This window comes from Lepidochelys kempii, chromosome 6 (assembly GCF_965140285.1).
Source record: "Lepidochelys kempii isolate rLepKem1 chromosome 6, rLepKem1.hap1, whole genome shotgun sequence".
NCBI classification, from domain to species: domain Eukaryota; kingdom Metazoa; phylum Chordata; order Testudines; family Cheloniidae; genus Lepidochelys; species Lepidochelys kempii.
Window position 1 is genome coordinate 50,768,434 of NC_136385.1, and position 1,153,433 is coordinate 51,921,866.

Genomic DNA, 1,153,433 nt, shown 5'->3' on the forward strand with positions numbered 1-1,153,433 from the left:
TTAACCAATTACCAATCCATGAGAGAACCTTCCCTCTTATCCCATAACTGCTTACTTTGCTTAAGAGCCTTTGCTGAGGGACCTTGTAAAGGCTTTCTGAAAATCTAAATACACTATATCCACTGGATACCCCTTGCTGACCCCCATCTGAACTGGCTTGGCAGTGAGGTTCACAAGGTAGCAACACAGGTGCCCTGTGACACTTGTATACAAAAAAAGCATTTGTACATACAAATTGATAGCTGATTTTGTATACAGATCAAACTGACTTATCTGCAGAAATTCAGTACAGACATCTAAAGTTGGATCAAAAAAGAGTGCGTGCAAACACTTGGTCAAAAAAATAATTGTCTCTACGTGTAGCCTCTTTAAGTGGTTTAGAAACTTTTCCTGTGTTTGTTGTACATGGTTCTACTCCAAAGCTATAATCATTTGTCTTGTAGAATAATCACTCTCTGCTATTATTCAGGATCTAATAAATTCTGTTTGTTAAAGTAGGCATGTCTCCACTTTTAAAAAACAACTTCTCTTACCCCATCTATTAAACTAGACACAGCACTAACTATATCTAAACAATAAAATCAACCCCCCAATCACCCTTTTTATCTTCTTTTCTGAACAGTAGACTCATGGGCAAATGCTTTCTGTGGCATTATAGTATATATTGCTCAATTATAGCAATTTATAGAAACACTGGGCATTACGAGTGCTCAGCACCTTTTAGGAGTGGACCATACACACTAGATGCTAGATCCTGGTCCCTTTACCCCGCTCCAGTGGCACAAAGTGAGCAGAACCAGTGTGGGGGAATTGTTAGCAGTCATACTCTGTTAGCTTAATTACCATTGCATGGCCGCCACCTCTGAAGGCGTACCTTGGGGGGGCTGGAGTGTACTGATTTCTGCCCATTCCAACTAGCAGAGCATTTGGTGAGAGCTGTTACAAGTTGGCAGAGTTTATAGCTGCCTTCAGGCTACTCTACACTGGCCAAAAAACAAAAAAAACAAAAAAAATTCTAGGATCAGGTAACTACAGCTGGGTCCTGACAGCCCTTCCTCATTGCTGTATCCAGCGGAGACTGGGCACAGCAGAGGAGTTGGGGCCTAGGAAATAAGAAAATTATTTCCAAGTCTTCTAAAAATGTTCCTAAAATATTTGAGGGTGCACCAGTTTTTGCAGTCACATTCACTCATGAAAACTGGGAATTGTGTGTGAAGCTGCATGTTTGTGCATGCAATTACTAATTTATATGCACACAGACTAAAACTAATTAGAGCAAAAACTATGTAGTGTACAGTCTACCTACATTTGCAATGTTGTTATACATCACTTAGCCAATATTTATTTTGTATAATTCAGCAATGTTTTCAAGTAAAAACATCACTTTTAACAATAGAAAGCAAAATAGATTATATTTCCACTCAATATATACATCTTTTTAGAGAAAAATGTAAAAATACCTCTAATCCCATTTTCCTGATAAACCAAAAATAGACAAGCAGTTACATTTACTGAGAAGCTTTGAAAACTTCCTGTGCCCTGGGATTTATTTCAGTGCTCATAATAGGCTTAAATCTAAAACACAGTTTTAGTGTAAAGTAGGGCTGTCAAGCGATTAAAAAAATTAATTGCGATTAGTCGTACTGTTAAACAACAATAGTATACCATTTTTTATTTAAATTTTTTTGGACATTTTCTACATTTTCAAATATATTGATTTCAATTACAACACCAAATACAAAGCGTACAGTGCTCACTCTATTTATTTTTTATTACAAATATTTGCACTGTAAAAAGCAAAAGAAATACTATTTTTCAATTCACCTAATACAAGTACTGTAGTGCAATCTCTTTATCATGAAAGTTAAACTTATAAATGAAGAATTATGTACCAAAAAACCTGTTTTATTTTTGAATGCAATGTAAAATTTTAGAGCCTGCAAGTCCACTCAGTCCTACTTCTTGTTCAGCCAATCACTCAGACAAATAAGTTTGTTTACACTTGCAGGAGATAATGCTACCTGCTTCTTGTTTACAATGTCACCTGAAAGTGAGAACAGGTGTTCTCGTGGTACTGTTATAGCCAGCGTCCAAGATATTTATGTGCCAGATTCGCTAAAGATTCATATGTCCCTTCATTGTTCAACCACCTTTCCAGGGGACACATGTCCATGCTGATGATGGGTTCTGCTCAGTAACAATCAAAAGCAGCTTTCTTTTTTGGTGGTTTGGGTTCTGTAGTTTCTGCATCAGAGTTTTGTTCTTTTAAGACTTCTGAGAGCATACTCCACACCTCATGCCTCTCAGATTTTGGAAGGCAGTTCAGATTCTTAAACCTTGGGTCCAGTGCTGTAGCTATCTTTAGAAATCTCACATTGGTACCTTCTTTGCATTTTGTCAAATCTGCTGTGAAAGTGTTCTTAAAATGAACAATATATGCTGGGTCATCATCTGAGATGACTATAACATGAAATATATGGCAGAATACAGGTATAACTGAGCAGGGGACACACAATTCTCCCCCAAGGAGTTCAATCACAAATTTAATTAACACATTTTTTTTAACGAGCATCAGCAGCATGAAGCATTTCCTCTGGAATGATGGCTGAAGCATAAAGGGGTATGTGCATGTTTATCATATCTGGCACGTAAATACCTTGCAATCCCAGCTACAAAAGTGTCATGCAAATGTCTGTTTTCACTTTCAGGGGACATTGTAAATAAGAAGAGGGCAGTATTATTTCCTGTAAATGTAAACAAATGTGTTTGTCTTAGCGAATCACTGAGCAAGAAGTAGGACTGAGTGGCCTTGTAGGCTCTGAAGTTTTACATTGTTTTGTTTTTGAGTGCAGTTATTTAACAAAAAAACTCTACATTTGTAAATTGCACTTTCACGACAAAGAGATTGCAGTACAGTACTTGTATGAGGTGACTGAAAAATACTATTTCTTTTATCATTTTTACAGTGCAAATATTTAGAATAAAAAATAATATACACTTTGATCTCAATTACAACACAGAATACAATATATATGAAAATGTAGAAAAACATCCAAAATATTGAATAAATTTTAATTGGTATTCTATTGTTTAACAGGACTGAGATTAATCGCGATTAATTTTTTTAATCATGATTCATTTTTTTCAGTTAATCACGTAAGTTAACTGCGATTAGTCGACTGCCCTAGTGTAAAGCCTAGGAAATTGTTCTAGCTATATTTGGAGACTTATCAGGTATATATTGCAACTATTTAAGGAGAAAATAGGTCAATGACTGAAGCTGATGAATGTTGCCTTCATTTACTGTTCTATGTTTTGATTGGACAGAAAGTGGCCCTGTCCAGTTTCATGCAAGAGAATGATTTCATAGCCACCAATTGGATTTAAACACTCAGTTCTGAACGAAGAGCTCTTTTTAAAAAAAAAAAATAACTGGCAAGATAATCTATTTATTTGCTTCTTTGGGGAAAAAGATTTCCTTTATTTTCTGGGACCAGTTAAACATTACAGTTCCCAACACTGCAAACATTTACTTGCGTGAGTAACCTGTTCTCATTCAACTAAAGACTACTTGAGTAAGAATTTGACACATCCCTATATTTTGTTTCAAATGAACACATTACTAAACAAGAATGTAAGTCCTTAACTATGTAACCTAGACAGCTGCCAAGAGAGGTATTTTAATGTTTGCTGTATGACCAGTCCTCCACATATTGGCCGTGATTTTCCATTTCTGTATTCTGTGTAGTTATTGTGTGGGGGATGGACAGAGGCGTCTTTAATCCACATTTGTGCTCCCCATATTTTTGGGGAAGCAAGTGGCCTCAACAAACAGAGAGCTGCCCATGATCCCTGTGGATAGCTAGACCACAGCATCCTCTGGCCATTACTCCCTCCCTCTCTCTAGAATCTCTGCAGAATGCCTCCTTTCTTCCCTGGCATCACTTAAGAGAGGAGCTGGGAAGGGGGTTAAGTACAGAATCCTCAGGCCAGATGGGAAAATCCTCTGCTCTGGAGATATTCCCTAGGGACCATTTTAACCAGATTTTCAGTGAGTAGAGTAGAAGGGGCAGATTGCAATGAAGAATTAAGCACAAGGTATAGATTCTCTTTATATACTTTTCATTATTCATGGGAATTAGTGATCACAAAAGGTCTCCAGAGCTGCCAATCCACAACAACTCTCCCATAAGAGATTTAGATGGAATATTTATATAAGGTATGTATGTAAAAAAATGTAATTTAGTATTAAATGTTCAGTGGTCATCCTTAAAAGACTTGGATTTGCTTTGCAAGTAAATAATGTTACCACAGTATTCAGTTTCCCTAAACTTAGTATTCTTACTGTAGCATATGCTTATTATTGGCAATGCTGTAGTCAAGCAAAACTGGAAAGTTTAACTGAGACCACTGTACCTGACAATGACTGACAAAGATGATGCTGCCAAGCCTCCATCCACAAGGAGACTTACCAAAACCGCTCGTGATCCAATACTGCATCATAAGGAGTGTAAGCTGCTTTGTGTGGACTGAGCTCTGAGGCTAATAACTTGAGCTCCTGGGGAATCAAGACATCTTTCTTTCTAATGCAGCCTTGCCTGGGGCACATCACAGGTTAGCCTCTTTGTCCTGTTTAAAAGGAAAGAGGACACTCCTTAATTTCCTTCCACAAACATGTACCCCCATTTTGGATCCCCATGTCCCTTGTAAGAGCTGAACAACCTTACATCCATCATACCACAGGAGCTTAGGTCACCTCGAACACTGGCGTTGCAGTGAGGACTATAACTTTGCAGAGGGCTGTGAATTTGCTTGGATAAGACCTAATGTGTCAGATGATCAAGCCCTAGTTAAATCTAATGTATTCAAATTAGGCAGATAGCTGAGTTTGCTCACCAATCTAAAGTAGCAAACAGGGCTGCTACTAGAGTTGCCTCAATACCTGTGTGCAGGACAGAGAACATCCTGTTTTGGAAACGTTGTTATGCTAAGCACTACAGCAGCAGCAATGTCCTGTTTTTTCTAGTGAGAATGGATTGGGGAATATTTCTAGTTTGTTTCAACAACATTTTTTGGTATCACAAAAGTGACATCACTGAAGGCTGACAAAACAAAACACAGATCATGCAACTGAAATGAACCACAGGAGCTGAAAAAGCTTTCATTCATGCTCTCTATAGAACTTTCTTCAAGTATTAACAAGTGGCCCGGAATACAGGCTTTTTTCCGGGATTCTGACCGTAAACTGATATAGGTAAGATGTACTGTGTGTCTCCTGGCAGTTCAGCTTCTGGGGTCAAGGACTTCTCTGCTGTAGGCTGCCAGCAACAATGCTGTAATTATTACATGTCCTTGTCTTTCCATAATATGTGGTAAAGCATCCAAACTTTAATGTGGTGGTTTTATACAGCACAGAAAAGCTGCTTCATCCCACTTGGCACCGTGAAGGAAAGCAATTTAAAAGAATAGAGGACAAATACAGACCAATCCAGCAAAATGCCAAAAATTACTGTGAGGTGCTACGGGAACTAAATTCCTGCTGATTTTGGCAGGAAGAACTCTGCATATCTCAGACTCAGATCCACAGTTTCTAGATATTAAAATAAAACAAAATTAGTGAAGGGCCTGAATCAAACCCCCAGACTCATGTACCTCTGATCACCAGAGTAGTGCGGAATCTGAACTTGGACTTGATGCAAATTTCACTGCTAACACCTCTCTATATATTGTATTGAACCACCCCTGGAACTAAGCACTTCATAACTTTGGGAACTCCAAAATCCAAATCCAGATTTGAATTTTGCAGTTCACACCTATCTCCAGAAACTACTAAATTGACACCCTAAATTCTGGTAGGCCTGAAAATTGACACTTTCATTTCGAGAATAACATTGATAATCCAAAATTCCCTCTTGTTTGAAACAGGGTTAGGTCCCCCACATCTACTAGTTACATTGAAAATTCCTTTGATTAGCCCAAGGGTTAACTAGCTGAACTAGCTGAACTTATTCAAGGTTCCCCTTGGCATGTGGTTAGTCAAACTTGTATCCAACAGCTGATTACTACTGCAAAAAGCAATGTTTGTACTTTGCTTGGAAGATGATATATATTGGAATCACACTTATGTTACTTTTTTCAGAGGAACAGCCGTGTTAGTCTGTATTCGCAAAAAGAAAAGGAGTACTTGTGGCACCTTAGAGACTAACCAATTTATTTGAGCATGAGCTTTCGTGAGCTACAGCTCACTTCATCAGATGTTTACCGTGGAAACTGCAGCAGACTTTATATACACACAGAAATCATGAAACAATACCTCCTCCCACCCCACTGTCCTGCTGGTAATAGCTTATCTAAAGTGATCAACAGGTGGGCCATTTCCAGCACCCTAACCCTAACCTGTTGATCACTTTAGATAAGCTATTACCGGCAGGACAGTGGGGTGGGAGGAGGTATTGTTTCATGATTTCTGTGTGTATATAAAGTCTGCTGCAGTTTCCACGGTAAACATCTGATGAAGTGAGCTGTAGCTCACGAAAGCTCATGCTCAAATAAATTGGTTAGTCTCTAAGGTGCCACAAGTACTCCTTTTCTTTTTACTTATGTTACTTATGCTAAAACAGCACAGTTTACTATGAGATTACAATGAAGAGTTTGAGACTAAAGTCAAATGCTTCCTCTTGCCCTGATATATTCCAACATTTCTAAATAAAATTATTGTAAAATGATCTGGAAAAGCAAAACTATCCTGTAAGGACTATTTATTATGCCAAGTCAAGTCTAAGGACTATAGTTTGCCAGTATCTCCATATGGATCTATTTCCTTGTGGCAACCACCAGGGGGAGCCCTACCTTTTGTTAACACTCTGCATTCTATTTTTAGATAAACCCTAAGCACATAAGGTATAGCTCTGGGAGAGATTCTGTACTGCCAAGAGGCTCAGTAGAGAACGTGCAGCCCCAGGGAAAGGGAGTAAAGATGGCTTTATAACTTCTTTACACTCTCCCAATTCTAGAGCATTATAGGGACCAGCTGGTGTACCATGTGGTGTAAATTAGAGCAACCACAGGCTTCTCTCATTTACAGCAGCCCCCCAAAAGCTTCCTAGGAGCTGTTCCTTAATACGGAGCTGCAAAGACTCTATCAAGTACTGATATGACCTCTTCTGCCTCCTAGCCCCATGCCCCCTGCAGGATGGCAGCATAAGATCATTTATGATTACTGTACATACTTGAGAAATTTTCATCACTGGCTGCAGGGCTTTTATGACCATTGTATGGGAATGGAGCAGCATGCATGGGCCACAGTGGAACGGAGGTCATTCTATGTCCATTTTTAGCTCATGTGAATTCAATGCTGCATGAAAGATGTTGGACTGAAAGCTTTGGAAAATGAAGCCCTTTAGTTATTCATAAATAAGTCAGCTCAAACAGCAGCAGTACGAATTTCCCCATGCTCTCCTGAATAACACTTTCTAGGTGGTAAAGGACAGATCATTCTCTCTGCCCTTTTGGTCCTTGACTTCACTGATGAGAGAGCCAACCAGAGTGCTATTTGGTACCAATTTCAGTGGTGGTTTTTGTGAGGATGGCATCTAGGTGCTGGTAACTGGTCTGAGACCACCAAATTAATCTCACAGCAATTAAATATTCCAAATCTGAAATATACAAAACAGTGTTCTTTTTACATGAAGAAATATGAACCATTAAAAGAAAGTGTTAACTGCTGTGCACATAATAGAACCTCTTTTTGTCCCTTGAATAATATGCATATTGATTTGGGATGGGCTTTGAACTATATTGTGAATTAAAACAAGCTATATGCATTGCCTAAAGTAGGCAGAGGGGTGAGCATATTGCATTTCTATGTATGAGAATGTAATGGGTTTTTTTCTCTGTTTTGACAGCTTTACTTATGGCCCAACCTAGGAGTCTGTTCATAAGAAAATATTTATGCTGGCTCTTTTATGAGAGAGTAATGATGTCAATAGTATGGCACAAGTCAAAATGTTTCATGTGAGCAGAGTTTAGAGGAACATGAATTTTAGGCCAGAAACAAACTGAGGGCAATGTTTCCCCTTATTTATTATAGACTGAGTCCCTTAATGATTCGTGACTGTTCCATCCTGGACTTCTATTCCCTTCATTACACACACACACACAAGACTATTACTGTCCATTTGCTAGGTCTTTACTGCTATCATCACATTATCATCCAGTAAGATATTAGCTAATGATTAACTAGTTAATGTTTGTACAGTGCTAATTAAGTGTTAAGTATAATTATTATATACCAACAAGCAGTGCGGAGCCAGGTCTCAGATCTTGTCCCACTCCCTCAAGACAGCAAATATTTTGTCAGAAGGTGGGAGAGGGGACAGTGTTTCCCATCTTTCTCGTCTCCAGAGATAGCTAGTATATTAATCTTACAGTCAGCAGATGGATTTTATGTGGCTTTTATATAAGGAAATAAATGTCACCAGCTTTTACTACACCTCCATAAAAGCTGTGAGATACCATCATAAAGAAATGTGACATCTATTTGAAGAGCAAAAGGCATGTCCAACAAGCATGAGACATCCACAATAGCAACAATTTTTTAACTCTGAGTATGACATCCTACAGTCATAGAATCATAGAATATCAGGGTTGGAAGGGACCTCAGGAGGTCATCTAATCCAACCCCCTGCTCAAAGCAGGACCGATCCCCAATTAAATCATTCCAGCCAGGGCTTTGTCAAGCCTGACCTTAAAAACTTCTAAGGAAGGAGATTCCACCACCTCCCTAGGTAACGCATTCCAGTGTTTCACCACCTTCCTAGTGAAAAAGTTTTTCCTAATATCCAACCTAAATCTCCTCTACTGCAACTTGAGACCATTACTCCTCGTTCTGTCATCTGCTACCACTGAGAACAGTCTAGAGCCATCCTCTTTGGAACCCCCTTTCAGGTAGTTGAAAGCAGCTATCAAATCCCCCCTCATTCTTCTCTTCTGTAGACTAAACATCCCCAGTTCCCTCAGCCTCTCCTCATAACTCATGTGTTCCAGTCCCCTAATCATTTTTGTTGCCCTCTGCTGGATTCTTTCCAATTTTTCCACATCCTTCTTGTAGTGTGGGGCCCAAAACTGGACACAGTACTCTACAGTCCTTAGATGCCAAATCTGCCAGTGATGTCAACAAGAGCCATGCCTGCTTAAGGATGGCAGAATTGGGTCTAAAGTCCAACATAACAAAGTATAAAAATGCAGTTTTATGATACTGTAGCGGGTTCTTTGGGGCATGTTTAATTTTTGATGGAGGGTTAGGGCAGGTCCATACAGCAGCCAGCAGAAAAGGAATTTTAAAGAAAAGCTATGATCAGTGGAAAATAAATGGAAAACATACAAGCGAACATTCAAAATCCCTACAACTTTAACAAACAGCACAGGTATCTTCTGCAAAGGAGAGAAGACATGCTTGCTGTGTTTCCTTCACTTTTTTTTTTTTTTTTCAAATTTATTTTGCATTGACTAGAGAACCATCCCAAAGGCCTCATTTTATTTCTCTGATAACAGTAGATCTGCCCTTTTTAAAATTTCATTGTCCTCCCTGAAGATTCTATTTCTGTTTCCAATTCTTTTCAGCCTGTATGTTGCTACTTGCAGCTACTATTAGATGTTATAACCTCAGTATTCACTGTTATATGGATGATTCTCAAACATACTTATATGACCTGTCAGATCCTGGAATAGCAGCCACCTTCATGTCCAAATGCTCAAGGAAAAATTCAGATTTAAATAGTTTGGCTATACCTTAATATAGCCAAGATAGCATTCCTATTGTTTGTTACAAGGCAATAGTGTTAGAGGTGAGCTTCCTTTGACAGCAGTTTAGTGGGACACAGCTATTGGCAGATACTGTAATTTCATTAGGAACCTTGGGATCATCTTGGAAGGTGAGGTCGTTTTTGGCCAAGTATATTGCTGTCACCCCAAGTTGAATTTTTTTCCATGCTTTTTAAAATTTTTATCCATTACAGTGCTTGTTATGATTTCCTGGAGTAGCTGTGCTCTCTTTGATGGCTTTGAACTACAGTAGCCATTTAATTTCAACAAATCAGAAATGTCCAGCCAAAACTTCTAGGCAAAAATTTGAAATTATAGAGGGGAAAAAAAAATTTGTGTCCACTGCATATGTACATGAATTAATGGATTTCCTAGAAACAATTTTTGTAAAACAGTATTTTCATGTGAACCGAAAACTTGCACCAAAAGGTTCTTTTGTCTGGGCTATATTATAGTGGAATTAGTAAAAGAATCTACAGGTGGATGTTTCAATCCAATTCAGTTCTATATGATTTTAGTAACTGCTGGATATAATTTCACACAAATGATGCTCCTATAATAAAGGGATATTATCATCTTCAAAGCTAGTCCTTTTAACTCTTTTTTTTTTTTTTTTTAAGTTTCAACTACAAAACCTGCCACTATAACAACACTGTCCGGTGTTTGGGGTTGTGTTTTTGTTTTGTTTTAAGAAAAATTTTTCTCTTCCCTGCTGTGGTGTGAAGAACCCACAACACAGAATGCTGTCTATACATAAAATGCTATCCAATGCACTTAAATTGACTTTGGATCAGGCCCTAAGTCAATGAGGGGGCCTTCCACTGTAAAAATAGTGATTTCCCCTCATCCTCTTTAATTTATAGAAAGCTGAGGTCAGTGGTTCTCCACTCTGGCCCACCACTCGTTCAGGGAAAGCCCCTGGTCGGCCGGGCCAGTTTGTTTACCTGCCGCATCCGCAGGTTTGGCCGATCGTGGCTCCCACTGGCTGCGGTTCGCCGCTCCAGGCCTATGGGGGCTGCAGAAAGCAGTGTGGGCCGAGGGATGTGCTGGGGCGTGCCGGGGCTTTCCCTGAACAAGCAGTGGACCAGAGTTGAGAACCACTGGTTTAGGTGTTACAACTAGTAAATTTACAATCAGTCACAGAAATATAATGTTTAGGTTGCTGGTGTCCTTTGAAGCAAAACCAGAGGTGAAAGTAAGCCGGTACAGCGTACCGGCAAGAGTCAGTGCACCGTACCGGGGTGGATCGGCTTCCCCAGGCGCAATTTAAGGGGCCTGCGGCTCCCAGCAGCGGCTGGAGTCCCCAGCCCTTTAAATTGCTGCCAGAGCCCCACTGCCAGAGCCCTGGGGTGGCAGCGATTTAAAGGGCCCTGGGTGGTAGCGGCCGCCACGCCCTGGGCCCTTTAAATCGTCCCCGGAGCCCCGCCGCCACTTCCCCAGGGCTCCGGCAGGCTCCAGGGACAATTTAAAGGGCCCGGGTGGTAATGGCGGCCGGAGCCCTGGGGCAGCGGCGGCGGGACTCTGGGGATGATTTAAAGGGCCCAGGGCTCTGTCCGCCACTACCACCCAGGGCCCTTTAAACTGCTGCCAGAGCCCCTGACTGCTGCTGTTACCCCAGGGAGGGGGAAGGAGGCGCTTGCCAGTACAGGGTGGGCCGGGGCTGGCTCTGACCTCCCCCAGCCCCACCCCTTCTGGGGGCCAGAGCCGGCCCCAGCCCAGCCCTGTACCAGTAAGTCCCTAGACTGACTTTCACCCCAGAGCAAAAACAACATATGTAGCCTGTCTGAAAATTGTTTAACTACTATGGTTACAACTAATGCCTAAACTCACTATAAAGGAGAATGATTAGGGAAAAGAAAATTTTGTGTAGTGTTGCTTGGCCCTGTTCAACAGCTACTGAGGTGGATACATTTTGGTAGTGTGTGAAGATTGTATGTCAGTTTGTGGACTTGATCCTGCAAAATCCTCCAAAGGGATCCATAGGGGTGGAGCCTTATTTCCTCAGTCCTGCTGAAGTCAACAGAACTCTACACAGGCTTAACATTTCACTCATGCAAATCCTTCTCACTTCATCGTGACTAACATACATGTAGACTAACTTCATGTATAAGTATTAAAATAATAACTTGCATTTCTACAACTCCTTTCATCCCAAAGGATTTCACAACACTTTACAAATTTGGCCCAAATCTTGCAGGGAGTTCCATACAGGCTGACCCCTGCACCCTCTTGGGGCCTCATTGGTTTGAAGATTGAGAGGGCACAAGGCTTCACTTCCACAGAGCTCACTTTAAGGTCAGTGCTCAAATCTGTAAAGTGCTTTGGTATCCTTTTGAGATGAACGGAGCAATAGGAATACCAGGTTTTTTTTTATTTTTTTTTAAATTAATGGATTTTATTAGTGCAAGGGCCTCATCTACACTATTGACATCAATACGAGTTTTGATTGACTTCAGTGCAAGCTGGATCAGGCTCTAAGAGAACATCATTGCATTTCTCTTCATTCTACTATTTTGGGCCCAAATCCTGCAAATACTTACACAGGTGGTTAACTTTAGTCCAATTAAAATTAATAAATCAAAAATGAGCAATAATGACTGAATCCAAAGCAATAAGCAGTTATAGCTTGATAACACAACTGTTTATTTCTGTCTTCTTTCATGTTCATTTTGGTTTACTTCTGCTACTAACACACTTTGCAATGTCTCCCAAACATCTGAGCATTTTGTTAGTTATTCAAGAACCATGGCACATTGGAGCTGTTTCTGAAATCCTACCTCTAGCCACTTCTCGTTTTATTATTATTCTCAGTTATCATTACTGTCACATGCTTGTGCATGCATCTGGCCCTTCCAAAATGTAAATTTTAATTAAATGAAGAATATGCATGTGACAAAGTAAATAAGAAATGGATCATTCTTCACATCCACTGTACAATCTTACCTCCCTAATTTATAATTGTTTGAATTTTTAAATTGTTTTTTTCAAACTTCATGTTTTCAAAAGCTATTTGATTAACATTTATTAAAATTACCTTGCTGATAGTCTAGTACATATTACTGAATTTTGGTGGATGCTTACTTTGAGTTAAATCAAAACTATTTATTTTAAAAATCTTCCCAGTTTGGAGATACTTTTGTGATTTATAATTGAGAGGGGTAAGTAATAAGACCTCAGTCCTGAACTGAGAATCACACAAGCAAACCCCTAGGCAGAGGGCCCTTAATGTTCAGCAGGGCTGCACTTGGGACTGCCTATACAGTTCTCATTGCAGGAATGGGGACTACCGTTTTGAAAATTTAGCAGGATTTTTAGCCATGCATGATTTCCTATCAAATAAAGGCTATAAGCTCATCCAATGCCTTTGAAACTTTAGCCACAAATTTCTTTGTTCAATTTTGGGGGAAAAATTGGAAAAGAACATCTTTCATGCATATTAAGAGATCACCAGAAACCTGGGCTTTTTTTTTTGCTCTAGCTAAATCAAATAAAATATGATATTGTTGTTTTCCCTTGGCTTATACGACATGCATCCAGCTCAAAAATGCAATTCTTTAGTGGACCTGATTTTGACTTTATTTATACTAGTGTATATATCAGGAGCAACTCCAGAAAAATCAATGGAGTTACATCAGTGCAGAGCTGACATAAATGAAAGGTGAATAAGACCCTAGTTTCTGGAAATCTTGAATTCTATAGCCAAAGGGCTGACCTACATTTGAATGCACTTATCTTTATAAATGGACACTACCATTAATTATTTCTGTCCTCTTGTCTGTAGGTTACCCTCAGGCTTCTTCTCCTCTTATTCCTTCTCCCTAAAGTGTGATCTTTCTTCTACCTACTTCAAGATACATCTTGTATAGCAAGGGCAGAGTCTAAGTCACATCTATCTATTAACAAAAGAATAATCAGTGCTGTTGGCAAACCTATTCTCTCTACCCATTCAATTCAGCAGGCTATGACTTTGAAATGTGAACAAAACACATTTTCCTGATAAGTCAAAGTCATCTATACAAGACAAGGGGTAAATCAGGTACTTTAAGCTCAATTCAGAGGGGAAAAAGCTATGCATGCAATCTTTGATTTCCCAATGGATCTTTTATGTAAGAGGGTGGCTTTGAGGCACAAAAAGAAAAATCTCAATACAACTGAACCACAGTGAACTATGTGGGCAGCAATTGAATTTAAGGCATAGATACCATTATATACTGCCATGAAAAAACAGCCCTTTTTGTCTGTTCAGATTCTGATTGCATGCTCTATATTATAGCTGACGGGTTGGGTTAAAACCTTACCTCTGGACTCTTATACTGAAACAGGTGTCTGTTCTCATTGGACAGCTGAACCCAATGACCTTATTGTGTAAAACTAGGTAGGACTATAAGAGGAAGAGGGTGGTAGGAGTTGCTCTTTTGCTGAGCTTGATAAACACTGAGACCTAATTTACCATGTGACCAAGAAAAGAAGGCTTTTTCCTCTTCCTATTTCCCAACTTCTCTTGTTTCAACTTGATTATATGATTGTCTTGTGGTGAAACAGCTGAACAAGACATTTAACATGTGGGATTCATTGTGCTGATTACTTTATTTTCACTGACATAGAGAATGGCTCTATGTGGACATGGCTAAAAGTATAACAACATCTTATTATTCATTGAGATACACCCAACTACCAAGCCAGCTTGCTGATCTTGTGCAAAGAGAGGTGTAAAACTCCTTTGATTATAGGGAACTAAGGTGCCAAGGCTTTCTTCTCCTCATGCAATGCTTATTCTATACGCTCTGGTTAAGTTTTTGGTATTTTTCTTGATATATCAGAGAGTGAATAGGAACACTAAGTAATCTGTAAAATATACTCTTTGTAAAAACATGAAAATAACTAGGACTTGCGTTGTTTTTATATCCAATATACATTATAGGTATTGTGTACAGACTATAATATTACTTCATACAAAGGTTTCTAATTTTGGTCTTGATCCTGAAATCTGCTGCCCAGGAGCAGACACTTATGCCTATGTGGAATCCAACTTAGCTCAATGTAGTACAGCATGAGGGGCAGGGCTTCATGTGCATAGGTCTGATTGCAGGATCAGGGCCTAGGGTATTTCTACAGTGCACCTCTAACTGTTGTATTTAAGAGCTGCTGATACAAAAAGCATAGAATATATGCTTCCCTCTACTCAATGTGTGAAAGAGAAGCAAATGGGATACCAATGGCAGATACAACTCAAAAAATATCAGGAGAAAGGAGTCAATTCTACATACTCCTCCTTTCCTAGAAGCCTCTGCACCCGTAAGTATCTGTGGAGCCAGGGATCTGTGGGACAGGGAGAATGATGGAACTGGGGTCATCTGGAATTGAGGGGAAGCTGATAAACAAAGTAGACAAAATGCTCCCTTCCAACATCAATAGACTGCTAGAGAGAGTTAATGTTGCAAGAAGCAGAATTAATTCTCTTCTGCAGCTCTAGCCTTTTCCAACAGGGAAGGTAGTATGAAGCCACAGAGGAGGAATCAGAGCAGTGTGGCTGACAAGGTGGAGCAGGGAAACCTTCTTGCAACATTTATTAATAAAATAAAAAATTGGAAATAGAAAAATCAGAAGCTAGAAATTGATAAGGAAAGCAAAGGGACGTAAGGAGAAATCTATGGCCTACAGCATTAAGGACAATAAGGAGTTTAAGTATATTAGGAGCAAAAAGAATCCCAACAATGGTATTGGGACACTATTAGAAGGGAATGGTAGAATTAAGAATATTAAAGCAGAAAAGGCAGAAGTGTTCAGTAAATATTTCTGTTCTATATCTGGGGAAAAAACAGATGATGAAGTTCTCTCCATTCAACTAACATCTCAAGAGAATGTGTGCAGCAACTAAAGTTAGACATGTTTAAATGAGACGGTTTGGATAACTTGCACCCAAGAGTTTTAAAAAGCTGCTGAGGAGATCGCTGGACCATTAATGCTGATGTATAATAAGTCTTTGAACACTGTGGAAGTTCCAGTAGACTGGAAGAAAGACAATGCTGTGCCAATATTTAAAAAGGATGACCTGGATAATTATAGATCTGTCAGTCCAAGGTTGATCCCGGGCAAGAAAATGGAGTGGCTGATATAGGACTCAATTAAAAAAGAATTAAAGGAGGGTAATACAATTAATGCCTATCAAGATGGGCTTATGGAAAATAAATGCTGGGAAACTAACTTAGTATTTTTTGATGCAATTACAAAGTTGGTTGATAAAGGAAATAGTGTTGATTATACTTGGATTTCTGTAAGATGTTGGAGTTGGAACTGAAAAACATTTTGACTAAAAATTAGAATAATTAAGCTGCGACATGTCATAAATATAAAGGGAAGGGTAAACCCCTTTGAACTCCCTCCTGGCCAGGGGAAAGCTCCTCTCACCTGTAAAGGGTTAAGAAGCTAAAGGTAACCTCGCTGGCACCTGACCAAAATGACCAATGAGGAGACAAGATACTTTCAAAAGCTGGGAGGAGGGAGAGAAACAAAGGGTCTGTGTGTCTGTCTATATGCTGGTTTCTACTGGGGATAGACCAGGAATGGAGTCTCAGAACTTTTAGTAAGTAATCTAGCTAGGTATGTGTTAGATTATGATTTCTTTAAATGGCTGAGAAAAGGATTGTGCTGAATAGAATAACTATTTTTGTCTGTGTATCTTTTTTGTAACTTAAGGTTTTGCCTAGAGGGGTTCTCTATATTTTTGAATCTAATTACCCTGTAAGATATCTACCATCCTGATTTTACAGGGGGAATTTCTTCATTTCTATTTACTTCTATTTTTATTAAAAGTCTTCTTGTAAGAAACTGAATGCTTTTTCATTGTTCTCAGATCCAAGGGTTTGGGTCTGTGGTCACCTATGCAAATTGGTGAGGCTTTTTATCCAACATTTCCCAGGAAAGGGGGGGGTGCAAGTGTTGGGAGGATTGTTCATTGTTCTTAAGATCCAAGGGTCTGGGTCTGTAGTCACGTAGGGAAATTGGTGAGGCTTTTTACCAAACCTTGTCCAGGAGGTGGGGTGCAAGGTTTTGGGAAGTATTTTGGGGGGAAGGACGCGTCCAAACAGCTCTTCCCCAGTAACCAGTATCAGTTTGGTGGTGGTAGCGGCCAGTCCAAGGACAACGGGTGGAATATTTTGTACCTTGGAGAAGTTTTGACCTAAGCTGGTAAAGATAAGCTTAGGAGGTTTTTCATGCAGGTCCCCACATCTGTACCCTAGAGTTCAGAGTGGGGGAGGAACCTTGACAGACATATTAAAAGTTGGATAACTAATAGGTCTCAAAGTGTAACTGTAAATGGGAAATCATCATCGAGCAGGTGTCCTTCAGGGATCAGTTCTTGGCCCTATGGTGTTAAACATTTTTATCAATGATGTGGAAGAAAACATCAGATTATCACTGATATTGTTTGCTGATGCCCCAAAAATTGAAGGAATGGTAAATAATGAAGAGGACACATCACTGATACTGGATCACTTGGTAAGCTGGGTGCAAGCAACCAATGTGTTTTAGTATGGCTAAATGTAAATATATACACCTCGGAACAAAGACTTTAGGCCAGACTTACATGATGGGGGACTCTATCCTGGGAAGCAGTTACTCTGAAAAAGATTTTGGGGTTGTGATAGCTGATCAGCTGAACATGAGCTCCCAGTGTAATGCTGTAGCAGAGGCTAATGCAATCCTTGGATGTGTAAACAGGGGACTCTCAAGTAGGACTAATGAGTATTTTACCTCTGTATCTGGCACTAGGGTAACCACTGATGGAATGCTGTGTCTGGTTCGAGTCTCCACAATTCAAGAGGGATGTTGATAAATTGGAGAGGGTTCAGAGAACAGCCAGGACAATGATTAAAGGATTAGAAAACATTCCTCACTGTGATAGACTCAAGAAGCAAAAGAAGGTGACAGTCTATTGGGAACAAGTATTTAATAATGTGCTCTTCAGTTTAGCAGAGAAAGGTGTAACAGGATCAGATGGCTGGAAGTGGAAGCTAGACAAATTTAGACAGGAAATAAGGTAGGGGTGTGTGTGTGTATATATATATATATATATATATTTGTTTTTTTTTAAAAGAGAGAGGTTGGAACAGGGGTTTTGATAGATTCTCCATCACTGGCAATTTTAAAATCAAGATTAGATGTGTTTCTAAAAGATTTTAGAATTATTTGGGGGAACTTCTATGGCCTATGTGATACAGGAGGTCAGACTAGATGATCACATTGATTCCCTACTGGCCTTGTAATCTATGGACCACTTCTTGTAGATGCTTGGACTCCAAGGAGGGTAGGAGGAATGAAATAGTTAACAATGTTGACATTTAAATGATCAGCATCTTCAGGTTTGTCTACCCAGCAACTAGACACCTTTGGCTGGCCTGTGCCAGCCAATGTGGGCTCATGGGGGTTGGGCTGTTTCATGGTGGTGTAGACTTCTGGGCTCAGCCAGGAGCCTGAACTCTGGGACCCGCCCACCTTGTACGGTCCTACGCTGATCCTGAACCAGGAAGTCTACACAGCAATGTAACAGCCCCACAGCCTGAGGCCTGCAAGCCTAAGTCAGCTGGCCTGGTCCACCACTGCAGGTGTCTAGTTGCTCTGGAGATATACCCTTTGAACCTCAGTCACATGAATTGGGCACGTCATGCCCAATTGAACTATCGTTCGAGGCAGTCTGCAGTCACCTAGAGAACTCTGTTCAGGTTTCTGAGGTTTTCTTCACAACTGTAACAGCTAGAGCCTTTGGGGCTTGTCTACACTAGAGAGTTGTCCCACTATAACTGTTTTGGTATAGTCAAAGCAGTACACCTCCCACCCCCATGTACATGCACTAATGTAAGTATAAAGGTGCTTTATACCAGTATAGCTATTCCCATATAGGAAAGGGAATAAGTGTGATAAGTCACCTTTATATAACAAGGCAATACTTCATCCACACTAGGGATTTTATTGATTGATTAAAGATTACCCCCTTAACTGATATAGTGATATTGGTACAATTTTAAGTGTAGGATGATCCTTATTATTTTAAATAAAAGCTAACAGTCTGGAGAACAAGGAGTAGCTGGGGGATTGGATTGCTGACATGGGTTTGGCAGCCAGGCCTATGTCCAGCAGTGAACAGTACAGCGGACAGCAAGCGGGCAGCCTCAGGGCAGTGGCTCTAATGCCTAGCAGAGGGGCTCTCAAACTGGGGGTTGCGAGGTGTTAGCCTCCACCTTAAACCCCGTGTTGCCTCCAGCATTTGTAATCTAAAATCTATTAAGTGTTTTTAATTTATAAAGGGGGGGTTGCACTCAGAGGCTTGCTATGTGAAAGGGGTCACCAGTACAAGTTTGAGAACCGGCCACGCACCGTGGGTGGAGGGAAGAAATCAGCGTTTGTCCCTGTATTGCATGAACAGGCGACCTTTCCACACGCACAACACACACCTCAGTGTTGTTCACCCTCACTGCCCAGCCCGTCCCGTGGTGACTATGCCGCCTCCACCCTGAGCCCTCCCTACCACTGACTCTCTGGCTGAACAACCCTGGTCCCGCCCCAGCCGCGCAGGGCAGCAGCGCGGTTTGTGCACACAACAGAGGCACGTCACTACTGAGCGCTGTAGGCCGGGCCGGGCTCCGCTAGGTGGGGGAGGACGAGGAGAGTCTCGAACCGGCAGCCTCCCAGCGTGGCGCAGACCCGCAAAGGGGACAGCCGCTCCGTGAGCCCCTGGCGCCGCGCGGTGCATTGTGGGACCCGCACTGATTTGGGCCCGAGCCGCGGAGGGCGCCGGGAAGAGTGGCGGCGGCGGCGGCGGCGGCGGGGGCTGAGGGAACGCGAGGCAGCGGCGGCGCTGGTACTAGTTGCGGCGGGTGCGGGGCCCGGCCGGCCGCTGTGAGGGTAGCCTGCCCACCCCAGCGCCGCCGGGACACGGAGCGGCACCTACCCGGCCTCGGCCAGTCCCGCAGCGGCCACCGTGGAGGTGGCGGCGGACGGAGCCGGACCGGACCGGACCAGGAGAGATCCCAGCGCCGGGACAACCTCTGCCCCAGGGAGCCGGGAGAGAGAACAGCCCCCGGCGGCCGGGCCCCCTCTGCAACTTCAGCTCCCACCTCCGGGACCCGGGAAGCCCCAGCCCGCCTCCTCGCTAAGGCTCTTGGGAGCCGAGACTACTCCAGCCGCTCAGGGGAGCGAGGCCTCCGGGAAAGGGGCCTTTCCCCAGGCCGGCGCTCCCCTGGGGCCTCCGGCAGGGGAAAAGCCGCCTATCTGCTCCCTAAGCCACCCTCGCAGCTCCTGAGGGGTTGGGGCCTCTGGGGAGAGGAGAACAACCCCTACACCGCAGGGACCTCGGCGCCAAACCATCGATCTCTTCCCCCAGTTAGTCTCTGGGCCCTGGGACGCGCCTTCCCCACCTGTGCCCCCCGCCTCTGGGATACCCTTTTGTTTAGTTTTTAGAGCGGACTGATTACTGGGCTGGATCAGGACATCTCAGCGCCGGAGCCTCTTCTGAAGAGTCATTGGTGTGAGGGTAAGTGGAGGGAACAATAACCGAAAGTACAAATACCCCAACAGCCCCACCCCACTTTCAAAACAGCATCCAGCAGCACCCACCACTGGGATTATAAATGTGTGAGAGAAGACCCAGGAAACCGAGGGAAGGAAAGGATCCTACCGTTACTAACAGAGGGGGGAAAAGAGAGAGCTTTTCCAAATTCCCCACAAGAAAAGCCATTCCCTCTTTTCTTTCTATTTTTACTCTTTTGAATAATGCCATTGTGACCTTAGAGGGAATTCTGAACCATGCACTGTTGAAGCTTGTTGCACCAGCAGGATAGAAGTGGCTTTGCCTTTGCACATGCTTCCCCCACCCGGGCTGTTGCAGGAACTGTGGGCCATCAGTAGAGAGAAGGGAAGCTGAGACTGGTTTCTTTGCACCCATTCTTTTTTGCCTTCGGGACTTCACTGGCCGGTTGAAACCATTGCTGCTCCTACTGGACCTATACTTTGCTCAGCAAGTTTATTTATCCTTTTGTGTGTGGGGTTGTTTAGTAAATGGACATTGTACCCAAGGTGGATGGCTGCTCTACAGTCTGAAAGGTGTCTTGGGATCACACAAAGCTGCTAAAAGAACAGGAAAGATCTGGTGTTGCTAGAATTTTGGGGGCTGTTTTCAAGCCATTTTGTTTCTTCGAACAAGGTAAATAAATTAGTGGTGTTTAAAATAAAGACCTCTGATGGTTTGACATGATATATATATTTTTTTAAATAGTGAGACAGTATCTCTGAAATGCATTGTAAAATCTTTCTTCCCAAGAATGAGATCTTCAAATTAATTCTGAAATGTAAAGTTTATTCGTCAGATTTAGAGACAAATAAACTTTTACTGATGTAGATGTTCAGATGAAGTATGAAGTCTGTTTTCATTATATAGTAGTTGAAAGCATGGGGGGAGTGTGCGATGTTTCAACCCCTATAAGAAAATTGATTGCTTCACTGCTTGTATGTGTTTGCAAATGGATTTTTATTCTTGTAAGCTTGTGAAGAAGGTTAAGGCACACTCTGTCCCAAGAATTCCTGAGGTCTTAGTGGCTCAGTGCTAATGCTGAATAACAATGCCTTCTCGTTTCCATTGCATTTAAATTTGAGGAACAGAAATTTCTCCAAGTTCTGTTTCGAAATCATGATGGCTGAGCATTCAAAACGGGCTGTAGGGTTCTACTTAAATTGATGATTTTCCAAGTTTAAGCTCCTCTTGTAAGGCGTTGTTACTTTTATTAAGCATGATAGCACAAAAATACTCTCATATTTTTATTAAATTTCTGTGTCTGTCTGTTTTTCTTTACAGGCAACTTTTACTATTGGTATCTACAGTGATAACCTATAATGTACTGCAGGCACGTGTTGAAGCCTTGTTGGTTTTGTTTTAGTACTATTACCTGAGAGGTTTAATGTCCTTTCACATCCTTAATTTGGTTTTAATTTCCCCTGCGCTAATCTGTCTGATTTTTCCAATTGCTGTATCCCGATACAGAAATGTGCTACTGCTAATTTTCTTGCAGCAAACTGCTACAGTAGAGATTGTATGGCCAGTATAACAAGATCGAAGTACTGGCTCTCTGTCATGAATTAATCCAGTTGTCTTGATGTCAGAATAGAGTTTCACGAGTTTGGGGGAACCATGTTTTGCTCTTTCCAAATAGCTGAGCAGTACAGTAGATAATTGATTGGTTTAACTGTATCATTTTTTGTTGGCTGTGTGTGACTTCAGTACTTTTTGAAGGTACTAGCTACAGTTTAAAAAGAAAAAAACATAAATCTCTTAGAAAATGAAGTCACAAGTAGTACTATAGAAATATAGTTTTGCAGGAAAATCACTAATATTTGTCAAAACTGAGTCTTCAATGAATTGGCTCATTGTACACTGCATCTCTGTAATATTACATGACATAGCGGTAAACACCTAAGTTATGTCAGCCTCTAGTGTTGGTATCACTGGGGAAGCTAAATTGGTGATGTATTGTGGATGCTAACTCTTCTTGGATAGGCAGGGTCATTGTGCATTTTGGTTTACCAACATTTTGTTTGGACTTGTACTCTGCACTTTTCGGTTACTATTAATAACTTTACATTGAATCTTTTATTTCAAGATGATGTGTGAGGTGATGCCAACCATCAGCGAGGCAGAGATTCCCTCAGGGGGAAATGGAGGCCATAGTTCAGGCTCTCCTTTACAGTCGGATGCTGATTCCCATTTTGAGCAGTTAATGGTATCCATGTTGGAGGAAAGGGATCGACTTCTGGACACACTAAGAGAGACTCAAGAAACACTAGTATTGACCCAGGGCAAGCTACATGAAGTCAGTCATGAAAGAGATTCCTTGCAGAGACAGCTCAATACTGCACTTCCACAGGTATGGATGCTTTGAATGGCGGATATCTTTTAACAATCTTAGTGTTCGTTTTATTTTTTTATTTCATTCACGCATATTGTAAAGTATAAAATATTCCAGAGAGCACATATGGGTTGGTTGGTGAACGGAAAGTAGGCCTTTCTGGTGGCTTTTATTTAAGACCTAGGAAATTCTGTATGTATCTTTTAAACTACGTCTAACAAAAACTTTGAAAGGTTAGGTCTGATACTGTGTTAATGCGCACTGTGGTGCCATGGCAGAGCAGAAGTCTCAGAACACTGCAGAATTGACTTAACTCAATAATTACATTATGGGGTTGGGTTTGTTTTTTTGCCTTCCACTGAAGTATTAGCTGTTTGCCTCTGTAGGGGAGGCAAATTACCAAAGAATATGTATCATGTGTTGTGACGTATAGGCATTGTAGTGTGTGGTCAGGAATGACGAGCAGTGTTTATGCACCTTACTACTGCTTTTTTTTTTTTTTTTTTTTGGGAACCCTGCTGCTCGGCTTTAGCTGCAACCCTGCAATAACCAGTGCCAGCAGCAGTTCTGGCTCCTGGGGGGGCACGGGGCTCTGCGTGCTGATCACCGGCTCTGCACTTCCATTGGCCGGGAACCGGGCAATGGGAGCTGGGAGATGTGGTGCCTGCGGGCAAGAGCCACACAGAGCTGCTTGCGTGCCTCCGCCTAGGAGCTGGACCTGCTTCTGGCTGCTTCTGGGGTGCAGCACGGTCCGCGGTGCCAGGACAGCCGCTGACCGGGAGCCACCCGAGGTAAGCCCGTGCCTCAGTCCTCTGCCCCAGCCCTGATCCCCATCTCCCTCCCCCCCCCCGCAAACCCAGAGCCCCTTCCTGAAACCCAAACCCCTCATCCCCAGCCCCACCCCAGAGCCCGCACCCGGAGCCCCTCCCGGACCCTGAAACTGAAACCCTCATTCCCAGCCCCACCCCACAACCCTCATCTCTGCACCCCAACCCTCTGCCCCAGCTCTGAGCCCCTCCCACACTCCAAACCCCCCCTCCCCATTTTCTGCATCAACCATTTTCTTCAACTGGCTTACCAGAAAAAAAGTTTGAAAACCAGTGCCCTAGTGAACCTATTATTATTTATTTTTATTTTTTCAGTAGTCCATATGCATACTTCCCCTTTCCATATGTTCAGGTAATATTTAGGGTTGTTATACAGTAGAATGAACTGGTGTTTGTTTATGAACACTCCAGAGCTGTGTTTGTGTGAAAAAGAGATGCAAGATTGCTGGGGTAACTGTATTTGTAGCAGTAATGTATTTTGTTGATGTACTCTGGTTTACTAATCAAGGAACTGAATCTGTGATTGGGTCTGCATAGGTTCAGGGAGTCCACTTGTGCAGGTTCAATTGTAGGATCACAGTTCAGTCACTATTTGTCTACTTATATATGGTACTGTTGCAAAATTCATAAAATTGTCTTGTAGTTTGTGCTCTGAACACAGTATTGTTTAAAAAAACACAAACAAATCCTACTTCTCAGACACTTACCGGAGATAGCTAATATTCTTCTAGTACAGTAGTCCCATCAGTTACCAAAAGGCCTGTGTTAGCTAATGGAATGCTGTGACAAATATATAGGCTACTAAAATAAAGGAAGAAATATAAAAATGGTGGTTCAGTGCTTTTTTTAACTAAGTTTGGATGTGTTACCTATAGAACTCACTCTAACTGAAGTAGATTGACTGATACGTAGTCTTGGTCTACTTCACTCTCTGTTGCCCAGAGCAATGCTTCCTTCATAGGAGAACTAAGCTGCCTTTCCTCTTAACTTAACTGTAGACTATAACCATCAAATGTATTCTGAACTATTGGGTGCACTTAATGTATGAACAGTGTACGGAAGCTTTTGTAACTTTGCCAACACTACTGGTGGCTCAGGTTGGTGCTATATTAGACTTATTTGTGTTCATGTAACTTAAAGTCTAATATAGCACTAATATTTGCCACAAATAAAAGGGAAAAAATAGAACTGGCATGCATAGCAACTTGTGCACAGGTGACAATCGCAGCATACGTTTTTTACACAAATTCTAGATGTTGCTAAAACAAACTTCATGCTAAACAATATAGAAACAGATATTTCTGGATATCAACTCTATTATTAAAAGGTGTGCTAACACATCCTATTTTTTGACTCACCGTCTTGCATGGTGTAAAAACAATAGTGTTATGGCTTGGAATCATTTATCTTCTGTATTCATGGTAGTCTTGTTCAAAATTTCTTTATTTCGAAAAATCAAGTTTATGTAAGTCAGGAATAAGAACTGCATTGTGCGTATACATCTTTGAGCTTCTAGTGGAATGCAGAGCCTGAATGAGGAGAAAAGCTGCTTATGGTTTTGTTTTGGTACTAAGTTTTATTATGGTAACAGTATGTAGTATTTTATTTTAATTAAGACCTTGATCCACAATCTTTGCTGTACCATTTTGATTTCCACATTTTAGCACTTTTGGGGGTGTAAATATTGATTGTGAGTGTTTGCAAATTATATTCAAGTGAGAGTTCAGGTGCAGTTGTGGTCGAAAAATATTCAGGTAACTATATAAACATCTCTCTCAAACCATATAGTGGACATAAATAATCCATTTTTGGTTTAATCACATTCACTGGGAGAACATGAACAGATATGTCAAATGAGATTCTTACAAAACAATGCTGAACATTTAATCTGAAGACAAACTTTTTAAAACCATAATTTACAGTGATTACTTATGGTGCAATGGCCAGGAATCAGTTGTCTCATCTTTATAATTATTGACATTTTTAGCAACAGTTGATTTTCTTTGTGTTGTCAAGGAGCATCCTGGATTTAAATAATGTAGAGTTTTATAGATTAGAAACAACATCTTTAATTGCAGTCAGATATGATGAACACAAATATAATGTACTCTCTGTGGGAAGTACTATTAGTTAAGTGACATGTTTTGCAGCAGCTGAAGTTTCCTAAGGATCTTTGGATATAGCCCTATGTAGAGTTTGTGAAAACAGTCCAGTTTTGAGGTGGCCCAGGCTGTACCTACTGCTGTAGTAAGGTCTGCATTTGATAGCATACCTTATGGCTATCAAATTTAAAAACAAAAGCTTTTGGTCACAGCTGCAAGTTAGTTATCCAGAAGCAGCAGGGATCTCATAAGACTTTCCGATTTGTGCAAATGTTTTCATAGAACCTTGAGCTTGTTTGGAGGTTCTAGCAGGGGAGCGCAGCTACCGTAAACCCTTGACCGAAGAACTGTACTCCTCTATCTGGGAGGTCATCCTCTTCGACCGAGCGTGTGCCAAAACAGGCAAACTCCCTAAATCAAGGTGGTAAAAATAAACTGCTGATTGTTCCAATTTCTTCCCTCCGTCAGCTAAATCTCATTGAAGCCGCAGTCTCTTAGGCACTGGGTAGATTTGTTTACAGCTTCATTGATTGGGTTGAAGGAGATGTGGGAATCAGAATACTGTCTGCATATTGAGAATCACTACTGTTCATAGTGCCTCACTAATTTTCCTAATGGTTCCCAGCTTTCCAAGTAGAGCAGAAGGGGTGATGCAATGTAGCCTTGCAGGACCGTGTGTCAGTGTTCTTGGGGGCCGATGAGCAGTTTCAGAACTACCTTCTGGTAGTCTCTGAGTAGACTTTGAGCTACTCCAGGCTCTGCTTGAGAATGTTCAGGACATCTGTATGTTACTTTAGTCTGTAGCATTTGGTTTGACTGCTCAGTTACCCTAATTTAAATACATTTGTGAAAATCCTAAAGGGTTTATTTTAGTGGTTGCTTTCCTATTAAAAAACGAAATCCATCTGTAACCAATGGATGAGCAGATGTTAATTGATCGTATATGACTAATGGTATTGTGCCCTTATTAATTTTCAAATTGATTTATTCTTATTTAAACAGACCTGTTAGTTAAATTTGATTTTAAAATGTTGAGCATTTTATGTTTGTGAATTAACTTCAATGTTATCCTGATGTGTTAAATCCTCAAATACAGATACATTTTTAAAAATAACCTGAAATTGTCCTCAGGCTTTGTTTTTCAAGTAATGTGTTAGGCAGTTTGTAAGTGGGAAATTTTGGAGATAAACTAAATATTTGGATTGCTATCTAGTGAGAAGCTTTTAGAAGAGGCTTAGTTTAGATGCAGCTTTGAAAGGTGAGTAAGCCTTCCTTTTTATTTATTATTTCTTCTGAGGTGTTATGTAGAGGTTCCAGTTGGGATAAGGGCCCCAGTATCCTAGATCCTGTACAAATGCATAGGAAGATGAGAGGTAGCATGCTAAGTGTGTTGTAGGGGAGAGGGCTATGATTAAAGTATGCAGAGTCTTTTGATACATATTTTTGTGCATATTTATAAATAAATGTACTTCACATGCACCCAGTTTCTCCTCAGTTTAATTAGTTGTAATTACTTGTAAATATCATGGAATAACTGAGTTCTGCAGAGGGATTTGAATGAAGAGAGGCTAGTGGCTTAATGGATAAGTCATACAGAGTGTTCAGTACCTGCACTGAATTAATATTTACATATTGGCACTGTGCTCAGGACTATATAGACAATTCCTGACTGAATAGGAAGGATTTAATTATTTTACTCCATTCTGAATTAGTTCACTTCACTTTTAATATAATGTTGTGCTGGGAATGGTTGTCTGTTTAAGTTTAAATGATCCATCGTTAAACACGGAAGTTTAATTTTCACCTGATTTTGAATGAAAACTTTTTCATTAAAAAATATTTATTTGGGGTGGAGCATTGACCCATCTTTTCCACTACAATAAAATTTTAAGAGAGTTAAATGTATCCCACTGAAGAATGCTGAATGGAATTAATTCTTTCCCCTTTCTTTCTTTGAAAAATGTTTTTCCACAGAAAGGCAAGTATTAGAGCCATAGTATAAGTCATTGTCATGTGTTTGCAGGTTCAAGGTAAAAAAAAAAAAAAAATACTAATTAATCATGTTAAGATGAATCAGTTTTCCAAGTTTATTTTATTTTTATTTTGTAAGCAGAGATTGATACCATTGCTGAAGCTTCAAAACAGTGACATGCATGCATTGGTATTTTTTTGCTTATGGTTTTTCTGGAATAAGGGATATTTACTAAAAATTTAAATATTGGAATACGAGGAAACAAAATGTCTTAAATACAACTTTGAGGTAGTAAAAATACTTTCTAGAACAGCTTTCTTTCTGACCACTTGGCTACATAAGTAAACTTGCATGTAGAAACATGAACAACTTTGATTTATTGACTTGATTTTCAATATAAAAGTAAATAAAAAATGTTCAAACAAAAATGTGAATTTTTGTAGTTTTAGCAGTCTTAAGATCCACAGGACTCTGACTTGGCTTCCACAGCTCTGATAGTTTTTAAAGGAGAGAGAAATGTTTCACTCGTATCATGGGATTCAGTCTTTAAAAATTTTAAGTTATGTTTGTGCGTGTGCTTTTTTGTATTTTTTTTAATTGTGTTTGTAAGGTAGCTGGCAGTCTTTTAGAAAACTATTTTCAACAAAGGTATTTTTGTGTAAAAGTTTGCAACTGTTTGAAAGGTTTTAAGTGAACAGACTTATTTTCTGTACTTTGTCCTGTCAGGCTTTTTTTACAGGTTGGATAAAAATCAATTATATTTTAAAAAATCTGATTTTTTTTAACTTAACATATTTTAAATTTAAATTAGTTTTATTTTTTAATTAAAAATAATATAAGGCATAAACCTATAATCTGTTAAACATTTACGTTAAATACAACAATAATATTAAGTAGTACATATTTTCTGCCAAGTTTTAAAGAAAAACTGCTGAACTTGTGGAACCCATGGGCCAAGAGTTGTGGAAGTGCTAAACCAGCTTTTGACAGCAGTAGCCTTCTCTGCAGGTACAGAGAGAATATTTTCTTCATTTCAGTTTATTCAACTGGTTCAGTTCAAAGGTAGTTCATTCAAAGTTGAGAAACCAACTGAGAGTTAAAACAAGCTTTTCTGCTCTCTCTGTCTTCCAAGGTATGGACAAAAACTAAGTGTGAGGGAATGAGAGCCCACTAGTTTTAAAACCTCGAAAGATATGGAGATCAGAAACAGTCTATTCACTATCTACTAAATACTTCTTTTGTTTAATAAATGTTAGTTTTAAATGCAAAACATGTTGTGATTTTTGACAAACACATTTTAAGGTAGTTTTAAAATTTAAATGCTGTATTTGTGCACGTTTAAGTGGACTTGCATTGTATCTGTATTGAGCATGATACAAATTACAATTAAAATTATCTAGTAAAAAAGAAATACATTATTCACCGTTGTCTAATATTACAAAAAAGTAAAAAATAAGAATATGAATAATATATATAATTGCTTAATAGATACAGTGTAATCTCTTGGTTAGCAAAAAGCAGAAAACTTAGTGTAAAAGCTATATTTAGGTGCAAATCAACACATTTTAATTGTTACCAACCAGTGAGAATTAGCCTTTCTTTAGGAAAGTAACTAAAAGTTACAAATGCAAAATACAATTAAAATCAATTATTTAAATCAGTGTTTCATTCTCTCTTATTTAAATCATGATTAAAATTGGTGATTTAAGTCAATCCACCCTGCATTTTTTACCTGGTAAAAGCCAGTAAACTGAAAATGTTGATTTTTAACTAGGGCCATGCATATACGTACAGTGCTGCAGCTGTACTGATACAGCTGCAGCGCATCTGGTGAAGACGCTGTATGCCAAAGGGAGAGAGCTCTCCCGTCGGCATAAAAAAGCCCCCTCTGCGAGCGAGATTATCCCGCTGACATAGCGCTATGCACATGAGCACTTATGTTGGTGTAACTTACTTTGCTTGCGGGGGTGATTTATTCACACCCCTGAGCGACATAAGTTATGCTCACATGGGCTATAATGTAGACCAGTAGTTTTCAACCTTTTTGTGGGGGCCCAGTTGAAGAAAATTGTTGATATCGGCAACCCAACAGAATGGGGGATGAGGGGTTTGGGGTCTGGGAGGGACTCAGGGCTGGGGCAGAGGGTTGGGGTGCAGGGGTGAGGGCTGCAGGGTGGGGCTGGGAATGAGGGGTTCAGGGTGTGGGAGGGGGCTCTGGTCTGGGGAAGGGGGTTGGGGTACGGGAGGGGGTCAGGGCTCTGGGGTGGGGCCGGGGACGAGGGGTTGGGGGTGCAGGAAGGGGTTTAAGGGGGGACTCAGGGTTGGGGCGTGGACTTACCTTGGGCAGCTCCTGGTCAGCGGCACAGTTGGGGTGCAGAGGCAGGCTTCCTGCCTGTCCTGGCACCACGGACCGTGCTGCGCCCTAGCAGCAGGTCCGGCTCCTAGGCGGCGGCGTGCAAGTGGGTCGCACAACTCGCACCTGCAGGCACTGCACCCCCCTATTCCCATTGGCTGATTCCCGGGGCGGGGGCAGTGTGCGGAGCCCCAGGCCCCCCCCCTGCCTAGAAGCAGGACCTGCTGCTGGCCGCTTCCGGGTGCAGTGTCATGTCGCAGCAGGTAGGCACTAACCTGCCTTAGCTGGGCAGCACCGCTGACAGGACTTTTAATGTCCTGGTCAGTGGTGCTGACCAGAGCGACCCAGTGCCTGACATGCTGCAACCCAGTCCTGACCCGAAGTTTGAAAAATGCTGGTGTGGACAAAGCGTAAGTTTACAGAGAGTACTCCTGTATAGCATTGCAGTCTTAATCAGAAAATATTATGTTTTTGGGGTGTGTGGAGATCACTGGTGTTAGTTTTTTTTAAAAATGAAAAATTCATAAATGCAACATAAAGGTTTTGCAGTTATAAGTTGTCAGGAAGTGCAAATATTAATGTTCTTTCAGCAATGTTAATTTTGCTATGTTATGCATCCTGAATGTGTTCAGGTGGACTGATTTAAATTACCTTGATTTAAATCACCAAGTGGAAAGCCTCAATTTAAATCTATTTTAATCTACTTTTCCATTTGTACTCCAGTTATTTTCTAAAGAAGGTGCATTCTCATTAAAACATGTTGATTTGAACAGAGCCGTTACCCTAGATTTGTGCATTCCTTTGCTACCTTGGAGCGTACACTACATATACACATTTATTCAAGCAATTATGTAGCTTAATATTTTCAGATTTTTATTAATTTTACCTTTTTTGTCAAAGTGGTGAATGATATCTCACTTATTACATCATTTACTTTTTGCTCATGATTTGTGTGAACTTGTATTAGGATGGTAATTAGAATTTAATTAAACACACAGAACAGCATATAAAATTTATTTTTATTAAACCAAACAATCTTAAATGTATAAACTTCTCTTCTCAAAGCACGTTTCATATTTCCAGTCAATGATTTAGTAAAGGAACGGGGGATTACCTGGGGTGAGTGAAGTAAACTGGTTGTGATAGTTCCAGCTATTTTGTCATGATGTTCTTCACAAATTATCATCCAAATAGGTCATTTCAAATAGCTCAAAACAGTCAACCACTGAATTCCATCATTTAGCTTGGGGAAGAATTAGTTGGGATCCTCCTGCTCCCTTCAGTGACTCTCAGAATCATTGAAATGCAAGACTAGAAGGGACCTCGATAGGTCATCTAGTTCAGTCCCCTGCATTGAGGCAGGACTAAGGATTTATCTACACTTGAAATGTCACAACAGGGGTAGTCAAATTTATTTTTTGTCAAGGTCCAAATTTCTTGGTCAAAGTATATTCAAGGTCCAGCCCCCCCCCCCCCCCCCCCCGCCAGCTTCCCAATCACCTGCCAGCTCCCCGCCTGCCCTGTCCAGAGAGTAAGGTGATCTTATTTCCCTAAATTGAAAATGTGATGCATGAGGCTGACCTGAGCCACCTGGCGTGGGTGCTTCCCATCCTGTCCCCAAACTTTCCTTCGTGCCCCCAGATAAGCCAAATAGCAAATATGGGGCAGCGGGAGGGAGAGGAATGGGTGTGTGCTGGGATCTGGGCAGCAGAGTAGGGTGTGACTGTTGGAGTACTTCTGAGCTCAGAGACTGGAGGTGAAGCCATTGGACTATGATCCAGCTACCCTTTGGGCTCTGGGATAGCAGAGGGGCAGGAAGGAGGCTCTGGGTAGTGGGAGGGACCAAGGAGACTCCAGAAAGCAGCCCTGGGGAGATGAGGGGAGGCCTGGATGTGGCAGAAGCTGGTGACTGGAGGTGGACTGGGAAGGGAAAGAGGCTGGTTGGGAGGTGGGAGAGGAGCCTGGAGAGGGCTCTGGGGACTGGCCCTGAAGGGGAGGGGGCTCTGGGGACCGCCCAGGGGTAGTGGGCTCCGGGGGCTGCTCGGGAGTGGGGGCCACAAGACCGGAGGGGGGTGTGCTCAGGAGACAGGTTTGGACGGGAGGCTCTGGGGACTGCATGGAGCGCAAGCATGGTTCAACATGGATTCAGCCCGTGTGCGGAAGTGGCCTGTAGTTGTAGCTAGTCGGGGTGGAGGCACAAATAAAAGATTCTGGGGGGGTCACATTCCTCCTCCCCCAATTTTTTTGGATGTCCAGAAGCGAGGAAGCAGCACTCCCGCTGGCAGTGGCCCTCTCCATGAGTTTGCTGAGAGGGAGGAAGCAGCAGGGTGACTGACTGAGCTCCTCCTCCCCCAGTTACATGGGGCTGCTTTGCCTTCTCTGTTGCTGGAGTCCCACGCATTGCCTCTCACCTGTAGATGGTCTGCAGAGCAGTCAGCACCCTACTCCGGCAGCAGGGAAGGGGAAAGGGTCCCATGTAGGAGGCGGGGAGGAGTTCAACTAACTGCCATGCTGCTTCCTCAGTCCCTGTGCTATACAGGCACACTGAGAGCACTGCTGCCAGGAGGAGTGCTGCCTCTTTGCTTCTGGGCATGCCATCCAGAGCAATTTTTGGGTTGGGGGGGAAACATCACCCGGCATGGCCTGCACCTGTGGTCCATTGAAAAGCGTCTGGCAGTCTGTATTTGTACAGCAGTGCATCTATGCATCATAGCTGCAGCACTTCAGTGTGGACACTACCTATGCTGACATTAGGGTTCTCCGGACACCATAGGTAATGCATCTCCCTGAGAGGAAGAAGCTGTTCAAGGTAAAATATAAAACAGATTTATTAACTACAGAAAGATAGATTTTAGGTAATTCTAAGTAGCAGGCGTAGAGATCAAAGTTGCTTACATAAGACCTAAAAATAAAATTGTAGTGTAAATTCTATAGACTAAGCAAGATTTGAATCAAGCAGTTTTTCACCCTAAAAGATATTACTGGCAGCTCACAGTTCTTAATACACAGGCTGTATTCCCATTCAGGCTGGGACCAATCTTCCCCACTTCAAAGTTTTTGTATTCCAGATGTTGAGATCGGGGAGGAGAGAAGCCAAGTGATGATGTCACTGTGTCCCTCTTTTATACTTTCTTCCAGGGGCTAGAAAGATTCTGGGTTCCCCTTAATGGGCCATGGTTGGTCCTGATGTAAGTGTGTCTTAGTAGATGCTCCTTTGCCCCTGAAAGGCTGGCTGTGGACGCACACACACCCACTCCCAAAACATCATAACTTCAGATACAATGGTAACACACACAATTCAACAGGTATTAATGTTCAAAAAATCAAGACTTCTTAAATGATATCTCACAAGGCATATTTTGCACAAAACACATAGTCATATCACAGTGGTGAACATGGGGCTTCCTGGGTGCTATTCTGAGGTACCAAAGTATCACAGAACTTTTTCGTTTCCATGTTCTAATTTTTGTAGACTGTTTTTCACTGTAACTGTTTTAGTGCTTGATGTAGTTATTTTTGTATATCTGAGTTCTAAAAGCTGCTTTGGGCTGTTATGGATTCTTATTTTTAGGAAAAGTATTTTATGTGGTGATAACTGAGTCTTAGGCTTGTAAGTCTGGAGTTATATTTTTGCAGGTTTGCAATCAAAGGTGATTTTAAAAAAATCCACAGAAAATGCTGTGAAGACTACAAAGTTTTCATTTACATTCAGTTTTTCTCTTGGTGTTGTCTCACATGTTTATAGTTGCATACATTTGGCAGGCAAGTGTAACTAGAGCTTTTTTTGTTCCCTTAGAGCAGTTTGTGCTAGCCTTCAAAATGTATTTTATGGGTGGGGTTCAACAATACCATCTTCTGAAACTTGAGCCTTTTTGTTCTATACTCCTCATACAATTAGTTTTTGCTTCCAAAGTAGGATGTGAAAATTCTAAGACTTAAATCACCATTTAGTTGTGCAATATCAATATGTCTCCATGGTCTAAGTAGGCTGTAGAAATCGGGAAAATACTTAGTACTGCTTGGTATAATTTGAGGAGGTCAAATGTTTAGACAGCTGCACCCATTTTTCTTGTCTCATAGTTTAAAAGCTCATAAGGTAATAATTTGTAATTAACAATAATAAAGAACATTGTAATTACTATTGGAATTTCTGATCATGGTGGTAAAGGTGATTGATTCACTTGCAGAAGACTGGTGGTCACACTTTCAGAATGAGCTCTTTGGAGAAGGCTTCTAAACTCAAAGCCCTGATTGTCATTTACACTAACGCCTTGTCTGTATATAGAGATTTTTTATTCAGTATAATCCAGGCGTTCTCAACTGGGGGTCTGGACCCCTTAAGGGGTTGACAGGTTATTACATGGGGAGTTGTGAGCTGTCAGCCTCCACCCCAAACCCCGCTTTGCCTCCAACATTTATAATTGTGTTAAATATATAAAAAAAATGTTTTTAATTTATAAGGGAGGGTCGCACTCAGAGGCTTGCTATATGAAAGGGGTCACTAGTACAAAAGTTTGAGAACCACTGGTATAATCTAAGATATGAATTTACATCAGTATAGTTATAACTATGGTTGACTTCAAAACTAAACATTTTTTTAGCTTGTATAATAGATATTAAATTCTTAACTATGTTTTAAAGTAAGTATTAGTAATTTTGGGAGGAGAGGAATGCACTGGGGAAATTTTTGACATCTTTTTCTTAAATTACTTTATTAGATAACTGTACCAAAATGTCATGTGCATATCTGTTATGAAGATGTTATCTTCATGTTTAGAACTGTGGCATATAACAAATGAGAAATCAAATTACAGGCTTAAGATTGCTAAGATTCTTTTATATTAACCAGGTTGGTTTAAAGCGTATTTTTCAAAATTACTTCTAACAGATTCTTGAACTTCCCAATGTATGTTTCAGTTCCCATAGCTATTAACCCTAGGGTACACTTACATTGTAGATCAACAAAATGAGAGATTTTACTTTACTTTGCACAGAGTGAATGCCAAGTTCTTAACTGGCAAATAAACTTGGATAACTAATATTACTTCCTGTATATAATATAGCATAAACATAAAATAAAAAATTTAAGCACCCATAACTTTAGTTCTCTCTCAAATGTTGGTAGACTTGTTACAGGTATCTGTCCTTATTGAGCACTACCTGCTTGAGCAAGTTTGGAATTATAAAACCACGCTGTTCGTCACTTGGCAAAAAAATTATATATGAGAGCACTGAGGGCGGGGGGAAATTCTTGTTGACGCTTGCCTAACGTGTGGCTTGGTTAACCTCCAACAGATGTTCCCAAAACACTCCCCTTTAACACAGTTTGAAAAATTTACTTTATAACTGATAGCCCTAGCCCTAATTCTGCCAGCCAGAGGCAAAGATGAATGACTGTGTGGGTCAGGGCAGTGCCTCAGCTGCTTCTCACAGCTTTCACAAACAGGAACATCATTCCATTGAAACTATTGTGCAGAATGTGTTGTGACCAGCATCTGTTCTTGCAAGAATATTTAGATATCTAGATTTGGTGTCAGTAAAATCTAGGTATTAAATACCCATGTAGTGACTAATTGTCTTATAAACGTTGAATTGCAGATGCATCTTAACTGTATAGAAAGCCTAAAAATGTATTTAATACTAAAATGCCAGTTGGCAAGAATTCTACCATTATTTATTGATTTTGAATACAAAGTGTGCTTGTTAATTTACAAACAGAAACATACTTGTAAGTTCCGTTGGGCAAATTGCAATTCAGTAATGTTTGATTTCAGAGTATTTGATCTTTCAGTACGCTTTGCTTTTGGTCAGTCCTGTAATGTGAGGTCCCAGCAGAAAAGCTGAATCCTCATTAAATTTTCACAAATGTAAATATACTGTAACCAGAGCCAGGCTTAGAATTTTGGGGACAGGAACCATACATACCATCCACCCTTGCCCCTCCACACAGACAGGCTCTCTCTTTTTCTCTATTATATCCCAGCATGTGTGGGATCCTAGTGGATCTCAGCCTGTTTTTTGTGGGGGAGAGGGAAAGAGTGGGGGAACGTTCTTAAGAAAAGTCTCAAAGATGTAATTGAAATTTAGATGGGTTTGCCTCATACCTTTTCAAACTGGTGGCACAGGATTTTTCTTTTTTAATTAAACTAAAAGTGTATCCTTTGCCATAATGGTGGTGAGGGATGGGGAAAAAGTAGGTGTGGGAGTTTCTTCACTGACATGAGCTCCATAGATAGTTGTAGCTTTAGGCATCTTTGAGAAGTCATGCAGTATCAGCTGCCAATCAAAACATGACTGGGGGATGGCGAAGAAGATTCTGAATGTTCTTATTGTGAAATCCTGGAAAGATTCTTCAGTCCCGAAGAGTGTTAGACTTCAATAATTTAAGGTGGTAATAAGAAATGCGCCTGTGTTCATGAGAGGTTTAGACCAAATGCCACTGAAGAGTGAAATGCAGAGCATTATAAGACTTTATTCCTATATTAACTACAAATATTCTTAGTTTGTATTTAATCTGCTGTAGTTTTGAGGAAAATTCTGTATTGGCTAGAACACCCACTAATGCTGTTTACCAGGTCACAATAGTCGTGTGTAATTCAATTAGAAGTCATACACTGCAAAATCATGATTTATACTTTTTTCAGCAATTAAATTTAGTATTTGCCTTTAAAAACATTTTTCTTTTTGTTCAGATTCAACAGGATATGTGGTTCATAATAAGTCTTTGTGTGTACTGCAGGTACACTTTTAGTGGAAATATGCTGTCCAACCAAGAGCAGCTAAAGTAAAATACGTTTCGTAATACAAGAAGTAACAGCAGCAGCCATATGATGGAGGGATGATCGCTATCACCTGTTCATGAATAAATATTCAGGTGTCACATGAAGTTGAGAAGAGTGCTCTTGTTTGTGATGATATTCTTGTTTGCTAGCTTTTGGCTGTAAGTTGCTTCCAGCATTTGAAAGTATTACTTTAAGAAGGCTGTTCAGTGAGGGAGAACAATCTGAATAAGCCATTTTCAATCGAGCTTAAAATTTTCATTTGTTCACGAAGGATTAATACTGTTAGGAAATATTTATGTTGTATTCAAATATTGGACATAGTTTAATCTTTGATATCTTTTTGGATAAATGAAGCTTCTGCTGTACTGTATTGTCCATTCAGATGAATATGAGGTCGTTGACCCTTGAGTCTGTCATTCTAGAAGATTTGAATTCGATTTGTTTTATAGGTGTAAAATAATGTAAGTTGTAGTGACTTTAGAGTATGTGTAGCATAGTAACTTAAAAATATTTGCAAAAAGAAAAGGAGTACTTGTGGCACCTTAGAGACTAACCAATTTATTTGAGCATAAGCTTTCGTGAGCTACAGCTCACTTCATCGGATGCATTATGCTCAAATAAATTGGTTAGTCTCTAAGGTGCCACAAGTACTCCTTTTCTTTTTGCAAATACAGACTAACATGGCTACTACTCTGAAACTTAAAAATATTTGTGATTTAGTCGTGTTTGACATTAGAGGAAGTGTATAGAAACTATTTTCAGTCCTTTACAATGTTTGCTTAAAGACGGAGGCTTGCCTTCTAATAAAAGAGCAGGATGAAAATAAGCTTATATCCATCATATGAATGGATGTATCAGTAAAAGAAATTTTAAGTGTATTGGCAAGACAGCATATTCTGTGGGCTTTCCTAGTCACATGAGGAAGGGTCTAGTTCTTCTCCATCGATTTTTACTGCACATTAGAAGCAAGAGAGTTGAGTAATGTCTAGACTACCCCCCCACCTCCCTCCTAATTCCCCTTTAAAGTGTGGGGAGAGAGGAGGATTACAGTGAAGTGATTGTATTTATTCTATAGCTTCTTTAGACCTATACTCAAAATATTGTACTTAAATTGAGCATTACATAAAGATATACAAGAAGGAAAAACATGAATTTCTAGAAAAACAAACTGCATCTTATGTGTCTTTATTAAATGCCTAAAAACTTCATTAATGCAGAGTTAAGTTTGCCCAGTGATGACTCTCATGTCTTTCTTGAATGTAGAGAGTGGCTAAACAAAAATCTCTGAAAACCAGGAAATGAAGCATTAAGGTAATGTACACTTAAATCTTTGAAAACCAGGAAATAAAAAGTTAAGGCAAATGATGCCCCCACGGTGCAACTGCAGCACTGCCCCGTTGAAACTTGCAACAGCTACTGCAAATTGTTTAGTAGGGCTAGTATGAAGCTAGCAAAGAAAGTGGTGGATTCTCCATCTCCTCAAGTCATGACTGGATGCCTTTCAGAGACTTTACTCAAACACAAGGTACTAGGCTCAGTACAGTAGTAAATGGATGAATTTATCAGGCCTGTTATGTAGGAGGTCAGATTAGCTGATCTAACGATCCGTTATAATCTCTCAAATCCATGAATCTGCAATAAGTAGACATGAGGAAGGACTAGGCAGGGGCAGGCAAACTTTTTGGTCTGAGGGCCACATCAGGTTTCCAAAATTGTATGGAGGGCCGGTTAGGGGAAGCTGTGCCTCCCGAAACAGCCAGGCATAGCCCGGCCCACGCCCCCTGACGACTCCCCCAGGACTCCTGGCCCATTCAGCCCCTTCCGTCTCCTGGTGTCCCATCCCCCCCCCGGGACCCCTGCCCCATCCATTCCTCCCGGACCCCTTGCCCCCTGACTGCCTCCTGCTGTCCCATCCAACCCCTCCTCTCTTTCCTGACTGCACACCCCGGGACCCCTGCTCCATCTAACCGCCCCTGGAACCTCTGCCCCTGACTGCTCCCCGCCACCCCATCCAACCCCCCTGTTCCCTGTCCTCTGATCGCTCTGACCCCTGCCCTCTATCCAACCCCCCTGCTCCCTTACCGCGCTGCCTGGAGCACCGGTGGCTGGTGGCGCTGCAGCCACGCCGCCCAGAGCACCAGGACAGGCAGCCATGCTGCCCAGCTGGAGCCAGCCACGCCACTGCACAGCACAGAGCACTGGGCCCAGCAAGAGCTCGCAGCCCACCGCGCACAGCATTGCGCCAGTGGTGCAGTGAGCTGAGGTTGCGGGGGAGGGGGAACAGCAGGGGAGGGCCCTGGGGCTGGCCTCCTGGGCCAGCAGCTCAGGGACCGGGCAGGAGGGTCCCGCAGGCATGCCAGCTGTCTTCTTTGTTCGGTATAGCTGAGAAGTGATGCAGGGATTAGCTGGAGCAGTCTGGGAGAGCTGTGACTGATATGAAGAAATGATAAATTTTGAAGGTTGTGTCAGTAGAGGAGCACAAGGGTATCTTCTTGCCATAAGGAATGTCAGCAGCCTGGTGGAAAACATGGCAGTGATCTCCAGGGTTTTGTGAATGGTAAGTGAAGGCAGTATCTCAGAAGGAATCTTCAGGGCACAAGTGAAGGGGCTGTGGGTGCGGTTGTATGGTGTAGGCATAGTGTTTAAGTGTAAGTAGATCCTGTTTGCCCCACCTGGCCTAAAGTTTTGCCTTAACAAAGAGAAGATATTAAACTTCTTTCTGCAGATCTCAAGTGCTGTCTTCCCAAAGCATTCTGTAGCATCTTTAAGGATAAAGCGCTAAGGCTATGTCTCCCCTAGAGAGCTTACAGTGGCACAGTTGTATTGATGCAGCTGCACTATTGTAAGATCTCTAGTGTAGCCGCTCTATGCTAGTGGGGGAGAGCTCTCCTGTCGATATAATTAATCCATCCAATCCATGCGGTAATAGCTATGTTGGTGGGAGATGATCTCTCACCGTCATAATGCTGTCCACACCACCGCTTATGTCTGTGTAACTTATGTTGTTCTGGGGTGTTATTTCACATCCGAGTGACATAAGTTATATTGACATAAGCGGTAGTGTAGACATAGCCTAATATTCATAGCTCAAAGAGAGAAGTGTTAAAGTTACATTGCAGGGGTGTCATTTACCCTTTTTCTTCATATCTTGGTTTTCAGAGGCTTCAGTTTAGCCACACACTACATTCTCGAAGGTCTCAAGGCAACACTGGGCAACCTTAACTTTGTGTTAAAGTTTTGGGTAATTTAATTTCCTTGTTTAAAAAAAAAAAAAAAAAAAAAAAAATTGTCAGCACCCAGTGTACCACAACCCAGCTCTCCCTCTCTGTTGCTTCTGGCTTTTTGGCAGTGATTACCCAGCCACAGGCTGCACTGGACACATATAAGTCCATTTGCTGTGCCTGCATGATCTGCTTGTGTCCCATTTCTCTGCCTATCCAGCACAGTCTGGTTCTTGCTCTTGATTCAGCCTTCCCCACCATGGAGAGGTAGGCATCAGCACAGCATCTGCAGGTTTAGAAGCTGAGGAGATTGTGTAGGGCAGGGGTGGCCAACCTGTGGCTCCGGAGCCACATGCGGCTCTTCAGAAGTTAATATGCAGCTCCTTGTATAGGCACCGACTCCGGGGCTGGAGATACAGGTGCCAACTTTCCAATGTGCCGGGGGAGGGTACTTACTGCTCAACCTCTGGCTCTGCCACAGGCCTGAAACCCACTCCACCCCTTCCCTCCCCTGAGCTTGCCATGCCCTTGCTCTGATTGGCTGCCAGTGGGCAGGAGGCGCTGGGAGCTGATGGGGGAGCTGCTGACGTATTACTGTGGCTCTTTGGCAATGAACGTTGGTAAATTCTGGCTCCTTTTTAGGCTCAGGTTGGCCACCCCTGGTGTAGGGACTAATATAGAGTTAGTGGAAATCTTCTGAAGTGGAGACAGACATGAGGGGGACATTTTTGTTGAGTGATTGAAGAGACAGGTGAAGCTATTCCAATATCCTCTGCTGCATAGCTCTGGCTCAGAATAATTAAAACAGCAATATATTAAAAGGGTTGCATTTTTAAAATGTTCGTAACTTTCTTCTCAACATTATTAGATCTGTCCTCAGAGGATTAAATATATAATTATTTTGAATGTCAGATGGAAAATTAAAACTGGTTTGCTTTTTAAAAGGTTGATAGTTTTAAAAAACATAAAAAGAAAAGGAGTACTTGTGGCACCTTAGAGACTAACCAATTTATTTGAGCATGAGCTTTCGTGAGCTACAGCTCACTTCATCAGATGTTTACCGTGGAAACTGCAGCAGACTTTATATACACACAGAAATCATGAAACAATACCTCCTCCCACCCCACTGTCCTGCTGGTAATAGCTTATCTAAAGTGATCAACAGGTGGGCCATTTCCAGCACAAATCCAGGTTTTCTCACCCTCCACCCCCCCACACAAATTCACTCTCCTGCTGGTGCTAGCCCATCCAAAGTGACAACTCTTTACATAATCAAGTCGGGCTATTTCCTGCATAGATCAAGGTTTTCTCACATCCCCCCCACCCCCATACACACACAAACTCACTCTCCTGCTGGTAATAGCTCATCTAAACTGACCATTCTCCAGCTGGAGAATGGTCAGTTTAGATGAGCTATTACCAGCAGGAGAGTGAGTTTGTGTGTGTATGGGGGTGGGGGGGATGTGAGAAAACCTTGATCTATGCAGGAAATAGCCCGACTTGATTATGTAAAGAGTTGTCACTTTGGATGGGCTAGCACCAGCAGGAGAGTGAATTTGTGTGGGGGGGTGGAGGGTGAGAAAACCTGGATTTGTGCTGGAAATGGCCCACCTGTTGATCACTTTAGATAAGCTATTACCAGCAGGACAGTGGGGTGGGAGGAGGTATTGTTTCATGATTTCTGTGTGTATATAAAGTCTGCTGCAGTTTCCACGGTAAACATCTGATGAAGTGAGCTGTAGCTCACGAAAGCTCATGCTCAAATAAATTGGTTAGTCTCTAAGGTGCCACAAGTACTCCTTTTCTTTTTGCGAATACAGACTAACACGGCTGTTCCTCTGAAACCTGTCTTTAAAAAACATGTAAGCTGTTATCTAAATAGTTGCGTAAGACAACAATTTGCTTGATTTTTATTCAGGTGTTTCAAGTTGTATTCAACTTCGGGCTGAGAGGTAAAACTGCAAAAGTTTTTGTGAAAGATAAGTGATGAAGATAGGTATTGGAATGAAAAATAACTTTTGTGATTGTGTTATAGTCCTGTTGGTCCCAAAGGTTAGATAATTTTTCACAATATCTATTTAAATCCATTTTGTTAAGAATTCTGTTTGAAGCTTTAAGTGGGATGTGTCAAACTCTTGGCTCATGTTAGTGGGTTTGACTGGTTTGTGACACAAGTAATTTACTACAACCTACTTGCTGCATTCCTATGTGCTTAATTATTGACTAATTTATCTTCAGTATTGAGAGATCTCAAAATAGGTTTTTATTTTAAATGTTTAAGGGAAAAAAAGCTAGTTTGATATCCACATTCCATTCTGAACTCTTCTATTCAGCTATTTTTTAAAAAAATCCTTTTTATTGTGCACATTTTAAAAAAACCTTGAGATTAAGAAAAAAATTGAATGTAGACATGTTTCACTGTTTTCAGCTGTAGATAGAACTGCTCACAGTGTAAAATTTTAATTTCAAAAAGAAAAAAGAGCCTACTCAGCTAATGGTTGAAGTCATATATTTCCTTCCTCAAAAATTATCTATTTTGAAATGTATTCTGCCCCCTAGGGTAACAGTGTGTAAGTTTCTGTAAGCTCTTTTCTGAGAAACATACTTTGTTCTAATCACAATAGAAACTCACAAGATGAAATTGAAAAATAATGGCAAAAGTAGAGAGATTTACTGAAGTTCTCCCATCAGCAATAGTGGAGATACTAAATTTTTCTCTTATAAAACCAGCAACAACATCATATGGAGGGAGTGTTGTTTTATCCTGGCTTTGTAAAATTCTATTGGATAGTGCTAAATAAAGATGTGTCTTTTTACACGAAAATGATAGCCTGAACAGCTATTTATGCAAATCTGGCATAAACTGCATTTTATCGTTTACCACTTTGTCATGTGTTTTTGAGTTTAGTAGTACAGATAGGTATGTTTGTTGCATTACGCATGTTTCAGACTATAATCCTAGTATTCTCTTTAATGTGCAAGGTGCAAAAACCAATTAACCTATATACTCTATTTGCATGTAGCTATACAGGCAGAACCAGACTTGTCAGTCACTGATAAGAGAAGGTGTGGCTAGCTACCCTGAATAGCCTGCCAGTTTTTCATTCTGCCTCTGACTATAAGAAGGTTTGGCAGATCTGTGGCTGCATAACAAAACAACCAACCAACTTTGGCCACACAAAACAAACAAACAACTTTGGCCATACATTTGCCTTCTGTAGCTGTATTTCTGGTTCTTTCTCAACAATGGGATTTAATGGCCTATCTGCTGCTTAGACACTATTGGTGCATCCCCTCCTCTCCCACTGTTGTGGAGTACAGTATGGGGGGGAGGGGATAAAAGACAAGAAAGTGGGGAAACCACTGTCTGCTCTACTCCACTTGTGGAATACCTAGATAGGGATCTTTGCATGTTCTGTGATTGGGATACCTGCATTTCTCAGCAGTGCTAGACATGGCAGGACATATTCATGAAGTTCCTCCCCCAAGCTAGAAGCAGCAAATCTGGACCCTGAGCAGTAGGAACCTGGAGCAGGTTTCAGACCCCTCTCCCTGCATGACAGGGGAAAAAGGGATACAAGAGGACTCCTCTATGGAACAGGACAAATCTTCCTAGATGGCAGTTTGCATTAGTGTTACCATCTTTCAGGCTCACAAAAAGAGGACACTGCTGGAGAGCATGGAGGGAGCTGAAAAGGGGGTTACAGTTTGTGGGAGTGCTAGACGGGGTATATTCACCTCACTCTTGAGGTGGGAGACAGTGTGGTGTGGCTCCCTGTCACAGTGGCAGGGCAGCTGGCCCAGGCCCGGGATGCAACACCAGCTGTCTGTCAGCACCTCTGTGTCTCTTCCCCTCCCCAGAAGTCCTGGGAGCCCAGGCTCCATGAGCTTCCTGGCTCTGCGAAAGCTTGATACAAAATGCGTTTGACTTTCTAAACAAAACTTTTGGAATTCCGATTCTTCAGGAAACTTAAACATTTCATTTCTTTCTGTTCCAGACATTTTTTTTTGGAAACTTGGAATTTCCTGTGGATTGAGAATTCCAGTTTCCAGCCAACTCTAATAGTTATAACTCAGCTATTTGAGAACTTCCTTTTTCTTCCCATGTTGTCATTTTAGTAATGGAATGAGGGAATGGTTGTGTGCTTTCTGTTTGGCGTTATTAATGAAGAACTTGTAAGGACACGTTTTGCTTTAGTAAGGTCTGCATCTTGGCAGCATTAGAAGGTTTTAATTTATGTAGGCAACTTAGAATGAACAACATCTGAAATACATCTTTGTGTTTTTGATTGTGTATTCCGTATCAGGTTTTCATTAAATGTATTAAACTGTCCTAATGAAGTTTTATCATCCTCCTGCTTGAAAATGGCAAAAAGAATTTAATTGTCATGCAACAAGAGTAAAGATGTTTTGCTTTTCCTATTTTGTTAAAGGAGGACTCCCTTTTTCGTCAAACGGAGCAATCTTTTATGATTGACTTAAAAAAGCCATTTGAACTTCACTCTCAGTAGTAATCTGAATTGTTTTTCCACTGAATAGACTTTTTTTTTTTTTTTTTTAAGAGGGAGGGTTCATGATAGTCATGGATTGTATGTAACTGATGACAGTGATACCACTATTGGTTTTTGTAGTGACTTTTAGCAGTCTAATGTGTCAGGAGTCCCAGGAGCATATGCCACAGAAGTTATTTTTTGTGTTTTTTTTTCCAATCCCATGTATCTTTTGGATACAGTTTACAGAATGAAGCTTTGTCTACACTGCCAATTGAACGACAAAACGTTTGTCATTCACAGGTGCTTAAAAAAGGCCCTCCCCCACCCTGAAAGACACAAGTTTTGCTGCGGCAAGTGGCAGTGTAAACGTTGGCAGTGTAAAAGTGGCAGAAGCGGTCTCCTGTCGACAACGCGAACCCCGCTCACAAACAGCGTTTACACTGCCCGACGTGTCACTAAAAGGTGTGTTGTGTAGACAAAGCCTTGGGCTCTGAAACTTTTGTACATCAGCTTTGAGTCTGCCTGTTTTAGTTGCACATGTTAACATTGTAGTAGTGATGTTTTAGGTAGAGCTGAGGCGTCCTTTCAAAGGAATTTGTTTTCAGGCATGTCTAGCTTAATTCAAAACAGCTTTGTATTAAAACTTTACACTTAGGGCTTGGCTACACTTGCAGATGTATAGCTCCAGGAGTTAAACCAGCCCTTGGAGACAGCAACGGGGAGAGTGCTGCCATGTGTTCACACTGTCAGTTGCAAGCGCAGTGGCATGGCCATATTTGCGGCACTTGCAGTGGCATTTGGAGCAGTGCATTGTGGACAGCTATCCCACAGAGCACCTCTTCCCATTCTGTACTGGCGCTGTGGCTTGTGGGAAGGGGGAGGAGGGTGCATGACATCCTGGGTCCTGTCCCAGTGCCCCATGATGGATCGCTTCCATCTAAATTTGGTGCCATCTTTAAGTGTTTTTTGTACTGCACACTCTGTCTTCCCTTTCGGTCTGCGGGAGTGGATCCCAAACTGCTGAGAAATATGCTGATGGGTCTCGCCAGCACGTCATGAATTGCATTCAAGTTACTACTTATGCTACAAAGTGACAGTGAGGAGTCCGACGATGATGTCGACACGCATAACGCATACGACACGAGATTACTTGTGGCATTCACGGACATGCTTACCGCCATGGAGCACCGCTTTTGGGCTCAGGAAATAAGCACTGAGTGGTGGGATCACATTGTCATGCAAGTCTGGGATGACGAGCAGTGGCTGCAGAACTTTCAGATGAGGAAAGCCACTTTTATGTGACTCTGTGCTGAGCTCACCCCCACCCTGTGGCACAAGGAAATGAGATTGAGAGCTGCCCTGATGGTGGAGAAGCGCGTGGCGATTGCAATCTGGAAGCTGGCTACTCCAGACTGCTACCGATCAGTTGCTAACCAGTTCGGAGTGGACAAGTCTACTGTTGGAATTGTGTTGATGCAAGAGTGCAGGGCCATTAATCGCATCCTGCTCCGAAGAACTGTGACTCTGGGCAACGTGCGTGACATTGTGGATGGCTTTGCACAAATGGGTTTCCCTAACTGCGGAGGGGCTATAGATGGCACGCATATTCCAATTCTGGCACCAGACCCCCTAGCTTCTGAGTACATAAATCAGAAGGGGTATTTCTCGATGGTTCTCCAGGCTCTTGTGGATCACCGTGGGCGTTTCATGGACATTAACATAGGTTGGTCTGGAGAGGTGCATGATGCACTCATCCTTTGGAACACAGGCCTGTTCTGGAAGCTGGGACTTTCTTCCCGGACCAGAAGATCACCGTAGGGGAAGTTGAAATGCCCATTGTGATCATTTGAGACCTTTAATGCCCTGGCTTATGAAAACGTACACAGAGAGCCTTGACAGCAGCAAGGATCTGTTCAACAGGCAGAGTCAGTGCAGAATGACTGTGGAGCATGCTTTTGGTCATTTTTGGTTGCCGGGGGCCCCTATACTCAACACTGTCCCCACATTTTCCACAGGATGGGTTTGTCCTGGAAGATATCTTGCTGCTGAGGGTGACCTGGGAAGAAAGGGAGGGTCTTCCGCAACAATGCGGCTTCTGCCCTGGCCCTTATGTGGCTTGCCTGTATGCAGCAATGGTCCCCCCGTCTCTAATGGCACAGTGGCACGGACATGTTAGCCTTACTGGGACAAGGAGCACAGTAGCTCTGCCAAGGAACCTGCGCAAGTGGATTGCCCAGCTTCTGCAGGAGACCTTCAGTGAGATCACTGAGGCCGATTACCACGATGTGAGAGAGCACATCAACGCCCTATTCCACATCTAGGCATGCATGCAGCCCTAACCCTTCTTTCTGTAACCCTCCTCGTCCCAACAGCCCGTACCCAACAACTCCCTTCTCAAAATAAAAGCCGCTTACCTCATCTGCTGTTTGTTCTTCCCCAAGCACCGTCCACTGCGACTGGTTACCTTCCTCCTGGCTTGAAAACATGTCCTGGCTGCATGCATCTAGGGATACTAGGCCCCCCTCTGTCTCTGGGCCCCCCTCCTCCTCAGCACCCTCGCTTCCATTTTCTGCCTTCTGCCTTTTTGCACTCTGGGCTGTCATGGCCTCGGAATTGTCCATGGTGCTCTTCGGAGTGGAGGTGGGGTCGGCCCCAAATATCTCATCCAGCTCTTTGTAGAAATGGCAGGTCATGGGAGCAGCTCTGGAGCGGCAGTTTGCCTCCTGCGCTTTGTGGTGGGCATTCCGCAGCTCCTTCACTTTAACCCTGCACTGCATCCTGATCAAGGGCCATGACAGAAAGGGGCCATGACATCTGCCTGTAGGTATCTTAATTACTACAGCTGGAGCGCAGCTGGGACTGGACAGCTTCCTCCCCCCAAACACTGATGAGGTCCAGCACCTCGCCATTGCTCCATACTGGGGATTGCCTGGCGCGTGAAGGCATGGTCACCTGGAAAGCGCGGCAAGCACTCCACGCCTTGCTGAGCAAACAGGAAGGGGACTTTCAAAATTCCCAGAAAATTTAAAGGGCGGGTCTGACAGTTGGTCACCTTAGGGCAAGGCAGTAGAGTTCAAAGTTATGACCAGAGTGGCTAGAACAGGCATTGTAGGACACTTCCTGGAGGCTGATCAGAGCGCATTAATAGACCAGGTGTCCACACTGGCATCATGGTGCTCCAGCTGGGGCGCAGCAAGCTCTATGCTTCTCGTGGAGGTGGATTACCAGGGGTGCTCCAGCCGCAGGGTCCGCGCGCTCTAACTGCCTTGCCAGTGTGGACGCCTCTGGAGTTAGGGCGCTTGGGGCTGATTTAATGCGCTCCAACTTGCAAGTGTAGACAAGGCCTTAGTGTATGTGTAGTCCTCAATAAACAGTATATTTTGCTAGGCTTGAAAAGTTTTTAAGAAAAAAGGAAATAAAAGCACAGATAATTAAAGTGACTTGACGCATACCACACGAGATTATTCACATACTGAGGAGAATCCATGTCTCTTGACTTCCAGTCATGAGCCCTGTTTCCTGGAAAACATCACCCCTCTTCTAGCATCACCATCCCCTTCCTGGATAAACTTTTTCCTTAGATGTGTTGAATAAAAATAATTGATTACAACTTTACTGAACTACTTATTGTGGTAATAATTAATATAATTGGGTTGCACACCGTTTATGATACTGATGTATTGTTGTTTGCTTTCTTCCAGGAGTTTGCAGCACTTACTAAAGAGCTTAATGTATGCAGGGAACAGCTCCTTGAAAGGGAAGAAGAAATTGCTGAACTGAAAGCAGAAAGAAATAATACAAGGGTTAGTTACTTGTCTGATCTCTATTGATTATTGCCATCTGTGGCTGGCTTACCACCCAGAGCCGGTCTGTCCCTCTTTTTTGGCAGGCCCTTTAAATTTTTCTGTCTAGCTCCACCTGGAGTGTCTGCAATATTGTTTGTTTTAAAATGAAATTACCTCAAATACAAAACAAGTGTCTCTGCTGGGGTGCTGTATTCTAGGCCTCACCAACTCAGTACTTGCTCTCCTGGGTTGGGAGGAGAGGTCAGCAAGCAAACAGTCCTTCCTGGATGATAACATCTGCTCTCACAGTGAGAACAGGGAGCTTTCTCTGCTATCCCCTACCTACCTGGGTTTTGTCTTGTTTGGTTGGATGATTGATTGAGTGATTAGGAGACAGGGAGCTACAAATATCTATACTACAAAAGTCTTGGCTTCAGGCCTTTAAATAGTCTCTCCAAGACTCTTTCCCTGAGACCATTTCCTCTCTCCCCATGTCTGCCCCACTTCTCCCCAGGATATTTGGTCTGTTGAGACTCTTGGAATGGGGAGACACTTGACTCCATCCCCCTCGAATTCCTCTTTTACTTAAAGGACCAGTAAACCCCATTAAACCATCATTAAGGAAAATATAATTAATTGGAGAATTGAACTTAATATTGAGATTCCCTTCAGACTGTGTATCATGCTCTTATACACCAACTTAAAACTCAAAGATAAAAATTTGTAAATTCTTCTTTGAGTATTGTCCATATGGGTTCTCGCTGCTGGTACAATTGTGCCTCATATAAGGAAGTGACAGTATAGCAGTGTCTTTTAAGGCTGTGAATGCATCTTGTGTATATTCCAGCTAACGGCAGATAAAGGACTGCAGCTCTGACTGCCAGAGGGTTCCTTCATGATAAGGGATTCTGAATTAGCGTAAGACTCTGAAGTAGTGGAGCAGAAGTGCAGGTCATGGAGATCCACACAGTTCGTGCAACCATGGTTCGAGTAGTTGCTCCCCAACAACTTCTTCATATATTTCCTGTGTATAACCCAGTCCACGTGATTAGAAAGCAGTTCCCAGACTTGAAACAGACAAGGAACTGAGAAGTCTTATCGAAGCAAAGATTAATATGAAGCTCTGTCAACCTGGCATCTTACCTAGAGGCTACGTCTGGGGAAGAATGCTGGGTAAAAGGGTGAACAGTGGTCCATGTTGCACCTCATCCATTTTATTAACTTTATACAAAGATATCACTGAAATGTTAAAGGCAAACAAATTAATATATTTAATCTTGAATTTTGATTCCTGGGTTGAAAGTTCTTAAATCAAACCTAATATTTTAGAAAGTAAAGTCATTCTAGTCTGATGTTCAAAACAGGTATAAACATCTTGTTCCTTATTTACTTTTTTTGTTTTTATTTCAGCTGCTTTTAGAACATTTGGAATGTCTAGTCTCCAGACATGAGCGGTCCCTTAGAATGACTGTTGTAAAGAGACAGGCTCAGTCTCCAGCAGGAGTTTCTAGTGAAGTTGAAGTTCTCAAAGCACTAAAATCATTATTTGAACATCACAAAGCCCTTGATGAAAAGGTAACGAAGTGTGCCAACTAATTGCCCCCCGTCCCGTCCCCCCCCCGTTCCCCTGGCCAAAGTGTGGAACTAATAACTTTTGCTCGTGCAGTTTTCAGAAGTTAGGTTCTTTGACTATGCCGTATCTGCTTTAAGAAAATGTACACTAGTGTAACTATACTGATGCAGTTACTTCAGTACAACCTCCTAATATAGATGTGCTGTACTAAAGCAAACCCAGTGTAACTAACTTAATATAGTAACATACCAATGTAAGCTGCATTAGTGTAAAAAGCCCTACTTTGTGCTCATGCAACATATCTACATTAGGGGTTTTCACACTTATTTTCTTGTATTACAGTAACACATAAAAGGCATCATTGATTAGGTACTGTACACACAAAGTAGAAGACAATGGACAACAGGTGGTCACAACAAATAGACAGTGGGAGCACAGAGTAACAATGCTGAAGCTTATGCTCAAATAAATTTGTTAGTCTCTAAGGTGCCACAAGTCCTCCTTTTCTTAATGCTGACAGTTGTGGTTAGAGAAATAAACAGCAGTTTATAAACCATTGTCAAGTGTTTTGTAGTCATCATGGTATAGGTGAGTTTTAAGGAGAATAGTGTGGTGTGGCTATGTGGCTTGGCTATGTGGCTTTTTGCAGGGTGCTGTTCCCATGAAAAAGAAATGGCATGGGAGAAAACAAACATGCATGCTGGAAAATTTGACACAGGCAATCAAGGCTGGCATCGCTGATGGAGAGAAAATAGAGATCAGTCTGATCTGAGGCCACAGTGGGCATTAAAAATGAAAACAAGTAGTTTGTACTTGATGTTGTGGGAAAGGGAAGCCAGTGAAATGATACAAACAAAATGGTGGTGTGGTTGAAACAACAAACCAGGAAGACTTTTTTTTTTCCCCAGCAAGAGTTTTAATGAATTTAAGAGGACAGAGACAGGTAAGCTGGCATTTATCAGTGTTGGAGGAGGAAATTAGGGACGAGAGAGACAGGAGAAAGGGAAATGTGATGGTTGTGGATAGCAGAGACATTTTTTATAAACAGGGTTTGGGTATTCCATTTGGACTGGAGAAAAAAGGTGAAAGGGAAGTTGCTGGGGGAGGAACTCAGAGAGGTGGTGATGATGATAGGGAAGGTTCAGGGAGGAGTTGGAGTCAGACAGAGTTGGGGTGGGTGTTACCAGATTCAAACAGAAAAAGGCAAGAGAGAAGGGGAGGTATGATTTGTGAGAGTAGGAGTGAGGAGGTGGTGGAATGGGACAGGAAGAACAGAAGAGTGAAAAGCTGATGAGAGTAACATAGGGAGAGGGTAGAATGCAAGGGGAGATGAAGTAGGGGAAGGGAGAGAAAAAGGGAGATAAATGCAATGCAGAGAAATGGTAAAGTTAGAGATGAGAGCAAAAAGTGTAGAGTGGTACCAATAATCAACAGTGCAGTGTGGTTACAAGGAATCTACTGATTCCTACTGTCTCTGTTCCTAATCACGAATACAAAATTATATAAATAATCAAATGCTCAAGGGACAGTTACTTGTGTATGTAAGTAGTTAAATGAGAGAAATTAGTAGCAGTGTAGTAAGTGGCTCCGTACTTAAGGTGAACAATTACACCAGGCCCAGACAAGGCAGATCAAAGAAGCAGTTAAGTGAACTAGTGAGTGAGTCGGTCAGGAGGTGATGATAATTACCAGTTCAGTCAGTGCAGTCAACAGGGAAAGCAAAAACATGTTTTCATAGAATAGACTAGGTCATCTAGTCCAACCCCCTGCTCAAAGCAGGACCAATCCCCAATTTTTGCCCTGATCCCTAAATGGCCCCCTCAAGGGTTGAACTCACAACCCTGGGTTTAGCAGGTCAGTGCTCAAACCACTGAGCTGTCTCTCCCCCCCAGTGTTGTGAAGTCGTTACGCCTTTCTGTACGCTCTACTTGGTTGGAGTTTGAGTGTGCTGCTGCTTCTTGCTGCAAGAGCAGCGAAGATAGGATGGTGGCTGCTCTGGGGCTGGGGGAGTCATGCTGCATCTGGGGAAGATTTAAAGAATAAAATCTCTTCAAGGAGCTTATTTGCACTGGTGTTACACTTCTGTGTAAATTTTCTTAATGTAGAAAATTCATTCATTCTACCCCTTCATCTGCACATGCTCTTCATTCTTCATAGCCTCACTTTCATCCCACTCTTCCTTTCCCTGGTCCACACATCCTTTCCCTTACATTGACAGCATATGTGTGTAATAGAAGAAAATGAAAAAAGAAGGAAAGATAGTGAAGTAGGGCTAGAAAGGGAGGGACGGGGAAAAGCTCCTCTCTGCCCCCGCCAACCCTGGATTTGTTACACAGGAGGAAGCTGGTTAAAGGGGGAATCCTGGAGCTCCTCAGTTTACCTGTGCATTGGGCCTTCTACCATAGAGCTCAGCTGTGCAAATGGGCGCAGCTTAAGATAAACCCCACTCCCAACTAGCAGTTTGATTCCTAAATTTTGTGTCTAGTAAAATGCTTATTTCTTATAACTTGCAAATTCTATAAATTGAAATCATTAACTTCTCCTTAGATAATACAAACATTACAGGTCTTTGAGTGTTCCTTACAAGGGGGAGGTATATTTTAAATACACAGAATTTAGTCTAGGTTTAAAAGGTGGCAGCAAGTGGAGTTCACCTGCCCAATGGAGAAGTTCTGACTCCTTGTTAGGTAAAGTGTCAGTCAAAAGTTTATCTTAAAATCTTAGTCAGTTTTCCAGAAGATCCTTTCTGTGATGCTTGTTAAAACTTCAGAATTTGATGGTGTAAGTCATTGACACTGGTGGAGCAATTAAGCATGTTGAAATGGGAAGCCATAGTGCTAGGCATATAACATTTTTGTCTTGTGTTCACAGTTGCTCAGTGCTAAGATAGCTATAAGATTGTTACTGATGACTTTATTTTTCAGGTAAGGGAAAGATTACGAGTAGCACTTGAAAGATGTAGTTTATTGGAAGAAGAACTAGGTACTACGCATAAAGAGGTAGGTCCCTATAGTAAAATAAAATTTTGGGGGATGTTTGGGTGGAAGAATTTATTCCATAGCATCAAATCAACATTTTTCCAAATATTAGTATATGCAGATGATTCTTAAAGTTATTTACTAGTAGTTTTTTGTTTAGTTAGATCCCAATTGGATGAGTTTGATTTCACTTTAGTTTTTGTTGATAGAAGTCTGTATAGGAACTATACATATGAGCTGATAATTCTGTCTCACAGAGAGAATTTTTTCTGGTTTAAGACCAATGGCCGTAGCATAGCAGGCATGGAATAGGTTTTTAGCTGCCTGTATTACATCTTTGCCCATGCATCAGTCTCTTCTTTAAAGCATTAATAATCTTCTAAAGATTAAATCAGTAAAATTCATTACTCCAAGCTTACTCATTTGCTTCAAAGTGAGGTTATTGTACTATGTTAGCTATTGCTTATGTGATAAGTGAAATACAAAGTGAAATGTGCTACAGTTTTTTTTACTTTTGTTTTTAGTTAATGATTCTGAAAGAGCAAAACAATCAGAAAAGAACGCTAACTGATGGGGTGCTGGATATAAATCATGATCAGGAAAATACACCAAGCACAAATGGGAAGGTAAGGTTGTTTAACACTGACGGATTTTTTTTGTCGTGTATAGGTTGCAATATTTGTCCACTCTTAAGTATATAATTAAAGCACAAGGTAATTATTACAACTTTATTATTGGATAGGCTGCACAAACGAACTTTAATTAGCTTTGTTATATTGAAACAATATAGTATATTTCAAAGCTCCATGTAGTGTGGAAACTTAAGGTGGTGGTTTTTTTTTAATGTAATAGAGATCTTCTGATGGTTCTTCAAGCCACGATGAAGACCTTGCTAAAGTTATAGAACTTCAAGAAATCATAGACAAGCAGATCAACGAGCAAGGCCAAATGAAGGAACGTCTCACTGCTCTTTCTAGCAGAGTGACAGAGCTGGAAGAAGATCTTGACACAGCTAGAAAAGATTTAATAAAATCAGAAGAAATGAATACAAAGTTGCAAAGAGATGTACGAGAGGTGAGGAATGAACTGTGAAAGTCTCAGTAGTCCCAGCTAAGCCAGACGCTACGTGGGTGTACTAAGCCCTTTCCCTCTTATGGCGATAGGTGCTTAAGTCTGGGGTTCATGGAGATGCTACCTCATTTTAGCAGTCCATGGAGGGAATCTACCACCTGGATTTAGGCACCTAAATCCTGGATTTAGGCACCTAAGTGCCTCTTTGGATCTGGGCCTAATTGCTTAGCTCATTCCTGAGTGCTAATTTTCTTGATGTTGTATCGTTCAATTGTGTATTCTCAATTTTGTGTTTCTATTGTTTGCTAAAGTGATGGTTACTAATTAATTAGTAGAAACATTAACAATCTTGTAGGTGTCCTACATTCTGCCCTCTGGGCTGGAAGAAATGTATTTTGCTAATTGTCAGCTAGGGTCTAGACTTAGATCAAGGAAAATTTGGTGTTGCATATATGTAGCTACCCCAGGGGGAAAAAAGATGTGGAATTTATCCATGCTTGCTTTAGAATAGATGTTCTACCAAAAATTCATGAATACACAAATACGATAAACATTGCTATCTCTGTAATCCTCTAAGGGCAAGGCTACTCTAGGAATAAGAATAAAATTTAGATACCCTAACTTTTGTCAATTCTTTTTTTCCTTAAGTTAACTATAACAAATTGTTTGAAAAATGCCTAATATCTACAATATAAAACACTTCGTATTTTCAAAGATTTCAGAGTACAGAACATAATCCTCACAGTTTCTTTGATTTGTGGAACTTTGTGTAATAAGACCGACTGTTCTAAAGGTGATTTAAAGTGTACTTAAAAGAAGCTGGGAGATAACATTCAATGATATTTTTAAAATAAATTTTAGTCTGGAAATGTAAGCAGTGCTGTACACTATGCAAAAATAGACAATCTGGAAAAGATGTCAAAGCCTAACCCCAAATATTCAAACTTTAGTGCCTAAAATTAGGCTCTTAAATCCATATCTAGCTACCTAAATAAAGATCCTGGTTTTAAAGATACTGAGCTCCTGAAGCACATCTGAACTTTAGTGGGATTTAGGAGTACACAAAACCTTTAAAGATAGGACACTTTTTTTAAAATTTAATGGCTGAATATGAGTTTAAGAGCTGAATTTAAGGCTCCAAGTTAAAAAAATTTAAGTGCGTTAAGTTCAGTCTAACACACTATAAGGAAAACTACTCTAATATTGTAATAATTCTGAGGTGAATAACAATTAAGCATTCTGTAACTCACTACTTGACTCTGTGCTAGTCCTTTTTTTTATTTTAAAGTGAGTGTGTAATTTAATAACACAATTCTTCTAAGTAAATATTTCAACACCTTATACTTTCTCATTCTTACAGCACAATCAGTAAGTATGTTTGATAATCTGGGCTAAAACAGTATCATAGAATCATAGAATTCTATGATACTGTTTTAGCCCAGATTATTAAATAAATAATTCATAGCTTTTAGTGAGTAAATGTAGTTTCTCATAATATAGGCCATGGCCCAAAAGGAAGACATGGAAGAGAGAATTACAACTCTTGAAAAACGCTACCTCGCTGCACAGCGTGAAGCTACATCTGTGCATGACCTCAATGATAAACTTGAAAATGAAATTGCTAATAAAGACTCCATGCACCGACAGGTAATAATTTTAATTAAAATATTAAGAAAATTCTGTTCAATATATTCCTGATGAAGATGGTAATATTTAAACTATAGTAGTACCCAATGTGTGCTAAGGAACTTACTTTTTACAAGCAGTCATACTTTAAAAATAAGTCTAATGTGCTATGGTTGCCTGTGAAAGTCTGAGGTCAAAGTTAAGGTTGTATTTTAGATTGTTTTCTCTTTGAAGAATTAGAATTCCAATTTTATGTTGGAAATGAAAAGAATTTGTTGTGGAGGTGAGGAGTCTGTGTATCTGGGTATGATTATTAGTGAAAAGTGTTAATGTTCACTTGGAGGATGTTGTAATTCTAACTGGAGACTCTCTAAATGGTTGTGTTGAAAAGAAATGTAGTTAAATATTCTTAACTAATAGTGTTTTGTGTGGAAATTCCATGATTTTGTTGTTGAGCAACAAATAATTAAACATTTTGACGTATAAAGCTTATGGCAGAGAAGGTTGTGCTCTTGACAGATCTTGGGGAGGCACACTGGTGCTGTCCTTTTGCATATTTTTGCATGTGTGTGAATTATAGCTGCTTTGGAATTAGTGGAGTGTATTATGTTAAAACTTTGCCTATGATTTCCCACTTTTATCAACCCCCCTCTAAGCTCCTATACTTGTTCACCTACATCTCTGCTTCTGCTGGTTCTCTGGGCTGCCCCATGCTTGATCCCTTTCTAGATCTCTTCTTCATGTACTGCAGCTTGCTTCATGCCCCTGGACTCCTTGGCTTGCTGGAGTAACTTTGAGCTCCATTTTTATAAAATGTTTGAAAGTTTAACAGGACAGGAGAGTGTGGGGTAGAGGTAGAAGGGAAGAGCTCCACTGCCCATCCCTTCTCAGCACCACTGTTCAACCCCACTGATTAATCCTAATGCTTGGCTGTTTCCTCCTTTTCCTGTCTCCCCACAATGACTAGTCTGCATCTCTTATTTCTGGTGTAGAGCCTTTATGAACCTTTTATCCTTATTGCCTCTGTGCATGCATGTCTCTAGCCCAGTGGTCCCCAAACTTTTCACATCGTGCCCCTATTTAGCCCTGCCTTCTTCCTCCTCTCTCCCTCCCTACCCCCGCCCCCGGGGAGCTGGGGCTGGAGCCATGGCCAGGTGCCAGGGACTGAGCTGGAGGCGGGGTTGGGAGCAGAGCTGAGGCTGGAGGTGTCGCTGCAGCCAGGCCAGCAGCCAGAGGCCAAGGCTGGGGCCAGAGCTGAGGGCATAACTCGGCTGGGTGGTGCTTCCTTCCTGCCCTCCGTTGGGGCTGGCCTGGGCCCTGTCATGCCCCCCTGAATGTTTCTCAGTGTCCCCCTAGGGGGGCTTGCCCCACAGTTTGGGGACCACTGCTCTAACCTAGACTGAGCAAACCTGTGGGAGGCAATGGATATCATACCAGGACTCCCTTTGAATCTTAGCAGAGAGATAGCACAATAAGATGAGCAGCTGGCTGATGGCTCTAGCTAAGGGTCTAGGAAGGGAAGCAGTTAGGTGAGTGGGGCTACCTGGAAGAGAGGACAGAATGAAGGAAAGTGGATTGCTTGGGGATTGAGAAAGTAGGTAGGGAGCAGGGTGTCCAAACTACGTTTCCCAGTAAACCCAGTTTGGTGGTGGCAGTGGAAATTCCAAGGGCAAAGGGTAAAATTAATTTGTACCTTGGGGAAGTTTTAACCTAAGCTGGTAAAAGAAAGCTTAGGAGGTTTTCATGCAGGTCCCCACATCTGTACCCTAGAGTTCAGAGTCAGGGAGGAACCTTGACAGGAACCATTTCTGATTTTGAATAATTTTGATCCATCTCTTTCCTTTGACTTAGACAGAAACAGTTGCACCAAATAATGCTCATCACTTTCTTTCTTTATTTTATTGAAAAAAGAAAACTGGTTTATGCCTGAGATATTTGTGTACAACTAAATTAATTTAAACTTTGAGGGGTTATAAGCCAGTCACTTAGCTAGAGGGAACAGAAGGAAACATTAAGTCATTTTTAACCTTAACTTCTAAAATACTGAACACATTTACTTTTAACTTTGCCAGAAAACTAAGTGTTTAGTGCTCATTTAGTGCTCATATAACTAATTTTACTTAAATAGCAAAGGAATTTGATCTCCTCTATAACTACAAACCTCTGTATAACCTTAAAATTGGATCCATAAGCAGTGCCTTCATGATAGTGTGCATGCTGTGGTTGTGTTTATGAAGGAATTCAATTTTTAGTGCAGTGAAATAGCACTTTTATTTGACAAACTTAATTTTAAAAGTTAGTTTGGGAAGCTGCTTTTCTCCTTTTTGTATTTGGAAAGTACAATCAATGCTGAAAAACTGTTTTCCATTAGTCTAATAAAGGAAGCTGTCTGTCTCTCTACTCCAGTATTTGATAAAGGAACAAGTAGCTACCATGTTAGTTGTAAATGGTGACTCTTGCATTCTCGATCTTTAGAGTGAAGATAAGAACAGACAGTTGCAAGAACGACTCGAACTGGCTGAGCAAAAGTTGCAGCAGACTTTGAGAAAAGCTGAGACTTTGCCTGAGGTGGAGGCTGAACTGGCACAAAGAGTTGCAGCACTTTCAAAGGTGGGACAGTAATTCACTGCATTGTGAGAGTGTCTCTTCTGTGGTCATTCCAACTATAGCAATTCTGTTCTCAGTCTTATTTTCACTGATTTTCCAAACAGAATCAGTAAAATGTTTTCTGTATTCTGTGCTTTCTGTTTATTCATTCTTCTAATTATCTAGCATATGTTCAAAATATTTAAATTCTAATGACTTCCTCTTTCTGTATTTCTATTATTGGGAGTTTGCTGTAGCAGCTTTTGTATCAGCTTTGTGTGTTGCATTGTGAAAATTGTTTCCTTTCCCTTTGCTGTTTGAATTACTGTTTTTGTTACTGTATAGAACTGCTTTACTCCAGAAAGAATGTGCTGGGAGTCATTTAATACGATCAGCAACTTATGACTTGGCAGGGAAGAAGACAGTTTCTTCCTTTTTTTAAAATTAAGGCCATGTCTGCATTACAGCACTGCTGCTATGCCACAGTAGTGCCATCGTATAAACAATTCCTACAGCAACAGAAGGGGTTTTTCCATCGCTGTAGGTAATCTACCTCTCTTACCAGCGGCAGACAGATTGATGGAAGAACTCTTCTGTTGACCTAGCTGCATCGACACTGAAGGTTAGATGGGCATAGCTGTGGTGCTTAAGGGTATGAACTTGTCACACCCTGGAGTAGTGTATCTGTTGACCTAACTTTTAGGTATAGGCCAGGCCTAACCAAGGATTGAGCTGAAGATTTTAAGTAATGGGCAGTCAAATTTCAGCTTGCATTATATGTCCTTAAATTGCTGCAGGGAGAATAGCGGCTTATAGTATGAAGCAATAGTATGTCTAGTAGCTATAAATGGACTTCTTGAGTGTCTTTAAAGTCTGTTTTCATATTTTTTTTTCAATCTTTCCTATCCCTTTATTGGCTTTGTAGTCTGACCCTTTGTCTTCTCGGAACTCTGCTGCTAAAGAGGCTAAACTGTTGGAACTTGCCTCCAAGTTTAGGAAGGTAGAATTTGTACACGGGTCCTTGTTTCTGCTTGCCGCTTTCTGCTTTTTATGATTACTAACATAGGCAATGGGGATGAGGGTAGAGAGGAAATCCTGTGACAGGATTTGTACATTATTGCATTGTTGGAAATATGAATGTAAATTTTCCTGGTGAGAAGTCCATTGTCAGCAATGGTTGAACCATGAAATTCCGGTGTGGGAGGACTAATTGATCATCATTTAACCTAATGAGGGTTCTTAGGTTCTGGTAGTAAGCTGTTTTGCACTTCATATAGACAAAAATGGCAGTTTGCACGCAAAAGCATGTTATGCTTCCTGCTAGCACATCAGTCTTCAGTACATTCTTAAAGAGTTAAATACTAGTTCTAGTTTGTTTTCAAATTGACAGGCTGAGGAGAGACATGGCAACATTGAAGAACGGTTACGACAGATGGAAGCACAATTGGAGGAAAAGAATCAGGAATTGCAAAGGGTATTACAAAAATATTTTTTTGGTATAGAAATCAACCTGAAAAGTAAAACTCTGATCCCTTGCATGGTAGCCTGTGGTTGAGCTGGGCCTTCCCTTCTTCTATGTCCCACCTCTAATGTGGTGCTAAAAGTTGCAGCGAGGTTGGGGGATTTATGATGATTGTTAGTTGTTGCTCTTAATTAAAGTTAGTGAACTTGATTGTGAGCTTTGAGTTTCCAACTGAAATTTGAAATAAAATGTTGAAAAGTACCGGTCTACCACAATTTATTCTAATTAGATCTCCCTTCTCACAAAAAAAAAATCTTCTGTAGACATACTGAGTCAGCTGGCCTTGGAGTTGGCTCTGCAGGCTTTGAAATCGACTTAGTCACTATACTGTAAACTCACACTTGGAAGCCAGCGAATCTAGTACTTCTGATTATCTGAAGGTTTTGGGTATCTCTGAAGGCCTTTGGATGATCAAGGTATCTGGATTAATTCTGAACCTTTGAGGAAAGTGTCTTTCATTGGAGAAAATAAGGAGTTTGGGTTTGATGAGCCTTACAGTTTTAACAATCTGGAGATCTTTCTAAATGACACTTTTTTTTTAAAATGTTTTGTAGGACAGATAACTTCAACAGCTTTGAATTAATCATACTTTTAATGCTTCCTAAATAACTTAGGCTAGACACAGAGAGAAGATGAATGAAGAACATAATAAACGTTTATCAGATACTGTTGATAAACTTCTGTCTGAATCCAATGAAAGACTTCAGCTTCATCTCAAGGAAAGGATGGCTGCTCTGGAAGATAAGGTAGAAAATAATTTAATGTGATGATGAAAGTAGCTTAGAAGTTAATGAAATGTTTAGCAATATGCTTGTTACACATTTTACAATACATATATAATTTAGTCTTGTAACTTTATTTGTTAAATAATGTATCTTTTATCATAAACAACTTCCATTTAGAGACACTATCAGCATGACTTTTTGAAAATAGCTGATTCTTAGAAAACTAAGCCAATTTATCAAGAGTGCTTTCTATGTTCTAAACTTAATTCTTAGGGGATGGGGAGGGGGATTCCTTTAATTTTTTTTTAAAGGATTTTTATGCTTTCTATTGATGATTGGCGTTGTCCGTATAAACATGTTTGGTTTTGGGTCATACAAGAAGTCTGTTGCAGAGTCAGGAACAGAACACAGATCTTGAGTCCCATTCTTCTCCTATATCATTTGCCCTACTCCTCCTTTCCTGTCTAGTCCAACGTTTCCTGGATCATGGTGGTGATCCTGTCAGCTAGAGAAATATCATCTTTCCCTCACAGGAGAATGTCTACTTGACTATAAAAATGGTCACTGGACCAAGTGATCAGTTATTGTGTGCTTCAGACCTCTGTCCAAGGTTCTGTTCTTTGCCCTCCTAATTCAGCTCCTCTTCCAGCTTGTGACATCTTGCAGCCTGCATGGACTTTCACTTATTGGCTTACTTTCATCTGTAGTACTTCAGAGATTCCTCCCAGTAGGATGAAAGAATCCTTAAAGGAAAACAAGGAATTTCCTTCTGTGGTAGCATTTTCTCCTTTTGTTCAGTGATCATTTCAGTCTCCCGTATTGAAGATGTAGATTTGAGTCTTCTGTAATACAGTGCTCACCTGGGAAAACTCTTCAGTAAAAGTTAAATGGCCCTTTCTTTAAAGACTTCAACATGTTGGCATATTTTATGATCCATCTGAACTTTCAGAGGCACTTGTTTTCACTGTGACAAGCAAGTGGTCTGTCTCCAGCACCCCAGCTGAGTTTCTGACAATACTATTCCGAGGCTCTAGAGGCAGATGACTTCTTTGCTACAATGCCAAGAGAGCTGGGGTTTTGCTTTCCTCTCTGCTTTTGTTCTCAAAGGGAACTGAGGAAAATCAGGCATGACTGACTAAAGCTCTGCTGTGGCCCTCTTGGCTAATTTTGGGAGCTAATGAATTAAGTGCTTAAAGGTAGGCTCCCTAAATCTGAAATATTTGGCCTCTGGCTTTGTAACATAGCGGGGAAGCAAGATTCAAAGCACTGACCTGTTCCCACCACCAGCGAATGTATTTTATGTGCTGTGTTGCAGTGCCTGTATGTTTGACCTGACCATGATACAAAACCTCTTTCTGGAATAAGACTGACCTCTCTAAGTTTGAGATAATATTCATGAAGTAAAAAGAAATGTTTAGATATACTTCACTGTTAGTATTAATGCTCAGAAAAGTACTGTTACTTTTCTGTATAAATGAATGATTAATAGGAAACCAACAAAAATGCATAGTTGCATAGAATCACATTTGTCTCTATCCGGGTCATTAAGCCTTTCTCCCCAGAATGTCCTATATTGTAGCTTACAGTGTTTCAAAACTGAATTAAGATGCAAACAATTAAAAACAAGAATTTTCAAGATAAGTGTGTAACAGGTTTGGGCGGGGGAGGAGAAAATAAGTCAAAAGGTTTTAAACTTCCTAAAACAACTTCCCTTTTGCAGTGACACTGCCATTTTCATTGTTATTGTTTACTACAGTTGCATACATTATTGGAGGTCTTGTCCTTCAGCTGAAGGAAGCCAGATGCTTTGGTGGTGGTGGTGATCTTTGTAGCTGACAGACAACTTTCGTAGTCTGAGTTGGGGAGTCAGTTTGAGCATGATCGTAGTGGCTAGTTATTGTATAAAATGTGTATATTTATAGTACAGATATTAATAAACAGCCATATGATGACTATGCAAATCCCTGCACTCTTCTTAATGAGAACTATAAGAGTGCCGGCATTTACAATGCTGTATAGCTGACAAATTACTGTATGGCGGTAACTGTACCACAATCCTGATTTGATTGTCTAAGAGTCATCTTTTTCATTAAAATTATATTTCTGCTACTTAGAATAACTTTGTCAAAAGGAAACTAGCAAACAGATAAAACCACTGTTTGTTAGTAGAGCCCAGCACAGATACAAAATTTGTATCATCCAGTCCTCAATCCACAAAAATGGTCTGCAAATTTGCAGGGCTCTAATTATTAGTTGTAATTGTTTAGTGTTCTGGTAACTTTTATCACTAGTAATTTAATCATATAGAGGAGCACAGACCCAGGAGTCTGAATCTATTTTAATTATATTAAAAAAATAACAGTGGTATGCCCAACAAATAGTTTTCTTTAGTTAATAAATTAAGTAGCTATGAGTTAAAAGAGGTACTGCAGTTATGCCTTATGTAATGGACCTTTGTAATAGCTTTTCTTAATCACCCTTCAAAAATTGAAAGATCTACGATGATTAACAGTAACATAACTTGTGCAATAAATTTTATTTTAGAACTCTCTTCTTCGAGAAGTTGAAAATGCAAAGAAGCAAGTAGAGGATCTTCAACATGAAAAGGTATTATACAGATACATTTTGATTTGAGAAACTAACTGTTTCATTGGGACATAGCTGGAATATGATATAAACTATACTAAAAAACTTTCTAGTTATAGCAGGTTGTGTAAAAATATTTAAACTTCCTTGGTTTCTTGACTTGGTCTTGGTAATTTCTTGTGGCACAATTAGTACTATTTATTGTAAAAGATTGGTTGCCTCCTTTGGTTCAGAGGATTATTGTTGCAGCTTTTACAGGTGACTTAAGTTTTTCAGCAGAATTGTCTATTTAATTTAATTCAGGTAGGTACAAACTAGGTGAAAACAAGAGGGCTGTATTGATGATTTACCAGGATTCTGAAGGCCCTGTCTAACTCATATTTTTGCATAGCTTATGCATTGAGCAGTAAAAACACAAATAAAACTTTTCAGTGTCAAGTGCATCTTAATGTATATTTTTATAACACAGGCATCCAGTGTACATTTTGAGAAGCTTGCTACTGAACAATATTGTGAAATTTGTACACTACTGTTTTAAAAACTACTCCAAAAATTATGGAGTGGGACAGGAGAAGCACCTATCATACTTGGCTGCTGTGTTGAGCTCTTGTCGGTCGGGGGAGGATTAAGCAGCTCAGAATCATCAGGAGCAGAGCTCTTGTCACGAAAGGTGTTGAAGATGTTTTGGAGGAGAGGATTGGATTATACTTTCTGGGCATGGGGTCTCAGAAATCACAAAATTCCTTTAATTGTCTGGCCATCCCACTTCTTTCTAAATAATGTTGGGCACAACCTTTCATTGACTGTTTCCCAAAGTTATGGTGATTCACATTGTGAGCAGCTATGGGAATGTCTGCTCTGACATCACAATACTTGTATGGCTTATTCAGCAATGGTATGTACTATGTGTCCTAAAATACTTTGCTGTGAAGTGAGTTTCAGGGTTGGCCAAGTTGCACAGGTTTTACATCAGTTATGCAGATTTAAAGAAACTAAGAGCTGCAGGTTATATTAGTGTGTTCTGCAGGATGGGCTTTGAATATCTGTGGCATGGGACAAGAGTTCTCAACCTGGGAACTGCCACTCGCCATTGGCTATCTAGGTTCCTAATTTCACTCATATCAGTCTTCTGTTGAAGTGACTTATTCAATCATTCAGTTACTATTTACATATAAAATTCTGGGAAGCATGAGGAGATCCTAGTTGCAAGTGGCTGGATTTAAGGTCCTGTTTTGTACAGAGCTTCAGCCATCCTCAGGCTGTCTTTACTAATTCAGTTTTCTCATTTACTCTAATCAGTGTTAGCCAGTCATTCACATGTGGATACATCCCTTATTCAGTTGTTTCAATTAAAAGAAAAAATCAGCATTAACCTTGCATAATTGAATGAGGCATCTCAATTACCACAGTACTTCCAATGCTGCTCTCTGGTGTTTGGTAGATCAGTAATGGTGATTTAATGGTAACCACTGTTAATATGGCAGAAGTCTTTTGAAGGCCTGCTTCACTGAGGAGTAGTTTTGAAGGCAATCCGTTGCATGGAACACATAATAGTGGAAATGAGCTCTATGGGCCTGGAAGATGTACACTTTTTTTTTTTTAAATGAATGTAATGGCAGAGCTCTTGTATGTTTGTTTCCTGATTTGTTTTTCTTGTTCTATTCTTTGCAGGATCAACTGGTACTAAATATAGAAGCAATGAGGGCTGAAAATGACCAAATGAGGATCAGAGCCACTTGTCTTCATCATAGGTACAAGCATTTAATGAGAATACTGTTTTGCTAGAGATTAAAATCAGTTTTGTTATATTTTGTTTTTCTCTTATAATTTTAAACATGTTTACTGAGTGTAGTAATGAACATTTCTATGCCAATGTTACAATAGTACTTTCAGTTTAAAAATTAAAACTGGAGGAGCAAGAACAGTCTTTTCCGAACATCTAAAGATTTAATCTATGTTCACGTTTTAGCCGACCACATTTGGGTAGTGTACCAGATTTCAGATATCCAATGACACCATTATCTGTGGCTGACAGTCATACGGATCCCTATAGCACCTCATCAGTGTTAAGACGGCCCCAGAAAGGGCGTTTGGCAGCTCTACGTGATGAACCTTCAAAGGTAATGGAACATTATTACTTTGATAGCAAAATATGCTGGGATTCTTTTGATCTAATAGGCAACTGCAAGTTTGTAGGATAGAAGTACATAGTATGTGACTGCTGCATAGTGTAGTCTTGTTAAATAATGACACTAGAGTTTTTCGCACTTATAATATTTATAGTTTATCATAGTATCTTCCCAAAGTGGGCTACTTAGACGTTTAAAAACTCTTCTTTTTCTTTAGTATACAAAATAAAAACGTCAGTCCCTTAAAGTGTAGGTTTTTGCTAGATTGTGCTTTTTTTGTATACACTACATTTCCTGTTTCACTAAAATACATAATTACCCGTACTTTTAATGTATGTTTTAATTGTTATTTAATAACTGAAAAAGTAGGGATTTTGATACTGTGTTCATTGTTAAAAAGTGTGATAGAAAATATAACTTTGAAACTGAAATATATCATCTGAAACAACCCAAATCCAGATTTTAATTTGTGTGCACATTCAAAGATGATGTAGTTTCAATTTAATAGTCTAGCACGCTATCCATCATTTGGCAAGCAATCTCTCTGTACCTTTAAATACTTGAGTTTTGACAGGGCTCAGTTCCTAAATATACTGAGTTGTCCCTCAAACATATGATGGAATTTGGATTAATATTGTTGGCAAACCTTTGCAATATTGCATTAGAGTTGCGTGGGATACGTGTGAGATTTCTATGATTTGAACCATTACTATAAGTCTGCAGTTTTCTAAAGAACTGGTTTTGTTTTTACTGTTTTGTAAATATTGCTTTCTTGATGGATACCTACAGCATGTAAGTGAGAACTTGTTGACTTTGTTTTTGTATCTTTTTAGCTTCTTGAAAGTAATTAAATAGTAAAGGTTTTATATTGTTTTTTTCAATTAGATTGGGATTTCTATTTTTTTTTTTTAAACAGGTTCAAACCCTTAATGAACAGGATTGGGAACGTGCACAACAAGCAAGTGTGTTGGCAAATGTAGCACAAGCATTCGAGAGTGATGTTGATGTCTCGGATGGTGAAGATGACAGAGAGACTATATTCAGTTCAGTCGATCTTTTGTCACCTAGTGGTCAGGCTGATGCTCAGACTTTAGCCATGATGCTTCAAGAGCAATTGGATGCAATTAACAAAGAGATTAGGTATAGTTTATCTGTTAATTACAATTATGATAAAATAAGCTTCTTTTATAGCAGAAATTAAATATCTTCCATTGATTTGTGTGTGGTTATGAGTAAGCCACACAACCTCTGTTTTATTTGAAAAAGAAAAAAATTAAAAAGTGGTTATGCTTGGCCAACTTTGTAAAATGCTTTTAATGCTGTATATATGGATGGACATTACCATATAAATGGTGGTGGTGGTAGTAGCTGTTGCTGCTAATAGCAATTGAGTGCAAAACTTCATCATTTAAACTGCCATGCGATAAGTTGCTGGCTATTCTCCCATAAATTTTTCTGTAGTAACTACTACTATCGTAGTATTCTTCCAAGGGTGTTAGAGTGGATGATCTTCTGTACTGTGCAAGAGGTAAAATACCTAGGCACAGTGGAGTAATAATAGTAGAAAGGCTGGTTTCAGAGTAGCAGCCGCGTTAGTCTGTATCTGCAAAAAGAAAAGGAGTACTTGTGGCACCTTAGAGACTAACCAATTTATTTGAGCATAAGCTTTCGTGAGCGACAGCTTACTTCATCGGATGCGTTCAGTGGAAAATACGAAAGCTTATGCTCAAATAAATTGGTTAGTCTCTAAGGTGCCACAAGTACTCCGTTTTTTTTAGTAGAAAGGCTGTAACTTCTTTGGATTTCCTTGTTTCTGTTGTTTTTAAATAGTACCTTCAGTTTTCATTTTAATTATATTGTACTTACTAAATGATAGTTACCACATACTTTGAATATATAACACTTTCATATGAGATTCTTGAAGCATTTTACAAATAAGCTTCACAAAATCCTTGTGAAATAAGGAAGTGTTGACCTCTTTTTATAGATAGGGAAACTGAGGTATAGAGTGGTGTGATAACTTGCCCTTGCTTACAGAGGAAGTCTGGTGCTTTTGCCACAAGGCTAGCCTTCCTCTTAGACTACCTTTCAGTTTCTCAGTCCAAATGATATTTTTACAATATTACAGTATATTAACTCGTCCTTCTATACAACTCCCTGTGTTTGGATCCCTCTCCTTAATTGTGCCTAAACACTCTTTTCAAGCTCTTCCTTTAAAATAAATTCTTCTGAAAGGAAAGGCCTACATATTATTCTGCATTGTGAAGTTTTACTAATTTGACAGAACATAAAACACCTGAACTGCAATACTAACAAAACATCAATCACAGTACCTTTTGTCACCTCGTAATTCCTATTCTTTTTATATGTTGTCTGTTTGAATTGCAGCTGTCTTGTCTTTCCTGTCTGTAGAGGTCTAGTTTTCTAGAGTCCTACAAATAATCACACAGAACTTAAAACTATTATTCAGCCAGCCCCATCACTTATCTCAGTGTAATTGAGTCTCACATTGCTTTTGCAAATATACTTATTTTACAGTGAATTGATCAACTTTAAAAAAAAAAAAAAGAAAAGAAAATCACCTAGTCTTTAAACTTTTTTTTTAGATTGATACAAGAAGAAAAGGAAAATACGGAGCAGCGAGCAGAGGAAATTGAAAGTCGAGTTGGTAGCGGGAGTCTAGATAACAATGGACGATTTCGGTCAATGAACTCCATTCCCCTTCCTTTTATTGGTGGGTCCCTCGCTGGTTCCTCTCCTCCTGGCAGTGGCCGTTCCACACCAAGGCGCATTCCACATAGTCCAGCTCGGGAAGTGGACAGACTAGGTATCATGACACTAGTAAGTATCAGATTTTTTTTCTCTACAATAGAAAATATCTTCATTCTAAATAACCCCAGTAACCTTTGTCCTTTGAATCATTTTCCCTTATTGAATTTTTTTTACTTGTGTCCTTTCACCTCCAACATCAGGTTCAAATTGCTGATCTTAACTTTCAAAAAGTCTCCAAGAGTTTGATCTCTCTTTTCTCTGCTCACATCTCTTACCTACGTTTTGTCTCCTCATCCTAGTCTTGCTCTGTGCTGCCGCCTGTGCCTGGGAGAACTTGGCCTTTTTCTTCCAAATCCTGGTGCAACAGCCATTTAGCCCCTTCTTTCTTAAGTCTATTCAAATCATACATGTTTTATTGCTGCCTGTTGGTCGTAATCCACATTTCTATTGAATGCTCAACAAATAAATAATTTTATATAAATATGTGAAACCAATAAACTTGAAGGTTAATGATTAAGTGTTGTTTACATTTGAAATGTACAGCTATGAAGTGAACTGAAATAAATCTATTTGAGCTAGCAATTTATAGAGGAAATGTTTTAAGCAAGTTCTAATCTAAATATTTTCTTTGCAGAAATTGACTCAAAAATGAGTTTCGCAGCTGTTTCCATGAAAAAATAGGTCAGAATATTTATTCCCAAGGCTTCCTCTCCCAATGCAGCATGACTTTTTTAAATCTAGTTTTAGTGAGCAAAAATAAGCTGCAAGTCCTGTAGCAGCTAGAAATTGTCATGAATTTTTTTGTTCAGTAGTAACTGAAACTGTAATTGATTTAACTGAAAATTCACAACTCCAAGATTTAAAGGAACTGACCAAATCACATGTGGTAATATTTAGCCGAGCTATTATAACTGAATAATTTTTTGAAGTATGGTAATATAAAGATCCTAAACTTCCTCCAGAACTACAGGAGTGGAGATACTGGATTTTTATTAATGTGTATTGTGAATAATGGATTATTTTTTTACATTATTTTGTAGTTTCCTGATAAAAATCCACTTTATTTATGAACATTAGCTAACATTAATCCTGTTAGCTTGCATTAAGCCCATGTCATTGTATCAAATGCTATCACAGAGATAGTACTGCTGCCTTGGTTCCCCCCATCCCCGTCCCAGATTTGTGAATGCAAGCTAGTTTAATCATGGTTTTAAAAATTCAGTGCTGTTACTTTTTTAGTTTAACTTAAAACAAGTGAATTAAAAGCTTGTAGCTGTCTTTAACAAGTGCTGGCTGACACTATTTTTTTTTTTTCATTAGTGTTGATTTCTTGCAGTGGTGTCTTTTACTTTAGCCATCCCAAAATTAACTGGATATTGAGGACTGGATTAATCTATGATTTTATTCATCTTTCTATTCTGTTCACCTGTTCCTATAATGATTAAGATTTTCTTTACGAGGAATGGATGATGTCCTTGGGTGGTATTTAAATAGCACATTTAGACCCTGAATCCATGTATGTTTAATATTTGATGCACCTTTCAGGGTTATCTAATTTATTTTCTATTGATGGAAGTCTCAAGGGTAAACTAAGTCTATACTGTGATTTGATTAGCTTGTTCTTTGTTATCTGGCATGTTGGGGGGATGGGGGATGCCAGTAAGTCAAAAATTCTGGTTAACTAAGAAGGAGGGAGTTTGGGTGCGGGAGAGGGCTCGGGCCTGGGGGTTGGGGCATGAGAGGGGGTGCAGGCTCTGGGAGGGAGGGAGTTTGGGTGTGGAGTGTGGGAGGAGTTTTGGGGCGCTAGATCTGGGCGGCACTCACCTTGGTCTGTTCTGAAGCAGAAGCGCAGCCAGGCAGCTCTGTATGCTGCCTCCACCTGCAGCTCAATTGGCTACAGTCCAGGTCAATGGGAGCTGCGGAGCCAGCACTCGGAGTGGGACGGGGGCAGCGCACAGAGCCCCTGTGGCCATTTGTCCATCTAGGAGCATCAGGAACATGTCGCCACTTGCGGGGAGCCATCTGAGATGAGCGCCGTCTGGATCCGGCACTCCACAACCCCTCCTGTGCCCCAAGCCCCTTCCGGCACCCAAAGTCCCTCCCAGAGCCCATGTCCCGTTAGCCCTTCCTGAAATGTCAGTTTCTAGAGCTTTCCTGTTGGTAAAGTGCCGGATAACACAGCTTTTACTGTAGTAACATTGATAATCAAAACAGAAATATTTGAAGATTGAGCAAATCTTTACACATTTTCCTTGCTTGCTTACCTTTTGCATATTTTTAATCCAAGTAGACTTGGCAAGCCAGTCAATTGACCAGTCAAGTAATGTCAATCAGTGACCTTACAATTGACCACGGCCGGTATTCTCAAATATTCCAACAAGAATACCCTGATGTATGTGGCAGCCTACTATTTTAATTGCATCATAGTGCCATTCTGCATTTTTAGTATTTAATTTAATTGTGTTTTGCATTTTTCTGAATGAAAATAACTGATGTAATTTGTTTTTTGTAATTGGGCATAAGTATCTCCCCTATACCTATTGGAGACAATAAAGTTGTATTTTTTTTTCCTTCCTTTTACTGTTCTAATATATTAGTACTCGAAAATATTTGTCAATTTTTGAATTAATTGTTAATATTTGACTGGTCAATTGACCAGTTATTTTTGGACCGAATGCCCAAACCTACCCTATCTTTTTAAACATTCTTTGTTTGTATTACAAAGTGCATTGAATTTTTGATACTCAAATTTTTTTTGCCTAGAAGTCCTTTTTTAAAATACGTAGCCAAGTACAGTGTAAATCTGTTTCCTAAACTATATAAATGTAATTTTTTACCAGTATCAGTCTGATATGATTATGCTCTATGTACAACTTCAGTTAATGAACAATCTTTGATCTTTTGCTCTGCACACTGTTAAAGGTTGGGAATGTCTAAGAGGTGAGATTCAACAGATTTTGGTGAGGGTGGGGGAGAAGAAGTAGTGGTAATAGACTGGGCATATTCATTCCAACAACCTAAATGTAAGTTACCTCACAATACTGCTGCCAGAGTTCTGGATTTCATGATTAATACTGTAATGCATCTGCTTATATAAAGTGCAGAAAAGGGAACAAGATTCCAAACTGGTCAGAATGAAGAGTGTTTGAAATTCATAGGATCTAACTCAGACAACATAGAAATCTCAGTCCCTGCCTTGAGTACCTTTTGGTTTTGTGATCAAGGGATCTCCATGCATCTGAAGAAGTGGGTTTTTTATCCATGAAGGCTTATGCCCAAATAAATCTGTTAGTCTTTAAGGATTCCTCGTTGTTTTTGTGGATACAGACTAACACAGCTACCCCTCTGATACGTGTGATCAAGGGAGAGTCTTTGCCCAAGTATTCTCCTTATTTAAAAAAAAAAAAAATGAAATCAAAATTTAATTTACTGGTTTTCTTGCTGAGAATGTTTTCTTTTTTAATTTTGCCTTGTAGATATGGGTGAAATATTGTTATCCTCTAAAACTACTATTTACATATCTACGGTATTTCCATTATAAAGCTAGATTTTTCAACTATATGGTGGTCTAAATATTTTCTAGTTTTCTTCCATATATGTTCTGCTATATTATCTTCTCCCTAATGTGTTTTTGTCTCTGCTAATGCTTTGAGTTTGTGCTACAGAGTTTGCAATAAATCTGGTTTCTCTTAATTTCTTTTCTTTGCATGCATGGTCAGCCTAGTGATTTAAGGAAACACCGTAGAAAGGTAAACTCTTTAGCCACTTAGTTATGTTCTTTTGCTGTGTCATTTACAATAAAGTATGAGTGCAAATGAGATCCGCTGGAAGAGTTACATATTTGTGAATAATTGCAAATTATTTCATGTTCAGATTTAATCTCTACTATTAAAATAATATTAAATTAAATTAATAAAAAATTATGGGAATAAAGAAATGAAAAGGAAGATGATCTGCTTTAGAGGAAGAAATAGTAATTTAGTTTGAAACACTTTTACCCCAAGTAAAGGGTGTAGTATGTTATCCATTTGCAGTAGCCATTCCTGTGTCTCTGTAAAGGCATACTTGCATTGAATTTTGAAGATTACCAGCACACAATTAAATTACTTAGTTTGAATTTCTGATCCTCATCACACTTGAAGGAACTTCATAAGTGTTGACAAAGGGATTCCTGATTTCAAGAAGTTGTGATTAAATCTAGTAATCATCTAAGCCCATGACATCTAGAACACCTTGTTTAAAACTCTTCTGGTTCCTCATAATTGGAGTAATGTTTTATGTGGCTTTACTGAAAACTAATAAGGGTCAGGTGTGTATATATTGTAATATTAGCATACTTAGTTTTAGGGAGTTGTTAAAGGGAATGTATACTTGCTCTGAGCCCTACTTGCTGGATAGGGAGGCAATGAATTCTATATAAGATTGCCACGGTCTGATTTCCAGCAGAAATATTAATTCAGCAACACTGGTTGTCTACAAAAGTAAGAGGAAGTTCAGAGAGAATGAGTAGAAATGATGGCCCCAGAATAAAAGAGCTGGGAGAACCTTATCACTGTCAAGTGAAAAAATAATCAATACATTTTCTTTTAATTCTTTGTACAGTATTAATGTAGAATTCATGCTAAAAACTAAACCCTAAAGTTTTCATTCTTTTTTTCCTGTAGTCTCCAGTTTCTGGAGAAGAAGTACGAGATGACAAGACCACAATAAAATGTGAGACATCACCACCATCTTCGCCTCGATCTCTGCATTTGGATAGAGTCCATAAAGGAGCTTTGCATACATTGAGCCACGAAGACATCAGGGACATAAGAAAGTAAGTAAGCAAGATGGCAAAAAAATATGAGGGTAATATTCAGATAACGTAGCTAAGGTTCAGATTTTTAAAAAGCTGATTGACTACAAAGTTGTTGTTCAAATCATGCAAGTTTTAAGAAATTGATTTTTAAAACTTCTGAAAAGTTAAAGTAAATGGAAAAGTCAGAATAATTTGTCAGTTGATTTGCTAAAGTTAATATGTATAAGCAGTCCCCTTAGCACATTCATTAATGGCAGCTGGTTTTCTATGGGGAAGTTTTCAGGTACTAGCAGTTTGCCTTTCTTTTTATCACTTTATGTAAAATGCATATTATAGAGAAGAAAGTTAGATGAAAGGAAGCTGGATTTTTAATTTATTATGCAACTCATTTCCAGATCTGTGGCTTAAATTCAACCTATGATCATCTGAACTTGGTAGGGAATCTGACATCTAGTGGATTGTAATATACAAATAACCTGCAGTTGCTTGACATAAGTCAGTCACCCTAATAAGATATCTTAATAAGAAAAGGGATAAAGTGTTGAGATATTGGATGTTGTCCGGTGTTTTTATTTATGCTCCATTTAATCTTTTGATACATCTTCTTGTGATGCTTTTCACATCTTTTGTAACGAGAAATGTTTAAAAACTGGAAATTAATTTGCTGAGGTAACTTGACAGTCTTAACCAGCTTCCACCAAAACCTCAAATTGCCATAAAAATGTATTGTGCTGAAAGTAGGGATTATTTTGTGTGTATTCTTTTACAAACTAAAAAGTTTTTTCTTTAAAGTTCTACAGGTTCTCAAGATGGGCAAGTAAGCAACCCCAGTAGCAGTAATAGTAGCCAGGATTCCCTTCACAAAGCCCCTAAAAAGAAGGGGATCAAATCTTCCATAGGTCGCTTGTTTGGTAAGAGAGAAAAGGGTCGACCTGGACAAACCAGCAAAGAATCATTGGGACAAGGTTGGTTTGTTATCTTCTAACTTGTGTATTATCAACAGTATAAAAGAAAGGAAAGACTTAGGCTATATCTACACTTACTGGGGATTGATGCTGCTGCGGTGGATGCAACGGGGGTTGATTGAGCGCGTCTAGTGAAGACCTGCTAAATTGACCACAGAGCATTCTCCGGTTGACTCTAGTACTCCACTAGAGGAGTAAGATAAGTGGACGAGAGAGCATCTCCCGTTGACGCAGCGCGGCGTCATTCACTTAGTTGAAGTATCGTAACTTAGGTCGACTTGCTGCGATAGTGTAAACAAGGCCTTAGTCTCATGGTATACATTTTTAATGTGTTTTTCTAAGTAATGTTTGTTTTAGATTCTAGGTGCATGACACGTGGAGTGCGGAGAGAATAAAGATATTCTGAAATGCTTGTTCATGTCTCATATTCAAGTACTATATGCTTTAGTGTATCTCTGGGGGGGAAAAAGGGCTATCTTTTTTTTTAATTTCTTCTCATCTCATTAATAAAATGAGTTACCAACAGAAACATAATTGGACAATTACTGCTGATTAGTACATTAGAAAGTACTAATTACTTTGTTCAGGAATATGATAGTTATGCTGGTTTATACCAATAAATTCAAGGTAAAATACAAAAAATATGTCACTAAGTACCTTTCTTTATTCCTTGTAGTTGGCTTGGCAGAAACAGACAATTCTTCTCAAGATGCCTTAGGACTCAGCAAACTTGGGGGACAGGCAGAAAAAAATAGAAAACTACAGAAAAAGTAAGTTATCAAATATGTAATTTAGGGGAAATGAATAATTTGCGTTTAAAGGAAAAACTTCAAAGATTATGCCTGATGCAGTATCAAGCCTCATTAAGTTTTGCAGATTTATTTTTTACATACATCTCTAATATAGTGTGTTTAAAAATGAGTTGTGGTCTTGACAAACCTGATGTGATGGCATTCAGCACTGAAATCATTACGGTAATGATAAATGAATTTTGGAAAAGTAAAAATGGACTTAGTAAAAAGGTGTCTTGAAACAGAGATGGTCATTTTATATTCCTGTTCTTGAGGTTTGTTCCTTGTGTAAATTGCTGGCAAGAGTCCAACAAGTGTCTTATCTGCCAGCTGAGAGCCACATAGTGCAAGCCTCCCTTCTTGGAACATTAGGGATCCCTAGTGTGTCCAGCAGCTAGTTCTTTTTAACAGTTGACTATGAAGCAGTTTCCTTTTTTCATTTTGTCTGCTCACTAAATTTATTACTCAAGATTTTTCTGTTTCCTCTTGTCTTTTCATGGCTTTTGCCCCGCCCCCCCCCTTTTTTTTTTTTTTTTTTTTTTTGGTACATTAGTTTGCTGAACACTTACTTGCCAGTCTTTGGATATATCTACACTTTGAGCTCGATGTGTAATTTCCAGGGTAAGGAGACATACCTGTGCTAGCTCTGTTTGCATAGCATGCTAAAAATAGAAGTGGGAAGCGTGGCTGCCTTGAGTAGGATCTCCTCTGAGATCCTAGGTATGTATTGGGGAAGCTAGCCCATCCCACTCCTCTCGCCACCCTGGCTAAACTTCTGTCTCTAGATAATTTAGAGCTAACATAGTTATGTATTCTTGAGCTGGAGATTGCACATCCAGTTCGAAGTATAGATGTGCTCTTTTAAGTGACATGTTTTAAAGAGCAGTAATTTTTTGCCTGTTTCTGGAATCTTTCCAATAAGAATTAAGGTGCAAAAAAATTTCTGCTTTGTTTACCATTTAAAGATGTACTGCATTTTGTGGTGTTGCCAAATGAACCAGGCAGCAGAGAGGTAGCAAAGTCCATGAGTGCAGAAGGCAGATGAGAACTTTCATGGTGGTAATCTGTGACTTAATATTTAACTGGCAGAATAGAATACTATTGAAAACTTGAAGGTAGGCAGAATTAGGATTTCATTGGGTCCTTCCCACTCACCCTCTTAATAAGATACTAGTTGGCTGTCATTATGTTGTGCGTTATAAAAACAAGAACATATATTTTTTTATACATCTATAGTATTACTGTTTTTAATCCACCCAACTATTGTTTTCCTCTGTGTCAGAAACTAAGCTGAATTGATTTAAGGTCAATTATGGATGTCTTGCTTCATCTTCGGGAAGATTAGGTAGTGAATGTGCAAGAAGCAAGCACATCAGAGTTTCCCTTTTAAATGAAAATGACTCCTAAAGTGCAGAAAATATGCTCTTAAATTCAGTAGCAAATAAAATAAATGTATGGTTAATTGCCAAGAAAATTGGCAACATTTTTATTTGAAAACTTCAATATTGGTAATCTATTTTGACTGTAATGACACAGTGAACTGTTGCTTCTAAAATTGCTGATACATGGAATCCCACCTTGTGATTAAATTCTGTTCTAAAGATTTTGATAGTTTATGGAGTTTTCAGATATTACCTCTACTTTCTTGAAAGAGTTCAGAGTAACAGCCGTGTTAGTCTGTATTCGCAAAAAGAAAAGGAGGACTTGTGGCACCTTAGAGACTAACCAATTTATTAGAGCATAAGCTTTCGTGAGCTCTGTGTATATATAAAGCCTGCTGCAGTTTCCACGATATGCATCTGAGGAAGTGAGCTGTAGCTCACGAAAGCTTATGCTCTAATAAATTGGTTAGTCTCTAAGGTGCCACAAGTCCTCCTTTTCTTTTTTCTTGAAAGAGAAATGTTAGCCTAGCTATATCACAGCAGCACCTATTACCATAGCTTTTTGTCTTTGCACTCCCCCTCCCCCCCCTTGGAAAATGTTCTTGAGTCTCAATGCCAGCTAAAAAATTCACATTTTGCAAAAATAAGACCCAGCAAAAACATTCACATGCAATTCTGGCTGGCTTCCACCAACTCAAAAGCTACTTCTTGCAGGTGAATAATAATCATTTTGCTTTGAAAATTAATATGCACTTGCTTCCTGGACTGCCTTTCAAAATTTTGTTACCATTGCTGGAAACTATATTCAGATCATTGGCCGTTCTCCATTTACTGAGTTATTTTGAAAATATTTACCCACATATGCAAGTATGTTACAAGCATAAACTAACTAATCCTTTAAACAACCCATGATATTTATCAGGTGTTACATATCAAGTTATAATTTACAAATGACAAATCATAATTGGAAATTGTGGCTTTCCCAAGATCAAAATATAGGATTTCATAAACTCTGATTCCCAGTCCTGTACACCCAGTCCTGTACACATATGTGCTTACTGATCAATATGATGGGGTTTACATAGTAAATTTCAAAATGCAAAGAGTATTACCGAAAAGGCATAGGTTGTCATAAAAGCCTTGTTATGCTGGTGGAAATATGTAGCAAAAATGTACATTTTCTTTAATTTTACTGTCCCACAGGACAGAGTGTAGGACTCTTCAACCTGTATGAGTTGGGGTCTAACATAGGGTTGCCAGTTGTCCAGTTTTCGATTGGAATGCCTGGTTGAAAAGGGATCCTGGCAGCTCTGGTCAGCAGTGCTGACTGGGCTGTTAAAAATCTGGTTAGCGAGGCTAAGGCAGATCCCTGGCTCTGCACAGCTCCCAGAAGTGGCCGGCATTTCCCTCCAGCTCGTAGGCGAATCTGTGGCCACGGGGGCTCCATGCGCTGGCTCCGCAGCTCCCATTTGCCATGGTTGCGGAGCTGCCTGGCTGCACCTCCACCTAAAAGCCGGAGGAAAATGCCAGTTAATTCTGGGAGCCGCCTGAGATAAGCGCCACTCAAAGCCCGCACCCCAGCCCTGAGCTCCTTTCCGTACCCAGACTCCCTCCCAGAGCCCGCACCTCCTCCCACACTCAGAATCCCTCTGCCCCAGGCCCCCCTTTGTACACCTCAAACCCCTCATCCTTGGCCCTGCATCAGAGCTCACACCCTCAGTTGGAGCTCCACCAACATCCCAACCCTCAGCCTGGAGCCCCCCCTTCACCCTGAACCCCTCATTTCTGGCTCCACCCTGAAGCACACACACCCAGCCCCACTCTCCTACACCCCAACCTCCTGCCCCAGCCCGGAGCCCCCCCCATACCCTGCACCCCTCATTTCTGGTCCCAACCCAGAGCCCACACCCCTAGCCAGAGCTCTGACCACCTCCTGCACTCCAACCCTCTGCCCAACCTAGTGAAATTGAGTGAGTGAGGGTGGGGGAGAGCGAGAGAGGGAGGGAGGGGTGGGATGGAGAGAGCGGCGGGGCAGGGTCTCAGGGAAGGAGCAGGGGCAGGGCAAGGGTGTTCAGTTTTCTGCAGTCAGAAAGTTGGTAACCCTAATCTAGCATTCTTCACATCACAGTACTATACTTTTATCAGTGCATTCCAAAAACTTGCCAAAGTGCACTGAACACGGGAAGCACAAATACGTTAGAAATAACTAGAGAAGATCCATCGCCACCTCAGTGGGAGTAATCATAAACATGAAAAGGATAGTGTCAGAGCAAATTCTCAAGGCTAACTGCTCATTTTCAAAAACATGTACACAGTGAAGAGTATCTGAGTGACTCAGTAAGATTCCATACGCTATATTGCAAAACAATATTCTGGTAGCTTTTGTGAAAAGGATTAAGAATTTCACATTTCTCTGAAACCTAATGTAAAAAGTAACTGTAGCAGCAGTGACTAAAAAGCTACTTTGTGCTTATTTTATGTATCACTTCATAACTTTTTGTTTTGTTTCTGTATACACAATCTCAAACGTGTTTGCAACAGGCATTGTTACCATTTTATTTGAAGTCTCTATTAACAATCTTATGTTTAAAGAACTGAATTACAGTATTACATTATTTCATTCTGTTTGTTTCTAAATTTGTGTTACGAGTTCAGTTTAATTATAGTTTTACATTTTTCCTTCATTGTTTTATTTCCTTATTATTTACCATTTGATGTGGTAGTGCAAAATCAGGGTAAGTTTATATTTAATTTATTAGGATTGTTGTGGATGTGTGAGAAATTTATCTGGAAACTTTCTTTGATTTTAATGATGTATTAGAAGCCCTAATTGTTCAGCAAATTAAATGCATGTTTTTACAAGAGGTGATGTTTCTATATTAGACAGTGAAATGTTCTGTTGAAGCATTTATAGTGAAAGCCTATTAACGGTATTTGTTAAGGCATTGACAAAAACAAAGCCGTTTATCTTACACTGCGTGCTCTGAATGTACATAATGTGAATTTCGGTACTTCATTTAAATGATAAAACTATACCACCTAACAATTTTAACTCTGTTTTGGAAAGCTGTTTAATAGTACTAAATTTTTCAGTGTTGCTGTAGCATTGCTGAGGTTGTCCATTTGCAAGGTTGACTATTGTGCTTTATTCCATGAGATAACTTCATGCTTTTTCTTGCTTAACCTACGTTGCTTTTAATTGTGTTGCATATGTCACCTCTCCATTCTGTGAATGACACCAGTCTTGTTACCCTTTTTAGCATCTTCACCACTACAGTGTTAATGCTTTTTCATACTGTACAAGTAATGAAATGATACAAGATTATTGGAAATTGATTCCTTGCATAGGAAATGGAATTTTGTCATTTCCTGGAATTTTTATTTTGACCTCACCCCCTAAAATTTGCAAACCCATATGTAAAATTGAGTGTACACAGGTGATGGGACGTGGGTCATGGATTATGTGGGAGTAGGGAACAGGATGTATCCCTTAACTGTTCAATTCCAGTTTTAAAAAAAAAAAAAAGATATAGAATTTCTTAACAATGTAAATCGTTTTGGACTATTAGCTGGACTTCATTAAAACATAATTTTAGCCTTAACTTTTTTGTTTGTTGGTTTTGTTTGCAAATAATTATTTTAAATAATCCATTTTTAAAACCAAGATTTTATCACAAAATAAGAAAATAACCTGTCAGTTTTAGGTGTTCATTTTCTGGATAAGTACTTGTTTTTTGCTTGCAAGGTTATTCTCAACCTTATTACTATCGTCTAGTTGGGACTTCAGTTGAACATTAAATCATTCACCTACAAAAAACTATAGGAGAAACAATAAAATCAATGATCTGTCTGTTGATCGCCTACGACTGGCTAATTTCTCATAGTCTTGACACTTCAATATATATGAATAAAATGTAAGGCTTTTCTGTACCCTGACTGTAATTATTACGTTGCAGAGCCGTAGTTGTACTAAAGTACTTTTGTGGCTGTAGCATTCTAAGGCTTCTGAATTTTGACAATTCCTTAAGACAAGAATCATTCAATATTATAGGTCTAGAGATGTGGACATTGTTCACTTTTGATGAACACCTATTGACTTAAATGGAAAGAGATCATGCGTATGTAGCCAAGGATACAGTATCTTGTTACTGCATATATATTTTTAATAGAATACTGTACCAGAGATGGAGCTGGATTATTAAAGAAAGTTTTTGGTGACTGTTGTATTTAAAAAATTAGTGGAAATTAATTCGTGAGAATAACTGGTCCAAATTTATAAGCTGGATAAACAATGGGGAAGAAGAAAAAGCAAAATTGAAATATGTTACAAAATTCATCAAATTAGCTAGCTCTAACTTTGGCTGTTTAAAAATATACTGCCAATGCACAAAATCATGCTGTCAGTCTAAATTTATTTTTTGTTGAATTTTTCACTCTTACCTTTAATTAAATATAACATGCAAATACTGTTCCCATGGTATAAATGCCACATAATGCAAGTTCTCATTTGCCTGTTTACTTGGGTCTAATTGTGACAAAAGCAGGTTTTGACCACCATCTTTGGGACCTCTTCAACGGCCTTTGTAGTGTGTACAATAACTACATGTATGCTGTAATGCAAATAGTTGGGATTGTACTGTCCATACTCTAGCCTTAGTCTTTTTTCATTACAAGCAGGCAAATCCTGCTTAATGGTAGCTTAATGGACAAAACTGAACTTCAAAAGTCCTTACATAAATTCCATCTGGTGCAGAATGCCGTTCCTTAGGATGTCTGAATTTATTTCCTTGTTGTAGGTTTCAACAGTGTCGATTATGATTTCTTTAATTTAGAAGCCATTAGAGAGTCCCTGTCCAGTAATATTTTTAATGCTGTGTATGTGTATTAGAATCCAAAAAGCCAAACATAATTTTAGTCCAAGTTCTTTTTTTCAGATCTATGAGTGAGACTGTATAAGCTTTATCCTCCTTTGGGAGGATGAGGAGGTATAAATAAGTGGGGAAGAGAGAGGTTGGGGAGTATGTCAGATATTTTATAGAAAACAGAGTGAAACTTTTTCAATTAGTGTTTACAGAGGGTTCCTGTGACAAAGAAATATGTTGTAATAGTTGTAAAGTATATTTATTCACTGAATAATAGCAAATTTGCTACATAATCAGTAAGTGATGTCCGTTTTAACCAGTCTCTCACCAGCGTAGATTGATGGTTTTCAACCTTTTCTACCAGATCTCCTTGAAATCCTCCTCCAAATTATATGGGACTCCCCTCTCACTTAGCAATATGGTAAGGGCAGGATGAACACAACCATTTGGCGCATGTTTGCAAACACCTGGCACAGAGCATTTTCTAGTTCCAAAAAAGCAAGACTTAGTATTTCTGCAGTACTGAAATTTTACCCTGATCATGCCATGCCGCATTTGCTATGGCCCTGTCCTCTTTTCAGGTATCTTTGTGTCTGTAAGATTGTTAAAGGAGAAAAGCTGGATGAAGGAAACAAAATACCAGTGTTAAATAAATGAAACGTAGAGTTAAATTACTATTTCAATATTACTTTCTCTTCATTTAATGACTGTTTCTATAATTTTAGACATGAATTGCTTGAGGAAGCTAGAAGGCAAGGTCTGCCTTTTGCACAATGGGATGGCCCTACTGTGGTGGTGTGGCTAGAAGTAAGTGATCCCATTTTAAAACATAGGGTACCTATACTTGTAGCATTTTTAGTAACTTGAAGATTTGAAGAAACATATATTTACATATATTACTGACATATTATTTTCTATTTGCCAGTTGTGGGTAGGGATGCCAGCATGGTATGTGGCTGCTTGCCGAGCAAATGTGAAAAGCGGGGCCATCATGTCTGCCTTGTCTGATACGGAAATACAGCGTGAAATTGGAATCAGTAATCCTCTGCACAGGTTGAAACTGAGGCTTGCCATTCAAGAGATCATGTCACTAACAAGTCCATCTGCCCCTCCTACATCAAGAACGGTAAGAAAAAAATTGGAAGTAACTTAAGCTAGTGGGAGGGAAATTACTTCTGAAACAGCATCAAACATTTTTTTCTCTGCTCTGTTAAATACAGAAATTTCTTCAGCAGATTCCAGAATTCTAATGTAAGAATATTCTGAGTGGGGAAATTTGAGTTTTTAAGAGAAATTTTCAGAAATGTACCTTAACTTGCTAAGGACCAAAGTTTAAAAAGAGGAGACTTTTAGTTTCCAAAAAACTAACGTGGAATAACTATCATATTAGCTTATAATAGCTCTTACTTTACTGCCAAAAAACATTAATATTATAAAGTGGACACTGTATGCTATTGAAGTTGAATGAAGATGTCTACTGATTTTTTTGTTTAGGGAAAGATTAGCTAGTTTTCATTTCAACATGACGGTCTATTTTAAATGAGGGAAATATTAAGAATAGGTATAATTTGCCAGGTGTATATTGAATCATTTTTTGATTAAGGAATATAACATACATATATGTAACTGTTGTAAATTAAAGGAAGAGTTCATTTTAGAATTTGTAAAAGATTGAGTAAGTTGCTATCAGAGAGAAATTAATTCAGCCGAACGGGTGATAGGAATTCTGAGCAATGGCAGCATCTCAGTATTATTGATCGTTAAGTCTGCGAGTCTGTCATGGAGGTCATGAAATCCGTGACCCCCGTGACTTCTGCAGTGGCTGGTGCTGGCTTAGGGGCTGCCCGATGTGGGCAGCAACTGAGCCAGAAGCAGCAGTTTGGGTGTATGGGAGGGGGCTGGGGCAGGGAGGTGTGTGTGGGGAAGTGCACCCACCTCGGGGTGGGGGGCTCTCCGGCTCCCACTGACATTGCCCTACAGCTCCTAGGCAACAGAGGGACCGGGGGCCTCCGTGCTGCCCAAGCCTGCAGCTCCCATTAGCTGCAGTTCCCAGCCAATGGGAGCTGCAGCAGCCGGCGCTTGTGGTGGGAGCAGCATGCGGAGCTGGGTAGGGAGCCCCTGTCAATCCCCCCCTTGGCCCTCCCCCACAGCAGCAGCAGGGGTCCCACTCCTGGGCCGCGCACTGCCCCCCATTTTAGTCCCAAGTATTTTTAGTGAAAGTTATGAACAGATCACAGGCCGTGAATTTTTGTTTACTGCGCGTGACCTGTCAATGACTTTACTAAAAATACCCGTGACTAAAACGTAGCCTTATTGATCATGAAGTGTGACTATTGCCATGAGAAACTGTCTGTGATTTTATTGGCTCCATGTGGGCATAGTGGTCCACCTGCACGTAGCCAGTGGCAGTATTGGGGCTTGTGATTGGCACATTCCATATATGCTCTGAATTTTGCTGGAGAACTGCCATGGTTTAAAAATATTTGAGTTACTTTTGCATAATTTAAAGTATTTCTATAATTGCATGAGACATTTCAGTAAAAGGAGAGGGTTGAATTGATATAATTGTATTCTGTCATGTACTGTTACTAAGAGGCGCACTGACTCCTCTTGGAAAATATTGGAAAAAATCCTGGGTAAAGGATATTCTGGTGATTTATTCTCATTCCCCTTTTTATGTTGCTAGAGATATTGTACAAAAACAAACTTCTTGTTGTTGATGATTATTTATTTGTTTTTAATCTGAAGTCAAAGAATTTTGACAGATCATTATGCCGTAATAGGCTAAATTCAGAAAGGAATAAGCGGCAGACAAAATATATTAATGTAAATGGTAGTAACTTTGGAGGAAAAAAAAGGAAAAATTCTCCAGAAAATAAATCCGTATAGTTAGTTTTAAATACTATGGCTTTTTAAGTACTATATTTTTTTCATACCTTTTCCATAAGTTAGCAATGTTTTGTAACGTAGAATGTCTTTCCTATTAGGGAATGGGTTCTTTTAGTTCTTCCTTACTTAGTGGGTTTATGCAGATGTGGAAAAATTTGTTCCAATAATAATAAAAAGTCATCTTTGTTTATATAACCAAAATCAGATTCTCAAATTATAATTATGCTAAATCTTACATAGGTCTCATCCTGCATTCATATTGCACCCAATGGTCTATTTACTTAAATGGTAGTTATGTGGATCTTTGGCTGCATGATCATTCTGACTACCATGTAGGAAAATATTTCTGGAAATATTTGAGGCTTGAACAGAGAGCAAGTGGCTATTGCAGAAACTGCTAATAAGTACTGGTAATAATTTTAGCAAAATGCATATGACGTTTAGTAGATTAGTATCACTTCTCATGAAAATAGTGACTTAAAAAAAATCAAGAATACTTTCAAGTGTGCAGAATTACAAAAATGTTTAATAAAATTAAAATTGCTGTTGTGTTAGAATGCTGTCCAGAAGTACATGTAACACACCAAAGGAAAATTTGTAGTTAAGAACAAATAATTTATAAAAGGGACATTATTAAAATGAGTATTTTAGAATTTTGTTCAACATTACAGTTCTTGTCATAGTTGATTTGTTAATCACATCAGTGTAAACTGTTTCACACACTTTGTAATTGTTAAATAATCTTTGAAAGGAGATGCCCCATGTCAGTGCACCTTTATGCTACATTATCATTTTAAATAAATTTGTACTTCAGACTTTAGAAACCATTGCTTTTGCCCATGCCTGCTCCTTATATGTACCTATTGCTTTTATATTCTGCAACCTTTCCTCTTTGTTACTGCTTTCTTTTCATTGGATGTGATTGGTTCACTGTGGGGTCATATTAGACCACGGGAAATGTCTGGGTAACACATGAAGAAATGGAAAATCTTACAGCCACGCCACAAACGGTTAGTTACAGCACTACACTTCTGTTCCTTTATAGTGCTTTTCCCACTTTTTGATTGCTTGAATCATGTGCCTTTTAGTCTTTCAAAGAATGAAAGTATTAAAAAAGCTCAAGTATTTGGATTATGGCTTCCTTTAGTTACTAACCCTATATGAAACTATAATTCACACTTTACTCTTTTTTTCCCCTTGGGGACAAAAAAAATCAACAGTGATTTTTATTGAAGGCAGACTAACTGTATTGTGTGTACAGCCAAATTAATTTATTTGCACATAAATTTCTTCTTTACAGAAAACCCAATCAGTACAAGCATTTTCCTATTTCCATTAAATTTTATATTATTTTTAAATGCATGGTGCTTGCATTCTTTAGATTTTTAGCATGCCATAAAGATACTGCATCTGCTTTACATCTTTAACTTTGCTCTTAATACTAAACTTATAAATACTAACATTTGTGTGTTCTTTTGCTTTTCTAACCACATAACATCAGGAAGATGAGGAGGGAAGCTGGGCTCAGGTTGGAGATTTTATGTAATTTATTATACAGTATATGTAAAGCAACACAATGCAATTAGAGCATGAATGATAATCTGTTTTCCTCTGAGAATGTTTTGATAATCTAAATTTGTAGATATTATTACTAACCTTATAAACTGGCAATGTGTTTCTCAGACTGTATTTTGTAGTTCACTCATTTTAAAATTTGTTAGCACATCATGAACAAATATGAAAAAACACATTTTGTTTAGAAGAAGTTACATCTGTCATAATACAGTGGGCACTGCACAAGTGTCTAAATAAAAATTTGTTTTTCTTTCCTCTTAATTTCCAAGGCTGTTTAACATAACAGGAATATTCAAAAGCCCTGCTTATTGTTTGTTACTTAAACGATTTGTCCTCTATGACATTATAACAAGTTAATGTGAAAGCTGTTCTTCCTTAAACTGTGGTCTGTGACTTTTTTGGGCTGAGCAGCAGAACAGATAAATGGTTAGAGAATTGGTTTAATACCAAATAACTCCTTATTGCATCTAAAGCCTGGAGTGCTGTGGAGATGCTGGCTCTGTGTCAGGCCAATGGTTCAAAGAAAATATCTGCCTTTATGGAAGACTCTACTACAATCTCACTATTACCATGATCACTGGCCAACTTCTATTATCATAGAGATGCTATGTCCAGGCACAGTGTGTTTTTTGTGTCACCAGTAGAGTCCTGCTTGCACAGTTGTTCAGCCTTAGAACTGTAGTAAATCCCATTTGTAGCCTTAACTAATGTGATGGAGTCTGTCCAGGTGTGTGTGTGTGTGAGAATATAATATTATATTATATAGAAAAAAGGATAAAAAGTAAAATAACAGAGAGCTTCTTTAACCCAATATCTTTGAACTGTACAACTTCGTTTCCTCTCTGGCCTCCAGCACAGTCCTGTTACGGAAAGTATAATTTCTTCTTCGAGTACTTGCTCATGTCAGTCCCATCCTAGGTGTGCACGCACACCATGTGCATAGTTGCTGGAGATTTTTTGCTTAGTGGTGTCCTTAGGGCTGGCCTTAGTGCCCCCTGGATGCACATGCACCGGTATAAGGGGCACCGCTGGATCTGCACCCTCTCAGTTCCTTCTTACCGCCAGTGACGGTTGCTTGGAACAGTCTTCTTGCTCTTGCAAGGCTTCCCTAACAGAGGTCTGTATCAAGCAGAACATTTTTCTGCCTGTCTTCTTTCTGAAGCCTCACAGCACTGCTCTGGAACAGAGGCTTCACACATTAGATGTCGGTGGCCTTCTATATCGAAGGGACTAAACTCTTACGCAAGACTACACAGCTTTTTGTAGCTGTGGTGGACAAGATGAAAAGACTAACAGTGTCTTCCCAAAGAATCTCATCCTGGATAAGCGCCTGCATCTGAGCAGGCGAAGATTCTGCCTCTAGCTATCATGACAGTTCATTCCACAAGAGCCCAGGCTTCAGCAGCATCATTCCTCATGCAGTTACCAATCTAGGACATCTGCAGGGCTGTGACATGGTCATCGGTTCATACCTTCCCGTCCCACTATGCCATCACCCAACAGGCCTGTTGCGATGCCAGTTTCGGGAGAGCGGTGTTGCAGTCGGCATGTCTGTAAACTCCAAGCCCACCTCCAAGGATACTGTTTGTGAGTCACCTAGCATGGAATTGACATAAGCAAGCACTCGAAGAAAAAACTATTACTAACCTTCTGTAACTGTTGTTCTTTGAGATCTGTTGTTCATGTCCATTCCATGAGACATGGTGTGTTCAATATCTCATCAAAGTTATGTTATATTGTTATGTGTCAAACTGATATATTGAAGGGGTCTGAATTTGAGCAACATCTAAAAAGTCATCAAAATTTGATAGAAAAATTAATGGAAATCTTACTTATTCTGAACGTTTTTATATTCCCTTTTTTTTAAAAAAGCATCCTTTTCCAATGAAAAGATTAAATGTAAAGTGGCAAACTTCAGCTCAACGCTTTCATTAGTGTATTTTTCCCCAAGTAAAAAGGACCAGTTAAAAAATGGAAGGCAAGGCAACTTTTAAAAATATTTTTTACTAATGTGAAGTTTAGGGAAATAAATTTAGTGTTTCTTTGCCTTTTGATATGAGAAAATCACACTGAATAATTCTTACTTTTTAAAAACAGACTCTAGCATACGGTGATATGAACCATGAGTGGATTGGCAATGAGTGGCTCCCCAGTTTGGGGCTCCCTCAATACCGCAGCTACTTCATGGAATGTCTAGTTGATGCTAGAATGCTAGATCACTTGACTAAGAAAGATCTCCGTGGACAACTTAAAATGGTTGACAGTTTTCACAGGTAAATAAATTTAAAGAAGTCTTCATCATACTCTTGATTAAGTATTCTAGCTTATCCCTAAATATGTTTTTATTTTCCCAACAGAAACAGTTTCCAGTGTGGTATTATGTGTTTGCGAAAATTAAATTATGACCGAAAAGAACTGGAAAGAAGAAGAGAAGAAAGCCAGAATGAAATAAAAGGTTAACTATTTCTGTCTTGGCTTCACCTTAGATTTTAAAATCTTCCCAGTAAGATGCCTCAAAATTGCATTACTTTAAAATTAAGTCAATTTCTTTAAATTGGAAAAGGATTATTTTATGGTGTCGTAAAAGTGCCATATGGAAGCGACCTATTAGTAGGGCCCTATGTAGTCTACAATTCTGTAGCTACAGAATATGCCACAGAACCCATTGTAGAACAATCGTGCTCTGAAATGAGCTTTCATTTAATTTTTTTTCTAACCCTTATTGTTCTGAAGAAAATTTTCCAAGTGTGAACCGAAGAAACTGTTTTATTTAAGAAGCATCTCTGAGATGACAGTTGTCCCCATTTTTTCAGTAACTCTGAAGCCTACTGTTGTGTGACAGTTTGTGAATATTAACCATTTGTTACTGTGTGGTGTTTGTTTGTTTTTTTTAAATTAAAAACATCCAGTTAATCTCTGGATACTGAAGAGGGGATGGAGGTAGTGTTGAAGCAGGAGTAGGAATTCAAGCCCGCACCTTACCTCCTGCATTCCCAGGAAAGATCAAGTGCAGTAGTAAACTATAGGGAAAATCATTGTTTTTAAAGAACTGTTTTTAAAGAACTGCTCTACAAGGATAGGAATGTCTAACCATTAAAGGGGTTTGTGGGATGGAAAGAGCTTCTGCACCCACATAAGTGCCAGGCTAAAGGTGCAGTCCATGCAGTCTAAGGAGCACAAGAACTGCTCCATCCATACTTTCTCACAGGCAGGGAGGAGGGTGGGTTATATGCCCCACTTCTTCACACCCACCCGTAAAGCAGGACAGCGTAAAATGCAGTAAATGATGTGGCAATGAGCACTGTCTCCCTTTGCTCTGTGGAGCACAGGAAGGAATTCTGTATTGTCAATAAAAACATCTGCTGCATATTGAAAATTTAGAGACCGCATAAAATGAATTGAATATCAAATTAAATAACCCAAATATTTTATACATATGGAAGTGACCTTATTTATATTGATACTTATTTAAAGCAGATTTCTTCCTCTAAACTCTCTGAGACTAGTTGGCTCCATAATACCCCTTGCTGTGTGGCCTGTGCCTAAATGACACAACTGAGCCCTATGCCAATGCGATATAGAAGAAACAAGACTTGTAGTTATTTGTATAGACATTTTGTTATGCAGTTTTATGTAGCATATTTGTTTTTCCTCTTTAGATGTTCTTGTATGGAGCAATGACAGAATGATCCGCTGGGTACTGTCAATCGGTCTTAAAGAATATGCAAATAACCTTATAGAAAGTGGAGTTCATGGTGCACTTGTGGCCTTAGAGGAAACTTTTGATTTCAATGCATTCGCTCTATTATTACAAATACCTACTCAGAACACACAGGTAATAACTTCATGTCTGCTGATTTTTTTCCCTAGCCATTTTAATAAACCATATGGTCATACAATCTAATTTTATGTAAGCAAGTAATTGTTTTAGTCAACTGTAGAAATTTTAAAAATTGAATGTTATCTATAGTGTCTTCTACCATAGACCTGGAAACATATCACAATAAAACTTAAAATTTTCCATAATCTCTACCATGTGTTCTAATTTAATGTATTTGTGTTTAAACAGGTTTGTTTTCTCACAGCACATCTTCTCCTATAAATTGGCTTATCCTTTATTATCACTTATTTGTCTCTGTTAATACCCACAGTGTGCTAGGTGCTCTGTAAATACAAAGAAAAGGCGCTGTTTTCACTGTGAAGTCATTAATTTTGCATCTGATATCACGAATTTTCATGACACAGATATAAGATTGACTGCACTGAAATCCCCCTTTAAATGTGTGATTGCAACTTTGCAAGTACTAAATTAGTGCTGTATTACTGTGATAATAGCGTTGCCATATATTCATTTTATAATGTGTACATTGGAATATTTTTTTAAATGTACTATAGATGCTTGTGGCTTGTTAGCCTTTCAAGACTCACTTTAATGTTTTCATTTTTAATTTAGGGTCGTGCTGTTTTGGAGAGGGAATTTAATAACCTTCTTGTTATGGGCACTGACAGGAGATTTGATGAAGTGAGTTTTGATTTATTGGTCTGTTTTAATTTGCATTAAGAAGAAGCCTGATCTCTGATCAACCTATTAAAATGAAGGAATTTGAATTGGATAGTCTTTTAAACTATTACTATACAGAGAATGTTTTTTAAAAAGTGGAAGCCTTAACTTGAATTTTCTTACCTTTGTGAGTTACTGTACGTATTTTGTGTGTATAAGATCATATTTAGACAGAATTATTCTGAACGTCAAAGTGTGAGGTGTTCAGCAAATTCGTGTTGCCTATAACTTTAACCATAGTTAGTGCCAGAGATTGCCTTTTTGTCTAAATCTCTCTCTCTCCCTAAAATATAAGAAAGTAACAGACTACTGACACTCACTTAATAAGGCATAGTATATATAGGTGTTGTGTAAGCATGTAGCTCTGCCAACGTACCTAGCCTTAATCTACAGCAATACTTCTGTTCTAATTCTGGTCCACTCTTGAGCACACTACTAGTAGGCTGTTGGCTTTATAACTTGTAAAATGTAAACTAAAATAAAATTACCAAATTCTCGTATACTTTATATTCTTATCCAGCTTATGACCTGAATGCATTTTTAAAGCAAGAACATCTTAGTTCTGAAGCAATGTAGGTGCAAATAGGTGTTTATCATTGCTGCTTACTACTCAAATCTAAATCTTTACTGTATCATGATGCTGTAGTTATTTGTATTCGGAAGTGATGTTTATTTTCAGGTGCTTATAAAACATGGACATAGAGTAGAAGGTCCCAGTTGTTAAATGAAAAGTTAGAAGTGATACTGTAATATTATGGAAGCTGGAAAATAAAAACAGTAGCAATAAGGTGAAAGATAAGTTTTTTTATTCTTCAAGTGGCACCAGTGGGGGATTAAATATTTAAGAGCATGTGTTGATTTGAACTTCTGTGCTGCTGATGTAGCCAGATGTGCAGTGCAAAGTGCATCGTAGGCAGACTACAGATTTGTTGCCTGCTGAGGTGAAGAAAGAACAAGTGTACTTTTATGATGGAACTTACTGTCCAGTGACAGAACTTATAAAGTGGTCTTATGAGCATTTGAAACATCTCAGAGGAAGTGGATTTCCCCAGCACATATGTAGCAATGTTTATTTAGCACTCTTATCAAGAGAAATAGGATGTTGTTCCGATGACTTTCAGTGCAGAGATGCATGAAAATCACCAGAATGCCCTTCAGAGGCCATGCATGACCTTAGAGGTAGGAGGAAAAAGTTACTTGCTCAGTGAGAGAGAGCTAGTCCCAGGAAAGCTACATCTATTATTGCTCACTTTGGTTTTTGGTATTCTTTTCTAGTGCTGTTTTTAGCGGGTGGGACCCATCTGATTTTCATCTAAATAGTTCAGCATCATTCTGTGTTACATGAGCTGCTTTTTTCCAGTGCACAGTACTTTAGGTAGCTTATGACTTGCCATTTTTTTACTGGAGTGGATAGTGAGAGTGGGTGAAACTGGAACTGTCTGCCTTCTTTACAAAGAACAATTTAAAGCAGAACTTCCTTCTTCTGAAGGCTGCACCCCATGCCACTCCTTTTTCACAAGTCCACCCAATCAGCTGTTTGTTTTTTCCCCTCTTTTTAATGCCCAGTTATCCAATCTATATAGATCTTTTTTCCAAGAAATGTTTTTAAGCTGTTGCCTTTTCAGTTAGCAAGTGCATGTAAGCATGGCTTGGAGCCCATGCTATAAGGCAGTGCTTTTGTGAGATCAATTAAGTAGGATAGTATCTGTTCCATACTTTGGATATGAGACTAATGGAAAGCCTCCCAAGTGTTGCAGTAGTGGTAATGACAGTTCAATAAGTGGCACTTACTCTGTTTCAGTACTTAACTGTTGCCTCCACATAGTGCATGGGGGATTGGTGCTGGAGGTGCCCATTTTCCAGAAGAGAGTTAAGACCTAGAGTTTTTCCATTTGCAGTTATTAAAGATATATGGTACCTTTTGAAAGTAGTGACATTAAACCCTAGTTTCCCAGACAGATTCCAACTTGCATAGTAATATATTTTATAGTATTCATGCAGAATTTCCTACCAGAGACAGCTACATGTCACTAATAGCCTAGTGATCCTTTTTTAATCTTTCAGGCAGGCTGGGATCATTCATAATGAAAGCTTCATGTAAATATTTTTCTTCCTCCTACTACTTAAAAGACATATTTAAAGTCTATTCCAGAAGACATATTAGGAAATTGAAGAATTCATTTTTTGAGATTTTTGTGGTGCAATTCTAAGGCTTTGTCTACACTGTATACGTCTGGCGGCGTCAATCAGTATACATGTAGCTGCATAGTGCAGCCAAAACCAGGCTGCGTCCATGCTGTGATGTGTAGCTACTAGTCCATGAAAGGCTCTGGCAGAGGGGAGAGAGCAGGGCTTTCCCCCTTGCCTCTACCCTGCTAAAGCCTTTCCCTTTCTCTGTTGTGGGAAAAGGTTCTAGAAATGGGGAGCTGCTGGAATCTTTTCTGTGGCAAAGAAAGACTTGGTCATTGGAGGCAACAGGAAAAGGATGAACCTTTCCCAGCTGCCGCCTCCTGCCAGAGCCTTCTCCTGGCTGGGGGAGTCTCTTCCTGCAGAGGGCAAAGGCTCCCGCAGCAGGACACTATAATAATAAAAATAGCAGTGTAGATGGGGAGGGGTGGCTTGGGTGAGTAGAAAGCACATAGGGTATGTACTCACATACATACCCACACCCTTCAGGCACGTCTTTACTCTGGTTGCCTAAGCTATGCCACACCAGCTACACTGCCGTTTATACCTGTGCTGGGGGGCTATGCAGATATGTACTCTACATACCATCGAAAGAAGTCTATAATGCAGATGTACTTAGGAGGTGGAAGAAGTACATACGGCGGCCATAAGACACCCTTGTGCTCTCTGATCTAGTGCTGATCCAGGGTCCCTACCATAATTTAGACAACACCATGGGCGGACTGGCAAGGGGGTGTTTAATTTGCCTCCCCAAGCTGCACTATAGGCTGCAGCACTGCCTAGTTGGAATCTCTGCCTTACTTTGTGTTGTGGCCCCACCCTGACATGCCCCTTCTACCCTCAGCTTACCCTCTAAACTACAGCTTGCAAGGAGGGTTATTGGAAAGTACCTTTACCGCTATCTTCCATGGTGACTGTACCAGAAAATCTTCCCACAATATAAAAAGGAGCTTTTCGGGCACTTTTATGCTGCTCCAGCCTTTTTATGCAGCACAAGGACCAGAGCAAATCGTGAGGGGTCTTGCTTTAGGAAATGATATTTATATCCATTTAATTCTAAATCCTAAAGAAATTGAGCTAAATATTTTTAGATAAAAATAAATGTTCAAAACGTTTAACCAGATCACTTGTAGTGGATTGTGATACTAAATATAAACAATCCATGAATATATATGCACATAAACATACAAGGCTTTTTTCTATGGGATATTGTATTTCTCGGGCAGGGCTCCAGCTGTCTTGGTTAGTAGGTCCAGTGTCACTCTTGTGAATTAAAAAACATCATTTTTTAAGCTGTAGATGCACTACTAGAGAGTAGGGGGGAGGGGAGGAAATAGTTCAGTTTGAGGATGCACTCTGTTCCACATAGCCCTATTACAAGGTTCCAAATCACTTAAAAATGAAACAATACATAGGTTAGGGAGGTACTGTAGTACAGTACTATTGTGGTTTTGTACTGTTTTCGTTCACTGTTTGCGTTCACTTTCCTCTAATCTTTTGTGCCGTAGTGCTATATTTCAATATAGATATTCCAGCAAAAGTGGAATTTAAAAGGGCAAGGGGATTATTTAAAGTAATTTATACCTGGTTGTTCATGTTCTCTTGTCTTTTTATAACCCTTCCATTTACTTCTCACTACTAAATTATATGGCATTTGTGAATAATCTTAAATCCTAAATCACAAATATACCCTAATGTGCAGTTAAGTTAAAGATAGGCAGCCAGATCTTTTTTTTCCAAGAAATACTAAGTATCTTGACTCATATAGATGCTTGGAGTTGTGGGGAAAGGTATTGACCCTGCTCTAATTTTAATTTATGGTAAATAATCCCGTTTTTAGAATTACTAATGATACTAATCAATCTGACAGGATGATGATAAAAGCTTTAGACGAGCACCTTCATGGAGAAAGAAGTTTAGACCAAAGGACATAAAAGGCTTAGCTGCTGGATCTGCAGAGACCCTTCCTGCAAACTTCAGAGTTACCGCCTCAATGTCTTCACCTTCTATGCAGCCAAAGAAGATGCAAATTGATGGTACAAAAACTACTTTGCTATTTTTAAGCATGAACTTTTTTGCGTGAGGTTGTAAGTTAGTTAAGTAGCCAGAATATTTTAATTTTAATCTGCATAAAAGCATCTGCCTTGTGCATGTTTATATGTGTAAAACTTTTTATTTCAAATACAAGTTTATTTTTGTAGTAACTTGTGTGAGCTTTCTACCAGATATATGGTTCCTTTTCAGGTTTTTTTTTCTCTAGGAAAAGACTAGAAGGTCTTTTTATTTAGGAAATACTTTTTCTATATCTCGGACTATGGAAATAAGATGAATATCAGTGCTTGCCACATGGAAAATGTTATTGGTGATGGAATGTACCACGCAATTACAGTTTGAGAACATTCTTTGGGCAAATTTGGACCAAAGGTCCTTGGTAGTGTACCTAGTTTGTTTGAACACTTTAACTAAATACATGAAGTTTAAGAAGAACCCCAATATATTACACAAATATTAAGAATGTTAGTGGAATGCTTAAAATTGTAAATATTACTCTCACTAGTGTAAAATATCTAGTCCAGGAGTTCTCTGCACCATATAATGTTTAATTTGATTTAAATGTAAAATATTAAACATTCACATTCTAAAAATTCAGGTTTTCTTCTCCATGTGCAATCAAAAGCTGAGAGAAATCTTAGAAAGAAGAATATTAATAGTTGTACTTCTAGACATGATTCACTTCTGCCATTTACAGTGCCCTAGCTTGCATGAGTATTGTTGGGAATTTTTTGTAAAGCTAAGCACTGAAACTAGAACTAGTAAATAGATGAACTTAACGTTATTTTAAATTCTGCTTTTCTAATTTATTGTAACCTTAGTTGAGTGTGTACAGTAGCTGTAATCACATTGCTGTGTGATTTTTTTTTTTGAAGACTAACTGCATGCTGTGTTCTGCATGTCTTCCTTCTATGATTGTTGAAACAGGCAATGTATCAGGAACACAAAGGCTGGATTCCACTACAGTAAGGACTTACTCCTGTTAAAGGCTTCTGTTGGTGAGTAAAAAAGATAGGTATAGCAGGAAAATAGGCCACTTTGTAAAATATACATTTTAAAGTTTAAACCAAATCCAAAAACTGTTAATATCTAAATGTAAAAAAAAAAAAAGGAAAACCAACCAGTTTAAAATATAAATACTACATTGAGAATTTTAAGGTAGTTCCTTCTAGCTAAGGCTGTCAACCTTTACATAATATAATCCTAATTTTAAAGTTAATTTGCAAAGGAAAATAATTGATCTTTTTTTTCTTTTTTGCTCCTTTGATATATTTTTTTAAAAGGCATGAAAGGGTTTTTCTGCAAAAAGTGTTGGATTTTTGGTCATCTTTACATTAGGAATTCAGGCATTATCTACTTCGATTTTCCTCAAGGACTTCACAGGGTCATCTGGTAGTCCTAGCTGGATTATGACATCTCAGACACCAAGAAAGTGAAACCTAAATTGAGAGGGAGAAGTGAGTAGTTTTCATTCACACTGGGCAGAGTACTGTTGCTCTAGTTTCAGGGCGAAAAGAGGTAAAAGAGGAGGAGCGTGAGAGGCTGGAGAGGGAATAGCCAACTAAAGAGGGTCAAGGGAGTTTAGTATGGGGTGTCATGGCTCAAGGCTATCTGCACCTCTTACCCCTTCCTTGGTCTCTCAGTGCACTCCCTCAGGTGTGAAGCCTGTTGCTTTCATCTGTTCTTGGGTGGAATCCCACAATTCGCCCACTCTTAGACCTGGCCCAGGACTCTTGTATGTACCAGGATTGCTCAGCAGGTCTGACTAGGTTTGGCTACCTGTGGTGGTTCTTCGAGGAGTATCCCTGTTGGAGCTCCACTTTAGGCGATTGTGAGCCCCAGTGCTTGTAATTGGAGATTTGTAGGAGCAGTGCCTGGTTGGGTTGCATATGCACTTTCCCTGTCTTGCTTCAGGCAGTTACATAGAACTGTGCGACCAACCCCTCCTCAGTTCCTCCTCTACCGCCCTCGGCTTGAGATGGAGCACTTAGCAGTGCCTCTCTGCTTAGAATAGTTACTGTATTTATTTAGTTAATAGTTTGTTGTTAGCTAGCTTTATAGTTACTTCTCCTTCACTGTTTTTCTTCTTTTCTAAAAACAAAAACAAAACTTTTTTCTCTTATAGGAAATTAAGTTTCAGTTATTAGATCCCTTTTTAGAATAGCTTAGTTACTCCACATTTTCAAGTGCTGGAAACACCTGCTACTTCCCATCCATTCAGAGACTGTCTGACCCTATTCCACCTAGCCTGACAGATCATCACGTCAGACAAATGGGTATTAGAGATCGTTGACACTGGCTATTCCATCCCATTTACCTTCATTCCCCATACCCACCCTCCCTCCCAACCGTCTTCAGAGACCTCTCTCACAAACATCTATTGTGACAGGAGGTAAACCATCTCAGATGCCTAGGCACAGTAGAGCCACTACCAACACAACACAGTGGGAGGGGATTCTACTCACATTATTTTCTAACCCAGAAAAAATCTGGAGGTTGGAGGTCTATTCTCAATTTAAGAAGATTCAACAAATTCATGAAGACCCAACACTTCGGGATGGTCACGTTAGCAACCATAATTCCAGCACTGGAAAGAGGGGACTGGTTCTCAGCCCTTCACCTCCAGAACACACACTTTGTATAACAATATATCCCTCACACAGGAGGTTCCTCAGATTTTTCTAGGAATAAACCATTTTCAGTAGAAAGTACTGCCCTTTGGACTGTCCACTTCCCCAACTGTATTTTCAAAAGTTCTCATGGTGGTGGCGGCTCACCTCCACAGAAAAGGGGTCATAATATTCCCCTATTTGGATGATTGCTTACTCAAAGCAGTGACTCAACAAGGGGCAGTAAAAGCTACTCAAAACACAGTAGCTCTTTTCACATGTCTAGGCCTACAAATAAACACACACAAATCAATGTTCACATCTGTGCAGAGACTGGAGTTCATCAGGGCCTACCTCGACTATCCAGAGGCTACAGCTTTGCTACTCTGACACCGATTTATGACTTTACTAAATCTAAGCTCCACAACACCAAACAGTCCCCAGACATCAGCCAGGATCTGCCTCCAACTGTTGGGCCACATGTGCAACAATGTTCGTGAAATGTGCCAGTCTCCACATTTGAGGCCTGCAGGCCTGACTCCAGACAGTGTATGTTCCACACAGACACAACCTAAACAAACATCTCATGATGCCAGCCAAAGTAAAAAAAACAAAAACAAAAAAAAAACCTCTTAAGTTTGTGGACCCAACCAAATGATGGCTGCACAGAACCCTCCAATAATAATAATAAATACAGATGCTTCCCTACTAGGTTGGGGAGCACACTTGCGCAATTGTACGGTTCAAGGCTGCTGGTCCCATTGGAATCCATTCTACATATAAACTTACTGGAGCTGTGGGCAGTTCACAATGCATGTTCCCATTTCCTACCTATGATCAAGGACAGAACTATAAAGATCCTCACAGACAACGTTGCTTGCCTGTTTTATATAAACTGACAAGAAGGGGGAAGTATGGTCACAATCCCTGTGCACAGAAGCCATGCTGTTATGGAATTGGTGCATCAGTCACAACATCGACATCTCCGCTTCCTGCCTCCCAGGATGCCAAAACATCACAGCAGGTGCATTAAGCAGAAAATTTTCCCAGGACCATGAGTGGGAAATGAACCTGGAATACTACAGAATATATTCAAATGGGGGGTTCCCAACTATAGACCTTATTGTGACGATCCAAAATGCCAAGTGCCCGCACTTCTGCTCCAGAGCAGGATTGGAATCCTGTTCCCTGGGCGATGCTTTTCTCATCAAATGGGATGAACCCCTAGTATATACCTTTCCTCCAACCCCTCTTCTATCCCGGGTGATACACAAGATCAGGACACCAGAGTCCTCTTGAAAGCCCCCTGTAGCTGACAAATTTGGCTTCCTTACCTCCTAAAGATGGCTGTGTGCCCACCCCATACACTTCCTCTTCTGCCTCATCTCCTCTCTCTCAGAATGCGGGCCAGGCCCTCCACCCAAACCTGGCAAGATTCCACCTCAAGGAAGTAAGGGACATTCTCTTAACAATTTCCATCCCACCATCAACCTCAGCCTGGACCAGGCCACACAAGAGATCCACTTCCTGGACAGTATGGTGCTAATAAGCGATGGTCACATAAACGCCACCCTATACCGGAAACCTACTGACCGCTTTTTTTACCTACATGCCTCCAGCTTTCATCCAGACCACACCACACGATCCATTGTCTACAGCCAAGCTCTACGATACAACCGCATTTGCTCCAACCCCTCAGACAGAGACAAACACCTACAAGATCTCTCTCAAGCATTCTTACAACTACACTACCCACCTGCTGAAGTGAAGAAACAGATTGACAGAGTCAGAAGAGTACCCAGAAGTTACCTACTACAGAACAGGCCCAAAAAAGAAAATAACAGAACCTTCCACCTTCAGCCCCCAACTAAAACCTCTCCAACGCATCATCAAGGATCTACAACCTATCCTGAAAGATGACCCATCACTCTCACGGATCTTGGGAGACAGGCCTGTCCTTGCTTACAGACAGCCCCCCAACCTGAAGCAAATACTCACCAGCAACCACACAACAAAACACTAACCCAGGAACCTATCCTTGCAACAAAGCCTGTTGCCAACTGTGTCCACATATCTATTCAGGGGACACCATCGTAAGGCCTAATCACATCAACCACACTATCAGAGGCTCGTTCACCTGCACATCTACCAATGTGATATATGCCATCATGTGCCAGCAATGCCCCTCTGCCATGTACATTGGCCAAACTGGACAGTCTGTACGTAAAAGAATAAAATGGACACAAATCAGGCGTCAAGAATTATAACATTCAAAAACCAGTCGGAGAACACTTCAATCTCTTTGGTTACTTGATTACAGACCTAAAAGTGGCAATTCTTCAACAAAAAAACCTTCAAAAACAGACTCCAGCGAGAGACTGCTGGATTGGAATTAATTTGCAAACTGGATACAATTACTTAGGCTTGAATAAAGACTGGGAGTGGATGTGTCATTACCCAAGGTAAAACTATTTCCCCTTGTTTATTTCCCCTCCTACTGTTCTTGTAAAGTGCTGAAAATGGCCCACCTTGATTATCACTACAAAAGGCTTCCACCCCCCCGCTCTCCTGCTGGTAATAGCTCACCTTAAGTGATGACTCTTGTTACAGTCTGTATGGTAACACCCATTGTTTCATGTTCTCTGTGTATATAAAATCTCCCCACTATATTCCACCGTATGCATCCGATGAAGTGAGCTGTAGCTCACGAAAGCTTATGCTCTAATAAATTTGTTAGTCTCTAAGGTGCCACAAGTACTCCTTTTCTTTTTACAGATACAGACTAACATGGCTGCTACTCTGAAACTTCTCTTAAACCGTTGTTGTAGACCAACTATACAACATACATACCTGCACAAATGGAGATGATTCAATACATGGTGCCAAAATGGATAAATCATGGTGGTTTCCTCTCTTCTACTACTGGTACTGGACTATATATTGGAACTTTAAACAAATTGGTCGATCAGAGTACACTTCACAGCCATCACTGCATTCCACTATAAGGTGGATGAGTTCTCGACCTTTGCTCACCCAATCGCCAAGTGTTTTCTCAAGGGCCTTCATAACATTTACTCAGAAATACAAGCCCCTACTCCATCATGGGACCTCAGTCTGGTGTTACAGGGCCTTACTGGACCCCCATTTGAACCACTCGTGATCTGTTCACTACTTCACCTTTCAGTGAAAGTGGCTTTCCTCGTGACCATCACATCTGCCAGGTGAGTAGGGAAATTGGGAGCCCTTATGGCATTTCCTCCCCCATACACAACATTCTTCTTTGAGTGCTTGCTCATCTCAATTCCATTCTAGGTGTGTGCGTGCGTGCCCTTGTGCACACTCAGCAGAGACTTTTGCCTTAGCAGTATCCGTAGGGTTGGCTGTGGCACTTCCTTGAGTGCCATGCTCATGCATTGGTATATCAGGTGCTGGCGATCCTATGCCCTCTCAGTTTCTTCTTACCGCCTGTGACGGTTGGTCAGAGTGTCTTGACTTGCATTCCAAGAGTGTTAGCCGTTCTTTCAGTTCATTGTTCTGTCTCCTTTGTAGTTAGGATTTTTATGTACTTCATTTGACCGGTAAGTTAAGTGTTCAATAGTTTTAGTAGTTAGAGTCCCGGCTGGGACTTCGCTACAGAGTGGGGCATGTCCCATTCCCCAGGCTTTAAGCCATGGTCATCATGTACCGGGCCAGTGCCCATTAGTGACCCGCACAATAGCTGTTTGAAATGTCAAGGGGAATCACATAGAAAACACCAGTGCAAGATCAGCAAGAACTTTCACCCTGAAACTCAAAGGGAGTAGGATATCCACTTGAGGGCCCTCCTTGCGCTTCATCTTGCTTTGGAGCCCTTCCGGTCAGACTCCATGCCTAGCACTTCAGTGTCAGCGCATAGCGCACTGCCGGCACCGGAACCCGCCTGTCACCATGCCCCTTCCCCAGTGCCCAAGAAGCGGCTGAAGCCGAAGGGCCTGTTGGCACCGCAGGATAAGGGGGCTTCGGGGAAAGGACATGTGTTAGGCCACATACTCACCCCGGAGCTACACAGGGGAACTTCTGTGGCCAGACCCCCATCCCAGCCAGGGATCCTGACCCCTCGTAGGGCTACCTGTGCCCGAGGCAGCCCTAGTGGCCAACAACCAAGTACAGTAACTCCTCACTTAAAGTCGTCCCGGTTAATGTTGCTGTTTCATTGTTATGTTGCTGATCAGTTAGAGAACATGCTTGTTTAAACTTGCGCAATGTTCCCTTATAAGGTTGTTTGGCAGCTGCTTGCTTTGTTCACTGCTTGCAGAAAGAGCAGCCCTTTGGGGGCTTGGAACCAGGGTGGACCGGCAGCCTCCCTGTCAGCTCCCCGCACCCCTAAGTTCCATGGGCGGCAGCCGCCAGCAGGCTATCAATTGCCAGGCAGTTCAGCTGTCCCTCTCCCCACTGCCATGTGCTGCTCCTGCCCTCTGCCTTGGTGCTGCTCCCCAGAGCCGCCTCCTTGCTGTGCAGAGGTGGGAGGAAGAGGGATGCTAATGTCAGGGTGTTGTCCCCCCCCCCCCAACTTTACCGCATTTCCACAGAGCCGGGGGGGGGGTGGGGGCGCCACAAGATAGGGCTCAGGATGGAGGGAGCTTGCTGGCAGCAGCTGCTCTCTCAACTTGCTAATCTACTGGCTGTAGCCCATGAAAGCTTATGCTCAAATAAATGTTAGTCTCTGAGGTGCCACAAGTACTCCTGTTCTTTTTTGCGGATACAGATTAACATGGCTGCTACTCTGAAACCTGTCATTAAAAAGGCAATGTACTTAGAGTGGCGTCAGCATACTTAAAGGGGCAATGTTCGTCTGTCTCTCTCTGCCATGCTGTCTCCCCTCCCTCCATTCATGCTGCCTTGTAGAGTGTGAGGCTATATTAACAGTGTGTTAACCCTTGAGGGCTCAGCCGAGTGCTAGTTCATTATTTAGCAGTAAGGCATTCCCTGGGAAATATTCCACCCTCTGATTTGACCACCTCAGCTAAGCTTCACAACCATCATTCCTGTGTACAGTATTAAATTGTTTGTTTAAAATTTATTGTGTGTGTGTGTGTGTGTGTGTAGTGTCTTTTGTCTGGCGAAAAAATTTTCCCTGGAAGCTAACCCCTCTTCCCCATTTATATTCTTATGGGGAAATTGGATTTGCTTAACATGGTTTCGCTTAAAGTTGCATTTTTCAGGAACATAACTACAGCGTTAAGCGAGGAGTTACTGTAGGCCAGCTGGCACTGCAGACGCCAAACCAGGTGATGGACCCGGTTAAGGCCCAGACCTCTAAGGCCTAGCCAGTTATGGATCTCCTTCCAAAGCAGCGTAGTGTCCCCAGTCCCTGGACTGCAGGCGTTGATCCCCATCACTGCAGCCTAGGACTCTGGCGCTGCAGCCTCGATCTCTGGGTGGAAGACCCAGGTCTCTAACACCAAGGTCACCACCTATGAGGTGCGGGATGCCCAAGTCACAACGCCAATCCCCGTACCCACAGTACCACCTAACCTCCCACGAGAGATCACCGCAGCACAGATTCCCATTGCCTAGCGGTCCCCCCAGCATCGATCCCCCTTGGTGCGGATCGTTTTTGGTCATGGTACCATGCTTCAGGGCAGGCACCGTTCCTTGCCTTGTCCTTACCAGTCGCCGACAGACTTCTACGGCTTCTTCTAGACAGGCATCTACGGTTCTGCCCTGGTCAACAGAAGGGCAATGGTTGGAGCCAGAGGGAGAGTTCAGCTTCTCACCTAGGAGAGGCAAATCGCCAACGGCCCGCAAGACGGGCATGGCCCTGGAGGCAGTAGCGTGGTAGCAAGGGCAGTGGCCAGCCCTGTGGCAGTACTGGAGCCCACGTGGTGTATCCGTCATGCTGGTTCCGTATTCCCACCATTCCTCTCAGGCTTCATTGGACAAACTGGTGGTGGCTGTGCAAGAGGCAGCATGGTGCTGAGTCTGATGCAAGAGCGGTGCAGCAGGTCTCAATGGCCAACGAGCCATCCCTGGACAGGCAAGTGGAAGCCGCCCCTCCCCCTGTGGTTCAGTCATCCTCTTCGTCTCCGGACTAGGTGGTGGCGGGCCTCTCGCAAGCAAGCAGCCCCCCTGATAATTTTAAGAAGGACCAGGCACTGCTCAAAAGGGTGGCTGCTAACCTGAACCTGGAGGTTGAGGAGCTAGTGGAGGAGTCCAATGACCTCTTCAATGTCATACCCTCCTCCACCCCGGCCTGGGTCGCATTGCCTGTCCACCCAGGGGTCCTGAAAATTGCCAGGTTGGTGTTGGCAGACCCCCTCTTCCATTCTGCCTATCTCCAAGAAAGCAGAAAAGAAATATTATGTCCCTGCAAAGGGATTTGAATACCTGTATACCACCACTTCTGCAGGGTCCCTGGTAGCATCAGCACCCCCAAAAATAAAGACACCAAAAGACTAGCCCTATTTAGCAGAAAAGTTTATTCAACAGCCAGCCTGAAATTTTGGGCATCTATCAGGCCTTGCTAGGCGGGTACAATTTCAACTTGTGGGACTCCATCAGCAAATTCAAGGAGGGCCTTCCACAGGACAAAGCCCAGGAGTTTGCCGCCAGTGGATGAGGGCAAAGCGGTGGCGAGAAGCATCCTCCAGATGGCCTAGGATGCTACAGACTTGGCAGTCATGAGGTGCAGCTCCTGGTTACAGTCCTCTGGGCTGTCCCAGGAGATGCAGACTACTCTCTATGATCTCCCATTTGAGGGAGCAGGGCTCTTCTTGGAGCTGACCAGTGCATGGCTCTGTCATTAAGACTTCCATGCCACCCTCTGGTCCTTGGGCTTGCACACCCCTCAACTGGCTAGAAAGCCATTCCGGCTGCTGCCTCACTCGTAGGGTGTCCCCCAGCCCAGCTTCTACAGAAAGGAGAAAGACAAGGGGTTTAAGCGACATCACCCTTGGTCTTCCTGCTCCTCTGCCCAGCATGGCCCCTCTCGAGATCAGGGCAGCCAGAAGCAGACGATTTGAGGATGCGCCTGAGGATGGCGCCCCAGCCACTGCCTAGGATCCACTCCCCCGCTTTTTCCTCGACTGTCTACGCCCCTTCCAGTCAGCCTGGTCAAAGCTGACCTTGGACCGTTGAGTGCTCAACACAATTTCTTTGGGCTACACCTTGCAATTCATGGCCGACCCTCCCTTCCACCCCGCTTCGGGGACCCTTCTCACGAGCAACTACTAGTGCAAGAGGTAGAGAACCTTCTGCACCTGAGGGTGGTGGAGGAGGTCTGTCCAGACATGAGAGGGAAAGGGTTCTATTCCCAATATTTCCTAGTATCAAAAGCAAAAGGAGGCCTCAGACCCATTCTAGACCTGCGATACCTCAACAAGTCCCTCAAGAAGTTAAAGTTCCTCATGGTCTCCCTAGCCTCCATTATCCTCTCCCTTGATCCGGGAGACTGGTACTCCACTCTTGACTTAAAGGGCACATATTTCCTTTTTCCTGGGGTACAGGTGTTTCCTCCATTTTTGTTGGGCCACTGCCATTTTCAATTCACGGCACTGCCCCTCGGCCTCTCCTCAGCACTGAGAGTGTTCACGAAGTGTATAGTGGCCACTTACCTAAGGCACAAAGGCATGCAGATTTACCTGTACCTCCACGACTGGTTAATAAAAGGCTGATACTGAGATCAGGTACGGCATCATCTCAACCTGGTTTGCTCCATCTGTTGCGACCTGGGGCTATTGATAAACAAGACAGTCAACCTTAGTCCTGATGCAGCGCAGAGAGTTCATTGGAGCGGTCCTTGACTCTACCCAGGCCAGGGCTTTCCTTCCTGAGGCCATGGCAGACCTGATCTCATGTATACAAGCTCACTCTCTCACCAACACATGCCTACAGCTGTTGGGCCCCATGGCAACCTGTACTTGCATGATTCGGCACGCGCGACTCCACTTCAGGCCACTGCAGACATGGCTGGTGTCAGTCTAAATCCCCAACAGACCCAGCATGGACCGTGTAGTCAAGGTCCTGGACCACATTGGTCATCACTAGCATGATGGCAAAACCCTGTATTAGTGGTGGAGTGAGTCCTGTTCACCGCTGCCCCCCACCCCCCCTGTATTCTCCACTGATCTCAGCTTCCAAAGGAAAGAAGCTGTCACTCACCCTGTGCAGTAACTGAGCTTCTTTGAGATGGTTGTCCCTGTGGGTGCTCCTCTACCCTCTCTCTTCTTCTGTACTTCAGAGTTTTTGCATTAGAGTCTCCGCAGTAGAGAAGGAACTGGCGGGTGGGGGTGGGGTTGGTCACACGGCACTATGTAATCACCTGAGGTAGCATGAGATGAAGACAGTGCACGTGCGACCCAAACAGGCATTTCTACTACAAATCTTCAGTTACAAGCGCAGGGGCACAAAGTCGCCTAAAGTGGAGCACCCACAGGGACATCCATCTCTAAGAACCTCAGTTACTGCACAGGGTGAGTGACATCTTCTTTCCTTTGGAAGCTGAGATCAGTGGAGAATACAGTGACCCAATGGAGCATTGTTTAACCTTAATAGTAGGATCACAGGATAAGATAAAAGGATTTTTAACACAATAACCGGTCTGTACATACATCTATCTTACCTAAAGACTTAGGTTGGCCTATCTTATTCCAGAGACCCCCATCCTCTCGGGATTGGGCTTCAGTCTGCTTCCCAACAGTGTCTGCCTACTCCTGTCCTTTTTATCCTTCCAAATAGTTTTGTTCCAACTTTGGGGGTTCCTCCCCTTTATAAGCGTGCTCCCCTTTATAAGCGTGGACACTCCCCACTCTGTGCCATGCCAGACTGAATTCATCACGGTCTTCAAAGTGAAAGATGCCTTTCATTGTCCTTAAGTTACAGTAAATGGGGCTGCCTGAAGCTATTGTTTCCTTTCCTGCATACATGCAGGTAACCTCATATAATCCTGTATCAAACACAGTAAGAAATAGATGGAACGTATAATATTCATAAAGTATTACAGATAGCTGCAAATACTTCACATAGTGTGGGGGAAGATTTGAAGGGGGCAATTGAGAGAACCAGAGGGATGGGGCTGTGACATGGGGGAACTTGAAAATGAGCCAAATCAGAGTATGGCTGGGTATAGATGGGGAAGCAGGTGGGGAGAATTTATGTAATAACTACTTATGTAAATTACTTAGTACATATTCATATAATATGCAAAATAGGACAGGGCATCATTTTTCATATTCTCTAGTTTTCCAAATTCACAGCCTTAATAGGCAGATGGGCAGAAGATGCCCTTTAACTGTACCTCAGAAGATCCTACAACAAGGTGGGAAGGAGCGTCTATGTTAGGTTACATCATATACATCTCAAATCGATCTGTTACTTCTTAAAGAACAGGCAGAAATTCCAAAGTTGTCTGATTTAAGTCTGTCACTTGAAAGCGAAAATCATGTTTCTGTAGTGGTGCTTAAAATATTTTTATCGTCTATATTCATAGTTAAATTACTTTCAACGTTCGCTCCAGGGAACTTGGTGCTGATAAGCTTTCATAGCAATCGATTCAATTTCCTAGTATAATTGGAGCTTCAAAGTCTGTAGCCTTTAATATATAAAAGTACTCTAAAAGAGCTCTGTGGTATAAAATGCTGAGAAAGAAAGCTCCTGCAGGTGAAGGGCAATTTAAATGAGCTGGATCCATCCCTGTATAAATCAAGTTGATACCTTAAAAACATTTCTTTGTGAATGTTAAAGCTCTTAACTCTAATCGCCTTAATATTGTTGGTTTTAGAATATATATATATTACACAGTAAGATCATCCAGAAAAAAAAAGTTAATCTCTTATTGGGAATTGAAGGTATTTGACCTCTGGCCTCAAGCTTCATATTGCAACTGAAACATATATTGGGACCAAATAGAACTCTATACTTCACAAAATGGTAGTAATCCATTAAATACATGCCACAACAATGAGCTGTTTAACTGAGAAACTTGGAATGTAATGTATGTTTGCTTTTTTATATATATATATATATATATATATATATATATATATATATATATATAAAAATAAAAATCCTGAGACACTGTATAACAGATTTCTTTTTTATTTTGCAGTTTACCCACACTATTTCTACCGGTGATATGCAGCATTTTGAACTCAAAGACCATATTTTAGAAATCAGTGGAATCTTTAATTTGTTAATACTTGTTAAATGGACACTTCGAGATATTTTATTACAGAGTTTTTAATTAGCAAACAAATTCATGAGTACCATAGAGAAAATATTTTAGAATTAAATGTCTCTTATATTTAAGTAAACCTATGTGACTTCATTTATATAGTTACTTACCATTTCCATCTGTATTCAGTCTATAAATCAAATCCTTGCTGATTTTATCCGTAATTTTAGTCTTTCCAACTGAATGTACTGTAATGCTTGTAAGTATATGTCCCTATAAGCAATATAGGGCTTTTGTAAATTATGCAGTTATTGTAATTATCATTGGGTTTTTTAATAATGAAATTGAAGGTGAAAAGGATTTTCCTGTCTTTGTAAAAGTATCATGACACCAAGCAGTATATATTTTGTCTTTTGGAAATATTAGCTAGTTCTAAACATGAAATAAACCAGCCTTTTTCAGATAAGCATTCAGATAAACGTTTTAGTAAGCAGGTCTAATAGATTATTTTTATTTCTGTTGATAGTTGTACCTTTTTTACAAAGAAAATTTGTCAGGGTGAATTTGTCTTCATTTAATGATTTAGTACATTTTTAAAATGGGGGAACATTATAACACTATGGAACATGTTTTAGAATTGGTTAACTCCTTCATAACTTCCAGTCTGCTGTATTTGTATAGCATGTCTTTACAATGACTGAACATAAGCCATAAACTGAGAAATGTTTTCTCTCAGCCAAGGAAGAAAGACTTCATAATAGTTCCTGGTAGTAATCCACAGGCCACAAAAAGTGCTTTCCTCCCATATCCTTTTGATTAAAAACATTTGTGGAAAGGCACTGATGCAACTATTCTTAGCGGACCAATCATGAAGCACTGCAGTCTAATATTAAAAAAAGTAAAAGATGAAGGCACAGTATGCTGAAGAATAAAGTAGTGCAACTTCGAATAAAGGCCTTATTTTTCTTAAGTCATCTTTTTGCATTCGTTTGTAAACTTGTTCTAAAAATTGTCCAGATTTTTTAAAATTTTTGATGGTTGTAGCCATTTCAGGCTTTGCGTAGAAAATGTATCATTGAATGGCACATTAAAAAGCCAGTAAGAAATCTGTTCAGATCATGGTGCATTATTTATTATGCAACAGTATATATAGCATGTCTTTTTTTTTCTTGTTTGGTTTCTTCTCTTTAGTTTACTTGTACAACTGAAATTCATTGTTACTGTTCTGTGTTTTTTTCTAATCTTTTTTTGTGTACTTCTGATTATGGAACGAAGTATGTACAGCCTAAGTACTTTGAACTATTTTTACCACAGTATTATTTATTGCTTTCTTTCAGTAAAGTTCTGAAGCATTTTTCCACTGCCAATAAAATGCTATTGAAAAAACTAAGATGTAATCGTATGCAAAAATGAACCTATTTTTTGTGGTGAATGCTGGAGAGTTGTCAATAAAGCATCTTAACAATTGATCGCTGCTATGTAGATCTCGCTTCAAATGAAGACATGACTGATTCTTTCAGCAGATAACTGATGTTCACTATGGCTTCAATTCAATTTTCTGATGGAGGTCAAAGTTCACATTTGATCTGTTATATTATTCAATATGATATATTGATTTTATTTAGGTCTGTTGATTAATCGCAGTTAACTCACGCGATTAACAGCTGTTTTAATTGCACTGTTAATAGAATACCAATTGAAATTAAATATTTTTGGATGTTTTTCTACATTTTCAAATATATTGATTTCAGTTACAACACAATACAAGGTATACAGTGCTCATTTTATATTTTTATTACAAATATTTGCAAAGTAAAAATGATAAAAGAAATCGTATTTTTCAGTTCACCCCATACAAGTACTGTAATGCAATCTCTTTATTGTGAAAGTGTACCTTACAAATGTAGATTTTTTTTCTTGTATAACTGCACTAAAAAACAAAACAATGTAAAACTTTAGAGCCGAGAAGTCGGCCCAGTCCTACTTCTTATTCAGCCAATTGCGAAGACGGACAAGTTTGTTGACACTTACGGGAGATAATGCTGCCTGCTTCTTATTTACAGTGTCCCCTGAAAGTGAGAACAGGCACTTTCAAATAGCACTTTTGTAGCCATCATTGCAAGGTATTTACGTGCCAGATATGCTAAACATTCGTATGCCCCTTCATGCTTTGGCCACCATTCCAGAGGACATGCTTCCATGCTGATGAAACTTGTTTTAAAAAAAAAAAAAAAGCGTTAATTAAATGTTGACTGAACTTCTTGGGGGAGAATAGTATGTCTCTTGCTCTGTTTTACCTGCATTCTGCCATGTATTTCATATTATAGCAGTCTCAGATGATGACCCAGCACATGTTGTTCATTTTAAGAACACTTTCACTGCAGATTTGACAAAACGCAAAGAAGGTACCAATGTGAGGTTTCTAAAGATAGCAACAGCACTCAACCCAAGATTTAAGAATCTGAAGTGCCTTCCAAAATCTGATAGGGATGAGATGTGGAACATGCTTTCAAAAGTCTTAAAAAAGCAACACTCTGATGCCAAAACTACAGAACTCGAACCACCAAAAAAGAAAATCAAACTTCTGCTGGTGACATCTGACTCAGATGATGAAAGTGAACATGCGTCGATCTGCACTGCTTTGGATAGTCATCGAGCAGAACCTGTCATCAACATGGATGAATGTCCTCTGGAATGGTGGTTGAAGATGAAGGGACAAATGAATCTTTAGTGTATGTGGTACACAAATATCTTGTGATGCCGACTACAACAGTGCCATGCAAACGTCTGTTCTCACTTTCAGGTAACATAAGAAGCATGCAGCATTATCTCCCTTAAATGTAAACTAACTTTTGTCTGAGTGACTGGCTGAATAAGAAGTAGGACTGAGTGGACTTTTAGGCTCAAAGTTTTACATTTTTATTTTTGAATGCAATTTTTTATACATGATTCTACATTTGTAAGTTCAACTTTCATGATAAAGAGATTGTACTACAGTACTTGTATGAGATGAAATGAAAAATACTATTTTTACAGCACAAATATTTGTAATAAAAATAAATATAAAGTTAGCATTGTACACTTTGTATTCTGTCGTGTAATTGAAATCAATATGTTTTAAAATGTAGGAAATATCCAAATATATTTAAATAAATGGTATTCTATTTTTAATTGTGCAGTTAATCACAATTTTTTTCAATCGTTTGACAGCCCTAATTTTATTGTTTCAACTGATGTCTGGAAAGTAATTCAATAATGTTTAAGGTATATCCTTCCACTTCACATCTGAGTAAATTAAACACTCAATGTCTTATTTTGCGTAGAGGAAAAAAGGTTAATGTTCTTTTCATTAGTTTGAGGAAGTTCAAAGATTTCTGGCCATTAGAAAGCTATAAGTACAAACTGCCCCTGTTAATATATTATTCTCATAGTCTGAATTTTGAATATCAGAATGTTTAGAGGAAAATACATATTTGAGTAGTACAAGCATAAGCTAAGCCACTGTAAGAGAACCACACTTGGACTTGCACCAGTTTAAACCGGTTTTCAAATCAGTGCAGCTTGTGTGTAGACAAACCTTATGTCTGTCTTTACCTTTCTGTAGTTCATTTTTCAGTGATGAGATGTTTCAACTTGTCCTCCAGGTTAACAGCTTCATGTTCAATGTGATATGAGGAAGGGAGAAATCTTGTGAGTGATGTTTTAAAATACAATCACATAACACTTTGCAGTTTGCCTTTACTTGCATAAATGAGCTTCCCTTCAATCATTTTGTAGGTCAGCCTGGATACATTTCTAATTGCAGAGAATAATTTTCTCACTAGCAAGAGATGAAACTATAAAAAAAAAAAAAAAACTCTCCCTCTCCCTTTGCCTGGCCTCCAGTTGAAAAGTTTGCTGTCCTAAAGCTGTAAAGATTTTTCAGCACTGAAATGAGGGAAGCTGTCCATAGTTAAAAATGTCTATGAGAACATCTTGGAAGTGGGGAAATACTGGGGAATAGTCTCCCATAGAATGTGCTGACAACATTTTTGCAGGGGTAGTCAAAATGACAAATGCTACTTTGTGTAAAATGAGAAACAATTAGGAATTGGTAGGGAAATTGAGTAGAAGGCCAAATAGAAAAGTGGTAATGCTACTGATTTTTTTATTGTATTAACTTTTTAACAAATCTTCAATATAATTTTAATTAAAATTTGACCACCTCTCTCTACCACCAAAGAAAAACATAACAGCAATATGCCATTCTTAACTTTATGTAGGAACACTTCTTGGAGTGTTAAAGTAGATAAATCTCAGCCTGAATTTTAAGTAGATTATATATTTAAAAGTTTTGTGTATGTCATTATGCAAAGTGCCAAATGTATTCCAGATGCTTGCGCCACAGCAGCTGCAGTAAAAGTGAAAAGTTTGTGCATATGACTAAGCAGCGAGCACTTCATTAGGTGATTTAAGAAAAATGATAGTCAACTGGGAAAACTTTAAAGAAGTAATTTTTTTGGAGATTTTAAGAGCAGGAACAGTCTCGCATACAGAAAACACAATTTACCCAGTTCAATCTCCTCTCCCATCTTACCTTCTCCTATAGTTTATATTTATAAATAAAAACCCTTTGAAAGAAGGGTGACAAGCATTTTTTACTACTGCTGGGCCTGTAGGCTGTATAAATTTATTAGTCTGAAAGTTGTATGATCAGAGATCCCTGTTTAAAACACCTAATAAATTTATATGACAAAATAAACTTGGATCTCGATAGACTTATGTGTAGTGCTGAGGAGGAGCTGGTGGTCATGGTACATGGGTACCACTGACATAGGGAAGGATAGGAGAGACGTCCTGGAGGCCAAATTTAGGCTGCTGGGAAAGAGACTGAAATCCAGGACCTTTATCGTGGCATTCTCAGAAATGCTTCCAGTTTCACACGCAGGGCCAGGTAGGCAAGCAGAGCTTCAGAGTCTCAATGCATGGATGAGATGATGGTGTAGAGAGGAGGGGTTTAAATTTATTAGGAACTGGGGAAACTTTTGGGATAGGGAGAGCCCATATAGGAACGATGGGCTCCACCTAAACCAAAGTGGATCCAGACTGCTGGCACTTAACATTAAAAGGTTGCAGAGCAGTTTTTAAACTAAGAGATGGGGGAAAGCCGATTGTTGCAGAGGAGCATGTGGATTGCCAGCAGATCGAGGGATGTGATCATTCCCCTCTATTCAACATTGGTGAGGCCTCATCTGGAGTACTGTGTCTAGTTTGGGGCCCCACGCTACAACAAAGATGTGGAAAAATTGGAAAACGTCCAGCGGAGGGCAACAAAAATGATTAGGGGACTGGAACACATGACTTATGAGGAGAGGCTGAGGGAACTGGAATTGTTTAGTCTGTGGAAGAGAAGAATGAGGGGGGGATTTGATAGCTGCTTTCAACTACCTGAAAGGGGGTTCTAAAGAGGATGGTTCTAGACTGTTCTCAGTGGTAGCAGATGACAGAACAAGGAGTAATGGTCTCAAGTTGCAGTGGGGGAGGTTTAGGTTGGATAGTAGGAAAAACTTTTTCACTAGGAGGGTGGTGACACGCTAGAATGTGTTATCTAGGGAGGTGGTGGAATCTCCTTCCTTAGAAGTTTTTAAGGTCAGGCTTGACAAAGCCCTGGTTGGGATGATTTAGTTGGGGGTTGGTCATGCTTTGAGTTGGACTAGATGACCTCCTGAGGTCCCTTCCAACCCTGATATTCTATGATTGGACAGAGACTTCTCTTAAAGGAGAGTCTATTGATAGAGACTCTCTGTTTTAGTCAGGAGGAGAGGATGGAAGAGGATAAAGTAATGGCCAGATCAGATGAGAAACATTCACATAAAAAAGAATCTGACACATCAGAAAAGGGCAGACAAATAAACAGTGACAAGTTTTTAAAGTGCTTGTACACAAATGCTAGAAGTCTAAATAATGTGGGTGAACTAGTGCCTCATTTTAAAAGAGGATATTGATATAATAGGCATCTCAGAAACCTGGTGGAGTGAGAACAATCAATGGGACACAATCGTTCCGGGGTACAAAATATACCGGAAGGACAGAACAGGTTGTGCAGGGGGTGGGGGGGAGTGGCACTATCTGTGAAAGAAAATGTAGAATCAAATGAAATAAAAATCTTAAATGAATCCACATGTTCCATAGATCTCTATGGATAGTAATTCCATGCTCTAATAAGAATATGACTGTAGGGATCTATTATCAACCACCTGACGAGGATTGTAATGATGAAATGCTAAGGGAGATTAGACAGGCTATCAAAATAAAGAACTCAATAATAGTAGGGGATTTCAATTATCCCCATATTGACTGGTACATGTCACCTCAGGACAAGATGCAGAGACAAAATTTCTCGATACTTTCAATGACTGCTTCTTGGATCAGCTGGTACAGGAACCCACAAGGGGAGAGGCAACTCTCGATTTAGTCCTGAGTGGAGCGTGGGATCTGGTCCAAGAGGTAACTATAACAGGACTGCTTGGAAATAGTGACCATAATATAATAACATTTAACATTCCTGTGGTGGGAAGAACACCTCAACAGCCCAATACTGTGGCATTTAATTTCAAAAAGGGAAACTATGCAAAAATGAGGAGGTTAGTTAAACAGAAATTAAAAGGTACAGTGACTAGAGTGAAATCCCTGCAAGCTGCATGGACACTTTTCAAAGACACCATAATAGAGGCTCAACTTAAACGTATACCCCCAAATTAAAAAATACAGTAAAAGAGCTAAAAAGGAATCACCGTGGCTTAACAACCATGTAAAAGAAGCAGTAAGAGATGAAAAAGGCATCTTTTAAAAAGTGGAAGTCAAATCCTAGTGAGGTAAATAGAAAGGCGCATAAACACTGCCAAATTAAGTGTAAAAATGTAATAAGAAAAGCCAAAAAGGAGTTTGAAGAACAGCTAGCCAAAAACTCAAAAGGTAATAAAATGTTTTTTAAGTACAGCAGAAGCAGGAAGTCTGCTAAACAAGTGGGGCCCCCTTGGACAATCGAGATACAAAAGGAGCACTTAAAAGACGATAAAGTCATCGCAGTGAAGCAAAGAATTCCTTTAGTTTCTGACTTCATGGCTGAGGCTGTTAGGGAGATTCCCAAACCTGAGCCATCTTTTGAAGGTGACAAAGCTGAGGAATTGTCACAGATTGAAGTGTCACTAGAGGAGGTTTTAGAATTAATTGAGAAACTTAACAGTAATAAGTCACTGGGACCAGATGGCATTCACCCAAGAGTTCTGAAAGAACTCAAATGTGAAATTGTGGAACTATTAACTATGGTTTATAACCTGTCCTTTAAATCAGCTTCTGTACCCGATGACTGGAAGATAGCTAATATCATGCCAATATTTTAAAATGGCTCTAGAAGTGATCCCAGCAATTACAGACCAGTAAGTCTAACATCAATACTGGGCAAATTAGTTGCAACAATGATAAAGAATAAAATTGTCAGACACATAGAAGAACATACATTGTTGGGCAAAAGTCAACATGATTTCTGTAAAGGGAAATCATGTCTTAATCTATTAATAATAATTAATAATAATCTATAGAGTTCTTTGAAGGGGTCAACAAACGTAGACAAGGGGGATCCAGTGAACACAGTGTACTTAGATTTCCAGAAAGGCTTTGACAAGGTCCCTCACCAAAGGCTCTTACGTAAATTAAGTTGTCATGGGATAAGAGGGAAGATCCTTTCATGCATTGAGAACTGGTTAAAAGACAGAGAACAAAGGGTAGTAATGGTAAATTTTCAGAATGGAAAGGGGTAAGTAGTGGTGTTCCCCAAGAGTCAGTCCTAGGACCAATCCTATTCAACTTATTCATAAATGATCTGGAGAAAGGGGTAAACAGTGAGGTGGCAAAGTTTGCAGATGATACGAAACTGCTCAAGATAGTCAAGACCAAAGCAGACTGTGAAGAACTTCAAAAAGATCTCACAAAACTAAGTGACTGGGGATGAATAGCAAATGAAATTTAATGTGGATAAATGTAAAGCAATGCACATACAATATGATGGGGGCTAATTTAGCTACAACTAATCAGGAGAAAGATCTTGGAGTCATTGTGGATAGTTCTCTGAAGATGACCACGCAGTGTGCAGTGGTAGTCAAAAAAGCAAATGGGATGTTAGGAATCATTAAAAAAGGGATAGAGAATAAGACAGAGAGTATCTTCTTGCCCTTATATAAATCTATGGTATGCCCACATCTTGAATACTGCGTACAGATATGGTCCCCTTATCTCAAAAAAGATATACTGGCATTAGAAAAGGTTCAGAAAAGGGCAACAAAAATGATTAGGGGTTTGGAACGGGTCCCATAGGAGGAGAGATTAAAGAGGCTAGGACTTTTCAGCTTGAAAAAGTGGAGACTAAGGTGGGGCTATGACAGAGGGATATAAAATCATGAGTGGTGTGGAGAAAGTGAATAAGGAAAAGTTATTTACTTGTTCCCATTATATAAGAACTAGGGGGCCACCAAATGAAATTAATGGGCAGTAGGTTTAAAACAAATAAAAGGAAGTTCTTCACACAGCACACAGTCAACCAGTGGAACTCCTTGCCTGAGGAGGTTGTGAAGGTTAGGAATATAATGGGGTTTAAAAGAGAACTGGATAAATTCATGGAGGCTAAGTCCATTAATGGCTATTAGCCAGGATAGGTAAGGAATGGTGGCCCAAACCTGTGTTAGAGGGTGGAGATGGATGGCAGGAGGAAAATCATTACCTGTTTGGTTCACTCCCTCTGGGGCACCTGGCATTGGCCACTGTCGGTAGACAAGAATCATAGAATATCAGGGTTGGAAGGGACCTCAGGAGGTCATCTAGTCCAACCCCCTGCTCAAAGCAGGACCAGTCCCCAACTAAATCATCCCAGGCAGGACTTTGTCAAACCTTACCTTGACCTCCAGGATACTGGGCTGGATGGAAGTCCATGGAAAGCACTTCAAATAACCTTTTTTCTTTTTTTTTTAACCACCCATGTAATTGAAATTAATTTTCAAATATTGTATTGATAGATTCATGTAGCACTCAGATTTGCAAGTCTAGTTCATTTGGAAAGAGAGACTTTTCTCTTTATTATTTGGCAGGAGGGATGTGTTTTACATTACAAATTCAGTTCGAAAGCTCATGCTCAAATAAATTGGTTAGTCTCTAAGGTGCCACAAGTACTCCTTTTCTTTTTGCGAATACAGACTAACACGGCTGTTACTCTGAAACCTGTCTGCCTCCTGTTTTTTCTGGGACTATGAACTATAGCATGACTACATAACCACATCAAGCAAGTAAAATCACCATATCAATTGAGGTTGAGCAATTTTTACTCAGACTTTAAACCAGTAGCATTTATTTAATTCAAATGGCCAATTGACATGTCCGGGAAGGGAGACGGAAGAGGGGATTTTAATTGTAGTGCTTGCTGAATCTTTATTAAAGAGATGAAAAACCATATACATCAGAGCTCTCCAACAAGTCCTTCCACAAAATCAGGAAGGACAGGATGTGACGTTTGAAAGTACTAAAGTACCTACCGTCCTCCCCAAAAACTAACCCACCTTCTCTCCAGGGAAGAAGCAGCACAAAAAAAAAAAAAGTCTATCAATCCGTTATTTTCCAGTACCGGTCCTCTATAAAGCAAGGTTTAAAATTGGAATAAAGTGTTTTTAATGAGACATTTAGATTATCCATATTTAATGCCCCTTATTCAAATTATAACATCCCTGCCTCAAGGTAACTTTTTTATTTCATTGGGTCCTTTGTTCGGTTAAATTCACGCTAACCAATATTGTTGCAATGAGGTGGGGGCGATACTCTGTAGAGTTATCACGTTTTATCCTTTGGCAAAAAAGTCCCCACTTTTTGCTTATTTTATTGTATTTTATAGCCGTTTAATAGGCGTCTCGCTGTTCGTGTTTTCCGTAGGTCTCATCGCCACAGTATGTATCTTAGCGCTCCCCCGGAATTTGCAATCCTTCGAGACTAGTACTTTCATGTGGCTCATTCAGGTTCTCCCAGTTTGACAAGCCTGACTCGTTGAAATAAGCAATAACAATAATGTTGAAATGAGCTCTGCAGAGCAGCAGCAGGAAGGCGCAGCACCAGAGGATGCATGGATAATGGGCTCTGGAAAGCTGCCGGAGGTGCAGGGAGAGTGGGAAGCGCAATGGAGACGGTGGGTTTCCCGGAGTGCGGTCTAGGGAGCAGCTCCGAGCCCAGAAGCAACGATTCTTGCGTAGACAAAGGGATCCGGGGGGCAAGCCGACAGGGGCACTCGGGCAGCGCGGCTCGGGCCGCGGGCGGAAGCCCAGCAGCCCTGGAGCTTGTGCAGCCATACCCCACCGCCTGACGTGCGAGGGAAGAACAGGAAATGGGAGTCTGGGAGAAACGGAAATTGCCACAGCAGCCGAGCTAGGAAGCAGCCGCTGCAGAAGCTGTGCAGTCGGGAAGTGAGCTGGGAACAAAGTAAGTGGCATGAGCGCAATCCCCGGGGCAAAAAGCTGGGATGAGGAGGAGACATTTGCTTTTCCGTATTCTCCCCTTTCCCCCGGGGGACGCTGCGGCCGCCTTCATCTCTGTGCCAGTTGTTTTGCTCTTCAAAGCGGTGGGTGTCAAAAGGAAGTCAGGCCACCCACCGTCTTTTTGGGGGGCGGGGAACAACCGACCCGGGGTTGGTTCACCACATCTCTCCCTTTTAGCCCCGGTAAAGCGAGCGGGAGCTAGTCTTGGGCCCGCCCTGGCTTGAGTTGCGGGGTGGGGCTGGACGAGTGTGGCTGCTGAAGGTGGTGGGGTTAGAGGAGGCTGCGGCGGAGCTGAACTTTCTCTTACGGGCTAACCCCCCAGCTGAGCAGCACGGTTTGGTGACGGACTCCGGCTCTGTGTTGCGGTCTGAGCGGGGGAGGCTTAGGGCGGGGGCAGGGTACAGCCTGCCCCAGAGAGGTGTTAATGATTTGGTCTGCAGCACTCCCCCCTGATACGCACAGTGCAGCTACATGACTAACTTTCTTTGTTTTCTCTCTCCCCCCCCTTATCCCGTCCTCCTGAACTGTGGCTGTTTAACCATGGCCTTCAGCTAGTCCCCCCCTCTCCCTGGGACATGCGAGTGAGTGTGTGTGTGTGGGGGGGGGGGGGGTTGGTATGTGTGTGAACTAGGCAGTTTGAGCTTTTCCCTGGGTCTCTCTTTCTGAGATGTTGAAGTGGACTTCTCTGGGATACTGGGTGGGTGCAGCAGAGCTCTTCATTCTTTCCCTAGGTTTACCCGTTTGAGATTGGGGGCAAGGTTTCCACTCTGTGCCTGGGAGGCTTGTGGTAGCTGTCCATGTTACTGTCTAAAAGCTAGTCATCCCCTACTGAATCTGTGATTAAATGCAGATGGGTGTGACTGATTCTAGGGCCTACAGCAGCTGTCTCTGTATAAGACTTCAGGAGGGAATGGGGTGTCTTTCTGTAATCAGACAAATGAGGAACAAAGCATCATTAGGTGCAGCTGACTCCTAATTCGTTTTCCTTTGGAAGGAGTCACTGTCATCTTGGAAAAAAGAAAAGGAGGACTTGTGGCACCTTAGAGACTAACAAAATTAATCCCAGATGACAGGTTTCAGAGTAGCAGCTGTAAATTTAAGTCTGGTTTTTAACATGGCCTCTGGTGATGAAAGATTCTTCATGTGTCTCACTCACAGGTTATTTCTGTGTGTGACAATCTCATTCATTCAAACTGTCAAAGCTTGATAGCCCTGCAGGCCTGACAGTCTTTCAGTGTCTATCCGGAGTAGAAAACTGGTTATATCCTGAATGAGACGGTAAATAATTAGTGCAATACACTTCTTTTTCATTGGCTTTCTTGGTGCTTTCCAGTAGGACTTCCACAATTGGGTACTGTGATGGATTTGGAGCTACTCAGTAATATTCATAGGTATTGTATGTTGATCTTGTTATTGGGATGCTTACTGTGTGACTATATTGGGTTAACTCAGTAAAGAGCTGTCTGAAGAAATAGGTAGGTAGAATACTGAATGAAGGTAGGCTCTTCTCAGCAAACAGAAGGAACTGTGCCAAAACTGCTAGCTTTGATTATTTTTGTTTCCTCCAACCTACGAAACTGGTTTTGACCAGATGGATTGGGAACACCAATCAGAACAAAGAAGCTCTGACAGGATTGAAAAGGGACCCTTTCTCAAGAGAGGGCCAGTAGTTAAACTGTTCAGGGGAACCAGACCAAGACACACAACTGCCTCTGGCTGTGTCTGGAGACTTTATAGCTTTCTAGGTTCTAGGAGGGTGGTAAGCTGGATGTGCATCTATTGCCATTTTAAAATCCCATTTTTCTTCTAATGCTTTGGTCTGTTTTGAAGAAAGCGGTGTGATCACTGGTCACAGGCTTCCAAAGGTGCCTGCACTCAGTTGGGCCTGCAGGTTAATAATGGTGGATACCCAGGCCTCAGTTCCCAGAGGTGTGGGAGAATTGCAAAATTCCTCTTGAGATAGGCAAAGGCAGGAGGCCTAACATCTGAATGGGTACACTCTGAGAGATCACAAAGGGAAAAGAGGTGCAGTTAGCCCTTTCACTGTGACAGGTACCCATCCGTTATTTTGACTCCAACAAGCACCTCTAGATATAGCATTGCTGACCAAGTTAATTGACTGGCACCTCCCTCTCGTTCAGGGAACCTGTTCTTAGCCCCTTGTGGGAGAAGGGAGCTTGAATTCCTCTACTTCCAAATATGCTCTGTGGAAAACTCTGTGGCTGCTGATTCGTCAACATAATAAAGGACAGAAATGGCCTGATAAATCAAAAGCATATATTTAGCCTCTGTGTGTTTTGAACTGCAGTTCCCTTTTTCCAGAAATTTGACCACATGAGTCAGTGACTCCTGGATACAGTATGGATCATATTTCTCTGTAGTCTAGTTGGAAAGAGATCTGCCAGATACAGATACAGCAACTACTGAGGAAACCTATTATGGTGGGGCTGCAAATTATGCCTAGTAGAAAATGAGAAAATGTATCTGATTTTAATTATTATTGCTATATCTTTATAGTTACCCTAACAGAACTCTGGTTGGGGGACAGAGGGGGGAGAGGATGGACATTTGTTATAGTATGGTCTTGGACCAGGATTTTTTAAAATACTGTTTATAAAAAGTCCTTCAGCTTCCAGTCTTTCTTGATTACCACTTTTAACAAGGTTGAGGAGGAAACAAATACATTCTGAGTTAGGCTTGAATATTGCTAAACTCAGAATTGATTGAATTATCTTGTAACTTGTAGGCTGCAGTGTAAACACTGAATAGCCATGTAATTCACAAAAGCCAGCTTATTTGTTGGGGAGCTGCCTAAGACAGCCAATGGGAAATGCTGACCAGAAGGGTCAGTGCTAAGCCCCACACTTCTCACAGAGGTAAGTACCTAAGTCCAGGCTGCAGGGAGGGGCCTACCTGTACATGACAATCCACGAATGGATACCACCACCTGGAGTCAGATGGCTTAGGTGTCTAAGGTGTTTCTTGTGGAGAATGAGTTAGGCACCTGCCTCTCTTCCAGCAAAATGGCTTGAGGAGGAAGTGGTGTGGTGCTGATCTTTTAATTCTTAGCCTAGTGATTAGAGCACTCATCTTGGATGTTGGAGATCCAGGTTAATTTCCTGTCCCCCCCTTCCCTCCAGAGAGGGGGGGAGAATTTGAATCAGGGGCTCCCTCTGTTCTGTTGAAGCAGTTCCACTGTGGATAAATAATGAAAGAGTGGTTGGAGCATGGGATTTGGATCCAGAGTCTCCCACGTCCCAGATGAGCACCCTAACCACTAGACTACAGTGTTACTTGTATTCTTTCTCCCTAGCTCAATGAGAACAATCATCATGAGAGACTGAGGGACCCCTACATAGTTCAGTGGCTAGCACATGTTCCTGAGAGGTAGGAGACACCTATTCAAATACTTTCTCCTGCTCTGTTAGCAAAAGGAGAATTGAACCTGGGTCTCCCACATCCCAGGGGAGTGCTCTAACCAGTGGACTAAAAGTTATAAGGTTCTACTCAATTTTGAATGGGACCCAATCTGGCAGGCTCCCTCTGGACACACCTGTTGTAGTGGGCACTTGCACACAGCTTAGGTGGCCTGTCTTCCCGGGTTCATGAATTGGCCTAGGGGTTAGGTGGAAGATAGGTGACCAGATGCCTAGAGGTTGTGTGCTGCTGCCTAAGGCAGAAATATAGGCATCAAGTAAGTTTAGGTGCCTATACAATTCGGTGGGAGTTTTGTGGATTGCATGGACGTAGGTGTTTGAGTCTGGGGTTTAGGCATCAAAATACTTTTTTTGATCACTCCCTAAGTGACTGACAGAAATGGAAGTATAGTGTAATCGCATGTAAAAGCACATACTTGGAACATTTATGTATATATTAAAATAAATATATATATATATATATAGCTGGCACTGCAGAAGCCCTCCTGTCGACATAGCACTGTTTACACTTGGGGTTAGGTCAATGTAACTACATCACTCAGGGGTGTAGGAAAATCCAACATAAGTCTGTAGTATAGACCAAGCCTCAGTTTTTCTAGCAGAACAGAAGCAATTATGTTCCCTGTCCTAAGGCACTTCCAATCAAACAACATCAGACAGTGCAGTCCAACACAAACACCAAGTGGAGGTTCAGTGTTAAAATGGTTGAGACTCAAAAATGTGTGTGGCTAAAAGAGTTGTTTTGAATGAAGACTGGCAGATTTTAGACAGGAGGGAATTTCTGGTATATGGGGTGGCACGGAAAAAGGCACAAAGTTGAATGGGAGAATATACTAAAGATAAGGGCATAAATGCAGAAAACCTAGTATTTAAATTAAAAAAAACTTGAAAATATTGAATTTTAGAGAGTGAGTGGTTTAACTAATGTTTGTCCTTAATTTTTATAGAAACTGGAGATGGGGAGGTATATAAGGTTATCATGCCTTTTTGTCTTCTCTGCTCCTATTCTTTTTAAGGCCTCCCTGGAGATTACTCCATAGTTTTCTACCTCAGGGCTGGTCTATATTTACAGTGCTGCAGTGGTGCAGCTGCACCACTGTACTGCTTAGTGAAGATACTACCAATGCCTAGATACTGCACCTCCCGGAGAGGTGGTTGGTAGCTCTGTCTAGAGCCCTGTATGGATACACAAATGTGTATCCACATCCGATCCACAGATAATTTTTGCGGATATCCGCATCCGTGGATCTACGCTGGGGTCCGGGCTGAGGCTCCAAGGCGTCCTCCCTACAGGAGCCCGGTTGGGGAGAGCCTTGTGGGCAGCTGTGGGGCACCCACACAGAGTCGCAGACACTCCACGTGCCCTCAGCCGGGCGGGGAACCTTGGGGGCGGGGACACGGCTGGGGCTGCTCTCATTGTGGGCAGGTGGAGGGTCTGCCACAGCTCCCTGGCTGGGCTTCATGCTGGTCCGGCAGGGGGGAGTGGGCAGACCTGTGGAGTTGCCCAGGGCAGGTAGCAGCTCCCCACAGCTGCCTGCCCAGCTCTTACCGTGGCCAGGCTGCGGTTCCGAGCCGTTCCCCATCCCTGGCCGGAGCCGAGTTGGGGAGAGCCGCGCGGGCAGCTGTAGGGAGCTGCGGCGGACTTAAGGGGATTTTTTTCCTTCTGCTTTATACTGAAACATTATGCAAACAGAGTAATAATATGTGTACATATTTTTAATCAATGAATATCTTTAAAAATGTAGTATGTGTACTACTATTGCCTGCAAGTGGACAAATGCCTTCTAAATCTAAAACATTTTAAATTCAGATTGTTTTCATAATACTTGATATCTGAATCTCATTAATGTAAAACATGAAAGGAACCTACAGAATATAGCATTTAGCAATTGCTGTGCTCATCATTACTAAAGGCTAGAAAAAATATTACTTTTAAGACATAAGTACACATATAGTATCTGAGTGTTAATAGCTTTTTGTGAAGCAAACTTTAATGAGAAGACCCATTTGAACAGAGCTCATCAATGGTTTATCACATGTTACTAATAAATGAAGTAAGCCCACACATTTTGACTCTTACCAGAAGAAACTTCCTCATTCTCTTTGAAAGAATGCCAGTTATTATTTCTGGCCTTTTTTAAATGCCAAAAGAAAAACCACAGGGAGCTATCAGTCTGGTTTGCAAATGCAACTGGACAACTGATACTATTAGTAACCACATCTGCTGTAACTGCCAATATTACGAATGTTGTTTAATTAAACAATTTACTTCTCTAGTATATTCAGAATATTGGACTAGTCCTTAATCAACCCAGTCATAATGTGAAATGAATTTAAGTGCAACTCTAGTGTGACAGTACTTCATTTGATGGTGTTTCAGATGTGGAAGGCTACTGCAGGTCATGCCATTTCAGTCAACCAGAGTGATGGAGCTGACGACTGGGAGACAGATCCTGATTTTGAGGTACAGTAACTCCTCGCTTAACATTGTAGTTATGTTCCTGAAAAATGTGACTTTAAGCGAAATGATGTAAAGCGAATCCAGTTTCCCCATAAGAATTAATGTAAAGGGAGGAGCTGGGTTTAGGTTCCAGGGAAAAAATTTTCACCAGACAAAAGACTATATTATATATATGTATACACAGTATAAGTTTTAAACAAACAATTTAATACTGTACACAGCAATGATGATTGTGACGCTTGGTTAGGGTGACCAGACGTCCCGATTTTTAGTTCTTTGTCCCACGGCCCGATGTTGCGGCTTTGGACACTCCAGCTGCTTTTTTTATTTTTTTTTGGTTCAGCAACTCGGCTCCGGCCGCTTTTTTTTTAATTTATTTATTTATTTTTTGCTTCCCCCATGTGTCCCGATATTTTGTCTCTTTCATCTGGTCACCCTAAGCTTGGTGGAGGTGGTGAAGTCAGAGGATGGAAGAGGGTGGGATATTTCTTACAGGGAATGCCTTACTGGTAAATGATGAACTAGCACTTGGCTGAGCCCTCAAGGGTTAACACGTTGTTAATGTAGCCTCATACTCTAAAAGGCAGCACAGATGGAGGGAGGGGAGACAGCATGGCAGACAGAGACACACACCCTGTGTGAGAGAGGGAGAGATGCACATTGCCCCTTTTAAGTACTCTGACCCCACTCTAAGTACATTCCCTTTTAAACTAGATCAGGAAGTTGAGACAGCAGCTGCTGCCTACAAGCTCCATGTCCTGAGCACTGTTGTTCCCGCCCTGCTCTGTGGAGATGGGGTAAGCAGGGTGCAGGAACTGGGAGTGTGTTCTATTCATTGGCGATGACAGAAAAGACAGGGAGGTGGTTGTAGTAGAAACAGGTGAATGCGGCAATGAGGTTGTTAGCTAATCTTTCTTGTTTCAGTGGCATGAGAGAGCCTTAAGGCCTTCAAAGTGCTGAAACTCTGAAATCTTGGGTTAAAGTCTAATAGTTTTTAACTTATTTTACATGTCTTTGACAGAATGATGTGAGTGAGAAAGAACAGCGCTGGGGTGCTAAAACTGTGCAAGGATCTGGACATCAAGAACACATCAAGTAAACTAGCTCTTCTTGATTCCTTTGTGACTGTTAATGTAGGCAATTTTTGATAAGTTCAGATCCTTAGTAACTTACATCCTGATGGATAAAATACAAGAGGCTCTCTATAGAGCATTGGTTACACAAATCCTTTCCTTCTTGCCTCCTTTGTGACTGCAGGCACCTAAAAAGTCTTGCTTTCTGGCTATAGGTTGTACAATTGCTCTTTGTAATATTCACAATTACACATGGGTGCTCAGCTGTGCTCAGGTGAAAAGATGTATATCACCATATGACATGGACATTTTTGAGGCAGGTGGTACACACAGCTCCATTTCCTGGGGATAGATTTAGGCCCTATATTCCTAGAATTGGCTTAAAAAATTGTCATCCTAACTTCTAAAAATTCTGGCATGCCAAAATATATTGTAACAATATTTTAGCCTCTATCTGAAAGGAAAATGCATGTGTCACAATGGACCATCAGCTCAAGAGCTTGTTTAAATGGTAAGGTGCCTTTACAACCAAATTCTCAATCTCGTACTTCTTAACAAGGCATGCTTGAAATTTTAGTCTCAAAACTGACTTCTGCTTTTGAAAGCTAAAGAGTGTTCTAGCTCTTCCTTCTATCTTACGTATTCATAGGGCACTAGTCACTGCAGTATGTAGGTGCCCATTGTTTGCTGAAGGAGTAAAAGGTCACAAATGCTGAAAATAGGGAATTATTTTTAATAGTTAAATGGCCTACTTTGAGCAGAAAACATCTGCTCAATGTGCAGCAGTAGTGAAAAAAGCTAACAACGTTTGGAACCATTAGGAAAGGGATAGATCGTAAGACAGAAAATATCATAATGCCACTATATAAATACATGCTATGCCCACACTTTGAATGCTGCGTACAGTTCTGGTTGCCTCTTCTCAAAAAACTGGAATTGGAAAAGGTACAGAGAAGGACAACAAAAGTGGGGTATGGAACAGCTTCCATGTGAGGAGAGAATAGAAAGATTGGGACCATTCAGCTTGGAAAAGAGATGACTAAGGAGGGGACACTATGACAGGGGTCTCTACAATCATGACTGGTGTGGAGAAAGTGAATAAGGAAGTGTTGTTTACCCCTTCACATAACACAAGAATCAGAGGTCACTCAAATTAATAGGCAGCAGGTTTAAGAGAAACAAAAGGAAATACACCTTCATAAAATGCACAGTCAGCTTGGGGAACTCATTGCTGGGATGTTGTGAAGGCCAGAACTATAACTATTAGCTAAGATGATAAGCGATGCAACCTCATGGTCTGGGTGTCCTAAGCCTCTAACTGACTAAAACCGGGAGTGGACAACAGGGGATGGATCACTTGATAATTGCCCTGTTCTGTTCATTCCCTTTGAAGCATCTGGCACTAGCCACTGTTGGAAGACTGGATACAGGGCTAGATGGACTGTTGGTCTGACCCAGTACAGCAATTCTTGTGTACTTTAGGGATCAGTTTTACTCTCTGGAGTACATTGCTGATATTTACAGGCTAAATATACAGCAGTTATGCTTTAGGCAGCTTTAAACTCATGTCAGAAGTGTCAAGCGCAGATCATTGGTTTTCCCTCTACATCCAGCCTCTTTTTCTGTTTCCAGAGAGAGAGCTTGGCGGAAGGGAAAGGAAATCAACCTATTTTCAGCTCCTCCTTGTTTTATATTAATGTCCAAAAGCCTCAACTGGAATTAGGACCCCATTGCAGTAGGTATTGTACAAATGCACTGGAAGAGATGGTCCCTGCCATGAAAAGCTTACAGTCTTTTTTTTCCCCTTCTCTCCCCCCTCAAAAAAACCCCCACACTAGGGGAGAACTAACAAGAAAGGGGTGAGGAGGGGAAGAGAGAATGGTACAGTGATGAGGGTCATATAAATACCTAGATAGGGTAAACAAAAAAAAAATCATATTTGGTAACTAGGTAATCAACTTTTCAGGATTAATATCAAATAGCAAACTTCTCTTCCCTGTTATAGTCCCAATGCAGGATGGTAGATCTTAAAATGAAGGGTTCTGGATTTTTTTGGTTTTTAAAAACAGATTTCACAATGAAATGAATGTCAAAGTTCTTAAAACCAGACTTGAAGTGCTTGGTGTACTGAAGGGCTAAAAAAAAATAATAATTAAATACATATTGTACACTTACCAGCATTTATCTTCTAATCCTAAAGTTAAGATCAGGTTTTTGGGTGCAAAATTAGCACATCAAGTAGAAAGTCTTGTCTCTGAGGAAGTCTTAACGTTAACCATGTCTATAAAATTTATTATATAACTACCAGATTCTCTGTTTTAAAGCATTCACCAACTGAGAGAGAATGTGTTCCAAGAACACCAGAGCCTCAAGGAGAAAGAGCTTGAAACAGGACCAAAAGCTTCCCGTGGCTATGGAGGGAAGTTTGGTGTGGAACAAGACCGTATGGATAAAGTAAGTGTAAAATATCTTCTCAGGAGATGTATTGCGGATGGGTCTGATAATGCAAGCCTTACTCACCTAAGTAAATACCATTGTAGTCAGTGGGATGGGATTATTTTTGTGAATTAGGTGTGTCTATATAAAAGTTTTGCTGATTTAATTATATCAGTACAGTAAAAGTTGCAAACTCTCTAGTATATATGCAGTTATATCTGTATAAAAGTGTTCATACTGCTATAGATTATTCCAGTTTGGGAATCAAAATAACTTATGACAGTATAAACCATCTTTATTCTGGTATAACTGTGTCTGCTCTAGGGCTTTTGCTGATGTAACTGTCAGCAAAATTATCACTCCACTAACGCTAATTATACTTGTAAAACCTTTCTGTAGATCTAGGCTCTGTGTGATCAGGTCCTGTGTCTCATTTTACTCAAGGGAGTTAATGGGTCATCTGTGAGTAACAAAGGGAAGCCTTTTTGAGAACTGATGTATTGGTGCTCCACACCTCTTCCTGGTCTTGTGATTTTTAGACCTGGTCTGCTTGCTCGTGTCATGTGCTCATTAGTAAGGCTAAGATTTAGTCATGGGTAATTTTAGTAAAAATCATGGACTGATCACAGGCAATAAACAAAAATTCATAGCCCTGTGGTCTTTCTCCTCCTGTAAATGTGTAGGTTTCTAAAGATACTCTTCTAAATTAAGAAAGCACCTAGATATGAATAAATCCATTTTCTATTTCATTTGCTGCATCAATTCTTTGTGTACTTGTGACTGCCTAAGGATGAATGAATAAATATATTTATTTATATTTTCTTGAATTAGAAGCTAGCGCTCACTTCAAAAAAGTATGAAAAAATGAGCAGCGAGAAGTAACCCAGATACCCAGAAAATGGCTTTGTATTTTAGGCAGATTGCAACTATCATCTTTGAAATATAAACTATTGAGTCAATGTTTAAAACCACTGTCAACATCAGTGCAAAGTATAAATATTAATGATCCTTAGGTTTTTTTTAAAATAACTGCATGCTCACTGGTGGTATTAACATTAAAAGATGCTGACTAGAAGTTGTTCTAGTTGCTCATCTGCCCCCATTAGTTATCCAACTTGTAATATCATTGCAGCACAATACTGCACTATAAGAAAATTAGAGCTAAAATATTGAGGCCTAAATAAGATTACATTTTAGTTTCTTGCTTAATTAACTTTGTGGGTACCTAGCAAGATGGCTTCCAAGATACTCCGTTACCTGTTAATCATATCCAACAGATTTTGGTTTGTTTGTAGGCAGGGCCCTATTGTTTCACAGAAATTTGCTATATAACCCTCTGTACCCTTAAAACAGGCTAACACAAATCAGTGGAGAACTGGGGTAAGAGAATTATTGGATTAAGTTATTAAGTCTACCTTGTGGACTCCAAGCTCTCTCATGCTGGCTACTTAGGCCTCCCCTCATCCATTTAGGATTCTAACTGAATGCATTAAATAAACAAATGCTAAGACTGCTTCTAAGTGGATGGGGTGGGGGGGGAACGGAGTTAATAACAAATATTGCAGATAGTGCTGTATTTGTAACACTTAACTTTCTGTAAAAGAACAAAATTTTAACTGTCTGGATGTCTGCCCCATCAGTACTCCATGATGGTACAAACGGATCTTTAAAATGATACCACAATACCATACAATTATTTATCCTTTAAAAGATCAGTCCTTTCCTTTCCAAGAGCATCTACCTAGCTCTTCACTGCAGGCGAAATCCTGTTTCCTTTTAACTCAATGGGAGCTTAACCATTGACTTCAGTGGGCCAGGATTTTGCCCTGAAGTCTAAGTGTCATAAGTTTGATGTGGACCTAACTGATCACTTGCATAACTGCATGGGTCAGAGCTCCAGGATTAATTAAAATCTACCAGAGTACTGCTTCACCACGGGTTTCCAGGGGAGCTAGGTTTTTTTAAATCAATCTTTTGAATATTTTAAATATACAGAGATACATCTTTGAGTACTTAATACTTGGTGTTTAGTTATGAAATAGGAAGAGACGCTTTCCATTCTGATGTGGTGCCATGGAAGAAGATAAAACAGTGTACAGATTTAATTAGTTGAATTTGATAAAGCAGGAAGAAAAACATCTGGCTAAACATACAGTTTAAGACTTTCAAAACAGTGCTGTGGGATTTAGCCACCGATCTTCCACAAAGTTATTGAAAGATGTGTGAATAAATTATCTGCACTGCTTTGAACATTTTTTTTTTCCATCCCCTTAAAAAAGTCATTAATGTCACTGAAAACTGGCCACCACACGTTATCAACAAGCTACATGAAAGAGACATACTGGGTTGGTCAGAATTATAAAGAAGTATCTAACCTACATATAAATCAGAGTTGACATGCAGAAATTGGCAACATCTTTATTATATTCAGATTCATAATTTCCACATTTTGTAAGTGGACAATTGCTTCAGAATATTATGTTCAGCAAAGCTTCACCTCTCTGTTTTGAGAATATAATTCTTTGCAACTGGAGGTATTTTCAAAACTCACCTTTTGCTTAGCTAGCCAAGGCTTCTGGTGACCTTGTGCTCATTTAAAAAAGAGTCCAGTTTTATGTTTTATGCCAGTACTGAACTGCTCATTTCACAAGGATTTCAACTTGGGACACTCCTATTAGTGGCTCTCTGAATCAGCAGCAAACTTCCCAAAGCAAGGCTGATTGCAAAATGCAGTCTATTGGATTCTGGTATGGGCTGTGCATATCTCATTTTTGTATTGTATTATCAGTCATCTTGACTCATGGAAGCAGCTTGGGTAAGTGTTAAGAAATGTATATGTGTTTCAGTGATAACATGTTCCCATACAATTTTCAGGCCAGTTGCCCAAATGCTTCTCTGGACAGAGTAGATGGTAGAACTTTGAGCCCAGGTGATTCATTTAATAAGATATTTGAGAATTCCAGTATGGAACTCCACCTAACATCTTCCTATTGTATCAGGGATGGTCAGTTGAATTTAAAAGTCCAGTGTACTCCATATATGTCTGCCAGAGATATTAAAGCAATACTGTATTCTGCAGAGAAAGATGCTGATTTGGGAATCAAGGTTTTTAGTATTTTTTGCGTATCCCAGTAGGCTGAGAATGAAAAATAAGCATTCCTCAATGGCCAAAATGTTCAGTGCAGATTGTTCTCAAAACCATCAAAAACTAAAGCACAAGTATTATATAGCTGCCAGGGTTCTGCTGATATAAGGTTATGTTCACTTGAATCAAAACCAATTCTCTGCCTCCCCCCACTCATCTACAGATCCATGGGTACAGAGGGGCTTGATGCAGCGGAACCATTGCCATTCCACTGCATTGGACAATATGCTGTGAGCCAGAGCTAGGGATCTATGCCACAGAACTCAGCTCCTCAATCTTTGGCAGAGCCATGTGCAGCAGACTTTTCATTCGTGGAGAGGAGTTGTGGAAGGGCTGTGGCAGCAGCTCCAGCCATTAGATTGGACTAATAATTGCAGAGCCCTCTCACTCAGCATAGGCACACTTGTCACATTTTCCAGTGTCTGACCAAATTATTCAGTTTGGACACAGAGTGCAGAGTTTGGGGGTTATACTAGTACTATATTAGTGCAAATTTGAAGCTTTATCAGTAACTAGAGTAAGATGCACTTTCCAGTGTGTAATTTCATACCATCTTGTCTTATTTGAAGATTACTCCCGGCTCCTTTGTAATTCAGTGTGACATAATTGTACTTTAAGATGTTATGCCTGGCTCATGTTCCAGTGACTGATTGGAACAGAAGGGAAGGGGGGGAAAAAACATTAAGCCGTGAAATGGTCATGAAACCAGGCTTTGGAAAAGCTGTTGACTGATAAGAGATGTAATGTGCTTTGTACTGTCACTTGCCATTTTGTACTGTATAACAGTGATAACTTGAAAAGCAAATGGTGGGGAAGTGGTAAGAGTCATCTCTTTATTCTGATATAGACTTCGGGAAAGAAAGAATGTCTAGCAGCTTCCTGTAGCATACTTAACTGAAATATTCATGGAAACGATAGCCCTAGCCAGAAGTTGTTTACAACCATAACTCTAGCTTTCTGTACCATAAAACAGAAATGTGCCAATGATCATGGGAACCAACTTCAATTATATTAGTTTTAATGACAGGTTTCAGAGTAACAGCCATGTTAGTCTGTATTCGCAAAAAGAAAAGGAGTACTTGTGGCACCTTAGAGACTAACCAATTTATTAGAGCATAAGCTTTCGTGAGCTACAGCTCACTTCCTCAGATGCATATCGTGGAAACCGCAGCAGGCTTTATATATACACAGAGAATATGAAACAATACCTCCTCCCACCCCACTGTCCTGCTGGTAATAGCTTATCTAAAGTGATCATCAGGTGGGCCATTTCCAGCACAAATCCAGGTTTTCTCACCCTCCACCCCCCCACACAAATTCACTCTCCTGCTGGTGATAGCCCATCCAAAGTGACAACTCTTTACACAATGTGCATGACAATCAAATTGGGCTATTTCCTGCACAAATCCAGGTTTTCTCACATCCCCCCCCCCCACTCTCCCTCAGGAGAGTGAGTTTGTGTGTGTATGGGGGTGGGGGGGGATGTGAGAAAACCTGGATTTGTGCAGGAAATAGCCCAATTTGATTGTCATGCACATTGTGTAAAGAGTTGTCACTTTGGATGGGCTATCACCAGCAGGAGAGTGAATTTGTGTGGGGGGGTGGAGGGTGAGAAAACCTGGATTTGTGCTGGAAATGGCCCACCTGATGATCACTTTAGATAAGCTATTACCAGCAGGACAGTGGGGTGGGAGGAGGTATTGTTTCATATTCTCTGTGTATATATAAAGCCTGCTGCGGTTTCCACGATATGCATCTGAGGAAGTGAGCTGTAGCTCACGAAAGCTTATGCTCTAATAAATTGGTTAGTCTCTAAGGTGCCACAAGTACTCCTTTTCTTATTAGTTTTAATGTTTACACTAGTAATCAAATACCTTTCAACAATTAGCTGCCTACTTTTCTACTGCAATGGAAATTATTTTGATTTTACTTCAGTGATTACCATTAGTCTTTTAGCAGATATCTGTTTTCTGTTTGAAATTGTCTGCTTGCAAAGACAGGAATTTGTGATAACTGTGTGTTGTTTGTAAATAGAGTCAGATTACTTTTCTCTCTCTCTGGTTTAAAAAATTCCTTGCCAAAGTGTAATGAAGTGATTGTGGAATAAAGTGAAATAAGCATAGTGTTCCTAGAAACATATTTTGTTGTTCAAGTTGCATGGGGCTCAAATAGTAAACTAGTGGTCTGAGGCAGCTAATGACATTTAGCTAGAATTAACATAGTATACGAGAGAGTACATTTTCTATCTGCGTAACTTTTGGATCAGTGGATGGTGTTATCTTCCAGAACTGTCATTCCTGTTTTCCTAAATTAATGATTATTTCTTTTAGGCTATGAGAATTCTTGTTTTTTGGTTTTTGTTTTTTTTAATTTAATACCACATCATAGCCTGTATTTGAATAATTTTCTTGCTATCCAATGATAAATTTAATGTCTGGTGGATGTGAATGCTGCATTCAGTCTAGGCACCCTTTGATGTTAGCCTTTTGCTTTAAACTTGCAGAATTCTACTAAGTTTCTTTTGTCCAAGAAGTATCTTGTGTTTAAGTTTGTAGTGATGATTTTTCTACTGTGTATGGTCGATAGCTGCATACACCATTATCACTCCTTGTATTTTATTAGAAGTGAGGCCTCCCTTGGATCATGGCAATAGGATTTGATTCAGTATCTTTCCTTTTACCATCTCTGTAGTTTATAAATTTAATTTATAAATCCTGAGTAAAAAAACACACACACACCAAGTATATAGTCAGTGTTGCCAGACTCTTTCCTGGGATTTTGATCACTTTCTTTCCTAGGACTATATTGACAACTTGGTGACTCAATCCTACAGATTCTTATTCCTATGAGAAATCTTTACGTGGGTATTTTGCAGAATTGGACCCTTAACATGCATGGCTTTCACTGTGCAACTGCTACTAATGCTGACAAGTTGCATGTCTAAAGAGCCACATAAATTATAAACAGGCCTCTAGGTGGTGCCTACTCTCAAACCTTTTGTTTTCAGACTTAGTAAGTGTAGTGTGTTACCATTTTTGTTAAATGCAGTAATCCACTTTTGGATTTCTAACTTCTTTCAGTCAGCTGTTGGCCATGAATATCAATCTAAGCTTTCTAAACACTGCTCCCAAGTGGACTCAGTAAGAGGTTTTGGAGGCAAGTTTGGAGTACAAATGGATAGAGTTGACCAGGTAAGTAATTTCCTACAGTATTGCAATTACTTACAGCAGTTGCGTTCATCAGTTTATATAAGGTATTGGTTTTATCACGCTAAAAACTGCTACTGCTAGGTGTAAACATCGCTGTCCCTCATTTTTAGCACTGCACTCTGTGCATATCAGTAAATTGGCTTTGGTTATTATGGATATTAATACTTTCTTAAGAAGCAAAAATTCTTCCCCCACAATTAAGTTGGAGGATGGCCCGATTTGAAGGAAAAGATTAAAAACTTGCCAGTGAGCCAAGGCACATAAGTTTATGTGAACTGAAAGATGAACACCAGGTAGTGAAGGAATTTAGCATGGTTTGGGGTGCCTAGCAAACTGAACCACTAGGCTGACTATCAAAGTGGGGAAACTTTCCAAGACTGGTACAATAACCTCCCACTGAAAGTGGTGGAAGCTCTATTGTACTGAATCACTAAACCTGGCAAGACCCTAATGTACTTCAGGGAACAATCTGCTTTGGCAGTGGCTGAGAAAGATAGCTTAATGGATCTGTTCTTCTCTAATGTTTTGAGGATTTTGGCCCAGAAATCTAAACAGACACTTATGCTCCAGAACCAAGAGGGTTAGAGCATCACTAAGCTCTGATTTCTTTTATGCTGAGTATTTTTCTGTTGAAGCAGACTATTGTGCTACTAATGTTGGACTTTTTTTTTTTTAGAAATGCTTATAACTATTATTTCTCCTACAGTCTGCTGTGGGTTTTGAATACCAGGGGAAAACAGAGAAGCATGCCTCTCAAAAAGGTAACGTGTTGAGGTGAATGTGTGTATGTAAATAAATAACTTTTATCAATATTAGCTGCTTGTTGTAAGACTGTACTACAATAGCTTGTATATGAAACTGTTGAGGAAACACTGTTTGTAAGGTGCCTAGCACAATGGGGCCTCAACCTGCATTGTCAGTTATCCAGTTATTCTGTGTCCAAAATGATTTACTACTCTCTTGTAGTAAGTGGACTCAAAAACTACTCGATTGGCCTTAACAAAATGAAATACTCTGTTTGTCTTCGAGGATCTGACTTGTCCTTTGTTCCCCACCCCCAAAATATTTTAGACTGGGCTCCCTGGAGAGGCCACTGCTCCCTAGATTTCAGCCACCTGTCCCTGGTGAAGTTAAACCCCCAGCGGCAGCTTTAACCTATGCCAGTTCCCACAAGGACTATATGCTAGTGGAGAATGGGCCATAGCAGAGCCTTGCTATTCTGTGCCCCTTCCTTCTCCTTGTAGTGATGATCTTCACCCCAAGCCCTCTCCTGCCTACATGACAGGAAGTGGAGGAGTAAGATCATACTAATGTTTAAAAAAATGCTAGAAATCAAAATAAGAGTATAGGCTTGCATTTAATCTCTTGCTGGTGGGGAGGGGATTTTAATATGGTTAATATTAATGGAATAAATGGTTCTTGTGTTTTGGACAACTATCAATGAAAGGGCAGACTAAACCCTAGCAGAACCCATGAATGGTTCCACTAGCTTAATTTAAACACAAAATTACTTTAGGCAGAAGTTTTAACAGCATCCAGATTTACAAATAGGGAACACTGACACATACATGTGACATCATGAGCCGTAATACTATGCTAAATTCTGCTTGTTGTGTTTGTACATTTTATTTTGTGGGCTAGTAGCTATTTTGAAACTGAGATATTATGCTGGATTTCTGCATTGCAACATTGACAATGACACATGGTGAGTTCATATGTTTGATTGTGCTTTGTTCTCTGGACTCAGATTACTCAAGTGGTTTTGGTGGTAAATATGGAGTGCAGGCCGACAGAGTAGACAAGAGTGCAGTGGGCTTCGATTACCAGGGTAAAACAGAGAAGCATGAATCTCAGAAAGGTTAGTCAACATACATGTTTTTGTTCTATTTTTGATGTGATGCGGGTGCATTTACCAGGAACGGTCTTGTAAACTATTTCATTTTGGTAAATATTGATAGATTTTTTTTTTGTATCGTTATGTACACTAGATAAGTCATAAAGGTTACTGAAAACTTTTTCTTCTTGAAGGAGAACTTTAAACCATATACTTTAGTTTGCCTAGCACAAGGCGAGGTCGAGTTTCAATTACATTGTAACCAGAGCTGATCAACAACCTTTTTGCAAAAAAAAAAACTTCTGGCAACTTTGAAATTTTTTGACCAATCTAATATTAAACCCTTAAATGCTCAAACACAGCCGTGAGGTATTTCTAACAAAATCACCTGATAGTTAAAATGTAAATTTTACTAATATGAAGGTAACACTTAGAGATTTCTAAAGTTCATGTAGTGTTGTTATAGCTGGTGTAAAAAAAAAAAAAGTTTGTTTGTTTAAAAAAAAAAAAGAGTTTTGAAATTTTTTAGCAAACAAAGGGACACCTATTTTTCTCAAAATCTTCCCATTTTCTGACCAGTGCTAAATAATGTATTTGCATCACATTATCACATGAAGTAATAAAAAAGGCAACCATACTGCTCTTGATGTATCCTTAGAATTCCATTGTAATTTCACTGTTTCAATGCCTAGTTATCACTGAACTCTTTGAAAGATTAAAGTTACTCACATCGTTCAGTGCTTTGGCTAGCTTTTACACTGCTGTTTTGTTTTCCCCTGCTTAAGGGGAAAATGTTAGGTGATACGTTCTGAAGAATTTAAGACTTAATATCCTGGATCTAGATTAGCCAGGGATGTCAGTATTCTTCTAATACATAATTTAAAACAAGTGGCTATGGTTAAAGCAGTCTTGTCTTAATAGTGTCTTGTTACTGTACATTTGTAAATAAAACTGTGTTTACTCTGTCTCCAGATTATTCCAGAGGCTTTGGTGGTAAATATGGAGTTGACAAGGACAAAGTGGACAAAAGTGCAGTTGGCTTTGAATATCAAGGCAAAACAGAGAAACATGAATCACAGAAAGGTTTTTATTAAACTTTATTACATAAAAGTTTGCATGGGTTGAGTCTAACACTCTTAAGTAAGGGTGAGAATTTCAAAGCTGGGAGGTCTACTGGTAAAATATCAGCATTCTTGCCAGTGAGACTTTTTTTAAACTAGAAAGTATGTAACTGCAAAATCCATCCCCAATCTTGCAATCTGATCCATATGGGAGGACTTTGATATGCATGTGGAGTTCCACAGACATCAATAGGACACGATGGTCTTCAGATGCAGATCAGATTGCATGACTGGGACCTTTGTAACTAATAAACAGCAATAATAATGATATCTGGATAAAGAACCATATCATAGTATGTTTTTTGGTAGTGTAGAGATGGTGTGCTGCATGCATCAGAATTGTCCTTTTCTTACTTGCCATGTAGCTATTCTGTGAATGTTGAGACACTTACTACAGGGTAAATCAGAGTATAATGTGGGTGGGCTATTCTGCACTTTCTGACTTACATTAGTTTTTTGGATAGCTGTTTCCCCCATTAAAGAGATGACTTGGCAGGGGGAAATGGACCATGAAAATAATTCAGTACCATTAATGAAATACTAGGGGATAAAGTCCCATCTATAATATCACTATTTTGTTCAAAATGTTATCTGTAACAATCACACTAATGGCTTGTGGAATTTTATGTACATAGATTATGTGAAAGGATTTGGAGGCAAGTTTGGTGTACAGAAAGACAGACAGGACAAATGTGCACTTGGTTGGGATCATCAGGAGAAAGTGCAACTGCACGAATCCCAGAAAGGTATATTTGAGTTAAACTTCTTAACTACACTATTAACACACTTCTGGTTCATGTTACAGTTTATTTTCTCTGCAGCTCTGGTAAAACTGTTTCATAGTAGTAGTTGCTATGGTAGTTGCTTCTCCATGTTTGAAATGTTACTGTGTTGCAGTTGGTGGAATGTCTTTACAACCCTTTAACAAATCATGACTGGTATTGAGTGCCACTGAAAATATTGACTCAGAGTGCTGGGAGATACGTTGAAATAGCCTTATGAATCTGCACTTAGCTTGGATTCTTGATTTTTTTTTCAGTGAAATTCTGGAAGCCAGCCTGTCAGAATTGATTCCTGTATTATGTAAACTGCCAGTTCATATTCATGGACAAATTCTGCTCACTGTACTCAAACTATTTTCCTCTTCCTTGCCCTGTCTCCCCTCCCATACCTGCAGGAGGTAGAAACTCAGCATCAGTGATTCTGACCTCTTCCTTCTCATCCAGATTTTCATGGCCTCCATGAAGATGGGAAGGTCTGCAGCCATAGTCTTTTCCACAGTGGATCAGTCTGTGCTGCTCCCACGCTGAAAGGGGATCTCATCTTTTCCCTTTGCCACTTCCTGTGGTATTTCCTTTGAGAAGGGATGATCTGTGCCCTCATCTTAGCACCTTACATCAAAATGGCTGTGCCAGAACAGCTATCAATGAATGGAGCAGTTCAGAACACAGATTTTTTTTTTTTTCCCTGTAGAGCAGTAGCAAGAACATTCCTTATTTCTGACGGTGCCAAATAGGAATAACTTTAGGATTTTTTCCTCCTGATCTGTATTCCTTTCAAAGCAGGGCTATAAAGTACAAATGGTGATGGTATCCATGAAATAAACTTAATTTGCTCCTAAATATTGTCCTACTCACATATTATATTTTTCTTTTGAGTACCTATGAATACACACACAATCTGATCATGAACATATTTTAATATCCGAGTGCATGTTTACAGTATAAGCAGTTGTGCAGAGAAGTGTTGTCTGCAGTATTGGAAGAGCTGCAAAATACAGCTAAGAACATGGAATTGTCTCTCTTATATTCCTGTTAATATTAAGTGGAGCTGGCCTCTTCCTAATCCCAAGTGGAATTGTTCACATTCTGAATATACACTTAAAAATGAGTGTTCAGATTCTTCTAAAAGTACTCCTGATTCATCAGAATTGCTGCTTACGGTTATGTTTTTTTTATTGTTTCTAACTAAACTTATCTGTTCCTTTTTCCCCTTCCTTATTACATGTGGCTTTTTCAGATTATAAGAGTGGTTTTGGAGGGAAATTCCATGTTCAAACAGAGAGGCAGGACGCATCTGCTGTGGGGTTTGAATACAAGGAGAAACTAGTGAAGCATGAGTCTCAACAAGGCACAGTCTCCAGTTGTAACTTTCCTAGTGCAGTCGCTTCTAACACAGACTTTAAATAGTCATGTAAAAAGACTGATGTTTGCCATAAGTAATCTAAAGAAGACATTCTCTTAAATTTCTATCCCCATGTTATCTAGCAACATCAGGCTATTTCCTTAAAATGAGATGTTAAACATGATCTCATAACAAGCCTATATTAAGGATATGGGTTCATAAAATTCCAAATGCTGCAGCTAATAAAATAGAAGCCAGATTTCCAATATTTAGTTCATGGCTCTACACCAGCATTCAATCACACCAGCTTAAAAGTCCAAATGTAACCCTTTGCCTTAGTTGAAATACACATCTACTCCAATATAACACGAATTTGGATATAACGCGGCAAAGCAGCGCTCTGGGGGGGCGGGGCTGCGTGCTCCGGCAGATCAGCGTGTCAGCATGTCTACCGACACGCTGCTCTGAGCGGTATGTTAAGGGTGCCAGGCCGGGGCCAAGGGGTTGAATAAGGGGCAGAGGGTCTTGGGGGGGCAGTCAGGGGACAGGGAGCAGGGGGGTTGGGTTGGGGATGGGGTCTAGGAGTGATTAGGGACGGGGGCATCTCAGGAGGGGGCAGTCAGGGGACAAGGAGCGGGGGGGCTTAGATAGGGGGTGGGGTGGTTAGGGGCAGGGGGGTCTCTAGAAGGGGCAGTCAGGGGACAAGGAGTGGGGGGGTTGGATGGGTCAGGGGTTCTGAGGGGTCAGTCAGGGGGTGGGAAGTGATTATTAATAACGGAAATGCTCGAGGCCAAAGCAAGTTCGATATAATACGGTTTCACCTATAACACGGTAAGATTTTTTGGCTCCTGAGGACCGCGTTCTATCGGGGTAGAGGTGTAGTAGTAAAGTATAGCATGTTATAAAGCTGCCTTTGTTCATTGTGGGATAATTCAGGTAAGAACTACAAGTTCTATTTTCTGCTGACATCTTAAGAGAGAAGTCTGATAGTGTAGAGTCTTTTGGAAACCCTAAATCAGAATAGTATAATTGCAATTTATAAAGGTGGTTAATAAAGCCATGCATTTATTCTGATTGACAATACACACTAAAGAGGAAGATAGCTTGCCGGCTATTTCTAACAGCAGCCAGTATTTTACGTACTGTCGTGATCTAGTTCCAAACATTTGAAGTCTAGGATAGCTTTAGGAGGAGTTCAAATATACACACACAAAGTCACTGATTAGTGGACCCTATATTTTGGGAATGGGAGCAAAGGAAGAAGTTGTAAGTCAGTTTTCCAAGGCACAGACCTTCGAGCACTCTTCATTTAAATGGTAACTGTTCATTTTTAAAATAAGGCAAAAGGGAACTACATGACACATTCCCATTGCAGATACATGGAACACCTGTCTTAATTTTGCATGAACCTTGGATCAATACTGAAATAGCAGAAAACGTGAATTTGGCAGCCGTGTGTCTTTACTTGATCAATTCAATGAATGCCATGCAAATAAAAAGTATTTAAGTGACACTTGTGCCCTGACAAGTGTTACTGCAAACTTGATAGCACACTACTCTGAACAAAGGAAAATAACTTGGGTAATATGACCTATACTACAGGAAATAACAGTTAGTACTGTGAAAGACTGTGCTCTAGAAGTGGTGTACCGTGAGGGGCCATCCCTTATTTTTTGCTTGGTTCCTGTCAACATAGCAATTATTCGCTTAACTTTCACTAAAAGGATGTGAAAAGCATGCACATAGCTCACGACATCTTTCTTGCCTGCTGGTATATGAAGAGGCTTCTGTAGATAGATATGTTTATATATATTCTGATTTGCATCAAAAACAAGTTGCATTTTCTTTGGAATTCTGCATGTAGCTGCTTTTTGAAATGGCCATTTGCATTTAACAGACCTTAAAAAAGGGAAAAGATTAAACCTGCCTACTGTGACCTCTTTGTCCTGTTTTTTAGATTATTCAAAAGGGTTTGGTGGAAAGTATGGAGTACAAAAGGATCGAATGGATAAGGTAAATTGTTTGAAATGATCATGAATTCAGTAGTCTGGCGATTGGTTTAAAATTCCACCATTATTAGTGAGGCTGGATTTGTAGTGCTCTGATCTCTATACTTGTATCCTGCTTAGGGAATTCTCCTCTCCAATTCTTTATGGTATATAGCGCCTTTCATCTGAGGATCTCAAAGCATTTTACAAAGGTGATTATTGGTGATTATTGTGATTTTACAAAGGCCATTATATTCAGGGGGGAAATTAAAACACAGGACTTAAGTGACAGTGAAATTCCCACTCAGAGAGGAGCAGAATTAAGAAATATAACCCTGAAATCTAGCTGGCCAGTCTTCTCTTCTAACCACCAGACAGTACCTCATCTTACACCTTGTGAATGTCCTCTCAACTAATTAAAAATAGTTGCCTCTGTGTTTACCTCATTTGTCCATTTATAATTTAAAGGGATATTGCTATGTTTCATCATCCTGCTGCAGTAAGTAGCACACCGAACTGTTTGAATAGTCATTTACCCACTCCACAAACTAAAAGTAGCTCTGTCTAATACACCCCGGATAGAATTTCATCAGAACCCACAATTCTAACTTTAGTCTTTTATGTAAACTTTCAAAAATACTGCTTTATTTCACAAGTTTAAAAGATGAAGGTCTGTATACAGACCTGGTTACCACACTAAATAAACCTATCTGTTAACTTACAGAAGTATGAAAGCTTCAAATTCTTCTACTTTATCGGTGTATTGTCTTACCCATGATTCCAAACATCAGGAAATCTTTAACTGAGGGAACTCTTTAATTTATTTAAACACCTATCTCAAAACTACCTCTCTGTTTAGGGTTTGCTTTTAGTTATTTTTTATGTTTTAGGCTGGATGTTTTATCTTGGTAGAAACCTTTCTGTTATACAGACTGAAAGATTATTTTGTATTCAGAACAACAAGCATTCAGCAAATTTCCCTGTCTCCTACTCTTATGACTCATCAATATATAAATGAGATTAATCAGTAATAAAATTAGTGTTAATAGGAATCTAGTGTGACGTGTCTCTGAATGAAGGTTAGCCCTAAATAGTGTGGTGTATTGAAAGAATTAATTCCCTTTTTCATGTTTTAGTCCCAAAAATGTAGTGGGCTTTAAAAATAATAATTAATAAACCTTGGAGGTAGAAGTCCTGATTTAGAATGTTGCAGCAGAAGATCATGCAGGTGGGTGCTGTCTTGTTTACTGAATGAGCATGTGAAGAGAGAACTGGTGCTGCTTTGTGTAGTAGTTGATACTTTCTCATTTCTGGTAGAATGCATCGACTTTTGAAGATATTGAGAAACTGTCATCAACTTATCAGAAGACCAAGCCAGTAGAAGCTGGTAAGATTATATTCTTGATTACAGAATCCCCTTTTTATGTTTCTCTCATGGGCTGTAGAAGGTGGGTCACCTTACTCTGGCACCCCTAAGGTTATTTCACCCCCTTTGGTACCAATGAGTAAGAATCCAAGCTTCCTTTTTGTGACCTTGGCAGGTCAGTAGCACCCACATATGCCTTATTTTACTCATTGACTGTAAAGTCTCCTCTCTGAGTGACAGGTGACACTCATTTCCCCCCTCAGTATTAACATTTGAGTCCAAATTAGAGTTGCATTTAAACAATACATTGTTTCTTTGTGAGGGAGAAAAAACAGTACCAAGAAACTAAAAAGCATCTCCTTGATTCTCACACAGGCTGAGACTGTGCTAAGCTTTTCTAGAATGGGCTAGACAACTTAGGCTTTGTCTACATGAGAAAATTGTACTGATTAAATTAGTTTAGAAATGGACTTAATTAAATTCGGTGCAACTTCTTGTGAAGGTGTTCTGTTTCAGTTTGAAAGTCATTTATATCAACTGTAGGTTATGTTGGCTAAGTTTGGTTTCTAAACTGACTTGAACCAGCACAACTTTCTCATCTAGACAAGGCCTTACAAAGATCAAAGGTAAGTAATGTTGCTGTTGCATGTCATTTCATGTTAGCTAATTGCTTTTCTCCTTCCCCCTCTCCAAATCTTCTGGAAGGCTGTCTAGGAGAGCCTTTCTTTCTCTCTAAAGAAGGCACTTTCTTGCATAGAAATATTGGCCTGAATAAATATTGACTGGCTTTACTTAACAATCTTATTTGCTTTCACAAACACTGGGTTGAGTTAATTTTAGTTCTCAAAGTATCACAAATACTATTACTCCTGAAGGAATTCTGCACCAAAAGTTTAAGAATTCGGCACACAATATTTTAAAATTCTACAAAATTTTGCACATTTTATTTGTCAGAATAACACAGTATTTTCAATTATTTGCTGACAAGTATTTTGAAATAAATTACCAAAATAATTGAAAATGATGTGATTATGTTGTTTTGTTTTGACAAATGTGCAGAATTTTTAATTTTTGGTTCAGAATTACCTCGAGTACCAGGGTTCTATGTGGTGCAATCTGGATGCAGACAGTTTGGCGGGATGTGTGTGTGTGTGTGTGTGTGTGTGTGTGTAATCTGGATGCACAGGAGCTTGGGGGGGGTCTGGGTGCTAGGGCATGGGACTCTGCAGGGGAGTCCAGGTGAAAGTGGTTAGGGTGCAGTGGGGCAAGGTCTGGGTGTGGGGGAATCAGTGGGAGGTCTGGGTGCTGGGAGAGTGGGGATTGGTGGGGTAGGGGTCAAGGTGCAGCTGGTTGGGGCTCAGTGGGGTGGAGATCTGGGAGTGGGGGGCTCCGGATGCAGGGAGTGAGGCTCGGGGGGATTTGGGGTGGGTTCGAGGGGGGGGCCCTGATGCAAGGGGTGAGGCTGAGGAGCAATGGGGCCAGGAAGTTGGGGAGGGGGTCACTTTATGGGAAGCCGCTACCGCAGTGCATCTGGACCCCCCAGCACCCAATCCCCCTCCCGTAGTGCCTCACCCCCTGCCTCGCACCCAACCCCCTCCTCCCACAATGCAGAGTTTCCTGCAGTTGGGGGAGGTTTCTGGGGGTTGATTTGATCCAGCCCCGGCTGCTCAGTGAGGGGGCAGGGAGGAACCCAGTCTCCATTGTCCCGTCTAACCCCCGTGGTGATTTACCTCTTCCTGGGCTGCTTCAGGTGCCCGAATAGACACACGTGCACTGCCAGGGAGGGGTGAATGAGCACTAGTGCAGCCTCTCTTTGCTCCCCCACAGAAACCATTTTTCTGTGGGGAAGCAAAGAGAATCTGTGGGGGGACATGTTACTGAGCACGAGCAGTGGTGCAGAATTCCCCAGGAATAATTAAATACACTCACACCAGAATTGTTTGCACAGCCACCTTGACAGCACTCCAAGTAGGGAACAAACAGAGCATTGTGACAAAAGGGTCCAGTTGCCCTAGGCAAAATTCACCCCTGTGCAGTGGACCAGAACAAAGGCTTTGCACTGCCTGAGTCCTACTAAAGTCCTCAGAAGTCTCTGGGCCTGATCCTGCAAGCCTGTTGTGCGCGTGGAACACACATTAAATGCAAACAGAGGTGGTTTGCGGGACTGGGCCTTATGCTTTGAATGAATCTTGGAACAGGGAATATTTCTTTTCCTTCACATGGTAGGGGAGGGAGAAGAAAGGGCAGAGGAGTGTGGTTAAGATGTATTTTGACTATTGGCAGTGTAGCTGCTGAGATACCATGTCTGGGCTGTGTCTGTCTGCCAAGACTTTGAAATATGACAAAAAGCTAAGTGCTGAACCAAGTTGTTGCAGAAGAAGGGCTTGTAGTAACTGAGCTTAAAGAATCTTAAGAACTGATACTTAGATGTAAACAGCTCTCTTAAAAAGCTTTAGTACTGATGGTACTATACGTCTGTGTCAGACTACTTTAGTGAAATCTTCCTTTTTTTTAGCATTGTTAGCATATGTTTGGGGTGGCAAGAGAACGAATTGCACTTCAGCTCCCCAAAACACATTGAATTTATACCAAGAGGATGTTGCTACAACAGTGTATGTCTATTAATTGGCCAAAAGATACGAAGCTCTACACTCAACTCAGTGGCATTTGTTAGTATGTCTGTAATACAGTAACTTTGAAATGCCACATCCCAGGAATCTTAAGTGCCTCCTGCTACTACTTACATCAGGGGAGGGCAAACTACGGCCTGCGAGCCGGATCCGGCCCTTCAGGGCTTTCAGTCCGGCCCGTCAGATTGCCAGCCCCGTGGCACAGCGGAGCTAAGGCAGGCTCCCTGCCTGTCCTAGCCCCGCACCACTCCCAGAAGCAGCCGGCACCATGTCCCTGCAGCCCCTGGTGTAAGGGGGGGGGTCAGAGGGCTCCATGTGCTGCTCTCGCCTGCAGGCACTGCCCCCATGGCTCCCATTGGCTGAGAATGGGGAACTGCAGTCAGTGGGAGCTTCGGGAGTGGTACCCATAGATGAGGGCAGCATGCGGCAGAGCCGCCTGCCACCCCCAGGAACCGCTGCCGGACATGCTGGTCTCTTCCGGGAGCAGTGCGGGGCCAAGGCAGGCAGGAAGCCTGCCTTAGCCCCGCTGTGTGCCGCTGCCACCTCAGAGCCACGTGAGGTAAGCAGCACCGGGCTGCACCCCACACCCTGAACCTCTTCTGCACCTGCACCCCAACCCCCTGCCCTGAGCCCTCTGCTGCACCCCAATCCCTTTCCCTGAGCCCCTTCCTACTGTGCCTCCTGTAACCCCAACACCCTGCCCTGAGCCTCCTGCTGCACCCCTCTGCACTCCAACCCCCTTGCCCTGAGCCCCTTCCTGCACACCACATCCCCTCCCACACCCCCTCTCAACTCCCTTCCCCAGCCCTACATTCATGGCCCTGGATATAATTTCGCCACCCAGATGTGGCCCTTGGGCCAAAAAGTTTGCCCACCCCGATCTGCATATATCAGAGGCAGCCACTCTACTTGCTGCATGGGGAGAGTGTAGCCTGGACTCTAACAGAAATAAGAAAAGAGCCTAACAGGATTTGGGGACAGGAAGCACAACAGTCCAGAGAAATGGGGCTGTACTGGTGAGGGAAGCAGGGAGTGGTGGGAGCAGGGGAGTGGACCAGATGGCGGGAGGAAGCAGTGACCTGGAAAGGACTTAGGGCCAGTGAGGAAGCAGGCTCCTGGAGGAAGGAAGGGGAGCAGTCTTGGCAATTTGGGGGAGCAGGAACCCGTAATGGGATGGAGAGTAGGGTTGATGAGGAAAGCAGAAATTGGGTGGGTTGGCATGGAAGTGGGGACCCAGAGTCAGAGGAAATGGAGATGGGGAAGGAAAAATGGGGCCCTCAGAGAGGGGAACATGGACCTGGAATGGGTGCGATGGGGAAATGGGGACCTGACAGGGGTATGGTGGGGGAAATGATGACCTGGCAGGGCACTGAGCCCCTGCCATGGTGGGTGAGAGAGGAATGGGATCCAATGGTATGAGGGAGTGGAACATGGGTGACACAGAGCCTCTGCCATGAGGTAAGGGTAGGGGGACTTGCAGGGATTCCCATCAATAGAGAAGGATGGCACACGGGAAGCTCTCATGAAGTGTGTGTTCCCCCACTATGAAATCTGGCTGTAAACTGACTCCAGTATGGCACCTTGCAGAGATTCTGTCCAAGTAGAACACTTTTTTCTGTTTTTCATTTTGATCTTAATTTTTTTTTAAAATATTTGTAATGTTACAGTGAATAATAAAACAAGCAACATCCGAGCTAACTTTGAAAATCTAGCCAAGGAAAAGGAACAGGAAGACAGAAGGAAAGCAGAAGCTGAGAGAGCGCAAAGAATGGCCCAGGAGAAACAAGAACAGGAGGAGGCGAGAAGGAAACTAGAAGTAAGTAAGATTCAGAGCCCTTCTGGGCAAACTCTGGTGGTTTCTGAGTGTGGAGTAGGAGAGGAGAAGGGTATATCCTCTAGAAAACATGCTCCTTTCTTTCTCTTGCTAGACTTGGACATTTAAGTATCCTGGTGCTAGCACTTCACCTGGGAGCCAGGGCCCCTTTCTAGCAAACTGCACCTCCATACACACAGCTGGACTCCCACAAGAGCTATAAAAGTAACCTCTGAGTAGCTAATGGAATCCTAGAACTGGAAATGGAGATAATGTTGCTTAACCTCGACATGCTTCATAGAACACAGTGATGCTGGAAATGTGCATGGTTTTTAATTTTGAATAACTAAGTTCTACTTAGTGTAGTCATGACTGTCCCCTATTAATGAGACTGGATGGTTTGAGTGTTAGCAATAAATGTTCTTTCACATCGAGGTCACTGGCTGAAATCCAGGCAAGGTTGGTAGTTGCCATTCCTAGGAAATGAGTTGATGATCTCAGTCTTGTCTCTTAGGGGACAGGGCACCATGTTACACATATAACCATCCTTGTTAACAATTTCAACAGATGCCAAGGATTGAATGGGTCTAGAGAATGAACTACCATCTCATCTCTATGGGGTATTGTGAGTTAGACTGAGGGAACCTTGCACAGTTTCCCATAGACTGAGGTCATCTGCCTCCAAGATGGTCAGTGTAGCCCTGCATAGATTTAAAACATCTAAAAATTGGTGTGTTATGTTCTGTGTGGAAGAGAGATTTAAAATACCACAAAATAAATTCATTTATTGTTACATAACCCAAGCTATGTCTAAACAAAGAAACATATAACTGGTGTACGTATAGTCAAATACAATAATAGCAGATAGGCTCGTTAATTCACAGTTGAACAACTGATTTTTTGCAGTATAGGTTTCATAGGGCATGAATGCGAATTCTCCCGCTCCTGTGTCTCCAGTCAAAGGGTGGTCTCTCCATCTAGACTGCTTCAGCTAATTACCTCACTGCTTTTGTTGGTTACATGAGATTTGTTTTGTTTTCCCTCTCATGCTCCTTTTACTTCTAGTTAGGATGGTGTTCAGGAAGCTTTTCTTTAAATGCTATGTTGAATCAGCCAATTTCTAACAATTGTTAGTCTCAAATGCTAGAAGTTGCTTTCTAATCCAAGCTTCGTGTAGAGCAATTTATGGTGGCAGAAACCCAGCTCTGGGCTGCTTGGCAAGACCATATTTTAAGCATCTTAAATGTTATATGGAAAAGCAAATACACTGTTGGCATCTAAACTACAGTCTGAGAAGCACATAGCCATTTTAAAGAACATTATAATTCAATCTGTACTTAGACATTTGAGGCTGCTAACTTAGGTTGCAAGTATCTAATGCTATCTTTAAACAGAGAATTTCACTTGTTTTACACTTGTACCAATTTAAAGTAGTATAATGCTTGGCACTTTTCCAGTGCTTTTCATCCAAAGAACATAAAGCATTTTTCAAAGGTGGATGAATATCAGTGTCTCCACTTCATTTTTAGAGGTAAGGAAACCGAGGCACTCAGTTTAAGTAGCTTACCCAAAATCACACAGTCAATGGCAGAGCTAGGACTGGGAATCTGTGAAACCTTTCTTTTGGGCTACCCTGCAAGAAGTCTATCTAATGCTACAAAATATTATGTATAAAATAATAATTACAGAACTTAAAGGTGAACTGTAAACAATTTTTTTTCCCATTATTTTGCTTCTTAGTAGTGCATAAAGAACACCTCTAACTTTTCTCAACTTTTTTTTCTGCTTGCTTCATCTACGCATCATACATTTCAGGTCTTGGATTCCCTATTGCTATAGAACTCCCTGAGAAGACTCTCCAAGATACTAAAACCTGAGCAATTGCAAAGAAAGAGGAGACTTGTTCACACTCAGACAGATTTTCATAAGAGCGCAGCACCAGTGTGTTGAGTTCTTCAATCTGGGCCAATGTTCAAGACTCTTGTCCTTGTGTGTTGGTTATACTTGTTTAACTCAGCCTCTTGACAAATAATGAGGAGCAAAGGTTTCTGTATAAGCCTTTCAGCTGTAGGCTGGGATTTCTACAGAAGGTCTTACAGGGAAGACTGGGCTTGATAGTCCTAATTTTTTCTAAAAAGTTGAAAAACACAGTATTTCCCTGTCTTTACCCTTCCTTTTTTTTAAATTGTGAAAAATGCCCTGTTTTTATCATAAGGGAGCCATAAAAAAAAAAGATATTGGCTGTGTCCCTGCAAAGAGCACATACTTCTATTCTCAGAGTACTGCATGCTCCTGAAAATGTCTGTTACATTAGTGAGAAGAATTAAACACAGGGCAGACATGTTAATTTCTGTTGCTGAATGGCACAGGCAGTTACTCCTGAGTATTGCAGATAAAGAGGCAAATACTAACTAGCTGGCAATGCCTAACTTTTTAAAATCATGGTAATATTAACCTTTCTGTATTTTAATATCCTACCTCGGTCCAAAATTAACCCAAAAGATTCATGCATCCTTTTGCCTGAAGATTGCACCTGAATCAGGGGCAATATAACATGCAGTGGACTGTGTGGAGCTCCAAATTGTTGCATCCTATGTGGCAGAATGCGGTGGTAGTGTTGCTTTTATTTACACCATGTGGAAACCTTATGGAAGTTCAGGCCACAGCATTGTAGCAAATTTAGTTCTGTCCTAGCTATTCAAAGCCTGTTGTGTTGTCAGCTGGTTAACATTCTAGGAAAAGCTTAAAAGTTTGTTTCTCATCAAAAATGACATGTCAGTTTTATAACTAGAACATGTGGTATCAAGTTCCCTACACTTGAATTAAAATGCAATTTGAAGCCTGGTTCATGGATTTTAAAATACTGAATACAAATAACCTACAGATCGTATGCAAATATTCCAAAGAGCAGAATCAGGTGCTCGCTTTACATTCTACACATAACCTACATAAATTACTCTTTTTCTTCTAATCCACCCTATTTATTCACACACCTTATGGCCAGTCTAAACAAAACACACAGGTTTAATTATGCAATTAGTTAAATGCTGTGTTTTCAAGTAAAAAAAACCCCATCCTTTGTCACCAGTCCTTCTAGAGTTAAAGAGCATGCTGGTCATTGCACCCACACTGCTGTTACTTCACTAGCCTGGAGTCACTGTTCAAAGTTATCCTGAATTTAATCACTTTTCTTTTTGATAAAGGAACAAGCGAAAGCCAAAAAACAAACTCCACCTCCATCTCCCACCCCACAGCCAGCTGATGAGAAGCTGCCCTCAAGCCCAGTTTATGAGGTTAGTTAAAATCTCAATTAGTAGCTTGTCCTAAACACATCTCAGTAGTGAATAGGCTTTATATTTGTGCGTAATTTTTATGGCTTTGCTATAAAGTTATGATGTCCAGTAAAGTGGTAAGCTGCCTTCTTGTAGGAAGTTCTATTTAATGGGTCATGGCGTTTGGGTTTTAAAGCTAGATGTGTCAATGTAGGGAGATATATAGGTAGCCTTGTATCCATTCTCTCCTGTTGAAATATTAATAAGGGGTTAATGTGGGAAATGGAGTACTTACAACAATTAATGTTAGGGTTCAGCCTAAAGGGTAAAATTGAAATAAAGTGAGAGATGTTTATTCTTCCTAGTATTAAAATGTGATTGTTTTTGTTGTAAATAAGAAAAATATAAATGCAAGCAAAAAAGTGTCTAATTTTGAGAAATAGACTTGTCTTGTATCATAAGCCACCATTTATTAGCAATATAACCATATTTACACAATGGACCTGTTGACATTACAGACACACGTGTCTGCTTAGTTGTAATGCACTTGTTGTAATGGTATCTAGAGATTTAAAGGTATCGTGTCACTAGTTCCTGGAATCATAACAGTGATGGCAGACTAACTTGATATCTGTAGAATAGCTGAGCTGTTCTGTTGGATTCTAATCATACTTAGGGTGACCTCAAGACAATCCTGCACATGTACATATTGTTGTCATGTAGTATTGAATATTACCATTTTCAAAGGAAAGTTTGAATTCTAGTGCTGAATGCAGTACCTAAGAACTTCTCTTCTGCACTATTGACGTCTTGCTTGAGGGGCTGCTTATGTGACCTTGACAAGTTTCATCTTTGTTTTTCTAGGATGCAGCTTCATATGAGTCAGATGCAACCTACAAGAATTCCAATACAATATATTCAACTGTACATGAGACAGAATCTAGCTACAAAGCTGAAGAGTCAGACTACCAAGAAGCAGTCAGTCAGCGGGAGTCAGAATATGACCCAGAGACAGTTTATGAAGTGGCAGGGGCAGGAGACCTCTATCAAGCAGGTAGAGTGCTCTTATTTCTGAGTTGGTACTTTCAAATGGTAGGTAGTGAGTCAGTGAATAATTGTGCTAATATGTCCCTGTCACTGGTTTGGGCAGCAACATAATCTGAGTTAACAACATTTTAAATTTTAATTTAAATGTGCTGGTATCAAATTAAAGGGGCAATATGGCAAAGAAGAACATTGACCTGCCTTTATAATGAGTGGGCCTTTTTTCCAATGCTGAAAATAAATAAGATTCATGATTTAATGTTGAACTAACTATAAGGCAAACTAGTGACCGCTTTTAGCTGAAGTTTAGAGAGAGCCATCCTCTTGCTTCTACATATGTCATGTAACACAAATTGGCTTTGGAAAAAAATACAAAGGTGAACTTCAAATAAAGGCTTATTTTAGCTAGTGCTGGCCAGCCATCTTGAAAATCCTACTAACAAATAATTGCCTTTAGAATTAAGCAACAGACACATCTTTTAACCTTTGCAGTCTGAGACATTAAGCCTAGAAAGTTAAATCTGCTGGTCGGGAGAGTAGAGATTGGAAGGGTGTGTTCCTATTTCATCATGTAACTTTGGGGGTGGGGGTGATATAAGGTGTGCAGGATGGTACTTTTTTCATCTTGTAAATGTATTGTTGTTTTTCTCAAAATTTCTTCATAAACTAATTCAAAGCTGCCTGTCTCTTACCCTCTCACCAAGGCCATGCGAGAATGAAATTTCTCTTCAAAGTTTGTCCCTGGATCTAGTCACATTTTATAGACCTTTTCCTGAACTAAAGCTGTGGGGCTTCATTTTTACCCTCTCATGCTCCTTTCTATAACAGCCTCCCCATCCATCTCAATTTCTAATTTGTTATAAAAATATCAAAGAAACCAATCAAAACCTATGCAAATATTGCCAAAATTGTGCCTCTTCTGGGTACACACTGACACAGTTGGCTAGTTTTTTTCCTTACTTCAATCTGTGGCCCAAATTACAATGGGGATATGGAAGATGGGTGCCAGATTACACTTTCATAAATGAGGGCTCTATCTATACATAGTGTGGTTTTAGTTCTCTAATGTGTCTGTCTTTTCTAACACTCTTTAGAAGAAAATACTTATGATGAATATGAAAATGAACTTGGAATTACAGCCATTGCCCTTTACGATTATCAGGCTGGTAAGCGCGGGTCTTGTTCTTTTTAATTTTGTAACCTATGAATAACTTTCTGTCTAGTGTAATATTAGCATAATACATATCCTCCACCCAGAATACATTAAGCCCAGCTCTAGCAGTTAGATATTAAGTGACTGCCAGGGCTGAAGAGTAACATGAATATTATGGTTATAGAAAGTTTTCCTTGGTGTGATGGGTAGCAGTCACTATACAAAATTAACGGCATACCCAACTTATAATAGATAAGAATTGAATGTTCTCCTTTTAGGATGAAAGCTGCCACTAAAAACAAGTAAGAGGAGGGAGTCTGTTGCTCAGATAAATCTTTTGATTATCACATTTTTTATCCTGTTTTAAATGTCCTTGTTTGGTGCATTGGAGAGAGGAAGGTAGCTAACATTACTAAGGCTCCTCTGTGAATAACTCCCTTTTAAATCACTTAATGCTACTAAAAATACCAGTATGTAGGAAAAAGCTGACCAAAGTAGAACTTCATGTGAGAGTACTGAACACATTGCCTCTTCCACTCTTTTCTCAGCGGGCGATGATGAGATTTCCTTCGATCCAGATGACATCATCACGAACATAGAAATGATTGATGACGGCTGGTGGAGGGGAGTGTGCAAAGGCAGATATGGGCTTTTCCCAGCCAATTATGTTGAGCTGAGGCAGTAAAGAATATTGTCAACCGATTATGCCTTAATGCCATAGTCATTAAACCTGATTTAATACACTACAAATCATGATGCTTTTTTGAGGATGGGGGGGTATATACATATTGCTTTTATATTTAATACTTTGCTCATGCTTTTTAAAATGTTTATGCCACAGAATTCGCTAATATATTGTAACTCTCATGTTCCCCACCAAGGTCCCTGGTAACGGTTCTTATGTATTTTGAAATATTTTTCCTTATTCTTTGCCAAATTAGTGATTGGCATTAAATACCATTTCAAGGACTATTAGCTGCCTGTCATAAGAATGCACGTTTCACTCATACCTGTAAGTGAACAGTATTACCTAGTGATTAAGTCTAGTTAGTCTTCCACTAAATGTTGTCAGCTAAAGATCATGGCTATGCAGGTAATTTGCATTTCCACTTAAGAAGGAGTACACCTGTATTTCCATATATAGTGTATGGATAAGGGAAGAGAAGGACTTGAAAGTTTACAGTTAATGACAACTACCTAACTTTGAATATTGGCCAATGGTTAGAAATATATTGATGCTATGAAGGAAACAGTCCAGTTATTCGTTATTTCATTTTAAAGTGAGGTCTCTTGGCTCTAACATGGACTTTCTCGTGCTACCACTTTTGTCTTTTCCCCTATGGACATCTTAGCACTAGCTCTTGCTAATCGCTTCGTTCTCTCCCCCCTCCCGAAAAACCCTTTTAAAGTTGTTACAGAAGTGCTTGCAAAATGCCAGTGTTGACTCACCCAGGGACGTGCTTGGTCTTTTCAAGGAACCCCAAACCGGCATCCAAACCAGTACCTCACTACCTACAGTAACAGTCTCACTGCTTTAAAGATTAAAAGGCAGTACAATGTTGGTATATTGCATTGTGTGTACAAATATATTTTTGCTCATACAATGAAACAGGCAGGCTTGCAGTTCAGTAAGACAGTTATAACTGGATTTCAGTCAAGAAATGTTAATACAAATAGCATAAAACCATTCCAGATAGTCTCCACTTCTGATCCACACAAAAACAACTGTCCTCTTTATATTTCAGCAGAAACTGCCAGGAACGTTTGTCCCTAATGATGGAGTTAATCCTGTTTTTTGCCCAAATAGAAATTGAAGTTCTTGTCACTTTTAAAAATTGGTTTATTTCACCACAAAAGTTGGTGTCCCTACCAAAGATAGTAAGTTCCAGCTAATAATGCATATGTTAAATGTGTATATTGTCTGTATCCACCTTCTCATAAAAATGAGAGTGGCAGTGTGGAACTGGCACATTTGGACCAGTGGAGAACAGAAATTTTTTGTATAAAATGGCACAGTGTATCTAGGAAGAAGGTATCATGTGGAAACCAAATCTTGGGTGATTGGGACAATCTTTAATGAATGTCATGTATGTCATATGACTATATTTTTTTCTCTCCCATGGTTTCATTTCTTTGTCATATTGCATTAATAGATTGGGTTGGGTTTTATACGCAATTTATTTTATCCAATTTTGCATAGAACACCACATAGGAGATATGATTTTTTGTAAATTAAATATTCAAATAAACTTTTTGAACCATTTTCATGGGATACTTTTGTATTTTAAAGCTGATGTTTCAAGAATGTTGAGGTTTCAGTTCAGAGATTCTCTTTGTTCACTCATCTGGTCACCTTCACCATATCTGCTTCCATGTCAATCAGACCCTTAACCATGAATAATGAGTATTTCCAGTGGACACTGCTACATGGTGCCCAGTTATTGCAGTGATAGGTACCATTCTGAATGAGTGTCCCAGCAGCACTCTGCTGAACTTTCTGAACACTTCCCTAACACGCAGATCCACTGGCTAGCCTCCTGTTCCTGCCCCCATGTGGAAACATTTAGATTTTAAAAAAGGGGGTTATGGGCCAGAGTTTCAAAAAGAGCTTAGCTCTCATTTAGGCACTTCAGTGAAGTGAGCTGACTCCCCCTGCCCAAAACAAACACATGCAGTATGCCACAGCTCCCTTCAGAGAATGAGAGGTGCGGAGAACAATGGGAGCTACAGGATACTACGGTTTTTTGAACACTTGACTCCTAACTGTGTTTTGTGAGGGAGAAAAAAGCTGTACATAACTGGCTCCTAAGAAAACCAGCTGCTGCTTGGGTCATAAAACTTTACCTTCATAGCCCTGCTATTCAAGGTCCTGAAGCATTAGCTTCTCCACTATTTTTTTGATACAAAGCTAAAGCAAGTTGCATATCTGTGTTGTAGAAACCACCTTGGAAGAAGCTGGATGGGAGTAGGTTGTAGCTGTCCAAGGAGACAGCCAGGCCTTCTGGCATCTGGGTGGAAATTGTAGGTGGCTTGGGATTTTGTGTCCAAAGAGGTAGCTGAGCCTTCTGGTACTGGGGAAGAAGATGCATGTTCTTTTTTCCCCCTTCCCTCATGTGGACAGGGTCATAGGTGACATAAAATTCTGGGGGGCAACTTGAATTCCAAGTTCCCCATCCCACTAACCCTTCACTAGCTAGTAACTAGGTACCCCCACTGCTCTTCCCTTCACTGTGAGACCTGGATCACCTGAAAATGAGTAAGAATGCTAGGTGCATGTTATTGAAAAAATGATCATAACTGGAAAGAGATCCTTGTTAACTGCTATTAGGGTTTGGCACTAACATCCACTTGAGATGAATGAGGCTGATACATATCTCAGAGCTTGTGGCTCTCTGCAGACTGCATTGCTTTACATTTAGTTCATACTTTGAAGGTTTTCTTTGTAACTCAAAGAAAAAATAAGTTCCTAACCCTTTATCTTAAATTCTGTTGCACATTTAGGGGGGGGGGGGCAATGGGACTCTGCAGCTGGGAACTTGCCCAATATAGGGGTCTCTGCGTATACCAGATATATTAATTTAAGCACTCTTGCTTTTAAAATAATTTGGACAGACACATAAGCAGCATTAAAGAATAAATATACATGACAATTACTTCAGACATTCAACAACAGCTGATGCCTGCCTGGTGTGGAAATCTAGACTTGCAGTGTCAAGGGTTAATTTTTATACCAGTGAAAGTATAATAGTGTCACAGGATGACTGGCCCTTTAAGGGGGGTTAGAGCTGAGATGCACCTGTGCCAGAGAAGCTTGCCTCCACAGGTGGAGGAAATGAATTCACTGTGGGGAGGGAATGCTGTGGCTAAGAGCTGGCCTGCTTGGAAAAACAGGAGCAGTCTGTGGCTCTCAGAGAGGGAAGAATCAAACAGAGGGACTACAAGCAAAGAAGCCCTGTGGGTCAGCATTCTAGAACGTGTAGGAGCATAGCTAGGAGTACAGGAAGAGGCCCTGGAAAGGCTACAGGGATCGAAAGTCCGGGCCAGTTGTGTAAGGTTCACAAGGCTGGGAATCCATAGAAGAGAATGGGTGTGGGCTCCCCTTATGGTGCCACCCTGTGAGGGGGTGCAGTGACTCCCAGCCATTAAGGAGAGGACTGAGCTGTTGGTTGTTGCTACCTTTCTACCAAGCAAGATGAGGCAGTGACCCGTGCTAAGAAGGGGAGGATAAAGAGACTGAGTAGAGCCCAGGAGGGGCTAGAGCTTCACACAGAGGCAGGGCAGAGGTAGAAAAGGAGACAGACCCTCAGAAAACATGGCTGTGCCCAGCTTAAGGCTGGGACAAAAGACTGGTTTTGTGTTTGTTTGGACTTTGGTACTCTGGAAGAGTCTGAATTGGCTGGAGGGCTGAGTTACCTCAGCAACTGAACAGTGCGGAAGGTGAGAGGAGATGATAAACTGAGACCGCAGTCGGGCCTGGAGCCAGACCAGGTAGGCTCCAGTTATGTGTAGAACAGAAACAGTGTCTGCAAACTTTAGTCTGTGTTGGTTCTAAAAGCCCCTTCATGCATGATGGCAGTAATTGTGTGCTGCTGTGTGGGTAGGTCCTGCAGCAGAGGACTTTCATGCTAACTGATCGACACTCTCTCAACAGTGGTAGAACTGATAAAGTGGGAAGTAACAATACATAAAGAAGAAAGCCAAGTGCTTGGCTTATGTCCTCAGAAGTGACACATTGTTAGTCAAAAGGGAGGTAAAGAAGGATCCATCTAGCAGGAAATTGGGGAGATTATGTTAACAGGATGCTATCAATTTAAATCATGCCTCAGCTTGATTTTGTTTTTTGTTTTTCAATCTGAATGTTAAGACACCTAAGATCATTGTAACTGAAAATTTAGAGAATATTTTTTTCATGCATTTGACAGCACTTTTGAGTGGTTAGTTCTAGGGCTTTCCCTGTGCAGTCAGTTTTCCCTTTTGTGTAAGTTTTTCACAATCTACTCAGGAATTACTTTTTTTTTAAACTAAAAATATAAATTTAAAATTTAAAAACTGTCAGGGAGACTTCGGAACAAACACAGCATCTGAAACTACCATACTTCGAACTTTGGTAAGGAAACTTTGACTAGACTGCCAGTTGGCTGGTATCTTCTGAGACTTCTAAAAAGGGTAGTAATTTGCCTGAAGTAATTTTTCCCCTTTAAATGGAAGTAAATAAGGGGCCAACTATGGAGGGAAAAGCCATGAAGGCAAAGATTAAATTATCCTCTGTAGAAACTTACATCTTACAGTTTTATATGTGATGTGTCTATAACCTCAGTTTTAGGCATCTGACAATAAAAATAACTACTGCAATGCTAGTCTGTCTCCTGATCTAGAGAATGGAACTCTCTCATGTAACTCCCTCTATAGTGGAGATGAGACTATACCTAATTTGTTAATTTAACAGCTTCCCACTGAGACTAGTATCTTAGAATAGGTGACACTTTCCATACATAAATACAAGAATTTCCAACTGCAAATTCACAAGAAATCTGTGGTCTTGCCAACTAGCCCATATCTTAGGAAGATAAGAGGTGCCTTAGAAGTAGTATATATTTGTTACGGCTGTAATGGTGCAGCAAAGTTTTGCAGTACTATTTTTTTGAATATGTGCTTTTTTTCATTAAATATTTATATTCTGGTAGCACCCATAGATGCTGTGTGCCCATGTTATTGCTGCCTTCAAGGTATTTTCAGGCCTTAGAATAGCAAGATAGTTTATTCTTGTTCATAAGTAGTACTTGCACTCATGAGCATCTGCAACAATACTCTTGTAAGAACTATCCAAGTGTAAAAGTTACCCTCATGGGTAACTTACAGGAGCAGGAAACAGGACTATTCAGTTCTCTCACTAGCTCTGTCGTTGATTCACTGTATGACTTTGGGCAAGTCCTTTAATTCCTCTTTGCTCCCAATTACCCACTCTGTAAAATGAATAGAAATAATACTTAATTCATAGGCATGCTATGAGGTTCAATTGATGTTTAAGATCCTCCAGTAGAAGGTGCTCTGGTAGCATTAAATATTTGTATGCAGTATCCAAACATTTGGTTATTAAATCTTTTAAATGTTAATATTTGTTTGTTTACAATATGATTAAATGTGTAATAAAAATGCTCCATAAAACATTTAGACTTTCCCCTTCCCTATGTCTGTAAAACAGTTAGTAGCAGTGATGCGAAGAACATCATCTGAAGGGCAGTTATGTGGGAGGTGGAGAAGTATTCAAAGAATGTGAAACATCCCTGATAAATGCACTTGCATTTGTACAGCAGGAGCTGTGATCATCTGTTGTGCTGTGTGTTTTCTTTCCCATTCCTTTCTGAATATGTGTTTGAAGCCATAGGCGCCAACTGCATGGGTGCTCTGGGGCTGGCGCACCACGGGGAAAAATTAGTGAGTGCTCTGTACCCACCGGCAGCGAAGCTCTCCCCCACCCCGCTCCACCTTCTCCTCCCCGCCTTGAGCGGGCCGTGTGCCCACTCCTCTGCCTACCTCCCGGTGTTTCCCGCCTGGCCACACCAAACAGATGTTTGCATGCTCTGGGAGGAGCAGGAATGTGGCGAGCTCAGGGGAGGAGGCAGGGCCAGGGTGGGGATTTGGGGAAGGAGTTGGAATAGGGGCAGGGAGGGGGCGGAGTTGGGGTGGGGACTTTGGGGAAGGGGTTGGAATGGGGGCAGGGAAGCGGTGGGAAGGGGTGGGGCCTCATGGAAGAGGTAGAGTGAGGGAGGGGCTGGTGCAGAGCTGGGATCGAGCTCCCATGGAAATGAGGGGAAGTCGGCGCCTATGGTTGAAGCAATGTGATTCTGTTACTCTGTAACTTACTTATGGTTTCCCTGTGTATTGTTATGAAATAGTTAAGCAAGTGCATACAAGATTTCATGTTACATGTTCTCAGCTGGTAGAAATAGTTGTTTTGTGTATGGTAGATCTGAAGAGCTTGTCACACTTTGTGCCTGAGGATTCTCTCCTCTTAACTGCAGGCAATCCTGATGCCTTCAGGGAGACCTCTGACATTCTCATCCATTAGATAAAATGTCCTAAATAGGACTGAGTAGCCCTGTCCCTTCCTGCTAATTTGATAGCAATTAAACTATCCAGATATTTCAGAGAGAGAGAGCTCTTGGCTAATGTGAAGACTCTAGCAAGGGTGTCTTTTTAATTTAAAAGGTATGTAGGTAATGCTTTAATTATATATACAAAGAGGCCGATGAAGATGCAATCCACAATACGTACCTAGGAGGGTTAGTTAGTATATCAGAGTTGTTTTAAGAGCCTAGCAAATCTTTATCAATGTATTTATAGACTGCATTTTCTAAAACCTCTCCATAAGCTGCTGCTTTACTTTTAGTTTGCCCAGATGGCAGGCTTAAGAGGATGGTGAAGGATGCTCTTGCATTCAATTTGTTTTACATAAAGCCTTGAAGCTGTGGAATATTGTGCTAGATTTTTATGTGCAATGGGTCTTTTCCTGCTGTTTTACATTGTGACCGGACTCCCCATAGTGGGGATAAATCCAACTACGCAGTTTGTGACAATTAACTAGAAACAATGAGTGAAGGAAATTACAGTCTTTAATATCATGGCACTTGCTCTGAATGCGAGATTTTGCTTCAGCAGAGTGACATGAATCATCCTTTTATGATTTCAGGTAAAGGGCATAAAGAGAGCCCGCATGTGGGTCTCAGTAAAATATCACATTATGTACAGTACCAGGAAATAGTGCCCATCACTGGTATTATCCAAAGCTTGAAAGACTTGCCTCACTAGTCTCAAGATACTTTAGGTCTCCATCATGTCAAATGGAGCTGTTTTTAGATACCAAAGTAAGACGTGCCTCAGATTAAATAGTCGTATTCGAAGAACACTTTTGCAAACACAGGATTTATGAGCAAGCCCACATATTTCAAGCCACAAATATAAAATCTCCTAGGAGACTTTAACCTATCAGAATAACAGCAAGAAGGTGGGAGTGTGGAAAATATCAAACACTATGACTGTCAGTGAAACTATGAAATAAAGGACTAACGACAAAGCTTTTTTCCTATATAATATACTAGGCATAATTGTAAACCTGACCACAGCAACTGTCATTTTCTGGATCATCTAGGGCATGCAGAGCAAAGGAGAGGGTCATTAACACATGAACAATGAGTCATTTCACTATGATAGAAAGCTCAGGGTACGTTTCATTTCATATAGTTAGCATTTACCCTTTTACTTAGAGACTGCAAGTGTTAATGAGCATCATAGAACTTTCAGACAAAAGTATAAATAATTAGTGCATATTTTACTATACTCAAAGTAAAGGATATTTGAAGGATTATCCTTATCTGCAATCTTATGTTATACTGAGAAGAAAAGTTTATTAAATTTAGGGGAGGATTGTGTGTGTGTGTATACATGTGTATAACCATGCATTCTTAATAGTACTATTGGCCTCTCACATTATTGTCACATTGGGCAAAATGTTTGTAGGATGGTTTACAAATAACAGTCATAACATTGCTTCTTGCCTTAGAGATTGAGGCAGTGATGGGCAAATGTTTTGTTGTTGCCACATAAGGAGGAAAACCCCAAAAGTCAGTCTAAATTTGTAATGCAAAGGAAGGGAGTAGTATCCTGAAAGTCTCCCAAATGCAGAATTCAAATTGATGACAATGTGGTCTATTGAGGGCCTTCTGAAGGAAAAGGGATGGCATTGCCTTGAGTTGTGTTGAGAGTACGTCCAAAGAAAGTTGCAAACAAACAATAGAGCTTTCAGCAATGGCCGATTTTAATGATTAACTTTTAAAGGTCAGCTGGAATCAGGCAAAATTCATGAACAATTATTCTCACTTACATGTAAGCATCCAGTATACTTAATGGTCTGCTAGTTTATCATCCATGGTAGGTTGGGATAATGAAAATAGGAGACTCACTGCCACAGTCAGAAGATACAGTGATCTCTCCTGTGCAAGCGAATTGTGTTTTCTCATAGACTCTCTCTAAACCTTTCCCTTTAGGTCAGGGTTTAAACAAACCAAAGAAATGTAGGGCTGGAAGGGACCTCAAGAAGTCATTCAATCCAGCCCCCTGTGCTGAGGCTGGACCAAGTAAACTTAGACTTAGAGAACTAAACCTAGAAGTGGTGACCTTTCAGATTTAAGATAACTATAGACCTGGTGGCTTCCAAATGAGAGGTGACGGCAAAGAGTCTGCTTCCTCCTGTCTATCATCCCACATTCTTTGCCTGTCCCACACAAGATGAGAAGTAAGATTATCATGTAGGCATGTATTTGGGGGGATTCATTTCCTTCTCTGTGTAGCTGAAGGTGAGGAACTGAAACTGGTTGCAAAAGATGCTTAGATGTGTGCCTGACTAGTATCACCAGTTCAGCTGCCCAACCATCTCCCTACTCTTGGACCACGTGTGAGAGCTGATGGGTAACGCATTCTGTAGAGTCAGGAGAACAAGTTTTAGCCACCGTGTTGCCCCTGACATATCGAATAATCTCAGACTTGTAACAGCCTCTTTCTGCCTGTTTCCCCTTTACAAAATACAATAATATTTACCTTTGGGAGTGGGGGAAAAGGGTGCAGGTGGGATTTCAAGGCTTAATATGCCAGTGTTTGTAAAGCATTTAAGAGTTTTGGATGTTAGGCGTTCCCTAAGTGCAATCTACTGTTAAAATATTAGAGAAGCCCAAAATAGCAAACAAGTTATTATTATTATTGTGCTAATCTATCAACCTCATCAGTTTTTTTATCCCAAAAAAACTCACTCAAACAAATCACTAGCCCTATGTTAATTTTTGGTATGTAATATTGATAGTACAGGGCTAGACCTAGAACAGTGCTAAGATAAGGACTCAATTTAATTGTTTCTTTTAAATATTGCACGATACCTACATGAACCAAAGCCTTAAGGAAAATTGTATCATTGCCTAATCTCTATTTCCTATCCAAAGTGGGTAAATGTAATCATAAAATATTTTATTCACTGATATTCCCACTAGTCTGTGTCCAGCAGTAAAGTTAGCACTGACCAATTATTGGTGCTTTTAAAGTGAATGGTGAAATAGATTCTACTTCAAAAATATCAGTGATTGGAGAGAGAAAGCAGCAAGTGTTCAAATACTGCAGGATGGGGAAGTGTTATGAACTAGAGATTACAGCTCAGGGCTAAGAATCAGGAGGAGGCTGGGTTCCATTTCTGCCTCTGACACTGATTCACCCTGTGACCCTGAGGCATTCACTTCACCCTTTGGTTGAATAGGGATCATGAAATTGTCCTTTCTATCTCTTACTACTTGCCCACATCTTAGCATCCCAGTTCTGAAAATGGCCTTTCACCAGAGGGAGCATATATTCACTAGTAGTCACTGTGTCTCTGTGGGTCACAAATGAGAATAGTAAATTCAGGACAAGCTGCTGGGAAAAATGGGCAGACATCCCCCCTCAAAATAGGTGGTTATTCTTCTATGAGATATAGCAATCCAGCAACAAAAGTAAACTTCTGTCTCACCACACTGGCTAACAAGAAGTCAGAAATGCAGCCTCCTTAGGTATTCCAGTCCTGGATTCAACACCCAGACACTAGACTTAATGATAAGTGGTTATTAAAAACCAATTTCATCAAACAAAAGGGTTCTTCTGATCCTAAAGGACCAGCCACATTCCCAGGTCAATATATAACTCAGTTCTTACCCAATAATCACGCTGTTGCCAATCCTTCAATATCTAATATCTAAAGGTTTATTTATAAAAAGGAAAGAAAGGTAAGAGTTAAAATTGGTTAAAGGTATCAAATACATACAATAATTGCAAAGTTCTTGGATCAGGCTTGTAGCAGTGATGGAATAAGCTGCTGGCTTATCAAGTGTCTGGCTGCTTCCAAATCATTGGAAGATCCTCAGTCCCTGGGTTAGAATGCTCCCATTAGTATAAGTTCATAGTCCAGAAGTCTGAGCAGGAAAGAGGTTAAAAGGAGATGTTTTCAGGGCCTTTTATAGGTTCTGCCAAGTGAAGGGAAACCCACTGTTCTAGTTTGTGGAAAATTACAGGTAACAAGATGGTGTTTGGAGTGACATGGGCAAGTCACATGTCCATGCATGCTTTGCTTAGTTGTAGTAGAGGCCATTATCCATACTCTAGTTAGAATGTTCACATGAAAGTCCATCAGCTGTGGATGGTCATCTTCCATAGTTCATTGTGAGTTGTATTCCTTGATGGGCCATTTAACTTGAACAGTTCCTTCTCGATGTGCTGTCTAAATACCTTGTTGGCGTTACCATAGGAGCAAACATTTGAAAGATAGGTATAGAGTTAATATTAATAACTTCAGGTAAAAAAATGATACATACATGCAAATAGTGTAATCATATTCAGCAAATCATAACTTTTCTATAGACGTCTTACATGACATGCTTTGTACAAGATTTGTTGCAGTTATATATATAACAGTGGAATGATCTACACGGTCATATTTTAATCAGATAATGTCACGCTAGTACTAAAAGGTAATTGATGTACTGTGTCAATAGATGTAGCACCACAATATGGTAAAGGGGAGGTAAAGACAGAGAGTAGTCAGATGCAGATAATGGGACTTTCATCATGTACTAGTCTTTAAATAATGGTTTCATGTGAGGGGAAGTGGAAAGGTTGTCTCAACTGTCCATACTCTTCTAGTATGGTTTCAGATAGAGGTATTGCTGTCATGGGATTTTGCATGTGTTCTGATGTATGAATTAAGACATTTTCCCCAAGAATTTGAATAGCTTTTTCCATACCACCCCCTGACTCAAACTAAGCAATTGCTACTCCGTTGTGGAATGGAAACACTATCTGGACACCAGCATGCCCTCAGCTAGAAGGCTGGTGCAAGATAGACTTTCCTCAATCCTTCTCCTCTAATGCTTCTCTACCACTGTAGGACTGGGAATTCCCAAGCCCATATTTAGTTCAGTATTGTACCAATTTGTGCAACTTTACATAGATAAGTTGTCCCACTGGCATCAATGGGATTATTCACCCACATAAAATTATCCATGTGTAAGTGACTTCATTGCTTTACTCTTGTCCCTGTTCCACGGGTAATGGTTCTTTACTGCTGAGCTCTGTGCAGGTTCAAACACGAGAATTCTTTAGGGCTCACTTGGGTTCAAAGTTCATTTACTTTGCATGTTGAATAAATAACTTTCCTCAGAACATCTACTGTATATTCTTCACAATGTACTCCTAGACTAACCTGACCTTTCTGGGTGTCAGAATGTGCAATGTGGGCCAAATTCAGAGCATGTGGCTCATGATCATTAGTCTAAAAGCCATAATTACAGGAGACTGGGGGCAACAATATGGCTGTTTCTTGCATGTTACCACTTATTAAATAAGAATACATCTTAAATGGGTTGCAAGTATAAGAGATTAATTAAAAATTAAGCTATTTGGGGAATTAATGTTAAAGCCTGAAGCTGAAAGAATGATATTGTCCTGCAAGAATCTACGATAATACTGTAGATCTGTAAAGAGAGTTATCAGAGTTCCCCAGGCTCAGCATAAATTGGTACATGAACAGTTTGTTAATGGAGTCTACATTGCAAATGACTGCTTAGCACTGAGTGAGATTGGGGATGCTGTACTTATTAATGTGTGGGACTGTGCTGTCATCTGATTAAGTTCAAAGCTGCATTACACAAATCGGTGGTTACATTCATTTAACTTATTCATGATGATTATGGTTGGCAGTGACTATTATTGATTGAAAAATAAATTCTATTACTAAAGCCTTACTTTCAGATGGTGATAGCTTTGAGAAACATTAATCTTTTGGACTGATATATTCCTGTAAGATTTATCCCAGGTGTAACATTGCAAGAAGCAGGGCCACAGAGTACATCTAAACTAATATTTTTCTCAGAGAAGCTAAGATGAAACGTAGTGAACTGTCATCTGGTTTCCCTCTTATTCACATTTTAGTTCAGACGTGGTCCCCAAACTGTGGGGCATGCTCCCCTAGGGGGGCTTGGAGAATGTTCAGGGAGGCACGGAGGGGCCCTCGCCAGCCCCCACGGGGGGTAGGAAGGGAGTGCCACCCAGTCCACCCCCCAGCTCCACTCCTGGCTTCGGCCCTGCTCCCAGCCTCAGCCCCCAGTCCGGGCTCTGCTCCTCGCTCTGGCCCCAGACCTGCCCCCAGATGTGGCCCCAGCTGTGGCCCCATTACCCTGTCCACATCCCCTCCACCTCCTGAGTGCGGCCCCACTCCTGGTCCTGGTTCCAAGGGGGAGGAAGCACAGGGACTGGGATAAGAGGGTGGGGGGGGCGCAACCCTGAAAAGTTTGCGGACCACTGTTTTAGTTTATGTAAACCTGCTAGATGAATGCCATTCTATCTAATATGGGAAAACTACTTGCTAGTCATTCAGCTTGTCAGAGACATCCTCTTTTCCCGCTCTGTGGTGAACTCCAGACTACCAGAAAAGAGGGAAGCAAAGACTAGTAAAAGGCACCAGTTATAAGGACAAACTCTTTCACCCTCTTCTAGGTAAGTTTTAAAACCATCAATTCCCAACCCAAACAGGACATGTGAGGATACAGGATGGGAAAAGAGGAAGAACAACAAACCCAAATTGCTAGTGAGTCATTTCCCTTATCATTTATTTATCTCCTGTTGTCTCCCATCCCGTGAACAAATTCCAGACTACAGGCATAGGTAACCGGGTACTCATACCTAAGAAGCAGCTTGGAAAACTTGAGGAGTTAAGTTTCCCTCTGCTGTCTTTGTCCACCTGGAAAATTGAGATGAAACATAGCTCAGAAGGAAGCAACGTTACAAGCAGATTATGAGAATCTTGCACAGACAGAAAGTAGGCAGTATTGCAGGCCAAGGGAGTATGCAGCATTATGAGAAGGGGACAAAAAAGTTGGAAGGAAAACTAGCACTGAAGAGGGGAGACAGACGCTACCTGAGGACAAGGATATGCCAAGTTTTTTTATTGAGCTACATAGGGTCTAGCACTCATTATTTGGTGAGGGCAGTTGAAGTCCCAAGGTCCAGCAATTTCTTTTCTGGAGGGGTGGGAGAGATGCTGTCTCAGTCTATGACAGCAATTCCTGGGAAGCTGAATTCATGTAATATAGGGCTGTCTTTCAGGGAGCTTGCTGGGCTAAACCAGAAGGTCCAACGCTCATGTGAGAATCACAAACCAGGGAGCCGTGTTCACAGTTGCTGGGACATGACAGAAAGCAAATAAACTAAGATCTAGCAGCAAGCGTGCCCTGTTCTAGGTTAGCAGCAGCAGCTTCTGCTAACCAGAACCACTTGCAGTAGAACCTCCCAGCCAGGATCAAGATGAAGGAGCCTAAAAGCCTGCACAGAGGCTAGTGGTGCCTGTCGGCCAGTGTGCTTTCCCCTGGAACTCTGTGTTGGAGAGGGAGACCCTTTCTTTTTTCAGATTCCGCTAGGGAAAACCTGAGGATGGGGTAGGAAAAAAGAAAGGGGGAAAGAGAGCCCCACCAAGGATCTTTTGTATATTTAGCTGAGTGAAGAAGGAAGAGGGAGGGAATGAGACAGCAGCAGAAACTGAAGGAGCAGCAAGAAAAGGCGCAGAGTCAGGCTGCAGAATCTGAGGGAGAGCTGGAGGGGGTGGTGGTAGCAGCGACACGGAATGAATGCATCCGATGAAGTGAGCTGTAGCTCACGAAAGCTTATACTCAAATGTGTTAGTCTCTAAGGTGCCACAAGTCCTCCTTTTCTTTTTACAGGTCCCAAAAACATCATTAGCATTAACACCACCACCAGAGGAGCCTGGTTGGCTGGAATCTATCCCTTCCACCCCCACCAAATAAAGGGTTTGAGAAGAAGAATCCTATGCCTCCAGAAGCAGGGAGGGAAGGATCACGTACAACATGCATGCAGTCCGGTCAAAGTTTCTCTCTGAAAATGTTCCTGCCACTGGGCAGGCACAACTGCTTTAGGAAACCTCACGATTCTTTATGTACTGGGAATCTGTACTGTTTTCAATTGGCAAGCGTGTTCTCTCCGTGTGCTGGCCTGGCTCTGTGCAGATAGCCAACCCAGCAGACCATGATGGTATTACTCAGAAAGACCACAGTTTATTGCCTTCAAGACTAGGGTGACCAGATGAAATGGAGAAAAAACAGTGGCCGGAGTTGCCAAAGCAAAAAACAAACAACAACAAAAAACGCTGGAGCGGCCAAAGCTGCAATATCGGGACAAATGGAATCCCGACTGTGCATCAGTCGGGACGCAGGACAAAGACCTAAAAATCGGGACAGTCCCGATTTTGTCAGTTCGTCTGGTCACCCTATTCAAGACACAGTACTAACTTCACAGATCAGTGTCTACAGGTACACTAACACATGAATGCCCATTGGCAAGGAGTCAGCTCAGTCAGCAGCAGGACTTTCTGCTGCCCCCTAGGCTAGACAAAGGTGCTCTTTTATACATTGATACAAACAAGTCACGTATTATACTCCTGACATTACCAACCCTACACCTTGTACCTACTGGTTCAAATAAAACATCCCCATTTGTTATTCTGTCCTCTTGTCCTTGTCTTACTCGAGGTTGATGTGGTCCTGTACCATCTCCCAGGAATGTGTTATTAATATTAATTGTATAATATTGAATGTGTAATAAATATTCAAAACCTGGTGTTAGAGAGCTTATTCCTTCACTCTCCCACTTCCCTGCTCCTTCTCACATGAACAGAGAGCAACAATACCCGAAGACCGAAGGTGCAAACAATTTGATGTTTATTGGGGTGAACTTCCAGCAAGCTTAAATACAAGTTCCTTTTTCCTTATTTTCGAATCCCAACTTACTTCCTGTTTGCCCCTAATTTATATAGTAATATTCTTAGCTATACTTTAACCAATCATTCTACTGAAATTTAACTAACCAATCCTAACATATTGTAACATGATTAGCTAACCAATTATATCCCACCACCTTAATTAATTATACAGCAAAATTAATTATACAGCAGACAGAAACAATCACAGAACCAGACAGAGATTATATAGACAAACAATAGCAAAGTGGGAACTATAATGACAAAACAATACAGAAGTGAGGATTTCACATCCCAGCTATTGATAAGTGAGTTCTTGCCAGACAGGATGCTATCAAACTAAGTTTCCTTTTACATTTTCTAGGCACTTCTGTTGGGAACACTGGGGCATGGCCACTAGGTAACTCGAGGGGATGGAAGACCACGAGTGTCGATGAAGCCCCCTCGCACTAGGCCCCGGTGTCCTTGGCCCCCCCACTCCTGCCTGGAGGCACTCGCAGCAGCTCTGCGTGCTAGGCCCAAGTGTCCTTGGCCCCCCCCGCGTGGAGGCACACACAGCAGTTATGCTGAGAATCTGCAACAGTATGCTGCAGAGTCAGACTGCCTGAAACTAAGCAAGGCCAAACAGGGGAGATATGGAAGAACAATGCTGAATAAAGCAGCTTTATGTATAGTTTAACAAATGATACAGAGAATCAGGGAACTAGCTGGGAACTGGATTGGCTGGCTATATGGATACTTGGAGCAGCTTGCTATTGGATAAGTATGCTGGGAAAAAGGATGTATAAAAGCCTGTGTAACTTCCTGCTCTGTTGTACAGGATTTGAGATTCAAATCTCCCTGTACCTTTTTGAAGCTTCAAATAAACTTTTCTGCTTCTCCACCCCGTTGTGATTATTGGGTGTAGCACACCGGGTAACGAACCAACTCAAGCTGTTGTTCAGCCTCTCGGCACTGGGTGCCGGCAACACTTCCCTTTCTCTGGAGCTGATAGGAATACAATCCTGTCCTGATAGTGCCTGACAGCCCAATAGCACCTTATTTCAATGTGACTAGTTTGGAATGTGGGGATGTGACTGTTCGCTTCCTAGCTTATGGCTGCCTCTGCTGCTTAGCCAAAGGCCTTAGCCTAAGAACAGGGCCTCAAACTGTCACAGTAAGAGAAGGCCCTTACACCAGCTGTCAAGGTTCCTCCCCCACTCTGAACTCTAGGGTACAGATGTGGGGACCTGCATGAAAAACCTCCTAAGCTTATCTTTACCAGCTTAGGTCAAAACTTCCCCAAGGTACAAAATATTCCACCCGTTGTCCTTGGACTGGCCGCTACCACCACCAAACTGGTTACTGGGGAAGAGCTGTTTGGACGCGTCTTTCCCCCCAAAATACTTCCCAAAACCTTGCACCCCACTTCCTGGACAAGGTTTGGTAAAAAGCCTCACCAAGTTGCCTAGGTGACTACAGACCCAGACCCTTGGATCTTAAGAACAATAAACAATCCTCCCAACACTTGCACCCCCCTTTTCTGGGAAATGTTGGATAAAAAGCCTCACCAATTTGCATAGGTGACCACAGACCCAAACCCTTGGATCTGAGAACAATGAAAAAGCATTCAGTTTTCTTACAAGAAGACTTTTAATAAAAAAATAGAAGTAAATAGAAATAAAGAAATCCCCCCTGTAAAATCAGGATGGTAGATATCTTACAGGGTAATTAGATTCAAAAACATAGAGAACCCCTCTAGGCAAAACCTTAAGTTACAAAAAAGATACACAGACAGAAATAGTTATTCTATTCAGCACAATTCTTTTCTCAGCCATTTAAAGAAATCATAATCTAACACATACCTAGCTAGATTACTTACTAAAAGTTCTAAGACTCCATTCCTGGTCTATCCCCGACAAAGACAGACTATAGACAGACACACAGACCCTTTGTTTCTCTCCCTCCTCCCAGCTTTTGAAAGTATCTTGTCTCCTCATTGGTCATTTTGGTCAGGTGCCAGCGAGGTTACCTTTAGCTTCTTAACCCTTTACAGGTGAGAGGAGCTTTCCCCTGGCCAGGAGGGATTTCAAAGGGGTTTACCCTTCCCTTTATATTTATGACACCAGCAGACAGTGATTTTGATTCTTTGTTTTATACCTCTAGAACTAGCCAAGTGATAAGAATACCCCCAAATTCTTAAAGTATAGGCCTTTGCAGACAGGCCTGAATATCTATATCCTAACACCTAGTACTTAGGAGTAGCTGTGTTTTAGCAATGCTAGTCATGCTTTTGCCAAGTTCATGTACCGGACAGTGAACTTGTAAGCAAGCATTTGCTTTATTACAGGAACTGACTTTTGCTCATAGCATGGCTTTTGCTGACTTTGGTTCAGGCCTTGCTCCAGACTCTCCCTCTCCACTATGTGTACAACCAATTTAGGGTTACCAGACAGTGCTTAGTCATGGCCTTTTCTGGCTGGAATGTCCCTGTTCTTGTTCCTCTTCTTGAATTTCTCTCTCAGTCCTGTCAGAGTTACTAAAAGGAGCTAGATTCAAAGAGCTGAACTCCTTGCTTTCAGATGAGGAAAACTAAAAACTGAGGGATGCAGGTGGTGGAGTCTGTCCATTTAGAGTCTGGTCTGGTGCCTCGCACAAGTTAAAGGAGCCTGAAGGCTGCTCTAATTTGTGCTGACTGCCAATGGCCACTAGGAGCTATTCTGCCAGCTGTGGATTGTCATTATGCAGAGTGCTTGGTGTTCAAGCACAAAGAGAGAGAGAGAGAGAGACAAAAGAGAGTGTAAGATTCAAGCTTTAGTTCTTTTTTCCAGGTACACTGTTCTCTCTCATCTAGCACTTCCTAAATTCCTATCCATAATTGCACTATCACGCCCTCTATTGTTGGGTTTGCACACATCTGAGGGTATGTCTACACTGTAATGTAAGCCCAGGGGTAGTAGAACTCAAGTTAGCATACCCTGGGTTTGTTAACCTAGGGCTTGAGCATCTACACTCATTTGTAACCCCAGGTTAGGAATTGTTTAACCCTGGGTCCCAGTTTGGGGTTCAGCACCTACACCGCATTTTCGGGTCTGAGTCCAGCCCAGACTTCTTAGTGTCCTCTCAAAATGTGGCTGCTTTAGCCCTTTGTTCACAGTGCAGTGTGGACTGTCCAGAGGAAAAAGAAAGCTGGGCCATGGGATTGTGGTATAATTTAGGCAGACTGCCAGAGCATGAGTCCGATGAGGCTATGTCTATTGTCACAAAGCAATAGGGCTTGAACCTTGGATCCTGGCTTGACTCAGGCTTGGACCTTCTACCCCCATGGGGTCCTGGAACCCTGGGTTAGTGCAATTTGTCTGTAGATGGACTAAGGATGCAAACTAGGCTTGAGTTTGAATCTTAGTTTACATTGCAGTGTAGACGTACCCTGAGAGGCTTGGAAGAAATTTTCAATTTACAATATTAATAGTGTCGGAACTGATTTAATACCTTTGTGTGGGCATCTGCTATATTGCTTTTATCTTTGGAAGGTCAGCAAATATCCCATGGATGGTACTGCAGTCAACTGCAATTTCATCTTGTTTTTGTTTAATTTTGGATTTACTTCTCTGGCTCTTTCTATGGTCATGATCTGGCACAGCTTCTGCCAAGCTGTCTCCATGTCTGTGCACCAGAATGTCATCAGCTATGAATGATTTAGTTGGAGATTGGTCCTTCTTTGAGGAGTGGGTTGGACTAGATGACTTCCTGAGGTCCCTTCCAACCCTGATAGTCTATGATGCTGATCCCTGCAAGTTCTGTTAGTCTGTCTTGTTGGTAGCAGTGATAGTCTTCCGCTGTAGGTTTGACCCCAAATGGCATTCTCAACCAGCTGTATTTACCTGCTGGTGTGCCAAATGTGGTGAGACTGCAGCTTCCCTAACCAATAGAATTTGCCAATATACTGAGAATGTTTTTGCTTTTGCCAAGTTAAGTAATATTTTTTCAACTGTAGGCATTTGATAGTCAGATCTCTTTTTAGTCCTTTGTTTAGTGCTGGTTGAGTCAATGCCTGCCATTCTTCATGGCGACTATGCTGGTTATTCAACATATGAGCTTTCCCAATCCTTCAAAAACACCATGTAATCGTCTAGAAGTTTTGCTGCATGTATGCCACCATATATTGTCCGCTTTGGATATGTTCTTTGTCTTGCTCATGTGTCTATTGTATGAATCATTTGTCACAGGTTTGGTGTTAGCAGATTCATGAATTTACTTATTTTAAGTGAAAGTAGTGGTTTCTGTGGTGTTTATTCTACCTGCAATTTCAGCTTATATACTCTCCTTTGTATTCTTCTTGTAATTTACATTGTCCCAGTGATGATATGATTGTGTGCCACTGTATAATTTTAATTTGGCTGTGCTTTGATCCAATTTCACTTTCTCTCCTGCATGATGCTGAGGAAGTAGTCATAACCTAGTCCATTTGCTGATGCCCACTGTCTGTTTGGCATTTGATTTTTGTTTATGTGCTGCTGCCTTGTCCTTGAATCTTGAGTTAGTTTCAGCTTTATGAACCATTAATTTTTGCACTGCAGTAATGCCATATGTGCAAAATTTCATATTCTGAGTCACTGCTTTCTTCCTCGATGTGGTGCATTATTTTCTTTATTTTTCTTGTCTGCAAGTGTAACCCACCCACATTCTGGGTGCGGTATTCTGTTCCATCTAGTGGTACTGAGTCCACTTAGAGAGAGGGAGAGAAAATGAGTCTGTTCTACAGCCTTAGCTAACAGTCAGTTGGCATTTAGCTCATGCAGTAGAGGCTCATGCACTGAGCTCTAGACAGCCTAGGTTTGATCCCGCTTGCCGATGGAGTTACACAAGCATTTGGGATAGTGATTTCTCTTGCCACAATTATTGTATATGATCCCATAGGCAGGGCATTTTCCATCACCAAGTTTTTCTCCACAGATCTTCCTCTTCCTTTGCTTTGTATTTGTGCATGTGCTTTTGCACAAATTTGGGTGTGTTTTCTTGTATTTTCATGCTTTCCCTATGCTAATTGGTGAATTACCTCTGCTGGCTCCCCAAATGCTAGGCATTTGCCTTGAGGGGGCCATTTAGGGATCTGGGGCAAAAATTGGGGATTGTTCCTGCTTTGAGCAGGGGGTTGGACTAGATGACCTCCTGAGATCCCTTCCAACCCTGATATTCTATGATTCTATGATTTGGGTGGAAGCTTGTTCACTAACTATGCTTATGTTTATAGCTCTTGGGAGAGTTAGGCTTTCAGAGCACTCTAATTCAAGATCTTCTATCTTTTGCTTCTGTTACTAATCTATCACTTCGCGAACCAGCTGAGCGGCGGAGAACCAGCTGAGCAGCGGGGACAGCAGAGCAGCACACAGCAGGAGTTTGCCTGGGACTGGTAAGTATCCGAGTCTGTGTTTGTTTGCTTGCTGAGGAAGTATCCGAGCGTGTGTTTGCTGGGGGGGCAGTGTGAGAGCCTGAGTGAGTGTCTGATTGGCTGCTAGCCTGCAGGGGGCGGGCAGTAGGGTGTCTGTTTGTTTGCGACAGGGAAGCCTGGCTGTTTAAAAATAGCCAGAGCTTCGCGAACCAGCTGAGCAGCGGGGACAGCAGAGCAGCACACAGCAGGAGTTTGCCTGGGAGTTCACCTGGAGGGAGCCCAGTGAGGCTTACGTCGTGCAAACTGCTCTGAGGAAGCTCATAGTAGGAAGGTGATATGGAAGGGGGGGGGTTCAGCTGTTGTGACCTGCACTGGATGTGCCATGTTTGTCTTTCTTCCACAGGACAGAAGCGACTTTGTCTGTACAAAGTGCAAGCTGGTCTCCATATTGGAAGAGAAGATTGAAGGTCTGGAGCAACAGATAACAACCCTGCGTTGCATACGGGAAACTGAGGATTTCCTGGACGAAACTCAGGATAGGCTTCTAGGGGCACAAAGCTCTACAGATATAGAGCAGGTTGCGCAGAGGAGCCAAGAGACCAGTGAAGAAGCTTGGCAACATGTGACCTCCAGAAGAGGTAAGCGGAATGTCCGGGTTCCAGTAACACAGACACAGGTAACTAACCGCTTTCATGTTCTCTCCACAGGTATCGTTGCGGAGAGTGGACCAGATGATATGTCTGGGGCGAGAAAGCAGAAGGAGACTCCGCTGGTTGGAAGGCATGAGATGCGCTGTCCTGAGGTTGGGGGTTCCACGACCACCACCCCCAAGAGGAGAAGGCGGGTGGTGGTGGTCGGGGACTCTCTCCTCCGGGGGACTGAGTCATCTATCTGCCGCCCTGACCGGGAAAACCGAGAAGTCTGCTGCTTGCCAGGGGCTAAGATTCGTGATGTGACGGAGAGACTGCCGAGACTCATCAAGCCCTTGGATCGCTACCCCTTCCTGCTTCTCCACGTGGGCACCAATGATACTGCCAAGAATGACCTTGAGCGGATCACTGCGGACTATGTGGCTCTAGGAAGAAGAATAAAGGAGTTGGAGGCGCAAGTGGTGTTCTCGTCCATCCTCCCCGTGGAAGGAAAAGGCCTAGGTAGGGAGCGTCGAATCGTGGAAGTCAACGAATGGCTACGCAGATGGTGTCGGAGAGAAGGCTTTGGTTTCTTTGACCATGGGATGGTGTTCCATGAAGGAGGAGTGCTGGGTAGAGACGGGCTCCATCTTACGAAGAGAGGGAAGAGCATCTTTGCCAGCAGGCTGGCTAACCTAGTGAGGAGGGCTTTAAACTAGGTTCACCGGGGGAAGGAGACCAAAGCCCTGAGGTAAGTGGGAAAGCGGGATACCGGGAGGAAGCACAGGCAGGAATGTCTGTGAGGGGAGGGCTCCTGCCTCATACTGGCAATGAGGGGCGATCAACAGGTTATCTCAAGTGCTTATATACAAATGCACAAAGCCTTGGAAACAAGCAGGGAGAACTGGAGGTCCTGGTGATGTCAAGGAACTATGACGTGATCGGAATAACAGAGACTTGGTGGGATAACTCATATGACTGGAGTACTGTCATGGATGGTTATAAACTGTTCAGGAAGGACAGGCAGGGCAGAAAAGGTGGGGGAGTAGCACTGTATGTAAGGGAGCAGTATGACTGCTCAGAGCTCCGGTACGAAACTGCAGAAAAACCTGAGTGTCTCTGGATTAAGTTTAGAAGTGTGTGCAACAAGAGTGATGTAGTGGTGGGAGTCTGCTATAGACCACCGGACCAGGGGGATGAGGTGGATGAGGCTTTCTTCCGGCAGCTCACGGAAGCTACTAGATCGCATGCCCTGATTCTCATGGGTGACTTTAATTTTCCTGATATCTGCTGGGAGAGCAATACAGCGGTGCATAGACAATCCAGGAAGTTTTTGGAAAGCGTAGGGGACAATTTCCTGGCGCAAGTGCTAGAGGAGCCAACTAGGGGGGGTGCTTTTCTTGACCTGCTGCTCACAAACCGGGTAGAATTAGTGGGGGAAGCAAAAGTGGATGGGAATCTGGGAGGCAGTGACCATGAGTTGGTTGAGTTCAGGATCCTGACGCAGGGAACAAAGGTAAGCAGCAGGATACGGACCCTGGACTTCAGGAAAGCAGACTTCGACTCCCTCAGGGAACGGATGGCCAGGATCCCCTGGGGGACTAACTTGAAGGGGAAAGGAGTCCAGGAGAGCTGGCTGTATTTCAAGGAATCCCTGTTGAGGTTACAGGGACAAACCATCCCGATGAGTCGAAAGAATAGTAAATATGGCAGGCGACCAACTTGGCTTAATGGTGAAATCCTAGCGGATCTTAAACATAAAAAAGAAGCTTACAAGAAGTGGAAGGTTGGACATATGACCAGGGAAGAGTATAAAAATATTGCTCGGGCATGTAGGAATGTTATCAGGAGGGCCAAATCGCACCTGGAGCTGCAGCTAGCCAGAGATGTCAAGAGTAACAAGAAGGGTTTCTTCAGGTATGTTGGCAACAAGAAGAAAGCCAAGGAATGTGTGGGCCCCTTACTGAATGAGGGAGGCAACCTAGCGACAGAGGATGTGGAAAAAGCTAATGTACTCAATGCTTTTTTTGCCTCTGTTTTCACTAACAAGGTCAGCTCCCAGACTGCTGCGCTGGGCATCACAAAATGCGGAAGAGATGGCCAGCCCTCTGTGGAGATAGAGGCGGTTAGGGACTATTTAGAAAAGCTGGACGTGCACAAGTCCCTGGGGCCGGACGAGTTGCATCCGAGAGTGCTGAAGGAATTGGCGGCTGTGATTGCAGAGCCACTGGCCATTATCTTTGAAAACTCGTGGCGAACCGGGGAAGTCCCGGATGACTGGAAAAAGGCTAATGTAGTGCCAATCTTTAAAAAAGGGAAGAAGGAAGATCCTGGGAACTACAGGCCAGTCAGCCTCACCTCAGTCCCTGGAAAAATCATGGAGCAGGTCCTCAAAGAATCAATCCTGAAGCACTTGCATGAGAGGAAAGTGATCAGGAACAGCCAGCATGGATTCACCAAGGGAAGGTCATGCCTGACTAATCTAATCGCCTTTTATGATGAGATTACTGGTTCTGTGGATGAAGGGAAAGCAGTGGATGTATTGTTTCTTGACTTTAGCAAAGCTTTTGACACGGTCTCCCATAGTATTCTTGTCAGCAAGTTAAGGAAGTATGGGCTGGATGAATGCACTATAAGGTGGGTAGAAAGCTGGCTAAATTGTCGGGCTCAACGGGTAGTGATCAATGGCTCCATGTCTAGTTGGCAGCCGGTATCAAGTGGAGTGCCCCAAGGGTCGGTCCTGGGGCCGGTTTTATTCAATATCTTCATAAATGATCTGGAAGATGGTGTGGATTGCACTCTCAGCAAATTTGCGGATGATACTAAACTGGGAGGAGTGGTAGATACGCTGGAGGGGAGGGATAGGATACAGAAGGACCTAGACCAATTGGAAGATTGGGCCAAAAGGAATCTGATGAGGTTCAATAAGGATAAGTGCAGGGTCCTGCACTTAGGACGGAAGAACCCAATGCACAGCTACAGACTAGGGACCGAATGGCTAGGCAGCAGTTCTGCAGAAAAGGACCTAGGGGTGACAGTGGACGAGAAGCTGGATATGAGTCAGCAGTGTGCCCTTGTTGCCAAGAAGGCCAATGGCATTTTGGGATGTATAAGTAGGGGCATAGCGAGCAGATCGAGGGACGTGATCGTTCCCCTCTATTCGACATTGGTGAGGCCTCATCTGGAGTACTGTGTCCAGTTTTGGGCCCCACACTTCAAGAAGGATGTGGATAAATTGGAGAGAGTCCAGCGAAGGGCAACAAAAATGATTAGGGGACTGGAACACATGAGTTATGAGGAGAGGCTGAGGGAGCTGGGATTGTTTAGCCTGCAGAAGAGAAGAATGAGGGGGGATTTGATAGCTGCTTTCAACTACCTGAAAGGGGGTTCCAAAGAGGATGGCTCTAGACTGTTCTCAATGGTAGCAGATGACAGAACGAGGAGTAATGGTCTCAAGTTGCAGTGGGGGAGGTTTAGATTGGATATTAGGAAAAACTTTTTCACTAAGAGGGTGGTGAAACACTGGAATGCGTTACCTAGGGAGGTGGTAGAATCTCCTTCCTTAGAGGTTTTTAAGGTCAGGCTTGACAAAGCCCTGGCTGGGATGATTTAACTGGGAATTGGTCCTGCTTTGAGCAGGGGGTTGGACTAGATGACCTTCTGGGGTCCCTTCCAACCCTGATATTCTATGATTCTATGATTCTATCTTTTAAGATTTGATAATCACATTTCAGCCATTTTTGGCAGTTTGGCAATAAACTGATGTACTGTTTCTCCAGATTTTTTATTACACTTGTTGGAAAAAATACCTTTCATATACGACTTTTTTTGCGCATTGAAAATGCTTTCGTAGTTCTTCTAAGATTTACATGGGTAGTCTCAGTCTATTGCTGACATCTAGACTCTGTTGGAGCATGTGGCAATCTTTGCTCAATATACCTAATAGTGGGCTGCTCTTGTAAAACTGACAGACCCCAGTGACTACTGGATTGAACCTGGGACCACTGGAGCTTAGTGCATGAGCCTCTACTGTATGAGCTAAAAGCCATATCCTTAGTAGCTAAGGCTGTAGAGCTGACTCATTAATCTCTCTCTTTAAGTGGTCTCAGTGCCACTAGATGGGACAGAACACCGCACCCAGAAGATGTATGGGTTACACTCTTATTTTATTTTACTTTTTATTCAGCCCCATTGCAAATTTTATTACTTTCTCATTATAATCTAAAGAGCGTCTAATTGCTAAACACATCCCCTTTCTTATCCATCTCCTAGGAGACAGGAATCTGTTTGTGACATGCGCCTCTGGCATTATCTGGACCGAAGATCTGCTAGGCCACTCCAATCCTTGACTCTGGGAGCCAGTCTTACCCTGCTCTGCTGTGAGAACCCCCACTTCTGGGCTGTTCACACACAGCCTCTGGCGTGTAAGCTGCTCCCAGCTATTTGCAAGCAAATGACACTAGCCAATATCTCCGGTCCAAGAAACAACCCTAGGAACCTCCATCTTGCAGTGTCCAGTTATGCCTCCTGGACGCTGCAAGCTTAATTAGTTTGTCAATTTAACAAAGAAATTGATATGTACCAGGCTTGTTATCCCAAGGGGAGCCTGTGACATGCTTCAAACCAAACGCACTGCTTCAGGTAGAATAAACAAACAGATTTATTAAGTATGAAGATAGATTTTAAGTGATTATAAGTCAAAGCATAAAAGTCAGATTTGATCAAATGAAATAAAAGCAAAATGCACTCTAAGCTGATCTTAACACTTTTCAATGTACTTACAAACATAGATGCTTCTCAACACAGGCTGGCTGGTTGCTCTTCAGTGAGGCTCTCCCCTTTGATCAGTGATTCAGTTGCTTGGTGGTGGTGGTGGTGTATGTAGATGGAAGAGAGAGCATAGCAAAATCTCTCTTCCCTTTTATCATGTCCTTTCTTTCCTCCTGGCTTTGCCCCCACCCCCACCTCAGAGTCAGGTGAGCATAACCTCATCGCAGTTCCAAACTGCTCTAAGGAAGGGGGTGACTCCGTCCAACAGATTCTTTTGTTACTGCCTAAGCCAGTGTCCATTGTTCCTGTGAGGCTTTGTCCCATCCATGCCCTGACGAGGTGTGAACTGCCTCTCTGTTCTTGAAGAGTTTTTGCATGGGCTTGCTTTAAGCCAGTGGTTCTCAAACTTTTGTACTGGTGACCCCTTTCACATAGGAAGCCTCTGAGTACGACCCCCACTTATAAATTAAAAACATGTTTTTATATATTTAACACCATTCTAAATGCTGGAGGCAAAGTGGGGTTTGGGGGTGGAGGCTGACAGCTCGTGACCCCCGCCCATGTAATAATCTCGCGACCCCCTGAGGGGTCCCGGACCCCAGTTTGCGAATCCCTGCTTCAAGCCATGCGGATACATTTTCAGCCTCATAACTATATAAATTAAATTATAACCTTATTTTAACATCCCTATAACACCCATGCTCAGTGCATTATGAGCTTTCCGAAGACAGCCAACATGACAAACTTTGCATTGGATACCACACAATCATTTTATAAAATGTAGGGGTGTAGGGTGTTCCCCCAAGGTACAGAGTGTCACACCATTATGCTGCCATGAATTCCCAGACCCTCAGAGTTTTTGTTTCAGATTTCCTATACCTGCAGGGGCTTTCTCACTTCTGACACTATGTTCAGCATTCAAGCACTGGGGGTATGGAATGAGAGAACAGTGCAACATTCAGGCTTTATTCCTTCTTCCACATATGCTGTGCTCTCTCACCAAGTAGTTCCCGAAAGTAGAGTTCTCTAAGGATAAGTCTGTAACTGGAGCTGGAGGCAAAATTTCCAGCTTGGGTAGATGATCAGAGCTAGCACATGTACAAGCTAGCATGCTAAAAACAGAAGTGTAGCTATAGTGGTGTGAGCAGCTGGATGGGCTAGGGGCCCCGAGTAATTACCTAGGGTTTCAGATGGGTATGTAGTTGGCTAGCCTGTCTCCCCACTCTCACTGCTGTGACTCAGTCAGCACTAACCTGGGTATATCTACCCAAGCTGGAAATTAGACCTGCAACTCCAGGGTAGGCATTCCCAAAGTTCATCTGCATACTATAATCATACTTAATACTCTCTATTGGGAAGCTACTTATAACAACAGAGGGATGCTCCAGCCCTGTCCCCTGTGCTAGCAGCTGGGAGAGGGCTGGCATAGGAGCTGCTGTGGAAGTTCTGTGCCATTCAGGGAATCTTCCTGTGCCCAGATGGCTGGTGTTAGGGCTGAGTTCTGCCAGCAAGCCATTGTAGGCTTGCCAATGTACCAGAGGAACAAAGCTAGGATTCTTTAGATGGCAGAACAATTCCTACTTTGTTTTAAATATATGTTTTATTGGCTTAAGCACTCTAATTTTCCCCTTTCAGGATCAGACCTCTGAGAACTAGCGTTGTGATTTTTATTGGCCGTGCTCTTGGCTGATATCACACTGGACCAATATTTTTGGACCCTTCTACAGTGATATATAGCGTTTTTATATACATGATACAGGAAAACTTGTCAGATATTTTCTGGGATCTTGGGCAGTAGTACTTGCCAACATATTAAAACAAAACAGGAACATGAGAATACTAATAGTTTAGAAATAAAAATTTACTAATATGAAAATTCAAAGACAGGCTCATGGTACAGTATGTTTGGAGAGTGATATACATCACTAAATGTTAAGGGACATTTCCATTGCAAAGCCTATTCTCCGGACTCCTGATTCTGATGTCACTTCAGTTCTACCTTGGTGTAATTAATTTGATAGAAATGGAATTACCCTTGGTTTATACTTGAGTAAGTAAGAAGCAATTCAAGCCCCAGCTGTTTATATGTTCACCTTTTTAGTTTGTTTAATGCAGACACTAGACATGGGTATGATCGAGAATGTTATTGCAATGAAGCCATTAGTATTAATAGTATAAAATACAGCAGTGTTCATTTTGAAAGGATTTTACACACATTAGAATTTGTTCTGCTGTCACTGTCCTTAATTGCACCGATGCAGAGGGGGAACATTAAAATATTAGTGTAGAACTTTAATATGTATGCACAGAAGAGAGAGCATCCCTACAGAAATGCAAAGACAGCTCTGCGCTAGCATGAGTACCCAGCAATCTGTAAGGCTAAGCAAAAAAAGGCACACTTTCAGACTGGAATTCAACGGGGAGGGCCAAGTTGGACCAGCAGTGATACTTGTATTTATATGAAAAATGCCAGTTTTATCTAACGATGGGCCCCCTCCAACAGCACAGTACCTCCTAGGAGCATGCTGGGACATTGGTGTTAACACTGAGACAGAGTCTAGGCTGTAACTGAACTACAGCCATTTATTGCAGCAATTAGCTTTGCCTTAGAAGTCTTTAAATACCCAGTAGCCCTGAGCTTAATAGTTGCAGAGCAAAAAGTCATGCTCCCTCCAACTTGCTTGGCCACTTCAAGGCTTCGTGTATAGGTATGCCATGAGCACAGGATACATACCCCTGAAGTTTGCCCTGTTCCATGCTTTGAACCAGTTTTGTGGCTTTCCGCGCATTAAATTCCATGAACATAGGGGGTGGTAGCATGACTGATTGATTGGCACCTAAAAATCTTTTCTGTGGAATGATGTATGTGTACGAGAGAGATTATGATGTGGAATATGGAATGATTGGGCTCTTATAATGGAAGATAATAGTGAAGCTACTAGGATAGTGTGGAATTTATGGTTTCTGTAAGGCTTGGCTAATATTCTCAACCCTCCACCCCACTGCTTGCTGTGGGGTAGGGAGGTTTGGCTAGACTCACAAAATCTAGATTCCTGGTTAGCACTGGAACAGCAATAATCCCTTCTTGATAGCCTCATCCATGGGCAAGGCTGGGGGCAGACCTCAGGGAGAGGCCCTTAGTTGCCACCCTTCTCACCACCAAAGCTTGACTGGTCCACTCAGGGGCCACAAGGTACTTCACTAGCCCAGGAGCCAGACTGTTATAAGAGCTGATGCAGCTTACATTGCTCCTGCAAGACATGGGTCACCATTGTCACCCGTTAGTCTCTGCCCCACAATATATTTCCTTTGGGGGTTGTTTTTTTTCCCTTTCTCAGAGAGGATGGGAGATTAGGGGCAAGTAGTGTATTGATAGTTGTTAGCACTATGGAAGGTGTCCAGTTAAAGTTAATTTAGGTGGGGCAGGGGGGAGAGATTGTCACCGAAGTACCAGGCATTGGCCGTATACCATCAGACTGGGTCCTTGCTATGTATTGCAGGCATAAATGTTTGGTACAGAAAGACGTACCCTTTCTTTAAACCTCATCTCTTGCATGAGAAAAAGGCACTAGGGCAAGGGTGGTGCTGATCCCTGGGTTAATTTTACAGGACCCTTCTCTTAAGGATTGGTGTTTGGAAACTATAGTGGACTCTTCTTGGGTAGTTTCTTCGGGAAGGAGCTGCATGACTGTCCTCCATTAATTTGGTTAGATAAAGTTGCAGCTGTAGCTTTTTCCATGACTCTATATGGAGCATCTTATGCTCTAGAATATCTGGGCTAAATGCAAGCAAACTTCATATAGCCAAAGGGTAGCCTTGCTGTTGAAGAAAGCCTGTGGACTTTATGTAGTGTTTTTACCATTGGTAATAGTTCTTGAGTTGAATCAACCTCTTATTGCTGAATGCAGGTAGAATGGATGGCCAAATTTTATATATAATAAACATTCAAAGCATTGATTCCAAACTATTGTTGGCTATAGAGCATGCAAACCATGAAATTTAGGTGATTAAATATACATAACCCTTTGTATGGCAGAAATTATATTCAATACTTCTTGCCTATGTGTCTCTAGAATGAGGCTGCTCCAAGCCATGTGCACAAACATTCCCCTTTTGTATTTTACATTAGTGACAAGGTATAGACACTTCTTTGTTACAGCAGATAACTCTGCATGGAGTATATCCTCCCATATATAGTTGTTGTAACATGTGACACAGTAGTTAATGTTATGGGCTGTGATTTTTGTTGGCCAGCACATGTCATAGCAGAGATGTGTCTGCTGCTCTCAGTGAAGCTCAGGGAATAATTTATTGCTGACAGTTTCTAAGAACCCTCTTTATTCCCAGAGGTCTGTAAATGTTTGGTAGAACACACTTTTGTTCACAGCTTAATCACATTGGTGGTAGTTTGTTTTTCTAAGCATGCTCTCATTTATTAAACCCAGGCCACTATGTATGCAATAACAACTCTTGAAATACTAGTTCAAGAGGGACACGGCCTGTTCAAGAAAAAAAAAAAAAAGCACAGTTCACACAATGAATGCAAGTAACCCTTAAACAGTACAGTCATTGTTATAAATGTCCAAGCTATTGGCATTTACTTAAACACTGCATACTCTTTAATACATCTCTCAAACTTTGCGTCAAATACACACATTGATGTTTAGCTATTGTTAAAGTTACTTATGTCAGAACACATGCTGTATACACAATATATTGTGCATTATGTAATGACAGTGCAATTCTTGAAAATCTGAGTACTTCAGGAGGATTTAACTTGAGTACTTAGTTTACAAAGGGATCTGATTTATAGACCTAGTCCTTAGGGCTAAAAGGAAATTTGCTGTGATGGCCTCACACCTCTAACCTTATGATTGCTATTTCTTGGTCTCACAGGTGAAATCTATTGCCTATGGTAGACTTACTGTAGTTAAGGCCCTGCATACTTTGAGGGTTGTACATTTTGTGGTAAAGCCCCTGGATTCTGAAGTATGCTGAAAATTGTCCATTTCCTTTAAATGTTTAAAATTGAGGTATTTAAGTATAAAAGTGAGCAATATAAACAAAACAGGGCCCTTTTATTTTCCTATTACAGTCCATTAATTTTGTTAACTTCAGTTTGCAATGTAGTTTTGGCAACCCATAACTTCAACAGAAGTTGTCAAAATAGAGTTGGAAGCTCTGGGAGATTGTCAAAAGCCCCACCTCTCCTCTACTACCCAGGAAAGCAAAGCACTAGTTTTGGGTTCAGGTGTTAAAATGAGCAGCAGTGCTATAGTTAATACTTGCTATTTACACTGACACATTTTACGTTTGAGTTAATACCCCAATAAGGCAGTCCAAACCCTCCACAGGTGTGGTTTCAGGCACAATATCAGTGCATCGGTTTACACTGATTTGAGGTTTTCAAGATTTTCTTCACAACCACAAGCAAGCAAAAACCTTTTGTAAAATGAAATCTTGGATGCTGAAGCATAGTTCTTCAGCCAAGGGTGGATTCTAGGGCAAACTGTGCAGCTGTGAAATCTCAAACTATGTGGGCCCCAGCTTATAATGCTCTTGACTCATAACTGCTAGGGTCTTACCTCAAACTCTATGGCTTAGATCCATCCTGCGGTTCCTGTTCCACAGAGGTTTATTTTGAGTTCTGGTTTCAGCTTGTGCATGGAAGTGTCCTTTGCTGTGTTCTGTTCTGTGGACTGTGATATGGCCTCCTCAAGCAAGAGAGGAAGTCACCACTAGGGTGCTCAAGGGGCACACTTGGGGCGGGGACGGACGGATGACACTCCAAAGTGCATCTTCTGAATGCAACATTATCTTCATAGGCTAAAGAAGACAAAGTACTAACAAACTCGCTCTCTATCTGGATAAACTACAGCTTCATCTGTTTTAGGCATTGAGCGCTATCTCCATAAAGGGCCCATAGGACTCAGCGTTTTAACACCTAATCTTTAGGCAACCTACTGCCTAATTGAATCGACAGCCCTGAGTTAGGAGCCAAAATCCGTGTACTACACAGGGGGAAGAGGATGGGATCTACAACAGCCAGAAAGCTGAATGGGGAACCTCCTAAAGTAGCCAATAGGAAATGGTGAGGGGCGGGGCCCTAAATCCTACCCCTGAAAGGAGTTTGGTGCCTAACTCTGGGCTGGATAGAGGCACCTCTCCCTCCTCAGGATTCACAGCCACGAACCCACTCCCTGTCAGTTTTCCTTTTTTTTAAAAAAAAGGCAGCAGTGCCCAGTTGGGGCTTTGAACTTGAATTTCCCACATCCTGGGGGAGTGCTCTAACCACTGGCCGAGCAGACAAGAAGGGCAGCAAGGGCCCCACCACCACCCTCCTCGGTTTTGCATAAGGGCCATTCTGATAGATGTGTTTAAGGCAGCCTCAGGGTGTGTCTACCAGAGCAGGTCCTGCAGGCAAGATAGGTAAGGAAAACCATACTGTGAATAATGACAGGTTTCAGAGTAGCAGCTGTGTTGGTCTGTATCCGCAAAAAGAAAAGGAGTACTTGTGGCACCTTAGAGACTAACCAATTTGAGCATAAGCTTTTGTGAGCTACAGCTCACTTCATCAGATGCATTCAGTGGAAAATACAGTGGGGAGATTTATATACACAGAGAACATGAAACAATGAGTGTTACCACACACACTATAACAAGAGAGTGATCACTTAAGGTGAGCTATTACTAGCAAGGGGGGGGGAGGAGGAGGAGGAGGAGGAGGAGGAAATAAACCTTTTGTAGTGACAGTCAAGGTGGGCCATTTCCAGCAGTTGACAAGAACGAATCCCTTCCCTCCCCACACTGTTCCTCAGATGTTCTTGTCAAATGCTGGAAATGGCCCACCTTGATTATCACCACAAAAGGTTTTTTTTTTTTTCTCTCCTGCTGGTACTAGCTCACCTTAAATGATCTCTCTGGTTACAGTGTGTATGGTAACACCCATTGTTTCATGTTCTCTGTGTATATAAATCTCCCCATTGTATTTTCCACTGAATGCATTTGATGAAGTGATGCTCACAAAAGTGATGAAGTAGCTCACAAAAGCTTATGCTCAAATAAATGTTAGTCTCTATGGTGCCACCACTACTCCTTTTCTTCATATGGTGAATGGCACCAGAGCTGAGGCATCACATAGGGTGCTGGGCTGCTCAATGGTGCATGTCCACAGCAGAAATTCAGGCACTTTACCAGTATGAATGTAGGCATCAACAATGTCAGAAGGCAGCAACTGAGCTGGGGTTTCTGTGATGAGTGGTAGCTAAATGGTGTAGTTAGGTGCCTAAAGGTTCAGTTAAGCACCTAAATTCCCCTAATGACTCCAGCCCTTATTTGGTAAGAAATACTAGATATATTCTTCAGCAAACACCACAGAAGACAGAGAGAAATTAAAAAAAAAAATCCTGGATTTAGATTTTCCTCATCTAATTTAGTGACTAAGGGAACAAATAACACTTTCGCTTTTTTGAAGTCATGGGTATACTTGTGCATCTAGGTTATCAGGCTACCGGACAGCACATAAATTGCTATTCTATTTGTAATATTACAACTTACTTATGTTTCAGCAGTTGTCTCTTCACTTTGAAGTTGTAAAAGGTTCATGGCAAAAATATTTTACAGATGGTCTTGATGACACTTTAAAGGTTTCCTAATTCCTCTCCATAATAGTGTAGCAATGTAAGAAACTGTCTAAGTCCAGAGATGATGCACTAGAAAGGTTATTGTCCATGTGTCTAGCTCTGAAAGTGCATTGCTCATCATCATAAAATCATAGGATTGGAAGGGACCTTGAAAGGTCATCTATTCCAGTCCCTGACTCATGGCAGGACTAAGTATTACCTAGATCATCCCTGACTGGTGTTTGCTGAACCTGCTCTTAAGTCTACAACCTCTCTAGGCAATTTATGCTAGTGCTTGCCACCCTGACAGGAAGTTTTTCCCAATGTCCAAGCTAAACTGCCCTTGCTGCAATTTAAGCCCATTGCTTCTTGTCCTAGTTGCAGAGGTTAACAAGAACTGTTTTTCTCACTCCTCCTTGAAACAAACTTTTATGTACTTGAAAATTATTGTGTCCTGTGACAGGATCCCTGGCAAGCAAGCAAGCGGAGAGCAGGGTACTGCTGTGTCCCATTAACTCTCCAGCCTGGGCGGTCTCTTACAATGCTTTGATAGTGACAAGCATCAAACTCTTCCAGGCACAGTTATCACCCAGCCCAATAGCATATGGAGCCCCCGTCACACATCTGGATTGTATGAATACTCCCTGAGCCACTCATGAATCGCACAGAAAGGCACCAGGCAATTCCCCCCCCCGCAGTTCCCGAGCCTTGCATCTCAGAACTGTAATATCTTGCCCTGGTCAGAAGCCTGAGCAGTAGCCACATAAGTTTATTACCTTTCAACCCCTCCCTGTGTTGAGCTTATAAACTGAGCTGAGATTTTCCAAGCACTTCAACCAAAACATTGTTTTAGGTGAAATAAAATCTTTCTGTAGTTAATAAATCTGTTTTAAAGTGATTATAAATGGTAGGCACGAAAGGTCAGAGATAGTTACCAAAAAAATAAAAGGTAAGCATACAGTCTAAATCTTATTACAGTAGGCAGTATTGGGATCAAGCAGTTTTCTCACCTCACCCAATGTTACAGTTCTTAAAAACTTCAACTGAGGAGACTGATCCTAGGCTTATAAGGGTAAGCCTGTTGTATTATCTTCCCTGTGTTCATGTTGCTTCCAGCATAGATGGGAGAGGAGAAAGGCAAAAGCATGATGCCACTGTCTATTTTATATCCTCAATCCACGTGCCTGGAAAACATTAGCCCAGAGATGTTCCTGGTGGGCTTTGCTGAGTCACAGGGTTGAGCAATCCCCCATTATGTAGTGTGTATCTTACAGAATTGTAAATCCCTTGCTAACAACTCCTCAGCCGAATAATGGGTGTGGAGCACCACCCTTGTTGTCACTGGGGAATTAGCAGTTGAGCTTCTCAAACTTGCAACATACTTCAGTAACAGCCATGCAGCAAAATCTCAACTTCATGCCTACTAACGGTATACATATTTGGATGGAACAATGGGTTTCAGTAGATCATGACTTTCATATATCTTACATGGCATGCTTTGTAATAAATATAATCATACAACAGGGATGAATATGGGGATTTGCTTTGAGGTTCAGAGTACCACCTGTCTTCCAGACTAAACAAATTTATTTCAGTCTTCCCTCATACGTCACGTTTTCTAGACCTTTAATCATTTTTGTTGCTTTTCTCTGAACTTTCTCCACATCTTTCCTGAAATGTGGCACCCAGAACTGGACACAACACTCCAGTTGGGGCCTAATCAGCAAGGAATAGAGTGGAAGAATTACTTCTCACGTCTTGCTTACAACACTCCTGGTAATACAGCTCAGGATGAGGTTTCTTTTTTTGCAATAGTGTTGACTCATATTTAGCTTGTGATCCCCCAGATCTCTTTCTGCAGTACTCCTTCCTAGGCAGTCATTTCCCATTTTGTATGCATGCAGCTGATTGTTCCTTCCCAAGTGAAGTACCTTGCATTTGTCCCTATGGAATTTTATCCTATTTACTTTATACCATTAGTCCAGCTCATTTTGAATTTTAATCCTATTCTCTAAAGCATTTGCCCCCCTTCCCCCCTCAGCTTGGTATCATCCGCAAAACACTTCACCTTTCTGTGCTTCAATCTCTGCACCTGCAGCGAACACTTACCAACATTTCTAGAGTGGTTAGAGCTTCTCAGAGGAAAGTATTATTGTGTTGGTAAAGTATTACATTTGAATGAAAGAGAAGAGGCAATAGTTTTGGAATGTTGCTTATACTCAGTGATTCCACCCCTCCCTGCATAGAGGAAAGGTAGTTGATTACATTGTTGTAACAAAATGGATAGTGGATAGGAGATGTGGCCTTACCGGAGTAATGGTAAGAAAGTATTATTTTAGCAAGATGCATTTAAATATATATCTCTAGTTTGTCTATTTAGAAATCTGATTAAAATTATTTTGAGGTGTTCTGATAAACTGGCAACAGCAAAGCAGCACAATTTCTAATTCTATACTAGTCTCCTTTGCATCTGGAAGTCAACTCCCCTCACCCAGCTCATGTGAGAAAAGTTCATCAGTTCTCTAACCTTCTGGTGATGGATCTGAGACTGCTACCTTGACTTGTCATGAATCTATTTACATGATCAATATTAATTTAAAAATAGCCATAATGTGGTCACACCAAGCCTATAATTTTCTTCAGGCTCATCCTTAAAAGAGAACATACATACGCATCTCAGTGGAAAAAAAAAAGTTTTCAGAAGTTTGTTCAAGGGGAAGAGAATTAACTGAAGCCTGAGATCTGGCAGATATCCAACATCTCACCTCAGTTCTTATATAAGGAAGTTTAAAATAGACACAATTTAAGGTTATGGAAAGGCGTGAGTGGAAAAACTAGTTCTTTAAAATACTAATGTTATTAAGTTCAGCTTGAGATTTCTCTACAGTGGCTGTTGTAGAATCTCGGAGGGTAAAAGGAGTATAGTAGGCTGAGCATTTATGCCAGTACATTTTAATAAATATAGTGCTGTTCTCCAACTCGCACATTAACTTCTAAACCTAACCAGGAAACTTCAAGTTAGAAATCCATACTCACGCTTTTTAGAGTTAGGCCTGCATACACTGTGGGTTAAAAAAATCCAACCACAGTTCTGTATCCACATTTTGGGAAATGACCACCAGCCATTACGATCTACTGAACTAGCTCCCCCACTCAAAGCACCCTGAACTTTAGGGCATTTGCCATCTGGATTTGAAAATTCTGGCTTATCTTTAACATTTTAATGAAACTTTTTTAGTGGTTCAAGATTTTCAGTGCGGTAGGCAAAATCTATTTTCATCTTTTGTCACCCTAACAAAAACATGCCTACTAAAGTTGAAGGGGCAGTACAGAGATGCAATCTGAAAAACACATGTTGCAATTCCTTATAACGCTGCTTATTTTCTGAAAAAATCTGACAATAATTCAGCCTTATTCTTTGACTTATGTAGTTGGCCTAACATGCAGTTGTCAGATTCATTTTGATGAATTTCTGTTGAAAGAATGTGTATATTAATTATATTTTAAAGCCAAATAAATAAAGGTTTTAAAACATTCTGTGCCTATATAAAAATATAGCTCTGAGACCATGGCCCTCAAAGACCACTAGATGTCAGCATAAAACATTAACATAATTAAAAGCAAAAGCTTATTTGTTCTAGTTATTGTATCTGTTACCTTGCAATCAAAATACAGTACACTCAACTAAATAATTACATTCTAAGTGTATGTTCTAGTAATACATTTGTTAATGGAAATTAACAAACACAATCTGATTTCAATTTTCTTTATTTTATTTAGTTTAATTTAAATGACTGTGATTAAGTCATATAGTCTCATGATCAAGAGAAGGCCCCAGAATATCATCTAGATCTTAACATTTCAGTTTTTTTAACCATTTTTAGTTGTGCATTGATAGGGACTTCTCAGTTCAGAAAACAAGGCACTCTAACTATTTTATCAGCTACGACAATACATGGATGATAAAAATGTTCCTTTCCTCTAAGTACATCATTTGAATACAACATGGTTTTATGCAGATCAGATTCAAAACATCCAAGGCACACACTTGTTTTCCTTTGTGTGTGTTTTGAAGCATCATTGAGTTAGGATTTCCGATAACCATACTGTTCCAGGTTAGTCGCACTGGACAGTATTTTGTTGTGGTCTTGGACATAAAACTGTGAAGACTGTGAAATGCAGAAACATGTTACAGGAACAAGAGAAAAAAAACCACCAATATAATTTGGATAATAATATAAATTATTAAATATTCTGCTCTCAGAAAACTGGTTGTATAACCACCTTGATTCCCACATAGAATTAGCAGTTCCACAGCATGCTATAGTTGTGTATTACACAACTATTTTTTATGATTAATTTGATCATCTACTGACATGTATACCGACAGATACAAAGATATTCTGTATAAGTGAATTATTAAAATACCTGAAATAAAACAAAGCTGTTGATATTCGAATAATATGTAGGAAAACAGGAAATAAATAAAAAAAAAAGTAGAAGAAATAGATCATCATGCCAGGAAAAAAAAGGAAGTATTAGATATAAAACAGAATGACTGCCGTTAAAATATTTATTTCAATATCTAAAAAAATTCTTGAAGTTACAATTAAAGATAGAAGAAGAATGTGGAGCCCAACTTATCCAAAGTACTAATGAAGTCTGGCGGTAGTGTCTATCGCAAGAGGTCTGGACTCTGGATAAGGACTGCTGCTGCTTTTTCTTCACTCTTTGTAATGCGGCTCTCTCCTACAAAAACCATTAGAATTTCACCAGATTGCTAGGTAGGCCAACAATTCAAATGTCTTGCATAATCAGCTACACTTATTTGATAACACCAAAATAAAGACCGACCTCAAGTCCAGAAAAATGATCAGCTGAAATCACTTCCAAGCCAAAAAAAAAAAAAAAAGTTCCATCACTTAACGCAAAAAGAAAAGGAGTACTAGTGGCACCTTAGAGACTAACCAATTTATTGGTTAGTTAACCAATAAATTGGTTAGTCTCTAAGGTGCCACTAGTACTCCTTTTCTTTTTGCGAATACAGACTAACACGGCTGCTACTCTGAAACCCATCACTTAACAAAATTCTTTACTTTTCAAATCTTATATGTAAATCTGAAATTCAAAACCTATTTGGTTTCAGCATTAAAAATCTTTAACTAAAAGATAAACCAAAGCAAACTTCCCCCCCTAATATTTGATAAACCCATTTTCTCTCTAGCTATATGCAGTTAAAGCATTTTCTGCTGTTTCAATAACGTTACATTAGATTGTAAGTTTGGCAACTTTTTAACAAAAATTCAGACAGCTTTCACTGTTTGCAATCAGAACCACAACCTTAGTGCAATATTATATTTATTTCTTACAGGAATTTTGGTTGCCATACAAGAGTATTAAGGATCGGGGAAAGTGCAAGTTACAGGAGCTTGATTTTTAATCAATTCAAAATAAGAGGAATTAAAGCACAAAAATTACAGCAACATAGATAACGTGAACACAAATTGTTACACAAACTATATTGAGAAACATTAATATCTAGAAAAGAAAAGAAAAAATGTAATGGAAAAATTATCAATATTTGTGGCTTACACACAATCATTGCCAGATCAACTGGGTAATGCTTGTTTAAGAACTCAGAAAATCACTATTTTTATTAACTTAAGTACCACAAATAATTAGCTTTTGTGATATGTAAATTCTGTAAATCAACAGTCACATCTAGTCATTTTATAATATATGAATGAAACTTAAAATGTTCCCAGACACTCAAGGAAAGGAGCCTGCAGTTATACACAATTTACATCTTGTGTGATTTTGGTATTGTATACACAAATATTACAGAAACTAGGCATGTAAATGCAATTTATTTAAATTACAGTATATAAACAAAAGTTGATCCTAAAACCTGGAATATCATAACATGTTTCATAGATCTCTAACATTTTCTTCTCCACTATCATAGTAGTGTGAAATAATAGGGCCATTCCCCCACCCCCACATTTTCAAAACTGATGAAAATACTAGGACTTATATCTGTTACTATTGCTTTCTGTAGCAAAGTCATCAAACAGAGCTAGAGACCAATTCATCTTGGCAGAGGTGTATTTTATTGGTAAAAGTAGATCCTTTCAGGCCCTGTTACCCTTTAGATCATAAGACACAATGTAAAAATAAACTATTTCATTAGCTCTTTAGTGTTTTTAATCTCTGTTCTACTAATTATACTGTACCTATTCTTTAAGTGCCTGAAAAGATACATAAGCAAGAAACAACACTTGTTTAAGAAAGGGATTACCATCAGCTGTAATTTACTTGTGTATGTCAGCACTCATTAAACCTAAATTCAACAATAAGATTGTGATTAAAAAGCAGCTTAAAAGTCATCTTCTACATTTTCTTTTACTACCGTATTATCTAATGTATTTTCTGGCACATATTATAGAGGTAATACCAACTGTAGTCAAAGAAACAAAAAGGAGCATGGTATTAGTGGTTTATTTACTGAATTCTGTAATATCACCAAATGGAAGACAATGATGGCTGAATTACCATTTTTACACTTTTTATAGTATTTGATGGCCTTAAGGTGCCATTATTGAATATCTGAATGAAAATGTCATTCTCTGCAACAATAGCCATGTAACTATGGAAAAACTCAGTACTCTTGAAAGTAAAATGCCTCAATATTTGATTTTTATTACAAGGTTACTTGGAACTTTCAAATACAAATATAGACCTGCAAAGGGTGTAATAACAGATGTTAAGTCAAAAGAGTTGTTCCATAAAGGGGGCAGGAGGTTGAATAGTTGCTTTGCTAATGCATTGTTAATTGTGTAATCACTTTTGAAGAAGTATTCATCCTCCTTTGAAGAAGTTCTAGGAAAAATAGAAAATATAACACAGCTCTGCTGGTTCAGATGCATCCAAATGAGGTTGATTTAAAAAGGTCAAGACTTATTATTCCACAGAAATAGTATTAAACCACAAAAGTGTTTTTTTTTTGTATTTTTTTTTTGTATTTTTTTTTAAGTTTTTAACATTCTAGCACTGAAGTGGCACAAAGGCTGCCCAGTAGACCAGCCACTTATTTTCTTAAAATATTGTGCTTATAAACTATCTGTACAACTATTTAAACTTGCAGTAAAGAAAGGTATTTAAATTGCTAAACTTTATGTACTTGTTCTAGGGCTGTTGCAGACCTAATTAGACACTTGATTGTGAGAAGAAAAAAAAAATTATAATTAGAGATCGGCTGGACCATAGCAAGGGAAAAAAAAAATCAGGAACCTTCCAAAAGATGGGAGAACCTGATGGTATGGTAGGTTGAGAGTCTGGCTGTCCATACATGTTGTGCCTACCTTGAACAGGTTGAATGTTCAGAAAGCAAGACCCACAAAACTCTTACAAAAATTAATAGAGGTGTTAATTATAAAAGGGGTCAGATAGAGAAAATTGTTAACTTTAAAAAAAAAAAATCAAATCTGCCAAAATGGTGTATCCCCAGGACACACAGAGAGTGCAGAACCAGTCAACGATCAACTCCAAAGTCAGGCCAATTGTCTGTAATGCTGATCAGGGCTTGATGGATCACTCTTTGGACCCTGCCACTAATAATTTCTGATTACAGTAAAGAAGTCACTAGAGAGTGATGGGAAGCTTTCTGCTCCTGCTTAGGCATTGACTATGCTTCCTCTGCCAACAGCCCAACCCAGACTAGCCAGGAAATGGAAATGAGGAACCAAGTCAATAAATCTGGACCTCTCTGTTTTCCTGGCCTTTTGGAACACTTGCATTCTAGGACACCACATGTCCCCTCCCTTGTTAACATTTACCCTTTAAATATTTTTTTAAACTGTAGATGATCACCTGCTGAAACATTTTTATTTCTACTGACAGGCCTTATCCTGCTCCCAGTTAAGTCAGTGGCAACATTCCCACAAACTTCCATGGAAGCAATATCCTGTCTTCTATCCCAGTTTTTCAGAGTTGTTGAGCACTTGCAACTCAATGAATTAAGCAGGATCTGTGGGGGCTCAGCATGTTTGAAAAATCTGACTATAAAAGTCTAAAGATGCACATGGACACAGTATAGCTAACACTCATCACAACCACATTTTAATCTGCTCAGATAGTCAATGTTAGGCCTCATTAGCAGTTTATCTGGCTGCCAAATGGGGGTGTCTGGTTCAAACTAGCTTCATTTCTTTGTATCTCAGAGAATGCTCTTCCAGTCTATACATAGTTTCCACATTCTACTTATCACATCAGTACACCATGTTTAAAACCTGTTCTGCTACCTTGGAACTGTGCTAAATATAAACGCAGAAATAAAGAAATACCTAAGTAAAGCAGAACAGTTACCTTTGAACAAGAGTCTCCAACAGCACTATCAGCTTCACTGCCAACAAACCAAAGATCTACACTGGATCAAAATGACATTGTGAAAGAGGGGGTGAAGTAATGCTTCTACTATTTATTGATTAAAAACGGGTAAAAAGAAGTTAAGCATGTGAGGATCTATTTAAAAAAGCCAAAAAGGGGAAAAAAGTTGAGATTCCATGACAAGAGTGTCAAGAACAGATTACCCTGGATGGCAGGGGAGCGGTGTATATAAAATAAGGTGTTTTCTGCTCAAAAATGAAATGCTTGTGGTTTTAAACCAAAAGAAAAAACATACATGTTCTGGGTCCAGCTGAAGGGCATCATAAATGGATAGGTAATATTTCAAAGTTAACAATTATCTTTTGTCTCTATCTCCACCCCACACCTCCCCACCCCGACCTTTGAAATAAAATAGCCCCATTAATTTCATTTACTTGGGTTTAAGCTTGGGCACTAAACATACAGTCTGCATTACTGAGTACCAGCAGCTAAATTAAACCTTTTCTTCTTTTGCTGGCACTCACAGACAGCCAAGACATTTTGCGTATTTCAGTACCAGCCCATCTCTATTTATAACAGAAGTTTGAGAGGCAAGAGTAGCCATTTTTATCTGTCCAGTAGCTGTTTCAAAGCTCTTTCTATATTCATTCTGTGCCCAACTCTAGTCACTCCAAGGTCTATCAAGTCTTCCTTCTGAAGGTTTGGTAAATGGGTGCCATCTATTTCATTGTCCATGAAGGTCTCTTTATGTTCACCTAAGTTTAGACTTTCCAACCAATCTGCCACATCTGGTTTAGTCCACAGGTGGACAGGCTTAGTTGTAAAAGGCTTATTTGAGATTGGCTGTTGCAATATTGAGGGAGAAGGAGACCTGCTGCGACCTGTGTTCAAGCCAAATAAGTCCCCAGAAGGAGGCTGGCTGGGTAGGCTAAATACATCAGAGAGAGTTGGAGAAGGAGATGAAGCTGAAGCAGCAGGTGTCAGAGGAGCAGGCATGATGTCTTTGTTAATCTCTGTTGGTGAAACCACAGGGCTTGGAGCATGTCTCACTCCTGATGTCCTACTGTCATAGTCTGGGGACCTGCTCTGCAATGTGATGGGCTGGCTGGGTCCAGGCCGGACTGTAAAAGTGATGGTTGTACTTCGTGTACCTGAGACAGTGCTCATTACTTCTGTGCTCCTGAAATTAAAAACAGAAAACATCCAGAAAAGTCAGCAACTGAAGGAAGGATTTTCCTTACCAACAAGAGAAAAAAGTGGCTTTGGAGTAACAAAAATGAAGGTTGTTTTTTTTTTTTTTTGGACAGATCTCACACATGAATGTACTTTTTGTAACAAGGTCAGGTTAAGGCACAAGCACCAAGAAGTTTCCACAGTTCTTTCCCACAAAACAAACCCAACTCTCTATGATCAATGGTAAGCCATATCATCATTATAAATTAAAATCTTGCCTATGAGACGTTCAAAAAAGTCCAGAGAACATGATAAATTTACATTTTCTGCCCTCTCGATGGTCTCTATAAAGTAATACAAAATTAAATGAGAAACTTAATGTTACAAACACAAGGACTCTTCGGGTATGAGTTCTAGATATGTAACTAGGGCATGAAGTTTAGCTCTGAATATGAACACCCCTCAAATACTAGGAGTGGTTGGTTTTGGTTTGGTCCCCTCTCTGACTAAGTCAGGATTTAAATCTCACACAGTGAAATAGGGTAGCTAAAAAAATGCAGAGTTTAAACATGAATTTGAAACTTACTTGAAGCATGTTATTTACTTTAGCTTTGAACTTAAAAATATCAAATGACGAGTTAATTTTAGTGCCTATTTTGATTCCTACTCATTTATATAAAAAGTTTCCTGAATCTCTTCAAATGATCCCTGCAGAGACCACCTCTTAGTTTAGTCTTTAAGTGTCCACTAAAGCCTTTGCTGACATTGCCTAGTGAAGGTGCCAATAATTTATATGGATATGGGTACAGGGGATTGGCATTACCAATCTTTTGGTGGAGATTATGACTTTTGTTTATGTTTATGAAAACTACTGACCTGGGCAGCATTTGAACTACCTACCTACCTACCGGTTAAAAGCTCTTTATCCCTTTACAAATACCTTGGGCCATCCAGTCACTGTTTTTTGGAAAATTTGCTTCCAATATTTTTTGACAACAAACAGGCAACCCATTATAAGTGTGACGAGAGTACCAATCAACCAACAGCAAACCAAATTTATGTTTTAATAGTCAGTTCTTCTTTCCTCCCACAATGTTGCCACTTCCGGTTTCCCTAATCAGATTTTTTTTCCCCATGGCAAATGACTATCTGTTCCTCATGATGAAAAACTTTCCAGTTATAATTAGATGATCAAGGTGGACATCTCAGGCCTTAAAAATCTAAGAATCTGTTTTCCTTTTTCTTAAAATGACAAATAAAATAGGTTTTCAGTTTTAATTTATTTGGCACAGCTCCAGTTACTGTGGGTCAAATTTTGTAAGATGCTAGGTGCCTTCAACTCCCTTTGACTAGAAGGAGAATTGAGGGTGCTCAGAGTTTTGACAGCTCAGTCACTTGAACAGCAAGTGTATAATAAAAATATGGCCTGCCTACTTTTTTGTGAACAATGCGGGGATGTCTATTTGTGCCCTGGAAAATGGTTTAAATGACGTGTTAAGTGATGCAGTTCCAAAGTTATACAATCTGGCTACCATGAAAATGGTTAAATTTAATCTGACTATTTCATCAACTGGTATTCTACAGGCATATTAATTTTGAGCCAATAGTTCATATAGAGGTTCAAATACAAAACACCTGTACTAGCAGTATACACTATTTCAATTATATTCACTGTGATGACAGCTAAAGGTCAGATAAATCAGATTTATCTGAAAAGCTCAGAGTAACACAACATATCAATTCTTAGCAGGGCCTGATCCTGCAAAGCCTTATTTTTTGAGTAATTTGTATGCACACAAGCAGTACTAATTTCACACAAACCATTTCACAGGTTCAAAGGGAACAGGCAAAATCTTTTAAGGCTTGCAGGGTCAGTCCTTTAGTTACTCCAAAAGTATATTAGGAGCCATAGTTTCAGAATTTAGCTATTATTGCACAGTATTGTAATTTGACCAAGAAAGGTAAAAATCTGCAAGGTTTTCAGTACCTTCTTGTGAGTTTCTTGTATCCTAATGGCTCTCAGCACCTTGCAGCATTGAGCCCAAACAAACAGCACTAGCAGATTGTAAGACGTATATAGTAGGAAAGAAATCAGTGAACCAAGAGAAGTAAATAACTTTACTAATTTTAACTTAGAATTAAGTGGCCACACTCAAATTCCTCAATAAGGCTAGACACCATTTGAAGACTATGGTAGTTTTGCTATGAAAAAGAAGGATTGCACTCTATGGCCATGATTTATATAAACGGCCTAATCCACTAGCATGTGAAAACCTCTCCATATGCCTCCACCTACTGTGTGTCTTTGATTTAACTTTCCTATACTATTATAAAAAAAACCAACACAGTTTGATTATTAATCCATGTGCATCACAGTGGTGCCAAGGGTCCCCATTGTGCTAGGCACTGATATTTTCCTGTTGCATAGCAGTGATATAACTGACAACATTGGGTTCCACCTCCATCTTCCACTTCAAAACGTACAGTCACTGCACATAAATTACTGCTGTAATGGACTCCAAGTATATATTTGTTCAGAAAATCATTATTGTACCTTTTACATCTAAACTGCATTATGCAGTATGTTCTTATCATAAATATTTATACTATTTCTATGGCACTGTCTGATAGATGGGACAAATCTGTTTTAGTTGATTAATGAAAGACATTAGCAGCTCTATCTCAAACAAACATACTGTAATGATAACATTTACACTTTTATAGCACCTTCATTCCAAGAAACCCAGAACACCCCACTAACATTAATGAATTTAACTTTACAATTGCAAGCCTCCTCTGAGGTAGCTGTTAACATCATTGTACGGATGGGACAATAGACACAGAAGTTCTGTGACTCAACCAAGGTCACATAAGAAGTCTGTGGCACAGCAAAAATAGAACTCTCCTCCTTTCCTCATTCCTAGTCCTGTGCCTTAAATCACACAAGCCTCCTTTGGCTGTCCTTACATGCCATGCCAATCATTGCATTAAAACATGTGCTATACAGAAATCTATATAGCTTCTTCAGCATACTCAGTGTCATAACATGAGACCATCGTACATTTGTGTAAGAAAAAAATTGAGTAACTCCCATTCTGCCGATGGTTTGTTATTCCTTTTCTATGGCAACTATACTATTCTAGACTCTTTGAATTAATTTTCTTTCCTTTCATTTCTGTTTTTTAAAAAGCTATATACGAAAGACTACATATTGGTTCTCTACTGTTGTGTGGCTCATCGTTAAGACAGGAAGGTCAGCAAACGGTAGCCAATGGATTCATATATTCTAGTTGGTGAACATAAAGGTGTGAGTGTTTGATCATATTATAGTAGGGATATGAATGTTCTCCTGCCTAAAACCAAATTTCTTTATAAATTACAGACTGAACTCTTTCCCTCCCTTATTTGCATACTTGAAAAGGTAAAGAACATGATGATTATTTTAAATAAATCTATCCCTGTTAAGAATCAGCAAATGATAATATTTTGGTGTAGGTTTCAGAGTAACAGCCGTGTTAGTCTGTATTCGCAAAAAGAAAAGGAGTACTTGTGGCACCTTAGAGACTAACCAATTTATTTGAGCATAAGATTTCGTGAGCTACAGCTCACTTCATCGGATGCAATCTTATGCTCAAATAAATTGGTTAGTCTCTAAGGTGCCACAAGTACTCCTTTTCTTTTGGTGTAGACATTCACTTGTGTGTGATTGCACTTGTTGCAATGCATATTACACTGTCTCATATGACATCATAATATATAAAGTACTGTGTCACAATGGTGTATTTCTCAAGTGAAAAAACAGTCCATGTGGCTTGCAAACAAGAAATCTTACTAGCTAATTCTGAATCATATTTGCATGATTTAAAATTAAAAATACAAGCGTGTATTTAACAGAGATTCAGTGGCTGACAGCATGCTGCAGTGTATTCCATGGCTCCCTTGCGGGAAAGGGGAGAGGGGGAAAACAACAAAACCCTGCATTATGCTCTCATCAGAGTTATTTTTATATAGTGACTTGCCTAAAGGTCTGCTGTCTATGACAAAGCTCTTCCACCTTCTTTTAGGAAAAAAAAGTCTTAGCGAAAGAAAGAGCCAATAATATATAAATAGCAATACAGTACGAAATAAGGTTATTCAAGCCCTAACTTGTGGAAACAAAAATTTTCTTTAATCACAAATGTTTGTATTTTACTTCAGTTCAGCACAATAGACAAACTGAAAAGCTATTTGCCAGAATCTGTTTGCTAGCGCGATCAGAAGAGGCCCTTGGGTCCCATTATGAGGTGGTTTATGGGAGGAAGGAAGTGAGGCAGGATCACGAATCCTGGTCCTGGGGCTGGTGAAGATAAGGGACAGTGTGCGGGTTGGTGGGGCACAGAGTATTTTGCTGAGTAGTTAGTTCAGTGTTAGCTAGGAAGGATTGGGAAATGGTCTGTGAAGGGAAGTCTCTGTTCAGGGGATATGGTTTCAGTGGGAGCAAAATAAGACGCAACTTCATTTTGTCAAAGTATGAACAAAACTGATCTGTGGCCAAATAACTCATTTATTACTGGAGTTTATTCAGTTGGTTCAATAATGAAGCAGACTCATGTGAAAATGGTAAAGCAAAGCAAGAGGATACTATGAGGCTATGTGGCTGCGTGTGAAAAAGCTAGTTGAATCATCATCTGGGATCAATGTAGTGAGTGGGTTTTGCTGTTGAACTGTCCTGCGCTGTCCCAGGTGAATGATTGCTTTGGAGAAACTCTGTATGATCTGACAAATTTTGTGAATTAAAATATTGCAGAAACATTGGTAGTTAACTCATTTTGCAAACATAAAGAAGTCACCCACTAGTGAAGGGGGGAAAAAAGAGAGCTTTATCCAATAGAATAATAGTATGTAAACAACACATAAAACCCCCACAAACACAACAGCAAAGCTCTGAGCACAGCACATATTTGAAAATCAGGCCACTTATTTAGGCACCTAAATATGGATTTAGGAACCAATTTAAGAATCTTTCCTGAAATCTTTCTCCATGAAAAAGGTGGCTTTAATCTCAGTTTGAAATCAGATCCAGTTCTGTAAATCAATGGTTTTAGAATGGCTACCATTTCTGGATTAGGATAAACTAATCCCAACTGCAGTTAGGAACAAAGTTAACACTAAAAATGTGATACCAAATGAGTGAAAATTAAAGAAAAAGAGAAGGAACAACATAGAATACTCTATGCTTTTTGTTGTCACTTACTTCACAGCACTTCAGCATGACACTCTTCTGTTAACAGCAGTCATGGGAGCAAATAAAAATGACAAAATGGAATGACTAAGACATGCAAAACAACATACAAAAGCAAGAGATCCTGTGAAACTGGCTGACAGACAATTAATGAGATGAACTGAAACTAATGGACACAATAGTAACCGAAAAAAAAATCACTGGTGGTTTGTATGTTTAGAATAGTCACAAGAAGATGATGGTGTTGAGTTAAAGCTGCAGTCACCTTATAACCAAATGCACTGATATTTACTATGCATAACTCGCTACTGAATTTAACTCTGCCTTACCTGGCTGTGATATAATTATGTCACTTCTCTAGGTAAATATTATAAAAAATTGAGACAGGTAAGAAAACATTTATAATAGCAAGTTCATTTACAAAAAATCATACCAACACACTACTGTTTTTTACTCGCTTCAGGGCTCAGTCCTGCAAGCTGCCTAAGTACTTTTGACTCCCATTGTTTTCAATGCAAGTTGAAGGCACTTAGCACCACCACACAGAATAAGGGCCACTGCTAACATAAAAAACATCAAAACATTTAATGAAACAGAACCATATAAGAATTACATCCTGAATAAATAACCATTTCTGTCTAAAGCACTGTGATTTGGTAACAGTGGTGATAGTAAACTACAATAACTATCATTACTATTTATTACTTATTAGCATGTTGAATCAGACTGGAGCAATTAAGGAAACTCATGGTGAATGATGCCCTTTTCACCTTGGGCTGTTCTACTGCTTTTTTCTTCCGTTTCGGAACCACTTGGTTTATTTAGTGTTAATCACACTGACATTATTCACTGGATCCTCCAGGTTGGATTATGTTGCTAAGCAACTACTTGGTTCACAGAGTACACAGTAATCTGTTAAAGTGGTTAAAAACCCCTGATTTATTCTACTATTTTGCTTTATCAGATCCATATAGAAGCCTGTATGTTTTAAAATGAATTTATAGAACTGCTAACATTAGCTCCCAACATTAAGGGAAAAATATAACTCCTTTGCTGCTACAATGAAGATTTATTTTCCAAATAACTGCTAAGTTTTTTTTTAATAGATGAACCTAAATCAAAATCCCTGAGGCTGAATATATCCAGCTATTATTAAAACCTCTTTTTTTATATTGGGCTCAAATAGAATCCCCATGAATAACAAAGCCTAACCTTTTTGGGGAGAGCAGGGTGGAGAGGGGGATGATGAAAAGGGAGGCAGTGAGAATCAGATATCCAGACTTGGGGTGTAAGAACTTAGGTAATGTAGGAAGATATATTAGACAGACTCTATATAACATTTTGCAATTAGGATTGGTCTCCAAAATTGCCTGAACTAGATGGTTGGCAGGATCTAGGGGTGGGGCTACAGGCCAGATTCAAACACAGATCAAATCCCTTCTCTAGTTAGTGATCATTTCTTCTTTTTGCAGTGTAATTTAAGCAAGTTCATCCTTTGGATTTCTTATCTCTTTCTTCCTGCCTTTGTGCACAAATTAGGTAATTCAGTTGAGACACAAGTAGACTTTCTAGCTAAATTATTTTCAATATTAACATACGTTCAGTGTCCCAGGGCCATCACAACAACACACAAGAATTATTAACATAGCAAGGTATGAAGAAAGAAAGGTCTTGGCTCCTTCTACTTGCTTAATAATTGAGGGTGAAATTCTGCTCATTACTGTACAATAAAATCTCTGTAGTCCTCATTTACCAGAAAACACACAGAGGTCATATTTCATTATTCTCTTTGACTAATGCTCACAAATTATCTATAATTTAATGCATCTATGATACCTTAAAATTTTAATCAGCACCATGAAATGATACAATCACCATGACTGAGCTACAGTTATGACAGCTACAAAGCATCATATAATTGGAAGTAAGCCTTACAGGTAAAGCATCTGTTGCTCGCTGTGCAGAGATCATTTTAGTAATGTTTAGGAATGCTACATAGGCTGTAGTTTTGTACATTTCACATGAACAATGTATGTTCTAATTTCACCAGGCATCTGGTGCCAAGTGTTGTGAACAATGCTTGTATGTGTACCACTGCTTCTCTTTGGATAGGCCTACTAAAATGTGTATCAGTTTCCTTTGGCAGAGTTAATTGAGCTGCTCCTTTAATTCAATACGATTTCTGCATTTCTGAGGTAAGTTTCTTAGTTCTCTTTCTAATACTACTTTGCAGAGAGAAAGGCAGCAACCCCTATATTTAGCTTGCCCAATGCTTTTGTATATTAAAAAGAATTCTAATGCCTTGAGGGCTTGAAAATTTGGCAGGAGGATAGTCCAAAGTATGTTGGAACTTAGCAAATAGTTCTGTTTATCATGCACAAATAGAAAAAACAATCTTGAACTTATTCAGTCATAGTTGGGATAGGACTAAAAGCAGTCACTGAAGTCAGCATGTTTGACCGAATACACAGGGTGAAACAGATCTGCTGAGTAAGGCAGTGATGCTTTTACACAGGCAGTTTCTGGAGAAGAACTACAAATTTAAAGTGGACAGTTCTAGACATTAACACACATGCTAGGGCCAATTTCAAGTTAATGCCAGGATGAAGAGCTAGGCACTCTGTCCACTCCCATGAGTTTGCCATTAGCCTCTCATGCCCTCTCCTCTTCCTCCTCTCCACCCCATCCAGGAATTTGTCATCCATTCTTGCCCCTAGACAGAGCACAGAGGAAGTTAAGCAGAAAAAAGACCTAAAGGGTCCAATCCCACTGCAGTCATTGGCAAGGCTCTCAGACCTCACTGGGAGCAGATCAGGCCTGAAATGCAGAGTCCTGTGCATATTAAGCAGCAGAAAGCTTTCCTGATATTTCACTTTCATCTCAATCTTATTACTTCAGTTATATACTCTCCTACCTCCCCCTTGTAAACACACTAAAGAATTCCTTTCACCATTGATTTTTACATCCTTTAAATAGTTGTAGACCATCTCTTGCCCCCATTTCCTCAATCTCTGCTTAGCCAATAAATAATTATTTAGCTCTTTTAAGTCTTTTCTCATACATCAATCATCCAGCTCCTCAACTCCCTTTTTTCTGCCTATCTTTAAATACCTCATGTGTGTCTACACCTTTCTGATACTGAATTAAACAAAAAAACCTTTTCCCTCCCCAAATATTCAAGAGGCATTCTACTAGAATTATAGAAAGAGTGAAATCCCTGTTTGGTGAGGTGATGCATCTTTATATGCAGACCAACACTTTATAGGCCTTTTTTTTTTTTTAAACCGTTATGTCACATTGTCAACACATGTCTGATTTGCTGTCTGCTGTACAACCTAGGTCTTCCAGCATTACTCCTTCCCTGCATTCTCTGTCCCAAATATATGTTTGGGATTATTTTTCCACAGAATAATTAGCTTGCTGTCAATTTCTCCCCCCAGTAAATGCAGCGCTTAATTTTGACTCATTAAAGAATTCAGTGAAATTAAGAGTTCTGATTATTTCAGAATAGGAAGGAATGGCAAAGCATGTGCTAGTTATTTGCCACACACAATATTTGGAAATAAACAGGAACGTTCAGTTCCACTGTAACCTGGAAAAGAACTCCTAAATATGACAGAATTAAATAAGATTAGGCATATAAAGCCAGGTATTCTAGCTGTTTAATGTGACTTTAGACACAGAAAAGCAAGAACTGCACACATTTAAAAATGACCCTGCAGTCATGAAGGTAACAGAAAGACTATACAGTCTGGTCTTGTCATCTATGATTCGGCAACGTTCTGTTTTACGGGATTACCGAAGGCATCCTCAATTCAGTTTCTGCTCCACCTTTGGCAAAAGACCATCTACCTTAAGCAACCAAGATATGTTGGTCAATTTGTACAAATTTCATTGAAATGGTCTTTTTTGTATTAAGGCCTCTCAAGTGCATTAGACAACCCACCTTATGTTCTCTGTTTATGTCAAGCACAACTGAAAGGCATTCCATTCCCCTGGAATTTTTTACTCATATCTTCAGTCTAGGAATGCTGTATGATCCTTCATACCTTCCTTTATGGCCACCAGTTCAACAGCTTATATCCAGTGGGAAAGAACAAACTTTAACTACTATCCTCTAAGGCTTGAGATAATACTGAGAGATCATTTGGTATTAAAAAAGGCCACTCTTTCTATAATGCCAAACATCTCCCTGATGTACCCAAAGAGTGGGAGCCATGTTGTGTTTCTTCTTTTGGGGCTACTGCCTACTCAGCACAGTAATTCTTGGGGGGGGGGAATGATTTGGATAGTAACTTTAATATATAGTGACATTACATTTTTGCACATATACTCCAAACAAAAATAGATTTCCACATGGCAGATTATATCAAGCAATTAACAACACTGCAGACAAAGATGGGATTGCAGGTCAGCAGTCACTCCTAAACTCTGCATAATGCCAAACATCTCCATACCACAAAGAGGATACCATATTTTCTTAAAATATACAGGTCAAACCCTATTATTCAAATCTCTTGTAGGACAGTGGTAACATTCAGAAAACTGGAGTTAAAGATAAACAATTTTTTAACCCAAATCTAGGATTTAGAGGAATATATCCACTTTTCAGATGTGTGGCCTACCTATAGTTACTTTAGCAAAATATAAACACTTTTTCATTTACCTGCAGGCCTCTGCACATGCCTGTCATCAAGGGTTATTGTACCCCTGTTCTTCCAGCTCATTTTTAATGACAATTTTTGTGTTCAGTGTAATACAATATACATTTAAAAGTGCAAGGATATAAGATATCCTGTGGGATCTCTTCCTAGGACTTTTGTAGGTATTCTTTGGAAATCAATTCCATAAAAAATGCATGAGCTAGGCTGCAAAAGGAGTGCTGATCTAGAAACTTTTCTAGCTCCCTGAAATTTTCTTTCACAGATTGTTCAGTAAACAAATACGTGCAATTGAAATATAAAAAAACCTGAAAACAGTAAATATACCAGGTGATTTACAAGGATATTGCATACAGGGGTTATTTAAATCAACAATTTAGTGGTAACAATGTGATTTCAATAAAAAGCTTCACGAAATTGCTTTGTGGATCATGTCTTGTCATACTATAAGGATTAAATTTAATGTTGCTGATTAACTGAGTTATCTAACTAAATCAAATAATGTTATGTTGAGTGTGTGAAAAAAGACTTAAGTGAAAACTGATATTTTATCAACCTCAATCAGTTATGGAATGGAATAAAATTTCAATATAATTATAATTGTTGAGTAAAACTGCAAGAACTCTGTTGTATAAATATTATTGTAAAAGAAAAACCACACCAGTTCTTAAACATAAACCTAAATAATTCACATCAAAATAATGGATACTCTGTCTCTCAAAGGGATAGCAATTGAGAGAACTCATGTAGGAATGCAGATTGGGTAGTCCTGGTGCTTGTTTACACAGTGGGGCAATGCAAACACTACTGGGTGTGATTTTTAAACCGTGTTAATGTGTTGCACATTAATTCAACTATGTAGACCCTTCTGGTGTGGACTAAAAATTCCCTACTGCACCTTAACGTAGTACTGTTTTGAGCAGCACTACATTAAAGGACATTAGGGAACTTTTAATGTGCATCTGCAGAATCTATGAACCAATTAACGTGCAACACATTAGTGCATATTGCTGCTCCACGTACACAAGCCCTTCAAGCTAGTGTCCACAAAAACAGAACTTAAAATGGAAACAACTAATTATAAACTTCCCGCTGGTTTCTGCTTCTTGCTTTTGCTGTTTACTGAACCTTCCTCAAAAGGAACTTCCACAGAAACCTAAAATTTGTGTGTTAAAGGGGTGATATTCTAGCAAAGGGAATTACAATAGAGCTAACTGTAGCTTGTAGCTAGGGGTCGCCTTATTGGCCGATGTGGTGAGTTTTTTTAGAAGCCTCAGAAAGTGGGCTCATTTTTCCAATGAAAATGTACATTACTTTCATAAGTGCTCATTATTTTATACTGGAAATTAGCAGAATAAGAAGGGTGAAAATTGTCAATTATATAGTGTATTTATACCTGAGGGTGATCTTTTAATGTTATCAAAATTCCTATGGTGGAGCCTGCTTATGTAAATTCTCAAAAGCATACCCTTGTTTAAGAAACTGAGTAATTACATCTTGAAAGAAGTATAGCTCTTGTTTTAATTCTTTTAGTTTCATTTACCTTGTACTGAGACTTGCAGTTTTTGTTCCAGAAGGCGACTCCAACCCTTCCCCTGGCTTTGAGGATTTCTCTCTGTTCATTTGTTGTAGTATTGAGTTCAATTCACTAATAACATTAGCCTTTGGGCCTGAGAGAATTGGGCTTTTTACCTCAGTTACATCACCCCATAGCTTGGAGGTCCTTTGCTGTAAAACTTTAGCTGTACTGGGCTGTGCACTGATAGGAGGTGGGGGTGGAGCAGGTGGAGGGATAACAAAGCTATCTACAGTTTCTTCAATTAGAGCATCTTTGTAAAGTGCATTGCTTTTGTTGATTATGGGCTTCATTTTTGGCTTAGGAGGTACTGGGGGTTTGTCCACCAGAAACGTTTGCCCATCTGCATAGACTGTACAGGTATCCAAGTTCTCACCACCTTCAGAGGATAAGGTAGAGATGCTGGACACTGTTGAGATAGTGCTGGTTGTCTCTAAGTGATGGTCACTACTAGATCGACTGTCTACCTCCTCAATCCCAGAGTCAGTGACATGATCAAAACTTTCAGGGGGTGGCAGAAATGAGGCAGGCAAACAGTTTGAAAGACCCACTTGTTTTTTACTGTCTAAAGAATTCGTGGATTGGTTGGGGTTAAATGAAGCAGATGTAGGTGTTCCATTTTTTCTTTGCTTAAGTAAGTCCGTTAGAGCAGAACCTGGAGCTAAACGGTCATCGGGGATATCAAAACTGTTAGCAAATTCTAAGGGAGGAGGTAACGGCTCAGTAAAAATAAATTCTTCATCAATATCAATAGATGCTAAAGGGGGTGGAGGGATGCGAAATGGCAAAATGACAGGGTCATCAACAGAGCTAGCTGCAACAATAGTTTTGCAGGGAGATGCAGGTGGCTCAGGTGTAGCAGATACATTCAACCCACTTTCTGCTTCTTCACTATCTTCTGGCATCTCCGATGGAAAATTGTCTGGATTCATTTCCATTTCAACTCTCTTATCTTCAAGGGTGTCATCAGACTTTGCTGCATCCACAGTATGAACCATTAGTAAACCAGCTGACTTCTGCTGTGAAGTATCCATAATATTTATCAGCATGTTTTTCTTTTCTTCAGGCTTCTTCTCTTTCCCCATATCTGTTTCATATTTGTTTTCAGTCTCCTGCCTTCTCAGTGGGCCACGTGTATTTTGCCTGGTAACAGCAGCAGTCACAGGAAATGTTGTTTCAATATTAGATCTCAGCTTTGTATCAATATAAAGTGGTTTATTAAGGTCTGCTTTACCAGTTTCTCCTTTGCCTGGAGTTTGTTGCGTTTGTTCTTTCATGGCTCTATCTCTTGCAGACAGCGCGAGTGCTAGAGGTGAGTTTGGATCTAATAGCTTTCCTGTGAGTGGATGAACATAATTATCCGAACTGGACACATTAACGGTCTGAGTTGCAACCATATCGTTTTCAGTAACTTTTTTTATGGATGAAGAGTTTAATGTCCTTTCATCACTTTCATTGCTAGGTTCACTGCTATTAAAAAGATTTTCAGATTCTCTAGGTGCAGGAACCGGAGAAGGTGACATAACTTGCCTAAAACTATCTTCATTACTAAACGTGTCCTCATCAGTAAATTTAGATTGCCTCATACGTGGTATTGGGGGCAACAGGCCAACATCCTCATCTCCCAAATCTGTAGAAAGGAAAGCTGGAGAATTACGCCTAGCTTCTAATCTCTTTTCCCTGTCCCTCACTGCTCCAGCAATGGCCGCTGCAAATGGACTACTGACGTTTAAATTATCATCAGGTCTGAGCTGTCCAGGCTGCTCTGAAGACTGAGGGTCAATCTCCATACTGCTTCCTTGGCTACTTTTCCCACTACTGCTGGTAGATGGTTCTTTCACAATAATTGTTGGAATTGGAATAGAACAGGTCTTTTCTGGACTATCCTCAACATTAGACTGTTTCACTAGCATTCCCTTCCGCCTTGCTGGTTTGGCTGGCACGTAAACTGCTTTGCTTGCTATTTTCCCAACTTCAGAATATGGGTTTTCTGGCATCTGACCCCTCTTGTTTCTGAAGTTTGCCTGCAACGCAGCATTCCTACTATACAAGTCCTCAGAATCTAGAGAATAACGGTCCAGTTCTCTTCTGTAATACATCCCTTTGTCCCTCATTATTGTTCCCATATGTTCAGATCTACCTGAAGAAACCTTTGAACCTGAATTCTGATTAAATGCAGGTTTTATTGTTCCATAGCTTCTTGATGTTGGAGATTTGGGAGAGTTATAAAGGGAGGGAGAAGGAGGTGGTGGTGAAGGGGGTAGAGACTGTGGTGGAGGGGGGATATCTTCAGAAGTGTCTGGCATGGACAGACTTCTGGTAAATTTCAACATAGGAGGAGCCAAAAATTGACGTTCTTCCTCTGTTATTCCTAAGAAAATGAATAAAGGGAAAACTTTAAATATCTGCAGTATAATTAAATACAGTGTTATATTTTTCCACTAAAGATATGACCCTAAGGGAATGTCTACACAGCCCGCAGGAGCGAGCCTCCCAGCCCAGGTCAACAGATTTGGGCTAGCAGGGCTCATGCTACTGCACTAAAAATAGCTGTGTAGACAGCATTTTGAAATTGTGGCTTGGGGTGGAGCGCAGGCTCTGAAGCCCACCCTTCCCCCCCTCTGTAAGCTTCAGAGTTAGAGCAACAACTTCAAAGCACTGTTTACACAGCTATTTTTAGAGTACTAGGGTGAACCCTGCTAGCCCAGGTTTGTTGACCTGAGTAGGTAGGCTTGCTTCTGTGGGCTGTATAGACATACCCAAAGATGCTACAGAAATTTTGCATGGCATGGAGCAGATCTGAAATAATAAACCATGGCTGGCTTGTTGATTCCTGCTCATTAAAAGTTCTCTAATTGTTGAATTTCCATAAAGCCATATGGTAGTATTAAAGAGGAGTGAAACAGCAACAAAACCGTTTCAGAGTAGCAGCTGTGTTAGTCTGTATCCGCAAAAAGAAAAGGAGTACTTTTGGCACCTTAGAGTTTCTAAGGTGCCAAAAGTACTCCTTTTCTTAAAGCTGAACTGATTACTGATTGTAGGCAAATGCTTTTGTTTGATGTACCTTTGGAGCCAATATATTACTCTTCAAAAGAAAGTGAAAGTATGAAAAAAAAGACAAAAACTACTCAAAACAACATTAAAGATTCTGTATGAGTGTGAGCTAATTGCATAGAAGGGAATTTTCTCTGAAATGTGTCAAGAAGGCAAGGCATTGTTATACAGAGAAACTGTGTTTCTGACTCTAGCAATCCAGAAACACACAAAGTAATGCTATGCTTACACAGCAAGTACAATATTAAAGCATTTCTGGGAATTTTGCCTGTATTGTTTTAGTAAAAGGAATATAGAGAACCATCAATATTACATAAAAAGTGACATTTTAATTTTGGATAACATTTTTCAAATGCAATTAAGTGATGTAGGAGCCTAAGTCCCCTTTTCAAAAGTGTTTTAGGCACTTAGGAACCTCTTAAGTCCCTTAGATGTTTTAGAGAATGTTAACTGCTGATACAGAGGCTCTCAACCTATTTACTATTGTGGGCCGCATATGCAGCTCTCTCTGTTATATGGGCCACATCCACACAGTATATACACTACCTTAATGGCCCTGACGGTGTCACATGGGCCACAGCTGTGTGCTGATTGGGCTGCAGGCAGCCCAGAGGTTCAGAACCACAGCTCTATGTAATAAAAGTAATTTATGATTTTACTCAAAGAGGAAGGCATTTTGTATAAAAGGTGGCTATGCCATAAGACAATATCTGGAAATATTGTGTGTATTTTGCTGAACAGCTTTACACAAGCACAATGCTTATAATTAGTTCAGAAATACCTTGAGTAAAGTAGATCAATTTTAACAGCAAATGCACCAAAAACTAAGTTTTCCCCCCTCCCCCCAATAAAGAAAAAGGATAATTTTGAATTTAAAAAGTGAGCTTATTTTATACATTTGACCAGTAGGATGCATATCACACCTTGCATAGCACATGATGGTATTTTCATGTCAATAAAAACATCTGGATGACTCTTAGCTATAGTTGATTTATGACAATAGATCTTCCTCGATTCTTTTTCTTTGCACTTTCAAAATTCTGGCCTTCCTTGTTAAAGGCAATTTTCCATAGCTATTACAACCCCACAACACTTGCCTAAAGTGATCAAAGCAAAACATGGAAGTTGTACTAGTTTTCAGGCAAACTGATTTGGTTTTTGAGCTTTGAATCAGAACTAATGAGTCAATTAAGTTGAAGAAAAATGGAGTCAAAATGTTTTAAGCAAGAACAGAAGTTAATAAAAGGTGCCAAATGAATGCATGTGTAGAATTTACATGAGAAAAATTTTACCTATAGATTTTTGTCTTCTCATTGTACCCCGAGGTATACCTAGAAAAAGACCTTGAGGAGTCCCAGGTACAGTAGGTGGCATCACAGCAATACCCTGTCTATCGTACATGGACTATGAAACAAAACAAAAAGGTTATGTACAAAAGGGCAATGTTAGAGAGAGACACCATAAGAAAAATAATTCATCTCCTGTTCCACATACTACTTTGTTGTTCATCTTAAATAGTCAGTGGTCAAATAAAATTATCTATTCTTCTACCACATTTTAAGGGTAAATTTGAAGGTATAACAAGCAATCACATTTCTGTTTATCTCCCTCCTAAAAACATTGCCACAAACTGCACCGTTGTTCAAGTCACCCTGCACCTACATCTGGGTTCCAATATTTTGACATAGAAGAGAGACCTTAAATTTTCTAGGTGTAGTGTGTTAAATACTCAGAGTTCTAAATCTGCTTATACTACGCGGACGAGTAGCCCCACTGATTTCAAATGAAATTATTTGTGAGACTCAGAATTTGGTCCTAAACTTATATTTTGATTTTATGAAGTTGAAGAGTTTTGACGAGGAAATTATAGTTGAATACCATGGTTTAGCACGATCATCAGGAACAGAACAGAACAGGATCTCAGCATTTCAGAAATAGTGTTTTTATGGAAAGATGTGTGTCTTCTTCAAGTGGTCTCACCATTGAATCAGAAATATTCGAGATCAAGTAGACAGAATTAGTGACAGCAGTTTCCTACCTAGGCTTATTCTGGGCCTAGATGCTTGTAGGGTATTCATTATAGCCAGAGCGGGGAGTGCTGCCAACAGTTAAGGCTACCTGTTTATAACTGCCAACTTTAACCAACTTTTCTGGGATGAACTTTCCTATGCTAGCTGTCTGACTCATTCTGAAATTTTATTTTATTTTTTTTTAAAAGGAAGTTTCAGCTACTACGGTTCAGTTATTTTCAAGAACAAGGATAGGGGAAAACACATAGTTTTGCCCATGTTAAAAAAATGTTCAACTATATAATTAGGAAGCTCCAGGTCCTCCATGCTTTGCAGAAGGGACTTGAAATTTGGCAGGGGGACACCCTGGTGTCAGTGATGCACCTTTTGCCGTCTCTCTGAAACTCCACACAAATTTGGCCAAGTTCCCCAAACACTGTAGTTTGCAGATGCTCAGTAGAGACTTGTTAGAGCTTGGCAGTTACTGAACAGTCTTCCATATTTCGTGTGCAGTGCCATTCTCCAGGCCAGGGGCTGAGAAGGACTTTCCCTGCAATTGCTCCTTACTGCTGCCTGGGGCCCATTGTGGCGCCAAATATGGAAAATGGGAGCAGGAAAACTATCCTGCAGTCTTAATGCTCCCCCTGCTTGCAGGCAGGCAAGTGATGAGAAGGAAGAAGCTGCTTGATCGGAATGCAGAGGGGGAGGAATAGAGGAAGTGGTGTTACAGGAGCAAGGAGGGGAGGAGCCATGGGACTCCAGTGGGAGGGGGCAGGAGCAGGATGAGTTGGGTGAGTAGGACAGAGCAGGAAGGGGCAAGAAAGAGAGGTTAAGATTTTTAAAATATAATTATGCAATAAATTGACAATTAAAATGGGGAGGGAGCTGGGACAATTAAAAAATAGAGATACATCAGGTGGCTGTTATCAAACAGTTGAAGGAGAGACAGAAAGCCATCTTATTTTCCAGTCAGCGTGGAATACATGCAGATCAACAGAAGAAATTACTCCTTGTAAAATAGATTGTGGGCACATCTCAGAACATGGAATAATCAGTAGTCTTCCCCTTTCTCATTAGTGTTTAGCCTGCTTCTAGGGCACCCCTGATCCTCAAGGGGTAAAGCCCCTTAATTCTTCCCTCCTCTCTCAATTGGCCTGGGTTCTTTGCACTTGGTGCCTTCACCTGGGCTCCAGCCCAGTGCAAAACTAACAGACATTTGGCATTACAATGTATAGTTACAGGGAATCTAGGACCAGACAGACTATAAGGATATACAACATGTTATTCCTTGAAAAGATAGGGGTAAATTGAGGATGGCCTCAAGCCCCAGCTGTCTCCAAGTGCAGGGAAGGCCTAGTGGACTCAGCTGGCAGTCAGCCCCCCAAGGCGCAGTGGAGTCTTAGGGCTCAGTCTCTTCTTTGTGGAGCTGGGTTCTCCAGATCAACCCCCCTAGTTAAGACACACAAAATGGCATCTCCCTCTGTGCTGCAGAGAACAACTCCAGTACTGCTTCCTCTTTAGCTACTGTAACCTGACTCCGGTAATCATTTGTGGTTCACCAAACCCTTGAGGAGGAAGGATAAGGGGCTCTATTATTTTTGGGATCAGGAGGGGGGCTATGTTAGCATGGCAGCTGAACACCTTCCCAAAAAATGATTGTCTGCAACTCACTAAAAGACACTGCTGCTTATCCTAAATCTGTATCCCCCCGATCTGTCTAACAATGTACAGGTTGTCCTCCAAGTGCCTCATAATGGATTTGTGATTTTTATCCTCACAATACGCTTTTGAGGTAGGGAAGTACTATTAACCCTATTTTACAGATGGGGAACTTAAGTAGAGAGATACTAGGGCTCAGATCCACAAAGATATTTCAGCACCTAATTGTCCTTGAGAATCTAGGCTTAAGTGACTTGCCTAAGGTCACATAAGAAGTCTTCGGCTGAATCAGGAACTGAACCATGGTCTCTTAAGTCCCAGTCCAGTGCCCCATCCTTCCTACTTGTAGACGTCACAAACCTACTTATTTTCTACAATACTGCTGATACAATTCTGAACACTCTGGGATTCCTTCCTCTGCAGCTGACAAGAGCGAAGCGTATGAATAAGGATTGGTACTACTTCAGTGGGAAATAAATGCAGCTAGACAGTAGGGAAAAATTATTTTTTCCTCATAAGACTTTACAACCAGTGGAAGCAAACTCAGATTTGAGGGTGTCTACATTTGGAACTGGGAGCGTAATTCCCAGATGAAGGAGAAACACCCAAGCTAGCTCTGATCAAGCTAGTGCTCTAAAAATTGAGCGTGGCCACAAAGGAACAAGCACCCAGAAGCGCTAGCTGCCCCAAGTGTGTGCCTACCATCTCCGATTGGTATGTACTCGGGGCACCTAGCACTCTATTTTTAAGGCATTAACTCAATCAGCGCTAGTGTGGGTGTCTTTTCTTGAGCTAGTAATTACACGCACTAACTAGCTTTCCAGGATATAGCATTTCAGTCGTTCGTGCTTTTTATAGCATTACTGCTATCTCCTCCCCTTATAAATTACTCAACTTTATCTAGTCAAAACCAAAACAGTCAATGTTGTTGGGAGTAAATAAACCCAGTAATGAAACAAGGATTAGGTTTATTGTTAACGACGAAGCTTAGAATGGTGATAAAGAATAATCATAATGATTAACTACATTTATAAACCCCCCCATTGCTGGTGTATACATAACAGCATGGCAACTAGTGTGCATAAAAAGACTGGACTTACTAAAGCAGTACTAACTAGAACCACAGTTTCATAAGTGAAAGCAAGAATTTAGGAACCACCACGTACATTTATATCTGTAGCTGAAGGAAAGCATCTACTGGAAGGCCGCGGTTTAATCGTTGCCACTCTTGAGTCCACAGTTACATTGTCTGTAATTCTTGATGGCTTGGAAACTGGTACAATTTCATCCACTTTATCTGTAACATAAAAGTATTCACTAAAATAAATATAATTTGTCCAAAGACTGAAAATCTAAATATTGCAAGGTCAAAGGAAGAGTTTTACTTTTCAAAAAATGCAAAGAAAAAGGGTGGCTTTTTTTTTTTTTGGCATTTTAACAAGGCAATGCTTGAGCATCAAAAGTCGTGCAAGCCGAGCACTTATTTATTGCTGCTGCGTAACATGCATGCTTTAGTTTTAAGCCTGCATGCATTTAATGTTTACTTAGTGTGACTCGAAAAACAATCCTCTTCTTCAAACCTTCAAAATGTGAAGGGAGAATATCTATATAGAAACGGAAAGAAGACCTTTAGAGATAATGAACCCATAGAGCACTGTTTCACATAGCGATAAGCAGACAGTACTTAGTCACCAGAATTTCAGTGATATTTTGAACAACAAGTACTTCAAAAGTGCTCTTTGTGTCTATTCTTCTTCTCCAGTAATTTCTAATCTATTCATCATGTCAGTCTATTAGACAATATAACTTAGCATTATTGGAAACTGCTCCATGTCTCTCTGTTTAATTAAACTTTAAATATGCTTTATATTAGTTTTGGTTAAAACTATCATATTTGTGGTCAGAAATGGGCCCAATAGGCAAAGTTCCAATCTGGATCAAAACTTTCCCAACACTGGGGAACAGTGGTTCAGAACTGGGATTTTGATTTAGCATTCTATATAGTGATAGAAACCATCTGTGAACATGTAAGATCCCTCAAAGTTCAGGAGTGTTTGGACCCAGGCCCAGCTCCAGTTGTGACTATAAACCAAATGCAGCAGTAATACTATTGAATATATTTAGCACTAATATAACGCCTTAAGTCCAAGGATCTCAAATCACTATGCAATCAACCATAGTCTTACAACTCCCTTATTACAGGTTGGGAAATTGAGGCACAGAGTAATTAAGTTACTTGCCTAAGGCCACTGAGTCATTCAATCTCTGAACTTGGACTAGAATCCAAAACTTATACTCTAACCAATAACCTTCCGCACTGCCCCTTTCACCTTATCTTTTGTTCCTGTGAACTCTCAGACTGCTGACTGGCACTAAATGTACTACCCCCAGGCTGGTAGTCATGCTAAGCTAGGATGGCATTTTTCTTTTTAATTTCTCTAAAGCAATAGGGCACCAGTCACGCAACCTATGTGTATTCTCAGAAAAAATGTACTAGAACCAACTAGAAGTGATTCCTTAGCCTGGTAGCTCCTCTTGTCTCAGGCTTCCACAACTTAAAATTTTTACAAGCCACACCTTACTTTTCAGGAGTTAAGTATGGTATGTCTTTGTATGGTATAGTAAGGTTTGATAATTTAGTTTAGGAGAAAATAAAACTAGCGCATTAGGTTATTACTGACTTAAAAACAGCTAGAAGTGGCACCACTATGCAAAGTATCAAATTTGAGCTTGATCCCTCACTGGAAAAACAGCTACGCTCAGACTCCAGGAGTGTGGTAAGGGACAGGAAGTAGGCAAGAGGAAGAAAGATGGTCTCTCCCTAACCAGCAGCTTTGGCTGGTGCAGAAATGGAAGAATTATATTCAGCCTTCTCTGGTTGGGAAGACACTTGTTTTGGGAGAGGAGACTTTTGGAGCACTGGGTGACAGGGAGAGAGCAGGAGAGGAACAGCTGCTAGAATTATTAAGTTGAACATTGTAGGTGGTTGGCTTATTCAGAAGTGTTACTGTCTGCTTTCCACGGGAATTAGTATTACATTTTTTGTTTGCTTTATTTATTTTCATATAATAGACCATCCAGAGAGAGGAGAAAAAAAAACACGCTTAAAACCTTCACAAGCAAATAAAATAAACATTAAAAAAATCACATTCCATATGGTCTTAACAGTAATTCAAACTGTGCACTTTTCAGAAGAAAATACCTGTAACCTTCTGATGGGCAAAAGGTATCAGAAAGCCATGGGTTTAGCCTTAAGCATTTGAGCTACACAGAAAAAAATATTGCTAGATTGCAGAATCAAGTTTAGGGGTATCTACCATTGATTGTAACAAGGGCATGGGAATTTCATGTTACATCTCTCCAGCCCTTTATATGATCCTAGAAGGCCAAACACTTGTTCTTGGGATCCAGACATAGGGGTGTTTTGGGGACTGAAGGCCTAGACACCCAAAATCTGTAAATAACAAATATACCATATAAAAACATATTCCCTTTATTTTGAACAGACACATAACCATACACCTATTCAGACAACAAAAAAACTACAGGGAAAGAATGATGAGGCTATGACAGACACTTGAAAAGCATGGAAATATTCATTTAGGGGATGAAACATACATACTCTCCAACTGTACTGATTTTGCAAGACAATACTGGAAGTCAGATCTTAGTATTTGACCTGACCACAATATCAGTTTGTACAGATTTCCTAACAAAATCTGATATTGCTACCACATCAGCTTGTGGGGAACTTTATTCTTTGTGATTTTACAGCTTTAATGTTGCCAGCTCCTCAGTCCTTCTCACCCTATAGCTGCTCCCATTCCAATTGTATTTGGCTCCTTTCCAGTCATAGCTGAGAACAGCTGAAGCAAGTTGGAGTGGGGAGGGAGAAGTTGATATGATTAAGTTGTTTTACAAAGAAAGTCTTTTTAGGGGCTTCTTGCACCTAGCTGTGGTTCCAACTGTTGTACAGGCAGAGTTGCGAATGCTGCCCAACTTGTCCTTTTGCGCTGCTGTCTTTGGTCAGAGCACAAATGTAGAACAGTAAGATGGCATTTTAAAACTAGAACAAAAATTTTGAAGCTTCCAAAGCAGCTAGGGTGTATGTGGGATGAAGTAAAAGTAATCCAAAATGGCAGCAGCTACATGGCGGGTCCTGCGGAATATACCAGAATCTTAATATATGGCCCCCACATTCCACCACACTTTTAAAGTGACAGCACTATGTAAATAAATACATTTTCATTATAATATTAGATATGTGCTACCTACGTCAAGAGTCAACTGGCCTTTTCTTGACTTCTATGCAATTCCACAATAAACTCATCCAAAAGAAATAAAAAGTAGATATTTAGGACAAATTTTTCAAAGGGCTGTGCCCTTCAAATAGGTTGTTCATGTCCGCAGTAGTAGTGCGCAAGCCATGTTTGGGCCAGTAATGCATTTTCAAAAGGCAGCACACTGGAACACTTTTTGTCAACTTTGCTAGTGGACTTCTCCTCCCCCATCTCCTTTTTTGTGTTTTGACATATTTTTGTAATATGTATTCTTGCACCACTAAGAGGGGCTCTCATATGATGTTACTGGAAATGTATTTATTTATGAGGCTACCTATATAAACAAACAAAATTTAGAAGAGGCACAGATGGGGTGCAAATGAAATGCAGGTGCAAGAATTTACACCTGGCATGAGTGGTGTGTTGGCGGCATGGCCAAGAAAGTGGACCAAAATGGAATTCTTAAAGGGTGAGCGCCCACATGCAGTTGGTCATAGGAGAAATATTTTGAATTAGAAAATGTATCTGCAACATGCCTACACCAGGGGTCAGCCCACACCAGTGACATTTCATCATTAACCCAGTCATTTAGCAAAATGCAGCCACAGGCAAAACAAACTGTTATGAGGAGCAGTTTGTGGCTAGTTTGTAGAATAGTAAAATGTTTCCTGCTCACATTTTGACCAACTTCAGTCTCAGAGAAGGGGAAAGGGAAGAGGAGTATCCACTGGCTCAGCAGCCAGAGCACAGCCCAAATGCATCCATAGGACAGGATTTTTAGGACAAAGATTAACGTTCAACATTTGTCAGAGGAGAAATTCAGTATGCTTGACAATCAAACTCTCCTGAATTTTAATGAAAACTTACATGGGGATCTGGAGAGTCAAACACAGGTGCCATGCTACACCTGTGATAGTTACAGACACCACTGCTCAAGGGGCTCTTGATAACTGGAACCTTTCAGAGGACCACAGAGATATCACAAGTATAAGCCAGTCTGATGCCTCTGCATGCATGCAGCAATTTCTGAGTGCCACTGTATTAAATTTCCCCGAGAGAGGCAGCACCAACAGTCATAAAATAATTGTCTTCCAAAGTGCATTTTCTGTATGTCCTGTGTGCTACTGATCGCACCTATATTCTGCTCAGGGCACCCTCCCCTCAGGAAATTAGATGGCCTAATGGGATGAGGAGGAGTTCCATTCTATCTGTGTGCAGGTCATTTGTGATGCAAAAGTTTAATCACAGAGGTAGTAGCACAGTGCCCAACAGCATGTCATGACTCTTACATTCTCAGGAGGTCTGGCTGCTAGGTAAGTAGCATTGTTATGTTTAAATTAATATCTGTGATATTACTAGGGATGGCGTCCCCTCAATAATATATTTATTTGTTGAAGAAAATGGTACTTATCCCATAAAGACATGGTGAATGACTCCTGTTCCAAATTCCCTGACTCTCTCAGAGGAAAATTATTATGCTGCCCACCCATCAAGCCACCAGATGCATCGAAGAAGGAACTCTGAAAATGAGAGTCAGGTGCCCAGTGGCACATTATTGTACAGGCCCCACAATATACCATATAATCCTGGCAAGACTGCATATTACACAACATAGCCAAGAGATGTGGATTAGCTCCACCTGAAGGGCTAGAGATTGACCTTGTCAGACCCACAGAGGATAAGAATGATCATGATCCAAAAAGGCACTTCCAGGCTAACCCCAACACCTCAGGCCAGCATGCCAGAAACACCAGGCAAAGACTGATTGAACACAGTTTCTGAGGCTAGTATTGCCAAGACCTGTATACTTACCACCAAGTCCATAATGTTTGCTCAGAGGGGATGGAGGTAATGGAGAAAAAAAACTCAAAAAACAGCTGCCTCAAGAAATGACTTGTATTTGTAAGAAAAGCAATGAATGCCTGGCACAGTGTAAAAAAATGCTCCCATGAGGCTAAAGTGAAAGAACGGAGGCAAATGTTCTTCAAATACCAGCAGCACACATTGTTAACAATGCAAATATAAACTACAAAATGTTAGACTAATCTAGTCAGCCAGAATACAATGTTAGCCAAAATGTATAAATGGTTGAGTTCTGCCACTCATGGCCTTATGGCTAAGAATTAAAAGGACAGGCACATAAAAAACCCCTAAAAATCCTATCGTTATTGTGATTATTTTTTCTTCCCTCCCCCTTTTGCCTGGCGTGTAGGCATGGGCAACGAGGCCCTCTCAGTTATGGCTCTCTGCAGCCGGCCACTGCGACGAGGCACAGTGGCCTGTGGTGGTTCTCGAGAGACACTTGTTCCTTGATCCCCTGGTAAGTATACAGTGGAGGCTGCCACTGCATCCTCACCAGTCCACGTTGAGGCACTGGTTAACTCAACATGGGGGGTGGCTCTTTGGGAGATACGTGTTTCAAGGACCTGCGTCCTTGGCTGTTTGAGGAAAGCTAAAATCTCAGACAGGTAGTTATGGATGGCTCTTGTGGATGTAGCCACAATGCCTAGCTGCAGCTCCATGCGGCCCATGGACTGTGACATGAGACCCATGGACTGTGCATGCTCCCTCTTGATATTTTCCAGCAGCTGCACAATCCTACTGTTGGTTTCCATCAACAGCCTTTCCCCCTCTGTTAGGTGGGGCTGCCCTCTCCAACCCTGATCCCTAGGGACAGGCTGAACACCATGGTGCTCTTCATTCATTTCATCATTCCCCTCCTCCTCCTCAGGAGAGTCACTTTCAAACTGAGGAGTCCTACTGAGTGACTGATCCCCAGGAGACTGTATGTCCATTGTACACTCTGGAGTCCGCTCTGGTGTTTGAAATCCCTCAAAATCTTCCCCAACGTTGCTGTGTGTTTCAGATGACGACAATGGCCACTGCCAACTCTCTGTAGTTCTGGCTGGTGAATCTTCGTCGGAAGCAGGCTCTGAAGATTCCTGTTCTTGTTCAGGCGTGGAGGGTGAGCTCGCTCTCTGACGTCTGGGTTGCCCCGAGCATCCAGGAACCTCCCCATCTTGTTCCCCAGTGACATCTGGCAATCAAATAGAGGAGCAACAACCACTGTATCTGAGGCCAGGAAGATGGAGGAATCTACATGCATTGGACAACACATAGAAAGAAGCCAATTGGGAAAACCACAGTGTTTGTGTTTGGGCAAACAGAAGGGCAGACTAAAGTTTAGTGGCTGAACTGGGTATGTGGCAGTTGAAGTTACTAACCACTTTATATACGTGCACATTGTCCTGCACCCATAACACACACAACTGTGCTGGATCCCACGGCATAACTACCAATACACCTCATTGTGATTGTGACAGAAAGTGTCAGTGAACCTCTCAAAAAGCTCACCTATGAATTGCAGTGGTGTCACAGTCAGAAATCCCTGTGATCAGCTCAGGGTCAATTGTCCAATTGAGTCTCCTGTGGTGTCAGATGTGCTCCACCACTGGCCTGTGTGGTAGCCCTTTGCTGTTCTGAAGCACTGCTGGCTATCTTCTCTTTTGTCCGACGTTTCATATCACCCCTCCACCCCCAATGTTTTGGGCCCCCCCAATCATAGCTGTAGAGCAACTGTGGTTGCCAACAACATTTATCCTGTGAGCAATGGCCTCCCAAGCCTTATCTTTTCTGTATGCATTATTTTCTCAGTGCTTTCTCCAAACGGTATGTGATCCTATTTGAGGACATTGCTCACCAGGACTTTTTTTTCCCCAGATAAGATAACCTTCATTTTGCTCTCTCCTGGCTGTGTCTTCCCTTGCCTGAGGACATTTGGTGGAAATGTGCAAGTGCTTCCCTGTGCACAATTTAATATGGAAGGAGGAGTGGTTAATTATGCTATTGAAGAGGACATTGCAAATGTGCTTAATCTAAATCTACCCATATATAAAAATATACTCCCACCAACTGAAAATGACTAGACTTTTTGCACGCACATCAATCATCGGCTCTCATTACAGTATGATCTACTCAGCACCATTTCTGAATTGTTCACATTTGTGGCTAGAACCCTCACCCTTTTTATGCTTGAAACAAATAAATAATGAGTATCACATGTTTTGGGGAGACAATTTGACTGTAAGAAATCTATCTGGGGCTGTTCAGTTAATACAATACAATAATTTAGCCCAAAGAGCCTGCATTTTTCACTCAGGCAAGGGATATGTGGAAGCACCACTGTAAGACTATCACATCTAAGTAACAGCAGCTGCTGATCATCACCAACTAACTGGTTGCTCTGTAGTGTTGGTGCTAGGATGTGAGGAATGGTGATTCCATGTCATATCTACGCCCTGGCACTACAATCTAGGAAAGTGTTGCTCTTTAAGGACTACATTCTGCTCTTTGATACACACCATGTGCTGCTCTTAAGACCTTCAGCTGGCGTTGTGCATTTCTGTCTGATGGATGCTTTTGAGGTCAGGTTAATCATTTTTGTTAATGGGCTTATTGTTTGTTCAGGAGTTCCTGGGGTGATTTTTATATATATTTTTGTTCTTGGTTTTTAGGACCCCTTCTCAGAGACCCAAGGATCCATCCCTCTATCAGCACATTTATACACTGATCCCTGTCTGTCTAGATCATCATTAGGGTCCTCATCACTCACTATCTGAATTCCTTGAGTATTCTATTTATTTAAAGGGCTACTTACAGTTAATGATTTAATATAATTATTTAATGTGATTAATTTTTGTGCTGGATATTATTTGTGCATTTAATATATTCACTACTTTAAAGTATTCACATTCAAAGTATTCACATTCGGTCTGTGTCTGATTGGACTGTCCAGTTGCATGTTTTATGGAAAGTGAGGATGAGATCGTATTTGTAAAAAGGTATGAGCTCCTTATGGAAATGAATATTAGGGACAAGTTGTCATGCAATCATTGGCTGTGCCACTGCATGAAAATTTTGAAAGGGACTTTGACATTATCCCTCTGTAATACCTGCTGCCTTTGCAATTCTATTTTCTCTAACACAGCCACAGCTGTTACCTTTGTTGCCAAGTATCTTTCAGCAGCTACAGTGTAGGACCATGAAATTAATTCTCAACACTTCTCTAATAGAGTAGACATGCAAAAACAGGGGACTTCTTTTTACCACACAAAGCAAACACACATTCCAGCTAATTTGTATGGAATCAGAGAGATAAAGGGAATATATATTCCAGTTGTGCCATTGGTCATACAAAATGTGTCATTCTTTTGATATATCATCAGAAATTTCCCCATATTTGAATACTCCATTCTCTTGACCAGCACTTTGAACAGAGCCCTCCTAATGATGGTAAATAGAGTAAAATATTTTTTTTAAAAAAAGAGCAAAAACTAATTTGTGAATATTTTTGTCAACATCATTTAATTTAGTTTGATGGGGGAGGGGGGCGCGTTATTTTTGTTGTTTGCACATATTTGGGCACCTGTCAGATATTTATGAAAGTGTCCGTGACCCTGGAAAGTTTCACAAATATTAGCACAAGTGGTTATTTCTCTAAAAACAGAATTATGAAAGCTTACAATTTGTCATTCTCCTACTTAAATATTTTCTGTCTCCAAGTCAGGGAGCTGAAACGGTATCATCTGGCATAGCATTATCATCATCACACAAATGACAAATATCCTAAGCAAACAGTTTGTGAATAACTAATGGGCTGATAGTTATTAAAACTATTGGCCAATACTTATGAATAATGAACACATTCACAGATACTGGGATAGGTTTGCTAACTAGCCACTAATGAAAAAGGGACTAAATTCATAACAAAGCATTCAACCAACTCAAATAACTATGTTCTTGTAAGCTTTATTAAATATCGGTATGGGCCATGAATGCATCACAGGCATAGCCTTACACATACTTTCATTCACTGCACGGCAATCATGGAAACTTTAGCTCAGGGTCAAGAGCTCATGCCACAGTGTCAAAGGTATCAGTTTCTGCCCAAGAATTCCTTTCCTTGATGACTAAAGGTTGCCCTGATTCAGACTGGAACTCGTTAATATAACCAGCTGCTATATTGGAACTGTGAAAGTGGTGTGTCAGCTACAATAGTGGAAATGGAAAATTTGGTTTCCCTAGAAACTGTACTGCTCAGCTGGAGGAATGGATGGCCAAGTGGCTCACTGCCCTGACAACTGGTGACAGGAGGATTAAAACCAAAGTTAAACTGTTACCTAAACTAACTGCCTCAACCCTACCTCCTGGCAATGGGCTGACTCTTCACAAGCAACAGTAAATATGCCAGGTCATTGGTGCAACAGAGACCATAAATGTCTAACAAAATGTGAATCAACAAACCGATTCTGTTCTTAATTGGCTTAAACAACATTTCTCTCTTTTTGAAAGAAGTTTTAAACATAGTGGGCACAAGCACCATGTTGTGGCTGCCCATGATGCGATGCCAATGGCAAGGGAAATGTGAGGAACTGTCCAGACTCCTTCTGACCTCAATGATAATTTGCATCTAATCAAACAATGCCTGTACCCACATAAGCCAGCTTGGCAGCCTGCTTGTTCACAGTGGTACATAACACTGCACAGTTGAACGCCTGGCTCACACTTCTCACAAAGTCATTTTATTTCCTGGCAGCATAAAAATACCTTAAGGGGTGAAGCAACAAGTTTTGATGGTCTCATGAATTGTGGACTCATTCCACGTCCCTGATCCCACCTTGCCCTGACACAATGAGACTTTAGCCACAGCCCAATTTGTCCAGTAGGGAAGTAAGAAAGGTGTGCGCACATGATGAGTGGGGAAGATAAGGATCTGGGAGTTTAGGGCCCATTGCCCTTTTAAGTTTAATGTTTGGTCACACAGTATGCACCTGTTTTCCAAAATCAAAATGGCCTTTTCAGATCTCTGGGGGATGGTTTCTGCTTCAGCCTACTGATTCTATTGCATTTATCAACAGACGTGACTATTTCTTTAAGCTGGCCTGTGCATAGTGACTAATGAGCCAGTATTAGAGGCCTCCCTCTCCTCTGTGTTGTCAAATGAGTCCTCTGATTCTCTGGCGAAAGACAAGACTGACACTTTCATGTGCCTGTTGCACTTGATCAGTCTTTTCTGATGTGGTAGCTTATGCAGTGTTGTAACTTCTTCTGAGGGCCAGAGTGACACGTTTGTCATGTGTCTGTTCATTATTTTGTGTTTTCTCATTCCCTGCTCTGTATATAGCAAACTACATCTCCTGGATGCTGCAGGCAGGACATCTGCTAAATAGTGCCAGAAGGCAGGACTACATCACGTTTCTGGAGGCATGGATAAGGTCATGGTGTTGGAGTACTGCTTTGTAGCGCTGGCTCCTTGCACCATGAAAGGCGTTGTCACACTTGCATGGTATCAGTCCTTCCAGTTTGCCAGTAAACATATTTAGAATGCTGGAGATTGTTTACATTGTGTTTTCTGGTTTGTAATCCAAAGAGAACTGCAAGGCCTACCCAGCTGTAGGGATAGCAGGCCAAGAACAGAGCACAGGCTACACTGGGCACTGGACAGCAGACAGACTCTAGGGACAGCAGAAGTATTTAATTAATTTTTGTTCATCTGAGATAATTTGAGAGACTTAAGCCTGTGTTGTGCCTTACCTGCCACTTGGACTGGCAGTGGATCCCTCCCCTGAAGTGTGCTGCTCTTTAAGAATCCCTCCTTTTCAAATCCCACAATTTCTTTTTCACCTCTGCTACTGGATCGTTGCCATTTCCATTATCTTTAGTTTTCCCCACAAATGGAGTTGTTGGACTTGAGTTGTGGGGCAGCGTCTTCCTGCTGACAGGTAGGTGGAGATGTTCCTTGGGCACAACAAGTGTAGCCAGGAGCTCAACAACAGCTGTAATGCAGTTGAGGAGCTTCCTGGGACCTGCCACTGCTGCTCTGGACCTGGGCCTCTGCCTGTATCTGCATCATGCCTCCTGTTGCAGGTGCATTTTTCAAACTGCTTAGGTACCAAGGTGATAGGTGCCTTGTAAATACCTAAGATAGATACAGACAGAAACTGTGCCAGGCACAATCAATTATACAAAACTTAATGCAATGCCAATTGCATCTTCATACTGTGGTTTCACCCACCTTTTCTAGCATCCACATTCAAAGATTTTGCATGTACATTTTTCTTTTGAAAACTGATGGCCATCCAGGGCACCCATCCCTCCCGTACTTTCAAGCTTTTGAAACCTTGGTCCTTTATTTATTTAAAGCACACAAATTCTTGATTCCCTGCCTGATCTAAATGTAAGATTGCAAAGTTCATCTCAGTTTCACTACTTTCACAACCACAAACAATATATGCTTCCTTTTTTCTTGTCATGAATCTGCAAAAAGCACTTATTTGTCTTTGTCAAATGGCAACGGGACAAATGTACCTTATTATCTACCTTCTCCCTTGGAACAACTAGATGCATCTAGATAGTACTGGAACCAAAGGTATACTCAGTTATGCACAGGTATTGGAATGCATGTGTATTTTTAAAATCTGTTTGTCAATAGTGTGCATTTATTTTTTGTCAGAAATGTAACAGCTTTTGTGCAGTTATTTTTGGTTTATGGAGAATTTTCATTGTTTTTAGCATAGAGATCAGAATCAGAAGTGAGTACAAATTAGGTAAGCGAAGTACAAGGGGTCTAGGCCAACATTTACAAGCTTGCAAGCTTAAAGTTAAGCATCTAATTAAGTAGATGGCTGGACCATGATGGGCTGAATACTTGCAATCCCATTGTGTGCCCTGTAGATGTTCATCACCTCTGAAAAATCAGGCCATTCACTTATGTAGGTGTCTAAAGATAGAATTACATGACTAACTTTAGGCAGTCATGTTGGAAATTGTTAGCCTTCGTTACCTGTACGAGTATGACTGGGTGGACAAAATTAGCTCAAAAGAAGAAAATTCAGCAAGGAAGACTGAAGTATTGCCAGCTCTTTATGTTATCACCCCGTGCACTAAAGATGGCCTCAGCCAAAACCCTGGTTCTGAAATGCCACCCTGAAGGGTAAAATCCAGATCCAAATTTTCAACTTGGGATTCTCGCTTGTGATAAGAAAACAATATAAACAATCAAAATCTGCCAAATAAATGCTTTTTAAATAGAAGAATAAAATGATGCAAAGGTTTTAAAATACTGAATAGGTTAAGTGACTAGTCTATGTTAGATTCAAATGGCCTCTACAGTGTCTTTTTTAAGAAGATATGTGCCAAAAAAACTATATATAATAAAATATTTGCAGTTTTCCATTCAAAGTTAGGCCAATGTTCATAGATAACATAATCATTTTAAAATTGCTCCATGGTGGAGAATTTGCTACAGTGGACATATATATTAAATCAGGAGCAAATGTGGACCACCGACTTGCAAGAGGCTCCATGTGGCCACTGGGCTCCACACAAACAGCAGTTTGCAGGATCACACCCTAGTTATAATACCAGATTCAAACAAACATTTACCATGGTGAAAATACGATGCAGAAAATTTAACTTCAGCGGCTAGTAAAAGGAGAAAGTAATGCGAGCTTTGACAACATAGTTCCAAATAAGCTACAGTTTCTGAACAGCATGAAAGCAAAGACAAACCATCTAGAGAAAGTTTCCTTTTAAGAAAATTGGATAGAAATACAATGTGTTTGTTTGGAGATACTTCCCATTATACTGGAAGTCCAAGAAAAAGATAAAATATCTAAAAATAAATATTAAAACATAAAAACTGTTTGCTGGTAACAACAGATTAACTAAACATATAAATCATTCACCTTAATATCTATAAACATCAAAACATGATACATAAGAGTGTTTGGCATATATCTATTCACAATTAAGAGGAATCTAAGCTATTTTTCCAAGCAGGCTTTATATGTACTTTTATGACTCAGTATTTTCACCCCAGTGCATATAGATCATGTTTGCATATTATGAACATATCATACCCTTAAAAGATAATTCTGAGAGAGGCAGACACAGACAAGTGCTATTTTTGGTATCTTAAAATTCTTATTATAGGCCCAATTTTCAAGCACCATCTCTTTAACAGTATGTCCAATATCCCAGAAGCTCAAAGGCATTTAAAATGTGCCTAAAGCCTTAAAATTCAACCTACCTTACAAGGAGTTTCCTACCTTGCAAGAGGAATGGTCATTGTGTATCACTGGGTCCCTGTATACAAAATAAAAACAAGAACAGAAAATAAAAACAAAAGACCATTCCCCATCCTGCAAGTCAGGTGGGATTTTAAGGACTGAGAACAGAAAATGGCATTTGAATGTCCTGTTTAAGAGACAGCATTTGAAAACTGGGCTCAGTCGGGTAAAAAAAAAGAAAGAAAAAATAAGACAGATAGAAAGAAAAGAAATTAAGTCATTTTTGCAATCTTTTATCCTGTGAGACATGTACTTTTCACACCAAGGAAAGAAAATCAAACCACCACGAGTTATCCAAAACATTTATTTTAAGCTTTATAAGAAGTTAATGAACATGGAATAATGAACAATTGAAGAAAAAAGGGAAATGGCAAGAAAAAAAAATTTTGGGGTGAGATGCAGGAGATTGTCGTGCATCTCCCTGGTTCCTGAAAGAGAGAGAGAACATATTAAAAAAATTTGAAAACTTTTATATTTATGCAATTGTATCACACTGGAAACATTCCTGTCTTTTTTTTTTTACTGCTCATAAATAACCCATTGCTCTGAACGCAGTACTACATATTTAGCTGATGATGACTCATAAGAGTTCTCTTCTCACAAATGCCAGAGCATTCCCATTCACATGGACCCAAATGCCACAAAAACATGTTTCCTTAAACACTTACAATTTCTTTTCCAGCTTTTCCCACAAACTGTTGTTTTATTTGGATAGTTAGGAAACCTTCTTCAATTGCAGTTCTGTGACAAAGAAAAACAACTAAGTACCTGTTATGAAAAGGCTTCAAGTTTAGGAATAATCAGATTAATGCAGTTTAAAGTAATAAAAATTCATAACAACAACAACAATAATAACAACACTGATTGCAACTGACAGCTGTATGTTTATGTGGAGACCTAAAAAACCTCATTTCTATTCACTACAGTCAGTGTTTACAAGAGGGACAATTTTATGTGCCCAACTTTAGACACAGACCCTGACTTTCAGAAGCGTCCAGCAATCACTGTTTACCTACTGACTTCAGATGAAATTGCCAGAGTTTGTTTCTGAAAAGTCAGACTTAAAGCATTTACAGCTGGGCACCCAAAATTATGGATACTTGAACATGTAAGCTAAGTCTTTTCTTTCCCCAATACTCTAACTCCAAATACTTTTCTTTTTAATATTTTAAGATATCATAGCTATGGCAAATATGTGGGCCAGATTCTATTCTCTGCTGCACTGGTGTGAATCCACAGTAAATTCTCTCAAGTCTAAATAATCACTTTTAGCTTCATCAGTATAAATGAGAGCAGAATATCTATAATCACAAAAATAAGAGAGGCATACAAGTTCTAAAATCTGTCCTCAAAAACCATTACTGCATGTCCTTGTAATGGTAACAATTCAAAGATTCGTTATCATTACTTGTGACTACAATATCAATTAACACTTCCAATAAGTAGCAAAAATATATTACTTACAAGAACATTCTACAGGTACTCTTCATTAAACCTGGAGCTGCAGTGCCATTTTTTTCTTATCTTTCAAATGTAGTGTCTGGTGAAGGTCTGGAAAACCTTTTTCCTATTTACAATCAATGTTGGTAGCGGAAGTTATCAAGGGAGTTGCAGAAGGGGTGTTATTTCCATTTTATTTCTGCAGACAAATCTTGGTCATATATTCCACCACGTTGAAATTAAAAACGGTTTCTGAATCCAGGGACTTCTGTGCATGATTTCTTCAAACAGGGTAACTTTTTTGTTTCAACCTTAATATAGCATTCACATATTTATTTGCTCTGTGATTTCATTGTTTCAGATGTGTGCCACCTTTGAAACAATGGACAACAGTAATGGAATGGAGCATGAATGTTTGTTGGAGGACAGAGCCAATAATATTCATTTTGAATGCTATAACTGATATTTTTCTCGTAAATAAATACTATTACTTGATACCAGATACCCAACAGACTTCTGTGCTGATGATTATTATATACCTGCAAGATTGTAACAGCATGTAATCTGGCCAAAAGTAGGGAGAGTCCTACAATCTACATTTATACCTTAAGTCCAATAAACAAAAATAAATGTTTTCTTTTTGAATTGGATACTAAAAGGATACCTTCTAAAAGTTTCCAGCCATCACTAACCCAGTATTTTGTAATCCAAATTTGTTTTCCTCTCATCTAATCCATACTTTGTTGTATTACTGTCTTTGGTAGGCTCAGCAAAAATGGAATTATATCTGTGTTATCTCCAATTCTTAGTTTCTCTCTTGGCCTTTTAAATTTCTCTACTCCAGCTAAAACAGCTAATCCTTGCTTTTCTCTGCAGAGGCCCTAAAAAATCTGAAGTTGCTTGATAAATCAAATCCATTCTTTGCTAGAAAATCATGAGATCTTTGGACCTTTTTGGATGTAGAGCATACATCATAATCAAAAACTTAACTAAAATTAACTAGTCAAAATATTAATTGAAGATAAATTAAAAGCAGCTTTTCACAAGGCACATGAGTTCCACCTATTTATTTTTTAATGACTAGAGTTCAAGATTCTCTTAATTCTTTTAAATATAAATTTCAAATTTCCAACATTATTTGTACGACTACTGAAATAAAATGACAAATTATGGTGGGGAAAAACATATCACTTAGAGTTCTATGTCATTTGATTAGTGAATTGGAAAGATGACTTTTTAGCTAATATTTTATTAATTTTTGTTGTGAGGGTAATAAATGAAGTGCAATATTATGAAGATTTTCTTCCCCAAATAGCCAATTAAACAATTTTGTTTACAAATATACCATAAGTTAAATAAATTCATTTTTACTTTTTTAATTTGTTTCTCCTCTTTACTTATTTTAATTTACTGCATGACATTTTTATTTGATCTTCCCCAAGACTGATAGGGGCACCTGCACACACCCTAACTGTGGCTTTAAAACATGATGCTGCAACATAAAAAGATTGGTTACCTAACAGACTGCTATGTCTCACTCATTCACTAATTCTTTACCTACAAGCAACAAAAGAAAAAACAGAAAGGATTCTTACTTTAAAAAAAGCGTGTTTTGAAATCTGATGCTGTCCCTCTGTAGTGGGCAATTGTGGTGAGCAGAAAACCTCAGTGCAGCAGACTTAGTATTGTTGAGGTTTCAGTGGTCTGTGATATGATAACTTGAGTAGAAGCTAGAATAATGCCTATTTAATTTTTTTTCTTTGAGGTTATATGACAAAGTTGTTATTACCTAACTGGAACTTTTATGTATGGATGTTAAATGGTATCCCCGATCTGAAGAGAAGTACCAACAGCCTATATACCCTTCCCCTCAACCAAGCCAAAAACAAGCACACTCTCAAAAAAGTCTCCTCCCCGTCACCTATAACTAGGAAACATTAATTTTATCAAGTTATCCTACAAAAATGAATGTAAAAATTCTTGATAGTCATATAATGAAAATATATTTGTTGCTATAAAAATCTTATGTCAGAAAACCAATAACTGTTTATTCCTTCATATTCTGAAGAGACCGTTTCTTGCTTTGAGCAATAAATGTACCAGCAGTTGATCTTGCTAGCAGCAGAAAACAGTTCCAACATAATGAGAGAGCAGGAAAGATTAAAAAAAGCAAAAATGAAGAAAAAGAAAACAACTGATTTACTCTGTATTATCCTAACAAGATATAGGAGAAATAGTTCACTACTGAAGAGGCATGCTACCTACAAATAAGCTTCTCTATCAGCAATCTTAACTTTCCTTCCACTGATTATAACTATACTGAAGTATCATACAGAGGCTCAGTCAGGATTGAGGCCCTCCCTTAGGCAAGGTGCTATGCAGACACGTAAAGACACAGGCCCTGCCCAAAAGAGCTTACAGTCTATGAAAGTAAGTGATATACAAAGGGTGAGGAAAAGAGGATACAGCTAAACACAAACAAACTTGTATATACATATGTATATTTACATTTTGGTAAAATATTAAAGGTCAATCTATCTGCCCCTCCACCTGGCCATCATTAAGTGGATGACTGCTGTATAGAAATCCCAGCAAATGTGGGTCTCAAGGAGAGATTTAAATGAGAAGAGAGTAGTGGCCTTATGGATCAATCAGGGAGGGCATTCCATGCATACGGGACAGTGTGGAAGATGTTATATTAAAAACTGAAATTGTGCAGAGCAGAATTTCTCCAGGTCAGAGTTTATGATGTGTGTGAAGTCCCTATTTCCTGAGACAGACAGTGTGGTTATGTGAGTAACATTTGGCCATTAGGAGGGAAAGTGAAATCATTCATGTAGGACTACACTGATATCATGTTACTTGCCACTGTTTCTCAGTGATTGCCAGTTAGCACAGTAACTCTGAGGGGAGGATATGGAAGGGTTTGGGAAAAAAATCTGAGACAGAAGAAAAATGGGGGTGGACGGAGAAGAGAACACAAAGGAAGAAATGAGGGAAATATTTTCAAATGTGTTCTTCTGACTGAAAGTTAGTTCTTTATGTGTTTGCAAGGTATTAGCTAAACAACTAAAAACATATACAATATTTAATGTACGTTTGACACCATAAAATAAACTGGACCATATGCCAACATTTATAGTTATGTTATCTTTCACTATGGAAAGGTGAGAAACAGATTAAACAAGAGACAAAATGCTTCCCCTTACCCTTCTTCTTCCGTACTGAAGCTTGGAAACAGAAAGGGAATGAATTGTAAATCAATTCTGAAGGTAAGCCCATTTTAAATGCTAAATTCTTGACTGATTTTTGAACACAAACATTTTTCTTCTATTCTTAAGAGGTTAATCTCTCCATGCTAACTGTGGATTGTGCATGTATTTTTCAAACCACTTTAAACAAACATCTTGGCATAGCCCAGTTTATCAGGGTTTATACTTTGACTATATAGAAAATTACTGAGTTATAAAACTTAGATACCTCGGCTATGCAGTGTGAGATTTATTTTTTAAAATTAAAAATAATCAATTTGGGCACTTATGATATATAAATGGGCTATGAAAATAGGGCATTTAATATCATTGCAGTTCGGAAGTGGAATGAATTGTAGATACATTTTATATGCCATTAGTTAATACTTTGGATTAATTTCTTTGTAGGATAACAGCAACTGCCATTGGTTAGCAGTAGATGGGACACCCATGCACTATTATGGAGAACAGAGTAAAATATGTCAATACAAGCAGAAATAGAAGGGGTTTGGAGACAGGCAACAAAAGTGATGGGAGAGACTTCCATATGGAGAGGTTGAAAAGATTAGGACTACCTAGTTTAGAGAGGGGACAGGATAGAGATATACAGTATAATGAATGATATAAAAGGAAGGGAATTCCTTTTTACCCTTTCTTGCTATAGAATAACAAGGGAACATTCAATGAAATTAAAAGGCAACACATTTAAAACTGATAAAAGAAAATACATTTGTACATAGCACATAAGTAGTGGAAACTCTTTGCTACAAGACATCATTGAGACTGAGTTTACTAGATTTAGATGAACGGTGGATGTTGTCATTATTCACATATATAAATCTAGTATAAATACACACACCCTCTCTCATACTTCAGGACATAAACCAACCTCTGTTCAATGGGAGTAATAAGAACTTTTCTGTATGAGCATCTTATTTCATTATTGTCCACTATAAGGTTTCGTGTACCTCCTGTTTATAGCCACAGCTAGTGACAGTACATTAAACTAGGCAGACCACTGATTTTATCTAGAATGGCAGCCCCTATGTTCCTTGGGCTGGTGAATGTTAATATCATGGACATGACGACTGTAATCTTGTAGGCACAGAAGAATTTATGCAGTGCTATGCAGCCTTTTAGGGGATAATGAACCTCTGGACTGAGTTTAAACAGTATTCTTTGGACCAAGAAAGCCTTGAAAATGGAGCGTTTGTTTAGTCCCATGAGGATGGAAGTGTAGGGAAAGACATGCTTTAAAAAAAAGAAAGTGCAGGTAGCTTACTGATTCTCAAAATAGTTTCTGATTGGGATGCCAATAGCCGTAAAGCCTCCACTGTATGGAGCTAATGAATACCACCTGAGATAAGTAGGGCTAGGATTGAAGAATGCTCCACCTTTGGGTAGAGAACACCTCCAGCTACACAACAACATTTTGAGCCAGTTAAAGCACTGTTCTTTCCTGAAGTCGTTCTTTCCAGTCCTCCTTTGCTAGAAGGATGGTATGATTCCCCTGCTCACATACACATACTTGGGATTGCTGTCACTGAGCAAGTGCGAGTATAAACAGCAGTGTATTGTAGTGGCAATGGAGACACGACTTAGCCGTACTGAGTATGTACCTATGGGGTTCAGGAGGGCTTGTACTTTGCACAGTTAAGTCGTGGCTTCACTGCGGCTACCTGTGCTACTGCAGCAAATATTGATATTTATACTTGTGCTAGCTTGAGAAGAGCTAGCACAAGCATATGAGTGAGAACAGGGGACTCACACCCCTCTCTCATAGTGTAGATGTACAGAAGAACTGTAAAGAGGGAGAATTATAGGCGTCTCCTCAGGCTCCATAGTGACATGGAAGACTTTGGTGGTGGGCGGGTAGGAGGGCTGCCTAAAGAATATTTTGCTTATAGCAGATTTGCATGATAAACCAGAATGGTTTAAAATTAAACAAAATTTTAACACTCTATGAAAGAAAAAAGTCTCACATTTTAAACCCTGGAGGAAAAATATTGATAATTAACAGATAATAAAAACTTACATTCAAAAAGGTTATGACAAAAAATAATCAAAGCTATGAAAATCTGAGATTTGTACCATCACCATACTAGCCTAAACTAATAGATGTTTTTGCTTGGTTGTAATGTGACCCAAAATAGTTAGGGCCCTATTCAGTACCCCTTTCTTGGTCAGAACTTCCACTTAAAGACAGTGAGAGTTTTCATCCCTTAAGGGATGGATAGTGTCCTTCCTTCCACAGAATGTTAGCACTTTCTAACCTTTATTTTATTAATGTGGCTAATTATCTACAAGACTTGACTCCTTTCATCTGAATGAATGTTAATTAATGCCTAAAATAAAATGATTATGAAACCTGTATTGTTAAACTCATGCAGGATCAGAGTAAGGAAAGAAGAGACCTAAGAGATGATCAAGTCTATTATTCTGTAAGTGAGTGATATAGTTCCTTTATACAATACACATCAGATATTTATCCTAGCCAGATTGTATCTAAACATACATTTATTTTTGTCTTTTGCAAATACTGTCAGATAACATATTTGATAGTCTAGGCTTCTGAAGTACCACTTTTCTCCTGACCCAACAGGAAAAAAAATATTCCTTTCTTCCAGTCAGAAATCCCAAGCGGTTATACAAATCTACAATATACACCCTACTGCTGGGACACCTACATTTACATCACTTAGAATTAGCGAGTCAAAGACTAAATGCTCATCACTTTGCATTGCTAAAAGTTAACAGAATACTCTATTAAGTTTGTGTTCAAACAGAAGAGTCAAAGTGATATTAATATATACACATTTTCAGATTAGAGAGTCTAAGTTGCAGTTGCAGTTGTACTGCTTTAACAACTGTCAACTTTTCAACAATGGCTTCTGGCAACTTACCTTTATCCACTAATGAGAGGCCACAGAAATTTAAAATAAAACAATATTAGATGAACTGAAAGATTAAAAAGCAAGCTAATAAAATATGATACAGCATTACTGTGCCAATCTTTGATGATGCATAAAAAAAATGTATCAACATTCTCTTGCAGAGCAGTAAAGGCACACATTTAAAAAAAAATCACTCATGCACATCATGCATAGTTTGATCTCTCCAGAGATGCAGCATTCCTGAAACTTTTCTATATCATGTACTATCCAGGGTGCAGTTCCTTTAAAATAATTTTAAGTTTTCTTTACATCTCCATTATCTCAGCATGCTTGTTAAAAACACTTTCTTACCAAGCTCTTCAAGCTCTGAGGTCATTGACTTAGACCGCAAGGTCAACGCAGTGGTTGGAGCTCGCTTTGGAGGTGGTGGGGCTTTGCATTAAATAGAAGGATATACAGTATAAGTAAATATACATTTCCAAAGCATAGTATATTCACATATACACTTTTTAGATTCAACCAAAGATTATCACATGGAATACACATTTTTATTAGATTTTAAAAATCTATCTCCAATATATTCATTATAGGACTATCAAATACACGTACACAGTAATTTCTTTGGGGGCAGGAAACAAAACATTCAGTATGCTTTGTGAAGGGCCAGGAGCTTTTCATGGATTGTATTTCTAACCATTTCTGGCTTTCCTACTGGTTAGTCAAAAAAATCAGCAGGCTTATAATGATATACAGCAGAAATCTTTAAGCTAAGTGTTTATACACCCGTATTTTTTAAATGTACCTAACACATTGTGTATGGGCACATAAAAAAATAACTTTAAAAAGAGTCTACCTCACAGTCCTTTATGTCATCCTTTCAGGCAGTAGCCCAGGGACACAGATATACTTTACACTATGTCCTGAAGGTCAGCTCAGGCTCTGAGGAAAATGAATTCCAGCTTTCAGTAACCTCCTCTGAAGATACATAAATCAGAGCGCACAAGCTAATCTCAGTGGTCATGATAGGAAAAGAGGTGGTTCCTCAGGTAGCTAGGAGCCAAGTCATGTAGGTCTTTAAAGATTAATGCAAACATCTGGTTTGTACCTATAGGCCAGTGCACAGTCTTTGGAACAGTGATGTAAAGTTAACACTGCTAGAGAAGTAGTAGAGCATTAGATTTTTTGCACCACATATAGCTTCCAAGTGCTTTTCAAGGAGTGCTGCACTGTAGAACAAATTAAAATAACCCTCTCTGGAAGTCATAAAAGAGAGTCATATGTCATAGAGAAATGGTCTTCCATCATGACAAATGTAGATAGGAAAACTGGGGACTTCTGGGACACCAGGAGCAATCAAGGATCCTGAAGTATCCCAAAACTATGAAGCACCTTAACAAAGAGTAGCAAACAAATCAGGGAGACAGACAAAATTCATGCCATACTCTCTAGGTACACAAGCATCCCCTCCATCCTATCTGAATTAAGGCTCATTCACTTTGCTGTTATCCAAGCTTCTGTCAGTTAGACACTGGGAAAGTAAAGACATAGCATTGTCCAGACTCCATGATAAATATGCAGCTGTGTCATGAATATACTAATTGCACAACAGGCCAAACTGCCTCACTGTCTCCCCCAGTGGCCTTGCAGATACATTGAACAAGAGGAATGAAAACAATCTGTTGAGAAGTCTGTACAAGAGAGATGTTTAATCATCACCTGACCCTTTGTCCATCACCAGGAGGAGATCTTCAGCCACAGAGACCTGGATAGTCTCTGTACAATTCCCAAACCAAGACCATGGTTGACAGGGATCAAAGAAATCTGTGATCTCCAAGTGATTCGAGTGTTGCCTTGTCATCACTTTCTAAATAATCTTGCCCCCCAAAAGGGGGATTATAACGATGTTAATTTTCAAAAAGTCAACATCAAGAGAAAGTTCATTGAGTAGAGGACTGCTTGGCTTGAGAAAAGCTAGCAACCTGTCCTTCCGTAGGGAAGCGTCAACATTCACAAATTTACAAGTTCCCTTTATTTATGGGCAGAAAACATAACCTATGTCAGTATAAAGAAATGCTGTGTGTGTCTGGAACATGTAGCAGTAAGATAAAACAATTCTATCAATACAATTGTTAAAAATAAATGAAGAAAGAGTAGTTGGGTAAGATTTATTTGGGCTCAGTATATTTTCTTCTTTTTAGGTATTCTAATTTTTAAAAATCTAAATTCCCAGTGGATTATTAAAAAGCAAGGTAAACAGAGTGCAGTTCTTTAAAAGGCATGTCTTTGAACAGAAATGCATGTAGTAGGACTGGTATTCATTTGTTCAATCCCTCCCATTCAAAGACTAGTGCAGGCATGACTAAAGTCTGGCCCACAGAATTCAACAGTGTTGATGAGGTATGGGGGGAGAGCTGATCTTTAATATGTAGGATTACCTCAAGGAGACCTCAGCTGTCAGGTCACGCTGATCAGTATGGAACATCCATGTTAGGAACAGAGAAGTTAGTGTGTGTGTCACTGTTGTATGGACGAGGAGGTCAGCAACAATATTCTCTGATTAATACAAATTATGTGCATTCAGTGGTTCCTAACAAGTTGCTACTACAGTTCCTGGTTGAACAAACTTTGGGTACACTTAATCAAGTGCAATTAAAAAGTTATTTGGGGAGATTCAATACCAAAAAAAGTAAGAATACAAAGAACTGTCACATCTCTTATGGGTATAGTCTAATTTCAGTACATGGGTTGCCGCACATCAGTCCCCATTAAAACTAAAGAGTTAAAATAAATTCATGATTTGTGTTAACTCTTTAGCTTTAATGGGAATAAATGGGGTGCTTTTAGGTGAAAAAGCTCCTATTTGGTACAAAGATACTACATTCTGAAAGTAATTTTGCTATGTTTGAAGTTACACCAAGTCACCCTAAAATATCTGCTCCCTTACTGAAGCAGAAGCTTCTCCCTTCTCCAGAGGTGGTAACGGAGGTGGGCACAACACCCTTTCCTCTGCTATAAGCTGAGGGAGAGATCCCCTTCTTCTTGGCTAGAGTGGTGATAGCTCCCCATCCAGTTTCAATCTATTTTAACCAGTGAGCATCTCAAAATGTATTGCTTTCTTATTAACATGTCAAGCTAAATATTTTAGTGCTTCATTTTCTTATTTTCACAGATGCCGTATTTTCAAATGCACTCAACATTAAAATTCTCATGGGACTTTAATAGGAGCAGAATTAGATTCGGGCCCAAGTCCAAGCAGGTTTTAAAATCCCAGCCTTTTTGCCTAGAGCTTTGAGTAAGGGACAGATATTTTTTTTCATCTCCCTCAAATACTCTAACATATTAAAAAGTCTGAATATAAATTCTTAAAAGCAGAATGATCTAGGAAGATGGACTTCAACAGTGAACATGACAACAATGAACTATATCTTGTTCGGCACAGATATACCTATAAACGAAGTCTGGCTTTTCCTTCAGCAAATGTAAATAGCTTGTAGATTACATAGTAGAATGCTGTTGCACATTTGAGATAAGGAATATATAATATAGCAGTAACTAAAATAATGTAAATAGTCTCCAGCCTACATCTTGTTTTTCTTAAGAGCAGTACCAGAACAAATTCAGGCAGCAAAGAAAAAAAATGTACCTTTCTTTCTAGCTGTATCATCTGGATCAAGATTTCTGGTTACTGTGACAACCTTAAGAACTAGATGATTACCCCCTTGTCGAATCATGTTCACCACCTGCCTGTGGCCAACTTTCACTACATTTTCATTGTTAACCTACAAGGGAAAAAAAAAAGACCTTATTTTAGATAAGAATTAGGAAAAAAAATTCTTTCAATTTTAAAAATGGGGGAGAGCAGCACAGGAAATTACAGAATTTCTATATTTTTAAATAAGGAAAATCCATTACAAAAATGTAAGTCAACTGACATTGCAACAGGAAAAATATAAACTAGATCTTAAAATATATGCATGATTCTTTTATTTCCATGGTTATCCATGAAATCAGAAGGAAGAGATTTGGGTTAGTTCAGAGTTAAATGTCACGTCACTTTTTTTTTCCTCTATAGAGTACAAGGGGCAAAAATATTGATTTTCTTAAGTTGACTATACTTCTACATTACCTGCAAATATTTATGTCTACTGTTTTTCCTTTCATACGCCCAACAGGATATTTAGAGGGTTTTCATTTCTATTCAGATCCAGGAAATAATTCAATGTCACCCTTTTGAAGAATTCTGACACTTAACAGGCTCTTTTATTTTATGCTCTTCTCTGTTTGCTTTTCAGTGCTCTGCCCTTTCCCCAGCTCTGCGGGAGCCCAAAGTAACAGAGGCAATGACAGCAGGGCTAGCACAATCCAAAAGCATTCTCACAGAAAAGGAGAGTAACAGTAAGTTAGCTATTGTGTAACCCTAACCTATTACAACGGCACATAGTCTGCGGACATGAGCTATAGTTCGGGCTCTGCCGCTGTGTATGTGACCTTGGACAAGTCATTTTGCCTACTCTGTGCCTCAGTTTCTCCACTTGTAAAATAGAGGGTATAGAATGCTTATCTTTGGAAAGAACTTTGAGATCTTTGGATGAGAAGTGCAATATTAGTGTAAAATATTATTATATTGGAAAACTATTGGATCTCTGATATTGGAATAAACCTTTGAGATTTATATTTAAGTCACCATGTTCTACGGCTGGCTGACTATACTGAGTGCCACTGATTGAGCCTGGAACTGTCCTTAATGAAATTGTTCAAAAATTATTCAGAATGTCAAATGGCACAATAAATATTTTCACTGAGCTTAATAATTAATGAAGCAAGACATTTTACTTAACATCTTTTACAAAATCACCACCAGAAAATACAATATACTACTAAACTACCACTCATGTGGCATCCAAGATACGTTACACATGGAGTCATGCATCAACATTGAAAATATTTTAACTGCAGGAAGGTGCTTTCCATCTGATATCCTTTAGCTACTTTGACCACTGTGATAGAACGTCTCAAACAATGGCACAGCTTGAGTTCACTTCTACATATGGCCAAATGGCAATATGCTCTAGACACTATTTTCTTTTACTGTTGTCCGTATCCACTGATTTTCCCCCACCCCTTAAACTTGCCTAATACCAAATAGCAATTTTTATACTCCAAGACAAGATGCAATTGGAGTACTATTAAGTCCTACATTATTTAAGTTAGTTCAGCTTGCTCATTAACTTGAAGGTGAGCAGTTGAACTCTTATTATTACTACTTACGTCAAGCAATATAGGAAGAAACTACATGTCACACTGGTGTTGGAAAGTATGTGCACAGAGAGCCCTTTCTGCCTCCTTTACCCTCCTGTTTGAGCAGTATTTAGGTGATGAACTGAATAAGGACCCACAAATCATTCAGGACATCATGAACACAGAAATTGCCTGACTGGATCAGATCTCAAGTCCTTCTAGTCCACTATCATCTCTCCAATAAAGGCAAGCACCAGATGCTTTGAAAAAAAAGGACAAGAACTCCACAGGTGGCAGATTTGGGACAACCTGCCTCCACCATTAGATATCTTTACTAGTTAGAGATCGATTTAAGATATGCGTACACCCTCCAAAATGTTATCATTAAATATTCTATCTACTGTGTTATCCACTTGAATTTTGCCAAGTTCTTGGACTCAGTGACTTCTTGTGGCAATATGTTCACAAGCTAATTATGAATTTATCACCTTTTAATATAACTGAATATCCCATTGTTCTTGTGTTGTGAGACTGGAAAAATAGAAGTTTCTGATCTACCTCCTCTATACCATATATCATTTTATGTACTTTTAACATGTCCCCTCTTACTCGTCTCCTTTCTAAACTAACAATCCCAATCTTTTCAATGTCTTTTTCTTATGAGAGTGTTTTCATGCCCCTAAACTCTCTCACATTTCTCTGAATCTTCTTTAAGTCTGCAATATCCTTTTGGAGATGGGGTGACCAGTTCTGCACACGGTATTCCAGATGAGGCTGCATCCCTAATTTATTTAGCTGGATAGAAAAATAGGGTCATTTTCCCTGGGTTCACCAAACAAGAACAAAATGCTGTTTTTTCTGACCATTTTGATTTATTTCTGTAGTACATAGTCCTGGAGTCTCCGTATTGTCATTCTGTGTGGCTTTGTGCAACGTAAACATCTTAAAAATTAATGGCACCATCTTTAGTTTACATTAGCATTAGAAAAATGATGTTGACTTGAATCTCATGTGATTCTTAATTGTTTCTAAGTTATAACGTTGACATCAAGCACCAAGACTATTTTTCCTGCTAATTGCAATTCTCTTACTGAGAAGATAGCCAGTAAGAGATCCTTAAAACAGAAACAGTTTACAGTATTCATCAGCAGATGGAGACAGGCAGATGTGGTAAATGAGGCAAAATTGCAGACTCCTCTATGCATGTACATTTTGAAATTATCATAAACAGATGGACATTCAAGTCCTAGTAGAATTTATACAGAAACAAATGCCAATTCTTAAAAATACAAATCAGGATGGATGAAAATCGATAGTTTAAAAATATCAGATTTATTAATTGCAGTTAAATACAGGTTTATTAAAAACATTTAAGATTATATTTGAAATTGACAACCTATGTTAAGATATAAGCTCATTATAAAATATTAAAATACAAAATACAAAAATATTAAGCAGTATGTGTTTGCTGCCAAGTCCAAGAACTAGGCACCTTTCAGTTCATGCTAGCAGGGTGTACACAGGGCAGTTATAACCTAACACTTAAGTGTGTACTGCAACTCAGACTCCTGTAATCTGCACTACAGAGCTGTGTAGACAAGCCCAAAACCCACCAAAGTTGAACCACATAATATACAGTTGACATCCTTGTGGAAGTATCATACCAAAATTTAGTCTTGTAGCACTAAACTTTAGGAAGGATGATTTTAACAACGGCAAGATTATAGACTTATAGAAAGAGACCTTCTAAAAATGTTAAAATGAATTACTGGCACGCAAAACCTTAAATTAGATTGAATAAATGAAGACTCGGTACACCACTTCTCACTTTTTATCCAGAATATAGATTCACAGAATTTAAGGCCAGAAGGGATCATCAGATCATCTAATCCAAGAGTCGGCAACCTTTCAGAAGTGGGTAACCTTTTCTCCTACAAGATGTCATGTCTGACAAAAGAACATAAATGGTCAATGATGCCAGCCTGAGATGTGCCAGTGACACCATTTAACACACACAAATATCAAACAAGCTTTTAAAAAAATTATTAAAGGAAAATATCTGACTTCATTTATATGCAGGTGTTAAGAAACATTCATAAAAATCTCTCATTTTTCAAAGCAAACTAAAAGTTACATTAAAAAAGGTCTGACATTAATAAACTCTCTGAAAGACTGAGCATCCATCACTACTAATCACAGGGAAGTTTAGAGCAAAATTTCCCATTCAAAGTTATTGTGATTTGGAGAACAAATAAAAAGGAGGCCCATTCTGCGTTGTCAAAAAACCCAAACCAAAACAGAAATACACTCCTGAATTTTTCAGACATTAAATGAAGTAAGATGCACACACTTTGATGAAAATATATTTTTGGTAAGGGGCTAGTCAGGGAACCATTGTAGTCAAAAGTTCCAAAGCAGTGGTCAACTTGGGTGCCCCTAATACTGTGTGTGCTCATACAGATGTCTTTTCACTTTACATGAGCAAAGGTAGGTGTAAATACACACACTGAAAATCCAGCCCTATAACATGGTGACTGGTGGGGTTCCCTCACTCTGGTGGTGGAGGGTCAAAACTGAATAGCTATAATTGAGATGCTGGCTGCAGTATATAAATATATATATATATTTTTAAAGAGATGACTGAAGGAACATGACAAAAGCAGCTATAAAATTCCTTACAACTTACTAGCATCTGGTATTGGCTGATGTGTCTGAGACTGGGTATTAATTTAGCTACACCACTGGCATCTGGTAGGTTAACTCTTGAGTTCCTAAATATATTTTATGAAACAAAATGAATGTTTTACTTCCTAAGAAGCTCCCATTATTAAACAATTCAACAAGCCAATTCCTCCACTACAGAACACAAGTATTTCTAATTAGAATCTATATGTTGCCTTTACTTTTTTTTTTAAATGTGGAGTTATTTCTTTTAAAAAAGTCAAAGTCAGTACTGATTAGAATAACTCCCTCCCCCAATGTTTTCAGAAAAAAGTCAGAGTTACAATAAATCAACCGAATATTAATCAAACATGTGCACACTTTACTATAAAAAGTGATAAATGGCACCATCTGTTGGCATATCATTATGTGCAATGATGTTATTTAACATTTGGAGCAGGAACACATTTATACAAGGCATATTTTTCAAAAACTGTCCCAGATTCAATCTATAATTGAATGCGTACAATGGGTTTGTTAAAGAGGCACAGATACAGGACATTAAAAAGCTGTTGAAACAAAAAGATTTTTATTACAAGAATAAAGATGTTGAAAGGAGGTATGAGGGTACTTTGCTTCTAGAAAGCAATGGAAGTATATCGTGTGGTTAAACCATAGCAGAACCAACCAACTGGTGTCTCACATCCATTAGCACCATCACCACCCTACTGGGGAGACCTTGTATTCTTTGGATTATAAAGAAAGGGTAATTAATGACAAAAGTCCATTGACTTCTGCAGGTACAAGTAATTTGGCGATGGTGCTTCTTTGCTTCTATATTAAAGCCTTTGCAATGAATAATTTCAGATGACTACTGCATCTCTCCAACTTGTTCTTTAAAATCTGACTGAAGAAGGTAATTGTTATAATCAATGAAGTACTTAAATGTATATTTCACCTGTGCCAATTCCTTTAATGGCATAGAAACTCTAGAAGAGTGGATTTAAATATGGATCTTGGTATTAAATGTAATTATGTTATCTGAAATACAACAAACATTTTTTTTTCTTGAAGTTTCACTTGTTTAAAAAAATCCTATATAAAAATGATTATGTTTTCAAACTCAGTGTATTTGTTGGCTGTGGATTTTGTACAAAAAATTAAGCAACAGTCATGAGGCAAAGTACTTTTGGGTTTATGAAAGACAAACATATTATTTTGAATTTGTATATATTAGCATTGATTTCAAATTCGCACAATCAACATGTGGGTTCTCCAGAGGAGAAGACTACGATTGGATATGAAAGCTTTGGCTTTTAACAATGATTGACGACAATAATTGGAGAAGATGCAGATGATAGTTTGATGGAGTGCTGTTCAACAACAGCTGTAAAACCAGACACATACATTTCAACAAATTAATTTCACTAATAGAAAAATAAAACCATGCATTTCCATAGGAATGTAATATGTATATAGCCATGTATCACCTACCATTAAGGCATCCATCCTACTGTATCATTTTGGGCATACCTCTGCTCTCAAGTACACAGTGAAAACTCAACCTAAACTTAAAATTTGGAAAAGAAAGGGATATGTACAGTGGTGCCCCTTACATTTGTAATTTGCTTTAGATAAGTAAAGTACTGGAGGGGAAGTGGAGGATCAAAACACACGATGGTGCTATGGACTAGCCACTCTATGATGGGTACGCTCATAGGTGAGTGCCTTAACCACTAGGCTATCCGATGTTCCCAGGTTGGTCTCTCTCAGTCTCTCCTGTTGAAGCTGGTCCACTTTGTATAACATTCGTGCGTAGTCACCAGGCCAGAGAGAGAGAGAGAGAGAAAATGACTCTAGAGACTGGTGGTTCAGGCACTCACCTGGGAGGTGGGATAACCCAGGCGATATCCCCCAGCTCCGTGAATAATTCCTTTTATAAAGCGGAACACTTCAACAGGAAAGACAGAGTTCCAACCCATTGCCTGGTGGTTAGTGCACTCACTTGTGGGTGGGGAGATGTAGATTCAAGTCCCCCCTCCAGAGTGAGGATTCAAACATGCATCTCCCACATCCCAGCAGAATGCCTTAACTACTGGGTATAAGTGGGCAACACCACCATCGCCATTTTGTGAATATAGCCCTTCCTTTCCTTTCCTTTTTTAAAAATACCCAAAATGAAGTGTTCCATTCAACAGAAATAAATGTTTTCAGTTTGCCAAAAAAAAAAAAAATTATTTTGGTTCAACTCAAACCAAATTAAAAAAAAAAATTCAGAACTGCCAGCTAACTGAAAAATCAGTAATTTGCACAGCTCTAGTAAGGTCAACATTATGTAGGGCCTTCTAAGGGACAGCAGCCTGAATATGCGGCAATAAAAGGGGGAACCAATGGTCAGATTTTAGCCATGGCAGTGAGGCAGATTCTAATGACAACCACAAAAAGAATGAGCCAGTTATTTAATTATAACCATCAGATGCAACAACTGCACACAACACTGAAAATTATTGCAATGCCTAAAAGCTGAATCTACTTCAGAAAGGAGGTCAAATATGGAATTGTCCCAAAGAATTCTGTACAGCCAATTTTTGTGGATTTAATATTAAACAAACACACACGTTTTCCTTGCCCCAAATGTGGCTTTTTCATGCTATGTACTCTTCATGCTAGATGGGGAGATTTGATTATCACTAAATATACATCATCCCACACAAAGTAGCTCCATTAGAGCACCATTATTTCCCCCTTTCCAAAAAGATTAGGTTATAAACAGACTTGCCAAGATCTGAATAGTGCTACTGGATTTACGTGCGTATGTACAGTTGAGAAGGAGAAAAAGTACAATGATAAAAAGATGTGGGCTTTTCATAAAACCATGTTTTAATGGATCTCCTGTAGGTGCTGATGTGGATTTTCTTGACACGGCCAGTAGGAATTCATTCCAAGGGGGTATTGCTGTGATATAGAGAATTATGAAATGTGCTAGTAAAAAAAATTCTTTATAATTTATGTCAGCAGATGTATTAAATGGAAACATTCACCATAGCAGCCTTCCTGTAGGAATATGAAAAAGGAAAGACACCAGTAGAGAGATATGGTTAAAGATTTCTTCGCTTTTTTTAAAAAAATCTATTTAAGTTAATTCCCTCCATGCATCATAACAAGAACAGCCTTATTTGCCAACAGATACATACACTTGCCTTCACCAGGAACTGATCCTTAACTTTTTCTGCTGAGAGAATGGCCAGAAAAATAGATCAGCCATTTGCAAAAGCACTGATGTTAGCAGACCTCAGTCCTCCCTCTTATGGTGTTATCTGGCTACGAGTGCCTAGAGTCAGACTTAAATGTAAACCTGCTGCAGTTCCCATATTTCCCAGCCCAAAATCATCAACCTATTTGAAACAGCGAAAAACAAAATTGTGGATTCACATAGGTCCACAAATACCTCCCTAAACACTTTAAAATAGTTGAGCACCTATGCACATACTTAGACTAAAACACAAATATTACACAATGTGATCGCCACTTGCTTCTCCACTACCAGTGCAGCTCTCAGTTTGGTGTTCCTGTGTTGGACGGCTGAGGCAAGTTTGGCAGACAAGGAATGTGGCCTGTCGCATCTGAAAGTTCTACAGCCACTGCTCATCATCCCATGATGATGCACTCCCACCAGTCAGTGCTCATTTCTCGGGCCCCTAAGTTGTCCTCCACCACCTTCAGCTGCTCAATGAACGCCACCAAAAACCTTGAATTGGTTCTCACTATGTCCCACTGCAAACTGACCACCAGGAAATCATCATATTCCCCATGGTTCTTCTTGCAGCTCTGCAAAATATCAGAGAATCATGTGTCCTGTGTTTGCAACTCTCATGACAGTAGTGCAGAGCTGTCCAGGCTCCATGCCTCTGTCAGAGATGGCAGACAACAAGTAATCTCACAAGTGGGTTTGTAGGAAATTGAAAAGGTGAAAAAATTATGGGATAGAGAATGCTGCACTATGGGAAGTTGACTTTTTACTCCCAGTCACCCCTGAAAGACTTATTTCAGCCCCACCACGCATTGCCAAAACTTTCCAAAGGATGGTATGCTTGATGGTGATGGGCTGCACACTGGGATACTTACCGATGGTGCACTGCACATTGACACAAGCACTCCTGGTGATTACGCACAGTACTGATGCAAGGAGCTAAGTACACACGTGCACAAGCGCTATGCTAACTATGGTGCCTGTATGCTGACACAACTTGTGTCAGCAAAACTTTGTAGTGTAGACATGACCTTATTTTGTTAGTCATTTTCATGCAGCCCTTAGGAAAGATTGATACAGTGAATAAACTAGTGAATAAGTTAGATATTTTCCACTTGGTGGAACATTTTATTTAAACATGTATGTATGTTGCATACATACACATACATTCATGTGTACACATGCATACATTCGTGTGTGTTGGAGTGAGATATATAATGGCCTCTTTTTTTAAAAAAAAAAAAAAAAAAAAAAGAGCCCTGTTCTTTGCAGTATAGATATTAGAATCTGTTTGGATTCACTTTGTGGTCTTTCATTCAGATCATTCCTGAGACAACTACCCACCCTTTTGGCATATGTAAATTTATAACAGCAGCACCAGATCCCGTTGAAATACTGAAAAAGGTTTAAGACACAAATGTATTTGAGGAGAGCTGAGGGGGATAAAGGGAGTTAGTTTCTATGTGTAACAGGGAAGTTTTTATGGGAGAGTAGAGATCTTCTTTTGAAATTTCCTGGCCGGATTGCATAATTTTCCAAAGATCTCAGGATACATACTGAAAAGTATATCCACCCTAATGGAAGAGTCCTATAGAATGCAATAGAAAATGATAGCTTTTCTGTAATCTTCTTTTCACCATCCTTTAGAATGCAGTAGAGATTTTTCTTGATGCATAATTCTATGGGACAGTTGTACAAAACTTCAGAGGTCTCCAAGTTGTTAGAGAAATCTCATCCCTATTAAATTCTCAATCCTAATTTCCATAAGGAAACCAACAAAAATAGATAAATCAGTGACTTAAGAATTACAGTTCTGTGTGTACACTTGGAGATAGAATAATTTAGAAAATCCAGTATTGGACCTAGTTCCATCTACAGCTTTTTCTGATTATCAGCACAAATCAGTAAGGGAGGAAACATATACAGACTAATACATTTTAAAAATCTCATCTTCTCATTCAACGGTTGCTCTTAACCCTGATGTTAAAAGCAGCTTCTTCTCTGTGTTCAATTTAGGAGAAAATGGGATCAATATTTTAGGACACATGGGCAATCAGAATAATAAAGTACCTCCTTGTCCAACATTTTCTTTAGGACTAAAGTTCTAAGAACATTTTTCTCTAAAGAATTTACATTTTCTGTATATTCAAATGAAAAAAAGGTATTCCTTAGAAATCCATCTTTAGAGAACATGTAATGGAAATACACCCAAGTCAACAGACTCCTCTGCTTCCTGATTCCACAGTGGGTTATTATTTTGTCTCATAAAAAAGAATTTCCACATAACACAAAACACCATTTTAATAGTATTGCTGCTGTGCAGCCAGGGGCAGAACCTGTTGTGTTACATTACAGGCCTGCCAAGTTGGAAGAAGGTACTTGTATAAACTATGACAGACATGGAGGTTGCTGCCTGTCTACTGCCCGTACCAGGGGCAGCTGCAAGACTCTTGGCATTTATTTTAGCCAGAGAGTAATTGGAAGCTGTGGTAAGTAAAGAAAACCATCATGAGATAAACACACTGAAGACCTAAGCACCACTCAGTAACTTGGAGACATCCCCATTAAACAGAATTACTGTCTCCATTAAGTAGTACTCATTGCTATTATGAATCACTGGATTTAAGTCACGCTTCCTAGGATATGTCACAATTAAGCACATCTCAGGGTATGTCTACACTACGAAATTAGGTCGATTTTATAGAAGTTGATTTTTAGAAACCGATTTTTCCAGTTGATTGCATATGTCCACACCAAGTGTATTAAATCGGCGGAGTGTGTCCTCACTACCGTGGCTGGCATCAACTTAAAGAGTGGTGCACTGTGGGTAGCTATCCCACAGTTCCTGCAGTCTCTGCTGCCCATTGGAATACTGGGTTATGCTCCCAATGCCTGATGGGGCAAAAACATTGTCGCAGGTGGTTTTGGGTACGTCGTCAGGCCCCCCTTCTTCCCTCCATGAAAGCAACGGCAAACAATCGTTTCGTGCCTTTTTTCCTGGGTTACTCATGCAGGCGCCATACCACGGCAAGCATGGAGCCTGCTCAGCTCACTGTCACCGTATGTCTCCTGGTTGCTGCTGGCAGACGCGGTACTACATTGCTACACAGCAGCAGCTCCTTGCCTTCGCGGCAGATGGTGCAGTACAACTGATCGCCATCATACGTGCTCCTGGGTACTCCTGGCAGACCTTGGTGAGGTCAATCAGGGGCACCTGGACAGACATGGCTGAGCAAGTGCAGAACGGTGGTAGGATGTGCCTTTGGACATTTAAAAGCTCTCTGGTGCTGTTTACTGACTAGGTCAGACCTCAGCGCAACCAACATTCCCATTCCCCCCGTGTTCTTGGCATCTGGGTAAGGAGGTTATGGAACATGGGGAGGAGGGTAGGTGGTTATACGGTGGATGGAGCGGGGGGTCTGTGCTCGTTGGTTTTCCTGTGTCTCCAACAGACACTTCATCATGTCAGTTTGCTCCCCCATTAGTCTCCGCATCACCTCCTGCCTCCGTAATTCGCGCTCCCTTAATTCTCTCCTGGCCTCTGCCACTGAATGCCTCCATGCATTTTTTTTTTGCCTTCTAATCTGCGATAACCTCAGGGATGGAGAGGATAGGGGGAGCATCGAAACATTCTATGTTCGACGATTCGGGGGGGACTGCATGGTCACCTGTGCTGCTGAGTTTGCCACGCTGGACAAACAGGAAATGAAATTCAAAAGTTCCCGGGGGTTTTCCTGTGTACCTGGCTAGTGCATCGGAGTTCAAAGTGCTGTCCAGAGTGGTCATTTTCACATGGTAACTTGAGAGAAAGATTCCATATTTTTGTAAGATGTGAGAAAAAAAATTCTATTGCTGTATAATCCATTACAGTATTTCACAGAAAACAACAACCCCCCCAAAAAACAAAAACCTCCAAAACACATCAGAACAAAACCCACCACCACACACATCAAATAGCTTTTCATTCCTGTGAACACTTCAAAATGGTACGGTAACTGATTGGTACAGTAAAAGCTGTGTTATGTGGCACTTTACAAACTGGAAAGTTCTAGAAACCAGCATTTTTGATAGGTTTGCCAGGTATCCGGATCTGGGCAGCAGTCACCTTGGTCGGCTCCCCGTAAGCAGCGACATGACCCTGCTGCTCTTAGGCAGAGGTGCAGCCAGGCAGCTCTGCGTGCTGTCCCCACCCCACCCAGAGCACTGGCGCAGCAGCTCCCATTGGCTGGGAACCGCAACTAATGGGAGCTGCGGGGGCAGCACCTGCAGGCAGAGGCAGTGTGCAGAACCGCCTGGCCGTGCCTCCACCTAGGAGCAGCAGGAACATGTTCCTACTTGCGGGGAGCCACCCGAGGTGAGCGCTGCCCAGATCTGGCACCCCAAAACCCCTCCCTAACCCCAACCCCCTACCCCAAGCCCCCTCCCGCACCCAAACTTTCTCCCTCCATTGGTAAGTATAACTCTTAGTTAACCGGAGTATTTGATTAGCCAGCACCTCCTATTCCCCCAACATGCCATATAACACTTTTACTGTATATGCCTGTACAAATCCGGATCAAAATTGTGAATTTACTTGATACTGTAACCACTGTGCTGAAGTAGTTGTCTTACATTCTGAGCATGTAATCGACTGCAGAGAGCTGTCAAGAAGAGACCAAGGCAGTTTATTGTGTACCTTCGTGAATAGACAAACACAAGAGTCATCAATGGCAACTGTCTTCCCAATCGAAGGGAACCCACTGTCACAATGGTCTTGCTAAAAAGAGTGGCCAGGCTGAAGAAAACTGGTTTTCCCTGTTTGGAGTCCAGGAGGGCAGCAATTTTCCAGCTAAATACCTGATTGGGGCTCTAAAGCTGGTCGATCACATGACAAAGTGGGCAGAAACCTAAAGGCAAGATCAGCTGCAAGCTCTCTCGCTGTCACCAGCTGAACACTGTCAGGCAACAGAAGGATTGCATGAGATGGAGGGGCAGACTGACCTGACACATGGACTGGGCATAAGGACTTACAAGAAGAGATGAGCATAGACTTAGGGTAGAAAGTATACAGGTTGTTATTGTTTTAAATCTGCACCTCTTGAATGCTGAGAGAGGAAGGACTTGTCTACACATGAAAGTTATTCTAGAATAAAGCAGGTGTGAATTTAAAGTGGAATAGCTATTCCAGAATAATTCCATGTAAACAAGTCTTAAAAGTTACCTACCCCTTTGATGATTAAACATTATTGTGGTTTTAGTAACTACCCTGCAATGCCTCTGTTCCTTACTTTAACTCTAGCACCAAGTGACAGGTAAAGTATAAACCAGAGTATCCATAGAATCATACAATCTCAGAAATGTAGGGCTGGAAGAAACCTCCAGAGGTCATCTGTACCAGCCCCTTTGCTGTGGCAGGATAGTGTATTCCTAGACCACTCCTAACAGGTGTTTGTCCAACCTCCTTTTAAATGATGGGGATTCTGCAACCTCCTAAGGAAGCCTATTCCAGATCCTAACTACCCTTATTTTTTCCTAATATCTAAGCTAAATCTCCCTTACTGCACATTAAGCCCATTATCTGTTGTCTTGAAAGCACATGGGTTCCAAAGGCTGGGTCGGATTACAACAGACTGGTAACTGTCCACTAGCAGGACAGCCAGGTCAGTAATAGGCACAAGTTAGAAAAAAAATTAGCACTGTACAATATCAATAAAACACACATTAAATACATGGATGTATTGTTTCTTGACTTTAGCAAAGCTTTTGACACGGTCTCCCATAGTATTCTTGTCAGCAAGTTAAGGAAGTATGGGCTGGATGAATGCACTATAAGGTGGGTAGAAAGCTGGCTAGATTGTCGGGCTCAACGGGTAGTGATCAATGGCTCCATGTCTAGTTGGCAGCCGGTATCAAGTGGAGTGCCCCAAGGGTCGGTCCTGGGGCCGGTTTTGTTCAATATCTTCATAAATGATCTGGAGGATGGTGTGGATTGCACTCTCAGCAAATTTGCGGATGATACTAAACTGGGAGGAGTGGTAGATACGCTGGAGGGGAGGGATAGGATACAGAAGGACCTAGACCAATTGGAAGATTGGGCCAAAAGGAATCTGATGAGGTTCAATAAGGATAAGTGCAGGGTCCTGCACTTAGGACGGAAGAACCCAATGCACAGCTACAGACTAGGGACCGAATGGCTAGGCAGCAGTTCTGCGGAAAAGGACCTAGGGGTGACAGTGGACGAGAAGCTGGATATGAGTCAGCAGTGTGCCCTTGTTGCCAAGAAGGCCAATGGCATTTTGGGATGTATAAGTAGGGGCATAGCGAGCAGATCGAGGGACGTGATCGTTCCCCTCTATTCGACATTGGTGAGGCCTCATCTGGAGTACTGTGTCCAGTTTTGGGCCCCACACTTCAAGAAGGATGTGGATAAATTGGAGAGAGTCCAGCGAAGGGCAACAAAAATGATTAGGGGACTGGAACACATGAGTTATGAGGAGAGGCTGAGGGAGCTGGGATTGTTTAGCCTGCAGAAGAGAAGAATGAGGGGGGATTTGATAGCTGCTTTCAACTACCTGAAAGGGGGTTCCAAAGAGGATGGCTCTAGACTGTTCTCAATGGTAGCAGATGACAGAACGAGGAGTAATGGTCTCAAGTTGCAGTGGGGGAGGTTTAGATTGGATATTAGGAAAAACTTTTTCACTAAGAGGGTGGTGAAACACTGGAATGCGTTACCTAGGGAGGTGGTAGAATCTCCTTCCTTAGAGGTTTTTAAGGTCAGGCTTGACAAAGCCCTGGCTGGGATGATTTAACTGGGAATTGGTCCTGCTTTGAGCAGGGGGTTGGACTAGATGAACTTCTGGGGTCCCTTCCAACCCTGATATTCTATGATTCTATGATTCTAAATGGCTTAACTGCCAAATGACAGATCTCAAGAAGTAGTAACCAATGTGGAATCCTCACTGAATGGGGGTATTTCTGTTGGTGTACTGCAGTGATTAGTACTAGGCCCAAAGCTATTTAACATTTTCAGCAATGATCTGGAACTACGTTTAAAATCACTGCTGATGAATGTGGCAGATGACAACAGTTTGATAGAATGGTAAATAGTTATGAGGACCACGCAGTCATACACTCTGATCTGGCTTGTTTGGTAAGATGGAGCCATTCAAATATCTAGGAATGAGGAATGCAAGCCATACCTATAGAATGTAAGACTGCATTCTGGAAAGCAGTGACTCTGAAAAGAATCTAAAGGTCACAGTGGACAAGTACTGAGAATGAACTCCCAGTGTGATGTAGTGGCAAAATGGGCTAATGTGATCCTTGAATATGTAAATAGAGAAGTGGTGAGTACAAGTAGGGATGTGATATTCCTTCCAGAGCATTGGTGAGATGGATATTGTATATGGTGTCCAGTTCTGGTGTCCACATTTTGAAACAGATATTGGAAAAATTGAAGAGGATGCAAGAAAGAGCCACAAAAATAATTCAAGGACTAGAGAAAATGGCTTACAGTGAGATCCTAAAGAGCTCAGTATGTTTACTTTATCAAAAAGACGACAGAGGTGACGTGATTGCAGTGTACAAGTATCTTCAGGAAGAAAACACACTGGGTATTAAAAAGAGCTCTATTCCCACAGAGAAAGGCATAACAAGAATCCATGGCTGGAAGCTGAAGCCAGACAAATTCAAATGGTAAATAAGGCACAATTTAACAGCGATTAATCATGATTAACAAAGTCTTAAGGGGAGGGGTGGATTTTTCATCTCTTGAGATCTTCAAATCAGCATTCCAATCCAAAAAGATATCTCCTTTTGCTAAACACAAGTTATCGATACCTCAATACAAGGGTAACTAGTTGAAATTTAAGGGCCTGTGATAATAGGTGGTCAGACAGTAGAAGATTTTATGGTTCTTTCTGACCTTAACATCTGTGGGGTAAAGAAGGCTATTATGAGAGTTCTCACCCGGCTACTGTTGTCAAGAAACCCATTTTGTTGATATGTTCACTATAACACGATGTTTGCAGATTTATAAATTCTGTTGCTATTTTCAATTGTATCTAGTGACAAATGGCTTAAATCAGGTTAGCTCGAGTGGCTGAACAACATATTTTAGCTTATTTTGTTGTAGTACTTGATTACATTACTTAATATGTGCTTGCCTGATGTATTTGAGCTGAGTTTTTACCTCAGGGCAGATCAGCCTTCTGTTAAGTTTGCTTTTGGTTTATTCAAAAATAATTATACAAAACACAGGAAAAATAATTAAATATTTTGGTATATTCAGATACCCTTTTTTGGTAAATTCTCCAAATGTTTATTAAAATTTGAAGGTGAGCACAGCAGAGAATCTGTATCTTAATGTTTACATTATAAACACAAAGCCTACAATTAATCTGTGCCTAGATTCTATGATGAAACACTATAAATACCTAACCTATACATAAATATAAATAGCTATTTAGAGCTCACCTGTCTACGATAGCTAGAAGAATGCATGTTAATATGTTACTGCTTAATCTCTGCCCGATCTTTTTAGGGTCAGCGCATAGTCTAAGGTGCGTGGAAGAGTTGCTGATGTTGAGGAGATTTGTTGGGAAGTACACCAACATCTGGACCATTTTTGTAGGTAATACGTTGTGTCGAAGACTTTCTGCTATGTAATAATACCTCCTGCACCTCCGTCGAATAGGTTTGACCCAAGAAGGAGCCATGCTTTGAGGCGGAGAATCGCCAGGTCAGGATGTAGGGTACGTCCTCTGTTCTAATAGAGGAGGTATGGAGTGACTGGAAGAGAGATTGGCAGGCACATCACGAGCTGTGGCAGGTAAGGGTATCATGTCTGTCTCTACCAAGTAGGAGCGATCAGAATGACATGTGCTCCATCTCTTTTTATTTTGCAAGGCTTTCGATAGTAGGCGAAAAGGAGGAGAGGCATAAAGAAGGTTCCTGTCCCGGGGAGGAGAAAAACATTGCTTAGGGAGTGTTGTCTTATCCCTGCTCTGGAACAGTAGCATGGACATTTCTTGCTCGTGTAAGTGGCGAACATGTCTGTGGTCAGCATTCCCCACTGCCTGAATAGATCGTGAAGTACTACTGGGTCTAGTTCCCACTCCTGGTCATTGAGAATTTGCGACTGAGACTGTCCACCATTGAGTTGTGTGTGCCTGAAAGGTAGGCTGCTGACAGTGTGATGTTGTGGGAGATACACCAGTTCCATAGTCTCATTGCTTCTGCGGGGGGGGGGGGGAGGGTGACCAAGCTCCCCCTTCTCAATTTATGCAGAACATGCAGGCTACGTTATTTGTTAGGACTCTGTGTGATCGTTGGATCAGCAGGAGGAAGTGGGCGAAGGCATTCCTGGCTGCCCTTAGCTTGAGAAGGTTGTTGTGAAGGCATATCTCCACAGGTGACCATTTGCCTTGCGTCATAAGGCCATTTAGATGTGCACCCCACCCCATGAGTGATGCGTCGGTGGTGAGAAGCAATGACAAAGGGTTTTGTGAGATGGGGATCCCTTTGCAAATGTTGGTTGGGTCTCTCCACCAGTCTAGGGAGATTTTGACCCTGGTGGGTAGTCACAGGGGTTTGTCTAGTCTGTCCCTGTTTGGTCTGTAAACTGAGCTGAACCACATCTGAAGGCACTGCATTTAAAACCTGGCATGTGGTTTTACCGCTGTAGCTGCTGCCATGTACCTCAAAAATTGTAGGCAGTGTATGGCTGATACTTGTGGGCTCTTTTGAATGGTCTCTGTGAGCGTGGCCAGAGACGAATCTGTGGTGAGATAGGAGAGCTCTGGTCTTTAAAAGAGTCAAGGTCAGCGCCTATGTATTCCAGGCACTATACTGGAGTGAGCGTTGATTTCTGGGCACTGATCAGTAGGCCCAATTCTGTAAACAAATGAATTGCAGCTCTGGAGACTCAGTAAGCCTCTTGGAGAGGCTGGGTCTGAGGAGGCAATCGTCCAGATAAGGGTAAATCATGACCTCCTGGGAGCGTAAGAGAGTGGCCACCACTGAGAGAAACTTGGAAAATATTCTCAGGGCCAATGATAGCCCAAAGGGGAGCACCCTGTACCCGTAGTGGTCTTGTCCCAGAGTAAATCTGAGAAATCATCTGAGTCGGTAGGACTGAGATATGAAAATAGGCATCCTGAAGGCCGAGGTGTGACAAAGTGGGACTGCTCTTAATGTTTCCTCTGAATACTGTAGGGGTGCATCAGTTTCTCCTATGCATTTCGTAAGTCTCTAGTTGGTGGAATAAGGGGGTGTAATTGTTGCAGAACAAAGGGCCAGTGTACATAAATGGCCGACACTCTGTCTCCTGGCAACTGATAGCCTGGACCCTTCCCCCCGCAAGGTGATAGCTAAAGGGTTGGAGAACAAAGGAATCAGGTGACCTCTTGGCCCGGGAAAGGGACAAAGCCCAGAGGAGGAGGGGCTGGAGGGCGAGTCAGTTTGGGGCTGGCTGGGGATATGGAGTGAAGCGCAGACGTGGTTGTCTGGCTCACTGCCCCCCAAAATGGACCTGGCTGAGGGGTCCTATTCTCTCTACCTACAAGCTCTGTTTTAGACCATGTTCCTGTCGTCTAATAAACCTCTGTTTTACTGGCTGACTAAGAGTCACGTCTGACTGCGAAGTTGGGGTGCAGGACCCTCTGGCTTCCCTAGGAGCCCCGCCTGGGTGGACTCGCTGTGGGAAGCACACAGAGGGGCAGAGGATGCTGAATGATTCGAGGTCAGACCCAGGAAGGTGGAATCTGTGTGAGCTTCTTGCTCTGAAGACAGTCTGCTCACAGAGAGGAGACTTCACCCGAGTCCTGACTGGCTTCGTAGGGAGCAATTCCAGAGCATTGCCCGGGGACTCTGTGACATGAGGGCTCAAAACTAGTCTCCCTGTTCCAATGCTGGAATGATCATTGCTAAATTGACTATCTTGAATTTTTGAGCCTTGACAAACTTGTTGAGAGCACTGAGGTCTAGTATGGGTCTCCAACCTCCCTTCCTCTTGGGCATTAGGAAATAATGAGAGCAGAACCCTTTGCCTTATAGATGTTGTGGTACTGGTTCTATGGCTCCTAACTAGAGGAGACAAACTACCTGCTGTCATAGTAAACTCTCATGAGAAGGGTCTCTGAAGAGGGATGGGGAAGAGTGTTGTTGAGGGGGCAGGGAGATAAAATGGAGACAGTACCATTGTGAATTATCTCTAAGACCCATTAGCTCTGAGGTTATGTGCTTCCAGGTGCTGTGGAATGCTGCCAAATGGGAACCAAATGGGTGGGTGGTGGTGGTTAGTTGTAACAGTTGTGGGAGTGGTCTATCGGCACCTTAACCAACATGTCAAAATTGGTGTTTGGACGTGGATGGCTGGGGTGAGGAAGATTGCGGGCCAGATGGTTTATGTCTTGAAAATTTAGTTTGTATAAAGCCTGGTTAAGTGCTAAATATTATTAAGAATTGGTATAAATCATGCCATACACAGATAGGTCTTTGCTCGATGTGGATCTTGTTTTTAAAATATTTTCTTGACCCACCGCTATGTTAAAAAGTTCTGTATCCAAGTGAAAATTGTATCCAAGTGATAATCGGTAGAACAACGACAAAATGATATGGGACTGGGACTCAGCAGAACTGCATGTTAATCCCAGCTCTGACCTTTACTCACTGTGTGGCTTTGTGCAGATCATTTCAACTCTGTGTTTCAGTTTATCCATCTTTAAAATAGGGAAAACATTGGTAACTTGCAGTGGTTCAGTTTGGCTCAATCTATGAATGTGAACAACTTTGATATATTTAAACAGAAGCCACTGTATATTATAAAAGATCCAATTGCAGACAAAATTCTGATATCTTTACTTATCTTACTCCACAAGTAAAGCCACTGATTTGCATGGGTGTATTCATGGAACGAATACCTATTCAGTGTGGGTTAGAATATCAAAATCTGGCTGGGACCTCGTTAATCTACACTCCTAAAAACACAGAAAACTGGACTCTTTCCGCAAAGATTAAACAGTGGAAGCTCTAGTGAGGTCCCTCATATATTAACATTTCATTTTTACACAATGCTATATACTAGTAAATATAACGTAATGCAATATACTAGCAAATGCAATAAAATATCAATGGAAACTAAAACAATTGACAAAATAAAGAACAAACCTTTTGGAACACTTTTTTTAGTTGTTTTTGATTGCTCTATTGTTAAGTCGCAAAATCTAATAATTCACAATTGGGTCTTCTAGTCATTATTTCAAACTGACAAAGTTCTATTGTACTTAATATTCATGCAGAATGGCCCTTTATCATCTCAAGTAACAGTACAGATGCTAGAGAATGATTTATTTTGGGTTACTAAACAACAATATTAGAAGTATGAAGGAAACAATCCCCAAAACATGTGTGTCATAATAGGCAAATGTTCACACCAAACTTTCCATTAGGTTGGATTTTATTTGTGAACAATTAAATGTAGAATTTTAGTCTTATGTGATATGATGACTCATAGAACACGAGTGCTGGCCTTTAAAGTAGGCCACAGCTACCCTATGACTGAATGCTTGTCCTGGGGCAATATCCTTGCAAGCAAAAATAAAATACACAGTCAAGCAACGTGTTTGCTTTATGCATTGCTTCAAGTCTGTGTGCTTGCAACACCTCACTTTCAAAAATGGGTCTTAGGAGCGTTTCAAAATTTTACCCAAAATGCTCAGAAGCCTTTGTGCTCCACTGTTTGCCAGTGTCACAACTTGTCTTAATTTCTTATCATGGGAGAAGGGACAGTGGAACGTTGGGTTCTTGACTAAAAGAATATGGAGACTATCGAGGCATTTTTATTTGGAAAAAAAAAAAAGCCAAAGTTCTCTGTGCTCTGCCATACACACATCACACACCCACAGATGGTCCTGCTTTACTAGTCCCCTTACACTTATGAAGGCACCATGACAAATAGTAGACTGACAGCAGTCTTTTTGTTTTGTGTTTGTATAGAGCCTAGCACAATGAGGCCCTGTCTATGACTGGGATCCCTAGGCACTACTTCAATATAAATACATAATCATAATTTGGGATTTTCCAAATATACAGTCCCATTCCTGACTGTAAATAAATCGAGTAATTAGTATTTGTAGAGATCATTCCTTCCAATGCAACTCTACCAATAAGAATGTATGTAAAAACAGATACAATTTTGTCCAGAGAAAGAGAGGCAAATGCAGGCAAAAGGTCCAACTGAAACTAGGTGACCTACCCACTGGGCAAAACTGTAAATATCCAGGAGCAACAATTTTTGAACAATAGGCTTACAAAAATAAAAACCTCGATCAGGTCATATACACCATCTCACATTTTGTCCAAAAGGCCAGATTTAAATATCTCCAAAACTTTGAAGAATTTCTAATCTGTACTAGAAAAACACCTTTTCTAAATCTATAGAGAGATAATCTGGAGGAAAAAAAAAACACATGTAGGCTCAGCCTAACCTATTAGCTTCCAAGCCAGGAAAAGTTGTTGTACACCAAATCAAGCAGCTTAGCACAATCATAGACTAAGTGAGGTGGAAAAGGTTCAGGAGTAGTCTTGGCTTCATCAGTTCCTAAGCCATTTGAAAAAACTCAGTGTTAAAGAGCAAGGATCACTAAAAGATATTACAAAAAGGATGGAAAATGAGATGCCCTGCTTGGGTTAAACGGGGGGGGGGATGGAAGGGGGGTTTGAAGAGATGGTCTTTCAATTAAAGGGTGACTTCTGCTTCCCAGAGGAAGGCAGCTAAATCACCATGATGTCCATAGGAGGGGAGAACATGTGGTTCCAGAATTCAGGGAGATGTGATGAGGGAGTATCTTGAATTCATGTGAAAGCAGAAACTTGCAATTAAAGGGAGTGCCAGAGAGAGAGAGAGAAAAAAAAAACATGGCTAGCAGTCCATCAAATCTTCTACATTAAACGACAGCCATAGCACTTGAATTAAGGAGCACTATGTAAGAGCTTTTGTCCTAACTTCATTCTGACAGCTGTCAGCTGCAAGGATGACAAAGCTGGGCCATATCTGGACTTTTTCTCCAGATATGAGCACTGCTTCCACAGCTGTGTGCACGAGAAGACGCTCTGACCTCACAATCCATGAGTACTTCACCAAAACAAGTAATTGGCTTCTACCATTCTTTTTATGCAAATTAACAGTACTTCAACACATCTGTGGGACATTATAAAGCTATTCTTTCCATACAGAGAGAATAAATGACTAGATGTTCTGAGAGAATTAGCCTGCTGATTTCAGTTCCCTCCCTCCCTCTCCTTACACTAACCACTAGGTTAGCCACTGTCACACACTTTGTTGCTTCTGTAGGCTAAGCTCACTGCACATACAAGAGGCTCCTTGCATTCCTTTATTCCTACCCCTCAAGCTTCCTATGTGCTCATCCCACCTCCTCACCATTTCAAGGACTCCCTGCAACCCCCATCCTGTGTACTGCCCCATCTACTCAGGCCAGTATCCCTCATTCTCCCCCACCATATCAGAGGCTTTGCGGGTCCCCTCATTCCCTCCTCTGCCATGTGCCAGAAGCTCCAGGTGTCCGCCCCCCTAATCGTTCCCTCCGATCCCTCCCGCAACACCAGATGATGTGCGTGATTCCCTCTCCAATCGCTCCTTCCCCCATAACATTGTTATTTCTTTCTTTCTGGGAGATAAATCATTTAGGGTGTCAACATTTTAAAAACTCTGTTGGGGACAATGGGAAAAGCTGAGATGTGTGTGGTGGGGTTTTGGTATGCTGGGAGGTGTTAATAGCTGCCCTCATCCAGTTCTTTGATATATAAAAAATTACAGACCTGACGGAAACTGACGGATCTGCTATCCAGATGTCAGGAGCCCTGAGCGTCTCTGGAGTGGGGCGGCTGCCCCACTCCATGAGGAAAAGGGCTAGAACAGGCCAGAGAGGCTGCACAGACCACCAGCCAATCAGCAAAGGCCTGTGGAGAGCCAATCAGGACCGGGCTGGGTCCTATACAAAGGCTGCCTAGCAGAGGAGAGGGAGTCTCTCCCTGACTAGCAAGGGAGGACAGGCTCATGAGGTAGCACCTTGGACAGAGTAGTGCTGGGCAGGCTGGGGGTGGGGGGGGGAGGGGGAGCAGAGAAGAGCTCCAGCCTGGTTACCTGCTAGGCTGCGGCCCCTGCTAGAAAGGGCAGAGAAGGTGCACAGGGCCAAAGGGGAAGTGGCCCAGGTAAACTAGGTGGACAAGAGGGGAGCGAAGGAGGGCAGAGAGAGGCTGCCGCTAGAGGGTCCCTGGGTTGGGACCCATAGTAGCGGGTGGGCCTGGGTCCCCCCCTTTCCTCCTTGCACTGCACCTGACCACAGAGGAGTGTGGCCGAGACAGACTGCAACTTGCCCCTGAGGTGAGGGGCTAGACTTTGGTGCTGTGGTTGGCCACTGAGGCAGGTGCTAGCTGAAGGACTGTCGTTATTTCCCCTCCCCCATCGAAGGGGGTGAGACCGGAATAGTGGGCACTGCTGGAGGGCAGTGTCCTGAAGAGGACGCCGCCAAGAGGGGAGCAACGTGGATCCTGAACCAGCAGAGCAGAGGACGGGCAAGAGGGCGCTCCACAGCTGACAAGAGCTAATTCCCGGAGCAGCCAGCAGGAGGTGCCAGCAATGGTGAGTCCTGACCCCGTCACAGTCCCCCATTTCACCCTTCTGAGTTTTCTGACTTTCACCAAAAACTGATAGGGTTTGTCCATTAATGCTTGGAAAATTCCCTGTTTGGAATTGATTGGATACAGCATTCAAAAGTTATTATGTTACAGACCATTAACAGAGAAATGCCATCAAGTTGAGTGTAAGGCCTAGCTTCACTCAGCCAATTACCTCACACAATCTAATTTGTAGAGGGATAGGTTAGTCCTGGCTCTTCCAGTTTAGAGAGATACATTTATAGTGTTTCTATTCTGAAGATGCCAAAGCTCCAAAGAGCCTTTGCACTGCCTAACTATGACACTGACAACTCTTCCCTTACTCTTTATGAGGAGTTCAAGTCCGCTACCCTCCCTTGCACTTCCTCTTCCACATATCCATTTCCCCAGCAACAGATCTTTCTCCTGCTCAGCAAAGAAATCAGGAAGCCTGAAAGTTTAAGTTTTCATAGTTGCTGAGGACGTGACGTCTCTCATTCACTATTCTTGAAATTTGTATTTAAAAATCAACTTTAATTATGATTAGGGGGTTTGGGACTGAAACTAATGTTGTCACAGGGAGACATTTCTGGACAGATTTTTATTTAACTGAACATGCATGTGCCACTTGTGTTCTGACATGCAAGCAGCTATCGCATGTAATATATACACAGCTGTATATTTATTATTCTGCTCGCTGCTGGGAAATTAGTAATGAGCTGAAAATGAACTAGAAACCAGTGATTCAGTATTTAGCAATTTTTTTTAGCATAAAGTGATACTTTTCTCCTAAAAACATTCACATAATTCTCCCTTAAATTCTGATTGTCATGTCATCTATTGTTCTATCCATAGAGGGCTTGATTCCGCAATTTTTACTCATTTTAAATAGTACCTTAGCTCCACAAGTACCTTAGCTCACTGTTTGCAGTGGATTCATGCTTGGGTATATGGCAGAATCAGATCGGTGAAGTGTACACTCAGTTTCCCACATAAGAATAAGAAATTCCTTTTTAAAATATCAGTCTTATTTTATGGATTCACCTTTTACTGTAACAAAAATACAGGAATTTCAATTCATACCTTAAAATAACCCAAAGTTTATTTTAAAAATGGCAACTTTATGAAAGAAAAACACAGCCATCCAGAGCTGTGATGGATGAAGTCTCCTTTGTTTGATAGCAATAAGCAGTAAGACTCTTAGCTAAGTGCCTGGGACAATTATGGATGTCTATGCAATCTATAAATTGAAATTGAAACAACAGATAACAGATTAAATAGATTAAATCTGAAATAACAGATTTTGCTGAGTTACGTATTCATAAAATGTACTTATGTATCTAGCAGTGAACAAGAAATAAAAGGCTACTGTGCATGATAGGAGCATCTAACACAAATCTTCTCTCCTGGTTAATTTTGTTTCTATCCTGGTTAACTTTGTTTTCAGAGTGACCAAATCTAACCCAATGCAACAGAGGATAGTACATATTACTATCGAGAAGTTATTTTTATTTATATATAATAGAGAAAAAAAACAGCAAAAAATCCTTTGACACTTGCCCTGCCTGTGGAGTAAACAAGAGTGAAAGCTTCCCAAATGTAAGATTTTGACATGTAGGTATCTATGAAATGTGTTTCAGAGTGGTAGCTGTGTTAGTCTGTTCAGCAAAAAGAACGAGGAGTACTTGTGGTACCTTAAAGACTAACAAATTTATTTGGGCATAACCTTTTGTGGGCTAAACCCACTTAATACTCCTTGGGTTATTTTATGAAATGTGTGTTCAAGGAAGAAAACTATAATATACTGTACTATATAAAATATGCTATTTTACTGGCTATGATCAATGACTTAGGAAATGTTATCCAGTCTCCTCCAATCTGATGTCAAATTTATCTTCTAACTTGTTGGAAACATTTTATATCCAAACATTCCTTAGAATTAAGTAAATCAATTCTAGAAAAGGAGCAGTGCCACCTTGCTAGGTGTTTACTACACATCTATCCCCCACAATAGAGATAACTATATTAAATTCTTTTAAAAATTAAGTATAATTGGCATTTACTGTGCATCAAGCTCAGCCTGACATTGGAGTTGCAGCATTTTGTGATTGCATATGCCACTTAAGACAGGTTTCAGAGTAACAGCCGTGTTAGTCTGTATTCGCAAAAAGAAAAGGAGTACTTGTGGCACCTTAGAGACTAACCAATTTATTTGAGCATGAGCTTTCGTGAGCTACAGCTTACTTCATCGGATGCATACCGTGGAAACTGCAGCAGACATCATATACACACAGAGATCATGAAACAATACCTCCTTCCACCCCACTGTCCTGCTGGTAATAGCTTATCTAAAGTGATCATCAAGTTGGGCCATTTCCAGCACAAATCCAGGTTTTCTCACCCTCCACCCCCCCACACACAAACTCACTCTCCTGCTGGTAATAGCCCATCCAAAGTGACAACTTTGACAACAAAGACAGTGTTTCCAAGAGGGCTGCAGGAAGGGTCTAGTTGGGTCATGCATGCCCTGGCTGTACTTACCACCACCCTCACTTTCACTTCCCCTGGGCAGCAGCATGGGGAGTGGGATCCAGGCAGCAGAGTGAAGGAAGTGCATTCAGGGCGCACACAGTTGGGACCAGTTGCTGATCATATCTGGGCAGCATGGAGGAAGCGGCCAGAGCCAGCAAGGGGATGGGCAGCAGACTGGGGCTGCAGGAGGGGGCAGGGCTTGAAGAATGAGAACAAGGAGACTTGGGGGAGGTGGGGATGGGAGAGCGCACAAGCAGGGGCTTTGCAGACCAGGCTGGGCAAGGGAGGGGGCTGGAGGATTGAGACAGGGAGGAGAGGGAGGAAACAGGGGCCGGGGGACCCACCCACTTTACATAGCACTCTGCAGCCCTGTATGACAGCTTCTAGAAAGCAAGCAACAGTATACACGTAATGGTTGGTCCCCCCACCCCAAAAAACAAAATGCAGTTTATAGGTCACCTTAGCAAAATGCTTGGGAACCAGAACTTAAGATGTTAAAAACCACTGAATGCAGTTAGTGGAAATATTTTGGCTATAATGTTTAAAACATGTGGGAAAACCTCTTGCCTCAAAGAAGCGGAAGGCGAAACTCTCCCACTGACATAGTGCTGTCTATACGAGGCGTTAGGTCCATATAACTACATCGCTCATAGGTGTAGATTTTTTTTTACATTCATGAGCAACATAGTTCTACCAATATAGGTCGGTAGTGTTGATCTGGTCTCAGTGGCTGATATAGGAGCATAACTGACTGGCTCGTAAAAGAATCATGACCCTTCTTAGCTAGAAAGGTAATGTCCTCAAGAACATATTGGGTCAGACCAATGGTCCATCTAGCCCAGTATCTTGTCTTCCGACAGTGGGCAATGCCTGGTGCTTCAGAGAGAATGAACAGAACAGGCGATCATCAATGATCCATTGTGCCGCCCATTCCCAGCTTCTGGCAAACACAGGCTAAGGACATTTCAGAGCATGGTTTTGCATCCCTGCCCATCCTGGCTAATAGCCATTGATGGACCTAACCTCCATGAACTTATCTAGTTCTTTTTTGAACCCTATTAGAGTCTTGGCCTTCACAACAACCTCTGGCAAAGAGATCTATGGGTTGACTGTACATTGTGTGAAGAAATACTTCCTTTTGTTTGTTCTAAACCTGCTGCCTGTTAATTTAATTTGATGACCACTGGGTTATGTGAAGGATTAAATAACATTTCCTTATTCACTTTCTCCACGCCAGTCATGATTTTATAGACCACTACCATATCCTCCCCTAGTCATCTTTTTTCCAAGCTGAAAAGTCCCAGTCTTATTAATCTCTCCTCATATGGAAGCTGTTCCATAAACCTAATCATTTTTGTTGCCCTTTTCTGTACATTTTCCAATTCCAACATATCTTTTTTGACATGGGGCAACCTGATCTGCACACAGTATTCAAGATGTGGGTGTACCATAGATTTATATATAGGCAATATAATATTTTCTGACTTATTATCTATCCCTTTCCTAATGATTCCCAACATTCTGTTGGCTTTTTTGACTGCCGCTGCACACTGAGCAGATGTTTTCAGAGAATTATACACAATGATTAAGATCTCTTTCTTGAGTGGTAACAGCTAATTTAGATGTCATCATTTCACATGTAGAGTTGGGATTATGTTTTCCAATGTGCATTACTTTGCACTTATCAACATTGAATTTCGTCTGCCGTTTTGCTGCCCAGTCACCCAATTTTGTGAGATCCCTTTGTAACTTTTCACAGTCTGCTTTGAACTTAAATATCTTTAGTAGTTGAATGAATGTGAAACATAGAAAATTGGAAGGATCGTTCAGGTTGCAAACAAAGACATGGATTAACTTTCTCCCTCTTGAAACAGGATCTAGGTGCATTAACATTTCACTTCAGTGCAGCATTGGGAAACTATCATGTATTTTACTTTCCTTGCTTGCATGCTTCCAAAACTGAACTACGTATGCCTGATTTTTTTTTTTAACATCTATTATCACAGGATCATAGAAATAGAGGGTTGGAAGAGACTTCAAGAGGTCAAATAGTTCATTCCTGTGCACTGACACAGGACCAAGTATATCTAGACCATCCCTGACAAGTGTTTGGCTAATCTACTCTGAAAAAATCTGCAATGATGCAATGAGAAATCAGCAATTTCCACAACCTCCCTTAGAAACATATTCCAATACTTGACCTACAGCAAATCAACGGAATTGAAATGGGGCATTTGTTGCATAGTAAAACAGTTTGTGTAGACAATTAATCTCATATCTACTGAAATGAAAAAGAACATAGTCAACAAAATCATCAACAATTAGTAAAAAATTACAGTACTTGTCAATTAATCAACTATTCTTGCTGGAAACTCGACTCATCATTTTTTTGAAAGCCAGTATAGATGGAAATATGAGGCCACTTATGTTTCCTCTGGACTTGATTGAGCTGCAAAGTGCAAAAGCAGCAGCCATTAAAATGGAAAATTTAAAATGCTTGCTGCGTCGTGGGTTCATTAAAGAACTATTATTCAAAGTGTTGATCTGCTTTTGTAGTGATGGTGTAAATGTGACATTATGAGTCAAAGCTGGTGTTGGAAAACTACTACATATAGATTTTCCTAACATGATATTATGGCATTGCCTCAACCATAGACTGGACTTGCTGTTGATGAAGCTTTAGAAGTCACCGGAGGTACAAATGACTAAGGCTTTTTTGGATGCATTATATTTGTTGTACGGTCAATCACCAAAAAACTCTCATGAACTGAGTGCTCATGCCAATGAATTACACATGGTCCTAAAAAAAAATAGGCAAAGTGTTCAATTTAAGGTGGATGGTGTCAACGTGGAAAGTAGTCAGTGCAGTCTGGTAAACGTACTCTGCTTTGGCAAAACACTTCGAGGAGGCCTCACAAGACTGGTTGAGAGTCGGAAGTGAACGTCTTAAATTTCAAGGACTACACTCAAAGCTGTGTTCTGTAAATTTTATTAGAAACCTTTCTTTAATGCTGGATGTGCTGACAGAACTGAAGAACTTGTCTGAGATGTTACAAGAAAGAGAAATGACCATTCCAAAAGCAGACAACTTAATGAAAATATACATCAAGAGAATCGAAAGTCTAAAAAACAGACCCAGGAGTTCACTCTGAACAAGCCCAGAAGGCTGAACAATCCATGATGTTCAAAAACAGCAAACTAAATAGCGCTGGAAAAAGCCCCAGAATCAACTCATCTCAATTAATTCAAGCAGTCGTTGACATGAGAAAAAAACTATTCACAACTACCTCAAACAAAGCAGATCAAAGCACATGAAGAAAGGGCTTTTGATTATAAGAACTTAACGATTTGTCAGTTTTGAATCCAGAAAAATGGCAAGAGAATCCAGAGAATCCCCACTTTGGAGAAAAGGAAATAAGAGCATTGGCTGATCAACTGAGAATCAGTCAACAGGAAACACACTTGGGATTTGTGGAATTCAAGGCTTCTGAAGGAAAACACATACCTGGAATGTTTAAAAAACTCGCCCTTGCAGTGGACACCCTTGCTGCAAGCAACGCTGACTGCGAAAGAGGATTCAGTGTGATGAATAGTATCATTACAGTGAAATGGACTGCACTTACCACTTATCATGTAGCGGACTTGATATTCATTTCACGTGTAGGACCTCCTTATACTCCGTGGAATCTGATGCCATGTGTGAAATTGTGGCTTGGAAAGGGCCGACGTGCAGCACATTCATCTCAAGGCATGGCATTAGAACAGGGAAGATCAGCTGTACAGGCCAATGCGGGAGTTTCTATAAGGTTACTTCAGGCTTTTATTCCAATATTGAAGTTTTATTCTAGAGTATTGGTAGCAGCTTTAAGGGTACGTCCACACAGCCAACGTTAAAGCGCTGTCACGGCACAGCTTTAACGTCGGCTGTGTAGACATACCCTTAAAGCTACTACCAACACTCTAAAATAAAACTGGTAGACAGCTATGTATCGAAGTCATGCGAAGGGATCCATTAAGTTAAGTGTGTAGGTGGGAAGGGGGGTTGTGACACGACCATACCGGTAAGAAATTTAAATTACTTTAAGTCCTGCAGTTCTTATGTACAACACTCCTGTTAATACATCTCAGAATAATATTAGCCTTTTTAGCAACTGCTTCACTTTGGACTCATATTCACTTTGTGTCCACTCTAACCCCGAGAGCCTTTTCAGCAGTACTTCAACTTAGCCAGTCACTGCTCCCCATTCAGTAGTTGTACATTTGATTTTTTTCTTCCTAAGTGAAATACTTAGCACTTGTCTTTATTGAATTTCATCTTGTTGATTTCAGACCAATTCTCCAATTTCTCATGGTCGTTCTGAATTCTAATCCTATCCTCCAAAGTGCTTGCAACCCTTCCCAGCTTGGCACCCTCTGCAAATTTTATAAGCATAGATTCCACTTCATTATTCAAGTCACTAATGAAAACATTGAATAGCATCAGGCCCAAGACAGACCCCCCCCAGTGGTCCCACTATATTACCTTCCACATCCTGTTTAACAAATCATTGATAACTACTCTGAGTATGGTTTTTCAACCAGTTGTCCAGCCATTTTAGAGAAACTTTATCTAGAAAACATTTTTCTAGTTTGCTTAGGAGAATGTCATTTGGGACTCTGTCAAAAGCCTTACTAAAATGCAGATATCACTTCTAAAGCTTTCCCCCATCCAGTAGGTCAGTAACCCTGTCAAAGAAGGAAATTAGGTTGGTTTGATGTGATTTGGTCTTGACAAATCCATGTTGGCTATTACTTATAACCCTATTATACTCGAGGTGCTTACACACTGATTGTTTAATAATATGTTCCAGTATCTTTCCAGTTATCGAAGTTAGGCTGACTGGTCTATAATTCCCTACTTCCTCTTTGCTCCTCTTTTTAAAGATAGATACTATGTTTGCCTTTCTCCAGTTGTCTGGGACCTCACTGTCCTCTAGGAGTTCTCAAAGATAATTGCTAATGGCTCTAGGATTATTTTAGCTAGTTCCTTAAGTATCCTAGGGGGAATTTAATCAGGCCCTGCTAACTTGAAGTCATCTAACTGTATAAATATTCTTTAACCTGTTCTATCCCTATTTTGGCTTATGTTCCTTTTTGTTCTTAATATTAATTGTGTTAAGTATCTGGTCACAATTAATCTTTTTAGTGAAGTCTGAAGCAAAATAGGCATTAAACACCTCAGACTTCTTGATGCCATCTGTTATTAGCTCTCTTTCTCCACTAAGTAGAGGACCTACACTTTTCTTAGTTTTTATGTTCTTCAGAGTCTCTGTTTAAATATCATCATGTTTGATTCATGCTCATGATCAAGAGATCACAAACTCCAGGATGAACGGGTCATCTATGAAGCCTTCTGACTTGAACAATGTTACTCAGTGTGGGCTGCGGAAAACACGCCAACTATTTTTTTACTTTTGCTCTTCATACTACCATTATTTTTTAAACCAAGCATCACTTCTTTAAAAAGCCATATTAGTTTACTCTCACTTATAAATGTTAGGCAACCTGCCACTGAAGAAGCTTTGAGCTACCTCACTGCCTAGCAGTCATATTGCTGGCCTCTAGGTTAGCACAGAGCACCTAACCCGAAGCACACAAAATTGGATTTATGTATTTTTGTCTCACCCCAGGGTTATCACTTAATTCAACAAGAAAAGAAGATGAATTTTATTTGACGTAACTACAGCCCATCTGGAGGCTTGCAGGAGATCTAACATGGCCCAGGGCTAGGATTTAAAACTGTATGACGACAACTACTAAAAAAAATAAAAAATCCTCACTGAGCCGTATAGAGTTTTAGAACTATTTCTCTTGTAGATGCCATTTACTGGCTAAACAATCTCCTGGTATTATAATCACCACATCTCTAAATTATAGTTACCCATTTTTACTTTTCCACTGTCATAACAAGAAATATGTCTGAAAGAGAGAAAGAATAATCTAACTGAGACAGGCATTTTGAGGAATTTCTCTTATTTTTATTAGTGGCCAAAGCGAGTAAAACTGCTCTGCCTTTGTCTGGTCTTTTATATTGAATAAGGATGACTCATGCAAGTCTAAAATAAACAAACCATTTTAGAATGTGCCTTGACAATGGTAATTGTGTTATATCTTTATAGTCCTATCACATTTGAAATTACTCTATTTCTAACATAGTAACATGCACCTATACGACATTCATAGTTGACAAACTGTTCTCTTTAGATTTTACCTTTAGTGGGTCATTTCTAATTTAACATTTACAATTTGATTTTTTTTTAAATGAAGATAATCCATACTAGTCATATAAGGGGTCAGCAATTTTTAAGATGCCGAATGGGTCCAATCATAAATCCATTCTGTATGACACCTGTGGGTAATGAAAAAATACTGGAAGAGCTTGGTTTTCTAATATGCCACTAACTGTGAAAAAATTGGTTGAGTGTTCACAAACAGAATGAAATGCAATTGAATGAAGCTGAACCAAGTAACCTCTCATTGTTATTCAGAAGAGCCACTACTATGGGATAAAGGAAGATAAAGAACAGTTTTTAGTAAATGAAAAAAAGATACAGTATGTGCTGTACACTAATAGTTCATATTGAGCTAAATAAGGTCCCTGGTCTGTAAATATACACAACAAAATATTATATCAAATTCCTCACCTCCCACACTGGACTAGTTCATAACCTGATCACAATTTCTGGACTGGTCCCTAACTTTAAATGGACTGAACCAACCATAGGCAAAGATGACGTTTTAAAAAGTGATATATGATCTTGGTATGTGAAACACATTACTTGTATGCGGATTGTTTCGATATAAAAAGGAGACATTTGCATATTCTTATGCATCAAAATATAGGATTATGTTAGTTAAAAGCCAAAATATACATATTTTACACACACACACTTTACATATGAATTTTCTATGGTTTTACTACACTGGGAAAAATCGATACAATACCTGTCCTTGCTCTCTCCTATAATCTGGAACAGTTCACAACCAGATCTGAACATTTTACAGTTCCATCTGTAGTTTTCACATTTTGGGCCCAAAATTCACATTTTAAATACTGCTAAGGCACTAAATATTAAGTTCTCTCACAGCTTGGTAGAAGTTGACAAAGTAAACAAAGTAAAAGTAAAAAAAAAAAATCCGTGAGTTAATGGGCCATGAATGGTGGATAGCAAAATGTTAATTTCCTCTCCATGGAGGTACACTCATCTCCTCAATCTGCAAACGTTGACTTGAAAAGAAAGCTACAATTGAGAAGATGACTAGTCAGTTTGAGAATTCATTTTAGAGATCAGATATTGAGTAACTGGGTCCTACTGGCCTTCTGGAGGTTTTTCGCAAGTCCTCTGTACGGGAAGTGTGTTCACTGATGATATCAATCTGGCCAAAGGCTGCCTAAAAGTGAGTTGACTAAAAAAAAAAAAAAAACACAAACAAAAAAACAGATGTCCCTGATGTTAATATCAGCCACAAGAAGTTTTAAAAGTTTCAACTTAAATTTAAATGTTTCTACTAATAAAACCCCTTCTAGTGGCTGGGAAAGGAAAATTATTAGAAGTAGTCATTTAGAAGTAAAAAATAGCCACATAAAAAGGAAGCATGGCCACAAACCAAAGTTCTGGAGAAAAAAAGGGGGGTGGGTTAGGAGCATGAAGCCCCACTATCCTTTAAAGCATTTTGAAGGTATGAGGGACCTCTGAATACAAAGTAAGCTAGCTGGGTGGGGAGGACTAAATGTCCTCAAACTTTTTTTAAAAAAATGTATTTAAACCATAGAAAAGTTCAGGCAGGTGTTTTCGGACAATGCCAGCAAATCCCAGACTTCAAATTTTCAGTATGGCCAAAAAGACAGGGTTTTTAGAGCTAAATAAGACTTTCCAGTTTTTGCATGTGGCTTTGATTCAAATTTAATTTGTATGTTGAACTAAATTTAAGTAAGTATGATAGTAAGGGCTTTTCTTATTTAGACCTTAATACAGTGCCACACAGCTGTTTGGCTTAAAAACTGCTACATAGCCCACATCAGCATCCAGATTTTTTTTTTTAACCATTTTATTTATTTATTTTTAACAGTGGCAGAAGGGGGCAGAGAAGAGTTAGTGGAAGAGAAGAAAAATTGTCTACCTGCTCAGCACTTGTATAACATTTGCTTACAAACCCTACAGGACAGTTACCATGCCACTTTTTCCCCTCAACACAGATTCACTGTTACTTCCCTGAACAGGTGTTTGGGATTAGATAGGCACAGCTAGTGTGGGGCTCTCAAGGTCTTCCTCTAACACTTGCATGCCTCTTGGGGTATGTCTACACTACCCGCCAGATAGGCGGGCAGTGATAGATCCAGCAGGGGTTGATTTATTGCGTCTAGTCTAAATCAATGCCCGAGCGCTCTCCCGTCGACTCCTGTACTCCAGCGCCGCGAGAGGTGCAGCCAGAGTCGACAGGGGAGCGGCAGCCATCAATTCACCATAGTGAAGACACCATGGTGAGTAGGTTAAGTACGTTGACTTCAGCTAAGTTGTGTAACTTAGATCAATTCTCTCCCGCCGCTCCACCCAGTGTAGACCAGGGCTTGGTTCTTCTTTTGCTCTACAAAAGTCTATTACTTTTTCCTGTTTGTTTCCATGGGAGAAAGAAAGAACACATTCTTCTGTGCCAAACAGTAAGTCATCTTGCCTTTCTTGAGGGACAGTGCTTTACTCATTACTAAGGTGACGCGAGTCACAGCAGTAGCAATAGTTTATTATCATGCCTCTAACTCACTTATTATCATGCCTCTTTAACAGAACCACTAACCCAAGAACCTATTCTTGCAACAAAGCCTGTTGCCAACTGTGTCCACTTATCTATTCACGGGACACCATCATAGGGCCTAATCACATCAGCCACACTCAGAGGCTCGTTCACCTGCACATCTAGCAATGTGATATATGCCATCATGTGCCAGCAATGCCCCTCCGTCATGTACATTGGCCAAACTGGACAGTCTATATGTAAAAGAATAAATGGACACAAATCAGACGTCAAGAATTATCACATTCAAAAACCAGTCGGAGAACACTTCAATCTCTTTGGTCACTCAATTACAGACCTAAAAGTTGCAATTCTTCCACAAAAAAACTTCAAAAACAGACTCCAACAAGAGACTGCTGAATTGGAATTAATTTGCAAACTGGATACAATTAACTTAGGCTTGAATAAAGACTGGGAGTGGATGTGTCATTACCCAAGGTAAAACTATTTCCCCTTGTTTATTTCCCCTCCTACTGTTCTTGTAAAGTGCTGAAAATGGCCCACCTTGATTATCACTACAAAAGGTTTCCGCCCCCGCCCTCCTGCTGTTAATAGCTCACCTTACCTGATCACTCTCGTTACAGTGTTCTCTGTGTATATAGATCTCCCCACTGTATTTTCCACTGAATGAAGTGATGAAGTGAGCTGTAGCTCACGAAAGCTTATGCTCAAATAAATTGGTTAGTCTCTAAGGTGCCACAAGTCCTCCTTTTCTTTTTGCGGATACAGACTAACACGGCTGCTACTGTGAAACGTAAGAAGGTAAGAAACATTTTTGTACTATAGTGCATATTCTGAGCAGGATCTGATATGATTAAAAGGAGAAATTCTTTACTAAATAAATGGACTGTGAGTAGTGGCTAGTATAATCTTACACCAAACTCCTCTATCAGCACACATACATTTATATCAGCACATATACACCCACATCCTGCGGGTTAATTTTAGACAGAGTTAGAATGTTCTTTAGGGCTCCAAATTAGTAGTATAAAATTTAGAAACTGGTTTACAGTCTTTCAATAGGCATTTCAAATCCGGTCCGTTACAAATGTAATTTTTTTCAACAAGATGGCAGCATATGAAGGAGGCTCAGAAATGCCTATTTTGATGAAAAATGAGTTTTAAAATGAAATTTACAGTTTTAAATGATTTATAAAGTCTAAATGATTTATAAAGTCCTGTTTCATGGTGCCCTGAAAGCCTAGCTAAGGAATGTAATGGCAGAAAATGCTAATTCATTATGCTGCCCTCAGAATATAGGCCAGGTATAAATATCATGTAAATTTCCCTTTAAATTAGTGAAATGCTCTATTTACATTATTATACATTGAATAAAAATTTAGTTTTACTTTGTTAAAAAAAGAAAACAAAAAGCTTGTTTATTTTAATTTAATTAAGAATAAAAAGTAGGATGACCATACAGGTGACCTATAGGGTGACCATATGGCCCATTTTGTCTGGGACAGTCCCTGTCCCGGCCATCCCGACTTTTCCGGCAAAAGTGGGCTGTTGTCCTGTTTGCTCTTGCCGAATTGATCAGTTTGCAAGAACAAATGGGACAATTTTTCAGTTTTGACGAAAAAGTGGGGTGAGGAAGAACATGCGTCAGGGGGCAAGTGACGATGCCAGTCCCGTGTGGGAGGGAGGCAGGGCTCAGGTAGGGACAGGCAGGGTTTGGGTGAACAGTGATGCCAGCCTCAGCCTTGCGCAGGGTGCAAGCAGGGCTTGGGCAACACAGACGCCAGCCCTAGCCCCATGCTGGGGGATGGGCCTTGGGTGAGCAACTTGGGCCAGTACCATACGGTACGCCATTTTTCCTTTGGGAAATATGGTAACCCTAACTTCCTACTCCCTCAAGAGAACACCATGTCCCCATATGGACAGGGCCCTGGCTATACTCCCCTACGCCATCTAGGTGGCCAGCTACATCACACAAAGGCGTGCACAGAAAGAAGGAGGCAGAACTTCCTCACGACTACTTTAATACTGAGTAAACACTTCCCAATGTCTTGTCTCAGAGTCCTAGAGGTTTGCTTAACGGGCTGATTAATTCAGTTTTCCCCTACTCCAGAAAATGGAGAGCAATGATTTTTTTGAGTCCTGAATAACTAACACAGGTGCCCCTAAACGAGTGTGCATGTGGGGGGAAGGGGTGAAGAGAGAAGAAGGAAATAAAGGGTAATTTATTTTAGAAGATGCGGAGGAAAGGGGTAATTTAGTTGTGTGAGCAGGATATTAAGGTACAGCATGAATCAGCAAAAGCTGCTATACTGTTTTCCTTTCAAACAAACCATCTTTTTGACAGAGGCTGCACAGCACATTTATGCACAACAGAAATGCTAACTATCTGGAGGCATCAGTTTAGTGGAAATAATATAAAGTCAGGTAATAAGAAAAAGGTCCAGGCTACATAAATATCTAGAGAAATACATATGCATTTTTGCTCAGATTCAATGTGGTGAAATCTGCTTAAAACCCCTCCTTCCAATCAATAGCTTTGTTAAGAGACGCAGATGAAACACGGTGCACAGTACTTGACCTCCACAGCACAGCTAATGAGGTTCTCAGTACATAAGAGATGTTTAACTGGTTCTATATCCTACTGTCAGGAGGACCCCAGTATTGAACCCTAGTCCACAGAGCCCTAGATGGCGCCTCTAGCCTCCACACAATGATGGTACACTGATGCATTACTCCTGACCACCAGTCTTAATGCTTAAGGTCAGCACCCCCTCAGCAGCAAGACCCCAGATCCTCAATTAGCTGGACAGACCACATTCTCATTAGCTACCTGGACAATATAAAGATCCCCAACAGGAGGAGGAAGCTGTCTGAACAATAGATCATTGCCTGCTGGTAGCCTTGCCTTGTTACTTTCGCAGAATCTTACCTTGCCACCTTACTGTCTTGTTTGACCCTGACCTGCTGCCTTGTCTGACCCTACTTCACTTGGCCCTGCCTTACCACCCTGCTGCGTCACCCAACCCTTATCTCCCTAACCCACTGATCGAGCCCCTTGGATTTTATCTCCCAGCTACAGATCCCTGCAACTAGTTCAACCATTGCTCTGGATTGCTTCTGATACAGTTTGACCTCCTGGGTACCAGGCATACTTGGCCACTGCTCTGGACTGCCTCTAGCCTGCTTCAGCCATCAGGAGTTACAACTACATATAAAATATCAACTTTTTATTTCAGCTGAATTAAACATTTTTACACAATTTATAGTGTAGGCAGAATGGCTTCTCTTTAGTGACCACATGAATCTTAGGATATCCTGTGAACATAACAGAATGCGTACATAGGAAAAAGTTACTAAGAATGATAAACAATATGATTGTTTCAATTAGAATGATTTGGATCACCCCAGCTACTAGAGTAGATAGCAACCCATAAACATTTAGGGAAGAAAAACAAATATTTACTCACCCCAATTGGCCACAATTATCTTCATAAAAATGTTCATCATGTTAGTGATGTTCAAGTTGCAGTGGGGGAGGTTTAGGTTGGATATTAGGAAAAACTTTTTCACTAGGAGGGTGGTGAAACACTGGAATGTGTTACCTAGGGAGGTGGTAGAATCTCCTTCCTTAGAAGTTTTTAAGGTCAGGCTTGACAAAGCCCTGGCTGGGATGATTTCATTGGGGATTGGTCCTGCTTTGAGCAGGGGGTTGGACTAGATGACGACCTGAGGTCCCTTCCAACCCTGATATTCTATGATTCTATGATTGATTCTATGACCAACTTAATATATCAATGCCTCTTTTGTCTCTAGCTTTCTGCTTTATTCTTCTTCTGTCACTTTGCTTTTTGAGTCTCCTTTCCATTGCTCCAAGGAAGAGGAGATGTCAGAGAGCACTGAGCATTGCACACTTTTAACATGCCCATGAATACAGTAGTATGATGCCTATTATCACAGGTATCGTGATAATGGGTGTTGTGTGGCTCTTTAAAGCTACTCTCTTCACCTTCATTATTTCATAAATCCAGTGCAATGGATTACTCCCAGGTCACAAGTATACCTGGAAATTGGCATCAATGGCAGCCCAGTCATGCTGCCACTGCTCATCGTACTGAAGTGCTAGGTTTTCCATTTTCAAGTGCAAACAGTTCTCGACGCAAATGATTTATTTTAGATAAAAGAAAACAGTAAACCAAAAAGAAAAAAAGGTTGGAACTCCCTGAGAAAAGATATTCTCATACCTACTGTGCTAACTGGTTGCTGCAATGCTGAGAATAAAATGGCTGACAGTGGCAAAGTTCTTAGGAATTTAGAAGTATAATACACAGAAAAGGGCAGTACATTTCACTGCTACAGATGGGCTACAACTCAATCAACACTCAGTGCAAGGATAATGGGTCACAAAATAGCTCCTTATTGTTTCAATGCATCGTGCACTGGGAAGTGTTTGAAAAGAAGCAAAATGTAACAACTCAATTTTTGAACCAAACTGTAGTTTAGTCTGACTACTAGTTACACACATACAGTTTTGCCTAGTGCAGTCCCAAGAGCCCAACCAGAACCAGTCTGTAGCCTGACCTGCTCCCTTCTTCCTTTGCCCGGGAACTCATATTAAAAGGAGAAAATCCTATATCTCAGGGATCGGCAACCTTTGGCACGCGACCCACCAGGGAAATCTGCTGGTGGGCCGGGATGGTTTGTTTACCTACAGCGTCTGCAGGTTCAGCCAATTGCAGCTCCCACTGGCCGCGGTTCGCCGCTCCAGGCCAGTGGGGGCTGTGGGAAGCGGCGTGGGCCGAGGGATGGGCCACTCCCAGGTTGCCGATCCCTGCTATATCTTAAAACTCCCTATTTTGATACAGTTATGGACTCTGTGTGTGGTATAGTAACACACCCAAGATCTAAGTTACTAATAGGGTACAGAAGTTATTTTCATTCAAATCATTTGTCAAGTGGATGTTGCCTGCTGTGACCAAGCAATAGCTAAATCTTTTCACAGTTTGCCATCACTCACTGGGGCAGAACAACAACAATGTTATGAGATGTCTTACCCAAGTTTTTTTTTTTAAACAGATTATTTTGATAGCACACCGTCATTCTTCCTTGCTCCTAACAAGTACAATTTGCCACTGAATAGTTTATAGTAATTGAGTTTTTCATTCACCCAAGAAAGTGAACTTCCATTTTGATTTTGTGACAGCTGAATCACACCATCTAACAGTCAAATCCTAAAATTTTTCCTCCAAATACCTCACACCTACCGGTAATAATTCACATCTCTTAAAATACGGGGTCTTTGCTAGAGTATTTTCATACCAAATAGGTTCTGACTTATACAGCCCTAGAATCTGCACATGTATGCTAAGTTTACACTGTTCAGTTGGCACAGTCTACGCACAGGGATGTGTTCAGTTGGGAAGCAGGTTGACATGTAAAAGCTCTACCATTCCGATTGCTATGCCAGCTGTGATACTAAATAAAAGTGATGACTCTTCAGGGGAGTAGAAGCAATGTTTAGCCTTTACTCAAATCTACATTATTCAGGATGATAAATTGACAAAATGCACCAAATTTCATCCTCAAGTATTCCAAGCTTTAAATTTCTATAGTGAGTGGGGAGATTTGGGCAAGGTTCTAAGCAAATAGAAATTTCTTTCCTACCAAATTGCAAGCCCTGGCTCTGGCCAGCTCCTTTAACCAAGGAAACTGCTAGTAGTCAATGGTGGGACTCTTTAAAAGGGATTCTGTAAATAAAAAGGGACTCACTTGTTTAAACATGCAAGACAGATGTGATCTGTACTCTTGATAGCATAAGCAAAAGAACAAAAAACTCTTGCTCTGGCCTGGGAAGCACAGCACGGGCATTGGGGTTATTTATGAATCCCACACTAAATTATATTGCCATGGTGTCAAGGTGGATAGAAAATATCTGAAATTGAGGAAGAGAGAGAAACAAGTGGACATATTGCACAAGATATTAATCTCAAGTCTGTTTCTCCACAATGGGTAAAATTCACCCTAGCACTGGGGAACTGCACAAGTCCCTATACTCCACATATGTCCTTAAGGTAAAGTTTAGGTGGTACATATAGCCTCATGAAGTCCCTCTGTGCTAGAATATATTCACTCAAGGTGCACACACAGTTCCCATTACTACTTTCAGCATGGATGGATACTGAAACAGGAAAAGGAGCAGCACAGTTTGGATTTCACACAACTCCAGAAAATAGATAGGTTCAACCCTTCAGCCAGCCACCAATTTCTCACACAGAAACCATCCCAACTGCTGTTGTCTCTGTGTGTCTTTGGGCAAGCACTAACATATGAAGAACATAGGCAAAAAGATGACAGAAAAACTCAGGGGAAGCTGAAGTATGGAAAGATTTCTGTCTCTGTGTTCAAGTGTCTGTTCAGATGGAGTTTGTGCCATTCTGTCCTCTTTCCAGCTGCTCCGGTGCTTCTCTGAGAGATCAGATGCATGAGCAGCAAAGTGAATTATATACAATGGAGCAGTAAAATCCCATGGGCCTCAGAAAAGGTTGTGGTTTCGCCCCACAGAAGGATTTTTTTCACAGAAAGTTCTTTCCCCACCCTATGACTTGTTAAATTGTGGAGGGAGGCCACCACCAACTTTCACACTTTTCCCATTTCACTAATTGGTAGGGTAACCATATTTCCCAAAGGGAAAAAGGGACACCACGTAGGGCTGGCCCGAGCCCTCCCCACCTCCTGCAGGGCTGGCCCTAGCCACTCACTCAAGCCCCACTCCCTGTGTGGGGGGCAGGCAGGGCTTGGGCGAGCAGCAACACACATACTAGATAGGGTGACCATATTTCCCAAAGGCTGGGGCTGGTGTTGCTGCTCACCCGAGCCCTGCCTGCCCCCCTGCACAGGGCTGATTGTTGCTGCTTGCCCAAGCCCTGTTTCCCCTCCCTGTTTGGGGCTGGCATCACTGTTTGCTCCCCACACATGTTCCTCCACACCCCACTTTTGCCAAAAAAATAAGGACAGCCAGGACAGGTCTTAAAAAAGGGACTGTCCCGGCCAATGACCCCTGTCCCCTGCATTCCAACTCCAAACTCCTTTTCAAAATGTTTTCTGTAACTTTACCTCCCTCTATGCCCAGACGGGTAAAATGTATACGAAACTCTGTTTGGTGTTGAACAAATACGAGGTGATGGGCATTCCAATAAGTGCTCATCTAAACCTAAAAGGAAGGGAAGAGGCTGGAGTGAAAAGTTCCGACTGTTTTAAAGCAGCTTTTGATCTTTACAATGTGATCTTTACTGATTGGCCTGTGGTGTCTATTGCTGTAGCATCTAGGTACTTAGTTACAAGATAAAAAAGCTCACTGAAAACTATCCACAATGGGCAACACTAAGGAAAATGTTTGTGGCTACAGAAACCTTAGCAGGAATACAATTTGTGATGAATAAAAAGAAGTTTGTTAAACTCTGGTTCTGAAGGACCACCAATGGAGAAAAACCCCTCAGTTTCAGAAGCTGTCTCTCTCTACCTTTAACAATCTGGCCCTTAACACACATAACCTGTCATGGCATAGAAAACCCAACTGTCAGTCCTGGACAACTCAGCACAGGGAGCGGTCAGCTAGAGCCTCCCAGCTGACGTTTAATAATGTGACAGGGTAGAGGATGACTGGCTGTCTCTCGGATACAAGAATAAGAGATATTCAAACCCACACACTTTGAATACCACCAGCAAAGAAGAGGAAACCAGTGCTGAGACTGGCGCATGCGTTTTGTTGAAAGTGGCTTGTCTCGTTGGGGAAAGGAGCAGCCCTGTTATGTGTAATGGCTGGATAGACTTCATAAGGCAGCCCTAAGCAGTTACATTAGTCTGTTCTGGAGGTGACAAAAGATTGGATGACTGCTGTGAGGTCCCAGCTGAAGAGGAGTAGTTGCAATTTCCTGAGTAAGCACAGATGATGAAAGGCCCAACACGCTATTGCCGCTCTCTGAGACTGCAGAATAGGATATGGATCCAATGGCATGCACTAGCTTTTGCATCTGAAGACCTGGATTGAAATCCTAGGTGAAACAGTATGCTCTCATTACAGCCTTCTCTGATCCAATTTCCTGGTGTGTTCCCCTCCACATCAGTAATCCAAGTTTTGATACTTCCTTTGATACATCTACTGAGTAATGAAGTGATATTGTCACTCATGTTTCCTCTCCCCCCACACCCTCAATACTCCCTCCTGTCTGTTTTTAACCCTTACTTGCAGTGTTAAATCAAATCAAGACTGACCTTTCTTCTGGACATGGCCCATGTTCTTTGGGAAAAGCCTAACATATTTGGGGGCTAGGTAGGGGGGTGGGTAGAAAGAGTCCCTTAGGGCCAGTTAGGTGTCTACAAAGTTTTAAAAGTACCACTAGGTGCCTATCTGCATCTTTAGGTGCCCTGAATACCTTTAAAAATCTGGCCCTGAACACATACTAGTTCACAAGTCATAACAGGTTGTGAGTTGTGCTCGACAGGAAGGGGACTGGAACAGCAAAGGTGCAGCAAGCTGCAGATAAAGGGGATATGGCAGAGCAGTGTAGAGGAAGCATGCAAAGCATGTCTGCGTCATCGTGCCTTCCTCAAAACCCACAGCTGTTAGTCAAATTCAGTTAGAAATTAAAATAATAATGAAACGAAGTATAGTAATTTCTGTGCTTGGCAAAAGCAATTCTGCAGAGAAACAGTTTATCAAGAGACAAAAATATCTGTGCTTGGGTCCTATGGTGCCAAGAAGGGATGTGAAGAAGAAAAAAATGTTTCTTTTTTTTGTTTATGTAAAAGTCTCAGAGAGCAAGTGATACTGTTGCAAAGGATGTGTGTGGGCGTTGCTGCCAGGATCTCTTTGTTTGGGATCAATTGGGTGCTTGCTGCTCTATAATATACAGAACTCAAACACTGCAGAAGCAAGCAAGCAAACTGTACCCAAAATATGGTAAATTTACTTTTATTCCTATTTACTAACTAATGTTACAGTTGGGTATTTATTTCCCACTATATAGCAGAACATGCACGAGGAAGAAAAGGGGATTTAAAATGTTTTTTAAAAAGCTGTTCTTAACTCATGGTAGCTTTGGGGAAAAAAAGCTTCAAACATTCCGTTGTGATGCAGTTCAGGGCCATGAATGCATATTTTTTTCTACTAAACCACTCTTTGCAGGCAATGGAGTAACAATGGATACTTTGGATAAAGGAACCTCATCTATTATGTATGGTCTTGTAGCTGTTACACTACGTGAATGGGGTGCTGGTTTTAACAGCTGTATTATTTTCAGTCTCTTGAAGGCTTTTTGGGATTAATCATGAGGTAATTTTTATGCTAAAAATTACAACACCCAGACTTTTGTTTCCTCCTCTTTCATGTTATAACTTAATCTGCTACATAGGGAATTCTCCATTTAACAAGTACAGGAGCTTCAAGGTCAGCGCTTAAGATCAACATTTTAAATCCGGGGTGCCTAGATGCAAGGAGCCTGAACAAAGGCTCAAGGTTCAAAGGCACTGAACAACCAGGGTCCCACTAAAGTCCAAAGGAGCGGCAAGTGGTTTAAAAAATCAGGACGCTTCTAATTTTACTAATTTGATTTGTTTTAGGCATTAAAGTTTGCAAATGTTGGCCCCAGCTGCCATCATATTTGATTTAGTTTAGTGACAAAAGGTTTGAGATCAGAGTAAATTAGTAATAATCTGTTTACCATGTTCATTATTTTAAGAAAGGAAGCACCTAGTCTAAAGAGAAATATAGGACAGAAGTTAATATTGCCAACAGCTATTGGAAACTCCCACAGTACTGAATATTTACTATTTTATAAAAAGAAAAGGAGTCCTTGTGGGCACCTTAGAGACTAAGTCTCTAAGGTGCCACAAGGACTCCTTTTCTTTTTGCGAATACAGACTAACACGGCTGTTACTCTGAAACCTGTCATTACTATTTTATAGTGGTGTTGTAGCCATGTTGGTGCCAGGATATGGAGACACACAAGGTGGGTGAGGTAATACCTTTTACTGAACCAACTTCTGTTGGTGGAAGAGACAAGCTTTCGAGAACCACAGACTTGTACCTGTGATGACTGGTGTTTGATGGAAGCATTGCCTAGTTGTTAGAGGGTCGATTCCTCCTTAATGCAGAAGGGAGTTGGTAGGGGAGCCCAGGCCCTCCCACTCCACTAGCCCCTGGCCCAGTGAGGGTTACCAAAGGCAAGGCACCCAAGAGTGCCTTATAGCTGCCCTCCCAACCCCCACTCTATAGTCCAAGCTTTGCAGTCTGTAGTAAAAGTACTGAAAAAAAAGGTATTAACTGAACCTTTAGTCTGGGCCTAGCAGGTAGGCTCCTCTTTCCCCAGAGGAGCTGGCCCAGTATCCCTTCTAAGGAGCTACCAGGGCCGGTCCTTCTCCCTGGCTTGTCAGTCCTTTTCTGAGCTGTCTGGCTTCCTTTTAAGTTCCACCTCCATCCGGGGCAAGCTCTGAAGGTATGGCTGGGCAGGGTCATCTGGGACCAGAGTTGCTCTGAATCCCCTCAGTCCTAGTGCAGAGTTTATAAAACCCCATCACAGTGCCCCTCAATAGGTATTGTACTCACCTTCCTGTTCGACATGCTGTCCACCGCTCCTTTTTCAGCATGATCTGACGTACCTGCTAGCATATTTTGAAACTGTATTCTACTCTACCACCTAAACTTCTGCCAGGAACAATGTCACTTCCTTACATAAACACTTGCGTGACCTCACTGATGAGAAAGTTCATTTCACTCAGTGAGGTCTACTCTAGTTCTGGTCAGCTAATCAATACAGAAGCAGAATACATGGCATACTGGAATGAAAAATACACCCTGCTGCTAAATATACCCCCAATTTCTTTTGGCCTTGACATTAACACTGCTGCTAAGTTGGCCCATTCTGCATCAAATGATCCTGGTGAATTCACTATGGATGAAATCCACTGAGCTGTAAAGCAGTTTAAGGAAACAAAGGCATCAGGAATCTGTGGCAGGAAGCTGTTAAAAAGCACTGGCCCACCTATTCTTTTGTGGCTGCAGATGCTGTTCAATATCATCTGGAGAGCAGAGCTGGTCCCACCTGATTGGCAAAAAGGCATTATTTTATGGCTTTGAAAATGTAAAGGCAGCAAGTGAGACTGTTGTTAACTATTGCAGCATTACTCTTCTATTCATTCTGGGGAAAGTTTTTGCTTCTGTCATGCTAGCCTGAGCCATGGATATCTTAAGGATCAAGAGAAGACTGCAACAAGCTGTCTTCACTCCTGGAGCAAATCTTCACCATTCGCCCTTATCAAGAAGATTTCAAGCATCCCATTCACATTGCATTTGTGGATATCAAAGCTGCATTTGACTACATTGATGGGGATTTGCTTTGGCCAATCTTGAAACTTGCAGGTCTTCCTGACAAGCTCTGTAAAATGCTCTGTCTCTTATATGATGACTTCTCAAGTTGCATTCTTGAGAATGGGAAAAGAACCACATTCTTCCGAATTAGGCCGGATGTTCAACAACGACACGTCGCTGCTCGAAAAACGTTCAATGCTGTCATAGATGATATGCTTGATCAGATGCTACATAAATGCATTTTAGGCATACGCCTTGATAAGAACCTTACCAATATAGATTTTGCTGACGACATAAAGCTAATTGTTGAATCAATGGACAAGCTGGTTATGGCACTTAAAGCCCTGGAAAGCTCAGTGGTAAGAGTTGGTCCGAAAATCATTTGGGGTAAAATCAAAATTCTTCCAAGTTGGTGATTTTGAACATGTTACAAACTCTAGCAAAATCTTAGTGGACGACCACTCAGTCAAGACAGTCAGTGATTTCGCTGACCTAAGCTTGAAGCCCGCACAGTAAAAATGTTGTGAGTAATGGGGTGCCTCCCCAAGAATGTCTTTTGCAAACTGAACACCCTGATAATTAGAAAGATGGAGATGAGACTATGTAATAGTTTGGCATGTCAGTATTTTGACCTATGGGACTGAAACATGGCTCCTTTCTGTCAGATTGAAAAGTTTTTGTACACCAGTCAGATGAAACATCTTTGAATGTTTGAAATCATCACATGGTACAAATTCAAACTGAACGAAGAATTCTGCTTCCTAACTAAACAGGTCCCACTCACTCAAACTGTAACTCAATGCTCTTTAAATTGGGATGGTCATCTGCTCCAAATGCCTACCAATTTCCCTGCAAGAATAATCTCTAACTTTGACCCAATGATAATTTGAAGAGACCCTCCAGAAGACCTAAAACATGATGGCGGAATGGTGTGCCAGTACCTCACAGGCATCATACCCCAGTAGCACATCAGATTTGATTCAGGACAGAATATCATGAAGGTGCATAACATGTACATATTCCTCTACACAGTCCAAGTGACAGCATGAGAACAAATGCTCACGTCCCATTCTCCTGTTATCTTTTTATTTTGCTTTGCCCTTTTACCACTTCTCCTTTATTTCTACTTTTGATTTTGTAAATCTTGACATATTACAATTTTTATATAGTAATATATGTGGGCAGCAATACTTATTAATTGTCCTTCTGTTAATCTTGTTCAAAACTTCAATAAAAAAAAACAACAATGAACTGTGCTATTGAAAACATTACACAGCACTAATGAGAACTGGATCACAACAGCAGCTGGCAAAATAATCCTCTACAATCAAAACTTTCCATTTAGCTTTCTGTTTGAAGTTAAAGCAAATGTAGCCATTTTGCTTTATTTTAACTTCAAACTGAAATTACCTTAGTTTGCATGATAGCTAAGAAAAGATTAAGCAGCATACAGTATCTGTGATTTGATTTAGTGGGCTCCTGAGAGTTATGTCAATTTTAGATAATCTGTAACCCATCAAATTAGAAACACAGATTCCTACTATATTCTCTCTCTTTTAATTCAAAAGGAACCATGTTGGTGCCAGTAAATTTTCCAAGAAATATGTATGACACCAGGGGGGAAAAAAGGTATGTCCCAATATAGAAGTCTATTCTCAAAGAGGGATGCAGCCTTTTGACAACATAGTTAATGCATTTTTTTTTACCATAGACTCAGAGCTAAAAGTTACAAATTCAAGTTAAAATACCATACAATTTGTAAAAGTGACACAAACCGGTTTCTGATGCAATGTACCAATTCCTTGTTCTGAAAGATCCATTGAATGGATGGAATGACATTAAAATCATTCAATTATTTAATGAATGAAAGCAGATTGCGTGGTTTTCCAGGGGTATAGGGACCAAAAATGTAGGGACTGATCCTGTACCACTGAAGTCAACTGGATTATGCCATTGTCTTCAACAGGAGCTATTACTCTTTAAAATTACTCTTTGCATATCTTAGTGTTTATGGGATCAAAATATATTTTAAAGAAACAGTACCTGTTCCCCAAGGAGCATACAATCTGGTATAGACAGAACTATTTAGACACAGTACAATGAGATATGAGCATGATGAATCTTAGGTGGTAGTAAAATCATGCAAAATAAATTTTTTAAACATCTTTGTGGAAGAAATGGATTTGAAAGAGCAATGGGAGGTCATCTGGCGCATGAGACTAGGTCAGCATGAATGACGAAACAGATGATATCTGGAAGAGAATATGAGAGAGAGTAGCAGAAGGGAAAACTTGGGGAAAGAGAACGAAGTGAGAGCCTTCAGGTACAGAACCTCCAAGGTATGCCAAGACACTTGAACTCTACAGGGAAGGCAAGGAGAAGTCAACGAAGGGTTCTGAATAGTAGAGTAATATAGTATGAATTGCAGAAGAAAAGTGTGGTTTTGGACACAGCATTTTCATAGAAAGTTATTGGTGGGAAGAGTATAAGGGAAACGAGGTTTTAGAGATGTAAAGCAAGAACCAACAAGAGTAGGAGACAGTCAGGACCGTAAAAGAAAGAGCAGTTGAATAAGATATTGAGGTTGCAAGTGAATGTAATGGGAAGGACACCAACATTTTCAAAGGTGATGAAGAAAGGAAGATATGGAAAGATATAGAGTTCACCCAGGTGAGAGAGGACAGAAAGATTATAGCAGGTAAAAACTTGACCAAAGGAATAGAGTTGTTTAGAGGAAAAGAAGCTAGGCATACAGTCAAGATTCTGCAACTCAAAGCAATCTCTCTCTCTCTCTCTCTATCACAGCAGATGTATCGCATTGCAATAGAAAATTTGTTTTCAAAGGATGTGACCCATAGGACACAGGCTAAACTACATGCTTCTTTGTAATTGCACCATACATATTTTAGATATCATTTAGAAAAATATAAAACCTAGCTGAATCACAACACTGCCATAATAAAAAGTACATTTAATTGGAAAGCGATTCAACCACTAAAAATCTCTCTTTCTTGAAAATGACTCTTCAGCAAATGTTATAAACTAATTCTGACTGCCACCATAAACACTGATCTTTCTTTATACTCTAAACAAAGAAGCCAGAAAGGAACTGTGAAATGAGGCATAGCTGGATTGACAGTTCCTTAAAGTTCACTACTGTGCATGAAAGACATTACAAACTGCACTAGTTTGTTAAATTGATTAAACAATGTTCTTGACTCGATATATTTAAGTTAAAATTCCTCCTGAATAGGTGGTAACTTTTTTTTTTAAATTAGTTTTAAAACTGGAACTCAATATTCCTCAACTAAATTCACTATGCAGAGCAATAAGTCTCTTGCAGGACTACTGGAATTTTCAAGGTCATAACTGTCTGTTCATTCAATTTATTAACGTATGAACATTTTTGTTTTAATATACTACACCGGCTGCAATATATTGTAATGTCAGAAAATGTTACCTTCTCAAGATCTAATATACAAAGCACAAGTATTAACAGCAAGTTAATCCATATATTGAAAAACACTGAGATTTCCTAATCTTGAGAGATGAAAGGGACTACTTTATAACTAGACTGAAACCATGTCCATTTCCCTGGTGTCTGAGTACCTTCCAAACTTAAAGATGATGACTAGCTTTGGCTAGGCAATTCTTTTTTTCTTCCTCAGACAAGTTATAGGTGTTCTTTATTTTTTATTAGCATAAATAAAACTAACATGTTATGGTGTTGTCATGTGGGATAGCAAGGCCTACGCAGTCAATTCTGCAAGTAGATAGTCGTCTCTTTCTTGCAAGCACAGAACTTTAAAAATGTCTGCAACACATAGTGCTGTCATTTCATAAAAGCGGTAGATGCACATGCTCTGGTGCCACTTGCTTCATTAGAGCTGCCTAGTCACGCCACACAATTTGTCGTCATTCACGATTCTTTTAGACCTTAAGAGAAAATCATATGTGGGGTTTGTTTGTTTTTAGTTAAAAGATAGCAATGAAATTGGCATCGGCTGAATGTAAGAATGTCAGCAAATATTTTAAATCTGTTTCAGTCTCAGAACACAATCTCAAAGCGGCTTATAAATCTTCATTTTCCCATAAAAGAGTATTTCAGTATCACTTCAAGTGTATCTTCTAAAAGTACCTGTAGGTGCTGGCTGAAAATGGCAGCTGCAAGCAACTGTGTATGACCATTTTTTAAAATTTAAAAGCATTTTCTCATCTGAAAAAGAAAACATCACTTTTGAACATAGGACATATTTTAAGGTATTTAAATTTTAATTTTATCGGGGGGGGGGGGGGAGGGGGAGGAAAGGCTTCCAAGCTTCAAAGGCTGCCAGTCATAGAGACTCCAGTCAGAGAAGATATTCCAAAATAGAAGATGAAATTTTCAGCTTCTATAGAAATCTGCAAAACCCTTCAGTTTGTCCCATACTGAGGAGTTATTTTCTAGCAACAGTGAACAAGTAGTGGTCCTCTCTGCCACCAAAATGAGAGTTCCAACAGTTTTTGATAAAAACCCATCTCTCCAAAAATTAAAGCTGTGTGTTTAGGGTTGCCAACTTTCTACTCTCACAAAACCAAACACCCTTGCCCTGCCCCTTCTCCAAGGCCCTACCTGCTCCTCACTCCATCCCCCTTCCCTCTGTTGCCTGCTCTCCCCAGCCTCACTCACTTGGCCATTTTCACTGGGCTGGCTCAGGAGGTTGGGGTGCGGGAGGGGGTAAGGGCTCCAGTTGGGGGTGCAGGCTCTGGTGTGAGGCAGGGGATTTGGGGTGCAAGAGGGGACTCCGGGCTGGGGCTGAGGGGTTCAGAGTGTGAGAGGGGCTCTGGGCCAAGGCAGGGGGGTGAGGGTGCAGACTCTAGAGTAGGGCTGGGGATGGGGTGCAGGAGGGAGATCGGGCTGGGGCAAGTGGTTGGGGTGTGGGAGGGGGTGAGAGGTGCAGGCTCCAGGCGGCGCTTACCTCAAGAGCTCCCGGAACGTTCCCCCTTCTGGTTCCTACATGGAGGCATGTCCAGGTGGGTCTGTGCGCAACCACATCCGCAGGTGCCATCCCTGCAGCTCCCATTGGCCGTGGTTCTTGGCCAATGGGAATTGCGGAGCCAGTGCTTGGGGCCAGGGCAGAATGCAGAGCCCTATGCATAGGGGCCAGAGGGGGGACATGCAGCTGCTTCTGGGAGCTGCGCGGCGCCACAGCAGGCAGGGAACCTGCCTTAGCCCCACTGCGCCACCAACCAGACGTTTAATGGCCTGGTCAGTGGTGCTGACCAGAGCCGTCAGGGTCCCTTTTCAACTGGGCGTTCTGGTCAAAAACTGGACACCTGGCAACCCTGTATGTGCTGTTTATTATATACAGACTGCTGAAAAGTCTCAGTAGAGCTTACATTTCCCTCCCAAAAATCCATAAATTTCCACACAATGGGTTATAACAAGCTGAGTGACTTTTCTCAGAAATCAGACATTAGAATGACCACTAGCAGGTTGTGCAAGCCAGACCACACAGATATTCTGTGGCTAGTAGCTGTCTCTCCTCTGCTCCTTTCTGTCTGAAGGTAGGCTTTGGAATTCTTCAAAGCACCGACTCCCCATATACCTTCTGTAGGAGTATAATAGAATATCCTTTTATTATATACTCATTCAAGCTCCTGACATTACAATGGGTACTTAAAATACTTCTCCCAATTTCAAAGTTTGAGATGTTTCCTATACATATAATGGGGGATACAGGTAGAACTAATAAAAATGTTCAAGTAGTTAGAAACTTAGGGCATGTCAGTTTTATTGCTAACATTTCTAAATCTTGATATGAAATATGTATTAGTGTGTCATACTGTGATGTCCAAAGCAACGACAAGTGCTTCACTATCTTATCTGGCCCTGCTGGAAGTTTTCAACAAGTCCACTTTAATTCAGCACGTAAGACTTCGAAGGAAAAACCTTTGAGAAGGGCAGTCAATCATCTACCCACTGCTGTTTTGTGTCAAAGACTAGTGTTTTGGCAGAGGATCAGACAGGCCTAAGAATTAGTAGAATTAGGAGAACCTGCTGAATATTTTGTGCCATCAATCAGAAGGATTTTTTGGAAAAGCAGTTACTGGCTGTAGGTAATTTGCACAGGCTGGATTGTACCTCTTGAGCTAACATAACGCCTGCCAGCAAAAATATATTTAAGGTACATTATATCTTATCTGTTAGGTACTTGCAATCCACCTAATGCTATTATTAGATTTATACAACAATCTTTTAGAGCTATATGTATTCAAAGAACAAGTGTATTTTTATATGAGCTGCCAGGAATGATGTAATGACCTACAGAAATCATCCAACTAATAATATCTAGTTTTAGCCACCATTGAAATAGAGGTTTGATTTTTAAAAAAAAATATACAAAAATATAAATGACGTTCCCATCTTCCCTTTCCTTCCTATGCCACAAAGGGGAAGCCTTCTTTGAGCAATAGCTCTTTGAGGCACAGACTCTCTCTATTTGTATAGCAACTATCACATAGGGCCCAGATTCTGACTGGGACTACTATGAGCCTTCAATCTTGAGAGCAGCAATTTGGAGAAAAATTCTCTGGGGGACAGACTTTGTTGTTGTTGTTGGACCAGGCATCCTGCACCATCAGTTTACACGCCCAAAAATAATCTTGTGTATTCACTCAAACTCTTCTTCAAAAACCCTACACCTGACCAAAATTGCAAAATACACAAACAGAATAATAATTCTGTTACTTTACAAATATGGCAAAAAGAGAAATTGTTGTATACTGAGCTAAGATCAATGGTTGGGACTCTGAAAGTTGCACAAAGAATAACTTTCTCTGTCAAGCCTCTTCTTCCCAGCTTGGTATCTTTAACTGCAAACTTTATAAGTGTATTCTCTATGCCATTATCAATTCACTGTATGTTGGGTTTATTTTTAAATTAAACTAAAAGCCTTAATCCCTTTTGGGTTCTAAATTGCCATCAGATGTAAAATATTTTGCTGAATTTTTGCATTGCCAGCAGGATTTCTCTAAGGCTTAGGGCCCTAGGTTGTGGTCAAATGGCTCAACTACTCACCTTTACAGAAAAAATGAACATTTTGCCACTTGGCTTACTCAGGTATCTAACCCACACCAACAACCTGGAAGATGGGAAAGCAGCTTATGTCTCACATTTAAGAAATAAAGGTATCATCCCTTGGAACAGGAAGCTTCAGAATGGATTTCCAACATAAAACAAGCAACTTTTGTTTGAATTTCTGATAGGCTGATTCTGAAAAGGATTCAGATTAAGTGAAATTTTCATGTCTTATAAATAACACAATTTGTCCATTTACTTCAAGCTTGTGTTGGAAAAAAGTAACATTTAATCTGAAAATTCAGGGTTCTGAAGCATCTTTGGAAACAGAAATTTTTATCTTAAAAAGAAAGGATCAATAAACATTGCCTTAAGTACCCTCCTCTGCCCCCGATTGACACAATTAGCTATGAAAAATCATTAAGGTCATCTGAAGATCCGAAATAGGAGAGAAACTTTGAATTCCTTTGTTGAATGCCACAACAGAAGTCTTCTTCCTGAGTGAGCTAATACATTCCAGGTAGGTGCAAAATAGCAGCTGTGATGTTACCTATATTGCCCTCAGTTAAATGGATGCATCTCTCACTGAAGTCAGTGGATGAATTGCCCTAAAAATGGGACCTAAGTCTGCACTGAATAGAAAACTACAGTGTGGCCTATTTCTTTGAATAAACTAGATTGTCTCATTGAAGGTTATTTACTTTTTAATTTTTAGCAGTGAATAATTGCTAACTTAGCACTGCAAATGAATGACACAGATTTGCTATGATATATGTCAGCTAATTAAATAGACAGTTTATTTTACTGCTCCACACAGCTATGAGGTTCACACAAACATATCTGGGCTCAGGTCCCAGAGAGAATCTTGTGACTTAATACAGGAAGGATAGTTGTGAGATCAGGATAGAGGAGAAATACTAAACAGACATGGATTCTATTACCAGCACCTCTTGGGAGATTTTTGACCAACTCACTAAACGTTAGGTTGTCGTCACCATTCTAGTACCATATACCTCAAATAATCTCACTAGGTTCAGTATAGCTACTTGAAAAATAAGGTACTACTCAACATGAGTAAGAATGGCAGAATAGGGCCCTTATTCTCTCTGTGCCTCAGTTCCTGGTGACAGTACTTCCCTTCCTGGCAATAGTGTTTTTTGAAACTAAATCAATTTAAACTAGTAAGGTACTCAGATATTACTTGATGAGTGCAGTAGGAAAGCCTATATTTAAGTGAATTTATATATGTTATAAATATAAAATATAAATTAATTTACATTTATATAAAATTATTTAGAGACTGGAAAAATGGAAGAGCTATTAAAGAAAAAGAACCACTTATTTTCCGACAGCTGGTGCACCACCAGTCTGCCACCAAATCTGCTTTGAAGGCCATTCACCATACTAAGCCTTATTAAAATTAATGATGTTACTGAATAACTACCAGAATTCTGCATTCTTATAGATGATTCTGCAGATAATCTACTATAAGAAAAGGAGGGCCAACTAGTCATAAGGGACATAGACATCAATTTACCATTTATCCATATGTAAACAAATATCTGCCAATGTGTCACCTATCAGAGAGGAGAGAGAGAATAGCTGAGATAAACACTTTTCAGTGCTCCTTTAATTTCAGTTATCGTCACAGCTCATTAAAGGCAAGAGAACATCAGTTCATTTGCTTTTTATTTTACAGAACTAGGACATATACTACACTTTCCATACCAAGTGCACACAAATATTTTTCCACCATGTATTCTAGTCAGAGAGTTAAAAGAAAATAATTTCTTAACATTTTAATAAAAATGTTACTTTAGGCAAGTAGATTGGTACCGGTCTTTATTACATAAGAAATAAGGAGAGCTAGTGGTGCCTAACGACAAGAAATTCTAAGGATGAAACTGCTTCTACAAAAAGATATTTGAAAGCCTGATAAACTGTGATCATGGGACCAAAAAAAAAATTACCAGTAACCCCCAATTCTTGTCCTGCACGCAACCAGTTCAGTTCCTTTACTGTGATGAATTTCCAATAATAGATTGGGTCAAATGCCTAACGTTAGGTCAACAAAGAGCACTGTGGTATAGTGAATATGTTAATGAACTTTACTTAATATTCTAAATTAGGAGGGAAAAAAGCCAGTATGAAAAGAACAGGAAAAGAATCAAGTCTCATGGAATAGAGAGAGGTAACTAAACATGGGAATTCACTCATTATACCATGGTAATATGTACAAAATAGAATTAGGGTGAAATCCTGGCTCTGCTAAAGTCAGCAGGAGTTTTGATATTGACTTCAATGGAGGCAGGATTCCAATCTTAGCTTTTTCAAAGGCAGCAAACTAAAATACTTTTATAAGCTCAGTAGGGCACAAATGTTATTCAACTACAACACTATTAAAAATATGAGGAACTAAGATCATTTGGCCAAGGAAAGATGCTTTGTTTCATCACATACAACTGTGTATTCAGTGATGGGTTAATAACATTTTAACTACAGAATCCCACAAAAGTTTCCCTTTCAACCGGTGATAAACCCCATGCCACAGGGATGTATTCATTCAGACAGAAGGGAGTGAAGGAGGAACTGGGAAATAATTTTTCTGAAGATTTAACAAAGGACTTCCAGGACCTCTGCCCTTCTGAGCTCCCTTAAGCACATCAATGGGCATGTTACACTTTTTGTTGGGTATTAGATCTATGGTTTATGTAGAAAAGGCTCCTATAAGGAAAGGGAGGGATACAGCTACAGCCATGAATGCAAAATGTGTCTGAGGAAGTGGGAACGGGTTCATGTTCTCATTAACTGCAGTACGACAACCAAAAATAGTAAAATGGAAAAGATAATTGGGACGAAAAGCAGCAGCATTCAGCAAACAGGCTAAACTTCAATTAATTGGGAGCATTTATGGAAATTACTAGGACATTTTACAGATGAGGATAAAGCAACACATGCACTAGTGGGATTTACTACATGCTTATTAAGATGCCTTTAGAGGCCTGCAAATAGTTATTTTTTCAGCAATTTGAAACCTGTTCAATGAAATGCCAGGAATCATGGCAGAAAATATTTCAAAAGGAGGCTAAAGAGGATATTCTGAGAGAGGGTTGTTTGTAGATCTTCATTCAGGAATTGGTTGGGCACCGTATCTAAAAAAATCCCAACCCTTAATAGCTATTAGTAAACCTTTATTCCTTATTTGTCAAGGATAATGCTATGTTAAATTGTTTAAAAGACTCATCACTATTTACCATGGATTACTTGTACATACAATATTCAAGTGCAATAATAACCTGACATGCAATTACTACTGCCTAAGTGTCTGATAACAAAGCCCAATGATGTCAGTGGAAATGTTGAAAGCTAATTTCCAGAGGACAGTGACAAAAATTGTGTCTCTACAATGAAAATGATAAGACTGTTCATGTGGTAGATACTCTTGTGACATTTGGGGGCTGAAGGAAAACAGAAGAACTTTCTACCATCATTGTCTCCTTAAGCTTGGCCAAGGTGTTGTTTTAGTATGGAAATGGTTAGCAAAAAGGGTAAGTTAAGGATCTTTTCCTAAACTACCTGAATATGAACTCATGCCCCTCCTGAGTATTGCTGTAGAAGTGGCAGGATTGTGCTGTGATATTCAGTACAAAATATGCGCCCAAGGGAAGGTTTCAAAAGGTCTAGACATTATTGAATAAAAGGTTCTTAAAAAGATATCCTGCAAGACATTGGGGTGAAATCTTGGCACTATTGAAGTCAGTGGCAAAACTCCCATTGACTTTAAGGGGGCCAGGATTTCCCTCCAGGAGTATCGTCTGTGCCAGATGCATTTAATTACAGAGTGGAAAACAAGTAGCCAGGGTCAAGAATTACTACATACTAAGAGGGAAGAGGAAACAGGTTAAATTTTAAAGCACAACTACACAAGTCACCTGATCCATTGAGGATTGCTACAAAAAAGATCTACATCATTAATAGAAGCATCTAGGCATTTTAATCTTACTCTGTATTCATTCAGGATCTTGTAGAATACTAGTCCCGGTAACACTATTCTTAAAATAGTTAACCACATGTAATTTACATGGAGAAGAGAAAGAAACAGAAGACTAACTCCTACCCGACTCACTTTCCTAACTCCCTACTCATTTTGGATGAACACAAGTTTCAGATCTCACTCACAGCAGAGACCAAAGGGTGGTTAAAGAATAACCAACGCTCTTGTTTTGGGACTGGATTTAGGAATCCTTGGGTATTAAGACAGGATAGGATCATTAATTCCTTAGTTAGTGCAAGTAGCTCCCAGTATTAAAGAAGGGCTACCTTCTCTTCAACCCTGGGAGGCAAAATGAATAGAAGAGTTAGACTTCTCTTGAATATCCAGTTCCACAGCTACAGGATGATTTAACTCCTGAAAAGCAGACACACCATCTGGGGGAGAAGAAACGTTGGTAGACATGACATACCGCAGGCAGTGGCTGGACACACTGGAGCAGAATATTTTTTCAACTCTGAGTCTGTTAGGAAATCCTGTAAGAGAAAAGGAGAATACTCAGTTGAATCCTTGGGGAGTGTCAGTAAATACCCCCCTAGCAGGCTCAAACTGAAGTGGGAAGAAAGGGGATCTTCCTTTCACATGTATGTGCCCGAGAAACAGCTGCCGTGGAGAATATAACTAGCAGAGATAGACAGGCTCTTAAGCTAAGACCAGCCTGGTTGGGATCTGTGCATGGTCGGACTTGACCACAATGTGCCAGACAAAACCCTTGGGGGTAGATGTTACACAGATGATGCTGAATGAGCAGGGGGATCAGGTACCAAATGATTTTATAAACATAACTCTTAAGATGATGAATTCTCACTGGAGCTGGTTGAAACAGTTATTGCAAAACAATTCATTACTTGGATATTACCCTTTTCCCTGTTCATCAATTGTCAGTGATGTGAACAAGTTCTTGCATAATTTTTCCCTATTGCTTGCCCAGCTTTAACTGTCATCCTTTTGGGTGGCTTAGAGCAGAAGGAAGCCATAATTTAGGACTCCATTCTTTTTGTAAGAAGTGGAACCACACCTCATCCTAATTACCATGTCCACCAGTGGAGCTGTTGGAGCAGAGTATCATTTCTGTGAAGATGAAGAAGATCCTTATGGCACAGGGAAGAAAATTTGATAGGATACAGGGTCACTACCTTGTCTTCAATAAATCAATGGGTTAACCTGAGCTCCAGTTTCCCTCTCCTTGCACTGGTGCTCAGGGGAATGGCTATTTGTTAGCTGCTAAGGAGTGAGTGGAGGAGAATGCTAAACAGAAGGTCTGAGTTTTCCATTTCCTTTTCTTTTTATATTAACTTATTTTCCTTTCTTGCCATATCATTCTCCCTTGATGAAAGAGTCTTGTTGATCCCTCCATATCATCTGCTTGGTCATTCTACAATCTTATTGAAATGAAGGAGAAGCATGCACAACAGCATGACTGGAAGGATTTAACGAAGGGAGATTGTCTGTACAAAGCAGCAGATAGGGCTGAAAACTTGAGTTTTCATTGTCTGGTAAACGGGAAAGAAGCATCCTTAAATTCCCATTTAGATAGGATTGGTTCAAGGGACATCCCAGTCTGCAAAACTTTCTCCCGAAAATACAGAAGACAATGGTGCTGAAAATAGCCTGGGCCAATCAAGTCTCAGAGTTGGCGTAACAAGGCAGTATCTTGAGGTAACCAGAAATGAGAAAGCAACTCGAGCCACAAGCCATGGAAAATGCCTTGAAATCAGACCACGAAATATTCCTCAAACACAACTAGGGGAAGGTTTTACAAACATATCACAGAATCCATGAACACTGTATAAGCCTAATACTAGGAGAACAACCCTGATTAACCAAAACGTTTTGTTGTGCGCCCCAGGGTTGTGCTGAGCTTTCCCGCCAAGCCCCTACTTGATAGCTTCATCGTGCTTAGGACATCCAGCAAATCTTTAATGCTCTCCAGGCCAACCAAACCTGGAACATTCACCTATCCAGAAAGCCTAGCATTACAAAAGTTTTCCAACAGCAAACTATCCACTGAGCACCAAGCTCAGAGGACCCAGGCTGCACTAGAGCCAGCTGGATAGGGGTAAGCTAGTTGGCATGATCTAAAATCAGAGGTGTGAGCCCCAGGCTTAAAGTTGATGCTCCACAGTTAACAGACAGCTTCAGTTTCCAATGGCTTAGCTTTTCTGAGCCCTCAGTTATCTGAAAAATTTGGTTACCCCAAGACCTTTGATAATTGAGCTACCTAAATCTGAAAGGGTACCAGTCTGGTAAGAAAACAGTTGTTCCAAAGAGAAGAACCCTCAGCTGACCCCCTCCCCCACCACCTAACCAACAAACAAGAACTGAGGGGACAAGCCCATTGTGCCCCATATTCACAAAGCTTCATTCTCTCACTTACACCATACACAGTCTCTGCACTGTGCTTCTCAGGTCTGGGGTCCATGTAGCCCAGCATGGATCAACAAAAAAAGGGGAAACAATTGTTAATACTTCTATATAATGCTGGAGATGAATCTTTACACAAATATAAAGATATGGTTCCTGCCCTTGGGAGCGTATTATCTAAGTTAATTACTACGTGACAAGATGCACGGAAGATGGAAGACAAAAAGGCAGGGCAAAAGGGAACTATACTCACGACAAGATGAAAATGCCTATTCTTACAAGGGCAGTATCTTGTTAGTGCATTGGGTTGGTTGGTAGAGTAGATTTCTGGGTGTACAGAATTAGACAAGACATGACAGGGCTAAGGGAAATAATAGGAAAAATGCACAGATGTGTTTGTTGAAGAAGAATTCTAACAGGATGACAGGAAGTGGAATTAGAGCACATGGCCCAAACAGTGGAGCAGAGATGTATAGAACTTTGAAGGTGAAGTCAAGGAGATTAAAACTGATGGCTAGGAGGGTAATATGCTTAGGAGAGGAAGAGGCATAATTAAGAGAAATTTTGGATAGGTTGTTGAAATGCTTGGATCACATCTCTCAAATATCCCTCATCCCAAGGGATGTCACTCATTTTTGTTCTGAAGTTATTCAAGTCCCACAACAAATTTGGTGTCTCCTGGTTTTTGTTGAAAGTTATTTATCAGAAATAAAGAATCATGAAACTATGGTGCCATTTATAAATGGTTTATAACTTGTTAATAAGTATTATAGGCTTGGTAAAGACATCATTAGCATAAGTCAGAAAGGGTTATAAGACTAGCAGAAGGTGTTATAGATGGTTATAAGCAACCTGTTGGACTAACAATTGAACAAACCATGTACTAAAACCTCTATTAACCATTTATTAACACTTTATAAATGGATGCTTTCTTCTTCCACTCATTTGGGTGTTTGGCATACGTTGTGTACTACATTTGGATTTTTGCAGGTTGAAAGGTTGGATAACAGACAGAGTTAAATGTCCAGAGAGAAGGTGGATTATTATTTGTTTAGCACTGACAAATGTGCTTAGCAATGTACACTACAAAAATCCCTACCCAAAGGAGCTTACAATGAAGTATGCAGTGGTTTCTACTTCATGAAGGAGAAATCTTAGCAGCAAAGAAGCCAGCCTCTTTCTGAAAAACCTTTATATAAAAATACTTTATTACAAATGAAGTCTTGAAAGCATTTTTTACTTTTTAAAAAAAATATTTATTTTTGTTGCAATAAGCCGTGTAGGAATAACCCACATGCACAGACTTGTTGCACTTTAAGATAATTTTGTCATTGTAGTCCTAATCGGAGGAATAACTATGAAACATTAAAGGTAACTTTCAAAAAAAGATGATTTGGGGCAGGTGTCCCTTCTAATAGAAAGGAAAATAAGAGCCTGATACAGTATTAGCCTTTCAAGAGACAGAGAAAGACATGGAATCTTGTTTTCCAAGATTATAAACAGCTGATCTGTTGGACACAGTGCAATCTGCACTACAACCAAGTTGATTAAGAAGAGGTACCCAGATTATTTTAATTTATTCTAATCATCTCAGAAAAAACTTTGTTTTAAGTGGCTTATAACAACCAAGTCTACCACCACAAAACTGTAGTAGCTTACCTAAGGAGATTAAATAAGGTACTGTCAAGGTTCCTTCCCCAGGGTACAGATGTGGGGACCTGCATGAAAGACCCTCTAAGCTTATTCTTACCAGTTCAGGTTAAAAACTTCCCCAGGATACAAACTTTGCCTTGTCCTTGAACCATATGCTGCCACCACCAAGCATGTTAAACAAAGAACAGGGAAAGAGACCACTTGGAGACATCTTTCCCCAAAATATCCCCCACAAGCCCTACACCCCATTTCTTGAGGAAGGCTTGATAAGAATCCTCACCAATTGGTACAGGTGAACACAGACCCAAACCCTTGGATCTTAAGAACAATGAAAAATCTATCAGGTTCTTAAAAGAAGAATTTTAGTTAAAGAAAAGGTAAAAATCACCTCTGTAAAATCAGGATGGTCAATACCTTACAGGGTAATCAGATTCAAAACATAGAGAATCCCTGTAGGCAAAAACCTTAAGTTACAAAAAGACACAAAAACAGGAATATACATTCCATCCAGCACAGCTTATTTTACCAGCCATTAAACAAAAGGAAATTAACACATTTCTAGCTAGATTACTTACTAACTTAACAGGAGTTGTAAGGCTGCATTCCTGATCTGTTCCAGGCAAAAGCATTACACAGACAGACAGACAACCCTTTGTCCCCCCCCACCCCTGCTCCAGACTTGAAAGCATCTTGTCCCCTCATTGGTCATTTTCGGTCAGGTGCCAGCGAGGTTACCTTAGCTTCTTAACCCTTTACAGGTAAAAGGGTTTTGCCTCTGGCCAGGAGGGATTTTATACAGAAAGGTGGTTACCCTTCTCTTTATATTTATGACAGGTACAAAACAAGTTTTTCAACACTATAATGGCATATTGTTATTGCGCTCTGAACAGATGCAGTTATTTGATGCATCCCCTGGCAAGGATATACAAAATACTGCGATAAACTACTATAAGGTCACCTCATTATTAATACTTAGCATTTTGATTTACTTAGACTTAAAATAAAAAACATAAGTCTATCCAAGGCATTAAGAATCCCAAGAAATCATTAACAATTCAATACAATAAAATTCCAGCAGCATTAAATTAATCATTTCAGCAGCAATTTAGCCAGACACTTTCAGAAACTTCTTTCCCAACCCTTTATTGTTAGAGGAAACACACACTCAGTCCTCTTCAAAAGCCCTGTCAAACAGCTTTAAATCTTCAAAGTGCTGAGCAAACCACACATCCATGTGAAGTAGTGATACAGATGGAAAAAGACAGATGTTACATGATTTGTCCAAGCTATCACTATAGTGAGGCAGTGACAGGGCCAGTATTACAACTCAGGAGCTCCTGAAATCTATGCACTTGCTTAATCCACTACACCAGTCTGCAAGTGGGGCTGACAAGAAACCACCGTTCTAAAATTCGTCCTAGAACATTTGGTTTTAGGTTTAGCAAGTAAGAGAATCCGGCAGCAAGAAGGAAATTAAGAAGTAAAATCAAGAGAAGCAATGCCACTAGTCAGGTCACTTGAATGTCTAGAACAGATAGAAATCAGGTGTCTTTCCAAAGTTACATTAATAATATTTAGCAAATGAAATTTCTGAATTTACAATGCAGTAGCAAGGCTATGAAAGGATACCACTGACTTAAGAATCTTCTTTTAAGAGAACAGATTTTTTTCCCCATTTACTAATGAACTCTTTGGCTATTAAAATGAAAAGATTTTTTAAAATCCAATTTAACTTAAACTCTTTATGCTGCATCCTTACTCTTTTGATTTCCCTCAGCTTGTGCAATGCAAAAAAATCAACAGTCTGGTCCTCCTTTTCTTACAGTTAATTCCACTTTCAGGTGCTGAAATAAAAGGAAGCCACAGCTGCTGCTGAATGTGCGGGTTTTTTTTTTAAAAACAAGACCCACAAAAACATTGTACATTGTGGATTTTTTTTAAAATAGTGGAAAAATGTCCTAGCTTGACACACCAAAAAGGCAGTGCGTGTGTGGGGTGGTGGGGAGATGGCAACCGCAATATGGCAGCTGAGATTTGGGCATGGATCTAAATAAGTGGTGCTGGTACTATTTTCAGTGAAGGGACCTTGACATTGGAATTAATTACCTCCCTCAGTCTAACAAAGCCCAAGTCTGCTGACCTTCAGTGCACTCTGCAATGATGAACTGGTTTTCCTAGACATTTGAGAAAGTGGTGGGTATTAAGAGCTCCTTGTAAAGGACTGCATAAAGTTTTATTGGTCCTTCAGAATCCAGGATCTATGCTAAATGTTTTTGCATGACATCTGCTAGCACCTTATCTATTAACTACACACACACACACACACACACACACACAGAGCACTCCTGTAATAATGGGATTGAATGGGTTTAATAGGAGTAGGAAATTATTAATCCTGAAGAGTTTGTGGGTAGAAGAGTCTACTGTTATTGTCTAGTCTGTAATTTTAAGTATCATCTTTTTATAATACATTGTTTTGTATGTCTGTCTGGAGAGCGTAGTGTTGGACCATTGAAAAAAGTGCTTTTATTTAATTGTTAGCTCTGTGGGGCATGTGAAGATAATGGGAAAAACAGGGTGACTGAGCGATGTAAAACCAGTATGAGGGAGCACACTAGAGAAAAAGCAAAAGGGGAGAAGAGTCTTATCTGCGGGTTCACATCAAAAGGTGCATTTCAAAAGGTATACTGGACTATAAAAGGAAGGACAATGCACCCCTTTTTTATTCTTCACTGAGGAAGCAAAAAGGACAGTGTTTTTTTGTATTCATGAAAGCTGAAATCTGGCCCTATGGGCTAGTGATACTGGGAGATTGCATTAGCTAAGAACTCACTTTAGACCAGGATTTTAGCTGGTTATAATTAAATTTAGACTCTAAGACACATTTACAACTTTTGTTATACATGTAACTTCTTGTTCTTATTACCCTTGCTCATGATCTCTTAAATCTTTGCCTTTGTTAATAAACTTAGATTTGTTTTCACTATAACTCAAAGTGCTGTGTTGTTACACTGGAGATGATACTCAGCTGAATGAAACAAGCTGGTGTGTGTATTCTAGTCCATCAGAAGTAGTGAACCTGGTAATTACTGTGTCTAGAGACAGGGGCTGGACACTACAGGCTGACGCTTCAGAGGAGTTTGGGGACTGAAGTACACCAAAATGTTTATCTGTAAGGCAAAGTAGGAATGGCAGAGCTCAGAAGAGAGTGCTTGAGTGGCTGACAGTGTCAGGGAGCTGACACAGAGCTACCACAAGAAAGTGTGTGTGTGTGTGTGTGGGGGGGTGTCACTGAGGTGTGTGTGTGGGGGTGTAACACAGTGACTTGCAGACCTAGAGAGCCTGAGAAAGTGTCATAATTGTCTTAAAGTGGCACCTTTACTTTCCAAAATACTGCAAGTGTGACTTTTATACAAGTATCACTTCTCGGGCCCATGACCTTGCTGAGTTCAACTCAAAATTTTGTTTTTCATTGAGAAACTATAAACAATGAACCTAAAGATGAATCAATTAGGATGATATATTGGCACCTGCCTTCTGAACACTACATTCTGATTTTCATGTGCAAGTGAGTTAGGATAAAAGGCTTAGGTATGGACAATGTTACACAATATAGTAAGTAACCAAAATTTCAGCATGACATACAATTGTACTAAGGCCAAATTATGTTCTACAAATTTTCTAATGTGAATAATTGATTTTATATATCTGTCTCCCATGATTGTTTCTCTGATAAATATGCACTGCACCTGAAAGAAAGTTGCATTGCCACCTTTAATACAAAGCCAAAAGCCAACCTACACTGCCCTTGCTTCAATTTAAACCCATTGCTTCTTCTCCTATCCTCAGAGGTTAACTAGAACAATTATTTCTCCCTCCTTCTTGAAATAACCTTTTATGTACTTGAAAACTGTTATGGCCCCTTTAAGTCATCTCTTCTCCAGACCAAACAAACCCAAATTTTTTGAAAATCTTCCTTCATAGGTCATGTTTTCTAGACCTTTAATCATTATTGATTTTCATTTTATTTACTTCAGACCACTTCTCCAGATTGTCCAGATTATTTTGAATTTTAATCCTATCCTGAAAAGCACTTGCAACCCCTCCCAGATTTGTATCTGCAAACTTTATACATGAATACACTTTCACTTATAATTATACAGTGTATATGCATTCCTGTGTGTTCAGAGGGATATTTTTTGCAATCCACCAATTTTTAAAATAAAAATACTCATGAAGCACAAATTCAGTTAGATTAGGTCTGGTTTAATAGCATGCAATAAATAGTACACTTGCCAACCCCCCCCCCCCGCCCTATCCCATCTCACCATAAATGGGGTTTGCCAGATCAGCAAAGCTTTTGGGGGGGGGGGCGCGGGCGCACGCTCCATGCACATTTGGGAACCAAAATAATTAAGTATGTTTCTATTTAGGACCTGGTCTTCCAGTCCTCAGACAGACAGAACTCTCACTAAATTTAGTGGGCCTTTTTCCTGAGAAGATGTAACATTCCTTTCCACACCAAGGCTTGTCAGCAGGCTTTGGACCTGGCTCTTTAGAACAAAGAGCACAGTTCTTGCCAATGAGCTAAACTACCTCCATTACTGGGTAGCTGTAGTAAGGTCTTATACTCTGTGGACTAGCCACAAAAGCTAGCTAGCATGTCACATGAAGACTGTAGGACTGTGTCCCTAAGGCAAGTTCCTGCATTTATGAGGTAGTCTTAATAAGTACTGCCAATTCTTGCTGTGATATGACTAGAAACTCAGAACAACTAAAAAAACCCAAAGCAAAAACAAAACAAAAAAACATTGTCAAGAGTTGCCCCCTAATGACTTATTTAAAACAATTAAGATTTTAACCCAGTCTAGTGAATATATAAGAAATGTTAAGATTAACTGCTTTTTCATATATTCAGCATCTTATTTACTTAAGAAGCAAAACAGCATGAATGTAGCATGCAATTTAAAATAATTCTAGCTCTTGCAATGTTTTTTATATTTTGTGTTCAGGCTATCTTAATACTGGGCTGTTTGATATTACAGCAAGTCACAAATTAGAATGAACCGGTATAATTTTGTAATCCTTTTACATGCAGTGCACTTTGTTGTATGTATGAGCTGAGATTAGGCTGAAGCACTAGCCACACTGACGTTTGTTTTAACTTACACTTCATTGTACAATGTAGAACACATGACTGTTTCCACCCCCTCCACAACAGGTAATAATTAATGTTATTTTGTCCCTTTAAATAGTACATTTGAATTTGCATTAATGAAAATACATTTCAGATTTTTTTTTTTTTAACATGTTGGTATTTATTTAGCATCAAGACCAATTCAGGCATATCAGGACCCTGGCAGACTCTCCTGATAGAAGCTACCCTATATAATTACTTCTCCTATGAGCCGCTTATTATTGAAACTGTAGGGACAGGGTGAGGTACTTAGCAGTTGCCTGGGAGAAATCGGAAGTTCCTAGTTTGGAGAGTGGGCGTTGGGCCTTAAAGAAACAAATGAGTACATATTGCCTTTTCTTCCATGCAAACATCTCCTTCTCCCATGGTTGGCCTTACCATTAGCCGAACAGAGGCGGCTGCATCAGGTGCCAGACTGTAGTGGGGTGCCACTAGGACCCAGAATGTAGAAAATTGTGTTTGCTGCTGGTATTGTATTCTCACTGCTCTAGATGCACACAGATGGTGGAGTGATATGCTGGAGGAAGGAGGGCACAAGAGACATAACAGGCAGGCAGGAGAAAAGGTGAGAGAAAATAATAGAAAGCAGCAGGAGCTGCAGGGAGAGAGACGAGGAGGAGCCTCTTATGTACCTCTCTAGCACCCCGAGGAGCCTGGACTGATTAACACCAGCTTCTCAGGGAGCTTCCTGTTTCCTGCTGCTTTCCTGAGCTCACTTGAGGAGAACAGACACTCAACTGAAGTAGTAGGAGCCAGTTAGGCCCTTAAGAGGCCGATATCTTCTCTCCCTCAGGCCCTGCTACCAGTCTGCTTATTTGTCCCCTTCAGTTGAGTGTTGAGAGCCACTATAGATGGCACAAAACAGCAGTCATGAGTGAAAGAAAAAAACTCCCCTCTGGGGCAGCATTCAGAGAAAGAAAGCAAGCAAAGGAAGCTTTTCTATCTAAGCAGGAAGGAGCTCTCCTGAGATACATAGGACACAAATGTTCACGGTGAGCCTTCCAGCCCCAGTGAGGATGTGTCAAGGATGTGGTGAGGAGATGCCTGATCTTCCAGTTAGTCAGAGTGCAGGTGACCTGGCAGCTACTGCAGCAGCCATATCTCCATCTCAAATGGATGTAACCATGCACATTCCTGAAGAAAAGTGTAAATCAGAGAAGAGTGTGGTTGAGGCGCAAGAAACAGCTGCTGCTAAGTTTAGTTCCATAAATCTAGATGATCCAGGACTGTGGACCCACTTGAGCAGTAGCCTGAAGGACTTCCTTGTACTGCATGGGCCACAGCAAGTGAAAAACTTCATGTTCCCCAAAGACGGACAATGAAAATAGAAGTTTCCATCCAACACATTACTGGCGTGAAATCCCCAATGGTGACAAAGTGGAGAGGCCATGGCTTATGTACTCAAAAACCCAGAATGCTGTATACTGTTTTTGTTGCAAATTCTTCCAGTCTAATGTTCCAGCTACGTTGGGTTTTACAGGAACAAAGGACTGGAAAAATCGGGCTAGAAATCTGTCAGCAAATCACCAGAGAGCATTCCATAGGTGGAAGAGCTTGAGATGAGATTAAGGTTGAAGGCCACCATAAATGATCAGCATCAAGAGAACACTGCCTCAGAGTCTCTTTACTGGCACAATGTTCTGAAAAGGCTCATTGCCATTGTGAGAGTGCTTGCTACCAAAACCTAGCACTGCCTGGCACTTCAGATCAGCTGTATATGCCAAACAATGGAAACTTCCTTAAAATTGTGGAGCCGATGACTGAGTCTGATGCTGTACTCCATGAGCATCGAAGAAGAGTCACCACCCAAGAAATGTACACACCCCACTACCTTGAAATCACACAGTTACTGGCAACAAAAGTCAAACAGAAGATGGTGGCAGATCTGAAGTCAGCAAGATATTATTGTGTTATTCTGGACTGCACACCTGACATCAGCCACACAGAACAAATGACTTGAATGGTGCGTTTTGTAACAACAACAACAGAACCTAGTGAAAATGTCGCCACAATGGAGACTGTCAGAGAGCATTTTCTAGAATTTTTTGACATTGATGATACTACAGGAGCTGGTATGACAAATGTGCTTCTTAAGAAACTGGAAGATACGGGAATTGCGGTAGCTGACATGAGGGGTCAGGGCTACGATAATGGTGCCAACATGAGAGGAAAGAACAGAGGAGTGCAGACACGGATCTGAGAGTTAAACCCTAGAGCTTTTTTTGTCTCATGCAGTTCTCATTCACTGAAGTTGGTGGTCAGTGATGCAGCATCAGCTTCTAGTGAAGCTGCTGAATTTTTTAATGTGTTCAAAGCACATATGTATTTTTCTCTGCATCAACTCATCGGTGGCGAGTTTTGAAGCTATATCTGGGAACATCCTCTCTGACACTGAAACCACTGAGTGCCACACGATGGGAAAGTCGAGTGGAGGCGATACAGCCTATCAAACACGAAATTGGGAAGATAGATGATGCCATAGTTGCCATTATGGAGGATAATGCTATGACAGGAACTGTTCGTGGGAGAACAGTGGCAGAGGGAAATGGAATCACCAGAAACATACATAACTTCAGATTTCTGTGTGGCTTAGTGTTGTGGCACAACATACTGTTTTGAAATAAATGTTGTAAGCAAGAGACTCCAAGGCGTTGACCTTGATATATGTGGAGCAATGGAACAACTGGACAAAGCAATGTCATACCTACAGTCTTACCGGTCAGAGGAGGGATTTCAAAATGTTTTAAAGAGCACACAGAAGTTGGCAGAGGAACTTCACACTGAAGCTATATTCCCCACCCATTCAAGAATACAAGACTACATTTTGATTACGAGGCATGGGATAATCCCGTAAGAGACCCCAAACAACAATTCAAAGTTGAATTCTTTAACCAAGTGCTAGATTGTGCAATACAGTCAGTTGAAGAATGTTTCATGCAGCTCAAGGAATACAGCAGTATATTTGGGATGTTGTATGACATTCCAAAACTCCTCACTGTACCTGAAGAAGACCTACACCAGCAATGCAGGGCACTAGAGACTGACACATGATGACATGCGCGATATTGATGCAAGTGATTTAGGAGATGAACTGAAAGCCCTTTCAAGATACATGTCAGCAGGATCAACTCCAAAGGCTGTTCTGGAATATATGTGTACAACTAAGAGGACCGCCCTCTTTCCAAATGCTTTTGTTGCTCTGCGCATACTTCTAACACTTCCTGGAACAGTTGCCAGTGGAGAACGCAGCTTCTCCAAGCTGAAGTTAATAAAAACACATCTACGCTCCAGAATGATACAGGAGAGGCTGGTCTGCCTTGCAACCATCTCAGTAGAGCATGAGCTGGCCCAGACTGTGGACCTTCAGCAGGAAGTGGTTCAAATCTTTGCAAGCAAGAAGGCACAGAAAGCACCACTTTGATTATTCAAACAGATAAAAATGCCAGTGTTTACTATGCAGACAAGAAAAGTTACATTTGCTGTTCAGGCATTTGAAAGTTAAAGTGTTACTTAAAATTTTTGAACAAGGCATATTAAGTTGTTAGTTCTCCTTTATTGGGGTAGGTAGCAGAGGAGTAGAACAGGAAGAAGGCAGAATTGAGATCTTTTGAAGTTTTGGCCCAAGCAAGGGGACATGGGGGCGTCATTTGAGCTCTCTGCCTCAGGTGCCAAAATGTTGTGGGCCGGCCCTAGTGACCTGGCATCTTTAAAGAACTCCTTATTTGTGCATTTGGGTATGGGGATGTACTAAGAATGGTAAGCTGTCATTCCTTGCAAGTTCTGGCCTGTTTGTTTTTCCAAAATTTTAGAATAACTCCATAATGTAATCTAGTACATGCAAAAGGCTTCAACAGCATGTTTGTAAATGAGGTGGAAAAAAGCAGGTAGCATCCTCTTTTGCCTCTCTATAGAAGGTAAATATTTTTGGTCGTTTGTTTGTTTTTTGTTTTGTTTTACTTTTTGGTAGTGTACCTTTATGGAACATTCAGCTTTGCATTCTTAAGTACGGTACAGCCTTGTAACATGTATTTTGTGCAGACTCGGAAACTACAATAAAAGCTGACATTTTCTCTTGGTTTGGAGCTGATGTCTGCAGCTTTAAATAGCTGCTGAGGGTTGCTTTAAAAAAAACAACACCTTTCTGTTTAAAGAAATTGAAAATATAACCAAAGAGTATGGTTGATTAGGAAAGGCTGCAAAAATATTCTCAGATGGTTTAGGTTATGGCATATTGACACACATGTAATCTTGCAATGCCCAGGAATGGAAGAATGGCATTTGCAATCTTCAATTTCCTTACTCCTCGTCATGCGAGAGCAGAAGGGAAAATATAAGTATAGTGTATGGCCGGCATTTTGGAAGTTTTGGTGTTTTGACTTGTTTGTTTGTTCATTTGGTTTTTGGAACAGCTGTATCTTTTTTCAGTTTTCATGTTCTTTCTTAAAGAGGGTGCTTATCAACTACGGAGACTAGCTTTTCTATAATCAAGGTGGAAGTTAATTTTCCATTATAAAGCCCAAATTTATTGAATGAGCTAGAGTTCTCTGTCGAAACTAAACCTGAAATTTCACATGCATGTTCGTGGTCCAGGGTAGAATTTTACTTTGTAACATCTTCCCAAGATTTGGTCCTCATCGTGTATCCTGGGTCTGTGTGCGATGGGGATTCTCTGTATGGAGATCTCTCCTTTGTCAAACAGAAGGGGAAATCAGGTAGCTGTGGACTTCTAGGATGTAGATCTGCATACATGGATCGGGTTCTGTGCCTCTGGCCCCTTTCTGTCTTTCCACTCCCTAGCAGTGAGGCAATCACACTAACCTCAACTCTCCTTAACCTGCCATTTCCTCCTCAGGGAAAGTTCCACATCATGAAGTAGAGAACTGTGGTTCCCCACTGGTTGTGATGGGCGTGTCCATTTGTCCTCTAATTATCACACAGGTGAACAAGCATGCAGGAGATCTAGAAAAAAATTTCATGCAGCTATTGTCAAGATTCTAAAAAGTAAAACAATAAAAATATCAGATCTTCAAACTCCATCCAGACACTTCTCAGGCCTCACACGTTGACACTGCCTAATCTATCCTTGCTTATGCATTGATCAGAATAATGTTTCTTTGATCTTATCCATGCTTGTATTAAACTAAAGCATTAAGGTGAATGGATTATTAGCTTATTAGTTAACCATCCTCAGGAGGAGAGGTTTCTCTTTCTTTGGAAGAACTAAAACTCTCTCTGCTGTTTTCACGCCGTTGTAAAAGATGTGCTGACCATACTTTTTCCATATTTGCAATTTATCAGTATTTCAAAGTGACCTTAAATATGGTTCTGGGATGATGTTCCAGTCTTCCACAGTAGCAATACACAAACATTGTTTAGTGGGGCCTCACAACTATTATTGCCCTAACTTGTAAAATTGAGACTTAGAAGTTCATTATTATGCGCAAGGATACACAAAGTCCATGACAAAATGAGGATCAGAACCCAATACTCCTGAATCAGTTGTGTTCCTAGAGCATTAGGAGGTCTGTCCCCATCCCAAGTGGACATTTAATCTGTCTCTGTTACCCATATCTGTAAAATAGAAAATAAAAATATTTACCCATTTCACAGTAGAGGCTGTTAGGAATAATTATTAGTGTTTATAATAGTGCTTTGAGTATTTTCATAAGTATATACACATCTGTTGTTTTTGTTTATATGCTTCCATACAACCAAACTTGTACAATATTTTGTACTAAAGTCATTTGTAATGCACTTCCTGCTTTAACTTCTTTCCTTAGAATCCTAGAATATCAGGGTTGGAAGGGACCTCAGGAGGTCATCTAGTCTTTACGTTTTTGTCACTTAACTATTCTCTTTCCCTATATCTCATCCCCTTAGCCTTTGATGTCGGTTCATTCCTTTGTCTTTATACATTTTAAATGCAAGGTACCTAAGGCATTATGTAAATCAAAAAATACCCAAAGGCCGCTCTTTACAAATTCTTTTCCCCTTAATTAAGATGCGAAGTGTGCATGTACTTCTCAATATGTACACACCTTGGTATGCTGAAACACAAGCTGTTGCAAATTATACTGTCTCTCAACAGACCAAAGAGTTGCAGATAGCATAATGGCTAAAATATACTCCAGAGAGTAGGTTTTGATTTTCTTTTTTCACCTGCTCATATTAACTTCAATATTAAACATAAGAAAAACTGCAGAACCAACTTTTTTTTAATACTTTTAGTTGCAAGTTTCAAGCTTTTATTCATTCTGTTTTAGGTAAATTCTATGGAGAATTGACTTTAATACGCAGAATACTTTTTTTTTTTTTTAGTCTTATAATCTGGTCTCAGAGGCACTACAGTCCCAAAGGTAGCATTCATTGGGAGGTAGTTTCATGGGTTCAGGATTCTACTTCAGCCAATTTGATCGCATCTTTCATGCAAGCCACTTTATAAACTTAATTACTGGAAAATGTGTTTCTAAATCTAATTCGTTTATAGAGGCAGAAAAGTCAGAGGCATGTAAATTCCTGAAAGAAGCCTCATCTTGTGGTTCCCCAGTGATTGCAAATAATCAGCATTTACTTGATATTCAATTCACAAATCCAGTTTTTTCCTATACCTTCTCTTCAGGGTGTTTTGTTCATGTCTCATGATTTTGCTGGGGAGTCGTAATGCATACTTGTTGCCCTTCTTGTAGTTCATACTTGTTCCTCCAGGCCTTCTCAGACAGATGGTTATATCTGCCTGACGCTCAGACAGCTGAATGACTGCCCATGTGAAAGAACGGAGGAGCTGGGTGTCATCAGCTTTTTGCTGGTACCGGAAGTCCATCTTCTCTTGTGTCCTCATACATGCATTAAATAGCAGAGGACAGGAATGAGACATTTTGGACTCCATCTATATGGGAAGTACCATGAAGGGGGAGCTGCTGAGGAGGAATGAATGAAAACAACTTCATATGCTCCAATCAACCCGCACTGGTCTTTAAGGTGAATTAGCTGAACATCATGATTATGATGATCTGGAGACTCACCAGACCTAGGGGTCTGTAGCATGGTAAGTTAAAGACTGGGAGTAGTTTCTGTGCCTCCTACATTTCTATCTAAGTGTTGGGTCCTGTGTTTGTTCAGCTGTGGGGGTTGGGCCAGAGAACCTGGAAAATCAGTGGTGAATGTGAGACCCTCTGGGCCTGTCATCTTAGGTGCTTCTAAGTGGCAATTATATTCTAGTGTAGGTACTCCTAGTGCTTTACAGTGATAAGAATGAGAGGTGGTTCCTGTCTCAAAGACTTTATAGTCCTAATGTCAGTTATTTACTACAAAATCTTAGTGAGTCCCCACCTGCCAAGTCGCAGTGTTTGAAAAACTGCTTCTGTTTTGAGGGCTAAAATGTTTTTTGAAGACCAAGCTCACTGCTTCCCTTTGTCCATGAAGGATCTCTTCTATAGTGAGAGCATGCATTCCTTACTATGCATAAGTGTCATGACAGGCATTTATTAACTGAAGAATCTCAACAGTGAAAACTATATGGGCACACGTCCAATATGTATTCTGCTAGCTAGCTCTTGGAGATCATTATGCCCCTCACAGGGTGATGTGGAGAGGAGGAAGAATTAAAAAAAAAAAAATCCATATGGCATTTTTCTACTTCTGTTTTCCCCAAGTATTGCAGATGCTATGGGTTCCCAAACTTTGTAATTCAGCACTTGTAGCTTTTAGCCAGCAACTACCATCTTTAAGTGGGAATTCTCCATTCAGAGTTTTTGTTGAAATAGTCAGAAAGGGAGGAAAAAACTTTAAACTGGGGGCCACTCAGATCCCGTTTGCATGGAAACAGAGGTTCAGCAAGTGTAAAGAAGTTAAGGGAAAAGGTTCCTTTATTTTTAAAGTAGCATTTCAAAAGCTTTCTTATTTTTACCATTCCTACGCTGGTTTCTATGGAAACAAGCAGAAACTGGGCCATCAGCAGCCAAGAATCCATTTACTCTTAAATTTACTGCTTGAGCAGCCATGCAGTTGTCTTTCCAAATTAAACCATGATAGAGTAATAAGTGCTACATAAATGGGGGTAAAATGAAAACACCAAACATGTAAAGTACTGTGTCCATTCAAGATGCTACATATACTCTGAAAAGGTGTTGTGCTGTTTATTACTTTGTACGTGAATGAAGGAGAGGCCTTAAACTCCGTCAAGTTACATTTGTTCCTAAAAGATATTTTATTTACCTTTTGGCACTAAAAACACACTTTTGATTTCTATAAATGTAGTTGCATTCTACTTGTAATTTAATTACGAATGTAATTGTCTAACTCTCTCTCCCTTTTTAAGCCATTTTTGCAGCTTGGATGAGGAAAATGGTTCCTAGTAAATTTCACAGTGACATTTTCATGCACTAATGCATTGGTACAATGTTGGGTAACCATCACTGCACTAGAATGTTTCCTTTAAAAAATAAAACAAGATATTATAATTATTTATAGGTTTGGGTAGGTAGCACTATCTATTGTTAAGCTTGCCTACACGTCACATTATAAGACCCTGGTTTTAGACACTTCTAACTTTGCCAGAATCTAACTATTTGGGCAGAACTTTTTTAATACCAGGTGTCTTCTTCAGGCTGATTGCTTTTGAAAGATTTCAGCCAAACTATTCACTGATTTCCAAGAATAAGTCTAGGAAATAATATGATGTTTTGTCCATGTTAAAAAATTCTGGTAATCTTTTCCTAGAAAGGTCTAGCAACCCTAAGCTTGGGAGCAGAGACTAGAAATTTGGCAAGGGGGGTGGCCTTTATGTCACCATGGTGCCTCTTGCCATGCCAATGAAAATCCACCCAAATTTGACTGTTATAAGTCTTTGAAAAATCACAGTTCATACATGTTCAGTGGAGACTTTTTTAATTTCATCAGTTTTTTAATTTCATCTGCCGAGTCAACTCTCTATTCTGACTGAGCATGCTCCATCCCTTCACAGCTCCTATTTGTGAATGGACTTGCATGTGCCATCCCCACGTAGATAGTGACTCACCAAGACCATTGTTAAGCTTGCGAAGTCAAGCATTCAAAAGTTGAGAAATGCCAGAATTACGCTTGCATTTGTAACCTTAATGCAGCCCCGTTGTGTGAATACATTATGATTAAGGTTACGATTATGTCACGGAATCCGCAATTTCCACCAACCTCTGTGACATTGGGGGCCCCCACAGCTGACCAGTAGTGTGAAAAACTATCTGACTGAATGAGCTACTTAAGGTGTACTGATCATGCGTACATGAACTGAACATGCTCAGTAACACCTGCAGAAGCCAGCAGCAGGGGACCTCTGCAGCAGCCCAGCCTCCTTGGGTTGTGGGGGACCTCTGCAATTGACCAGCTGCCGGCACCGCCGAGGACCCCTGAGGGACCCTGGAGCTGCTCAGCGGCTGCGGGAGGCCTCCACAGCTCCCCAGCCAATGCTGCTGACAGGGAGCCCTGCAGCTGCTCAGCCACCACGAGGGGCCACCCCCCCTCCCAGCTCCCAGCTGCCTCTGGCTATGGTAGAGGGACCCCAGAGCTCCTCAGCGGCTGCTGGAAGGGGGCCCCCCACAACTCCCCAACCGGCAGTGGCAGGGGACCCTGCAGTTCCCAGCTGCTGCAGGCGGGTGAGGGGCAGGGTGCTAGACCCTCCTCCCTCCCTGTTTTGTCAGGGATGTTTTTAGTGAAAGTCAGGGACAGGTCATGGCTTCCATGATTTTTTGTTTCTTGCCCGTGACCTGTCCCTGACTTTTTTACTAATAATATTCATGACAAAAACATCACCTTAATTGTGATAGTCTTTAATTACGTGAACACATGCTATTTTTTCCATAGGAACAGTGTCTCATTCAGTGCATGGGAAGGACAGTACTCATTTAATGTGCAGCTATTCAATATTTTGTTTTTCCCCTCATTGTTCAATAAGCAGCACCATACTTTCTTTACTGCACACTTTTCAAACCCTGCTGTGAAGATGAAATTACTAATTTCCTTATCGGCTTTTTATGGCACTCATTTGAATGCTTCACTGACATTAAGATATCTTAAAGACCTCTGTGATGTGGTGGTGGGGTGGTATTATACCTATTTCACAGATGGGGAACTAAGGAACCAGAGATTAAAGTCAAAAGTATACACTGATTTTGGGTGCCCTGTTTGAGATGTGTAAGAGCTGATTTTTCAGAGTACCTAGCATTATATAGTACTTTATACATTCACAACTCCTATTGACTTCAGTTGCAGCTGTGAGTGCTCAGCTGTTCTACAAATCAGACCCCAGAGTCACAGGTCAGGCATCCAGAAAATGAGGAACACACATTAAGTGACACTGATAAGTTTGGTTTAATTGATTTGCTCAGGATCACACAGGAGCCCTGTGGCAGAGGCAGGGTCAGATTTCTAACTCTGTGGGGCAGCATTCAACTGCCTTAACTGTTTGTCTTTTCTCTTCCTGCAGTCTCCTGCCTCAAAGGTTGTTACAAGGAGGAGTAGAAGAATTGTTTTTCTTAACTTCTGAGGATAGGACAAGAAGGAATGAGCTAAGATTGCAGCAAGGGAGGTTTAGGTTGGACATTAGGAAAAACTTCCTAACTCTCACGGTGGTTAAGCACTGGAATAAATTGCCTAGGGAGATTGTGGAATCTCCATTGTTGGAGATATTTATGAGCAGGTTAGACAAATACCTATCAGGGATGGTCTAGATAATACTTAGTGCTGCCATGAGTGCAGCGGACTGGACTAGATGACCTCTCGAGGTCCCTTTTGGGCCTCCGATTCTATGATTTACTACTCGCTTTCCAACTTCAATAACAAACAAACAGGGGTCCTACAGACAACAACCTCCTTTGCTACACAAACTACCTTTACTACCTACTTCATCCTCCGAGCAGGGTAATACTCTGCACTGAATAAGGCAGGGATCCTGTGGAAAAAATAGTATGTGATCGTATAGTTAGACTGTGTCATAATGCAGATGCACAAAGGCAATCTTAATTCTGGCATTTCCTAACTTTTGCATGCTTGACTTTGCATCCTTAATACTATACATTTAACAAAGCTTTTTGTCTGTAAAATATATGTACAGAATATAAAAGTAATAAAAAATCAAGACTTCAGTAGAAACACACTGTAAAATTAAAATAATATATACTACTGTTCTAAAGATGTTTCTAATGTAATTTGTAAATTCTTGATTTTGCAAAACATAATTTAGGGTCCAAATTGGACATGCAAATGTATCTCTAATGTAATTACAAGACCGACCAATATGATTCAGCTTTTTCTTATCTCTTTTTGGAAATTTTTTTGTTTAATATATAAGCACTAAAGGCCTGAGCTAACATACATTGAAGTTGGTGGAAAAAAATTTTATTCAATGAGCATTGGATCAGGGCCTAATTTCGTGTAAAGTAATACTGTCATAAAAAAAATCTTTATTTTAATGTATTATTTTTGCAGCGCTGCTTTTTCATCCATAACATAATTAGATGTCTCGGTATTGGCCAGTGTCCAGTAGTAGCTAGTATGTAATGTCTCAGAGGAAATGCCAGAAACTCCATTGCATTCAGAGGAAATTTTTTCCTAACACATGTCAATGATTGACTTATACAATTAAGCATGAAATGTATATTTCTCGTGTGTGTGTGTAGACGCGCATGTGCAATCAGATCTAGATTTCTATATATAATCTAGATCGGGGTGGGCAAACTACGGCCTGTAGGCCGGATCCAGCCGTTTTAAGCCGGCCCTCGAGCATCCGCTGGGGAGGAGGGTCTGGGGCTCGCCCCACTCCATCCGGAGAGCAGGGTCGGGAGCTGCTCCACATGGCTCCCAGAAGCAGCAGCATGGCCCCACTCCGCTGCTCCAGCTGGGGATCAGGGTCGGGTCCGATCCACACCACTTGCGGAAGCAGCGGTATGGCCCCACTCTGGCTTCTATGTGTAGGGAAAGCCAGGGGGCTGCATGCTGCCCCCGCCCCACGTGCCGCCGCCCCAAGCACTGCCCCTGCAGCTCCCATTGGCCGGGAAGTGCAGCCAATGGGAGCTGAAGGTGTGGTGCCTGCGGATGGGGCAGCGTGCAGAGCTGCCTGGCTGTGACTCCGTGTAGGAGCCTAAGTGGGGACATGGCCACTGTTTCCGGAGCCACTTGAGGTAAGCACAGCCCAGAGTCTCCAAACCCCTGCCCCAGTCCTGATGCCCCTCCTGCCCTCCAAACCCTTCTGTCCCAGCCTGGAGCACCCTCTTACACCCCAAACTCCTCATCACCAGCCCCACTCCAGCTGGAGCCCTCATTTCCCACCCCCCATCATACTCCCCCCAGCCCAAAGCCCCCTCCCATACCCTGAACTCATTTCTGGCCCCACCCTGAAGCATACACCCCCAGCCAGAACCCTCATCTCCTCCTGCATCCCAACCCCAGTTTTGAGAGTATTTATTATGGCCCGCCATACAATTTCTATTCCCAGATGTGGCCCTCGGGCCAAAAAGTTTGCCCACCCCTGATCTAGATCTTCTGAACAGCCATATAAATTTACTACCTTTACATATTATTACTAAGCATAACGTTGTTTTGCCTTCTTATTAAACCTACTCTAATTCCAACATTTTGTTTGGCTTTTTGACTACTGCTGCACTGTAATGAAAGCTTGTCTTGAGTTGGGCATAATGATGAGCAAGTCTCTTTCCCAAAGTGGCTCCCAATGAATTTAGAATTCAGTAATATGTATAAATAGTTCATGCTATAACTTACAAATACAAGGCAAGACCTACAGGGATTTTCAAAAATACCTTCTTGACTTGGGAGCACAAATCAGTTGACTTTCAATGGAACTTGTACTCCTCACTCACTTACGCGCTTCTGAAAATTTCACCTGTTGTCCATATTGAATTTCATCTACTAGAGGACTGCCAATTCACTTTCCTTACTTAGGTCCCATTTGAAATTCCACAGCCTTCACTACTTGACTAACTAAAAATCTTTGTCATCTGTGGATTTTGCTACTTTGCTATTCATTCCCTTTTCCAGGTCACTATAAATATATTAAACATCACCAGTTCCATTATGGATCCTTGGAGCACCACAATGTTAAACTTTTTACTATATTGAAAATGGATAACTTACTCCTTCTTTTTGTTTTCTGTCTTAGATAGTATCTAATCCATGACAGTACTTTACCTCTTGCCCTGTAACTTAATTTCCTTAATAGCCCCTCATGAGGGATTTGTCATAAGGTTTTTGGGAGTCCAAATAAGTTATGTCAAGTGGTTCTCATTTAATACAATTATCTCCAATTATTTGTTTCATTATTTTCCTTTACAGCCATGCTGGTTTACTTGATCATATCATATATATTTATGATATCTTTTATACATGTATTTTTAATTGTTTTAACAAGTTTTCCTGCTACTGAAATTATACTGGACTGTAATGCCTGGGATCACCTCTTGAACTTTTAAAGCTAGGTACCACATCTGCTACCCTCTGGTGCTCTGGCATACTACCAAATTTTAATGTGCGCATATTTTTGGCAATTTAGTCATTCCATTCTTAAGTTTTTTAAAACTCTTAGATCAGTACCATCAGGGAACTGGTGACTTCTTGCTATAGTACTGTTAGTGTTCTCCACTGTACATTACAGGTGAGAAGCAAAGTTTATATAAATTTATACCATGAGTTCAAGTCTACTTTTTATCATCAACTTTGTATCTGTTATAATAGAGCCTACAAATTTACTCTAAATTGTGAATTGAACTGTAAAAAGCATGTATGAACATAAAAATGGTCATACTGGGTCCGACCAATGGTCCATCTAACCCAGTATCCTGTCTGCCGACAGTGGCTAATGCCAGATGCTTCAGAGGAAATGAACAGAACAGGTAATCATCATGTGATCCACCCCATCCCAACAAGTTCTCTTTTACCCAAAAGGATAGCTATTACCATCTTTGATAAGAGACTGTCAAACAGGTATTTTCCTTCTAAAGACTCTCTTCAGTTAAAGGGAACGGGAACAAGAAATGTTAAAATTAAAGCCTTACGTAATACTTTACATTAAATGCTTTAACTGTTTTTCCTCCTCTGCTCTGTTACTAAAGGATTTTTAATATTTGACTATATATAAAATATATTTGACAAATATAAAATTTGTCATAGTACTAAGCTAGCTGAAGTGTTTGCATACCAAACCCCGTACCTTGTTTAACACTATTATATGTTGAACAGTGACTGGGTTATGTTAACATCTTTGGACCCAGATATTCCCTCTAAATTAATACAACACATCCCAACGGAGCAAAGTACATAGTTTTCAGGTTCTGTCGTCTTAACTTTTTTCTTTTTTTTTTTTTCTCTCCTCATGAGCAAAAATACTGTTGGACATAATTATGTGACAGAGATGCACGCTAATCAGATTCCATCTGCAAAACAATTTTAGCAGATTTAATGGCACCCCCACACTTCTAAACACATTGAGACATATGTTTGTAAGCTAATTGAATACAGCTTCCATTCTTGGCAACAGTCCATTACACTGTTAAATCAGCAACAGTATACTTAAAACTTTTTTCAGTTACAGTATGTTAACTCGGCTCACCAAATATAATTTTAAAGAACTTTCCACAAAAAGAAGCTATAGGCCTGTAAAACCCATTACTAGATATCTTGAATGTAATTCTACTTAACACTGAAATTTTTATTGGTTGGAATGCTATATTGTTGAAGGTTATTTGGCTTTTGTTGTGGTGTTTGTCTTTAAAGTTAATGGTACAGTTATTTTCAGCTTTTTTGGACATGATGGCAAAGAGAGAATCCACCTTCATTGCCTATCACACCCACGCACACAGGGGATGTTAGATATCCTCTATTCATACTTAGTAAAGACCCCCCAGTGTCGTTATCAATAAACTAATTCCTTTATATGGCAATATGCAGAGTTTATCATATGAAAGTCAGCGTGCACAAACAGTTACTACACCAGGGTATCACTGTTGATATAATAAATTTGGGTTGTTCTATGGTTTCTCAGATGTTTCTGAGTGGCACTAGTTCATTTCCAGGTGTAATTTAAGATAAACGTGTTGAATCCTGGTTACCCCAGAAAAACTACCTTTCTCCTCTCTGCAGCAGTTGAAATCAGTCAAACTTTTTAAGCTAAAAGTCCCTTTGTGTTTTATTTAGGAAGGACAGCGGGGCAGAATACTCACACTGAAGTCTTTCCACATTTTCTTAATTTAAATTTAAATATACTCAATCTAAGAAGATTTCTTGTTTAATTTATAGGCTCTTTGTAAAAGGACTTATTATAGGCTTAGTCTTGTATTGAAGTAAGATATAGACTTTAGTATCTCTCTTCAAAAGCTTGTTTGCATCTAGAAAAGGGAAGGAGAAGTAGTATTCAATTTGTGGCACGTTGCCCAACTTTGTGACTAAAAAGATGACACAAGTTATCATGAGTGTCTATTTGCTACTTCAGTTGGGTATGCTGAGCAGGATCAGTTCTCTTTTAAGAAATATATTTGTTATAATGGTCACAGTTATGTCTGTCTGTTCTTGATAAGAATTCTATCCATCACAAATATCTTGTCCTGACATTCTTGTCTCAAGATGACCCCCATTTTTGTGTTTCTTTCTTTTAAACCAATCTTGGAAGTCCATCATTAGGCCCAGACTTTAGAATTTCAATTAAAGTCTTTTAAACACTGTAACAAGTATATAATAAGGAAAATAACTTGAGTACATGACCTCATAATGTAAGAAAATGCAAATGTAAAGCATTTTACAAGGCAAAATAGAAGATTTAAAAGAAAGCAGTAAGGTAATTAAATTCCAGGGGGTGTGTGTAAAGCTAAAACAAACCAAATTTTTGTGGCTAGCAGCTAGAATATCTGAACAGTAGTTGGTGCCAACTAGTGTGCAGGAATAAACAAATAAACCATTTTAGGATGTTAAAACTTCAGACTGCCCTTTGTATCAACCAATGAGATGGAATAGGCTCCAAAAGAGAGAGATCCCGTTCTTCTTTTATATTTCTGGTTTTCATGAAATAAAATAAATTAAATTTACTACACAAATTTGGGCTAAAATTTAACTTTCTTTAAAAAGAAACTTTGTATGTTTTATAAAAGGTTTGCATTATATTTTTTTTAAGAAAGCTAGATTTTAAATAAACATTTCCCATGCAGCATTTGAAACCCAGACATTGCAAAACCGGGGAACTGTAAGTGAAATGAATTAGACACAGAAGCAAAATATACTTTTAAGTGTCCAAGCTGAAAGAAATGCACAAATTAACCACAGAGCAAACCTACTGCAAAGCATAATTGAATTTTTTAAACTCTCTCTTTAAGGTTAGTAACACAGGTACAGAAACTAATTATCTATACACAATCTAAAACACATGGGTCTAGATTTCCTTTTTAGGCTGAGATGTTCTTGGTGTAAGACCCAGCCTGGGCCTCATACCTCTTTTGCTCACTTCCTGATCCCTAGCTAATTCAGTGCTGGACCCGTCTCCTCATTCAAATTAGAAAAGTCTAGAGGCACTTGGCATAGTTTGGAGCATTCAGTTGCCCCAAGAGGCTGTTCCTGTTGAGAAGGAACAACAATCGCATTCACAGAAGAGAATCTTCTTATCCTATGTTAACAATGTTCTCCTTGGGGCAGAAAAAATAGTTACTCATCCCACTAACCAATAAACTGTTCAGTAGGTTTATACTGTGCCATCACCATGGCATTTGAGGGAGGATTTTTAGCAACCTTACAGACAGTATCTGATATGCAAAGCCAAATTTTTCAAAACAAAAATACTACCAAGGATCAGTGACGTCATTCTAAGGAAATAAATGTAAATGCTTAAAATGTTCTCCTTCCTTCCTCTCTCCTCTGGTCAGCCCTAGGAAGGCTAGGAAGTGTCAGCAGCAGCAGTGCTGGAGGGAACAGCTTTTCAACGACTACTCTCCTCTGATCATCTGCGCAAGTCCACATGAAGGGCTTAGGGGTCTCTGGTTGGCAGCCAAAGCATGATGGTTTTTTCCACCACAGAAGTTTAATTTTTTGCAATGAGTTTTGAATGTTTGTCTTCTCCTACTTCATAATGAACTGTGAGGGGGGTTTTGCAGAGAGAAAATTATATTTAAGGATAGTCTGTAAGAGGAGAGAGTCATCATGAATCAATTTTCCTGAGAGAACAGATCAGCATTAATCAAAAGATGAAGCAGATAGAGGAATGTGTGTGCTCTGGCTGAAGAGGAATCCATTGACAACATTTTACTTTTATTTTAAGCATGTAACATAATCAAATTGTTTTTTCTAATATGTTTGAGGGCTAGTTTCAACAGGTTGTAGAGGCACTAGGTTGGGAGGGACCTTAAGAGGATGAGACACACTGTTCTGTGCCTGCTCAACTCCTCGCTACCTGGTTTAGACTGTTCTGCTGAGCCTTGTAGAACTGAATGAAGTCCTCTAGGTCTGATAAAGTGTGTGCAGGACTTCAGTGTCATGAATGACACACAGTGAGACATGAGGAGAAGGCAGGGCCGGCCCACAACATTTTGGCACCTGAGGCAAGGAGCTCAAATGACGCCCCCATGTCCCCTTGCTTGGGCCAAAACTTCAAAAGATCTCAATTCTGCCTTCTTCCTGTTCTACTCCTCTGCTACCTACCCCAATAAAGGAGAACTAACAACTTAATATGCCTTGTTCAAAAATTTTAAGTAACACTTTAACTTTCAAATGCCTGAACAGCAAATGTAACTTTTCTTGTCTGCATAGTAAACACTGGCATTTTTATCTGTTTGAATAATCAAAGTGGTGCTTTCTGTGCCTTCTTGCTTGCAAAGATTTGAACCACTTCCTGCTGAAGGTCCACAGTCTGGGCCAGCTCATGCTCTACTGAGATGGTTGCAAGGCAGACCAGCCTCTCCTGTATCATTCTGGAGCGTAGATGTGTTTTTATTAACTTCAGCTTGGAGAAGCTGCGTTCTCCACTGGCAACTGTTCCAGGAAGTGTTAGAAGTATGCGCAGAGCAACAAAAGCATTTGGAAAGAGGGCGGTCCTCTTAGTTGTACACATATATTCCAGAACAGCCTTTGGAGTTGATCCTGCTGACATGTATCTTGAAAGGGCTTTCAGTTCATCTCCTAAATCACTTGCATCAATATCGCGCATGTCATCATGTGTCAGTCTCTAGTGCCCTGCATTGCTGGTGTAGGTCTTCTTCAGGTACAGTGAGGAGTTTTGGAATGTCATACAACATCCCAAATATACTGCTGTATTCCTTGAGCTGCATGAAACATTCTTCAACTGACTGTATTGCACAATCTAGCACTTGGTTAAAGAATTCAACTTTGAATTGTTGTTTGGGGTCTCTTACGGGATTATCCCATGCCTCGTAATCAAAATGTAGTCTTGTATTCTTGAATGGGTGGGGAATATAGCTTCAGTGTGAAGTTCCTCTGCCAACTTCTGTGTGCTCTTTAAAACATTTTGAAATCCCTCCTCTGACCGGTAAGACTGTAGGTATGACATTGCTTTGTCCAGTTGTTCCATTGCTCCACATATATCAAGGTCAACGCCTTGGAGTCTCTTGCTTACAACATTTATTTCAAAACAGTATGTTGTGCCACAACACTAAGCCACACAGAAATCTGAAGTTATGTATGTTTCTGGTGATTCCATTTCCCTCTGCCACTGTTCTCCCACGAACAGTTCCTGTCATAGCATTATCCTCCATAATGGCAACTATGGCATCATCTATCTTCCCAATTTCGTGTTTGATAGGCTGTATCGCCTCCACTCGACTTTCCCATCGTGTGGCACTCAGTGGTTTCAGTGTCAGAGAGGATGTTCCCAGATATAGCTTCAAAACTCGCCACCGATGAGTTGATGCAGAGAAAAATACATATGTGCTTTGAACACATTAAAAAATTCAGCAGCTTCACTAGAAGCTGATGCTGCATCACTGACCACCAACTTCAGTGAATGAGAACTGCATGAGACAAAAAAAGCTCTAGGGTTTAACTCTCAGATCCGTGTCTGCACTCCTCTGTTCTTTCCTCTCATGTTGGCACCATTATCGTAGCCCTGACCCCTCATGTCAGCTACCGCAATTCCCGTATCTTCCAGTTTCTTAAGAAGCACATTTGTCATACCAGCTCCTGTAGTATCATCAATGTCAAAAAATTCTAGAAAATGCTCTCTGACAGTCTCCATTGTGGCGACATTTTCACTAGGTTCTGTTGTTGTTGTTACAAAACGCACCATTCAAGTCATTTGTTCTGTGTGGCTGATGTCAGGTGTGCAGTCCAGAATAACACAATAATATCTTGCTGACTTCAGATCTGCCACCATCTTCTGTTTGACTTTTGTTGCCAGTAACTGTGTGATTTCAAGGTAGTGGGGTGTGTACATTTCTTGGGTGGTGACTCTTCTTCGATGCTCATGGAGTACAGCATCAGACTCAGTCATCGGCTCCACAATTTTAAGGAAGTTTCCATTGTTTGGCATATACAGCTGATCTGAAGTGCCAGGCAGTGCTAGGTTTTGGTAGCAAGCACTCTCACAATGGCAATGAGCCTTTTCAGAACATTGTGCCAGTAAAGAGACTCTGAGGCAGTGTTCTCTTGATGCTGATCATTTATGGTGGCCTTCAACCTTAATCTCATCTCAAGCTCTTCCACCTATGGAATGCTCTCTGGTGATTTGCTGACAGATTTCTAGCCCGATTTTTCCAGTCCTTTGTTCCTGTAAAACCCAACGTAGCTGGAACATTAGACTGGAAGAATTTGCAACAAAAACAGTATACAGCATTCTGGGTTTTTGAGTACATAAGCCATGGCCTCTCCACTTTGTCACCATTGGGGATTTCACGCCAGTAATGTGTTGGATGGAAACTTCTATTTTCATTGTCCGTCTTTGGGGAACATGAAGTTTTTCACTTGCTGTGGCCCATGCAGTACAAGGAAGTCCTTCAGGCTACTGCTCAAGTGGGTCCACAGTCCTGGATCATCTAGATTTATGGAACTAAACTTAGCAGCAGCTGTTTCTTGCGCCTCAACCACACTCTTCTCTGATTTACACTTTTCTTCAGGAATGTGCATGGTTACATCCATTTGAGATGGAGATATGGCTGCTGCAGTAGCTGCCAGGTCACCTGCACTCTGACTAACTGGAAGATCAGGCATCTCCTCACCACATCCTTGACACATCCTCACTGGGGCTGGAAGGCTCACCGTGAACATTTGTGTCCTATGTATCTCAGGAGAGCTCCTTCCTGCTTAGATAGAAAAGCTTCCTTTGCTTGCTTTCTTTCTCTGAATGCTGCCCCAGAGGGGAGTTTTCTTCTTTCACTCATGACTGCTGTTTTGTGCCATCTATAGTGGCTCTCAACACTCAACTGAAGGGGACAAATAAGCAGACTGGTAGCAGGGCCTGAGGGAGAGAAGATATCGGCCTCTTAAGGGCCTAACTGGCTCCTACTACTTCAGTTGAGTGTCTGTTCTCCTCAAGTGAGCTCAGGAAAGCAGCAGGAAACAGGAAGCTCCCTGAGAAGCTGGTGTTAATCAGTCCAGGCTCCTCGGGGTGCTAGAGAGGTACATAAGAGGCTCCTCCTCGTCTCTCTCCCTGCAGCTCCTGCTGCTTTCTGTTATTTTCTCTCACCTTTTCTCCTGCCTGCCTGTTATGTCTCTTGTGCCCTCCTTCCTCCAGCTCAGCACTCCACCATCTGTGTGCATCTAGAGCAGTGAGAATACAATACCAGCAGCAGACACAATTTTCTACACTTTGGGTCCCCGTGGCATGCCCCCACCCCAGCACCTGATGCAGCCGCCTCAGGTCACCTCATGGTAAGGCCAGCCCTGCAGGTCACAAATGAACTAACTGTGGGCTACTCCAGTGTCTAAACATTGTCAATATTTCCCACTTTTAAGTTATATTTTTTAAAATAGGAAAAAAAGCTGTTTTAAAAATGCTTTTTGTTCCAGTGACTTTCAGCCAGGCAAATAATATTTATAAAATATGTATTTGTTATCAATTTGAAACAGGGTTTACCAGCCTTAATATTTAGGAAAGAAAGCCTCCCGGGCCAGTGCTAACCCATTCTAGGTTTTCCTGCAACAATAGCTATAGCAAGTTCACTGAGGAAGAGGAATTGTTTTGCAGAAGCAGTCTGACATTTGTAAACAACTCAAGCTGCTGACTGGTTTTAGGCCACCAACCTGGAGTTCTCTTGGAACAGGCTGGAACATCCCCTTACCCCAAGCAGTGAATACCAAGACTGGCTCTGGGTAGTTCTCAACTAGTTTCTCGGTCTGAGGACTTGTCTAATTGGGAAAATTTATTGGTGTAACTATATTACTATACTTATAGTGCTGTAATTATAATGGTATAACTCCCCATGTTATAGGGGACCCATTTCCAGAATAATGGAGTGTCCACACTGAGAGTATATGCTGATATATTTCCCCATGCAGACAGACCCTGAGTTCCAAGGGAGCAGAGTTGCTAAGAAATATAGTCTTCCTTGTTGGCATGTTGTAAACCAAATCTAACCTAAGGCAAGGCATGTACCCAAAAAGGAAAGCCATATGGTTAGACTTGCTCTTAAGAGTATCTAGGAGATTGGATTTTTATTTTTCACATGTACACATATTCATGAGCACTACTGCAGGACAAGTTGGAAGAAAAAATATTTTGAATCTGTCCTTATGGTCAGATTTCATGGCCTTTATTTTCCATGTGTGGAACCCAACAGATTTATTCTTTCAAAATATCCTCAATTAATTGTACATATTTTACATAGTAGATGATTCTGTATGTAGATATAGTAACTGATGTATGATTTCAGAGTTTATAAGTATGTTCTGTGGACCAGAGTTAAGGTTGTTTTAGGAATATATAAAAAAAATAAATTTTACATGTCATTCATATGATCAGTTAATAACAATGGCGTGATTAATTACCTAGTTGAATTACCTTAACTCAAAATTTTCACACTTTAAGAACTGGAGGATTTTAGATTATAACATTTTATGTTCTTTACAAGTGTTGTTTACTGTAGCAACCTTAACTGTAAATTAGGTACTTATGAGGGGATATTCATTTCTCATTTATGTTAAATCATTTAATAAGGGTCCCCAGTATTTCATTTGGTGCAGTAACAGTGTTTTTCCAGGACATACAGAGTATATTAAAAAAAAAAAAAGTATTAAAAGGAGAAGAAACACTGTTGCCATAGCTATAATTTCTGCAGTCTGCAACCACCTCCACTCCCCATCCTCCTACTCCTTCAAACTGCTAGTATTCCCAACCTCTTGCTCTTTAGAAAGCCATATATTCAAATCCACCTGCACAACTGATTATGCATGTTTATAGGAGTTGAGCTGAAAGGGATTAATCCTAAATACTTAGTATAAAAAGACATGGCATACATTTGTATCTCTTCACATTTGATAAGTCCAAAAACTTGAACTCCACGATTTACTTTGACTAAGAATTCCTTCAAAACCACGAGAGCCTATTAGTTTTTGTTAAATATACAGTGCCATCTGCAAAGAATAATTAATGTATTTAAAATACAACTGAAGATGTGTGGGGGGCAGTTGTTTTTGTTTGTTTTAAAAGACCTATATGTAAAACCCAAGAATAAGTCATCTGGTGATCTTTGTGTATGGAATGCTACAAACTATTGGTAATGTTAGAAACAGAGACCATGGGCACTTTTTTTCTACTGTTAAAAAGAACACACAAGAGCATGTTTTTATAGAAATATGTATTTCATAGCATGCTTCTTCAAAACCAATTACAGTTATCTATAGATGGTAGATGTTCAATAAGGTTGACTGAAAAAGATAAACTTCTGAATAATAAAATTAATTTAACCATCTCAAATAGTGGATTTGTGTGTGTTTATTCCCCCTTGATAACCGGACCTCCAAACTGATTACAGTAAGAGTGGTGTGTAGTCTACATGCTATTAATCAAAAAAGACAACACCCCAAAGTGGAACACACTCAACCTCTTATGCTAAAGGGACTGATGCTGCCACTTCCAGAGAGCCTGTAAAGCTGCTACCTTCCTGTCTGCTCTTCATGTCACTACAGATGACTGAGCAACGGGGTAAGGGGGCACATGTACTCTAGGTCTTCATATGCCACACTGAGAAAAAGCAAACATTGATCCATAAAAGGAGAAAATTTTGATCAAGGTGATAAGTAAATGCTACAGCTTAGTTTATAGTAACATAGTCCTAAAAAGGAAACCCTACCCAACTCCTCTTTTCCCCCTCCAATTAAAAAAAAAAAATAGGCAAACAACATTTTGTACTGCCTAAATGCTATTTTACTCTGAAGAAAAAACAAGTCAATGAAACAGATACAAAGATAAATTTTTCTGCAAATAGCACTTTTGTATTTGATTTAAAAAGAAAAATATGAAGACAAAAGACATGCAAAGACATTTTTAATGTCTCATACTCTGAAGAATTTCTATATCTATATATATCTTACCCCAACATTGTCAAGATAGGGTCTACCAGTAAAATGAAAGGTACTAGTTACAGCTGTTGTTGTTTTCTAAACTTATTTTTTATTTGTGATATGCTACAAGAGGCTCTTTTGTGCCACATCCCCACTTCTATCAATTTCTCAGTAAGTGAAATGTATCCAATAGGTATGGTGAGTAATCCATTTTGCTGCTTACTGATCTTGGGTACTATGTGGGAGAGTCACACTGCATGTGTAAATTACATTAAACAAATACTCATGTCAGAACAAGACACTTGAAAGCAAGCAAGATCCTTAAAGCAAGCACTTCTCCTCTTGGCATAGACATGCAGCTCACAATAATATGAATGCAAGTTACTTACATGTAATAGAAGGAGAACTCCCTTAAACGCCTACTTAACTATGCATGTGAGTATTCCCATTGAAGTCAATGGAACTACTGATGTGCATAAAATTAAGCAGGTGCCTAAGTGTTATCAGGATTGGGGCCCTACCATGTTTAAGCTCAGTCTTTTTCTGTGCAGTAATATGCAATCTGTAACCTTTTTCTTTGTGGTATAATAGTTTTATTTTTAAAATAATTAAAAGTTACAGATTCACAATTACTGGAATTTATACCAGAGACCATGTGTCACTTGGAAAGGAAATATTTAAAATAGCATATCTGCACGTTTTTTTAGTTAATGGCAAGAACACCATAAAAAGGACTGAAAATCTCTTGGATGTGCTCTTTTTAGACATTAATACTTTAGAGACCCTGAGCTATCTCACTACAAAACTCACCAAAAGGCCTAATTCAACAACAAAAGATATATCCAGTTTCCTGTCTACATATGTTAATAGAATAAATAAAAACACTTCTCAAAACCATTTACAAAAGAAAGAAAATATCTCCATTTCATAGATGGGGAAACTAAGGCACAGTAAGATTAAGTGGCTTGCCCAAGGACACACAGCAAGTCAGTACCAGAGTCAGGGAGAACGAACAAAGGTCTCTTGACTCCCAGTCCTTTGCTTTAATGACTAAGTCATAATGGCATATGAAATAATTTAGGAATTGAGTTTAGACATAAAAACTAGAAAAATATTTTGCACAAGCCCACGTTTGTAACTCAAGTAGAACTTGCACTCTTACTTTTTCTTAAGTAATACCAGTAAAACAAATGTTAGTAAGACACACATAGTTCTATGTCTTAAGTACAGCAGCAAACAGGAGCTGTTCTGTTCTGTTTTAATTCACAGACTGATAATCTTCATCTATATTTGAAAACAAAATGAATGGAAATAATGGTCAGTCTTGTACTCATTTCATTTCTAAAAAGCTATCACTACTGAATTTCTTATTTAGTGGGCCAAGTTCAGCTCCTGCTTGCACCTTGTGGTTACCCATTCACATGAGGCATAAGCCAGCACAGAAGTTGGCTCAGCAAGTCTTTTTTCCCCTCTAAACGCTCTAGAATTATCTTTTTCTCCTTTAGGTCATGGGTCAGTCAATAGTGGACCAGTTAGTTGTTCGTAGTCAAAAGTTATTGAAGAGGTAAGACAGGGACAGTGCAAAATTATTGTCAGTCACATGAGTCAGAGGGAGAATATTACACAAGATCTATGAAGACTGCATTTTCTCACTTAATACCTTGTAGCCTCCCATGATGCATACTGACATGAATTTCTACCTCGTTTGGATTCTTGCTACCTCCACTCTCCTAGCATGCCATCAGGGAAGAAGCAGAGATCAGCTGTGGCATGATCAAGCTAACAGTACCTTAAATTTAAATATCAGTGGAGGGCCCTCAGGTCAAGAACTCACTTCCCTCACTGGTCTGCCAGGGCCCAGCCAGTTGGTTATTCATATACAGAATGGGGCTTTCCTCTTTCACACAGGCTTTTGCTGAACAGATTGTCTCCAGGGAGTGGCAAAATGTAATAGTAAAATGGTATTCCGGATTCAGAATCCAGTTGTTGGGTGCTTTTATAAATTACTTACATAAATAAAACAAAAATATACTTGACTCTATTAAGTCATGCAACTCAGTTCAAGCAGGTAATAGAATACATGTGGACATAAGTTTGGACTCATGAGGCAAAAATTCTCTTGAATGTTTATGGTATTAATGGCTGGATAATACTATTTCTCTCAGTATTTGTTGCTGTTTTACAGGTTTCTCTCTTCTTCTAAAGTAAAGCAGAGTCCAACCAGTAAATTGATTTGGAACAGGCAATTGGGTGCTTCCATTATTAACTCAGTAGTGATAAAGTTTCAAATTAATCAGTCTGACCTATATTCAATAGCAACTTTGTAATAGTTTGACTACCTGCATATAATTGGAACTGTTAACGCAGTATTACATGATGAATATAATCCAAGACAGTTATTCTGAATTTCTGCAGTTTTTTTCACCTGGCTTTAGTATGTATGATGTACACAACATATTAATACAGTAGGCAACATGCTAGGATAGGATCTGAAGAGTGACATTAAAAAAAAGCCCTAAAACACGGCATGCCACACAGGTATCCAGTCTTCAGCTATTACAGTTATGTTTAAACCTTTGAAGTCTAAAGCCCTAGTCCTACGTTGTTAAAGCCAACTAGAGTTTTGCCACTGAATTTAATGGTGTAGGATAGCACCCCATGATGTATTTATATTTTTTAAAAGAGCAATGTAACTTTTTAAAATCATCAGCACAAAGCAATATTCTCTTAAAAAGCTTTATCTGAAATTACTCTATGACCTAGATCATATTAAGTACTGAAATAACCAAATATGCGTTATAAAGATTATCTATGCAGTTCACATTTTAATGGACATTGCATATCATAAAAAATGAGCCCTTTCAGAATCATATGCTCTTTAGTTTCCTGTGTCTTCATTTAATGCAACACCAAATTAACAATTTAAGCGAAAGCTGAACTTGGCAATCACGGCTAACACTGTAATTAAAGCCATGGCAGCAACCAGTAAAGGATTTTTGTTTTTTAAATAGAAGGGTAATTTATCTCTAGAATTTTTTTTTAATTTAAAAACTTCTAGTATATGCCTCTAGAGCTCCTAGATAAACCAGCTACCTTAGAGATTTTTTTAGGCACTACTGTACTGTCTTTAAAAAAAAAATGAGAGTTAGCTTTATAGGAGATGGAAAGAACTTTTAGGTACACTGCAGGGGAAAGGGGGAGGGAATTCAAGAAAAGAAAAAAAAAAAAAAGGAAAAACCTTAGGTCCTCCGAGCAGCATATCATCTTACACAAACTGCTTAAGACTAATTAGTAATGTAATAAAACAAGGTAATCTAGATTAAACTACATTACATACAGCTCCAGTAAATAAAATGGACCTATGAGACAATGATTATGTAATGGTGAATTTTTTATTCAAGTGTGTTCTCCATTAAATCATTAATATATTTTGCATGTTGGTATCTTACAATTGGCTTGTCTACACAGGGACATCCAGGAAAATTAAGCCGAATTAACTAAAAAAGTGTGAATTTAAAGTGATTAGGTAAACCACATTAAATCTCTGTGTGGATACTCTTATTCAGAATGAAAGTGGGCTTAATTCGCTTTAGCTTAATTCACTTTGGAAGTAAATTAAACTAAACTGAATTAAGGCCACTTTAATTCCAAATGAGGGTATTCATGACATATGCAAAAACAAAAGGAGTACTTGTGGCACCTTAGAGGCCAACCAATTTATTTGAGCATAAGCTTTCGTGAACTACAGCTCACTTCATCGGATGCATTCAGTGGAAAATACAGTGAGGAGATTTATATCCACACAGAACATGAAAAAATGGGGGGGGGGAGAAAGCCTTTTGTAGTGATAATCAAGGTGGGCCATTTCCAGCAGTTAACAAGAACATCTGAGGAAGAGCGGGGGGGGGGGATAAACAGGGGGAAATAGTTTTACTTTGTGTAATGACTCATCCACTCCCAGTCTCTATTCAAGCCTAAGTTAATTGTATCCAGTTTGCAAATTAATTCCAATTCAGCAGTCTCTCGTTGGAGTCTGGTTTTTGAAGTCTTTTTGTTGTAATATTGCGACTTTTAGGTCAGAAATCAAGTGACCAGAGAGACTGAAGTGTTCTCCGACTGGTTTATGAATGTTATAATTCTTGACATCTGATTTGTGTCCATTTATTCTTTAACGTAGAGACTGTTAGGGGGCTTATTCCTTCACCCACTTACTTCCCTGGTCCTTCTCGCATGAACAGAGAGCAACAATACCCGAAGTCCAAAGGTGCAAACAATTAGATGTTTATTGGGGTGAACTTCCAGCAAGCATGATTCCAGTTTCCTTCCTTAGTGTCCTCCTTCCCAGCTCTGACACCACAGAGCCTTACACCTGTGTCCCTGTTCCCATTCCTGCCCTTAGCAAAACATTGTTCCAATTTCCTTACCCCCATTCCCTGTTCCCATTTCCCCCTTTAGCAAAACATGATTGCAATTGCCTTACCCCCATTCCCTGTTCCCATCTCCCACCCCCACCCCCACACTTCCTCATTGACTACAGATTATATAGTAAAACTTGAGTTCTGCTTAGCTATACCTTAACCAATCATTTTCCTGAAATTTAACTAACCAATCCTAACATATTGTAACATGATTATGTAACCAATTATATCCCACCACCTTAATTAGTTTACACCCAGCAAAATTAATTATACAGCAGACAGGAACAATCACAGTACCAGACAGAGATTATACTGACAAACAATAGCAAAGTGGGAACTAGAATGACAAAACAATACAGAAGTGAGGATTTCACATCCCAGTATTGATAAGTGAGTTCTTGCCAGACAGGATGCTGTTTCCTTTTACATTTTCTAGGCACTTCCCTTTCTCTGGAGGTGATAGGCAATATCAGGACAGGATTGTATTCCTAACAGCCCAATAGCACCTTCTTTCAATGTGACTAGTTTGGAATGTGAGGATGTGACCGATCGCTTCCTAGCTTATGGCTGCCTCTGCTGCTAGACAAAGGCCTTAGCCTAAGAACAGGGCCTCAGACTGTCACAGTAAGAGAAGGCCCTTACACCAGGAGACAGTGATTTTGATTCTCTCTTTTATACCTCTAGAACTAGCCAAGTGATAAGAATACCCCTAAATTCTTAAAGTACAGGCCTTTGCAGACAGGCCTGAATATCTTTATCCTAACAGAGACTGTCCAGTTTGACCAATGTACATGGCAGAGGGGCATTGCTGGCACATGATGGCATATATCACATTGGTAGATGTGCAGGTGAACGAGCCTCTGATAGTGTGTTTGATGTGATTAGGCCCTATAATGGTGTCCCCTGAATAGATATGTGGAAACAGTTGGCAACAGGCTTTGTTGCAAGGATAGGTTCCTGGGTTAGTGGTTCTGTGGTGTGTGGTTGGTGGTGAGTATTTGCTTCAGGTTGGGGGGTTGTCTGTAGGCAAGGACTGGCCTGTCTCCCAAGATCTCTGAGAGTGATGGGTCATCCTTCAGGATAGGTTGTAGATCCTTGATGGTGCGTTGGAGAGGTTTTAGTTGGGGGCTGAAGGTGACAGCTAGTGGTGTTCTGTTATTTTCTTTGTTGGGCCTGTCCTGTAGTAGGTGACTTCTGGGTACTCTTCTGGCTCTGTCAATCTGTTTCTTCACTTCAGCAGGTGGGTATAGTAGTTGTAAGAATGCTTGATAGAGATCTTGTAGGTGTTTGTCTCTGTCTGAGGGGTTGGAGCAAATGCGGTTGTATAGCAGAGCTTGGCTGTAGACAATGGATCGTGTGGTGTGGTCAGGGTGAAAGCTGGAGGCATGTAGGTAGGAATAGCTGTCAGTACGTTTCTGGTATAGGGTGGTGTTTATGTGACCATCGCTTATTAGCACCATAGTGTCCAGGAAGTGGATCTCTTGTGTGGACTGGTCCAGGCTGAGGTTGATGGTGGGATGGAAATTCTTGAAATCATGTTGGAATTCCTCAAGGGCTTCTTTTCCATGGGTCCAGATGATGAAGAGGTCATCAATATAGCACAAGTAAAGTAGGGGCATTAGGAGATGAGAGCTGAGGAACCGTTGTTCTAAGTCAGCCATAAAAACGTTGGTATTTTGTGAAGCCATGCGGGTACCCATAGCAGTGCCGCTGATTTGAAGGTATACATTCTCCCCAAATGTGAAATAGTTATAGGTGAGGACAAAGTCACAAAGTTCAGCTGCCAGGTTTGCTGTAACATTATCGGGGATGCTGTTCCTGATGGCTTGTAGTCCATCTTTGTGTGGAATGTTGGTGCAGAGGGCTTCTACATCCATAGTGGCTAGGATGGTGTTTTCAGGAAGATAACCGATGGATTGTAGTTTCCTCAGGAAGTCAGTGGTGTCTTGAAGATAGCTGAAAGTGCTGGTAGCGTAGGACCTGAGGAGGGAGTCTACATAGCCGGACAATCCTGCTGTCAGGGTGCCAATGCCTGAGATGATGGGGCGTCCAGGATTTCCAGGTTTATGTATCTTGGTAGCAGATAGAATACCCCAGGGTGGGGTTCCAGGGGTGTGTCTGTGCGGATTTGTTCTTGTGCTTTTTCAGGGAGTAGGTAACCCTCAGTGGGATCAAAGGGTAATGGCTTGTAGAAAGTGGTGTTGGAGAGCTGCCGAGGAGCCTCTTCTTCATATTCTGACCTATTCATGACGACGACAGCACCTCCTTTATCAGCCTTTTTGATTATGAGGTCAGTTGTTTCTGAGGCTGTGGATGGCATTGTGAGGCTGAGGTTATGGGGCAAGTGATGCTGCTTTTCCACAATTTCAGCCCGTGTACATCGGCAGAAGCACTCTATGTAGAAGTCCAGTCTGTTGTTTCGACCTTCAGGAGGAGTCCACCTAGAATCCTTCTTTTTGTAGTCTGAGGAACATTACACAAAGTAAAACTATTTCCCCACGTTTATTCCCCTCTCCCCCCCCCCCCCCCCCGTTGTTAATTGCTGGAAATGGCCCACCTTGATCATCACTACAAAAGGTTTTCTTTCCCCGCCCAGCCCGCTCTCCTGCTGGTAATAGCTCATCTTAAGTGATCACTCTCCTTACAGTGTGTATAACACCACCTGTTTTTTCATGTTCTGTGTGTATATAAATCTCCTCACTGTATTTTCCACTGAATACATCTGATGAAGTGAGCTGTAGCTCACGAAAGCTTATGCTCAAATAAATTGGTTAGTCTCTAAGGTGCCACAAGTCCTCCTTTTCTTTTTGCAAATACAGACTAATACGGCTGCTACTCTGAAACCTGTTCATGACATATGGTATCTAGTTAATTCAGATGAATTTTCCAGGATGTCTCCATGTAGCCCAACACATAAGATATATTTAATATTAGTAGGGAAATTATAAGGAGCTGTAGTGTGAGATAATTAAACCTGTGTGAAACATTTTTACGGAAAAAAAAAATCAGCCTAGAATTGCCACAAAGGTTTTAGAACCTAGGCTACATTTCAGGGATTTGCACAGCAGCAAGCTCTCTCTGCCTTTGTCCTCACAGCTGCCGTCCTCTTCTCTTCCCTTCTCCATCCTGTCCAAGTCCTCCCAGAGGAATGCAAGGATGTGCAACCGCCTCCGCTTGTCTTTAGTCAATCTTCTGTCCTTTTTACAGGATCTTCAGGTTGCACACAGTGACTGTTAATGGAGGGGCCAGAGGAGGCATAGGCTGCCTGCAACTTTTACATCCATTTCACTAGGGACCAGCAGGACAAGAAAACTATATTCGGTACCTGAAACCGTACTGGTACTACCTGCACCATGAGCCTGGCAACTAAGGTGCCCCATAAAGCATTCAGTTACACCCTGATGTTTCCCAAGCAATGTTGGGACATCTCGGGCCTCAAATTTCCTCTGCTGTTAGCAACAGGTTGTAGACTCCAGTTCACCCAGACCACTTTCTAGGATTTTAGGGAAATACAGGTGCAGATGGCAACTATATCAGATAATCCTCCATCTCTCTTCATGGAAACAGAAAGCTATTGGTGGTCACTTCTCACCTCTACCGATCCTGAGAAAGATCGGTCACCTCTTCCATGAAGCAGAAAGTGGTGTGTATTGTGACGGGGCAAGGCCAGATGGCTATAGAAAAGTAAGTGGGAGACAGATATATTAGTACTAGGCTAAACAAATCCCAAAGGATAAGTAAATGGCAGTTGCTCCAGGTCAGTTAAGACACCTGGGGCCAATTAAGATCTTTCCAGAAGGCAGGGAAGATAGCTAGGTTGATTGGGACACCTGAAGCCAATTAGGGGCTGGCTGAAACTAGTTAAAAGCCTCCCAGTTAGTCAGTTGGGTTTGTGTCAGGACCTGTAGGAGGAAGCTGTGCTGTTGGAGGAACTGAGAAGTACAAACCATTTCAGGTGCAAGGAAGGAGGCCCTGAGGTAACAGTGAAGTAGATATTGAGGAAGTGGGGGCTGCTGTGGGGAAGTGGGCCAGGGAATTGTATGTGTCCTATTTCCAAAAAGTCAGCTACCATAGCTGCTACTATTAGGGTCCCTGGGCTGGAGCCCAGAGTTGAGGGTGGGCCTGGGCTCCCCCCTCTCCTCCCCAATCAATCACTGAGACTGGGAGACAACAAACTGTGTGAGGGAGGGTTGCTTCTCCTCACCTCCCTTGCTGGCTTATGATGAAAATGGCTCAGTAGGCTGTGACCATTGCCTGTAGAAAAAGAGGGCTACATGGAGGGTCACAGTGAGCCTCTGAGGCTAGCAAAATCCACCAGGAAGCATGGGACCCACGGAGACAAGGACAGAGCTTTGTCACAGTATGCTACAACCTACCAAACAGTCCTCCAGAAAGACTTTAATGTATGGTGAGGGAGCCCCTGGGAAAAGTGTCTCACTTGTATTTTCAAGTTTGTGGGAAACCAAAACCCCAAGCAAAAACATTTTCAAAGGCTGTGAGCTTTCATCCCTTTTTGGGTCTGCAAAGCCCATAGGAATTGCAATTGGCATATTTTGTTTATCTCATGGCAATTGTTCAGCAGAAAGGAGGCTGAACTTGATACTTTCTCAAGAAAGGCGTTAGTTGTAATGGGCTGATAGCTCAACAAGCAATGCTTAGGTCCTAGCTACTAATATAGGCAAAGGGCCAGTATGCTTAGAGATGCAACTCTTTGAGAGCAAAGCAGAACAAGTCAGGGAGACGGTCAGTCCCAAGCAGATTCAACAGATCCTCCCCACCACCTTTCCCCTCAATTGTTTGTTCCTGCTTTATACCCATGTAGTAGCTTTTACACCAGCTACAAGGAAGTGGGGCAAGCAGACGTGCAGCTATGCAGTTCATTCAGCTTGCCAACCGGCTCACTACATGGTTCCCAAACTTCTACTCCTACCTGATCGCTCCTCTGGGGAACAGTGCAGGAGCCATATTTTCTTAAATCCACCCCTGCTAAAAACTGTAAATACAATATCTTAATCAGTTGTCTAAATCTCAAATACAGACATTGTAGAGCTTTTTGTTTTTAAAACATGGCACATTATGTCACCTAGAAGCTGGAACATACAGCTTTTACTTTCTCCTTTATAATTACAGTTAGAGAAGTCATTTAATTTATGACAAATGTTTCAGCAGGTTACTTAGAGCTATTAAGAGCAGTAAAATGGTACTGCTGAAATAAATAACGGAGCGTCCATAAAATGAGCCATTTAGGTATTGCCTAATGGTGTAACTCAAATAGTCTTTTACTGTGAATTCTATATTTTAGCTTGGAACTTTGTTGGCACAAGACAAAATGGGGTGCATCTTGGCTAGAGGGGCTGGGAACATCAGAAACAAGAAAGGCAAATCTGATCCTTTCAGCACCCTCGCTGTCATCACCCAATGACCACCCACCTAACCAAGGTGAAAGAAGGAGGTAAGCAATTTCACTCAGAAGAAAGCAAATCTGTCCTGACTTCTCTCCCTCATCATACAACCCCAAGGCCTTGCCTATACATGGAGTTTTAGCACCAGTGGAACGGTTTTGATAGCACTGATTCAGAAGTACCAGCAGTAAAACCAGTCAAAGCCACAGTGTAGACATGGCTCTGGTGCTTTCCCCATACTAAGCTCCCTCTCATGCACCAGTAGAACAATGTGATAAAATCCTTAGTGTAGATATGGCCCAAGAGGAAACAGTACTAGTAAAAGAACAGTGCTCTCACCCCTGGGAAAAGTCCCCTTATTTTCCTCTCTTTAAAATCACCTCACTTAGCTTCTGATTAGTTGGTGCCTTAGCCTGCTAAGGCTTTGCATATCTTGAGCTGCTTCCAATCCTCCTGCTACATAACAGGCTTTAATTTTCCCAAATTTTAACTGTGAATTTTGGTCAATGCAAAGCTCATTATAAGATCATATGTGAAACAAATACAGGTCTGCCATCTACTTATAAAACTCCACAAATTGACAATCATAGATTCATAGATATTTAGGCCAAAAGGGACCATTATGATCATCTAGTCTGACCTCCTGCACAATGCAGGCCACAGAATTTCACCCACCACTCCTAAAAAAGACCTCACACCTATATCTATGCTATTGAAGTCCTCAAATTGTAGTTTGAAGACCTCAAGGAGCAGAGAATCCTCCAGCAAGTGACCCGTGCCCCATGCTACAGAGGAAGGCGAAAAACCTCCAGGGCCTTCCAATCTGCCCTGGAGGAAAATTCCTTCCCGACCCCAAATATGGCGATCAGCTAAACCCTGAGCATATGGGCAAGATTCATCAGCCAGATACTACAGAAAATTCTTTCCCGGGTAACTTGGATCTTACCCCATCTAAAAACCCATCACAGGCCATTGGGCCTATTTACCATGAATATTTAATTACCAAAACCATGTTATCCCATCATACCATCTCCTCCATAAACTTATCGAGTTTAATCTTAAAGCAAGATAGATCTTTTGCCCCCACTATTTCCCTCGGAAGGCTATTCCAAAACTTCACTCCTCTGATGGTTAGAAACCTTCGTCTAATTTCTAATCTAAATTTCCTAGTGGCCAGTTTATATCCATTTGTTCTTGTGTCCACATTGGTACTGAGTTTAAATAATTCCTCTCCCTCTCTGGTATTTATCCCTCTGATATATTTATAGAGAGCAATCATATCTCCCCTCAACCTTCCTTTAGTTAGGCTAAACAAGCCAAGCTCCCTGAGTCTCCTTTCATAAGACAAGTTTTCCATTCCTCGGATCATCCTAGTAGCCCTTCTCTGTACCTGTTCCAGTTTGAATTCATCCTTCTTAAACATGGGAGACCAGAACTGCACACAGTATTCCAGGTGAGGTCTCACCAGTGCCTTATATAACGGTACTAAAACCTCCTTATCCCTACTGGAAATACCTCTCCTGATGCATCCCAAGACGACATTAGCTTTTTTCACAGCCATATCACATTGGCAGCTCATAGTCATCCTATGATCAACCAATACTCCAAGGTCCTTTTCCTCCTCTGTTACTTCTAGTTGATGCGTCCCTAGCTTATAACTAAAATTCTTGTTATTAATCCCTAAATGCATGACCTTACACTTCTCACTATTAAATTTCATCCTATTCCTATTACTCCAGTTTACAAGGTCATCCAGATCCTCCTGTAGGGTATCCCTGTCCTTCTCTAAATTAGCAATACCTCCCAGCTTTGTATCATCTGCAAACTTTATTAGCACACTCCCACTTTTTGTGCCCAGGTCAGTAATAAAAAGATTAAATAAGATTGGTCCCAAAACTGATCCTTGAGGAACTCCACTGGTAACCTCCCTCCAACTTGACAGTTCACCTTTCAGTAGGACCCGTTGTAGTCTCCCCTTTAACCAATTCCCTATCCACCTTTCAATTTTCCTATTGATGCCCATCTTATCCAATTTAACTAATAATTCCCCATGTGGCACAGTATCAAACGCCTTACTAAAATCTAAGTAAATTAGATCCACTGCGTTTCCTTTATCTAAAAAATCTGTTACTCTCTCAAAGAAGGAGATCAGGTTGGTTTGGCACGATCTACCTTTTGTAAAACCATGTTGTATTTTGTCCCATTTACCATTGACTTCAATGTCCTTAACTACCTTCTCCTTCAAAATTTTTTCCAAGACCTTGCATACTACAGATGTCAAACTAACAGGCCTATAATTACTTGGATCACTTTTTTTCCCTTTCTTAAAAATAGGAACTATGCTAGCAATTCTCCAATCATACGGTACAACCCCTGAGTTTACAGATTCATTAAAAATTCTTGCTAATGGGCTTGCAATTTCTTGTGCCAATTCTTTTAATATTCTTGGATGAAGATTATCTGGGCCTCCCGATTTAGTCCCATTAAGCTGTTTGAGTTTCGCTTCTACCTCAGATATGGTGATGTCTACCTCCATATCCTCATTCCCATTTATCATGCTACCATTATCCCTAAGATCCTCTTTAGTCTTATTAAAGACTGAGGCAAAGTATTTGTTTAGATATTGGGCCATGCCTAGATTATCCTTGACCTCCACTCCATCCTCAGTTTTTAGCGGTCCCACTTCTTTCTTTGTTTTCTTCCTATTTATATGACTACAGAACCTTTTACTATTGGTTTTAATTCCCTTTGCAAGGTCCAACTCTACTTTTAGCCTGTCTCACTTTATCCCTACATATTCTGACCTCAATAAGGTAGCTTTCCTTACTGATCCCTCCCTTCTTCCACTCCCTATATGCTTTCTGCTTTTTCTTAATTACCTCTCTAAGATGCTTGCTCATCCAGCTTGGTCTACAACTCCTGCCTATGAATTTTTTCCCCTTTCTTGGGATGCAGGCTTCCGATAGCTTCTGCAGCTTTAATTTAAAATAATCCCAGGCCTCCTCTACCTTTAAACCCATAAATTCTTCAGTCCAATCCACTTCCCTAACTAATTTCCTTAATTTTTGAAAGTCAGCCCTTTTGAAATCAAAAACCCTAGTTGCAGATTTATTTTTGTTAATCCTTCCATTCAGTTTGAACTGAATTAGCTCATGATCACTTGAGCCAAGATTATCCCCTACAACCATTTCTTCTATGAGGTCCTCATTACTCACCAAGACCAAATCTAAAATGGCATCCCCTCTAGTCGGTTCAGCAACTACTTGCTGAAGGAATCCATCAGCTATCGCATCTAGGAAAATTTGAGCCCTATTATTATTACTAGCACTCGTCCTTCAGTCTATATCTGGGAAGTTAAAGTCTCCCATGATCACACAGTTTCCATTAGTATTTACTTTATTAAAAACATTAAAAAGGGCTCTATCCATATCCAAATTAGATCCCGGCGGTCTATAGCACACCCCAAGCACTATCCCAGGGGAGGCTCTAATAGTTTTCTTCCCCAATTTAATTGTTGCCCAGACAGACTCAGTCATATCCATTTCATCGCTTCTTATTTCTTTACATTCTATCATAACATATGGTTTAAATCAGGGGTTCTCAAACTGGGGGTTGTGACCCTTCAGAGGGTCACAAGGTTATTGTGTGTGTGGGGGGGGGTGTCGCAAGCCATCAGCCTCCACCCCCAAACCCGGCTTCTCCTCCAGCATTTATAATAGCATTTAATATAAAAATGTGTTTTTAGTTTATAAGGGGGGGGTCACATTCAGAGGCTTGCTGTGTTAAAGGGGCCACCAATGCAAAAGTTTGAGAACCACTGGTTTAAATGAAAGTGTTAGTTGAATTTCCCTTTTGTGGAATAAATTAAGTTGTTAGCTTTTATACCTACTTTTATTTCTATAACAACGTGTTTGACAGTTTACAATTCCCTGCCCCAAGGAGTTTACAGTCTAGTGTCCCATTAAAGTCAACTGAAAGATTCCTTTGGCTTCAATAAGAGTTGGACTGGGTTCTAAAAGAAGCGTAACATACTGAGTGATAGCAAAGCACTGGGTCAGGTGTATGGGAAGGACAAGGGCTACAACACTTAGATATGAGAGATACTTTTTTTTCATACATATCTTGTTAGTTCTTTTGTTTAGACTTCGAGGACTGCCTCTTCCTATACAGTTGGAGAGTGCCTACCACCTACTGGAGTACAGAAACTGGAGTACAGAAAGTAAAATGATTTATGAATACAGCTTATATTTACTTTTGTATTTTTAAACACCACATTTATGCTTTGTAAGTACAACAGAAAAGTGCTCAGCTAGGGCCAAATCAACATGGGAAGACAGTTTTTGTTTTAAAGAAAAAACACAAGAAGGGGAGTGAAGCTCCTTGGCAGGCAGGATGAGAGGGGATATTCCAGGCGTAAGAGTGGCATAAAAAACGGCATGGCATTGTTTGTAAGAGAAGACAAGGGGAATGATGAGGCATGCTGACTGACAGATACTGCAGCCACATACACTATCTTTGGTGACCATATTGTCTTAAGTTTATGTATGCCTGTAGGCCAGGGATTGTACACAATAGCAGGAGGGAAGGTTATCTCAGCTCCTCCAAAAACAGTGATGGTGGTGGTGGTGAATCATTTAGGTTGTAAACACCCCCTAGAGAGGTACCATCCCCTGCATACACTGGTTCAAACTGGATTTTCCAGAGACCAATGGACAAAAAGGACTTTTGGCACAAAAAGGTCATGTTTAAACTGACTTGGGGGCCTTCTTTCTGATCCAACAAACAGACAGGATCCTTTGTCCAAGGGCCCCAACCCTTGCAGAAGGGTTGGAAAGACTTTGGACTATTAGGGCTCCAAAAACTGCTGGTGACCTCTGGTAAGCTTTTAGCAGGTGTAAAGGAAGTTTTATTGTTTTTATAGGTTTTATCTGTAATGTTTTAACCTTAAGAATAAATGTGCTTGCTTAGAAGTATGTGTGTGGTAACTTGTAACTGCCGGCAATACACTGTTTCTAGCCCTCAGAGAGAAAGCAAAGCACAGGTGCTGGCCTTTAGGCAGACTGGGTTGTTGGAGATATCAGTGAGTAGGGCACAGGGCCCGTGCAGTTTTAAAAACACCAGTCAGGAGGGAGAGAGGTGTGTGTCTGTGCCCCAGAGAGGAGACGCCTGCTATACAGAAACCTTAAGGGGGTGCCCTCAAAGGACCATAGAGGGGGAACCCAGGTGCTGTTACCTTGAAGCTGACACTGCATTTGCAGTGCAAGTGGGGAGAAGTAGAAGAGACTGGTGTCTGTGGGTCCCTTTTGTACAGTGAATATCTATTTTCATGAATTACATTAAATTTGCACCGGTGAGACCTGTAGTTGAGTTTCCAAGCACAGCAGTTTATTTGGAAATTTCAGCTAGAACTTGCTTGCACTTAAAAGAATTTTCTAAATAGCAATTTTTCCACAAATGAGGTATCTGCGTGGATGCTGATGTAACGAGATAAGTAAGTATGATTCCTGCAATAGATTTGCTCATCTACCAATTGTCCTAATGAAACAATTTGTAACTTTTTCACCAGCAGAAGGAATTAGTCAAAACTGAGTTCGTTGTAATAAGCGGTTTTGAATTCTGTGGGGACCTTGGGCTCTCTGTTTTCAAAACACACAGAGATAATCTGAAAACTCAATGGCTAGCATTAAAAGCTGTAACAGCTGTCTCATTCTTTTTTTTTCCTCTGAAAGTCTTACATCCTTGCTAGTGACACAGTGCAATGATTGTTGCTAGGAGGCTGTTGCTCTGAGTTACAACTCAACTAGCAATGGAAAATAGCATTATGAGCACAGAATATTGGTCATAGCTCTATTAAGGAGACATTTTTACTTGTTGGCCAATCAGTATATAATTTCCCCACACTTGCAGTTTAAATGATTTATTTAGTGACATTTTATTCTTGCTGATATATTTTCATGCATCATATTTAGTATGAAAGTTAGATTTAGATACACATTGTGATACTACACGGATAATTATCTGTACTGAATTTTACTTGGAATATATATTTTTACTATTATTTTTAAAGCACTTTATATTTTATGTACCACACTGCAAACTTCTATGACACACGGTCAGAAAGGTAAATATTCAATTTCCTCTTGCTTAAATAATATCAAAATGATTTATAAGTAGCTATATCTTGTCCATATCAAGACCGCAAAACAAGATAGTTTTGCTTCTTTCATATACTCTGCATGTCCTTTACACCAGGTAAAACATTTAAAGGTTTAAATTGGTAGCACCCATACCCTACTTCAGAAAGGGAAATATTTCCAGATATGTCTCCTTGACATTTTTGAAGCTTTCACACACATAGAGAGAGATTATTAGTTCAAAGTCAGGCCTTGCAGTACAGCCATAGGAACATAAGAATGGTCACACTAGGCCAAATCAATGGTTCATCTAACCCAGTATCCTGTCTGACAGTGGCCAAATGCCAGGTGCTTTGGAGGGAATGAATAGAACAGGCAATCATCAAGTGATCCACTCCGTCATCCACTCCCACCTTCTGGTAATCAGAAGCTGGGGATATGTACAGTATGGGGTTGCATCCTGAACATCTTGGCTAAAAGCCATTGATGAGCGTATCCTTCATGAACTTATCTAATTTTTTTGAACCCCACTATAGTTTTAGCCTTCTCAACATCCCAACAAGTTTTACAGGTTGACTGGGTGTTGTGTGAAGTAGTACTTCCTTTTGTTTTAAATCTGTTGCTTATTAGTTTCTGGTTCTTGTGTTATGTTTAAGAGTAAGTCACACTTCCTGATTCACTTTCTCCACATCATTCACAATTTTAAAGACTGCTATCATATCCCCTCATTAGTTGTCTCTTCTCCAAGCTGAGAAGTCCCAGTCTTTTTAATCTCTCCTCATATAGAAGCTGCTCCATACCCCTAATCATTTTTGTTGCCCTTCTCTGTTCCTTTTCCAATTCTAATAAATCTTTTTTTGAGAGGGGGTGACCAGAACTGCACACAGTATTCAAGGCGTGGGTGTACCATGGATTTATATAGTGTCATATTTGCTGTATTATCTATCCCTTTCCTAATGGTTCCTAACATAGTTAGCTTTTTTCACGGCCATTGCACACTGAGCAGATGTTTTCAGAGACCTAATCACAATGACACCACAATCTGCTCCTTCAGTGGTAAAAGTGAATTTAGACCTAATGATTTCATATATATATAATTTGGATTATGTTTTCAAATGTGCAATACTATGCATTTACCAACATTGAATTTCATCTGCCCAGTTATGCGAGATCCCTTTGTTAATCTTCCCAGTCTGCTTTACACTTAACTATGTTAAGTAATTTTGTATCATCTGCAAATTATGCCACCTCACTGTTTATCCCTTTTTCCAGATCATTATGAATATGTTGAACAGCACTGGTCCAAGTAACAGATTCATTCATACTCTTTGTTTCCTGTCTTTTAACCAGTTACTGATCCATGAGAGGAACTTTCCCTCTTATCCCATCGCTGCTTACTTTGCTTAAGAGCCTTTGGTGAGGGACCTAGTCAAAGGCTTTCTGAAAGTCCAAGTACACAATATGCATAAGATCATCCTTGTCCATATTTGCTGACAACCTCAAAGAATTCTAATAGATTGGTGAGCATGTTTACACTTTGTTGACTCTTCCCCAAGAAAGCATGTTCATCTGTGTCTCTGATCATTCTGTTCTTTACGCCAGTTTCAACCAGTTTACCTGGTTTCAGTACAAAATGTTAAGGGTTAAAAACCTGATGATGCATGATGAAGGGGAGTTGCTAGGGTTGCCAACTTTCTACCCGCACAAAACCAAACACCCTTGCCCACCTCCTGACCCATCCCTCCTCCGAGGCTCACCCCTCGCTCACTCTATTTGCCCTTCCTTCGCTTGCTCTCTCCACCCTCTCTCACTCGCTTGCTCTTTTTCATGGGGCTTGGGGTGCAGGAGGGAGTGAGGGCTTCGTCTGGGGTGCAGGCTCTGGGATAAGATTAGAAATGAGGGTTCAAAGTGTAGGAGAAGGCCCCAGGCTGAGGCAGTGGTTTGAGATGCGAAAGGGGGTGAGGGCTCTGGCTGAGGATGACAGGTTTGGGGTGCAGGAGGGGACACTGGGCTGGGGCAGGGGGGTTGGGATGCATGAGGGTTCTGTCTGGGGGTGCAGACTCTGGGGGCTGGGGAGGAGGGGTTTGGAGGGCAGGAGGGGGCTCTGGGCTGGGGGTGCGAGGGCTCTGGCTGGGGGTGCAGACTCTGGAGTGAAGCTGGGGATGAGGACTTCGGGGTGCAGGAGGGTGCTCTGTGCTGGGTTTGAGGGGTTCAGAGGGCAGGAGGGGGATCAGGGCTGGGGCAGAGGGTGGGGCACAGGGGGTGTCAGGGGTGCAAGCTCTGGCTGGCGCTTACCTCAAGCAGCTCCTGGAAGCAACGGCATATCCCCGCCTCGGGCTGCTATGCAGAGGTGTGGCCAGGTGGCTCGGCGCGCTGCCCTGTCTGCAGGCAACGCCCCCACAGCTCCCACTGGCCATGGTTCCCAGCCAATGGAAGCTGCTGAGCCAGTGCTTGGGGCAGGGGCAGCATGCAGAGCCCCCTGGTGCCCCTACACACTGGAGCCAGATGGTGGACATGCCGCTGCTTCTGGGAGCCACACAGAGCCACAGCGGGCAGAGAGCCTGCCTTAGCCCCGCTGCTCCGCTGATTGGACTTTTAACAGCTCGGTCAGCGGTGCTGACTGGAGCCACCAGGGTCCCTTTTCGATCGGGCGTTCCGGTCGAAAACCAGACACCTGGCAACCCTAGGCATTGCTACAGTTATACATAAACAGAATTTGGTTTTACCTTCTTAATTTAAAAAAGAAACCTAAAAAATTACTTACAAAAATGTGTTATTCAGGTACCAAAGTCAAGCACTTCAGAGAAAAATTGCTAGAGTTATGACTGCCTTAATAAATACAGCATTTTAGAAACTTCATTTTCATAATTATAGTTTCAACAAGGCATCCCACGAAAGCTTATGCTCCAATACGTCTGTTAGTCTATAACATGCCACAGGACTCTTTGCTGCTTTTACAGATCCAGACTAACAAGGCTACCCCCGACAGTTTAAACAGACAATATATTCTCCCATTTCAGGTTCTGAATATCCAACTTACAAAAACATTTGTTCAATATGATTTTTTAGAATTATCAACTCTCCCATGGAGAATAAAGTGTTTAAACTACTATGATTAAATTTTTTTTTTAAATGGGCATCTGAATACTGAATTTTTCCATTAAGCATCAGGAACAATTCTAAACAGCAGCACAAATATGCTACACTCAGCAGCTGAATCTGAAGATCTTAAGACAGATAAGCAAGGAAAAAAAGAATCCATCAGCCCTAATGTAAGTTCTTTTGCAGGATCTCCATTCTCTTTCACTTTTCAATTTTTTTTTTTTTTTAAATATTTTGGAGCATAACCTAGGGTTTTAACTTTGTTGACAGAGCAAAAATGATCTGTGACTCTAGTACACTTCTTTATTCGCTTTTATAGGTCATGCCTCAAACCTATTTTAATTCTGGTAGTAATAACCAATGTTCTTTGCAGTTGCCCCTACTTTGACAGCCGTTAAGTGAGTTGAGCGCCTCTTTAATCCGCTGCTCAAATGGATATTTCTCAAAAAATAGAACAAAATTACTATTAAGATTTTTGCTTTAATAATAAAGCATTACATGGACATTTCTTTGGCCACCCTATTGATATTACAGTAGCATCTAGAAGCCCCAACTGAGACTGAGCCCCCCTGGTTTTAGAAAACATAGGTTTATCTAGACTAGGAAAACCCTATATTAATGTAATCTAGTTGTTCACTAAACCTGACCTAACCTTGATGACTTTTCTCATCTAAACAAATTCGTAAGAGACAGTTCCCAACCTGAAAACCTTAAAGTCTAAACAGAGAAGATATGCAAAGGGTGGGAGAAAGGAAGTCTCATTATCCTCATTTTATGGATGGGGAACTTAAACACAGATAGACTTCTTGTGTGACCTTGGGCAAGTCATTAATCTATGGTAGAGTTGGGAGTTGAACCCAAATCTTCCAAGTCCCAGTCTGTAGCCTTAACATCCTTCCTCTCTCTCAAAGTAGCCCTAGCCAGAGTATAATCATGGGAATAGGGGAACTGTAACAGAGATCAGATTGCAACTTTTCTTTTCCACTCACTCAATTTGCACATAACAGCCTTTGCAGTACCCAATCTGTACCTTCAGAGTATATATTTAAAATAGCAATTTTAAAAGCAAACTCCTTCATTACAAGACAGTTTCTAGCTAACACAGGGAAAAGCAATAACAAAACCAAAACTAAACCTAATTAAAATTGTAATTCAAAAAAGCTATTTCATTCAAAGACACCATTGCAGAACAATAACTGCAGATACCATGTAAACATATTAAATTTTATTGAACACAGTTGCTGTACTTCATTAAGAACCTATATGTATTGGCGGTCAAAACCAAAGCAGAAAGCATTCTTGATCTACATTAAAAAAGGAAACTTGCATATTAGGAGAAAAAAATACACCACAGGGTGGCCGACTATAAGGTCTTGCGAGGATAGGCACTTCAAACAATTGTCAAACACCTTTTGAAATCAAACACTCTCCAACCATGGAGCCAGCTAGTAAGAGAAACAGACTGACAATCAGGGACAGTGAATAAAAAGAACAGGGTACCTAAAGAGCTACTTCTCAGTGCTAACTCAAATTACAGTAGAGTACAGTACTGGACTAAGTTCTAAGTACTATTTGTAGTAACAGTATTTCCACTCCTCAAGTGTTCAAAAATCACGAATCAAGAAAAAAAAAGATTAAAAAAAATATTTTGAGTTAATTTATTTGCCTCCTGGCTTTTGGAGCTTTAGAGTTCACATTTTCAAACTTCTCTCTGCAACCATAAAGGCTATACATTTTTTTAAAAAGAAATAAAAAAAATATGGTGGTAACTGCAGGACTTAGGGCAACAAATACTATGAGACTTGTGACAAATAGCAAGAGCTAGGTATGAACCTGGCAGACCAAGTCATGCTAGAGTGTATTCAGGTAAACTCGCTTGTGTATTAGTATAGATACAAGAAATTGTTAGATGTACAAGTGTGCATTGGTTGTTTAAACTTCATGAAAACTAATGGGACGTTATTTGCATTGTTTTCACTTATTTGTTCCTGTTATAATGTAATAGAAAACATTTACATTGTGTATACCCCTGTAACTAAATCATCCATCAGAGAAATCTTGTGAAATGCTAATGGAAGACTTAAGGACTTTAACAGAAAATGCTAATTTCAAAGCAAGTGGTCATTATGTATGATGGTTGGAGGTCAAAAAACTAAGTGCATTCCTCACTTACTATCATCAAAGGAAAAGCCCAGTGGGTAGAGACACTGTCAGCTGGCTTTCTGTGTTAAACTATAAATATGGATTCAAAGAAAGATCCATTATCTCTGGACTGTTGGGATCTTATGGGGAAGTGTACCAGATGCAAAGCGGAGATCCTCAGACAGTCTGGGTACCCTGAAAGACTTTTGGAAAACTGGCAATTTATTACATGACTGCTAGCTCTTGGAATTAGAAACTCTGACTCACCTGTTAATATATTTTACCTGCTTTAACTTCTCAATAACTCTCATTTCCTTTTCTTATCTAATAAACCTGTAGTTACTTTACTATAGAATTGGCTGCCAGTGTTGTCTTTGGTGTAAGACCTGGAGTACCAATTGATCTGGGGTAAGTAACCAGTCTCTTGGGACTGAGGCAACCTGATGTGGTGTGATTTTTGGTTTAAGTCACCATTATCATTACATTCAGTTTGTCTTGGTGACAAGATAGATTGGAGAGTCTAAGGGGACTGTCTGTGACTCCATGATAAGACTGGTACAGTAATCTAGGAGTTCACATTTGTTACTGGCTTGGCAAAATCTAAATTATAGAACACACCACTAGCTTGGGGTGTCTGCCCTGTTTTCAGATAGTCTGCACTGAGGTGTGCACTCACAGCGGTGAGCCACTCCAGACAGTGGACAGTCATGACAGGATTCATATGCCACAGGTCAATAGGGCTTAAAGATCATAACCTGATGCTATTAAAAGTTTTAATTTGTTATTGAGAGTGTTAAGGGTAAAGATTAGTTACAGTGAATCAGTCAGTTATGTGAGGGTCTTGACACAAACGACCTTGAAAAATTACATAAAGAATGGGGGTTATCCTGTAAGAAGAAAGCCTCAGATCAGGAACTGAGAACTTTGCTCATAAACTTTGACCAAAGAGCGGGGCCTGAGCATTGCTATGTCCCAGATGCTGCTGCAGCAGAACTGGTTCAACTGAGGCTCCTGGAAGCTGAGAAAGAACAACATGAGCATGAAGTAAGGTTGGGGTACTCTGGGTCAAGAAGAAGAAACAAACTGATGAAACTGAGGATAGAGCCACTCGAGACAGTGCGACATGGGGAAGGCTGGGAGTGACCAGTAGAAGATGCATGGCAGCCCATTGTGCTAGTTATTTTAAATCAAGCATTTACCAAAGGTTTGAAAATGTTACAATGTTAAAAGAGAGTGTAAAGAAACTAAATTCCGATTTTCTTCAAAAGGAGCAAATGTAGTAGTTAATTTGGCTGTTTTCTTCCCCTTCACTACACTCTGTAATCAAAGAACTCCCCCCACACACACTTTTTTTTTCTGGCAATAAAAGCAATGAATAAGAGGTGTGATGGCAAAACAAACTAACTTTACGTGCAATATCTATATACTTTTTAAAAATAAATAAATTTGAACATTTGCCATTACCAAGTCTCAGACTGTTTATGAGACAAGAAACAAACAAAACCCAGATTAGATATTCATCTGAACTGACATTATTCTAAGCATACCTGTTTTAGTCGTGATGTGGTTTTTGGATATCAAACCCATTTTTCCGCAATTATGTGAAAGAATACACCCCTTCCCTTGTGTTTATAACTTGTACACTATTCTGCTGGACAGTAAGTAATTAAAATCATGCAGCATCTTAGGAAGTTTAAATATAGAAAGTAAAAACACTATCATGTATGGTTTTCTGACCTATTCTATGGTTATAGATATTCACAAGACAAAAACACCACTGAAGTCACTATATTCAGGAGCAACAGCTGTAAACTATCACTGATATGAACACCTTAACAGGTATGTACAGCTGCAATCGAAGGGACCATTATGATCATCTAGTCTGACCTCCTGCACAATGCAGGCCACAGAATCTCACCCACCCACTCCTGCGATTAAACTCTATAAGTTTATGGAGGAGATGGTATGATGGGATAACACGATTTTAGCAATTAATTGATCTTTAAATATTCATGGTAAATAGGCCCAATGGCCTTTGATGGGATGTTAGATGGGATGGGATCTGAGTTACTACAGAGAATTCTTTCCCGGGTATCTGGCTGGTGAATCTTGCCCATATGCTCAGGGTTCAGCTGATCGCCATATTTGGGGTCAGGAAGGAATTTTCCTCCAGGGCAGATTGGAAGAGGCCCTGGGGGTTTTTCGCCTTCCTCTGTAGCATGGGGCATGGGTCACTTGCTGGAGGATTCTCTGCACCTTGAAGTCTTTAAACCATGATTTGAGGACTTCAGTAGCTCAGACATAGGTGAGAGGTTTATCGCAGGAGTGGGTGGGTGAGATTTCGTGACCTGCATTGTGCAGGAGGTCAGACTAGATGATCATAATGGTCCCTTCTGACCTTAATATCTATGATATTCCAAGCCAGGAATTCTTTCCCCTGCTTCCCCTCCCACCTTACATGGACTGATGAAAAATAATCCCACACCACCCCTCTGTCAACTTATTTAGTGCATTTGTATATGTACAGGAAACAGCACAGATTTGTTTCCTCTGCCCAGCTCTCCTGTTCTATTTTCACCTCAACGCATCTCATTCAGGGAGTTCCTGGTTGGTGACTCATGAGTTTTTTCTGCTGGTGGTTTTGGACTCTTACACCCATTTACTCTTCAACAAAACAATCTGTTTCTACATGTGTAGAAGCAGCATCAGTGGAGGAGAAGCCAGTACTAGGTGAAATAAAGCTCTCCATGAACAACTTTCATGTGGTTGATAGCCATACTTGGGCCTGCAAAAGCTGTTCTCTTATCTACCTTGTTGAACCCCTCTGGTAAGCCTCCATGGTCTCCCTCATACTCCAAGGGGCACATATGTCTACAATGAAATTTTGCCTGCTACATTAAGGGTTAGAGCATGCGGCACAGACAGCTGCAGCGGCACAGGAGCTAGCAAACAGCTGTAAACAGGGGAGTTTGAGTGGGAGCTCTGTTGGAGGAGAAGGTATTTGTATTTGGCTTTGTATTGGTAGTATTTGTATGTGGAGAGGTTTGTAGGGCCTTTGTGCTGGGAGAGAAGCTGAGCCCTCATTAAGGGGCGGGGCTTCTCTGACTAGGGGTCCTAAAAGGCAGCCAGCCAGTCAGGCAGCGGTACAGACAGCTGCAGCGGCACAGGAGCCAGCAAACAGAGGAGTTTGTATTGCAGTGCTTGTTTGGGGTTTGTTTTTGCTGTGGGTGGTGGTGTTTTGGTGTGGTTTGTGTTTCCCAGATTAACAGGATTTAGGTGGGAAGGCAATGACAGATACAGAGGCAGCAGTGGGAGTGACCCATGTCGTGGAAGACACACTCAAGATGACTGGATGTGGAAGCTGTGGTATGTACATGATCCTGGAGCGGGCACCTGGTAAGAGTTTTGTCTGTATGAAATGCCATCTGATAGAGCTGATGGAGGAAAAGATCTGAGGTTTGGAGATGCAGGTGGAAAGTCTGGTTGAGTTTAGGAAGGGGTTTGAGCAGATTATGGAGCCAAGACATGAGGTATCTGAAGGAAAAAGCTCAGACTTGCAGATGGAATCAGGGCTGGGGAATTCTGAGGGGAGACCGGGTGAGGAAAGTGGTCAGTGGAAGCATGTGACTAAAAGAACCAGGCAGAGGAAAAGACAGGCTAGTGAAGGAGAAATAGCGCTCAGGAATAGGTTTGCAGAGTTGGAAAATGAAGAAGGGGCTCAGCAGGTAATCACTGAAGATGGAAGGGCAAGGAAGAAGAGAAGAGTGGCTAGTCCTATAGGAAAAGGGAAAGAGTTAATGGAGACTACACCAAATATGAGCCCCAGGAGGATTCAGGATGGGTTGAAGAGGATTACAAGGGAGAATAGGAATGGAAAGAACTTGCAGCCAGAGGGAACAGGGGATAGACTGGAGAATTGCACCATCACCAGGAAAAGGCAGGTCTATGTGATCGGGGACTCTTTACTGAGAAGAATAGACAGGTCTGTAACCAGAGCTGATCCAGAGAATAGAAGGGTGTGCTGTCTTCCAGGTGCTAAGATACGGGATGTAGACCTGAGGTTGAAAAGGATCCTAAAGGGAGCAGGAAAGAATCCCCTAATTATCCTTCATGTGGGAACAAATGATACAGCTAGATTCTTGCTGGAAAGTATTAAGGGAGACTATGCTAGTCTGGGGAAGACGCTTAAGGAAATCGAGGCTCAGGTGATCTTTAGTGGGATTCTGCCTGCTCCTAGAGAAGGGCAACAAAGGTGTGACAAGATTATGACCATCAACAGATGGCTTAGGCAGTGGTGCTATAAGGAGGGCTTTGGGATGTATGTCCACTGGGAGGCATTCATGGATAGAAGACAGTTCTCTCGGGATGGACTTCATCTGAGTAGGGAAGGAAATAGACTTCTAGGATGGAGGCTGGCACAACTGATTAAGAGAGCTTTAAACTAGGAATTTGGGGGAGATGGTTGGGAGATGTCCAGGTAATCTCCACGCCGGATTTTAACATTGAGAGGGAAGAAAACGCAATAAGAAAGGATACAGCCGTGGGTAGGAGAATGGACATAAGTAGGAAGGGTAGTGTAGACACCAGTCTAATAGGTGATACTGGCGGTAGAATGTCTCTGCCTAATCGGGTAAAGAATGTGAGCGAAGCTAAACAGCAAAAATGAAAATGTTTGTACACCAATGCGAGGAGCCTATGTAACAAAATGGAGGAACTAGAGTTACTTGTGCAGGAAGTGAAACCAGATATTATAGGGATAACAGAAACATGGTGGAATAGTAGTCATGACTGGACTACAGGTATTGAAGGGTATGTGCGGTTTAGGAAAGACCGAAATAAAGGTAAAGGCGGTGGAGTAGTATTGTATATTAATGATGAGGTAGAATGTAAAGAAATAAGAAGTGATGGAATGGATAAGCTAGAGTCCGTCTGGGCAAAAATTACATTGGGAAAGAAAACTAGTAGAGCCTCCCCTGGGATAGTGCTTGGGGTGTGCTATAGACCGCCGGGATCTAATTTGGATATGGATAGAGTCCTTTTTAATATTTTTAATAAAGTAAATACTAATGGAAACTGTGTGATCATGGGAGACTAACTTCCCAGATATAGACTGGGGGACGAGTGCTAGTAATAATAGGGCTCAGATTTTCCTAGATGCAATAGCTGATGGATTCCTTCATCAAGTAGTTGCTGAACCGACTAGAGGGGATGCCATTTTAGATTTCGTTTTCGTGAGTAGTGAGGACCTCATAGAAGAAATGGTTGTAGGGGATAATCTTGGTTCAAGTGATCATGAGCTAATTCAGTTCAAACTGAATGGAAGGATTAACAAAAATAAATCTGCGTCTAGGGTTTTTGATTTCAAAAAGGGCTGACTTTCAAAAATCAAGGAAATTAGTTAGGGAAGTGGATTGGACTGAAGAATTTATGGATCTAAAGGTAGAGGAGGCCTGGGATTATTTTAAATCAAAGCTGCGGAAGCTATAGGAAGCCTGCATCCCAAGAAAGGGGAAAAAATTCATAGGCAGGAGTTGTAGACCAAGCTGGATGAGCAAGCATCTCAGAGAGATGATTAAGAAAAAGCAGAAAGCATACAGGGAGTGGAAGAAGGGAGGGATCAGCAAGGAAAGCTACCTTATTGAGGTTAAAACATGTAGGGATAAAGTGAGACAGGCTAAAAGTCAAGTAGAGTTGGACCTTACCAAGGGAATTAAAACCAATAGTAAAAGGTTCTATAGCCATATAAATAAGAAAACAAAGAAAGAAGAAGTGGGACTGCTAAACACTGAGGATGGAGTGGAGGTCAAGGATAATCTAGGCAGGCCCAATATCTAAACAAATACTTTGCCTCAGTCTTTAATAAGACTAAAGAGGATCTTAGGGATAATGGTAGCATGACAAATGGGAATGAGGATATGGAGGTAGATATTACCATATCTGAGGTAGAAGCGAAACTCAAACAGCTTAATGGGACTAAATCGGGGGGGTCCAGATAATCTTCATCCAAGAATATTAAAGGAATTGGCACATGAAATTGCAAGCCCATTAGCAAGAATTTTTAATGAATTTGTAAACTCAGGGGTTGTACCATATGATTGGAGAATTGCTAACATAGTTCCTATTTTTAAGAAAGGGAAAAAAGTGATCCGGGTAACTATAGGCCTGTTAGTTTGACATCTGTAGCATACAAGGTCTTGGAAAAAATTTTGAAGGAGAAGGTAGTTAAGGACATTGAAGTCAATGGTAAAAGGGACAAAATACAACATGGTTTTTACAAAAGGTAGATCGTGCCAAACCAACCTGATCTCCTTCTTTGAGAAAGTAACAGATTTTTTTAGACAAAGGAAACACAGTGGATCTAATTTACCTAGATTTTAGTAAGGTGTTTGATACCGTGCCACATGGGGAATTATTAGTTAAATTGGGTAAGATGGGGATCAATAGGAAAATTGAAAGGTGGATAAGGAATTGGTTAAAGGGGAGACTACAACGGGTCCTACTGAAAGGTGAACTGTCAGGCTGGAGGGAGGTTACCAGTGGAGTTCCTCAAGGATCAGTTTTGGGACCAATCTTTTTATTACTGACCTCGGCACAAAAAGTGGGAGTGTGCTAATAAAGTTTGTGGATGATACAAAGCTGGGAGGAGGTATTGCCAATTTAGAGAAGGACAGGGATATCCTACAGGAGGATCTGGATGACCTTGTAAACTGGAGTAATAGTAATAGGATGAAATTTAATAGTGAGAAGTGTAAGGTCATGCATTTAGGGATTAATAACAAGAATTTTAGTTATAAGCTGGGGACACATCAATTAGAAGTAACGGAGGAGAAGGACCTTGGAGTATTGGTTGATCATAGGATGACTATGAGCCGCCAATGTGATATGGCTGTGAAAAAAGCTAATGTGGTCTTGGGATGCATCAGGAGAGGTATTTCCAGTAGGGATAAGGAAGTTTTAGTACCATTATACAAGGCACTGGTGAGACCTCACCTGGAATACTGTGTGCAGTTCTGGTCTCCCATTTTTAAGAAGGATGAATTCAAATTGGAACAGGTACAGAGAAGGGCTACTAGGATGATCCGAGGAATGGAAAACTTGTCTTATGAAAGGAGACTCAAGGAACTTGGCTTGTTTAGCCTAACTAAAAGAAGGTTGAGGGGAGATATGATTGCTCTCTATAAATATATCAGAGGGATAAATACCGGAGAGAGAGAGGAATTATTTAAGCTCAGTACCAATGTGGACACAAGAACGAATGGATATATACTGGCCACCAGGAAGTTTAGACTTGAAATTAGACGAAGGTTTCTAACCATCAGAGGAGTGAAGTTTTGGAATAGCTTTCCAAGGGAAGCAGTGGGGGCAAAAGATCTATCTGGCTTTAAGATTAAATTCGATAAGTTTATGGAGGAGATGGTATGATGGGATAACATGGTTTTGGTAATTAAATATTCATGGTAAATAGGCCCAAAGGCCTGTGATGGGATATTAAATGGGGTGGGATCTGAGTAACCCAGGAAAGGATTTTCTGTAGTATCTGGCTGATGAATCTTGCCCATATGCTCAGGGTTTAGCTGATCGCCATATTTGGGGTCGGGAAGGAATTTTCCTCCAGAGCAGATTGGAAGAGGCCCTGGAGGTTTTTCGCCTTCCTCTGTAGCATAGGGCACAGGTCACTTGCTGGAGGATTCTCTGCTCCTTGAAGTCCTTAAACCACGATTTGAGGACTTCAATAGCTCAGACATAGGTGAGAGGTTTTTTGCAGGAGTGGTGGGTGAAATTCTGTGGCCTGCGTTGTGCAGGAGGTCAGACTAGATGATCATAATGGTCCCTTCTGACCTAAATATCTATGAATGGAAGACAGGCGAGCATCAGATGGTACGGCTGAGATTTTTGTCTCCTGAAATGAAAGAATTGCCTTCCAAGGTTGTGCTTTTAACTAATGCCACAGATGTACTTCTCACATTAATACTAAAAAGATCTTCATAATAAACAAGGCATTTGTGATGTTACACCCCATATTCTTCATAGAAATATGGTTATGATATGAATATAGTATAACTAAGATATACGTTATGCAAGATGGGTCTTGCAAGGTATCATTGGAAAGGTTATAATTTACTGAATATGTTTATCCAATTGGTATGCATGTATCATTTTTGTATGTGAAAGCTGAGAATATTGACCATGTCTCTATATTTCAAATGTGCTATGTTGGATGAGGCCAAACAATGTTAGTGACTTATTGAAGAAAGGCAGACAAGCATAAGGATTACCCCAGGAACTGTGTGTAACAGAAACCTCTCAGAGACAGATCTACACAATGGGAACTGTTTGACCCAGATCACAGCAGAAAGGCTTTCCAGCAATTGGAGCAGTGGGGGCGGGGGGAGGAAGAGAGAGATAAGAGGGACAACGACAACATGTGGGGTTCTCACTCTCCCTACAACAACACACCTGAAAACAACTGAGGAACAAAGACTGAACTGTGGGAAGTGACGGCCCCAGGCTGAAAGGATTTTTAGCCTGTGTAAGAAAACCTGGGCAAGTCAAGGCAACTTAAGATACCTTAAGAATCTGCCAGCCTGTTTATCACTCAGGGTGAGAATTTGCTAATTTGTATCCTATCTATCCAGTGTGTTAACCTTTGTTTACCTTAGTAAATAAACAAAAGCTGCAATCTGCTTTGTTCTGTTTGCTATCCCTTTAACCACTTAAAATCTACCTTTTGTAGTTAATAAATTTATTTTGTGGGATTATTAAACCCAATTTATGTAGTTTCTAATGGGAGGGGGCAAGAAGTCTGCACATCTCTTCACACTGAGGAAGATGGCAGATTTTTATGAGCTTGCGCTGTGCAGATTTGTCTATACAGTGCAAGACAGTATTATTTTGTGTTTATCTCCCAAAAGAGGTGTGCACGTGAATGCTGGGGAAGTCCTCTCACACAGAGCTGACTTTAGTCTGTGGCTACAGCTGAGTGTGGCCCTCTCTGCGTGCACTTCAAGAGGCTGGAGAGCCTAATTCAGCAAAACAGGTAGTAGGAACCTAGGCTGGTGGAGCAGGAGAGGCTCAGTGAAATCCCAGTATAGCAGGTGGCATCCCAGAAGGAGGACTCAACCCATCACACCATTACTCCAGTATTTTGGGATCTAAGTTTGAATTAAACATAAGCATATTAAAAAGCAGCAGAGGAACTAGGTGTGAGTCAAATCCGCAACCAGACCAGGGCTGCTCACTAAGCGGCACTGACTCATCCCCCAAGCAGAGCCTGCAGTGACTCATCCCTCAGGCATGCTGCAGCAGCCTATCCCAGGGTAGGCCCCGGTCACATGACTCGAAGGCACCCTCACTGCCAGAGCTGCAAGTAAGTCTGTGCAACAGCACCACTCAGCTAGGAACCCTTTGCTGCCTTGCAGCATTACAGACTTCCTTGATCCTTCCCCAGCCCTGTTCCTGACCTACCCCATAACTGCACCCACTTCCTGATCCCCAGACCCTTGGACTGATTCCAGCCCAGCTCTGACCTTTGGCCTGCATCGAGACTCCAAGTATGATTCTGATTTGGCTTGTGTATGGACTCTAACCCCGGTTTTGACCTGTCCCAAGAATTCAGTTTCAGTGCCGCTCTCAGCCCAGTCCTGACTATGTCCAGCTTCAACCCTAGGTACTGGTTCCCAACCACTGCTTCAACCACCAGGCCTGACCACTTAGAGCCCAGACCCTGACAGTTTGCACGCGCGCACATACACACAGAGCCCAGAACCTCAGGGCCCAGATAGAGCACTGGGATGCTGTGCCACAGGAGATAGCATCCCTACTCCAGAACCAGGTTGCCCAGCTTAGTTAGAGAATGCCTCTCTCCTTGGGCCCTCCCATAGCAGCAGCCCTGGAGTGTGGTCTGAAAATCCCCCTGCCAGAGAGATTCAATGGCAACCACCACAAGTTTCAAGGGATTTATTAACCAGTGCTGCTTGCTGTTCTTGATGCAGCCATCCTTGTACTCAAACAATGAGGTGAAGGTGGAACTGATAACCAGTCTATTGTCTGGAGAAGCTCTAGAAGACTGTGTTTCGCCCCTCTTGGAAGGGCCCCACCCTTTGCCCAGGTCTGGACCAGAGTCCTCCAAGAGAGAACTCTCAGACCACAGAGTAGAGGTACCAAAATGTCCTCTACCTACACTGCAGAAAAGATGGCCACTTCACCTAAAAGTTTCTCCACAAACCCAGGCCCACTATGCTGCCAGGAAACCACCCTATCCAGCCATAGTAGAGGGATCACAGCTGGACATAACCAGGAGAGCAAGTTCCCCAAACAGATTCCCTCTGAAGTCCATATGTACCTCTGCACTGGCGGAGCCCTACCAACCACATCTGCAGATTCTCCTCTGCCTCCAGGCCCCAGCAACACCCAAAGTAACCTGAATCTCACTAGTACTGATCAACTCCAGGGTGTCCAGTACCTTTATAGATTTGGCCTTTGCTCATGCCAGCCATTTGCCAATCTGGAGAAAGCCTGTCCCACAGCAGGTAGAAACTACTGACACAATACACTGTCCTCCGGGACAGCCCCTCTCCTCCTCAAGATCTGGGACAACCAGCAAATTATGCAGTTCAACTTGATCCTTTTGCTGCATTTCCTGATCATATTGGGCATTTCCTGGGTGGCATGGGAGGTATGGTTAAACTCCTGGTTCTGCCAGCTGTGGTGCCTAGTAAGGTCAAGTGGGTGGTGGGGGTGGTGGTGGAGAAGAGACTAAACTGGCCCCTGGGAAAGCATCTCCCTGCTTGGTACTATATCAGCATCAGGAGAGATGGGTTCTTTGTTTCTGACCAAATATATGTCTGGCTAAGTTACCTCAAGGATATGTCTGATAAAAAGAATGCAAGATGTCCTACCCCCACACCTGCCCTATAGGCCTCCAGCAAGAGGCAAAGATCCTTGTTGTGTGTATTTATCCTTCATCAGAACCCAAACTCAAGGCCCTAAAATTATTTGGATTAGAATCTGGCTAAGAACTTCCTCCAGCCCTCCAAGTCCCCAACTGGAGCCCCCATCCTGTTACGTTAAAAAAGGACAGAACACTGCACCTCTGTGCTGATCATCAGGCCTTCAGCAGTATTACTGTCAAGAACAAATACCCTCTCCTGCTGGTTAAAGAGCTTCTAGAATGGGTTAGCATAGCAAAGGTCTTTACCAAGCTCAACTTGCGCAGTGCATACAATTTGGTCTGCATCTGAGAGGGCAATGAGTGGAAGACAGCCTTCCACACCAGGTTTGGCCACCATGAGTAACTGGTTATGCCCTTGGGCCACTCCAGTGCCCTGGCTACATTCCATGAACAATATCTTCAAAGATGTCCTAGACCAGTTCATTGCAAAATACTTGAACATCCTCATCTTTTCAGAGCACCGGAATCTCTATGACCAGCACATCCAAAAACTGCTGGAACACCTCTGGAAAAAATGTCCTGTATGCCAAACCGGAAAAACATGATTTCAATTGCAGCACTGTCAATTCCTGGATTGTGTCATCTCACCTGATGGGATCAGTATGATCCACAGAAAGTTTCCACCATTGTGAACTACACCTTACTAAAGATCACCCATGATATGCAGTGTGTCCAGGGATTCATGAATTTTTATTGGAGGTTCATCATGGTATTTTCCTGAGTAGTTGCCCAATTATCCAACTCCTCCATAAGAATTCCATGTAATGGGCTTTTGAGCAACTAAAGAAGGCCCTCGTTGCTGCACCTATATTGAGGTACCCAGACCTGTCCAAGCCTTTTGTTGTTAAGGCAGATGCTTCCAATTATGCCATTGGAGAGCTACTGCCAGAGGTACAGGTGTCACCAAGCATTTTCCATCCACGTGCATTTTATCCAGAAAGCTAACTCCCATCGAATGCAACTATGAAATCTATGACAAAGAGCAGCTAGTCACTAAGACTGCCTTTGAGGAGTGGCATCACTACTTGGAAGGCATGTTTTCTCCCATCTAGGTATTCATGGACCATAAAAATTGAGAACTCCTACAATCCATGAAGGCCCACAACCACGCCCAGATCCAACGATCCCTGCTCTTCTCTCTTTTAGAGATCTCACTACATTATTGGCCCAGAGGTTGCAATGGGAAGCCTGATGTGTTCTCCCGGAGTACCTTAATGGCAAGGAAGGACGATCAGACCCCACTACCTTTCTGAAGCCCCGCCATTTCACCCATGTGCAAGAGAACACAGACCTGTTAGCCTTCATGAAATCCTCTCTACCAAGTTGCCAATTTGTGACTAAACAGATGTCTCCCAGTGCTAAGTCTGACCCAGGTATCTGTTAGAAATGGGGTACTTCTGTTCAAAGACCACATATGTGCCCGAAGGCCAATCCTGCCTGGCAATTCTTTGACTGTTGCCATGACTCATCTCAGGCCAACCATTTTGGATGATGTTTCTGGTTGCTCAGATTGCACACCTCCATGAGATCTTACATCAACTGACGTGAGGTATGTTGCCATATGAAGGTTCCCCACCCTAAGTCCCCTACCTACTCCTTTCTGACCCTCGGAATACATATCAATGGATTTTATTGTGGAGCTCCCCAACTCCCAGAACACCACCACTATATTCACATATTATGACCTCCTATCCAAGATGTGCCACTTTGTGCCCTGCCACAAGATCCCCACCACAGAATGGACAGCCCTTTTCTTTGAACATGTTTTGAAGCTTCATGGGTTGCCCTCCAACATCATGTCAAATCACGGACCACAGTTTGACTCCCACTTTTCAGAGGAGCACTTTCACCCCTTAGACTTTGAACTACATCTCTCCACAGCCTTTCATCCCCAAACGGATGGACAGTCAGAATAGGTGAATCAAATTTTAGAACAGTAATGAAAAACTAAAATGTTTGTTTGCAAGCTGTCAGCTTCTGACTTAAGTTCTGTCATAAGATTATGTGAAGCCCTGATCTCATCTAAAGTATTAAAAACCTCAACCTGACTTCATAGCGGATGGATTGCCTGTACCCTGGCTGACCATCTTGTCATGTCCAACTTTGACATTTTAATGTAATGCTACTAAGCTTTTTCAACATATCCTAATGACTAGTAGAAACAGAAAATGATATACAATCTTTGAACAATTCTGAAAAATAGAACTGGGAGTACAACCATTGCAGCAGCTTTGCCAACAAGGTTCAGTGAGTAGGCGGTACACTGGACAAAAGATGCATACTAATTTACCTACTGAATTTGATTTTGAACACCTTTATATGCTGCAACTATGCTAGCTTATTGTCATAGCTTTGCCCCTTGCAATCAGCCATATTTAAAAAAAAAAAACAGACTTTTTTCAGCTTCTCTAAAATAATCTCCATAACACATCCCTCCTATTTTGGTACACACATCAATGAAATCTACAAAGCTCTCAACAATCTTTCTCTCTGTACAACATACCTTCCCTCCTGAACAGAACAAATGCCTCAGATGTTGTGTGCAGTGCAGTCAAACATAAGAGATGTATTTAGCTTTTCTAACCCTGTCAAAAATAGCCTGCCATACTTTTCTTGCACTCCTATTGCTAAATTTATTTTGAATTTGGTTTCATAAGTTTATCACCTTTATGGTACCAGCCTTATTAGCTTCCGCATGATCTCAACACATGAATTTATTTGAATTGCCTGCAAGGTATGTTAATTACCATTATGAGGACTGCCTAGTTTCTCATCTGAACCTCTCAAAGCTAAACAACTTTGACTTAAGTACAGCAAAATATCCAAGAGATAACACAAAATATTGTGCCATATGTCCTGCATCTGATAGCAGGTTTGAAAACCTTTGTTAGCTGTGCAAACCATTTCCAACTATTGTGTAAGTTCCATCCAATGAATGATTGCCTCCATATGTTCCTTCTAACGTTCATGTTAGCTACTCACTCACTAAAGTGGAAAAAGTTTGTGAACCCAATTTTACAAAGGAAGATGAGGAATTTGGAAAAGTAAACAAGAGAAAGAACAAGGAGGCAAGAGTTGACCTGTACATCGATCAAGATTTCTGGCATAATTCCCCATTAAGAGTTTTGACAAAGCGCTGCAATTTTAATACCTGCTTCCCTTCGCATTTGCAAGTAGCAGAACCATCCATAGATTGTTCACCAGGAAGATGGTTGAACTTTGCAGGGTTCAAGAAACTCTGTAAACCACTCACGTTTCTTCCTTTCCACAGGCCTGTTGCAGCTTGCGCTTTTGAGCACTATTCTTGTGCTTGTTGGTATTCATGGTGGAAATCACAGTTGACTAAAAACTCACCTACCAAGCTCTTCACTAATGAACTGCTAGGTTTGGAATGACTGCAGTAGCAGATGAAAGATCTAACTAATGTCTCCATGAAAAATTCAGAGAAATCAAGTGAAAAATCATAATCTCTCTGAAAATCAGAGCTATATCAGGGGAAACTAATAAGCCAGAGCTCAGGAATGCAGATGAGGTCAAGTGAAGGCAGCTGTTACAGAAAAGGCAAGGACCACAGGGTGGGAGAAAAGAGCAAGAAGTAAACAGGGCCCTTTATCGGCTTCTGAGTGGACTAAGCCTGGTTCCACTGGAACCATTTGAACCCCCCTTGCACAGCCTTGACCAGGCTGCAAAGCTCTGATTCAGATAAAAAGTAACCATTAGGTTTAAGATAAATATTATTATGCATTTAAAATAAAGGTACTGTCAAAACATAATAAAAACAGAAGCATGCAGGGTTTTCTGAATGCCAATTTAAGAGTAGTTTTTAAGCAGGATTTCAGTAAGCCCATCTCTGCACAAAATGAAAATGATAAATTCTGAGGATGGGTGGGGAGAGAATGGGATCTTATTAATGTAGGATAATATTGTGCAAATGGAATACTACTCTGGCCAACTATTTTCCATCAGTTTCTTCTGGTAATTTCCTCCCCCCTTTTGATATTTGAGGCACTTTTTATAGCAGTGTGATAATTGGTTTAATCTGATTTATGATTAGATGGTCACTTTAATTTTGGTATCATCCTGTATATGGCTATTGCCCCTATTTTTAGGTATTTAATTTGTCGTATATTAATTGAGCTCTCCAAGTTGATGGATTTGCACCATTCTGACAATCTGAAGGTCAGCTCATGTTTAAGAAGGGACAACAAATAAATTTGCCATGTACAGCCATCTGAACATTGACCTCAAGCTATTTTGAACAACCAGCAATTGTGCTGAACTGTACTAAATTCTCTTTACCGACAATTGCCAACAGAGCATTGTGACCATTTTGTTTATACCTGATTTGAATTCAAATCAATTACTGTAGAATTTAAGAGACTTCCATCCTCCACTGTATAACGAGCCTAGTAATAAACTGTTAAGGAATATTTTAAATAGGATTAGTAAAGTCTGTTGACACAGTCATTGAAGTTCAAAACGGAAGCTGGCCTAAACACAGCTTTTATATATAACCCCCTAGAAGGCAAGTTAAGTTATAAATAGTGATTTGTTTAGCTATTAAATTATAAACAGGGTTACCATGCAAATTAACATGCAACTGTGATCATTAATTATTGACTGCAGAGAAAAGAGAAATTTAAAAAGTACTATTCCTGATTACAAAAATCGTGCCAGTTGTCATACATAATTATAAAATGTCATACCTTTCATATTCCCAGTTAAACACACAAAATTCATACATCCTGGAAGATTTAGGAGAATTAATTATGAGACATGAAAACATATAGATAAGTTATTGGTTCAAATCTAGCCAAGATCGGTAGTGACCAGTACCATACAGTAGCCTATATGAAATACACTGGTAACCTCAATCTAGTTCCCAATGAACAAATATCTACCCTTTAAAAATAAAAATAAAAATAAAAGAAAGCACAATTGGCACTCTAGGTAGAAAAATAAAGTACAAAAACTGAAGACTGTGGCCTAGTGCACAGAGCACTGGACTGGGATACAGGAGATCTAGGTTCCAGCTCTGCCACTAGGGTGCAGGTGACCATGGGCAAGTCACTTCACCTCTGTGCCTCAGCTCCATCTGTAAAATGGTAAGTCCTTTGTAAAGCACTATGAGATCTACTGATAAAAAGTGCTATTAGGTATTATTAATGTACATAGACACTGAACTACTTTTTGCCCAGAGGTGGTCCTTTCCAAACATAGTTTAGACACATTGGCAAGGTCAATGTGTGTGATGTTTACATCATTGCGGCTTGTGTCACAACACTTCTGTGAATAGGTAAAGTGCTTTAGGTTGGGATTTTCAGTGCTGTTGAAGTGAGTTTAGACATCTTTCATTAGTTATAAGAAAAAATTAAAATTAATGGAAAATGCATCTGATCCCCCCTAGACAGGTTTGAAAGTTCCAACCAGAGTCTCCAGACCTAACATTTGGGCCAAACAAGAAAAGAAGATTAAATAAATGAAAATAACTTCTGGAGACAAGCTAAAATTCACCATGTCGTAGAAAAAGAGGGTTTAAGGAGACATTTCATGCATAACCCATTTGCGGCCATATTAAAGACGACACCATGTGTATCTACGAACGTGCTGGTTTAAGGATAGCGTTTCAGCTATATTTGAATTTCCTAGTATTTGCCAATTTATAGAAGATCTTTAATTTTAGATTTGACATTTTTGGAGGGTAAATACACATAAGTGATTGCCTGACTCATTATATTAAAAGGTGTTGACTTTAATTGATGTGGACATGGAAACAATAAGACATGCACATGACATTATACGGAAGTATGGAGGCTGCAGGTTTATTTAACAAATACCTAACTGGGGCAAATTACCCTAAACTACTCAGCAGGGCTATTTCAGTGCAGATCTCAAACAGGCACCAATGACCCCTGTTGCATTATTAACCAGATGATGAGGGTGAAGGCAGTTGCCCTAAGGCCTGCCAAAGGAGTCTGTCAAGATACCATAGTCCTGACCTCTCCTCTCCTCACCAGAGGTAGAAGAGTCACAAGCTGTGCCAAACATTGAGGTATGCCACCTTACCATGCCATGCGAGTGCCCAGGACAAATGCTAGAACAACCCACTGGGATATAGAACTCCCAAATGAACCTTACTAAATCGTAAACAACACTGGAACCTAAAGTTGTGACAACCGTGATTTAACTAACAACTTCTCCCCCTCCCCACAACTAGACCTCTTGGATGCAGTGGTCCCACACAACAGCTCGCTAATTTTGTCACTTAGAAAAAGCCTTTCTAGACCTATAACTGGTGATCAGCCATTCCTGTCATCCCAGGATATCCAGGAAACCCGATATAAAGATGGGAAGAGGGGGGCTGAATCAGTGCGTCAGCAACCCATACCCTGGAAAACTTCCCATACTTTCCTTTCACCCTCCTAAAGACAGAAGTCTGTAACACAGACCTGCATCACCTCCACTGCCTATTGGCAGTAGTGGTGGGTGGGAGACGCCCAAGTACCCAGACATGCCACAAATCACTCCCTACCCACACAATGAGGAAGGAGCAGGAAAAAGGGAAAACCAGTAACTCTCAACAGGGGAAGAGGAGGAAGGTGGAAAAAGGAATAATGCTTCCGGGACAATACTACTGCCCACCCCTGAACGAAGAGGTCTACACAACTTCCAGTCTCACCAAAGCCCAAACTCGGATAGCAGAGTAAGCATTTCTTAACATATTAAGCGATTTGAGGGATAGTTCTCAATTAATAGTGGGTTGTACGACTAAAACACCCGCTTTAGAGACAGAGTTTAACTTTGGATTCAAGGACACGTTTCTATCTCTGACTAATATTTCTAGGACATTGCTTAGACCCATTACTCAGATGCTTTTCGTGAGTGATTATATATAGAGAAAATCCAAAAATATTTAGAACACTCATAATAAAGACTTTCAGAAATACTTGCAACAAATATTTTGTACTCATTTAAAGAGAGCTGTTCTTGCATCTAGTAACTGAAATAAAGTCATAATGATCCACCTAAACTAAATGTTTAAATCCACCTTTAACTAAATTTAGTTAAAACTAAATGATCTGTTAAACTAACAGAGTTTTAAAAAAGAAAAGGAGTATTGTGGCACCTTAGAGACTAAGTTGTCATTTTGTCCTGTCACGATCAATACAGAAATAAGGAAGATGAGTGTAAGTTTAAGCCCCAGGACTGAATAACTTACTTTGTTAGAGGAACAGAACATGTTATAGAGTAAGTTAACCGAAGAAAAAGATTACGAGTGAGGCTTCACTTTTGTCAACAGTACAGACTGTAATTTCTGGAGAAATTAGGTATTACATTCCTATGTATTCATTAAAAAGCTTCCTGTGCTCTTACAGAATCTTATACTACACAACTGCTTTCAAAGAACCTTATGACATGGGGATATAATAAGGACAATAGGTAATTAATCTCTAGAATGCTAGTCCAGAACTTCAGATGTTATGCCTTTTATGAATTTATGCTTCCGGGGCAAAACAGAGCTTGAACTTCACTTGTGTCTTGACATATACTCAAGATGTTAGCCTAAATCAATAATACATTAGGGTTAGCTATGTGGTCTCTGATATGAATCAGTACTAGTCTCACTACTTGTAGCTCTAGGGGAAAAATATTACATATTTCTGAGCACTCTGATACCAGCTACTTTCCATGAGCCAAATGATATTGCAAATGCATGCTCCATCTTAAGTTTTCTTCCACAATGAGTTATTCTATCTATAATTGTCATACTACTTTGACTAAGAGTTCCTTGTTTCAGCAACCAGCTGTGATACTGGATTAAGAACTGGCACTTTCTGATATGGGCTGCTCTGAATGATTCTGTGTGTGTAGAAGCACATCCACCTTCCATATCTCCAACCCCTGGTGCCTGGGGGCTACCACATTTGAGTCTACAGATCTAGCCACAAAAATCCAGCAAAGAAAGATGCATTTAGCTACCTGATCTTTTCCCGTTAAGCTTTTGTTTGATGGAATTTTTCAAGAACAAAACCTTAGACCTACGATAGGCCTACGATTGCAATTACTTGCCAGATTCCTCTGCACAGGCTAGTCAGCCCTTACAGACCTTGGGTTCCAAATCACCTCCAGCATCAAGAGAAAAGGAAGTCTGCTACTTGTCATAAAGGCTGTCTAGGAGTTCCAATTATCTCAAGGACACAAGGAGAAAGACAAACAGCTATGAGACTGGATTGGGAACGTTAACAGGCAAAAAGTAGCAACTGACTTATAAGGGAAACATGGCAGCTGACATCATGAATTTGCTGTCAAAAACAAAAAACTGAAAAATGAGAGAAATACTGTTTCTTCTGTAATCTTTTTCATTTACAATAATCTTTGGTGTTACTTTAACACTTGTAGGGAAAAACTGTTCAGGCAGTAGGGTGGGATCTAAGCTCATGACCTTTAGTTTATTTTGCAGTTTTCCTGATACATCTGTGGTTCTGGAAAGTAAAAAAGGCAGAATCCCACATTCAGAAGGAGAAAAGTTTTGGACATTTTCAGAAAAAAAAATGCACAGGTTATTCATTGAGAAAGATGAATAGCATTTGTAATCCCTGTGAAAACAGTTTCTTCTCACCATGTTCACCTCATAAACTTTGTTCTCCCAACAGTTATAACTCTGTCTCAACACCAGGTAAGAATGGTAAGTCATCAAGACTGATGAGCCAGATATTTTCTTTAAAACAATCTTGGATCAGGCCATCCAGTACAGGAATTAGGTCTTTAAATGCTAAGAGGAGAAGCAGCTTCTCACGTGTGATTTGAAAAAAAGAATTAGGTTCTACACTACAGTGGCAGTGTTTAAGCACTTCCATGGTCTAGTGTGGAAGCTAGAGCCTTCTGTTAACATACAACTGCTACATAAGTGCCCTTATTTAGATTGAAATGATGACAGTAGGAGAGAAGAAAGACTGCAACAAGTTTGCTGTTGGTTCTGAATCCCATATGTACAATAGCATGGAAAAGGACCTTCTCCTGTGAATTAATTTATTTATTGAGAACACATTAGAAATTAAATGCAAAAGAATCAGTAATTAAAGCAGTATTTTGTCCGCAATACTGAACTCAAAAGTAAAAAGACTCCGAAAAAAAAAAAAAGATGGTTGCTCCGACAACTTGCCCCCTGCAATTCTCCCTGTATCTGTTGTATTTTCTGCCTGTATTGGTTGTATTTTCTATCCCTCTTTCTCTTAAGAGTAATATTAATTAATGTTTATCAGCACACACAAGAGATTATATAGACTGTACAATGTGCATAGCAGGAAAACCTCAATAGTGCAAATTTCCTGACCTGAGTGACCGCAGTCTTAACATTACATTAATTCTAAGATTTTTATTCATTGAACACACTAGCATATTAACAAGCACTTTTCAGTAACAGGGAACTTACTAACCAAACTAGAAAAGGAGAAATTAAAAATGTCTAGACCATGTTAATATATGTGAGTTAACTGCAAAGGTGCTTCAATATTTGGATGTTGATTTCACAGATATTTAGAAGGTGATCATAATTCCTTGAAAAATAACTATTTTTGGATCAAGACTCTTGTAGTGCATGTTTTTCATATACCAAAGAACATCATTTCTAAATTCTAGACAGTCTTTAAGCTTGTAAAAAGAGATAACTAGGCATTCAGTGCTTCACTACTGGAAGGCTTAGAATCTTTACATAGCCACAAAATCAATTGCCATTTTCAGAATAAGCAACATCACTGAGAAGACAGCTTACTGAACATAAAACATACTACCAGCTGTATCATTCCCCAAGTACGGCGACAAGAGAAAGTCTTAACATAAAATGTTACCACCACCTGGGGGAAGGAGAAGAAACAACAACCCCCAAACCATATATTACAGTTGTGCTTCATCAGGGATAGAATGTTGGCCAATGTGAGTTTTGTTCATTTACTGCACCTTTGATATAGCTTCACCGGCTTCCTCCCCTACAATTCCGCAACTTTGTGGCACTACCTCTTATTTATAGCATTTGTATGTACCTCATATTTTAGAAAAAATATAAATGAGTGCTATTTTTTATTTCTCAACCCATAAAGCTAGGCTTCCATAGTACCATGAGACCAAAGGTACAGGACTCAAGGAAATTTTACAAAATATATTTTATAAACTTCTGAAGTTTACTTAAAATAGCTTTCCTATACATAGTAAGGTCACTATTTTAAGGTCTAGCCTCAGAACTTAACAACTTAAGCATTAAGTCATTTAAAAGAGGGGATTCATAGATTTTTAAAGTAACAAAGACTCTATTCATAGCTGTGATTTACAGTGATATATCCACATTTAAACTTCAAAGACTGACTATCCATCCTACAATTTGATTTTTGAAAGAAAATGTGACTAAAAGGCAAGAGAAATGGTTATTTATACACACACAAACCTACAGCATAAGATAAAGATCTCAAACATACAAAAGCCAATACCATAAATTGGTCAATGGATTTTGAAATTCTTGTCAAAGAAACTTATGCAGTTATACTTTGGGTTCTGTATGTATGCATGCAGGTTGGTTCTCCTAGGGCAAGGCCACTACTCCAGAAGCTGATCAAAATGTGCCTTTGGCTTGGTTGTACTTCCTGCATATCCTTGGGAGACCACAGAAACGTTAGTGACGTTGGTGCATAGTGATTCTGTACTGGAAGCTTTGATGGTGCTTGTGACTAATTATTCTTCTGGCACGGGTACAATATTTATAGGAGGACTACATTATAGTACCCTTATTCATAAAGAATAAATTCATAAAGAGTAACGCCTAGTGGTTTCAACTACTCTTAGAGTAAGGCAGTAATCAACTTGCATAGTATCACATCACAATCTGGCCCTTAAATTGCAAACATTCCAGGACAGGGGCCATCTCTTAAACTATGTTAGCACAGTGCCCAACAGATCCAGGTGCTAACCTTGACTGAAGCCTTTGCATGTTATAATAATTACTGACATTCTTTCAATCCTTTCTCTTCCCCAAGGAAGTACGTTTCCATATTTTATTTTATCATCAAGCAGGTATCTATGATATCTCAGGTATTTCAAGTAAATACGAGTAATGTCTGAGGTACTTTGGGACTATCCAACTCCACAATACAGCAAAGTCATGGCAGGATAAAGACATTTGCCATCGGTGACATATATAGCAATTTCCTGCATATCCTTGGGAGACCTTATTTAACTAAGTTTAAGTATCTTTGGGAGTCTGTTGTAGTAAATGCAAAATGCATGCATTTTTGTGGGCTGAAATTTCATGCAACCTCTCTAGGGGGAGATGTGATGTGAGACCTCATATTCACAAGACTATATTGAAAATGCATCAGACAAGAACAGGCTTTTGGGAGTAAGTCTGAAGTGGATTTTCTGGGGAATACATAGGGAGAGGTTAATGCATATTCCCCCCACTTTCCGCAACAAGCCTTTTGAAGCTATACCCTGAAAAGTGCATCACTACCTGCTGATTACCTGTTCCCAGAGACTAGATCAAAGGCCCCAGCTACATAAAGAAACAGATGAACTGCCCAGCCTGCACTCTGGTTCAGAACTGGAGACAGTTATGAACTTGTAACTATGAAGAAAAGCCAGCTGTGGATTTTGAAGAACTGACACCAACCAGAACTTGAGGTTCAGTTCAGGTGACATTTGGTAAGCTTTTTAGCACGTGTAGGATCTTTCATTGTTTTTAAATGTTTTCTCTGTAATGCTTTCGCCCCAAGAATAAACGTGCTTGCTTAACAAAAGGTGTGCGGTAACTTGTGTCTGTGGGCAATTACACTGTTCATAGCCTCTAGAGAGAAAGCAAAGATACTGGCCTGTTTAGGCCATCTGGCTTGCTGAGAATATCAGAGTCAGCAGGGAACTTTGCAGCCTGGAAAAACCCTGGTCCCAAGGTCACCAAAGAGAGGTGATGGCTGGGAGCCAGAAGCTTAAACTGGGTGCCCTGGTTGGACCATGGAGGAGGAATACTTGCCCTGAACCTGTGATACCAGCTTCTAGCTATCATCTGTTCTGAAGCACACTGGTTGCTTGGATGTCATTCTGGGCAATGGTTTTGTATGCCAGACAACAGCCAAATGATTTTGTCTGCCTTTCAGTTGTATTTTTAAGAGAGTTATTTGCTTAGGTTTGAATAACTGAGGTCTTGTGGGAAGTCAAGTCCTTGTTAATCTACCCATTTGCACCTGTGGTGAGGAAGCTAGTTCTTTTATTAATGTATTTTTAGGATCCAACAAAACTAGTGACTGATCTTTAGGGTTACAGTCAGTGAGCCTGAGTAGCATTCTCATCTATCACGTTACTCTGTGGGTATTCTGCTGAGAATGTGAGATGTTCATACTAGTAAATCTAGACATGCAATGTGGAGTAGTGTCATTGCCTACAGGTAAAGTGCTTTGTTTGCAGTACTCAGAGAAGGGTCTTAATCAGGTGCCGCTTTTCTGCATGGTTTCCTTGCAAATCCAGTGGACTCTGATGAACAACAGTTTCAACGTTGGGTTTCATGCAACTTCTAACACCATATAATGTTTAATAAGCTCTGAGGTGTCAGGTTTGTTAGGGAAGAAGGCAAAAGCCTTCTCATTAACTGCAAAAATGCTCAGCATGGTCCGAGTCTGTTCAGGTTTGTAAAAGCTGAGATAAACAGTGGGTATTCCCAAAGGCTAAACACCAACATAAGCATAATCACTCCTATTTTATTCCTACAGTCACACCAATACCGGCTTGATACCAACACCTACATGATTTAAATGTAAGAGAGGTGTAAACCCAAAATTTTCACAGAAAGTTTCTTATGGACTGTGACCAAAGGGAGGAGGTATAGAAATTTTTATTCCCTCTAGCATCAGGAATGTTGTACTCACAAAGTGTGTTACTGAGGCACCAGAGTCAGAGAGAATTGTGTGACTAATTGGTAATCAGGGATTTCCTAAAACCTCCAACTGCTAGTCAAACCAGAACCCATTTCAGTTTTCTTTGAGCACAGACCTAGGAGACATTAGTGTCTGATCTATATGTTTGGGAAATTAAACTATTGCTACGAGATACTGCATACACAGAGGTACTGGAAGGCTAGCAAGAACCTCTGTGTATGCAGTATCTTTTTCTTACTTTTTCAGTGCAATGTACTATGCATCCAGATAAGTAAGAGGCTAATTAATTAAGATGAGCTATTATCAGCAGGAGAAAAAAACTTTTGTAGTGATAATCAAGATGGCCCATTTAGACAGTTGACAAGCAGGTGTGAGGAAACTTAATTTAGGGAAATAGATTCAATATGTGTAAAAAGAAAAGGAGTACTTGTGGCACCTTAGAGACTAACCAATTTATTTGAGCATGAGCTTTCGTGAGCTACAGCTCACTTCACAAAAGCTTATGCTCAAATAAATTGGTTAGTCTCTAAGGTGCCACTAGTACTCCTTTTCTTTTTGCGAATACAGACTAACACGGCTGCTACTCTGAAACCTGTCAATATGTGTAATGACCCAACCATTACACATTAGAAGTTATTCTTCTAATTTACCAGTTCAGGTAAGGATTACAGTACAGTAGATTGGTTTGTCCTGGTGAGCTACATACAAAGACTACACTGTCCAGCAATAGAACCTAGAATGTTCTACAATATGCACTGCCATTCTCTCAATGTTCAAATGAAGGAGATTGCATCATAAAAAAAGAAAGGCAGCCAAGTTGGCAATGACAGAACTTACTGCAAAGTATTGTTTTAGGGTGGACATTAGCCAGTCAGCTTTGAGTTTTTTAGCGGAACAAAGACAACGAAAACACAGAAATTTAACACAAGCCAGTATTAGCCGTTTGCTTTACAATTTTTTCATTTAAACTTCTTTTCTGGCTTACACACTTCCTATTTTCCAGTGTTAACCAGAGCACAAGTCAAGAAAATACTAAAGAAGATTCTATAGGAATGCATTATACATTCTATAAAATAGCCCTCAATAATTCCACAGAATTCTCTTTTCTCCATTCCTTGCCGAGCCATTTGAATTTGGCTATGTAAACATCTGTGCAAACAGAGATTAACTTTACAAGAAAAAGAACAATGGATGTCCTGATAGAGGAGGGAAAAAGACTTAAGAGCACAAATTTCAGACACTCATCAAATAAGTGTAGGCCTCAGTAAACTCTAGTGGTTAGAATTCTGAAGGCAGGAACTCATAACGTTTAGTAGAAAAAGAAAGACTGAATCAATCAGAATCTCTGATGCAAGGTTTATTTTAAAAATAGCCCTGGGCTACATCCCATAGACCTCCTCTTTGTCTAAATCAAAGTCTCACACAGGACACTGTAACCTGTCTTACTTTTACAGGAGCTCGTTAATTAAGGATGCTACCTTGAGTACTCTACTGTGGCTGCCACTACATGCTTTGATGTGGCTGTTCAGTGAAACACTGATGTTTCTTTGGGGCCCTCTCAAACTGTAATCTTTGCGACAGGGCTAAAGAGAAGCTGCCCCACGTGCACCCTTCATGTGAAAAAAGAGCTACGCTGTAAATATCACAGCTGTGAATGGTGCATAGAATTGGGGTGAAGGCACCTTCATTGACAACTTCATTTTCTCATTTTTCTGAGCCAAGACTCAAGTATACAAATGATATAACTGCTACTGATAACAACCCCATTTTTAGAGAGACTAAAAAACTAATGCAACAGAGAAAGTCAACGATAAAAACGGAAGGATAAACAGACTGAGGCCTATAATGAGCCATTTTATATAAATCCTTCAGCGTTTCTGAATCTACGCATTTCTTTTGGCTTTTTTGTGCAACAGGATAAAAAGTCATCTCCAACCTCATACAGGGCTGAGATTATATACACTAAATTTGGGGTAATTCTATATTAGACTTCAATCTGATAGTTAAAGATCCATTGATCTAAAAAACAACAGTGGTTTCCTATGTTATGATCACTTGTACCCAATTACATTTAAGTAGTCTATAATCCTAGCCAGTAATATTATATACACACACACACAGGGTGCTTTAAAAAGAGTCTATTTCCCAAAGTTGAAAATGATTAACAAAATTGACAAGAAGGAAACATAAAACAGCATGAATGATTATTGGGAGCTGTTTCAAAATGTTCTACTAGATACTCAAACCATTTCCACTATCAAAAAAGGCTTCTTCTATTAAAAAATTATCCTGGTTAAAAATGGAAATGAAAGGAACAATAAACATTTTTTAAATTATTATATATCTCAAATGGGAAAAAGGGGAAGTTGATAGCAATGGCTATAAATTAACCATAATAAATACAAATAATTGATAAAAAATGCAAACAACTCTATGGCTAGCATGATTAAGGACGAAAAGAAGGGATTTATAAAAAAAAATCTAGAAATAGAATAGGTCCGTTACTAGACAGCGATGAACTAAATGTCAATAATAATGCAGAAAAACAGCAGTAGTGTTATACAGTATAAACATTTCTGTTCTGTATTTTGGAAAGAAGCTGGATGATGTATTCACTACTCATTATCATAATAAAATACTTGCTATTCCAACAATACCTAGGCAGGATGTTAAACAGCAACAGCTAAGTTAAACATATTTAGATCTGAAGTACCAGACAACTTGCCCCCAAGAATTTTGTTTGTTTTAAAAGTTGATCAAGATGCTCTGTGAGCCACTGAGGTTGATTATTTAAGTAATCTTGGAATACTGGGGAAGTTCTGGAGGAATGGAAAGAAGCTAATATTCTGCCATTTTTTAAACTGTGTAAATGGAAGTTACAGGTAGTTATCAATTAGTTTGATGTGACCCCAGGCAAAAATGACGGAAGGGCTGATACAGGATTCAATCAAAATATTGAAGGCTGCAGCATAATTAATGCCAGTCAACAAAGTCTTATAGAAAATAGGTCTTGTTAAACAAACTTGACATCGTTTTTTGACGAGAAAGTTTGGTTGATAAAAGCAACTGCATTAATATAGTTTGACTTCTCTAAGCCATTTTTCTTAGTGCCATGTGACATGACTTTCCGAACATAAAATAAGCCTGAACAGTGTAGCGCATATTAAATGGACTAAAAACTGGCTGATAAGATTTAAAAAAACAATTGTAAACATGGAATGATCATCATTGGAATATTTTTAGTGGTTCCTCACAGGGGTCTGCTCTTCGCCCAATGCTAATCAATATTTTTATCAATGATATGCAAGTAAAGCTGGCAGAGGACACAGAAATTGTTGGAGAGATAAATTATAAGGATAGGTTAATTCCATACAATGATCTGGATCACATAAACAACCTGTGGTTTAATACAGCAAAATGCAATGTACTTTCATAGAATGGTGGACTGTATTTTGGAGAGGACTGTTACTGAGAGGGACTGAGGGTTCATGGTGGACAGCTAGCTGAACATGATCTTCCAATGCAGCATGATGGCTAAGAAAGCTAGCATCATCCTTGGTTGTATATGCAGGGGAATACAGAATAAAGGGAGTGGGGAATAAGAGTAGGGAAAAATTATTGCTACAGAATACAATATTAGAGAGACTGTTACTGGAATACTATGTCCAGTTCTCTTGTCCACACCTAAGAGGATATTGACAAAATGAAAAGGGTTTGGGGAAAAAAAAATCTAAGAATTATTTAAAGTCTAATCTCCCTTACAGGGAGATACTAAAGAAATTCTATTTATGCTAGAGAAGTGAAGAAGTGATTTGATCATGATCTGTAAGTACCTACATGGGCAAAGATCTTTGATAGTAGAAAGCTCTTTAATTTTGCAAACAAAGTCATAACAAGATCCAATGGCTGGAAGGAGACGGACAAATTCAGACTAGAAGAGAGACAAAATTTTAGCAAGGAAGGTAATTAACCACTGGCACAACCTACCGAGGGATGTGAAGGATTCTCTGTCACTTAGCTACCTGACTCTTATTGATTTGAATGGAAGCTTGGCACTTATTTCCCTTTGAGGATCTGGGCTCTAGTCTTTAAATTAAGATTAGAATTTTTAAGTAATGCCATAGGTCAGCCAGAAGTTTTGTGGGCTTGAAATAGGTGAAATTCTATGGCCAAATGTTATATCGAATGTCAAGGTAGATGTTTGTAATGGTCCCTGCTGCTTTAAAATCTAAAACTAAATGTTATGAAGTTTTTTGGATATGAACATAGGGCCTGAACCTACAAAAAGTCACTCCTTCAAGTCGCTTCCTCCCACACATGAATGAAATCCCCCTCAGTGCAGAGGGACAGCATAAGGCTTTCCCACCACTTACATTCTCAAAATAAGGATTAAGTGGGATTTAAGACATTGTGTGGGCCCCCTGCACAAGGGTGAATTTCAACCATATCTGTGGAAGAAAGCTAGTCATACTAGTACCTTTTCAGGATTAGGTTTGTAAACAACAGCTCTATTTAAAAAATAAAACTATTCTTAAAGTACTACCTGCATGCACACAAAATATTTAAATTACTATTTTTCCTAATTTACACAAATCTGATATTCCAATGCAGATATTAAAAATGAAGCTTCACTATACTTTTCAGAATTACACTATCTAGGTTACAACAGTAAAAGCTTGCTAGTCAAATCAGTTTAATATTGCATTATTCTTGTATGCAGTTCTTATCCACCAAAGCTTAAAATGTACCATAAAGAAACAAAAGAACGTCTACTGCTAAACCTGTGACTCTAAAATCAGCTCTTTGATTATACAGCTTTTAAAATTTGATCAAAATGATTACTACTTCTCTTTGTATCTACACTCAAAAGAATGGATATTCTGATCTAAGGAAAATATTAAATGAAGCCATATACAATAAAAATAAAATAATTTGCTTCCATTTCATCCATACTTAAATCACAAATTTATACCAAATAAATCTTCAAATAACAACTGAAGAAAAAGGCAAGAATGTGCTACAGACTCTTAAGTACCAACTAGATTAAAAGGAGAAAGGATTCCTATTACGATCTCTCAGTCTAGAAACCACTGTTCCATAAATCTAATATGGATTCCTTTCTATGTATCAATTCAGAATTGTTGGTTTTTTTCATAGTTACCCACTGAAATATTCACTTAATTTTAAATCTTTCAATCAAACCTTGAATTTTGCTTTCTTCTTTTTATAACAATAAAACACTAGATTGTTAGTTACCAACTTGGAATTCCAGTTAGGACTATAAAACAATCAATACTCCAATAATAACATTTCAATCTGCCTGAAAATGCAAGTTTTTAACATCACTTAAAGAGGAACGAATAAAATCATTTTAGTAAAACGTTCCAGACGTAGTTTCATTTTTATAGTAGGTATACTTTAGTTTAATGATGACATTGCCACTACAATGATGATGCATTATTAGATATATGTCACACACACGCACATACACACACTAGTTCAAATATTAATTGTTTTGGGGAAGTTTAGTGGCCTGCACTAAAGTCAAACTAGGAAAAAAAAAGTCAAACAGGAAGTCAAACTAGAGGACCACAATGGTTTATACTGGCCTTAAAAATCTATACGTCTATGCTAAACCTTTGCAAAGTTGGCAATGTAATTATGCCTCGTTAAACTATTTTTTAATTATACCCTAATTAAGAGTTCACAGGTTACATTTAAAAAAAATGTGAGAGGCTATACCCTAGATGTATTGATAAAGAACTATACCTTATACAAATGAAAGGATCTATTTCTATTTGAAAATGAAGTTACTAAAAGAACAATTGCCACACATTTTCCTAAAAAGTTTCCAGTAGCAAAAATAAGCCTATAAATACAGTATCCGAGAATCTTTGGATTAAGTATCAGTCAGTAAAATAAGAAGCTGTTTCAAATGTAAGGGAAAATTCTTGATGTTAATTTTGCTAAAATAGGAGAGACTAACAGCCATAAAACTATTACACAAGCCAGATATGGGAACAAGGAAATAGCTTCCTAATGGCATCAGCATGAGTGAATTACACTAGATACTATATTCTGTGTTTCTATAGCATCTTCCATCTAAGGATCTCAGAGCACTATACATTAAGAAAATTAAACCTTGAAACCCTCCTATGAAGCAGATGTGGTGTGACCTATATTTTACACAGGGGAAACAAAGGCAGAGAGGTCAGGGTGAGGGGTCTTGGTCACCCAGCAAGTCAGTGAGAGGGTGAACAGAGAAGTACCGTGTTCTGACTTTCTTGCAAACATATTGGATTTACAATCCTCCAACATATACATAAAAGCAATTTTTTTCATGTTTATAAATATTTATACAATTTAATCAATGTATAAGTGCTGTAAAAATCCAATTGCTCAATATAATCATACTCATCAAGTCAGCTTGATCACTGAGAAGGTTTACTTGTGGAACTATGACTTAGCTGTAAGTGCCAAGGAAAACTATCCAGATATCATTTGGTGCCTTACTACATTAGTAATTTGCTCTATACTTATTCATTTTTTCCACTTGGGCAGGTACTACAGTGTAATAATGCATACAGATATCAAAAATGTAAGAATAATTGAAAGGACAAGTTACACAGTATTCCTCTAATTATAAAAGCCAAATGGGAAACAAAATTTCCTATCTGATGGATTATCAATGCTAACAAGAGTTATGTGAAATCTAGAATACCCAAGTGCTTATTAATGTGAATATTATAACCTCCAGCTCTTGCCTGTTCTCAATCTGAAAGGTCATTCTTGCATTTTTCCTTCAATTTTATTTGTGCTGTATCAGAAGAGGACCATTTCCAGCAGTTGACAAGAACGTCTGAGGAACAGTGGGGGAGTCTGTTCCTCAGACATTCTTGTCAACTGCTGGAAATGGCCCACCTTGATCATCACTACAAAAGGTTCCCCCCCGCCTCCGCTCTCCTGCTAGTATTAGCTCATCTTAACTGATCACTCTCCTTGCAGTGTGTATGGTAACACCCATTGTTTCATGTTCTCTGTGTATATAAATCTCCCCACAGTATTTTCCACTGAATGCATCCGATGAAGTGAGCTGTAGCTCACAAAAGCTTATGCTCAAATTGGTTAGTCTCTAAGGTGCCACAAGTACTCCTTTTCTTTTTGCAAATACAGACCAACGCGGCTGCTACTCTGAAATCTCCCTCTTCAAGGCAGTATTTAAATGCATGCTTTAAGTGCTTTACTGAACTGGGGTCTAGAAGTGGATTTAACTCATTATGAAGCTTGTTAAGAAACCAAAGTTATAGTTTTAACTATTTTCAGAGTAACAACTGTGTTAGTCTGTATTCGCAAAAAGAAAAGGAGTACTTGTGGCACCTTAGAGACTAACCAATTTATTTGAGCATGAGCTTTCGTGAGCTACAGCTCACTTCATCGGATGCATACTGTGGAAACTGCAGCAGACTTTATATATACACAGAGAATATGAAACAATACCTCCTCCCACCCCACTGTCCTGCTGGTAATAGCTTATCTAAAGTGATCATCAGGTGGGCCATTTCCAGCACAAATCCAGGTTTTCTCACCCTCCACCCTCCACCCCCCCACACAAATTCACTCTCCTGCTGGTGATAGCCCATCCAAAGTGACAACTCTTTACACAATGTGCATGATAATCAAGTCTGGCTATTTCCTGCACAAATCCAGGTTTTCTCACATCCCCCCCACCCCCATACACACACAAACTCACTCTCCTGCTGGTAATAGCTCATCCAAACTGACCACTCTCCAAGTTTAAATCCAAGTTAAACCAGAACATCGGGGGGGGGGGTAGGAAAAAACAAGAGGAAACAGGCTACCTTGCATAATGACTTAGCCACTCCCAGTCTCTATTTAAGCCTAAATTTATAGTATCCAATTTGCAAATGAATTCCAATTCAGCAGTTTCTCGCTGGAGTCTGGATTTGAAGTTTTTTTGTTTTAAGATAGCGACCTTCATGTCTGTGATTGCGTGACCAGAGAGATTGAAGGGTTCTCCGACTGGTTTATGAATGTTATAATTCTTGACATCTGATTTGTGTCCATTTATTCTTTTACGTAGAGACTGTCCAGTTTGACCAATGTACATGGCAGAGGGGCATTGCTGGCACATGATGGCATATATCACATTGGTGGATGTACAGGTGAACGAGCCTCTGATAGTGTGGCTGATGTTATTAGGCCCATAGTTATAACTATAGTTATAGTTTTGTACAGTATTACTTATCCTACAGTTATTACACCTCTTCAAAATCTCCAAAGCAATTCTTTTAAGTCATTTTGTCAACCTGTTATCTCCCTTTTAGGAAGTTAGCCATTGTTCACGATCAAAGCTGACTGTGAATAGCCCCTGTGAAAATTGACCACTTAAAGACAAAAAGAAAAGGAGTACTTGTGGCACCTTAGAGACTAACCAATTTATTTGAGCATAAGCTTTCGTGAGTGAGCTGTAGCTCACGAAAGCTTATGCTCAAATAAATTGGTTAGTCTCTAAGGTGCCACAAGTACTCCTTTTCTTTTTGTGAATACAGACTAACAAGGCTGTTACTCTGAAACCTGTCACTTAGAGAAAATTTAGTGCTGACACTTTTACAGATCTTCAAAAAAAAGCACTATAAAATAGCAGGTTATCCTCCAAATGCCTAGCACTACCAGAATAAAATCTTAAAAACAAACTAGCTAAAGACCCATCACACCAGTAATTCTCATTTTTAAAGTATCTTTGCATGTTTAAGCATATAAATTGATATGTACTTACTACTGTAAATTAGAAGTCAATGATCTGCTAGGTTTCATAGTAGTTACATACCTCAAGTAAATATACAGTATATAAAATGTACTTAAAGCTCAGAGGGGCATGTACATTTGTGTGTATCCTGAAAAATCTATTCAGTCTATTCTTTCATGGATACATAGGGAGTTCTTGTGCATATTTGCATGACCATGGAGTTACAAACTTAAATTGTCTTTACATTCAAGATAGACTAGAACCCTATATCTTTCATTTCATCTATGCAGAATTTGTTTTGTATTCCAACTTAAAAGTCTGACAAATACAAACGCAACTCTGAGAGGGGAAAAAAAGATAAATCAGCACAGAAACAAAACATCAGAAGGAAAATCTGAACACTAATACATATGCATATACTGTGTGAACAGTATTGTTTTTAGTTTGTAGATTCATGTTGCAAAACATATCTGGAAACATAGCATCAACTGTGCTGACAATATAACAAGTGATGTTCTATTTGAAACAAAAGTTGTAATGGAAGCATCCTCCAAACTATCATGGCCTGTGTTACAGCAATAAATCAGTCAAAAAACCAACCAACCAACCACTCAGTACTTCTTGCTACTGGTCTTTAACAATCCTCTGCTAACTGGCCATATCTACCAAATATAAAATCTGGCATGGAGGCTTTCTTGTGGATGCAATTAAAGGACATAATGTAGTTTACCTTTTGTATAAAATTAATTCAGACGTCAATAACATCTCTTTACTGTCTAGAAATTAATTTGCATTTAGAATATGTTGTCACCAATAATTTATACTGTGCTATTGAAGTCCTTTCATTTATTCCCCACTGTTACCCAACACAAGATTGCAAAAAGGGGCTTAATATAAAGGCTATAAAAATTAAGTTTAGCGACCCTTCAAAATATATTTTTTTAAAGTCACAGAATGAGTAGTCTATGCAACTACCCCAAATCAGAAGTAGAATCAACCACCAGGAGTTTCTCGCATGGTATATTTTCAAACTAAAACCAAAAGCTCCACCCGAAACATTTGAATCTCTGTGTTATTACTTTCCTAAAATGATATATGAAACCAAAATACTATTGTTAATATATTAGCAGCATCCTCTGCACTACTGGTCATAAAGCATAATTTACAGTTCTTCAAGGTAAGTTTTTCAAAATAAAACACTTTTTCCCCCATCAGAATTCACAATCAAATTCCATGTTTTCCTACCTCAATCAGGAAGTCTCCAGTTCTCAAGCCAGCTTGCCATGCTACTCCCCCTTCATCCACAGATTCCAGGTACTGCAAAGCAGGAAAGGCTGGAGTTGGGGTGAACTCTTCAATAGGTGTATCAGCTTTGAAAATAAATGTCATATTACAAATAAATAACACAGTATTTGCAAATATAATTTTACTGAAAAAAGACTATCATTATGATTTATGCAAAAACATACTAGGTGCTGAAAGTAAACTAGGCCTCTGCCGCACAAATAATCTATATACAGGCAATCCCTTGGCCTTGGTACTCTACAGTTCTCCATTTTTGAGAAGTATATTTCCTTTTATTGCCACATAAAGCAATCAAAATGTGCAATAATAGTTCAATTTTGATAGTGAATGTCAAGGCCTTTTGGAAATGTAGTATATGTTAAAATGCTCATCTCATTCTCTGAAAGAGCTGACTAACATGGTTTATGATCTATAGCTGTAAGGAAAAGTCTTATCAACATTAAATGAAAACGTAAAAATCAAGTTAAGTTATTCTTTATAATTTATATGCATCTCAAAACATGAACAGAAGAGATATCAGTTTCTATAGTAGAGAAGGCACAGCAGCCCTAGTAGCAGCCCTGTATCAGAAAAGATTTAGGATTAGTAAGGGCATTGGATCTTTTACCTGAGGAACTCAGACTCTCGTGAGAGAGAGCATGAGAGTGACTGAGAAATACTTGGGCTTCCACAGAGGGTGTAACCTCTTTTTGCTGCATAGACAACTCATGCCAGTTCATCAACAAACTGATAAAGACATTGGCTTTCCTGGGGGTCCCCACACACATGCATTTAACTAGGATGACAGAATAAATCCTTTTACTGGTATTAAAACAGAGATTGTATTAATAATTTTAGTGAGGGAAGATAAAAAATGGTGTCCCCAGAATGAGGGTGTGGAATATCCTTCATGACCACATGTGGGCAAGCCTTGGAGCCAGGCAGGGCAAGGGAGAACCCACAGAAAAACTGAGGGGGAGCAAGAGATGGGACATACCATCAATATATTTTTTAAAACATAAAAGGAGTAAAATTTACTGTCATTGAAGTTAAAAAGCAGAGCACTAAATGTAAGGCTTTACTCTTAAGAATCCTCTAAAAGTAGATTTTACTCTAAGAAAAAGGTTAACATTTTAACATAGGAAGAAAAGCAATTTTTAGAACACACTACAGGCCATGCAACATATGTGCAGCTTCTGAATATATAAAAAAGGATCATATTTTCATACTAAAACTGTACCAATGTCACCTTGCACAAGGTCCACACCTATTTTAAGCAAAACCCTAACCTGCCTTTTCTATTTCCTATTCATAGACATAATTTTAATAGACTGACATTTGAAATACAGAAGGTAAGATTTTTTTTTTCCTCTGAAGCAAGACACCTGTAGTTTAGCTTAGATAGATAACAGAATGGCAAACATGGCAAAATGTTGCAACTGCCCTGGAAATAAAAATAAAACTAAAACTTTCTTCCTCAAGGAAGATTATAATGAGACAGCTCTGTACAAAATCCAAACTGCTCAAACAGAAACCACTAAAATCCATCTGAGTAGCACAGCATACAGCAAACACTGTTGTCTAGCAACCAAGTGCACCAAGAATAAATTCCTGTTTATTTAGAGGTGTGTATATATATATATATATTTTTACACATGCACACAGACACACACAGAAAAATACATACCTTTTGCCCCTCTGAGCACAAATCCAAATCCTTCATTGTCTTTTTTCTGCAGGACCACTGCCTTTTCTTCTATAATGCAGTCACTGTAGAGAGAATTCCGAGGATAGCGACCATTATTACATCCCTTCATCACCACTGTAGTAGCTGCTCCTCCAGTGTGCAGGTTCATCATCATCACAGCCAGTTAATCAAATAATATTGCAGTAACCAAGCATGGGGAAAAAAAAACAAAAAAAACCAAACCAACAGCAAACAATGTGGGGGAAAGACAAAAGACAAAGCTTAATGGTAAAAGAGAACATGACAATGCAACTTAAAGGGAATGAAAAAGCAGAGAGAGGAGAGAAAGAGGAAGAAATCATGCATGGTGGTTTGTGTTCTATATGAATGACTGAATGAATGTGTGATCATGTCATTTGTGGGTTAGCTAGGATTCTAAAAGAAAAGAAAGTAAGTGAGCTGAATGACAATATCATTAATAAACTCCTCAATCATGGATGTACCAGATGCATCTTCTAGTGAAGCCAAAATGAAACCAACCAGAAGAAAAATGAGGCAGCATTTTAAAATTTAAATTAGATCTGTTTTCTGTATTAGCCAGCTAAAAAGGCACAAATATAGTCAGAAAGCTATGCCTTGCATCAAAAGCCCTTTTTCAATCCTATTGAATGTTGCATGCTGCAAGAATCCCACATGATCATCTGACAACCTACAATGCTAACAACGTGCAGCTGCCTTGGCGTCATCAAGCACAAATCTCCACAGCATCAAGAATCTGCATAACTGAAATAGTAACAAGGCAAGTGCAATCATGAAAACAATTTTTTTAAAAATATTTCCTATTCCTTGCAAAACAGATAAATGCTATAAAACAGGGAGATAGTGAAAAGGACTCTGTGCAGACAGTATTCACTTAAAGAAAATGTACCTTTAAGATTCTTTATCACATTGTCAAAGAAAAAAAGACACTGGATGAAGAAAATGCAGATTTGCAAAATAAGCAAATAAAAACAGGCTTAGCTTGGATATTTTTTAAAATGTGCAAGCCTAGCTACAAAAAGATTTAAGTGGCCTGAACTTTTTCCCTCACCTTTCTTTCATCAGTACAAGGTAATTAGACTTAGGTTAATATAAAGTGAATACAAGGTAAGAAAACCAAACAATTTTAATCACAGGTATCAAATACAGATACTACTGCCCATTAAAAGCTGCATGGCACTTTTTAAACAAGGACAAGGTTAGAGGTTAAATAACTAACCACAAACAAAATGTACTATGAAACATAATGCTGCAGGGCTTAAAACTACACTACTAGTAAAGATGGAAGTAAATATGAACTAGGAGTGAATTATAATTCTCTCTGTTCCATACATGCAGATCAACTTCAAAAAGGAGATGCTTGAAGGAGACTTGAAACAGCACAATTGGCTGTTACTGCTCACCTATAGAATCCAGTCACTAAGGCTTCTTTTGCAGAGGAGAAGAAAGCATTCATTATTGCAAGAGAGTCAAACTGTTTTGGTACTATTATAAAAAGAACCCAGAGAGGGATGAACTCTGATAAAGAAAAAATGGTGGGAACTGCATATTTAAAGCTCTGAATAGAGATGTATGATTGCATCATGACACTTAAAGGGTAGGTCTACACCAGCCGCCGGATCGGCGGGTAGCGATCGATATATCGGGGGTCGATTTATCGCGTCTAGACTAGAAGCGATAAATCGATCCCCGAGTGCTCTCCCATCGACTCCGGAACTCCAGCGCCACGAGAGGCGCAAGCGGAGTTGATGGGGGAGTGACGGCAGTCAACTCACCGCCGTGAAGACACCACGGTAAGTCGATCTAGGTACGTCAACTTCAGCTAGGCTATTCTCATAGCTGAAGTTGTGTACCTTACATCGACTCCCTCACAGTGCAAACCAGGGCTAAAATACCCAGAACTAACACCAATGGACACCTTCCAAACTCTAGCACATTCATATATTACAGACAGTTTCTTATAGCTCAGCTTCACTTTAGAGAAATCCATTTAACAAGCACTTCAGGTAGAATGATGATGAAGGTAAGTATCAGACGTGCCATTTAGAACCCACCCTCTCTCCATTTTCGATCCCACCATCAATATTCCAGTGTCAAAGCAACTAGCTGAATTTCCCCAGCAGTAATGTTCTTTGCACTGTGGATAAGCTGTGCTGGTCCCAGGATATTAGAGATACAAGGTAGATGAAGTTAATATCTTTTATTTGACCAACTTCTATTGGTGAAAGACAAACTTCTGAGATACACTTCGGCTCTAGGAAAGGTACTCAGAGTGTCAGAGCTAAATACAAGGTGGAACAAGTTGTTTAGCATAAGTAGTTTACACGTATTCTAAAGAGACCATTCAAGGCTAAGTAGCCTGTTAATACCTCTGCAGCCAGACAGCAAAAAAGTGGGGTTAATGGGTTACAGATTGTTGTAATAACCCATATTAAAGACGCTGGATTGTGGCTATTTACAATAATGTAAATCATGCTGTTACATTTTAAGAATACCCAAACAACAAGAAAGCAACAAAAAGATTTGAGAAAATGAATCTGTGGCCATTCCCTCCTTTACCCTGCAGGAAGGAGGGACTTGCCTTGACCTTATGGCTGTCAACTAGTGTCTCAGAACAGAAGTTAAAAGTGGGACAGAGTAGACATAAATTGATGTTTTCACTGCTGCAGAGCCAGGAATCCAATAGCAGGCAGAATGAGCAAGGGAAGCTATCAATAGGCAACAAGCTCATTTTTTCATCCCCTAAAACAACAAAATGTCTAAGCATAAATTGTTTCTAATATAGTTTCCTTAGTTTATTTTGTCCCAACAGGATTCTTTTATCTAATATTATGCTGGGTGTACCATGCTGGAAGCCTGTTTACAGTTTACATGGGTCTACCAGACTAAATGGTGCCCATCCCATAACTAGGTCAAATTATCATGGATCAAGCCTCCTTGGTAGCACTCCCTCAATCCTGAAGGTGGTGTGAATACTTAGCTACAGGGTATTTGTATAAGGCCTTAACTACCAATGACGAGTAAGACACACACAGGGCTGGTCTCCAACAGATAAAAGGAACATTTTCCATGGTCTGTTTGAGTAGAAAATATGGCTCCACATGAGACTTAGTGGCTATGAGGATGACTTTACACCAAACTCCAGAAGGTAAAAAAATGTGAATTTAGGTTTGTCCTGTTTTGAACTGAAATTAAGGAACAGGCATTTAACAGAGGAATTCACAGGATAATGTTTGTTTTTCCACTATTAGATTATGGCTGTCAGGTTAGTAGTACTAAATTGATAGGTTATTGCTGATACAGGGCATTAGTTAACTTACCACTGGACTGGTTAAACCTGACATACATTATATACAAGATGAAATGTAATTAGACCATCTGTTAGAGTGTGCCGGTCATTACTTTATATAACATGAGCGGTTTAACCTATGCCCCTTTACTCCCCCATAACAGTTTGTCGGCCCCTAACTTTGAACTATTATTATCTGGCAGAAAGAAAAAAAGGTTCCTAATTCTAAATCTGTTGGTGTTTGCTGGATTAGCAAAACAGACCACCACACCACTGAAGGAAAAGTTATTATATAAAACATACTCCTTTACATCTATGTAATGCCTTTTAAATCTGAACCATTTTGTGAGGTATGCAAAAATTAGGGATTCTTACAGACTGGGACACTGAGGAAGGGAGGTTAGGTGTTTTGCCCAAAGCAACAGAGAGAAATGCAAGTGGCTTCTTTGTACACATTTAATCTCTCCCAGGGCAGAGAAAAGCTAGCTTTTATCCATTCCAGAGGAGCTCTCAGCGTGGGTTCCCAGTTTCCATTCTTTTTAATGGTCCATGTAGGCAGCTACATTTGAATTCTAATACTGTTTGAGTAATGCAAGGAATCCCAAATTGCAGCTCACTGATATGACTGAGATTTGAGGCAATTCCTACAGTATATTTTATTGCAAGATACAATGAAATTCCAGTGAAGTACAGGTTCTGCCACTGCTGGGATGGGTCAATCTGTCTTACTATTTATAGGTATCTCCTTTACTGTAACAAGCTCTGGAATGAGAGGCGGATTCTAGTAATTAAGAACGTCAAGATTAATGAAGAGATGACATTTGATTGCTTAAATTTCCCTGGCCATTGATCATCCAGCTGTGCAATTCACTGAAGCAAAATGTAGAGATAGAATAATTCGTTGAGCGGCTATTAATTATTTTCAAGTGGCAAGAGTGCATTTGGCAGTATACAGAATAAGTGGGAAGATACACAAATGGTCCCTGTCCCAAAATGCTTACAATCCAAATAGAACCAGCCTGATATTGTGTTACACTTATCAAACTTTTAGTAGTCTCTCTGCAGTACTTCCCATGCAGAGACCTCTGATCGTGCTGATGCTTATTTAAAAGTACATGCTGATACTAAATTCTGGTTATTTATTTTGAAAAATAATTGTACGATAGGCATGAGAACTACAAAAGCTTGGGAAATAGCATCTCAGGTTGCAATTTATTCTTTAACCTCTCTACTGTGTAGTCTTTATATGTATACTGCCCTCATGACCTTAAGTATTGGATATGTATTAGCATTATTATTTTTATTTCTATGAAGATTGTTTTTATCATTTTGCAGAATATATGTATGGCTGTTATGTATTTTTATTTCTTCTAGTACTATTTGCTTTTGCAAGGCAATTGCCATAAACCGAATAAAATCCAGCAGAAGCAAGTTTTATTAAAATATAAAGCATGACTAAGGTTTGTCCCCCCCACCCCCATGTATCAAACACTTCACACATGGTTTCAACAGAATAAAAGTCTACTCTTGCTAAAACCATTTCAGTTTGTCATTTCTGCAAGGAAGAAAGGGGGAGACAAATTCTAACTTATATTGAACTCTTCCTTTCATATAGGATAGCAGAAATCCTTTTGGTTGTTAAGAGCAAAATTTCTTAGGTGGCATTAAGAAAATTTAACTTAAGGATCTTTAACAGTGATCAATTTTCTGTATGGACAGTAGCAAATATTACTTTTCAAGACATGATTCCACTGAAGGAAAATGTAACCTTTTATCAGGATAAAAATATTGGGACACATTCAGGAAACTGGACTGAAAACCCTCCTCAGACACGAGAATAAATATCCCTACCACCATTTACAGGAGGACTAGACAGTAAAAGAAGTTGATGGTACACTAGTTGGACTGTCGGAGAACGAAGGGATGAAGGGAAAAGACTAATTTTTTTTTAAAGCTGTCCTTTGGTCTCTGCAATGACTGTAGTTGTGGAATTAATGGATTTGCAAAATAGAAGCAAAAGGAGAATATCAGCTTTCATCTAAAAAAGTTTCTCCCCTTTTCCTTGCACAGATTAGTGATACTCTTGAAAAAAAAAAAACCCAATTAACTGTGTTCAGATTCTGCAATAGGTGATTGGGTGATGACCTAAACATTCCTCCACATACATGCAGTTTTTATGTAAAATGAGTCAATTTAAGTTTGGGGTGTCTCACAAAGAACCCTCTTGTGAATCCTCTCCAAAAAGTCTCAGGGCTTGCTTTGTGTTTACTGTGGAACCTTGACAGAGAAGAATCTGTTTTATTTGAGGATGGCAAAAATTAGTTTGAAGACCCCTCCCACAAGAGCTAAGGGAGGCTTCATAAACTCATTTTCCAATAGCAACTATTTTCATTGGGTGATGAGTAAGAGTATCATCAAGAATGTAGGAGATAATCTGGCCTTGGAATTCTAAAGCTATCCCAACAAAACCAACTGTAATAACAATATATAGAAAACATGGAAAACACCGACAACCGTCTCAACTTAAGAGTGATAAATAAAGCTAGAAAGAGACTTTAATGTTAAAAGAAAGGATAACTGAGATATGTCTAAGGCCAGCCATTGGGTTTGATCCTGCCAGGTGCTTGCAGAGAACCTGCAACTTCCAGTGACCTTGTAAACTGGAATAATAGAAATTGGATGAAATTTAGTAGTGCAAAGTCATTCATTTGGGGACTAAGAATTTTTGCTATCAGCTGGGATCTTACCAGTTGGAAGTGACAGAGGAGGAGAAAGACGTGGGTGTATTGGGTGATCACTGGATGACTATGAGCCATCAATATGATGTGGGTGTGAAAAAGGCTAATGCAGTCCTAGGCTGCATCAGGTGAGGTATTTCTAGTAGAGACAAGGAAGTGTTAGTACCATTATACAAGGCACTGATGAGACCTCATCTGGAATATCGTGTGCAATTCTGGTCTCCCATGTTTAAAAAAAGATGAATTCAAACTGGAACAGGTACAGAGAAGGGCTACTAGGATGATACGAGGAATGGAAAAACTTACCTTATGAGAAGACACTCAAAGAGCTTGGCTTGTTTAGCCCAACCAAAAGAAGGTTGAGAGGAGATAGGATTGCTCTCTAGAAATACATCAGAAGGATAAAGACTAGGGAGGGAGAGGAGTTATTTAAGTTAAGCACAAGAAAAAATGGCTATAAACTGGCCATCAACAAGTTTAGTCTCGAAATTACATTAAGGTTTCTAACCAGAGGAGTGAAGTTCCAGAACTGCCTTCCAAGGCGAGCAGCAGGGGGAAAAACACTTAACTGGCTTTCAGACTGAGCTTGGGGTCAGGAAGGAATTTCCCCCGGATCAGATTGGCAGAGACCTTAGGGGGGAGTGGGGGAAGGCGGGCAGTTAACCTTCCCCTGCAGCATAGGGCACAGGTCATTTCCAGGTTTAAACTAGTGTAAATGGTGAATTCTCTGTAACTTGAAGCCTTTAAACCATGATTTGAGGACTTCAGTAACTCAGCCAGAGGTTAGGGGTCTATTTCAGGGCTGGGTGACGTTCTGTGGCCTGCAATGTATCACAATGGTCTCTTCTGACCTTAAAGTCTATGAGTGATGCACCCCCTTACCAGTGCCCCTTGTATGATGGCCTGGGTAGCCTTCTTTCAGCAGACACACTTTCAGTAGATTTTTTTCTTATTTTATTGAAAAACAAAAAAACAAAACAAAAACAAAACCACCCAACTATTTCCCCCTTTCTGACCTCTTGGTTTACTGCACTTTCCCCCAACCCCCACACTTTTTTTTTTAAACTGCACCTTCCCTGAGGACTTCCTTTCCCATGCCCCAAAAACTCACCAAAAAGCCTCATGCTGATTAGAATAGAAAGGGTGTCCACAGATATTCTGTGAGAAACCACTTGTGTTTCTGTAACTGAGCTGTTTCCTGAACTAGTCAGCTGCAGAAGTAGTGTGTATGTTAGGGATAAGTAAGGTAGTAGTGAGAAACAGCAGAATGCTTTCAGATTGCTGCTCACTGCTTTACCTATAGCAACATGCCCATCTTCTAGCCCTCTTTCCCTAACTACCCTGTTAATTATATATAACTAATACTGCAACTACCCTGTTAGTATATATTCACTGCTAGTCACCACAGCTTCTAAACACTGTACAGAGATTAAGTACTACAATAAGATGTCCAAGGAATGTCTCCTCTTCTTCCATATAGGAATATGCATCAAACTTTTGGACAAGTAGAGGAACCAAGAGGGATTAGCTGAAGATTTTGGATATTTGTCACATACTAAAAAAAAAAAAAAAAAAAAAGGACTTGCATTTTACTATAAATTACAACTTTAACAGCTTTGAAAAAACATTTGATGAACATTGGTGAGCAGGGGAGGTTGCGCTATTGTTTCCAACCTTATGATTAGTAAATTTGCAAGGAAAATAAGATTAACCGTAGTGGTAAAAAGTGATCCTGTCTTTAAAGACTACATATTTTCACTAATTAATCTTTTAAAATAGAGCAGGACAGCTCTCTCACTATAAAGTTTTCTAAAGAGAAACTTGGACTCTCTCACTCATCTTTACGTCACTCAAAGTCGAACATATAAATTACACTGCTTTCCATAGAGAAAAAGTGTAAATAAAATAAATGTGTCTCTCTTTCATTCTTGTAGTCATCTAGGTCATAAACTAAGATTTATGTAATCCAGTATGGGAGGGAGAACAGAGGAGAAGTTAATCAAATCTTTGTCACAAAAATAAATTACCAGAGTTGTAATACCTTAAAAACAACAACCTGGAGTTGGTACATTCACATCTACTGCAGCCAGCTACCTGCAACAATTTGTTCAACTGTTCTTGCAGCCGAAATGGCTAACAGTTTGTGCCAGCCACTGAGGCAAAAATGATCAATGAAACCTTGTGACAAGGCCACTCTGGTATCCTACATGTTTGTGGCAAATGTAAAATTGGTGCCTGGAACATTCAAACACTGTCTGAAATGGCTAAAGTTGTCCTTGTTAAGCAGCTGAAGAGTCTGAGCTTCAATAGTTGCACCTTATCTGAAGTATGCTAGCAAAGAAGCAGTGAAAAAGTTGAGGACTATTTCTTTTCTCAGATTGCCCCAATGGGTTGCTCCAGTAAAAGCTGGCTATTGTACTTTCACTTATTGTTCAGTGGGCATTGGAGAGTTGGCAGGTGAGTAACGAGCAACTCATCAATGTCCGATTCTGTACTGGCTGTGGGCATCTTACCATCATCACTGTGTATGGTCCCACCAACACCATGGCTAACAATGAAGCTGAAGGTTTTACCAGCAACTGCAGGTAGTCTTTAATGAAAGCTCAAGATAAGGCAAGACATCATGACCCTGGGCAATTTTAAATGTACAGATAAGAGAGGATTCCCAGAGTGGTTAAGTACAGTAGGGAACTTTGGTGCTGAGCAAAAGAACAAGGGGTAGTGACTGCTGGAATTTGAAGCTATCAATGACATGGTGATCATGGGCTCGCTCTTCCTTTACCTGAAAATTCACAAGCAGACTTGGTATAGACAAGTTGGTTTCACTAGGCTTGTGATCATGTTCTTGTCAGTAACAGTTGGCAGACACCAGTCATTGATGTATGAGTTTGCATATTTGCAGAACCTGACACTGACTCATGGCTCCTGCTGACAAAAGTGCACCTTTGACTTCAATGACAGCCAGTTAATGGGCTGAAGCTCTAATTAGAAATGAATTATCAAATAGCTTTCCATTCTGAACTTCTCAAAGTCACTGAAGAATTAGAGACTGCAGTCTCACTTCCTCTGTCATCTGTTGAGGAGTGGCATTATTTCAATACCTCAGTGCTGATAACTTCCAGCTTGGTACTGAATTCTTAGCCCTTCAAATATCAACCATTGATCACACCAGTTTGAGCACATCTGTCAAGAGCAAAAGGAACAGCTGAATGAGTTCAACACTGGAATGTTGTCTAGTCTCTAAGCAAGAAAGATAAAGAATTCTGGTGGTCAACACAGATAGCCATGTTAGTACAGGCAGTTGCCAGGCATAATTTCAGCAGCCTCCATTCAACTTTGCACTGATTGTGGAGGAAGGTGGCACCATTTTGCCCAGTAAAGAATTGGGATGGTGGCATTAACCAGCCTGCAACATCACTAGCATCAATGGGAAGATCATTTTTAGATATTTCTCAATTGTCTGGTGCCTACTTTCCCTCTTCCCACTATAGTATAAGTGTGAGTTCCGATAAAGCAAGAAGGGATCTGGTTTGCCATCCATAAGTTGAAGTCTGGGAAGGCACCAGGAATTTGTAATGATACCCCCAAATGGCTAAAGACAGTGACTACTATTTTTCCATCGTTGCATAGGCTGTGCTAGACCATCTGGCACACTAATATCATACCTGATGACTGGAAGGGCATTATTCTGTCTGTTCAAAATGGGCCACAAGGTCAAATGTAGCAACTATAAATGCATTGCGTTGTTGTCATTCACAGGGGAAAAAAGTCTTTTCAAAAAGTGCATCACCGATTCAAGATATTACCATGGAAGCAAAGGCCAGTCTAGTCAGTGTGGCTTTAGAACTGGGCCATTCCACTATTGACCAGATTTTTACCTTGAGACAGCTTTTCTGAGAAGATGGCTGAATTTAATAAGCTATGCATAGCACTTTTAAAATAGGTTTTCATCAGGCCTTTGGTTCAGTGCATCAAGCAAACTTGTGGGATCATCTGATCAGGTGACTTGGCATCCCTGGGAAGATAGTGTTATTAATAGAAGAGCTCTCTCTACTGGGGAACAGAAAGTGGTGTTTGAATTAATGGTAGATATCCAGCACATTTTCTTATTTCCACAAGAGTTCAGCAAGGCTGTGTCATCACCATTGTTGCTCAGTATCAGCAGACTGACTGACTGATGGATAAGCTTGAAGAGGCAGTTGCTGGTGGCATTGAGTTGACCACCATTTTACTTGGAAACCTCAAAATACATCAGTGACATTGCCTCATTGGTTCAGTTTGATAAATTACTGCAGTTGATGACTGATCTTACCAGGCAAAAGTTAGCATGTATTGATTTAGTTATCAATTCAGAAGAAAAACAAAACAATAAATAAATAAAAAAACCTCCACAACTAGTGTGTCCCCCCCCCAGCCATTACCATTAAGCGCCGCCAACTCTAGATTACAACCAACACAGTACAGTATTAACCTGCCCAGACACAATATCAAGCAGATGGCAATTCTCAGATACTTGGTGCTGACATATTTGAATGGAAGACCAATGAATTACAAAATGCATTTATCAGAGACAGTGCTTGAGTATGTTCAAAAGATATGGACACTTTCATAGCAGCTGCCATCATGTTATGGGTCCTTCAGTGGTGTCTCAGGAGAAGTCATTACATCAAGCTTCTTATGAAGCTGTGAATCTAAAGAACCATGGTTATATCAATAGGTTTCAGAGTAATAGCCGTGCTAGTCTGTATTCACAAAAAGAAAAGGAGTACTTGTGGCACCTTAGAGACTAACCCATTTATTTGAGCATAAGCTTTCGTGAGCTACAGCTCACTTCATCGGATGCATACTGTGGAAACTTGATTATCATACACATTGTAAGGAGAGCGATCACTTTAGATAAGCTATTACCAGCAGGAGAGTGGGGTGGGAGGAGGTATTGTTTCATGGTTTCTGTGTACATAATGTCTTCTGCAGTTTCCACAGTATGCATCCGATGAAGTGAGCTGTAGCTCACGAAAGGTTATATCAATGTTATTGCATCACAGTGAAACGTGGGCACTGCGAAACACTAAACAATGGATGATTGACATTTTTGATTCTCATAGGCTTTGTCAACTGTTCTTGTCCTGCCACTTCACACAGATCAGAAATGAGGATATTCTTAGACAACCCCAGCTACTGCCTCCATCAGCTCTGGTCCAGTTTCAGCAGTTTTACTGATACAGGGAATTACAAAGTGCATTTACCAAAAAAGACAGCTGCCACACAGCTGACAATCAGATGGTTGCCAAAAGCTTTTGTGGCATAAGACCACCACCAATGACAGATACAAACTGAACATCCAGCGAGACCATCCGAAGGATTAAGCTAGTGTTGATACTGGTGGTGCTCAATATGAAAAGAGGCAATATCTTTGTGATTTGCCTTGTTGATGAAGGAAGAGTATCAGCTGAATTGGACATTACTAATTTTGGTTTCTCCCCTCCTCCTCCCAATTACCATTGTTTATAAACCTCACTAACCTATGGTAAAGCAATGCAATGCTTTGTCCACCAAAATAGAAAGGAAAAGTATGACAAAGTATTCTGATCTATCAACTTCCACAAGATTTATTGCACATTAAAATTCCGATTTTATTTTTGTGACAAATATTCAACACAGGGCAAATTGAAGAAAATGTTGAAATTGTAAATCTATAGATATTCCGGATGTGAAAATTTATGCATATACTTAAAAATATATATGGAAAAGGAGAAACCAGGACACAAAGTTCCCTCTTCTCTCCACTGAACAGTTGCTTCATTACATGCAGTATCCTTATTACTCATAAGGCTGTAATATCAATTCCTCTGAGTTTGGAGTTTGAACTGAAATATTTCTATTAAATGCTATCAACATCAGTTCTAGTGCCATACATGAAGCACAGCTATGAATGAAGGATGCAGTATACGGGATGTCTAGTAGTACCTAATGTGATGGTTTTATTATACAGATCCCGATCCAGTGAAGAATAGACAGAATCCATCAATTCATACATATCACGCAAACAGTCAAGACCGTTGCAACTTTTAGCTACTACTCTCTCTCTTGATTAGAACAGGTGGCCTACTGCTAGAAAACTAATTGTTGATTGTCTGAGCTGTCCACTCCTGCACTGTCATCCTGAGCAAAGAAGATGACTCCAAGAGCATAAAACCACCATATGGGGACCACCTGGTTTAAACAGACATGGGCACTTACCTGATCTACTTTTGATATTGGTATTTCTTCCTACCTGAAAACAGCTGCCTTCATAACCACTGTTGCTCTTGCCATTAAACCATGAGGAGAGGGGAATTTCTACTGAATCATCTTAACACACTAAAATAAGGATGATTATTAATATCTAGCTCTCATAGCACCAATAGATCTCAAAGCACTTTTACAAAGGAGGGCATCATCATTATTGCAATTTTACAGATAGTGTAACTGAGGCCCAGGGAAAGAAATTACTTCCTCAAAGTTGCAGAGCAGAGGCAGGAATTGAACACAGATCTCCTGAGTCCCAGTCCAGTGTCCTATCCACTAGGTTAACTGGCATCAAAATTTTATTTTTAAGAAGAGATCACATTTTTATATTTTATGTATAAACACACAGTCCTAAAGAGGTTAATCCATTATGCTTGAGCGGCCAGAAAGAAAACTAATCAAGGGGATTGTAACAGAGGTAACTAAAGAACACCGCATTAGGGGTTGGTTTGGAGTCTTATCAAACCCTTGTATCAGGAAACTTGGAGTGGAAAACTTCTAGGAACACATTCACTCAGGGTATAGATTGTGTATCTGCACTTCTGGTTCAAAGCAGTGTTGAAACTCAGGGCATGGAGGGGAGCTGCAAATATATTTGGGCTGAGGTTGTTTCCAAACATGACCAAAGTGTTGTGGGATCTGGGCAGAGGGTAAGGTGGGTTCCCCTGCCAAAAAAACCCAAACCAAACCCAAAAAATATCACCCCAACATTTTGATCATCTTTGTTTGGCACAAGATCTTATTCAATTGCATCTCTCCAAAAGGCTACAAAAAGGATATGGCAGAACAGCAAGAAAACAATAAAATGCTTGTGAATTGGCAATTATAAGTGTGACTTACAATAAAAAGAAAAATAGGGGAAAACTCTGGTCTGGCATTGATGGAAAGCATGTGGATCTAACACACAGAAGAAATTACTCAAGCACTATTATGAAAATATTGCTCCTGTAAGAATGACAAATGACAAATCAGTGTCACCTTGGGTTGTCTGTTGAGCCTGCTGTATACATTAGATATGCCAGGGATATATTCTAATTTGCACACCCCATCCATTAGACATTCTAGACAAGTTTCCACATTTTCGTTTCCTACATCATTATTTTGGTTTGCTTTCCTTATGGAGATTCCCACTTTTCTGTCCAGAAAAGGGGCTACAATGGATACACAAAGGAAACTGAGACACAGAGACCAATGCCAAAAATGTCAACTAATTTTGGGTGCTTGGATTCATTGTATAGCCTCAAGTCTGATTGTAATTTCATTCTTGAATAGTCTCCAGTATGCCCCCCTGTACGTTTATATTACAGAGGTAGAAAAAAAGATGCTGCCTGCAAATCACAGACCTGTCTTTTTACTTCCTATTTCAGCAGTTTCTCTGGATGCTCTCTACAATCATAAATGTAAAGAGCTCAGCCACAGTAGCATGTATGACAGTGTAAGAGGTAATGTGCTTTATCAGCTGCAGAAGCTGTTTATTGGAAAGCAAAACCATTTTCATTATTAACCAAAAAGTTTTGTTTTCAAGTATTATAGACGCGACATCTAGGGTGACCACCTTTTCAAAATGTGGAAACAGGACATGTGCAGAAGCCCCATCCCGCTCTGTGGCCCCAACTCCTGCTTCTCCTCTTCCCCCAAGCCCCCGCCCCTTGGCCAGGCCAGAGCCACAGCGGAGCCAGGCAGTGGTAAGAGCTGCCCAGGGAGGCCAGGCCACTGTGGGGAGCTCTGGACTGTCCATCTGCCCTGGGTTGGGTGCTGGGATACGCAAAAGTAGCCTCCAACCCATGTCCCTGCCCCCGGGGGCATGCCGCCCACAGCAGGTAGAGGGTCCACAGCTCCCGACAGTGGCTCAGGCTCTCCGGGTGGCTCTTACTACAGTACTACTCTGGCTTCTGGCCTGGTTGAGGCAGGGCATTGGAGGAAGAGGAGAACAGGAGGCAGGGCCTCATGGCGGGGGGGCACTAAGGCCCACCTTACCCCCCCCTCGCCCCTCCACCAGGAAGAGGCTGGTGTTGCCCCTGAGCCTCAGGCAAGTGCAGAGTGGCACCGCAGGGAATCTGGAACAAATGAGGTCTTAGAGTCATTCCCCATCTTTTCTCTGCCAGTCAACCATGGCTGGCATCTGCAGAGTCAATGTGGCACCATGCTCCAAACCGATGCACTTTGCTCATGGCATGGGTGGAGACTGAAATTGATTAAGATCACACCAAGGGCACGTAGTCCCATAAGAACCAAGTTGGGTCGCTGGGCTCAGTGGTCTTTGCTCTCTGTTGCACATCAAAAAGCAGCAGCTGGGATGAACATTCGCAGTCCCCTGACATCATTTATTCAGTTCTGAAACTTTGCCTCCGTATTCCCCCATTTACTGTGTTGCTATTGTTTGTTCATCCAACATTGTCTCACCTCGCCACAACCCATACAGGTGCTACCTTTGAGTTGCCCACCTTCACTCTCCCTGTTCGTTATAATTCTCACCCATCTTTCACTCCTCCACATTTACCGACTCTTCTTACACACAGAATCCTTTCAACTCCCTAAACTTAACTCTGGGTGTCTTCCCACCAAAATAACCCAGAGCTTTTATAATAATAAAGTAAAGAAATAATAATAATAAAACAATTAAAGACAAGGAACTAACAGAATATATGCCTTATAACATCCTCTTCACTACGTTTGTATGCTTTGCCCCCTCCCCCCCCATACACTGATTTGTCACTTTTTTATATTGTAATCTTTCCCAAGTACGGACTTTGTCTTTATAAGCATTGTGCTAGGCCCTGTACAAATGGTGCTCCAATCCCCAAAGGGACCTTTGAGTCCCGATTAAGTTATATTAGAACAGTAGAAGCAAGGGAGTAAAGCACTTCAGTTCAGAGATTTGTCATCTGGAGCAGCAGAGTAGAGATAATGTAAGCCTGAAAAAGGAAAGACCTGAAAAGGGAAGCACGTATGAGAGTGTCAGGTGATGTCTGGGGTGGGTTGGCTCTGTTTCCCAACAAATAGCTGGACATGAGGCAACTGGGAAAGCTAAGGTGGTGTTTATATTTTTTATTTTAACTGCTTAGCCATCTGGAAAACATTCTTAGTTTAAAAAGAGATTTGGAACTATTTTATTTTCTTATTCATCTAGGAATGAGTTTCATCTCTTGCTGAGAAAGTGATTGAGAAACCAAGTTGGCTATTAAAGCACTTGGTCTTTTTCAAAGCAATTGCTATTGAAACCACCATGATACATTATTTCATTTCACCAGAGTGCTGCCTCTCCTACTACTGTACTAGATCCTCCTTGCTCACCTAGAGGGACAGATATGGCAAATGACTGGAGCACACAAGCTTTCATTTCCAGCTCCCTCAACGTTACACAAAGTCTGCAGCAAGCAGGCCAGGTACCTTCTTAGCAAGAAGAATGCCAAAAATAATGTTGTGAAGGACTACATAAAGTTACCTATATAAAACAAGTTGATAGCTATAAACTCTCTTTCCTATGGTTATTATTGCTACAGAATAGAGGAAAACTTCACAAGTGGTCATCACAGATCTTAAATCTAGGCTACAATGGATAACATGACAAAAATTTGGCAAATTATCATCTTCTTACGATAAGCTAGTTACCAAATAGCACTGGATACTGCAAGTTGGGATTGATGCCTGTTAGCAAAGTTGTAACTTACACTTACTACCTATACTAAATCCAATTTTATCAGTGGTAGAAGTCAGTTCTAGGAACTCAAATTTACCTCAAAATATTTAAAATAACCAAGTAATGGAAAGTAATACGACTATATCAAGTTTCTACAGAATCACTAGATCAAAATATTAAATTAAATTGTCATAAGTTAGAGGAAGAATTTTGTTTAGAAGTTCTAGACCTTTCAGAGCCATTTTAAAAATTCAAGCTGTCTGAAGAGTTCCGGTTCTTTTAAATAATTTTATTACACAACTGTGTAAAAGCTACTTTTTGGCACTGAATGAAGATGCTACGCGCACACACACACACGCGCGCTTCAAGACATGAATAGCGACTTTGCAGCTCATGTTGAGGTCCCCAAAAGCATGCTTCTACTCCCATGGAAAGGAATGGCAGAACTCCATTGGGTTCATTGGGAACATCAACAGTCCTGAAAATGTTTAGACTATCTGAATCACCCAAGTCTGCAAGATTTAGATGGAAAGACCTTCCATAGGAATTCAGAGATCCCAAAATAAGTGTTACCCTCTTCGCATAGGGACTCTGAAGCTCAAAGACCCATGGGTCGGTATAAGCAATTTTTGGATATTTATCTGATCCAAACCCAAATGCCAAACTTTTGGATGTACACCCTTCTAACTAAGACAGTTTTCAGACAGCTTTAACATATGCTGTGAGCCCTGGACCAAATCATGATCTAGTCCTAGCCTCAGAATCACGGTATGAGAATACAATGTACACAATATATGAAATAGCATATTTTTAGAACTAAATTTTACAGCTTTGACTTGATCAGATATGACATCTTCATATTACAATTCAAATTAGGGCATCTAATAATCCAAGAAATCACATTGTGACACACAGTTCCAAATAAAAATCACTAATTGTAGCCCACAAAATGCAGACCAAGGCATAATCCATCTTAATTCCACAGAAGCAAGAGAGAATCACTCAAGAACCCGCAAAGAGCTAATTCAGTAACATGACTGAAATGCCACCATTCTCTTACACTGAATGAAGGATGAGTGACAAATCACGTGACGCCTCTACCAACTTTTCAACCATCTGTGGAGTGTATCAGTAATGTTCAGACAGGAGGATATTCTACAATGCAAAAGCATCTACGGCTGCATTACTTGTAATCTAAAAACCTAAAGATAACTTTCCCTTTAAAAAAAGAAGACTAGTGTACTACAAATGAGTGAAACAATTCAGAACAAGCAGCCATGCCTAACTATTTAAACACTGAAGAACTGTCCCCCACCCCAAGGCATTTCACATGCTCTAACATTTTTTCCTCATTATAACTGCTGCTAACTACTTATTGTCCATGCTTTAGATGTATGTGCATGCATAATGGCTAAGTCTACCTTAATCATTAAATTTCAGCACTAGCACACCAAAGGAAATTTTCTTCTGTATGAAAAAATGCACATACACAAAACTATAATTACAAGCAGCCTTGATGATAAAAAGTGCCTAACATCTGCCAAACCAAATTCAACTGAAAGAATACGGAAGGAATCCCCAACTATATCATGATAGTGAGATAACCCATCTCTCCCCACCAAGGAGACAACAGAATGTCTAAAACCCAATGCCTGCAACCAAGAACCGTTTTAAAAATACCTTCCAAAAATATGCAACAAAAAATATAAAATTGTCCCAGAAACAGAACAGATACACCCAAACTCGATTATACTGCTTATATAGGTTACACTTAACATGAAAAAATTCATAAAGAGGAATAGACATCATCTGACTGACAGATTTGACTAAAGGTATTCCCAGAAAAGCATACTGCTGGCTAATTACACTGCCAGCCTCTGCTTCACTATGCTCTAGACCTGGAGAACCCAGATGAGAGTGCAGAGTGCAAAACCTCTAAGATACCGATAGTGCCAATACAATCCTGCAAATCTTATTAATAACCACTGACTATATTGCCAGTGATAGGTGTACATACTAAGGGTATGTCTACACTACTAAATTAGGTTGATCTTATAGAAGTCAATTTTTAGAAATCAATTTTATACAGTTGATTGTGTACGTCCCCACTAAGCACATTAAGTCAGCGGAGTGTCCTCAATACCATGGCTAGCATCAACTCATGGAGGGGTGCACTGTGGGTAGCTATCCCACAGTTGCTGCAGTCTCCGCTGCCCATTGGAGTTCTGGGTTAAGCTCCCAATGCCTGATGGGGCAAAAACATTGTCAAGGGTGGTTTGGGGTTGTCAGTCGCCCCTCCCTCCCCCTGTGAAAGCAACAGCAGACAATTGTTTTGCGCCTTTTTTCCCTGGGTTATCCGTGCAAATGCCATACCACGGGAAGCATGGAGCCCGCTCAGCTCACCGCTGCTGTTGTGAGCACTGTAAAACACCTCACGCATTATCCTGAAGTATCTGCAGAACCAGGCTAAGAGAAGCCAGCATGAGGACGATTGTGATGAGGACATGGACACAGATGTTCCTGAAAGCATGGGCTGTGGTAATTGGGACATCATGGTGGCAGTGGGGCTGGTTGATACAGTGGAATGCCAATTCTGGGCCCGGCAAACAAGCACAGACTGGTGGGACCACGTAGTGTTGTGGATATGGGATGATTCCCAGTGGCTGCGAAACTTTTGGATGCATAAGGCCACTTTCCTTGAACTTTGAGAGTTACTTTCCCCTGCCCTGAAGCGCAGGAATACCAAGATGAGAGCTGCCCTGACAGTTCAGAAGCAAGTGGCGATAGCCCTGTGGAAGCTTGCAATGCCTGACTGCTACTGATCAGTCGGGAATCAATTTGGAGAGGGCAAGTCTACTGTGGGGATTGCTGTGATCCAAGTAGCTAGTGCAATCACTGACATTCTGCTATCAAGGGCAGTGACTCTGGGAAATGTGCAGGTCATACTGGATGACTTTGCTGCAATGGGGTTCCTTAACTGTGGTGGGATGATAGACAGTACGCATATACCTATCTTGGCACCGGACCACCTTGCCAACCAGTAAAGTAATTCACAAGGAATACTTCTCAATGGTGCTGCAAGCACTGGTGGATCACAAGAGATGTTTCACCGACATCAACATGGGATGGCCGGGAAAGGTGCATGATGCTCGCATCTTTAGGACCTCTGGGCTGTTCGAGCAGTTGCAAGAAGAGTCTTACTTCCCAGACCAGAAAATTGCCATTGAGGATGTCGAAATGCCAACAGTTATCCAGCCTACCCCTTGCTCCCATGGCTCAAGAAGCTGTACACAGACGGCCTGGACAGTAGTAAGGAGCAGTTCAACTATAGGCTGAGCAAGTTCAGAATGGCGGTAGAATGTGCCTTTGGACTTTAAAAGCTCGCTGGCACTGTTTGCTGACTAGGTTAGACCTCAGCGCAACCAACATTCCCATTGTTATTGTTGCTTACTCTATACTATCTGTGAATAAGGGGGAGATGTTTATGGTGGGGTGGAAGGTTGAGGCAAATCGCCTGGTGGCCAATTTTGAGCAGCCAGACACCAGGGCAATTAGAAGAGCATAGCTAGGCATGCTGCGCATCAGAGGCTTTGAAAGCCAGTTTCATGACTGGCCAGGCTACAGCGTAACAGCTGTGTGTTTTTCTCCTTGCTGCAAACCCCCTTTGTTGATTTTAATTCCCTGTAAGCCAACCACCCTCTCCTCTTCAATCACAGCTGGCAAAGGAAATAAAGTAACTGTTTTGAAACCATGCATTCTCTCTTTATTAATTAAAAAAAAAGTGAGATAACTGACAAGGTAGCCCGAGTGTGGGGTGCGGGAGGAGGAAAGGACAAGGCCACATTGCTTATTGTAGCCACACTACAAATCAAAACTGTTTGAATGACAGCCTTCTGTTGCTTGGGCTATCCTCTGGAGTGGAGTGGCTGGGTGCCTGGCGTCTCTGTCCGCGCGTTCTTGGGCATCTGGGTGAGGAGGATATGGAACTTTGGGAGGAGGGCAGGTGGTTATACAATGGATGTCTGTGATCCTGTTGGCTTTCCTGCAGCTCCAACAGACGCTTCATCATGTCCGTTTGCTCTCCCATTAGCCTCAGCATCACCTCCTGCCTCTGCTCTTCGCACTCACTAAATGCTTTCCTGGCCTCTGCCACTGAATGCCTCCATGCATTAAGCTGTGCCCTATCAGGGCGGGAGGACTGCATGAGCTCGGAAAACATGTCATCGCGAGTGTGTTTTTTTCGCCTTCTAATCTGCAATAATCTCAGGGACGGAGATGATAGGAGGAGCATAGAAACATTTGCAGCTGCAGTGGGGGAAAAAAGGGAGAGTAAAATTTAAGATGATACTGCTGTGATCCAAGTAGCCAGTGCAATCACTGACATTCTGCTATCAAGGGCACTGAGAACAAAAAAGGGAGACTCTTTCACAGTGAATCAAACAATTCACAGCAGACAGCACATGTGCTTTAGGTACAAGGTCACATTTTGCCTTTTACATTGAGCGCATGCCAGTATGGTGATACATCTCACACGGCTGGGCAACAGAATTCGGTTTCCAGGCAGCCATTGTAAGCCTTTTGGTACACAGGGTTGGCTTCTTATGCCTTCATATCATGTGGGAATGGTTTCAAACTGCAGCGCCATCCTCTCCCATAGCAAGCAATGCCGGTTGGGTTTCACATTTAAAAAGAGGGGCTGCGGTTTTCGGGTGGATGTGCAGCACACACCTACCCCCACCCCACTGCGTGGCTATTCTCTGGGATGATCCCCTCACCCCATCGCGTGGCTATTGTCTGGGATGATCCCTTTTAGCCAAGTGCAAACAACCCAGCATTAACGGGGTCCTTTTACTGTTCCCTTACAAAAATTCCCCTATTTCAACCAGGCTACCATGAATGATTTCACTTTCCTGAGGCTAACACAGAAAGATAAAGACCGAATGTTGCTTGAATGTGACCAAAACCCAGGACCATTCGCTGCCATGCTTTGTGCTGCAATGATTCCTGACTACTTGCTACTGGCTTGGCATGGTAAAGTGTCCTACTGTGGAGGATGAAATAAGGCAGCCCTCCCCAGAAACCTTCCGCAAAGGCTTTCAGAGTACCTCCAGGAGAGCTTTATGGAGATGTCCCTAGAGGATTCCCACTCCATCCCCAGACTCATTAACAGACTTTTCAAGTAGCTGTACTGGCCGCGAATGCAACCTAATTCTTCAGGGCAAATCAAACGTTAAACACTATTGCTTTTAAACCCTGTACTGTAGTTGCAAATGTGCACTCACCAGAGCTGCCTCCTCCGCCTTCAGGGTTGGGGATCCCGCCTTGGGAGGGTATTGGCTCTAGGGTGATGAAAAGGTCCTGGCTGCCAGAGAGAAAGGATTCACCACCTGCCTGCTGTGCATTCTCCTCCTCCTCCACAAAATCCTCCTCCCTGTTGTGTGAGACTCCCCCCTTGCAGGTGTCCATGGACAGTGGTGGGGTAGTGGTAGGGTCCCCCCCTAGAATGCCATACAGCTGATCACAGAAGCAGCATGTCTTGGGCTCTGACCCAGAGCAACCATTTCCTCCTTTGTCTTTTGATAGGCCTGCCTGAGCTCCTTAACTTTCATGCAGCATGGCTGTGTGTCCCTGTTGTAACCTCTCTCCACCATGCCCTGTGTGATTTTGGCATATATATTAGCATTTCTTCTTTTTGATAGGAGTTTGGCCTGCACAGATTCTTCTCCCCATACAGCAATCCGATTCAGTGTCTCCCTTTCAGTCCATGCTGGAGCTCGTTTGCAATTCTGGGGGGACTGCATGGTCACTTGTGCTGCTGAGCTCGCCATGCTGACCAAACAGGAACTGAAATTCAAAATTTCCTGGGGCTTTTACTGTGTACCTGGCTAGTGCATTGGGCAGCACTTTGAACTCCAGAGTGGGCACATTGGAGCACTCTGGGATAGCTCCTGGAGGCCCAATACCGTCGAATTGCATCTGCACTACCCAAAATTCGACCTAGTAAGGTCAATTTTAGCACTACTCCCCTCACCAGGGAGGAGTACAGAAACAGATTTTAAGAGCCCGTCAGGTCAATGGAACGGGGCTGGTTGAGTAGACGCATTCATTTTAAAAATTGACCTAACGCGGCTAAATTCGACCTAACCCTGTAGTGTAGACCAGGGCTAAGTGAACTTCTGACAAGTTCCTCCCTTTAGGGCCATGCATGGAGGGATGCTGGATTCACCACATAAAAATTAAATTAAAATGCATGGTTGCCACACTGTGATCAAGGAGAATGCCCTTTCTGACTCCCTGTCCAGCGTCAGTTATGGCCAGACCTCCCCCAAAGGCATCCATCCAGTTTAAGTATAATACAGATGGACAAGGACATGATAGAGTTGTGAAGCACCTGAGACAAGGCTATAGGGCTATGTCTACCCTGTAATTAAACATCTGCGGCTGGCCCATGTCAGCTGACTCTGACTCTGACTCTTGGGACTCGGGCTAAGGGATTGTTTAATTGCAGAGTAGATCATAGAATCATAGAATATCAGAGTTGGAAGGGACCTCTGGAGGTCATCTAGTCCAACCACCTGCCCAGAGCAGGCCCAATCCCCAACTAAATCATCCCAGCCAGGGCTTTGTCAAGCCTGACCTTAAAAACTTCTAAGGAAAGGGATTCCACCACCTCCCTAGGTAACGCATTCCAGTGTTTCACCACCCTCCTAGTGAAAAAGTTTTTCCTAATATCCAACCTAAATCTCCCCCACTGCAACTTGAGACCATTACTCCTTGTCCTGTCATCTGCTATCACTGAGAATAGTCTAGATCCATCCTCTAGACTGTTTTGGCTCTGGCTGCAGCAGGAGTTCTGGGACCCCGTGAGGGGGAAGGATCCAAGAGGTTGGGCTCCAGCCTGAGCCCAAGTGTCTACACAGCAATTAAACAGCACCTTTCCCCATGCCAGCTGATAGGGACCAGCTGTGGGTGTTTAACTGCAGTATAGACATACAAAATCAGCTTGTCTCTTAGGGTAAATTGTTTTTCTTGTAGCACACACTTAATACAAGTATAAAGGATTACACCATTTGTAGTCACTGAAAAGTTAGAGCTCAAGATCACTGAAAGAGATCCCTCAATCACTGTCGGATGTAATACAACATTAAGTGAGCTGTAGCTCACGAAAGCCCATGCTCAAATAAATTGGTTAGTCTCTAAGGTGCCACAAGTACTCCTTTTCTTTTTGCGAATACAGACTAACACGGCTGTTCCTCTGAAACCCAATACCATGGTAATCCAAGCTTCTGTATCATGTAAGAAACCTAAAATGCCAAGTGCTATGTATCACAGATACAGAATAAGGCACAGATGGTAGCATAACACTTCTGTTAGCCATCACTACAGCAGAGAGTATGGGGGGTACACCTGCTTAACCTCACCTGAAAAAATCACTTGTCACATTTTGCAAATCATTTAGATAGATTTGGATTGGTAAACATGGTGACATTATTCAGCATATATCCCCTTCCTCTTATAAACTATGAATCTGTAAGGGCATAATGGATACCTGTCCTCTTCTTCACAGTTGAAAAGAGGTTTAATGAATCACAAAAACGTTTGCTTTACTAAACTTCACTTGTCTAAAATGAAAAATGCCACATTCAGGATGTTTGGTTCAAATACATCAGCCTATTAATATGAATGTTTAAATCATGTACTAACTTTTGCACAGTGTGTTTTGCTCTGGTTAAAAAAAAAAAGGAGGTGGGACTTTTTCAGCGGAGTATTCAAGAAACTGAAAGGGACACATGTGAGAACCAAGTCACCTTTGAAAAAGAACTGAATCGGGAGTTAAATCAAAGTGCTAAGGATTCAATCCTGTCTTCCACAACAACCTGATTATCTTATAAAAGCAACAACTTTAGTAAAGCAGCAATTACTTTGAAAATAACTAGTCATTGCACTATAGTCTTCCCTTACAGTGCCAGGATTCATGACAGAGAAAGTGATCAAAGCAAGGTACAAATCTGGAAATAGTTCATTGGGAACAAGACTGCTGTCAACAGAACATTACTCCAGAACTGTATTAGTTTGACATCTCTCTTCCTTTCAGTTATTCTTTTCCCTGTGGGGAGCTCCTAACTTGGGGACTAAATCTATTAGGCCTAGGCAAAAAATGTCTATGTTATGGGCCAGTTTTTAATATGGGCTCCTTTTCTGCACCCACAGATGACAGACAAAATTGATGTCACTGTTTAGATCAGAGGTAGACAAACTATGGCCCGTGGGCCAGATCCAGCCTACGAGCCGTTTTAAGCCAGCCCGTGAGCTCCCGCTGAGGAGTGGTGTCCGGGGCTTGCCCCTCTCTGGCTCTCCAGCCAGAGTGCTGCATCAGGAGCCGCACCATGTGGCTCAGCCCTGCTCCAGCACTCCAGCTGGGGCACTGGGTCCAGGGCCGCGCCACTTGGCTCCTGGAAGCAGCTGCATGGCCCTGCTCCAGCTCCAGCTCATAGTAAGAAGGTGATATGGCCCTGCTCCAGCTCCAGCTCATAGTAAGAATATGGATATGGAAGGGGGGGGGGGTTCAGCTGTTGTGACCTGCACTGGATGTGCCATGTTTGTCTTTCTTCCACAGGACAGAAGCGACTTTGTACAGACAAAGTGCAAGCTGGTCTCCATATTGGAAGAGAAGATTGAAGGTCTGGAGCAACAGATAACGACCCTGCGTTGCATACGAGAAACGGAGGATTTTCTGGACAAAAGTCAGGATATGCTTCTACGGGCACAAAGCTCTAAAGATTTAGAGCAGGTTGCACAGCGGAGCCAAGAGGCCAGTGAAGAAGCTTGGCAACATGTGACCTCCAGAAGAAGAAGGGAGAATGTCCAGGTTCCAGCAACGCGGACACAGGTAACTAACCGCTTTCACGTTCTCTCCACAGGTACCGTTGCGGAGAGTGGACCAGATGACATGTCTGGGGGGAGAAAGCAGAAGGAGACTCCGCCAGTTGAAAGGCATGAGATGCACTGTCCTGAGATGGGGGGTTCCACGACCACCACTCCCAAGAGAAGGAGGCGGGTGGTGGTGGTCGGGGACTCTCTACTCCGGGGGACTGAGTCATCTATCTGCCGCCCTGACCGGGAAAACCGAGAAGTCTGCTCCTTGCCAGGGGCTAAGATTCGCGATGTGACAGAGAGACTGCCGAGACTCATCAAGCCCTTGGATTGCTACCCCTTCCTGCTTCTCCACGTGGGAACCAATGATACTGCCAAGAATGACCTTGAGCGGATCACTGCGGACTACGTGGCTCTGGGAAGAAGGATAAAGGAGTTTGAGGTGCAAGTGGTGTTCTCGTCCATCCTCCCCGTGGAAGGAAGAGGCCTGGGTAGGGACCGTCGAATCATGGAAGTCGACGAATGGCTACGCAGGGGGTGTCAGAGAAGGCTTTGGATTCTTTGACCATGGGATGAGTCAAGGAAGGAGGAGTGCTGGGCAGAGATGGGCTCCACCTTACGAAGAGAGGGAAGAGCATCTTTACGAGCAGGCTGGCTAACCTAGTGAGGAGGGCTTTAAACTAGGTTCACCAGGGGAAGGAGACCAAAGCCCTGAGGTAAGTGGGAAAGCGGGATACCGGGAGGAAGCACAGGCAGGAAGGTCTGTGGGGGGAGGGCTCCTGCCTCATACTGAGAATGAGGGGCGATCAGCAGGTTCTCTCAAGTGCTTATATACGAATGCACAAAGCCTTGGAAACAAGCAGGGAGAACTGGAGGTCCTGGTGATGTCAAGGAATTATGACGTGATTGGAATAACAGAGACTTGGTGGGATAACTCACATGACTGGAGTACTGTCATGGATGGTTATAAACTGTTCAGGAAGGACAGGCAGGGCAGAAAAGGTGGGGGAGTAGCACTGTATGTAAGGGAGCAGTATGACTGCTCAGAGCTCCAGTACAAAACTGCAGAAAAACCTGAGTGTCTCTGGATTAAGTTTAGAAGTGTGAGCAACAAGAGTGATGTAGTGGTGGGAGTCTGCTATAGACCACCAGACCAGGGGGGATGAGGTGGACAAGGCTTTCTTCCGGCAGCTTGCGGAAGCTACTAGATCGCACGCCCTGGTTCTCATGGGTGACTTTAATTTTCCTGATATCTGCTGGGAGAGCAATACAGCGGTGCATAGACAATCCAGGAAGTTTTTGGAAAGCGTAGGGGACAATTTCCTGGTGCAAGTGCTAGAGGAGCCAACTAGGGGGGGGAGCTTTTCTTGACCTGCTGCTCACAAACAGGGAAGAATTAGTGGGGAAAGCAAAAGTGGACAGGAATCTGGAAGGCAGTGACCATGAGTTGGTTGAGTTCAGGATCCTGACACAGGGAAGAAAGGTAAGCAGCAGGATACGGACCCTGGACTTCAGGAAGACTTCGACTCCCTCAGGGAACAGATGGGTAGGATCCCCTGGGGGACTAACATGAAGGGGAAAGGAGTCCAGGAGAGCTGGCTGTATTTCAAGGAATCCCTGTTGAGGTTACAGGGACAAACCATCCCGATGTGTCGAAAGAATAGTAAATATGGCAGGCGACCAGCTTGGCTTAACGGTGAAATCCTAGCGGATCTTAAACATAAAAGAAGCTTATAAGAAGTGGAAGGTTGGACATATGACCAGGGAAGAGTATAAAAATATTGCTCGGGCACGTAGGAATGAAATCAGGAGGGCCAAATCGCACCTGGAGCTGCAGCTAGCGAGAGATGTTAAGAGTAACAAGAAGGGTTTCTTCAGGTATGTTGGCAACAAGAAGAAAGCCAAGGAAAGTGTGGGCCCCTTAATGAATGAGGGAGGCAACCTAGTGACAGAGGATGTGGAAAAACCTAATGTACTCAATGCTTTTTTTGCCTCTGTCTTCACTAACAAGGTCAGCTCCCAGACTGCTGCGCTGGGCATCACAACATGGGGAATAGATGGCCAGCCCTCTGTGGAGAAAGAGGTGGTTAGGGACTATTTAGAAAAGCTGGACGTGCACAAGTCCATGGGGCCGGACGAGTTGCATCCGAGAGTGCTAAAGGATCTGGCGGCTGTGATTGCAGAGCCATTGGCCATTATCTTTGAAAACTCGTGGCGAACGGGGGAAGTCCCGGATGACTGGAAAAAGGCTAATGTAGTACCAATCTTTTAAAAAGGGAAGAAGGAGGATCCTGGGAACTACAGGCCAGTCAGTCAGCCTCACTTCAGTCCCCGGAATAATCATGGAGCAGGTCCTCAAAGAATCAATCCTGAAGCACTTAGAGGAGAGGAAAGTGATCAGGAACAGTCAGCATGGATTCACCAAGGGAAGGTCATGCCTGACTAATCTAATCGCCTTCTATGATGAGATTACTGGTTCTGTGGATGAAGGGAAAGCAGTGGATGTATTGTTTCTTGACTTTAGCAAAGCTTTTGACATGGTCTCCCACAGTATTCTTGTCAGCAAGTTAAAGAAGTATGGGCTGGATGAATGGACTAGAAGGTGGATAGAAAGCTGGCTAGATCGTCAGGCTCAACGGGTAGTAATCAATGGCTCAATGTCTAGTTGGCAGCCGGTGTCAAGTGGAGTGCCCCAGGGGTCGGTCCTGGGGCCGGTTTTGTTCAATATCTTCATAAATGATCTGGAGGATGGTGTGGATTGCACTCTCAGCAAATTTGCGGATGATACTAAACTGGGAGGAGTGGTAGATACGCTGGAGGGCAGGGATAGGATACAGAGGGACCTAGACAAATTGGAGGATTGGGCCAAAAGAAATCTGATGAGGTTCAATAATGATAAGTGCAGGGTCCTCAACTTAGGATGGAAGAACCCAATGCACAGCTACAGACTAGGGACCGAATGGCTCGGCAGCAGTTCTGCGGAAAAGGACCTAGGGGTTACAGTGGACAAGAAGCTGGATATGAGTCAGCAGTGTGCCCTTGTTGCCAAGAAGGCCAATGGCATTTTGGAATGTATAAGCAAGGGCATAGCGAGCAGATCGAGGGACGTGATCGTCCCCCTCTATTCAACATTAGTGAGGCCTCATCTGGAGTACTGTGTCCAGTTTTAGGGCACCACACTACAAGAAGGATGTGGATAAATTGGAAAGAGTCCAGTGAAGGGCAACAAAAATGATTAGGGGTCTGGAACACATGACTTATGAGGAGAGGCTGAGGGAACTGGGATTGTTTACTCTGCAGAAGAGAAGAATGAGGAGGGATTTGATAGCTACTTTCAACTACCTGAGAGGTGGTTCCAGAGAGGATGGTTCTAGACTATTCTCAGTGGTAGAAGAGGACAGGACAAGGAGTAATGATCTCAAGTTGCAGTGGGGGAGGTTTAGGTTGGATATTAGGAAAAACTTTTTCACTAGGAGGGTGGTGAAACACTGGAATGCGTTGCCTAGGGAGGTGGTGGAATCTCCTTCCTTAGAAGTTTTTAAGGTCAGGCTTGACAAAGCCCTGGCTGGGATGATTTAATTGGGGATTGGTCCTGCTTTTGAGCAGGTGGTTGGACTGGATGACCTCCTAAGGTCCTTTCTAACCCTGATATTCTATGATTCTATGCGCGCCAATGGGAGCTGCAAGGGCAGTGCCTGTGGATGGGGCAGCGTGCAGAGCTGCCTGGCCGCACCTCCATACTGGAGAAGGGACATGCCACTGCTTCCGAGAACCGCTGGAGAAAAGCACCGCTGGAGAAAAGCGCCGCTTGGAGCCTGCATCCCTGAGCCTCTCCCCATGCCCCAACCCACTGCCACAGCCCTGAACCCACTCTAGCTCGCCAAACCCCTCAATCCCAGCCCCACCACAGAACCTGTACCCCTTCCCCAGCCCTGATCCCCCTCCGAACCCCTCAGTCCCAGCCCAGAGCACCCTCCTGCACCTCAAACTCCTCATCCCCAATCCTACCCCAGAGCCTGCCCCCACAACCAGAGCCCTCACCTTTTCCCACATCCCAACCCCAATTTTGTGAACATTTATGGCCCGCCATACAATTTCTATTCCCCGATGTGGCCCTCAGGCCAAAAAGTTTGCCCACCCCTGGTTTAGATGTACTGAATTTGCAACCAGTCAGCTGCTTAAGCATCTAGTTGTGCTTAGTGTTGCAGATTCAAGGAAATTAGGTCTACTGAGGACCTATTTAAACCAGACCCTATATCTACTCCATTTTGCAGAACAGAAAAAGTAATGGGGTATTCCTCCGCTAAGTGCATGGGCTAAAGAAACAGTTTTGCCTTTCTTGATGGAATTGTTCCATAATATACACAAAAACTAATTTCACCTGTATGCAAGAAACTAACACACATTCTTCAAGCTAATTCATTTTAAATAAACTAATGGCACAGTGTTTCTACATAATGCATTTTTAGTTTTTTTTAGAGAAAGTGTGTTTATTTCATATAGGTTAAGTGGATTCTTCAATGTCTGTTGATAAGGCTTATTATAGTTCCCACAACTTTTTTTTTCCTATTAGCTCAAGCTCCATTTACAACCTGGTAGTCGTTACTACACCTACTGGGTCCAGTTTGGTAACCTAGTAACTGGAGGAGAAAAAAACCTAAGCATCATTATTTTTCTTCCATACTTGAGCTAGCCTGGAAGAGCCCAGGAAAACTTTGTTGTCTCCCTTCTCCTCTTAACATACCTCATTGTGAAGCCAGTGAAGTGATCTACATGAGAAATGCTCTAATATTTAATTCCTAATGGAGGGTAACATGATGCCCTTTCCTTCAATTCTCTCACCATATTTATTAAACCAATTGAGCAATGGAAACTTTTCCTCCACTTCTTCCTCAAATTAAGCTCTGCTCACCCACAGAAGTGTTGTACTACTACTTATTTTCAACAAATAGGACCAGATTTTCTGTTGGCAGAACTCGACTGAAGTCAGCGCAGTTATGCCAACAAAGAATGTGGCTCATTATTTAATGACAAACTTGGTTTGTCAAAAACTTAGTTCTATAGAATATTTCCTTTGACAAAACATAAGCATTTAGGAACTCTGAGAAAACATGCTTGTAGACCAGGGTGGGGTGGCTATAGCTCCTCGTTTTACCAGAACAGCTCCATTCCTTATAGATGAAATAGCCCCATCACTAGAGATTTACAGAGTAATAAAGGACCACACTCTTTAAACAAATCTGTTATTATTGGGCACTTAACTAAATATTTAGTATCTCATACTACATCAAGGGAGTTGTAGTTTTATGTAGTTCACAGCGTACAGACTATGGAAGTCTATAGAATCATAGATTATCAGGGTTGGAAGGGACCTCAGGAGGTTATCTAGTCCAACCCCCTGCTCAAAGCAGGACCAATCCCCAATTAAATCATCCCAGCCAGGGCTTTGTCAAGCCTGACCTTAAAAACTTCTAAGGAAGGAGATTCTACCACCTCCCTAGGTAACGCATTCCAGTGTTTCACCACCCTCCTAGTGAAAAAGTTTTTCCTAATATCCAACCTAACCCTCCCCCACTGCAACAGTCTACCTAGTATACTTTATCCTGTGCATCTTTGCAACCATGAAGGTGCAGTCCTGGTTCCTGTAAAAAGCCCCACTAATGGGCCTGATCACAAAGAAGCTATGTGAAGGTCCAAAATATGTTCCTCTCCAGCTAAATCAGAGTATCAAGGGTGCTGTTCTGTGACCTGCCACACACTGGCTACAGTAGACTGCAGCAGCAACATGCAGGGTGAGGTAAAAGAGGTCAATCCGCATAGTTGCATGTCCACCAATGATGTCACCAAAACATTATTCTGTGTTCTCATGTGCAGTGGAATACCACTAGTCCCACTGCCTTTTCAGCAGCACATGCCTGCTGAGGGGAGAGTAGGATAGGATCTTGGTGGATGGAAGTCTTAAAACAAAAACAAAAAAAAACCTCACCACCAGTCACTTAACTAGCTTTATTAGGAATTGCAAAATTATCCACTAATCTTCAGGACAAGGATGCTAAGAAAGTTGTGTGTCATCTTATGTTGCTAGCAAATATTTTTAAAATACTTGCATGAAATTGTGTCTTCATTAAATTACAGCATTTCAGAATTTATCAATACACTGGTTTAGGCAGTGCATATTTCTTGAAAAAACGAATCCTAATTAGATAGTCAGGAGAGGAGAGTGGAGAGCCTTCACACCAGGGAAAAAATAAACATTTTCAATATGCCACCATTATTATCCCAGTGCTATGGTAAAAGAAAAGATTGAGTTTCTGTGCTGCAAGATCACCCTCCCTGCCAGAAGTGGGTCATGCTCATGGTGTGTGGGGGAGGGGAAACCCTGTTTAAAAAACAAAAACAGATACTTAGCAGAAACAGCAAGAAAAAGAATCCCACAATTTACAGTTAAATTGATTTCTACTCAATGTTGCTTCAGATGGAGAATCACCCCTTAAAACAACTAAATATGAGAACCTATTGCATGGCCCTCTTACCAGGGTTTGTGGTCCTGCAACCAGATAGTGTTCTATTTACACTGCAAAGATCATCATCAAAGGCTCAATTCTGCAAAGCACTGGGTGTCTTGAACTCCTACCGATTTCCATGGCAGTTGGGAACACTTGGCCCCTTACAGAATAGGGCCTTAAATTCTCCCTCTTTAGAGAGGCTGCAGCACTAAAGTAGATTCAGTTGCTCTGGCTGAGTTTTGAAGACCCAATTCCTACCTGAATAATATGTTAATATAATCCTATATTTACAAAAGATGTAAAGAGATTGTTTTATGCTTAAAAAAACTAAAGTTCTGTAATCCGAATATTACTAGCTAAAAGGAAGACATCTTACCTTAAAGCATCAAAGCTGTCATATGATCCAACTGTGTAGTGTCTAAACAATTTCTTTGTTCTATCCGTTCGAGTTTCTGCATAAAGATGGAAGATACAAAACTTTTAATAATACTTCTATACTTCTAGAAGGAAAAATAATCTAGTGCCCTTTTTATTTGTAATTTGAAACCAGATATTATTTTCTCTGTTTTATATTAATACAAACCACTGGAAGTACCTCAAAGTATGGTCTCAAGTGCTTCAGGTGAGAAAAATGTTAATTTTGCAAATGATAAAAATATAGATATTCCACATCACACACACACACACACACCCACCCACCCAGAGTACAAAATTAGCAGTAATTTTTCTTCGAGTGCATCACTAACAACAAATTCTCCTTACTCAGAAAGATCAGATCAGATGTTGCAAGTTACTTGACAAAGCTGTCCACATCACCACCTGGAAGCTCCTGACAACCAACCAATCTGATTTTCCCCCTAGATTGGACTAAAAATATCAAACCCCTTTTTAGTAAGTAAATAAGTAAGTAAATAACATGCATGCAAAATAGTAATTTTGGACTTTGGGACCACAATCAAAACCATTTGAATAATTCATAACTAGCAGTAAGAAAATGGGGGCACAGGAAGAGATGTGTGCGCTCTCATCCATCATTGCCAAGCAAATCACAAAAGAAAACAACGTCGGTGTGGAATTTGTACTCCCTTTACACCTGTACAGGGGTAACACTGTTGGAATACAAAAGGCCTCAAAAGGGATGAAGTATAGCAATATACCTGCCAAAAAGCCATTTGAAAAAGAAGTCAGCCATGTTACAGCTTGGGAGACACTTCTTTGAAAAAATATATAAACCCTACAGATGGGAATGACAGCATCAACCTAATCTCCAAGACCACAAACTCTTTTTTCAAATAAATCCCCCTTCCACTTTTCCAGACCCTATTATCATATTAACATTGGTTTAATGTTGATAAAAGTTTAAGTAAAGGTTTAAATTTAGCATCACATATACAAAATAATGTGTAGTTGTTCTCTGAAGATGTACAGCAAAACCTATCAATAAAAAGGAGCTTTTAAAAAGTATATCAGGAACATCCTAACAATGGTATTGGTCCATTACTAGATGGAAATAGTAGAATCACCAACAATAATGCAGAAAGGATAAGTGTTCAATAAATATTTCTGTTCTCTATTTGGGAAAATAGTGAAAGAGTCATATCTTAGGATACCACTTTCTCCATTCCACTAGTATCTCAGGGGGATACTATACAGCAGCTCCTAAAGTCAGACATTTAAAAAAAAAAATCAGCAGGTCTGGATATCTTGCACTCCAGGGTTCTTAAAGAGCTGGCTTAGAAATTTGCTGGACCATTAACGTTGATGTTCAAAAAGTCTTGGGGCACTGCAGAAGTTCTAAAAGACTAGGGGGGGGGGGAAGCTAATGTTGCGTCAATATTTAAAAAGTGTAAATGGGATGACCAAGGTAATTATAGGCCTGTCATCGATCCTGGGCAAGATAATAGAGTGGCTCATGAAAGAAAGACAGAAAGGAGGGTGGTAATAATTAATGCCAATCAACATGGGTTTATATCAGCCTTTATGAGATTACGAGTTTGATCAAAGTAATAGTGTTGATGCAATATAGTTAAACTTCTGTAAAGCATTTGACTTGGTACCACACAACATTTTGATTTAAAAATTGAATATAAAATTAATATGGCACACATTAAATGGATTAAAAACTGGCTAAATTATAGCTCTTCAAATATAATTGTAAATGGAGAATCAAGTGGGTGTGTTTCTAGTGGGGCCCTGGAGGGATCAATTCTTGACTATTTAACACTATCATCTATGACCTGGAAGAAAACAAAATCATCACTAAAAGTTTGCAGATTACACAAAAATTGAGGGAGTGGTACAAATAAAGAGAATGGGTCACTGACATAGGAGGGATCTGGATCACTTGGTAAGTTGGGCTCAAGCAAATATGCATTTTCATATGGCTAAATGTAAATGTATACACCTAGGAACAAAGAACATAGGCCATACTTACAGGATGTGGGACTCCATCCTGGGAAGCAGTGACTCTCAAAAACTTTTGGGGATTGTCAAGGTTCCGTCCCCACTCTGAACTCTAGGGTACAGATGTGGGGACCTATATGAAAGACCCCCTAAATTTATTTTTACCAGCTTAGGTTAAAAACTTCCCCAAGGTACAAACTTTGCCTTGTCTTTAAACTGCATGCTGCCACCACCAAGCATGTTAAACAAAGAATAGGGAAAGAACCCACTTGGAGACTTCTTCCCCCAAAATATCCCCCCAGGCCCTATACTCCTTTTCCTGGGGAAGGCTTGATAAAAATCCTCACCAATTTTTACAGGTGAACACAGACCCAACCCTTGGATCTTAAGAACAATAAAAAAAATCAATCAGGTTCTTAAAAGAAGAATTTTAATTAAAGAAAAGGTAAAAGTATCACCTCTGTAAAATCAGGATGGTCAATACCTTACAGGGTAATCAGATTCAAAACATAGAGAATCCCTCTAGGCAAAACCTGAAGTTACAAAAAGACACAAAAACAGGAATATACATTCCATCCAGCACAGCTTATTTTACCAGCCATTAAACAAAAGGAAATCTAACGCATTTGTAGCTAGATTACTTACTAACAGGAGTTGTAAGGCTGCATTCCTGATCTGTTCCCGGCAAAAGCGTCATCACAGATAGACTAACCCTTTGTTTTCCCCCCCTTCCCAATTTGAAAGTATCTTGTCCCCTCATTGGTCATTTTGGGTCAGTTGCCAGCGAGGTTACCTTAGCTTCTTAACCCTTTACAGGTGGAAGGGTTTTGCCTCTGGCCAGGAGGGATTTTATAGCACCATATACAGAAAGGTGGTTACCCTTCCCTTTATATTTATGACAGGGATTGTGGTGGATGATCAGCTGAACACGAGCTCCTAGTGTGACACTGGCCAAAAGTGCTAATGCCATCCTTGCATGCGTAAACAGGGGAATCTTGAGTAGGAGCAGAGAGATCATTTTATCTCAGTGTTTGGGACTGGTGTGACTGCTGTTTGAATACTGTGTCCAAAAGAGTGCCACGAGAATGATTAAGGGATTAAAAAACATGCCTTACAGTGATAAGCCAAATAGATTGAGCTCTTTGAGTCTAACAAAGATGGTCAAGGGATGATTTAATTACATCTATAAGTACCTACGTGGGGAACAAATATTTAGTAATAAGTTCTTCAATCTAGCAGAGAAATGTATACCATGATCCAGTGGCTAGAAGTTGAAGCTTGACAAATTCAAACTGGAAATAAAGCATACATTTTTAACAGAGGTTAATTTACCATTGGAATAATTTAGCAAGGGTTGTGACTGATTCTACATCACTGACAATTTTTAATCAAGATAAGATGTTTTTCTGAAAAGATCTGACAGCAATCATTTTCTGCAAGATCTCTGGCCTGTGTTATACAGGACATGAGACTAGAGAATCAAAATGATCCCTTCTGGCCTTGGAATCTATCACCATTTTGGGATCTGAAATCACATGTGATCCAAAAGGAAACCTCATAGCTCAACGTTCTAAGTCAGGGATCCTGCAAAAGTATCAACTAGCCACACCTGCAGAAGAACTGCAGCAATCCCTAGTGCCTCCACCAGTTAGTTTCTTTCGAACTGAATGCAAGTCATAAAATATTCAAAAACTACCAAAATATGTAATTAAGAAGTTAGGAGAGTCATCTTTGTGGAGAGGTATGGGGTAAGTGTTTATCTGTTGCCATATTTATTTTCAGAAAGAACAAAAATATCTGTATGTAGTTAATTTTTTTTCTCCAAAATATTCACAACTCTTGGAAACTACATAACTTCCTAGGAGCTCTCTAAAATAAAACAAAATTTTAATGATCTAGAGAATGGGCAGCCTATTCTCCAGCCTCGTGCAGAACAATGGTAGCTGTTTTCTAAGCAATGAGATTTTTTTTTTAAAATGCGCTCTGCTCCAGAGGGCTAGGTCATTTGCTTCTGGATACAAGGGCCATTGAGATCATCCACAGCCAACCAGCATAACCTACCGAAAATCATGTCATGGAACGATTATCAAGATGACATTTTGAGATATTCAGCATGGTTGTTATCCCCAGAATACATTCGGGTAGTTCCCAATTCCAAATAAGACAAATATCTTGGACATGAAACACTTTTGGGCGATTTCCAGTCACTACAGTTTGGTTTGGGAAAATCCCTCAGGTTTCCCTAAAGTTGTCCCTAAAACTACCACCAGATTACAGTGATTTGATAATCAGTCACACAAATTCAATACAAGAGTTTCTATATAACTTGAGATCACCAAGTCCTCAATGTTCACTAAGGTTGCTTCATACAGCCCAGAGTCCTGCAAGTTGACCACTAGATTATGTTTCCTTTTTAGGAAAGATTGTTCTTGATATTTGTGATCATTTATTGTACTTAGACTTGAGAAAACACTCTTTAGTCAGGTTTTATTTCTGTACCATATTAAAAATAGTCAAGGGCTAAACTTTGACCAAGCACTGTCAGCACTAATGCAGAAACTCCAATTCCTGGGAGCACTTACTAGGTGGATTAAGCTTTGATTTAAAAAAAAGCTTTTCAAATTCAAACTATCCTAAAAGCTAAACAAGTAAACCTATATACAGCTGCCTCTGCATTTTGAAATGCAATACACTTTTAAAAACAGAAAAAGGAATGCAATAGATTCTGTATACCGGTAGACCAGTTCACAAGATATGTATGAAAAGTTGGCCATAAAGAGATATGAAAAGTTTCATATAAACAGATGGCCAGATTGTCCCCTTCCTGTGGAACGGTGACAGAGGAGAAAAACTCCATGGCTCTATAGTTCCCAACAAATTGTTTTGTTGGGGCCTGGCGTTTGTCTCCTCCCATGTCAACATGAGTTGGTGGTTCACCAGACAACTCATAGATCTTACCAAAGCTATATGTAACACCCTCATCCCAACGGTCCTTTTACCTGCCTCTGAAACCGGAACCAACAGTGTGAAGAAGGCCTCACTGAAGAGGCCTATATTCACTTTTCAGTGGGATTCACCACTGGTTCCTGTGAGAGAGAGGAGGATGCAAGTAATACACGTCAGGCTCAACCATGGCCCAAAAAGTTAGCTGCATGGTCTGGGGATGGAGGTAGGGAGGAAAAGCCTTGAGGAAGATGCATTCCCCTTTCACAGAGGAAAAGCTGTGAGCTTAGCCTACAAAATAAACTGCCCAAAGCTATTAGGCTGGATTTGAAGTAGCTACACAATATTCAAGTGTATTGGTAATAAGCTACAGGTGTGTACCATCTGAACAAGACACTATTGTAAGGGATGTGTGATGTATATGTATTATGCATTTGCCCCCAGGTGTACTTGTTAGCTTATGTAGTTGATGACCTGCTGTGACCTTGAAGACTTCCCCAAAGAACAACTTTGAAGTGACCCACCTATAAAATGGCCTAGATACCAATGAGCAGATTCCTTTTGGAAATTGTACTGAACATCACAGAAAACACTAATTATATCAAAAGGTAGCGAGACTTCATGTGAAATCTATCCATAGATCCCATTTACAACATGTTACGAGCCTGTTTCAGAAGCCAATTTGAGAGAATAAAGATCAGAAAACAGGACAAAAAAGAAAATTTCGGTGCTCTCAATACTGTTAGTTGAGTCTATTAAGGAGCCAGATGCTGCTGCTGCAGGAAACTGTTTTCTACAGCATGATATCGCGGTTCTATCAACATATCCAAAGCAGATGGGAGGAAATGCAAAATGCAGTAAAACAGATTACATTGTTTAACTACTCCAGTATGTGCGAACCAGCAGTCTATTGTTTTCATTTTTGTGCCTTCCAATAGTGTATTCACAAGGAATACTGAATTCCTAGGGGAAACATTTAGACTTACTAGTCTCCCATCCCAGAGTCCAAACACGTTATGGACAAGGTGAACTCAATTTCCTGGGTGGATACATCAGCCCTGAAGTTCTGTGGCACCCATCCTCCCCTTACATATATCCCTGTTCACAATCCAGCCTACCCTATTAGCCAGCATCAACAAAATAACAATCCACAAAGAGAGAAGGAAGCAGTCACCACAAATTGGAGGCCCCAAAAAACACAGCTTCCTCTCCCTTCCATATATGAATGAAAGGGATACAAAAAACCTATAAGTAGTTGCACAACAAACAATTGTTCTGGATTCAGGCCAGAATTTGGGGCAGAAATAGATTTAGTGGCACTGATGGATTAACCCATTCAGTCAATGGATGGAAGGCAGACATCCATTCTCATCCTCATGTACCTCTCTGAAGCATTAAACACTACCAATCATGAGATACCGCTGTCCACCTAAGAGGTGTTGCAGGAGTCCAGTCAACATGCTAAAATGATTCAAATCCTTCCTGGAAGGATGAGTCAAAGGGAAGGGAAGAGATGGGATAGGAAACTAGACCCTTCAGTTGTAGAATCCCACAAGGATCAGTTCTCACCAATCCTACTTAACTATATTCCGGTTGAAACCCACACACCTTCTGGGTGTGATGTTCTGTCCCATCGAGACCACTTAGAGTAATGAGTCTGCTCTACAGCCTTAGCTAACAGCCATATGGCTTTTAGCTCATGCACTAAGCTCCAGAAATCCCAAGTTCAATCCTGCCTGCCAATGACCGGGGTCTGTAGGTGTTACACAGGCACTAGGAGAACCACTAAAATGACATGGAGTCAAGAGTGAGCAATATCCAGATGACACACAGTCCTACTTATCCTTCACCACATAAGAATACACTACCATAACCAAGATAGCCCTTTGCTCAGAGGTGATCAGCTCATGGATGAACAGCAGCTGGTTCAAGCGGAATCTCAGCAATACAGAAATTATGTTGGTAGACAGAGGAAAGTTAAAAGGTTGTCTGAAGCTCCAGGATAAGGACAGTGGTCGACAACTCCATTCTTCAGGCACATTAGAAATGTCCACCACAAGAGTAAAAGCTCCTCTGTGCAGGTTGCAGAGCTTTCTTGGGGGTTGGTCCCAGTCTGTGGAGCAAACTTCCACAAGAACAAAGAATCATCTAAATCCTCACCTTCTAGTGCAAGGTGTACTTCATTGATTGTTCTTTCTCTAATACAAGTACTCAGAAGCATATACATATAAACAATAGAAACCTACCAAACCACAACACTGCACACATTCTTCACCTTGGGAAGGACATGAGAGAAAGAAAAAAAAACAAAACAAAAAAAACCACGACAGATGTTATTCATGTCTTCTAATGCACTTCTGGAAGGCTCTCAGATAGTATGGTGATAAGGGAAGTGTAATAGCCTGTATGGAATAAAACAACATGACAAATTTATGCCTAGTCCATTGAAGCCCATAGAGTTGCACCAAGAATGAGATCCTCATAATACAGGATAGATGTGGTACAAACTTAGATTAATTTAGCTCATATTTAGTAAAGGGGAGATTTTACTGCTCAAGACAGATACCCCTGGTATGCTGCAGTATAAAGACAAATGACAGTATGATGTCACTAGCATACAGGCTGAAAGAAATGAAGGTATTCATTGTGACGATATGTGGACTGAGAATTTTTTGGCCCACTTCCCACCCAATGAGAGGCAGTCCTTCAGCTGGGGATACATGGATGTGGTTTCCACATGGACCTCCCACTATACTAGCCTGATCATTGGGCCAGAAGATTTCCTCCATAGCTGCCCCACCTCCATACCAAGAAGATACAGTCCTATTACTCACAGCAATGTTTGCCTAGGGAGCAAAGAATGATCTTATCCCTTAACTGGGATGTCCCTATGACACAGAGCAGCCAATGTCAGCCAAACTGGTCCTATTACAGTATTATATTTTTAATAGATTTCTACATTTTAAATGGTTTTGGAGTATAAAAAAAATAGTGAAAAACACATGCAGCAATTCCCTTTCTTTTCTTCCCCCTTCTCCTGTTAGCAGTGCATTTCAACAGCTGTGTGTTGGTTACCTAGGAAACTGCTGTGGGTTGATCATTGATTGGATATGTTCTCAGACTGCTTGCCAGAGTTGTGGGCAGAGTTTAGAGTGGCAGACATGTGCATGTGATGCATAAAGAAAGTAAATACTAGACTACTTCATTTCTTTCTTGTAATATTAGAGACAACCCAAAGCATTAGATGCTTTATCCCCATTAATTAATGTGAGTTATTTGTAAAGTCAGGTTATATTACTAAACTATTTCATTTATGATTATAAGTGTCACCATGCTAGAGAGATTTTTAGGACTTTGGTTGTATGCTAACAAGCTAATTTATAGTAGGGGGAAATAGCTCTGCATGCTGTATGGAAGTGTTTCCCAGAAAACAAGCTAACATAGCCATTCCAAATTACCACTCATGGAGTTATAATCCTTCTTTGTTGATTAGCTGGCCACAATAAATTCGATAGCTTAGTGCCTCCCCACCAAGCACATTTTCGCCCCTCATATGGGTATCTGGGATATTTTTTTACATGTGATATGTAACCACAGACATTCCATACTTTGGGCCAGGTTCTGGCCAGGTGCTGTGCATAGGTCTGTCAGAAAGCAAGTATCTGGCAGAGATAGGGAGTGAAGGCATCCACCACACACTGTTCCCACTGCCAGAATAAAACTTTTGTGGAAAAGCCATATACTGTCCCAAAAGGAAGGACATTAGAGGGTGGTTCTTCAAAGTCAGAGGATGTGGACTGCATTGTTGTTGTTCCTAGTCCAACAATGGACCCTGAACAACATGCAGGGGGCAGGAACAATCTATGCAGGGAGCACAGGATCTGTTCAGATACCAGCCATAATATGGATACTGATTTTGCACCATGTACACATGTTCATTTTGGGAACCTTGCCTACTTAAACCAGAATTTACCCTAGAGGCATATCACTCTTCATGGCACAACACAGTATTTTTTCAATTTCCCACAAAATATGTATACATGCCTATCATTTCCCCCCCTGCAGTAAGCATAAGAAACCCTTTTAGACTGAAAGGAAAAATGTTACCAATATAGGTATAATTCTGACTGAAGCAGTGTTGCTCCTGCTACAGTGAAATGGGGAGTAAAGACAGCTAGCAGATTTGATAAAGGCCAGAAGTCATGCCTCAGTTCTCTACCCAGTTGTAGCTTTTAAAGCTTTCGGCCAGGCTTACAGTGGAAACTTTTGCCAATGTAGCAATGTTGGTTAGGGGAGTGATTTTTGCAACATTTCTAAACTGGCAAAAATCCCATTGTAGACATCCCATCATAAAAGTGCTTTTGCCTGTATAGTTTATTTTGCTTGGGGAACCAATATAAGTAATACAGGCAAATGCATTTTTAGGTCAGTATAAGCTGTGGTTACACTAAGAGAGTTATGCCCGTAAAGCTATACCAGCAAAAAACTTAGTGTAGGCTAAGCCTTAGAGGTTCACATCCAAGGCCTAAATTGGACCATCAATGCTGAATGGTCTGATCATGCATCTCTTCCACAATATCTTCAAAGCAACTAATCACGTAAGCATTGCAGGACAATGCCCTTCCAATATGCGGTCTTCAGAAGCAGGTCCAGAACTTCCCTTTGTCCTACACAGTATTTTGTGCAGTTTTGAAGCTAAAAATAAAACAAATTAGTTCTGTAGGCAACTTTCATCGCGAGCAGAACCTGTCTAAGGTACAGAGACTAAAATGTACCCCCAAGTTATGCTACTTAGGAACCAAAACCTGCAGTTAGGTACAATGCAAGGTGATGGCTAATATCAGAAGAAACAAGGATTATCTTGAGTACTTTTTTGTGCAAATTTGAAGAAATAGCATTATGACCTCTTTTGGGGGGGTAAGATTCACTATGATTACTGATAGGAGATGGTAAGGATACTAACGAGAGATAGTATGAGCTCAGGAACAAAGTAATTTCTTTTTAAACAAAATTAAAGGTGGTCTTTGTTGACCACTGCAAAATCCTTTTACGAGTAAGAGGGGAGGAAAAAAAGACTTGCTTAATTCTAAACAGATTTTAATTTTATTGAAATTTTAGTGTTCACCTCTCTTGGGCTCTCACAGCCTAAGACCAGTTCTTCTTTAGACAGAAAAACCACAAATTTTTTAAAAGTATTTGAAGTTTCTTCTTTTGAAATAGGCACAAAATGCTTGAAATAAAACTACTTCCTTGCAGTAGTGCTACCCTGGTTCTTCTGGAATTATGGATTTTAAATAAAAGACCGTTGGTAGTACAATTTTGCAGCCTAGATAGTGATTATTAGGACAAAGATTACTAGGATTATGGTGAATTGTCTTAGTCACAGAAGATACTGAAAGGGATGATCAAATTTAGTGAATCATGGAGTTTGCAAAGGAAATCTTACACATACCATCTTATTACAAGGTAACATAAATTAGAGTTATGAAAAGGGCATCATCAGCCTGGAACAATGGTAGAGAACAGTGATTCAAAATCCCTAGCCCATGGACCACCAGTGGTCTGCTGATCTCATAGTGTTAATTGAAAACTATTAGTGCACTTAACTCTCTTGCAAGTAGAGCTGGACATGCACAAATTTCTCCATCACATGAAGATTTCAAAGATTCCTTGTTGGGACAAAACAGAGACCTTTCAAATTTTAGGTGTAAAACCAGAGACCACTCTTCCCCAGAAATAATCTGGAGGTTAAGAGATTCACCTAATTTCTAGAGAGCGCGCCGAGATGGAAACGGACACATGGAATAGTCTGTTGGTTCACGCTCTCGCCTGGGATGTAGGCGACTCAGATTCAAGTCCCTGCTCTGAATTAGTGAGGGCCTAAACCACCAGGCTATTCTGTGGCTCAGTCTTGGTCTTTCCACAAAAATTCCATCCTGGACCTGAGCAACCTTCCCAATGAAAGCTTTGTCAAAACTGATAGGTTTCCATGAAAAGTTTTGGTTTTGACCAACTGATATTATTTACAAAATTGGCTCTAATTGGAAGAAAACCAAAAGTAAATACTTGCCTAATATTTTTCCATATAAGCAATTGTTATAGCATTAGCTTCTCTTCTTCCAGTAATGTTCTGTGTTTCAAAAGAAAGATTACATAGCTGAGACCATCAAATTAATGCTGTATGTAACAAGATTGACACCATTATGTTAACTCTGTTTCCACAGGTTTTGGTTTTTTCTGTGTTTGTTTTTATTGTTTTTTGTTTTTTTTTATTTAACGTCACCTGCATGCATTTACTTATGAAGAAATAAATGCAAGTATGCAAACATCAAAGATGGAACAAGTCTCTGGGATGGATAGTGTTTCCTCACAAGGCCTTTCCTGTTTTAGGCAAACTAGTATTGACTCATTTGCAAACCACAAAAGGGACAGAAGGGTTTGCTTTAGGGTGGCTCAGAACCAGCTTGCTTTGCTGAGTACTCACAGAGGGTGGCATTTGGCAATTGCTCCTCTTTCCTGAGGGCTCCCTCCTGTGGGTTTCTGTATTCTGTCTTGTTAAGAGGGGCGACACATGCATGGAGGTCATTGGTTAGGGAGGAAGCATATGTTGTAGTATCCCCAGCAGGCTGGAGTCTCCACTGAGTCAGCTGGAAGAATCGATTATATTATCCAAGTAAGGAGAGATTCGGGCATGAATGAGTACTAGCTGGCTTTAATTCAGCCTACATAAGACTGAGGTGATGTTGGTTGGTTGGAGAAAGAAACTAGAGACATGGCAAGGGTAAATTTTGCTTCCTTTGACTGAAGATGTATTATATCTTTTAGCCTTCAGGGTATACTGCAGGCTCTCTTGCCCAAGAATGAATGCATTTTGGGTACTGATTTATCTGGGATTCTAGGGATTATGTGGGGAGTTGATTCATTGGTATTATATCTATGTTATTGATGAGTAATTTAACTTGATCTGGGGGAAGTTATCAAGTCTGATTACTAATTTAGTATATTTTTTAAATGATGCTTGAAGGTGCCAAGAGCATTGGATGGGTGCTTTTATTATAGTTTGTAAAAATTAAAAGTAAATTTCAATAGTAAAACATCTCCCTGTTGAGTTCAAATCCTAAAGGAAGAGCCTTGAATCTCAACCTAATCCATAATCATGAGCTATTGTAATTTTATCAGACCCCCCATTATATCAACCAATTCCAAAGGGGGGTGGAAAAACCCCAAAACAAAACAAGTAGAAACAAAATTAATCTCACAGAAACATATCAAGAGCCTAATTCTGAGATGATCAGCACTCTACTCCCATCCTATTTACATGATAAGGCCCAAAGTTAAAACGTAATCCCAAATACATTTTGCTAAATCTTTTTATAAAGTTATGAAAGTTGGATGAGCAATTTGTAACAAATAATTTATTTCAATCAGTTTTCACTCTCTGTTCTTAGCTGTCTGTCAACATATTGCAACATCCTCAAATGTATTCATTTTTTTAAGTTATGCAGTGAAGATACATCTTGAACCTGGGAAGTCCCAAAGTAGGCTGCACGCTAGTACTTTCATTGTGCTCTAGCAATTTCCACATGGGACATTACTGGTGTAATACAGAGAACCTGGTGTAATACTGCATAGCAAACTATGCTGCAAATCTGTAACTTGCTGTGTAGACACGGAGTCGGAATATGCTGTTATTGTTAGAGTACCCACTGGTACAATGATTTGTTAGAATATCTGTAGACTGCAAAACAATAAAGTGCAGACACAGTCAAGCAGAACTGATTTAAGAATAAATCCAAACAGTCACAAGATTTGTCATTACTTACAACTTGAGTTTTATTCCCTACAGTGAAATGCTGACTAAGGCTCTGAGCCTGCAAATGCTTACACATGCCTAACTTCAACCACAAGTAGTTTTCGGACTTCCATGGGATTTGCATGCTTAAATTAAGCACATGCATGTTTTCACAAGTGACCTCTTGAAGCCCCATTCCAGAATGTGAATAACTGGAGTAAAATGGAACTACTGATGAGAGTCAAGTTACTCACTTGACCAAGTCTTTGCAGGATTCAAACTAGAACAACTTCCAGCATGTATTTATATTCTTATTCATTACACCCAACATCAGTCTCATTCAGTTAACTGAATGCTGTTTTTCTAATTGTTACTTCCAGTCTCAAAACTGACTGCAGATTTTTTATTTATTTTTTTTTCTCCAAGAGACCAAAGCACAACAGTGGGGATTCAGGCACCACGCCAGTTTAGGCCCACATGAAATGGAGTTAATATATTCCATCTCTGGAAAAGAGAAAGATGCCAGCTGCATCACTAAAACATTCTCAGCAATTATGTTTAGGGAATGACACAGATGAGCACCACTTGCCCTCTTCCAGCAAAAGATGATGCAAGGAGGAGGAGGAGAAGATTAAAGATAGATAAGACAATGCTAGCAACAAACAATCCTTCAAATACTGACCAGATATAATCATTCCAGCATCTGCTTACACATTTACTCCCTCATGATAACCAGCACTTTAGTGGTACCATTTACAAGAGGATATAATTCAGACACAAAAACCTGGCATGGACTCTCGCTATAGGATTTTTTTTTAAAATCATGACTATTGTACTTACAGTACCAGATACCAATTTTAGTTACACTGTTAATTCAGAGTAACGGCATTTGCTACTTATTTTGGGGATCTACAACATGTATGCTGAATTCTCACGTATCTATAACAGTAGTTTTATTTAAAGTTTTAAAATATTTTTAATATAAAAGGATGACGCCACCTATTGGGTATGAATGAGCACGGGATGTGGGATGATGCAAGGTTCCTCCCGGTCGTTTTTCACCTCACCCATCCTCCACCCGCCTCGAACAATACTTAGCAGAAAAATGGACCCTTACAAAAAGCTTGGCAGCTGTGTCCACAGCAACTGATCAGTTCTAAATTTGAATTGCCCTGCTATTTCCCCACCAGATATGCCCTGGAATACACTGAGCATCAGATTGAGAAACCTTGAGAATATTTTAAATGATATGCTGGGTCAGCCGAGTAGAGAACTCAGTTCCAGTGCTGAAGTGTACTGAAAAGAGAAGCGAAGCCAGAGGTATGGAAAGCCTGTGTGGTACGAGAAGGAAGGAGATTAAGGTCACTTTAGAACCTAAAGCTAAATATCTCCTAAGGACAAGAATGTTTCTAAATTTGGATCACAAGCATCACTTTTATAGCCAGTACATCAAAATGCATTTTAGGATACCCTTAAAAAAAAAACACACCAAGAAAAATGTCTATTTGAAAATGCTTATCAATACATTTAAAAATGGAAAGCTTAAAAAACAAAACAGGATCTATATTTAAATAGCAAATTACAGATACCGTCAATGAAACAAACAATGAAATTCAGTTAACTCAAACTTAACCCTTAACTCAGTCTCATGTCACCCTACATTTTGCGCTCGTGTACTTTAAAAGTCCAAATTTCACTTTTGATGGTACTGTATATATCCATGTGCAGCAATATTATAGGGAGATGAGTTCAGAGAGATTACACACTGCATCAGAATGCTGTGCGACATTTTATTGCCATTTCCCCAGGATAACTTGTAAATTACATGGGGATTTTAATTTCAAGGTAATTAATCTGAGCTGCTATTTCATTTTAACAGAACAATAGCATTGTGCAAACTTGTATGAAATCCAAGACGTCTTATGGAAGAAATTCTGTTCCTTAAAGCAATCTGTTCACTAGTACAGTACAAAACCTACTGTCTACTGCACCTATGATACTCCGCAAGCTACACAAGGTACTGAGATGACCTACTTTATTTTGATGGAGGCAATTTATCCTAAAACATGTATTACATGCTAATGTACAGATAAATGAACACAAAGCCTACTAACTGAAATGTAAACTGATTTATGAGATTGTAGTGATCAGTTTAGAAAACTGGACTGGTATCCTGTCCAATGGAGAGATGGAATGGAGTTTGAAAAGTGACTAATTGAATATATTTCTAAATTAATGAAGGTAGATAATTGCCTTCACATCCCTAAATTAGAACAACATTCATTATAAGGACAAGTTCCTTTTAAAATTCTATGACCGGTTATCCCAAATATAAAAAAAAAAAATTAAAAAATAAAATTAAGCTTTCCATATATTTCCAAATCCTACAGTAACACATCTGGAATTGTACCTATTCTTCTCACTTTATTTTCTAATGTCTCAATTATTCTTTAAAATGTGCTGTAAATTACAATATATTTTAGGTTTAAGAAGAAATAGACTATAGGCTAGGCACTAATAAGAATGTATGAAATTATGAGCACAAATGCAATACACCACATTATAGTTTAAAATTTTAAAATAGAATCCTTATTTTCCAAGCACTGCTCCATATTGTAGTCTCATCTTTACATTTAAAAGCCACGCAACGAGTTATTCATTTAAGTTACACAATACCTCCAAAATGAACTTTCTTCTTGAATCTTGAGTTCTCAGTCATAGTTTCTAACCTAGGTGTAACCATCTCACTAGAATGTGTTGTTCTTTTGCATCCCCATGACGAAACAAACACAATCCAGATAGTAAATTTTGAAATGTAACTATTTCAGCTGTACACAAAAAGTTGCTCCAAAGTGCAAGATTAAGAGAGAGACAGAGAAAGAAAAAGGAAGCTTCTAAATTTTTAAATCCATAATGACGTTCACAGTAATTCTTACTCTTGTAAACAAGAATAATAATAAAAAAATCCAGCATCAACCAAAGAATCTGTTATTTTATACAAGTTGTAGGCTCAGAATCACAGCCCATATCCTCCTAGTTCCACACTGTGCCAACAGATTTTTTTTTTCCTGGTGCAGGTTTCCATGGAAATGCATCAGTCACTAATCTAAATAAGTGCGGGTGAAGGACGCCTGAAAACCTAGAGCAATTACGCATGCCATTAGAGAGGAAAAGAATATGATTCAACCCAGCTATTAGTAACATGGTACAGCTATCACGTCTATATTTTTGTTGTACTGCTCCAAACAAAACTGCTTTACTGTTTCTGAAAACCCACTCTTTTCTACTGTCTCTTCAAAAGTCCACATTAAAAGTATCTCTCAGGTAGTGAGTGTGTGCTAAATTCAGACCATTTCAGATGCAAAACACAACACGAATAGTTAATTAGCATGCATTTGTTTTACCATGGTTATTTATTTAAGCATGAATCCTTCCCTCCATAACTAAAAGCAGAATATCTTTGACCAGCTATTCCTAGAAGAAATGGGAAGGTTGATGCTTTGATCTGCATTAAAGGGGTCTTAGTTCCCAAAGAACCCATTTAAATATAAAAATCTGGGTTGCATAGTGTTTCTCTACAGGATAGTTAATTATCACAATCAACAATGGGCAAGGGTTTGTATCCTTGTACATAAAATCCATGCAATTCAGTACCCAGCATATTTATGTTTGGTACAATGCATAGCAGTATAGGGTTCAGTGTCTCCCATATCTGTGGGAGAGACGCAGAGAACTCTTAGCCCTACAATGACCTTCTACAATCACTTCCTTAAGGCTCACTTCTGCTCTCATGCAGAAGACAAATGACAATGGACGGACAGTTGGCATGCTGAGACTGCTACATAGTATACTGAACCGTAATTTCTCTGTTGTCTTGTCCTCTTCCCTCCATCCCCATTTGTTTCTCTTCCAACTATTGCTTCCTGTCATAGCTTAAGGAAGCTAGCAATTTGGGGAATGGGCTACATTTTTATTACAGCACAATGTAGCTCTGGATAACAATGGGGATCACCAGATGATACTCCACGACAAGTACAGTCAATTGCTTTGTCAGGAGGATGAAACTATTTAAAAAAAATATAGATGGTAGCACCCCCCATTAAGGTTGTCTGACTCTTCCCATTATGAGATCCAGTTTTCAGTTGCAAATAACTTTGTCAAACATTAAACCTTTTGGGCTGAAATTTTCCAAGCTGGAGATCTGCCTCAGACTGAATATTTTTTGAAAGTTTCAGCCCAAGCTGTTCAGCCATTTCTGAGACCAAGGATAGGGGAATATACATTATTTTGCCCATGTTAAAAAATTCTGGTGACCTTTTCTTTGAAAAGTTGCTGTTCAACGTGTCCAGTAGAAATTTGAGACTTTAGCAGCTAAAACCTCTGAAGATTCTATCCTCATTGAGCATGCACACCCTCACCCAGCTCATGGCTCCCAGTGCTGACCAGACTGAACATGCTCCATATCCAAAAAACAATTTAGTATGCTTCACTCTAGCCCACAGCTACAGTTGCAAAACCTGACTTTCCCTGGAATTGCTGCTCCCATCACATGCAACCTAAATTCTGACATTTTAAACTTTTTTTTTCCTGAACTTGAGAACATTGTTAAACGTAGTTGTGCTAGCAGCATGTTATATGCTGTTCAGACAAGAATATAGTGGTTACAGAACAGGACTGGGAGTCAGAATACGTGGGTTTTGTCCTGATTCCATCACTGGCTTGATATGCGATTGTGGGGAAGTCACAACCATTTTGTGTCTGTTCCATTCACCTCACCACAAAAAACAAAAACAAAGAAACAAAAACAACCCCACACACCAAACACACCCAGTAAAATATGTGATAATTCCTTTGTAAAACACTTTGGATAAAGACCACGGTAAATGGGAGAGAAGTAAGATGTAAACTAACTCCTGCTCCCAAAAGCTTACAATCCATACAAATAATTGGGTAGATAGCAAAAAGTAAAAAGACTGAGTAAAGCTTAGCATGTTTTGCCAAAGTCATGCATTTCCAGAGCCATTTTTGATTAACTGTTGGATTTTTGTGCTGGTCCTTTCAGGACTAAGGGGGAGTATATTAAAAGTTTGAAGGCAACAAAGTTTGCTTTCACTCCTTGTGCAAATACCAATTATTTTCAATCTGCCATTCCTTCAAAATTTTGCAATCCCAGGTCTTTCTGTATAGTCATATTTACCATTTTTGTGAACCACAATCACAACTACTAAGGGAAGAAGTATATTGAGAACACAGTAGATGCATGGAATAACTGCCTATAGTCAGATCAAAGGTGACATTCAACATTTTTCTTTTCTCTGGACTATGCATGTGTTGGCATGGACTTCACTGGGTACAAGATCAGACCCCATTCCCTCTGATTCAGGTCTCCACAAAGCTTGACGTTTCTGTAACTCCCTTATATTGGTAATCCAGTTGCCTTCCATAAGGATTCGTTTTTTGTCAATTGTGTTAAACTATTTTGCCTCCATTCCCTAGTTTTCCTAAAGTTTTAAAGTATGTGTCCTCATTGGAAGCCTCTTCCCGCTCCCCCCACCAATAAACCGTGTCTAGTCACTCAAACTATGAGATCGTCTGATTGAATAAACTATGTAGCATCAGGGCAGGGCAGTATTTAGACTGGAGATCACCATGGAAAACCCTAGTGGTACAGTAGGTTGTTTTGTTGATTCACTAAGAAATATGTTTAAATAAATTATTAAATCTTAAGGATGGTCCGGTTTATTGTTACCAGTACACCTGGATTAAATGCAACACAAAAAGGACCTGGCTGCTTTTGATCAATAAAGATACCACTGAACCTTCTGCAAGATTAGAGATGTATCAGTTTTGTATCCTGGCCAGATTACTAAAATTCAGTCCATATTTCAAGAGGATAATTTGCTTTTTTCTATCAAACTGCTGTGCACCATTAAACAACTGTCCCATTTCATCCAAAAAGCATAAGAAGTGGTGACTCAATTGATCCTATAAAAATGGAAAAACCTGGAAAAAGTAGAACAATTCCACTTTATCTAATTTGGTACAGGGACAGTTGATGGATTCACCAGAAAAAATGCATGTCACTGTGCAATGTGGTCTGCGTATCTGTGAGCATCTATTGGTTTTACATGTTGTCTAGTTTATGCCCTGAAAAGTAACATCCGAAAGCCTTTGCAATTAAATTCAGCTAATATATCTACAAATGTACAAAACAGACTGTCTCATTTGCAAAGTATACTGAGGTCATCTGGCTGAAAGACAACAGGAAATGCACCCTCATCAGCTTCAGAATTTTGGAAGACTGCAAGTCAACCAGACTTAACTTTTATCTGAATAGTGAACATAAACCCTTGAAAATTTCTAAGTACTGCTGGTTTTTTTTGCAGACACAGACTAACATGGCTGCTACTCTGAAACCGCTTATAAAGTGGATTTTTTTCCCCCAAGCCTGTTACCTTACACTACATTTTCCAAAGCAGCATTAATACTGGACATTGTCAGAACTCCACACTGTTTCAGAGTCCAATGCTACAAAAGGGATTTTCAAGGGAAGATACTTATGCCTCCTCAGAGCTCTAGCTCTTCCAGGATCACTGTTTTATACAGTTACAGTAAAATCTGCTTGATGGTCTCTCTCAGCAACCTGATCTAATACCTTGCTTCCTCTTCTCACTACTGTTCTTCACTGAGTTGGATGGTTAAACTATTTTTCCCCACAACAGTAAAATCCTCTTTGTAATCAACATACTTGTTCCCAGAATAAAGTTGCTCTTAAAATAGAATTTTCCATTTGCTAGCTCAGTCACCTAACAATCCAATATTTTTACATCTGCTAATTAAGTGCTAGCTATGCAAGAATATTTCATTTAACTCATTAGTAATATAAGATCTAAGAATAATAGTGTTTATTGCAATAACAGTGAACAATTACAAGATTTCTGAGATTATAAAGTAAATTGAATAACAAGTGAAGAGAATGTAATGTTTTCCACATCCACGGAGAGCCATCATTTTACTCCAGTCAGAACAATGTTTATTTTAGATTAAACAAAAACCAAATAAGTACAAAAGTAAAACCTCTAGGAGAAAGGCTAGGGAATCTGTATGTGTGCATATGCCTGCCCTCCACTATTGTGTGTCCATTTAAATGCAGACTATTAGTTTTCTGCGGACCTTTTAGAGATAAATATCACAGGACAAACAATCACAATAGTTACATATATCACAGAGAACATACCAGAATGCTGGAAAACCCAAAATTATATTTGTTATGACTCTTCATTAACTATCATATTAATCTTACAGAGTTTAGGATGAACAATTAAGAGGCATAAACCATAGACTTCCTCCTATTCTCCAGAGGCATTATTGGTGCCAAAGATTCCTGCCTCACCTCCCTGGTAGAGCATGGCATCGCCTCCTCCTTTAAATCTCCAACTAAATATAGCTCTTCTAGCCTTCATTAATTTTTCCCCCCACATTCAATCCTATTCCATCGTCTCTTCCCACTCCATTTCTCTCCCCTGCCCTTATTGTATTACCTCCCTATGCTACCCTATTGTCTGCTCACTATGCCTGCACCCCTTTACCTGTGGGCCATTCCTTCTATCCTCAGGCCAGTGCTAATTTCTCTGTGCTTGGGAACTGGAAGAAAGTGTCAAGAATTGATCCTAGAGTGCAAGTTATTCTTCCTGCCAGAACCCATCAGCTGCCTGAGCCAGGGCCAGGGTGCTGAGAGAAGAGAAGAATGAAGCCCCCAAAAACCCACAGGGCAGATCCTCCGGTGGTGTAAGTTGTGATAGCACCTTACACTGACAATTCATGGCTGCTCTGGGAACTCTTGCTTTTCCACCAAGTTTGAGTTAGGAGGACAGTAGAGATTGTTCCAAAGGAGTTACAGCAAGGCACAGTGTCATTTTGGGTTGGATTGTCACTCTTCTATAGCACTTTTGTCTTGTATTGACATAGATCTCTGTTCTTAGCGCTGTGTAAGTCACACCGATATAACTAATGTGTGCTGAAGCCTTGTACTGCTAATGTAAGTTACACACATAAAACATGGGTTGTACCTGTCATTGTGAACAGGTTACAGTATGAGTATTTTGTTTGGTATGCTGGAGTGTCATTCAGATTGCGAGCTCCACCAGTGAAGGTTCAGTTAGGGCCCTCATTTAGAGTCTATTGACCAAAACTAAGACGAAAGAATTCCTATGGCTAAACAGTTGGCCATGAGTTATTTACAAATAGGAAAATTTTACAGAAAGCTTAGAGAGTTTAAGTGTTTAAGCTGTCTAATCAAATACTCGGGTAAACAAAGCTGACCTTGCTTATTTCCTTTGTGGTACATTAAAAAGGTCGGTCTCCAAGCATCCCAAAGTCATCATCATTCCTCAGAACAATCAAGTTACCATTGTTTCATAGCTTTGCATATAGGAAGTGATTTTGTTGGTTATTGCCAGAGAAATCTTGCTAAAATCCTGAAATAAGTGTTAAAAGTCTTGTTCATCACATCCACTTTCTTGTACAACTGACCACTGGGCAGTGAAATACTGAACTAGCAGACAATCTGAGATATCCATTGCCTACAATATCTAATCCTCACTTGAGAAATTATTGAAAAGCAATTAATTTTCAGTTCATTTATTAAGCTAAGAGCTTTTTTGCACTCTTTTAGAAAGAGCATATTTTCTTTACTATTCTATGTAGCCCTAACACCAACAAAATTCCAATCACCATTAGATATCGCACCCGTGTGTTTCAATGCTATCCCGAGTTAGACTGGGCCAGGATGCTCAGGCTGCTGACAGTATCCTTGCCGGTCTGATAAATGGCTTCTGACGCTGTGTACTTGGACCTGATTTGAGCTACCAGTAGCCATTTCATTGTTACATTAGTCTTTGGAGGTTTTTCTAGCTAAGTCATAGGGCTTTTGTTACATCTGTATGAAAACCCATTTTAGGTAAAACGGTTTGTAACTCGGTATACCATTCTGTTCACCATGCCCAAGGAAAACAGAAAATGGCTCCCTCTGCCATAAGCCTGTGGAGCCAACATACTATCAGATACTGAGAAATAAAAGCTTGTGTGTCACTAAAGTGAGTGATTTTAATTTTGAACAAACATAGAAAGTGTATCAGTGGGGTAAAGAAGGTCACAGAGTAGAATGGCACTAAATCACCTTCAATACCATTTATCTGTCACAGCAGCCACTAATGTGTTAGTTACGTCATCCAAAAACATTAAATGACTTCTCTTTAGCTAATGAAGCCTTCAAAAGCCAGAAGAACCACCAGCATCAAAAACAAAATACATCACAAATGCTGGAGGGAAATTACGTATGGCATTAGGCCATCTCTCGCTAGTGCTAGACTGTCTATAAATTTAAAGTTTCTAATGCTTTGTCAAAAATAGTTTTAAAATGTCTAAAAATAAAAGGAAAAGGCCTTCCTAAAGTAAAGATTGTTTATAAGGACTTTGAAATCTTTATAGTACATGATGCCCCTGGGTGCATCACTGGCAGATTGTATAGCTATACCATTAACTGCTACTCACGTCAATATGCGTCACGCAAACAATGTTTTATGGTACAAAAGGTCCTTTGCATCTTCAAATATGACAACTATAGGAATGCATGTAATAGATATTATTCAAATAGTACCCATGATATCATCTGTACCATTCTATTTGAGACATTCCCTATATTTAGGATGAAGAATTGTCTGAAGTCACAAAAGTCAAGGTTTTACACAGTGATCATCATACATGAAGTCACTACTACCACTAGGAGGAATAAGAGGCAATTCATATTCAAATAAATAAATAAATCTACCTTAGTGTGACCCAGGAACCTCTTAGCACCAACTAGGCAAGGGACACAGAGTGGGTGCACAGGGGCTGCAGGGATCTCTTGGGTCCTACATGTACATTCTAGTTCATCAAAAGAATGTCATGTGAGGTCTCAAAACAAGAGCCAGTGTCACAATAGTCATCAATACTGCAAAATGAACGTATGTATGTATGTTGTGCAAGCAATTTTTTTTTTTAAATTATACACACAGAAAATTATGTTCTTAAATCTGTCTAGGAACCGATTACCACCAAAGCTGAAAAACATGTTCTCTGTCAGACAAAACAATTTATCTGGCTGTTTACATGTAAATTAAGTACTCTATGTGATTCCTGAGGCAGAGAGTCCAGCCTTCCAGGTACGGCTTGGAAGGAGAGGAAGATACTGCACCTGGATTAAATGTGGGCTTCTCCCAAGCAGTAAAGGCAATACTGGGGTTTGTCACTGACCGAGAACGAACACAGGCAGGAGGCACAGATCTTGGACCCCAGCATCTTCAGCATAATCCAATACCCAGGTGCGGGTGCGGAGGTGGAGAACCAGTGAAAACAGAGTCCCCAGAATCTCTTAATTCCTGAAACTGCTACTAACACTAAAAACTACAACAAACAAAAAAACAGACTATGTACAATTCTAAAAAGTGTCCTCTTTTCTCTCGCTGACGCAAACAGCTCCGAATTGGATCATGTGGCAGTGAGAAGGAACTGACGGTGTGGATAGGGCAGACTGACCTTGATCACTTCAGATGAAACCATGAGATGGAGCAAGGGCACGTATATGAACCAACAGACACTACTCCTTTCAAAATTCTCTGGCTCCAGATTCATGGCTTATGCATAGTACCCTCAGTGGAATACTATTGGGACCACCACTCGAAGAAGAATTCAGAATTAACTCTCTGAAATCTGATCCTTTAAAAATAAAAAGCATAATATTTTAGCCTGCATGAAAGCCATTTCATTTGATTGCTCTCTATGCATTGGAATAAGATTAAAGAGAATGAACCATGTAACAGTTCTTAAATTGTGTAAATCTTTAGAATTCTTCTTTTGACCTTCAAAAGTGATCTAACTGGATGAACAACAATTATGTTTAAATATGCATTGTAGGACCTGCAATGTAATGGATTAATCATCACTCAAAATACCCTTTACAGGAATGTACTAGACAAATTTTGACTGAGATATGAAGACCTAAGATATGGGAGAGAAAATGCATGTAACTATTTTTAAGTGTGCCATTCTGATGTATCCTGAATTTAGTTTTATAAGGGACAAGTAGTTAACACAGAGTAAAACAAGACTTTAAAAGCTGCCTTACGGTATGCATGTCATATCTGAGATAGATGGCAGGGATGAGAGGAGTAGAGCTGGACTCACGATTCATACTGAATAGTTTAGACACAAATTCAACCTTGCATGTAGAGCTGGGAGAAAAACGGATTTTGTGGTTCACTGGCAGTTCTGAAAAAAAATTGTCCATCTCCAACTGAATCCAAAAATTGTGAAATAGATCTTCGTGAATTTAAGAAATTTGGGTTGAATGAGGTGTTTTGTTTGACCCAGAACATTCTGTTTCAGGTATTTTTAAAAGGCTACCTTCACAAAACAGCTGGGGGAGAAGGTGGTGGTTGTCTCTTTATAACTTTTAGCCCAGCTCTTAGGGTGCTCATCTGGGATGTATGTTATTCATAGCTGCAATCCATAGTCATTCATAATGACAATGAAGAGTCACTGGGCCAGGAAAAGAGAGTAAGGAAAAGAATGAAAGTGACTGTAGCCTCGTGATGAGACTTACTCAGGATGAGACAACCATTTTATATAAATAGTCATTGGACTTGAACTTGGAACAGCTTCAAAACAAGAGGAAGTTTGAGATCAGAACATCCCATAGCTCAGTGTTCTGGGCACCCTCCTGCAGTGTGCAAGACCCAAGTTCAAATCCTTTCTCCACATCAGACAAAGGGGGGGGGGTAGGAATTAAAACTGGGTCTCTCACATGCCAGGTGAGAGACTCAACTGCTTGAATAGAGGCTCTAAGGAGGGCACCTGAACTTCTTCCATTATGAACATGGCATCTAACTCTTCCACTCCCACACCTCCCCAAAAGTTTGGCCAAAACTATCTGTGTCAAAATTGTAAACGGTTTCAAGTCAACCCAAAGTGCACTTTTCAGTCAATCAGCTATTCAACTGAAAAATTTTGCCCAGCTCTATTTTTTTGTTCAGGAGTTTCTATTTGCAATTGCTCTAGAACTGTGTGACACCTTACTGCAGGTTTCGGCTCTGTGTACTCCACAGAGAGCCGGACCCAAGTTTCATGGCAAAGTCCCTGAATTCTGTGGAACACTGTTAAAAATTCTGCAGCAGATTCAAATCGCTTAAAACAAACAAAAACCAAAAAACAATGAAGTTTATATTGACTTTAAAGATGAAAATAAATATAATCACACAGAACATCCCTACAGTTATTTATATTGATAAACAATATTGTTGCTGGTGCTACAATTTCCGTTTTAATACGCTACATTTTTCTTTTTGACAATGTCTAATCTGTCACATTGGCAGTTAAATCCAAAACTAACTAGTATGAAGAGACAATTCAAACCATTGAAGAGCTACAGTTTCAGTCTGTATGTTCACTCAGGAAGACAGCATCACATTTACACTCTTATGTTTTCAAGGTTCTGTCTGCAACATGAAAGAAAAATGTAGTTTTCGTTAATTTTAGTTTTTTGTTCTAATGAAAAGATTGCCGAACAATTGTGCTTCAGGATCAAATTCCACCACTCTGAAATGCCTAGGGCCTTGCATACATGTTGTAGTTAGAACTATTCCCTGCCCATGTGCATAGTTGACTTATGTCAGATTCACAGTTGACTTATGTCAGATTGTAAGGCCAGGAGGGACCACTGTGATCTTCTAGTCCGACATCCTGTATAACACATGCCACAGAGCTTCTACAAAACAATTCCTCGAGTACATCTGTTAGAAAAAACATCTAATCTTGATTTTTAAATTGCCAGAAGAGACTGCACTACACCCCTTGGTAAAGTGTTCCAATGGTTAATTACCTTAAGTTACACCCTATTTCCAATCTGAATTTGTCTAACTTCAACTTCTAGTCATTAGATCATGTCATCTTTCTCTGGTAGATTGAAGAGCCCATTATTAAATGTGTTTCCCATATACATACTTCTAGACTGTAATCAAGTCGCCCCTTAACCTTCTCTTTGTTAAACTAAAATAAATTGGTTTTCCTTGAGTCTACCACCAATTTATCAACATGACTTTCTGCTTCCTGTTTGGAGGACTCCCCCACCCCCCCCCCACACACACACGTAGCTGAGGAGAAAGCAAATATTAATGACTGCCAGATTCACATGCAACATAGAATCATAAAGGTTAGAAGAAAGCACAAAGGGAAATCAACTCTAGCCCCCTGCCAAGATGCAGGATTTATTGGGTCAAACATCCAAGACCATCCAGCCTCCTTTTGAAAACTTCCAGTGAAGGAGCTTCCATGACCTCCCTACGCAGTCTGTTCCATTGTCCTACTGTTCTTACATTTCGGAAGTTTTATGAACCTTTATATTGGCACGCATAAAGCTCACACTTTCTGGAACTATTCTTGTATCAAAAACCCCCCAACCAACCCACCCACCCACAAGTGTTTCCAGAAAATAAATAAATAAAAAGGAGTGAAAAGTAATACAAACAGAATGAAAGTCATTCTAATGCATGTTGGCAAATACTTTGACAGTATTAGCCAAGCTCTAATGAAGATGCTTGGGATTGATCAGGAAGATGAAGACAATTGTCTTCATATTCATTAGTTTTCTCCTATACTTAAAAAGTGAAATCATTTATACAGTTTGTGTTTTTTTAAAAAGAGACATAAGGCTATACCTTTATTGCAGAGCCAACTCGCATTATCTACATTCAAGTTTATTCCTCATAGGTTAGTCTAGCTCAGGTGTGAGTTGCCACACTACAAAATGAATACTAGAAGTGCACAGAATGATTGGGTTAGCTGCTAACGATCACCCTGTGCTGCTAACTCAAATTTAAGCTTATACCCCCCCCCCCCCCGACAGGCCAGCAAACTTGAGTTAATTCCAGCGTGGTGGTGCTTTTAAGTGTTTCAGTGCAGAGAATAAGGGGTAACACTCAAATTAGCAGCGCAGTGAATTCAAGCCTAAAGAGATTTTAAAATGAGGTCTGATGAAACAACTAATATTTCCTTAAGGTTGCTGGTCTAATCAGTCTTAGACTTCTACTCATATTCATTTTCAATGTTTGGTTTGGTAGGAAAGTCTGGCCCAAAGATGTCCTCAAGGAACATGCAAAATATGTAACTGTTTGACACCAGCTGAATGTTGTACCACATTTATAATATAGACTATTCCGATAGGATTCCACTGTTTTAGTTGCACCTTGCAAGAATGGTAGTAGTCAAAATATGCCATGGTATTCTGCCACATCAGTACAGCTTTCAACAGTGGGTGGTGTTGGAGAACTGTTTAAATTAATTGGGAATGAGTAATCTGTGTCAGCAAAAACACCCATGCTCAAAAAAAGAAAGTGACCTGTAGAAAATGCTTATTAAATGCACTTGTGAGACAGACATTAATTGCTATCATCTTGACATATGAAAGTTCACTCGCTATCCTACTTGCAGTCTTGTTCGCTGTATGGCAGTGAAACCTGAATGGGAACTTCGTTAAACATAAATATGGCATAACATTCTATTTGGTGTTATGTGTAAGAATATTTTGAGACATTTAAGAGACTGTATTTACAAAGTATGGTTTTCACCCTGGACACCATGTGTTGAAAAACATCAATAATTTGAGTAGCAGATAGGTTTCAGAGTAGCAGCCGTGTTAGTCTGTATCCGCAAAAAGAAAAGGAGGACTTGTGGCACCTTAGAGACTAACCAATTTATCTGAGCATAAGCTTTCATGAGCTACAGCTCACTTCTCACGAAAGCTTATGCTCAAATAAATTGGTTAGTCTCTAAGGTGCCACTAGTCCTCCTTTTCTTTTTGAGTAGGAGAGCACCTCTAACACTTTTTCTTTCATTGTGCAGCTGTGTATGTAGTTACCACACTTCTACTTGTGCAATAAGAGATCTGAATTCATAATCCCTAAACAGCACTGACAAATGATGGGACAGTTCAACCTTCTTAATACAGCTCCCCCATAATGACCTTTTGGTCTTTTTAATAGGAATTCTTGATTAAGGAGCATCATTTTATGCTGCTGTTTAGAGAACTCATTAAGCTTCTAGACATTCCCATGAATCTGTAGACAATATCTGCTTTGGGATTCAGATACAGTCTGCTGCCTATCCAGCTACGACAGGCCCATTGCCAAGGTCCAGCGTAAACAAGAAGTCAGAGTAAAATGTTCAGTCCCTCTGTAGTTGATACTTTTCTGCATATTGCAGCTACTTTATCCCTCAAAAATCATTAAAAGGGGATTCTTATTTCTTCCATTCTTTTCTTAAGATACTATAGTATGTTGTGTTTAACTACCATTTTAGGGTTTTCCAGTTTATTGTGGCAGATTTTAGTATTTCAAAAGTGTGCTTTCCTGAAATCCAAAACCCTTAATACTGCTACATGCCACAAATTCATTCCTTTTACTGTGCACTGAATTCACGCAATTCATGGTCACTGGTTCTAAGGATCCTTCTTATCTTGAGTCAGTCCCTCCCTAAATAGAGAATCAAGACATAGGAGCACACACATTGTATTCTGTGCGGTCCATCACTCTGAATAGCCACAAAAACCCTTTTAGACTCAGAGCACCTGACAAATCCAAAAGAAAGGGCAGCCTGAATTTTGCTAGGATGAGAAAGAAATGGAGGTAGTTCAGAGCTCAATGGAGAAAGCAAATTCACCGATTAGAGAAACAGCTATTCAGCAACATGAATTAGCATATATTGTAGGGGTTTCAGAACATGTGCACACAGTATGTAAACTGCTTTGCTTTCCCTAATTTTGTTTTGCTATCCCTTTTTTAAGTGGATTTGGGGAGTCTACGTGCTTCAGCTGAAGGGAGTGAGATGCCAAATCCGCATCTTTGTTGCTGGCTAGCATCTTGAAAATGCGGATTAAAAAGGAGTCCGTCAGTAACAAATTTACATAATCTGTACTATGAGAATTTCTGACATCTTCTCAACCCAATTGCCTAAAACTAAGTGGTGGGGGGGGGGCAGTAGTAGCGCAAATATAGAACCACAACTAAATTCCTCTATTGTCCCCCAAGCAGGGCAAAGAGAATATTTAGAAGACAATGATGAGAATGCTGGAGATGGTCATAAACCAGAAGCTTGTGGATTTATGGATCTGAAGTTTAAAGAGCTGCAGCTGAAACATCAGTGGTAGACAGGCAAAGCACATGTGTAAGATGAGAAACATCAAATTTCAATCTAATACCTTATGGCTGATCCGTATTTAACCCCATCCTGGTTTAGAAAAGCGTATATAATGAGCAATGAAAAATAATTTACTTTACATTGATAAAACTGTGATAAATTTGAAACTAATATCTAGTAATTGAACCAAGACTGGTGATGCGAAGATTCTTGCAATGAGAACTGAAGCATAATCCCTGTTAACCATCAAGCAACTGATCACTTACAAGCACCTTTCATTAAAGTCTATTTTATCCTCAGACTCCTGGCTCAGTAAGTACTTTCCTAGTTACCAAAGCCGCTTTTTCCAGCTAGTTGCAGAGATCAGCTTTGCATAAGTCGCATTTCTTCTAGTTCATCATAATGATGGTTGTTTTTTGTTGGGGGGAGGGGGGCAAAAAATTCCATGTTGCCATTTTGGGTAGCCACCAACTGAAGATATATATACATTTTCCTTTGAATCCTCTCCTTTATTAGGGAAAGACGTGACAGAAGCTTTGAGAATAATGAGTGATTAAGGGGAGATGCCATTTATTATAATGTGATTTGCAGATTAATCTTGTGGATAGAGCTACTAAAACAAAACAATAGAAGGCAAAAATGCTCATGAAGAGGATGATGAATGAGTATAAGGCATATCTGAACACATCTAGGAATAAGATATTTAACCAAGAGAAATGTAAGGACTGAGCTCTTCAAAAAACAAAAAGCACCTATTTAAATGCCATTTTAAAAGAATTATCTGTCAAACACGCTAGTCAATGTAATGCTATCAAACATAACACTGCAAACAAATTGTAAGAGGAGAGAAAGATTAAAATGTTATGAGGAGAAAAGGAAGGGAAAAGCAAAAAAACAAAGTTTGACAGCATAGAGGAAGACAAGGTAAAAGGACAAAAAGAAAGGGAGGCAAGTAGAAAAGATTTAAACTGGAAAAGCCTCCATATTTTATAGCTTAACAGAAAATTGCTTAACATACTTTAAAGAAGCATTCATGTTGCAAGAAGGTTTTCCCTCTCTACAAGGTAATGTAAGATTTTACATCTAAATCAGGAAAACACCTATTTTGTAATGGCTTTAATGTTTATCGTTCCTCCCCTTCCTCTCCCCCACCACCCAGTTGTGGTTAAATCAGTATTAAGATATTTGCTTTAGTTACCATTTCCTTTTCACATCACTAGTGTTAGCTTAACATTCAATGAAATCATACATCTGTATTTTGTAATTTCAAAAGACCTCTGCTTTATTCTGTAGGAGAGAGAAAAAGCCACACAGTTTGCTCCGAGAAAACAGAGCTATAATGAGTATTTCTTAGCCAAAAAAGAACTAGCAGTTTCATGAATGCATAATTAGAGAGCTCATGAAGTGGACTTCCCTACCCAGAAAGGCAGAGGAGTTAAATTAGTGGGAGGAGAGAAAAGGGCTCTTCAGCTTAGTGGAAAGTACAAATTACTGAAAAGAAGGGGAAAAAAAAAAACCCACCTCAACACACCCTTCTTGGAGATTTTATAAATCAAGTCAATTTTTAACTTTATGCTTGCTTTGGATATCAGGAATGTCTGGATACTTTCAAGTGATTCAGGAAGACAGCCATCTTTCTGACCCATCCACTATCACTGCAATCAAATGAAATTCTAAAACAGAAAATTATACAATTTCTGTACTTGCTTGGTTTGTGGAAGTGTGTGTGTGTTACTATCTCTGTTCCTTTCCAAACCAGACGTTAACAAAGCCTCCTTCCACCTCCATGTCAAAATTCTACATGGAATTCTTACACTATGAGAGCAATTCAAAGAGGCAAGGTGCTTGTGGAAATGAAAAACTACTACACTAAAGATTTTCTGCAAGGCTATCATTACCTTGGTCATTGCTGACACCCAGAAATTGGAAGAGCCCATTTGAAAGAAAAAGAAAGTAAACTAACATTTATACAGTATCAAACTATGAAATGCCTTTAATTACTACATGCATAATTAAAGACCCCCTGATTTTGCTGTCCAGATATCTTTATGGATACCATTCCAGTTTCTTGAAAGATGCTGCAAACCCAAGCCATTCATTTTTTATATTCAATATCAGTTTTCAGGGAACACAGATGACCGAGGCAGATAATCAGAATGGCAATGTCTGTATTCAGACTAAGGAGATGTCCATACAGGTGCAGAGGACTGCAACATAGCCACTCCTGATAAGTAAACAGACAGACATTCATGAAATAGAATTTGTACATCATACATTTTCATCTAGGTGCTGCAACAGCTAGGCAAGCAAGCAGCTAGCTTGACATAACATTCTAGTTTTGTTTATATTGTAAATATTAAAATTTGAAAGCTGCTAATTGCTTATAGGAATAATTGACTATGTATATTAGCAAACAGTGTTACCTATGTTCTCTCCTTTGCTTCAGGGTGTGTGTTTATTTTTTTACACCTCCTTTGTTTGCATCTTTTCTTAATTCAGATTGTAAGATTGTAGAGGCAGGAACTTTCTCTTACTGCAGCCCTAATCCTGCAGTCTGATCTATGCTGGTAGACCTCAATGGCTGTGCAATATCCCAATAAAGTCAATGGGACTCTGCCTGGGATCAGGGCCCCACACATGAATCAGCTGCATGTGGGGCCCTCGGGTGATGCAGGGGCCCACTGACTTTATTAGGATACTGCACAGGCATTAACGTTCTACTTACCAGTGCGGATCAGTTTATGGGACTACGGTCCGTGTGTGAACAACACTCAGACCAATGGGGGACTCAATCTGATTGGCAACCCAAGACAGATACTGTAATAATATTATTGTTGGTTATTAATAGATGCAATTGAAATTTTGGATTTTATTCTTGTGAAGAAAAAAGTATTTCTAATCTAGCTGTTCCCTTGATGCTCAAGTACTGTGCAAGCAGAATATGTCATACAATTATCATTCATGTGAAGTGTCTGAAGCACAGTCTTCAGTGACAAGTCTCCATAGGAACAAAACTGTAAGTGACATTGATACTGTTTAGGACATTTAAGCAGTTAGGATTAACATTTTTATCCTGTCTTCTACTGAATGAACATAGCAAAACAGAAAAGGTTTCATTTTAAAAAATTCAATATACACAGTTTTACCTGACTGCTGTATTTCCCATTACAAATACAGTAATAAGAACAATGTTAATACCACTTCTTTTTGCATTTTTTCTTTAAAAAGGTACACACAGAACAGACAAAAGTAAATACAAAGGGAGTTCAACTAGCCTGCATAAAAAAAAAAAAGGAAGCAACCGTGGTACTTTGAATGGACAAAACCTGTTGAGTTAGAAATTTCAAAATGAATTTTAGTTCCACTGTGAAAATTTTATCCTTTAATTTTAAAAGCCTGTTTTCCCCTCAAAGTTGAAATCAATTTTAGAAGTTAAACACCTTTTAAAGGAGGATTCTCCTAAAGTCAATTGGCAAATGATTGGTTTATATATATATATAAAAAGATCTTGATTCTGAGCTAGATTCTTCACAACAGTTCAGTTACACCTGACAGTTCACTACACCCGACAGATTGAATCTCCCTTGAACAAGAAAATTGTTAGGTGGTGCAGTACCACAACAGTGGTTTCCTTTTCCACTCTCCTCACAGCTGCCAGCTTGGGTGGCAAAGACTGGGGGCCAGGGCTTCCCCAATGCCCTAATAATCCCTGGTCACCTTAATGGCTCCTTGGGGCTCTTGCAACCTATGACAGGTTACTGCACTCCCCTAGAGATCACACCAGCGCAGAGCAGCCCCAGCCTCTTGTGAGTGTGAAGAGAAACTTTTACAAGTGCTTCTCAGCCACGGCAAGAAGTCCTGGATCACTGTTTTATTTCAAATTAGAATTCCCCCACGTGTAACACGTAACATTAAAAATGTATCATTGTGGATTTAAATTGGTAAAGTATGTTTAACATTATGCAGAAGGAGTTCTTCCATCCCTACTTGCCCCAACCATATACCTGTGCTCCACTAATTTTGTGTGTATTAACTTGAAGATGTCTCTAATTTAGAAATTTACACTTTGTATACAGTTTGACCAAGGTTGTATAAAGTAGAATCAGTATTTTTTCCTATTGTATGCAGCATTGATAGTTGCTGAGATATTTCACAACCAAAATATGTAAATCATCTCATGAATGAAAGCACATCTAATGATTTATCCTGGTCTTGAAACTGAAGGCATGATACAGATTACATGCTCCCATCCTTACTTGATTGGCAGTAACTTAGATGAATAGTTGGTACAAATCAAATTCCATCATTTTCCTTGGAGGATCCATTATGTTATTTTGTATAAGAAGCACAGGAACGGACTCCATGGGTGCTCGTGGGCTCAAGCACCCACAGAAAAAAAAATACGGGGGTGTTCGGAACCCACCAGCCATAGTTTTGTACTTGAGGTCTGCTCACAGGGCACTCTCTAGCCCCAGACAAAGCTTGATAAGTTCTGTGCGGCTTACAGCTTCTGTCCTTGGGGCAGGGAGTTTGTTTATAAACAGAGGCAGGGTGACTAAAACAACAAAAGGCTGGTCATTAAATTAAGGGATTGTTAGATGATCCTGAAAGCATTGTCAGGCACTCCAGTTAAAATATAGGAAACAAAGGGTAGGAATAAATGGTCCATTTTCAGAATGAAGAGAATGGAAAGGTGGTGTCCCCCACAGGCCTGTACTTGGACCAGTGCTGTTCAACATACTCAAATGATCTGGAAAAAGGGGCAAAACAGTTAAGTGGCAAAATTTACAGATGATACAAAATCACTCAAGATAGTTATGCCCAAAGCTGACTGCAAACTGTTACAAAGGGATCTCACAAAAATGGTGATTTGGCAACAAAATGGCAGATGAAATTCAATGTTAAATGCAAAGTAATGCACGTGGCAAAAGATAATCCCAATTATAGATACAAAATGATGGGGGTCTTAATTAACTAACTGTTAAGAATCAAGAAAGAGATCTTGGAGTCATTTGCAGTACTCTGGAAGCACTAGGCTTCCAGAGTGCTGCAAATTTGTAAGACTCCTCCTCACTGTGCCCGTATCATCCTGAATTGCAGAACACTCATTCTCCAGCTTCATAGAATCATCGGACTGGAAGGGAGCCCGAGAGGTCATCTAGTCCAGTCCCCTGCACTCATGGCAAGACTAAGTATTATCTAGACCATCCCTGACAGGTGTTTATCTAACCTACTCATAAAAATCTCCAATGATGTAGATTCCACAACCTCCCTAGGCAATTTATTTCAGTGCTTAACCACCCTGACCGTTAGGAATTTTTTCCTAACGTCCAACCTAAACCTCCCTTGCTGCAATTTAAGCCCACTGCTTCTTGTCCTATCCTCAGAAGTTAAGAATAATAATTTTTCTCCCTTCTCCTTGTAAAAGCCTTTTATATACTTGAAAACTTATGTCCCCTCTCAAGTCGTCTCTTCTCCAGACTAAACAAATCAATTATTTTTTTCAATCTTCCTTCATAGGTCATGTTTTCTAAACCTTTAACCTTTTTTGGTCACTTCTCTGGACTTTCTCCAAATTTGTCCACATCTTTCCTGAAATGGGGCACCCAGAACTGGACACAATACTCCAGTTGAGGCCTAATCAGCGCAAAATAGAGTGGAAGAATTACTTCTCACGTCTTGCTTACAACACTCTTGCTAATACATCCCAGAATGATGTTCGCTTTTTTGGTGACAGCATTACACTCTTGACTCATTTAGCTTGTGGGCCACAATGACCCCCAGATCCCTTTCCATAATACTCCTTCCTAGGGAGTCATTTCCCATTATGTACGTGTGCAACTGATTGTTCCTTCCTAAGTGGAGTACTTTGCATTTGTCCTTACTGAATTTCATCCTATGTACTTCAGACCATTTCTCCAGTTTATCCAGATCATTTTGAATTTTAATCCTATCCTCTAAAGTACTTGCAATACCCCCCAGGGTGGTATCATCTGCAAACTTTATAAGTGTACTCTCTATGCCATTATCTAAATCATTGATGAAGATATTGAACAGAACCGGACCCAGAACTAATCCCTGCAGGACCCCACTCATTATGCCATTCCAGCATGATTGTTAACCCTGATAACTACTCTCTGGGAATGGTTTTCCAACCAGTTATGCACCCACCTTATAGTAGCTCCGTCTAGGTTGCATTTCCCTAGTTTGTTTATGAGAAGGTCATGTGAGACAGTAGTAAAGCTTTTGATAAAATCAAGATATACCACATCTACCACTTCCCCCCATCCACAAGTCTCATTAGCCTGTCAAAGAAAGTTATCAGGTTGGTTTGACAAGATTTGTTCTTGACAAATCCATGCTAACTATATTTATCACTTTATTATCTTCTAGATGTTTGCAAATTGATTGCTTAATTATTTGGTCCATTATCTTTCCGTGTACAGAAGTTAAGCTGACAAGTCTGTAATTCCCCGGGTTGTCCCTATTTCTCTTTTTATAGATTGGAAAAGGGGCAAATATAGTGCCAATGTTCTAGAACCTCTCCCGCCCTACATGACTTTTCAAAGATAATTGCTAATGGCTCAGATATCTCCTCAGTCAGCTCCTTGAGTATTCTAGGATGTGTTTCATCAGGCTCTGGTGACTTGAAGACATCTAACTTGTCTAAGTAATTTTTAGCTTCTTTTCTTATTTTAGCCTCTGATCCTACCTCATTTTTCACTGGCATTCACTATGTTAGATGTCCAATCGCTAACCAACCTTTTTGGTGAAAGCCGAAACAAATAAGTCATTAACCACCTCTGTTTCCACATTTCCTGTTATTCGCAAAAAGAAAAGGAGTACTTGTGGCACCTTAGAGACTAACCAATTTATTTGAGCATAAGCTTTCGTGAGCTACAGCTCACTTCATCGGATGCATACTGTGGAAACTGCAGAAGTAATTATATACACAGAGACCATGAAACAATACCTCCTCCCACCCCACTCTCCTGCTGGTAATAGCTTATCTAAAGTGATCACTCTCCTTACAATGTGTAGGATAATCAAGTTGGGCCATTTCCAGCACAAATCCAGGTTTTCTCACCCTCCGCCCCCACAAACTCACTCTCCTGCTGGTAATAGCCCATCCAAAGTGACCACTCTCTTTACAATGTGCATGATAATCAAGGTGGGCCATTTCCAGCACAAATCCAGGTTCTCACCCCCCCCCCCCTTTTTTCAAAAACCACACACACAAACTCACTCTCCTGTTGGTAATGTTTCCCTCTACTCCCCTCATTGAGTAGACAAAAATTCTCTCCAGTTGTCAATAGGATAGACTCAACTGAATAATGTAGCTGTCCTTAACATGCATCAAGACCATACCAGGGAACTAGATGTAAAGAAAATTGCTGACAGTTATCCAGAAAGCTACAGTGAGACAAATGTCTTTAAACTGGGACGTTAGTGAAGACAGCTTGTAGGTGATTGCAATTATTTTAATATACTGTAGATCATGATAATGGAATTAATGTAGTTCATAACAATTTAATCATTACTAAAATAGTAAGGATACTAATGAGAGACATTCAATAACTAGAATATGAAAAAAAGTGTATATAAATATGCTAAAATAGCCCCCCCCCCAAAAAAAAAAAACACACACCCCTCTTCAAAAGCACCCACCAACAGAAACAAAAGTGAACAGAAAATATCTATTCATCTTTATTTTCTTTATGTGTTTGAGGGGAGATTACTCAATCAAGGGCCAAAGTTCTCCTTGCAGCTATTGTACAAGGGCTCAGACCTCCTGGTCATCATTAAATTTTCATGGGACTATTTGAAAGGAGAATTTGGCCCAAAGACTTAATCAGCCATCTCACAGAATGCCAGGAGAACTGAAGAAAGTAATCAGAAAAAAACTACAGTAGAATCTCAGTTATGAACACCAGAGTTACGAACTGACTGGTCAACCACACACCTTATTTGGAACCAGAAGTATGCAATCAGGCAGCAGAAGAGAGGGGAAAAAAGCAACTATATTAAGTCAATGTTCAGTTGCAAACGTTTTAATGAACCACCATAATGTTTTTTTCAGAGAGTTACAAACAACCTCCATTCCTGAGGTGTTCGTAACTCTAAGGTTCTACTGTATAAAGGGAGACCCTGAAGAAGACTAGGCTGTTGATTACTGGGAATTTTAATTACTTAAGCTACTCTTCAGAATACAGCAGACATTGCTGAACATACAGAAGCTAACATGTTTCTAGCAGGAATACAAAATTGCATTCTTAAGCAGTTTAGCAGCCTATACAAGCACAGATATTTTCTAGCATTCAATCCAGAACAAAGTCAAGAATTAAATAAAATTGGACACGAGAATACATTTTAAAAAAAATGTTGGCCCAAACCATCCCAACTAGTGGTAAATCCCTGAAAAGCTGTGCTGCTAATGACCAATCATGCTATAGATCGGGGTGGGCAAACTTTTTGACCCAAGGGCCACACCTGGCTGGGGAAATTGCATGCCTTATATAAACCTATCAGGAGCCATGAGATTGCTGCCGGTCAGATTGGTGGAGGAAGGACTTCCCAGGGTCTGTCCCCACACAGGCCATGGATAGTAAAGTATGAGCTAGTGACAGCTGCTGCTAGGTGGCCGTGGGGAGGTGTTCTCTATCTAGTAGTTCTACAGGCTTTGGTCCGATACTTACTGGGCCTTATAGGAAATGGTGGTGGTGATTCAACTGAGTCAATATTGCCCACTTGGTGGTGCCATTTTTCAAATTAGATTGTTAAAGGATGACTGGTCCCTTTCAAGGGAGTTGGGGACAGTCCCACCTATGCCATAATTAATTACTGCTTCCAGCCTCAGGAGGTAGGGCTAAGGGAGTCAGCTGATACTTTAATGGACACTGGACCTTATAAAAGGACAGAGTGAATTCTGTGTGGGTGTGTGGCATCCCAGGGAGTAGATAGGGTTTTCTAGAAGCCTCTGAGCCAGGGTCTACAGAGTCCAGGTACTCCAGGCCATGAATGTAGGGCTGGGGCAGGGGGTTGGGGTGTGGCGTGCAGGAAGGGGATCAGGGCAGGGGGTTGGTGCAAGAGGGGTGCAAGGTGCAGCAGTGGGTTCAAGGCAGGGGATTGGGCTGCAGGGTGTACGAGGAGTTTGGGGTGTGGGCTCTGGCCCAGTGCTGTTTTCCATGGGGAAATATATCTCTAGAAACATCCATTAAGGTAATCTCTTGGTCCCAAGAGAATGAGTCATGTGGAGCAGCTTCTCCACTTACATGCCCCAGATCTCAAGCTAATCCCATTTCAAAACAAGGCCAAAAGAAGCCAATTCCTAAAAGCCCCAACATTCTATGTGACTAGATCCCCCCAGCATGCAGTCTGGGACTGTGGTGGGCCCACTGTGCATCCGACTCTCTCCCCTACACTTACCTCTTGCCCCTGCTTTTCCCCCCCACTTGCCAGGAGCCAATTAAAAGCAGTGACAAGCTACAAGCCAAAAACTAGCCAACAAGCAACTCACAAGCCTTGAGTGGCCAAGGAGACCACGGCATCCCCTCGTGGTAGTGGTCGGTTACTGCCTGAGGCTTTGGAGAAGGTCTGTCATGGTCTGAAATTGGGTCTCTGGCAGGAGTGCCCTTTCCTATACCGAGTCCAGCACCGCACTGATGAATTCTATTCTTTGAGTCGGTAACAAGGTGGACTTGTCCACAATGAACAGGAGACCCAGTCTCTTAAAAGTCGCTCTGACTAGTCAGACTTGAGACTCCACTTGCACCTGTCTCCTGTGGTGGAAGGCTGCTATGGCCGACATACACTTGGTGAACACTCCGGGGGGGGGGAGGGGGAGGGAGGGAGGAGGGGCTGTTGACACAGACCAAAGGGAAGGACCGTGAACTAATAGCATTTTTTGGCTAGCTACAAACTGCAGAAATAATCTGTGCATGGGCTGAATAGCTATGTGAAAGTACGTGTCTTTCATGTCGAGGGCAGCATACCAGCCTTCTGGATCCAAGAAAGGAATAATAGTGCTCAGGGAGACCATGCGGAACTTCAACTTCACCATGAAACTGTTGAGCCTGCGCAGGTCTAGAATGGGTCTGAGCGCAGCGCTGGGACTCCGAGTGGTGCCCCCTTTCTGGTGCCAGGGATCGGTGACCTGGCAATGCAGGCTGGCACATCATTTTTGTGTCGCCGTGGGATGGTAGTGCCCTCGTTGTTGCTGTGCACTGGTCAGAGAGTCTGAGACCTCGGTGCCATCATGGTAATGAGGTCCTGCATGGCCTCAAAGGTGTCTGGAGTGGACGGCGGCCCCACCTCCTCCACCATGTGGACTGGGTAGTCCAACAGTCCCGGGCTCAATGGTACTCCTTGAGCGTCTGAAGTTCCTGGAACCGACTCCAAGAGTCTTGGGGCCGGGTGTTCCTCTCTGGGATGTGACCCCATTTGCTGAGACCACACGGCGGGGTCTTACAGGAGATCCACCTCTTCCCTGCTTGGCGTGCTGCTTTTGTGGTGCCAGAGCGCGTGACCGGTGCTGCGCAGTTCCCACAGCTTTAGGCATGGGGGAAATTGGCAGTGCTGCGAGTCTCTGTGCTCAGAGATTTTCCACAGTGCCGATTCTGCCACCAATGCTGGCATACTCCTGCTGTGCCAAGGCAGGCTGTGATTTAAGAGCCATCTCCATAAGGAAAAGGAGTACTTGTGGCACCTTAGAGACTAACCAATTTATTTGAGCATGAGCTTTCGTGAGCTACACGAAAGCTCATGCTCAAATAAATTGAGTAGTCTCTAAGGTGCCACAAGTACTCCTTTTCTTTTTGCGAATACAGACTAACACGGCTGTTACTCTGAAATCTCCATAAGGAGTGGTTTCAACCTGAAATCCCGCTCCTTTTTGGTCCTTGGTCAAAAACCCTTGCAAATCCTGCACCTATTGGCTTGGTGAGCCTCCCCCAGATACTTTAAACAAGCATCATGGGAGTCACCTGTTGGCATGGGCTTATTCCAGGACTTGAGCCATACGGATCAAGGCATGCCCCAAGGTACCCAAGAGGAAAGGTTGGGATGGAAGGGAAACCCCTCACTCCTAACAGAACTACTAGTAACTAATAAAACTAGAACTATAAACTACTAAGGTAAACTACACTAGAAAGCTAGGGAAGTGAGCAGAACTTGTAAGCAAGCCACTCGCAGTTCTGACAACTGTTGCAGGCGGTAAGAAGGAACGGAGGAGGGGCTGGGGCAGCAGGGACATGTATTAAGTGCATGAAGGCGCCACTCCAGGGGACTCCACAGCTGACCCAACGGGGGCTGTTGGGGGAAAAATTTCAGGCAATTATGCACACAGCACACACACACCCCTACCTGATTGGAATCAATGTGAACAAGCACTTGAAGAAGAATTGCTGCTTCCTGGAGGACAACTGAGATGCTGATGATTGTGGCCGAGGAGGTCGGCATCTCTGGGCCTTTGTCTCATATTGGTGCTGAGGTGGTGCAAATGGGGCAGATCTGTTGCATTAGTGAGGCCAATATCTGGTTTGCCTTCTCCTGTTTGCAGGCTTGTAAATACCCAGTGTATGGAGTGTTGCTTGGGAATTTTTCATGGTATAGAGGACTTAGTCCATCTTTGTGGCAAATGTTTTCTGCCTGTTGAATGGGAGGTCCTCCACAATAGACTGATTCTCCCTGTGGAAGCCTAAAGAAGAGAGCCATGATGCCTGGCGCATGACCACCACAGTGGCTGTAGAGCTGGCTGCTGTGTCAGGTAGTCTAAGGATATGAGGGATTTAAATGGTCCCTTTTGTCATAGTTAATGAAGTCCTGGGATAGCGTTAATAAAGTCCATACATTGAGTAGGTGTTGTGGTCATATTTTGCTAAGAGGGCCATGTAACTGGCAACCAGAAACTGCTGGGCTGCTGAGAAATAGACTTGGTAGCCTAAAAGGTTTAGCTGTTTGCAGTCTGTGTCATTAGGTGTCAACCTGTATTGTTGTGGTCTACCAAGCTCGTTGACTGTGTCAACTACTAGAGAATTTGGAGCCAGGTGGGAAAATAGGAAGTCTACACTTTGAGGATATGTAACTTTTGTCAGCCGTCTTACAGGTGGGTAGCATGGTGGGCAGGGTCTGCCAACCTGTTTCGGCTGGCTCCATTAGCGCATCATTGATTGCGAGTGCTATTTTGGAAGCCGAGGCGGTTTGGAGGATATCCAACTGTTTAAATTGGGCCTCCAAGACTTCCTAAAGAGCGATCCCTAGAGTGTCCACTACCCATTTGAAGAGCTCCTAAAACTGTTTAAAGTCATCATTGGCTATGGGTGGATGAGGCATGATGGCCTTCTCTGGGGAAGAGGAGATGTTGGTAGGGGGTGCAGTGTCTTGTGCTAGATCCTCCTCCTGTTCCTCAAAGGAGTTCTCAGCTGTTTCCAATTGTGCAGGGCACTGATGGTGGTGGTGGTGGGGATCTAATCCCCTCCCTGTACGGGCTATGCTGTGATGCCTTCCATAAGTGGCCCAGGGGTCTCAGTAAGGCAGGTATGTTGGGAATGGCGTAGGTGGGCCCATCCATGGGTGGCCACACCATGAGCGTATGCATTCTCCATAATAATGCCTCAGTCATAGGGGCCCAGGGGTTGGCATTAGCTGGGCAGAGGAAGAGAGTCTTGAAGAGAAAACAGTCTCTTCCTCATCAGTGTCCTCCTCACTGGACAGAAGAGGGGCTGGTGGTGAATCAGACATTTCCGGTACAGCATGCCCCAGAGAGCCCTTGGTGCTGAAGAGCGGCGATTCCAGCATCAAAGAAATTAATAAGTCCTTATGATGAAGGAAGCGTTACGGTGCTGGTGGTTTTGGTGCCAGGGTCAGCACCACCAATAAAGTTGTCAGCGCCACAACGGGTTGGTGGGTAGCGGGGCAGGCTGTGGTGGCAGAGTCTGTGGTCAATGTCTGGGCGCCACTTCTTTAAGTGGTGTTGATGGTGCGGTGGAGGCAGGCTTGCTCTTTTCTCAACTCTGAGCCAGCATGCCTGTGGTCGGCAGAGGCAGCAGTGTGGTTGGCACAGAGGAAAGAGACCGAGTCAGAGCTATTTCTTTTTGGTCGGCTCTGTCTGACGCAAAGTCGCTGCTCTTTTCCTCATTGACTTTTCTGAGGAAGGAGCCTTCCTCTGCAACGAGGGTGAGCTCTTTGGGCACCCCTGTCCAGAGGGAATCTGCTGGCTGGGATTTGAAGCTGGATGCAGGGACTTTTCCTTGAGAACGAGCTTGAGACATAAATCTGTCACTTTCTAGTGCAAGCCTTTAGGTTGCTGCAGTGGGCACATTTCTGCGGGATGTGTGACTCACCCAGACAGCGGATGCAGTGAAAGCAGCTATTTGACACCAGCATGGCATCCTGACATGAAAGGCTGTACCTAAAGCTGGATGAGCCAGGCATAACTATGGTTCACTGTAAGGGTAAGCCCCAACTAATATAAGGGCAGGAAATGTAAGTGATAGAGTAATGGGGAAGAGAGGGTAGGTACCTACTAAGGAACTAAACTACTCAAACTATTTCAACACTAAACAAGCTAACTCTGTGACTCTGCGGAGAACTCTGTCTCAGGCCAAGGATGGTTGAAAAGGAACTGAGGTCGGGTTGTGCGCACACTCGATGACTCGCCAATGGCACCGCAAGATGGGGACTATGCGTGCACGACTTGGATGAACACTGCTGCTGAAATTCTCTGATCAAAGGTGCGGGAATGTACCAACAGCAGATGTGGAGCATCCACAGGAACATCACTCAAAGAACAGTTTAATCCTAAATGGACAGAAATGAAACAAGGTCCACATACTCAAATTACAGCATCCTAATCTACATTCTTCTGCAAACAAAAAATAAAGGAGGACTAAATCAAAGCAGATCTAAATTATGAGGCCTTCAGAAAACAACTTGTCAAAAAAGAAAAACTACAGAATAAATCACATCATGAACTCTCAGGCAAACACAAACATCCCAAATTCTCATTTTAAAATTTTCTTCAATTTTATTTTAAAAATTAATGTTAAAACCCACTTCAAATCAAAATGAAACATTTTAGGTCCAACAAAATGTTCTGCTTAATCAAAAACAATCTTTTTTTCCAGAACTGCCAGAAAACTGGGGAGGGGGGGGGGGGTCAGCTATTTGCACAGTCTCCCTTAAACAGTGGCAGTCAATCATCCTATCGCATTTATCCGAGTTCAATTATAAGTTTCTCAACATCAAGTACCATCTCTCTCTGGATTTTACAAAGTGCCATAAAGACATTTTCAAGGCTACATAAAAAAATACTAAGAACACATTACAGTATTTCAGAAGTATACAAGACCCGCACCCTTAAATACACTATTTAGGATGGCAGACAAAGTGCAACTAAGCAGCCGCTTCCATGGACTTACAATACCACCCTAAGACTGAGTGCACTGTGTAGTTTTTTTACAGCTGGCAAAGCAACTATAATTTCTGCCTTTGGAATCTTTAAATCCCAAGAGAATTCAGAGTACATCCCAGAAGAGAGAAAGCATCAAGATTTAGATCTAACCTAGAACCTTCATAGGCCAGATATTTGTGCACTGCAAAGTGATAGTTCTCTAATGATATTCCTAACGGTTTATTTCATCCTGTTCTGCCAAGTAGCAGAACTCTAAAACTAGCTTCATGTTTTTAAGCTGCCCCAAATATTCTATCATTGAGAAAGCTTTTAATTGGTCAGCTCTGCACTGGCTCACAGGGGAAAAATGTGCAGTGTCTGGGATTTAAGTGTCTCTTGTCTTATCAGAGCAGAAAAAGTAGGGTTTGTTTGTTTTTTTTTTAAAAACAGTAATTATGCACAAGTTGCTCTTCTCACAGCTGGAAACTTAAGCCCCTGCTTTCAAAACATAGCTGTGTGTGCCATGTCAGAGAGAAATCACACGCTCAGGATGATGAAGCAATTTGTTTCCACATTTACTCTTCACACTTCACTTTCAGCCACATTTACTCTTTATTGAGATACCTTTCAATTAGGGCCCATTACCCTAATTAACCCCAGCCATACTTCTGTGTAGAAACCCTACTGTGTAGAAGTTAGGGCAACATACTGTAGTTCTCCTGCTTGGTAAAACTTTTTATGGTGTCTACACCTGGTTACATTAGTCTTTCATCTGAAAAATAAAATAAATTTGAACGGCTACCTGAACTGTTCTCCAGAATGGAACAAGAAATAATCTATGAAGTTATAGGTGGGGCTACCACATATTTGTATTATATATGTAGGTATTAAAATTGCCCAATACATCCCATTCTAAGACCCTGTTTTAAGTTGCTTTGACAATCTAGAACTGTTTGGGTTGAAATTCTCTGTGTTCGGTGTCTATTTCAGGCTGAATTGTTTTCGAAGTTCAGCCAAAATGGTTCAGCCATTTCAGAGAATGAGGCTGAGGGGGAAATGCAGTTTTTCCCCACATTAAACTTTTGGTGATCTTTCCTTTGAAGTGTTCTAATGCCACTATGCCTTGGAGAAGGAATTGAGATTTTATATGGGGTGGTCTGTATCTTACCTGTCCCTGTGAAAATCAACACCAAAAAATTGGCCATTTTACAAGACTATGTAAAGTCACAGTTCATACATGCTCAGAGACTTGCTGGAGCTTTGTAGATAAATTTCCTGAAGATTACATCCATACTTGGCACCTCCAGCCAAGAGCAGAACAGGACTTTTCCTGCAATTGCAGCTCTGGACTTTTCCTGCAATTGAAATCTGTCTTGTACTCTCAATGACATCCTACTGGGCCCCAGCATGGAAGGGCAAGCAGAGGGGACAAGAGTTGAACCAGATGGGATGGGGACAGTAGATTGTGACTAGAGGCTGGAAGAAAGAAACTGGGACTGGGAACCAGTTGGGCAGGAAGAGGGTAGAGATTACTGTGATTGACTAAGCAGAGACACCAGAATAAGGAATCCATGCTGAGGCTGAATTACAGGTGAGGACAACCTTCCTATCACATTTCATTGAAGCTACCAAATCCTCCCTAAGAAGCTAACTATCCAGAGTGATAAACCACTTCATCAATCCCAAGTGCCTATAGCCTGCATCAGTATCAAGCACCAGCAGTGACAATGAACTATCAACCTACTTCAGTGAGAAGATCACTCCCTTTTGGGAAACCTTCTCAAAATGGCATATACACTGCCTATAGTCACTAACCAACAGCTTACCTGTATTCCCAGAGTTCAATGCATTTACTCATCAAGAAGTTCTAAGGGAGTCTCAATTCAAAACTTTTGAATTTGACTTATGCACTTCTTGGCTTGTGAAATCATCATGAGCAACTCGCATCACCCAATGTATCATTCATTGGCAGAGAAAAGGACAATTCCATCTAGCATGCAATAGTCTGACCAACCCTGAAGAAGCCTACCCTGGATACATCAGTTATAGCTGACTACCACCTCATTTCTCAGCAAACGAGAAGCTCACTTAATAGAAGCTAATATTTGGCCCCTAACTCAACACAATCTGCATTCAGGCCAGGACATGGAACTGCAACTACTTTAGTCATGGACAAGAGGTGCTCATTCCTGACTAGAGGACAGACCTCCCTTCTGACCCTCCTGGAACTGTGCAGCATTCAAGACAGTCAACCTTAAGATACTTAAGTTACTGCTGTCTCACCTGAGAGGTGTGGCAGGTGTCCAGTGTAACACACTAAAATAGCGTGTCCCTCCCGGAGAGATGTACCCAATAAGTAGTGACAGGATACTGCACCTACACCACTAGACCCCTCTCTACAATAAGAGAAAAGCTTGTCTGTGTGGCAGACAGAACTGCTTTTTTTTTTCTGCTCTAAGCAAAGGCACATTTCTTTGCCCTTCCCTTCTCCAACATAAATACAGTAGAACCTCAGAGTTACGAACACCTCAGGAATAGAGGTACTTTGTAACTCTGAAATATTTGTAACTGAACAAAAAGTTATGATTTTCAAAAGTTTACAACTGACCATTGACTTAATACAACTTTGAAACTTTACTATGCCGAAGAAGAATGCTGCTTTTCCTTTATTTTTTTAGTAGTTTACATTTAACTCAGTACTGCACTGCATTTGCTTTTTTGTGCGTGTCTGCTGCTGCCTGATTGTACACTTCCAATTCCAAATGAGGTGTGTGATTGACTGGTCAGTGCTCAACTCTGAGGTTCTACTGTACATAGCAACAGGTATATTTAAAAAAAAAAAACCGCATGCCCCTCCACACACACAAAAAAATCACCCTACCAAAACAAGACACTTCAGTGCACTCAATTCAATCACTGAGGAGAGACGAGAGAACACATACATGAAAGATGTCAGTCATATTAAGGGCCAGATTTCCAATTAGACACAGTAGGAGCACTGGCAGTCTCGGGGCACCTAAAAGTTTAATTTTTTATGGAAAAAACCCACAAAGGTCAGCTGTAGGCAAGGGAGGGCACTAAAGATGCTGTGCCTAGGGGCACGTAAGGTATAAATCTGGCCCTGGTCACATTGCTTAATTCAGTACTGGAAGGCTCACAGAATCGAGGGTGATGAGTGCAGTATTAAGAACCTATACAGAATAAAATCAGTGGAGGGAGGACACTGAAATAGGTGAAGGGCAAGGAAAGTGGGACTGGGAGCCAGTGGAGATGGGAAACATGGGCAGACAACTGGAGGGAGAGAGACAAATTAAAATGGAGCCAGGAGGGAGGGGAAGAAAACAGACTAGCTGGGCAAGCAGACAGGGATGTGACACCTGAAGAAGGGTGACTGGCTAGTGAGCAGAATGGTACTGGGACAAGAAGCCTGGGGGTGGGGAAAGTTAGGACTGGGAAACAGGCTGGAGGAGATGGAGCAGAAGGGGTCAGGTTTGGGGGGTTGAGGGGAATGGGCAAGAGTGTCTGGGCTCACCTAAGCACACCCCTACAGAGCCTGGTACAGAACTTAAGATTCCAGAGTCTCATTCTTCCTCTGCTGTCAGGAAATGTCTGTAAAACCCTTGGGCAAAGCATCCATCCCCTCTCTAGTACCGGTCCACATAGTGTATGACAGCCTATTATTTTCCTATGGGAGGAGGGGAAGGGGATAAAATAGTATGATCATACAGGTAAAGACTATCATAACGCAAGCTCACTAGAGGGGCAAATTAAGGTTGCATGGGCAACCTTAAATCTGGCACTAACTTTTGAATGCTTGACTTTGCAAACATCATAGTGTTCTTTTAATATGTGGGGTGGTGGTGGCACAGGGATGTAAAATACAATAGAGAACTTCCAGCTTCAGGACTTACAAATTAGAATGCACTGTAGCATACAGAAACAGACTGGTTCAGGTGAAACAAACTTGTAGCTTTCTTTGTAATACACACACACAGTTTTTTATTCTGCAGAATCTCAAAGTGCTTTAAGCAAACAATTGATAGAATAAACTTTATGAAGTATTTCACCTATCACTGAAGACCAGCAACATTTGGTGCAAACATAGCAAATAACTATTTAGATCTGCATGACAATGCTACGCAACAGTGTAGAACATCTAGAATAGTATGAAATACTATGCAAAATTGAAATTTCATAGGGGTGGGGTGGAAGGAATTTAAGTTACATGATATTGTTACCCTGATTGGAAATGCCATGGGATATTTAAGACAACCAAATAGGACACCAGCTTTACATTTAATCTGAATTATAACGCCTTCAGTAAAAACTATGAGGAGTCCTTGTGGCAGTTTAGAGACTAAAATTTATTTGGGCATAAGCTTTCATGGGCTATACATGGAGTGGAAAATACAGGAGCAGGTATAAATACATGAAAAGATGAGAGTTGCCTTACCAAGTGTGAGGTCAGTCTAATGAGACAATTCAATTAACAGTAGGATATCAAGGGAGGAAAAATAACTTTTGTAGTGGTAAGGAGAGTGGCCCATTTCAAAAACTGTTGACAAGAAGGTCCTATATTGACTGAGAGGGAAACAGTGCCACCTTCTGAATCACCAAAACCATCCAGAAATAGTCATCAGGAAAAGATGAAGGTTACCTATAAACAGGAGTTCCTTGGGAATAGCCTGTGCTTATTCTATTTGTGGGAATACATAGAGGTCCCTCGGAAAAAAACTGGGCCTTGCATTGTCAGATTCTCCCTTTAAGAGTGACAGCTATCTTTTCAGGAAGCATTTATATGGCCCCTACTGAAGGTGGTGTCTTGACATTAAGAGTCTTGCCTGTTACCAATAAGTTTAAAAACTATCAAATTAGAAGGTTGCAATGAAGTAATTCTGGAGGTATCTAAAGTCCTCAGTTTTTCTCCAAGTCAAGCTGGATTCAGATGTGTGGACATTACAGAAAATGCACTAGCTACACCTCCTCCCAGTACCGAATAAAGATCAAGTATGCATACTGCTTCATTTAGATCTGTCAGCTGTCTCCTGATGCCACTAGTCATGAGGTTTAGATACATCTGGAGTTATTAGCAGGGATTTTATGGAGAAACTTAAGTGGCTCCATTTTATCCTGAAAGTCCCATAAGTTAGAGTTGGGCAATTGCTCATTTGGGCAATTGCAATCTCGTACTATGCTGGAAACTACAAGTCTATCTTGCCACCTGCCCTATGTGGCAGTAAGCCACACTCATAAGGGGTACAGTAGCTTAAATAGGCTGACATCACCTAGCCATGAAAGCAAATGAGTAACAGCATCCATCTGATATAGCCTTCATCAAAGCTCCGATCTAGACAAATCAGGTAACTGTGGTAGGCGAGAGGAATGCAACTGTAATATGCAGCAGAGATTACATTAGTCACCAATTGAAAGAACTGGTGTTTGCTACTCAAGTTTCTAGTATAAGGTTGTGGTGGGGGTCTCGTTAGATTATTGCCTGTACTTCAGTGCAGGGAAGAAGCTGGAGCCTCAACTACATTTTCCCATTAATGAAGTCTGATTGCAAACATCATGAAGCACACTGTCTGGGCCCTGGTCACCTTAAATGTATTCTACTATACAGCACTGTGGGTAATACCAGGGTCATCCAAAAATTTAAGTTAAGCATCGATATGCTCCACTGGCCATTAAGTGGAACTTCACACAGAGCACATTATGCCAGTATTATGTACCCTAAGCCAGTTTATTTCAGGATGGATCTTAAGTTCTTGGTTTTGACCTAACAAGCACTATGGTATAGTTTGGGACCTAGCTGCTTCAGCAACTGCCTCTCCCTATTTGATAATGCCACAGCTGTGATCATTTGAGGAGCTTGAGATAACACCAGCTTGATTAACAAAACGGGGACCAGTGGCAAAGCATCTCCAAGGAGGTGTGTTAATATTTTTCCCCCACTCCCTTCCCTAACCACAGAGAGGGGCAAGTGAGAATGTTGATTGACCTCCTGAACACAGCTTTCTTGGAACTTTGCCAAGTGGGTGGGCTGAAGGATATTTCATGTTGGTTGGTTTCAGTTTTGTTGCCTTGGAAGGCCTCTTCATTTTACCTGGAATGTTTATCATTATGCTTTTATATTTGTGCAGATACCTAGAGCGGTGGGGTCAACACTTGTAAAGAAGGATGAAAATAAAGCATTTACACAGGCACATCTCCATTAACCTATAAGTCAACAGAATCATCCCTACACAGAAAAGAGTATTAATGAACTCTAAAATACAGCTGATTATGTCCAAGTCAGACTGCAAGAACATGAATGTGCAATACTTCAAACAGTCTTTACTCCCCATATGTGCAATTAAGATCAGGTAATTAAAACACTGCCTCCCCTACCCCAGAAGGGCAATCCCACAGAGGATAAGTTAATCATGTTGTAATTTCTCTCCAGCCAACATTAAAAATGCAATATGTAAAATTTTACTTTGAAATTTTTTAATTTAAATTTAATTCTTATACTTACACATGAAGACAGTGAACTGAAATGCTGTGGAATTGGTAGACTCCTTTTTAGACATTACTGATTTTTTCCTTAAACTTCCGCTCCCAAACAATGCCATCTAGTGACCATCTACTGAACAGAACTGCATCACTGATTTTAACTGTTATGAAAGATGTTATAATATACAATACTTACTAGATTTTCCAAATCTTTCTTTTATTTTACATAGACAGGATGAAGGTCTTTTGATTAACCTGTAGACTGGGACTAAGACCATCTGGTCTGAGTATTTGTAGCTCTGCCACAGACTTCCTAGGTGAACTTGTGTTAATCACTTTGTCTCTCTCTCAGATCCCCTAGCCACAAAAAGGAGATAATAGTTCCCTATCTCATAGGATATTTGGAGCACAAATCCATAAAGACTTAAGGCCATTACAAGTATCTAGAGATGGAGGTTCTGTTTGCATTCCCAGAGTTGCAGGTATGGACCAGATCCCAAAATGTTCATACGGAGAATTTTGGATACTGACCAATAGAAGGCATTATTTTAATATACGAAGCTATACGTATGATGCATCTAGGCATATGTATAGTATTTCACATAAAACAGTAGAAAACTTCAAGATTCAAAACCAAGAGATTTTTCACACAGACCCAACTTCTTTGACACAGGCAAAAGTTAGAAGAAGAAAAAAAAAAAAAAACCATGCAACCTTGCACCATGTCCTAAAGAACCTAACAAATTTTATTTCTGTTAGTACAGTGGAATAGCTCAATTTATAATTTAAGTGAATATCTTTCAACAAGATGCCCAAGCCCAATTCCATAAAGGACTTCCATAAAGATGCTAATAATACTGCTGGCATAGGAAAACACTGTGGATTTTAGGATTTTAAAGAAGACTGATTATTCTTTAAACAGGGTTTAATTCAGAATCCCTTAAGATTAGTTACCTTCATTTAAAAAAAAAAGTAATTAGCTGTTTAATAGGTCTGTTGAGTATGATATTTTGTGCACTTTAAAATGCAGTTATTTACAGAACAATAAACCTGCAAACTTACTGCAATTCTAAAACAAACAAAAAACCAACCAAACAAAAACCCTCCACATTTTGCACTGCACTGCATCCAGTTCCAAGAAGGATCCATTTTGGACAGGGACTGTTAGACATATCAGCTGCAAAGGGTAGGGAAGACATGATGGGCTTGTCATTAATGCTTCCTACTACGAGACCAGAATCTTTTCCCCAAATCTGTCACAAACTCATTATATGACTTCAGGCAAGTCATTTCATCTCTCCATGCTGTACTCTCTCTCTTGCTATAAAATAGGGACCATATTTGCCTAATCCACAAGGGGGTAGGACCTGTTGAATTCCTTAATGAACTTTAAGAGTGTCATATGCAATGTGCTACACAAATACAGACTGCGCTATAAAAAAATTATTGTAACAGCAAGTTCTTATACTCTGCTATCTTCAAAGATTAAAAACAGTGTAAGAAAGTGATCCAAAGCAAAACTGGCCAGGCAAGATTCCAGCACAAGAGATAATATTTTTCTTTATTAAAAATAAACTTAATGAATTGGTTGACTAGGTCAACAGTAAGTATAGGGTGAGCATGGAATTTCAGAAAGATAATATTTACTATTTTGGGGCACTTTGAACAGGTGCCTAGATACTATGGCGACAAGGGCCACAAAATACCTAAATTGACGTTGTCTTGAAGGTGAGAAAAGGGAAAAAAAAAATCTATGCAACTATTCATACACTGCAGATATGATCTATAAAACTCAATTGTTTAATCACACTTTAGTATGTTCTAGATGACTTAAATGAAAGCATTAATTTTCTAAATATCCACCCTGCTTTACACCTATGCTTCACAATTGACAGGAGAGCTTTTAGGTTTCTGGATTTCCACTAAAACTAACTGAAGCAGGGCATCAGATGAGATGAAATAGTAGTCCAACTCCAGCCTAAGGTATCTCAATTCTAAGAGTTTAAAGGTCTTCTAAAAACTACTCATGTATTGGTACAAGGACACACATTAGTATGGAAACCTATTTCCTTTCCAGCAAAACTTATTTTCTTAGACTAAATGACAAGAGCCCCCATACTGACATGTTACAGAATGATTCTATGGTCTTACTAATTGTCAAGCAATCATTCATTCATTCCATATACATCAACCATCAGCTGTCATTTTCTTTTTTGGTGAAGGAAAGGAATTTGTGGAGCTTGATGGAGTTAATATCCATTTAAAGTCATTAGAGTACATATGAATCAGAAATATATTTTAATTCACATGCTCTTATAACTTTGTAGCAGTGACTTACATTCTTGCTAAAGACTGCCATAAAAATAATAGAACTGAGTCTCATTCTGGAATAATAATTAGTATTCCAGGGTTTGTTTTTTAAAAAAGTTTCGGAAATAGGTTAGGCTATTGCTCCCCTCTCTATGAATTTAAACAACCAAAAAACCCACAACTTCTTAGAAACAATAACCTGCATATGCAACTTCCAATAATACAAGAGTAAGAACAACTTATTTGGTCCTCAAATAAAAGCAACTCAGAGTGGTCTGTATTTGGTGATTACCCCATTATACTTCCAAAGCCACTAGAAAGTGGATTTGGTTTGTTAGCTTGAGCATATAGGCAAACTTGAAAATCTGAAGATCCATGACTCAGTCTCATTCTGAGTTGCATTCTGCAGTTATATATTGTACTTAGATATTATTTTGTTGTATTCTCATTTCTGAGAATTTTAAATTCCCATGTCTCAGTGAAGACAGGAATACAGGCAGGCTGTATTCGTATAACAGGTCCACTCCTGCATTTGAAAACAATTGAAGTTTTCCTGTGGGGAGCAGGATCAGACCCTTATTTATTAAATTTAAATACAAAAGGAACATACATCATCTCCACAACATACTATAGGAAAGAGGCATAAATTCACTAAAATGCAGTATTTATCTTGTTCCCTCTTCCCATCCCAGAGTTATCCATGAGGCGCATAAAATTTTACTTTCAAGAAGCCTACGTCTCTCGACTGTATATATTTGGTAGTGTCGAATGGCTTTCAAATGGCTTTCAGTAAAAAGCCATGTCTAGTGACTGATAGATAAAGCCTTGATACAAGAATACTTATGCCTGATAAAGCCTTGATACAAGAATACTTATGCCTGATGCCACTCATTCCCTCTACTCAAAATGAATATCCTTTCCAAAATAACTTCCTCTATGCAGGAAATAGCCCGACTTGATTATGTAAAGAGTTGTCACTTTGGATGGGCTAGCACCAGCAGGAGAGTGAATTTGTGTGGGGGGGTGGAGGGTGAGAAAACCTGGATTTGTGCTGGAAATGGCCCACCTGTTGATCACTTTAGATAAGCTATTACCAGCAGGACAGTGGGGTGGGAGGAGGTATTGTTTCATGATTTCTGTGTGTATATAAAGTCTGCTGCAGTTTCCATGGTAAACATCTGATGAAGTGAGCTGTAGCTCACGAAAGCTCATGCTCAAATAAATTGGTTAGTCTCTAAGGTGCCACAAGTACTCCTTTTCTTTTTCCATCCACACTGACATCTGAAACAGAGAAAGCTATACTATTACACTTCAGAGCTAAAAAAGGTAAAGAGACATGTTTGAAGTTCATACTATATGCAGTAAGTGCAATGGAATAAAAGTGCAGTGGAATAAAACGTACCTGGCTAAAGCTAATCTCAAGGTTCAAGCACATAATAGGTTGATTCCCCTTCTCTTATAGGGAGGGCTGGTAGCACCACCCATTATTATGGTGGCCCAGCTCATCCTATTATAACACCCTGTTTTAAGTTGCTTATAGAAAAAACTTTAATTGTTTGGGCTTCAATTTTCCACACTAGATGCATCTACCTCAGGCTGAATTATTCTGGAAAATTTCAGTCAAAGTTGATCAGCCATTTCTGAGAATGAGGCTAGGGAAAAAAATACATTCCCCCATGTTAAGTTCTTGAAACCTTTTCTTTGGAAAGCTTTAGAGACCCCGAAGGTTTGGAGCAGGGATCTGAAATTTGGCAGGGGATGGGATCTTTATGCCAAGGGTGTGCTTTTGCCATTCCGATGAAAATCCACCCATATTTGGTCAAGTTATAAGCCTTTGAAAAGAGTCAGTTCATATTTGCTCAGTACAGACTTTAGCTGATAAAACCTCCAAAGATCCCATCCTAACTAAGCATGCTCCATCCCCTTACTGTTTCTGCAGCCAACAGGACAGTGCATGACCAATCCCCACACAACGACTGAGCATGCTCTATTACAGATGCAAAGCCGAAGTCTCCCTGTAATGGCTAATCCAGGCCAGGGTAGAACCCAACTCCTGAAATGAGAGCATGGAGTTGTCTCTGCGATGCTCTGAATGAAATAGTTTGATTCAAATTCAAAGGGGACAAATAGCCAAACCAAAGGGAAGGAGGTTTAGTGAGAATGTGATTGTGAGGGCAGGGGGGAAAAGCTGGATTTAAATTTCTGCAGGACCCCTGCCTTAAAGTATTATGTGATTATGGGTATGCATTATGATAGTTTTTAATGGGGCTGAATTAAGGTTGCATAGGCTACCTTGATTAAGTTTGGGGTGCTTGACTTTGCAGCCATAATTGTGTTCTTTTAATGTTGTTGTATGTGTAATTTTATTTGTATTACGGTAACACATGGATGTCCCAACAGAGGAAGCTCTTCAGAGTTAAACTGGCAAAACAGACAAAGGAAACACCATCATTCATTTAATAAACTTGGAGTCCATTCTCAAATCAACTATTTAAATCAGTAGCTATTACAGAAGATCAGTTTTTTCCCCAAAGCTGAACACTTTACTTACATGTATGAAAGCTAAATGCCTTTCATTTTTATAAAATTAAAAACCAAAAAACAAACTACACCTCAACACCTACCTGTCATATTACCATGAAGAGTAAACTGAAAGGACTACATTTTTCAAGTGTGATTTGTGATTCTGACTGCCTCACATTTTTGAGTGACCAAGCTGAGACACCTTAAAGGGACCCAGTTTTGAGAGGGCAGGTGTCAGTAACAATTTCTTGTAAAAAAAAAAAAATCAAATCTCCCAGCAGACTCCAAAACAGTTTGAATGTTGCCATGTAAATTATATAAGAGAGCATGGTCTCTCTAATGAACTAACCTTAATTAGTATCAATAGAACTCAGGCAGGGAATACACTACATAGCTTTGATGAATGACTGAGTGAAAAATGCAAAGATACATACAGACAAGACTCCCTGAATGTACATCTATCCTTACAGAGTAGAAATCAAGATAGCTAACAGACACTTTTGTATTCAGCACAATGCTGATTTGTATCTCTCATAAATAAGCAGCAGGGTAACTTGAAGACTCTTCATGTTTAATAATGTACTTAACCAGCAGGATCATTCATGAGATATTTATGCTTAAATGATTCATCTTAAAAGGCTTCTATAGTATTTGCATATTATTTTGTACCATGACAAACTAAGTAACCAAAAACAACTTAAAGATATAGAAGACCTTAAATACTACTGACCAATAGATCTTAACTATCAGTTTGGAACTAAAGGGCACTTGGTTTTGCCTTATATGTCAATCAGTCATACAGACCAGTCTGGAGTGACTGATAATCAGCTCTTTACTGGGTCTTTTTGTTGAATTAATTCAAATTTAAGCAGATCACAGCAAAAAAAAAAACCCAAACCACCAAAATAACTGTGCCCCACACACACACTCTGCCCCCCACCCAAAAAAAAAAAAAAAGGCTGAACAAATTGAAGTCAGTCACTGGTAAATGATAGGATGTTCCTGTGTTTGTTTACAGTTCCTTTTGCAAATGCATTCTTTTGCCGTTTTTGTTTTAATTGCATTCCTTTAAAGCACTGTATTCAGGAAAATTAATGTTATAAGAACCCCCCGCACTGTCCAAATCACATGCAGCTGTATTCTTAACAGAATCACAACAGTTGTACAACTAATGGCAGCATCTATTTCAAGATCAATTTAATCCGAAAAATTGAAGAATTTTGTATTCCAAAGCAACTTCCCATAGGTTATATAGTTTTTATGCACAATCCCACAGTTTTTTTTACAAGAAAATACAATTAAAGTAAATACCATATAGTCTAATAACACAATGATGCAGCTTTACTAGTTTAAAACAGTTTCTCTCTCTGCACGGGCGCACCCCTTCACAAATTAATACAGCCTGGGGAGAAACTGTATTCTAGGATTTGTACAGAGCTTCTGTTGAAATATCTCCACACCCCAACAGAGCTTCATGGTTTAAGGGTGGGCTGGATGGCTCAGTCTGCAAGGTTCAATCCCTCCCCCCAAAAACACAAAAATCAGAAAGAAAAAACATAGAAAAGGAGCTTTAAGTTTTACTCCATCAGCTAGATGGAAAAAGGTAACCCAGTTCTAGGTTTGTAACATATTCCTTAGGCCCCAGTCATTCACTTCTAGAAAAAGTCATTCTTTTTATCATAAGGGAAAAATGAATCATTACACCACCAAAAGAACATTTCCCCCACTGCTGTTTAAAATACAAGCTAAGCCCCTTAACTTGCTCTCTGTAAATGAAGCAAAAATGAGATAAGAAACAAAAAAAAGTTTACCTGTTTGGTCCATCTTTCTTCCTAGCAGAAAGCAGTTCTCTTACTCAAATCTTCTTTCATACACCATACCCTACGCAAAGGCTTCTAGCCACTTACTCTCAGGCTCTGCTAGCTTTCTAAATTGTTATAACTGCTTGACCTTTAAAGTGGTGAGTGAGGAATGAGAGTAATATATCTCCTCAGCATCCTTGTTTCACATTTTGTGGAAAACAGTTGTTCAAAATAAAGAGACAAGGATGTTACTTTGCATACTAGCTTCTCTACTAATAGTGGCTAGCTGTTTTATGGCTAACTGAAAACAGGTGAATAATTTAAAGCTTGGGTCTTATTAAGCACTAGGTGCCATTTTAAAACTGAATTAGAAGACAGTTCTCAACCAATTTAGTTTTAGTATTAGTATTGACCAGAGAAGAGTGAGGTTCAGTGGAAGAGCTTAGAAAAAGCTGAAAAACATTACAATAGATTGATTAATGGCAACAGAGTGATTAATGACTAGAACTGGACCATAGTTACTTGACATTTGTTCATTTTGCTTTTTATAGTTAGATTTTTATTTCATAGCTATGGATCAGATCCATAAAGGTATTTAGGCTATTAACTTTCATTATGGGCTTATATGCCATTAATCTATGTTGCTGGGAAATCATTTAACTCTTGACAGTAAATAAGTGTTTCAGAAAAGTCTCAGGACCTTCAGTAACCAGCTAAATCCCTCCAACCAGAAGTTCCTTGTCTCAACAGGCTTTCTTTCTACACATTGCATTCTCCTGCTAGCTTTTCTCCCAACCTGGCCCCGATCCACAAAGGAACCTAGGTGCCTAAACTCCAGATTTAGACATCTATTTCCCAGTTTTAGGCACCACTGAGACCCACAAAACCCCCACTCAGCTGCTGCATGCTAACCCTGTGGGTGGTTAAACTCATATGGTGTCTAAATTTTTGCTGTAAAAGTTCCCTAGGCACCTGAATATCTGCCTCTGAGCATATGTACAATACTTCACTCTACGCCCAAAGCACCAGCATGATCCTCAAACCAAGTGGTGGTACTGCCACCTCACTCATAACTTTTAGCCAAGCAGTTAGGGCATTGAGCCTGTATGTGAGTGAGCACCCTAACCACTGGGGTAAAATGTATAAGGTAGGCACTATCACTTTGGCATTGCTTGCAAGAATGGCTTAGTCATCTAGCCCATCTGACTCCAAGAAAGGGATTCCAACCTGTGGGTCACAACCAGAGATGGGGGAGGGGAATTAGGACCGACTCCTTTCATTGGCATCTCCCATTGGTTAGTTTAAGCAGCTCCTCCAATAGCACACTGGTTCTTGTGGATCTCACCCTTAGGCACCTATCTTGCCCCATGCATTTTACAGGGAGCCTCTGCACCTAACTCAGCATTTTTGGATCCCATTGTTGTGCCAGTGATTTTCTATGCACCTAAAAGTTGGGTGTTAAAATGCCTAAGTCTCTTTGTGGATCTGAGCCCCAATCACATCAACAATTAACTAGAGCTGACCTCTGACAACTGAGAACACATTGTTTATATGCTTCAATCAGTAGGAAATTTTCAAATGCTGGCATCTCTATTCTTATTTTCTCTATCCAAACTTTTCCCCTTATAGCTTCCATTTTTATGCTTATTCACAATTTGCACCTTCTCTTTGGAGCTGCTACTTCACAGCAAGTCCTGTCTTCACAATCACATATGAAATCGTTCCCTAAATCCACCTGGTTCTTATGAAGAATAAATCCTAGCAACACTGTATCTCATGGCCATTTTATTCACTAGAAAATAGTCATTCGTGCTTTAGGCTACAGACTCTTCAGAATATGGATTGTGGTTTTCATTGAATCTTCCCTGTTGTAAAGTGCCATGGCAGGTTATATATATATATAAATGAAAAGTATTGTTTCTTTTATCCAAAGGTCTCCAGGAGTATCACACCTGTGCAGAGGGTCAGCACAATCCCTTAGAGGGCTTAAATAGGATTTATGTATAGGCTTTGTGCTGGCCCTCTGAACAAGCATGCATTTCATGTATAGGGTTTTACACCTAAGAGTCAGAATGTATTTACTGGGTTAATACATGATTGTCAAGTGCTAGATGGCCTGATGGCATTGAGATGCCAGGTGGGGAAAAGTTCTTTCTTGGGCTCTAACTGATTAGCCCAGGAGGGAAAGCTTTTCAGATTGAAATCAGAAGTTGACGTTTCATGTACCTTTCCTTTTTTTGTTTTGTTTTTGTTTTAATACTTTAATACATAAACACCAGGTCATATACAAAGTTATATCACAACAGGAGTATTTAACAGTGAAGTCAAACAAAGTAACAACAGAGAATGGAGGAAAGCATTATAAGGGTTGGCAAGACCCTTACAGTGATATAGTTAAGATTCCAAGCCTTATGTCTGCTTTATTATTTTGATTTTCATTAGCAATTAAGTAGCTGAGGACTTGGCCCTGATCTGGCAAATACTCATGCCCATAAGTTTATGACCATGAGTTGAATGTTTGAAGCATTGGAACCTTACAATCTAATAAATAAAATAAAATATTTTAAACAAGTTATGCTGTTGCCAATAGCTGGCTGAGATTTAAGCTCTCATAAGGAGGATATAGCAATTGGCATCTACACATTTTGTGCCAGCTGCTCACCAGGTTGCATCATGCTTATGTTTCCTGTCTTTGTGGGATGAGTTTTATATTTTAGAGCAACAGGTGGTGGGTTTTTTTAATTATGAACTGTTAATTTAGCTTTTCTTCTTGTATCTTTTCCACTTCAGGCCCCAGTTTAGAACAACACTTAAGCATGTGCTAAGTCCCATTGACTTGACATCATTAGGGTTTAGACATGTGTTTCAGTGCTTTGCTGAATTAGGGCTTCGGAGAGGACGCATAGTATTAAAGCACAGGGCGTTAGAAAGTCTGAGTTTTATTTTTGGCTCTACTACTTCATCCGTGTGTGACTTTGAGCCTGGCTCTGCTACATGCTCAGCTCCATGCCTTGGTTTCTCCAGTTGTAACAATAACTTTTGCAAAGACCTCTGAGAAAACTGAGATGGAAGTTAAATACAAGATAAAAATACAAAATATTATCGTTACTAAAGACCAGGCCTAGCAGATAAACATCACAAAAATATGTCTGATATATAGTTTCTGCCAAACTTAGAGAAAGACTTGGGAGCTGAGATAGGAATCTCCTGAAACAAATATATGCAGATAGAAATATCAGCTGCAACATAGTTCAGGGACTTGCCTTGCTGAAGGCCCAGTTCCTCTTCAGGGGGAAGGAGATGTGTAGGTACTAACTGAACTACTTCTGGGAAAACAGTTCAGGGGTCTGGCTGGGATTTGGGACCCTGCTAAATCAGGATATGGATATGTGGGGGGCCCAAAGAGGGCTTAAAAAAACCAGTCATCCTAGTCACGTATTTGTTAAATGTGTACTGCTCATATAAGTTGCAGCCCCTTACCCCCTTCAACGTTAAATATCTAGCATGATTTCTCTATAACTACATTCCCATCATTCACAGTGGCATGTGAGTCATTGGCATTCATTATGATGACACATTGAGTTGACTGTGACTATAAACAGCAAGACCAGAAATTGAAAAATATATTTTCATGATCAGTAAGACTAAATTCTAAATCAGCTTCTGAATGCATCTATTTATCCACCATTCAAATCCCTTCTTCAGTTCATAGCTATTTCATGGAAGTGCTGTGTTTGAACTCAGGAAACAAGTTCGCTGTGCAAATAGTCTGCAGATTATGTATTTACTCTATCTAGTGTGTAACATTTTAACATTTATTAAAACATTTATTCTTCCTCTTAAATGAATCCTTGGTATTGGGGGGAACTAATGTCATAGAATCATAGAATATCAGGGTTGGAAGGGACCTAAGGAGGTCATCTAGTCCAACCCCCTGCTCAAAGCAGGACCTAATCCCCTACTAAATCATCCCAGCTAGGGCTTTGTCAAGTCTGACCTTAAAAACTTCTAAGGAAGGAGATTCCACCACCTCCCTAGGTAACCCATTCCAGTGCTTCACCATCCTCCTAGTGAAAAAGTTTTTCCTAATATCCAACCTAAATCTCCCCCACTGCAACTTGAGACCATTACTCCTTGTTCTGTCATCTGCTGCCATGAAGAACAGTCTAGAGCCATTCTCTTTGGAACCCCCTTTCAGGTAGTTGAAAGCAGCTATCAAATCCCCCCTCATTCTTCTCTTCCGTAGACTAAACATCCCCAGTTTCCTCAGCCTCTTCTCATAACTCATGTGTTCCAGTCCCCTAATCATTTTTGTTGCCCTCCGCTGGACTCTTTCCAATTTTTCCACATCCTTCTTGTAGTGTGGGGCCCAAAACTGGACACAGTATTCCAGATGAGGCCTCACCAGTGTCCAATAGAGGGGAATGATCACGTCCCTTGATCTGCTGGCAATCCCAATACTTATACATCCCATAATGCCATTGGCCTTCTTGGCAAGAAGGTACAACGTTGACTCATATCCAGATTCTCATCCACTGTAACCCCTAGGTCCTTTTCTGCAGAACTGCTGCCTAGCCATTCGGTCTCTAGTCTGTAGCGGTGCATTGGATTCTTCCGTCCTAAGTGCAGGACTCTGCACTTGTCCTTGCTGAACCTCATCAGATTTCTTTTGGCCAAATCCTCCAATTTGTCTAGGTCCCTCTGTATTCTATCCCTACCCTCCAGCGTATCTACCTCTCCTCCCAGTTTAGTGTCATCTGCAAACTTGCTAAGGGTGCAATCCACACCATCCTCCAGATCATTTATGAAGATATTGAACAAAACCGGCCCCAGGACCGACCCTTGGGGCACTCCGCTTGATACCGGCTGCCAACTAGACATGGAGCCATTGATCACTACCCGTTGAGCCTGACAATCTAGCCAGCTTTCTATCCACCTTATAGTCCATTCATCCAGCCCATACTTCTTTAAGTTGCTGGCAAGAATACTGTGGGAGACAGTGTCAAAAGCTTTGCTAAAGTCAAGGAACAACACGTCCACTGCTTTCCCTTCATCCACAGAACCAGTTATCTCATCATAGAAGGCAATTAGATTAGTCAGGCATGACTTGCCCTTGGTGAATCCATGCTGACTGTTCCTGATCACTTTCCTCTTCTCTAAGTGCTTCAGAATTGATTCCTTGAGGACCTGCTCCATGATTTTTTCAGGGACTGAGGTAAGGCTGACTGGCCTGTAGTTCCCAGGATCCTCCTTCTTCCCTTTTTTAAAGATGGGCACTACATTAGCCTTTTTCCAGTCATCCGGGACTTCCCCCGATCGCCATGAGTTTTCAAAGATAATGGCCAATGTCAAAACCAAGGCTATAAAGTACCATGTTCAAGTTCTTTGTACTACATTATCAGACACACAAATGTGTCCAATATCATAACCGTACATTTATACACTGGTCATGTATTTTACATAACATAAAAACGAGCAGTTATATGACTGTATAATGCAACATTCAACTAGTTGGTACACGAAAGAGAATAAAGTTCTGCCTTTGGGGGTTTTCTGTTAATCTTTACTCCACAAACTGTAGATCTGTTTGTTTTTTAAATTACTACTTCACTCATTTTTACAAGAAATTATGTAAATATAATACAGAGGGAAGAATACACTATATTATGTTTGATAAACTGTTGTTGTGTTGTATAGGGAATTACCACTACTCCTTTTATTACTGCCAGGAGTTATATCAATAATTTCTAACCTAAAACAGTGAAAATCTCTTAAATCTCCTCCTCTTTTTGGATTAGGTATGGTTCTCTTGTTCTGCATAACATTTGATTAACGGGAGGTACAAGCGTGAGCCGAGGTTGAATGGATTCAGTTATCTTTCCTGTAACTGATCAAATTATTTGTTGCAAATGAATGACCAGACAAATGTAACTCTGTTTTCTGTTGGTAAATTGTTCACAAAATCATTGTGATTTCTACAACCATATTTGGTATTTCCTGCATAGTTTATGTGTTGGCAAATTATACCCTTTGCATATTTGCCGTATATGACTCCATTCTCTGACAGAATTCCTCTTCTGGATTATTCTTTCTAAATAGGAGAAAAATGAATGGCAAATAGTCTTGTTCATGTACAAATTCCCTTGTTCACACATACCAATAAGTGTAATCCTACAGTCCCTGATTCAAAGCCCAGGAAAGTCAATGGGAGTTGTTCAAATAACTTCAGTTTAATATGGATCAGACCCATAAACACAGCCAATTCCCCAAACTTCTGTGCAAACAAAATTCTGTTTATGTGAATGGTTATGGCCAAACTCAACAGCTAATTGAAATTCAAACAAATGTTCACGAATACGGTTTCGGAAATTTTCACTAAGCTCTAGTTTTTACTGAAACACAAATAAGAACTTGTCCACGGCTTGAAAAATAAGACTATCAATTTTTATTTGATATTATTTTTGACTATTTAAGAATATACTCAAGCATACCATTTTAATAATTCTTCTAGAAAACTAAATTTCAGAGGTAAAATTAGGCCTCAATCCTATAATGAAGTCCTTGGAGTTCAGAGGGCAGAGCTCTACCTATATGATTTTCAGTTCAGAATGAGAGCCTTAACTGGTGTGTAAACAAATACCAAACATAATCTAAGTTTTTTTCATGACCCAAAATAAATTTGCTCATTTTCATGATATTGTTATTGTAACGCTGACAGACCCCGGTTGTCAGCGAGCAGGTCTGAACAGGGGACCTCTGGAGCTTAGTGCATGAGCCTCTACTGCATGACTTAAAAGCCAACTGGCTGTTAGCTAAGGCTGTAGAGCAAATTCATTTTATCTCTCTCTCTAACTGGTCTCAGTGCCACTAGATGGGACACAACACCACACCCCGGAGGTGTGTGGTTTACACTATGATCAGTCATTGTCAACTAAAATATTCTCAACTAGTTCTCCTGATATTGATAGATCACTTACCCAGAAGGAAAAGCAAATGTATTTTCTGCTGTCTTTGGTTATAGGCAGGTGTTGATGCAAAGGCCAAGGACAGATTCTCAAATCATTTTAAGATCTGAGGCTGCAGTCAAAAACCAGCAGAGTAGGAATGTCCAGTCACTGCTATCCAGGCCCATTTTCTTATAGCACTCTTATAACTCTGCTCCTTCTGTGAGCAGATGCCCTAACACCTTCTTTAAATTCACAAAGATTACATCTCACAGAATTAGTCAGTATTTTGAAAGCGTTTTCTTTTAAATGCAGCCTCTACTGTTATCAAGCCTTTTATTTTGGATGACTCAGATGGCTGAAAGAAGATAAAGAAACAAATATTTTGCCTAGAATTAGAAAAACTCAGAAGAAAATGAGGCACAGATTTATGAACATGTCAAAGTAATCATCACTCTGGGATTTGTCCTGCTATACTCTAATAATGTATTCTACTGACATTGTCCACTGAACTAACTAATTGCCTAAGAAGTGTTAGGCTACATAGTTTCAAGACACAGGATACCTAGTACTTATAATTTAGTCAACACTGGTTTATAAATAGAATGGTTTTAATAGAAGTTCTATTCCCATATAAATACCATTTGAATAGGCATGTACACGAAAGTGAAATATGGTTAAGCAAATCATAAAAGGACAAATTCTGGGGCTTTTTCAGGATAAAAACGGCCACTAAGGCCAAATACTACTATAAGTTTAAATAAACGGTTCATGTAAAGACCAATTAAGTTAAGATCCAATTACAATGTCTTGTGAGAGATCTGTATTCGTGAAAAAAGGAATTATTAGACTAGACAAATTTGAGAGACTGATATCAAAATAAATGTTCATCATCCGTTCCTAAATACTCCAAAATCCGAGAAGAGTGTTTGGCTATCATAGATGATGGAGTATGTCAAATAATTAAAAAAAGAATACAGGCTAAAATTAGCATTTTTAAATACTGAAGTGATATGGAGTAATATCTTTGAGTAACAAGGTTTGAATACAATAAACCTTCCTAATATGGACATAAAAACCTGCTTCTCTATCACCAATCTCTGAGCAAAGATTTAATAAGAATTCATTATTTTTACATAATATGGTACATTTGCTTACTAGTTCAGTATGAAATTTTAAACACAATGAAATTGAACTCAAACATAATGTTAAAAATAAATATGCAAAGTAAATTTAGTGATATATTATCCTTGCTATTTTAGGCCCCGATCCTGCAAAGACATTTGTACTTGATTAATGTTATGCACATTGACTTTAATGGGACTACTCACAGGGGCTAATCCTCAGCTGGTATAAACTGTCATGGCTCCATTACATACCCCAGAGTGTGTAAAGTTACATCTTTACACATGATTTTGCAGGTTTGAGGCCTTATTCTGTTGGAATCACTCGTTTCCTAATGTAAAAATGTTGCCATTCACAATAGGGTGTCACCATCATGAATGAGAAATTAACAAGCTTCTCCTTGCTGATGGCTTAACAAGGAGATTTACAAAGACCTGAAACTCAAAAAAAGAGTCATACGAAAAGTGAAAACTAGGTCAAGTTACAAAGGATGAATTTAAAAAAAAAAGTGGCATTTGTAACTGTGTTGGACCCAGGATATTAGACAGACAAGGTGGATGAGGTAAAAACGTTTCTCGGATCAACTTCTGTTGGTGAGAGAGACAGGATTCTGAGCTTATACAGAGTTCTTCTTCAGGTCTGGAAAATGAACTCAGAATGTCACAGACAACTACAAATTGGAACAGATTATTTAGCATAAGTAGTTAACACATATGTTAAGGGACCATTGGAGGTGTAGTGGCCCATTAACACTCCTCCAGTCACAGGATGAAAAAGAAAGGCCGGGGACAGGTTTAGTGGGTTATAGATTGTTGTAATAAGCCATAAATCCAGCATCTGTACTCAGCCCATGATTTTAGTGTCTAGCAAAGTTAGACATGCCTACCACAACATGCAGCACACCTCATCCAGTGCACTAAATGCCTCAGTAACAACTACATGGGTGATACAAGAAAAGCACTATGCTCTTAAATGAACTTGCATGGAAAAATGATAAAAGACCGAAACACCCTATCACATGTGGGTGAAGGCTTTTTGCAAAGCAATTACTCTACCTCTAACATCTTAGTCCTCATCCTCAATGGAAACTTGAACCACTCCTTCAATCGATGAGCCTGGGAGCTTGAATTCATAACTTTGCTAGACACGAAAAATCATGGTGTGAGTAAAGGCAATGAATTTATGGCTTATTACAACAATCTACAACCCACAAAACATCCCCCCAACCTTTCTCCCAACCCCTATTACTGAAGAGATGTTAACTGCCACTTCACCTTGAAATTTGTTTTATCAATTTATGCTAAACAATCTGTTCCATCTTGTATTTAGCTGTGACACTCTGAGTACATTCCCCAGACTTAAAGAAGAGGTCTGTATAAGCTCAAAAGCTTGTCTCTCTCATCAACAGAAATTGGTCCAATAAAAGATATTATCTCACTTATCTCTATCAAAAAACCCAAACAAACAAACAAACCCCAAACACAAGCACGTAGGGACAAAATTAGAAAGCCAAAGTACAAAATGAGGTTAAACTTGCTAGGGACACAAAGAGTAAAAAGAAAACATTTTACAAAAGAGCAAGAAGACAACCAAGGAAAGAGTATGTCCATTACCCAATGAGGAGGGAAAGACAATAGCAGAAAACACAGCAATGGCTGAAGTGTTAAATGCCTTTTTTGTTTCAGTTTTCACCAGCTTAGCAGTGATTGGATGAGTAAAATAGCACACATCAGTGTAAATGCAGTAGAATCTGAGGCTAAAATAGGCAAAGAAAAAGTTAAGAATTCAGGCTTGTCTACACTTACCAGGGTCCAACAAGTGGCGATCAATGCATTGACATATCGCATATCGCTCTCCCGTCAACTCCTGTACTCCACTGGATCAAGAAGAGTAGGGGGAGTCGATGGGAGAGTGTAGTGTGGACCCCACAGTTTGTGGATCTAAGCTATGTCAATTTGAGTTACACTATTCACATAGGCCAGACATATATCAGTATAACTATGTTGCTCAGGGGTGTGAAAGATCCATACCCCTGAGTGCTGTAGTTATACCAACCTAACCCCCCACATAGAAAGTGATATGTTGATGGGAGAGCTTCTCCTGCCAACATAGCTTCTGCCTCTTGGATTGAGTACCTCCTGACAGGAGAAGCTCTCCCGTCGGTGGAGTAGTGTCTTCACTAAAGGTTTACTAAGACTTCTGATACTGTCTCATGTGACCTTATCATTAGTAAACTACGGAAATGTAGCCTAGGTGAACCCACTATAAAGTGGGTGCACAACTGGTTGGAAAACCATACTCAGTAATTATCAATGGTTCACAGTCAGAGTGGAAGGGCATATCAAGTGAGTCCTGCAGGGATCTGTTCTGGGTCCATTTCTCTTCAATATCTTCATAAATTATTTGGATAATGGGATAGAGAATACATTTACAAAGTCTGCAGACGATACCAAGCTGGGAGGGATTGAAAGCACTTTGGAGGACAGTATTAGAATTCAAAATGTCTTGACAAACTGGAGAAATGGTGTGAAATAAATAGGATGAAATTCAATAAGGACAAATGCAAAGTACTTCACTTAGGAAGGATTAAGCAACTGCACAAATACAAAATGGGGAATGACTGCCTAGGAAGGAGTACTACAGAAAAGGATCCCTTTCAATCCTATAGTTCTATGATTCTACAATCAGAACATGTTCTTCTGTAATTTATTTGTTTTACAAATTAGCACAAGTTAGACCAATGGAGATATTAGCAGCATAATCAATTATTATATGAAAAATCTGTTTGAGAGTGGGATTATTGCTTTATTGATTTAGTTTAAAATGTTTATATGCTTTGAAGACATAATGGTAAAATTTTATTCCTAGATTGTTCACACAGTGCATAACAGTGATGGTGCTCTTAAACTCTGATTTAGCCTGAAGCATCTTGTAGCAGGCCAGAAACTGAAGCCTTAACTCCTCACAGGCCTACCTCACCCTATGATACATCACCCTCTCTGCTTCATATCTTCTTGGCTGTTCTAAGCAACAGTTCAGAAGGCAGTTATATATACACACACACACACTTGTGTGATGTTGTATGATTAAAATATGACAATGTCTATCATTGTTGCTACCACAGTTACATAATTGCAACAAATTTTATATGAAGTATGTATGTAAGGTATCAATGGAAAATTTACAATCAAATATGATTATCCTGTTTGTATGTATGCATCATCTTTGTATATAAAGTTATGAATATTGACTGTGTATCAGTATTTCAAATGTGTTTGCTCCTGAAGTAACATGCAGAAGGTAATTTTCATCCAAAATGGCCAGCACATTGTGAACGGACTATTCAAGTTGATGGCCCATTAAAGGGGACACAGCTTTTAAAACAGACCATAGAAGAAGCCTGTCCTCGCCCAATGGGCCTTCCTGTGGACATTTTAACCAGAATATGAGTAATGGCTGTTCCTATGACTTATCAAAGCATGCAAGGGCATGTGACTTGATCTGGACTCCATCCTGAGTCTGTAATTTTCCACAAACTGAGAGCATCCCTCCACATGGAACAAGATATTAAAAAACCCTGGAAGCATCTCTATTTTGCCTCTTTCCGTCTCTGATCTCTGGAATATGGACTTGCACTAAAAAGAGCATTCCAATCAATGGGCTGAGGACATTCTAATCTTTTGGAAGTTACCGAAGACTTTACAAGCCAGCAGTTTATGCCATCACTGCTTCAAACCTGATATAAGAACTCTGCAGTTGTTGTATGTATTTGGTTCCTTTAATCATTTTAACTCTCCTCTTCTTTTCTCTTATAAATAAACCTTTAGATATAAAGGATTGACAACAGTGTGATTATTGGGTAAGATCTGAGTTATATATTGACCTGGGTATGTGGTTGGTCTCTTAGGATTAGAAGAGCCCTTTGTTTGATTAAACTGGTTTTAAATAACCACTCATCATTAAGTCTAGTGTCTGGGTGGTGAAACAAGGGCTGGGATACCTATGGAGACTGCATTTCTAACTTCTTGTTAACCAGCATGGTGAGACAGAAGTTTATTTTTGTTACTGGATTGGTATATCATATGGAAGAATAACCAGGAGTTTGGGGTACGTCTGGTCTGTTTATCCTGAATCTGGTATTCTCAGCTGTGACCCACTGAGGCATGATGACATTACATCACCCTCATACCTTCTTCGTTGTTCTAAGCAGCAGCTCAGAAGGCAGTTTTACATATTTTATATGTATGCTTGCTATCTGCATTTTTGCTGCCATGACCAGATGATCCCACACTTTAAAGATTACTTTTGCAAATTAGATAAAATGGGAAGATTAATGGAAAATGCCAAAGCCCAGGATTAATAGGAGCATGAAAATAGCACAACTGCATTTGGATTTTCTGAGACACTGAAGAGTTTGTACTCTTCTATACAGAAGCTTGGTGGACATACAGAAAAGGAGCAGAAAGAATCATGGAAGGGAAGACGCATGCTTACATGACTGACTCACCACTGCAAAAATCCCAGTTCTATTCGAAGAGTATAATGTCCAAAGGGTAGCCTATTCTTTGATTTTGTTTTTATATTTCTCCTTAGTTCATATTTATTTTTAGTTTATTTCGGTTCTTTAGGGAATTGTACTGCCCTTTTTCAGCTGATTAGAGACATTCCTAAGTGGCTCTTAGCAACCGTGAAAATCAGAGCGAAAAGGTTGAAGTGCATGTCAGCTGAGAAGTAGGGACAGCCCAAAAATTATACAAATAAAAATGTACAGAGTTAAAAGATATAATTGACATTAAAATTCAGATGTATGCTTAAAAACAAAATTTGCGGGCCTAAATTTTGCTTCTCAGAAGCCACAGGCTTAGGTTCGTTTGAGTTTTTTTCCTTCTAAATAAGACTTAATCCTCACATAATTCTATGATGTTCAGGGGAATTGGATGGATTAGGAGATTATTCAGGGAAAACAGAATCTTCAGACTTCTAGGTTACACCTATGAACTTAACTCAGGTCATTAGTGAAAGAAAACCAGTGTACTTTGAGGCATGTTAAGTAAACTGTGGAAAACAGGTTGGTGGTCTCAGTTCATCTTGCAGTGGACAGGTTTTACCTCACAAATATTACCATCATAACAGACACTTTTGTTAAAGTCTCACTAGAAAGACTAGTGACTGAATAAATGTGGATACTTTTCTCACCTGTACAGACTCGCTCAATCAGAGATGATTACATTGGCAGGGTTGAGTGGGAAGCATACACTGTTCAATGTTTTATCTGGTAGGTAAGTAAACTGAGGCTTTGCATTACCTATACTGTCAACCCAGTTCACAAGCAGTGAATTCACTAGAAACCCTTTCCCAAACTGCTGTTTATTATCATAGAGAAAACAATTGCTTTGTCGAGCTAGGCTAAGATGCAAAAACTTACTGTTGTAGGTTCATTCATTAAACTCTCATTACTTGAGGCAAAGATGGAGTTGATACTACAGTCTCAGCTACAGAGGGTTGTCAGAACTGCTTGAACATTAGTGCACTGAGCTGTTAAATCAGCTGCTTTTTTGTTGACTAGCTTGCCAACGCACCTCCAATCTAGTCCCCTTACCCACATCACTGCTCCTAGTCTATCCAGATATGAAAGAATGAAAGATTTTTTCCATGTTCTAATGTAGGACAGTTCTAAGTTAACACCAATAGTTTGTGTAAATGTGGTTTAAATCATATTCCTAAGCTTTTTTTTTTTCAAGTCACAAGACTGGTGTACAGTATCCTTGCATAAGATTACTGTGTATAGTGCTTGACATCCACATATAGTATTGCAAGTGTACATTTTGCTTCTGGTACTATTTAATATTCTTATGTAGAACAGACCTTTATATACAGACAAAATTGTTTTCAGGACCTTCATAGAAAAAACTCACTATTTAATAAACTACCAAAGTTCATATAATACTAAGTAATTTATATACCAAAGGGTCATATACTTTATTGCTTCTGTTGGCCAGGTTCATTGCTCCACCTGTTCTACACTTCCATCCCCCTCTATTTCAGTGACTCCCTTCAAATCCCACCACCTTCTCTCATGACAGGGGCTCTTGGTGCCCCCCATCTCCTCCTATCCCCATACCAGGACCCCCATTCGACCTCCATGCCAGGAGCTCTCTGTTCCCCCTTCCTCCCATGCCAGGGGCTCTGAGTCTGTCCCCACCCCCCCGAGCTCTCCCAATTCCTCCTTTTCCCCATCCCAAGGTCCCCCAATCCTCCCTGCCAGCGGTTGTGTGTGCCCCCCGTCATTCCAGAAGAACTGTGTGCCCAATAGTTTCCCCTTTTTCCCTCATTCTTTTTTTTTTCCATCTAGGCCTATTTGGTCCTCAAGTATGTGATGGATGCACAAAGGGGATCCATCTAGTAAACTAAAAGGGCCTCTACACCCTCAGCCCCCCTCCACCCCCCATTCAGAGGGGAAGGACCAGGAAAAAAAAAAGAGATCAACTGATTCCAGGGACAACACATGAAAAAATAGGGATGGGAGTGAGGAACATAGATTTACACTCAGGGTACCAAGGGGGACACCAAACAGACCCACTGGGGACAGCACCCACTCCTAGAAAGAGCCCAGAGAGTTAGTGGATGGCACCCAGAGGAACTCCGCCTGGACACATGAATGGACAAGTCCACTGTCCCAGTTGCATGAACCTACCCCCACCCGACCCCCAATCTAACCCCTTCCTCCTTAATTGATACATGGCCAATTTGGCCAGTACCAGGAGAAGGTTGATGAAGGGGTCCCGTGACTTTATGTGGACATGGATATGGAGTATACGAGATAAATCTTCAGCATGTCAACATTTTATATTGTATTGGGATTAAGGGCAGAGCTGACCTGTGGGGTGTTTTTATGATGGAAAATATTAATGGCTCACATCAATCATTTCTTTGATCTTTAGACAATTACAGAGATGGTTGAAGCTCATGCTATGTCTGCTAACCAGAGGCAAGGGGGTCTGTGTCTCCCCATTTCCAGTTTACAACAGAATTAATAGGGTTCTTCCCACTGATGCATAGAACATGAGATGAAGGACAAATCTGAATTTTCATTTTAAAAACATTTTCCAGGTCTCATGATAGTGAAAAACCATTTAAAAACATGACTCAAGTGTAACCAATGCAGTGACATCTGCCTAAGTGTGCAGATAGTCCGAGCCAATAGCTCTATGAGGGATGAACTGCCTCATGCATCTCAATGGGGTATAAATTTCAAGATCCACTGTTCTGGGGACCCTCACAAAAACCATGGGCCATAGCGCAGGGAGGGAATAACTGGGAAGAGCTATGTCATGGTGTGTTAATCAGATTGTGTTAATCTGAGCGAGAGTCATTGAGGACAGTTCTTGCACTGGGGCAGACCTCCAGCTATGGTACATGAGAGAGAGAAAAAAGTCACAGGCAGCATTGGGGGTTTCACAATGCCAAGTCCACTCCTATGGAAGGGTCTCAATAGTAATATGGCTGCCCAAGGTGTGAACATGTTGTCTGTAGGAGGGAGATTTTATATCAGCATGGCAAGAACAATCTGCCCATACCATTTTATTGAGAACGTAATGTTTAATTGCAGTTTGTTTTTCCACAAATCAGCTCTCTTTCGCTCATTTGTGGCATGCCAATGACCAGCTATTATTAAACATTATTATTTAAATTTAATGGAGAAGGCAGGTTGTTGGGATATTTTAAGGTCAAGTATAACAATAAACCGCTGGTGTGCTGGCATGGTATCAGGGAGTAGGCAGCGGCACGCACTATTCCTTCGCTTAATAAATGAAGTGTTACCCCTTTCCCCTCCCTTCTCCTTGTTAAGTGTTGCAGCTGCATAAAAAATGTGGGGATCTAAAGGATAAGGAAGGGTAAAGAAGTGTTATCTCTTCCACCCCTCCTTTCCCAGCTACATAAGCGAGCCCTGGATCACGGCCCCTTCCTCCTGCCCCTGAGAACTGCAAATTAAGGGAGATTTATGGCAACAAATTGTTGCAAAGAAATGTATTTTCAAGGTAAAAATGCTTGTATGACATGTGTAATGCTGCAAACAATGGAAAGGGGTGGACATACTAACAGTATGGGTGTTCCTATTACTTAGTAAGGGTTTTGGGGGTGTTGTAACGTATGTAGGTGTTACATATTAACTTAAATAAAAAGAGTGTGATGTAATTAATCCAGTGCTTACTGGACAATTGGGTCCAGGGGAACAAGTACCGCAATAAAGAATCTCATCTACTCAAATCCGCCTCTGGGTCAGCCTGCTCCTTCTTCTAACACAGGTTACTTGAAGAAATGTTCTGAGATCCCATTTATAGAAAATGCTATGAAAAAAATCAGTTACTGTGCTAGTGGATGAAAAAAAGAGTGCTGAATTCTGCAGTGCAATATGGGACACCGTGAGAATCTTTTTTTTCTAAAGAACTGGCATGAAATCTCTGCTACTTTGCACAGTCTATGGTGTGAGTTCTCACAACTTGTGCAGGTTTGTGACACTTCATAGCTGATGTCCTTTAAACAGTCCCAGAAAATAGAATTAATGTAATCCTTTCACCAAGTGATCCTCTCACCATGCTTATTAACTTTTTTCCTATCTGATTTTTGCATTTTTACTTTCAGGGAGTATTGACTGAGTTCTGCCTGTAAAGCAGTCAGCTTACACTGCATTTGTTTCATGTGCAGAAAGGAAATGAAATAACTGCATATGATAATTAAGTCATCAACTGCTTTCAATACTTACCATACCCTGCCATACTTCAGTAATCATACTGTTCTAACATATCACATTTTTCTGATTCATCACTGGTGGCCCCTCATGTCGTTACTGATTGAATACTATGAATAATTCCAACATATAGTGTTTTACACAATTAAGTATTACACAGTGAAGTATTTGTTCATTCAGACTCCAAGAGGGTGAGTTTGTTTTCAAAATTACCTACAAAACCCACATGTGAGTACACAACTTCACAGGGAATTATAGAAAATTTGTCCATTATGTTTATCAAATTATTTTTCCATTCCCAAAGAGAAAAGTGTATATTTAAAGATTATTTATTGCCGAAAATACTGCAAACAATTCTGGTCATTCATGTTCAAGAAACATGAATTCAAACTGGAACAAGTGCAAAGAAGGTCTACTGGAATGATCGGGGAACAGAGAGCCTAAAAGAACTTGGATTGTTTAGCTTTCCAAAACAAAGGCTGACGGGATATCATTGCACTCTATAAACACATCAGGAAGTAAATATAAGGGAGGGAGAAGAGCTAGTTAAGTTAAAGGACAATGTTGGCACAAGAATAAATGGTATAAACAGGCTATGAACAAATTTAGGTTGGAAATCAGAAGAAGGTTTTTAATCATCAAAGGAGTGAGGTTCTGAAACACCCTCCCAACAGGAATAATGGAGGCAAACCGCCTAACTAATTTTAAGATGGTACTTAATAAATTTATTAACAGGATTAATATAACAGTGATAAGAGGGTATTGGATTCAATGACCCAGGAGGTTCCTTCCAGTCTTATGTCCTATGTCATATCATCAGTGCAGTAGATAAACAAAGACAATGTATCTGCCCTGAAAGAACTTATAATCAAAAAGAGAGAAAAAACAGGATGAACCAGGAAGTGTAAAGATGGGGACGGCATAGGCACCAATACTTCAACTGCATACTCATAGATGGACTCCTGAACCCACATGGGGTGGCTTCAGCAGGTTCTGCAAGGCCATAGAGGTCCACCCACATAGATCCAGTTGCAAGACTAGAACCTTAGGGCTAGCTCCACAAAGGAGACTTAAATAAACAGCATTTCAACGCTGAATCTAGGTGCTCTTCTGCCTAGTAGAATGCACAGCCCCAAGTTAGACTCCTAGGCTCACTATACAATGCATGGGGAGAGTTAGGCACCTAACAATGGGATTCATAAAAGCCGGCAGGCTGAACAGGAAGCCACCTAAACTAGCCAGCAGAAAATGCCAACGAGAGGGGTAACAGGGCCATGAGCAACCAGACCTAGTAGTTGGAGTGAGAGTCTACAGTCATGAGACAGGAGTTAAGATTCTTCTGGGTAAGGATACCAGGAGGCCAGAAGCAGCAGACAAACTAGAGATCAAAATCACAAGTCAGATGCCTGGAAATCAGGGTGGGGGCACAGGCAGGGCAGAGTGGAGCCCAGTTGTTTGAACAGCTTCCTGTTCCTGCTGCTGGCTTAAGTAGGGCCAGTGGGCCAATCGCCCACTCTGGAACTCCACCTGTTGGACCTCAGGGATGGACCCTCACACTGGGTCCTAGGTAAACAATTGCCAGCGGGCTGCCAGATGGAGGATTGGAATGTGGCCTCTCACATAAATCCTGTTGGCCTGGGTTTGAGACCTGTGGATCATTACAAGAGGTTGTCCCTCAAAGGGATTTAGGCACCCTAAATCTGGGCTGGAGAGAGGCACCTATCTTTGCTCAGGATTCACAGCTATGAGCCCTCTCTTGGAGTTAGGTGCCTAAAATCAGGTCAATCCTTTCTCAAGAGAAGTGGTGGTGATGGTACTACCACTGCCCTTATACTCTATAGATAAGGATAAGGCTTTGCCATGGACGTCACAGATTCCATGCCTTTCAGAGACCTCTGTGGCAGCTTCAGCCCTGGTAGTGGCAGGACTGTAGATATCAGCCAGCAGGGGCCCCAAGCCACGGGATACCACCGGCCCTGGGGTCTCCGCAGCTCTTGGGCTATGGCAGCAGCGGGTGCTGAAGCCCTCCCGCCCTCCACAGTGGGGCTTGGGCTCTTATTCTCCCCCCCAGGCCACCCTACCCTACCCGTGGGTCTTGGACTTCAGTTCTCTCCCTATCAGTCCCACACACACACACACACACATTATTTTTAGTAAAAGTCACAGACAGGTTGTGGGCTTCTGTAAATTTTTGTTTATTGCCCACAACCTGTCAGTTATTGCTACTAAAACTAACCAAGACAAAATCTTACCTTACTTATAGCTCCATGGCTAGAGCGATCACCCCAGATGTGAGAGACCCAGGTTCAAATCCCCGCTCTGCCTGATTTGGAGCAGGGATTAGAACCCGGATTACTTATCTCCCCAGTGACTACCCTAGGCAATAGGGTATTCTGGCATCAATCTTTCCTGTTCAATCTTTTGCATTTTGTACAAAATATTTAAATATTAATTGGAGCAGGAACTAGAACCTGCAAGCCACTGTGCTTTAAAGTCATTCCCACTCACACTCACTCTCTGGCTCAATGAATATTTAAGCATTCACACTGAAGCCTTCGGAGGAGGGTGGGCTTCAGAGCCCATTTTAAAGTGCTGTCTACACAACTATTTTTAGAGTGCTAGTACAAGCCTGCATGCCCAACTCTATCAGGGCTGCCCGGCGGGGGGGCGGGGCAAGTGGGGCAATTTGCCCCAGGTCCCGGGCCCCACAACAGCCCCCACGAGAGTTTTCAGGGGCACTTTGGCAGCGGAGGGGTCCTTCAGTGCCGCTGAACACACCCAGAGTGAAGGACCCGCCGCCACTTCTTCCACTCCGGGTCTTCAGCGGCAGTTTGGCGGCAGGGGTCCTTCCGTTCCATGTCTTTGGCGAAGTGCCCTGAAGACCCGGAGCGGAAGGACCCCCGCTGCCGAAGACCCCAGGCCCCCTGAATCCCCTGGGCATCCCAGACCTCTATCATCCCGGGCTGGGAGCTTCACTGCTGCAGGCTGTGTAGACATACCCTAACTCCTATCCCTGATTCCTCATCCCACCACTTCCTTTACATAGTAAAATAATCAAATCCTACAACACCCCCAGTTTTTCAGCATTCATTAATTCTTTAACAGTCTGGCTCAGCGTTTCCTTCTCAAGCCTATTCTGTCTACACAAAGGTCATACTTGAACACAAATTATGCATGGGCAGACTATAATCATCTGTGAAATACTGATACTTTTTGCATGAATGCCCATACAAAAATTATATTGTAATGTCTTTATATCCTCAAGAAGTTCTTAATTCACATATCAATCATCTAACTCACCTTAATAGCTCATTTAGACCATTTCATTGTATCCAGTCCATACTTCTAGATATCATTAATATACTCTGGAAGTTGTTATAGTTCACAGTGAGTTCTCAGTCTGAATATATGAGCATGTCCACATTCCCTTAAAAATAGGGAAAGTAGCTATGGTGCATTAGGTGCATTATTCTTTAAATAAATATTGTAGCCAATTTATTTTTGATTCATGAATGCTGTAATACCTGGAACCATAAACTGTGGTTAAATAAAATTGTCTTTGCTTTATTTACGGCACAGCCACATAGTAATGGAGAACTCAGCTCTCTGTGCCATGGTTAATAGCAGTACAGCAACACTTTTAAGTGGCCTTTGTGCTATGTACGTGGAGTATACCTTAGAGGCATTCAAAAGAGTATCATTTTTCAAAAGCTGCAGTTGAACACAGTAACAAATGTATTACAGTTCTCATTCTGCACTGAGATTACCATGGGCACAGGTATCTGCACCTAAATGTGTTCGTTTCTTGCCAAACATCATTGCATATAATAATAATACTGGTTTTAATTTTCAGAAACATTATCCAGCATTTGAAACCTGCAAACTACTAATTTTTTTTTTAGATTACTGCATTTAAAAAAATATAGCACTCACTCCACCAATCCCTAGATTTTTTTAGTTCTATCACTAACTTTTTGCAAACTAGGGTTTATGAAGAAGATCTTTTAGACCCTTAATTATAACTGCATCCTCAAAAATTTATGAAAGGTTCAAAGTAGTGAACAGATTTTTTTATTATTATAATAAATGGCAGTTTAACACATATTTTGTCACTATCCCAATTTGGGAGGCCAAAGGTCAAATTTCCTTCAAGTGCTTAATCAACCAGTGAGATACTTTTCACACACTATTAGAAAATAAAACTATGACATAGTGCCTTAAAAAATGTCTATAGTCATTTTCTCCCTGAGAGCTATACCAGTACTTTACAGTAGAGTGCTTTCTGAAAAAGATTGTTTGGCTTGGACAAAGACCAGGAAAGTCTGATCAATAAATACATCTTCACTGATCTTTATTTTTTTTCAATCCAGTGCTCAGCCTTATTTAATACTTCAATTTCCAGTGTTGCACAATAAGGCCATGTAATATATTCTAATTTAGGCCACCTCAGTGCTCAACTAGACACATTTCATTTGTTACTGTGCAAATTATTGTTGAATTGTATCCACTTACCTGGTTTGCTTTCGTTTGGTTTACACTGCACTTCCTCAACACAGTCTGCGGGAAACCATCCAACAAGTCCTCGGGTGCTGCCTTCCCAGAATCCACCTTCACCAATGCTTAAAACTAAATACAAAAGAGAAAGACAAATGGAACATTAACTTTTTCACCATTTTTCCTCTGGAATAAACTTAAATTCTAAGATTATTTAGACAATGGCACACCCATGAAAATGAACATAGCACAATAAGCCAATTTCTGCTTCCCAAAACATCCGCACAGAATCACCTGCATAGGTGATTCTCAGGTATTACTACTGGGGATGGAAGCAGGGAGCCTACTGTTGAAACAGAGCTTAAGGTGCACATATGACTCCCAAGGCCCCACCACGATCCTTTAAATATACTACTGTATTTCTGCAATACTGATGTTATAAATCATAAATCTCAGCAACAGGAAAGAATGAGAACTGAAGATGCTAAACCAATAACAGGCTCAGATTCTTGGTAAACTGGGTCTCAGAATTTATTTTTTTAATTACTCATAAATGTTATACTTCCTAAGGAAAAAGGAGATAGTATTTACATTATATAGTAATGAGTTCTTTAAGATGCATAGTCTCTATGGATGCACCACGTCAGGATAGTCTCTTGATTGGAGATTTTTGTCAGCAGTGTCCACAGGTCCACACCTGTGCCCTACACATCCCTGAGCTCCAATGTGAGGGTAAATAGGGAAGGGCAAACTTGCTGCTACTCCAGTTCCTTCTGAACCTTAAATTCCAGAGTCAAAGATCCCAAAGCAAAGGGGAAGGAGAGTGGGTAGTGGAGCACCCTTAAGGACAACACACCTCAAAGAACGCCAGTTACTGTACAAGGGAAGTAAACTCTCCTTCTTTGAGTAATTGTCCCTATGGGTGCTCCACGTTAGGAGATTTCCGAGCAGTACCTCAAATACAGACGAGGGTGTTGAGGATATTAATTCAGTGCAGCCTTGCCAATGTTCAAGATAGGTACACTCTTGGATAAAACTATGGAGGTAAGTTAAGTGGTGAAGTGGCCATTTGTACTAGGTGGGTGACAACCCACCAGAGGTCTCATAACTTGCCAGGATGCATCCTGACATCCCATTTTGATACACTTTTGGAGGACACTGGATGCCTTTTCATTCTTTCCACAAAATAATTAGTCTGGGAGAAGCCCTAAAGGGTTTAGTCCTATCAAGGTAGAATCAGAGTATGGAGACTGGCTTCCTTTCCTAAGGAGTTTGGGGTAAAAAATTGATAGTTGAATGTCCTGACTGATTTGGAAATCTGATAAGATCTTAGGTAGGAAGTGAGAATGGGGATGTGAAGTCACCTTAACCCAATAGAACACTATGTATGGTGAATCAGCCATTAGCATTCCTAGTTCTCCTGCCCATCTGGCCGAAGTGATGGTTATGCGGAATGAGGTCTTGAAGCACAAATGAAGAAAGTAACAGGTCCCCAAAAAGTTCCTCGAGGCACTGAGGACTAAGCTGAGGTCCCCAAGTGGAGTAGGTTCTTTGAGATGTGGAAACAGGTTGAACAGAATGAATCTTGCAGCAGTAGGGTGAGTGACAACTCACCCTCAATCGGACAGTGGAACACTGTAATGGCAGCTAAGTGAACCTTAACTGAGGTCAGTGATAGAGCCATGATTTTTAAATTTAGCATGTAATTGAAAATATGTGTGAGGAGAGACTCAAGAGGAGATTATGGATCATTGGACAAATCAGCCTCAGAAACTATTCCACTTCTCTAGACGAGTTTTCCTTGTGGCAGGTTTTCAGCTTTCCAGCAGCATTATTTGGACCTTTAGACACCAATCTCCTTCTATGTCAGAGTGTTGTCAAGGAGCCAGCCCTTTAGGTGGAGAGACAAGATGTTGGGGTGAGTCTTGGTGCCGGATTCCTGGGTCAGGAGGTCTGCTGTCAGAGGAAGGCAAACAGCCCATCGCAGGAATTTGTTGGCCAAACCTATGTTGGCCATGACAGTGTTCTAAGGATGGACACTCATCTCTCATTTCAGCTTGTTCAGGAACTTAAGGAGCAATGGCACTAGGGACTAAGCACACAGCCAGACACAAGGCCAAGAGGAGCATCTCCCCGTGACTTGGAAGCATGCCCTCCCCTCAAGCAGAAGTGCCGGCACTTTCTATTGAACAGTATCACAAAGAGATCTACCTTTGAGGAGCCCCTGGTGAGACAAATTTCCTGAAATACTGTGTTGTTCAGATGCCAGACGTGGTCTTCAAGGAAAACCCTGCTCAGGGAGTCAGCTGCAGTGTTCTGTAACCTCTGTAGGTGAACCTTTGAGATTTCTATGATGTGAGATATGCACTAATTCCACTGAGGCAAGGTGGTCATAGGGGGTGTGTGTACTGCTGGGAAGGGGGACCCAGAGTGTGGGGCTACTGCTGGGGGAAGAACCGGGGGTAAAGGGCACCGGGGTCCAGGAGGGACATGGGCCTGAGGCAGGCAAGATACCGGCCAGCAGAGGACTCTCTAAGAGCTGGAATTGAGCTAATTCCCGAGGCAACCAGCAGGACGTGCTGTGCTGGTGAGCGTCGAGCTGCTACATGTGCAAATGAAGGTGGACATCAGAGAAAGCCTGTCCGTAGGCAAGTACTTTATGGCAAGTGTGGAGTCCAGAGTGGCTCCAACAGATTCTATTCATTGTACAGGTGTGAAAGGAGATTGCTCTGTGCTGAGTTGGAGGCCCAGAGTGTGGAACAGGGATAGAGCCTTGTTGGTTGTGAACTATACCTTGAGAAAGGAGCAAGATCCAGTTGCTGAGACAGGGGAAAACAATTATTCCCATCTGATGAAGACGGACTGCAATGGCTGATAGGACTTTTGTCAGGATCCTCAGGTCAGTTGAAAGGGCAAAGGTCAGGACATGGATAGTGGTCTTTGCCAATGATTAATCATGGGATTAATCATGTATCTGTAGAAAGGCTGCATAGCTATATGAAAATATGCATCCTGGAGGTCAAGGGCAATGAACCAGTCCCCTAGATCCCAAAATGGAATTATCGCTGCCAAGGTTACCATCCTGAACCACTGACTGTGGACAAAGATGTTTAAAATCCTGAGATCCAGAATCGGTCTCCATCCTCCTTTTCTCTTGGGAACCATAAATTAGAACCCTTTTCCAATGAAGTACAGGAGAGAATGCAACTCCTGATGTAAGAGACCCTTGTGAGAAGGGTCCCAGAAGAGGAGTGTAGAAGGGGTGTAAGAGGGAGGAATGGAACTGAACTGGATGGAATTGAAACTACCTCTAGGTTTCATCTGTCAGAGGTGATGAGCTCCCAGGAAGGAGAAAATGGGAGAGGCAGACTCCATAATGTTGATGAAGGATGGATTGGTGCATCAAAGGATCTGGGTTGGTGTGACCCTCAACCAATGCATCAAAAACGGTCACTTAGAAGAAGCCATTGACTGATGTCACTGTGGAGGTTGGCCCCTTCTTAGGAAATCTGACCTGTTTCTGCGTGGTTCAGTCTATTTCATGGAGGTTTGGTAGTGGACAGAGGGAGACTGTTGAGCTGTTTGTGACTGACTGTATTTTCTCTTTGTTGCAGGTATATAGATGCCAAGAAATTGCAAAATTGCCCTGTCTTTGAGAGAGTGGAGGGATCAATCCGTGACAACACTGAAGAGCTTAACCTTTCAAACGGAAGATCCGCCATGGTATTCTGTACTTCCCTAGGCAGGCCAGAGAATTGTAGCCACTACACAACACAGCACATGACTACAGCAGTTGCTATAGAACTCAAAACTCTGTCCTCTGCATCAAGTGAAGCCTGAAAGAAAGTCTAAGTGATCATCTGGGCTTCTCATCTGGTGATGAGAGCTTGAAATGTCTCCCTCCACTCTTGAGACAAGTGATGAACAAAATGAGAGAATTTCAAGTAATTTGTGAAGTCATATTTCACCATCAAGGCCTGATAGTTAATAACTGGGAATTGTAGAGTGGCTGAAGAATAATTCTTACAACTGAGAAAGTCCAGGCGCCTAAGCTCCTTGTTGGAGAGGGCTGATCTAGACCAATACTGTCCATTTCTTTTGTTGATAGAATTGATGACCGAAGAGTTAAGGTTAGCCTGTTTGGAAGTAGGTGGGATGGTCGCTGGTGTTTGCCACACCATGTTGGCTAGTGACAATAAGGCATCATTGATAGATAATGCAATCGTGACTTGAGGAGTGATCTGGAGGATGTCCAGCAAGGAATGTTGAGGTTCTTGCATTTCCTCCAAGAGAATCTGCAAGGGCTCTGCAATTCTGAATGGCCTTGAAGTCATCTGTGCAGGATGGCAAGGTGCACATAACTGCCTCATCTGGTGAGAAGGTGGATTTATTGGATGGTAGTGACTCCCCTATGCCTAGCTCTTGCTCTTCTAGAGGTTCCTCCTGAGGAAGAGGGTCAAGAACCATCAGTGGCTATTGGTCTTGAAGGGTCCTCTTACACAGTAGTACCGTTTAGAACTGTTTGCCATAGGTGACTCAAGGATTCCAGAAACCCAATTCCAATGGGGCATAACCAAAAGGGATAGGACCCAAGGGTGCTCCTGCCAGGGCTGATGAATCAGATGTATACTGCGGGGGGTCCCATTCTCAGGATGGTATCTCAAGGGAGGAAGGCTGGAAAAGGAAGGTGATGGAATCCTGGACGGATGCAAGGAAACATCCTTTCCTATGTCTAGTGAAGGAGCTACAGATGTCAGTACCAGAAGCTGAGGAGAGAGTGGTAACCACTTTGGTATTGGGGGTTGAGTCTTCATGAGATGGTGTGGTAGCACCAGAGAATAGGCTGGCTCCAAAGCGAATGTTGGTACCTACAGGAAAACTTTCAGCAGAGGGAATTCATATTTTTCCAGGATATGAAGATCTGCATGGGAGAGGAACCAGAATGATGCTGGTGACTCTGGGTACTGTTCCTTGGGATTAAGCATGTTGAGCAATACTGGGGATGGTAGTGATGAGCGATCTGTGCACTCCTTGCTGTGACACTATGAGGACAGTACAGAGATGATTCAAGTCCTTGTTTTTCAAAGAGTCCATGCATTTTGAAGAATCCAATTCCAGTATCAACACTGGTGACACCCAGCGTTGCTTGCTGGTAGACTTCTTGGAACTGGAAGTCTTTCTGGGTGATACCAAGGTATCAATACCACAGGAGGTAGGAGTCTCAGCATTACCCACACTGAGATATGCAACCTCCTTGTTCCCTGGCTTGAAGAGTGACCTTTCCTCTCTTCTGGGCCCCCTTTCTAGGAAATAGGGCTTCTTCATATTAGAGGATTTCAAAAACTCCCAAGGCTCTCCATATGTTCTTTGCTTACAGAGGCAAGGCTGACACAGTCACCAGAGCATTCTGAGCTGTTGACGCCAATGTCTCAGACCCTGCCAGTCTCAGGGAACACTCCATAAGTAGCAATTTTAATCTGTTCTCTCTCAACTTTCTGGATCTGCTTTTGAAGCCAGATCAGATCTTGTACTTAGAGGGGATGTGAGACTCTCCAAAGCAGAGAAGCCAGGTGAATGTCCGTCACTGAAGGGGAAGGACATGTGGCAGGTCTGGCTGGGTGTGAAAGCCAGGATCTTTGGCACAATCCAGTAAAGTCCACAGAAAGAGACCAAAGTAGGCCCCAATTGAAAATAAGGTGGGGGACACCCCCAAAAGGACAAACTGTGTACTAAAACTAAACAAAGCACACTACAATAACAAGAGAAATACAAATGAGGTAAGGGATGAATGTGCTATGTAGTGGACCCTGACACTCCAGCTCAAACTGTAGGTGGCTGAGAAGGAAGTGGAGTGGCTGTAAGTTTGCCTCTCCCTATGTAGCCTGGTAGTAAAACACGAAGTGCAGGGCACAGGTGCATACCCACAGACACGAATGACAAAAATCTCCAATTGAGAGTGCATTGGTATATGCACATACCTTATACAGAGCACCCATGGGGACAATAATTTGAAGAGCACAATACTTTATTTAACGGTTAACTCCAGAGACTTGGAATCTGGGTCAAGTAATATGAATTTCATGGTGTGAGCATATAATGAATACTCGCATATCCCAAAGCTAATATACACAATGGGGGTACCTTTTGAAACACTCTGCTGATTTTCACAGTGGAAGAAAATGACAATGGGGAGTGAATGAACTTCTTCTAAGAGGAGGAAAAGATTTACTTTGCATAGGTAATCATTTTGAAATTGCTCTTATCTCTTAGCAAGGATTGTGACAGAGGACTTCAGAACAACAGTATAAATACAGTACTATTATCAAACATTTAGAGTAAATGAATTACAATAATTAAAATAACTAAAATATATTTTTCCAACTCTGATGTTTAAAGAAGCTCAGATAAATCACTGTACATTTAGTACCTCTCTAAAATAAGAAGCCTGAGATATTCCAAAGAAAAAATTAATACAAGGTTGTGTAGACATTTTAAATAAAAATAGCAAAACCAATGCCAAATACTTAAAATAGACAATTAATTTGATCTCCCTCTCACACACACAAAACTCCTTGTGAAAAATAATGAAACTTTAAAACTATAGTGCTGTTTCTGATTGCACCTGCATTTTGGAAAAGTGCAGCTCTACTGAGTTCAGAGGACTTGAATTTCAACTTGATTTACACTGATGTAAGTGACATGAAGAATCAAGCCCATGCATGGCAGGATATGTAGTACTTTCTTTAATACTAACAGGAATTCCAGTTGTCACACCCGAGAAGGCCAGTATAAAATTATATATGGTATTAATGTTTACCTAGATTTAAGGCAGTAATGCAATAGTAGCTATTTCTGATACTACTTATTAATGTCTATTAAAATAAAAATACTTGATAGGAAAATGTTCCTCATCTGTCAATTCTATTTCTTTTAAAGTTTAGATATATAGACCTTACAGAATGAACATTTCAAATGTCATGCTAAAAAGTAAAAAGTACAAACTTAAGCCCACAATCCAGCAACTGGATCCCCAAGCACAGACCCCTGAATCTATATAGAAGAAGGGTGTGCAAACTTTTTGGCCCAAGGGCCACATTGGGATGCGAAATTGTATGGAGGGTTGGTTAGGGAAGGCTGTGCCCCCCAAACAGTTTGGCCCCAGCCCCCTATCCGCCCCCGACTGCCCCCCTCAGAATCCTCGACCCATCCAACCCACCCTGCTCCTTGTCCCCTGACCACCTCCTTCCAGGACCCCCCGCCCCAAACCGCCTCCTATCCAACTCCCCCTGTTCCCTGATCCCCTGACCGCCCTGAACTTCCACCCCATCCAACCGCTCCCTGTCCCCTGACTGCCCCCCGGAATCCCCCTACCCAATGTGTTTGCCACCGCTGCCCCCTTACCATGCCGCTCAGAGCAGCAGGAGCTTGCAGCCCGGCTGCCTGCGTGGCGGCGTAGCTGCAGGGGAGGAGGGGCAGCAGGGGAGGGGCCAGGGGCAAGCCTCCCTGGCCAGGAGCTCAAGGTCCGGGCAGGATGGTCCCACAGGCTGGATGTGGCCCGTGGGCGATAGTTTGCCCACCTCTGATATAGCGCCCTAAAGGAAACAATTAAGCATCTGTACAACTTTATATACATGAGTAGTCCTACATATACTTAAGTATTTGCAGGATCTGGGTTTAGGGCCCTCATCTGACTGAGCACCCTCAGCTCCCACTGAAGACAATGAATATGTATGAACTTTTGCTCAGGCTACATACAATATACAGTTAGAGACTGACTAAATTTCAATGCATTTTTTTAATCTTCCTAAAAGCCATAGATATTTTGTGTGCATAAACAATCCCAGGTCTGTGTTTAAAAGGGAGGGAAAGTGACAAAACCATACTCGTGTTTTAAAGATATTAACAGAAGAAACTCAGTATCACTGTGAGGACCATTTATAAAGAAAAAAAACGAACAATTTATGCTGATATATCCCACTTGCTCTTGGAAATAATTACAGCATGTGCATATAACACATAAAAGTCTGAGGAATCTCTTCCCAGCTGTATAAAATATATTTACAATTCCTATAATAAAAAATGTTCAATCTTATGTGACTAGCTCAACAGACAAGAGGCAGAGATCTCCTCCTGAGCTACTACCTCTCATCTGATAAAACACTGGGGGAGATTCTGCTCTTAGTTATACTGATGAAAATCCAGAACAGTAGAGAGAACTGAGGAAATCTCCATATATACGTCAGTGTAACAAAGCAGAATCTGATTCATGGTCTTTAATCTTCATATAAGAACAGGGTGTATGTCTTTACATGTGAAGGGACAGATGAAACTTTATTAATAAGAGATACAGATATTATATTTATTTTACGATTGAGTACAAGTTACTATTGTAGATCAATTCAATTTTATTTTTTTCCAAAAAAGGTGGAAGCTAGCCTGGGATCCCAGTCAGATGGAAGAGATAATGAAATGTATGAAAATGCAGGACTCTTGTTGCAAATAATTATTTTTTGTACAGAGAGCTCTGAGCACTTAATCTCAAACTGATTTCATTTTACTAACTCACAGGAAGGAGAACGTAGACTGCCACGCAATGGAGAAAGACTGCCTCCTTCCCCTAGCTAGTATTTTATTAATGTAAGTCAGCACTGTGGCGCTACGCCTCCATATTCTTCATAGAGATATTGTTATGATATGATTATGGCATAACTATGATGTATTTTATGCAAGATTATGCATGTGAGATATCATTGGAACGGTTATGATTTACTGAATATAATTATCCTATTTGTATGCATGTATGATTTCTGTATCTAAAGTTAGAAATACTGTCTATGCATCTACATATACATTACATAGATCCTTCTGTTTCTACATAGAATTTATATTTTGGTTTGTTATAAGTCAGGTGGGTATTTCACACCCACAGGGAAAGTTTGACATATTCATGCTAGTAGCAGCTGAAAATGGCTAGTCCATCCTCATCAAGGTGGAAAAAGGCATGTTTCTTTGAGTCCACAGGTGAATTCAAGGTAAAGAGTGACTATTAAATGCCACAAGTAGATTTCTAAGAATCCCACTTTGGATCATCATTAAATGAACGTTTAAAGTGTTATCAACTACTAAATGAGGGGAGTTTGGCAGAACTATATGTAGGATGCTTGCTTGATAATATGGTGTCTGTGAGGTGGTAGGTAGCATTTTGGGTAGAATGTATTAGTCTTTACAGTTCTGGGTATTTGGTTTTAAATGATACTGCATATTGCTGTTTTAGGGCTTGTACCAGCTTGCACATAAGTCAACAGAAAGATTCAATAAGAGTGGGAATGGGCTTTTGTAAATGTTCTTCTTTTGCAAACAAAAACAGGTTGATTGGCTTCTTGGCCCTCCTACTACAGAAGCATGGTATGATTGGTCCCTGATCAGGAGATAGTTGGGGGTAGTGGGATAGCAAACCCAACAGTGCTTTTCATTAAACTAGAAAAAAATTTAAGTCTTCATTCTTCGCTATGTTGAAACCTTTCCAAACTAGGCAGAAAACCATGTAAGGCCTTATAGACCTAGTCTCCCCAAAAGTACAAAACTCAAACTCTGCTCATCCAGGAAGCCTTGTACTAAAATTTTTTCTTGGATAATCTGCCTTCCTGATTTATTACTTTTAATGGGTAATAATAAAAACAGGGGTTAATTGGTTACATGGATGGAGTCCTGGTTTTTCTTCTTGGAGCTAGATGGAATTCTAATTAATTGCGGGGTGGGTGTAGAAAAACACTCTTTTGACAGAACTTTTCAAAGTTAAGTCTTCATTTAATTTGAGTTCCAGGTGACTAATAAGCCCCACAAGAATACTCATCTGGACATAGGCAGTATGTATAATAGGCCAGGGAAGGTGTAGCCTGCCCCTGGAAGAGCTGCAGCCACCAGATGCCAGTTGCAGGGTTTGCACAGGAAGTTTTCTGCTTATTATTATGCCCCATGCAGGTTTCAGGGCAGCTGAGCAGCTAGTAAGTGCTACTCAACTTCCTGGGTTCATCAGTAATCTCCCTCCAGAGAGAACCCAGGAAGCTGAGTAGCACATACTGCCTCCTCAGCCGCCCTGGAACCTGCATGGAGCATATAAAAAGCTCAGTTTCTTCCAAAAGAGACGAGCTTTTACCTCACAGTGCCCTTGGGGTCTCAGGAGGGAAGGTGCAGCTGGCCCGTGGCTCCTCCAGCTGCGGGTATGTGTGTGTGGAGGTCTTGTGGCTCCTGCCATGGGGGGGGCTTGGGAAGAAGGGATGGGGGGGGGTCTAGCCTTCCCAAAGGGGGGCTCCAGCCGCTGCCCATGCACCTGGATGAGGAAATAGCCTTGCCATCTAAGACCCCAGAGCAGGAGAAACTCCCTTTTGCCCGTCCCTAACTCACACAACCAACTCCTTAGGTTATAATGGTAACTTCCTACTCTCCTAAGCAGACCCAAAAATCAAAGCATGAAGGAACAATGAGAATGTTCAATCTATTTTTGAATACAACTAAGTTAATAGAATGAGGCTATTAACAAGTGTTTTGGAGCATGACATTTCTCTTCATCTGAAGTTGATCCTAAGTCACAGATCTTACCTACTACATAATTAAGGTCAACACAAGTTAGTTTGACTTTGTTCTAGTTTTTCAAGTCCCTTTTTCTAATTTTAGATTGTATTTTGCTCCCATCCAAACCTCTCCCTTTCCTACTTGTTACTGTCAGAAACCCTCCCTCCCTGTTGCTGGTGTTGAAGAGGATGTGCCATGTAAGCAGATCCTTTTGACCATACAAAGCAGCATCAAAAAGATGTTATGGTGTTATTGGAGAGCAGTGGGACAAGTCTGGAGCGCCAGCCGGCAGGTGGTCAGGGAGCAAGTATCTTCAGCCCTGCAGACATTCAGGGGAGTTGGGAAGAAGCAAACCCAGTCTCCTCAAAGATTGCTAGGTCCCTGAGACTCCAAGACAAGGAGTAGAAATGTTTCTTGGTGGAGGTGAGCAAATAATTGATCATTCAGTGGACAAACTGGGGGGTGGGAGAGGGGTTATGTAGAACAGAAATTGATTTTTTTCAGCTTTGCACAGAAAAAAAAACAAAGTTTTGTTCACTGAAATTTTTTTGCCCAGCTCTAATCCTGAGGAAATCTGCAAGTACTTTGTCTGTTAAATTAGCCTGCCTGAGTTCTTCTGGGTTCTTATTACTGAATAGTAGTTTTTCCCTATCTGCCATCAGGAGGGGACCACTCTTAATGGCCCCACTTTATACTAGAGACTGGGGCGGTAGATCCACTTTTGTGAATTATAGAAGAGTTGCATGGTGCCTGGTAAGGCAGATTCCAACAACAGAACCAAGGGCCAGTGTGGAAAAGATAAGGCAGTGAGGGAGTTCAATGGAATCGGGGCGCTCTGGAATTCGAAATTGGCCAGCTTTTTGTGAACTTCTCTCCCCAGGATCACTCTCATGGTGCTATTGTTTGCTTTGAGCCTCTGCAGGAAGTCAGATGAGGGTTACAGTTGCCTATGACTGTGTCTAGAATATATCTACAGTATATTGTAGCACAGTGATTTACATCTTGTAACCAAGTACTACTGCCTTGGCCATTCATCAGCATCAGATCACTAGACTCATACCATATATTCTGATTATAATCTTTCTGCTAAAGTGGGTAGTATGAAACCATCTGTTAAAAAACAAAAAAACACTAGCTCCAATTTTAAGTATATTGCCATAGGTTGTCCCTTGGCTGGGGCACCTTCCTGTGGCATGACAGGTGCACCCCTCCTCAGTTTCCTCATGAAAGGAACAGTCTCAGATACATAGTCTTTGGCCATAATTTATTTGTGTACACTAGTGCAATAGTTGCCGCAAAACCCTTGTAATAAAACTACTCTCAACAAACCCTCAGTAAACATAAAGGCACAACAGGTTTTCCATTCCACTCTGCTGGAACAAATGCCTCCAGGTCAAGAGTCAATAGCACCACTCTGTTCCCACTTCTATTTGCCTCTACTCCAGGGTACCACTCTCCAGGCCATCCATGAGAGACTAGTCTCGTGACTCTCACCATGGCCCCAGCTCAGGTCTCCAGTAAAAGAGACCTCCCCACAGTTCTATGAGTCTCCAGGACCAACCCCTTCTTCTGGGAACACAGATAAAAAAACCCTACTCCTCCACCTTCAGGGCCCTGCCTTCTTTCCGAACTCATTGGATACTATTCACATTTGTTGCCTACACTCCCTCTAAGCCTCCTTCCTAAATACTCCCAACCATCTTACTGACCCTGAACACTGCAAAGATGAAAGAAAGGTGGTTTAAATAGCCAGTTGGTGATTCCCTTGGCATAAGGGAATGCTTGGGTGGTACAGCTTGGCTGGTTTTATACCACTAGCTTAGTTCACAAAGCTCAGTGGGTGCTTCAAAGGTCTCGGTGGGAGGGAGATGTTAATGTTAGTACAAATTAAAGCACTCACCCCCACCCCCCTCCCACCCTGCAATAGCCATGTGTTGTTACAACTACAGCTGGGAAAATATCAATTTTTTTTTGTTTACTGGCAGTTTCACAAAATGTGTGTGTGTTGGGGGTGGGGAGCTGAATAAAAAAAATGACAATTTTCAGCCAAGAGAAAAAAAATCTGTTTTGGGTCAAACGAATGGACCCAGAACAGAGATCTCCCACTGGCAGCCTCCTTTATAATTTTAAGGCAAGCAGCCAAGAACACAGAAGACCTATGCTCACTTCCTCCCTCTCCCTGCTACAGAGAAGGGATCTGAACTTGAATCATCTCCTACCTTGTGACCTAACCACTGGACTATGGGATAGTCTAGGACAGGTCTCCCTCAAAGGCTCCTGCTGAAGGTGTTCCAATTGTTATAAATAATTAAATAACTGAAGCACAACTTGAACATGGGTCTTCTACCCCACCCCAGGTCAGGTCACTAAACACCATGTTACAGAGTCATTCTCATTCTCTGGTCCAATGACTATTTTTATTGTCATTCATAGTAGTAATTCATAATAATTCATAAAGTGTCAAATTCACAAATAGCTTTGGATCAACCAAAACTGAATTTTTCCTATGAATAAACTATTCCTCTGAAAATTTCACCCAGCTCTAGTTTCAATGTTCTGAGATATTAGTTAGCAAGGGTACAACTTTCTCTGTCATTTTCTAGTATAGTTGACTTGTGAATGAGTAAGTTAGCTTGTAACAAGTCACAATTATTCTTAGCAGGGATTTCTGTTAAAGTAAATATACAATTATACACCACACAGTACAGTAGAACCTCAGAGTTACGAACACCTCAGGAATAGAGGTTGTTCATAACTCTGAAATGTTCATAACTCTGAACAAAACATTATGGTTGTTCTTTCAAAAGTTTACAACTGAACATTGAGTTAATACAGCTTTAAAACTTTACTATGGAGAAGAAAAATGTTGCTTTCCTTTTATTTTTTTAGTAGTTTACATTTAATACAGTACTGCACGGTATTTGCCTTGTTTTATGTGTGTGTGTCTGCTGCTGCCTGATTGTATACTTCCGGTTCCAGATGAGGTGTGTGGTTGACTGGTCAGTTCGTAACTTTGGCGTTCGTAACTCTGAAGTTCTACTGTATTCTACTTTTAAGGTTTGCTTATCCAATAGTTTAACACTCTGATTACTGAATTTACTCATGCAGAGTAGGAAAATTACTGTTGAAAAACAAAACAGCTTTTCTGTAGTTCTTCTCTTGTCAATATTTTATTTACTATTCTAATTTGTGCAAAAGCCCAGGACCCCAACTTTCTTTTTGTCTAGAGGTATTGTCTGTCAGTAATTTCTTCAAACCCAGTAGGGGTTCAATAATCTTTTTCTTCTCAAGCTGAGTTATAAGATGGATTTCACTATAGATGAATATGTTTTTTACATGCTTGGGTTGCCCAGTTGGCTGAGGTCACACTGAACCAGAAGTAGTTAAGCACTGATCAGAATTTCTAGTGCTAAAAACTACTGACATTCTAGTTATCATATGGACCTGAATCACCACCACCACAGTACTCAAAGACTCCAAGTGAGATCAAAGACTTATTATGCTAGGCGCTGTATAAACACAGCTGGAGACACTCCCTGTCAGAAGAACTTGCAATCTATATCAGAGGAGACAAACAAAACACAAGACAAGTGCTGGAGCATATTTGAGCTATTTAAGGGCATTCCATGCCTGGAGCCTGACTACAAGGTGCTGAACACTGTGAACCCCAGCTGAAGCCAATGGGAGCTCAGAGTACTCAGCACCTTGCAGGATTAGAAAAGAATGTACAGCCCCCATACACTTTTGCTGATTTTTAAAATGTAGCTGTGTCATAAGCATACAGCTAAGGGTAGCATAAAATCCCTCCTTTACCTGTAAGGGGTTAAGAAGCTCAAATAACCTGGTTGGCACCTGACCAAAAGGACCAGTAAGGGAAGAAGATCCTTTCAAATCTGTGGGGGGAAGTTTTGTTTTTGTGGTCTTTTGTTGTTCTCTCTGGGACAGAGAGAGACCAGGGCAGGAAAAAAAAAAACTATCCTAAATCCCTACCTGAAATAAGCATCTAGATTAAAAAAATTGTAAGTAAAGCGAATAAATGCGTTAGATTATCTTTTGTTTTAGCTTGTGAATTTTCCCTATGCTAAGAGGGAGGTTTATTCCTGTTTTTTGTAACTTTAAAGTTTTGCCTAGAGGGGAATCCGGGATATTTTAAATCTTATTACTCTGTAAAATTACCTTCCATCCTGATTTTACAGAGGTGCTTCTTTTACTTTTGTCTTTATAATAAAGTTCTGTTTTTAAGAATCTGATTGGTTTTTAGTATCCTAAAAACCCAAGGGTCTGGTCTGGTCCTATTTGGTGGTATATGAGTCTCAAGCCTCCCCAGGAAAGGGGTAAAGGGGCTTGGGGGGATATTTTGGGGGAAACAGGAACTCCAAGTGGTCCTTTTCCTGAATCTTTGTCTAGCTCACTTGGTGGTGGCAGAAGTACCATCCAAGGACAAGGAAGGATTTGTGCAGGGTGTATCTTCTTTATTTTTTCCTATGAATTTATTTGGCAGTGCCTCCACCCCCCTCACTCCTTCCTGGCAGGGTCACCAGGGCAGCTTGGGAGAAAAATTCTAACCACAGGGTAGTCCCCACTTACTTGCCAGATAGTTGGAGACTTCCAAAAAATAACACAAACACATATAATTATTGTGTTGAATATATTGTATTAAACAGGAGACAAATATAACATAACAGGGTAAAACACTATTTTTAGGTTCACCGGTGCCCACACTGCTAATACCTGTGACTTTCCCCAGTCACGTGACTTAATGTAGCAAATGTAAGATTAGTGTCCCATTGGAACGCGTACTTTGCTAGGGCCCTTGATGACCTAAGACCACAAAATTCTTCTCTGCAGTGGTTTAGCAGTGTGGCTGACTGGGTTCAGTACAGCCCAAAAGACTCACAAGTGGGAGAAGGTGGTAAATCCCTCCACAGGTTTAATATGCATCAGGTTATAAAATCCCCAAACCCTTACTCTCTGGCTTGAGGACACAGTTCAGGAAGTAGGGGGTCCCCAAAACAAATTTCCTGACTGACTAACTAAAAGATGGTGCACTCAGACTAACTAAAAGATGGTACATGAATGATCCTCAGGTTCAGAGATATCTCTGGACTCCTCAGTCACTACAGAGGGGCTGATCTCTGCTGGCAGAGATCCTCTTGAGGCAGGAATCAGGCTCCTTCAGGCCCAGGATTTCCCCTCACCACAAAGGGGTGCAAGGCTCAAGGTACAGATTACACAACTGTACTAAAATCCAAACTGTAGTCTCCTAGCTCAGTGTCCAGACACACACACACACACACACACAGAGCAGGCAGCAGCCCTGAACTAGCAGGCAGAGCAGAGCTGACCATGTGGTGACTGGTCTCACCTAGGGAGCTGGAGAGCTAACTCAGCCTGGCTGGAGAAGTTTCCCAGCAAAACTCTACAAACTCGGGAAGTTTCCCAGCAAAACTCTACAAAATCGTCAGTGGAGAAGGAAAAGCCCAGCTTAGGGATCTTGCTTTCAGGTCCCTAGAGGCCAGTTCTCAGGGGGAACTTTGCATACAGGGCTGGGACTTACCAGCTCCCCACACAGCCAGTACTGCCCTTGCCCTGGCAGACTCTGAGTTTGACTTGGCTCCCCCTCCCTACCAGGGGCAGTGTGCCTCTCACTGAGCTGCCAGCAGACAGAGCCCCAGGAATCTAGGTAATCTCCTTGGGGCTTACAAGTGGTTAGATAAATCCTATGTGAAGCAGATCCATAAGTGAGCTAAGCAAGGTCACTGGCAAAGGACAATTTACACTCCCCACAGTTTCATAGCTTGTTTAAGATCATGTGCTTTCATAAAGAATTTTTGTTTAGTGTATTTTTCAGTCACCAGAAATGGTCTGTCTCTCCATCATGCAGAGTGCTACCCGTCACTAGTATCTGTTACCATTTAGAAACAAAATATAATAGCATAGACTTCAGTCACTGGTAGCCCTATGCAGGATACCCATATGTTACTGCATTGCCTTATTTTTGTGATACAGAAATACAGGTGAGAAAACCTGGATTTGTGCTGGAAATCACTTTAGATAAGCTATTACCAGCAGGACAGTGGGGTGGGAATAGGTATTGTTTCATATTCTCTGTGTATATATAAAGCCTGCTGCAGTTTCCACGATATGCATCTGAAGAAGTGAGCTGTAGCTCACGAAAGCTTATGCTCTAATAAATTGGTTAGTCTCTAAGGTGCCACAAGTCCTCCTTTTCTTTTTGCGAATACAGACTAACACGGCTGTTACTCAGAAAACTACAAGTTCTTCACCAATAAAAGACAAGGAGCTTTGGGAGACATCAATCTCTCTCTAAGATTCATGGTTCTGTAAATAGATGCTGCTGACTTTTGAAGCATTTTTAATATATAAAAAATACAGTGGTGGTAATAGTAATTAACGTATTTTGCATCAGCTATATTATCTAGGTTAGATATAAACATATGGGTGATTTACAAATATACTGTGATGGATTTTTAAACAAACTGAAGAAAACAATAGAAAATACTGAAGGAAATAATTCTCCATTGCAGAAGGCAATAGATATTTTCCGTATCAAATCTCTATGATATTACCTGGCCAAATAGAAATATCAGGTTTATTTTTATAAGTTAGACATAGCCCTTTTTGTATCATGAGTGGCAGACACACAAATGATGTCAGTGTGTATGACTAATGGGTAAAAAATAAAGCGGATATTTTTATCTAGACTCTGCAACATCCTATTAATACACCACACTGTATTTAGTTTAAGTTTTCACTTGAACCTGGCCCACACACAGCTTTCTCTGAACACTTCCAGTCCCAGACACTTTGATCTATTGTCATTCATGCATTTCTTATGAAAAGAAAATGATACCTCACTGCTAGGTACTTTATTATATATCCAGTTACTTTATCATAAACAGACTTTGCACTTACATAGGGTTCACAATCTGAAGATCACAAAGTTCTTTGCAAAGGTCAGTAAAGAAGCAGTATAGTGCCATTTTATAGAAAGAGAAACTGAGGTACAGAGCAGTAAAGAGATTTCCTCAAGGCCACACAGCAGCAGGGTCAGGAATAGAATCCAGGTCTTCTATTTTCCAGTCACATGCTCCAATAAAAATCCATGCTGCCACCCTATCAAATTATTCAGAAAGGACAAACCAACTTTGGGAACAAACACCTCACTCAAAAATTACCAGTTATCCTTACTGAAGGCCTTTCAGTTCAGAAATGTACCCCCTCCCTCTCCAGCTTTTCCAACTGTTCTCTTCTTATTCCTTTAAATTAATCTATATGAGTCACTCCCAGCCAATCCCACTCCTCTGCATGTTGTTCTCTCTCTGTCCCTGAGTTAATTGTCCTTGCTCCCAGCTTTCATTGTAGTTCTTATCATGGGATGTTAGGGTTTCAAGCAAGTCTGAAAAATGTATCCTGCAGCACAGAGGCACACCGTGCATTCTGAAGACACTTTGATTACTGGAAGTCCCAAGGAATCCTAAAGTAAATATTCTAATTTCAATATTTTACACTGAACACACACCACAAAATCATAAAGTTATAGATTATGTTTTTCTCTGTTTATATGTTGTTATTTATCTTGATTTCAGATACATAAAAAGCACATACCCTAACTTTTATATGCCTCATGTAAAAATAAAAAGTCACACAAACAGATCATACATCCTAAATTTATTAGCAAAAAGTGTCAATGAACTGTTTTTGTCTGTGCTGAGTGACAGCTCTGTACTGCAGAAATTGCATTTAATTTTAGTTTTATTTAAATTTTAATTAAGTTTTATGAGTAAACTGTTATGCCATTGGCTGAAAATATGGCCTACTATTTTGTACAGTGTCTGAAGCAGCTGGTCACTTTTTCAACTCAATAACAATAGTATGAGGGGGGCCTTCAGTTATAGGGAAAAACTATGTATGTTCTTTTGTTGTCCAAGCTTGTGAAGGCTTTACAGCCAGCTTGATATTTGTTTTTATGTATGCATGCATGCAGGTCACGTGTTAACTTTTGAACACCATATTGGATCAATTCCAAAATGTCAGGGAATGTTCTAGGCATCAAAGGACAGAATCATTTTGATTTTCGGAGAATTTGGAAAACTGAAAGGGGAAAAACGGGGGACAAATAGAGCGCCTTCTATCTGACTGGCACAGCCACAGCTTCAAGTAATTCCTCCAAGCACCTCTGCAATAGTCTATAGATCAAATAACTGGTTGATGACACCCACTAACACCTTCCAGCATAGGGGCACCCCTCAGCTCATCCTCCATTTCACCTTGAATGGTCTCTTAGAAAATGTGTTAACTACTTATGCTAAACCATCTTGTGGCTTACAGCTGTGACATTCTGAATACCTTTCCCAGACTCTGAAGAAGAGCTCAAAAACTTGTCTCTTTCACCAATGGAAGTTGGTCCAGTGAAAGATATTACAGAGACAAGGTGGATGAGGTAATCAATTTCCCAATAGTTTATCATGCATAGGCCTGGCTGGACATGAGTAATTGAACATGGTGGAGGCATCATTTCTTGGAAAACAGAATTAGGGAGGTAACTAGGCTGAAAATGAAATGTTGGTGCTAAGATAAATAAATGGGTCCTAAGCCAAAAGAAGATATCTGAGCAAGGTAAGATAAGAGGGGCATCACACAGGTAACCATTTACTTAAGATCAAGATAAGGTAAGTTGGGAAGGTAAAGATGAGGTAAAGAGCAAATCGTACATGGACCAGAGCATGCTGTATAGGAACTGGTTCCTACAAAGTAACCAAGCCAATCAAAAAAACACATGATGCAGTGTATAGTAAAAGCAATGTAATGCGTAAATGTGTATTTGAAAAGAGATTTTCTGAGTAACTTTGTACGTGTAGCATACCCCTACAGCTACCTCCTATGCTAGAATATGATCAACTCAGCATAGCTTTACCATATGCCAAATAATGGAACCTGAGTGATGAGACTGGAATCTGAATTCTTGGGGAACCAAGTGGAAAGGGTTTCAGGGGAACCCCAACAACATGTTGACACCCTGAATGACTTATTACCCAGACAGAAAGAAGTATAATGGAAGACTGGGAAGAAGTAATGGGGGGCATGAACACAGCCCATGGCATGGGGGTGGGAGAATGGAGGACCCTTAATGGGTGAGGGGGGAAGGGGAGACACACAGAACCCCTAGTCAGAGGGAAGGTTGGGGAAAATCCCTGGCACAAAAGGGAATGGAGGTAAGTGGGAATGCGAGTACACACAGAGCTACTGGAATGGGGGACAAACAGAACTTCTAATGGGGAGAGGTTGTAGGGAGCCCCTGAAAAAAGAGGGGGTGAGGTGGGAGGGTGGTACACAGGTAGCTTGTGAGGGGGTGGAAATGGAGGGATGCAAGGAGCCCCTGGTGTGTGCAATAATCTTGGCCTACACAAGTGTGCAAACTCCTAATGTTGTTCTGTCATTTTTCTTGCAACTTCATCACCTTGCAGTGAGGGGTTGAGAGAGAGGGTCCGGAGTCTGTTGATGTACATTTCATAGCAAGGGAAAATAGGTAACGAGAATTTATACTGAGGAAAATCCATTATGCTTGAAAGGCAGAGGCCCTGATACAAACTGGAAACAGGTATCCTGAAAGCACAATATATCATCCATTGCCAAAACAATGGACATGCAAATAAAAGTTCACTCACCTTGGCTGGCGAGTATGGTTAAGGCAAATTGCAAACTGATCTGAGAGCCATAAACTCAACTTAGAGCCATAAAGATGTGGCAAGAAGAAAGTATTATCAGAGTGAGTGGGAAAAATAATCACTGCATGGGAATCCAAGTCTTTCGTTTTCTCCAGACAGTACAGCTGATCAAACACTGTGGAGAGGAACACTAACACCTCAGAGCTGCCCTGGATCATGGGACTTGATAAGGACATGCAGAGGAGACAAGAGGAGGATTGCAGGTGACCAGCACATATCCAGAGAGAGAAAAAATACCTAAGGCTTTGTCTACACTGGCAAGTGAAAGACAAAACTTTTGTCATTCAGAGGTGTTAAAAAAACATCCCACAGAAAGACAAAAGTTCTCTCGATGACAAGTGCTGGTGTGAACAGCATTTCGACAATGCTAACGCCGCTTGTTGGGGTTGGAAGTTTTTTGCCTGCAGGAGAGCTCTCTCCTGCCAACAAACAGTGGCTACACTGCGTGTCTTTTAGTGGCACAACTGTAGCGGCACAGCCATGTCGCTAAAAGCTGGGTAGTATAGTCATAGCCTAAGAGATATAAGATTTCCTCTATTTTATTGTAACTAAAGAAAGCTTGATCTAGTACACTTCTCAGAAGCTAAACTGCCAGATATTCAGTCAAATTGTTTGTGCTCCACCGACATTAATCTCAGTTTTTAACAAGGTCTTGCTTTGACAGGATTATTTGATTGGTAGAATGTAAATTGAGTAATTTTATGCATACAGCCCTAAAGAGACAAGAACCCCTTGACCTTCAAGCAGAGGCAGTGATGGTAAGGAGTTTCTGGAGCCCAAATCGAAGTCTTAGGCAAATTGGCATATACATAAGGCATATCATTTAGAGCTGTGGTCAGGCTCACATAAGGGGAGAAGGCTAAAGATTAAGGAAGAGGGGAAGACTAAAGATTAAGGAGGAGAGCCAAACTGTCAGGCCACAGGTAGCAGAAATGTCTGTCTAAACTCACAGGGTCATGTGTCCCTTAGCCAATAGTAAAGCTCCAACAGTGTTACTGACAGCCATCTTGATGAAAATTTTCTAAAATGTTAAGTTCTAACCACTTCCACTTTAAATTTTTGTTTCTGTTGAAAATATTTAAACTTTTTAATTGTGCTGTTTCCCATGTATTTATACTAAATCCTAATTTATGCTTTCCAGTATTTCCATCATGTTTAATAATCAGAACAAGAAGAAAATGCTACAGTAATGACTTTATTAAGATCAAATATTCATAATCACTTGGGGATGGGGGTGTGGTGCACCCTAAATGTCCTGAGGCTTCTCTATTTTAAACCACAAAGGATCATGAAACCATGGTCCAAAGGGCTGTTTGGCAAATGGGGATAGCTGGAGTGCATTGTCCTCAGGTGCTCCTCACACCCCACACAGACATCTTAAAATGTCCTTTCCTAATATGCCCCTTGTGCTGTTGGCCATTAGGAACTCCCCCACACCGGAGTATCTCTAGTAGAAGATTTGGAGGCCGTATCCACTCCCTTTGCCCTAAAAGGGAAGGGAGTACAGTAGAGCCTCAGAGTTACAGATACCTGGGGAATGGAGGCTGTCTGTAACTCTGAAATGTTCCGTAACTCTGAAGAAGAGATTACGGACTTCAGCCATGGGGGCAGAGTAGGGGATTGGGGAAGAAGCCGCAGGGTGGGGGGGGGGCGGAGAAGGGGAGGGGCAGGGCTCCGAGTCGGGGTGGGGAGGCTGAAGCACCCACAGAAAAAAAAATAGTGGATATGCCTTATCCACCCACTGGCAGACGCACCGATCAGCTCCTCCCTCTGCCCCCAGTGCCTCCCGCCTGCCAGCGGGCCTTGCCGATCAGCTCCTCCCCCGCACTCCCAGTGTCTGCTGCGATCAGCTGTTCAGCGGCAAACAGGAGGTGTTGAGGGAGAGGGGGAGGAGCGGGGACAGGAAGAGGTGGGGGAGGGGCGGAATGTGGGAGGGAAGAGTCAGGGTGGGGGCTTGGGGCAAAGGGGGGGGTCCAGCATCCCCAGGGAAACCCCAAATTCGGCGCCTCCATCTGTAACTCTGATGTTCTTATCTTTGAGGTTCTATTGTAGAATGATACAGAGAATCTGCCCCTATGTCTTAATGATTAATAATCTGAGAGGTGGGGGAATCAAACATAGATCAGCTAAAATGATCATGTAGATAGGTACTTCTGACAGCCTACACAGTGATGCAAGTTTTCATCTGTGGGCCAGATGGGAAAGGTGTGTGTGTGTGTGTGTGTGTGTGTGTTTCCTGCCCTTCTACCCACATTTTAACCTCTACCAACTTCACCAATCTGGCACTATACTACTATTCAGGAGGGCAAGAACAATGGCTTCTTTCAGTCTGCCGTCAGTGCAGCCCTTCGTCTCCACAAACTGAGCATGTCACATCTGGGATGCATCTGCTGTCTTGAAAAGTAACACTAAGACTATGTCTACACTGCCCTGCAGTTCAGACTATAAGCTGCAAACAGCAGTGCACACCAAAGTACTGTGCTGTAGCTTCCCTGTGTGGACACTGCAGGTGCAAACTGAAGGGTTACTATTCTCATTAACATAGTCCTCTTCTAGGAACCTTTTAGTTTGTGCCCACAGTGTCCACACAGGGTACTTACAGCACAGCACTTTGGTGTGCACAGCTGTTCGCAGCCCTGCAGTCTGAACTGCAGGGCAGTGTAGACATAAGTTAGATCCTGACTTGGATTATGTTCTTGGCTTTCAAGCAAACTAGTAGCCATTAATTTCCCTTTTACCTTAAAAGGTATTCCCCCCCCCCCCAGCACTATTTAAAGTACCCCCCCACTCGTGCCATGGTAGAACAGCCAGGAAAAATTTAAGTGTCACATGACCCAGTATATCCTTCTTCCAGAGACCCAGAGAGAGACAAAGGAAAAAGCTTCTGGGAACTGCAGTCCATGCCGGGCAAGGGAATTGCTTTGTTTTCATGTTACAAGTTTTTTGTTTAAACCAATAAATTGTGCCCTGAGGTAAGGTCTGAATCAGACTCGGGCACAGCATTCCTTCCTTCCTGGGTTGATGAGATAGCCCACCATCTTACAACATCCTTAAAACTCAACATTTGCTCCTCTGCAATAACTGCAGTTCTGTACCTCCTACTCTAAATATAGGAAGATACCATTGTTACTGCAGGTACTTTTGAATTTCAATGGCACCCACTGCATAAATTGTTGATAACAAAAATGGTAGTTGAATACATTTTGGTTACAAAATATAACTAAGTCCACAAATTATTAGTAAAATCTGGTGTAAAGAAATACTGGAGTGAAAATAATAGATATATTAACATATGAGCTAAAATAAATTATTCTATTATAGATGAGAAAATGTAGGGCATTAAAAACAAGATCTGTGTATAATCAGAAAAAAATGCTATGGTTACTCAGGAACTAATGGAGAAAAGGCTAACCTTTTATCCTATCCCCTTTGTGCAGATGAATCTCTCCTTCTCCTTGAGGTTGATATGGCTTGACGACAATAAAAAGTCTTCCAGGTACAGCACTGTAAAGTTTGCGTTTTGGACCCTGATAATCCAAGGCAGCGATAGCATCCTTGTTGGCACTGGGATTATAACCGGCACTGGGGATTGCAATGAAACAGCATTAGTTTATAATTTAAAATAGACATTAATATGGTTCTGTTCTCATGACACAACAGAACATATTTAGCGGGGAGAATATGCAATAAGTATGCAGTTTGCAATAAGGTAGCTATTATTGGAAAAACAAAACTAGTTTGTTAGTCTAGCCCAGTTGTTCCCAAACTTGATCCGCCGCTTGTGTGGCGAAAGCCCCTGACGGGCTGGGCCAGTTTGTTTACCGGCCGCGTCCACAGGTTCGGCCAATCACGGCTCCCAGTGGCTGTGGTTTGCTGTGCCCAGCCAATGGGAGCTGCTTGCCCACACTGCTTCCAGCAGCTCCCATTGGCCTGGAGCAGCAAACCGTGGCCACTGGGAGCTGCGATTGGCCAAACCTGTGGACGCAGCAGGTAAACAAACTGGCCCGGCACTCCAAGGACTTTCCCTGCACAAGCGGCGGAACAAGTTTGGGAACCACTGGTCTAGACACAGTATTTTTTTAGATAATCTTTGAAGTGGAAAAGGTCAAATAATGACAGTTTTGTTAAAACAAAATGTGAAAAGACAATAACTAAGACAACCATGCAGTTTTCCAGCCCTTCAGCTAATTTAATTTACACACTTTATAGATTATATATCTATCTATATATATGTACACACACATCATCATGCTGCAAAAGAAATAAGTAGAACACTTTAGACCACTAAAATCTACAATTACTGCTGTGATTGGGTGTGTTCACAATAGTTCTATAGGAATACGCATCATTCACGGGCCTGAACCAAAACCACAACTCTGAATGTGCCCAAAGATGCATCATGTCTTTTGTGTTTGATACAGTATAATTTCAGAGGAAGTTTCTTATCAGTGATCAAAAGATGAACACCTATCTACTTGTTTTGAATAAAGAAGAATTCATTGATAAAGGGTGGAAAATAAAGAAGCTTGGTGCTAGATCACATCACCACAAAGGCATTTCCTTTAGGAAATCAAATATTACAATAGTTGAGAAACGATGTCTGGTGCCAGGGAGGAAATGGTAAAATTCAAGTGTGGGTAGAAGAATCTTAAAAGGCATCATAAAAAAGGTGGACCATGCTACAGTTCCACTGCTAAGGATAAATGCAAGGAACAAGAAGCCTTATGTGGAAATGCTGAAAATAGAATATATGCAAAGGAAACAAGCATACACAGAAATAATCAGTGTTTTCAGAGAAAAGATAAGGGCAGGGGAAAAAACAGAATTAGTTAATACTTGCGTAATTGCTTGGGATGAGAAGGATGGGTTTTTTATTTGGCTTAGTGAGTAAGATATCCTTTTAAACAAAAAAAACACCATTATGGCAAGGAAGAGCAAGCAGGATTTTTGTCTGAGCTAGTATATATAGATAATTCAGAAAACTTCACTGGTGAGCTCAGCCTAAGGGGAACAAAGTGAGCTTTCACAAATATATTTTTGGTGTAAAGAAGACAAAGTGAAAGTAGGCATTCTAATGTATGAGGGAAACAAATATCAATGATGATTAACGGTCTTTAACAAACGGGGAGAGAATAATCCACTAGGAAAGAATGAAGACTGTGTCAACAAAGCTGTTGATAAAAAGTAAACAAGGGAAACTTGGAAGAAGTTTAACATAATGGAACTTCTGAATAAGGAAGGGTTTGCCCCACCCACCCAAATCAATTTCACTGCAGTAAACCACACATTATCAGGAGCCTTTGATCTCAGACTTGATCATTTTCTAGATTTATTTTTCCTTCTTTTCTTTTAGTGCCAAGGACTGATGCCAATAAAGACAGACTCCACTTAATGTTTCAAGTGGCTGTGCAGACTGGAGGTCTGTTGGTGAAAGCTCACTAGGCTGTGGCAGCTGCTTAAAGTGAAAGAGGTAGTGGTAACCCTAGGTCTCACTAGCCATCTCCTTCTATTCATCTCCACTAATCTCTATGCTTATATAACGAGTGTCCTTGGCCTAAACAGCACTTCCTAATTGCCTGGACTAAGCAGGTTTGCCACCCTGTCCTGACCAGATCAGCCATCCTGTGCAAGTTACAGCCCTGCAATATACACAAAGCAGGTATTCTTATACACTCAACCCCCATTGGCATGGGATGGTATAGAGGATTTCTAATCTGGTAGAGTATAAATCCTCCAAACCTTATGAGTTAGGACATAAACCATCATCACTTCTATGATTTAAGAGTCCCCTTTCCTAATGAGAGAGTGGATCTCCCTTAACCCTATTGCTAGGACCAAGTACCACAGATGCTGCTTCCTTTAATCTTAGCTGGCATCTTCCATTCCAATAATTCCCAGTTTAATCATGAAGGCTGGCTAGTATTTCAAGAAAAATACCAGATGGATGAAATAGGTCAGGACAATTGTACATAAGGTCACATCCTAGCCTCTTAGGTCATACCTATCAAAAGATTCAACCTCCCTTCTTCGCGGGGGAGGGGAGGGAGTAAGGCTTTTCTGTTTTTTCTTCGTTTTCATAGACTGATTTTCTTGTGAATACTTCCCATTTCAATCACTATCACAGGCATCCTCCCCTCACTGATGGGATGTATAAACTCCTTGCACACAGAGGGAGAGGAAGGTGTTAATATAGATCCAAGAAGAGGAAGAAAGTGGAACAGCTGGGTTTAATCACAACTGTAAACAGGCATGGCTTTCAGACAACGGGGAGATGAAAGCTGTTCCTGAGAAAGGGAAGAACTTTTCAAAAAGCTCACTCAGGAGCAAGAGGTGCTCACCATGGAGCCAAAGAAAGATTGATTTATGGAAAATGCATGTTTATTGGGGGACTGGCTGGAGCAAGCTACTCACTTTCATTCCTTTTTGCTTTCTTTGGTTTAGGTTGCAGAAAGCCACAAAAAACTTTCGTTGAATTGACTGGGGCTTTTTGGACTAAAGCGAGGGACAGTTTTATGTGAACCACTAGCAAATCGCAAGGGGAGAGAACAAAGATTACCCTTCAAGCTCAAAGTAAAGGCTTGGTGACACTTCAAGGAAGAGAATTGGTGGAGGGAGTCCTGTGCTTGCCCCCATTCATAACTGCACAACATCTCTGTGGTAACTACAGCAATGGCTGTGTAACCACACACCTTCTGGGTGTGGTATTCTGTCCCATTTAGTGGCACCGAGACCACTGTGAGAGAGAGAGAGAGAGAGCGCAATGAATGAGTCTGCTCTACAGCTTTAGCTAAGCGCCAGTTGACTTTTAGCTCATGCACTAAATTCCAGAGATCCCCGGTTCAATCCCGCCCCCGACAACCAGGGTCTGTTGGTGTTACAGTGGCACAGAACATTAGGAAAGTGTTTCAGTGGTCTTCAACAAATTTAGAAGCTGGAAATAAGAGCTAGCACCATGTGACCAACCAGCTTTCTGTGGACCACCAGCAGATGCACTGGAGACACCGGGGATGTATATTCATAGGTTATATCACATGGCACTGTTCCTATTCTATGACAGGTTTCAGAGTAACAGCCGTGTTAGTCTGTGTTCGCAAAAAGAAAAGGAGTACTTGTGGCACCTTAGAGACTAACCAATTTATTTGAGCATAAGCTTTCGTGAGCTACAGCTCACTTCATCGGATGCATCTGATGAAGTGAGCTGTAGCTCACGAAAGCTTATGCTCAAATAAATTGGTTAGTCTCTAAGGTGCCACAGGTACTCCTTTTCTTTTTCCTATTCTATGTTTGGATGGGTGTGCAAATAGTTTCAGTACAAATACTTACACATGGAGGACTTAGCATTTGGTTTCCACAAATTTTCCGGCATGAAATTGGCTTCCATTAACATTTGTGCTGGTGAAACTCACTCAAGCATTCACAGACAGTGAGAATAGAAGAGGGATGAGAGCAGCCAAAGCAATTTCATTTAAAAAAAAATTAATTAATATTCACAGAAAGTTTTTGCATTATTTGGTCAGCTCCATAAATCAACAAATTATATTCCAGGAACCTAGAGATATTATTCTAGTAACATTGTATATTCTAATTAATTCTAATTCAAGTTTTTAAATAGTTTTTAGCTAGATTGTCCTTTGGAGAAAGCAAAACACATTCCCTCTAACTGGAAGGAACAAAGAGGAGGGTCCCTCCTGCAAAGACAATTTAACAGGTGGACCCCTGCATCTATGCAGAATCCTAGTGTAGTCTCCAGATAGATACAAGGATCTGTCCACGTGGTTCTCTATGCAGGAGTGAGGCCTAAGGTAATAACTGAATGACTTTGCACAGTTACTACAATATACAACATTGGAACACTTTGCTATATTGGATCAGACCACTGGCCTATGAAGTTCAGAATCCTATCTCATGAAGTGGTCAATGCCATATGTGATTTAAGCAAAACTGTTGTGAATTTTCTAGATTGCAACATTAGAAATCTCTGGTGGTATTGCTAATACCACCAGCAGAAAACATGTGTTAGCTGGGTGCCCATAACTGAAGAGGGGGAGAAGAAAAAAAGGAGCAAAGTAAGGGAAGAAAGTAATAGGAAAATAACTTCAGCCAAATTCTCTTTTGCTCTAATGACTACAAATTTAGATATAAATCTATTATACATAATATCAAAGTGACACCCAACAGTAGCCAACACTGCTACTTGACAATATTCATTTTCTTTTTTCATATTGAGATCAGGAAATATGACAGAGAAAGCCCATTATTTTGAATGACAATAGAATTAAGTTTATTGGATCAATGTATTTAAATTCTATTTAAGTCTCTCACTCTCCCCCTAACTTAAACTGTAATTATCCCTTTATAAGGCAGCATTTTGGTGTGTACTGACATTCTTTAAAAGATAAAGCATTCACACCTAATCTATCAATTTTGTTCTATTAAAATGTATGCCAGCATCCACCTTTCTCCAATAAAGCAAGACTTCTTATACAGTGGGCACGGCCCATAGGTAGGCACCCACTTGGTCACACTCACTAGTCAAAAGGGAAAAAAATAAAGCAGCAAAATCCTCAAGTGTTAGGGCCCTGCAGAAAGTAGGAATGGGAGAAGATGCTTGCTTCCTACTACCACCGCCTCCAGCTGCTGCCCCTCACCAGCTCTTCCCCCACCAACCCCGCTAACCAGCCACACAGGAATTCCTCAGACCTCCACTTTTTCTTCCTTCTTGCATACTGTTCAGCTCCAGATCAGTGGAAATGGGACTTCAAGAAGCTGTGGAGTTGAGTATGTTGCCTCTAACTGGCCTTGAATGCTGTCTGGGAAGGGGGTTGGAAGAAAGCAATTGACTCAGGTTCCATCAACAACCTGATGGACAACAGTCCCCCTCGCCCAACTGTAGAGTAAGCAGACTACAGCCATAAGAGATAGTTTGGTCCCTACTACCTCAGAGAGTCTCTCTTTTCCCATTATTTATTAGAGCTATTACAACCATACAAGACTCTCAAGCTACTTGCATCTAGAGCTCTGTGAAGAAATGATTTTTCAATTCATTGGCTGAACCAAAATATAGAAAACAAAAAATTATTTTGAGTCAACCGGAAACAAAAATTTTAAATTTCAAACTTTTTGGTAAACTGAAAAAGTAAAACAATGTTTGTTCTGGATGAAATGTTTCATTTTGTTTTTGAGTGTAACCTTTTAAAAACAAAATCAAAATTCAAAACAAAAGATCATTCGGAATTGAAAAAAATCAGAATGTTACATTTTGAAAGTGTCTGAAAAACTGTCTCCAGATCTATTAACACCCTGCTTGAAACAGGAGGGGAGTGCTAGGGGACACCAAAGCATGATTTGGTAACCTTCAGATCATACTGCTAGGTTTATCTATTTACGCTGACTTTGTGAGGAAATGGATGGAGTGGATAAGAGTATCTGCAAGCAATGATTAGAGGTGTTGACAAGTTCAGCTTTTGGACATTGCTCCAATGCATATGATTTTATTCAAATGTTCATATCTACCCTAGCCCCAAGATAGACATTTATAATAAATCTGTATTCATGAATATCATGGTCAGTGTGTCAATAAAATGGTATATTTCATGCTGTAGAAATATTGAAAAAGATCACCTGATGTGCCTATGTTGCTGTCTTTTTGCATCCTCTCCTACCCTGTTTAATGATGGTGACCGACTCCGAGAGGATGGGGTATAACTCCCAACAGCTTTTACAGTTCCATTAGGATTATTCTGCATCTGTTGAAGTAGGTGAGGTGAAAGGCTGCGGTGTGAAGAAGCAGAAGATGAAGCTGAACACTCAGGAATGTTGTTGATGTTCAGATTGTTATCGCTGTTGGAACGAAGTAAGACACGAGGTGCTGCCAAGGTGCTTTGGGGCCTCCGCCTCCTGTTTGAATAGGTAGGAGCCTCTCTAAATGGCACTGTATTAAGAGGGGGAGGGGAAAAACAATTATGGTAATCATATCTGATTTGATCATTTATGCATATTTATCACTCCTTAAAAAGATTCAACAACATATGGCACCTTTTTCGGGTGCTTAGAGTAAAAGAGAAAAACTATCTTCACTGATTATCTAATCAAGCTAAATAACAGAATTATATTTAAAATGTAATTAAAACTGAAAACCACTTTCATATGCAACATACTTTGACTTACTGGTTGTAATACATAGTTAAGCCCCACAATACTGGAAACATCAATGAATAGTAATGGCAAACATCTATTTTTTGCCAAGCTTTCATCGACACTATTTGCCCTCTCTCTCAAGCTTTCTTTGAAGCCTAACACAAGTTCATGGACTTGAACTGATCCACAGAAACTTCTTCTTTCATGCTGTATCTTTTGGGTTCCTTTTTCCTATAGAGACCTAAACTGAGAGAGAGAGAATTTGGTTCCATTGTCAGTTCAGGAGTAGCCTGGAAATCTTTAATGTTAGCGGTCACCTTATCTCCATCTGCTAGGTTAAAAATTCAGGACAGATTCTTCTTCTCTTAGAACTCTTACACTGACATAATCCCTAGGTGTCTGTTTTTCTAATCTAGGCATTTCTATTGCACCTATTATTGTATATAGAGCAGAGAGTGCAGTATCCTGAGGTAATATGCTCACTTCAGCTCCCACAAGCATTCACTGGAGAATATACCAAGACATATCTAAACATAGCAATAAATCATTTAACTAATTTCTTTTAGTAGAAAAATATACAAATCAGGAACCTGATCCTGCAAATGCTACTAGAAAAGCACTGCAATTATGGGACAATTTATATTAGTAAACACTATGCCCCAAGACTCTCCATTTCTCAAAGTAATGGGTTCTTTAGCCTCAAATACAGTTTAAAGAGACTTTTCTAATAAAAGGCATCTTATACACACCCTAGATCTGATGGTTCTTCCTACTAATTTCATAAACTAATAGACGTCTAACCCTGAAAACCCTTATTTATTTTAGTTCTTATTTATGAAAAATAAGCCCGTTAACTTCAGTGGGACTCAGAGGGTTTGTAGGATTGAATCCAGAGTTCACAAATCTAAATCTGCAAAGTAATAATAATGATATCACTAATAAAAGGCAGCCTATAATTATTCAGAAGACTATGCAGACTGTAATTTTCAAAAATTATATAATATTTCAGTTAGGAAAGAAACCCCAGATAATATTTTGCGTGTATACAATGTCATTCATCTTGAAGGATAACTAAGTACACAATCAAAACTTTAAAAGCATAAGCTTATATAAAATAGAACAAATATGTCATACTATACAAACACACATATTAATATAGATATTAGCATACATAGAAATGACTTCATCCTCCTCTAATATACAGCCATCCCTGGGGTGAAGCACAACAAGTGCTTAAGATAACAGAGCAATGTTTCACACAATTTTAGGACAGGAAATGAAGAATATTTTAACCAATTGTAACTGCAGCTTAAAGAATGAAGTTCCTCAAAAAAATTTCACCAGAATTCTTGACTGACAAGTGATTCTGAAGAGGATCATAAAATGACACAGTATAGCAAACAGTCAAAATTCCAGGTAGTTGAAACTCTCATTTAGGTTAAACTTTCTGTTATAAATATTAACAAAAAAGATACATATAGAGAACAGGATTTGAAATTGATATTAAATTCTACTGTATTTTATTTGAAGCAAAAATTAAATAATAGTGATCTTTACCAACAAGGCTGTTAAGAAGGATGAGACTTAAGAGAGTGCTAAGTTTATGATGGAAATGGCAAAAATCTACAGAACCTATGAGAGGGGGATTTTTCAAGTATATCATAATGCCCACTTATAAAAAAAATGCATTTAGAAGAAAGTCAATGGAACTTGTGCTCCTAACTCCACTTAGGTGCTTTTGAATGTATGACACAATGCTTCTAAAAGATTCAGCTCAAGGCCAACCCAAACGTCTTAAAAAAAATTCAGAACACAATCTTCCATAGTGTGTGTGTCTGAATCTTCTGCAAAAAGGTACAATTTCTTTTTCAATTTTTATTCATTGCCACTTTAGAATACTTTCTGGGAAATAGAATACTTTCTGTTATCTTGCCATGCTACATGTAGTGTGTGATATGGATATACAGTTTGTATATAGCTATGCTTGGGACATTTAGCATATTTCTTACTAACAATGCCACTGAAGAGAGGCAGATTGTGAATAAGATCTTATGGGTTAAAATAAGGTAAAATATTTTCTTTTAATAAAGATTACACAAAATAATGTGGATACAATAGGTACAGGCTTGCCTATTTATATCCAATTGAAGTCAATGTGAGTTTTGCATTTGGCTTCGAACAGGACCAAGATGTGGCCCCTAGAATTATTTGTTAGTTCACAAAATGGACAGGATGAAGACTCCACACTAAGATTTTGAATGCTCATAGATTCTAATTTTTCATGAGCTTAACTATCTACTGAGGGTTTATTGTAAAAAAAGTTGAAAGGTTTGGGGGGAGGAGGTTTAATAGTTCTGAATATTGCAGAGATATCAGAGGACTAATTGACAGAATGGGATGAGTATTTCTGAGCACATTTACATTGATAAGTTTGAGAAGAATGAAAAATGTTCATACCACTCCAAATAAAAAACATTTATATATTTCCCAGGTTTCATGTAAAATTATCTTTGCCCACTGAATACTTCAAAAAAAGGATTTTAATAATCATTTTGGAATTAACATTTGGTTTGATATCAATTTTATATTCTTAAAGAAATAGCTGCAAGTAAAATTAGTCTTTACTTTTTGAATTAAAGACTCACGTTTTCTTTGTGAAGGTAATAAAGGGAAAATTATCAAAGCCACAATTAGGATTTTTTTAGGCACATATCTATGCAGAAAGAGTTAAAAAATAACCTCTTTCATGCCCAAAATGATTAATATTCCAACCAACTGTTTTTTCCCCGGCAATCTGCAAACTGTAAGTGGGTGGATATTTTCTTAGCTGCCTCTTACATGGCAATATTTATATTTTTTCACAATAAAAAAATAACTACACCACAAAATAATGAAACAAATGTGCATGCTTTAAACTCTGTTGGACTAATTTTTATTTTTAGTTAATTATTTTACAGATCTTATAGATTCTTATTGCAAAGGTTGTTTGGAGAAACAAATAATATAAAATGACATGAAAACATCTCAACGAATTCCATGCTTTTAATTTCAAATCAAGTAATTATTGTACCTTTATATCAAACCTAAAAATTAAACAATACTTTCCTTCCAGCTGTCAGAATTTTATATCTAACAATCCATACTTATGAGGGGGCTATTAAGGAGCTTACAATGATAATATTGACCGAGGAAATCCTCATTCATCTTCAGATGGATTTCTTAGAAAACAGAACATTTTCTATATCTACCTAAGTTTAAGAAAAAACTAATATGAATAAGTCAGGTATCAACTAGATCTAAAAATTAGTTGCCTAAATGGATACTCTGACACACAAGAATTTTGAAAAAAGAAATGGCAAGAACTGATTAATTATACAATAAGTAAGCAGATCATATTAAAGGTACACAAGAAAAATATCAGTTCTCAAACATCAAATGTTCTGAGTTCATTGCTTACCTTCTTTCTTTGTTAAGGCATTTAACAAAGACTTCATTTTCTCTTACTTTAGCAGCAATCCCCTCATTACATAACCTTTTCTAGGAAGAAAGAGGGAAAAAACTACCCAGTTTCTATGTGTTTCAACTGCCTGCACCCTGACATAAGCAGCAGGTTTCTGGGCACCGTGTAATTGCAAGCATAGCTGGGCATGCAGTACCCAGCGTTCTGGTGACAAAGCCCACCCCACATTCTGTCTGTCAGCTGGGAACCAACTGTGCGTAGACTGGAGCTGCTCATAAAAAAATCTTGCTATCTTTCACTGTATTAGTCATGTGAACACCACCACCATAGTCTTTCAGACGTTACTCTGCTTTTGTAATCATTACATTTATGAACAAGCAAACACAGGACTGAAGGAAGGAGAAGCAGTGCAAGCTAAGAGGGGACAACATTTATATTTGGAAAGGGAGGAGGGGAATCATTCATGGAAAGATACTTCATATCAGCATTTCAACAGCTAGAACTTGTGAAGGGAAAATCCTGAAAGAAATGGGAGCTACTGAATAAGTGTGCTTAGCTTTTAAACTTGCATAGCTGAATCTCAATGTTCAGATACTTTCTATGCTTTTTGATATTTTTTTGCTTGTCTTTTGCAATGCTGTCCAGAGTCAGAGTCAATTTGAGAGTGTATGTGCATCTAACAATAAGCAAGCTTCACACCGTGCCTACATTAAAAATTTAGACAAACTGCCACTAAACGGCATATCTGAACATGACCCATATTCCAGTTTGAAAAGGATGAGAAGCAAGCACCAATTATTTTCCACTCCCCCTCTATTATGATAATTACACTGAAATAAATAGATTTTTTTATACAAGGGGAAAACACATTAAAAGGCAACCCCAGCTACTTTATCGAATTCTATGCAGATGACAATAAAATTCTTTAACCATTGCAACTTTTCAAAGGTTTTATTTATGGAAAATGTCTATGGATACCAATGAAAGCCAGTGCAAACATCTTTACAGAGGAAGAACAAACAACCAGAAAGTTGAAGATTACCTTTTTGAAAACACTACAAATAGGACGTGGGACTTAGGCATTCACAATCAAATGAATGCTTAGCTGTTGCACAATTCCATTTTGGATATATTTATAAATATTTCAGCAATGCAATATACGGCTTCTAAGGAGTAAGATTTACAAAGACTAACCCAGACTTAAACATCATATAGCATAAACCTAAACGGCATACTAATAATTACTCCATTGCAGCATTCTCCGCTGATTGTTAGGATAAGATCCGTAGTTAAACGCTAGATCTTTGTGTTGGTAAGACCACTGCTCCATCAACTAAAAGAGGGAGAGGGATCACATGGATTACTTAGTTGGATTTTACTTCCATATGCCTGATACGCCATCTATAAAATAACTCACAATGTAAAGAAAAGTACTTATTTATGCTTGATAATTAACAGTTTAGAATTCATTTAACATTTCAATGTTCATGTAGCTATAATTGTTAATGAAAAAATACTCTTACAAAGTGGTATGTGAGGATAAAAATTCAGCGCACTAATTTAAAACAAAATACTCAATAGGTGGAAAATATACAAAGGAAACTGGGACAAGAGTATATATAAAGTTAAATGAATGGATTTGACACTGGTTCACAGATTTGCATAGAAAATCTATGGGCACAGGAATGGTCTTTTTGACAATCGAAACCATGCATAGCTTTCTGTAGAATAAGCTTGGACTCTTATTCATAAACTTATAAATATATGCATTTTATTACGCCCTCATGGTGAGAATTAAAACAGCGTCCAGAATAAGAACTCCCACATCAGAACTTGACATAGCCACTAATACGAATGCATCAGCGTCTGCACATTAGAAAGATATTCCTGCTATTTCAACTTAATCTCACTGATTATCTTTTAGAGTTGGGATTTGGAAAGAGACTACTATTATCAATACTACTTTGAATTTCTATAATGTCTTCCAACCAAGGCTAGCCAATAGCTTCCCAAGCATTAATAAATTTAGCAACAATAAATCTGTGTATTATCCCCATTTTACAGATGAGCAAAAGGAGACACAGAAGCTGATCCTGTGCTGCACTTGCTGAGATGGACAGTGAAGAAGGTGTAGTCAAGAGAAGACATTTGTGATATCTGGATTCTGGGCTACTGTATGGACCAAGATGGCCCCTAGCATAAATTAGATCAGCTCCAAAAGCATCTCTAACATGTAGCAGTTTCCTCAGAGCTTCTTATTGGCTGTCCCACAGCCAAGAATCCCTGTAGCATTGAGCAGTAAGGGTATGCCTCTAGACCAGTGGTCTCCAAAGTGGGATGCGCGTACCCCAGAGGGTGCGCAAGACAATCCCTGGGGGTGCGCGGCAGGAAGTGCGCTGCCGGCACGCCTGTGGCAGCTCTTCTACATAACAGCTCTTCCTTTTTTTTTCTTCGGCGGCACACCTGCAGCAATTTTTTCTTTTTTCCTGGGGGTGTGCAATCAAGAAAGTTTGGAGACCACTACTCTAGACCAGGGGCTGTGAGGGAGGGTAGTTTCTCAATCCTACATTGCTTCTGGGCTTGTTGTGGCTACTTTGTGCAGCATATAAAGCCTAGGCCCAGAATGAGCTTCAGATAGCTTAAGAGAACTGCCCAAAGTCACACAGGAAATGAATGGAACCAAGGCCTCCCGCTGTCCAGTTCCGTGCCTTAATCACTACTAGCTAAATAAAAAAAATGTAAAGGCTAAACAGCCTGGATTTACCAATACCATGGGTTCTCAGACTTGCTCATCTGTCCCTAAGAAGGGCAAGGTAATAGACTAAAAAAAACAAGTAGTACCCTTCAGAAACTCTGAATTCCAAATTCCTATTGTGCATGTCTAATATGGGGGTTAGCTACAAAACTTGGGGACCCATTTGCAGGATGAGGACCTTAACTGTCCTCTGTTCAATCCAGCTTTAGTCCATCACTGCTCAAGAGATCCTTTCAGATTTAAAGGCAAATTTTGATAGTTTAAAACTGAACTACCAATGCACTTTAGCCTTGAGATCATCTTTTTGCTACTTGGTGATTATAGTGCCTACCATAATGGGGTCTACATCTCTGACTGGGCCTCCAGTTACTACCACAACACACACAAAAATAAATAAAGTGTGCTACCAAGAATGCAAAGTATGGCATAATTATGTAACTGAAATTAGTTGATAGAGTGAAATGCTACAGGTGTAAACCACACAAAAATGAAAGATACATTCTAATAGTTCTCAGATACAAAAATTAACAATTTTAAAGAAAAAACTTTCTCCAATTCAAATAAAAGTCATTGATCCCTGCCACACAGCATTGCCAGGAATCCAGTTTTCAAACAGAACACCGGGTCAAAAAGGGATCCTGGTGGCTCTAGTCAGCACTGCTGACCGGACTGGTCGGCGGGGCTAAGGCACGCTCCCTGCCTCCGCGCGGCTCCCGGTGGCATGTCCCCCCTCTGGCTCCTAGGCTCAGAAGCAGCCAGGGAGCTCCGTGTGCTGCCCCCGCCCTGAGCTCTGGCTCCCCAGCTCCCATTGGCTGGGAACCACGGCCAATAGGAGCTGCAGCGGTGGCGTCTGTGGACAGGACAGCGCACGGAGCCACCTGGCCATGCTGCCACCTAGGAGCCAGAGGGGAATGATGGCCACTTCCAGGAGCTGCCTGAGGTAAGCACCACCCAGAACCTGCACCTCTCACCCCCGCCCAAGCCCCAACCCTCTGCCCCAGCTCTGAGCCCCCTCCCACGCCCAAACTCCCTCCCAGAGCCCACACCCCACACCCCTTGCTGCAGCCCAAACCCCTACCCCAGCCCTGAGCCCCCTCCCACACTCCAAACCCCTCGGCCCCAGCCCATAGCCCCCTCTGCATCTGAAACCCCTGCCCCAAACCAGAGCTCCCTCCCACACTCAGAACTCCTAATGTCTGGCCCCACCCTGAAGCCCTCACCCCCTCCTACACTCTAACCTCCTGTCCCAGCCCAGTGAAAATAAGTGAGTGAGCAAGGGTGGGGGAGAGCGAGCGACGGAGTGAGGGAGGATGGAGTGAGGGGGCAGGGCCTCTGAGAATGGGCAGGGCAGGGAAGGGGCCTCAGGGAAGGGGTGGTGCAAGGGTGTTCAGTTTTCTGCAATCAGAAATTTGGCCACTCTACTACCACACTAAGAAGATAGCAAAAGCTATGGAATATCCTGTATTTCATCTGGATAATATCTCTAACATAGCCACAATAGTGAAGAAGTTACTCACCTCGTGCAGTAACGATGGTTCTTCAAGATGTGCCCCCCTAGGGGTGCTCCACTGTAGGTGTGCTTGCATCTTGGCACTGCTGATCAGAGAACTTTTGTGGTAGTGTCCATTAGGCCCGCACATGTGCTCTCTCTCCTCCTACCTTGCCACAAGGAGAACCAGTGCACATGGGATAACCTTCCTCAGTTCCTTGTCTACCACAGAGCCATAAACAAGAACTCCAAAGGGGGAGGTTGGGTTGTGGAGCATCCATAGGGACACACATCTCGAACCATTGTTACTGCACAAGGTGAGTAACTTCTTCTTTGCGTAATGTCCCTATGGGTGCTCCACTGTAGGTGACTCCCAAGCAGTAACCACACAGGAGGGCTGGGGCTTCAGAGTCAGGTCAGTTACAGATGACAATACTGTGGAGCCAAAGATGGCATCAGAGGTGGAATCCCCAGTAATCGCATAATGTTCTGCAAAGGTGTGGACTGACACTCAAGTTGTTGCTCTACAGATTTCTGAAATAGGGACATTCTTCAGGAAGGTGACGGATGAGGAGATTGACCTCATGGAGTGCATGCAAATACCATCTGGAGGTGTCATGTTGCAAACCTGAAAATGTTGTTTAATGCAGTTCGAGACCCATCTGGAGTGTCTCTGGGCTGATACTGCTGAGCCCTTAGATCTCTCCGCAGTAGATAGGAAAAACGTAGGAGATCTCCTAAAAGCTGCTACCATCAGCATGGAGTCACTCAAAGTCCGGTACCCAGGGCTCACAAAGATCTGGGGAGGCGGGTACCATTGACATGCCTAAGGACCTGATGGGCACAGGCACCAAGCAAACAATACTGATGGAAAAAGATAGGAACAGAGAACACTCCAGTAAGAAGATGCTGCTGGTATGCACTGTACCTTTGGCACCGTCATCAGTGCCCCATCCAGCACTGGAGAGTTCAGTGCAGGCAAGATCCCTGACTCCCTTTGTACTGCCAATGGCATCAGGTCGGTTGTCACTGCCGGAATTGCAGCACTCAAGAGCACTCAAAGTATCTTGTATAATAGTCTCCCCTATTTGGCACTGGAACTTGGGTACCAAGTCTGCTCCAAGAGCAGGAATCTTCTCTGGTACTCTGCCATGCACCTCCACTTTCTAGTGGAGAATCAGATAGCGAGCCAGAGTAGTTCATTTCCCACTCCTCCTCCCATGCTCCCTATGATGCCTACTATCGAGAGGCTCCTCAGGTATACCCTCAACCTGCCCATCCACCACCATGGTACGGCCAGCTATAGCAGGGCAAGAGAGAAGAATCAGAGCCATTACCGTACCGGCCATGTAGGACCATGAGTTGGTTTAAGGCAACAAGTCAGAGGGGGCAGAACAAAAACAAATACTTGCCTGAAAGAAAGTGAGAAAGCCCTCTTGCAGGCACAGCTCCCTCCCTTTCATCTCTCTGGTCCTAGTGTTCTCCACTGCCATTCTCCAGTGCCACTCCACTTTCCCTTCCTGACTGCAGCACAGTCTCTCTGCTGTGACCTCCAGTACATTTTGTCTTGAATAGCTGTTTAAAATTTAGCTCCCTCTAAGCAGACTAGTTACTAACTCAAGTCAGTACATTCAGCCCTGTTCTACACTGGGGGCGGGGAGATCGATCTAAGTAACACAACTTCTGCTATGTGAATAATGTAGCTGAAATTGATGTACTTAGACCTACTCACCGCGGTGTCTTCACTACGGTGAGTCGACTAATGACGGTCCCCCATCAACTCCGCCTGCGCCTCTCGTGGCAGTGGAGTACAGGAGTTCACGGGAGAGCACTCGCATATCAATTTATCGCATTGAGACTAGATGCGATAAATCGACCCCCGCTGGATCAATCACTGCCCGCCAATCTGGTGGGTAGTGTAGACATACCCTCAGTCACCCAGCCTAGAGATCTAGTATCTCAATTTTGTTTTCCAGTGGATGAGATAGGTTACCCCATCTCCCTGAAGTCTTCTCACTGACTTATGTGGACTGAGGGAGAAAAGCAAGACTCTTAAAGAAAACACACTGGCTTTTTCTTCAAATTGTCTGTGGTTGAGAGCAGGAGCAGTGAAGGGAAAACGAGAGAAAAAAAACCAACAAGCCATGAGTGGATGGCTCATGAATGGAGGATTAATTAGTGGCTCTGGGTATCTGCAGTGAACTGACCATGGGTGGATGAAAGGGGAAACATGAGAACAAGTAATATAGTCTCTGAGGGGAAGGAAAACTAGGGTCAAACTAACAGGGGGAAATATACTGGTGGCATGAAGGATGAATGTGAAAAGACAGAAGGGGGAAATTGATGGGGGATTGTGGAAAAGGGAAGAAAAGACTGAGGGAAACTCAAACACAGAAAAATGAAAAAAGGAGGGAGAACAAGTCAGTCATCTCCTGAGTTCCTCTTATGGCCTCAGGTCATTTTGTAGGGCCCCTGCTTCAGTTTCCCCACTTTTCAGAAATCTCTGATTATCAAAACAATCTCTTCTCAAATTAAGCAATCCCCCTCCTTGAGGATGGATTCATTTACAGAACAAAATATACAGAACAAAAAGTTCTCAAATCCCCTCAAGTCTATGCTCCCAGTCTTCCTGCTGAGAGTCTCCCAGGCCTTCTCTTCCTAAAGCCCTTTCCCCTGAAAACTCAGGATTCCCTGCTACAGCTACTCACCCTCAGCAGACTCCATAAACAAAGTGTTTATCTCCCCCTTCTCATTCCTGCTGCTCTTTACAGGAGAACCAGCTCCTCTTTACCCAGCTGGTTCTACTAATTAAACCCCATACCTCATCCCAGCTGTGGCAGGCAGGGCTAATTGTACAAGGCTAGCCAGCTCCAGGCCTCCAGCCTTTAAAGGGGCAAATCACCCTGTCACAAAACCCTTCAGGAGAAAAGTTTGAAGGGAAAAGGAAAAAACTAAACCGACATGTACAGTCCAAAGAATATAAAAGGAATGAAAGGATATTAAAAGTGCACTAGGGAGAGTTTTTAAAAGTTATCACAACGGACATTTTAAAAGCTAAGTGCTACATTAAATCAGTAATGAAAGTAAATGGGATAGACTGGACAGAGAAGCGGGAGGAAGGGAGCACATGCTGCAGCTCACCTATGGCAGAAAAATGCCTAGGTCTGGGACTGTCACACACACACACACTTCTAACAATGGTCAAACAAGTTAACTGACTTCCATAAAGAGAAGTTTCACTGTGAAATGTGGGAGGAAACAAAACAGGTGCCTTATATATAATATGTATGAATTACCTCATGTTGCATGATGGTATCTACTTCAAAAATAATACTCATGGCTGGGAAAGAACAAATCCCATAACTGATATTTCTCCATGCTCATATCTGGGCTTGAAAGATATTTTTGGACAGAAAAGTGACTATACTACAATGACCCCATGTCACTCAACCTCTGCTTCCCATGCAAGAAACCTGTTCATTACTTATTCGTTTCTAATTACTCTAGTGACCAATAGCTCTACAAAATCAACACAGTGATGGAAAAGGGAGGGAGGGTAGATTCTATTCTGGCTCATACATCAACACAACTGTGAACTAAATTTAAAGAGAAGGATTAAATTCTCAGTTACACCTCTGCAGTCTATCTGAAGACAATGAGTGTGTAACTACTGGAGACAGAATTTAAAGAAAGTAGGGTTACAGAGGTGTAACAGGGAATATCCTTGGCTAACAGAATCCCTTACTGGTAAGGCTGCATCAGGCAGAAAGACTCCAGCAGGACTCTCTGATCCCAGCCTGTGTTAGCAGGTATGGTAGACAGAAAAAACAATTATTTGAATTGCATACTAAACATCTTTGATATGAAGTCACTGACAGGCATAAGCATGTAATCCCACAATGTCATTTTTACACTTCAGTACACGTGCTCCTTAAGAATGATGATTAAGTGAATCAATAATTCTTATCCCTTCTTTCCCAAAGTAACCAGCTAAGGCCTGATTTTCAAACCCTACGTAAGTATACATTTTGCATATGCAACCACATGGACCCACTTTCTAATGTGCTAACATGTAAATCCCTGATAGAGAGAAGCAAAGCATCTATCCCTTTCAAATCTCTTATGGATGTCTGTCTGCCTAGGAGTATATGCAAATGAGCTGTTTGCATGAGAACTTTCAGTGGTGAGCGTGCAGAGTAGGTACAAATGAATGACTACCTAGGGCTGAAAAATCAAGCCTTATAATTAAAGCTGATAAAAAAATGTTGGAATGATTTTCCAACAAAACTGCCCTTTTAGAAAAACCTCCTGTGTGATGGGTGAATGTCCACATGGACATATGTATCCTTCCTGTTGAGAGCTGCGAACTACATACCTCCCTCAAGGGAAGGGATTATAGATGTTGGTGTAACCATCCAGAACTTCAGCTTTCAAATAAAAGATGTTGAGTTGCAGAAGGTCCAGGGTGGGTCTCCACCCTCCATCTTTTTTTGGGATTACAAAAGATGAGGAGCAGAACCCCCTTCCATGATACTGAGTCTGGCATGCTCTATAGCCCATTGGTATAAAAGGAATTCTGCTTCCCATTGAAGAATTATTGCGTGAGAGTTGTCCCCAAAGCGGTGTTTGTGAGGCGGCAAGGAGAGAAACTCTATGGAGTATCCCTGGTGGATAATTTCCAGAACCCAGCTGTCCATAGTGAACTTGTTCCAGTTGTGGGCAAAGAGTGTAAAATGATGATAGAGGACGGAGTGATTGGCCTCAGTGGTGGTTCGTGGGTCCTGACCAATATGTCAAAAGTGGCTCTTGGTTGGTGGCTGAGGGAGAGTAGAGGCTGTGGCAGTAGAGGAGGTTAAGAAACAAGGCCTCTGATCTTTTGGTTTTTGCAAGGAGGCTCAACAGTGAGCTGATAAATAAGATGCATGAAGACAGGGTGCCCTCTGTCTATATGATTGCCTCTGGTGCTTCCTCCTGGGCACCAGAGTACAAATCACAAGTAATGCAGAGTTGATCTCAAGTCCTTTAATGAGTGCAGAGACTCATGCATTTTCTCATTGAAGAGATTCAACTCACCAAAAGGGAGGTCCTGCATGGTGTTCTGGATCTCCCTTAGAAACCCTGATGATTGCAGCCAGGAATCCCTCCTCATGACCAGAACAGTGGCCAAACTTCTGGAAGCCATGTCTGTCACACCTGTTGCAGCCTGGAGGGCTACTTTTGCCCCTAGCTTCCCCTCATCTAGAAGAGACTGAAATTAGGTCCTGTCTTCTCTGGGAAGCTTGTCTGTGAAGTCCACAAGCCTGGAATAGTTATTAAAATCATATTTTGCTAACAATGCTTGATAGTTAGTGACACAAAATTACAGGCCTGCAGAGGAGAATATCTTCCTCTACAGATGGTCCAATCTCTTAGCCCTGGTCTACACTAGGACTTTAGGTCGAATTTAGCAGCATTAAATCGATGTAAACCTGCACCCGTCCACACAATGAAGCCCTTTATTTCGATTTAAAGGGCTCTTAAAATCAATTTCCTTACTCCACCCCTGACAAGTGGATTAGCGTTTAAATCATCCTTGCCGGGTCAAATTTGGGGTACTGTGGACACAATTCGACGGTATTGGCCTCCGGGAGCTATCCCAGAGTGCTCCATTGTGACTGCTCTGGACAGCACTCTCAACTCAGATGCACGATTGTTTGCCATTGCTCTGACGCAGGGAGGGGAGACTGACGACACGGCTTACAGGGTTGGCTTACAGGGAGTTAAAATCAACAAAGGGGGTGGCTTTACATCAAGGAGTATTTCAGGCAGGACTTCACAGAGGGTTCCAATAAGAAATGGTGCACCTAAGTTATTGTTCTTATTGGAACAAGGAGGTTAGTCTGGCCTCTGATTGATACGTGGCTAGATTTACCTCGCTACACCTTCTCTGTGAGTGAGTGAAGTGTGACCTAGAGGAATGAGTCCCCTAGATGGGGGGCAGGTGGGGGGGGTTGCAAATGAGTACAAAACAAATCTGGTCTATTTCTTGTTTTGATCCACTCCATCTATCTTTTACATCTTTGGCTGGCAGCAGACGGTGCAGAAGGACTCCATGTCATCCACATCTCATGGCTGCTCGGCAGAAGATGGTACAATAGGACTGCTAGCCATCCTCATCTCTTGCCTGCCTGGCAGAAGATGATGCAATAGGACTGCTAGCAATCCATATCACCTGCCTGCTCACCATAAGATGGTTCAATAGGACTGACTGCAGGACTAAAGAGAATGACCTGATCAAGTCACTCCAAATTTAGTCCCTGAGCCCATGTCTGCCCAGGCGCTCCTGATGGACCTCACACAGGTGACCAGGAGCACCTCAGACATGACGATGACGGCTACCAATCCTATTGCACCATCTGCTGCCACAAGGCAATGGGTTGCTGCTGCTGTGTAGCAATGCAGTACCGTGTTTGCCAGTACCCAGGAGACATATGGTGACAGTGAGCTGAGCGGGCTCCATGCTTGCTGTGGTATGGCATCTGCACAGGTAACTCAGGAAAAAAGGCACGAAACGATTGTCTGCCCTTGCTTTCACCGGAGGGAGGGAGGGAACGGGGGCCTGATGATATGTACCCAGAACCACCTGCGACAATGTTTTAGCCCCATCAGGCATTGGGATCTCAACCCAGAATTCCAACGGGCAGCGGAGACTGCGGGAACTGTGGGATAGCTACCCACAGTGCAACGCTCCGGAAGTCGACTCTAGCCTCGGTATTGTGGAAGCACTCCGCCGAGTTAATGCACTTAATGCACTTAGAGCATTTTCTGTGGGGACACACACACTCGAATATTTAAAACCGATTTCTAAAAAACCGACTTCTATAAATTCGACCTAATTTCGTAGTGTAGACATACCCTTAGAGCCTTTATCTGCCAGGGTGGCCCTTTGATAGTGTGACCAAGCCCTTTCAACAGCTGCCTAAACCAACAGCGAGTCAGGGGAAGGATGGGAGAACAAGAATTCAGCTCCTTTAGTAGGAATAATATATTGTCTCTTGGCCCTTTTTGGTGTAGGGGCACAGGATGCCAAAGCATGCCATACCATGCCAGCCAGATCTAGTATGGCCTCATTGATTGGCAGGGACACCTTACTCGGTCCCGAGGCCGAAAGATGCCAGAAGCCGGCGATGAGGATCCTGGATCTCCTCTAATGGGATCTGTAGGTCAATGGCAACTTTTTGTAACAGCTCCTGGTACTGCGGGTGGTCATCTGGCAGTGAAGGAGAATGAGTGATCGCCTTATCTGGGGATGAAGCAGAAGTGCCCGTCAGAACCATTGGCACCTGCAGATCTACTTCCACCTCCTCCTCCTCGTACACCAAAGGAACTGGCTGGTGAGAGAGGAGTGAGTACGACTCTTGAAGGTCAAGACGACTGCCATAAGGATTCCACAGATCCCAATAAGGGTAGAAAGAAGGATCAGTTGGTTGCAGAGGACCCCAAGGAAATTGGTAACAGCTGTCCCGGGAGGGGAAGGGGGTCATACCCAGCAGAATGACAAGTGTAACCTCTCAACTGGCTACTGGGGCTCAAATGCCTGCACAGAGATACTGGTGTGGCCATCTCCTCTAATTCATCTGACTCGGAGGTCTGCTCCATTGGTAGTGGTGGTGCCATCAGCACCAGGGCACTCTGCCAGATGGCTGGAAGTGAGACAGCTCTTGGGACAGTGCTATAGACTATTTCTCCAGAGTAAGGACATCTCTCAGGAGGGCCAGGCCAGAAAGAAGCAGAGACTGTGGATAAGGAAGCAATATATCCTCCCATGTTATATAATACTTGGTACACCGCAGGGTTCCCGCAGTTAAGTCTGATGGATCCTGTGCATGTGCAGTGACCAGCTGGTCTTCAGATAGACAAGGCAGTATTGATGATGGGTCCAGACCGGCACTCACAGACGGAACCAGTGAATATCTATGCTTACACTTCAATATAAGGTGACTGATGGAACCAGCCACTCATCCTTTTTCCTCATCTTGCCCTCCATTCTGGGGGTCTTTATTGGAGCTGGTTCCTTAGGTTCCATACACGATGTCTCATCTGATCTGGACAGGTTTGAGGAAGAAGTGCATTTCTTATGGATAGTCCTCAAGGGGGATCTGTCCTTGTGCCCATGAAAGCACCCTACACTCTCATGGGAAGCCCTGGAAGCACAGTCCTTGGGCTTAGATATCGAGGGCTCCACTCCAAGGCACATGCTTGGAGGGGCACTGCTGGTCAGTTGAGGCCGATGTACAGGGTGGTTTTCCTGGACCAGATTGGAGAGGGGCCTCACCCTTCTCCACCAGGTGTTTCCATAGGCAAAACTCCTGGGCTTCTTGAATCCTAGATGGAAAGGAGCAACACTTCACAGAGATATGTGCCCCAACCAGGTAGTACAGGCAGTGTTGATTGTTCATCACTGATGAAGAAGGATCGAGGCAGGAGATGCAATACTTGAATCCAGGAATCTGGGCATATTCCCAGAGCTGGGGAGGGGTTCCCCAAATGGGAAGAAAGAAACACTCTATACTATACTAAAAACTTAACTACTAACTACAAATTTACTAATATAGCTACTTACAAATGTTTTATTCATAAATTATGGAACCATGGTGGGTAGAGTCCCCCCGCCCCATGACTAGAGCCCCGAGCCCCCCTGCCTGGAGGAGCCCCAAGCCCCTCCTGCACTCCTCGTGGGCTGGAGCCCTGAGCCCCTCACACCCAGAGGAGCCTCCCGCACCCCCATGTCCTGGAGGAGCCCCCCCGCTCTCTTCCCCCACTGCAGAGGATCCCCGAGATGGCTGGAGCTGCCCCAGCCACACCACACCTCCTTCCTGAGCCCCCAAGTCGTCCTGCGGGAAAAGCTCTTGTCTCTTCCCAAAGAACCTGAGCTTTTGATATCTGACCTGCAGGTTCCGGGGAGGCTGAGGAGGTGGCATGTGCTGGAGTTCAGGGAGATTACTGATGAACCCAGGAAGCTGAGTAGCATATACCATCTCCTCAGCTGCCCCGGAGCCTGCATAATGCATAATAATAAGCAAAAACTTCCCCATTCAAACCACCAAAACCCGCAACTTGGAGTCCAGTGGCAGGAGCTTAGCCTCCCCATGACTATTATACCTGCCCCCTATGTAAGGGACAAAAGTGAAGGAGAACACAATCTGACTCAGGCCATGTGGCAGTAAGAAGGAACTGGAGAGGCATCAACCAGCACTGCCTCTTATACCCTTGGTTGGGAGCACAAGGAGAGCTACTGTGAATGTATGGGCCAACGGACACTACTTTGAAGAATTTCTGGACTCGGATACATGGTGCACATGCATACCCATACACGGAATACACAAAGGGACCATCACTTGAAGAAGAATCTGCTGTTCCATCCTAGTTTTCATCCAAGAGAAAGAAAACTCAAAGGGCACATCAGCAAACATGGTTTTTTTTTAAAAGCAATAGGTTAGGCTCCAAAGTGCCTCACCATTCTTCCTGCTATTAAGACATTTGGTATTAAAAAGAACCTGAGATTTTGCTGTCTTTGTTATTGCTTAAAATAACAGCATTTTAAATTACATTAATAGGCTACATTTCTCCATCTCAAAAATAACTGTTAATGATTCATACTTTTATAAATAACAGGGGATTAAAAAAGGAATCTTGCAGTGTTAACATGGGGTTATCTTTGTACAAATATGTAGGTGTTTGTAGTATTTGTAATATTCTCAGCAGTCAATTCCATTGAGAGAGAGGAAGGCTTGCTCACTAAGATTTGTACGGTAGATTAATAATTGAAGCAATATTAGCAATACTATGCCTAGCTCTAGTAAAAGGCATTGTAATTTGCATTTCACAATGTTCCACAATGTTCCCCTTGCTATCAGACAGAGTGCTGAGTAGATACAAGAAAGGATTTTTTTAAAGTTACCCTGCCTTTCATTTTGGCCTGCCAAGCCTCTGGTTGGAGATTTGCATTTACAACAGCATATAGGAGATTATTTTATGATAAGAACATGAAAAAACATTCTTCTGTTTCCATCATTTTAGTAAGTAAGAGTAGGTAAAAGATTAATTTGCAACTACTAGAATAAACTAGACCTATGCATAAAACCCATTAACAATAACTGATTTTGTATACACATCATTTTGGAAGTATTACCACTTCCTTTATTCTTACATTGTCCTAGCAGTGATGGAGGCATTTAGCCACATGATTTCCATTAATTCAATAGAAAATGCATGGCTAAATTCAATGCACTACTGTGAAAAGTGTTAGAAGTGTTAGAAATCTTATTTGTCAGTCACACCCCAAAAACATCATGGGTTCTGGAATAAAAAATTGAACTTCTGTGTTTTAATTGCAAAAAATCTGTTCATCAGACTAAGTCTTGTGCATACAGGACTACACTGAAGCTCAGAGATTGGGAAATGCATGTCCAAGTAAAAGAAGCGGAGATCACATAAAGAAGAGAAATTGCATTAATGAGTAAGTTGCACATTCTTCCCTACTAAACCATCTCATTTCTTTTCTTCTAAGAAAAATCTAGATGTACATGTTCTAGATATTTTGGGATAGCATTATATCATGCACTTGGATTGGTAATCACATACTAATGCTAGTAGCCTTTATTCACACAATCCCATTGTAGTAAGAATGATTTACATGACTTATGATTTGGCACTATACATCTAGGACCCATTTACAGGCACAACTCCAAGTGAAGTCAGTGAGTTGTGCCTGTCTATTTAAGGGCAGAACTGGGATCCCCAGAGGTAATAGAGCCATAAGCAATAAACAGCACAGCTTTATGAACACCACAGTTTGTTAGACAAATTATTGCTCTTTTAATGAAGTTACAAAACAAGTCAATATAGATAAAGCAGATGAGGTATCATGAAATCTGTATTTCAGATTATGTATTGCATTTGAAAATTTCAATTGCAAACTGAATTCCAACTGGTTTTACTATTCATTTAGATTTGTATAGAAAAGTAAAGTGAAAGAGAGGAATCAGTCCTCTGCTGTACCCAGTAGCCACTGAGGGCAGTTTAGTGGGAAAATCACAAGATCCATTTGTGGGTCCCCAATCCTGAACTGGTCAGTGGCTGGTTTAGTCTTCAGCACACTTTAGAGTAGCTAGAGAGCTGCTCTAAACACAACTGTCCACAGCCCCCAAGGCAGTTTCTACCTACCAGTGACCGCTGGAGCTCAGTGGTGTATTGGCCACATGTACTCTGCTCAAAACACCTGTGGCATGTCTCCACCAGGTGCCAGGAAGGGGATTGCATAAGAGTTAGTTATGCTGGTGTGGGGCCAAGGGATGGAGCATAGTTTAGAATTTATCTCCCAGTGGACCAAAAACTGGCTGCAGGGTTGTAAAACAGAGAATGTATACACAGCAATGCACTGAGTTGTGGAAGTCTTGTTTAATGAAGTATTAAGGAGATTGGTCTTCTGTCATGACTGATTTAACAGCCTCATTCTTGTCGGAAAAAGGGAGCAAACAGCACAGTAATGAAATTTACAGATGTTCCTAAATCACACAAATATCTGCAGCAGGGATCATACAAGCACCTAGCATATCATGGGAGCTACCCAAAGCAAATAATAAAATAGAGGATATACAAACACCAGTGAGGACTGAGAAATAATACCAAGGGCAACAGAGGGATTAGAGGTATGGGCATAAAATACAGAGAAATTAAGGGTGAACATATGCAAGTTAATAAATCTGGGAACTATCTGAAACACTGATATACTAAGGACACCACTGTCGTAGAATATTGCTAAAAGATATTCAGGCATGACAGTGGCCAGCATATTGGAGATACAAGTTTGCAGTGCAACATGCAGCCAAGAAAGCAATGTAACTTGGTTTGCATACACATCATATTCAGAAATAAAGTGGTAACAGGCAACTTGGTTCCAGGCACTTAATTACCAGGAAGATATTGTCAAATCAGAGTGTTCAAAAAGAAAAGATACATAATTAAGGGGACGAAGAACTAATTTAAGATACTAAGCAAGTTTTAAGAGTAAACACTGTGGGCACTATCCAAATGCCATTGAAGTTCACAGAATTTTGCCAGTGACTTAATTGGATCTTATTGCAGTTTTCCTAAGAGATGGTTAAGGAGAGAAAGACACATGGGTGAAATCCTGGCCTGTTGAAGTCACTGAGAGTTTTGTCACTGAGTTAAGTGGAACCAGAATTTCACCCAGTAAATCTGGAAATATTTGAAGAACACAAACACCAAGGGAAAAAAATGAATTATTTAAAGAGATACAAAGAGGCATGACTACGAATAACTGGATGAATTGCAAGCACAGATTGTGCACAAACAGGGAAAGCACAACTAGCTCCTCCTCCCCCCACCCCCCCAACCCCCCCCAAACCTCTCACACAGTTATAGTACTCATGTCCTCCTGAGTGCATAAACCACTCTCTGACCCTGGCATGCAAGCCACTTCTAAAATGTCATGAAGGAGGAAGGGCTACTCCACACCAGTCACCACAGCATAAACATAGCTATCTAAAGATAGGGTCACCAGTGGAGTCTCTCTGCAACCCCATGAAGTTCAGAAGGCACTGTGCCATCTAGAACTCTGCCTAGGGTGGTGCAGTTTTTCACTACCACCAATGCTGGACTGTGCCTTAACAGTATTTCCTAGCCTTATGAAATAATACTCAGGAAAATTGCTTTGATAGTGAGATCTATTAAGAATGTGGAATAATCTCTCAGTGGAAAGTGGTAGAAGGCTCTGTGCTTGGGACATTTAAAACAAGAACAGACAAAACTCTAAAACATGCTGTATGGAATAATCCTGCACTAGCCAGGGCAAGGACAGGGTGTCAGGGACCACGGGTGTCAAACCCTGGTCCCCAAGGCTCTTAGGTGCCAGTAAATTCTGAACTCTCACCCACTAACAATTACCAGAACTAGAAGCTGAACTCTGACAGAGGAGTCCAGTCTTGGGATCTGATTGCCCTGATTGGCTCCCTGCTTGTCTTTAAACTAAGCACAGGAACAGGAAGTTGTCCCTGCAACTCGGTTTCCCGTGCTTAGGACAGCTTCCCTTGCACTACCTGCTGCTACTGCCTGACTCTGACCTCCAGGTAACCTGCCCCTTTCTGTGACCTGACACCTATCTGTTTGCCCTCTGCCATATCTCAGATTCCAATCTCCTAGTATCTGACCTGATCTGACTCCCAACTCCCCCTCTGACCACTAGGTCAGACCACCTGCAGCCGAGTCATGACTACAGGGTGACCTAATTGTCTTTCCATCTAATTCTACAAGTATTGCATTATTAATATTTTAAATCCACCCTGTGTGGGGGCTCAGAATCTTAGTTAAATGCTGGTACTTGACCAGTGTCCTACTCTCTCACTGTTTAAAGTACCTGGGCTGGATACTCAGTTGGACCAAATATGGTAAACTGAAGGCTGAAGAGTACAGAAGAACAGGACCTTTAGTATTTAAAGTTTTTTTCAAAGCTACTTGTATGAAACTGTGATCATTAATGGTACAAAAATGCATAGCCTTTTCCCAAAGTGTCCTATATATTGTTAATGGTAAATAACATCGAAGACTAAGCACTGATGATCTCTGCATCATCTTGTTATTCAGTTTCAATGCAGATTTTATTTTAGGAACTGATTAATTAAGCCCTAGCATCTGATTTTAACCTTCAACTGTTTTTTTTTACAGGGCTGAGCTGGCAGTACCATTATTGTTCTGCACTTTTCTGGCATCAGTAAAAGAGGTAGCAAGGCCTGAAATATGAACTGAAGTCAAACCTTAAATGTTAGTAACCTCTCTGACCACCCCTCTTGAAGCACTCGTTTCCTCTTGTTTCCTAGACACGTGTTATGGAATCTAGGAGACTTGAGACGACATTATTGCCTCTTACAACCTAATTACTTTTCATTTATCAATATATTTAATTTTCAATCTCTACTTATTTGTGGGGGCCCACCAGTGACACACATAGGGTAGGTCTACACAATGCACAACAGCAAGTCTCGGAGCCCAGGTCAACCCACTCGGGCTCATGCTATGGTGCTAAAAATAGCAGTGTAGCTGGGCTCCAGCCTGAGTGGGAACTTCTACAGTGCAATGTTTAGCTCAATAGCATGACCCCTGTGAGCCGCAGTCAGTTGACCTGGACTCAGACTTATTGCTTCAGGGCAGTAGTTCTCAAACTTTAGCAACCCAAGGACCCGCATTTTGATTTAATTTTTTTCAGGGACCACCCCATTCAGCCCTTGCCCTGCACCCTTCTGCAGGTGGGGGTGTAGGATGCAAGCTCCGGGAGGGGACTTGGGATGTGGGCTCTGGGAGGGAGTTTTGGGTGCAGGATGGGACATGGGGTGTGTGCTCTGGGAGGGAGTTTGAGTGTGGGAGGGGGTCAGGGGTGCGGGCTCTGGGCTAGAGCCGTGGGTTGGGGTGCAACGGGCACATCCCTTTGGCAGAGGCTCCTAGGCGGGGGGACCAGGGGGTCTCCGTATGCTGCCCCTTCCCGCAGGCACTGCCCCCACAGCTCCCACTGGCTGCAGTTCCTGGCCAATGGGAGCTGTGGAGTCAGCACTCGGGCTGGGGGCAGCGTGCGGAGACCCCCTGCCACCCCTCACCAGGGGTCACAGGAACGCGCTTCTGGGAGCAGCATGGAGCCAGGGAAGGTAGGAAGCCTGTCTTAGCCCCACTGCGCTGCTGGACTTTTAGCATGCAGGAGGCGCTGGGAGGGGAAGGAGTTGAGGAAGGAGGGGGAGCAGTTGATCAGCGAGGCCTGGGGACCCCCAGGGATCCATGGACCCCAGTTTGAGAAACATTTTGTTTTTGCAATGCAGATGTACCCTTAGAACCCTGTCCTTTGTTTTTGTCTGTTTTTATTACAGCAGGAAAGGTCATTTCTCTAGCAGTGATGTAATTCAGTACGGAGGCAGTATGTATTGTAGAATCATAGAATCATAGAATATCAGGGTTGGAAGGGACCCCAGAAGGTCATCTAGTCCAACCCCCTGCTCGAAGCAGGACCAATTCCCAGTTAAATCATCCCAGCCAGGGCTTTGTCAAGCCTGACCTTAAAAACCTCTAAGGAAGGAGATTCTACCACCTCCCTAGGAAACGCATTCCAGTGTTTCACCACCCTCTTAGTGAAAAAGTTTTTCCTAATATCCAATCTAAACCTCCCCCACTGCAACTTGAGACCATTACTCCTCGTTCTGTCATCTGCTACCATTGAGAACAGTCTAGAGCCATCCTCTTTGGAACCCCCTTTCAGGTAGTTGAAAGCAGCTATCAAATCCCCCCTCATTCTTCTCTTCTGCAGGCTAAACAATCCCAGCTCCCTCAGCCTCTCCTCATAACTCATGTGTTCCAGACCCCTAATCATTTTTGTTGCCCTTCGCTGGACTCTCTCCAATTTATCCACATCCTTCTTGAAGTGTGGGGCCCAAAACTGGACACAGTACTCCAGATGAGGCCTCACCAATGTCGAATAGAGGGGAACGATCACGTCCCTCGATCTGCTCGCTATGCCCCTACTTATACATCCCAAAATGCCATTGGCCTTCTTGGCAACAAGGGCACACTGCTGACTCATATCCAGCTTCTCGTCCACTGTCACCCCTAGGTCCTTTTCCGCAGAACTGCTGCCTAGCCATTCGGTTCCTAGTCTGTAGCTGTGCATTGGGTTCTTCCGTCCTAAGTTCTTCCCAACCCTGCACTTATCCTTATTGAACCTCATCAGATTTCTTTTGGCCCTGAATCCATTCCAAGAACTACTCTTTGTTTCAGAAAGTGGAGGAAGTAACCAGGGGAACAGCCATTTTAGACTTGGTTCTGACCAACAGGGAGGAGTTGGTTGTGAATCTGAAGATGGAAGGCAATTTGGGTGAAAGTGATCATGAAATGATAGATTTCATTATTCTAAGGAAAGGATCAAGTAGAGTAAGGACAATGGACTTCAAAAAAGCAGACTCTAGAAATTGGAACTGGTAGGTAAGGTCCCATGGGAACAAAATCTAACAGATAAAGGACTTCAAGAGAGATGCCAGTTTCAAACTGGGCCAATATTAAAGGCACAAACTATCCCAGTGCAAAAGAAACAAAGGAAAAATAGAAGAAGAAGAAAAAGATAGGAAGAAAAGAGCAAAATAGCTCCATCCATTCTTTAATGACCTGAAAATCTAAAAGGAATCCTACAAAAAGTGAAAACATGGAAAAATTGCTAAGGAGGAGTACAAATGAGCAGTAAAGCACCTAAGGACAAAATCAGAAAGGCTAAGGCACAAAATGAGTTACAACAAGCAAGAGACATGAAAGGCAAGAAGAAGAGGTTCTTGAAATATGCTAGAAGCAAGATAAAGCTGAAGAAAAGTGTAGGTCCTCTCCTTAATGGAGAGGACATCAAAAATGCTGAAATGTTTTGTGCCTATTTTGTTTCAGTCTTCACAGAAAAGACTAATGCCTTTTCAACACAGTTAACATTACCAGCAAAGGGGAAGGAATGCAAACCAAAATGGGTGGGGTGCGGAAACAGGTTAAAGAATATTTAGATACGGTAGATGTATTCAAGTCAGCAGCCAGCAGGGAATCCATCCTAGGGTACTTACATAACTAACTGAAGCAATCTCAGAACTATTAGCAATTATCTTCAAAAACTCATGGAGGACAGGTGAGGTCCATGAGGACTGGAGAATGGCAAACATATCTATCTTCAAAAAGGGGAACAAAGAGGACCCTGGAAATTAGACACCTGTCAGCCTAACTTCACTACCTGGAAAGAAACTGGAACAAATTATTAAACAATCAATTTGTAAGCACCCAGAGCAGTGATTCTCAACCAGGGGTACATGTACCCCTGTGGGTACTTAGAAGTCTTCCAGGGACTACATCAACTCATCTAGATATTTGCCTAATTTTACAACAGGCTACAAAAAAGCACGAGCGAAGTCATTACAAACTAAAATTTCATACAGAAAATGACTTGTTTATACTATACACTATATACTATACATTGAAATGTAAGTACGATATTTATATTCCAATTGATTTATTTTATAATTATATTGTAAAAATGAGAACATAATTATTAGTGGTAGTAGGCTGTGACACTTTTGTATTTTTATGTCTGATTTTGTAAGCAAGTAGCTTTTAAGTGAGGTGAAACTTGGAGGTATGCAAAAAAAAAATCAGACTCCTGAAAGGGGTACAGTAGTCTGCAAAGGTTGAGAACCATTGACCTAGAGGATAATAGGTCTAAGGAATAGCCAATATGGATTTGTCAAGAACAAATCATGCCAAACCAACCTAACTTTCTTTTGACAGGGTTATTTGCCTAGTGGATAGGGGGAGGCAATAAACATTATATATTTAATAAAGCTTTTGATACAGTCCCATATGACATTCTCATAAGCAAACTAGGGATATGTGTTCTAGATAAAAATTACTATCAGGTGTGTGCCCAACTGGTTGAAAGACGGTACTCAAAGACAGGTTTCAGAGTAGCAGCCGTGTTAGTCTGTATTCGCAAAAAGAAAAGGAATACTTGTGGCACCTTTAGTCTCTAAGGTGCCACAAGTACTCCTTTTCTTGGTACTCAAAGAGTAGCTATCGATGGTTCACGGTCAAAATGGGAGGGCATATCTAATGAGGTTCTGCAGGGGGCAGTACTTGGTCCAGTACTATTCCACATTTTCATTAATAACTTGGATAATGGAATGGAGAGTATGCTTTACAAAATTAGTGGATGACACCAAGTTGTGAGGGGTTGCAAGCACTTTGGAGGACTGGATTAGAATTCAAAATGACCTTGACAAATTAGAGAACTGGTCTGAAATCAACAAGATGAAGTTCAATAAAGACAAGGGAGGAAAAAATCAAATGCACAAATACAAAACAAATAACTAGCTAGGTGGTACTACTGCTGGAAAGGATCTGGTGGTTATAGTGGGTCACAAACTCACTATGAGTCAACAATGTGATACTGTTGCAAAAAAGGCTAATATCACTTTGGGGTATATTAATAGGAGTGTGGTATTTAAGACATGGGAGGTAACTGTCCCATTATATTTGGCCCTGGTAAGGTCTCAGCTGGAATATTGTGTCCAATTCTGGGTTCCATACTTTAGGAGAGATGTGGACAAGTTGGAGGGAGTCCAGAGGAGACCAACAAAAATAATAAAAGGTTTAGAAAACCTGACCTATGAGGAAAGCTTAAAAAAACTGGGCATGTTTAGTCTTGCAAAAAGACTGTGGGGGGATGTCATAACAGTCTTCAAATATGTTAAGGTCTGTTATACAGAGGATAGTCATCAATTGTTCTCCCTGTCCAGTGAGGGTAGGAAAAGTAGTAATGGGCTTTATCTGCAGCAAAGAAGATTTAGAAAGTTCTTCCTAATAGCTAATCTATCTATAAGGGTAGTGAAGCTGTGGAATAGGCTGTGGAATAGGCTTCCAAGGGAATTTGTGGAATTCCCATCTTTGGAGGTTTTTAAGAACAGGTCAGGCAAACACCTGTCAGGGATGGTCTAGATTTGCTTGGTTCTGGCTCAGTGCGGAGGGCTGGACTTTCATGACCTCTCAAGATCCCTTGGAGCCCTGCATTTCCCTGATTCTATCTAGTGTAACAGATTGATTTGACATTACAGAACCAAAATCTGTTAGAATAACCTAATTTTAATATCTAACAATCATATAGTACTTTTCATCCCAGAGGATCTCAAAGCATTTTAAATTTAAACTGATAATTAAAACTTTGGAGGGATCATTTTGTCTGCCACAGAAAATCATAGCATTTGGAGTAATGCTGGAAAGCTGTATAACACAGTACAGCAATCACAACAGATGAGTATGGAAACTGAATTATAATATTTCAGCCAATTGAAACAATGTCTCAAATGTAATAAATCACAACATTTGAGTTTGGGTTTGGATAAGACACTGGGGTTAACATGGCATCTCTGGGTGCCATGGGAATTTTCAAGGCTCAGATTCTGTGGTTAGGATCTTGATTTGACATCTCACCCAAAGACCACAACACAATGGCCTCTGACACCATTCTGGGGTATTGAATGAGTAGTCACTATTGATTTGGAAGGAAAGGTACCATTTAGTGAACTCCCAATAGCACTTCCAACAGTAATTCGACATTTCTTGAACGTCTCCTATCTGAGTATTCTTCTAATCTGTTCCTGTTTAATTTGAGATTTGATGTTGAATTTAACATATGATGATATCACTACAGTCTATCAGAAACTTCAGAAGGACTTTACGAAAGGAATATTCTCAGAAGAAATATGTTTGTTTTCCATCTTATTTAAAGGGGGATTTATCCCTCTGGTTAGTTTGGTGTGTTTGGTTTTGATTGTATTCTTAGTTTGAGGGGGAGATGTTCTTTGTAATCTTGGCATCTTTGTAATCTCACCCTCTTGAGGGAGGGCTCCAGCTAGAGGTGTGAGCTCCAGGATGGGGCCAGAAAAGAGGGGTTCAGGTTGTGGGAGGGGGCTCCAGGCTGAGGCAGGGGGTTGGGGTGCAGGAGGGGGTGAGAGCTCTGGGATGAGGCCAGAAATGAGGGGTTCAGGGTGTGGGAGGGGGCTCCAGGTTGAGGCAGGGGGTTGGGTGAGGGCTCCAGGGGTGGGAGCTCTGGGGAGGGGATGGGGATGAGGTGTTTGAGGCACAGGAGGGGGCTCCAGGCTGGGGCCAAGAGGTTCAGGGTGTGGAGGGGGCTCCAGGTTGGGGCAAGGGGTTGGAGTGAGGGGTGTGAGGGCTCCGGCTGGGGATGAGGAGTTTGGGGTTCAGGAGGGGGCTCTGGGCTGGGGCCAAGGGGTTCTGAGTGTGGGAGCGGGTTCTGAGCTGGGGTAGGGGGTTGGGGCATGGGAGGGGGCTCGGGTGTGGGAGGGGGCTCATGCCTGGGACAGGAGGTTGGGGTGCGGGAGGGGGGTCAGGGTATGGGCTCTGGGCAGTGCTTACTTTGGACGGCTCCCCAGAAACAGCGACATGTCCCTCAGCTCCAAGACAAAGGCGCAGCCAGGTGCCTCTGTGCGGTGCACACTGTCTCTACCCGCAGGCACTGCCCCCATAGCTGCGGAACTGGTGCTCGGGGCGGGGGCAGAGCATGGAGTCCCTTGCCACACCTCCGTCTAGAAGCTGAGGGACATGTTGCTGCTTCTACAGGGCTGCGTGGAGTAAGGTAAGGAGCCTGCCTTAGCCCCGCTGTGCTGCCGACTGGACTTTTAACGGCCCAGTCAGCACCGCAGGGTCCCTTTTCTACCGGGTGTTCCGGTTGAAAACTGGACACCTGGCAACCCTATTAGAAAAATAAAATTGAAGGTAATCCCATGTTCTGAGTAGTGCTGGTTTCAGTACTTGTTGGCTGAAGCCATGCAGAGGAGAAAACAAGTAATATCTAGAGTCTATTTAGTTATATAGCACTTTTGATCCCAAGCTTCGGTGAAAGGTGACAGAAAGGTAATCTACCAGAGAGAAATAAGAATTGCTTGGTATGAAGGGTGGGTTCTAAATATAATAGAGACAGATAAACCACAACAAAAAATTAGCAAACAATGGTTGGTCCCAAGAAAGAACAAATAATTGCACTAACAAGAAGCATTAAAAGAAGAGGAGTACTTGTGGCACCTTAGAGACTAACAAATTTATTTGAGCATACTCCTTTTTTTTTTGCGGATACAGACGAACACAGCTGCTACTCTGAAACCTGTCATTCAAAGAAGAGACATCCTACCACTAGAAGCAGGATCAAGAGGAAGGAAACAGTGATCTGGAGACAGGCTTTACTGTGACAAATAGACTCAAAAGAACAGAAAAGTGAGAAAAGACAGTTCCAAAGGATTGGCTAAGAGAGAAAAAGCACATTTCTTAGAAATACCTATAGAAAAACAAATCATGATAAGAAAATTGTGAGAAGAGGAATGACAGAATCAAACAGGAAGTTAGCGACTAATATGAGAAGAGATAAAGATAGAACTAGTTCAGGCAATATCGTTCAGTGTTTGAGAATTTTTAAGTGAGTGGAGATAAGAGAAGGGAGATGTAAGTAGTGACATAAAACAAATATTAGGTGTCACTGGGCAGTTATGAACTGGATGAAGACAGACCATCATAAATAGCACTGAAGAAGTTGAGGCATGAGCATGTAGTTTGAGTTGTGTCTTTGAACCACTTGGCATGGCATGATCTGCTGACCTACAGAGCCTAATCTCCACACTAGAATATTCAAACAGGGTTTTAAATAGTACGATCAGGGCTTTATCCAGCATGGTTCTGAGTGTCCTCAACTCTCTAATCATTTGGTCAGTACGTTGCAGGACTAAGTCCATAGAAAGATAACCATAACAAGAGGAGGATGACCCAGAGTGCATAAAATAAAAGCTGCAGAGGCAGATGGAAGCTTGGTTACAGAAGAGGACAGAAAAGAAAGAAAATTAACTCAGAAAGAATAACAAAACATGCAATGAAAGTATCAACCTAGCTCTCAGTTCTTTGAGAGACTGAAGATGACAAGATAATGGGCAACAATATTAGAATGAAATGCATGGACTGAGAGAATGGACAAAGAAGGGTTTCGTACCATGAAGAAAGATAAATGGAATATAAAGGAGATTGAAACTAATGAAGAAAAATGCATATATCCTCAATAGCAATATGGTCTGAACACTGAAAATACACAGAATCTGCAATAATGTTGGATCCTCTGTCTTTAACAGTAGTATAAAAAAGTGAAAAATGCAGTGATGCATATAAGCGATGCTGCACTAAGAATATTGAATAATTTCTAGCCACCCTTATAAACAGAACTGAAATAAGGAACTGATGAATTTTAATTGTTCAAGGTTGAGAAATATATATATGTTTTAGAAAAATTAATTAAGACTGGACCTACTTGCTGTAAGGAAAAGCTATTAAGGGAAGAGAACAGACATTACAAAACTATTTGATCTTGTGTTTTATTCAAGAACAAGCACTTTTTTCCTAATTCAAAGAATGATTAAGTATTAGTAAAGGGTTTGTGTATAATTTTATTCACATTAAAATAAGAATTAGTTGATGTTCACAGTAAGAACTAAGAACATTACTTAGCTTTTTTAAAAAAAACACCATAGGAGCAATCAACACAAAATATTGTGGTGGCCACTGCTAAGTAAGTGATGGTGAATTTACTAGTTACAGCATATTTTCTAGCTTCATCCTGTATGGTACCTAAAACGCCTTTGGGCCACATCTATATCAATGAGAGTTACGTGCCTACATGTTTTTGAAAATCCCACTATCTGCATCTTTAGGCACCCAAAATGCCTTTTAAAATCTGTCCCTTGGTTTACAGATTTACTCACATGGCCTTGCAGTGGTGGGGATAGGGCCAGTAAGTAGTCTCACCTATCCTTGTGTAGGCTATATTTTGTGTGGCCAGGATTGAGCTGCTGTGCTCAAAGGAATGGCAAGAGTAGCTACCAAGTTGCTTCCCCCAGGACCAACTCACTGGAAAGGGAGTAGGCAAAGCCATGGCTCACACCCACAATTGATTTTCCAAGCCACACAACCAATTAGCTCCCAGAGGCCACAACTCAACTTTATATTCATATCACCAACTCTGAATAGTTAATGGCAGTAGTGTTAAAAGAAGTTACTATGCACAGTTCTAAAAATTGACACAATAGTTTTCAAATTCAAATATTTTCCCTGGTTTTAAAAGATCATTTAACTGAATTATTCTGAAGTCCCTGGAACAAACTGGATGTACCCCTTTCACATTTTTTAAATCAATGCTAACAATCCACAAAATTGCATCATACTGTGTGCTTCCTTAAAAATTACCAGCCTTCAGTTTATTTCAAAGGGACTGCACTTTTTCTTCATCTGTATTTAAAAGCAGCTGCACATAAGCTTGCCTGGCTAAACAAATATGTCTAAATTGTGTAGTGTTCTAGGACAGTTGGAAAAAAAAGCACAATTAAATTGCAGTAGTGGAAAATATCCATGTCATCATATACTTGCATTTTTATTTTTTAAAAAATATCTTATGAATAGAAATTTATCAACATTTATCCTGCAAATTAACATTTTCTGTCCAAAAGATGCTGCTTTATCCTTGGTTTGAAAATCTTAACTCCATCTATCATGAAGTCAGTTCTGAAAAGTCATCACCATAGAATTTTGTGAACCATAGCAACCACTTGGTTTTCCCAAGGAATCACAATACTTTGATATTGTTAGACAACACCTTTCTCTGTCTGGCTTCTTAATGCATTAAATGAAACCATTTGAAAACCAAAGCTAATATCAAAGTTTAAACTGCATTCCACTGAGGTCTATAGCCACATCTGAGGCAAACAAAGTGCCAGCCTTAGGATTTTCTAAAAAAAAATTTTTTCCTTCATGACAAAGCCTTAATCTGCTAACAAAATAACATTTAAAAGGTTAACTTTAAAATGACAGATTCAAGTTATTATAGATACATTTATACAGTTATATTTATACATCTGGTGATAAATCCAGGACACTTGCATGCCTAATGAGGGAAAAAGCTGGAAAGCTATAATGCTCAAAGAGACCTAATGGAGAAATTAGATATGAATTTACAACGCATTAAGATATAAACAAAAAATCAAATGACTGAGCATGGAAGTTATGTTATCCTATTATACAGTTCTAGAAAGTTCTAGAAAGACAATACCTGGAATACTTCAACTCATTTCTTGACACCTCACTACCAGCTGGATGTTGATAAACTGGTTATGTTTCAAGAAAAGTTATATCAATCCTTTCATCCCTCTAATAATTTTTTTTAAGTTTGTCTAAGCCACTGGTTGTCAAACTGTGGTCCTCAGTGCAGTTGGTGATGGTTTCTGTGTAGCTGAATGTTCACAGGGTGCTGGTTTCTCTACCAATTTCCAACTCCTAAATCACCTTTAAGAAACTCGAACTACATTAAACAATTTACTAAAGTTATTTTTCCATGCAAGCAATTGCTGTAGATTCCACAGGGATGTTATGTGACTGTAAATGGGAGGAAAGAGCAGAGATAGACTTACACTAAGCAGTAAACTGCCACCAAATAAAAAGAAAAGGGACCATGACAAATGATCACAAGATAAACCAAGGATAAAATCCTGGATCCACTGAAGTCAATAAAAGTTTTGCCATTGATGTTAGTGGGACCAGGATTTTGCCCCAAGTATATTGTAAAGACCTAACATGCATGAGGACTTTTAAATATATTTTTAAGTTTGGCATGGCAAGATATACGTGTTGCCAATAAAATATTATTGAATTGAACCATGACAGTGAGAGAGATTATAATGTGGAATAATCTCCCAAGGCAAATGGTGGAAGCCCAACTGCTTGAGACATTGAAAAGTAAACTGGACAAATCACAAAGAAATATACTGTAGGGAACAATGCTAGGCTGACAAAAGGTGATCATAGAAACATTGTACTGCCTCAGCCCTTTTGCCAACTCTAATTTCTATGACTATTTTTGTTTAACAAAAGATGGAGGAAGTTACACTAAGGCAAAGCCTTGAGTCTTTATGAATGATTAGGAAAGCTGATAGCAAGTAAATTTCAGCTACTACAATTTAACTTTCTCAAATTACACTCTTTTTGAGACAACATGTAGGAAAATTTGTTATTCTCTAAGGTGCCACAAGTACTCGTTTTCTTTTTGCGAATACAGACTAACACAGCTGCTACTCTGAAACCTGTCAGATAGGAAAAGGAGTAGGAATCTACTTGTTCTCATGTGCAATTGCAATAAATCTGTTGGTTAGCTTTTACAGAAGGAAAAACCCCACAATTGGAACAGTGTTTATTTCAATGATGATGCAATGTGATGGGTGCATTGTGTAATGTCAGATAACATCACATGATGTGTCCTGATCTAACCCTTCTATACAAAATGAGAGGCCCCTGCAAATACAGATTTCTGTTTCAAAGTTCTTAGCTGGGTTATTTAAAAATTGCCATTTGCCTTCAATAACTAAGATTTTCAATTAGCTAACCTTAGTATGGGCAGCTGTTCAGATCATTTGCAATAAAGCTGTATCCTACAAAAAAAAGTCACCTTCCCTTAGTTCCTGAGAGGATCATCATTTCTTATTTAATTTAAGTACATCTATCCACTTACTGAGCTGTATTCTGGAGGGGTGTGTGCAAAGGTGACTTTAAGCCATGTTTGTGCAAATCAATCCTGTGACTGCCCTAAAGCTACTCTAATTTGTGCAGATTTCCCCCAAGGAGCTGTTCCAGCAGTCAGGGGGATCACCACTGGTACGGGGATACTGGCCCGTAGCCATGCCTCCTGTGGTTGGAAGCATGGGCCTAGGAGTCACTACAGGGAGAGCTCCCTGGGCCAGTAAGCCACTTTTTGAATAGCACAAAGCAATTGGAGGTGAGAAGCCTGAATTACCAGGAGCACCAAGGATCTGGCTCACTATATTTTGCATCACTCTCTGTTTTCACTATTCAAAAGCTTACCCCCAAAAGTGCATTGCGTAATTTTCTCTTTTGTTGAAGGCAGGTTTATAAGAATGAACTCAGTTCTCAGCACCATTTTTACAGAATGGAATGTGATATTCTCTACAGTGTGTTTATGAACACTTTATCAGACAAAGATAAAATAGGATTAGGGACCCATGGGGTTTTAAAATTTCTCATTAAGCAATTGTCATGACAGATTCTGACAAGAGCAGAAAATGTCACAAAACTAATCAGTTCTCAAGACAATCCCCAGATTCTAATAAAAACAGAACATGGTACATCTATACATTTTCACTACAAAGACTGTAATAAGGATAGAAAATGCTGCACAATTGAAATCCTGACAATCTATAATCCCAGCTACTCTACAGGTTGACAAAAACAGCATCTATGAAGCACTACAGCATAACTTTTAAATTGAGACTAACTAATAAAACACCTAAAATATGTTGGCAAAGTTCTTATGTTGTGGGTAAAACCAGCAAAAGCCATGACATTTAAAGTTAAAAACAACAATTTAATGTGGGAGGGAAGACACAAACTGGGGGCATGAATTAAGATAGAAAGACTGGCCCAGATCCTTGGCTGCAGTCAATAAGTGCAAAGTGCAGCCAGGGGAAGGGGATACAAAGGTGGCTTAAAGTCACTTTGGTGCTCCCCTATCCTGGGCTAGCTGTGTGCCTGTCAAGACTCCAGGCATAAATTGAGGGGTTGTCTACATGGAGAAGTTGACTAGAATAGCTATTGAGGAATAAACTACTCTGCAATAGCTATTTCAGAATAGCTCCCTGTCTGGGCACTTTTTCTACTCTGGAATAAAGATAACTTTATTCTGGAATAAATTAGCACACTTCCAAAGAGGAGTAGTTATTCTGGAATAAGATCATTTTTACTGCTATTCCAGAATAGAGTGTTCACCCAGGGATAGCTATTTCCAGTCAATTTTCCCATATAGACAAGCCTTAAAACAGCTTAAAGGATGCTTTCAATTATACCATCTGGTGTATATCTAGGGTTAAGCAGTAACCACAGCTACTTTCTCACAGACCACATGACCTTCATTGGCAGCAATGCTAGAGAGGTTGCATATTAACTGTCATTCCACTGGGGTGTCTCCTTAAACTGCGGTGATCCTCCCAGGGCTGGATATGCTGCCTAAAATACTCTTTGCAATGCCTATATGGTACAAGGAGGTCCTAGTGAAGGGAAGAATGTGGGGCATCATATATAGTTTTACAGCTTCTGATTTTGGCTGATTTAAACCATATTTATTATCTTATTCAATGCACACACACTAAAAATACTGTTAATGAGACATTATGGTTGCACAGTTAAGCACTGAATCATTATATGCCAGATTTAAGGATGAATGCACTCTACCTGCTTGTGAATATCCATTACAACACAGGGCCTGATTTTGATCGCACTTACGCCCAGTGTGAATCAGGACTAATTTCATGGAGGTCATCTCCCCACCTTCCATTACCACAACTTGAGTGTAGCCAGCTGTAAGTGCAAAGCCAGAAACCAAAAAGGACACTCCTATGGTTATGAAACAACTCCTGCGTGAAATCTAATAGGTCGTCAACTGCGTGCACATTGAAGTCATTAAGTACTATCAGCCTAGACAAATCAAATGCTACCACAGTGAGGAAATGAGTCACTCCCAAGTGTTTTTCAGTACCAATGTCCTATACATAAAGTAGGATAAGTGTTTACTCTCAGAGGGAGATATATCAACAGTAATTGATTATTTCAATATTTATTTTAATAGCCTATAGAATCATAGAAATGTAGGCCTAGAAGGGACCTCAACAGGTCATAAAGTCCAGTCTTCTGCACTGAGTCAGGAACATGTACCCCCAGACTATCTCTGACAGGTATTTGTCTAACTTGTTCTTAAAAACCTTCAGTGATGGGGATTCCACAATCTCCCTTAGAAGCCTTCTCCAGTAGTTAACTATCCTTATAATTAGAAAGTTTTTCCCAATATCTGACCTAAATCTCTCTTGCTGCAGATTAAACAGTTACATCTTGTCCTTCAGTGTACACGGAAAACAACTGATGACTGTTCTCTTTATATGAGTCCTTACCATACTTGAAGACTGTTATTAGGTTCCCCCTTCAGTCTTCTTTTTAGAAGACTAAAGATGCCCAATTTTTCTTTTAAGCTTTCTTCATAGGTCAGGTTTTTTAAACCATGTCTCTTTGCTCTCTTCTAGGCTCTCTTCAATATATCCACATCTTTCCTAAAATGTGGCACCCAGAACAGGACATAGTACTCCAGCTGAGGCCTCACCAGTGCCAAGAAGAGTGGGACAATTACCTCCCATCTTTAACATACAATACTCCTGTTAACACACCCCAGAATTACATTAGCTTTTTTCACAACTGCATTACACTGTTAACACATATTCAATTTATGATTCACTACACCCCTCAGATCCTTTTTAGCAGTACTGCTGCCTAACCAGTTATTCCCCATTTTGTAGCTGTACATTTGATTTTTCCTCCGTAAGTGTAGTACTTCTTGCTTGTCTCTACTGAATTTTATCTTGTTGATTTCAGACCAATTCTCGAATTTGTTCAGGTCATTTTGAATTTAATATTATTAGAATATATTATTTTTTGTATTACTATGTCTCTCATATAGATATGTACCTTGGTCCTCCCTTAGCCCAGGAGCAGGACTTCATGAACTCTTGAGGTTCTTTCCAGCCCTACATTTCTATGATTATTCATACCAACATCACAAATAATCCCAACAAGGCCAACTGAAGAACCTACTATATTCCAAGAAATTCAGGATGATGATTACTGATTATGGAAGTTTTCCATAAAAACTGAATGAACTGTGCATTAAGTTAGTATCTCCAGAATAATCTAGCCCATGATTTTGGATTTGTCATCTACCATGCATCCTCAATAGGCTGACAAAATCCATGCATTATATGGTTTACATAGCTCAATTGTTTTACCTGTGTAATTTACGTGCACTAGTTATGCAATTTGTATAAAGAAGAAAGTAAAGCTTTATATTTTTTTCCCATAGCTCACTCGAAGTAAATGAAAACATCTGAATAAAATATTACTGGATTATTCAATGGCATGGAAACTAGTGTTTTAGTTTGCAGACAAGAAGCAGTAACGTTTAGGTGAAGGTTACTTTTTAGTTTTAAAATAGATGCCTCAAATTTCATGCCAGCATTTTATTGATGACAATTGGTTCAAACCAAAAGTCCTATTTACTTCCCTAGGTACTTCCTATGAGATTATAAAATGCCAAATTATAGTGGAAACATTCCTGTGAAATGAAGAAATGCAAAATCATGATATGTGGCAATCAATCTCTGATATGTAAGATACCCCTTGTCACCCTCACAGACCAGTTTTCTGACAAATAAAAAGGAATTTCAGAACAAAAATCTAAATAGCAAATACAATATATCAGTTACAGGGAGAAAAATAGGATGGTGACAAATAACAAAAGCAGTCTGGCATCAACAACACACAATTAAGAGTTAAAGATGGAATAGTAGTTCAGAAAAAACTAAGACATGGTTCATATCGCTGGCCAAATATGAGCTCCTTTAAATAGTTGAAACCACCTCTGCCTCACAATTATCACCACTCCAACTGCTCATTTTCTCCCAACACACCATATCCCCCTTCACTGATGTCTTGTCACTCACTGCAGAATTTTTCCAGGCGTGGAGTCTCTACTGAACTCTCTGAATACTGAAATATAGTAGATACAGAGCACCACTGAAATAGAGCCATTTCAGGATGGACAATAGCAGCCAACTGGCACAGAGCATTCCAATGAGAAAAATGGGAACTTGTAGCAAATCGATTAGGGGTAAATCTTTATGATATGCAAAGCATCAGGGAATTTTTTTTAATGTCCATACAATCTAGATTGGAGCTCTGCTTTTAAGATCTCTTCTGGAAGGAAACTGTTATTTACCCAACAAGGACCACATGGTTGACTTGACCCTACCAGGATTTGAACCTTTGATTTCCTGAGGGTTTCTGTATTTCAAATATGTTTTCACCACTAAGCTAATCCGCCTTGTACCTGCTTTATTTGTATGCATGTCTTGGTATTTATATGCACCAGAAAAATAAATGACTTTGTAAGATTTTAAGACCACAAATAGACATGTTGGATCCACAATGGATTTAAAATATTACTTTCATATAGGGCTATCAATTAATTGCAGTTAACTCACGCGATTAACTAAAAAAAAATGAATCTACTAAAAAAGTTAATCGTGATTAATCGCAGTTTTAATCTCACTCTTAAATCATACCAATACCAATTGAAATTTATTAAATATTTTGAATATTTTTCTATATTTTTAAATATACAGATAGCTAAACATTCATATGCCCCTTCATGGTTCGGCCACCATTCCAGAGGACATGCTTCCATGCTGATGATGCTTGTTAAAAAAAAAATGTGTTAATAAAATTTGTGACTGAACTCCTTGCGGGCGGTGGGGAGTCAGGTGGGCAGAATTGTATGTCTCCTGCTCTGTTTTACCTGCATCCTGCCATATATTTCATGTTATTCCAGTCTCGGATGATGACCCAGCATGATGTTCTCTTTAAGAACACTTTCACTACAGATTTGACAAAACATAAAGAAGGTACCAGTATGAAATTTTGAAAGATAGCTACAGCACTCGACCCAAGGTTTAAAAATCTGAAGTGCCTTCCAAAATCTGAGGGGGATAAGGTGTGGAGCATGCTTTCAGAAGTTTTAAAAGAGCAACACCCCAATGCAGAAACTACAAATCCCGAACCACCAAAAAGAAAATCAACCTTCTGCTGGTGAAATCTGATTCAGATGATGAAAATGAACATGCATCTGTTCGCTCTGCTTTGGATCTTTATTGAACAGAACCTGTCATCAGCATGGATGCATGTCCTCTGGAATGGTGGTTGAAGCATGAAGGGACAAAGGGACATTTAGTGCATCTGGCACGTAAATATCTTGCGACATGGACTACAACAGTGCTATGCCAACACCTGTTCTCATTTTCAGGTGACACTGTAAACAAACCAGCAGCACTGTCTCCTGCAAATGTAAACAAACTTGTTTGTCTGAGTGATTGGCTGAACAAGAAGTAGGACTGAGTGTACTTGTAGGCTCCAAATTTTTACATTGTTTTATTTTTGAATGCAGTTTTTTGTTAATACAAAATTCTACATTTGTAAGATCAACTTTCACAATAAAGAGATTTCACTACAGCACTTGTATTAGGCGAATTGAAAAATACTATTTCTTTTGTTTTTTACAGTACAAATATTTGTAATGAAAAATAAATATAAAGAGAGCACTGTTCACTTTGTATTCTTTGTTGTAATTGAAATCAATATATTCAAAAATATTTAAATAAATGGTATTCCATTATTAACAGTGCGATTAATCACATGATTAATCGTAATTAATTTTTTAATTGCTTGACAGCCCTATTTCATATAATAATTTTAGCATCATTACCATGTTACACATATCTCATCAGCATGTGTTAAGGCGACTAATTATCCATCTAAGTTGAGTACCTGCAGAGCACTGACTAGAGCCGTCAGGAGGGCATTACAGTAATAACAAAGAGGAGGGTGGAAAGAGGAAATAAATGATGCTTCAGTGAGCACAAAATCATGATGCTGAGAACAAAATTAATCAAGACAACAAAGAACACAAAGAGAAAACATTATTCAATTGCCTATACACCAATGCTAGGAGCCTGTATAACAAACAAGAGGAAATGGAATTTCTCATTTATGCTCAATCTTGCTGATATTACTGAAATCTAGTGGGATGATTCTCATGACTGGAATGTTAAAATCAATGGTTATACCCAAATTGGCAATGAGGAGTGACAATCTATGTCAAAAAGAAAAGGAGTACTTGTGGCACCTTAGAGACTAACCAATTTATTTGAGCATGAGCTTTCGTGAGCTACAGCTCACTTCATCGGATGCATACCGTGGAAACTGCAGCAGACTTTATATACACACAGAGAATATGAAACAATACCTCCTCCCACCCCACTGTCCTGCTGGTAATAGCTTATCTAAAGTGATCATCAGGTTGGGCCATTTCCAGCACAAATCCAGGTTTTCTCACCCTCCACCCCCCACACACAAATTCACTCTCCTGCTGGTGATAGCCCATCCAAAGTGACAACTCTTTACACAATGTGCATGATAATCAAGTTGGGCCATTTCCTGCACAAATCCAGGTTCTCTCACCCCCTCACCCCCCTCCTAAAAACTACACACACAAACTCACTCTCCTGCTGGTAATAGCTCATCCAAAGTGACCACTCTCCCTACAATGTGCATGATAATCAAGGTGGGCCATTTCCAGCACAAATCCAGGTTTTCTCACACCCTCCCCACCCCCATACACACACAAACTCACTCTCCTGCTGGTAATAGCTCATCCAAACTGACCACTCTCCAAGTTTAAATCCAAGTTAAACCAGAACATCTGGGGGGGGGGTAGGAAAAAACAAGGGGAAATAGGCTACCTTGCATAATGACTTAGCCACTCCCAATCTCTATTTAAGCCTAAATTTATAGTATCCAATTTGCAAATGAATTCCAATTCAGCAGTTTCTCGCTGGAGTCTGGATTTGAAGTTTTTTTGTTTTAAGATAGCGACCTTCATGTCTGTGATTGCGTGACCAGAGAGATTGAAGTGTTCTCCGACTGGTTTATGAATGTTATAATTCTTGACTAATTCTGATTTGTGTCCATTTATTCTTTTACGTAGAGACTGTCCAGTTTGACCAATGTAAATGGCAGAGGGGCATTGCTGGCACATGATGGCATATATCACATTGGTGGATGTGCAGGTGAACGAGCCTCTGATAGTGTGGCTGAATTGCTGCTGAATCGGAATTCATTTGCAAATTGGATACTATTAATTTAGGCTTAAATAGAGACTGGGAGTGGCTAAGTCATTATGCAAGGTAGCCTGTTTCCTCTTGTTTTTTCCTACCCCCCCCCCCAGATGTTCTGGTTTAACTTGGATTTAAACTTGGAGAGTGGTCAGTTTGGATGAGCTATTACCAGCACGAGAGTGAGTTTGTGTGTGTATGGGGGTGGGGAGGGGGTGAGAAAACCTGGATTTGTGCTGGAAATGGCCCACCTTGATTATCATGCACATTGTGTAAAGAGTTGTCACTTTGGATGGGCTATCACCAGCAGGAGAGTGAATTTGTGTGTGGGGGGTGGAGGGTGAGAAAACCTGGATTTGTGCTGGAAATGGCCCAACCTGATGATCACTTTAGATAAGCTATTACCAGCAGGACAGTGGGGTGGGAGGAGGTATTGTTTCATATTCTCTGTGTGTATATAAAGTCTGCTGCAGTTTCCACGGTATGCATCCGATGAAGTGAGCTGTAGCTCACGAAAGCTCATGCTCAAATAAATTGGTTAGTCTCTAAGGTGCCACAAGTACTCCTTTTCTTTTTGCGAATACAGACTAACACGGCTGTTACTCTGAAATCTATGTCAAAAATACCAAGACAATGATCTGGAATGTTTATGGATAGATAAAGATAAAGCACAAGATGGGATACCGACCACCTACCACACTAGAGAACAGAATGAATAACTCCTTAAGTGGCTATCTATAGAGCCCTGTAAATCTGTGGATATCCACTTTAAATTCACAGACCATGTTTGTGGATCGGATGCAGATAAAAATTTTGTATCCGTGCAGGGCTCTACCTATCTCTAATGTATAGGGGGAAAAGGCTATGTGATCATGGGGGACTTTAATCTGAGTGACACATGCTGGAGGTCACATGCCGCCTAAAACATCCTCAGAATTTCTTAATATTAAAGATGACAATTTCCCATCTCAGAAAACATTGCATCCAACATGGGGAAATTCTATATTAGACTTCTATATTAGACCCAAGGAGCTCACTCTATTCACCTTAAAAGAAGGCAGCTCAGGGGAGACTTGATCACAGTTTATAAGTAATTACATAAGGAAGAAGAATTTGATAATTGGTTCTTCACTCTAGAACAGAAAAGATAGAGCAAGATCCAAAGCTGGAAGTTCAGGCTAGAACAAATTCAGACTGGAAATGAGGCACAATTTTTAAAAACAGTGAGAGTAATTAACTGCTGGATCAACGTACCAAGAATTGTGATAGAACTTTAAATCAAGATTGCATGTTTTTCTAAAAGGTATGCTCTAGTTCAAAGGAATTCTAGTTCAAGAGGAATTAATTCAGGGAAGACTTATGGTCTGTGTTATACAGGAGGTCAGACTACATGATCCAATGGACCCTTCTGACTTTATAATCTATGATTTTATAGTTTTTGCAGCTCATACCAAGATACCTGGTAGTCATGTTTCAGAAAAAGCATTATTAAATAAATTTTTATACATTTCCTCAAATAAATTCAGAATTTGCTATGTCTGTCTCTCATGTATATTCTCAATAAAACTGTAATTATCTTAAACCAAACCTATATATGATGTTCAAAAAGAAAATCTTCAGTACTATTAAACATAGAGATTCTCATTCTGATCTCACTTAAGCTCATTTCAGAGCAGTGTAATTCCATTGAATTCAGTGAAGTTACTTGTGATTTACATCGCAGAGAGAACAGAGTAAGATTGCAGGCTCTTCATCAGAATATGACTCATCCATTCATGTATTCAGCTGTGCACAAGTAAGGCATCTCCTGCTTTGGGACTGGTCTGGTTAAGTTAGTCTGGTTTTTTTACATATCTATTCACTTCCAGCCACATGATAGGCAAGCAACCTGCTGAGTGTTCTTTAATACTGTTTTTGGGTATCTTGCTTGAATAGGACATTGGCTGTAGCTTACAAGGAAATTACATGAATGCAGCACCTATGTTATTAGTTGAAAAAGGCTGATGTGTTTGTATATTGTTCTTTTGAGTAGCCTCATTGACTAAAACAACTTATTAAAACATTGATTTTTTGATGGGTCTACTCAGGTGAATGATAAGTATAAATGTGTTTGATGGCTTGCAGGAGTGGGCCTTATGTCTGCATTGATATTTAAGGGCCAGATCTTTGGCATTGCTCCAGCAGCCCTGTAGCCTGCTCAGTCAGCCCGTAGAGCTCTCTCCCTGCCCAGCAAAATCTTCAGGTGGCAAGAGTCAGCTTGGTGGTTCCTACATCATTCCCCATCTCAGTTGTCAGCATACAGGGTGTGTATCTGGGGAAAAGAGAGTGTGGCTAAGGCAACCTACACAATTTGGGGCTCTGAGTATGCTCTAGCTTATGTGAAGAACTTGGGCCACCTTTCCCGAGCCTTTTGTCTTGTGCCAAGGACAGTTCAACTAGAACAGGGACTCAGGCCCTCTGTGGTTTACATATGTGTTCGGATGGCTCTTACTGTTTTCATCTCTCTCTCTAAGTTTCCCACAGTAAAATATGAAGCTTAATGAATCTAAAGACTATTTTATAGACTATTTTAAAAAAGAAAAAGAAAAAAAACTCATCTAAAAAAGAATAGCACTGAACCATATTCTTAAATTTAACTGAAAATTTAGCTGTATTCATTAACGGTCATTATGAAGCAAGAGTCTATATTTGTAATGTGTCTGTTGTACTGGAGGTGTTTATAAAGTGCCCTGCTGTAATCTATTAGAACTAGTCTCAAGGCTAACGTCACTGTGACTTGTTGTTTCAACAGAACTGGCAGCAGAACTACCTTGGCATCCAAAAACCAGTGCCAACCAGAAAAAGAGATTTTTTTTTAAAATAATTTTAAATTTCAGATTTGGCCTAATACCTTTGGGAGATAGGTTTGTGTTTTAAGTGCATATTATAGGTACAGCTGGTTACTTTAAAACAAACCCCTCATGCAAATTTCTTACTCTTAACTCATTCCAATTCATTTTCACTATCTTACTAGGAAGATTTAATTCATAAAAGAACCTCTGATATTGATTGTCTGAAAACATAATGGTTTGCTTGGTTTGCCCATGCTTTGAATATAAGAAGTATTTCTTAGTCAGATTACATAAAGTACAAACCATCAGTTGGTAGGAATAAATTTACTGAATTTTTGTCCCTTTTCTTTTTCTCAAATGGAAAAACATCCCTCTCTGGGTCAGAAAGCAGTTTCAGTTATATCAACATAATCCACATTAATTTCATGGAGTTTAATAGGTTTAGTCCAGATTTACACTAATGAAACTGAACTCAGTTTGGCCCTGTGTTACTACGTTTAGAAGCCAAAAAAGGTGCTTAATCAACCGAAAAAGGATGAGCCGTGTCTCATAGGTGCAATACATTGCCTCCTCTTGACCCTCACCAGTGATGAAATCCAGCTGCTGAATCCCCAGGTATTTTAAGCCCCTAGAGTCTGAACAGAGTCCAGGCATTTTAGGGCCTGTTTTAGGGCCTCTTGGAACACTCTTGGGGAGCAAGATCTTGCACCTCATCCTGAGAGTTGCAACCAAATGGCCCCCTGCCCAGCACCTAGAACGCCTTAATCTCACCCTATATCTTAAACACTCTCTCCCCCAGAACTCCAGCCTTGAGGTGTTCTGGGTCCACAGTTTACCTCTTCAGGATGCAGGTAGTATGTGTAGGTTATAAAACATGCAGACACTTTGTGCAGAATTCTAAGACGATTTCTTTAATCACATGAGATATACACAGCTCTATATATAAATAATAAACCCGACACACATCTTCCTGCCTCAGGTTCTTCACCACTCCAGAGTACTCTTGGGCTGGGGCAGAGTCATCTGGAGCATCCAGAGACCTTCCACTACAGCATATGGCTTGTGTTCTGTAACATGGAGCTTTCTCTAGCCCAGCTCAGCTTTTCTGACCTTGGCCAGTCCATCCCCCCGATCCTTTCTCCTTCCCCTACACTTCCTGTGTGTCTCTTTATCTCTACTTCATATGTCCCACCAACACCTCTGTCTCTTAGTCCTGGTGACTTTCCACTCTCACCACTTTCCTCCTTCTTCAGACATATAGGAGGAAGTATCTTTTCCTAAGGTACAACGAAACGATTGTCATTCAGGTGCTACCACCTGAAGAAGCTGCCGTTGAATTCTAACAATCCGCCATTGTACCTGTTCTGGCAGGGATACTGAACAGCCCTGCCAACAATGGCAGAATCCACATAGATGCAGATAGAGGCATTCAGAATACAACAATTTCAAAATAACAACTTCACAATTTCAACCACATTTCATAAATTATATTGACAGATTTCCCAAAATCATCATACTGTGGTTGAGAGATTAAATTATACTTAGTTAAGGGTGAGGGGGGGAAATATTCACTATTTTGAAAAAGGGAAAGCATGCAGGGTATATCAATCCCTTGGTACCTATAATACACAAACTGGTCATTTGCATCATACGGATATTATTCTACAGTGTTCAAAACAAAGAGCTATCACCATAACAACCACTGCATCACATAACACACGGATACTGTTCTTAGAAACATCACTCAACACTGTTGATTTAAAAATAAAATTTGTATCATTCTTTTTACTTTGGTTTTTATAATTATTTCGGCCAAGGAAGAGATGTAAACTTCAAAAAACAATATTCAGTGACACTCTTCTAGGTGATGATTCCATGATATTTTCATCAAGAAAAATATGAAAATGAAAACAACACAAGAAAAAACAATCCTATTATGCTTTTGTATGGTCAAAAAGCTGCCATGATGTATCCTTCCATCAGATACAAACACCTGGATATTAATATTACCAACTCTTCGGACAGCACTTCTACAGTATGCACATTCCCTACTGAAACACACCTGCTAAGATCATACAGAAACTATGAGACATAGAATCTTAGAATATCAGGCTTGGAAGGGACCTCAGGAGGTCATCTAGTCCAACCCCCTGCTCAAAGCAGGACCAATCCACAACTAAATCATCCCAGCCAGGGCTTTGTCAAGCCTGATCTTAAAAACCTCAAAGAAAGGAGATTCCACCACCTTCCTAAGTAACGCATTCCAGTGTTTCACCACCCTCAAAGTGAAAAACTTTTTCCTAATATCCAACCTAAACCTCCCCCACTTCAACTTGAGACCATTACTCCTTGTTCTGTCATCTGCTACCACTGAGAACAGTCTAGAGCCATCCTCTTTGGAACCCCCTTTCAGGTAGTTGAAAGCAGTTGAAATCCCACCTCATTCTTCTCTTCCTCAGATTAAACAATCCCAGTTCCCTCAGCCTCTCCTCATAAGTCATGTGTTTCAGTCCCCTAATCATTTTTGTTGCCCTCCACTAGACACTTTCCAATTTTTTCACATCCTTCTTGTAGTGTAGGACCCAAAACTGGACACAGTACTCCAGATGAGGCCTCACCAATGTTGAATAGAGGGGAACGATCATGTCCCTCGATCTGCTGGCAATGCCCCTACTTATACAGCCCAAAATGCCATTGGCCTTCTTGGCAACAAGGGCACACTGTTGACTCATATCCAGCTTCTCGTCCACTGTAACCCCTAGGTCCTTTTCTGCAGGACTGCTGCCTAGCCATTTGGTCCCTAGTCTCTAGCAGTGCATGGGATTCTTCCGTCCTAAGTGCGGGACTCTGCACTTGTCCTTGCTGAACCTCATCAGATTTCTTTTGGCCCAATCCTCTAATTTGTCTAGGTCCCCCTCTATATCCTATCCCTACCCTCCAGCGTATCTACCTCTCCTCCCAGTTTAGTGTCATCTGCAAACTTGCAGTCCACGCCACCCTCCAGATCATTAATGAAGATATTGAACAAAACCGGCCCCAGGACAGACCCTTGGGGCACTCTGCTTGATACCAACTGCCAACTAGACATTGAGCCATTGATTACTACCCGTTGAGTCTGACGATCTAGCCAGCTTTCTATCCACCTTATAGTCCATTCATCCAGCCCATACTTCTTTAACTTGCTGGCAAGAATACTGTGGGAGACCATATCAAAAGCTTTGCTAAAGTCAAGGAATAACACAACCACTGCTTTCCCCTCATCCACAGAGCCAGTTATCTCGTCATAGAAGGCAATTAGATTAGTCAGGCATGACTTGCTCTTGGTGGATCCATGCTGACTGTTCCTGATCACTTCCCTCTCCTCTAAGTGCTTCAGAATTGATTCCTTGAGGACCTGCTCCATAATTTTTCCAGGGACTGAGGTGAGGCTGACTGGCCTGTAGTTCCCCAGATCCTCCTTCTTCCCTTTTTTAAAGATGGGCACTACATTAGCCTTTTTCCAGTCATCTGGGACCTCCCCCAATCACCATGAGTTTTCAAAGATAATGGCCAATGGCTCTGCAATCACATCCGCCAACTCCTTTTAGCACTCTCGGATGCAGCGCATCTGGCCCCATGGACTTGTGCTCATCCAGCTTTTCTATATAGTCTTGAACCACTTCTTTATATAGATGTATATAGTTAAGATTCTGCCCTACCCCTGTGCTCTGGAGGAGGGTAAGTGTTGCTACTCTGCAGCTGCGGTTGACAGCAGGAATTCTGATGCAACCATTAGGGGTGCATTAGGGGAAACTCTGCCACCTGTGGAGATGGAGCAGTTTGCTTTCCACTCTGCATCTAGCTATATCTACTGGTACAGAAGGTGATGGGTGAGCCCTGGCTTTGCCCTTCCCTCCCCTCCCTACCAATGTAACTTGTACATCTGGGGCCTGTTCCATTAACGCTAATGCAAAGACTCATTGGATTTCAGTGGGCTTTGGATTAAGTCCATTCACATAAGCTAGCCAGAATCTGATGCCGTTTTATTAAACACAGCCCCAGTGAAGTCAATGGAGCTGTCTTCAATAGTGAGCTAACCCCATGTCAAGGAAGAGATTCCTTTTCCCCAAATATTTTTCTTGCTTTTCGAGGTTCTCATTCTCAGGTAAAGAAAAATATACAGTTTTCTTAACTGCTGAATATCATGTCTACACGTTTTTGTTGCTATTCGTGAGTAATGGATACTATTAGAATATTGCTATCACTGTGGAAATTTCATACAGGGGACACTACACACCACTTTCAGTGGCATGTGTAGCTACATGCTACAATGAAAAGCAAGCTGCATCTACACTGCAGTGTGCAGCTACATGGGTTAGTGGAAACCTCTGGCAGGAGGGAGGCAGTGGGGAAAGGTTTCTGCAGTCCCCTATTGCCAGAGCCTTTCCCCACTGCTGGAGTCTTTCCCTGAGGCAAGAAAGGTCTCTAGAAGCACGGAACTCGCAGACCCTTTCCCTGCTGCCAGAGTCTTTACCTCCAGTGAGGAAAAACTCTATAGCAGCAGGGAACTGCCAGAGCCTTTCCCCACTGCTTCCCCACTGCCACAGCCTTTCCTCACTGCCGGAGTCTTGTCCTGAGGCAGGGGAAGGCTCCAGCAGCTGGGAGGGAGCAGGACACCACCCAGCAGTATAGATGAAGAGGCAGGTCTTGGGCGAGTTGAGAGCTATGTAGAGCTACTCAAGTATATAATCATATCCTTCAGTCATGTCTGTATTATCCGCGCCTAGGGTGTGCCTCACAATCTACGTTGCTACGTAAACCCATGCTATGGGGCTACCTGAGTACATACTCTATGAGCTGCAGTGTAGCAGGGCGGTCACCCTGCTCTGGCCCTGAAAGGGTTAAAGCCCACCCTGGGAGAGGGCTGGGGCTGCGAGAAAAGGCTAGGCTGATTGGGAAGGCAGCCACAGTTGGGGCCACACCCCAATCAGGCCACAGCTGGCCGAAAAAAGGGCTATGAGCCAAGAGCTCAGAAAGAGACTCTCTCTCTCTCTCGCTTTTGAGAGAGAGGGACTGGCTGCCTGGGAGAAAAGGGTATCTGGGGTGAAGCAGTGCTGGGGGAAGGCAAAGGGAGCCGGGGATTTCCAGCCTGGTAAACCCCCAGGCTGCAGGCCTTGGTAAAGGCCCAGAAAGGTACTGGGGCTGCAGAGGGGCAGCCTGGGACTAGGCAGAGGCAGCTGGTCCTAACCCCTTGCCAATGATGAGTGGCCATTACACTGCAGTCTGTCCCAGTGAGCGGGGGTTAGATGATGACTGGCAGTAGCCACTGAGGCAAGGTGGGTTTAGAGGATTGGGGGTTCCCCTGGGAGGGGACACCCAGAGTGTGGGGGGGTACTGCTGGGGCAGAACCCCAGGGTAAAGGGCATCGGGGTCCAGGAGGGACAGGGGGCCAGCGGCAGGTGAGACACCAGCGGGCAGAAGGCTCTCCGTAAGCTGGAGAAGAGCTAATTCCCAGACGACCAGCAGGAGGTTCCATGCCAGTGAGTCATCATTTCGCTACATGCAGAAAGCAGCATGCAGTGTAGCTGTAGCCACAGTGGTCCATTATTTAAACCAGGGCATGCCTTTTTTGGTTCGAACATCAGTTACATTATATTATGACACAAATGAGGGGACATACAGAGAAAAGCTAATGTTACTGAATATTATGTGCCATCATGAAGGAGTGTACAGTGCTGTTTTATAGAGTTCAAAGCCCTCACCTAGTCTCCTTACATAACAAAGCACATGCTGTACTAGAAACCAGCTAATACCAATTCACTTTCATGTAATCAGAATAAAAAATGTTAGCTTCATTTCTTAGATTTCTGCCCATCTTTTCTGATTAACATCACTACAATGATATTGTAGAACCGTTGCCTCACTATGATTTTTTTAATAAACTTGGGGAACAGAACTGTGGAGGTAAAACAAACAAACAACTTTATCTTAAATGTATACAAAAGAACATGACTAGTACTGCCACAAACCATAGGGGTTTGGCTGAACTCTTGGAACTTATGAACAACAATCATTTTTAGCTATTTTTAATTCCTGGGACCTGAAAGAATAGTCTGAGAATGCTTGAAATTCAGCAGTCAGTGGCTCCAACATAAAACCAATAGCACTCACTGGAATTGCTGGTAATTCATTACTTCTCCTAATGTAACTTTGTTTTGGACTCAGGTTAAACTGTTACCCATTGTTTGCATCCCACTACCATTATTTGTTATAAAACAGTGGTCACATCATCTGCTAACAGTTACAACATAGTACTACATGATATACCATAACACTTATGCTTAAAATAATGCCAATGCATCTCAAATACTGATGTCTGATAACCATTTGCAAATTATGACATTTTAAAGCTACAATTGTATATGCGGTAGCACTATAAACTCTGGTGTATTGCGAGCTGCATTAGAATTGCAAACTGTCTCTTTAAGATTAAATAAAAGGATAGCTCTAGAGAAGTAAAGGTAGCTTTGAACTAATGCAGTCTGGGAAAGAGCCTTCACCCTAGGGGTCAGATCCTCAGCTGGTATAAAATGTCATAACTCCATTGACCCCAGCTGAGCTGTGATTGATTTATGCAAGTTGAGGATCTGGGCCCAGAAGTCTGGGACAAGTCAGAGTCCTATCCGCGTAAGAAAAAGCGTCAAGTTTTCTGCCTGAAATGCAAAGATAACAAGTTGAGAGAGGGCTGAATGGCACCTGACACAACAACATTGAGCTGATAATTGAAAGAAAAGGTAACTGAACAAGCTGAGTGGGCATGACTAGCTGAAAGGTAGGAGAGGAGAAGATGCGCAGAGTCTTCGGAGAAGTGGTCAGAAGACCAGTGGGAAGTGCACTCTGAGCATGCCTGAGGTGTTGTCCATTGGTGGTCTGATCAGAGGTTCAGGGTGACTGGGGAGAGAACAGATTGGGCCTGGGTTTATCAAATACAGTCAGTTAACTCAAAGGCAATTCTTTTTGCTAGAAAGGCAAACAACTGTTTAATTTTCCACCCAAACCAGTGTAGACTGTAAACCAGAGTAGACTGTAAACCAGAGAGCTGACAATCCCCCCATTAAATTAAATTATCCCCCCCCCCATTTTGAATTTATAAGGGGAGGTCACTCTCAAAGGCTTGCTGTGTGAAAGAGCTCACCAATACAAAAAGTTTGAAAAGCACTGCAGTGTAAATTGACTTTCAGAGCCTTGCACACTTAGCAGCAGCAAGCAGAGGATGAGGATGCAGGACACAGTTTGACTTGATCAGAAGAGGAGAATACAGCAGGCAAGGAAATAGAAAGGAGAGTTCTGTGGAAAATTTTGATTATTTGCTGCTGGTGCAAAGCACAGTTTGATTTGATTTTAGGAAGATGGTCTCTCTCTCTGATATTTTGCTACAGAATTTAATGGCTACAGCCAGTAACAAGCAGTTTAATTTGCAAAATAATCCTTCATTTACACACAAGCTAACTATTTTAACACGTTTTTATAGAAGCTATATACATACACACGTACTGGGTTAGTTTTTATTAAAAAATGAAGAATTTCTGCAATACATCAGGCCATCCTCTTTGGATTTTTGGTTACAAAAATGCAGCCAGGATAAGCAGAGACCTACGTACCCTGGGCCAAAGAAGTGTAAAACACATAGCACTGAAGAGACTGCTAAAAAATATGAGAAATGTATCAACAAATTTCAGCATTAATAGAAATCTAAATATCCCCATGTTTCAGTTCATAAAGAAGAACTAGTTTGTGTAATTAATGTTCAGAAAACATGGGAAACTTTCTGATGAGGCCAGTCCTTTTGTTAGTGAATCAATTTAGAAAGTATCTAAATTTAAAAGCAAATGGACATTATCCATAATATTATTTAAGTATTAGGGGTCAGCTCCATAGCTGGTGTAAGCTGATATAGTGCTACTGAAGTCAATGAAGCGACACCAATTTATACCAACCAAGGAGTTGTCTCTAGAACTTTTACTTGATTTTTCAATTAATTATTACATAGCCTCAGTGCAGATTCATTGTCAGTCCTGTGGTTGCAAAGAGATTTTAGGTTGGGTTTTCAACAGTGCTCAGTATTGCCCTTTCTTTTATTGAATCTGACAGAACTTTTAACATTGACTTCAAATAGGAGCAGACCAGCAACTGAGTGTTTGTTAAAAATCCAAACCTTAATTTTATAGCAAAGTGAGGACATAACTAAACCTAGGAGACCAACTGAGAGATGAACACATTGAAAACACAAGAACAAAAAGTGAGAAACCCTAGCAAAATAATCAAAAACAGAACAAGCCAAATCTATAAGAATGCCTTTAGACAATCACAGTAGTAACTGTGTTTCATTTTAATTTACTTGAGAGATTGAGTCCACAAACGAAGTATCAGAACCACCATATTTTCTTATTGATTACCAAATTTGAAGTCTTAGCTGTCTGTGGACAAATTATCCAAATTTATTTTTCCTAGTCTGACTAATGAAGGTCTTCAGATTGCCCGTTTTCTTGCTTTTAAGTGTCAAGTAATACTGAAGCGCTGATCATTTTCCTGTAAATTTTTCAAAGAGGAAAATATTTGCATGAGACCCAGGAAACAACAGATTGGAATGAAGCATGAAGTAAGGGCTAAGGGTGTCTATTTGCTGCCAAGAACACCTTCACAATTTGGGTGGAAAAAAATAAAAGGGAGAAAATCCCTGTCAAGAGACTGATCTATCTGTTTTGCACTATTCAGAGTCATTATAGGGAGACTGATGACATTTCATGCCTGCCAAGTCTGAAGAACCCAAACACATCCCTTTTCAGGCAGTAGAAACCAAAGGAAGTTAGTTCCATTTTTCATGCTTATCTGGCTTGTCAAACAGTCTAGCTACCTTTATGCTGCTGGGACCAACGGAGCAAATATTTTCTATCTAAAAGCTGGGGTTCTTTGTCTTCATCCCTATCAATGAAGAGGCAGGGCAGGGCTCTCTTATTTCCCTAACTGCTTTTTATTTTTTAGGTTAAATAAGTCTTTGGCCGAATGGGCTTATTACCTTCCTCTCACTGTCTGACTGAATTAAAACAACCACTAAGCACAATACATTTGAGGTTTCAGCACCTTTACAAATCTTTTCAAATAAGTCATGGTGAGATTTGGGGATGATTCCACCCCTGCAGTTGGAAATCAAACTTCTTGAGCCTACAAGCTGCTCCACCTCAGCATGCCCAAAGACTGGCCAATAATGTACAGTGGTCATGCTAGACAAGGCAAAAGGCCCTATTCATGGGCAGTAGAGTGGCTGATGAATACATAATGTTGCACTCTATGGTCATCTTAAAACTGAACTGGACAAAGCAATTGAGAACTGTATAGAAAAATCCTGCCCTGATAGGGGAATGGACTAGAGACCTTGCCACTCTCTACAGCTGCAAAGCCCAGAACACTTTGTGAAATTCCATTGGCCACAAGCTCAACGGCCCCTTTTGGATGAATCAGTTCCATAGTGTGTTTGAGCTGGATGGTATTATGATAAACAACTTCCTAATAGGTAGCTTTATAATATGATAATATACTTATGTATAGGAGAATGTCTAGGAACTTGGAAGTACTCTATTTTCAGGAAGTGCTTAATGAGAGAGGACAAAAGAAATGGAAAAAGGAATAAAGCCTAAATGTTGAATTGTCTTGGCTCTCTCTGTTCTTGTGTTTGAACACTAAACATAGTGGAAGAAGTGAATCAGCTCCTGCATGTATGTGAAATCAGAAACGAAGAATATTGCAAAGAAAAAACAAACAAACAAAATAAAGAGAAAATAATAATCATGGCAGCATACTAGATTCCTATCCACTAGCAGCTGGACATGTATTTAGCAATTGGACATTCTTTAAATCACAATAGAAAAGCTTGAAATAACAACAGGATTGCTGGATAAAAAGGGAAACAAAATATGAACAGCCATAGCTGTAAGTAGGGTTGCCAGTGTCCGGTTTTCGACCGGAACACCCAGTTGAAAAGGGACCTTGGCAGCTCTGGTCAGCACCGCTGATGGGGCCATTAAAAGTCCAATTGGCGGCGCAGTGGGGTTAAGGCAGGCTCCCTGCCTGCCATGGCTCTGCGCGGCTCCCGGAAGCAGTGGCATGTCCCCGCTCCGGGTCCTAAGCATAGGGGCAGTCAGGGGGCTCCGAAAGCTGGTCCCACCCCAAGTGCTGACTCTGCAGCTCCCATTGGACGCCTGCCCCAGCCCTGATCCCCCTCCCATCCTCTGAACCACTTGGCCCCAGCCCTGATCCCCCTCCTGCATCCCAAACTCCTCAGCCCCAGCCTTACCCCGGAGCTCGCATTTCCAGCCAGAGCCGTCACTGCCCCATCCCCCCGCATTCCAACCCTGATCCCCCCTCTCACCCTCCAAACTCCTCAGTTCCAGCCCGGAGTATGTTCCTGCACCCAAAGCCCCTCATTCCCAGCCCCACTCCAGAGCTTGCACCCCCAGCCAAAGCCCTCACCTCCCCTTTTCCCCAATCCTCTGCCCCATCCTGGAGCCCTCTCACACACCCTGAACCCCTCATTTCTGGCCCTGCCCCCTCCCATACTCTGAATTCACTGGCTCCACCCCCCAGCCTGGAGCTCCCTCCTGCACTCCAAGCCCCTCATCCCTGGCCCCAACCCAGAGCCCACACCCCTAGCCAGAGCCCTTACTCCCTCCTGCATCCCAACCCACTGCCTCAACCCGGAGCCTCCACCCACACCCTGAACTCCTAATTTCTGGCTCCACCCCAGAGTGTGCACCCCCAGCCAGAGCCCTCACCCCCTCTCACATCCCAACCCCCTGAGCCAGCCCAGTGAAAATGAGTGAGTGAGTGAGTGAGTGAGTGAGTGAGTGAGTGAGTGAGTGAGAAGGGGATGGAGTGAGCAGGGGCACGGCCTCAGAGAAGGGGTGGGGCCTTGGAGGAGGGGCATGGCAAGGTGCGTGGAAAGGATGTTCAGTTTTGTGTGACTAGAAAGTTGACAACCTTAGCTGTAAGGTGAAAAGGCTGGCACATGCCCCAACAGCAGCAGGAGGACCGATGTAAAATCCTAGAAGCACTACAAAAGCATTTTCAATCCATAATAAGCATTATATACAAAAGATATTTTTCAGTATTGCCAAAATTGTTGACCCATGCAATTATCAAATTTTAAAAGATGAACTCATTCATGATAGATTAGTAATAGGGTCAAAAGTTGTAGGAGCTCAAATAATAAAGCTCAGAGAGTGCACACTGCCTCTTCCAAGAGCTATAGACATGTACAAAAGCTACTAGTGAAGAAGCTCGCATCTAAATGCAGAGCACATGTGGAGTAGACACAGATATAATTCACCAAGTAGAGCAGGGAAACAAGGAAAAATACACCAAAATTTGTGCAGAGGCAAATGCACAAATAAAAAGCAAAGGAGATAAGTAAAATGCAAACAAAGACCTGTAGGACTGTGGAGAAAAACATGATAATGGAAGATGCCCTGCATATGGAGCCATATGTAATAACTGTGGCAAGAGAAATCATTATGCCAAATGTCTGCAGACAATAAAAACAAACAACCAAACCAAAATGAACCATACTGAGGAAGTAAACAGTGACTCAGAATGAAAATTTGCACATACTGTATGAGACATTAATGCAGTGTACAACTATAAAAAATAAATGGTTTGTAAAACTCAAACTCATACCATATCCAAAGACAAGGCAGAAGTACACAAACAAAAAGGAAACTGAATGCCAAACTGAAAGTGGGGCATCAGTGAATATGCTAGGCTACAAAGACTTCCTCAGCATTATACAAGAGAAGAATGTGAAATTGCAACCAAGCAAAGCTAAATTAATATTATATGATGGCAAAAATCACAATACTACTAGGACAATTTAAATGTAAAAGAAAACACCAAATAAAAGCATAGAGGCTGAACTTTCAGGTAAAACAGAAGCCACTGCTACCAGTAACAAAGTGAATGCGTGACTCTAATGACACAAAACCTAGGACAAATGATTCATACAACCTACCTCATCAAGCTCATCATCAGAAGCAAACTCTCCACAAATTAGACACACCAACTCAAATCAGCACCAGATCCTGCCAAACAAGAGATGTGGACATATCTCCACTGTTATGATGATCTACAACCCTCACAACACACCTTTCAAGATCCATTCGTCCTACACATACGTATCACAACATGTAGTGTACCCAATCTAGTGCATCAGATGCTCCCAACAATACCTATCTGGGTGAAACGAGACAATCACTATGCTCTTGAATGTACTCACCACACGGAACAATGATAAAAGACAAAAAACCCTTATTGCCCATGGGTGAACACTTTTCACAAAGCTAAGGTGACCACATTTCCCTATGCTGAATACGGGACACCTGGTAAAATTAATCGTATTCAAGCAAGTTCAACGGCAATCAATGAGAACTATGCAGTACAAACATTCAAATTAACATCAGGTTGTCTGAGCCCCTGTTAAAAAGAAATACTGCGTAGTTAGATTCTTTTTTCTACCTTCTTATCTTTAAGGCTTTAGGGTTCACAAGGGAAGAAGTGACACACACACTCCTGTACTCCTCTCTCACATGCGGGAGTGACTGACCAATCCAACCCTCCCTGCCCGAGGTTCTCCATGCTCCGTGCCTGGCTGGGCCCCCGGGATGGACCCGCCTCTCCTGATACCTGGCACCATGTCTTCCCGAGGCAACATGTGGAGAGGGAAGCAGGGTCACATGACCCCCTCCCCAGATTTCTGCCAGGGTTCACATCAGAATGTAACCAGCCACAGTCTTTCGGCACTGTGTGGGAGGGGAGGGGAGAGGAGAGGCGGAAAGGCATGGGAGCTACTTCTAGCCGCGGGGTGCGGGGAGGGAATATCTGGCTCATGTCATTGCAGCACTTATCTCTTCTCTCCCCACTGTGTGGCTGGAAGCAGCTTGTCCCTTCCTGCCCACACAGTGTTCAAAGACAGCTAACACCTCCAGGCTGCTGCTGGCTACCAACATAACCCAGCACGGGCAGGAACGGGTTAAGCCCTAAGGATTCATTGTGCACCAGGGCCCAGGGAAGAGGGTGCCAAGCCTCTGCCCCAGGGCTGCTGTGGAGCCTGCATGGTTGCGGTGGGAACAGGCTGGAAATCGCTTCCTCCCCGCCACTCCAGAACTTAGCTGAGGTGCAGAGAGGCTTCCCCGTGCCAGTGTTGTGTGGGACTTTAGTACATGCATGGCTTGGCTCCTCCTGGCCAGCACCCCAGGCTGGAGGGTGTTGGGCTTTCCTGGGGCACCAACCTAGCCAGAGGCAGTGGAGGAAGGAAGGCACCTGTCAGCCAGGCTGTTGGTGAGCTGAGCACTCCGACCAGGGGCTGGTTCTCCGCAAGGCAGGGGGAGTGGGATGCGCCCTGCCAGGGGCAATATGAAGGAGCAGCGGGGCTAGGAGAGGAGCAAAGGAGCAAAGCAGGGAGAGGACAGTGAGAGGTGGAACACATAAAGGGCTGATGGGTAGGCAGCAGAGGTGACACATAACCGGCCACTGCCTGGTGCCTCCCTTCACTCACCAGACACCTCAGATTGCAGCGCGCAGCCTGCACCAGTCAGAAATGGGACTGGGGAAGGGCCCTGCTAGCCAACAGCCAGCATGCAGAGCGGGCTGCGCTGACGGATCAGCAGGGGGAGCGGATGACCCTGAGCACTGCATCTATGCCCCGCCAATAGCCTTGCACACCCACCCCCATTGTTGGTCCCTTGACCTCCCTCACTCAACACTGGTGGGTAGGCGGCTGGCGAGCAGGGATTGGACCAGCAGCAAAATCCACCACTACTGATGGTGAGGAGAAAGAAAATACGGGACAATTTGCCCTTTTTTAAGAAAAAGTCGGGATACCTGCAGGAGGTCTTAAATACGGGACTATCCCTTTAAAACAGGACGTCTGGTCACCCTACACAAAGCAATAGCTCCATATCTGATCTCTCAGTCCTCATCTGTAAAGGAAATCTGCACAACACATTCTAAAGACAAGCCTGGTATATACATAACTCTGCTGGACACTAAAAACCATGGACTTCACAAACACACTTATTTTATGGCTCATTACAACAATTTGTAACGCACCCTACTGCCTGTTAACCCTTAGTTGCTCACTTCATTTTAAGTGGTCTTCTACAGCGCGTGAACACCTTATGCTTAACAATCTGTTCCGCCTTATATTTATCTTGGACATATTGGTTACCTTCTCCAGACCTGAGAAAGAGTTCTATGAAGTTCAAACACTTGTTCATTCCACCAACAGAAGTCCAATAAAAGATAATACCTCACCTATCTTGTCTCTCTGATTCATACAATAGGCAGACAAGGAAAACAAAAAGCGTAAGAGAAGACAATTCACTGTAGCATCTGCTAAAGATTGCTATGATGTTTTTGAAGGATAGGGTTGTCTTCCAGGCATGTTATATCTGGAAATCAATAAAATTATTCAGCCAGTACCTTGCTTGCAGACTATCCATTGCATTAAGAAAAAAATAAAGGAAGTAATAAAGCAAATGAAAAAAGAAGTAATCATTGTTAAATCATAGAGCTCACAAGCTGGATAAGGAGAATCGTAACCTCTGTGAAGCCTGGTAAGCTGTGCATTTTCATAGACCCAAGCAATTTAAACAAATCATTAAAAAGAGTTCACTACCAAATGACTAGAACTGAATATTTTTACCTTACTTGAGAATACGTTGGTAATATTACTTGACTTGCCAAAAGCAAAAATATTCTCAGTACTTGATGTTTTGAGAGATAAAGGTATTAATTTAAGGCCAGAATCAAAGGGCTCTGAAACTTTAACAAATGACCTTTAGCCCCAGATGAGGGTACTTTACCCTTGTTGCTATTTTTAAAAGAAAAAACAGCTTTATAATTGTATGGGCTTTATTACAAATTAATAAAAATAAAATTAAAAGTAAGTAAACTTCAAACCAAAACTACTTATTACAACTCTTACCAGATTAAGAATTAAGCAGCACAATTACGTAATCATATTTATAATTGGAATTGCATTAATAAATCAATTTGACAATAACATGGAATGGAATCAACACCAAATTATTAGGTGAGCACAACCAATACTTAAATGATGAAGTTAATGTAACATATGAATAATCTTATTTAACCCTGGAAACTTAAGAAGATGAAGTTTGCTTCTCAGCCCTATGAAGCAATAACCAGATTCCATCAAAGTTACCTCTTTGACTCCTACAGTGAACTCTTTTCCCACCTAATCTATATTTCTATAATGCAAACCATAATTTCCCTTTTGAGGATAAAGGGGAAGTTACTCACCTTGCAGTAACTGAAATTCTTCGAGATGTGTCCCCCTGTGGGTGCTCCACTCTAGGTGTCAGTGAGTGATCACCATTGATCGGAGATTTTCGGTAGCAGTGCCTGGTCGGGACACAGGCGCTCCGTTGGTATCTTCCATCTCGTTGGAATCTTCCTGAGCACCTGCGTCCCACATCCCCCCCCCCCCCCGCCCCAGTTCCTTCTCTACTGTGGAGCAATTATACTAGCACTCCAAAGTAGAGAGGAGGAGGGTGGGGAGTGGAGCACCCACAGGGACACACATTTTGAAGAACTTCAGTTACTGCAAGGTGAGTAACTTCCCCTTCTTCTTCTTCCTCTTCTTCTTCTTCTTCGAGTGCTGTCCCTGTGGGTGCTCCACTCTAGGTGAATGTGTAGCAGGACCCACTATGGTCGGTGGGACTTTGGAGATGCGGCAGTGAGTACTGTAGAGAGTACTGTATGGCCTACTATAGTGTCTGCGATGGTATCTTGCATGATAGCATAGTGTTTGGCAAACGTGTGTTCAGATGACCATGTCGCCGCTCTACACATGTCAGAAATGGGTACGTTATGTAGGAAGGCAACGGATGTTGACATAGCTCAAGTGGAATGAGTTCTAATGCCTTCGGGCAGTTGAATATTTTGAATACGATAAGAGGATCTGATGCAGTCAGAGATCCACTTGGACAGACGTTGTTTAGAGACAGCCATACCTTTCGATCTTTCGGTGATGGAGACAAAGATTCGTGGAGATTTACAAAATGGCTTAGTCCTGTCTAAGTAAAAGGCAATTGCTCGCCTGACATCGAGAGTATGTAGGGATGCTTCGTGTGGAGTCTTGTGAGGTTTGGGATAAAATGTAGGCAAGTATATTGGTTGGTTAAGGTGAAAGGTGGATACCACCTTAGGGAAAAATTTAGGATGTGGTCTCAGAGTGACTTTGTCTTTGGAGAAGATTGTGTAGGGAGGATGGGTCATCAGGGCGCTTATTTCACCTACTCTCCTTGCTGATGCTATTGCAACTAAGAAAGCTACCTTCATGGATATATGGAGAAGAGAGGAGGTAGCCAAAGGCTCAAATAGAGGTTTCATGAGAGCATGAAGAACGAGGTTAAGATTCCATGTAGCTGCCATTGGGTAAATTTTAGGGTAGAGATTTTGTAGGCCTGTGAGAAATCATTTTATGGTGGGGTGGGTAAAGAGTGAATAACCTTTGAACAGGTCTTGGAAGGTGGTGAGCACCACCAGGTGTACTTTGATGGAGCTGAGCGAAAGTCCGTCCTGTTTTAGTTTCAGGAGGTAGTCTAGAATGTTAGGGAGGGTCACCGTATTGGGCTTTAAGTGATTACCTGAGCACCAGAGGACGAATTGCTTCCACTTCTGCAGGTAAGTTTTACGAGTGGAGTCTTCTCTACTTTGCAGAAGGACGTATTGGACTTGCTCGAACCAGGCGAGTTCATGGGTTTGGAACCATGAAGGAACCAGGCTGTCAGGTGGAGCTTTTGGAGCTGGGGGTGAAGAACCCGTCCGTTGTCCTGGGAAAGGAGATCTGGCCTGTTGGGGACAGCCTGTGGATGATAGGAGGACATGCAGACTAGGTAAGGATACCACATCTGTCTCAGCCAAGCCGGGGCAATTAGGATGACCCGGGCCTTGTTGCCTACGATCTTCCAAAGAACCCTGTGTAGCAGAGGAATTGGTGGAAAGGCACAGAGGAGAGAGCTGTTCCATGGGATGAGGAACGCATCTCCTAGGGATGCAGTCCTGAGTCCCGCTCTGGAGCAAAACACACATGTGGGATGCAGTTCCCTTTCGTGTTCTGTTGAGAAGTGTCTGCTGAGTGTGTCAGCAGTAGTGTTGTGGCAGCCTGGTAGGTAGGAAGCGATGATTTGCATTTGATGTTGTGTGCACCAATTCCATAGTCGGATGGCTTCCATGCAAAGGGAATGTGATTGGGCTCCCCCTTGTCTGTTGATGTAGTACATACATGCTATGTTGTCTGTTAAGACCCAAATAGATTTGTTCTTTATGAGGGGAAGAAAGTGAAGGCATGCTCGCGTCACAGCTCTGAGCTCTAAGAGATTTATGTGTAGGTGCATCTCTGATGCGGACCACCGGCCTTGTGTCCCCCTAGATGCGCTCCCCAGCCGATTAGGGAAGCGTCCATGGTGAGCATGAGCATTGGGGATTGCTGCTGGAAAGAAACCCCCGTGCAGAGGTCTTGTCCTCCAAAGTAGGGAAGCTAGAACATTGGAAGAAGGAGTTAGCAGCATCCCTAAGATGCGTCTGTTGGGTTGAAATTGGAATTGAGCCAGCCCTGAAGACATCTCATGTATAGCCTGGCATACTGGACCACGAAGGTGGTGGCTGCCATGTGACCAAGGAGCTGTAGACAGATTCTTGCCTGTGTCCTGGGACGAATAGAGAGCGTGCGTATGAGCTGCGTGATGTCGAGGAATCTGTGCTATGGGATCAAGGCCCTGCTCTGGATTGAGTCGAGATGAACTCCGATGAACTCGATCTGTTGTGTAGGTGTCGGGGTGGATTTTTGGATGTTTATTTGGAGGTCTAGCCTGCAAAAGAGGGAGATGGTGAAACGGGTAGCTTGAAGTGTCTCGCCATAGGAGTTGCTTTGATGAGGTAATCGTCCAGGCAGGGGAAAAGCATGATCCCATGTTTGTGGAGGTAAGCCATGACCATGGCTAGAATTTTGGAAAAGACTCTCGGCGCTGTGGAGAGGCCAAAAGGAAGAACTCTTGTATTGAAAACGGTCGTGACCAATTGTGAATCGTAGGAAGCGTCTGTGAGCTGGATGAATTGATATATGAAAATAAGCATCCTATAGGTCGAAGGCTGCGAACCAGTCCCCTTGATCCAGTGCAGGAATTATTGTGCCCAGTGTGACCATCTTGAATTTTTGTATCCTCACGAATTTGTTCAGTCAGCGTAGATCCAGTATAGGCCTCCATCCCCCGTTCTTTTTCTGGGTCAGGAAGTAATGGGAGTAGAATCCTTTCCCTCAATGTTGCATCGGCACAGGTTCCAACTGCACCTCGCTGGAGAAGGTGAGCCACTTCTACACGAAGTAGGTGCTCGTGAGATGGGTCCCTGAAGAGGGATGGGGAAGGGGGAAGGGTAGGAGGATAAGATTTGAATGGGATAGAGTAACCGGACTGAACTATTTCGAGAACCCAGCGATCCTGTGTAATACACTGCCAGGCATGTTGGAAACTCTGGAGGTGGTGGCCAAATGGGCAAGTAGGCTGTAGAATCAAAAGGTGGCCGTGCAGACCCTTGACCAACGTTTCAAAATTGTTGTTTTTTCCCAGATGGGTGGGAGGTGGTTGCTTGAGCTGGATTTGTCTGCGCTTAGGGGGTCTAGAGTGATTCCTATTTATGTCATATGGTTTGGGTTGAAGCCGATAATATTGTTGTGTGCGTGGTCTTTGGGTATTGTTGTCTTCTGGGAAGAGATGGGTGAATACCCAGGGTGCGCAGTACCGCTCTAGAATCTTTCACAGTGTGAAGTAGTTCATCGGTTTTTTTGGAAAACAGTTTGTCTTTATCAAAGGGGAGGTCCTCCACTTTGGTCTGCAGATCTTTAGGGATGCCAGATGCAGAAAGCCATGAAGATCTGCCCATAACCACAGCAGTTGCCGTAGTACAGGCTGCTGTGTCTGCCGTGTCTAAAGGGGCTTCTAGGGCTGTTCTGGAAATCAATTGGCCCTTGCTCAGAATTCATTTAAAGTCCGCTCTCCGATCCTCTGGAATGTAGGAGGCAAATTCAAAAAGTTTATTGTAGTTATCTACGTAGCTGGCGAGGAGTGCAGAGTAGTTTGCAATACTGAATTGTAGAGTGGAGGACGTGTAAACCTTGCATCTGAAGACGTCAAGGCGTTTAAGGTCCTTGTCTTGCGGGGTGGGCCGATATTGTGGCTGTTTCGTCCTTTGTGCGACTGCATCCATGACAAGAGAGTTCGGTTGTGGGTGATCCTTAGCATGAACATAGTATTTACGTTCGGCCTTTCTGCAGGTAGGTAATAAAGAAGCTGGAGTTTGCCAGAGAGTGTCAGCTGGTTCCAGGAGAGCTTCATTTATAGGGAGTGCGATCTTTGAGGGTGCAGAGGGTTGAAGGATTCTGAGGAGTTTGTATCGTGTCTCCTGATCCTCTTCTAGGGGGATGTCTTGACTGAGTGCCACTCTCTTGAAAAGCTCTTGAAATTGTTTACAGTCATCCACGTTCTGTGGAGGCAGGGGGAAGAGGGCTCTGTTTGGAGCAGATGGAGAATTAGGGGTCGGTGAGTAGGGATATGGTTCATAGCTCACATTCTCAGGAGGGGGTTCAGGTACTCTAGAAGTGGACGGAGCTGGAGATCGAGGCACAGAAGCAAGTAGTGGTTTCATGGAAGAGGTCTGAGGATGAGTGGTAGGAGGATGTGGCCAAGGGTACCACTGGGGCCAAGGCATAGGGTAGGAGAACCCACGTGCCGTCCATGGGGGGGCAAAGTAGGAAAACTGAGGCTGGTGGCTGAGGCCCGTAAGAGGGTCTGGTGGAGGAGGAGACGCAGGTGGGGAGAACTCTGCCTGCTGCTGTATGTCGGGTTCGCTGTCAGTGAAGGTAGCCAGTTCAGGTGGTGAGAGCAGCTGTTCGAAGAGTGAGCCCTGTGTATCCAGGAGCGGAGAGTTAAGCTCAGGTGGCACTGATAGATCACTGGCAGTGAGGAACTGCTGCTCCTGCTCCCTGGGCTGCGCTGAGCCTGGACTGTGCTCTAGCGCATTTGCATTGGAAAGTGAAAGTGACAGCGGTGCCACGGGTCTGTTAGAAGTGCCCTGCGGGGGGTCCGCTGCTGGTGCCGGGGCAGGAGGCAGAATTGGTGCCGACATTCTTCCCAGCACCGGGGAAGAGCACACAGCCGGCACCGCGGCTATTTTTAGCGCTGAGGCGCTCAGGGCAGCGGAGACCTTCCTGCCTCTGCGGTCTGTGGGAACCGCGGCTGAGGCTTTAGAAAGGGCTGAGGAGCCTGCCTATGGTGCTGTCAGCACAGAGGGTGAGGATCTCGCGGGACACCCTTGTTGGAGTCTCTCCCTTGAGACTGCTGTGCTTCTTGCCTCTGCTCCAGAGAGGGTGAAGCAGTGCTTCCCACTGGTTCGGATCTGGCCAGGGTGCATGTAGGAGCGGGTTTAACTGTCCCCGTCTCCAAAAGGGGCTGCAGGGATTTTTCCATCAGATGCATTTTCAGTCGCAGGTCCCTGTCACGCCGAGCCCTTGACTTGAGGCTCGTACAGTGGAGGCACTTTGCAGGGATGTGGGTTTCCCCGAGGCAGTTCACACAACGTAAGTGCCCTTCAGACCGTGGCATGGAGTCCTGACAGGAAACACACAGTTTGAATCCTGAAGCCCCTGGCATTGTGAACTAGAAATGGCAGGGGAGAGTGTCTCAGCAGCAGACAAGCCTGAAGCGAAAATTTTTTTTTAAACTAAGTAACTAACTATGTAACTACACTAAAAGAAGGGAAACAACTGGGATGTAACTAATAACTATTTCTATATTCTTTGATACTTTTTTCCAACAGAGACCAGGGAAGAGAAGTAGCACTGCCCCGAGTCCCGTCCTCAGCCGGGGACGGTAGAGAAGGAACTGAGGGGGGTGTGGGACGCAGGCGCTCAGGAAGATTCCAATGAGATGGGAGATGCCAACTGGGCGCCTGCGTCCCGACCAGGCACTGCTACCGAAAATCTCCAATCAACGGCGCTAGGATGCACCGACACCTAGAGTGGCGCACCCACAGGGACGGCACTCGAAGAAGAAGTAGTATTATGCAGACACTCTTCTACAACCCAGGGTGACATGAAGCAATTAAGGTAGGATTTACTTTCAATTAGTATGAGTGCATGCTGTGTGACACGCACACACACATCTCTCATTTACATGTTTAAAGGTGTTAAAGAAAATTCAGTAACACAGATGGTAAGCATCCATGCCAGGTATACCATAAAAAGATAAACAAAAATGAAAAAGGTTACTTAGAGCAGAGGTTCCCAAACTTTTTTTGCTGGACTCACTTTCTACATTGGAGTCGCATTACAAGCCCCACCCTCAACCCCAACTCCTGTCCATCCAGGGCAGAAAGTGAATCACCAAAGGGAACAGACAGCTCATACCCAGGGCATGAGCAGGACCCAGCTGGCTCTATCCCTGGAGGAATACATGGCAGCATGATGCAGAGTAGAACCAAGCTCCCCACCCTTCATCCCCCTTGCTCCAGGGCGTCTTGCTCTGAAAGGCTCCAGAGGGTTTAAAATATGTGGGGCTCCAGCTTGCCAGGTGTGTGGGTCAGGGCAGGGAAGTTGTGGTGAGAGCGCACAAGGAAGAACTCAGGGAGAAGAAGAGAGGGAGAGTAGTAGGCTGCTGCCAGGGTGGGGCTGCGCTACGTGTGATGGGGCCGTGCTCCTCGCTTCCCTCCAACCACTAGGGACTCCCTGCACACTCTCCCCACTGTCTCACTGCCCTGGCCCAGACACCATCTGGCCACAACCCCACACCCTATCTTGCACCCCCCGATAACCTTGTCGCACCCCCCACAATTTGAAAACCAGTGACTTCAAGGAAAAGGTTGGCTTTTTAGCTTGCTGATCTTTGGAGAATCAGAGTCAACTCTGCATTTCAGTAGACAGGTGATGTCATCTCTGGTCTTGGTCCTTGTGATGGGGTATACAAACTTCACACTGGGCAACAAGGGGTTAAGCAGTCCTTCTTGGTGTTGTGGCCCAGGAGGAGGATCTTTAAACCTTGAAGGCAGTGATTCCCATTTGCTACACCCAATGGCACCTCCCTGGAGATCTTCTGAGCAAATTAGGAGATCACAAGTCTTGTACCAAATAACATGGTCCAATCCAGGTTGAGGGTGGGATAACTTATTCTTTGGCCGCTCTAAAAAGCCCCATCCCCTACTGGCAATCTACGTAAAAGAATAGATGACCCTCCAAAAATATGAAAAACATGGATCAGGAGATGATTTTGTGGATGTGGGTTTGCCCCTTCCTCCATGGTGGTGTAGTTGATGAAGTTCCTCTCATCTTCTATACATTCCAAACATATATTCAATAGCCTAATGATCTATTATGGTTCCTTACATCACTCATAATTTCCTTATATCACTCATAATTTCATTCTCCCAACACTTTTAAACATATAAGGGTCTTTTTATTAGTAAAGAATTGGGGAACTAGCAATAGTTTCACTTACTCTGATGGACTGAAAGGCTATCTCAAAGCCAAAGGAGCAGTCTTGGGTTTATTAAATATAAACCTTACCTGAGCTAAGAGCAAACTGAAGTGGATACATTTGGCCCATATCAGGGCCATTTACCTCATAATGCAAAAGATAAATATTGACAAGTGTTACTGAATAAGGAAAGCAGCTACTTCTTCACATGCTGGATGCCAGCAAGCTGATTCAGATCACTGATAATGCCATTTGGGGTCATACCTGCAGTGGAACAATATCGACACTGCCAATAAGACATACTAACAAAACTCTCAAGGATCAGCATGGCTGATGACATTCAGGTATCTGGACATGAGACAATATGGCAGACGTTATGGCAATTCATGACCACAATCCCAGCTAGTTCCTAGAAGACTCAGGGAAGTAAATCTAAAACTGAGTAAAAACAATATGAAATTGCAATTGACTGTAGTACCATACATGAGAAACTTGTACTCCAAGAGTTAGGACCCAACTCCAAAAACATAAAAACAATACAGCAGATGCCCATACCTAAAGACATTAAATTAGTTTAGAGACTGTCAGGATTTGTATCTTACACAATTTTTTTCAAGACTCTCAGATGTACGGAAATTCCTGAAGTGACTACCAGACAAAGATACAGTATGGACAATATGATGCAGCCATCACACATATCAAGGAGCTGGTGACCAACTATCCCATCCTGAAATACCATTTTGTGAACAAAGAGGCAACCATATAATGTGATGCCTGTGAGACAGGGCTTGGGGCATCACTCCTATAAAAGGGACTGCCAGTAGTTAGTCAAGATGAGGGGAGGGCTCCTGCCTCATACTGGGAATGAGGGGCGATCAACAGGTTATCTCAAGTGCTTATATACAAATGCACAAAGCCTTGGAAACAAGCAGGGAGAACTGGAGGTCCTGGTGATGTCAAGGAACTATGACGTGATCGGAATAACAGAGACTTGGTGGGATAACTCGCATGACTGGAGTACTGTCATGGATGGTTATAAACTGTTCAGGAAGGACAGGCAGGGCAGAAAAGGTGGGGGAGTAGCACTGTATGTAAGGGAGCAGTATGACTGCTCAGAGCTCCGGTACGAAACTGCAGAAAAACCTGAGTGTCTCTGGATTAAGTTTAGAAGTGTGTGCAACAAGAGTGATGTAGTGGTGGGAGTCTGCTATAGACCACCGGACCAGGGGGATGAGGTAGATGAGGCTTTCTTCCGGCAGCTCGCGGAAGCTACTAGATCGCATGCCCTGATTCTCATGGGTGACTTTAATTTTCCTGATATCTTCTGGGAGAGCAATACAGCGGTGCATAGACAATCCAGGAAGTTTTTGGAAAGCGTAGGGGACAATTTCCTGGCGCAAGTGCTAGAGGAGCCAACTAGGGGGGGCGCTTTTCTTGACCTGCTGCTCACAAACCGGGTAGAATTAGTGGGGGAAGCAAAAGTGGATGGGAATCTGGGAGGCAGTGACCATGAGTTGGTTGAGTTCAGGATCCTGACGCAGGGAAGAAAGGTAAGCAGCAGGATACGGACCCTGGACTTCAGGAAAGCAGACTTCGACTCCCTCAGGGAATGGATGGCCAGGATCCCCTGGGGGACTAACTTGAAGGGGAAAGGAGTCCAGGAGAGCTGGCTGTATTTCAAGGAATCCCTGTTGAGGTTACAGGGACAAACCATCCCAATGAGTCGAAAGAATAGTAAATATGGCAGGCGACCAGCTTGGCTTAATGGTGAAATCCTAGCGGATCTTAAACATAAAAAAGAAGCTTACAAGAAGTGGAAGGTTGGACATATGACCAGGGAAGAGTATAAAAATATTGCTCGGGCATGTAGGAATGATTTCAGGAGGGCCAAATCGCACCTGGAGCTGCAGCTAGCCAGAGATGTCAAGAGTAACAAGAAGGGTTTCTTCAGGTATGTTGGCAACAAGAAGAAAGCCAAGGAATGTATGGGCCCCTTACTGAATGAGGGAGGCAACCTAGTGACAGAGGATGTGGAAAAAGCTAATGTACTCAATGCTTTTTTTGCCTCTGTCTTCACTAACAAGGTCAGCTCCCAGACTGCTGCGCTGGGCATCACAACATGGGGAATAGATGGCCAGCCCTCTGTGGAGATAGAGGTGGTTAGGGACTATTTAGAAAAGCTGGACATGCACAAATCCATGGGGCCGGACGAGTTGCAACCGAGAGTGCTGAAGGAATTGGCGGCTGTGATTGCAGAGCCATTGGCCATTATCTTTGAAAACTCGTGGCGAACCGGGGAAGTCCCGGATGACTGGAAAAAGGCTAATATAGTGCCAATCTTTAAAAAAGGGAAGACGGAGGATCCTGGGAACTACAGGCCAGTCAGCCTCACCTCAGTCCCTGGAAAAATCATGGAGCAGGTCCTCAAAGAATCAATCCTGAAGCACTTGCATGAGAGGAAAGTGATCAGGAACAGCCAGCATGGATTCACCAAGGGAAGGTCATGCCTGACTAATCTAATCGCCTTTTATGATGAGATTACTGGTTCTGTGGATGAAGGGAAAGCAGTGGATGTATTGTTTCTTGACTTTAGCAAAGCTTTTGACACGGTCTCCCACAGTATTCTTGTCAGCAAGTTAAGGAAGTATGGGCTGGATGAATGCACTATAAGGTGGGTAGAAAGCTGGCTAGATTGTCGGGCTCAACAGGTAGTGATCAATGGCTCCATGTCTAGTTGGCAGCCGGTATCAAGTGGAGTGCCCCAAGGGTCGATCCTGGGGCTGGTTTTGTTCAATATCTTCATAAATGATCTGGAGGATGGTGTGGATTGCACTCTCAGCAAATTTGCGGATGATACTAAACTGGGAGGAGTGGTAGATACGCTGGAGGGGAGGGATAGGATACAGAAGGACCTAGACAAATTGGAGGATTGGGCCAAAAGAAATCTGATGAGGTTCAATAAGGACAAGTGCAGGGTCCTGCACTTAGGACGGAAGAACCCAATGCACAGCTACAGACTAGGGACCGAATGGCTAGGCAGCAGTTCTGCGGAAAAGGACCTAGGGGTGACAGTGGACGAGAAGCTGGATATGAGTCAGCAGTGTGCCCTTGTTGCCAAGAAGGCCAATGGCATTTTGGGATGTATAAGTAGGGGCATAGCGAGCAGATCGAGGGACGTGATCGTTCCCCTCTATTCGACATTGGTGAGGCCTCATCTGGAGTACTGTGTCCAGTTTTGGGCCCCACACTTCAAGAAGGATGTGGATAAATTGGAGAGAGTCCAGCGAAGGGCAACAAAAATGATTAGGGGACTGGAACACATGAGTTATGAGGAGAGGCTGAGGGAGCTGGGATTGTTTAGCCTGCAGAAGAGAAGAATGAGGGGGGATTTGATAGCTGCTTTCAACTACCTGAAAGGGGGTTCCAAAGAGGATGGCTCTAGACTGTTCTCAATGGTAGCAGATGACAGAACGAGGAGTAATGGTCTCAAGTTGCAGTGCGGGAGGTTTAGATTGGATATTAGGAAAAACTTTTTCACTAAGAGGGTGGTGAAACACTGGAATGCGTTACCTAGGGAGGTGGTAGAATCTCCTTCCTTAGAGGTTTTTAAGGTCAGGCTTGACAAAGCCCTGGCTGGGATGATTTAACTGGGAATTGGTCCTGCTTCGAGCAGGGGTTGGACTAGATGACCTTCTGGGGTCCCTTCCAACCCTGATATTCTATGATTCTATGATTCTATAAGATCACTAACTCTCTTTGTTCACACAGTGATATTTTAGTATGAGATAATTTGCCTTCGCTTGATGTATCACATCTAAAATTTAGTCTGTATGCTCTTCAGGGCCAAGACTGTATCTTACTTTGTATTTTAGGCACTATAAATAATGTTAAATAAATATGCCACATAATTATTTGACAGCTGTTCATTTAAAAAGCTCTTATTTCATGGTGTTTCATATACAGTGTGACAATAAATGGTTTGCACCAAAAATTATATTCCTTTAATAGATATTCATTTACAAGCCAATTTTCAATAGCATTGTATTATTTGGTGTAATACTGGAAGTTTCTTCTTTAAAGGAGATTATTCATTAAATATTATTTTTGAGAGGACTCCTCCACTAACAACTATTCTTTTATATGAACTAAATTTGTAAGTAAATTTGTAATCTGTAAGTAACTGGCCCAAATAAATAAGAAAAAAAGGGTTCCTTTGTATTGTAAACGCTAAGCATTTCACCTACTTAACAGCAAAAATAAGGTATAGCAGCAAAATTAGTATGTGTGGGTGTTAAAAAGGAAGGTACAAGCTCCTGATCTAACATAAACATAGTGGAGCAAGGGAGACAGGCAGAGTAGGGGAGTCACTGACTGACTGAGGGCAAGGAGGGTATTGTGACAAAGCTCTGTCCTTGCCTCCGTGGGTCCCGCGTTTCCTGGTGGATTTCACTAGCCTCAGAGGCTCACTGTGACCCTGCATGTAACCCTTCTCTCTCTAGAGACAAGGGTCACAGTCTACTGAGCCATTTTCATCATAAGCCAGCGAGGGAGGTGAGGAGAAATTATTCTACCTTGCACAGTCTCTGTTGTCTCCCAGTCTCAGTGATTAATCAGGGGGCAAAGGTGGTGGTGGGGAGCCTGGGCCCACCCTCTACTCTGGGCTCCAGCCCAGGGACCCTAATAGTAGCAGCTATGGTAGCTGACCTTTTAGAAACATGACATGTACAATTCCCTGGGCTACTTCCCTCCCAGCAGCCCTCACTTCCTCAAGCTCCACTTCACCCTTACCTCAGGGCCTCCTTCCTTGTGCCTGATATGGTGTGTATTACTCAGCCTCTCCAACAGCACAACTTCCTCCCACAGCTCCTGACATGCACACTTACCTGACTGACTGTGAGGCTTTTAACTAGTTTCAGCCAGCCCCTGATTGGCTTCACGTGTCCCAATCAACCTAGTCTTCTCCCTGCCTTCTGGAAAGTTCATAATTGGCCCCAGGTGTCTTAATTGACCTGAGGCAGCTGCCATTTCACTTATCCTGGTACCAGGGATTTGTTTAGCCTGGAGCTAACATATCTATCTCCCACTACTTTTCTATAGCCATCTGGCCTTGCCCCATCACAGTATGCAGAGATAATAATAGCAACCAGGGTACTTAGGTGACTGCTTTAGATGCCATTTGAATCTAATTTATCTATAGGGAAAATATTTGTTTTTCTGCCTGACACAAAATACGTTATTTTATGTGGTAGGACAACCATATCATGAAATGGTATCAATTTTTAAAACCACATCCAGCTAAAGGCCTGCTCTAAATTTAATAAGATGACAAGTGACTTTCCATTGGCCTGAATGGGAGTTGGATTGGACACTAACTAATTCCAGTAACGTGAATATTAAAGGCCAGAGAAAGACTCATTGGTACATCAAAGCCTGTCCCTGATAAATTCATGAGTTAAAAGCCTAGACCCTGACTCTACAAAGATATGCTATAAGTAGACCCCGTGAGTTCAATGGGATTACTCAGAGTGCATAAATGTCAGCATGTGAACAAGTTTTAATATTCTTCACCCCACTAATATTGAATTAATATATTTTTCCTTTTGTCTTGCTCTACATTTACTTCTCTTACTGTCTTTGGTAATTTCTTTCGTTTTCCTTCCAACTTCTTTATCAAGAAATTTGTCCTGATTGTCTTTTATTTCAGCGTCCTTATTCAACTTCTCTCACCTCTTGCTCCCATTGTAAATGGGAGAGTAAAGCCCTGGAACCTGCACACAACTTTCCATCTCTGGAAATTTTTTAATCAAGATTGGATGTTTATCTAAAATATATACTTTAGTTCAGAGGTGGGCAAACTACGGCCCATGGGCCGGATTCGCCCTGCCAGCCATTTTAAGCTGGCCCTCAAGCTCCCTCTGGAGAGTGGGGTCTGGGGCTTGTCCAACTCCGGCGCTCCAGCCGGGGAGCAGGGTCAAGGGCCACTTCACGGGGCTCCCAGAAGCAGCAGCATGGCCCCGCTCCAGCTCCTACATGTTTCAATGGCCCCACTCCAATGGACCCCTCCGGTGCTCCAATGGGAGCTGCAGAGGCAGTGCCTGCAGATGGGGCAGTGTGCAGAGCCACCTGACTGCGCCTCTGCACAGGAGCTGGAGAAGGAACATGCCGCTGCTTCCGGGAGCCGCTTGAGGTAAGCGCCACCTGCAGCCTGCATCCATGAGCCTCTCCCCACACCCCAACCCCCTGCCCCAGCCCTGATCCCCCTCCCACCTTCCTAAATCCCTCATCCCCAGCCCCACCCCAGAGCCCACACCCCCAGCCAGAGCCTGCACCCCTTCCTGCACCCCAAGCCCCTTCCCCAGCTCTGATTCCCCTCCCACCCTCCAAACCACTCAGTCCCAGCCCAGAGCACCATTCTACACCCCAAACTCCTCATCTCCAGCCCCACCGCAGAGCCCACACTGCACTCCTCCACCCCAGCCTGGAGCCCCCTCCCACACCCTGAACTCCGAATTTCTGGCCCCACCCTGGAGCCCGCACCCCCAACCAGAGCCCTCATCCCCTCCCACACCCCAACTCCAATTTTGTGAGCATTCATGGCCCATTATACAATTTCTATCCCCAGGTGAACCTCGGGCTAAAAAGTTTTCCCACCCCTGCTTTAGTTCAAACAGAAATTAATTCAAGGAACTCCTATGCCCTGTGTTATGTAGAAGATCAGATTAGATGATCACACTGGTCCCTCCAGCATTTATAAGCTATGAAGCTGCATTAAAGGCCATTGCATTCCTACTGGTAGTTAGTGAAACCTCTCTCCATCCACTAACTTTCCTCCACAGCATTACCCCCGCCCCCTCCACACACACACTTTTCTTACTTGTTTTGTTGTAGGAAACTTCAAGTTTAAATAATCTTGAACAGATTTCAGCTCCTAAATTAATGTAAAACAAACACAAACCCACCTTCTTTTACACCACCTCAATTTAAGCTACTCAGCCCAATTCAAATTTTCTCTATGAAAATAACTGGGTTTACACTTGTTTCTTGATTTCTTGTGAGATTTTCAATCTCACAGGAAATCACTACAGAGTATGTAACAGTACAAAACAATCCACATCTAGAAAAGTCATATCCTGCCACATGTCTATCATAATCCTGAATTTCCCCGCTCCTAACCTTGTGTTTTTTCTTGTACACAGTGAAGTCAATGTAGCTTCAATGGAGAAGGATCAGGCACCTTATTCTGAGTGCCTGAGTCTGCAAGGTACTGAACTCCTCTAGAGATGTGTTGACTGCCTTCAACTCCCATTGATTTAAATGGGAGTTTAGGGTCCTTGGCACCTCACAGGATTAGGCATTAGGTTCAAATTCACTCAAGTACTTCTTCAGCTGTAAAAATAGAAGTTTACTAATGCAGAGGCTTTGTGATGATCCTTGGAATTTCACCCCTTACTGAGCAGCCTAAAATCTTCACCAAACGTGTTTCAACTTAGCTTAATACTACTTTCAAAATTCTGGTCCTGGTCATCTTCTAATAGTTTAACTCTAATTATCTGTTTAGTTGCAATGGCAGAGTCGTTTTAACCATTTAAATGCCACCTTTAGAGGATAATGTACCCAAACCACCTACCTTCTTTTTTTGTAAAACAAGAACTTAATCTATGTCTTTAATAATATCAGTTTCACATATGACTTACTGTGTTTTCCATTTTTGTCTCTCATTGGTTATTACCAATTTCTTCTCATATATTGGCTTGATATATACTTAAATCATATCTTTTCCTTTATTATACTTAAGCTTAATTTTTTTTATTCATACTGCATGTGTTACTAAATTGCAACATAGATCTTTGTATATTCAAAAACTTTGTATTTAGTAGCTTATATTTGTTGTATGTATTGACCCCAGAATGTCAGCCCACTGTACCTTACGCTGTAGGTCCTGATTCTGTAATCAGGTCCATGCAGGAAAATCATTGCACCAGTTGAAGTCAATGGGAACAGGAGTCTGGCCAAAAAGATGAGATTGCAAGACTAGACCATAATGTTCTGAATTCTATTGCATTTATTCAGAGTTCAATATTTTATCATTTCCTTTATTACTTTCATTTTAGATTTGAGAATAAGCCTAGCAAATCATAAGCAATAATTATGTACTATGTAATTTGGGACACACTGTACTCCAATTTCACATTAGATCAGTTTGAAGGATAAAAAAGTCTTAACTATAATTAATCTATTATCAATATGCAACTTTATATATTTTAATATGCACAAGAGCTAAACTAAATTTAAAACAAAGATCAGCCAGAAATATACAGTTTCTGAAAATAATGTTTATGTTTCAAAATTGATGTAAATTGTGTATTTAATAGATGTCTACGTGCTAGCATACACAGAGAAAAACCTTACTTATGATCAAAGGGATTAGGAAACTACTGTATCTTATTCAAAGTCTGATTCTAGTAGGTAAGACAGGTACACTAACAGATAACAAACAACCAATTTTCCAATTTGATCACTTATATACAGTCTGACAAAACATGTCAAATGAATTGCTCTATTCCTTAGTATCATTTGATAATATCTGATAAGTGATGGCAACAATCAATTTATTTCCTATTTTAATCAACAGCTTATTTTGATGAGAACCAAATTTAGACAATATTAATGTGAAGTTTTCCTATGGCTATTAGCAATGAATATTCATTTATGGCAGGGCTAACAGACTACAACTACAAAAGATGAGGAGTATCTACAGTACAATATATAGCATATATTTTATATGGTGAATGATAAAGATCTCAATGTCGCTGCCTTTATATTTATTTTAATAACATTGTGCTTTTCCATGAGAAAATACCTTATAGCATATGAAACAGGTTAAGATTAATCATACATCTGAAATGCCAAATGAACATGGTTATATCACACACTTGCATCTCTTCTGGTTCTATTAAATAACATGATTTTTATGTTTTTTGATATACTGTCCCTTTTCTTTTTGATTTTATTGGTTTAAATTGTTTTTTTTCATAACTGGCTTAGACAATATGCTGCAGGAATCTGATCTGTAAAAATTAAACTGCTAAATGGCTCTTAAAAAGAAACAAACAGAATATGTATTGGACCTGATAGTACTTAATTTAAATATTTGCAACTGAAGAGCCAACAATACTGACCTCAATTACTCTGATCTAATTAAAGAAAATAGGTTAGAAAAGCAAGTTTATCATGAATAAACATAATATCATTGCTATTTAAAAACAGTTATTCTGTTTATTTAACAACAAAATGCATGTTTCATCTTAAACAGTGTATTTACTGCCACAATGCTAATAAAAACAAATTATTTTTCTTAGGGATAACAAGTGTTGTTGTTTTAATTCTAAAGCAATTGTCCTATACTAAATACGTATATTTTAAAGAATAAGCTTAATATATTAGCAGACTTTTGGCATTCACAAAAATTATTAAATTACAAAAAAAAAATCTGTTTTAAAAAACCCACAAACCATCACACATACACATCTCTGCATAATTATAGAGGAATACAGGAACTCAGACTTGAAGCCTAGCAACAGTATCCAAGTATTAGTTAGTCTGCTAATCAACTACCAAAAACCTCACACACCAGCTCAATGGGCTTCATATTAAAAAAAAAAAAAAATCCACAAAAAACCCTCTTGCTTCTATCATCAGACCTGCTAGAGGACAAGATGTACGGTATAAACAAACCTTGTTCACTTGAAGAAGAACAACCCATGTCATTTAATCCATCTGATAATTCATCTCATCACAAAGAGCCAAGGCAAAAAAAGAGAGAGATTTAAAAATAGGTTATCCGAGTCAAATGATTATCAGTTTGCAACATATTTAATATCTGCATAACTGTATCTAATGAGAGCTTCAGGACTTCTATATATATTATTGTTGGTTTTTTGTATCTCCATCCTATAGAAGCCATAGTAAATGCTGTGTAGCAAATGCTTTCTAAACCTCCTGTGCTCATTTACTTGCAGACAGCTGTAAGCTGGACGAAAACAATCAGGGATTAACTTTTCTATTCATCACATCTTTTAATACATTACTTTCCCTTAGCTGGGAAAATAAATAAATAAAATAAGACAGTACAACTAATTAAAGGACGAATGAAAATGGGTGTAAATCTGTAACGTATAACTACTGTGCAGTTCATGAAGACTGTATAGTACAACAGATGTAATGTCTCTTTCAAAATAGAGAAAAAAGATGGAACTGTATAAGCGCAGAGCTGCAAGATATTTCTGGATTCCAAGGAGTTTCAAAATATGTAATCATTAAAATAAGGTGTTTTAATATGTTTATCATCCCTGGAAAAGCTCATCAGGGAGCATCTTAGATTAGAGTAAATTGAGCGATGTACTGAGTGTTATGAGACTTTTACTTCATAATAACAACTTTTCTTGCCTTACAAAAATACTTTTAACTTATTTCAAATACAGTTACTTCAGAACAATAATTGACATAAGAATTTTTATTTACCCTTTGGACATCTGTAAAATGAAAAAAAAAAGAGTCTGTTGTTTAGAACCTTGTTTAGCAAGAAATACAATGATATGAGAATTTACTTTTAATCCCTCAGTGTTAACCTTTCCCCCCTCCCCTCTGAATTCTCGATATCTTACACAGGATTAGGTTTTCCAAAATGGCACGCACTCTTGTTAGAAGCAAGACTGCTCTGAACATCCCTTTTTAATACCAGTGAGTTTCTTATGGCACAAGAGTTATTTTCAAGAGTCTTTTTTGTGTCTGAAAACAGGTAGGGTCCAAACTAAGAAATATATCGCAGTTTTTTATCTGGTAGGTAATTGTTCTCCTGTTGGTGACTGCCGCAGAAAAGTCATCTAGTTACAGCATATACTAACGGGGATGTAGAGTTACTTAAGCTTAACTGACAATAGGTGGTAGGAAAGGCAGCAAGGTATCTCCATTAAGCAAAAGAAAAATCTAATGATCTGAGCAGCAAAGGCCTGGGTGAACAAGCCCACACAACTGTTCAGACTTTTTAATGCGATAGCATAGTTAAAGGGTTTTATATAGGAAGCTCTAGGGATCCTACAAAGGGGCTCCATGGAACTCCAACTGTCACATGTAGGGACATCATTGTTTTCACACAACATATACACACAACAGGGAAACTGAGGCAGAATTTGGTCTTCTGACTCCTTCTCATCCCTGGATTACCAATAATAGCTGTAAGTAGAGGGTCTGATATTGCAACCTTCATTTAAGCCAAACTGCCCTGGAAATGAAGTGGAATTTTGCTTGAATAAGAGCTGTAGTGCTGGACCCACAGAATGAAAGCTGATGCCATCTTTGTAGGAAAAGAAAAAAAGCAATCCAGCTTCATATTAGTCATTTTCTACTGGATTGGAAAATGCCTATAAACTCCATCAGTAACAGGGCATTTTCTTAGCATTGCTCGTTGGGACTGGTCCACACCCATGAAGAGCCCTTTGCAAAGCCATTAATTGGGCTCTCCCTCTTGACTGAAAGGTCCAAGGTTTGGTGTGTGATTTCCTACCCTACCCCACTCTAAAAGTCTATGAAATGTTAGGTGGTGGGAAGGGAATAGGATAGGGGAACAGGTAATGAACGCAGAAGTAAGGTGTTTGTGTTTGCTTTTGTAATGCTTTAGGAGAATAGTGGACTAAGATTTCCTTTTTAATAGGAGGAGAGATCTGCAATGTGTGCCAACTCATACTACTATAAAAGCAGCAATATCCTGACTTTCTAGTGGACTCAAGTTATAATCACTGCTACGGAACAAAGCAGCTTATTCTTTACAAGGTGTTATACAGGACCATGAATGGTAAACATCACACTACGGGTGCTAGGTCTCCATGATTGCAGGTTTGGCAGCATTACGGGACACAGCCCTGTGACTATTACTGATATAGTACAAGACTACCACTTAATGACTTCTGTGTGGAATGTACATGTGTTCTCCAATTCCTAATGCAATAGCCTGGGACAGCAAAATGGTCTAAGAGGAACATTAATTAGTAAATGTAAAAACAGAAGATGGACCCATTGACTGGGCCCTTCTCCAAAGATTACAGGTCACAAGCGATTAATAATTTTGCACGTTTGAAATGCCTCAGTTTTAGAAATACAAAAACTTGTTTCTGTCAGGATAAAAGAAAACCTGCTCATGAAGTTATTGAAATTAGGTCCAATCTGCCATTTCCTGTCATGAGTAAATAATTAAAATAGACCATCCCTAAAATGGCACAACTGAGAAAGAGAAGGGTGGACTTTTTTATACAAATCTTAATTGCCATTTCCATTAGCTAGATGCCTATTAAGTTTTTATTTAAGGAAGTATCGATAGCCACACAGAGTCTATCAAGACTACCAAGAGTTAGACGATTGCTGGCTTTGTTCTTCAGAAAAATAAAGGCTTGGATTTGTTCCAGTGCTTATTTTGTAGTTAGAGAATCCTGTCATATATTCCATGCAGCCAGTGTTCAATTTCCATCTCTCACTTGCCACCTGCAGAGAAAAGTTCTGAAATACATGAAGTATAAATCCTGTATCCATAAATACTGAACTCCCTTTCTTCCTATAAGCAGACATGATTTGTTGTTTCTCTGTTTTGTTCTGTCATCTTAAGATAATGCACATATATTTTTCACAGGCTTTAAAACTAACGGCTCATTCCACATTAATGGTTCCTTTCCTTTCCTTTCCCTTTTTTTTTTTTTTTTCAGCAAAACAAAAATGTATGAGATTGGTAATAATTTGATTGTGTTGGTAGGTTAAGTACTTTTGTCTGCTTCCTATAACCATTGAACTCCATATCCTCCAACCATTCAAAAATCTTCCATTGGGCAAGAACATAACATAAGAACGGCCATACTGGGTCAGACCAATGGTCCATCTAGCCCAGTGTCCTCTCTTCCAAGGGACCTGAAGCCAGGTGCTTCAGAGGGAATGAACAGAACAGGTAATCAACAAATGATCCACCCCGTCGCCTATTCCCATCTTAGAATCATAGAATATCAGGCTTGGAAGGGACCTCAGGAGGTCATCTAGTCCAACCCCCTGCTCAAAGCAGGACCAATCCACAACAAATCATCCCAGCCAGGGCTTTGTCAAGCCTGATCTTAAAAACCTCAAAGGAACGAGATTCCACCACCTTCCTAGGTAACGCATTCCAGTGCTTCACCACCCTCAAAGTGAAAAAGTTTTTCCTAATATCCAATCTAAACCTCCCCTACTGCAACTTGAGACCATTACTCCTTGTTCTGTCATCAGAACCACTTAGAACAGTCTAGAGCCATCCTCTTTGGAACCCCCTTTCAGGTAGTTGAAAGCAGCTATCAAATCCCTCCTCATTCTTCTCTTCTGGCTAAACAATCCCAGTTCCCTCAGCCTCTCCTCATAAGTCATGTGTTTCAGTCCCCTAATCATCTTTGTTGCTCTCCGCTGGACACTTTCCAATTTTTCCACATCCTTCTTGTAGTGTGGGTCCCAACACTGGATGCAGTATTCCAGATGAGGCCTCACCAATGTTGAATAGAGGGGAATGATCACATCCCTCGATCTCCTGACAATGCCCCTATTTATACAGCCCAAAATGCCATTGGCCTTCTTGGCAACAAGGGCACACTGTTGACTCATATCCAGCTTCTTGTCCACTGTAACCCCTAGGTCCTTTTCTGCAGGACTGCTGCCTAGCCATTTGGTCCCTAGTCTCTAGCGGTGCATGGGATTCTTCCGTCCTAAGTGCAGGACTCTGCACTTGTCCTTGTTGAACCTCATCAGATTTCTTTTGGTCCAACCCTCTAATTTGTCTAGGGCCCTCTGTATCCTATCCCTACCCTCCAGCGTATCTACCACTCCTCCCAGTTTAGTGTCATCTGCAAACTTGCTGAGGGTGCAGTCCACGCCATCCTCCAGATCATTAATGAATACATTGAACAAAACCAGCCACAGGACCGACCCTTGGGGCACTCCGCTTGATACTGGCTGCCAACTAGACATGGAACCTTTGATCACTACCCGTTGAGCCCGACGATCTAGCCAGCTTTCTATCCACCTTATAGTCCATTCATCCAGCCCATCATCCAACCCCTCCCACTTCTTTAACTTGCTGGCAACAATACTGTGGGAGACCATAAGAAAAGCTTTGCTAAAATCAAGGAATAATACGTCCACTGCTTTCCCCTCATCCATAGAGCCAATTATCTCATCATAGAAGGCAATTAGATTAGTCAGGCATGACTTGCTCTTGGTGTATCCATGCTGACTGTTCCTGATCACTTCCCTCTCCTCTAAGTGTTTCAGAATTGATTCCTTGAGGACCTGCTGCATGAGGTGAGGCTGACTGACCCGTTGTTCCCCGGATCCTCCTTCTTCCCTTTTTTAAAGCTTCTGCCAAACAGAGGCTTGGGACACCATCCCTGCCCATCCTGGCTAATAGCCATTGATGGACCTATCCTCAATGAATCCTCCATGTCCAATGGACACTCACTACAAGGTTGCTTAGATTCCTAAATATTCCCAAGTTTGGATGATAGGCATCCACCTTAATGAAGAATTGTTGTTACATAGGTATAAAATGTGTTTTCATAATCTTGCTCAATTTCAGGAACTTCTCTAAAACAGAGGACATTTTTCTAGAGATGTCAGATAATAAACTTCCTTAAAAGACCTCCTAATCTGAATCATCCCTCTTACCTTCATCAGGACATTGGATTGAAACTTATTCCTACAACCACTCCTCAGCTGTCTGATGGTCATTTTTTCCATCATGAAGCCTCCTGATTTTAAAAAGGAGCATTACTCATATGGAAATATGTCTGATCTCAGCCAAAAGATAGATGAAGATAATGGGTAATAACACACTCAGTATAAACAAAGGTCAAGTTGGTGAAGTTTAAACACCAGCATTGCTCTATACATTCAGCATCACAGAAGCTCCATTCTCATTCCTTATTTCAGTTTTTTCACTCAGTATCCTGCTTTCTCCACATTGTGGAACTATTCCATAAATATACATTTTTGTGACTTCATTATTAACAAAATAACATTAAAAATGTTAAAGGAAAAGTACCTCCATTAAATCAAAGTTAATGTGAAGAAATTCAAACAAGTAATGCTTACTCTTTATCACAACCACCACCATCATACCTATCCATCTATAGCCAGCACTATAGTACCAAGATGTCTCACAAGCATTGATGAATTTATCTTCACAACACCCACATGAGGAAATGAAGCATCACTATCTCCATTTTACAGAAGAGGAATAAAGCATTGAGGGAGGTTAAGAGTGACTTTCCCCAGGTCACAAAGAAAGTCTGTGCCACAGCCAGGAATTACGCTCAGATCTCCTGAATCCTGCTCAAGTGCCTAAGCCACAAGGCGATCCTTCCTTCCCTGGACTAAGTCTCATCCAGCTACTTTTCAACTACATTCCATTTTCCCTCATATACTCAGACAACTGGGAAACAACACTGTCCATCCTTGATGAGAAAATAATGTGGAGCTGAGCATTAATCACATATTGAGGACATTGCAGCAATGGAGTCATGGGCTGCGTGTAGGTGGATCCCTTTTCAGTAATGGGGCCTTTGCCCAGTAATTAATAATTATACTCTGCTTTTTCTTGATTTCTTTCTTGCACAGTGTACAATTTTTTTAAAACAAAAGAATAAACTATGTGCAGAAAAATGTAATACTTCTTTGTGTACAGAAGAATTGGACAAAACCAGAATATTAAAAAGCAACACTGCAGGAATAAATTGGAACATTTGAATTAGCCCTATTGACTGCTTTCATTTTAACATCTACAAAGTTGTAGAACCATCAAAAACTAGTTGTAAGCACAGGGTAATAAGGTGACATGCTCATTAGGGATAGGCAACTGGTTCATTTTCAGCAATTGCTTGACCTCATCAGCTTGACATTTTCAAACCAGCACTGGTTGTAAATGCAGAAAGAAGAAACAGAAACTAAATGAAGGGAGCTGTTTTCAGTGTACTACCATGTTAAGTATAAGGCTACTTAGAGGCCTTAAGTTTTATGCAAGTCTCTTCAGTTTTGTCCAATAACCACACATCTTGGAAAAAATAAACAAAGAATATCACATGAGATTAAAACTCAAGATATCTGATCTAATGTTCAACTGCAAGCAATGAGCACAGGGAGCCACTCAGAGAGGGAGTTGTAAAGATGGCTTTAATCCACATTTGTATTCCGCAATCCTCAGCGGGATAGGAGCTGTGCCAGTGCTCCAGCATAAATGAGGCTTTGTCAACACACAGTCTTGCACTAGTTAGTTAAACCAGTGCAAGTGATTGTGTGGACACTCTTATTTCAGAATGAGTGGCTTTTTTGCTTTAGCTTGAACCTGTTTCTGACTAATGAACTAAACTGAAATAAATCTGGTATAAACTGAAATAAGAGTCTCCAAAGAGTCCTTTGAATCAGTTTATCTAAGTCAGAGGTTCTCAAACTGGGGGTTGGGACACCTCAGAGGGTCACGAGGTTATTACATGGGGGGTCACGAGCTGTCAGCCTCCACCCCAAACCCCGCTTTGCCTCCAGCATTTATAATGGCGTTAAATATATTTAAAAGTGGTTTTAATTTATAAGGAGGGGTCGCACTCAGAGGCTTGCTATGTGAAAAGGGTCACTGGTACAAAAGTTTGAGAACCACTGATCTAAGTAAGCTTAAAATCCCATTTTAAATGAAATCCATGCCTACATATAAAGTTGCAATCTCTTCAAGCAGCTTCAAGGCTGTTCTAAAGCAGCGTTTTTCAAAGTTTGGGTCGTGACCCAGTACTGGGTCACAGCATGTAAGGCACAGGATCGCTCCAGTCAGCACCACCGACCGGGATGTTAAAAGTTCTGTTGGCGGTGCTGCCCAGCTAAGGCAGGCTAGTGCCTACCTGTTCTGACACCGCACTGCACCTTGGAAGCAGCCAGCAGGAGGTCCAGCTTCTAGGCTCCCATTGGTCAGTGCCTGAGCCCCAGCCCAGAGCCCAGCCCAAAGCCTTCACCCCCAGCCCAGAGCCCTGACCCCCTCCCACACTCCAACCCCCTGCCCCAGCCCTAAGTCCCGCCCAGACCTGGAGCCCCGCATTCCTGGCCCCACCCCGTATCCCTCACCCCAACCCTCTGCCCTAGCCCTGAGCCGTCCCCACACACCCCAAACCCCTCATCCCCAGCTCCGTTGGGTCACAGGCATCAACAATTTTCTTCAACTGGGTCCCCAGAAATTTTTTTGAAAACCACTGATCTAAAGTATGTATACCCTGAGGGGCTATCACAGGGGATTGACCCACACATCATCCTTTCCTTTCAGCCACCCTCTACTTGCTGCAGTTAGGGGGCATGGCATATGGGAGGAAGTGCCATGCACGTCCTACCCAGTGGAGGATCTCTGTGTTGAGGTGATCCTCCTGTGATCAGCTACACCAGCTTTAGCACTGCTTTGCACTGGTGACAGTGCACAGCAGCCTTGATGAAGGGGAGAATCTGGCCCACTCTGGCTTGTGTGTGTGTGTGTGTGTGTGTTTAATCTCTCCAAAACAAATCACACCTACTCAGAACACACCTATGATCCAGTAGGGGTATTTATATCCAATTTTCTAAAACAAAGTACTCTCTGAAAAACAATTTGGCCTTTTTCCTATTTCTTCACGTTTTAGAAAATGGAAAAAAACTTAGAATATTTCTCTGTATCAACCGCACAGTCAGCCTTCTGATTATATTTCACATAAAACCAGATTTAACTGTTCTTTATAGGATTTAAATCTGGATTTAAAGATTTCCAGTCAACATTCCATAAAGCTTTTCATTGTCACTATTTTGTAAATATTTTAACTTACCAATATCTGTTTCCTTGTGATTTTTGATATATTCAGCCAGCTCAAAATTTCCTGCTATTATGGCCACCTAAAAGATTGTAAAATAGTTCAAATTAATATGTGCTGAGAGTCATACACCATGCAAATATATATGTTACATTATACAGAGATAGATATTGTTACACACAACATAAATTTATTGTTCCATATAACAAAATGGGATAAAGTGCATTTACTTTGCATCTCTGACCCTCTCTCCTCCATGCACAGATTATTATATTTATGTTAATTTGCTGAAAAATACAAAGAAACAGGAATCGTGTATCACAGACACAGACAAAGCAGGGTCTGCTGCAATGGGAGCAGAGGAAAAAATGGAGCCCAGACAGGAAATGGAGCCCAGAGAAAATGGAGCCCATTTCAACCCAGAACTGTGAAAGGGAGACCCATCACTATGGGGGTACTAGGACCCAGGTGATGTCTCTCCTCCCCTTTCACTTGGGCTTGGGAGAAAGCTGCAAAGAGGAGCCAGACAGTCACTACAGCCAACAGGAGCAGAAGCAGACAAAGCAAGGACCTTTCGTCCTTTGAAGAACTTTCTCCAGTTTTGACTGGACGTTCTCTGCCCTGTGCTGATTGGCTGTTTGCTCCAACCCTCTCCATCTCCCTCTACCTCACACTCTCTTCATCTCAGCATCATTCCTCTTCCCCACTTCCCTGAGCCCAGACCACCTTCCCTTCAATGTCCCCTCTCCCTTCCCTTTAGCTGATCCCTTTTATTAAACCACCCAAAAAACAAAAATAAATAAAACATCATGTAACTAACATGACGTTTGCCATCATCACATTGGTGTCTCTGGTTGTGTGTTATAGTCCCTTCCCCCACCATGTATCTGTCTTCTCTATTTAGATTGTAAGATATTCAGGGAAAGGACATCTTTTTTGTTTTCTCTTTGTACAGTGCCTAGCATAATGTGGTCATAGACCATGACTAGCACACCTCGGCACTATTGTACTACAAATAATAAATAATCTTAATAATAACAACAATAAACCATCTCATTAAACCATATTCACTTTACATATTAAAAAAAAAACCTTCTGAGGGGGCTTACGAGATTGATAAATGAATAGGGATCCTTTCATGTCTAGTGCCAGTTCCAGTTATTTCACATGCAGATGAATTTTTCATTGCTGAGATGAGGAGCATCTGTGGAATTCTGAACCCAGAAATTTAAGATTATTGTTCCTATCTCCCTTCCCTGAGAAGAGAAGCAGGGATTGCAACAGGGAAATGAAAGAGGGCCATAGAAGCAGTATGACCAGCACAAACAATCAAATATCATGTATCAGACACCAAACCATTAGATTGCATTAAAATCATTTTAATATTTACATATTTTAGTAAACACAACTCCTTGCTTAACATTGTAGTTATCTTCTTGAATAATGCTACTTTAAGTGAAACGATGTTAAGCGAATCCAATTTCCTCATAAGAAATAGGGGGTTTAGGTTCCAGGAAAATTTTTTCCCCAGACAAAATACTATATTTTTATCTATATATTCACAGTATAAGTTTTAAACAAACCATTTAATACCGTACACAGCAATTAAGATTGTGACACTTGGTGGAGGTGGTGAAGTCAGAGGGTGGAAGAAGGTGGGATATTTCCCAGGGAATGCCTTACTGCTAAATGATGAACTAGCACTCCGCTGAGCCCTCAAGGGTTAACACGTTGTTGTTAATGTAGCCTCACACTCTACAAGGCAGCAGGAATGGAAGGAGGGGAAACATCATGGCAGAGAGAGACAGAGGCACACACAATGTGCGTGAAAGAGAGAGAGAGAGAGACAAGCATTGCCCCTTTAAGTAAGCTGACCCAACTCTGAGTACATTGCCTTTTTAAGTAGATCAGCAAGTTGAGACAGCAGCCGCTCCCAGCAAGCTCCCCCATCCTGAGCCCTGTCCTGTCGTGTGTCCCCCCACCCCCGCTCTGTGGAGATGGGGTAAAGGAGTAGGACGGGTAGGAGGACACCTTGACATTAGCAGCCCTCATTTCCCTCTCCCCCGCCCCCATTTGCACAAAAAGCAGGAGGCTTCCAGGAGCAGCTCCAAGGCAAAGGGCAGGAGCAGCACACCACAGTTGGGAGAGGGATGGCTGAACTGCCTGGCAAGCTGCATAGGGAACTCAGGAAAGCTGATAGGGGGCTGCTGGTTCACCCTGGTTCCAAGCCTCATCAGCTAGCTCCAATGGGCTGCTCTTTCTGCAAGCAGTGGACAAAGCAGGCGGCTGCCAAACAACATTATAAAGGAGCATTGTGCAACTTTAAACGAGCATGTTCTCTAACTGATCAGCAATGAAACAACTTTAACCGGGACAACTTTAAGTGAGGAGTTACTGTATATGAAAATAATAAATAATTTGGTTTTTTACCTGCCAGCCAACTGTTAAGCCTTTTGGGGACACCATCCACTCTAAATTCAACATTAAGGGTATTTCTACTCTGCAATTAAAAACCAGCTGACTCAGGCTCAGAGGGCTTGGGCTAAGGGTCTGTTTAACTGTGTTGCAGAAATTCTGGGGCCCTACCACCTCAAAAAGCACTAGAGCCGGGGCTCCAGCCCAAGCCTAAATGTCTATATTGCAATTAAAACAGACCCTTAGCCCAAGTCCACCGCGTGCACTGACTAAATAATGCGAGTATCTCCCTTGTCTATGTGTAGGGGTACTCACTCACACTTTTGTAAACCTTTTCCCTTTCCCCACTCTTGCCCCAAATATTTTTTCACCTTCCAGGGTTCTCACTGCCTCTTTATATCAGTGAGAACCACCTTTTTTCCAGACAGCAGCCTGGCTTCTCTCCTATTGGGAACAATGGGAGGTAGTGGCCATCTTTCTTAAGAGCAGTAAAAACTGCCACATGTATTGGCTGTAAAGAAAAGATGGGGGAAACCTGTGGCCTCAGGCCTATTATAACAATGAGAACAGGTGGCCATTTTGAAACAGGAGAACACTTTGGAAATTTACTGCTAAGGGAGAAGAGTTTTCACTAGCTTTGCTACCTCATAAAATGCTAGGTGATGAAGTAAATACATGGTTTTTGAAAAAGTATCTGAGATGTTCTCAGAGTATGAGATGTATAAAGTTTGGAGTTTGTGTAGGCAGTGATTGTTTTAGGTATTGTACCAAAAAAAGGTGAGACTCAGCAGAACAAATTTTGTAAAGTGACCACTTTTAAAAATTACACTCAAACTAATTAATAATTTATTTAAAACCTCTCAGAAAAGTTACTCACAGATTATGTCTATAAATTTGAAGAAGATATTCTGTATTGTGTATGGAAAACAGTTTGAATTCCTACTGTAAATTAAAAACTCACTGTAACCTAATCAACACCTCCATATACGTAAATGTAAAATAACTGCATCTATTTTCTATAATTTTAGATCAGCTCAAATTATTTGTACAGTATTCATCATTCTGCTATTAGTGCAGTCTCAAGCATCTGCACCATATGTTTGGGCCTCAAGGTGAACATGCAACCATGTATCCTACTTTAACTTTGGAAAAAGTCTCATTAATACTTATGAACATGGTTGTTTGCAGCAAAGATGGGTGAACTGTTTCAGAAAAAATAAAAAGTGGTTGCCTCCTTTTCCTCAACTCTCCTCAGCTCCCAACATATATAGCCATGGCTGCTTTGCTGAGACATTCCTGAAGGCCTGAAACTGCCTCTCCATTACTATCCTCCCTCCCAACCCGAAACATACAAATCTCTTTGAAGATTCAGTTATGAGAACAGAAGTTTTGATTATCTTTGTGGTGGTCCCAGCATAAAAACATTATGCAATAATTACCTTTTTATCACAGGCACTGACTTCTCTTTTTTGCCGGTGGGTGCTCCAACCCCACTCTACCCCAACGCTTCACTCCTGCTCGGCCTCTTCCCCTGAGGCCCCGCCCCTACTCACCTCTATCCCTGCTCTGCCTCTTCCCGAGACCCCCCCCACCTACCGCTTCCTCCTCTCTGGCCCTTCCCCTGAGCCCCCCACTCCTTTCCCCTGCCCTCTCCATCCCTCTCGCCCACTGCTCACTTCTCTCCACCCCGACCCGCCGTTTGCTCCTCTCCGCTCTCTCCCCCGAGGAACCCCCTGCCCACTGCTCTCCTCTGCCCCTCCGCCAAGACCCCCCACATGCCCACCTGCTGCTCACTCCTCTCTGCCCCCTCCTCCGAGTACCTCCCTCCCGATTCTCTCTCCTTTCTGCTTCCCCCGCCTTAAGGGTGAATGACGGGAAGAGAGGGTGGAGAGGAGTGAGCGGCAGGGGCCTCAGGGGAAGAGGACTAGTGGGGATGAGACCTCAGGGTGGAGTGCAGGTGGGGCTACAGTCTGTGTGTGCTGAGCACCCCCCTTTTTTTTGTTCGTGGGTTCATGAGCCCTGGAGCACTCACAGACTTAGCACCAGTGCTTTTCATCATTTATCATGGTTTAAGAGACTTCAGTCTACGCAGTTTGGGGTCTAACCTCCACTAGCTGGTCATTAATTGACAAATTGAAGTCCTCTAAACAAGCCACTATTGCTTAAATATCTCACAGTAACAAATACATTTTCCAATACACCCCTTTTACTAGAGCACCAAATAAAGCCCAGAAGGGAAAAGGTTGTACATGCTGCCTGCCATGTTCACATCATAAACATTTCAAATGTTTTCTTCTTTTTAGTCTCCACTTTCCTCTGTAAATTATTTCATAGTCACTTAAAAGTATAATGTCCACTGTAAAAGCTTGATGTAATAATTATGATTTCTTACACGAAACACATTTCTTACTTAGATTTTAAACTCTTTTGGGCAGGTACCATCTTTTTGTTCTGTATTTACATTGTGCCTAGCACAATCCAGTTCTGGTCCATGACTAGGGCTCCTAGGCACTATGGTAACACAAATAATAAATAATAACTTTTCAGAGTATTATTAAGCCAGAAGATATTGAGGATGTTTAAATAAGTGAACAGCAGCCAAGCATAAATGAAAGCATAAAAGCAAACCACAAATGCTCTAAGTGAAATTAGACAAGAATATGTATGTTAACTATATATACATATATTTACAAACACACAACAGCTCTACAGATGTATTTTAAAATTGATTATCAGCAAACAGTGCAACATATACATTTTTCCAACTAAAATAACTCTGCCCACAATGTAAAATAGTACAGTGCAAAATGTTTACTAGGGATAAATGTGTAATTATTTTTCTTTTCACAATTTCCATATTAGGGAAACTCTGTACCTTGATACTTTCAGGCTGCGCACAGTTGATGAATTACTAAGAGTAGAATTTATTGCTATGAGTCATTAACAATGGGTCAGACCAGTTCCCATTACTATCGGATTGCAGTCCAAGGAGTACAGAAGAAGAACTGCATCATAACCTTCTTGGATCCCTATCAATTCATGTGAGGAATCTGTTCTGGAAGAAGGCGTTAGGGGTTGGGAGTGGTATGTGTGCTGTGTATCGTCATCCAGAAACCAGCAGGGAATCTGCTGAAAACTTAACACTCTCTAAAGCCATGTCAACTTTTTTGCACCCCCTTTCTATGGTCTTAGGAAAGTTTTCAGGAGAGGATATCCTGTCAGGAGAAGGAAGCCTTTTGGCACAGCAGGTGTTGGGGTGGAAGAAAGCTACAGTCAGCCAGGAGACAGTGCAGAGACACAGGGTCTCCATGCAGACAGTGCTGGCCTCCAGTATATCTCACAAGATTCACATTGCTCTTGAGAGATCTCCATGTTTTTGAGATGCACACCCCCTATTCAGTCCACGGGACTAGAGGCTGAGATGGCCACTGCAAATCCCATCCCCCTTTTCCCAACAGAACAGTCTGGGGGTCAGGTTTTCCTCCCCATGTGCATATTTCCCTGTAAAGGAACAATGTGGACCAAAAGCAATACTTCAGAAAAGATTAATGGCCCTTTTTGCTAGACTCAAAAGGATTTAACTCTTCCATAAAGGTAGGGGGCATTTACATGCTTTATTCCCTCAGGATAAAACTCACTATCGACGAAGGGCCTGAATCAGACCCTCCATTCTGCAGAACCCTATGATAAGTTTGCACAAGGGGGACTCAGTTCTCCCTACAAGCTGAGGAAAGTAGGTGTCTCCTTTGCAGAGGAAGGTTTTTTTAATCTAATTACCCAACGTAAGACAGGAGTACCTAGTTTTCCAGTGCCCTACCCCTTGTGTTGTCATTTACAACAATGCCCAAGTGGGTGCCCAGTGCTACCAAACAGGTGCAGAGCAACAGAGAATTAGGTCCACTATGTCCTCATTGCAATTTCTAATGAGGGCCTGAGGACTTTCAGACAATTAGCCATTATATCTTAGCTTTATATGTAGCTTTTTCCTACATCTCTTGATTGAACTGTATATGGATTGAAAATCTGAACTTTATGAATGCCTAGAAGAATGCTGTGCAATTACCTCTGCAACTGCATTTATGATTGGTACTGGTTGGAGGGCACAAGTATGTCTGTATTCTGAACTAGAACTAAAAGAAACTAAATTGACCTTTTGTATAAAAAAGGAAGCTTAAATCAACTGGAGCAACTGCATTCTTTATAACCTTCCATGTGTCCAAGGTGTTTCTAAGACACTTATCACTTTGCTATATAAAATAACTTAGCCATGCTGCAGGACATTAACGGAGATTCATTATTATTTTTCATTTTTATTGTCAATGCATTGTCCCCATTGGCTTATTCTTAAAATACCCTAAATAAACAAATCATAGTAGTTCCTTAGTATCAGCAGCCAAGTTTTCCTGCCAAGTTATGTGCTCAAATAGAATGCATTGGACATGGCAACAGGCTGAGGTGACTCAAGCTGGTTAACTCCCAGACGAGAAGTTTAGCTTCATTACATACTGCTCACATCAGTGAAACTACCATGGGCAAACAATTCTTACTGGGTATTCTCAGGATGGAGCAGCTTTGACTAAAGTGAGCAATAATTATTATGAAGAAGAGCTGGCTGGAGAATTTCATAAAATTCAAAATGTATATGAAAAGTGGGGAGGAAAAATCCACAGATTTTTTCACTATTTTTCAACCAACTCTATAATGCAGTATTATAAAATCATACTCATTGTCATTGCCTGTGGTATATGGACTGTTCTCTGTACGAAGCTGATGGGCACTATAGAAACCTTAACATGCTAAATAGAGAGATAGTAAACCATATCACTGTTACAATGGAAACTCTGCTTGTTTTCTTTTTGTAATAATTTAGGACAAGATTTGGATACCTGTACTCAGCGGGCTTGTGGTGCAAGCTGCTGCTCAAGATGAGTAAGGGTATCAGAATATGGCCCTTATCAACAAATATCCCACTATTTTAAAGTGTAACCCATGAGTACTAAGGTGCTGTAGACTCTATGAGCCTAACAGTAAAGCTGTGCAACTACAGCAGAACCTCAGAGTTATGAACACCAGAGTTCAAACTGACCGGTAAACCACACACCTCATTTTTGAACCAGAAGTACACAATCAGGCAGCAGCACAGACCAAAAAAAAAAAAAAAGGTAAATATAATGTTAAATGTAAATTATTTTTTTAAAAAAGGGAAAGTTTAAAAAAAAAGATTTGACAGTATAAAGAAACTGTTTCATTTAAATTAAGATGGTTAAAAGTAGCATTTTCTTTCTGCATAGTAAAGTTTCAAAGCCATATTAAGTCAATGTTCAGTTGCAAACTTTTGAAAGAACCACCATAACGTTTTGTTCAGAGTTATAAACATTTCAGAGTTATGAAGAACCTCCATTCCTGAGATAGTTGTAACTATAAGGCTCTGTTGTACCATATATTTTAGTTCGTACTATACTGGCAGGATTGATTCACATGGGTTCATGCCTTATGACGTGCTTAGAGTTTGGGGAGTTTCTTTATGTTATAAGCCAGCGACAAGATTTTTATTCAGCACCACCACGTATTAACATGCTCAATTCAAATGGGGAATTCAGAAGAGAAATGCAACTGTATTAATGAGCAGACATGTTACTGAAATGACAGAATCTTTGATCCACAGCAGTAAATCTCAAAATGTACATGCAAATATGCTGTTTGACTAGTAAACGTGTTTTATTACTCAAATGAGAGATATTTATATTAAATAGCTAAAAGACAAACAATAGTTGAGGGAATTATTTCTGTGTTTGCTGTTGAACCCATCATTCATCCTGCTTTAATATCCTTCAGTGTGGCTACAACACTATATCAAATACTAACAGCAAAAAATTAAGAAAAATGTATCAATTTTTTAAAAGAGCATGTAAAAGTAAATAAAGTACAAGATATTGCATAGCACAACATCATTGTACTTTACTGCATTGAACTTGGTGGGTGAGGTGGAGTGGGCGGGAGGAAGGAAAGGCAAATTTTAAAAATCCAATGGTGCAAAATTATGTTGGTTAAATTTTTAAAATTCTAAGCCAGCTAAGGACAATAACACAGAGTGCTTTCTCCACCAACCTTTTTCTTGAACCAAGAATTGTATGTATTCTGAGCAGCATTCTTGTAATGAAGAAAGGTTGTAATGGACTACAGCGAAGTACATTATTAAGCTTTTATGATGCATCAATGTATTGCAAGCTATCAAAGGAAGAAGACCTTATATGGTCAATTTTAAAACTAAGCTCCTATTTAAAACAGATTAATGTTGATGGAAAGACTCCCATTGATTTAAATAGCAGCTGCACCAGCTGCTAATGTATATATAATTACATTTAATTCTATTTCTTTACATTTTAGGAAAACTCACTGATTAGGATTTTCCTGGAAAGCAGTGGAGTTTGATTAATTTACATTTTAAACAGATTGATAACTGAGTTCCCGTGGGATGGAATTTCTAAGAATACTGCTACTTGAGAGCAAGGCAGAGTGTAAGATTTTTAATTTAGAGTTATTTTTTAAAAACATACCAAAGGAGAGCATTTCTCTACAATGAAAAAATGTTGCATTCCTAACATAAAACTGAAAAGAGACTAATTTGCAGAGGTGCAGTTACTTGGCCAAAGGTGGAAGTTTCTTCTTTATCTTAAGAAATTAGTGTATGTCCTACTGCATATGGACACCAAAAGTATCACGTGAACTTTCCTTGATGTGAGATGTTACTGTGAGCTTGTTGGCACTTCCAAGATGAGATTTCTTGCTCCAGGTTCTGTCATGCTGAGTCATGTACTGTAGCTGTTTTGTACTGCATATACAGTGATCCCATTAAAAGTCAGGTTCTTTTTCGTTATGAGTGAATATCTTTTTGTTTAGTACTTTTGTCCACAAGTAAGGTGTCTCAAGTCACATCCTTAAAGTCCTTACATCAATTTATTCTATTAAACTTGCATCACTTCATTTATAATTGCTTGTTCATTAAAAAAAAATTCTCTGTCATTTCAACTAAAAGTTCTGTGTCTTTGCCAACATAGTGGATCAAACTATCAAAAGTCAAGTAACTCTTAGGTTATGTCTACATTTGACTTAGGTGGTGTGATTTCCAGCTCTCCTAGACATACCTGTGTTAGCTCTACTTGAGCTAGTGCGCTAAAAAGAGCAGTGTAGCAGAGGTAGCACAAGTGGTTGCTCAGGCTAGACACCGAAGTACGCACCCAGAGGGTCTGGGTTAGTTTGTACTCTAAGCTGCCGCCTGTGCTACCCTGGTCACATTGATATTTTTAGGTGCTCACTCGAGCAGAGCTATAGACGGTATGTCTACGTGGACAGGAAATCACACCATCCAGATCAAATGTAGGTGTAGCCTTAGTTTCTATGGACTCTTTTCATCGGAGGTCTATCTGATACAGTGTGTCTCTAGGTTTTTATAGTGGCACTAGTCAGTGTAATATGTGAGCAGCGTAGTATCCAAAGTGAATTATTTTTCCTCCATTCCACCAGAGTGTGCTGTACATTCACACCCTGGCTTGCCTCGCACAAAGTCCCCATCCAGGCAAACCCTCACTTTTTAAAAAATGTCAGCAATAAACATAATAAATATACAGGCCACAATCTTGTAAAGATCTATGTGTGTGCTTAATTTTGCATTCTAACTTCAGTGGGATTACTCACAGTGGGACTAGCAACAGTGAAAGAGGCGGGGTCTTAAACCGTAAAAAGAATAAGGGGTTAATCCACACAGATGGAGGCTTCTATTTCTGTGATGCTCTGTCCATACACCTTTTCCCTAAAAAGAGTGTTAAAAGTATGGAGTCATTGAAATAGATATTTGAGATACATGCTGCAAGCCCCTGCTGGCATCCTGATGCACCAAGCCTTTGGGTTAATGATTCTTTGCTTAAGACACCTGAGTGCAGAATTTAGCTAATTATAACTGTCAGAGTATTGTGACAGGGTTGGGCCAGATGGCTATAGGAGAGTAATAGAAGGCAGATATATTAGCCCCAGGCTAAGTCGGACCCTTTTCCCTGGGTAAGTTAAGAGGGAAGGTTCCAGAACAATCAGGAACCTTCTGGAGACAATTAAGACAGGCTGATTAGAACTACCTGCACCCAATCAAGAAGCTGCTAGAATCAATTAAGGCAGGCTAATCAGGGCACCTGGGTTTTAAAAAGGAGCTCACTTCAGTTTGTGGTGTGCGTGTGAGGAGCTGGGAGCAAGAGGCACTAGGAGCTGAGAGTGAGAACACGGACTGTTGGAGGACTGAGGTGTACAAGCATGATCAGACACCAGGAGGAAGGTCCTATGATGAGGATAAAGAAGGTGTTGGGAGGAGGCCGCGGGGAAGTAGCCCAGGGAGTTATAGCTGTCACACAGCTGTTCCAGGAGGCACTCTAGACAGCTGCATTCCACAGGACACTGGGCTGGAACCCGGAGTAGAGGGCAGGCCTGGGTTCCCCCCAAAATCCTCCCAACTCCTGGTCAGACACAGGAGGAGTCGACCTGGACTGTGAATTCAGAAAAACGGCCAAGCTGAGGGTGCCGTGAAGCTCCAAGGTGAGCAAATCCACCAATAAGCACAAGACCCACCAAGGTAGAGCAGGAACTTTGTCACAGTATATAAAGCAAGAGTGTGATCAGAATGGATTCTTGATGTGCTTTGTTAGAAATAAAACTTGTTACAATGACCCTATTGTCTCACTTACTGTCTCAGAGGCAGGTCCCTTTCAAATATAACTGTTTAAAATGTTTTACTATTTCTAATGCCAAGCAATCCCAGCTGGATTTTCACCAGTTTTGAGAGGAAGGGAATGATTTTAACTGACACTTAGCTAGTTGATGTGGATGGTAACTAAGTGATAACTCAGCATGTGACTTTAAAAGGTTTTGATTAGTCTGGGAAAGGTTAAGACACAGAGAGTCTTAAAATTTGAAAGGAGTGTCCAGGAAGAAGCAACAAATTCAAAAATGTTGCTCCTGGGTTTGAATACAGAGCTGTTTTTCTGATGTTGCTGCTTCTACTGTTTGTAACCACCCTTATTCAATGCAATAGCCCAGGGGTGGCTAAACTGTGGCTAATGAGCCACATTCAGCTCTTTTACCATTAAAGTATGGCTCACATAGCCCCCCCCCCCATTCGCCACCTACTAGACTTGAGGGGGAGCTTGGAACCTCTGTCTTGCAGCAGGTGGTGGGTAGGGGCTTCTGCCCATGACGGGGCAGGGGGTTCCTCGGGCTTCAGTCCAGTGGGGAGGGAGGTCTCGGGGCTTCTGCCCTGCGGGGAGCACCTGCTAGGGCTCGGGGTTTCAGCAGGAGCAGGGCTGAAGCCCCAACCCTGTCAGGAGCCTCCCACAAGGCTGAAGCCCTGAGTCCCGTCAGACGCCTACTGCAGGGCTGAAGCCCCCACAGGTATGCCCCGGCTCTTGAACTTCTGAATACTGTCATATGGGGCTCAGAGTGTCAATGAGTTTGGCCACCCCTACAGTAGCCTCATTGTGTCCTTGAGATCCATGCATAGAGGGACTCTCTGCACACTGAGATTTTTCTACTGCAAGGAGCTGCTTCCATAATACCATTTCCTGCTCTGAATCCCACAAAGGCTTCTTTGTAAATCTGGAGCTCATTCTGATAGAAGTTGATGGAGACTGGAGAGGAAGAGGAAGAAGCAGGTAGAGCCCATTTGGATGCACATCATCCTCCTTCCCAAGCCCCAGGGAGAAACCCTGGAGAAGATAATAATACAGCCAAAGTATGTTATTTTTTCCAATAAGCTTTTTTGCTAGGCGTCCCATGAGCTATCATGGAGGGAGAAGGGCCAGACTCTATTAGCACAACTCCGGTGGAATCACACTGCCAGGGATTTTTTTGGGGGGGGGAGAGGGGGGGAAGAGGGGTGACATTGCCAAGAGGCCAGAGTCAGTAAAAAGGCACAAAGACACTCATGTAGATGGGTCTTGGCCTCCTGGGAACCACATCCGCCCCTGAGGATCCACCACATTACAACCCACAGAAGACTAGACTATTATGTGTCACAGGCAGAGAATAGGAGGAACCAAGGTGCACCAGCATCTGAGCCTCTTGCAAAGACAGGGAAATGATAAACTGAGATATACCCAGATAATCTTGGCAATTGACCTGTATGTACACATTGCAAAGGAAGGTGAAAAACACCCAAGGTCACTGACAATCTGACCTGGAGAAAAAATTCCTTCTCAACCCCACATAAGATGATCAGTTAGACCCTGAGCACATGAGCAAGAACCAGCTAGCCAAGCATCAAAGAGAGATTATGCTTGATCACACCTCAGAGCCCTGGCCATCCCCATCCAATGTCTCCAGCTGCGGCCAACCATGACGCTTCAGAAGAAGATCAAACTTCCCTCGCAACTTCAGACAAAACCAAGAGTAAGAGATGAGCCTTAAAGATACTGTGACCACAAGATACTTTGAGAAACTGCCTTCTTCAATAAGCAATCTTTGGGCCTAAGCCTCCTGGCTAAGGCAGGCAGTAAACACAGTCTAGGCTCTGACTCCCTGGGTGGGGCAGAACAACAAGCAGTCTTTCACCTGAGCCTTCTGGCTAAGGCAGGCAGTAAACACAGTCATGGGGACTGCAGCCTTCTGGTTGGGGCAAGCCACAAATAAGGCACAGACCTTCAGGCCCAGGGTAAGTAGCATACCATCTCATGGTTCAGTTGGTGGCAGGGAGGTAGGGGGACCTAGGGCCACCCTACTTCACCAGGTCCCAGTGCAGGACCCCGACAACAGTGGGGGATCATGCTGAAACACAATGACTCATATTGCAACAGCTCAATCCCTTGGCTACTTCCTACTACAATCTATTGGTGTGGCTCCATAGTCTGCAGGTCCTCAGTCTCCACAGGGTATGTGACAGATGGCAGTCCCAGCAACTCTTCCCCACTCTTGGTCTCCTCTAGGGGCAGGGTGCCGCATGGCTCAGGGTCTGGTCCAGAGTCCTGCAGTGGGCTAGAGACATTTGCTTCCTTCACCGGCTCCAGCCCAACTGAGCTAAAGGGCCAGCCTCATATACTTCCTGTCCCTCCCCTCTGCTTCCTGCATGGGAGGGGGCGGAGTTAGCTTGGTTCCACCCACCAGAGAGTTTAGTCCTCTGTCTCAGGCTTGGAGGGAGGCCACTCTGTGTCACTACACAGGCAAATCCTGAACAGAAACTCAATTCACCAGGAAAGCTGGATTTCCAGACAAAGAACTTTGCACAAGCATGGAAGCAAAAACTGAGTCTGTATAGAGAGTTGACTATGGAGGATGAAGATAAGAAAATAAAGCTAGAGCTTTTTTACTATCTTATTGAGGGGGAAAGGATGAGAAGTGAGTGAGACACTGTTGCCAGAAATAATTTCTGAAACACTGGAACAGCTGCTAAAGGTGTTTAATGAGTTCTGTGACTCCAGACAGAATGCGACTGTAAAAAGTCTGGATTTTGACCTGAAACCAAGAAGCAGAAGAAGGAAAGGAAAGTCACTTATTGTGTACAATAACAGGACTTTGAAATATGTTGTCCATATGCACATTCCACTGATGGTACACATGCACCTCAAGTGATAGAGATCAAAGTGTTTTTGGCCAGCAGTACCCATAGAGTGCCCATGCACTCTTCAGTCCTCATACTCTGCTGCGAGGATATAAAAGAGCAAGGCATACCTGCTGCCATTCAGTTCCTTCTCACCACAGAACCCTTTAGAGAAGAACTCTGAGGCAATGAGGATGGAAGGGCAAATTGGTGGAATATGCATATGGACAATACATCTTGAAGAATTATAGTTACTGTAATGGTAAGCAACCTTCCTTTCTCCTTCAAGTGAGTGTCCATAAGCTCATTCCACTGAAGATGACTCACAAGAATTTATCATATCAAGGAGGGGGAAGCTTGAAGTAATTAACGAAATAATGATTGAAGGGCAGCTTTGCTGAATGCAGCATCAGAACTACAGGCTTAGGGCATAATGTCAAGCAAATCATGTGGATCTATGCCTTACACATGTCTGATATTGTTAAGTTTCTGAGGGTTTGTCTACACTGAAAAGTTACGACAGCATAGCATAGGAAAAATCCACACCCCTGAGGGACGTAGTTAAGCCAACCTAACCCCCAGTATAGACAGCACTAGGTCGATGGAAGAATTCTACTACCTCTCAGGGAGGTAGAATACCTGCAAAAATGGGAGAACCCCTTCCGTCACTGTAGTAACTGTCTACACTGATGCACCACAGTGGCACAGCTGCAGTGCTGCTGCTGTAGCATTTTAAATGTAGACATAGCCTGAGTGTTGATGCTGATGTCGCTTGCACTCTAGTGTAGTATATCCTAATTGTGGCTGGAGGGTCACTTTGGCCACCTCATAACATGTTTTAATGCAGTCAGAAATCTAATTGGATAGTCTTTGTACTGAAACAGCAGAGGCTTTCATTCTTTCTGCACTAGAGACAAACAACCTCAGCAATGTTCTGAAAGGTTTTGTTCTATTCTGGTAGGCCAAGGCTCTCTTTACATCCAAAGTATGTAACATTGCCTCAGATTTGGATGTATGATGTTTTGGAAAAAATATTGGTAGATGTATTGGTTGATTGAGATGGAATTCTATGACTGCCTTTGGAAGGAACTTACAATGTGTTCTCATTGATACCTTATATATGGTTGTTCAGCCATTATTAGTGATTGAACCTCTCATGTTCTTCTGGCCAAAGTCATAGCTACCAAAATCACCATTTTCATTGACAGGTGCAGTAGGGAAGAGGAGGCCATGGGCTCAAAGGGTGGCCCCATGAGGGTTGTGAGCACTAGGTTCAAGTCCCATGGGGGACTCTGTTCTGTGATGGAGTGATTTTTTAAGAATCTATTCACCATTAGGTAAGCAAAGACCATATAATCCTTCACTGGCAAGTCCTGAGCTGAGATTACTTCCAGATGCACTTTGAGCTGACAAGCTGACAGATGGATTCTGAGTTCTAATGAGTTGCCAAGAATCTGTGGGATTGAAGAGAAAAGAGGGATCAATTACTTCCATTGGCACCAATAGGAGAATCTCATCCATTTTGATCGGTAAGTTTGTCTTGCTGAGTCTTTCCTACTGTTTATCAGATCCTCCCTGTGATGCGGTATACAAACCTCACACAGGAAAACAAGGGGTTAAGGAGCTGCTCTGGGCTCAACCAGACCCAATCCACCACACGTGGAAGAGATGCACAGACTGAAGGAGGAGTTAAAAGGGAGGAGACCAGCTCAATTGTGGGCAGAGCAGTGAAGGGAAAGGACCTCTACCTTGTAGCTACTGAAAAAAGGGCTGAGGGGAGGCATGATATCTCCCTCAACAGCTGCATTAGGTCCCTGCCTGAGGTAGGGAGCATGTGCATCTGTTATACTCAGAGTAGGAGGTATTTCCCCTTCTCATGTACTACCCAGTTTATTTGTGTTGATTCCCTGGGTTACGGACTGCTCCTGAAGGGAGAGATTTGGAACTGACCTGGCCAGAGGACCAAGGCATGAGAGGAGGCAGCTGCTGCCCCAAGATGGAGAGAGCTTCCATGCCATGCCTGGCTGTGAAGAGGTGCCAAATGGTGAGCTGACCTCCTTCACAGCCTCCTGTGGTAGGCTGAGAACTTTAGACAATAGTAGGGTGGTAGGATGTAGCCCACAGAGGGCAACCTTATAGTGCTCCTGGATGTCAGACCTTTGTGTTACCCTCACAGAGCTCTGGGCCCGAGTCTAGTGGAGAAGTAGGGCCCAGGCTCCCCTACCAAAGCCCTCATCCTGCATGTCGAAGGGCCTAAGTCCTGACCACTAAGCAACATTCCCCATGAGCAAAGATCATCACACTCCCTAATTGGGGAAAAGCAGGGCTGCTCTACTGACGACATCCATTCAGCCTCCATGCAGTGAAGTTCAGAAACGTCAGATTTGGGCATAGGATCAGTCCTTCGTTCTGAGACAGTAGCTCTGGAAGCAGAGGTAGTGTCCTGGGCTGGGATACTGATAGATTCAACAGATCTGTGAATCAGAACTGTCTGGGCCATGCTGCAGCTACAAGGATTAGTTTGGCTGAGTCTTGTTTAAGTTTGTGGAGCACTCTTGGAATTAATGGGGCTGTAAGCTAAATTTACATCAGACTTCCTGACCACAGAGCCAGAAATGCATCCACTATGGACTGCAGACTCATCCATCCTCTTGAGTAGAATCTCTGACATTCACAGTTGATATCGCACTCATGGTTTGGAAGAAAGTGCCTGCTGAGATTGTCTGCTCGTCCAGTCCAGTCCATATAGGTGTATTGGCACTAGGTATATTTGATGGTTGACATACTAATTCCAGAGTCTGACAGTCTCCTGGCAGAGTGGAGAGGAATTGGTCCTACCCTACTTGTTGATGTAGAATATCTAGTTGTGTTGTCAATCATGATTTGGATGGACTTTCCTGATATTAAATAAAAGGACTTGTAGAATTGTGGAATATTTTCCTGCTGTAAGATGCAGGGACTTCCTCTATTACTCTGAGGAAGACTTCTTGTCACTATAGATCCTCATAAAAAGGGACGGGGAAAAGGAGTTGGGAATAAGCATTGCAGAAAATTGGATGGAATAATCATGTGTAATCACATCCATGGTCTATTGGTTGATGATGATAAGGGACCATGCATGCCTGAAATGAGCTAAGCAATTCCCAAATGGGAGGTTGTTGATTTCCAGAGTCACTGGATGTAGGACACATATTTCAACTATCCCATCAAAATTAAATGTTTCTGGGACAATGAAGACTTGGAGGTTTGAGGTGGAGAGGTAGGCTATCTCCTGATGTGGAAATGCTGTCATTTTCTGGGTCATTCTGAAGATTTCTGGTGGTAAATGTATGGCTGAATGAAGGGGTATTGCTGTTTCATTTGCTTCTTCTTAGGAGCTGGTATGTAGAGTCTGAGGGAATGCAAGGTGGCTTATGAGTCCTTCAGCTTGTGGAGGTCCTTGTCAGTTTTAGAGCTGAATAATTCAACTCCTTCAAAGGGCAGATCTTCTGCCGTGGTTTGTATTTCTCTGGGGAAACCCAATCTCTGAAGCCATGAGGACCAGCACATAACATTAGCCATTGCTATTGATCTGGCAGCCATATCCAGTACATCCAAAGCCATTTGGAGACTTGTCCTGGCTACAAGCTCACCCTCAGTAACCAGTGGTGTGAAGTCCTTCCAAGTGTCACTGAGAAACTGCTGGCCTTTGCTGACAGTCTTCCCATGTATGGAAAAGCCATATCTGGCCAATATGGCCTGATAATTGGCTACATGGAACTGTAGACTTGCAGAGGAACAGGTTTTTCAGCCAAATAAATATAGTCTCTTTGACTCATTGTCAGTCAGTGTCAACCTATACTGTCTTTTCTGTCATTCACCACCATAACTACAAGGGATGATGGGGTCATGGTGCATATAAAAGAATTTTGCTCCCTTAGAAGGCACTTGCTCTTTTTTATCTGTCCTGAGAGATGTAGGCGGTGTCAAGGCAGGTGTCTGCCATGTGGTTATGGTCTGATTCCATGATGTCCTTGTTAAAAGGGAGGATACAGGAGCACGCAGCACAGACACAGAAAAATGTTATGAACTGCTAAGTGATATCCATTATCTGATCTCCTCTTATGTGAAAAAATAGACCTTAAAACTGATTTCAGTGGTACAGATTACTCTATTATTTGGAATAATGGGAAACAGTCTTCCTTCCTAATTTCTCTTCAGTTGATGAAAGGGGAAAAAAAACTACTTACAAGGTATGAACTGGACTCGCATGCAACTTCAGAAACCTTTTATGATAATGTCTGTTTATTTATTCAATAAAAACAAAAATAGATCTGGGGCTCAATTCCTTTAGGAAATATATTCTTTTGTAACATCTTAGTGAAATATGACAATTTGACAGCTACTATACTAGGCACAAAAGCACAAATTGCACTTAGGATTTTTCAATTAAGCTTAAGGACATAGAAATAAATAAGTGGGAAAGCTTAAATCTCTTTCTAAATCAGTCAATGCAAATACTATAGCTATATGGCTTAAAAATATATACTAGGGAACTTCTAGATTCGGTATTTTATTATTCACTTTCAGAAATCAAAGGTATAGTAATCAAAAGGTATAGTATTTTGTAAATGTACTTATTGCACTTGTGACTTGGCTTTGAGCTTACAACATTGTAAAATACAGATTCAGGATGCAAATTGCTAAAGTAAAGTGGTGTAGTAGAATACAGTGAAATGTTTAGTTTTCTAGTGCTTCTGTTACATATTCTCATAGCATAATTCATTGGCATTGTTATAAGATACATATGATTCAAATAGACTTACATATTTTCCTTTGAAAATGTCTGCATGGAAACCAATTCCAAGACTTTCTATACAAAGTAATCAATTGTTGAGTCAAGGTCTAACACATCTAACTAGAAAAATAAGGGCAAAGGGAAACCTGTAGCTTTATAATATTTTGTATACATAATTTATGCATTACCCTTTTGTGGTTCATGTTGAAAATCTACGTTTCATGGTCTAGGATGTCAGAATCCTAGAATAATAAATATATTATTGATTTAAAAGAAATTGAGGTTTTTGCAAATTATTTCAGGTATGCCACCATTTGTAAGTTTTAACAAAACTCATCAGAACAAGAAGTATCTCGAGTTTCACTACTTTGCCATTCCATTTTTCTCTTCTATACAGCAGTTGATAGATGTTTCCATTAAATACAGCAATAATCCTAATGTATGTTTAATTTCTGCACCAGAACATTAAAGAGGTGGCTGTTTTTGCAGAACCACTTTACCAGTAATGTAAAAGAGCATAACTAGAAAATTCTACTTAGCATTTTCAGTATCAAACAGCTTGTATTATTGGGAAAAAGTCTAATTATATAAAGTAATACAAACAAAATATATATTTGAAAGGCATTTAACTTTATACTAATATTCCTATCATCCAGCAGATGGCAAATTATGAATGACCATTGTCCCTTTTGATCTCTTCTAGAAGCATACTTAAAAAAAAAAAACCCTAAGCTCTATCTTTTTTTTACTTCTACTTTTCTATCTCTGTTCTCTGCTGCACCTTGCTCCATTGGATTGTGGGGTTACATTTACCTTTTGGATGCTATCTGCTTACATCAAAATTTCATCTTCATTTCTTGGTAATAGAGGGCATAATAATGATATCTTCCTTTAAATAGTCCTTTGAAGATAATTTTTTCACCACTGAAAATTTCTTCTCAAAAAGCATACTGCTGCTATTCCCAAATTTGCCAGCACATGTTAGCATACTGTGTACAAAAATCTCTTAGCAACCATACCTTAGTGTCTAACATTTTCCTTCTTCCAGCTATGATTCATGGTGCCATCTGGAGCCAGATATTGACAGGCAGTAATCCTAAAATAGCCATTATACATTTGTTCAACAACTAGTTTTAGCATCTGCAAGTATAAATTATGGGAAAGGACCAATATTTCTTTGAGACTCTTCACCATTCTCTTGATTATTACAATATTGTTTAGATAAAGGTCTGCCTTGCTCACTTTGCATTTCAATGAAGATCAGTGTACTTTTATTTGTTTATATTGCAGTAGCACCCAAAAGCCCATTATGCTACTTGCTATCCAAACACATAAGACATTGAGTTTAATGTATAAGAATCTAATTCTGGCTCCTTTACCCATGCTCAGCAGCGATTTGCTCTGTAAGCTGTCTCTCAGAAATCAATTTTTTAAAAGCGCAACACACTTGAAATAATAAAAACGTAGGCCCAAGCCCTACTGAAGTCCCCTACAGGGGACTATTTGCATGAGTAAGAAAAAGAGAATTTAGCCCTAAAGTTGAATTATGTACTCAATACTGACACACATCATTATGTTTGGAGACAGTATCTCAGTTTGCTCTGGTCTAGGTAGGGTAAGCAGGGTTCAGTCCTTAGTAGTATGTAACTTTAGCGCCATCGTGGCCAAGATGGCGTTTGCAAAAAATGTGCAAAAAATTCTTTATGAACCTGCAGTAATAGCCACAGAATCCCAGAAATGACTGTAATTCCTTGAGAGGTAGTTACCACCTTCACTTTCTCTGGGTTCGTAGCTAAACCATCTGCAGACACTATGCGTCCCACATACCGCACAGATGTCTGGCAGAAGATGCACTTGTCTAAGGATAACTTGAGGCCAGCCTCTTCCAAATGATCCAGGACTTTGCACAGCTGAATCTCATTTTCTTCTAAAGTGAGCCCAAATACCACTATGTCATCCAGATACACCAGACACTCTAACAGGTACATGTCCCCTACCACCCTCTCAATGAGGCTGAAACATGGCTGGTGCCCCAGACACTCCCTGGGGCATGTGATTAAATTGGTAAAACCTCAAGGGGCAGATGAACACTGTCTTCTCCCATTCCTCTGGGACCTGATAGTATCCACTGCAGAGATCAAGGACAGAGCTGCCATTCAGGCTACCCAAGATATCATACACCCAGGACATTGTGCATTGGCCAGGGATTGTCTGCAGGTTCAGAGTGCGATAATGGACCCACGTGCACCTTACCACTTCTCTTTCGTACTACAATGATAGGTGACGCATAGGGCCTCCTGGATTCCTCAATGATACCTGCATGAGCCAGTTCCTATAGGTGCTGCCTCACACCTTCGATATCAGCGGGAGCTAATTGTCTTGACCTCTCTCAAAAAGGCCGACCATCCTGCATTCAGATATGGTGCTGCACATCGTGAGCACACCCAACATCCCACTTGCGCATAGAGAAAACAGCCTTCCTTTTCACTAACTTCTCACAGAGGCGGTCCTTACATTCGGCAGGAATGGGGGAATCCCCAAACTGGAAACTATCCCTCCCATAAGGTCTAGCCTAAATCTCTTGAGGTGGGGGGCCCCTTACTCACTGGTATGCGGCTTTACATAAACAGTGGATTGGCAGCTCCTGCAGATAGTTGTTCCTGACCATCTCACGGCTCTTCTGTACCAATCTCTGGAACAGGTTTGCATTTGTCCCTAGAATTAAAGGTGCATACTCTGTTCCCTCTGGATCTGGGCAGACCAGCACCAATATTTCTATTTCTTGGTTTATCCCAGCAACGTCCTTTGAAACTGGACATTCAACAGGATAGATCTGCAATAAGGGCAGAAGTCACAGCATAGGAGGCAGGTGGAGCTCCCCTTTGGGGCGGCTACCTCCCGGCGCTGCACACCACCACCACCCACACCCTCCCCACGGCCGGAGCCCTGACACCACCTCCCGCCCCCCGTGGTTGGAAACCACCTTCCCGCGGCCAGAACCACAAGCCCCACCACAAGGACTGGCTGAAGGCCCGAGCCTCCCCGTACACCCTTGCCCAGAGGAGCATCGAGCTGGCTGAAGCCCTGATCCTTCCTTCCCCCCTCCCACCCGTCTGGAGGAGCCCCGGGCTGGCTGAAGCCTCAAGCCTCCCTTCTCCCCATCCAGAGGAGCCCCAGGTTAGCCAAAGTCCTGAGTGCCCTCCCCCGCACCAGGAGGTGCCCCGGGCCAGCTGCAGCCATGCCATGCCTCCCCTCCCTGGACCCAACCCGCCCAGGGGAAAACGTTTGTTAGAAGGCACTTTTGATATGCCCCCATGCAGGTTCCGGGGCAGCTGAAGAGGCAGTATGTGCTCCCTCATCTGCCCTAGAACCTGCATGGGGCATAATAAAGCAAAAACTTCACCGCCAAACCCTGAACTGGGGGTTCAGCAGCTGCAGCAGCACTTGGGGAGGCAGAGCCTCCCCTGGCCTATTATAGCCACCGCCATGAGTCACAGCCAATTCCCCAAACTGTCAGGCCGGACAGAGGATGGAAGGGTAAATGCCGCAGGTGTTCTCCATAGTAAGATTCATAAAGTTGTGACCTGTGAGCCGCTGTCCAGCAATGCCTCACACAATTGTCCTTCTATACAAATGGGTATTACAGCCTGTGGTCCTACTAGCCCATCTGGGTAACTTCTGCTTGTGGTTCTTGCTGGGAAGCCTTGAAATTTCTGGGTCTTGGGTTGCTCCTTCCCCAAGCCCCGCTTGGCATTTCCCTGAAGTTCCCTAATGGTTTGCTGCAATCTCCGAGATACCCTTGCATGGTCTGTTTTCTTTTGGCAGTCAACAGCATAGTGCCCATCTCTCCCACAGTTGTAACAGAAACCTCATAGGCTATCACCCCTCCTACTACTTTCCCCTCTTGCAGAGGGCACAGTATGTCCCTGAGCCTTCACCATGGCCACTTCTCAGGTCAAATGTCTCAGCACCGCTGCCACTGATGGGGCCTTTGCTGTCTCTCCGAGCACTGTGGTGGTGTAACTCCCTGCCTTCTTTGGCTACACCACTGTGTTAACTTGCAAAAATTGCTCCTCCTCTTTCTGTAATTCTTGAATGAGATTGTGGAAGGGGGGTGGGGTTTGGGCCCGCTCCCTCAGCTGCAGTTGCCACAACATCAACCCATCTTGTCAAGTGCCCCCAAGAATCTGGTCCAACCTAGTGGAATCAATGCACTTGGTGGCGATTCCTTCCTTCCGTACTACCTGCTGTAGCAAATCCTCTAGTCTCCTGATGAAATCTGACAATCGTTCGTGAGGCTCCTGATAGGTATGGCGGAAACGATAATACAGGAGTTCACAGCTATCAGTAGCGCCATAGACACTCTCAAGAGTGGCTAAATAGTTTTGCACCATTGCAGCTGGTTGGGAGACTTTCAGGGCTCGGACAATTCGCATGGCAGCTCCCCTCAGACTCTCGAGCACGCGTTTCCCCTTCTCAGCATCAGAGCATTCCCATTCTTAGACAAGGGGCATCGCAAAATCCCTCCAGGTCTCAAAATCATCCTCCTGAGAGGATATGGGTGACACCCCCGAGAAAGAACGTAACTGCTTGTATGGTGTACTTTCATATGCCAGATTCAATGCATCTTTGAGATCGTTCCCCAGGCCTTTGGCCCACTCCACCAGGCTGGGTGCTGCAATGTTGAAGCCCCTCCTAATGCCAAAATTAATTCCTCTTGTGTCCGCTTCTCATCCACCATCAGAGCTTGCAGTTTCTGTGCTAATGAATCCACTTCAAGTGACACAGGCACACAAGTAGGTGACCACTCTCACCCCAGAATTGTCCAGAAGTTGCCTCCTACTTGCACCTCTTGGGGACCCTTATCAAGATCTGCTTTCTTGGAGTGAGTACATGGTGCCACCATGCCCTTCACTTTGCGGCTGTAAATACAGGTATGGACCTTCATGCTCCCCAGTATTCTCGGTGCATCTAGGTGCTCCTCAATTTCATTGGGTTCCATCTCTTCCGGGAACCCTGCCACTGGCACAGCCTTGGTTACTGAGAGTCATGCCCCTCGGCACAGGTCTTCTAATAATCCCCTCTTCATTTTTATTTTATTTTTTTTACTGAGAATAAAATCACTCAGGTGTTTCTTTGTTTTGTGAAGGAGCACCCAGGGTGTGCAAAATAGGTGTGCATGTGTGTACTGCTATTGCAAGTCCCCATACAGGTCACCAAGTGTAACTTTAGCACCATCGTAGCCAAGATGGATTCTGTTCTGCGGGCAGCTCCGGCCAAGAGAAGGTGAGTGCAGGAATGCAGCAGGGAAAGTCCCTTCCACTCCAGGGACACCTGTTCCAAACTCCCCAGAGTGCGCACACACACACCAGAAGAGTACAATTAATATAGGAAAGGGAAATATTTATTTACAGAGGGATGAATAGAGAAAAACAACAGAGGAAATATAAGGGGAGCAGTAAAACAAGGTTGCATTCAACACAAGGCACAAAAAACCAAGTGGTTGGGCAGACACGGAGCAATGTGTCTGAACACAGAGTTCAGGAGTCCTGGGCAAAGTTCCAGTCCAGTGATGAGTCTTGGGTGCTCCTGGTCATCTTTGGCGCCAGTAAACTTTCCCCAACAAACCACTCCAGTGCCCTCTTCTGCTGCTCTCTGCAAAGCCACACAGAGAGACAACCTCCCCACTTAACTAACTAACAGCCTCGCTCCTTATTCCCAATGCAAAGTCACGGCCCCATACAACCCAGTACTCACGGCCTCATACAACTCCGGGCAGATGTGATACTGGGACCATCTCTGGTATGTTGTTCTTGGGTGATTCCTCCCTCGCAGAGTGCTCCTCCTGGCTCCTGTCCTGGGGTATCCCCGGTCAGCTGCTCAGTCTCTCCCAGGGTTCGGGCAGGTTCTCGGCTGCTTCACTCTGTAAGAGCCTGCTTGCTGCAGCCCTTCTGTCTGCAGCTCCAGACACACATACCCTGTCACTCACCTCTCTCTTTCTCTCCCCATCCTCCCAACAGCACTTCCTCCTTCTGGAACAATTAGCACTTCCCCCATCACGAAAAAGATTTAAGGAGGCCAAGCTCTCTGAACCCCAAGGGGGTTGTAAGTACAAAATACAACTAACTAGTAACAGTATCTCTAAAATTTACCGTACAGAGTTAAATAATAAAAAGCAGCAGTATATGGCATGAATTACATACTTAAAGCAGCAAATCAACATTGTGGGCCTGATCCAAAGCTCACTGATGTCAGTGAGAATCATTCATTGACTACAGTGGACTTTGGATCAGACACTGTGTTGTGAATTCATTACGGCATTCTAAGATAGATAACAGATGGAGAAATTAAGAGGCATAGTCTAGGGGAGAAATTGGGTAATTCATTGGATGAGAAGTGCAAGAGTCAGAGGTCATAAAATGCACAAAGTGCATTTCATCAGTAAAATAACTTGTGGAAAATAGGATGGTAATAAGTCACAGGTATGGGAGTGTATGGAACACGGACAAAACAATATCAGTAAGAGGGCAAGCATGTTGGCCTACCCAGCTTGCAGAGATAAGAAAGCAGTTCCCACATACAGCACAATCACAGGGAGCCTAACCCAGCAGAGAGCCCAAAGAGAACACAAAATCCACAGTAGAAATGATGGTCTTGGAGGGGCTGCAGAGACATCCTGCACTCTACCCATGAATTGGGGGATAAATTATATCCATCCCACCCCCAGGGACATCTTTGCACAAAATCCATTTACTGAGTTTTAGGGCAGAAGAAAAGGAGATCTCTTCTACAGTGAAAATATATCATATCTATAGCCAAAAACATTATTAAACATATCAATTACATATTACATAGAGAATCTGCTTCCTAATTTTCAGTGCTATAGTGTTAAAATAGATTAATATTAATTAGGGCTGTCATCCAATTAAAAAAAATTAACGGCATGATTAAAAAAATTCATTGTGCTGTTAATAATAGAATACCACTTATTTAAATATTTTTGGATGTTTTCTTCATTTTCAAATATATTGATTTCAATTACAACACAGAATACACAATATACAGTGCTCACTTTATATTTATTTTTATTACAAATATTTGCACTGTAAAAAACAAAATAAATATTTTTTCAATTCACCTAATACAAGTACTGTAGTGCAATTCTTTATCATGAAAGTTGAACTTACAAATGTAGAATTATGTACAAAAAATAACTGCATTCAAAAATAAAACAGTGTAAAACTAGAACCTACAAGTAGTCCACTCAGTCCTACTTCAACTAATCGCTCAGACAAACAAGTTTGGTTACAATTTGCAGGAGATAATGCTGCCCGCTTCTTGTTTACAATGTCACCTGAAAGTGAGAATAGTTTGCATGGCACTGTTGTAGCCGGTGTCACAAGATATTTACGTGCCACATGGGCTAAAGATTTATATGACCCTTCATGCTTCAGCCACCACTCCAGAGGACATGCGTTCATGCTGACAGGTGCTGCTCGATAACGATCCAATGCAGTGTGGACCGATGCATGTTCATTTTCATCATCTGAGTCACATGCCACCAGCAGAAGGATGATTTTCTTTTTTGGTGGTTCGGGTACTGTAGTTTCCTCATCAGAGTGTTGCTCTTTTAAAACTTCTGAAAGCATGCTCCACACCTTGTCCCTCTCAGATTTTGGACAGCACTTCAGATTCTTAAACCTTGGGTCGAGTGCTGTAGCTATCTTTAGAAATCTTACATTGGTACCTTCTTTGAGTTTTGTGAAATCTGTTGTGAAAGTGTTCTTAAAACGAACATAGACTCATAGAAGTGTAGGACTGGAAGGGACCTCAGTAGGGCATCTAATCCAAACCCCTGCACTCAAGGCAGAACTAACTAATAACAAGACCATTCCTGACAGGTGTTTGTCTAACCTGTTCTTAAAAACCTCCAATGATGGAGATTCTACAACCTCCCTCTCGTCTCCAAACTAAACGAGCCCATTTTTTTTCAATCTTTCCCAATAGGTCATGTTTTCTAGACCTTTAATAATTTTTGTTGCTCTCCTCTGGACTTTCTCCAATTTATCCATCTCTTTCCTGATGTGTGAGCACCCAGAACTGGACACAGTATTCCAGTTGAGGCCTAATCAGTCTGGAGTAAAGTGGAAGAATTACTTTTCGTGTCTTGCTTACAACACTCCTGCTGATATATCCCAGAATGATATTTGCTTTTTTTTGCAACAGTGTTACACTGTTGACTCAAAGTCAGTGAATTATAATCCCCAGATCCTTTTCTCCAGTACTCCTTCTTTGGCAGTCATATCCCATTTTGTATATGTGCAATTGATTGTTCCTTCCTAAGTGGAGTACTTTGTATTTTCCCTTATTGAGTTTCATTCAATTTATATCAGACCATTACTCCAGTTTGTCTACGTCATTCTGAATTTTAATCTTATCCTCAAAAGCACTTGCAACCACTGTTCCCTCTAAGCTGTGCACGCATGCGTGCGCACAAAGATTCTAAACCCTGCACACACAGGGAAACACTGCGCACACATTTGTCTCGCATCCTGACTGCACATTGGTCAGGACACCTGCTCATTATCACCACCAAAGTCCCGGGGCTGGTGTGACAGCGCTTCCTGGGGCAGCTCCCGGTGGCCCGCCCACCCGCTGGCAGGAGCCTGCTGTGCGGGCGGCTCCCTCCTGCCCAATCAGAGCTGCAGGGGTGGGGCTTGCAGGTGCCCCCTCGACTCGACCAGATCCGACCTTAAGAGCCAGAAGGACCTGCTGGCTCTTAGGGTCTCTGCGTGCTGCCAGCGCCTGCAAGCCCTGCTCCACAGCTCCGGCAGCTCCCATTGGCGCTTTTCCTGGCCAATGGGAGCCATGGAGCTCACTCTTGTGGCAGGCACAGCACATGAAGAGTGGAGACCCCCGCCCCTCGCCGCTCTGGCCCTAGGAACCAGAGACCTCCCAGCAAGGCTGGTGAGTGCAGCCAGGGAAGGGGACAGGGTATGGTGGAGTGAGTGTCTGGGAGGTGTGCGGGGGGTGCTGGGCAGTGGGGGAGGTTTGTGTGTTTTGAGGTGCTGGGCAGTGGGGGAGATCTGTGTGTGTCAGGGCACTGGGCAGTGGGGGGTCTGTGTGGGGCATTGTTTTGTTGTGGTGGTGGGGCTGTGGGGGCACTGGGAGGGAGGAGAAATCTGTGTGTATTGGGAAACTAGCGAGTGGGGGGTTCTGTGTGGGGTGCTGCGCAGCTGTGGTGGGACTGTGGGCAGTGGGGGGGTGCTGGGCAGGTGTGGTGGTGTGCACAGCACTGTGCATTTGTGTCAAATGTGAGGGGTTGTGGGGGGGGCTCTGGGCATAGGGGGTTCAGGGGGTGCAGAGCAGGGAAGCTCTCTGCTCCTCCCCCCACCGCCCACTTGCCCAATGTGTCCTGGTATTTCACTCTTGCGATCTGGTCACCCTATTTAAGGGCGACTTTTGACATTGTTCACCTGCCATCTATCAACACAGCCAGATTCTACTAGCTGGCAAGGAGGGTGAAGGGAAAGGAGGGCAATGAATCGTACCCCTCCCTGCCAGCATTTCGAACATGGAACGTTGATCACCTCTGGACGGTCAGGACGGTTGGGACCCACACATCTCCTTGTAGTCTGTTCATTTGGCTGTGTACAAACTCAAGTACATGCAAATAAGTTAGAATGTGTGGCCATAGTTGCTAAGGAACTGCAAAGATTTCCCAGAAATGAACAAAGGTAAGTGTTATTTTCGTGATTGAAATCTTTCAAAGGCATTGGACTTCATCCGTTTACTCATGATGTTTTACCATTTTCCCGCGTTTTTTTGCCACAGATACATGGACGTGATCGGAGCTATGCACAAACTTCCAATATCCTGATCTGAATGATCTCCCGTTTGCCATTTTGTCGAATCACTCTGTTAAGCACATTGAAATAGTAGCCATCTAATAAAAGTATTAATTTTAAATAAACCAATCTGGTAAAAAATCAATCCCAAAATGTCACTGTCTAGAGGTCTAAAGCGTAAAAGAACAGCGACTTCATTTAAATCTGGATGGCTGGATGAGACTATAGAGACGGTTACACTGAAGTCACATAGTGTAATGCCTGTTAAACTTTGTGAAATAGTCATATCTGATGAGGACAACAGAGTGGTTTGTGTATACTGTCGAGATGCCGGAGCTCCGGAAGAATTTTCAACAGGAAGAATGTGGAACGATGTATGGAAGTTGGATTTCTTAAAGTGTCATCTGTCAAATAAATCTCATATAAATGGTGTAACAAAACTTAGAAACAAAAACCCTTCCTTACGGAGCAGATTGCTCATGATTCTTGAAAGTCCAGCTGAAAAGCAAAGGAGGCAAATTAATCTTGAACCCAAGCACTAAAACCCAGAAGAAATCAAGGTACTTATTGACAATGTGTTGTTGGTTATTAAAATGAACAGCTCAATGCTTTCTGTTCAGGATATTAATTATCATATGGAAAAGTATGTGCGCATACCAGTGAGCTGGAGAAGTAAAAATTATACTTTTGAATTTCTTGAAATTATCAACTGCATTGTCCAAAATGACCTCATGCATGAAAAAGCATCGGCAATGTTTCATACTCTAGCTGTTGATGAAAGCACTGATATATCCATTAACAGATACTTGATACTCTACTTTAAATATAGATCCATAAATTCTGCAGACTATAAAACTTCGTTTGGTGGACTATTACGATTGCAAGAATGTGATGCTGTTTCAATAGTGTCTGCAATCAAAGAGTTTTATAAAAAACACCAACTTGATCTAATGAAAATGGTGATGTTTGCATCTGATGGTGCCTCCGTGATGTTGGGCAAACTCAATGGCGTGGCAGCTCAGCTGAAACACGATATTCCACACCTGGTCCAGCAACATTGTGTTGCACACCAGGAAGATGAGGGGATTTCCGATGCATGGAAAGAGGTCAAGCTGATAAGAGACATCAAAACCTTAATGAGAACTGTCTACACAGTGTTCTGTCAGTCATCCAGGAGAAAATGAAAATTTCAGGAAATAGTGGATGCTTGTGAATGCGAGTCAATGGCTTTCAGGCCACTCAATGAAGTGCACTGGTTATCTAGGCACTTTGCACTTCCAGCAATTATTCACAACTATAATCCTCTTCTGGAATATTTTGAGCAAGACAAAGATACTGATCCAGTTTCTAAACACTGCCACAAAAAGCTGAATACCATGGAATACCGAATAACATTAGAAGTTTTGAATGAGGCTGGCTTCACTATCCACGATGCTCCAGAAATGGGGCCTTACACCTCTTGAAGCATTTCACCTTGCCCACGGTAAACTGAAAAAGATCAGAAGACAGTACCTTGGAGATTCAGTCTTATGGAATGACAAAGTTAAGGCTCCCTTAGATATGAGCTCTCAAGAAAATAATTAAATTGATACCAGTTCCATAATAACTTTCATAAACATCTTGTGTGCACATTTGGCAGACAGGTTTCCAGAGGATGAAGTTCAGGAGTGGTCCGCTTTTGATTGTGCAGCAATAGTTAAGTGTGACTTCAATTTTGGAATTCATCAGGTCAAATCCCTATGTTCAAAATACAAAGACTTTCTTGCTGAAGAGATTGTTATAGTCAGTCAGTACAATGACTTCAAGTTTGCAGTGGCCGAAAGAATCAAAAGCCAGTTGGTTTTAAGTTTCCTGGATATCGTAACATTTGCTCACCAGAACGAACAGTTTCGGGATCTTGCAAAGTTGATGGATATTGGAGGTACATTCCTAGCATCAAGTGCAGACTGTGAGAGTGGCTTTAGCTTAATGAACACTCAAAAAAACAAACTACAGAATTGTTTACAAGTAGATCATTTGGACATGCTGATGTGCATTAAGAGTTACTAGCTGGATGGAGGACTGATAGATCTGAGTTTATATTGAATGGGCAAATGAAAAAGATCGCAGGGAAAAACAGTAAGGTTAGTTTAGCAGTCTCTGACATTTCAAACAATAAGGAAATTAAAATGCATTTGTAATTACATATCCTATTCTTGGTTGATAATCATTTATTGATTTTTTTAGGAAAATTTTAAATTTAAAACACAAACTTTTGTTTTTCTTATTTTACTTATAGAATCTCTTATTTTACTTATAGAATCCCTGCTCAAAGCAGGACCAATCCCCAATTTTTGCCCCAGATCACTAAATGGCCCCCTCAAGGATTGAACTCACAACCCTGGGTTTAGCAGGCCAATGCTCAAACCACTGAGCTATCCCTCCCCCATACTTATGATGTGTCTATCTGAAAACCCATATAAATTGACACAAATTGCAAATTAAAACTTTTTAAATGTATAAGCATTTTACTCGCTTGGGCACATTTGCCTCATGGAGCACACATTTGAACTCTGCTTCAAAAATTTGCACAGAAGAAATTTTTTGCACATACAGCCTGTCAAAAATTAGAGGGAACATTGCTTGCAACCACTCTCCAGCTTGGTTATGTGCTGGGTCATCATCCGAGACTGCCATAACATGAAATATATGGCAGAATCGGAGTAAAACAGAACAGGAGATAAACAATTCTCCCCTAAGGAGTTCAATCACAAATTTAATTAATGCATTTTTTTTAACGACTGTCATCAGTATCCAAGCATGTCCTCTGGAATGGTGGCTGAAGCATGAAGGGGTATATAAATGTTTAGCATATCTGGCACTTAAATAACTTGCAATGCTGGCTACAAAAGTGCCAGGCCAACGCCTGTTCTCACTTTCAGATGACATTGTAAGTAAGAAGCAGGCAGCAGTATCTCCTGTAAATGTAAACAAACCTGTTTGTCTTAGTGATTGGCTGAACAAGAAGTAGGACTGAGTGGACCTTTAGGCTCTAAAGTTTTACATTGTTTTGTTTTTGAGTGCAGTTATGTAACACTACAGTACTTGTATGAGGTGAATTGAAAAATAAGATTTCTTTTATCATTTTTACAGTGCAAATATGTGTAATCAATAATAATAATATATAATAATAATATAAAGCAAGCACTGTACACTTTGTATTCTGTGTTGCACTAGAAATCAATATATTTGAAAATGTAGAAAAACATCCAAAAATATTTACTGAATTTCAATTGGTATTCTATTGTTTAACAGTGCAATTAATCACAATCACAATTAATTTTTTTAATTGAATGAGTTAACTGTGATTAATGGACAGCCTTAATATTAATAAATATATTTAAAAAAAATAAATTAGAATATATAAAGAGCTAGAAGGTAATTGGAGCATTATATTAAATATATTTAAATAAAATAAATTAGAATATATAAAGAGCTAGAAGGTAATCGGAGCATTATAGCTCAAAACACATAGTAACATAAGATATGACAGAGCAATTCTGGCCCCAGTGAAGTCAATGAGAATTTTACCATTGATATCACTGGAACTAGAACTTTACCTGAATAGGTATTTTTGCAACATATTTTACAGAATATATCACTATTAAAGTTTGATTCCTATGTATTCAGCATGCCACACATTTAAGATATATTAACAAATGGTGCAGGCCAAGGATAATACACCATTTTATGTATTTTCATTGCTGAAATGCAGTTTGTATTGACAACAGATTTTCCTGCAACCGTGGAAATCTGTGAAGGGCTGTCGGTATCCAAGCAGTGGTACTGGGATTGACTAGCATAATGCATGTAAGTGACAGTTAGGAGAAGGCTACTGTATTATATGACCACACTTTATTTGTTTGTTGGATGTTTGTACCCTGCAGTGTTTTCTTAGTGAGGCTTTGTTCTGATGTGATTGCCTTTTTGGGCAGCCACACCCATTTTCCAGAGGCCTTAATGTTGTTTAAAAAGAAGAATTTGTTGTATTTTACACTGTTCCTTCTTGAAAACCCACAACTTATATTCTGAAAACATATTTAAATATTTTATTAAAGCTAATGTTAAAAAATTATATAATATATACGTTGAGAAACCAGTGTCTGTACATCTGGGTATAGTGCTTAGATTATCCACAAATACAAAGATTGTTTTTAAAGTCATAAGATACATATAGTGCATAATCAGCAGTAACCCAAATTTAGGTGAGTAACTTTAAGGATACAGTTTAGATATTAGCATCCGAGTATTTGGATACATCACTCATGAAAAGTTATACAGGGAGTTAGTTGTAGAAAGCAAATATAGGAATGAGTATAGATTGTCCCTCAGTAATTGAGCATTTAGGGTAGATTTCCAAATGGACAAATACAATTCATGAGGAAAGTATTTCAGTTACTTTCTCCACTGCACTTCTACTACTCTCATAAATAAGCCATGACTGAATACTGTCTCAAGATTAAACTGAGCCTGCATGGAAGAATATAAAAAATGTAAGCCTTAAATAAATCATTTCTAAATCATCTCACTCACTGGGCTCTAAAATACAAACTTCCCTCAGATGACAAGAGGACCTGCTGTGATGTAAGAAGCATCTTGCCAGCAATCATTAAACTAAAAACATGGACAAATAGATTAAAGTCATCATGAAACAAGAAAGGAGGCCAAAAAAAAAAAAAAAAAAAAAAAAAAAAGGTCATTAGGGACAACAAACCAAATTCATCCCTGGCAGAACTCCACTGATTTATATAGAATAGTTTTTAGTTGAGAAGCAGGATTTCTTGTTAGGCTTACCTACTTTATATCAAATTATATTTAAGCCTCTTCCTTCCCTCACTCCAAGCATGTGAAAACCTAACGTCTTTCACTTGTTAAAGACAGGAACTTGCACTTCTGTGCTTTTTTGCTAGCTTACAAATGCCACCTAGCGAGGAATTCACAAGCCAGATGCATTTCTGAAATCCCTTAGTTTTGTTTTAATAATTAATATGAGAAAGGAAGAGCAAATTCTGTAATGTGTACATTTAGAATTACAGTCTCATTCCACGGCAACATCCAGTACAAACTGGAAAGATCTATCAACAGCTAGTTATTACATAATCCTTATTACTGCTAGATGGTTGAGCAGTAATTTTAAGGGAGGATTAATTGAAACTAGATAATGCCTGGCTGCAACATCAGATGAAACACATAAGAGACAGAACCAATAATAAAATAGATTTGACTTAATGTTCCTATTTTTCCCTTCCTGTGAATGCTATGCTAAATCAGAACACCATCAAATGCAATTTGATTCAGCAGAATTGTTGTAGAAAAATGTAAGAATGATACAGAATTTCTGCTACATTACACTTACTCTGAAATTATTTAACTGTGGAGCAATCACAGCCAAGCAAACCTGGGAGGTTGCAGTGTGGTTAATGCACAAGACTTTTGCCCCTAAACCCAAGTTTAAGCTCCAGAAAGGTCAGAAGTGGTTATATTTTCACAAATAGGCCCTTTTGCCAATGTTTTTTGGTCCAAATGCTTACAATTGCTATTAACTCAGCAGTTTTCAACCAGGGGTCCATGGCCCCCTGGGGGTCCATTAGCAGGTTTCAGCGGCTCTGCCAAGCAGGGCTGGTATTAGCCTTTATGTGGCCCAGGGCAGAAAACCCAAGCCTGAGCCCAAGCCCTGCTGTGCTACGATGAAGCCAAAGCCTGAGCAACTTAGCTTTAAAGGGCACCCTGTGGCGTGGGGCTCTGGGCAACTGCCCCACTTGCTACCCCTTAATAGAGGCCCAAACTTTTATATGCTGAAAAACAGTTGTGGCACAGGTGGGCCATGAAGTTTTTATAGCATATTTGGGGGGCCTCAGAAACAAAAAGATTGAGAACCTCTGCTCTATCTCAGAAGTACTGTGTGTTCAAGGGATCCTGATTCTGCAGAATGTAGTGTTTAGTACACTGTGTAGTCACATAGTTTGAAAAATTCTTTGAGATTCCTTGGAATTAAATGCACCATACTAACAAGATACTTACTATTATTATTATATACATTTAGTGGATTCATCCCAATCTACATTTGTTACGTTGCCAAAGTTTAACCATTTAGTGGAGAAAATTGTATATGATCATGTAATTAAAGATTGTATCATAATGGATATGCACAAGGGAATCAAATTAAAATTGTACAGGCACACTTAATTCTGGCATTTCCTAACTTTTGAGTGCCTTACTTTACAACCTTAATGTTGTTTTAACATAATGTTTTGTTTGGTTTGTTTTTGTACGGAATTTTACTAAATACATAAACAGATTGGCTCCTGGCTTCTTCAATGTCAGTCTGTCTCCCATGCAATAGTGCTGTATTTTGGAACACCTGAGGCACTCTGGGTTTAACGGGGAGTGGGTGAGTTAGAGAGAAAGTTCTCCAACAGTTTCCATAGCATAGACATAGGTTGAGAGAGAGTCTTACAGACACCTCTTCACCCATTTATAATCCCATAACATGTAACCAGGGCAACTGTTTCCTCAGAAAAACATTATTAGGACAGCTTTGAATGTATTTTAGATGTCTTTAATGTGAAAAATGTTCTGTCTTTTCAAGCTAAATCATACTATTTACTTTTACTCTTCATTTTACCCTCTCATCTGTCTGCTTCTCTCAAATGGAAACAAGGTCAGCACCCGGGGACCAGCCAGCTCCCCACAGACCACCATTGGCTCAAATTGCTTTAATAATTTCAACCCCATATGGTTTTCAAATGTACAGTAGGAAAGTGGGTCCCACTTTAGTTTTATTAGCAAAGTGAAATAAAGAGATGGGACCAAATCAAAACTCTGGATCTGAAACCATCCCCCTGGCCTATGGGGCTATTCAAAACCCAACAATCACAAAAGGCTCCTTTACTTACTACAAGCCAAGCCACTACCCTGGATCTGCACACCTCCAAACTCTGGGGTGTTGTAATTCTGATCCACATTTGGCGGCTTGAGCCCACCATCTGGTGAAATATTTGGGAAGGTCTTATGGAATTACATGGTCTGTTGGCATCCTCATGAACTGAGCTCTATGCCACCCCACAGGCCATCCTCTACACCTATTTTTAAATCTTTTACTAACACAGCATATACTTCACTATGCTATATCCATATATCCTCTGTAATCAATTTCTGCCCCCCCCCCCCAAAGTTGTACTTACTGACTTACTGGCTTTGCTTTTTTATCGTCTTTAGGGGCCAATACTTTTAAGTTAAAATATTCAAATCTCTCTCTTGTCTGGGTGTTACTTCTTAATTCCATTCCTTCTTAACCCAAGTGTAACTATTAGTAACAAATTCTGCACATACACATCAATTCTGTTGTTCAGGTGTGTGGTTGCAGTGGAGAGGGAAAGAAATATGGGATTCCATGAGGAAGGTCTGCACCCCCGGTGCACCACGAAGCTGTACTATACTGGGATTCTCTGCATCCTAATACACTGTGGAGTGTTTTGAGGTATTTTGGAATGGGTGAGGGAGGGAAGTGGCATGGCCAGTGAATCAAAAGACTAGACCCCCAAAGAGGAGAAGAAACTGGAACCATTGGGGATACAACCCCTGAATGTGCAGTAGTAGCTGCACAGTATCACTGCTGCTGCTCCATGACCTCAGTGGGAAAGGTTACTTCCTGTATTCTCCCCAATACATCCAGCTGTACATTACACTAAGATTTGATCCTTGATAATGATACTTTAGGCTTATGTAATGGGAAACAGTTAACTATTGTTCTGTCAACACTGCAAATTCACGCATGGCAGGGAATCCGAGTTAGACACAGTTGTCCCCTAACTCAGTTACCAACATTGTTCCAGTTTCTAGTGTCAAATGGACCTCAGTGTTCCGTGAGCTTTTTGTGTGTGGCTCTTCTATATTCTGAGGTATAATTGCTTTTGTCACGATGGTTTCCCCACTATAATAGGCTCCACTTGGGCTCTTCAAAGATAAATGTGGCAAAATGGCATGTTCTCTGCTTCAAACTTTTTTACCAGAAAAAAGCATGTGTCCCCTATATCAATACCACTGCTAAATTGTTGCATGAAATACAACAATTTTAGTGATGAGAAAAAATGTCAGTTATTCCTCATTCTTATTTGAGTACATCATCATCACGCTTAATTTCATATTTCTTTCATAAGAAAACAATGGTAGATGTTCATACATTTGGGTTGTGTGTGTGTGTTTAAGATAAATCAATATTCTGATCTGGTTTGACTTGTAAGTATTTACAAATGGGACAGAAAATTCCTTTTGATGCCTCCATGTAAGGGTTTTAATAGGATCATCTCTAGAAATTCTTCTTACCATCTCCATTGCTATTTTTCTTTCTACTTAATTGCGTCTTCTGAAGGAACAATCTCACCAACTCTGCATTTGAGTTTCATGTATTCCTTCCTCCATCTCTATCCATTCAGACTCTCTGAAAATGATTTATGGGAATCTGCCCTCCGTTTTGGCACAGCAGGCTGAAAGCTTGAAAAGAATGTTATTCTAGTCTGTGGATTTTCTGCATAGCTGCGTAATCAGTGGAGACCCTTTGTCAAGTAATTAACACATACAAGAAACAATGTTTTGTTTTAATATGACATGTCAAATTTCAAATATTAGTGGGCTACTTTGTATTAAAGTAAGTCTGCCATAGGTTTAGGGCCTGATCCAAAGCCCATTCAAATTTTTCCTTTAATTCCAATGAATTTTGGATCAGGTTTCCCCAGGCTATATCCTGTGCCATGTTATTTGGCTGGGTGAAGAGGAAGAGGTGTGGAAGGCAAATCCTTGCATCAATTATCTACTCTCAAAGCTATAAAAGCACAAACAGAAAATCTGATGGTAAGAAGGTATAATGTGTATCCATAGAAACTCCAAAGCAAGCAAAATTAATTCTGTTCTTCCATCTTTAACACTCCTGTAACTGTACTTAGCTCTTTGAAATATCTGAAATAGGTCTGTGATGTTACATACACATACACTAGTATGTGTATGAGAGTCAATTCCTAAGGGCAATATTCTTCCTAACTGTGGACTTTCTTGAATTTGTAACTAATTTTAAATCAGATTATTAGTATTACTTCATCAGTGTTAATATCTTATTTTCTCAGTAGAAAAACCCAGTCAAACATTCCAGTACAAATGCATGACAGTCACAATCTGCCCTATGTTTACAAAGTAGACTGCTGAACTGCTAAAATTTATTTTCTCAATCACAAACTGTGGTTTAAACTAATACAAGATACAATTCTTACACCTTTATTCTCATGTAAATGCGTAATATAAACTCTCCATATTTCATGCAACTTTTTTAAGCCTCAATACCTTGACAACTTGGCTTGTTTGTGGGCATAAAATGTCAGAATCAGACTGCAAATATAGGAAAGAGGTACACTGGATTCTAAACTCTTCTGGTCAGGAACTGTATCCTATCCTCCATTTCAACAGTGAAAAATCACTATGAGGCTCTTACCCTCATTGCGACCTATTAGCATTAGGATAGTACTAAATTTTAAAAAATGAACCAAAAACGTATAGAACAAATGTTATAGTTTTACACAAACGAGGACAAAAGCAAGATCTTTTTGATAGGTTAACTAAGGACAGCATGCATCATGGCAAGACATCTGTAAATATTGTCATGGATACGCTGGAATGTGCGGGGACAAATTTTCCACGCAGGCACTTTAGTAAAAGGGTTACACCCCAGGGATGGGAATGTCAAAAACTTAGCTAGATCACATTCCCTTGTCAAGTTAATTAACATGCTCCATTAGTATTGCAATTACATAATCTACATAGAGAGGAAGCACTTCTATTTTACATGTGTAAAGGTATATCTTAAGGGAATGGACAGATGTTCATAATTTAAAATTGGCCTTATATTTTCATGCTTTCAAAAATAAATCAGAGAAAGAAGACTGTCTGTGGGTAAGACTCATTACCTCCCTTCTTTAAAAAAAACCCCTACTATCACTCAACGAGACAATTTATAAAATTCAAAATATCCAAAATAACTTAGCATAATAAAGATTAGGCTTAGCGAAGCCTTTAAAGCAAACTGTCCATGTTGGATATCAGAGAGGATATACATAAGGTTAAAGTTATATCCTCACTTTAATGCAGTTTCAAACTCCCATTAATGCTAATGGGGATTAGGCATGTTCAGTCCAACTCAAAGGGGAATTGTATAGATAATTCATTTATTTTTGTGATGCGCTTGGATACTATAATGATAAGCACCATAGAAAAGCTCATGAGGAAATTAATAATTGTGTCTTCACATCAGTATTTGAATAAAGGGGACAGTAAATAAGGCCTGGGACCACACACTGAGCCACACAGAGAAAACAAAATATTAAATATGTGCTCACTATGGGACTAATGTCCATCCTGCCTTCTGAATTCCTCCTCCATGATGTCTGGGCACAGGAGAGACAGGAGAGACAGCTTCCCTGCTCTCAGCTCTAGTACCTGAACGCTTCTGAGCACAGAGAAGCTAGGAGCAGAAATTGCAGAAAGTCCAGCTTTGCCCCTGTAGCCCTCGACTGAGGCATGCACCATTACAGTGTGGGGATGATGCATGCACACTCTGATCAGCGACGATGGAATTTCCTGAGATTTTAGAAGCTAAAATCAAAAATGTCTCTACTGAGACACGTGCAAACTGCTTTTTTCCCCCCCAAAGGCCTACATAACGTCCCCAAATTATGAAAATTTTCATAATGATGGGAAAAGGCACATACCTGCCACAAAGGCCACACCTCTGCTAAACTTCAAGTCCCTGCTCCAGGGCATTTTGACGTGGGCAAAACATATTTTTCCCTAGCTCCATGTTCTGAAATAACTCAACCATTTTGGCTGAAGGTTTCCAAAAATAATTAATCATGAGGCAGAAATCTGGCATGGAAAAAAATTCAGTACAAACAGTTGAATTTTGGCAAAGTTATAAGTAATTAAAAATAGAGTCCGTATAATGAGAAGTGTCGGGCAACTTTAATAATAGGCAGTGTTATCAGCCACTGCTGACACTACTATTTCTGCTGAAGTCTGTACAGTACAAGCAAATTAAGTACTCATGTTGACTCACATTGCACCCTCAAAGACAGCTCTTCCCTTTGTATTGGACCTAGAATGTATCCCCAAGATAGTTCTTACGTACAGTTAAATAGTGGGATTTTAAGCATACTGGCAAGTTATAAAGTTCTGCATGTTCTTACCCTTATGGATGTTTTTCCATCTAACACTGCACTGGATTTGCTTATGTAATACAACCCATCGGAAAACATATGCAATATTTGTATGGAGTTATTGTCCATTTTAAAAAACTAAGATTGTTGCCTGACAAGATGCACATCTGTCAACTTCAAATTGCACCACAAAACTTCAGCAGCTCACATATACTGCAAAACACTGATGCTCCTGAACTACTAATAGATTCATAGATACTAAGGTCAGAAGGGACCATTATGATCATCCAGTCTGACCTCCTGCACAACGCAGGCCACAGAATTTCACCCACCCACCCCTGTGAAAAACCTCTCACCTATATCTGAGCTACTGAAATCCTCAAATCGTGGTTTAAAGACTTCAAGGAGCAGAGAATCCTCCAGCAAGTGACCCATGCCCCATGCTACAGAGGAAGGCGAAAAACCTCCAGGGCCTCTTCCAATCTGCCCTGGAGGAAAATTCCTTCCCAACCCCAAATATGGCGATCAGCTAAACCCTGAGCATATGGGCAAGATTCACCAGCCAGATACTATAGAAAATTTATTGTAATATGTGGAAGAGATTATTTTAGAAATAAATCTAACAGCATAAAATGGGGCGGGGGGGAGATCAGGTGTGTGGTGGATGATTGATCATGGCAGGATACTGTAGATTCTTTAAAACAGTGGTTCTCAAAGACGGTCCGCCACTTGTTCAGGAAAAGCCCCTGTCGTGCCGAACCGGTTTGTTTACCTGCCGCGTCTGCAGGTTCGGCCGATTCCGGCTCCCACTGGCCACGGTTTGCCGCTCCAGGCCAATGGGGGCTGCGGGAAGTGGCGTGGGCCAAGGGACGTGCTGGCCACCCTTCCCGCAGCCCCCATTGGCCTGGAGCGGCAAACCGCAGCCAGTGGGAGCCGGAATCGGCCGAACCTGCAGACGCGGCAGGTAAACAAACCGGTCCGGCACGATAGGGGCTTTTCCTGAACAAGTGGTGGATCGGCTTTGAGAACCACAGCTCTAAAAGATCTTGCATAAAACTGGTGGAAATAACAGATTGATCTCATAACACAGAAAGAAGGATATAGCAAATATTCAAAGATTTGCTCTAAGGGTTCTCCCTCATGCTCACATGAGAGCAGCACTGCAGCTGCTTATTAGGCCTTCCTACAGTCCCATGATCCCCCTCGTCCCTCCTGATTCTAGCCACAGCTGAAGACAACACCACTTATCCCCTCTTCCATTCAGTCACTGGAGCAGGAAGACCACCCCAACCTCTTCTTTTCTCCACAAATCAGGCAGAAGAGAGATGATTCTACCTCTTTTTATCTACAACCAACTAGAGAGATGTAATCCTAAAACAGCAATTATGTTAGATAACAGAAAGGCAACTAAGGATCTAGTCCTGCAAATTCTTACTCAGATTAACAAAGCAGCTTCCATGAGTAAAGTTTACTTCCAGGAGTAAGGGTTTGCAGGATCAAGTCCCCAAAAACTGAGGAATGTTTCTTTTGTTTCCTGTTTTTTATTTTAATGTGAAGCTAAAGTCGTAGCCCAGATAGGAATGAAATCACATCATGACACTCCTATAGGTGGCACACAAGTTGGCACCGAAAATACAATTTTGTTTCTCAATTTTTATTAAAAAATAAATAAATGAAGTTTAGACAGACTTTTAAAACCACCCACAAAATTCAGGAAGTGTTTAGATACTTTAAGGAAAAGGTCAGTCTTCATATTGGACATTTGAAGGTAGCATAATTTTTGCATAATTTTGTAATAGTTCCATTTGTGCTGTCTGATCGACTGGGTCAACAAAATAAAGACAGATGGTAGTGTATTAATTCTAATGCTTCTTTATTGCAATGCTGCCATTACAGTTTCCTCTGCTGCATTCACAGCAACTAAAGCTTCCCCAGTTTAACATTCTCCACAACTGAAAAATGATACACCACCTAGTGAAATCCATGAATATCTACACTGGACATAGGACCATGACATTGTATTCATTTAGGATATGTCTATACTCCAATTAAACACCCGCGGCTGTTCCATGTCAAATGACTCAGACTCTGGCTAGGTAGCTGTTTAATTATGGTGTAGGCGTTTGGGCTCAGGCTGGAGCCGGAGCTCTGGGACCTTCCCCCCTCACAGGGGAAAGGGGTGAGCCTGAACACCCTCACCACAATTAAACAGCCCCTTAGCTTGAGCCCTGCGAGCCCAAGTCAGCTGACATGGGCCAGCTGCATGTTTTTAATTGCAGTGCAGACATACCCATAGAGAACCAGCAGCTTTATAAAGAATAAAGTGCTCCAGTAGAGTAAAATGAATTGAATGCATTAGTCCTCACCACCTTAGGAAAAGGGACCCCCCAAAAAATAAAAAACCCAATCCACACAAATAATATAAATGACCGCATACCATACATAGGGATTGTTGTCCCACAATAATGGGGTATGAGTCACTAGCCAGCTATGCAGCAGCACTTCTCCTGAGGCTTCCAGCTGTCACTTACTAACCTGCTGTGCCTGTGCTTCCAGCATGGTTAGGCTCATCTGACCCTTCCAATCATTAGGAGCCTGACAACCACCAACAGTGGATTTTACACAGATGTATACATTTGTGGAGTTGTCCTTTTCCTAGTTTTCTGAGAAGGACACAAAGAGACACACTACTGCTGTGATTAATAGAAAAGGAGAAAAAACAAACAAAGGATGTCCGACCTTTCACGCCTCATTTATATTGTGTTTACTCACACCACAAGAAATTTCAGAACAAGAAAGAAAACTGATTCTCAAAGGAAATAAAGCAATCAAAAAATCTAACATCTCTTACAGACACAGACCACACTGGCACATACCCTGCTCCTTAAGAGAGAATGGATGTTTCCAATTTTATTACTTCCATCAGTTTTCTTAATCCATCTCTGGATAGGAAACCTGAATCGTTATGTTGGTCTCCCACCCTGTCTTACTTGAAACCATTACGTTGTAGTGCTTAACAACACCTAGTAACTTGTGCATTTGTCTCACATTTCATTATGCCATGTCATACTGGGTGGTGATCTATTACAAGTGTGAACCTGGTATCTAAGAGATAATACCGTAATGCACTATTTCCCAAAGCATGGGACATGTTCCCAAGTTTGAGCAATGAACTGGCCAGAGTTGCATAGTTGCATGTTCTCCAGAGTCTCAGCTTTCATGTTAAAAAAAATAGTTAGTCTCAAGCTGTTATGGTGGTTTGGAAAACCTTCAGGGTGAAGCAAGTGTAACTAATGCAGGAGGCATCTGCCTGGGTTTTCAGAGAACCTTTAATGTTAGCTCAGAGGTACAACTGGTTCCATTCATGTTCATTGGAACTAACTCAGATGCCAATTATGATACATTTAAACATCAACATTACTTTACTCTACTATTCAAAGCATGTAAGAAAGGACAGGAAGTACTATATTATGAGCTCTATTCCAGTGTTATCTGAAGTGGCCTGAAGGCATGATATAAAAGATATATGAATTAAAATAAGGAAGCCTTTAATATCACATAGCAGAGTTGAAAAAGGGTGCAATTGCTTTCATTTTCCTGAAAGGGGTCTCATTTTGGGAAATACTACCTTAACGCTTCCAGTGCCCACTTCACAATAAGACATTTTTCAATCATACTGTACCATTGCTTTCCATACAACTTTCTACTTATAGAATTGAATATTCTTCTCTTTTCCACTCTTGGTACAAGACAGCTCTCAATCTTGTCTCTGACACATCAGTTTGCATTATGAATGGTTTATTAAAGTTCAGACTAATTAACACAGGTTCTGAAAAAGGGTCTTCTTCAGGGCATCTAAAGGTCCCTGACATTCCCTTGGCCAGATTACTTTTTTTCCTTTCAGGTTTCTTAACTGAGCTTTAGTATGAGAAAACTGTGGAATGAACTTCTGGCAAATCTTGGCTAATCCCATGAAAGATTTCACTTTCTTCTTGGTGGTAGAGATGGCAGCCTCTGCTTTTACCACTGATACTTCAACTTTTACTTCCTCATTCCTGGTATCTTTGATTTCTGGCTTCAGGGCTGCCTAGTACATGTTGCTGGGGATTAATAATCAACCCAGGTTAGATATGCCACACACGGACATGACTCTCCAAAGGGAAAATAAAAGCAAAAAATCCAAACAATCTCTTACAGGGGCATATGACACTGTCACATATCAATAGTTTTTGGACCCAACACATTGTTAATGGAAATTGTTTAAACTGTGTCTGCCACTTGGCACTAGAATACCAGATACTACAGTCATGGGGGGCCAGATTGATAGAGGAGATTTAGCAAATTAGCAGCATCCCCTCCAGATGCAGTGACTGGACTTGCTGTACATCCTTCATGGTACAGCATCCAAGACTCAAACCTAGATCCCTGTGGTTTATAGGCAGCAACTCTATCAGACCACAAAAAAAGCTTGTCTCTGGCTATGTCAGTAGAACCACAGCACAGCTTGTCTCAGCTGGGCATCACTTGTTGCATGTCTTACATACCATACGTGAGATCATCACTAAACAAGGCATTAACAACACTAGTCCATCAGCTGTTTTGAGTTCTGTATTCAATAGCTTGTACAACTGCTACCCTTATTGGTAGTCCCACTAGAGAAGCCATTCTGATATTCGGACTACAAATTGACCCTAACTGTGAGCTCAACTGAGCTGTAGCTCATGAAAGCTTATGCTCAAATAAATTGGTTAGTCTCTAAGGTGCCACAAGTACTCCTTTTCTTTTTGTAAGAGGTGAGTGAAAGTTCATAAAATGTCACAACAACCTATAACAATAAAACTTGTGGGGAAAAGGTGTGGAAAGGAGACAGTCTGAATTAGTCCAAACAAAAAAGGCCTACTGATATAATTCAAGGACTCTGGTAAGATTATGCCTGGTAAACAAAAACAGTGTTTGACCAGAAATCAATAAACCAAAATTGATGTGTCAGAAATTAGGCCTAACTGGTGAATAAAAAAATAAGGGGACAGGCTATTCCACCCATTACTCCCTTTGGGGGTTCTTGTTCCCATTACTCCCTTGGGGGAAAAAGCTGCCTACCACAATGCTGACTGACTGAAAGACGAGAGAAGAGGAAGGAGACAGCTTCACTTTCATGGATGCCACCCCCATGTCTCTTAGGACCTCAGACTTTTTTATCCTTATGTCCTGACATGGCCAGACCAAAGAAAGGGAGTTAGATGACATCACCAGCGGCTCTGGCTAAATTCCAAATAACATCTGGGATGTGAAACTGTCATTCCCCCTCCCACACACATATACCTTCTGTGTTCTTTTCCTTCCCCACCTTATTTCTTTCTCTTTTCTATCCATCCCCTTTTATCATCTGTCCAGTAAGATTATTTTGCAACACTGCTGTAAAGCCTATGACCAGAAAGAGGCAGCTAAATTCAATGCCCCAAACAGCCCAATGCTTGTACAATTTTGTCAAGTCTCAGAGTGGCTGATAAGACCATGTATAGTGCCTATGTTTCTCCAGCAGTGAGGCTGCAAATGAGAATCAACATCAAAGACAGAAGCTGGATATTCACCCTTAGCTATTTTTTCTCTCCTTCTTTTCTGTATGTTTCTCTTGTTTTCTTCTAGGAAACAGGATCGGACTTTAATAGCAACAACAGCAGCTCCAGCCTATCTTAACTAATTTCTTCTCCTTTCCACAAAAAATACAAGTTATTACCATCTAAGACACTGTCAAACATGGAGGTTTTCCTTCTAAAAACTCTCTCCAGCTAAAGAGAAAGAGACCAAAGAATGTTGTTAAAATGAAAGCCTTGCTTAATAATTTACATTTCAAACTCTTTAACTGTCTCCCCCCCCCCACTCCGTTTCTTTAATAAGGGGTTAAAAGGATTTTTAATAATGTATTTGCCATGGTACCAAGCAGGCTGAGGTCTCTGTATACCAAACCCTGAGCGTTGTTTAAAACTGTCTGATGTTGGACCGTGACTGGGTTATGTTAACACCTTTAACTCATTGGGCACATATATTCCATCTGAATTAATACAACAGGGCTAAGACTAAATTTCTCAGTCTCCTTAAAATGATTCATTCCTGAACTGGGATGAAGCTCGTTGGTAAGGTGGTGAGGGAAAGGTTTAATCACCTGTACTGTATCTGTTCCATTATGAAAATGGTGGTTGATATGTTTTTAAAGTACTAGATACATATTAAAATGATGGTCCAAAGCCACAAAGTTTGCATCTGAATCTGAATGTCCTGAAGCTTCAGAGTTTTTGCATCAGGGATTTCTTTTCCAGACCCACTTAAAATATCATGGTCTCAAATTTTACTGTAGCAATAACTGGGTTATTCGTCTGTTTCCATCTTAGAATGAACTCCCCATTGGTACCCCATGCAGAAGGCCAGCACAAGTTCAATATGTCATATAAATCAAAACAGGGTTTAAGAATACATAGGCCTTTTGCAGATCCTCTGCACAACGGCAAATTTCATCCTTATAGTCTTTTTTTTTTTTTACCTGAAACGAAGATTGGCTGTTATAATTCTTTAACTCCTTGTTGGCTCCTCGGAACAACAGAACTCTTGCACAGCTGTCCTGCAAATTAGAGAAGGAGGAACTCATTGATTATAATCTTTAATCACTAAAAATAGGCTTTAAATTATAAGATTTGGTGGTTATTTGGCATATGTTTTTGAACATAAAACAATAAGTCAACAGCCCAAGAAATATGAAACTCTGTTCCAATCAAAGGATTTAGTTGATTAAAATAATTTTAATTTTCAATAGAGTTGGAAAATTCTTAAATAATGTAGTTATGGGCAAGGTTCAATTTTTCAATGTACTGGAAACAGCATAAGAATGGTCATACTGGGTCAGACCAAAGGTCCATCTAGCCCAGTATCCTGTCTTCCGACAGTGGCTAATGCCAGGTACTTCGGAGGGAATGAACAGAACAGGTAATCATCAAGTTATCCATCCCCTGTCACCCATTCCCAGCTTCTGGCAAAGAGAGGCTAGGGACACCATCCTAGCCCTGCAAGCAAGTGTAAGTAACAACTAAGGGGACTACAGTACTTACTGAGATTTAAATACCTTGTTAACAATTCAGAAAAACATATTACAAAAATTACATCAAGTTATTAAACAAACCAGATTTTACAGCAAAATTAGTGTTTTCAAATTAAACTTTGTACATTAAAGGTCTTTGCTCATGTTGATACCTTCCAACCAGTGGGAACTGTTCAAGGAATAAATTATTGTGTTATATGATCAAGGGTACCACAACCTGGACCTAAATAATTAATATAGACATCCACTAATCAGAGAGGACAGTTTATTACCCCAATTTTACTTTGATTTATCAGTATATATCTCAAACTAAGCAGTTAGCTGTTTTTAATGCAATAGTATATTTAATACAAGTTTTTTTCAAAGAAACTTTTTTTGAGCTGCTGATACTATAACAAAGCCAGTCCTCCATACACAAATAACAACACCACAACACAAAACTAATATACCCTGACCTCCTCCCCAAATGAGAGACCAGATTACATGAGATCAGGTTCTGGTACAGAGTATGTAGTTGAAATCCTATCAGTATATTTTTTTAGTTGAATACACTGTATTGCAGTAAGACACTAGTCTGTACTGTTGTAAAATATTACTGATAATAACCTTATAGAAATTTTTCTATAGATCTGACATTTTTCAGAGCACTTGACTTTTTCTTGATTCATATATAGTATTCTATTTCCACATGTCGTCTTTAATGTTCATCTCGGGACCTGTGCTTAACCAGTCCACAATTCAGAATGTTTTTATGTTTTCTTGTCAGGTATGTTTCTATTAGCTCAGCTAATCCTGATTCACAGACAGGTGTACATACGGAAATTGCCCTTAAAAGAAATTTTCCTCATTCTGCTTTCCGATATACTGAGCCAGATCCTTGGTCCTGGTAAATCCCTTGTACTGCCCCCTTCAGCACAAAGAGGACTTATAGTTGTCCTAAATGGCCCCTGGGTGCCCCTGGGATCAGGGTTCCATAAAGATAGATAACATAAAGCCCCTTTTGCCCACTACTCCCTGTTCTGCTTGACAGGGTAAATCAAGCAGTTTGGCTCTGCATTTCTAGTCAGGATTCTAGCACCTGTCACAGAGAGGTAATTTAATATTCTTAAAAGGGATAGGATGCTAGACAATATAGTTATATATAGGGCCCTACCAAATTCATGGTCCATTTTGGTCAATTTCATAGTCATAGGATTTTAAAAATCATAAATTTCATGATTTCAGCTATTTAAATCTGAAATTTCATGGTGTTGTAATTATAGGAATCATGACCCAAAAAGGAGTCATGGGGTGGTCACAAGGTTATTGTAGGAGGGGTTGCAGTACTGCTACCCTTACTTCGTTGCTGCTGGCGGCGGCGCTGCCTTCAGAGCTGGCTAGCTGGAGAGCGGTGGCTGCTGGTCAGGAGCCCAGCTCTGAAGGCAAAGCCACCGCTTGCAGCAGTGCAGAAGTAAGGATGGCATGGTATGGTATTGCCACCCTTACTTCTGTGCTGCTGCTGGCGGGGCGCTGCCTTCAGAGATGGACACCTGGCCAACAGCCACCCCTCTCTGGCCACCCAGCTCTGAACGCAGTGCAGACGTAAGGGTGACAATACCGTGAACCCCCTAAAACAACCTTGCGACCCCCCTGCAACTCCCTTTTGGGTTGGGACCCCCAATTTGAGAAACACTGGTCTCCCCCATGAAATCTGTATAGTATAGGGTAAAAGAACACAAGAGACCAGATTTCACAGTCCATGACACGTTTTTCATGGCTGTGAATTTTGGTAGGGCCCTAGTTATACAGCAGAGGTGGCCAACTTGAGCCTGAGAAGGAGCCAGAATTTATCAATATACATTGCCAAAGAGCCACAGTAATACGTCAGCAGCCCCCTCATCAGCTCCACGCCACCCCCCACCCCGGTCCCAGCGTCTCCGGCCCACTGGCAGCCCCACAGATCAGCGCTTTCCCCTCTGTCCCCGCACCTCCTGATCAGCTGCTTCGTGGCATGCAGGAGGCTCTGGGGGGGGAGGTGGAGGAGCGAAGGCATGGCAGGCTCAGGGGCAGGAAGCGGTGGGGTGGGGGCGGGGCCTGTGGCAGAGCCAGGGGTTGAGCAGTGAGCACCCCCCAGCACATTGGAAAGTTGGCGCCTGTAGCTCCAGCCCCAGAGTCGGTGCCTATACAAGGAGCCGCATATTAACTTCTGAAGAGCCACAGGTGGCTTCAGAGCCACAGGTTGGCCACGCCTGTTATATAATATTTCCTACCTGTGCTAAGAACTGCATCAAACCAACAGCTCAGGAGAGCACTTTACAGTGCTAAACAGGGACAGGCAAGGAAGAGAGTCTGTCCATCTGTCTGTATCTATCTATAATTAATTCATGGGACCATAATGTTTTTCCAAAGATTTTACATATTAATAATCAGCCAAGGGAAAATTCACGTGCTATAGCCTAAAGAAAGACCTAAAGATTTAAATAATGTTGATAGGGCTTTTGTTCTAGCGATGCCAATAAGTGACCCCTATTTCAAATTCATACCAGATGATCCTAGGCTGGCACAATGCATGTATCATTCAGGTAATATTCACTATGTCCATATGTTCTACCGAGAAAAAATGGGAAGGCTGGATTGCAAGCTTGCATATTAAAGTTCCAAATTTCCCAACTCGGTCCACAATTTGTTCATTAAGGTATCGTGTGTTCTGAAACTCACAGTATTTATAAACTGATCATAATTTAATTTTCAGAGTACCTAAATTCACATTTATTTTATAATTTATTTGTCTTTCATAAAACACAAAATGGTTCTGAAAATACATTTCCCCTTCCCCCACCCCTCTCTTTTTGCAGTTCCTATCCAACAGTTCAAGTATTATGGTTTGTTTCAAGGGTTTTGTAAATTTAGTGTGGGCAATGAATATGTGTACTAAGCTTCAGCTCACAATAAGTTTTATAACCACAAAATATTGGGATTTAGGGTGTTTTATACAATGTGAGAGACTCTGCCAATGGTATAATGTGCAGGACAGAATTGCAACACTTTACAGGCCTTTTTTGCTTAAGTTTCAGTTAATATATTGGCTACATTTTGCAATTAAATACATTGGGATTATACAATAGTTATTCATTCCTTTGAAAATTTTGGACGTGATTTACAAATGTAATACAACTGTTGTATTTTCTGCAACACCACAATATAATTGTATTCCTAGTGCCTTATCCATAGAGCTAATCAAAAAATTTCCAACAAGATGTACCATGAAAATGGTATTTTTCCCTAAGATGAAATTTTTCACAGAATATGTTTGTTATGGTAGAATTTTTTTATAAAAAGATTTTTTTTCCAGTTTGCCCCCTTTCTCTTTCTTTCCCCCCTCTTTTTATTTTTTCCCATTCAGTGAAAAGAGAGATAAAAAGGAAGGGGATGGGGAAGGATTAAAAAACATTTCTTATAGCAAAGAGCTGAATCTATTTAGCTAATACAGAGAAGGTTAAAAAGGATTTGATTAGCCTATAAGTATCTACCAGGGGAACAAATATTTAATGACGAGCTCTTCAATCTAGCAGAGAAAAGTATGTCCAACTGCTGGAAGTTGAAGCTAGGTTAAATTCACACTGTATTTAGGGTAAAAATGTTAATGTTGAGGTTAATTAAACACTGGAACAATTTACCAAGAGTCACGGTAGATTCTCCATTACTAGCAATTTATAAATCAAGATTGGATGTTTTTCTAAAAGATATTCTCTAAGAATTTTTTTGGAGAAGTTCTATGGCCAGTGTTTTAGAGGAGGTCAGCTTAGATGATCACAATGATCCTTTCTGGCCTTGGAAATCTATGAAGAACTGAAAACCCAAAACATTTTCAGATTTTAGGGGTTTTTTTAAGTATTCATGGGACAATTCCCATTAAAAACTATTTGCATTTTTCCACCAGCTCAGTTTATCAGTTCAAAAAAAGTCTACATCACATGTTTAAGATTCTTCCTACCAATGCTACAATTCTGGCTTTTGACAAAGTGCAGTATTGACAGTTTAATAACCTTTGATATTTACCATTTAATGCAGTTTACTTATGACACATAAAATAAACATGAAGCAGCTTTTTAGCCATCAGGGGTTTAAGTGAATTTTATAAAGATGTGTGGGCTGTCAGCAGATTAGATTTGTTGCCTAAAATCAAATATCTATTAGTTGATTTCATAGTAGCACAGTAAGTAAAACAAGTTCAATAGGTTGTATTTTAAAGGAATGTACATATCATACTTGCATAATTTATAAAATATAGACTAATAATTTTATTGAGAGACCAGGAGCTGTAAAGTGACTTTAAAACAAAATCAGGTCATCATTTTATTTAGGTCATCATTTAATTGGCATCCAGGAAGGGGAAATTACTGACTGATGAGAGTATTTCCCAGCAACTCAAATTGGGTTTAAAACAAAATCAAATGGGTAATGACTCCACCTACTGGAATTACAGGGTAAAAAGGACACTGTCACCCATCCTATCCTCCCCATCCACCTCCCTCCCCTTTGCCATAAGATAAAGCATCCTTTAACAGAAGGAACAAAGGAATGGTTTAGTAGAGATCTGTAACAATTACTTACTTACTGGTTCTAACAACAACACTGCCAGTAAATAATTATTCATTTTCACACATCCCTGATCAGCCAGCCCAGGAAACAGGAAACATGTGGGTTATAACAGTGAAATCACAGGATGCAAGGTTCCAGTAAAAGATCCATAAGGAGAACGTCTTGTCTCAGAAATGTCCACTAAAGCTACGATATGCAAGGATTGCAATGTGTGGTAAAGGTTAGTGAACTATAGTATGTGAAGTTTCAATATAAGTTTTTTGTCCTCTTTAATGTTCCACAAAAGTCCATCTGGTGTCAATGGGCCCTCCTTGTTAGCCACGACATAACACCTTTTGTTGGAGAGCAGCACTTTACACTAGCTAATGTCTCTCTCCTCTCTGGTGATTTACAGAGGCTTACAATACAAATGCTTAAATATTCCCTTGCAACATGGGACACAGATGTTATAAGTGAGATGAATGCATGCAGCAACCCACAAGCATTCAAAGTCTGAACACGAAACGCATTCTTATGTTAAATTATTCCAAAAATCGTCTCTTTTGAAAAAATCAAGATATTTTAGAAATACTAAAGGAAGTGAGGAAATCTGCTTTGACAAGTCTTTTTCAATCAAGATGGTAATTAATTAAGAAGCAGATGCTTTAACAGATGTTTTACTAGTTACAATCATGCCTCATTACTTGTGATTTTCTAATGCAATGTAGCATTCCATGCACAGTGTCCTAATATGGTTTTAATACATACAGTGCTGGAATGTTATAAAATGACCCAGTGTGAAAGTAAAAGCACAAAGCCCTGTTTGCCTTATACTTAGGAGTAGTCCCATTGACCTCTCAAAGTTACTCGCTTCAATAAAGCAAGAAGGTTTTGCCTTTGAATTTGCATATCCAAATATGCAAAACAATAGGCTGTAAGGGGGGAAGCATATCTACCAGTAGCAGCTCATTGGTATGACTGCAACTCAAACCTAATGCAGCCAAACTTCACACCCAATAGAGGACTAGATTGAGAGTTTACTCTCAGTCCTGAGAAAGTGTGATGCTCCAGTAGCAGCTCTGGAAAGAATCATAGAAGATTCCTGAGGTCTCTTCCAAGAACTTCAGCTTGGACATCCCTCTGACTTCCAACCCCTCTCAAGATCTTGGCAAAATAGGCTACATCATTACCAAAAGCACCAAATTTGTCCCCACGTCCAGTTAGCTCTGCTTGCTGATGCATGGAAGACTCTGCCAACTCTCCACTTCTCCCTATGCACTTGCATGCAAGGCAAGAGAATCAGACACTCAACTTCTGCTTTCTGCCTAATGTCTGGATTCAAGTCTAGAGTAGGCCCTGCACAGCCAACTCAGAGTGATGGATGGCATCTTAAACCCCTTTACTCCTATGCATAGCCACTCACCGTAGTCTGGCCCATAATTATTAAAAGAAGATTTGTCCAAAATAATTGCAGATATAGAGAGCTATATTTTAAGAGCTACAGCTCTGTGTTCCTTGCATCCTTTTATTTAGTTTATCTGCTCAGGGTCAAATTCTACCATCTACAACTCATGCAGTCCTTTTTCCAGATGTAAATGAGGGCAAAGTTGACCCCAGGGTGGATAAAAATTAATGATTTTTTAAAAAAATAAATTTAAAAAAATCAGATGTTTTTAATTTAAACCGCATTTTTTTTGATAAAATGCTTTTTGAGGAAAAAAACCTATCTTAATTAATTAGTCTCTCACAGTTTGTATGGCAACTTCCACCTTCTCTGTATGTATATATATATATATATCTTCTTACTATATGTTCAATTCTATGCATCCAATAAAGTGGGCTGTAGCCCAAGAAAGCTTATGCTCTAACAAATTTGTTAGTCTCTAAGGTGCCACAAGTACTCCTTTTTGCGGATACAGACTAACACAGCTGCTACTCTGAAACCTATTTAAAGATAGTTTTAATTAAGATACATTATAGCTCAAAGATATCTCATCATGGAATAGGGATTATAAATTCTGATTCTATAGTATGGGACAATATATTCATGTAATGTTTAAGAAAAGTTTTGTAAATGAGTTCCAGTAGTTCATGGATTAGGGACCCAATCTTATGGGGCTCCAGGGGTTTCTGTATAGATTATTTAGGTTAATCGTTCTATCTACGCAATGGGACTCAGTGCTCAGTCTAGAAGATACCATCAGAGATGCTTAGTTTTGCTGTTCTCAAACTGTGGATTTGTGTCGCCAGAGATAACATGCTTGTTAACAGCAAAAATGTTTTTAAATAACTAAATAATATAAGGAGGTGAGAAATGACAGACCTCAGCCCTATTGTACGTCTGCAAATTTGTGTACACATAGTCAATCCCTTACCTCTCTCTAAAAGTGCAAAGTTTCAAAAAGTTCAATGAGTAGAAGATTGCTGGGGGTGGAAAAGATCTGGACAAGGAGAAGAAGTCTGGAGCAAATGTAAGAAGGGAGGGACAGGAAGTAGAAACAAAAGTAAAACTGTTTGAGCAGCATAGTCCAGAAGTCCTGAGGTTTTCTGAGTATAGCCTTCATTGATTTGAGATATATCATACCATTCTCTCACTAGAAGGGAAAACCTATAATGGCAGCAGGCCATAAAAGAGACCCAGTTTGAGAATATTTTAATGAAGTTCCTTTACCTGTGGGTAAGACAGGCATGCGTGCAAAATGCAAACAGTGCAACAAAGAAATGCAAGGCCTGGTTGACGGCATGAAACAACATCATGCCTTCTCAGGAGGAAGCTGCGTGGAAGATGATGAAAAGAACATGTCTGAACATGCAGGATCTTCAGGTTGGTAAACTTTTTTATTTCGTACTTCTTTCTTGCCTGTCTTCCTTCTGGACTATACTTGAATTCTCATGTTTGAGCAAAAAATATAGTTGTTACAGTGTGGTACTACCATTTTAGATGCAGCTGTGATAAAAAAATAAAGAGCTGAAACAGGCAGATCTTCCTTTTACAATTTCACCTTTAAAGTAGCAGTGTTAGTGAATGCAATGAGTAATACTAAACGAGCAATATGGTAATAATAATTAAATAACTGCATTGACTTATTTTGTTTATGAGAATCCATCCTCAACATACAGGATTCTGAAGACTATCCACCTTCAAGATCACTACAATTTTCTATAGTTTCAGAGTTATCTGCCAATGATAGCATTTCAGTCACATCCTGTATGTCACATAGCCACAGTACATCACCTGTATCAAAAAGAAAAAAAAACTCTATCATCCAGAAACAACCACAGATAAGTTTGTGATAAGAACCAGCCGATTACAAAAAGAGGTAATGGATGAAAAAATTGCCCGGTTTGTTTATGCAACAAACTCTCCTTTCCGTATGATTGAGAACCCACACTTCATTAACATGGTTAAGTCATTAAGACCAGGATACAGTCTACCCAACAGAGCAGATGTCGCAGGCAAACTGCTGGATAAAGTGTATGAAAGAGAAAATGAGCAGTGTGCAAAAGATCTAGAGGCTAAAATTGTTAACCTCAGTCTTGATGGGTGGAGCAATGTCCACAGTGATCCTGTTGTACGTGCTTGTGTGACAACAGAAGAAGGGAATGTCTTCCTTACAGAAACAATTGAAACATCAGAAAATGCACACACAGCAGAATACTTACAAGACGTAGCAGTAAAAGCTAAACAAACTGTGAAAAAAAATTCAAATGTCTAGTACGCAGCTTGGTCACAGACACTGCTGCAAATGTATCAAAGATGAGAAGAAATTTAGAAGAGAGTGAAGAGAGTCTCAAGCTAATAACCTATGGTTGCAGTGCTCATTTGATGCACCTCCTAGCCAAAGACTTCAGTGTTCCAGAAATAACGGCTAATGTTGTTGAAATTGCAAAATACTTCCGTAACAACCACTTTGCAGCAGCTGCTCTGAGAAAAGTGGGAGGAACCAAGCTAAGTCTCCCACAAAACATGCGATGGAACTCAGTAGTGGACTGTTTTGAGCACTGTATCAAGAACTGGCCTAATCTGATGACAGTTTGTGAACAAAATCATGAAAAAAATAGATGGCACCGTCACAGCCAAAGTTCTCAACATTGGGCTTAAGAGAAATGTTGAACACATGCTGAGTACCCTGAAGCCTATTTCTGTAGCCTTGAACAAAATGCAGGGAAACAGCTCTTTTATTGCTGACGCTGTTGAAATTTGGAAGGAACTGAGTGAGATCTTAAAAAGAGAAATATGCAATGACAGAGTTAAATTACAAGCATTAAAAAAACCAACGGAACAAGCACTATCTCCAGCTCATTTTCTTGCAAATATTCTCAATACTCAGTACCAGGGTCAAACCTTAACTGCTGAAGAAGAGGAGCTGGCTATGACCCGGACATCCAGCAATCATCCCTCCATAATGCTAACTACAATAAACTTCAGAACTAACGGTGAACCATTCAATAAATACAGGAACTCCTCACTTAACATTGTAGTTATGTTCCTGAAAAATGCGACTTTAAGTGAAAAGATGTTAAGTGAGTCCAATTTCCCCATAAGAATTAATGTAAATGGGGGGGGTTAGGCTCTAGGGAAATTTTTTTTTGCCAGACAAAAGGCATTATACACATTTTAAACAATTTTAAACAAGCAATTTAATACTACAATCATTGCTGAGTATGAAGCTTGGTTGAGGTGGTGGAGTCAGAGTGTGGAAGAGGGTGAATTGTCTGGCTGCTCCTCTTTGCTGAACTTTCTGAACTCAAAAAAACACATCTAGAGATTGTTGTTTTGCTTTCCTTTTTTTTTTCTTGGTAAATTTCTTTATAGCAAGTCATTAGATGACCAACTCCCCTAATCACTTTGGAGCTGCGTTCTCTGGTAGGATTGTCATCACTCAGGATTTGTAAGCCAGCTTCAATCATTTGGAAAGCTTCAGAAAGCTTAGGGGGTCTTCCAAGAGGGTCCCCACATCTGTACCCCAGAGTGCAGAGTGGGGAAGGAACCCTGACATGGTGGCAGAGCAGTGGGATCATTTTGGACCAAAAGCACAATAGGATTTTAAAAGGACATTTTTTTTTTACCCTTTTGTCTGCTTGGAAAGCAGGGAGGTTGTTTTTTTTTAAGCTGTGAGCAGCTGGAGTTTATTTTTTTTTCTCTGCCTGAGGGCAGGGTAGTTAACTTCCTGCAGGGGAATTCACAAGTGGCAGTCAAATTTCAATGGGTTGGTTCTTCTACTTCTTGGCCGTCTTCTTCCATTGCTCTCATCACCTCGAGTTGCATCAGATCTTCATTTGTTGGCTCTTCTCCGTGTGATTGCAGAAGTTGTGTAACATCAGCTTCTTCCACCTCATCAAAACCTTTCTTGGCCAAGCAGAGGATATCTTTCTTCATAGCGGGGACAACATCTTTAAATCCTATTAAGTCACTGGAGATAATGAGGCAGGCAAGGAGGCTGTAGATGCTGTAGGCTAGGAGAAGCCCTTTGCGCAGCAGCAGCTTCCCCTACTCGGCAAGCACCAGGGGCGGGGGGCTCAACCCTCAGCCCGCCCACTCCACCCCTTCCCTCAAGCCCCCACCTTTGACCCGCCTGTTCTCCCCCCCACACCTCATCCTCCTTTACTTCGCAGGCTGCTTCCTCACTCCTCCTTCCCCTCCCTCCCTCCTGAACGCTGCAAGCCAGCTGATTGCCATGGGCAGGAGGCAGGGGAGGGAGGGGGAGCCTGCTCGCCAAGTCCTCACTCCTACCCCTTTCTTCCTGCCTCCTAAACGCGGCAAGCCAGCTGATTGCCGCAGGCAGGAGGCCGGGGCGGGGAGGAGCATAGGGAGGCTGCCTGCAGTGGAGAAAGCAGGCAGCCAAATAATGTAAGAGTGGAGCATTGCTCAACTTTAAACGCCCATGTTCCCTAATTGATCAGCAACGTAACAACGTTAACCAGGATGACTTTAAGCGAGGAGTTCCTGTATATGTTTGCTGATGATTTTTTAAAGAAAGTCACACCAGTGAACTGGTGGAAGTCACTTTGGAATGAAAATTGTTTCATAAATGCAAGATTTTCCACAGGAAGAAAATTTCAGTTCCAGTTCTACTCTAATTCGTACATTTCATGAAAGATTTTTTTAAAAAAACTCCCAAAAAAGACACAGAAATACAAAGCTATAGAAGAATAATAACTAACCTGGTTATAAAGAGCACAAATATGCAATGCTGTATTTCCTGAGGCATTCTGTGCTCCCATATCTGCTCCATAAAAAAGTAAGTGTTCTAAATGCTGGACATGTCCATATCGGCAAGCCTATAAAGACATAAATTTAACATTTTGATTACTATATAGTCTTACTGTATCAGATAAATATCCCAATTACACATTTCTTCATCCAAGAATATGCTACATCCTTATAGCCTAATTCTCAGTTATTCTGTATGATTCTAGAGTACCAGTAGGAACACCGAGAGACACCACCTCCATCATTCCCCTCCTTTATTTCTCCCTCCTAAGGTCCACCTTGTAATAACCCTCCTTTCAGTACAGCAGCATTTGGTACAGTTCTGGCCCTCCCCAGAGAGTGCTTCTATATCTGATGAAGCCAGTCATTACCAAGGGACACATTTCCTTCTCCAACAGCTGAGACTGCTGTCTCTGCAGTGTTGCTATGTTTACCACAGGAAGGGTTCAGGACTCACACTTGGATGCTGTGCACAGCAGCTGACACTAGGTGCCTCGGTTGGCTCCAAAAAAAAAACACTTTAAAATGGAAGTAAGATTTGAAACGAAAATAATATTTGATATAGTAAATATGAAATTGAGCAAGTTAAGGGTCTGATCCACCTCCCATTGAAGTCAATGGAAAAAACTCCCACTAACTTCAATAGAGGCCTAATTGGGGCATAAGGTCCAGATCTTGTAAAAAACGTATACATGTGCTCGAGTTTGCACATTAAAGTGGAAATCAATGGGAGTCCTTATGTGCATAAAGTTAAACGTGTTTCTTAAGAATTTGGAGGATAACAGTCTAAGATACAATAAAATAAATAGTTCTAAATTATGTACCTACCAACATGTGCTTGTTACTCCTATTAATGCAGTGGGAACTATATACAACAGAACAAAGACAAAATATTCATTTACCTGCAAAAATTATGATTAAAAACCATGAGCCAGTAAATTAGCATGCTGCATATTTGACTGAAAAACATTTATTTTCTGTTTATAGGCTCTAGAGTAGAAAATCAAGCTTTTTTTGGAAAGGTGACACTAGATTGCACTGAAGATGATCTGATTTCTGAACACTGCTTTTAAAGAGTGAAGATATATTGGGGAATTAAATTAGCCGAAGTACTGTAAGTCAATGATTTTTCACGACATTGTTTCCTTCTGAGTATCTTCCTCTGATCTGTGAGCACAAGAGCTATAAGAGTGTACTTCAGAAATATGTATTGTATAAAGAAGAATAAAAATCATTACAAAACATAACTCAGTAAAAGATGATTGAGATTCAACAATAACTGCAGAGGTCCTGCATACAGAGGGTCTGACTTTGATCCAAAGAGAGAAAACCTGTGAATTATTTGGCCAGACACACTGCCCAAACTTCAAATACTGAATAGGTGAAATTAATTGTTCATTGAATGAGACCATGAATTAATCTGGTGAACAATTTTCATTAATGAATAAATCTGAGGGGAAAAAAATCACAGTATTTCTATCTATCAATCTTAGTGACTTATCTGGCTCCCACTACCATAATACATGAATGTCTCAGAATCTTTAATGTAGTGATTCTCTTCCCTGTAAGGTAGGGAAGTGCTATTATCCCCATTTTACAGATGGGGAACTGAGGATAATGAACCTGTCCCACATCACTCAGTTATCCTATGGCAGAGCAGGGAGTGAAGCCAGGTTTTCCAAGTCCCAGGCTAGTGCCCTAACTAGTGGACCATTATTCTCGTCTCTGGTCACAGACCATTCACAAGCAGAAGGGGGGGACGGGACAATATTTGTTAAATAGTTTACTCATTATGAATTATTTGCCCAAGTAGAGGGGGGAAAAATAGATTCAATGAAAATAGAACAGGAAAGATTTATTCTAAAATCTTTCTAAAATCTCTAAAATAATATCCATCAGAAAGATATTATTCACCAAGGAGCAAATGGAACAGCCATATAGGATGCCCAAATCTATCACTGCAAAATGATAATGTATATTTGTGTTCGGAAGTACAGTTTAGATTAGAATAGACAGATACTGAGTTCCAGAATTCAGATGCCTGCATCTCCAATAGTCAGCCAGCTAGTCAGTGCAGGCATGCAAAGGACTAAAATGTTGGAATCTCAGGTTTCTAATCCCAATTTTTCTATTGACTCACTACATGATCTTGGGCAAATCACTCCATCTCTGGGCTAAAATCAGCCCTGAAACAAGGGGACAGCTCCCATTTAAGCAACCAGGAAATATGACTGTTCATGCTAGAGCTGAATTTAGCCCTTTGTGTCTGTCTGCTAATCAGTAAAATGAGGCTAATAATGCTACCCTACCTGTAAGTGTTTCCACGGACTGCTGTGGCTCCCTCTGATGTCACGTAATGGTATGCAGGAGTCTTTGCCTCTAGGACCCCCTGTTGATCTGCTGTTTGGCACTGTGATTTGCCTGTTCTGTCCACAGTTTATCCTTCCAGCTAAATTGTGTCTAATCCAGACCTCTTCTGAGGTAATAAAAGTCCAACTAAGTGCATCATCTCATCTAGATATTTGCCTAGTTTTACAACAGGGCTACATAAAAAGCACTAACAAAGTCAGTGAGGTGTGAGGTTTTCTGCAGGAGTGGTGGGTGAAATTCTGTGGCCTGCATTGTGCAGGAGGTCAGACTAGATGATCATAATGGTCCCTTCTGACCTAAATATCTATGAATCTATGAATCAGTACAAACTAAAATTTCATACAGACAATAACTTGTTTATATTGTTCTATATACTATACACTGAAAGGTAAATCTAAAAGTCTAAATGTCCCAATGAAGAGATCCTTTCACCCTTCTCAGGCTACTCCTCAACCTGCCCTCTGGTGTCAGTCCTCAGCCCCTCCCCACCTCAGCTCAACAGTCCTTGTGCTGGGAAGAGGGTTATGCCCTTCCTTAGGGCTACTAGAGGAAACCCAGCCTCACCCTCTGGTCTGGTGGCCGACACAGAGACCCCATGTTAAGCAGCTAGGTCTGTTCTTTTAGATGTGCTGCTGTTTCCCTGGGCTACTTGCTACCTCCAAACCCCTTGTGCTGTTTCCCAGGAGCCTGTGGTTAATACAGCCTCTCCTCTGGTTCCCAGACCTCTCAGGCTTCTCCCTAGGTCCTCCCAGCTCCTTGTTCCTCCCCTGGAACACCGACCCACAGTGCTGCCTCCCTGGGCCTTTCCCCCTTTCCAGAAGCCAAAACAGGGACTAACTCCATCCTTGGGGTCCTCTTCAACTTGCCTTCAGCAGGCTCTACCCAGAGAGAGTGAGAAGTCTATCTCCTGTCTCATGGGTTTCCTTTCTCCTGAGTTCTCTCCTCTCTCTGTGTAGTCTTCCCTGACCCTTTCACAGCTGGGGTTTCTAAGGATAATTAAGCTGTCAGATCAGGATCAAATGATGGATAGTTGCTATATCACAAGCAGGGCTTAGCCCATCTCCCCTTAAAAGGCCACCCAGCCTGTGACACTACCTCTACGGGGTTCTGTGAAAATTAATCACTAGGGCCCAGATCCACAAAAGTATTGGGGGTTACAATGTTCATCATTGTGACGCCTAACTTTTAGGCACCTAAAAAATCACTGGAACTAAAATGGGAGCCACAAAGCCTGAATTAGGTTCCCTATACAATGTATGCGGAGAGATAGGCACCTAAGAATGTGATCCACAAAAGCCAGCATGCTAGGCAGAGAGCAGCCTTAACTAGCCAATGGGAGATGTTCATGAGAGAGATATGCTAAACCGCACCGTTCTCACAGAGTTAGGTGCTTAAGTTTGGGCTTCAGGAGACACCTATCTCTGCTTGCAATCCACAGCTGGGAACCCTTCTCCTGGAGGTGAGTGGCTTAGATGTCTATGCTGTTTCTTGCAAGATGAGTTAGGAACCTTCTTAACTCCACACAAAAGAGAAGGAGGAAATGCCACCTCTCTTATAACTTTTAGGTCAGTGGTTAGAGCACCCAGCCTAGGATGTGAGAGACCCAGGTTCAGTTTCCACCCTCTGCCTGATGGGGAGAAAAGATTTGAACAGGGGTCTCCCACCCACCCCCCAGCAGAGTGATCTAACCACTGGGCTATCAGATATTCTGATGTAGGTCTGCCTCAAGTTCTCCTGTTGAAGCTGTTCCACTTTCCATAAATAATTAATTAGTCATTGGAGCAAGAGGACTGGACCTCTCTCTCTCTCTCTCTCTCTCTGGATAAATACTAAAATAGTAATTGTGAGTTAAAGTGGAACAGCTTCAACAGGAGAAACTATGGCAGTCCCACAACAGAATATCTCATAGTCCAGTAGTTAGGGCACTCACCTGAGAGGGGAGACCCCAGTGCAAATCCTTTCTCCCCACCAGGCAGAGAAGGGAATTGAACCTAGGTTTCCCACATTGCAGATGAGTGTTCTACCACTAAAAGATATAAGGGAGGCAGCACCAAATCAGTTTTTGATGGGGTCTGATCCAGTGGGTGCACTGAGTGCATGCCTACTGGATCAGGCCCTGCAGGTGAGATAGGCATTCCCCCCTATCATCCCATGGTTGTGAATCCTGCTGGAGCTTAGGCAGGAGATAGGTATCCCAATGACTAGAGGGAGGCAGTAGTGCCCAGGCAAAAAGGCAGAAACATTGGTGCCTAGCGAACTTTTACAGTGAACATTTACGCACCAAGTGAATTTAGGATTTGATGGCAGCTGAGCAGTTTTGTGGATTGCAGTGGCTACTGGGACTGGGACTTAGGTGCCCAAATTAGGTACTTAATACCTTTGTGAATCTGGGCCTAAATGACTGTTCTACTAAATAAGTAGAAACCAAGCTGTGATTAATGACTTCTTTACTATCCTAAGTCACTTCACATCTCTCAGAAATGATAAGAGATGGGACAGCTTTATACTGCCATCTTTCACACGTCAGAGAGGGGTACTGACATTGTTGCTTTCTAAGCATGGATTGCTCAATTAACCCATAATCCAGATTTAAACTTCCTTGATTTATCTAGGATAAAAACCAAGAAGATGGTTTTGGAAAACACAGCCCCCTTTCAGTGAGAGAAATAATTACTATAAATGTATTAAGTTGGGTTTTCATACAGAGAGGATTCTTCTTTGTACTTCCAGAGATTGCTGGTGAGACCATTCTTTGAAAGAAAAGTTCCTCCCCATCACTGTCACCTAGACTTCTGAGGGAATTAAAGAAACACTTACCTACCTCCAATTCACCCCTCCCCCCAACCAACTATAATGGTGGTTAAACCCCTTTTACTTACTTCCTAATAGAAATGGACCCAAACAAATAACCAAGATACGAACACCCTGGAACACTGAAAAAGCGTTGATCCAAGTCCAAGCGTTGCAACTCATACCCACCTCCTACTAAGAAAAGAATTGTGTACTAAGAAAACTATGATGAAGGAAAAGTGAGCATCCTTCTTAGGTCAGAAAACCTGATTTGACATCCTAGGATATTTGCCCACGAACACATAGGCAGATATACCAGACCAATTCATTTTAGCAGTAACCAAGAAACTAATCCATATGGAAGACAGACTGAGAAAATAATTGCACCAAACATGGGAAACTGCTGGAATTTTCAAATATACTAGTGTACTGAGATGCTTCTGATGCATATCAGAAGAGGCTTCTAAAGTATCTCTGATACATTTCCATGGAAATCTTACTGCCTTTTTTTTTTTTAACTGTAATTCTTCCAAAACGTTATCCCCAGGCCACTGGTAATTCTGCATCTAAACCTTCCAAGAGTCCAAACTAGCAAGGCGGTGAGTGCCATCAGATCCAATTAATCTCAGTGAGAGGTAAATATGCTCAAGAACTCAGAGAATCAGGTATCAAGTGTGAAATTCAGCCCTGTGGAGAGGTTCAGCAAAAGGCCTATGTACCGTTTACAGCACTTCATCCAAGTTCCAGAGCATACAGAGGAAAGAAATTTTTGCTATAGTTTTTGCGCATGCACACATGCTCCCACACACACAGAGCTTCCTTCGTTTCTTGTCTCACAACTTTAACGATACAAAATGACCCAATATCTGATGCCATAACACAATCTGTGTGCAGCAATCCTTCCAATCCCTTTGCCTAGAGCAGTGGTTCTCAAACTGTGGGTCAGGACCCCAAAGTGGGTCATGACCCCATCTTAATGGGGTCGTTGGGGCTGATGTTAGACTTCCTGGGGTCCAGGGCCCAAGCTGGAGGCCCACCACCCGGGTTCCAAGACCGAGGCCCACTACCCAGGGCCTGAGACCGAGGGCTTCAGCCCTGGGTGGCAGGGCTCAGGTTACAACCCTCCCCTCCCCCCCCCCCCAGCCCCGCCTGGGGCTAAAGCCCTTGGGTTTGGGCTTCGGACCCCCCACCCGGGGTCGGGGATTTGGGATGGCTCAGTCTTCGGTCCGCCCTCCTCGGGTCATGTAGTAATTTTTGTTGTCAGAAGAGGGCCATGGTGCAATGAAGTTTGAGAGCCACTGGCCTAGAGACTAGACCCTCCTACAAGGAAACAGCAGCAATGCCAGATGTTATCGGTTTTATGCTGATCTCCTGTAAGCTACATACCTCCTTCTCTTAATACAGTGACTGCACTTAGAATGCCACAACCCACTGCTTCATTTCATGTACGTTAAGCACACTGCTGCTGCTAAATCCCTTATTTGAAGGTCTTAGAGGAAATTCAGAGCTATTAGGAGAACACATAGGAGAAGAGGCCTAAGAAAAAACAAGTCTCAGACAAAAAGCATCTTACCAAATCATATGGATTTCTATGCAGAAAGAGATACATAGGCTTCTGGAATACAGAGACAGGATGCCTATCATTTCCCAAAGAAAGACTCCTGGTTGTTGTTGCAAAGCTGAACAAGCTATACCTGAAAAATAATCATGGTACACCATTGTCTAGCTCAAGAGATCACCAGAACCTTAGGGCATACTGAGATTAAACAAGGCCCTAAATCACTCTCTTATGTGGACCAGGTGACAGCAAATGTATCTACCTACCAAATATTGAACACTACTTGAGCAGAGCAGTCAGGGAGACCCAGTTATGGAGAAATGGGAAATGTCACTTGAAACTTTTTATCTAGAGGAGAGGAAGCAAAACTCAAATTTTGAACTGGTTAGAGCGAACCAGTGAGAAACATCCTTCAGTACAGCACACTAAAGGATTCCAGATTCAGGACTTGTGTCCACATATTCATTATATTACCACCAATAACTAAGGTCAAGATATTTCTGGTATAAAGGAACAAGCAGCATGACCAAGAAAATAGAAAGTGGCATCTGCAAAAGAAAGATCTGGCAATATTTTTGCAGTGGGGCATTCCTAACAGAATGCTACAATGCAGACTTCCAAGAGTCCACTAAAGGGATGTGCAATACCAGCCAGCTGGAGCAGTAATTTGTGCAACTATCTCCATAGAAACTGTGAAGCTTGACTACTGCAAAACTCTAGTAGACAGGATATTTACTTTACTAACAGCAAATTCCATGGTACTAAACAAAACAAAAGAAAAAGAAATCCCTGCATATATAAATTAAATACCTTCCAATAAAAGATTTTACAGAGTCCCACACAATACGCAAAATCCTGGAAAAGCAATCTGTTGAGCAGGCATATTTCCTGACCTCACAGTCCCGCAGCTGTAAATATAAAATCTAATGAAGAGTAATCTTTCATACCTGATGAATCTCTTGCCATCCATTTTCGTCTTTGCAGCTGACTGTAGCATGTTCATGAAGTAAAAGTTCACAACAATAAGGGTCTCCTCCTACTACCGCGGTGTGGTATAGTGGTGTCAATCCACAGCTGTCCTTGTAGTTAGGAGATGCTCCAAGCTCTAAAAGGGTCTACAAGTAATTATAAATGGTGGACATGTCTGAGCAAATAACCGAAGGGCTCTCTGTATATTTATACCTTTCCAAAGTGCTGTTTAGGAGGTGGCATTTTTTGTTCCTGTTCTACAAGTTGGCTGAATGGGCTGAAGTACAGACAGCCTCAGAATAGCTGTGGCACAGTGCCAAAGGTCCATGGTAATTCAGGCAATTGGTGCACTCTGTGAAGTCCTAGAGTTGGTACTCAGGGGATCTGCAGGTGACAGAATGAGTAGCAAAGACTGCCCACTACCCATCCTGTTATCGAGTTGAAAAATTGGGTGTTTTAATAAAGTTGTGGCTTTTGGCCACTCTTCAATTGCAGCGTGCCTTACCAAAAACATTGTGTAATTTGAAATCATGTCCAGAAGGAAGTAATGGAATTTCATAAACACAAGATTTAATCTAGAATGTCAAAATAATCAACAATACCAGTTAGAGCGGGAAGAAAAAACAAAGGGGCCAGTATTAAAAAGATAAAATGTATGATTCATGCTATTGGCATTCACTTTCAAAGACAGATCATAGAATATCAGGGTTGGAAGGGACCTCAGGAGGTCATCTAGTCCAACCCCCTGCTCAAAGCAGGACCAATCCCCAATTAAATCATCCCAGCCAGGGCTTTGTCAAGCCTGACCTTAAAAACTTCTAAGGAAGGAGATTCTACCACCTCCCTAGGTAACGCATTCCAGTGTTTCACCACCCTCCTAGTGAAAAAGTTTTTCCTAATATCCAACCTAAACCTCCCCCACTGCAACTTGAGACCATTACTCCTTGTCCTGTCCTCTTCTACCACTGAGAATAGTCTAGAACCATCCTCTCTGGAACCACCTCTCAGGTAGTTGAAAGCAGCTATCAAATCCCCCCTCATTCTTCTCTTCTGCAGACTAAACAATCCCAGTTCCCTCAGCCTCTCCTCATAAGTCATGTGTTCCAGACCCCTAATCATTTTTGTTGCCCTTCGCAACATTTAAACAGCATTTCCTGCAGACAGATCTTACACTATTTATCAGTGCACAAGATTAAGGCCATGTTTACACTACCACTTATGTCAGCAAAATTTATATCACTCGGGGTGAAAAAAAACACACCCCTCAGAGACACAAGTTTCACCAGCATAAGTGATAGTGTGCACAGCACTATGTCAGTGGGAGAGCTTCTCCTGCCACGTAGTTACCAATGCTCATTGAGGGTGGTTAAATTATGTCGACCAGAGAGCTCTCTCTCATCAGCATAGAGCAGTTTCATGAGGGACCTTATAGCGGCGCAACTGTATTGATACAGATGTGCCACTGTAAGGTCTCTAGTGTTAACATAAATTATGTTTCAGAAGTGATGGTGAAACAGACGCTTCTGAAATGAAAGGGCCCTTTGTTGAATGCAAATCCTGAAAGTCAAAAGCCTAGGGTAAATACTTAAGCAACCACAGATTAAAAGATCCATTAAGGACAATATGATAATTAACTCCAAAGCATTTTCCTTTATATATTGTTCTGTATAAAATAATGCATAATGTGGCTCTGAGAGAATTTACCTTGAGGGTTACTTGGTTCTTGGCTCTAGCTGCTTTGTGCAGAGCTGTCATTCCATCTTTCGCTCTGAAATCTAAATGTGCCCCTCCATTTTTCAGAGTTTTAATCACTTCTACAGTATTATCATGCTGAGCTGCCAAAGTTAGAGGAGTTTCTAAAGACAAAAAGAATATAATGTGTGAGAAAAATACAAGCAACTTTAACCAAAAAAAGTATTTACAAATATTTCAAAAAATATTTTAATTGTTAGATTTTAAGTATAAAACAGATGAAACACTGCCTTAGGAATAGCATAAACTATCAACTTACTTCCTTCATATATTGGAACTATAGGTTTTGCTAAGACCGAGCCTTTAAAGGGCAATAGATTCAGCGGGTAGAATTTGGTTTTGTTTATACAGTAAAACCAGAATGTGTACCACTTTATGCATTGATTTCATTAATCTCTTACCTCCACTCTCTAGGTCATGGTAGTTGGGGTCCAGTCCCCGATCCAACATCTTTGTGATTTTTTCCACTGAGAGATGATGAACATGATCCATAAATTTTCTCAAATTAGCCTGAAAGAAAGAGTGACGACTGAAAAGTCCTCAGATCGTACGAAGAATATTCCAGTTACGACTAAGATCTTCAGCTGGTATAATCTCCATAGCTCCATTGACCTTAATAGAACAGTGCCAATTTACACTAGTTGAGGATCTCTGGCCCTAAAATGGTACTCAATCAGAGCATAGATTCTATGGAATGCAATGGTCAAAATTAAAAACAAGAATATGCTGCTTACAACATTCAGGAAAAAAATTACTAGAAGTCCTATTCATAAAGAAATCAGACTGATAAGATGGAGATCATAATTAATCCGACCTGTAAGGGTCTCTGAAGATATGTATGTCAGTATTTATAAAACTGGTGATGTACTGAAAACTTGCTGGGTTTATATAAAGTTCATATAAAATTACTTGTAAATTTATGGCAAAGTCAAACATAGGAAATATACTGTTAGAAAAATTCTCAAATTGTAGTCACTGGACTACTAGCCACTCATGGACGTTTACTGGTGGTCTGCAGACTGCTCAGCTGGTCACCCGAAGCAGATCTCCCCCTAATTTTCCAGTGCTAAATTACATACTTTTCTAAATATTCCTTTTCCACTTAAGCAATTGCCTTAGTTGTTGCAAAGATGCTTCACATTCTACAGTCAGTTGTGAGAGGGGAGGCATTCACAAGACAACTTCTGTTTAGATGTGGTCTACATGAAGAAGTCTGAGAATCCCTGGTGTATTGAATATAAAATCCAAGTCCTTCAGGCTTTACTCACATAAGCAGTTCCTTGACTTCAGTGGGACTATTCACATGAACAGAGATCTGCAAGATCAATGTTAGAACTATCCAGGCTGCACTCTGTATGTATTTTTTAGACTGTCATTAGAATCAAAGGATTCTAATCAGAGAGTCATTGTGCATCTGATGTTAGTACTTTTCCTGCCAGATACTATCTTTCAGAAAATGGATGCTCTCCCTTATCACCAGTAAATTGGACATACCTTTGTATGAAGCTTGGCCAGCTGTTTTTCATCAAGATTTAATTGCTTATACACTCTCTTCTTGTACCGAAACTGATAGGGAAACAAAGAGATTAAGTCAAAATTTCATATTTTATTTAATAGTGAAAAAGATCAGAAATTATCAGAATGTGGCATCTGTTAACAGTCATGTAGATTTGGGCAAACTTCAAAAAAGGGCTTGGGAGTACAGTTTAAATAAACAAATAATTAAATAAACCCCAAAATGTTAGAATGCTTAGAACCATACTTTTGAAATTCTACAATCCTTATAAGCTAAGTTTATACTTGGTATAAGTATCCAGAAGTTAATGAAATTACATGAGGAATGAGTTTGGCCCCTTGCATCTACACAAATAAACTGGAAATACCATGTGAAGAGCTTTCCCCAAAGACATTTCAGCACTTTCACTTCCAGCCACAGACAGAAAAAGGAATTGCAGAGGTATGTGAAAATTTAAAACATGCATTTAAAAAAAAAAATCAGCAGAACATTTCTGAATCCTTACTCATAGGAGTAGTTCTGTGGATGTTAATGACACATCTGCTGTGAGTAAGGATTACTCATGTGCATAAGGGTTACAGGACTGACTTTGGTCCAGCTGAGGCCAGTTCTTATTCTGTTCTGACCAGTTTGCCTATTGCTAGAGCAGACAGATCAGCTGAAAATTCATGGGGTCACCATTACACCATGATATATATTTACCACTGATCTAGCACACCACAATTTATAGTTCATTAGAATGCTAAATGGCTCTTCTGTGATTAATTGACTTTCGTGTAAAATGTATTTTTAAACATAGATTTCACCCCCACCTTTCTTCTCACAAGGCTAGATGGTGGTATTTATGACACCTCCCTGCAAGGGGGCAGTGTGGAGCTGCAGTACCCCCGGACGAGAGGTGGGGAGATTGTGCTCCTTGCCCATTGTGGTGCATAATCTATTCCATCCTAATGAATGAAGTAGACTGTTTGCTCTGGTCTGTTGGCCTCACCCTGTACAACAGTGCAGGAGGGTCACGCCATGATCCAGGCAGTGTGAATGCCTCAAAACAATAAGCTTTTGCATGACATGCAATGTTGAGGAAGCGACTTGTGTGCCACTACACAAGGTCCCTTCACTATCTGGCCCATAATCTTTCTTGATTATGTCTGAAGTTCAAAGCCCCCTCTCTCTCCTCCCCCTTTTTAAAAAAAAATATTAGCTTTTCATGGAATTTCTGTCTCTTTGTGTTCATTAAGATTCTACTGTAACTACTGTTCATGCTCTCAACATGCTACAGTTTTCGGGGGGAGGGATAGCTCAGTGGTTTGAGCATTGGCCTGCTAAACCCAGGGTTGTGAGTTCAATCCTTGAGAGGGCCATTTAGGGATCTGGGGCAAAAATTGGGGATTGGTCCTGCTTTGAGCAGGGGTTTGGACTAGATGACCTCCTGAGGTCCCTTCCAACCCTGATATTCTATGATTCTCTGAACTGGTAAATACATGTTGTGAATAGAGACAAAAATAGATCTTTGTTTACTAGGTAGAATTCAAAGAGTGCCATGTATTTTTTGGATAGGGCCTGAATATCAGCTTTTCGGGTAGAACACTTTCATCCGTTACTTGCCATGTACTCGAATACTGCAGAGAAAAAGGATCCTTTCCCCATTTATTGCACATAGAGGAATTCTGCTGACAAATCCTCTACTGTTAAAACAGTACTGTAACAAGTGCACTGGCGAAAACAGTAGACTTAAATATAGTGATTATTTACTTTGTTCAGGGTTATAGCACAAACATCAGTGACTGACTCTCAGAATTCAACTGGTAGAGTAAGTAGGGCTCTGAATTCTCACTTCCATTAGTTTTACACCAGTGTAAATCTACTGATGTCAGACCTGCAAATTTCACTTATTTTTCCTGTCTACTATAGTTTTTTGGCCTTTCCTAGAGAGAAAGTTGAGCAATTACTGACTCAGTGTAGGAAGTATTACATATAAAATCAGAGAGTAATTTATGTGAGTTAGGGAATAGCCGAAATATTAAAACATTTCCAGATAATCTCCTGTTTCCCTAATTTTACTCAAAATTTAGATTACTCATACTAAGGGCTTGTCTGAGCAGTGAGGTAATGCACACTACTGGCAGAGATGGGAGGGTGATTTCTAAAACACACTGATGGGTAGTGGCATAATTGGTCCATGTAGAGCCTGCTAGTGTCCACTTAAGGTTCCCTAGGGCAGTGTTTTTGAAATGGTGGGTCCCACTCTGGGAGTTGTGACGCACTCAGGTTTGTCCCATATGCCAGGTTGCAATACCCACACCTGGGAGTCAAGCCAGCACCACAGGACAGGAGCTGTCATTGCAGAGTAAGTGTAGGGCATCCTTCCTCTCCAATCCCCTGTCTCCAGGTTCTCCCCTCCACATTAGTCCCATCATCCTCTAGAACTTTCCTACAACCCTCTAGTGGATCGGGACCCACCATATAGGAAACATTGCACTAGGGAATTTTTAATGTGCACCAGCAGGCTCTACATGGACCAATTAATGTGAATTCTGGATTTCACATGGCCCTTGCTATATGGTGCGCTACACAGTCATTTTTTCAACTAAAAATCCCAGTGTATCAATAATGAGCAAAATAGGTCAAGCAACTGGTTACTTGTTCTTTCATCTGGGAGAAACCATCAGCCCTTCCAGTCCTCTCACTCATCAGAGGGTGCCAGGATTTATATAGTCCCTTTTCCCAGAATGTCTTGCTTTATCTCAAGACTACATCTGGCTGTCCAGGAATGACATTTCCCAGCAACCCATCATTGCTAAGGGGAAAGAAAAGTTCCAGCATGCCCTACAACTGGAACTGCAGTCTGGTCCTTAAAGCATAGTTTAGCACCTTAGATTTCTCCATCAAATCATAAAAAGTGTTACCCTGAAATGTCTTTCTGTCAATCAGTGATCATGACTCCTGTTCTACTGGTATGCCTCCAGAGGAAAATTCTGGAACAGAGTAGTGCTGGCCCCACAGGTTTCTAGTATTAAAGGGCTGGTACATCCCACCACAGAAAGTCATTGAGCCTGATCCTTAACTTTTATGTGAGTAATGCATAAAATACCCCCGCTGAAACAAACAGCATTACTTGTGTGAGCAAGGCTTCAAGGTCAGCCCTTTGAACACTACTTCTTGAGTGTAATTCACATCCATTTAGAAACCTCAAATAAGATTTACTATATATACATATCATACATAAATAAAAATGTTTCAGATAGTAAAGCTTTAAAATTTTTACAGATGTATTAAAATACCTCTAAGGAGGGAACACCTTTATTCACTGGTTGTGGATATTCCCTAAGGAGTCGTTCCTCGTCCAAAAATTTCCCATCTCTCCCGTTGCTGGCAGGCTGAAACAGCCCATAATTCAGGACATCTTTCAAACTCTGATTCAAAGTGCATAAAATTCGTTGTTTTGCTACCCACACTGAAGCTTCAGGATTAAATCTAATGCATTTCTGTAAAGCCAAATAAAATAACACGTTACAAAACTTATGAGAGATTTATAAAGATCATTCTAAAGTAACAAAAAGCCACATAAGTAATATTGTGAGAGCCTGCAAAGAGTGCACAGAAATTAAATACAAATGCAATATAATATACACTTGCATATAAAGCAGAAAATTTTGCTCAGCCACAAGGCAAAATATTCCACAATACTTGGTATCTTTCATTTTCAGGCACATGTTCCCAATACCTTATCCAACTTTTTCTAGACAAAGAGGAAGAGAAGAAAGCATATAACTTGAGCTCAAAATGAATGAGATCAGCTATAACAAATTAAACGAATAAACTGTACTTGTCTGCATTTCCCTGCAAAAGAAGCTGCAAATCTACATTTAATTAAATTCTAAGACAAGGAACTGCATTAACAAGGAGATTAGATTTCAGACATCTGTTCCTTAACAACATCAAACACAGAGGTGCTATAAAAACATAGGGCATCCTGAGTTCTTTCTCAGACTTTAGAACTCATATCTTCTTTCACAGATCATGTGCGAGTACGCAACATCTCTTGGTACAACCCAGGGAAGGCAGGCTAATGGGACTTCAAGCACCCTTTCGATTTTGATTTTGTTTGGTGACCCGTGTAGCCTCCCGCATAATTTACATTTAAATTACAGCAGCCTGTCCTCAGCTGCCTTTGTGTGGCCGCAGTGATATGTGCAGTGGGCCCATCCTCTCACCTTGATATGCCCCTCCCTCCTTCTGCACTGGGGCTTGCAAAGAGCATGGCATAGGGCTGCTATGTCAGTCTCTCTCCTGGACAATTACAGTCTGTTCTGGTCCCCTTATGTTTCCCCAGCAGAATACAGGGGCTACTCTGGGGCCAAAAGAAGTACCCGCAACCCCAATAATATTTCAAATACAAGAAAAAAATCAAAATACACATAGCAGCCTTAACTGTGACCACAATATGAACTCAGCTTTTCAATATGTCATTAATTTCTGTTTAGGTCATTTCTGAAGATCTCTATGTTCTTAACAATTATATTCTTCAACTTGCATTTCTTCTATATGTAGATAGTAAGAACGGAACAGTACAGAAAAATACAAATTGACACCTTACAGGAAAAGGAAATGCTTTTTTTAATCTGACGTATCAACTTAATTTACAGCTTTCTATAGTACTCATCTTTGCAGATTCTGTAGGTTACATATTTTATAAATTCTCTAGAGATAAATCACTCATATGTAAAAAACTAAGCACTATGAATTTATTAATGATAAACATGTCAATACTTGACAAGATACCATGCAGTTCTGAAAGCATGAACCTCTGATTTCAAACATTTAACCAAATCATACAAATGGCTAAATCAAGTGCAAAATTTACCACTTTATAGGTTTATATGGCAATGTTTCTTTTCTAAATCAGTTTCTCCATTTGGGGGAAATAGTCCCATTAGTGCAAAACATTCTTGGATCCTGAGAGGCATGAAGGACTTTCAATTCTCCATTAATTTCACTGGGCATTGCAGGTGCTCAGCAGTCATCAGCATATCTCAAGATTTTGCCCTATAGAAATAGGAGTTACTAGCAGCGTCTCACCCTGTATATTATTTGTGTGGCAAGCTGACCTGCTCACAAATTCCAATTTAGGGGATTGCAATCAACGTTTGGCTCTGATTCTGCCAATTATTCCTCAAATTAAAGATCAGTTGACACTGATGATTAGGTATCCTCTATACATCTTTGTTGCCTGGCAAGAAATGTTCTAGCTAAGCTGCCACGATAGCATCACACAATCACCCATTTGCTGAAGGAATATGGTAGGCTTATGAATACTAGCTTAAATCCAGCTCTACAATGCTTTTTTTTCATGCGTGGATCATTGGGGATCACATCTCAGTTTATTTCTCTTTGTGACTGGTACAAACTGCAGTTTTTTGAGACGTGCTTCAAATACTTACCCGGGCTACTGTTAGGATACATAAGGAAATTATAGGGGTCAGGGAACGTGGGGGGCAAGGAGAGAGAATGTTGTGCTCAGGAAAATAGTGGGAGAAGAAGACAAAGGGACATGGTTACTAGGCTAACTATACTGTTGTCCCTTTTTGGGGTCTCTGAGTGCATCCACCACAGGTGTCAGGCTGCAGGCCTTTACCTCTCCTGGAGTGGAATTCCACATTTTGCCCACTCTCAGCTCAGGACCTTGGTTACAGCCCCCTGGTACCAACCACGACTAATTCAGCAGGTCCATCTGGGATTGGACCCTGCAATGGTTTCTCTTTTGGAGTCTGTTACAGCATACGTTCACAGTGATACAGTAACAGCCTCTTCAGAACAAACCATGATTTATTTTGACTAATGGTAGACAGCACTTAGAGGAGGAGGTTTAAAACAGAAGCCTGCATCCATATTCCTTTACCTAAACTCTATCTCAATCCATAGCTCAGGCAGGTCTGGCTTATTCCCCATTTCTGAGTTGGGAGGAACACCCCCACACTGTTTACAGCCTTCTCCCTCTGTCTCTGAGTGTCTCAGTTAGACTGACACATTTCTCAGCTCATCCCCCCCAAACCATCCTTTTCTAGGGTCTTTTAGGGCTTACATCCTCTTTTGATCTCAGGTTTATCCTAGATGAAGCTATCTAGATGAATTCTCCCACCAACTCATAGACTCGTAGATATTAAGGTCAGAAGGGACCATTATGATCATCTAGTCTGACCTCCTGCACAATGCAGGCCACAGAATCTCACCCACCCACTCCTGCAATAAACCTCTCACCTTTGTCTGAGCTATTGAAGTCCTCAAATCATGGTTTGAGCCCAGTCACTGTTATCTTAACTCTTTTGAAGCTACTTATGTGAGGGTGAGTTATCTCTGTCATTGTGTCACCCTTCCTACTAGGTACTGTAACAACCTCCTTATATGTTCCTTTCATTTAGCTCTATACATTCAATCAGGCAGCATACAAAATTGAACAGGGAAACTAAGTCATGCACAATATTCATAAAAGATATTACAGACATTTTTCCAGATTGTAACAGGGGTCCTGGAAGGCAGACTACAGGATACAGGCTGCTCTCTCTCTCTCTAATCTTTATGTTGGTGAGTTCCTCCTCTCCAACCATCACCTTATTTCTTTCAGCATCATTCATCAGCCCCCCCGCCCCCAAACCCTGTCACTCAGCTTTTCCTGACCTCCAGTCCATCAGCATTTCTCTCAGCCCTCTTCTCTCTGCCCTCTCTTCCCTTTCTTTCATCAATATGATTGTTGAGTCTCTCCATGCTTGACTTTTTTGTCCTTCTGTCCCATCTCAAGGTCCCCCCATCAACCCCCAGACCTGTCTCCTCCTCCAACAATCACTTCCTCAGCTCCTGTTCTCACATGGCAGAGCATCTCTGGAAGAAATCACGTGACCAGTCCAACTTCCTCCACTACAAATTCATTCTCTCCACATTCTTTTCTTCCATTTTCCTTGCTGAACAACTCTTACTTCTCCTACAGAAACCCATTTCTGCAATCCCAGTCACCTATATGCCATATTTCCGACTCGCTTCTCAACCCTCCGCTCCTCCTGACTCTACTGCTCTCTCTGCACAGGATCTCACAGATTTCTTCCAAGAGAAAATTGACAAAATACATCTCCCTTCCTTCTTGGCTTGCCTTTCCTTCCTCCTTCCCCTCCTATTACTCTCTCCTCCTTCTTCCCGTCACAAATACAGAAATTTATCAGCTTCTCTTTTTCTCTAACCCCTTCATATGCCCTGGTAACCCCATCCCATGCCATTCCTTGCACCCAGACGCATTCCCTGTTATTCTTCTCCTTAACTTCTCACTCTTCTCTGGCTTTTCCCCTTCACAATACAAGCATGCTTTTGCCTTTTCCTTCTTAAAAAAAACCACCATTATTTAGCCTACTTTCCTCTCCAAATACTGCCCTCATCTCTCTTCTCCTCCTCATCTCTCAAATCATTGAGCATTCTGTTTATAATTGTCTGGAGTTCTTTTCCTCCCATTCCATCCTAGACCCTCTCCAATTGAGCTTCTGCCCCTTGTTCCCCACTGAATCCACTTCGCCTAAGTCTCTAATGACCTCTTCTTAGCCAGAGCTCAGAACCACTACTCCATCCTCATCCTCCTTGACCTGTTAACCACCTTCAATGCCACTGACAATACGATGTTTCTTCTTCGTGAAATCTTTGTCCTCCCTTGACTTCTGTAACTCTGTCCTCTCCTGGTTCTCATCTGACTTCTCTAATCGCTCCTTCAGCATGTCCTTTGGAAGATCCTCCTTATTCCCTCTCCAGCTTTCTGTGGGGGTTCCACAGGACTCTGTCCTTGGTTCCTTTCTCTTTTCCCTCTACACCTTATCTCTGTGTAATCTCATCTGTAAACACATGTTCAGCTACCATCTCTATGCTGCTGACTCACCGACCTGCCTAGTCCACTGCTTCAACCATATCAATCTCTCCACTAGCTCCTTCTTCTCTAATCCTATCAAATTTAAGCTGTTTGTCTTCACTTTCAAGGCACTTCATGGCCTATACTCCTCTATAATTTCTCAGTCAGTATCAAAATATCAACTCTGGCTGCCAATCAGCCTCTGATGCCAGCCTCTATTGGCCACTTGTTAAATTTTCAAATGAGCACTTCTGCGCTTTCTCCGATGCTGCTCTTCATGTTTGGGAACATCTACAAAGGTATCTCATTATCCTCCTTCAAACCTTCCTCTGCTATGATGCCTACAAAAAACTTGACAATGGTTAGGCCACTGGTGTGCTGAAACCACTGCCTATCATGCTGACCAATATTGTCTCCTTGTTTCCTTGTACTCCCTTATCTGTCTGTCTGTATTCATCTGTTGTTTCATCTTATACTTAAATTGTAAGCTCTTTGGGGAAGGGACCATCTTTTTGCCCTCTGTTTGTACAGCACCTGACACAGCGGGGTCCTGGTCTGTGACTGGGTGTCCTATGCACTATGGTAAATACAAATAATAAATAATAACAAGAACATGACTAAGAGGAAATGGAGACAGAAGGTGGTTGGGGGGTGAGATGATAAAAAGACAAGGAGGGGAAAGTGGGGTCAGTTGAAGGCGAAGGAGGCAGGACTGATAGGAAAGGAAGATGGGGAGGGCAGAAAATAGCATCTCCCACAATATATAGGTTGGGCAAGGGTAAGTGGACCCTGCATCTGAGAAGCCAGTGGGGAGACACATTTATCCATGTCCATTTAAGGTTGAATTTTCAACCCGAAATGATCATACAGAAATGGAGGGAAGTTGAATTTCCCACAAACACAGACTTTGACATTGGTAGACCTGCCTACTCTTGCCAAGGCTGTAGGCGTCAGCTGAGCACTGATAAATTCATTTCTGTAAACCAGTCCAGGTCACCTACATAGTAGTATTGTTCAAGATAGGTGTTAGACTTGTAAGGATGCGTTTAGTCTCTATGAAGTGACTGTAAGTTGCTCTATGTATTAATCTTACATGTAATGTCTGTAACCCATGCTATAAGGTAACATGTAAGCTTTGCTTTATAACTATACAAATGCCTGATCTGAATCTGTGAACCCAGGCAGGAGGAATGGTTCTCCCGCTCATCAAGAAAGACTAACAAAACTAAGTGGGCCATTGTGAAACATCACAATATGAAGACTAAGGGTATGTCTACACTGACAAGCTTCTGCACCACAAATTGTACCACTTTTATTAAAATGCCAGAATTAAACCACTGTTGCGTGTCCACACGGTGTTCCTTGTGACACTGGAGTGCATCCACATTAGCAGCTCTTGCAACGGCAAAGACAGCAGTGCATTGTGGTAGTTATCCCACTGTGCAACTGGCCGCAGGGTGCTTTGGGAAGGGTTTGCAGTGCCTCATGGGACAGGCACAGTGTCACATGATGCAGGTTCCCCAATCCCATAGTTCCATGGGCATCCTACTACATTGCCAGCTGCTTTTCAACTGAAGCAGGCAGGGAGTGCGTGACAGGGAGTGTGTGTGTGTGTATGTGGGGGAGGAGAGACAGTGTGTTTTGGGGGACAGAGGGTGTGTCAGCATGCTGTCTTGTAAATTCAGACAGCGGCAGGAAGCAATCAGTCCTGAGGCAGTGGGAGGAGGATAACACAACATCAGCCCCTGCCTCCGTTCCTGGGCTCTCTGCTCAGCAATCTCTCTCTCTCTCTCACACACACACACACACACATCTGCCTCTGTGTTCAACAGCATGAGCATTCCACATTAATGGTTTGCTTTGTGTCCTGGAGCAGATCAGCACAGCACTCAAGAGCTGTCAGAAATGGTGCTTTGAAAGGGAAGGGGTGCATGTCTCCAGGGCAGCCGAGCTCAAAACAATGAGCAGAGCAGTCACTTGAGGCATTATGGGACAAGTCCGGAGGCCAATTACAGCACAGAAAGCAATCAAGTGTTCACACTGGCAATAGGGCGCTGGAGCCTCTACGCAAATAGCCTTATAACTCTTGTCAAGGTGGGTTTTTTGCAGCGCTGCAACTGAGGAGTTTCTGCATGCAAAGTGGCTTGGCAGTGTGTACACATCTGCAGGTTGAGAGCAAAAAGCTGCTTTACTGTGCAGAAACTTGCCAGTGTAGACAAGCCCTGGGTTAATGGCCCTCTCACACCCATGAAGGTGCTATGTACAAGGAAGCTCATGCCATGAGCTTGAATTCTGGAAGAAGGAAATAAAGATAGCTGACGGGAAGATTCTTCATCTCTGCTGTATGGTCTCTCACAAGACTGGAGGTAGGAAACAAAAGCACAGATCCCCAGGGCATTCAGTGCTGACAGATTACTACAACTCTGCCACTTCTGGAACTATATACTGTAATTCATTTGTGTATATATGTTGCCTGTTTTAACCTGTAAATAACGCTCTCATTTCTTTTTCCTAGTTAATAAATCCTTAGTTAATAATCCTTAGTTAATGGCTATAAGCATGGTCTTCAGTGTGAGATTTGAGGTACAAACTGACCTGGGGTAAATGACTGGTCTCTTGGGACTAGAAAGAACCTGAATCTTTTGTGATCATTTGTGTATGTTAACCATTATCATTAAGTCCAGCTTGCATGGGTGGCAAGGTAGACTGGAGTTCTCAAGAGGACCGTCTGTGACTCCATGGTAAGACAGTTATAGTGCTTCAGGAGTTCACATTTGTATACTGAGTTGGTGAATTCTAATTATAGGACATACAACCAGTTTGGGGAGTCTGCCCTGCTTTTTGATCGTTTGCTCTGAGGTTGGCACTCACAGTCGTGAGCCACTGCAGACAATGTGACACAGACCAAGAAAAAAGTGATATATTATTCATCATAATTTTTAAGTCAATATCAAGATTATAGTTTTTGGATGGGAGTGTCTCAACATTTTGAATTATTGGGACTTGTAACAATGCCAACTTTGAGTCTACAGAGCAGATCCATGTGTAACCCTTATTCCATGAAGGTAGCTAGTTGATGTCTATGAAGGGCCTTGGTGGTATTGATCTGGTTTTTAGTGTCACCTATTTACTAGTAACTGGATCTGATATAACCAATTAGTGCTTCCAGTTCTCAGCGAGGTTGTGAATACAACCAGCACCACTCTGAATCTAAGAACAATTCCAGGATGGCATATCGCTTTTACCAAAAAAAATGAGTAAGATTACTCCTCAACACTTCAAACATCCTACAACCCTCATTCCCCCAGTCCCTGAGGCCTTAGAATGTGCCCTTGGCATTCCTACTAGAACATACATGCTTCAACTATGATTTTTGACAGTTCTACATTCAAATGGATCCAGGTTGGCAGACAGGTGTAGCTAGAAGGTGCAGTGAGACAGGAAACAATTTTAAATAGAAGCAGTGGTTAAAACTCTATGGGGACAGCAAACTGAGGCCTGGTCTACACTACAAGTTTATGTGGGATTTGGCAGCATTAAATCAAATTAACCCTGCACCCGTCCACACAACTAAGCCATTTTTTTTTTTACATAAAGGGCTCTTAAAACTGATTTCTGTACTCCTCCCCAACGAGGGGATTAGCACTGAAATCGACATCACCGTTTCGAATTAGGGTTAGTGTGTACGCAATTCGAAGGTATTGGCCTCCGGGAGCTATCCCACAGTGCACCATTGTGACCGCTCTGGACAGCACTCTGAACTCAGATGCACTGGCCAGGTGTACAGAAAAAGCCCCGGGAACTTTTGAATCTCATTTCCTGTTTGACCAGGTGAGCTCATCAGCACAGGTGACCATGCAGTCCCAGAATCGCAAAAGAGCTCCAGCATGGACCGAACGGGAGGTACTGGATCTGATCGCTGTATGGGGAGAAGAATCCATGCTATCAGAACTACATTCCAAAAGACGAAATGCCAAAACATTTCAAAAAATCTCTGAGACCATGAGGGACAGAGGCTACAGCAGGGACGCAACACAGTGCTGTGTGAAACTTAAGGAGCTCAGACAAGCGTACCAAAAAACCAAAGAATCAAACGGACGCTCTGGCACAGAGCCCAGACATGTCGCTTCTACGCTGAGCTGCATGCAATTCTAGGGGGGGGGCCACTACCACTACCCCACCCTTGTCCGTGGACTCGGATGATGGGGTACTCTCCGCCATGCCTGAGGATTTTGTGGACAGAGAAGATGAGGAGGACGAGCTTGAGAAGAGCACACAGCACACCGTTCTCCCCGTTTGCAGAAGGTTTCTGGGGACAGCAGCCTTATTCTGTCCTCCACGGTAGGACACTTTACCACGCCATGCTAGTAGCAAGTAATCTGGTATCATTGCATGACAAAGCCTGGCAGCGTATGGTCCCAGTGTTTGCTGGCATTCAAGCAACATCCGTTCTTTATCTCTCTGTGTTATCCTCAGGAGAGTGATATCGTTCATGGTAACCTGGTTGAAATAGGGGAATTTAATTAAGGGGACATTCAGAGGTGGCCGTTCCTACTGGGCTGTTTGCCTGTGGCTGAAAAGAAATCCTCCCTGCAGTTAGCCACGCGGTGTGGGGGAAGAGGGGGCATTGGCACTGAGCTGTTCGCGTTTGGCTAGCAGGGATCTTCCCTGATACCAGCCACGCAGTGCGGGGAGGGGTAAAGCGATCATCCCAAAGAATTGGATTGGGGGTGGGGGGGTTAGTTTGGTTTCTGCTGCTGCACGTTAACAGGAAAACCGCAGCACTAAATGGCCAACTCAGCGTGCTTTGCTTGGTATGGGAGAGGAGGGCGCTGCTGTTATGAAGGTTGCAGAAGCCAAAAGACTATGACTTATCATGGTCGCCTGCAAGCCGAATTCTGTTGCCCGGCACTGCGTGTGTGATCTCTAACACCAAAGCCGCAGGCACTCAATATAAGATGCAAAATGCGACCTTGTAGCAAAATCACACGTGCTATGTAATGCGAATAGTGTTGTTCACCGTGAAAGAGTACAGCCATTGTTCTGTAAAATGTACTTTTTAAAATACTTCACTCCCTTTTTTTCCTCCAGCAGCTGCAAGTGTTTCAAGCCTCCCTCCTCTGTCCGAAAGGCCATCTCAGATAAGGCGGTGAAAAAAACGCATGTGCAATGCAATGTTCTCTGAGCTCATGCAGTCGTCCAGCACTGACAGAGCTCAGCAGAATGTGTGGAGGGACGCAATAGCAGAGTACAGGAAAGTGGCCGATGAACGTGAGGAGAGGTGGCAGCAGGCACCCTGGACAGTAGTCAGGAGCTGTTCAACTATAGGCTGAGCAAGTGCAGAACGGTGGTAGAGTGTGCATTTGGACGTTTAAAGAGTCGCTGGCGCAGTTTACTGACTCGCTCAGACCTCAGCGAAACCAATATTCCCATTGTTATTGCTGCTTGCTGCGTGCTCCACAATCTCTATGAGAGAAAGGGGGAGACATTTATGGCGGGGTGGGAGGTTGATGCAAATTGCCTGGCAGCTAAATACGCACAGCCAGACACCAGGGCCCTCTACCACCATTCTGCACTTGCTCAGCCTATAGTTGAACAGCTCCTGACTACTGTCCAGGGTGCCTGTATATGGCTTCATGAGCCAGAGCATTAAGGGGTAGGCTGGGTCCCCAGGGATAACTATAGGCATTTCAATATCCCCAACAGTTATTTTCTGGTCTGGGAAGTAAATCCCTTCCTGCAGCCGTTTAAACAGATCAGAGTTCCTGAAGACGTGAGCATCATGAACCTTTCCCTGCCATCCTACGCTGATGTTGGTGAAACGTCCCCTGTGATCCACCAGTGCTTGCAGCAACATTGAAAAGTACCCTATGCGGTTTATGTACTGGCTGCCCTGGTGGTCCGGTCCCAAGATAGGGATATGCTTTCCGTCTATAGCCCCACCACAGTTAGGGAATCCCATTGCAGAAAAGCCATCTTGTATGACCTGCACATTTCCCATAGTCACTACCTTTGATAGAAGCAGCTCAATGATTGCGTTGGCTACTTGCATCACAGCAACCCCCACAGTAGATTTGCCCACTCCAAATTGATTACCGACTGATCGGTAGCTGTCTGGCGTTGCAAGCTTCCACAGGGCTATTGCCACTCACTTGTGAACTGTGAGGGCTGCTCTCATCTTGGTTTTCTTGTGCTTCAGAGCAGGGGAAAGCAAGTCACAAAGTTCCATGAAAGTGCCCTTACGCATGCAAAAGTTTTGGAGCCACTGGGAATCATCCCAAACCTGCAACACTATGCGGTCCCACCACTCTGTGCTTGTTTCCCAGGCCTAGAATCGGGGTTCCACGGCATGAGCCTGCCCCAGTAATACCATGATCTCCAAATTGCTGGGGACTGCGGTTTTAGAGAAATCTGTGTTCATGTCCTTATCACCACGCTTCTGTCACCTCCTCGCCTGGTTTTTCAGGTGCTGGTTCTGCATAAACTGCACAATAATGCATGAGGTGTTTACAATGGTCATAACTGCTGCGGTGAGCTGAATGGGCTCCATGCTTGCTGTGCTATGGCGTCTGCTCGGGCAATCCAAGGAAAAGGGCATGAAATGATTGTCTGCTGTTGCTTTCACGGCAGGAGGGAAGGTTGACTGATGACATTTACCCATAACCACCTGCGACAAATTTTTGCCCCATCAGGCATTGGGAGATCAGCCCAGAATTCCAATGGGCAGCGGGGACTGCGGGAACTGTGTGTGACCAAGTTCCTCCTCTGCCTTTGTGGGTCCTGCGCTTATTGGTGGATTTACTCACCTCAGAGGTTCACAGCAGCCCTCAGTTTGGCCATGTTCATGGCTCAAATCTGCCGTTCACTCAGTTAGCCTCGTCATTGGCCAGTACGGGAAAAAGGAAGAAGAACAATCCCCACAGTCTCTGCTGATCCACCTAGTGGATCGGGGAACAGGCCAGAGACCTTCCCCTCTGGTGGAATCCACAGTCCAGGTCAACTCCTCCGGTATCAAGTAGGGAGCTGGGGGAATGGAGGAATGGGGGGAACCCGGGCCCGCCCTCTACTTCGGGTTCCAGCCCAGGACCCTGTGGATTGCAGCTGTTTACAATGGCTCCCGTAACAGCTGAGTGACAGCTACAACTCCCTGGGCTACTTCCCCATGGCCTCCTCCCAACACCTTCTTTATTCTCACCACAGGACCTTCCTCCTGATGTCTGATAATGCTTGTACTTCTCAGACTTCCAGTAGTACACCTTCTTACTCTCAGCTTCTTGTGCCTCTTGCTCTCAGCTCCTCGCACGCACACCACAAACTGAAGTGAGCTCCTTTTTAAACACAGGTGCCTTGATTAGCCTGCCTTAATTGATTCTAGCAGCTTCTTGATTGGCTGCAGGTGTTCTAATCAGCCTGTCTGCCTTAATTGTTTCTAGAAAGTTCCTGATTGCTCTGGAACGTTCCCTGTTACCTTAGTCAGGGAAAAGGGACCTACTTAACCTGGGGCTAATACATCTGCCTTCTGTCACTCTCCTGTAGCCATCTGGCCTGACTGTGTCACATGCGGGATAGCTACCTACAGTGCGCTGCTTGGAATGTCAATGCTTGCCAAAGTACTGTGGATGCACACCGCCAAATTAATGTGCTTAGTGTGGATGCATGCACTCCACTTTATACAATCTGTTCCCAAAAATTGACTTCTGTAAAATGGGAGTACTTTCGTAGTGTAGACATGGCCTGAGTGTTTCTTATAAAATAGTCTAACACAGAGATCCTAAGCTCATTCAGGTCATATGAGATCTGCATAAAGCAACTGCAGACCCAAAGCTTCTCTAAACCTAAACAGAGGGCTGTCTCAGAAGCAGGAACACTCTCATTCCACCAAAGGCAACTCACTTCAACTCCTCACAGGTGCTAACAGAATTCACTGTCCAACTTGAACCTTTCTCTTCAACAGGCCAGGCAAAGCTTCTTTGACGGGATCAGAACAAGGAACACCAGACAGCTTATCCTATGGAACCTTTCACAAACCTTTTCTTTCACTTCCAGGGGAGTGTGTATTGGTGGAAGGGCCAGCAGGATCAATGCAAAAGATTGCAAAGAGCTCTTTGAGTACTACCAGACTCTGTTCCCTTACCTTCCACAAAACTGTTCTGCTACCTTACTCAGCTCCCACCCCACTTCCCACTCAATATTGCTTTGCTTCAGGAAAGGGCAGGGAAAATAAGTTGTGAGAGCAAGTTTCCATTTTCAGTGAATACTTTGTACTGGAGCAGAGAACTTTGCGGTTTAGGTACAGTATTTTTCACACTTCAATGCAGGGCACACGTGAAAGAGGCAGAGAGTGGATTTAAAATATAACACATTATAGGATATATCATTATTCACACAGAAATCTGTAGCCATCCCATGGGAAACTGGTGTTATTTCACTGCTTGAACACTGGCACTAGAAATTATAAAATGATTAAACTAAGAACATATGAACATAATGACCATACTGGGTCAGACCATGTTCCATCTAGCCCAGGATCCTGTCTTCCAAAAGTGGCCAATGCCAGGTGCTTCAGAGGGAATGAAGAGGCAATCACTGAGTAATCTATCCCCTGTCATCCATTCCCAACTTTTGGTAAACAGAAGCTAGGGACAATCAAAGCATGTTGTTGCATCCCTCACCATCCTAGCTAATAGCCATTAATGGACCTATCCTCCATGAACTAATCAATGTTATGGAAAACCCAAGGTGTGCGGAAGAAATTGACTATACACCAGTTCAAGCTTCTTGCTTTTATTTATTGTTGTCTCTCTCATTTTGGGTCTTAATCTCACATCTTAAAAGGCTGTTTCACACATCTGGGTTTTGAAAATGTAATAGTTGTTTGTACAGAGGGCTTTTGTTCATGGCATTATTATAGAACAAATAGCATTTGATCTTATATGCACAATTATTTGTTTAGTGGTAGTATCTTCTAGTAAGGCTATCTCAGGGAACTGAGAATAATATAGTCTAGAAGTGCATATTTTTTTCCCGGCCAACAAAAGGAAATTTTTGCTGTGCCACCGATCTAGACTGTTCTCAGTGGTAGCAGATGACAGAACAAGGAATGATGGTCTCAAGTTGCAGTGGGGGAGGTTTAGGCTGGATATTAGGAAAAACTTTTTTTCACTAGGAGGGTGGTGAAACACTGGAATGTGTTACCTAGGGAGGTGGTGGAATCTCCTTCCTTAGAGGTTTTTAAGATCAGGCTTGACAAAGCCCTGGCTGCGTTCTATTTAGTTGGTGTTGGTCCTGCTTGGAGCAGGGGGTTGGACTAGATGACCTCCTGAAGTCCCTTCCAATCCTGATATTCTATGATTCTATGAGCTCTTTCACTTGACTTGGCCTGTATTATTGGCATATATGACAAGCCTTAACAACTTCTTCAATGCCTGTTCATTTGAGACCAGCATAAAATGTCTCTTGTCCTGCTTTTGAACCCCTTTCATATCTATACTGTACTCTTTTGAGAGCATCCCTATCCCATGGAAGATGTCCTCAAACTCTTCCTCAATTATAGTAGTCCCCTACCCCTTTAAAGAGTGCACCCTTTTGATGAGACCACGGGCTTGACTTGGTTATAACCCAATAACGGGATCTCTTTTCCTGGGTACTATTATGAAGTGTAACTGTAATATGGGGCTTTTGTCTGTTAGTGCATCCGTTATGGAGCGATGGGGAACTACACCAAGCTGGGTTCATCCCCCTCATGCCATCATACCCAATTCTGCATTTGTTAAGTCCTTGTCATGACCAAAAACGTAGCTTTTTCCCAGGGTCACACTGTGTTCACAGGCTACTGCTTGGCATTCATGCTTTTTGCCTCTCTCTCTCTCTCTCTCTGTTCTTGTCTTTTACAAACTTTTCTCTTCTGCCTTCCTGCACACATAATCTCAGACCCAAAATGTTACTCTGCCAAAAGCTCCTAGGCAGGTTCACACACTCCTTTTGTCTTGGATGTGGACTTATTCTTACAGTTCTGTTAACAGAAGGGTGAGTTCATACCTATCCATCTCAATGAGGTTTTAACTTTCCCCGACTTCGCTGCAGGACAGTGAGCTCTCTGACAGTGGCAGAGTAACTGGATGAGCTCTTCAGTTCTAATCATCTTAGGCCTGGTCTCCACTAAGAATTTAGGGCAGGTCTACACTACAAACTTGCATCTGGTGAAGACGCTCTAAGCTGATGGGAGACAAGTCTCCCATCAGCTTAACAACTCCACCTCCATGAGAGACAGTAGCTACGTCAGTGGAAAGCCCTATGGTCTACACAGGGGGATCAAGATCGGTATAACTACATCGCTCAGGGGTGTGGATTTTTCATACCGAAGTAAGTGTGTAGTGTAGACCTGGCCCTCCATCGGTATAGCGATGTCTCTCAGAGGTGTGAAAAATCCACACATACCCCTGAGGGATGTAGCGATACCAACCTAATCCCTGGTAGAGACAGCACGGGGTCGATGGAGGTGGATTACCTGCACTAACGGGAGAATCCCTCCTGTCAGTGTAGGTAGTGTCTACACTGTAGCATTTTAAGTGTAGACGTTCCATTAGATCACATCTAAACTATAGCCCTGTACTGGTATAACTACCTCACGCAGGGATGTGAAAAATCCACCCCTCCAAACAATGTAGTTATATTAACTTAACCCGCCCCCCCCAACACCATCACCACCACCACGTAGACAGTGCTACATCGATGGGAGATCTTCTCCCATTCAAATGGCTACCACCTCTCGGAGAGGTGGATTAACTACACCTATGGGAGAAGCTCTCCCATCTGTGTAGGAGCGTCTTCACTTATGTGCTTCAGCAGTGCAGCTGTGCCAATGCAGTGTTTTAAGTTTAGACCTGCCCTTAGTCCAGCTCTACTTGCTAAGATAAAAACATTTGATTTAACAGAAAGAATGGCATTAGAGAAGTAATATCCACCTTCTCAACTATGGCTCACACAGTAAATTATGTAGAAATCAGGGCGGGGGGAGGCTGCACTGGGAATATTATTTTAATTCATGTTCCAGCTATAAATTATTAAACTAATATCTAAAAGAGGACTCCACAGGATTTTTGTGAATGATCAAACATCCTGTTGAAAGGAAGAGGGAGTACTACACTCCTCATGCCACTCCTAGGCGTGACTGCAATAAATAATGATAACCATGCAAATATAAACTTCAGTCACACTGCACAGCTCTCAGCAGGAACACAGCAAAACAGGTCACACTGGCAAAAGGTTTTAGCCTGATTTGGGGAAGTTGTACATTAAAAAAGAGAAACAGGAAAAGATGCAGGGAATATGATGTTTTACAAAGAGGAATGGCATCAGATGTTGGGTAAAACGAGATACTTTACTATTCCAGAACCTTGGCTCCAGGGTTGCCACCTTTCTAATTGTTCATAACTGGACCATGAGGCCCAGCACTTCTCTGCCTCTTCCACCAATGCTCTGCCTCTTTCCTTGAGGCCCCACCTGCTTCCTCCACCTCTTCCTCCAACTCCCTGCCCCAGCTCCCCTTTTTCCCCAAGGCCTCACCTCCGTCACTCACTTCTCTTCCCTCCTCCCCTATCGCTCACTGAATCGTCTCCACCTCCCTCCCTCCCCTGCCTAGGCTCCCTCTGCTCTGAGGCTGGCATGGAAGATGCTGCAGACTGACAAGGAGCCTGGCTGCAGGTAGGAGACAGGACTGGCTAAGCAGGGGCTAGCGTAGGTTAATGATCTAGCATCTCCCCTCACCCTGCAGTATCTGGATTTTTGGCGTCCGGTCGGTACATCTGACTGGACACTTCCAGGTCTTCTTTTCAACCTGATTTTTGGTCAAAAACCAGGCACCGTGTCCTCTCTATAAAAGTTCTGGAGAGTATTATAGATACTAACTGCCTCTCACATAGGACACATTGTATTCAGACTGCTCTTAATTTATGGCTCAAATAAGTAAGACTTACCGGTAATTATGCTTTACAGTTCTTCTACATAGAATCATAGAATCATAGAATATCAGGGTTGGAAGGGACCTCAGGAGGTCATCTAGTCCAACCACCTGCTCAAAAGCAGGACCAATCCCCAATTAAATCATCCCAGCCAGGGCTTTGTCAAGCCTGACCTTAAAAACTTCTAAGGAAGGAGATTCCACCACTTCCCTAGGCAATGCATTCCAGTGTTTCACCACCCTCCTAGTGAAAAAGTTTTTCCTAATATCCAACCTAAACCTCCCCCACTGCAACTTGAGATCATTACTACTTGTCCTGTCCTCTTCTACCACTGAGAATAGTCTAGAACCATCCTCTCTGGAACCACCTCTCAGGTAGTTGAAAGTAGCTATCAAATCCCCCCTCATTCTTCTCTTCTGCAGACTAAACAATCCCAGTTCCCTCAGCCTCTCCTCATAAGTCATGTGTTCCAGACCCCTAATCATTTTTGTTGCCCTTCGCTGGACTCTTTCCAATTTATCCACATCCTTCTTGTAGTGTGGGGCCCAAAACTGGACACAGTACTCCAGATGAGGCCTCACCAATGTCGAATAGAGGGGGACGATCACGTCCCTCGATCTGCTCACTATGCCCCTACTTATACATCCCAAAATGCCATTGGCCTTCTTGGCAACAAGGGCACACTGCTGACTCATATCCAGCTTCTCATCCACTGTCACCCCAGGTCCTTTTCCGCAGAACTGCTGCCTAGCCATTCGGTCCCTAGTCTGTAGCTGTGCATTGGGTTCTTCCGTCCTAAGTGCAAGACCCTGCACTTATCCTTACTGAACCTCATCAGATTTCTTTTGGCCCAATCCTCCAATTTGTCTAGGTCCCTCTGTATCCTATCCCTGCTCTCCAGCGTATCTACCACTCCTCCCAGTTTAGTATCATCCGCAAATTTGCTGAGAGTGCAATCCACACCATCCTCCAGATCATTTATGAAGATATTGAACAAAACCGGCCCCAGGACCAACCCCTGGGGCACTCCACTTGACACCGGCTGCCAACTAGACATGGAGCCATTGATCACTACCCGTGATCTACATCACAGATTTTCAAACCCTATTCTCTATAAAATAAAGCTAGTTTTCCATATAAGGAATTTTCTAGGTTCCACTGTGATTGTGTTTAACAATGTGAAGCTGCTTCCTATTTAAAATAGTTTCCAATTAACTTTTCCCTTTTCTAAAATTGTTTTCACTGCTCTGTCCCTTATCAACCCTATTTCTAATCTGCAATAACCACTTCCTTCCACAAGGGCTCACCCCAGAACAAATCCTGCTTGCACTCTTGTCTTTTCTGCTATGAGAGAAGGTGGGTGAGGGAATATCTTCCATTGGATCACCTTCTGTTGGTGAGAGAGACAAACTTTTGAGCCACACAGAGCTCTTCTTCAGGTCTGGTAAAGGAACTGCCAGCGTCACAGCAAAATGGAAGGTTGAATAGATTGTCCTCATAAGTAGTTACCACATATTATAAGGGACCATTCAAGGTAAAGCAGCCCATTAACACCTTTTCTGCTTCTGGCTGGCTAATAGATGACTTAGGCCTTGTCTACACTACAAAGTTTTGTTCGCAAAAGTTATGCCGCTTTAATTAAAGTTCTTTCATTAAAATCGCTGTTGCGTGTCCTCACTGTGCTCCTTGCGTCAGCAAGTGCATCCACACTAGCAGCTCTTGCATCGACACAGGGAGCAGTGTGCTGTGATAGCTATTCCCACTGTGCAACTGGGGCAGGGTGCTTTGGGAAGGTGTTTGCAATGCCTCATGGGGCAGGTACAGCATCACATGATGCAGGTTTCTCAATCCCATCATTCGGGGAGCATCCTAGTAGATTGTCAGCTGCTTTTTCAACTGAAGTGTGTGGGAGAGAGAGAGGAGAGTGGTGTGTCTGTGACAGGAGAGACAGCAGGCTGACCGACCTATCCTGAGGAAGGAGGGGGACACCCCCACCCCACGTCAGCCCCTCTCTCCCAAAGCAGCCCGCTCTGCCTGCCTGCACAGCAATCTTTCTTCCCTCCCTCCCCCCTCCCCCCCCGCCCCCACTTCAGGCTGCTGCTGTGTTCCCAGTGCAGGGCAGACCAGACGCATTCCACTCTAATTATTTGCTCTTTGTTCCCCAAAGGGAGGAGCATGCTCAGTTGTCAGATACTTCCTGGAAGCTTTGAAAGGGAAGGGGCACATGCCTGCAGGGCAGCAGAGATCAAAACACTGAGCAGAGCAGTCATGGCAGGCATTGTGGGATACTGGCAGAAGCCAGCTCTGTCGACAAAACAAACAGCAGTGTGTACACTTAGGTTTTGTCGCTTTAACTTTGCAGCAAAAGGCTTTATGCCTCTCGTTGAGGTGGTTTTATTTTTGACGGCAAAACAACAGAGTTTTGCTGCCAAAAGTAGCTTTGTAGTGTGGACATCTCCCCTGTTTTGTCGGCAAAATGCAGCTTTTGCCAAGAAAACTTTGTAGCATAGACAAGACCTTAATCTCTGTTGTCCAGCCTCTCATAACATTTGCAGCACTATTTCAGTCTCTCTTGGCTTGTCTTCACATACTGCGCTACAGTGGCTCTTCTCGTCAGCGTAGTTAATCAACCTCCCAATGAGGTGCTAGGTATGTCTGCAAGAGAAGCTCTCGGACTGACACAGCACTGTCTATACACGGGGTTATATCACTGTAACTACATTGCTCAGGGGTGTGGATTTTTCACACTCCTGAGCAAGGTAGTTATACCAATATAGGTATGTAGTGTAGACCTGGCCTATAACTAAATGCCTACAAATACCACATTCTTCTGGCACCTTCTTCTCCAAGTTCCTATTGCTATTTTCAGCCTCTCACATTAGAATACCCCATACCCAACCCAACTACCCCATAGGAGCCAAATTTTGCCCTCAGTGCATCTTTGCAGCCCCATTCAGAATCTTTAGTTCATAGTTTAGTTCACAAAAATGCTCTTTTAAAGACATTTTTAAGAAGAATCAAAGAACAACAAAAATATTACGGGCACCTTGGCACAGACAAATATTTGGCTTGATGTGTAACCGTTTACTATTATTTATTTAGCATTTACAAAGTGCTCAGCACTGGGCACAATGCAGAGGAACAACAATTCCTGTTCCAAGGAGGCCACAATCTTTCACATCCCAACAATCTTACAACCACAACCTGATCCGAATGTCCATTTTTAAGCACATGTAAATAATAAGCAAGCTACCTAGAGAAAGGATCATCTCATGAAGAGGCTGCTGATCTTTCTGACATGAAAAACTGAGGTTTACAAAACTAGTAAAACCAGAGGAGAGAACTTTTAGATCACAAGAGAGCAGCATCTGTAGCTCCTATACCATAAAAAAAAAAAAAAAAAAAGGATTTCCAACAGTAAGAAAAAGAAAGCAGGGATTTGCTCTAAATTTTACATAGTGTGTAATAAAAACATAAGCAAGAAGCACCTGAGAAGCATAACTGGTGCTGAACCTTCCAATGGCATTTTAGTATGTGCAAGTGGGTAATGAATACGATTCATGAAAAACACACTAAACAAATGCTTAACCATGCACTTAAGGGTAAAACTAGTTCCTTCCTCTGGGGAAGTTCTGCAGGCATTAATAATGGAGGAGATGTAGAAGGGAAGACAAAGCATGAGGGGACAGAATGTGGTTGGGTCCAAGTTGGAAACGTGTCAGAGGAGAAGCCCCTATGCAGATCTTCCTGTTCCCCACTCCCCACATAGGGATGGTTCTGCGGCAGAGGCCACAGAGGTTCCATATCTTAGGCCGAGGAGTATTCTTCTCCTTTACATCCTCTAAAACATCTGCCCAGCACTTGGCTGGGCACTGTGCTCTGCATTCATCCCCATGCACATGAAAGTTACACACAATACATGACTAATAATAGGCTATCTAGAATTATTAAGTGAATGAATTCAACTTAGAATCTAGTTTCTGCTTGAGGAAATGAAAGGCAGTTCTGAGGGCAGACTGAAGACTCTACCTTCCAATCACTACACTAAAACACTTACTGCCACTTCTAAGAGTTTGAGGAAAGAGAGCAAATTGCAGTTCAGAGATATAGAATATAGCTTCAAGTAGTTAAAAGCTCGATGATTTTTTTTACGACAGCAAGTTTGAAAGAGAGGCAAACTTAAGAAGCTGAGGAACAAAGTTTGAGTTTCATTATAAAAATAAGTCAAGTTTGACCGGTGTCTTGAATGATCTCTGCAGACCTCATGCTCATTCTCAGGCCAATACTCTGTTGCCAGCCCATTTGAGGTAAGGTGATATTTGAACACGCTTGCAATTACGCTTTCCCCCAGCCCCATCAGCTGTTCCATGGAATGGTCTTGGAGGTAATAACCTTTTTGGTAGGGGTAAAGGGACAGTAGGTCAGTACGTGATACAAAGAAGGATGCACCACGATGCCCTAGACCATTCACCATTAAAACCAGAAAATAAGAGTGATTTAACTCCAAAAGAGTCATCAGGAGAAATATGTATGCAAATAAGTACACATTTACATCTTTATATCACAATGATTGTGCAGTCACAACAGTTATAACTGAGAAATTGCAATACAATGTGTATTGTAATTCCCTGATTTCACACACAGATCCACAACTTTCAAAGATTTTTGAAAAGTTTAAGAGAAATCTTATTGAGTTGTTTTTGAGTTATGGGGTAGTGAATAAACTAAAACACTTAAAAGAAAATTTCACTACTTTTTTTTTTTTTTTTTTGGTAAAACCACGGCTACTGAAAGAGAGGTGAAATTTGAAACTTGACATATTCACAAAAACTCAGAGACACAGTCCTCATTAGAGATGAGTCTTTGTGTGTTTTGAAATATATCTATCCATTAGGTTTCAGCGTAACAGCCGTGTTAGTCTGTATTCGCAAAAAGAAAAGGAGTACTTGTGGCACCTTAGAGACTAACCAATTTATTTGAGCATAAGCTTTCGTGAGCTACAGCTCACTTCATCGGATGCATACTGTGGAAACTGCAGAAGACATTATATTCACAGAGACCATGAAACAATACCTCCTCCCACCTCACTCTCCTGCTGGTAATAGCTTATCTAAAGTGATCACTCTCCTTACAATGAGTATGATAATCAAGTTGGGCCATTTCCAGCACAAATCCAGGTTTTCTCACCCTCCACCCCCCCACACACACAAACTCGCTCTCCTGCTGGTAATAGCCCATCCAAAGTGACCACTCTCTTTACAATGTGTATGATAATCAAGGTGGGCCATTTCCAGCACAAATCCAGGTTCTCTCACCCCCCGCCCCTTTTTCCAAAAACCACACACACAAACTCACTCTCCTGCTGGTAATAGCTTATCCAAAGTGACCACTCTCCTTACAGTGTATATGAAAATCAAGGTGGGCCATTTCCAGCACAAATCCAGGTTTTCTCACACCTCCTCCCCAAAAAACACACACACACACAAACTCACTCTCCTGCAGCAGGAGTGTGGGGTGGGTGGAGGTATACGAAAGCTTATGCTCAAATAAATTGGTTAGTCTCTAAGGTGCCACAAGTACTCCTTATCTATCCATTAGTTAACCAAAACATACCCTTTTGAAAACTATGTACTGAGAGTGCACCACAGAAAAAAGACCTTAAGACCAAGATTTTCTTTTTAAGAGGGGAGTGCGGGTTGGGGAGAACCTAAACTTAGGTTCCTACATCCATAGTTAGGCACCTATATATATGGGCTGATTTTTCAAAAGTGCAAAGCACATAGTGAAATTAATGCTCAACACTATTGAAAACTAGGTCACCTGTTTAAATGCCTTAATATGGATTTAAAGTTCTGGCCTACTTCTACTCATGTTTACTTAAGAATGTACTGTGCATGCAAGCACAGCTAGTTAAGCACCACTTGTGGATTCAGTGAACTTATAAGTGACTTTTGTAAGTACTGCAGTTTGAGTAATTTGGAATTTTTTTTTAATTATTCATTGTTCTTAAAATACCAAGGAAATTAAATGTAAAAATCGGAGTGAGAGCAACTTTAAAGACACACTGTTAAAATCACAAATTGTCAGGAAACACAAAAGCAAAGGATCTCATAAAATATTAATTTGACCACACTCATTATGTATACTATTGTCTAGTCACCTCTTTCATGTTAAATATGTCTCTTACGGCCATTTTAAACACAGCTCTAAGTAAAGTCACATGGCTGCACCATGAGTCAGGCAGGGACACAATCTCCGCTGCTGTCCCTTCACTTAAGAAGGTGCAAACTCTTTCCTGGGAAAAGAGGCCTGATCCTACTTGCTTCCCATTCTTTAAGGGTGACCTGCACCCCAGGACACTAGCAGGAAATACTCCCCATAGTCAAGAAAATGCAAAGACTGTACTTACTATTATTTATTTCTACTGCAATAATATCTAGAGAGGTCTTGAGCAGGTTGGAGACCTTATTGTGCTAAACACTGCCCAGACACATAGTAAATGACAGTCCCTGCCTCAAAGAGATTACAACTCAGCCCTGCTTCTACACAAAGGGCTTAAGGGCAACCGGGGAGATTCTTCACAGCTTTCCTTCAACTATACACTCACTCAAAGGCCAAATACAGTTTGGCCCATTGCATTACACTATTTTTCTCATAAAATATCTACCCTAAAATATACAGGAAGTACAACATGGCTGAGTTAATGTGGCTCTTGGCCATACATTTTGCATTCCTGGCTTCTTCTTACTCTGCCTGTGCAACCAAAATAAAACAGCTTTTTGTAATAATTGTGCTGTTTATGTGTAAACTGTGTTGAAGCAGTCTGTGCCCTCCATTTCCTTGGTACTAGAAATGATTTCAGAAATTATTTTATATACTTAGTTTAATGCCTTTTCTTGGTGTGAACACAATCTTCACTTGCTGTAATGTGTGCTACACACATGCAGTAAGGATAACATATTCCTCAAATAACAGAGACAATGAACAGAGACAAAAAGAAATGACTATATTACCATAAATAGACAAATAAAGAACTACTGCAACCGTTGAAAAATAGAACTACTTATAAGCTTCAAAAAGAAAAGGAGTACTTGTGGCACCTTAGTCTCTAAGGTGCCACAAGTACTCTTTTTCTTTTTGCGAATACAGGCTAACACGGCTGCTACTCTGAAACTTATAAGCTTCAGTGAGTTTGCTGAAGCCTTTTCAAGGCTTACAATATTTATGCTGCTGCAGCTGACAAATATGTTAGAGTTCCAGGTCAGAATAAAAGCATAGGAAGGTAAAATTCACAGAGCTGGTGAAAATGTACAGGTTTTTGTACAGTAACACATCTTTCCCTATGATGTTCAATGTTTGATCTAACATGCACAATGAAATAAAAGTGATGAACACACAGTCACTGTAGAAGGAGGATAAGCCTTTGTTAAAAATAGAAAATCAGCCATTTATTCAAAGTACTGAAATTAGCTTTTTTTAAAAAGCTGATTTAGTCTGAACCTCTATTCTGAAATGATAGTCAAGAACCAAAACACAAAAGTAATTTGATGCAATTTTGTTCTCCTTTGATTAAGCAGTATAATTTTAAAACATCTTTTCTAGAGTAATTGTAATTATATAGGGAGTGGGGGAGAAGATTGTGTTTGGCTTGTAGCTAAAATACAGAACTGGAGATTTGAAATCTATTCCTGGCTCTGCCACAGCCTTTAAGTGTAACCTAGGACACTTCACTTAACCTTTCTAAGTCTCAGTTTCTGGCCAGTAAAATGGAAACAATAATGCAGTCCTACCATCACAGTGGTATTGAATATATTGGGCTTACTTTTGATCTCACTGCCAGTGTACATCTGGAGTTACAGTTGTTTGGAAAATTGGGTTTATTTTTATGTACATTTTTGATGAAAAGGAGAAAAAAATGCATTTGTGTTGGAAAAACAAAAACCCAAACCCGGAACATTTTGGAGGAGTTTTTTCCCTATAAAAACATGAACATTTTGAGGAAAGCAGATACTTTCTGCTGAAATTATTGTTTAATCGAAAACCCAATCTTCTGTTGAAAAAAAAGTTTTGATGGACATTTTTCAACCAGCCCGAATCTGGAGTAATTGAAAGCTACATCTGGTTTATTAATGTTTGTAAAGTGTTTTGAGATGGGTAGGACTAGAAGTAGAAAGCGTTGTCAAATAGCTTTATTATTGTTACATATCAGAAATAATTCATGAACTGAGAGTTCTTCAACTCAGCTAGTATCTTTCTAGCACTCTTTAAGAGCAAAGGAGCACTGATAAATGGAATTCAAATCCTTTAGTAATACTACAGTTGTCTATTGAGAACTGAAATGTGTGGGAGATGGATATGGCATGGACAAAATAAAAAAGCTAAATTAAATCTATGACAACAAAGTAACAGCAAAGCAAAGCAGTTGCACCTCATCAACACCTTTATATAAGCCTTTGAAATGTCACTGCTAAATAAAGCACAATACTCAGTTTCCGCCATTCACATGAAGAGAATTTTGTGTTGTAACGAAGCTATTAGCAGGCAATGCAGTTCTATGAAGCCAGCAAAATGGCCCATATTCACAAAATCCATTTTCGGTCCAGAGTTAACAAATTTAAACATTTTGAAGTGGGCAGGACAGTGGGGCTATGTTCAGGTGTAGGAATCTACCTGCTCAGATCAGATCAAAGTTCTGGGGCCTAAGTCATTAAACAATAAAAATCAAGAACCATGCTGCAAAGCACCAATACAATTAAGGTATAACAATAATTAAGCGTAAAACTGACTTGAGGTAGCCATTTTAATCAAAAGATGGGCTGGTGGAAGCAGGAATGGAGTTCTAGTCATGCCAAGGTAGACTCTAAAAACCACACTGGAGGACTTTATTGCAAGCCATAAGAATAAATATTTTTACATATGATCCATTTAAGTGTCAAACACAACAGGACTTCCTTCTGCCAAATCCACAACAAAAGTCTGCAGGCTCAATGCAACCAAGTTCCAGAGTAAAACAGGAAAACCACCCTGACTCTCCTCAACTCCTGCTTCTTCTTAGAGAACCTCCTTTTCTTATTCAAGACCCACCACCCCACAGCACTTCCCCTTCTTAGACCCCAATCATTAAACAGTATACAACCTAATCCTGTACCATACAAGTCAATGGGAGTTCTGCCACTGACTTCAGTGGGAACCAGAGTAGGGGATGGTTGCATGTTTCAAGCAGTGCTCTAGAAAGCCAGAGGATTTGGGCACAGTTCTCAACTCCACCACAGATTTATGTGACGTTGGGCTGAAATTTTAAAAAGAGCTCAGGGTCCATCATTTGGGCCAGACTTTCAGAATAACCTGGCCACAAATGTCACCAGAGGAACAGCTGGGTGCTGAACACTTCCAAAAATCTGGCCTTTATTTAGGTACCTAAAGTGGTTTGGCAGTGATGGGGTGCATATAAGTACTTAGATTAGAGCTGAGTGAAATTTTTGGACAAAACTTTATTTTTCCAAAAAATGCACCCTCAGGTGGGCTCTTTTTTTCAAAATGTATTTCCATTTTATTTTTTAAAAAGGTTAAAAAAACTCAAATAAAATGAAATGTTTCATTTCCAGTCTGAACAAGTTTGACGTGAAGCAACAGTTTTTTGACTTTTTCATTTTGCTAAAAAATTTTAGTTTCAGGTTGACCGGAAGCAAATAATTTTTTTGGGGGGGGGTACATGCTACAGCTTCAGTGGGTGTAAGTTATGTCGCTCAGGGGCGTGAAAAAGTTGCATCGACCTAAGCGCTGGAGTGGACCGTGCTATGTCAGTGGGAGAGCTTCTCCTGCCGACATAGCTACTGCCACTCACGGAGGCTGGAGCGATTAAGTCAACGGGAGAGCTCTCTCCCAACGGTGGTTTAGAGCGTTTGCACTAGAAGCACTACAGCATCGCAGCTGCATCAGTGCAGCTGTGCCAGTGTAAGCTCTCTAGTGCAGTCATAGCCTAAGAGCCTTCCTCTATCAAGATGAGAGAGTTAACCCCTCCCTGTCAACTGAAGAAATAGTTTCAGCTTTTAACATGCATATACCATAAATGGCAGCATGAAATGACATAAATTCTGTTCTGCAGACGTGCTATCTATATAATCATCATTGAAAATAAAAATAAATTTATAAAGTGTGACGCCTACTGTCAATTATCAAAATGCTAATTTAGGAAACAGCACTCAAGAATGCCCAAGATTATCCAGGGAATTAATCATAAACTAGGACAGCTCACAGTCCCAGGTAAAGTCAATTATTAATTCCCAGGAAATTCTCCAAGATGAGATCATTATAGCTATTGTAACAGTTGGGGAGCAGGGAAGAGTGGGTATTTATGAAACCACAATGATCAAACCTCCCTAGGGGCCATGTTTTATGTTTCCCCTGCAGGTCACCTGTAAATAGCATGTGTACCCAGATGGGCAGCAGGAATGTGGGATCCAGGCAGCCACTTCCCCCAGCTGAATGTGCTGAGGTGCAGGCATGATGGGAAGGATGGCAACAGCAGGAGAAATCTATCCCTACCTGTCTCCTTCTCTCTCTCTTTTTTTGGTAAGGTGGGGGGTAAGGTGGGGAAGAGATTTTGATGAGCTTCTCACCCTCACCTCAGGGTCCACAAGCTAACAAACAGTTCTCTACAGTGTCATGGGAAGAGAAAATGTAAAAGATGCTGAGGTGCCAGGCAGCTTTAGAGATGGCATCTGAATTCTGTTTTCAATCTGTGTTCCATTGTGGTTATAGTTCTCTAGCTCTTCTTGTTGTCAGCTGTTCACAGACCTTCTGAAACTTCCCTGGTCTGACCCGTCTTAAAAACATTTTAGACATAAGGTCACAGCTTTCATTAAGTACATATGTGAGACTGACTGTATTGCCTGGGCTGCCTGTCAGTATAATCTCTTTAGGACAAACACCCATTCTGATGTCTCACTTGGGTTGTAACTTGGATGTCAAAACAAAATAGGACATCAGTCTTAGACACTATGAACATTTTAGCATAAGCCAGATCTTCAGGTAATAGAAATTGAAATACTCTATTGACTTCAATTTACCCACAACTGAGGATCTGGCCAAACATTTAAAAACCTTATAATGCAATTCCCCTTACCGTTTGCTGTAGGTCAGGTATTATAATTCGTATCACTAATGTGTTGCTCCTACTGTCTTCCATTCTGCTGCTTGGTTTCTCTGATGTAGCCCTGATAGTATCATAAATAGTTTCTTCTTTGGAGCTGTCTGATTCAGATTCAGCAGAATAATCTGAAAAGCTTTGTGCCATCTCATCTTCACTTGATGTTGGACTGCGAGGCATGTTCAGTTTCTCTTACTTCATATGGCTATCAACACAAAACACAAGACAAAGGCAAATTATAGGTAAAGTTTCAAACATGGTTCAGATTGAGGTTTTAGTGCATTTTTTAAGATAATGTACACTTAACAATGAAGTTATCTGTTTTCTCTTACCTCTTTTTCCCTCCCCCCATTTGTATGAGTTGGCAGAGTGCAATGGAAATAAATGTGGTTAGCAGTTCACTAAAGAAAGAGGGGCGGGGGGAAAGCGAGATGACCTTTCTTCCATGTCACACCCAATCTTCAAAAGGATCCAGAATAGATGACAAGAGTACCAGCCTTGATCCTAAATGGTAATGTTGTAAACTACATTTGGATTAAGTCTGTCTCCAGGGAGTAGTTTTCCCAGTACAAACAGTACTTTCAATAGAATAATGTAGATATAAAAAGAGCTTCCAAATTAAATGTAATGCTAACAGAATGGTTGATGTATTGTGAGTCTTATTTGTACAAAATGTATGGATATGACTTCAAAAAAGCTACATTATTAAAAGAACAGAATGGTCTGACAGGCACAAACTATTTGAAATACAGGCAGTCCTTGACTTTACAATGTTCAACTTATGACGAACGGCACTTACAACGTTTCTGAATTGACACCCTGATTTGACTTATGACGATTGGTTTCAACTTTATGATGCTCAGTCCCTCAGTGGGGAGTATGTTGCAGTTCTGAGTTATGACATTTTGACTTATGACGCAATTTTCAGGAACCAATTGTGTCTTAAGTCCAAGGACTACCTGTACATTTCACTGATGAATTGTGGGGAGGTAGCAGGAAAGAAAGAAAGGCTTTGTCCAAAGAAAGGCTTTTTGGGTGAGACGCATCAGTATGGATACGGTGCAAATATGCAGACTATTTCATGGAAGTGAAGGACTGATAATACTGCATGGAGCCAGACTTAGTGCATGCAGATATAGTGGATGCCTTGCCCCAGGCCTGTCAATGTCCATTGACATCAACACTATTGCAATCCTGGCTATAGCAAACCTCCAGTCATGCTAAACTGAATACAGATTTTTGTGATGTTGGCAAACATCTAGTATGGAGTAGGCTAAAACCAAACACATTTTCACTTGTAAACTAAGTAGCTTTGAACCAAGGTGTCTAGCTTTATATTTCTACAGCATCTTCATCAAAGGTCTCATACGCAGAACTGGTAGAAAAATTTCTTTCAATCTTTTTTCAAACACACACCAATACCTTTTTTCCAAAATGGAAATGTCCATTTTCAGTTAAATTTTTCAGATTTTCATTAAAAAATTGCTTTGTATTTTTTGCCAACCAAACACCAACATTTTTCAGTTTTCACTTGCCAAAAACCACAAATATTTTTTCACCATTTTTCAATGAAACCCCACAAACAAATCTAAGAAAATTTTCAACAAAAAATATTTTTTTTTATTTTCATCAGTATTTTTCAAAGGGGGGAAAAATCATTTCCCAGCCAGGTTTACTCACACTGTTAGGCAAGTACCATAGGCATTTTACAAAAGAGGCAAGCTAAGCACAGAAGGTTGATCAATTTGGTCAAAGTCATTCACAAAACAATTCAGTGGGAATCCAGAAGTCATGATACCCCAGGCTGTCTACAACATACTTTTCCTACCACAAATATTGGGTTAACTTCACTATACCATGAAGCTCTCAAGGGAGTAGATTTGTCAGCAAAGACATCCCGGGGAAATCCTAAAGTCCATATTTAAATTGGCTCAGTTTACTCAGACAATTCCCACTGACTTCAGTGGCAGTTTGCCTGAGCCAGGACTGAATAAAAATTAAGATCTACCTTTGACCTGTGAACTTCAATGGATGCCCTGACTGTGTAAAGACCTCAATATTGGGCCCCAGTGTATTTGGTGAATGGGGTAGAGAAATACTAGAAGAACATTTTACTATGGTGTTTCAGGATACAATCTGAGCCAAATATATTCAACAATGCTGATTCTCCATTGCCCAACACCTTGTGCAGTCAATTACACCAGTGCAATTTGAATGTGTGAAAGTAGAATGAATTATATTGAAATTATAATTCATTAAAGAAATGCTACTTGAAGGGTTTGTTGAAATATAGTTGTCAGGAAAAGAAACATTAAGGAGTGTGAGACAATGGGTCCTCAAACTAATTAACTTAGAGCTCCTACTGAGCTAGGAGATTGGTAAACGTTAGTATGCAAATAAGATATGTATGTATATTTGTCAGTTTCTGCTTCCTTTTGTCTCTTATGTTAAATTGGCTTTGGCTTTGCTGTATAAATAAGTTAGCTTGAGCCTTAGAGAGGGGCTCACATATCTGGGTGCATTGGCAAAGCGCTTTGCTAATAAAACAGAGTGGTCTGACAAATTATGTGAGTCCTGAACCTGACTTTGACAATTTGGAGGTTCCACCGAGATGGCAATCTTCACTGGGGTCGTGTGACTCCTGACTGATCTTAGGACAGCCATGGCAAGCCGGCACCTGGGCATTTGGCCTGAGCGGTCCTCCGCCAGAATGGAAGGGTGCATGACCACAGGAAATCTACGCCATCGAACCTGTTGGTTCCCACTCTGTTCTGGTAGGGATCCCGGGATCTGACATCAGGATTCTGGTCAGGTAATTATTTCTGTGTTTTGTCTGAACTGAGGACTGTCTTGTCTCTGTGTCTATCCGTCCTCCCTGTGGTGTGTTTGAGTCTGGGCGCCGTCTCCATCCAGGGATTGGCTGACCAAAGGGTTCCTGTCCCCACGGTCTGAGTGAGTGAAATCTGCAGAATCGCAGCCGCACCGCGCCTTGGGTAAAACCCTTTGTGTGAAAGCAAGGGCGATTGAGGCAGTAGCCTGTGGGCTCCTTTTGTGTGTTGCACCAGGCATCGCTCTGACGAACCCGACTTTTCTTCTTGTGTGATTGGTGTGTAAAGTCCTCCTGTACGGATAACCAGACATCTAAGTCGGGACAGTTCCCTAAAGGAACGCCGGCTCAGTTTATGTATTTTAGGAAGGGTCCGGACTCCTGTAAATTTCTGGAAAAATGGTCTAGGCTAATTCAGGAGAATCCCAAAATTCAGTAGCCACTGTTCGGATCTTGGGACAAAGACCGAGTAGACATCTTAAAAGACAAACTCGGCCAACCTAAAACTAAATTGGCAAAAGGAGAGGTTGATTGTTTCATGCAGTGGTGGGAAGAGGTAAATCATAGGTGGACTGAATCAAAACTTGCCTCTCTCAAAGATTCTGGCTTCTATCCCACCAGATGCAACTCATTTTACTCTTGTTAATTTGTGCTCTGCTTTCTTTTCTGTCCTGGTTCACCCTGACTCCCAGTTCCTGTTTGCCTTTTCTTACAAGGGGCAACAGTACACATGGACCACACTGCCCCAGGGGTATACTGAAAGCCCGTCATATTTTTCCCAAGCATTAGCCCGAGACCTTGCTGATCTTGTTGTCCCGTCCAGGTCCACACTAGTCCAATATGTAGATGATCTACTCCTCTGTTCCCCTTCATTGTCTGCGTCTGAAACTGACTCTTTAGTGCTCCTTACTGCCCTAGCAAATAAGGGTCACACAGCTTCTCGCTCTAAACTACAACTCTGTCAAGCTTCTGTCACATACCTTGGCTTTCTCCTCTCCCAGGGTTCCCGTGCACTTTCTCCCACCCGCGTCCAAGCTATCCTTAGCTTTCCCCGACTCCGCTCCCCACGCCAGGTTCGGAAGTTTTTAGGCATGGCTGGATTTTGCAGACAATGGATTCCCCAATATGCCTCCCTTGCAAAACCTCTCCAGGAACTCACTTGATTCTCTGTGCCTGACCCCATGCCGTGGCCCCCGAGGCCAATTCTGCCTTCGTTTCCCTCAAACAGGGTTTGGCTTCTGGCCCTGCCTTAGGGCTGCCTGACTATTCTAAGCCTTTTACCCTTTTCTGCCATGAGCAATCTGGGTGTGTACTTGGAGTTCTCACTTAGATGCATGGAGAAAAGAACCGCCCAGTGGCTTATTTCTCTGCCACTTTAGACCCTATTGCCCAAGGCTTACCCCCCTGCCTGCGTGCTGTGGCTGCTGCAGCGCGCCTAGCCAAAATGTCTGATTCCCTTGTTCTCCGCTCTCCTCTTACCCTCCTGGTCCCTCACTGACCTCACCCTGCTCCAAGACTCTGCCCCAGAAACCGAGAAAGAATCCTGGGTTGCCCAAGGTTGCTCTCTACATCCCGATTCTTTTTGGTGCTCACCTACTGCCGCCTTTGTAGCCCCCTTTTCACTCTACCCATCTCTGGCCGCCCTGCTACACGGTGTTTCGCATGTCGGAAAGGAGGGGATGGTCTCTGCTGTAACTAAGACAGGATGGTGGGCCCCCCATTTTAGCTCTTTTGCAGCCCACCACTGTGCAGCCTGTACCATTTGCCAAAGCCATCATACTGGTAAACCTGTAAAAGTGGCCCAGGGGTTCTGGGGTCTGCCTCAAGCACCGTTCTTGCATTGGCAACTTGATTTTGTACAAATGCCTAAGTGTCAACAATATGAATTTATATTGTTATGGTATGTTTATTCTCTGGTTGGAGTGAAGCCTTTCCTTGTCACAAGGCTGACTCACTGTCTGTTGCCAAATGTTTGTTAAATCATATTATGCCTGCCAAGGGAATTTCTGCTACTCTGTCCAGTGATCGGGGTACTCATTTTACTGGACAACTTGTTCAACACCTGGACCGTATATTGCATATCAAACCCCTGTTGCACTGTCCCTACCACCCACAGAGTGCAGGTGCAGTTGAAAGACAAAATGGTGTACTTAAGAATAAGCTTGCTAAAATTTGTGACTCTACAGGATTAAGCTGGCCAGTAGCCTTACCATGAGCCCTTATGGACATGAGATCCACTCCATCCCAAAGCCATAAATTAAGTCCCTTTAAAATTGTTATGGGACGTCCTATGCGAGCTATGACTACCATTACTCCCGTTCCAGATTTGAACTTGACTCACAGTGCGGTCCTTCAGTATTGCAAGGGACTAATGCAAGCTGTAAGTCACTTCTATTCACAGGTTCGAGCTGCCTGGCCCACGGAACCCACCTCCAATGCTTGCCACAACCTCGAGCCAGATGATTGGGTCTACGTACGGCGCAATCATCGAAAGCATGCCTTGGAACCCCGGTGGAAGGGTGCTCATCAGGTACTGCTTGCTACACAGATGATTGTTAAACTATCTGGCATCGCAGCGTGGATACATGCTTCACAGTGTAAGAAGGCACCATCCCCAGAGAACCAATCATCACCTCAGGACAACGCAGAGTCAATTTTGACTCCAGAAGAAGATGTAGAGGAACAGTCTGCAATACCTTACAATCTACGCTCTCGTAAGGGTTGCCAGAAGCAGACGCTGTTCCTCGGCTGCTGGTATCTAACGGTCTAGGGAGACCATAATGACAATTCTTTTATCCAGCAGCAGGTGTGGATAGCTCAGACCCTTAATATTTCTAATTGCTGGGTCTGCAGCCACATCCCAGCCCACTCTCAAACTGGTGTTCCTGTCCTGGCTATCCCACTCAAGTCCCCAGACCTCACTGGAGGGCCTCGTCCGTTTAACAAAATATGGAACAGCAATGACACTTGGGAAGCGGTGGGAATAAATGCATCTAAATGAATAAGTGTGGTGGAGGGAAAAGGTCATTGGTGTTGGGTGTGTAATGGGACAGGGCTGGATCTGGGGAAAAGCCGTTGCCTTCAGCATATTGTGGCCAATGGTGTATGGGATTATTCAAACAAAACTAAAAAGTGGCAGGCCAGGTATGGAGATATGAAATTTTTCTCAACCTGGGATCAAACAGAGAAATCAATCTCATGTTCCCCCTACAGTAACCTTAGTGAAAACAATACAATCTTTCAATGTCATGCAAATAACACCACTCCTCGTAAGGAGAATTACCCTGTATCCTTTGGGAGATACTACTCCTTTGCAAACACCTATATGACAAAAGGGTGCAACCAACCCTTCCCGGCCTTAATAGGCCATCACTGGGTGTGTGGGACCAGAGCGTATACCGCACTACCAGCTAATTGGTCAGGAATCTGTTATCCCGCCCGACTCTTCCCACAATTCCGAGTGCTAGGAACCTTCCCTCGAGAACGCCTCCGCAATTTCAGGCAAAAAAGAAGGGACTTAACAGATGCCCAATGGTATGTAAATAACATAAGCCCTTTAACCTGGGAAGAGGCCATTGGCGGTTCCTTAATACCATTAGGGGGAGTAATACACCATGCAAAAAGGCTCCTAAGGTTACAAGCAGTAGCTGAAATAATGGCAAATGAAACCGGAGAAAGTTTAAGAGCCCTGGCCAAAGAAACAGGGGCAATCCGACAGATGGCGCTCCAAAACCATCAGGCATTGGACATAGTGCTGGCGGCAAAAGGAGGGACTTGTGCTCTCATTGGAAAAGACTGCTGTGTGTATATACCAGACAACACCAATGAGGTAATAGATCGTGCTAGCCACTTAGAACAAATCGCATATCTTCCTCACGAAGAGCCAAGTTCTTTATGGAAGTGGCTAATTTCTCTGGCATAGAAAACTGGTTGTTTCAGGGAGCCCTAACTCGCCTGTTTGAAATCCTAATAATTTTTGTATGTTTTCAGTTACTTTCCTGTTGTATCCAAAATTGTGTCAAAATTGATGATTTTAAATATCATTGATAAATAAAGAGATAAAGAATTATTGATATGTGGAACCCAGTAATTGTTGGTCATTGCATAGCTTGACCAAAAGGAGGGATTGTGAAAGTAGAATGAATTATTCTGAAATTATAATTCATTAAAGAAATGCTACTTGAAGGGTCTGTTGAAATATAGTTGTCAGGACTATATTAGGTCCTCAAATTAATTAACTTAGAGCTCCTACTGAGCTAGGAGATTGGTAAACGTTAGTATGCAAATAAGATATGTATGTATATTTGTCAGTTTCTGCTTCCTTTTGTCTCTTATGTTAAATTGGCTTTGGCTTAGCTGTATAAATAAGTTAGCTTGAGCCTCAGAGAGGGGCTCACATATCTGGGTGCATTGGCAAAGCGCTTTGCTAATAAACAGAGTGGTCTGACAAATTATATGAGTCCTGAATCTGACTTTGACAAATGCAAAAGGGGGTGTAAAAGGCTACCATTCTGATTTAACATTTTATGCTCACTTTACAAAGGAGCAAATGACTACACAAGGGACAGGGCAATGCAAAGTCAGGCCCAATGCTTCCAATTTCATGGGAGATTAATGGCAAACATTGCCAAAGCACATCAAATAGTCTAACGTCACGTCATCCTGTTTTTGCTGGTCAAGGACAACTCCATTTGGTATCCAACCTTGGGCACCCAGTGTTACTACTCTCAGCTATAAATCTATAATTAATAATGAAGACTAAAACAGAAAATTTCAAATATTTGAAAGCAAGCCAGTTTACAACCGTTTAATGCAAGAGTATTTACAAAAGAAAATTCTTGGGGGAATATTTTACTGCTTCAGTGAGCCGTAGATTAATGCGGCTTTCCAAAGTACCTTTCCAAAGTCAATAGAAAGAATAAACATTTCAATGGATTTCTTATTCATCCACTGATGCTAAATCATATGAAGCCAAAATATATTAGGTCAATACGTAGCAGAGCAAAACAGATTAGCTGGTGACAGCTAGGAAAACACATTTTAAAAAAATATCACATTTTTTCATCTCTCCCTAAAAACCATTTCTGAGGGCAATATATGGAGAGGATTATTCACCTTGTGCAGTAACTGGAGTTCTTTGAGAGGTGTCCCGCTCTGGGTATTCCACTTTAGGTGTGCATGTGCCCCTGTGCCTTTGATCAGAGATTTTTGGTAGCAGTGCTCGTTCAGCCTGCACCCCACACATTCTTGTGCTCATGCCAAGGCTATATGGAGCTAGGTGGGTGAACCGCCCTCAGTTTTTCCCAACTGCAAAGTCCCCCAAGGGAGATTCCGAAGCATAGGGGATGGAGGGCAGGTATGGATCACCCACAGGGACACACACCTAGAAGAACTCCAGTCACTACGTAAAGTGAGTAACTTCTTCTTCCAGTAATACTTCTGTGGGTGCTCCACTTCAGGTGACTCCTGAGCAGTACTTCCCTAAGGGAGGCAGGAGGTTCAGTGCAGAATCCAATACAAAAAAGAGAACTGTATTGTGTACAGCAGCATCTGATCTTACCCAAGGCACCAAGGCATAGTGATTAGGAAAAGTATGAACAGAGGACCAAGTTGCTGTTCTACAGATGTCTGAAATTGGTACATCCTTAAGTAAGGCTATAGATGTAGATAGTGATCTTGTGGAATGTGCTATCACCCTCAAAAGGGGTTGAACATGAGTTCTTTTGTAACAGATGTTAGTGCATCTGGAGATCCACTTTGATAATTTCTGTTTCAAAATTACCGAATCCTTGCTTCTGTACACAATGGATACAAGTGAACTAGGAGATCTTCTAAACAATTTGGTTCTATCTAGGTAAAAAGCTAACGACCTCCTGACATTTAGAGTATGGAATATGGCTTCTTGACTACTTTGATGTGATTTTTGGGTGGGAAATGGGAGAGGAATGGTTTGATTAATATGAAATTCTCAGGACACCTTAGGTAAAAATCTTGGAACAGCTATAGTGACATTTTTCCTCTGGTGAATATGGTAAATGGGGGGTCTGGGTAGAAGTGATTGCTACCCGGAAGGCTGTCTTCATTGATAAATCTAATAGAGAAAATGCAGCTCTGACCCTGCATTCACACCCTACACACTACTGTAATAATTATGTATAAAATATGCCTTGTGAGGTATCATTTGAATACTAATAACTCACGGATCATTAATAGTCTTGTGTGATGCAAGTACACAGTATGTATTAAGATTAGCTGGTGACTATATGAATTATGGCTAAGAATTATGGCTATATGCTGAAATTAAGAATTTGAAGTGTGTTTAAACAAAGCATATCAGGGGAGCTGCTAAACAGGTATGCCCTATACAAAGGAATATGTTTGCTTCTCTGACCACCCCAGTCATCAGGCAGAGACAATGAAGGTATATCTACATATCAGGTAAAGCTATCAAGCCAAGAGCATGCTCCAGCAGGAGAAAAAGTTTGGGTTTCACTTTTCAGAGACTACATTGCAAAGGTTTACTGATCTATAAAGACAGGGGAGCTCGGTGTGGCCACGAGGATGTGTGGGGCACGTGAGTGGGCCAAATGAGCACCTCTCTCAAAAATCTCCAATCAAAGGCACAGGGCACAGGCACATCTGAAGTGGAGCATCCACAGGGACACCACTCAAAGAAGAATGCAGGAGAGTAGATTTAAGCTATCTAAACAGCACACAAAAGAAGAGCTGATCTGTTCAAACTTCCCAAGTTTTGCTGCATAAGTATTTTCACATAAAAACTACCTGCTAAAGAGCCATTGCTAGCACTGTAGAGGAGAATAACTACTTGAATCTCTGGCTCCCAGGAATCAAGCAATTAGGTTTAATAAAAAGTGAAGCCACAGCAAGAGTTCCTTGGACTGTCAACAAGGCAAATGGACAGGAAGCACCTGACTGTTTGGGTTCGGGGTATAGAGAAATGAACCAGGAGCAGGGAAAGGGGAGAGTGAAAAGCAGTGTCTACACTGGCAAAAAAAATGAGAACTATAATTCCCCATTACTGCAGCTCCTGTGGTGGTAGCAAAGGGGAAAACAACAGTTTAGACAAGGTTCAGGCACAGTGTGACCTAACCAACAGAAGAGTTGTACTGATGAAGAATTACAGTTCCGAGAGTATGGTAGACCCAGCCAGAGGGTAAGAATACACTGAGTCCAAACTCGTGTCCATTTGTGAAGTGAAATTCACAGACGATTCTGTTCAGCTTTGCTGTTTGGACTGTGAGCAGCATGAAACTGTAATTTGGTGCGGTTTTTAAATAATTTAAAAGAGGTTTGATTTTATTGCTGTGGCTGAGATAAGGTTGGTAATTTAGCTGACAAAGCCCTGTTACATTTTTACAACTGTCTTGGTTTTGTCCCCATTACATTACAAAGGCTTTTCCATAAAGCATCATTATTATTATTATTATTTTGTATTACAGTAGAACCCCAACTGAGATCAGGACCCTGTTGTGCTAAGTGCTGTATACACACATTGTAAGAGACAGTCTCTGCCCTGAAAAATCTTAAAATCTAAATACACAAGAAAGACAAAGGGTGAGAAGAAAAGCAGAGTGGTGTGACTTGCCTTAGCTCACACAGAGGGCAGGTCAGTCACAGAGCAGGGAACAGAATCCAGCTCTCCTTAATGCCCACTCCAGAGCCTTATCCACTGGACCACACATCTTAATTGGTCTTGCTTGCTGAAGGGTATTATATGGCCAAAATATGAATTATCTGTAGCTAATGTGACTGCCTGGAATTCATTTTTTCTTTCTGGAAAAAATATAATCTTTGCTACCTAGAATTATGAACAGTACAATATGACTGCATTTTGTGGTAATGTAATAATAATACTTAGCTCTTAGATCATGCTTTTCATCAGTAGATATCAAAGCACTTCAAACTTTAAAGTATTTAACATCAAAACACCTCTGGAGGCAGTGGAGTACTATTATCCCCACTTTACAGATGGAGAACAGAGGCATAGACTTGTCCAAAGTCACACAGGAAGTCTGTGGTACAGCAGGGAATTGAAGACAGGTTTCCCAAATACTAAACCTGTCCCCTAGTCACTGGACAACCCTTCCTCTTAATACCACATTAGTGGTTGTTTTTAATAGAAAAAGGATTACATCAAGAAAAAATATATTTGAAAACATTAGGACTGTGGCACAAATCAATGAAAGCCAGGAAATTAAGTTTCACATATTACTGATGTGCTTCATTGAACAAAAAGAAGAGTGGTGAGAGAGATAAGAGAAAAGCACCAACCATAATTTTGAATCTCCTAGACTGTTTGGTTAGTGCTAAACCTTTTGTGTTTATTACTTTTGTTTTTTAAAATGTCTCTTGATTATCTTTTTTAAAAATCTTTATGGATGGTTATGAAAGTTATGATATTTAAGTATCGGGGGGCAGCCATGTTAGTCTGTATCCACAAAAACAACGAGGAGTCCGACAACACCTTAAAGACTAACAGATTTATTTGGGCATAAACTTTGCATAAAGTTTGCATAAAGATGCATCTGAAGAAGTGGGGTTTTTACCCATGAAAGCTTATGCAAGAAATGGGTTTTTTACCCACGAAAGCTTATGCCCAAATAAATCTGTTAGTCTTTAAGTTGTCGTCGGACTCCTCGTTGTTTTTATGATATTTAATGGAATCTGAACAGCTCTGATACAAAACACATCTTGGGATGTGTATCATACTCATGTAATCAGGTATAGACATAGATAATATAAATAGAATACAATATACACACAAACATACCAAAGATACATCATACAAAGGAAATTCAAAAAACTTCAAACCATGGCAATATTAACAGTTATGTTATAATTTTTATTTGTCCTGAGAAAAGTTGAGCCTTCCCAACTCACCTCCTTCCAGTGTCTGTTCCTAAGTGGCTGATTTATGAACACTGGCCAAAATCTCCCTCACACACACACCGGGGGGTTCTGGAACAATTTTTATAGTGGAGGTGCTGACAGCCATTGAACCAAACTGTAAAGCCTGTATATAATGGAAACCACTTCAATCCAGGGGGGTGCTACCGCACCCACAGCACCCCTAGTTCCAGCACCTATGACACACAGAGACACATACAGTAGGAGGAAAGCTCTGTGAGGATTGCCTTACAGAAATTCCCTGACAGCATACCATGGTGGGGGGGAGAGGGTTGAGTGAATAGTGCACCCTAGTATCTGTCCCCAAAGCCAAAAATTTTGGCAGACAGTAGGAGGCAAACTGTATGGAGATCCTTCACCTTTGAAGCAGTTGTGGCATCCAGTTCCATGACCTCTGATGCTACACAAATTTCCCATTAAAGGGGAAGGAAGGAACAGAGACTACAGTGAAAAGTTATATTCTCTTTTCTTACTAAGCTCTAAGGGCCAGTAAAGGAATGGCATGCATCCTTCTGGCTCAAACCAGACCCAACTTAAGGCCACCCACTCCCTGCAACAATCTATCGAGTCCCTGCCCCGGCAGATCCTGGCTTCAAGGAGCACCCTCCACAGGGGCAGGGAAAGAATAATAGTGCTGTAGAGGTAGCTGATCTTCTCTCCTGCCCTTTCCACACAGAAGGGGGAAGAGTCACACACAGAGGGTCCCTGTGCAGGTGTTGAGGCGACCCATTACATTAATTCCAAGTTTCTAGCATGCCACTAATAAAAATGAGCATTAAAGTCCTGATTCTGCATTACTTGACTTGAGTGATAGTTTTGGTTTTTCAAGGAATGCAGCTTAGCTCCATATGAACATCCACTTCAGAGCACTTAATTATTGATGAATTAATCCGATACTGTTAATCTGGTAAATAAATAAACGTTAGACTCATTTTACAGATAGAGAGCTGAGGCTCAAGGAGGGGAAGTAATTTGCCCAAGGCCAGAGAAGAAGTCAGTGTCAGAGCTGTGATTCAAACTCAGGAATTACAAGCTCCCAATCCTGACAAGAGCAGTGTGATTTTGATGCAAACATTCACTTTTGCAATAACATTTTTGTGCTGGAAGGTGACAATCTATCCAAACTACTACTTTCCGAACAGTTAAAAATGTACCTCTGGGAACTTCTCAGTTACAGAACCAGCATTGTTGTCAGGGGACAAACTGAACTGTGGGAAAAGTTTGCCATTTGAACAGTAGCAACTGGTTGTTAAAAAGGTATTTAATAATTAACTTTGAAGAAAGACAAACGGAAGTCTCCTTCCTGAATAGTCTCAGTCCTGAGAGAAAAGTAACAAGCAGCCTTTCTGCAAGTATCCTGAGGTGTGTACTTAGGCTCTGCAGATTTGTCACACACGCCCCATGTCAGAGAAGATCAGTTGGTACTTCTCCAGTGACTGTGGATGCATTTAAAACAAGAAAATAATGCAGATGGATTTTAGGAGAGAGACTGTGGGGAATGGTCCCAGTACATTCACACCTCTGCACACTGTGCAGAAGAAAGGCTAGTTAGAAGGAGGTTAGAATTTGAGATCACTTTGCAGAAGTAGTTTCAGGCTTCCAGCTTGGTAAATTAACTGACGGAGGAGAAAAATCTATACTTTAAAAGTCCAGACAACCTGCTGAATGCAGATATTAAAGTTTGTTGATTATCAGAACAGATCTCATGATCAGAACAGCACAGTATGATGCAACCCATGTACCGTGAATTTATATAGAAATACTCCGTTTATAATAAAATCTCAGTATGCTGCAATGTGCAAACTGAAATTATGATCATAGAGAAGTTCAGATAAAAAAGAAACTGATATATGAGTGGTAGGATACAGTCTTGCTCCAATAGTATGATTGTGCCAATAACCATATGCAGTTATTATTAACAAAGTCTGACAGTGACTAAGGGCCTTATACAAAGCTCACTAAAGTCAATGGAAATAATCCCATTACACCAGTTTTATGCTGGTATATATTCATTGAAGTTACACTGACATAAAATTGGTATGACAAAGTGGAGAAGAATTGGGTTCCAAATGTTCAACAAACAGCACTTGAACAGCAAGAAGAAGAGTAAAGAAATTTAAAAGTCAAATTTGTACACAGACATACACTAAATCATTATTATATTATTGCTGGTATAAAAGAGAGATGAAAAGAAAACATGTACAATCTAGGATTTGCAATCAAGTGGACGGGAAATAAATCAATTTACATAACATAGTTTTGTAACTTACTAACTAATAAGAAGGCTACAGAAACTGCAAAGTATGATAGCATATAACAAGATAATTCTAGACCCCAAAGCAAATTTGGGAAGGTTCTTAATACTATTAATTCAGAAGCTAACTCCTCTAGTAGTCTTCCCTCTTCAGTGGAATCTGATTAGTATAGTCTCAAAACCACAATCCATTCAAGTTCTCATTCTTGAGAATAAAATATCTGAGGCAGCAAAAGTCTTTCTACTTTGATGGATAAAGGCATGATGGATACAAATCGATGATTTTTTTGAGAAAAAAGTTCAGATTTTTTTAATTTAAATTGGATTTTTTTGATTTTGCTGTTTAAATTATAAGTTTTTCTCTTTTAAAATAAACCTGTTTAAGATGAAATCTGAACATAATACAAAATATGTTAAGGCTTAAATTTATTATAATCTCTTAAAACATTTAAGTAAAATACAAATATACTGAATCCATGAGACTATAAAAAATTGAGTTAAAAGATGCTTTTCTCTATAAAGAAATACATTTTTCCCTGATTCTAATTTTTCAGGTCAAGCTTTATAAATAGGACACAATAGGTCATGTACTATATTAAGGGCTCATTTTGTTTAATAAAAAAATTGTATGCTGTTTTGTGTGTTTAATTAAATTCCAGTTACTAGCCTAATACAGCTTGACACAAAGCATGAGCAAAAAGTTAATTATCTAGTAAATATGCAGTATATCATTCACCATTTTCTAGCACACTAAAAATATACAGTTAACAAGAATCTGAAAATACTGAGCTGTATAATTGCTTGCTTAAATGTAGATAGTTATAGTGTACCCTTATAGGTAGCAAAAAGATGCACCAAAGCTAGTGATGTTTTAATGGTTATATCAGCCAATGAGAATGGCCCTTTCTTTAGAAAATAACTGAAGTGCAAACAGAAAAGTTTATTAAATTGATTATTTAAATCAAGGCTTTCCACTTGGTGATTTTAATCATGATTTAACTAGCTGGTTTAAAGCACCTTCACTGAAATCAATAAAGCACCCTGGATAAAGGCTTAGAAGACTGCAGCGAAACCAAGAAAAAAAGGTGTGTTCTTATCTTGTGTTAGATAACACATGGTAACTGGCATGTGGTAAAATCCTAGTGAAAACAAGGCAGTTTGTAGCCTTCATGGGTGACAGCGGTCAAGTTAAAAGACGTGGGGCAAGTCTAAGTTTTACCTTGACCTGCTAAAGAGTTAATAGAACTACCTTGTACCTCAAAATAAGAATATACTTTTTTCCTATGAAGATAAGGCTGAAGAAGGTTAGAGTGGACCTCCACTTAGAAACAGAAAATATTTTCGTAAGGCAGTTATTAACATAACTAGTTCCCAAAACTAAGTATGGAAAGGGGGCCAAGTTCCAATATAACAGCGGCCAAATCCAAGATCTGAGTTAAGTTAAAAGTCAAATTTGTACACAGACATTGTCAAGGTTCCTTCCCCACTCTGAACTCTAGGGTACAGATGAGGGGACCTGCATGAAAAACGCCCCTAAGCTTATTTTTACCAGCTTAAGTTAAAACTTCCCCAAGGTACAAACTATTTTACCTTTTGTCCCTGGACTTTATTGCTGCCACCACCAAGTGTCTAACATATATAACCGGGAAAGAGCCCATTTGGAAACGTCTTTCCCACAAAAATCCCCCCAAGCCCTACACCCACTTTCCTGGGGAAGGCTTGATAAAAATCCTCACCAATCTGCATAGGTGAACACAGACCCAAACCCTTGGATCTTAAGAACAATGAAAAAGCAATCAGGTTCTTAAAAGAAGAATTTTAATTGAAGAAAAAGTAAAAGAATCACCTCTGTAAAATCAGGATGGTAAATACCTTACAGGGTAATCAGATTCAAAACAGAGAATCCCTCTAGGCAAAACCTTAACTTACAAAAGTTACAAAAAGACACAAAAACAGGAATATACATTCCATTCAGCACAACTTATTTTATCAGCCATTTAAACAAAACAGAATCTAACACATATCTAACTAGATTGCTTATTAACCCTTTACAGGAGTTCTGACCTGCATTCCTGCTCTGGTCCTGGCAAAAGCAACACACAGACAGAGAGAACTCTTTGTCCCCTCCCACCCCTCCAGCTTTGAAAGTATCTTGTCTCTTCATTGGTCATTTTGGTCAGGTGCCAGCAAGGTTATCTTTAGCTTCTTAACCCTTTACAGGTGAAAGGGTTTTTCCTCTGGCCAGGAGGGATTTCAAGGTGGTTAGCCTTCCCTTTATATTTATGACAGACGTACACTAAATCACCTTAAAACATCACAGTTAATCAAAAAAAAATTAAAAAAAGAAACCTTCAAAGGTTATTATTTGGAACCTAGAAATATATCTCACTTTTAATTTATAGCGCTGTTAGCTCACCTGATAACATTTTACTTACAATCAACTACCAAATAGCAGAATATTAACTCAATTGTCTTTGGAAAAGTCCTCTTAATCATTCTTTGCACACACACAAAGTTTACTTTACGTCAACCTCTCACAGAAAGTCTACTGTTAGCAAAGATTTAAAATATTAGCGGGGTGCTGGGGGTGCGGCTGCACTCCCTGGCTTGAAGTGGTTTCCATCACATACAGGGTTTACAATTTTGTTAGATGGCTTTCAGGACCCCCACTATACAAATTGTTAAAACGCCACTGAATGTTGCAACATTTCATTCATTTGCAGAATCTGATTAATAGCTTTTTTCTCTTTTTTTCACCTCTTGAATTATTTTTCTGTAGCTACAGTTTAAATGATCTGTGCTTTTCAATTTATATTATGAGTTTGCGTTTACATAGAAACAAGCAGTGTGAAACTAAGGGCATGGCTACACTGGAAACTTCAAAGTTACTGTCACGGGAACACTCCCACAGCAGAGCTTTGAAGTGCAAGTGTGGTCGTGGTCCCCACGAGGGGATTAGCTCCCAGCTCTCGGAGCCTGTCTACACTAGCGCTTTAAAGAGCTCAGACTTGCTGCAGTCAGGGGGGTGATTTTTCACACCCCTGAGCCAGCAAGTTAGAGCACTATAAACTGTAAGTGTAGACAAGCCCTAAGTGTATAACCAAGTTTGGAGGTGGTTTTAGGAATATGGCAGTTTTTCCAGGAGGCATTTTGCCTTTGAGGCTAGGGAAACTCTACTCTGATAAACAGCACATCTTGTGTTTTTTGCTTAGAAACACAGGGTACTACTTTCAACATTTCACTCAGTGAAACTCACTGTACCCCATCTTTTCAAAATCAATTGAAATAATCTTAAAACATCACAGTTAATAAAAAAGCTTCAGATAAGGATAAAACCAAATAAAAATCAATGACCATAAAACAACTTGTGAATGCTGTGTGCCCTCATGCAGTCTCAATACAAAAATTGTCTCTGTTTATTTATCTTGTGATTTTTATTCATATTATCTAGGATACGCTTCAGCCTGGAATATTTGAAGTCCTTCAGTTTCGGCCTTCCTACCTTAAACATTATTGATGACTTGCAATAATCATTTCAAGATTCTTTAATGACAGGTTTCAGAGTAGCAGCCGTGTTGGTCTGTGTCCGCAAAAAGAACAGGAGTACTTGTGGCACCTTAGAGACTAACAAATTTATTAGAGCATAAGCTTTTGTGGGCTACAGCTCACTTCATCGGATGCATAAAATGAAACATATAGTAAGAAGATATATATATACATACTGTGACAAAGTTCCTCCTCTACCTTGGTGGGTCTTGCGCTTATTGGCAGATTTGCTCGCCTTGGAGCTTCATGGCAGCCCTCAGTTTGGCCGTTTTTGTGAACCCACAGTCCAGGTCAACTCCTCCTTTGTCTGACCAGGAGTTGGGAGGTTTGGGGGGAACCCGGGCCTGCCCTCTACTCTGGGTTCCAGCCCAGGGCCCTGTGGAATGCAGCTGTCTAGAACGCCTCCTGGAACAGCTGTGCGACAGCTATAACTCCCTGGGCTACTTACCCACGGCCTCCTCCCAACACCTTCTTTATCCTCACCATAGGACCTTCCTCCTGGTGTCTGATAATGCTTGTATTCCTCAGTCCTCCAACAATATGCATTCTCACTTTCAGCTCCTAGAGCCTCTTGCTCCCAGCTCCTTACACACGCACCACAAACTGAAGTGAGCTCCTTTTTAAACCCAGGTGCCCTGATTAGCCTGCCTTAATTGATTCTAGCAGCTTCCTGACTGGCTGCAGGTGTTCTAATCAGCCTGTCTGTCTTAATTGTGTCCAGAAGGTTTCTGATTACCTTAGCCAGGGAAAAGGGACCTACTTAACCTGGGGCTAATATATCTGCCTTCTGTTAGTCTCCTGGAGCCATCTTGCCCGACCCTGTCACAATACCGAGAAGGTAGAAGTTGCCATACAAACTGTAAGAGGCTAATTAATTAAGATGAGCTATTATCAGCAGGAGAAAAAAACTTTTGTAGTGATGATCAAGATGGCACATTTAGACAGTTGACAAGAAGGTGTGAGGATACTTAACATGGGGAAATAGATTCAATATGTGTAATGACCCAGCCACTCCCAGTCTCTATTCAAACCCAAGTTAATGGTATCTAGTTTGCATATTAGTTCAAGCTCAGCAGTTTCTCATTGGAGTCTGTTTTTGAAGCTTTTCTGTTGCAAAATTGCCACCCTTAAGTCTTTTACTGAGTGGCCAGAGAGGTTGAAGTGTTCTCCTACCGGTTTTTGAATGTTATGATTCCTGATGTCAGATCTGTGTCCATTTATTCTTTTGTGTAGAGACTGTCTGGTTTGGTCAATGTACATGGCAGAGGGGCATTGCTGGCACATGATGGCATATATCACATTCTTTAAGACATCCAGAAATTTGCCAGACTATTTTAGAAGGTTTTACTTAAGTATTTTGTTGACATACTGTGGTTTGTATAAGACATTACACTTTGTCATATTAAAGACCTGATCCTGCAAGCATTTTGCACAGGGAATTTCCACTGAAGTTAATTTTGGTCTTTGAGTTACTGAAAAAAAGAACAAAATCTTCTATGTATCAAGGCTATGAGAAGGCTGATATGCTTCTTCACAAGACTGCTTCTTGAGATAGTCAGTTTTGCAATTGATCTGGTGCATGACCTTGGGAGGTCATATCACCAACCTGTAAAATGGGAATAATACTTGCTTGATGAGTGAAAAGTACTACAAATGCTAGGCATTATTATTAATTTATTATAAAATAGTGCTTTCTGTGCTCACCAAGAACTACTTGTATTTATGTACTTAACCACAAGTATTATGTCATAGTTTGCTATTCGAACTCCCACAAATCTGCATTTATTGCTCCAGTGTCCATTCCGTTCTTTGCTTCTAACCTGCTGACTGTTCTCATTGGCTGCTAATGCTTTTTTAGCCCTGTGTTACATAACTAAACAAACAATCTAAATAAATATTTTAAAAGGAGAGATGTGTGCTGAGGCACAGGGAATAACATCCTTCCACACCAAGTAGAATCCTTCTTTACCTTCTTCTTTGAGAGGACATAACCTAATACCTTCCACTATAATAATAATTCTTTGAGATCTATGGATGAGAGGCACTGTAAAAATACAAAGCACTTTACAAACATCTAATTAAGCTTCAACACATGGGCTATGTATATTTGCCCAGTTCCTCACTACAGGCTCCAAGAAATGTTTTACAGACAAACAGATACAATACAGAGCAATACAAGAGCAGATACAATACAAGAGCAACAGAATGCTCTTCCTACTGCCCCATCAATAGGCCCCACCTGGAGGGAACAGATTCTTTACTTTCCTGACTCATTCAGTCCTTAGCTTTTCTGCTGTGATGATCAATACAGCTGACAATAGGGGAAACTTGTCCACTAGAAACTGGATTGGGGCAACCAACTTATTTTACCTAGGCCACAAAACAACCATTTGTTTTTGTTTTGTGTTTTAAATATAAAAGAACAGTATGAAGGGAATTTTGAACCTCCATTTATTCACCTGTTACTGTTATGTATTTGGCTGGTTCCTTTATGATTCTCACCCATTAGATGATAACAAAATTATGACCTGATCCAGCAAGGTGCTGCATGTCCTCCATTCCATTTGTCTTCAATGGGAGCTGAGGAGCTCTGTACCTTGCAGTGCTGGGTTCTGAAACATCCAGTTACAGAACTTTTAATGTTCACTTATAGTAACAGTGAATATGATAGAGAGGAGGAATCATGTTGTTTTTATGCTTGAAAAGCAATGAGTTCACTGTCAGTAATCAATAAATAATAAATAATTACAGTAGTAATATCCCTAGTCCCTCCCTTAGCTATACTCACAATTACCGTATGTTGCACATGTAAGATAATGAATAGATATACTTTAATGGAAAACATGACCATTGATTCTGAAAAGTGGCCATGTACCCAACTCATTGTTCTAAAGCTTTGAAAAAAATATACAGTTTATTTATCAAAAGTAAATAACGGAAGCCAGGGCTTACTCTCATTAATAGTTCTCTCAAACAAATAGCCCACTGAAGCCAAAGGGACTACTTATATCAGTAAAGCTTAGAGAATTGGACCCACAGTAAACAACAGTTAAATGTATGGTACCACATATGGACTCTTAATACTATGTCTAAACAATAAAGGTCATGTCAGATGGGACTGTAGAAAGAGAATGAATCCACTATTCTAAACTTTAACTTTAGAATAAAGCTTTGAGCAGTTTTCATAAGCTCAAGTAAATTTTCAAAAAATGCCTGTGACTTAGGTACCTAAGACCTATTTTCAAAGGTGCCTTAAGCACTTAGGCTCCTACGTCTCATTAATTTTCAATTAGACTTGAAGGACCTAAGCTGCTTTATTAAAATGGAACCTGGGCTCCTAAGTCACTTGGGTATGTCTACACTGCAGCTGGGAGATGTGATTCCCAGCACGGAGAGACAGACTCAGGCTAGCTCAGCTCAAGAAAGTATGCTAAAAATGGATGTTGCAGCACTATTGGTGGCGACAGCTAGCTTCCCAATCCCCTTGATCTGAGCATAGGTGGCAAGCCCAAGATGCTGCCCATGCTGCAATGTCCACACTGCCATGCTGCCTTGAGTTGAGCAAACAGGAGTCTACCTACCTTCAATGGAAATCACACCTCCCAGCTGTAGTGTAGACATGCCCTTTAGTGCTTTTGAAAATGTTACCCTGAATCTTTATGTTTACTAAATAATAGGTGATGGGTCCATTTAGACTTTTTATTTTTTGTTTTATAAACCTCTAGAGTACGAATGGTGACCAATCACATCTAATAACCAACAATATCCTTATAATATAGCTATAGAATCTACATCAATCAATAGGCCAGACAGATAGCAGAGCTAGAAAAAATTACTGTAGACCGGTTCCTATCAAGTTTCTTTCAGTTTCTTATCCCTCTATTCTGGCTAGAGATATGTACAAACTACTGGCCCAATCGTGAAGTCCTAGTATATTCAAAATTCCCCATTGATTTCAGTGAAAGTTTTGTGCCCATAAGGATTAGGTACTAGCTTCCCGTTCCCATTCTGTATTTGGAGTCTGTAGTCAGGAGATATAGATTTGCTTTCATGATTTTTAAAGTACCTTGATTTCTAGGTGAGTTAAATTTTTGACTGATTAGTTATTCTTTCTGGCTCCATAAACCTAGGTCCTGCAAGTTATAGTACTTCTTCCAGATACTATTTATGGAATGCTAGCAGTATGCTTGGCACTGTAAAGAACACAGAGGAAAATCAATGCGCTCATAGTCACAAGGAGCTTACAGCCTAAGGCTATGTCTACACTACACTACAATGTTGTTCAGGGGTGTGAATAAACCACCTCCTGAATGACATAAGTTACACCAACATAAGCGCTTGTGTGCACAGCACTACGCTGGCAGGAAAGATTCTCCTGTCAACACAGCTTCTGCCGCTTGCAGAGGTGTTTTTTTTATGCTGACATGGTTTTTTTATGCTCTCTCTCATTAGCATTGAGCGTCTTCCCGAGACACGCTGCAGTGCCTCAGCTGCACTGTACGTGTAGACATGCCCTAAGATGACCAGAAATTCAAATTAAAAAAAAATCCATTTGGTGACCAGAAGACAGATTTCTACTCAGTGCAGAGTTTGGTTTGGTTTGATTTTGTTTCAAAATTCAGGGGAGCATTTTAGCATGTGCTTAACTTTAAGCATGTTTACACAGTTAAGCACATGCTTAATTGTTCTTCTGAACAGCACTGAACTTAAGTGTGTAATTTTGTGTTTTCATGCATCAGAATCCAGGAGAGGGAGACTATTCAATGTACAAAGGTATAAAGACAAGTCTGGGAGAAGGATACAGAGGCAAGTGGCTTGTTCCATGCAAAGGAGCAAAGAGGGTGGAGGAGGAGATGAAATCAAATCTGTACATGGCAGCAGAGATATCCAAGGCCTTAAAGACAGTGGAACGTGAAGCTGAAGGCAAGATGGAGGCAATGTAAAGATACAGCATAGAGAGTGATATAATCAAGGTAGTGAAAAAAATGACATTTTGCTCCTTTTGGCTTATACTATTTCTCTCTTTAAATCAAACTTCATCTTTAGATAAACTATACTAAGTATTCATAAAGAGTAATTATAGTGACTCTTGTACTAAAGGCCACCTCCCTCTGGAAACCCTATGTCTTAAGTGCCTTCTTTTAAGTAAACATGCTTTCCAGCACATTTTGTTTGACCTTTAGTTAAAGGCCACCTGTTTTACACAATCAACTTTGACTGGTCCCTTGGGTTAACTCAAAGCAGGTTTCACTGTGGTAATTCGAGGTCTGTGTTCATTTCCATGGCAGTTTAGTTATGGTCTCTGATTTTCAGCCTCCATTTGCCAATAAACAAACAAAACAAACAGAGATGTTCATAAGTAAATTCCTTTGAATGAGTCTATATCATATCTTCCAAGGATCTTAGGCATGTTTCTGTGCTATGCTCTAGAAATGTAACAGTGTTAACAAATTAGATGATATATGAAAATTACTGCATTTTGATTGATTGCATGAATTCCAATAAAACTATTATTCATACACCCAAAGATAAAAGTGTAATAGTTTTTTTTTTCCCCCGGACCTCCTAAAGTATCTACCTTCTATAATGTTAGCTTCAAAAGAAAAATTGCACTTCTGAAATTAATGTCCACAACACAAAACTTTTCATATGTTTCTGCATCTAATTATATATATAGTGACTTTAGTACATTTGCAAATGCATTAACCTTCAACTCAAACAATATACACCTCTCTATTCAATACATTTTGATGTTTTAATCAACCTCCTTAGAAAACTTCTTCAAAAGTTTAAAAAGACAAAGAATATAACACTTCTCAATTTATATACAGCTACCAATGTTTTATTTTGTTCATGAAAAGACCCCTAAGACAATGGATGCTTATAGTTTATCTACAAAACCCTGGACTGAAGATCTTAAAAGGTGCATAGCTATCAACATACAAAAGAGTTTGTGTTTTATTAACTCAATATGATTTTTTCCTCAGCTATTTAAAAGGAGAATCTTACTGTATGAATAGTTAGCTATTCACAGTTCTCTGTAAGTGAAGTTGAAGTAATACACTACTTTGATTTTAAAAGTGCCTTTTCCCTTCTTATTTATATAGTAATAGACAAAGTATAATTCTCTCTCTGGAAAAAGTTCATTTTCCCTTCATTACCTGCATAATGTAAGCATTTTCGGAAAGCAATATTATCTTCCAGCCTCTGTCTGCACTTGGCTACGTAAATATCAAAAAGACTTTAATATGTGGAAGGCAAAGGACACAAGAGAATTAAAAAAGATTAACAACAGGAGAGGAAAAAAAACAGAGCTTATTGAAGATATTGACCTCGAGTCCAGCTCCCTGGCGTGCAGAATAGCTCAGTTGCTTACTAATTTACTATTTGTGCTTAGTGTATCTGTTTTTTTCCCCCATCATCGTCCACAAGAAAAACATTTTTTGTGATATGTCAAATACAAAGGTAATTAAATTTTATTAGAGAAATACTGTTTCTGCCTTGTTACATAGATTAGATCAAGGCACTTAACACAAGAAGATTCTCTTTTTTTCCAGCATATGGGTAAGATGATTCCATCATTTGTGGCTTGTTATATATTAAAGTTTTACCTGAACTGACTTCTTTGTGTTTTTGATTAGGTTCTTCTTTTATTTATTTGCTGCTTAGCCAAAAACATTGTTATTTCTTATCATTTACAATGTTTTGGTCCGAACAAGACTTTCCCATTTAGGACAAAGGAAACTTCAAAATGATACTCTATTTTTGCTTTGTAGGATTACAGATATCTTATGTATTAACTGGAACTGACCAGTAAAATTCAGATGAAATATTTTTTGTTGAAATTTGCTGATTCATTGAAATCTAACCTATTTTTTCAGAGACACATGAATTTTAATAAGGTTTTTCTGAAATCCAGGTAGAGTTCCATCAGAAACCTGCCTGGTTTCTTGCCAGCTTTCCTACTTTGCTCCTTGGTACCCTGCCGGGTTTGCCTCATGACCAGGAACCCCAGGGCTTCCAAGATCTGCAGCAACCTGCATGTAGACTGTCCCAAACCCAGGGCTCTATTTCCTTTACTGGATAATTTGAAATTTTTTGTTTTCTTTCTGAGTTGCAACCAATCCAAATTTTGAAGTATAGAACTCCTCCACTCAGGCCCATCTATGTTAGTTAATAATAGAGATGTGTGGAGAAAGATAATTCTCATGCCAATTTCAAACCCAACCACGGCACCACTCAAAATATGGGTTAATTTGGATCATTATTATTAGGTGTATTGTAGTAATGCTTAGATGCCTCTACTGAGATCAAGACTATTGTCTACACAATGTACAAGGCTAGGGCTAGAATATGACCCTTCCAGATTGCTCATGCAGGGGAGTAAGTTGATATCATGGGTGGCAGTGCATAAACTGCTGAGTCACTAATCCCCTTTCTACATAGTAAGGTGGACAAGAGTGAGGAGCCAGCCCTGTTCCCCCAACACATTGGTGAGCACTCCTGAACCAGCATGGAGGGGAAAATAGCTGTGCTATGAAAAAAGGCTGGCAGAGCTTACTTCCCCCTGTGAAGCAAGGGGAAAGCCACAACTAAATTGTAGCTCTGGGTACATCTACACTGGAAAAAAACAACAACGCAGCAGCAAGTCTCAGAGCCTAGGACAACTGACTCGGGCTCACGCTGTGAGGCCAAAAATAGCAGCATAGTCGTTTGGAATTGGACTGGAGCTTTGGCTTTGATACCCTTCTCCCTCGTTGGGTTTCAGAGCTCAGCTCTAGCCCAGGCCTGAATGTCTACACTATTATTTTTAGCCCCATAGCACGAGCCCCACGAGCCCTAGTCAGATGACCTGGGCTCTGAGACTCGCTGCTGTGGATTTTATTTATTTTTTTGTAGCGTAGACATGCAATTAGAGCCATAATTCAGTATTTGCTCTGCCCCTTACTTAAAGCAGATTGTGAGATTACAATCTAGCTCATAGTAAGGGACAGCCCCTGCCCCTAAGAGTTTACACTCTAAATATACAAGACAGACAAAGGTGGGAAAGAGGCAGAATTACTATCCCCATTTCACAGACGGTGACTAAGGCACAACAAGATTAAATAGTTGCCCAAGGTCACCGAGGAAGTCTGTGGCAGCACTGGCCATTGAAACCAGATCTCCAGGATTTTGATTCAGGGCATAAAAAGATAACACTCCCATCTTTAAATGCTACCCAGCCAGGCAAGTTCCAACGCAGGTCCAAAAACACTGGTGAAATTAACAGAGTATATCTCTAGCTAGATTTGCTTACTATCTTCAATAACCAGACTAAGCAATGTTCACTTTTTAGTAGAGAAAAGTAGTGAATGAGATTTATGTATATAGCTGGTATGCAGACAAAATAGAGACCTAGAAAATAAAATAAAATGATACAAGTATTTACAAACAAAGCAGGATTTGCAACAAACTCTTTAAGCCTTCACTGGCTTAACTGCCAGATATAGTTTTGCATTTAACATTAAAAATAAATAACAGACCAGCTTGCACGATGATATTCCTTAGCATTCCTTCAAGGATAATTCTCTCCTCTGCATTAGACAGAAACCACACGAACATGCCCAACCCAAGAACTGCAGAACTATCAGATCAAAGCACCAGACCTTTTCAGTGAGTTATAATAGCTTTGGCTCAGGGATTTAGATTATTCTGAACCATTCCTCCTCCATTGTAGCACACGGCAAAAAAAAGGTAACTCTATCCTATACTGCTGTCAGCCTACCATAAAGCTTCCAGGGTTTTGTCAACATAGTCAAGTTTTAGGTGACCGAACAGAAAACAAAAGCTGAAATTTTGCATGTGACAAAAGGTTTCAATGCAATTTAACTATGAAAGAAGGTATGTGGTTTAAGAGGGTCATTTTTCTTCCCTGCCGATCACATAACACAAGAGCTAAACAAACAATAAAAACAATACTTAGCTCTTTATTTAGAACTTTACATTTGGAGATCCCAGTGCTTTTCAGAGGAAAAGAAATATAATCATCCCCATTTTACACATGGGGAAACTGACAAACAGAGAGGTGAAGTAATTCACCTGAAGTCGCACAACGGGGTGTTGGCACAACCAGAAATAAATATCAGCTTCCCTTGAACATAGTGGGCTGGATTCATAGCTGTGCCTCCAGGAGGTGTAGCACGTAAGACATAGCCCAGTGGAGTGGCAGGGACAATAGTAGCTTATGTGCCATCCTAATTTTGGGCTGCTCCAGGAGCCAAAAAATCCTTGAAGTAAGTTACAACAGCTCCAGGAAGCCCATCTCGGGTTACACTGCAGCCCAGAATCTCTACGGAACTGGGGTTGCCAACTTTCTAATCCTACAAAACCAAACACCCTAGCCCCACTCCTTCCCCAAGGCAACACCCCCTGCTCCCCCCTTCCCCAAGGCCCTGTCCTGCTGCTCACTACATTCCCCTCCCTCTGTGACTCGCTCTCCCCCACCCTCACCATTTTCACAGGGGTGGGGTAGGGGGTTGGGGTCCAGAGGGGGTGAGGGCTCCATGGTGGGGTCAGAGATAAGGGGTTGGAGTGCAGGAGGGGGCTCTAGGCTGGGGGGTGGGACAGAGGGGTTCAGGGTGTGTGAGGGGGCTCTGGGCTGGTGGTTGGTGTGTGGTGAAGGCTCCGTCTGGGGGTGCAGGCTCTGGGGTGATGGGTCTATTTAGACTTTTTATTTTTTGTATTTATAACTCAGCAACACAGGAGACTGACAGGAGAACTTGAGGGACAGGTGTAGGACAAGAAATATTTTTTACTCATGTATTTATTTGTAATTGACTAGATTTCATGTTGATGGTACCCCTTTAAAGCCTGATTAGGTGAATTCATTACCATTTGTGATTTCATGAAAGAACACTTAGGAAATTCAAACAAGTGAAATTATAACAGGCTAATCAAGGAATGCAAAGGGAATATAAAAACCCTTGAAAAATCTTGATTGAATCACAATCTAAAATATTCTTAACAACGGGTCACACAAATTAAGCAAAATCAGACTCCAGGACTACAAATATAAGCCTTTACCAGCACAAACCTAATAACAGTTACAGAGATCTTTCTAAATCATATGTAAGTGATGAACATAGCTGATCATACAGGACCTTACACCCAGAAGCCTCTGTTATAACAGCTGTCATAAGAGTAAGCTGCATTAAGAAGAGATGCACTGACCAAGCAGTGATGCCTATGGATACTGTGCTTTTGAAGGGCATGGTTCTTTAAGAGTGCACGGGGAGCACAGAGACGGGCACCACATAACAGAACAATCAGGAGGAAATTCAGTGCACTGAAATACATGGCATTTCCTTTCCCCTAGACAGATTTCTTTCATGAAGGTGCAAATCCAGCCTACGATTTTTAACCTGATTCTGTCCCTTTTGTAGTATCTCTTGTAGTAGAGAATAAACCTGGTTCAAATGATGATTCTGGTTACAGATAGGCCCAGTAATTCTTCTCCCTGGCTCTCAAAACTTCCAGATTGACCAACACAAGCCTGAGCTACCTAATGGCTCTGCACTCTAGATGAAATCCTGAACCATTGAAGGTGAAGAAGTTTGCCATCAGGGTTAGAATATCTGGATGAGTGTTTATTTTAATATATATGACAGAAAGAAAGACTGAAGTTTTGCAAAAAGAAAAGGAGTACTTGTGGCACCTTAGAGACTAACAAATTTGTTTTTTCCTTGTGGCACCTCCTTTTCTTTTTGCGAATACAGACTAACACGGCTGCTACTCTGAAACCTGTGAAGTTTTGGGGATCAACCCAGACCAGTGCGGGGATGTGTCACCATCTACTCTGCAACTCTGCGTGCCTTAAATGCTGTGCTGCTGTGACTCATGGCCCATACACCAACTGCCACCATGCAGGTCACACCCTAGCTTCTACCACCCAGTTACTGTTTGCAGAGTGACACTAACACCACTGCCTCAGCCATGATTTTCCCCAGCACCATCTCCCCGCAGTGTCCAGCCCTCTCCTAGAACACTCACAGAAGTAAAGTTTTTTGCTCCTTTAAAGAGTCAATACAATACTGCTCATTAATTCAACTGAGGTTTGACAAACAATCTTATTTTAATCACAGCACTGAACTGATTTATAGTAAAACAAGTTTATTAAATAAAAAATAGATGTAAGTTCAGGTTCAAGGGATAAAGGCTTGGTCTACACTACCAACTTACGTTGGTATAATTGTTGGTGTAGATATCACTATGTCAATGGGAGATCTTCTCCCGTTGCTATAGCTACCGCCTCTTGGGGAGGTGGAGTGCCTACGTCAATGGGAGAAGCTCTCCTATTGGCGAAGGCAGCATCTTCACTAAGCGCTACAGCGGCACAGCTCCACCAGTGCAGCTGTGCCACTGCAGCATTGTAAGTGTAGACAAGCCCAGAGATTAGAGGGTTACAAACAAACAGAAGTAAAAATACACTTTCTAATGGCTAAGACCTAACTTAATAAACTACTGTCTTTCTTCAAGGTAGTTTCCTCACCAATTTTCCTTTTCCAGTAAAGATTGCCTGGCTCTTAGCCAGATTTCCCATAGAGTCATACTGGTTTTCCATGTCTCCTGAGGTGTAAGATAACTTAGGGTTTCACTACCCCTGCTATATAAACCAGTAAACCTTTGAAATGTATTGTTCTTAAATGTATCCCCAGATAGAGTTCCTTTTTCCTGCTTGGTGTGGAACCATGCTGTCTGGTGTAGACTCCATGCGGTCTTCTCCCCATGGGTGATTTTTACACTGCAAATGACCACTTTCTGCAACCTCCGATACAAATGAATAGCCCACTGAATTTGGCCACTCCTGGTTTGAGGTGTTGGCCTCTTTTTTTTTTTTTTTTTTTTTTTGGAGAAAACCTGTTTATCAACTCCCCCTTGACATGCCTGGTTTAAACACATTATAGTATAATTCCATCACCTCTATATAATCCTTTGAGGGTTCACAGTACATACATCACACCAGAATATTAATGATCAGTGAGTTATTAGTTTTTAATGACATATTATATGACACCTTTTACACACATTATAAAAATAGTGACTTGGGATACACTGAACTGGTCAGACCAACTGAAATTCACTGCTAGATACCAGAGACCTCTTGCCTTCTATCACAGAGATCCTTTTTTAGGATCACAATAACATAATGCAAATGTAGTCTTTATTATGTGCGGTTGGTATGGTATTTCATCTTAATGATGTAATAAAGCCCTCATGCACTCCCACAAAGTTTAAATTTTTAGATGAACAGAAAAATGTCTGAACATGGGCACAGGAGGAACGGAGGGTGTGACACTTGTATAATTTAGCCTAAGAAACTGGAATACACAGGAGTAAAATGTATATCAGGGAATTTTCTAACACAATCTATGAACCACTTTCAGTAATGGAAGGTGAAAAAGAAGTGCAGTATGACTACGTAAAGGAACATTAGTGGTATTAAGAATTATTTTTATTATCTAAAAGTGTATTTCATGCACTGATAGAAGTTTTACACATACCTATGATTCATTATAGATCAAATATCCTTATTTTACACTGGGTATATTTTTTTACACAGTAAGTGCTATGGGGAAATAAAGACAGAATCTCGGGTATGTCTACACTACGAAATCAGGTCGAATTTATAGAAGTCGGTTTTTTAGAAATCGGTTTTATATATTCGAGTGTCTGTGTCCCCACAGAAAATGCTCTAAGTGCATTAAGTGCATTAACTTGGCGGAGTGCTTCCACAGTACCGAGGCTAGTGTCGACTTCCGGAGTGTTGCACTGTGGGTAGCTATCCCACAGTTCCCGCAGTCTCCGCTGCCCATTGGAATTCTGGGTTGAGATCCCAATGCCTGATGGGGCTAAAACATTGTCGCAGGTGGTTCTGGATACATATCGTCAGGCCCCCGTTCCCTCCCTCCCTCCCTCCGTGAAAGCAAGGGCAGACAATCGTTTCGCGCCTTTTTTCCTGAGTTACCTGTGCAGACGCCATACCACGGCAAGCATGGAGCCCGCTCAGGTAACCCTCACCCTATGTCTCCTGGATGCTGGCAGACGTGGTACTGCATTGCTACACAGTAGCAGCAACCCATTGCCTTGTGGCAGCAGATGGTACAGTACACTTGTAGCTGTCCTCGTCATGTCCGAGGTGCTCCTGGCCACGTCGGCCAGGAGCGCCTGGGCAGACATGGGCGCAGGGACTAAATTTGGAGTGACTCGACCAGGTCATTCTCTTTAGTCCTGCAGTCAGTCCTATTGAACCGTCTTATGGTGAGCAGGCAGGCGATAAGGATTGCTAGCAGTCCTATTGCATCATCTTCTGCCGGGCAGCCATAAGATGTGGATGGCATGCAGTCCTTCTGCACTGTCTGCGGCCAGCAAAAGATGTAAAAGATAGATGGAGTGGATCAAAACAAGAAATAGACCAGATTTGTTTTGTACTCATTTGCTTCCCCCTCTCCCCCGTCTAGGGGACTCATTCCTCTAGGTCACACTGCAGTCACTCACAGAGAAGGTGCAGCAAGGTAAATCTAGCCATGTATCAATCAGAGGCCAGACTAACCTCATTGTTCCAATAAGAACAATAACTTAGGTGCACCATTTCTTATTGGAACCCTCAGTGAAGTCCCGCCTGAAATACTCCTTGATGTAAAGCCACCCCCTTTGTTGATTTTAGCTCCCTGAAGCCAACCCTGTAAGCCATGTCGTCAGTCGCCCCTCCCTCTGTCAGAGCAACAGCAGACAATCGTTCCGCGCCTTTTTTCTGTGCGGACGCCATACCAAGGCAAGCATGGAGGCCGCTCAGCTCACTTTGGCAATTAGGAGCACATTAAACACCACACACATTATCCAGCAGTATATGCAGCACCAGAACCTGGCAAAGCGATACCGGGCGAGGAGGCGACGTCAGCGCGGTCACGTGAGTGGTCAGGACATGGACACAGATTTCTCTGAAAGCCTGGGCCCTGCCAATGCATGCATCATGGTGCTAATGGGGCGGGTTCATGCTGTGGAACGCCGATTCTTGGCTCGGGAAACAAGCACAGACTGGTGGGACCGCATAGTGTTGCGGGTCTGGGACGATTCCCAGTGGCTGCGAAACTTTCGCATGCATAGGGGCACTTTCATGGAACTTTGTGACTTGCTTTCCCCTGCCCTGAAGCGCATGAATACCAAGATGAGAGCAGCCCTCACAGTTGAGAAGCGAGTGGCGATAGCCCTGTGGAAGCTTGCAACGCCAAACAGCTACCGGTCAGTTGGGAATCAATTTGGAGTGGGCAAATCTACTCTTGGAGCTGCTGTGATGCAAGTAGCCCACGCAATCAAAGATCTGCTGATATCAAGGGTAGTGACCCTGGGAAATGTGCAGGTCATAGTGGATGGCTTTGCTGCAATGGGATTCCCTAACTGTGGTGGGGCCATAGACAGAACCTATATCCCTATCTTGGCACCGGAGCACCAAGCCGGCAAGTACATAAACCGCAAGGGGTACTTTTCAATAGTGCTGCAAGCTCTGGTGGATCACAAGGGACGTTTCACCAACATCAACGTAGGATGGCTGGGAAAGGTACATGATGCTCGCATCTTCAGGAACTCTGCTCTGTTTCAAAAGCTGCAGGAAGGGACTTTATTCCCAGACCAGAAAATAGCTGTTGGGGATGTTGAAATGCCTATAGTTATCCTTGGGGACCCAGCCTACCCCTTAATGCCATGGCTCATGAAGCCGTACACAGGCAGCCTGGACAGTAGTCAGGAGCTGTTCAGCTACAGACTGAGCAAGTGCTGAATGGTGGTAGAATGTGCATTTGGACGTTTAAAGGCACGCTGGCGCAGTTTACTGACTCGCTTAGACCTCAGCGAAACCAATATTCCCATTGTTATTACTGCTTGCTGTGTGCTCCACAATATCTGTGAGAGTAAGGGGGAGACGTTTATGGCAGGGTGGGAGGTTGAGGCAAATCGCCTGGCTGCTGGTTACGCACAGCCGGACACCAGGGCGGTTAGAAGAGCACAGGAGGGAGCGGTATGCATCAGAGAAGCTTTGAAAACCAGTTTCATGACTGGCCAGGCTACGGTGTGAAAGTTCTCTTTGTTTCTCCTTGATGAAACCCCCCGCCCCTTGGTTCACTCTACTTCCCTGCAAGCTAACCACCCTCCCCTCCTCCCTTTAATCACCGCTTGCAGAGGCAATAAAGTTATTGTTGCTTCACATTCATGCATTCTTTATTCATTCCTCACACAAATAGGGGGATGACTACCAACGTAGCCCAGGAGGGGTGGTGGAGGAGGGAAGGAAAATGCCACACAGCACTTTAAAAGTTTACAACTTTAAAATTTATTGAATGCCAGCCTTCTTTTTTTTGGGCAATCCTCTGTGGCGGAGTGGCTGGTTGGCCGGTGGCCCCCCCACCGCGTTCTTGGGCGTCTGGGTGTGGAGGCTATGGAACTTGGAGAGGAGGGCGGTTGGTTACACAGGGGCTGTAGTGGCAGTCTGTGCTCCAGCTGCCTTTGCTGCAGCTCAACCATACACTGGAGCATACTGGTTTGGTCCTTCAGCAGCCTCAGCATTGAATCCTGCCTCCTCTCATCACGCTGCCGCCACATTTGAGCTTCAGCCCTGTCTTCAGCCCGCCACTTACTCTCTTCAGCCCGCCACCTCTCCTCCTGGTCATTTTGTGCTTTCCTGCACTCTGACATTATTTGCCTCCACGCATTCATCTGTGCTCTGTCAGTGTGGGAGGACAGCATGAGCTCAGAGAGCTCATTTCATCACGAGTGCGTTTTTTTTTTTTTTTCTAATCTTCACTAGCCTCTGGGAAGGAGCAGATCCTGTGATCATTGAAACACAGGCAGCTGGTGGAGAAAAAAAAAGGGACAGCAGTATTTAAAAAGACACATTTTATAAAACAATGGCTACACTCTTTCAGGGTAAACCTTGCTGTTAACATTACATACATAGCACACATGCTTTCGTTACAAGGTTGCATTTTGCCTCCCCCCCACGTGGCTACCCCTTCAACCTCCCCCCTCCCCGTGGCTAACAGCGGGGAACATTTCTGTTCAGCCACAGGTAAACAGGAATGGGCTCCTCTGAGTGTCCCCTGAAGAAAAGCACCCTATTTCAACCAGGTGACCATGAATGATATCTCACTCTCCTGAGGATAACACAGAGAGATAAAGAACGGATGTTGTTTGAACGCCAGCAAACATACACTTCAATGTTTTGTTGTACAATGATTCCCGAGTACGTGTTACTGCCCTGGAGTGATAAAGTGTCCTACCATGGACTTTTGCAAAGGCTTTTGGGAGTACATCCAGGAGAGCCGCGAATGCCAGGGCAAATTAATCCTTTCACATGCTTGCTTTTAAACCATGTATAGTATTTTAAAAGGTACACTCACCGGAGGTCCCTTCTCCACCTGCCGGGTCCAGGAAGCAGCCTTGGGTGGGTTCGGGGGGTACTGGCTCCAGGTCCAGGGTGAGAAACAGTTCCTGGCTGTCGGGAAAACCGGTTTCTCCGCTTGCTTGCTGTGAGCTCTCTACAACCTCATCATCATCATCATCTTCTTCATCCCCAAAACCTGCTTCCGTGTTGCCTCCATCTCCATTGAAGGAGTCAAACAACACGGCTGGGGTAGTGGTGGCTGAACCCCCTAAAATGGCATGCAGCTCATCATAGAAGTGGCATGGTTGGGGCTCTGACCCGGCGCAGCCATTCGCCTCTCTGGTAGGCTTGCCTCAGCTCCTTAAGTTTCACACGGCACTGCTTTGGGTCATTGTTATGGCCTCTGTCCTTCATGCCCTGGGAGATTTTGACAAAGGTTTTGGCATTTCGAAAACTGGAACTGAGTTCTAATAGCACGGATTCCTCTCCCCATACAGCGATCAGATCCCGTACCTCCCGTTCAGTCCATGCTGGAGCTCTTTTGCGATTCTGGGACTCCATCATGGTCACCTCTGCTGATGAGCTCTGCATGGTCACCTGCAGCTTGCCACGCTGGCCAAACAGGAAATGAGATTCAAAAGTTCGCGGTTCTTTTCCTGTCTACCTGGCCAGTGCATCTGAGTTGAGAGTGCTGTCCAGAGTGGTCACAATGGAGCACTCTAGGATAGTTTTTGGAGGCCAATACCGTCAAATTGTGTCCACAGTACCCCAAATTCGACCCGGCAAGGCCGATTTAAGCGCTAATCCACTTGTCAGGGGTGGAGTAAGGAAATCGATTTTAAGAGTCCTCTAAGTCGAAATAAAGGGCTTCATCGTGTGGACGGGTGCAGGTTTACTTCGATTTAATGCTGCTAAATTCGACCTAAAGTCCTAGTGTAGACCAGGGCTTAGTCAAAGCCAGAGACTAAAATAACACATTAAGCCAAAACCTCAAGATGCCTTAACTAAAAGTGATCTGAAAGGAATTTTTCACTTCTTCTGTAATATTCAATAAAAGTAGAATACAGTTGTTCAGTTCTCCCTCTTCAACTAAAAAAAAAAAAAAAAACCCGAAACAACTGTGACAAAGTTCCTCCTCTGCCTTGGTAGGTCCTGCGCTTTCTGGCGGATTTGCTCACCTCAGAAATTCACGGCAGCCTTCAGTTTGGCCGCTTTTGCTACAGGCTCAAACCTGCCATTCACACAGCTAACCTCATCACTGGCCAGCATTGGGGGAACAGAGAACAATCTCTTGTCCCACCTAGTGGGTCAGGGACGGGCCAGATCCCTGTCCAAATTAGACCTTCCCCTCTTGTGTCTCACAGACCAGGTCAACTCCTCCTGTGTCAGACAGGGAGTCGGGGGAATGGGGGGGAACACGGGCCCACCCTCTACACCATGTTCCAGCACAGGGCCCTGTGGATAGCAGCTGTCCACAATGTCTCCTGTATCAGCTGTGTGACAGCTACAACTCCCTGGGCTACTTTCCCATGGCCTCCCCCCAGCACCTTGTTTATCCTCACCGCAGGGCCTTCCTCCTGAAGTCTGAGAACACTTGTACTCCTCAGTCCTCCAGCAGCATGCCTTCTCACTCCCTGCTCCTTGCACGCCCCCCACTAACTGATGGGAGGTTCTTTTTAAAACAGGTGTCCTGATTAGCCTGCCTGCCATAATTGATTCTACTAAGTTCTTAATTGGCTACAGGTGTCTTAATTAGCTTGCCTGTCTTAGTTCGTTCTAGCAGGTTCCTGATTGCTGTAGGGCAGCCCCTGCTCTGGTCAGTCAGTGAACAGAAAACTATTCATCCAGTGGCCAGTATATTTGCCTGCTACCAGACTCCTGCACCCAACTGCTCTGGGTCTGTCACACAACCTAAACTGAAAACACTACCTCAAATTGTCACCTATTCACCCCCACTACCGCATTTGAAGATTCTGTGCTTCCCTCACACTCAGGTCCCACCACTCCAGACTCCAGCCCGCCCAGAATCTTGTAGCCTGTCTTCTCACACAACCACAAAGAGCAACTTCATCACTCCCATCCTGAAATAAATCCACTGCCACCATATTCAGGGCAGAAGACAGTTTTAGTGTAACTCCAATGGAGCCAGTGAAGTTTCCCTAGCAAAGAATTTTGCTCCTGGTTTTTAAAACCTTAGGTGGACTTGCTCCAGCCTATCTTAAAGACCAGAGGCCTGTTCTGGCACTGCCACTGATTTTAAGCTGTTTTTTCTACCTCCTTCCTCTGCTTCTTTAGTGACATCCTCTTACTTGCCCCTTCCCACATATGGACCAATGTCAGTGTGCAAACCTTCTTCCTCTGCAGCCCCCAACATCTGCAACAGTCTCCTTCTAACTCCTCATTGACTTGCCATCAATTTTCAAAACTAATGTGAAAAACATAGCTTTCCTCCCTTACCTGTGCCTCCTTCTGCAAATGATTTTTCATTTATCATTGTCTTTGTATTATTTGACTCCATAAAGAATATTGATATAGAAAGCCTGATCCTGCACCTATTGTAGTCAAAAGGAAACTTATCACAGCGATTCCATAATTCATGTGAAATACCCTGTACAAAATAAAGTTATATTGTATTAAATACACCCAGCTATGTTTACCCAAAAGTAAATTATGACTAGCCCAATGATCCAGAACACAATGCCACGTAAAAGATGCAAAGCATCAGATCATGGACTCTAATTCCTCTAGCTATTCAAAGCTTAGAGCAACACAGCACTTAAGGAGAAGATTTATAGCCTATACCACACGTACCTGTACCTCTCCATTGCTTCTCATTATAAAGCAGCACGGCATTCTCATTTTTGACTGTCTGCTTTTCCCATTTGCAGTGATCATGAGTGCTATGAATGTGAATGGAGAGGAATGAGAAAAGGCACCCCAGAATTAGAAAGTAAGCAAAAGCCTTACACCATTACATCCAGTAAACTTCAAACTGTGCTTCTGTCTATTTTTGCTGCTTATATACCATCCAAATTACCTTCAGAGCAACCCCTGTACTTTGTGCCTCAGGCTTGATGGCTCAGCCATACACTGCTGAAGTCTTTCCATTCCCCCCAGAATATTTAGCACAGCTGAACAAATAATTAATAATGAATCTGAATTCATAATGAAATATTGCTTATTTTTCTCATTATGTTTGGAATCAGGCTGATTATTTCTGCTCACCCATCATGAGGTTTTCAAATCCATTGCATATTTGAAGATATATATACACCATATAGGTGGAGGTAGTATCCATTTGATACAGTAAATTATTTTAGGCTTGTGATAAATTGTGCATGTAAAACATATCACATACTAGTGGCCACATCACTGTCACACTAAGTCATCTTTCCTAGAGCTTGTATACACAATTTAGAAATTCACTTTCCATGAACATTTTTGCCAGCCAAATTTAATGATTCACATATTCACAGAAATAAATATGAGAAAGGCACGAAATTTGCCAAAGAGAATTAATTTTAAAATGTAAACAAATTTGTAAAAATGTTTTTGTATTATTACCACCTCTACTAATTTGCAGTCATATCTATCTTGTGTATTTATAGGCACCAAAACTGCAGTGTGTAGGCACCAATGCAATCAACCAATACACCTATAAATGAGTAATGAGTACTACAAAAACATTTTTCAAAGAATAATTCTAAATCCTACCAGTTGTCAGCCTACAGTGCCAACAACAACATACCAGAAATAGGGCTATAGCAATATATCCACTCTCTCAAATGATCCTCTAGAAAGAGCTGTGAGCAGCACAATGCAAACAAGAAATATATTATATACTAAATGTATCCAGGTTCAAGAAAATGAGACGGAAGAGAGTTAGAACAAAGAACGTTGAAAGAGGGATCTGTTGTGGTAGATAGCACCTCATAGATACTGTACAGGAAAACTTCATTTAGAAACACAGAGAAATTAGCATTAGAGTCCAACAGACCAAATTCTGCTCTCAAATATATCATGAAATGATGTTGCATGCTTTAACTTGTCTGTCAGCTTTTCTGAAGCACTCATCACCCTAGTATCTGGGGCCCTGATTGTCAAAGTGCACAATTTTACCGTTGTCTTCAATAGGAGCAGAAGCAGTGCCTACATGCTGTGCAAGGCAATTAAGGCAGAATTTGTCCTAATGTGAGTAGTCCACACAATTAAAAATGTTAAGAGTTAAAGGTTGACGTAATTATCTAAAAATTATAAAAGTCCGTAACACTGCAAAAGTCCTTTAAAACTAAGAAAAGAAAAGAAAAGAAAAGAAAAGAAAAGAAAAGAAAAGAAAAGAACTGTCATCTTATTGTATGTATAAATGGGGTTTATTTTAAAGATTTTTAATTATTGTCAGTACCATATTTTAGACACTGCATTTGGAAAAGTTTACATGTACCCATTAGTTCTTACTAATTAAAAGCCTAGCTAAACAGAATTTCCCACTTAGCAGGCTTTTGAGGTACTGTCTTCTATGCTCTGTTTCTCCTCTTTCTGTGAGTCTCCAACCTTTCCTCCAAATTTTAAATCATTTAGTGTCACATTACACATCATACTGTGCCCGCTCCAGCATCTGTCTAATGCTAAACTATGTTTGAGAACATGGCAGATGTTCCTCCAGTGTTGTGGGGCCTTTATCATGACGCTGAGTTCCCAAGTGGCATTAACTGGCACAGGCTCCAGCAACATGAGAGCAGCATTATCAGGGAATTCTCAGTAAAAGTCCTATCCTATAGGACTCGGTTCCTCTGACTGTCCAAATTAAATCTAATTTAAATTGTCGTCTAGTTTTGTTCTTACTTTTTTGATTTCTGAGTTAAAATTGAAGTAAGTTCGTTCTGTGATGGCTGCACTATGAGTCCGTGAAATAAATATATTTATAATATATAACAGATGAAATAGTCATAGGTAGGCATGGGAGGCATAGCTGCAAAGATCCCTTAACTGTTTTAAAATATGTTCTCATTTAGAGAAGAAAGACAAATGTGTATAGAAACGAGAGGGGAACAAAGACAAACATAGGAAAGAGGAACATGGAAAAGAGACACAAAGAAGAAAAGTAAATGGGCAGGCTGGGAAGGCAGGCTGAACAGAAGATATCGAGGAGGATGGAATATGTATAGGAAAAGGGGATCCAGGGAACTTTCATGTGTAAAGTCAGTGGGGGCTCTACACTGGCGCAGTGGTCCACCCATACAGACGTTGCAAGACTGGGGCGTAAATGATCAATCATAATCAAATACAGAAGCCACTCAAATTCTTTACTAACCTCAACTTCAGCAGTGTACAATCAGTGTACGATTAACTCAGAAAAAAGACTAATTAGTTAAAAAATTTCAGTCATTTCCAAATAGTGGATAGCCCTTAAGCCCAGCTAGTAGGAAAGTTTAATGTTAGTTTACTCTTGTACTCTGTAATGTATACTTTAAAAGGTGGTGGTGGAAAAAGGAGAAGTATATTTGAAGATATATTAAAACTTTTTTTCTTTTAGAGTTAGCCTGAGAATTGTTCTGCTATAGGACCAAATTTTGTGTGGATAACAAAACTAAGCAGGTGGAAACAAAGAGTACATTTCCACTAGGGTTTTATTTTTGTCAGAGGGATACTCCCAATCCAGTTTTATTAACTCTGCTGCTGCTGCATGCCTTGAAATCAATGCTGAGAATCTTAGTGTACAATAGAGGAAAGAAAACCACAGACATGAATAAACACCAATGATTTGTCTGAAATAGCAGCCGATTGACAAACTTACCGTTTAGCACAGACATGGAGAGCAGCTACATCAAGTTCATCAGAATCTAAATCTCTTTCATTTCAGCTTTCTGTAAAAGGTACAGAGAGGCACAAAGAATGACACAGAGAGAAAAAAATTCAGCAGCCAAAAGACCACTCCTACTTTCTAAGATCTGTTTATAAAACAGGATGATTCACAGCACAAGAGAGCTAATGGCATGTTATACTGTAAAACACTGAGACAACTGTATAGCACACCACTCATCTCAAAAAATCACACCGAGTCCTAACATTTAAATATTACACACAAACTCTTAAGGGAGAGCCCTATCTTCATTTTGTGTCTGCTACAGCATCGAGTACATTCTTGCATATATTACAAAGTAACAACAGGTGGGTCAAGGAATTTGTATTCAGAAGTGGATTGAGATTAGATTGAGGTTTTGGTTCTAGACTGAGTCAGAGCTAGCAAACTCAGAATTGACAATGCTAAATTCCTGTGAGCTGTACTTGTGATACATGTGTGATACAAGATTTCAGCCCCTTGTCACAAGTGCCGGAACTAGAGGTGCTGGGGGTGCTGCCACACACCCTCTCCCTTGAAGTGGCTTCCATCCATATAGGGTTTACAGTTTGGTTCAATGGTTCTCAGCATCGCCACTATAAAAATTGTTCCAGCATTCCTGCCCACTGGAACCAGGAAATAGGCTGCTTCTGATTTTGGACCTGGTCCTGTTCTCAGTTGCACCAATGTGTATCCAGAATAACTACACTGACCTCAGAGGAGTTTTGATACTATAAAATCAGTGTGAAAGCAGAAACAGGCTATATATCTTTACTCTGAGAAGAGATTTTCTGTCTTAGTGACAAATTGTTTCTTTAAAGCAACTTTTCTTCTACTGTAAATTGATCAATCCTTTCTGTGAATTCACAAAATCACTTTTTTTTAAGTTGCAGAAAGCGTGAAGCAGCCTTTTACTTTTTCAGAAGATTTACAATTAAAAACAAAAACCCAAACGCTAAGCAGTGAATTGCTACTAGTCCCATTGATTTCAGTGGGACTACCTGCAAAATAAGGTGTGACTTCAACATGATTAAGAGTGGTAGAATCTGGCCCTTAACAACTCCCCATTCCCTAGTGGTCAATTGCCTTAGGTAATTACACAAGAAAGTTCATTTAGATAACCTCAGTTTATGCAGTATTTTAAGGCATTTCCTACAGTAAGTATAGTTAATACTACAGATAATGAGGCAACTTTCTCTGATTACTGCAGGTAAAATTAGATAGCTTTTTAGGAACAACACTGTAGTAAATGAGATTCTAGTTTTACTATTATCTTTCTTTGCTCTAATGTAGTACTAGTAGACGGGAAAATCGGGCTAATTGTGCTGGGAAGGACAAATATATCTTGCTTTTGGGTACCTAGATGCTATGGGGTGAGGCACTCTATCCATGGATTGGCATACTAAGAGATCAGAAATGACACACATCAGAGACCCATTTCAGACGCAATGCACTCACAGTTCCTATCATTTGCTAGAGGAAGTAGCATTGAGCCCAGTCTTGTACCCAGGACAATCAATGGTTTAGTCCTCCAGTGTTATCTGATGCAGCTGAACTTGTGTATTTCATGAGCCTCCTGAGAGCAGACGGACCTAGAAATCTTGATTCCAATTTTACTTACACTAGTTCTATCACAGTGCAACTGCCTGGACTTCATTAGAGTTGCATCTGATTTACACAAACATAAATGAAATCAAAATTAGGCCTTTAGTCATGTTGCGCTTCTTATAGGTCTTACAGGTTGTGTGGTATTGTTATGTGCATGTTGGTAAATATATTTAAATAATTAACTACAAAAACAAATGTCATTACTTTTTAATTAAAATGCATCAAACTAACCTAAAATGTTTCATTCAGAAAATACTTACACATTCATTTAGAGCAATGTTTCCTGCGCAGCTTTTACACATAAATATTTTATTTTAATACTGTTACACAACATCAGTATGAAAACAAATTAAGTAATGAACATATTTGCCACACTAGGCTAACATATTTTATACCATACAACAGTCAGCTGCAGTTCAGATGAAACCTAATAGATGTTAGAATAGATGTTTAGACCAAGAGGCATTGTGAGCTGCCACCATTTCAGGCAACAGAGTTGACTGTTCTAGGCAGAATTAGAACCCTCCATGTCAAACAGTTTTCACAGTGGGATGTAGAACGCAGTAAATCATCCATGGAGGTAGGGAGGGAGGGAGGATTCTATGCAGAATTGAAAAGGAACTTACCAGTTACTGGGGCACCATGTTCCATAACACACTTCAGATGGTTCAACTATGCAACTATGGTTCACCTGCACAACTGGACATACACTATCTTTGTAGTGTATGTCTTGTTAGGAAATTCCCACGCCACCTTAATCACATTGTCATAAACTAGGTGAGGAAGAATTACACAGCTTCTCTTCAAATTCACAAGCGTTTTTGCTTCCCTGCTGTCAGTTCCTGTGCCAGGCCCTGGCTGCCAGGAGTAGCAACTGCAGGCAAAGTCCAGCTCTGCCCCAGCCTCCTTGGGCTGGAGCATGCCCAGTGCAGCTGAAATCTTTAGAGAATTTAGATGACAAATTCTAACTAGTCTGAGCATGTGCAAATTGAGATTTTTCAAAGGTTTATAACTTGGCCAAATTTGGGTAGGTTTCCAAGGGAATTGGAAACGACACATCCCTGATACCACGGTAATACCCCCAAATTTCAAGTCCCTTCTCCAAAGCATGGAGGTGCCAGAGCTTCTCAATGAAATGGTTGTAAGAATTTTTTTTTCAAACATTGGCAAGACAATGTATTTTCCCCTAACTTTGTTCTGAGAAATGGCTAAAGCATTTTAGCTGGAAATTTAAAAAAATAAATAAAAAATCAGCTTGAGGCAGACACTCTCCATGGAAAATTTCAGCCTGAATTCAGACAAAATAATAAGTAAACAAGGTCTTATAATGAAAAATGTTACTCAATCTTAATTATAGGTGCCGCTAACAGTTCTGCCTATAATAAGTGCTAGTACATGGCTAACTTAGATTTCTAGGCATTACTATACCACAAATAATACATAAGGCTACCACTGGTTTTGTGTCATATTTGGCAAGTCTTTTAATCACTTTGCTTCATTTTCACCTAATGCAGACATTTTGAGGATTATTGGTACACACTTTACATATAAGAAGAGCTGTATAAATACAAAGTCTTGCTACTTTTTCATGTTCAGCTGCTATTGTACTTACACAAATAAAAGATGAAGGCAACTTTCAGCTTTTGTCCATGTGCAGGAAACTCCTTCACTTCACACTGAGAAGGCAAGAATGCAGGGATTTCATTATCTTACAAAGTTCAAACTCTTTTATTTACAAATTCACAGTGAGTCAACAGCAGGACTCTACTACGTTTATTTTGGCTGTAAAGTTGCTCTGCATAGTTGAACTTCACATCAGCCCTATGCTGGCATTCAGAATGCCAGAAGATAATGGAATCCTTTCTACTCTGTAGAAAAACATCCAGAGTGAAATTCACCTCTCTGCTGTGGGTCAGTACAAGCTCTACACACAACTTTATGCCTCAAAACAGAGGTTAAGTAGGACCCACCAAAGAGAATCATCAAGAAATCCTCAGTAAATCAGAACCATTTATATATCTATTATATATACACACATATTGGTAAACTACAGGAGTTACAGTCAAAATTTCTCAAATTGGGCAAGTTTTTAAAGTTAGGATTGTGTACATATTTGCATAAACCTAACTAGTGTGTGCAAATCCTAAATCCTTACATGCAAATTGGTGTATTTTCAAGTGCACGTGACCAGTCATTCATTCAATTGACCATATGCATATGTAAATCTCTCTTTTGTGGGCACACATGAGAAGTAAAGTAGCCTCAGTTTGCTTTAGCTTAACTAAGGCCACTTTACTTCTCAATGAGAGTGTTCACACAAGGGTTTAATGCACTTTAGTTAATACTAATACAAGCTAATACTTGATACCTTTGCTTAACACATATTAACTTTCCTGAGTGTCCCCAAGTAGACAAACACTTAGGGTTCTCTACAGCAGTGGTTCTCAAAGGCAGTCTGCTGCTTGTTCAGGGAAAGCCCCTGGCCCGCACATCCCTTCGCCTGTCCCGCTTCCCGTAGCCCTCATTAGCCTGCAGCAGCAAACCGCGGCCAGTGGGAGCCGTGATCAGCCGAACCTGCAGACACAGCAGGTAAACAAACCAGCCCGGAGCGCCAGGGGCTTTCCCTGAACAAGCGGCAGACCAGCTTTGAGAATCACTGCTCTACAGTACCCATCACCATAGTACAGTAACTCCTCACTTAACATTGTAGTTATGTCCCTGAAAAATGCAACTTTAAGTGAAACGATGTTAAGCGAATCCAATTTCCGCATAAGAATTAATGTAAATGGGGGGGTTAAGTTCCAGGGAAAAAATTTTCACCAGACAAGACTCTCTCTATATATATCTATATACAGAGAGAGAGGGACAGTATAAGTTTTAAAACAAACAATTTAATACTGTACACAGCGGTGATGATTGTGAAGCTTGGTTGAGGTGGTGAAATCAGAGGGTAGAAGAGGGTGGGATATTTCCCAAGGAATGCCTTACTGCTAAATGATGAACTAGCTTTTGGCTGAGCCCTCAAAGGTTAACCCATTGTTGTTAAAGTAGCCGCACACTCTACAAGGCAGCACGAATGGAGGGAGGGGAGACAGCATGGCAGACAGAGACACACACCCTGTGTGAGAGAGTGAGAGATGTGCATTGCCCCTTTAAGTGCACTGACCCCACTCTAAGTAAACTGTTTTTTGAAGTAGATCAGCAAGTTGAGATAGCAGCTGCTGCTGCCTGGAAGCTCCCTCTGTCCTGAACCCTGTCATGTGTGTCCCCCCGCCCCCATTGAGATGGAGTAAGTGGGGTGCAGGAGCAGGGGGAGGGGGACACCCTGACATTAGCCCCCATCTCTCTCCCCACCTGTACAGCAAGTAGGAGGCTCCGGGGAGCAGCTCCAAGGCAGAGGACAGGAGCAGCACAGGGTGGTGGGCAGAGGGATGGCTAAACTGTCGGCAATTGATAGCCTGTTGGGTGGCTGCCGCCCAGGGAACTTAGGGGTGCACGGAGCTGACAGGGAGGCTGCCGATCCACCCTGGTTCCAAGCCCCCACCAGCTAGCTCCAACGGGCTGCTCTTCCTGCAAGCAGTAGACAAAGCAGGCGGCTGCCAGACGTTATAAGGGAGCATTGCACAACTTTAAACGAGCATGTTCCCTAATTGATCAGCAACGTAACAATGAAACAACGTTAACCAGGAAAACTTTAAGTGAGGAGTTACTGTATCTAATGCCTGGTCTACACTCCAAAGATAGTTCAATTCAAGTCACTTTGTATTGACCTAATTGTGCATGTGTCTACACTCATATACGTATCTGGGCAACATAAGCACCCTGTTACAGCAACACAGTAATACCACCTCCCCAAACAGCATTGAGCCGTAGTTAACCTATGGAGGTCAATGCTGTAATGGACCAGTGCATAGGCAGTCTGGCCTACTGGTCAGAGCTGGGCTGAGGTCTGCCTATCAGGGATGGTAGTCACTGGGCAAGAGCTGGATCAAACGTAAGGGCCAGATTCCATAAGCAAGAGTTAGGATCAGAGTCTGACCAGGCTCAGAGACCTAAGTCCAGAAACAGTGCCAGGTTGGAATCAGGAGGCAAGAGTCAGGGACAGATTCAGGCTGGGTTCAGAGACTGGAGATCAGACACAGTATCAGGTTAGAATCAAGAGGCAGGAATCAGGATTGGAGTCAGGCTGGTGTCGGAGGCCAGAGATCAAGCAAGGTCTGGCGCTGCAGAAGGCTGAAGTCTGTGAGGTTGCTCAGTTAACTTCCTGGGGAAACCTCTGCTGTTAAAGAGGCCTGTCAGAGGGCCACAGGTTACTGTCACTCTGGGTCTCTTGGGCAGCACTTTCTGCAGGCTGCCCAAGAGTAGCTTTCAGAGTAACAGCCGTGTTAGTCTGTATTCGCAAAAAGAAAAGGAGTACTTGTGGCACCTTAGAGACTAACCAATTTATTAGAGCATAAGCTTTCGTGAGCTACAGCTCACTTCCTCAGATGCATATCGTGGAAACTGCAGCAGGTTTTATATATACACAGAGAATATGAAACAATACCTCCTCCCACCCCACTGTCCTGCTGGTAATAGCTTATCTAAAGTGATCATCAGGTGGGCCATTTCCAGCACAAATCCAGGTTTTCTCACCCTCCACCCCCCCACACAAATTCACTCTCCTGCTGGTGATAGCCCATCCAAAGTGACAACTCTTTACACAATGTGCATGACAATCAAGTTGAGCTATTTCCTGCACAAATCCAGGTTTTCTCACATCCCCCCCACCCCCATACACACACAAACTCACTCTCCTGCTGGTAATAGCTCATCCAAACTGACCACTCTTCAAGTTTAAATCCAAGTTAAACCAGAACATCTGGGGGGGGGAGGAAAAAACAAGAGGAAATAGGCTACCTTGCATAATGACTTAGCCACTCCCAGTCTCTATTTAAGCCTAAATTAATAGTATCCAATTTGCAAATGAATTCCAATTCAGCAGTTTCTCGCTGGAGTCTGGATTTGAAGTTTTTTTGTTTTAAGATAGCGACCTTCATGTCTGTGATTGCGTGACCAGAGAGATTGAAGTGTTCTCCGACTGGTTTATGAATGTTATAATTCTTGACATCTGATTTGTGTCCATTTATTCTTTTATGTAGAGACTGTCCAGTTTGACCAATGTATATGGCAGAGGGGCATTGCTGGCACATGATGGCATATATCACATTGGTGGATGTGCAGGTGAACGAGCCTCTGATAGTGTGGCTGATGTTATTAGGCCCTGTGATGGTGTCCCCTGAATAGATATGTGGGCACAATTGGCAACGGGCTTTGTTGCAAGGATAAGTTCCTGGGTTAGTGGTTCTGTTGTGTGGTATGTGGTTGTTGGTGAGTATTTGCTTCAGGTTGCGGGGCTGTCTGTAGGCAAGGACTGGCCTGTCTCCCAAGATTTGTGAGAGTGTTGGGTCATCCTTTAGGATAGGTTGTAGATCCTTAATAATGCATTGGAGGGGTTTTAGCTGGGGGCTGAAGGTGACGGCTAGTGGCATTCTGTTATTTTCTTTGTTAGGCCTGTCCTGTAGTAGGTAACTTCTGGGAACTCTTCTGGCTCTATCAATCTGTTTCTTTACTTCTGCAGGTGGGTATTGTAGTTGTAAGAAAGCTTGACAGAGATCTTGTAGGTGTTTGTCTCTGTCTGAGGGGTTGGAGCAAATGCGGTTGTATCGCAGAGCTTGGCTGTAGACGATGGATCGTGTGGTGTGGTCAGGGTGAAAGCTGGAGGCATGCAGGTAGGAATAGCGGTCAGTAGGTTTCCGGTATAGGGTGGTGTTTATGTGACCATTGTTTATTAGCACTGTAGTGTCCAGGAAGTGGATCTCTTGTGTGGACTGGACCAGGCTGAGGTTGGTGGTGGGATGGAAATTGTTGAAATCATGGTGGAATTCCTCAAGGGCTTCTTTTCCATGGGTCCAGATGATGAAGATGTCATCAATATAGCGCAAGTAGAGTAGGGGCTTTAGGGGACAAGAGCTGAGGAAGCGTTGTTCTAAATCAGCCATAAAAATGTTGGCATACTGTGGGGCCATGCGGGTACCCATAGCAGTGCCGCTGATCTGAAGGTATACATTGTCCCCAAATGTGAAGTAGTTATGGGTAAGGACAAAGTCACAAAGTTCAGCTACCAGGTTAGCCGTGACAGTATCGGGGATAGTGTTCTTGACGGCTTGTAGTCCATCTTTGTGTGGAATGTTGGTGTAGAGGGCTTCTACATCCATAGTGGCCAGGATGGTGTTATCAGGAAGATCACCGATGGATTGAAGTTTCCTCAGGAAGTCAGTGGTGTCTCGAAGGTAGCTGGGAGTGCTGGTAGCGTAGGGCCTGAGGAGGGAGTCTACATAGCCAGACAATCCTGCTGTCAGGGTGCCAATGCCTGAGATGATGGGGCGCCCAGGATTTCCAAGTTTATGGATCTTGGGTAGTAGATAGAATATCCCAGGTCGGGGTTCCAGGGGTGTGTCTGTGCGGATTTGATCTTGTGCTTTTTCAGGAAGTTTCTTGAGCAAATGCTGTAGTTGCTTTTGGTAACTCTCAGTGGGATCAGAGGGTAATGGCTTGTAGAAACTCGTGTTGGAGAGCTGCCGAGCAGCCTCTTGTTCATATTCCGACCTATTCATGATGACAACAGCACCTCCTTTATCAGCCTTTTTGATTATGATGTCAGAGTTGTTTCTGAGGCTGTGGATGGCATTGCGTTCCGCATGGCTGAGGTTATGGGGCAAGTGATGCTGCTTTTCCACAATTTCATCCCGTGCACGTCGGCGGAAGCACTCTATGTAGAAGTCCAGTCTGCTGTTTCGACCTTCAGGAGGAGTCCACCTAGAATCCCTCTTTCTGTAGTGTTGGTAGGGAGAACTCTGTGGATTAGTATGCTGTTCAGAGGTATTTTGGAAATATTCCTTGAGTCGGAGACGTCGAAAATAGGATTCTAGGTCACCACAGAACTGTATCATGTTCGTGGGGGTGGAGGGGCAGAAGGAGAGGCCCCGAGATAGAACAGCTGCTTCTGCTGGGCTGATAGTATAGTTGGATAGGTTAACAATATTGCTAGGTGGGTTGAGGGAACCATTGCTGTGGCCCCTTGTAGCATGTAGTAGTTTAGAAAGTTTAGTGTCCTTTTTCTTTTGTAGAGAAGCAAAGTGTGCGTTGTAAGTGAGTTGTAGCTCACGAAAGCTTATGCTCTAATACATTGGTTAGTCTCTAAGGTGCCACAAGTACTCCTTTTCTTTCTACTCTCTATAGTGCTCCTTGGCTGTGCCTCTGTGTGGTTTCACCCTTTAAAACCTCTGCATAATTTTGAAATGTCTTTTCCTGGTTGCCCAACTCGGCCAGCACACTTAGCAGCTCTCCATTATTGTATGCAACTACCCAACCAACCAGGCCAGCTCCACACACTAGAAGCATTCCTCCCTGGAGTAGATGGGAAGTATTGGATCTCTTGGGCCTGTAGAGAGAAGATGATGTGCAGGCACAGCTAGAGAGCAGTCGCAGAAACATGGACATCTACCAAGAGATTGCGCAGGGAATGCAAGAGAAGGGGTATGACAGGAAACAGCAGCAGTGCCATATGAGAGCAAACCAACTGCGGCAGGCATATCCCAGGACCAGAGAGGCCAACAGTTGCAGAGCTGCAGACCTACTGCTTTCACAAAGATCTGTATGCCATACTTGGCAGAGACCCCACCAGCACCCTGCAGAGTACCATGGATACGTCCAAGGAACTAACGACACAGAACAGCGAGGAGGATGGGGAACATCTGATGGGGTATAGGGTCCAGCTATGGTGCAAGCCAGGACCTGTTTGAAACTGCACCACAGTCTAGCCAGTTCCACCAGCTGAGCCCGATGCAGGGGAAGGAACCTCGGCCAATGCATGAATTCATTTTCCATTACAATGTTTAAATGTCCAGATGGCATCGAACCCCAATTTAGAAGGGAACAGGTATCAACTTTTCATTCATTTACTCAGACTAGAAGAGGTAGCGGTACGTGATAAAGGCATACAAGTCAGATATGGTTATGAAAGAAATAAAAAATAAACACACAAGCTATTTCCTAAACTTTACCAAGACTATTAGTTCTAAAAGCAAAGCAGGTTATCTCACCATAAGCTTCAATACATTTCACAGACTGTCTGCTTCTAGCCTGGGACACTCTTCCCACTGTTCAATGATGCTTCTCTTTGTCTTCAAACCATCTAACATCCATGTGCCAAGGTAGCGGTGGAGAAGTGACTAGAGGCCTTTTTTCCTCCTTCTTATACCCCAATACCTTGTGCTGGAAAAATCCTTGCTGGGTTATAGGGTTAGGCAGTCCCATTGCCTATGTGCTCTGCAAAGCGTCCTTCAGCTGAATTGTAAATTCTTGTTTCCACTTTCTGAGTACATGCTGTTAGCTCTGAGGCAACATGTAAATCCTTTGTTTAGAGTTGGCGGTTAATAGTTTTCTAACACCTGTGGTCAGTCCTTTGTGTCTCTGAAGGGCTAGTCGGTGGGTGTTTCCCAGATTTACAAATATGTTTCAGTAACAAACATATAGCAAAATCTCCTAACTCCATGTGCAGTGTTAATACACACATTTTAACAGGACAATGATGTACAGTAGAACATGAGTTTTCAAATGATACCTCACAAGGCATGCTTTGTACAAAATATATCATAACCATACAAAAGTGGCGAACATGGGGTACAGCTGGGGAATGGTGTGTCACAGTCATATCCCCCATTTCTGCAGTTCTTCCTGTAGCTCTGCAAATACTGCAGTATTGTTCATCCTGTGGTTGCAACACTCATGAAAATAGTGTGGGCTCCATGCTTCTGTCTGAGATGGCTGACAGCGAAAAGTGCCCAATAGGTTTGTGGGATTTTTTAAAATGGTGCAAAAATTATGGATGGCATTATGGAATGGAGAAAGTTGCAGGATGGGAACTTGACCATTGGCTCCTAGTATCCCCTTCATGACAATGGGTGTTACCATACACACTGTAACGATGAAGTGAGCTGTAGCTCACAAAAGCTTATGCTCAAATAAATTTGTTAGTCTCTAAGGTGCCACAAATCCTCCTTTCCTTTTTGCGGATACAGACTAACACGGCTGCTACTCTGAAAACTGGACTAAAGTAATTCACACTTTTGGTTTCACAGAAGTTACTAAAATATCCATGTATTAGGGTAGCAGCACTAACTGCTATTATAACAGTATGCTTATGTATGCTTGCTAGGGGATTAAGGCACTCTGCACCTTTCAGGATTAGGTTGTAAACCACCCATTATATTAGCCTGATTGCCAGTATCACAGGTGTTCCTTGCACAGCCAGCTCCCACTCATGTACATGTTTGTGTTCCACAACTTCCTGACCCCCAATGTAAGATTTTGAGTAACATGACAGTAGGATGGTACCAGGGTTTAGAGGGTTGGTAGTGTGATTGCACATATTGTAGGTTCAACTACTACTTTGAAGAGATTTTTTTTAAATGGTTCATTTTCGTTTGTTTGATTTTAGAGCAACATTATCAAGAGAATGAGGATCTTGAAATTTAATTAGGAAGAATCTTGAGATTTCGGCGACAGAAATGTCTGTGGAGCAGAGAGGGGGGAGTCAGATTGGAGAGGATCCAGGAGTTCATTTGAGGTGAGGAAGTTAATACAGCAGTTGCAGACAGTCTACTTACTGAGCTTAGAAGTGAAGGGAAGTAGGAAAATGGAGACAAGTAAACACAAGGGTAGGTATTTACTTAGGAAAGGGGAAACTTGGGTACATTTGTACTCAGAAGGGATAGAACTTCAGGTAGAGCTTTCTCAGTGTTAAATGTTAAAGCCATGGCTACAGTGAAGTCACGTATTAAAAGGAATCCTTCGGTTCTTGCCGTGCTCTGGGATATTTTAGTCTTTTTTCTCGGCAATCTTAAAAAATCATAGAAAATACAATAGAGAGATCCTTCATAGTGTGGCTAAAAATGTGGAACATGTGGTCACAGAGAATGGTCTTCAAAAATGTCTGATGCTTTGCTTCTGTAGCCTTCTCATTGGCTATGGGATCCAAATTCATTTTCAGCATGAGGGACAAGGCTTTAATTCAGCCCAAACACAGGCAGTACAAATACTTGCAGTTATTTCATTTACAGTTAAGGCATGTGGAAAAAATGCACACCCTCATGTATCTAATCTAATTGATCTGACTGAAAACACTTAACTGGTACAGGAAAAGGTCAGCTCCAAAAATATAGCAGAAAGAGTCAAGTTACAGTAGGGCTAACCATTTACATGGCCAATTTGGAGTCAGACTATGAAGGTCACTCATATGGCAAGGAAAGGTAGGAGTGCACAAAGGGACTCACCCACACCCTGCTCATCTCCCTCTTCATTCACCCCAAGGGCACACATCAGCCCCAAAACGGGAGGAGAAGATGTAGTGCCAATGCTGAACCAGGAAACTTTGAGTCGGACATGACCTTTTCTCTGAGCTTCCCAGGCAGCAGGGTAGTTCCTGGTCACTTGCAAAGCAGTGCCTGCATTGCACAATCTACACTGTACAGAGGACAAAACAAGGACTTATTTTCCTCTCATAGAATTTGTGTGTGAGAGTTTCAGGCCATCAGTTCAGGCCATCAGTTGGAGGTTCTTTAAACTTGATCCTTGATTTTAATGGCCCTTTCTCAACCTGCTTTTTTCCCCTCCAAAATACTTTGCATGTTGCGTTTTTGATAGCTCTCACTGTACAGTTGATCAGTTTACAAACAAATGAATGTTCAGAATGTATTCATTCCATATTATGCAGAGTGCAAAAACTTTTGAGGGTGGTGTTTATAACAAATTCACTACCTTGCTTGAAATAATCTGATTTTTTGAGACTACCAGCCCAACTTGATGTAACTGGCTATCCAGACCTCTCTCACACACTGTCTGAGCCTAGGTAGGACATAGCAAGCTTTGTCTATTAGGTTGCTGGGGGCCTTGAGAAATCAAGAGGTACCATACTGGAGATATGCCATCAGCCATCATATGTTAAATTGCCGTTGTGCAGTAATCTTGTTCAAGTAGCTCTGTGTAACTCCTAATATGAAGTGTCATTGCACTGCTTGACACCAGCGAGTTCCAAATTATGGGAAATACAATGGGACCCTTTAGGGCAATAGCTTTCTACATTTTTACTTTATAAATTAGGGCATGAATTCACCGCACCTCACTCATCACTGTACTGTAAAGGACTATGTTTTTTGTAGCATAACCTTCATTAAAAAAGGTCCCTTTAGGGAAATGCTGAGAGAATTGGGAACAGGGGACCTGTAAATATTTAAGTCACTAAGCAGAAGTCATGAGAGATGTGAACAATTGAATTGACAAATGACTGCATGAAGCAGAACATTATATGACCCACATAATAGGGATTCATGAGAACTCTGAATTTTCTTTCTTGATATGATCAAAATAAGAAGAGACTGCAGGAAGCACTATAATCTATAAATGAAAACCAGAAAATAATCTGTATCCATAAACTGCAATAAACCAAGCTGCAGAAAAAATATGAAGATATTTCACCTGGGACATTTATAATTTAAATCACAAATCCATTTTAAGTGGGCTAAAGCTCTTCCTAGATTCCAAGGCCAGAAAAGACCATTGTGATTATCTGCACTGACCATAGCACAGGCCATAGAAGCTCCCCAAAATAATTCCTAGAGCAGATCTTTTAGAAAAACATCGCATCTTGATTTTAAAATTGCCAATGATGGAGATTTCAGAGTAACAGCCATGTTAGTCTGTATTCGCAAAAAGAAAAGGAGTACTTGTGGCACCTTAGAGACTAACCAATTTATTTGAGCATAAGCTTTCGTGAGCTACAGCTCACTTCATCGGATGCATCATGGATGCAATGATGGAGAATCCACCATGACGCTAGGCAAATTGTTCCAATGGTTAATTACTCTCACCATTAAAACTTTACACCTTATTTCCAGTCTGAATTTGTCTAGCTTCAGCTTCCAGCCATTGGATCATGTTATAAAACTTTCTCTGCTACTCTGAAGAGACCATTATTAAATATTTGTTCCCCATGTAGATATTTATAGAATGTAATCAACTAACCCCTTACGCGATAGTTTGGGATTCATTCAGGCCAGTAACAGATTCAGTCAACACCTGCCTTGGATCTCGGGGTGCCTTAAATGCTATGGGACTGTAGCTCAGAGCCTTGGCACCAGCAGCCAAGTTACTCTTGGCAGGGAGACCTCAGCAACCCATCCAGCCCTGAATCCTCCCCAAAAGCGTTCCTCTGCAGTGCTCAGCCCCCCTTGCTGTAGCACTCACAAAACCTCAAATTTGCTGCTCCTTTAAAGAGACTGTACAGAGCAGCCTGATAGCTTAACTGGGGTTAGCATACCCTCTTCTTCAAATACATAGCACTGAATGGGTTTATAGCAAGTCTAAGAAACAACATGCCTTTGCCTAAGACTGGCTGGGCTTCGGCACTGTCTGCCAAACACATCTGAGGAACATAATTCCAACACATCTGTACAGTTTTTTGTATGTTGACCACACATACATCACACAAGAATATTAATGATCAGTGAGTTAATAGTTTTCCAGTGATATATTACAAGACACCTTTTAAATCAATATCAAGACAACAGAACATGGGGTGCACAGAGTTGGTCACGCCAGCTGAGACTCACTGCTACAAACCCAGGAGCCCCTTGCCCTCTGCCATTGGGTTACACCTGGGAGGAGGGTCAGAATCTGGTGGGGAGTATGGTCCATTATAGCAGGGATAAGGGGGAGACAAGATAGAACAGAGGGGGAAAATCAAATCCGTTTCTTAGATGTCTGTATACTAATGTGAGAAGTAGGGGAACAAGCAGGAAGAACTTGAAATGCTAGTAAATAAACACAACTATGACATAGCTGTTATTGCAGAGACTTGGTGGGATAATACACATGACTGGAATATTGGTATAGAAGGGTACAGCTTGCTCAGGAAGGACAGGCAGGGAAAGAAGGGGGCAAGTTTTGCCTTATATATTAAAAATGTATACACTTGGACTGAGGTTGAGAGGGGAATAGGAGACAGAATTGTTGAAAGTCTCTGGGTAAGGATAAAAGGGGTACAAAAACAAGAGTGATGTCATGGTAGGGGGTCTACTACAGACCACCTAACCAGGTAAGAAGAGGTGGATGAGGCTTTTTTTTAAATAACTAACAAAATCATCCAAATCACAGGACTTGGTGGCGACTGGGAACTTCAATTACCCAGACATCTGTTGGGAAAATAATACACCAGGGCACAGATTATCCAACATGTTCTTGGAATGTATTGAGACATTTTTTTATTTCAGAAGGTGGAGAAAACTCCTAGGGGAGAGGCTATTCTAGAACTGATTTTGACAAACAGGGAGAAACTGGTAGAGAATTTGAAAGCCGAAGGCAGCTTCGGTGAAAGTGATCATGAAATGGTAGAATTCATGATTCTAAGCAATGGTAGGAGCAAAAAACAGCATAATAAAGATAACGGATTTCAAGAAAGCAAAGTTTAGCAAACTCAAGATGGTAAGTAAGATCCCCTGGAAAGCAAGTCTAAGGGGAAAAACATTTCAAGAGAGTTGGCAGGTTTTCAAAGAGACATTATTAAGGGCACAAGAGTAAACTATTCCACTGCATCAGAAAGATAAGAAATGGGGCAAGAGACCACCCTGGTTTAACAAGGAGATCTTCAATTATTTGAAACCCAAAAAAAGAGTCCTACAAAAAGGGGGAAATAGGTCAAATTACAAAGGACGAATATAAACAAATAACACTAGTATGTAGGGACAAAATTAGGAAGGCCAAGGCACAAAACAAGAGTAAACTAGCTAGACATAAAGGGTAACAAGAAAACATTCTACTCATATATCAGAAGCAAGAGGAAGACCAAGGACAGGGTAGACCTGTTACTCAATGAAGCAGGGAACAGGACAATAACAGAAAATGTGGAAATGGCAGAAGTGCTAAATGACTTTTTTGTTTCAGTTTTTGAGAGATCAGGGCCCAGTGGATTTGATCTATTTCTTTAAGTCAATGTGAACAATAAAATAAAATTAAATTAAATTAAATTTTAAAAAAACCACCCTTTTAGGAGTTTTCCCTCCAGTAAACGTGTCCAGATCCCCTGCTTTTCTATAAATTTTATATCTGGCACCGACAGTAGCATGGGTGGAATCTACAGATTCAATAAAGTTCTGTTTCTAAAATCAGTCACTCTTACTCTCCAAAATGTAGTTTTGCGGGTTTCAATACTGAGTATTCTGAGCTCAAATACATTACTGTATATGAGGAATAATTCCATTCAATCCAGCTGCAGTACTCTTAGGCCATGTCTACACTAGTGAGCTTACAATGGCACAGCTGTACTGATGCAGCTGCACTGCTGTAAGATCATTCATGTAGCCACTCTGTGTCGGCACAAGAGAGCTCTCCCATTGACATGATAAAACCACCTCCCTGAGCAACGGTAGCTATGTCGGCGGGAGAAGCTCTCCCGCCAACATAGTGCTGTCTACACCGGCACGTCTGTGGGTGTAATTTACATTATGCAGGAGTGGGGAAGGGTGTTTTTTCACACCCCTGAATGACATAAGTTATACTGACAAAAGTGGTAGTGTAGACATGGCCCTAATTTACACCAGTGACACTCAGATCAGAATCTGACCCTGTATTTTCTTCTTCCTGATCCTAATAGGTTAAAAACTGGCTCAGTGATGGAAAGTAAAATTCTTCATTCCTGGCTTTACCCAAACATAAAAATTACAACATAATCACAGTAATAAGTATTAGTACAAATTATGAGTAATCAGTGAGGAAAGAAAAATCTGTCATCCTCAGTTCATGCCTTATGATTATTTCATTCACTGTATAATGAAAAAATCATGTTAACTAATAAATATTAGATTATTTAAAAGTGGGAGCCCACCTTAGACGCTTATGTCAATAGAGACATACACAGACCAGTTCACCATAATTATTTTTCTAGGATGAAGTAAATGCTAAAATTTTCTATTGCAAAATCTCCACCCCTTTGTTTTACCAGAAATATTTTATTTACTATATGAAGGGCCCAATCTTGCTTCCACTGAGTTTTGTCATTGACTTCAATGCCCTTGGATGCATGCAGGGAACTTCCACTGATTTAAATGGGAACTATCGCCTAGATCAGGGGTCTCAAACACGTGGCCTGTGGAGTTATTTGCTGCGGCCCGCCAAGCTCCCCATGCCCCCATCCCCATGCCCCCAGAGTTATTTCCTGCAGCCACCAAGCTCCCCTCCCACATCCCCCCAGTGCACCACATCCCCACTCCTCTGCCTACCTCCAGGTGCTTCCCAGAAGGGAAGGGGGAGGAGGAGCAGGGAGCCGCGCAATCAGGGGAGGAGGCAGAGGAGTGACAGGCGTGCTGATTTGGGGAAGGGGTTGGAATAGGGGCAGGGAGGGGCAGAGTTGGGATGGGGACTTTGGGAAAGGGGGTTAATTGGAGCCTCATGGAAGGGGTGGAGTGGGGGCAGGGCCGGCAGCAGCGGGGGAGGGAGGATGTCAGTGTTGCAGCCCTCGGGCCAATGTACTAGTCCTCATTTGGCCCTCGTGGTGATTTGAGTTTGAGATCCCTGGCCTAGATTCACAAAGGGACATTATGCAATGCTCAGCATTACAATGTCCATCTCCTATTTGCCCTGCCACCCAGTGGAATTCAAAGCCCCAAGTTCAATACCCAGGCTCCCCAAGCATTGTAAGGGGAGAGTTAGGTGCCTAAGAAAAGGAATCACGGAAGCCAGAAAGCTGAGCAGGGTGCTAGCCAGAAGTGAAATGCAGAGGAAAAGGGGAGAGGCTTGGTGCCCAGATCCTAAAAAGTACTTAGATGCCTAATTCCCACTGATATGGGGCCTTAGGCACCTGACTCAGACACATAGGATAAATAATTAAATATTCACTGGGCAAGAGAATAAGTGAGAAAATGATTCTATAGCCCAGTGGTTAGGGCACTCACCTGGTACATAGAAAACCTGAGTTCAAGTCTTTGCTCCACATCAGGCAAAGCAGATATCAGAAAACAGGTCTCCCAGGGGAGTGCTATTCTGGGGATACGGGCACACTCACCTGCCAAATTCCCAGCTACCTTTTGTGCGGAGGTAAGGCATGCTCTGAGCATGCCTACCAGATTGGGCCCCACAGGTGAGATATGCAAGTGACTTGTTTGAGAATCCCACCATGCTAAGGCAGGGGTGAGGGTTGTGAGCTATGAGGCAGCATCAGGACATGCCTACTGATGGAAACTTAAGCACCTGGTGAATTTTAGATGCCTATAGAATTAGGCAGCAGCTGAGCAGTGGTTTTAAGAATGTCAGTGGTGCCTAAATATTGAATTTAAACACCTCACTGCTTCTCTAGGTGCCTAACTGCCTTTGTGAGTCTATGTCTATATATCTGAAGCTAGATTGGACTCTGCGCTTCCAGGAAAATTCACCATGTAAGTCAAAAATAAATGCTCAATGGCCAGGTATAAACTGGATGTTTTGTATTCTGACAAGAAATGGACCTAATTTTTTAACTATCTGCAGATTATTTTTTAAAAAAATGTCAGTTTTATTAGTAATTAACTCCACAAAAAGAGACTCCGCACATCATGAAATTAAACAGGCCTGATTACTTTCTGGAGATCATGCAGCATTCCTTAGCCTTTGTAGTACTGAAGTATTCATGATAATTTACTTGATAAATTTCAATAACAAAATATTAAATTTTTTAATGAATTCAGATTTTTTCTTTGTAATATGCATTAGTAAATTTATGTTACAGTAATAATTTAAATCAGCAACAGTTATAGCCCTCAGTACATCCTGAGGTTGATTAAATTACTTGAAATATACCATTTTATTTTATCTGGTGTTTCATTAAAACATTAGTTTAACAGGATAAAAATTAGTTATATTTGGCTACATTTAAAATATTAAGAGGTCATTGTAAAAATGTACTACAGTGTCCAGGGCCTCTGGTCTCTGCTACATTGGCCTAAGTCTGGAGTAAGTCAATGGAAATGCAACAGATTATGGACCCAACCTGCACAACTACCAATATGATATATGCCATCATGTGCCAGCAATGCCCCTCTGTCATGTACATTGGCCAAACCGGACAGTCTCTATGCAAAAGAATAAATGGACACAAATCAGATATCAAGAATTGTAACATTCAAAAACCAGTCAGAGAACACTTCAACCTCCCTGGACACTCAATAACAGACTGAAAAGTGGCAATTCTTCAACAAAAAGACTTCAAAAACAGACTCTAACGAGAAACTGCTGAACTGGAATTAATTTGCAAACTGGACACCATCAAATTAGGCCTAAATAAAGACTGGGAGTAGATGTGTCACCACAAAAACTAAAAACTAATTTCCCCATGCTAATTTCCCCCTACTGTTACTCACACTTTCTTGTCAACTGTTTGAAATTGGCCACTGATTACCACTACAAAAGTGATTTTTCCTCCTGTTGATAATAGCCCACTTTAATTGAATTATCTCATTAGAACTGACCCCCACTTGGTAAGGCAACTCCCATCTTTTCATGTACTGTGTATATATATATCTTCCTACTGTATTTTCAGCTCCATGCATCTGATGAAGTGGGTTTAGTCCATGAAAGCTTATACCCAAAGAAATTTGTTAGTCTCTAAAGTGCCACAAGTACTCCTAATTGTTTTTGCTGATACAGACTAACACGGCTACCACTCTGAAACCTGATAGATATTGTGGAGAACAAAGCTCAGCCCTCTAGATAACAGTAGGAAACAAAGATATGTTGTAACAAATCTATGGCTATCTACTACTTATTATTTTACTTTGTTGCATGCACAGTCAGAAATTCGTAGCAGGAGCAGGATTAGATTTTATCTTTTCCTTTTCCAAAAACCCAGCCTCTTACACTTGTACTAAAGGATACTTTTTTGCAGCAGTTACTAGTATAGGATGTGATATTTACAGTTTAGCCATTCTAATTCTATCCCATAGAAAGCAGTGTTGAAACATACACACTAAACAGATCATTACAGCATTAATGGAACAATATTTAAACTCCATTGCCAATTCCTATATTTCTCAACCTGTTGTTTCCCAAATCTAGGAAGAAAACCAGAAATTACTACATTTGCATGTGGAAATATGTACGTACAGTACTAACCCATTTGCTGATGCCTTTAATTACCCAAATGCTAAACTTGATAGGCACAAGAGGAGTATGTGGTGGCTGAAAATTGATCCTAATGTTTTTATTCTGAGGACTCAAAATACATTAAGGCCTGATCCATGAGCTAGTTAATGTGTGTACAGCACTTTGAAACTATAAATTCAGATATTTCTAGAGTGCCAGTCACAATAGTATCTAAAGCCCTAATTCAGCAACGTAGTCAAGCATATGCATGACTTTAGGTACGTTAACTTCAATGGGAGTATTCACATGCTTACAGTTAAGCAAGTGCTAAAGTGCTTTTCTGGATCAGAGACAAACTGCAATAGTTAAGATTTCCAAATCATTGTCCAAAGGGCATCTGAGAGGATTCTATTCCTCAGCCAGCTTCTAGAAAGTTATGCTTGCTTTAATTGGTGGGATGTGCAGGTGTTAGTTGCATATGCCCAGAAGTACACATCAGTATATTATCGGTATCATGTAATCATTCTGCCTATATTACTATCACCAAAGTTTTGCTCATTAAGGCCATGTCTACACTACACAGTCTTGTTGACAAAAGTCAGCTTTCGTCAACAAAGCAATGGAGGCATACACCAGTGGTGGGCAACCTGCAGCCCGCGGGCCGCATGTGGCCCATCAGGATAATCCACTGGCGGGTCATAAGACAGTATTTACATTAACCATCTGCAGGCATGGCCACCCACAGCTCCCAGTAGCGATGGTTCACCGTTCCCGGCCAATGGGAGCTGCAGGAAGTGGTGGCCAGCACATCCCTGCAGCAGGAACGAATGATACAGCTGTTCAAAGACCTTGTCCTCAGCTGGCGTAAATCACTATAGCTCCACTGATGTCCACAAAGCTATTCTGATTTACACCTGTAAGGCTCTGGCTTAGTATGCTTTACTTATCTACAGGTACCAAGTCTGCAGACTTAGGCTATGTCTACACTACAAAGTTAAGTCGACTTGAGTTACGTCAACAATCAACCGCTTTGCAAATCCACACAACTCTTCTTGTGATGGCAGAGCATGTCCACAGTTGGTGCTCTTACTTTGACAGAGAGAGCAGTGCACCATGGGTAGCTATCCCACTGTGCAACTCACGATCATCTGCCTCAGAGTGCTCTGGGAAGTGATTGCAGTACTTCATAGGGGTGGGCTCACCATCCCATGATGCAGTTTTCTCCGTCCCATCATTCTGTGGGCTTCCAGCTATGTTTCATGCCACTTTTCAACAGTCCCTGTAAACTGTGTGCCTGCCATCTCTGTCTGAAAGCATGGATCCTTCACTGCTCTCCAGTCCTGTGATGAGCGTTATGAACACAACACAGCTGATCCTGCACTCTTTCATGACCTGCAAATCTGATAATGATACTGTGGTATCTGCCCTGCTGTATGCCATGGAAAGAAACAATTCAGGATTCCCTAACTGTGCAGAGCAATCGACAGCATGCATATCCCCATTTTGGCCCCAGACTACCTTGAGACAGATTTCATCAACAGAAAGGGCTTCTTTTTTATAGTATTGAAAGTGCGGTGGATCATTGGGGTCATTTCTCCAACATCAACGCGGGGTGGTCAGGGAAGGTGCATGATACACACATCTTCAGGAACACTGGCCTATATAGAAAGCTGCAAGCAGGGACTCTCTTTCCAGACTAGAAGATTCCAACTGAGGATGTGGAAATGCTAATTGTGATTCTGGGAGATCCAGCCTACCCCTTTCTTCCGTGGCTAATGAAGCCTTACACCAAAAACCTTGACTGCAGCAATGAGCACTTCAACAATAAGCTCAGCAGGTGTAGAATGAGCACTGAATGTGCCTTTGGCAGATTAAAGTGTTGCTGGTGCTGCCTTTTTGGCAGTCTAGACCTCAATTAAGAAAATATTCCCATGGTCATAGGAGCCTGCTGTGCTCTGAATAACATTTGTGAAGTTAAGGGGGAAAAGTTTCCACGGGAGTGGAGCGTTGAGTTGGATCTGCTGGCAGCTGCTTTTGAGCAGCCAGGTACCAGGACTGTTAGAGGGGCTCAACAGGGGGCTATTTGAATCAGGGAGGCTTTGAAGGAGCGTTTTTTGACTATGAGCCCCAGTAATCTGTCTTTCTATAATGCACAGAGCCAAGCATTGCTTTCTTGCACTGTAGTATAACCTTTGTAATGATTGCTGTGTGTGCATTAATTTTACTCTGCAAATGTAGCAATTGCCAATGTGCATGAATTTCAGCAGCAACAACCATGTGTAGGAGACAAATATTCATTTTCTTTCTATAAGTACATTTTTCTTCAATACCTATACAAACATTTCTATTTTCTACAGGAGACATAACAGTGAAGAGCACTTTTTGAAATGAGACTCTCACAGCTTGGTGTATGCCTAGTGGTCATTGTGAAACATGTCCCTAGGTCATTGTGAAAGATATCTCCAGGGTGGAGGGCATGGGGTACTGAAACAGCCTGGGAACATGCGAGGAATATGTGGAGAGAGTTTGGGGATGGCATGGAAGGCAGTTCTGTATGGATTGCAAGGGGAGGCAAGCAAGGATGGATTCTGCCTGCAGCACAATCAGGGACCCTAGATTGTCCAGCTGAGGATCTAGTCCAGAGGTGGGCAAACTACGGCCTGTGGGCCACATCGGGCCCGTGGGACCTTCCTGCCTGGCCCCTAAACTCCCGGCCAGGGAAGCTAGCCCCTGGCCCCTCCCCTGCTGTCCTGCCTCCCCTGCCGTCACGGCACCATGCGGGCAGTGCAGCTTGTGCCCACCCACCTCCCAGGCTTTCCAATAAGCCTGTCCTGCTGCTCTGAGTGGCATGGTAAACAGGCGGGGGAAGGGGGGGGTTGGATAAGGGGCAGGAGGTCCCAGGGGGCAGTCAGGGGACAAGGAGCAGTTGGGGCAGAGGTTCGGGGGGGAGTCAAGAGACGGGGAGCAGGGAGTGTTGGATAGGGGTGGGATCCCCAGGGGCAGTTGGGGCGGGGGGGTCCCAGGAGGGGGTGTCAGGGGACAAGGAGAAGGGAGGGTTGGATGGTTCAGGGGTTCTAAGCAGGGCAGTCAGGGAAAGGGAAGTGGGAGGGAGCGGATGGGTGGGGGGGCAGGCTGTTTGTGGAGGCACAGCCTTCCCTACCCAGCCCTCTATACCGTTTCGCAACCCCGATGTGGCCAAAAAACCCTCGGTCCAAAAAGTTTGCCCACCCCTGATCTAGTCCATTGGGATCAAATTCATTCCCAGCATAACCCAACTGAGTCAATAGCATCACACCAGGGATGAATTTGGTCTTGATTTATTTGGCTTTCCCAGAAAGGATAGCTGACCTTCTGATGTGTAGTATTTCCTTAGCAGAGACATGCTACCAGAGAATTCTCTCATGGAATAGTTTGGCTGTAAATTAGAAAGTAGAATATTTACATTCCATATGTTATGAAATCCAGATTATTTAATAAAGTTTGATTATTAGATAAAATTGCTGGGAAGACCATGTGCACTGTTGTCCTAACTTTCAAATATGGGTCACATTGTCTTCTGTCATCTGGTTATTCCATTTACAATCTCAGCTTGTTCTCTTGCCCTCTGGCTACATCTTTTAAATGAGAGTGAGAGAACACCTATCTTTCAAAAATGTATTAAATAAAATAGTTCAAATGTGTAAAAATTAGGTACCTATCCACATTATTATAACACACACAATCCTATTAAATTTAGACAAAATCCAAATGCTATCTTAAAATAATTAGGTACCTATTTTTACATCCTTACAGAAGGAATCCAACTATTGTAGATCACTGAACTGGCAGGACAGGGCTTACACTGCTGTAGGAAAAAGCACCCTTCCATGCAGAAATAGCATATTTAATGTGCCCTGAAGCAATATGTGAGCATGCAGCCTCAGTTAAGTGAATATCCATCTGCACAAAAAATTTATGCTCTATTTATAAGACCTTTATTCAGAGAAGTAGGATGTTTGGATACAAAATGTGACTTTGTGACAAAATCCACTGGGTTCTTACGTTTTTTTAAATTTTAAACAAAACTAACACACTGCACACAGTAATCCTGGCATAGTATAAACTATTTGGGGTGCACCAGAAAAAAAAAGTAACTGTCAACAAAAAAATGACTTGAAGAAGATCTCTGTGTGGCTCAAAAGCTTGTCTCTCACCAACAGAAGTTGGTCCAATAAAAGATATTACCTCACCCACCTTGTCTCGCCCAAAAATGAGGCATTTATTACTTCAGAGGGCAAGTTATACATCTACACAAATGGAAACATATTGTTATGCTGGAAGGTGTTAGTTACTGCCATGAAAGGGGTCTTTGCTCTACAGACAATTACAGACCTGGCTAACACTCTTGCAGGTGCTAGGCACTCGTCTTTCATGCAAAATGGAAGGGGCAATTAACTGCCCTTTACATAGTGGGATCATTACAAACAACGGAAGTTAGTGCATAAGGCAGTGGGAGAGTGAGAGGTTTCCCTGGGTCTGGTTCCTAAGGCAGGGTCTAGGTCAGAGATCCCCAAACTGTGGGGCGCAACGCCCTAGTGGGGCATGGAGGAAAGTTTGGGGAGGCACGGCTGGGGCCCAGGCCAGCCCCCTTGGGGGACAGGAAGGGAGCATCACCCAGTCCTGCCCCCTGGGTCCCCAGCTGCCAGCCTCAGCCCTGCCCTCAGCTGTTGCCCCAGCCTCGTCCCCGTCCCCAGCTGTTGCCCCGGCCTCGTCCCCCTTACCCCAGTCTGCATCTCTTCCCCCTCCTCACCCTGAGCTGCAACCCACTCCCAGCCCTGGCTCTGGTGTGGGGCACAGACAGGGATAAGAGAAGGCGCAAAATAAAACATTTGGGGACCACTGGTCTAGGAGATTGTTTGGCAAACTGTGTGCATTTGTGTGGCAGAAAACCAGCACATAGGAAGAGAAGCAGTTATGAGTGTGGCCCCGAGGTAGAGCAGAGACAAAGTTCTTTGGGCACAGACCTGACTGGAGGGACAGGCTTGGAAACTACCTGCTTTTCTTTGTTCCTACTGTGTTGAGGGAAGCTGTACTTGTGTACATTTTCAGTAAATACACAGGATTGCACAAAAGACACCTGACTCAAATAATTAATTTCTCCTCCTAAGGGAAACAACCCTGCAAAGCCCTGAATATGGGCTAACCATTCAGATGAAAAGAGGCAAGAATACAATAGTAGCATGAAAAGCAAAACACCAATCTCCTTAATACTTGTATTTTTGAAAGATCTACAACATAAAACACTGGAAGTATATAGCAGGAGAACTTTATTTCATCCTAGATTTCACTATCTTCACTAGCTGATTACATCACAGACATCAGTTTCCTGTTCCATTGTTTGTATCACTTCATAACTCACCTTTCTTTCAGTAGTTTACGATTTGGCTGATAAACTTTATTCTGGGCTGAAACATACCAAGATCTCAGCTGAGAGGCAAATTATTTTGTAAAGCTTCCAATGAGAGTGAGGAATGTGAGGAGGAAGAAAAAGGAGAGAAGTAGTTTTTAAAGGGATTAGGGGGAAGGACAACATGATCATCATTGGCAGCAGAGACAGGTGAGGTTAGCAGCAAGGTTTTTGATAGACTGGAAGGGGGTGCAGACAACTTAGAGAGGGGGAATACACAAATCAAGGCAAGAGATGACCAAGGCGTGAGAAGAAAGATGTGGGGAAAGGAAAGAATGGATTTTAGAGCTTTTATGGAGAAAGAAACAATACAGACTGGAAAGAGCCTGGATGTAGTGAGGAGAAGAAGAGAAGGTAGAAGACAAAGAGGACACACACAGTGCAAGACTGATCATGGGAAAAAGGGTTTTGGGAAAAGACAATAAGCTCCATGTGTGGCCCAACTAGCACACAGCTCTGTATTCTGGTCTGGCAGGGGGCGGGGCTGGCTGAGGGAGAGTGTCTTGCAACCTGCACCAGCGCTCCTACCAGCAGGGGGCTGGTGAGTGCTGCAGTAGGGCAGGGGGCAGGAGAGTAGGTCTGTGGGTGGGGTGGAGGGCTCTGGGAACTAGGGGTTTGCTCCTGGTTTTAGGTGGGGCTGCTCCTGGCCCGCCTTCTTGGGTGCTGGCTGCTGGCCAGCTGGGCGCTCCGCTCCTGGCCCAGTGTTGGGGGTCCCGGCTGCTGCCTGGCCCCACGTGGTGGCAGGGTCCAGATCCGGGTCCCTGCATCTGGGTCCCCACTGCACAGTTCTGCGCTGCTGGTTCCCACTGTGCTGGCTGGCCCTGCACAGCAGCAGCCGAGTCTGGGTCCCCGCTGCGCTGTCCAGCCCCACATGGCAGGATTTTGGGATTTTGTTCTTGAGAGAAAAAATTGTCAGCAAGACCAAATTCCACTTTTAGTTACACAGTTGTCAGTCCTGAGTAACTCTTGAATTTAATGGAGTTACTTAGTTAAAATACCTAGATGGATAGTAAGTGAGAGCAGAATTTGGCCCATGCCCAGACCTCCACTCCTGACTCTGCTCTGGGTGGGGGTGCTGGGCATAGGGGACTGTGGGTGGTTTTAGGGTGGGGAGGCGCTGTGGTTCTCAACCTGTGGCCCACATAACACACTATGAGCCACATGTGGTTGACAACCACTGGTCTAAGCACTTACAGCATATAGATCACATAAATATCTCTCATGGCATATTAGTACCAGTAAATGCAAACAATAATATTAAACCCCAATTGTATTAGCACATCGTGATAATGCTCAGATGTTGATATTACTTAAGAATGAAATAGTTGTTTATTTGTGCTCATTTTCTATTGAATGGAAACATGATTTTGTGTTGCTTTTAGCTACTCTCCTGCGATTTAAGTCCTGTCTGAAATGCAAATGTTTCTGAGTAACAGAGTCTTAAGTCAATATGATGCCAATAATGCACTGAGGTTTTGAAAGGAGTATTTTAGCAGAGGATGAAGTTTCTATTCTGACACTTGAAAACACACAGTTATCGATATTTTGTAGATCCAACCAACACGTTCTTCAACAGAATGTCTTTGATTCAGCTTCCACTGAAGTCAATGGAAAGACTTCCAATTATTCCAATGGAGGTTGTATTGCACACCATAAGCAGATCAGATGGAGAAATTTTTTGACCAATATTTGCCTGTCTTCTTTTCTGGAAAGAATCAAGACCTACAAAGTTCACAACTGGAGTCAAACATTCCCAAAATTCAAGTACTGTATGTTAAGATTTGAGGTTTTGATTTGGGCACAATTCTAGAAAATAGACTTAGAAGAAGACACAGAAAATTACAAAAAGTGCACTTTTAAGTAGTCATATTTTTGTTGTAATTATAGAAACCTTCTACCAAAATAAAATATTTGATAGACTAAAAATAATTAACATTTCAGCTAAATCACAAGTGGGTAATTGCAGTGACCATAACAGATTCAAAACACGTTTTTAAATTCTAATGCTATATAACATTTCAATTATTTTTATCAGCCAATATCATATACAGTCAGAGTTTAACACCAGAAGGGACCACCAGAAAATCTAGTCTGACCTCCTGCACATTGCAGGCCATTAAATACAACCCAGTTAATCCTGCATCAAGACCAAGAACCTGTATTAGACTAAAGTGTTACAGATCTCTGGAGATTAAACTACTGTGTGACACAGACAGAGAATAGAAGTGATGGAAGTGAACCAATGCCTGAGGCCCCAGCAATAGAAGGGAATTGATTTGGTGAAATACGCCCTGATCATCCTGGCAAGTAACTCAGGCCTCCGTGCTGCAAGGTCCCTGCCAATCTGAGCTGGGGGAAAATTATGCCCCAGAAATTATGATCAGATAGACCAGTGGTGGGCACCCACGGGCCGCACGCAGCCAGTCAGGGCAAGCCGCTGGCGGCCCCCCAGCAGATTACCGTGTCGGGCCGCAGGTTGCCCACCACTGAGCTAAACCCTGAGCATGTGAGCAAGACCCATCAGGAAGTATCTGAGAAAGAGAATACTCTGTATCCCCTCACATCACCAACCACCATACCAAGTGTCTCAGCTCCAGCCAGGGCCAACTCTAATGCTTCAGAGGAAGGCGTTAAAAAAATTAAGGGGAAAAAAATTTCTTCCAGAGCACCATCTGAAGCCCCAAAGCATGAAAGTGAGGATATAGGGCAGGAAGGGACCCACTGGGCCACTGAGTCCAGCCCTCCACCATTGCAGGCAATCATGTCATAAAATCCCACTGAGAAGTTGCTTCATTATGTCTTACAACTAATTAGGTTCTTTACCTCTCACAACTACTAGAGATTTCAGAGTAACAGCCATGTTAGTCTGTATTGGCAAAAAGAAAAGGAGTACTTGTGACACCTTAGAGACTAACCAATTTATTTGAGCATAAGCTTTCGTGAGCTACAGCTCACTTCATCGGATGTTTTCCACAGTATGCATCCGATGAAGTGAGCTGTAGCTCACGAAAGCTTATGCTCAAATAAATTGGTTAGTCTCTAAGGTGCCACAAGTCCTCCTTTTCTTTTTGCAACTACTAGAGACTATTCCAAGTGATGTATAAAAACAATGTGTCACACTACACCAAATCCAACAAAAGAACTCCTAGTAGATAAATGCCACTATCACATGCTGCTAACTCAGTGGCTCTGCCATCCCTTGAATAAGTTACCTCTTCTAATGAACCTTAGCAGAAGATGAATACGTATTTATGATGATTATTAATTGGTGTTTTGCAAGTGACTATTTAATAGGCACATAAATATTAAAAATACTTTAAAATATACAGTTTTAATATCCTGTACATCCACTGTCATTTGTGGGTTATATTATTAGTTGTTCATAACTGTTCAGACTACCATCATTCTATTAGTGAAAACATTTATGAATGATGAACCTTTCAAGAATTTAAGCCTGAATGACTATTCAAGTGAAAATTCAAACAAGTGGTTTATTAGTCAGTTGTTTTCCTCCTTTTCCAGAAGTTTAAATAAGCCAGTGTATCATGTCCCTTAAGAACCAGTCACATACACCAACTAGCATGGAGACAAAGTAAGCAGTTTATGAAAAATCCATAGGAAGATATTAGTTCACAAACTACCAGGTGAATAATTAAGAATAATAAATAAATACTTATGTAGAAGTCAGGACAGGTTCACAACCAGGAAAACAAACGAAATACCTGGAGTAAATTGTTTGTGACAAAAAATTCAACTAGCTAGGTATATACACACATGAATGGAGAACTGGCAAAGGAGCTGGATTGACAGTGAAGACCTCTTCAATACACAACTACAACGTGGGCAGAGCACTACACCCTCCCACACACACAACTTGGTATACATCTCAGCCCTGGTATATATCTCAGCCCTGATCTGGCATGACCACAAAACTGGGCACGAGCATAGTTCAGTCTTCACTCATTCTTTTTCCTCTCTATTGAGACCAATTGAGATGATAGCATTTGTGATGTGGACATATGTCCCCCTGCAAACAGGATAATCAACATAGTCCAGACTGAAAAAGTGTTCTTTCAATAGATCCGCTGTCTACAGCTGGTATTTATTTAATGAGAGATTTGCAAAATTACTATGATTTCAATAAAGCAACTGTAAAAGCAAAGGCTGCTAAGAGGTAATGCAATGATGGTGTTTGCACAGAAAAAACAGTCTGTTCTTTAAATCTCCAATGTGTATCATATTGCAGTAAGTGATGATATGCAATCACATACCCCATGACACAGTGAAATGCACACATTTTGGAATGAAATAAATACCCCTTTCATCCACATTTCCCTAGACAAGAAACTTTGACAGACCGTGTGAGGGAAAAAGTGTCTTGAATATTACCAGAGGGGAATTTCAGATAGTAAGGTGAAAACAGTGAAACTGACCACACACAAAATGATCTCAAAAGTACAAAGTTGCAAAAATAGAGAAACATACATATTTTCTCACATCTCCTTTATTTTGGTATCTTAGTTGTCATTTGTTATACAGCAGGGATATTTTCAAACAGGAATCATACCTAGTCCATCTCCACTGAGTCAACAATTAAGTGAACCAATGAAACAAACTGAAATGAACAATAAACTAAAAGGTTTCAGAGTAGCAGCTGTGTTAGTCTGTATTCGCAAAAAGAAAAGGAGTACTTGTGGCATCTTAGAGACTTAGACATAGAGACTAACAAATTTATTTGAGCATAAGCTTTCGTGAGCTACAGCTCACTTCATCAGATGCATGGAAAGCTTATGCTCAAATAAATTTGTTAGTCTCTAAGGTGCCACAAGTACTCCTTTTCTTTTTGCGAATAAACTAAAAGTTATCCATGGCAATTGGTGGGTGGGCAGATGTGGGTTTGTGTTTGTATTTTAATTTTTCTAGTATTTCTCAGTAATGATCAAAAGCATCCTCAAATTCTTATCACAAAGGCGTCAATTCAACAAACGCTTAAGCATATGCTTAACTTTAAACACGAGTAGCCCCATTGAAATCAATGGGGCAACTCATACTTAATTAAGCTTAAGTGTTTTGTTAAGTCCGAAATGCCCAATCCTAACGTTCCTATGCAGACAACTCCGATCAACTGCAAAGGGAAAGTGAAGGTGGGTCTTTGTTTCATCTCAAGGATCAGGCCTTAAATAAGGGGGGAGCCTACAACTCTTACTCACATTGACTGAACTGTTTGGTGTAAGAACTACTTCCATGGTACCCTCAGTGACACATGTGCAGTTCCATTGCTATGTTAGTGGGATTGCACAGGTGTAACTGACTGAAATGTTATCTTTCTGGTGATGGTGCTCACCAAGCACGGAATCTTTCTGCAAGTTCTGTTGGCTCTGCAGAGCTAAGAAGAGTAAAAAGCATTCAGACATATTGTTGTAGCGTAACTAAGTATATTTGACTCTTGACACACATAGAGGAGAGCTGTTGATTAAGGTGCTATTTTTAAATAGGCAGAACTGAATCACACTTTGGCTGCATTTTCAGCAAGGTACTTAAGTGCATGCTTATCTTTTAGCATGCAAATAATATCACTGATGCCAATGCGGCTACTCCCATGATTAAAGTGAAGCAAATGCTTAAGTACCTTGCTAAATCAGAGCTTTTAACAGGTTCATCCTTTCTCTCTTTTTATCATTTGCCACTTTTTATATTCTGGGATACAATTTTCTTTCTTTGGATGCACCCTATCTTTTATCCTCCATAGCTCACTGTCTCCCTCTTTTTTCTTTAAAGGAGAACTAATTCAGATCAATGTTTCTCAAAACAAAACTAAAGAAAAGAGGAGATTCTGGATTTGTCCTGTACTTTTGGTAAACCTGAATTATTTTCCTTTAACCTATCTTCTGAAACTTAACCCTGGCCTACTGGACAAACATATGTCAGTATAACTCCATCGCTTAGGGGTGTGAAAAATCCAACTGAGTTATACCAGCTTAACCCCCAGTGTAGACAGCGCTATGTCAATGGAAGGGTTTCTTCCATCAACCAAGCTACTGCCTCTCGGGGAGCTGGAGTACCTATGTGGACAGGAGAAGCTCCTCCGTTGGCATAGGTAGTGTCTTCACTAAGCACTACAGCAGCAGCAGCACAGCTGCCCCGTGTAGACAAGCCCGTACTCAGCCTCACTTCCCTCACCAAGATCTCTTCACTGTGACAGTGAGTGCCTCTGCTTAAGGGTAGATAAGGATATAATTTACAATGGGACACTGAAATTGTAATCATTGCTACCACTGACATTTACAATAGTATTCAACTGTGGAATGCAGTTCAGCAAATGAGACCTGGGAAACTGCAGAAGGGTTAAAAAGTTTCTCCTGATAACAGAGAAAGTGGATGTGTATGCTCTGGATAAGAGCCAGGGTATGTTTTTCAGTTGCCATAACAAATTACATGAAATCTTTTATCTGTCAAATGAAATTTTGGTTGTAGTGTCTTTTCAGGAGCAGTCTCAATAAAACCACAGTATCATTTGATTTGGTAGAATTAAAGGTCAGCAGAATTTCTCCTTTCCTTGTTTCTTGGAGCTGCAGCTTTGCTACATAAGCTCAACTGTATTATGTAATAATGATCTACATTAATGATGCCTGGTTTTGGGATGGTTGCCATAACTGTAGTTGTCAGAGATGGTGGATCCATTTCTAATCTTTAAAAGATTGCCACTGTTGCACTGAGAGAAAAGAGACTGTTATTATTTCACATAATTGAATCAATTTTATCACACTGCTCTATTTTCACTGGTTCTGTCTGCCATTTATCAAAAGATTGAAAGTACTGTCTTTTGAACTGCTATGTTCTGTTCTCATGTTATAACTGTAGACTTGAGCAACTGGTGTTACAAAGAACTGAGATCAAATTAAAGAGGTCATCTGGAATCCTGAAGAACATGATCAACAGTTGAGAACACCCAATTCTGATACAAGATTAGAAGTGATTATGCATATTTAAATGGCATTTCAGGTGGAAGATAAGTATTTGGAAAAACTAACCTTAGATAGACATGTGTGCTTTTCAGAATGTCCCCAGGAACTGACAATACCTGCAACCTTTCCATTCTTTTCTAAGATTAAACAGCTCTACCCAACAAATGCAGACAAGCTATTATGCATTCAGAACACTAATTGACCAAGTCCACCTAAAAATATTTATACAATGAATATAATGAAGCTATATATAGTATGATAATTCAATATAGCTGCTGGGAATTTGCCATACCCTAGGCTTTCTGAGAGGCAAAACCAAAGGATTATACCCATAATCATTCAGTCTATTAAACCAAGCAATCCATATTCAGAAATTAAAAGTGGGAAATCACATTCTAATGCTCCAAACTACCAGTTCTCTGATGCTATGTATCTTGGCAACAGTAAGAGGTGTCAGATGTCACATGTTATCTTAGCAAAGTGCTTCAGTATAAAAACCAAACAAATCTGGTTCCCCTGTTATATGTATTTGGGAAGAGTAAGGGAGAAATTCATAGTTAACAAGATTAGTCCAGCATCCCTTATCAGTACTGAAAATTAATGGAAAACATTATTGCTCTACAGTACAGGAAAAATACATACCCTTTATACATTCTCAACATTGTAAACTATTTCCTGGCAATGTTTCAGGATGCCTTTTCAGTCAGAAGTGTCAAATAAAAAGATATTTTGGGCAAATTCACTCTTATGTAAGCAGGTGTAACTCTGCCATTTCCAAGGGTGTTGAACCCACTTATGACCTTTTGGCCCCTTTCATACTATTTTGGAAATGACAGATGGAAATATCCAGTACACAGGAAATCCATGGAGTGGGGATATATAAAATATCAACTTACTACAGCTAACTATTAATAGTTACATCAGCTACCTAAATATATTACTTCTATAGTTATATGGCTGTTTCTCTACACACATGGTGACATTCAACTATGTCACATTTATGTATTATTTATTTAAAACAAAATTTACAAATGATTTGGAATTATCAAGTTATGCACAAGGTTTATGTAATCATGTCATCAAATTATTGTTCCATTCCCCAATTCCCTCTATAGCTTGTTACATGAACTTGTTACTCCTTGTTTCAAATTTGGGGGTGAGCTCTTCAGGACAGGACCAGTGTTTTCCTGTGGGCTTGTACAATAACCAGGACAATGGGGACACCATCCTGTTTGGGGGCTCCAAATGCTATTGCAATGCTAATATGCTTATAAAGTTCAGGGAAATGCATTAAAGATTAATGTTTTTGAAGATCTCTGCCTATTATTGGCTCAACCCTGTAAAATTCTGAGTGCCTGATGCATGACACGTGCACCCTGAACTCCCACTGAAGTTATCGGAACATAAGGGGACTCAATGCTTTGCAGGATTGCTACGAGAACAAGAGACTTCTTTTTAAGAAATCTGTGGTTATACATATCCTAGGTATGGCTGTGGACGGGGTTTCTGGAACCTTATACCAGGCCAAATAAGTGGCCTGATCCCAAGAGATGGTGACCGTCCAAAAGTCCCACTAATATCAGCAGATGTTGTGGTGCTCAGCATCTCTCAGGGGCAAGCTCACAGTGAACCTTTTACCCATGCAAGGTTCCCTACTTCAGCATGTATCTTATCTGGCTAGGTGCCTATTATCTATCAGAATAGGTGCCTAATCTGTTCTCCACAGAAGACTGCCTTCCTTAGCATCATAAGTGTGATGTCTCTTAATTTTTCTTAGCTCTACCAAACAATTTTGATGGCCCTTTTTGTCTTTGTAAAATATCCATTAGTAGATCACAATTTCCTTGAACTTCTTCTTCACAGTGGATGATATTTTTATTATTCTTTGGATTGATTTTGAATTTTCTGAATTTGAGGCTAGTTTTGCTAATTGTGGTAGGTCATAAGACACAGGTAATTGTTTTTGTTCTCCAAGTGGATAAGTGCACAAGCCCTTCTGAAACGGGCTTCAAAATTCACTTTCTACGGACATGAGTTATGTGACACTGGATCACTCAAATGTTTGCAGAAAATTAGCACAAAGGGCATGAAAATGACAAATTCACTTAAATATCTGAATGGATAGTAAAAGAATTTTATGCATTATTCACCAAGCTCCAGCAACTGGTATTAAGGAAAAAATAATATTTGGGTGGAACTGCAGTACCAGTGGCTCAGAATTATTCATGCCATATTAAATATCCAAATTCTAATCATCACCATTACAGTCACCAGATTTATATTGGTCAGCAATATGATACATTTGACAGGTAAATATTGCAACACTTCGATGCAGTTGCTGAAGTATTCATGGTTAGTTTCTTACATGAGCAAAAGGCCTTTATAATGTTGCCTTTTGAAGTGACATGTCACAACCAAGAAGCATGCCTATGACATGCCTTTCACTTCACTGAGATGCATGCCACATGCCATTAAAGGCTGCTACCCCCTCTTGCATTCTGCATAATTAATTTTCATTCTGTTGCATTAGTTTGCACACGGTGTTCTGAAAGAGTTACTTAGAATGAGAATCATCATCAATATTATATGCCTCCAATGCTTTTTAACCCAAGTTGTTATTATTTATTTATTGAGTGTTTGGTACTTTACAAAAAATGAGAAGAGAATATTCCTGACCCAATTAGCTCAGTTTACAGTCTAGTTCAGATACACACAAAACACATAATACAAGTTATTTGCTAATTTTTCTAAACAAAGTTAAAGCCTTTAAAAAAGTTCAGTGTGTGAGAAGAGATATAACTGAACTGAGGCTTATGTGCTGGATAATAATTTCATGGATGGATTAATTGAACTTAAAACTCAGTGGAAATGCTCTGATGTACAGTGAACCAGATCAAGTGGGATTGAAAAAAATGTTAAAAGAAGGAATCATTCCTATCTGGTAATGCTAGAGGTAGATACTACATTGGCGGACACCAGTTTTCTATCACATGCAATATTATGCTTGTCTGCATAAAAATATAAAGTATAAATAGACCATACAGACCAATCACTAACTTTTCTACAGACAATTAGAAGAGGAGGGTTATATATACTGTAACTAGATGACAAGATTTTCCTGTAGCCACCCATGGGTGGCAAGTGTTGGAACCCTGCAACAGAAAACCAAAGACAAATTGCAAGAATTTGAACTCATGTAGTTTTGCCTTCCTGGGGGAATGTCTGGCCCTGTATCTGGAAATAAACAAGTTTCATTATAATCCTTTAAACTTTAGTCCATTACAATGGACAGGAGAGGAAGTAATGCCAAACAAACAAATTATTGTGACAATAAATAAACTATACCAGGTAACTTATTGTGTCAGTTTTTTTAAAGGTTAAACTAAAACTTTTCTTCCCTCCCAAATCCCACCTCAAAACAAAATATACAAAAAGTTTTACTTCAGGAATTGATTTTAAAAAGGCTTCTGCCTGAAAAAAGAAAAAATAGCCACCTGACATAAGATTAGTAATGTATATTGTTATTTGGATTCAAGAATATAATCACAATGCCTTGATTCAGTAGAAACCAAAGACACACCCTGAAAAGTACAATTTTTTTCTGCAGGGTGTAGGCTACCACATTCCCATGTGTGACAAAGCTCTGTCCTTGCCTCTGTGGGTCCCGCGTTTCCTGGCAGATTTCGCTAGCCTCAGAGGCTCACTGTGACCCTGCATGTAACCCTTCTCTCTCTAGAGACAAGGGTCACAGTCTACTGAGCCATTTTCATCATAAGTCAGTGAGGGAGGTGAGGAGAAGTTATCCTCAGTAATTATCAGAAGTTATCCTCAGTCTCAGTAATTAATCAGGGGGCAAAGGTTGTGCGGGGTGGGGGGAGCCCAGGCCCACCCTCTACTCCGGGCTCCAGCCCAGGGACCCTAATAATATCAGCTATGATAGCTGACCTTTTAGAAACATTACATGTACAATTCCCTGGGCTACTTCCCCCCATAGCAGCCCTCACTTCCTCAAGCTCCACTTCTCCCTCACCTCAGGACCTCCTTCCTTGTGCCTGATATGCTGCGTACTACTCAGCCTCTCCAACAGCACAACTTCCTCCCACAGCTCCTGACATGCACACCCACCTGACTAACTGGGAGGCTTTTAACTAGTTTCAGCCAGCCCCTGATTGGCTTCAGGTGTCCCAATCAACCTAGCCTTCTCCCTGCCTTCTGGAAAGTTCTTAATTGGCCCCAGGTGTCTTAACTGACCTGGAGCAGCTGCCATTTCACTTATCCTGGTACCAGGGATTTGTTTAGCCTGGAGCTAATATATCTATCTCCCACTACTTTTCTATAGCCATCTGGCCTTGCCTCGTCACACATGATATAGTCATGTGGAAGTTAAAGCTAACACAGTCTCATTTCAAGGTATCTGAAGGACAAGGTATTACCAGGACAAGATGAGAATGGGAAAAAGGATAGAGGAGGAAAAAGGAGAAAATAAGTAATTGTAGAAGATGTATGATTTTTATCTGACTGAATCTGTAGAGCTATAAAACAGCTCAAAGGCTTAGCCATATCTTATAACCATATATACCAAACTGGAAGAAGAGAGAAATCTGCCACCTTGGGTATTTGAGACAGTCTATTCCAAATAGCATTTTAAAAACACTTCAGAGTGCCTCCTCTTGGCATAAATCAGTATGATTCTGTGAGCCAAATACACAGCTGGTGTAAATCATTACATCAGTGGAGCTGCACCAGCCTACATCAGCTGAGAATCTGGCTCTCATAGTCTAAGGAACTACTTTCATATTTTAGCAAATCCCTTTCACTGGTTTTGAAGTCTAAAATTTTCTTATTGCTTTATTCTGGGCATTCATTTTACAGATGACTGACAAGTTGAATAGCATTCATGCTGATACCAAGAATTATGCCATTTTCAAAACTTGAAAACATGATTGTAGAAGAGCAAAGGCCAGAATAGATAGCAGAATTTATCAAAAGCTAAATCTTTCTGGGATAACATTTTTAAATATTTGTTTGGTGATAATGTTTACTATCAGAGTAAACATTTAGTGATGGCAACATGCTTGCTGATTCACTCACTAGCATATTTTTCTACTGAAATGTTTTTCCACTGGAAGGAGAAATGTTTCATTCAGACTTGTTTTGCAGATGGTATTCCCAGCACTTTTAGAGATGTAGACTGGATAACAACTTCCCCACTGGTTGGGAAGTTGGCAGATACCACAAGATATCCAGACAATGTTCTAATGGGTGTTGGAAAGAAGCCTATGACCATGATACATGCTGGTTACCAATAACATAGGGAGGATTAGCAGTAGTTCTGGAAATTAAATTTACATTATATGGGGATAGGATCATCTCTAGCACCTCGGTAGTAACTTCCTCTGAAAAGTTTCTGGTTCCATAAATAGGTCCAACTACATGGATGAGAGCAGTGGGAGGGAGAAATTTCAGAGTTACAATGCATGGAAAAGAAAATGATGTAAAGATAAAGGGCTTAAGTTCATTAGGGAATTTTGGGAGGAAGGAATAGCTTATGCAGAAGGGATAGGCTCGACCTTACCCAAAATTAAACCAGATGCTGGCATCAAAAATTAACAACACATGGCAGGATTATTTAAAATAGCAGCGAGGGGAGAGCCAACAAGAGCTGTTACTCTTGTCAGATAATAAAGATAAGTTGTGTCAGAGATAGGTATCAAAACACTTCGTTCTGAAACCAACCAATAACTTAGTCAGCAAAAAGTCACCAAGACATAGATGTTATATAAACCAAGAGTTCTGAAATAACTTGAGAATGCAGTGGCTGAGTTAACAAATATACAGTACAATATACAGAACAGTAACAATTTTTGTACCCTATATTTTAAAAAGGCATTAGAAGTTGTCTTAGAAAGTACAGATCATTAAGTCTTATTCAAAAAAGTTATTAAGGAAAAAGTAATAGGGTGAGAGGCAAAATACTTCCATGGATCAGAAATTGGCTAAGAGATTGAAAACAATAATAAATGTTTAATTTTTAACATGGCAAAAGGTTGGCAGTAGCCTCTGCCCATGGTTCTATACTTGGACCAATGTTGCTTAACAGATTTATTGGTGATCTGAAAGAGGGAAAGAAAAAAGATGTCACAAAATCTGCTGGTGACACAAAATTAAGACTGAGGGACTTCAGAGAGACCTATTAGGGCAGTATTGGGCAACCTGTGGCCCGCAGGCCACATGCGACCCATCAGGGTAATCCACTAGCAGGCCTCCAGACAGTTTGTTTACATTTGCATGGCTGCTGGGAGCTGCGGGCAGCCGTGCAAATGTAAACAAACTGTCTGGTGGCCTGCTAGCGGACTACCCTGATGGGCCGTGTGCAGTCCGCAGGCTGCTGACCACTGTATTAGAGCCTCTGGAGGTAAATGGGTAGCATAGTGCTGCATGAAATTCAGAGTTGACAATTGCAAGGTAATGCACCTTGGAAGGAATAATTTTAACTGCTTATACATATTCCCAAATTCTAAATTAGGTAATTACTCAATGGGGGAAAAAAATCTGGGCATCACTGTGGACGCTTCAATCAAAACCTCAGCTCAATGCTCAACAGTGGTCAAAACAGTGAAAAAATTTTTAGTATATATAAAGAATAAGATAGAAAATAATGTTACAATATACAGCTTATAATTCAAAGTGTTACACTGTACTGCAATGCCACTCTGGCAATTTTTTAAAAATTCAGCAGTCAGTCTTGTTAAAAGAGGCAAATATTATAAAATTTAAATGATTGGTGACAACTAAGTTAGTGCATTTGTAAATAATGGCAGATATCCATGTCAAGTAGTTTAGTTTTAGCCATATTCACCTCGGTGCAAGAGGCATGTAAATTTCTACTTGGTGGTTAACGATGAATGTTTTCATATACCATTGAGTATTGTAGCTGATTCATCGTAATAGAATACTAATTAAAGCTTAAAAATACACAATATGGTCTCCTCTTGGAAGACCCGGTAACTTCAGGTAAACTGAAACCAACATGCAGGTCAATATTTATTGATTTTTATTAAATCATAATTCATCTTGAAAAGTAATTAAGTCCAATACCCTACATGCAGCAACTCATCGCTTTTAAAAATTAAAAGAGCATACTGTACTGTGAGCTGTAATGGGCTCCCAAGTTGTTTTCAGATGAATTAATTCTAGCATTCTAGATTAGATTTCCCCAGAGACAGTTTTGGTAAATTGTGACATAAAAACAATCAAATTTAAAACCTTGCTCTATTTCTTCTAATCTTACACAAATAATAATGTTTTCCTGCCCAGAGAATAATGTACATCTAACTTCCTCTGTTAAAATTTAAAATATGAGCCATCCAGTTCAGAATACTGAATATCTTCAGGAAACTGATTCATACTTCATTAAAGTGTGTTAATGTAACAAAGTATATACTGTACATAAACTATATCTATAATTAGAGCATTAACCGATTTCTTCATTAAATGAATGCAATTTTAAAGCACTAATCAAAAAGCCACGAGTATAAATATTCTTACTTTAATTGGTTGCAAATGTGTCATGTAACTTTTGAGACCTAGAAAGCAGGATTGTTGTGTAGTATCCTAAGAGTGCCAGAATACTGATCCACTTCAGGTCCTAAAGTAATTTTCCCCAAATAAACTTAATTCCTTAAAATAAACCTGCCAGCCAAAGTAGCTGTAATCTGAGGTGTCATCGTAATTTCTAATGTGGATAAAATTCTCCTTCCAAATTCCCACATGTGCCTGTCCCATTCCTCCAAACACTGCCTCCCCCCATCAAGTCCAAGATAAGGGAGCTGCCATTTCAGCTTGAGCTCTTCAGTCCATTTCCCTAATGCTCCTCCTGACCCCACTCACAGCCCCCATACAACCCGCCTAAACTCCCAACCCCATATTTCCCCCAGTCTCTTCTCCCAACCCCATCCATGCCCAAGTCAGAGACTGAAACAGCATAGCTGAGAGTCAGTAACGGAACATTTTATAAAGGTTTAATAATTTTAAGTATTGTTCTGCATACATGTAAAAGCCACTCGGGTATAGCATAACTACAGGTAACAGGAAATGGTGGAGTTGAGAGACAGCAGCGGAGAGACAGAATACACATCTTGTCATCTTAAAGGTATTTCTGAAGAGTCAGTTCTCTGAGCAAGTGTGTGGGAAGTCGGAGGTGACTGGGAGGAGTTGGGGCAGCAGAGGTCCTGGGGTGGAGTTAAGCTTGAAGGAAAAAGAGCAAAATTTCAAACCATAAATAGTTTACTTCAGCTGGGTGGGGGAAAAAAAACAAAAACAGTCTTTAATTGAAAGTCTCCTTAAAGCAGGTAGCCAGCTCTGCAGCTTCTTCTTACTCTCTGACCCTGCCTCCTTGCTGGACTGGGCAGAACAGGAACACAGAGAGCAACCTCTTCCTATCAAGGGTCATCTCTAGACTTCCACTTCCTCCTCTTTATAACCCTGTTCTAATTAGCCCCTAGTTAATCACTTCCTTGCCTACCTTGGGGAGAAGTATATACACACAGTTATAAGCTCTTTATATTATATATAGTCCTTGTAATTTCTCTCTAAGCACCTCTGCACCAAAACAAAAAAGCAAATAAAACAAAGACTACCACAGTGAAAATTAGCCTCTCCTCAGCAAGGCCAAACAGCAAAAAAAGTGGAAATTCTTGATCAAGTCATTTTGGAGATACAGGGAATCAAATAATGTCAGTAAATGCTTCAAAAAGTCAGTAATGGTAATTTTTAAACACTGTGCGAAGACCCTCAGCCAGATCTTCTGGCATTTAACTGTAAATGTCCACTTGATCTTTTCCCCCCAGATTTCACAGAATTCTACGCTGTGATGACATGTGACAACTGAAATTTCAGGAGATTGGATTCTTTTTCATGAGAAAGTCTGTATGATAGGAAACCAGCTTCAATTATAATAATTGTTGCTCCGTAATAAAGATGAGAACTTTTTCAGGTTCTCCTGTTCTAATAGCTTCCCACTAAAGCATTCATTCAAGAATCAAAGTCAATCCATCAAATGACAAAAAGAAAAATGAATCTAAACAGAATAACTGTATATAGTGAGAGACGGAGAACTGTTGAGCTGAATTAAAATATCTGTATTAACATCCTTTGATGTTCCATAACCAGTATTAATGTGCTCCTATAGGACACTGTCACAATTCTGAATCCTTGGAAGTACCTTAAGATGTAGAGCTTCTTAGTAACAGTTGCTATATAAAATAAAAAATATTAATTATGACCATTAGCCATACCTCCTAAGACCTTATATAATAATGGTCAACAAAAATATTTATATATCTTCCTTAAAGATCTAGGAACCTTGATTAACACATTTCCAGTTTTTGCAGAATGCATGCAGGATACAAATAGCCGGAACATTACCTGCTATCTAGATGTTCTTCATTAAAAATACCATCTGGGTAAAATTTAGAATGATCATCAATAATCCTATTGTGCAAAGAGCTGGATATTCTCAGCAACAAAACAAGCCATCAACAATATACAGACAACTACACTTTATAGGTATGTTGTTAATGGTCAATCTTGGTGTTTCTGATAGGTACTGGAGAAGGCAAAAATTATTCAGGTACTACAGGAATGACAGTATTGTTGCATGTTCAGAAGTACCCCCACCTCCTCAGCATACTGAGGGAATGTCTAATAACAAAGCTGTTATGTTTTCTCTGCACTACAGCCATGCTCTTCTTGTAACAAAACCTTGCAGATGTGTATTAGATGGCTATTATGGGATGTGTGTTCTGTGTTTACTATACATATGTGACTAGTCACAAACACACAGAGACAGTTATTTATTATCAGAAGTCTACACATAACGGTATAGGTTACAGATATTTATACACACTAAGTTAAATTCACTGGGCCAAATTCTTCAGTCTGCCACATCAACTTCATGCTGGAAATTAACTGGACAGAAGTGGCTAATAGAGAATTCCCACTGCACAAGGGAGCTATCATAAAGGCAACCCTAATTCTCTGTGTTGAGAGTGAGTGGGTGTACACTGGGGTGACTTGGGAGCCAGTTGGTGGCCGGAGGGAGTCAGGGAAGTTGTGTCATACTCAATCTTCCACTGGTGTAAGGTGTACTAGGGACTTTATGTCGGTGATGTAAATTAGAGTTCCTCTACAGCAGCTCTAAAGTATGTTGGGGCAACATGGGAACCGGGAGCAGCAACGGGCTGCCTGATGGCCTCCTCCTTTCACTATATCTGAGTGGAGCCTGGACACAGATGAGAATCCAGTCCATTAATTTAAATGGAATTACACCAGAAATGAAGTCAGCTGACTCGGACTGAATGAAAAATTTCCAAGCATTACAATGGTCAACAAAACAGTCAAAAATAACAATAAAAACCTAGGGGCACCAAATTTAATGAAGAAGTGGGATATGAAGCTGCTTTTAGAACTTTCTATGAAGTTTAGCATAAAAAATTAACAATTTACTGTGTATCACAATTGCTAAAATTAGCCCCCAACTTAAAATAAGGTTGACAAGAGCTGAGCACAATCCTGTCATTACAAAGGCATTTCTCTACTATCAATACCAGACAAAATATTAATGTGAATTCTTCTAAACTCACCAGAGTCTTTAATCATAGGTTACATTGTACCTGGAAGTTAGTGTGGAATCAGGGTGTGATGCAGTGCCACTTCCACACTGAACACAACATGACAAATTCAAAGGAAAACTTTAAAAGTCTGGTTCGTATTTCTGACTTAACAAAAAGTCTTTAAAGAAAAGGAATATCTCCTAAAAGGATGCAAGTAGTCACCTATCTATTATGCCTTAATCAACATCCCATGTCTCTAGCTTCAGCACTGTGTAAGTTGATTTTTGAGAACTTCCATAATGTTAGCAAAGAAACTAAACACATTATCAAATGGTAGCACAATTCAAACTGGAATTGAGGAGAGCAAATCAAAAAGGCATAACAGATGTAGCTGAATCTTTAAATCTCCCACAGAGTGACGAGGAGCATGGGGATTGAGTTTTCATTGGAAAGAGCTCCTTCCTCTAGGAGTTTTAAGTGTATAGCATTTGAAAGCATTTTTCCTTCCCCTTCACTTTGGTCCTTTTTTGTTTGATTATTTTTCTTTTAGATATCCTACCTTATTTCAGGGGATTCAGGCATCCCTCAATACTTTAATACCCTTCCTGATATGTGAATTTGCTGTCCTGGAAGATGTGTGCCTGGCTGTGACTGAAATGAGGCAATATTTCTCCTGAGATAGATTTTTCTGTCCTTTTTCTCCCCTTTATCTTTACCTCTCTCCTTCTCTAATACCTTCCTCCTTTTCCCTCTCTTAATTCATCCTATTTTCGTTCACTTCTCCTTTCCCTCTCAACTGAGCTCTTCTTACCCATCTTCACCATACAATCTCTTCCATTCTCTCCATTATTCCCTCTGAGGAACTCTCTGGCCATTATTCTGGGCTGCATTCCTGCCCCTTTAATGCCAATCCTATAGCATAAAAGAGCCAGAAAGCAAATCTGATCATGTGGGAATTCCCACAGTGCAGGGGGAGTTCAAGAGTCATAGAGTCAACACAACAAATCCTACATAGCCTCTGCTCACAGCACCCAGAAAAAAAGACCTACGGCAAGAGTGGACATTTTGGGGCATGAAGTGGGGGTCAGAGTGCACTGTAATCCAGCTATTCTGCACTGTAGGCTGGTCCCTTGCACAACTTTTCATTTAAGTGTAAGATCAGCCTTTGAGGCTACTCGACCTTAGTACAGGGTCCAAACTAGGCCTGCCAATCCAAGAATTGCAGAGGGGTTGTAAAGGTAAAATATCATTTAGCAAATCCTCTAATTAAATAGGTTGGTTAATATCACACAAAGAATGAATCTGACAATAATTGCCAAGTAAATTTCATTTCAACCCTAATTTCAGATTGTGTACATTTTCACAGCTCCATTGACCTCAAGCTGAGGATTTGCACCCTAATATCCGAAGGGTGCAAACATAAAAGAGGGAGATACAATATTTAGTGGTTGAGGGGGGTTAAATAAAAGTAATGGGTACCATCCATATGGTTCATTGCCAGCCCTTAATAAACCAAATTACAATAAGGATTAAATTAATTTAAGAACATATGCTTAAGAGTGAGTTCTATTAATTACATGGAATAGTGTCCCAATGGAAGTGCCATTGCTTAAGTCTATTTCTGTTATTTTATTTGAAATGATAATTATTTTCTCATTCTCTGAACATTCAATAAAGATTTAGGTTACTGTTTTCAGAGTAGCAGCCGTGTTAGTCTGTATTCGCAAAAAGAAAAGGAATACTTGTAGCACCTTAGAGACTAACAAATTTATTAGAGCATAAGCTTCCGTGAGCTACAGCTCACTTCATCGGATGCATTTTGACAGAGCCAGAAGAGTACCCAGAAGTCACCTACTACAGGACAGGTCCAACAAAGAAAATAACAGAACGCCACTAGCCATCACCTTCAGTCCCCAACTAAAACCTCTCCAACGCATCAAGGATCTACAACCTATCCTGAAGGACGACCCATCACTCTCACAGATCTTGGGAGACAGGCCAGTCCTTGCTTACAGACAGCCCCCAACCTGAAGCAAATACTCACCAGCAACCACACACCACACAACAGAACCACTAACCCAGCAACCTATCCTTGCAACAAAGCCCGTTGCCAACTGTGTCCACATATATATTCAGGGGACACCATCATAGGGCCTAATCACATCAGCCACACTATCAGAGGCTTGTTCACCTGCACATCTACCAAAGTGATATACGCCATCATGTGCCAGCAATGCCCCTCTGCCATGTACATTGGTCAAACTGGACAGTCTCTAAGTAAAAGAATAAATGGACACAAATCAGATGTCAAGAATTATAACATTCAAAAACCAGTCGGAGAACACTTCAATCTCTCTGGTCACTCGATTACAGACCTAAAAGTGGCAATACTTCAACAAAAAAACTTCAAAAACAGACTCCAACGAGAGACTGCTGAATTGGAATTAATTTGCAAACTGGATACAATTAACTTAGGCTTGAATAAAGACTGGGAGTGGATGGGTCATTACACAAAGTAAAACAATTTTCCCATGTTTATCCCTCCCCCCCACCCCCTACTGTTCCTCAGACATTCTTGTCAACTGCTGGAAATTGACACCTTGATTATCCCCCACTACAAAACGTGCCCCCCCTGCCCCGCTCTCCTGCTAGTACTAGCTCACCTTAAGTGATCGCTCTGGTTACAGTGTGTATGGTAACACACATTGTTTCATGTTCTGTGTGTATATAAATCTTCCCACTGTATTTTCCACTGAATGCATCTGAGGAAGTGAGCTGTAGCTCACAAAAGCTTATGCTCTAATAAATTTGTTAGTCTCTAAGGTGCCACAAGTACTCCTTTTCTTTTTAGGTTACAGTGCAACATAGATAAATAATGGTTCTTTTTATAATCAGGAGAAAGACAATGAAGATGATTCTCTATTGTACTCTGGTCCTGTCCAGCTCTCCATGTTTAATTTTTATTAATCGTTTTCAATTTTTTTCCAAATACTTTGATATGCCTGAGTGTTGAACATTAAAAAAAAAAATTTAACTACAGTGTTTCCAAGGGTTCTCTTTCAAAATAAATCCAGTTAGAGTAAATATTCCTTGTGTGTAATCAGAAGGACTTTATTCCCAAAAACATATTGTTGCAATGCCTTGCCATGCTGATGTACAAGAAGGGTCTTTCAGCATTTCCATTTCAAATCTGAAATTCTGGGAAGCACTACCTAAGCCAGAGGTGGGCAAACTACGGCCTGCGGGCCACATCCAGCCTGCGGGATCATCCTGCCTGGCCGCTGAGCTCCCGCTAGCCCCTGGCACCTCCCCCGCAGCCATGCCGCCATGCAGGCAGTGCGGCTTGTGCCCGCCCACCTCCCAGGCTTTCCAATAAGCCTGTCCTGCTGCTCTGAGTGGCCTGGTAAGGGGGTGGGGAGAGGGGAGGGGTTGGATAAGGGGCAGGAGGTCCCGGGGGGCAGTCAGGGGACAGGGGGCAGTTGGATGGGGTGGAGGTTTGGGGGGGGGTCATGAGTCAGGGAGCACGGGGGGTTGGATAGGGGGTGCAGTCCTGGGGGAGCAGTTAGGGACGGTGCTCCCAGGAGAGGGCAGTCAGGGGACAAGGAGTGGGGGGGGTTGGATGGGTTGGGGGTCCCGGGGGTCCTGTCAGGGGCGGAGATGTGGATGCATCCGATGAAGTCAGAGGACGGGGGGGTTGGATAGGGGGTGGGATCCCAGGGGGTGGTTAGGGGCAGGGGGTCCCGGGAGGGGGCGGTCAGGGGACAAGGAGCGGGGGATTGGATGGGTCAGAGGTTCTGAGGGGGGCAGTAAGGGGCCGGGAAGTGGGAGGGGGCGGATAAGGGGTGGGCGTCAGGCTGTTTGTAGAGGCACAGCCTTCCCTACCCGGCCCTCCATACCATTTCGCAACCCCGATGTGGCCCATGCAAGTGTGAAAATGAAGCCTGTGAGAGAACAACAATGCATTTTTACTCACAATCCACTAAGGTGAAAAAAAAAAGCTGAGGGGAAACAGGTACTTTAGTCTGGTGTGCAGGTATAACACTGTGCCCAGTATACAGCACGAGAGAGTGAGTAACTGACCCTGATCTCAGTCTCTACCAAGCACTGTTCTGAAGCATGCTTGTGTTAGCCCCGGCACCTAGTACTTGAAGTAACTGAAAACCCTACATACGGCAGCTGTGTGCATCATTTGTACATACTGGATTGCATTTATTCCCTGTACACATCTTCATGCTTGACCACGCACATCTCATTATAGGCACAAAGGTGTGCTCACATTGCTGAACATAATGCACATCTCCATACTCTGTGAAAGCCTCTCTGCACAGGAGCTGAGCAAATGCTTAAGAGTGACCATTAGCATATGACAGGTTTCAGAGTAACAGCCGTGTTAGTCTGTATTCGCAAAAAGAAAAGGAGTACTTGTGGCACCTTAGAGACTAACCAATTTATTTGAGCATAAGCTTTCGTGAGCTACAGCTCACTTCATCGGAAGCATACTGTGGAAAATACAGAAGATGTTTGTTTTTATACACACAAATTATGAAAAAATGGGTGTTTATCACTACAAAAGGTTTTCTCTCCCCCCACCCCACTCTCCTGCTGGTAATAGCTTATCTAAAGTGATCACTCTCCTTACAATGTGTATGATAATCAAGGTGGGCCATTTCCAGCCCATTGTAAGGAGAGTGATCACTTTAGATAAACTATTACAGCAGGAGAGTGGGGTGGGGGGAGAGAAAACCTTTGGTAGTGATAAACACCCATTTTTTCATGATTTGTGTGTATAAAAACAAACATCTTCTGTATTTTCCACAGTATGCATCCGATGAAGTGAGCTGTAGCTCACGAAAGCTTATGCTCAAATAAAACACCTACAAGATCTCTGTCAAGCTTTCTTACAACTACAATACCCACCTGCAGAAGTAAAGAAACAGATTGATAGAGCCAGAAGAGTTCCCAGAAGTTACCTACTACAGGACAGGCCTAACAAAGAAAATAACAGAACGCCACTAGCCGTCACCTTCAGCCCCCAACTAAAACCCCTCCAACGCATTATTAAGGATCTACAACCTATCCTAAAGGATGACCCAACACTCTCACAAATCTTGGGAGACAGGCCAGTCCTTGCCTACAGACAGCCCCGCAACCTGAAGCAAATACTCACCAACAACCACATACCACACAACAGAACCACTAACCCAGGAACTTATCCTTGCAACAAAGCCCGTTGCCAATTGTGCCCACATATCGATTCAGGGGACACCATCATAGGGCCTAATAACATCAGCCACACTATCAGAGGCTCGTTCACCTGCACATCCACCAATGTGATATATGCCATCATGTGCCAGCAATGCCCCTCTGCCATGTACATTGGTCAAACTGGACAGTCTCTACGTAAAAGAATAAATGGACACAAATCAGATGTCAAGAATTATAACATTCATAAACCAGTCGGAGAACACTTCAATCTCTCTGGTCACGCAATCACAGACATGAAGGTCGCTATCTTAAAACAAAAAAACTTCAAATCCAGACTCCAGCGAGAAACTGCTGAATTGGAATTCATTTGCAAATTGGATACTATTAATTTAGGCTTAAATAGAGACTGGAAGTGGCTAAGTCATTATGCAAGGTAGCCTATTTCCTCTTGTTTTTTCCTACCCCCGCCCCCCCAGATGTTCTGGTTTAACTTGGATTTAAACTTGGAGAGTGGTCAGTTTGGATGAGCTATTACCATCAGGAGAGTGAGTTTGTGTGTGTATGGGGGTGGGGGGGGTGAGAAAACCTGGATTTGTGCTGGAAATGGCCCACCTTGATTATCATGCACATTGTAGGGAGAATGGTCACTTTGGATGAGCTATTACCAGCAGGATAGTGAGTTTGTGTGTGTGGTTTTTGGGAGGGGGGTGAGGGGGTGAGAGAACCTGAATTTGTGCAGGAAATGGCCAAATTGATTATCATGCACATTGTGTAAAGAGCTGTCACTTTGGATGGGCTATCACCAGCAGGAGAGTGAATTTGTGTGGGGGGGTGGAGGGTGAGAAAACCTGGATTTGTGCTGGAAATGGCCCAACCTGATGATCACTTTAGATAAGCTATTACCAGCAGGACAGTGGGGTGGGAGGAGGTATTGTTTCATATTCTCTGTGTGTATATAAAGTCTGCTGCAGTTTCCACGGTATGCATCCGATGAAGTGAGCTGTAGCTCACGAAAGCTTATGCTCAAATAAATTGGTTAGTCTCTAAGGTGCCACAAGTACTCCTTTTCTTTTTAAGGTGCCACAAGTACTCCTTTTCTTTTTATTTAATTATAGGTGATGCTGGTAAACATCAGGGGCTAGAATCTGGCCCCAGATCTCCAATATGATTGATGTCTCCTCCCCTTAGTGATGCTACTGTTCAAAATGAGTGGGCCAAACATATGAACTTAAATATGTTGCCACTAATCAACAGACCACACTCCCCTCCAGAGCTACGACTAGAACCCAAGATTCTTGATTCCCGATATTTCTCTGCCATCTGGCAAATAATTGTGTAACCCAGTGGTTCTCAACCAGAAGTCTGGGGCCCCCTGGCAAGCCATGAGTAGGTTTCAGGGGGTGGGTGGGTGTCCACCAATCCTGGCCAGCATTAGACTCGCTAGGGTCCAGGGCAGAAAGCCAAAGTCCAGTTGCATGGGACTGCAGCATGGGCATCAAGCCCCACCACCTGGGGCTGAAGCCAAAGACTGAGCAACTTGGCTTCGCGGTGCCCCCTGTGGTATGGGGCCTCAGACAATTGCCCTCTTTGCTATCCCCTAACGCTGGTCCTGGCTTTTATATGCAGAAAAAAAATTGTTTTGCCACAGCTGGGCCATGGAGTTTTTATAGCATGGTGAGGGGGCCTCAGAAAGAAAAAGAACCCTGGGTAACCCACTGGCAAAGTATGTGTCACATCCCCATACAGTGGCTCGTCCATATAGAGTATAACAGCTTACTGCTGCTGACAGTTATTCTTTGAGCTCAGGAAATAAAGATCTGTGCTGTGGAGCCAAAGGCCTTGGGTTCCAACTCTGCTGCTAACCAGCTGCCAGGGGCTCCCTGTGCCCCCTATTTCTCCCTTCCAATTTTTGCAAAAATCAATAGGGCTGTGCCCACTGATGACCAGAACTTAACCTGAAATTTTGGAATTGATCAGATCTGGCATTCAAAAGTTATCCCATTACATCAAAATGTTGTCATGCCATCAAGTTGAACATAAGGTCTTCCAAGCTCAGGCAATAATCTGTATGCACGAAGAAGATGAAAGATGGTTACACAGGCAACAATAACTCTCACATTTCCTGATTTTTGAGGGCTTCAAGACATCAAGACATCAACCTGAATGTTCTTTTAATATAGATCTTTTTATGAAATACATATACTAATAATAAATAAATAGGTAATAAAATCCATTGAAAACAATATTTGAAAGTGTTATAGAAAAGAAACCAGACTGGCAGATACCCTATTTGAAAGAGGTCAGATTTGTTTTATTTTGTTCGTTTGTTTGTTTTGTAAAAACAAATACCACTTGTATTGTTTTCATGCACTATTTTTAAATTCAATGGAAACCATGTGTTTAAAAACAAACATTCCTCTGCTGTATTTGCAATATAAGTAACCCAGCGTTATGCTGAAATATAAGAACCTGGAAGAGATATTGATTCGAAAATGACCATAAACACATTTGAAACTGACTGTTTCCATTTTCTAAACTGAAAAATGCACAAAGTAAACAGCATAGAGTCTAGAAAGTAAATTAGATGTTTAAAGTTCTTTTGGCTTTATGTATTTCAGGTGCTCTTTGGAAGACAGGCAGAGAAATTAGTTTCTTTTAAAAAAGATTTTTAATATGACAGTGTTCTTTCTAAAGTAAATGAAATGCAAATTATTATGCATATATTTACATTTTTATTAGGACAAGATTGATAAGCTAGAGAAAGAGCAACCATCACCATACACGTTTTAGCACTCACGTTTCAGGTCTGTTAGAAATCTGAACAACCTAACGTGGGAAACCTGCAAAAGTCAGAAATAAATACTAATACACTCACCGCTCCTATCCTTGTCAAGGATTCAACACTAGCTAGGTTGCAAATGTTATTAGCTTTTGTAAAAACTTTAGTTTGATAGGAAATGCACATAATTACACTGAATCTCTGACTAAGGAGTTACATTTACAGGAGGAGGGGACTTGTGAAACACTCATCATCGGACACTCCAGTGTCATTCTGTCCCATCCACAAAAGCAATGAAAAGCAAAATCTGCCACTGAAACTGAAGCAGGAAACTTGATATGGCACCATCACATTGGAAGTCTTACATAATTCACTTGCCCTTCTTCAGAACGCTCTTCACCTGTCTGAAAGGTGAGATAACTTCCTCCTCCCACCTCTACCCCTTGCAACTCCTTTGTGCAGAGAAACTGCCATGAACACACCTTACCTGGGATACATCTTAAATCCTCAGGGTAGTAGCTCAGGGGAGTCAGTGCAAGGAGGCAAAAAAGGATTACGAAAAGCAAAGTGCTCAGGGAGTACAGTGTGACCTCCAGTTGCACAACGAGAGAGAGCAATGAGCCTGAGCCAGGATCTCAGCCAGCCAGACCAGACTCCTCCCCCAACTAAGCTCACACAGCACAGCCAAGTAAAAGATAAGAGGGAGATGGAGGGATGAAGCCAAGAGGGGTGTGGAACTATTTCTGAAGTTGGAGCAGGGAGGATACTACCTCTGGGAAAGGAGGAGACAAGAGGAGGAAACAGAAAGGTGAGGAGCATAAGCTGGAAGGAGAGAGAAAAAGGAAGGATAATGCTGGAGGAACAGAAGTTGGGGCAGAAGAAGAGAAGGTGGGAAAACCTCTACATAGAGAAGTGGTGGGCAAACTACAGTCCATGGGCCAGATCCAACCCATGAGCCATTTTAAGCCGGCCTGTGAGCTCCCGCTGGGGAGTGTGGTCTAGAGCTTGCCCTGCTTGGGCGCTCCAGCCGGGGCACATGGTCAGGGGCCACTCCATGCAGCTCCCAGAAGCTGCGGCATGGCCCTGCTCAGGCTCCTACACACTCCAATGGCCCCCTCCAGTGCTCCAATGTGAGCTGCAGGGGCGGTGCCAGCGGACGGGGCAGCATGCAAGAGCCGCCTGGCTGTACCTCTGTGTAGGAGCCAGAGAAGGGACATGCCGCTGCTTCTGGGAGCCACTTGAGGTAAGTGCTGCTTGGAGCTTGCACCCCTGAGCCTCTCCCCACACCCCAACCCCTGCCCCAGTCCTGATCCCTCTCCTGCTCTCCAACCCTCGATCCCAGCCCGGATCACCCTCTTGCACCCCAAACCGCTCATCCTGAGCCCCATCCCAGAGCCCGCACCCGCAGCCAGAATCTGCACCCCTTCCCACACCCCAACCCCCTGCCCTAGCCTGGAGTCCCCCTCCCGCACCCTGAACTCCTCATTTATGGCCCCATCCTGGAACCCGCATCCCCAACCAGAACCCTCACCCCAACCCCAATTTGTGAGCATTCATGCCCCACCATACAATTTCAATTCCCAGATGTGGCCCTCAGGCCAAAAAGTTTGCCCACCCCGACCTAGAGGAAAGGAAGAAGAGAAGACAGGGCTGCAATTAGCCTTTTCTGGGCCCGAGGGAAGCAAGATTGTTATGCGATAGGCAAAGGGGCCTGATCTGAGGAGCTGTCCCAGCACTAGACAGAATAGTGCAAATAATTTGTCAGATGCTTCTGATACCTCCCCATATGCTTTTAGCTCTAGCACATGGGGAAGGTGCACAGGATAAACCCTAGATGTCTACCCACAATTAAAATTGGCCTGCTTTTCAAAGGTGCTGTGCACCTATAGTGTCCATTAGCTTCCTTCCTCAGCAGCACCGATGCAAATCAGGCGAATTTTATGTAGGTGTCAGTATGGATCTGGATGGCTAATTTTAGGCACTCAGGTTTGAAAATTGTGGCCATCATAATTTAAACAGAGCTGTAGTCCAAGCATATTATAAACCAGTTTTGTGTTGCCTCTATGGGTAGAAAAAAAAATATTTCTATTACAGTGTTGCTTAAATGTTCCAACAAATATCAGAACCCTATTGTGCATTGGCCATACAAACGCTCTGTAAGAGATAGTTTCTGCCCTGAAATATTTTGCCTCTCAATAGACACAGCAGATAAAGGGTAGATGAAACATATTATACAGATTTGATAGATGGGGGAACTGAGCTACAAAAAAGTATTGCAAAACCAAATTAGGGAGGAGCCCAGATACTTCACTGCTGAACCAAGTTTCAGCCTAGATATCTATCAAGGGCTTAGAATTATTTTTGTGTTTCTTTGTTTTTAATAGAAATCAAGAGGAGCCACACTATTACATAGCTAGATCACAATCATGACTCACAACTGTGTTTAAACAGTTTGTTTGTTTTTTTAAAGCACTGACAGGGCTGTTTGACTGTGGGAGGAGAACTAAATAGATACAAGAAACATAGGCAAAAGAGAAGGAAAGAAAAACCCAAAAAATAATGGAAGCAAGAACTTTTACAGGAAAAGTTATCTGAGATATGGTTCATGTGTGTTTATTTATTTACTATTAGAGATATTGTTGTTGCTGCTGCTTTACAAAGTAGGGCCCCGAGCCTGCAAACACTTATTCATTTGTTTAATCTTATGTATGTGTATAGCCCAGCTGAAGTCAATGGGACTGCTTGTGTTCTTCAAGTTAAGAGCATGCCTAAGGGCCTTAAGGAAGAAATGGTTTTTTTGGACAATCCATGTCCAATTCCTCCTTTCCTCTCATTCTCTATATATTTTTCTCCCATTCATTTCACTTCTGTCTTCTTACCTCCTTCTTTACAAGGGACTGAGATGTGGTTCATTAATATTTTCCTCTCCGCCTTGCATGCACTGCTGTCCCCAAAGCTCTACCAGACCCACCTCACACAAACTCCCACGCAGCTCTTGAACCCCGATCTCTACCACACTCTGACTTCACCTACCTCCACACTGCTCAGTCCATAAGTTTTCCAAGCCTACACTCTTCACTGTCCTTGAACTTCACAAGCCCTCAGAATGTGTCTTCCACCATCCCCTTCAGCTCACAATCCCTAAATTTTACCTAATACTGCTTGTGTCCCACAAACACAGACAAATCTGTCACCACTCTCCTATTTGCCACAGAGGGTAGGAATGTGTTTCCAAGCCAAATTCCAGCATCTTCCCCTGCTAGCCAAATTCCTGATCTCATTCTGGATCCCTAGACTGTGGGGCTAAATTCTGCTCTCACTTACTACCCATCTAGGTATTTTAACTAAGTAACTCCATTAAATTCAAGAGTTACTCAGGACTGACAACTGTGTAACTAAAAGTGGAATTTGGCCCTGCTTACAATTTTTTCTCTCAAGAACAAAAACCCAGCTGCGAGCTTACTTTTCTAATGTCACTGCCAATGAAGGACTGACTTTGAAACTCCCACGAGTTTGTCACTGTAGTTCCATAACTCCTTGGTGCAATGTGCAACAGCTGGGCTGCAAAGGCCAGTTTCACTGTCCACTTAAACCGGCGCCACCTGGCGTTGCATTGTCCCAGCGCAAAAACCGCACATTCAGCACTAGTCCTCTCCGCAGGCAGGGCATTTCACGAGTCCCTCTCTCACACTCATTCCGGTTTATAATTCTACATTTAATCTTCAGTGGATGGGGCGGGTAATAATCAAATGCAAACAGTGATACAGAAGTAGGAGAGTTGGTTAGATCTCTGACAATCAGATCAGTCTTAGTTTTCAGCCCCGCACAGCATGGCTAGGCAGGAGTTCCAGATGATGTTTATAGGTCTGTGCAGTTATGCTGGTAAAGCAGAGAAGGGCTGTGGCACCTGATACCCGCTCCCCTTTTGTGCAAACATCCTGCTTCAATGGACCTCACAAAGCGGATGCTTTTCAGCAGGCGGCGAAAGAGGGGTGTGAAATCTTGCCCCCTTTACCTGCTGGCTGTAGCAGTGACTAGTAGAGCTTCAGCACACCAAGCAGGTTGTGCTGATTTAGAGCAGGGAATGAATACCCGCTATAATGAATTCATTCATTCATACATTTTACAAAGGCAAAAGCCCCACCCATTTTGTATCAGTTCCAAGGGCGCTAGCTGCCGCCCCTCACGCGGAAAGAGATCAATGGTTGACCCCGAGCTTGTGAAGCAATTCACCGGACCGGCGCTTATAGGAAAGAGAGAGAGGTGCCGCTTGAAGTTTCACAGCGGGCAAGGGGCTGCGCAAATACAAGGCACGGGAGCTAGAGGGCTTTGATTCCCCTTCCAGCCCCCAGAAGTGTTTGCTCAGCCCTGGGCACAGAGACCCCAGCCCGCCTTTTCCTACTGCCTGGGGGTAGTGAGCACGCGCTTACCTGTGGTCGGCACGCCCGGGCTCCGCTCACCACCCCCGCGGGCGGGTGGGTTTGCTCCCTTCTCTCTGCGGTTTGTAATCCGGCATGTCGGTCACTGGGGAGACGCTAAAGTTGCGGGGGAAGGAAGGCGCGTCTCCGGCTGGCGAAGCGCTTCCCAACTTCCAGGGAGCATCTGGGGGCGGGCAGCGGGGCTGGACGCTGCACACACACACACGCTCTGCAAATGGAGGTAATGTGACAAGCGAGGAGCGGCTTCCGTCTCCGTGCCCCCTGGGGGGCAGAGAGCTCTTCTCCCGCCTCACTTCCCGCAGCTAACCCCAGGCTCAGGGAGAGCCTGTTAACAGCCGCCCTTTCCCTCAGGCCCGCGGCGCAGAGCTGCTCACTTCCCCCAGCCCCCCGCGCCACTGGGAGGACTTGGGAGGCGGAGGCAGCGCCTGGCTGAGAGTCTCCTTCCCTCAGCCGGGGGCGGCTCGCTGCCTGACACCGGACAGCGCGTCCCTGGGGGCGCTTGGTTGTCAGCGCAGGGAGCTCGCTGGCAGGGAGAGGTGGGCGAGCCCGTGCCATGGCCCCCGGTCGGGCTTCCCGGAGCCTGCAGCTCGGCAGGCACAAGTTGGGGGTAGGAGGAAGCCTCCCTCCCTAGGAGGTGGGGTCTGCCAGAATGTACAGTGTCCCTCCCCACCCCCCCACCCCCCCAGTTCTGGCTGGAAGTTAATATTCCAGCAGGTTTTGTGGCAGAGCAAGAATTTTGCCTCAGGAGGTAAAAACACAAACTACATGGACATCTGCCGAAACACAGCCCTAGAGGGCAACCTGGCCCTTTATTAGGGGGGAATTGACTTAGGGGGCAATGCCTATGCCTGTTGGCCCATCTAGGGATGGTGCAGGGGTTGTGATTACACCAAGACCATCTTCTCAGCCTAACTCTCTATCAGGGGGGTCTTCTGAGATACCAGGAGGCCAGGGGGAGAGGAGAGTCTTTGCTGTCCTGTGCCTTCCCTAGTGGGAGGGCAGCCTGTGGCCCTTGTGTTTGTGCTCTCAGAAGCCAGCAACGCCCCATGGACGCCCCCTAAGCAGCACCCAGCTGCTGGTCACACCAAGCAGAGTACCAAAAGTCTGGACCCCCTTGCCAGGCAGGTGCCCTGGGGGAGGCCCTGCATTTGGTGAGCAGGGACAGTGCACTGTATCACAACAAAAGGGTAGAGTTAAGATTGCAGGGGTGGCATCTGATGTATCTTATTCTTAACTTTTCCTTTCCTGGGTTTCAGAGGTTAAAGTTTAACCATTCTCCACTTTCTGGAAGGGCAGAAGGCGCCACTGGGAAATTTCTCACTGTGTTTGGGAGCATTTAATTTCCTTGTTATGTTTTCTATCAACAATTTCTCAGCATCCCTATGCACCCCGGCCCAGCTCTCCACCTGCACTGACTCTGGTTCCTTGGCAGTGATTACCCAGCCACAGAATGCACGGGCCACATGTGAGTCCCTTCACTGCCTCTGCAATGTCTCCTTGTACTCGTCTCTCTGCATGTCCAACACAGCCTGGTTCTTCCTCTTCAGCTCTCCCTGCCATGGAGAGGCAAGCACTGGCGCAGGCCCCACAGGTTGAAGAGCTGGGGAAAGAATGCAGGGGCTGGCATGGACACAGAGGGCACAATTTTGAGGGGGGGGCAGCATGGATTTGGGCATATCGGGGAGGGGACAGAGATAAAGCCACCCCAAAATCCCTCACTGCACAGTTCTGACCACCTCCTTTTCATTGCACTCTTCAGTGCACTGTTCCAACAGTGCCATCTCCCTCATCGTTGCTCTGACACCGGTATTCCTTCCATCTCTAACACTCTCCAGCTCCTCTATCATTCCTGCCATCATGTCTACTGTCCTGACCGTCTTGCTGCTCCAAGACCTCCGCCTTCTGTGTGCGTGTGCACACACACACACCCCGCAGCTCCACCCTCCCACTTACTACTCTGTGCCCCTTTTAAAGTTGGAGGCTCTATGGGAACAGGAGAAAGTAGTGGGATTGTGAAGAATGTATGCACCAGCTGGAGGCAAAAAGGGGAAAGACAGTAGAGATGCAGAATTCCTGTTCTAAATCTAGGCCTAGTTTGTGGCTCTACACATCCCTTTGCGGAGTAGAAAGCTTCAAGAGATGTTGTGACAATCTGTACCTCTATGTTCACCCCTTTTTATAGGATTATGATAAATCGTGTACAAAGTATGCCTTGTGAAAAACTCATAATTTGTTGATCATTATTGTCCTGGTAAAATATGTGTGGTGATACTGTATGTAAAGTTATAAGATTCTACTGTATGATATTACTAAAAGCAGCCACAGAGACAAAAGATACCTCAGTCAGGGGCCAACAAAATCAAATGGAACATCACTTGATTAAGTGACCATTCTTTGGCAGGAAATAGGGTGTGAGAAAGACATTTACATCTTGGCAAAGAAACAGCTGGAGGTTCCCATCCCCAAAACTCCTCCACTCCCTCTGCCATCCACCCCCATGTCCCCCTCTCAGCCTCCCGCCCACCATTGCCCTCCCTCAAATCCCCTAGCTCAACCCCCTCCAATCCCTCACCCTCAAATCCCCTGGCCCAAATCACCATAATTCCTCATCCTCTTCTTATTCCTCTCTCTTATCACTATGACAATCAGCGTCCAGACATCCCAAGAGAAGAACAGGGGGTATGATCCCCTCAAAATAAGCAATTGAATCAACTGGTTGCATACAATGTTATTGTGCATAAAATATGTCAAGTAAGGTCTTTAATGAAAGCTTGTAATGTTCTCAATTTGATGGTCATGAGATATGTATTCAGACTGATTATGAAATTATGTATTTACGTAGGCACAAAAATGTGCTCATAAATTTGTGCTGTAACATTTAGTTCCACCTCACAAGAAGAAAGTGGTCAGACAGGCAGGACAGGGCAAAGCTGCCTCCCCACCCAGATGAGACTAGCTTCAAGCACTTCGCACTGTATAAACCCAAGAAAAGACAAATGATGGACCATTAAAGTTAATGGAACGACATTGAAACTGAAAAAACAAATCCCAGTCTTAGGAAGGAGTTTTTCCCACTCTGAAAACCCATGAGTCACCATACTAGGTGAAAAGGGGATGGGGGAAGCCTTTTAAAAGCATGTTTGTGGCTGAGGTTTTTTAGCCATAAACTGAGGGTCAACACTAAGGCAGAGTGCTGTCCATGAAAGGCTCAGTCACCTCTATGATAGGGAGCACACTGGGAAACTGTTCAAAGAAAATAGGTAACTTGTACTAGAAAGGGAAATTTAGCTAATATAGAAGTGCAAAGCATCTTTATGTTTATTTTCTGTGTAACTTGTATGTGTTTGCTTCCCTTGCTAGTTCATCTCTGATGAATCACCTGTGATTTTTCTACTGAATACACCTTTTGTTTATTTTTATCCCCATCAGGTCTCTATTATGCAAACTGTGTAGAGCATGTGTGCCAAAATGAACTGATAACTGGGTGCAGGTTTCACTCCTTCAGAGAGTGAGGAACCACAGGGGAGAAGTCAATGTGTCTGGAAGTTAAGAACTCAGTAGATTGATTTGGGGAGACTTGTGACTGGAAAAGCTGTTAGAGTCACCCTGCAAAGAATAACTGGGGTGAGACTTTTATGCTTTTAGGCTGGCTAGTGGTGTCAGGATTCTGAGCCATAGCAGCTTAGCATTAAGGCACCCTAAAGTTACAAAGCAGGCAGTGACAGAACCCCTTACCCAGAACCCTGGGTGACCCCAAAACATCACAACCACCCATCCCCATTTATCCCCCTCCACTCCCTGCACCATTCCAACACATTCTCCCTCACTACTTTAATTCCCCATATTCCCTCACTCTGAATAAAAAAAAAGTTATAAAAATCTGAACATGAACAGCTCATGTTAGAGAGGCTGTGTATCATGAACCCCTGGACGAAATGACCTAACAACTTGATTTCCTTTGATTACACTCTGTTCCATTGTTCAGAAAACAGGATTACATTAGCGTTTCATTTCCCCTCCATTTAATCAATGCTAATTTCCTTGACAATACTTCTACAGTAAAATCAGGGTCAGCATGTGAATTTTAGAGCATTTTAAATATCACTCAAACCAGAAATGTTGGTCTTGGGGCAAAACTCACAGAATGCAGATAGAGAGAAAGGAACAGCCACATGACATGTTTTCTACAAACTGCTAAGGGAAGAACTTGAACTTATAGTACCTGGGTTCAACTCAAGTTTGAGGACCACAGCACGTCACCTTGAGCCACTCAAGTACTGTGACAACAGCCTGCCTGGAAATGCTCTTGTTTCAATCAAGCCCTCGTCTTGACTTCAATCTGTTTGGCTCAGCAATTTGGCACAAGCCGATTTCTAGATACAAACTCTAAGGTCAGTAACTTTTTCAGCAGTGCTTCCCCATACCTTACACTAGCGGAAATGCCAAACTACTGAGATCAGTTGGGGGATAATTAGAGCTATAGTTTAAGCCCCAGGTGTGTGCAAAAAGAAGTTAGAAGAATGAACATTTTGTAATATGCTATTTTAGGGGGGGCTGTATATCTCAGGAACCCCTTGCTGAGATGACCCTATGTGTGGAACTGTGACACTGCCCAGCATTTCAACGAAACACATCAAATTTCAAGATGATTTGAGTAAACATGCAGGTTTTAGAATAGTCCATCTTTAAACAAAAAATGATGCTCAACCAAAAAGATAGCACAGCTGGTGCTCTGGCATATTATGGCTCCACTAAGCCATTGTATGAAATGTAAGTAGAATAAACTATATGTAAATTGCCTTAAATATTCATTTCTATAATATTTTAGACGTTTACAAAACCACTTTGTACAGTTTTAAAAATATTTACTGTTACAGCATTCAAATATTTTTTAAACAAGGAATTTCAATTTTTGAAATAAGGAATATTCTGCACCACATTAAGAGTGAAGATACATCAAATCCATTAATATTTATGAATATGGGGCTGAATGCACTGAAAATGGATTTCAGTGCACAAAGTGTTATGTGCATAGATTTATTAACTGACAGACTTTCACAAAGAAATTTCTAGCCACTGGTCATGTTCCTTGGAGTTGTATAGAAGAGTCTTCCTTCTGCATACATCCTAAAGGGGTGGGGGAGTTATGCTTGACCCTCTCAGTTGCCTTTTGGAAATGAGATGGCGCTTGAAAGGTTATCAGGACATTCCTAAATAAGCAAAAAGAAAAAGGTGAATCTGGTTTGGATGGGAGGTTCTTACTTAATCCTAACTGGTCCCTAGTTTGTTCTCTTTACATTTTAAAGCATCTGAACATTTGTTTTTCCTGTTGATAAGAAACTGCTTTGCTGATTTGCCCTTTTCATAACCCTAGGGATAGTACTGAAAATAGGGCAGTTATGTTCATGGAGTAAAATTCCATGAATCCCATCTTTTTCAAATAAAACCCTGAAAACTATGGGTTTAAAAAAAAAAGGCAACTCAAGAGTATTTCAGTTCTTTTTATGGTGAAAAATTTGAATGTACTGTTGTTCATTATAACCAGAACAAAAAATACAAAGAGAAACTGTTTATATCCGTGGTAAAAGCAGATAAATAAGGGCTCAGGGAGTGACCTCAAATGCTTTTATATCAATAATATCAACAGACCAGCACAGCCAGTCCATGCATTTGGGAAGTTATTTTGCTTTCACTCTGCTCAGGTAACAGTTAAGGGTTTTGCATTAGAGTGAAAGTGTGTTGAAGCTGGTGTACGTATTGCTTTTGGGTAGATGTTCGAGACAAAAGCAAAAGGTTTATGAAGCATTGGCAAGCATTGTGAAGGTGGAAAGAAATGCACAAGTCTTTCTACTTAACTTCTTATTTCCATGCTTTTAAGATTTCTGGATGGAGTCTGTCCACAGGCTTAACTGTCACTAAATGTAGTTTTTGTTTGCTAGTTTCTAGAGGGTGGGGGTTTTATACCACTTTGGCATACCTCAGTGATTAGCTTCTTATAGTCAGGGAGAAAGGGAGCAGCACCTGCCAGAGAACTGGAGTGAGAAACTAAGGTGCTCCTGACTAGGTCACAACTTCTCATAATTTTCAGTAGGTTGCACATGTTTCAATAAATTCTGTCTAGAATATTTTATCCCTATTTAAAAGTTACTTAATGTAAGAGCAACCCTCCATGTTTAGCAGTAATGACACAACCTCTCAGCTGGAGGAAACTGCCATAAAGGAAATACATACAAAGGAAATGTATACACAGGATGCATCCAATGAAGTGAGCTGTAGCTCACGAAAGCTTATGCTCAAATAAATTGGTTAGTCTCTAAGGTGCCACAAGTCCTCCTTTTCTTTTTGCGAATACAGACTAACACGACTGTTACTCTGAAACCTGCCATAAAGGAGTTTCTGTAGCCACTTACTGAAACACTTCATAGCCTCTCATGGACTTCTGAAAATGGGAAACAGGAGCAATACAGCAGCATGGTGTGTGTGCCATCATTCCACCAACAGATCTGCCTATTGCATTCCGCTTTCCCTGCCAATAGGAAGAATTACCACTCAATCGGCAATCATGACAACGTGGGGCACCAGCAAGAATGATGGCCTACAACGGGGACTGAATCAATGACCTCCACAGCTAAAAGATTATGCATCTTTTGATCTTGTGCTAAAGAGCCAGGTTCACTAGCTCACATTTGTCACAGACTCACATCTGCTGTGGATTGGGCACAGCAGGGAACACAACACAGACAAAAGTTATAACAAACAAAATGGGTGACAAATGATTGAAATATGAATTGTGGATTTTTGGGGATTCACACCATAATTTACAGATTATCATAGCATAGCATAAAACACTGTTTTAAAGAGGTCATCTCACTGTGCCAGTCCCATGCAATCATACTATCCCACTCCATAGATTACCCACAGGGGTTTGAATGCCTTGACCTTCAGATCCATAGGCCCTTACTATTTGAGCTACAACAGTAACTGCAAATAGCTTTCTAGACCAGCTGTTGGAGAACAACTTGTGTAACCCACTAAAAAAGTTTGTGTCAACTGTTAATTAATCAAGCATAGAATATAGGTGATCAGGACGCTTGAAGAAAGAGTAAAGGTTTCAGGCTAGGGACCCAGGAAACCATGTGTTTCAGTGGACACAGCACAAAATGGGGAGTCAGCAAACCTGAGTTCTATTCCTGATTCTTTTATGATCCTGTTGGGTAAACTTGAGCAAATCACTTCATCTATTTGTGACAATTTCTGTAAAATAGAGATGATATTTACTTTCTTTTAGTAACTAACTTTGAGATTTATGGATAATGGCTGGGATTTATAAAGGAGTTTATGGGAGCTAAGCACTGAAATCCTAACTCCTACATGCTTATGCGCCTTTGAAAATCCCTGCTAAAAACAATTATAACCAAGTTTTACTATTATTATGAGGTATTTTCCTGCTTCCATCTCTTGTGACTCTCCAAAATTTTCCAAGTCAAAGTTTCTTGCTTGGCTGGATGCTTGGACCCCTTTGGGTATGTCTATACAGGGATAAAAAAACCGCGGCTGGCCTAGGTCAGCTGACTCAGGCTCGTGTGATGTGGGGGCTGAAAAATCACTGTGTAGACATTTGGACTCAGGCTGGACCCCGAGCTCTGGGACCCTGTGAGAGTGGAGGGTTCGAACCCTAGCCCAAATGTCTACACAGCGATTTTTAGCCCCTCAGCCTGAGCCCAGCGAGCCTGAGTCAGCTGACCCAGGCCAGCCGCAGCTGTGCTGTGGGTCTTGTATCTCTATGTAGATGTACCCCTTTTGATCCCATCTTTTCAGGGCTCTGTGTACATCTTTCCAGGTCTGCATCTTGTTTTCTCTATTCACAGCAGTGTCCTATTGGCTGGCTTTAAAGTAAACCTGGTAAAGTGGAACAAATGTTGGAATATTTGCTGTGATTGTGAAAGACCTTCTCCAGCAGTACAGTAAAACCTTGAAAGCTAATGAAAGCCATTAAAAGCATCAGTTACACAAAGATCTGGAAGTGCTGTAAAATGTTTCAGTACTTCCTGATAGAATATAATAAGATAATTGTGCCCTTTGAAAGAATATGCCATTTAAAACTACTCTGCAACAATATTTATTAAGGATCTATGGAGTCTATGATTAAAAAAAAAATCCTAAATTAACAGCTGACAAGGAAATAAACCTGTTCCGTTTCCACTCTAGTTGAATTATTATAGAGCCATTCAGTAGAACAAAAACAAACCCCCTCTTCTCTTAGCCTTCACCAGTCATGTTTAAGGAGATTAATTCTACATACAAAAGGTAATACAAAAGTCAAAAGAAAACATCAAACTGTAAATGAACTGACTTTCCTCACCCTGGAGCTTGAAGTATCTTTTCCCCTTTCCCTTAAAAAACTCTGAAATATATAATTTGCCTGTTCCGGTTTAATGGTTAACCCATCCTAACTTCAAGGTACATGAATAAAAATACAATTATGCAATATTTTTACTTAAATAGTTTTGCTGTAGTTAGCCCCTCAGAGGCACTCTACCTAGTTTCTGAGTTTTCAGATCAGCTTACATTACTATATTTACAATGATCACTATAGCTGTTCTAGTTTACCACAGATAAGCAACAACTAAAGTAGAATCAGCTTAGCAATGTATAAACTGGCCCAAGGATATCTTAGGATCAAAGATGACTGGGTTAGAAAGTAGCTTCTACATTATTTAATCCTTCCCACACCAGTGGGATAGGACCATACTTCAGATTATATTAAATACACGCATGTTAAAACAAAGTGATATACACTAGGTACGCTGCATGATTGCTTGTAGAAATAGTTAATTTGATTTACAGCTACCTCTGGTTAAATCTAACCTTTCGGAAACAATCTAATTTAGATTCTAAAGACAATTAACTATTTCATCTTCCTACTATTTATAAAAACTAGTGGGCTTAAGCAGCCAAAATATCCATTGAAATCAGTAACAGTAAACTAAACATAGTTTCCATTTAACTCCATGGGGGTGTATAAGGAGTACAGTTTTGGACACACTGTATGTAAATTTAGTAAAGACAAACATTCCAGTTTTAGCAACACAATTTGAAAAAGAAATATAGACATTTAAAATGTCTGAGGAATATTGCTGGGTGCCATGTTTATTGTCTCAATGCAAGATAAGCTTTTTGGAGCTGCCTGCCCTGCAAATTCAAAGCCAACCTGGTTTCTTTCCATCTGTCACTTCATTGCCAGAAGTAAAGATTCTTCAGGCCAAATTAGTCCCACATTATACCTGTGCAACTCAACTTTCTTCAAATTAGGCCCTCAGTACCAACCCATTGTAACTGATTATAGTTAGTGCTCAATCCACTAAATGGGAGTATTATTATTGACTTCAGTTTGTATTAGATTGGATCCCTGCCATTGATGTACAAGAAGGAGCAGCTTTCAGTTCCTATTTTGTTAGCTGTGCTGTCTCTACACAGTTAGTAGAAGTAAAAAGCAATAAAAAACCTAAACATTTTTGTCATTTAAATCAGGAGATTTGATTCTGAAAATACAAAAAGATATATTGAAAAAGAAGGAATTACCACTTCCAGTCTGCCAGGAGCCTGTATCTGAAAGTGGCTAGAAACAGGTGCTTCAAAAGTGTAAAATGGTAGGCAACTCTGAATAACCTGCCCACGGGAAAGTTTCTTCCTAGCTCAGTTAATGGTTGATTTATGTCCCTATAGTGGTTGGTCAATCAGCAGGCCTCCTGGTTTGGGCCTCTGACCTCAGTCTTTATTTCAGTTCAGTAAGTCCTTTGCTTTCTGGATGAGGTCCTTACTGGACTGGCCTCGATGGTAACCCTTCGCTGCCCTTCTTGGGGCCAGAAATTGCGACCCTGGGGTGCGTTGGGGGATTCAGACTCCTCCGGGTCCCAGCCCAGGTCCCTGAAAATGTAGAAGCATCCAATAGCCTGGGTTTGGCCCACTCTTGCTCATGTTCCCTGGGCCACTTCCTCTCATCCTTCATCTCATCCTCTCATCTCAGTTTGGGGTATGGCCACAAGTGAGTTACAGTCCTTGCCTAGAATCCCCACGGTCTAGGGCCAAGGCCTGTGACACTCAGGTGCCCTTGCCCTTAGTTCAACTCATAATTAAGTTTGAAATGTATTGCCATTCAATTTCATTGAATGTTCTTTTGGTTCCTGTATTACAAGAAAGGGTAAACAGGAATGGCCGACTTATTTTATACCATTCATTCTTTTGTCTACACATCTCCTTTCTAAAGCAAACAGTCCTTCTCTTTTCATCCTCTCCTCATACAAAGTCTCCCCCACCACCCCTATGCATTTAGTTATTATTGTCACCTATCTCAGGACTGCTTCTATTTCTATGTTTTTAATAGATGGGGTAATCCAATCTGAACGTAGAATTAAAAGTGAGGGCATATTGTTAAAACTAAAGATTAAAATGTAATCTGTACACTTTTAGAAAGAATAAGCAGCATACATTAACTTTATTATTTACCAAAGAGCGGATCATACTTAATTGTTGACCACAAAACCATAGTTAAATATGAAAACTTCTCTCTTTTAGAGGACAAATTACAATTGAACAAATTTCTTGCAAATTTCTTTTTAAAGTTAGTAAATATTTAATAAGGGAGCTATCTTTACTCAGAGCTTCATAAAGTTACTGTTTATCTTACACATCTCTATGTAAAAATTATGAAAACACCAATTATAGATGTCTTCAGAATATCAAATCTACACTATAACCCTATTCATAACAAATATGAAATTTCCAAGGACAAAGCAAAATATTTTGTTCATCTGAACAACAAAATATACATTTCATATTTCATTAGCACTGTAAAAGCAATTTTTTTAAAGTCCAGGTGACTTACAAAAATAAGAGCTATGGGCATTATTCAGTAGCAAATATTTTCGGTCATAGATGCTGTGGAAACTGCAGTGATAATCTTCTAATCGTCTCCCCACAAAAGCATATGCTGCCTATATCAGTCAGACAAATTTTTATTAAATATAGTCCTATCACAGCATCTTAGTCTAACATTACATTAAGAGACTATGCTAAAAATAAAAAAGGTTTTATGCAATGTAAAAATTATATTATCTGTGTGAAAAGGCTCTTGACACTGATGTCCTTAACTTCACATTGTACTAGTGAACAAGTAGAATGTAGGCAATCATAACACACACTTTTTTCACGCTGCCTAAGCCAGGACGACTTAACCCTGACTTAGGAAAGACCACTTCTAGGAATAAATGGTCAGTTCAGTCTCCATGGCTTACTCCAAATTTGGTCTCTGATTGAATCTTTCAGACAGGGTGACAAAGCGATCCGTGATAGTATTTTTGGGCTAAATCCACAAAGGGACATAGGTGTGCTGCCAGTCAGGGAATTCACAGCCCTGAGATAGGTGCCCAGACTCCCTACACAATGCACAGGGTTAGACACCTGAAAATGGGATTCCCAGGAGTCAGCAACTGAGCATAGAGCTAGTAGGAAATGCTGAGGAGAGCACAGGCAGTAATGTAGGTCAAGACCTTGCCCTTCAAGGGAATTAGGCACCTAAATCTGGGCTGGCGAGAGAGGCCTATCTCTGAATTCAGTAGAGCAGCTGATATGGGTTGCAACTAATAAAGAATGAAAGGAGGGTAATATGATTAATGCTAAAGAGACAATTAGGATCCTAAATCCCTTTGTGGATTAAGCCCTTTGTTATTTAGACTATTCACTAGTTGATTCAAAAAAGCTTAAGCATGTGATTAATTTTAAATATGGGTTTAATTCACCCTTATCCAACAAAGCATTTAAGAACGTGTACATCCCATTGACTTTCAAAGGTCCAAACTGTGTTTTGTATTAAGCAAATGTTTAAATGTTTTGCTGAACCACAGCCTATAAGATCTGGACTAAGATCACCAAACTCATTAGATGCTGACTATTGAATAATTGTCTGTGAGAAAAAGGTTCACATACAAATACACAGCTTGGTCCTGCTCCCATTGGAAAAAAATGGCAAAACTCCCAGTGCAAGAACTCATCTTCCCCCCTTTCTCTCCCCCCCCCACCCCGATCACATAATAAAAAGGCTGGAGTGGCATAAAGGGGCTTAAAAGCCCTGAATCCAGCCACTGGAGAATTCCCTGGGTTTAGGAAACAAGGGGGAGAATGGTTAAGTTGTCTTCTGAGGATGCTCCCACCAGCCCTTGCACAGAGTGCATGCTGTGCAGATCTCAGGGTGGAAAGAGCATGTCGGGGTAAGGCTGCAACACAAAGTGCTGGGGAGATTCCAGGCAGTGCTGTAATCAATACACAGCCAGGGACAGGCTGCCATAACTTAGGTCAGTGGTTTTCAAACAGCAGGTTGCAACCCAATACTGGGTCGCGGAACGTAAGACACTGGGTCGTGGCGGCTCTGGTCAGCACTGCCAACCGGGCCGTTAAAAGTCCCATCGGTGGTGCTGCCTGGCTAAGGCAGGATAGTTCCTACCTGTTCTGATACTACGCTGTGCCCCAGAAGCGGCCACCAGCAGGTCCGGATCCTAGGCAGAGGGGCCATGGGGCTCCATGCGCTGCCCCTGCCCTAAGCACCAGCTCCGCAATCCAGCTGGGGGGACGGTGCCTGCGGGCAAGAGCCATGTGGAGCCTCTTGCAGGCCTTCACCTAGGAGCCAGACATGCTGCTGCCACTTGTAGGGCACAGAGCAGTCCGTGGTGCCAGGACAGGCAGGAACCTCCCTAAGCACCCCCACTGCACCACTGACTGGGAGCCGCCCGAGGTAAGCTCGCATCCCAATCCAATGCCCCAATCCCCTGCCCCAGCCCTGAGCCCCTCCCTTCACCCCAAACCCCTCATCCCCAGCCCCACCCCAGAGCCTTCACCCCCAGCCCAGAGCCCTGACCCACTCCAGCACCCAAACCACTTCCGCCAGCCCAGAGCCCCTCCCACACCCTGAACCCCTCATTCCCAGCCCCACCCTGCAGCCCTCACCCCCACACCCCAACCTTCTGCCCCAGCCCTGAGCCCCTCCCAAACCCCAAACCCCTCATCCCCAGCTCCAGTGGGTTGCAGGCATCAACAATTTTCTTCAACTGGTTGCCAGAAACAAGGTTTGAAAACCACTGCCTTGGGTTCTCTAACTTAGGGTCTGTCAGTGTTACACCATGGAGCAGCCCAAGATCAGGAGAGTGCAAAGGTGGTTTGAACTATGATAGTCCTCTGCCCTGGGCTGAGAGTTCTGTGATCTCTCTCTAAGGAGCACAGCACAGCCTCTCACTCTTTAGGTATGTCTACATTGCAATTAAACACTCATGGCTGGCCCGTGTCAGCTGACACAGGCTCATGGGTCTTGAGTTATGGGGCTGTAAAATTGCAATGTAGACATTGGTGCTCAGGTTGGAGCCTGGGCTCTGGGACCCTCCACCCTCACGGAGTCCGAGAGCTCAGGCTTCAACCCAAACCCAAATGTCCACACCAGTTTTACATCCCCATAGTCCAAGCCTAAGTCAGCAGACATGGGCCAGCTAACCCCAAGACATAACCCTTTGTGATTTCAATGGAAGCAGGATGGGCACTTTAGTAGTGACTTGTGTTATCTTCCCCACCAGTACAATGTGAAGTTTGTCATGTTAACAATGTCATTTTTTTCCTCAGATGAAAAATGATAATCCTGGTGGTGCCATGAGAATACACTTGTGTAATTCATGTTATATCCATGCCATCTGGGAAGACAACATATGTCACTACAAAATAACATCCTCCACCATGGGCCAAAATGTTTAAATGGTTATAGGTGAATATACTGCACACCTATATAATTATAGGTTTCAGAGTAACAGCCGTGTTAGTCTGTATTCGCAAAAAGAAAAGGAGTACTTGTGGCACCTTAGAGACTAACCAATTTATTTGAGCATGAGCTTTCGTGAGCTACAGCTCACTTCATCCTGGATTTGTGCTGGAAATGGCCCACCTTAATTATGCACATTGTAGGGAGAATGGTCACTTTGGATGAGCTATTACCAGCAGGATAGTGAGTCTGTGTGTATGGTTTTTGGGAGGGGGGTGAGGGGGTGAGAGAACCTGGATTTGTGCAGGAAATGGCCCAACTTTATTATCATGCACATTGTGTAAAGACAGGTTTCAGAGTAACAGTCGTGTTAGTCTGTATTCGCAAAAAGAAAAGGAGTACTTGTGGCACCTTAGAGACTAACCAATTTATTAGAGCATAAGCTTTCGTGAGCTACAGCTCACTTCATCAGATGCATCTGATGAAGTGAGCTGTAGCTCACAAAAGCTTATGCTCTAATAAATTGGTTAGTCTCTAAGGTGCCACAAGTACTCCTTTTCTTATTGTGTAAAGAGTTGTCACTTTGGATGGGCTATCACCAGCAGGAGAGTGAATTTGTGTGGGGGGGTGGAGGGTGAGAAAACCTGGATTTGTGCTGGAAATGGCCCACCTGATGATCACTTTAGATAAGCTATTACCAGCAGGACAGTGGGGTGGGAGGAGGTATTGTTTCATATTCTCTGTGTATAAATAAAGTCTGCTGCAGTTTCCACGGCATGCATCCGATGAAGTGAGCTGTAGCTCACGAAAGCTCATGCTCAAATAAATTGGTTAGTCTGTAAGGTGCCACAAGTACTCCTTTTCTATATAATTATGTTATATTGGCTGCCAGGCTGCAAAGTTGGGATCTCTATGAGGATTAAGGTAGGGAGAAACCTTTCACCAAGGCCCCATAGCAACATCAGAACAACTCAGAGTGTGTCAGGTTTCAGAGTGGTAGCCGTGTTAGTCTGTATCAGCAAAAATAACGAGGAGTTCTTGTGGCACCTTAGAAACTAACAAATTTATTTGGGCATAAACTTTCGTGGGTTAGAACCCACTTCATCAGATGCCTGTGTGAAAATACAGGAGCAGGTATAAATACATGAAAGGATGTCGTGTGTGTGTCATTGACCAATCCTCCTCCTCCTGGCGGCTATAATCTATTCAAACGGCTCCACTCCTCCTGTGTCCTTGCCCATCCTCACACCTCCTCCTGCACCCTGGTGCATAGGGAGTCCCCCTAATATGCACAGAGGCCCCGATCAAGCAAAACAGTTAAACTTGTGCTTAAGTCCATTCCTAACCAGAAAAGCATTTAAGCATCTCCCTAACTTTAAGAACATGCTTAATTGTACCCAGGTGCAGAACTGCATGGGTTCCCCACATTCTGTCCCCTTGCTTTTTCAGTAATCTCCTAGGTCATGGTCATGCGTGGCCACAGATGATGTGGCTGGATTTGGTCCTTTATGCATGCAATATAGACAATGTAATGAAAGTAGTTTATATTTAACTATTTTGAAAGCAGATTTCTCTCTGCAGACAATACCCTCGTGGAGAACTGAGTGTGCTGACAGCTATCACTTCCAGTTCAGCTCATTGATGCTCTTAAAATCAAAGGTTTCAGAGTAACAGCCATGTTAGTCTGTATTCGCAAAAAGAAAAGGAGTACTTGTGGCACCTTAGGGACTAACCAATTTATTAGAGCATAAGCTTTCGTGAGCTACATCATGCATCTGATGAAGTGAGCTGTAGCTCACGAAAGCTTATGCTCTAATAAATTGGTTAGTCTCTAAGGTGCCACAAGTACTCCTTTTCTTCTTAAAATCAAACTTCGCTTTTCATTTAAAAAAAAAGCAAGTTGTAAATCAGAGGTTTGCAGCCAACTGTAGGGGACTAATACATATATAAAGGGAGGAAAAGCAACAATCTTCACCTAGTATTTTAACTAGAATTGTCATTATTGAAATGATTAGTATTTGGTAAATCTAGGGGGGAAGTACCCCAAAAAATTAAACAACAAATATATTTATCTTTAAAAATCCTTTGTTTCTGGCCAATCTGCAGTAGGAAAGACTATCATGACATGCACGCTGATGAAAACCACTTTCTGAGTTATTAAAAGCACTGATTTTGCCTTGGGGCACTGCTATCTTTACTACTTGGTTTGACTGTATTGCACTTGGCTTGTATAAACTGTAGCAATACCTAAAAAGCATAATCTGCGCTAATTTTGATGTCTGCTCATAAATTATTTTTTAATTTATTTTTAACTATGGAATAGGCAAAGGCTAATTATGTTGGCGTCAAAATTATTCCACCTTTATTCCAAACTTAATTGTAGGATTTTTTAGATTCAAAGACATTTGAAGGTCCAACTCTCTCCTAAATCAGAGATGTTGCAACATATGTGATCTGGGATATAGGATAAAAGCAAGCTATAAATACTCTTAAGATATGATCCCACAACTCATGTTAACTTAGCAACTATCAGGATCGGCCCATAGCATGGAAATGAAAGAACATTAATGCCATATTCTGGGTAAGATAAGAGTGCCTGTAAAACCTCTGAACTATCCATGGAGAATAATTAATCCCCATAGGGTTGCCTGGGGTAGTCATATTAAAAGGCATGAACCACGTCCATGACCCCCAGATTCTACCTTGGGATTCTATCTCTAAGGATATGATTGCAGAACACCTGAAAAGGGTGAACTTTACAGATTTTAGGGGATGGCAAGAAAGCTGATTCCACCAACTTCTGAATGATTCCCTTCTTAGCAGCAGCTTTTTGGACAAGTGTCTATGTGTAGCTCAAGGCCTGAATTTCCCTCTGTGTGATAAAGTAAAATATGGTCAGATAAATTATTCATATAAAACAAAGACTACCTATGGCCAGTGGCTAGACCCTATCAAATTGAAGTCTTTTCAATTCTCACAAATTAAGCAAGACTGGATCAGATTACTACTGAAATAGGAGTTCTCTAGGAAAAATGTCAATGGTGCAGGAAATTGCATTTGTAAGTCAGCAGACAGGTCTCCTCCCCTTAACTCAGTATGCAACCTGTGCCACAACACTGTATTATAGGTACCTTGCTGCAGAAGGTGCCATCTTTTAGATGGGCCATACACTAAGAATCTGATTGTTTTTTATCATAAAAGTTTCCTTTGCACCTGTTGTAAGAGTAGTTGTGAAATAAGCAAATAATTCATAACATTAATATCATATCTCTTTCTGTTCATGATCAAATTACAAAATCCTCAAATTATGTTTCAACATTATTCACAAATTATTTTCTAATTTTTGAATGTGAAACATACTATTTGAAAAAAAGTACATTGCCATAATGGTGTATGTATTCAAATGTTAGGCAATGGTTTGGTTAGTATTCTGAATCACATCTTGGGTATATGCAAAAAGAAAAGGAGTACTTGTGGCACCTTAGAGACTAACCAATTTATTAGAGCATAAGCTTTCATGAGCTACAGCTCACTTCATCAGATGCATATCGTGGAAACTGCAGCAGACTTTATATATACACAGAGAATATGAAACAATACCTCCTCCCACCCCACTGTCCTGCTGGTAATAGCTTATCTAAAGTGATCATCAGGTGGGCCATTTCCAGCACAAATCCAGGTTTTCTCACCCTCCACCCCCCCACACAAATTCACTCTCCTGCTGGTGATAGCCCATCCAAAGTGACAACTCTTTACACAATGTGCATGACAATCAAGTTGGGCTATTTCCTGCACAAATCCAGGTTTTCTCACATCCCCCCCACCCCCATACACACACAAACTCACTCTCCTGCTGGTAATAGCTCATCCAAACTGACCACTCTTCAAGTTTAAATCCAAGTTAAACCAGAACATCGGGGGGGGGGGGGTAGGAAAAAACAAGAGGAAACAGGCTACCTTGCATAATGACTTAGCCACTCCCAGTCTCTATTTAAGCCTAAATTTATAGTATCCAATTTGCAAATGAATTCCAATTCAGCAGTTTCTCACTGGAGTCTGGATTTGAAGTTTTTTTGTTTTAAGATAGCGACCTTCATGTCTGTGATTGCGTGACCAGAGAGATTGAAGTGTTCTCCGACTGGTTTATGAATGTTATAATTCTTGACATCTGATTTGTGTCCATTTATTCTTTTACGTAGAGACTGTCCAGTTTGACCAATGTACATGGCAGAGGGGCATTGCTGGCACATGATGGCATATATCACATTGGTGGATGTGCAGGTGAACGAGCCTCTGATAGTGTGGCTGATGGGTATTGTAGTTGTAAGAAAGCTTGACAGAGATCTTGTAGGTGTTTGTCTCTGTCTGAGGGGTTGGAGCAAATGCGGTTGTATCGCATCTCTGTCAAGCTTTCTTACAACTACAATACCCACCTGCAGAAGTAAAGAAACAGATTGATAGAGCCAGAAGAGTTCCCAGAAGTTACCTACTACAGGACAGGCCTAACAAAGAAAATAACAGAACGCCACTAGCCGTCACCTTCAGCCCCCAACTAAAACCCCTCCAACGCATTATTAAGGATCTACAACCTATCCTAAAGGATGACCCAACACTCTCACAAATCTTGGGAGACAGGCCAGTCCTTGCCTACAGACAGCCCCACAACCTGAACCAAATACTCACCAACAATCACATACCACACAACAGAACCACTAACCCAGGAACTTATCCTTGCAACAAAGCCCGTTGCCAATTGTGCCCACATATCTATTCAGGGGACACCATCACAGGGCCTAATAACATCAGCCACACTATCAGAGGCTCGTTCACCTGCACATCTACCAATGTGATATATGCCATCATGTGCCAGCAATGCCCCTCTGCCATGTACATTGGTCAAACTGGACAGTCTCTACATAAAAGAATAAATGGACACAAATCAGATGTCAAGAATTATAACATTCATAAACCAGTCGGAGAACACTTCAATCTCTCTGGTCACGCAATCACAGACATGAAGGTCGCTATCTTAAAACAAAAAAACTTCAAATCCAGACTCCAGTGAGAAACTGCTGAATTGGAATTCATTTGCAAATTGGATACTATAAATTTAGGCTTAAATAGAGACTGGGAGTGGCTAAGTCATTATGCAAGGTAGCCTGTTTCCTCTTGTTTTTTCCTACCCCCCCCCCCCCCCCGATGTTCTGGTTTAACTTGGATTTAAACTTGAAGAGTGGTCAGTTTGGATGAGCTATTACCAGCAGGAGAGTGAGTTTGTGCGTGTATGGGGGTGGGGGGGATGTGAGAAAACCTGGATTTGTGCAGGAAATAGCCCAACTTGATTGTCATGCACATTGTGTAAAGAGTTGTCACTTTGGATGGGCTATCACCAGCAGGAGAGTGAATTTGTGTGGAGGGGGTGGAGGGTGAGAAAACCTGGATTTGTGCTGGAAATGGCCCACCTGATGATCACTTTAGATAAGCTATTACCAGCAGGACAGTGGGGTGGGAGGAGGTATTGTTTCATATTCTCTGTGTATATATAAAGTCTGCTGCAGTTTCCACGATATGCATCTGATGAAGTGAGCTGTAGCTCACGAAAGCTTATGCTCTAATAAATTGGTTAGTCTCTAAGGTGCCACAAGTACTCCTTTTCTTTTTGCGAATACAGACTAACACGGCTGTTACTCTGAAACCTGTCTTGGGTATATGGAATTTCTAACTCTCAGGTAAGCATTTATCCTTGTCTTGTCATTTTTTTAAATTAATCTTTCCTTTTTGAAATGTCTCAGACTATTTACTCATTCTGTGTATGCATTTATGTAGTGCATAAAAATGAGACTACCAGGGATAAAACTATAGCAATTGACTTTATATGGTCAAAATATAAACTTGAAAGTATGGAATTAAATGAGCAAACGTGACACAGTTCCCTCATTGCTCATGGCATCACCTTCTGGCCTTCCTGGGGATTAACTCTGCCAGGTGCTGTGCCCTCCTCAACAGTCTCTCTACCTGTCTTCTTTTCATAGTCTGCAGCCTCTCTTGCTCTTGATACTGCAGCTTCTGGTCCATGGCTTGGCCTTATGGCCAGGTCACTAATTCCTCCCCTTGCGGGGAAATCATAGTCCATCTAGACAACATCTTTAATGTCCTGTGCCACTACCCAGTGGCTGGTAGGGGAAACCAGGCCTGCCCTCTACACCAGGTTCTAGCCCAGGGACCCTGTAACATGCAGCCAAGACCAGTACCATCTTAGCCCTTGCTGCTGTTTCCCTGAGCATCTTCCTACACACCTGACTCCCCACTTCCTGCTCTCAGAGAATAACTGCAACCTACCTTCTGCACTCAGCACCTGGGCTTTATACAGGCCCCTTCTGGTCCTGCTCAGCTGAGCTTCCTTCTAAATTGATGGCCACCTTGTAGCCTACATCTCTCCCCTACTTGCTGCTTAATTGGTTAATTAGAACTGCTTGGCCTAATTTACTCCCTCAGGGGACAGTGTGAGGAATACATCCCATCCCATCAGCAAGTCTATGTAAAACAAGCCTTTGTGTAAACCCTGATTCACAGGTCTACTTCTATTCTTTAAAAAAACAAAACAAAACACATAAGCATGTGCTTAAATCTATTGACTTTAAATGTACTTAAGTACATGCTCCAAATCAAGCACTTGCTTAAGTACCTTGCTAAACAGGGATGGACTTCAGTATATGCTTAAATGCTTTGCTGAATTCAGGCCATGCTATGGTCATGAGACTAAGCATTGTGTACTTCTGGATGTGTTCTGATCAAATAGGTAAACAGGCATTATGACAATTTCCCAAGACACCCAGAAAAAGAATTTTTTAATATCAAAACTGTTTTTTTATACTTTCAAAATTATATCCTTGAAACTAGAGAGATACTTCTATTGAATGCAGTCTTATATTCTTATGAGGATGCAGCTAATCAGCTGTAGGCTGTCCTGCTGCTAACTCAGGCAACAAGCCACTTGCCACTTTAGCAGATGTTCTCCTTTTTATGCCAATGGGAACCTTCACTGACTATTTTTGCTGTTATGATTTTACATATAAAAACTTAGTGCTCAAGATCAGGAATAAAATGTTTTTAACCATTTAATAGTGTTGGAAATGTCCTTATGAACAAAAATATTATGGTAGACTGAGGTATTTGCTGTTAAACAATAACATCATTGTAAGGCAAATTAATCCCCAATTTAATCAGTTAAACTGGGGATAAATCTAAACTCATGTCTTCTTAGAAAATAAGAACTTCAGTGGAGTTTGTTGCTAAATATAGAGTTAATGGTAACAGTGAAAACAATGGGTCTCTCTTGATCTCAATCCTAATGGGCGATTCATGATGGATAGAGGCTTTTTATCCTTGTCACTAATCTGGTCTGCCATCATCACAGATTATGTTACTCCATCAAAGGAAGGTGAGCTTATGGATAAAATAGCCTCCTACTATGCAAGAATTGAAATGTTTATTAGTGGCCAAGCAAGGCACCTCATTAATTAAGCTTCATGATACCTGTCAAGTAGGGTCATTTTCCATATGAATATATTAGGGTACAGAGAGGTTAAGTGACTTGTCCAAAGTCATGAGTCAGTGACTGAGGGGAGAAATTCAGCCCTGAAGTCCTGATTCCCATTCTCCTGCACTAGCCCCTAGACTATGCTCCCTTCTTAACCGAGTCTTATATTTATGAAATTGGGTAAAAACCACCATAAATTAAGAAACCCTAGATTTTATTCCCATTCTACTTTTTGTAAAATGTACATTATGTTTAAAAATTTGTGAAAAACCTGTGAATGCTATTGCATTAGTTTTAATGAGGCAAGAAAACATTCAATCCTATCTCTAACTTTCTACTGTGTTTCATAATTGGCTAGGTGTATTATGGCTTGTTTTCTTCCTCTGAAGTATCTGTATAAACCATTGCAGGAGGTTACAAGTTATGGGAATAAGTGCACCTTTATCTATCAAAGGTGCTCCTATGAGTCAATTACCATAATATCTGAGCACCTCAGAATCTTTAATGTGTTTATCTTCCCCAACACATTGGTGAGGTACATAAGAACTATTATCTCTATTTTACAGATGGAGAACTGAGGTAGTGAGAGATTAAGTGACTTGCCCAAAGTCTCACAGAAAGTTTGTTGTCAAGCAGGGACTGGAACCCCAGTCTTCTCAAGTCCTAAGCTATTGCCTAACTGATGGACTATCCTTCCTCTCCTGATTGGTTTTAGTCTGTTAGTTCATAGTTTTCTGAATTTCAGGTTTGGCATTTCTTTTATAAAAACTTCATTAAAACTTTAAAAGTCTTCTCCCCCACCACTCGCAAATGTCTTTTTTGGGAGAAGGATAGGGGAGAGAAAGAGCACTCATCTATATCAATGAATTTTAAAATGTAGCTACTAATGCAATAAAAACCATACAACAACCTTTATCTATGTTGTTTACTCTTTAAAAAACAGCACCAGTTCTGATAGCTGACCCTAAACCTAATGCATGCTCCATTTGTGTAATGTAAAATGTATTGTACAGTTTTAGAACCTATTCTACTCTCATCTCAACATTTAGTGTTAATTATCTCACTTTCAAATCTAGGTGATAAAATAAAGAATTTCCCCAAAAGTGTATATTTCAGCAAATTATTCCATAATAAAGTGATATTGAAAAGAAATCATCTTTCTTCACAGTCTGAAATACAATGCAAATAAAAACATAGACATCTTGTGAACAGGTTTGCAAACAGCTTGTCACAGTGAAAAATTATAATCACTTTGACATGAACATTCTAGTTTTGTTTATTATTGAACCATAATTCTACCAAAGGGAGTTCATTTGTGTGAATTATAAAACTCATATCGGCTGTTCTCTTCTTATAATTTACCTTTGAGGTTTGCATACAGTTTTATTTTAAAGAAGAAATGAAAAACATTTCTGCATCTAACCAGTTTTGGATAAAAACGTTCCACCTTAGTTTTAAAAGCACTTTAAAGAGGTAAATGTTGTTACAGCAAAAATATTATATGACAATGATATAATAGGCTATTATTCAGCTATCTCCAGTATGTCTGTATGTGTATAAATCTTACTGAAGTCAATGGATCTTTTAATTAAAATATCAGGCGTTATGACCAAATTTTCAGAGATGTTGAACACCCAAAATCCACTTTAGCTACAATAACAGTTACAGATGTTCATCACCTCTGATAATCAAGCTAATAACTTTTAAAACATTCCAGTATTCCAGTATTGAAGAGTATTTTTTATAGACCCATGAGAGCAAGTTACTGTAACTATTAATTTATAGCCATTTTTTTACATGTTGGGTGAACACGTGAAAGTCAGGTCACTTTTGCTGCTGAAGATGAAAATCATACCTTGAAAGATCAAATGAACGGCAGAATTGCTGGCCCAAGCCCTTCACGCCTTGATGGTTTTCTCTCCACACTCAGAAAGACCATCAGGTAATGGATTTAACCTTTATGTCAATGAAAAATTACAGATCAGCCTGTCAAAGATAAGTTACAATAAAGTCATGTGCGTCCTCTTTCCCCTTCACTTATTGTCATAAGTATTACATCTAATTTCCTTGACCACAGTCTCACTTTGCAAAATGGGAATTTGAGTTATTCAGCCAAGTAGAAGGCATTTAAAGGGAGCGAAGTTATGACTGTTCACAAAGCAGTCATTCTGAAATTCAGGTCCTGCTCCCAAACTGCCCATTGACTTCTATTACTGAGATATTATTCTACCTCCAACCTCTTCTACTTCTTGATATTAACAACAGGTTGAGACAGCTGAAGCAGTGAAAAATTCTTCCCCTTTCAATCGGTATATTTCAAGGTGTGGAGTAATCAGAGAAAAAGTCAAGTCACTCAGGGAGTATTTACACTGAGCCTGGGGGGTGTGGATTCCAATGCAGGGAGACAGGCTTAGGCTAGCATTGCGGGAGCTAGCATGCTAAAAATAGCAGTGTGGATGTTGCACTGCAGCACAAGCAGCAGCTCAAGCTAGCCACCTAAACTCAGACCCAGGGGGCCAGGCGCGCTTGGACTCTGGCGCCTAGCTCGAGCTGCCGACAGTGCTGAAACATCTACACTGCTATTTTTATTTTGCTAACTCCAGCACAGCTAGCACAAGTCTGTCTAGCTGTGCTGGGAATCAAGCTAAGATCCAGCTGAAGTGTAGACATACCTCCCATTTATTTGTAGACTTTTTTCATGCAGCTATGACACAGTGTTTCACAGGCAATTCAAACATCTCCTGCAAATACAAATATGTGTAGATCACATTACCAGATCCTACAGAAGCTCTTTGTAGACACGATAGGATTGAAATTGAACCCTGGATCTGGATTCCCAAACTTTGGGAACAACTGGATTGAGATCCAAAGTTTGCAGCTTGGGCCTCATCTCTGGATGTAGGGCTGGGAGGACTGAATTCTGAGCAGAATGTAAAGCAGTGGGAAACTGAACATCTCAGGAATTCCGGGGCTCAAAATAAGAAGCCACTATGGACTTCCCCTGCCTCCATGTTCATAAAGGCCTCTATATTGGCCAAAGATTTTTTTAAAAGGAAATTCTTAAATTAAACCCAAGGCTATCATCTCAGTTCTCTTTATCAATTATTTCTACGGATTGAGTAGCAGACCCATATCTTCAGAAAAAGAATTTCTGAAGTTACCATTATGTGGTTTTATCTATCACATGTATGAAAAGCTAGTTTGTTTCAAATAGTAACAAACTGAGTTCAAACAGTAATTTTCAAACCCAAAGAAAGTGTGCATTTTCCCTGCTGATTCTGAAAATGTCACCTGTGTTTCAGAACTATTAATTTATAAAACCAGATATCACAAGCTCCAGCTTCTATATGTGAATGTGATAAATCTAACCTCTCTTGTAGTTTAACAATAGTTGAAAGCAATCATTCAGAGTGGTTAAAGATGTGATACCATGCCCTACTGCAGAATGCAAGACTACTGTAAGGTTCAACAACTTCTCTACAGATTCAGATTATTTTTACATTCATACTCTCATTATTTTTCTTTGTCTTAAAGGTTTTTTCTAGGGGACAATTTCTCGTATATCAGACATTAAATCTGATCCCTTTATACCCTTCCCTTCTGTGTTTTTGTATGTGTGTGTGTGTGTGCGCACTAAGTGTTGAAAATATTTGCTTTAAGCCAGTATCCCTGTTTGGGCCCACAGCAATAGCAAGCCTAGCAGGATGTGGCAGAAGTGTCGTTAGCAATACAGTAGGTGGTACTCTTCCTGGCAAGTGTGTTAAGAAGAATATATGAAATGAGAAGTAAAACACAAAATACCATGTAGACTCCCATAGCACTTTTTCAAACATAGGAATATTTTGGCCAATCTCCAATTTTAGTAATTACATTTTGACTCCTAAAATTCCCCCTAGGTTCAGTTGGATACAATTGTCTTCATGTCCAGTCCTAAACTTTTGGGCTACAGAGAAAAGGTGCTTAACTGATACTTATGTACACAAACTATCACAAAACACTCTGAAATTCTTCCAAAGCAAAGATGGCATTGTTTATATATTAAAAAAAAACCCTAAGATGATTATTAAAGATGAGCCCAAGACACAAACTAGATCTGGCTCTGAACTTTTCCGAAGTCTGGGTTGCACAGATCTATGGTTTGTGGCCATGTAAACAGGACCAGGTTTGAAATTTGGATCCAGACTTTTCAGTCAAGCCTACCTGCAATTGTTATTGTAACAATGTGGAACTGGACAATCCCTTCATTTATATGATGCCAGTTTGCAAAGTGATCAGCACAGAATTCTGACTTCATACTTCAGGAGGAGAAGATGGGCTGACAAAACATAAATGAATATCTGAAACAACAGTAAATAGAACTGCTTTTTTTCTTAGTTGTTTGTCAAATTCCATTTCAAAACTGTTTTATCCAGGATATTTTCCTACATAATAAAAAATAATGGATTAAGATGGTGAGGTTTAATAGCAAATAAAGTTTAAGATTATGGCAAGTTTGTCTTTAGAAAAATATGTTTACACTTATGTATCATTTGCTTCTATTACAAGGGAACTTTAGCTGCATATTCAGCTCATATATTGTTGACCTCTGAAAGACAGGATATGTGTACATGGTAATCATGGGGTATGATTGCAGCTCATGTAGCCATACCTGAGCTATCTTCAATCTAGCTATCTTGGGTAGTGAAACGTGCACTTCAGTATGGGCCAGCTGCCCAAATAATGAGCCACGATCTTGGGTGGGCCTGTACAGCCTACACTGAATTGTGTGCTGCCACAGCTTCATTGGTCCAATACCCCAGACTAGCTAGATTAGAGTTAGCTAAGGTTTGTGTACACAAACCGCAATCACACCCTCTGACTGTAAGATAGGCATACCTATAGAAGACAAGGCCGGCCCCTTCCAAATTATTCCTAATTCTTTTACACTATACATGCCTTTTCATAAATGATTGTGCCACCCTTACTCAGGGTGAACAGGACTTTACTAAGGTAGTCCCATTGAAATCAGTGGGACTGTGTGTGTATAGTAAGGTACTATTCATTGTGTGTTAAGGGTGGCACAATTGGGCTCTTTAGGAGGCAACACTGAAGTTTGGGTGGGCAGTGAAATCAAGTGATGTGACAGTGAGTGATGAAGGCGCTGCAAAACGAGCGTGGATCCCATAACAGTTCATTTCCAGACCGTCTAATGACTGAGTTTTTATAAAGGGTGTTGATTTTTTGGAAAGAATATCTAATATTTTGGGATGCTATCTGGGTTACATTAAAACACATTTCAATTTTAACTCTAACAAATTCATTTATTCATGACTTTCCCTATTTTGTTGGGGGCAGAGGGCGGTTGTAACAAGTACCTGAAGTTCAAATTGGTTGGTATGTGAAGTCTGGAGGAGGAACAGCTCTATTTTAACAGATTTTATAAGGCAGAGAGTTATACTTGGGAGGAAAGAGAAGACAGTGGCTGCTGAAAATGAATAGAGCAGATGGGGAGACTTTTGTATACAAGGAAAGCTTTAAATATGTATCACTAGGATACAACCTATATCCTCATGGTTTGCTGTGCGTCTCCATTCCTTCTCTCCTGCCTCCTTTCCATGCTTCCTCTATGTTCCTGGGACTCCACTGCCACAACCCTCTTCCCTCAGTTCTGAGGCCAGGGAACAGATCATCTTCCACATGCTCCCAAGTCCCTTGGCACCCAGTCCATGTTTCTCCCAGGCATCTGCTCCCCCTCTATTCCACTTCCCAGACTTCTGTCATGCCAGACTTCCCTGCTCTCCCCATTCCCCCCACAACCCATACCACTCAGGCGCAGCCCAGCAGCTGGAATCAGGCAATCAATTCATACATACTGTATTAATGTTTATGACATAAACAGAGAGCTCTATACACGAACTCACTGGGTTCCTTGATGTCAATGGGAGTTTTACCATTGATTTCACTGGAGCCAGGATTTCACGCTTTACATCTCTTAAAATTCCTTCAGATACTATTACAAAAAACACTAAAAGTTACTTCTTCTCAATAAGGCCAACAAAAATCAAACAAAATGTGTAGTTTCTAGAATTTAGAGATACCATGAGACAAACAAGCATTAACCTTTTTTCAAAAAGTAAATTGCAGCTACATTTTCAAAATAGCATAACTTTAGAATTCTGATTTTTACTATGCTTCCCAGAAAAACTTTAACCTGGCATGCAAAATATCAGAAAGATTGGTTTCTTTTCAGAAATATTGGGGGAGGAAAATGGAGCCTACGATAGGAAGCTAGCTTCAGCTTTAACTATGGAGTCCTTGTTATTTCTTCATAATACAGTAAAGTATAAGAGCTGTATCAAAAAATGGATAGCAGGGCAAAATATAAATGCAATGGGCTCTTAATCTTAATTTTAGTATTATGCACTTTGATTTACCATTACAGTTAAATCACTTTATAAAAATACAATGCCTATATTTAACCTTTTCAGAGATGCCAGATATAGCAATTATTTGTTGACATATACTATTCCAGCGTAGTCCAGTATGTTTTAGCAGTCTTTTCATCTCACTGGTTTGAATGGCTGTTCTACTTAAAACAGAGGCACATGCACAAAGTCCAGTAGTAATGGAGGGCTTAATTAGTTCCTCTAACATGTAAAGTAATACAGAATAAATCCATTTAGCATTCCATGTTGACAAGGGACAAATTCGCTCTGGTGTAACCTGATCAACTCTGTGGGATTACACCAAGGATGAATTTGGTGCAATATCCTAAGACCTAATAACCCTTTCCTTAGTATGATTAAGACCAACTTGAACACTGAAAAAAAAAATTCCTATGTTACTCACAAGTAATAATACTTTACCCTTCTGTAGTATCTTTCTACTGAGACACTCAAGGTACTTTCCAACTAGTAATTAAGCCTACCCCACCCTGCGAACTACATAAGCATCATACCCATTTCAGAGAGTGATAAACTATAGACAGCCAAATTCCCATTTGATAGCTGCTAGATTAAGAACTGGAAAATTTGACCTCAAGAGGTTAATGACCTAATTTTCATCCACAGATCTCATTGGCTTGAATGGGAGCTGTGAGTATTCAGCGCCTCTAAAAAAATCAGTCTATTTTAGTGACTTACTGATGGTCTCAGAATATGTTAGTGACTAAGCAGGAAATGAAAGAATTCTGGAAACCTGATTTTACAGCCCCTTGTCACTCGACCATGTTGTTTGAACTGCTGCCTTTACTTGAATCCTATCCAATGGAATATGCCAGGTTTGTGGGGACTCTTGTCTTTTATAGCATATTTCCCCCCTGGCTTGATAAGAATGAATTAGCTGTGGATTCCTGAATGCCAATAGAATTACAGGGAGGTGTGGGGAAGAAGGGCAAGGTCTCTTCACATTAGTGAGTGTGGTGCACGGCTAGAAAGGGTTAAACATCCTGCTAAATAAATAACCCTCAAAAGACTTATGGGACGATAATGTTTGTGTTTTTGTGTATTTACATATATATGAGTAGGGTCGACAATGTAATCAACAGTCCCTGTCCATGTTGTATTCTGTTAATTCAGAGATCAAAAGAACATCCTGGCATTTAAATGAATTGTAAACAGGGGTTATCTCTGTATTTCCTCTTTATTTGAAATGTATAGCAAATCATCTGTGAATCGTGGAGGAACAAGCAAATTACCTTATGTTAATTCGTATAGCTAAGTACTGGTGATGGACCTCCTTCAAAGTCATCCTAATTACCTTTTGTTCCCCAGAGGAACTCCCAACTTGTCAAAGAGGACATGAAATTGTATAAAAGATCCTTGGGTCCTGATTCTGTCATCTCAGATCTGCTTAAGCTTCATCGGGGGAAGTTTGAGTCACAAGACTGAGGTCCCAGTTATGCTGGATCGCCCTGAATATGAGATTTCAACATTGGACTATAACCAACTAACTAAATTCTAAAGGAACTCTTTGCAACTACAAAGCTTACCATCTCTGCTATGAATCTGAACCTCAATGGATTGAACTAATGTCTGGATGTATATTGATCTTTTAACCATACTCTCTTTTGTTTTTTATTAAATTTTAGTTTAGTTAATAAGAATTGGCCAGAGCATGTATTTGGGTAAGATCTGAAACATTCATTAACCTAGGAGGTAACGTGTCCGATCCTTTGGGATTGGTAGAACCTTTTCTTTTATATGATGAAATAAGATTTACAGAAATTTTCATCATATTTGACCTAGGTACCTGGATGGAGGCCTGAGACTGGATCACTTTAAGGGAACTGTGTTATTTGGACTTCTGATTAACCCGTAAGGTAATAAAGAAGCTGTTTTATGCTGGTTTGGTAAATCTAAGTATTGGAATAGCCACCAGTTTTTTGGGGATTGTCTGCCCCATTCTTTGCAGTTCACCCTAATTGAGTGACCTCAGCTGGCCCCCTCTGGGACCCTGGTCACAGTGAGAGACTACAGGTGAAAAGTCATTTATTTTCTAACTGCAGTCTAAAATCAGGTTGTGCATCATATCAAACAAAATGGCTGCTAAGGACCTGATGACCTACTGCAAACCTAATCTGAGAAAATTACCTATAAAACAAGAACCCCAAAACATATTTACACACACACGCACACAGTATCAAGCAAGGTCGTTCTGTAACTGCCCAGCAAAGTAATGTGCAGTTGTATGTGGCTTGTCTGAGTTTCAATAATCTCCTTAATCAAGAGATCCATAAAGGTGTAATATAAGCACAGAACTGAATAATGAGAGTGAATAGAAAGAGAAAGAAACAAAATACTAAACTAAAACTAAACTAAAATACTGTTTATGGGCTAATTTAAAGTACTAAACTGTCTCTCTAGAAAGGTTTCAGAGTGCTACAGGGAAGCATTTGTCTTTTTTGTGATACATTTAAAACAAGATCCCAGTTAGACCAACTTGTTACACAGCAAGACTTTTTCATTTTCACCCTATCAGTCAGTCATAATGAGCCACATTCTGGGTTCTGTCATGGTCTTCTAAGTACACACTCCATATAATCGTGCTCACCAGCTTACTTCAGGCATACAGTAGTTATATAAGTACATGCACAGTCAATAACACTTTGAAATAATGGACCATATTTGTCAATGAAGCCAGTGAAGTTACCCTGGAATAGCATTTGGGTCATTAACTCAAAGACATAGGAAGCTTCTTTACTAAGTAAACACTTTAAACCCAGAATATTTTGATTCATGTACTCCTCTCAGGACACGTATATAGCTCTCATTAAGTTGACTTGCACCATTGTAAAATTTACATCAGATAGAGAATATTCCCCTTAATATTTAATGCAGTGCATGCTGGCTCCAAAAAGGCCAGTTTATCTATAGATTAGATTGTGTGACTGGAGGTCACATGCTACTGACTCTGCATGTCTCAGGCAAGTTACTGCTTCTCTCTTGCATCCGATGAAGTGAGCTGTAGCTCACGAAAGCTTATGCTCAGATAAATTTGTTAGTCTCTAAGGTGCCACAAGTACTCCTTTTCTTTTTGCGAATACAGACTAACACGGCTGCTACTCTGAAACCTGCTTCTCTCTGTATCAGTTTCCCTATCTGTAAAATTGAGATAATAATGCTTCCACCTATCTCCCCTGACTGTTATGAATAAAGATGCTCCGAAACTGCAAAGTGTAGCTCCAGATCTGAACTTCCCCAAAGTTTGGGGTATGTTAACCCTGGAGTTTGAACACTTCTCTAGTTCTCTTGATTTGATGCTTAATTCATACGGACCCCAGTTCAGCAATCTATAAAGTCTTTAAGCACATGATTAGATTCTTTGATGAATAGGGATGGATTTTAGGATGTTTTTAAGTAAGTTGCTGAATCAGGGCAACTTATAGTTTGTGCTTATAGTTTGAAATCCTGAAATGAAACATACACTAGAAGTGTTAAGTATTATTTTTATAATACTATGTGTAAGTAAAAAATCTTATTTCAAGACTTTTTTTCTGACAGAAAATGGTGTTTTTCCTAAATAAAAATTTTTGTGGGAAATTTTCATTACATTCAAAATGTTCTTGTTGGTTGATGCATAAAACCAAAACCTCAGATTTGTATTTCAAAATTGAATATTTTTCAAGAAAAAGCTGAATTTCTTTTGTTTCCAGTATTGTTTTTTTTAATTTTAGTTTAAAAAAAAATCACAGAAAATGTTGAAAAATTTGAATTAAAAAAATCCTGAAAAGTCAAGTGGCATTTTTCAATCAGTTCCAATTCTAGCTTTTGGCAAGTGTATCCAGCTACCATGGAAGGGCATTCAGGATGCAGAGGGAGTGAGAGAGTCTATTGATGCTACAGAAGGTAGTCAAAAATCCTTTCTACCCAAGTTGCTTCTTCTCTTGATTTAAATTCATTTCACAGTGAGAGCATTCTATATTAATATATTTTAATCTACTCATGTTTAGTTTACTTTTAACAGCCTAGGAACAAAAAAGTTGATACTGCATCAGCAAATATGCAGAATCCCAAGAAAAAACAGAAAATTATGTTAACCATATTTGGACCACAAGCATTCTTTGGGAATGACAAATAAAGGAAAAGTGTTTGACTAGGTTTATTATAAACTGAGTCCCTAAACAGAGTCTAATAAAAGTATTGGGGAATAATGAGAATATAAACTGTGTTGCAACTACTGAAATGTAAGGGAAGAGGTAACGATCGTGTTTGTTTCAATGAAAGGGTAGGATTCTTGGGCTCAAGTCTCAACTGTACCACAGCAGCGCTTAGTGCAGCTCGGGAAGAGGCATTTAGATAAATCCTAAGGCTGGCTGTGGCCAAAGTGACCTTCAGTTCAAGTCAGAGCAGCCTAAAGTTTACAGCCTAATTCTGATCTGATTTACACCATTGTAACTCAGGAGTTCCTGCCAATACAATGTTGCCAAATCTCACACTGTTATCTTAGCCTTGTGATATTTTGTGGGAAGGTGGTTTGTCTTTTAGGGCTGCTTTAAATTTCACATGATCTTGTGAGTCCTGGCTTCCAACTTGTGAATTTTCCATTATTCAGAAAGGTTATCCCCTCTCATTACTTTCAAAGGGGCTAAAAAGTCAAGCTGATTCAGTGAAGATGGCTGCCATTCCTTACAGCCTGTATGTGTAGAAGTGAGACTGTCCTAATAAAGATAGCCCACACCCATTGTTTCCCATAGTACTGAAGCCAGGCTGCCCTAGGGGATGATAGCTGCCAGAGGACTGAGGAGAGTGCAAGGGAATGTGGGATGGCAGGAGGAAATGTAAAGGTGTGTAGGGGGATGGTGGGGAGTAGAAGATGATCGAGGAAAGATGGGAATGAGGAGTGTAGAAAAATGTGCATTGCAGAGAGGGACCCTAGGGAGTTGCAGGAATATGTTGGGTGGCAGAGGAAAAATGTGAACTGTACAGTTCTGTAAAAGGGAAAATGAGGGGAAGCATGAAGTGAGAATGGGATTGTGGGAAGAGACATGATGGGCTACAGAGGAGGCATGGAAAGGAGAGAGACAGGTTAGTGATAGGGGGAAGGGATGGAGTGGGGGAAAATGGCAACTGTCCGATCCTAGGGAATAGGAGAGGGAAAGTGGAGTCTCTTCGCTTAGCAGCCAGTGGGAAGGTTAGCGTTTTTGCATGTAAAGTCCAGATGGAATTTTGGATCACAAAAACACTTCAGTGGTGGGTGGCTACTTCTAATCTTTTCCAGAAGGCAAATAAAAAAACATTTTTTTTAAAATGTCCATCTCATTTATTGGAATCTGATGTTTGGGATTTAGAGCCAGACCTTCAGTTGATGTAAACTGCTGTACCTCCATTAAAGTTGTCATCTGAGGATGTGGCACATAGTATTTTAAGAGCACAATAAGCCTGATTCACCATTGTTACTTTAATTTTATAATGGTGGAACTCCATTGCACGGTTATGGAACAGGAGTAATGCAGTGGTGAAAGAGGCCCAATGGATTGGCCTTTTGACTTGTTTTGGGGATGAGAATGTGAAATGTATTGCACTAGTGTACACGCTCTCACATTTGGAAATGTACAGTTTGATTTATAACATTTAAAGCCATTTTCATAAATATATAATCTTAAAGCTAAATTATTTCACTGTGACATTAGCTTTAAAGTACAATGCCACTGTTTGACCCCATATACACAGTGCACTTAGGCTGGATAGTAAGCATGTAAGAGTAAAAGTGTAATTCTACTTTAATGTTCCTTTTATAAAATATTCATAAGCATTTCCTAACTCATTCAGTTTTTATTAGCTTGAGAACATTTATACAATTAAACATAGGAATCTACAATTTACCATACCAGGTCAGGCCAATGGACCATGTAATCTGATTTTCCATCTCCAGTTGTGCCTAGTACCTTGATGAAAAATCCCCATATTGCACTTGGCCAACTAAAGAACACTGAGAGTTTCCCCATGTATACCCTGATGCATGAGACTTATTACCCTAAGTATCTTTGATAGAACGTGGTAGCTGTGTTAGTGGACTTGAAGTTGTAGAGTCCTTTTAAGAATCCAGTTCCTGTATTTGACTCTATGGTATGCTGTGAAATTTCACAGGTTGATTACGTATTATGCAAAGTAATATTTCATCTTACTTCCTCTGTTTCCCTAATAGCCCAAAGACCTGTGAGGTGCCTAAGGGCTTGTCTACACTGGCAATTTACAGCACTGAAACTTTCTGGCTCAGGGGTGTGAAAAAACTTTGTTATGGCACAATGAGTATTACTTCTCTGAGCATGACTGAAAGTTGTCTATTCTTTACTATACAAATGTAGTATATCTGTTCTAGGAGGAATAGTCCACCTCTGCCAAGAGCATGAGTTCATTATAGACACATTGGGCCTGATTATCAGTTAAGCTAAGCCTCCTTTTATTCCGTTCTGGCTGCATAAGGGGGCATTAACGAGGCCAGGAAAGGGTCTGAGGTGGCACAGACCTTGCATAGTAGTTCTATTCCAGCTTCTTTTCCATCCCACCCACTCAGGTAAATCTGTCCTTTTAAAGTTCATCACTGTGTTATCCCTTATTAAACTGTACCACAATCACTACTTCTGCTGTTGCTTCCTATATATTTAATAATACAGTCATGTCCTCCCTCGTAAGTGCCATCACAAGGTGCCCTGTAAAGCAGTGGGGTTAAGGTACCAGTCCAATCATTTTGCAAAGCAGCTTTGCAGCCAAGTGGTTCATAGTGGCATATATCTATATCTATTTTAAAGCACCACATTTTTATTATTAGAACTGGGTGCATAATGCAGAAATCTTCAATGAATATTCATCCCCATTTTCAAATTAATGCATGCTCATGCCTCTGGCATGTTTGTTTAGTGCAAAGAGCTGGGCAATCAAATTTTCATGGCAAAAAGTTTCATGGAAGAAGAGTTTTGAAGTCACATGCATGAATATTCATGAAAACCAAACTGAAAAATTTGTACAGGCAAATATTTGCACTACAAGTGCTTGCACCCTCCCCTCAGCCAAGAAGCAGAAATTTCACGTGGTTTATCTGGCTAATGACATCTAAATAGCAACTCACATTTTGAAAATTCATAGAGTTTTAAAAGCTATTAATTAACACATTCAAACAACAAAGAAAATTGAGGCAATCACAATCTCCTCACAGTTTTTCCATAAATGGAAGAGGGGAGTAAATTCACTAAAGAATTTCACCCTGATCTAACTATTATGTTGTCAGAATGTGCAACTTCTTTAATCTTTTAACATATGGTTCTCAGTTCTTTAACATGACTCTACTCTGGGATCCTGCAATGTATTTCTACAGTTATGTTGTATTTCCTCTTTCCTAAAATTTATGATCAAGTAGATTTCCCCCTATCACTGATTATCCCTCCAATTAAAACTGCTAAATAGCAGCATCCTTTAAAAATCACAAGAGATTGCTTGAAATCCAGCACAAGTTAATCTTTCTTCAGTTTTCCATTACAAAATTGTGGACCTAGTTCTAATACCTGTCTCCTTCTGTATCAAATTCAGTCTCCTCACCCTCATTTTTACGGTTTTGCAGTGTGCCACCTCTGTCTGCATTGTATTACTTGGAATTATGAGAAAATATTACCTCTGTCTCTTTAAAGGCAGACAATGAGCACTGGGCAGGATTCAAATCGATACCTCCAGGCAGGACAATTAATATGCAAAAAGAATTTTTGTTAGGCTAGAACAAAGAGCAGTTGGACCTTTGGAATGGGGAATGTTTATATAGGAAATAAAATATGAAAAGGTGGGGCTCAGGGACATTTTAAGTTGCAAAGAAAGAGGACATGAAAAACATGAACCATCTTATATTAACCAGAGCACTGAATACAAAGAAGGTATCTGGGAAACATCCAATGGACATTTCACAGGCTTTTCAGGGAATACATCGATCTGTGCGTAGCAAGCAGGTCACAGGGGACAGAAAAAAGTAGCCTGGAAAACTTTAATTGAGAAATCCCAGGGAGAAAAGAGGAGATAACAGCTACCTGGAAACTAGAGATTGTCTCTCTGACAGGTAGCCCAGCCAAATGGCCAGAGGAGAGAAAGGGAAAAGTTGGAACAGAGAAGATAATTTTCTAGAAATAGAAGATTTTGCTTGATCATTTAACCCAAAGGGTCCCTACCTATCGAGATGAGCTTTTGCGGAATTTCAGACTAGATAGATTAAAACACAAGAAATACGATGTTGAACTGATTCTCTCTGTTCATAATCGCTCTTGTTTTACTATCATTCTTTCAGGTGGTTTTTAGACTGCTTGAGAATTTGATACCTTCTCCATAACCATGGTGGGGTCCAATACTGACTTTTCAAAATGTGTGGCGGCTTCAGGCATGATAGCTTTCATTTTATTCGAAATTTCATTCAGGTTGTTCTCCTCTGTCACCTTAGGCAATGCCTCAATCCCATTCTGAAGAGAAGTCAAGTAATTTTTTAAATTCTGGACAAGTCTAGACATAGTGGATCTGCTGAACATCTTATATTTTTAAGTTTTATGTTTATCTTTGAGGCTAACAGTTGATGGTCTGACCCACAGTTTGCACTTGGAAAGGTCTTTTTGTCCATTGAACGCTTAATCTTCCATGTCCCTGTATCATTACCTAGGGAATGTGGTTCTGTGTTACACTGTCAGGAGGCCTTCATGTATATAAATATCTAGGGCGTTGCGTGAAGATGGTGTTTGTAGTGACCAGATGATTAAAACAGCAGAATTTGACTAAATGCTTTGCTCTCTCATTTTGTAAACCAAGACATTGTTTCCCATTACTTCTTTATGATAGCTTCAGTTCCAACATTTCCATACAGTTCTCCAATTACAAGGGTAATGTCTTTCCTCGTTTTTAATAAGTGTCTCTTCAAACTGGTCATAGAACTCAATCATGGTGGCATCAGCTGCTGTGGTAAGGGCATAAACCTGTATGATTAACATATTAATTGTCTTCACTCAAAAGCAAATATGAATGATTGTGTCATTGATTGGATTGCATCTAAGCACACTCTTTGAAGTCTCCTTAGATAAGATAAATGCAACCCTGTTTTCTCCCATTTTGTTGGATTCTGAGTAGTACACAACCTACCCATCCACCATCATGAAAGGACCCACCATTCTACTGAAGCTCTAAGATTCCACAGCTTCCCTTCATAGATACTCCTCACATTCCATGTTCCTACTTTGATGATTCATGTATAAAGGTTCAGGTCATTCTTTTCCTTGGTGTAAACATCAGGCACTATACTTCCTGAAGGATTTTGTGCAGCACTTTCATAATCGCTACTGGTACTCTTAATGGCCAGAACCTCCTCCCCAGTATAATTTTGTCACACCTTCTGGCCTGGGTGTGGGGGTTGGGAATCGCCTTTGTTCTGAGAAGGTGTTTAAGCTGATGCAGAGTGAAAGTGGTGTGGAGACAAGGAATTGAGCAGTTAGAGTCAAAGGCAGGCTAGATAAGACATGAGTGAACATAAGTCAAATTGCGAGGAACTTGAGAATTCTAAAGGGAGTAATAATACAGAAGATATGTTCACAGTGGTCAGACTTCTTACCAAAAAGGTTTCCCCAAGACCAAGCATAATAAAAGATCATGATGGCAGAGTTCTTACTGAAGGTGTTGATATCAAATGCAGACTCTGCCAGTCTGTGTGCCTCATCAGAGCCACTTACAATACAGAACAACAGAAAAGAGTATGGAACTGGAGCCATCAATCCTGTGAGAGGAAGTGGTGTTGATGCCATTATGAAATGAAGCCTGGGAAAGCGCTGAGGTAGATAACGTACCAGCAGAATTGCTAGAAGTGATTGGTGATGGTGGTGTTGATCTCATGTGGAAAATGTGCAGTGAATGACAAGAAATGTGCAGTGAATGACTAGAAATTGGCTAGTGATTGGACAAAGAGAACCTTGCTGCTCTTACCAAGGAAAGGGGATATAACTGAGTGCAGTAACTATCTTACCCTCACCCTGATATTGCATACCTATAAAGTGCTGCTCAGTATCGCATGAAGTGAATGACAGAAGCAGAAGTAGCGCCATAACAAGTTTGTTTCAGAAAGAGACGAGGCACACGTAAGCATATCACCAATCATGAAAAATGTAGGGAGTATAATCACCCATCGATTATGTGTTTCATTGACTACTTCTGACTTAGATGCAAATAGCAGCAGTCATAGCACATGGTTTTCCATTTGGATGGATGTGAGACAAGGGTGCATTCTGGCCCCAAGTCTTTTCAGCAACTATGCACAATTTATTATGAGACAAGCCCTGGAAGTGACAAAGTAGAAGCAGCTGGGATTTCCATTGATGAACACCTCGTAACCGACTTCAGATACAATGCTCTTTCCTGCAACAGTTGATGCATGCAACAAATGTTGGAGTCTGTAAAAACAGTGAGGAATATGGACTATCTCAGAATATGGTGAAAATGAAATGCCTGTATGTTGACGCGCCCAACAACAAGATGCAAATGGCCATTACAATTAATGGTCAAGCTGTAGAGGCAGTAGAGGAATTTAATTATGTGGGATTGTATATAGCCAACCAAGAAGACTGCGCCAAAGAAATCAGAAGATGATTAGGGATGCTCACTCAGCCATGGCCTTCCTTACGAAAGCGTGGAAAAACATGACATCTCAAAATGTATGTAAGTTCGAATGGTGAAAAGCTTAATTTTTTCCATAGCACCTTATGGCTGTGAATCCTGGGAAACTAATGCTGCTGACAAGAACAATACTGAAACCTTTGAGATGCGGTGATGGCAAAGACTGTGATGTATCACTGTGATGCAATACACCCCTGTATTCACACCCTACACCCTATTGTAATCTTTGAACTAGGTATGCCTTGTAAGGTATCATTTGAAAACTCATACTTTGCTCTTCAGTACTGTCTTGATCAAATATGTGTGGCAACATTGTATGTGATGTGATAAAATTTCCCTCTATGGTGTTATTAACACATAGTCCAAACCCCACAGCTCTTTTCTTTCTCAATACCTGCCTCTCTTGTTCTTTATTTGTGATACTTTAAGACCTCATCTTCTTGCATCTGTCTATAAAGCACAATGCACACCCCCTGGTGTTATAGAATCAGATAATAATATATGTACTGTTAAAGACTCTGCCTCAAACCTGCAAAAGAAATTCAGATAGTAAATTGGAGCTATGTTAAACCCCTCTCATACTGTGCAGCTCTGAAGCTATTTAATAGCAAACCCTGCATTCATTTTCTTCTAAGTGTTCAACTTGCTTTGCTTTTAGATTGTTGCCTTTCATTATAAGATAACTGAATCCCTTCACCATCATTTTTCTCTCTTGAAATTATGTCCAGACAAATATTTCTGTATAGCGAGGGGTCTAAATTCAGTAGACATAATTCCATTGTAGCCAGTGAAGTTGCTTATAGACAGCGCTCTTTAAAGTGTCTATTTTTTATCTGTATCAGCTTGTCCATCTGAGATATGGTAACACACCCAGTTGCTGTGCTGTGTCTCACACATCCCTGGCTAATTCTAGCCTATTTAATTGAGCATTTCTGAATGTTCTCCCCAGCCTTTCCATGTCTTGTTATGAATTATGTTGGTCACATCATTAAAACCTATTTTGTCCAAAGGTGGCAGATATAGACATAGAAACAAAACAATAAATTAACAGCATTTATGGGGCTGGAAGTACTGAAATTTTAAAAAGAAAAGGAGATCCTGCTGTCAGGGTGTCAATGCCTGAGATGATGGGGCATCCAGGATTTCCAGGTTTATGGATCTTGGGTAGCAGATGGAATACTCCAGGTCAGGGTTCCAGGGGTGTGTCTGTGCAGATTTGTTCTTGTGCTTTTTCAGGGAGTTTCTTGAGCAAATGGTGTAGTTTCTTTTGGTAACCCTCAGTGGAATCAGAGGGTAATGGCTTGTAGAAAGTGGTGTTGGAGAGTTGCCTAGCAGCCTCTCGTTCATATTCCGACCGATTCATGATGACGACAGCACCTCCTTTGTCAGCCTTTTTGATAATGATGTCAGAGTTGTTTCTGAGGCTGTGGATGGCATTGTGTTCTGCACAGCTGAGGTTACGGGGCAAGTGATGCTGCTTTTCCACAATTTCAGCCCATGCATGTCGGCAGAAGCACTCTATGTAGAAGTCCAGTCTGTTGTGTTGACCTTCAGGAGGAGTCCACCCAGAATCCTTCTTTTTGTAGTCTTGGTAGGAAGGTCTCTATGGGTTAGTATGTTGTTCAGAGGTGTGTTGGAAATATTCCTTGAGTCGGAGACGTCGAAAATAGGATTCTAGGTCACCACAGAACTGTATCATGTTCGTGGGGGTAAAGGGGCAGAAGGAAAGGCCCCGAGATAGGACAGATTCTTCTGCTGGGCTAAGAGTATAATTGGATAGATTAATAATATTATTGGGTGGGTCAAGGGAACCACTGTTGCATGTAGTAGTTTAGATAGTTTAATGTCCTTTTTCTTTTGTAGAGAAGCAAAGTGTGTGTTGTAAATGGCTCACCTTAAATGATCACTCTCATACAGAGCTGAGCCTAAGGAATCAAACTAACCCATGAACTTTCTTCGGTGTTCAGTGTTACAGAGTTTTCATATTTCTTGCCTTAAACCACTCAAAGGGGTTGACACTGCCCTGGCCTTACCATCTAGCTCAGGATCTACCAAAACAAAACAAAAAAGGCCTTGTTTAGCTGGCGTAGATATCTGAAATTTTGTTTTTATCTACTCGGTCTTTGTAACCCTAGTGTACCATTCTCCACTTTTGGGTATTATAACAGGAGCAAAGATACTGTGACCTAGTGGTTAGGGCACTGAACGGAGACTCAGGAGATATGGCTTCAGTCTGCAGCTCCACCACTGGTTTGCTATGTGACCTGGGCAAGTCGCTTCCCCACTTTGTCCCTTAATTTCCCCATCTGTAAAGGATAGTTGATCTCCTTTGTAAAGTGCTATATAAGAGCTAGGTATTATTGCTATTTTTAAGTGGTAGATTTTTAAACAGCCATTTTAAATAGATTTAATTCAATATGGTACATTGTTGTCTACATACCATCACTGAGGATTTGCCGTAGGTTACATTTAATATCAGGAAATTAACAGAGTAGTAGAAAGATATAAAATGAAATATTTCACACAGATTATTGCTTGTGCTTTCATAATTTAATGTTTGTTTTACAATTACTCATTTCTACATGGAGCATCCCATGTCATTAAATAATTAGGTTAAATTACATTTTGCTTGTTTTTAAAATCAGCTAAGAGTAAAACCTAACAGTGTTTGTTTCAAGTTTTACAGTTATGCTTGTGAGTGTTGGAATGCCTGTTTTTTGCACTATCATTAAAATAGATAATAAAATCCTATTTACCCTGGGGTACAGTTCAAGACCTTTAAGTAGCTGCTACTCCCGAATCTACTATAAATTGCAAATAATATCTATTGTTGCAGTAATTTATACTGATATAGAAAAAGCTACTGATTATCTGGGTTCACCTCTGTGAGACTCAAAACACAAAAAAGTCTGCTTTGCTTTTTCTTTAATCATTACACTTACTGTTATATACTCCAATAAATGGCATGTTGTCTTTTTAAAAAAGCACAACTAAAGGTTTACATTATTTTCAGTTTGCAACCAACTTTTTACTAGACTGTTTTGTTGAAAATTTTAAGGCATTCACTCAGGCTGCTCTAATTCTTATGTGACATTCTTCAAAATATCAAAATGATGTGATGTGCCTGGTTGTCCCTGATTGTCAGTAGACAAGGGGGCATTATGGATCACTTTAAGGTAATCTTAAAATATAGGCCTATATCCTGCCCTCATTTATACCCATGCAAGCTCACTGATGTCAGTTGAGTCACATGGGTGTAACTCAGGGTAGAATATGGCTCCTGTAACTATGCAAAGGTTACATCTACACTGTGAGGGTGCCCCCCATAAAGCTTTATGGAAATATGCTTATGAATGTATATATATGACATAACTGGAATATGTTTTATGCTACATATTCCAGGTAATATATCTCTGTAGAGGTTATGAGCTACTGAATCTATTAATCCTATTTGTATGCATGTATCATTTTTGTATTCAAAGTTATGAATATTGGCTGTATACTTGTCTGATTCTAAGTAGGTTTCAGTGAAGCAGCTGGTCAGTTTTCTGAGAAAAGACTATTCTCAGTAAGTGCCCAATCAAGAAGCCCTTAAGCCAACTTGGAGATGCCAATCCACATTGAGCTTTCCCAGGAATGTGGCTTGGCTGGTAAGGAACTCAGTCGTGCATGGACATGTGACTTGCCCAGGTGACTCCAAAACTCCATTTTGTAGCTGGACTTTGCATAGGAGAGAGGAGGGGGTCTCCACCCACAAGAGAAAGTCTATTTGAGATCCTTCCATTTTGTCTTCAGCTGGCTAAAGAGAGATCCTCTCCACCAACAAGGATACCTGAAAGAAACTGGAACAAAGGACAGTAACTACAGGGGGGTGAGTGATTCCTGGACCCAGACTAGAAGAAGACTAGTCTGTAAAAGAAAGGTTACTGGAACTGGTGAGGTTTTATCTGTATTCAGTTTGATTAGATATAGACTTGCGTGTTTTATTTTATTTTGCTTGGTAATTCATTTTGTTCTGTCTGTTACTACTTGGAACCACTTAAATCCTACTTTACATATTTAATAAAATCACTTTTTACTTATTAATTAACCCAGAGTATGTATTAATATTTTGGGGGAAAACAGCTGTGCATCTCTCTCTATTAGTGTTATAGAGTGTGAACAATTTATGAGTTTACTCTGTATAAGCTTTATACAGGGTAAAACAGATTTATTTAGGGTTTGGACCCCATTGGGAGTTGGGCATCTGAGTGTTAAAGGCAGGAATACTTCTTAAATTGCTTTCAATTAAGCCTACAGCTGTCAGGGGATGTGGTTCAGACCTGAGTCTGGGCTTGCAGCAGGCTAGTGGGTCTGGCTCTAACCAGGCAGGGCACTGAAGTCCTAAGCTGGCAGGGCAGGAAAGCAGGAGCAGAAGTAGTCTTGGTACATCAGGTGGCAGTCCCAAGGGGGTTTCCGTCACATACACAACAAGCTAGAGGTGTGATTTCCCCAGCTCATGTACACATACATCACAGCAGCTTGATGAGAGCTGGTGTGAGTATAAATAGTAGCATAGCTGTGATAACATGAGCAGTGGCACCAGCGGCCAGGCTTGCACTTGGCATGGCTAAACACTCCTGAAAATGATGACTACATACTTGGGACAGCTAAGTGGTGCCTCCGCTGCCCGTGCTACTACAGTGACACTACTATTTATACTCACTCTAGCTCCATCGAGCAACCACGAGTATTTGTACTGGAGCAGGGGAATCACACCCCTAGCTCTTAGCCTAAATAGAGCCAGAGATGTGTATGATACCTGCTACAGCTTCTGAAATTAGTAAAGCTTTTAACAGTGCTAGAAATTAACAGTCAGCCATGAGGCCAGATTGAATTTATGTGAACTGGCATAGATGACCCTAGAATGGCTGCAGCATACTGGATTACCTTAGGCTCTGACAACAGATAAACCCCATTTTATAGTACATCATCATATTACTTGCGTTTGAGCATTCACTGTACTTAGCAATCCTGTCCATTTTGCATTACAATCTTAAAACAGAACGTGGACTTTTCCATATTTCATGTGTGTGTTTTCTATGTACTGGAACACGCAGTTTCCAGTAGTTCTTAATTACTTAAATGTTTTATAAATTTTTCTCGCAAAAGGTCTTCCTCCTTCATGCCTAAAGAGTGCTTCCATAGGCTGCCATAGCTCAATTATACATCTTTCATCAGCCCTTTGGAAGAATCTTTTGCACATTAATATGAAATCAAAGAGCTCTGGGTTTCATGTTCATAATGATTAAGATGTCTCATGTTATTTTAAATTAATAAGAAACTCCTTTGTTGCTTAGAAAACAAAAGCAATCCTCCATCCACCCAACAGCTGACAGTTGATGCAGACAGTCAAGTGTAACTGTGACAGCTGGTAAATGAAAATAAGCGGGTATTTGAGTATTCTTTCTCTCTGCATCTTCGGTCAGGGAGATCTACTGGAAGGCAAAGTCCAACTTTTAAAACAATTACCATGAACATCATTAAGAAATTATTTTTGCGTTGCAGAGAGACAATATCTATGACCATGATTCAGATTATGCAGATGTGCACCATCTGAGTCATGATTAAGAACTCCACCACAGTCTTCACTATAATCTTTTTCACAACAAACAGCAAAGCCTTTGTGCTTTTCTAGCTGCTTACAACATTAAATAATTAAGGAGCTCAACTTCCCCATCCCCCATAAAACAGATTATGTATAGCCATCACTTAATGCACACCACTTCTCTGGTGTGATGCAAAGTAGCTATTCAGCAGGCCAAAACAGCGTTCCCCAACAGCATTGGACAAGTGAACAAGAATATGGAAACTAATTGAAAATGCAGGCAAACCTGGGTAGATAGAATGCAGTTACACCAATTATGATTTAGGAAGAATGTCAAGGCAGACACCCCTGATGTTACAAAAGATGTCATGAGATTTTTAATGACCACAAGTGGTCAAAACTTCAGTATGAGGTCTTGTCCAAAAGCTAATGGCATTAGCAACAGCACAATGCACCGGCTTGATTTAAAGAACGCGTACCACCATCATTTCCCACAGCACCTTGGATACGTCTTCTATCCAGATGCTGACCTTGCACTACAGAGATACATCTGTGAGACCTGAAAGCATCACAACATAGGGTTGTGTTCCTCCTATTTACTTAAAGTCAGTTTAAATATTAAACTAAAAAAGTGGTGTCTAAAACATCTTTCTTCGATTAAGGGATGACGTCAATGAGCATTGACGTCAATGCTCTATTGACGTCAATGGGCATTTGATCAGGCACTCTCTCTCTCTCTCATAAGCTTGCAAACTCTCCAAATAAAAGCCAATTATATTGAAAATCTGTATACGATTCTTTCTTAGCCCAAAAGAGATTTTTAACCAAGATATTTTCAGGAGTTTATAAAGTTGTCCCAAGGTAAAAGCTATCAAATCCTTAATTATGGCTGTACCACCTAACACAACTAGGTTAAGCAGATGTCTCATATGGACAGATGGTCTTGTGATTAAGGCACTGGACCTTGAATCTGGAGACCAATTCCCAGCTCTTTAAAGAATTTCTGTGTGACCTTGGGTAAATTACTTAGTCAGTCTGATCTGATTCTGCAAACACACACATGCAGAACTTTACTACTGTAAGTAGCCCTCTTGATTTCAGTGGAAGTAATCATGGTAGTAAAGTTAAGCATGTAATTAACTGTTTGTAGGCTCAGAGCCCCTGTGTTTCAGTTCCCCATCAATAAAATGGGAATAACACTTTCCCACTTCAAGGGGTGTTTTAAGGACAAATTCATTAATGATTGTGAGATGCTCAGATACCATGGTAAAGACCATCTAGGTACCAAAGATTTATTCTCCATCACTATTAACAGGTCAGGTAAATAGTTAATTCATTGGAGATGTTCTCACACAGAAGGGGAAATGGAAATTATTTACTACTGGTGGCTCCAGACCAAAAATGGAACTGAACAGCTTAATGGGAAACATATCATTTCAGAAAGGATCACTGAATGGCTACCAGAGGGAGCAGGGGAAGAAAACAAGAAAGTGATGAAATAATTATAATATACGAGTGCATTATTGCTTTGATCTGACTGATATAATTCAGCATTTCTAAATCATTTAGATATTAAGTGGCAGATGTGCATGCCTGCTGCTTACTAGAGAAAGCCCAACTGCTTTTTGTGAATTTAGCTTTGGGAGGAAAAGTGTCCCAATTTCATTCTGCATTCAGGGACAGGTAGCGCAGACCAATTAATCACAATAGCTCTCTTGAACAGTCTCACCTTCTTTTGTCTTTGAAGAGTGACACAAAATAAAAATGGGTCATCACAGAAGACTAAGTTTGGTATCATATCCTTGAAAAGCTGTTATACTTACAAAGCAGACATAAGGGGAGACACACAGAAAAGGGGTTAGGGGGCTGGGAAGGATCACTGCAATAATGACAATTAATTTGGTTCTTTGTAAGCACCATTAAAATGCTTCAGTGACAAGGGCGCTGATACATTTCAACGATGCAGATTTTGGAAGAATGATGGAATTTCTGGGTAAAATGAAAAAGAAAAGATGGACAAGTGCTCTAAGATAGATTAACACACTGTGTACCCAAGAGCTGAAATTATCATCCGCAATACAAAAACATGGTTACTCACCTTTTGTAACTGTTGTTCTTCAAGATGTGTTGCTCATATCTATTCCAGTTAGGTGTGTGCGCACGCCGTGTGCACGGCTGTCGACACTTTTCCCTAGCAGCTATCCGTTGGGCTGCATTGTTCCTAGATTGGTGGATGATGGAGTAATGCAATGTGAAAGTATGCACAGAAGGCCACGTCACAGCCCTGCAGATTTCCTGGAGAGGTACTTGGGCTAGAAAGGCTGCCAACAGGGCCTGTGCCCTCGTGGAGTGAGCTATGATGGCAGGCAGAGGAACCTTTGCCAAGTCATAACAGGTGCGGATACAAGGCTGTGATCCAGGAGGAGATCTGCTGGGAAGAGACTGGCAATCCCTTCGTCTGCTCTGCTATAGTAAGGAACAACTGGGTTGTCTTTCGGAACGGCTTTGTGTGCTCGATATAGAAAGCGAGTGCTCTCCTAACATCCAGTGAGTGCAGCTGTTGTTCTTGAGGGCTGTTGTGTAGCTTTGGATAAAAGCCTGTCAGGAAGATGTCCTGGCTAATATGAAAGCTTGGGAAGGAAAGCTGGATGAGGTCTAAGTTGTACCTTGTCTTTATGAAAAATCATGTATGGGGGCTCAGAGGTGAGGGCCCGCAGCTCAGACACGCGTCTTGCCAAGGTGATAACCACCAGAAAAGCTACGTTCCCAGAGAGGTAGAGGAGTGAACAAGAAGCTAAAGGCTCAAAGAGAGGGCCCATGAAGCAGGAGAGGACTAGGTTAAGGTCCCAGGCCGAGATCAGGGGCTTCATCAGGGGATGTATCTTCTCCAGGCCTTTCAGGAAACATCCCACAATGGGGTGAGTGAACACCAAACACCCAGAATCACCTGGGTGAAAGACCGAGATGGCCATGAGGTGGACCTTGAGGGAACCAAACGCCAGACGCTGGTCCTTTAGGTACAGAAGATAGTCCAGGATACAGGGAACAGGAGCCTCGAGCAGGAGCACCTGCCTTTGGGTGCACCAGCTGGAGAACCTCTTCCATTTTGCCCTGTATGTGGCTCTAGTAGATGGCTTGCGGCTTTCTAGAAGTACCTGCCTCACCAGATCCAAACAGGTGAGCTCTGCCTGATTCAGCCACAGATTCCTCAGGCCGTGAGGTGGAGAGACTGAAGGTCTGGGTGAAGGAGGCAACCGTGGTCCTGTGTAATGAGGTCGGGAGTGAGAGGTAGCCATATCGGTGACCGGATCGACAAGTCAATGAGGGTGGGGTACAAGCACTGGCGAGGCTAGGCTGGGGCCACCAAAATATGTCCGCCTTGTCCCTGTAGATTTTGAGAAGCACTTTGTGGATCAGTGGGAATGGCGGGAAGGCGTATAGCAGCTGCCCGGACCATGGAATCATGAATGTGTCTGCGACCGTGCCTGGGCTGCGACTCCTGAAGGAGCAAAAGGTTGGGCACTTCCTGTTGGCCTGTGTGGCAAACAGGTCGATTTGGGGAAATCCCCAACTGCGGAAGATGAAGTGGATGATGTCCATGCTAATTGACCGCTCGTGTGTGAGGAAACGTCTGCTCAGGCTGTCTGCCAGCATGTTCTGAATGCTCAACAGGTATGAAGCCTGGACGAGAATGGAGTGGCCTAGGCAAAATTCCCACAGTAGGAGGGCTTCCTGACAGAGAGGAGAGGAGCGGGCTCCGCCCTGCTTAATTATATAAAACATAGACATGGTGTTGTCCATCAATACCACTAGGGAGTGGCCCTGCAAGCAAGTCAGAAAAGCTTGGCAGGCGAGGCAGATCGCCCTGAGTTCTTTGACGTGGATATGTAGAGCCAGCTCCTCTACTTGCCCATAGGTCCTGAATTGTCAGGCTTCCTAGATGCACTCTCCAGTCCAACGCGGACGCGTCTGTGACTAAGGTCAAGGTAGGTTGTGGCGAGCAGCTCTGAGGGTTGGGGCTATGGGACCAGTGCTGTGAGTTGGACCCATGCCAGGAGTCAGACTGGCACGGGTCATAGGCACGGTGCCAGGACTCGGAGAGTCATCGAGACTCTGAACGGCGTGGAGATCCATGTCGGGGGCAGACGGACCCAACATGGCAGGCTTGCCTCTAGATGATGCCATGCTCTGAGGGAGTGGAGACTTATCCCTCATAGTGGGAGACTTAGGTGCTGTCATCTCGATGAGCCCCCTAGTGGCTTCAAAGTTGTCCAGGGTGGACGGCATCATAACTTCCCCCACATGCAGCTGTGGCGAGTCCAGGAGAGTAGGGCTTCCTGAAGACACAGGGACCCATCATGGCTGTGCGCAGCCCGAGGGTCTCCCGGCCATAGGCCCATCCCCTGCACCGTCTCCTTCCGGGGGTGCAGTAGCCGTAGCAACCCGCTGGGGGGATTTCCCTTTGGCATGTTTCTTGCGGGCAGCTGGGGGATGAGAGCGGTGCCAGGGAGAATGCTTCTGGGGTCCGGGGGACCAGAAGCTCCTAGGCTGGCATGCCAAGTCCTTTCTCGGTACCACAGATGGCACCACAGGAGGAGCGCTCTGCACCGAGGCGCTCGGAGCCAGGTCCTGCTGCAGACAGAGGGCTGACTCCATGAGGAGTTGCTTTAGGCATATGTCCCTCTCCTTCCTGGTGCAAGGCTTGAAAGCCTTGCAGATCTTACACTTGTCCAATTGATGGGCTTCTCCCAGGATTCATGGGGGTCACCGGTGGGCATAGGCTTAGCACAGGAACTACAGGGTTTGAAGCACTGAGACGGCATGCCCTGAGACCCTGCAGGACGTGTATTGGAGGGCAAGCCCCCGCCCCAACCCGCTAAGTAGTTAAACTACAATTAACAACTAACTAAGAACTATTAACTAACAATGAGTAACTATATACAGAGATTAACGGAAGAGCTAGGGATTAGTGGGACACTTGCAAGCAAGAGATCACTGTTCCAACAACCACCACTGGCGGAAAGAAGGAACTGAAAGGGGGTCAGGCCAGCAGGGTTGTATATAAAGCACCATACCGGCACCACTCCAGGGGGCTCCACAGCTGGACTGATGGGAAGCTGCTAGGGAAAAGTTTCCGACAGCCATTCACGTGGCACACACACACACATAACTGGAATAGATATCTTTTAGAAAATCTTTTATAACAGATCTTTTATAACAGAACTTTTTTAGAAGATCTTTTAGAAAAGATCTTTTAGATCTTTAGATCTTTTAGAAAAACATCCAGTACCAAATTTCAAAATTGTCAGTGATGGAGAATCCACCACAACTTTGGTAAAGTCTTCCAATGATTAATTACCTCCACTGTAAAAAATGTATCCCTGATTTCCAGTTTGAATTTATCTAGCTTCAATTTCAAGTCACTCAATCACATTAGATCTTTCTCTAGAATAGATCGATGAGTCCATTGTCAAATATTTGTTCCCCAGGTAGGTATTTACAGACTGTAATCAAGTCACTCCTTAACCTTCTCTTTGTTAAGCTAAATAGATTCAGTTCTTAAGGCAGGTTTTCTAATCCTTTAATCATTTTTGTTGCTCTTCTCAGAACAACACAATTGGATACTGTGTCCAATTTATCATATTCTTTACGAAGCACGGACACCAGAACTGGACACAATATACTAGTAGTGGCATTTTTCTAATCTGCGCAGAGGGAGAGTTCCTAGAAGTTTCCTATCACACACAAAATTAAAGCATCACAGTTTCATAGCTTATAACAGTGTTCTACATGGGAGCAGCAAGTTATGTTTGAGATTGTGGGTCAGCTTCTGTTCTCTGGTTTCCAATGGAGCTACTTCTAATTCAGTTACCCCTGATTCACACTGCGGTAACTCAGATCTGAATCTGAGCCAACATTCACAGTTCTGGTTACGCGAAAAAAAGGAAAACCTAAAGGCAGAAGGGGTTCACAGGAGGATAACTGGAATAACAGGCCTTAACCATCCTAAATCGTTAGAGAAAGACAGTTAAACATGCTGTGGAAAAGAGACAAGTAAGAGACAACCTCACTGAGATATGCAAAGTTCTTAAGGGAATAGAAATGATAAATGCTAGAAGGGAGGGATCAGCAAGGAAAGCTACCTTATTGAGGTCAGAACATGTAGGGATAAAGTGAGACAGGCTAAAAGTCAAGTAGAGTTGGACCTTGCAAAGGAAATTAAAACCAATAGTAAAAGGTTCTATAGCCATATAAATAGGAAGAAAACAAAGAAAGAGGAAGTGGAACCGCTAAACACTGAGGATGGAGTAGAGATCAAGGATAATCTAGGCATGGCCCAATATCTAAACAAATACTTTGCCTCAGTCTTTAATAAAACTAAAGAGGATCTTAGGGATAATGGTAGCATGACAAATGGGAATGAGGATATGGAGGTAGATATTACCATATCTGAGGTAGAAGAGAAACTCAAACAGCTTAATGGGACTAAATTGGGGGGCCCAGATAATCTTCATCCAAGAATATTAAAGGAATTGGCACATGAAATTGCAAGCCCATTAGCAAGAATTTTTAATGAATCTGTAAACTCAGAGGTTGTACGGTATGATTGGAGAATTGCTAACATAGTTCCTATTTTTAAGAAAGGGGAAAAAAGTGATCCGGGTAACTATAGGCCTGTTAGTTTGACATCTGTAGTATGCAAGGTCTTGGAAAAAATTTTGAAGGAGAAGGTAGTTAAGGACATTGAAGTCAATGGTAAAAGGGACAAAATACAACATGGTTTTACAAAAGGTAGATTGTGCCAAACCAACCTGATCTCCTTCTTTGAGAAAGTAACAGATTTTTTAGACAAAGGAAATGCAGTGGATCTAATTTACCTAGATTTCAGTAAGGCGTTTGATACCGTGCCACATGGGGAATTATTAGTTAAATTGTGTAAGATGGGGATCAATAGGAAAATTGAAAGGTGGATAAGGAATTGGTTAAAGGGGAGACTACAATGGGTCCTACTGAAAGGTGAACTGTCAGGCTGCAGGGAGGTTACCAGTGGAGTTCCTCAAGGATCAGTTTTGGGACCAATCTTATTTAATCTTTTTATTACTAACCTCGGCACAAAAAGTGGGAGTGTGCTAATAAAGTTTGCGGATGATACAAAGCTGGGAGGCATTGCCAATTTAGAGAAGGACAGAGATATCCTACAGGAGGATCTGGATGACCTTGTAAACTGGAGTAATAGTAATAGGATGAAATTTAATAGTGAGAAGTGCAAGGTCATGCATTTAGGGATTAATAACAAGAATTTTAGTTATAAGCTGGGGACGCATCAATTAGAAGTAACAGAGGAGAAGAAGGACCTTGGAGTATTGGTTGATCATGGGATGACTATGAGCCGCCAATGTGATATGGCCATGAAAAAAGCTAATGCGGTCTTGGGATGCATTAGGAGAGGTATTTCCAGTAGGGATAAGGAGGTTTTAGTACCATTATAACAAGGCACTGGTGAGACCTCACCTGGAATACTGTGTGCAGTTCTGGTCTCCCATGTTTAAGAAGGATGAATTCAAACTGGAACAGGTACAGAGAAGGGCTACTAGGATGATCCGAGGAATGGAAAACTTGTCTTATGAAAGGAGACTCAAGGAGCTTGGCTTGTTTAGCCTAACTAAAAGAAGGTGGAGGGGGGATATAATTGCTCTCTATAAATATATCAGAGGGATAAATACCGGAGAGAGAGAGGAATTATTTAAGCTCGGTACCAATGTGGACACAAGAACAAATGGATATAAACTGGCCACCAGGAAATTTAGACTAGAAATTAGACAAAGGTTTCTAACCATCAGAGGAGTGAAGTTTTCGAACAGCCTTCCAAGGGAAGCAGTGGGGGCAAAAGATCTATCTGGCTTTAAGATTAAACTCGATAAGTTTATGGAGGAGATGGTATGATGGGATAACATGGTTTTGGTAATTAAATATTGATGGTAAATAGGCCCAATGGCCTGTGATGGGATATTAGATGGGGTGGGATCTGAGTTACCCAGGAAAGAATTTTCTGTAGTATCTGGCTGATGAATCTTGCCCATATGCTCAGGGTTTAGCTGATCGCCATATTTGGGATCGGGAAGGAATTTTCCTCCAGGGCAGATTGGAAGAGGCCCTGGAGGTTTTTCGCCTTCCTCTGTAGCATGGGGCACGGGTCACTTGCTGGAGGATTCTCTGCTCCTTGAAGTCTTTAAACCACGATTTGAGGACTCCAATAGCACAGACATAGGTGAGAGGTTTTTTGCAGGAGTGGTGGGTGAAATTCTGTGGCCTGCGTTATGCAGGAGGTCAGACTAGATGATCATAATTGTCCCTTCTGACCTAAATATCTATGAATCTATGAATGGCAATTTAATAAAGGGGTAAGCCGGCATAATTAATTGATTAATGTCTGTATTAGTTAATGAAGGTGAAAAGTTTTATGTACTAAGCAGTGTTACTACAATAAACAAAGGAAAGGCAGCAAATATATTGATGCATTTTTGTTTCCAATACACACATTAATCTCTGACAAAATTACCAAGAGGAAAATGGACAAAAAATGTATATTCTGTTGAGAGCAGACAAATATTTGGAGGAGAAAATTAATGTGGGGCACAACATCTGACGATGGGATAAGACAGGCCCAGGTCTGACACAAGCTTGTTACTGATTTCAGACCAAATGAAGTCTTGGCAGCAATATGGTCTGGGAAAGGAGGAGACGGATATAAAAAGCTCAGAACAGGATGTGTTGTCAGATTTTTTCAGGCAAAGGGCCAGCAAGGAGCTTTGGAAGAGACTGCAGTAGGTGTCTCTCAACCAACTGACAGACCCCAAACAGAGGAAACAAGAGTAACTCGTGGGTCCTTCTGCACCTACCAAGCCCTAGAAACCTGTTCAGCCTCTCCAAGGAAAGAAGGAAAAAAGGGCAAGAGGAGGAAGGTTTACACAAACCTGCAGTAGAGAGCTGGTGACCTTTCTTTCACTCCAGGGGACAGTGGGGAAAGGATCTGTTTTTATGTGTTTTTTTATGAAGTTGCTACAGGACCTGGGACACAGAGTAGGGACTGAGCATACCAGTCCCCTTGAAGGCAGAGCATGGATGAACTTCCCAGCCCAGCCTTGTGGGCTGAGCTTTCATTTACATTAGAAGGGAAGGAGTTATTTAGTATGAGAAATGTATTTATTTATTATTGGGGTTACATGGGGAAATCAAAATCAGCCTTATAATGGGTCTGATTGGGATTGTCAAAGAATCCAGGCACCCAAGTCTCACTGAAATACATTGGTACCTAATTCCTATAGGATCCTTGAAAAATTCAAGCCACTGCACCTCTCAAGACACTATCATCTCTCTATCATAAACCACCTACACAGCCTTGGATCTTAGCTCCAGAAACACAGGCCACTGCCCCTGGAGTGAAAGAAAGATCTTTGTTTTCAACTATAGAAATACCCTTAATTATTCTTAAGAACAGTCAGCCAAATCAAAAGCAGTATGTTCACACAAACAGATAGTGCGCACTTTCACTGTCACTAAAGTCAATAGCAAACTCCCATTGACATCCATGTATGCAGGATTGGGCCCCAAACTATCCAACATAGTAACTGTTGTTAATTTTGCTTAATTATAACCTATTTTCTTCAGATTAACCAGTGCACTATTCTTGGAGACTCACTTGTTTGTAAGGTTTGAAACTGAGTAACAAGCTGCTTTGGAGGTAGAGGGGGACAAAGAAATGCTAGACAAAAGTCAGCATCTCAAACTGGGGTAATTTTAAAATCATTTGTAACTCAAGAACTGTTTAATTTTATTCAAACTTTGCAGCAATATTTTCCTTTGCCTTCAAAATAAATGTGCCAATTTTCAGGCCAAATCAGCTTTCCTAACTCTCAGTGACAGGGATTCTGCTTTGTTTTTTAAATAATGGAAGTTATTTGTAATGGTGGAGAAACTATTGCCCTCACTGTAGTTAATACTAATGAGAGCACTGGCATCTTTCAGCAAAAAGACCTCTCAAATGTGAAATAGTTAAAGACCAAATCCCTAAAACAAGGAAGGTAGAGAAAAGCAAATTTTATATTTTCCTAACGAGATTCACACATTCGAGTTCATAGGGAGTTTTATTGGAGCAAGACAACTGTCACAAAAATTACTGAAGTGGATACACTTTAAAAGCCTTAGAGCTGAAATATATTACTTAATTACAAGCAATAGATTTCTTTAAAGAGACCACTAGCTTAATCTGGAAAAGTGAAGAAAAAATATGTTTTCATGAATCTCAGTTTTAAAAGTTATCTGGAGCTTACTTTTCTCTCTCCATGAGAAATTCTGATTGCAAAAAACAATTTTGAAGAGTAATTTTTCCTCCCTGGTCATTGAAATTCAGAATATTACTTATAACAAAGTCAATTTTGCAAACAGCTTTGCTCAGCAAGACTAGAATAATTTTCTCCGCCTAATAATAATTGTACTTAAGTCTGCTGTGATATGTCTCTTAGGTATAAATACACCGGTAATAGATTTCAGACAATTATACTTTGTGGAATTTATTTTGATGAGGTTTTTTTTTAAGTTCTCATAACAATTAATCTTGACAAATTAAAGCTGTTCTTTAAATGTGTACATCTGTATGCAAGGAACACACATGCAGGCATTCAAAGCAAACAGTCTGGGATTTAAAGGTGAATGGCAATGCAAAGAAAATGAAGTGCTGTTTTATTCCTTTGTGCTCCTTACAAAGATATGACGTGGCTTCAAACATTCTCTTTCCCCCAAAATAAAAGCTGTTTCTTGGAAGTTTAGCAGCTAAAATTTCAGCTGTGATATCAGACTTCTGGTTCTCCAAAAACTGTTAGAATTCTCTAGGAGGAAGAGGGAAGTCATGACCTTTGATTTCTATTGTACAAATATATAAAAATTATTCGGGGGGCATGGAGGAGGGGGAATGAAAGTTTGAGCCCCTCTTTATCAGACAAAAAGGAATAGTGAAAGAAAAAATTCCTCCCCTTTGCAATTCTCCTTTAACTGTCAAATTCCCTGGGTTGCTGAAGTGTGAACCTTCATGACACATTTCAGAGAAGTAGCCGTGCTAGTCTGTATTCGCAAAAAGAAAAGGAGCACTAGTGGCACCTTAGAGACTAACCAATTTATTTGAGCATAAGCATCTGATGAAGTGAGCTGTAGCTCACGAAAGCTTATGCTCAAATAAATTGGTTAATCTCTAAGGTGCCACTAGTACTCCTTTTCTTTTTGCTTCATGACACAGTTCAGATTGACAGTACAGAGAAAAATCTTTTCTAATCTACAGAACAATAGCATTGAGTGACATCTTTCACCAGGTGCTAAAAGGCAGCGTCTAGAGCTACAGAGAGCTGAGTTCCGATTGCAGGGCTTCATTCATCGTTTTGAAGAGTGTACATCATAGGTTTTTGGGCATTCCAGGCAGATTGGCACAGGTTTGGATGACGTCAGGGAAAAGAACATAGGAATAGGAGGGACCTCCTGAGTCATCAAGTCCAGTCCCCTGTGACTGCAGGCAACCCCATCATATAATCCCATCCATAAATTTAACAAGCTTTATCTTAAAGATAATTAGGTTGTTTGACCCCATTACTCCTAGTGGAAGGCTGTTCTGGTACTGCATTCTGCTGATGGTTAGAAATCATCTTCTAATTCCCAGCCTAAATTTATTCATGGCCAATTTATGTCCATCTGTTCTTATGCCCACATTGTCCTTTATCTCAAATAGTTGGCTTCCCTCCTTGGTGTTTAATCCCTGATGTATTTATTGAAAGCAACCATATTCCCTCTCAGACTTCATTTTGCTAGACTAAACAAGCCAAGCTCTTTTAGTCTCCTCTCATAAAATAGATTTCAGAGTAGCAGCCGTGTTAGTCTGTATTCGCAAAAAGAAAAGGAGTACTTGTGGCACCTTAGAGACTAACAAATTTATTAGAGCATAAGCTTTCGTGAGCTACAGCTCACTTCATTGGATGCATTGAGTTGAAAATATCGTGGGGAGATTTATATACACAGAGAACATGAAACAATGGGTGTTACCATACACACTAACGAGAGTGATCACTTAAGGTAAGCTATTACCAGCAGGAGAGCGGGGGAGGGGGACGACATTTTGTAGTAATAATCAAGGTGGGCCATTTCCAGCAGTTGACAAGAACACCTGAGGAACAGTGGGGGGGTGAGGAGGAGGGATAAACATGGGGAAATAGTTTTACTTTGTGTAATGACCCATCCACTCCCAGTCTCTATTCAAGCCTAAGTTAATTGTATCCAGTTTGCAAATTAATTCCAATTCAGCAGTCTCTCGTTGGAGTCTGTTTTTGAAGATTTTTTGTTGAAGAATTGCCACTTTTAGGTCTGTAATCGAGTGACCAAAGAGATTGAAGTGTTCTCCAACTGGTTTTTTAATGTTGTAATTCTTGACATCTGATTTGTGTCCATTTATTCTTTTACATAGAGACTGTCCAGTTTGACCAATGTACATGGCAGAGGGGCATTGCTGGCACATGATGGCGTATATCACATTGGTAGATGTGCAGGTGAACGAGCCTCTGATAGTGTGTTTGATGTGATTAGGCCTGTGTTTGATGTGATTAGGCCCTATGATGGTGTCCCCTGAATAGATATGTGGACACAGTTGGCAACGGGCTTTGTTGCAAGGATAGGTTGCTGGGTTAGTGGTTCTGTTGTGTGGTGTGTGGTTGCTGGTGAGTATTTGCTTCAGGTTGGGGGGTTGTCTGTAAGCAAGAACTGGCCTGTCTCCCAAGATCTGTGAGAGTGGTGGGTCGTCCTTCAGGATAGGTTATAGATCGTTGATGTTGCGTTGGAGAGGTTTTAGTTGGGGGCTAGTGGCATTCTGTTATTTTCTTTGTTGGACCTGTCCTGTAGTAGGTGACTTCTGGGTACTCTTCTGGCTCTGTCAATCTGTTTCTTCACTTCAGCAGGTGGGTATTGTAGTTGTAAGAACGCTTGATAGAGATCTTGTAGGTGTTTGTCTCTGAGGGGTTGTATCATAGAGCTTGGCTGTAGACTTTGGATTGTATGGTGTGGTCTGGATGAAAGCTGGAGGCATGTAGGTAGGAATAGCTGTTAGTAGATTTCCGATATAGGGTGGTGTTTATGTGACCATCGCTTGTTAGCACCATAGTGTTCAGGAAATGGTTCTCTTGTGTGGACTGGTCCAGGCTGAGGTTGATGGTGGGATGGAAATTGTTGAAATCATGGTGAAATTCCTCAAGGGCTACTTTTCCATGGGTCCAGATGATGAAGATGTCATCAATGTAGCGCCAGTAGAGTAGGAGCATTAGGGGACGAGAGCTGAGGAAGCATTGTTCTAAGTCGGCCATAAAAATGTTGGCATACTGTGGGGTGATGCGGGTACCCATAGCAGTGCCGCTGATTTGAAGGTATACATTGTCCTCAAATGTGAAATAGTGATGGCTGAGGACAAAGTCACAAAGTTCAGCCACCAGGTTTGCCGTGACATTATCGGGGATAGTGTTCCTGATGGCTAGTAGTCCATCTTTGTGTGGAATGTACATCTTTGGTGTAGCTCTTTTAGTTTCCTCTCAAAAAATAGGCTCTCCATTCCCTGATCATCCTAGTAGTTCTTCTGTGCACCTGTGCCAGTTTGAATTCATCTTCGTTGAACGAGTGACCAGAATTGTACACAGTATTCTGGATGAAACCTTATCAGTGCCTTGTACCATGGCATTAACACTTGTCTTTCTCTACTCACATGATACACCCCTGGATCATATTTGCCTCCCTCCTCCTGCCATATCACATTGGTGGCTCATAGTCATCCTGTGGCTGACTGTCATTTTTAACGGAAGACACCCTTCCCCCCCCGGTTTATAGCAGACATTCTTGTTATTAGTGTGAGAGTATGACCTGACCCTTCATAGTATTAAATTTCATCCTATTTCTATTACTCCCTTCCTGAAGGTCATCTAATTCTTCTTGAATAATACTCCCAGCCTCCTCAATTTTTTGTCATCAGCAAATTTCAATTAATACACTCCCTCATCTTGTGCCATGGTCTTTAATGAAATATTAATGAGATCAAACCCAAGCCTGATCCTTGAGGAACTCTCCTAGTAACCAACCTACAGCTGGATAGGGCTCCTTTCAACTCGTCATCTCCCCGTTAGCCAGTTCTTTACCAAACTTACAATTTTTGTACTAATGCCACTTTCTCCAGTTTCCTATGTAATACCATGTCAAACACTTTACTGAAGTCCAGATAGATTAGCTCTGTTTCATGTCCATGAACTAAGAAATCAGTTATCTTATGAAAGACAGATACTAGGTTATTCTGGCACAATGTATCTTTGTTGGTAAACCCATGTTGCTTTTTATCTCATTTTCCATTCACCTCCATGTCTTTAATTATTCTTTCTTTCAAAATTTGTTCTAAAGCCTCTCATACTACGGAGATTAGACTAACAGGGCTATAGTTTCCCAGACCACTCCCCCCTTCCTCCTCAACTGTAGGTACTATATTAGCTATTCTCCAATCATATAGTACCACTCCTAATTTACTAAAAACCCTTGCTACTGCACTTGCAATATCAAGTGCCAGTTCTTTTACCATTCTAGGATAGAGATTATGCAGCCCCCCTGACCTCAGTACTTCAGCCATCCTACCTTTGTCCCCAGGTTCTAAATTATCATCCTAACTGACTGAGGCAGAGTATTCATTTAATTTTGGATCATACCTAGATTATTCTTAATCTTTAACCCATCCTCATTGCATAGTGGCCTCACTACGTTTCTGTTATTTTAAGGTTGCTCCTGAGAGATGCTGAGCGCCCTCTATTCCCACTGAAGTCAGCTCTCCGGATCGGGTCATAAGTGAACAGAAACTGTCAGATCAAAAACAAACACACAGAAATAGAACGTGATAGTGTCAAGGAACGATGTGATAAGGGATGAAAGATCTGAACTGTGGTGGGTCAGAGGAACGTCTCTCTCATTGTACACAGAAAGACTACTATAAGCCAGGATGTGCATGTGCCAATGTCTGTGAGAACACAGGAAACCTAGGGGAACAAGGGAATTCTTATATTACTTAAATGAATCTTGTGGTTTTGCCATTAGCCAGGAAAAAAACAACTATTCAGCTAAATCCAATAAAAAGTTATCAGGAAGATTTTTAAGTGACACATCCTGAATAAGCAATGAATGAGCATTTGTTATTTATTTGAGAAATGTTTAAACACAGTAACTGATGTACACTAAAGAGTATTATATACCAGCATGAGGTGATCTCTGTACCCCTCACTCACCTAGGGCATCATCCAAAGACCATTGACTTTAATAGGCTTTGGAATAAGCCCAGAGTGCAATAAAATAAGTGGATTGGGCCAGACTATAAGCAGTTTCTTATCTCACCCAAACGGACAATGTGAACATGCTCTAATAATAGCCTATATTTTTATAGCACTGTTCATTGCTGACCTACAAACAGTACTCTATTCCTCGCTTTCTCAGTTTATCTATTACCTGACCTTCTCTCTCTCTCTCTCCACTCACACAATCTCATTGCTGTGGGTGCAATAGCCTTCTTCTCTCAGCTTCTGCTACTTGGAGTGGTCTACATAACATCTATTGGCATAGCGTTTGTACTTCACATGAGTATTACTCCTCCAGTCACTGAAATATCTCAATAACTTTCATGGTGACACTGAAGACAGACATTTCTTCAAAATGACATAGGGCATGTCTACACTTACCTCCAGAGCAATCAATCCAGCGGGGGTTGATTTATCGTATCTTGACATGATAAATCGACTGCTGAGCGCTCTCTTGTCGACTCCGGTACTCCACCGGAGCGAGAAGCGTACACGGAGTCGACGGGGGAGCATCAGCAGCCGACCTACCGCAGTGAAGACACCACAGTAAGTAGCTCTAAGTACGTCAACTTCAGCTATGCTATTTTCGTAGCTGAAGTTGAGTAATTTAGACCAACTTTGCTCGCCCCCCCGCCCCGAGACCAGGCCTTATTAATGACAGAACGTTCAAGTGATTTCCTATGGAAAGTCAGTGCGGTTCCTCAGAGGAGGCAAGGTAATAGTCATCTACATCATACATGGGACAGACTTAAATAATATAATAGTAAAGACCCCATTAGGGATCCCATCATTGCTACTACTGGTGTAACTGTACCAGTAGTTGTTTAATAATGGGAAATTTTAGAAAGTTAGTTTAGACGAGTCTTTGGGGTGTGTCTATACTGGGAAAGTATATAAATATTTTTCAGTACCAATGCAGCTCTACAGATGCTATCAGGAGTGGAAGTTGTAATGTAGACAGGCCTTGGATGTTTTTACTGCTTGTTTTGACTAACTGCAGTTTCAGATAGGCTTGTCTGCACGAGGACAGAGATTCACCTCCTAACTGGGTCTGTAAATGCTAAGATCTCCTTGCAGGAATCTATTCTACTGTTGTTAAGCATATTTCTACTACTGTAAAATGATATTTCTTCTATGGCCTTATCTAATAAGTCTATTTTAATGTTTACTAGGAATTTGAGCCTATATCTGGAACATTATGAGGTACAAAGTAGTAGCCACCAACTGGAGTTCCATGCCTAGTTCTTCCATGGGGAATGCTTTCACATAGACTTATATTACAAAGGGTCCATTGAGTTAACTTCACTGAGTTAACACTGGGGTTGTAAGTCAGTGCAAAATTCAGCCCAGAGGGTTCAGTAATAAATAGCCCTAAAGCAGAGGTCCACTCAGTCCAAGGAAAATCACTCTCACTAATTTGTTTTCAAAACTTTACCTTCTCTTACTCTGTTCATGTCCTGTATTTCATCCAGATTCTCTCTCAGCTCCTTGTTTACAGGAGGTTCTTGAGTTTCCCAGTTGAGATCAGCCTAATAGCTCCTAACTGAGGTGCTCTAGCATGAATCCATTTCTTTCAATCAAGTGCCTTAACTGGAGACATTACTGTCCACTCAGGTGTAAGAAAGAGGATCGATTAGCATAGCAGGGAATTAAGTGCTTGAATGCTGGCTTTGGTACAAGTCTGCTGTCCCCTGAGAAGTAATGAAGCACATAGTTTTTGTTTGATTATTGTTGTTTTTATCTCCTCTGTCTGTCTGCCATGCTGCATGAGGCTTAAACCCAGTGTCAGCTTGTCATCCAAATGCAAACTATGCCAATGAACCATGACTATTGAGTGGAGGTTTGGCAGTTGGGTGAGAAGAGAAGCTGCCGTGAAGTAACACAGGAAGAGGAATGTTTTCTATAGAAGTCAAATTTCAGAAAAACTAGGGATCCTTTCATTCTGCTGGCAGATATCACTTCCACCACAGGCAAGAGTGCTCCAGGTTTCAAAGTTACTGCTTGGAAAAAGCTTGTATATGTAACCACTTTCTCTTCATCTGGCACACGTAACATAGACCACTCCCTTCTCCACATTAACAATCATGTCAGAGACAATGTCAGCTGCCCATCCCTGTAGAGAGCAACACAGAAGTGTTGTGGGTGTTGCAGGCAGTACAATGTTGCAAGCAGATACTCAAAGGTGACTTGGAAAGGACTTTTGAAAAATTGAGCTTGTGACTTTTTTTTCTTCTTCATGACCTAAAAGGAGAGCCTGAGATGAGTGTTGTCCAAAATCCCTTTCTCCTTCCTTTCCCAGATTTTCTTTTACCTTGCAAACATCAGGAATGGCAAATCTGCTCTTCCCTGGCTTTGCTTGAGGATCTCTCATACCTTAATTGAAGGGTGAAAGGTGGCTGAATCATTATCAACTACATGCTTTGTTCAGAACACCCAGTGTAAAATAGCTGTGGATGAAAATCAACTAAAAGCAAAGCTTTAAAGTTAGTCTCAAACTTCCCCCCTCTGTCTTGTGAGTCCAGTAGTCACTAGTTTTCCAGTTGCCATAGGCCTTTCCTATACTACTAATCTGGGGGAAATTTCCCACTGGTGGATTACGATTGGTGCCTCTCCACCTGTGCTAGCAAATATGGGAACACTAGCGTAGACAGGGCACTGCTGTGTTTACCACTGTGTCAGTAATTTTACTGCAGGTTTGTAAAAGCCTATAGTGGTGAAGAGAGACTTCACACATCTTCTCAAATCATAATCATTAATAATAGTGTATTTATTTAGTGCATAGCTGAGTATACTGTGCAACAGAATAAAATAAAGTAGTAAAATAAAAAAAAACAGTAGAATGCCATCCACATAAACCCCAATGAAAAACAACAAACAAAAAGGAAAGGGCCCAAACAAGCAAAGGGAATGAGTAAGGATACGATTTAGTCATGGAGGTCATGGATTCTGTGACTTTACTGGGCCTCCATGATTTCAGCTTCCGCTGTCAGCAGTGGGGCGGAACTGGGGTTGTGAGTCCTCAACCCACGGCTTCAGACAGAAAGGGGGCTGTGTGTCCCTCCCCTGCTACTCCCTGTCACTTCAGACTGAACCGGGGTTATGTGCCTCGCATGCTGCTCTCTACAGCTTCATCCAGGGTTGTGTGCTCCTCTTGCAGCTGTGGCAGGAGCCTGGGCTGTGTGCCCCACCCCCACAGATGCAGCCAGGGCTGGAGCCGGGGCTGTGCACCCCATGGTTGCAGCCGGAGCTGGGGTTGTGTGCCCCCAGCCCACGGCTTCAGCCAGGGCTGGAGCCAGGGTTGTGCACCCCACCAAGTGGCGGTGGGGCTAGGGCTGTCGTTCCCACCACCACCACCCCATGGGGCTCCAGTTGTCATTCTCCCTCGGTTACTTTTAATAAAAATCAGGACAGGTCATGGCTCCCATGAATTTTTGTTTGTTGCCTGCGACCTGTCCATGACTTTTACTAAAAATAACTGTAAATAAGGTTAAAATCTTAACCTTCGGAATGAGTGATTGAAAGATAAGGTGATAAGCATAGGGCCACTATAAAACACCATTAGGGTGCATCTGAAATGAGACAGATTTCAAAGGTGAGTGAGTTTTCTGTCATGACCACTTAACTCATTGAAAGCACCCATAGAAACAGTAGCCTTAGCCATGATATATGGGAATGACGTGTGTCACTCCAGAGCTTCAACTTTTGTTAGTCAGTGATAGCTCTGCGTTGGTGTAACTCTGTGATATTGCATAAATATAGATCCTCAGGCTTCTGAGAAGGAAAATCTGTCAATGGATGAGTCATCTCATTTATTGTAACTCATCTTAACTATTTTAACTGTTGTATTTTTAGAACCGATTGAAGCTCCTGATGTCCTTTATGGCTTCCCCTGGAATAATCTTCATTATTCCTTTCCTCTTGTACAGCCTGTGTTACCAGCACAAAGATGACAGTAACATCATCTTTTGTACACCTAGTAATAGGAATCAAAGTCTCACACCCCTATGTCGCCTGTGTGAATCCATTCCAGGATGATAGAATATGAAAGCTTTTCACCATCTGACAACCAGTTGTTGGACAAATTGAAATGCTACTTTTCAGTTTTGTAGCGCCTTCCATCAAGTACTGTTCAGTGCTTTACAATCCCTAATTTTAGCCTTAGATACCCCTGTGAGGTAGATATTATCACCACTTTACAGAGTAGGAAACAGAGAGTAGGTAATTTGAGCAAGGTCATATTGCCAGTCAATGGCTGTGCGAAGAATAGACTATACGTCCCCTGACTCCTAGTCTTGTGCTTTAAGAGCAATGATTCACTTCTTGAGTTGGTGAATCAATGCCACAGATCTCCATCTTACAAATACCACCATCAGCATGTGCACAAAAGTTAAGGGTGTCTATTGACTGAATGACCCTCTAGAGGTGATGCCTCCAGGTTAGCAGGGAGGCACATTGGTGAGGTGAGTGCCTATCCCTCCTATTTAAACAGAGGCCTTCTGCTTCCAGGATCATCAATCTGGCATCTTTCACCAACACAACATTCACTTTTGAAATCTTGCTAAGGAAATGAGTAGGAGGAAGGAGAATATTATCATGGAATAAGTGTGATCATTCATTTCCTTAGCAGTTACAGTTACTATGAGGTATTCCACGTAGGGACAAATTGAACTCCAATTACTGCAGAGCCCAGCTTCCAGTCACCGCCGTTACCCTGCATTCCTTCCTTCCAAGGTTTATACCTCCAGACAATTCCCCATTCGATTAGCAGGATGGAGAAGATTTTTGCACTTCAGCCACCAGAGTTGTAACAGCTGATAAAACAGCTTGCCTGACATCTCATTGTGAGTGATCATGTAATCAGGACAGCAGATGCCCGCCCCTCAAGAAGGAGGACAGCTCAGCTGTGCAGCCCTATATAAACTAACATCTTTCTTCATGCCAAACTCTCAGAGGTCTTAAAAAAATTAAAGAACTGTTCCCAGTTTATATCTGTCCTATTGCCAAATCAGGAAACTCTAAGTCAGCAAGCCACACTCCCTTACACTTTCCTATTATGTGCTCAGTTGTTTCTTCTATTACTATGTTATCCAGAACAGGCTATGGAATAGACACCCTGTATGATGGCACCAGGCAGCACAGGGTGTATTATTCATTCTGGATATGTCTGGATCCAGTGGCCTGAATAAAGAATCCCCGTTATATCGATCACACTAAGTCTGACTCTTCTCTACCATAGGGTACATTATATTTATACGTCTGGGTGGATAGTGAGCATTGAGGTTTGGTACCACATGTTAGAGACACAAAACCCACATGTGGAGGCATAGTCCCCTGTAGTTCGGTGCTCCTCTCTGCCATGTAGGAACCCTGAAAACCCTGGTTTGCAAATGTCACCAGGGGAGAGCTATGGCCAAAAGTCACTAATAGGACCTCAATAAAAGTTTGTCTTGTAAATCTTGCACAACCAGGTGTGTGACAACACACTCCACAGTATTTGCTTTTTAAATTTCAAGTCCTTCTATTTTCCACCAGGGATGCATGCCGGGGCCACACTGAGATCCCAGAGAAGAGATGCTTATACCACAAAGACTGTTGCTGATTTAAGTAAATATATTTGGCTAAGTTCAATAACAGATTTCACTTTGTAGGAACAAATTTACTGAGAAGGTTGGAAAGAAACTTCTATGAGTGGGTAATTCCATAACTGTCCACTGTGGGATTTCTCAGACCTTTCCCTGAAGCGTCTGATACTAGCTGCTGTCAGAGACAAGATGCTAGACTAGATAGACCATTAATCTGACCTACAATTATTTTCCTATGCTATGAAATCTTAAACTGCAATTCTACTCTGAAAAATGACTATACAGTCTGAGGGCTGAATCCTGCTGTCCTTACCAAACTAAAGTCTCACTGAAGTCACTGGACATTTTTCCTCAAATAAGAAATGAGAAAGATTTTGGCCTTGGAGCATTTATAATGGGAGATATAGAAAGTCAGTGTCTGTTATGCCCCAATATTGTGTAAGTGTGACACCTACTGGTAGGCAGTGAAGATTAAAACGTATCAAACAATTCAGTGCATTGCTATCATTGTAATGGTCTAGGACTGTACATTTACATAACCGCTTGCCCATACATTCAGCAATTATTATACTTTACAAAAGCATCAGAAGACATTGCAACAAACCTTAGCTAAAGAACTTTGCTTCATGCTAACCTTATAGGGTCAGAAAGCGGACATACCAAATCCATGACAGATTCTTTCTTCAGAGACAAAACTATTCATTGAAAAATAGAATTTAAAATAATAGTGATGCCCTGTCCCTTTAAGTGTTCAGCTGGCTCTGTATTTCTCCCCTGCCTAATGCAAAGCCTCACTTTCATGTTAGTTGCAATTTTGCAGTCAGAACAATAAAGCCACCACAGGAGACAGCTGGGTTTTCCATCAGCTCCCTCTGCATCTGTCTCTCTCCTCTTCTGCTGGCTCCAGAAATATAACAAATAGATGCCTCATAAATATTTCCATTTCTATTTCTTTCACAATTTCCTGAAGCCACTAAAATATTTAAATTTCATAATAGCAATTTCATCTATAGCTAAGGCAGTTAGGGTAACTTACTTACATTTTTTAACAGAGTAGAAGTGGCATGATGACTTGTTATATAACATTGTGAATGTGGCATAATGGTTTGCCACTTGGCTACTACAGGATCTGATCATGCAAGAATCTGTGCACTAGTTCAAACAGGAATTATTTGGGGGAAATATTATGGCCTGAGTTATGCAGGTCAAACTAGATGATCGCAGTGGTCTCTTTTGGTCTTAGAATCTATGAAAGATTCTGATGGGGAAAATGAGGCAAAGCAAAAGGCAGCTATGGGAGGAATGGTCTTGTGGTTAGAGAATAGGCCGAGTCACATAATGATGTGGGGTTCTAGTCCCAGCTTTGCCACAGATTTCCTGTCTGACCTTAGACAAAAAACAGAACCTTTCTGTTCCTCAGTTATAAAATGGGGATTAATAATACTACACTGACAGGGTGTTATGAGGATTAATTTATTAATATTTGGAAAAGGGCTATGAGATCCTCACATGAAAGATATTATTGACATGCAAAGTACTTGCCTAAGGTCACAGAGAGAGTTAGTGCTGGATTGGGGAGTATAACCCAAGAGGTCCTAGCTCCCAATGCAGTACTCAGTCCACATCTGTTTGAACAGTACGCACCTGGAATTCTAAAAGGTAATCCTCTGGTGTTGGGGGAAGCCAAGTCTAGCCAATTTTTTGGGACCTAGCATAACAATTTTCCTATTATCCCTTTCAAAGAGCCATAATTGAAAAACTTTAAGTCTTTCACACTTTTACAAATGGATAAAGATTGGTATCCTATTCCTAATACATAGCATAGTTGTCAACAATAAACTGCTTGCCTAGACACAAGCCAGCTTCAGGAGTTGATGCATAGTACTGTTCTGCTATCTGTCATGAATGACCTTTAGCTATTAACCGAAGGCCTGCATCATTCTTCATATTGTTAGTGCCCCTCAACTCTTTTGATGCTATTTCAGATGACATTTACTTATTCTGTGCAGTCACATATGCCAGACTCTGAAGTAAAATTTTAATTGGATGTGATCAAATGTAAGCTGTCATTCATGTTGGTCTCGTGAGGATAAATTGTTGTTCTTGCTTGTTTTCTTCTGAAAATAATTTATGGAAGGACTGTCTTTTAAAGTAGTATTTTCTAGGTTCAGTTTTCAACACTTCTGTGTTCATTACCTCCCTACATTGTCTGCTTCCTCAGAAATAGTCACATCGACATTCATGAAGGCAAATCCTCTCACAAACTGGTTTCGTTCCTTTTTCATACTCATACAGCAACCATATGCAGAATGACCTATATTTTAGACTAAGAAAGAACCAGGGGGAAAGTTCCATGGGAAAGCAAAGTGTGTGCATCTCCTTTTTAACATGCTTTGTCAACTCTGCCTTAAAAAAATAGCCGTTGCCCCTGAAGACAGCAGATTCCTTAAAAATTTAAAGACAGTCACAGAAAACAAAAATCACAAGCTAGTGAACAGAAGCAGCAAACAGGGGAGGTTTGCGAGGAAGTTCTCCAGGTGAAGGAAGAGCAACTATGTGACCCTGGGGGTCAGTTTGTCGTCTCTTTGTTTGTTGCTGTGTGCCTGCTTGTTTGAAGTTTATAGTGTGGTCTGTATGGGGGTCTGTGTGCTGAACCTAGCAACCTGGTAGGCAAGAGTTAGAGCTTCCTTGTCTGCCATCCTTTGGTCCCTAATGCCTTTAGAATCGCTTGGCAACGAGGTGGAGCTAGGTCAGGGAGAATGGGGGTTTAAAAAGCAAGCCTGTAAGCGATCTGAGGATCTAGCAAACTGGGGAGTTTTGCAGGGGAGTTTAGAGAGGGAGCATGAGAATCAGATACATCTAATAAATATTCTCTAAACTTCGGCCAATAACTCACCCCTCGCTCCTGCAAAAAACACACACGCAAAGAACAAACAAAAAAAACCCTGCAAGAGTACAAATAATGCAGGCAGAAGTCGAGCAGCAGAGTTGGGGCTCTCCAGTTTATTGCACTGAATGCAACATGTATGATTACCTGCCTTGTGGGCAGGTAGCATGTGTGTGCATTCAGTACAAGCAACACATGGCCCTCAGAGACTAAGGATGCGTTCTTGAGACCAGAACTGGAGGAGCTAAGCAAGACAATGAGGTATACCAAGGAAACTTTCAGGGACACAATACAGTGGCTCCATTCCCAATCTGACAGCTTCAGTGGTGTTGAGGAAGATGAAAGCCTTGAAAAGGGGAACATCAAGCTGGAGGTGGAGAGAAATGACCCCATAGTTGACACCCTTCTTCCAGATGTCATGGTACCCTTTTGCACAGAGTATACCTCTCTGCGGGAGGGGATACCTGTTATTTGAAAGAGACAGGCAGTAGTAATGGGGGGTTCAATTGTTAGAAATATAGATAGTTGGGTTTGTCATGACTGGGAGAGCCACATGGTGAATTGCCTGCTGGGTGCAAAGGTTACAGACCTGCTGACACATCTAGAGAGGCTTATGTGCAGTGCTGGGGAAGCGTCGGTTGTTGTGGTACGTGTAAGTACCAGTGACACAGGGAAAGATAGGAGAGAGGTCCTGGAGACCAAATTTAGGCTGCTAGTTAAGATATAAAAGACTAGAACTTCCATGGAAGCATTCTTGGAAATGCTTCCTCTTCCAGTTTGACAGGCAGAACTTCAGGGTGTCAATGCATGGACAAGACAATGGTGTTGGGAGAAGGGATTTAGGTTTATTAGGAACTGGGGAACCTTTTTGGAAAGGAGGAGCCTAGACAGAAAGGATGGGTTCCACCTTAACTAAACTGGAACCAGATTGCTGGCATGTAAAATTTAAAAGGTCATACATGAGATTTTAAACTAAGGGCTGGGAGAAACCTTACAGGTGTGGAAAGCATATGGTTTAGACAGACATATCTCTTAGGGAAGGATTTATTAAAGGGGATACTCTATATCCTAGTAAAGAGGAGAGGATAGAAGTTGATAAAGTACAGGTAGGAACTGAAGAGAAACAGTGAAATGAAAAAGACTCCCATTCAATCACATTACGTAAAGGCAGACAACTAAACATCGGTAAATTGTATACAAATAAAAGTAGTCTAAATACGAAGACAGATGAACTTGAGTGCCTGGTATTAAATGAAGATATTGATAGGCATCACAGAAACTTGCTGGAATGAAGATAATTAATGGACATGGTAATACCAGGATACAAAATACACAGGAATGACAGAGTGGCTTGCACTGGTGGGGGAATGGTACTGTATGTGAGAGAAAGCATAGAGTCAAATATAGTACTAATCTTAAATGAATCAAACAGTACCATAGAATCTCTATGGATAGAAATTCCATGCTTGTATAATAAGCGTATAGAAGTAGGAATATATTACAAACCACCTGACCAGGATGGTGACGGTGATTGTGATGCTTAGGGAGATTAGAGATGCTACAAAAACTGAAAACCCAGTAATAATGGGGGATTTCAAGCATCCCCATATTGACTGGAAACATGTTACCTCAGAATGGAATGTAGAGATAAAATTTCTAGACACCATTAATGACTGCTTCTTGGAGAAGCTAGTCCTGGAACCTACAAGGAGAGAGACAGTTCTTGAATTAGTTTGAAATGGCACACACGATCAGGTTCAAGAGGTGAATACAGCTGAACCACTTGGTAACAGCAACCGTAATGTAATAAAATTTATCATCATTGTAGGGGTGAAAATACCAAAGAAACTCACCATAATAGCATTTAATTTCAAAAGGGGAACTACCCAAAAATGAGGAGGTTACACAGAAATTAAAAGGAAAAGAAACAAGAGTGAAATACCTGCAAGCTGCATTGACATTTTTTTAAAAACCACCATAATAGAGATTCAAACTGTATGAATACCCCAAATTCAAAACAAAACAAAAAAACAGTAAGTAGTCCAAAAACTTCCACCATGGCTAAACAGAGTAAAAGAGGCGGTTAGAGACAAAAAGACATCTTTTAAAAAATCAAAGTCAAATCCTACTGAGGAAAACAGAAAAGAATATAAACTCTGGCAAGTCAAGTGTAAAAGTATAATCAAGCAGGTCAAAAAAAGAATTTGAAGACCAATTAGAAAAAAAGACAAAAATAAACAACTAGAAAAAAAATACAACAGAAACAGGAAACCTGCCAAACAATCAGTGGAGCCACTGGTTAACAATGTGCTAAAGGAGCACTCCAAGAAGACAAACCCTTTACAGAGAAGCTAAAGGAGTCCTTTGCATGGGTCTTCACTGCAGAGGATCTGAGGGAGATTCCTACACCTGAGCTGTTCTTTTTAGGTGACAAATCTGAGGAACTGCCTCATATTGAGGTATCAGTAAAGTAGGGTTTGGAATAAATTGATAAATTAAACAGTAATAAGTCACCAGGGCCAGATGGTATTCATCCAAGAGTTTTGAAGGAACTCAGATATGAAATTGCAGAACTACTAACTGTGGTATGTAACCTATTACTTAAATCAGCTCTCTACCAGATGACTGGAAGATAGCTAATATAACACCAATTTTTTAAAAAGGCTCCAGAGATGATCCTGGCAATTATAGGCTGGTAAGCCTAACTTCAGTACCAGGCAAATTGGTTAAAACTATAATAAAGAATTGAATGATCAGAAACATGGATGAACACCATATGTTGGGAAAGAGCCAACATGGCTTTTGTAAAGGAAAACCGTGCTTCACCAATCTATTAGAATTCTCTGAGGGGGGTCAACAAACACGTGGACAAGGATGATCCAGTGGATATAGTGTACTTGGACTTTCAGAAAGCCTTTGACAAGGCCCCACACCAAAGGCTCATAAACAGGCATGGGATAAGAGGAAAGGTCCTCTCATGGATCAGTAACTGCTTAAAAGATAGGAAACAAAGGGTAGGAATAAATGGTCATATTCACCATTTATTCACTATGGAAAGAGGTAAATAGTGCGGTCCCCCAAGGATCTGTACTGGGTCCAGTGCTGTACAACATATTCATAAATAATCTGGAAAAGAGGGTAAATAGTGAGGTGGCAAAGGTTGTAGATGATACAAAATTACTCAGCATAGTTAATTCCAAAGCTGACTGCAAAGAGTTACAAAGGGATCTCATGTGACTGGGCAACAAAATGGCAGATGAAATTCAGTGTGGTTAAATACAAAGTAATGCACAATGGAAAACATAATCCCAAATACACATACAAAACAGTGGGGTCTAATTTAGCTGTTACCATTCCAGAAAAAGATCTTGAAATCGTCGTGGAGAATTCTCTGAAAACATCTGCTCAATGCGCAGCAGCAGTCAAAAACAAAAAACAAAAACAAAACAAAACAGAAAAAGCCAGCAGAATGTTAGGAGCCACTAGGAAAGGGATAGATAAGAAGACAGAAAATATCATATTACCATCATATAACTCCATGGTATGCCCACACCTTGAATACTGTATACAGATCTAGTCACTCCATCTCAAAAAAGATGTATTAGAATTGGAAAAAGTACAGAGAGGGTCAACAAAAATTGGTAGTATAGAACAGCTTTCATATGAGGAGAGATTTAAAAGACTGGGACCTTTCAGCTTGCAAAAAAGATGACTAAAGGGGGACATGATAGAGGTCTACAATATCATGACTGGTGTGAAGAAAGTGAAGAAGGAAGTGTTATTTACCCCTTCACATAACACATGAACAAGGGGTCATTCAACGAAATTAATAGCCAGAAGGTTTAAAACAAACATAAGGAAGTACTTCTTCACACAATGCACAGTTGCTGGAACTCATTGCCAGGGGATGCTGTGAAGGTCAAAAGTATAACTGGGTTTAAAAAAAGAATTAGGCAAGTTCGTGGAGGATGGGTCCATCAATGGCTATTAGCCAAGTTGGCCAGGGATGTAACCCCATGCTCCAGGTGTCCCTAAACCGATGACTGCCAGAAGCTGGGATTAGATGACAGGGGATGGATCACTTGATAATTTGCCCTGTTCTGTTCATTCCCTCTGAAGCACCTGGCACTGGCCACTGTCAGAAGACAGGATATTGGGCTAGGTGGTTCATTGGTGTGACCCAGTATGGCCATTCTCATGTTCTCATATACTTGCATACATTGAACTTGCTAGAATTCTGTATGCCCATCAAAGCAAACCATGTTACCAACTCTTTTTAAATGAAGGAAACATATACCCCATTAAGAATAGCAAAATGTCATGAGACAAAATACATTTAGAGAAAGATAAGACCAAACTTTGAAATTACATCTTAAATCAACACAGTAATTTACCTGATTTAATAAATGAATGCACTTTAGGACTAGACTGAAGTGCCTCTCTAGGATTGTTTGGGCTGACTAAGTAAACACAACACTAAAATAATGCATTAGCAAACATAAGATCTCTATTAGGAGAGATTCAGATTATCCCCTGGCAATACATTTTCCTTCCAACATGAAGCATCTTGCTGACTATTTATTAATACTAGATGGGATAAGATTTGACTACATTACAAAGAATAATTGGCAAGAAACCACCTGAAGCCCTTTCAATCATCACTGTAAGATATTCTAGGCAGAAACTGAAAACATTAAACTGGAGATGTGTTCAGAGAACCCATTATTTGTTTAATAGACCTGGGCACAAATCTATAACACAAATCTGCAAAATGCAGTTTCTGAAACAGATCAGACAGGGAGCATTTAAACTCATTTAAGTACATACTAGCAAGACTTGCCTTTTCATAGGCCAAATCCTGTTCCTATGGAAGTCAAAGGGACATTGATTTTAACAGCAGCAATATCTGACCCAATGTGTAAATCCATAATATTGTAATTAAGAGGAGGGCCCAAGCCACAAAAACCAATTCCAAGCTCCAATTCCGATCCATGGTTTTGGTTTGGCCAGTTGGAGGGCTGTCTGTGCAGTTTGGATCCAGACATGACTCTGAATTTCCCCAGAGCATCTTCATCTGTCTGACCATGGTTCTGTTTTATATACACACCCCAAGGAACGTTCAGATGCTATTCACCTGCATACACTTTGATGATATGGGCTTGGATTTTATGACCAGGGCCCCTGTTCAGTGCCGCCTGCACAGACTCCCTAGTAGGTATGATAAGTTACACAATAGGTGTGGCTTGATAACTCTGACCTAAAGGGACTTCTGAAGGCTTACAAGAGGAAATTCAGAGCACGGTATAACAGTTGTGCCTTATTTATCCACTTCTTTTCCTGTGCACGCATAAAGATGACCTGGATTTTGTCTATATTTACACTAATTCCTTCAGATAACTTGCCTTGTACATCATATTTACATTAGTTCCATCATATAATTTTAAGCTTTTTGGGGAAGAGACTGGTTGTTCTGTTTTGGTACAGCACTTAACACCATGAAGTCCTAGTCCATGACTAGGACTCTTATGTGCTTTAGTAATAATAATAACTACTACTACTAATAATATTAAGTAATAATAACAACCAGTTCAGGACATACAATATTGGTCTGAGCTTATTCCCATTGAAATCAATGGCAAAACTAAATCAGGTCCTATAAATTTTGGAAAATCATATCAGTGAATAGAAAGATTAACCATGTGTCACATGCTCAGAATTTCCTCTCTTTTTAAAAACAGGATATATATTATGGTGCACTAATGGCACTAAAACCATGGGTGGTGCATATCGTAGGCTGGGGGAGGCTATGCCTCCTTAAACAGCCCAGGGTGACCTCACCCACGTTCTGCATGGAAGGCCCGCTTCCTGCTTGCTCTTTTCCCTTGGCCCCAGCCCAGGTAGGCTGGTTGCTCCTCTTCAGGGAAGTTTGCTGGGGCTGAGGCTAGGGTGGCTGTGGCCAGCCTGTGGCTGGGACTTGGGGCGCCTGGGGCTGCCCAGCGCTGGGGGCCCCCCGGGTGCTGGGGCTGTGCCTCTCGGCACTCAGGGGAGGCTGGGGGTGCTGGGGATGGGGGGGGCAGCCTCCTGAGCGTGACTAAAACCACATGACTAAAACCAAACTCAAATCCACAAAACCAAGAAATACAGACTAAAACCACATATCTACATATATCACTTTCCCTCAAATATATGCTTCTCAAAATAATCAACCAATCAATCCTACTGAATCATAATCACCAAGAGCATCCCAAAGAACCTTAACTCTGCCCAGTACAGAATAGCATTTAAAAATAAATTAATGCAAATACCTGGAACAAGAAACAATACAAAATAACGCATAAGAGATCAACCTACCCACACTGCTAAAATGCATCACTGATCTCTGTCTCAAAACAATTCACCAAAAATATGGTACATTACAAATGTGGAATCACAATGCATGGCATACACTATCTGGTCCTTTACAAACAGAATGTCCCAGTACATCACTGAATGCAAACATGACCATTTCTGCAATAATCACAAAAAGTGCAGAGCTCATAAAAAGGCCAAAATATAAAATCTTCACCATAAATAATATACTGCACTGAAAAATCAAAACCACAGGCAGTCCACATTCATGAGCTGAAGATCTAGATCTTTAACAATGACATTTCAAAATATTATAACATTCACAGTTAACCTATTTCCACATACATTATACGCAGATTTTTCATTTGACACACATGCAAATTAAATGTATCTTTAAAAACTAAGGAGTATATAGTATATCCATCAGAAAATAATTACTAATGACAATGTATTCCAGTTCACAGTTCTAACATTTCAAACACACCTTTGTAATAACTGGTTAAGGTTACTAAGGGGACATAAAGCTAGACCCCAAATCATAAACAGGAGGAAATAAACGTTGACACAGGAACATTGATATCAGAGGGATGAGTTAAGGTTATCTGGGTGTGATCTTGATAACCAAGGCTGAGCTGGATGGGGAAAGGATGGTATATATGTGAGCATTTAAGAGTATATACATGTGGGGAGGTGACATATGTAGGCATGTGCTTTATACTGTATTTCCTGGTAAAACATGCAGTATTGAAATTGTCATTATTGCTTCCTAGCACCCTTTACTGATGTCCATGAAGAGTTTTTTTTAAAAAAAAATGTGATGTATTTTACATTGTAAACCAAAATCCAATGTTTCTATTCAGACCTCCTCCCAAACGGATTCCTGTACTTTATAAACTCTTTTCAGTCTCTATGCCTTGCTTCACTTACACAGCAGCACTGGCGGTTGTCTAGGAAACCCATCTTGTCTTTTTCCCTGCATCAGGCCTCTGGTAATGAAAGAAATCCCTTTGCATTCTTGGGTCATGTCAGGCTAATTCAGCTCTCTCTTTATGTGTGAGCCAGGCAGCTGATTTAGTGCGTGATTTGCAATGGAAAATGCTCTTTATGAGACTACCAGGATGAAAAAACTGCCATAAGGGAAACATTCCTTGCAGACCATTACAGTGGCTAGTGAGACAGGAATGTGTGGGATCTGTATTCAGAGAGTACTGCTCCTTCCTACTTCCACTGAAGTCAATGTCAAAACACCCATTTATGTTAATGGAAGCTCGAGCCGGCCCAGGAAGTACTAGTCTCTGTTAAGTAAGATGAAATCTGCAGAACCTTCTCCCACCAACTTCAACAGGATTAGCCAGGATGAAGATTGCAAGAGAGGGCCCCTGGTCTCATTTACTACACAAGAAAAATGTAATCTCCACTGAAGATACTTACCTAGCATTTACAAAGGGCTCTTTATCCTGAAAGCCCTCTAGAAACATTAACCAATTAATCCTCCCACTCCCATTGTGAGCTAGGTGAGTATTATCCCCATTGTACAGATAGCAGAAAGATTAAGTAACTCACCCAAGGCAACAGAGGGAGGCACAGCGTGACAGTCAGGATTAGAAAATGTTAACTTAATGTAACCTGGCTAAACTGCCTATCATCAGTTATTCATTATTCTAGATACAGAAAAGAAATGGCAATTCAATACTTTTCCCCTAATGCTAATCCACAGACAAGTCGTCTTTTCTGGGGAAGGTTTCGCTCATGAGTCTTGCCAATCAATCAAAATCTAGCCAATCCAAACCAAATCTAGCCAATTAGTGACTTTTGTTTCAAAACCCAGCACCAATGTCCTGTTTAAGGAATATTTAAGGAATATTCTCTATTGCTTTGTAGCAGTATATGAATACACCATTGCTGAAATGAATTAATATTCAAAGTGATGCATTTAATTACGCGCATACCCTTTATTCTTGCACGTCTACTACCAAGCATTAGAGTAGTGACTCTCAACCAGTGTTCCCTCTAATTTTCCCCACACACGTGCGGAATGAATTTTGTTACGTGCACCAATATGGACGTGATGTGTGACACATCACCTCCATATTGGTGCACGTAACAAAATTCATGTGGTGGGGATGGGGCCAAGGTGTTCAGAGTGTGGGAGGGGGTTCAGGGCTGGGGCAGAAGGTTGGGGTGCAGGGGTGTGAGGGCTCCAGATGGGGGTGTGGGCTCTGGGGTGGGGCTAGGGATGAGGGGCTCAGGGTTGGGGTGGGGGGATGAGGACTCCGGCTGGGAGTTGGGGTGCAGGCTGCCCCGGGGCTAGGGAAAGGAGAGAGAGAACTTCCTCCATCTCTCTCTCCCCGCAGCAGCTCCAAGGCTCGGGCCACAGGATAGGAGCCTATCCTCCAGCCGAGGGCAGGTCAGGAGCCGAGGGCAGGTCCAGGCCAGGCCTGGGTTCAGGCTGGGGGAGGGGCACCTGTCCCTTGTCTGTGGCAGCTTGGGGGCTGGGCTAGGTTTGGGCCCAGGGAGGCCCTGGATGGGTGCCTGTCCCCTGGCCACAGCAGACTGGGGGTCGGGCTAGGTTCGGGCCGCGGGAGGGGCACCTCTCCTCTGGCGTGGCAGGTCCAGTAGGGGCGCCCCTCCCATGGCCGTGGCAGGTCCGCTGGGGCTGAGTTCCCTGAGTGCCTGCATGGCGCTTAATAGGCTGCTGCGTGGCCACACGGCTGCACGGCTTACAGGGAATTTAGCTCTCAATCTTTCCAGACTATTGTTGCCCTTTCTGATTTGTCTTGTGTAACCCCAAGTTTCACCTCCCTTAAAAACTACTTGCTTACAAAATCATAAAAAGACAAAAGTGTCACAGCACACTATTACTGAAAAATTGCTTACATTCTCATTTTTACCTTATGCAGGCAGTCCTTGACTTAACGACGTTTGACTTACAATGAATGGCACTTATGACGCTTCTGAATTGACACCCTGATTTGACTTACATTTGTTTTTTTTTTTACTTTACAACGCTTGGTCCCGCAGTGGAATGGATTGCAGTTCCGAGTTACGGCATTTTGACTTACAACGCAATTTTCAGGAACAAATTGTGTCGTAAGCTGAGGACTGCCTGTAATTATAAAATAAATCAACTGGAATATAAATATTGTACTGACAGCTTGCAGTATAAACAAGTCATTGTCTGTATGAAATTTTAGTTTGTACTGACTTTGCTAGTGTATTTTATGTAGCCCATTGTAAAATGAGGCAAATACCAGATGAGTTGATGAAAAACCTGTGTGTACTCCCAGAGGTACACGTACCCCTGGTTGAGAACCACTGCATTAGAGCACTGATATTTACATTAAGCCATTGTAACAACTTCATCCTTTTCCCCTTCAGGACGGTTCAGAAGTGCTGGTTTGCCTCTTTTATAAACTTAACACGGGCAGTAAGTATTGCCAGCTCCAAGCCTTCAAAAGTCTGGGCTCCAAGCCTTCAAAAGCATGAGAGTGGCTTAAAAATACTAAATTTGGGGCTTCTCTGTTCTGAGCCTTGAGACTGCACTCAGGTCACCTTTTCAAATATTCCCCCACAACCATGAGGGGCAAAAATTTACTTTTTTTTAGAAAAAAGCTGAGATTCTCACAAAATCACTTGACTGAAGGGGCTTGACGAAAACCACCAAATACCATGAGAGAGTTGGTAATACTGCACTAGGGTCATGGCCAGGAAGAACATGAGGGCAAAGGCTGGGCTTAAGTAGCTTGTGTGGCAAAGAAATTAAATGACTGGAAACATAGGGTACGAGTACACAGCCCGCAGCACAAGTCTACCAGCCTAGGTGGTATTGCACTATTGCATTAAAAATAGCTGTGTAGACAGAGCTTTGAAGTTGTGGCTCAGGCTAGCGATTAGGCTCTAAAGCCCACTCCCTCCCTCAGCTCCAGAGCCCAAGCTCCAGCCTGAGCCACAATGTCTACACAGCTATTTTTGGTGCGCTAACATGAGCCCTGCAAGCCCATCTGTTTACCCACGCTGGGAGGCTTGCTGCCATGGGTTGTGTACACATACAGCACTTTAGTGATCAGGCTGGGGTGTACCACTGGCCTCTACCATGTAGAGTCAGACCTTCTCAGCTGTGTGCCATACATACTGATAGCTAAGGCTGCGAGTCTGTCATAGAGGTCATGGATTCTATGATTTTCTGGGACCTCCGTGACTTCTGCAGCAGCCGGTGTGACTGTCCCCCCAGGCTGCCAGAGCAACTCTGGTGGCCCCCGGGCCAGTCGCACTAGCCGCTGCTGGGGCAATCTTGGGCCACTGTGCCCTCCCCTGAGCTGTGTGCCCCCCGCTCAAGCACCAGCAACGGCCCTGGCCACACGGCCCCTCCCCTCCAAGCACCAGCAGCGATCCTGGGCCGTGTGCCACTTCCCCCTCCCCAGCACCCTTAGTGCCCCCAGGCCACTCCCTGCTCCAGAGCACCCCTGGTGCCTCCGGGTCACCCCCCTGCCTAAGAGCACCTGTGGCACCCCTGAAGCACCCCTCCCCCAAGCATCCAAGATTTAGTCAGGGGTACGTAGAACAAGTCGTAGAGAGGTCATGGGCTGTGAATTTTTGTTTACTGCCTGTGACCTATCCATGATTTTAACTAAAAATACCCATGACTAAATCTTGGCCTTACTGATAGCTAAAGGAAACTTTCAAGTGACTTTGGGGCAGGAGTATGCCTAGGTTTTATCCCCATGGTCACCACATGTGAAGTTGCTGTGGTGTGCGACATAATGTCAATAATTATATAGTAGCTGATAATGGATTTGTTTGTTGTGGGGTGTATCAAAACTCACTGTCTTGGAGCACTCCCTCATATCACAGTGGGGTGTTGACATAGATGTGTCTCAGGTTCCCTGCCATTTTCCATGACTTTGCCCAGCCAGCAATGCCTTCCAGGATGCTTCAGTGACTTAGCTCTCCAGGTAAGCCATATTTAGTCTCACTTCCTTCTAGAGTACCCAAGTTCATAGCAAACGAAACAAAGTCCCAATTTCGAACTGGGCCCAACTCCTTTCCAAGGGATCTGCCTTCTCTCCTCTAATTCAAACACTCTTCTGCCCGCCCTCTAGACTCAGCTTTCACCCATCCCGGACTTCTTTCTCTCTCTCTTCATCCTCTCCTGAGCTCTTTTGGGTTGCTTCCCACTCCTTGCATAGCAACCACTCCCAGGCCTTCCTAGCTGTAGTCTTCCCATAGGCCTCTGCCTGCCTTAGTGCTCTCCTCTGGCTCCTTGCAGCCTTCTGCTCTGCTCTCCAGCCAGCCTCCACTTCTGGGCTTCTTTCCCCTGATATCTAGCACCCAGCACAGGTGTAGCAAGACAGGGCTAATTGAATAGGGCTGACTGGACCAAGGTCCCTGGCTCTTAAAGGAGCAGACCAACCTGTTACAGTGGGTTTTCCTCCCCTAACCAGTGGAGGTTCCCGTGTTTGACTTGTCTGAGTTAGGACTGGCTGAAGTTCGTCTCCTGTGCAACTGAGGAAAGGTAAAGCCCTATGACAAGCTGTATGACAAATCAGGGCCCCTCCCCCAGAGTCTAACAGCTGCTTCCTTTGTCTTTTCATGTGCAGTGAATGAAATAGGCAGGGAGAGAGATTAGGGTGTTTGTCCCTTCTTTTTGTAGTTTTAGTCCCCCTCTTGAAAAACATTTCTAACTGAGACCCAGGAGACAAAGACTCTATATGAAAAGCTATTTCCTGCTGGCTTTTCCACCTGTTTCAACTTCCTTTGTCTTCCCTTCCTGCTTGATGACTCTGTTACTGCATACATGCAAATTAAACAGAGCACACAATCCTTTGTTTAGGACAGACCTGTTGGCCAACTTCTAATTAGGCAGAGCTGTGGGGTTTGGAACATGTGTTAATAACACCATACAGGGGAATCCTTTTACTTCACATTTTTACAGTGTGGCCCCACACTTATTTTACCAGGACAATGCTGACCAGCAAATTAGGATGACACCTAATTTTAAATGACACCTCACAAAGCATACTTTGTAGAAACATTATTACAATGGTGTGTAGTGTGTGAACACTGGGATATATTCTGTCTCAGTATGAATGAGCAATTACAGCCCCAGATAATGAGACTTTGCTGGCAGAATGCACAGCCTCACTCCTCACATAAAGTTCTTATCATTGCCTCACACTCTCTCTATCTTTGAAGGAAAGGTTCACCAAATCCCTTCCATGATAAATCATAAAAACGTAAAGGACCAATTAATCCCCAGTATAAGGCCATTGATTTCAAGGACTTCCTCCAGGAATGATTTGGTTCCATAATCTTTATACATTTCTGTCTCTTCCCTTTTATTTCTGTGTACACAGTACACCGCAAATGCAATTTTCTTTTTGACTGACACATCTGTAATCTCGTGTGTACCATCCATGAAGATGATCAATAATCATTTAAACCTAAAGGTCGTTATTGCTCCAGTATTTTTTATTTCTCCTTTATCTATTTTTCCATGTAATTTGGTGTTCCCCAGGTGCTCATGTTTTTATTTTTATAAAATGATGGGGTCTAAGTTAGCTGTTACCACTTAAGAAAGATCTTGGAATCCTAATGGAGAATTTTCTGAAAACATCTGCTCAGTGTGCAGTGGCAGTCAAAAAAGTAAAGAGAATGTTAGGACCATTAGGAAAGGGATAGATAACAAGACAGAAAATATCATAATGTCAATATATAAATCCATGTTACACCCACACCTTTAATACTGTGTGCAGTTCTGGTCGCTCCAGCTTAAAAAAAAATCGTATTTGGAAAAAGTACAAAAACGAGCAAGAAAAATGATTGGGGGTATGGAACAGCTTCCATATGAGGAGAGGTTAAAAAGACAGGGACAATTCAGTTTGGAAAAGAGATGACTACTGAGGGAACATGATAGAGGTCTATAAAACCATAAACGGTATGGCAAAAGTGAATAAGGAAGTGTTATTTACCTCTTCACATAACACAAGAACCATGGGTCACTCAATGAAATTAATAGGCAGGATGTTTAAAACAAACATAAGGAAGTATTTCTTCATACAATGTACAGTCAACCTGTGGAACTCATTGCCAGGGGATGTTGTGAAGGCCAGAACTATAACTGGGTTCAAAAAATAATTAGATAAGTTAATGGAGGATAGGTCCATCAATGCTCAGGGATGCAACCTCATGCTCTGGATGTCCCTAAACCTCCAACTGCCAGAAGCTGGGACTGGATGACGTGGGATGGATCACTCGATAGTTACCCTGATCTGTTAATTCCCTCTGAAGCTATTTCTGGTACTGACCACTGTCAGAAAACAGTATACTGGCTAGATCTACCATTAGTCTGACCCAGTAAGGTCACGCTTATGTTCTTATTTCTATTACTTTAAAAAAAAATTCTTCTTCTCTTCTCTTTTGTCTCTCTGGTTCCTTGAATTCTCTAACTTCACTGCCTTTACAATTTGAAGGGGCCCAGGTGTCAGCAAAGCCCTAGTGCTGGGTTCACCAGTTTCTTAACTTATGGTTCCAAAAAGATGATACTTTGCCAAAAATACAGCCCAATTAATTTGGGAGTGGAGTCAGGGAAAACCCAGGCAAATAAAATAATTGAAAAACGTTATCTGTACTTTTTAAGAGAGCATGAGAAATCAGTGACAACAAATAATTCACTCTGGATCACAAATCATTTTAGTGAAGACAGGAAAGTACAGTTGAGCTGAAACAAAATTTTTAAGTGCAGAGCTTCAGCTGACAGGTTTCATAAATTACTATTTTGAAAGAAAGGCATTAATGTTTAAATATTACAGGTATAACAGGCATAGTCCACTGAAGGCACTGGAGCTACACTGATTTACACAGTTGAGGATCCAGCCCTATGTATTAATAAAGATTTCCCCCTGCATATTACTGTCACAGAAAGAAACATGAGACCCTTGAGGAGAAATGTCGATTTAAAAATATTGTGATTTGCTAGGCAGACTTTCTGCTTTTGGATGAAAAAAAACCAAACCATAACTGGTTATTAGAATCTTGCTGGGCGCGGGGAGGGGGAAGTTGTTTGTTTTGTTTTTGTTTTATTTAAATGTCACATTATTTAACATGTTTCCAGAAAAGAAACTTCAAGAATGTTGATGAATGCCTATTCTATGATATGGCTATTAAAATCTGTACTTGCTTTGGAGAAACAGTTGGAGCTGTGAGGTCCAGGAACTTGGCAAACATCAATGTTCATGAAATAGAGCTCCTTGTAGAATCAGAAAAGTAAGAGCAATTTGCTAGGTCCATGAAAAATTGGTCCCTACCAAGCTAAAATAGAATTAAAAACTGGTTTTCTTGTATTTGTATCATTACAGTTCAGTTTCGTTGTCACACCTGGGAAACCAGCCTGCAGTTTATTAACATTAAATCTATTACTCATTGTAGTTTGTGGTGTTCTCTCATTTCTTCAACAACCCTAAGGAACTGGGTGAAGATGCATTAAATTCTTTCTAGTTTTCTGCTGCCTAGGATAATTTTTCTAATACACGAGGCCTTTTCTCTCTCCCTGCATTTTTAGGTTCTCTTCAAAGACTAGCAGGCAAATCATTTAACAACAATCTGAGATAATTCAAAGGATCAAAGCAACACATGTACAAGTACAGCCGCTAATACAGTAGAAAATGCTAAGGCTCCACTGTGTTCAGAGTGGGTTTTATTTAATTTGTGCACATCGCTCCACTGAACATTTGCTGTATCACCAAGGGTGGGTGAATTTGGCTACTTTGCAGCTCAACAAAATATTAATATCTTACATTTACATAGTGCCTTTCATTACCACAATCACTTCACATACTATGAGCCACATCCTGAAGTCCTTATTCACTCAAAACTCTCACTGAATCAATTAGGATTTTACCTGAATATGAACTGAGACAGGTCTTCAGCATATGTTCTTACACCTGAGCTTCTCAAACCCTGTGGGCAGTGGACCACTGACAGAGCTAGATCGTCATAAGGCTGGCTCATTAAAAGATAGCTAACAATATATTAAATACTTTCCTAATTAATTCTCCACGTAAGAAACTGCTGTAGTTAGGACAGGAAGAAAGGCTAACCACTGGGAGAGGTGGGTTCAAGTCCCTGCTGCCTGTGTGCCCTTGGACAAGTCACTTAACTTCTCTGTGCCTCAGTTCATTATCCGTAAAATGGAAGTAATCGTACTTTCCTCATTCACAAGGGTGTATTGAGAGGACAAACTGCATTAAAGACTATGAAGCACTCAGATGCTAATGTAAAGTATTACATTATCTTAAGTATTATCTATCTTAAGTACATAATAGGTACTTAAGATAGAGAGAGATGGTGTATTACCATGAATGGCAGGAGAGCTGGTCTACGTGATCAAAAATGGGAAGGAGGGCTGTCTTTGAGACAAGCACTCTCTTAAAATGTGGTCTGCAGCTCTCTACATTTAAAAGAATCACATGTTACCTCTAGGCTGTGGGGAACAAGTAGACAAATAGCTAACATGCTGTATAAATTCCCTGCTCTTTACATTTAAAATGATCACACTTCACCTCTGGGACACAGGAAGCAAGCAGAGAAATGGCTGCCTACAATGCTGTACGGTTAGGGTGGGTAGGAATGTGAACTTCTGTCCAGGAACACTGGGTCAAACCCTACTCGTTAGTAGTGCCTTGGAACCTCTACAGCAGGGGTCGGCAACCTTTCAGAAGTGGTGTGCCGAGTCTTCATTTATTCACTCTAATTTAAGGTTTCACGTGCCACTAATACATTTTAACGTTTTTAGAAGGTCTCTTTCTATAAGTCTATAATATATAAACTATTGTTGTATGTAAAGTAAATAAGGTTTTTAAAATGTTTAAGAAGCTTCATTTAAAATTAAATTAAAATGCAGAGCCCTCCAGACCGGGCAGTGTGAGTGCCACTGAAAATCAGCTCACATGTGCCATAGGTTGCCTACCCCTGCTCTACGGTCTATGTAGAGCAGAGAAAACCTGAGTTCTTAAGGTCTCCTCCAAAAGAGTGCACACCAGCTAGGTCACCCTCTGTAACAGCATCAACAAATCTTTAGAATCTGTGCAACAGCATGGGATGGGGCCGGGGGGAAGATCAGTCTGGAGGGAAATTACAGGCAAAGGGATCAGGGCACTAGGGCTAGGGAGCATGGAAAGGCCAGTTACAAATGAGCATACTCTCCTCTGTGTGACCTATGTTGCTGTTTCCTAAAGGCCACTGTACACACCTGCAGAGGCGTCCTGGCAGTCCTTGGACTCACGACACAATTGGGTCCTGAAAATTGTGTTGTAAGTCAAAACGCCATAACTCGGAACTGCAATCCACACCATTGTGGGACCGAGCATTGTGAAGTCAAAACCAATTGTCATAAGTCGAATCAGGGTGTCAATTCAGAAACGTTGTAAGTGCCATTCGTCGTAGGTCAAATGTCGTAAAGTCCAGGCCTGCCTGTATATAGTATATTGATTGAGCACTGGGTAGTATCCATATAAGAAGATTCCAGAATTGTTGCCTTTCTGTATGGCACTCTGAAGCCTAAAATGTGTGTTGAGACAGTGTGAAGCAATGGAAACATCTACAAGCATCTTTGAGGGCTCTTTTTGTCTAGACTATTGCCAGGTTCAGTCATCTTGGGGTTTCACAGTCTGTTACCATTGGATTTTTAAGTTCTCAGTCATTTTTGGCTTTTTTTTAAACACATGACTTTATGAATTACACCTGTGAGACAGCATGGGCTTTCAGCTACTAGTACAGCAATAGGAAGTAACTGCCATGAGTGAAGATCGAAAATACCTCCTCAGTACCTAGTCATGTAAATGATATGACTTTGAGAGAAGCCATGCCTTCTTCCCTTACATTGCTCTGTCAGCACAAAGACGTGGTTAGCAGGTCAGGGAATGTAATTTTGTCGCAGAGCATCTATTTTACTCCTTAAAAGCCAGAACAATAGGGATGATTGTTGGGTGATGACTTACCACCACCAGCACAACAGCAAAGTCTGCCATTGGACTCTACAACCGGAACAGCCACAACCCCTCTTCCAAAGGTGATCCACTTCCTCCATGTCACATCAGTCCTCATTCAGGTGGGGAAGTCTGACATAGCCTCTATAATGCAGGTACCTCAGTATGTTTTTACTCTAATGTCTCCCCCGAGTAGGTAAGCTTGGTGTATATGCCTTCATAGACACTGTGAGTCATCCATAGCCTATCAACAAAAGTATTTATTTTACTGAGATCTAGAAGAACAAGATTAAGTTGCACAACAACAAAAGAATGAATAAAGCAGAGTGCCCACAGCTGATTATATAAGACTATTTCTACCCAGTGGTCCTGTCTTATATTTCTTCAAAAGATGATGCTCCACCTTTGGAGCCTCCAGTGGGTTTGGAAGCTGATGTTATATTTTAGAAACAATAGGGCCAATTAAAAATGCAAATGACCTTTGCCAATATCCCCTTTTGTAGAGCACAGTGATTTTTACTATGTCATCAAGATCCTATCCTATTAATCAGGCTATTACCAATCTGATTTCTGCACTACACTCTACCTACCACGTGAAACCCCTTTGATGGTGTTGCAGCCTCACAGGTTTACCATGAGTCTCATAATATTTGGTATTTTTCTTAAAGTTCCAGCTCCTGGTGTAGTAAGAATCGCAGCTAGCATTCTTTTTCCCTTTAAAGGAGAGGCTTAGAGTGCTCATGGTTGGAAGAAGAAGAAAAAAAAAAAAAGAGAAACCATGACCAGAGTGATACAGCAGGTAAATTAAAAATATCAAATGTTTTGTTTTATTAAAAATATAATTATTTTTAACCCATTGGTCTGATTTTTGGGAACTGACTCATGATCTCTGAAAGCTTGGGGTTGGTAATACTGTTGACATCACTGGAACCCAAATAGCGTAGCAATTGAGATTGCTGAGTGGGATTTGCACAGGTAAAACTGAGGACAGATTTCAGAGCTTACATGGGTATAGAGACACTGTTGGAGTAAAAAGATACATGAGGTGTATTGTGGAAGAGGTTTTGCAGCCAGTGCTGAGTCACCCTCTTAGGGGTTGGGAAATCCCCACCTGCTGCATTCTGATGTCCACAAGCCCCTGTGGAGAGCTAAAGCAAGGCTTAAATGGGGCTGAAAGCAATTTCATCCCAAGGGTTTGCCAAAATGGTTTTATTCTTTATCAGTATTTGCTCATCGCACATAATTAATTCTCTTTTAAAAATGCATCTGAATTTTGAATAAGATTGCACACGTGGATTGTTAGGAATGTATTCAGAACATAATTGAGCGCCTTCCAATTGAAAATAGAATCAGCTGCAGGATGCAGATTCCTATTCTGAGCATTGAGAACTCAAGCATTAGCCTCAGCTGGCCAGATGAATATGCCAGACAAGGATTTTGAATAGAATTTTGTTTGGCAGAAGAAAGAAAGAAAAGAAAACCCAAAGGAGTGTTCCAATTATCTGCACAATAACTGCAATTGCATTCACAGATGCTGTACTTCAAGAAATTGCTATCTACATTTAAAAACAATAAATACAGTATACACATGAATTTTCTTTTTAAAATATTTTTGCATAGTTGTGCTCATTAAAGGACACTCAGCCTGCCTCAGGCTAAACAGTGGAAAGAAGTTTGAGTAGTGTCATTTGAAAAAGATTTCTGGAGCTCTAAGCCAATTGTTAATACTGTAAGATCAACCCAGAAAACATGGAGTAACTTTTCATACAAATTAATGACACAAAAGCACCTGCACAAATATTGATATCCTTCATGGGTTGGAACCTAACTACCTGAGAGGCCACTCATCTCTGCGGGTGGGTTCAGTGTGGGATACTCAAGATAACAAGCCTTAGATTTAAATACTAGTGGCATTCTCAATAGTGGGCTTTCAGCTCTTCTGTTTCAGGTGTACAACTGAACCAGAGTCAGTTGATCTTTATGGTTCAGGACAAGGGTCCATATATTTTTTTCAATGGTTTGACTGAGGGGAAGGCAGGGCACGAGGGAATTTTTAATCTGGGGAAAATATAACTGGGCTGAAGCATGTCAGAAGGCTTTTAATAAACAAAAAATTAAATATAGGCAATTTCCAAAAGTATATCTGCTTTTATGAGACAAATGTGTATCAGATACATGCATTTTCCTAAGTAGCTCTAAAAGCAAAATGTTCAGATTTAAAAAAAAATAAAACACACTAAATCAAGTTCTTTTTGTCTCATTTTCAATGGTTAAATTCCATTAAAAGGCACACTGTCTCTGGTAAAAACCATATACTTACCTAGTTAAATAGCACTGACAGATTACCAAAACAGAGTATTTTTAAAAACTGAGAGGCTGTTGGTTTCCTTTTTGGATTGCTTAGATGAAGAATATATAGAAGTCAGTTTCACTTTTATTTCTAGTCAATTCCACCTTCAGGTTCCAGCACAGTGCTTTAATGTTTGTGTTGCAAATTGCGCAAGGGAATGAACCAAAAAAACTCCTTCCACTGGATTATATACAAATATATATGGAAACACTTCTACTGATTTTAGGTTGGGTAACAGGTTATCTTTACAAAACCAAATTTTTTTGCTACATTTTGACCAGACAGTGTCCCTTTGCTGACTGTTTCTTCTATTTAAGTTTCATTTTAGTCAGTCATTTTCAGAAACCTTATTATGAGGCAGCGTAGTATGCTCAATCATTTTTCATCAGTCACACACCTCATGCTAAAATAACAATGTAACTTGACTGGTACATCCTGACTTGTTTTGTGGCAACACCACATTAGCCAGGATACTTGACCCCTTTACTGCTTTGGGGCTCTTAGAGTATGACCTGTAAAAATGAGGTTGTGGAATTTTTGCTCAGATTAATGGGATGTGAGTACGCACAGAAGGGAGATGTACAACGAGTTGGGGAAGATTTTTTAAAAAGCATGAACAGTTAAGGAAACCCTTTAAAAACGTCAAAACCAGGGTAAACGTGGCATTTTTATTAACAAACCTGATTATATTCTATTTCACCATTACAAGGATTTGTAAAAATAAATACACACCACTAATCTGAGAACCTAAGGATATCCCCACAAACATCACTCGCTGTAAGATGTACTGGTTAAAGATTATTCTTTATTGCCTAGAGAGATAAGATCAATTTCAAGAGCTGTTATATAAGAAGGCTGCTATTCTCAATCCACATTATATCAGTTTGTCAGCATCTTGAGTAAGTGGTGATATAAAGCTAGATCAAGCCATTAAGCTTATGGTAAAATTTATTTTGAAGATTCTCAGTGATTCTTACAAATATTTATATTTGTTTGGAAAATACAGTTACTGACAATTAGAATTTATGCTGCCGTTCAAAACTAGGAACAAGACAAGGATTAATATTTTTGCCTGCTACTGACTCACTGGTCTTTCAGCTCCCATTCTCAGAGAGCAGTATTTGGGTGAAGAAGTGAGTTTGCATAGGGCTAGAATTAGCAGCTAACAGAATTAGATAACTTCTTTAAAACAGTCATAAAGTTCTTTTTCAAAAGGCTGTGGATGTTCTTACTATCAATGATAATGAACTAACATGAAGTTCTACATACATTTAGTTTGTCTGTGAAAAATACATTAAGGGAACAATCACATTATCTGATATCAGGATCAGTTAACGATACTTTCCTAGAACACTAGTTTTGTTATGAAATAAGCCCCATGCAACAGAAACTTTTTCTCTATTAGAAACATGAACATAAATAAGGATTTCAATTCATGGAGCAAAGGCAAACACCTAGCATTTTGCATTAATTACTAATCAGTCCCTCAAGAGTATTAGTCATCACCTTTTAATTTCTCGTCCAGATGCACAGAGGAGCTGGAAATGGCATGGACAAACACACAGCATGCAGATGGATGATCAACTGTCAACCAAAAATGCTGGTTCCGTTCAATGGGCAAACAGTTCACTGGCAGTACCCAAGAGGCTAGCTGAAAAACAAATGGAGCAGCAGCAGCACTTGATACGAACTGCTGAGCTTGACATCAATTAATCACTTCTTGCTTACCTGCTGTGGTCCAGGGCAATGTCTGTTATGTTGCCTCTGAAGGGAACAGGAATTATTTATATCATCCTCTATTTTTTCATACTTTAAAAATGTTGTCTTGAAATAAACCTTTGGTCATTTTACCTCAAAGAAAAAACCTGGCTTCTATAAAAGCTGGCCATTAAAAAAAGTACTCCTTCCCCAGAGCACAGGCCACATAAACAGGCTGTGAGCTGAGGAAGTATGCATTGAATCCATTTCCCTGGCCATAGAAAATCAACACACTACACAGTTGGTGTGTTTTTTCCCTCCTTGAAAGAGAGGAGCTATCTTTGCTGACAAGTCCTCTTTCTAGCTGTGAATGAAGGATTTAGGAAGTACCAGTGCAGAGTGCAGTGACATCAGTGAGAGAGAGATCATTGTCCAGTTGTTAGATCGCTCGACTGGGTGTCGAGAATCCTGGATTATATTCCAGACTCTGCCCTTGGAAGACCTTGTCCAATCACTCTTCCTCTCTGTGCCATGCTTTCTCAATCTAGGAACAGGTATAATACTTACCTAGCATACCTCATAGTGAGTGAACTCGGAAGGCCTGGTATTAAAGTCATGAAGTCAAAGGGAGGCTTTCCTAAGGAGTGCAGAATCAGGTCCATATGTCAAATAAGTTTGTTTGGCACTTGAAACATAGCAAGGAGGGTACAAACGCTGTCATCAGTTTCAAGCACAGTACATTACAGTACACTGAGCCATTTGGAAGTAAAGGCAAATTTTTTTTATAGAAATTGTGAAACTTTTGTTAGTTTAATTTTAAAATTGCTTATCTTGAATACTTAGTTGGAATTTAACAAAGCAATTTTCATGAGCTAATTAAATTAAAATAGACTGTTATGACTACTTATTATTATATGTTTATACTAATTGGTTACTATATAATTAATGTAAATCACTTTAGCATGGATAATTACACTTTTATTGATCCATTAAACCAGAAGAGTTTGATAACACATTTGAAAGGCTTGTTATTTACTTAGTATTAATTTATTTGGCATAAAAAGGACAGTGATAGCAAGTTAATTAAAATCAATTAACTGATTAAAAAAAAAGACATTTAAGCAGAACAATGTGTGACAGGTAAATTAATCTGGTACATGTAATTACAGCACCAAAGCACTACAGTTTGTTGACCCTTGTGGCTGATAGCATGGGTTCCTGCCAAACAATCATGGGAAGCAAAGGAAAAGATTATATGCAACTTCTGCACAAAGAACTTTGCACTTTAGGACCCATCTAAATTTGCTGTGTCTGCCACTTTCTCACTGTGGGGAAATTCATCCCTATACAGAGGGACAGCAAAAAAGCTATGCACCACATAATACTCAAATAAGGCTTATAGGGTGCATAGACTTTGTGATGGGTCTCTGCACAAGGGGAGAATTTCAATTTATATGAGGTTGGAGAAATCATTTAATTTTTGTGCAGTTCAGATTCTCCATCAGTAAAAGAGGGTAATACTACTGATCAGCACCACAGCAACTTTGTGAGGCTTAACTTGTGAATGTTTGTAAAATGCTCTGAGATTCATGAAGGAAAATTTCTACAGAATTGATTGTTTTATTGCTATAATTACTCTTGGAAGGCATCTGTCAACTGCATGTTAAATTACAGTGTCTTTTCCTCATTCAAAAACAAGACAAACAATATACTAATCAGCATGATAACCATTTATTGTGTTTTAATAAGCGATGGAAGGAAGCCTAAAGCATGTACTGCCCACAAGGGGGGATGTGGTGTAGAGAACCGCTGATACTTATCACTGATGGCATATCATGAGTGTACTCAAAAGCATTTGCGATGGACAATAGAAGGACCAGCTTCCTCATATTCATCTTTGCTGATCCACATTTGCTGGAAGGTAGACAGGGAAGCCAAGATCGAGCCCCCAATCCAGACGGAGTACTTACGTTCTGGTGGTGCGATCATCTAGAAGGGGAGAGAAGTGTAACATTTTACGAGCAGAGTAATGAGTAGCTCACACAATAACATCTCGTCTGTGCAAATTTACTAGGTCAAAGCCAGTTCTCCATTACAGCAGTGCAATACCATTGAAATAAAACATCCAACAGCTAAAAAGCCAGTCATCTCTTCAGCCTTGCAGCTGCAGTCAGAATTATTTCAATGTAACAATTTGGCTCCTGACTATATGGGCCAGATCCTGAGAGGAAGCCAATGGAGTGGCAGATACTCAGCACTATTCTGAATCAGACCTGAAGATGGTAATGAAAAACGGGCAAGGACCAAAACAGTCAGCTATCTGCAGATTGCCAGGGGGTTTTAGTAACTTGATCCACATTGAAGCCAAGAAAGTGCTCATCAGCTGTTTATTACATGTTATCTAGATGAAAAACAACCACTTGCTATGCACGTACCTGGGTGTCCCAGCTAAAATCCCTAGATGGCCTTTCCTTTAAGGTGTGTTGTAGTGCATTAACGTTCTTTGGATGCATGTGGGCCAATATACTTAACTAACTGACTTTCAAGTAAGTTGAGATTGCACGGAACCTCACAGGATTGGGCCCCATATACTTTTAGATTTTCAAAAATGATTGTGTTTGGGTGCCCAATTTGAGACACTTTAAAGGGGTCCTAGAGGGCAGGTGCTCAGCACTTTTGGAAAATCAGGCCCTAATAAGGTGTCTCCAGTTGGGCCCCCCCAAATCACTAGTAACTTTTGAAAATCTTGGCCCTAGTTGTTCATTAAGATTTAAATGAGATGCTTATTTAATTAGATTAAGGCTAAAGAGTTGTGCTGCTGCTTGTAATTATTCCTATTTCATGAGAAAGTTACCAGAAAAGTTTGATTTAATGAGTGTTTGATTTGGGCAGCATCTTGTAGGGGGTTTTGTTGCTGTTTAACAAACCCAGAGTTGGTCCCCAGAGCTTTAATATCTGAGAATAATTTTTGGCACCCTCACCCAAGTCAAAGTTAATTGTTCATCTCTTCTCAGTGTGATCTAGTAGACAAGGACCTGGACTTACTGCTTGACCTGGGTTCAATTCACAGCTCCGCCCCGAGCTGCTGTGTTACCATGGGCAAGTTTCTTCACTTCTGTGTGCCCCTATTTCCCCTCCCACCAGTTATCTGTCTTGTCTATTTAGATTGTACATTCTGTGGGGCACGTAGTGGAAAAGTCTGATGACAGCTGGCCTAGTGGCCTCATGGTTTCTGCCAATTCGGTCATCCCAGAGGGAGCTCAGACTGCAGCCTCAATCACCCCTCATGCTCCAATTGCTCCTCCAGAGATGGGTCACTACAAAGGAGTGGGTGGAGGGGTGGGGAACAGTGCAAGATAGAGGAACCTGGGCCTACCTATGCCATCAAGTCCTGACCCAGGGTCCTAGCGGTTTATTAAAGCGTCCAGCCCTGTTACTGAGCTACCTCAAATTATGTTTTCCCCTGGGTCATTTCCTTCTAGTCTGGAGTTCCTCAGTTGGAGGCACGGTCACTGGCTTAGCAGACTCTCTTTGGTCTCTTAGCATATGTCTACGCAGCAATTAGACACCCACAGCTGGCCCATGTCAGCTGACTTAGTCTCATCAGGCTTGTGCTAAGGGGCTGTTTAATTGTGGTGCAGACATTCAGGCTCGGGCTGCAGCCCGAGCTCTGGGAGCCTCCCACCTGATACGGCCCTAGACCCCAATCCTCCTTTGGTTTTTGCAGCTCCATCCTCTCCTGTTTCTCCTTCTACCTCTTTGGTTGTTTATTCAGTCTCTCTTTTGATGGGTTCTCTCTTCTCCTATTTCAATTTCCATTAGAGTCACAGAGGGCTCTGTTGTTGGCTCCCTCTTTACACTGTCTTTAGGAGACCTCATTCACTCACACAGTTTCAATTACCATTTTTATGCCAATATCTGACAAATCTGTCTCTGAATCCTGAGTGACATTGATAAAATAAGGAAGAAAGGTTAGATGACTTGCCCAAGGTCACAAAAATCCATGGCACAGCCAGGAACAGAATCAGCTGCAGTAGCTTCCAGTCTTCTGTTCTAAGCACTAAACACTTGTTCTCTTGTGGTCTGATTTCTTAACAAAAGAAACTCGAAAAAAAATCTGTATAAAGTGCTAGGATTACCTTAATCTTCATAGTACTTGGAGCCAAAGCTGTGATCTCTTTCTGCATGCGATCACCAATACCAGGGTACATTGTTGTTCCCCCAGAGAGCACATTATTAGCATAGAGATCCTTACGGATGTCAATATCACATTTCATAATGCTGTTATAAGTGGTTTCATGAACACCTGCAGATTCCATTCCTGTTTGAAAATAATATTTCAATACATTACATGTATATGTTTAGGAATCCATTTCACCTATTTCTTTACTACTGTCAACATGGAAGGATGACTCATACAGATCAGGGTCAATGGTCCCTAAACATACTGTATTTGCTGACATAGCTCCCTTAAGAAAATTCCAGGAACAAGCTATGAGATGCTGGGGGGTGGGTGGGGTGGGAAGATAAAGATAAGTGCAATTTTTTACCTTCCCTGTCAAATCCGGGTGGGAACAGGATTACAAATGGCAGACATAAAATAGACTTGAAAAGAAGAAAAATTCTCTCCTACTGTGTTCTAATGCTTGGGATTTAGATTGCCTCAAGTATAAATTGATGCCATCATTTAGCAAACAAAAAAAAGAGCAGTTTGAGCTGTTCCCACAATAGTCTGCTGTTCCTGCGGTCAAGTATATTGGTATTAGCAAGAAGTAAGACCCACTCTCAACTCCAGCTGGATAAAACGATTCTTATAAGCCAGTTTGAATAACTGGGTAACATGAAAACACAGTAAAGCCCACTTATGGTGGTGATATTTTTCCCCCAGAAGAGATACAAGGAGTTTCCCTGTGACAGAGTACAATTTACACAGAGTCATGCTTTCAAATAATTCAGAACTCTCATTCTGACACGGACTTGTGTGCCCAAGAACTGCTGGGCATCAGTGGTGGTTCTGCTACTGTGTATCCTCAAATCCCTTAATCTTTCCACATCCCAGTTTCCACAGAGGCCTGCTCCTGCTCCAGGACAGGGGCTCAGATACCGAGATGGGGGCTATACAGGTGCTTCAATGGACAGACTTGTTGATAGAAATCAGTGAGAGTTTTACCACTTCCAGGGAAGCAGGACTGAACTGACTATGGGCCAGTCCTGCTGTCATTACTCAGGCCTCGTTGCTGAAGTCAATGGGAGGAAGGCTTGAACTACCATACACTGAAGGTGGATTTTGACTCTGCAAAGGGTTGTAGATAAACTACTGGAAAATAATAATACATGGGTTTTATACTCTATAGCTTGCTGAGCTGAAGACTAGGGAACTGATTGTGGAGCAGAGGCAGCATCTGGATGAGAAATATTTTTTCTTACATTCTCAGATATTTATCTCACCTAGCACTAATGTACAGCTGTACTGATATCAATCCGTCTGAACTGGAAGCAGTATCTTCTCATGGTACTAAAGTACTGGCTGGTAGGCTTTGGTCTTAGTCTGGTGAACTGGTACAGGTGTTTGACACAAACATGAAAAATCACTGTCTTAGAACCCTGGTACTTTCTAGCCTGATAGGCAAATTAATATATAGCAAAACCACCAGATCTGTCTACATTTTCCAAAGAGTAACTTCCCCATATATCAGAGGGGCTGAGCAAACCCAACTCCTGATGGAGTCAATAGAAGCTACAGGTTCTCAGGACATAAAAGTATCTATATTTTAATGTTTCCCTTACAGTTAAACACAACATTATTTTCCAATTCAGCCACGCCCTTTGCAAACACCGCCCAGGCCCACCTATGAATGAAGGTTGGAAGAGAGTTTCTGGGCATCGGAATCTTTCATTCCCAATGGTGATGACTTGCCCATCAGGAAGTTCATAACTCTTCTCGAGAGAAGAGGAAGAAGCAGCTGTTGCCATTTCATTCTCAAAATCCAAAGCCACGTAGCAAAGCTTCTCCTTTATGTCCCGCACAATCTCACGCTCCGCTACAAACACCCAACAAAAAGAAGAAAGAAATGTTATTTTAAAAAAAGGATCACATTAATTATATCTTTTATCAGCATTCAATATGGCAGCCAGAAGACACTCTCGGGACAGATTCCATCACACGTGTGCGTGCGCGCAGGGATGCAGTATAGTCTAGTGGATTAATCACAGACTTGTGACATAGGGACTCTTGGGCTCTAGTTGTAATTCTGACATTGACCAATGTGTGGCCTCCAGGAAATTGCTTAACATTTCCATGCCCCAGTTTCCCCATCTGTAAAATCATGCTGATTGTGTCATACTTCCTTCTAGGGGTATTGTGCAGATGAATTCATGTTTGTGCCACCAAACCTCCAACAAACATCACTAGCCAGAACACAATAGTAAAAATATTGCCATATACTAGTTCCCCTTGGGAGCAAAATGGCTGTGACAATACATGGACAAAAAAAACAAAACAGCTTATTTATGTTGTACATTTCCTGCTCAGCCTGCAAAGCACCAGCATCCTGGACCTTAGAGATGGAAGAAGCCCACTAGCTCACACTGTCTATGTCTCTGGCCTATCGAGGGTTGTACCTTGCAATGCAGCTTTGGTGTAGCAAATCACATACACACTTGAAGTCCAATATGACACCAAAAAGAGTTAGTGTGCCCATGTAAGTTGCATATGGAAGGCATCTTATTACCAGTGGTGACGAAAGAATAGCCTCTTTCTGTGAGAATTTTCATGAGATAATCGGTGAGGTCTCTCCCTGCCAGGTCCAGCCTCATGATGGCATGGGGCAAAGCATAACCCTCATAGATGGGTACATTGTGTGTGACACCATCCCCAGAGTCCAGAACGATTCCTGGGAAAGAAAAGGAAAAGCTTGGCATTCTCAGCCAACATAGAACCCACAACTTCTGCACATTCTAAGAGAAAGCTGAAACAATAATAAAAGGACTTTGTTAGGAGATGTTCATATGATAACCCCTTTTGTCTTCATTATAAGTGGAGCTCTGCTTGTGTGTGGTGGAAATTGTTAGCATACACAAAGAAGCAACTGCCTTTGGCAAAAGCATGAAGCATTCTGCAATTGTACTGTATTGTTCTCTCTCAACTGATGCGAATGATAATGATCTTACATTTATACAGAGCTCTTCATCTCAAAAGACTCAGAGCACTACATGGACTAAAAATGATGTAAAATTGCACACAGAGATCATCTCATCGACAATTAAAATACAGCCTCCTCAGGGCTGAACACAGCAACTGTTTAACAGTGCATTGCATTGCACTGTGTAGTGTTGCTGCACTTTAGGGCAGGAAGTGAAGAACATCTTTTCCATTGAAAAGTGGATGAAAGTTTCCAATATTAAATACACACAGAATGGAGTCTTTTAAAGGAATCAACAATTTGCCACAAAGGTTGATTCCCACAAACGGGTGATCTCTTTTCACAAACTAGACACGGGGTGGGCAAACTTTTTGGCCCAAGGGCCACATCTGGGAATAGAAATTGTATGGCGGGCCATAAATGCTCACAACATTGGGGTTGGCGTGCAGGAGGGGGTGAGGGCTCTGGTTTGAGTATGGGCTTCGGGGTGGAGCCAGAAATGAGTTCGGGGTGTGGGAGGGGGCTCCAGGCTGGGGATTAGGGTGCGGGGTCTGGGATGGGGCTGGGGATGAGTAGTTTGGGGTGCAGGAGGGTGCTGGGACAGGGGGTTGGGGCGTGGGGAGGGTCTCAGAGTGCAGGCTCTGGACAGCGCTTACCTCAAGCAGCTCCCAGAAGCTGCAGCATGTCCCTTCCCCGGCTCCTATGTGGAGGCATGGCCAGGTGGTTCTGCACTCTGCTCTGTCTGTAGGCACTGCCCCTGCAGCTCCCATTGGCTGTGGTTCCCAGCCAATGGGAGCTGTGGGGTCAGTGCTTGGGGTGGGGACAACATGCAGAGCAGAGCCCCCTGGCTGTCCCTAGGCATAGGAGCTGGAGGGGGGCCAGGTCGCTGCTTCCCCAGCTGGAGGGCCAGAGCAGAGCAAGCCCCAGACCCCATTTCCCAGTAGGAGCTCGAGTGCCGAATTTACATGGCTGGTGGGCCGGATCCTGCCCACAGGCTGTAGTTTACGCACCCCTGAACTAGACTGAGGCACCAGGTTGTAAAGCCAGATGGTATTTTCAATTTTTTTCAAAATGTACCAAGGCCTCAGTGTTCCTGAAATATAATTTATGGCCTTAATACTTGATCAGGTATTAAATGGTTGTCATGAGGGATCTCTCTGCTAATGCTAATTATCTCTTCACAGCAGACTCTGAGTTAGATAATTGACAAGTATAATGTTTAAACAGGATATTTTCTTATAATGATTCAATAGTATTCTTTTGTCAGGAACATGTTTAATGGTAAAGATAACATGGAAATAAATAAAGTGGGGATTTGGAACATGAGTTGGTTAAGTGTTTGCTTCTTTTATCTGATGTGCAGTTAAGTGGAGTCTCAAACTATATCGTCTTTCTCTAATATAAACATAGGTTATATGCTCCTCAGAGAAATTCTCCGATACATGAACAGGTAAAGGGCTAGTACTTTTGGAACAGAAAGAGAAGAGTTCTATTCTTGTAATGGCCAGGGCCATGATATGCTTGTACAGTATAGGGCAAGCATGCAGTTCCTAGATGGCTATAGCTTCTTGACAGAACATATATAGTGTGTCTATATCAGCATACATGAGAGAGACAGACAGTAAGACTGACACCCACAGAAACTCACCAGTGGTTCGACCAGATGCATATAGAGATAGAACTGCCTGAATTGCTACATACATAGCAGGTACATTGAATGTCTCAAACATGATCTGCAATTAAGAGTTTAGGAATCTTTAGGCTATACAATCAGGAGCATTTGAAGAGACAATAAGTCTTCCCTTAACTTATAGATCACTTGCTAGTGCAGATTTATACCCAGATAACTCATCTCCCCAACAACCTACTAAAATTAATTTCATCCATTCACTGCTGTGTAAACAAAATTCTGTGTCAACCCAAAGGAAAAAAATAACCGTAACATGTATATTTTATCCCTTTAAAATATATTCAGATTATAAATAGGATTTAGAACACAATGTAATTAATACGTGTTTGAACTTAAAAGTTAATTATTGTTGTGTCAAGCATTTTCAGCTGGAAAGAAATATTATTTAATGATGTACTTTTCCCAGTAATATTACTCTTCACATAAATAAGATACATCTTGTAGGTAAAGTTCACCCACTAGTCTAAAACAAAAAGGAAAATAAATTACATACATTTTATATTGTTTCTCTTGCATTTTAATGTTACTTTTGTATTTAAAAGTCTGGGTTTGGGATTTTGTTTTTTTTTTTTAACCATTAAACCCTATGCATCCGCCCTCATCCTGGTGTCAAAGCACCATTAAAAATATCACAAATTTCCTTTGTTTTCCACACTTGTTTCTCAAGAACTTGCAATAGCAAAGAGTTATAAACAATATACACTTCTATGGCCCACTTCCTCTGATGATTTTAAAGCTTTATTAAGCTGCACATCATTCCAGTGAAGTGGGTGTTGTTATATACAATTTATAGATAGGGAAACTAAGGCAAAGAATGGGGAACTAACTTTCCCAAACTCACAAATGTAATTGTAGCCATGTTGGTCCCAGGATATTAAAGAAACAAGGTGGGTGAGGTAATATCTTTTAGTGGACAACTTCTGTTGGTGAGAGAGACAAGCTCTGTGGATCTCGAAAGCTTGTCTTTCTCACCAACAGATGTTGGTCCATTAAAAGATATTACCTCACCCACCTTCTCTCTCCAAACTGACAAAAGAAGTTAGGGGCATAATGGGAATGGAACCCAGGAGTCCCGACTCCTAGTCCCTGCTCTAATCACTAAACAAGAATGACTCACTGTCTACCTCCCCACTCTGATAAAACCTTCCCAGCTGCCACCACTTCCCCTGAGGTATTAGACCCCGAGGCCCCCAAGACAAATGATACCATTTCTTCAAACACTGGCAAAGAATGTCCCTAAAGCAATGCACTCACCATCCCTTTCCTACAAACTGAGAGCACCTCCTCCTTTATTAGCTACACTTGCAGTGTTCTTGAGTTCTCTCCTGATCCAGTTTTACCGGGGGGGTGGGGGGGGCAGCACACTGTACTTGCTTAGGGTTTGATCCAAAGTTCAATTAAATCAACTGAGTCTTCCAACTGATCTCACTAGGATTTGGCTTAGGTCCATATTGGGCCATATTCAGTGTGGCAGGCACACGGAGATGTAAACTACACTTCCATCTCTGTGGTAACCTAGCCCCTTGCCCTGGAGGAGGATTAGAGGGAAACACAGGTGAAGTTCTTCTATAAGTACCTATAGCAGACATACCCATTGCTATAGTATCAGAGAACCTTCTATGTTCCAGGGCAGATCTTCAAAGGCATAAATGACACTTAGGTACCTAATGTGCCATTTGCATCTTAGAAACTATGCGTCTATGTACATACCACAGGTTCTCCCTCAGGTTTGCACCAGGTGGAGCAGCTTTAGTTTCCAACTGGCCTTGCTAGGATCTCTGCTAGTGAAGGCTGTTTGGGGCAAGCACTGATAACATGGGTGCATCCCTTTCCCAGTCAGTGCTTCCCATGCTCCTGAGAGCAATTTGTCCCCCCTAGTGGAGGGAATGATATGGCCACTTTCCATCATTACAACTTCCCTCCCGAACCTGTACCTACACCAGTGGGAGCCAATGAAGACAGATGGGTTAAATTTAGACTCTTGATTTCATATGTTAGCATCTCTGCAAAGAGACTATGGTTTAAGAAAAAGATTTGTTCCTTTCAGTGACAAACTATATTTTAATTACTGGCATTTCATTTCCAATTAATGACTTAATGTAATAAGTGATAATCTTTTTTTTTTTAAATTGAATTTATTATCACTGCATAATGGCAGACACACACTACCAGGCATGTCTTGCTGTGAAAGCAACAATTGTCTGGTTGTTGAAAGCAGCTATCTTGATCATGTTCTTTGCAATACCTCTTTCTTTGTATTACCTCCCAGTAAGGGGCTCTCTCAGTTCTTATTGCTTAATTAACTCATTTACATTGTCATTACACACATAAGGGTCATATTAAATGTATACCAAAAATGTGCATGAAGGGAAATGCAAATCCATGTCAATTTTTTCTTGGTACTGAGCGTGTATATATCTATATTTGTGTTTAGTACTGGTGACTCCGCACTCCAATTTTTGAGGGAAGCAGTATGGCCTTCTGGATGGAGTGGTGCTCTAGAAGACACAGACCCCTGAGTTCTAGATCAGGCTCTGATGCCAATCTGCTAGATGGCCTGGGGGCATGTCGTACAACAGAAAAATTTTCAGAAGTGCTATCTAAGTTTGGATGCCTTTAGACCTATTAAATCCCCAAACTGGCAGGGAGAATCCCATTTTTGAACACTCTGTCCCTGGTTCCTGAAATGCTGTTTCAGCTGATACCACTGCAGAGCTGCGGGCAAGATACCCTAGGCTGTGTGTCAATGCTTAGAGCCTAGTCCCCAACACCCACATTTACCATATGGCTGGAGTAATGCCTCACCCAATATGTAGGGTATCGCTCCAGCCACATGGCAGTGGGCAGACAGGCTGGGAATCATGCAGGGGGCTGGATTAGAGGGAGTAGAGGGAGAATTTGAAGCGAGAGCTAGAGAAAAAGTAGAGAAAATCATGGTTTGATGTGGAGCCAAGGAATGGATTTGGTTGGAAGGGAATTAATGCAAATAACATATTGCATATTCAAATATTAATATAACTCATTACATCATGTGGATGTGTGTGTGATGACTGCCGTCTTGGCCAACACCGGGGATTGAACTGGAGACCTCCAGCAGAGTTAAAGGTTTAAGTCCCTACAGCCCCAGCTACAGAGTCTGGCTCTTTAACTCCAGTTGTAGCAGACTCACATCATCTGTGGAGATGGGGAAACACAAATCATGCACTAAGCAGTGAATTACATATTTCCTCTGGATGGAGAAAGCTCAACCTGAGTGTATAAGGCCTAAAGCAATTTGAATCCTAGGCAAGTCCCCACTTACATGACAGCTGCATCTTCTCTGATACATTGGGGTTTGACCTGACAACCCGCAGAGGAGAAGCAAGGAGTCTCTACAGCTGGAGCTAAAGAGCCAAACTCTATAGAGGGATCAATAACAAACTCACATCCTCTGTGATTTGGACGCAGAATGACACATAACACACCAACCAGCTGATTACACAAATTCTCCAGATGTCCAGTCCTACATCCTTAACAAGTACATGCTTCAGTTTCTACGTGCCCAAAACCAGACACTTAAAGGCCTGAGTTTCAGAAGTGCTGAGCACTCACAACTCCTGCTGAAGGCAACGAGAGGTTCGACATCCCAGCCCTACTGAATATCAGACCACAGTTGTCCAGAGCCAGGCATCTAAAATGAGAGACTATTGTGAGAATGTGGGGCCTAACCTCCTTACCTCACATTCCCCAGGAGAAAAATGGGACAATGCAACAAACCACCCCTGTGAGGGAAGATTACTTAGGGTTTGTAAGGCACTTGAGAAATATGAATCACTTCCAAACGTAATAACTAAACATTTTCTTCTTATCCACAGAAGAGGAACAGCATAGGCAGCAGAAAAACAAGCTTTTCCACATGTCCCAACCAATGGCCATTGATCCTACCATGGAGGCACTCCCTACAGGAAGAAGGGGGGAGTAGCATATCTAGGACCGTTTAACTTTTGGCTCCTATGCTGAAACAACCTGTGCAGCACAGCATTAACACAACAATATCCAAATTGTTACCTGAGTCATTTTTTCCCTGTTAGCCTTAGGATTTAAGGGGGCCTCAGTCAGCAGCACAGGATGCTCTTCTGGGGCAACACGAAGTTCATTATAGAAAGAATGATGCCAAATCTAAAATGAAAAGACAGTTTAGGGCAACATTTTGCTGACTGCTTCCTTTCTTGGTGGGTCAAAACTGTGTTGAAAGAGGCATTTCTCATTTCAAATACAGTTTCAATGAATTTTAAATATACTTGCACAAAAACATATGCAGGACAGGACAAATTTTGCTGTTGTTTTTAGCTGAAATCAATGGGTTTGCAGGAGTATAACAGAGTAGATCTGGGGCCAAATTCTATACCATAGAATCTTTTTACTTGGGATACCACAGATAGGCAGCCTATCATCCTTATTAAGTGGCTGTGCCCATTAAAATCCAGATGCAGTAGCTGACCTAAGAATTGGACAGGTATATGAGGGAAGGAATTCTTCATTCCAGACTGCAAAGCTGCTCCATGGCTTCTATGGTAGCCAAAGTGTCCCCATCCATGGGGATCAAGAGTCCTAGCTCATGTAGGCTTTATAAATGAAGTCCAATGATTTCCACCATCTTTGAAAATCAGACGACTAAACCTGGACCTGAACTCAGAATTGAATTGTCATTAATTCTACAGTAACTGGAGTTTATTTGCCACATAATCCGTAAAGCACTTTGAGATCCCTCATGGTGGACAGTGCTATCTATATTTAGCAATGCAAGCTTTGACAGTCCTTCAAGGCTTTGGTGACCCTTGTCTCTCCAATGTGTTCTCCAGCAGCACAGCTCAATATCTGTGCCCACTTTAGGACCTTCCTTTAATGGATACTCCATGGAAGAGTTATAAAGCCCATTAGATAAATACCAGGAAAATCTTACTTGATAGGAAATAAAGAAGCATTATCACCTCGGGATATTTATGGCTAAACTGGAGTCCTCAACAGAAAAACGTTCTATAGGGAATAAACCTGTGCTCAGAGGCCAGAGTGGGATTTAAGAACAATTTCCATCTTTTCTGCTCTAATATTTGGAATTCCCCAATACATTTTGCCTACATCATCCGCAGCACTGAGAGAGCAACATATAAATACAAGGCAAAGACATCCTTTCATGTTTTCTTGCCTGTGAGGCCAGGAGAAAGGATTGGTCCTTTCTGTTTTCTATTTTTGTGTTTCTAGGTTAAGGAAGAATGTTTTAAGGTTTCTTCATTGGGATTCTGGGGATCCCAATCTAAAACTTTTACTTTGACCAAATTCCAATAGATGTAAAAAAGCAGCTTTGCCTAAGTTAGGACTTCAAAACTGGTCCCAGCACTCTGTAAATGCAGCAGATAAAGTCAGTGTATTTCTAGATCACACTATCAAAGCTGAGGAATAATTTTATATGCATAATAATTTGGAAAAATTAAAAAGCCTCAGCAACCTATGACCGCCTTATTATTGCCAAGACAAGACCAATCACCACCTTGACTGTTCCACTAATGTATTGTACAACCTTCCCCATAAGTTCTTTGTGTCTGTTCTTTTATGGAGGCAGGGATTGTGCCTTCTTTCTGCCACACATTGTGGGTGCTACCCAAACAAATTAATAATGACTCAGACAAAATGAAATGAAGAAAAACACTCACCTTTTCCATGTCATCCCAGTTAGTGATGATCCCATGCTCAATGGGGTACTTCAGTGTCAGGATACCTCTTTTACTCTGGGCTTCATCCCCAACGTAACTGTCTTTTTGACCCATTCCTACCATAACACCCTGGAACATGTAGTTGTCAAAAAATTAGTGTTGTATTGTGTATTTTAAAGGGACACATCTTGAGAAAAAAATCACATTTTTGTCTGAAAATGTTGTACCTACTCTAGTTATCATCCTTAGTTATTGCGAAAAGCTATAACTGAAAAGTTAGAGAGGAAAGAATATTTCTCTATTTTCCACTTTTTCTTGCATTTGGCAGTGCTTTGTGTAAAGTCAGTTTCATCATTACCCCTTTTTCTCTCTTGTTGAAAAGGCCCTTATCCACACACCAAGAGAGATGAAAAACATTTATACAACATATTTAAAAGGAAGTTTTTAAAAATACTTTCAGACATATTATTTACATGGGGCTGTATCCAACCCTGGATAGTCTTTTTACATTTGTCTTGATTGTAATAGCCACTGTATCTTGTTTGCCTAAGGTAATGTGAACAGCATATTTGGGACAATATTATTCAACTGCCATCAAAATCTATTCCATGTGTAGCTGGATATTCATTAATTTCATGATTTAGGAGATGTAGTCATTGAGCTGCATGCATTTGTGTAACTTAAAACTACATGCTAACTCTAATGATTAATAAAACTCAATGTGCAAGACAAATAGCTAAATAATATACCATGTTTTGTGCATACAGTATTGCAGGTTTTCAGTCATCATGTTTTACTTACAGCTACCAAGACACATTTTAGTTTTCAGGAATCTAACATCCTGACCTTGAATTCCATGCATTCTTTTACTGAAATAAGTAAACCACTTTTGACAAGTAGAAGAATATAGTCTACATTTTGTAGCAAGCACTCAATTTTGAAAATTATTAAATTGTTGAAAATACAGATATTTAATTAGGGATTGGTCCTGCTTTGAGCAGGGGGTTGGACTAGATGACCTCCTGAGGTCCCTTCCAACCCTGATATTCTATGATTCTATGATATTTTCTTTTAAAATATATAGAGAGGACATTTAAGCAGTTAAAAGAAGCTGCTAGCCACAAAATTACGCTTATCAGCCCTGCTCGGATTGATAAAGGGATGTTATTAAGGACTTTAATTGGAAACTTAATTGTCTCTACCAGTGCTTAATGTAATGATAAATGGATCTTATCTCTACTATAAATTTGGTTGCTAGTAGTATTTATGGTCTCCCAGCAATATATTTTTTTTTATGCTAATAGTCCTCTATCAGCTAAGGATCATTAGTCATTTACCCTCATAGAAGGTTCACTAGTCACCTAATCTAGGATTTAAGGTCCCAGGGTTCAGACAGTTTTATAATGGGAGGCAAAAAAAGGACTATCAATGTCATGTTAAATAACAATGGTAAATCGTGAGACTAGATGGATCTTTCGTTTACTGACTGGCAGGCAGTTTTATAAAGCTGAAAATATTTACAATGAAATTTTGAAGAGATCACTGCTACACCCACTCTTCATGATATTGAAGCACCAGTTCAGTTTCACTTGTGCACATGAATACCATTGAAAGGGCTATCAGAATTCTCCTGCAGATCAATAATTGACTTTACAGCCCAGCAATACCTTTTCCAGAGAACTGGCAAAAATATTCCAACAAGGGCAAGATAGCTTACTCCCATAAAACCATTCAACTCAAATCTTCAGTTTCTAAACGCACCAGTGTCCCATGGAAACATGTGAAAGTTTGGCCTCCCTTAGAACTGGATCATTGGAGAGGAGGGATCTCAGACAAATCTGAAAAACTTTGGTCTAACTTTTTAGAAAACTTTGATTAATTCCTAGTGGATGAAAACCAAGATATGTCTTTCCTTTTCCTTCCCTGCCCCCTTGCCTTCCTTTCATTTCCCATTCTGTAAATTCTTGTCTTTTTTTTTTTCTGTTCTCCCTGATTTTGAGGGGAAAAAACATGAATACAATAATTTTTTTACAAAAGAACTACAGGCTCAGACCGACATTATGCTTATATCATATCTAACACAGTTTTCAAGGGCGGTATAAGAGAAATAAAACCTTTGTCCTTTTGGAACAACTAACCTGGTGTCGAGGACGTCCAACGATCGATGGAAAAACAGCCCTTGGCGCATCATCCCCTGCAAATCCAGCTTTGCAAAGCCCAGAGCCATTATCACATACAAGAGCAGTGGTTTCATCTTCATCACACATTGTATCTCACAGTTCTAGGCTGTAGCAACAGCAACTTACTGCAGGTGGCTGGGGGCAGAAGCAGCTCTTGATCATTTAGAAATTACATTGCTGTAAAAGAGAGTCTTGAAAAATAATCCTAAACAGTGAAGACTACCCTAAGATCCCAATCTAGCAAAGCACTTAAGCATACGTTTAATTTTCAGCAAGAGTAGGTCCCATTGAAGCTAATGGAACTACTCATGCGTAAAGTTAAACATATATTGAAGAGGTTTGCTAGACCTTTTTCCCCACATCCAAAAGGCAAACCTTTATTTCACATGACCTCTAAAGCAAGAATCCAGAGACATCCTGGTGTTATTGAATGACCATTAGCCACATTCAGTCAAGGCAGAAATGTTCATCTCTCCCTGGCTATGCCAGGGCTGAATTAGCTATTCTAGATGATCCACTTTTCCTGGTACTTGGACAGTTAAGACTGAATTCATTTTTTTCATATTTTATATATATGATTTTTCCTCTCTGTTGATTTTCCTCTCTGTTGATTCAGTTAAGACTGAATTCATTTTTTTCATATTTTATATAAAAGATTTTTCCTCTCCGTTGATTTTTATATATATATATATATATAAATCAACAGAGAGGAAAAATCTTTTTCAAATTTTAGTACTTCAGATCAGCATGGCTCTATGGAAACCATAGAGGGGGGTTGTTTGTAACAGGTAATGACTGCATTCAAACAGATTACTCTGAGATGCTGTTTTGGGAGATTTTTTAGCACTAAATTGCAAGTGACAGTGTCAAAGTAACATGATCAATTGTACTAAACACCATTTATGTGGTCTACAAACATTTCGCAAATTCCCCTTCTCCCCCAGCGTGTAAGAGCCAATTTGAGAAATGAATGACTAAAAATAATCCTCCCACAAAGTCGCAGGAAAGCGTTTGCTGTGTGTTTTTAAATGGCAGCTGCTCTGTTATGTTAAGTGCTTGCTACAGGAACTATTCTATATTTGTAAATGGTGAATTCCTTATCAACGGGGCTATTCTAAGAAGTGGCGTGGGACATAACTGGCTCAACTAGCCAAAAACAATTTGACTCCAGCAGCTCGCCAACACATCGGGTGAAATCCTGGCCCCATTAAAATCGATGGCACAACCCCACTGATTTCACTGGATCCTCGATTTCATCTATAGACTTCTGTTTGGGAATCTCTCAAGTTTACTTTTCAGACCGGGCATTCCCCTCCATTTACCACAGGCAGAAATAGAGTAGAAAGAACATGCTTCTCCCTCCATGGCAACTCACAGAAGCCCTATACCTCCACTCAGGTTAGAGTAGTGAGATTCAAGGAATAACACTACCCTGGCTCTCTACTAACAGTCGGGCCAAAATAAATGCTGCTTAGAATGACTAACTCCCAAGCTACATCTGCACCCTCGCTGGCATGGTGGATCTTTGGCAGGCATGGACAGTGAAGCCAATGCCAGCATGACCTCTCGGGGAACCACGGTGCCATGGAGCAGCCCCTCTGTGGAGCAGAAGCATCCTTTCCCCAAGATTTCTGCAGTCCCAGGGGTTGGCTGGCCATGCACCAGGCCCTTTCCATGGCCCTCAAACCTGTCCACCAGAAGGGAACGTTTGTTTTAAAGTTTGAACTCCATAAGTTTCCTGGGCTCTCCATCCCTTCCTGCAATCAATACATTAATTAATAAATTGGAGGCCAATCAGAAAAGAGTTAGATTTCTGAGAAATGGGGATGCTAAAATTGAATAAATTACTCAAGCCATGAAAGTTTAACAGGGTTTCCCTGCAGCTGACACAGAACAGGATCAGTACATTAAATTTCTTGATTCTTTTCTTCACAAGTCGTCAGGACGACAACATAGCAGCACCAGCACAAAAGTCACTACCCAACCTTTTCTGTGAGGCCTGACGAGAATGTAAAGAACTACTAAGATTTTACTTGCCTGTTTCCTTCCTCCCTCTTCCCCACCCCAAAATACACCCCTGTGAGCAAATAAAATTTTGAAAGGGTGATATTGATAAAACTAAATATAAGACTGGTCAAAAAAACATTTGCAAGAAATGGGATCATGATGCAAAGATATGAATTTTAAAATGTCATAAAAGGAAAATCATTTTAACTTTTATGGACTTATCTGTATCCAAAAATTCCTTTCCTCTGTTCATTAGTGAATGGGATCATTTGATCACTTGATTGTTAACTGTACTAAATACATTCACTTAGGAATGTATTTAATTACTACTCCTAGTATTGTCTTCTCTTTCTGAACAGCCAGTTACACTGACTTTGATTGCTGTTTACTGTCTTCTGAAACTAGGAGGACGGTATTTGATAGTATGTATTGAAAAACTCATTCATTGACATGACTCCAACAATATAAAGATTAGTCCAGATTTTGATTTTTCCTACATGGGTGTAAATCTGGAGTCAGAACAAGTGACATTTTAAAGCACACAGCAATGGAATTACCTTAGGTTTGCACTGGTGGATATGTGATAAGTTGTGATTCTCAAAGCCTAAAACTGGGGAAACCCTTTCACAAGTCCAGCTCTGCCAAAAGTCTCTGCTAGCCCATGCTGCTTCAGGCAGAGATGCAGAGGACATACTGCTGGATTTGCTGTGCAATATCTTAATAGTGAAACATACATGGCTCCTATTCATACATATGCTATGTATTTTTTGTCCATAACACTGTCAGATTAAGTGCATTAATATTTAAAAACTAGATTAACCAGTGTGTTCAAATAGCATCACAGAAAAATCTCAAGACAACTCTGAGTTACTCTTGTAAATACTGACTGTGGATCAAATTATGTCCTCAGTTACTAATGCTCAGCTCCCAAGTAATTGGGTTACTGTGTAAATATAACCGATGGCAGAATTTGGCCCTTTATCTTCAGTCAGAAAGCTATGCTTTGCTTATTATTTCAGGATTATAAGGCCCCAAATGCTAAAGCATTCAGCACTTAGGGCACATTTGTCCAGCCTGCAGTGGAGAGCCTCTCAGCCTGGGTTAACACCAGACTTGGGCTAGCGTGGCTTGAGCTAGCCCTCCAAAAAATAGCTGCACAAACCATGCTTTGAAGCTACAGCTCAGGTTCTGAAACACCCCCCATCCCGTACTTCCGTAGGCTTACAGTGCGTCACTTTCAGAATACTTCCAAGATGGAGTCATGCCTGCATCTTTCTTTTTGCTGAACCTACAGAAGCATTAACAATTAGCTCCTTTCCTCAAAAGCAGCTTTTTGGATATCTACTGTAGGTATTCAGAACAGGAAGGAGAATTTCCAGAAATTAGCTGGATTGCAATTTTATTTCCAATCTTAGCTCACTTACAAAAAATGCTACTAACGATGTCCACTAAAATACTGGGATAATTTAGGAGGAAATTGGTTTAATGGTCTTCCGAGAAAGTTATGAAAAGAGAGTGTGCTGATTACAACTTAGGGATCCCAAGGTATACTTTTATTCTTATCGTTTTTACCTTTTTCATCCAATGGAAAAAAAAAAGATTTTAAACATGGCTGCTGCTTAAGCTTTTAAACATGGCTGTAAATGTTTGCTTCAGGAGTTTTATATTTAGACCATACAAATAATTCAGCTCAGGGCTGAAATGTTGCAAGATATATTTGAGCTTTATTTGAGAGGTTGTGTGGGGTTTTTTTTCTTTTTTAATAAAACCAACAAAGGAACAAAAACAGGAAGATTTGCCTTGGCTTAAACATGAATTTTCTGGCTCTTGCATCTCACTTTTATTTTTGTTTTGTTTTGTTCTGCATTGAGTATTTCACTTGCTATTCTTTACTCTTTATTCATAAAACAGGGTGTAAGTCTTCTAGGACACTATTAAGTATTTCAATACCTTACTTAATATAATTTGAAACTAAATAACAAATTCTGACCAACATTTTTAACCAGTTATATGACTGGTATTTTGTACCTGCACAGTAACATAAGAAAGGGACGGGGGTTTTATGACTGCCTTAAAGTTAACTTAGCAGGTGAAGGATGGAGTTTTTGCTCTCTTCCCACAATGTGATACTGAAAAATCCACTGCAGGTTAGTTAACAGTTTCAGCACTATTTTGTAATGTTTGCTCAATGTATATGAGCATTAAGAGACAGAGCATTAAGTGCCTTTATTCCTGAACCAAATCCCATTAAAACACAATGGAAAACTTTGCATTCATTCCTTGGATTCCAATGTGGTCCTTATCCAGCCAGAAAACACTAGTAAGGTTCTAAATCTACTGCAGTTCAGTCCTAAATAAATCTTTCTGGAAGGTGTGTGCAGTTTCATCATCCATACAAATGGACTCCCATATGCATTAGGAGTACATAATTCCATTCATATCTAATTCAAATCTTTAATATTAAAAATGTATATGACATTAAAGTCTTGTTAGTATATACACACAAAAACCCACTCATCTCTCTCAAACTTGCAAAATTAAATTAAGTACTGAAAAGGTCTTGTATTACTAAGACATTATTACTTTTACAAAAGATGCAGCACATTTACAGTTGTACTATGAAATGTCAAATAACTGCAAGCAACAGAACACAAAGTTCATTTTGTGCTCTGTTATCCTTCCTTTTTTTATTTTGGTTGCTCACTAACTGGCAGTTCAGTTTATATGCACCAGTTCTTCCAAGTCACAAAGGAAGTGAAGTTCTATGGCACACTACTTTTGAATAATTCTGAGGCTCAGCACATAATAACTATGGCGTTACATCTTGATCACTTAAGGAATAGCCCCTTTGGGATTACTTGCATGACTGAGACAAGCAAGATCTAGCCCATAGTTTACAAAGGAGCAAGAGCTTCAGGTACTTTTGAGATCCTAGACCTGTAGCATTAAATCATCAAATACAATGTGAAATTATCTCAGGGCAATACTTACTCAAGAGAACAGGAGATGGTGAGGATTCGTAAAAGCTCCTTTGTAAAAGTGAAATGATCTCACCTTCTATTACATTTATATCAGCTTGAGGAATGGAGTTCGCAGAATACCTACATCTGTCAAGCCATTTTTGGAAACATTTGTTTTCAGCTTGTGCTTATCAAAGTGTCAGCTTAAAGGACAGGATAAATTAGGGCAGAATTTCTGACAACCCTGGATTCTTTCCCACTAAGTTGTTCACTACGTTATGGTTAATAGTAAACTTTCCTCCCACTAAAATACAAAAAAGAACCTCTCACACAAGGGTTGAATAAGGCTGAAATAATCCGTACATCCATTGCTGTCATTGAAAAGCTTTTTGCTTCATTACACCACAAATAACTAAAAATAGCCTACTATCATTCTCTTACCAGTCACCTAGAAGCTGCCACTGGTTAAAGGAAAAGTTCTTACCATGTACAGTACTGGTGTTTCAACTGTACACGTTATCTGTTTTTGTAGTACAGAGACAGAAAATAGCCAGCTTATCTTGGTGCTTGGATGACTCTGTACCTGAAAATGGGGGTTGAATCAGCAACAAGTCACCCAACTGAGTGATAACTATTTTACATCTAAAGAGGGTTATTATATACAGTGTGTCTATCACAAAAGGGCTGTGACGTTCTTGAACTTTTATAAGATCACGAAATGGTGAATCCAAATAGAAAATAAACAAAAACAGTCTTGGTCAAAATCCAAGAAATAAAGACTCATTAAAGGGAATAAGCAATAGCTTTGTTGGCTAATGCACTTACAATAGTTGCTATTAAGGAGTCAACACTTACCTACAGTAGTAATTCTGCATTATTTCCCTATTCTCCAAAAAGGAAATAACTAAAGCAGCATCTCAGACACTACTGGGGATGAATGTTGACTTTGTAAATATCAAGATCTGAACAACTGTCCTACTCCACCCTGAATGTAGCCTGTGATAATGTAGCAGAATTCAAGTACAAGATTCCTTCAGCCCACAGTCGATGATTCACTTCAGTTCATGTGACATATGTTCTAACAATCAGCTTTGTATCTGCCACATCCCTGTAGCCATTAAACTCTTTCCATTTCAAAACTCACCAGGTGTTCAATTTTCTTCTCTGTCTAGAAGTGCCTCTCTAGAAGAGGAAGAAAGGCTATTCACATGTGTTCGTATGTATCCCTTTGCCTGATTATGTAACCTTTCCTGATCTCTGAACAGCTGTCACTCTTGCAGTCAGACTGACTTCTAAACTGTTCATCCATCATTCCCTTTTTCTTTCACGGACAGAGGAACAGCAGTCATTTTCAAACTTCCAGATGACATTCCGCCACTTACACGGATCCTTTTCTACAAAAGGATCACAGCATTTTGCAAACATCTAGTTTTAGGTCCTCCCTCTAATTTTGTGTCAGTCATTAAGTATATCCCCGTTTTACAAATAGAGAAAACTGAAAAAGACAGTACAAGCAATTGTTATGCAAGGTCACAGAGGAAGTGGCAGAGTGAAGAAGTGAATTCATGTGCCCTGAATCTCAGTCTCAAGTTCCAAACAAGGTCCCTATTTATTTTAACATACGAAATAGGAAACCATTTCAAATCAGCCATATAGTGAACGACACAATACCCATCCATCTCCTCCTTCCTTCCTTGTCTTCAAAACAATGGGCACAATTCTGTAACCATTTACACTGGTATAAATCAGGAGCCATTCCATCGAACGCAGCAAAGGTACAGCAGTGTAAAAACTGGTAAAATGAATCAGAATCAGGCCCACTATTTGACGCCATTTGAAGCCTAACACCACATTTTACAAACACTTCTGAATAGATAATCGGTCAAATTCTCAGTTGTTATAATTCAGCAAAGCTCCATTAAGAGTAGTGGAGCTATGGCCTTTTATATGGTGAAAGCCTAAACTGAACAGTGCCCAAGTGCTATCAAGGAGTGTGGTGTGGAATAGCCTCAGGTCCAACAATAATCTCATGAATGCTCTGCACTCACAGCATACTGCATTTCTGAAGACGATTAGGAAAGCTGCTCAGTTCACTTATGTCACCAGAAACCTGGACAGTTCTGCTTGTCTATAAAGTATTGCTAAATCAAAAGTAATTTAGACAAGTGGTTTTAAATGAGGATTCCCACAGCAAAAAGCTGAAAGCAAGTTGAAGACAAGAGCATTACAGTTACACAGGCCAAATTTGACTGTGAATCCTGGGTATTGCAAAGTCCACACTAGTTGAGAGATTTTTATGAAATCTTGCATGCATGCAGATCTTTTATCAACTAGATGATACATTTTCTTGTGTTGGCACCTACAAAGATGGGTTAGCCATTTAATGACAAAGTTAAAACAACAACAACACACAATTAAGTATAACCTGGCCTTTTTCCTAGGATTTCTAAACCCACATATGCATGGCAGTGCCAAACTTGGAAAGGAGGATCAAGTAAGTCCTAAATGTATCTCAGTCAACTTGACCATTTAACAGGTTTCAGAGAAGCAGCTGTGTTAGTCTGTATTCGCAAAAAGAAAAGGAGTACTTCAAGTGAGCTGTAGCTCACGAAAGCTCATGCTCAAATAAATTTGTTAGTCTCTAAGGTGCCACAAGTACTCCTTTTCTTTTGACCATTTAAGTATCACTGTGTCACAGAGGCTCATTTGTAGCTCACTACTCTGGTCAGTAACTCGTCAGGCCTGACACACTCATAGGTATCTACAAGATGTCATGTCTTTGGAAAATTCACTGATCATTAATATTCTTGCATGATGTATGTACACAATGGGTATTATGAGTTATGGATATATGGTAGAACTATGACTAAAATGTGTTTAAACCAGACATATCAGGGGCAGCTAGTAAACAAGTCTGCCCTAGACAAAGGAATAAGTCTGCTTCTCTGAGCAGTCCAGACATCGGGCAGAGACAATGAAGGTCTATTTACATATTAGGTAAATAAAGCTATCAGGTTAGCAAGCATAGGAGGCGACAGCTTGGCATCTACACTCCGCAGGAGAGAGAAGCCTGGTCTCCATTTTACTTTTCAAAATATACATCGGCCTATAAAGACAGAGGGCTGAACCTCAAAGTGATAAACAATAGAATCAACTGACTTATACAATATTATTGTATTATAAAAGTGCACTGATCCTTTATGAAACCTTATGACACACTACTGATTAATAATGTGAACTGTATGTACTAACTCTACGTAAGGGATAATGAATGCTTATTAATATTATGCTTTACAGTCTTTTACCCAAAGGGAGAAACTGGTCTCTCGGAGACAGGAGGGAATGTCACGTCTTCTGATGCATGGAGTGGGTTTAGCCCACGAAAGCTTATGCCCAAATAAATTTGCTAGTTTCTAAAGTGCCACAAGGACTCCTCGTTGTTTTTGCTGATACAGACTAACACAGCTACCACCCTGAAACCTGTCACGTCATCTGACTCCAAAGAAATTAAGCAAGGTGTGATCAAAACAGTGGAAGCCCAATTTACATATAAATTAGCAGGGGTATGGAAAGACCAGAAGGGAAGAGGAGCATGAGGTTATCCTCCCTCTTGAAGCAAGGTCAATGAACTTTGAGAACTATGCTTTTCAAAGGTTTACTGAACTATACAGGGACGGGCAGAGAACCCCCACGTTATCTATCATTAGACCAACATAAGGCAACAGAGCTCTTGCAAGCTGAGGAAGATGGGTCCTTTAATGAGGGTGGGAGGAGTTTTAAATCTCTGGAAATGGAATATAGGTAAGAAACCTATACAGATATTTCATTTAGTAAGACAAGGGAAGCCAGCACCTTGTATTTCTGAGGAAGATCCTAACTGAGGGAAAGCCAGGGGTGGGAAGAAGGAAGATTGGTGAGAGAGAGAGAGAGAGAAACCATCTTAAACAAACCCTGTACCTTGCTGGATTAAGCTTTAGAGTTTTAGATGTGCTTTTTCACTTTTACTTGCTTGTAACCTTCTCTACTTCTATTTCTTGGCATCACTTAACCTATGTCCTAGTGTTAATAAATTTGTTTTATTTTTACTATGCAGTGGAGTGTTTACAAGGAAGGGTGCATCTGACCCAGTTGTAAGTTAGAAAGCTACAATGTACTTTTGTCTCTTTAAAGGAATAAGCAAACTATTATTTCTCTGAGCTGTCCAGGAGAGGGCTGCACACTGCAGAGCCCATGGTTTTGGGAACACTGGGGACTGGGAGTGTGTTGGGGTCACTGCTAATATTAACCAAGTCTGGTAAGACATGAGCGTGTTTGTGATAACTGCTGACAGGCTGTTGGATTCAAAGTGTTGAGTCAGGTGTACAGTATACAGAACATGAAGTGCATGCTGGTTGTGTCCCCCCCGCACAGGCAGGGAGCAGAAGCATTTTGGGGCACTCATGGTTGTAATACAGTGACAATCTCTCACTGGTCTGAAATGCACCCCAGAATTTGACAAATCACAGTTAGAGTTCACTTAGACAGCCTTCCCCAACTGCAAGCACTCCTCTGTGATCCTTATGAGGAAAGTTAAGGTGACCACAATTTACTCCTTTTCAACAACGTCATTTGATCAGCTAACCTTTTTCTAATGTGGCTCTTTTAATGGGAATCACGTCTAACATAGCTCTTCTGGATCAGATAAATATTTGTGTATGGCAAAAAGCATGGCCTCAGCTAATTAGTTTTCTGGCTTTCACTGAAACTTTAACCTGTATTGCTACTCTGAAACCTGTATTGTGTGTCATATGTAATTAGAGTGTATACAAACACAAATACAATTGCTATCACTATCAAGCTGATTGAAAGTGCACCAATATCCTATTCTGGCTCTAATTAAAAATGATTCTATAAATAACATATGGAGCAGGCAGCATAATGTATCTGATGAAAAGATAAGAACGTTTAATGAACTGAAGAAAAACGGCCAAAAAGGTAGCAGGACAGCAGCCTTTGGTGGTAAAACTTGAAGAAAAAGAATCATATTTGTCAAAAAAGAAATTAATCTGATTTTGATGGGTCACCCAGTGTCTAAAAAACTACATCTCCAAAACTTTAACATCAGCATGGAATACTACATTAAAGGACTTTTGTGATCCTAGCTAAAGCCTCAACTGATATTAATGTCCCATTTACATTTCTCATACACAGGAACCTGTTTTTTGCTAAAAACAGGTTCAGAAAGTGAACTACTCTGCTACAGATAATGTGTTACAGCTTAAATCACTGGTAAAATAATGCAAAACTCCATTACATAGTAATCATCAGGTCACAGCATTAACAGCAGTCTCTCTTCTTCACAAAAAAATAAATATATTTTTGGACTCAGAAAATTTCACTCAACTTCAGTGTACATTATAACAAAGCATGCATATTTTTATACAAGATGCTTCATTATGCTCATACAGAAAACAGCTGAAAGTATGTCTCCGCACCACTCACTTGAAAATGTATTATGTGCTTCTCACTTAACTGAATCAGAAGAAATGTTCTGAAATGTGTGCATGAACACAACCTATTTATCGAAAGGTTTAAGAGAACATAAGAAAACTTCAAAAGCCAGGAATCCAGAGCCCTACAGGGATGCGACTCTTAAGTGTGCAGTGGAGCCTGATCCTGACTGGGGGTGCCAGAAGCTAGTATAACAAGAAAAAAATAACAGTAATTCAGCTAACTGAGATAGGTTAGAGCAACTGCCATTTGAAGTGATGTGATCTGGCTAAAAGCAAAAGGAGGAATGTCTTAATTTTGATTCTATATTCAAACTCCTAATGTCAAAGTTCTCCTTGTTGTTAGCTGTCAGCCTTTTCTCGTTAATATAATTACTAAATTGTGCATCCTGTTAGCAATAACACAGACAATTACAGGTATTTACTCTTCACACACCCACAGAGCAGAGTTCAGTTCTTAAAGTTTTATTTCCAGTAGAGAAACCCACAATGAATCCAGCTTTTTTCTTTTATTGCACTCTGTAAAGCTTCTTTACAAGAAGCTAATAAACAGTAATAGTTGATATTCCTTTAAAATTTATATTGTAATTTTCTTAAAATAAAATGTATATAGAAAAGATACCATTTACAACCCAATTCAATAGTATTCAATTATTATATATTCCCAAACAATATAATGCAGCAGTTTTTTTATAGGTTGCACTGAAGGGGAATATCTTCTCTTTAGCAAATATAATATTCCATTGTTAAGGAGCAATTCAAGTCAACTTTGGAGTAACCGTGATATACAAAAACTTCTTACAAGAAGCTCAAAATGCACATATTGTAATGAGGATATATACAACTGTGTCCAGTGCATAGTTTAACAACAGCATGTGAAAAGTCCATTATCTTGAGTTGGCACACCATTATCTAGAAGAAAATAATTTACCCAGCAATTGCGATGCATTTAGAGAATGCCAGTGAGGCACAGAAAAACAACAACATGTAGTGTCACCAAGTATGTGAGGAATAAATAGCGGGATTTTGCTCTGGAGGTCAGCAGCTTGGAGCAGTAAAGGCTTCGCCCTCGAAGCCATCTTTTGAAAGAAAGGGCTCCTCCTTTCATCTGCAGGAAACAAACAACTTCAAATAAATAATCATCAGAAAAGATGCAAGAGAAGCTCTCATTATACTCTAGATTTGTGAAGTACTGTAATCCTTCCAACTGGGTCTGCACACATGGCATTAAAATAAGGGATTCGTGGGGAAAAGAATGGAGCAGTTACAAAAGATATGGGGGGGAGGGGAAAGAGGCTACAGGGTGAGTGTAATATTTAATTACATACACAGAGCAGAGATATAGACAAAATTATATGCACACACACAATTTATATAATACATGTAAATATCCAATATACACCCAAAATATACATAAACGGTATACATTTTATTTAATTGACATTTGCATGAAAGTACAGGTTACCATCCATAACACAGCATAACACTGAAAGGTAAAGTCAAACATACTGTTTTATTTTCAATATTTTACTGACATTTTGAACGTACACATATGCATCTCTCCAGGGTATGCCCATCACCATGATCTCTGGCACTATAAAAGATGTATCTTAGATGTCTGATTTTTAGTACAGAGGGAGATGCTGGCCGATTTCAGGTGTTTGATTCAAAAATATATTCAGTAAATTCATTACATTCCCACAAACCTGTAATATTTCTCTTCTAGTTCATCCCTTGAAAAGGCTACCTCCAGATACACATATTTACAACAGCAACCTCTCACCTGGGAATGTTTACACATACAATGGGCAGATCCTCAGCTAGAATAAATGAAGCCACAGGAGCTATGATGATTTGTACCAGCTCAGGATCTGGCCCAATGTGTTTAGCTGTTCGCAGTTTTACTCTTTTATTATTCATTTCAGCGCACTTGTAGTTTACTGCTCCATTCTTTTGGGTTATTTATTAAAAATATGATTTAATTAAAAGAATTTGAAGAGAAAAGACTTCCCCGTTCTCTCAGCCATTTGCGACTGGAGGTGTACAGTGTGAGCACCCATTTTTAGGCAACTTACGACTCAGAATTTCTTCAAGGTTACACATTTCCTTACCTTACGTACAACAATGTGTTCGCTAGGATTGATGATCAAAGCCTCTCTTTCCTCAGACTCCATCTGAACAGTGTATTCTCTAGGTACAGACCTGTAACTACTCATTTCAAGTCTAGAGAAAAGAAATTGAAAAGGCAGGAGGAAACATTACTGAGTTATCTACTCTTTAGAAATACCATTATCAATTATCATCTACCTACGGAAACATTCTTTTGTACAGCTCAACTAGTGCTTACTGCTTTTGGTAAAGAAAACAAAAGGAAACTATTTGTCATGTCTTTTTCAGTTTCCTCTTTTTGATTCTGGATGTTTTACTTATTCATACTAACCCTAACTTTCTTTTCCTCTCTCTAGCTGATTGTTTAGTACTTCTCAAATTAGGATGGTGATTTTATTTATTTGGATGTAATTAATATATGACTTTATCTCTCTGAGTGTATGTATAAAATCTGTTATACGTGGAATACTCTGCTAATTCAAGGGGAGAAAACAGTACTGACTAGTGAGTTCAGCTAGGAAATCGGTAGACATTTTTAAATTTAGATCAGCACAAAGACCCAGCAATTTGCGATAGAAGTTTTCACTGCTGTCAAACTGGTTCTGTGCCTAGCCACGAAAATCCAACATTTTTCATCACTAACATCACTAAAGGACAGTGGCAAGCAACAAATAAAAACTTCAAGCTAAAATTTTTAGACACACTAGACACTTAGTATTAACATCAGCCACAGTAACTCAAAAGGAAAATTCTTACATTCTTCCAAGAGGAAAAAACCTGCAATTGGTCGTTTAGGCCCTGATGCTACAATTAGATCCATAGGAATGAATCACTGTGCCCATGTGGAGCTCCCCCGCCTGCTGATTTCAAAGACATTCCCTGTGAACATAAGGGTTTGCTGCATGGCTCCAACTGTATGGTCGGCTCATATGGTCTGAAAAGGGAAAAATATTGTGCAAGTATCTCCAACCTTTTACATTGTTCCTCAGTGAGTCTTAAGGCATCTTCTGCAGCTTCTCTCCTACTCCTTTCTTCTGACAGCGTTTCTGTCAGTTGCAACAGGGCCTGTTGCACTGAATCATACTGCTGCTGTGTCTCTGCAAGCCTATGGCAAATGCAAATACTAAATCAATTTAAGTACAGAAAGGAAGATTAAATTTTCTGATCATCTTTTTATGTAATTTACTTGTATCTATTACAGCAGTTCAGGTATGCTAACTAGAGATTGCATTTTTCAGTAAAAATATTTCACCAGTCTCGGCTTACCCAAAACTAATCACAAATTCATGTTGAGTTTGCTGAATAGTTTCAAGCAAACCAAAACACTCAAAATGTTTCTGTAATGTTAAAATATTTTGTTCTGACCAGACTCAAAATTTCTCTTTCTGATTTCACGTATTTTGACAAAAGCAAAGGAGGACTAGAGTCACAAAGGCATAAGGCAATTAGGTCACTGGGCCAGGGAAAAAGAGTGGGAATGACTCTATAGCACAGTGGTTAGGGCACTCTCTAAAGAAGTGGGAGAGCCAGGTTCATGTCCCTGCTCCAGTGACTAATTATTTATGAACAGTGGAACAACTTCCACAGGAGAGACTGAGAAAGACTCACACCAGAATATCCCATGGTCCAGTGGCTAGGCACTCTCCTGTGACCCAACTGCAAATCCCTTGTCCACATCAGGCAAAGGGAAGAATCAAGCCTGGGTTTCTCTTCCATCCCAAGAAAGATTCCTAACCACTGGCCTAAAGATTACAAGGGAGGACTCCTCCTCCTCATTTCCCTAGCCTTTCTGTGAATCTAGTTCTCCTTAGCTCGTCAAAATCCCCAAAATTGAAGCAAAATGCTCAGTTTTGACCTGATTCAAAAAAAAAAAAAAAATTGTTTTGATTTCCCAGAAGTTTCAAAAATTTCCTTTTCAGTTTGACCTGGGGGAAAAAACAAAACCAAACAAAAAAAACCCCAAAACATTTTGTACATTTTTTGGAATTACCAACTAACTGAAAAATCCATTATTGCCCAGCTGTAATACTGAATCGGAGTCAAAGTCAAGTCACTCATAACATGAGTACGACAGGTCTGGTTTTAAAAGAAAATATCACCAAATATACCTCAATTTTTTTTCACATTTAAGACCGCTAATTCAATTACACTCTTAATAATTCCTATTTCTTATATACGCTTATCAATAAATCTCAAAGTGCTTATAATTATAACTCAAAATGATCTAGACAAACTGGAGAAATGGTCTGAATAAACAGGATAAAATTCAATAAGGACAAATGCAAAGTACTCCACTTAGGAAAGAACAATCAGTTGCACACATACAAAATGAGAAATGACTGCCTAGGAAGGAGTACTGAGGAAAGGGATCTGGGGGTCACAGCGGACCACAAGCTAAATGAGTTAACAGTGTAACTCTGTTGCAAAAAAAGCAATCATTCTGTATGAGTATTGTAAGCAAGACACGCAAAGTAATTCTTCCACTCTATTCCACGCTGATTAGGCCTCAATTAGAGTAGTGTGTCCAGTTTTGGGCACCACATTTCAGGAAAGATATGGACAAACTGGAGAAAGTCCAGAGAAGAGCAACAAAAATTATTAAAGATCTAGAAAACATGACCTATGAGGGAAGATTGAAAAAATTGGGTTTGTTTAGTCTGGAAAAGAGTAGACTGATAAGGGACATGATAACAGTTTTCAAGTACATAAAGGTTATTACAAGGAGGAGGGAGAAAAAATTGTTCTTCTTAACCTCTGAGGATAGGACAAGAAGCAATGGGCTTAAATTGCAGCAAGGGAGGTTTAGGTTGGACATTAGGAAAAATCTGGTGGTTAAGCACTGGAATAAATTGCCTACAGAGATTGTGGAATCTCCATCATTGAAGGTTTATAAGAGCAGGTTAGACAAACACCTGTTTGGGATGGTCTAGATAATAATGAGACCTGGGGACTGGACTAGATGACCTCTTAAGGTCTCTCTAGTCCTATGATTCACAATCTTTTTAATGTAATTATCCTAAACATCCCTGAGACATAGGGAATCATTATTATCCTCATTTTGCAGATGGAGAACAAGGCACAGAGGTGGCAAGGTCACACAGGAAGTCCATGGCGGAGAAGCAAATTGAACCTGGGTCTCCCATATCCTAGGTCAGCACCCTAACCACTGGACCATCCTTCCTCTCTGATAAATTCACTGTAAACATTCCCTTTCTTAAACATCAATTTTATCTTCCAAAAACAGCCTTGCACAAAAACAGGAGTGTGAAGCAGTAGACCAGAAGTAGCATTGGCATAAACAAGAAAAAAAACCCCATCATAAATTGATGTCATCAATCCTGACCTTTTTCTGAGTTCATTTAGTTCCATATTGTCTATTTCAACAATAACCGCAGCTCTCTCTTGCGGAGCTCCTGGGGGAACTTCTGCTCTAGTTTCAGCCTAGAAAATATAAAATATTAAAATAATACTTTTAAAAAATAAGAACCTGATGACCATGTTTCCAGTTACAAAATCTGTTCTGCCAGTTGAAAAAAATTAGTTCCACAACTTAGTGGTGTTTGTATCTGATATTGTGCCATTTAATCCTCAAATTCTGGGGTTACAACGTCCCAAATGTACACACAAACCGAGTCTCTTTTTGCTGCCAGGAGGACATTTCCTATGCAAGCCACAAGACTCAAAGATTCCATGACCTCCATTTGCACATTTATTGTTTAGCCTCCGGGGATTTCTGCATGTGAATAAATAAATGGGGTGAGTGAGCAGGCTGAACACTTCTACAAAACAGAGAGAAAGTCTTAAAACAACCCCCAAAGAAAGGCCTTCAGTGAGCAGGGGATCAGCAGCACACTGCAGACACACATGGTGGGTTTACACTAAGGGATCCCTACCAATAAACCAGCAAGGTAGTGCAGGATGACTAGTTCAAAAAAAAAAAAAAAAAAAGAGATTGTGGTAAGGCACCCTTCAAAGCTTTAAGGCAATGTTTGTTAAGAACAGGAAAGCAGAAGAACTGAAACGTCATAAGTGCGAAAGAGGCCTAAGGGTACAGCTGGCAAAGTGTTCACTGTTCTATAACAGCAACTCCTACCAGGTCTGACAATCTCACTACACCTAGCACACTGCTTTCATAGCAGTTGTCTATTAAGAATATCATTTGAGATCTTAAATAAAGCCAAGATCACAATGGTCATTAATATCGGTGTGAGATTCATGTACAAATACATGTAAGAAGTTATATGTGCACATGGACATCTACAGACACACACAAGAGAAAATATACTTCTAAATCACACACACACACAAAATAGGTTTTGTAAAAATGTGTGAATCAAGGAAAAGTTTACAAACAGGTTTCTTCCACACAAAACATGTATATTCGCCTGCCTGCCTCAGTTCACAAGTAAATTAAGCATTGTAGGTCAATACAAAGGAAGCCCCATTTGCATACAATGTCAACATGAGAACATGAAACCAACATGGAGTCAGCAAACTAGAGAATGAACCACAGGGGATCATCCTTACTCTGGGAACAAAAGCAATGGACTTTGGGGGATATAAGGAGAAGGAAAAAGGATACCATTTGCTCCTTCACCGAGGAAACAAAAATGAACAGAGCTTTTTTGCATTCATGAAAGAAGGTTCCCAGCCATATTGGTTGGAAACACTGGGAGACTGCTTTAGGTGAGAACAGACTTCTTTAGACAGACGGTTAACCTGTTAAAGTTAAGTTTAGTCTCTAGAAAGCATATATTGATTTGTTTTATATGTAACCTGTTTCCGTTATTATCCTTACTCGCGCTCTCTAAAATCTTAGCTTTTGATAATAAACTTATGATTGTTTTCATTATAAATATATCTCACCGCTGTGATGTTCACGAGCTGATCCTCAGTTGACAAACAAGCCACTGTGTACTCTAGCCCCTTGAGATAGCAACCTGGTAATTTCTGTGAGTGTCCAGGGTTCAGGGCTGGATACTGCAGGGAATGCTCTGAGCACCAGAGGTTGGCGGGTGCCTATCCCTAGCCAGCACAGAGACAGCAAGGTCTGTGGAGACCTGGAAGTCAGTGCTTGCGTTGCCAAAGAATGTTAGTTTCAAGGAGCTGAGCTACAGAAGGCACAGACAAGACCACTTCATGCTAAAGGCTGGTAGTGGGGATTTGCCTCACAACCGTGGGTACCTTGAATGTCCCAATATATATATGTATGCAAAAGATGACAAAGGGTACCAACTTGTTGATCAAAAAAGAAATTTAAAAGGCTGGCTCTGCAAATGTCGTTCAGTTAGCACAAAACAGATCGGACTTTTCATAATTTCCCTAAGCATTACCCTTAACATCTTACAAAATTTACTGTGACAAAGCTAGAGCCCCAGACATCATTATCCAATTATCTACTTTTGTCACATCCCAATGCAAAATGAAGACCTCTTCAGAATGCCAAAGGGACTGATCAGAAATGGCATGTGTCAAATATAAAGGGAAGGGTAAATCCCTTTGAAATCCCTCCTGGCCAGGGGAAAGCTCCTCTCACCTGTAAAGGGTTAAGAAGCTAAAGGTAACCTCGCTGGCACCTGACCAAAATGACCAATGAGGAGACAAGATACTTTCAAAAGCTGGGAGGAGGGAGAGAAACAAAGGGTCTGTGTTGGTCTATATGCTGGTCTTTGCCGGGGATAGACCAGGAATGGAGTCTTAGAACTTTTAGTAAGTAATCTAGCTAGGTATGTGTTAGATTATGATTTCTTTAAATGGCTGAGAAAAGAATTGTGCTGAATAGAATAACTATTTCTGTCTGTGTATCTTTTTTGTAACTTAAGGTTTTGCCTACAGGGGTTCTCTATGTTTTTGAATCTAATTACCCTGTAAGATATCTACCATCCTGATTTTGCAGGGGGGATTTCTTTATTTCTATTTACTTCTATTTTTTATTAAAAGTCTTCTTGTAAAAAACTGAATGCTTTTTCATTGTTCTCAGATCCAAGGGTTTGGGTCTGTGGTCACCTATGCAAATTGGTGAGGCTTTTTATCCAACATTTCCCAGGAAAGGGGGGGTGCAAGTGTTGGGAGGATTGTTCATTGTTCTTAAGATCCAAGGGTCTGGGTCTGTAGTCACCTAGGCAAATTGGTGAGGCTTTTTACCAAACCTTGTCCAGGAAGTGGGGTGCAAGGTTTTGGGAAGTATTTTGGGGGGAAGGACGCGTCCAAACAGCTCTTCCCCAGTAACCAGTATTAGTTTGGTGGTGGTAGCGGCCAGTCCAAGGACAACGGGTGGAATATTTTGTACCTTGGGGAAGTTTTGACCTAAGCTGGTAAAGATAAGCTTAGGAGGTTTTTCATGCAGATCCCCACATCTGTACCCTAGAGTTCAGAGTGGGGGAGGAACTTTGACAGCATGTCACACTGCTCAAAAACAAATTAGCACGTTCATAGGTAAGTTTAGCCGAAGTTGGCTATGATAGTGCTCATTCTAAGATCAATCTTAGATGATCCATGATATGATACAAGTGCAATAGAGGCTAAGTGTACGACTCCTTCAACATTGCTTTTTTCAACATCATCTCCACCACTTTCCCACACAGGTCACCTATTTGGCAGCTAGCTTTTCAGGGGACTTGCTGCATCCTGCACTGGTTCTGTGGACGAAGGGAAAGCAGTGGATGTATTGTTTCTTGACTTTAGCAAAGCTTTTGACACGGTCTCCCACAGTATTCTTGTCAGCAAGTTAAGGAAGTATGGGCTGGATGAATGCACTATAAGGTGGGTAGAAAGCTGCCTAGATTGTCGGGCTCAACGGGTAGTGATCAATGGCTCCATGTCTAGTTGGCAGCCGGTGTCAAGTGGAGTGCCCCAAGGGTCGGTCCTGGGGCCGGTTTTATTCAATATCTTCATAAATGATCTGGAGGATGGTGTGGATTGCACTCTCAGCAAATTTGCGGATGATACTAAACTGGGAGGAGTGGTAGATACGCTGGAGGGGAGGGATAGGATACAGAAGGACCTAGACAAATTGGAGGATTGGGCCAAAAGAAATCTGATGAGGTTCAATAAGGATAAGTGCAGGGTCCTGCACTTAGGACGGAAGAACCCAATGCACAGCTACAGACTAGGGACCGAATGGCTAGGCAGCAGTTCTGCGGAAAAGGACCTAGGGGTGACAGTGGACGAGAAGCTGGATATGAGTCAGCAGTGTGCCCTTGTTGCCAAGAAGGCCAATGGCATTTTGGGATGTATAAGTAGGGGCATAGCGAGCAGATCGAGGGACGTGATCGTTCCCCTCTATTCAACATTGGTGAGGCCTCATCTGGAGTACTGTGTCCAGTTTTGGGTCCCACACTTCAAGAAGGATGTGGATAAATGGGAGAGAGTCCAGCGAAGGGCAACAAAAATGATTAGGGGACTGGAACACATGACTTATGAGGAGAGGCTGAGGGAGCTGGGATTGTTTAGCCTGCAGAAGAGAAGAATGAGGGGGGATTTGATAGCTGCTTTCAACTACCTGAAAGGGGGTTCCAAAGAGGATGGCTCTAGACTGTTCTCAATGGTAGCAGATGACAGAACGAGGAGTAATGGTCTCAAGTTGCAGTGGGGGAGGTTTAGATTGGATATTAGGAAAAACTTTTTCACTAGGAGGGTGGTGAAACACTGGAATGCGTTACCTAGGGAGGGGGTAGAATCTCCTTCCTTAGAGGTTTTTAAGGTCAGGCTTGACAAAGCCCTGGCTGGGATGATTTAACTGGGAATTGGTCCTGCTTTGAGCAGGGGGTTGGACTAGATGACCTTCTGGGGTCCCTTCCAACCCTGATATTCTATGATTCTATGATTCTTTAAATGAGATAAAAATCATAAGATCCATTCCTTTAAACACTCCAGAGACAGAACTTGCATTCGTTTTTAAAAAAAACAAACAAACTGTCTGTAGCATGGAAACAGTTTACAATTACAAAGACAAGTAAATCTGTGAACCCTAACAAGAGAAATCAAGTTCCAGTGACCGTAAGTAAAGCTGCATATCGCTACAAAAACAAGAGCGCTATTTTCCTTACCTCATAACTGAAACATGAATCAGCAAAAATACCAATACCATATGAGCTGTTTACATCATATTAAGACTACAGCAGGCGCGGGCAAACTTTTTGGTCCGAGAGCCGCATCGGGTTTTGGAAATTGTATGGAAGGCTGGTTAGGGGAGGGGGTCGTGGCCCAGCCCCCACCTCCTATCCGCCACCACCCCCTCAAGACTCCTGCCCCATCCAACCCCCCCGACCGCACCCGGACCCCCACCCCCTCCAACCCCTCCTCTCATTTCTGACTGCCCCCCTGGGACCCCTGCCCCATCCAACCACCCCTTCTCCCTGTCCCCTGACCGCCCCATCCAACCCGTCCTCTCATTCCTTACTGCCCCCCCCCAGGACCCCTGCCCCATCCAACCACCCCTTCTCCCTGTCCTCTGACTGCCCTCTGCTGCCCCATCCAACCCCCACTCCTTCCTGACTGCCCCCCTGGGACCTCTGCCCCCATTCAACCCCCTGTTCCCGCCCCAATCCATATCTACACCCCTGCCCTCTGACCACCAGCCCACACCCCGCTCCCTTCCCCCCTACCGCACTGCCTGGAGCACTGGTGGTTGGCGGCATTACAGCCGCACCGCCCGGCTGGAGCGGGGCCACTCCGCTGCCACCACCCCGCAGCACAGAGCACTGGGGCAGACCGGGCTCTGCAGCTGCACTGCCCCAGGAGCTCACAGCCCTGCCACCCAGAGCGTTGCTCTGGTGGCGGAGCGAGGTGAGGCTGTGCGGGAGGGAGAACAGCGGGGAGGGGCCGGGGACAGCCTCCCGGGGCAGGAGCTCAGGGACCAGGCAGGAGGGTCCCGCAGGCCATGTGGCCCGTGGGCAGTAGTTTGCCCACCTCTGCACTAGAGGAGAACTAGGAAAGATCACAACCCTTTAAAATCAGGAGTTGGGTCATGAGACTAAAAAGATAGCAGAGAGAAAAAAACCTTACTATGTTCACTTTACCTGAGCAGTATCTTGGAAGGAACTAACTTGCACTGTCTGGTATTCCCTTTCAAGTCTGAAATAACGATTTTGCAGATCAGTGTAACGCAGTTGATTCTCTCTTAGAGTCTGGGATACTGTCTTCAATTGGGCAGACAATACAGCATTCTCTTCTACTGAATGGATTACCTGAAACAATTCAGCCTTTCAAAACAAGAGCTAAGAATTCTCTCTCTAAAGAGATATACTGTAGAGATGAGATTTATAGTTAAGAGCAATTGTATACAGGCTGAAAAACGTGCATCAACAGACACTGTGATGGCAAAGACACAGGTTGACAATTTTCAAAAGAAAACAAAGGAAAGATTTTAAAGGGATCCTTTTCCAAAGATCATCTATAAACATACATGTACAAATAGAGTTTTGCTCACAAAATGGTGCAAGATAGAAAACTTCACACACAACTGCTTGTGCATACATGTTTGCCTGATTTATAATTGCAACTGGATTTCCCTGCTGATTTTATGGATGCATTTTTAAGGTACTTTGAAAATTTGACACAATATGGCTCAAATACTGTACTAAGTGTGGAGGAATTTCCACTGATCCCGTCTTAACTGTAGTCTTTTTTGCTTTGAATGTGATATAGTTTTTTTGCTGCAACTTCTGCATTGCAAACTGTGGAGGTCAAGTGGACCTGTCTCAGTCAAACAACAGCTATAGTTCAAAGATATTCTAGATTTTTAGCTTATCAGTTCCACTCTGAGCCAATTATGTTGTGTGATCTAATGTTGTAGTAATATAAACACACAGTACACAAATTAAATATGTCCTCTTCCCAGATTCAGGTAGATGAAAATATTTCTATATTAACATTAGCTATGCTCCACATTTATCCAGAGGAGTCACAGCAATCTCCTTCCCTACCTTTGAGTTCATCTGCTGGAAACGCAGCTCCCTCTGGTGCATCTCCTGAAGACAGCGTTGCAGTTCATTCTGAAGCTGGCTCCTTTCAGCTAAAAGATGTTTCACTTGCTCAGGACTGTTCGTACTTCCGACCAGAGTGGCTGTTTCTAATGGCTTAAACACCACCCAAAAATTCAAGGTTAAATCTACAGAAATTGATAATGATATAGAATCCATTGTTTTAACACACATTTTAAATCAGTGATGTCTACAGTCCCATTATTATTTCCCTTTCACAAGCCTGTCCCAAGTTTCCAATGAAAACTGTTTTTATTTACATAAACCAGTGGTCCCCAAACTGTGGGGCACTCCCCCCTACCCCCGCAAGGGGGCCCAGGCCAACCCCACAGGGGGTTGGGAGGAGTGGGCATGGAGGGAGTGCCACCCAGCCCCGCTCTGCCCCCAGCTCCATTCTGGCCCCACCCCCAGTGACAGCTCTGCTCCTGGCCCCAGCCACAGCTCCAACCACAGCCCTAGCTGTGGCCTTCAGCCCCGACTCCTGACCACAGCCCCAGCCCTGACCATGGCTCTGCTCTCGGGTGTGGCGCAGACAGGTTCTATTATGTGTAAGGAGGGGTTCAACACAAAAATGTTTAGGGAACACTGACATAAACTAACATCCCACTGGTGTTTCCAATCCACCCACTGCGACACTGAGAACATGAAGAGAAAATGACTCTAAACAAATGAGACTAACTTCACTGATTTTAAGTGTTTAAGTGAAGCAAAACACAGAATATGAACGAAAGCATTTTTAAAGTTCTATCCGTTTTTAGTAACACTGATAAAGAAAGGTGGTTATTTTGAAAGTATGCATTTAAAGCAGACAGTATCCCTTTACAAAAATATACCATCACTCATTACACTGTCTCATAGAAGTTGAGCCGTGTCCATCTCTATTTGGCCTGCTAGTCTACAATCCTATCCAACTCCAACAATGAAGGGCAGTGTCCTACCTATCATTTCTAGTACCAGTTTTACATATATAATCATACAATAGGCCTTCTACCACTTCCTTCAGGATACTATTCCAGACTCCAGCAATCATCACTGTTAGAATGTTTTTCATATTACTCATGATTTGATGATCAAAAATGGTTAGCATGCAATAGTCTTAATCTTGGCTACTAACTCTTATTGTCATTAGCCAAATTAGAAGGTTAACCTACTCCAACTTTCCTTTGGGTCAGAAACATCAAAGATGACATTAGGTTAAAATCACACTTTTCCTTAGATCGTTATTGTTCATACACAAGATCTGAGGAACAGAAGAATTACCAGACTAGATGAGATCCGTGGTCCATCTAGTTCTGTATTCTGTCTGCAACAGCAGTCACTACCAGATACTTCAGAGGAAGGTGTAAGAAACTTTGCATTGGACACATGTGGGATAATTTCCCCCTCACATCTGGTCTCTGCCTGATTTCCAACAATTAGAGATTGGCTTACACCCTGAAACATGAGGTTTAATATCCCTTCCAACATCTGTTAATATTTATAGCTCTAGATGTTCTTGTAAACCATATAAATGACCAATCCCTTTTGGAATTTTGCTAAGTATTTTGGCCTCAATAACAGAGTGTAGCAATGAGTTTCTCAACTTAACTAAATTTTGTGTGAAACAGAATTTGCCACCTTTTAATTTCACCTTGTTCTTGGGGCATGAGAAGGGAGAACAGAAGCCCCTGATTTACTTTTGTATACCATTCATTATTTTATATACTTTTATCATGTTCCCTCCTATTTGTTTCTTTTCTTATGCAAACAATCTCTCTTCCTAAGAGCAACGCCTTTGATCATTACTATCACCCTCTTTAGTTCTGCAACATTCTTTATGAGATGGGGTGACCAGTACTGCACATGATATTCCAGATGAGGCCACACACCACTGATTTATATAAAGATATGGTAATATTTTCACTATCATTCTCCATCTCCTTCCTTATGCAGCCTAGCATCTTGTTAGTTTCTCTGTCCTCAACAGCCCAATGAACAGAGCTCTTAATTGAGCTGTTCACAATGACAACCAGGTCATTCTTGATTTGATACAGTTAATTCAGAATCCTGTAAGGTGGAAAACTAGTTTCATATTTTCTCTCCAATGTGCATTATTTTGCATTTATCAGCACAGAACTGCATCTGCCATTGTGTCGCCCATTCACCTAATTTGGTTAGCTCCCTCTGAAGTTTCTCTCTGGACTGGTCTAAATAACCTTCGTATAATCTGCAAATTTTGCTGCCTTCCCGCCTCACTCCCCTTTCTAGATCGTTAATAAAGACATTAAGTAACACTGGACCTCACACAGAACTTTGAACCATTCCACTGTTAATGTTTGGCCAAGATAAAAATTAACCATTTATTACTAACTCTTTGTTTTCTGTTTCTTCGCCAGTTTTTGACCCATGACAATACTTTGCTTCTTACCACATGACTATTTATTATTTATATTATTGTAGCACTTAGGAGCCTAGTCATGGACCAAGACCCCATTGTGCTAGGTGTGTATAAACACTTCGTTTTTTTAGTAGACTTTTGTGAGGTACCCTGTCAAAGACTTTTTTACAGTCTAATTTTGTCAATTAGTTTTCCTTTATCCACTGCTTTACTGAGACATTCAAAGAACTCTTACAAATTAACAAGATATGATTTTCCTTTGCTTAAACCATTAAACCCAATACATCATGATCTCCAGACATTTTACTATTCTATTTTTAATGACTGATTCAACCAGGTACAGATGTTAGCCTTATTGATCTGTAAATCGCTGGATCACCCCTTGAGCTTTATTTAAATATACATACAATATTTGCTATCCTCCAATGCTCTGACTTCATAGTTTGTCAGTTCTCTTTCTAGAAACAGCTTTCAAGATTAAAAATATTAATTGACCAAGTGCTTTTGTTTGATTTTTTTTAAAAATTTGGTTTGTTTACCTTGATTGGGTAATTGCTACCAATGGACACAGATTCCTTAACAATCACTTCATGCTGTAATTTCTGTAATTCTGCAATCTGCCGGTCCTTGTCTGCAACAGCCATCTGGTACTGATTTCGTAGCGCTTGGGACTCTGTCAGCAGGAGGTTTTTTTCCATTCTGAACACAAAATATTAAACGAGCTGTTAATTATTACATACTGAATAAAAGTTAATGTGAAGAATGAAGCTGGCCTCACTGATTTTGAAAAACTCCATGTTGTGCACACACTCACAGATCAGTAGCTGAAAATACACATCCATGCTCCATCTCTTCAAAGACTTCTGCTGTTAGAAAGCCTAGAGAACAAGGCAAGGAAAAACATACTGCATATACTTTGCTGACAAGGTGAGAGATAGTGATGCTGGCAGATCAGGTGTCAGCTCAAGCCATGGCCCCAGGCCTCTCTGAACACTTAGAAATGCACAGCTGGAAACCAGTCTTGCTTACCTGTGAGTTAGCACTATCAAAATAGATATTAAATGCTAAGTTGATAAGCAGATGTTTAGACTTTATAAAATGATTGCAGGATGCTGCATATACTGATCTCACTTATAACCTCTCTAGCCCATGGTGTAGTTATACTGAGTATTTGCACTGTAATCCTCTGTAATTGTATAATGTACTAAACAGGAAAAGAATAATTAAGGTAAAGGGCTCATCTTGCATACTACATGACCCAATAAAGCCAAATGAGGTATTGTGTAGCATCAAAGGAGAGAAAAGCCCTGTTGGTTGCATTCCTAATTACCTCCAGGAATGAGAGACTTACACATGAACTCATCCCATCAGTTTAGACTCTGGAGTGGAGGGAATAAAAATCTTTGACAAGGAGAAACTGAATCTTTTATGCTGTCTGGGGCAAAGATTTCTAAAAATAGCAAGGAGTCCCATGCTGCTTGGCATGGGTTAGCCCTGAAAGACATTTTGAATTGACAAATTACTACAACTTTACCACGTTTTGAATCATAGACAAACTCATTTCTGTATAGATGCTTGCTTGCACCTGTAACTAACTCTTTCATTTCTTTTTCCTAGTTAATAAACCTTTAGTTAGTTTATCACAAGACTGGCTACAAGCATAGTCTTTGGTGTGAGATCTAAGGTACAGATTTACCTGGAGTAAGTGACTGGTCTCTTGGGACTGGGAACAAACTAAGCATTTTGTGATCTTTGGTGTAAATGACCATTTATCACACTGTCCAGCCTGCCTGGGTGGCAAGATGGACTGAAGTGTCCAAAGGGATTGTTTATGACTCCATTATAAGACTATTGTTGTACTTTGGGAGTTCATGTTTATTACTGGGTTGGTGATATCTAATTATCGAACATACAACCAGTTTGGGGCATCTGCCCTGCTTTCTGACAGTCTTTCCTAAGATTGGCACTTTTGGTCATGAACCTCTCCATACAGCACGACAGACATAATGAAGGCGTCTACTAAACTTTAAATGTACTGAAATCCTGATGACCTGGATAACTTTCATGCAGACTCAAATCACTTTACTAAGGAAACAAATTGTATCTCTGGGCAACAGTGTCATGGACGACATCAGGGGAGTGCAAACCCTTCCCACTTAAGATTGAAAGTCATTTGTGAGCTATGTAAGGGAACTGGTGGGCAGGTTACTTTGGAATGCTCTTCGTTCACATCGCCCAGTGATTAAATCTCATTGCTAGAATTAGGTTTGATAGATTCATGTCTGTTGGCAAGTATTTACTAGTACCAAAGTGGGGTTGGGCCTCAGCTTGTCAGCAACAGGAGAACTCCAATCTCAAGGAAAGGAACTATTTCTTATAAAAACACTGAGATCCTTTATTTGAACCAAAATATCATTAAGATGAGATGGCTTCCAATAACCACTGGGAAATGCACTAGGTCACTGCATACCAGTCTCAGATACACAGAGTCCAAATGGCTTCTGCTGAAATGAACCATCCCAATCCATTTCTCACATCCAATTGTATGGATGAGTCTTAGCCAGTTAGAGACAGAAAAAAAACCCTGTGAATTTCAACGTGTCCTTTCTCACAGGCTTGAACTAGAAATACACCCTGACCGGCATCCTAACAAACATTCAGATCCAGTGGGGTGCCTCCTGAGGGGTGCTAACCATTTAAAAAATTCCCTCTGGTTTCTATCAAGGTGAAGGGCACCCAGTTCCCAAAGGATCAGGTCCAAAGTTTACATATACCCATGTAGCGCCAAAAAGTTTTCCAAAAGTTTGAGATGTGAACAAAATTCAAGGGAAACCCTGCTGGACCATTAATTCAGCTCAAATCTGAACCTGGGCTGACATTCAGTATTACCATGACTTGAGCTGAGCAGTTTGCACAGCTTACAAACCTTCCAACACCTCAAGCCATCTTATAAGAGCAGCTACTGTTTGTGGGAAATGCATCTTTTGCATAGAAATGATTAACGGTTAACCTTCTAGGGAGAAATATACCTAGTAAAGACATTAACTACAGAGACCCAAAGTAAAATTTTACATATCAAAGCCACCAAACAAGACAGAAAATTCAGCTCCCAAGTAGGCCCATTAGAGTCCTTTATGTTGAGCAAGATTTCACGATATAAAGGAACGAAGTTGATGAGTAGCAAAAGAAAACGGCGCAGAAATAGAATGTTACACATAATGGAAACCATTCTATAGCACTTTTTGGTGAACTGTAAACCTTTTTTGTTTCTTTGTCAGGTAATTGTATAAGGCTGTTTCATTTTGTCTACTGTATCCCACTAAAGATTATTTCATGTAAGCAATGTATACTTTTTGTTCAATCCAATATTTGTACCTTAATCCAGCTAGTTCATTCTGGTATGATGATATCTGTATCTCAGTTTCCTCTTGGAAGGCTTTCGTCTGATGCAAGGCTCTCTCAAGATCATCTACCTTGGTCTTTAGTTTCGCTATCTCAACAGATGCAAGGCTAGCTCCTTCTTTAGCCTACATGAAAAACAGGTTTGGTAAACAAAAATAAAATCTTAATGATAGAAAAATCCCTGTTAGTACCAAAACTGTATTTGTAAAAGCATGGCTTCCTCTCATTCCCCTCTTGTTTGTACTCGTCCCTGTTGTCTAAGATGCCGGTCTGATTCTAATTGTACTTTCCTTATTCAACCTGCATTTTTCTTAATATTTTGCTAAATTAGTAAATTAAAACTTCACAAGTCTCCAAAAGAGACAGACTAACTCCTTGCATTTTTCTTTGAACTTTACATCACACATCTAATCAAAGTTTACCAGTCACTCCCTATCCATCTGAAGTATTTCCAAATTGCTCTTAAGATAATTTATCTCATTGATGCTGTCAGAGGCAATGGGAAATGAAGCCATGCCCTGTTTAGCTTCATGAACTACCTTTGACTTGCTGAGCTCCTGCAGCAATCTGTCTCTGTCATCCTGAAGACTAGCCATGGACTTGGAAAAGGCATCGATCTGCTGAACATAATTCCCACACTCTGAAGAGAGCCTGGTAATCTCAAATTCTTGGGTGGTTAATGTCTTGCACAAATTTTCTATTTCATCAGTGAACTGATCAAGAGTGATCTTATTTTCAGCATCAATAAGCACTGGGTTCAAAAAAGCATGTTCTTTGAGTACAGTGAAGAGATTTGATTTAAAATATTTCAGGTCAGCTTCAAGTTCATCTGCTCTTTTTTTTTCAGACTTGAGTTCAGATGTGTATTTACTCTGAAGTACCCTGAAATCCTCTATTAATCTGTCTCTATCATCTTGCAAAGCAGTCATAGCTTTTCCAAAGGACTCATTTTGGGATCTCAATTTTTTATTCTGAAATTGTGCTTCTAATAGCCTCTTCTCTGAAGATGCATCAGTTTCCTTCCAGAGGAAGTTAGCATTGTGTTCAAATGCTGTCATACTGTATTTATCTTCTACATCTTTTGTATTTTTGCCTACTACATTCTGGACTTCTTGAAACTTATCCTGAAGTTTTTCACAAGGTTGTACACGAGCCTTGAAATCTTTATTCTGATTATGTTGCCCGCTCCCCCTTGTTTGTGGTTTCTCTCCAGATTCAGAAACTAGCTTCTCTTTGTTTATTGATGCAATTAGAAACTCTAAGTCTTTAACTTTGGAAGTTAATTTTTGATTTTCATGTTCTAAAGATTCTGTACTCTCCTTTTGCAATTTATTAGTCAGCTGCATTTCTTTGATTTGTTTTTGAAGATCCATTTTTCCCTGTTCAAGGTTCTTAATGCTATCCAGTTGCTGTTTAAGCAACTCTTTCAACTGATGATCTTTCAGTGACAAAACTTGGTTAAGATCTTCCCTGTACTTTATTAGTTGTGCACTTTGCATTGCATTTTCAGAATGAAGATCATCTATCCGATTCAAAAGTTTTCTTAATTGTTGTTTCAGGGCACCGTTCTCACTAGCACCATTCACTAATAGACTGTCTTTCTGACTTAAAACATTTTGGTGACGATGCTCCAGATCTTTGTATTTAGAAAAGAGATCATCTCTGTCATACTGGAGAGATGACATTGATTTTTTAAAGGCATCAATTTCACTGGCAATCTCAGCCTTATCTTGAATTGCTTTGTCTGCTTTCATCTGGAGATTTTTCAATTCATTTTCCATCCTCTGACAGGCTTCATTAGATTGTTCTCTCTCCTTTTGCAGAGACCTTATCTGCTGTTCATACTCATGAATCTGCTTTCTGTGCTGAGTCTGTATCTGAGTTAGATATCCAGAAATCTCCCCACCCTTAGAAGAAATCAGTAGAGAAATTTCTGTATCTTTGTTGTTCAGCATTACCTTCATTTGCTGAGAAATGGCAATCTGTTTTTCCAACTCTGCATGGGTCTTCTCCTTTTCAAATAGAAGTTGTTGTAATTCCTGTTCTTTTCTAGCAAAATTACTTTCCAATGCTTTTATCTCTCTTCCTGCATCACTACTATTCTCTACAAGATGATTAAGAGAATTATTTTCTTTAAGCAGTGCTTGCAAAGTTTCTTCTTTTGACTGAAGAGCAAACTCCAGTTCTTGTTGTCTGTTGATAAGAGTCACATTTTCTTCCTTTATTCTACACAGCTCACTGTAGTGTTGTGTATCTACAGATTTTTGCCACAAGTGCATTTCATTCTTGGATTCTTCTAACATGGAATACTTAATCTTAAGTTCCTGTATCTGAACCACTTTGTCCTTCATTTCTTCTTGTAAGGACATTATTTTCTTACTACTGTCATCCATCTGTTTCTCTTTATTTTGAATAACCTCTTTGAACTGTATTTCCCAGGTTTTCATTTCACCAATTACCCTGTCCCGGTCATTTTGAAGAGAGGACATACATTTTGTAAAAGCTGCTAATCTGGCCAAAGTTGCATTCAAATCAGCTTGAAGTTTCTTGTTTTGAGAGTCCTTAATGTTGATTTCCTCTTGCAACTGATGAAGCTCACTAACAGCCCTGTCTTTCTCCCTCTGAAGAACATTATGTCTTTCCTCAAGGTTCAACCATTCTCTTTTGTGAACTGTTTTCAGTTGCTCCAGGCCAAGCTCTAATTCTTTCTCACATTCTCTCCTTTGAATTTGTAGTTGGTCTTCTTTCTTCTTAAGTTCTCTTTTCCCACTTAAATTCTCAGCTGTAAGCCTCTCCAGTTCACTCTTTGAATCATCCAGCAAAGCTTTTTGGGAAGAAAGCTTTTCATTCAGATTGTGTATTTCTTCATTTGACTTGGCGAGCTTTTCTGTGGTATTATTTAAATCTTTTTCAAATTTTTCACTCTTTGACTGTGATAATTTCACAGATCTTTGCAAGTCCAGGATCAGTTCCTGGAATTTAATAGAATCTTTTTGCAACTGGTTAATTTCTTGCTGCTTTTCCTTTAAGAGTTCTTGCAATTCTTTAGTTTTGTTTTTTGTACCACTATTGTTCCTCTGGGCACATTTCACTTTCTCCTCAAATGCTTTTACAAGATGCAACTGTTGTTCCTCTTTTTCCCTAATCACACTGCATTTCTCTGCCTTTAAGTCTTCCAACTGTTGAATCAGCAAACTGTTTTGTAACTGTGCAGATTTCAGCCTGTCTGTCAGCTGATCCACGTTTTTTATATGGTTGAGCAACTCTGTCTCCAGAAATTCTCTCTCATTTTTTACTTTGTAAGAAGTTTCTTGCACATTTTCAAGTTCTTCCTGTAGAAGACACTTGTCATCTTCTAAAATCTTAACTCTCTCATTTAAACTAACAATTTCTTGTTTAAGACTTCTAGATTCATTTTCTAACTTTGACAGACAGTTGTTTTTCTGGTCCAAAAATTCTTCAGTTTCTTTAACTCTTTCTGAAATCAATTCTCTCTCCTGCTCTAGGATGCGCATATTTCTCTCTTTTACTGAAATATCATCATTTAACAAAGCAATCTGCTTTAATAATGATTCTCTTTCATTTAATACATCGCTGATTTTAGACTGCATATCAGTCTGGGACACTTCCATTTGAACTTGCAGGTTTTCCAAAGCTAATTTAGTTACATTCATGTCATTATGAAGGACCTCATTTTCATTCTCAGTTTTCTCTAAAGCCTGCTTTAAGTTTTCAGAAGTGTGTTTCAATTGCTCATTTTCCTCCATTAGCTGCTTGCTCTGCAGAGCAGCTTCATGAAAACGATGCTGGTGTTCTTCCATCCTTGACGCATGTTTACATGTTTGCCTTTCTGCTTCACTCTGTAGTTCATCAATTTCCAATTGTTTGGATTCAGCAAATCGTTTCAATTGGTCCTTTATATCTTTGTTTTCATTAATGACTTCTTGAAGCTGTTTCTCAAGCTCATATTTTTCAGATTCCCTTTCACTGAATCTGTGAATAGCTTCTTGTTTTTCTTTTCTAGTGACATCAATAACCTGCCTCATTTCTGCTACTTTGCTACTGATATTCTCATAGGCTTGCAGAAGTGACTCATATTCTTGCTTTAATTCATTATGTTTAGCTTTCCATCCTGTTAATTCAACTGTCTGAGAATCTTTTAAGGTATTGAGTTGGAAAGAAAAAGCCTCTTTCTCCTGAACTATAGTCTCCATGGTAGATTTAAGACTTTCACATGCAGCAGTTAGGTTTTCATTTTCAGTTAACAGTCTAGCATTTTCAGAAACAAGGGTCTCATCACACAATGAAGAAATAGTATCTGAGTTTTGTTTTTCTCTGCCAAGTTCAGACAACAAGCATTCCAGGGTATATGCTTTATTGGTCAGTTCTTCTTTTTCTAACATTATTCTGTCAATCTGATCTTTCAAAAATTTGTTTTCTTTCAGGGCTTCCTTGCGTGATATTAAGGCTGCTTGGAGCTTTCTTTGGAGACGTTCTCTGGACTTTTCATTGACAGCATTCTTTTGCTCTTGTGGTTGAAACTCATCCACATTTATATTTTTCTCCATCTGCTCTGGAGTTGTTTCTGTTTGTTTCTGAATTTGATATTTTGTTCTTTCTATTAGCTTAGCTCTCCCAGAATGATCATGTTCCAGTGACTGAGTGCAGATGTCTCGGACTTGTAATCTCCCTTGGAGCAAATTAATTTCTGAATGTGACTGTAGCAGTTCCTTGTCAGTGGCATTTTCATCTTTAACTTTCTTGTATAATACCATAGTATTGCTAACTTCAGAAGCTTCTACAGCCTTCTCACGTAGCATACTTAACTCCACCAACAGTTCTTTGTTTTCTTTGCTGAAATGTTTTAATTCCTTTTTCATATTGAGTAATTCTTCATTGGATTTCTCCAAACTGTTGATGAACTCCTCTCTCTCTATCTTCATGTCTTCAAAGGCCATTTTAAAATGTTTGGCTTCTTCCTGGCTTTCCTGTAAACTGAGCTGTAACTGCACAGTTTCTTTCTGTATTTCCTTTTCCTGATCAAACTTATCTTTGAAATCCATTAGAGTACAATGCAGTTCCTTAATTTCCTCATTCTTTTCTGCAACTTGCATATTGGCTTGTTGAAGATCAAACTTCAATTTTTCAGATTCCTTCTGGATAGTCTTGCAATCCTCTACACTCTTTTTAATTACAGTTTCCTTCTCATTATTCATGCATTCAATCATAGTTTTAAGGTCCATTACCTCAGTCTCAGATTTTTCCAACTTTTCTCGCAGTTGACCTATCTCTACGTACAGGCTGTCTTTGTGTTGCTCATAGTGCTGTTCTAGCTGACTCATACAATTCTTCAAGTCTACCATTTCTTCTGTTTTCTCACCAAGTTCAACTGATGTCTCTCTCAACTCATCCTTTAATGTTTTTGTTTCTTCACAAAGTTTTACATAGTCATTACTTAGTTTCTCTAACTCACTGTCTTTCATTGTCATTTCAAACACTGCCTGTTCTGATTCTCCTATGAGATCTTGAATCTCATATTTTTGTTCATCTGATTCCAACTTGTTTTGGACAATAGTTTCTTGTTCTTGAAGTGCTGCTACATGAGACTCCAACTCTTTCTGTAGAGAGTATATTAGCAACTGTTTACAATCAAATTCTTTACACTTTCTTTGATGAACTTCCTGGAGTGCTCTGTGTTCGTTTTTGAGGAGTTCAAAGTCTTTAGTTTGTTCATCAAATTCTGCTACAAGTTTAGCATATTCTCTCTTTTCTCTCTGTAATTTCTTAATATTTTCTTTCCAGGTTAAAAGTGATGCCTGAAGTTTCTTTTGAAAGATTTCTTTATCTCCTTCTGATAGACCTGGCTGACTAACTTCATTATTGAAATCCACAGAATTATTACCAATGTCCCCAGCATAAGATTCTACCAAATCAGTATCTTTCAATAATTCCTCCTCGTCTACAATTTCAGCCTTGAGATTTTCAAGAGTCTCAAGAAGTTGAGAACGTTCCTCTCCATATTCTCTCTCTTTCTCACTAAGTACAGACTGCATGTGAGCAAGCATTGAGTCCTTTTCCTGCATGGACTTTAGATTTTGCTCAGATACTTTTTCTTTTTCAGCAAGGATATCTTTTAACTTTGCAACTATGTCCTCAAGCTGCTCCAAACTGGTTACTTTGGCAGAAAAACTTTCATTCACGTTATTTATCTTGGAATCTTTCTCAAACAGCTGTTGCTTCAGAGTTTCAAGATGGGACTCAAGATCTTTATTTTGTGTTTCAACAAGTTTCAACTGATGTGTTAACTCATCAAGCCTCTTCAATAATTCCTCTGTTTTTTTATGCTCTTTTTCTATTTCTTCCTGTCCAATCCTTTCAAGTTTTCCAATTTTTTGCATTAGGTCTTTTCTTATTATCAATGCAGCTTGAAGCTTCTTTTTCAGGATCTCTTTTTCCTTAACTAGTTTCTCAAGATTAAACTGCAGCTGTTCTTTTTCACTCATTAAGTCTTTAAATGCAGTTTCTTTGATGCTTAATTTAACCTGATTATGTTGCAGTTCTGTCTTACAATCTTCAAGTTGCTGGGATAATCTATTAATATTTTCTACTGAATTACTCTGAAAAGCTTCCAAATGCTGTAGTTTGGTGTCTAATATACTTCGCTCTTCAGAAAACTTCTTCATTTCATTAGACATGGATTCCACGATTTGAGCAACAAAACAATCCTTTTCTTTCAGCTGCTGATTTAGAGCAGAAATTATATCGTTCTGCTGGTCAGTCTGTGAAGTTAAATTTTCTACACTCAGGTCTTTTTTCTCCATTTCTTCTAGGAGACGCACTATTTTTTTATCTTCGATGTTCAACTTCTCATGACTGATTTGGAGTTCTTTTTCTGATTTATGTAGCTTCTCTTGAAGCAATTTAACTTCCTTGTTCATTTCTGCTAATAATTTTTCTCTTTCTTCCACAAAAGACTGTTGTTTATACAACGTGTCTTTGACAGTGGCCATTTCTTTTGATAGACATTCAATTTCAGAATGACAGGTATTCTTCACCTTTTCAAGATCATTCTGCAACAGCTCCTTTTCTTTCTCTATCGAATGCATACTTTTTAACTTATCTTTTATAATATCCATTTCTTTCTCCTTTTCTAAAAGAAGCAGTTGAAATTCCTGTCCTTCCGTTTCTTTGCTCAGAATAGTGGATACCATGGCAGAGAATTTTTCCAGTTTAGTTTTACTACTACTAACCTGCTGACCAACATCTGAAGTCTCTGCATCCTTTTCTTTGAAGAAGTGTCTACTACTAAGTAATGCAGATAGGCTTTCAGTTAGCTCCTCTTTTATAACATCCAGTTCTTGTTGTAAAGACTGGATTTTACCATCCTTTGGTTTCATTTCACTTTCTAAACTGCTCAGCTGCTCTTTAAGAATGGAATTTTGCTGAGTTGCCCTATCAAATTCTGTTACCCACTTGTTTTCTGACTCAATTAGACTTTGTTCTAACTTTTCAATTTTAAGCTTTAATTCAGAGACTTCTTCACCCTTCACACTAACCTGCAGCTGTAACTGCTCTTTTTCATTCTTCATCTTCAGTTTGACAGCATCTATCTGCATTCTTGAGTAATTCTCAGTGACTTCTAGTTTTTCATGAATTTCTTGCAGTTCTTCTGTTTTTTGCTGTAACCGATTTTGGTATGTAATAAGTTCTTTGTTTTCTACAGTAAACTTATCAATAGTCTCTTGTAAGAGAATTTTCTCCTTTGCTAAAGAATCCACCTGTTGCTGCAATCTCTCTATTAAAAGAGCGCTGTCACGGCAGTCTTGAGAGGATTTGGAACGTACATTGTTCAGCTCAGACTTTAAATGTTCAATATTTTTAGCCTGTTCAGTGCATTGCATATAGAGAGTCTGTAAAGTTAATTCTTTTTGCTGTGTATCTTGTTTCCATATATTTATTTGGTCCTGTGCTTTCTGATGTTCACGTTTTACAGAGTCCAGATCAACTGTCAGAGAATCAATTTTCTTCTGGTTAATAGCAAAACTGTCATCTTTTTCCTGCAAAACACTAGTAAGGCTTTTCACAGCTGCAGCACTTTTCTCTAGTTCCTCTCTAAGCATCTCTATCTCATTAGTAAGAGCACAAATGTTGCTCTCTGCCAGCTGTATACTGACATCTTTTTCGTTTAACGAATTAAGTAGCCCAGCTATAACTTCCTCCTTCTTACTAAGTGATACATTAAGTGTGTTTCTTTGCTCGTACTGAGCTGCAATTTTTTCCTGCAGATATAAGAAAGCATTTTCTTTTTCCTGTGCCAGTTCTTTGGACTTTTGTATTTCTTGTGTCAGTTCATGCATCTGACTCTGAAGCTGAGAAACTAACTGTATCTTCTTTTCATCTTCACTAGATTTGTCACTTAGCTTTTTGAGGAGGCTTGTTTTTTCTACAAGAGAAGATTCTTTTTCTAGCATGGACTGGCTAATATCATTTATTACTTTCTTCTGATCATTTATCTCTTTTTCTAGTTTTAGTGTGACTTCTTCCAGATCTGTAGCCTGGTTCTTTAAGACCTCACATTCTCTCTCTTTGTCATGAAGATCTGTCTTCAATTTATCATTGACTAATATGGCATTATTGACAGCCAATTCCTTCTCTAGAACAATTGTTTTTAACTGTTCTGCTTCAGAGGTCAAAGACTCAAACTGTTTTTGCTGCATACAGGAAGACTCCTGTATTTCAGAAATGTGTGCTTTCAAATTAACATATTCATCTATCTTTTGCTTTAAAGACTCATCTTTCTGTGTAACTGACTGATTCAATTCTGCTGTTTTTTCCATCATATTTTTAAGCTGACACTGAAGGTCAGAAATTATCTCCATATTCTCAGACAGTTGAAATCTAAGCAAATCAGATTCCTCAGATTTATCTTTAAACAACTTTAAATCTTGGGCTTGCTTCTTAAATTCATTCTCTTTTTCTTGTGCTGCCTGTCTAAGCTGACTGGTTTCAGAGCTCAAAGCTTGTACCTGGTTTTGCAAATCTGAAATTATTTTCAAATGCTGCCCTTCTCCTGCCACTTTCTTTTCTTTCATTTGCTGAATCAAAGCTTCCTTCTCAGAAAGGAGAGCTTCTTTTTCCTCAACACCAATTTTTAATTTTTCATTTTCAATGGTTAGGCTATCAATTTGGTGCTTCAAAGCTAAAATATTATAATCTTGCTGAGACACGTGTGAAGTCAAGGCAGTTATTTCATCTGACTTTTTCATTACTGCAGCATTAACTGTTTCAACATCTACTTTCAATTTTTCATTTTCTAGGTTTAGTATGTGTGCTTGGTGCTTAACTGACACAATTTCTGACTGGTGCTGCGTCAACTGAGACTGAAGATCAGCACACTCACTTGACTTTTTGCTGCATATAACTGAAATGTCTTCCTTTTCATGTTTTAGCACATCCCCTTCTTTCCTTAGTAGTTCTACTTGGTTATTTAACATTGCACTTTTTTCAGTTTTCTCAGCAACCTGCTTACGTAGATTCTCAAGCTCTACATCTTGATTTTTTATAGTAAGAGCTCTCTCTTCCAGCGACTGAGATAACTTTATATTTGCCTCCTTAAGCTTTCGAACTTCATTCTGTAACTTTTCCATATCAACTTTATTTTCCTCTACTTGCTTACGTAAGGAAACATTATGAAGGATTTGTTCTTCTTTAGCTTCAAAATCTACAGTTATGTCTTGAATTTGTTTTTGTAATAATAATATTTTTTCCTCACTCTGGCTGAGCTGTTGGAGTAGCGTGTTACATTCAGTCAGCTTATTATTTAGCATTTCTTCTTTTTCTACTTCTCTGTCTTCCGCATCCTTCAACTGAATGACGAATGATTGTATTTGTTCATGTAATTGTTGTGTCAGCTCCCTGCTTTCAGATAGCTGATTGGTTAGCACATTGCATTCCTTTGTTTTTTCTAGCAGCTGCTCTGTAACTGAATTTTCTTTTTGCTCTACAAGTGTTGAAAGTTGCTCAACCTTTTTCATTAACACTTCTTTATCATAATTTAGCTCTGAAAGTGTTTTTTGGTACTCTGTTTGACTGACAGATATCTTATTCTCCATCTCTGCTACAGCCTTGTTTCTCTTCAACAGCTCACACTCCTTCATGTCCAATAGTTTGGACAAACTCTCATTTTCACTGACTAATTGTTGCTTTTCTTTTTCCACAGCATCTATGATATTTCTCAGATCTTCATTTCCTTTTATTTGCTCTGACAAATCTTTTTCTTTCCCCTCAAGAGCTGCTTGCAACTGCTTATTAATTAAAATAATTGTTTGTGTCTCTGCTTCCATCTTACTAACTATTTCTTGTCTTTCACTTAAGTGGTTCTTAAGTTCTTCAAACTGCATCTCTTTGGCTTTCAGATCTCCAATTAATTTATGTTTAGTCTCTTCACTTTGCTGCTCAACAATCTGAAGTTTTTGCTCTAACGATGTAATCGTCTCTAGTTTCTCTTGTAAAACATTTTTAACTGTTTCTTGATGTTCAGTATGTTCTGCAAGCTGTGTGGATAACTTAGCCAATTCTTCATCTTTAGTTGCAGCTTCCAAAACTAGTTTGTTGTATAAATCTTTAACTGATTTTAACTCCTTCTCAAAACTCTGTTCTTTGTTCTCCTTCTCTTTAAGCAAACTCTTAAGTTTCTCTTTTATAGAGCTGTTTTCATCAAGCTGGGATTTCAAATATTTAGTTTCTTCTCTGTGTTTTGCCTCAGTTTCTTGTAGTTTTTCCAAAGTTTTATTAATTTGTTCTTTCAACAAAGTAATCTGTGACTCACACTCCATGAGCTTGTTATGGTATGTAATCCTGTTGGACTTGATTTCAGAACGTAGATCCTTAATTGTTATGCTGTTCTCACTGATTTGCCTTATCAACTCCTCGTTTTCTTTTGTTTTAGCTTCAGTCTGACTTTTAGATTTCTCCAGTTCCAACCCCATTATATTAGTCTGCTCAGAAAGTACAGAAATCTTCATGCTTGTTTCTCTTATATCAGCTGTTTGAACTTCTTTGAGTAAGTGGGTTTCCCTTTCAGCCTTCGTCAATGCTTCTTCCATCTCTCGTATTTCTTCTTCTTTACACTGGATCTGGTGTTTTAGAATGACAATCTGTTCAGAATAGTCAGTCATATTGGAAGAGAGGGCAGACACTTCTTTGTCTTTTTCCACTAGTACTTCCTTGAGGTTGTCAATTTCTCTTTCACGTCGCTGGAGGTCTTGAATTAGTTGAGATCTCTCCTCTAAATGGTTTGTGTTCAATCTGTCAAGTTCTTCATTTGTCTGGGCAAGTTCAAGTTGCATCAATTCTACCATGGCATCTTGTTTCAAGGTCTAAACATCAAGAAAACAATGTTACAAAATATGCTATAACTTTCACTTAAAGCATTTTAGAGGAAACTGCTCTCCCCCTTATGAGACCAGTACCCAAAGCTAAGTAATCAGTCTCATTTAACAATGCTTGATCTAAAAACCTGTATAATGATAGAGTAACAAATTAACTACGAGTTATTTTAGGATGACTTTCATATTCCAAAAAGTTTAAATGGTGAGCACTTTTAACTCTTACATATTCTGCTAGACAATTATAATAGATCAAGCCAAACTAAGCACATGTAAAACAATTTCCACATCACTTTAACGAGTTACCTTTTCTTTAAATGTGGCAACTTTTCCTGTTAGATCACTGACAGCTATTTTCTGTTCTGTGCACTCCACTTCGTATGCATTGTACTTCTTCAAGACTTCCTCCAACTGAACATAAAAGAAAATTTTCACTGAGATATGTAATTACACAAAAGAAATAATGCCTGCATGTCTGTAAGTTACAATCCTGAATTTAAAGTTTACATAATTCTGATTTACGAAGAAACTGATACACAGTCTACACACAGGGACCTTTTATAATTGACCAATGAAACACAGATTTGTACGGATAAAGCACAGCAACTGTATAATGAGTCACAGCAACATCAGACAACAGTTCAGCACAAGCAAGTAAGTAATACCACATTCAATTGAAAGTGCAGAAGTTTCTAAATAGGAAAAATGACAATAGTATTATTGGAATATGACCAGGAAGTCAAGGTAAACACCCCAAAATTTTGGTCATTTACATCTCATTCAAAAAACATCAAAACAAAATTTATTCACAAGAACACAAATTATTATTCAAAAGGAATGTAAAATGGGATAGGATTAGATGGGTCAGGGAATCAGTAACGAGATATTGAGCCCATCACCTCCAAGTCACCAGTTTCAAGATGGCTGAGGTAATTTGAAGTTACTACCATCTGTGAAAGGGCACACCCTCACACAGAGAGGGGACGAAAAAGCTTCACTCGGCCTGTTCAACACCAACAAAGAGCACCTGCAATGCTTCTTCTGCCGGGTGGGTTGGGGAGGGTGGGTAGCTTAAAAGGAAAAACCTGCCACAGGAAGGGGCAGCGAACAGGGAGAAGGCTACCCCAACTCAACAACCGAGTTGTTGTTCAGGCCCACTGAAAGGGAGACAGCAACAAGCCTCACTGCTCCCAAAGCTACAGGACACAGACTCAGAGCAGCACGCACCACGAAGAGGGGGACCCTGGGTAGACTAAGCTCAAGGGGCTGACCCAGGAAGACTGCTTGAGTTCCAGTTCATCCTTGCTTCTTTTCAATTTCCCATGGCCTCCCCTCTCCCATATGGGAAGAAAGAGGGCAAAGGACTTTTCTGTTTGCTTCAGGAACACTTTGGGCATTTGCCATGGGGGGAAAGAAAAACAGTCCAAGGACCTGAAGAGGAGTCTGGAGGGGAACCCTGCCCCTATACCATCCAACAGATATTCAGTGGCCTTTCTGAAATGAACTGCTCCAAGTGAGCAGATGCCAAAATCACAACTAGCATCCATGTTAGCAGCCTCAACTAAGAAACCAAAGTTGAATAAGCAGGGAGATTTAACTATTTTACTTCCCCCATATGAAGGAGGAGCTTCGGAAGAGGTGGAGTGTATTGAGATGGCAATCTTGGGAAGACTGCCATATCACTTCCCAGAATGTATGCATCCAATATATCATTAATAAAAGGGTTCAGGTTGCTAGTGTTGTCACTCCTGTACCTTTTCCAGATATTGACGTTTACTTCAAATTGTAAAACACATTTTAAAAAAAGGCTTAAAACTTGCATTCAGTTAGGAAATTGTTACCCAATATAACAGGATTATATTTTCTTTCATTATATCTATTAATTCTTTGCAAGACTTTTACAAAAGAACATTAGATTCCAAAGCAAAAGAAGGCTGCCTGAATTTAAATTCAACATTGTTCCAAAAGTAATTATGTTCAGTGCCTCATCATGTGTTCAACTTACCTTCTGTTCAGTTTGCACAAGCTTTTCACCAAGTTCCTTGTTCTGAAGATCTTTTTCTTGAAGTAACTTCCTCAAATTTTCAATCTGTTCCAGTTTTTCTGTTGTACTCAACAGCTTTTGTTCCTTCTCCGCAAGTGAAGTTTCAAGGAAGCTTTTTCTATCACTTAATCTAGCAAGAAAATATTTATTTAGAACTCTAATACTCAATGTTCATTTAATTAAGTAGTATTTGAAAACAGAGCACGTTATTTTCCAGTCTTAACTTTCTAAAGCCAATGTATAATTTTTAGGGCTATCAAGAGATTAAAAAAATTAATCGAGCTGTTAAACAATAGAATACCATTTATTTAAATATTTTTGGATGTTTTCTACATTGTCAAGTATATTTATTTCAATTACAACACAATACAAAGTGTACAGTAATCACTTTATATTTATTTTTTATTAAAAATATTTGCATTGTAAAAAACAAAAGAAATCGTATTTTTCAATTCACCTAATACAAGTACTGTAGTGTAATCTCTTTATCATGAAAGTTGAATGTACAAATGTAGAATTATGTACAAAAAAACTACATTCAAAAATAAAACACTGCTATAACATGAAATACATGGCAGAATGTGGGTAAAATAGAGCAGGAGACATACAATTCTCCCCCAAGGAGTTCAGTCACAAATTTAATTAACACATTTTTTTAATGAGTATCATCACCAAGGAAGCATGTCGCCTGGAACAGTGGCCAAAGCATGAAGAGGCATATGAATCTTTAGTGCATCTGGCACGTAAATATCTTGCAACGCCAGCTACAACAGTGCCATGCGAACACCTGTTCTCATTTCAGACGACATTGTTATTAAGAAGTGTGCAGCATTATCTCCCATAAATGTAAACAAACTTGTTTATCTTAGTGATTGGCTGAACAAGAAGTAGGACTGAGTGGACTTGTAGGCGCTAAAGTTTTACATTGTTTTGTTTTTGAGTGCAGTTATGTAACAAAAAAACCCTACATTTTTAAGCTGCACTTTCATGATAAAGAAATTGCACAACAGTACTTGTATGAGGTGAACTGAAATATACTATTTCTTTTATCATTTTTACAGTGTGAATATTTGTAACCAAAAATATAAAGTGAGCACTTTACAGTTTGTATTCTGTGTTGTAACTGAAATAGATATATTTGATACATCTGCATATAGAAAAATATCAACAATATTTAATAAATTGGTAGTCTATTGTTTAACAGTGCAATTAATCGTTATTCATTTTTTAATCACAGTTAATTTTTTTGGGTTAATCACGTGAGTTAACTGTGATTAATCAACAGCCCTAAAAATTTTCTAACTACAATTTATATTATTATGAATTCACTATATGTACAAATCCAGAAATAATCTGATTTTACTATTGTAGTGGAAATCAAGACTTATTTTCCAGCTTTCTGAAAATATTATATTCTTTATGTTTCACTGCAAATGTAAATGTAAAGCTGCAAAGAGACGTGTATAATTGCAACTGGTCCTGTACTGAATGTTTTTAAAAAATTGTTTTACCCTTTAAGCTGCTCATTCAAACTGGAAACAAGCACTTGGTGCTTTTCTGCATCTCGCATTTGTTGAGTACGCAGTTGACTGAGTTGGGTCTGCAAACGTTCATTTTCACTCTGCAACAAATCAATGGTGAACATGATTACAGCTCACAAATCCAGAATGGCAATAAAATAGACATCTTGAAAATCTGCCCCATAGCATTTCACATTCTACACACTGTAAAGACTACTGTTCTAGCATATTAGTGATTACCAATTCAGGTCTGAAATATTACTGGTTCAAACAGTAGATGTTACTCACCTTTGAGAGGTTTCTCCCTTAGTTATTCCATCATAACATGAAACTCAAGAGACTCTAAACACTTTACACAAAAAAAAGAACAAACACACATACTTGTACTGTGTGAAAGCAGCTTATTTTTCTGTGCTTGCCTTCACTGCATTGTTAGCTTGAGGTATAACTCACATTTTGCCCCTAACTCAATTCCTGTCCACACCCAAAATCTCTAGATCGAGTAAAGTGGTGCTTTAAGTGGTGAGTTAGTTGACCCATAAGGGAGCTGGTTGGTTGAAGCTTGAGTGCTGATGATGCTAGTAATAAAATGGGAATTCAGCAGCTGGAGTTACTACTCATCAGCTGCTAATTAACGATTTTGTGGTGCCAGTCAAGTCACTCTGGGTAGCTGGAGTGTTGTTTCAGAGTGGCTGCTCTCATTCCTTTCTCACTCAAAGCTGACTAACTTGAATGGAGTAACTCTAATGTATTTACTCAAGCTAACTGTTGCAGTGAAGAGAAGTTCTAAAAGGAGAACACCAGAGACAGCTCATTGGTTGAAAACATTTTCCATTTTGGTTTGAACACAGTAATGAATTCCAACTGTTTCTCTGCAGATCTTTTTAAACTTTTGTTGTTGCTCTGATCAAAGGCAACCAGCAATCTGCAGTAGACTGCAAAATAATCTGTGGAAGGAGGTGAAACGAAAAATAAAGCAAGCTCCATTGACACAGTTTATAACACAGTAATACTCCGTTATTCTAGCCAACTTCACTGCACCAGTTCATGAGTAAAACTGCAAAACAAAAAACAAACAGGAAAAAAAACAACCCAGCAACCACAACCAAAAGCAACACACACAAATCCAAATCACCAACAAGAGTTGGCAGGACAAACAATATGGCAAACCTGTCAACTCTAGGGAAAATATGTTATCACTTTGGAGTGGGCAGAACACACCTGTACAGCCCTCAATGGCTGCCCTTCTTCCTCTACACCAAATGTTACCTGTATTGAAAGGCTTTGTTACAAGATTCTTAAATATTAACATAAAGTTGTCTGCCTCTTAATATAAACAACTTAATTGTGAAAAAAAAAACAGTAATTTAATATATGCATTTTACTAGGTAAAGGAACAATTAGATATATACTACAACTGTGGAGTTTTAGGGAGAAGTTAGTCATGTCATTTTGAAAGCTTCAGAAATTGTGAAACAAAATAATTTATGGACCAAGAAACTTTTAAAACATCTGTTTGGACTGAAAGTTTTTAATTTATTATTTCATTTGGTGTCTTCATGGATTGATTTTGGGAGGTTTCTAGAAACAGTCATTAATAAGTGAAACAATGATTGTGATTTTAAAAAAAAAAATAGTAAGCAGTTACCGTAACAACCCAAATACCATACCATATTTAAAAAGGGTAATAGAGACATTAGCTGCTAAGAAACTCCCTTTATACTTTGAAGGTGTAATTTATTGTGATTTCAATCTTCAATCTTTTTGGGGTGAAATCCTGACATCACTGAAGTCCATGCAACTTTTGCCAGTAAATTAAATGGGCCAGTATCTTTCTGTAGGCTGGTAGCTAAACATCAGAAGCATACTCACACCCAGGTTTTAAACTACATGAAGGGATAACTACACCCTTTTGTGGAGTAGATAAATTAAAATCCTTACACAGCAAAGTTATGGGTTTTAAAAAATTTAATAGATACTACCAACCATTTTACCAAGGCAGGGAATAATACAGATCAACTACTCTGTACAGGACATAGTAACAGGTTTCAGAGTAGCAGCCGTGTTAGTCTGTATTCGCAAAAGGAAAAGGAGTACTTGTGGCACCTTAGAGACTAACCAATTTATTTTATAAATAATAAATAAATTGGTTAGTCTCTAAGGTGCCACAAGTACTCCTTTTCTTTTTTAGGACACAGTAAGTTACTCAAGTGTCAAAAGTGAATGTTCAAATTATTCTCCATAGTGTCCTCCTACTTTTTAGATTTCCATGTGTATTTACTTCACACCCTATTTGCCTGCCATCTGCTATATCATCTTGGTTTACACGTGTCTTCTGCTTGCAACTCTCATAAATATGGGGGTTGCTCTACCACTTTTGCAGCTTCCATCTAGAAAAACTCTCTCCTCCCTTCACCTACAGGCCCTTCCCTGACTTCAATAATTTCATTTTGTTATTAGCCTTTAACTTCTCTGACTATGAAGTATTATGCAACCTCCCTTAGACTATGAGAAAATGATATAGTGTTGATATTAGAAGTGATATTAAAGATAAGTAGTTATTAGGGCTCGATTCCTCACTCACACCAGAATAAGCCAGAAGTAACTACTAAAATGCAGATGTAGAGTAAGTGAAAATACATTTGTGTCCGTGACAAAAGAATCAAGTTCTTGACCTCTGAAACAGGCCCTATACTGTTGATGACAAAAATGATATTGAATTTCAACATGTTGCTGCCACTAGCTACAGGCATCTAAACATTTTTTTTACTGAATAATTATTTTCAAAAATATTTTTCAGTTTTTGCAGGGTAAGAAATGTGTGTGACTTTTCCTTGCAGTGAGCAAAATGGGTGCAGTTTTCCACTGTTCAATACCACACAATATAGTAGGAAGAAGAAAAGGAGTGCTTGTGGCACCTTAGAGACTAACCAATTTATTTGAGCATGAGCTTGAAGTGAGCTGTAGCTCACGAAAGCTCATGCTCAAATAAATTGGTTAGTCTCTAAGGTGCCACAAGTACTCCTTTTCTTTTTGCGAATACAGACTAACACGGCTGTTACTCTGAAACCTGTCAATATAGTAGGAGTACATCGTATTGTAATATTACCTACACAATATTTTTGAAGTACAAAAATATACTGTAGAATCTTTTGTTAATCTTCATTTTTGCTTTACTAGAGACTATTTTCATCCAAATATGAAGAGAACACTAAATGATTTTCCCTACATCAGCTTCGGCTCCTAACACAAATATAAAAGATCACCTGAAGGGATTCCATTCTGCCCTGCAGCTGTAATCTGTCTTCCAAGTCCTGACAACGTTCCTCCAGGAATAGAATTTGTTCCTGTAGTTGATTTCTTTCCAATTCCAACTCTTCAACTACTGTCCGCAAACCTACACAGTTTCAAAGGAAAAATATCTATTTCAAGAACGGTTCCAAACAACGTGTTTCACATGTAGATAATGTCAGATAACAGAAGTCTAGCAACTACCCACACCATTATTGGCTTAACTTTCACAGGTGTGGAGCACCTGCAGGTCCTGGATTTCAGTGGGAATTTTATGGATGCTCAGCACCTCTGAAAAGCAGGTCATCATATTTATAAAGGATTTAACGATCATATACTCCCTGAACTTTTCAAGTAATGGGATTAAGTTCACAGTTCAAGATCCCCTATAAAAATTAGCAAAGTTATCTTGCTTTGGACAAACAAAGGGCCAAATCCTGTGAATGTTTGTGAACTGAATAATTTTACTCAAATGAGTAAAGTTGTTTGTTTGCAGCATCCAGCTCTAAGCACCATTAACCTATACCAATTGAAGTGGACTATCAAAAGCTGGGAGCTCATCTGTTCAACAGAATATAGCAATTCTATTTTAAAGCAGACCTGACAAAGGAATATTCACTGGGTACGCTGACTTTGCAAAGACTAAAATTAGCTATCCTGTACAAGGACTATGCTCATATTTGTTAGATGTAGTGTAGCTGCAGCTGTGTCAGTCCCAGGATGTTAGAGAGACAAGGTGGGTGAGGCAATACCTTTTATTTTCAGCCCAGTAAAAGATATCACCTCACCCACCTTGCCTCTGGAATTCTCACATTTGGAAGTTTTGCCTTATGGAGAGTGGGGTAGGAATGATGAGTGGCTGAGCCAATCCATGCTAGACAGGAAAACACAGTAAATGATAACTGACATGTGGCATCTTCAAACCATTGCACAGTGCTCTAGGAGGAGTGAGACTGCAGCCCTTGTGCACCAGTATATTATTAGCCAGACAAAGCCATATGATGGTTTAAGAAATGCTTTGGGAGTTCAGAAGGCAACACCTTCCAGATAGGACTGTCATCAGCATAGGTCAATTTTACAGACTAACATGCTGTAATAATAAAAAAAAAAAAAAATTAAAATATTTAAAAAAAAATCTGACTTAATTTAAATAAAAAAATTGAAACAAGTATAGGTTTTTTTTTAAAGTAAACCTATTTAAAATTAAATGTGAAATTGACAATCTATTAAAATAATTCAAATTAAATACAAAAATAATATTAAGCAGTACATGGTTTGCTGCCAACCGTTAAAAGTCAAATCACTGAACTGCTGGAAGTCATTGAATAAGCATCTGGAATCAGAATTTGCGGAAGTGTTAAACCAGCTTTTACAGCAGCCACTCTTCATTTCAATTTATTCAACCGGTTCAGTTCAATGACTAGTTCATTCAGAGTTAAGAATCAGTTAAATTCACTAACTACAGATAAGACTTCCTTTGTTTACTAAATCAGTTAGTGTTAAAATGTAAAATATGTTCTAATAAACTTATTGATCAGTAAAAAGTTTATGTATCTAGCACTTAAGGTAGTCCTATTTAATTAAAAAGTTTTAAATGCTGTTTTTGTGCATTTTAAATCAAATTTGAATTTCCATTCAACTCACATCACAAGTAAAAAATTAATCATCTTCTAACATAAAAATGTAAAAATTAAGAATTTGTATAAATGTAAGGTAAGCTATATAACCACTTAAATAAATATGTATAAATATAGTATATCCTCCTGATTCGCAAAAACACCGAATTTAATGTACAGGCTATATTTAGCTGCAAATCACTATTTTTAATGGTTATCAACTAACGAGATTCAACCTTTCTATAGGAAAATAAAGTACACATACAAAGCACAATTAAATCAATTATTTAAATCAAGGTTTCCTGCATGCTGATTTTAATAACCATTAAATTGGTGATTAAATCACTGATTTAAATCAATGCATTCTGTAGCCAAACTAAGACACTGGGACAAAATCGTTTCCAGTCTTACGCCAATTAAGTAAAACTGTCAATCAAACTACATTTCCTTCCATTTCTATCATATTTCTTCAGGTCAAGTTTCATCCTAGTTGAGAAGCATCAGGGTTTCACATCTACATATTCCTTATGCTATTCTTGTTCAATCATCTCCTCGATAAACACAAAGCAGCCAGTTCTGATGGCACAGATTATTAGCTTCTTCAAAAAAGTTTTACCTAAGAGTGCCATATGAAAAAATAGATGCTTTTTAAATGGATCAATAAGCTAACAAAACAAAACTCTGGATTGATGGTTCACTACAAACAGGTCAGGATTCAGAATTAAAGATAATAATCATGTAATTAAGAGGTATTAGGCTAATAAAGATGGATCTTTCACTATTACACTGTATCTACATAATATTTTTAAATGATAAAGAGGGCATATATGGCTCCAAAGCCACCAGCTAGGATGATGACAATGGACATTTCACAGTACAACTGAATTATCTGCTCAACATTTGTGTGTTGCAGTAGTTAATACACACATTTGTACTCACAACTTCTGGTCTAAACCAATACCTGCTGTAAAAGGCTGTTGATTTTAAATCAGGGCTATTTAAAACTGTAAGTATCTGTCCCAAACACTAAAAACGCCTTCATTTTCCTACCACGTTTCCGGTTCCCTACCCAGCAACCTTGCAAGCTCCTACTCGGAATGCCAAAGCAAAAATCAGCTGACTTGAGAGAACACCACACAAAAATGGCTGCAATTTTCTTCAATAGTTGAGATTTTCAATTAAAACTTTATCTGTCGAATTAAAAAAAAATCCTATATTTCAAAAAATTTCAAAACCAAGATACTCTGTGTGTGTAAATGATTGAAAACTATTCATCTAAACTGAATATTCCATTACTTATGATAGCTGTAAATTTATTTTGATACAAGATTACTTTTCACCTAATCTAAATTATTATTTTGAGAAAGATGTAGATGAAAGGGTGAACGTAATGTTTCTAACAAACGTGTCCTGGGACTATATATTTACTTTGTAGTAGACCCTTGCAAAACAGCACTAAGAAACGCCAGTAACAGTTCTTGATTTTTTATCATAACTAAAGAAACACTTGGAACACATGGACTTGACTGATAAACTGCCAATAAAATACAACTACTATCTTTCACAGATATAAAAATAGAGGAAGAAATAATGCACATACATATACACATCAGCATTTAATCTTAAAACTAAAATGACACAGAAGTGGAATATAATGGTTTGGTTGGAAAACAAGATTATATAAAGTGGAGCCACTTCAACAAGAACAAGACTAATAACTTAAAAATATATATATATATATATATATAATCTTACCATACAGGACAATACATTTTGATGGGGACAAGGACTGGGAGAGTTCCAGGTGTTAAACCATGACTGTGCTCTAGTTCTGAACCAAAACTAGACAGTTCATCCAGCACGCACATGCTTCAAAATGAAATGGAAAAAAATGCAAGCCAAAAAAAAATTCAACAAATATTAGAATACACCACAAAATGGGTTGTTAGTTAAATTTGAAAAACAAAAACAAACACAAAATACAGATGCTGTGCATGCTTTAATAAACGGTCTAGCGGTTATCACACCTGCATTAGGAGAAGCATACTCTGGCCACCAACCTCCCATGTTCTCTCCTTCAGCTGAATCAGTGCTATCCAAGGTGACATTCAGCTCTTGAAAGCATTGTTTTCTATCAAAGCTGTATTCCTCCTACACACAGGACGTGAAAGCAGAGATCAATAAAAAAAGACGTACTTAAGATACACACACAGTTGTCAAAAGGGACAGTTGCAAATAAAATTATATGACTGACTTCTGTATTAAGGCCGAACTTTGCTAATGAATCTAAGTTTGAGATATCAGAGGTAATTAAATATAGAATTTTTTTTTCCTGTAAAATGTGAGCATGATATTGATGTCTCCTAACCCTACATACACATTAATAGATAAAGATCACAAACATCTATAAGAAACAACATAAATGATTACCCCAAGGGACACCAGAATTAATTGATGCTCTTTAGAGATCATCCCACTGACAAGAAAAATAAGTAAAAGTTGTTCTTAAGCTGAAAACAGCCCTGATTCACTAAGGTATTTAAATGCTGGCTTAACTTGCAGCATATGTGTTGTTCCATGGGAAGTTTCTTAATGACTTTAGAATAACAAACATGTAAATTTCATAACCTAAAGAGAAACCTATGATGCTACTAGAATTTACCTGTATCCTTTATGGCTATATACACCTTTGTTTTGTTTACCTCTGTAAACCCTTCTTTGCCTCCTGTCCTTCAGTTATATTTTTGTAACTGTATCTTACTTTCAGCTGTAAAGCACCATGCATATTTATAGTGCCATATAAATAACAGAATTACTAATGTCCCTGATTAACATATAGGTAAAATGTGTTTCTTATTTCTACCAACCTACCTGATGTTTCCCGCTGGCCTGGTTGCTCTTCCTTCTTGCCTGCTGCAGCCTGCCAGTTCTTTGAACTGTAGTCAGTTCCTCCTCCAGCTCCTGCTGCCCTGAGACTATGGCTGGATCAGAGCAGCCAGGAAAGAACCAGTCATCCTCAATCAGTTTTGTGCCACAGGAAAGCAATTACATTTACACATGACACACATACTAGATACAAAGAGATCAGTGACAGACTGAAGTCCCTATGAATGACTGACAGGAATAAGATTATCGGAGCAATCCATAGCATTCACCTTGTGATTTCCCTCAACAATGTTACACAGAATATAAGAATAATTTTCATGTAATTCTTTCAGAAGTCTATTGAAGTATGATTTTACTTCTTCAGAAGCATTTTAGAAAGACTGAAAAATAAAAAAGAGGGATTTATATTTTGACACTACAACAAAAATGCAGCCAATTAAATTGCCAAATTACAATTCAGTTCAATCTGCCAGGTTAAAATACAACTAATTTGTACGATAAAGACATCAGCTGAAATTGCTGTATTTGTACAGCTGAACAATCACATGCATTTTTATGGAAATGAAATGCTTCTTGCTTACATCTTTAATTTTAGTGTGAGCTACAATGCCAGATAATTTGAGGAAGTCACAAGCATGTGTTACACTGCAAACTGGCATCAAATCATCTTATCAGACATTAATAATATGATTCTTGGTAAAACAAATACAGAATCACTTGTAAACAACACACCTGAATAAATTCAGAATATGAAAGCTTAAATATGCATCCTGTCCAGTGTTAGAAATGATTTTTCCATTTTAAGTACATTCCCATCTGTTTTGTGATATGACAAAACGTGTGATAGGTTGGGGAATAGATGTTTCATGCAAAGCAGACGAAACAGCATGAAGAAATAAAGATAAAGGTGGCTCCATACTTTAATCACTGCAGAGGCCATATCTACTCTCAAATTCAACACTCAACAAATTAATCCAATTCAAAGTAAACTCTCCCCACAGTCCATGATGTTCATAGAAAAACTTACATCCATGCATTAATGAAGTAAGAAATGGATCAAATTCATTCCTAGTGTAACACTGGGCCAGGAGGATTCCCACTGGAATGCCCCTGACTTAACCCAAGTTACAGTACCCAATACCCATAAAATTTATTTTTGTCACATTTATCTGTTGCATGTTGTTAGGAATTCTTTTTGCTTTTTTCCCCCCAATGACAGAATTAAAGGAAAACTACAAGGTAATAAGAGATCCAATTATTACAACTCTACAATACTAGGAAGAATTAAATTACTTTTTTAAAAAAAGTATTTTGCATGGGAAACTACTGAGTTAAAATTCACATATTTTTACAATATTTCCTTACCTACATTACAACCACCACTTTAAACTAATAAAACTAAAAAGATCTGTTAGACACCTAGTTTAGTGTGGGAGCTTGTTTTTGTATGTTTTGCCATTTATTTTGGTTTTTTACTTCTTGCATTTTACTTAATTTGGAGAGCAAAAATAAACTAGTCATTTTCACTTTTGCTTTTAATCATGTTTTGGTTTTATGCATTACAACAATAATTCAGGGTTGAGTTGCAAACACAGCTTGGGAATCTTCATTTGATTTTATTTAAACATGGTTTCCACTAGAATAAAAAAAAAATAAAAAAAAATATGCAGGCTTTTCTTAGGTTTTGTAAAAGTGAAAAATTCTCATACCCATACTCACATTGAGTTGTACCTTTCTTTGCAAATAGTCCCATTGAAGTCAATGGAACCATTTGTGAAGCAAGATGCTATTCAAAGTGAGTATCAGAATTTGCTCTTTACTTTTGTAAAAAAACAAACAAATGTTTTTTTACGTAAACTTGACAGTGTCCCAATAATTTGGCAATGCAAAGAAGGAATGAAAAAAATAATAATTAGGGCTGTCAATTAAGTTTTGCACTGTTTTGTTTTTGAGAGCAGCTATGTAACAAAAAAATCTACATTTGTAAGTTGCACTTTCAGGATAAAGAGATTGCACTAAAGTACTTGTATGAGGTTAATTGAAAAATACTATTTCTTTTGTTTATCATTTTTAGAGTGAAAATATTTGTAATCAAAAATAATATAAAGTGAGCACTGTACACTTTGTATTCTGTGTTGTAATTGAATTCAATACATTTGAAAACATAGAAAATCATCCAAAAATATGTAATACATTTCAGTTGATATACTATTGTTTAACACTGCTATTAAAATAGCAATTAATCACGCTTAATTTTTTATCACAATTAATTTTTTTTAGTTAACCACGTAAGTTAACTGCGATTAATAGACAGCCCTACTTATCACTTAAGAAATTATATCAATAGCAAAATTACTAATGACTTTCCCCATTACAAAGCACCAGAAATTGGAGGATTTTAGATCTATCAGGTAATTTTATTACAACATTTCTGGTTAATTTAACAACTATATTAACAATTGTTGTTAATAGTTTTCTAAAGTCAGATCATGTCACAACATCGAAAATCTGATCTGCAATTACTTCTAATAGAAAAGCTGATCGTTTCAGCCTCATGATTTGATCTTGCAAACATTTATATACAATTTTCCTCGCACAGAGAGACTGTCATTAACAGAACTATGAATAATAGGAGTATAGTTACTTGCATAAGTGTTCAACCTGCATCAGTATTCTAATACTAAGTATCATAATGATCTCAAATCTGCAACTGGATCCAACAGCATGGAGCTCTATACTCATGCAGCTTCCCACTGCACCTAATACAGGCGTTCATGCTAGTACACCCTATTACAAGATAGGGGCCTAAAATGGCAACCTCCAGTGAAAGCCACCATAGTCCCACTCTCTGGAGTTACCAATGCTGTGACAAGGATCTCTGCAAAGGGCTTTGAAAGATACTATTCAAATATATAGTCATATTTGGTAAACATTTATTCCAAGTTTTGTCCTTTGGTGGAGGGAATATTCAAAGTGTGGGGTGTTTTTTTATTTTACATAAAACAAAACAAAAACACCCACCAACTTATTCCCACTAGAATTTTTTTATGTAATCTCTAAAAAAAGAGAGGTCAGAATTTGATTTTTAGCTATTTATGAAAATTAATCACTGCAAGTTGTGCAGTTTTTCTTAAAACTAGGTTATGAGGTAAATATGGAGTCAGCTATTAATACAAAGGAGAATGAAGAAAGATGATTCTGTTAATATAAACAAAGAAATAGGCATTGCAAGAGGAAAACAACCAGCATTTATAAACCAGCATTTGTTACATGTATTATTAAAAACCACATACCACCAACAGCAGCTGTTATAAGGTACTGTTGGCGATTTCCTCCAAAGAAAGGTCTACAGAGGAAAACAGCAACAGTACATCACAGGTTGTCACGGCTGGAACCTGCATGCACAAAACTGATGGGAAACTAAGTTCTCAGTGGCTGACCAAATCGCAGTGTAGGGTAGGAGTGGAGGGGGAAGGGACGTTGAGGGCTCATCAGGTGTAACGGCAGAAAAAAAGAAACAGAAAGGTCATGCATATCCCAAGGGGGAAAAACTGCAAAATTAAACACTGACTGGACACGGATGAAGTTTTACAACTGTTAATATTATTGCATAAGGACCTGTTGACACTCATAAGATAAGTAGTACTTAAAATTAAGAGGGTTTATTATCTTCTCAATGCCCAACGAGTTACGTGTATAAATCTCTCACAGAGAAGAGAAATGGCTCTTAAAGATTTTGGGACTTACAGGATCAACTTTTTTGATATCCATCAGCTGAATCTCAAAAACATTCAAGCTACAGATTAACAAAAGCCTATGCAAATTAATTAACTGGATTTATTTTATTTATAGATGGTGCACATTAACCTTTGTACCTTCAATTCGCATTCTGATACCAAAGAGGAAAGAAGTTAAGGTAAACTGCCATGGGGGAAGGAGGGGAATAAAAATTAGTCTGAAATCTAATACGCAGACTTTTTCATAAGTTTGATTTTTCAAACAGAAAAGACTTTAAAAATGTTTTTACCATCATTGGTGACCATAAAAATCTCAGATCACCTGTAATGTTGGTTTTGATATATTTAACATTTTAAACTAGCAATCTGTTGCCAGTTCTCTCTGTCTGGTCAGTATCAATGGCATATTTGTTAGTACATCTCAAAATCTTTTTAAAATCTTGATGGTTATTGACATTTACAGAGAAGCTCCGAATTTCATATATATTTTGCCAAAGCATAACCTTTGATCCCATCACCAAATTTTAAACAATGCTACAACTCCTCACATCTTCTTCTCTAATTTGAGGCAAGCAGCCGCCATTTTCATCGATAACTCAAATGCAGACATTAAGCTTCTGAAACAAATCCAATAAATGACCCCAAAGATAAAAAGCTCAGATTGCAAAAGCTAACAGAATAAAACATCCACCAATAAACATGATGCAAAGCGATGAATGTATGAAACAGATAGAGTCAAGGAAACAATCCAACATACAAACTGAATTACAGTAACCAAAAAATTCTGCTAACTTCACTAGCTGCATAGATCTCACTTGACTACAGAAGTGAGACATGGAGGAAAGATCTCAATTTTGTCTGAACTGCACAAACACAGCAGATTTGTAATACCTGCTATGCTGGCATAATGATCTAGTTTCATCTTAAATACTTCAATTCACCTTCTCTCTCTTCTTCAATCTGTGCCATCCTCAGGGCTATGGCAGATTTCTCCTCTCTGACTTGGTCATGCACCTCCTCTGATTCTGGTACAATCTCCTGCCACTCCAAAAGCTGACTCTGAAACTCATCCACACTGCCCGATTCACTGGCCTACAAGAGAAGGTGGACATGAAAATAACATTTACCAAAATAAACGTAAGAGTTAGATTGTAAACTATTCAGGAACAGAGGTTTTACCTCTGCGCTTCACATACAGCTTTGCATAAATAATAAATACAACTAAGACCAACAAATAAAGTAGATAATTTTCTTTAACATTAAAGACCATGTGAACAGAAGACCTTGCAAGTTGATTGCTAAAAAAAAAAAAAAAAAAAAAAAAAGCCAAAGCTGCTTGTCAGTGGTGGTCAAAGGTTGTTTTTTTTGTTTTACTGAAAAGCTTTTTCAACAAAAATGGCTTATTGACCAGAACAAACATTTCCATTTAAAAACTTCATTGTGGTCAAAATTGCTCACTTTTTGAAATTAAACATTTTCTTTTCTTTTTTTTTTTTAACAGGAAAAATACACTCACACCTTTTTCCCCCCTAAATCACACACAGTAAAAAAGTGAAGGTTTTTTGTTCCCCCACCAAAATAAAGTTTATGGGGAAAAAATTTAAAAATAGTTTCAAAATTTTGCCATTAAAATTTTGGAACAAAAAAATTAATTTCCTTTGAATTTTTTGCAAAATACAGTTATGTTTTTCAGCCTGCTCTGCTGGTTGTACAGATACCAGGATTAACAAACAATATCCATCATTCTCAGAGGCTATTTAGCAGACATGTCTAAAGTACCCCCTCCCTCTCACTTTTATGTCTCAATCTATACATCTGTGATGGAAAGAAGATATATTAGTTGATTATATCAATTTGGTTTTTACATTAAATAGCACTGTGCTGACATCTCTTGAGTTATCTGTAATTAGATGAACACTAAACTGTTGAAAATTACATGGATTTTCTACATATGCAGGAACTCAATAGCACTTTCAAAACAATGTAAACCTAGAGGCTTTTTAGCTGAATGAATCATAACTGGGGTCTCAATTCTGTATGCTAGTAAATTTAATTTTAACTCAAATTCAAGTTTCCAATAATACTGTTACGAAGGCTACAGTTAGCACTGTGAAGCTAATCAACAATTCACATGAATCAACTTTGAACAGAAAACCTGTGAAGCTGCCCTCTTTGTAACTTGTTCAAGATCAGCCTGCAATTTTCGCTGCTGCTCTTCATAGACTTCCAGCTTGGCCAGCAGTTCTTCTGCAAAAACAAATGAATTGGCTTCATTATTTGATGCCAAAATAACATGGTAAACCAGCAAATACCTAAAGAAAGAGTAGAAGCCCAAACTGAGACCACAGAATCATTTGGCTTAGAAGATATCAATGATGGGCTTTGCAGTCTATCTCCCTACAAAATTAACTCAGATTATTATTAATACTGTCAATGTTTTAAATCTACATCAGTGACACTCAAAACTACAAAGGGAAGCACTATTATCCCCATTTTATAGCTGGGGAACTGAGGCACAGAGATATAAAGAGAATTGCCCAATGTCAAACTGGAGCAGAGCTGGAATCTAAACTCAGATCTCCTGAATCCATGTGCAGTGCCTTGTCTACATCACAGAAAACCACAGAACAGTTCGCTTCAGTGATACTTTCTGCTCAGAGAGGCCAACTCCAAAAGTGTGTGCGTGTCAAGGACTCAGGTATAATACGCAGGCAGTACTTAGGGGGGAAGCTTACAGAGTAAGTATCTGAAATATATGTCGCTGTATCCCTTGCGGCTATTCTGAATTTCATTAAGAAAATTTAATTTTGTAATCTCTGTAGAATAAAGCAGAAGAAATAAACAAACTGCCATTATGCAGTGTATTTCAATTTTAAAGCTACCAAGTTGTCTTCCTTTGAAACGTTACCATAACAAAGACAAGAAAACTCCTTTGTCTTTATTTTATTACAAGTCATCAGTTCAAAATCCAAGATGATAGAGTAAAACAAAAAAAACAGCACTATCGCTTCATTGATTATTTACCATTTTGAGTTCTGAGTTCTGAAAACGCTTTCAGTTTTGATTGTAGTTCTTTATTTTCAATTTCTAATTCTGAGATACAGTTGTTTAAGGCAGATATGTCATCATTCTTTGATGATAACTATAAAGATAAACATTGTTAATTTCCGTGAAATGTACTGAAATGCCAAAATCAAGATAAAAAACAAAGCTAATACAATAATTTCTTTAACTTTTTTTTTTTTAATTAAGATTTTGAGTAACAATGTTTCTAAAATAGTCAAGTGCAATAGGTTACTGTAAACTGGTAGACCTTTTCCTTTGTGTTTAAGTTACAGACTATTACACTACTTATTAGAACGTTCCCTTGTATAAACGTTTTGAATTCAGGAACATCAATCCTTTTCTATTCATATTTTAGGTATTTTCTAGAACCCCACTTAGTGGACCTTTTACACTGCATTTTAGTTTTTTAATCAAATCTACAATCACAACCCATTGTAAAATAGGTATATAATGTTAAATTAAAAATGTTACATGTACACTTTTCAGTTCATCCTCCAGCTGTTTGATTTTTGATTTAGACCAAGCCTTCATTTTAAGGAATTTAGCTTCAGATTTGCTGGCCTCTTCTGTTTTCAACTTCACTTGAGCTAGCAAACAAAGACAACAATCATCATTTAGAATTCTAGTAAAAGGATCAATGTAATTACAAAACATATTTCAGGATTTGGCATGTTCTATTTACTCGGCTACGCCTGCAAAAATGTCTATGCTGTAGTCTATCTAGTAGGGAAAAGAGATTGCTTAAAAATGCTAGGCCAAATTTAGATGTAATGTAATGAATGCATCAAGTTTATTTCTAGGGTCCTCTTCTCCATAGCATCTAAGCATCTCCCAAGTAATTAAACCAACAACTCCTCCACTAAAGTCAGTGAAGCTGTACCCAGTTTATATTTGGTCTGAATTTGGCACACAGTATACAGTGGAGTGACAAGGAAGCTTTTCAAATATAAAAGCTACGCTTTGATGCAATACCTTCTAGCTGTTCCATCTTTTGTTTAGTTACAGTATCTACATCTATAGCTTGTTCTGAGTTACTCTGTCCATTATTTCTTAATTCTGCCACTTGTTTCTGAAGCTGCAGCAGGGCTTGGTCTTTCTCCTGCAGCTCAGTTTCATGCTTCTCTTGGATCTCATGCACTTCAGCATTATGTTTCTCCTGGACCTTCATCATTTCAAGTTCATGTTTCTCCATCATGTCTCTTAGCTGGGCTCTCATTACATGTTTCTCAGCATCCAGTTTAGATTGGAGGTTCTCCTTCTCTGATTGAAGACGTTTCAAGTTTTCATTAATTTCCTGCATTAAAAAAGAAAATTGTTTCAGATTTTCTAGCTATACCCCTATCTGCTCCTCTGCACATGCAACACACTTTAAAAAGATCACTCTCAGGGCTGGTCAACTGGCAGCATAAGGCTCTGTCACATATCTCTAAGGTCTGAACTCCCTAGCAATAGCCTGAAGATACACTGGAGGGTCTGCACTGCTCTAGTGCTAACTACATCCTGACTGGTTCTGTAGGAGGAAATGTCCCTTTATAAATAAGAAAGGGAAAAAAAAGGGAAAGAGGTCCTCTGGAAAAACCACATATCATACGCTGCTGAGTTCTGAAAACCAAAAATAAAAGAAGTTGACAATACCTGGCTACAGTCCCCTTCTAAAGTTCTTACTCAGGAAAATAGAGATAGAAAAAGTCTAAGGGTACGTCTTCACTACCCGCTGGATCCGCGGGTAGCGATCGATCTATCAGGGATCGATTTATCGCATCTCATCTAGACGTGATAAATCGATCCCTGAATCGACGCCGGTACTCCACCTCCGCAGGAGGAGTAAGCGGAGTCGACGGGGGAGCCACCGTGGTCGACTCGCCACCGTGAGGACAGCCAGGTAACTTGAACTAAGATGCTTTGACTTCAGCTACGCGAATAGCGTAGCGGAACTTGCGTATCTTAGTTTGAACCACCCCCAGTGTAGCCCAGGCCTAAGTCATTTATAACCTACCCGTCTGGTCTTTCCCCTACATTATCTAGTCCAGGGGTTATCAAACTTCATTGCACCGCGACCCCCTTCTGATAACAAAAATTACTACATGACCCCAGGAGGGGGGGACCGAAGCCTAAGCCCACCCAAGTCCGGGAAGACAGGGGGGCGGGAAGGGGAACAATGCCGCCCCAGAGGGTGAGGGGGGCACTTGTAACCCGAGCACCGCCGCCCAGGGTGGCGGGCCTTGGGCCCTGGGCTCCAGCAAGTCTAAAGCCAGCCCTGGCAACCCCATTAAAACAGAGTTGCAACCCACTTTGAAGTCCCAACCCCCAGTTTGAGAACTGCTGGTCTAGTCCTTTCTAATTTTGTTTTCAGTAGTTTCACATTAGCTGCTTGAGGCAGAGCAAGACTGCAGAATATATTTATAAATGAACAGCCAGCACAAATTAGACACCTATATAAAAACAAGTACTTTTGTAATGAGCTCTAGACTATGCACCATCTGGTAAACCTTGATCTAGAATGTTTGGGACAGGAAACTAACAGCCCATTGTGTATATCTGAGAATTAGGAAAGCGAATAGGATAGCACGAATGGAGAGCAAGATGGAAAAGTTAACTTGCTGAAGATGAAATAATCACTGGTGGAAACCTTCACACGCGCCCAACTCTTGGCCCCCCCAGTGATTATTCCATCTTAAACTGCTGAAATTTTCCATCAGAGATACAGTAGACAACTCAGTCAGTGTGTATCAAAATCACAAGGGAGATCCTGGCATACATACCCAATGACAATTTTGATTACCAGAGTAGAAACTGCTACAAAAAATATCTTTCTTGGATAATAATAGTCTATCAAGTGTTCCCGGTGCATGCAAATTCAATGAAGGATGTGTATCTATATTCATGACTCTGGAAAGTCCTTAGAAGATGCTGTTCCAATAATTATGCAGTTGGTAACAAAAGTATAAAGCATGCGAAAGATTGACAGCTTTCTGCCTGTATCAACAGCATTCACTTTAGTCTGTTAAAGAACACTTTAAATAAATGTTCTGCAGTCCCCAACAAGTATTTTAATCTGGAAAATTTTCAGATGTAAGTAGGTAAGTGGTGTTTTCCTAGCTCTCTTCTTGTGTATGCAAATATTTTCCCCAGGTTTCTTTAAATGCCATGAGATTATATTGGTATTCAACAAGCTTTACGGTGATTTGTTAAACAGAACTGCTGCACACTGACTCCATAAAATATTATCAAGTATAAGCCTTTTTTTAAAAAATTATGTTAAAACTAAAAAATACTCCATGAAGTATTCCATAAGGTGAAAACTTCAAAATAGAAACAATGACAAAGGGTTAGTCAGTTTCCGTTCCTGTTCCACAAACCTTGAAATTGCAATAGGGAGAAATTTTATTTGATTAATTGTATAGCAGCAGTAATCAAGCCACGTTTTTTCAATCTAAATCTGGCCAATTCTGACCTTGCTATGATGATCCATATTTGTGTCACCTCAGGATCAATCTACTGCAACACATTCTATATCCTCAAAACCATTGAAACTTATGGAAAGTGCGGCAGCCCACCTAATTAAGTGAAATTTCCTGGAAAAAGCACTTAGCCCAGTGCTCCAGGACTTGCACTAGCTGCTCCTATTGGTTTCTGGATAGAATTTAAGGCGTTGGTTTTGGCCTGCGATAATCTTACCTAACTTCCCTGTCCCCACCCCATGATGTTTGTTTCTATTGCAGTAGCACTCAACGGCCCCAATCAGGGTCTGGGTTCCTTTTTACGAGGAGGCACTGTATATACACAAAGGAAGACAAAGTATCTTTTCCTTGGAAAGCCTACAGTCTAGTTTGCTATTATAGTTGCAAACAAGAGAAACGCTCAAGCTGGAATCCTCTCTCTTTAAAAGAGGGCTGCTAACTGGGCATTCTGATGAAGAGGCCCTCAGTTTTGCAATTCACTCCTCCCTCTTTGACCTGAAATAACCCCAATCTGTTGACTTTAAGGGCATACTGTAAAACTCTCCTCTTATTCCATGTTTCAGAGGGGATAGGGGCAAGCTAAGGGCTGGTGTTTGTGAGTGGGATGGATTATTTGGGGGAGGGTGAAGGACGGGCTAATTTTTTGTTGTATTTTCAGCTTGTTATTTTCTGATTTGTATTTATACTTGTTGGTACAAATGATTACTGTGTTTTTAACAAATGGAACCCACATAAAGTGTGTCTGCCCAGTGCTGTATGTATAAATCAGAATAAATAAAATCAAAGAACTTGGTTTTTAATTCATTAATTGACTAGACTATGAACACTCCATGTACAGTTCCTTACTTTCAGCAGCTGGTCCTTGCCATCCAGTTCTTTCTGCAGCATGACTATCACCTGTGTCCTACCCAGCATGACTTCCTCCTTTTCATGTAGCTTCTGCTTCAACGCCTTTAGTAACTAGCCAGGGAAATAAAGGAATTACATTTTACAGGAAAGAAAAAAAAGAAATTTATATATATATATATATATATATATATATATATATAAAAAGAGAGGCATTTCTTCCATCTTCCCAAAATATCACCTGAGCTGTTCCTCACAGAAGTGCATTACCTATAACCTGCATTTTCTTCCTTGCCTATACTCCTGCAGAGCTGCCCAAATCAAAGCAAGTCAGTTAGTTCCCATTGCCAACATACCTGTTCTAGATCAGCACTGGCATCAGATTTAGCAATTAATTTAAAGAGCTCTTGCTCATGTTTCTGGGCTTGTCCAACCAGTTCCTTTTCCTTTTCCTGGATAATATTCTGAAACATGCGTATCTGAAAACAAATGATAAAAACTAAGTTTGAAACAACGTCTAAAGTACACATACATGCATGACAGCATCATTAAAAAAAATACTACCAATACTAGTATTGACCATTCCAAGGACCAGATTCCATTCTCAGTTACACCAGTGTAAATCTAGCATTAGTAAGAGTAGAATTTTGCCCCGAGGGTATATCACAGTGTAGTGAATGGAATTACAAATATAATGAAAGTATCTGCTTTTGTTTGGCCTCACACATCTTGACCCTCTTGCCTTGGTTGTTTCCCTTACGATTGTTTAATCTTTCACCTCTACACATGCCTGACCACATATACACATGCCTGACCTTTAGTCACTTCTATCCTGGCTCTCCCAACCCTTCCCAAATTGAAGCCACGTAGGACAGCTACGTCCCCCTTAACTACTTGTTTTACATTTCCAAACTTGTCTTTCCTGGTTACCTCACAAGTTTTGTCAGGAATAGATACAAAACCACAGCGGCCTAACCGTTAATGAATATTTTAAAAAAAAAATTTCTTTTTAAGATGAACAGTCACGTTACCTCCAGTGTCCCAGCTAGATTTTTATTTGAATAATTACATTCTGCATCTTCAGAACAGCTTCTGTAATTTCACCTGGATATATTATTCCTTATTTCCTGTCCCAAAATGATTAGCGGTGCTGCAGGCCATTAAACGGCTGCAGTGACCTCTGTGGTGAAAATCAGCATTTCTGATGTGTGTAACTTAATATATAAATATAGTCCGTAAAGCACTTTGGGAGTATTGAGATGGAAAATACTTTACCAATATAATGGCTTAATCTTGGAGGTGCTCAGCAAACTCATCTCCCACTGAAATCAGCGAGCTGATCTCAGTGGGAGTTGAAGGTATTCAGCACCATACAGGAATGGAAACAATTGTTACTACTACTTGTATACTGATTTGCTCTTTCACTTCCACATCTTTAAGGCACTTCAAGACTCTCTTGCCCATTCTCCCCTTAGTTAATCAGCGTCTCAGTTCTAGCTAAGTTCTTTTATAACTCTATACAGCTCCTTTAGCAGCTGAACAAGAAAGCTGCTTTGATCAAATGAAGCAGGAAAAAAAGCACTAGTTTTATTTAATTGTGCTCAAAAGTGTACCAAGGTACTTCACAGAACAAATAAAAAGGTCTGAATAGCTAGTTTTAGACATGCTTTTAGGCTAGGGTCTAAACAACTAGAAGAAGGGATGACAAAGAGGACCAGGGTTACAGTAATAGGATGACACTATTTGTCATGACATGTACACATTTTGGTGGTAAATTTTGGGAGGGCAGGCAAAGAGGGACAAGTAGCTTTTCGATTTTAGCTCAGTTCAACTCATATCATCACCACTGTTATCCATTAGATTTCCTCTTCCCACCATGTTTAAATCCCCATTCATTTCAGTGACACAAGCCACCCACAGAACACTAAAAACTGTTTCCTAATTCACTGTTACATAAGGTCTAATTACCATCTAGATCACTGTTGAAGGGATTTTCAAAAAAATCAAGAACTGCAGATGTAAATTAATTGTTGAGATATAGTGGTAACTGGCACATCCACTGTATCAACTCTAAACACCAAAGAATTTACAATTTGTTCACCTACATTTTCTATATACATGGCTTCTCTTTCCTGGAAACGATCTCTCTCTTTGCTCTGAAGGTTTTTAAGACTCTCAATCTGTTCCTGGAGTAGGCTACATCTTTCTTCGCTATCTCCAACCTTCTTGGTAAGGCTCTGAACTAGAATCTGCATGCTCTGCAGTGAAGACTCTTTCACAGACAGCTGATTCTTTGGAGTGCAAGATATAAGACAATTAGAGAAATGTAACCTGGGCTAAAAATAAATGACAGCATCGTGAATTCGTTAGCCTCTACAAAGCTAAAGCTAGCTTAGATTTAGATTTCAACTTTTGTTTTATGTTGTCAGTGAAATTTGCTAGCTCATTCCAAAATACTACTAAGAATTATTTCAAGATGTTTTTGCAAGTTGGACTGGAAAAAAGTTATGTACAAATAAAAATTCATCAGCTTAACTAGAACTCATCAGAATAGGACTTTTATTCATCTAAGCAATGGTGCAAGACATAGGGGTATGCCCCCTAGTATAATGGAGCAGGATCCTTTGACTCTCGCATCTGGGGGGGTGGAGGAAAACCCATATAGGTCTATGCAGATTCGCCACTTCAGATGCCATGAACATAAACATATACTAATGGTATACCTTTAATTCTTCACTAGGAGTAAATGTTTCTTTGGCAACATTGCTTGAGTCACATGCTAGCTGCAAATCAATGATATAGGCTTCTTTTTCAGCTAGTTTCTTTTCCTTCTCTGCAAGCATGGCATCCATTTCAGCCCCTCGCTGATGCTGGGCCTCCAATTCGGCAATCTGGGAATGAAAAGATAGCTATACTTGTAACTTACATGTCTATCACCCACCCTCTTCCAGGTTACTGAGACCATGAAAGTCAAGTTTCTGACATGATCAAATTTTGACTGCAATGGTATAAATATTTAGCCTGGTATTGGCCCTCTCAGCCATGCAATTTCTGCACAATCAGCATTCCTGCAGCTCTCCATAGCCAACAGAAATGTTCACAGACAAGGCCTCTGTACAGCACAGCTACAGTCTGGGGAAAGCCATCACTTGTTTACATTTACTCCCATTGTTGCCAAAAAAAATAGGCCACAAAGAAAACAGAAGTCAGGTGGTATTTTGAGACAAAATCAGAGAGTTGGCAAGCTACCATTATCCCTATTCACAGTGCTCCCAATTCCAACTATTTGTAAACTACAGCAACAACAAATTTAAGGCCTGACTCCTCACCAATAAAAGGAATGGCAAAACTTCCATTTCCCTCAATGGGGCAGGATCTGGCATTTAGCCTCTACTGATATCTCTACAGGCTATTTTCACAACGCATCTGTTCAGTCTTAAAAGTAATTAAATTAAAAGTAATTCTACACTGAGTAGATGAAAACCCCTCGTTAACATCACATAATATCCTACCTTTTTTTGTAGTTCTTCATTTGTGTGTGTGTTCTGGAATTCTAGTTCTTCAACCCTCCTTCTAAGTACTAATAATTTCCCACGGTTAGCTGCAGCATTTTCCTGGTCACCATCTCTAGATACCTATATGGAAAGAGAGAGAGATTTTAGCCTCTAAAGGCAAAATAAAAGGTTTCCACAACTCCACTAATTCAGACAATACTGCAAGGCAAATTGTCATTCTACTTATGAAATACTACTGCACATTTCAGAGTTCCTCTCAGGACCCCCGTATTTTCAATGTCCCAACAAAATACTAAACAAAGAAGCCACAGAATTTATGTCAAGTCTGTGCAAAACCTTCAAAATTTAAGTATATCATGCTGACCACATATGCTGGATGGACATGCATTATCCTGTAAAAAAAAAAAAAAAAAAAGTCCACACATTTCTCCTGGCAAGCACAATCCACATAGCCAGAAAATGAAAGGGATGGAGAGAAGGGGTAAGGGGTTATTTTTTAGAGTATATATCAAACTATCCTGAAGTGAAACATTACTACCTGGAATTCTGTTAAAAAAAAAAAATGTACTAGATAACTAATTTGTATAAATTATTTACAATTTACAATCACAAAACGTGCATCTACAAATCTGACAACCTAATTACATGCTTTCCAAGCAAGGACCAGTGATCTTCATCACAGATCACAATTGTATTAGTAAGTTAACTGTTAAATTATCAACCACCATATGCTTTGGAAGACATGCATAAAATCTATTAGCCCTTTAAAGTTATGTCCAATAGCAGCACAGTTTTCTAAAACAAAAAAACTATAAAGATTGAAGCATTAATCAATTCTTTTACAAGCTGCATGTACAATTGTACCAATGTGTCAAACATCATGCTGTTTTAAAGAAATACTGATTTTTTAAAAACATTTTTAAACCCGTTTATGATAATATTTCGATTACTGAAATGAAAGATTCTTATCTAATTTAATTTGCCATTTGTGTATTTTTCACATTTGGCCTTGGATAATAAAAACTGACTAGGCCCCTTCACTTTTGCAAGTAGTTATTTTTAGGGCTGTCAATTAATTACAGTTAACTCACATGATTAACTCAAAAAATGAATCACAATTAATTGCACTGTTAAACAATACCAATTTAAATTTATTAAATATTTTGGATGTTTTCTACATTTTCACATATATTAGTTTCTAAAACATAGAATACAGAGTGTACAGCGCTCACTTTATATTATTTTTTATTACAAATATTTGCACTGTAAAAATGATAAACAAAATAAATAGTATTTTTCAATTCACCTCATATAAGTACTGTAGTGCAATCTGTTTATCCTGAAAGTTTAACGTACAAATGTAGATTTTTTTTTTTTTGTGCTATGTAACTGCACTCAAAAACAAAACAATGTAAAACTTTAGAGAAGCAGTTCTCAAACTTCATTGCACCGTGACCCCCTTCTGACAACAAAAATTACTACACAACCCCAGGAGGGGGGACCAAACCATGAACCTGCCTGAGCCCTGCCAATCCGGGTGGGAGGGCCAAAGCCCAAGCCCCACTGCCCCAGTCTGGGGGGCCCAAAGCCCCAGCAAGTGTAATGCCAGCCCTGGCAACCCCATTAAAATGGGGTCATCATCATCTCTGGGATCCCAAACCACAGTTTAAGAACCGTGGCTTTATAGCCTAACAAGTCCACTCAGCTCTACTTCCTGTACAGCCAATCGCTAAGACAAACAAGTTAGTTTACATTTATAGGAGATATTGCTGCCTGCTTCTTATTTACAATGCCACCTGAAAGTGAGAACAGGCATTCGCATGGCGTTTTTGTAGCCAGTGTTGTAATGTATTTAAGTGCCAGATATGCTAAACATTTGTATGTCCCTTCATGCTTTGACCACCATGTTTCCACGCTGATGATGTTCGTTAAAAAAAATAGTGTGTTAATTAAATTTGTGACTGAACTCCTTGGGGGAGAATAGTATGTCTCCTGCTCTGTTTTATCCGCATTCTGCCATACATTTCCTGTTATAGCAGTCTCGGATGCTGACCCACCACATGTTTGTTTTAAGAACACTTTCACAGCAGATTTGACAAAACGCAAAGAAGGTACTAACGTGAGATTTCTAAAAATAGCTACAGCACTCGACCCAAGATTTAAGAATCTGAAGTGCCTTCCAATATCTGAGAGGGACGAGGTGCGGAGCACGCTTTCAGAAGTTTTAAAAGAGCAACACTCCAATGCGAAAACTACAGAACCCGAACTACCAAAAAAGAAAATCAATCTTCTGCTGGTGGCATCTGACTCAGATGATAAAAACAAACATGTCAGTCCCCTCTGTTTTGAATCTTTATTGAGCAGAACCCATCATCAGCATGGACACATGTCCTCTGGAATGGTGGTTGAAGCATGAAGGGACATATGAATCTTTAGCGCATCTGGCACATAAATATCGTGCGATGCCAGCTACAACAGTGCCTTGTGAATGCCTGTTCTCACTTTCAGGTGACACTGTAAACAAGACGAGGGCAACATCATCTCCTGCAAATTGTAACCAAACTTGTTTGTCTAAGCAATTGGGCTGAATGGACTTATAGGCTCTAAAATTTTACATTGTTTTGTTTTTGAATGCAGGGGGTTTTCTGACATATTTGTAAGTTCAACTTTCATGATAGAGAGATTGCATTACAGTACTTGTATTAGGTGAATTGAAAAATACTATTTCTTTTGTTTTTTTACGGTACAAATATTTCTAATAAAAAATAAATGTAAAGTGAGCACTGTACACTTTGTATTCTATGCTGTATCTGAAATCAATATATTTGAAAATGTGAATAATATTGAAATAAATGGTATTCTATTATTAATAGCGCAATTAATCACAATTAATGTTTTAATTGCACGATTAATCGCAATTAATTTTTTTAAACGCTTCACAGCTCTAGTTACTTTCTAACCAGTTTCCTCTTCTAGTTCTCATGTGTTAGCAACATGGAGGAAAACGTGGGGTGCAAACATCCAAAGGGAATCATTATTCCTTTAAAAATAGTTTCCATTACATTTTGAATGGAATGTCCATGGAAACACTTCTTAACTTTTGTAAAAAGCTATAAAAAAGTGGATGGGTGGATGAATATACAAGATGGATGGAAAACACACACACACACAGCCTTAATTTGACCCAACTAGTTCATCTCAGATCCTGGATTTTAAAATCAGGTCCACCCATGCAGATCTGATTACAGGATCGTGGTAAACTGAAGTCTAACTTTAAAAGTGGAAGGACAAACTCACTCTCTTTTTTTGCTCTGCTTTTTTCTCTTGTCCTTCTGATCCTGATAATTGCTTCTTAAGTTCTTCCAGTTGTGAGGTTAGTGATGTTACCTTGGCTTTGTTCTGCAGCTTTATCTTTGAAAGCTTGGCTTCAGAAGCTTCTTTTTCTTCCTACCAACATCAGAGTATATATATAATATCATAAATCTAAAACAGTTACCAAGAACTTCTACCTCCACAAGGACATTTAACTTCCTGACCAGAAGCCCTGCAACTATAAAGCAATTGGATAAAATTCCTTTCATTACTGCGAAGGGTCTGCATTGGGCTACTATGATACTCACAGGTATTGAAACTTAAGGGGCAGCATCACACTAAAAATTATATATTAAAGAAATTTTCCTTTCCTTTCCTAGTAATACTACTTCAAGGCCTAAACCTTCAAAAGTACATAGTGATTTGGAGTGCCTTAATTTTCAGATGCCTGACTGCAGACACCTAAATGGCCCTATTTTTGTAAGGCAGGTGACTCAGCTTACACTATCTCAGCTTTTTACTCAGCTGGGACAATGTAACTGGGATGAGGTGCTCCACTTCCTTATGACAAACTAAATACTACACCGATATTATGAATGCTGGTCACTTGATCATTTGTGCCTCTGGTCAGCTACATTTAGATTCACAACACTGCAGTGGAATGTTTCATTAAAAATAGTTTAGTTTGATTTGTTTTAACAAAAAAATATTTGTTCAATATTAGGTTTTGTAAAAGGCCATCTTTTGAAACTTATTTTTAGACTAACATGAAAATGTCCCATTAAAACAGAAGGGTGAAAACATATCTTTCAAGAACTCACGACAAATATGAGCTCTAATCAAAGAAGTTAATGGTGAAAATCCCTCAACAGTCTATAGCACATCTAGTATACATTCCTTCCATTTACTGTGGCCAAAAATCAAGGGTGACATGCAGTACCTAAGGAATACAGAAATTATGATTGAAAGAAATTTGGAGGGAAAAGTAATTTTTTTATCTAAAGCAGCTCAGTCTGGGATAAGTCTGCATCCTAACCAAATGCGAAACAATATTTTGGACAATATTAACCTAAAAGGAGGAAAAAGTCCCTCTCCAGCTTTGCACAACCTTCAGTTTGCAACTGATAATAGTCCCCCACATTTATCAAGAGCATCTGTTCTTTCTTGGGGATTGCCTATGTAATACCCAAAGCTGGTTACAATTCTGGAAACAGGAGGTAAATTGGTAGGAAGCTGTAATGTATCCCCATGGACCTGCAAACTGTGATCACTGCTTCCTTAGTCCCTAATATTGATATAACTGACTCTTAAGCCTGTTTTTAGGAAAACAGCTTATTCACCCAAGAAAACATGACTGCAGTTCATTTTCTTCTGCAGCTGAACAGTCAGTCACATTGATGTGTACACACAGTACCTTTAACCGATGATCTCTATTCCGAAGTTCATTATCCTTCTCTCTGATAAGTTCTTTGAGCTGTGTTACCAGCTGTTCAGTACGTGTCAGCTGTTCAGTCAAATCAGCCACCGACATGTTTGCTGCATCTTGCGAGCCATGAGCCTACAGACATTAAGTATACTTTTGATCAGACAAAATGGTGCAGACAGAGCTGGCTGTGCACAAATCACAGTCGTCAGCTTTTCAGCCAACCCAATCAAATTTAGGCAGAGGGTAGTATTTTTAAAACTTAAACATACCGTCTAGACAGCTTCAGGATAATTTGTCAAATATGAGTTACAGAAGCAGCACTGAAATGAAACCTTGGTAACTGAAATCTCTGTAACACACATTGTTCCCTTCAGTGCAAACTAAACTGTACTACAATACAGTGGAGACACTATGCTGTTATAACCTGACATGATAAAGAAATCCCTGATTGTTTTTCCCCTTCCATTACTCTATGCGTGGCTGTCTTTACATTCTGAACTCCTTGGAGCAGAGACTGCCCCTTTTTGTCTGCCTGGAAAGCAGCTAGCACATTGTAGGTGCCACCATAAACAATAAAATCTCTCATTTCCAGTCAATTCCACTGCAAAATTAGAAGCCACCTCAACTGAAGTGTGATCACTTGCCAAAAGAAGGCTTGGCGGCAGAAATCTAGGCTGTGGGTGGAACGCATGCACCTGTCAGGACAAGGCTCAAGGGAGAGTTCTTGAAAATATCCAAGGAATCCACAGCACCCTACCCTTTTAAAACAACAGAACCAGCTGAAAAACTTAAAAAAGTAAGGGGAGAAAAGAGGCATTTCTCCTCCCTCTCACCACAAAAAATTGTTTAAAAAAAAAAAAAAGGAGTTGGCACAAAATTACAGCACTATTTACTTTACAAATCCATTTGTGTTGTTTTTAGAAACTTTTCTTGTATAGAGGGATGAGAAGTGATACACAGAGATTTTTACCCATTACTAGAAAAGATTAATAGTTTCACTGAATGTTGCCTAATTTTAGATACCTGGCAGTACTTTCAGCAGAAGAGAGAAAAACTCTTCCCATTACAAGCTATAAGATTCATACTATTAAATATAATAATCTTGAAAATGGCAAAAATAATCCAAAGCCTCAAGAGTCATGCATTTTAAATCTAATACTGACGGTTAAATAGTCAGCATGATTTTAATTCTTGAGGTTCGCTGCTGGTGTTAATGCAACTAATGATATGTACAGCCAAGTGCTAGTCTGCAAAAAGGGATTAATTTAATGTTTACGAGGCTTCTGCTGATCTTTTCTTAACTCAAGATAAACACGTCGAAAGTGAGCAGTGTAGTTGTGGCTAGACTCTGAAGATTAAAGCTAATTGGACTGGAAGCATTGAAGCCACCATTACCTTTAGTGACTATCTTAGAAGAACAGTTTAAGCAAGTTAAACAACAGCCCTTGCAAAAAAGCAAATACTTATTACCACATCTTGAATTGAAATTTTTAAAATTCACAAGTTTTTTAAAAAGTCAGCACTTACAAAGTTTTTGCTTTGTTTTGTTTTTTAAAATACTTACTACTGCTTTAGGGGATGAATCATCTCCAGTGCTCCATTTCCACATAGTTTCAAGATGGCTGTGAGAAGGAATAAGGAAATACAATTATACTGCAATGAATATCAGTACCACTTAGAAAACTATATACATAACAGACTTGTTTTCTGGTATTTTTTCTCCAGACCTTTCAGTTCAAGATAATTCAAGCTAATTTAATATTGTTTTAAAAAAAAACAAAAAAACAACCCATTTGCTGAAACCTGATAGGAACTTTGACACCCAAGTCACATCACGAGTTGCTATTGATTATGAAGAAAGCGCTGTTTAATTCTTTTGTACATTATGTTACTTCTGCAGACAGGGAAGCCTCCGTAAAGTACCAACATTATCATCCCAAATATTTTTGGAAATTAAACTGAAAAAGACAATCTTAAAAATATAAGTGCCTTAAAGTACTTTTTGGCACTAGTGCTATTTCCACCTACAAATAAAAGGTACAGACTGTACTCAGTTTGCTATCATATAACCTGACCTTAGACTCATGCTGTATTTGCCTCTGCAGTATGACAAATATTATTCCAATTCATATTTCTACAGAATGAACAGATTGCTGTGCACAAAAAATAAAGACATTGTGGCTTTCTGAGACTTTCTGCAACCTCCATGATTTCTGCAGGGGCCAGTGTGGCTGACCCCAGGGCTGGCCACACAGCTGGCTCAGGGGCCAGCTGTTCAGGTGGACCCTGGGGACAGCCACAGCAGCCGCTGCTCCAGCCGGCCGGAAAAACCACAGCCCCAGGCAGCGGTCCCCGGCTGGCCAGAACAGCTGCAGTCCACGGCTAGCCAGCCGGCACAACCACAGTCTGCAGCCCTCAGCAGCTGGTGCCGCTGGCCCCCTGTACTCTCCTATCATGGACAGGTCACGGTCCGTGAGTTTTTGTTTTTTGCCCATGACCTGTCCATGACTTTTACTAAAAATACCCATGACTAACTAAATCGTAGCCTTGACTATGGCATATCACACTGTACAACAACTGAGCATCTCCCACTCATATGCCTAAGGGCCTAAATCTTGAGAAGGGCACTAACTAGGAATTGCAGGTGCTCAGCACCTCTCTGGTTCAGACCTAAACACAAGCTTTCAAAAAGCCTGATACCTAAATTATAAGTAATTTTTAAATTTAGTAGCCAACTTGATACGATGCAGCTTTGGGGCTCCTCTATTTCAAACATTTCAAGGTCTCTGAAATGTTTCTCCCCTTGATGCAGGAGTTACTCACACTAATGGCTCTGCCACACATTGCAAGAACAGGCCTTCCTGAATTTAATCACATCTTTCTAAAGCAAGTTTCCTATCAGATCCATTTTGTCAGCATGTACATGAAAGCTAATCCCACAGTACAGGCAGCTCAAATGTAAATTTATATGTACCGCAGCACTAAGAACATCTGGCTCATCTGACAGAATTTAGTTAACTCTTCAAGAGAGGCCTGTGCTATAATTTATCACATTTGGTTTGATGGCCTGCATTAAGAATACTACACACATCTTGCTGTACTTCTGACTTTGGCCAGTCTTTAAGTTGCAACAACAAATGAGAAGCCAAACAGCATCTGTTCAGTCACCTGTCCCACAAGCAACACTTTTCAATGGAATGTAATTTGCCTTTTCAAATCTGCATGTATAGGTTTCAGTAAAAGCACAGCAGAACAGCTGTGCTTCTGAATTCAGCAGATCAGTTTATTAAAAATGCTGGCACATACTTTATCTGAAAGGAAATGAAGAATGAGAGCACAGACTGTTATTAAAGCTGAGCATTTACCACTGCTAAGCTAGAAGCAGGGATCAGAGTGTTATGCAGGAAACATAACAGTCTCTTCTGGCTTTAAAAACCTATGAATCACAGAGGGACCTGGATGTGGATATCATTACTTTTTTTTGTTTTTAAACTCTCCTTCCTGCATCCCTCTTGAGTCACAAGACCCAATTTTGCCTTCAATAATACCTATGCATTCCTAGTAAAATGAAAGGGTATAATGAAGGCAGAATCTGGCTCAGTGTAGCTTGGGGCTGTGTGTAAATTTTTTGTACTTGTAAATGCTTTAAAACCCAACAAGCATTAGCTGATGCAGCAAGTTTAGTTCACTACATACCACATCCCCTTGGATACCCTGACCAATACTTTTGACATGTTATTTACATTACGGATGTTAATTAAGGAGCTTTCAGGAAGGGCAAGAACCAAAAACAAGTTGGGCAGCACACCTGCACTGGACTCTCTTTACCTATCAAGTCAACTGGGAGATACTGATGGGAGTTGTTTTTCTTAAATCAGCCAGAAGAAATGGTTTTTAGGAGTATAAGCATCAAGTTTATAAGAACTGAACCCTTAGGAATCAAATCCTGGCAAACACAACTCAATTCTTTCTCCTTCCAAAGAAGTTAAATGGAGCTCCACTTCATTTACCATGTGTGCATTTTTCAGATGTGAACTTAACCAGCAAATGCCTATCTGCTACGCAGAACATTAATTATCTATAGGCCCCAATGTACTTAGTGACCATTCCTGAAGTTATAAAAGTTCTCATTTCCTCTCTCTTTCCATATCAATTCCAAACTCCTCACACTCATTTTCAAATCTCTGCACAGCCCCAGTACAGCATCCATCTCAGTCCTTATTGCCTCACCTCATGCACTCTGCTTTGACAACATCTTTGTTTTAACTGCACTATGTACCACTTCCCACTATGCCAGGAAAACCTCTTCTCCACCATGGAAAATTGGGGAAAGCCCACAAAACCTGAACAGATCTTGGGAGAAACTACAGAGGCCCTGTGCCTCCGTACAGCCTCTGGGACATCATGTTGGTCTCCACTGAGCCACGGAAGCAGTACGGCCCGAACTGAGTGGTTACTGTAATACACCATGAGAGGGAGGAGCAGAAATGATTGCTAACGAGGGTCCCACTCCTACAAACACTCACATGTGCTGTACGCATGTGGATAGTATCACTTATGTATTTGTAAAATTGCCCCAACCCTAAATATTACTTACAGAAATAGCTCTATATGCATGAGTAGTCATTTAATTGTCCTCAAGGGGCTGTCAGGGAATTATGTGCTTCTCTCTGACCCTCTTCCATAAATATGGGGATGGCAAAGAAGGATGCCCTAAAAGGTACTCCTTTCTACCCCCACACTAGATGTGAATGGTAGTTCTCCCCATTCACCAGTGAGGGCAAAGGGGCACACTATGTACATTGGTGGAATTTGTAAGTAAGACCCTACTAAGTGTTTTTAATGTAAAATATCCTTTATTTTGTACTTGATATGTGTAAATTTAGGGGGAAATATACACTTTCAATAGTTTGTTCATTGCCATAGCATTATCTTGCTTCCATCCTCTCTACATTCCATGAATCCTGAATTTGATGTTGCCTGCTTGGGCAGTTATTCCTCCACTTTGTGTCTGATGCCAAAAAAACTATGTTAAAAGACAACATTGTGGTTGAGAATAAAAATGAAGTCAGCAAACTCAAGGTTATGAAACCTACAGCAAAAGGTAACTCAGATATTTGTGTGTATGGTGCATTCTACATTACTGAGTACCTTCTTTTATTTCTTACATTAACACAGATGGAGTAATTAAACACATGTATTTGAGCGTGTAGGGCACCAGAAACACAGCACGTTTCCATACATCTGGAGCGCCATCCTTAAATATGCTCAGTTAATGGAAAGCTGTGCTGTATGTTTGTTATCAAACAAATGTTATCTGTAAGTCAAGATTTCTCTACAAATGCCAAATGGCTTTTGTCCTCATTGAGAATGGTCATGGAAAATCAGACGCTCAAAAAAAACTGGACACTATATTAAAAACACTACAAAATTGTCTTTAATGTATTAAAACTAATACCAAATATGAAAACTAATAGGGTGTCAGACTGAACAGTTCAACCTTAGGCTAAGAACAAACAAAAGCAGTCAACCTAAGGGTCTTTAAGTTTTCAGTCCCAGAACACAAGCTTATGAAGAGAAACAGTAATGTTTTAATCTCAAGTTATTTTTGACTGTTTTGCATAACTTTTACTATTCTGAAAGAAGGGTCATAAGCTAGGAATGACAAGTAGGCTGACTATTTGTAAATAGGGGAGATAATTATTCAAACTGGTCCTTTTGGCCTACACACGTTTATCTGACTTCAAGCCTACTCCAAGTTGCAAGTACACCCTAAATTAATATAACTGAAAAATTAGAAAACACTTTATTCGCAATATGAAGTTTAAAGCACTTGGTAGTTAGTTTCATTACTTCTCCTCTATAGTAACTTCACTTTCATTGTCCACAAAGGATTTTCACAAAGCAGCAGGGAAGAAAGACCTTTTTCAAAAAATAAGAAAATATAACTGTAAAGCTACAGTGGAATTCAGGTGGGTGTGAAGTGCCTGGAATTATATGTAACTTTTACTTTCTTGTCTTTCTGATTTTCAAGTCATTGTGTCCTGAAGGAGCCATATTGGCTTCTTCTTATTCTTCCTTTCTTTCCTTTAATTGGGATAGTTTGCTGTTGTGCCTTTAATATTATCTAAAAATTATTATTTAATATTAACAAGAAAAATTGCTGGCTCCCCTGAACTCCTTTTCTTCTTCGATTTTCCTCCCATGGGACCTTATCTATTAGTTGTCTGAGTCTGGTAAAGTCGGCTTTTTAAAAGTCCATTGTCCTTAATTTGCTGCTCTCATTCTTTCCTTTCCTTAGAACCATGGAGCCTATTATTTTATGAATGCTTTCACCCAACTTGCCTTCAATGTTCAGATTTACAACAAATTCCTCCCTTTAGGCAGAATCAAGTCTAAAATGGCTCCTCCTGGTTATTTCCTCCACCAGCTCAAACAAGAAGTTGTCCCCAACACATTCCAAGAACTTATGGGAGATTTTGTGTTTTGCTGTATTACTTTTCCAGCAGATATCTGGGTATTTAAAGTCCCTCATTACTACCAGGTCTTGTGTTTTGGATATGTCTATTATTTGTGCTAGAAACGCCTAATTCACTTTTTCCTCCTGATTTACTGAGCTTCCTTCCCCCATGCTACACTGGGCATGCCCTTTATTGTGAGATGCCCCAGGAATTCAGATGCAATGGATTACGCTTCTCCTGAATATTTCCTGTTCAATCATGACTACACCACAGTCCTGGGAGCCCACTGCAGCTCTAGCCTGAGCCTATAACCAAGGCAACAGCTACACTACAGTGGCCCTCCTTTCCCAACCGGGTTTCCAGGGCACATGCCATGTTTGGGGGAGAAAGGGGTATTCCCCAATGGCGGTGTCAACCCCGGGCGTACTGAAGTCGCGTGTCCCAGCACGGGCCAGTCTCTTGCGCTGCCAGGGCGCCACGGAGCAACGCAACAAGAGCGTCCCGAGTTACCATCAGGATCCAGGAGACTAGAGGGCACCGCCGAGTGCTGCCGCCGGCCCAGCCACTACGTCCTTGGGGGCGGACGGGGCCTGGCTGCAGACAATAGGAGCCCAATCTCCGTCCCTCCCCGGACCCGGCTGAGGAGGAGTCATCCCCCTCCCCAGCTGCGCCCAGGCCGGTCCGGGACCCGATGCTGCTCACCTGCGAGCCGCACCGGGGGTGGGGGAGGGGGGAGAATCCGGGTCCCGCTCACCTGCGAGCCGCACCGGGGGTGGGGTGGGGGGGTAATCCGGGCCCCGCTCACCTGCGAGCCGCACCGGGGAGGGGGAGGGGGAGGGGGAGGGGGGAGAATCCGGGCCCCGCTCACCTGCGAGCCGCACCGGGGAGGGGGAGGGGGAGGGGGGAGAATCCGGGCCCCGCTCACCTGCGAGCCGCACCGGGGGGGGGGAGGGGGGAGAATCCGGGCCCCGCTCACCTGCGAGCCGCACCGGGGAGGGGGGAGAATCCGGGCCCCGCTCACCTGCGAGCCGCACCGGGGGGGGGGAGGGGGGAGAATCCGGGCCCCGCTCACCTGCGAGCCGCACCGGGGGGGGGGAGGGGGGAGAATCCGGGCCCCGCTCACCTGCGAGCCGCACCGGGGAGGGGGGAGGGGGGAGAATCCGGGCCCCGCTCACCTGCGAGCCGCACCGGGGGGGGGGGAGGGGGGAGAATCCGGGCCCCGCTCACCTGCGAGCCGCACCGGGGGGGGGGGGAGGGGGGAGAATCCGGGCCCCGCTCACCTGCGAGCCGCACCGGGGGGGGGGGAGGGGGGAGAATCCGGGCCCCGCTCACCTGCGAGCCGCACCGGGGGGGGGGGGGGAGGGGGGAGAATCCGGGCCCCGCTCACCTGCGAGCCGCACCGGGGAGGGGAGGGGGGTAATCCGGGCCCCGCTCACCTGCGAGCCGCACCGGGGGGGGGGAGGGGGGTAATCCGGGCCCCGCTCACCTGCGAGCCGCACCGGGGGGGGGGAGGGGGGTAATCCGGGCCCCGCTCACCTGCGAGCCGCACCGGGGGGGGGGGGAGGGGGGTAATCCGGGCCCCGCTCACCTGCGAGCCGCACCGGGGGGGGGGAGGGGGGTAATCCGGGTCCCGCTCACCTGCGAGCCGCACCGGGGGTGGGGGGGGGAGAATCCGGGCCCCGCTCACCTGCGAGCCGCACCGGGGAGGGGAGGGGGGTAATCCGGGCCCCGCTCACCTGCGAGCCGCACCGGGGGGGGGGGGAGGGGGGAGAATCCGGGCCCCGCTCACCTGCGAGCCGCACCGGGGGGGGCGGGGCCGGGCCGGGCCACGAGGGTATCTGGGGAGGGGGAGCGCGCCCTAGGGGCGGCGGTGCCGGCTGCAGCAGCGAGGGCTCCGGCTCCTCCTCTTCGGCCCGGCCCAGGTGCTGCAGGGACAACAACTCGCCACCATCCCGGCGTCAGCAGCACCACGGCCGGGCACACGTCAGCGCGTCGTCGCCTCCCAGAGCGCAGCCAATGGCGAGACGGTCCCGCTCGCAGTCGCGTCATCGCCCCCTGGAGAACGCGCGGGGGAGGGGAGCTGCCTGGGGTGGAGCCTCCGCCAGGCGGGCGGGGCTTGTACAAAGGGCCGGGGGAGCTGTCCAGGGGCGAAGGGAAGTAGGTGGGGGGGGGGGTGTTCCCACCCTTGTGTGAAGGGAGGGGAAAGTCAAGTGTCGTTTCCTCTGGGGGGCTCAGGGCTCGGCATCCCTGACCCCAGATCCAGGGCATGTCATGGAGCTAGCAGGGGTCGCGCTTGCCCTTGCGCTTGCTGAGCAGATGTTCCTCACACAGACTCTAGTCCCAGCACTGTGTCACCGTAAGTGCCTGTTCCACCTTATGTGCCTCAGTTTCCCCATCAATCAAACAGGGATAACAATCCCTTTACAAGATCCTGGAGACCCTCCTCACCAGCAAGGCCGGCTGTGTCTCAGCGCCTTGTGGGCCTGTGTATCTGGACCCATCTTTTTATTTATATAACAGCACTTACATATGCCCCATGTGCAATCAGTACAAAGCTGACAGGATTCCTGATCACTTAGTTCAGCCACCCAAACACCTTTTCACAGATACGTAGCCATATGGGCCTGGTGCTGACTTCATTCCCACTGACTTTAACAGGAGTGGTCAGCACTTCTGAAGAATGAACCCTGTATATTTTAACTGTAGGCAAAGCACCTGGCTGGATTTGGACCTATGCTTCCAGGGAAATTAGTTTACTGCAGATATGATGCTTAGATCTTTTAAATTAAACCCTCAGGCAAAACAAACAAACAAACACCTAAAGGAAGGAGCTGTTGCACAATCAAAGTGAAAAATTTCCTCTCAAAAAGGAAAAAACACATAAAAAATGCAACGTTAGGAGAAATGGTCACAAGAGAGGTAAAGATGATTTATGCAGATTTAACAGTTTAAACAAGGCAAAAGCGCCATCTTCTGGCATATAAATGTATTTAATCCTCTGCATGCATCCGATGAAGTGGCTTTTAACCCACGAAAGCTTATGCCCAAATAAATTTCTTAGTCTCTAAAGTGCCACAAGTACTCCTTGGGTTTTTTTTACGTAAAAAAGTATGTTAGATAGCAAAACTCTTCCTTACTGCTAAAATACTTGCTGAATATCCTATAGAGTGGGTACTGCTTATGGTGAATACATATTGTAAGGAGAGTGATCACTTTAGATAAGCTATTACCAGCAGGAGAGTGGGGTGAGGGGAGAGAAAACCTTTTGTAGTGATAAACACCCATTTTTTTCATGGTTTGTGTGTATAAAAACATCTTCTGTATTTTCCACAGTATGCATCCGATGAAGTGAGCTGTAGCTCACGAAAGCTTATGCTCAAATAAATTGGTTAGTCTCTAAGGTGCCACAAGTACTCCTTTTCTTTTTGCGAATACAGACTAACATGGCTGTTACTCTGAAACCTATGGTGAAGTAGTTTTCTTTACTGTATACACAATTTTCCATTAACCTGAAGTGCAATTTGTACAATGCTATCCATACAAACAATTTGGGATTTTTCATTCCACTTCACTACAGAACTAAAAGAAATGTAGGGCTGGCAGACTTCACGAGGTTATCTAATCCATCCCCCTGTAATAAGACAGGACCAAGTATACGAAGACCATCCCTGACACACGTTTGTCTAGCCTGTTCTTAAAAGCCTTAAATGATGAAGATTCCACAACCTCCCTTGGTAACCTGTTCCAGTACTAAATATTCTTATAGTTAGAGATTTTTTACTAATATCTAACTTAAATCTTCCCTGCTTCAGATTTAAGCTGTTTACTTCTTGTGCTACCTCCAGTAGGAGGGAGAACAATTGAACACATTCCTCTTTATAACAGCCCTTAACATATTTGAAGACTGTTATCAGGTCCCCCCTCAGTTTTCTTTTCTCAAAACTAAATTTACCCAGTATTTTTAACCTTTTCTCCTACATCAGGTTTTCTAAACCTTTTATCATTTTTGTTGCACTTCTCTGGACTCTCTCCAATTTGTCCACAGCTTTCTTAAAATGTGGTGTCCAAAAGTGCCTCCCTCCCATTTTTTCAATCCCACATATTGATAAATTATATACTGTTCCAAACACTGCAACATGACATGAAAATGGTTTCATCCTTTGTTTCTGAGTGAATAAAAGATTTGCAGTGCAAGGACTATGTGTTCCCTAATGTGTAAAATTATAACAGGCTTCCTCTCTGGCTTGACAAGGTAAATCACATATAATATGTACACTGGAGTTGATGTTCTGATATCTCTTTTGTTTTTATTTTTGTTCTTTTGCAATTGCATCACAGATCACCTCGCTTTTCTTCTGTTGTCTACTTACAGTATTTTCAGCACCAAGTTATTTTTTTGTGCTCCTTCAATAAACTCATTCAGTGAAAGCTTTCTTGTACAAATAAAGAAAATTGACGTATTGATAGTTTGATCAAATTGATTTAAGCTTCTATGCAGAGATCTAAATTACACCTTATATTAAAACACTATGTTTACATGCAGACATGTTTTCCTTGGAGTCTAGGGACTAACGGGGCTCTTACATCAGTGTAAAGCAGGAGTAACTCCATCAAAACCAATGGAGTTACTTACATCAGGGTAAAACTGGCATAAGATCAGATCAAGCCCTGGGTTTTTATTGATTGTCAAAATTTTATATACTTTCTCCAAAATAATTCCCAGAGGATGTCGTTCTAGCAAATCCATAGGACTACTCCTGTGTGCCAAGGTTGCAGAATAAGATCCTAAAATTGTATTGAATATTATGCAACACAGTTAAAATCTTTTGCTTTTTATTTGCCCCCTAAGCTCAGAGTAAATTTAGACAGCATTGTGGTAAAAACTGGCAATAGATACCTGTGCCCTGACTACACAAGCACTCCTGCTATTGCTACTTCTGAGTGGTAGTAAAACAATTGGCAATTTTTCTATAAAAGTCTACTGCAAGCAACAAGGCCACCATGTCTTTCGTATTGCTGAAAGGAGCGGCATTATTGGTGAAGTTTCCTACGGACAAGCCATCCTTACCTAAATGGCACTAAATAATTAATGTTTGATTTTCAGAAGCACTGAGTAAATTGAAAAGTGGTTGCACGGTCACAGTCTGTGTTGAGTTAGGATCTTACAGCAATAAATCACTTTCCCCAGGGTGGTGTGAAAACCATCCACTGTGTGGGGAGAAGAAATATTTTCCACCTCTTAGGCACAACAATCTTGTTGGTCCCATGATTTTCAGGTTGCTGTTCAATGTTCTGCATTTTTAATGCAAATTCAGACCAAGCATAAGCCAATACAATCCCCATGGAAACTTTTAGGCCAAATGCTGAAATGGTGAAAATAATAGTGAAATTACACATTGAGTCTAAATTCTACTTCCATTTACACTGGCCAGTGGAGTCACTTTGGACTGATGCCAGCATAACAGAGAGCAGAATTTGGCTCCAAGTATAAGTAGACTGGGAAACAGATGTAAGTGGTAAAGTAGTGCAGTTTGGAGCAGTTTGGTATCTTAGCCTTCATCCTTCACATGCTTTTGCAAATACTTAATTTTACTACTGTGACTAGTCCCACTGAAGTCAATGGGACTATTCATGGTAGTAAAGTTAAGCACATACATAAGTGTTTCAGGGAGGGGGGTCTTAATTGGTGCATAAAATGAGTGTAAAGGCAAAGTGAAAAGAGACTGCAGTGGAAAGAGCAACTGTCTGAGACATGTAGTAAAATAGAATTAGGGCTGAATCCTGAGAGCCCTGGCTCCACAACCTGTATTCTAGCCATTTAATACTTTTCTATGTTGCAAGTGAGAAGCAGATATTGTTACTATGTTTAAAAAAAAATCCCATGCAATCAAGTTATGCCAGTGTTATACATTTAACAAACACTGGTTATATGAACTTTTTGTTGTTGTTACAAATGTATAAGGAATAACCATGACAAATATTTGTCTGCATTGTCCTCTTAACTACTAAAATAATTTATCTGAAATGTTGTGATCTATAATCGCTAGTTGCCCTGTTCAATGCTGATTTAGTAGCTTCTGAGGCCAGCATGCAAGTTGTACCGTCTTTTCAGACCAAACAAGACTGGTCAAGCTGCCCCAAAATATCAGTTGACTGTCTAAAATCCCACATTACTGTATATTATCAATAGAGTATTTTACTCCAGGGACAACACAAAACGCATGTGTGTGTGTCTGTACATGCATGAAGCTGTGTTACTACACCTTGGGAGATCCCCAGGGGAAAAAAATATATTTACCATCTCCATTTTCATCCATTAGTTGAAATACACTTCATTGGGGTTAAAAGCTGGATATCCATATTCCTTGTCCATCTTTGTCTGACACTGTAAATACTTTGACGAGAAGACAGGTCTGCTATTTTTTTTAAGTATTTATGACAGTGATTAGTGCCTTTATAGTGTGTGTGGGAAGGACAATATATTTGAGCTACACCTACTAGAACTCAAACAACTCGCTCTTTTTAAAGGAGCTCAGTGTATTCCCTGAGGTCCAGTACAGGATGAATACAACGCACATCAGGATGTGTTTCAGGAAACAAACATTTACTTCCATGCAGTTCTGTGAAGAGTGTATTACCTGACCTTGGTTTATATAATTAACCTCCATAAATTAGCAAAAGAAATAACTTCGTACAGCGTCTTATGATGCATACTGTGCCTCAGTTCTCTCTCCGGAAAAGGGGAATAAAAGCACTTGTGTACATACCTCACAACAGTTTTGTGAGGATAAATGCATTAAAAGATTCTGAAACGCTCATATATCACAGGGATGGGGGCTATACATGTACCCCAAATAGTGGTAATGTAGCAAGCAGTTAAAATGTTGAAGAGCACTGAAATGGGAAATAATTAAGGGACTAATACTCCACTCCCAAAAAGCTCTATTAACTTCAGTGGAGTTTTGGACACACAACAACTGTAGGATTGGGCCTACAATTACAAAGGAACAGCTGGAGACGCAGGTCCTTTCAGGATCGTGCCTTTGCTTGTACGTCAATTAGCTTTGAAGAAGGCCAGACAGCTCATGAGAAACATGGCACAAATTCAGAACTGGTTCTCTGTTCTTCCAATTTAAGAAGCATGGGCCAATTCTGCTTTCATTTGCATCCGTGCAACAGAGCTTCCTTAAGTAGAGCTGGTCAGTTTGTTTATCATTGAAAAAAAAATTAAAAACCTAACATTTCATTTTTTCAAAACTGCTCTTTTTTCCATTTCTCTCTCTTTTTAAACTTTCACATTGGAAAAGTGAAAAAAGTAGAGAAAGTGTTCCAATTCTTTCATATTTTTAAGGTTTATTTTAACTTTTCACACTGCCAGTGGAAAAGGGTGAGTTTTTGGTTGTGTGGGGTTTTTTTGGTTTTTTTTAAGGAAATGGGTTTTTTCCTCCATTTTCTCTCACTTCTTTTTTCCCTTTCACCAAGTAGGAAAAAGTAGAAAGATGAGTATGGGTTTTTTTTCCTCATTTTCTCTAACTTTATTTTAATCTTGGTTTCCTTTGAAAAAAGGGTAGACAAGTTAAAATTGAGAAAGGTAGGCATCTTCCCACTATTTCAAAACAAAAGTCCTCCTAATTATCAATAAGATTTTTTTTTCAAAAACCATTAATTTATTACTAAAAACGTTTGTGGTGAAACCCCATTTTCAGTTAAAAAAAAAATTCAACCAGTCTTAACTGTAAAGGAGTACAAGACATGGCTCTAACTATGGTTGCTTAATATATAAAAATGGAGGCTAAACGTTTTGGAAAGAAGGCTTGAGAGCATTATACAGCAATAAACTACAACCTGGTCTTTAGGATTGGATTTTTTTTAATGGAAATTACTTATTCACTTTACAACAAAAATGTTTACAGTGATTCTTCTGTGTCCGACTGATTCTTACTTCTATAGTTTTCCTTATTTCTTCCTTATGAAGATAGCCATTCCACTGTGTCATATACTTTGAATGACCACTTCAGTCTGTGCTCAAACTTGTCCCTTAATGGTATAGTTAAGACTGCTACCTACTCCAAAAAGTTGATTATATTATCCTGAAAACAAAGAAAGAAAACCATATTTCTGCTATTCCTGTTGTGAAACCTTTTAAAATATTTAGGAGAACAGCTTTCAGGTAATGCAGCAAGGTTCTTTCATATACATGTAATCTAATCTATGAATTTTATATATGCAGTTTTGCTGTAGCCATGTCAATCCCAGGATATCAGAGAGACAAGGTGGGTGATGTAAAATCTTTTATTGGACCGATTTCTGTTGGTGAAAGACTAAGAGACAAAGTTCTTCTTCATCTTGAAAGCTTGTCTCTTTCACCAAAAGATACTGTTCCAATAAAAGATATTACATCACCCACCTTGTCTTTCTAGGTATTTCTAAGACACCTGTTGTTATGGTATTTAAACTCCATACATAATTCCAAACAGAATGTTCATTGTAAGAGAAATTCATCCCATTTCTGTCAAAATACTGAAATACATGTCTGCAAGTACTGTCTGCATATTCAGCTGCTTCATTTTGGCCAGGGTTTCCAAAGAATTGTTTGAATTTATGTAAACAGAGACCCTTGCTGGGACATTTCAAAACAAGTTTCCTGTGCATTTCCTTCAACTTTACCACATCAATTCCTTTCATGTTACAACTTTCACACCCTTCAGTGGCAGTAAACTGCTTGCAAAGACTCCATGAGGATTCCTTTCCCTAGGGCTTTTCTATGCAACAATGCACCCCTCACAGAAATTCTGCTCTTACCCTCTTTACCTAGGGCTTGCTCTAGAGGAACACTCTCCTGAGCAACAACAGACTCTTTCTGGGTCTCACTTACATCCAGAATTACCTCTGGCCCATCAGGTGGATTTCTACACAATCCCCTTTCAGGCAAACTGACAGACTTCCTAGATCAGAAGCATTCTGCTTCCCTTTGCCACACACTAGCAACAGGCAAAATACAAGCACCAGAATTGTCTGGTCTCTGGGATTTTACATAGACACTAACTGGATGAAACCTAGTTACAGGGCCATTCTCCCGAGCAGACACAGACTTAGGACCATTCCCTTCCTGGGCTTTAGCTGAATCCAGAACCAACTCTGAGACAACTGCACTACCCTCAACTATCACAGGCTGCAAGGCCCCTTCTGTCTGCTCCACAAAGAAGAGCCGGACACACTTTCTCCTTTCCCAGACACACAGCTTGGGATCTCTTTCCCCTTGTCCCAGCACACAAGGCTGGTCACAGACAGCTGCTTGGAGATCAGGGTAGCTCCCTCCATAGGCAAGTCAATACCTCTGACAGACGCAGGCACATTTCCTTCACTGTCACAGTTCTCCACCCAGCTAACAGGTAAGGTCCAGGGACGCTCTTCTTCCACTCTCCTCGCCTTCCCCCACTGCTGACTAGACACAGCCATCAGCTCACAAGGCTGCCTACGCTCATCCAAACTTTCATTACCAAGCACCTTGCCACTCCCAACAGATCCCCTGCCCTGCCTGTGGGTCCCCCCGCTCAGCTGGGGTCTCAGCTCCCACTGTGCTCAGCGCTGCCGTTGCTGTCCCAGTGGGGGTAGGCAGCGAGCTCGCTGCTTTCCTCACTGCATCAGAACCAGCCTGAGCCCCCTGAGCCCCCCTCTCCGGTGTGCAAGGGGGAGGGGAGCATCTCTCTGTCCCATCCAGCCCCAGGGTCTGGTTACAGGCAGGCAGGTAGCCTGAGCCTAGCTGCTCCTCCCTGCTGCCAGATAGGTCATCTGCATTTTCACTGACCATTTTCCTCTCCACGGATTGGTTCCCTGGATTCAAATTCAAACCCTTGGCAGTTACCGGAGCAGGATCTGGATCCTGTCCCAAAGAGACACAGTCACCCCACAACAGGGTCTTGCAGCTGGTATCCGATGAAGTGAGCTGTAGCTCACGAAAGCTTATGCTCAAATAAATTGGTTAGTCTCTAAGGTGCCACAAGTACTTCTTTTCTTTTTGCGAATACAGACTAACACGGCTGTTACTTTGAAATTTTAATACTGCCATTACTTGGAAGGATTGGAGAAATTGATATTCTTCTTTGCCATGATAAATTGTGTTCCTTTGCTTTTACCTGGAAAAATAGGAAGATGCTTATAGTAAAAATAATTCAACAAGCCAGCCAGGATTTTTCTTAGTGAATTGCAGCAGCTTTATACCTGCACTATTAGAGACTATGCATTTCACTGTCAGTTTTCTAATCCAATCATAACAGTTTTCTTGTTGTGTACAACTGAGTAAGAACCTTTTTCCTGCTGTGAACAATAGATTGCATTTTGAAAATGTGTTTTATTGAAGTCTAAGAATTACACTCAGTATGAGCTAGCGAATAGGAGATCCCAAACAGGGAAGTTTGAGAGGGGGAGAAGGAGATCCCCCTGCCAAATGAACAAGGTGTGAATACTAACCTTGGGGTGAGTGAGTTTGTTTGGCTGTTTGTATTTTTCTCTCTCTTTCAGGTTATTTTAGTTATTTCAGTAACAGGGTCGGTTGGGATTGTGTGTCTGGGGACTGTCTGAGCCTTTGTTTTCTGGATCATCCTTGATCAGCCTCAATCAGCCTTGTGATCACCCTCCCCCGTGTGATTAATGGGGGTATAGGGCTGACCTAGGAGAGAAGGCCTTAAAAGCCAGAGGCTAAGTGATCAAGAGACCGCAAACAGGGGAGTTTGAGGGGAGTTTGTGGGAGGAAGACGGTAACATAATTGCTATGGTTAGGAAGGGGCATATTGCCAGTGCCTACACTGCTCCTGTCTCCTCCACCTGCGCCTGTATCCAGACAGATAACCTAACCCTGGCTGCCTCTACCCAGATCCTGGTGTGAATTTGCAGAGACTGTAGCCTGAATTTCCCACTCTCAGAAAGCTAGGCTGGGGTGACCATCCAATGTGAAAGGTGCATGCTGGTGGAATCTCTCAGGAAGCAGGTGGGAGAGCTACAGGAGGAGGTGGCTAGGCTGAGGAGCATTCGTGCCCACAAGGAATTCCTCAAGAATATTCACATGGAGACATCCAAGGCTGAGGAAACTATCCAGCTACAGAGGATTGTTGTCACACCACCAGGGGAGGAGCATATGGCTCTGTCACAGGGAGGACACTGGCTGATGGTTATTTCTGGCAGCAGGCAGTGTTCTACTCGTGCTCCCAACGCACCCACCATGGTGATTGTAAACCCAATATGTTGCCCTGGCAACAAGTGATGAGGAATAACCCCCAAAGATGGAGGAGGAGAAGCCATGTACCCACAAGGCTGGGAGGATTGCAGCCACCACTCCCAGGAGGAAACATAGGGTAGTGGTGTTTGGTGACTCTTCTGATGGGAACACAGGCACCCATCTGTGGCCCTGATATGGCATCCCGAGCAGTATGCTGCCTGCCAGGGGCCCATATCAGAGATGTTATGGAGGGATTGTCAAGGATCATTCGGCCCTCCGACTACTACTCCATGCTACTCATCCATGTGGGCACTAATGATACTGCAAGGTATGACCCTCAGCAGATCAAAAGTGACTACAGGGCTCTGGGAGTAAGGGTGAAGGAGTTGGGAGCGCAGGTGGTGTTCTCCTTGATCCTTCCAGTCAAGGAGAGGGGCCCAGGCAGAGACAGATGCATCCTGGAGGTGAATGCCTGGCTGCGAAGATGGTGTCACTAGGAGGGCCTTGGCTTCCTTGACCACAGGATGCTGTTCCAGGAAGAAGGACTGCTAAGCAGAGATGGGGTCCACCTATAGGGGACTGGGAAGAGCATATTTGGGTACAGACTGGCTAACCTAGTGAAGAGGGCTTTAAATTAGGTTTGAAGAGGGCAGGTGACCAAAGCCCACAGGTAAGTCAAAAATATGGAGACCTTGGAGAAGGGTCAGAATATGGGGGTGTGGGAGCATGGGCTATTATAGCAGGGATGGGGAATCAAATCAGTATCTTAGATGTCTGTATACTAAAGCGAGAAGTATGGGGAATAAGAAGGAAGAACTCAAAATGCTAGTAAATAAACACAACTGTGACATTGTTGTTCTCACAGAGACTTGGTGGGATAATACGCATGACTGGAATATTGGTATAGAAGGGTACAGCTTGCTCAGGAAGAACAGGCAGATAAAAAAGAGAGGAGGTGTTTACCTATATATTAAAAATGTGTACACTTGGACTGAGGTTGAGATGGAAATAGGAAACAGACTCGTTGAAAATCTCTTGGTAGGGATAAAAGGGATAATAAAAACAAAGGTGATGTCATGGTGGGGGTCTACTATAGACCACCAAACCAGGAAGAAGAGGTGGATGAGGCTTTTTTTAAACAACTAAAATAATCATCCAAAGCACAGGACTTCACTTCAGCATCCAGTAAGCGAGTTGCGGTCGTTCTGATATTTTCCTCTGCCGGAGAGGAAGCCCTTAATTGCTCCAATTGGCGGCTGGGCACCAGGTACATTTTTTTCTGCATACTCCATTATCGATAAGTCAAAAGACCCGTTATCAGAGGGATAGCAAAACTAAACAGAGGTCCTACAAACCCCCCAGACTGCTTCACCAGATGCTTCTTTCTTTTAAGTGAAACCCTTTTATTACACAAAGTTTTTATAAGTGTGCATCTCTTTTTCAGCATGCGCACTTGATTCTGTATCAAAGGTACGTTTCCTTTTAAGGTATTGAGCGCTATTTCTGAGATGGCCTCTACTAAATCGTCAGAGGCCGAACACAGTATAGCCCTCCTCTGCTGCGGGGATGATTTGCTAAGTAATTTTAAAAGGACCAGGTTTCTCTTCACACAGCTTGACATGTTTTCGGTCAGCAACCCTGCCGGTTAAAAAGGGGCCTGCCAATAATTCATCTCTTTTTATACCCAGCTGTTATTCTTTTCAAAGTATAAACTGCCGGCCAGTCTGGAGGGAAAAGACCAGTTCTTAGTCTGTAAGCTTCTGGTGTGGAAGCATTTAAATCCACCACCAGGTAGCCATAAGGTCTTTTGGTAGCATCCTCAAAAGCTTCTAGGAAGAATTGAGCTTTGCCGGGGTACATTTGCTGAGCAAGCGTATGATTTGTAATTTATCCCTGGGGGTTTTGGACAGAACCATGTACTTTGTGTTTAGGTTAATCGTGCGACTCTTTTTTCCCTGACAAAATACGTTTTGAACTATATACACAATGCTCAGGTTTCAGTGATGCACATACTTAGTAAAGGCTTTCTCCATTTCATCGCTTTCACAAGCAGAGTTCATCAGATCGTCTATGATAATCATATTTACTTTATTGGTAGGAAACAAACGGTTATCGTCAAAAGCATCAGGCATCCCCTCCACAAAATTGATAAAGGGATATTTACAGAGCAGTTTCTTATACAAAGGTTGCCAACAACTGTAACACCACACAATATTCTCAGGCATAACAGACAATGTTTGTTTGGCATTATCCAACACATTTTTTATAAAGTAACTTTTCCCACAGTTGCTAGGCCCCACGAGAATTGCAGAAAAGGGGTGTTTCCACCTCGTATCCATTTTTAAAAGCCGAAGAGCAGGGTTTTAAACTCTTCTCCTAGGACCCTCTTGTTGTAAATGACTTTCTGCGTTTTCTTAAGGGTTTTTATCTCTATTTTCCACTGATTTTTGTTCCTTACGATAGAGGGCTGCTGCACCTCCAACTTTTTTGAGGTGTTTCCCACGCAATAGTCCAGAACTAGATCTTTCAAACTCTTAAACTTGATCTTTTCACAGTTTGCTACATTCAGGGTAATACCCTTGACTTTCATACAGGCCTTTCCTCCAGACAGCTTATACCCATATGTTTTCGGGCCTGCCAACACAAACTCGGTGATGTGTTGATCTGGCGGGATCTCGCTCGTGCGGTCCCCTAAATAATCCCCCAGAGGGGGATTCCAGTCACCCTCCCTTTTCACAAATATCACCGAGTCAGTGTCGTGGTACAGGCACCGCTCTTGCAACCTCTCTAGGAGGCTGTATAATTCTAAGCAGGAATAAGCGGTGGTGAAACAGGCTATGAAGACTTTGGTATTGCCAGAGACAAAGTACCGGTCTTTTGCATGCTTCAAAGACATGCACGCTGTTTCTTCATCGATAAACTCGCAGGATGAAACCTTGTAATTGGGGGAAAACAGGTACTGAAAGAGTTCATCAGGGTCTCTCACAATGCTGGTGTTGGGTAGATTTGTTCTTTGGCCGAATTTACCCCACAGAGAACTTTAAAACAGTTTAGTGATTTGACTTTTAGTGGGGTTCGACCTGATCTCGTGTTGGTGTAAACGCACGCCTTCTTTCTGGTAGAAATTGTTAACGTACTTATTCTGTTTTTCTTCATCTGTGCACCAGCTGGCATACCCTGAAGCCTCTTGTTTCTGGTGGAGGTGTAATTTTATGTACTCTGAAAAGAGTTCATCAGATTTTTCATTAAAATGCCAGATTTCATAGATTTTAGCCACCGTGTACCCCTTCGTTATGGCAGCATTCAATTCCACTGTGCACCAAGTCCCCAGGATGGCCCTCTCTTCATCAATATGGGTGCATGTCTCCCGCTGCTTGGTTTCTGCACAGGTTTAGCACAGTGGAAACATAAGCTTGCCACTCACTCTGACAGGTAACAATGTGGAAAAAAAGAGGCCTCATGGGGGGTACACTTTAACTTTTGCAATTCCAAAATAATTTGCAAGGGGTCCAAATTTGTCATAAACTATATCGGGGTGTCCGATAGGGTATTCTTTGGTTTTGTTTATGAAAGGGTACAGGCTGGTAAAATCATAATAGTGGATTTCTTCCCCAGGATTAGGTTTGTAATACAGGTGGATAGCATTTGTCTTCCCCCCAAAAAGAGCATCCCTAGGCATGAGAGGCTGGGGCAACTGGGCTCGGTTTAAAAAAATCTGCGAGCTCCCTGTCTGTTTCTGTCATCACCTCCCACTCGTGCTCCCAGAGAGTCCTCACTACAAAACCAAGTCTTTTCAGATAGTCGGTCTTGAGCTGCGTCTTGTAATAAAGAAACCAAAAGTTGTCCCTGTCATAGGATTTTGTGCTTTTTCACAGTAACAGGTGACACAGCCATGGAAAAAACTCCTGTTAAACTCAAAGGCCAAGCATACCCCGTTAACAAAGGCATAACCGTCTAAAAAATAGGGGCCTACCTGTAGTTCCCCACCCTGTAAAGCATGCCGTATCTGTATATTTTCTTTGTGAGAGGTATACAACAGCCACTGAATAGATGGGGTCGAATATCTCTTTTTCTGCCTGTGATAGTTGTCTGGAGGGAGAAGAGCTACCGTGTTAGGCTCCAAAAACATAAACCTGTTCATAGCCATGCAGACAGATGCCGTCGTTATGTACCGGAATGGATCTATACACAGTTTTATCTCAGTGAATTTACCAGGTTTTCTCTACTATATCCCCCATCTCCATCATTTTCATAATCTCTTTTCTGTATAGGATACAAGCCTGTCTCAAAATGTTGACATCCTGCTGGCAGTAATACATGAGCTCTTTCTGCAAGTCAAACATCTCATATCTGTGGTCCCGATACCAGTTAAGAAACTCTGCTTTCTCCCTGGGCATCATGATTTCTACACCATAGTGCTCCACACCGGGCATAGGCCCCACGTAATTTTGATTTTCTAAAGTGTTTAAAAAAATGTGGAAAGTATCCTTTGCACCCTTCAAACCCCATTGCCTGCGGGAGCTTGCTAAGCTTCATGGGCAAGAAGTTTAAAAAGAGTCTATAAAACGAATGCCCAAGGCCTTAACTTCAACACACATTAGTTTACTACCCTGAGTGACCAGTTCTATGCACATCTTTTCCTTCAGTAACTGTCTAACTATGAAGTACGCATCATAACCTTTGGAATTGTGAGCTAGGAACGTGTAGTCCCAGAACTTTTTGCCAGTAAAGGTCTTAACAAACATAGAAAGACACTCATTGCCCTTAAATTCCCAGGATTTTTCCGGCTTTAGGGACATAACAAAAATGTAAGTAGGCTTGTGCAACCCAGTCTCCTGCATGCATTCAAAATCATAAATATATATATATATACACTTTTCTGATGATTCGAGCTTTCTAATGCTGTCCATAAAACAGAGGTGGCTGTCTACATCACCAGTGATCAAACCCTGACACTGCTTACAGCGCCTCCCTTTACACTTGTGCCGCTTGTCCACATAAGACTGACACTTATCACACAAAGTTTTAGACAGGCATTCGACTTGTTTTTTCGATGCACAGTTGTCATAAATGTAAAGGGAAGGGTAAATACCTTTAAAATCCCTCCTGGCCAGAGGAAAAACCCTTTCACCTGTAAAGCGTTAAGAAGCTAGGATAACCTCTCTGGCACCTGTCCAAAATGACCAATGAGGAGACAAGACACTTTCAAAAGCTGGGGGGAGGGAGAAACAAAGCCTCTCTCTCTGTCTGTGTGATGCTTTTGCTGGGGACAGAACAGGAATGGAGTCTTAGAACTTAGTAAGTAATCTAGCTAGATATGCGTTAGATTCTGATTCCTTTAAACGGCTGAGAAAATAAGCTGTGCTGAATGGAATGTAGATTCCTGTTTTTGTGTCTTTTTGTAACTTAAGGTTTTGGCTAGAGGGATTCTCTGTGTTTTGAATCTAATTACCCTGTAAGGTATTTACCATCCTGATTTTACTGAGGTGATTCTTTTTACTTTTTTCTTCTATTAAAATTCTTCTTTTAAGGATCTGATTGCTTTTTCATTGTTCTTAAGATCCAAGGGTTTGGGTCTGTGTTCACCTATGCAAATTGGTGAGGATTTTTATCAAGCCTTCCCCAGGAAAGGGGGTGTAAGGGTTGGGAGGATTTTGGGGGGAAAGACGTTTCCAAACGGGCTCTTTCCCAATTATATACTTGTTAGACATTTGGTGGTGGCAGCGATAAAGTCCAAGGGCAAAAGGTAAAATAGTTTGTACCTTGGGGAAGTTTTAACCTTAGCTGGTAAAAGTAAGCTTAGGAGGTTTTCATGCGGGTCCCCACATCTGTACTCTAGAGTTCAGAGTGGGGAAGGAACCTTGACAACAGTTGACGTGTCTGTCTAAACACTCTTTGGACCAACAATACAGTCTACAGCTAGGACACCTCAGCTGCACGCCCACACTGTCTGAGCACGTTATGCTCAAACAGAGGCGGCAACGATATCTGCAAGAGTGGTCGTGACTGTACATCGTGTGGCAAAATTCACAATAACCTTTTGCATCAAACAACTTTTTCACATCCAGAACCCCATAGTAATGCTCATTGTGCAACAGGATGAAAAAAGTCTTGGGGTAAACTGGGCCCCCTGTTTTAAAAAAGCCCCATCCACCTTTTGCCACATACAGCACCACCTGTATGTTGACTCCTAAATGCTGTTCAAATGTTGCTACGACACTGAACAGAACCTTTTTTTGATCTGACCACCCCAATTTCTTATGCAACTTTCTCGCCCCTGCTAACAATTCCGCGTCCATAGGTTTACGGTTGGACGTGGCAGCCAAGAGCCCCCTGCAAAACACAGATTGGTACCGGTGTAAATCAGGTCTACTAAACACCGTCTCTTTTTATGGATTATTTGACTACTGAGGATAGAATTTAAAACTCTACGAGCACTCCCACCCCTGTTTTTTACAAATGTCACAACATCCCATCGACATGCAACAACATCCCATCGACATGCAACTCTCTATTGCTCTATTGCAGCTTTGAGGTCTGATTTAAGAAAGCCTCAGCAGACAGCTCATCCCTAGTTCTTCTGACCGAAAACAAAGGGTTACTTAAATTTCAGCTCTCTAAACATAACTGAACATAATCATTAGGGCCTACCCTACCATCAACATCGAGAACTAACTGTATCCCCCTATGTATGGCTTCAACAACCTGCTGAGCTGAATTTATTTGCTCAAGACTGACAAAATGAAATTCCTCACAATACGCTGACCCCCCAAATCTAGGTAATTCCCGTTGCCAACTTCTCACTTTCTCCATATAGACCTCTGCATTTTCAGGGTTACTTGGGGATTCCTCTACAGGACCATCAGCGGCATCTTCGAGAGTCAGATTCCGAGGGGCCTCCGTGAGAGTCATCAGGAGTAGACGGGGACCCGTCCAGAAAGCCCTCTGGGGAATTTTGTAAAACAGACTCTGCGTGAGAGTTGGGTTCCGCCTCCCCATTTTCCGACAAGCCAGTTTGAGAACCTCCAGGAGGGGGCATCTCTTTTTGTTTTGTTTTTCCTTGTTACCTCTTTAGCCTTTTTTAAAATTTTTACAGTGACCCTGGCCTGGAACTTTTTGGCAGCCATCTGTTTATCCCCCAAGTGCTGTCCCCCCTTTTGTTTACACCTGAGCTGATGTGTACCCTTGAGGGTGCCCTTTTTACCCAGGCCCCTTTCCACAGCTAGTCATACCTGCTCAGAGCCACCTTTTGGAAAAATTTAAGTATTTTTAAAAAAAAGTCGCCCGCCAGAGCTTTTGCATCTTTGATGTGGTTTCCAGCCCTCCTTTCTTTTAGACCCCTGAGGATACAGCAGCCACCAGTATTCTGAAGGAAGCGTCATATTTTCCCAAAATCTTTTTAGAATACCATTCTTTTAGAACCCCCGAGGATACAGCGTCCATCAGTTTTCTGAATTAAGCATCATACCTTTCCTAAATACTAGAATATGGGGGAGCTGTGACGAGCTTATTGTGTTGGGAGAATAGTTTGTCAGTCCTTGGTTTTTTATTCACAACCCTAGAGCGCGTGCTCCGGGTTTGTGAATGTGGGCATTTTTGCTCAGAGTTTTCTCAGGGCTTGGGGCAGTGGTGGCTGCTGAGGAACTGTAGTTGTGTTTGTGTGGTTGGTTTTTACCGGAGTCTTTTGTTTTGTCCTTGGGTTTGACGTATATGAGGTTTGGACTGCCCTGATGCTTCATCTGCACTCTTGTGCTGCTTTGCGTTAGCGTTGTTAAAGGTCCCAAAGCAGATTCCTGGTTCTTTGGTGGTTCTGGTGGAGGTGCCCTTGTAGCTCTGACTACAGCATTGTCAGGAAAGCTGCCCATACCTATGGGGGGGGGGGGGGAAACATTTTACAAAACTGAACTTTACCATCTTTCTCACCCACACCTATGTATTTACATAAAATACAAAACCTCATAAAACAACCAAACCAATAAGCAAAATATATTTACTGGGCTTCATCCATCCATCAGTCACTGATGCTGGTGAATTTTCCTTTTCAGCTATCTCTTTTCTTTTTCTTTTGAGCTTGTTTACCCTCTGGTCTAAGGATCTCTCATGTTTTGACTGTACTGTGGAGCAAACAACATTATTATAAAACACATGAAACTGTCTTGTAAACTTAAAAAATAAAATATTCATTAGGGTGTTTTTCTATTTAAAAAGTCACAGCTTTAAAACAAAATAATCCATTTCAGGCTGTACAACAAACATAGGTTTTGAATTTATTTCTACCACTTAGAAAAACAAAACAAAACAAAAAAACCCACAAACATTTTTTAAAAATACATCTCATTTTGCAGAATAAAAACCAAACTGCTTTGAAAATCCATTTAAAAACACATTTTGCACAGAAACCCTTGTTAGTTTGAAACACACCATTACCATCAGTTTTCAACCATATACTTTAAAAAAACAACAACCCAGCAATGTACTTTAAAACACACGTACCAGCAGTTTAAAACACCAACAGTTTGCAACCAAATACTTTTCAATAAACCCACATGTATTTAAAAGACACACGGTTGTTCTGTTCCCTCCCCCCACCGTGTGTTTGGGCCTTCAGATTAAGGAACAAGCAAAAATGTTAGTTAGTATTACCTCCAAATGCATCAAACCCCTATAAACAAACAACCCATTTTAAAAACACAGCACATTTGCACAGTAAAAAATCCTATTAGTTTAAAACAAACAGTTTGCAACCAAATACTTTTTAAAAACCCACACCTATGTCTTGCACAGACCCCATCTATCTCTCTCTCTCACACACACACACAAAGTCACACACACACAAACAGCAGCTTTAAAAACCCACCAAACCAAGTTTGCAACCAAATACTTTTAAAAAACCCACCTATGTTTTACACAAACTCAGACACACACACACATACATACCAGCAGTTTAAAGCACCAACAGTTTTCAACCAAATACTTTTCAATAAACCCACATGCATTTAAAAGGCACATGGTTGTTCTGTTCTCCCCCCTGCCCCACCATGTGTGTTTGGCCCTTCAGGTTAAACAACAAGCAAAAATGCTAGTTATCCCAAATCCCTATACAATCTGTATAATACCTGAAGGTTTTTTTGGTTGTTTGTTTTTGTTTTTAAATTTAACAATATTAAGCACAACTATAGTTAAAAATGGTTTTTACCTTGGCCTGGTGGTGAAATGCAGCTTAAAGTTACTGGTTCCATGCTAAACAGATCACACTACAATAAAGATAGGCACCATTATTTACTAAGACAGCATGGCCAAAGAGTGGCATTATATAATATATATTTTCAGAGTTAAAAACAGGGAGCATACTTCTTCTTGCAGTCCAGCAGCAATTCAAGAGAGTTTCTGTTGAAAAAGACAGTCACCAAAATATCTGAGGTTTTTATACCATCCTAACTCTTTTTTTCAAACAGACTTCAAAATAGTAGTTAGCAGGTTGATTCGATCACCACAGCTCGGAAATAATAGTTACTTAAGGACTTTAGGCACCCCTCCCCTAGCATTCCCTTTTGTGATCTGGGGTGGGGGAATCACATTGTCTGCACAACTGGGTTGCTTTTTCTTTTTCTTTTTTTTCTTTTTTCTTTTGCTTTTTTTCTTTTAGTTAAAATATATTTTTCTGTAGGGCCTTCTTACAGTATTAAACAGTACCCATTTCCGGGGGGGGGGGGGGGCGCCCTTTGCAGATATCAATGACTGTCTTGAGGCTTGTTTTTTTTAAACATCTTTCTTTCATGCTTAAAGTTTGGGGTGGGGTGTTTTCTAGAAAGAGTGACCCATAGCATTCAACCAACTCCTGGGGTCATATTTAAACTGTCCAATAGCATCTGTGAATTCCTGAGGTTTTATTTCATTTCATATTAATCAGAATCCATCATCCTCACCCAACCACCTCCCTTACTGTGGATGCACGACCATCAAATTTAACCCTATGGCAACAAGGGTGAGTAATCACAGTCGCCCTGGCTATTCAGTGGGGGTGTGGTTAAAACCATTCAGTACAACTGGATAAGTCAGCTCTATTGTACTCAAACACATGTCTGAACCTTGTTTGTTTATGTTTTATTGTAAATACATTTTTAGAATTTTTTTCCTTCCCACAACATACATTTCAGCTTTTTGCTGTAATTGGGTCTCTTTTACACAAAAACACAAGAGCTACGTTCTCACAAACAATTTATTTTTTATTTAAAAGATATACAGCTCCTTGAAAACAAACCAAGATGCTTCATTAAAACTTTTAGCTCACTTAAGGACCAGACACCTTCTAACAGAAACACAGATAGTCACAAAGCCCTTTTCAATAGTTTTTTTTTATTTTTTACAGCTACCAAGTTTTATATTGCATGTTTGTCCCCTCAGCATTCTCTAACTTAATCCTTTTAGATTTCTTACAAATAGTCTTTTTCTTAAGCAGGGTTCTGTAACTTTTTGTGTGGACTAGATGGTCAATATAACGCTGTAAGCAGGCATCTTCCAGTTTGGTCATTTTCTTTAAAACACAGTCAGGGTCTCCACTGAATTGCACAGTGTTAGGATATAGATATTCAGGCCTGTCTGTAAAGGCCTGTACTTTAAGAATTTAGGTGTATTTTTATCACTTGGCTAGTTAGAGGTATAAAAGAAAGAATCAAAATCACTGTCTGCCAATGTAAGGTCCTTCTCTTACTGTGACAGTCTGGGGCCCTGTTCTTAGGCTAAGGCCTTTGGCTAAGCGACAGAGGCAGCCATAAGCTGGAAAGCAACCGGTCGCATCCTCACATTCCAAAGTAGTCACATGGAAAGAAGGTGCTATTGGGCTGTTAGGAATACAATCCTGTCCTGATAGTGCCTATCAGCTCCAGAGAAAGGGAAGTGCCTAGAAAATGTAAAAGAAAACTTAGTTTGATAGCATCCTGTCTGGCAAGAACTCACTGGGATGTGAAATCCTCACTTCTGTATTGTCTTGCCATTATAGTTCCCACTTTGCTATTGTTTGTCTGTATAATCTCTGTCTGGTTCTGTGATTGTTCCTGTCTGCTGTATAATTAATTTTGCTGGGTGTAAACTAATTAAGGTGGTGGGATATAATTGGTTACATAATCATGTTACAATATGTTAGGATTGGTTAGTTAAAATTTAGTAGAATGATTGGTTAAGGTATAGCTAAGAATAGTACTATATAAATTAGGGGCAAACAGGAAGTAAGTTGGGATTCGGAAATAAGGAAAAGGAACTTGTATTTAAGCTTGCTGGAAGTTCACCCCAATAAACATCGAATTGTTTGCACCTTCGGACTTCGGGTATTGTTGCTCTCTGTTCATGTGAGAAGGACCAGGGAAGTGGGAGAGTGAAGGAATAAGCTCTCTAACACACAGCATTTATCAAGGTCATCCCTTGCGCTAAATGTTCTTGGGTTAGGCACAGACATTGCACACAGGCCCCGGAGCTTGCAGTTTATAACCACTGAAGTGCAAGCCACACAGTCATGGTGCCATTGGGCTGGCACATCTATGACACAGTCCTCACAATCTTCAAAAAGCTTTTCCCTAAGGCAGAGATTAAGGACAGCATAAACAGCAACACATACAATAGTCCGCATGGGTTTTTTATGCTTATGATGTGGCACTGGCTCAGTTAGTTCCATGCCAAGCCTCCTCCTAAACGCCTCATAGCTGTCATCCTCAGAGTCCTCTTCAACAATTTGTAATGGTGTTGAGCAAAAACAAGGTGGGCCCGGGTCATCTTCGCTGCTTGATGCAATGCTGTCTAGGGCCTCCAGGTCCTCTAGAAAGGCATCGTCGAGCTGTCGAGAGATTTTCAGATAAGAAACAAGTGTAAGTTCCCAACTCTTGTTTTTAGATTTACACAGCGCCCGGCTCCTAACCCCATTACACCCCATCATCGTCTGTCACTTCTTAATAATTAATTTACCTGAGCGATGTCTTTTCCATTGACCTTGTCCACCGGTGACTTCCCCCTAGCTGCATTCGCCTTCCTCCTCTTGGGGGGTGGACGACAAGAGGCCACCATGCTATCGGAGTCCCTCACAAGTAGTTGGGTTTTGGGTTCAGGTTCTGGTGTATCCATCAACGGCTAGGCCAAAGGGCTGCCGTCAGTCGTTCCCTCCTCCTCCTCGGAACCATCGCTGATGTAGTGCTTTCTCCACGTATGGTCAAAGACCCTCGGGGCTAAAACAAAGTCCGAAGTTCTCACAGGGGTGGTGAAGGAGTCCATGTTTCCACGATTTCTAAAACACATGTTCTTGGTAAAAGATGGCCTCTTCTGCCTGGCGCTGGGACTTATGGGGTGACGGTGCTGCGCTGTGATTGACAGAGGGCGCTGGGAGGAGTTCTTAGAGGGGGTCACACAATCCTCTTCTGGGCAGTTCGCCCCATCCCAGAACCTGCCCTATTTTGGTCAAATCTTCCCTTGGGGTGGTCCTATGCGGCTGAAACCCATAGTGATTTGTACAGGGGGGTGGGAGGAATTGTTAGAGGGGTCACATGAACCACTTCCAGATGGGTCAAATCTCCTCTTGGGGCAGTCCTACAGGTGCAAAACCAGTCCTGATTGGTAGAGGGCAGTGGGAGGAGTTCTTAGAGGGGTCACATAACACACCTTGCTTCTAGTCATGTGTCTGCCTTGACCTCGAAAGTAATACCCCCATGGGGTGGGACTTCTGGTGACAGGTGGACAGAGTTTAAGGGGTCAAGGGGCATGGTTTAAGGGGTCAAGGGGCGGGGTTAGGGTTTGATTGACGGTAGGGCCTTATACTACTAATAAGCTATCAAATACCTTGGAAAGGTCAATATAAATATCATCAGCAAGCTGGCCCTTCTCCCTGGCACAGTAATATCGCCTGTGATATCTAAAGAGATGCAAGGGTAGGGAGAGCTAGTCTAGCTACCAGGGATGACACCAAACGGTGGGAGGGGGTAGCGGGTGCCTCCTCAAAATATATCCTGCTATCCCATCCACTACCCCACCTGACCAGAGAAGAATACCAGCAGAGATGGTTTCCTCCCCTATTGTGGTATAGGAGTGATTAGTAAATACAAGCAGGTAGTTCCTTACCTCAAAGAGCAGGGAGATTGCTGCTGAAATGCACATCCTACAGGACACACACCAATGGAAGTGTGATTCATACCAATGACCATCCTGTGTCCCTGCTTGCTTGGGAAATATTCCTGAAGGCTATGTGGTTGCAATTCACGACAGTCACACACACTCTCTCTCACTTTCCTGCACTCTCACAGCCCCTCTCCCCTACATTCCCCCCAGCAAGCAGGAGCCAGAGAAGGTATGTGAGAGGGAGGTGGCTCCCAGCCAGGCCAGATCCCCAAGCTGCCTGGCCAGGAACATGTGACAGATTTATGTTACAATCTGCCTGGGGGGGTCAGGTGATCTGGCTGAGACCACAGGATTTTTAAGGGGGAAATGACGGCGCACACCACATACCTGAGTTTTAAAGCTTTATTGATACAATAATAAAGTAACAGTGGAGAGTGCTGGGGGGGTCCCCATGTCACTGAGAGGAAGAAAGTAAGCATTAGTGCCCTAAACCACTTTCATACTTACACACGCACTACCCGAGGCGGGCCAGGTCTGGGTGAAATGTAAGAAGAAGATGGGGAAAGGTGGACGGGAGTTCTGTCCTGTGTGCACAGGTTGTCCAGGGTCCACTGTTGATTTCTGATTTGCCTCGGCTCTCAGAAGGGTTTTTAAGTCCTGGGTTCTTTTGGGGGCATTTCGTTCAGTGACCTCTGTTCCCCATGTTCTTTGTACCAGTCCAAACCATGTCTCCGTGGCCTTCTCAGCTTTTCCAAAACACATCGGCTCCAGGGACACAAAACTTTGTTTTCCCACACCACTTCTGCTGGTCTTCACCATCTTGTTTGTTTTTGCAATCTCTGCAATCCTGCTCAGCTTAGTTCTTCTTTTCTTACGGCTGGCTGGGGTTGGCTAAGATATGAATACAGCTGCAGACTTCTCGTCGGGCTCCGTGACCTTGGACTGGGGCCAGTGTCTTATCTTCAGACTGAGCTAGCTGAAGTATTGAATTAACCCAGTTCTCTGCTCGCTTCCTCCCTCCCCCTTTGGCCTCTCACAGTCTGCAAAGGAATCTTCCACTCCTTACTCACACCTTTGACCCTCCCCAACATGCTTTGCGAGGCTTGCAATAGCATTAGCAATATCAAGTGCTGATCTGCCTTCCCAGGGAATGCCTGAGGTGGGGGCCGTGGGGATTTGACATTCCCCCCTTTGTCCCCGTATCAACATTTTGTTGTGAGGGGTCACCACTTAGGTGTCCACCCTCCCTCTGACATGGTGGCTGTGGTTACTGTTGATCTTCTATATAAACGGCAATATAGCACAGACAAAATGGTTAGGGCAGCAACAATTGCATACACTAGCCAGTAGTGGCTTTTGGCTTTATTAGTAACATAGCATAACACATTCCCCTGTTGGCATAGATGCCCCATCTGGATGGCTGTGGCAAAGGCAGCTTTTTTCAGATTAAACATGTGCTGCAACATGGTAAAGGATGAGGGATCTGTCTGGAATATGGTTAGTTGTTCCCGGGTGTCCGTCAAGCGGGCAGGAAAACATTGGGTGTAATCCATGAAAAATTAAACACAACATAGTTAGAGATATTGACCATGCTTTGCATAACTGCGAGCCAATGCCCCGAAAAATTTTGTGCCTGAGAGTGTAACAGCAAATTAAGAGGCACCCTGAGGTAGGTGGTTCTTCAAACACACGCAGAGATATTGGTAAACACATGGACCTTAGTGGGGGCATATTCCAATGCCTCCCCTTCCCAGCAGATGTGTTGACCCACCTCATAAAAGCGGCCTAGCATTGCCTTTTTTTTTTTTTTTTTTTTACACATTATTTGAGGGGACTTCATAGGCCACAGCTGCCAAGTGTTGCCCTTTACAATTCATATGTGCTGATAGTCGGAAGATGTAATCAGCACATACCGCTTAGCCATGTTATTGGGGGGAGCCACTTCCCACACATCGCGATGGACCACCCAATCCCCAATAATACGTGATACCACATTTTTAGGATGCTAAGTCACAATTACGCCCACCCCCGCCAATGAATAATTGACTTTTTTTTTAACCACGGTCAATTTTGAACAGTGGTAAAATTAACAAAGGAAGACAAAAGCATTGGACACCTTACATTTTGAGATTAGTAATTGCTATTGCTTGCCAAAGGGCTTTTTATTTTACTTTTACTTTAGGCCACCACAGGAGGAACAGGGTTTGTTCCCATGGGACCAGGGGAGGTTCGGGGCCACCCACCAGATATTTTGCTGTGGCCCTGCTGTGTCTGTTTGGACTATGCACTGTCTTTAAGGCGCCTCCCCTCCCGCCTTTTGCCACACTTGGTAAACACTTACATTACATTTACATTTGTTTACTAACAGGTTGCTAACACTTTTATTTTTTTAAAAACACCTTTTTTTTAGGAATTAACACGTACACGTTGCCTATTAACAGTACTTTGGTTTTATTATTTAATTTATTTTACATACAGGATTCTAGTAATATGTTTTTACTACAGGGCTTTGGAGCAACAGGCAAGGACAAGCACACCCCCTTTTGAGGAGTCCTCTCAGTTCAGCCCCTGGTGTGCAATAGCTTTTCTCCCTCCTCAGCCCACTGGCTCAAGGTCTGGGGTAGCCAGAATGATTCCATGTGCCATATGAGGAGTAGGCTAACTTTTTATATTTTTGCTTCCAGAGCTTCTTGGTGTGCGTTTTTAATTTTCCCAGTTAAAAGGTTCGGCCTTACTATGCCAGAAACATACTGCATTTATTCGTACTGATAAGTATTAAACAGTGATTTTTTGCTTTGCTTTAGCAAGTGTATTAACACCTTAGTGTTTTTTTATATTACCCAAAATATTTTGTGTTTTAAGGTGGACAAAGCAAGTATTTGCATTTCAGTATATCCCATGTGCAATAACAGTATGATTTTTTATTTTTATTTGTTTTTGTATTAGGCTGTTCTGTAGCTGGGACAGAGAGCTTAATTTATTTTTAATTACCTTCAGGTTTACAATATTTATAATTTCTGCTTTAAAACCAATTTTTTTAATATGATGTTTGCTACCTGAGGAGGTTTTTCTGCAGCATTTGGTGCTAGCAACAAGACAAACAGTGCTAGCAACAAGACAAACAACACAAGACAAAGCATAGAACACAAAACACAATTTTTATTGTGACAGTAGATTTATGATATTTTGGGTTGCTTTTTAGCTGGTATTAGCTTTTGCTGTTGTTTTGAAAGACAAAAAAAACCCCATATTTCTACCCCTTTGGGGGTGGAAGTTTATTGCTTAAAAATATATATATATTTTTTTACACATACCCTTGCTGGTTGCAAGCAAAACAGAGGAATTATCCCCATATTTTTCTGTGTTTGTTTTATAGGCAGGCCAGGTTTTAATGGCTTTTCCCTTTTTTAGTTAGCTAATTTGCATTAACACAGACACTTTCTGGCTTTCTTTTGGATTCAAAGCCATTAGCAGCTTAGAGACTTTGTTTTACAAGGGATACAATTAACTTTTACCAGAGTTTTGATTACTGTTTACTTTTAACTTCTGCTTTTAAAACATACAAAAATTTGAAAAAGAAAACACAACCTATTGTGGCTCCCTTTGGAGCCCTAATAGGATTTTAATTAAGTAGCATGGTATGTTTGCATTTTTTTACCCCTTTCACAATATACACTGCTCTGTTTTTACATAGCTGTATATAAATTACATTTCCTTTATACATTTGGGGCAGTTAAGTTTTAATAGAACCCCCTTATATTTTTTTAGCAAATTTGACTAAATTGTTTATAGTCAAATGATTTTAATTAGATAGTTTTTTTGCCTGGGTTATTTACAGACTTTTTTTTGGAAAGGTCCCATTTTTCCTTCAGAATGGCTGCAAAGAAACCAAGAATTTTTTTTATAACACTTTTTCCTTTAAGAAAAAGAAAAGGAGGACTTGTGGCACCTTGGAGACTAACCAATTTATTTGAGCATAAGCTTTCGTGAGCTACAGCTCACTTCATCGGATGCATTTGTTACAACGTTTAACTGCTTAATTCCCTCCAGCCTCTGCAGAGTTAACTTTTTACTTTTTTTTTAAATTACTTGCTTATTTTTTTAAATGACACCTTAATTAACTTAGATTTTACCATTTTAAATACTATTTTAGGGGTTTGAATTTGCCATGTTGGCACTTACTTCTTTCCTTACTCCTTCCACTATGCCCTTAGGGTTTTTAACCTGTTTTTCAACTTTTTTATTTGTTGTCTGCCTGCTTGTCTGGGCCCAATCCTTTTTTTCTTGCTGCACTGTCCCTTTCCATGGGCACAGGCTTTGTTTTACTACCAATTTAGCAAGGGGCGTGGTCTTCTTAACTAGCCCCCACCCCTCCTGATCCCTTTTTCCTTTATAATCACCCCACAGGGTGCTCTTCTCATAGTTGGGGGTGCCTTCTCCCCTTTCACCCGCTGGACTTTTTCTCGGTCTTAATGAGGGCCACTATAGGGGTGCAACAAGGTTCCACCCAAAATTGAGGATCCTCACAAAGGGAGAGATCAAAGCCCTTACAAGGATTACCTGATTTATCCCCCATAAGGCTCACTACCTGGACTGAACATACAGCTAACTGACATTTTACCTGTTCAATCTCGTTTTTATGGTGGGCACACTGCCATTGCAGCGTATGCTAAGCACGAATGGTCAAATTTTTGACGAGCTCCTGAAGGACCAGTATTTGCTTAGCCAGTGCTTTCAGGCAGGTATGTTCCACTTTTTTTGCCTGGAAGTCCTGTTTTAAGGCTTGCAACTTTTCTTGGATGTAGGCTTGGGTTGCTGCCGGATTAGTGATTTTCACCTTTAGTTGCTCAATTTCGACCAGCTGTCAGGTACACACCTCTTCCTTTTTCCCCAACTCCTCTTTCTGTCCCAAAAACGTTTGATACCACATGGCTGCTGCAATTCAAATTAATCCCACAGCTGCCCCTAGGTTTTTTTCCTTTTGCTTTTTATATTTAGCATACAAGTCTAGTAAATCCTGCCAAGTATGCATGCCCCTTTGAAGCTCCACCATGGAACCCCAGGGATAGTATTTTACTTTGGTGAGAGCCCTTTCCAGCCGGGAGAGGTCCTCACCCCCCTTTGAAAAAGGCAGGAGGGTCCCGTCCCTCTTTCCTGCCTCCTCCGTGGCTCGGGCATCAGGTCCATGTACCTCTTCTACACCAGCTGTCCAGGCAGCCAGACCACCACGTCCACTCTTCCTAATGCCCATACGTCCAGCCTTGAACCCATCGTTGATGCCATTGCCCACGACTGCAGGATTCCCGAGTCTGCAGCTGTACCCTTCTGTTTCCTGAACATGTTGTTACAATCCCTTAGTACAACTCTTAAGATCTTTTAATTACTTGAGTTTACGTAGCCCACGTTGGCACTGGGGCTGACAATGCTCACCCCATCTTCGGGGCTGGAGGGAGAGATGCTAAGCCTCTCTCTGAATTACTTGGTCCAATCCTACCGAGGGTTAATACACCAAAACCCTTCCCGGGCAGAGTGAGACACCCTATGTTTTTCTTTTTAACTTAGTTATACTACGACTGAGGGTGTATGCACCGAGGATACCTGTCGTGTGGAGCGAGGGGCTTTAAGCCCTTCTTCTATTCCCCGGTACTTTTACAACCAGGGTTAGACCCACCTGCATCCTTTCCCCGCTGACCAGGGTAGAAAGAGGAATGCTAAACCTCCCTCCAGTTCTCTGTCATGCTACGACTGAGGGAGAGGCTTACCTTTAATTATAAAATTCTCAACATGAAATAACAACAGTGCCGGACAGAGCAAACATGAAATGCCAAGGGCAAAACAGTTGATTGGTGAATTCCTCAGGGCTCCCCCCTTTCGCAATTCTCCACCACAACTGTGACAGATTTATGTTACCAAGCTGCCTGGGGCACCAGGTGATCAGACTGAGGCAGCAGGATCTTTAGGGAGGAGATGACGGAGCATACCACGTAACTGAGTTTTAAAGCTTTATTGATAAAACAATAAAATAACAACGGAGAGTGCTGGGCAGGGGGGGATTCCCCACGTCACTCAGAGGAAGGAAGAAAGCATTAGTGCCCCAAGCCCTAACCCACTTTCATACTTACACACACACTACCCGAGTCTGACCAGGCCTGGGTGTAACGTAAGAAGAAGAGGGGGAGGTGTGGATGGGAGTTCTGTCCTGTGTGCACAGATTGTCCAGGGTCCGCTGTTGATTTCCGATTTGCCTCGGCTCTCAGAAGGGTTTTTAAGTCCTGGGTTCTTTTGGAGGCATTTCATTCAGCGACCTCTGTTCCCTGTGCTCTTTGTACCAGTCCAAACCGGGTCTCTGTGGCCTCCTCAGCTTTCCCAAAACACATCGGCTCCAGAGACATGAAACTTTGTTTCCCCCCTTCTGCTGGTCTTCGCCGTCTTGTTCGTTTTTGCAATCTCTGCAGTCCTGCTCAGCTTAGTTCTCCTTTTCTTATGTCTGGCTGGGGTTGGCTAAGATATGAATACAGCTTCAGCCTTCTCGTCGGGCTCCGTGACCTTGGACTGGGGCCAGCGTCTTATCTTCGGACTGACCTAGCTGAAGTATTGAGTTAACCCTTCTCTGCTCTCTTCCTCCCTCCCACTTTGGCCTCTCGCAGCCGGCAAAGGAATCTTCCATTCCTCACTCACACCTTTGACCCACCCCAACATGCTTTGCCATGCTTGCAACAGCGTTAGCCACATGCAGTGCTGATCTGCCTTCCCAGGGAACCCCGTGTGGGGGAGGGATGACAGACATATTTATATTTAAGACTGCTACCTACTCCAAAAAGTAGTTTATATTATCCTGAAAAGATAATATAGTCTCCCCATGTGCAGAGGGATACTGTGTATGGATCCTTTCCTTTTCCAAGCAATCTTCCCTGGGCTTGGGCTATGGACCTGCACTGCCCACCTGCCCCCACTCCTCAACTCTTTTCTGTTACATAGACTCAGCCAGGAAGAGGAAGCTAGCCTGGGAGGTCTGGACTAGTCCAAAGTAGTAGCCTGCAAGAGGGTCCTGGCCTGGGCCCCTATCTGGGAGCCCCCCTCCCCCACCCATTTCTGACTACAAGTAGCTAAAATATAGTTTTAAAAATATCAAGCAAATTATCGTTGACAATGTCAACTTTTCAGCAAACAAAGTGCATCAAAGAAATTCAACAAGACTTATCATCAACTTCAGAAATAGGCCTAATTTTGTAAAAGTCAGTAGGAGAGGCTGTGACACTATCCACGGTACAATCGGGACTGTTGAACAGCCGTGTCCCCTCAGTTCTCTAACCTGGGGTTCCTTTTACAGTGCTTCGCTGTGAGAGCAACCACTCCTGGTCTGCTCTCACACAGCCTCCGGCATGTAAATTACTCCCAGTTATATGAGTGCTGCAGCCAGCCACTCTTGAATTACACTGCAGAGTAACACCAGCTAATTCCCAGTCCCAGATTTTCCCAGAAATGTACATATTGTACTGCCCAGCTCTCTCCTGGACAATACAAGCTAATATAAAGTCTATCATTTTATTAATAGAAAACGACATGCACAAATCCTGTTATCTCAGATGGTGTTTCCCAAATACTTCAGTCCAACACACTGGATTAAATAAAAACAAAAACAAAAATTATGAGTTCCAGAAAGATAGATTTTAAGTGATTATAAGTAACGAGACATAAAAGTCAGAACTGGTTACAAGTAACAAAAGTAAAATGCAACTAATGCCTAAGTTAACAAGGTAAGTTAATTCAAAACAAATATCTCTCTCACCACATGTTTCAGCAATGTTACTGGCTGAACCTCTTTCAGTCAGGAACCCTCCCCCAGTCCAATCCTGCTTCCTTTGTTCTTCATGTGTTATTGATGCCATGGGCAGAGAGGAAGGGAGAGATCATTTGGGGTGTCTGCTCTCCCTTCTAACTCACAAGTACTAGAAGTGCCAGTGTCTCACTGTATCCAGCAGTTTTCCTCTCTTCCCAGTGGAGTCCTATACCACAGCTATTTCCTAGCTGTACCAGAGACTCACCACTCCTAGCAGATCCTGGGCTACAGAGCTTTTATTTGTGCCTCAGTTTCCCTGCTTTCAATGGCTTTCTAGCCCCCAGCATTTCCTAGTTGTACCACCAGTCTTCCCTTCTCCCAGCAGATTCTGGGCCACAGCACCTCTTAGTGGTTTAAGGATGAGCTCTCTGTATACCCTCACCAGGAAAACTGAGTCAGTACTGTGTGTATCAGTGGTACAGCTGAGTCTGACCATAGTGCACTTGTATCTGAGCCCTCAGGCTTTTATTCTGTTACATCATTATAGAAAATAACACATAAAGAAAAATAACTTCATGCAGTCAGAATCCCATTAATGTGCATAATGACTCAGGCTACTGGCAGAGTGATGAGGTCCCTCACACCCACATTGGTTTGCTTGCTAGCCCACTGTGTGGGCACACCCTTATGTCTTTCCTCCTGGGTCCCATAGGCATGATTTACTTGACCCTCTTTGCCTGTTCAAGCTGCCTGTGTTTATCCTGGTCAGCATGCTTCTCTTGCTCCTGCTCTGCCACCTCACTCTGCCACCTGGCCTCCAGCTCAATCCTTCTCTCCATCCCTAGCACCCTTTTCCACTCAAGCCACCATAGCTCTGGGCCTCTCACCATTGCCACTACCTCTGTGAGATGGTCTGGGGAACCGTCCGCTTGACCTCCTTCTGGTTCCTGGTTTAGGGCAAGTGCCACGGTTGAGTGCAGCATGGCCACCGGCTCCAATTTCTTCTGCTCAGCTGCTTATAGATCTCAGTGAGCACACAACTCTAACTGCTTCTTGGTGAGCTTACGTTTCTTTGCTCAACTGCCTTTTCTGCTGCTTTCTTCATCTGATACTCTCTTTTGTTCTATTTCCTTTACCCAAACTAAACAAACAGAAAATAATAAACTGTAATTTTGTACTTTGCTTCCACCTTTTTGAATCCATTAAGGTCTGTTTTATAAGTGATTGGAGTGTGACCCTCGGTTCACTGATGCTGGGGTGCAACTCCTGTAACTACACCACTGATGTTTCAGGGATCACCCAGGCTGATAAGGGGTTCTGTCACTGCCTGCCTTGTAACTGTGGATGCCTTCATGCTATGTTGCTATGGCTCAGAGCCTTGACACCAGTAGCCAGCCCACAAACATAAAGATCTCACCTGAGCGTCCACTAGCCTAGTTATGCCTGTAAAATGGCATGGCCATCCCTCTGCGTCTGCCTCTGAGGCGGCCACACCTCCTTGCAGTCTGATCTGCGGGGTAATCTCAAAAGTGGGGGGAGAGGGAATTATTGGCAGTCTCAACCCTCAAGCAGGGCAGGGCAGCAAACAGGGCTCTGGCCTGTAAACAAGACAGAGCTGTGGGAGTCTATAAGATCAGGCCCTCAAGCGAGGGAGGGATGGCTCTGGCCTGTAGTCAAGCAGAGCAGTAGTGGTCTTTAATCCCAAAGCAGTCTAGGGGCACAGGCAGGGGTGAGCAGGACCGGCTCTAGGCACCAGCAAAGCAAGCATGTGCTTGGGGCGGCACAATTCCAGGGGCAGCGTTCCAGCCACCCCTTTTTTTTTCTTTTTTTTGCTTGGGCAGTTGCACTCTTGGAACTTGCGGTAGCAAATTTTTTGCTTGGGGTATCAAAAAACCTAGAGCCAGCCCTGGGGGTGAGCACCCTAAGGAGGTGGTGGGGTGGCAGGGGTCAGGGGACACAGGCCCACCCAACTCCACTATGTCCCAGCCCAAGGCTCTAACAGTGGCAGAGTGGTCTGCCACTGAGTCAGCAGGGATTCCAGCCACAACACACTGACTGTGTTTGGGATAGCACTACAGCCAGATGATCATCTGCCTCCTGTGGGCTACTTCCAACTCTTCCCCGGCAGGTACCTCAGTGTGGTGGGTGTCCAGTATCTCCCCAGGGTAGATGGCCAGCAGCAGCTCCTCAGCATCATGGTCAACCAGCAGCACCAACCACTTGGGTGTGTCCTCAGAATGGCTGGAGTCAGCTTCAGGCTCAAACAGCCAGCAAGATGCATCTGTCTCCAGTAGCAGCTCCCTCCCAACTGAGCTGCAGGGTCTGGGTTTTATACTTCCCCTTCAGGTCCCACTCCTCTGCTTCCAGCAGGTGGGGCAAGGGCTACCTGGTTCCACGCACCAGGTGGTGTTCTGTGACCATCCAGCCCCATCTACCTCTGAGGAAGGCCACACCGCCTTGCTACATTCCTTATAGGGTGACACCACATCTGGTCCTGTATCTCCCCAAATCCAACCTTCCCAAGCTCTTAATTCTGAAGCACTCAGACTTTTCCCCTCTGGTTCATCACCCCTCAAAGGTGTGAAACCAGCCCCAAGTTATCAGTTCACTTTGGCACAAATACTCCACGTAGTGTGCACAACAGAAACCTGCTTGTGGATGAAAAGAAACAAAAAGTTTATTTAATAGAAACATAACATTTAAAGATTAAATAATAAGGGAATGCAAACACATACAAGTTATGCAGAAAATAAAAGTAAAGGTGCAACTTCAAGCTTTACAATTCTATATTATATAAATTCCCTTTTCTAAAACAAGTTATCTATTGCCCTTAAACAGTTTCCCAGTGTGCCCCGTGTCATAGAGGGGATCCAGCATTTTACTGACAGCTTCCCACTTAGAGGCTGCCCCTCAGTGTCTAGTTCACTTCACTTCAAATCCCTTCTCTTTTAGGGGTTTGCAGGTCTTTTTCTTACTCTTATACTATGGTGATTCATCACTACTCAGAGAGGACAAAATTCCCTCTTGACTTGGTAGCTGGGATATCTCAATCTCTTCCTATAAACTGTAATTGTCCATCATTTATCTTTTCCCAGGTTGCACCATAGATCAGAGGTTCTCAAACTGTGATCTGTGGACCACCAGTGGTCCACAAGCTCCATTCAGGTGGTCCGTGGATAGTTCCCTCTCAAGTGCGCGCCTGGGCGGCCTCACACAAGAGCATGAAAGGCCACCCACCTAATTAGTGGAGCCGCGCAGGCGTGGCTCCACTAATTAGGTGCCTGGACCCTGGAGAAGACGCATATGTAAGGTGAGGTGGTGGCCTTGGGAGGAATAGGGTGTAGGTGAGAGGGGGCTGTGGGGTGAGAAGAGGGGGTGGGGGGAATTTGGGATGAGCAGGGCTGTGGCAGCCAGAGAAAGAGGAGACTTTCCCCAGCTCCAGGGCTGCGGCTGCCGGGAAGAGATGGCCCTCCTTCCCAGCCCCAGCTTGGGGGCTGCTGTAGCGGGGGAGAAACTCCTCTCCTTCCCAGCCCCAGTTTGGGGGCTGCCGTGGCAGGGGAGAGAGGGCACATCCATTGCATTAGAAAGGTAAGACTACTGATATTAAAATATGAGTTGTGTGCTTTTATTTGTAGAACCAAAAAACATTAATTATTATTAAGGTTGTTGTATACAGCGCTTTTATCCAAGCACTTTACAATAGTTAGCTAATGGTACAAACAACATTTGGAAAGATCATTAAGTGGTCCTCCGAGTTCCTCCGGAATTTTCAAGTGGTCCGTGAAAAAAAAAGTTTGAGAACCACTGCCATAAATCATTACTTGCATCTTGTTTGTGTAAACACGAGGCTTGGGAGGAGCCCCTCCCTGCTGTGAGGTGTATTTGAAATTGTAGTACAGCACATGAGCATAACAATCTGTATTCATAAATACACAGATTCATTACCACAATCTGTATACGTATCTCATAATGACCTTCAAGTTCCGAACATTACACGCTTTCATAAAAGACCTTATTCAGTATTTTTATACACAATAACAGTGTATACAACAAGTTGATTCAACTGCTTACTCTTTGGGTTTCAGCCCCTGTCCTCTCCTGTTGGGGTGTCCGGACCCTTATTGTCATATCCCATCAATTGCTTAAGTAATTTTTGGAATGTGTATTGTCTTGTATATGCAATTTTGTTATGCAGAGCAAGACAATGAGTTACAACATTTGGGACTGAACATTTACTCTGAAGAATCTTTTTAAAGAAGAAAAAAAAATCCAGTCAAATCCCCTTAGTTAAATCCCACACACTCTGGGCTGATGCTAGCAATTTAGTGTACTTGAATGGCAGGCCAATCTGCTAGTCTCTAGAGTTTTAGCCAAAAAACATCCACAAACACACAGCTGATTTCAGATTTAAAGTTCATCCTATTCTTGGAATAAGTGTGGGTTGCAAACCCAAATTATACTTTATAGCTCTCTGCATTTCTGAATAGACTTACCATGGCAACAAACTCCTATTACTTACTATGCTCAGCAAAGCCAATGGCTCAGAACTGGGCAGAACTTTGTTATCCAAGAAACCTAGATTTGCTTACCCCTTGAGTGAAAGGTGCTGCTCATTCCACCAACTGTAATTGCAGTACAGTACAAGGAAAATGTTTATCGTATTTGCCTACATTATTTTTTTCTACAACAAACCAAGTGTATTTTATACCCACCAACTGCATAGATTGTTATAGGTAGAGCACGTAATATTGCCTATAGTTACAGTCCCCTGACACTGTCCATTCAAAAAGCCTGTTTTCAGTTGTGCATAACTTTGCCAAATTTTAACTGTTACATGGACAACCTTAATTCTGTCATTTCCTAGCTTTTAAATACTTGACTTTGTACCCTTTGCATTGTTTTAATGTAGCTTTTTGTGTGCAATTCCCTAGATTATTAAAAAGTAAACTAAAAAAAAACACCCCAGAAATTCCATCATGTGGAATCATATTGATTCCTATATGGTTCATCAGCAGGTTGAGAACCTTTATATCTACCAGACAGACTTCTGGTACTACAGGCAGCAGTAGAAGATTGTTATGCTTTACATGGGCTAACTGCCAGAGGGAGACAAGGCACATAGGGGGAAAGGAGTCCAGGAGAGCTGGCTGTGTTTTAAAGAAGCCTTATTGAGGGCACAGGAACAAACCATCCCGATGTGCAGAAAGAATAGCAAAAATGGCAGGCAATCATCTTGGCTTAAGAGAGAAATCTTCGGTGAGCTTAAACACAAAAAGGAAGCTTACAAGAAGTGGAAACTTGGACAGATGACTAGGGAGGAATATAAAAATATTGCTCAAGCATGCAAGTGTGTAATCAGGAAGGCCAAAGCACAATTGGAGTTGCAGCTAGCAAGGGATGTGAAGGGTAACAAGAAAGGTTTCTACAGGTGTGTTAGTAATAAGAAGAAGGTCATGGAAAGTGTGGGACCCTTACTGAATGGGGGAGGAAACCTAGTGACAGATGATGTGGAAAAAGCTGAAGTACTCAATGCTTTTTTGCCTCGGTCTTCACAGACAAGGTCAGCTCCCAGACTGCTGCACTGGGCAGCACAGTATGGGGAGGAGGTGAGCAGCCCGCAGTGGTGAAAGAACAGGTTAAGGACTATTTAGAAAACTTGGACATGCACAAGTCCATGGGGCAGGATACAATGCATCCGAGGGTGCTGAGGGAGTTGGCTGATGTGATTGTAGAGCCATTGGCTATTATCTTTGAAAACTTGTGGTGATCAGGGGAGGTCCCGGACGATTGGAAAAAGGCAAATATAGTGCCCATCTTTTAAAAAGGGAAGAAGAATAATCTGGGGAACTACAGACCAGTCAGCCTCACTTCAGTCCCCCGCAAAATCATGGAGCAGGTCATCATGGAATCCATTTTGAAGCACTTGGAGGAGAGAAAGGTGATCAGGAACAGTCAACATGGATTCACCAAGGGCAAGTCATGCCTGACCAACCTGATTCCCTTCTATGATGAAATAACTGGCTCTGTGGTTGAGGGGAAAAGGGTGGACATGACATACCTTGACTTTAGCAAAGCTTTTGATATGGTCTCCCACAGTATTCTTGCCAGCAAGTTAAAGAAGTATAGATTGGATGAATGGACTATAAGGTGGATAGAAAGCTGGCTAGCTCGTCGGGCTCAACGGGTAGTGATCAACAGCTCGATGTCTAGTTGGCAGCCAGTATCAAGCGGAGTGCCCCAGGGGTCTGTCCTGCGGCTGGTTTTGTTCAACATTTTCATTAATGAGCTGGATGATGGGATGGATTGCACCCTCAGCATGTTTGCAGATTACACTAAACTGGAGGGAGAAGTAGATATGCTGGAGGGTAGGGATAGGGTTCAGAGTGACCTAGACAAATTGGAGGATTGGGCCAAAAGAAATCTGAGGAGCTTCAACAAGGACAAATGCAGAGTCCTGTAGTTAGGACAGAAGAATCCTATGCACTGCTACAGGCTGAGGACCGACTGGCTAAGCAGCAATTCTTCAGAAAAGTACCTGGGGATTACAGTGGACAAAAAGCTGGATATGAGTCAACAGTGTGCCCTTGTTGCCAAGAAGGCTAACAACACATTGGGCTGCATTAGTAGGAACATTGCCACAGATCGAGGGAAGTGATTATTCCCCTCTATTTGGCACTAGTGAGGCCACATCTGGAGTATTGTGTCCAGTTTTGGGCCCCCCACTGCAGAAGGATGTGGAAAAATTGGAGAGAGTCCAGCGGAGGGCAAAGAAAATGATTAGGGTGCTAGGGCACATGACTTATGAGGAGAGGCTGAGGGAACTGGGCTTATTTAGTCTGCAGAAGAGAAGAGTGAGGGGGAATTTGATAGCAGTCTTCAACTGCCTGAAGGGGAGTTCCAAGGAGGATGTTCTCAGTGGTGGCAGATGACAGAACAAGGAGTGATGGTCTCAAGTTGCAGTGGCAGAGGTCTACGTTGAATATTACAAAAAACTATTTCACTAGGAAGGTGGTGATGCACTGGAATGGGTTACCTAGGAGGTGGTAGAATCTCTATCCTTAGAGGTTTTTAAGGCCCAGCTTGACAAAGCTCTGGCTGGGATGATTTACTTGGGGTTGATCCTGCTTTGAGCAGGGGGGTTAACTAGATGACCTCCTGAGGTCTCTTCCAACCCGAATCTTCGATGATTCTATGATAGTTTGCCATTGGGTTTCTCAACTCTTTTGTGACAGCAGAGGAATGATAGTCTTGGGTTGTATTCCATGTCTGAGGGCAGTCTACACTAGTGATTACAGGACCGTCTGCCACTACCCCATCCCTCAGTTCCACATCCCATTCTTTACACTCACGTCTCGGCTCCTCAACCCAGTGCATTCCAGTGTGGCTCCTTCCAGCAGGTGGGAACTGGAGCATGTTCAATCATTCTGTGGAAGTGGCACATGTGTGGTTGAGTTGGAAAATAGAAGCTATGATGGGGGTGATGGTGCATGCTCCAGTACAGGCAGAATCTTTGGAAACTTTTATTTGTAAAAGTCTTGCAAACCTTTAGTGAGCATGTGCAAATGGAGATTTTTCAGAGACCCATAATGGCCAAATTTGGATAAAATTTTCAGAGGGCTAGCAAAGGGCACATCCCTATGTGATGTTCTGTACCTCAGGGGAATACCCTGCACCCCCATATTCATATACTCAGGGGAATACCCTGCACCCCCATATTCAGCCTTATAATATGATTGTGTGGTATCCAATGCAAAGTTTGTTATGTCAGGTGTCTTCAGAAAGCTCACAATGCACTGAGTATTATTGTTATAGAAATGTTATAGGTTGTAATTTCATGTATATAGTTGTGAGGCTGAAAATGTGTCCTCACGGCTTAAGAGAAGTCCAGACAAAAACTCTCCAAGAGCAGAGGGGCAGTTCACACCTGATCAGGGCATGTATGGGACAAACTTAGCCCAGCCTCACAGGAACAAAGGACACAGGCACAGGCAGCAACAAAGGATCTGTTGGACTGTTGAGTGAGTCGCCCCCCTTCCTTTGGTCAGTTTGGGACTGCGATGAGGTAATGCTCACCTGACTCTCAAGGGGGGTGAACAGCCCAAGAGTGAGGGTTCTCACAGCAGAGCAGGGTAAGGCTGGCTCCCAGGGTGAAGGATTGGAGTGACCTAGCAGATCACCAGTCCAGATAACACCAGAGGGGAACGTCACACCCTGGCAATAGGGCAACTGCCCCATTCAAATTTGAAGTCCTTACTCCAAAGCATGGAGGAACTACAGCTTCTCAATCAAACAGTTGTAAAAAAAAAAAATGTACATGGACAAAACACCATCTTTTCCCTAATCTCATTCTGGGAAATGGCTGAACCATTTTTTGCTGAAATATTCAAAAGAAACATTCAGCCTGAGGCAGATACCCCCGCATGGAAAATTTCAGCCCAAATGCTTAAAGTTTGGCAAAGATGCATGCACGTGAAAATAGGTTTTTATAATGGGAAGTATTGGGCAGCTTTAACTATAGATGGCAGTACCTGCAATGTCTATAATTAAAAAAAAGTCACATGAACATCTGGCTCTGTATTCATTAGTATCAGTGAGACATTTTTCTCTGTTATTCCAGTTTTACCCTATAAATGGGGTAGCAAAGGCATAACTGAGAACAGCATTTGACCTGATTTCTCAGAAATTGCTCTTTTTTTTTTTTTTTTTTAATTCAGCACAGAGTAAGCAATGCTTACATGGACAGTCCCACTGCAGCAATTTTGCAGCATAGCAGCAATGTATTTAGTCATCTATTTCCATTTTCTCTTGCTGTTGCCAAGATTGTGCAGGATCATAGGCAGGAAACTGTGCCTCTGCAAAGCATGAACAAGAAGACCATATTCTACCATTGTTTTCTACGGAAAAATAGAAGGGAATTCCATCTGCTGCTCTACGGTAAGATATGACCCAGTGTTAAATTGCCACCCAGATGGAAAAGTAGTGAGGAAGAACTAGACTTTGTACACTGTAATGAACAGAAATTAAGTAATATCCCATTAAATAGTTTGGGTGCCTTCTTGTAGGCATCCCCACCATCTATTGCTAAAACCAACAGAATCCTAGCTGAGTAGCTGTGCATACAGGCAGGTAGGACAGTCTGTATGATCATATGAGGTAGTAAATGCTATCATTTGGTGCTTAGCTGTGTCCAGATGATTTCCTCATATTCCTAATGGTGTGTCAAGAGCAAAGATACTGTACGAGAAAGCAACAGCCAAAGTAAAGCAAAGTGTAACAAAAAACCCGATGTAACCTGACTGGTTGAGTTGTGGAGCTTAACCACCACTTTTCTGCTTTGATAAATAATATCAGTGGAATCATTTTCTTCACAAGGGTTTCAATGGAGTTAGACCAAATAATGAAGTAATGAAATGTTAGTGTGAGAATGTGTGGGCTAGACACTTAGTTACAGGGACTCCTCACAGGAAAGGAATTTATATTAGACCAATCTGACTAAGCAAAGGTTCCTATTACATGAGCTGTGATTTAGACCAGTGATACTCAGACTAAAGCTCGTGATCCACATGGGGCTCTTTAATGAGTCTCTTGGGCTCTTTAAAACACATGATATTAAAACACTGTGTGATTTAATTATTAACCAATCTAAGTTATTAACCAATCAAGAAGCTTTTACTATGTTACTAACCAATTAAGTTATCAACTTGCACTAAGTTATTAACTTATTTCCTGTGAGAATTATATGTGTAATGCTGCAGAGGAAGGCGAACGCCACTCCCAGGGTCTCAGCCAATCTGACCGAGGGAGAAATTCCTTCCCAACCTCAGATATGGTGATTACTTAGACCCTGAACATGTGCGCATGATTCACCAGGGATCTCCTGGGAAATAATTCTCTGTAGTAACTCAGAGCCCTCCCCATCTAGTGTCCCGTCTTCAGTAGCTGGGGATTTTTGCTACTGGCGGTTGCTGATGGGCCACATACCATTGTAGGCACTCCTGTCATACTATCTAGTCCATAAACTTATCAATCTCAGTCTTGAAGCCAGTTACGTTTTTTGCCCGTACTGCTTCCTGTGGAAGGCTGTTCCAGAACTTCATTCCTGTGATGGCTAGAAACCTTTGCCTAATTTTGAACCTAAACTTGTTGATGACTAGTTTATAGCCATTTTTTCTTGTGTCCGCATTGGCACTTAAATAACTCCTCTCCCTCCCTGGTATTTATCCCGCTGAAGTATTTATAGAGAGCAATCATATCTCCCCTCATCCTTCTTTTGGTTAGGCTAAACAAACTAAAATCATTGAGTCTCCTCTCATAAGGTAAGTTTTCCATTCCTCGGATCATCCTAGTAGCTCTTCTCTGCACCTGTTCCAGTTTGAATTCATCTTTCTTAAACATAGGAGACCAGAATTCCACACAGTATTCCAGGTGAGGTCTCACCAGTGCCTTGTATGATGGTACTAACACTTCCTTGTGTCTACTAGAAATACCTCACCTGATGCTGCCTAGGACTGCATTAGCCTTTTTCATGGCCGCATCACACTGATGGCTCATAGTCATCCTGTGATCAACCAATACACCCAGGTCTTTCTCCTTCTCTTGTCACTTCCAATTGGTAAGTCCCCAGCTGATAGCAAAAATTCCTATTGTTAGAGCCTAAATGCATGACCCTGCACTTTGCACTATTAAATTTCATCCCTGTCACCGTGCCTCCATGGGTCACAACTGAGAATACCAAATTCAGGGCAAACTGCTGAGAAATAGGGCAGAGAAATAGGACACACCCCAAAACTGGTTATTCTCCCATAAGATACACCAGACCAGCAACAAAAGTAAACTCCTCTTTCACCACACTGGCTAACAAGAAGTCAGAAAAGCAGTCTCCTTAGGCATTCCAGTCCTGGATTCAACACCCAGACACTAGACTTAAAGATAAGTGGTTATTTAAAACCAATTTCATCAAATAAAAGGGTTCTTCTGATCCCAAAGGACCAGACACATACCCACATCAATATATAACTCAGATCTTACCCAATAATCACACTGTTGCCAATCCTTCAGTATCTAATACCTAAAGGTTTATTTATTAAAAGAAAAAGAAAAGAAAAAGAAAGAAAGAAAGGTAGGTAGGTGAGGGTTAAAACTGGTTAAAGGAATCAAATACATAAAACAATTGCAAAGTTCTTGGATCAGGCTTGTAGCAGTGATAGAATAAACTGCTGGCTTGTTAATTCTCTGGTTGCTTCCAAATCATTGGTAAGTCCCCAGTCCTTTGGTTAGAATGCTCCCATTATTATAAGTTCATAGTCCAGAGGATTGAGCAGGAAAGAGGCAAAATGGAGATGTTTCCAAGGCCTTTTTATAGCTTCTGCCAAGCGAAGGGAAACCCATTGTTCTCACTGTGGAAAATTACAAGTAACAAGATGGTGTTTGGAGTCACATGGGCAAGTCACATGTCCATGCATGCTTAGTTGTAGCAGAAGCCATATTCCATATTCACAGGAAAGACCATTAAGTGTAGATAGGTGTCTCCCATGCTCCATTGTGACTTAAGTGTTCTTTGATGGGCCATTCAACTTGAATAGTTCCTTCACAATGTCCTGGCTAAATACCTTGTGGGTGCTACCACAGGAGCAATCATTTGAAATACAGGTACAGAGTTAATATTCGTAACTTCAGATACAAAAATGATGCATGCATTCAAATAGCATAATCATATTCAGCAAATTATAACTTTTCCATAGACACTTTACTTGATATACTTTGTACAAGATTTGTTGCAATTATATAACTGTGGGAACAACAATGATCTACATGGTAATATTTTAATCAGATAATGTCACAATCCCCTTTCTATTACTCCAGTTTACAAGGTCATCCAGATCTTCTTTTATGAGATTCCAGTCCTCCTCCATACTGGCTATACCTCCCAATGTTGTGTCATCCGCAAATTTTATTAGCACACTCTCACTTTTTGTGCCAAGGTCAGTTAAATAAGATTGGTCCCAAGACCGATCCCTGAGGAACTCCACTAATAAGCTCCCTCCAGCCTGACAGTTCAGCTTTCAGTATGATCCATTGTAGTCAGTAACCAGTTCTTTATCCACCTTTCAATTCTTATATTAATCTCCATCTTCACCAATTTAACTAATAATTTCCCATATGGAACTGTATTGAATGCCTTACTGAAATCCAGGTAGATTAGATCAATTGCATTTCCTTTGTCTAAAAAATCAGTTATCGTCTCAAAGGAGATCAGGTTGGTCTGGCAAAATCTACCTTTTGTAAAATCTTGTTGTATTTTATCCCAATTACCATTCACCTCTGTGTCCTTAACTACTTTCTCTTCAAAATTTGTTCCAAGACCTTGCATAGACTTGAGGTCAAACTAACAGGCCTGTAGTTTCCTAGATCACTTTTTGTTCCCTTTCTTAAAAATAAAAACTATATTAGCAATTCTCCAGTCATAGGGTATGACCTCCCAAGTTTACAGATTCATTAAAAATTCTTGCTATTTGTATTCTTCCAGTACAATTTAAAACAAACAAAAAGGCAGTATTTCTTCTGAGGGAGCTGGGATTGTTTAGCCTGCAGAAGAGAAGAATGAGGGGGGATTTGATAGCTGCTTTCAACTACCTGAAAGGGGGTTCCAAAGAGGATGGCTCTAGACTGTTCTCTATGGTAGCAGATGACAGAACGAGGAGTAATGGTCTCAAGTTGCAGTGGGGGAGGTTTAGATTGGATATTAGGAAAAACTTTTTCACTAAGAGGGTGGTGAAACACTGGAATGCGTTACCTAGGGAGGTGGTAGAATCTCCTTCCTTAGAAGTTTTTAAGAGGTTTTTAAGATCAGGCTTGACAAAGCCCTGGCTGGGATGATTTAACTGGGAATTGGTCCTGCTTCGAGCAGGGGGTTGGACTAGATGACCTTCTGGGGTCCCTTCCAACCCTGATATTCTATGATTCTTCACCCTATGCACAGTCAAGCTGTGGAACTCTTTGCCAGAGGATGTTGTGAAGGCCAAGACTAGTAGGGTTCAAAAAGGAACTAGATAAATTCATGGAGGATAGGTCCATCAATGGCTATTAGCCAGAATGAACAGGGATGGTGTCCCTAGCCTCTGTTTGTCAGAAGCTGGGAATGGGTGATAGATCACTTACCTGTTTTGTTCAGTCCTTCTGGGGTACCTGGCAGCGGCCACTGTCGGAAGACAGGATACTGGGCTAGATAAACCTTTGGTCTGACCCAGTTTGGCCATTCTTATGTTCTTGCAATTCCATGTGCCAGTTCCTTTAATATTCTTGGATGAGGATTATCCAGCCTCCCCACCCCCCGTTTAATCCCATTAAACTGTTTGAATTTGACTTCTACCTCAGATGTGGGAATTTCTACCTCCGTACCCTTGCTACTATTAGCGACCCTGCCACTACCTATAAGCTCTTGATTAGCCTCATTAAAAACAGAGGCAAATTATTTGTTTAGGTGTTGGGCCATGACTACATAATTTTTAATCTCCACCCCATCATCAGCGCTTAGTGGTCCCACTTATTTTCTTCTTATTTATACAGCTATAGAACCTTTACTATGGGTTTAATTCCCTTTGCAAGGTCCAACTCTGCTTGGCTTTTGGCAGTTCTCACTTTATCCCTACACTTTCTGACTTCCCTGCTGATCCCTTCCATCTCCCATTCCTTGTAGAGTTTCTGCTTTTGCTTAATCACCTGTTTGAGATGCTTTGCTCATCCAGCTTGGTCTGCTACCCTTCCCTATGAATTTTTTCCCCTTGCTTGGGATGAAGGCTTCAGATAGCTTCTGCAACTTTGACTAAGTAATTCCAAGCCTCCTCCACATTTAGATCTTGAGTTCTTTGGTCCAGTCCACTTCCCTAATTCCCTTCATTTATTAAAAAGTTAGCTCTTTTGAAATCAAGGACCCTTGTTGCAGATCTATTTTTGTTTATCCTTCCATTTAAACTGAATTAACTCATGATCACTCAAACCAAAGTTGTTCTCTACAGCCAGTTCTTCTCTGAGGTCCTCATTACTCACCAATACCAAATCTAAAATGGCCCTTTATGAGTAGCATTTGTCCACCAATCTACATCTGTGAAGTTAAAAGTCTCACAAAAATCACATAATTCCCAGTAGTATTTATTTCATTAAAAACATTAAAAAGCATTTGGTTTTTCTTCCCTCCATGTTGCACCTTACATTTGTCTTCACTGAATTTCATTTGGTTGTCTATAGTCCAGTTCCCCAGTTTATCAAGATTCCTTTGAATTTGAGCTCTATCCTCCAAAGTGTTTGCAAACCTGTCCTCCCCCCTCCCGCAGCTTTGTGTCATCTGCAAATTTGATCAGGATGCTCTCTATTCCTACATCCAGGTCATTAATAAAGATGTGAAAATAATACCAGACCCAGAACAGATCCCTGTGGAACCCCACTTGAGACCTCTGACCAATCTGACATCCTTCCATTCATAGTGACTCATTGTTTGTGGTTGTTTAACCAATTATGTATCCATTTAATAGTAGCTCCACTGAGACTGTATTTCTCCAGCTTACTTATCAGAATGTCACATAGGACTATGGCAAAAGCCTTGCTAAATTCAAGGTATATTATGTCTGTCATATTCCCTCTATCCACTAAACCAGTTACTATGTCAAAGAATGGTTTCAGAGTAGCAGCCATGTTAGTCTGTATTTGCAAAAAGGAGTACTTGTGGCACCTTAGAGACGAACAAATTTATTTGAGCATAAGCTTTCGTGAGCTACAGCTCACTTCATCGGAATGCATCCAGTGAAGTGAATTTGTTCATCTCTAAGGTGCCACAAGTACTCCTTTTCTTCTTATGTCAAAGAAGGAAATCAAACTGGTTTGGCTAGATTTGTTCTTAGTAAATGCATGCTGGCGCCTTGTGATCACCCCTTCATCCTCCACGGATCTGCTACACTGCTCCGGTAGCTTCCCAGGTATTGAGGTCAGGCTGAGGGAGCTGTCGTTCACCAACTCCTCCTTTTTCCTATCTTTAAAGATGGGCACGTTAGCCCTTCCCCAGTCCTCCAGGACCTCTCCTGTCATCCATGAATTTGCAAATATTGCCCATGGTGCCAACATTTCTTCAGCTAATTCCTCCAGCAGCCTGGGGTGAATACATGAAGCCCTGCTGGCTTGAACAGGAGTAGAGCAGTACTATCACCCTAGGCCTCTGTTAATGCAACTCAAAATTGGTTTCGGTTTTTTTGCAACAGTATTACAAGATGATGCATTTCATTATAGCAAGAGCTCTTTATGAATGAAATGATGCAGGAGGCCTAGCACACAAGGAAAACACCCAGCTTCTGCTGGCTAGCTACTCAGGACAGTGGGCTCGGGAAGGGAAATGTAGTATAGCTTCAGTCATTAAGTCTATGAATCATCTTATCTACAGGCTAAAAACCTAGCATTGTGGACTGGTATGCAAGTTGTAACAGGGACTGTGGTACTGATAAGGAAAATTGTGCAGGTGGCCCGTGTATTACCTTGGGTTGAGAAAGATCCCTTCCTTTATATAAGCCCCCTGCACAAGTCTTGACATTTCTGTAGGGCACTACAATTCTCCCATTGGGTAAATAAACCAGCCACAGCTCATATTTTATCACCACACATTACTGCTGAATCTGAATGATCACAGAAGTTACAGAATGGTTTAAGTGTAGAAATCATTTGGAAGGGAAAAAAAAAAAAACTTGTGATCAATAAGGAAAATCATGGTGCCTTTACAATCTGTTCAAAGACACAGTAGCCAAGATGAAGGGTAGTGGGCAGCATAGGAAACTCGAGATGGCACAGATTAAAGATCAAGGATCCAAAAAAAGGACATTGGTAGTTCACTTCACCCCTTCTCTAAGTGTATTTACAGTACTTCTAAGAAAGGAGAAGAGTAGACACTACAGAAGTTCTGCAGGAATAAGAGAGGGACTGCAAATATTCTGAGTCACTACGCTTTACAACAAAACAGACCGTCAAGAGTCATTGCCTGTATAAGCATGCAATGCATTAGCGACAAAGCAGTACAAATACAATTTTGGCAGTTATAAGTGTTATACAAAAAAGCAACCATAACTTTTAATATGGTGAGTTAGGTCTATTTGTTAAACATATTTTCAAGCAGAAACAATTACATAAGAAAATAAAGGAAAAGCTGCTGATCAATACCAACAATAGTCTTACTGACTTAAAAAAGTGGCTTACACCTTTGAAGGGCTAGATAACATTGCCACAACTGGAGCGTAAAGGACAAACTCAAATCAGATCAGAGATGTGAAACTTACTGTAAGCAAGAGAAAGAATTTACTCCAGATAACACAGAGAAGTATAACTTCTGTTAAGAACCTGCAGTTATCTACCACTGTAGATGTACTTTCCCTACATTTTAACATATAGCTTTTCCAAAAAAAACCTGTTTTTTTTCTAAGTCTGCTTTCTCAAACAACACAACTGTGCTAGGCGCAAAAATTGTCTACAATAGACAGCATGTTTATATGAATGATTTCTAAATCAGTAGGTATTTAGGAAAACAAAATTATCCTTTTCCCCCTCCATCTTAAGCGCCGAGTATCCAGATCATGGTCATTATGGTAGCGATGCTGAAGCCTGCTGTACTAATCATTGTGGTTGGACTCCTGTTACACAGGTCTTTTTGGCAACATCTGAAATTAAAGCTGTCAAACTTGTAATCCTCTTTAATTTGGTTCATGTTGCAGTTGGAATATGTATAGCAATGAGACAGTGTCTTTTCACCTTTAAAAAAAAAAATTAAAAAGTTATGCAAAATTACTAGCTTCCCTGTAGAGAAAACCGTTTCACAAGGGTATTCAAAGATACATTAGATAGTCACAGGGATTTCCCCACCTTGGTTTTTGTTATAATAGAATGCTCTTGTGAGCTGTTTGGGACATAGCAGGTAGAGCTGAATCCAAATCAGAACTTATATAAGAATCTGAATTTCACAGCTGGACTCATTTCAATAGATGGCCATAACTAACACACACACACACACACACACACACACACTTCCCTGAGTTTTGTAGCTCTGGCTCATTTCTCATCCCAAGCACTGCAATCTGCAGGCAAACGGCTCTTATATATTACAATATAAAACCAGCACCAGTGCCCAACCTGGCCAAATGGGATCAGCTATGAAATTTAGGTCCTAGTTCCTGGAATGCTGGTTTGCACTCATCTCTACCTGGAATGCAAAGCAGGGGACAATGCTGGCAGTCATAGAGTAGAAGCCTAAATTCAGTTTCCAAATTGGACTGTACTGAAAATGAAAGTGCTGCGTACTTCTCAGTCATGGCATAAAGAAGCAACATATACCCCAACCCTAAGTCAGTGAACTGGAGACTGTTGGCCTCCCAGCTGGCAGTGCGATTTCCTCCTTTTACAAGTTTCCCCACACACCCACCAGTCAGGCAACAGAGCAGTTTGTTGGCTGCCTAACTGCACAATAGGATCTCTTTTTAAACTATAAAACTATGTCCCCACAGTTGTGTTGGAACATCCATAGTTGTAACAGTTCAAACTGTATTAATGCACACAATCCTACATAAAGCTGAAGGCGCCAACAAGGACTTCAGTAAGAGTACTTCAGATGGACATTCATACAGACTGTGGAAATAAAACCTATTTGATTACATTGGAATAATTAAAATTGAATGAATATAGATTTACTATATTTATTTTAAGTCTACAACATTTGGGATCGTAAACATACCAGTTTTAAGCCATAGGCAAGAATCTAAGCCATTTCTGCAGGTAATATTGGTCTTACATGGCACAGCAGTAAGTGGACAGTCATAACACTTCAGCATATATCCTGAGAGAGAGAGAGAAGCCAGTTACTAAGTAATAAACTTTCTTCTTGTACATTTGATGTTCTGAAATAAGTAACTTTTCAAGATTATTGTTAGGTCAAAACAGTTATAAATCCCTGAACCATAACCTCATGATAATCTGGTTTAAGTACTGCAACTTTTAGGTCAAACCACCTAATGCTTTAGTATTCTGATTCTGATCCCCACAGGCGAAGTCAAACTCAGCTCCTAATGCATCCACAAGAGTCCAGGGAGATAGATTTACATAACTGTACTGCTTCCTGCTCCAAACAGCCCGAGTTGCAGCAGTTGGCAGGGACTTTCCTCAGGACCATCTATACCTGCATATTTGCACAGCAGCAGCAGAGCTACTTGGGTCTGATGCTAGGCTCATAATTTTCCCTTTAATGTAGGCACTCCAGGATACCTACCAGAACTGCAAAACACAGCCATAATAATGAAGACAGTGAGCAGGACATGGTTTGTTTTGTTCCGATTCATGTTTCTTCCCATATCTGGAAGCAAGAGAACAATCATGAGTTAGGACTAAACTCCTTAGCTCGAAATATTTAATGTCAGGAAAAGATTTACAAAACCATCCGTTATAACAGCAATAGGACTTGGAGATTCGAGAGGGGACCAAGGTGCCAAAGTGGAGACAGTGATGCTCCCATACCTCACTGAGATGTTGGGGAAATAAATTCAATAATGTGTGCGAGGCATTGGATATTACAGTGATGTGGGCTATACAAAATACCTATGATAGTATTGTCAAGGATCCTGAATGTTTGTTCTAATTATGTGGCCCCCCATGACAGATACAGATTCTACAGAATCCCAGCTCTCACTAATAAAAAGTTAGTTTATCCTAGGATGACCAGATGTTCTGATTTTATAGGGACTGTCCTGATATTAGGGGTATCTTACATAGGACCCTATTCCTCCCCCCCCTCCATTCCTGATTTTTTACACTTGCTATCAGGCTGTGAAGAAAACATTCAAAATGTGAACCAAGTGCAAACCAAAGCAATTAAGTCTACCAAGGACTGCAGGCAGCCTGTAATGGCAAGTTTTCCATCTCCATTCATTTCACTGAATTCTAAAGCCTAATGATGTTAGTTAACATTGATACTTAAAGTATTTCACTGCTGATCATTTTAGCAGAAGTGCAAGTGGATAGGCGCAAAGCTCACAGGGGAAGACTGGAAGTTGCAGAAGGGAAAGGAGGCTGAAGAATGGAGAAGGAATAAAAATAATGAAAAGATAGAAACAGCAGTGGTCCTCAAGGGCAGCATGTTTGCCATCACTCAGTTGTGAGGCAGCAATAAGGCACTTAAACAGTAAAATATAGTAACTAGAAAGTTAGCTACTACACAAGAGCCATATCCTACTGTAGTAGGCCTGGCTGCCTCCCTGAGCATCCTTTGGGGGCCAGTCTGCGGCGCTCTGCTTTTGTTTTTTCTTTTTCCCTTTAATACACTCAAACACACTTTATCCATTTCCATCCCTTCTTGGGTTCTGCTTTATTAACTTAACCTTCAACATTGATTCCCTTTACTTTTGTATTGGACATCACTTAACTACTCTGTGTCTCAGCTTCCCCAACTGTAAAATGGGGACAATCTCTACCACTCAGGGGAGGGATGTTTTTGGGGTTAACAAACAGTTACTAAGGAGCTTTACTTCCTACATATTATTTTATTTGACAACTGGCATACAGCAGGTAACTAGGAAATGAACACAGATCATTCTGTTGCTATGGGACAGGCCACATTTTACTGACTTCTCTGTCCTTTGTGAGGCACTGAAATCAAAAATAAAAGACTTGCAGCACATTCCTGCCTGCCAGCAGACCTCCAAGTTCTTATACACTAAGAACAGCAGTATTTATACAGCAGTAGCCTTTGGACTTCTATCACTTTCGCCTTCGTAATGTCACATTAAAGTCTATGAAAAGATGACGGATCCTCTAAGGACAGAATGGGCCATTTTGATCAGCTAGTGCATAACACAAGCTACAGAATTTTACCCAGTAATTAGTGTAGTGGAGATAATTATTCTTCCTAACTTGCCTCTCTCTACTGCTTAGAGGAAAGGGAGAGGGGGTGGAGGACTCAAAGCTGAAGCAGAACCATCTCCTCCCACACCAGCTAGCCATCAGCACTCCTTGTTCTGTGGTACACCTCCCCAGAATGTGGTGCACCAAAAGGGGAACTGCTGGCTCTGTTGTCAAGTCCAGTAACTTGTAGTTAAACTACAGCATCTGCATTTAAGGAATCCAAATGACCACTTCCCTTAGTAATTCATTCCAGTGGTTGAGGACTCATTTAAGAAGTTGTGTCATTTTGAATTTTTTCCACTTCAGATTTCTTGTCATTGGATTTTGTTAGACTTTTTGTCTGCTACATTAAGGAGCCCCTTCATATCGTCTCCTTGTGTAGAAACTTGCAGACTATGATAAAGTCAAAACTTAACCTTCTCTTTGATGAGATAAACAGATTGAATTTCTGAAGACTCTCATTGTAAGATGTGTTTTCCAGAACTCATTTTTTCTAGTTCTTCTCTGATCTCTCTAATTTTTCAATGCTCTTCTTGAAGTGTGGAGAGCAGAACTAGATGCAGTCACCCAGTAATGGTCTCACCCATGTCCTATATAGAGATGCTATCTCCCTATTCTTGCTTGATAATCCTTGGATGTGTAAAGAGAGAACTTGGTTAACCCTTCCGCCCACTGCATCACATTGGGACCTCACAGTCACTTAGTCATCTACAATGATTCCTGAGTTCTTTTCACAGAATCACGGCTTTGTGGGATAGTCCCCCATCTTTTAAGTATGGCCTACATTCTTTATCCCTACACATATGACGTCTCACTTGGCAATACTTCAAACATGTTCGATTGTGCCCAGTTTACTGAGTGATCCAAATGGCAGGCTCTCCGAGACCAACTGTTGTTACTTTCCACCCACTAACATTGTGTGTCTGCTATCAGTTAGCTCAATTTAAATGGATCTTTTTTTTAAAAAAAAAAAAAAGGCTGTTAATTTTGTATAATGTTATTTTTTAAAAATCGGTGTCACACAAGTCAAATGCCTTACAGAAATCCAAGCAAAAAACCTCAGTTACCTTTATCAACCACATTCAATCTGGTCAAAAAATGTGATTCTTTCACAAGACATTTTCCATGAAACCATGCTGATTGGCATTACTTATATTTTTGTCCTCTAATTCCTTATTAAAAAGAAAAGGAGTACTTCTGGCATCTTAGCGACTAACCAATTTATTTGAGCATAAGCTTTCGAGAGCTACAGCTCACCTCATCGGATGCATCCGATGAAGTGAGCTGTAACTCACGAAAGCTTATGCTCAAATAAATTGGTTAGTCTCTAAGGTGCCACAAGTACTCCTTTTCTTTTTGCGAATACAGACTAACACGGCTGTTACTCTGAAACCTCTAATTCCTTATTGGCACAGTTCAATATAAGCCCTTCTATTATTTTACCTGGGCTCAATATAAGACTTACCAGCCTGTAATTAGCTTGAGTTATTTTTTAAATGGAAAACAAAATATTGGCACAACACTGGCCTTCTTCCAGTCCTGTGAAATTTTACCAAGATCTATTAAAAATTAATGCCTGTGGTCTGGAATCAACTCCATTAAAACTTTTGAATGCAAGTTGTTGGGAGCTGCTAATTTTAGCATCAACTAACTTTAGTTAAGATGCTGTTTAATATCCTTCTTTGTTGCAGCTAGATACATCATTCAGCATTAGCCCAAATACAAAACAGAAATATGAATTGAACAATTCTGCCAGTGTCATTTCATAAGTCTCTGAAGGGTTGGTTCAGTAAAAAACAAACCAACCGTCTAAATTCATCCCTGGTGAATTCCCCTGAATCAAGAGAGTCACACAAGGACTCAATACATCCAGGCATATGCAATGGGAAAGTCAGACATATTTAAGCAATTGACAGTCAACAGCAAAAGATTCCTGGCTTTCAGAAGCCTCAGATTTGAATGGCATTCACAGCTGCCCTGGTTTAATGTTCTTTGGCCAATTCGACACAACTATCAGTATGAACTGGCTCTCTCTTCACACAACTCCCTCTTTTCAAACACATATCTTCTGAAGTTTCCTGGACTTTATATTGGTTTAGGATATGGCAAAATAAAAATAAGCCTAAAGTCACTTGACATGCCCTACATGTCTTCAAACTTTATACATGGTGGGCAGGATGAGCTGGTATACAGCTCTGTGGGCTTGATTCCATAATTATCTGCTCAAGCGACTGTGATTAATTTTAATGGGACTATCCTGAGAGCAAGAAACTCCAGAGCATTCTAAGTGTGGAAGAATCTTGCCCTGTACAAGTCTGACTGGTATCGTCTATCGTCGCTGCACTTTGATCACCTGACATGCATTTACGTGTTCTGCTAGCTTTCCGCTCTCAAGCCACCTAGCACAGGCTTTTAGAGCTGACTTAACATTTCTTGTTCTTCCGCTGTGCTGCAACACACTAGAGGGGAAAACAGAATACTGTTTGCAGCCCTCCCTCTTTCAGCTGCTTTGTGCCCACTACTTAACTAGGAGGCCTAGGCACAATGCCTGAGGCTGCTAATACATCATTACTGTTGGGGCAGAACTGGGGGGGGGGGCAGTTTTATAAACCTTATAGCGGCCAAGTACAGCAAATATATTTCAGAGTAACAGCCGTGTTAGTCTGTATCCGCAAAAAGAAAAGGAGGACTTGTGGCACCTTAGAGACTAACCAATTTATTTGAGCATGAGCTTTCGTGAGCTACAGCTCACTTCATCGGATGCATACTGTGGAAAGTACAGAAGATCTTCTTATACACACAAACCATGAAAAAATGGGTGTCTGTGTGTATAAAAATGGTGTATAAAATGTATATAAAATGTATAAAAATGGGTGTCTGTGTGAGCTTATGCTCAAATAAATTGGTTAGTCTCTAAGGTGCCACAAGTCCTCCTTTTCTTTTAGCAAATATATTATAAACAACAAGAGAGGCTACCGTCCTGGGTGCCAAGTCATGGCTCACCACAGAATTCCTATTTAAGAATCATCACAACCCCGCCCCTCTCGCCATCCAGGAGGGTTGCATGCGATTGCCAGACACAAAGTAACAGCTGGAAAGTTTGCCTGCCTCGGGCACTGCGTGATTCCTGCCGTTAAAGGAGCCAGCCCTTGAGGCAGCCTTTCGGGGGGGTGGAAATAAGTTCTGCAGCCTAGGCCCCGCGGTTTCCTTTCTCGCCCGTCAGACCCTGAACGTTGACCCACGCCTGTTGCAGAAGCGCCCGAGGATCCCTCGAAGGCGCGTACCCTGCGGGCGGGAAAGAGGCGGCTGTGACCAGCGCACTGCACACTTTTCCCTCCTTCCCCTACGTGTCTGCCACCGCAGGGCTTACGCAGGCGGAGGGTCGCTGGGCACCGCGCGGCCCGGGAGGGAAACGCGGCCTCTGCCCCAAGCGGTTATAATTCAAGAGCCCTCGCCTGACAGCAAGCCACGTCCTCTGTCCCCCGCAGCAGACGCCCCGCGGGCAAGCGGCCCCCCGCCCGCCTTCCCCTGCTCACCGGCTGTCAGCACGGGCCCGCCGAGCGCTCTTCCAGGGGGTGACGCAGCAGCCCAATAGCCTCCGCTCCCGGCCGAGCTGAAGGGAAAGCCAGTAGGTCTGCTGACGAGGGGCGGCTCCCGGCAAGGCAGGCCCCCACCCTTTTCCCGTCGCCTTCGTCTCCGCGGTGCGGAAAGGCGCCAGCTGGCTGCGGATGGGTGGGGCTTGTCTCCGCGGACAATTTACAGCGCTGCGGAAATACACGCCGGGGAGCGCTGCAAGTTTCTACGCTGTAATGCGCCACAGTAAACAGCGCCCCGGTGCTGGGAGCTAGGCCCCCCGCGGAGGTGGGTTTTTAGTTGCCAGTGTAGACTAGCTGCTCAATCCCCAGAGCTCAGCGGTGGCAATGATTAGCTGGGCGATAAGAGGGGGCCTGAGCATGAAATTCTGCAGGTGGGCAGCGGGAGGCTAGGCTACTGCCAGCTTCTTCGGGTGCTAATGTTATCCCTACGGCATCTTGCACAGAGTCTTTTATGGGCCTGATTTGCTAGTAAGGCTATTTTTCCTCCCCTAGAGAAAAGGAATTCAAGCTCTTCCTTTCTGGAACCACATCCTGCTGTGAGGAATAACAGTTTTGTAATTCCTGCTGTGGCAGTTGCTAAAAAGCGTTCCTTTCCCATTTGGCAGGGATCACAAGATTTGGACTAGATTTGGATTTCGCTATACTAAGGGTATGTCTACACTACGGAATAAGGTCGAATTTATAGAAGTCGGTTTTTTAGAAATCGGTTTTATATATTCGAGTGTGTGTGTCCCCACAGAAAATGCTCTAAGTGCATTAAGTGCATTAACTCGGCGGAGTGCTTCCACAGTACCGAGGTTAGAGTCGACTTCCGGAGCGTTGCACTGTGGGTAGCTATCTCACAGTTCCCGCAGTCTCCGCTGCCCATTGGAATTCTGGGTTGAGATCCCAATGCCTGATGGGGCTAAAACATTGTCGCGGGTGGTTCTGGGTACATATCGTCAGGCCCCTGTTCCCTCCCTTCCTCCGTGAAAGCAAGGGCAGACAATCATTTCGCGCCTTTTTTCCTGAGTTACCTGTGCAGACGCCATACCACTGCAAGCCTGGAGCCCGCTCAGGTAACCGTCACCCTATGTCTCCTGGGTGCTGGCAGACGTGGTACGGCATTGCTACACAGTAGCAGCAACCCCTTGCCTTGTGGCAGCAGACGGTACAGTACGACTGGTAGCCGTCATCGTCATGTCCGAGGTGCTCCTGGCCACGTCGGCTGGGAGCGCCTGGGCAGACATGGGCGCAGGGACTAAATTTGGAGTGACTTGACCAGGTCATTCTCTTTAGTCCTGCAGTCAGTCCTATTGAACCGTCTTATGGTGAGCGGGCAGGCGATACGGACTGCTAGCAGTCGTACTGTACCATCTTCTGCCGAGCAGCCATGAGATGTGGATGGCATGCAGTCCTTCTGCACCGTCTGCTGCCAGCCAAAGATGTAAAAGATAGATGGAGTGGATCAAAACAAGAAATAGACCAGATTTGTTTTGTACTCATTTGCTTCCCCCCCTGCCCTGTCTAGGGGACTCATTCTTCTAGGTCACACTGCAGTCACTCACAGAGAAGGTGCAGCGAGGTAAATCTAGCCATGTATCAATCAGAGGCCAGGCTAACCTTCTTGTTCCAATAAGGACAATAACTTAGGTGCACCATTTCTTATTGGAACCCTCCGTGAAGTCCTGCCTGAAATACTCCTTGATGTAAAGCCACCCCCTTTGTTGATTTTAGCTCCCTGAAGCCAACCCTGTAAGCCGTGTCGTCAGTCGCCCCTCCCTCCGTCACAGCAACGGCAGACAATCGTTCCGCGCCTTTTTTCTGTGCGGACGCCATACCAAGGCAAGCATGGAGGCCACTCAGCTCACTTTGGCAATTAGGAGCACATTAAACATCACACGCATTATCCAGCAGTATATGCAGCACCAGAACCTGGCAAAGCGATACCGGGCGAGGAGGCGACGTCAGCGCGGTCACGTGAGTGATCAGGACATGGACACAGATTTCTCTGAAAGCATGGGCCCTGCCAATGCATGCATCATGGTGCTAATGGGGCAGGTTCATGCTGTGGAATACCGATTCTGGGCTCGGGAAACAAGCACAGACTGGTGGGACCGCATAGTGTTGCAGATCTGGGACGATTCCCAGTGGCTGTGAAACTTTCGCATGCGTAAGGGCACTTTCATGGAACTTTGTGACTTGCTTTCCCCTGCCCTGAGGCGCATGAATACCAAGATGAGAGCAGCCCTCACAGTTGAGAAGCGAGTGGCGATAGCCCTGTGGAAGCTTGCAACGCCAGACAGCTACCGGTCAGTTGGGAATCAATTTGGAGTGGGCAAATCTACTGTGGGGGCTGCTGTGATGCAAGTAGCCCACGCAATCAAAGATCTGCTAATATCAAGGGTAGCAACCCTGGGAAATGTGCAGGTCATAGTGGATGGCTTTGCTGCAATGGGATTCCCTAACTGTGGTGGGGCTATAGACGGAACCCATATCCCTATCTTGGCACCGGAGCACCAAGCCGCCGAGTACATAAACCGCAAGGGGTACTTTTCGATAGTGCTGCAAGCTCTGGTGGATCACAAGGGACGTTTCACCAACATCAACGTGGGATGGCCGGGAAAGGTGCATGATGCTCACATCTTCAGGAACTCTGGTCTGTTTCAAAAGCTGCAGGAAGGGACATTATTCCCAGACCAGAAAATAACTGTTGGGGATGTTGAAATGCCTATATGTATCCTTGGGGACCCAGCCTACCCCTTAATGCCATGGCTCATGAAGCCGTACACAGGCAGCCTGGACAGTAGTCAGGAGCTGTTCAACTACAGGCTGAGCAAGTGCAGAATGGTGGTAGAATGTGCATTTGGACGTTTAAAGGCGCGCTGGCGCAGTTTACTGACTCGCTTAGACCTCAGCGAAACCAATATTCCCACTGTTATTACTGCTTGCTGTGTGCTCCACAATATCTGTGAGAGTAAGGGGGAGACGTTTATGGCGGGGTGGGAGGTTGAGGCAATTCGTCTGGCTGCTGGTTACGCGCAGCCAGACACCAGGGCGGTTAGAAGAGCACAGGAGGGCGCGGTACGCATCAGAGAAGCTTTGAAAACCAGTTTCATGACTGGCCAGGCTACGGTGTGAAAGTTCTGTTTGTTTCTTCTTGATGAAACCCCCTGCCCCTTGGTTCACTCTACTTCCCTGTAAGCTAACCACCCGCCCCTCCTCCCTTCAATCACCGCTTGCAGAGGCAATAAAGTCAGTGTTGCTTCACATTCATGCATTCTTTATTCATTCATCACACAAATAGGGGGATGACTATCAAGGTAGCCCAGGAGGGGTGGTGGAGGAGGGAAGGAAAATGCCACACAGCACTTTAAGCACAGCACTTTAAAAGTTTACAACTTTAAAATTTATTGAATGACAGCCTTCTTTTTTTTTGGCAATTCTCTGTGGTGGAATGGCTGGTTGGCCGGAGGCCCCCCCACCGCATCCTTGGGCGTCTGGGTGTGAAGGCTATGGAACTTGGGGAGGAGGGCGGTTGGTTACAGAGGGGCTGCAGTGGCAGTCTGTGCTCCAGCTGCCTTTGCTGCAGCTCAACCATACACTGGAGCATACTGGTTTGGTCCTGCAGCAGCCTCAGCATTGAATCCTGCCTCCTCTCATCACGCTGCCGCCACATTTGAGCTTCAGCCCAGTCTTCAGCCCGCCACTTACTCTCTTCAGCCCGCCACTTACTCTCTTCAGCCCGCCACTTACTCTCTTCAGCCCGCCACCTCTCCTCCCGGTCATTTTGTGCTTTCCTGCACTCTGACATTATTTGCCTCCACGCATTCGTCTGTGCTCTGTCAGTGTGGGAGGACAGCATGAGCTCGGAGAACATTTCATCGCGAGTGCGGTTTTTTTTTCTTTCTAAGCTTCACTAGCCTCTGGGAAGGAGAAGATCCTGTGATCATTGAAACACATGCAGCTGGTGGAGAAAAAAAAAGGGACAGCGGTATTTAAAAAGACACATTTTATAAAACAGTGGCTACACTCTTTCAGGGTAAATCTTGCTGTTAACATTACATACATAGCACATGTGCTTTCGTTACAAGGTCGCATTTTGCCTCCTCCCACCGCGTGACTACCCCCTCAACCTTCCCCCCTCCCTGTGGCTAACAGCGGGGAACATTTCTGTTTAGCCACAGGCAAACAGCCCAGCAGGAATGGGCTCCTCTGAGTGTCCCCTGAAGAAAAGCACTCTATTTCAACCAGGCGACCATGAATTATATCTCACTCTCCTGAGGATAACACAGAGAGATAAAGAACGGATGTTGTTTGAATGCCAGCAAACATACACTGCAATGCTTTGTTCTACAATGATTCCCGAGTACGTGTTACTGGCCTGGAGTGGTAAAGTGTCCTACCATGAAGGACGCAATAAGGCTGCCCTCCCCAGAAACCTTTTGCAAAGGCTTTAGGACTACATCTAGGAGAACTGCAAATGCCAGGGCAAAGTAATCCTTTCACATGCTTGCTTTTAAACCATGTATAGTATTTTAAAAGGTACACTCACCGGAGGTCCCTTCTCCGCCTGCTGGGTCCAGGAGGCAGCCTTGGGTGGGTTCGGGGGGTACTGGCTCCAGGTCTAGGGTGAGAAACAGTTCCTGGCTGTCGGGAAAACCGGTTTCTCCGCTTGCTTGCTGTGAGCTATCTACAACCTCTTCATCATCATCATCTTCTTCGTCCCCAAAACCTGCTTCCGTATTGCCTCCATCTCCATTGAAGGAGTCAAACAACACGGCTGGGGTTGTGGTGGCTGAACCCCCTAAAATGGCATGCAGCTCATCATAGAAGCGGCATGTTTGGGGCTCTGACCCAGAGTGGCTGTTCGCCTCTCTGGCTTTCTGGTAGGCTTGCCTCAGCTCCTTCAGTTTCACGCGGCACTGCTTCGGGTCCCTGTTATGGCCTCTGTCCTTCATGCCCTGGAGATTTTGACAAAGGTTTTGGCATTTCGAAAACTGGAATGGAGTTCTGATAGCACGGATTCCTCTCCCCAAACAGCGATCAGATCCCGTACCTCCCGTTCGGTCCATGCTGGAGCTCTTTTGCAATTCGGGGACTCCATCATGGTCACCTGTGCTGATGAGCTCTGTATGGTCACCTGCAGCTTGCCACGCTGGCCAAACAGGAAATGAGATTCAAAAGTTCACTGTTCTTTTCCTGTCTACCTGGCCAGTGCATCTGAGTTGAGAGTGCTGTCCAGAGCGGTCATAATGGAGCACTCTGGGATAGCTCCCAGAGGCCAATACCATCGAATTGTGTCCACAGTACCCCAAATTCGAGCCAGCAACGTCGATTTAAGCGCTAATCCACTTGTCAGGGGTGGAGTAAGGAAATCGATTTTAAGAGCCCTTTAAGTCGAAATAAAGGGCTTCATTGTGTGGACGGGTGCAGGTATACATCGATTTAACGCTGCTAAATTCGACCTAAAGTCCTAGTGTAGACCAGGGCTAAGAATGGATGTTGAGGGTGGAGACAATTGTATATGCTCCAGGGACCCTGCTTGTGATGGAGAAGGAACATCATTTAAAATTTAAGCATTTATCAAACGGATTTGCATTCTCTCTGAAAGCAGCAAGAGAGATAATTCAAGTAGACCCACCCTTATTGTGGAAGTAGAAGCTAAGAGAGTAGAGAAAGCGATAATAAAACAAAACAAGGGTGAGGCTAGGCAAGGTTGTGAACCTTTCTACCAGACTACTGTGCCTCTTGCGGGAAAATATTTGTCTTGTGTACCCCCAAGTTTCACCTCATTTAAAAACTACTTACATACAAAATCAGACCTAAAAAGTATAAAAGTGTCACAGCACACTATTACTGAAAAATTGCTTACTTTCTCGTTTTGTCTGTATGAAAATGAAGTTTGTACTGACTTCACTAGTGCTTTTTTTGTAGCCTGTTGTAAAACTAGGCAAATATCTAGCTGAGTTATACCCCCTAGAGCAGTGCTTCTCAAGCTGTCTGATGTAGGGGACCGGCAATTTCTTTTTCCAATGTGCACACAGGCCGGCAGCCGAAGGCTTGCGGACCGGCACCGGTCTGCGGACCACCACTTTGAGTGGAACTGCCCAAAAAGACCTCTGTGTACTCCCAGGGGTACACATACTCCTGGTTGATACCCGCTGGGCTAGAGCCTTTGGAAATGGAGTTAGATAGAGTAAAGATTTTTGCAAAAAGAAATCTAGCCAAGTGTAAATAAAAGTGGGAGAACAAATATGCAGAACCAAAAGAGAGCTCTGAAATGAAGACAGACAGGATTGTTGTAAGATAAATGTAACCCTTCTGCCCGTCAGAGTTGGCAGCAACAAGGGCTGGGTTCAGTATCTAGGGGTTCCATTCCAATACACAATGCAAAACCGGCTCGAGCTCCCACCCAGTGACCTGGGACAACTATATACCACCCCTACTGGGCGCCTCCAAGAGGCAATACTTCCCCTCTCGCAAGCACAGAGTCTGAGTGTAGCAAAAGCCTTTTAATAACAGAGAGAAACAATGTGGCATTATGTTGGCTTTGGTCTAGCACTTCTGTTCTGCCCGGCTGCCCTGTCGTGGCCCATCTCATAAGGGGTGCCTACCAATTCCCTCACAGGGAGCAAAAGGTTTCTATGCACCGTCTTTATTTGCCCTGGACCCTCTTCAGGTTTGATCTTGTAGACCGGCAAATCTCCCAGTTTTTCCATCACCAGGTAAGGTATTGCCTTCCATGTGTCAGCTATCTTGTGTTTGCCAGCAATACCCAAATTTCGCAGCAGGACTCTGTCTCCCGGCTGGAGCGCCTGCTAACGCACTCTAGCATCATATCGATGTTTGTTGCGGTCTGCGTTCTTCCAAGCCGCAGAGGTAGCTAAGTGATAAGCATCCCGCAGCTTTTCTCTTAGTCGGGATACATATTGCTGATTAGTTTCATAGCTATTGCCATCCTCTGATACACCAAAGCACAAGTCTATGGGTAATCTTGGTTTTCGCCCAAACATCAAGAAATATGGGGTGACTCCCGTAGCATCGTTCTTTGTGGCATTGTAGGCATGCACCAGAAGTGCGACATGTTGGCTCCAGGTTGCCTTCTGCTCCGGTCGCAAAGTTCCCAACGTATCTAATAGGGTTCGGTTGAACCTCTCTGCTTGAGGATCACCTTGCAGGTGATAAGGCATTGTCCTAGACTTTTTAATTCCTGCTATCTTCAGCACTTCCTTCAGAAGGTGACTCTCAAAATCCTGCCCCTGATCAGAGTGTATCCGAGCTGGGAATCCATAGACTGAGAAATATTTGTCCCACAATACTCAAGCGACGGTGGTGGCCCTCTGATCACGTGTGGGATATGCCTGCGCATACCGTGTAAAATGATCAGTCACTACTAGAATGTTCCCAACATTCCTCTTGTCTACCTCTAAAGACAAGAAATCAATGCATACCAGTTCCAAAGGTTTGTTGCTGGTGATGTTCTTGAGATATGCAGCCCTCGTGGGCAGAGTTTTCCTTTGAACACATCGAGCACAAGTCTCACATTTCCTGCGAACATCTTCAGCCATCCGGGCCAATAGAACCTACTACGAATAAGTTCCAGGGTCCTCTCCATCCCTAAATGTCCAAAGTCATCATGCAGGGCCCTCGTGGCCAGGGCTCTGTACTCTTTTGGCAGCACTAGTTGTGCTCGTTGCTTTTGAAAAAGGGTCGGTGGTCATTCGGTGTAGCACTCCCTGAATCAGTTTTAGTTTGGTCCATTCTCTCAATAGTAGTTTACCCTCTGGGTTAGGTGGGACAACCGCAGCTGGGTTTCGCCCCTCCCTTTTGGCAAGTAGTGTATCACGAATGTCAATATCTTGCAGCTGGGCTTCTTGCCAGTCAGCCGCATTGAGCATGGGCAAGGGAGATTGGTCCAATGCAATATAGTTCACTGAAGCAGAAGGCACGCATTCAGGGGGCAGGCCCAAAGCTTCTGCAACACATCCATGAAGGCTCTCACGGGCCTCTGGCTCTCGGCGACTCACACTGCAAATAGCTCTTGCTCCATCTGTGGGTATCACAGCAACTTCTGGTGCCTGTGGACGCCTGGACAATGCATCTGCATCTACATTGCTTCTCCCTGATCGATATTGAATGCTGAACTCATAGCTAGCCAAGGCGGCCACCCATCTCTGCCCTGTAGCATCCAGCTTAGCACTTGTTAACACATAAGTCAGTGGATTGTTGTCTGTCCACACCTGAAACTGAGCACCATACAAGTAGTCTCGAAATTTCTCAGTGATGGCCCATTTCAAGGCCAAGAATTCCAGCTTGTGGGTGGGATAGCGAGTTTCACTATCAGACAATCCTCAGCTGGCAAAGGCTACAGGTTTACGTTTGCCTTCCACTTCCTGGTACAGGACTGCTCCCAGACCCTCCAAACTGGCATCAGTATGCAGGATAAACAGTTTGCTTGGGTCAGCAAAGACTAGGACTGGAGCATGAGTTAGGCAAGTAATGATTTCTCAGAAAGCCCTTTCACATCTCTCATTCCACCGTGGCCCAAATGGTTCGAAGGGGCCATAGTGTCTCTGCATAGGAGGCTTTGGGGACCTCCCCTTATTCTTCATTTTAGATTTGTTCTTGCTGGCCTGGTATCCCCTGGTAAGATCATTCAGAGGCTTTACAATCATAGCATAGTTTTTCACAAATCTGCGGTAGTAGCCACTAAATCCAAAAAAGGTCTTGAGTTCTCTGTAGTTACTTGGACATGGCCATGTAGTGAGTGCTTCTATTTTATCAGGATCAGTACTCACACCTTCTTGGGACACGATGTGACCCACTTACTTCACTGAGGTTCTGCAGAACTGGCATTTGTCAATTGAAAGCTTCAGACCATAATCCTCCAACCTATCAAGCTCTTTAAGAAGTCTTTCTTCATGCTCCTCTAAGGTTCTTCCAAACACAATCAGGTCGTCCAAATAAACTAACACTAACAGTAAATTCATGTCTCCCACAACTTTCTCCATGAGACGTTGAAATGTGGCAGGTGCTCCAGAAATCCCTTGGGGGATACGTTCGAACTGATAAAACCCTAATGGGCAGATGAAGGCTGTCTTCTCCTTATCTTCTTCTCCCAGAGGGATCTGGTAGTATCCACTTCGAAGATCCAACACAGAGAACCACTGGCTTCCCAGCAAACAGTCTAAGGCATCTTGGACTCGAGGCATAGTGTACTGGTCAACCACAGTACCGGCTGTTTAGGGTGAGGAGTCAATACACTTTCGGATTTTCCCATTCTTTTTACGGACCACCACAATGGGTGAGGCATATGTGCTGCGGGATTCTGTAATGATGCCAGCTCCTGAAGATGATGTCACACATCTGCCATCTCAGAAAGAGCAATCTTCCTAGATCTCTCCCTGAAAGGTCGAGAGTCATGTAGTCTGATATTGTGCTCTACTCCTTTTGCACATCCCACTCATGCAGTGAGAACACTTTGGATCTTTCACAAAGTTTCTTCCTCAGGCGATCTTTCCACTCCTCGGACTCTGGTGAATCTCCAAAGTCAAACTTTGCTGGGTCTATTGTCAGAACTTGAGTTTCACACTGGGGTTTTACAATCGACTCAAGCTCAAAGAGGTCTGCTATCTTTTGACCTTGCTTCACAACAACATCATGACTCATTTCGTTAGCAATCAGTATAGTCACCCTTTCTTGAGCTTCAGCAGGTAGGATTATGACTCCACTGGGGACCAGCACTCCTTCAGGGAGCTCTCCTCCCATCAGCTGCTCTATCATTGCTAACGTCCCTTTACTGCCTTTCAGCCAGGTACTCATGAAAAGCACTTCTTGCTCTGTCCTTGCAGGCACTACTAAGGGGGTCGTGCCCGCATACTTCAGTGCCCCAATCGGTAGCTCAGATGTGTCTCTTTTAGTGCTCTCAATTTTCCTGTAGGCTTCAGCACAAAGCATATGGGTCATCAGGGTATTCAGGTATTGGTCCCCAGCCTGCCTTCTGCAGTAATCCGCGAGTACCTTGAAGAGACTGGAGTTGGTCCCTATCAGCACAGATACATCAGAGGTCCCTTTAGGGTCAGGGCATATTAAGGCTGCTGTGTCTACCTCTTCTCTTACCCCAGCAACCTCCTCTGGGAATTCCAGGTGCACTATGACATATCCTTGGTAGGGGTATTCATCCATGCCGAGGCCACACAGAACAGGGCCAGTTAGTGGCTGTATAGACAGGTGCCTGAGCATCTGTTGGTAGAATGACTGAAATATAATAGTCACTTGAGATAGTGAAATATAATAGTCACTTGTCAAGCACTGCTTTACACTCCACCCCTTCAATCCTCACCATGACCTTTGCTCGAGGCCCTATCAGTCCTGTGGGGATCACAGCTGGACAGTCTTTTCTGGGGGAATCTTCAAATCCTGCAGGCCTGGGTGGTCCCCGTCCCCAGACCCTCTGGCAGCTCCCGGATCTCTCCCAACTGATCCTCAGCTTTCCATACACTAAGGAGGGGTTTTCTTCATTACGGCACTTGGCAGCACTGTGTCCATCCTGACCACATCGGTAGCAGAAGAATTGTCCTTTCCCCCTTCACCTGGGTGGGATGGTAGCTCTAAGTGCGGGCTTCTCAATCGCCACAGTTTGAGGTTCCTTATTCCTGGAAGTCTTAACTCGGTCAGTGGTGCTTTGCAGCTCAGATATCCGTTCCGTCAGGACCTGCATTTGTTGGGCAAGTTCCTCTCTGGTGCTTGCCATCAGTACACTGGCTGTTTGCAGTGTTGTTGTGCTGGCTGGCTCCGATGTTTGGGCTTCCCAAAACTCACTGGCAGGCTGCCTTTCTTCCTCCTCTCTGACCTCTTTTATCAGCTGGGAGTAACTTGGGGGATGTTCCTGTCATTCTCTTAGCTGGAGATGAAGTAGAATCGGGTTCTGATACTGAGTTCCTCTTACAATTTGAGCCAGTCTGGTCTGATCCATCTGCTCAGCAGTCACTGCTCCCCTCATGACAGCTCTCTGAAGCAGTCTCTCCAGTCTCTGTATGTAGGCTGAAGCCTTCTCGCCCCTTTGCTGTCGGGAATTAAGGAACTTACAGTAGCTGTCTTCAGGGCCCTCTACGCTCCCAAAGGTGTGTTCAAGGGCCTCTAGGCAGTCCTTCACACTGCCCCAGGGTCAATGAGCTTCAGGGTGCAAATCACATCTAATGCTGGGCCTCCAAGGCTCTCTATTAGGCATCTTCGCTTTTCTGCATCTGGTACGGCCCACTTTTGCAGCATTTCAGTGGTATGCTCTAACCAGGGTTCAAACTCCTCTTCCCCAGCAAATAACCTTAACTTATGACAAGAGTTGTTACCAAAATAAAATAAAATATAAGCATGCACTCCAAACTCTCAACCTATTAGACTGGGCAGCAACTAGATTAAGCAGTTTCTCTCACCCCACTGGATATTGTAGTCCTTAATACACAGGTTTGTTGCTTAAAGCTGGGCCAATCTCCTGTGTTGCAATCTTGTCTTCTTCTCAGGGTCTTGGTTGCTTGAACCATGGGTATCTGACATTCTGTACCTTGGGGTCCAATATGTGTCCACTCTGCCTGTTTTATACTCTCAGTCCATGTACTTGTAGAACACAAGTCCAGGCATGTCTGGAGGGCATTGCTGAGTCTCTCCAAGCAAGGCTGAGCAATTCCCCTGGTGTGGCCTCATGCAGGTGAGTCATTGAATTGTAGCTCCCTTGCTGGACAATGGCCGTTGATGGGCTATTTGACACCCCGCCCAGGCATTGGTTACTTTCCTTGATGTTGCCTCTGGGGAGCTAATATCTGGCTGCTTCCCCAACTTACAGCATGCTTTAGTGACCACCATACAACACAATTTTCATAACTTCATATGTATTAATGATATACATATGGATAGAGAAATTACTTTGAGCAGATCATAACCTTTCCCCTGATACCTTAAAAGGCATGATTTACATGTGAGAGCATGATTATATGAATATGAAGAATAGGGGGGTTGTAATACACTCCCCCAAGGTACAGAATGTCACAGCAACCCAGTATCTACCGCAAAGAAAATGTAGAAATAACAGTAATCGCACAAACCCTAACCCTGCCCCTTGCCCCAACCCTTCTCTGAGGCCCGGCCTCTGCCCTGCCCATTCTCCAAGGCCCCACCCTGCTCACTCCATCCTCCCTCCTTCTGTCACTCGCTCTCCCTCACCCTGGACTCTGGGCACTAGGTTGCACTACCCTGCTTGCGAGGGTGATTGTATAGACTCCAGCCACTAGGCCACACTACCCTGTGAGAGGAATTGTATATACTCTGGCCATTAGGCCTCACTGCTCCAATGCGGGGAGCGATTTATATGGACCCTGGCCATTGGGCCACACTGCCCTGACGCTTGGGGTGAGTTACATGGACTCCGGCCGCTAGGCCGCACTACCCCAACCAAGGAGTGATTGTGTGGAGGGAGGCCATTAGGCCGCAGCTGGCCGCCCACAGAAGAGATGGGCGCGTGAACTTGTGAGTGGCAAGGTTCTGACACCCCATCCCACCCCTGCCACAAAGGAATGGTGTGGTGCCAGGCCCGCCACAGGGGGATATGATAGAGGTCTATAAAATCATGACTGGTGTGGAGAAAGTAAATAAGGAAGTGTTATTTACTCCTCATAACACAAGAATTAGGGGTCATCAAATGAAATTAATAAGCAGCAGATTTAAAACAAACAAAAGGAAGTATTTCTTCACACAAATGTACAGTCAGCCGGTGGAACTCTTTGCCAAAGGATGTTATGAAGAGTTCAAAACAGAACTAGATAAGTTCCTGGAGGATAGATCCATCAATGGCTATTAGCTAGGATGGGCAGGAATGCAAAACCATGCTCTGAAGTGTCCCTAGCCTCTGTTCGCCAGAAACTGGGAATGGGCGACAGGAATGGATCTCATGATGATTACCTGTTCTTTTCATTCCCTCTGAAGCCCCTGGCATTGACCACTGTTGGAAGACAGGATGCTGGGCTAGATGGACCATTGGTCTGACCCAGTATGGCTGTTCTTAAATGGCTCTAAGGCCAGATGGTTCAAATGGGGAAGTGTGCGGTGTATGTGGCTATATTACACTTCAGTTTTCTGTGTGGTATACTTTTAAATGTAAAATGAATCCCTGTTAGTGTTGTGAGGCAGTGTAAAATGGCTATCACACAGCAAAAGCTTCCTCTCATGGAGATCCTGGCAGCCACATCCAGGTCACCAGGTTCAGCCAAATTCAGAGAGACATGAAGATATAAACATGAAGTGGGATTATATTGTAGGGCTTACCTGAGGGTTAATTTACATAAACAACCCAGATCCACAGTAGACACTATACCAACTGTTGTGTCAGCCCAAAGTAGACTGCATACAGTGTCTCTAAACCTCTGAGTAGTTCAGGCCAGAGCCCAATAGACAGAGGATCGCTCAGCCCAGGCAGATTTTGCTCCTCCCTGGAACCAAGGGCTCCTTCTGTAGCCCAAACTATTGCATTTTAAAGACCTGCTTTGCTAATGAGGCCCAGCTGTCAGTTCCTGCCTTCAGACCTGATTTTGGGGGTACAGAGCAAGAATAAGAAACCAAGTATTTTTTCTCCTTCATTAAGAAAGTAAGTAACTCCTTCCTCTCGGAGGGGAGAAGGTGCACCTCACAGGGCAGAAGGTGGAATTCCTACTATGGGAGTTAATAAGAGCATTCCTGTTTCCACTGGTCTGGCATCACAAGATTTGAACTAGAATCCCTTCTATTTGGCTTTTCTTTGCTGGGAGCAGACAATGCACTTAAAGCAGATCGTTTCTGCTCCAGGCACTGTGCTTATTAAGGGTGAGGAAAACTGTTTACATTTTAAAAAGTTATATCATGGAATTACATTCACTCTGGAAGCAGGAAGATAATAAAAATCAAGTGAGGGTAGGGCCTTGGAACAGAGGCTGATGATGCCATGACTTTTCTAAATGGAAATCCAGCCACATTTCCTCCTTTTGGAGCAAAAAAATTATGCAGAAGCAGAAAACAGCTGTAAGAAGGATGAAAGGCAGGGTTGTTCCAAGAGAAGCAAGATAATTTAGAGGCTTTATGGCATATTTTATAGATATCATCTAAATTTCCTTGAAGTCCAATATGCTCCTTGTATTGCTAAATGGGAACTAATGAAATGACTGCTAATTAACACAATAGCAACAATTAACAAAAAGTGATGTTACCTGAATCAGTATGATTTGAAACCAGAGTATTCAGCATCAAAGAGGAAAAAATTAGATTAGGAACTAATAAAGAACAGAGGGAGTATCTGGTTCAGAAAGTCAATGATTCATATAATGTAGGGATGAAAAACACCCATGAATCATCTAGTGTGTTGTCTCTTTCATGGTAGTATTGTTCCCTACTGTAAATTGTTAGTTTACCCAGACAAAAGGGTTAGTCTGAAGCCTGAAATTAGATTAGTAACCCTCATCATTTCCTAATGAAGTGGCCCTTTCCCAGCACAGCTAACAGCTCTGGAAACACTAATTGATTGTATGTAGCCTCCACTCCCAGATAGACTGCCTTGTGAATTACTTAAGGTTTCTCATTTCCCAACATAGGATTCTTTCCTAACTGTAACAAGCATTCTGGTAAATAACCATACTTATCTCAGAGTTTTGTTTATTTTTGTCCTTTTTTAGTAATCAAAAATCACCATCATCACTCACGTTCTGAGTGATCAGATAAATTCCAGAATATCTTAATAGCTGGAATCATTTTGATCAAATGAAACTAAAACCAAACTGTTCTATGTTCTACAAGGAATAATATGGTGTCTTCATCTACCTATAGTTATGGCAGCAAAGCAGAAGTATACTGGTCACCATGGGAGACTCTGGATACCACAGACCAAGGATCTCAGGAATAGAAATGTCTTTGGTAATTGACTCCCCTCTTCCCCAAGGCAAGTAGGATAGTACACCCCTAAGGAAGCAGGGGAAGATTTGATATTACCGAGTACAGATTAAGAGGGAACCCAAATATAGTTAAAGCACCAAGGTCTATCCCCATCACTTAGTGATCCAGTACAGTAGGCAGCAAAATCAAGGCTGTGTCAAAAGCCTTTTTTCCATGTACAGAAAGAGCATTTTTCATGCAATATAGTATATGTTTTATTAGCGGCAATAGTAATAAAATATTGGCAGTTATAAATGTTGCACAAAGAAGGTCTACAAGTCTATTTCTGAAACATCCACATTTGGAAGCCCAAAGAGTTAGTTGCATTTGCTGAATCTGTTTCCAAGCAGAAACTAATTAAAGCATATCCATACTGGAAATTTTGCTAGGTGTGCCCTTTTAAACTCAACTGTTTTTTAGACAAAAATATCAGGCTAAGGCCAGAAAGTTGCATACAACTCTGAATATACAAAGTTTTCTGTGCAAAGGACCTGCTCAGCTCAAATCTTTATTATGAAAGCCACCATAAGCAGAATATAAAATATACACAAGATGCTGTAGCAGCAACTACATGTACCTGCATGCTCATAGAACTCTATAGAAAGGCAGGGCATTCCTTACTTAAAATGCACCCTCAATTTAATTTTTACTGGCTTCATAATTCATTTGCAAAACATAGCTAAACATATTTCAGCAAGAACTAGGATTTCAACTATATTAATAAGATCATAAGAAATTTTACTTCTAAACAACAGCAGGAGAATTCACTGGCTGAAGGATAATAAAACATATTGGAGAAGAGAGAAAAACATAATTGCAAATTCATAGAACATCAAGAAATTACAATTTTCTAGCATTTAATATGTATTTTTCCATGTTTTTTCCATATACAGCTTTTTCTAAAAGATGGTATTTTCCTCCAAATTTGGCATCACAGAATGTTCTACCTCTCTCTGACTGATAACACACAATGTGCCCCTTTTTCCAGACACCTGCTGACAGTAATTTATCCGAGAGAGAGCACTTTGTGAAGCAGGATTTATAAATCAGAGGGCAACACTCCACCACCCCATAGTTAGAGAACTGGGAAAATATTTAGCAATACCAACAGAAAAAAAAATATGTTTATCTTTTTATCTCCAGATTAAAAGCAGAGCATCCAGATCATGGTCATCACAGTCGCAATGCTGAAGGTTGTTTTACTAACCACTGTGACTGGACTCTTGTTGCAAAAGTCCTTTTGACAGCAGTGGAAATCAAAGTTGTCAGCACCAAAATCATCAGCAATCTCATTCATGTTGCATCGGGAGTGTTTCCAGCAGGCATAGGTTTTCAAATCAGCTTTTTTAAAAAAAAAAAAAAAGTAAAAAGGAGAGTTAGAAGCAGAATACCATACTGTCTGTTTCTCTGTAGAAAGAAGCAGAATCACTGCCCTGGTCTGAACATGCCCAGTTCTTGTCATTCAAACTACTTTCAACGTGTTCTAGCATTCTTCTCTGAACACACACTATCAACATGCTGGTGGGAACACAATATGTGAGGCGATGACATGTGTGTCGTCAGCTCAGTATTAAATTGAGATATAACTCAAGTATTCCCTCTAACTTAATGTCTACACACAAATATTGAGCTCAACTGAAATAGTGCTTTAAACTCGAGCTAGTTGGCCCATCAGGGATTTGGTTTGAATCTCAAGTGTTACTGTTTCTCAAGCTAATAATGCAGTGGGGATGCAGTTATGGCCAACAGCTTGAGTTAGCACAACTCATAAGCTACACAGAGTGATTGGGTTAGCAGCTGAAGTGTTCATTCCAGGTTTCTCTTTGAAAGAACTATTCATTGCTGGATAATGCCCAGTTTGTGCTCAGTTCTCATCACAGAGTCTACAGTTCAATGAAAACACTACATAGAATAGTCTCCTTTTCTAGTTGTGCCAGTGAAGTTTCCTTCATGCTCATGGATTCACGAGCTTGCAGCTTCAATACATTTTGACAGTGACAGAACTGGGGGCATTTAAAGATCCCCCATTATCACAAGACACCATAGTCAGTCCCTATTTTGGAAATGAAGAATGAAATGGGGGTGAGGAAGAGGGAGTGTGTGTGGTGGAATCTAAAGATAGTAGAAACATATTTAAGTTTGGCAGTCATTTATTTTACAAAAGGAGTTAGGTGTTGTCTACATGAGAAAGTTGCACTAATTTAAAAAAGTGAGATGTTCAACTGATGCAAAAGGATACATGGAAACTCTGTATAGTATTGATTTAAGAATGGCTTATTTCAATTTTAGTTTTCTTAAATGAATACAAGAGTTTCCACACAGTCTTTTGAATCAGTTTAACTGAATCAATTTAAAATCTCACTTTCAGTTAAAATAATGCAACTCTCTCATGTAGACAAGCCCTAAGTTAAAGGCTCCATTTACAGCTCACCATATGATCTCCCAGCCATTCTTGTAGGAATCCCAACCTACAAATTGCAAGAGGCAAAGCTACCGTTTGGTTTGGGCAGTGTGTGATCTCTGACAAGGTAGGTTGTTTACCCCAACAATTCTGTCCCTTTAAAAAGTTAGGCGTGGAATAAATCCACGTCCAAAAGAAACTTCTAGTCACTGGCTTCCTTTAGTTTATGCTTAAAGAAATAACAAAACTCCAGGTTAGCTTGCTTCAATCAAGCCCACAGTGATAGCTCACTTACTGAGTATATAGTTTTATACAGTCTGGCCAGCTGCTTCAGTTCTGCGCTTCTTTCTCAGAAAGAACATTCTCTCTCAACAGTCCTCTCTCTTCTGAAGGAATATCATTTATAAGAGCTCAAATCCATGCCAACTGAACCACTTACTGCTTCTCAGTGCCTCTTAGCATTTCCTTACTACCAGGAAGTATAAGCCATATAATGGAAAATATATGATTAAGACCAGAAAACAGATTTTTCTCCTATGAGGTTTCCTACAGTTCCTCATTCCTTGATATTTCTTTGCTGATTCTTAGAAAAGGTGAAGAATAAGTGCAATGTTTATGTCATCCACACTTGGCATTCAACACATGGAAAAACCTTGTTTCTCCAGGCAGATTCATGTTTTCAGGTCAATAACTCCTATGATAGATTATATATATTTGGCTTTTTACTATTCTGCAATAATAAAGCATGCACCCAATGTTCTGGGTGCTCATGACAATTTTTGAAAGAGATAAGTGGATATGACATTCTGGGGTCAGAAAAATTGGTTCATTTTTTGAAATATGCTTTGATTGTTCTGAATTTTTCAACCATAAGTTTATTTTAAGTGAAGTATATTTATGCTGAGAACAAATTATGTGAAGTGCACTTTATCCACTACAGTCTTATGCTGCCTTGCTGTTAATTCATTCACTTGGACTACTTCAATTTGACTTTTTTATGTACCTGGATATATGACAAATGTTGTATATCAGATACACAAACCACTAGTTATCTTCATCAGGTGCTCAAAAAAACAAAGTGTACTGATGATCATTCTCAGCATGTAATTCAAATGGACTACATTAACAAACCTGAACTATATTAACAAACCGGAGTTTGACATTTCCAGACTGGAAATGCACAGACTTTGAATGAGTTAATTTTTCTGTATTTATTTTATTCTGTGGGATAGTATACATACCAAACCTGATCTGTAAGCAACTATCATCTCCATGGGTGCAAGTAGCATTGGTTGAACACAATGAAGGACTATTTGCACAGATGTAACACTTCAGGGCATATCCTAAACACAAAAATAATATTTTATCATTACATAGGAACCAGCAGCTTTCCTAATACAAATTCAAAATGCTCATAATGAAGGACTTTTCAATATCTGTTAGACCAAACCATTTCAAATCCTCAAATAAAAAAAAAAAAAAAAAAAGACTGTTCTTCTCTAAGTACTGCAAGAGCCTCTTAGGCCGCAAATTATTTATGAGTCTCTTAATTTATCAGCCCAAGTTCAGGGAAACAGCAGCTGCATTTAAATAAAGCAAATTGGGACTGCGTCCAACTGCTGCAATGCACAGACTGAGCCTTAAGCTTTACTACCCCAGGGATATTAACCTGAGTTTCCTACATCTTTGTTTTACTGGTGACATTGATGCAGAACTGCTTATCCTTTTAATCAGGCTCTTTGTCCTTTCCCTCTCATTGCTTCTTGCCCCACCCCTCAACCCTTCTTTCTTTCCATCATTTTACCTCTTCTGTTCCATGAACTGACTCTCTTCCTACTTTTTTCCCCTGTCGTGAACTATGCATGTTCTCATAAATCTTCAACACCATGCTGGTGACATCTTTTCCTAATCCTGACTGCTAGTACACTCCCTTCCTATCATTAACCTCCTTGTATCTCATGCTCTAATTTCTTATTCCTTCCCCCCCCCCCCACTCATCTCTGTTCTCATAAATCTTCAACATTCTAGAATATCTGTCCTAATCCTAACCATTAGCATCCACCTCCCTCATCTTCCCACATCATTAACTTCGTTGTCTCTTATGCTCTTTTTTCCTTTACCCTTCTTGCTCCCATCTCATTCTATGTTCCCACTGAAATATATGCTACTGATTTTTTTCAAAGAAGCAAATATGTGTCTGTCCATCGCTGCCTCCTGCTAAATGTAATATCAGACTTGCTCAAATGTGTGTGATTCCATCTTTAGGCTGTACCCTAAAACAGCTATAACCCCTCATACTATGACAAAAATGAATGTTTCTAGTTACCATTTTAAAACTAGAAAAAAATAGATGATAATGACACATCCTTTTTTGAAAATCTTGGCTCAAGTGCATTTGTTTTTGTATAACAAGTGTGCTTCAGGTGAAACCTTCTTTGAAACAGACCTATTTTCCCCAATCCTTGCTTGAATCCTTGAGCAGAGCCACGGAGAGAAGGAACTGTGAGACAGCAGTAGCCGATATTTGTTACACATGTAATTGAAGAAGGCCAGTCTATCGTCTTGCATTATATCTTTAATTTTTGTTAATCCTTTTGCTATCGAAATCATTTTAAGCATGGAGTAGGCCTTAATCCTGAGGCACGGGTTATCCATACTGGTACAACAAGGATCTTGTGTGACAAGCAAGATTGTTTTTTTATTCCATATAAGTTGCATGATAAGCCTATTTATTTGAGCAAAGAGCAAGGGGAAGATCTTGAAAGGTAACAGACTAAGGATAAAGTCATTCCTGGGCAAATATTCATTTTGGCTATTTCTATTCTCCCTGATAAAGATAGAGGGAGGGGACACCACTTTTCCATGTCCTTGGAAATTTCTTTTAACATATAGTTTATAAAAACAATTTTGGGAAAATTAGGACAAATTTAACACCTGAATAAGTGATTACCTTGCACATTTGAAATGCAAAATGCTGAAACTGAGAAGAATACGGTCTTTTGGATATATCCATTGTTTGTGATTTATTCCAGTTAATGCAAAAACCAGAGATCTTTCAAAAAATATCAACTACATTCAATAGTACAAAAATGCCATCAGCATATAAACTGGTTTAGTATTCTTTCCTGTTTATAGTCATACCTTCAATGACTAAGTGCTGACCTATGTACATTGCCAGCGGTTCGAGAGAGAGATTAAAAAGGAGGGGCAGGAGGAGACAGTCCTGTCATATGTTTTTTTATAGTTGAAATGTGAGAGAAGTAATTCCATTAGTTGATAATGAAGCAAGGGGAGAGTTGTGTAATACACTGACCCAATTCAGGAATATTGGTCAAAATCCAAATTTTTTAGAGCAGCCATTAGATGAGGCCATTCAATCCTATCAATGGCTTTCTCTGCACCTAGAGATAAGGTGATATGTGGGGGAAATCTGACATCTGAGCTTGTTGGATCAAGTGATGTTGGATCAAGTTGGATCATCAGCAGCCAGTCTTCCTTCAATGAAACCCACCTGATCTGTGTGTATAATTGATGGGATGATAGTGTTCAGTTGTGTTGCTAAAATTTTTACAATTATTGTGCTATCTGTGTTCAACAGAGATATGGGGTGGAAGTTACCACAGTTGCAACCACCTTTGTTCTTCTTAATATTAAAGTAGTTCTCATGTCATGAGACATGGTTCCTTTTTGGAATGTTTCAGTAAAGACCTTTGAAAAAAATAGAAGATACCTGATTATAAAATGTTTTGTAGAAATCTAACAGAAAGCCATCCATCCCAGGGGCCTTGCTAGAATTCACATTTTTATAACATGTTTGATTTCTTGTGATAGCTTTGTCCATATGTGACCTTGCACTCCATAATGTTTTATGGAAATATGCTTATGAGTGTGAATATAATGTAACTGGAATATGCTTTATGCAAAAGGTCTCTTGTGTGTTCATCCCATTTGTATGAATGTATCATTCTTGTATCTGAAACTAGGAATATGAAGTATGGCTCTGAGGTCCTATTGTAATTATGCAAAGTGTGGGCCATTGATGGTGGTTTAGAATCTTGATGGCTCCCATTGACTAGGACAATTGGTTGTAAATGGCTCTGTTTACTTGCAAGCCTTCCTGTGAGTCAGCCCAGGAAGAAGGGAGGCTGGGGTTTCACAGCACATGTGACCATGTCACATGATGCTGGAATCCATCTTAGTTCTGGTACTTTTCCATTTAGAAGGAGGGGTGGGGATCCAGAGAGATAAGACTCCCGCCTTGGACCAAAGCTATAAAAGAGGGTGGAACAGGACAAAGGGGGCTGCCAGTCATGAGAAAACCCCTAGTTACCACCTGAGCTGGAACTAACAAGGACTGCAGCAAGAGAAGGAATTGGGCCCAGACTAGGAAGGAGTCTAGTTTGTGAAAGAAGCTTATTGGAACATCTCCGAGTGTGAGATATTACCTGTATCAGTTTCTTAATGTATTAGGCTTAGACTTGCATGTTTTTGCTTTATTTTGCTTGGTGACTTACTTTGTTCTGTCTGTTATTACTTAAATCCTACTTTTTATACTTAATAAAATCACTTTTGTTTATTAATTAACCCAGAGTAAGTGATTAATACCTGGGGGAGCAAACAACTGTGCATATTTCTATCAGTGTTATAGAGGGTGGACAATTTATGAGTTTACCCTGTATAAGCTTTATACAGAGTAAATGGCTTTATTTGGGGTTTGGATCCCACTGGGAACTGGGTATCTGGGTGCTGGAGATAGGTGACCTGCTGAGCAGTTTTTGGTTAAAGACTGCAGCTTTGGGGCTCAGAGGTAAATTCAGCACGTCAGGTGACAGTCCCAAGGGGGTCTCTGTGACCGAACCCATCAGATTAAAAACAAAATTTAACTTAGGGTATTAAAAGGTAGGCCTTCAGTAAAATAATCAAATGTATTAGAGTTAAATTAGTTGTCTGATTTATATAAAGTTTGATAGAATTGCTTAAATTGATTATGTATATAGAAATCATAGAAGTGTAGGACTGGAAGAGACCACAACACGTCATCTAGTCCAGTCCCCTGCACTCAAGGCAGGACTATACATTAACTAGACCATTCCCGATAGGTGTTTCTCTAACCTGTTCTTAAAAACCTCCAATGATGGAGATTCCACAACCTTCCTAGGCAATTTGTTCCAGTGCTTACCTACCCTGACAGGAAGCTTTTCCGAATGTCCAACCTAAACCTCCCTTGCTGCAATTTAAGCCCCTTACTTCTTGTCCTATCCTCAGAGGTGAACGAGAACAATTTTTCACCCTCCTTGCAGCAAGCTTTTACATACTTGAAAACTATTATGGCCCCCCTCAGTCTTCTTTTCTTCAAATTAAACAAACCCATTTTTTCAGTCTTTCCTCATATTTTCTAGACCTTTAATCATTTTTGTTGTTTTCCTCTGGACTTTCTCCAATTTGTCTATATTTTTCCTGAAATGTGGTGCCCAGAACTGGACACAATACTCCAGCTGAGATTTATCAGTGCAGAGTAGAGTGGAAGAATTACTTCTCGTGTCTTGCTTACAACACTCCTTCTGATACATCCCATAATGATGTTCACTTTTTTTGCAGTAGTGTTACACTGTTGACTCATATTTAGCTTGTGATCTAACATAACTTCCAGGTCCCTTTCCACAGTACTTCTTCCTAGGCAGTCATTTCCCATTTTGTACTCCTAAGTGGAGTACTTTGCTTTTGTCTTCATTTAATTTCATCCTAGTTACCTCAGATCATTTCTTCAGTTTGTCCAGATCCTTTTGAATTTTAATCTTATCTTCCAAAGCACTTGAAACCAGGTTTGTGTGGTCTGCAAACTTTATATGTGTACTCTCAATGCCATTATCTAAATCATTTATGAAGATATTGAACAGAACCAGACCCAGGACCAATTTGCCCTTCCAGCTCAATTGTGAACCACTGATAACTACTCTCTGGAAACGCTTTTCCAACCAGTTATGCACCCACCTTATAGTAGCTCCAGCTAGGCTATATTTCCCTAGTTTGCTTATGAGACAGTCATGCAAGACAGGAAAAAGAGAAATCCTGTGGCCTTTGTACACAAGGATTTCAGCTTTTCTGGCACCATTCATTAACATTACTTTATCATTGAACTTCAGCAGCTTAAAGATGATGGGTTTGGGCTTGTCAGACTCTCATTGTCTAGCACCAGGCCTTTGATGAGCTCTTTCAGTATCTAAAAGGAGCAGCTGTCCATCCAATTTAAGTATGTCAGGGAGCAGTTTCTGAAGAAAGCTGATAATATCCTTCTCCACTAGACCCTCAGCAATGCCCAAGAGGCAAAGGTGTCTGTGAGAGCCGTAGGGCTTGTCTACATTACCTGCTGGATCAATGGGCAGCAATCAATCCAGCAGGGGTCGATTTATCACATCGCCAAGCACTCTCCCGTCAACTCTGGTACTCCACTAGGGCAAGAGGCGCAGGCGGAGTTGATGGGAGAGGGTCAGCTGTCAACTTACCACAGTGAAGACACTGCAGTAAGTAGATCTAAGTATGTTGACTTCAGCTACGCTATTCACATAGCTGAAGTTGCGTAACTTAGATCGATCCCTCCCCTAGTGTAGACCAGAACTTAGACATCCTATTTTTCTTCCAGTTTCTCTAGTCTAAGCTTTAAGGAGAAAGTTCCTTCTTTAATTTCCCTGGTTTCAATGGCAGTTTTTTGTAGCTCATTTTCCATGTGAGTTATATGGGGTTTTACATCACGTGTATCTTTACAGAGGCCACGAAAATCTTTTGAGATTGAATCCAGTCTGTCTGTGAGGAATTCTTTCAGTGCTGTAATATTCTAGGCTAGGTCCTGCTGGGTCCTGGCCGTGTAGTCTCTCCTTTCAGTTGCTTAAGTGATTCAGGCCTAGGTCTTTTGTTGTCTCTCATTTCTCCATTGGCATCCATATTCAACAGTTTGAAATTTATCCATGGGATTAATTTAAACTTTAAGACAGAAACTTATTGCCAGTTTTCCAGGAAAGTAAGGATTAAAGATGAATTGATATGTTTTGAGTGAGGAGGTCTGAGACTGGGCAGCCATCCTCCTCACAGGTACCATGTGACCCGCTGCTCCCTCCCCACCCCCAAATCCTTCTTGGGGGACAAAACAAAACAAAAGCCAAAACCCAAATTTCCTTTCCATAAGCTGTCAAAGGAAAAGAGAGAAAATCAAGCAAGAAGGAAAAGGATGGGAAGGGCCAGGAAGACTGGAGCAGGAAAAGTGATCAATGGCTCCATGTCTAGTTGGCAGCCAGTATCAAGTGGAGTGCCCCAAGGGTCGGTCCTGGGGCCGGTTTTGTTCAATATCTTCATAAATGATCTGGAGGATGGTGTGGATTGCACTCTCAGCAAATTTGCGGATGATACTAAACTGGGAGGAGTGGTAGATACGCTGGAGGGGAGGGATAGGATACAGAAGGACCTAGACAAATTGGAGGATTGGGCCAAAAGAAATCTGATGAGGTTCAATAAGGATAAGTGCAGGGTCCTGCACTTAGGACGGAAGAACCCAATGCACAGCTACAGACTAGGGACCGAATGGCTAGGCAGCAGTTCTGCGGAAAAGGACCTAGGGGTGACAGTGGACGAGAAGCTGGATATGAGTCAGCAGTGTGCCCTTGTTGCCAAGAAGGCCAATGGCATTTTGGGATGTATAAGTAGGGGCATAGCGAGCAGATCGAGGGACATGATCGTTCCCCTCTATTCGACATTGGTGAGGCCTCATCTGGAGTACTGTGTCCAGTTTTGGGCCCCACACTACAAGAAGGATGTGGATAAATTGGAGAGAGTCCAGCAAAGGGCAACAAAAATGATTAGGGGACTGGAACACATGAGTTATGAGGAGAGGCTGAGGGAGCTGGGATTGTTTAGCCTGCAGAAGAGAAGAATGAGGGGGGATTTGATAGCTGCTTTCAACTACCTGAAAGGGGGTTCCAAAGAGGATGGCTCTAGACTGTTCTCAATGGTAGCAGATGACAGAACGAGGAGTAATGGTCTCAAGTTGCAGTGGGGGAGGTTTAGATTGGATATTAGGAAAAACTTTTTCACTAAGAGGGTGGTGAAACACTGGAATGCGTTACCTAGGGAGGTGGTTGAATCTCCTTCCTTAGAGGTTTTTAAGGTCAGGCTTGACAAAGCCCTGGCTGGGATGATTTAACTGGGAATTGGTCCTGCTTCAAGCAGGGGGTTGGACTAGATGACCTTCTGGGGTCCCTTCCAACCCTGATATTCTATGATTCTATGAAAAGTGCAAGTCCTACCCTCTTTAAAAATAACCCATATCCAGTTCACACACTGAGACAGACAACTATGAAAAGCCTCTTTTAAAAATAAGTTTAAAATTTTTTAAATTCACAATTAAGATTTTTAAATAAAAATTTAATCTTGACCTCCCCAATGGATGATCCATGAGATTTCTTTAGCAAATTTTACCACACCATCCTCCTGATGGCAACATTGTAGTTGTCTACACATCTGAAAACTTATCCTATGAAAATTTTAAATCTGCTTCTACTAAATATTTCCAGTTTTTATCCCTTTGTCCCCTGGCTACCTTCTGCTGATACTATATCAATGAAACAGAATATTTTGTTCCTATACTGCTATGGGACGTTCACTGTATGCCTGCATTCTTGCTTCAGCTTGAAAACATTCTGTTACAGAAATCTACCTCCACCCCTGAACCTGCCCTCACCGCAGAAAGTGACACTGAAATGCTGTACATTTATATAAACTGCACTGCTTCCCCCGCAGTTTGTGTCTATAATGACAAATTCTATCCATGACCACACTGTGCACCTGTTTAATGTGACATTGGTATGTATGTAAGAAAAGTGTTAACGCAGAACCTCCAGGACACTTACCAGAACTGCAATAAGCAATCAGAACAATGAAGACAGTGAACAGGATACAATTTATTTTGTTCATGTTTCTTCCAGAATCTGGAAGCAAGAATAAATGAAAAATGGTTACATGTACCTTAGTTTATAATATTTAAAACCAGAAAAAGTTTTGATTAAAAAAGAGTAAGGTCTAGTAGTCTGAACACATGCATCAGGAGTCAGGAACTCCCAAATTCTAATCTTGATCCCAACAGACTATTTCTATGGCATTGGGTAAATCACATAACTTCTATGTGCTCAGGTTTCCTCATCTGTCAAATGGGGATAATACTCACCTACCTTACAGAAGGGACGTAATGAAGGGTAATTCACTGGTATTTGATACAAAGCTTATTGATATCAGAAGGCTTTGGACAAGTTCCTTAATGTTTGCAAAGTACTTAAGATATCGCATCTGCAAAGAATTATTGGATACTACATATGGATGTGGCAGCTATCTAGGAAAGGAACACTAGATCACAGTGTCACCATGAGGCAGCTCACAGACATGCTTGATTTACTGATTTCTGTTCTCTGTGTTTTCTATTTTTTGTTTATTTTTCTATGCTTAATAGCCCACCCAACCCATACTAGACTTTTCTGTTGGAGCATAATGCAATTCCTTTTTGTAGCACAACTCTCCCTACCTCTTTGTCTCAAGCTGTTATACTTGAACAGCCAAAGTCACAGAGCAGAAGCCCAGGCACTTCTTTAGGAGCATATATCATCTTTTCTAAAGGCACAATTTCATAAACAGGCTTTTAAAGCTCAGTACAATACCCAAAAAACAAAAGTGGGAATCTGGGGGCAGCTGCACAAATCTATCCCTGAGGAAACTTTGCCAAAACCAATGGAGTTATAACACGGATGAACTTGGCACAGTATATCCAGGCATCTGCAAAGGGCAAACCAGAGACATAATTTTGCAATTAGAATCGTATATTTTATGACCCTCCATGTCTTTTCATCCCTCCTACAAGAAGATTGTCAAACTCCCTCCATTTGAGTGAGTGCTTAATTAAAGTCTTGTAAATAGATTCCTACTGTACACACTAAGGATATTTACACACACAAAAAAATTAAATTAAAAAAATGCATTTGTGCAATATTAAGACTGCACAGTTAAAAAAAATACAATGTGAGAAAGTAAAAAGGCAAGGTTCCAGTATCAGTATCTAGGCCATACTACACATACACTGTTTTCTATTCCTGTTTTGCGGGACACATATATAAATCATAAATTACGTACCATAAAGACTACAGAAAATGAAATACAGTGTGGCCAAGGTAATGTCTCTACTGTAATCTTAATTTTGGATTTTGTGACTTTTTGTGATTTGAAACTGCAACATAAAAGTTGCATTAATGCAGATTTTTTGCATTTAATAATTTAAGTGGACGTATAATTCTCTTGATTGAAAGTAAAAAGAAAAGGAGGACTTGTGGCACCTTAGAGACTAACAAATTTATTTGAGCATAAGCTTTCGTGAGCTACAGCTGACTTCATTGGAATGCATGCAGTGGAAATGCATATATCAGCTTATGCTCAAATAAATTGGTTAGTCTAAGTTCCCACAAGTACTCCTTTTCTTTTTGCGGATACAGACTAACACGGCTGCTACTCTGAAACCTGTCATTATGCAAGGCACTTGATTGAAAGTGTAGTCCACATAGCTAGTATTAGCACTTATTTTATTCAGCAGTAATGCAAGGAACCTACAGGCCTGTATCCTGTAAGATATTGGCTTCAGCAGTTCACATAAGGCTTGAGGCCTATGAACTTTGGCATAGATAAATGTCCCAGTGGTCACGCCTAAGTTTTGGGGAACTGGGAATAGGGTGTTAAGGGGAAGTTTGTCCATAACAACCCCAGGAACATGAGCTAACATCAGCTTTTGGATATTTTAGGATAGACACATCTGCAGATGTCTGATCACAAGAGTGCCATGGCAATGAACTGACATATATGATAATAAGTTGGGATCATTAATATACTAACCTTTAGGAGAAGGGCACTCCAACATTAGTAGGGTGAGGAAATACAAATAAAGAGGGGAGAAACCTACTGAATATACATTAGACAAAGTGGTGTCAGCGTAACGTATTATAAAAGTTGTATCCCAGCCTTTGTACGGGGGGAAACAGATGTAGCCCTTGAATGATGGCCAGTGGTGATCATGAGGAAGGTGATGGTGATGAGGAAGATAATGGCCTACATTTCCTGTTGTTTTGCAAGGGACAGTGTGAGTATATGGATGTTCAGATGTACATTCTATATTACCTCTATCTACCATACTGGGTTATAGTGTTTATGACTTTGCGAAATGTATTAATAAACTATTGTAAATACAGAAAGGCTCCTAAAGTGTGAGTGTTGCATCGGGGTTCCCAACTAAACAGTAATTTTAATAATATGGGGCCTGATCTTTGGACAAGAACCTCTCAAACCTCAGAGTTTCTTAAGTAATCAATATAATTAATACACAGTCCATAGATCGAGCTACAAAAGTTCTAGGATTTAGATATAGTATGTAATATTTAGTTATGTTACATAGCAGCTCCTATATCAGATTAGTTCAGAGATCTATTTGTTCAGAAACAGGATGCTAGACAGCAGCCAATACCACATGTCTATGAAAAGACCGTTTTATGAATACAATTATGTAATAGCCTATTTCAGAGGAAATTTCTTCCTAAACCCATGGAGCTGGTGGCTGGCTTAAGTCTAAAATGTGGAGGGTTTGTAGCCCTTATAAAGCTATCATATCTAGTACAATTGTAGATATGCTTCTTACATATATTAAATAAATGTCTTTTTGGAATCCTACTAAACTTTTGCCGTCAACGGTCTGGTGCCAGTCAGTTCCACAGGTGTACTAGGAACTGTACACTACAATAAATTCAGTAAAACAATCAAACACAAAAACAAACAAAACAATGTTGAGCTTCCCTAAAAATGTGCAGTAGAATCTGTTCCCCTCTAAGAGGGAACGCATAAAAACCACAAAGATAGCGTTTCTTTGAAAATGTCAGATGTAATCTATCAAAGCCAGCCATGCATTATTTTTGAGCTGGAAGAATTGACTTTGAAAAGACTCTCTTGATCTTGAATATCTATTGAGGATAGCAACATGTCACAAAACACTAACCTCCCTTGTTCTCCTAGGTCTCAGTTTCAGAAATCACTGCCATAGAGAAGAAGCCAAAAAAAAAAGAGTTTTCTAAATCTAAATCATTGGTCAAAAATTATGCATGAGTCACAAATCTTAAAAGCAGAAAAAAAAAGGCACAGAAGACAATATAATCAGGAGAAAAGAAAAACAAGGGCTTATTTCAAACTGTTGCAACAAACACTGTGCCAAGTGATACATAACCATGCACTTCCTTTCCAGACAGCAATACTGTACTAAAATCACAGTCTTGCAGTAAAAACTAAGCAGCATTTTATTTTTCCATTTTCTAAAAAATGTAAATACATTTTAAAAAACCCACTAAAATGCCATATACGTTATTTCACAAAACGCAAAATTGAAAGATCATTTTGTACAGAAGCACCTTTGTTAGTGCGTTCTGAAAGTCTGCCATCAGCAGCTGCTCTACAAAATTAAAGCAAAGATACTGGAAAACTATCCATTTCACTAAAAAATTCCAACTACTTGGATTTAGGGCTTGGCTACACTTGCAAGTTAGAGCGCTTTAAGGCAGCCCCAGGCACCCTAGCTCCTGAGATGTCCACACTGCAAGGCATGTAGAGCACCTGGACTCTGCAGCTGGAGCACTTCTGGTAATCCACCTCCACGAGAAGTATAAAGCTTGCTGCGCCCCCGCTGAAAGGCCCGCATCAGTGTGGACGAGGTGTTGCATTATGGTGCTGTGATTAGCCTTCAGAAACGTCTCAGAATCCCCTGAAGCCAAGTGGCCACTCTTCTCATTGTTTTGAACTCTGCTGCAGGCATGTGGATACCCCTTTCAAAGCTCCGTTTCTGACAGCCAGAATGCTTATCTGCTCCGGGACAAAGCAAACCATTAGTGTGGAATGCTGCTGTTTGAGTGTGTGTGGGGGGGGAGGAGGTCTGCTGCTGTCTGAACTTACTCTCTGCCCCTCAAAACACACTGTCTCTCCCCGCACATACACACAGCACACTCCCTGTCACTCTCCACCCCCCATCCCATTTGAAAAGCATGTTACAGCCACTTGCACACTGGGATAGCTACCACAATGCACTGCTCTTTGTGGCGTTGCAAGAGCTGCTAATGTGGCCATGCCAGTGCGCTTGCAGCTGACAGTGTAAACACTGCTGTGGTCTCCGAAGGCTGGTTTAACTCCCATCTCTCTACATCTGAAAGTGTAGCCATGCCCTTAGTAGATGTTCTCTCTCCGTAGCAAAAAAAACCAAAACACACAAACAAACAGGACATCTGACAAATCTGTTCATTTATTCCTTCTTAAGTATGTTGTCAAGTGGCTGCAGCAAGAGCATATTCAATACAAGCTTTGCATATAGTGTCACAAGCTTCTTAGTCAAAGTCACAACAGGAAAAAATCAGTAGCTTGACAAAGAAATTATGCTTTTAAATATGGTGAAAGTAGAGAACTGGTAATCAGTACCCTTTGGTGATAGCCTCTGCACTGCCAGTGACTCACTGTTTGACCCTGGACAAGTCATTTTAGAATGATTTCCCTTAAACTCTCTAAGGAGGGGTCTATTTTCTGCTCTGTTGTGAATTCCTGGCTTCTGATAGCCCTAATAGCTGTCTCGGGTGTAGGGAGGGACTCCTTCCACCTCATTCCAAGAGAGACACTGCTATTTTCTGCTGAATAGGGGCAGGAGATTTCCCCTTCCCCACAGCTGCTTTTTTACCCTCACAGTTCACTTCTGAGACAAGAGCTATATTCCTTTTTGCTAGGGTTATTACATTAACACAGTCCATAGTACTTTGGTAATGATATGTTGTCTGTGTCCAATCAACACATCTGCTGCAATGCTATCCAGTATGCCAACATTTAGAGTACCTTGTATATCTTCCCATTCCTGTTCTATTTAAGCTCAAGGCACAGTAATTTCAAATTTTCCTAATGCAAGGAGTCTTACATTTTTTCCAGGGAGCATACCAGCTTCCCTAACCAGATTTGTTCTGACCAGAGAAATCTGGGCACCAGTAGCTCACCAGCCTTGGTAGATTTGCCATTAGCCTTGGCATCTTCAATAAACTCTTTAACAATCTCCAATGGATCAGACCTTACAAAATTCACTGGGGCCCCTTCAGGGAGCCTCCTGGTTCCCAAGTCTAAGGCAGCAGGTGCATTAACTTGGAGTGACAGGGGTTTGTATTTGGATTCCCCTGGCTTAGGGCAATCTTTTCTCATGTGCTTAGTGCAGCCATATGAGTAACACTTTCTTGGACTGTCCTCCTGTGATTGAGGCCTGTAATTATGATTACCCAGAGGGGATCAGTTGTGGGGACTCTCCACCACCCTTGCTTTTGTCAGGGATAAGACAGAGACTCTCTCTCTTTACCCTGGGCTTCTGATCTTCTCTCTGGGGTTTGCATTCACTGGATGCTCTGGCTTGTACATAGGAAAAAGCAAAATTTGCTGCCTCTTGTTCCGTGCTAAGGGATTTATCCCAAATGGGCACCTTGATTTTTTTGAGCATATATTCAGGAAATGTTCCTTTGCAAAGAGGTCAAATAACGGGTCACAATTCTCTACCGCTTTTCCCTTTTGCCCACTTTTTTCACTGAATCACATATTTTATACACATATTCGCTAGGATTCATCTTATGCTTTTTGAGATTCCTGAATTTTAATACACTTCAAGGGTGATTTGAAACTTTGCAACACAGTTTTTGAAAATCCATCATATTTCAAAGCATCTCCCATCTCCATCTCACTAAACATATGCAACACTTCTCCTGAGAGCTCTGAGATAAGCAGGAGAACCCTCTTATCTTTTGGAATCTTATGCAATTTGCAAATTCTTTCAAAAGTGGTGAGATATTTTTCAACACCATCTGTTTCTCTGTATGTAGGGGACAGTTTGCCCCAGTCGGGTGACCTTTGGGGAGGACTGATCACTGCTTGAGGGTTTTCAATCTCTCCTGCACCTTGGGTTCATGCTCCCTCACCTCATGCTTCTGCTTCTTAGCTCCATGCTCACTGATGGTCAGTCGTTTCTGCTACCTTTTCTGCTTCTCAGCTTTCAGGGCTCTCTGGCGGACTGCTTCTTCCTCTCTCTGGGGCTGCACGTTTTCCATCCTCCAGTACCATTTATTATTCCTTCTCTGCTATTTCTAGGTTTTTGGTTAGGTCTGCTCTCTGCGAAGTCTGTATCTCCATCTCAGCCAGTGAGAGTTACATGGCTGTCTCACTGAGAGCTGTGTCTTTGCCATCATGTTCTTTCGGTGGTCTATTATGTTTACTCATCTTACACCTTCTTTTGCTGTATTTCTCTTACCCGAAATAAGCAAACAAAACAAAACAATAAACTAACCTTTTTTTTGGTTCCCAACCTTCTCCCTTGTGAATCTCTCAGAATCTAATTTTTCAGTGCTTGGATTGTGATTGTTCGCTAACCAGACAACTGTGTGTAAATCCTTGCCATGACTACACCAACGTGATGCTCCCCAGGGGTAACCAGGGTTGTGAGGCATCTCACCACTACCTGCCCTTAGTGTGAAGCAGTCTTGTCTGTGCCTGCTGTGGATCAGCTCCCTGAAACCAACAGCCTCTGGCCGCACAAGCACTGTCTTCCACAGCTCCACAGACCTTGCCATTTCAGTATAGGCTAGTACCAAGTACACCAACCCCTGAGTCCTTGGAGCACTCCCTGCAATATTCAGTCCCAGTCACTACTGGCACTCACAATAACTGCCAAGTAAGCTACCTCCAAAGAGACAGTGTACACACAGCTTGACTAATACAAGGTCCTTTATAACATTTCAGCACTGAAATACATGTACAGTAAAAACAAGCATAAATTTATTCACAAAGATTAAGATTTAAGAGATACTGAAAAAGGATAATGAGTGGAAACAGAACTGGTTACACATGAAACAAAACATAAAATAAAGTGGTAGGTCTACACTTATGAATGGTTACCATTCTTATTTAATAAAGTAGATCTTCTCCCAAGGATTCAGTGTCTTTGACAGAGCAGCTGGTTTTCAGTCAAAACCAGGATCCAAATTTTCATGAATATCCACATGCCCTAATAGGGAATTCCTCAGCAAATGGATACCAACATGGCTTTTTGCTTCTCCTTACATTTCCCATAATTCAGTCTTTTCACCCCAGAGTCAGGAGAACAGCTCCTTCCCTCCCCCCGCCCCCCCCACCAGCATTGTTTGTTCTCCAATGTGTTGGCTGCAAGTTGTCTTCATATCCTCATGTTGACTTGAAATGCAAATGCTTACTCTACATATGAACCTAGGCAGACATGTGAATATACATTCCTCTGTCTGCCAAAACCAGTTTTTCACCTCTGCTGAGGAGTAACACCTTGATACTAACAATAAGGATATATTTTCAGTACATATACATGTCTTCTTAAATATAATCAGTACATACATTTCACAATAATATGAACAATCAGCATGATCTTGACTTTCCTTTAAGATCTCAAACAACATTCTTTATAGATAAATATTATGAAAACAAAGTGTTAGATGTAGTGAGTTTGTCAAGCCCGATAAGAGTTGCTGTTACAGAACAGTAAACCCTTTTCCAGTTGGCATCAAGGCGTTCTTAGGGCCACAATAACTACACTAGGTTTTCTATTTAAAGCAGCCGATCACTGACTGGTCCCTGTTTGTTTGTCTGCATACAGTGCCAAGCCCTAAGAAGGTTTTCAGATAGGTATCCTGAAAAAAATCAAAGGACCTGTCTTTCAGCACAATAATTTCTGTAAGAAGAATGATTCAAACTTGCTGAGGAGAGTGGGGGAAGAGAGAGAAGAAACACCTCCCAAAAGAAAAAGTCCTAGATTACAAGCTCCCCCAGTTTGACCATAGAGAAACTGATAGCTCTGAGCATTCTTCTCAGCAGCAGCATGACCCTCCCTTTTTTTATATCAGTGGCTGCCATCTGTCACTCACAGAGCTCTAAATTGTGGCCCTCAAGAGTACCTATCAAGAAAATGCTGTATCTGATAAATGAAGAGCTGTTCCCTCAGTGCACACTGTGATTTTTTTTAACTGAAATGTTTGACTCAGTCTCATCACTACAGCAAGGAGGTAAAGGACTTACCTTCTGGGCTGTGGGAGCCCCAAGGATGGCAATACAGGAGCTTGACTGGCTGAGTCTGAGCCTGAGCCTAAGAAAGTGCATAGTGAAGGACTGCTCCCCTCCACACACAGCTTCCCAAGGCAGTGCAGGTCAGGGAGAATGGAACACACACATATATAGATAAAGATCATAAGCTGAGAACCAGCAACTAATTAGGATTCCATGTGTCTCTGCCGCAGCCCAGATGAGAGCAGGCCCAGATGAGAGCAGTCTCATGGCTGCTCTAACTTGTACCAGCTGCCTGTGAACCATAGGCTACCTGAAGACACCCAGGGGACAATGCATATTAGCCTTTTTCCTCCCACAGAGGGGACATGGTTTCTGCTCCCTTTGTGCCAACAGCTTCATCTGCCATTTGTCATAAGTATCTGGGGAAAAGTAACGAGCTTCTGCGTTGTCTGTCATAGTCTGGGAATATTTTCCTTTAAGCCTAACCCCCCCCCCCCCGCCACCACCACCTTCCAGAAAATCATGGCTCTGCCAGGAAACTGGCAAGACCATTAGCACAGTGGGAACAGTATCAGGGAAACCCAAAGTCCCAAAGAAATTAATTCGCTTTTTTACCACACCAGACCCCGTCACAGTGCCATAGTGCTGCTGACGCTGCCTTCTCACTGCTCAGCTCAGAGATAGGCCAGATTCTACAGAGACGTAGCACAGTGCAGCACTGAGCCAATGCTTCATCGGTGTCAGGCAGGAAAATATGGAGTAAGAGACCCAATGGTGGGACTCAGATTGTTCTCCCTCCTACCACAAGAATAACTTGAGAGAGCCCTGCTCAGCCATAAATACCCACCCACAATCCAGCCAACCCCTCCTACTACTTCAGTGATCCCCAGACTTCAGGGTCAGGCCCCGCCCCTTACCCACGTCCACACCCCCCGGGAGCTGGGGCCAGGAGCAGGGCTGTGGCTCCGGGGCTAATGGGGCCACAACTGGGGTTGAGTCTTGCGCCAGGACCAGGAGCGGAGCCCCGTCAGAGGCTTAGGCTGGGGGTAGAGGCCAGGAGTGGAGCCGAGTGGCAGGGAGCTGAGCTGCGGGTAGAACAGGGCTGGGTAGTGCTCCCTCCCCGCCTGGCCTGCACCCCACCATGCCCCCTGGAAGTTCCTCCATATCCCCATAGTGGGGAAGGGGGGGCATGACCCACAATTTGTACGACATCAAGAGTGGGAGTACCCAGTGCTTAATTTCTGCCATGGCTTGCCAAGGCTGATCTCCAGCACCTGTAGACTTGGCAGTTAATAGCTAAAGAGCCCTGTGCGGATACCCGCTTTATATCCACAGATGCAGATATCTGCAGTTATAAAGCAGATATCTGAGGAACAACAGGACTCTTCTGGGAACAGCAGTGGCAAAAGCAGCCTCACATCAGGCCACCGCGTCCAGGAGCCAGCACCCTGCGCAGGCAGCTCCTCTGGCATGGCTTTACCACTCCCAGCCCTGCCCACTGGGGCACTAGGCTCAGCAACAGCTGTCCCTGGTTGTGCTAGTCCAGGAGTGTGCAAGCCGCTGAGCCTGGTACTCACTCCAGTGGGCGGGGCTGGGGGCAGTAGAGCCACACCAGAGGAGCTGCCTATGCAGGTCACTGGCTCCTGTGAGTGGCAGCCTGAGTGCGGCTGCTTTCACCTGCCGTTCCTGGTCGAGCCCTGCAGCTTCTCAGATATCCACTTTATATCCGCACATATAAATCTGGTTTCCGCGCAGGGCTCTATCCATAGCCCTGGCACCTCTGGGCTTGCTGCATCAGTTATGAATGTAAAAAAATTTAATTACAAATTAAGCACTGGGAGTATCTCCCCCTCTGTCAGTTCAAGGGGACCCCAAATCGCGTACAACTGTGTCTGAATCGCTCCTTTATGCCTCAGAAGAGAGACTGTAGAATGGGACAGAAAAGGCACTGAAATGAGTGTGAAGATGAGAGAGGAGATGGGGTGATGGATTGGGAAGGGGTGGAGGAGAAGGGAGAACAGTGGAATGAGGGTGAAGGTGAGGGAAGGGGCTGGGGGAGGAGCAAGGTGGGTGACAGAGGGGCTGGGTGGGGAACAGGGGGGACAGTGGAATGAGGGTGAAGATGAGGGAAGGGGCTGGGGGAGGAGCAAGGTGGGTGACAGAGGGGCTGGGTGGGGAACAGGGGGGACAGTGGAATGAGGGTGAAGGTGAGGGAAGGGGCTGGGGGAGGAGGAAGTGGGGTGACAGAGGGGCTGGGTGGGGAACAGGGAGGACAGTGGAATGAGGGTGAAGATGAGGGAAGGGGCTGGGGGAGGAGCAAGGTGGGTGACAGAGGGGCTGGGTGGGGAACAGGGGGGACAGTGGAATGAGGGTGAAGATGAGGGAAGGGGCTGGGGGAGGAGCAAGGTGGGTGACAGAGGGGCTGGGTGGGGAACAGGGGGGACAGTGGAATGAGGGTGAAGGTGAGGGAAGGGGCTGGGGGAGGAGGAAGTGGGGTGACAGAGGGGCTGGGTGGGGAACAGGGAGGACAGTGGAATGAGGGTGAAGGTGAGGGAAGGGGCTGGGGGAGGAGCAAGGTGGGTGACAGAGGGGCTGGGTGGGGAACAGGGGGGACAGTGGAATGAGGGTGAAGGTGAGGGAAGGGGCTGGGGGAGGAGCAAGGTGGGTGACAGAGGGGCTGGGTGGGGAACAGGGGGGACAGTGGAATGAGGGTGAAGGTGAGGGAAGGGGCTGGGGGAGGAGGAAGTGGGGTGACAGAGGGGCTGGGTGGGGAACAGGGGGGACAGTGGAATGAGGGTGAAGTTCAGGGAAAGTGTGGCTAGCTTGAAGGGAGGTGGATGAGGCAGGGAGCCAGGCTCCATGTCCGCTCCCCTGCAGCGGAGGTAGCTTTTCCCCCGTGCGGGTCTCTCTCTTCAGCCCCTCCCCACAGAGAACTTTCTTCAAGGGCCCTTGTTCCCCGCGCAGGCCCAAGGCGCCCCTCCGCAGCCCCGGTTAGCCACAGACCCGAGCGGGAGGCAGGTCCTCCCCGCCGCAGCGCCTCTGCGGCACGCGCGCTGCACCTCCCCACCGCCTCCAGCCTCCCTTCTGCACCCGCCTCACCCCTCTGCAGAGCGGGGGCGGCTGAGGGGAGGGAGGAGTCCGCAATCTATCCCTCCCTTGGAAAGGGGGCTTAGGCCCTCCAGAAGCGGGGAATAAATATGGGCAGGTTGCCGGCTCAGCAGCAAAAGGGACAAGGGAGGGGGAGGCTCTGCTCCAGCAGTAAAACAGCCTCTTCCTCTGCACTGGGGGGAGAGCAATCCATGCCCCCGGTGGCAGAGGGGAATAAGGAGAGCAGATCTTGTGGGTTGATGCAGCAACCCCCTACCCCCATCCCGCAATCCAGCCCTCTAGCCGGCATGCATCTCCTGAGAGCGCTGGTCGCCGCAGTTCCTCCGCACTACAGTACGCTCCAATAGCCTCCTACCTGCTCTGAGCTTGCACCTGTCCAGCTCCCCGCTCACTCTGCCTCCCTGCTAGATTCACGTCTGCTGGAGAAAGCTCTCCCAAGCCAGCCCCTTCTAGCTCCGTCAGCAGCACTCAGCTTCCCTGTTGGCTTTTGTTCTGACATGGGGAAAGTGAGATGAGAGGGAGAGGAGCAGAAAGCCCACCCTTTAGTTCCCCACACTCGCGTCGCATGGTAAGTCACTCCGCAGTGTGTTCGATCAGGACCTGTGCTCTCCCTTTCTTTTGTAATGGTTTGCATTAGAGCTTGCTAAGTAGAGTCGTGTGTTTATGTTATTTAAGCGAGGTTATCTTTCCCCCTCTACACTAAACAAACAGGGTAAGCCGCTATTTGGTTCAGTGAGTAGTTCTGATCCCTTTATGTGGTTTCCTCAATCCTTGCCACCTATTTCCAAGCTGTCAATGAGTCTTAGGGAATATTTTTTTCACCTCCTCTGCCTCTTGTAATTTGCACCTGCCCTCGAGAAGTGGTATTTTGACTTTGGGCTGGGGTTGGAGCCCTTCTAGAAGCTCCTGCTCTGCCCTGGGACTATTCCATTTACTCACATTCAGCATCTTGGTTAAGGAGCCGAAAAAGTGAACAGCAAATACACGAAGTTCATAGATGATGTTAGTACATCTTAAAGGTGAGGGGGGAAATCCTAACGGTTGAGAGATTCCTGTAGAGGATATAATGGAGTGGTTCTCAATCAAGGGTACAGGTATCCCTAAGGTTACACAGAGCCAGAGGTGTCTAGGGGGTACATCAACTCACCTAGATATTTGCCTATTTTAACAGGCTACATAAAAAGCACGAGCAAAGTCAGTACAAACTAACATTTCATACAGAATGAAATGTTTATACTGCTCTATCTACACTACACAAGGAGATGTAAGTACAATATTTATATTCCAATTTATAATTATATGGTAAAAAAAATTTTATTTTTATGTCTGACTGTGTAAGCAACTAGTTTTTAAGTGAGGTGAAACTTGGGGGTATGCAAGACAAATCAGAATCCTGAAAGGGGTATAGTCTGGAAAGGTTGAGAGCCATTCAACATAATGAACAAGTTAGCCATCTACAAGTGTAGACATCAAGGCTGGAGATGTAGCCTAGTACACAAGGATATAACTACAAGTAATAGGATGAAATTAAGCTATAAAAATTTACGCTGATAGTAAATTAGATAGGCTAAGGGAAAGCACCCCAAGAAAAGTAGTGGAATCCCATAAATTGGAATTTGCTGGGCAAAAAACTAGAACAATTACTTGCTCAAAACTTCTTTAAACACAGAATTAAAAGTTGACCACACAGTGCCCTGTACCCTTCCGCAACACTGAGTCCAGTATCCCAGCATAACATTAGTCAACGTCAACATTAGCCAGTGTTTAGAATAGGGCTGCGTTAGGGGTCCCGTTCCTGATGCTCAGCAACTTCTTCCGTCATGCGGACATTGATGAGAGTTGTCGCTACCTGCTTTTATTTGGTCGCACTCAGTCCCATTAGCCAGGAAGCAGTGGTGCTGGAACATTTTTGGTTCTAGGCACCCACTTCCCCACTTTCCCCTGGGTGCTTGACACCCACACGGCCCCCGGCTCCACCCCCGCCCCAACTCTGCCCCCATTCCAACCCCTTCCCCAAATCCCCACCCCGGCCCCGCCTCCTTCCCGAGCCCACCAGGTTCCAGCTCCTCCTCCCCCCCCAGCAGGGTGCCAAACAGCTGTCTGGCTGCGGCTGGGAGGAAGGGCTGGGAGGTAGGCAGAGAAGTGGGGACAAGGCATGCTCAGGGGAGGAGGAGGTGGGACGGGGGGGGGGTGAGGGGAGTTTGGCTACCAGTGGGTTTCCCCATGCGTATTCCAGCCCCAGAGCACCCACAGAGTTGGCGCCTATTGACTGTCTCTCAGAGCGGGGGACCCGGACAGGGGTAAGGGGGCTGAGGCTGTGGCCATAGCTAGGGGCAGGTATGGAGCCAGGAGCAGAACCCCTGCCATAGGACCAGGCATGGGGCCCTGAAGCAGAGGTCTGGGAGCACAGGGTGTAGGCAGGTGTGGGGCCAGTGGACACAACCCAAGCCCCAGGTGCCCGAGAGCAAAGTCCTACGTGGAAGGACACGAGTAAAGCCCTGAGCACAGAGCCAGCGTCAGGGGAGCAGGGCCTGGGGCAAGTTGCCAGGGATGGCAAGTTATATGGGCCCCTGGCGCCTGGGCTCCAGCAAATTCAGGGCAGGGGGGTGGGGCTGGCTCTACCAATGTTCAGGGCTGGGTCTCGCCTCCGGCCCCACCTGCTGCCCCCACGCGTCCCTGCCTGTCCTGGGCAGCGGGTAGCTATCTCTGCACTGCGCTCTCTCACTGGCCCCTGGATGCTACAAGGGAGCGATACTGGGGGCAGGCTAAGGCAGCTGCAGCACTGGAGGAGGAACATGACAGTGCCCCCACCCCGCAGGTGACTCGCATTGACTCCGAGGAGGGAGAGGAGGGAGGGCTTATCCTGGCTATACCTCCTGAGCAGCAGGCCCGGGGGGCTTGTCCTCCTCCCTAGCCCCCAGCTCCAGGACAGCCTGCCTGCTACACCTCCAAACTCGTCATCCCCAGCCCTGCACCCAAACCCACACCCAGCACCCTAAACCCTTATCCCAGCCCAGAGCCTGCACACAGCACCCAAACTCCCTCCCAAAGCCTGTACTCCTCCTGCACCCCAACCCCTGACTGTAGCCCAGCCCCCCTTCCAGAGCCTGCACCCAATTCCCAAACTCTCACCCAGAGCTCACAGCCTTAGGCTGGGCAGGAGGGGAGGGGGGCAGGACTTGGAGCCGTTCTGGGTACCACCAAAAATTATACAAACCTGCTGCCCCTGAGTGGAGCCCCCGGCCTGGGGCCAGAGGCCCTGCATAAAACCTGGCGATGCTGCAGCACCCCCTGCACTCCTTCCCATGGCTACGGGAAGGGGGTCAGGAGCATGGTTACTCTGTGTTAACACTAATGCTTACTCCGGTCTTTCCTCTTCCCACTAAGTAATGCTGTTTTCCTAAAGGATATTTCAAAAGAAAATTCTGAGTATGCACATAGAGTTTTAGTGCATTTTGAAGTATCAGTTCAAACCATAAGATCTGCTCTCAGTAAAATTTCTAGGAGTCCCTGCTGAATGCATGCAGATAACAACTACTGTGTGCCACACTCCCGCAGAAAGCTGCTAACTTTCCAATAGCATATTGTGTCCCTAAAATGTACATCAAATCAATCCCAGGGTTAAAAATACAAACATTCTACAACTCAAGCTTCAGAGTATTTGTGGATAGAATTCCAGTCATATATAATTGGAACTATATTATTCCCTTTATCATTCACTGTTCTGAATACCAAATTCTAACCATTCAGGCAAACAATTAACTGCATGACCACATATCCTCACCTATATCAAAAGGCATTCATACGCCAAACCTTTTACTGTAAATGTCATACCTCTGTTAAGGTCACCTTATCGATCTAATAATGCAGAAGTTAGAGAGAGAACTGAAGAACTATCATTTAACTGACAGAAGGAACACCCCACATATTAGCAGGCTGCATTAGTAGGAGCATTGCCAGCAGATAGAGGGAAGTGGTTATTCCCCTTTATTTGGCACTGATGAGACCACATCTGGAGTATTACATGCAGTTTTGGGCCCCCTACTACAGAAAGAATGTGGACAAATTGGAGAGAGTCCAGTGGAGAGTAACAAAAATGATTAGGGGGCTGGGGCACATGATTTATGGGAAGAATCTGAGGACACTGGGATTATTTAGTTTGCAAAAGAAAAGAGCAGGGGGGATTTGATAACAGCCTTCAACTACCTGAAGGGGGATTTCAAAGAGGATGGAGCTAGGCTATTCTCAGTGGTGGCAGATGACAGAACAAGGAGTAATGGTCTCAAGTTGCAGTGGGGGAGATCTAGGTTGGACATTAGGGAAAACTATTTCACTGGGAAGGTGATGAAGCATTGGAATGGGTTACCTAGGGAGGTGGTGGAACCTCCCTCTTTAGAGGTTTTTAAAGCCCAGCTTGACAAAGCCCTGGCTGGGATGATTTTGTTGGGATTGGTCCTGCTTTGACTAGATAACCTCATGAGGTCTCTTCAAACCCTAATCTTCTATGATGTCCAGCTATCCATAGTAAACACTTGTAGCCAGTCTACCATGCAAGTAAATCTATGTTTTCGTATTCTGCACGACATTCAGTGGCTCATGACACGTTCTACACAGAACTCTGGTCTACCTAGGCCGATACACAAGGGATAAGGTGGGGCTTACTGCAGATGCTTCAGCAAGGTGGTTAGAGAGACACCAGGTTGAGCAACTAATACAATAAAGTTTTTCTTCCTCACCTTAGCTGACATTCCATTAATAGCCTAAAGCAGAAGTTACGGTTCTGCAATTTTATCCTAGATGTAGTATAATTGCACAAGCTATTTTTATTCATGTATCTACACCACTTGTGAGCCATACCAAGATCTGTGCTTTAAGAGACTGTAGAAGAAGGTCCACTGAGTTTGTTAGACATTGATTATTCAAAGTGTTTCCTTTTAGTCGTATTCCCTTTCACACATCTCCTTGTTTTCATAGAACGTAGCCTTCCTCCTAATATTTACTCCTTAGCACTAGGACTTAGAGGATTGCCAGATGTAACACCTCCAGTTCTCTTTTCACAAATTCAATATATTGCATTTTTCTGTCTGCTTGTAAATAGCTGAACATAGCTCAAGCTTTTTAGCATAAAGCAGAATTAAAAGTTTTGTAAGTGAGCAATTCATTGCCCATATGTGGAAGTAAGACATGTATGAAGATTGATGTTAATACACGAGTGGTGCAGTTTTCCCTTAAGAGTATATTGCACAGGACACATAGCCAATCATTCATATAGCATGTAAGAAACCAGCTTCTGAGGTAAGGAAAGAAGAGCTACATAAAAACAAACAGATGGTATGAATCAGTAGCTAAAACAGAAGTGGTAGAACTTGATGAGCAGATGAATTACCCCTATAACCAGGCTTCAGCTGTAGAGCAGAGAACATCAAGAACATGATGCTTTAGCAAAAGCCCCCTTTGCACAAGCTATGGAAATTTGCAGTTTAAATTAGAAAAAGAAGCAAATCCATTTACACTGGTGTCCTCAATTGAGCCATTGTATCCATCTACGATTTCTGTTCACCACAGAGTTTTATGTTTATTTCTCTTTGTATGGTAAGTACCAGTAGTTTTGGGTGCACAGAGAAGAGTGATGTTTGGTTTTCCCCTAAAATCACATTTGAAAAAAAAAAGCTATATGTAAAAGCAGGGCTTAAACCAAATGTGGTCACTGCTTTTTCACATATGAATTTTAGTTAAAGTGTTTCCCAAACTAGCTCTCTCCTAAAACACAATCCTCTTCCTTCCAGGTCTTTTCCTCTTACCCTAAGCACATCACCATAATAGAGGAAACTGAGTCAGGGAAGACTACAAACCTATAGATCACAATCTAGAGAATCGGATATAATTTTATTTAGGTGCTTATGTCAAAGTAAACACTGACAGTTGGGCTTTTAGTGAGACAAGGTGAATCAGGTAGTATCTTTTACAAGCTTGCTTCCCAGAACTGAAGAAAAGCTCTGTATAAGCTCAAAAGCTTGTCTCTCACACAAACAGAAGTCAGGCCAATAATAGGTATTACCTCACCCACCTTGTGTATCTAATATCCTGAGACCAACACAGCTACAACACTGTATACAATTGTGGTTTTTGTCCTTCCAGCCATTTACAAGCATGAGAGACAATGACCTTTCCAATTATTACTATTTAATACCTTATCTACTTAAAGACATTTTGCAAAAATTGTCCCCAACCCCCATTCAACTCTACCAGATAGCAATGCAGACAACAGCCTACCTAGTTAGAGCTTCCAATGTTCAGTCTCAGTGGGATTTTTTGAAAAGTTCTTGGTCTTAAGACTTGAGATTGAACACATGCAGCTGGCTGTGGGGCCACCTGAGTGGCTGGCTGCAGAGCCGCTCCAGCAGCAGCTGGTGTGGCTGAACCCGGCTGGACAGCCACACTGGCTGCTGCAGAAGTCACAGCACCAATGACTTCCACGACCCCCACAACAGACATGGAGCCATAATCATCAATAAGACAGGGGAACTTTCTGCCCTTAAAGAATATTAGAATCTTTTCATTTTAATACTACAGATTTGTGGTTATGCTGAAAGTTACTAGTCTCTAATCTTTTGTTAACTAATTATTTTTTAAAAAAACCTTTTGTATTTAGTTGAAATAGGAATCAAGGCTCTCGCATTATAGTATTTTCCTTTCACTCAGTATTTAGAAGGTTCAGTAAAAACAACAAGTGAACAGTTTCAAGTATTCCAATTGTTATACAGTTCATTAGAATTATCGATTACGGGCAGAGCTCTGTAGACCTAGGTAGTTATGTCTCTCATCCACTTCCATAGACATTTTTCCTGAGCAATACAGGATTCAATCCAGTAACGTTTCCTGGTTCTACTTAATTCGGTCTTGGGAAAACCTCCCTGACGTGAAGACAATAAACCTACGAGTGAATCTAATGGCACTAAAATCATGTAAAGGAAATAGCAGCCACAATCTATAATAGCTGCAGCCAACCATTACTCAAGGAGATATCCAGCAAATGAGGTTTCAGTTGGGTCCACCAGTGCCAGATACTTTCTGTCCAAGCTGGAGGGAATTTGCTGTGGTAAGTGTGAAGAAGGGCAGCCAACTACAATGTGGCATCAGTTGCAACTTTTAATTCCTTGTTCTACTCTTAGCAAGAGGAATAGTTCCAAGCAACATTTAGAACAATGAAGGCAATATATTTATTTTAATAGCAGTGGAAACAAAATAAAAACGATAGAACAAACAAATGTTTCTTTAAATATAAGGCTTTTAGACATCTGTGTACTGCTAAGCCCCAATTGTGAATCAAGCATAATTACAAAAATTCATATAGGATTCAGGAAAACATTTGATAATACTTAGTCTTACACATAAAATTTGTGTCACTTACCACAAAGTCTGACAGCAAACAGCATATAAAGGAAAAAAAAATCAAACAGTATTTACAAATTTGTACTATGTAATAACTGAGAAATTGCTGATTAGTAAACAGCAGATTATGAATTATACTACATCCCAAAAGGCATGTATCTGTGATCATCATCAGATATTTATTATAAACTAAGATGAAAGACAGATTGTCTGAAAAATAAAGTTTGTTTCATTTCAAACTTACGCACTCAGTCACCAGAATTTTATGGTATCTGTATATTAATATAAAAATGTACAGGAGCACCTGATCCAACCCAATGGGGTTACACAGGCCTAACTGCAAATTCCATTCATTCAAAGCAGAAATTAACAATTGGAAGTCAGTGTGAAAGGCCATTATATACCTTTTTGCAAACTCCTCTGTCTGTTGCTAAGTTTTAAATGCTTGTATAAAAACAAATCCCCATACCATGTTTGTAATATGATCATAAATAGGAAATAGTTTAAAAATGTAAGATATGATTTCCTCAGACTGTCAAGCTGTCTTGCACTTCAGAAAAAAAAGTGAACAAAAAACCCCCACAAAACCCTTCCCCCCGCCCTCAAAAAAAAAAATCCTTACAGTCCAATCAGATGAAAGTTAGAACTGGCACCAATATTCATGCTAGTTGTCCTGCTGTGGAAAAGAAACAATTCATTTACAATATTCAGAAACTGTCTTATGTAGAAGCCCCAGAAAGTTTAACTTCTCTAACCAACAGTTTTTTTGTTTTGTTTTTTAAAGAAGTACAATCAGGTATGACGTGGACAGCGTCCAGAAGGGGCAGGAATATCCAAGACTCTACGTCTGTCTTCATATTCATCAGTATCTGTTGAGTCTTCATCTTCATCCATAGCATATTCATTATGATTAGTTTCCTATAAACAAGACACCCCCATGTTTAACTAAGTACTTAATTGCCTCCTAAATCTCACTCTGATCAAGTGCTAACAATGTAACAAAAAAATTAAAATCAAGATGTCATTTACATCACATTTAAAGTCAGTCTCAGATAAAGACTAATTATAAATATCAAAATACTGTTAAATCAGATTTGTTTTCATGTATCAATTTTATAAAATTTAATCTACATGGCAATTATATTTATAATCTGTTTAAACTTTTATTCATAAACTAAGTAGACCAGTGAGATCAGAATCTGACTCACTAACTGTTGGAATGGTGTTGAATTATTATAAATTACTGTGGTTGACATGAGTTTGGTAAAGCTTGGTAAGTCTGAATTTGCTGAAGAATTCTGGGAGTGGGTTTTTTCCCTGGCACCAGACAGCCTGTATGAAAGTTTACTGAAAGTGCTAACATTACACTTGGACACTGACACAATTATGTACTTTAGATGTTTAACCAGGGTCTCTGTGTATTTGTGCTGATGTAAAAAAAAATCACTATGGTCATGGTTAGTTATGTTTACTAAACAAATCACACAAAAAACATGAAAATGGTGAATGTAGAACTAACTGAGCTGGGTTAACTAATTCTGTAAAACAGCACAACCACAAGAGCTAACCCAAAAAGTAATTCATAAATTAAAAAAAGTAAAATTTAAGCCAGCCTTTAGTCTGTTCACGTTATCCCCTTTAAAAATATTAATCAGAAAAACAAGTTATAAAAGACCGAAAGGGCATATTTCAGGAACATGTAACTTCTTTAAAAAAGGGGTATAAGAATTGGATATTATATGCACCTTTCTTCACCCCAATTAACATCTGAAAAGGCTTGTATCAGACCAAGTGTTTAAAAAACCCCAACACCTCCCCAAAAAATAAAGGCCTTCACCTAGAACTGGTAGCTATACCTGCTTTGTTTGTTAATCAGGGCTATGTCTACACTACCACGGTAAGTTGACCTACACTACACAACTCCAGCTACGTGAATAACGTAGCTGAAGTCAACGTACTTTAGGTCGAGTTACTGCGGGGTCTACAGGAAAAAAATCTCTCGTTTACTTACCTTATTCTTCTTGTCAGGGGTAGAGTACAGGGGTTGACTGGAGAGCGATCTGCTGTTGATTTGGCGGTTCTTTACTAGACCCACTAAATTGACCACCAGTGGATCAATCTCAGCCCTGATCTACACTACGAGTTTAGGTCGAATTTAGCAGCATTAGATCAATTTAACCCTGCATCCATCCACGCAAAGCCATTTTTGTCGACTTAACGGGCTCTTAAAATCAATTTCTGTACTCCTCCCCGATGAGGGGATTAGCGCTGAAATCAACATCATCAGGTCAAATTTGGGTTAGGGTGGACGCAATTCGACAGTATTGGACTCTGGGAGCTATCCCGCAGTGCTCCATTGTGACCACTCTGGACAGCACTCTCAACTCAGATGCACTGGCCAGGTAGACAGGAAAAGCCCTGTGAACTTTTGAATTTCATTTCCTGTTTGGCCAGCATGGCAAGCTAATCAGCACAGGTGACCGTGCAGATCTCCTCAGCAGAGGTGACCATGGAGTCCCAGAATCGCAAAAGAGCTCCAGCATGGACCGAACAGGAGGTACTGGATCTGACTGCTGTTTAGGGAGACAAATCCGTGCTACCAGAACTCCATTCCAAAAGACAAAATGCCAAAATATTTGAAAAAAATTTCCAAGGGCATGAAGGACCGAGGCTACAGCAGGGACCCACAGCAGTGCCGTGTGAAACTTAAGCCTACCAAAAAACCCAAGAGGCAAACGCCCGCTCGGGGTCAGAGCCCCAGACATGCCGCTTCTATAAGCGGCTGCATGCAATTCTAGGCAGTTCTCCTACAACTACCCCACACCTGTACATGGACTCCTGCAAGGGAGTTTCACACAACAGGGATGAGGAAGATGAGGAGGAGAAGGAGGTTGAAGACAGCGCACACCAGGCAAGTGGATAAACTGTTCTCCCTGACAGCCAGGAACTATTTATCACCCTGGAGCCAATATCCTCCAACCCTCCCAACCCAGGCTCCTGGACCTTGAAGGCGGAGAAGGCACCTCTGGTGAGTATACCTTTGTAAATATAATACACGGTTTAAAAGCAAGCATTTAAATGACTAATTTGCCCTGAAGACTTGGGATGCATTCGCAGCCAGTACAGCTACTGGAAAAGTCTGTTAACGTGTCTGGGGATGGAGCGGAAATCCTCCAGGGACATCTCAATGAAGCTGTCCTGGAGGTACTCCCAAAGCCTTTGCAAAAGGTTTCTGGGGAGGGCAGCCTTATTGCATCCTCCGTTGTAGGATGCTTTACCACAGCAGGCCAGTAGCACGTAGTCTGGAATCATTGCATAAGAAAGCATGGCAGCGTGTGGTCCTGGTGTTTGCTGGCATTCAAGCAACATCCGTTCTTTATCTCTCTGTGTTATCCTCAGGAGTGTGATATCATTAATAGTCACCTGGTTGAAATAGGGGAATTTTATTAAGGGGACATTCAGAGGTGGCCGTTCCTGCTGGGCTGTTTGCCTGTAGCTGAAAAAAAAAATCATCTCCGCTGTTATCCATGCAGTGGGGCGGAGGGATGAAGCTATCATCCCAGAGAATTGGGTGGGGGGGGGGGAGTTAGTTGGGTTTCTGCTGCACATTAACCCAAAAATATCAGTCCCTCCTTTTAAATTGCTAATGTGTCTTTTTAAATTTTAATCTCCCTTTTTTTCCTCCCACAGCTGAAAATGTTTCAACACTGTGACTAGCATCTCCATCCCAGAGGCTAGTGCAGATAAGGCGGCAAAAAAAATGCACTTCCGATGAAATGTTCTCCGAGCTCATGCAGTCCACCCAAACTGAAAGAGCCCAGCAGAATGCGTGGAGGCAGACAATGGTAGAGTTCAGGAAAGCACAAAATGAACGCGAGGACAGGAGGGACATGCGAGAGAACAAGTGGCACGATCAGGAGGAAAGGTGGCGGGATGCAATGCTGAGGTTACTGGAGGATCAAACTGATATGCTCCAACGTATGGTTGAGGTGCAGGAAAGGCACAGACCCCCACTGCAGCCCCTGTGTAACCAACCACCCTCCTCCCCAAGTTCCATAGCCTCCTCACCCAGACACCCAAGAACGTGGGGGGGGGGGTTGAGAGGCACCCCCCGGGCATCCAACCACTCCAACCCAGAGGATTACCCAAGCAACAGAAGGCTGGCATTCATTCAATAAGTTTTGAAGTGCAGTGTGGCCTTGTCCTTCCCTCCTCCCCCACCCCACCCGGGCTACCTTGGCAGTTATCCCTCTATTTGTGCGATGAATTAATAAAGAGTGCACGAATTTGAAACAACAGTGACTTTATTGCCTCTGCAAGAGGTGACTGAAGGGGGGAGAGGAAGGCGTTTGGCTTACAGGGAAGTAGAGTGAACCAAGGGGGCAGGTTTTCATCAAGGAGAAACAAACAGAACTGTCACACCGTAGCCTGGTCAGCCATGAAAGTGGTTTTCAAAGCTTCTCTGATGCGCAGCGCGCCCTGCTGTGCTCTTCTAACCACCTTGGTGTCCGGCTCCATGTAATCAGCGGCCAGGCGATTTGCCTTCCCGCCATAAACATCTCCCCCTTACTCTCACAGATATTGTGGAGCGCACAGCAAGCAGTAATAACAATGGGAATATTGGTTTCGCTAAGGTCTAACCGACTCTGTAAACTGCACCAGCGCGCTTTTAAACATCCAAATGCACATTCTACCACCATTCTGCACTTGCTCAGCCTACAGTTGAACAGCTCCTGACTACTGTCCAGGGTGCCTTTGTACAGCTTCATGAGCCATAGCATTAAGGGGTAGGCTGGATCCCCAAGGATAACTATAGGCATTTCAACATCCCACATGGTTATTTTCTGGTCTGCAAAGTAAGTCCCTTGCTGCAGCTGTTCATACAGAGCAGATTTCAGAGTCACAGCCGTGTTAGTCTGTATTCGCAAAAAGAAAAGGAGTACTTGTGGCACCATAGAGACTAACCAATTTATTTGAGCATAAGCTTTCGTGAGCTACAGCTCACTTCATCGGATGCATACTGTGGAAAGTACAGAAGATCTTCTTATACACACAAACCATGAAAAAATGGGTGTTTGTGTGTATAAAAAGATCTTCTGTACTTTCCACAGTATGCATCCGATGAAGTGAGCTGTAGCTCACGAAAGCTTATGCTCAAATAAATTGGTTAGTCTCTAAGGTGCCATAAGTCCTCCCTTTCTTTATACAGACCAGAGTTCCTGAAGATGCAAGCGTCATGTACCTTTCCCGGCTATCCCACGTTGATGTTGGTAAAACATCCCTTGTGATCCACCAGTGCTTGCAGCACCACTGAAAAGTACCCCTTTCGGTTTATGTACTGGCTTGCTTGGTGATCTGGTCCCAAGATAGGGATATGCGTTCCATCTATCACCCCACACAGTTCGGGAATCCCATTGCAGCAAAGCCATCCATTATGACCTGCACATTTCCCAACGTCACTACCCTTGATAGCAGCAGCTCAGTGATTGCGCTGGCTACTTGAATCACAGCAGCCCCCACGTAGATTTGTCCACTCCAAATTGATTCCCGACTGACCAGTAGCTGTCTGGAGTTGCAAGCTTCGAGAGGACTATTTCCACTCACTTGTGAACTGTGAGGGCTGCTCTCATCTTGGTATTCTTGCGCTTCAGGGCAGGGGAAAGCAAGTCACAAAGTTCCATGAAAGTGCCTTACGCATGCGAAAGTTTCCCAGCCACTGGGAATCTTCCCAGACCTGCAACACTATGCCGTCCCACCAGTCTGTGCTTGTTTCCCGGGCCCAGAATCAGCGTTCCATGGCATGAGCCTTTCCCATTGCCACAAGGATGGCCAAATTGCCGGGCTTTGAGAGAAGTCTGTGTCCATGTCCTCATCACTCTCGTCACTGCGCTGCCATCACTTCCTCACCTGCTGTTGCGGATTTTGGTTCTGCATATACTGCATGCTAATGCGCGAGGTGTTTACAAAGCTCATAACTGCTGCAGTGATCTGAGCGGGCTCCACGTTTGCCGTGGTATGGTGTCTGCAGGAGAGCAGAGTTGCAGGGGAAGCGGTGGTTGGATGACCAGTTTTGCAAACCTACTGGACCATCTGCTGCCAGGACACAACAGCTGAGCGGGTTGCACGCTTGCTGTGTTATCGCGAGACAAGAGCAGCTGAGCAGAGTTGCAGCAGAAGCAGCCCTGCGAGACCACCAGGAGAGCAGAGCAGCAGCGGTGGAGGATGATGGTCATATAGAGGACCTGCGAGGTGGATTCATAGCATCAGGAGAGCAGAGTGGCAGTGGAAGCAGTCGTTCGATGACGACGGTTTGCAAACCTATTGCACGGTCTGCTGAAAGCAGTACGGCGCCCGCACAGAAAAAAAGGCATGAAACAATTGTCTGCCATTGCTTTCACAGAGGGAGGGGCAACTGACGAGACATACCCCAAACCAACCGCGACAAATGTTTTTGCCCCATCAGGCATTGGAAGCTTAACCCAGAATTCCAATGGGCAGTGGAGACTGCAGGATAGCTACCCACAGTGCAATGCTCCGAAAGTTGATGCTAACGTCAGTACTGTGGACACACTCCGCCGACTTAATGCACTTAGTGGGGACATACACAATCGACTGTATAAAATCACTTTCTAAAAAAACAGACTTCTATAAATTCGACCTAATTTTGTAGTGTAGACATACCCTCAGAACGTCGATCCCGGCGGTAGTGAAGACCTGCCCCAGGATACTGTGTAGGGCCAACATAGTAACTAAGGGTTTATGCTTGAAAAATTAAGGCTTATTAAAAAAAAGCATGGTATAACCTTTCTGACGACTGTCTGAAATTCTTTTAAATAGCTTTGCATTAAAAAACAAGAACAAAAAACTAAATCTGGGTTTTGCTGGCACTAATACTGTAAAATCTTCCCAGCTATGGGCCAATAAAAATCCCAGCTCTTAACTATTGAATTCAATTAGTTCTTTCAGATTTACAAGTATGTAACAGAGCAGAATTTAAGCCACTAGGTCTGAATTTGAGTCAATATGCTAAAATATCAAAGTACCGCTCAACTTTAATATACAATAATCCTCTGCTAAGCATCTGTATCAGAGGCAGAGTAATAAAATTACCAAATCAAATGCAAGTGATTTCTGCAACTTGTGGAACAGAAGAGAGGTCTAGGTTTAAATAAATAAAGGGAACCAAAGGAAAGAGGGGGGAAAAAGCAATGTATCTGTTACAAGTGTGACCTCTGTTGGCAGTTTGCATTCACTGTTACCAGCCTAAACCAGTGCTAGTTTCCCAAAATATCTTTTTAAAAATGTAATCTCCTAATCACATCACTTGAGTGCCCATATTCCTCTTTAGCATTGCCCTGCCCATGGATGCCAGTGTAATTAGCAGCTTCATTTCCCCTCTTATGGAATCGGTTGACTCTGGGCTCTTTTTGCTTATTTGTCAATCCAGTTTTGTTTTGCTGCTCTGCATTTTGCAAGGCCTTCTGCTTTCTTTGAGTGTTTAACTACAGGGCCTGAAAAACATTAAACACCCTAAATTCCATCTGAACTACCTAGACATAGAACAGTTTACAAATTTTATCAAGTCAATTTACACTTACGTCAAAACAAGCTAACAAAACTGCCCAGATTCACCAGCTGCTTCCAAACCTTAAAAATAGATAATCATTCAACAGAAAAGCAATTTATTAAATTTTTGGAATTGATGCAGGAGTTACTGGGTGAAATTCCATGGCCTACGTTGTGCAGGGTAGACTAGATGAACATTAAGGTCCCTTTTGACCTTAAAATCAATCAGCTTAAAAGGCCTGTTTAGCACATGTATGGAAACTTCTCTCCTATCGAGAAAAGCAGAGACATTCTTCTGATGTAGAAGGCAGCAAATTACAATCAGGTCACACCAAGACAGAAAGAGCTCAAATATGTAACAATTTAGATTTGTAAATAAGGGCGTATCCATCCAATTTCACATTTACAAAGGTGCCAATGTCACAAGTTACAAAAACATAAATCTAAGTCACCTGCAGAACAAACAACTCTGTTCTCCCTCTAAAGCCCAACACTGCAATAGCCTGCATAAATGGATGTGCCTGGAAGCATGCCCCGAAAGTCCACAGACATGAGCTATTTCAGACCCCTGGGCTAGAACGCGCAGGTAGAAGCCATTTCAGAATAGCAGACCCATCGTGGACGAATTACTAGTCTACTCTCATTGTCAAGATGATTGAAGTTCAGCATCTCCATCCACTGAAGCTGTAACAGAGTGGAGGGGGAAAGGTGGCCCATCGAACAGGAAGGACCCAACCCATTTAGCGATTCATGGATAAAAAATTAAACATTTTAGCTTCAAGCCATCTTTGATTCAAAATGCAAATTATAACTCCAGTTATATGACATAAGCATGTGCTTGTTAGGTGCAGCATAACAGACAGACCACTACGCCACTCAAATTTTTGGATTGACTAAGTAAAGCCCCGCCTGGAGTGTACGCAGTAATCCAAGCATGAGGTGACATTAACATTTAATCATAAATGATAGTTAGATTCAGTTAATCTATTTTGTTATATTCTCTTGGCTACACAATCACTCCAAAGAACTCGGAGGAATTCAAATTAGGGGACAGGATTTCAGTGGGAGGCAGGGGGGAGGAGACGTCTCTCTCTAGATCTATCTCCAGATTTTGTAATTGTTGTTCTTGTCCTTCCCTCTTGTAGGGAATTGTCTATCTTATACTACTAAGAAATAAAATTATAAAACTGGAAAAAGTGTCATAATTATGGAGTCTGGTAAGACCTTTATCTAGAGAACGTACATTATACTATTCTATTAGAGCTAATTTCATTCATGTTTTCTGCAAAAAGGTTAGGGATAAAAGCCAAGCACAAATGACAATACCAACTGTATCTCAGCTTACCATGCGTGCTGTAGACACCTTGAATGTTGGGCATACCATATGAAATCTGGGAATTATGACGTTAAAGAACTTGTCCTTATAGTAGAGACAGTGGAAGGTATAGTATCCTTCCATGTATCCTGAAGTAGTGGAGAAGGTAGTACAGCTGGTATATTCGTAAACTCGACCTGGGCTGATTATTGGAAATTCTCCTGCAAATACAAAACACAACAAAGAACCATTGGGAGTTTTGAATTTAAGTATAAATAGTGTATACTTTCCTCTTGCAATATAGTTAATTTCTATAGACATTAAGTTCAGCTAGAGTTCTGCTGGAATACACAGCTAGTAACAAAAGTTTAAGCGCTTCTGTAACTGTACTATACGAATAAAAGGGGGGAAAAAAAAAGAGGTAAGCTTGTTGTAACAAATCCTGTTTTAATGAACATTCTAGTGACTAGTATCAGAGGGGTAGCAGTGTTAGTCTGGATCTGTAAAAGCAGCAAAGAGTCCTGTGGCACCTTATAGACTAACAGACGTATTGGAACATAAGCTTTCGTGGGTGAATACCCACTTCATTGGAGGCATGTCATTCTAGTGACTAGTTATCTTTGCATCACTTTCAGTCACAAGTGAATAGCAGTTTTTTAGAGAATATTGTTCACTAAATCAGAAGTGCCTAACTTGCTGAACAGGAGTCACTATAACAAGCTCAAAGGACAAGAATGCCCAAACAACAACATGTGTGTGTGGGGGGGGGGGGGGGGGAGAGCGGGAGTCTTTAAAAAAAAAAAAAAACACAAAAAAACCCCCGAACTATTGCTACAAATCATTTCTAAATACAAAAAAAAATACTTAAGTCTTCTGACATGCACTTATGCTGTTAACCCTAATACATAGATAAAAACAGATGGCATTAGAGACTTCAGGATTATTAATATTTATTTGTATTATCAAAGTACTTAGGAGCCCCACTCATGGACCAGGACCCCAATGTGCTAGGTGCTGTACAAAAAGACAATTCCAGTCCCAAAGAGCTTACAATCCAAGTAATTAAAAAATCTTTAAATGGTTTGACTACTTATACTAATATTAACTACTGTATATTAATATACAAATTTGCCCAACAATTTAAAATAGTTAACCAAAAATTATATTCCTTAAGATCCTTTAAAATTGAAGTGAATGTTTAACTCTTTCACTTACACACAACGCAATATGAGAAAGTGGAACAGAATGCATGTTTGCTAAAAGAAGAGAATAGCCACCATCTTGCATCATTACTGAGAATGGCTCCGCCAGAAGTTACAGAATTTTCACATTAATCACTGGAATGCTATGAATGCAAAAATGAAACTCAAACTCTCAGTTTACATACCAACAACTCCAGGACCCTGAACTTCTTCTACATCACCTTTGGCATTGGTTATTCTCCAGTACCGACTGTCCAACTGACAAGCCTTTTCAGGGAGAGCATCTTTGGACATCTCAATTCTATGAGCCAAATCAAATATTTTTTGCGTAGAAATGAATTACTTGTCTAAAAACCACTATAAAATATTTAAAATACTATTTCTATACTCCCTACTGCTTAGAGAAAGTGGTATGTTCTAATGACCTGTATACAGATACAAGTAGGAACACCAGAGCACTAATCCCAGCTTTATTATTCCTCTTAATTACCTACCTCTCCTTAATTCATGACAAATATTGTGACAAATGTTTCACGTATGCAAAGTGATATGTGCTATATATTGTTAGTGAAAAGAAACTCCTCAAAGCACAGGACGACCCATTGCAAGTTTTAAAACAGTCAAATAGTCGTTTTATTTAAAACGATATTAAAATAATTATATTGCATGCTGTACACCAAGCTCCATATGTATACGATATCTAAATTTCATCATACTTCTGAGTACTGTGCATACACATGCAACAGTCATGAGGCTTGAACTCCAGACAGAAGACTCTCCTGTTATCAGGAAAGCCCATTTGCTATTCTCACCTGATTCTGTAAGTGAAGAAGTAATGAGGTGGATGTACAGAACTGAGTTCAGGTAGAAAAGACGTGGAGACTGAAACAGTAATATCTCCTGTTGTGGCCACACACTCCTTATCATGAACATACCTGTGCAACAGAAACATACAAAAGAAATTTCCAACTCTTTATTATGATGTAACCCAATTCTATGGGTTCAATACAGATGCTAAAAGGATATTTTTGAAGAATAAGTTTCCACATGCTATACTAATAGTATTTGGATAATTAAACCCAAAATGAAAAAAAAAAAGTTATTGTGTGTGACTATTAGCCCTAAATGAAACTAGACATTCTTTAGTCTTTGTGAATGCACTAGTACAACAGTGCAATGCTTGCCTTAAACTATGAAGGCAGACTTTAGAAATGTCTTCATGCAATTCTTCATATTCAGTTGTGTACAAATCTATTTTGGAGATAGAAAATTTAGTTCTTACAGCATCCCATTAATCTTAAAAGGGGCTATTATACACCAGTGGCTTTCAACCTTTCGAGACTACAGTACCCCTTTCAAGAGTCTGATTTGTCTTGCATACCCCCAAGTTTCACCTCACTTAGAAATACAAAAAAGCATCACAGCGCACTATTACTGAAAACAAAAAATTATTACTTTTTCATTTTTACCATATAATTATAAAATAAATCAATTAGAATATAAATATTGTACTTACATTTCAGTGTATAGTACATAATATACATGCCCCCTTTTACCCCCAACCGTGCGCACGCACGCCCTCTGCCCCGCTCCAGGAGCCGGACTGTGACTCCGCGGAGGGTGGGGGGCCACAGACAGAGGTAAGGGGGCCAAGGCTGGGGACATAGCTGGGGGTGGGGCCGTGGCCAGGAGTGGGGCTGTGATCAGGGGCCAAAGTGTGTGTGTGGCGGGGCGGGGGGCAGCGACAGGGACGGGGGACACGCGCACAGGAGCGGGGACACGCTGAGGATGGGGTCGTCGCCAGGAGTCGGAGACACTGGTGGGGGCAGGACTGGAACACAGTGGGGGGCGGGAAGGGGCTGAGTGGCGCTCCCTCCCCACCCCTGTGGAGGCTGGCCCAGGTCCCACCATGCACCCTCCACCCCCAGACCTTTCTCCACAGCCCCCTAGGCGGGGTGTGCCCCACACTTCCGAAACCTCTGATATAGAGAACTATAAACAAGTCATTATCCATATGAAATTTAGTCTATACTGACTGCTAGTGTTTTTTATGTAGCCTGTGGTAAAACTAGGCAAATATCTAGATGAGTTGATGTACCCCCTTATGCGTACCCCTGGTTGAGAACTACTGTTATACACAACCAGGATAAAAACAAAAACATCTAGAGAAGTGCACGTGGAGCTTCAAGGTAAATCCATCTCCAAATCTTGTTTGTTTAGAGTATCATAATACATATATTCAATACAATATTTGAATGAATGGTAGATAGACCATATCAATGAAAGAATCCCTTATTTAAAATAGCAAATGTCATTTGTTTACCAGTTTTGTTGTAGCTGTTTTGGCCTCAGGATATTAGAGACAAGGTGAGTGAGGTAATATCTTATGGGACCAACTTCTGTTGGTGGGAGACAAGCTTTTGAGCTATGCAGAACTGCTCTTCAATAAACTCCTACACGATCTGCAGCTGTGTCTTTCTCACTAGCCCTCTCATTTTGCACCTCAAGTTCTAGGCAGGCGGATGGGTTAGAGCTGGTATTAATTACAGTCCCTTCAGTGTGATGCTACTAGTTCTAATATTCCTGGTAACAAAACAGGATTAGTTTAAGCCTTTTGATTCTGCAGCTGTCTCTTTCTCCATCCCCACCCATTAACCCTCACACCACACATCCACACCCAGCTGTCTGGAAAAAAAAAAAATCAGCATTTAAAGAAAAGATTGATTTTCTCTGCCTTGTAATTATGCTGCACTACAGATCAAAGTCACGATACCTGAAAATCTGGTCCCTGATGATGGGATAGCCACCTGTTACGACATTGTTTACATAAGATGTGAACCATTCCAAATAAGAAGTACCTAGATGCCAAAGAGGGAAAGTTTTACAAAAGCAGGTACTCTTATAATTAAGCCAGTTATAATATTAACTTTCTTTTTAACATAGGCATTATAAAAGCTAGTAGGCCTTAATATAAACAAATTCCCAGACCTCTGTAGCTGAGTAACTCATTCCTCATCCTGCTCTATTCAAAACACTGACCTCTGCTTTTGCTGGGAACCTAATTGTGGCTTAAATGGTTTGCTTGTCATCCTCCACTCACTGTGTCACAGCTAAAATGAGACTGTATACTCTTCAGGCCAGGAACCATGGCTTTCTATTTACATTGTGAAGTACCTCGCCCAATTCTGGATGCTTTTATACTTCAACTGCCTTTTAGACCTTTACTGGTACTCCTATGATTTAAGGAGGTGATGTTGGCTTTACAAGTAATGTAATTACTATACCTATTTTTTAGGCACTATACTCCACACTTAATCCAATATACTATTTGCTAAAGCTGGTAGGTCTATTACTGGACCTACAAGCTTGGTTTTGTTTTGTAGGTATCTGCACACACACACATATATATACATAGGTAAGGTATTAAAATTCCTAAGAAATCTATAAAATTTTGTAAGTTTCTGTACTCCCAAGAACAAAGCTGGACAGTAGGGTGGAAGCATGTGCAACATGCACACCTGTTACCACCACAAGCTCAGAGCTCTGGATTTATAGGTCACCCAATATAGAAACTGAGATTTTCAAAAACTTGCAGTCATCACTTTGAGAGCAGCTGGATTTATCAGGATCAGTAAAAAATTCATTATTGGGCAGATTCAACCTTGACAGAGTCCCTTTAATGAACAAAGTCCTCAAAGACAAGACATTATCCTCTATAAGTGAAATAAGCTATAGGTAATTCAATTAATTCAAGGAACATATTATGGGTTTTAGTAATGGAAGATCAATAGTTCTTTAAATTTTGGTTTATATTATTGATGTGAAATGTTTATTTTTAAGTTAATAATTTAATAATATTCTATTTCTCCCAAGCTACACAGGGTTGCTATGGCACAAAGCAATAATTAACATAATTTACTCATCTCTTGTTCCTAATTTTGCCCTAAAAAGCCATTTAATTATTTGTACTGTCCTGCCATCTTTGGGGCTCCTCTGTTGCTTAGTAGTCTCCAATAATTTCTCTTCTCCATTTTCCTTCTTCTATCACCCACCCAATCATCTTCAACATTTTGTCTTGGCCTTGAAATGCTAGAGTTTGGGGTGCACACTGACTATACTGATTCACTCTGCAGTTTGAACACTTGGTTTTTAGATGAAAGTAGGAAATACTAAGATTAATCTTCTCATCTACATGGAATGTGTTGTGCCAGCATACTCATCCACACAACTGGAAGTCATTGTTTCCATAAGACAAGGCCAACCCAAAGTAATAATTAACACTAGATCACTGCAGTCACTATCTCTAAAACAAATCTCCCTCACAAATTGCAAATAATTAGAATAGTACTTTGAACTTCTACAACACCTTTCATCTGAAGATTTCAAAGCACGAGACAGTAAACCTCAACACTCTTGTGACGAAGAAGACAGAGTGATTTCATCACCCAGCACTGCAATACAGCTTCTGGGGTGGAATAAGCGACGGATTTTCCAATACACAGCCACTGCAAGTCCAAAATTGCAGGACTAGAAAGTCTTAGTAAGAGTTTCTCTCTCCTACTTTTACCCACAAGTGAAAGCATTATAGCATAGTCCAGTGGGGCTGTTACTCATCATTGGTGTTGCAATAGAAACAACCTGTGATGCAGGTTAGCACAGATTATGCATATTAATGGTATTCTAAATTAAGGCACTGTTTTCACTCAACAGGAAAGCAGTTCAGTTAGTTGAAGGCTTCCATAGCCAATAGCTAGCCCTATCAAATTCACGGTCCATTTTGGTCAATTTCATGATCATAGGGTTTTTTTTAAATTGTAAATTTCATGATTCATGGGCGCCCAGCTGTGAAGGCAGAACTGCCGCCAGCAGCAGTGCAGAAGTAAGGATGGCATGGTATAGTATTGCCACCCTTACTTCTGCGCTGCTGCTGATGGGACACTGCCTTCAGAGCTGGACGCCTGACCAGCAGCTTCTGCTCTCTGGCCATCCAACTCTGAAGGCAGTGCAGAAGTAAGGGTGGCAATACCACAATCCCCCTATAACAAACTTGTGACATCTCCCCAACCCCCTTTTGGGTCAGGACCTGTAGTTTGAGAAACACTGGTCTCCCCTGAGAAATCTGTATAGTAGGATAAAAAGTACACAAAAGAGCAGATTTCACAGGGGAGACCAGATTTCACAGTCCGTGACGCATTTTTCATGGCCACGAATTTGGTAAGGCCCTACCAATAGCCTTCAGTAGAAAAGGGAGGTGTGAGGGGGAAGATGAGAGAAACTTCCTACTACAGTCCCAGCCCATGTCAACAGATCATCACAAGGATTCTATAGTCATCAAGTAATGAATCTGAAATCTTCCTCTCTCCTCCTCTATGCTTTGAACAATGCAGTTAGAGAGAGAACCTGAAAAATCCAGGAACATTTTCCTTTTCAGGTATGGTTACATTTAGAAGAATGTTTCACTGGGGGGCACAATATATACTGCAACCTGTGATATGGTTGCAAAGGCTACTAAAACATTCTTCTCCCAGGCTACAGTTCATGGTGTTTTTGAACCACCTGTCTCCGACAGCTCCTCTGATGGTTACCCTAAAGGTGGCTATATATTTTGTCAGACTGACCAGTGTGTTGAATAACTCAAAAACAGAGGTGTGACAAGCATTAATAGGGAAATAAAACTGTTTTTGAACTTATTTTAGTTAATTGTTCAAGTTCCAATACTGGTTATAGGTTTCTTAGGAGTAAGAATACATGTACAAGTTTAGTGCTTACTCTGTGAAGGTCAAAATGTTCTGCACACGTACTAACCAGCTCACAGCATATGTATATTATTTATTAATATATGCAACTTAAGACAGAATGAAATGGTTAGATATACTGGCATCTATAAACGAGGTATTTTTTGCATGAATCCCCCTCCCCCACCACACACACACACCCCCCTCTCAACATGCTCTTACCTGTAATGAACATATCAATAGCAGATGGATTACGGGCCATCTGATCCTAGAAAAGGAACAAATATTAAATGTGTATACTGAAAAGGAGACTGATGTTTTTTCTTGACATCCTAAATACCTGGATATTTTCCTAGTATTATCTAGGCCCAAATCTAGATTCTTCAACAGAGCATCCAAATCCCACAATCAGATGTTCAAATCACTATTTAAGACACAAATGTCTGTCCCATGTGTCTATGTGCCAAGTTGAGCATTCAAACAAACACACAATCGGGACATTCCACTAAGGTGATCACATTTGAAAATTAGACTTCATGCATCATTTAAAAAAAAAAAAAGAAACAGCCTTAGAATAATCTGAAAACTAACTCCACCTCATTTTTAGAACTCCCATATTTACATTCCTTCCTACCAAAGGGTCTGTATTGTCTCCAGAGGAACAAAATATTAACATTTAAATGCCTTCAATTTCTCATAATATAGTCCAGGCAAAATAGACATTTAGCATAACATAAAGGTGTACAAGATTTTTCTCCAATCCCCCCCATCAATGTCAGGTGACTAGAACTCCCATTGCTACATATGAGGAAAATAACTAGGAATCCAGCAGGGTAAGGTTCTATAATAAAGTCTTACTTGAGAGTTCCAAGCTCCCAGTATCGTTCTTTAGGAATTTGTGCTGAATGCCCTGGACAGCTAGAATTAGGTCAGTAGTTTCAACAACTGCTTTTCAAGGGGTTTTAGCTTAATTCCAATTCAAAATTAAGACTCAAACTGTAGCCAAGGTATCTGTTGTTGTTGCTTGTCATTACAGTTTTACTGTGATGCCAAGTAATATGTACTGCAATAATTTTAGTAGTGAGAATAATGAATAGTTTAATCTTGCTTTTGAGCGTTTTAGACTTAACCTTGGTGTATGTTTTTAAAATGCACAGTTTAGAAAATAATGCACAACCTGACCAGGTAGGAAGTTGTAACACAAATATATTAAAAGTTAACTTATAATTGCTACTGCTGTAAACTCAACCTGGAATAGGGAAGTCAAGCCGAGTTCACCCTGTGAATTTTCCACAGACAGTACTAAACTCCAGTTGTAGATTTTGTAAATAATTTTATTGGTGACAGTGGACAAGCTGCACTGGCTCAGCAATGCTAACTAGAGTAGAAAAAATATATTTTTATCAATAAAATAGAACACAGATAGCAGATCCACTTATTAAAGAGAGAACTTAATCCCTTTTCTGACTATACTTGCACTTTAATCCACGAAAGAGACAAAGCTGTTCAGGAATTGAGGGCTTGATTCCCCCCACACACTAATGAGACTGAGGGCTTGTCTACGCTACAGCACGGGGTCGATCCAAGATACACAACTTCAGCTACGTGAATAGCGTAGCTGAAGTCAGCGTACTCAGATCTACTTACCGTGGTGTCTTCACTGCAGTAAATCGACAGCTGATGCTCTCCCGTAGACTCTGCTTGCGCTTTTAGTTCTGGTGGAGTACCGGAGTCGATGGGAGAGCACGCAGTGGTCGATTTATCGCATGATAAATCGACCCCCGCTGGATCGATCGCTGGCCGCCAATCTGGCGGGTAGTGTAGACAAGCCCTGAGGAGTAAACTCCACTGAAAATCAATGAAATTATACCAGTGCAAGTGAGAGCAACCAGACTCTGATATTAGAGTGTTGCTATCGCTGTAGTATCTGAAACAATTTTATAAAGCTTTAATAGATTTAAATCGTTTTTCTGTTCTTTCACTGTAGAGTAAGCATTATATATTTCCCAAAAAGATCATACCCCATTTTTCCTTTGTTTTGCTCTTTCTAGAAAAGAGACCTATAACTCACTGCTAAATCCAAAGTCTCCCACCATGCAAAACAAAGCTTAACAATGAAAAAGTGTGACTTGCTGAAACAGACTGGGACAAATTCATGGCTGCCGTAATTCTACCAAATTAAATAGATTAGAGCAGGAATAAATTTGACCATAGAAGTTGGCTACAATCATTGCTACTGGGGGAATTCTGCACCAAAAAATTAAAAATTCTGTGCACATTTTAAAATTCTGCAAAATTCTACAAATTTTATTGGTCAAAATAACACTACATAAATCACAAGTTTCAATTATTTTGGTAATTTCAAATACCTGTCAGCAAGTATGTCTAACAATACAGACATACAAAAATTCGCCCAGGAGTAGAGAGTTAAAGAAACCCCTATGACAACCCAGTTCCTGTTTCTCTGCCCCTTCCCCTCCCCAGAGCCCAGTCAAGGGGGCAGACACCCGAAACCTCTCCCACACAAAGCCCACCTGTGGGGCCCCCCACACTGCAGCCAATACACCCAAACCTCCTCCTCCTCAGAGCCCAACCATGCCCTCCCCATCAGCCCAGATACCCCACCTCACCCCCAGCTGCAGGGTCCCCCCCCCCCCCCGAGCCCAGGGATCCAGAGGGAGAAACAGCCTGATGCTCCATTCCACATTTGCACACAGTTTCCTGCACTCTGCCCTCTCCTTCCCTCAGGGCATGCTAGGAACTCTCTAGCTCTCTCCCCCCAGCAGTGTCTTCTATGTGCAAGCTGGGCTCTGCCAAGTCCACTGACCCCCTAGCAGAGGCTAGCAGCACTGCAGCCCACTTCTTGTGTGTGTGGGGAGGGGGGGTGGGGGGGGATTCTGCATGCACAACGTTAATTTCTGCAAAATTCCACACTGCGCGGTGTCACAGAATTCCCCCAGGAGTAACTACATTACACACTAAGGTCACTGTTGTGTTAAATATTCTTCTTGGGTAATTTTGGTGTACACCTGAGGGCAACTCAAAGACAGCATCATTTTTATTTACTAGTTAAAAAGCTCTCAGTCATAGTATAAAGAGCATACGCTCACTAAACTGTGCACACTATATATTTCACTTCTTATAAACATGCAAAGGACAAATGCCAGTTTTTTCAAAAAGATACATTTATAAACAAACATTTCTGCCTTACTGGACATTGGTAGAAGATCTCATATTTATTACGACCCTCCACACACTCCAGTGCCATGTATTGACTCAGGCCAGTGTGAATGCAAAAGGTGAGAGGAAGACATTGTTTCAAACCAAGACGCTGTTGAAATCCTCCAGCTGCTGTGTCAATATCCAATAAATCCTCAGAACGATAGTGATTGGATAGTGCCATACTTCCCATCAACCTTAGAAGGACCAACAAGAACAAAAATAGAAACAATGAATACTTGATTAACAAAGCAAAGATAGCTTTTACCTTTTACTCAATGAATAACTCCTCCTTCTAAGGTCTAATTCTGCCATCACTACTAGGCATAAAACTTATACCCAGAGAAGCCTGAACTGTAATATTTTCAACAGAATCAGGTCCTCAATTCGTAAGACCAGCCTTACTGATTTTTTTTTTTTTTTGCAGGGTGGGTTTAACAAATATTGTCTTGCTCATTTTCCACGCTTAGCACAGGAAGAAAGGGGATTCTTGGCCATTCTGGTGACTGCCAATTGCCTCACAAGTTAAAGCAGCCTCAGGACATCTGTTCACCATTGAAATAGCATAATAGGGCAGCTTCACAAGGCAGAAACTGGGACTATGTTTTGCATCAACTCCCTTCAGTACTAAAACAAATATTCATGAATACTTGGTTTCTATAGGCCAAGAAATTGTCAACTTTAGTAACAAATATTTGACAAGACACATTGTTACCTAGATTAATTCACAAAATGAGTTGAGACTGAAGCCAGATATAAGAAGTTAATAAAATTAAACAACTCTGCTCATCCCTTAAGAATAGTTACAGAAACAAGTCAGCAATTTTTAACAGATACATATTTATGGATCTACACTTAGGGTTTACATAGCCTTGAAGATTATTCAGTTACATTTGGAAGGAAAAGAAAGCATGAAGCATGCTTCTCTTTTTCATCAGTAGAGCCTGTGAAAAATATTTCACATTGAGCTGGCCAATCTGCCATAGGTTATAAACACACACTAAATCCAAAAAAGCACACACCTGAAACCACCATGAAAAGTTTGACATGCAGTGTGTTAAACACCACAAAAGTTTGCAGATTGCAGCATTCTGATTATTGTTTTCTGGCACAATTTGACTGACATCCTGCAGTAGCTCTATACATACAAATATTTCCAATACAGTTGGGCTGGTGAGAGATGCGTTTGTTGGAAGACATTGGAAAGAGTTTTAATTCTAATGCAATGTAACTGGTAGGCAGAAAGGAGGAAGAATCACACAGTGCCTAGTTCAAGTTATACGTTTTAGAGCTAAGAACAAAATAAAACAAAGAAGTCAAGAGAGCTTTCAGACTTTTAGCTTGCTTTAAAAAAAACAGGGAAAGAGTTAGTAGGATAAAAAAGTAAACTGTCTCAGCATGAAGCCCTAGTTACTCCAAAGCATTGCAAAAGCAGGACACTCTTTATGTGGCAGGTAAACAGCTTTGGAAATTTCTGAAGTGTAAAAACCAACACTGATCAGATCCTTCAAGAAATGGTTTTATGTCTTTCACTATTTTCTCTCAAAATGTGCAGTTTGGATACATTAGTAATATTAAGCCAGGATTTAATAGGCCTTGAGGGTCATACTAGGATAGCATTTCCAGAAGTTTTTACCATTTCCTGACCAATTCCATTACATCAGTGCTTGGCACTTGGCTTTTTTGTTAAATCACTTACTTGCCCACAGAGGGGAGATTTTCAAAGGGGAACAAGGCATGTCACTCCCATTGCCTACTTCCCTTTTGAAAATCTCTTCTAGAATACCTACTTGTAAAAAGTTCAAGTCATCCTCAGGAATATGCAGAATTGACCGGTTACTTTTTACACACCTGGAGCTAGGGTTGGGGGTAAAAGATACCAAAAAAGGCTCCAGCTGCCACCCAGTGAGAAGTTAGAGGTGCCACAAACTTGCAAATGCCAGCTCAAAACACACACACACACACACACACCTCAAATCCCCATCATTTTCTATCAACATACCATTCTTGGCAGTATTTCTACCACTCATGTCACTTTCCCTCAAATACAGCCCAGTGTGCTAAACATGAGAGGCTTGAAGGTGCACTGTTTCTGTGTCTGGACAATATGCAATAATGTTTAATCACTTGCTTAGGACATCAAGAGCTGTCAGTTTTACATTTCAGGGAAACGTCATCTTTTCAGTAATAAGGAAAATTTAAAAAATATTTCTCTTTTGTAGGGTGCAAAATTTCTATTCTATCCTTTTGCTTTTCCAGTGGTTCCACCTCTCTCACTTAAAACTATTCTTGGATTGCCAGGTCTGAAAATTAGTTCCCTGACCATTTTATCACATTTTGCAAATTCTGGTTACAAAATAGGTTAATTCTGCCCTCGATTACAACACAGAGCATACAGAGTAATTCTGTAAACATTGGTGTAATTGAGGCCGTAAATATCCAGGGCTAAAATTTTGCTGATTATCAAAGGTAAAACTTTCAAAAAGCATTCAAGTCCCATTTTCAAAAGTGACTTGGGCATTTAGGATCCTAGCTCCATTGGCAAGGCACTTAGATGCCTAGGTCCCACTGCTAAGGCACTGCTAACAGTGGGACATAGGTTCTTGTGAAGATTTTACCCAAAGAACATAACAGCTAACTTCTATACTGTATATAATATTTTGGATAGCCTGCTTAGCAGGCATTCCAATCCTCACTCCATGTCTCAGTTTAACTGAACTGGCCACCATGAAGAAAAAGAAATAATTAAATAATGGAATTGATAGTAGGTTTAACTCCTTACCCAGGAACAACTAGTTTCTGTCCATTATGAATACGAAATGAACATCGATAATCATCAGGGAGTTTGCAGCCTATTTGTGCTTCCACAGCATCTAGGTCTTCCTCCTGCACACTATCTGCAAACACATTAAAAACAATTTTTGTTTAGGTGGTAGCTTCAGACAACAGAAACAAGAACTGTCGCTTCAGAAATCATCTCAATAAATTGCTTAAAGTACTTGCCTTTGTGTAAACCCCTCTTAAAATTCAATTGGATTATGCCTGACAAAAATTGGTGGATCTCTTAAGACAACTAGAGACAAATGATGCTTTCATTTACACAGTTGCAACCCTTTTGGCTTCAATGCAGCCTAAATCATTTCACTGGAGCTGCACTGCTGTATGTCAGAGCAGAATTTGGCCTAACTGTTTAAGTTTTTCAGTGTATATAAATCTCCCCACTGTATTTTTCACTGGAAAATGTGGAATGCATCCAATGAAGTGAGGTGTAGTTCATGAAAGCTTATGCTCAAATAAATTTGTTTGTCTATGCTATAATGGCAACAGCAAATGTACAATGAATTGGGGGAAAAAAAATCAGTTTATTTTAAAGCCCCTCTAGTCACCACCAAGTTTCAACTGCATTTGATATTACAAAAGTGCAGTGAATTAAAAAAAAACAAAAACACAAAACAAAAAAAACAACACTTTTGTTTTAGGTGCAGTATTATTTGACATTTAGTGCAAAAGGAAAACAAAAATACAAATAATGATCTGGCTCAATCATCCAAGAGTCCAGAAATTCAGAATTTAGGTTATTACTCTCCTTATGTATCCCATTGTGACTCTCTCAATTCAAAAGTAGGATTTTTGATCACTTACTGTTAGGCACAAAAGAGAAAATAAGGACAGCATTATCTTAACTAGTACATCTTAGAACGTTCAAAATTCAGATTATTATTTGTACTACCAACTCCTCCTTCAAGCAAACAGCAAGTTTATTACTTGGTACTAACCCCAATAGTATGCTAGTGTGTGTTAGGTAACAGAGAATATCAGTATATCACAAATTTCAGAACAAGGGTTACTCATATAGCAGTAGTCTGTTTTTGCCTTCTAAGAGATCTCAACAATACAAATTTATCAGAAGTAGGTATTTCTTCAAGAGACTCACGTCAGGGTGAGTTTCAATAGCACTGGTTGGAGAAACAAAGTGATGCACCCTGAGACCTTCCCTAAAAGAAAAGAAACATCGCCCCCCACCACTAGAAGTTAGTTGATGGAGTCCTGACTCAGCCACTCTCAGCCAACCAAGTTGTAGCTCTACTTGCTACCATAAAAGGAGGTTCTGTGCAGATTTTATTTTTTGATCATTACCATAGAATTTAGAATTTTTCACTAAAGGAGGAGATGGCCACATTAAATTTCCAGCAAAAAAAAATTACAAAAGCCAATCTTGGAGATGCTTCCGTTACTCTAAATTTCTGATATGGTGTCTCTTTTGGGATCTCAAAAGAAATCTGCTCTTCCCATTATATAAAACTGATAACATTGCACATAGTGAACATTTCTCATGATTTCCTAGGGCTAGCCAACTACTCTCTCAATAGAGATATTCCATTTAATTTCAGTAGAGTTGCTCCTGAATTTGGCCGTATCTTTATACAAGTAACTTAAAAGTTATTGGGCTCAATCCAGGGACAACAGGATGAAGTTCTATAGCCACTGTTATACAGGAGGTCAGACTATGTGATCTATTACTGAATTAAAGCATATTTAGAAAATTAAGGTACCCAAAACGCAACATTTAATAGTCATCATAAGTAGTTACGAACCTGTTTTCCAAATATTTCTAATAAAAAAATCACAACCTAGTAATCACCAAGAGTAACCCCCCGAGGGGAAATCTCTCTCTGTAGGAGCGGGAATTTCTTCTCTGCTTCTGAGCTTTGCTATTCCACACCCCATCTTGAGCCAACAGCTCAGCACAGCTTCAGGTCAGTTTCACACAGAAGACTGAAATAAGCTTGAGGTGGTCTGAGTTCTTTTGGATTTATATGGAATAGGACCAAATAGATACCTACAAACCTGCTTGGGTCATTTTATGTTACAAAATAATTAGAAGCCCTTAAAAATATTTAAAATCAATTCAATTTGGCTCATAGATTCTGATGTTACAAGCAAACTTTCATAATAAGACAAAGTTAATATGAGGCTACAGATGATTTTTTTTTTTAAAAAAAGAATTTTAGCTCAAAGCCACTTGATTAAGTATTTGTTATGCAGAGATGTTTTCAATTAGGTCTTCAAAACAAACTTATGAATATAAGAAAAATATAGGACACAAAGGAACACTGAGAAGTTATGAAGTCCAGCCCCCAACACTGAGACAGGACCAAGTATACCTAGACCATCCCTGACAGGTGTTCGTCCACCTGTTCTTCAAAATCTCTGATGATGGGGATTCCACAGCCTCCCATGGAAGCCTATTCCAGAACTTAACTAGCCTTACAGTTAGAACGTTTTTCCAAATATTTAACCTAAATTTCTCACTGCAGATTAAGCCCATTACTACTTCTCCTGCCTTCAGTGGACAAGGAGATCAATTGATCATGATCATCTTGATAACAGCCCTTAATATATCTGAAGACCGTTATCAGGTCCTCCCCCAGTCTTCTTTTCTTAGACTAACCATGCCCAGTTTTTAACCTTTCCTCAAAGGTCAGGTTTCCTAAACCTTTTATCAGTTTTATTGCTCTCCTCTGGATTCTAATATGTCCACGTTTCCTAAAGTGTGGCACCCAGAAGTGTACACAGTACTCTAGCTGGGGACTCACCAGTGCTGAGTAGAACAAGACAAACACCTCACACCCCAGAAGATTTGCCTTTTTTACAACTGCACTGCATTGTTGACTCATTCAATTTGTGATCCATTAAAACCCCCAGATCCTTTTCAGCAGTACTACCACCCAACCATTTACTTCCCATTTTGTAATTGTGCATTTGACTTTTCCTCTTTAAGTGTAATTCTGTAAAGACAAGTGAAAAGTATTTCATCTTGTTGATTTCAGACCAATTCTTTAATTTGTCAAGGTTGTTTTGAATTCTAATCCTGCTCTCCAAAGCGCTTGCAACCCCACACAACTTGGTGTCATGCGTAAGTTTTATAAGCGGACTCAACTGTATTATCCAAGTCTTGAAATGAAAATATTAAATAGTACAGTCACACTATTATGACATCCGGACAGGCATTAAAACAATACCCCTATTTAATTACAGGATAGGTGCAGTATAGGCAAAAGCAATGTAAGGTTTCCACACTGTATGGCATCTTTTATTCAATAAGAAGGCAGTTACATTTTCACAGTAATTCAATCTTTGGCCCCTTTGCCGAGGCTGCCAACAAATATAGCGCTTTGTGCAACCTGGACATTCATCCTCTGGAAATTAGGCTGGGACAAACACACACCATGTTTAACATAGGCCAACAGCCACAAGGTAGTATTTACTACTGGTGAATGTAGTGACCAGGGAGGGATTTGAACCAGACACCTAGCTGTGAAAGACTAGCCAGATACAAGAAAACCCACACACCACAAAAAGTAGTTAACATGGAGTTAAGATTGCAAGACCTCAACCCTATGTTAGGTGCTAACGTGGCCCCTATTACTGCAGTATGCAAGTTTCTTGATCTTCAGTGTACTCATACTTAACACCTCTGAGGTAGGAAGTGCTATTATCCCCATTTTACAGATTAGGAAATTTCACAGAGACACACTAAGTGACTTGTCCAATGTCACACAGGGAGTATGTGGCATAGTAGGGAATTGAGCCCAGATTGTCTCCTGAGTCTCAGACTAGCAGCCTAGCCATCCCTTCCTCTACACTACCGTGAGCTCTTGTCCTTCTAGAAGATGAGAGTTTGGCTGTGATTTTCAAAGGAGCCTAAGAGAATTAGGCAGCCAAGTTCCCTTAGGCTCCTTTGAGCATCCCAGCCTAGATTCCTAAAATTCAAACATTCCAAAACAAAGATATGTAGAGTTAAGAATATTAACATAGAAAAAACATGATACCGATATTAGAAAACCAGGAAATACAGAGTGACACTTCCCACACAATAGCCATGCAACCTTAACTTAGGCCTTTTGATCCCTGCCCCAAGGATTCACTGAGGGAAATTATAATACCTCACCCCTATCTCAGCCTTTTTGAAACCTGATCTTGGCTACCAGGCTACAAGTGCTCCCCAAGTTAACAGTGCTGCAGAGAGCACAGTAAGGGGTCTGCAGGAGTGTATGAACAGCAGTGCCAATTGGGTGTTGAGGAAGGCACAGAGGAAGTAGCCAGGTTTTGTCACTGCTCTAGAATCTGTGCTGCCTATCAAGAGTTTCCTAGCTGAATTTACGATGTTTGTTTTCCCAAGGACACTTAGTGGGCCTGACTACTTGAAAAATCACCCCCTTTGCTCTCCACCTCCCTGTGATAACTCTTAAAAACACTTATGCCAATTTAATAGGGAGGGGGCTACAAGCATTAGGTCACTCTTGTGCAGGGGCTCAACTTTGAACCTTGCTTCATGTCTTGGTTCACTTGACCCTGGACTGAAGGCCTTCAGGACAGGAAATGGGCCCACATGTTACCTCAGACTTGTCCAAGAAGTTTGGAAATTCAGTGAGGAACAGAGGGAATAAAGGGACCAAGTCTAAGATTGGGGATAATCTTTTTTGGAGTTCAGTTTGATAGAAGTTGGTGCTTTTGTTTATGTAGTGCACCCAGATTATGCAGTGGGTATAAAACTTTAAAAAAAACACTATACAAATATCTTGGTTTTAAAAAACAAAAATAATGTTTATACAATACCTTTCAAAGAACCAATCATCCGGGGACACCGCTGTCCCAAGTACCTCTCTAGATCATCCCAGGCTTTTTTAAGTGTAGCATAATATTGAATATACCTTCCTAAATCAGAGTAAATGCTTATGAAGATAGCCTTCCAGCTCTGATTTCTCCGAGTCTTCTCTGCGCTGAACAGACAAGAATAAAAATACGATAAGTTTCTAGTCTAGAAAATTCACTTTAAAAACAATATGTTATTGCTTAGGCAGTTAGGGTTCTCCTAGGTAATATGGTAACATTAGGTTATAACAGTGTACATAGATACACTTCAGTCCTGTGAAGGTACAGATGCTCAACTAATTCATGGAACTATTCACATTTTTAATTTCCTTTGTAAGTAATTACATTTCAGCCAGTCATCTTTTCCAGGGAAAATTCAGATATGTTATTTCTTTAGAGGACTATATGCCATTATTAAACTCAGGAACTTGCAGAAAACTAAATCAGATCAATTTAACTTGCATGTGCAGAGGGCATTTAAGTTAAAAATAATTCCAACCCTGCAGTCCTCTCTCAATTTTGCCTAAATAAGGACTATGGGACCAGAAACCTGGTCACAAAACACAGAAGTGACAATTAAAATAAAGATTTCATGTGTAGATGAGATTTTATATTCCAAAGAGCACCTCCTGCAATAAAAAACCAAACAAACGCTCATTATAAATTGAGACAAATAGCAGGGGATTCAGCTTTTATTCATTTGTAGAACAGCAATGAACATTTTGGCATTTAAGTCATAAATAAACTCAGTCTTCAGAGAGTTTATAATCTAAAAAACAGATAGAGAAGACGGGACATATTAAGACAAACAGAAGGTAATAACTTGGAAGGTTTATTAATTGTTATGAATTCATTCTTGAAAACATCATAAAAGAAAAGTCTCTGAAAGGAGATGAGTGAGGAAAAGGTGGTGGGAGCATGACTAGGGAAAGCATGTGGCCTTATTTAAGTTTTCAAAATAGTTCCCATAAAAATCAGACTTAAAGAACGACCATGAATCAAAGTAAGGAACACTGAAAATGAACTCTCAAAATAATTCTCTCTTTAGACCTTTTTATTCAAGGACGGATGTTTAAGATTGGACCAGCATGCCAGGCACTGCCATATAGGAGGCTCAGATACAATGATATGTCCCATCCACCAATGCTGACTGTTGAAAGTTCTGCCAGGATTGAATGGTCCTGAGCTGCTAGAGGGCTGGAACCAGTGGCAGATTAACACACAGTCCCATGGGACCCATGTCCAGGGACCCTGGCCAATTTGGGGGCGCCTGCAGGAGCACTGGAATCTTTATAGAAGTGTGTGTGTGTTGCGAGGGACATGATGACACAGGGCTGGAATTGTGGCCCTGTTTCCTACTCTTCACCCTGGGGCCCTGTCCCGGCCAGATGTTGGAGCCGAGCTGTGGTAAGAACTGTTCAGGAAGCCTGGGCTGCTGTGGGGAGCCTCAGACCCTTCACCTGCCCTGGGTGGAGGGCCGGGATGCCCGAGAGCAGCCCCAGACCCATGTACCTGAACCCCAGGTGCACCACCCAGGGCAGATGGAGAATCCAGGCTCCCTAGGTGGTTCTTACCACTGCCAGACTCTGGCTTCAGGCCTGGCCAGGGCCTTGGAGAGGGAAGAGGAGCAGGGGGCAGAGCCATAATTCCAGGTGAGTGGGAGCTAAGGCCAATCTCAGCCCTGAACCGGGAAGAGGTTGGTACTACTAGCAGGGGCTGTACTTCCCTGCTGTGGAGCTGATGAACACCTTATCAGCTCCCTTGCTGTGAAGCACAGCCCCTGCTGCTCTGCATCTGCCCGAGGCTACTACACCCATGTTAAAAAGTGGGCAAGCATTGCTCTCCCACTTTTAGAAGGGGGGAGGGCCATGGCCCAGCTGGTCCTCTCTGGTTCCGGCCCTCTTAGCTCTGCCAGGGTGTTGGGGGCCCAAATGTTCTTTGTGCCCAGGACCACAATAAATCTTAATCCGCCTCTGGCTGGAACTGTTGACTGACCAATTGAGGAGCAAAACTAGCTAGCTCTCTTAAGAGAGTTCTTAGTCAAAAGGATGCTGTGACAGGTTTCCCTCTGGGGTGCCATCTTGAACTGGGGTTCAACTGAGTCCTCCAACCCACCAGCCTGGGCTACCCCTCTGACTGTCCTGCTGTGACAAGCTGTAGACCACTCCCAGTCCTACACTCCCACCAGCATTCACACAGGCAGGGACACCCAGCTGCAGTTACACGCAGGCTGAACAGTCACTGCATGAACCAGCAATAGAGAGGCTACAGCCAAAATAATCCCAGCTTCCCAGCCTAGGACCCCAGAGCTGTACCGCCTGAACTCTGGCCCATATGAATGCATTACTGGGTTCGCCCTTCCCTCAGTGTGGAGGGGAACATGCAAGTTGAGATTTTTCACCAGACACTTCACTTAAAGATACACTGGTTTAGATTAAAACATAAAACAAGTTTATTAACTACAAGATGACATATTTTAAGTGATTATAAGCAATAGCAAACAGATCAAAGTGGATTACCTAACAAAAACAAAATTGCACATTAAGCCTAAGATACTAGAAAGACTTGATATGATCAGCAATTTCTCACCCTGATGATATAAGCAGACTTGCAGATTCTCAAGGCACATGCTGCACTTGTTTTGAACCTTGGGCTCCCCAAGTTGTTTCATATGGTGGGAACCCTTTGTTTCAAAAACAGTTCCCAACCCAGCATGTGGAAAAATACAGGTACCCAAAATGGATAATAGTGTCATGTGGTCTGGTCACATGCTTTTGCATGCCCTTCTAAGTCATAAAAGCCATTACTCACAGAATGTCTGCAGCATTCTCAGGAAGGCTCACCAGGTGGGGGATAAGCTTCTCTTAAGACCTACTGTTTTTCCTAATGGTCCATTACCCTGAATGGGCCCTTCACAACCAGCTATCTAGACTGGAAGCATCTTGCCTAGTGGGTGTCACCCTAGTGTAACTACATTTGAAATACAGATACATAGTAAATAGTCATAACTTTATATACAAAAATGATACATGCATTCAAATAGGATAACTGTATTCAGAAAATCATAACCTTTCCAATGACACCTCACGACTCATCTTGTACAAACTGCATCATAATTATATCATAATTGTACTCCCATGATGAATATCGGGTGTAGTGTTACAGATGCCATCTTGGTAGAAGCTGAGGGGGAGGACTGGCAATACTGGGTATGCATGAAGGGAAACAGCAACAAAATTCTCCATTTTGTATATTTCCACTAAGTTGCTTTTAGGCTGTTCTATTCAAAATGGGCAGTTTCTTGTCTCTCATTCAGCCTTCAGATGTGGAAATAACAGGTTAGTTATATTTTAGAGGGAAGGCCATTTCCAAATACTACAAAGCATGTAAAATGTTAGGAAATGCTTCTGCATTTATCGATTTAGTTTGAATGAGAACATGTAAATAGAATACACTATCTATTTGAAAAATGGAAATATTCACAGTCATTTTATTTTCACAGATTGCAAGTAAAGTGACAGTGACCGTAATTTTATGATGTGTGCCCTCCATTCCCCATGTTCACCCACTCCATTTGTCATCATTTGTTGAGTTTTGCCTACATTTAGGTCCCAATCCCATTAGAGTCTCTGCCCTCTGCAGCACTTCAATTAAGTCAGTGGAATATTATCCATGCAAAGCATTTGCAGGATCATGGTCTTAGTTTCTAAGTTCTTTGGAACAGGGACATCATTACTGAGGCTGCGAGTCTGTCACGGATGTCACAGCTTGCATGACTTTCCATGACTTCTGCAGTGGCTGGTGCTGGCCCAGGGGCTGCTTGAGCCAGGCAGCCCCTGGGCCAGCAGCAGCAGTTTGGGTGTGGGAGAAGAGGCTCAGGACTTGGGGCAGGGGTTTGGGAGGTGTGGGGGTGCGCTTACCTGGGGTGGGGGGTACCCCTGGAGCTCCTAGGTGGTAGAGCGGTCTCCACACTGCCCACGCACACAGACCCTGCTCCCACTGGGCACTGCCCTGGCCTAGCCCCTGCCTATGCCACCTAGGAGCTGCAGGGATGGAGCTGATAAGAAGCCCCGCCACCACTCCCCCAGCATAAGCAGCGTCCCGGGTCATCTCCCCCAGCATCCACAGGGCCCCCAGACCACCCCGCCCGAGCACCCCCACCCAAGTTTTAGTCACAGTGAGTATTTTTAGTAAAAATCATGGACAGGTCATGGGCCATGAATTTTTGTTCATGGCCTGTGACCTGCCCAAGATTTTTACTAAAAATACCCGTGACTAAAACATAGCTTTAATCATCATTTGTCTGAAAAGCACCACACAACATTGTGGCACTGTATAAAAATTACCTGAATTGCTCCCTGAATCCATCTCAAGTAGGAAGCCAAGGCATTCCTACAGAAGAGGCCAAATCCACCATGTAACATAGAAGTAACAATCTTAAACAAATCTCTGGGAGTATCTTTGAGAGCTGACATTAACTTTGTTCAGTTGATATCAGAGTACAGCTTATCTCAACTTCTGTTAATATTGGATCTACAAAGCATTAAAGACCACAAGAGGCTATGAAGCATTTTGCAATGTTATTCTGAAAGAGCCTATGCAAAAATAGCACTGTTAACAAAATGAGCTGGTTAAAAAGAACTGCTCCAAACTAAAATTTTTGTTCATAAAGAAAGAGTGCCCATACTTACTCAGATAAAAGCCAGTATTTCCTGCAGTGTCTTTTCCACAATGGATCATGACTTGATAGCTGGTTTAATCTTCGACTTACATAGCAGCAGCTATAAATACAAGTCAGTGTTAAGTCTGATTACAAAAAGTAGTAAAATAACAAAGGACAAATGCAAGTCAAGGTATTAACTTATTTAAGATTATATGTCATGAAATGAACATTAAAGCTATAAAATTTTAACAAGTTTTAACTTCATTTTTAGGGAGTGCAAACAGTTTTAAATGTAATACAACTGTCATTAAAACATGCTGTAACAAGGCTGTCTTGTCCACATAAGCAAACAGAAGAAAACAAATGTTATAAACCATGTTACAGAATCACATTTTTAAATCCTGGTAGATACCCAAGCAAGAACAGGGTTTTCTAAAATGGTTTATGACATTTGGGGGGGGGGGGCACACCCCCTCCAGCCACAAAATAGTATTATGTTTGAGACAGTTGTTTGCACACTAAGTCATTTTTTCCGCAATTTTACTTTGTTATGAAGTTTCCTCAGCTTTGGGAAATTAGCCCTTTTAAAACACCAACTATACATATCACTGGATAGACCTATCCTCTGTTTGTCTATATTGAATCAGGTCATGATCACTAGTTCCTAGACAAGTATCAACTTCCAGGCAAGTGATGGATACATTGATTCATCTTTATCCACCACAATGATGTCCAAAATAAAGTTACCTCAAAAGTTATCTATACTTTTTAGAAACTAATGATATTTTACTACTGGCAGTGTAAGACCTCTAGCACACATCTCCCAAACTGAAGTTTCCCATAACCCCACAATTTCCTTTCCCACACATAATAGACATGTGTGTAAGAAGTTAATCATCCTGTTCTCTCAGGGGATTTGTAACACTCCTGGCAAGTGCTCCTTCCACTGATCCATATGTATTCAACGTCCTGAGTGAAAGTTAACAGGTAATGGGATCTTTACAGTATAGTGCCATCCCCTACCTGTTATCCACTCGATCCTTCGGAAAAGAGGTTATAATCAGCAATTTTAACATCCATTATATGGTTATCCCACCAGGTTTTAGTAATTAGAGATACAAGGTGGGTGAAATGGGTCCAATAAAAGATATTACCTTAACCACCTTGTCTCTCTAACAGCCTGGGACCAACACAGCTACAGCAACACGGTGTACAGGTTTCAATAAGTGTCACTTAAGTCAAGTTTCCTCTCATAAGAATGTCCAGGGTTTCTTGCCTGGTACCCAAACTCGAAACGTCTTCTCTGTACACGGTTTGCCACCCCAACTCAGCGTGCTCACAGCACTGCCCAGCCGGAACTTGCACGAAACGTCTCCCTACAGCGTCCCGGGAAGCTGGAGTTGGGAGAGCAATGTTGGAGCACACAGGTGCGCAGAGGGCTGGACAGCAACCCAGTGCGGCTGTCCTGAAGCCGGGGCGGGGGGCGACGCACCTGGCCCGGCGCGGGTCGCCCCGCAGCAACACAGGACGGGGGGGAGGGGGGGCCGCACACACGCTGGGGCGCCGGCAGCGGAGAACACAACACACCTGTTGACGCCTCATTAAGGGATCGCAAAACCCACTTGCTACGCTACCCTACGCCCCTCCCCCGTCCCGGGGCCCCCTCCGCCTGCCCGGCGACGCGCCGCACAGGCGCCGAGAGAGCACCCCGCTCCCCGGCAAGCCGCCCACCCCCCCAGGGGCCGCTACCGCCGGCCAAGGCGCGTGGGCGCCCGGGACACGCCGCGCCAGGGGCGCCGCCCCAGCCCCGCAGCAGAGGGCAGGTGGCGGCGAAGGAGCGACTGGCCCCCGGCCTGCGGCCCGCAGCTCAGAGGCGCCCAGCCCCGGGGTCCCGCCCTACCTCAGGAGGTCCCGGTAGTCCAGGAAGCTCAAGATGAGCAGCAGCGGGTCGGTGGGCAGCAGCTCCAGGCTCAGGGGCTGCGGCTGCGGCTCCGGCTCCACGGACGCCGCCATCTTGAAAGGCCTCCCTCCCTCCGCGCCCGGCCGGGCCTGCTGCTGTTGCTGCTGCCCGGGGAGCCCCGCCCCTCACGCCGGTTTGTTATCAAACGCCGGGGGGGGGGGGGGCTGGTAGGAGGAAGCTCTTAAAGGGCCCGCGCCTAACCCTGGAGCGCAGAGCGCCCTTCAGGCCAGCGGGGGCCCTGCAGGCCCGGCGGAGACTCCAAGGTGGGGGTCCTGCCCCACGCGTGGGCCGAGTCTTAAGTGCTGCTGGAACAATGTTTATGGTGGGGGCGCTGAAGACCATTGAGCCAAACCGTAAACCCTGCATATGCTGGAAACCACTTCAAGCCAGGGGGTGCTGCCACACCCCCAGCGCTCCTAGTTTCAGCAGCTGGCTTGCCCCATGGGTTGGCCCTTCTGGGGAGCTGCAGTCACAAGAGTGGGCCCTTGCTTGTGGGGCGTCTTACCAGACATGTCAAGTCTCACTCATTGGGTGTGATGGTGAGAGTCACTGGTGAGCATGAAGCCTCACTCTCACAAGACACATGCCTAAGCTTAGCTCACTCAATTTGAGTAAACAGATAAAGATTTAAAGTATTTTTACTCAGGGACTGAAAGAGACAACAATACATCTGGGGATTCCGGCACGAGGTTTGGAGCTTGGTAATGGGTACTGTGGTAAGCATGGAGACAACAGGACCTTGTTGTATACAAGAGTGTGTGAGAGGAGAGAGAGGGCTATGTTGGAGGGGTGGCTTGTGTGTGAATACTTGATGGTCCAAAAAATATGAGTTTGCCCTAAAAATGAGCAAGACTTGATCGAAAGTGTGCAGGTTCAGCAAAATACAGTTCCAAATTTAAACCACACTGGACAAATTCATGGTCTTTCATTGTCCCGATACCAGGCAAGATTTTTTTTTTAATATGAGTAATAATATGCAAACCAAATAGTATTTGTGCTGTAAAGTGTTTTTCAAATGGGTTATCACTAGCACAAGGTGATATGCAAAATAAACATATTGTTGTATTGATAAACCAGTTTTCTTTTTAGTTAGATTTATATAAAAACAAGTTTATTTTTGAATATTTCTCCTGTTCGGTCCACTGACTGTATGCCTAAATTAGGGGTTATTAATTCTGGTCCTCAGGTTTTTATTGCAACCAGCAAATGATGGTTTTTATTAAAATTAGGGCTGTCAAGCCATTCAGAATTAATTGTGATTAATTGCACTGTTAATAACAGAATACCATTTATTTAAATATTTTTGGATGTTTTCTACATTGTCAAATATATTGATTTCAATTACAACACAGAATACAAAGTGTACAGTGCTCACTTTATATTTTTATTACAAATATTTGCACTGTAAAAACAAAAGAAATAGTATTTTTCAATTCACCTAATACAAGTACAGTAATGCAGTCGCTTTATTTTGGAGACGGGTGGTGATGGTTGGGGACTCTCTCCTCAGGGGGACTAAGTCATCTATCTGCCGCCCTGACCGGGAAAACCGAGAAGTTTGCTGCTTGCCAGGAGCTAGGATTCACGATGTGACAGAGAGACTGCCGAGACTCATCAAGCCCTCGGATCGCTATCCCTTCCTGCTTCTCCACGTGGGCACCAATGATACTGCCAAGAATGACCTTGAGCGGATCACTGCAGACTACGTGGCTCTGGGAAGAAGGATAAAGGAGTTTGAGGCGCAAGTGGTCTTCTCATCCATCCTCCCCGTGGAAGGAAAAGGCCTGGGTAGAGAGCGTCGAATCGTGGAAGTCAACGAATGGCTACGCAGGTGATGTCGGAGAGAAGGCTTTGGATTCTTTGACCATGGGATGCTGTTCCAAGAAGGAGGAGTGCTAGGCAGAGACGGGCTCCACCTAACGAAGAGAAGGAAGAGCATCTTCGCAAGCAGGCTGGTTAACCTAGTGAGGAGGGCTTTAAACTCGGTTCACCGGGGGAAGGAGACCAAAGCCCTGAGGGAAGTGGGATACCGGGAGGAAGCACGAGCAGGAGCGCACGAGGGGGCAGGGCTCCTGCCTCATACTGAGAAAGAGGGACGATCAGCGAGTTACCTCAAGTCCCTATACACAAATGCAAGAAGCCTGGGAAACAAAGCAGGGAGAACTGGAAGTCCTAGCACAGTCAAGGAATTATGATGTGATTGGAATAACAGAGACTTGGTGGGATAACTCACATGACTGGAGTACTGTCATGGATGGATATAAACTGTTCAGGAAGGACAGGCAGGGCAGAAAAGGTGGGGGAGTTGCACTGTATGTAAGGGAGCAGTATGACTGCTCAGAGCTCAAGTATGAAACTGCAGAAAACCTGAGTGTCTCCGGATTAAGTTTAGAAGTGTGAGCAACAAGGGTGATGTCGTGGTGGGAGTCTGCTACAGACCACCGGACCAGGGGGATGAGGTGGACGAGGCTTTCTTCCGGCAACTCACGGAAGTTACTAGATCGCAGGCCCTGGTTCTCATGGGAGACTTCAATCACCCTGATATCTGCTGAGAGAGCAATATAGCGGTGCACAGACAATCCAGGAAGTTTTTGGAAAATGTAGGGGACAATTTCCTGGTGCAAGTGCTAGAGGAACCAACTAGGGGCAGAGCTCTTCTCGACCTGCTGCTCACAAACCGGGAAGAATTAGTAGGGGAAGCAAAAGTGGATGGGAACCTGGGAGGCAGTGACCATGAGATGGTCGAGTTCAGGATCCTGACACAGGGAAGAAAGGAGAGCAGCAGAATACAGACCCTGGACTTCAGAAAAGCAGACTTTGACTGCCTCAGGGACCTGATGGGCAGGATCCCCTGGGAGAATAACATGAGGGGGAAAGGAGTCCAGGAGAGCTGGCTGTATTTTAAAGAATCCATATTGAGGTTACAGGGACAAACCATCCCGATGTGTAGAAAAAACAGTAAATATGGCAGGCGACCAGCTTGGCTTAACAGTGAAATCCTTGCTGATCTTAAACACAAAAAAGAAGCTTACAAGAAGTGGAAGATTGGACAAATGACCAGGGAAGAGTATAAAAATATTGCTCGGGCATGCAGGAGTGAAATCAGGAAGGCCAAATTACACCTGGAGTTGCAGCTAGGAAGAGATGTTAAGAGTAACAAGAAGGGTTTCTTCAGGTATGTTAGCAAACAAGAAGAAAGTCAAGAAAAGCGTGGGCCCCTTATTGAATGAGGGAGGCAACCTAGTGACAGAGGATGTGGAAAAAGCTAATGTACCCAAAGCTTTTTTTCCCTCTGTCTTCACGAACAAGGTCAGCTCCCAGACTACTGCACTGGGCAGCACAGCATGGGGAGGAGGTGACCAGCCCTCTGTGGAGAAAGAAGTGGTTCGGAACTATTTAGAAAAGCTGGACGAGCACAGATCCATGGGGCCGGATGCGCTGCATCTAAGAGTGCTAAAAGGAGTTGGCGGATGTGATTGCAGAGCCATTGGCCATTATCTTTGAAAACTCATGGCGATCGGGGGAAGTCCCGGACGACTGGAAAAACGCTAATGTAGCACCCATCTTTAAAAAAGGGAAGAAGAAGGATCCTGGGAACTACAGGCCAGTCAGCCTCACCTCAGTCCCTGGAAAAATCATGGAGCAGGTCCACAAGGAATCAATTCTGAAGCACTTAGAGGAGAGGAAAGTGATCAGGAACAGTCAGCATGGATTCACAAAGGGCAAGTGATGCCTGACTAATCTAATTGCCTTCTATGATGAAATAACTGGCTCTGTGGATGAGGGGAAAGCAGTGGACATGTTATTCCTTGACGTTAGCAAAGCTTTTGACATGGTCTCCCACAGTATTCTTGCCAGCAAGTTAAAGAAGTATGGGCTGGATGAATGGACTATAAGGTGGATAGAAAGTTGGCTAGATTGTCAGGCTCAATGGGTAGTGATCAATGGCTCCATGTCTAGTTGGCAGCCGGTATCAAGTGGAGTGCCCCAAAGGTTGGTCCTCGGGCCGGTTTTGTTCAGTATCTTCATAAATGATCTGGAGGATGGTGTGGATTGCACCCTCAGCAAGTTTGCAGATGACACTAAACTGGGAGGAGAGGTAGATACGCTGGAGGGTAGGGATAGGATATAGAGGGACCTAGACAAATTAGAGGACTGGGCCAAAAGAAATCTGATGAGGTTCAACAAGGACAAGTGCAGAGTCCTGCACTTAGGACAGAAGAATCCCATGCACCGCTACAGACTAGGGACCAAATGGCTCGGCAGCAGTTCTGCAGAAAAGGACCTAGGGGTTACAGTGGACGAAAAGCTGGATATGAGTCAACAGTGTGCCCTTGTTGCCAAGAAGGCCAATGGCATTTTGGGATGTATATATACGGGCATTGCCAGCAGATCGAGGGACGTGATCGTTCCCCTCTATTCGACATTGGTGAGGCCTCATCTGGAGTACTGTGTACAGTTTTGGGCCCCACACTACAAGAAGGATGTGGAAAAATTGGAAAGTCCAGCGGAGGGCAACAAAAATGATTAGGGGACTGGAACACATGACTTATGAGGAGAGGCTGAGGGAACTGGGATTGTTCAGTCTGCGGAAGAGACGAATGAGGGGGGGTTTGATAGCTGCTTTCAACTACCTGAAAGGGGGTTCCAAAAAGGATGGATCTAGGCTGTTCTCAGTGGTAGCTGATGACAGAACAAGGAGTAATGGTCTCAAGTTGCAGTGGGGGAGGTTTAGGTTGGATATTAGGAAAAACTTTTTCACTAGGAGGGTGGTGAAACACTGGAATGTGTTACCTAGGGAGGTGGTGGAATCTCCTTCCTTAGATATTTTTAAGGTCAGGCTTGACAAAGCCCTGGCTGGGCTGATTTAGTTGGGGATTGGTCCTGCTTTGAGAAGGGGGTTGGACTAGATGACCTCCTGAGGTCCCTTCCAACCCTGATATTCTATGATTCTATGAAAGTTGAACTTAAAAATATAGAATTATGTACAAAAAACCTGCATTTAAAAATAAAACTATGTAAAACTTTAGAACCTACAAGTCCACTCAGTCCTACTTCTTGTTCAGCCAGTCGCTCAGACAAACAAGTTTGGTTACAAATTGCAGGAGATAATGCTTCCTGCTTCTTGTTTACAATGTCACCTGAAAGTGAGAACAGGCATTCACATGGCACTGTTTTAGCCAGCATCACAAGATATTTACATGCCAGATGCGCGAGAGATCCATATGTCCCTTCATGCTTCAACCACCATTTCAGAGGACATGCGTCCATGCTGATGGTCCATAATGATCCAAAGCAGAGCAGACCGACGCATGTTCATTTTCATCATCTGAGTCAGATACCACCAGCAGAAGGTTGATTTTCTTTTTTGGTGATTCAGGTTCTGTAGTTTCCACATCAGAGTGTTGCTCTTTTAAGATTTCTGAAAGCATGCATCCCTCTCAGCTTTTGGATTGCACTTCAGATTCTTAAACCTTGGGTCAAAAATAGCTGTAGCTATTTTTAGAAATCTCACACTGGTACCTTCTTTGTGTTTTGTCAAATCTGCTGTGAAAGTATTCTTAAAATGAACATGTCCTGGGTCAACATCTGAGACTGCTATTACATGAAATATATGGCAGAATGCGGGTAAAACACAGAGCAGGAGACATACAATTCTCCCGCAAAGAGTTCAGTCACAAGTTTAATTAACACATTATTTTTGTAGTGAGCATCATCAGGATGGAAGCATATCCTCTGAAATGGTGGCCGAAGCATAAAGGGGCGTACGAATGTTTAGCATATCTGGCATGTAAATACCTTGCAATGCCGGCTACAAAAGTGCCAGGCAAAAGCCTGTTCTCACTTTCAGGTAACATTGTAAATAAGAAGCAGGCAGCAGTATCTCCCATAAATGTAAACGAGCTTGTTTGTTTTAGCAATTGGCTGAACAAGAAGCAGGACTGAATGGACTTGTAGGCTCTAAAGTTTTACATTGTTTTGTTTTCGAGTGCGGTCATGTAACAAAAAAAATTCTACATTTGTAAGTTACACTTTCACGGTAAAGCTATTGCACTACAGTATTTGTATGAGGTGAATTGAAAAATACTATTATTTATTTTTATCATTTTTACAGTGCAAATATTTGTAATAAAAAATAATAATATAAAGTGAGCACTATACACTTTATATTCTGTGTTGTAATAGAAATCAGTATATTTGAAAATGTAAAGAAATATGCAAAAATATTTAATAAATTTCAATTGGTATTCTATTGTTTAACAGTGCGATTAATCGCAATTAATTTTTTTGAGTTAATCCAGTGAGTTAACTGCGATTAATTGACAGCCCTAATTAAAATCCACTAATTTGCACTGCTTATAGAATTCTCACATGCCCTAGACTTTAGTATGAATTAGGACATTTATGCAGTATTAAGCAGTGTACATTTTAAAACTATTAAGAGCTGGTTGGATTAAAAATCTGGGCAATTGGTTGTCATCAAAGACCAAAGATGAGAGTCCCTATCTTAACCAATGACCTAACGCACTTCCTGGAAAGTGTCACAATTGGCCTTGAATCTCACTCTTTAGGGATGTAAATTTAACTCTTAAGGACAGCCAACCCTTGGCATCTCTTCCTGGCAGAGCCTCCCAGGCCAGACATGCCCGCTGTCATTGCATCTCAGTCCCATCCAGTTGGCACCCCACTAACCATGAGGCCACTAATGGTTCCTGCCAGTCGGGGCAAGGCGCACACAAGGGAAGGAAGGGGGTGATAGGAACAGGGCAGGGGAGAAGAGGGTAACAATGGCAGATGAGGAGTGACACTGAGGTGAAAGAGACTGTGAGGGAGAGGGAGAGTTGGAGCAAACAGCTAATCAGTACAGGGGAAAGAAATCCAGTTAAAACTGAAGAAAGTTCTGCAAATATCCAGAAGTCCCTGTTTTGGCTGCTACTGGTCCTACGCATCTCTGATTTACACTTGTTTTACACTGGTGTAACCCCATTTACTTCAATGGAGATAACTCCTATTCATACTGGTGCAAGTGAAAAGAGAATCAAGTCACTTTTGTACTCAGGATAAAAGACATCAGAACTTCGGATAACCAGGAGTTAGAGATAACTGGTGTTCAGATTATCAAAGTTGGACTCCTCCACATTAAATTGTGTTTTGCTTTTAAGGGACAGGGTAATTAAGCCTCCCACCCCTCCCAAAATTAAAATGTATAATAAATTGATCTCTCTTGGACTACCCCAGCCAGTGAGCATGCATAATCATAAATATGAGTAGGATCAGACCCAGTGAAGTGCTCATCGCCTCCAAGAACAGGCTCCAAATAAGAGCACCAAGCCACTGACGTTGCTTCATAGCATTATTCCTATATTTAGCACACCCACAAGAGTTACCTTTAGAAATGTAGTAGAGCGGATCCCATGCAAGACAGTCCTCAACATGAATATTTTTCAACCTTTCTCAGGTCTGCTATTTGACTGTAGGTCGCATTGGGCAGTTATCCATGATTAGAATCCACTGGGTTTGAAATGATAATAAGAGCAATTGATAGTACACCTCCAAATTCATGAATTAAATAAATTAAATTAAAGTGATGAAATTGTGGAAGATTGGAAACAAATACAAATATAACGTATTTTAGAATTTTTAAATGTGTATATCTTCCACATTATATAAGAACCAAATTTTCTTCTCAAAGTTTTAAAAACATTGTGACTACTAGATATTGTAGTCATAATAACCAAAATAAATTTATAATTCTGTAGTCCCATGCAACCAAGGATCTCAAAGCATTTACAAGCAGTGAATGAAGTCTCATAACTATCCTGTGAGGTAGATAAATATGATTATGCCAGTTTTGCAGAAGGGGAAAAGAGGTGAGAGGTTTTTCGCAGGAGTGGGTGGGTGAGATTTTGTGGCCTGCGTTGTGCAGGAGGTCAGACTAGATGATTATAATGGTCCCTTCTGACCTTAATATCTACGAATCTATGAATCTATGACTAGTGTGACTGAATTTGAGAAAACTATAACACAGTGTGCATCCACACTAGCCATCTATTTGCAGTCACCCAGTGCATCATAATCCACAGCATTCTCCGAAAGTGTCACAGGGGGTGTGAATTGTTGCACCTAACTCACATAGGTGCTGGGACTACGGGTATGGGGGGTGCTGTAGCACCCCCTGACTTGAAGTGGTTTCCATTATATACAGAGTTTACAGTTTTGTTCAATGGTTCTCAGGATCCACACTATAAAAAGCTTCCAAGAGTCAGTGCATAATATCTGTGGTCTATATTATTTGCAGTTCTCACATTTTTGGTTCCTTCCAATGCATGATTCTGTCCAGCACAAGGATCCACACATGCACCCAAAAGAACAAGAAATAAGCCCTAGTATGATCTCATGCTGCCAATATAGATGCCATGGCAGAGAGTCACCAACCTCCCTCTGAAGCCCTCAACTTTGGGCCTGGAAACCCAAATTATTATGAAGAGCTCAAGGAGGTAAGAAGCTTGATGTCCTGTCCATGCATGCATTCAGTAATTTTATCAATTTAATTTCCTTGCTATTCTATTTGCTCTCTTTTCTGTTGTTCATTTTGTAGGGCGGAGTTCCCTATATATATTTATTCATACTTACTTATGCTTGTTTCACTGTTCACATTTGAATTTATTGTATTTGTATTAAAATAATTAAGTTATAAGGCATTTTGGACAATGGAACCCATCTTTTAAAATGGAGTCCAGTTTTGGTTGTTTACAACTCACTTTTTCGCACCTTTTCATTTGGCGGGAAACAGGGTTTGCTGCAGAAACTGCCTCTGAGGAGACTGGATCAAACCAGTCTGGACTAGAACTTTCGCGACACAAAAGGCATAAAAGGGCTGCATACCCTATCAGGGGGGCTGTCCGTCTGAGAGGCAGCTAGTGACTGTCACGTTTGCGCGGACATCGAAGACTTCCTTCCCACCGATCTGGGTATCTTCCACCTGAATCCACTTACTTTGTTCCTGGTTCCAGTGATTGCCTACACCAGCAGTCTCCTAGTTCCTGGTTCCAACACAGTGAACGCCTTGAGCTCCAAAAATAACCCAGGGTTTACTTATTTTTTATGGAGCATGCATAATGTACTAGATATTGTACAAAACATAGAGAAAAACAGGGTCCTTGCATTCAGGAGCTTACATATTAATTAGTCAAATAATGCTGAACAAAAACATAATACACTGGTTAATCAGTGAGTAGCCTCATCTGAGAGCAATGCACATATCTTTTTTTTTTAATATGCATATTTGTCTTCATTGGACTAACATTGACAAGAGTTGTGAAAGACATTTCAAATGACATTCTGCACAAGAAAGTTATTTGCATACTCAATTTGGGTCAAGGAAACAATAATGAACTGTTAGGAATATTTATAATTTTATTTTAGTTACAGCATTTGTCACTTTGGGTGATTTATGGTGCTAATAGGATGATAGGGTCCAGAGTGTCTGTCAGCTGTAAAAGGCCCCCATTAAAAGCAAGGCTTAAAGCAGTATTATTTTCATGATCTCTTGGAGAGTGCTTGGGCTAGATTTATGCATGAATTTAGTACTGGATTGAAAGTCCTGGAGAATGACGGTCCTTTTTTTATCCAGTGAACAGGTGCAGTGACCTGCAGTGGCTCATTACTGTGCTTCCTCTCTGACCCAAGGGGACCAATTGTTCAAGCAAGCTTGCAACTTACTTTTCAGGTACACTTATTCTTTGCTGCAGTTTTCAACAAGGGTACCAATTAGTCCCAAATGGGATGATATTTTTTGGAGATTCAGACACCTGTCCAGTGGGAACAAGCCCGAGCCCACCTAACAGTCGTCAGACAGTGAAAACTTCAGGTTACTTACAGCTTGGGCTGGATTTGACAAGGTGACATAGAGCTAAAGGGCTCCAGAGCCCATTAACAATCCCCTAAGTCATTCATTCCCACTGAGGGCTCCTCTTTTGAAGTTCCCAGGGGCACTCATATGACCTCTGTTTATCTCCTCTGGTAAAAACTCTTATCTGTCTTACACAGACCTCGCCACTTTTCCTAGTAGTACTCAAAACAGTTATTACAATGTAAACAAACTGTGCATGCTGGTACTCATTCTCAGTTCCCTTATCAACTGAACAGCATGCTCCTCATACACATATTGGGTCAAATTTACCCGTCATCTAACTCTAGGGATTTCAGAGAAGATATCCCTGGGCTCATTTGCTCACTCACCTCCTGAGCATACATAAAATGTAACAACAATATTGTAAACCACATGTCTGCGTGGCCCTTCAGACTACAAGGGTGTGAAAAGCAGCACACATTAATGCGCTGTAATTTAGGTGGAAACTAAAAGATAGCTAGTTCACGTTAACATAGCCCTTTTGAAACGGGACTATGTGACTTTTAGCCTGTGTCTACATTTGGTAGTTACAGTGCAGCATGCAAGTGCACACTGTAGTTCACAGCCCTGTAGTCTGCACTGTGGTGCTGTCGTCTAGACATAGAAATAGAATTCCCCCTTGATCTGATGTGACCTTGTTTTGATGAACCGTGCTATCCATCTTAGACATTTTAAGGAGCTATCACCTTAGTGGTGTCTAAGCACCACTACATGCAGCTCTCTGATTACTGAGGGATCCCGACTGGCAGGAGGCCAGTTGTCTCATGTCCATTTTGGAATGTTCCATTTTAATTAGGATAATCATTCTTTTTTAAAAAAAGGTAAACAAAATAACTGAATCTCAAAGTACTGGGAGGTTAGAAATAGCTGGTTAAAAGCTTTGTTGAAATACATTGGTAATGATATATAGTGTAAAGGGCAGAACATAATGCTAAATGGGAACAAACTCACCCCATACTAAAGTCAGGGGACTGTATAAATCAAAACATTAGGGACTAAAGTTGAGAGCTAAACTCCCCAGCAGGACTTTTGTATGGCTTCTTGCCAGCCAGGGGAAAGGTGCCTGCTCAGCTAAGATGCTGGAAGAGAGGTTAGCTAAAGCTACTGGAAGAGCTATACCAAAGGAACTACCTGCTCCAACAGATACAGACCAGAGCCCAGTCTGCTAATACTAAGCAGGGGAAAAAGTTCTTCTCGCTACTGACACCATATGTCATAGAGACCAACTCTCTGGGTTGCCTTTATAAAAAAAACAGGTGCTAACTATAAATTATACCATAAGGGTCTTATCCTACAATAAAGTGATGATCACTGTCACTTCCTGAACTGTGCTACTTCTTCTGCAGTTGCCTTTTTTAAAAAATCCTGCTTCTTGTGCCTCAGCTTCCAATTGGTTAACCTGCTGCACCTGTGCTTCCAGCAGGGCTTGGCTAATCTGGCCCATGCAGTCATTAGTAGCCTGGCAACTGTCTACAGTAGCTTTTACACAGGAGTAATGTTTTTGCTATTTTATGTTTTAGACAGAAAGCTGAAGGATTAAAAAAAGAAAACAAAAGCCTGGCCTGCCTTTCATATTACACTCACCTTTTTCACTCACAAACTAACCGCACAAAACAAGAAGGAGAACTGAATGTGGTAGAACAAAGGTCCCTATCCACTGATTCTAGTAGCTATGTTACAACATCCCCATTGCTGGGCACCTACATGTAACTAAAATCCCTAGGGCTAAATTCATCCCTCATTATTAACTTCAAGTGAGCTACACCAAGAATAAATCTGACCAGTATAACAAAGTCTCAGGGTACATTAGGAATCCAGTGGAGATAGTCAGAGACTGTTTTGTTTTTTCACAAAAACAATTAATTGTTTTTTGTTGAAAAACCAAACACATTTTGGCTGAAAACCAAAAATTTGGGTTTAATTTTTTAACATGAAGTGCTTTCAGCATAAAATCTTGTTTAGTCAAAAACCCACTTTTCCATTGAAAAACAGTTTATATAGAAAATGTTTGTCCAGCTCTCATACAGAGTAAAGTCTGAGATGGAGTCTTTAGCAGCAGTATCTATTTCAGCTGTTTCACACTCCTGGCTAGGAACACAGATTAAGGGTTTGTAAGCATTACAACAAACAATGAATACATGACTACAATTAGGTGGTGGGGGAGAATCAAGTAGTACATATAATCATAAAAAATAACATAAAATTGGTCTGTTTATTCTAGCAGAAGGGGGTTCTCTAGTTCACGGTATGGGTGCCAGAACCCTTAAACTTCAGCACGTCTCTCAGCCATATCACTTTAAGGGCAATGAACTGTCTTATACAAGAAGTGTATCATGAGAAGTCCACGTATTCTCACAGAGATTTAGTCTTTAAGTCTGCTAACACTTACGCATGTGCTTAACTTTACATACTATTAGTTCCACTGAAGTCAATGGTTTTTATCAAGTGCTTGTCATGCTAGTATCTGAGCATGTATTATTAATAATTTTTATATTTAATTTGCTAAAAGCCTCCATTAAAAATGTTCGGAGGTCCTTGGATGGACTGTGTCATGCAATGTACTTTTATTAAATGATACTGTCAGAGCTTTTCTGGTTTATTAGGTACCTTTCACAGAGACACCTTCTCATTAGGCTGGAACAGAACAGCTCCCAGCAGGATGACACAGCCTGTTTATGATTAATCTTAAATTTATATCAGCTTACCATTCATCTATTTGATACTACCTTTGAATCATAATTTAATGGCCTTATCTTAAATGTTCTCTGATACAGTGTCTCAATCTCTCTTTTTTATATCTTTGTGTAGTTTCTTTTTTTGTCATGGAACAGAAGGTTGGATGAATTGTTCCAGTGTCCATTAAAATTTCCTTTTGCCTGCTGTGCAGTGTCTTCTAGGAAGGAGATGAACCTGCTGCAAATGAAATCAGTTGAGGCTGCATTGTATTTATAGAGCGGCAGAAATCTTTGTAGATTATTTTTTCCAAGAATCATGAATCTCCTTCAGTGTTACAAGTCACTGTAATCAATTAATAGGAGTAATATTTTCATTTTCAATTAAAATACGGGCCATGCACAGTCTGTGTGCATCTTAGCAGATGTTTAAAAGCATTGGCTCTCAGAGGTGAAATGTTACCTTATATCTGATGGGGGTGGTGAGAGGGTGTTTCAGGAGCGGAAAGACATGTTAAAGTGCAGCACTTCAGACTGTCTTCTTTTCTGAATTTACAGCATTAGACTGGCAGCTGTATAAATGAATGATAGACTGCAATGTTCTTTTCCAAGCAGGCTATGAAATGAGGGAGCCTTCAGTTTTGTGCTGATGTGTCCAGAATTCAAATAATTTGTTTCTTGGGTATAATGACAATTGGAAGCACAGTATTACCTTGAGAAAAGAGATGGGAGAGATAGCTGCAGTACCCTGTACTCATGAAAGATATTGCATTAGCAACTGCTTCCCAATTACTCTCTCCACTGAAAACTCTATTATGCTGGGCTCTTATTGCCTTTATTCAAGGGCACAAAATTAAAAAGTGATATTGCTGGCACTACTCTCATCTTCCTACCATGACATTGAATAATTGGACAATGAAAGAAAATGTTGAATGATGCTGATATTAAACACATCTAAAGGACAATGCATCTGAACATCAGCTGATGAAGTAATGTCCACATTATTACGCATTCCCTTCTACTACTTTAAAATAAATTGTTTTTATTTTTGTTGTTGGTGATGGAACATTTTCTTTTCCTGTAATTGCTGGAGAGATGCCCTGTTTTAAGGAATATACTTGTGAAAGGGATGTGGGTGAGATGCTTCTCAAGTTAACACCCTCACTGTATTGGTCCTTTCTGTTAAAGGAGTAGGACATCTACTGCCTTTTTCACATGGATCTAGGGAATCAAATTCACTAATGACTTCAGGGTGGTGTAAGTTACACTTTGGTGAGTCAAAAAACTGGTGTAAATTGTGAAGGATAACTTGCATCAATTTGGCATACATTGGGTGAGCAAAATGAGTGTAACCTACACACAGAGGGGTAAGAAGTGGGGAGTTTAGAAGCAAAAAGGAACTGGCAGGAATGTGTACAATTAGGTTTCTTGTAGGGTCCGGTGGGGTGGAACATGCATTATTTTACACGTTACAGTTGTTTTTTAATTACCTCCTCTCCTCTCACACCTTCCCTCCCCCAACACACACATGCATATTCCTTGCTCCATGGTGTGTAAGGACATATTGACATGGGAAAGTTTTACCAGTTATATTGGTATGGGTATAAACATACAGTTATACCACTATAACCCCCTTATTCTGGTTTAAGAGAGTCTTTTTACAGTTTAGCTTAAACCTTTTCCTAGGTGACAAGCTAAACCAAAAAACTGACCTTATATGAGAATAAATGTCCACAGAGAGGGGTAGGGAGGAAGGGTTGTGTTATATTATTATAACTATATCTAACTAAATTCATATTTTAGGTTATACTGAAAAATCTTTCCCCTGTTAACAAGAAACTTTACAAAAGTCAGTAAGTGTTATTATCCCTGTTTTACAGATAGGAAGTTTAGGATGATGTAAATATTCCACCGAATATTTAAGTGACTTGCCAAAAGTCATACACAAAATCACTCTCAGAGGTGGAAACAGAATACAGATCTTCTGACTACCAGAACCTGTTGTAAACACTAAAACCACATCATTTCCATGGACAATTGAAATCATTATTCAACATCAATCTATTCAATATCAATCTAGCTAGTAATAAAATTATTTATATTAGTATTTCAGACAAACATCTATATGAGACAGGATCTCTGAAATTAGTCCTCCTTTTTAAGGGATGCCCAATGTATGAGTCAAACTCACAAATTATACACCATTAAATGAGTAGGAAATAATTATCAAAGCTTTCACTTCTTTGGAGATCATTATCTCGATGCTGCTTTCACCACACTGATCAGTTTTATACTGATGTAACGCCATGAACTTCAATGGAATTATTCATCCTGGATTTACATCATCCTAAATGAGATCTGAATCCACTAAGTACCTCTTTTGTAGCAATACAGAGAAGCCAAAAACACAGTGCTTATTTCTGTCAAAGTGAATCTAACTTTGTTATGTGTTTCTGCTAATGTAGTCATAACTGTCAACCAAGGTTCTTAAGTAGCAACAATCTACAGCCTAATGAAAACACATGGAAACCAGTCAGGGGTCCCTCAGCCAGCAGGTAAGTCTGACACACCAAAGGTCCAGAATGCCTAGTGCTTACTGCTCTGTACTATCATGCAGAAGATGCTCTTTCCTATGTAGTCTTCTTTGCTATAGGTCACTGATCGGCAAATACAGCAGGGGACAGCCTTATCGTTTGTAGCTAGCATCCTTACCTCTATCTTGCCATGGACTAGCAGAAGATGATCATCTCACGGTAGAGATGTTGACCATAGGCGGTGCCAAGCACTCCCCAGCCTATTAGGAAGCAGTGTCAGTAGAATGCGTGGACGAAAGGAGAAGAATACTAAGGCATAGATTCTCAGCTTTGCTCAGTATTTGCTAGGTGCTGCTGAGGGTGTCAGGAGGTCACAGCTGTGGCTCCCTGTTCCGGAGGCTGGTTCTATGCCTGCTATGCCCTGAGCATAGTGTAAAGCAGTGTCAGGGCTGCTAAAAGTACAGCTGCTGTTTATGGCCCCCAGGCCAATGCACCAGCTGAGAATATTTGGACCACAGTAGCACTCTCTGGCCACATTGTCTCTCTTCTTCCATGTCCTCATTATGGTCCTTATTCTTGGATCCCCAGTTCTGTGGCTACAGGGAGATCTGCTAGCTTACTGCCCCCCAATACCACTGGCTATATCAAAGAAGAGAATATAAATTGTAAAACTGTAAATCTAGGGGTCAGTGACAGCATGTGGTGAATGGTAATAGCTCTGCTGAAAACCATCAGACAGGCAAATGCACCATGCGTCGAAAGCCTTGGACTCACTTAGTTACACTCTAGTATTGACCTGGGTTCTTATGTCACTGCCTGAGACTGGAGCACATCCCTTTGGAATATGCCCTTGAGCAGATTGATAAGAATCAGCTGTGCACCAAATGAAGCCAAATGCAGCCATGGTGCAAATAAATGAAATAAATAATACCAATGCAAAAGCAAACTCAAGTCCAAACAGTTGTACATTATTGAAAGAAATAACAACGCTCAAACCTTCTGTTGTTTTTATTAAAGCATTCAGGTTCTTACTACACACAACAAATAGTTTATTGATATAATCTAAATTAATAAAATAGTTGAACAACTCTTTAGATTTATATTTGTATAGAAATGATCTGTGGAGCATCTCACCTTCAAACAGTGCTGCTTGAAAACAGCTATTCATCAGAATTTATTGAAAGAATTGTTTGGGGCTAGATGTTGCACTTTTCATTCTCAGGGAAGAGGGGGAGATTTCCATGCAAAAGAACCATTTTCTCTCCTGCACAAAGCTTAAGGCTTTGGAGACTCTGACTGACTCTTCATCTCCTGTGTCCTTCCTTATGTCTACATTGGAAACTATTGTCTAAACAGAGTAACTAGAAAAGATGGGAAGAAAAATCAATTGCACAATCCTAGTCTGCGAGTGTCAAAGTCATAATGTCTCTTTACACAACAAGTCGTTACTGCATTTCCAGTTATGAGAATCCATTATCACAATGTATTTGTTCCCCAACTCTCGCCTACATGGCTGATAAATGTCAGTTATTGTCAATACGCCTTTGCTAATAGAAGTCAGCCTATTTTCTATTGCTTGTAGTTTAGATTCTATGTAGCACTGTCTGAAAAGTGCCTATGCTGTGATCTTTCCCCTCCCAGTTTAGACAAAGCACATAGTTTGAGTGATTATCTCCTCATTGCAGCTATGCATTTGTGCCACCCATAAGATACCTCTTGATGACTATGAGGCATGTCCTGGCTATATCATCCCATTTATCTTAGTCCACTCATAGATGTCCTGCTCACACACTATGTCTGAGTTGATGAGGAGGTATCTGTCTCCGACACAAAAATGTTTCTGGCAAGCAGCACATTTGAAGCATTCCAGGTGATATACTTTGTCCTTCACTCGCATAGTCATCTCATAGGCCCGGATTCGCTTGTCACAGGAAGCACAAAGGCCATCTTGGCCAAAGAGTCTAAAACAACAACAACAAAGAGTTATGCAAAGTTTCCTTGGAGAAAAGGCAGGGTAGGGGGAAAGAGAGAGAGAACTGAAACAAAAGAAGTGCACAATATTGGCTTTTTGCCACATTTAACATTGCACTGTAAGATATATAGAAGTTTAAACATTTGCTTGATGAAATCCAATGAGCAGGGACACTCAAAACTTTCCAGCATCAGTGGCATCCAGCAGTGGTGACCTGCCAAGAACCCATGGGCGTCACCTATTTTTTAAAAGAATATACTTATTTGTTATGATCAAAGTAAGGGTCTAATTCTGAAAGGCAATGAACAACTTCAATGGGATTTGAACCTCTCTAGATCAGACCATGAATTCAAACCACTCTAATACTTTCTTTCCACTCTCAATACTTGTTTTCACTTGTATCTTTCCTAATCAATCAGTAGAAATTACCTGCTGATTGATAAATCTTGCCATTGCTCAGTTTTGTCCCCACTATGCTGCAGGCTATGTTTTAGGATTCTGTAGGGTATCTGAGATTCTTTTAAATTCAAATATCAGAGGGGTAGCTGTGTTAGTCTGTATCCACAAAAACAACGAGGAGTCCAGTGGCCCCTTAAAAACTAGCAGATTTATTTGGGCATAAGCTTTCATGGGTCAAAAACGAAAGCTTATGCCCAAATAAATCTGCTAGTCTTTAAGGGGCCACTGGACTTCTCATTGTTTTTAAACTCAAATGTTTCTCTACTCATGAAAGCACTCCTGCTAGGTTTCAGCAGCTGGACTCTGTGACCCTCTAGAAATCCATTTTAGCCCGAAGGATTTTATGATCTGGATTGCTCTTTAAGCCATATTAAGAAACCCTATTGAGACCATAATTATTGGGTTGTCTATTGAAAGGACCCTCTAATGTATGCACAACATGTTTATCCCTCTCACAAATGCACTACTTTCAGCTGGAACACTATGACCTATTCATCCGTGTGTCATAATGTAATGTCATCCTCTACGGTAGGCTGCAGCTTGCAGAGTTTAAAAACCCTATAATTAATACATAAACAGAAAACATCTTATTATTTTTAATAAGAAAGGGAGAAATTCAGAAATATTATTTGTTTGAAATATTTGCTTGTGTGTTTAAGTTCTCTGCTTTGCTGCATTAATTTTAGAACTAGTGAGTCTATTTCCCATATTTTTACTGTGTTTATCATAGGCTGTGCCTGCTTCAAGAACCTACTAGGTTTGAAAGACAAAAAACCTATTAGACTCAGCTCTCTGAAGGAAAAAGAAATAATTTCTCTTGTCCACCAGGAGATGTCGCTGTTCACTTCTGCCTAATGAAAGTAATACTAATATTTTATAAAGGTTGTGAAATGCTCCATTTCTGAAAACAGGCAGTCTCATTGTACAAAAAACACATTAATTTTGTTCCCATGGCCTGTTATTCTAATTAAAAAGTTAGTAAATATTTGGCAAGTGCACATGGGACTGGATCAATGTTAGAATGTTTCATATAATGGAGATGTACAGTTTAAGCCATTATTGGGGCCCAACCTCCAGTCTCTAGCAAAACTCCCATTGGAAAAGCTATGGGATAAATTTACTAGGAACTCTACTCTCTCCCCCTCCCAATTACCTACACTCTTAAAGGAAGTTTTGTGTAAGGAATATCAGGTTCAATATAAAACTAGACCCTAAAAAGCTGGGGGAGGAGGGGAAATGTGGAGTTCCTACTTATTCCATGCCACCAGCTTCTAGAGCACAAAGAATACATTATAACAAGTGATGTAGAAGGAGAAATACACTTTAATTGTAATCAAGAACACACAGGTTCTTTGTTATCAAGGTATTGAGAAATAATATATTAAAAACTTTAACTCATCTGCTTTGTCAAAATTTATAAGTAGAAAGAGGGCAAGGATCTACTAATGCAAAAATTGTAACAGGTGCTCTTATAGGATCAGATTCAGGAAGACACTAAAGCAAATGCTTAAATCCATTCTATTCAGGACAATGCTTAGGCATGTGCTTTTAACTTTATGCACATGCTTAAATTACATTGATTTCAAGTTCTCCTGAACTGGGCCATAATTATTATAATAAATGTAAACAGCACCGTACCTTTCAGCCTGAAGGGTCCTAGAGAACTTTAAAAACTGATACTCAAACCACAGTTATTGCACAGCAAAACACCCCTCTTCCCCAATATAGAGAGTAGCAAAGCAAAACGTCTCTTTCCCAAGTGGTATTATTGTAGTGTGGAAGACGGAATTTGACTAGACACCAGGATACCTTGTTCTTACAAAAGTGGCAGAAGATCTTTCATATGCACTCATCCTTTAGGGCTCAGTTACTATATACATTGCATCAGAAAGGCAACACCTGCAGAAGTACAACTCCTCTAAAACCATGCTGGGGCATTGGCTCATTACTGACTCAGAGGGAAGAGTAACACTTCCTGACTCTTCAGCACCTACTCAAGGTGTCCTCATGCAAGTGCTAACACAGCTCAGTTCTGCTTAGCTTCCTAGATCAGCAAGCACACTTAGCAAAAGGTGGTGCAACCACTGTGACTACCCTCAGCATTTATATTTTAGGAATAAATTATTCAGTATAATCTTATCATGGATTTTTGTGCTGCAACATCATTAGGGATCCTAGCTTCATTCTAAATACCTCAATAAATCTGAATTTACAGAAAGCAAGCAAGTTAGGATAGGCTAGTATAGGGTAGGAAGGCTCTGTACCTGAGATAGTCCCTCCTGCAGAGTTTCCTGCCCAGTTTATAGTACAATCGTCTCCCCACCTCTCCAAGCCTGCATCCACATAAGTCACAGCTGAGGCAGTCCTCGTGCCAGTACTGATCGATCGCTTTCAGGAAATAACGGTCCCCAATGTTCTGCTGACAACCTCCACATGTCAGCAGTGAAGGGGGGATTTGGAGCACTTCATCCACTGGTTCCCTAAGAGAATGAAACAATTGTTGGAGAAGGGAAAGCCCTTTAAACTCAACCAAACAAGCAAAAAACCAAACCAGTCGCCTAATTAGAATAGGAATTATTGCCAGATTATTCTCCCATTGAAATCAATGGCAGCCCCCTTCACCTCCTTTTTATCAATGGGAGCAGGAGTAGGCTTTTTTCATTTGTTTTAAAAACAGAACAGCCTAATATTTAGGAAATCACCAAAGGTGGCTAAAACATTGTTAATTCTTTGTTTCTTCTTGTGCAAAGACTGCGGTGCAAACATGACAATCTGTACAACACCGCTCGCTGTTCATTGCAGTAAACACATTTAACATGTTGTAAATGAATTGTCTGTATATGTGTACTACTGCCCTCTACTGAAGAGAATAAAAATGTCCCAACTATAAGTCATAGTCACCACACTGCTATAAAATAAGCAAGATTGTAAAAATGAATAAATACAACAGGCGAGACTCTGGCCCCATGGAATTCAATGGAAGTTTTGCTCTTGACTTCAGGGGTGCCAGAATTTCACCCAACCTTACTACAATATTTTTTTCCTCCTGGTCAATGCAACCAAGAGCCTGATTCTGATCTCACTTACACTGGTTTTACACCAGTATAACTGCACTGACTTCAAGGAGTTACTCCTGATTTATACACATGTGGATGAGAGGAGACTCAGGTCCCAAAACTGTATTGTGGTAGTACCTTAAGAGGTTTTTTTGGAGCAAATATTCATCCACAGTATTTTGTTCCTATACCAGTCTGACATCTCATCATTTTTAAACAAGAAAAAGAAGGAATGGATCTACTAATACAGGGGATGAAGCCATAATTTTCTGCAAATACACTTTAAGAAAGTCTCATTGTTGCCTGTTTGCATCACTTTGCAAGTTCTGCCAGAAACACTACTGGCAAAACATTAAAAGAATGACCTATGGGCTTAATCCTGTAAGGTGCTGAGTACCCTGGCCTTGATCCAGCAAAGCATGTAGGGTCTTATGCAATGCTCATTGAAGTCACTGGAAATATGACTCCACTGGATTAGACCCTTAAGCACATGCTTAACTTTAAGCATGTGACTCGTCACATTGAATTCAACTACTCAGATGCACATGTTTAAGTGCATTCCTGAATCAGAGCCAGCGCCCTCAACAGCTGGTAGAATCTAGCCCAGTATTCTTAAGTACCTTATTCAGTTACCGAAATCACAATCTGTGGATAATTTGCTTTTATTACATGCTGCAACTGGACTGGTGAGGGCAGAATGTAACTACACTGCCAGAAGGAAATCTGGCAGTTTAGCATTTTCAACAGGCCAGGGAAACGAACATTTTTCTACCACCTTCACTTACTGGAGAAAATAGTTTCCTAGTCAAAAGTTACTTTCTTCAGTGTCTGAAAAAATGTACAGTGCTCCAGCACTTTCATCCTAACAACTGCAGTTCTTACTTAGGCAAAACTCCCTCTGACTTCACAATTCAGTCATAAGATAGCATCTGCTCTTATGCACTTCCATTTTCACTCTTCACAGTTTATATAGCTGTGTCCTAACATTCTTATGACTTGCAGTCCACACCTGCCAGCCACTATTGCCAGTAAAGTCAATGGGAGTTTCTACATGCAAAGGATCTGACTCTAGAATTTCAGAGCATGTACAAGCAGTCCTCAGACTTACGACACAATTGGTTCCTTAAAATTGGGTCGTAAGTCAGAACGTCGTAACTCGGAACCACAATCTACTCCATTGCGGGACTGAGCATCGTAAACTCAAAACCTACAGTCATAAGTTGAATCAGGGTGTCAATGTAGAACCACCTTAAGTGCCGTTTGTTGTAACTCGAACGTCGTAAAGTCAAGGACTGCCTGTACCTCTGTGCCCTGTGCTTTTCATGCAGTGCTACTCATAGTACCATCCAAGCACATATATAACTATAAAGGAATGTATGATGTTTCTGTGAGGCTGGCTTGAAAACATCAATGCACTAAACAACACACATAAGCCAAATAATATAAACAGGGCATTATACCCACAGAACAAAGCACTGTGTTTTTACCTGCAGTAAATCCTACAGGTCCACATGAATATTTTAGGGATATGAGGAGATAAGGAAGCAGCTTTTCCACAATAAATGCATCCCTTCTTTTGGGAGTTCAGATGTACACATACATGCACCAATATCAGGAACCATGAGTTAGTTATTTCAAAGCCCAAGTCAGGTACTACAGTCTTACACTCTGGCAGATGATCTCTTGAGCTGCTTTCCAGCCCTGCTGGAACCTATGATTCTATGTTTATTTTTAATAGAATTTCTGTTTCATGCATTTGCTTTCTTATGTGCTTGGATTTTATACCCAACAGTTATTCACTACAACATAAAGTAGGTAAATAAATAAATAAATATTGCTACTACTTTGTAGTTGAAACCTTAAAAAAAGGTACCTAGAAGGTTAAATTATAATTCCTTAAAAATCAATGGGAAATGAGAAAAATGGTAACAAATGCAAAATGTCTGATATGACATATTAACTGCCTTAGACCATGTGTGAGTTATGTTTTACACGTATTAGATTAGGGCTTCAGAAGACAACATTCTTAATGACTTACAGGAAACAAAGCCCAAATTAATTAAATTTATAGGGGGAAATAATATTTTAAGTTTTACATTGAAAACCAGAATTTTACAAGTGTTTTTTCTCTGTAATATCACAGTGCCTCTGAGACACAGACAAGTGTAATGTGCCTAATGCTGCTCTTGAGATGTACAGCCCTGGAATTCAGTGAAATGACACCACACATTATGGAGCTGAGTTAACACTCCTCTTCCAATTAAGTGCCTGCATGTGCTTGGTGTACCAATGGATGGCTCCAGGAAATCTACTGAAAGAGCCAAATCATAATGCTACCATCAGTTACTGAATTTATGTAACCTCATCCACAAAGGTGGCAAATGAGAACAAATTTCTCCTCCCATGCCCTCCGTGTATCAATTCTTTATATATTTGTGGTCCATGTACAGAACCCCTACCTCTCACACACCACCATTATAATCTTTTGAAAGTTTCAAACTGTGTAGTATGAAAATGTGGAAGTTGTATACCATCAGATAACAGTTCTGACCTTTCAGTCTAGTCAGCTGGTTGGGCAGATTAAACATGGAGCAGAGACTGAAAATAAGTTAAGCTTTGGAAAGTATTATGCACCCGGTATCTCTGAATTATTCTCATCAGCATCACTGAATCTCAAGAAGTGGGGAAGGGGGAATGCACTGATGCTAAGGGTTGTTAGATTTTTTTCAAACAGGAGGTTTATTCTGGCAGGTTTTTCACAAAACCTGAGAAATCTGAAGACTTTATATTCTTGTTTCAACTCAAAATGGGGAACTGAATGTCTCTGGGCTGGTGCTGCCATCCACATGAGTAGCACACTGATATCCACAGAGGTTGCCTAGTTCAGCACCAGCTCAATGAAATCTACCAAACCTCCCCATTACATTACATGCACCAAAGTGACACACTACCAAATCCACCCAGGTTGTAATATTACAATGGCAGCAGGGTTTGGAAGGGGATGGGGGTTGCTCTGGACTTTGTGGCATGCAGGGATATTATTTTAAAGGTAAAAGCAGCCCTAGTATATTTCTGAACCACCTTTTACAAGAAAGATCTCCAAAGCATCTCCCTAGAACTGGTGCTTACACAAAATAAAAATAAATAACTAAATAAATAACAACAACAACAAATGACTCTTGAAGCTCATAAAGTCCTTTTCAAGCCCATTTGTTGGAGAAGCTCAATATCCATCAAAACACAGAGGCGGTTAGGAATGAAAAAAGGCCACTTACTCGGAAGGATCGAGGCTTTTCCTCTCGATGGCTGATGACATTGGCAGGGCTTGTTCCTTTGTAGTGTGTCTGTGGTAGGATCTGCCCCCTCTGCCCCTACAAAGGCTATCTGCTCCTGATGCCTTTTCACCAGCTGAGTTTCCCCTCCACCCCCCAATGACATTCACAGGATTTCCTCCTGCAACACCAAAGAGAGAAAGAAATATGGGCTGTTGCTGCTGCTGGGTTATGTCTCCGCAAGGCTGACCCTTAGGATCTAACCTCCCATCCTTGCAATGCTCCTCCTGTTTGCTGCGTGGCTGGGCAGCCCCAGCTGCTGCTGCTGTTCAGATCACTGATGGAAATAGACTGTCTCCGCTGTCACTGCTGCTTACCCTGGAGTCCTCTTTGCTTTGCTTATGCTTTCTGCCTGGACAGCTCTGTACATGCTCTAGACTGAGATAGGTGCATATGCTGCAGATGCAGAGATCAGCATCATCCTTATTATTATTTAGCTCAGCCCCGAGTCTCTGGTTTCATTTCCTTTTTCCTGATCACGATTCAAATACAATAGAAGGAAATCACACTTAAAGAGACAGCTGCCCATTTCTTAACTGGACTCCTGGGGATTTAGCAATACAAACAGCAGCATCACGACTGAGTTGGCTTCTTAAAGGGCCAGTAGCACCCTCGCCACAGAGTCCGTGCTGGGGAGCTGACTTTGCATTTTCACAATCCAGTGCAATTTAAGATTACGATATAGTTTTGCAGCAAGCGAACAAACAGATATGAAAACGATCTTCTGGGCGTGTATCAAGTACCCAGTACTATTTTTACTAGCACCTGAACCACATATATTACCAAAAGGACTCTAGGGTAATGGCATCTTTCTCTCTCCCTCTCGCTGTGTGTGTTCAGTGCTTTGAGGTCCAAGAATAAAAAGCATTATGTAAGAACTAAATATTACTATTCTTCTCTACCTAGCTGTGAGCCAGCTAGGTCTCTGTCTCTTTTATTCTATGGTTTGATAGTCATCAGGAATCAGCACAATTGATCCTCACCAAGTTCATGATGGGTAATATAGCAAATGTATACCTTATTGCTGTTTGCTGCTAATTAGCTAGAAAAGCTCTGGAGTGGGAGGTTATTGATCTGTAATTAATCATATAAACACTAGAGATGGGAACCTATGTGACCATTTCAGCTATCTCCCCATCCCTTGGCAGTCTTCACCCCTTACTCTCCCTCAAGGCAGGATGGTTCTCTGCAGTGCATCCTGGAGCAGAGTGATTTACACCAGTAAAATTAAACCTACTACTGCAATTATAGCATTTTGCCTTCCTCTGAAGCATTAGGTACTGGGCACTGCTGGAGGCAGGGCACTGGATTAGATGGACCATCTGCTCCAGTAATTGCAATGTGAAAGATCAGAAATAACATATGAGTGAAGAATGAGAGAACTAGTTCACTTATATATTGATTCCCATTTCAGGAATATATTTGGCCTATTTTTATTACCCCAGTCTCATTTTATTAACCCCTTGATCCAGTTCTTTGGTCAATGGGGCAATAACACCACAGAAACATTAAGGGTCTGATCCAAAATCCAGTGAAGTCAGCTGAAAGACACCTGTGGACTTCAAGGGGGATTGGATCAGGCCCTAAGAAATCTCTGAAGCCATCTTTGATCATTAGGAAACACCCATCCATTTTATTTAAATATAATGTGTCCAATACACTTTACACTTACAGTATGATAGTCACATTCATAATCCAACATTTTTAACTAAAGGAAAAAGCACTTAGTCTTCATCCGCAGGATGGAATGGTGTGATAAATATTTCATGTCAGATATATTAACTCTATGATCAGGAGCAAAAAGTAAACCTTCCAGAAAGAGAGAATAATTAAACTGCCCGGGACTTTATTAAGATGGCTTGAAGGATTAGTAACTGAATTTTAAGGGGGACCAAGAATAAATGTAAGGACTTGCTTTTTAAAACTTTAATTAAAAAAAAAAAAGTAAAGCACCAAGGGTTCAATCCTACCAGGAATGGAACACAGCTATAAGGCCACTGTCTGACCTCCAGTCAGACCAGTTCAGGCCAGGCCTGGAGCTGGCTACTAAACAGAGAAGACTCAGTGAAGTTAATGAGACACCCAACCTGCTTAAAGTGAAGCATGTGCTTAAAGGCTTGGCTGGACTGGGCAAGAGTGGTCAGCACCCTGCAGGACCAAACTGAAAGAAATGTAACATTTTACAATAAATATATTGATCCAGGTAACTTTGTGCAATTTCTAGATCCTTAATAAAATGCCAGAGTCAGTGGGGTTGCAAAGCAGTAATTGAGCATGGAATTTAGCCCACTGTATCTTCTTATTCTCTACATACTATTGTGCATTTGCACCTGCCTGCATTATGTCCAGCAGTAGGTCATACAACTTTGTTGCTTAATTTTTTTTAATAAAGCATGAATTGGTTGTGAAAATAACCTTATCACTGCATGTGTGAAGTAAAGTGTTCTAGATGGGATTGCTCTCAAGGACAGTCAATATTCAAAGTTCTAGCTCCAAAAGTCTTTTTCTTTTTTTTTCTAATAAATATTATTTATTTATTTAAAAAACCCACAACAGTGCACATATTTACAGGAAGAGCCTATTGGACACAGTCCAGCCAAGGAGAAAAATCACTCAGCGCAAACCTAACAATGGGTAGACAACTTTTGAAAGAAACATTTAGCGTTCAATCCTGTTAGGAATGGAGCACTGCTGTGAGGCCACTGACATCGGTCAACCACCTCAGGCCAGGCCTGAAGCTGGCCTCCAAGAAGAGAAGGCTCATTGAAGTAAATTGGACACCTACTGTGCTTAAAATTAAGCACCTGCTTAAAGGTTTTGCTGGTCTAGGCAGGAGTACTCAGCACCCTGCAGGATCAAACCTTTAACCAATAAGAACCTCTCCCATCTGGAAATGGCTGAACAAGGTTCAAAGCATCTGGTTAATAGGCTAAGAAGCTGAAGCAGGCTGTCTATGCATTTTAGGTACAGGGTTTGACTCATGCTTTCAAGATCCTGGGCAAAATGCCTAAAGAAGGTGATATGCTCAGTTGCTTAAGTAGACAGCCTGTGAAAGTGCTGATGGTGTTACATGATTCTTCCAGATACCACCTATGTGCAAGTCTGAGGAAAAGCATGATGACCACCAGAAGAAGAAGCAAAAAGAAAAGGAGTACTTGTGGCACCTTAGAGACTAACCAATTTATTTGAGCATAAGCTTTCATGAGCTACAGCTCATGATGCATCCGATGAAGTGAGCTGTAGCTCACAAAAGCTTATGCTCAAATAAATTTGTTAGTCTCTAAGGTGCCACAAGTCCTCCTTTTCTTTTTGCGAATACAGACTAACACGGCTGTTACTCTGAAACCAGAAGAAGAAGCTCTCTCAATCTCCCTATTCTCCATGGAGATAAGATGCCAGCAGGAGGTAGGGTGGAGAGAACTGGATACAGAGGAAAAAGCAGATCACTTCGCTGGTGTGGAAGATAACAAATGTTCGTTTCACTGTGCTTAGTGAGAGAGTGCTGCTTGAACTCAATCTAGTTAAACAAACAGTAATCAGGAAATACTGCATGAGGATTAAAGTTGTCATGGTACCTTAAATAGGCTGCACTACAAAGACACAAGGTAACATTAGGCTCCATATGGCAGGTGCAGTTTCAAACCAAACCAAAAGAAGGTCACTTTGCAGGCAGCACAGTGGCTGAAGACAAAGACAAACTGTCAGGAAGAAGTATCCTGCATTGGTGGGCATGCACCAGACTGCAGGATTTGTCTGAGTGGAATTTCCATGAACAGTGCTTAATTTGTGCCAGGGCTTGCCAGGACTGAGCCCCGGCACCTCTAGGCTTGGCAGTTCATAGTCCTGGTACCTATGGGCTTGCTGCATCAGTTATGAAAGTAAAAATATTGCTTGAGTCCTAGCACCTCTTTCATTACAAATTAAGCACAGCCCATAAGCATCTAAAATAAGTGCCTTCTCCTAAACTTTCAGTGGCTGGATTCAACACCAAATCCCAGTGTATTAACTGACTGAAAGCTGAGTAAGGAAGTTCTTAAGAACTGGTTTTCTAGCAGCTCTATTAGGGTGAGGAAAATGCACATAGCAAAGTAATGGATTTCGTAAGACAACTCAATTTTTCCTGACCAGGTTTGTAGACAATAGATACTGATTCTGATGAGAAGGACAGTATTCTAGTGGGTAGAGCAAGAGACTGGGAATCAGGACGGGCTTTTTGCACCATTTGGGCAAGTCATTTAACTAATTGTGCCTCAGTTTCCCCATCTGTAAAATGCTTATCTCCCTCAATGGAATGCAAGTTTAATTAATTCATTTTTCTTTCCTTATGAGGAATGCTACAAAAGTACAGAGTGCTATTAATTGCTAGAGCCTGCAGTGCCTATGTTTCCTGCATGGGGACTAAAAGACAAGTATTATTTGTAATGTAATCTTTTCTTGTCATTGTACCTTTCTCCAGGAGGCCATGTTTTCCAGTGGTGTTTAACACAGCTTTTCATAATCATGGACTGCTTGGAAATCATGAGCAATGAGTGTTGGTTTCAATTAACTTTCATTAAGATGGATGATCCTGTAGACTTGCTCTTGAAGCAAGGCCTAGATCAAATCCAATGTTGCTGATTGTATTTATCATGCAGAACATGTGCACTAAAGGGCTGTGAATAAATTGGCTGGCTATGTCAGCATATTTCTCAATGAGAGCATTTTATATAATGTTTCACAGCTCCTATGGAAAGTGTCATCCAAGCAAAGAGCTAAATTAGTGCATTTCCAAAGAACTGCACCCCCGTTGGAATCTGGGGAGCCGTCATTATCCTTGCTTTTGATCTCTCCTTATGCGAGGACTTCCTCTTGTACTAACAGAGCTCAGTCCAGCCAGACCTTAGCATTATTTTAAGGCTGACTGTAGCTGAGCATTTCCCATACATTGCATTGATAATGTGGAACCATTTCAGATCACACCTGTTTATAGATGAAAAGGCCAAGAACTAATTTTGTTTCTTTCAACTATAATGGATGAAAATCATTTTGCTTTTTACCTTAAAGTGTAGTTAATGAACCATTTAACACAAGAATAGAATCTCATTGACTGTGTGGTGGGTTAGTTGCTAGCCCTCCAGCTATTAGGCCAGAAAGGTTTGGAATCAAAACCATGTCTAGTGGTTAGAGCAAGACTCCAGGCTTCTATTCTTGATTCTGCCACTGTTTCACAATGTGACCTTCGGCAAATCTCCTCACCTTTTGTGCCTCAGTTTCCCCATCTGCAAAGAGGGGAATAAGGGCTTGTATATGTGGTGAGTTACTGAGTGGCAAGCCAGGATCTAAATCTACCACACACCAGCTTGCTACACAGTAATTCACTGTATGGACGTTGCTACAACTCACTGAAAGTTCCAGACTTCAGTTTAGCATGTGCGGAAAGCTTGTGCACTATAGGTTTACACCCTGGCTTGCTGTGCAGTAATTCACCATGTAGAGAACTCCTTAGATGTATCTGCTTCACATGCGCTGTGTAATAATGATTGTACAGTCCTTGCATGAAGGTCCTATAAAAGTGTAAAGCTGCCACTACGGTGCAAGCTGCACTCTGAGAAGTGCAAGCCTTCTGCTAGGAGATTTAACTGAGGTACTTTGTGTCCACCTGTAGTCTCAATTAAAGAACTCAGTTTACTTTATGAAAACTATATGTGACCTACTGCTGGACACATATTGGCAACTCCATTACAGTACTATCCCATTACATTGCAAAGTGCGGATTTGGGATACCTTAAAGGTGAAAGGCAACATACAAAAACATATTCTTTTCCTTTTTTCATTTGCTACCTTTTCAAGGATCTGGAAAGCTCTTTTATCCAATAACTTTGTCTATGTGCACTGCATCTTTCAAAGTGCTGTTTCTTTTATATGCAGGACTCTACACCTTTAAAAAGAGCTAGCTGCTATCATTCTTTTTAAGTTTTCTAGGGATGGAGATGGTGATAGGATGTAAGGGAGGTTTCTCTGAGTGAGGAGAGCAGGATCTAGCCCTAATGGCTTTTGAAACTCTTGGTAAATCATGTATTCAGAGGACTTGAAAAGTCCTGGCCAAGGACACACTTGTCTTTTTTTCAGGATCAACCTTTTCCTTCAACTGAAGAAAACAATGAAGTCTGCAGTTTGGGTGAGGGTTGCCCTGGGATTGTGGAGTCTAGACTTTCAGATAAGATGATAAAGTGCAGAAAGAAGATCTAGTGACTAAATGTTTTGCCTTATTTCTTTCAACAGGCAACAAAGATGAAATCAGCCTGCTTTTACAGCCAAGAGAAAGCTTCCATGGCAGGTCACACCACTGATGATGAAAATTAAGTTATAGGCAGCCGGATGAAAGGATGTTTCACTGGAGAAATGTGTAAAGGGTTTTTTTCCCCCCCCCCTCTTCCTCCCTCTTTTTTTATTGATTTCTCTCACTCCCATCAAGACTTTGCTGCCTTGCGCACAAGCACAATCCAATTACGTAAGCGCCTTTCTCCACAAGGCTATTGCTCTTCGAAGTCATCCTTTCAAGTAATTTGCACTTTTCCTGTGGTAAGTACTTTCACTCACTCTCTCATGTGCCACTGCCCAGGCACGTGAGTCACAGGGTATGGCTACACTGCAATCAAGAGGTCTGATTGCAGCACTTGTAGACATACATGAGCTAGCTTTGATCTAGCCCCTGACTGTGGGTACATACAGATTCTTGCATACAATTACACCATTAGGGTGTGGACGGAGAGGAGCACTTTCTGGCTAATGGGCACAAAGCTCTTATTTTAGTATTAAGGGTCTGATCCTAAGCCTATTGGAGTCAAGGGATAGATACCCATGGACTACATGGGCTTGGAATCAAGCCCTGAAAGAATTATTGACCTTAGAAAATGACCACTAAGTGTGAATACAAAATAGTTGGTCTCTCCTAGGTGGAAGGCCCAAGGGAATTATTGGGCAACAAGAAATTCTGTAGTTCAGTGTCCCCAGGGAAGACTCTATCATAATGATCATCTTTAGTACTCATATGGTGGTTTTCATCTTCCAATAGCATTACAAACAATAGCATAATTTGTGTGCAAGTAGCCTACATGGTTTCACATTGCTATTTGCCAGGCTGTTTAGTAACAAGACAGATTTGTAAGATTATCCCTGGCATTAGCTGGCACACACAGTGCCCAGTGCATCCATTAGTAGATGGAGTCTCCTGGTAGACGCAGTTGCCTTGGCATCACTATTAGATGTATTAATCCTGGCACCACCTGACAATATACACCATTATCTCTAACATCACCTAGGACTTACACTAACCTTGTTGTCACCTCCCGCAGGGTTTCCATTCTTATTTTTAATTACTTGTGAGCACTTAAATACCGTGGTGATGGGTGCCATAGCACAGAGCTGCAGATAGATTAGGTACATAGCAGCACTAATCTCATCACCACCAGATCTACATGGGCATCTGGTATCACAAGGAGGCTGTATGGCCTAGTGGCTAGAACATAGTGGGTAGAAAACCTGGGTTCTATTCCTGGTGATGCCACTGGCCTGCTGGGTGACTTGGGCCAAGTCACTTCACCTCTGTGTGTCTCGGTTTCCCGATCTGTACAGTGGGGGTAATGATACCGACCTCCTTTGTGAAGCTCTTTGAGATCTATTGATGAAAAGTGCTAAATAAGAACTAACTATTATTATTGAGGGGTCTCTGAAGAGTAGCATAGGTGAGTGCCCTGCCAGTAACACAAACAGCAGCACAGAGAAACAAAGTTCACATCTTGGAGCTCAGCATTTGCACCGTTCCTTAATCTCTCAAGCCCTGTCACTCTCCCTCCATAGTCCCTATATATATATTCACCCACTATCCATCTAACCCCTTGTTATGCTGCACCCCCGGTTGCAGCTTCATCTTCAGGCCACTGCACTGTAGCTCTTTATCCTCACCCGCACACATTATCCCACAAGCCTACTTTCAACTGATCTTGTAACACTTCTTAACAGGACAGAAATCTCCTCCCCGGGGAATGTGTGATGCATCATTTGAGTTATTTTTTGTACATAACGAGGTTGTGTTGCAGGCATTCCAGTCACCTAATTATTATCCTTGACCTTGGGAAAAAAAATCTGAGTGCATTTAACAACAACCCCAGTGAGCTGAGGCAGCTTTGCAATTACGTTGCATAATGTTGTCACGCAAAGGAGGTTGCCAGGGAGATAATGGTAAACACCAGCCTCAGTTCTGTCGGAAAAATAATTGGAGTCATCTCCCTCTGTGGCTGGTGCAGAGGAGCAAATTGGATGGGTAAATTTTCAGTTACTGTAGACATCAGCAGCAACACCGCACTTCACCATTGACCAGATCATTAGTCCCCTTTAAATGCTATGGCCATAAATTGTCTGGCTTCCCCTCAGTACGCACAAGAGTGCATGTAAGCATCATTGCAGTGTGAAACCTGAAAGCTGACTGCACTATAACCTTTATTTTTTTTTCATGCTGTTATTACATCTCTTCTGATTATTTACAATGGTCCTATCAAACTGCTGCATTTGCCAGTGAATCCATCACTTCTGACAACTCCACAGATAATATAATCCTGGTAGTTTTGTAAATAAGGGGCTAAATTCTCCTTTCAGTTACACTGGTCCAATCCCATTGCCTTCACAGGGGTCACACAGAGTAATCAAGTGAAGAATTCAGCTTCTGGCAATTCCCTGTTATTCTACCTCCTTGCTTTCTGCACTAATTGCTGCTATACAACATCTGTTTCATCTCAAAAGGGCCTCTACAGCGGTTGTCGGTACCACCTCTGCTTTGCTAGCATATAAAGATGCTTAAATGAATGTAGAAGAGCTGGGATGCTTTGAGGCTCTCTGGCAGGATTGTTAGGTACTTTTCTCCCCATTCTTGGTCACCAAACAGTATCTGTATTTGTTCCTCCTCCCCCCTCCCCATTATTCATAGAAGTGCTCCCTTGAAATGTGTTGTTTTCTGAATGGACATTGTAGCACTGGAAAGTCTGGTTAGCATGGGGCAGTTATGAGGGAGGCAGTTTCAGGGCTGATGTGAGTTATACAGCTATATCCAGAGGTGCCCACAGATATTTCAGCAAGTATTTCATTTCTTGCCTATGTTTCAATCAGACACCTCACTCTGCAATGAATTAGGGTCTGAACATTCCCGGCTAAATTCTGCTCTCAATGACACCCATGAAATCCCATGATAACAAAGCA

The 1,153,433-nt window shown here is 41.2% G+C and overlaps 9 protein-coding genes and 1 long non-coding RNA gene across 43 annotated transcripts; 3 read left to right on the forward strand and 7 right to left on the reverse strand.

Moving 5' to 3' along the window:
* Window positions 1-19,436: 19,436 nt before the first annotated feature.
* PPFIA1 (PPFI scaffold protein A1) lies at window positions 19,437-108,091 on the forward strand. 12 transcript variants are annotated; one of them, XM_073347883.2, is made up of 32 exons: window positions 19,437-21,022; window positions 22,473-22,736; window positions 48,170-48,271; window positions 49,664-49,828; window positions 52,751-52,825; window positions 53,329-53,430; window positions 53,657-53,878; window positions 55,376-55,522; window positions 57,977-58,111; window positions 59,013-59,087; window positions 59,478-59,561; window positions 60,224-60,355; window positions 62,879-62,941; window positions 64,592-64,671; window positions 64,890-65,040; window positions 65,966-66,189; window positions 67,656-67,890; window positions 71,541-71,570; window positions 72,486-72,637; window positions 73,412-73,584; window positions 74,261-74,354; window positions 81,345-81,426; window positions 81,545-81,745; window positions 84,456-84,518; window positions 85,010-85,036; window positions 87,181-87,356; window positions 87,441-87,538; window positions 88,743-88,918; window positions 89,537-89,605; window positions 93,702-93,867; window positions 94,811-94,881; window positions 106,577-108,091. In XM_073347883.2, exons 2-31 carry the CDS (start codon window positions 22,473-22,475, stop codon window positions 94,867-94,869), a joined length of 3,822 nt encoding a protein of 1,273 aa, XP_073203984.2. In that variant the 5' UTR covers window positions 19,437-21,022; the 3' UTR covers window positions 94,870-94,881; window positions 106,577-108,091. The 12 variants fall into 12 exon arrangements, 11 of the variants coding, with proteins under 11 accessions (XP_073203984.2, XP_073203982.2, XP_073203985.2 ...); XR_012159381.2 differs by lacking the exon at window positions 59,013-59,087 and adding an exon at window positions 99,268-99,713 and having other exon boundaries at window positions 19,438-21,022; XM_073347871.2 differs by lacking the exon at window positions 59,013-59,087 and having other exon boundaries at window positions 19,438-21,022; window positions 106,577-108,090.
* Window positions 108,092-116,891: 8,800 nt separating this feature from the next.
* CTTN (cortactin) lies at window positions 116,892-152,045 on the forward strand. Of its 4 annotated transcripts, none has more exons than XM_073347886.2 (16): window positions 116,892-117,133; window positions 123,007-123,090; window positions 124,109-124,182; window positions 126,485-126,614; window positions 132,822-132,932; window positions 133,657-133,711; window positions 134,698-134,808; window positions 135,757-135,867; window positions 136,541-136,651; window positions 139,987-140,042; window positions 141,335-141,404; window positions 145,681-145,829; window positions 149,030-149,119; window positions 149,963-150,152; window positions 151,237-151,308; window positions 151,844-152,045. In XM_073347886.2, the coding sequence occupies exons 2-16, from the start codon at window positions 123,007-123,009 to the stop codon at window positions 151,978-151,980; spliced, it is 1,551 nt and encodes a 516-aa protein (XP_073203987.1). In that variant the 5' UTR covers window positions 116,892-117,133; the 3' UTR covers window positions 151,981-152,045. The 4 variants fall into 4 exon arrangements, with proteins under 4 accessions (XP_073203987.1, XP_073203988.1, XP_073203990.1 ...); XM_073347887.1 differs by lacking the exon at window positions 116,892-117,133 and adding an exon at window positions 118,562-118,580; XM_073347889.1 differs by lacking the exon at window positions 116,892-117,133 and adding an exon at window positions 137,925-138,035.
* A 38,656-nt stretch (window positions 152,046-190,701) lies between these two features.
* Window positions 190,702-803,871, reverse strand: SHANK2 (SH3 and multiple ankyrin repeat domains 2). Of its 7 annotated transcripts, XM_073347890.2 has the most exons (25): window positions 803,494-803,871; window positions 751,461-751,524; window positions 748,196-748,265; window positions 708,412-708,640; window positions 680,729-680,932; window positions 677,426-677,497; window positions 676,333-676,441; window positions 675,884-676,035; window positions 674,158-674,325; window positions 666,444-666,560; window positions 655,167-655,244; window positions 608,795-608,861; window positions 524,850-525,159; window positions 518,641-518,810; window positions 494,926-495,039; window positions 417,088-417,163; window positions 385,338-385,420; window positions 383,612-383,736; window positions 238,899-239,034; window positions 235,607-235,687; window positions 232,320-232,340; window positions 214,427-214,557; window positions 210,885-210,996; window positions 206,506-208,909; window positions 190,702-195,087 (listed from the first exon to the last, which is right to left on the reverse strand). In XM_073347890.2, the coding sequence occupies exons 4-25, from the start codon at window positions 708,613-708,615 to the stop codon at window positions 194,514-194,516; spliced, it is 5,508 nt and encodes a 1,835-aa protein (XP_073203991.1). In that variant the 5' UTR covers window positions 708,616-708,640; window positions 748,196-748,265; window positions 751,461-751,524; window positions 803,494-803,871; the 3' UTR covers window positions 190,702-194,513. The 7 variants fall into 7 exon arrangements, with proteins under 7 accessions (XP_073203991.1, XP_073203993.1, XP_073203992.1 ...); XM_073347892.2 differs by lacking the exon at window positions 232,320-232,340; XM_073347891.2 differs by lacking the exons at window positions 748,196-748,265; window positions 751,461-751,524.
* Window positions 803,872-894,555: 90,684 nt separating this feature from the next.
* On the reverse strand, window positions 894,556-909,560 carry LOC140913850 (actin, aortic smooth muscle). 4 transcript variants are annotated; one of them, XM_073350661.2, is made up of 8 exons: window positions 909,432-909,560; window positions 907,294-907,422; window positions 905,651-905,761; window positions 901,562-901,646; window positions 899,503-899,664; window positions 898,621-898,812; window positions 896,911-897,092; window positions 894,556-894,760 (listed from the first exon to the last, which is right to left on the reverse strand). In XM_073350661.2, exons 1-8 carry the CDS (start codon window positions 909,558-909,560, stop codon window positions 894,617-894,619), a joined length of 1,134 nt encoding a protein of 377 aa, XP_073206762.1. In that variant the 3' UTR covers window positions 894,556-894,616. The 4 variants fall into 4 exon arrangements, with proteins under 4 accessions (XP_073206762.1, XP_078709624.1, XP_078709623.1 ...); XM_078853498.1 differs by lacking the exon at window positions 907,294-907,422; XM_078853497.1 differs by lacking the exon at window positions 905,651-905,761.
* A 9,800-nt stretch (window positions 909,561-919,360) lies between these two features.
* On the reverse strand, window positions 919,361-988,418 carry LOC140912808 (uncharacterized). 4 transcript variants are annotated; one of them, XM_073347899.1, is made up of 29 exons: window positions 988,158-988,418; window positions 981,472-981,529; window positions 979,896-980,039; window positions 978,467-978,616; window positions 975,167-975,289; window positions 974,378-974,545; window positions 973,760-973,945; window positions 972,011-972,133; window positions 971,655-971,768; window positions 968,320-968,641; window positions 967,825-967,934; window positions 967,306-967,423; window positions 966,437-966,528; window positions 965,223-965,373; window positions 960,530-960,639; window positions 959,686-959,809; window positions 956,018-956,148; window positions 952,743-952,852; window positions 951,193-951,361; window positions 949,494-949,598; window positions 938,340-949,178; window positions 937,774-937,925; window positions 934,938-935,097; window positions 931,965-932,117; window positions 931,059-931,226; window positions 925,382-925,479; window positions 923,009-923,143; window positions 922,041-922,152; window positions 919,361-921,037 (listed from the first exon to the last, which is right to left on the reverse strand). In XM_073347899.1, exons 1-29 carry the CDS (start codon window positions 988,415-988,417, stop codon window positions 920,879-920,881), a joined length of 14,844 nt encoding a protein of 4,947 aa, XP_073204000.1. In that variant the 5' UTR covers window position 988,418; the 3' UTR covers window positions 919,361-920,878. The 4 variants fall into 4 exon arrangements, with proteins under 4 accessions (XP_073204000.1, XP_073204001.1, XP_073203999.1 ...); XM_073347900.1 differs by having other exon boundaries at window positions 959,719-959,809; window positions 967,819-967,934; XM_073347898.1 differs by having other exon boundaries at window positions 967,819-967,934.
* Window positions 988,419-1,032,590: 44,172 nt separating this feature from the next.
* On the reverse strand, window positions 1,032,591-1,042,213 carry CD59 (CD59 molecule (CD59 blood group)). The gene is made up of 4 exons (XM_073347902.2): window positions 1,041,909-1,042,213; window positions 1,036,745-1,036,828; window positions 1,036,214-1,036,315; window positions 1,032,591-1,035,237 (listed from the first exon to the last, which is right to left on the reverse strand). Exons 2-4 carry the CDS (start codon window positions 1,036,824-1,036,826, stop codon window positions 1,035,041-1,035,043), a joined length of 381 nt encoding a protein of 126 aa, XP_073204003.1. The 5' UTR covers window positions 1,036,827-1,036,828; window positions 1,041,909-1,042,213; the 3' UTR covers window positions 1,032,591-1,035,040.
* A 2,711-nt stretch (window positions 1,042,214-1,044,924) lies between these two features.
* Window positions 1,044,925-1,054,062, reverse strand: LOC140912810 (uncharacterized). The gene is made up of 2 exons (XM_073347904.2): window positions 1,046,503-1,054,062; window positions 1,044,925-1,045,914 (listed from the first exon to the last, which is right to left on the reverse strand). The coding sequence occupies exons 1-2, from the start codon at window positions 1,047,020-1,047,022 to the stop codon at window positions 1,045,829-1,045,831; spliced, it is 606 nt and encodes a 201-aa protein (XP_073204005.1). The 5' UTR covers window positions 1,047,023-1,054,062; the 3' UTR covers window positions 1,044,925-1,045,828.
* Window positions 1,054,063-1,060,551: 6,489 nt separating this feature from the next.
* On the reverse strand, window positions 1,060,552-1,120,398 carry FBXO3 (F-box protein 3). Of its 7 annotated transcripts, XR_012159383.2 has the most exons (13): window positions 1,120,205-1,120,397; window positions 1,118,333-1,118,422; window positions 1,113,606-1,113,769; window positions 1,108,768-1,108,882; window positions 1,105,978-1,106,182; window positions 1,102,989-1,103,034; window positions 1,099,805-1,099,889; window positions 1,097,844-1,097,966; window positions 1,097,217-1,097,332; window positions 1,095,860-1,096,050; window positions 1,068,195-1,068,272; window positions 1,062,809-1,063,005; window positions 1,060,574-1,060,640 (listed from the first exon to the last, which is right to left on the reverse strand). XR_012159383.2 is itself a non-coding variant. In XM_073347905.2 (11 exons), the coding sequence occupies exons 1-11, from the start codon at window positions 1,120,315-1,120,317 to the stop codon at window positions 1,087,741-1,087,743; spliced, it is 1,374 nt and encodes a 457-aa protein (XP_073204006.2). In that variant the 5' UTR covers window positions 1,120,318-1,120,396; the 3' UTR covers window positions 1,086,753-1,087,740. The 7 variants fall into 7 exon arrangements, 5 of the variants coding, with proteins under 5 accessions (XP_073204006.2, XP_073204009.2, XP_073204010.2 ...); XR_012159382.2 differs by lacking the exon at window positions 1,062,809-1,063,005 and having other exon boundaries at window positions 1,060,552-1,060,640; XM_073347905.2 differs by lacking the exons at window positions 1,060,574-1,060,640; window positions 1,062,809-1,063,005; window positions 1,068,195-1,068,272 and adding an exon at window positions 1,086,753-1,087,866 and having other exon boundaries at window positions 1,120,205-1,120,396.
* A 29-nt stretch (window positions 1,120,399-1,120,427) lies between these two features.
* On the forward strand, window positions 1,120,428-1,133,555 carry LOC140912816 (uncharacterized). 2 transcript variants are annotated; one of them, XR_013635934.1, is made up of 3 exons: window positions 1,120,428-1,120,980; window positions 1,128,606-1,128,762; window positions 1,129,899-1,133,555. It is a non-coding gene; the product is annotated as an uncharacterized LOC140912816 (long non-coding RNA). The 2 variants fall into 2 exon arrangements; XR_012159387.2 differs by lacking the exon at window positions 1,120,428-1,120,980 and having other exon boundaries at window positions 1,126,545-1,128,762.
* Window positions 1,133,556-1,136,376: 2,821 nt separating this feature from the next.
* LMO2 (LIM domain only 2) lies at window positions 1,136,377-1,144,469 on the reverse strand. The gene is made up of 3 exons (XM_073347910.2): window positions 1,144,146-1,144,469; window positions 1,140,079-1,140,294; window positions 1,136,377-1,137,344 (listed from the first exon to the last, which is right to left on the reverse strand). Exons 1-3 carry the CDS (start codon window positions 1,144,184-1,144,186, stop codon window positions 1,137,125-1,137,127), a joined length of 477 nt encoding a protein of 158 aa, XP_073204011.1. The 5' UTR covers window positions 1,144,187-1,144,469; the 3' UTR covers window positions 1,136,377-1,137,124.
* Between the last annotated feature and the right edge of the window lie 8,964 nt (window positions 1,144,470-1,153,433).

Coding starts and splice junctions, on each gene's coding strand:
- LOC140912810 (XM_073347904.2), bottom strand. CDS start 1,047,022: ATGGACCGAACGGGAGGTACGGGATCTGATCGCTGTTTGGGGAGAGGA. Junction 1,045,915..1,046,502: donor AGGCGGAGAAGGGACCTCCG/GTGAGTGTACCT, acceptor TTTCTCCACCAG/CTGCATGTGTTTCAATGATC.
- CD59 (XM_073347902.2), bottom strand. CDS start 1,036,826: ATGGGAAGAAACATGAATCGGAACAAAACAAACCATGTCCTGCTCACT. Junction 1,036,316..1,036,744: donor GGCTGTGTTTTGCAGTTCTG/GTAGGTATCCTG, acceptor TCTCTCTCTCAG/GATATATGCTGAAGTGTTAT. Junction 1,035,238..1,036,213: donor TTGCCTATGGCTTAAAACTG/GTATGTTTACGA, acceptor TTTTTTTTAAAG/GTGAAAAGACACTGTCTCAT.
- CTTN (XM_073347889.1), top strand. CDS start 123,007: ATGTGGAAGGCTACTGCAGGTCATGCCATTTCAGTCAACCAGAGTGAT. Junction 149,120..149,962: donor CCTCAAGCCCAGTTTATGAG/GTTAGTTAAAAT, acceptor TTGTTTTTCTAG/GATGCAGCTTCATATGAGTC. Junction 151,309..151,843: donor CCTTTACGATTATCAGGCTG/GTAAGCGCGGGT, acceptor CTCTTTTCTCAG/CGGGCGATGATGAGATTTCC.
- LOC140912808 (XM_073347898.1), bottom strand. CDS start 988,417: ATGACGCGACTGCGAGCGGGACCGTCTCGCCATTGGCTGCGCTCTGGG. Junction 978,617..979,895: donor ATAGAGATCATCGGTTAAAG/GTACTGTGTGTA, acceptor TGATGTTGGTAG/GAAGAAAAAGAAGCTTCTGA. Junction 937,926..938,339: donor AGGAGCTCAGCAAGTCAAAG/GTAGTTCATGAA, acceptor TTTTTCATGTAG/GCTAAAGAAGGAGCTAGCCT.
- LOC140913850 (XM_073350661.2), bottom strand. CDS start 909,560: ATGTGTGATGAAGATGAAACCACTGCTCTTGTATGTGATAATGGCTCT. Junction 907,423..909,431: donor TTGGACGTCCTCGACACCAG/GTTAGTTGTTCC, acceptor TACATGTTCCAG/GGTGTTATGGTAGGAATGGG. Junction 899,665..901,561: donor TGCATCTGGTCGAACCACTG/GTGAGTTTCTGT, acceptor TTTCTTTCCCAG/GAATCGTTCTGGACTCTGGG.
- SHANK2 (XM_073347891.2), bottom strand. CDS start 708,615: ATGCCTCGCAGTCCAACATCAAGTGAAGATGAGATGGCACAAAGCTTT. Junction 383,737..385,337: donor TGTGCTCAGAGGGGCAAAAG/GTATGTATTTTT, acceptor TTATTTTCAAAG/CTGATACACCTATTGAAGAG. Junction 232,341..235,606: donor CTCAGAGCTTGAAGAGCTTG/GTAAGAAAGTGT, acceptor TCTGTTTCCAAG/CTTCAGTACGGAAGAAGAAG.
- FBXO3 (XM_073347905.2), bottom strand. CDS start 1,120,317: ATGGCGGCGTCCGTGGAGCCGGAGCCGCAGCCGCAGCCCCTGAGCCTG. Junction 1,103,035..1,105,977: donor AGATCTTCTACCAATGTCCA/GTAAGGCAGAAA, acceptor TTCCTTTTCTAG/GATCAGATGGCCCGTAATCC. Junction 1,097,967..1,099,804: donor ATCAGGGACCAGATTTTCAG/GTATCGTGACTT, acceptor TCTGTTGCACAG/GTATGTTCATGATAAGGAGT.
- LMO2 (XM_073347910.2), bottom strand. CDS start 1,144,186: ATGTCATCAGCCATCGAGAGGAAAAGCCTCGATCCTTCCGA. Junction 1,140,295..1,144,145: donor AAAAGCCTCGATCCTTCCGA/GTAAGTGGCCTT, acceptor TCATTCTCTTAG/GGAACCAGTGGATGAAGTGC. Junction 1,137,345..1,140,078: donor TGCAGGAGGGACTATCTCAG/GTACAGAGCCTT, acceptor TTGTTGTTTTAG/ACTCTTTGGCCAAGATGGCC.
- PPFIA1 (XM_073347883.2), top strand. CDS start 22,473: ATGATGTGTGAGGTGATGCCAACCATCAGCGAGGCAGAGATTCCCTCA. Junction 22,737..48,169: donor TCAATACTGCACTTCCACAG/GTATGGATGCTT, acceptor GCTTTCTTCCAG/GAGTTTGCAGCACTTACTAA. Junction 72,638..73,411: donor GACATCAGGGACATAAGAAA/GTAAGTAAGCAA, acceptor TTTTCTTTAAAG/TTCTACAGGTTCTCAAGATG.